Source organism: Mustela erminea, chromosome 11, assembly GCF_009829155.1.
Source record: "Mustela erminea isolate mMusErm1 chromosome 11, mMusErm1.Pri, whole genome shotgun sequence".
NCBI lineage: Eukaryota > Metazoa > Chordata > Mammalia > Carnivora > Mustelidae > Mustela > Mustela erminea.
The window spans coordinates 2,950,221-4,103,653 of record NC_045624.1 but is presented as its reverse complement, the minus strand read 5'-3'; the positions used below and the strand labels follow the sequence as shown (position 1 = coordinate 4,103,653).

Genomic DNA, 1,153,433 nt, shown 5'->3' with positions numbered 1-1,153,433 from the left:
AGGAGCCCCAGAGCTGCGGGATGGAGAGAGAAGTGGCAGCGGCGGGGACAGGAATCGCGCGGAGGGAAGCTGAGTAACCGAAAGGCCTGTCCTCCGGCGGGCTTCTCCTCCAGTCCACTGTGACGGGGACGTGCCCCTTGGAATGGTTCCAGGAGGAGAGGCTCAGACCTGCTGGGGCAACGTCAGGGGATTTCGGTGAGCAGGTCGCGTGGAAATCTGTTTCTTCTCTCTGGAAACGAAACCCCGGGGCACCAGTCGCCTCTCTCCTGGGCCCTCAGACAACCGTCCCTGTGTGGTTCCCCCTCCACGCACGCATCCCTGGGGTGACTCTCTGTGGGTCCACATCTCTTCTCTCTCAGGACCCCGGTCGGGTCGGATACGGGCCCACAGGAAGGACATCATTTAACCTCGCTTGTCGCCTCCAAATCCAGTCCCATTCTGAGGTGCTGGGTCAGGACTCCAGCATCTAACTCCTGGGGAGGGGGACACAACTCCGCTTATGGCACTGGGGGGTCAGGGAGAGCGTCACCCAGTTAGAAGACCCCGTGATGCCCAGTTCCAGTAAGGGGGCAGGCTTGGGTCCTGTGCCGAGGGCATGCCAATACACAGTATCTGTAAGGTTCGAGACACAGAAGACAAAAGGGACCGAGCCATGCCACTCCCGGACTGCGGCTGATGCTGCTCTCGGCTCTACCCAGCGACTGCGGACCTCAGTCACGAAAACTCAGAAACGCGCCAAACACTGGCCTGACGCACACCCCTCGTTCCCCACTTAGCTTCACCCACGGGCGCTTCCTCACTCTGCGTGACAGGGAGGCACGTCCGCCTCAGAGAGGCGTGTGCTGTGCTGTAAGACTGTTGGGCTGCATCTGGCTGTCAGCGGGAGCCAGACCCGAACGCTCGCTCCCGACTTTGTGCGGGGCTGATACCTCAGCGGGCTGAGCCCGCGTCCAGCAGCAGGTGTCCTAGGGAGGAAATAGTCGCGGCAGCCCCTGCTGCCTGGGTGCTTGCGGGAGGTCCCTGTCTGACCCGGGCTGCGGAGACCTCGTAGACACCCGCGTTCTGTACGAAATGTTTGCCAACATCCTCATGTCTGGGACACGTGCTGGCTCACTGGGGGATCCTGGATCGATGGGGTTGGGCCTGTCGTGAGATGCCTCCTTCTGGTGCCTTCCTCAGGACGCTGGGCTGCACGGGCAGCTGTTGGCCTCACTTGACCCTGCCGTCCAGCTCTGTCCCTTGGATGGTCCTCAGTCATCCCGAGTCCCCACGATGACTCTTTGTTAGAAGGAGGCGTCACAGGGAGGGGCTGGGCCGGGCACGGTCTCTGTGCACACCTTCCTGAGGCTTAGCTAAGGGAAGGCAGGTCGACCTCCTGGTCAGAAACAGCAGTTGCTGCTGGTGGCGTTTTGCAGAGGACCAGAGCACGGTAGTGACTGTCCGGAGAGGGTCGGTGGGACCGGACAGCTCGACGTCTTACGGTGGACGAGGTCCTCGAGGATGAACATCCGCCCCCGGAACGCCACGCTCTGGCTCGTGTCTCAGCCGACATGAGCCTTTGTTGCTTGCGCTCCTCCATTTCTTACTTTTCACCATAAGGCGGCAGTTTTTAGCGAGCCTAGTTGGGGATGTGCTGCGAATTGTAACAAGAGGGAGAGAATGGCCAAGGTGAGGTCTGGGCAGGGGAAGACAGCTCTGCTCACCGGTCGTGCTGCTTTATGCATTAACTGGTGGCGGAGCCCCGCACCTCCGGAAGGCGACTGAGCCCTTGTGCTGCTGCTTCCACGATACAAGTTAGAAGAATTCTAATTCGCTTCAGTCTCTCTGAAGTGTTGGGAGCCATTAGTCATTGGCATATCTTCGAAAAATAGGGCTGCGAAGTCTGCACACGCTTATCTGTGTCGGGGACAGAACCAGAGCCGGAAGGCCGCCGACCGTGCCCCTTCGCTCCCGCACGGATCCGTGGTGCCATTGGTGCGATTGTCTGCCGAGTCCACCGTCTTACCGCTCTCCAGCGCACACCACAGTCCGTAGGGTCTCACAGCTCTCTGATGACTTCTTTTCTATTTATGAGCCCCCACCCGATTAGATGAGGGATGTCTGGCCGCAGGCCTGCAGTTTCTCCCGGCCAGGGCTGGAGGCACCTTGATGAGAAGCCTGCTGACCCCCGTAGGTCCTGCATTTCGAATACGGGTCATTCACTCCATCCTCCTCCATTTGGCAGGTCTGGGAGCAGGAGAGGAAGAAGCTGGGGCTCTTGAAAGTGCCCTTTGTTTAGGAGACAGAAGTAAAGTTATAGGCAGGATGTGCTTTTGCCACTTTTTTTTTTTTAAAAAGATTTTATTTATCTGACAGACAGAGATCACAAATAGGCAGAGAGGCAGGCAGAGAAGAGGGGCGGGGAGCAGGCTCCCGTCTGAGCAGAGAGCCCGATGCGGGGCTCCATCCCAGGACCCTGAGATCATGACCTGAGCCGAAGGCAGAGGCTTCAACCCACTGAGCCACCCATTTCGGCACGTTTTAAAGACGGAGATTTATTTGCCAAGGGCAGCCAGGGGCCGCGGGGATGGATCAGGAGGGATGCACCCCAGTGACCCAGATGCAAATCCCCGGAACTGGGTTTCTAAGTGGGCGTTTATTTTGGATGAGAGTGAACGGAGTGCGGCAGGTAGAGCAGAACACCGAGCTCAGCTGCAGGGTCGTCTCTGGGGGGCAGAGCCCACCGCAGCTCACCTTCCCGCCCTCCAGTCCAAGCCCAGGGTCGGGGGCTCCAGAGGCTCACTCCTTCCAACTCAGGCGCCTCCTTGATTTCCACTTCCGTCTTTTCTGGGGCAACGGAGAGCTGTCCTTCGTTATTTCCGAATCTCCTAGTTCTGTCCCCTTGATCTTCTGTTCTCTCCCACAGGTCTGTCCCCCACATCCCAGGACGGGGGACTGGAGCCCACGGGGTGAGGTGGCCCCGGGCTCACACTCACGGAGGTGCTGGCAGATGGCTCACTTGGGACATGTGCTTTCAACAAGTAAGTTCATGGAGGGCAGGGGAGCCACGTTCCCCATCATCAGAGAAGGCGGGAAGGGAGACTTCTGGAAGAATCCTGTAGTGTCGACTGGTATTGAGTGTGTTGGTGCTGACCCCAGAGAAGGCAGGAGAGCCGCGGAGCCAGACCAGCAGCGAGCCCCCGCCTCCCCTCCCCTCGCCCCGTGCCCCAGTCCTGGCTCCGGCACGGGAAAGAACCAGGCTCCTTGGGGCAAAGGCAGAGTCCGGGGCAGGGAAAAGCAGACGAGACCCAAGCAGATCACTGCGCCAGAAAACAAGACCCAGCTCGGAGAACAGGAGGAACTTGCCGAACCACGGAGAAACCGACCCGAAGGGACCCCGCTGGCCAAAGCTGGGACAGTACCATTAAACTAACTACACTGTAACAGTCCACGTTACCTGTAAAGTAGGAAGTCGTCCAAGCCGACGTAGGCGGATACATGAATAAATGTGGAGAAAGGAAGGTTGGCAGAGAAAAACGCCACCTGATAAATGTAAACAGAGTGGGGGGTGGTCAGGTGTCAAAGGGGGACCTGCTGGAAGGAAATCTGGGGCGGGGGGCTCTCCAAATAGGTAGGAGGGCCGAGGAGGGAGGCTGACATTCCCGGGGGCAGAGAGAGGTGGGGGGGGGAAGCTGGTGTGGGCAGAGGGCGGGGGGCAGGGAGAGGGGTGTGGGGTGAGGGGTCAGGGCCACCGAGCTGTGCCCGGAGAAGCCCGCCAGGCTGGGAGGAGCATCCTTCCCCCAAGGGTGGGGCTGCAGCAGGGGACCACAGGGTAGGGGTGTGGGCAGAAGGGGCCGGCTCAGAAAGGGCATCTGTGAGACACAGAAGGCTTCAGACTTTATTCAAGGGCAGTGGTCAGTCATTTAAGGTTTTAAACCTGGTGTCCGTGGGGCGTCTGGGTGGCTTAGACAGTGAAGTGTCTGCCTTCGGCTCAGGTCATGACCTCAGAGTCCTGGGATGAGCCCCACATGGGGGTCCCTGTGGAGGTCTGCTTCTCCCTCCCCCACCGCCCCTCCCTCTGGTGCATGCTCTCTCTCACTGTCAAATAAATAAATAAAATCTTTAAAAAAAATAAAGCTGGTGTCCAAGCTTCTAAGTTTCTGCAGTTTTAGACAGTTTCACCTTAAACATGTAGACTCTCTTGTTTTCACTGAAGAATGGTAATGTATTTTGAAGACTCTGTTCAGTCGACTTTAAAATATTTCCCTGTAGTTTTTATGGAAGCATTGCATGTGTATGTGTATGTGCGCGTATGTCTCTGTACACGCATCATCAGCGGGCCGCTTGATGGGTCTGCACAGACGCCGCCCACATAACCCGCTCAGATGAAGCAGCACATGTTTCTGCCCCAGAAGTCCCCTTCACGCAACCTTCCGGAAACTGCCTTCTCCAATGAGAACTACCCGTCTCGCTTCTAACCATATACATTTTCTCTTTGTAATTTATAGAAATGGTGCCATATTTCTGTCGTCTTTCGCATTGGGGTGTTCGGCTCAGTATTAAGTTCATGACGCTGCACTCCGTGAGGACCTGTGTGCGGGGACCAGCTGTTGTCATTCTGCCGGGCGAGCGCAGCACAGCTCATCTGCGCGTTCCAAAGCTGGTGGGCCTTCGGGTAGTTTCTGGTGTGGGGCTCCTGTGAGCACTGCTGCTGGGTACGTTCTAGCCTATGTTTTGGTTGACATGTGTGCGCATTCCCAGCGGGTACAAACCTGGGAGCAGAACTGCGGGGTCATAAATGCTGCATAGGTTTGGTTTCGTAGATGATGCCAAACAGTTTTCCCAAGTGATATACCAATGTACACCACAACCTGCAATAGATGAGATTTTTGTTTGCTTTCCATTTCTAACCCTTACTTAGTATTTCCAGTACTTTAAATTTTAGCTCTAGCAAGAATGACGTGGCATTGAATTTTGCTGATGAGGGAAGCTGAGCACCTTTTTATGTTTATTGGCTCTTCTGATCTCTTCTTTTCTAGAGTGTCTGCTCAAGTCACTTGCCCCTCGTCTTTCTTTTTTAAAGATTTTATTTTTTTTCATTCAAGAGAGACAGAGAGGCAGAGAGAGCACAACCAGGGGGCAAGGCAGAGGGAGAAGGAGAAGCAGACTCCCCACTGAGCCAGGCAGGAGCCTGGTGCGGGGCTGGATCCCAGGACCCGGAGATCATGACCTGAGCCAAAGGCAGATGCTCAACCACCTGAGCCAACCAGGTCCCTCGCTTGCCCCTTATAAAATTAGATTCTCTCTTTTTTCTTATTGATTTGTATGGGATCTTTAGTATTCTGGATATTGGTCCTCTGTTGAATGTATCTTAATATGATTTTCTTCTACTATTCTGAGGATTGTATTTTCCCTCTCTTTATGTTTTCTTTTAATGAGTAGAAATTCTTAATTTTAACATGGTCTAGTTTATGACTTTTACTTCTATGATTATTTCTTCATTTGTCCTTTTAAAGAAAGCTTGCCTACTTCAAGGTCAAGAAGATGTTCTCTATTTCCTCTGAAAAGCTTTATGTTACACCATTTACATTTAGATATGCAATCCATCTGGTACTGACTTTTCCCCCTATTGTGAGATGGGGTCAGTATATTTTTTTCATATAAGTGTAAAATTGTCCCAACGCTGCTCATGGAAAACATCACGCTTTTCCCCACTGTGTTCCCAGGCCGCCTTTTTCATAAATCAGATAAACGTGCGTGTGTGTGTGTGTGTGTGTGTGTGTGTATGTTGGGGGGGGTGATCTATTTATTTTTATTTTATTGCACAAACTTCAAAGAACAGATGTCTCTAACTACTAAGGATTTCGTTGCTGTTGTCAACAATATTTATATATAGAAAAATACATATTTATGGCCTCTGAAACTCAATGTGTATATTTTTGCAAAATGTTGTACGGGCAAAGCTTCAAGTCATATCCCAAATGTAACTGGTAGAATGTGGGAAATGCTTGTGGATGCCATAAAAAGCATGGTGAGTGTGGGCAGAGCATCACGCCTGTCCGGTGTTCGTGTGCCAACACCTTCATTGCATCGAAAATCACTGTTAGCAATCATGTCAGTGATTACCTCGCAGTATGTTTTAGCATTTTACAGCCCAACTTGACAGGTTATTTCTTACGTGTTTGTGTTTTGCTCTGTTTTAGTTATCTCTTGGAAAGCTGGTAAGAGGTTTTCCATGGATGTGGATTGTGTTTAACGTAGTGGGATGTCAGTTCCTGGCTTTCATGCCGATGTCTGGATTTCATGAAGGGCTACCTGGAAGGGTCTGCCATGAAGGGGTATCAAGCAGCAGGTGCTAGTGTTGCTCATTCCGCCATGCGTACTAAGCAGACTTAAGGAAACCAGTGTAGATCTTCGACACTCTGTGATTCAGAGTTTGGGATCATGAGAGTGCCCTTTTCAACCCCTTCATTTAAATAGGATGTTCTAATTTGGGAAATGTAGTAGTTACATCTGTAAGTTCATGAAAGCCTAAGCCTACATTCTGGTGAGCCCGTCTTGATTCTCTTGGGCCGATAAGTACCCCACGCCCTTACCTTTGGGTAACTCAGATCTCACCCTTGAAGGTGGCATGGCTCTGTAAATGACTTAGAATATCCTGTGCAGGAGTCGGCTCTTCTCTCCCGCTATTCGTTTACTCAAATATTTAGATCTTTTTGTCCTTTGGGTTATAACCTAATACTACTTTATTTCTCTGGTTCAGAATTTCCCCTCTTGGGGGTTCTTTTATTTGATTCTTGTGTCCCTTTGACATACCCCTTATCAACATGGATTTTTTAGGGGAACATTTTATTACTTTCTGGTACTCCAGGATACTCTGGGCTCATCTAGTATATTTCCTGCCCCGATCCTAAAATTAGCCATTTCTCCATGGAACTCTGGTTTCTCGTATCGAAGAATGGTGTCAGAACTAAGATCTGGGTGCTAGCTGTGCTCATTGCTGCTGGGGTCTCATTGCTATTGGCCCTTTCATCAGACAGAACAAAAAATATGGTGTCTATGCTAACCCTTGCATGGACAGGTATTTATAAATATTTCTGCACTTAACCGTTCCGTGTCTAGACTGTGCTAACTGTGAGCTCATACTGAGGTCCCCACTTCTGACCCATCACCGCGTGGATCAGTTTACCTTTTTCTCTCATCAGTACCTCCCACCGCAACTGTAAGAAAACGAATTCCTGCCAGCCACTGCCCGTTTCCGTAAGTGTGCCATTCCAGTTTACGTGGATAGGGACTTCAGAATTGTTGACCTGTAATGTGGGCTCTTAAAGACCTTTATCAAGCCCAGGACAGGGCTTTTAGCTGGTTCATTTATTATTCCTTTTTTAATTAATTTTTATTTTTAAAAAATTAACATATAATGTATTATTTGCTTCAGAGGTACAGGCCTGTGTATCAGCAGGCTTACACAATTCACAGCCCTCACTGTAGCATATACCCTCCCCAGTGTCCATCACCCAGCCACCCTATCCCTACTGTGCCCCACCCCCCCAGCAACCCTCATTTGTTTCCTGAGATTAAGAGCCTCTTGTGGTTTGTCTCCCTCCCAATCCTATCTTGTTTCATTTTTTTCCCTCCCTACCTCCCACAACCCTCCGCCCCGCCTCTCAAATTCCTCATATCAGACAGATCATATGATTATTGTCTTTCTCTGACTGACTTATTTCACTTAGCATGGTACCCTCTAGTTCCATCCATGTCATTGCAAATGGCAAGATTTCATTTTTAATGGCTGTATAGTATTCCATTGTGTGTGTCTTATATATATCTCAATCAATCACATCTTCTTTATCCATTCATCTGTTGATGGACATCTAGGTTCTTTCCTTGTTTGTGGACATTGCTGGTATAAACATTTGGGTGCACATGCCCCTTCTGATCACTAGATTTGTATCTTTAAGGTAAATATCTAGTAGTGCGATTGCTGGGTCATAGGGTAGCTTCATTTTCAACTTTGTGAGGAACCTCCATGCTGTTTTCCAGCCTGGCTGCACCAGCTTGCATTCCTTGGCTGGTTCATTTTTGCCTTTAGTTGTAAAGGCTTTGTGCATTTCCAGCATTACTCAAGGCTACATTTTCCCCAGCTCCTCAGTGAAGCTGGTTCATACATATGTAATACGGTTAGAATACTTGGTCATATTCTTCGCTCCATCCAGGGACACCTCTTAAAAGATTTTAAAAATCTGTGTACATTCAGATTTACTGTGTTTTCCCCGGGGGTTTGACGATTGTGTATCAAACACACTCTTAGAGCAGCCTTCCGAGCAGTTTCACCTTCCTCAACAGCCCCCTGTGGCTCACTTTTTCACCCTTCCCTGAGCCCCGATTGTCACTCACATACGTCGTCAGTGTCTTTGTCTTTTCCGAAATGCCATATAAACGGAGTCTTACACTCTTTAGCCTTTTCAGGCTGGATCCTGTTGCTCAGCAATGGACATTTGAGAGTCATCCACGGACCTTACTAACTTGCTGGCCCACCTCCTTGTGTCGGTGATAATACTCCACGAGATGGAGGGGCCGATGTGTCTTTATTGATTCGTGTGTCGAAGGGCTTCTTGGTTGTTTCCAGCTTGCTGATTATACATAAACATCTCCTACGTCACGGGCAGGTTGTTGTGTGGACGTGCTTTTCCGTCCACTTGGAGCCTCTGCGGAATCCTGGCAGGACTGTGCTCAGCCTCCCTCGGAGCCGATACGTGGTCTTCCGAAGAGGCCGTGCGGCTTCGTGTTCTCACCAGCACCGGAGAAGTTCCTGTCACTCACGTCCTGGCTGCTTTTTGTTTCTTCTGTTTGCTTTATTGCTTTCCTTTGTTTTAAGTTGCATTAATTTTTACTCTCTGAGTCACTATATCCTTCCTTCATTTGCTTTGGGTTTGTTTTACTCTTCTTTTTCCAGCTTTTGGAGGTGCGAGTTTATATTATTGATTTGAGACTTTATTTACCTCTTTTCTGATGTAGCTGTTTGGGCCACGAGTGTCCCCTCAGTGCCACTTCGGCCGTATCCTGCAAGTTTTGATTTGTTCCATTTTCCTCAGAGAAGGTGCCACTTCCTTTTTACCCATGGATTATTCAGAAGCGTGTTGTTTAGTTTCCAAGTATTCGGAGATTTTCCTTTTATCTGTTATTTTTGTTTGTTTGATTTTATTGTGGTCAGAGGATACATTCTATTATTCCTTCTTCTAATTTGCTGAGGTTTGGGGACTCCTGGGTGGCTCAGTTGGTTATGCTCAGGTTGTGATGCCGGGGTCCTGGGATGGAGCTCCACGTCGGGCTCCCTGCTCATCGGGGAGTCTGCTTCTCCCTCTGCCCCTCACCCTACTCGTGCTCTGTCTCTCTCTCTCTCAAATGAGTAAATAAAATCGTCCAAAAAATTGCTGAGGTTTGTGTTATGGCTCAGGCTAAGGTCTATTTTGGCATATGTTTCTTGTGGACATTTGAAAAGAATGTATCTTACTGTTACTAGATGGGCTGTTGAGCAGGTTTTGGTTGATGGTGTCACTGGGTTCTGTATTCTTTCTGACTCCGTCTAGTCACGCCAGCTGTTGACAGATGCATGTCGGAGTCTCCAGCTGCCATTGCAGACTTGTGTGTTTCTCCTTTTGGGTTCTGTCAGTTTCTGCTTCACATATTTTGCCGCTCCGTTGTTCGTTGCTGTGTCCTCTGGGTGGAGTGACCCTTTTATCATGGCATAATGTCTTTCTATGCCTCTGTGAATTCTGTTTTCTCTTAGGTCTACTAATGTCTGATATTAATGTAGCTACTCATGATTTCCTTTTTTTAGAAAGGACTCACTTGTTAGAGAGAGAGAGAGGGAGCTCAAGGTGGGGAAGGGGAAACAGGGGGAGGAGCCAAGGGGGAGAGAGAGAATCTCAAGCAGACTCAGTGTTCAGCAGGGAGCCCGGCACAGAGCTCAATCCCAGGACCCTGAGATCATGATCTGAGCCAAAATCAAGAGCTGGACGCTTGGCGGACTGAGCCACCCAGGCACTCCACCACTTGTGATTTCTTCTGATTAATGCTTCTTAGTATTTCTTTTCCCATGTTTTACTCTCAGCTTGCCTATATATGTATATCTGAAGTGAGTTTTTGTATATAGAGTTTTTTTGTAGACAGTGTATGGTTGGGTGATTTTTTCTTAGTCCACTCTGCCAACCGCTTTCCCCTTGCCTTGCTTCTTTAAAAAAATAACTAATTTTTAAATATTTGTATATGCTATGAAATGGTCACCACAATAAATCTAGTTACCATCGGTCACCATACATACTTACAAAATTCTTTTTCTTTTGATGAGGACTTTTAAGATCTACTGTCTCAGCAACTTTCAGATATTCGATACTGTATCATTACATACCCTCACCATGTTGCATATTACCTCCCTCGGACCTCATTATTTTCTAAGTGGAAGTTAATACCTTTTGACCCCTTTCACATATTTGAAATGGCTGTTGCCTTCTCCATTTTAAAATGGGAACGATAAAGCTCAGATATTAAATAATATTTAATTGATTTAATAATCAAAAGGGACCTTATCCCAGGATCTTTGATCCAACTTTCATATGTATACGATGTGTAATATAATGTGACTATATTACGTTTACTAGGTGCTATGTACCTTGAAGAGAGGGAAAAGCACTATGTGCCGAAATAAATCATGACAACATTTATAGGCATTATTTGTAGAATATATTGGACTAGGCTTCCAAAGAAGACTAGGGTCTACTTGACGGGATGGAGAGAGAGTCCTCCAGGTGTTTCTAGGGAACAGAGTAAGTGAAATGAGATGTATGGTTTTATGGGAATAAGCAGTCACAGGAAATGAAGCTAGGGAGTAGAGTGGAGATAAAATTCTCATTTGAAAGTAAAAAAATAATTCCATCTCCTGCTTTATAGTCCTGACAAGGAGATCTTCTTGATTTCCTGTAAGACTGACCAGGTGGTTAATTCTTCCACATACCACAGCCATGGCATTCAATATTTATGGTGTTAATTCTGTCCTTTCTAAGTGGCTTGTCTCCTCCCCACACACTGTGAAGTCCCAGGAAGTAGGGACCAAGCCTCATCAAAGATTAATGGCCCACAGATACGCCTTTAGCAAAACCACTCAAATGAGTTTTGGGCTTATAGCCCCAGCCCAGGAGAACACCCCCATCCTAAAGTCAAAGCAGTGGGAACTGGAGGGAGCTTCATCTCCTCATCTATAACCTGGTGTGGAAGGGGTCTCTGAGCCCAGAGAGAAGAGGCTGCCTGCTTGAAGCTAGATATCTCACGGGTCGGTGATGTCGCTTTGCTGAACTTCTCTGAGTTCCAAGCTTGGGGATAAGGTGATCTGTGGGATGTGGTGGGGAGGTCATGAGTCAGCTTCTCTGAATGGAATACTATGTGTCCCCAAACTCTTAATTCCTTTGTCAGCTTAAAGAATCTTTTTTCTTTTTTTGTTTTGGTGGGGGGGTCTCAGTCCACAAAATGTTGTGGATATTATGCTCCCTAAGTGTGGCTATGAAGTACACATAGAAATAGAATTTAAATAAAACTGTGATTCATAACAGGCAATTAGGGCCGTAGCGTGAGAAGTAGGCCACCTCTGGAGGTATGTACTGAAAAATAGCTTCCATTCTTAGAAGAGTTCTGAGGCACCCCTGAAAGATGGCTGTTCAGCCTCAACTTGAACCGTTCTTGTTATAGGGGGTTCCTGCCTCGCCAGCTGCCTCAGCAACATGGCGGCAGGGCTGGAGTTGTTCTAAGTTCACGAGATCGAGTTTGCCTCAGTAAAGAAAGGATTTGCTAACATTCCTTAAGGGAAGCTGAGAATGGCTGAGGCTGAGGAATGATGTTGATATTGTGGAATATTACAGAATTAAAAATGTCTCATACAAATGAGCCATGTTCAGGGATGCTGGAAAAGCATCCTTGGGTTCATGACCAAGGTAATACAGAATAACACTGAACTTGAAAAATAAAGGTGAGGGGCGCTTGGGTGGCTCAGAGGGTTAAGCCTCTGCCTTCGGCTCGGGTCATGATCTCAGGGTCCTGGGATCCAGTCCCGCATCGGGCTCTCTGCTCAGCAGGAAGCCTGTTCCCTCCTCTCTCTCTCTCTGCCTGCCTCTCTGCCTGCTTGTGATCTCTGTCTGTCAAATAAATAAATAAAATCTTTAAAAAAATTAAAAAAAAAGAAAAATAAAGGTGAAAATAGGAAGCGTGGGTAGGGAAACGGTAAGAAGAATATTGTGAAAATCAGGGTGGAGGCAAAACCAGCTAGCAGTGAAGCCGGCTAGCATTCGGATGACAGGACTCTGCTAAGACTAGCTCACCTCCCACTCTACGGCGCTTCTCATCCACTAGAGCATTTCTCCTGGCCTCATTATGCTGCCTTGTCACTATGAGCTTATGGTAAGAAAGAAAATTCACCCTTTTAGGCGAGTATCTGGCAGATGGAGAAGAGATTCATTACTCCAAGAAATGCACAATCTTGCTTCTGTCGACCTAAAGAAAGTGAAATGTTTTCTTCTGGAAATATAATCAGGATGGCTGTTCCATCACAGGTATATGCTTCCACTTTCTCGCCAAAGGAGCTTTTCCCCCTACTTGGAGATGTTGCAGGACCCATTAATTTGATACAATGTAGGTTGGTATAAATAATATTGCTTTCTGCAATAACTAGATAGAAAATGTTGAATTTAATATAATGGGCTTAGGGAAACCATTTTCCATCTTCTCCAACTAATTGGACATGATAACGTGTTAATTGCAAGTGTACTGATAATGCCAAGGGATTCAGAAACAAATGCAATGACTTTAAAAAGAAAATTCAATTTCTGTTTGTGCCTGTTCCCCCCACCCCACCCCATGGAGTTTCTGTGATGATCTGTAAGACTCCTCTACGATGTCTATTTAGGTACATAATGGAGCAGCAGATAAGGAATATAAGGGTAGATTAGGGTTTTACCCTCATTTTCATCTCTTGGACATGTAGCCAACTGGAGGAAATTGCAGGATATCTGCGTTCTTATTTTTCCCCCCATATACTCTACATACATTCTCTTTATGTTTATATATCTTCAGGGAACTACAGATTCCTTAAGCAGTTGTCAGATGTGCGGTTTGCTTGGTGTCCTAGAGCGGCAGCACCCTAGTATCCTCATTTCTAAGATCACAAAGCTGCGGTCTTCTTCTCCAAGTGAGCGCAGAAAGGCTCTGAGCTGGAGAAGCAGCGAGACTGGGAGGGGAGGAGGTGTTCTTTGTGGGCTGCCAGGGAGGAGACCGGCCTGGCCATGACTTTATTCCTCCACCCTTACTGAGTGGTCAGTGTCCAGCCAAACACCATAGAGGAGAGAGAGAGCCCCATCTTACTTTTCTGAACTCATCAAGCAGATGTTTACTGCGCTTCTGCTGTCCAGGGTGCTGAGCTTGGTCGGGCGCAGAAAAAGAAAGGCGCAAACAGGACCCTCGCACTGCGGGCAGGAACAACAGTGGGTCGTGAACGGGACCCGGGGCACAGAGTGTTTCCCCGCTGGAGCCTGGAGCTTTCCCGGCACTGGAAGCAGGGACGGTGCTCAGGCAGGAAGGATTCAGGAAGGTGGCGAACCCAGGCTTCGCCTCGGCTGCTGCTGGGGAGTGGTTTTCTCTGTCATCACGAACCCGTGGGCGGCTTTGCCTACAGTCAGCTCACCTTTTAAGTCTCTATTTCTCCCTTTCCAGTGTTTCCTCCATCTCCCGAACAAGGACTCGAGAAAGGGAGAAATCCACAGAGAGAAATGACACGTTTTGGTCAGCTGTGCTCTGTAAATTAGGTTTGTGACAGCCCAGCCTATTCACAGCCTCGTTAATGAGTTCCAGTGGGCTCATGTTCGGTCCTGGAGTTCCTTCCCATTTCTTTCATTTCAAAAGGTGAGAGGTTAATTTCTTGCTTTTAAAAAATTAATAGCCACTAACTGGATCCACAATAAAGGCAAAACAGAGCTAATATTATTATGAATTGTTGACATGGTTCTCTTTTGGGGAGAATGTACAGCAGCACAAAGGCGATGGTGGATATTTTTTAATCCCACTTTTTAACATGGACTCTCGTTGCACCAGATTTACACACAGCTGGCAAACTGTGACCAGAGAATATGTTGCCAAAACAACCAAGCAGCCTGATTTGAAATCCAGTTAATTCAGTGGTCAACATCGGGGATGAGGGGAGTCCGTTGGGGAGCAAGGCTGCAGTGGAAGTAATGTTGGATTAAGTGTCAAGAGATCTGGCTTCTAACCGGCATCTAATAAAACCTCGTGTCCCTGGAGCAGTTACTCCCTTTCTCTGTTGTATCTGTTGAGAGAGTGTTAACACCTACAGCTCTAGTTATCTGTCTCGGGGCAAAAGACCACCTCCCGGCTTCCATCACATCCTCTGGTTCTAAGTGGGTCTGCTGGTTCCAGATGAGTCAGTGGCCTGCTTCGGTTCAAGGGCAGAGGAAGCAGCTCCAGTTCTCCCTGGGGGAGCGGGCGGGTTTTCCAGGTGCATTTAGAACGGGAGATACCCTTTTCAGCCATTTAGAGAAAACACATGCTTCCAATCTAAGCTGCCATTTTTAATGCTTTATCATTGCTTCAGAGTATGGATTATGTATCCTTTTTGTAGTTTTTTCAAAATTTGCACCTGCTCAAACATCTTTTTGGTGGTGCCTTCTTACACACTTCTCTTTCTCTCTCTCTCTAATTAATATATGTATTTATGTATTTACTTATGTATTTAATTAATTTTTGAATTTTTATTTATTTCTCCCCAGCTTTGTTGAGATATAATTGACTCATAGCGTTGTGTGAGTTTAAGGTACACAGTGTGTGGATTTGATACATTTATAGATCACAAAATGATTATCCCCATAGTGTGTTGCTAATTCCTCCATCATGTCACATAATTACCATTTCTTTTTCATGGTGGGAATATTTAAAATCTACTCTCCTAGTGATATACAAGTGCATGATACAGCATTATTAGCTAACATCACCAAGCTGTACATTAGATTTCCAGAATTTATTAATCTTGTAAGTGGAAGTCTGCATAGGTTTTTGATGTTTGTTTAAAATCCAGCCGAGGCCATATCATGAAGGACAAAGCTTTTACAGTCTTGAAAACTAGGTTTGCTAGATAAGTTATCAGATACATATGAAATATCTGCTTTTAGCTGGCCCGCGCAGTTCCCTAAGGACAGCGGTGATTGCGTTAAATCCTTGCTAGTATCCACCGGCTTCCAAATCGTGAGGTCTTCTCTCCTGGGAAATTATTGTATTTGCCTCCTTAGTGAGAAACAGAATTACTTAAAATTCCCTCTGGCCTTCAAGCGAAGGTAGTGCAGTGGGAGACAAAGACACCTGCGTGTTTGGGTTGCCCGGAGTCCCACGGAGCTCTCTGCAGCTGTTCTCGTCAGTGGGATTTCCGTCCTCAGCTGTACGTCCCCCGAGGGAGGCTCCATTTTGTGGTGGTGCAGCGTTCAGCCGTGGGGTCAGACAGCCCAGATTCTTCACCTCCCCTCTCCCCAGACGTGCCCCTACGTTTCCTTATCCATAGAAAAGCGCAGTGATAGAAGCCGCTGACAGCTTCCACGAGGATGGACGATAGCCCAGAGCACTTAGCCCCACACCCGGCATCAGAACTATTTGGTGGCCGCTGATGTTACTAGTTTTATTTCATCCTCATTATTATCCATGTGTCTTGGCACCTGTCAGTCATTCAGCAGGTTTCCCTGCTCTCAGAATTCTTGACAGCTGGGAGACCCTGTGTTTCTCTTGGGTCCCATCTGTAGGGAGCAGCTCATGATAGAGACATGGAGAAGTCTCCTGATGTGGCTGTCTGCGAATGCCGACCGCCCCTCACGGGGCTGCTCCGTTACTGCACACGCCTGTGTCCGAAAAGGGCTGGTGTAGAACGTAAAGTGCCGGCCGTCACTTTACTGTTGAGACCGGAGTGGGGACAGGCCCGTGGCTCTCCTCCTGGCCGTCACTTTAGTGTTGAGACCGGAGTGGGGACTCGCCCGTGGCTCTCCTCCCTCCCCTAGTTCCTGTCCCTGAGGAGTTCCATCTGCTGGGAATAGACCTTTGAGAAGTAGCATTATGGGAGCCCATTTCTAATATTTTACCCTGAAGGAAGATTGCAGGGCACATGATGAAGCTGAAGACCCCTACGTAGCCTTTGGAGTAAGTGTGCCGACACTGGTTTAGAGCCATTGGGGGAAATACGGTAGACACAGCTACCCTATCTGAATGGGAAGCCAACAACCCAAATTTCCATCACCTTCTCTTCCTGAGTTCAAAACAGCCGATTTCATCCAGCTTTTCTCCAGTGGCATGATTTCCAGAATTCTCTTCAGTCTGGTTTTCTAATTAGTCCTTACTGTAGAATTGGTCTGAGCGAAATAGAGTGCGTGACCTTTCCTCATCCTCTGGGAATGACGTACCTATGACTGCATTCTGAGATGACATCGACTGCGAAGTAACTTTATGACATTGTGAACTCACTTCCGGGAAATGGGGAGTTCTCGGTTGATGCTGACTGTTGTCAAGCCACATACCCTGCGTTGTGTCCTGCAACTCATGTTTTGAACCTAACTCAGGCCTTCCTATTAACGAGTAAGATGCTCTTCTGACCTATGACATTTTTACTGGTCCTGGTTCCGCGCACTTGCAACAGCATCGCCCTTCTGGTCCTTCACAGCGCTCTGTGCTGAACGTAGGCTGAACCTAGAAACCCAGATCAGCCCTCAGAGTAATTCCTGGCCTTGGAATACTCCAGGATAACGCTTCACACACACACACACACACACACACACACACACACACACACGTACTTCCACGTAGCCACTCTATGAAAACTTGTGCGAAAAGTAACACATTATTCATGTAAAAGAATTCATTTTAGGAAAAAAAATCCTCTATCTTGACATTTCGCAAAATGGCGAGTTGGTGCATTAACATGGTTAGACGGATTTCAGAGCTTTACATTAGCACACAACCTTCATGGCTGTTTTCCTCTAACTAGCTGAAGCTGTTCCCGCTCACTTACCTCCTCAGCGAGTCACCACCTCGGCAGGGCCCCCGTGGACAGCGGACAGCAGGGTGGCAGCCTTGCTCCCCCGTCCTTCCTGGCTTCTGCCACTTTGTTTCCTTCGGCCACTCGACTGTGGCTGCCGTGTTTCCTTCTGTTTCTTGAACAGGGTGCTGAGTTTCCTTCTCAGGACCTTGCATTTGGGACACCCCCGTCCCCCCTCTTCTCCAGTCTTTGTAGGGAGACTCGTTCTCAGCACTCAGATCCAGCGTCAAAGGCCAGCTCTTCCTCAGGGCTTCCCTTGAGCCCCTGAGTGACCTCCCCACCCACTTAAACCCGTCCCCTTTATTGGAGATGCCAAGCCAGAACCTCGACTCACCTTCATAGAACTTCTCACTGAGATGACCACCGCTGTTGTTTCTTCGCAGGCAGTGCCTCGTGGTGCCTGCTTCCCTGGTGTAATCATCAATTACTCTCAAAAGTGTTCTGGCTTAGATATTACATGATGCAGATACCATGTTTATCACTTCTAGAGATGACACTTATTTTTCTATATTGTTCTTTGGTCTCTCTTCACCAGACTGTATGAGCAGAGGACTCTGTGCTGGGCAATTATCCAGGCACTGAGATGACAACAGTGAAGAAAAAAATCATAAGACTCCATAAATATTTTTTGATAGAACCAATTAAATAAATAAATAAATAAATGAACTACAGTCTCATAATGTGCACAGACACATAAATGGACTTCAGTGGACATTCTGGTTCAGGTCTTATGTTTATTTGAATTATACTCCAAATAATATAGAAGTAGGATAAACTCACCCTCATGTAAAGGAATGAAATTGCAAAGTAATTATCAGGAAGTTTACTGAAAAAGAACTTTATTTGAGAGGTCTCTCCTACTACACTGCACAAAACTTCCCGAAGAGGCAGTGGCTTATCTATTAGTGGCTGACGCCCTTTCTCTACCTTTGCCATGTTTTCTTTTAGTATCTGGCCTTGGTATACGACCAGTTATTCTAGGTAACTCGGGCAGCATTCTTGCAAACAGCAAAGGTGCCTGCTTGGAGTCCTTTTCAGCAAATAAAGTGTATGAGATACATCCCAATCAAGAAAATCAGCAGAGAATTTCTGTCTGAACATAAAGATAAATATTAACATGGAGTAAAAAGGTGTCCGGCCCCCCCCCCCAATTACGCCAGGATTCTTCAGGCATTTCCCACTTTGTTTTTGACTCAGGAGAACGTCAGTCACGAACGGAAGTCTGCGTTGGAAGTCTGGGGGTCTGGGATGGCGAAGGAGCAGAACACACATTAATTTGTGCGCTGCGATCTGTATGCTCTGCAGGGATGGGCAGACACGGCAGGCGGGAGAAGTGTGGCACCTCTTTATTATTTAGGAGCAGGACTTTGTTCAGCCACAGAGAGTAGTAATACAGGGGCCACGGCCAGCCTTTGTAAGTGGAGCCTTTGTGTGAATTAAGAAGAGATTCTCCTGGGCATCTGGGTGGCTCAGTCATTTAAGCGTCTGCCTTCAGCTCAGGTCATGATCCCAGGGTCCTGGGATGGAGCCTCACATCAGGCTCCCTGCTCACCGGGGCGCCTGCTTCTCCCTCCCTGTGCTTGTCCCCTTGGCTTGGAAACTCGGAAACTTCGAAACAGCTCGCCACCTACCTCTCTTCACATGGAAGCCCTTAGAAATGGGTGCACATTAGGTAGCAAAGAATTTTATTTTCGGTGCTGCGTAAAACAGATTGAAATTCAAATTTATCCTGGTAACAATTTAAATCTACATTTGGTTCTTTCCCGTCCCATCCATGCCTGGACACTAAGCCGAGCATCACCAGTCGGGCTGCAGGAAGCTGCAGGGACCATACACCTGCCCTGACAGTGAGGACAGTTCGGGTAAGTTACATAATCGTAGGGTTTCATTTTCTTTTTGTAATTTTAGGTATTTTTAAAAGCAACATAGACCTACAGAGAAAACCTAAGTGAGCTAAATCCCAGTAAGAACAGAACTAAATTCCAGTGAGAGACAAGCCCTTCCTAGAACAAAGAGAAGCCGTGGCTGCTTTTATCCTTGGCACATTTCTCTTCACCTCAGAAATGGTAGGATGTTGTTCCCAAACATTCTTTTTTTTTTTTTTTTTAAGATTTCGTTTATTTATTAGACCGCATGAGCAGGGGGAGGGGCAGAGGGAGAGGGAGAAGCAGCTCCCCACAGGACCCTGAGATCATGACCGGAGCCGAAGGCAGTCACTTCACCAACTGAGCCACCCAGGCGCTGCTGCTCCCAAATGTCTTTTAAACTTTCATCCACCATGTGGGGCCGACGTGATGGTTCTGAGGGACCTCAGGATGCCTGGTCTCAGAGTGAATCCACACGGACCTCCCAAACCTTTCTCATGAGCCCTTCACTGAAAGCGTGGTAGCAGCACCCAGGGCTGAGGGGAGGCCAGGAGGGTAGAGTGGGTCCCCAGGGTACACAGGGCATGGTCCTACTGAAGGCCTCGGGGAGGGCAGAACCGCGAGCCACTCTCCCAAGGCAGCCTTTACCTATGCAAGGCAGCAGCAAGTCAAAGTCTGTTGTAGAAGGACGGAGCCCAGGCTCCTGAGGCTGAGGAACCAGGCTGCTGGCTTATAAATCCTGGAGAGAAGCTCAGAATCTTACCAGTTCTCAGATCCTAAGCCTCACTGACAGGGACGTCTTGCTCCAGCCCTCAAACCATTCGAAGCCAGTGGTGAACTGAATCCAATTAAAGCCGCAACAAAGCTCAGACAGCCCGGTCACAGATGTGTTTGGTTCAGCTTCTAACGCTTTCCAAGGAACAAATACTATCTATTTGCTTCTCAATTATTCTTTTACATGAAAAGTACAGAATGAGATTTGAAAAACTAAAGAGATAAGCAGAGGCAAGAAAACATGATCCATTAGCAGAAAAAAAAAAAAAAAATCAGCCGTTGAATCAGGCCCAGAGACATAGCTTATGAAATTAGCAGGCATGGGCTATAAAGTGACCCCAGGAAATGTGTTGGGAGATTGAAAGGGAAAGATGAACATTACATAGAAGGAGACGGAGAATTTCAGCAGAGAAGTAAAAGCAGTGGAAATTCTAACTAGGAACTGTTTTCATTTGTATGCACTTCGTAATGTTAGGAGCTCCAAAGCGTGTGAGACAAACACCAGCAGAAGTCAGTCTTTGTTGGAGAATGGAGAAATATAAAAATACACAATCAGAGCAGGAGATTCTCAACATCCCTCTCAGTAACTGAAAAAAATAACTAGGCAAAGTCATAAAGATACAGGGGATTTGAACATGACTGTCAACCGTCTTAGCCTAACTAACACCCACGCTGCTCACAAGATACAAATATATTCCCAGACGTTTACCAACAGCAGCCATAATGGTTTTAAAAGAGTGACGTTGGGGTGCCTGGGGGGCTCAGTGGGTTAAGCCTCTGCCTTCGGCTCAGGTCATGATCTCAGGGTCCTGGGATCGAGCCCCATGTCGGGCTCTCTGCTCAGCAGGGCGCCTGCTTCCTCCTCTCTCTCTGCCTGCCTCTCTGCCTACTTGTGATCTCTCTCAAATAAATAAATAAATAAAATCTTAAAAAAAAAAAGAGTGACGTCATAGAAAGTGCATTCTCTTGAGTCCATTAGGGACCAGGGGACCAAGCCCCAGAACGCTGCATGTGGGGTGCTTCCCATTGAATGTTCTTGCTAACCTGCTTCTCTCACAGACCAGAACCGGGATGCGACCCTGCATACAAGCCCTACTAAAACAGAGGACCCCAGCTCCAAAAAGCATCAGGGAGCTTCCTGGATCACCTGCCAATCAGGATGAGGCCCTTCCATCAGGGAAAGACAAATCCACAGTGAGATCCCACCTCACACCAGTCAGACGGCCAAAATTAACAAGTCAAGAAACGACAGGTGTTGGTGAGGTTGTGGAGAAAAGGGAGCCCTCCTACACTGTTGGCAGGAATGCAAGCTGGTGCAGCCACTCTGGAAAATAGCATGGAGGTTCCTCAAAAAGTTGAAAATAGAGCTACTCTATGGGTTTTTTAACTATCGCACTACTGGGTTTTTACCCAAAGGATACAAAAAAGAGATTCAAGTGGGTACATGCGTCCCACTATTTATAGCAACAATGTCCACAGCAGACCAAATATGGAAAGAACCCAGGTGTCCATCAACAGATGAATGGATAAAGATGTGGTGTAGAGAGACAATGGAATACTACACAGTCATCAAAAAGAATGACCTTTTGGATGGAACTAGAGGGTGCTATGCTAAGTGAAGTAAGTCAGTCAGAGAAAGACAACCATAGGATTTCATATGTGGAATTTAAGAAAACAGATCACGGGGAAGGGAAGGAAAAATAAAATAAGATTAAAACAGGGAGGCAAACCATAAGAGACTCTTGACTCCAGGAAACAAGCGGAATGTTGCTGGAGGGGAGGTGGGTGGGGTATGGGGTCACGGAGACGGACACAAAGGAGGGCGCGTGATGTGACGAGCCCCTGAAGAATGACTGAATTCGACCTCTGCAACTAATAATACGCTATGTGTTAACTGAATTGAATTTATTTTTTTAATTTTTTAAAAAATTTTTTTAAAGATTTTTATTTATCTATTTGACAGAGAGAGATCACAAGTAGGCAGAGAGGCAGGCAGAGAGAGGAGGAAGCAGGCTCCCTGCTGAGCAGAGAGCCCGATGCGGGACTCGATCCCAGGACCCTGAGATCATGACCTGAGCCGAAGGCAGCGGCTTAACCACTGAGCCACCCAGGCGCCCCTGAATTGAATTTAAATAAAAAATTTAAAAATGAAAAAAGGATGAAGACCTTCCAACCAATCAGGATGAGGCAATCCTTCCCTCTTCCCTCATTAGCATATGGGACCAGAGTAGGCACCTCCCAGGCACTGTCTCCGTATAAGCAGGGTCTCCCCTCTGTCCCGGGAGGCCAGGCTGACTGCTCCGTGTCCGTGCTGTGTCTTCCTTCAGCTCACCGGTAGCCCCAATAAAAGCCGGCCCGTGCCTTTGATTTTGGGGTCCTGCAACACTCTGACCATAAATGTTAAAAAAAAATCATCGATAATATGATATCTGGAAAAGCTCAAATGGGAAATGACACAGCAAAAGGAAAAAAGAAACAAAACCCAAAAATAATCTGTGAGTCAAAGGGTTTTACAAAGGAAAACAGAATATTTAGAGCCTGAATGACACTAAAAACTCAACATACCAAGTGCCAATACAGTCAAGCCAGTGCTACAGAGGAAATACATAACCTGTACACCCACAGCGTTGATCTCTTACCTTTTCCTTTTTGTACAAACTTCCTTGTCGAGAAGCTAGGAAAAGAAGAGCATTGGGAACCCGAAATATGTCAAAGATGGAAAAAAATTAAGGTAAGAGCAGAAATCAGTAAAACAGAGACAGATGATGGCCCCGAGGACCAGAAGGGGACACGTGGAATAGATTTACGAAATTGATGAACCCCAAGCCAGATTAATCAGTAAAAAAGAAGGAAGAAACAAGGCACAGGTAATCAGTGTGAGAAGATTTTAAAGGACTATCAATAAATCGATTACGGACAATCTGGAGATGAAATGCGACAACACATGCCAACACAGTCCACAGTAACAGGGGAAGGGGCAAGCTTCCTTCATGAAGATGACGACCAGCGGAAAGGAGGTCTGGAAACCGGTACATGCATGTATGTTTAAGTTTGAAGAGAGATCTTTCGACAAAGACCGTCTGAGGCTTGGCTGACTTCACTAGTGGATTCCATCAAAGACTTAAAGAGAAATGTTACCCTTGTACATTTTTCTTCCAGAAAAGGCAGGAGGAGGAAGTGATTCCCATGATTTTTATGAAGCTGGCACAAGCATGAGACCGGAAACCTCACCGGGACGTTTCTAGAAAAGAAAATCAGGGACGACAGCCCTCCACAGCCATGCTGATTATAAGCAAGGACAGTGGTGGTTTTGGGGTGTGTGTGTGGGGGGCATTTTTTGGGTGAGATTAATTCCTGAAAAGAGGATCTTTTCTGGATATGGTAGGATTCTACGTTTTTATTTTCTTGATAGTTAAATGGATGTATACAATTGCCGTTTTCAGTGAACGATACACTTAAAATGTGTGCATTTTATTATATGAAAACTTACTTCAGTAAAAACAGAGTGAAGTAATTATGGAAAGGACGCACTTTTCAACAAAGAGAAATGCTTCAGGAGCGCACGTCCCTTGGAAATCGTGTGCGTGTGCTGCTTTATTAACCACAGGCAGGTTCGTGGTCACAATAAATGCATCACATTTGTTTTTTTTTTTTTTAAGATTTTATTTATCAGAGAGAGAAAGGGGAGAGAGCGAGCACAGGCAGATAGAATGGCAGGCAGAGGCAGAGGGAGAAGCAGGCTCCCCGCCGAGCAAGGAGCCTGATGTGGGACTCGATCCCAGGACACTGGGATCATGACCCGAGCCGAAGGCAGCTGCTTAACCAACTGAGCCACCCAGGCGTCCCTAAATGCATCACATTTGTGATGTGATTCCCAAACTCCGAGAGGATAGATGCCTTACTCCAGGCTTTCAACAGTTAGCGTGTGGCAAAATCAGGAATGGAACTCAAGTTCTTTGCCACTTAGTTTTGGCTTTTCCCCCAAAAGACCCCTTCGCTGGTGCACTGTCCTTCCCTCGGGGACCCCTGGCATAGCACCTGCTGCTGTTGGGTGCTCCGGAGTCCTTGGTTTTGGTCTGAGCCTCCGAACGTCATTGGCTGGTAATGGGAACAACAGCCTGTAACACATGATCATAATTTTATAGCAATGCATGCACTTAGAATTCTGACTTACTTAGGATTCACCCAATTACCTGAATTAAAATATTTTCTTTGCCTTCACTGAGGGATGTGGGAGAGGTGCTTCGGTGCGTCCCCATGGAAACGGCAGCTCCCCCCCATTGTGAGGTCTGCCGCCCGGCACTGCGTTTTTTGCTTTCTCCCTCAGACTCCATCCATCACCGGTCTCGGTGTTTTCCTGCTCATGGGTAGAGGAGAAATTACTTCTTATTCATCTTGTATCCCAGGCTTATTATAGTGTCTGGCACTCAAGACATACTTCCTGAATGACTAAGCAAGCCGGGCAGATGCCTTCGGGGAAACCGTTACCTCCTGGTCTGCCGTCTGTCACCACAACTGCATTGATACGTTGATTAATAATTTGTCTGGAAGTAAAGATCCTTTATGATGGAGTTGATGATATTAAAAGTAATGTTTTCATTGTGCTAGCTAGTGTGCATTGTTAAGCTTTCTTGCTTATCGGGCAGTACGCAGTACGGGCCGAGGCTGTGGGGTGTAGTTTGCTGTGCCATCTGCCAAGGGTTATGAACGAATTGTAGGAGGCGCTCAGTTGTTGAATGAACAAATGCATTTCTACAGTTACGTAATGCACAGTTCTGCAGACATATCCATCTTTCTCTCTACTGGTTGTGATTTTCGTGCCTTGTTAATACTTCCTTGGGTATCCCAAGGCATCGTCTTCCATTTTGGGGTAAGATTTCAGGGTTTGCTGTTTATATACGGTAGTTAACTCATTACACAATTATTTTCAGTGATGGTGCGATGTGGATATTAGCCTTTTTACATATGCATAATCAATATTCCCAGCACTGTGTATTGAAAAGCTTTAGTATTTCTTTGGTTTGTAATGTCATTCATCAATGTTCTATTAGCAGGCAATTCTGTATACTCTTTATTCTTTTCCATTAGCTATGTTGGCATTGATAGTGTTTTAATTACTACTGTTTTATAATGTCTTGGTACCTAGTAAGAAATTTTTATTCTATTTCTTTTCTGCTCTTGATCTTTCTTCCTAAATGCTTTCAAAAAGCAAATTGACTTCTTGGATTCTGCCCACTGGGAGGATTTCCCTTTGCTGTTGGATTTTATAGCCTTTCCTCTTCGGGGCTGTTGTACATTTGGCTGGTTCTGTGTATATTTTGCAAACCCATCTGTAAACCAAGGTTACCCTTTTTGTTAGCTTTTCATTGGGAACCCCCATGAGGCCACAGGTATTTGTTGAGGGCAAAGCAGTACACACAACAATAGGCACAATTGCCAGGTGAGTGAACGAACCACTAGCACCTAGCTACACACCTAGCTCACACCTGTTCTGATACATACCATTTCCATGGATAATTGAATATTACAGTTAATCTCCAATCTTATGACTTGGTTGATCAGAAAAAACACAGTTTGATGGACAGTTCAGGTGGCACAATTAATTGGTGTCTTATGGTTAAATGAGGTTTCTACCAAGGTCAATAGGAGGCCAGGAACAGCTTACCAAATTGAGATGGTTGTTGGCAGAAGAGGGCAAGGCTCCTTTCCAGGCCCAGGGGACCATGTAGTGATCTTGCACTGAGATTTGTCAGAATCTCTATGAAATGCATCATCTGTCTATATCCCACAGGAAATAGCACTGCATACATCGATGCACAACCCTCCAGGACAAAACGGCTAGAACTACTACCTTGGCCTGACACAGAGGTCTAGGCGGTAGACCTTCTTGCTTTTTAAAACTTTCTTCCCTGAAAGGGGAACCTCCTACACTGTTGGTGGGGATGCAAGCTGGTGCAGCCACTCTGGAAAATAGCACGGAGATTCCTCAAAAAGTTGAAAATAGAACTGCCCTATGACCCAGCAATTGCACTACTGGGTATTTATCCCAAAGATACAGACATAGTGATCCGAAGGGGCACCTGCACCCCAATGTTTATAGCAGCAATGTCCACAATAGCCAAACTATGGAAGGAACCTAGATGTCCATCAGCAGATGAATGGATAAAGATGATGTGGGGTGTATATATTTACAATGGAATACTATGCAACCATCAAAAGAAATGAAATCTTGCCATTTGCAGTGACATGGATGGAACTAGAGGCTCTTATGCTAACTGGAATAAGTCAATCAGAGAAAGACAGTTATCACATGATCTCTCTGATGTGAGGAATTTGAGAAACGAGACAGAGGATCGTAGGGGAAGGAGGGAGAAATGAAACAAGACGAAACCAGGGAGGGAGACAAACCATAAGAGACTCTTAATCTCAGGAGACAAACTGAGGGTTGCTGGAGGGGAGGGAGGGTAGAGAGGGGGTAGGGTGGGTGAGGGAGGGACCTCGGGGAGGGCATGTGCTATGGTGAGTGCCGTGAATTGTGTAAGGCTGATGATTCACAGACCTGTACCCCTGAAACAAATAATACATTGTATGTTAATAAAAAAAAACCTCTCTGCCCTGAAACCAGCTATCTTCAAGATTATTCAGTAACTGTATTTAGGAGCAGACTATATATCCGATTTGCAGACTCCAAGATGTAAAAAGTCCATGGAGAGTTGTGTCTATGACTTGGAAATGGCTGCTACAAAGTGTAACAGTATCTCTCCCACTTTAGAGGCCCTCCTGACCTCCTCAGCTGTGGCCTCTAGAAACACTGTCGATGTGGTAGGTCTTCAAGCTTTGGAGAGGTTTCTCCCTCACCACCTCTCATGCTTGCGTCTTCCTCTCGTCAGATCCCGTGAGTACAGTGTCATCAAGGTAACGCGATATTTGAGATATGGAGACATTCAGGTTCCCTCTGGTCTGCCTTCTGAGAAAGCAGGAGAGCTGGGACAGCCATGAGGTAGGAGCGTGACAGTGGGCTGACGCTCGATCCATGAGAGCCACCGGGTTTCTGAGCCTCTTGACTAAGAGAAATGGGGAAGTTACGTGCCAGGTCCACGCCCTGGGTGCTGGGGCAATGCTGGCTCGCTTCAGTGAAGGTGCCCGTTCAGAACCACCGCGAGGGTGGACAGCGCCCCTGATTAAGTTCCCTCTGTGTCGGCTGGAGTTCTCAGCATTCAGACAGGAAAGGCAGAAGCACTGATGCCTAAGGCATGTGGTTTCGGTTTGGGTTTACAATTTTGGTAAAGGAAAGGCAGTTCCCAGAGCTTTCTGTTGGCTTTCCCTACTCTAAGAGCCCTCATTCCACAGGTCAGGGAATCTGCTAGTGATGAGGCATCCTTACACTCTGGGGGGGGTGGTGTCCACTGTTCTCTGGACTCCCTGTGACAGAGTGTCAAGCTGAGGACATGTGTTGCTGGACATCCACAAACCCTCCTGGGGGCACATTCATTAGCTTACCTGATAATTAGCCTCGGCCCAGAGCGGAAGCTAATACCTTCAGGGGCTTCTCTGTCTTCCTTTTGGCCAGTAAGTATCCATCCTTGTGAGGAGGTAAAAAGGGACATGAGTAGTGTTGTTGGGTTCAGAAGCTGGATGACCTTTAACAACTTTTGAGAGTTGCCAGGAGAGATTGAAGTTAATGTAATTTACCTCTTGTTTATACTAACAGGTAGATAGATAAACGGGTGTACCCAAGACCGAGTTCTGCGGGTGGGAACCACATGCATTACGGCTTCAGTAGCAAGCCAGCAGGGACGGCTCTCGGTCCTCCCGGAGAGAAGGTTTCTGTCCCGCGGAGAGGAGACCCCAGCTGGGGGGTGGGCACCACAGCCTCCGCAAGGGCAGCTGAGCATCAGAACGGGCGCCGGGCAACCTCTGCAGGTGCGCTCGCAACGTCCCAGGTGCGCTCGCACGTCTCCTTCCCCTCGGTCCTTACTGGCCTGAAGCGGAGGGAGGCGTCTTCCTCTCCCGCTGCCTGCGGAGAAGGTGGCACCGACGGGCTTGCCCCTCTGCAGAGCCTAGAATTGGCCACCAGGAGGCAGTGTTGCCTCTTCTCAGACTCCGGGATGGAGGCCCACCTGGGAAGAGCGGATTCCAGACTCTTCCAGGTGATGGAGGGTGACCAGGTGATGGAGGGTGACCGAGGGGAGAAGGGAGAGGGGAGCCGGAACGGGCGGCAAGCGCTTGTGTGGAGCGTGGGGAACGGGAGGACGCAGGAAATCAAGGGTTTCTTCAGGCCTCCTGACGTGAAGAGCCAGGCTGCTCGCAGCGCCGACGCGTTCCCGTGTCCTGCGATGTTCCGGGCGGTCTTTCCCTCGGCCACCAGCCTGTGCATCGAATGGGGGAGCAGGGCCTCGGACGCTTGCCTGCACGCTGCCTCTGGAGGCCCACGGGCGACTTCAGCTGCGCGGCCTTGACCGAGCGCGGCTCCCCCCTGGGTATCCACTTCCCGGGGCCGGGGGAGGCGACACTGCCCATGGACCTGAGATCCGGGTCTCCGGAATGCCGGCCCTGCTTGGACATGCACATGTTTGCAAGGAGGCGACACTGCCCATGGACCTGAGATCCGGGTCTCCGGAATGCCGGCCCTGCTTGGACATGCACATGTTTGCAAGGAGGCGACACTGCCCATGGACCTGAGATCCGGGTCTCCGGAATGCCGGCCCTGCTTGGACATGCACATGTTTGCAAGGAGGCGACACTGCCCATGGACCTGAGATCCGGGTCTCCGGAATGCCGGCCCTGCTTGGACATGCACATGTTTGCAAGGAAAAGATGGCCATGACCTTCTCTTACGTATTGATTCAGAGACAGGGTGCCCACGGAGGTGGGGGAAGGGGAGAGGGGGAGAGAGAGTCAGGCGTGGAGCGTGAGATCATGGCCTGAGCCAAAGTCCAGAACTGGACCGTCCGCCGCCTGAGCCACCCAGCGCCCCTCCTCTTCCGCGATATCAGACCTTGTTGGGTGGAGGAAGCGGGACGGCGCACAGAGATCTGCTCGCTGAGCCTCCAGGCTGGGTGCAAAGCGGCCAACGTGCCGCCGAAGCCGCACCCTGGACAGCTGCCCATGTGCTCAGACTGGGGACCTGCCGGCCAGCCCCTCGAAAGGCCCGGCTGGTTGGATTGAACCTCCCCGACAGCCCTCAGGGGACTGGAATTCTAGATGGTGGGATTCTTGTGGCTTAGCTCTCGTTCGATCTCCTCTACCAACTGCTGGCCTCGTTTGGGTCTGTGGGGTGGTGTCCTCTGGGAGCGCACGCCATGCCAACCTCTGCGCACTCCACAAGCTCCGCTGAGACCTTGGGTCTGTACCTTCCGCTCATCTCAGTCCGCTCGTTCCCTTATATCCCTGCCACCGGCCGCCGTCGAGCTGACCGTCCCATCCACGCCAGAGACACCGCCCGATGCCACTGGCCCTCCTCATCTCCACGGTGCTTTCCACTGTCCATTCCCCTGCCTTAGTGATGTCATAGCGTCTTGTTTTTTGGTCTGAAATCTCAGAATAGCTAACCTGCCGTCCAACCAGCTTCTCTTCTTTCGTTTCCCGCACCGACCATTCTGTCCGCTCACCAAGCAGGAAATAGCTCCGGACGCCTGGTGCCCTTCACGCGTTGGCCACACAGAGCGTTCAAGTAAATGTTTGTGAAATCACCCTCTGGAGGACTGGCCCCTGCGGTCTGCCGCTGGGAACGAGACTGGAGACCGTGAAGACGATCTCAGCCAGGGGTGGTTTTGTTTTGCTCTCCGGCAGAGGCACAGAAATACTACTTTAGGGAATGTAGATATTTTCAGAAGCACAAACGTCCATAAAATCGTCTCTTCAACGCATGTAACGTTTTAATACGTGCCGTCTCAGTCTCGTGAGGCAGGCAGAGCAGACACCGCTTTCCTAAGGCCTTGGTGGTAACATGAGAGAAAATTGCGCCCCAGAGGGGTTAAATGCTTGCCAAGGTCATGTAGCCGACACGTGGTGGTACTTGGCAGGAAATAGGATCTTTCGTCTTTGACCGCAGTGCACTTTCTTCATTGTTCCTCGTATCCCGTGACTTGTGGAGGGAACGTTGGACGGGTGTTGGCTCCCGGGTGCTGATGATGTGTCTCTCTGACCCTGGCTCCCAGAGCTGATGGGGCAGAATCCTTTGAATTTGGGCTTGGGAAAGACAGACACTAACTGGAGTGGAATTAAGTGTTTTAAAATGCATTTCCACATACTTCACCTGGAGACACTACTGACAGGTAAGTAAGATCAATCCAGAGGCATCTCTCCGCCAATGAGTAACGCGTTGCTTTCGGGCAAGTAGATAAATTCGAGAAGATTGTCTTTCCCAGCTACATTTAAAAAGTTTAGTACATGAATAATTGAGCAACTTCCTGGCACACTCTGTATTTATTTGTAAGCCTGCTCTGGGCAGAAAAAGAGAAAAAACCATTTTGAAAACAAGTTTTGCATTAGCTCAGAGTTTGTTTGCCAGAAGCTGACATAATTACATCTGCAAAGGAACATACTGGTGTGTCTCCTTATTGTCTTTGTAGATCTACTGACGCGAAACGTACCAGGCAGATCCGAAGGGAGAGGGTCGAACTCTGGACCCCCGGGCGCACGTGTGCGGTGTGGGGGATCGGAAATCCGTGTGCTCATCGACTGCGGTCCTCATTAGTCTCACGACCCTGTGGTGTCAGGATCACTTTTGTACTTGCCTTTTCCCTCCAGCCAGGCCAGCGGCCGGTCCCCCGGGGACACAGAGCTTTACCGGAGCGGAGCTCAGTGATTGTTGAGTAAGTGTCTCCTCTTCCGAGATGGTCGCAATGTCGTCTTGGTGAAATTGGCGTCCGGGCTTGTGGAGAGGTAGAGAGCTGGCGTCTGACCCGTCCCGAGACAGCTGGGGCTGCCTGATCGCGCCCATTCTCCAGGCGCGTCTTGGGTCTGAGGAGGGGAGAAGGTTGAACTTGGGCGCAGAGGACAGCGGCTCCTGGTCCCGTGAACCCAAGGGTGGGAATCAGGGACGTCATCGTGGGGGGGTCTGGGGAATGAGCCCCGCATCTGTTATAACACAGGCGACCCACGGTGTCTTGTTTAGACCTGGAGGTCTCCCTGACCTTGCGTTCGTGTCTGTTCGCCGATGACTCCGCGCTCCTTCCGTGTGCTGCTCTAGGCGAGCGGTACAGCAGGGAGGGAAGAGACAAGATTTGCTCTAGTGGGGCTCGCTCTCCGGGGGAAGGCGGCCAGGGAACCCCGCCGGCAGCGAGCCGTGGAGGCTGGCAGGAGACCCGGCTGAGACCTGGCGTGAGACGCAGCCCATTTCCCGTGGCCTGGGAACACGTGTGGCCCAGGTCACGCCGCTCCTGTCTAGAACAGGGGTTCAGTTTAAGCCTTCTGGGATGACATTCCTCCCTGGGGGAGCCAGCCCCGCCGCTGCATTTTTGTAAACATGGTTTAGAAAAAACCAAACTGCTTCATTTAAATAGCTCTAAGCCAATACAGCTTATTTTTGATTTTTGTTTCATTTTGATTGGAGGGTGTTGCGACACAGATCTGGTGCTAACTCAGGGCTTTGCCAAGCAAATAGCTGCTAAGAGGGTCGGACAGGAGACTGTGGTGTCACACCCTTTCTCCTCCTCTCGTGTCTCATAGCTCCCGCCCCAAAAGTCAATGACTCGCTCTATTTTCTTGGTCCAGGCATTTCCTCTAATTAGGCAAACGTGGGTGCGTTTGGCTTATTCCTTGAGTCTGAATTTAGGTTTCTGGTGAGTGTGACAGATGAAGAGATAGAACAGAAGGCAAATTAGCAGGCTTTCCTATCAAATATACCTTCTAAAAATATATCCATTTGTGATCAGTCTTCACGCCTGCCAGCTTCTCCGTTCTGGACCGTCTTGGTGTTCTCCTGGGTGTGCCGGCTTGCCTTGAAGTACCACTCGGTTCAGACAAAGTCATGGCCGGGAGAGAGGGGACATGGGGGTCTGTTTGCTCTTCCCCCGGCTTTTGACTCTGGCTCCGGTCGCGGCTCTTCCCTTGAGCTCTCCCCCAAGTTCTGCTCTGTTAGGCGGCCCAGCCCCCCGCTTTCCCAGGATGCAGTTTCTTCTTGGCCCTCTGGGTCTGGGAATGGTAACCCCCTCCTTTGCTGCCGGCCCCCCAGGTGCTCCAGCATTCTCTGGGAGGACGAGTAGGAGCGAGCATGAGAAGCTGCACGCGTCTTCTGCCTGTAATGCCCTTCGCCTTCTGCAGCTGGAGAAGCGGCGTGCGTGAGTGTGGAGTACTGGGGGAGTGGGGGGTCCTGGTGACATTGGAGCGGGGGTGGGGGGTGGCGAGGGCAGCGCCAGGAAAGAGAAGGAGGTCACTGCTGGGTCGCCCCAACTCATAGTCTGCTAGTAAGGCGATTTCCCAAAGCTTCTATTTCCCCCCGGAGAATGACGTTTACTCTCCTTTCTACTTACTGAACAGGAGCGGAGATTGTCCTCTACCTGCCTGTGCAGAAGCCTCTTATTAAGAAAAGAATCATCTGAAGAAAGTGGTTTTCACTTTTCTGATTAAAAAACACATCAGGGTACAATTTAGGTTATCTACAATTCTAAGTATATAATTTAGAAAAGAGAAATCTGGACCTTTTCTCCTGGTCATGCTTTGCCTTTTAAAAGGCAGAGTTGAGTTAATCCTCAGATTTAAATGCCTGTGGCCCCTGACTCCAGCCAGGAGGGTGGGCTCCTGCTTGCATTTCAAAGGAAGTTCTGGGGCATCTCCTAGTTTTTCGAGGGTGAGAATAGAGTTTATGAAAAATATTGAAAGCATGAGAGTGATTGCACAGCAACCTTTACCCTTCTTCTGGGTCATCGTCTTACCTGGTCTCTCCTGTCCCCGAAACTAAGGAGGGGAAGGGAGGCGTGACGGGCGGCGGGGGCCTGGGCACCCACCCTGAATTCAGAATCGACTCTGAGCGGTTCGGCCTCGCAGGGGAGGTGACTTAGGGAAGAAGGTAGAGAGGATGTGGGCCGGTTGGACGCAGGACAGGAGGGCTGTCTGCAGGGAACATCATGCTTCAAAGTTAGACGCACTAGTTTTACCCAGTCCTTGGATTCCACGTTGGCTTAAAAGAGATTGGTCGCATCTCGAGAAGCCTTGGGTTATACCCATGCGTCCATGTGGGGTGCTTGAGAGCTTTGCCACGTTCCTGTTCGTCATCCCCGTGGCTCTGTGGGGTGGGCGTGGGGCTGGCCTCAGACATCCAGCCCCTGCGTGACAGAAGACCATAGGGAGTTGAGGGACATCTACTTGGGTCTCAGAAATTATCCTAGAAAATTGGTGTGCGCTTAAACTCTTACCTAGTACTCTGTGAATTGTATTATGCATCCCATTTGGCAGAGGAGAAAATCGAGGCTCGTAAGTAACTTGGCCCAAGTCTCTTGGTTAGCAAGTGTCCGAACGAGGATTTGAATTCCAGCCTGGCTGATTTACGAGGCCCTGCTGTGTTCAGAGCCCTCGGGGGAACCCTGAGCCACGGTCGGGTCAGGGGTTCCCTGGGCAAGGGCAGGAGGGAGGCTGTCTTTTGCCGTCTGCGCCCCACTCCCCAGGCCTCGCCACTTTGGTTTTGGAACCACTGATGAGTGACGTGGGGCGGCCTGGCGACTCGCGGCAGACAAGCTGGGAAGCTGGGTGTGGCCACAGAGACCAAGGGACACCTTTCTTCAGTGTGATGGCTGGGATCTAGGAGCAGTCGGGCATGCTCTGCTTCTCTGCAAGGGAGTCAGGGTTCTGCCCGGGGCTGTTCGTGGAAAAGGAGCCAAGGGCACAGGCGGTGGGAGCGTGGCCCCCTCCACAAGGGCCGTCCCGCAGTGGCTCCGGTCGATGGGACTCCAGGACCGCGGTGGCTGGGGTAAAAATAGCAGAGCCTCAGATACGGATACCTGAGGAAACCAGAGACGCCCTTGTGGCTTGTCCTGGAAGTCGTCCAGAAGGGAGAGGGCTGCAGCCGGGGGCTGGGGGGCTGCTGCCCGCGCCTCTTCCCAGAAAACGGGAGGGCTTTTCTGATCTGTTTATCTTCACGAAATAGATGGTATTCCCCACTCCACCCTGACGGACAAATGTGGAAACAGAGGCAGAATTTTTACATGATTTTTATGAGAAACAGCAAAATGGAGACCAGCTCTCCGGTGTCCTCAATCTTAGCCAGCTTCTGTGTACGGCCACCGTCCTCATGTCGGAGAGGAGAGCTTCCGGGAAGACCGGCCGGGCTGGCAGTGATGCTCACTGGTTGTCAGGGTTCGGGAGCAGGAGGACCCGGGGGACGGACGGAGGCGGGACCAGAGGAGAGCACGGCCCCCAGGGCAGGGCTGTCCGCTGCTCAAGTTCACTCCCTCAGGGGAGATACCCGGTCAGTGCCCGCCGTGGCTGCACATGGGGAGTGACCCTCATGGTACTTAGGGCACCAGTTAGACGGTGCTTGTTTTGGGTTTGTTTTGTCTTCTTTTAGTTTCTTAATGTAGAATCAGTGATTTGAGATCATTTCTACTTTTCTAACATAAGCTGTAATGCTGTAAATTAACCCTAAGTCCTGTTTTAACTGTATTCTACACATGTTTATGTACTGTTTTCATTTTCATTCAGTTTAAAATAGTTCCTACTTTAATGTGTGATTTCTTTTTTGACCTATGGCTTACGTAGAAATGTGTTCTTTAACTTTACAATACTTAAGAATTTTCTAGGAATCTGTTACTGGCATATAGATTACTTCTGTTATCAGATAACACGATCTTTGTGATCTTAATCTTCCTAAACAGGGGTCGGGAAACCTTTTTGGTAGAGGACAAGATGGTTAAGAGTTTAGACTTTATGGGTCCATATATATCGCTGTTGCCCCCATACATACAACTCTGCCCCGGCAGTGTGACAGCAGCCTCGGTAATACATAAACAAGTGTGTCTGTGTCCCAGTGAGACCTCATCTCCAAAGAGCGGCCCTGGACTAGATTTGGCCAGTGGCTTGCAAGTTCCTGCCCTGAAATGTATGAGTGTAGTTTTCAAGTCTGCACTTGAAAACAAATGTTTATTCTGCGGTCACTGGATGGGACGTTCCCTAAGTGTCCTCGGGTCAGCTTTGGGATGGTGTCTTTCAAGCCTTCTCAACCTTCCTGGTTATTTTCTCTGGCTTCCTGTTCTAACAATTCCTCGACGGAGCGCTCGGGCCTCCGATGATAATTTTGGCCGTGTTCATTTCTATTGTTTTGTTGTTCTATCCAGATTGGCATGCTATATTTTAAATCTGTTTGTAGGTTCATATTGGATGCCTACCTATTTAGGATTTTTTCAAGAGTGGATTAACTGTTTTATTGTGAAATCTCCTTCTTCCCAGTCAATACTCCTTGTTCTGGAATCCATTTGGTCAGTCATTATCATACTCATTCCAGCTCTATTTTGATTAGTCTTCTTATGATATTTATTTTTATTCTATTTGTGTTATGTTTTTAATATAGCTGCAGTGTAAAGTGTGTTTCTTGTGGCTGGCGCCTGGTTAGTTTTACTTTTGAGATCCAAGCTGATGATCTTTGGCTTTATTTTGCGGGTTCAGTCGTGCACGCGATGTAGAGTCACGGACGTGACTGGGTCTCAGTGTACCATCTTGCGTTGTCTCTTCTGTACGTCCTGTCTGCTCTTTCCCCTTTTCCTCCTTCCGCTGCCTTCTATTTGATTACTTGGGCATTTTTATTGGATCCATTTTTATCCCTGCTAACGATTTATTAGCAATATATTCTTCATTCAGCGCTTTCTCTAGGGTTTACAGCACACGGTTTTCCCTTGCGGCCGTCTGCCCGCGTATAATGTGATCCGTCTCACTCGTAGTCCACGGCTCCATGACTGCGAACTTCCCTTTCCCACCTCCATCTTCTGTGCTGCTGCCACTAGACATTTTCCTTGAACATATGATCGTTCTAGAACATATTCTCAAACTGTTTGAAGTCCTCCCTCAGAAGATGGGGTGTCAGCCACCTCCCTTGAGCATGGCCTGGACTGAGTGACTTTATTGTAGAGATTAGGATCTCAGACAATGTGCGTCTTCTGAGACCAGGTCATTGCACCCTCCGTCCTGATTTCTCTCTTGGGTTACGCACTCGGAGTGAAGCCAGCTGCCATAGGGGATGGACCCTCAAGCTGTCCATCCAGAGAGAGACCGAGGCCTCCTGCCAGCATCCACTGAGTCCCGAGGTGACTGTCAGCAGGCATGGGAGGGCGCCATCTTGGAAGCCCATCCTCCTGCCCATCAAGCCTCCAGATGACGGCGTCCTCCCCGACGCCTGACCACAACCTCATGAGAGATCCCGAGCCAGAAGCACTCATCTAAGCCACTACCAAATTCCTGACCTTCCATAACTGTGAGATAACTAACGTCTGCTATTTTAAGCCAAGTGCTCAGTGTAAGCATATAATGTACCAACAAATATCTAATATAAACTCACTTTTATTTTTATTATTTTTGGTTTAAGCAATCAACCTTTAATGAGATTATAACTATTATTTCATGTTTAACCATGTATTTCCCATTTTGAATGGTGTCTTTTATTTCTGTATAGGAAAATTCCCATCAGGTGTCATTTTTCTTCTATCAGAAGATGACGTTCCTTTGGTGTTTCTTATAGTAAAAGTCTGATGGCAATGAATTCTCTTAATATTTCTTCCTCTAAAAAGTCTTTGGTCTCTATTTTTTAAAAAATTATATTTGGCAGTAACTTTTCACTCACACAGAAGTTGGACATTTTACTCAGAGAGTTCCTGTGGACCCGTTGCCCGCTTCCCAGGGGACAACATCTCACAGAACCACACATGTTCATTAAAACTGGAAAAGCAACATTACGACAATACTACGAACTGAACTAAAGAGTTGGTGTGGGTGAGCCAGTTTTCCCCACACACTCGTGGGGTGCACGTAATTCTCTGAAATCTCCCATTTGTAGACGGCGTTCCCACCGCTACCCGGGCGCTCTCTAGCCCCCTCGCAGGCTGCGACCTAGGAAATGCTCCGGGCTGTCACCCAGGGTGATGGGCAGGTGCATATTTTTTCCCTTCTTTCAGGAGTCCTATTCCTGTGCTGTCAGTGTCTAGTATCTGGAAATAATTCTCTCATATATGTGTGTCCAGCTGTCTAGGGACTTTTAGTGCGGAGATAAGTTAGTTGTCCGGCGCTCATCGTGTGCCCGGTACCCCACGCGCATACTCCTTGCTCACCTCACGTCCCCAGGCTCAAGGGATAGAGTTGACCAGCTGTCACTCGGCTGTCTCTTCAGTGGGAAGAACACCAGCTTGAATTTTGCACTTCTTGTTCTCCACCAGATCCCATATATTTTTTTAAGATTTTATTTATTTATTTGAGAGAGAGACAGTGATAGAGAACATGAGCGAGGAGAAGGTCAGAGGGAGAAGCAGGCTCCTCACTGAGCAGGGAGCCCGATGTGGGACTCGATCCCGGGACTCCAGGATCATGACCTGAGCCGAAGGCAGTCGTCCAACCAACTGAGCCACCCAGGTGCCCCAGCCAGACCCCATATTTATAGGAGTGTTGCCTGCTTACTCCGACTTGCTGCTCTCTCCTGATTTTCTGTGTCAATACCTGTCCCCAAATTAGAATGAGCGGTTCTCCTTTACTAGACATCTCCCACCTTGCCTTCCGCTCTCTTGCCTCCTCCTGACTCTTTAATTCTGCAATTTCTTGGATCCGTAGGCTATTTTTACAAACTCTTGCCTTCAGAACCGTCCGTTTTAACGTGATCCCGGCCTCGGCTGCCTCGTTACATAAACGTTCTCTATCTAACGGCATTTGTCACCAGACGCTTACAGAAATCGAATCCCAAGAGAATGTCAGAATTGATGAGACTAAATGTTACGAATGACAGTCATTTGGTTTCGTAGCCAACAGAAGTTAGTGTTAAAGGTTATTAATTACACAGAAATGTTTCTGGAGGATCGTTGATGTCAAGGAAAGTACGCGCTGTCGTGAGACTGTCGGGCGTGAGGAGGGTCCTGAGGGAAAGAGAGTCACAGCGTTTCCGTCAAGTTTGGCTAAACGTGCTGAGGAACAGGGGTATATTTCATTGTTTTTAAGTCTGCGTCTGTATGGTTCTGAGAAAGTCTTTTTTTCTTCCTCTTTGCTGTCATTCGAGGATGATAACTCAGGAATTACCTAGGCTGTAGGGCTATTGAGGTAGTGAAACTTGAGGTTGAGGGTTGAAAAATATTTTGAAAAAAAGAAAAAAGTTTTCAGACAGTAGAAGAAAGTAGTTAGGAATGATACCAGCTAAAACAATGTGAGCAAAATACCTTCACAGGAACAGCTGGACGGACTAGCATACTGTTGAGAACAGGACTGGAGCTAACCCCGCATGAGCAGACCTTCACCGTCCAATCTACTCCCTTGTGAACCTGGCACCAAACACAACTCTTGAAGCCAGAATTAGCCTCTAAAGAGAGATGACCACACACTTGTACTACTTCTACTTGACAAGACCCAGTACAACTAAAACAAGCCCCCCCTTCCCCAGAAAAGGACGCAGAGTCCTTGGGTGAAGTCCACTTTACTCCCTTGATATCCATAGCATAAATGTTGTGATGTAAAGTTAACTGCTATTAATACACCTTATGTTAAATAATAAGAAAATAAGATAGGGAAGAAAACCAAGAAAATATTTGGTGAAGACAAATACATACTCCTAACAAAATAAGGACAAAATTCTTACAACTATGATAGCCCTGTGTCGGCAACTGCATACATGACTGTAGCTGGTCCTAACAACTACGTCTTCCACTACCCATTCCATATTGCCTTCACGCTCAGCAAACACTTCAGCTGGTCATTGTTCTGTGCCTGGTGAAGTCTTCTGGACTGTCAGCATCCGGGCTATGAGCAGTCCCCTCCGAGCTGAATGGTTGTAGTCTTCCATTGACTCTAATCTTAGGGCAGGATTGTACTAAGTGGTATACGGAGTGCTACCTGGTATTCCAGATGGCCTCTTGTTTTCTTCTTCTTGGAGTATCTACCACATTTCTCTTTGGTAATCAAGGTCATTGACCCCAGGCAGTACAGTAATCTTCTTTGCTCATTGATTCAGAGGGATGAGGACCCCCAAGCATCTGGGTGTCTATCTCAACATTTAGTTCATTGGAATCATTGTTTCTTTTCCCCTTGATGGGAGCCACCTTTTATTTGGAACTAAGACCTCTAGATGAGCAGACCTGAAGGTCAGCAAAATTTTTGCTGGTGGATCACTGTGGTGAACTCTTGGAGCCACTCTTATTTTCGGGTCTCGATTCTAGGACAGGTGAATCCTGACAATGGGAGAAACTACACCCACCATACATGAGACAAAGATTCAGGATGTATACAGTCTTCTGGAAAACCCTGTCCCCACCCTGCAAGCCATTGCCGCCCGGCTGGTGCTCTGAGTCTTCAGAAGGCCATCATTGTTCAGGAGGGTGGGGACCATGGTCAGACCCATGGATGAGCACGGGACCATGACCACCCTTTATTTTCTGTGCCGTGAGTTCCTTGACCGGAAGTAATGCAGTGTGGAATACCATGAGAGTGGACAAGGCATCCTGGAACTCCATACATGGTAGTTTTGGCAGAAGCACTGCATGCAGGGAAGGCAAATCTCTATCTAGAGTAAGTGCTATTCTAATAAGAACAAAATGTTGCTTCTTCAGGGTGGAAAGGGTCCAGGGCAATCAAACCTCCACCAGGTAGCTGGCTGATCACCCAGGGAATGGTGCCATGTTAGCCGCTCAGTGTTGGTCTCTGCTGCTGGCAGATGGGGCCTGCAGTGATTGTGATTACAGTATTTAATCACACCTACAAAATACTTCCACAAAATCACCTAGATTCGTGTCTGATTGAGTACCCAAGGACAGTCATATCATGAAAGTAATGCATGGAAAGACTATCATCTTCTAAATCCAGATTTTTGAATGTCACCTCATATCCACTAAATAAAGATTATTTTTCATGTTTGACCTAAAACTCTAGTTTTAAAAATCGCCACCCCCCCACAGCTAGTTTTCATCCAGGCATCCTGACAGAGGTCTGTGGCAAGGGTTTGAGATTTGCAAATACAGAATGGGGTAAGGGACCTTTCTGGTCAAAATAAACACTGTGACCTTATTTTAGCTTGTAGATATAATAGTTTTTAAATTTTTTGTATGGGCACATATGTGGGTGTATATTTTATTATTGGAAACAGGACAGAGAGGACCCTGCCAACGCGTGGTGGTGTTCTTTGGATCTTTTGGACAGTGCTCGAGAACCTTGAGATAAAAGAAATGTAGGATGATGTGTGGGTCAGGCACGATCCATTAAGCCTTGTAGCTTTGGAGAAATAAAGTGTGTGGTTGGCACAAGACAAAGGATGTAATACAGCAGAGACAGAATGAATGAAGGGCTCAATGCCCAGTCAACATTTTCTTCAAATTGAAATACCCAAATGCACTTGCTAGAGTGAACCAGCATGAGCTCATGATTTTTAGGGCTGTTTTCTTTCTTTTCCTTTTTTTCCCCCCTCTTCCACTTAACTGGCCCGAGGATGCTGCTACATTGAGGAAAGATTGAGGTTTTTGAAAACATGTGGTTGTTTTTCAGGATCTATCCCCAAATCGACACTTTTTGCAAGTTCAATTCAAATCCTGCTTCCTGTGTGGAACCTCCTCAACAACTCCGTGTTCTCAGTTGTCGGGTCAACACGATAGGGAGTGTTGTTTTCTCACTGCAGATTTTGATATCCAGTCTGAAAGCGCAACATGTGCTTTTGAACACATGCTGGGTTCCTAATATTTGCTGAAGGGCTAATTGCCAGGAACAGGGGACGTGGGTGGTGGCTTTTGTTCTTTAGCGATAAATGACATCATGGAATTGGTGATCCATTATCTGATTACCAGCGACGTATTAATCAGGATCATTTGGGAAGTCTGTTCTCAGTGATGCTGACGTTGACTCCAGATCGGAACCACGGAAGGGAGTCGGAGATCCTGGGTAGGAAATGTGAGTGCTCGTCTGTGCTGCGGGAGTACCTTTGAGTAACTTCACATGGAAAACCTTCCCCACCCGGTAAGACCGACCACAAGTTATCAGACATTATCTAAAAAATAGAGGGACTGAGCCACTCACTACATGTATTACTGAGTACCCGGCTGCAGACGGCGTGAGAAAGCAGGTGTGGTTCTACAGAAAGAAATATATGGGATCCATGAACACCCAAATCAGGCTGGTGGTTTCCTTCGGGGCATTGCCATGGTGAAGCGGAGGAGGGAAAGGCCAGGTGATTATTCCTTCAGCCAGGTGATGAGTTTGTGAGTGTTGAATATATATTAATATGTTGTTCGTATTGTACATGCTGTTCAGTGCTCTGGTAATTTCAGAATATGTCATGAAATCGCATTCTTTATATTAAATCAACTAGATAGCTCTAGAGATAAGGATGTTTTTCTGACACATGCTATGTATATGCATAGGTACGTATGTGTGTATGTATTTACATGGTAAATATCACTTCTAGAAAATACAGGAGCTGACCCTTGGGTTAAGCCATGGATACCAGGTGACCTAACGTACTCTTCAAGAACCCAGTAACGGGGCGTGGCTTGGGCTTGTCCAACAGCTCTCTGTCCCCAGATGGAAATGACATTTGTGCACCTGCGGTGGCAGGATCTAAGGCGAGAGCACTTGCAGGAGGGCCTCTCTTACAAAGAGAGCGTCTGGTCTTCGTGCACAGCTACCCCCACCCGGCAAACACCGGCGCCCTGGGGAGGTTACTCACAGACCCCGAGGAATGCCCAGCTCGGGGGACCCCGTGTGACACGCTGGCATCAGTTCGATGCTCTGGCGTCGTAGCTCTCTCTGAAGAACCGAGGAGAAGGGAACGTGGCCTTTCCCATCGGTCACAGGTCTCCCTTATTATACTTATTGTCAACTCCTAAATGTTTGGTCTTTATCAAGGGATTTTCCTTATAGCAAAAGAAGTAAGATGATGAGTGGATGCTGGTGAGATTCCGTGAGCTTACGGAATGTGTGTCATCTAGAAGCTGTTGACCTGCTAGTAAGAGATGGGCTCTTAAAAACTTAGATATGATGCCAAGGGGATTTTACCTTGGAAGCTAGGTGCCGTCCTTCAGAATGTCATAAACCCAGAGACAGGGAATCACACGCAGTCAAGTTCCTCCGTCACAGCGGAATGCGCTGGTCTCGAACTCGAACGACACACATTAGAGGAGGGCCCTGAGTTACATCGGAAGACCCACGGGCAGTGAGTTTTTATTTCTTGCTCTGCTAACTAGGGACTTTGCTGAAGTAGAGATTTTAGAGACGCAGAGAGAAAGTAATGGTTTCTTTTATTTGGAGGCTGAGACTAATACATGGCAATTTGAGGACCCTGTCGTCGCTGAGGAATGGAACACAAGGGAGGTTTAATTCCAGTTCTGAAGGGAAGGGGGTGCCGGTAAGGAAGGAGGCAGAGGGCAGCAGGGCTGAGGCTCGCCCTTCCGGGAAATGACCCTGGATCCTGATCAGCAGTGGGAGCGGCTGTGGTGACTGTAGACTTGGAAAGGAGAGTGCTGGCGCTTGCTCTTGCCTTTCCCCTGGGGCCCAGAATTTCTTACCCCTTACTGCACAGCGGGACCGAGATGAAGACTGTGAAGACATTTTACTTTCTTGGGTGGGTCACGGATAGACACGGGACGCCCCCATCTGTGCTCCTAAGCTACCTCCATTGCCGCGCACACGGGCTAACTATTTTCCTGCATCCGTGGCATTGTAACTCATTGTATTGTAAGTTTTCTGAATTGCTGGATAATCACACCGTGTAATAGAGTCCGAAGCCTCGTTTGCACTTCGACGAAGGGAGCCCCACTCTCCTTCTAGCAAGTGGGTTTGTTTTGACCGGAAACAACAGCGGGCAGCGTGCGAGGCTCACTATGACGTTTTCTAGGATCAAGGCAGTCCAACAGCTTTGCTCTTCAAACTCCTTTTGGGAGACTCAGGATACCAAGATGTGTGCGTGATGTGCTGGAGCCTGGGACGTCAGCTCCCCCTTCCCATTGGCTGCGAGGGCATGCGTGGGCACTGCACTTTACAGTTTGGATTTGCTTCCAAAAGCTGCGTGTGTGCCGCGTGTTTGGAGACGGCCTGGTGCCCCGTGGGTGCGCTTATCCTCGGTTGCAGCTTCTCTTCCATGTCTGTGCGGAGAGCGGTGAGATGCGCCTTCCTGACTCAGGGAAACGGTGGTCACGTAGAATATGGGTTTTAGAATCAGAAAAACCCCCTTCAAAAGCAGCTCTTTGAAGAAGAGCTTCCACTCCCTCATTTGGAAATGTGGTAAATGCCGTTTACATCGTGAGGTTGCCGGCGGGATGGAGAGAGATCTTGTACCCAAGTGTCTCGTGGAAGCAACCGTCAATAACTCTGCATCTCCCGTTCCAAGATTTTAATTTCTTTCACTGAACCGTGATAAGACTGAAGAATTTTAAATAGTTAGGAAGCGTTTCTATAAACGAGGTGGAAGAGAAAAGAGTCTCTGTTTAAAGGTTTAATAACGTACTTTGTTGTTTGTCCCTTCTCCCCGGTTCAGAGAGGAGGGCGGTCCGATAGGCTTCCCTTCCGATCGGCCTTCAAGCCACGCCGCACCCAGGAACACAGCTTGCGTGACGGACGCACCAGATCTGAGTGCACTTGATGTCACACGTTAGTAAGAAGCCACAGGGCCTTCGGAGAGCTTGCTGTGGAGTCTCAGAGAAACGTGGAGATGCCATTACGTCATCACATTTTCCTAGAAAAGGGACTCAGACAAAGGCAAGATCATGATGTTCCAAGGAGTGGAAGGAGCTTGTCTTCCCTCTAGAGAATCACGCTGTCGGGGTGGCGGGGGCACTGCCCCTGCTCTCTCTTGTTAGGCCCTTGTACGAACTTGGACTCTTCCTAGTTCAAACTCGGCGGCCTGTGGCTGGGTCCGTAAATCAGTCGTGATCTGTGACCTTGGCTTCAGTCCAGGGGCCACAGACGTGGCTGCACCCGTGGCTTCCATGTCAGAGCCAAGCTTTGTTCCCCAAACAACTTTGCCGCCGGTGTAGCTACTCTCACATTTCCCGTCTGGCGCGGTTGTTTGCATTTCCACTCGAGCAGCCGGAGCTCTGGGAGGGAAATGGGAGGGGCCGGTTGATGGGGGGGGCTGGGATCCAAGTCCAGGGCTCCCTCCAGCATCCTGGAACATCAGAGCTGGAAAGAACCGGGAGCCATTGCATCGTATTGATGAGAAAAATTAAGATCGACGGGATGAATGAAGTTACCCCAGGTCCCACAGCATGTCACGCAGGAGGCACGAGTAGAGCTCAGGGTGGCCCCCAGTGTAATGGTCGTTCCTAGATCGGGCTGCCCACGAGTGCAGAGCATATGCCCGTGTTCCGCTCCTCCCTGGATTAAAAATGTGCAGATTTTCCAACTCGCTATCTTCTTTGGCAGCGTCAGGCATCCCCATTACTGTCCTTGGACCGTGCTGCCACTCGCTAATCCTCCTTAGTTTAGCGCCTTACGGAGGGGCGCTGTCCCAGCTGCTGTCTCCCCAGGGAGAGGAATCCTCTTCAGTCTGGGTCATGTGCTTCTACTGAGACCGTCTGACGACAGACTCGAGTTTGTGGTTGTTGATGAACATGGAGCGAAACGTCAACCAAACCCCACGTATCTACTTCATGCCCTTATAATTCTAGAGATGCCACGCATTGTTCAACTCGAACATGGATTCCTCAAGGGATAACTTCTTATTTTGATGTCAATAGCCATGGAAAAATAACAAAAACAATTATTCTGGACTATGTTACAGGCACTTTAAACATCATGCTTCACATGTATTAACTCACTTAATCTTCATAATAATCTTCCGAGTTGGCAAACATCATTTGGCCTCACATACAGAGGAGGACCAGGCTGGGCAAGGTGCATGTGTGTTCAAGGTCATAGAACCTGGAAGGAACAATACCGGGATCCAGACGGAGGGGGTTGGCTGTAGAAACCACAGACCTTGGGTGCTGCTTACCGAGGGTCCCTGGTACGTCTCCTCCTCCTCCTCCTCCTGGTTCTCCCTCTTCTTCTTCTTTTTGTCCTTCAGGGCTCGGAACAATGGTGGATTCACCTACATTTTATAAATTAGGTAAGGACGGAACTACCACCAAGAACCTGGCGATGACCCAGTGTAGGCTTGCAATCATTGGTCATACAGGATCGAGGTCAGTGGATTCCAAGTCTGTTTTCTTAATCAGCTACATGGACAAGAAGTTAGGACCCTTGAGCTCATTTGAAGACAGGCGGAGAGAGAGAGAGCAGGGCGGAGGCTGGTCAGAGCAGGGTATCTCCTTTCTCACCCCCTGGAGGGCGGCAGGGGGAGTGCGCTCTCTGCCTGGGGCAGACCGTGGAACAGGAGGGAGGCGAGGGCGGGGGAGCATTCTGTGCCCAAGCTTGGAATCCAATGACATCACCGATTTTAAAAATACGGTCCCAAACCTGTCAAGTGCTGGCCAGTCGCACTGGGCACTCTTTCTTCCCTGAGGAGGCAGGAGGGAGGGGTTGGAGAGAAGGCAGGACGGTGGGGAGAGGGTGGGGTCCTCCCTTCTCAGAAGCTCTCTCTGCAGCTCAAGAAGCAGAAATACAGCAGAGCCGAGCCCCCACAGCCTCCGGCAGAAACCAGGGGCAAGACTCTAAGACAGTGTGTTTTTCTACCTCTCCTAGGGAGCGTGGACTGTCCTCCAGATTTGTGGGGTCCTCCTAGGTCTGTGGAGGGCGGCTCAGGATTAGAAGTACCTGTCAAGAGTCCATACATCAGACTGGTGGAGGTCAGTGCCGACACAGAGTCCAGGACTGGTCACTCTTGTGGGGCTGCACGAGGGCTCCAGTTTTCTCTCCCTGTTGGCATGCAGCTGCCCGAGGGGTCTGGAATCAAGGTGGCAATTTCCGGACCCAACATCATAAACTCTTTCACTCTCTCCTTGCTCTGTGGTGGTGGTCTCCATGGAGCTGTGTAGTGAGTGCCTGTTTCTGTTGTCATAAAACCATAATTTACAATCCATATGGGATCTCTACCAAATTAGGTATTCCTGTGATTATTACTGGAATTGGTCACCCTTGAAATAATATGGAGAAAGTAGCCGGTGGTTAGAAAGCATGTTTCCTATTTATAATTTGAATAGCTTATTTGTCTTCCCCTAATTACCACTGGAACTCTCAGTTCTTGGACTCCAGGAAATATCTGGTTCACGGGGTTAAATAACAATTTTTTTAGGGCATTTATTAGCTTTCCCTTTTCCTTCCTTTTTTTTTTTTTTTAATTTTGACAGGGCATAAAATGAACTTGCTAATTGGTTTTCTCTTCCTGACTTGCATTATCTTATTGCTTTAATTTGTCTCCAATGAGACCAACCAGATGTGTCAGGCCCACATTGCTTCTAGAGACCTACTATTCAAAAAACCTTTAAGATGCAATGCAGTCCAGTGGCACCTGAGGGGCTCAGTCAATTAGGTAACTGACTCTTGGTTTCAGCTCAGGTCATGATCTCAGGGTCATGAGATCGAGCCCCGAGTCAGGCTCTGCCCTGATCAGGGGGTCTACTTAGGATTCTTCCTCTCCCTCTACGCCTCCCCTCCATCTGCTACCCTCCCCACCTCTCTAGACCGGATCTACTGTATAAGATTTTGTACCAGTGTACACAAACTTTTTTTCTACTTAGAAGCATGAAGTGTTAGCTATTTATAGCTAGAAGACCGTGGTCCTTTAGGCCATTCTCTATAATGTAAAAACTCTTCTCAAGGAAAAAAAAAAAACAAACACTCACCATTTTCCTCTCCCCAAAGTAAAAGGGTCTTCCATCTCCAGCCGAGAAAATCTGAGCTGAGCTTAATGATCCCTAGCCCATCAGACCATCTAAAGTCGTTTATATAAGATGTCAATCCTGGGAGCTCATCAAATACCCATAGAATCATGATGTTCATGGATGGGGCTTGGAAATCTGATTTTAACACGGAAGAACGAGATAATCAGTCAAATTCAAGAACCACTGATCTCTTCTACTCTTGTTCAACAGATGAGTGAACGCAGCACTCGAGTCAAAGTGACCCACCAAATCGAATTTCTGGGAGGCCTTCCAACTTCCCAGATGAAGTCTGCTGTGTGTGAGTCATGTATAAGTTCTCTTGACTCTCATAAAGTCTGCTGGGGTGGTCCCAGCACCCTGAGTATGAGAAGAAATGTGGAGGTCAGAGAAATTGACTTCGCAGTGACTCCAATCACTCATCAACACAGCCTCCCAGTGCTTCTCCGCACGTGTCAATGAGAGCAGCTCCCCACTGGTGGATTGTAATCTCTGACCACAGGCAAAAGGCAAGGATTGGGGGTGAGGAGGATGGAGCACAAGACTGGCTTAGCGGGTGGATAACAAAGGCTTCAGGACAAGTCCACAGGACAAGTCAACATGAAACTACTGTGCAGGCAACTCACAAACAACTCAAAACCAAGCTTTGTCATTCTTTCCTTTTTCTACAATTAGAGTACTTGGTTCCAACATGATTCCAACAATTCTCATCTCCCGGTGTCCAGCCCCCGCCTCCCCAAGTGAATGGGGATGGCCTGTAACCAAGAGGGTATTGTGGAAGTTGGTGGGGCTGGATTCCCAAGTCTGGGTCATAGAAGGCATTGTGGCTTCTCTTTTGCTCTCTCTTGGATCACTGCTCTGGGGAGAACCAGCCACAACTTCGCGAGGACACTTAAGTCGTCCTGTGGAGCGGTCCCCATGGTGAGGAACCGGCCTCCCACCAGCAGTCGGCACCGTCTCGGCAGGGCTGTGAGGGAGCCATCTTGGAAGTCTTCCCGTGATTCATCTGACAGGAACTCCTGATGGTCCTCGTGCTACAGACCCCTGCTGAACTGGGGGATAGTAAGTGTTGACTGCCGTAAGTCTGAGTTTTGGGGTGGTTTGTTAGGCGGTGATAGAGAATTAACATGTATCTGTTGAATGCTTATCCCATGGATATAAGATGCTTGTCCCACTTGCTAGCAGATTGTTGTGGCTCTTTGGCGTCAAAGAGCCGGGAGATGCCCCATTGAGGAGGGGCACAGGCTGAAAAGTCAAGGGAGGGAGGCACGCCAGCAGCAGGCGGAGACATGCCTTCCATAGCATTTGCTGTCCTTGACATGACGCCAAATAGTGCATGAAATACCAAGTTAAAAGAAGAGCATAAGTGAGAGCAGGAGAGAAAGCGTCCATCTCCCCATGGGGAGAGAGCTTCAATTCATTTTCTTCTTCCTCTGGTCTAAGCCACAAAACTCTCCATTTCATGCATCACGCGGGATCCCGTTATTCCCGTAGGATGGCGGGGGAACACGGTGCTGGCTGAACAGAATGGAAAAGCGCGTTTTTTACCCCAGTGGCAGAGAGCCAAGACATCAGGCAGGAAAACGCCTGCTGACCGAGAACAGAGCCCTGACGGTCACTGCCCGGAGCCTACTGCTTCCAACCGGTTACCCCCAAAAGTGACTTCCATGCCATTTGCCATATCTTGGTGACTTTTTTTTTTTTTACTACAATAATAGTAATTACTGTTCTTTTTTAAATAATTTGTATTTACTGTTACTGCTGTAACAAGTTATCAGAGACTTGGTGGCTTAAACCAGCAGATTTAGTATCTTACAGTCCTGCAGCCCAGAGTCCCACACGGGTGTCTGCAGTGCTGGTTCCTCCTGGGGGCTTCCGGGGGGTCATTTTCCTTGCCCTTTCCGGCTTCTAGAGGCACCCACATTCCTTGGCTCAGGAATGTTCCTTCTGGAACATTCCACGTTCCACAGCTGGGAACGATTCTCTGCTTTTAAGGCCCCTGGTGATGACATTGGTCCCATCTGGCTACTCTCCCATATCTCCAGACCCTTATCATAATCACATGTATGGCACATAAGACAACACGGCCACAAGGTTCTGGGGGTTGGAAGCTGACACCTCTGGGGTAATTATTCTGCCCACCACAGGGATTCTTTTTTTAACTGGAAAAATTTTACTGATGGAGTGTTAATCAAGCCATCTCCTCTGGGATCATCTCCTTCCCTCAAAGTTAAATCCATGGTCTCATCTCGGGCTGTTTCCCACTCTCCCACTGGGCAGGGGGCCGAGTGTCCTAACCGGTACCCGGAAGCGGGTGGTGGTCCCGATCGCCCCCATCGACGGCGTCTGCTGTTCCTGGAGACTCTGGTGCAGTTTCCCCCCCAAATCCCTCTTCCGTGTCCTGCGTATGAGAGGAAAGGCGTGCTGAGACTGAACTCCTCCTTGTACAGACTGCCCCGTGGCCCCACCTTGTTGAGCCTGAGACGTCGCCCCCCGCTTCTGAGCAGCTCCGGATCCCATGGAAACTGACCTGCTCCTTGTCCACCGTCGCACTCCTCTGTGGGGACACTTGGGTTTCCTCTGCCTCTGTTCTTCCACCTGCTTTTCATTATCCACAAATTTCTTATGTTGTCATTTATTATCTTGTACCGTTTTCTCCTCTATTCTCTTTAATCTGTGGATTTTTTATGTTCAGCTAGCTGCTATATAGTACGTCATTGTTTTTGATGTAGTGTTCGATGATCATTAGTTACATAGAACACCCAGTGCTCATCACAACACGTGCCTTCCTTAATGCCCATCATCCTGTTACCCCTTCCCCTCTGAACCCCTGGTTTGTTTCCCAGGGTCCATAGACTCTCATGGTTCATCTCCCTCTCTGATTTCTCCCCCTTCAGATTTCCTTCCCTTCCTGTGTGGGCCTCTGTGCTATTCCTTATGCTCCACAAGTAAGTGAAACCATATGATAATGGACTCTCTCTGCTTGACTTATTTCACTCAGCATCATCTCCTCCAGTCCTGTCCATGTTGATGCAAAAGTTGGGTATTCATCCTTTCTGATGGAGACATCGTACTCCATAGTGTATATGCACCACATCTTCCTCATCCATTCGTCCACTGAAGGGCATCTCGGCTCCTTCCACAGTTTGGCGATTGTGGACATTGCTGCTATGGACATTGGGGTGCATGTGCCCCTTCTTTTCACTACTTCTCTTTGGGGTAAATACCCAGTAATGTAATTGCTGGGTTCTAGGGTAGCTCTATTCTTAACATCCTGAGGAATCTCCACACTGTTCTCCAGAGTGGCTGCACCAGCTTGCATTCCCACCGACAGTGTGAGAGGGCTCCCCTTTCTCCGCATCCTCGCCAACACTTGTTGTTTCCTGTCTTGTTAATCTTTGCCATTCTGACTGGTGTGAGGTGGCATCTCATCGTGGTTTTTATCTGCGGATTTAACACAGTTTTATTCCTTTCCTGACACTTTGGGGTGGGGGGGGAATAAATACAGGCCAATTCGACGCGCACACCTGGAGGTCTTGCCTGGAGTATTGTAGACTCTTGAACTCATCGGCAGGGACGCAATCGGCCAAGAACACGGGCTGACGGTCAGGAGACGCTGGTTCTCATCCCAGCCGCTGCCTGTCTTGCCCTGAAACCCTGTGCAGGAGTGACGTGCGGGTGTTTGGTCTGCATCAAGCTACCCTCCCGCAGCTTTCCGTCATACCTGGGCTAAACCCCCAATCTTTAATGTAGCCTTGGAGGCCCTCACGGCTTGGCTTCGTCATTTCTCACCTCCTCTTGCGCGACCCACACACTTGTTTGTTCTGTCCCAGCGTCACGGGTTTTGTTTCAGCCTCTCCCAAAGACCCGTGTTCCAGGACGCTTCGTTCTCTGCAGCTGGGCAACTCCCCGTCATCCTTCCCGCCCCCGCAGTGTCCTCACACCCTCTCAAACGTCTGTCCTGACCACGGAGTGCAAGTCAGGCTCCGCTGCCGGCACCACGCCTTACGAAGGAAAGTGGGAGTTGGCCAAGGGCAGGGGGACGCCGTCGGTGTCTGCCTCCCCGACGGGCGATCAGAGTGGCAGAGGCCACGGCTGATCCCTTCACGGGTGCGAGGGCCGGGTCCCTGGCTCAGGGTTGAGCACGTAGCAGACCATCGGTAGGCTCGGGGTTACAGATGTGCTTGGCAATTTCCTCGTCTGGAGGAAGGCTGCGGTGAGGCTGTCATCAGGAGGCAGATCGGAAATCCTCTGAAGGGTCACATGCACTGTGGCAGGTGCAGCCACATCCCCATTCTGAGCTGCTCAGGAGCTCGCACAGCGGGACGCTTCCTTGGTCCTCATCTTCTGCTCTCGCCAATGTCCTCTGCGGCTTCTCAGCAGGAAACAGCAGCGAAGGGCAGTGAACAGAATGTGTCCCTTCACTTGTCCATCTCTCCAGAAGGCCCCGACGAGCCAGGCTTTCGTTCTCTGGGACTGGGAACCCTGTGAAGAGGACGCAGCTGCCCAGCCCAGAGCCAGGCTCGGGAGGCTGGCCAACGGCACGGCACAGCCATCTCCTCGCGGGAGTCCTGGCTCGAGCGAGAACCATCCTCATCCTCCCCCACTGACTCGGGATCCAACCAGGTCCCCCGCCGTCTGCGATCGCGGCCCACCGCAGACGGAATGAGAGGTTCCCCTCCGAGCGCGATCTCCCCGCAGCCAAGGCTACAGTTGGGATGCGGGGAAGCCCCTCAGACTGGATCGTTCTGCTTCTTGCCTTTGGGAAATAACCGCAGAGGAAGGGTCTGGCCCGAGTCGTCACCCCCTTCGTGGAGCCGCGGTGTGGGTGGAGGAGGGGCGGGGGCCTCGGAGAGGAGAAGCTGAGAGCCGACCCGCACAGGGTGCCCAGCTCCCCGCAGGAAGCTGTCCGGCCAGGAAAACAGGGCCTTCCGCACTTTCTTTCATGAAGACATTTCTTTGGCCAGGCCGTGTCTCCCAGGGAGTGCTAAGGAATCCATGTAGTATGGGCGGACGCTATTAATTTACGATCGCCATTTTTTTTTTCTGTATTTGTCAGTCATTTATTATTTCTAAAAATACATCCTATAATTAACCTAGTGGTTCCTCTACCTTTTTAAAAAATTTTTTATTTATTTTTTTAATTTCTTTTCAGTGTTCCAGAATTCATTGTGCACCACACCAGCGCTCCATGCACTACGTGCCCTCCACAATACCCACGATCGCCATTTTTATGATTTTTATCAGTGGGGCTTTCCTGTCTTCTAAGCTTCTTATTCTGAAATAACTTTAGACTTACAGAAAACTTCCGAAAATCCTACAGTTTCCATATGCTCTTCGTCCAGCTTCCCCGTCAGTCCACATCTTAGATAATCACAGAGCAGTTCTCAAAACTGAGAAGTGAACCTTCATAGATCGCCATTGAGGGGACGACAGAACTGACTTGGGTTTCACCTGGCTTTTTCACGAGTGTCCTTTGTTTGGTCTCTTTGCAGTCCGTGAGCGCTCCTTGGTCTTTCCTTGACTTCATGCCCTTGGTACTTTGGTGAGACATTTGCGTTTTCCTCTTGTTTCTCATGATCAGATCGAGACTGTGCCTGAGTTTCGATCCTGAAGGATACTACGAGGCGACATGTCCTTGTCCTCCTCAGGGCACTTCTCAGATGGCACAGCCTCTCGGTGCATGTTACTGGTGATGTCAGCCTTGGTCTCTTGGCCAAAGTGGTGTCTGCCATGATTCTCAGCTGTGAAGTTAATCTTTTATCCTAAATATTTTGAGGAAAGTACCTTAGGATTCTCTAGATATCCTATTTCTGCTAAAACTTTCACACACAAATTTTAGCCTTGACCAGTGGATCTTGCCTGTCCCAATGTTACTGTTGTTCTAATGGTGACTTTTAGTTGGTTTCTTCCTTCCTATATTTATTAATTAGAATTCCGCTGTAGGGAGAGATTACCATTCTGTTCGTCCCTTTGTTTATTTGGTTATTGATTTTTGTGAACTCAATAGACGTTTATTTTATTCTTTGAGTTATAATCCGGTACTGTTGTTATTTACTTTACTTGTGTGTGCGTTCACGTTGCTCTGACTTTGGCCTTCGTGAGCTCATTCAGGCTGGTTTCTGCCCGGGTTGAATCTGTGCTTTTGTTTGTTGCTTCCTGATTTTCTAGCTCTATGAGACGCTCCAGGATCATCTTGAATTTTCTTCGTTTCAGTCTCAGAACCGACAACTTCAACTAAAGAGCCTCGGTTCCTTTTTTGTTGTGGCATCCTGTTTGTTTGTTTTGTTTGTTTTTGGAGAATAGTATTTAAAAGCCAAATCCTGGGTGATAATTGTGCCTGTTGATACTGGGCTGTCATTGCTGCTTCCAGCTGCCCTCAGTGGGTAGAGCTGAGAGCACACATGTTCATATAACTCAGGCACACACACACCTGTAGTTGGACCCCTATCTATTTTTTGGTACACACACACAATGAATCATGGAACACTACATCAAAAACTAAGGAGGTACTATATGGTGACTAATAGAACATAGTAAAAAAAATAAAATTGTAAGTCCACATTGGCACCTTCAACTCCAATCCAGCACCACAGAATTTTTGTAGCCTTCTCTCTTTTCTTACTTGTAAGTTCTTTCTCTGACAATGAGACCCTTAGTTCTCATTATCAATACTGTATTTCTTTGTCTAACCCTATACCCCAAAGCACTTGCAGAATTCTTAACCTATGGGATTTTCCTTTCCTTTCCTTTTATTTTATTTTTTAAAGATTTTATTTATTTATTTGACAGATCACAAGTAGGCAGAGAAGCAGGCAGAGAGAGAGAGGGGGAAGCAGGCTCCTTGCTGAGCAGAGAGCCCGATGCGGGGCTCAGTCCCAGGATGCCGGGATCATGACCCAAGTTGAAGGCAGAGGCTTTAACCCACCGAGCCAGGCGCCCCTCTTTTTATTTTAAAATCTACAAAGATTCCTTTTCTAACTTTATTGTTTTCATCTTTCTGTCTCTGTCAAGATTATTTTTAAATTATAATCTCTAAGCATCGATCGTTTCCTTTGGCAGCTCGTTTTGTAATATTTGTTTCTGCCCCTTTGTCCCGCTTTCCTTTGTGCCTTGCTGTGTCTCACTCCTGCCCTATTTGACAAAGCTGCTCGTGAGAGCTTTCACTTTGTCTCCGGGGGATGTGTGTGTTGTTCTTTGCTCCTTCTCCTACACAGTGCGTCTTGGAAACTCCTTTGTTGTGTTGTTCTGGTCATTACTTTCTTTCCCCCCAAACTAGGTTCCCTGCTTTCTGATCCGGCCTCTTCCTGCACGTCTCCAATTTCATCTCAGAAGGAGCCGTGACGCAGACACATGACTTGTCTCAAGCCCATGATGATGTTTCTATAGAAAAAGACCTTCTCCACTCCCAGACCCTGTTGGATTCTGGCCAGATGACCCGGATCGAAGCCCGATGACCTTAGGAGTACTAGTGGTGGGTCGACAGGGGAATTGTTTATAATTTCTCCTGACTTCCCATTTGTTTGGGTTATTTATATAGGGGGAGGGGTTTTCAAGAGACAAAGGTCTTTCATGAAGAAATGATAAGCTCTTCAAGAATATAAAAGTGGGTTACGTTCCCTGTTTTACTGTAAGCTCCTGAGGGCAAGGCCACGGACATCTCTGCACCGCACCCACCACCACGCCCACACAGTACGGGCACATTCCATAGCATGGTGGTCACGCCAATAAAACAGGATTAAAAGAAAGAGTATTAGGAAACACACTGAGAACGTCCAGATTAATGACTTGCTGGTATTTAGAAAATAACCAGCAGTCACCGAAAGCCCATGCTGTGGCCCATTTTTTCTCTGCAAGCTGAGATGGAAAAATCCCGAGGTTCTTCCCAACGCTGAGACTCTGGACCTTCCCACACTGACCTGTGGGGGATCCACATTTAGTGAGCTCACCACCGTCTTGTTCTGCGTCCCCGCGGGCCCTGTGCTCTCTCTCTCACCATCTGGAAGCGCCCGTTCCCGCATCTGAGCACTCATGCCCTCCTCTGGGCCACAACGTATCCTAAGGCAGAACATTTTCACGTTCAGTTACTGTTGTCAGTTTGTCACGATTGGCCCAGCGATTCGGCTTTGTTATTTGTTGGTGGTTTTGTTTCGCCTCATTACGCTCTCTGAGGGATGGTTTCCCCTCCGTGTTCCCATCCTGGGTGCTTACAGATGAACGCGTCCGTTGGAGAATTTTAAAGCAGGCCCCGGGGCTCTGTCACGCGCTCGGCGTGGGGAATGAGAGCGGAGGCAGACGCGTGCGAGAGGCTTGGGCGCTCATCTTCTCCCTCTCGTCCGATGTGGAGAGGAGGCGAAGCTGCTGTGGACACTTCCCGCCGCTCCGTGGGGCGGGGGCGGCGCATCTCCGCTGCTCCCCCAGAGCGGTGGGAAATGCGACTCTGCCCGCCGCCTCCGCGCCACTCCACGCGCCGGACAGAGACTGTGTATCCCAGGAAGGATTTCTATCTGTGGACTGAAATCTTGGGATCGGCGGGGCAGGCATCGTCCAGTGAACGCGAGTGACCCTGAAGACCTCAGCCGACCAGTGAGACATCTCCACCGGCCATGCCAACTTCGTCGGCTTCATCAGACCTTCGCTGATAAACTTCCTGACCTGGTTCTCCAGCCGCAGTCGGAGATTTATGGGGAGCTCAGTCCTTTTCTTGGCTTCATCGTGAGAAGGACTGTGTGGACTTGGAGCGGACGTCGGGCTTCTCGCTGGAAGCGGGGGCTTGGATTAGGTGACTGCTAGGATCCCTCCAGGTTCACGGCCCAGTTTCTCTGAATCGTGTAAATGGTTTCAGGGCCCAGCCCAGAGCTGGGCACAGTGGGCCACATGGGGAACGGAGCAGGGGCTGTGGAGGGAAACTCAACACAGTAACGGAACAAATGCACTCCTTGTCTCCAGGACCACAGGTCGTGCAGAAGTCAGGTCATCTGGGACAAGAGACCCAACGAAACAGGGACAGAGGAAAGATTGTGGAAAGAAAGGATCATTCAAGAGGGAAGGTCTTTGTTACCCAGGGAAAGAACTCTGGGACCCCCCGGCTCAGTGGCAGTTCATACCCCAGGAGCCATCCTAGCGCGACCCTGTTCTACCTCCTTCATCCCTTGTGGGGAGATTCTCCATCGGCAAATCCCCATTTGGGAAGACACACAGGCTTCCTGGGAGATTCCTGGGCTCCTTTCTCCGGGCTGCTCTGTGAGCTGCCTAGAGGAATGGCTTCTCGATGAGACCTGCCGGCGGCCGGGTCCAGGATGCCCCAGCCTGATGCTGAGTGTTACGTAGGGAAGGAATTTTAACACTGGCTCCTTCCAGAAGAAAGGATGGAAATTAGATGGTGGGAAGATCTGCCCTTGTGTTAGTGTTTGCTGGTTCCACCCCAGGAAGCACAGTGGAGGCTCACTGCCAGGTCACTATAGGGAGCCTGGACAGTGGTGACAGATCCCTTCAGCCTGGTCCTCCCTGCACAGCGCCCGGGGTGGGGGTTGGGGGCAGGGGTCGCCGCCGTGTGGCTGCTGCCTGGAGTCTCAGCGGTGGGGAGGGTCCTCCCAGAGGGAGGGCCGGCAAACACTTAAGAGGGAGGTTGTACGTAACCTGACCAGTGGGGGAGTCGCTTAGGTTTTACGGCTTCCGGACAGCAGAAGAAAACCTGTCGATGAGTAGGAAGGCGGTCAGAGGTCAGAGAGGACGAGAAACGAGGGAAGGAAAGTGATAAAGACCAAGGAAGCCCAGTCCTTGGTTGGACGGAGGTTTTGAGGCACAAGGCAAGCAAAGGTCAGAAGCCCTGGGAGGTTCAGTGTGTGCAGACCAGCGGGGGCAGCCGGAGTCCCCTTCCAGGGCCCCTCCCCATCCCCCACCCTGCGCCTCCTTTCCTGCGACCGGCCCAGGGCTGTGACACCGTGTCCCCATCACCCCCAGATGCCGTGTCCAGCATTCTCCCAGCGCTTCCTGGTGCCAGGAAGAGGCATCCTTCTCATACGCCCACCACTCCGACCCCCTTCAAGTCCCCCAGTTCTGCTCCAGTGTGAGCCTCTCCGAGCTCTGCAGGAGCTCTAAGGTCCTGGTCATTCCCACTAAAGCTTTCTGCTCATTTCACATGTGGATTTTGCTTCCGTGTCTATATTCTAAGCCTCTTGAGAACAAGGCTGATGTCTTATGCTGCTTGGATCCCTCCTGTACCGTGTCTGGAGTGAGAACACACTGGATATTCAGGCCATAACTGTCTCAGCGACGGCCACACTTGCCTTTTGTCCAGTGACCTAGAGGACATCCTAAGACGGTCTCAATTCATGGCTGAGTCAGGCTTAGAATTCAGATGTTGCTTCATTCTTTAAGAATATTTGAATTCTAGACAGCAAAGACCCTCTCAAATTCCAAATTCCCCAGCACTAAAGTGATGCCTTACAGACGGTGTTCCATGGCAGAAACAAAATCCTTTTGCAAGGGGCAGGAGAGCCTAGAAATGTGGAGTGCGGGCATTTACGAGAAAGAGAGACGGTGTGTGTCTTCCTCTGTCAGATGGGAGCCACGCCGACTCGGAGGTCAGAGGCAAGGATTCACACTCAGAGCCCCCACGACGCCAGGTGCATAGTAAGCAGCCTGCAGAGGTCAGCTGTTGATCAGGACGATGTATCCAGAACCCTCTAGATCCGCCTCTAGCCAACATCCCCTGCCTGGTGTAAATGCTGGTTTTTCTAAAACAGTTGCGGTCTAGTTGAACGTGTAATTGAGCCGTCTCGGGTCGCCAGCCACATGCTGCAGTGCCGTCAGTTAACCCGAACTGACCCGGTAGGTCATATTGGACATAGCCTCGACCATTTGACTTGTTGAGGAGACTCTGAGGAGGGATGGGTCCCCAAGACGTCCTGGCGATGTGGTCACAGAAACCAGGTGGTGCGGCTGTGTTCAGGGTCTCAGGACAGTCACGTCCCAGGCAGACCGTTAGCGACAGATACCGCACGGGGCTAGCCCGGGCTTCTGGGCCCCGGCGCGGTGAGTGAGGAACTGGCCTGGAAGACGTGACCAGGCTCACGGCACGAGGGACACACGCAGTCGTCGAGGACCCAGTGCCACCACCTTTGTGCTCTTCTTCCCAAGAGCGCGGACCCCAGCCTGCCACGAGGAGCGTCCAGCGGCCGGCGCTGCGCTGCCTGTCGCACGGGGCTTGCGGGCTCCCCCGGGCAATGTCATGGGGCGCAGAGTTAGGTCCGTTATTAAACGAAACGAGACTGAGACAAAGTGAAAGTTATTTAAAGCTTTATTTTATGACAAGTGTTAGAGGTCAGATTGATCGGCCAGGGGAACGAGACTGAAACAAAGTGAAAGTTATGCAAAGCTCTATTCTATGCCAAGCATGAGAAGTCAGACTGACCAGCCAGGGCCATCTCCGAAGAGAGCGACCCCCCCTCCCCAGCTTACAGGCTCAAGAATCGACTGACCAGTCAGGGCCGCCTCCGAGGGGGCGACCCCTTCCCCATCTTACAGGCCACCTTCTATTGGGTAAAACTGCAACCGGTATCTCGGTATCTCAACCCACCGGGTTTGTGTGTCTCTTGCTGATTGGCTAGTTCCATGCGGTCTGGTGACTTGTTATTCAAGATTACCCCGTATCAGGAACCGTTACAAACAGTACTTCCCGGGAAGGCTTAGTCAGTTAACAGACTCAGTGTGAGTAACAAGGTGGCCGTCCTTCCCAAGATGGAGTCATTTAGGTTTGGGCGAGACCTTCTCACTGTTACAAACAGTACTTCGTACTGATCGGGTGTCTCCATCTGGCCTGACTCGTCCTTGTATTCCGGGCTCCGTTATCAGGAACTGGCCGACTACATTTGACTGGTTTCCCGGACTCGTTTCTAAGTAAGTTTCTCTGGGCGGAGGGGGGCAGGGTCCGTTTCCGTTTACTGCACAGACAACAGAACGGCTGTTGAACTGAGATGGGGTCGCTCTGGCTACATAGGCCCTTACATGCAGCAGGGTGTTTGAGCGGAGCCGGCAGGGGTACGTGGAAGTCCGCATTCGCATTAAACACGATCGTAGACCTCGATGGCCCCCGGCTGCCTCTCCTGTCGCAGACTCTGCCAGCCGGTAGCCACGCGGTGCGCCTCCGGAAGATGCCCCGGAGGGACCGCAGGGAGCTTGTTCTCTTATCCTGAAGTCTCCGCGTGCTCCACGGCTTTCTCTTTCCTCGTGTCAAAAACCCAGTTCGTTGGGAGACGAAACTATTTACCTCCATGACGAAAGCCTTCTAAGCACCCCTGCTGTGGCTGCGGGGGGTCTCACGGCTAATTCTTGGCTGTGCCCGTATCCCTTTGCCTCTCCTCTCCCACCCGCTCTGGAACGCTCCTTCAGCTTGGGAAGGCCCCAAGGACACACTGTCTCTTGTGCACAGACGACCGTAGCACATGTTTGAAGCCTCGAGGTTCTGCAGCTCAGTGGGGAGAGCCAACAACAGAAGAGTGCCCGTGGAACATAAGGCAGAATTTGCCTCGCGGCAGGGGAGAGGTGGGCGGGCTGGAGAGGGAGAGGCTGCTGCCGGCTGGAGAGGCCGGAGAAGGTCCAGCAGAAAAGCAAGACTCACCAGGTTTTGGGGGTGTCCCTGGGAAGGGGGTCAGGGCCAGCTCTCGGGCCCGTGCCTGGGCATCTCCTAGAGCAGCAGGTCCGGGAGCCGCCCAGACGGAAGGCTCTTCCTGGGGGCGAGCTGACAGAAGCAGGGAGGGGCCTCTTGTGTGGAGCGAAGAGTTCAGTTTTGTTTCATAGACCGTAGTCTCGAAGATTGTTTTCAGGAGGGACGGTGCGGTTAATGCGGCCGGATCCACGCTGGAGGAAGAGGGAGTGGGAGCAGGGAAGGCGTGGGGAGGCCCGTTGTGTACGATCCGGACCGGATTAGATGGGAACAAATCAGGGAAATGTCACAACCAAAGTATGGAAAGGGTGATTCTGCCCTGAATACAGAGAGCAGAGTGCCAGTTCCGTCATGAGGGCAGGGAGGCAGCGGGCTCAGAGGGCAGCAAGAAAACACGACCAGAATTCGGGGGAGCAGCGTGCTGGTCTGCTTTTTCTCCCCCCGTGGGCTCTGTAACATCAGCATTTCTGGGCCACCACATCCTCCTAGGTGACATAAGGAACAGTGATGTCAGGGTTCGCTTCTCACATTTGCTCGAGAACGAAATAAGAGCCGAGCAGAAAGCATTTTAGAAAGTTAGAGATCGTTCAGATCATCCTAGCGTTAATGTCCCCGTGCAGCCGGGGGCCGGTGACTCACTGATTCTGCCCAGCTTCTGGGACCCGGAGGAGGGATGCTGCGCGAGCATCTGTGCGCTTCTGGAAGAGGCTCAAAACCAGCTTTGCATCACTGCAGGAAGGGGATTTCCCATCTCCAGGCAAAACAACGAAACAGAGCAAGCTCTCCCCAGGAGCCTGTCTCCGAAAGACAGGATTCTCAGCGAAACCTCACTGGGGCAGCCATCCGTGTTGGTGGTGTGTGAGCAGGTCCCCGGCACCCGGCTGTTGGGGCTGGGGGCGGACGTTCCGCCGGCCTCCATAAACAACATCGCCGGTTAAAATCACAGCTCGGCAAACCGCAGCCCAGGGGACCATCACCCTCCCCAGCCCCCGGGACTTAAAAGTAGGCAGACGGACGTGGGGACCGGGGTCCCAAGACCGTCTTGCTGCCTCCTTGGCACGTGCAAGCCACACGTTTCTCACTCAGCAGGAGGCGGGGGGCCGGGGATGGCGGCAGGTGGGAGCCAACCGTAGCTCTGGGAGTCAGCCTTGCAGTGCGGATGAGTTGAAAACCCGTCACGTGTTGCACAGATGTCAGGCCGATCGGCCTTGTCCTTGTGCTCATTCAGCACGCATTTGAGGAGGTGATGGACATCTTCATGCCACGCAGCTCCCTCCGTAGTGAAGGTTTCCTATAAATTATCCTGTGTGGCTTCTGCTGCCACCTTCCGTTGCCGGCTCTCTTATAAAGCCCATTTCACGGATGGGAAAACGCAGGCAGGGAGAAGAGAAACACTGCCGGTGAAGCCACGGAGCTCAGAGATGGCTCCGGGTCACACCACAGCCTATACCGACCCTAGAGTTCCGCTAATTTGTTCAGCTCTCTGACATCCTGCCCACAAAATCCTCTGCCCCGCCATGCCCAAGGGTGCCTGGCACATACTCACACTCAGTCCTTATTTTTGGATTGATTCATCACAGATGAAACGAGGGTGGACGTGTGGCATCTGCAGCCCAGCGTGAGAGGGAAATTAGCTGGACCGGCTCCTCCGAGAGGATTGGGGCCCCGAGTCTGACACTGAGAGAGGAGATGGGGGAATGGAAGGATCCAGAACTGAAGAAGTGAGCGATGGGGAGAAGTGGAAAAGGAAAAACAAAAGAAAGGAAGAAAGAAAGAAAAAGAGGAGTCAAAGAGAGCTGGCAAGTAGAAAAGGCAAAGAGCTGAAGTGAGTGCTGGGCACTGGGGCACGCATGGTGTTGCCTAACCGGCATCTGAGGCTGGCAGGGTCGAAGCTCGGGGAGTGAGGGTGGTCGCCAGGGGCCGGGCCGGAGCGTCTCGGAGATGTTCAGTGGCACAAAGCCGCACCCGGTGGAAAAGTCCCAGAGTCTGAAGCGCAGTGGAGGGAGCCCAGACAGTATCGAACCAGAAGCGCCCAACCTGCTCAGACACGAGACCCACTTGCTCCCAGCACAAAAGAGAGACGGTACTTCCGGGACAGGCTAGAGGTGCTCCCTGCCCCGATGACGGCAGTCAGATTACAGCGTACACATGTGTCAGAGCGAGAGGCTGCGAACCTTACGCTTACAGTGTTATAGGTCAAATATGTTTCAGTAAGAGATAAAAAATGTTGATTTCATGTAATTGTCTGAAGATGGATAAGGGCTTTCTTAAGCATTCATCCAGAAGGTAGAGAAATGGGTCAGTTTAGGCAGTTCAAAAAATAAATGGGGACACCTGGGTGGTTCAGTCAGTTAAGCGTCTGCCTTCAGCTCAGGTCATGATCTCAGGGTCCTGGGATCAAGCCCTGCATCTGGCTCCCTGCTCAGTGGGAAGCCTGCTTCTCCCTCTCCCACTCCTCCTGCTTGTGTTCTCTCTTTTGCTGTGTCTTTCTCTGTCAAATAAATAAATAAAATCTTTTAAAAAAAGAAATTAAATGCATGAGCTGTCAATCAAAGCCCTAGATATCCCCTCAACAATCACGCCAGCACACAGGCTGTTTGCCTGCCTTGTGAATCTGTCTGGTGTGTCTTTACCCCCGACCCTCTGGGAAAGGAAAGCTCCTATGACCTTTCCTCTCACCCAGTGCCACCTCAGTAGCCCTTGGGACTTTGACGCTGATTCTATTCTTGTGTGTTTCACGCTGCTTCTCTCTCTCTATTGATCCATACCATTATATTAGTTTCAGGCAGACAACATAGCGATTTGATGTTGCACATAATGCGAAATGGTCGCCACCCATAAGCCTAGTTAAAGGAGAGGAATCCTTGAAACACAACCCTTTCTTAAGTTCGGAGTCGCCCTGGAGCTGACCATTAAGAAATTTCTCCTTGTTTTTGTCCCAGAACCTGGCTGCCAGTTTCTCCCACAGCTGGGCCTGGCCAAGACACAGAGTCCTATTGGATCGGATTGCAGGGGAGTGTAAGACAGGGGCACCACCTTCGCACCCAGTCCTCCTGCGCCCCCCTTTTCTGCCCTGATGCAAATGAACAGCGAGTCTTCCCAGCTGAGCTTGGGTTTGCTTGTAGAGAAGGGAAGCCCCCTGCAGGTCCAGAATGCTCACATTGACTTTTATATGGATGAGAGAGAAATCTAAAACAGGTAACAGCTAAACACAAAGATTTATTTCTTTTGCAACAAGATGTTGAGACAGAGCTCTCTCTTTCTCTGCAATAGTCTTTTCTATTAAAAAAAATCTACATTAAAAAGTGACACATTCTGGGGCAGACCAGCTTTTAGAAGGAGAAAATAGCATTAATTTATCCTTTAACAAACATGTGTGGAGTAGGTGATTATTTATTTTGGGGAGCTCCAAGCAAAGAAGATACCGTTCACGGGAAAAGAGACATATGCTTTTCTCAGGGCTTATAATGTAATGGTGAGGTAGGGTAAAAATCGTTGTAATTATGCAATCAGTGTGCCTTTAATACATCCAGGGGACCATACTGTGAGACAGTATCATGGGGTGGTCTGCTCAATCTTTCTGAAGTCTCAGAAGTGCTTCTCTGACTCAACAGTTGAGGTTGTAATTTGCATGGGCTGCTCTGACTTCATACCCACCGAGGCAATAGCACATGCAAAGGCCCTTCTTGGTAAAGATCTTGCTGGAACGGAAAGAAGACTAGCACGTAGTGAGCTGAGACAAGAGAGGGCTGGGGGTCCAGATCACACAGGGTCTCCGGCCCCTGATAAGGATTCTGTGTGATATCCTGTTTGCAAACGTAAGCCTGTGTGGGTTTTGACCAGGACGTGATACACAAATCCTTTAAGATGAGCACGTTGCCTGCTGCAGACACCTGAGGGGAGCCTCTCTCCTCCGTTCAGGGGAAGGGCTCCGGCCACCCCGGATGGGAGCCGGTAGTGAAGGTGGAGAGAAGCTGACCGGGCCCGGATGCACCTGTGTGGAGGCTGAAGTGATGAGACCTGGTGATGGTGGGAGAGAAGGAGAGTGATGGTGGGAGACGGAGACTGTCCCAGGGCTGGACTCGAGTGTCTGCTGGTAGAGCGGGTGGAGCCTGGAGGAGGAACAGGTGAGGAACCTCACCTGGGGGGAATTCCAGCCCAAGGAATTCACCTGCCTTACATACACCCCAAACCGGGAATGTGATTCATTGGCAATGGCCTTTTTAAGATAAACATGTTAGATCAAGTGACGAATATGTAGGAGCTATTGAGAATGAGATGACCTTTTTAAAAAAAGATTTATTTATGTATTGTAGAGGGAGAGCACATGCTGGGGGAAGGGCAGAGAGAGGGAGAGAGAATCTCCAGCAGACTCCCTGCTGAGCGCTGAGTCTGATGTGGGGCTCGATCTTATGACCCGGAGATCATGACCTGAGCCGGAACCAAGAGTCAGACGCTTAACCCACTACATCACCCAGGAGCCCTGAGAATGAGAAGAACTTGAGATGATGATGGGTCCATGCCTTTATACCCAACAAATGTCCTAGAAAACAATAATTCTGGGCTCTATTTGTTTTTGTTTTCGTTTTTTTCCAAGACATTGGTCTTTTGTAGAGCTCCTAGGGAATTTTCTTTAGTTGTTTTATTTTTTTCAAATGAAACTCCAGCAGTTACTGATGCACCATCACTGAATAGAAATACTCCCGTGGCTTCTCAGAATTCAGATTCTGGAAATAATAACATCGAAAAGCCCAAAGTGTAATCAATTGTTTCTCCAACACAGTGGTTCCTGCTTCTGAACTCTCTCTCAGAGAGTTATTCTGTTGCTACCTTGTACACTTAGCAAACACAATTTACAGAAACAGCGTGGGGTGCTCTAATGTGGAAAAAAGAAATGCAGGGGAAACACAAAACAGCCCGTGAAACTCCCTGCAAGTGTTTGAACGAACGTTGGGTCCTGCTGTCTGTTGCAAAGGACTACAACGAGAAAGAATTTAAGTCTTTGAAGAAAAATAGATATATGATGAAAAGCCTCTTATTTGCTTTAAGACCATTTCAATGAATAAAATTTTTTACATATATAGTTCCTTGAAGTGTAAAATACTGATTCTTATTTTAATATAAAAAGCATTATTATATTCGAAAGCCAGAGGAGTTTAAAGTAGACTCCTAATCATTTTGCCTAAGAATGAGAGCATTTAATCTGCGGTTTGAATCCCCGGTCGCAGCCGAGGTCAGCTTGACGTAGGCAGAGGAGACAGGGCTTTGGATATTGGTAGTTGGAGGGTGGTCAGCGGAAGTAGATTTGGGCAGAGGGGTTAAAGAGAATAAAATATAAAGGTATTTTTTTTTTTAACTAGTGTGAATGCCTCCCCTCTGCATCGTGAGCCCCGAGAGGGCAGGGCCACAGTCTCCCTCCCCGCACCTGCACAAAGGTCGGCACTGCACATGGGTGTGCTTGGGAAATAGTTACTGAGTGTATGACGTCGAAGAGATCCCAACACGTATTTTGCCTATTTGAATCCTAAAACTGGTCCCAAATGACAGAGACCCAGACAAGTGGACTCTTGTGCCGACTCTTTCCATAGCTCCCCTCAACACTCTGGAACTTCAGAATGGCCCAGAAGAAACCCAACCAGAGGGCTGCTATGGTCTTGGTCAACTGGTCGACCCAACAAGTCTGCTGAACTTGGCAGCAGGGGAGGGAAGGAAGAATTTGGACTGGCTCCCTCACCTGCTTCTGCCTGTGCGATAGAGCACGTGTTGAGTCAGGTCCTCTAATTGGCTAGTCCTCTTCTTCTTTTTTAAGTATTGAGGCATAATCGATACATAAAAATCTGTATATAATTTGTGAATACAACTCAATAAGTTTGGGGATAAGTATTTCACCTGTGAAACTGTCACCAGCATCGAGGCCATAAACATGTCCCTAGGAAACTCCTAAAGTTTCCTTCTGCCATTATTATTGTTATTATTATTAGAACACTTTACATAAGATCTACCTTCTTAGCAAATTTTAGGTATAGACTTTGTTATTATTAGCTATAGAATCTGTACTGTCTCGTGGACCTCCAGACATGTTCATCTGACACAACGGTAACTTTGCACCCTTGACCAACACCTCCCCATCCCAACTGCCCCCCACCCCAGCCCCTGGCAGCCACTATTCTTCTCTCTGTTTCTCTAAGTTTGACTATTTTAGATTCCACATATAAGTGAGGTCATACTGTATTTGCCTTTCTCAGTCATTGAATATAAGGTCCTCTAGGCCTATCCATGTTGTCACCATGGGCAGGAATTCCTTCTTTTTAAGGCTAGATAATATTCCATTATCTACCTGTCTGTCTGTCTGTCTGTCTATCTCACGTTTTCTTTATTCATCTATCCATCCATCAACGGACATTTAGGTTGTTTCTAGGTCTTGGCTATTGTGAATAATGCTGCGATGCTCGTGCATTGCGTGCAAATGCTCTTTGAGCTCCTGATGTCAGCCCCTTCGGAAATACCCAGCAGTGGGATTTCTGGATCAGGTGGCAGCTCAGGGCTGTTTGATGAGAGCATTTCCCCTCATCCGAATTACACTCAAGTGTCTCTGTTGAAACCAGTGGGAGATCTGTGCTGAGAGAAGTTATACCAAGAGCTAATTTCTGACTCATTGAGGAGTGAGTTTCAGAGACATTTGAGAAGTAAAAACGCAAAGAGTTTTTTACTTTCCCTGATGAGCTTCTTAGATCTGGACAGAAGACAGACGACAGATGGTGGCGGATAGATACGCGCTGGAGGTACTCTCACAGAGAAGGAGGAACTGAGTTGTTTTCACCTGATTAAATGGGAGGACGGACTTCACCGTTAATTGTTTTGTAGAACAGCATGGGGGTGGCCGATATTGGAAGGAAAATCAGGAGTTATGTTTCTAGACTTTTAGGTTTGAAAGCCAGTCAGATACTAATGAGACGCCATCTTCCCAGGAGAAGAAATCAGGGGGCGAACCTACATGTTTGGCCAACTCTGGGTGTGGATGGAAGTTAAAGCCAGAGCAGATGAGATGACCTAGCAGGTCTGCATAAATGGAGGGTGGAGGGGTTTACGGAGTCCCCTGGTGGGGACGTGAGTGTGGAGACGGAGAGGAGGGGTGGCCAGTGTGATGGGAGGAGGGCTGAGGGTGTGGCTTCCCGGAGACCAGATGAAGGCAAATGCATGCTGAGAAGAGGACCTTTGGTGTCAAAGGCTGAGCAGAGAATCGTGGTGAAATGACCATTAGATTTAATGACATGAATTGACCTTGCTGGAGGTGGGTTTGGTGTTATTGTGGAGATAACAGTCTAACCTGAGTAGTATTGGGAGGTGATGGCGGGACAAGATCTGAATTCAGGGATCACAGATCCTCTTTGACTGAGTCTTGATATAAAGGGAAGTGGACAAGTGAAGAACAAGCGAGAATCGGGTGAGGTCAGGGGAGTTTCTTTTCTTTAATTCTTGTTTGTAAAGATGGGGGGCTCTTTGTGTGATCACAGAAGGAATCCATAGAAAGGTAAAGATGCAAGAGAGATTGGAAAAATGCCACCATGACATCTTTTAGCAAACTGGAGGGGACTGAATGCAGTGCACAGGTGGAGGGAGGGACTGTCCTTAGACACGAGCAGACAGACAGACAGACAGCGGTCTTAGGGAAAGAGGGGATTGGCCCCGTGGTTCATAAATGACAGTCATGACAACAGGTAGCTAATGGCGCAGGCTTCAGAGAACAAGATTCATTTCATAAGGAGGGAGGGAGGATGGTCTAGAAGCCACAATGAGGAGCTACACACCTGCTTTACGTCCCCGCCGGTCAGCTCGAGGTCTGGAAGGACCGGCCGAAGAGCACGACACGGAATCTTCCATGGGTAGCCAGGATGCGGTGGGAGAACAGAGTAGGGACGTCGTGGTATAGAAGATTATGCGGATGACCTTGAGCTCTAGAAGGTGCAGGAGGATCTGGGCTCTGTGGAGGCATGAGGGCTCAGAGACGCACAAAGCCTAGTGGGGTGTCTTTCTGGCTGACAAGGGGCAACTTGGGACATCAGTGGCTGGCTCACACACTATGAAGGGTGCGGAGCGAGCATCTGGCAGACTCAGGGGGTGAGGCTAGGCATAGCCGGAGCTGGGAGGAGGGGGTTTCTCCAGAAGCAAGCAGGGCATGTGCACCTCGGGTCCTGTCACTGTGGCGGGGGCGTGTGGAGCCCTGCGACGTTCTGAGGTCGCTCTGCCGCACAGAGCTTCCCCGTGCGGTTGTGCGTGTTGTGCACTTGATGTGAACGGTGCCCTCCACCAACACGAGCTCTCTCTTCAGAGATCTGCGGCACCAGTTGCTCACGTGGCTGATGAGAAAACCGAGTGACAGCTGTGTCTAGTGACTTCCCAGTTTCACACTATCTGTTATCTGATTCTGGTATCTTCCAGCACTCCTAGTCTTGATGCCGCCTCTCCAGTGCCAAGATGCTTTTTCCCCCGAGGCTACTGTTAACAGCCACGGCCAAAGGCTAAAATGTACCAGAGGAGAAGAGAGTCCATGCGTGTAAGAGAGAAATTTAAAAACAAAAGCTCTCTTTTTTACGGGTCTGCCTCCATTTCCTGGTAGCCTCTGCCAATCCCTTCTTACTGGAGAGCGAGGGTCAGGGAAGACCAGAAGGTTCACGTGCGTGGTTCGGTGGTGGGATTCTTGGGCTGGGACCTGGTCATTCGGTTGCAGGGACCTGGAAATACCAGTATTTGGGGGCCTTTTATCTTATCCTAGACTGTTTCTCTCGGGAGGATTCTCCTGTCTCCTGCCTGAGGGTCTGAATATGGCCGTGGGTTTCCAGAGACCCGATCAAGGGATGTGGGCTGGGGAAATGTCTGTCTAGTGACTGGGGTTTCAATTAAAGCTCATTTTCAGCCCCTTGCTAAAACCTTCCACAGCATCTGGAACCCCCAGCCCCAAAGCCTCCAGCTCGGTAATCCTATTAGAGAATTTATAGTGATTTAAATCCTCTCTGTTCGCCTTTCTTCTTCCAGTCCCTGCTGTCGTGACAGCTTCCATGCTGGTGTGACCAGGTGTCACGCAGCTACACCCCGACGGCCCCTGGCTGACAACCCGTGACTCTGACCCCAAGCTTCCCAGGTGCCTTGGAGGGGAAACTGGGCGGGCACTTGCCCACCAGCAACCCGGACCAGCCGGTGAGCAGACCCGTCACATTTTGGGAGATGGAGGTGACGCACCAGGCCCGCCTGTCCCCAGTACCCCAGGGCAGAGCGCCCCGAGAGCCCCTGGACAGACCTTCCCAGAAAGCCTGACGGCAACCAGCCACCAGTGGCCCACGACACGGGTCGGAATGCGTCCTGCCCGGGGCTCCCCCTCCTTCCCCCTTCCCCGTCCGCTTCTGGGGTCCCTTCACCCCAGCTCCTCGGGGTCCCATTCCCAAAGAAGCTGTGTGTCCGCTGGGCCTCTGGGGCGTGCACGTGAGGAGGCCCGCATTCGGGAAGGCACAGAGGGCCCTGGGCTGCTCAGGGTTCCTCCCACGAGTCTCTGCCGCCTCTTTGCAGCCGCCGCCGCCCCGACTCCCGGGCAGCCCAGGGCGTTCAGTGCCTGAGGCCTTTCCACAGCTCAGTGGTGCGAGTCGCCCGGCTCTCCTCTGCAGGAGACGGGGCTCCAACCTTCCCTGCCCTGATCTATTATTTATCACCTTTGTGTCTGCTCAGCCCCTTCTAGAAGTTCGTGGACATCGCCCGTCGGGCCTCTTCCCTTCAGTGGGTCTCCTTGCCCTCGCCGGTCCCTAACCTAACGGCCGGCATTCGCGCTCTCTGCCGCGGGGCTTGCACGGGGACGGTGGGGGGTGGACACGCGCGTCCTGGGCCGTACGCAGCCCGGACCTCGGCCTTGTCCCTGGTTCCCGAAGGGCACAGACCCGAGCTCTGGTCCTGTGTGTGGCTGGGAATGAACGAGGGATCTGGGGTGAGACAGCAGAACGTGTCTGCGCTCGGTTTCCTCGTCTGTGAAGTGAGCGGGGCGAACTCACCTCTACGACGGCCCCCTCGCCCCTCTTCCCAGGCCTGAGGGGCTGTTCAGGATCGGACCCCCGCCTCTGGGCCTCAGCGACACTCACAGAAGCTGCTGGTGCTCAGGACCTGAAGGCAGCCCTGGCTGGGTCTCCAGGCCCGGGAGAGCCCGTCGCACCCGCCTCCAGGAGATGCGGCGCCCGGGGGTGGGGGGTGTCTCATCCCCCCGGGGCCCGCAGACAGCTTGTTGCAGCTCCGCAGCGCGTCTCCTGCGCCGCACGTCTCTCCAGGATTAATTGGACAGTTTCTCCCCTTCGGCGCCTTCAGGAATCTTTGTGCAACGTCGGCCTCCGGTTAGTTGGAAATTCCTGGGCTTCGTACTCATCGTTTTCTTCCTTCTTCTAAGGTTCTCTCGTGCATCAGAAACATGTTGGGTTTGGATAGAGGGGCCAAAAAAATAGATTCTAAACCCATGGCATGCGTATGTATGAGCACACACGTGCAGTACACACGCCGACACGTGACGATACGATAAAGTCCCGCATCCTGCGTGTCTGTGTGCTGGGCTGTCACTCCTCTGTCTGAGCTGTTAAAGTCGCCCTGATCAATGCCATCCCCCTCGCCTTTCCCCGCACACGACCCGACCGCCACGGTGGGGCAGGCCTTAGAAATCGTTTCCGAATCCTTCTCAAAAACACGAGCTGTCACAGGAGGGACGAACTTCGCTGTGTCAGACCTGAAATAGCTCCCGTCTCCACCCAGAGCCCGAGTTTCTCCTGTTCAACCTGCAGACTCCGCTGCGATGTCACTCCCTCTGCGAAGATCCCCTTCATTGTCCCAGACAAGGGGACACAGTCCCTCCTACGTTTGCCCCTAGGTTCCCTGATAACTCTGTTGCAATTAATACTTGTTTCCGTTAGAATACACACCACCTTAAATTAAAATTGTATATGAGAAACAGGACACTAGCACGAGCTTCTTGTTAGTTTTGGCTGAGGCCCCGAAGGCTGGGAACACAGAAAACATCCGGCATTTTAAAGAGAGGAGCTGGCTCACCTCGCAATTGCTTGAGGAATGAACTTAAACTTAATCGATGTTAGCTAGTTGTCGATCTCCGGCTCTAAGACACTGTGAGGTAGAAGGGGGTGGGGACGAAATCCCCTTGGAGAGGTTGTCAGGGTCACCGGCATTCCCCCCACCCCCCACTCTGCCCTGGGACCACCGTCGTGATGATGGGGATGGGTTTTTTACTCAAGAAAACTGCAAGGAGACTTCGCGGGTCCCTGGCAATGTGCCCCACAGTCTGGATCTGGTCTCTCCCTGGGGGCCGGGCCGGGGAGGCTCAAAGGCAGCGGCTCGTGGCTGGGCCTCCCTGATTAGAAGCGCAGCTTCCCATTCTCCCGACGCTCCCTCCGTGAGGGAAGCGTGGGCTGATCTTACAACCGGTCCGTTCTAAGGGGACCTCTCGGAGGGGGTGGGACCCCCAGAGAGAGGCAGTCGCGGGAGCTCAGGGGTGGGGCGCAGATTGTAAAGACCAGCTGAGGAGAGGCATTGCCTGGTTGAAAATCGGGTGAAGTTGGAGCTCCTGGTAAAGAGTGTTGAAAAAGGCACAGAACACACCCGCGCGGGCACACGGAGAGAGAGACAGAGACGGAGAGACTGATGAATTATCTGGTTGTTTATGTAACGCAGGGTCCTAATGCCAACACCGTTTCTATAGCCTATGCCTGGGTGTCCCCTCCCGTCCCCCGTCAACCTGTGGGTTCAGACGACGCACGCAGGGATGAGCGCTTCCTGGACGGTTCCCATGGCCTGGACCGCTCCCCTGTGGTGAGCACCAGCCTGTCCGGGAGTGGGACACGGGGTCACAGACTGGGGGACACTACCCTGTGCTAGACAAGGACACCAAACGGTTATCTGTGAAAGCTCTGCAGAGCGGGGAAGGCGCGGAGGCCAAGGGGCATGACTGGGTCGGTTTGATTCCGACGGTGCTTAGTAGCAGAGCGCCCGCGGACAGCTGCAAAGCTTTGGTCCACGTCAGGGAATCTGGGAAGGGGGTGCTCGGCGAGCCCGCCCGCTGGAGCCCCGCCGCCACACCGATGGGCCTCCCACCAGAACTACCCCGGCTACTTCAGAAGCGAGGGAAAGGCTCCGTGTCGGGAGAGGGAAAGAACAGGAGGCTTGTCTTGGTACGTGCATGTAGTTCTGCTTTGCTTTAACGAAACTCATCGTGACTGACATGATTCTAGACCGGTCGTTTTCCATGTTCAAAGCTTCCTGGGCGTAGGCATCAGTCGGGGGAGCTTACTGAGCCATACGGATTCTTGCGTCTCCCACTCAGTGTAATTGGACACTGTGGGGTGAGCCCTGGGAACAGGCCGTCCCTGTGACCGAAAGGACACATTTCCATTTTACTCAAAGCTGAACACTGGCTTCGTCTGTTCTGTGTTTTTCCTCCAAATTAAAGCTGGGTCTGCAGGGGAGCATTTCCAGAGGGGCTGGGGACCAAGGCTGCAATTAGATTTTTCTGCAGGGGTGTGACGACGGCTTATTTTGGCTTGCACAGAGGCAGGTGGGGACTGATTCTAACGACGGGCTGAATGGTCTGTGAGTCACCCTCCCATCTTACTAAATGTTTGCCCACACAGAAGATTCCCTCCATCACTTGGTAATGATGCTATGAAATGGTGCTTCCTACTTGGAACTGCCTCCCAGGTAACTTATAGGGCACAGAGGATCAGGAAAGTAATTAGGTTTTTGCTGCTGTTGTTACTGCCTGGTGATTCAGATGCAGTTGTTTCTTTGTCATTCCTGATTTCTGAACAGTGCACTGCCCTTTCACATCCACATGCAGAAGCCAGAGAAGGTTTACTGTTCTGCAAAACAACTTATTTCAAAGCTTTTTCTTTGTGCTCACAGCAGTGATTAAAAATAGAAACCGTGAGCCCCGGAAAAAGCTATGAGTGGATCCTCTGGCTAGGTAGTTTAGATAAAACCCATTCTCCTCTGCATTTTGGGGAGAAGAGGCAGTATTTCCAGCAAGTGGCACTTAAAAAAAAAAAAAACCACCTATGATGGTGATCATGTGTCTTGGAGGTACAAATTATTCTTAGGACACTTACTGAAAGGATGACCTGATCGCCAAGTTGGCACGCAAAGGTGCTAATGAGGGCTGCGTTGCGTTCTTGTAAGCAATGGATAGTTCCTGGATGACCTGTGATGTGTGTTTTGCTTTTCCTTGTAGGTCAATGCTCCTGTTCTCGGTAGCCTTGAGAACAGAAGGGAGCAGCCCTGCCTGCTGGCAAGTTGAAATGATGGGTGTAGTTTCATGAGCATTGTGGCATTTCATCCATTCTTTTACTCAATCTAGACTTATAAGGAGCTCTACGCCAGATACTGGTCTAAGCACTGGCAATACAGTGCTTAGAATACAGAATAAAGCAGCACAGAACAAAACAGCCCAAATGTCTGGATTACCCCAGTGGTCTTAGTCATAAGAGTCACTAAGAGTGCTTGATAGGCATTAACTGTACCCTTGGAGACTCTGATTCAATGTGTCTGGACCAGACTTGTCAAACTCAAGTATAATAGGACCCACACATGTAATTTCAAATTTTCTAGCAGCCACATTACAACAAAAGTGTAAGTAAGTGAAATTAATTCTAGTATCTTTTATTTAAACCTGTATATTTAAAATTATGTCATGTTGACATTTAATCGATGTAAAAATAATAATGAGACATTTTGCATTTTTTTTCTTTGTACTGAGTCTTCAAAATCCAGTGTGCATTTTCACATCCACAACTCAACTGGGAGTAGCCACATTTCAAGTGTGTAATGGAGCCTGTGGCCCGTGGCCACCATATTGGATGGCACAGGTGCACACAGAGCCTTGGGATCTGTAATTTAGCAAGGGGTCCAGGTGATGCTCGCAAATAAGCACACTAGAAGACCTGTAAGGAAGCTCCCCCTTCTAACACTCTATCAGAATATCGGGGCAGGGCGCACAGGCATGTGTCTACCACTCAGTTGGCAATTAACACGTTACTCATATTTTCAGAACATCAGTGTCACATCTCATTTATCTTCCCTGTGTTGCCTCCCTCCCATCCTCTGTCTCTAAACTGACAGTCCGGGCTTCTTCTTAACTAAGACATAATGGTGTTGAAGATGATCCAGAGAAGAACATTTTAAGTGATCAAGAGGATAAGGAAGCTGTCTTATGAGGATAAACTAAAAAGAGCAAAACTCTTCACGCTAGAAGAAAAAGGCTGAAAAGTAAAGCCTATCAAAGTCTGTGAGGTCATGAAGTAAATGGAAATGCTGAACATGAACATCTCAAAATCCAAAAATAGCAGAACAAGAGGGCCTGTTGGATAGTTTGAAATAGTTAGCTTTAGGACAAATAATGAGGAAAAAAAGACTTCTTTAGGCAGCAGATACAAAAGTTAGAGAGGTCGTTGCCTGTGGCATAGCAACAAATAAAATGCAAACAGATTCAAGCAATGATTTAGTTTGAGCCATAACTTTTTCTTCTCTTTTCTTTTAGAAAGGGAGAGAGAACATGGGGAAGAATGGGGTTAGGGGCAGAGGGAGAGAGAGAATCCTTAGCGGGCTCCACGCCCAGTATGGAGCCCGTACATGCGGCTCAATCTCACAACCCTCAGATCGTGACTTGAGAGGAAATCAAGAGTCAAGCACTTAATGGACTGAGCCACCCAGTTGACCCATAACCATGGCTCCTGAAACATTTCATATCCCCTACTACATAGTTAGGTTCAGTGTTAGAAAACACACTTTCCGTCTGTCCACTCACCAACTCACCCATACATCTATTCATTGAACTTCGGAAGGGCCTGTTCCACGAAATAGTTTTCATACATAGACCTTCATTTAATATATACACCCATCACACAGAGTGGACCCTATTATATCTATTTTACAGAGGAAGCACAGGCTCCAAGAGGTTAAGTGACTTGCCCAAGGACCAGGTCGTGGGGCCAGATGTCTACAAGGCTGACCCAGAACATTCTTATGAGCAAACTTAAAAGATGCTCCTCTCTCAGGAGATCTATCGCCAAGGCTGCCTTCAGTACATCTCGTGAGGCCAAAGCCAGCATTCCCAGTGCCCCACCATGTCCAAGGCTGTGAGAATCTCCTGGCAGGCTTTCCGGCAGCTTTGGTAATACGTCGCTGCAGATGCGTTCAGTCAGTTGGCTTTATTGAGTTTTCTTGGGCAACACAGAGTGGCAATGCTCACTACTCCTTTACAATGACTGGTAGTGGATACTAGTCACCACAGTGTGTGAGAATCCCAGCAGTACACATTGTCAGAACTAGAGAAAACGTTAAGATAATCTTTTCCAACTTCATTGTTCACGGTAACAGCCCAACTGCCATGTGGTAGTGACCTTGGCCCAGAGCTGGGATTAAGGACACTGTGGCCCCCCCACCGTCCAAAGCTCTTTTCCAGTTGGTAGGCTTTGTGCGTAACGTTTTCACCCTGCTGATGCCAAACAACTCAGAATCTGACATTTCACTTGCTGACATTTGATGGAGACGCATGAAATATAACACATTAGACTGTAAAATCATTAGGACAAATAACATGCAAAAATGATTCACAGCTTGTAATTGAAGATTCAACGTTGGCGAAAATTATTCTGGGTGACTTCAGAGTGCGGGTGACTTCCCGCAAGTGCTTTGCTCTGTCCTACTAATACGGCCTTGGCGCCTGCTGTTTTCTCCATCGGGGCTCATCGTCGCTTGTCTCTCTGCCTCGGAGCCATATCCTGAGATACCTAATGTCTATTAGAGCAGAGCAGGCTCTGCCCCAGTAGCAAATAAACCCCAGCTGCTTAACCCTCTGATGTTGTAGCAAGACCCCATTCTCCACTCACAACACAGTTGGATGTGGGTTGAGTAGATCTCCTGCACGGCTGTCCTTCCTCTTACTGACCTGGGTTCTCCTAGTGGCAATGACGCTGGGTCTAAGCTCTTTCCATACCTCAGCTACCCATCTTAGAGTCCTTTCCTTTAGCTGGTTAGTGTCTTTATTACACGAACCACCACATTTCCTGCATTCCTTCGACCTTTGCGTCCCCACCCCCATTTTCCCTGGTCGTGCTTGTCCTAGGCCATCAGTACAGGTTAGATAATTAGATGCTATGCTTAACTGAAGGCAAAGGGTCGAAGGCTACTTTGAAACACATGGGCAGGAAAGAGAGGCATGGCTTAGCGATGCGTGAGTGAGAAAGACCGGCGGGGGTGGTGGTCATCTACCGTAAATGCATGAATCTTCGGTCAACATATTGTTCTAATCACATGAGCTAATTTGGTCTCTGGCTGCACTGTGGTTCCAGTACATAGAAGGTGACCGTCTCACCTGTCTTGGAGTAGTGTGTTCAGGTTCGGGGGTTATGAATGAAGAGATTCAAATACATGAGGAAATGAAGGAAGTGGAACCTTTAGAAGAACCGAGAAAAACAAGGCCCCTGATTTCAACTATTTGTAAGTCTGTATTGTAGGCTTTGGGGTTGGCAAAAGTTCCTTTGTTGACCCCAAGGAACAAGGCATAATTCATAGAGAGGTCTGTTTGGATTCCAGATACAGAACAAAGTTTAAGTCCACAGGAAGATTCCAAGAAGGAACTGGAACCATGAGATGTTGGTGAGTGCTTTCAGGGGAGAATGATCTTGAAGTTCAAGAAACAGCAAAATGTTTGAGTCCTGTTGGGGCTGGAGGGGCTGTAAGAACTGATGGCAGAGAACTGTCTCCTGGGCCATAGATGTCATCTGATGTCTCCTGGGTACAAGATGTCATCTGATGGGGAGTGGGTATTGAGCCGTGGAGGGACTAGGCCCGTATGATAGGACATTTGCGGGAAATAGAAAAAAGGGCAGGTTCGGGGCCCGTGAGAGCAGCTGGGAAGCCAGACAGGAAGGAACGAGGCCGGGCCGCTGTGGCGGGAGCAGGATGAGAGCGGCTGGATTCAGGATTCAGGACGCACTTTGCAGATCAGGCCGGGAGAGCGTCCCCCTGGATTGGATGTGGGTTTGAGGGAAAACAGGATTCCTGTGTTTATCTGTGGTCTGAGCGACGTGGTAAGTGATGGGGCCTCCCCTCCCTTCGGAGCAGATCTGGATTCTAATGATTTGTTAGTCACGGAATCTGGCTGCTGCCCAGTTACTGAGGAGGAGTGAATCTCGACGTCGCTCTCCCGCCATGGTTGTAAGCCCGGCGACAAATGCTTTTAGCTCCTAATGACCTTCGTCAAGTGTTCTCAGGAGATCACACCCGTTCGCTCTGGCGGCAGCTGATGCGGGAAGCGGAGTGTGGCTCTGGGGCCAGCTGACTCGGGCTCCTTGGCTGTTGCAGACCCTCGGCAGTGAGGGCCGAAGCTGACCGTGAACCAGGGCGGGGACGGGCGTTCAGCCGGGGGCGGAGGCGCCCTTGCTGGCCTCCGGTGCTCACCTAGGAAAAGCCGTAACCCCATCATACCATCCCCTCGCTCCGCAGTGCTTCCGGGGTGGTCACGGGAGCCGGGGGAACGTTCTAGGTGCTACCTCCGCCCCGTAAGAAGGGCTTTGTCTGCGCGGTGTGAGGCCTGGCGAGGGGATTCTGTAAAGCCAGTCTCAAAAGCCGCGACCGTAAGGCAGACAGCGGGAGTCTGCCTCGACCGAAGGTGAGAGAATGTGCAAGTGGTCCCTGTGATTCGGAAAGAGTTTGCAGCAGTCGCAGAGACCGAATCGCACCAGCAGCCTTCCAGCTGCTAACCGGGAGAGGAGAGCCTTGTGAGACCTCAGGCCTTCGTGGACGGTTTGTGGCCACGCGGTAGAGTCTCGGACCCTGGAAGGCGAGTCAGACCCCGGGCTCGCAGAACCTGCCGCTCCTGGAGCCGGCTGTCCAGGGCGAGGCCTGAAGCCTGCTTGCAGGGGTGCGTTCTTACAATGGAGAATCCGGTACCGCTGGCTCACCTCCCTGTTCCGTGCTCCAGGACCCCAAGCGTTTCCCTCCAAGGGCAGGATTGGACCCAGGGTCTCGGTCTGGCAGTTAAATGGTTTCAGCTGCAAAGATGAATCACTCGGTGTGGTGGGGAGCCACGTCCGGCCACAGAGAAAGCTTACCGGCATGAGAGGATACCCCGGGAATTAATGGGAACGAGGCACTACCAAAACGAACATCGCTCATAAGGATAGGGCTTTCCCCCTCACTGAGTGATCGCTGTCCTGGAAAACTCAGTTATGAGTCAGTGTGGACTTTGCGGTGGTCAGTGGTGTCCCGGATGGAAAGTACATAGACCAAGGTCCGTGGTGTGATCGGACGGCAGAGCCCTTGTGGCAAAGTCACGGTAAGGAGGCTGTGTGGGGAAGTAGGACGAGAGAAGGAACCAGAAAGGAGCAGCGCCTGGCTTGGCTCAGGAGCCTGGGAGCTGTGGACCTGCCTTGGGTCTTCAGGAAAATCTGTCCAGAGGAACAACCTGACCCCTTCCGTTTAGTGATGAGTCAGATCCATGGGCCGTTCTCTCTGTGGATGTGGGTTCAACCACTGCTAGGTTCCCAGGGAGGGTCCCAAGGACAGCCAGCCAGACAGAAGCCCTATCACTTGTGAGACCCAAGCTCGGGGGTCACGCGGGGTCTCTTCTGACCTGTCCTATTCATTAGGAGCGGGTCACTAAAAGGACGTGCCTTGGCAGAGAAGTGATCGAGGGCCCTCCTTTATTATGGGAGGAATGTCAAAACTTTGTGGACACGGACTAAAAGCACCGTGACCCATGGCTCAGCTCATTTCCATTCCTGCCTTCCCGCCTCCGCACGCGATGCCCCGAGTCTCACCTGCCGTGGGGTCAGACTCACAGTCTCTCTGTCAGGGAGGGTCCGGGGGCAGACGAGCTCCTGGGGCTCCTCTCACCAAGTCCCGTGCCCTCTCGTGGCAGGTCCCCAGATACTCCGAGGGCCACTGTGACAGTCAAAGCGACGTGCTCTGGGCCAGAAACGGAGATCCAGGGGAACCCCGGTTTCGACCAGAACCTTGCGAAGCTCGCTTCCTCACTGGCCCAGGAATAAAGGGGAGTGTCTTCCCTGCCCGCCCGTCTTCTGTCCCTGCCCCCGCCTCACCTACATCCACGCACCGTTCCACAGGGAGGACTTCTCCAGAACAAAGGGTGTGAATAGTAGAAGCTCATTGAATCTTTCCAACAAGCCGATGAGTGTCCTAACCTGAGGCAAGACACCTCAGCCGTGGGAGGTCATGGCAGGCTAAGGGCATGGTGCCAAGAACAGGCTGAGCCAGGGTTCAGTCAATTCCAGAACATTCCACCGTTCACCACCCCCTTGCTGTGGAAGTCCGTGTGTTTTGAGTATAGAAGCTAAATGACCGGCAGTACTTACATCAACGGGTTTCTGGTATAGGACTGATGATAAAGCATATCCTACCTACAGTTCAGGAATTTTACAGACCAGTTAGAAAGCCTTGACCCCGGGGATGCCAGTTCAGAGGTTGCTGGGACTGGCTACCGTGTGCTGGGTGCCCTCTGCAGCCAGGCACTACCGGAAGCATCCTATGTGTTTCTCAGAATTCGTGTACCTCTACCATGTACTTATTACAAATGGGAGTTACTGCATTGAGAACTCCAATAACTTGCCTAAACGTGTGTAGCTAAAGGTGCGGACGCTTCCCTGCTTCCCGGGTGGACCTCCCGGCATGCACTTGGCCTGCTCTCCCTGTCACCTGTGCGGCCCTCTGTGGAGCCCCCACCCCCACCCCATGTAGTTTCCTGAAGCTACCGTCTGGCTGGAGGGCTTCAGCTGGAGCTGCCTCTGGGGCCTCCCTAGAAGCCTGTGGCCAGGAGGCCAAGGTCAGGGCTGTCGGAATTCTCATGCCATCAGTCTCCACGACTGAGGCTCTGCCCACTCTCACTTCTGTCTCTCGTCTTATTTTTGCCAAGGTCAAAGGCGTCCACGGGGAAAGGGAGGGAGCTCTCTCTTCTGAACGTGTCTTGGGCACCGGGGACTGTCTGCTGGTCACCTCTGTTTCTTTTGCTCCTCTCACACGGCCCGAGTCGGAGGCAGAGACGTCGTTCACTGAGCTGATTCCTACAGGTCATGTCACTTAGACAGGCTACACCCACGGGCATGTGGGGGAGACAGGCGTCCGCACTGCCCAGGGCCCTTGACACGCCACCAACAAACGTCACTTGGCTAACAGACGTTGGGGGCGGGAGGCATGTCCTGTGTCTCAGGCTACATAAGGAGCCTTTGGAGGGATGGCCTGAGTCTGACATCACCGCGGGAGGGACAGTTAGGAGGGACCACTCAGGCAGAGCACGGTGTGTTCTGGGGCAGCGGACGCCGGTCTCGGCTTCTGGGGAAAAGAAGGCGGGTTTTGGTTCAGTCACAAGCTCACTCCTGGGCAGTCCGTCACCCCTGAGGGTCTCCGCTTTCTCAGCTGTGCATGGGGGTGACAATGCCCATCCCCCCTCCTTCCCGAGTACTGCCGGCGTCAAGCCAGTGTGCGGACGTTGGCTTCTGAACGTGCAGGACAGAGCACTTCCTCTGCCCTCCCCGGCCCTGGTCCTGACGGCTCTGTGGCCCCTTCCGCTTCCTTGGTTTGCTTGGTCTTCGCGTCCGTCCGTCCATCTGTGCAGCTGCGTCTGTACCTGCCCCGCGCAGCAGCAGATGGGGCACGGCGGGAGGCCGGCATTACACACGCTGTGTCTCCTACCCTTGATTCGCACTGGCTGTGCGGCTGTGTTGTAAGTTGTTTGTATGATAATAATTTTTATGTATTCCTAGTGTATTGACCCTTTTTATTATGAACTGACCCTCTTTACTCTGGCAATATTTCCCGTCTTTGAGTCTCTTCTCTGTGATGTTGCCACTGCAGCTCCTTCACAATTACTCTTCGCAGAGAATATCTTTTCTCATTCTTTCATGCCCAAGCTATTTGCATCCTTTTAATCTAAAGTGTTTTGCTTGTTGGCAACATATAATTGGATTTTGGTTTTTCTTTTCATCAAGTTTGAGATTCTGTGTCTTTTGATTAAATTGTATAGAATGTTCACGTTGTCAAAAGTTCATAACTAACACAAGTAAAACCAATGAATTAGTAATTGGTAGGAGTTTATGGCGCACACACCGAAAGGACAGTTTGCAAAGCAGGAGCACTAACCCCCCCACGCGAGGAGGCACAGGGGGTTGCTGCCTGGTGCGCAGACGGTGAGAAGACAGTGGCCGTGTATTCTCCACGGTGACTGGTCATAACATTAGAATCTTCTTAAATGCTAGGGAATTGGTTAGCAATGACCTCCTGCCAGCCTTGGGAACCACGGCAAGTTTTGCTTATGATTTTCAGGGGCAGAAGCAAGGAACGGCCCAGGTCAAGTTAGTCTTGCTAAACGAAGCTTTGCTTGTCTGGCTGACTTGGTTTCTGTCTGCTCAGGGAATCTTCAAGGTTGGTTTCCGTCTGTTTTTGATTTTAACAACGTCTGTAATTACCGGCGTGGTTGGTTTTGTATTTCGTCTTGCCGTTGTCTTCTGCAGTTCTCACCTTCTTTAACTCCTTTGCCCTTTCTTTACTGCCTTTTTTGTGTCTAATTTTTTATGCTGTAATTTTTCTTCCTCTGTTCATGTTTAGGTATATTTTAAGCAACTTTATGAAGTAAAGTTAACATACAATGAATTGCTCATGTTTAAAGTTTTGTTACTGGATACATTTCAGGCTGTCGCCCAGGGACCTCATGGTGCCCAGCCCAGCCCTGTCGCCCCAACCTCTCTACCTGTCTCCCCCGCCCCCCCCAGTTTCCCGCCTCCACCCTGTCATTCCGGCCACCCACCAGTCCCCGCCCCTCCCAGCCACACAAAACCACTGGCATTATTACTGCCAACATGTTTTCATTCATATAACCTAGAATTTTATATAAATGGAAACCAGCAGTATGTTTATTTCATCTGATGTCACTCAGCATGACTATTATTTTTAAAGATTTTATTTATTTATTTGACAGACAGAGATCACAAGCAGGCAGAGAGTCAGGCAGAGAGAGAGAAGGAAGCAGGCTCCCAGCTGAGCAGAGAGCCCAATGCGGGGCTCAATCCCAGGACTCTGAGACCATGACCAGAGCTGAAGGTAGAGGCTTTAACCCACGGAGCCACCCAGGTGCCCCAGCATGACTATTTTTTAAAATAATAAACAAACAAACATGATTATTTGAAGATTCATCCAGGTTGTGGTGTATCAACAGTCCGTTCTTTTCAACGGTGAGTAGTGCTCTGTGATAGATTGATCGCAGGTAGACACAGAGCTGTCAGGCCAGACAGAGCTACACACGACATTTTGTTTATCTGTTCACCTGCTGATGGATATTTGGGTTGTTCCCAGGCGTAGGCTGTTACAAATGATGTTTCTATGAACATTCACATCCAAGGTTTGGTGTGGCTGCAGATTTTTCTCTTGGCCATATAATTAGTAGTGAAATTGTTGGATATTTGGCTAAGTATACTTTTATAAGATAAATAATTTGAAAATATTGCATCCCACTCTGACACTTGCCTGTTTTGTTTTCTTCGTGACGCATTTTGAGGAGAAGGCTTTCATGGTGATGGGGCCCAGACCACCAGCTCTTTCTAAGCCCTCGCTCATTTTTAATCAGTGCCTGCTCCATCTTTCCGTGTGCTTTTATTTTAAATTCCGTATCTTAGTTTTAATTATCTGTATTTTGGAAACTTGTAATCAGGGCATGGCTGCGCATTCCAGCCCACACCCAACAGGCCACACCCGAGCGAATCGGTGGCCGTGTTGTCTCGGGTCTCCCTTTGTCTTCTCCAGGCACGGCTGTGAAGTTTGCGTGAGCAGCTCTGAGGCATGGGAGTGCCCACCCCGGGGCGGGCACATGGTGGGGGCTTCTTCTCTTACTCTCGGTGTGCTTGAGACTATTCATGATCCTCACAACATAACTGGTATCCATCCATGCACGAGGAAGCGTCACGGAGAGGCCATTGCTAAGGGTCTGCCCATGTCTCCAAGGCCAGCGTTCTGTAGGCTTCCTTCCTCGCGTCTCATTTCTGCGGCCGCTCCTCTGCCTCTTCTCTGTATTTCTACAGCTAAACCGAGCATTGCTTAATTGGAAGCAGCTTCACCAGCAGCATGAACACACATAGAAACATGTAGAAAGCTGGGTCCAGGGGCGCCTGGGTGGCTCAGCGGGTTAAAGCCCCTGCCTTCGGCTCAGGTCATGATTCCAGGGTCCTGGTATTGAGTCCTGGGATCCACGGTCCTGGGATCGAGGGTCATCAGGCTCTCCGCTCAGCAGGGAGTCTGCTTCCTCCTCTCTCTCTGCCCGCCTCTCTGCTTACTTGTGATCTTGTCTGTCAAATAAATAAATAAAAATTAAAAAAAAAAAAAAAGAGAAAGCTGGGTCCAGCTCCCTTCACCACGTTTTGGGGTGAGATGTTGCCAACTGCCTACAAGTGACGCCGACATGCTGGGCAGTGGAGGAAAGCGCATTTCTGGGGCAGAGCCGCTCACGGTGAGAACCACTGAGATGTTATGGCTTACGCTTTGTTTGTCCATCTGATGCACCTTGTCCTTGGCTAAGGGCTTGTCATGGGCTTCTAGGTGATTTCAAACAATTTTTGGTAATGAATATCAAAGGGTGATAAAAATACTCTTTTCTGAAAATCACCACTGCCCTCACTTCCCTGGCAATCAGGGGAGGGGTTGACATTTCCGGGGTACCCAGACCACTTTAGTGGCAAGTGTGGGCAGAGGAGCGGCTAGAGGGCCCCCCTGGCCATCCCCCAGGCCTCCAGAGCACTTCCAGGAAACCATGATGGGGAAAGGACCCCATGGAAATGACCTTGGCCTAAGTCCAGTCACACTGGATCTTCTTGATTCAGATGCCGGGCGCAGTGACAGTTATTAGGGGTCAGAAAGTGTTGGCTGCGGATCCTTCTGGGCTTTTAGCCCCAGCTGTGGGTAAGGGCGGCCGTCTGCTGGGGGTGTGCCTAGGTTGGCATGTGTGACCCTGAGTACGGCCCACTGAGTCCCTCGTCTATGGACAAGCTGGGGACCCTGAGGATGGTTTGGACGCATGGGTTAGATCGGGCAGGCGCTGGCCTGTAGAGGGGCCAGAGGAGGAATAGCCAATGGTGAACTTCTCCAGACCCCCAGAACCAGCTCTTTGACCTGTAACAGGAGCTGGAAGGGGGCAGCGAACAGAGCTTCGGAGGGGTCGGCGTCTGCATTTGTGAAGACGGAGGTGCTCTGGGTGAGGTGCGCCGCGGGTGGGCTGACGACGAAGCTTCTCACTGACGACAGACGGGCCTTAGGGGAACCCAAGGACAGCCAGGCCCTTCCAAAGCAGGTGAACCCGTCTACTCAAAGTCGGGGGTCATTGCGTCGTCTTCTATGACAACAGGGTTTCCTGGGAAATTGTTATACAAAACTTAAATGTGCTCATCCTCAACCCTGCGGGGGGTGATCTGGGATGACAGGAACCCCGCAACTTTATCCCTGTGCAGCAGAGCCGAGAACTAGCCTCTGAATTAAACTCCGTTACACAGTCCAGAATTTTTTTCTTATTAGTTTTTCAATTGAATTATGGAGTTTATTAAAAAATAAAAGACAATTTGAATATTATCTATCAGGCATCCCTCCAAGTTACCATAAAAATGTGATTTAAATGATGAGAATGTATTTTTAAAAATCAGAAATGCATATTTACCGCATCCCATGAAAATTTAATGGCTAAATATTGTGTGCTTTTCATTCAATTATTGTGCAGATGAATTATGTATAGGGAGTACCTGGTGCTTATTTCCGTATTTACATTTAGGAGATGCTCTCCATGCAGATGGTGGGCAGAGGGGGTGCAGGAGGCACGGGGGGGCGGGGGCCGGCTTCGCTTGGCCCAAGGGGCCATCTGAAGCCTGAACTGGGAAAACAGAAGAAGGTTTGAGAAACTCGGTGGGCTTGGACAACTCTGGCTCCCGGCACACAGTACTGGCCACTGATGACTCACCTGATTGCAGAGTCATTGCTACCCAGCGCTATGTGCACGTCCCCGTGCTGCACTGGGGGACAAGCTTGGTCAACAGCTCATCACCTCCAGCACCTGCATCCCACACACGAGACCAGGGTGCACCATCTCTTGCGCAGGTCACAGAGCCTCGTGCAGGTTTTCTTGCCCCTCACCGCTGCGCCTTCTACCTGGCAGCAGTATGCAATCGACCCTCTCCGCGAGCGTCCCCTTGAAACTCGGCTTCTGGAGGTCAGCTGGCCACAGTCTGGAGCAGAGCAGAGCAGGGAGCTTTCCTCCCTGACCTTCAGCTGAGCTGTGAGTCAGACCCCTGGTCCCGCAGGTCTTCTGCTGGGTCTCACCCTGGGTCCCAGCTCTGACTCCAGTTCCCAGACCTTGATCTCAGATTCTTGCTGCACTTGGAGCAGCACTTGGAGCCTGTGGTTTGGGAGTGACGGGGTGGTCTGTGCTGCTGCTGGATTCGGTGCCGCTGGGGTCTCTGTCCTTCACGGCCCCGCCTCCATCCTCTTTATACCTGACTCGTTGGTTTTCGGTGCAGTTCCTGGAAGCCGAACTCTAGACAGTTGATCCAAAATTGTCGGGCCCTGGTGTCGCTGCCTATGGGCCACCACGCCTCCTCCTGAGTGACTGGCTAGATCCCCCGTGGGACGCCCCCAGCTTTCTGCTGCTAGGTTGCTTCCTGATTGGTACAGCGAACCTTGTTTGCAAGAAAGCGGCCACCGGCTTTCATATTCTAAGTCGAGCTATTCCTGGTCCCTACATCATGTGTCCTGACCACCCCCCCAACTCCCACCCTGCAGCACTCCCAATCTACCCCCCAAATGGGGGTCTATTTGTGGCTTTGAGCTCAAAACTCCCTTTGCCATTGTCCCTTAGACTTTATTGTGCATTGGCGGGAGCTTACCCGGCCACCCCTTCTAAGAGGGGAGCCGCACCCTTGCTTGGCTCAGGGGCAAGGAAGAGCAGTCTGCACCCCCACCCTGGCCTCTTGCTGAGGTCTGTGGGATGCGCACCAGGGCCGGGGAGCCAGGACCACCTCTCCTCTGTGCTCAGTAGCCCGGGGCCCCGCCGCTGCAGAGCTGCTCCCCCGCACCCCCGGCTGCCTCACTGTGCCTGCAGGGCCAGCTTTGCTGCCAGCAGCGTCCTCAACTAACCAGCCACCTGGGGGGATGTCACAGTCTATTATGCACCTATCGACTTTAATAAGACACAGCCTCCGAAATATTAATATGTAAACAGTGGTGTGTTTCAGAATTGTATCTTTATCACCATCATTATTCCCTGTTTTGAAGACTGAATATGCAGCCCACACCCTTGCAGGAATTCTCAGATCACTTAACATGTTTACTTAGTCCTAGTCCTCTTCCGTTTTTGTTTTTTTTTTTCCTTTATTTCTCATTTTTGAAACTTATCTGACTATGGCTACTGTTTTCTGCCGCAGCTATTAACGGCCGCTGGGAATGTTCCCGTAGCATACACTGAGGAGTATTAGGTCAACATATGAGAGGCCCATGTTCATGAGAGACCTGCAGGATCCTACCCCTCCTTCCTGCCCGCCGCACATCGAGTTTTAAACCTTCCGTGGAAAGCTCTTGCACCTCTGTTTTTTGATGAATGAAAATCCTGTCTGTATTTTTTCCTGGGACAACAGACGTGGGTCCATGAGGGACTGCGGCGGACAGAATTCTGAGACTGCCCGCGAGGTCCTTAGGTGAACACACAGCTTCTCCCGCTCCTGAAACACTAACCCAAGTCCTGCTCTGAAGGGGTTTCCAGAAGAGCCCAGAACAGTTGGCTTTAACACTGGAAGATTATCAAGGTGACCTAACCAGGTGAGCCCTTAAAAAAAAACAAAATAAAAACAAGGCCTTTCTGTTGCTGGAGAGAGAGATTCACAGCATGAAGGGCATTTGATGTGTGAGAAGTTCTCCTTTAGGGCATTGAAGATGGCAGGAACCACACGACAAGCAGTACAGGTGGCCTTTCAGGGCTGGAGCGGCCCTGCTGAGAGCTGGGACCTCAGTCCGCAACCACCAGGAACTGCATCCTGTCACCTCCGCTGATCTGGCTGGGGATGCAGACCGGCGGACTCTCTGAGCAGAGACTGGCTGTGCATGCCTGAGGCCCAGAGAGCTGGGAGAGAGCTAAGTGACAGGTGTTGTGTGTGGTCATCATGCAACAACAGAAGAGTAGCCCGGGGACATTTTTTTTTTTCTTTTTGCAGAGGGGGAACTAAGGCTAAGAAAAGTAAGTGGTAGCTCGCGCTCTCTGATGTGACTCCTCTAGGTGCCACACCAGTCCCCAGAGTTGGGACCGAGGTCCCCACACAGGTGTCCCTTTCAAAAGACAATTTTGTTAAAGAAGAGGAAACACCCGGTTTTCCATCAGATTAATCCAGTCAGTCATCTGGAGCATCGGCGATTGTTTATCAATATTGCAGGCCCCCCCGAGCTCTCGGGTGCCCGCAGCAGGGGAACCACAAACAGTGCCCTTCCTGCCGCTCTGTCTTTCGTCCCCATCTAGAAACAAGTGCAGATGGTGTGACCACATGAACGCTGTCCTCTACCTGAGCTGGTTTTTGCCTGGGATCCTGTTGCTGAGGATCTGAACCTGTGTGGCTCCCTGCGGGGCGCCCGCGGCAGGTGGGGGACAGATGGCTTTGCAATGGTGACAAAGCTGCTTTTCTGCCGCCCTTTCCGGCTGCCGGGCTCCATCTGCTTGTCCTTCCTAATTTGGCTTCTGATGAGAGGGCGCAGAGAGAATCTGGGCTTTGGGGGTCACATGCTCCTCCCTGTACTTCCCTGTTCCCTGAGATCCCAGCACCAAAGTCAGCCTCAGTAAGTGGGCGCTGGAAGGAACCAGCTCCGTATGCCAGTCATACTCTCAGTCCGACGCTTTACAGCGAGGTCTGCCCGCCTGGACCGGTCAGCCCAGTGTCCATCCAGAACACCACATGGTGTGACCGGGGGACCCGGGACCCCTGACTCTGTCCTGGGCCCAGGTGAGCAGACAGCTCCGGACTAAAGGGGACCCCGCACACCATTAGTTCACACCAGCAAAGCTCCCGAAGCACCTGTGACTGCTCTACCCGCTCCACGGTCCTTGGAGCGACGCGAGCACTGAAGAACGCGATGTCCGTCACCAGGGAGCTGCGAATAAACCGCACCAGCGCGGGTGCTTCTTTTGGGGGAATAAAAGGATAAGTGTCTTATGATTAAAAAGAGTATAATAGGATGGGCTTTCCTCAAAAACATCAAAAATAGAAATACCGTACGGTCCAGCAATCCTGCTTCTGGAAGGAAATGGAATCAGGGTCTCAGACGTTACCTGTGCTCCCGTGTTCACAACATTCTTCCCAGTGACGGAGCTATGGAAGCGACCTAAATGTCCCTCAGTGACGGGGGGCGCCTGGGTGGCTCAGTGGGTTAAGCCTCTGCCTTCGGCTCAGGTCATGATCTCAGGGTCCTGGGATCGAGCCCCGCATCGGGCTCTCTGCTCAGCGGGGAGCCTGCTTCTCCCCCCGCCTCCGCCTGCTGCTCTACCTGCTTGTGATCTCTGTCAAATAAATAAATAAAATCTTTAAAAAAGAAAAAGAAAACTGGTGTGTACAGACTGTGGACCTGGCCTTTAATCAGAGGTCCCAGCGTTTGTGTCACATGCGTGGACCTGGAGGACGATATTCTAAGCGAAAGAAGCCAGACCCATACAGACAGACACTGAGTGATCTCATCTACGGGATCTACTGCGGCCAAACTTGGAGAAGCCGAGAAGAACATGGTGTTTGTCAGGGGCTGTGGGGGGAGGAAGACCTGGGGCATGGCGGTCCGGGGTGTAGGATTTCAGTTGTGTGAGGTGAATGCGTTCCGGAGACCTAATGGGCGGCGGCATGGAGACTGTAGGCAACGCTCCGCATTGTGTACCTGTTCTCACACCCACGAAAAGTAGCTCTGTGGGGTGGTGGGAGGGTTCTTTGCCTTGACTGTGCTGATTATTTCATGATGTACATGTATGTGCCGTCATCACATGGTACACCTTATATATCTACGATAAAAAGGAAAAGTAAGGTATAATTTCTACTCTCAAATAGCTTATGGCAAATAAAATACAGACTCGGCGTTGAGCGAGATAACTTGAGATGCAGACACGGTTACTGCATAACGTCCCAAGCCTGAAGAATCACTGTGGGTTGAATTTGATTGGACATGTTTGTGGAGGGTATAAAACTCGAACCGGATCTTGAAAAATTAATATCCAGTTCTAGAAGCCTATCTTTATTTCAGATAGACACATTGATAAATACAACCACTGGAGAAGATTTGGAAACAGAAAAGATTTGAGAAGGCAAACATTTCTTATCATCCCTTAAGGCTGAGATACCAAGCTTGTAAAACTTTTATTCTGCCCATTATCTTAGTTTATTTCTTGTATCCTGACTAGAATTTATACTTCCTCTGGGACTGATGCAGTTCTGAGACATCTTAAAAATGAAGCACAATGTAGAATACAAAAAAACTTCTTAAATTACAGCAATCCTCTTATGGCCTTGTGAAAACTTCTTGACTTCTGTTAACTGATTGTATCCTCCTTGGTTCTTGGTTCTTCATCACCAAGGCAAAAGAGAAAGGCATCGACTTGTGTTTCTGCCTCCAAACTTCCTGCTCTCTCTCTATCCATGTGTTTACTTTTTTGTTCCAATGGGAGAGAGCTGAGACTGGCTGTCTCAATGCATCTAGACAGACATCCAGCCAACAACGCTTAGATACAAGGGTGGTTCAGAGTTTACAAAACACTTTCATAAACATGTGGCCGCAGCCCACCCCCAGAATGGGAAAAGGCCAAAAGTGCATTTATTAAAAACATTAGGCAAGGTCAGATCAGGAAGCCATGCTAGGAAGACCCTGGGCACTGAGTCCAAAGCTGATTGGCCTTTTTCTTCCAGACTCGGGGATGGTTGCAGAAATGTTTGTTTGAGATTACTGGAAAGAAAGACCCCTCCTAAAGCAACCTGTATTGCCCTGAGATCCTCCACTATCAAGGGAAGATGCAGAGAGGGCATCCTAGCTGGGGTTGTTATAAGGGACCAGCCAATCATAGAAGGTCTTAGAAGGGAGAAATTTCCCAAAGGGGGTTGGATCTTTCTTACCTCCAGACCATGGGTCTCATACCCGTTATTTTAGCAGGAAGAAGCGGGACCTGCGGGTCAGGTCGATGTCTATGCTGGAATCAGGGGAGGAGTGAGGCATAGTGGGAGGGAATGAGGAAGAAGGTCCTTGAGGCATTTCTGTTGGGAGGTAGGGATTCTTTTGGGTGGTGTGAGGGTTGGGGCGCTGAAAGTGAGGAGGAACCGACGCTGGATATGGCTTCGCAAAGCAAGGTCAGCCTCCTGTGTTTCTTCTGTGCAACAGAAGACACACGTCTCTTAAAGGAAACAAACTCAAGGAAAAACTGCATTCCAGAATTGAAGTAAAAATTACCCAGTAATGAGGATCACATTGTACTCGGCCTACAGTGACAATCTGGAGAAGAGAGGGTTCCACATCAGATCCTGCAGGCAGAGGACTAGAGAGAGAGTGGTACCCAGTCCCTGATTTCGACAGAAAAGAGGCCCAACCTAGTCATTGTTGAGGAAACAGGATCAGAGGTTGACCCACCATAGACCACTGTCCCCTGTCCCATGGGCATGTGTCTAAGCCTCAACCAGTGTTAGCAATCGAAGGGGTTGAGCCTAGCAGCAGAGTCTGGGCTTTAAGGGAAACTCTGTGCCTTCCAATACCAAGTCCTCTGCTAATTGGCTGGGTCATCTTGGAATAAGTCTTCTCATCCCTGAAATGGGTATAAGACCTCTTTGGGTCGCTTGAATTAACAGATAAAAGTATAAGATGATCTATTAAGTTATGAATCCATTTTTAGTACAGGTATGTCCCAATTATTGCATGGGGCATAGTTAATTTCAACATTAACTTGTTGTTGCTCTGAAATTAAAGTGTAACTAGGTGTCCTGTATTTAATCTGGGAACACTACTGATGTTGCATTCACTACCCTAAATACTACTTATAGTAAAATCCTGGCATACTGGATACACGTAGCAAGCATTAAAGTACTAATTGCCATTCTCTTTATTCTCTGATTATCTGTTATAAGCCACTTATGTACTTTATCAGAAAGCTAAAGCTTGAAATGCTTATACAAGTTACTCAAGATGATACAGAGTTTATTATGTCTCCAAAGATGGAGCCCAGATCTGCTGTTGACTTCTCTATAACATCTCACTGGTAACAGCAACTCTCGGTAGACTGTTCTGGAGGGGATGTAGATCCATCTGTAGTTTTCTTTTGCTGATTTCTTCTTTGAGCCTAATGCTGCTTCCTTGCTATGTAGAGTGACCAACAGAGTCAGCGTCACCAGGGAGGTTGTTAGAAATGCAGACTCAATGTCCCGTCCTTCATTAGAATCAGCCTGTTAGAAAAAAATCCCCAAGTGGTTTGTTTGCACATTAACGTTTGAGAAACTCTTTTCTAACTCAGCGTCTGTTTTTGGCCTTCAGAGCAGTGGTTCTTACTCCTGCCTGTAAATTAGGATCACTTGAGAGGTTTTAGAACCTCTGAAGTCTGAGCCATACTCCTGGATTTTAATTTAATCAGCCCAGGGTAGGCCCTGGGAATTGGTGTTTTCTTTCACCTCCCAGGTTAGCCTAATATGCAGTGTTGGCTGAAAGCTACTAACAAAGAAGCAGACCATGGAATGGGAGATCTTCGCAAATGATACCACAGACAAAGGGCTGATAGCCAAGATCTATCAAAAACTCAAACTCAACACTCAAAAAACAGATAATCAAGTAAAAAAAAAATGGTCAGAAAACGTGAACAGACACTTCTCCAATGAAGACATACAAATGGCTAACAGACACATGAAAAAATGTTCATCATCATTAGCCATCAGGGAGATTCAAATCAAAACCACATTGAGGTACCACCTTACACCAGTTAGAATGGCCCAAATTAGCAAGCCAGGAAACAACATGTGTTGGAGGGGATGTGGAGAAAGGGGAACCCTCTTACACTGTTGGTGGGAATGCAGGTTGGTGCAGTCACTTCGGAGAACAGCGTGGAGATTCCTTAAGAAATAAAAAATAGAGCTTTCCTATGACCCTGCAATTGCACAACTGGGTATTTACCCCAAAGATACAGATGTCGTGAAAAGAAGGGCCATCTGTACTGCAACGTTCATAGCAGCAATGGCCACAGTTGCCAAACTGTGGAAAGAACCAAGATGCCCTTCAACGACGAATGGATAAAGAAGATGTGGTCCATATACACTATGGAGTATTATGCCTCCATCAGAAAGGATGAATACCCAACTTTTGTAGCAACATGGACGGGACCGGAAGAGATTATGCTGAGTGAAATAAGTCAAGCAGAGAGAGTCAGTTATCATATGGTTTCACTTATTTGTGGAGCATAAGGAATAACATGGAGGTCATTAGGAGAAGGAAGGGAAAAATGAATTGGGGGAAATTGGAGGGGGAGATGAACCACGAGAGACTGTGGACTCCGGGAAACAAACTGAGGGTTTTAGAGGGGAGGAGGGTGAGGGGATGGGTTGGCCTGGTGACGGGTATTAAGGGGGGCACGGACTGCATGGAGCACTGGGTGTGGTGCATAAACAACGAATCATGGAATACTGCATCAAAAACTAATGACGTACTGTATGGTGACTAACATAACATAATAAAAAACATTAAAAAAAAAAAAACCAAAATGAAAAAATGACTGATTTAAGGAGCCCTTGCCCACCCAAGGCCAAAGAAGTTGGACCAAAGCAAAGTCTCCAACAATAGCTCTTTTGGCATTGAGAGATTGAATACCTGTGAACAATTGCCATACCACATACAAAATTAGAACCCTGACCCACTCTCTAACAGCCATTCAGGAAACCAGCTCATAATCCACAGTGGCCTGACCAGGAATCCAGCCTACCACCCATGAGTCACACTCGCAGGATGTCAGAGCACTATCTCTAGCGACCCACTTGGGACCCCAGACGACAACCCCTGTAACAACTGGCCAATTTTTGCTCCCACTTCCAACTTAATACCAAAGGGAGAAAACCACATACGCACCCCTCACTAATCGCAGGGGATACCTGAGCCTTCCCTTTTCCCACGACAAGCCTGTCTCACCCCTCTGCCTGCCTTTGAGTGTCTGCCAAGCTCCAGAGAAATAACTGACTCCCTCTCTGAGGCAGCCTCTGAACGAATAGCCTTTGCTCGCACTCACTTGGTTGGCCTACATCTGTTTCCACAGTTGCTGGAGCTGAGGTGGTTGCTGGATAGACACAAGGACACACAGAACAGACTTTGATAACACTCTGAAACTGACCTTTTCTCTTCCAGTCATGCCAAACTTGTCTCAGCAAACCGGGGGATCACAGTTCAATGAACTAAGTCCCTCGTCCCCTCCAGCTCTGGAGTCCTCCAGTCCCTGGCGTCTGCCCCCTTCTGGTCTGTGCTTCTGAGAGTCACTGCAACCTAGCCAGACAAGGACCCTGGAACCCAGCTGCCCAAGTTCGGACCTCAGCCCTATTTCTGATGAACTGTACGACTTTGTGTAAACAAGAAATCCCTCTGGGCCTTGGTTCCTGATCCTATCCCTTGCTGCTGGGCAAGTTAAGCCAGCTGAAGCATGTAGAGCCCTGGGCCAAGGACCGGGGGCTTACCCAGGGCTCTGTGAGTGTTCGCTGCCTTTGGCAGTATTCTGCGGAGTGCGGTCTTCTCCTCACTTTGTCACTCAAGCAGAGACACAGACTCCCTCCCTTCCTGAGTCCAAGCTTTGTCTATAATGGAATTTCCTGAAGGTTGGGGGAAAGGGAGGCAGCCTTGGTCAGCTTTGACCACCATAAAAGACCGTAAGCTGGGCAGCTGGAACAACAGAAATTTCTTCAAGTTCTGGAGGCAAGAAGTCCAAGATCAAAGTTCTGGCTGATTCAGTTTCTGGTGAGAGCTCTCTTTTGGCTCATATTCAGCCACATTCTTTCTCTCCTCACACGGCCTTTGTGGAGTGTGTGCACACGGGAGTGGGGAGGGAGTGAGCTCACTCTCTGCTGCCTCTTCTTACTAATCTTTTCGGATCCGATCCCCCATCCTCATGACCTCATTCACTCCTAATGACTTTCTTCCTTCAAATGCAGCCACACTTGGGGTAGGGTTTCCACATGCATTTGGGGGAAGACATACATTCAGACCATAGCCGAGGCATATTCTAGATACCAGGGGAACCACTCAACATGTCTGCCAATGGACACTCTCTTCCCTGTCTTATTCTATCCACAGTGGGAGCAAGGCTCACTGCCATGCTTTTGAGGGGCTCCTCTCCTCTGATTCCCAGAGTCCCACGTCCTTCAGCATTTCTGTCATCCAGGCTTTCCAGAGGCTATTATTAATCAACTAACATGAGAACAGTCTGGCCCTGAGAGGGTTCCTTTTACTTCATTAAAGAGAATTATCAGCTCTTCTTGTCTCAATACCTCCTTCCATCATTCTGATTTTCTTAAATATTATGAAGTAATGGGTTCAGTGGCCCAGTGAACTATTGCCATATTCATGCATAAAAACTGATTTATCGAGCTTCTGCGTGCCAGGCATTGTGCTGAGTGATGGGGAATGTAATGAGTCCTCTCGTGGAGCTAACATTTATGGAAAGTAAGAAATCAGACTTAGACTGGGTGTCAGAAAAGACATGGGAAGAAAATTCCCTTTGATCTGAAATCTGAATAATGAATAAGTTTGCTTGGCAAAGGGTGTGGGGGGCCTGGGATGAGGTGAGTTGAAGGCATATGCGATTGGAGAGATCATTCCTGACAGAGAGAGGTATATTATCATTAGCAAATAAAATAGCAGAACTTGAAAGGTGTGTTAGTCAAGGTCCAGCTGGAAAAACCGAAACCACCTGTCACTTTTTTTTAGATAAATTAATTAATTTTTAGATAAATTAATTTTATTTATCTATTTTATTTATTTTTAAAGATTTTAATTATATATTTGAGAGATAGAGAGAGTACAAGCAGGGGGAGGGGCAAAGGGAGAGGGCGAAGCAGACTCCCCACCGATCAGGGAGCTCAAAGTAGGGCTTGCTCCCAGGACCCTAGGATCATGACTTGAACCAAAGACAGATGCTTAACTGACTGACCCACCCAGGTGCCCCCACCTGTCTTAACCAAAAGGAATTTAGTAGAGGAAATTGTTTACTTTGGTAAAGAAAAAGCTAAGGAACCAAACTTAGGACAGCAAGACAACATAGAGACTAGCAACAGCTGGCAGCTGTTCTTAAATTTAAAAACTTATAATTTTTACAAGATTTTTGTACTTTGTACTTTAAAATACAACATTAAGAAAGTTAAAATATAAGTCATGAGAAAATATTTACAAATCATCTCTCTGATAAAGGATTGGTATACATAATATATGAAGAACACTTACAACTCAATTATAACAAAAAACAACCCAATTTAAAAATGGTCCAAAAACTCTGGTAGTCATTTCTCCAAAGACGACACATAAATGACTCATAAGCACATGGAAAGGGGCTGAGCACCATCATTCATGAGGGAAATGAAATTAAAACCTCTTCACACCCATTAAAATTCCCATTAGATTTCTAGGAATTTACTTGAGAGAAATAAAAATGTATGTCTTCACAAAGACTTGTGTACATGAATGTTCTTTGCAGCATTATTCATGATATCCCCCAAATGGAAACAACCCAAATGTCTGTCAACTGGTATAATCATATAATGGAGTGTATTTGTTAATAAACAGGGATATATTACGGGAACATACTACAACATGGATGAACCTCAAAAATGTCGGGCTAATTGAAGGAAGCCCGGCACGAAGTCTCCTTATTAAGTGTAAATTTGCAGAGCCGGAGGGCAGATTCGTGGTTAAGGGCATGGGAGTGCTGATCAACTGCAAAGACACACACAGGAAATTTTTAGGGATGATGGGAACATTTTCAAGCTGCATTATAGTAATAATGTCTCAGCTACAAATGTAATAAAATTGTTGGCTTCTACACTTGCAGTGGTTAAGATGGGTTTAAATCACACTGTCATAAAGCTGTTATAATTTTTACATAACACACCTTGTTGCTGTAACTTGAACTCAGTTTCTTCCGTTGACACCATCCTATTACCTTCTCACTTCCGTTTGTTGCTCTTGAAGATTTTCCACCCGTTTCTGGAGAGCCTTGTTGTTCAGTGCCTAGTTAAGTTCATAGGTACCTGATACTTCATTACAACATTATGTTCCTCATTCTAGAGACTGCTTTCCTTCCAGTAATTATTAATCACTATTGTCAAAGGCCGTGTCTCCTGCCAGCTGGCTTCCATGTCTGAGCGCTCGTGGGCCATTCATCACCAAGGTGACACAGCTGTTGTCTCTCCTGGCTTCACAGCCTCGTCAGGTAGAGCACGTCAGCGACCCGTGCCTGCCACCCCATCTCTAACCCTTCATTCAGGGCTCCTTCTTTAACTTGGAGTTAATGTAAACTGGCCTTACTCATCCTTCTGAAAATGGACATGGCAGAGGGCCAATGGCAGGATGGCGCCGTTAAGGGCTTTCAGCTCTCCAACAGGGCGCTGCAGAGTCTGCTGTGAACTGAATATGTTCAACCCCCCAGAATTTCTGTGCCGAGAAGCTAAGACCCAGTGATGGTGCTTCGAGGTGAGCCCTTTGGGACGTGATTAGGTTGTGAGGACAGAGCCCTCATCAGTGGAATCGGAGGCCGTATTATTGAGGCCCAGGAAAGTTCCCTTGCTCCTGCCTCACGTGGGCACACAGAAGGAAGGTGTCTGTGAACCAGGAAGCGGGTCCTCCTCAGACATCAGATCTGTTGATCATGGACCTCGTGGCTTCCAGAACTGTGAGAAGTCAATTTCTGTAGTTTCTATGTCACCCAGTCTATGTTCTTTTGTTCAGAGGCCCAAACGGATCAAGGTTCAGGTGCATGGTCCATAGGGCATCAAGATGTAAAACCAGGGGCGAGACAGGAGGCAAAGGGAGAAATCGGTAAATTCTGGGTCTGGTCTCATGCTTCAGAGAAATGTGGATTTTCTTCTTCCTTGGTTTTCTAGGAGAAGAAAAGACGTCATCCTCCTCCTCGGAGTCTATCAGGGTGAGAGCTGCTATCTTGGGTTTCCCATCATTTATTTTCAAGTATGTAATACCAACCAACAAAACAAGAAAACACTGATTCCCTCTGCCTCCCATGCACCCTGCAAAGGAAGACGAATTAATGCTAACTATTCTAAAAGTGTGGAAGAGGCAAAAAATTCCACGTGGACCCTGCTACTGTGTGACTGAAGACCCCAATGACTTTAGAAGGACCATATGTTCTCGTTCTAGAATCTTCTTCTAGAAAAGAGGGATTTGTCTTCTTGGTCGTAGAGGACTTGCATGAACCTCAGTTGCAAGAGCAGACCTAACAGCATGTTGGAAAGCAGAGTTTCTAAATGGTATGGGTCGATGTCCCTCCCATACCACGCCCGCTGAGAGACCGAGTGTTGGCATTCGGTGAGCGCAGACAGTGAGGTTCCTGTTCATTATTAACTTAGGAATTGGTCCTTAGAAGCACCTGTAGGCAAAAGTATGTAGAATAACATTGTCAAATAATTTATTATCCAAACCAGGATGGGAGCGTGAAAGGAGACGTTCTTAATCACCTTGCCAGAGCCATAGGAACAAGACACACCTATCCTGGGAAAACAAGGTCACTTAGTCACCTCAGACCTCAGGAACATTCCTGAAAGACCTGTGGCCCTGCCTGGAATCTCCTTTATCACGCGGAGAGAATTTCCAGCAGTTGCAGAGCTTAATTTGCTTCGCAAGCAAGCTGGCCTGGGTGCGGTGGGAGGCCTGGAGAGCAGAAGCCTGTGGCCGCATGAGCGCAGGTGCTAGAAAGAGAAGGCAGAGACCAGCGCCCATATCGGGGTGCCCCAGCCCCAGGTGCTTGCGAGGGGAGGCCAGACTTCCGGAGGCCGGGAGTCAGAGATCCAGGTGTGGGCAGGCCTTGCTCCTCCCGGGGCCTCTCTCCCCGGCGTGGGGACGTTGTCTTCTCCCTGTGTCCTCACACAGTCATCTCTCCGTGTGTCTGTGTCCTAGCCTCCTCTTCTTATAAGGACACCTGTCAGATTGGATCGGGGCCACCCTCCTGACCTCATTTTAACTCAATCAACTCTTTAAACACCTGTCTCCAAATACAGTTGAATTCTGAGGTCCTGGGGTTAGGGTTCAACATATGACTTTTGGGGGATACAGGTCAGCGCATGACAGCACTCAGGGCCACGACTGAAGACACAGTACCCTGCAGTCAGAGCCCCAGGCTCCCCTCTCTCTTGCAGGCCCCCTTGTCCCCGCCGCTTCGTTCCTTCCCCGGTGTGAGCTCAGAGGACTCAGTGCCCTTGTGACTGGTGGCCTCTGTGGTCACACACAGTGAGGGAGGAGGGAGCAGGTGGCCAGCTTCCGAGTCCTGCGAAGCGTTGAGAGTCTGTGCCTTCAAACCCGGCTCTGTCTTTCTCCCGCAAGTGCGCTCTGCACCGGGAGACCCCGGGGTCACTGCAGTGTGTGTGTGAGGGGGTTGGGGCCAGTGTTCAGGAGGAGCCGGGACAGGAACCAGCCCCTATTGGGGAGATGCTGTTGGCGCAGTCGCTGAAGTCACAGAACAGCCTCCCGTGTGGTGTGCTCGTTGGGAGCAAGCTGAGGGAGCCTCTCCAGGAAGCAGGCAGAGGGGAGCACCTTGCCGGGGGCTGTCGGTGTGTTTGTGGGCGCCTGCCTGGGGGCACTGCCATCACTGCCGCGGCCTGCGACAGTGCTGGGTCCACACGTGTTCAGAGCCCACTGGTCACCGTGGGAGACTCTGGACAGGGTGTGCAAGTTACAAGCATAATCAGGAAATACCTAGAGATGTAAAGTCCCTGTCAGCTTTCGGCTTCCGCGCCAGTGACGGGTGTGGCATCTTCTCTCAAGGGCCGGGGTTTAGGGGACTCTCCAGCCCCCAGTTCAGGGTTCTGGCTCTAGGGGTGTCTCCCAAGCAGGGTTTCTCCAACACCGGCTCCACTCACTGCCTCAGCTGGGCCCGCTGGTGTAGACGGTCGGCTGCACAGACGACTGCCTCCTGGGCTCAGCGAGGCAGATCGTGCAGAACACGAGGCCTCAGTCCCAGTCCACGAGGCCCTGCTGGTTCAGAGGAGGTCCCTGAGGACAGCATGTAACGAGCGGCCCAGGACGTCACTTCCTAATGTGTTGTTTTGAGAACAGGCTAGTTGCTGTGCGGGACAAAAAGCCACACCGAGCTCAGGCTCTGGTTTTCAGTTTGCAAATGTGCTTTTCTTTATACCAGTTGCCTCTGTCCACTGCTCGCCTCCAGGTTTGGACTCGTGGACGGGAGGACGGAACTGGAAGAGGCAGGCGCACGTGGAACCCGACGGCAGGCGCACGAGGAACCCGACGCCCTGCAGGAACATGCTTTGAATGTCCCCATAATCACGGCTGTTTCACCAACAGGACGCCTGCGAGAGGGACTTGCGCCCAGCGGGATGGCCCCGTCCACGCTCCAGGCTGCTCACGCCCTTGAACATGGGGGCGGGGCGCGGTGCAGAGCGGCAGCCCGGCCTCCAGCAAGAGCAGTTTCTGAACAGCAGTGGGGGAGGCCGTGGGAGGCCTGGAGAGCAGAAGCCTGTGGCCGCATGAGCGCAAGTGCCAGGCAGAGAAGGCGGAGACCCACGCCCATATCAGGATGCCCCAGCCCAGGCATTGTTTTGTCTCGAACTTGGGGAGTTGTTCTTCGTATCCCCAGAATCTCACTCGCCCTGTGCATTGGAGGCGCTGGTCTTTGTTCGAGCTGCGACTGGGCGGTGTGAACAACAAGCCCTTATTTCTCGTGCTCCTGGCGGTGGAGGTGCGGGGCAGTCTGGCGAGGCCTGCTTCTGGCTCATAGACGGTGGTCTTCTCCGCACATGATAGAAGGCGGAGGGAGCCCTCTGTGGTCTCCTCTGTAAGGGCACCGATCGCACGCGCAAGGGCTCCCTCCCTGTCACCTCATCACCGTCAAAGACCCCACCGCCTCCCACGGCCAGCCCGCAGCAGAGCTCCCTCGGCCCGGCACGTCAGCCCGGGCGGGGAGGAAAGCAGGTGCAGGGGGAATTGAGGCCTGAGTGTCCCAAGCAGTGAAGGGTCGGCCCCTTCATGGAGAAGGGCTGCGGGGGCATGCTGGGGAGTCGGTGCCGGACACGTTTGCTTCTCTCACCGTGAGATGACCCCACCTCCCCGTCCCCGCCCCGATTGCTCCGGAGAGGGCCTTTCTGGAGAAAAAGTGCAGTTGGAAGAAATCTGTAATTCGGACAAGGGAAGGATTAGCCACAGCGACCTCCTCCCGAAATGTGGCAGCATTTCCCAAGCCCTGGAGGGCAACCCTTGAGTCTCAGTACATTTCATGGACCCCTTAGGCCAAAAGAAATAACCAACAGTTCCATTTATTAATAAATAATTTATTAAGGATTTCTGTCTTAATTACTTAGTATCTATTTGACCGAGTCTCTCTCTCTGTCTCTCTCTCTCTCACACACACACACACAGAAAAATGACACTGTTGCTATTATCCTCAGCCATAATTACTCAGTTTGGGGTGTTGGCACTTTGGGCCTTTCCCCACAGAGTGAGGTGGGTCTGTCCCTTCTCCTACACTGATTTCCACACGGTACCTGATTCTGATCACCGTGACCTCCAACACCCAGCTCTGTGAGGGCAACGTGGGCTGGGTGTGCGGTGAACCCTCAAACTCCGTGTGAGTTCACTGCGGGGCCAGCCACCATGGCCACAGTTCGGGACCTCAGGATCAGGAACCCAGACAGTGCCAGTGTGGGGAAGTGCCGGTGCCACCTTCAGGCTCGGCTCTGCAGCGGTCACTTCGGCTCCTGTGCCCTGGCATCGGCGGCGGGGGAGGGGCAGAGTCAGGGATCTCCAGCATCTTAGCCCTCATGTCTCCCTCCAGACCAGGGGTCCTTCCCCATCTCCCTGAGGGGTCGTGCACTCCGGTCTCAGGGAGCACCTCCCTCAAGGCTCGTCCTTTGCAGGCAGCTCCCCCTTATTCCCGTACCGACGTCCCCTCGAGGTTCCGCCCACACCCCTGCTCCTGGCTGCTGACATGATGCAGCGTGAGACTCCCTCTCCCACTGAGCCCCCGGCCTGGGGCCCTCTCTCTGTGATGGTTCTTGAAGCTGGTGGAACCTCAGTCTGACTCCCCCTGACACCCCGCCAAGCCTCCTGTCCCACAGTCACCTGGGACCTCCGATCGCCCTCCATCGGCACGCTTCCCTTCTGTGGACGCAACTTTCCAGGACGATGGGGCGACGAGCCTCCCAGAGTGTTGTTCACTTGTGTGGCTTGTGGGCAAACAAGCCCGGGGCACCAGGTTCTCCAGGCCCAGGTGGGGTGATCTGCTGCGCGGGGGACTCCCTGGCCTGGCGGCCCCCAGGGACCCTGGGAGAGGACTGACCTACTGCTCGAGCTGCTGTGGGCTTTGAGGACGAATGGACGTCTTCCTGCACACTCCACTGCACCTGCAGGCTCAGCGCTCGGCTCGGAGGAGCTATGGGGCCATAGAAACACTTAGAGGCTTAACTCCCTTCTCCGACGTTCCTTCTGTAACCGGGGAGGCGAGACAGTGGGTCATAGGGCAGACACCTGTCGTGCCCCCCGGTATGCACCTAAGGGCAGCAGGGAGAGTCTGCCAGTGGAAGCACAGAAAAGTCCTCCCACTGCCCAGCTTTCGGTGGCAGGGGGGATGCCAGCCTTGGCCTTGAGCACAGGTGGGATTGGGGAGGTCACCGGAAAAGTCCAGATGAAGTGGAAATTCAGACCTGGGAGTGCAGGATGTTTGGTTGGGATGGGGGGGGGCACGAGGGTGGACAGACTTATGGGGCCTGTCCCAAGGGTTGGGGGAGCCAGGCAGGGTGTGTGGACTTGGGGTTGCGGACCAGCTGGGAGAACACGGGCCCCAGGTTGGAGGCGCTCCATGTTTCTATCTCGGTTTGTTCTGCCTGCCCACGTCTCCGCTGGACGCCTCCCTGTAAGCTTGTTTTGCAAAGTGCTGCGCTGCTGACCACCTGTGAGGCCGTCTGTGCGTGGCCAAGCCTGTCCCCTCTGGCACTAGCTCGCCCATGCACAGGTGGGCCGGCTGCGGCCCAATGCCAAGGGCTCGAGCAGGGAGCGTCTCCACCTGTGAGCTGGCTGCTCGGGGGCCAGATGGCGCCTGGCCTCCACGGTCCCCTTCCGCGCACACTCCCCGCCATGTGCGGTCACACGCATGCCACACACACACCAAACGCACATCCACACACCACGCACTCTACACGCACAGGATACATGCTCTACGACGCTACACACACGGCACCTAGGACATGACATGCTCTAAACACACACGATGACTACATACCACACGCGTGTCACACACACCACACGGTGTGACACAGACACATGCACACCCATTACCCTTTGTGTGGTTTTATGGGCACAATTTATTTCCCTCTGCTTCCAGGCTTAGCAAACTCCTTCAGACCTTTGGCCAGTTGGTTGAAGGTAGTTCAGTAAAATAAGTCCCGTGAACTATTCACGCGCGGTCCGTTTGCATTTCCACAGGCTCGTCTGGGGCATGTGAGCCGGCCTGTCCAGCAGGATGGGGACCCTGGATGCTCCTGGACCACGGGCTCGGCACAGGAGGGAGACCCAGAGCCTCCCCGGGACGAACATCTTGCCGTTTCCAGAAGATTCCACAACATCTCGTTGTAAAGATGAACAAAGACAACAATTATACTAAACAATCATCATTCCTTTATTTTCCTAATGAATTTTTTAAAATATAAAGTTTGAGGGTTTTACCAGTTCGATACCAACTTGTGGGCGCTGGTGCATGGGGCACTGGGTGTGCAGCCCTGGCACACGACAAGGGCGCGGACATAAGCGGCCGGCCGCTTCCCACTGCTTCCTGGCGTCCCAACAGTCATGACGGCCAGAATCTGCCCCCGGGTTACTGTTTCCTTCATTTCCTCCGAACTCCTCATCAGAGAGTTTGGAACTACTCAATGGTCGTGACATGTTGATAAGAAAGAAATGCACGCGGAGAGGTGTCCCGTTCGGACTTAGAAGGTTACGTCCCCACAGGCTGCCTTGGGTCCCTCATTCCGCAAATGGGCCTTGAAGGCTTACTCTGTGTCGAGCACCACAGGAAGGGCTGGGATCCAGTAACGTCGCCTCGACATCCCTGCCCTCAGTCCAGCGGGAGACAGGCAACCAGCGAAAAACAAAAGACAGATCTTATATACAAAATCACGATAAAGACTTTGTAGTGTGCGTGTACACGTGATACAGACGTACGTGTGTTACACACGGTGTATTTCGTGTGCAGTACACGTAGCGCATTCCTAGCAACAGTGTGTACACGAGCATGTGTGTGCATGTACATGCACGGACGTAGCGTGTGAGGAGGGTCAAGGCCACGGGAAAACTTAGGGCAGGCCGCAGCGGGTGAGGAAGGCCTGTGAGGGAGAGGCGGCTCCGGTAGGAACCGGGAACCGAGGCCCCCAGCAGATGTCTCTAGAAGCTGTCGTTTTCACAGCCCTTGAAGAGGTGAAAGAATGAGCCCCGTGGAGGGACGTCTGGGCCAGCACCTTCCCAGGCAGGGCAGACCCGCACGGGTCGGGTAGGGGCCCGCCCTGCCTGCTCCCCGCCCCCGCCAAGGGGTGACGCCGCCCACAAGGCAGGTTCTGCTCCCTATGTGGAGCCTCCTGGAGCCGGGCCGGTGAGGAACCGTTGGCGGGTGGGCTCCGAGGGGAGGAGCAAAGGCAGCGGATTGCCTTTGCCCTTGGGGCAGCAGCCTGGAAGCCACAGGTTCGGCCACGGTGGTGGCCCTCTTGTCCATCCCCATCCTGCCCATGACCTTTCTGCAGCACCGTGTCTGCGCTGGCTCGGGGTTCTTGGCCCGCTTCCCCATCAGAAAGCCCCCGGATCGCCAGTGAGGGCGGTTCGGTTCTCGGGAGGACGACCCTGCAGGCGGCAGGGGGGTCTGCGCGCTCACCTTCCTCCCAAACTTGCATCCGGGGCAGCGGAGTCCGGCTAATACTGGTGTGTGCGTGTCCCCAGCCCAAGCCGCTCGTGACCACGTTCTGCAGGCCCCTCACGGAGAGCGGGGCGCCCCCGAGCCCGACGGCGAGGTCCCTGGGGTGGTGCCGTGTGCATCTGCTGGGATCCTGACTGGCTGTGGTGACTGGTGTCTCCTCGGGCATGGTGACACCTGGATCGATGCCAAGGTACGTGGACAAAAACGTGAAGGTAGTAGAGAGCGCGTGCTCGGGCTCCTATTTCCTTACTAATGAATGGGAGCCTGTCTTCCTATGGCAGGAAAGAGGCCAGCATGAGCCCCAAACCTACACTTTCACAGCCCATAACGCAAAAGGATGAGAGTCCCATGGATTAGGGTTTTCCAGAGACACAGAACCAATAGGATGTGTGTGTGTGTGTGTGTGTGTGTGTGTGTGTGTGTGTACACACATGGACGGACATGGTGATTATGGGATTAAGGAGGTTAAATCCCAAGATTTGTAGTCAGCAAGCTGCAGACCCAGGAAGCCCATCGTGTGGTTCTGGTCCAGCAGGGCAGGCTCTAGACCCAAGAAGATCTCGTGTTTCCACTGAGTGTGAAGCAGGAAAGACGCCGCGTGCCAGCTCCAGGCAGTCAGGCAGGGGTGTCCCGCTTGTCTGCGGCAGAGTCAGCCCTTTCTTCCATCCGGCCTTCACGGTAGGGGTGAGACCCACTCCCACTGGGGAGCACCCCTGCTTTCCTCATCCAGAAACACCCATGCCCCGCGCCCTGCGGCCTGTGGAGCCGACCTATGAAATCAACCGTCACAAACCTCCCTCTCACGGCTTTTATTCACTTCAGTAATGTGCGGATTCTGTTTGGCTCTGCCTGGTTCACCCCGTGGGCCAATCGCTGTGGGTCGGGGACAAGACGCCATCCCAGGCTCCGCCCTGGGTCGGGGACAAGACGCCATCCCAGGCCCCGCCCTCAAGAAGCAGGTGGGCCCCGCGGCCGCATCCTAACAAAGTCTGATTGGAGCTCCTCCCGGGGAGACAGCGTGCAGGCCTGAAGCCACAGGCGAAGCTCCTCGTGACAAGGGTGTACGGCCCCGTGTGGTCCCCTGGTTGATCCGTGATGTCCTGCACACGGCGTGACTCCCACGGCCACCACGTGAGCGGAGCGCAGGAGACACCAGCACGGTGGGCGGGGAGATCCCGCGACACCCAGCTGTGGTCGCAGAGCGGGAAGGTGTGTGTCCTCGATGCTGTCCTGCGGCGCTCTGGGGGGGGGGCGGGGGGGGGGAGGATCTGCCCAGGTCCTTGCCTTTTCTGGTGCCTTCAGCCCGCAGGAGCTCTCAGCTGTCTCCTTGGCCCCAGGGCAAGTGCTTTAGGGACAAAGGGGGCTACAGTGGTGGCCAACCCCCTAAGTCAGGGACTGCTCGACGCCCCCCCCACGCTCCCCCAGCTCTCACTGCCCCCCCTCCCCGCTGTAATTCCTGACCTGGGCTGGCTTCTCTCCTATTAATTTGGTGCTTCATACCTCTCTAACCGCAGCACTTCCGTGATTACCCACTGTGACTTCTAAGACCGGGGTCTTTTGGGTCATTTATCACAGTTGTCTTTCTGAGTGCATAACTAACTGAGAAACTTGACCCTTCTGAGGTGGTTATGAATTCAGGAGTCGCCCATCACAGCTGAATGTGTGCAAAACAAAACAAACAAAAAGCTTCCATGATAGAAGAGGCATTATCTATTCTTCCAAGATCAGGACTGCCGTGGGGGGCTCAGAGCACAGGCCGGGGCTGGGAACCACGGTCGCTGGGAACACCTGTGGGATTTGCGGGGCTCCTCACCACCACCACCGTGGGACTCAGCTCCCAGAGAGCGGCCGCCCGGGCACTCAGCTCTCCGCACACTGAGGTCCCGACTGTGGGGTCCACGGATGGCGCCAGCGGGGAAGCGAGCCAGAGAGAACCCAGAGAGAACCCAGAGAGCGCAGTCACCTCCCTGGCCATCCGCTCGTCCCTGGCCGCCTTCTGGCCTCTCCACAGCCTTGGCTCCTTCCCGGCCCGGGTGCCTGTGCTTCCGCTGGTGATTGAATTTCTTCCCTGGAGGCTTCTGACGCTCCGGATGCTCCTTTCTGTTTTGAATCGAGGAGACAAAACTCATCTCCTGGTGAGGCTTTTTCAAGTGTTATTTAGGGAAGCCTGTGATTCCATTGGGCAAAACTTTAGGGCAACGTGGAGAGGCTCGTTTCCGCCCCAGACGTACTGCTTAAAAATAAGAAGAAAGGCAGGAATGGCTTTGCAAGGGCTCCTTCTGGAAAGGCTGCCCCGGAGCCTGCCTCTGCCGATGGAAGTCACAGCTCCGACCCGCACGTCGGGGGAGGACAGCAGCCCGAGCCGGGACGGGCCAGGCGCCCAGGACAGCGTCCGCAATGCAGAGTCTCCTTCCAAAGCACACTGTGCAGCTCAGACTTGCTCGGTCACAACGGCTCAGTTCCTTGGCCTGCCTCCGACAGCCTGAGAGCTCGGAGTGCAGATGATTGAGCAAAGACGTCCCTCTCTCCATGTCCGATTCTGTCCTTTACTTTCCGCAGCCGGTAGAGCGATCCGCTGGAATGTGTTCTCAAGACTGGCTAGCACGGGGGTTTAATATTTTAAATGTACTCTGTCTCCCAGATTTATTATCCATATTGTCCAGACCTAGGGAGCCCTTGATAATTAAATCTCAGTATGATGTCAAATTATAAAAGTTTTGGGGCACCTGGGTGGCTCAGTGGGTTAAAGCCTCTGCCTTCGGCTCAGGTCATGATCCCAGGGTCCTGGGATCGAGTCCCACATCGGGCTCTCTGCTCTGTGGGGAGTCTGCTTCCTCCTCTCTCTCTCTGCCTCTCTGCCTCCTTGTGATCTCTGTCAAATAAATAAATAAAATATTTTTTAAAAATTATAGAAGTTTTGTCTCCAAAGTTTGTACTGTTTTAAGCAAAGTAAACGGTAGTCATTTATGCATATCTCTTTATATTGTTCTGTTTTTACTAAACTTAATTATTGAGTTGGGGACCTAAAGAGAGTTCAGTCTCTGGTTTAAAAGAGAGAAGAAAGTTTGTGGTACCTATTGTAATGCCTGCCTTGCATTTTAGAAGACTATCTGCTGTTAAACATAACAGTTTTGTCCATTAACTGAAAAGCAATAATGCACAAAGAATTCTTCATTTCAGAAAAATGACAAGTAAACATGGAATCCTTCCTAGTTCTTGTTGTTCATTAATTAATCCATTCCGTGACCATCCTACACAGGACCTACTCTGTGCAAAACACTCGACTGGCTGTGGGAGGGTAATAAAAATCTCTAAAACAAGACCCCATGTTCCTGAAGAAAATGTGAGTCTCTGGAAGGGTGCAGAAAGGAAGAGCCGTATCTAGACGAGGAGGCTCAGGAAAGGGCACAGTGGCGTCTGGACTCACTTGACTGCTCAGCTGATGTCACCCCAGCCAAGGGACATCCATGGGTTCTGTGCTAAGAGAGTCTTTCTGGCCTCCCATAGAAAGTGTGGCTCAAACTGGTAAAGGGCGGTTAATGGAAGGTCCACGTGTGAGATGTTCCTCCAAATTCTCTCCTCCCCTTCCTGCTTCTCATTTAGCAACATTTCCTCGTGAGCTCCAAATACCTTAGTTTGAACCTCTATCTGCCTCATTCTACAAAAGAAAAACACAACAAAAACCAACTAGACATTTGTGGAAATCCTGTGTCATAAAAAAAAAAAATTGAGGTAAGCAGAACCATCAACAGAAACAGGGAATTAGGGAAATAAAAGAAACACTTAACATTTTCTGTCAGAAAATGAAGGCACAACCTGATACATCTGCAAAAATAAAGAAACATGGTATAAGAAAGGTTCAACCAGAAAAAAAGAATGAGCTCTTGGGAGTTAACACAGAACCATGTGTGTTATGGGGTGTATTGCTAATTATTCAATATAAGGGTTCAAAGGAAAGTTGGAAGAGATCCTTGAGAATTTAGGGCACAGAAATCGAGAATTATATGAATAAAGATGAGGGCCAGAATTTTAATCCAGAAGGTCTAATACTGAATTAGTAGATGTTAGAGAGAGGCCAAAGGAAGCAGAAAGAACACATAATCAAATAAATGATATAGATATTTACCCAGGGCCAAATGAGAGCAAGGCTTCACCCTGACAGGCCATCAAGAATCAAGTGAGTTAATGCAAAGGTGCCCAAATCTAGGTGGGCATTTAGGGCCTCTTAGATTATCAGGTAACGAGAAGCCATAAAAGCTTAGAGAGAACAACTTTCCCGGGTTACCCACAGAGAACAGAGCTTCCAGCTGGCCCCAGATGTCTCCTCACCAAGGACCCATGAACACGAATTAATCCTCACATCTCAATCAACCCTCAGAACTTTTCAGGAACATGACTCTGAATCTCGTTCCTACCAGGAAACCCCTCAATCACGTCTAAGAAAAGAATGAAGTCACTTTCTGCTGAAAGAGAAAAAATGGCCTTCCAAAGCCTTCCGGGGGAAGTTTCTTGAATTCATCCGCCAGCAAAACGGATCTGAAAACGAAGGAGGGGAGGGTGTGGGTCATCAGGAAGAGAAAGCAGCTTGTTCACGGGGAAGAAATCCTAGGATGACGGCTTGGTTATTGTCCTCGAGAGAAACATGTGCAGATGAGAGCGGGGATCCAAATGAACTTCAGAGAGGGTCTCTAAGAGAAATGGTCTCCACACAGCGTGTAGAAGAGGAGGGCGGGGCACAGTGACATGCCCCCCCCACCCCGCCCCGTAGTCCATATGAAGCTCTAGGGAAAACGTACATGACGGTCAGTCTAAACGAAAACACAGCACGACGACCTTAATCTCTTCCTGTCCTGTGAAGAATAAAGACCAGCATCTCACTTTGATCCTGTGGCTTCTGGTGTTCCGTGACAGCAACTGTGACACTGGAATTCTAGAAAAGCAGGGAATACTATTTCCTATTTGTAGTAGTATGCACACATTGCTTTTTCAAAATTTAGGATTAAGTTATAGACAAAGCCTGGAAGGCTCCAGCGTAGATACCAAAGAGAAAGTAAATATGATCGATCTGCATGAAACATGAAAGTACGTTGCATGGAATTTGGGGGTAGAGAGGTGCAAATTTACTCATGTATCGAGTGGGTTCAAAAAGAGACTGATGAAGACTGGCCGAGAGAGAGAGAGAAAGAGAGAGAGAGAAGGCGGGGAAATGGACTGAAAATAAAAGATTTAAGCTTAAAATGAGGCCAATTAGGGGAAAGAAAAATAGTGACCTAATTAGAACAATCGGAAGGAGCAGAAGATGGAAATCAGTCTGGGTGTGTTGAACCCTTAATTCTTAACAACCAACAGTCAATGAGAAACCAAGCAATAGTGATTCAGCATACTACTGAACAATATGGGAATAGTTAAAGAAGAATCCAAGTTGCGCGAGTCCTAGGACTTTTCATACTCCTATTACATGGCTTTTAGTATACATTCAAGCATTACTTTAACAAAAATCATTTATTAAAATCTGCTCCTCAACTAAAGAACCTTGAGACATCTCAGCCACATGGGCAACCTTGCTAGTGGGAAACCAACAATAACCTATTGTCTGTATACAGATACGTACACACTTGCCTATTTCATCTTGTATGAAATGTATCATCTGTGATATAAATCTCTCCTTGCCCACGGCCTCTGCGGGAGACCCGACCTTTGGCTAGAGAACCTTCTTGGCTAGATATCTCACAGATTATTTATTTATTTATTTATTTTTAATTTTATTTTATTTTTTCGGTGTTCCAAGATTCATTGTTTATGCATGATTATTTATTTATATTTGATTTATTTTTTTAGATTATTTTATTGCCTTGCCAGTTGGAGAGTCATTTTGTCTCCTGAAGTCTATGTAGCAGAGCCTATTTCTGATTGGCTCTGTGTGGCTTTTAGAATTCGAAGGGTTTTCTATTTCCTAATTCCAAGGGCTACTTCATTTTTTTTTCCCAAGGCAGTTAGGGGAAAATAGAGTGGGGTTTGGGTATTTAATACTCACAAGTATTATATAGATTATCCAGTTAGCATATGTGTAGATGAGACTGTCGACCATCCCTAATGACCGGGATGGGGTAGGAAGCAGAGGTCATACGGGCCGTGAATCAGGGTTAAATCAGAAAAATCTTTCCCTAGACATTCTGATTTTGTCCTGGAAATTCTTTTTAGAGGTGCCGCTCCCCGCTCTTACGTACAGGAGGTTTCACCACCGGGCGCACTTGGGCATAAAAGATAATGGCTAGCCTAATAGCCTAATATATTACCTTGAACAAATTACCATCCTGCCTGTTAGTCTCTACTTCCTCACCTGCAAACATGGGGATCCTAATAATTATCTGGCAGGGCTGTTGTGAGGATTGAATAATAAAGTCCATGGAAAGCACTCACATATCCATTCAGAGTCCCAGATGCCAGACTTGACATAATAAGATTATGATTTCCTCAACACTGAATGTCCAAATGTGATTTTTTGTAAGCTTAAGTCGTCCACGGTGCCAAGATGGCGAAAGGGTTCTTTTACTTAGTGGATCCCAAACCATCTTTGAAAAATTACCAAGTATATATGCCTTTCGATTAGTAATTCCCCAAAGATACAAAGGTTAAATAAGACCTTGGAGAAGAGGAAGACAATGTCACAAGAGGTCATATGTTAAAAATAAAAAAAGAGAATAACTCTCTGAAGAATCTCAAAAAATATTATTCTGGGGGAGCCTGGGGGGCTCAGTGGGCTGACTTATGATCTCAGGGTTGTGAGATCCAGTCCTGCATCGGTTCCACGCTCAGCACTAAGTCTGCTTACGATTCTTTCTTGTTCCCTCTCACCCTCTCTCTCTCAAATAAATAAGTAAATCTTCAAAAAAACATTCTGGTACAGAGAAGTTACTCTGTAGGTATTTATTATCTATGATCCAATAGACAGATGGCATGAATTATCCATGCCACCAAAAAAAAAAAAAGAGGTTTTTCACACTCTCTCCATAGATATTTAAATTAGTTCTTCTGATTTGACAGGTCCACCAAACTGTGCAATTTTTAAAATGCGATCTGCCTTTTAATGAGAACCTGACATTTAAAGAATTCCAAGCTCATGTCATTGTTCTCGTAAGAATCAGGAGCGACTCTGGTAGCTATTTCTGCCACATCTGGGTGATGCACGCCGTCCATCCGAGCTCCGCCCGCCTGCCCTGTGCTAATTTAGGCAAAGGAAAGGGGGCGCTATGTTAGCTGGTTGCTCTCAACAAAGAGAATATTTCAGAACTTAAAGGGCATGACAATGGGGGGAGAGTGTCTTAAGTATTACTAAATAACTTACATTGTGGATTGTACATTTTGCAAGGTGGTTGGACAAAAACTAATATTTGGATATGGAAGTTCGTTATATACAAAGTTGGTCGTAAAACTGGGAGAAGCTCCTCGCTGTCTACAAGTACTTGTTACAGCAGGAGAGCAAGAACTCAATTCAGGAAAACTCTGGGGTGCCCTCCAGCCCCAGAGATCCCCAAGGGATCAGCCGTGGGCTCCATAATGACTTCTCTCAGTTCAGCTCTGGGTGGTCCTGCGTCCTGCTCCCTGCCTCCTGTTTCCCGCCCAGGAGTTGCTCCTGTGGGCACCCCCCCCCCCAATCAACGTCTGCCACACACCTCCATCTCCATGGTCCTGGAAACTCCATGTGATCCCCAAGATCTCCACAGAAGGGAAAGGGAGAGTGGAGAGGGCACTCCTGCTTCTTAACCGCACTGGTCTCGAAACCGAACACATGCTTCTGCTCGCATTTCATTACCCGTGATGGTGACACGTGACAAAGAACTGGGATGCATGGCTCCTGGGGAAGCAGGCACCTGTCTCCCAGCACCACCACCACCGCACAGAACTCAGATCTCTATTCCTGCCACATTGCTGTAAAGGTGAGTGGCTGTGGTTGCTTTTATCTGCTACTTTACTGAGTAAGCTCACTAAAATCTGTTAGAAGCCCTAAAAGTCTATAGAAATTATATTAAGCTCTACACTTAAGACATATTTACACTTTCTTTTATGTATATTATACTCCAATAAAAAGTTAAAAACAAACAAACAAAAAGACTAACCTGGGGTTTTGTGTGGCTAAGGAGAGAAAGACGCATGAACTGAACAGCCACGGGTTACTTGCTCAATCCTCCGAGAACCAAGGGCACAACTTCTAAGTCACAGATGGAGGAAAGAAACCAACGCCATTAGTTAGCAAGACACGAACTGACTGTACAGCCTTGAGTAATGGGCTCCCTGCACACTGGGAGGCACTTGGAAATACACTTCTCCTTCCTCTTGGAGCTCCTGTAATTAATGTTTTCCTTGGGAGGTTTGAGGGCGCGTGTTTGTGTCTCTGTATGAGCCACTGTGCGACCATTTAAAATGTTATTAAATAGTGTGTAATTTAAAAAGATTCTGTTTGTGCTCCCAAGACAGTGCAGGTATGTATTTTTGCCTATATCTTGGTCAACATTGCATTTTGTCACTTTTAAAAATATTTGCAAATCTGATAGGTAAAATAACATCATTGCAACTTTCCGCCTTAACAATGATAAAAGAAATACGGTATGTTTATCCGCCAATTGCAATTTCATGATGAATTGCCCATTCACGTCCTTTGCCCATTTTTCAACTTTGTAACCTCATCTTTTATTTCTTAATTGATCTGTATGAAGCCTAGTACACCAGACAGTGAGTTAGAAACCATAAAATACAAATTTCTTTGCAGGTTGGCATTTGTGTTTAACTTGCTCATTGCAGCTTTTCTGCACAGAAGTCTAAGATTTTGTTATGCTCAAATTCATTAATTCTTTTTTAGTGTTTTCTGACTTTTTGATGAGAAGATGTTGGATTACATAATTCAGATTCAGCAACATAATCAAAATTATCAACATATCGATTTTGTTCTCTTGGGTTGCATTAATTTTAATCTTGATCCTGCGATGCTTTGTTTCTTTGTGAGAAATGAAGTAGAGATAGAGTCTTATTCTCCTTTGATGATGGCTAGCCTGTTTTTAAGGCTATTTATTATTAACCCATTTCTTCTCCACCACATACTGAGCACTCTTACACACTAGGGGCAAATACAAATGTGTCAAAGTGATTTTTAAGAAATGAATTTTGAAAAGAATGATTTTAAAAATAATACTCCACCTGGTTAGGCATTTGAGATACAAGTTCCAAATAACCATAGCTTCTAGCAACTCACAGAGGGAAATATATAGTGTAGCTTTACTGAATGCAGGAGTATGGTGGCTTTTGTGGTCTTCAGTTACTGGATTGAGTGTTCTGTGTGCCTCTCATGGGCTTGACACTATTTTCGGAATTTTGGACACATGAGTGTCCCACACACACAATATCTCTCACCCTGTGAAGCTTGCTTTTTCTGTAAAATTTATCCTATATTGAAATCCTCGAGTCCATCATGATAAATGGATGGCCTTGAATACTGGAGGAGCTCAGTGGTTCCTCGTTTTTTTGGGTTATATGAGTGTCCTGTTGAAATCGATGAGGAGCTGCTCCTGGAATGTCCCATTCGTGTGGGGGTTTGGATGGGATTGGCAACACATCTTTACCACAGCACGGCCTTGGGAGGAATACGAAAGAAGGACGCTCTTCTCGCGGACAAAGATGGAGCATTTCTCTCTTCAGGACCCATTACGGACGTGGGATGGATTTCTGGGCCTTGGTTGCCTCAGTCACATTTTCTGAAAATTCTTTTGAGGTTTATTGGAAAAAAGAGTCAGTGTTCTCCCTCTGGGTAGCTTCTATCCTGTTTTCACTGGATTTCTGTTTGGAGATTTTGTCGAACTGCAAATCCTATGAAGATTTTATTAGTTTTACCTGAGAGGGCATTATGCAGATGGCGAGGAATAAATAATGGATTAAAATTCCTCTACATTAATATTTATTAACCTAGGTACTTTGAGTCTATCTCTTCTTGCCAGACCTAAGCAAATGACACTGGATGGATAACGTCGTCCGCTGGATGTCACTGAGGTAGTCGTTACTAATAATGTCATTACTGGCCAAGTTTTCCCCAAAGGAACACAGTTGGGCTCCTGGAATAATCCATGTTGGCATAAATGGAATAACTTCTAGGTAAGAAAATTAGCTGGTTTATTCCATTTACTTATCTCTGCCTTCTCGGGGCTCCTCGTCCATACAGATTATCACATAATTATCTACTGTCTTGCTTGGTTCATTAGGTATTGGGAGTCTGTGTGTGTGTGTGTGTGTGTGTGTGTGTTCTCTTTAACTAATTTTAATGCTGCTTCAGGGAGGACTCAATCTTGCTTTTTGCTTCCTTTTACCTTTGTCCAAATATCCCGAAACTCAGCTCTGGAGGGACAGAAGATACTCCGTCGTTAGTTTGAAGAATGTATCTGTCAGCTCTTACTGCATGGAAAAACTCACTTCAAAACCCAGCAGTTTATTGAGTCCACGATCCAGTGGGCTGGCACACTAGGCGGAGCTCAGCTGGACAGCATTTCCGGTCGCCACTGGCCTCGTCCGTGATTTTGTGATCAGTTTTATCTCACTAAGCATTGGTGAGGTACCACGCAAGGTTCCTGAGCTCTCCTCTCGGAAGGGGCAAACCATCTCTTTCGTCACATTCTGTTAGGGAAAATGAGTCCCAGGCCCATCTCGGACTCAAAGGGAGGCACAATAGCCGCCGCGTCCCAACGGGATGATCAGAAAGTCGTACAGCACCAGGGGTGGCTACAGAGTATTTTCTCCCCCTTTATAATCTACCGCGTGGTGCAAATATATTTTTGTTCACAAATTACAGCGTATGCATTACACATAAACAATCCCAGTGACTGACTTCGGTATCGGAGATGTTCCTATCCGAAGTAGAAACAATATAAGGATCTTAGGAATGCACCTGATAATGGATGCCCTTCCGCGGCCTCTTTCTACATTTTCCAGTGAAGAAGTTTCGAGAACAATTCCAATCTTACTTAGGGACTAGGAGGGCTGGGGCCAGGGCAGTCCTCCGTTCTTACTGATCTGGTAAGCCTGGCGCAGCCAACGGTGTGTAGAAAGAAGAGCGCTGACGGCCTCCCCTGGGCGGACAGGCCTTGCTCAAGAATTGCCAGGCCTGCAAACTTCATTTTTTTTTTTTTTAAGATTTTATTTATTTATTTGACAGAGAGAAATTACAAGTACACTGAGAGGCAGGCAGAGAGAGAGAGAAGGAAGCAGGCTCCCTGCTGAGCAGAGAGCCCCATGCGGGACTCGATCCCAGGACCCTGAGATCATGACCCGAGCCGAAGGCAGCGGCTTAACCCACTGAGCCACACAGGCGCCCCCTGCAAACTTCATTTGATGCATTTATTCTTAGAAGTTAGAGATACTGTGGGGGAAAAATCAGGGGGAGCTCAAACAGACAGAAAGAGATCTGATTCTTCGAACAGCCTTATGATCCTGGCCTGGCTAATTAATATCTCGGAGCCTCCGTTGTCTTAAATATGCAACGTGGAGATAACTCGGGGGTTGTTTCAAAGATTAAATATGCAGCATGAATACAGCCTTTGGGGCATGGTAGGCAGCCAATAAATGTTCATTCCCTCTCTGCTCTTTCCCTGCTTGGGCTCTCTTGTTTCTGTTGTTAGTGCTAAGGTCTCCTGGTTTTACTTTCTTCAGCGTTAGGCGTAAGCACAGGCAGAGGAAAGGTTGCCTCCACGTTATGGTTTAAACAGTTCCTGAAAAACTCCTCCTTGTCCCGATCCTCCCCTCACGGCCAGTCACACGAGGCAGAAAAACAGGAGGGGGGCCTCCTTGCAGCAGAAAGCGCACCGGCCGCACAGCCCCCCGGCCACACGGCCCCCCGCTCTGAACACGCAGCCCCCCCCCCCCCCGCATTCTCCCCGCCCAGCCCCTGTCATGAGCCCACATGTCCTCCAGCTTCTCCCTGCAGCCCCAAGGTCGCGCGGCGGCCCGTGGGCAGCAGAGGCAGCGTCCGGCACAGCGTGTTGAATGCGCCCTTCCTAGACCCGCCTCCCAACCACACGGTCCGTCCTGTGAGCGCAGGTTCTGAATTTTATGCACGGTCGTACCCCTAGCCCCTGCTTGGTGTGGTTCGGTGCCTCATTCAAAGCAGCTGCTCCAATGACGTCCATAGGTTAAGTTAATTACCTACATCTTAGTTAAGGGATTTTTCGCTGAAGTACAGGTGGGCTGATGATTGGCTGGGGAGTCTCTGCACCCTCAGATGCGAACCGATATTCCCATTCGTGCCCGTTCCGGTGTCTCGGAGGCATGCATAGGACAAGGTCTATCGAGCTGAGATGACGGACTGAAATCCCTCTGGCGTATGAACGTAATGGTGACCACAAATTACCTATGCACGGTGCTTGTATCTTAAGGGGTGTCCACAATTTTCACTGTGCTGAGTGTTTAGGGCATGAGGAAAGCTTACCCCTTAGCAGGTCATATTCACCTGGGCAAGACAAGCGTGCCCACGGTGGGGCGGACGTCGGTCTTGGGAGTGGCGTCCCCCCAAATCTTCCAGCAGAGAAAGGGGAGACACAACTCCATTTGCAGGTAAATGAGGGGCGGGACATTTGAGCTACGGTTGACATCTGCTCCGTTATTTCTCTCGCTGGCAGAAGTTATTGAAGAACAGGCTGAGCTTTAAAGGAGTTAAAGAAACTCTCACGAGCGCCCACACAGAGAGAGGCACCGTCAGACCCACGGTCCGTTTGCTCAGCGCCTGCTTAGGATCCAGGGGGCACCAGAGGAGTGTAATGGTAACGGGAAGGTTCCAAACACGTAGTCATGGGAGCCGCTCCAGCGGCCGGGCGTGAGCTGGGCTCGTGCCTGTCCTGGTGCACGTGCGTCCTTCACACCCAGGCGACCCAGGAGTCAGCGTGTGTGTGACTGGAAGGGGCCAGGGCATAGCCCTAACGCAGTGAGGCCTCCAGGGACTCGTGAAAATGTCACACACGATTCTGGTTAACACAAGTGCGCACGTTCTGCACACAAGCACGTGGCCTTTAATGACGAGAGGCCACATCACGACCTTTTTTCTTTCTTTCGTCTTTGGCTCCCAGGGATGCTGAAGAACGCGGTGCACCCAGGTGGTTCCAATTTATCCTCTTTCGGATGATTTCCAGACCACCTTCTTCTCTGGGCGTGGCTCTCCTGACACGGGCTTCGCCAGTGGAACGTGTGGTGGTACCATTTCTTCCTCTCCGTGGCGTGAGGTCCTCCGAGAGCAGACGGTACCGAACACTCCTGGAATGATGAACCCACTTCCTTCTGAGCGGGGGCTCTGAGTGGACCTCTTAGGGCTGACGCCGACAGAGGAATGGAGGGTCCTCCCGCGTGGGTGGGGACGCTCCCCGGGAAGGATGGGGCTGGTTTGCTGCCGTTCGAACGGTTGTCATCAGTAACAACAGACGTGATGCGATCAATATTCCGCAGCCTGAATTCTGGCTTCAGCCGGAGGCTCCTCCGACGCCACCTTCCCTCCGGAATCTCCCTCCGAACCCCCTCTCCAGGGGCCTGGTTTTTACGCTCTCCAATACGTTCTTCTTCTTGACGTCAAGGTCCCCCTCCACGGCTGCCGCTCCTTCCCTGCCCCTCCCCGCACCCTCCCTCACCCCTGCAGAGGGCTTTCACTCGCCCCTCTCTACCCGCTCAGGTCCACTCATTCTTCGGGACTGGGCTCCAGCTGCCCGCCCGCCGGGAAGCCCGCCCTGGACCATCCCCCGCTGCACAGCCTCCAGGCCTCCCTAGTCGGTGTTGCACAGCCCAACACGTACGTATGCGGCGGCTTCACTTAAATGTTCCCCTCCCTCGAGTCGATGCTTTACCCACATTAGGCCTTGAATCAGCGAGCGTGGGAGACCGGCCCGTCATCGGCAGGAAGCACTGACCAGACCTGGTCTGAGGCCCAAGCTTCCCTCTCACAGTTCTACTGAGGCGGCTGTGGGCGCAGTGAAGGGGTCCTCGCCGTGCTTGCCTTCAGAAAGAAAAATGCTTCCCCAGTACTTATTACTTCCCTTTACATTTCGAGGTTGCCAGATCCATTCTGGAAATTTCCAAGTGATTTTTTATGATGTATTTGGGCGATCTCTCTCGGCTCTTGCCTTTGCACCTCGAATGTGCGCATTCACGAAGTATCAAAGGAAGGAAAATCTCAAGCCACATGAGATCCCCTTACAAGTCGGGTAAATTACATACCATTATGACACTTGGTATTTTAGATCATTTATTCATACTTTATATAATTTATGTGGAGTATCGTTCTTTAGCATATACTTTCATATGTTTTTGAAATATTCTCTTAACAGCCACTATTCTATTCGTTTCAAGTTAAAACACATTTCTTTGGTCTCCACTGGGTTCCAAGTGCTGCGCTAGGAGTTAGGGACAGAAACGCAGGTGAAGGCAGGTCCCCTGCTCTCAAGGCGTTCATGGTGCTCCGGGGAGGGGGTCAGAGATGTCCCTGGGACCCCCTGACCCACGGTCAACGGCTCTAAGAAGGCAAGAGCAGGGCACCGGGGCAGGAGGGAACTCCACTGTGGCTGATGGCATGAGCCCTCCTGGTCCCATCTCTGCAGGAGTCCGGCTCCGTAGCCGGTAGAACAGCGTCCCGCACCCACCAGATATTTATATATCATTTATGGAAATCCGAAGTAGCTATTTCGCAAGGTGCTTCTTTATATAAGGTGAATTCCTGGTGAAAGCGTGATGTTACAGGGAAATATCTTAAGTCAAACAAAACAAAAACAAATCAGGCTTGTACTGCACCAAGACAAAATACTTACAACCCCATAGTGTCTGTTGGACTGCGGGAACCCCACCGAGGAGGGAAGCAAGCACACAGGTTGGCACGTCGCTCAGGGAAGGAATTCCTCGGCTAGATGTGCATCCGAGCCTCGGCAGCGATGAGCAATGGAAATGCAGTCAGAGGCGGGCCTCCTGCCCACGAGGGGCCCAGCAACCCTCTGGTGTCCCCTAAGCCCTTACCATCTTGCGTCCCCACACTCCTGAGCGCCTCACCCCAGACACCCCGCCCTTTCCGGTTCTCTGATCAATCTGCGGGACAGGGGTGTGTCCCGGGAAATCCCTTGTGCATGAGGCCTGAGCTTTGCCCTGCGTTACCCTCCCAGGGGAACACGGTTTCTCTGCGAGCGTCATCTACCATCTACGTGGCAGTCTGACCCCTTTGATCTTGTCTGTACCTCCCTGTGCCGCTGATGGGTGTGAATTCAGGTGTGACCATTACTGTGGCATGGACGGACACTGAGAACAGCAGGTCTGAGTCACCAGCCTCCCGTGTCCCCGTCGGAAATGCTTTCTCTGTGTTACTTGTTCCCTTGACCCATCAAGAGACCAAGGCTGCCATCAGCCTGTGGGAAGCATGGAGGAAAGGGACAAGATTGCATCAGCCCAAGATGGCCTGTTCACACCTCGGAGGCCATCACGCCAAGGCATGGCTCCCATGGGCTTTGGTCCCTAACCACGAAGAAAGACTACCGTCCAGCAAGCCTAATGTGACCATTGGCCATGCTTCCAAATAGGTCAAGAAATCAACCACCAGGGAAAAACAAGAACCAGGTGGCTCCAAGTCTTCCAGAGCCTCTGTCAAGAAGTATCCCCAATTTCATTTCTGGGTCCACCCCCACACCGGGAAGCGGCCTGGTGCCGTCAGGCCACCTCAATGCACAAAACTCAGAACCAAGAAGCCTGTGGCCAGCCCCACCCCCGTACCTGTTACCGCATTTATCATGGGCTTTATCGTGGGATTCTCTGAGAGAACCTATGGGATCACAGCATTCCCCAGAAGCACGCAGCTTTTGTTTTCTTGTTTCTCTTGAATTGTATTATAAATAATAATATTCCTGCAAAACTTAGCAAGTGAAATGATTTCCTTCCTAACGTGGTCCTCTTCTGTTTTTAATGAACAGCATTTCGTTTGCTCATGAGTCTATCGCTATGAGCAACAATATCAGGCGTTTCTTTCGGGGCTTGTTCTTACAAGAATAGGATGATCAGAGAAGACGATCCTGGAAAAAACTGAGTGTGGCTTCGGGCCCCAGAACCGGGGCGCTCCTGGGTGTCCGTGCCAATGAGAAAGGTGCAGAAAGAGGGAAGTTTTCTCAGAGTGAGCTTTTGTGGCAAACGCGCCATGTCTGTCTGTCGTGTGGCCAGCAGGAGCTCTCCGCTTGTCTTGGTTGGGGACCAACCTCTCTCGTGATAGACGAGCTCCTGCGGAGACGGCATCAGCCACTGTGGTGACCGTGGCTCTCTCGCTTCTGTTACAGAAGTCCCACCACCCAGGCCACGGCCCTCAACCACACACACACTCTTATGAGGAGGGCGGCATTGTCTGGCATGTTCCAGGGATCTTCCCAGCATGCCTCTGGTGTCCTCCCTCTGCCCTTGCTTCCTGACCTTGTCTACTGAGGGCCCAAGTCTACGACTGACATCAGCTGTGCTCCGGTGTGCAGCAGGGACGGGGACCTCTTGTGGGTGGGGCTGCGAAGGGGTCAGGCTCCAGCTTCCCCAGGGAGCTGCCCTCCCTTGATCCTTAAGCCCGGAGCCCCTCAAGGCCAGGAACAGCGAACAGACCAGATGTGAGCGATCCAGGAAGGAAGTGGATGCGAGGCTGACCTTGTCGTGTAGCCAAAGGCTTTTTCTCTCTAAAACCGAACTCTGTTTTTATGATGGTGGCACTTCCTAAAGCAGCAAATAGCGGGCACGTGTTTAAAGCAAATGAAATAAACCAGCATCGTTACATTCCAGGCCGCGTGCCGGGGCTTAGGCTTCCTTGGGCAAGATCTCTGCCTTCGACAGCTGCCCCTGGGATTCTGGCAAAGAGGGGACATGCTGAGGGCAGCAAGTCCAATGTCCCGAAGGTCCCTGGGTTTGGGCTCTGATGTAGGAAGACAGAGTAACAAATTCAAAAGCTCTAGACAAAAGCCTTTCTCCCAGGACTGCATCAAGCAAAATGTTCACTCAACCAGAAGGTCCACCTACTCAAGCCCCCTGGTTTTTCATATGGCAGATGCGTCGGGGTTTGAACAATAGGAGTATAACATCTCCAGGCAAGGCTTGCTGCTAACTGGAAATTAACGTGTCTCCCGGGACAGTGCAATAAAGGAAAAAATGGCATTTTATGTTGACGTAATTATTGTGGTTTCTTTTCAAGGACATAAATTGTAACAATTCAACTGACTAAATTTAACACAACTTAAAATTATATGTAGTCACTATAGACAGTAGCATAAGCAAGGATTGTCTGAGAAAATGCAGCTCTCTAGCTCTTTCCAACTTTTCTCAAACTTTTTAAGTCCTAGAACTGTTATTCAAATTAAATATCGTGTGGGGGCGCCTGGGTGGCTCAGTCAGTTAAGCGTCTGCCTTCGCTCGGGTCCGGATCCCGGGGTCCTGGGATCGAGCCCCGCGTCGGGCTCCCTGCTCAGCGGGGGGCCTGCGTCTCCCTCTCCCTCGGCCACCTCCGGCTCCTGCTCTCTCTTTTCTCTCTCAAGTAAATACATAAACAAGTTAAAAAATCAAATTTTGTGTGAAGCTTCATTGCTAAAACAAACCAAAGAAATTGCTGTTTTCCCTGCGTCGCTGCTGTCAGGACTGTCCTGTTGTCCGCAGCCCCAACCCCGTCGCAGTCCTGGGTGCTGTCTGGGGGTTTCCGGCGCTCCCCCTGAGGTGTAGTTTAGTCCACTGGTCTGGCTTGGGGAGGAGGCACGAATCCTTGACACGAGGCTGCTGGAGTTCGTGTCTGGCCCCACCACTGATTAGCTGTAGGACTTCATTCAAATTCTGTGCCCCGCACTGTGCCCTTTTGTTTGTTTGTTTTAATTACGTCCAGTCCGCCACTGGACCGTCCGTGGTTAGTTGTGATGCAGTGTTGAGGATTCATCAGTTACACGCGACACCCGGGGCGCCTCCCGTGCCCTCCTCGAGGCCCATCACCCTGTTGCCCCCTCCCCTCTGAAAGCCCCAGACTGTTTCCCAGGGTCCATAGTCTCTCATGGGTCATCTCCCTCTCTGGATGTCCGTCCCTCCCCTGTGGTCCTCCCTGCTCTTCTGTAGGCTCCACACAGGAGAGGAACATGTGACAACTGTCATTCTCAGCTTGACTCACTTCACTCTGCATAATCCCCTCCAGGTCTTCTGTACAAATAAGATGAATCATAAGCCTCTGGGAGATGCTCGTGCAAAGGGCTAGAGTGATCAGTCACACAGCACTGATGCCCCTGCCCTCACTTATCACTCAGCCGAGGTCAGCGCGGTTGGCTTTTCCAAGATAATTAAAGTCCCCAACACCGTGGGTCCCTGGCTCAAGACGGTCCCCGAGATGCAGTGGGAGGTACAATCTGACAGACAGTCTCTCTGCAAACATCGAAGCTTGGAATCTGTAGATCTGAAGTTATTTAAAATTAGAAAGGATGACACACTAGTAACACATTACCTTTAAATTAATGTATTTTTAGAAATGTCACGTATACTTCATGGGGAACAGAGACATTTCACGGGATGCTTCCCCACCCCTTCTAATGGGGCCTGTCTGTGCGCTGAGACGGGCGGCAGCTCTGAGCTTTCCGAAGAGCCTGCGGGAAACCGAGGCTCGACCCCTCCGGCTGGATGTGTGATCTCTCTCTGAGGGTGCTCGCAGATCGCAGGTGTCTCCAGCCCGAGTCACGGACTCGTCTGGGGAAAGCTCGGAGCAGCCCCGCTCGCGTTCCAGGACGCTCGTGCAAACAGCTGGCGCTGCAACAGGGGATGTTGTTTTCTGTCGCGTTTCTGTCCTACACAAACCCGCGGACAGCTCATCGTGACCCGTAATGACCACCAGTAGGTACCAGGACATGGAGGCGTTCAGGGAAGACCCTCACTGGACCCCAGGCCCTCTTCGGTCACGAGCCACCTCCTGGGACGTGGTCATCTTGTTGACACCCTGACCCCATTCTCACTGTAGGCACGTCCATCTGGGGGAACTTTCTGAATGGCCTGCACGTTTGGTATTTCCCCAGCACCTCATTTGTGAGGAAACATGGTCCCTCAGTGAAGCCCCACGGGGAGGGCTGGGTGACAGACGGGTTTATGTCTTCATCTCCAGGTGGACACCCCCCACCACACACAGAAAACTATCCGAGAACCAGAGGCCTCCAGCCCCAGGGAACTCCTACCACCTTTACCGTTCTCTGTTCCCTTTCTCTGCTCTGTTTTCTTAGTAGTAACGTCACTATCTAACATTGCAACCTTTCTTCCTAGTTTCAGAGTCTTCCCAAATAGAATATAAACCCCAGGAGATTAGGAGCTTGCTGTGTTTGCTTAAGCCTGGACTATGTTGTGCATTAACACATACGATGGCTCTTTCTTGCACATTTCACTCATTTTTTTCATTCAAAGCCTGATTCTGAGCCTTTCCCACACTGAGTAAAGAGATCCTCCCCTCTGTCTGTTTTTGCCGAAGTCAGAACAAGTGGCCTGGGATGCCCAGAGGACGGCCTCGGGGCTGGGGAAGGAGAGACGACCCAGGGCACTTTCCTCAGTGGAAAGGAGCTCCGGATTCCCGAATGGCCCAGGCAGGATGGGAAGCTTTCCTCTGTCCTGATGGCTTGTGGGAGGCAGCTGGGGTCGGGGCAGAGGTCAAAGCCTCTGCCAGACACTGGCAGAATAGGAAATTAATGTTTGAATTCTCTGAACCTAGTTTTCTTTGTGAGAGAGCAGCTGTAACACATTTTAATTTGCATGTGAATGAACTACTTTTAAAAACCATCACAAAATCAATTATCCTTTTTTATAGTATCGATGGAAGTCGCCATTTATCAAACCTACCATTAAAGAGAATGGAATTCAAAATAACAAACAAACCAGTCTTGAATCTGCTATTCGAATGGGTAGACCACAATCATCGAATTCTGGGTTTGTTTACTACCAGTACGGAAAAGTGTGATAGGAATGCGGGGGGGAGTATTCCCTGGGGTCCCTCCCAGGGAGAGAACATGGTTCTGATGAAGTCCCAGAACCTAAGTCAGGTTCGGTGGGGTGAGGAGGTTCGGAGCCGACGACTAAAGAAAGAATTCTTAAGACGTCATTGGTGCAGAATGGTGGTTTATTAAAGCACGGGGACAGGACCCGTGGGCAGGAAGAGCTGCTGCCCCGGGTTGTGAAGGTGGGCATGTTATATACCCCGCAGTTGGGGGAGGTGGTGAAGGAACAGGAGATTTCGACAGAGTTCTCACATGTTAGGGACGGCCTACAAGGTGCCGGAGGGAGTCCTTGCCCTTATGGCCTGATCAATGTCGTCTTTAGGTCAGGCATTAACATCAAGATAATTGGGAGATCCTTGGTGGGGCATTATGATCTGGCTGTCATTTACATTCCTTTCTACCCCAGTCTCCTCCAGTTTATGGTGGGAGGGGGACATTAGGGCTTCAGGAACCAAGAGTTATTTGCCTCTGGAAATTTGTGCTATTGATAAGGTAACCTCCCTGTTTAGGTCTCTAGGACATCTTGTAGAGCAAGGGAGATTCCTGTTCTGCAGGATTGCGATCCCTGCAAGTTAACTATTTATCGTTGTATGGCGACCAGGGGTGCCTGAGGAATGCTACACATATGGAGGGGAGCGGGTGAAGAGGGGGTGCAAGGCGCCAGCTTTTGCTTTGTCCTCAGCCAGCCTCCTGCTCCCTCATCAGTTCCTCTGAACCTATCCCGTGCCCCTCCCACACTCCTAGTCCCCTTTCCCACTGTTTGACCCTCCTGCGGTGAAATGCTGTCTTCCTGAACATCTTCCAGAATGGTTCTGCCGATCCTGCTGCTTCAAGGGAGGAGGACTTGCTCTCCAGCAAGAACAAGTCACCCACTGCCTTACATTGGCCCACAGCCTCGTGTCCTCGACCACCACAAGGCCTGAAGGCATGCCCTGATTTCACGGCACTATGGCTGTTTCACACATACAACAGGGTCCTGAAAACACAGAGAGACGGAGAGACAGACACTGATGGGGGAGGAAAGTCAGGAGCATGGGTCAATGCTAAGTGGTCACCACGCGTGCTGGGTGGGTAAGAATTCTGCGCAGTTGTGAGTAAGGTGAAGGCCTGCAGAAGGCCAGGCAACAAAAGAAATGAGCCATTGGAAGAGTGGGGGCCATCAAGGACTTCTCTTCATTAGATATTATTAGGACGTCTACTTGGACTTGGGTGTTTTGGGCACTGCAACCGTGTTTTAAGTAACATAAGATAGTTCGGCCTTCTGGTGTTGTTACCTAAGTAGGACAACCGACTGCTGTTCCGCTTCTCCCTCATTAGCTCTGTAATGCTGAGAAGCGACAGAGCTACTTGGTGCTTAGTTTGCCCATCTGTAATGGAATGGCCTTTCCATGGCACCCTTTCGGAGCGTTCCAATTTTCACATTTTACGGTAGAGTGGATGTAAATGTGTCTTCAATTCTTCCCTTTCTGGTACACTGCTTCTTTACAGTTCTTCCCACTAACATGCTGAGTCTAATTCTCCCCCCTTGCTTCTGGGCCAGCCTTGGGGCTTGCTTTGACCAACATAATGGAGAAAGCGATGGTGTGCTTGGTCCAAACCTGGACCCCAAGAGAATCTGCATGCTTTTATTTTCTCCCCTTCATGTCAGAACACCAGGCTGGCCTGCTGGAGCATGAGAGACCTTTGGAGCAGAGCCCTATCAGCCCAGCCAGGCCACCCTAAAGCAAGCAGCTGATCAACTCAATGCCCTTGCCAATCACAGATGCATGAGACCCCATGGATCATCACCCCCAGGTGGCTGTTGACTCTAAGAGATAACAAATGAGTAGCTAAGTCACTAAGTTTAGGGTTGATTCTGCCACTATACCCAGCTGATACAGATGATGAGCACTTCTGAGACTAGTTGGTATGTAGTTAGGATACATTTTGGTTTCAAAGAGGAATTCTCTTACTCTGAAATTGATGCCTATCCCTTCAGATTTGGCATATGTCTTAACTCCATCCATCAAATGGAAAGCTGGATACAACTTTGTTCTTCTAATAAGCTACTAGGTAGTTCCCATCCTAAGTTTGAGCATTTTAAGGAATTGGAATAATGGGTATTTGCTTTGTAAGTCACACATTCTGACCTTTTAGTCTGGCTGTTTGCCCCAACATCACAGAAAGTTTCTACGCATTTGGGGCAAATTTTGGAAAATTGCTTGCAACACCACCTGTTACTGTATGTAGTAGGTGAATTTCTCCTGCTCTGAATGAATTTGGGTGAATTTCATGATTGGATAGGAATGAAACAAAGATTCACTTACCCATGGCGACGTCAAAGATCATGGTCCCAACATTATTATTTGAATGATGACTTTATTGCATTTATAAAAATGATACATATTCACTATAAAACACTTGAGCAATTCAGAAAAGTATTAAGAAAGTCACAAATCACCTCGAGTCCTCAAAAACACTAGTGTTGTCATTTTGTGAATATCATTTCACATATTTCCCTATTCAGATATGTAAATAGAAGGATGAAGAGGAAGTTAGGGATTTTTAAATATAGGTTCAGACCATATATATAATTTTTAATTTTAAAAGTGTTACATTTTTTTAAAAGATTTTATTTATTTATTTGACAGACAGAGATCACAAGTAGGCAGAGAGGGAGGCAGAGATGGTGGGGGAGGGGAGCAGGCTCCCTGCTGAGCAGAGAGCCCGATGCGGGGCTCGATCCCAGGACCCTGAGATCATGACCTGAGCCGAAGGCAGAGGCTTAACCCACTGAGCCACTCAGGTGCCCCCAAAGGGTTACATTTTTAAAATATTTATTTTTTCTTAACATATAATGTATTATTTGTTTCAGGGGTACAGGTCTGTGATTCGTCAGTCTTACACAATTCACAGCACTCCCCATAGCACATGCCCTCCCCCATGTCCGTCACCCCGTCACCCTCCCCCACCCTCCCCTCCAGCAATACTCAGTTTGTTTCCTGAAAGTCTCTTACAGTCTGTCTCCCTCTCTGGTTTCATCTTGTTTCATTTTCCCCTCCCTTCCCCTGTGATCCTCTGTCTTGCTTCTGATCCTTGATTTTATTAAGAGGAAAAAAAGTTAAGGAAGAGTTCAAATTCAGATACATATTCATTCATTCCTTAGGAACTAGTTTCTCTGTGTTTATTCAAAGCCCAAGGAAGATCAGGGAATCAGCGGCTCTTATGGTCCACTCAGATCTATCTGGCCTCACTTATGCCCTGTTGCAGTTTTGCGTTGGCTGGAATCCGTCTTGGGAAGAAATAACCTGACCGTGTGTCATTACTTGTCATGTTGTGCATCTCAACTCCCAGTCTCAGATCCTCTGCAGGTGACACCAACAATCCTACTTGGCACATACGTGACCCAAAAGTGCAAGAAGTGAACCTTCTGGAGAGTTCCATTTCTGACCAATGGAAAAAGAGCCAATATTAGATGGTTCCTTATTTTCCCACCATCTTCCAAACAGGGGTGATCTTGAGATGCAGTTTATATATTTCTTGGGGTCACATGCCTATGAATCAGGCAAGAATTCGCACTTAGAAATAGGCCACTGGATGACACATTTGTACTGTCTTCCCCTACCCTGCCTACCTGATCATGTTCCTACTTGAGCTCTCTAGAAGTGTACTTCTTCAGACAGTAATAGCGCATAAGCTCTGGCCTCAGGTGTTTTTTGTTTGTTTTTTAATGTTGGATTCATTCTATGATATGGGTGCCAGAAGTGGCCCTTGGTCATGAGAAAAGCTGATCCTCAAAATGGTGCTTTGGTGTTTTTGAGCTTCTTGGTGGCAGGAAGGATCTCAGTGGCATATGCTCGGAATCCCAGGCATGCGGCGGCCCCACTGAGGTTAACTGGGATAAGGCATGGGGGAAGGGGAGTCATAGGCCCATGTGGGGATTGTAGCACGTAGTATTGGGGAAATAACGTTTCTGAGAATTGTGAAGTGGTCTAGATTTATTAACCACATTGGAAACATTTCAAAAAGTAGATAATAGGCCCAGGACAGCAAAATGTTAACTTAAGATGTGAGAGCGTCACAGAGATGAAAGTTAAGCCATGTCCATAACATTCCACCAGGTAAGTGTCACCTGCTGTGGTCTTAGGACAGAACGGTTGACATGGGTGAAAACGAGGTCCACAATCTCACTGTGAAGTGGCCGGGTGCAAAAGAGACGAAATGTGCAATCTTGACAAGTCGATGAAGGGAAAGTAGGGGCAACGTGAGATCCAGGGTGAGGACATCTGGATAGATGAGCCTAAGGACATCTAAATCCTAAATTCTACCCAAATGTTCAGGATGCAAGAGCAGCATCTTCTCAACTGTCAGAGAAAAGAAGCTTCTCCTTACCAGAAGAATACAGCACAACTCCCCCTGAAGTTTTATTAAAACAGGCAATGCCTCTCTTCCTACATTTCAGAGCAGTGTTTGTGCTTCCTAGATTGCATTGTGCCAAGGACTAATAAGTCTGGAGGAGGTGAATGGATTATATACTAAAAGGGAATATGGGAGCTGGCTAGTTTTCCCAGCAGAAACTGGGGAAATGTGTGTGGGAGTGGATCTTGACGATGTTGAACCACTGTGGGTGGGATAAATCTGGCTAGGGAAAAAACTGTTGACTTGGGGACGCTCGTAACCTACAGGAGACAATGCTCTGGCGAGGACATCTGTAGGTCATGTAGTCATCTGTTGAGATGGCTCCTTGAAGCTTGAAAATGATAATATCCTACAGTAAATGAGATGAAGATGTTGACTTAGCACGGAAGAAGAGTCAGAATATAAAAGGGAAAGGGAAGATTAGGATGGATTTATTATGTAAGATCTGGGAACCTGGCACTAAAAATGTTTCCCAATAGAACCCAGAGGACATTTTTTCTTCACTAAGGTAATAAGGAAAGCATTTACAGGAAGGCACTTGGATTTTTCAGAAGCTCTTCTGCATGGTTATTCTCATTAAGCAAGAGTGGAAAGTGCTGTCGTGAAAGTGGACTCCATAGAATGAATGAGGATAACTCCAGAATGGCACAGACCTACTGGAAGCATGTATGGTCAGAGGCCAAGTGGATATAGTTACCATAATGGGTAAGAAGAGTGCCTTGACCTTCTAAGATCTCTTATGATGGTTAATAGATTCAAATGTCAAGACAGTAATTGTAGGCCTTAAACCATGATGGGGCCTAGAAGGAATATGACTGGAAGTTAGGAAAAAGTAATTCTGGGGTATGTGTGTGGGCGCATGAAACGAACCCAAAGTGTGTAGAGTTTTGTGTCTCACATTAGTACCCACCAGAGAGGACTTGCTGCAGAGGAGCTACTAACACAACTTACTGAACATGATGGTCCGACCAAGGGACATCCATCAGACCCCCTCTTTGACTACTGCAGAACTTGCAAATGGGCCCATGAATGTAGCAGCCATGGTTGCAGAGACTTCGTATGAAAGAAGACCATTGGCTCCATCTCACTAAGGCAAGTCAAGCTACTGTCACACCTGAATGCCCAGACTGTCAGTCACTGAGACCAATGCTGACCCCTTGAGATGGTACCTTCTCTCCATGAGCCATTTGGTGGCAGGTAGATTGAATCAGAACTCTTCCATTATGGAGGTGGCCAAGAAGATGCTTTTAGGATTACTCTGGATATGGGTGTTTCTCTCCTTCTCTGCCACCAGCACTGCTGTGTCATAGACTTCCTGATATGCCATGCAACCTTACCACAGTCCCAGGGAGGGTTCATAGCCAATAAAGTGCCGTGATGAGCATAAGCCAGTGGGGTCCACTGATCTTATCATGTACTTCCCAACTAGAAACATCCAAACTTACAGAATGGGAAAGTGTTAACAACTCTGTCCACACATCTAACACCCAGATCATTGCGAATACTATTTACCATTTAAATTACCTAGGGCTTCCTGGAGAAATCACTTATTCCAGGTCTGGAGCAAAGAAAGTACAAGACAAGCCTGAAACAGCTTTTTGTGCCAGCAAGGAAGGAGGGGTCAGAGGAAAATGGGGCCACGTCCTGACAACACAGGAGCCATCACTGGCCAAACCTGGGGGCATGTGTTCACTGAAAGAATATTGGTGCATAATCATAACCCACTGAATGAAACAGGAATCCATGATAGTAAGAAGGAAGGGAGGGAGTGATATCTATTCCTGACAGTGGGACGTCAACTGATTCGTGTGGGAGTGATGGAATTAGGAAATAATCATTTTGTGGACATCGTAGTAAATATTGAATTAGTTAAGAATTATCGGTTGATACTAAAATTAGTTTGTGAGAGTTTGATAAGTTAGAAATATCTGTATCATCTTCAAACATTTATTTACAAATTACATATTAACTACAAAAGGAAAAGTCAGTCACATATGGGAAAGACCTGGCAGACACCACCTTTGCCAAGTGTGCAAAGTTAACATCTCTAAAGACGGAAGAGCCAAGACTGCACACGCGTGGTTCCTACTGTCACGGAATGGGAAGGATACCTGTCTCTTGCCTTCCTGTTTTCCCAAAAGTAGAGAACTTGAATCTACTAGTTTATTGACTAGATATGAAGTTTGTGTTCTCATTTTACTTCCTTAGCTCTATTATCTCTCTTTTCATCATATTCTTTTTTTTTTTAAAGATTTTATTTATTTATTTGACAGAGAGAAATTACAAGTACACTGAGAGGCAGGCAGAGAGAGAGAGAGAAGGAAGCAGGCTCCCTGCTGAGCAGAGAGCCCGATGCGGGACTCGATCCCAGGACCCTGAGATCATGACCTGAGCCGAAGGCAGCGGCTTAACCCACTGAGCCACCCAGACGCCCCTCTTTTCATCATATTCTTATGATTTAATCTATCACTTAATTACTTAATCTATACATTTGATCACTTAATCTGTGATTTTTAAATTTTATTGAGATTCTATTAAGTCAAATTTTTCTATTTTATGACATCTTCCTTTTTTCTATGTTTTACGCTATCCTTATGGCTACCATTATTCTTGCAATATCTGCTCCGGATGATACTTTTTTCTAAGCATTAATTCTACGCCCCCCCCCCCCCGCAAATCTATTATTTTTATTCTATTTTTTCAACTTTATTTTTATTTTTTCTATGTTCCAAGATTCATTGTTCATGTACCACACCCAGTGCTCCACTTTTTATTTAAACTTGTTAGTTAACATACCGTGTGATACTAGTTTCAAGGATGGAATTAGTGGTCCATCACTTACATGTGACACCCAGTGCTCATCACAGCAAGTACCCTCCTTAATGCCCATTCCCCACTTAGCCCATCCCCCCACCTACCTTCCAGCAACCCCCAGCTTGCTCTCTTTTGTTAGAAATCTATTTTATGCTTTGCTCCTTTCCTTTTTCTCACCTATGATCATCTGAATTCTTTCTTAAATTCCACATATGAGTGAAGTTGCATTGTGTTTGTCTTTCCCTCACTGCCTTATTTTGCTTGGCATAATACTGTCTGGCTCCATCCACATCCTGGCAAATTACAAGAGGAATGAATAAAGAAGATGTGGTGTGCATATATATATATATATATATGAGAATATTAGTCATAAAAAAGAAGGAATTAACTCCTTTTCTCTTTTATGGGCCATGCTGCTTTATTTCCAATGATTCCTTCCTCTTCCTCCTCCTCTTGCTCCTTCTCTCAGTCTCTCTCCTTTGTTTTGGCCGTAATTTGTTTGCTGAATTCAAGATGAGAACATTTGTTCTTATTTTCTGCAAACTTAATATGAGTCACTTTGTCTAAAACTTTCCAAGAGTCTGACATGGTGTGCACGAGCAGACCCTGACAATTTTTACCTTAAATTGGACCAGATCTACTTCCGACAAACAAAAGTGCAGGACCAGATGGCTTCATAGGCAAATTTTACCAAACATTTAAAGAAGAGATAATACCTATTCTCAAACTATTCCAAAAAACAGAAAAGGAAGGAAAACTTCCAAATTCCTTCTATGAGGTCACTATTACTCTGGTATGAAAACCAGGGAAAGACAACAGAAAAACAGAACCACAGGCCAATATCCTTGATGAACATAGATGCAGAATTCTTCAACAAGATAGAAGCAAGTAAAATCCAACAACACATTAAAAAATCATTCATCATGATCAAGTAGGATTTATTCCTGGGACACAAAGGTGGCTCTATATTTGAAAATCAATCAACATGATACACCATATCATTAAGAGAGAAGATAAAAACCATATGATCATTTCAGTAGATGCAGAAAAAGCATTTGACAAACTACAACATCCATTCATGATAAAAGCCCCCAACAAAGTAGGTTTACAAGGAACAAGCCTCAACATCATACAGGCCATGTATGAAAAACCCCCACAGCTAACATCATACTCAGTGGGGAAAAACTGAGAGCTTTTCCTCATGAGGTCAGGAACAAGACAAGGATATCCACTCTCAGCATTTCTATTTAACACAGCTCTGGAAGTCCTAGCCACAGCTACCAGACAACAAAGAGAAATAAAACACATTCAAATCAGCAAGGAAGAAGTAAAACTTTTCTATTTGCAGATGACACGATACTATACATTGAAAACCCTAAAGACTTCACCAAAAATTACTAGAACTGATAAATGAATTGAGTAAGGTTTTAGGATACAAAATCAATATACAGAAATAAGTTTATATATACACAGAATTAACATACAGAAATAGTTTATATTATACACTAAAAATGAAGCAGCAGAAGGAGATACTAAAAAAATCAATCCTCTTCACAATGCACCCAAAATAATAAAACACCTAGGAATAAACTTAACCAGGGAGCTGAAAGACCTGTACTCCCACAGTTATAAAACACTGAGGGAAGAAGGTGAGGATGACACAAAAAAATGGAAAGGTACTTTATGCCCATAGATTGGAAGAATAAATTATGTTAAAATGTCCATAGTACTCAAAGCAATCTACAGACTTACTGCAATCCCTATCAAAATACCAACAGCATTTTTTCATAGAACTAGAATGAACAGTCCTAAAATTTTATGGAGCCACCAAAGTCCCCAAATAGCCAAAGCCATGCTGAAAAAGAAAAACAAAGCTAGAAGCATCACAATTCCAGACTTGAAGTTATACTACAAAGCTGTAGTGATCAAGACAGTATAGTAGTGGTGCAAAAATAGACATACAGGTCAACAGAACAGAATAGAAAGCCCAGAAATAAACCCACAATTATATGGTCAATTTATCTTCACCAGGCAGGAAAGAATATCCAAGGGGAAAAAGACAAGTTTCTTCAAGGGAAGAGACTTTGCAGTTGGAAAGCTACATGCAGAAGGCTAGAACTGGACCACTTTCTTACACCACACACAAAAATAAACTCAAAATAGATTAAGGACCTAAATGTGTGACCTGAAATCATAGAAGTCCTAGAAAAGACCACAGGCAATAATTCTTGACATCGGCCATAGCAACATTTTTCTAGATATGTCTCCTGAGGCAAGAGAAACAAAAGCCAATATAAATTACTGGGATGACATTAAAATAAAAAGCTCCTGCACAGTGAAGGAAACAATCAACAAAACTAAAAGACAACCTACAGAATGGGAGGAGATATTTGCAAATGACCGCTCTGATAAAGGGCTGGTATCCCAAATGTATAAAGGACTGATGTAACTCGACACCCAAAAAACAAATAATTCAATTAAAAAAATCAGGCAGAAGACATGGACAGACACATCTCCACAGAAGACACCCAGATGGCCAACAGACACATGAAATGATGCTCAACACCACTCATCAACAGGGAGATGCAAATCAGCCACCATAAGTCATCACCTCACAGCTGTCAGAATGGCTAAAATCAACAACACAGGGAACAAGTGTTGGCGAGGACACAGAGAAAGGGGAGCCCTCCTGCACTGTTGGTGGGGATGCAAGCTGGGAATGGGTGCCGCCAGTGTGGAAAACTATATGGAGTTTCCCCAAAAAGTTAAAAATAGAAGTACCCTATGATCTGGGAATTGCACTACTAGGTATTTAACCAAAGAATATGAAAACACTGACTCAAAAGGAAAGATGCACCCCTACGTTCATTGCAGCATTATCTACCACAGCCGAATCATGGAAGCAGCTCAAGTGTTCCTTGACTGATGGACGGATGAAGAAGATGTGAGACACAGACAGACAGAGACACACGCACATACACATACACATATACATACGTATACACACACACACATACACACACACACACACACACACACATACACGCACATACACATACACATATACATACGTATACACACACACACATACACGCACGCACATACACATACACATATACATACGTATACACACACACACACACACACACACACATACACGCACATACACAATGGGATGCTACTCAGCCACGAAAAAGAATGAAATCTTGCCATTTGCAATGATGTGGATGGGGTCCAGGGCATAATGCTAAATGCAGTAAGTCAGTTAGAGAAAGACAAACACCATAAGATCTCACTCATATGTGGAATTTAAGAAACAAAACAGGTTTGGCACAGTCCATTAAGTGGCTGCCTTTGGCTTGGGTCTTGGTCCCAGGGTCCTAGGATTGAGTCCCATATTGGGCTCTCTCTCTCTCTCTGTCTCTCATGAATAAATAAATAAAATCTTAAAAAAAAAAAAAGAAACAAAACAGATGAACAAAGAGGAATAAAAAGAGAGAGTGACACAGACTCTTAACCCTAGAGAACGAATGGCTGGTTACCAGAGTCGGGGGTGGGGGTGGGGGCACAGGGGGGCCGGTGACGGGAAGGAAGGACAGCACGTGTCCTGATGAGCGCAGGGTGACGTGTCCAGTCGCTCTCTTGTACACACTCACGTAACACTGTGTGTTAGTTTTACTGGAATTAAAATTGAAAAAGAGAAAAAAATTGTTCCAGATCCTCTGCCTCTTCCAACGAACTATAGTTAAAGGCTGAGGATGACTCCCCGCTACTCTGTGGCCTAGGAGAACTTGTTGTTTCCGTCTCTCAGCCTTCTCTCAGACCGACAAAGACCTCCTTGAGCAAACTGTCCACAGACCTCCCTGACCCTCTTTTCAAGGAGGACTTGTCCTTGGGCCCTCCCAGCCGCCTGCACGGGCTGACGGAGTGAGAATCCTGCCAAGTCCGTTTAGCGGGAACTCCCCATCCTTGACAAGGTCAAGGCCTGCTGTCGCCACCTTCACTGCCTTCAGCACGTCTCCTGTTAGGTCGGTTTGGCAAGAACCCCCCTACCTTCGATGTCTCCCTTAATGATTTTCCATCACCCACTGCGGCCTGGCTGTAACCCCCACGCCTGTTCGGAGTTGAACGCAATGTCTCTGCAGCACCATGGTCTGGAGCAGGCCTCCTTACGTTTAGGAAGTGTCGGAACAGCATGGTCTTTAACAAGAGACATCATTTAGTTGAGTGTTTATTAGTGTGTGTCCACCCCTGCTGGGAGACGGTCCGCTCCGTGGAGGAGGGGGGTTCAGGGTCCCCCAGCCCGCTGGGCCCGGCAGCCGTGCCCGAGACAAGCTCAGGTAACACTTGCAGAATGAACGCATGAGTAAGTTGCGGAAGTTACTCTGTTTCCCTGAAACTGTGGGATGTCCGACTCCTTCCAAGCTGAGAGATAGTGAGAGGATCCCAATACCTTTAAATGGTGCTTAATGTTAGTATTCAGTAAGTGCTCAATATCAAAAATAACGATGGTAAATAACCTTGTTCCTCCCACTCAAACCAGGGTTCTGCAAAGCGGCGTGCCCTGGGTCCCTTCTCTTGTCGCCAGCTGTCCCGGCCGTAAGCTGCGGTTCTAATCTTCCCCTTGAACTTTTTAAAGGGTTGCTCCAAATCGTAAGTGATTCAGGAGAATTTTTAAGATTTCTGATTGACCTTTCCTCATTTCTGCTCCTGAGGCGAGGACAGGGCAAGACGTGGGGCCACACTGAGCCCCACTGAACCTGTTTATTGTTCCTCTTGTTGATCTTACTGACCCATCTGCACTCATGAGAGGGCGGTGGTGTGGCCTGGCACTCTGCCCCCTTCAGTAGGTCCTGTGAGATTCTTTCGTGCGCGCTGTCGTGTGGATCAGCTCCGAGGGACTCGTTGCTGTGATGGACACCCGGAGTACAACCCGTTCGGTGTGTGGGCACCACGTCGTCTGCCCTGTGTTTTGGGCGCTGCCCCGGGCACACGGAGAGGACGGAGGTAGTCTGTCCAGCGTGCTGCACACGGACTGACTGCGCAAGGGGCCACAGTCAATGTCACGGCTGGTGGGAGGGAACTGATGGGGGTTCTGTGGGGTCTGGACACTCCGCTGCCAGGCAGTGAGGCCAGGCCTTGGTTCCTGGCCGAGCCAAGCTGTAGCCTCGTGCCCACCAGAGCTGCTCCTCCGCGGAGCCTGGGCCGGGATGAGTAGGAGGGACGGTGCATTTGCAGTTCTGTCTCTCTTTCTGGCTACGAGCAGCGCCTTCCAAAACCAGATACTTCTAAAACCTTGAGGACAGTGAGCGGGGAGCTGTTAGGGCAGGGGAGGGCTAACGTGTTTATGCTGTCGGTAGGGCTGTAAAGGGCTGCAGTGGTTTGGAAAACAACTTGACCGAGCCATATATTAAGATAAAATCACACTTGCATTTGACGCTGGAAGGACCTCTGGGGACGCTCTTCCCCGGACACATGAGCCTTAGTTCATAAGAATATGCGACCAACGATGTTGGGGAGGGACGACTGACAGCGGCGACCAGAGAAGCTGGGACTTCCCGTGACTAACCTTGGTGCGACCCTGTGTGGAGTACCACGCAGCTATAAAGGACATACGATTGGGAAAATGGCAATTTGCTGAGAAATACGTACGAATTAAAAGGGAAGTCTTTGCATTTGGGGCGTGTGTGTGTTCGTGCTCTGTGTGTGTGGCTGCGAGCATCTGTGTGAGGACGGACAGCCGCAGGGCAGGCGTCCACTGAAGTGCAGCGCTGATGACCTTGGGAAGCGGTGGGGGAGGGGAGGCGAGCCGGAGACGGGGTGGACTTTGACTCTGCGACTCCGCAGGGGAACTGCTGAGCTCACGGGGTGCAACCAGTAGGCTGTATCGCTTCTGCAGTTTGGAAGGAAACCCAACAACGTACTGAAGAGAAAACGCAGTCTCAGTAGGCAGTGGCCTGGGGCCCGCTACGGGAGAATCAGGGCTTAGCGTCTCTTCGCCCACGTGCGTCACATGCACGAAGAGCAGCTGCTCCCGGGGGTGAGAGGCACGGCGCCCCGGGCAGGGGAGGTCTGCGAGCCCAGGCTCCCACGCCGGCGTCCACCCGGGGAGGCGAGCATCGCTGTTCCCCGGGCGCAGGCGCCGCGAGCCCCACCCCCACCGCATGGACCGCAGGAGCCAAGGACGATGCGCGCCTTCCCGGATCCGCTGCAGCGGAGCCCTCCCCACGCCCTGAAACAGTTTCCGTTACCGAAGCACATGAACACGACCTTGCCTGATCCTGGACGAAACGTGGCCAAGAAAAGGGATGTGCCCACCAAGGGCAAGGCGTCGCGCTAACCCGTATGGAGCCAGCTCAGAAACGAGGCAATGTCCCTCCCTTCCCCATTTTATGGGACTCGCTCTCGGATTTGGCTGGATCTAAACTGGGGCCTCCCCTCCAGCAGTTTCAAGAAAAAGACTGAACATTATTCATAGCAAATCTCGTCTCTTAAACAAACCCCACACGCATGTCTAAGTAAGTTAGAGAGGTCTATCATGAATTCCCTTTCAAAACACAAACAGCGCGCATAATTTGGGGCTTACCTGGAGGCGCCCAGCTAGACGGGGAATAGTCTGGGGAAAGAAAGAGACCCGTCCCGTCTGGACTCCTGACTTGCCTGCAGAAGCTTTGACGCTGTTCCATGTGCAACATTTAAAGAGGCTTGAGCAAAAGTTCCTAGAACCTCTCCCAAACCTCCAGACTTTGCAGTTTCTGTTTAGATCAGGAAGAACTGCTGGCCAGTGAAGGGTTTCCTTCAGAGATCTGTCCACGTCTGACCTGGTCTGTCCACTGTGTAAAACGAAACGAAACGAAACCAAACCAAAACCAACAAAACCATTTTCCTTGCACGTAGAAGGGCAGTTATCTAGGTGATGACGTAACTGCATAAACCCTACTCCTACCTCCTCACGAAATACGCACCTTCTACTAAAGCATGGTTTCCCCCCCTAAATCTTGGTTTATAAAATAACCATACCAAAGATGTCCCCTAAATTGGATCCGAAAAAGCTGAAGTCATCTTTAAAAGGTAATCTATTTGAACATCTTCTGGAAAAACCGTGATGAGCTTATGAAAATAAGATGCTCAGAACCATCTAAGCCCATGTGGTCTATGCACGCCCCTATTGATGGAGCGAGCTGTGTCTAGGCTTGGTGACCGTGGCCATCCCAGGACCCCCAGCAGGCAGGCTGGGAGACCAGAGAAAACCATACAGAAAACCCGATTCTCCTGCTCAAGGAACATCTGCTTTTCTTAGTGAGATTTCAGTCTTTTAGAATATTGCGTATTTTCTTCTTTTCTTTCAGACTCATATGTAAAGACCATTCACGGGTGTTTAGGGAGCTCAGCTAGCACTTTTTCCTGGTAAAAATGACTGGTTTCGCTCAGTGGGATCAGTTCTGCCTGTGGAATGACGATCGGCATCTGGAATTTTGGGGCCCTGGTGCCGGGCTCATCTCAGAATAATGAGAGAGACCCCCTGGGGATGGCAGCCAGCACAGGTGGTTTTCCAGGCTTCCTTGGAGATTCCAGGATGGCTGACAATCATCAGGCTTGGTCCTGTGTCACCAAGAGCAGGGTCAGATGGCTCATCTCTTAGTGTGTCCCGTGGGATATAGAAACACCATTTTGCTCTATGTCTTGTAGTCTTTTTGTTTGTTTGTTTAAAAAATTTATTTATTTTGGAGAGAGACAGAGAGAGAGCATGCACGAGAGTGGGGGGAAGGGCAGAGGGAGAGAATCTTCAAGCAGACGCCGTGCTGAGTGCAGAGCCCAACGCGGGGCTCGATCCCACAACTCTGAGATCAGGACCTAAGCGGAAACCAAGAGTCAGGCACTTCACCGACTGAGCCCCCCAGGCGCCCCACCTATGGTTTTATTAGAGGTATAATCATTTTGCTTTTCCATATTCTGAGTTTAAGTTTCTAATGGAACAGCAACACCAAAATATCTACCCGCATTTAGCGACAGTAATTAAGAGAACGCACTCACAGTAGCCAGTACCGGGAACAGAACTCGTGTCATTAACCTTCAGGAAGAGCCTGTAAGCGGTCAGCACTCCCATCTCACAGAGGAGGACACGGGGGCTCACAGAACTCCAACCTGTCGCTCAGATTACTGGATTAGTAAGTGAAGATTTGGGATTCAAACCAGTATTTCTTTGACTCTTAAAGTCTTGTCTCCTTCCTGTATGTGGAAATCAGAGGAGAATCAGGCCTGGAGATACAGGTTTGTGGTGATCTCGTACGAGTGAGAAGTGGCCAGACGTGTGGTGAACAGTTATGCAGAGAGCAAGTCCAGAGTGGAGCTGGGTTCAGCCCTCCAGTCAGACGAGGGGAGTTTGGACCCACGGTGTGGATCTGGCCTTGTTGCCTGAGAGCCACCGGTTAGCAGACGGGTGATGGCTGCCGATACGTGTGGCTCAGAGCCCTCTGTGACCCCTCTTCTCTGGGTGGCTTTGTAATGGTATCGCCTCAACGGCCACCTAGAGCCTGAGTCTCGGGACAGTCTCCTGTTTTGCATGACTTGACATTCAGGTGTCAGTGTTCTTGGACTTTGGGATAGGGAATAGTCCACTCACACGTCCCTCAACTGGCCACCAGGCTGTCAGTCTGATGAGCTAGTACACACGGATTCAACCCTCAGGGCCTGAGTTCTTGCTGTGTGAGGTCGGGTGAGTTCCTTAACCTCTCTGGGCTTTAGCTTCTGCATCTTTCAGCTGAGAATTTGGGGCCAGATGATTTCTAACACTGGGTGATCTAAGCAGAGAGTTTTGGTGTTGCCATTACACCTCCAGCAAAAGGTCCTTCTTCCCGTCAGGCCCATGACCGATGCAGTGAGAGGAAACTTACCAGAGACGCACAGACCGGCGCTGGAGCTCCCGCAGCAGGACCCGTACCTGACGCCCCCCCCCGGGAAGGAAGGCCATGCACTGGGGGTCACTTCCCAGGGCTATCTCTGAGGACTCAGGGCACAGATGCACATGTGGGGAGGAGCCTGGGGCTGCTGCAGGGAGGCGTGCAGCAGGGATAGGCAGCGTGATGGTCCTTCAAGATGGATTCTCTCCCGTGCATTTCTTACTAACAAATGCGAGTGTCTTTTCTTTCCTTTTTTTTTTTTTTAAGATTTTATTTATTTACTTGACAGACAGAGATCACAAGCAGGCAGAGAGGCAGGCAGAGAGCAGAGAGCCTGCTGAGCAGAGAGCCCAATGCGGGGCTTGATCCCAGGACCCTGGGATCATGACCCAAGCAGAAGGCAGAGGCTTAACCCACTGAGCCACCCAGGTGCCCCAAGAGTGTCTTTTCTTTTTTAAAAAAATTTTTAATTTCTTTTCAGCGTAACAGTATTCATTGTTTTTGCACCACACCCAGTGCTCCATGCAATCCGTGCCCTCTATAATACCCACCACCTGGTACCCCAACCTCCCACCCCCCGCCCCTTCAAAACCCTCAGATTGTTTTTCAGAGTCCATAGTCTCTCATGGTTCACCTCCCCTTCCAATTTCCCCCAACTCCCTTCTCCACTCTAAGTCCCCATGTCCTCCATGCTATTTGTTATGCTCCACAAATAAGTGAAACCATATGATAATTGACTCTCTCTGCTTGACTTATTTCACTCAGCACAATCTCTTCCAGTCCCATCCATGTTGATACAAAAGTTGGGTATTCGTCCTTTCTGATGGAGACATCATACTCCATAGTGTATATGGACCACATCTTCCTTATCCATTCGTCAGTGAAGACATACAAATGGCTATCAGACACATGAAAAAAGGTTTATCAACACTAGCCACCAGGGAGATTAAAATTAAAACCACATTGAGATACCACCTTACACCAGTTAGAATGGCCAAAATTAGCAAGGCAGGAAATAACATGTGTTGGAGGGGATGTGGAGAAAGGGGAACCCTCTTCCACTGCTGGTGGGAACGCAAGTTGGTGCAGCCACTCTGGAAAACAGTGTGGAGATTCCTCAAGAAATTAAAAATAGAGCTTCCCTATGACCCTGCCACTGCACTCCTGGGTATTTACCCCAAAGATACAGATGGAGTGAAAAGAAGGGCCATCTGTACCCCAATGTTCATAGCAGCAATGGTCACGGTTGCCAAACTGTAAAAAGAAACAAGATGCCCTTCAATGGACGAAGAGTGTCTTTTCTTATTTCAGATCTTCACAGGAGGGCCTGGGGGCCTCAGTCAGTTGAGCGTCTGACTTTTGGTTCTGGCTCAGGTCATGATCTCAGGGTTGTGAGATTGAGCCCCGCATCAGGCTTGGTGGTGGGTGTTGTGCCTGCTTGGATTCTCTCTCTCCCTCTGCCCCCCATTCACATGCTCCCTCTCTCCTTCTCTAAAACAAAACAAAAAAAACTTCACACTGGATCATAATCCTGATGTTAGATTTTCAAATCAGCAGACCAGTTCTGCAAACTTGATCTATTTGCTTGCCTCTCTGTGCCTCTGTTTCCTTATTTCTGAGATGGATTTGTAATTATCTGTCTCGTGTCATTATTGGAACAAATTATTCTATGAGTGTCGACTGCAGCATCCGAGAAGGCCAGGTATTTAATAAATGACTGGCATTTCACGCCCACTCTCGGTGGAGAGGGTGGTGTGTTCGGTGTGCCAAGCGGACAGGGACGTGTGGCCAGTGTCATCTTCCCCACAATCTTCCCGGAGGACCATGGCTCACTGCTTCTCCTCTGTTATGGACTTCTACAGATCATAATTTTTGTTCCACACAGTTAAGCACTTAATTAAATACTTTTTAAAACTGTTACAATTGTTCTGTGTGTGTTGGTTATGGAGAAGGTCCCTGGCCCACCCTCTTGGAATCACGGTGCTTTAAGGAAATCGGGGCATCCTGCAGTGCGTACATGGTTGCCTGATCTCTGAAAAAAACACCAAAATAACAAGAGTAGAACCTGGGCCAGGGCTGCCTTCAGCTTCCAGCAGTGGACATCGCTCTGGGCAGCAAGGCAGGGGTACAAAGACTTACAGAGGAAGTCAGACTTGAGCTCGTCTTTAGAGATATGGAGAAAAACAGCCAAATGTTCAGGGTGATGGGAGCAGCGCGAGCCAAGGGCCAGGGGTGGGTACTCACTTGCTCCCTGGAGGGGATGGTGGCAGTTAAGAGTCCGTGGCTAGACGCACCATGTGGAGTCATGGGAGGCATAGGAAGAGTTAGAAGTGCACAGTCTGATGACCTCGTCTGCTGTCTTGAATTTAAATCTGATCTGGTGTCAAGACTTGATTCTGATGCTGGATTTCAGAGCCAGGAGAAAATTGTGTTCCTGGCTCTAACTGGCAAAAGGCAAACTCACTGTTTCCTTTCTCGCAGCTGGGGACAAAGCCTGCCCTTGCCACCGCACAGAGTTGTTCCGAGGACAGAATGCGATAATAGATACAGAAAACACTTTGAAGAAAATTACAAGTGCTCCAATGTGATGATCTTCTCTTGTCTTTGCCATGGAAACCGGGCCTTTCCCCAAAGTTGTGGAGGTTCAGTCTCAGGAGGGGTTCGGACTTAATTGGAAATCATACCATGATGTTGCCTTCTGGAAGCTTCCCCAGATAATCAGCCAAAGGAGCAGCAACTATCCCCGGAGGCAACTTGGCAAGACCTGGATCCACAGGGGGACACTGACATTTCCCTGAGATACAATGTTGCCCAAACAGGGTGTTACGTTTTCACTCGCTTTTCCCACGGGCAGATCTAATTTTTCTTGTCTACTGCAGTCTACAGTGTTAAAGCAAACCAGTCTGACTTTGTACGCTGGGAAAATTCAAATATAATAGCAAATCATGTCCCATTAAGCCAACCCAAGTCTTCACTTTTCTTCAGCTTAAGACAGCGCTAAGCCAAGGGGGAGACGCAGAGTCATAGCCGGCAACAGATCCTGACGAGGCGTCTACGGGCTTAGTGTCTCCATCAGCAGCCCAGAAACTTCTGCCGCTGAGACGTGCTTCCTTTCCTGGCGCCGCAGGTGCGAGGGGGCAGGAGAAGCCTGATGCAGTGGCCGGCGAGTGGATTCGTAAAACAGGTTTAATTACCTTTACTGTCAGTGTTTTGCCTTTACCTGAAGAGACACGTAAGAAGAGGGTTTTGTGCTTTTATGTATGTGGATTTGAGAAAAGCCGCGTTTGGCATTTCCTGGGGTTCCTCAGAGCTTCCCCATCCCACCTTGCTCCCTTCGCGCCTGGGGTGGGGGCGGAGTGCCCCGGCCAGACGCCGACCTTCCTGTGTGTTAAGAAAAGCACCTGCCGATTCGGGGGGCTCTCTCCAGGCCCGCAGCACTCCTGCTTAATAACTGTGCGCGCAGCCCGTGTCCCTGCCCGCCCGCAGCGGGAACGGCCGCCCTCCTCCCAGACGTCACGGCCCCCAGCGAGCCAAACCGAGCTGCGGACTCGGTTCTCTTTTTCTCTCAAGGGCCCCGTGTGTCTCCCGAGCCTCAGGCGTGAGAGCACGGGAAGAGGCTGGGCCGCGGGAGGGTACCGGCCAGGACGCCTGCCGCGGAGGGGCTCAGAGAACTGGTATCCTCTCTTAACGTTGTTCTCTCCTTTTTCCAAAGTGAGTGTGTGCTCGGGGGACAAGGATTTAGCAGAGAGCTCGAGACAGGGCCGCGTTTTCCCCTTGGATCACTTTTACTGATACTGTTGAAACGCTAGCTGGATTTTTAAAAGACTGAGGGGAAATGGCGGCGTGTCCCCAAGGCCGCTGCACCTGCTCGGCCTGCGAGGGGCCGCGAGCAAGGACAGGCCCCAGCCGCAGCGGGTGCGCGCTCTGCCTGCGCCCCGCTTGGCCGGCCCGCAAGTGAGGTCCCCGCGGTCCCCCGCGCTTCTCCCGCGATCTCCACCTCGTTTCTCCTTCCCTCTCCCTCGGAGCGGAGCAGGTACCTGCAGGCGTCCCGCTGCGCCCGCACGGTGGCCCGCGTGGAGCTTCCTGCTGCTCCCGTGCGGCCCCGCAGGGTCCGGGACCCTCCGCGCCGAGCTGGCCTGGCGCTGCGCGAGGGGCGCCCCGGCCTCTCTAAGCCGGGTACGGGCCGGGCCGGCTCGCGCCCTCGCGTTATTCTGCCTCGGGACCTTCCGTCTCCTTCCCGGATTATCGCTGTCTGGGCGCAGGCTGCAGGGCCAGTCCTGGCTCGTCACGCGGCTGCCGGAACTCCGGCCCAGGTACTTCTTCGTGAGTCTCACCAAGCTCCTTCTGGGCCGAATTTGGCTTCTTGGTCAGGCTCAGCGGGTTTCTCCTCAGTTGCAGGCCGCTGCGCGTGGGACACCCAGGGCCGCTCAGGTGCGCTAAGAAGCAGCCAGAAGCTGCAAAGAGGCGAGATGAAGGTACTTTCCCTTGGCAGTGAGGACAGCCGCAGCAAGGCCGAGTGTATCTCATCTTTCCCAGCGGCCAGGGGCTCGAGGGACACTCGTGGGGGGAGGGCGGGCCAGCAAGCAGGCAGCGGGCCGTGTCCTACCGCGGACATGTTTAGGATCCCTCCCTGTGGCCAGCCAGGTGCTGGGACTGTGAAGACGTTAAAGCCCTTGAGGGTTGACATTTCTTTCTTTCTTTCTTTCTTTCTTTCTTTCTTTCTTTCTTTCTTTCTTTCTTTCTTTCTTTCTTTCCTTCTTTCTTTCAAGATTTTATTTATTTATTTGTCAGAGAGAGAGGGAGAGAGAGCGAGCACAGGCAGACAGAGTGGCAGGCAGAGGCAGAGGGAGAAGCAGGCTCCCCGCCGAGCAAGGAGCCCGATGTGGGACTCGAGCTCAGGACGCTGGGATCATGACCTGAGCCGAAGGCAGCCGCTTAACCAACTGAGCCACCCAGGCGTCCCAGAGGGTTGGTATTTCTTACCGGCGTGCTGATCCTGTCCCTTTGGTCCCACAGAAGCACCAGGACGAAGGAGAGATTTCAGCAGAAACACGGAGGGGCAGGCAAAGGAGATGGGCGGAGAGGGAAGACATGGGCCCTGCGCGGGGGAGGGAGCTAGAAGGAGGCTAGGGGAGGAGGGAGGGAAATCCAGAAAGAGGAGCCAGGACCAGGAGGCGGGACGACGGGGTCCTGGTCTCTCCCTCCTGCATCCTGCTTTTACCTTGCGGATTTCCGTCCTCCAGGAGTCCCGAGAAGAGAGACAGTCCCATCAGTTAGATGCTACTTCTTCCCGCTGCCAAGTGGAAGGGAGAAGCTCCCAGAGATCAGACGTCACACGATTTTCCTGTGAGCCACCCCCTGCCCGCGGGCCGCCACCGGGATTCGTGAGAAAGGACAGGTAAAGCAGGGACTCGACGCCGTGCCCACACCCGCTCCCCGTCCTTCCTGGCACCCCCACGTGAGAAAGGAGACCGGCTGTCACCTCGAAGACACTCTGCTTTTTCCTGAACATTCTTCAAGGGTTTCTTGTCCTTCATGTATAGACACACTGGGTCACGGGTGTTCTACAAATACGTGTTGAGTCAATCCACCCCACCACTTAGATACGAAAACTAAATCACAGACAGCCCCTACAGCAGAGCATTTTGGTGGAAATGTACCGTATTTTCGATCGTCAGCCCATAGCATGAGAGGCAACGTGCTCTGCCGTCCCTGGCGCCGGCAGCGATCCGAGCTAAATGTCCTCTGCGTCCTTCATCTCCCGAACCCGAAGTAGTCAATGAAATTAATACGTATTCATGTCATATAGCCTAGACACTTAATGTGTGTTTAATGTGGGTCATGAATAAAAAATATTTGGTCCACCCTGGAGAGCTCTGCATGTCTTTCTCCAGTGGACAGCAGTGATTTCCCCCTCCTGGGAGAGGTTGTAGGAGGTTTCCAAGGCCTCCATGGGCCGATGGGGACTAAAGCCAGTTTCTGGGGCCTTCTAGGGCTGGGGAGCTCCCTCCAGCTGCCGGCGGGGTCTCCAGAGATCACACTGAAGTGGAAGAATTTCAGCAGACGTGGACCCTCGTCCTGCACAGGAGAGCAAAGCTGGCCCAGGGAGACTCAGCACAGACCTGAGGGGCTCGGAGGCCTCCCGGCTGTGAGAGGGGCTTTGTCTTCAGCAAAGGGAGTGCATTTATTTCCCGTCATGGACAAAGAAGCAGAGAAGGCTGAAATTCTCACTGGTTGGCCCAACGGAGCCTCCCTAGAGGGAGGCTCTGCCCACAGCTGTGAACCGGGCTTCAGATCTCTGTCCCGGACTCGGACCTAGAGAAGGCTGAGTCTGTCCCCCAGTTCTGCTTCAGGTTCTCAGGACTGTGGTAGACAGTGATGGGGGGAAAGCTGTCCAGGAGGAAGAACCTTCCTGGGGCCTGTCTGCTCCCGCAGGCAGCCACCACTTTCAGGAGCTGGGCTGGAGAGGCCCCAGAGCGTGGCACGAGCCCTGCTCCTTTTCCTGGCCCGAGTTGCTCCTGAAGATCCTTCGTGCTCCCGGTTCTCTGATCTTCCCAAGCCGACCCGCACACAGACGCGCACACAGACGTGGTGTGGTGAACGTGCGGCCTCTGTGCCTGCACGCAAGGTCGTCACCTGGGACGCGCCCAGGTGTGTGCCTCTGAGAGTTCCGTTATGTTCCACATTTGTGTCAGATGCGTGTCGCTGGTGAGCAGAGCCAGGCATCCCAGACCTCTGGGGACCGGGCACTGCTGCCCAACGAGCAGGGCTGCCCCGCACATTCTGGGGAGCCTCGGAAGAGCTGAATTCTGGGAAGCTCCGGGTAGCCCGTGCTCCCAACTGAACCCAACTTTGTGGGACAACTCATTGCTGGGTTAGAGGAAAAAACAAGTTCTCATATAATTTTAAGATTAAAATAAATGGTCTACATGAATCACCCTCTTATGCATCTGACAACAAGGTTATTTACTCTGGATTTTATGCCAGAATTCAAAGAGGATTCTTTTTGATTTTTCTGTCCGTGATCTTCTCCATCCTATCCTGGCTGTTACTGAGAATAACCTCATTCCTGATAAGACTGACTCATTAATTATGGCGACCAGGATGGCCTTATGGGTCCTCAGCCCGAGGAAGCGTTGGACAGCTTCTTCTTGGCTCTGCCCCATGATCTCTCTTTTTTAGAGCATTTTCCTTAGAAGATGTAAGTGTAAATTCTTTCTCTGCCCCTTGGAGATGTAAATCCTTTTAAAAGCTTCCTGCCAGTTTTACAACCCCGAACTGTCATTCTCAGGGATGTGGGCGCCATCCCTTGAAATGTACCCATCTGGGGAGATGGTGCCCAGTCTCCTGCTGTGTGGGGGTGGGAGCCTGACTCTGGTGGACACCTTGCTCCCAGGCATAAAGCTGCCTCCTGCTGGGAAGAGACAGGGAACTTGCTTTTCCTTTGGGGAAGGCTAATTAGCACAAAGAGGTGTTCTGTGCTCCCTTCCCCTATCCTGGCCCCTAAAACAAAACAAAACAAAACAAAACAAAGCAAAACAAATACCCTCAGCCTTTGTTTCAGCAGAAGTGAGTTCACGGTGATGTTTTTTTCTCCCTGCTATTGCGACAGCCTGGAGTAAAGTTTTCTTTTTCTGTTTAATTTCATCCGGGGCAATTTTTGCTTAGACAATAATGGGGACAGAAAAAAAAAAATCTAGAGGGAACAAAGGTCTAAAGGTAAAGGAAAGGGTGTCAGGGAGCCAATGAGAGTCAAGGAAAGAAGGTTGGATGACAATGACCATGGCTCTCCCGGGGTCCCCTGGATTCGAATGTCTTTAAGCTTTTTCTGGATCTCAGGACTCCATATGTTTCTGATCCTAGGAGGCCCTAGGATTTTGTGGCTTTTGGACACAATGCCCTGTGTTTCTTGGGGGTGGCTTCTCAAAAGCTGCAGTGTTGGGGCAGTTTCCGGGTCGTTTTAAACATTTGAACAAATGCCACACTCCATTGCGTCTCTGCCTTGCAGCTCCCTAAGCCAAAGGTACGAGTTTTCAGGCTAAGAAACCGCATCCAGAAATAACATTGTAGGTAGGAGTGAAAATGAGCTGGCTAATGGGATCACGCATGGATCCTGCCGGGGCTGGAGAGCAGAGTGGGAGACAGCCACTCGCCACGGCCGTGTGGCCGCTGTGCTTGAAGGTGAACGGAATGCATGTCGTCCCGCGCTGGTGGCGGCCATCAGAGTGCACATACATTGCTCGAGGCCCATCCACGGTGGCCTGGGCCTCTCGAAGCCTCATCCGGAGTCCGGAGCTTCCACACTGAGTGCTGAAAGGCCTCTGGCCTTGACCCTCTCCTCCCACTGGCTTGGCCTAGCCAAGGACCCTAGACCACAGCTTCCAACTGAACCTGTCCTGGAGCCATTGCTTCGTCTCCACATCCTAGCCGCCTTCCTGATTCTCAGTCACTGCTCGTTGTCTTTCGTTCTGGCAACTCAACAAGCTCAAAGCCCGGGAGTCGTTCACCGCCCCTGAGTTAGAAGAACGTCCTGCAGATCTCAGCTCCATGGTTCTCGAACCCGTCCCACGCTCTCCTCTACTATCACGTGGTGCCTCAGCTCCTCGCCTTCTCCTGCCCAGACCGGTGTAGGCGCCTCCCACTGGGCCACCCGTCCGTGCTGCTTATCAGTTCTTTCCCCACTGCCCTGCTGGGTGAACACTATCTTTCAAATACAAGAGCAATCCTGTCATTCCCTGACTAAAACCCTTCAGTGGCTCCCCAGTGAGGGCAGAGTGACGTCGAAGCTCCCCAACCAGGCACCCGTGACCCTGTCTGACAGTCTCTCTCTCATCCCTCTAGCTCTGCCCAGGCCATTTCCAACAATACTGACCGGCGCGTCCCTTCCTGGAGCAGGGCTTCCCACTCCCTCACACTTTTCGTCACTCTCTGCCTATTACCAGCCCACACTCTGAACTGCTCACATTCCCAACAATTTCACATCCCTTTTGGCCCTTGGATTGGGGACAAACAAAGGACCCACAATAACTGAATGAGCCACTTGCTCATTCCCACTCCCAGCACAGGGATCCGAGGGCTTAGGGATCCTTTAGCAACACCACAAAGGACTAAGATCCAGGGGGCATCACTCCACCTCCCTCAGCAGCTTCCTCCATCTGGTTTCCAGTTAAGACCATGTGAGCTGGCGTACCGTCTTACCCTGCCCGACTGTGCTCTGCCCACTCCCTTTTCCTGAGAGGACTCCCTCGGCCCCTCACATGGACAGGGCTGCCTGCGTGACTCAACTGGGTAAGCATCTGACTCTTGGGTTCAGCTCAGGTTGTGATCTCAAGGTCATGAGATCGAGCTCCACGTCAGGCTCCGTGCTCAGCACAGAGTCTGCTTGAGATTCTGTCTTCCTCTCCCTCTGCCTCTCCTGCTCCTGCTCATTCTCTCTCTCTCAAATGAATAAATAAGTCTTTAAAACAAAGACATCACATGGAGATGAATCCTTGTCTTCAGCTTCTAGGGAACGCATAGGACAATGAAAGTTGGCCTCTATCCTAAAGAACAAATAAGTCAGTAATACCAGAATAATAATGAATAGGTTCCTAATGGGATCAAACAAGAAGATGATGAGTGGATGCCCTGTGGGATGGAGCATTCGAGGTGGGCAGAGATGGGTTCCTTGAGTGGGACTTTCAACAGAAGTATTATTGGTTCCTGCCATCCCTTCCTCTTAGAATGCTCACTTGCCCTTTAAGCTTGCTTCCCCATTAGAGTCTAGGATACAGAGACCTAGGACTCAATTTGCAAACACTTTAAAAATGTATGAACTCTCACAATTATCAAATGGTAAATCTTTGATTATTCATAGATTAATTGGAAATAGGAGCAAAACTATTTTTACCTAGTGCAATGGCACCAGTGTATTTTCTGTGACCTGCTCTTCCTTTGAATGAGGCATTTGGCAAAAACTGATTAAAATTCAAAAGGTTGGCCAGGGAGGTCTACACTTCAAATTATAGTGATGCTTGCTTAGACTCATTTGCTGTTTTTCCCATTATTTCTTCAGGATGCATTAGGCATTGCCTCAGTTTGCATTATGGTTAAAGATTTCTATTTCCTTTCTTTAATGTAGTTAACCTAACTCGAATTTTCTGGTCCTATCAAAGTACTACCTCCCCCCTGATGTTAAACCTCTAATGGGATTTGAATAATGGGCTGCAATATAACCTCAAAAAACAGATTGGATCTCAAATTCATGAATGTGTATTTATCCTTTAGTTTTGTCTGAAATACCTGGTTATATGCCATAGGACAAACACCATTCCTATTAAAAGAAATAGAAGAAAGAAAAAATGTACTTCATTTTAAGAGTTTTAAAAGGGAATCTTCAAAATACAGATTTTAAAAATTTAAACTGAAAGATTCAAGTATTAAAATAGATGTAACTTATCTGGTTTAATCCCCATTCATTTTGAGTTAAAAAAGAAAGTAATGGACATGATACAAATACCTGAGACAGGGTACATTTGCTTATTCTAAAAGCAATGCACACTTATTATGAAGAATTCTTTAAATACACAAAATACACAGAGAAAATAAAAAGTAAATATCACCTACAATTCTTTCTCCTAGAGATAGCCATTCAATATGTGGCTCTTTTTCTTACAATCTACACTTTTCCTATGTACCATTTCAAAGCCTAATTGTAATTAAGTATATAGAGAGCTTTACAATAATTTTTTTGAGGTTTTCAAAATTTTTATTATGAGTGTAATCTTTTAAAAAGACAAGTAAGAATGAAGAATTGAAATGTTAGCACAATAATTTGAAGGTTAGAAGCTAAAAATAGTTAAGTCTAAATCTTAGTTTGAATGTAAGAAGCATTAGTAGTATACTTGAATCAATTTTCAGAAAGTTAATTAATGCTAAATGAGGAGTATATCATGACTAAGTTACTTCTTATATAGTATTATCTCAAAGAAGTGTTCCTATTTTATTCAGAGTGTACAATTTTTTAAATTATTTTTTTATTTTTTCAGCATAACAGTATTCACTGTTACAATAATTTTTCATATAAATTTTTTTAAGAAGTGTTCTTCCTTTCATCCAATGTTGCCAGCTTTAAGAATTTTTTTTCCAACAAAAAAAATCATATGTCAGGTGACATCACAGAAAATGACAAAGTAGGGCACTCAAAAAATTGGTAGCTCTACTGAAATACCCATAAGCTGACAAAAAAGCCTCCAATTCATATCAAAATCACAAGAAGCCCAGAAAAACCAACTGATCTTGAAAAAGAACGAAGCTGCAGAACACAAACTTCCTGATTTCAAAACTTGCTATAAAGCTACAGCAATTAAAACAGAGTTGTCCTGGCCCAAGGACAGATGTATAGACCGATGGAATAAAGTAGAGATTCCAGAAATAAATGCATTCACCCATGGCCAAATGATGTACAACAGAGGTGCCAAGGTCATGAAACAGAGAAAGAATGGTCTGTTCAACAAACGCTGTTGGGATAACCAGACAGCCACAAAAATCTGGACGGCCCTTCCCAAAGCACCAGCAATGAAAGAAACAGATAGCTTGGGCTTTATCAAAGTTGAAGACCTTTGTGCATCAAACAATGTAATCAAGAAAATGAAAAGGCAGCCTAATCACATCTCTGATAAGAGTTTTGTATCCCAAATATATAAAGAACTCTTACAACTCAATAACAAAAAGACAATCCAATTTAAAATTAGGCAAAGGACTTCACGAGACATTTCTCCAAAGAAGAACGACAAATGACCAATAAACACAAGAAAAAATGCTCAACAGCATTAGACATTAGGGAAATGCAAATAAAGCCCCAATGAGTTACTACTTAACACCCAGCTGAATTATTATAATAAAAAATATGAAATATCAAATGTTGGCAAGCGTGTGGAGAAATTGGAACCCTTGAATGTTGGGAATCTAACATCCTCCTGCCATCATGGAAAACAGGTTGGCTGTTCCTCATAAAGTTAAACATAGATTATCATAGAACCCAGTAATTCCACTCTAGTTATAGACCCAAAGAATTGAAAACACATGCCGAAATAATGCACATGCATGTTCACAGCAGCAAGTGCCCAAAAGGCAGAAGTAGCTGAAGCGTTCATCGATGGGAAAGCAATAAACAAATTGTGGTGTGTACATGCAACGGAACATTATTAATCCATAAAAAGAAACGAAGCTCTGATCATTCTACCATGTGGATGAATCTTAGAACCTTATTCTAAGCTAAAGAAGCTGGACACAAGAGATCGCATATTGTAGGAGTCCATTTATATGAAATATCCAGGGTAGATAAATCCATAGAGACAGAAAGTAGTTGACTCGCCGCCAAGAGCTGGGGAGACAGGGAAGGGGAAAGTCTTTTGGGGTATATAAAGGTGGTGGGTTTACAACATTGTGAATGTACTAAATGTCTCTTAGTTGTTTGCTGTAAAATGGTTTTCATTGACTTTCTCTGCTTGACTTATTTCACTCAGCATAATCTCCTCCAGTCCCGTCCATGTTGCTACAAAAGTTGGGTGTTCATCCTTTCTGATGGAGGCATCATACTCCATAGTGTATATGGACCACATCTTCTTTATCCATCTGTACTGTTGAAGGGCATTTTGGCTCTTTCCACAGTTTTGGTGGTTGTGGACATTGCTGCTATGAACATTGGGATGCATGTGCCCCTTCTTCTTTTTTTTTTTTTTTGGCTATTTTTGTTAATTAATTAATTTAATTATTTTCAGAAAAACAGTATTCATTATTTTTTCACCACACCCAGTGCTCCATGCAATCCGTGCCCTCCATAATACCCACCACCCGGTTCCCCAAACTCCCACCCCCCCACCACTTCAAACCCCTCAGATTGTTTTTCGGAGTCCATAGTCTCTCATGGTTTTCTTTTCACTACATCTGGATCTTTGAGGTAAATGGCCAGCAGTGCAATTGCAGGGTCGTAGGGTAGCTCTATTTTTAATTTTTTGAGGAATCTCCACACTGTTTTCCAAAGTGGCTGCACCAACGTGCATTCCCACCAACAGTGTAAGAGGTTTCCCCTTGCTAACACTATTTGTTTCCTGCCTTGTTAATCTTTGCCATTCTAACTGCTGTAAGGTGGTGTCTCAGTGTGGTTTTGATTTGAATCTCCCTGATGGCTAATGATGGTGAACATTTTTTCATGTGTCTGCTACCCATTTGTATGTCTTCTTTGGAGAAGTGTCTGTTCATGTCTTCTGCCCATTTTTTGACACGATTATCTGGTTTCACTTACTTGAGGAGCATAAGGAATAACATGGAGGACATGGGGAGATGGAAAGGAAAAGTGAGTTGGGGGAAATTGGAAGGGGAGACAAACCATGAGAGACTGTGGACTCTGAGAAACAAACTGAGGGATGGGGCGCCTAGGTTGCTCAGGGGGTTAAGCCTCTGCCTTCGGCTTGGGTCATGATCCAAGGGTCCTGGGATCGAGCCCCGCATCGGGCTCTCTGCTCGGCAGGGAGCCTGCTTCCTCCTCTCTCTCTGCCTAGTTGTGATCTCTCTCTCTGTCAAATAAATAAATAAAAATCTTAAAAAAAAATAAACAAACCGAGGGTTTTGGAGGGGAAGAGGGTGGGGGTTGGGTGAGCCCCGTGGTGAGTATTAAGGAGGGCATGTATTGCATGGAGCACTGGGTGTGGTGCATAAACAATGAATCTTGGAACACTGAAAAAATAAAATAGAAAAAAGTCATAGAACTAAATACCAAGGGAAAAACAAATGAGTGCACCCCCAAACTGGTTATTTAGTCAGCAGTAACATAACAGTGCCAAACTGGTTATTTAGTCAGCAGTAACATAACAGTGCCAAGTCCTGGCTTTGATAGTTTCAGCTACACGGTCACTTGATGTCCCTTGTCCAAACACTCCACGCCCACCCAGGCATGGCAGCGTTCCATGAATTGTTTTGTAAGATGCGTGGTTCTCTTTTACAGATGTCAAGGTTTTGCTCCTGAGCATAGGAACTGAGGTCATGATTCTCCTGCTGGGGTTTCCATAAACTCTACCCATAGTCTTTTCCCACCATAGTTATCTCTAATAACACAGAGTCTCCTGGGTTGTATGGACTGTGTCAAGGAGGCTTGTACCACATCCTGGACCTCTGACAGCCTTAGTATCGTCTGGTGTGTGGGTCTGAGCAGTGGCCCCAACTGTGGAGCATGCCGCCTGCAGGACTCGCCTCACGGTGCTGCCGTCTTCATGTATGTATCAATTGATATGTATCAATGTATACATTGATATGCATCAATTTATTCTTAACTGGGAGAGCAAGTCTGAGATCCCTAAGCATTCCAGCAATATGGTCAGCCCTTTAATCTTCCCCTCTGAACTCTGGACTGTACGTGTATTATCAAGTGAGCTTGCTGCTTCTGTCCCACGTGACATGACGTCTTCAGCATATGGGTGCGTGTGATGTTCTGCAGAATATCCAGATAGCGTGGTTCTTTTTGAGCAGCAAGGTCCCTGGTTCCATGAAGGCAGACCATAAATGTGTGCTGCGGTCTGTTCCAAGGGGCTGAGATTTCCTTTTTCAATAGAAATGGAACAGAATGCATATCCCACATGAGAAGTCATGCACACGGCACCTGAGGTCATGTTCATCTGCTCTAATAGAGATGCCACAACTGCACAGAAGCTACAAGCACAGCTGCTGCTCAGGTGAGCTGGGCGTGGGGGCCAGGCTGGCCAGTTAACCGGGAATGGCAGGGAGTACCACCACTGAGGTCCTTTCGTTTTGAGGGAAGAACTAATCTTCACAATCCCTCCGAGATGCAGGATTTTTCATGATTTACTGAGCTGGCAGGGAGGTGAGACACAATTTCAAAAGCTTCCGCTTGGCCATCTTCAGTACAATAGTTCTCATTTCACAGGCCAAGAACTAACAAAAGGGTTCTGCCAAAGACAATGTGTATTTATTTCAGTTACACATTCGGCGACCAGGAAATGCCCTCCAGCATGGCCCTGGACCCGATGGAGGCTCCGTATACCATTCTGGCCTCAGAAGGCCATTCGTTGTCTGCCCCCTGCTCACACCACCCAGGCACTGGCGGCAGCGTTATGATGACGTATATATCCTTGGGAACCTCTGTCTGACAGTTCTCGAAATATGTGGTATTCTCTTTCCCTCAGGGTGTGTTACCTATGTAAACGGCCATAATCCCCCCCCCGGGGAAAGCCTGGGGAAATCATTATTCTATACAGTGTTGCAGTGCTCAAGATCTTTTTACCTAGGCAGCAGGCCTCCCCATCAGTCAGTGGGCTCTGGGTCTGCAAAACGAGCAAAATTTAGAAACTGGGCCATGGATCATGTTTTTTGTTAGGGCGGCTTCTTTCAGCCTTTTGGTCATTTATCCTTGATTTCTGGGCTGATAAACCCGTGTTGGCTGCTGATCGATCTTGATCTGAACACATACACTGTGTTCTAGTAACTATATCCCTAGTTCTTTTGGTATCAGAAATTCTGACGGTCACTCTGATCATGCTACCCACTCAATAATTGTCCTACCCTGTCCCTGATGGCTATGCATTGTCATCTTGTTTCTATTACTTAGGCATTCTCTCATCCCCATGAATAATAGTGAATCTGGTTCTGTGAAAACACCTTCTACCGTCAGCTCTATCTGACAGAAGACGACCACCACTGAGTTTCTCCACAGTGCTCGTGTCCTTCTCATCATCACGATAAACACAGCTTATTGTTTTGGCCCTTATGGTCTTATATCCATGTTATAATACAGACTTTGCTGAGTCTTCAATCCTTTCTTCCACCATGTGCCGTGAAAGTTCTAGCCTTGATGCTTAACTTGGTGTTGGTCATTGCTTTATCAGGCTTCTGAAAGCTGTCTTACTAGCATGTCCGCACCCACTCTTTGAGGTGCTGCCAGGAAGCTAACGTCTGTGTCATGGTAGCATTCTCTACACCCTCCATTCACAAATAAACTTCCATCATCCAGACCTACATTCCGGGCCTTGACTCAGCATCCTCAGGATCCTGACCTCAACACGCTCTGCCAGCAGGTGCCAGCACCTGCTGACTCATTACAACAGCTTACTCAGGATATAGCCCCTCGCTCCATTGGCAGAACCAGAACTTTTTCAGCCAGGTTATGTTTGGATTGATCCCTTATTATTGCTCTAGTGACCAGGAGGGAAAGTGTGTGTCAATCCTGGGAATGGGAAGGAATGAAGGGGTCAGGGAACATATGTGTCATTTTGTAAGGCAAAGTCTTCCACATCATCTTTCAGCAAATGCAGAACGCTATACCTAACTGGGAGGATTTGGCTCCTTCTCTAGACCCACGGGGTCTACAATTCCAGTTTTTCCATTTTGTGCTCCCAGATCTCCCTATGCTGAGCCTCAGGGTCCCACCCTTCTCAATAATGGCCTTGACCTTGGCAGAACATTCCTTTTAGAGTTGAAAATTAACCTTCTCTGGAGCTGTATTTATCTTATAAGCTGGTTCTGGAAATGATACACAGATTTGTTTTCTGCCCTTCGGCTCATCAGGAGATGAAAGCTTTTTTACATACTGCTAAAGAAGTCCTCTGGTTTCACAGTGAGCCTCTAATTGATGATTAATGACCCTCAGCCACTTTAGTTTTTCTCTCACTCATCCATCATCTAATTCCGTGATCTTTGCAATTGCTCTTCTCCAATATTTCTCTAATAACTGAGAAGTTGCCTGTTGTGCCAGCCAGTACATTTCCTTCCTCTGGTATCCTGTCCTCTTTCCCTACTGATGAAGGTTCTAGCACTGTGTCACTACCACAGACCAGGGTCTTGCTATGCTCTACCTACCATCACTATAGTGCTTAGTGTCAGCCCCCTGGCAGATGACCCCAAATTCCATTTTAGAGTCTATTTCTTCAGACCACTCCCGGTGTTAGATGCCATCGATCAGGTAATCCATGAATCAGACCATGAGAGATATTTATGAAAGAAATCTATTAGGTTATGCCCTTGAGATCAACACCCACAGGGGAGTGATGGATGGAGGAAAGGTAGAAGCAGAAGCTGAATAGTGATCTGCTTACAAAAGGGCCTCTCCAGGTTGTGTGGGGAGACGAGATTGCTCCTCAAGGTTGCCCTAAAGGAACGATAGGAAGTCAAGTGTCATCGGATCTGGGCTGTCCCCGGAAAGACCCATGACCTTGGGTGAGAAGACTCTCTTCATCTGAGAACAATTGCTAGAGAGAGAGTCTGGTAATAGGTGTCTATAGCCAACATTTCCAGAATCTGGTTAAATTAATTATTCAGTACTAGAGGGCAGAGGTAGGACCTGAGAACTGCACCCCTGAATCCAGCAGCTCAATGAGTTTTAAAATTATTTTAACAAGTGGAAGAAATAAAGGGGCAGAGATTCTAAGGGGTGTTTAATTCCAAATTTGGGGAGAATTCTAGGCTCTAGCTTGAACATTGAAAATATGACATTGGAGCAAGTATGAGATTAGGCAATGTTTCAGCTCCCTGCAGACTAAAAAATGTTAAAGGAAATCTTTCAGATGGAAGAAAACTGATGCCAGATGAGAAGGTGAATCTACATAAAAAAATGAAGGGCATCAATATTGGAGATGTAGGAGTAAATACGAAAATAAAAATCCTTTTCTTTTAAGAAAATTCTTTAAAAATAACCAAATGTTTAAAGAAAGATGATAATGTTTTGGGCAGTTTATGCAGAAATAAAATGTATAAAAATGATAGCACAAAAGATGGGAAGGAGTAAATTAAGATACACTGTTAAGAGGTATTTACATTAAAACTGAAATTGTATTATTATTATTTGAAGGTAAACTCTGAGAAGTAAAAAATGCCTTTGAATTATAAACTGTCTAAAAAAGGACAAAAAAACTAAACATGGAAAAAAGCAAATCTCCTGTAGCAGCTGGAAATGACAACTTTTCTCCCAGAAACTGATAGAGTAAATATACAGAAGATCAGTAAGAATATAGAACACATGAATAGAGTTGTCAATCAACCGATCTAATTGATATTTATGCAGCCTACTAGTGGCAAAATACATATAATTTCAATCGTACGTTGAATTATTAAAAATTCACTAAGATAGACTGTCTCCCAGGACATCAAACATTTCTCAATAATCCTCAAATGAATTAAACCATGCAAAAATACAATCTCTGAATCACATGGAATTGAAATAGAACAACAAGGATACATCTGGCAAACCCCACTGATGTTTGGACACTAAACAAGATACTGTCAAATAACCCATAGGTTTAAAAAAAAGGAAAACACAAGAAAATAGTTTGGATTAAGTGAAGATGAAAAAACTACACAAGAAACCTTGGTGCATGCAGGGAAAGCAGGGTTTATGAAAAATTCATACCTTGTAAACAAAAGATCTAAAAATAAATAATTGAATATTCCAACTTGGAAAGGTAAAGAGAGAGATGAGGGAAAATTGAGCAAGAATAAGTATAAAGAAGAACATATGAAGCGAGGCCTGCCCAGCTGGAGACAATGGTAGTAGCCTTCATCCTTATCTGCCCAGGTTTTGTTCAGAAGGGATGGCGAACAGCAAGGAAGGAGGGATAAAAGAACACAAAACCACGCCCTCAGAATAACAGAAAATGCTCACATTTCAAAATCACTATGTTAAAAAGCAGGGAGTGCTAACTTTGTGTGTTCAGCCTCTCATGCTCCTTCCCCACGCACACGTTGCAGACCAGTCCCAAGGGCAGGGAGAGAAAAGAAGAGGGCTAGCCCCACACCCAGCCTGACCCAAAACCATGGCCAGAAAGACTGAGTCAGCCCTCAATCTGAAACTGTTGGAAAGCATCTGGAGTGCCAGAAGGGACTTGAAAGTATGCACACAGTGAAGGGGTCGTCTTCAAAATGAATGACTTTCCTGGTAGGGAAAAACAGGGCGAAGGAAGGGAGACAGGACGGTGGCAGCTGGGCGGGGAAGGGGAGAGCGCGAAGGGGGCTTTCTACGGTCTTGCTGCAAAAACCAGAAGAAGCAGAGCCCCTCCCCCTCCCCACACATACTCATGCTAAAACCAAGTCCCCTGAAGTCCCTGAACTTTGCTTCATTAAAAGTGGGGGTCATTGTTCCACTTGGAATTTGGTAAATGACTTTAGTCCCACAAAAATGAATAGCAAAAGTTTAACATGTCCCCACAAGTTGTTGCAACCCCCCCCACCCAAGTTCAATTCAACACACACCCACGAAGGTCAATTCCCAACCTGACAAATCATCACGGAGCAGAAGAAACTCCTAGGGGAGTTGCATGGACCCAGACAAGCATTTGATGACGTGAGAAAGAATCCTGAACACAACCAACACAAAAGAACAAACAAACGAAAACACCCAGAGAAAAATAAAACAGAGTTCTTTAAACTCAGGAAAGAAATGAAAGGAAAGACAAAGTTATCTCAGATTTTAGTAATACATTACAAGAGGCAGACGCAAATGAAAATTTAATGAGAACCCCATTTTTTGATACGATTATTGTTTTTTGAGTGTTGAGTTTGAGGAGTTCTTTATAGATCTTGGATATCAGCCCTTTGTCTGTAGTGTCATTTGTGAATATCTTCTCCCATTCCATGGGTTGCCACTTTGTTTTGTTGGTTGTTTTGTTTGCTGTGCAGAAGCTTTTGATCTTGATGAAGTCCCAGAAGTTCATTTTTGCTTTTGTTTCCTTTGTATTTGGAGACCCTGCAATTGCACTACTAGGTATTTACCCTAAAGATACAGATGTAGTGAAAAGAAGGGGCCTATGCACCCCAATGTTCAAAGCAGCAATGGCCATAGTCACCAAACTGTGGAAAGAGCCAAGTTGCCCTTCAACAGAAGAATGGATAAAGAAGATGTGGTCTCTATACACAATGGAGAATTAAGCCTCCATCAAAAAGGATGACACCCAACTTTTGTATCAACATGGATGGGACTGGAGGAGATTATGCTGAGTGAAATAAGTCAAGCAGAGAGAGTCAATTATTGTATGGTTTCACTTACTTGTGGAGCATAAGGAATAATAAGGAGGATATTGGGAGAGCAGAAGTGAATTGGGGGGACCAGGAGGGGGAGAAGAAGTATGAGAGACTGGGACTCTGAGAAACAAACTGAGGGTTTTAGAGGGGTGGGGGTGGGGGATGGGTGAGCCTGGTGGTGGGTATTAAGGAGGGCACGGACTGCATGGAGCATTGGGCATAGTGCATAAACAACGAATCTTGGAAAACTGAAAAAATAAATTAAAAAAATTAACGAGAACCATTGAAAAGGGTAAGAAAATGATAAAAATAATTTTTAAATGAGGCTAAAAAATAAAACCACATAAATTTAGTAGAATGGATGACAGGTGAAGTAAGAAAACCATTTCTATTTTGGGGGTCAAGGAAGAAAGTAGAACAATAGGACTAATTTTTAAAATTATAACCCAAGAAAACCTTCTGGGAAAAAAAGAAAAGAAAAGATCACTTCAGTATTTACCTTGAAAGGACTTACCAGACACCTGGGAACATTAATTCAGAATGATCAACTCTGAGACATATCTCAGTAAGATGTTTAGATTTCGAAGATAAAAAAGTTTCTGAGTCTCAAGCAAAAACATCAAATAATTTACAAAGATAAAAGAATTAAGCTGTCATCTGATTCTTCAAAAAAGGAACATAAAGGAAGACAAAAATAAAGAGCATTTTTTAAAAGTATCAAGACTACTGGAAAGCTGTTCTTAACATATGAAGTAGTAAGGGAACCCTGTGCCCATAAGTGTTGCCTGAAGACTTTATTCGAGCATGAGCTTGAATGACTGAATCCAGAACAACTTGAGGAAGAAAGTAAATGGTGATCGTCACAAATAATAAGTTATAAAATAAATATCTATACGTCCATATGAACAGATATCATTGAATCTAATATATGTATCATGTATTAGATACATATATCTAATTAGATCCTATATCTAATACACTGTGTATCATATACCTAATGAATACATTTAGTGGAATGATACAAAAGAAAATCATCATTGAGCAGATACCACAGCAAATATTGTCATCATATCATCATCACGATGACGATGCTAAAATTAGTTGAGAAACCAAATAACTGATTAAAGGCATCTCCCTGCAAAATGGTCACCCATTCCAGTAGGAAGGATAGTAACTTTACCGTTTAGAAATCTGGCAGGAAGTACATCAGCCACATGACCAAAGTTAATATAAACAGTGATAAGACACATTGCTGCCTCCTTATATGAGGCACTGAAATTAAGAGAAGAATCAAATTGATATTAACATCAAAAAATGAAATGCTTAGGAATACATTTAACAAAATGCATTCACTACATATACATTAAAAAACTACATAAGGTTTTTTTTTGAGATAAATTTAAGAATAAATAAGTGGAGAAATACATCACATCTCTGGGTTGGAAGATTGCATATTATTTAGATAGAAATTGTCTCCAAAATTGATGTATGGATTCAACACAATCCTAATCAGAACTCTGTCTGGCTATTTCATAAGTTTGATAGGTTGATTCTAAACTTGGATGCATATGCAAAGAATCCTAAATGGCCACAGCGATCTCGAAGGGGAAGAACAAAACTAGAGGAGTTACCATAACTGATTTCAAGACTTACTGTAAAGCTGTAATAATCAAGATTGGATAGTGTTGTCATAGAAACAGATATTCAGATCAATGGAACAGAACAGGAACAAGAAAAAGGCAAACCTAAATAGAACATGAATTTTCAAAGAAGCTGTCAAGGTAATGAAATGGAGTGAAAAACCCTCAACTGTATGGTCAAATAATCTTTGACAAAGCAGGAAAAAAATATACAGTGGAAAAAAGACAGTCTCTTCAATAAATGGTGCTGGGAAAATTGGACAGCTATGTGTAGAAGAATGAAACTCGACCATTCTTTTACACTGTACACAATGATAAATTCGAAATGGATAAAAGACCTCAACGTGAGGCAGGAATCCATCAGAATCCTAGTGGAGAACATAGGCAATAACCTCTTTGACATCAGCCACAGCAACTTCTTTCAAGATATGTCTCCAAAGGCAAAGGAAGCAAAAGCAAAAATGAAATTTTGGGACTTCATCAAGATCAAAAGCTTCTGCACAGCAAAGGAAACAGTCAACGAAACAAAGAGGCAACCCATGGAATGGGAGAAGATACTCGCAAATGACAACACATAGGGCTGATATCCAGGATCTATAAAGAACTCCTCAAACTCAACACACACAAAACAGATAATCATGTCAAAAAATGGGCAGAAGACATGAACAGACAATTATCCAATGAAGACATACAAATGGCTATCAGACACATGAAAAATTGTTCAGCATCATTAGCCATTAGGGAGATTCAAATCAAAACCACATTGAGATACCATCTTACAGCAGTTAGAATGGGCAAAACTAACAGGACAGGAAACAACATGTGTTGGAGAGGATGTGGAGAAAGGGGAACCCTCTTACACTGTTGGTGGGAATGCAAGTTGGTGCAGCCACTTTGGAGAACAGTGTGGAGATTCCTCAAGAAATTAAAAATAGAGCTTCCCTATGACCCTGCAATTGCACTACTGGGTATTTACCCCAAACACACAGATGTAGTGAAAAGAAGGGCTATTTGTACCCCAACGTTCATAGCAGCAATGGCCATAGTCGCCAAATTTTGGAAAGAGCCAAGTTGCCCCTCAAGAGACAAATGGATAAAGAAGATGTGGTCCATATACACTATGGAGTATGATGTCTCCATCAGAAAGGATGAATACCCAACTTTTGTATCAACATGGATGGGACTGGAGGAGATTATACTGAGTGAAATAAGTGAAGCAGAGAGAGTCAGTTATCATATGGTTTCACTTACTTGTGGAGCATAAGGAATAACATGGAGGACATGGGGAGATGGAGAGGAGAAGGGAACTGGGGGAAATTGGAGGAGGAGATGAACCATGAGAGACTGTGGACTCTGAGAAACAAACTGAGGGTTTTGAAGGGGTGGGGTGGGGGAGGTTGGGTGAGCCTGGTGGTGGGTATTATGGAAGGCACAGATTGCATGGAGCACTAGGTGTGGTGTGTAAACAATGAATTCTGGAACACTGAAAAGAAATTAAAAAAATTTTTTTTAAAAAGAAAAAAAAAGGAGAACTACAACACGTGATGTTGAGACAAACTGGGTATCCAAAGAGAAAAGAATAAACCCCAAGGAGAAAACTAAACTTACAAAATATCTAGAAGAAAAAAGTTCTTGTGATGTTCGTGGCAGTAAGGTTTTCTTGTGTAGGACACAAAAGGACTGTCGTGAAAGCTCTGACCGCTGGCTTTTCTTTCTGTAAGGCAGGTGCCTGAGTTAAGCTTCGATGGTGGGTGTCTGCTCGTGGAAGGCGGCTCTCTCCAGTAAGCCCCCTTACAAGCCCTCGGCTAGATGGGGAGCAGGGCTGCCCCGCACCCGCTCCAGGCTCTTCATCTTAGCAACCTTGGTTGTTTTTGGTAATTGACTTTTTGGGTCTCTTGTTTTGTTTTTTTCTTTCTTTGCTTTAAATTCCTGCTCTTATGTTTTAAATTCACCAAGACAGAGTAAGCCCATGAAATCCTAGGCCCCCACCCTCCCGGACCGCAATAAAGAGCACGATCCGGGGCCTTTGCTCCTCCTCTGAAACCTTGCTGTGGCCCCAGGTGTGTTGTGTAATTTCCAGATATTGTCAGCGAGAAACCTTGCCTTTCGAAGTTTCCTGGTGGTTATTGCTGAGGGAGTCCTGCATTCAGCATGAGAACCACAAGGGCCAGTCCAGCCCTGACACTGATTAGCGACAGGCTGACGCTGGCAGACGATAAGCACAAAGTTTATAGAAAAGAAAACTGATAAACTGATTTCATCACAATTAGATACTTACTGTGGCTAATATATAGAAATACACATATATATTTATACACACATACAGATTAAATATAATATAATATATAATGTGTATGTATATATTATAATATAATGTATATTATATATACATTGTATTATATATACAATATATAGTGTATATATTGTATAATGTATATATGTATATTATATATAATGTATATATAATGTATAATATAATACATATACACATTATATATATTCTATATACATATAATACACATACACATTATATATGATATATACATATTGTATAATAATATGTATAATGTGTATGTGTATTATATGTATATAGAATATATGTTATATATATAATACATATAATGTGTATATGTATTATAATTATATATAATATATAATGTGTATATATAATATATAATGTACAATGTGTATATATAATATATAATATATAATATATATATAATGTGTATATTGTATAATAATATACAATATGTATATATTATATACATATTTATCCATATATGTATATTTATACATATATTTACATATATAATATATGATATACATATTTGAATATATAAAATATATATATAAATATATATATATATATTTGAGGGCTGGTATCCAGAATATACAAAGAACTCTGACAACTCAGTAATAAAAAGCAAAGCAACACAATTAAAAACAGTTGGCAGACCTCCAGGATTTATTCCTCTTGCATAACTAAAACTTTGTACATTTTGACCAACACCCTCATTTCATCCCCCCTCCCCAACTAACATTTTACTGTTTCTTTCTTTTATTTTTAAGATTTTATTTATTTTTATTTATGTGTCAGAGAGAGAGCGAGCACACAAGCAGGCAGAGTAGCCGACAGAGGCAGAGAGAAGCCGGCTCCCTGCCGAGCAAGGAGCCCACTGTGGGGCTCATTCCCAGGACCCTGGGATCATGACCTGAGGTAAAGGCAGCTGCTTAACTGACGGAGCCCCCCAGACATCCCCATTTTACTCTTTCTATGAGTTTGACTTGCTTAGTTCTCTCATATAAGTGGAATCACAAGGAATTTGTTCAGTGACTGATTTCTTTCATGTCACACAATTTGTGTTCATTGTGTTGCAGCAAATGGTGGGATTTCCTTCTTTCTAATGGCTGAATAATAGTCCATTGTATGTAATTATGTATTTTCTTGATCTGTTCCTCTGTCGGCAGACATACAAGTTGCGTCCATGTCTTGGTTGTTGTGGGTAATGTTGGAATGAACATGGCAGAGAGGCTAGCTTTTTAAGCTCTTGATTTAATTCCTTTGGATATATGCCCAGATGTGAGGTTGCTGGATTATATGCTAGTTCTATTTTTAATTTTAATTAACATCGCTTCTTTGCTTATAGTAATATGAATTTCCTTACGTGCCGTGTTCTCATCACAAAAAGAAAAGAGTAAACAGTGCAGGAGGAAAGTTTTGGAGACGACGGACCTGTTAATGGCATTGGCTGTGATGATGGCTTCACGGGTAGACACTTATCTCCAAAGTCATCAAACTGTGTGCATTACATATGCATAGTTTTTTGTATGTTACTCATACCTCAATAAAGTGATTTAAAAAAATTTTTCTTAAATATTTTACTTACTTATTTGACTTATTTGAGAGATGTCGAGAAAGGGAACACAAGCAGGGGGAGTGGGAGAGGGAGAAGCATGTTTCCCACTGAGCAGGGAGTCTGATGTGGGCCTTGATCCCAGGACCCTGGGACCACAACCAGAGCCAAAGGCAGACGCTTAATGACTGAGCCACCCAGGCGCCGCCTCAAAAGAGTGATTTTTTAAAGTCAAAAGATTCATACAGACACTTCACAAAAGGAGTTGCATACATGATATTATATATTCTGTATTATATGTTCTATATCTGTGGTCCATGCGTGCATTAGGGGATGTTCAACATTATTAGTCATAGAAAAATGAAAATTAAATCAACTAGAGTAACCAAAATGTAAAAGATTGACAGCACTAAGTAATGAAAAGATGCAAAGCAAGTGAAAAGAAAGATATGTAGCAGCTGGTGGAGATGCAAAATGGTACATCTATGTTGGGAAACATTTCAACTGTGTTTTTGACAGTTTCTCATAAATTTAAGAGTATATTTACATATCACCCAGGAATCCCACCCCTGGGTACTTATCCAAGAGAAAAACATATGTCCACATAAATACTGTGCTGTTCCTTTGTTCGCGATCGCGGAGAACTAGCGAGACCCATCGGCAGGTAGAAGGATGAACAGATCGTGTTACACCCGTGTGATGGGATAGGGGATTCCTGCTCATCAGTGGGAAGAAATGCATACCAGTGCGCTCGAATTGATATTCTCACCGGCGTTATGCTGAATGAAAGACAGCTACATGGTGTGTGACTGTCTCTTTGACATTCTAAAAGAGGTCCAACGAGCCTAGAGTGGCCGGAGACATTTTGGCGTTCTCGGACTCCTGAAAAGAAAGGAGGGAAGTTTGGGGATGGGAAAAAATATTCCACATGGTGGAAGTGGCGAGGGTCACATGGGGGCATGCATTTGCTAAAGCTTGTTGAACCGCACACTCAACGTGAGTGTACTTTATTGGCATGTCAATATACCTCAATAGACTTGGTTTTTAAAAATCACGCCTTTGAGGTGAATCCAAAGCATGGTGTTGACTCTTATCCATATAATTTGGTTGCATGAGAGTAGGAAAATCTTGAAAAATTCTGTAAGCCCAGCTGATTTTTTTTTTTAAGTTACCCCAAAAAGGCAATGAAACTGCTTTGACAATGTTTAGACTTGCTTGTGCTGGGAACTCTTTTTAGAGATCCGACAGAGCAAATGGGAATGAGCAGAAAAAGCCATTCGCTCCTGGCACGGCTGCACCCTGGGCCCAAGATAAAGGGTCAGGGTGACCGCACTGAGCCAGTGGAGGACCCAGTCCTTCAGGGCCCACAGGTGCAGGGGCACAAGGCACCCCTCCGTGATTGGTCAGGGGGCTGATCTGAGAACTGGGGTGCGTGTCTGAGCTAGCCTCGCGACAGTAGGGGCATGGCACGGAGCCAGCTTTCTCCTGGTACCTGAGCCCCCTCCGGTGCTGTGTCACACTTCCTCTACCGAGTCTTCTGGGTGCTGGGGAGCCAGCCATTCACTGGGAGGCCAGACGCTGCGGGGCAGAGCATGCAAGGGCACGCTGACCTTCTCTCCTCCTCACACTCTTCCCTGCCCACATCAGGATCAATGCCTCGTCGCCACCGGAGAAGGGACCGATCGCCGTGCAGCCGTGTGCCTGCCAGCTACAGGCTAGAGCAGAACCATGCTGGAGCCCATGCTCTGGTGCCAGGGTAACACTGCGCTGTGACATATGGTCACCGCACCAGGCCATGGTCATGACAGGGCAGTAGTCAGAAAGTCACAGTCTAACATCAAATGCGTGGAAGTTCCGCGGCGGCCGCCTGCCTTAGCAGAGGCAGGAAAGGCTGGGAGGGGCAGACTGGGAGGGGGACCCGGGAGCAGGCCGCTCCCTGCAGGTGCAGAGCGGTGGGCGGGTTTGGTGGCCTGCAGTGCCCCTGGGACACGGTGCTCTCACTGACAGCTGGTGGCCACCCAGATGCCTCACAATATGGTTTTCAGTGATTCGTAGTCACCTCATTTCAGAAAGGACACTTCGTTCTACCACCTCTTCCCTGACTCCGGGATTTGTTGAAATGTGATAAGCCTGGACCTCACCTAATATGGACTTTACACAGAGGAGGAATGCATCCGAATGGCTTACTTTTCTTCTTCACTCAACACCTGGCACTGTGGCCAGCTCAACCCTGAGACTGTTGGGGGTGGGCAGAGAACAGGTGAAAGTCAATTTCATGACCTTGGACAATACCCTCTAAACCAGAAGACAAATCGGGTATATCAAGTAAATGACCAGGGAAATACTTCCACCAAACTCATGGCACATCTACTAAACTCAGTGTGGCAGGATCCCATGGACTAACTTCAGGCAAAACTCCATCCATCATGCCCGTGCCGTAGCCGCTGCAGATTCCCAGATTCTGTTCTCGGGCTGTGCCTTTTGTACCATCCATAACCCAACAGCAGGTCAGTCTTTATTTGAATGTCCTACAGAATATACAGGAGGCCCGGTGATGGTTCCAGAATGTTAGAGAATTTGCGTTCATGACAATGACCAAATTTCACATACCGTCTGAGGGCGTTTTAAATATGCGCCTGGTACCACAGCTAATGTTGAGTCGCATTAGCTCAGAGAGACCAAGTAATAAGTTCAAGGTCACTAAGCTGTTAAGTTGTGCAGGTGAATTTGGTTCCAGCAGCATCTTTAATCACTGTGGTCTGCATGAAAGGCTCTTCAGTGGCAGGGACTGGGAGAGAGACCCCTACACATTCACTCTGCTCACTTCTTTTAGGGCCTGGCTGCTTAGGATCAGACCATCTAATGCTACGGATGTTCTTGGCAGATGACAGGCGGAATGATGAACTTCACCTTACACCACACCGGCTCTGTCTGGACACTTTGTCTGCGACACTTCAGCTCTGTCTGCCCCATTATCCTGTGTCCCGGGGGACGGCTCAGTTACTCTCGGATATGCTGTCACTCAAAGAGAAAATGCTGGCGTTCCGATTTCATCAGTATTTATCGGTGGGGCTGACTCTGTTTGCTATCCCCGAGTCCCTAAATGCTAGCAGAGTGCATATGTGTTCAACAAACACAAGTTATAGCTCAGAGAAATGTCTCCTCCCTATCTTGGTCACACAATGGATTTTAGATTGCTCTCACAAAAAAGTGCAATAAACCAACATAAACACAAATAAAAAATAATAATGCAGAACTGAAGGCCCATTGTAGGGCAGAAGCGATGTTAACTGGACCTTGGATGTGGCTATAGACTTGAAAAATCCTCAAGTGCCTGTTCCTGCCTTACTTTAATATTTTCTCTCTTATCTCTGTTTGTATTTTATAGGTGAGCGTATGATTACATTGATTCTTACTACATAAGGTGCTATTCCTCAACATGAACACGTCTGGGTCGTTCTCTTTCTACACAGCTTATCCAACTGGCTGTTTTTGTGCAGAATAGAGTTCCAGACTTTCTCCCATTCCTCACCTGCCGTCTGTCATTTTCATCATTATTATCACTGGCACAAATTTGACTCCCCATCATGATATACTAACTACATACGTGTAGATAGCCTGAGAAAATTAGTAGTTATTCATGATGCATTGACATGGACAGACAATAATTAACTAATCATGTTTATGCTCAGCTAGAGTCTTGCTAGATGGAAACGAAGGGTTTCTTACCGAAGAATAAATACTATGAATGAGGCTGTAGTTCAGTAACGTAGGATCCCATGATAGCACGGGATATGCATACATGGTTGATTAGTATTTGCAGTTGCTAGCTTCAATCAGGGATTATATTTAAACTTCAGTGACCAATATACAATTTACTCTGGGAAACTCTCACGGAGCAGGAAATTGGTTCCATATTTTGCAGATTTTTTTTTCTTCTCTTAGAAGTTTGCGGGAACATTCTGTATGCTCAATGTTTTGGAGTAGAATGTCTTTTGATTACTTTATACCCTTTATTCTTAATAGTTCAGCAGTTCTCATCCACAGCCAACATTGTTAAGATATCATTTTGCTTCCAATCGCTACGGTGTTGCACTGATGGATTGCCTAGGCAATGTACGAGCAGACATAAATTAACTATCAAGAGCAAAATGAAAGATTAACTTCATTGCTTCCCAGAGACAATATGTCATCAGCATTTTCTTGATTTAATGTGTTTGTCTGGTTCTTCTGTCTACAAAATTTTTTTAAAAATGAATATACAGTAACATATCATCTGTCTGGCATCGTGAAATGAGTTATGTCATTAGCAATAGCAGATTATTTTTTCCTAATTAAAAGAACAACCTATAATCATTTTTAAAATGGAGAATACAACAAAGAACAATATGAACATAAAAATCATCTATAATGTTATAATTCTAACAACTAAGGCACCAGTCTTAAACCATTCCAATATAAATTGTTTCAATCTTTTTCCCTAGGCAGGCTACATATATGCACACCTGTACACATAATGCACACAAAGACCTGTTGTGCTTTCTCTTTGATAACATACTTTGTGATTTGATACAACATAACTATTTTTCTATGTCATTCAATGTTTTTTCTATCTTGAACATCTAAAGGAATACACAGAATTCTATCTTTGGAGCTCTTCTAACTTATTTAATTAATGACATACTGTTAAATATTCAGATTGTTTTCAATGTTAGATTGTTTGTAATTACATAATTATAAGCAACTACTCACTGAGTGGCACCCTGTATATTTGTACACAAAACCCCGATTATTTCTTCAGATGAAATTCTTATAAGCAGAATTGTTATGTTAAAGAGAAAATACATTTTAAGTCTTTTAATACATATTACAAAACTTCTTTTGAAGAGACTGTTCTGATTTACACCCAAACTAACAGTGCCATTTCCTCAAATCATCTCCAAAGCCAATTATGTGATTTACTATGCTTTTCTTGGAAAACTATAAAATATTCCTGTATCTTAATTTTAGTTTAATTTCTATTTTTTATTAACAGTAATATTAATTTTACTTCTAATCTGTATTTCCTTTGGTTTTAGATTTTTTTGAGGGAGTCTTCCTAAAGAGTATTATACACATGTTATTTACCTATTTCTGTGCAACAAATTACCATTAACTTACTGGCTTAAAATAACACACATTCATTGTCTTGTAGTTTCCATGGGCCAGGAATCTAACATGACTGAGCTGGGGCCTTTGTCAAGTAAGCCAGGGCTGAGGTCTCATTTGATGGCTCAGCTGGGAAAGGATCAGGTCCAATTCACTTATGTGGTTTTTGACAGGATCTGGTTCCTTTCACACTGTTGGGCTAAGGGCCTCTGTTTCTAGCTGGCTGTTAGCCAGAGGGCTTCCTCAATGCTTCATCACATGGGCATCTCAAGATGGCCACCTGCTTCATCAAAGTCACTAAGGGAGACAGCTTACTAGCAAGATGGAAATTAGTTTTATAATCTAATCACAAAAGCAATATCTCTTCAATATTGGGGAAGAGATTGCCGAAGTCTAGGAATATCAGAGGTAGAGAAGATCAGGGACTATCTAGAAGATACCCAGCACAATGCACTACTCTTCATGGTGATATATATCTTGGAGGTATATATATATATATGTATATGTATATGTATATGTATAAATATGCATACACACACATATATATATGTGTGTGTGTGTATATATATATATGCATACACACACACCCATAATTGACCTTTAACTGGTACCTCATACCTCTTTGTCTCTTCATCCTAATCTGCAAAATTGAGATAAAAATATTAATCAATCCATGGAGTTATTAAAATATTAAATGAAATAATTTTAAAATGCTTAGAATAATCTCTGGCAATTAGCAAGTAACACATCAGTAGTTGTAGTTATTTTCATCATCATCACCATCATCAGCATCATCACCATCATCATCACCACCATCAACACACTGTCACCATCACCATCCTCACCATCATCATCATAACATCACCATCACCATCATCTTCACCATCATGTCCTCATCACCACCATCAGCAACATCCTCATCCTCATCACATCCCCACGACGTTATAATGTCCTCAAGGACCAAAGGTTATCGTAGGTTATTAACTTCTTCAGAAGTACTTAAAAAATACTTGCTAAATGAATGAAATAATGAGTGAATAAATGGATGAAAACAAAAATCATTGTCATCTAGGACTTCATAGGCAAATTCTACCAGACGTTTAAAGAAGAGTTAATACCCCTTCTTCTCAAACTATTCCAAACAATAGAAAAGGAAGGAAAACTCCCAAATTCATTCTATGAAACCAGCATCACCCTGATACCAAAACCAGAGAGACTCTACCAAAAAGGAGAAATGTATCATCCTGTTGAACACAGATGCAAGAATTCTCAATAAAACACTAGGAAACCAAACCCAACAATACATTATAAAAAATCATTCACCACAGTCAAGTGGGATTTATTCCCAGATCCAAGGGTGGTTCAATATTCACAAATCAATCAGCATGATATATCACATTAATAAAAGAAAGGATAAGAACCATAGAATCATTTCGACAGGTGCAGAAAAAACATTTGACAAAGTATAACATCCATTCGTAATAAAACCCCTCAACAAAGTAGGTTTAGAGGGAACATACCTCAACATAATAAAGGCTATATATGAATAGCCTACAGCCAATATCATCCTCAAAGGGGAAAACCGAGAGCCTTTCTCCTAGGGTCAGGAACAAAAAAGAGATGTCCACTCTCGCCACTGTTATTCAACATAGTACTATAAGCCCCAGCCCCAGCAGAAAACAAAAAGAAGCAAAAGGCATCCAAAGTTATTAAGAAAATCATAAAGAAGAGAAAATACATTTACAGTGCTGTATTGTGTTTATCAAAGAAAATCTGCACAAAAGTGGACCTGTGAAGTTCAAACCCATGTTGTTCAAGGGTCAACCGTGTAGCTTTCTCTATTATAAGAGGGTGTGCTTCAGCATGGACCTATGGCATGTTTTCTGTCAATATGTAAACATTCATGAACTCCTTGACTGTTTATCCTGTGCTATTTGCCACACTGAGGTAGAAGGGATCCCTAATCTCTTGTGGCTTATTATCTAGCTGAGCAGATGAGAAAAGTACATGAAAGAGATCTAGAAAATGTCAGTGTCTTAAACATGCCACGGAAGAATATAAACTAAGAAGATTTAAAGCCTCTTAAAGGCTATGAAAATTTAGAGCTGGATTCTAAACAGATGGATAAGACAAGATGGGCAAGGGGTGACTAATTTAGTAAAAGCAAGAGGCTATACCCAGTAAGGTTTAGTGAAAAAAGTAAGACCACTTATTTTTCTGCTGTGGTTGCCATCCCATGGCAATGTTACATGATACATTAAGAATAAGTAAAAGTTATTGCTTGGAACACTGGGTGTTATATGTAAATAATGAACCCTGGAACACTACATCAAAAACTAATGATGTACTGTATGGTGACTAACAAAACATAATTTAAAAAAAAGAATTAAAAAAAAAAGGCATCCAAATTGGCAAGGAAGAAATAAAACTTTCACTAGAGATTACCTGATACCATATACAGAAAATCCAAAAGATTTTCAAAAAATTTCAAAAAATCACCAAAAAAATTTCAAAAAACCACCAAAAAATTGCTAGAACTGACACAAGAATTCAGTAAAATCACAGGATACAAAATCAACACACAAAATCTGTTGCATTTCTCTATACCAACAATGAAGCAGCAGGAAGAGAAATCAAGGAATGGATCCCATTTACAACTGCACCAAAACCAGTAAGATGCCTGGGAATAAACCAACGCAAAGAGGTCAAAGATCTGTACTCCAAAAACTAAAAAACACACATGAGAGCAGTGGAGGAAGACATGAAGAAATGGAAAGAGATTCTGTGCTCATGGATTGAAAGAAAACATACTGTGAAGATGTCTAGTCTATCTAGGGCAATCAATACATTTACTGCAATCCCTATCAAAATAACAACAGCATTTTTTTTTTCTTTACAGAACTAGAACAAACAATCCTAAAATCTGTATAGAACAGTAAAGGACCCCAAAGAGCCAGAGCAATCTTGAAAAAGAAAAGCAAAGCCGGAGGCATCACAATTCCAGACTTCAAGCTCTATTATGAAACTGCAGTGATCAAGACAGTGTGGTACTGGCACAAAATAAACACGTAGATGAATAGAGCAGAAGAGGAAGCCCGGAAAGAAACTCGCAACTGTACAGTCGATTGGTCTTCAACAAAGCAAGAAAGAATATCCAATGGGAAAAACACAGAGTCTTTAAAAAATTGGTGTTGGGAAAACTGGGCAACCACATGCAGAGGAACGAGACTGGATCACTTTCTTACCCCACGCACAAAAATAAATTCAAAATGGATAAAGACCTAAATGTGAGACCTGAAACCATAAAAAAACTAGAGGTGAACACAGGCAGTAACTTCCTGACATCAGCGGTAGCGACTTCTTTCTAGATAGATCCCCCAAGGCAAGGGAAACAAAAGCAAAAATAAGCGGGTGGGGCTTCGTCAAAATTAAAGGCTTCTGCACAGCACAGGGAACAGTCGACAAAAGTAAAAGTCAACCTACAGAATGAAGAGGATGTTTGCAAGCGGCATGTCTGATAAAGCGTTAGTGTCCAAAATATATCAAGAACTTAGAAAACTCAACTCCTAAAAAATGAATAATCCAATTGAAAAATGGGCAGAAGACGTGAATGCACATTTTCCTAAAGAAGACATCCAGGTGGCCAACAGACACAGGAGAAGATGTTCAACACCACTCATCATTAGGAAGTGTGCTATTTAAAAGGCACGTTTTCTTGCACTGGCCTCGTTGGGAAGGCTGGTGGAGAGGCTGAGGGTCCCCGAGTCCACGCTAGGGCAGCTCCCTTTTAGCGCACAGACTTTTACAGTCATAGAGAATAGACTCATGACCAAGATCACACCACTGGGCTGTGGCCTGGGGTTTATGGCAGACCTGGTGTTAGATTCAGGATGGCTTCCAGGAAGCCTCACCCGAACGCCCCTGGTAGCCACTGCGAGAGCAGGAGGAGACAAGGCAGCACGGGTAAAGCCTTGCTATTTACCCTAAATATAACCAGTGAGGACTTGTACATTGAAGGAGTATCCATGTTTCTGTTTTCACAGACAGAATGGCCACAGAGGAGCCCTGAGTTTTAGTTCTGACGTTAAGTAGTTCTGTGACAAAACCAAAAGCAAAACCAAAACCCAAACCCTCATTATTTGCCTAATACCAATTCCCCCTTTTCTTATTTACAAAACCCTCCTTTTCAGTTCCTCCGTTTGGCTAGTCTTGCTGTGTCTGTATGTGTGGGTGTGGATGGGTGCGCATGTGCGGGTGGGGTTAGGACACCAAGCGTGTTCAGCTGAAGATGCCTTTCGTTAGACCAAACTACACTGTGACCGGTCAGGGGGCTGCTGTGACCGGGGACATAGATGTTCTCGGCTGGGAAGTGGAGAAAGGCTCGCTCGGGAAGGGACAGAGGGTTTGGGTGCTCCCTTTCCGCGCTTTCACCTTCAGGTTTTGTGCTGCCTGGCAGGTGAGGAAAGGCTGCAGCCCCTGCCCAGGGCTCACCGCGGGGGACCAGGGAGGTGCACATGGCCTAGATTTTCAAGGCACACGCGACTATCATACCTGGGCTGACCACCGTGGATTTATTTTATGTGGGACAAAGTATGTCTTAAGATGTTCAAGGCACTGTTAATTGGGGTTTTGCTTTCTATACACCCAAACCCTAACTCATCAACTGTGTGATCTGGATCGAGTGAATTCTCATTCCTGTGCCTCAGTTTTCATGTCTGTGAAATGGGCTCTGTGGAGCATTATGATTACGTGATTTCACGAGCACTGCTCATCTATTATTTCATGGTTCTATTTGGGCCCCACGTACCCTATCTACTATGAAGCCTCAGAATATTAACTCTTCAGACTTTCATTAACACCCCCAAAGGTCCAAGTTTTAAGATGAATCCCATTACTGAAATAAACAGGAGAAAAATCTTTTTCTTTAATGAATTTTTCTGCAAGGTGTTATTTTCAAGTGTATGTGGGTCCTTTTTTCTAATTTATCTTTCTGGAAAATTTAATTCTTAGCATAATAAAACCACATTCAATTAGGTTCTACTAGTGAAATTGTGTAGTAACTTAGAATCTGGGCCACAGATCACTTCAATTGTAAAACAAATGACTTTTTTTGGAAAAAAGAAAAAGTATTCCCCAAGTAAATCAACACTGTAAATAAGGCAATTTTATCTCTGCTCAGAACAAACTGTTCTCAACTACAACAGAGAATCTATTTACATAAAAATTAATTAATGTACTAATTAGAAATCATTCTCACCCAGCTCATTAAATTTTGCTCATTGGCAACATTTTGTCAGTGGGTCTCCATTCAGTGTCGGAAGGGAGTTGGAAGAAAAAGGCTTTGTGCCTTCGGAAGTATTACAGAATTCAGACCACAACGCCTGGTTTATCTAAATCAGTGACGTTCGCTCTTGGATAATTTCCACCTCTCCCAGATGCAGCAGAGAGATGAAATGCCATCCCTTTGTTCTTAAATTATTAATATTTCAGAGTTTTCATTTCCTACAGGTTATGATGCTCTGAAGGTTTCTGGGAAGACGGCTGGGGGCAAAGAAACCAACAGTTATACTAAAAAGGTACCAGAATCCCCGGCTTTTTTCAGGTAATTGGTTTTCTTTCTCTTTTGGCATTGCAGCCGAGAGGAGGAAAGTGATGGGCGTTCTGAAATGCCGAGAGGCTTGTGAGCCACACTGGTTTCTTCTCAGACGTGGACGAGCCCTGGGGACAAGGCAAATGCCAAGATTCCTCTGAAATTCCTAAGCCAGTCTGGGCACATCCCCCGAGGGTGAGAAGCAAGTTTTGAATTTACCTGAAGAAACACCACACGAACGTGGGTTTTTTCTTTAAACTTTCAAAGCTCTACACCCAAGCCCCAACTCTTCCCTTGTGTGATCTCTGTGTGTTGTGTACGATCGTAGAGAGAGGAGGGGGGAGGGCGAAATTCTGCTCAAAACGAAACAAATCCTCCCTCCGACGTTACTGACCGGGGGCTTCATCTACGTTCCTCAGAAACCTCCTGTTTCCTTTGGGAGGGCCTCCAGCGCCACAGGGGAATGGCCCACTGTGAGATTCTAAGCAGACCGGGTGGGTGTTTCTCGGTGCGAGTATGGATAGGTTATCTCTTTGCTTCTCGATACTCAACCTGATCCATGACCCTGATTGCCAGTACTGGTCATAGAGCAAACCTGGCTACATGAGTTCAGAGTCCATGACTGTTGGGGCATTTAACCATGGAGATAATTCCGCCTCACCTTCCCACGCTTGATATGGGTAGAAGGAGGGGAGGGTGGGGTAAGGGCTTCCTAGTAGCTGTGAGCTGTGCGGACGACGGCTCCCGGCTCTTGCCTGTTTTGTGCTGCTTCTGACCCTGCAGGAAAGGTACTAGGGCCATCCTGTTTTACTTCCTTCCTGCCGCATTGGGAAAACATCTATAAGCCAAAGGTAGACCTCACTATTCAGACACCTGCTATTTCAGGCCTGATTTACGTCTCCCTTCCCCCCAAGCACGCTTTCCAATTCCTCCAAGCTTCACGGAACGTCATCTCCCCGCAGCATCTTTGAAATGTATACAGTGACTCTCCCAGAAGACACGACGTAAGAATTATCAAGTGTTCAACTAGTTGTTGGTCTCCTCAATTAGACTGTAACCTTCTTAAGGGCAGAGAGCTCTCTGGTCCGCACTGCTTGCAGGCACGGCGTGGCTGAGCTTAGCGCTGGGCCGCCGGCTGGGTTCCAGCGCGCTGCTGAGGGTCACGCTGCACTAGTGTGACGAGATGTGCTCCCCGACACCCTCCTCAAGTCTCAGAAGGTGGCCGATTTGAGATTTCATTCTCCACTGGCTATCAGGAGTTACTTAGTGGACAAATGGACACCCTTTAGGTCGTGCTGCAGAAAGAATGTCTAGTGGAAGGAACGGTCCTCTTTTCTTTTATGATGTTTCGTCAGTCACCGTACAGTCCATCGTTCGTTTTTGATGCAGCGTTCAAGGACTCGTGGTTTGCGTAGAACCCCCAGTGCTCGTTACAGCACGTGTCCTCCTCAATACCAGGCCCTGGGCTCACCCATCGCCCCCCATCCTCCCCTCTGAAACCCTCGGATTGTTTCCGGGAGCCACAGTCTCTCATGGTTTGTCTCCCCCGATCTCCTCCACCTCAGTTTTCCCTCCCTTCCCCTGTGGTCCTCCACGCGGCTCCTTATGTTCCACGTATGACTGAAACCACATGATAATTGACTCTCTCTGCTGACTCATGTCACTCAGCACCATCTCCTCCAGTGCCATCCTTGTCAATGCAAAGGTTGGGCAATCATCCTTTCTGATTTCTGAGGAATATCCCATTGCCTACATGGGACCACATCTTCTTGATCCCCTCATCTGTTGAAGGGCATCTCGGCTCCTTCTACAGCTTGGCGACTGTGGCCATGGCTGCTACGAACGTTGGGGTACAGATGGCCCTTCTTTTCACTCCATCTGTATCTTTGGGGTAAACACCCATTAGTGCAATTGCTGGGTCGTAGGGAAGCTCTATTTTTAACAGCATGGAAGTTCCTCAAAAAGTTAAAAATGGGAAGGAACTGTTTTCTACAACTGAGGCCCGTGTGGCCTTTTGGGGAAGGTGGAGAAAAAACAACAGACCCTTTTCCTTGAGCTCAATTTAGATGCCTCGGGAGCATGGAGAAGTGTGATGAGCTATTTCAATTCCAGAAAGCAGGCTTAAAAAGCGAAATAAATAATTGACCACTTTAAATCATTGAAAACTCGTTCTTAACCTCTTTGGAATACGGGGCCCCTTGGAGAATTTGATGAGAGCTTCTCACCCCATATTGAAATAAATGCACATAGATCCACCCACGCTTTTGGAAATAAATCAGGCAATTCAATGCCCCACTGAATGACCAGCCGCGGGCCCCAGGCTCCCACGGCGTCGGAACGAGGCTCGCTTTCCCCCCGACAGTGCTCCCAGCAGAATTAAGTCCGTCAAACTGAACTCAAAGCCTCACAGGCAGCTTCTCATGGGAAAAAGTTCCTCCGCAGAGCGCAGGGCCGGAAGGAGCGGTCTGCATTTTTCAGGCACTGAAATCCCATATGGGGATGGGACTAAGGCGCTTGTTTCTCCCAAGGGCTGCAGCAGGTCACGTAAAACAAATTTAAACCAGCCTGGGCACATTTATGTGTGTTCGTGCATGGACAGGACCCGTGTCCCCTGGAGCATCGGGCTCCATACAACTCGAGTGATTTCGACTTCAAAATCCTTTGTTACCCTCTCCCGCATATTTCTGGTTTCTGTTTAACCAAAGAGTAAGAATCGATTTGTTCACTGTGGGGGAATGAAGAGGACTGGGCAAACGAGGTCAAGCACCCCACCGCAACGGGGACTGAGAGACAGGGACAGGGACAGGGACAGGGACGTCTCTTGTGTCAAGTAAATGATCTCCCAAGTCAATGGAAGCGTCTGCGGGGAGAGGAGGGAGGTGTCCCTTCAGGAGCTGGCACGTCTGATGTTACCGCAAGAGCCACCGTCCCTTCCTGAGCAGGCACACCCTGACCATTTCTCAGCCTTTCTGCAAAGAGCTTCCACTGCCAGTCAGCTTTGGACACAAGTGGTTCCTGAACAAACGCACTGTGTCAGCTCAGCAGAGCTCAAAGCCCTCCAGATGAAAATGTACCTTCACCTGAAACCCTAACTTCTAAAGATGTGTTGCTGAGACTCAGGAAGCTTGGGGACACCACTGAGAGGGACTGACACCAGAACTCTGTCTCTCCAAGTCCTAGTTCTGAGAAGTGCAGTTCAGGAGGGCTCCAGGCTGCACGCTGGCTCGGGGCGGTGTTGGCTGTGGCCGAGCTGGTGGTGGTGGTGGTGGTGTGGGGGGGTACTTACACATGGGGTTGCAAGAAAGGCCCCGGCATGAGGGTGTGAACATTAGGGGGTGCCCCGCCTCCAGCTGCGGAGAAAAAGGACACGGAGAGGAATAGGAGGGCAGCGGGCTGTAAGGCGCAGAGCACCGTTCCGCAGGCGTCGTCATGGAGATGCTGCCCTCCAGCTCATCCGCAGAACCAATGTCTCCCCATCACCTGTTCCGTGTGCGTTGCACTGATTTGCACGGGGACTGCAGTCTTCAGCGGAGAGAAGAGATTTCCTGTTTCACGGAGACTACACTCCAGCACGGGGAGGAAGATCAGAAGCAGCAAATTGCATAATTAATCTTGTCCTTGAGAGGTTCTGAGTTCTCTCCGCCAGAAAAGCAATGAGCAAATTGGCAGAAAGTGTTGGAATGAACTTTTCTAGAACTCTAGAAATTCATCAAAGGCTTGCGGCAATCCAGGGAGCATTTACCCAAGAAGAACAGCCAAGTCTCAGTAAAATCAGCAAGCTGCCTGGCATTTTCTCTTACTCCGTTCCACTGCCCCTGTCCGCAGCTCTGCAGGGGGCTAGAACACCACCAGCTCTCCCCTGGTGAGGACCAGCAGCCGCTGGAGTGACCACCATGGGGGCGAAGCCCGTCTCAGACTTACTTCAAGAATCAAGAATCGTTACTGTTGGACCACAGTGTGGTTTTCTGAAAGCCACCACACTATTTTTACCTGATGGAGAGCCCGTGTGGTGCACCAGGCTTTTCCCAGAGGCGTTTGTCAACAACTCTGAGAGCCCATCGTTCATTGTTCTACGCAGCCGACAGAGACTGGGCAAACAGCAGGCTGACCAGAACTCAGAAGGAAAATTTGCAGAAAGGGGTGTCCACAGAGGCTGTAGAAAGCCCTAACAGATTCTTGGGAATTGAGAACCACAGGCTTGGATGCACAGCCGACGGCCATGAGCGCATTCTGGAAAGCCTGGGGAAGCCCCAAGCTCTTAGGTCTGGGCCGACCTTGAGGCCCTGCCATACTTTCTTGTTTCTTCACAGAACTTGTGATTTCTGTTGAAAATGGGGCTTTTCAAATAACAGGACATGGCAACTCTGCGAAGCAGACCGTCCCTGCTGTTGGTAGCCATTCTGTTCTGTGCTCGCTTAGAGACTTTTCCGGGAAAAGCGCCCAGAGTCCGGGTTCAGGCAGCTCGTGGGTCATCTTGTGGCTGTACGGAGATTTGGATGGAAGTTTGGAAACGGCTCTGGGGCGTGTGTGTGTGTGTGTGTGTGTGTGTGTGTGTGTGTCTGCCAGGCTCTGGGGCGTGTGTGTGTGTGTGTGTGTGCGCACACGCGTGTGCTGGGGCCCCTTGACCCCCAACCCCGAGCCAGCCAGTCAGGAACTCTGCCCCAGTCTGCGTTTCCCAGCCTGAACAATTCCCACCCAGCGGTCCCGTGCTGTGGGATCCGTTGGTTTGAAGGGTCCATGCTCGGCCAATCTAGAGAGACGGAAGTGGATTAGTGGTTGCCCAGAGCTGTGGGGAGGAGGGAACCGGGAGGACCACTGAGGGGTGAGGCGTTTCTCTTCATGGTGATGAAGACCTTCTGGAATTAAATAATGACAATAGTGACCATATACATCTGCTTGTGAATACAGCAAAAAGCACTGGGCCGGACGCTCTTTCAGGGTGAATTTTCTGGTCTGCAAATCATATCTCAATTTGAAAAAGCTTATACGGGGTCCTCTGGACTTGGTCAAAGAGACAGCTGCATCTGGCCGAGGTGGTTTAATAAAGACGGGATTTAGCATCCAGACTGGGAAACTGAGAAACAGACAACAAATCCCTGGGGCATCGGCACCGGAGAAGCGGGACCTCTGAGTCATCTCACAAATATGGTAGATTCTTGTCCTAGAGCTCTCTGGCAGCAGCGCAGGAAGGGGTCCAGCAGGCGCAGACCAGACTCTTCCAGGGGCGAAGAGTCAGTGCAGGAGCTTGGGGAGACCAAGGTGCTTACAGTTGATTAGCAGAAACAGCAGAGCTGCAGATGGAGAGCAACCCAGAGGTCTACAGAGGATGCCCCTCAAATATTCACCAAAAAGCTAATCCATATATGAGGAAGTCCCAAAGGCGGGGATGGAAGCCAAGCCTCGAGACTGGCAGTCAGGGAGTCCAGCACTCATGCAGGATCGCCCTAGTGCCCACGTCCCCCAATCAGGCTGGAAAGCTTCTAATAATATGTCAGCTATTGGGGGAACTGCTGAGAAGGATGCCCTTCGCTAGCATGGGATCATTAACCCCACATTCACATGTCTAACTCATTTTCAAAACAAGACCTAAAAAGATCCAACTGCTTCCAAGAAACTTAACACATCCTGGCGGGGAGCTAAAAAATATTTCTAGATAATTTTAACAGATTTTTAAGTTAGTTAATACAAAGATAATAAAGATTTTTAAGTACTTGTATTATAAATAAAAACGATCAGCTTCCTACAAGCTAAAACTCACAGTTTGGCATTCAAAGATTATTTAGCATTGAGAGCAGAATATCACATCATAATATAGATAATAATCAATCAATGGAAACTAACCCAGAAAATACATGATGTTTGAGTTAGCAGAAAGAGACCTAAAAATCATTTTTATAACTGCATACTGCGTATCCAAAAAGAGGCATGGAAATAAAAAAAAAAGTTAAATTTCTAGAGATGAAAACTCCAATACCAAAGTGAAAAATACACAGAATGGGATTAATGGTTGATTGGGCATTGCGGAAAAGATGAGAGACATTGAAGACACAGCTGCAGAAACCACAGCAAACCTTAGGGAAAGACTCAAGAGAAGAAACTCAACAAAGCATCAGTTTGTTGTGGGACCAGCTGGTGCTGCCCAGTGCACATGTGCTGGGAGTGTCTGCAGGAAACGGGGCAGGGGAGAAGCCAGGTGGGAAAGGGTTTAGGATGAGCCAACATCATCTCATCCAGGCAGCTCTCCCGCAGGCTGGGAGCTCAGGCCGGAAGAGCTTTCTTCCCTGCAGCCCTGGGTCTCCTCATCTCTCAGTTGTTCATTTAAGGCTCTTCCCAGGGTGGCCTCTAAGCTGAGAGCTGATGGGTGAGGTTTCATCTCCTTTCAGGGAGTACTTTCCTTTGTGCTGAGCCCCTCTGGCCTTTGCTCCAACAGTCTCATCTGCTCATGCTTGCTGGGCAAAGACACTGCCCTCCTCTTTAGCTCTGTCCTCCCTTTCTCCGTTCTTCTCTCACAGGGGACTCAGGTGTGGCTTTCTCCAGCAGCAGCCGTCTCTGCCTCTTCCAGCTCTTCAGCATGGTGCCAACCAGGTGGCCCCGGTACCTTGCAGCTTGGCATTGGGGGGGCAGACAGGAGGGCGGAGGTCCTCAGGCTGAGCCCCTTTCCCCAGCTCGCTTCCACCTCCCCCTCACCATCCTAGATTTGTTCCTGCAGAAAGGGCTCCTGAGCCTCAGTTTCCATAGGGCGACTCAGCACCAGCCCCACCACACCCCAGCTCCCTTCTGGCTGCAACCCCCTGCTTGGGAATGTGGCAGCTCCTCCCCTGAGTGACTGATTATTCCTAGAAATAGATTATTGATTACTGATTATTACTCAGGAGTTACTTACAACTTGAGCATGACTACGATTTGCCAGTAGTGACACAGGAGCAGAGAGATCTGACCTCATCTGAAGGGTCGCAAAGCTTTCCCTGGGAGGCAAAGCTGAAATGGGACCCTTGGGAAGTAAGCAAAAGGGGGGATTAGGGAAGAAACATTCGGGGCGAAGGAAATGGTAGTGTTGGACAGTCGGCATCTCTGAGGAACTGGGACTGTGTGGCTGGAGGGGAAGAAGAAGGGAGCTGATGGGAGAAGTCACTAGAACCAGGATCCTGGTGACTCACCAGAGTGCTGGGACTTTGTCCTCAGAGCAACGGAACAGGCCTCTGCAAAGTTCTGGTTGGGGGGTTAAACCAGTTTGGCTGGAATGGTAACAGACTAATCAGAGACTGGATCGGGGTGGGCGGCACCATTCGGGACACCTGTGCAGGATTCCATGCACCGGGACCAGAGCGGCCGCCATGGAGAAAAAGGAGCAGGGCATGTTTTGGGGCTAATTAGGCCCATTGCCAGGGTGGCCCCACCTCTTCTTCCTCCTCACGATTGGGAATTCAGCTCAACAGATGTCCTGGCTCCTTCGTATGGAGCCAGGACTAGCCCAGGGGCCAGGAGTGGGCTTACAAGAATGAAACTATTTCCAGAACGTTCCTGTCTGGGATTACTAAAATGTGAGAAGAACTGGAGACACCAAAGATCTTTACTGTCATGTGTCAAAGTAGGGGCCGCCAACTCCGAGTTCTAGAAACACTGGCCTTCCCTGGTGGGCAGCCTGGCCTCTGACTGGAGGAGGTTTCCTGGAAGAGGGTACGTGCAAGCTCGGTCTGGATGGAGAGAGGTATTTACACAATCTCAGGAGAGTAAAGCATAATTTGGTATTTTTTAGGACCACTGCCATCAGCCCATCCCAGGAAATCAGTATAGACAGAAGAAATTCCCATTAAAATAAACATAATTTCTCACCCATGAAGGGCAATTAAACTTCAGAGGCAGGTGAACAAGAAGTTTAATGAAGCACTAAGTGTTTAAAAAGTCATAAAATAACCATTTCATCTTCCCCCTTCACGGATGAGCTCTACCTACATTCACTCACCAGGGGCGCATGGGAGCACCAGACCTCGGCCGGGTGCCAGGAGTGCCAGCAACTAGGTCCGCACACCTCCTGCTCCCTGGGGTTTGGCGTGGGGATTTCAAAGACCCTCCCAGAGGCTGATAGCGCCTCTCAGTTAAGCATTTCCTTTTTTCCCTTGTGTAAAATCTACATATCGGGCTGGAAGATATTAATACTCACCTCACAATTTCAGAATATATGGTCAGTGTCCATGACCCCAAAACATCTGTGACAGTTCATGTGTCCACTTCGCTGGAAGATATTAATACTCACCTCACAATTTCAGAATATATGGTCAGTGTCCATGACCCCAAAACATCTGTGACAGTTCATGTGTCCACTTCGCTGGGTCACAGGGTGCCCAGATATTTGACCAAACATTATTCTGAATGTATTTTCAAGGGTGTTTTTGCATGAGAGTAACATTTGAATTGGACAGAGCAAGGCAGACGGTCTTCCCGCATGTGGGTGGGCCTCATCCAATCAGCTGAAGGCCCGAACAGGGCAAAAAGGCTGAAACACACACACACACCCAACAAGGAATTCCTCCTGCCTGACTTCCTCTGAGCAGGGATGTCGGTCTTTTTCCCGCCCCCAGGTATGAACTAAAAGTTCGGTTCCTCCTCGGTCTCAGCCTGTTTCCCTTCCAGCTGGAATGACACCATCGGCTGTCATTAGTCCCCAGCCGGCGGACCCAGCCTGTAGATCCCGAGACTTAGCAGCTTCCATAAACCTGTAAACGAATTCCTTACAATAAATCTCTTTCTGGTATTTGTAGGCTCTGGCTCTGCTTCTCTGGAAAACCCTAATGCAGCTTCTTGTTCTTGCTTTCTGGGGACTCCAGAGACCGGTTTCCAAAGCGCCTGGAAGAGCATCCCTCAGCCTTCTCCCCACCTCGTTCCTCGGGGGAATGGTACTCGGTGGTGCAGCCTGACGCTCAGCAAGCCCCGCCCATCTTCGTTTTCCGCCCGCGCCAGCCTGGGGCTCTCCCCCACCTTCCACCCGCCCTGCTCTTGCCCTTGGCAAAGGACACCAAAGCCAGTTGTGTCTTCTCTCAGCTGACGTTCCCCAGGAACAGCTCTGGAATACTGAAGGATGCATTTTCCTCTCCATCCCTCGACAGTGCATGTTTTTATTTACAAAGTACTTTTACTTCGTCCCCAAGCATAAACCCGGGACAGCTTCCTGTTAGCCCCGGAGTGAGACCAACTTGACTTTAACGGAGCAGCCTGAGAGCAGGCATAGCCAAGACCCCTTCACACCCGTGGCTCAGGAACGGGAAGATAAAACCGAGGATGAACCTTCTCTCTTTCAATCGCTCTCTTGCTTCTTGCTTCTTTCCTTTATAAACTATCCCCCTGTAGAGACCTCTTGGAGCTGATGTGGCCTGTGGCCTGGGAGAAGCCAAGGTTTTATCCGGAGCTGCACACATGAGAGAAGAGGGACAACTCACGCTCAGGCTGCCACAGAGCTATTGCACGACGGCATTTATGAGTGATGCCTGTGCTGGCCTAGCGCCTGGGATGCAAACCATCCGCAGGCATTTAACCTGTCTCTTGGGTGAGTCACTCTTCAAACCCAGCTTGGGATTCATTTACACCTGCAGTCACGCCCCCCCCTTCTTCGAAGCCGCCACGTTCTTTGTGACCATGACTTCTCGTGGGCTGAGGCTTCCCCGGGGAGGTAACTCCCTCCTTCCTCTGTCTTTTCCACACCGATGACTTTGGCATCTTGAACATCAGTGGAAAATGAGGTCTCTGTTCGCTTTCATCGGTCTGTACGTCTGCATTTAACGCCGGTCCCGTGCACACCGCTCCCGAGTGAGCTCACGGGTCGGAGCATTCCCCAACCTTCTTTCCGTTCTCCGAAGTTAGTCTGGCTCGTCAAGGTTCTTTCAGTCCCAGTGTTTTATAGATCCCTGAGTATTTCTTATTTTGTGTGACATTTTACTCTGTGGCCTGTGTGATTAGGTGAATGGCTCCAACGTTAAGCTACTGGTTGACCATGTCCCTGCCCAGGCCTTACACAAGGTCACATTAATCTTGGGTATTGCAAACCCCAGTAACAGAGAGCAGCGGTAAACTATGTCATGACCTCATTGCAAACATATGAGGGTGCTGAGACACTATTTGGGTTGCAGTGCACCCTCCCCCCACTTCTACCGATATCTGCCAGGAAGATAGAGCTGGATGACGGGTATAAAAAACCCAACCTTATTCATAAATCAGTTTCCATTGTTGTGCCATTGAGGGTATTATTAACTTTTATAAAATGGGTAAAAGTAGCTGGACCATTTGATTGGTCAGTCACACCACTCAGCCTGTGCATAAACCTTTACGAGCGCGCAGGTAGAAACTCATTAGTCCCGTTACCTTCCTTCATACCGTTTCCCATAAAAAAGACAGAAAAGGTACTTGGGGAAAAAGCTCGAACACTATTCCTATAACCTTTTTTCCTCTTCTTTAACTCAATGTAAATATACTATAGGCTGTCAGCTCCTTATTGGAAAAAAAGAGGTTTAACGGCAGTTGGAACTTCAGGAAACATAAAGCACTGAATTTCAGACTTGAATGTCACCGGAGCGTTGGAGGCAAGATCAGGGAAGGAGTTGGGTGTTTGGCCAAACTGGAAACGTTCAGCTTCAAGTGGACACCAGAAATGAAACAAGAGTCTGTTAAGGAGTTATCCTCTCTGAGCAAAAATGTCTTTTATTTGACTCATGGAAAATGAGATGGAGCTAGCGTAGCATCGGTCGCTTGGTGGGGGGGAAGATGGGGCTATTGCTAAGGAAGCAGAAGGCACAGTCCTCCTAACACGCTCGTGATCCTTAAAGGGATACTTGTCTCACAGAAAACTTCCCAGACACAACATGAAAGAATGCAGCGCGGATGGTGAGCTGGTGTGGAATATACAACACGTGACGTAAAATTCAGAGAGTCGAGAGATGAGTGAACGGCACCACCGCTCTGAGAAAGTCTGCTTGTAACTCAGGGCGTGAATCCCAAAAAGCCTCGCACAGAAGGGAACAGACTCTATCTTGTCATGTGTGTGAAGTTCCTGAACAGATAAAACTAATCCGTGGAGAAAACCCAACCCAGATAGAGGTTGCCCCACCTGGAGGGATTAGCGACTGTGTGGGAGGGAAGTGGGAACTGGGCAGGTGGCGAGAATGTTGTCCTCTTGACAGCAGGGTTCTGTTTCACAAGCGTGTGCATTTTTGAGAACGGAGAACACACCATTAATATTTATACACGTTTTTATATGTACGCTTTGCCTCCATGGGAAAAATGTGGCATTCTAATTAGTTGATGAGCATTTTGTGGTCCTGGGGTCTGCAGCCTATTTTATACACATTCATAGAAGATGATAACAGACCCAGAAATGGTCGGATAAATGTGTGGTAAGATGAGTATAATAATACACAGAGTTGGTCCAATGGTGGATGGATATTCAATGTGGAATTCCTTTAATTTTATTGTGTTTGATGTTTTTATAGTAAAATATTGGAGGCAAGGATGGGAAACGCCAATGTGCCCTGATGCACAGCTTTGTAAGACTTTCTCAGGGTCAAATGTCCCAGTACCATTCTTTAATAATCCGGTGGGATCACGATACCCAGCACCCCTGAATGCCCTCGAGGTACGGGGTTTCTGCCAGGTGCACGGTGTGTGCAATTATGGGATGAAGAGGTTACAGTCTAGTTGTCGGTCAGGACCATTCCCTGCCATTGCATCTCGGACAGAGGGGTGACAGGGTACTATGGTAACAGAGCATGGCACTGGGGTCAAACTCACGAGTTTTACTTTTGGGCTGAGGTGTGCAAAAGAAAGAAAGAATTCAGCTGGATAGGGAAGCAGACAGGAGATGATTAGGAAAGAAGATTCAGTCCAGAGGGATAGCATGTTGGGAAGCATGTATCATGTAAACGTGCAACAGTGGAATGTGCTGGAACGTAAGAGACTTGGGACGAGTGCTGAGAATGGGATGTGAAGGGTCGGGAATGACCCTGTGGTTAAACGCCTCACAGGAAGACAACGACGTTTGTGTTTCAGGAAGACATTGTTTGGTAGATGTCGGGAAAGATCTCATGGGAACCACCCGTAGCTTGAAGCTTGCCAATATTCGGCATCGTAAGGTGGCTGACCTCTTTCTTTGACACACAGGTAAGGAAAAACCTTCTCCATGGGGAGAGAAAAGTTTTTAAAAAGTGTGTGAATCCTTCCCAAACATGAACTTTATTTTCATGAATTTCAAAAGAAATGGGTTCATTGTACCACAGGAGTAAGTATGAATCCTTGTTTCAAAGAAAAGAAACATCGGCCTGCAAAATATGAGCAAAGGGAAGTTGTACGTGTGAGGTCTCACAGATTCAAAACTCCCGTTGGAAGGAGACGTATGTGTTGTGTTACCTCTCTAATCAAGATGTGCGGGGTTGATGGCATGAGGGAAATACAAACCAAATCAAAACCACAGTGAGATCCTACCTCACACCAGTCAGAATGGCTAAGATTTAACAAGTCAGGAAACGACCGGGGTTGGTGAGGATGCGGAGAAAGGGGGACCCTCCTACACTGTTGGTGGGAACGCAAGCTGGTGCAGCCACTCTGGAAAACAGCATGGAGGTTCCTCACAAAGTTGAAAATAGAGCTACCCTATGACCCAGCAATCGCACTACTGGGTATTTACCCTAAAGATACAGACGTAGTGATCCGAAGGGGCACGTGCACCCGAATGTTTACAGCAGCAATGTCTACAATAGCCAAACTATGGAAAGAACCCAGATGTCCATCAACAGATGAACGGATAAAGAAGATGTGAGATACACACACACACACACACACACACACACAATGGACTACTATGCAGCCATCAAAAGAAATGAAATTTTGTCATTTGCAACGATGTGGTTGGAACTGGAGGGTATTAAGATAAGTGGAATAAGTCAATCAGAGAAAGACAATGATCACATGATCTCTCTGATGTGAGGAATTTGAGAAACAAGACAGAGGATCGTAGGGGAAGGGAGGGAAGAATGAAACAAGATGAAAACAGAGAGGGAGACAAACCATAAGAGACTTCATCTCAGGAAACAAACTGAGGGCTGCTGGAGGGGTGGGGCTGGGAGGAAGGGGGTGGCTGGAGGGTGGACACTGGGGACGGTGTGTGCTATGGTGAGTGCTGCGAATTGTGTACGACTGATGGTGAACAGACCTGTACCCCGAAACAAAATACATTATATGTTAATTAAAAAAAAAAGATCTGCCAAGTGGAGCAATCCAATGTTTTATTTGAATAAACACTCTAAGAATGCAGAGATGATCCATTTTAGATGCATCCGAGATGAAGGGAAAACATTTACTACTAAGACTATAGGGAGGGGCGCCTGGGTGGCTCAGTGGGTTGGGCCTCTACCTTCGGCTCAGGTCATGATCCCAGGGTCCTGGGATCGAGTCCCGCATGGGGCTCTCTGCTCAGCAGGGAGCCTGCTTCTCCTCATCTCTCTCTCTGTCTGTCTCTCTGCCTATTTGTGATCTCTCTCTGTCAAATAAATAAATAAAATCTTTAAAAAAAAAAAGACTATAGGGAAACGTTTTCCCACACATTCTAGTTATGAACATCAAGTCTCCTAACCAGGCAAGCTGTGAAATCATGTTTTGTTTTTGTTGTTGGTACTATGAAGCACTAAACCACAGTAAAGAGGCTTCCCTTTGATAGATTGCCCCATAAACTAGAGTTTACTTTATTTGGAAAATATGAATAAAACCACTACAAGTAAGTTTTATGTTGTAGAATTTAAATATCTTTTTAATGCTTCTGAGAAAGAATGAAGTAATTTTAGATACATTCCTCCCCTCCCATTTACTTCCATAATGCAAGAACAGAAAACATTCTGAAAAATATATGAGCAGTTATGGTTTTCTGCATATTTAAAAGGAAACTGCTCAATCCATCAAGGTAATCGCCTGAAAGGGACAACTCATGTCCTTTGCTTTTGAGAGAAGACAGCCCGGTCACATCAGCTCGGTGTTTGTCACATGAGGAAGCCTCCTGATTCATACTTGTCAACTGATTTTTTTGAAATTAAGTGCAAAATTTTTAATCAGTCCTTATTTTTTTTTATTTTTTATTTTTTTTTAAAGATTTTATTTATTTGACAGAGAGATCACAAGTAGATGGAGAGGCAGGCAGAGAGAGAGAGAGGGAAGCAGGCTCCCTGCCGAGCAGAGAGCCCGATGCGGGACTCGATCCCAGGACCCTGAGATCATGACCTGAGCCGAAGGCAGCGGCTTAACCCACTGAGCCACCCAGGCGCCCTCAGTCCTTATTTTTAAAATCACTGATGGGTTGGGTCTGCTCTTTTAACCAAGGCATCTCCTTTTAAGTTCTGAGTTTCTCATCCACTATATTATTACTTCCAACACATAAAATTATGGAAACTTCAACTTACACTGGATTTTTGTCTCATAACTATTACACACACGTATATTATTTACTGTGATATAGTATGCTATATTACAATACTATATGCACATTTTATTATAAACATCACATCCAGATTTTAAAACCACTTTTGTGGTTGGTTGGAGAAGGCAAGACGGACGCTTACCTTGCCTGCCATTATGTTCATGAAGCATGCCGTGACTGACGGCGTTTCCACACACGTTGTGTCATTTGGTACAGAACTGTGAAACTGTGAGAGAAGCATGAGAGAATGAGGATCCGCTTCGTAGCTGTGTTGGTCTGATACCCGATGGGCCACCTAGGATGTCTCCTGGATAAGGTCCTATATTTGTGTCCAGGTCAGCGCTAAGACACAACACTGCCCCGGGAGGAATTGCACTCCTGATTGCATAAGAAAGAGCAAACCCCTAATGATGAAAACATCGTACTACAGACCAGGTATCTGGAAGGGGCCGTGATGTGGGATCCAAGTTCTCACAGAGGAGAGACAAAAAAATCAAAGTGTAGGGAGGCTAAGGAGCAGTCACTTCTGTCAACATTCCCCCAAGGGCAGCTCTCCGCTCCCTAAGACGGTCCAGTTCCTGTCAGTATCGCCCGCTGGTCTCCATTTTCCGCTCTGGAGCTCTGCGGCGTGTTTAGTTCCCATTCCATGTTCAACCTTTAAAGAGACGAAAACACCTGCTACTTCGTCCTTTATTTCCTCCTATTTCTTTTCTAGAGGGAGTATCTCTAGATTCTTCAACTCTGTCCTATCTGATATGGTTGCTAGACTTTTTTTTAAAAAAAGATTTTGTTTATTTATTTGACAGGCAGAGATCACAAGTAGGCAGAGAGACAGGCAGAGAGAGAGGGGGAAGCAGGCTCCCTGCTGAGCAGAAAGTCCGATGCGGGACTCGATCCCAGGACCCTGAGATCATGACCTGAGCCGAAGGCAGAGGCTTAATCCACTGAGCCACCCAGGTGCCCCTGGTTTCTAGACTTTTAAACTAAACCACTTCACCTCTCCAAACCCTCCAGACACATGCAAAGCTTCTTTTCAAAATGTGGCAGCTGGAAACCAATCTCAAAATTCTGTTTGTATTCTTATGCATAATGTCGTTTCCCAGGACTGAAATATATTTGTATTTGCAGGAATCCTGTCCCACTACTGGGTCAGGCCGAGCTTGCGATCAGCCTTCTCTCCATGAGCTTTTTCATAGGAAGCAAGTCTTCCTCCCCCTTCTTGACTCATGCACTTGAACCTACGAGTTAAAAATTTATCCCTACAAACTGGATTCAGTTGGATCAGCTCTCTATGGGTGTATGACACATCGTCCCCAAACCTGGTGGCTTAAAACAATAATAAACACTTATTATTATAGCTTCTGTGACACAGAAATTTGGAAGTGGGGGCACCTGGGTGGCTCAGTGGGTTAAAACCTCTGCCTTCAGCTCTGGTCATGATCCCAGGTCCTGGGGTCGAGCCCCGCATTGGGCTCTCTGCTCAGCAGGGAGCCTGCTTCCTCCTCTCTCTCTCTGCCTGCCTCTCTGCCTGCTTGTGGTCTCTCTCTGTCAAATAAATAAATAAAAATCTTTAAAAAAACAAAAGAAATTTGGAAGTGACTCAGCTAGTTAGTTACAGCTTAACATCTTTCATGGTGAAGACGTTGCCGGGGGCTGAGGATCTGAAGTGTGGCTGGGACTAGAGGGTCGGCATCCACGAGGGTGCCCTCACGTGTTTGGCCAGCTGGGGCGGTCTCCTGGTAGGAGGTGTCCCCCCAGCTCCCCTGTGATGCTTGAGTGTCTGCATGATATGGAAACTAGGTTGCTCCAGAGAAAACGTTCTAAGGAAATGAAAGAAAGGCTGCCTAGCCTTGGGAGTCCCGCACTGTTATCTTCGCCACAGATCCGCCCTGTGAGAGGAGCCTGCACCACACTGGGAATGAAAGGGAGCAAGGACCGTTGGGGCCATCTTGGAAGATGGCTCCCACGGTAACCAACTGGGGTCTTGAGTCTATATGCATCATGAAATACACGTGTCACCTTTCATAGAAGACTGTCCGTCAGTTTGCAAGTAACACAAAATTATATACAACCTAAACCAGTGTTCTCCAAATTGTTTACAATGTGCGTCAGAGGCTCTCCACAGGTATCTCTAGAGGGACTTCTGTCCACCATCAGAGAAGCACCCAGGACGCAAGCCCCAGACACCAGCGTCCAGCTCAACTGAAGCTCTAGCACCTCTATTCCGCTGATCTATGAAAGTGTTGTATAAAACCATGTCCCCTGCAAGCAGAGACAATGCGACTTCTTTCTCTCTGATCTGGATGCCCAGTACTTCTTTTCTTGCTTAACTATCCCGGCTGGGACGTCCAGAGCTACGTAGAATAGACGTGGCCAGCAGGAGCGTCCTTGTCCTGTCCCCGGTCTCAAAGGAAAAGCTTCCGGTTTGTCGTCAGCGCGCGGGCTATCACGTACGGGCTTCTCAGTGTGTTACGGGGGGGATAGTCCTTCTACACATATTTTGTTGAGTGTTTTATCATGAGAGGGTGCTGCTTAATTTCCAGCTCTGTTGCTTTTCTGTCTTCGCAGATCTCCCTCATGCAGGGGGAGGGTTAGAACGAGGAGGGTGAGGGCAGAGAGGGCTCAGGGCTGGCGCGGCTGCTTTCTCTCAGGACAGACACCTGTGGCCCTGGACTAGCTCACAGGGCTCTGTCTTGCAGCTTTGTGACTTCATGGGCAAGAAAACTTGAGAAAAAGAGACTGTTGATGCAAAACACAAAAAACCCCAACAAACAACAACAACGATAAAACCAAAAAACCAAAACCAAAACCAAAAAACAAAACCCAAAACCTTAGTATTTTGCTTCACATATACAAAGTCCAAATCCCCCAGAACCAGCATCTGCACATGGTTACATGCAATGGCAAAAAGACTGTGAAACCCCCACTTCCCTGGTTTTAAGGTCCCCCTGAGCCCCAACACTCTGAAAATCCCCCTTGAGATATTTCTTGGCATCCCAAAGAGCATCTCCCACATGTTTATCTGGCCGGGGGCTCCTGAGTCCTCTCGGCACACACCTGCTGCGCGTGCATCTCCCAGCATCTCTGTGACCAGCGCCATGACTCAGCTGGTCCTGCGGATGGCCCAGCCAGGCGGCTGGAGGTTTCTGTGCCCAAAAGACATCTCAGGAGGCCCCAGAGTCCTTGCGTCTAAGCAGGCAGAGTTCAGCCTGGTTCCTGGTCAACTAGAAGATTCCTCTTTCCTAACCTGGCCCACAGCTCTCCTGAGCAGTGCTCCCTGGGGACCCGGGTCACTGAGTCTCCTGCATAGGTGCTGGTTCTGTTCCTTTCTCCCACGGAAGGCTGGAAAGCTGGAAGGCCCTGCCGATTGTTTCCCTTTGACACACTGTTTCCAGGGCTCTTGTCTCCGGCCTGTCAGCTCTGCCCTGTCCTCCTCTTACCTTTGCAGAGCATCTCCCAAAGACTCTTCCCCTACCCAAACTGCACCAATCCGCAAACACGCACAAAGCCTCACGCATACCACTTCATGCAGGTGAGTATCTAGAAGGTTCACCTACTCACAGCTGACAAGTGACCTACTTCTGGACCCCAGCACAGACTGAGACATGGCCTTCCCAGAATGTCCCAGCGGGATCTCTGGTTCTCTCCTCTATATGCAAAGCCTGCCTTTTCCCAGCCTAGCTGAAATAGGATACATGAAATGCAGTCGTTTGAAGGTCTGAAGGTTCAGCTCAGCCCAAATTCTATGAGAGCCTCAGTGACCAAGAAAAGGAGCTGAAATCCCACCAGAAAATGAAATATCAAGTGAGCATTGTTGCTTTTGAAAGCTTCTGATTCACCGTGGCTTTGCTGAGCCCTGGGCACGCCCACACCCTCATCATCCTTGACGCACACGCCTGGACATCTACTTTGCTTTCCTGAGCTTTTACACTCTTGATTTCAGCTCAGGTCATGATCTTAGGTTTGTAAGACGAAGCCCCGAATCTGCTTGAGGTTCTCTCTCTCCCTCTGCCCCTCCCCCTGCTCTCCGTGTGCACACACACACACTCTTTCTTTTTCTCTTTCAAATAAATAAATACATCTTTTAAAAAAATTTCCTAGTACTCTCAGGAATCAGAAGGAACTGGAGGAGAAAAGGTGAGAAGGTGTGGGTAGTCACCACTCGCTGTTTTCTGTCTCGTATTGTCCTGGGCACCAGAGGTTCAAGACTGTTCCTTCTCCCGGCTTCTTCCCACAGCTGTTTTCCGGGGCGGGAGTTAATTGGTAACTAAGATGTAATTCGTTCAAACGGAGGTGCTAATGGCTGGTTAATTGATGCATTACCCTTTCTAGAAAACTGCTGCCTTCACCTGTGACTTTCATGTCTTACATCCAAAAAGGGACTGCTGTCCATTTTAGCGGCTGACACACAGCCTGACCTTTAATTTTCCACTCCCCAGGCATTTGAGAAAGGAGCTCTGGTGTCAAGAGATCTTAAAGACGGCCTCCGGGCCACGCCAGGGAGAGTGAGGATTTCCGGTTGGGTTTCATTAAATCAAACCTCATCAATTATTTGTACGGCAGACTGGGCTTTATGCGTTGGTGACATTTCCGTACTTGTGACAGTGTCTCGACAAGCCGCGCATTTAAAAGGCAAGTGGTCGGTGTAGGGGATGTTTCTAGGAAGAGCCTCAGAACACGGTTGAGATCCAGTCTGGGATTTTGACAGATGAGCAGAGAAAGAGAAACAGAAAGGATTTAGCTCCGTATCACTTGGAATCGTGGAGCTTGGGGACCCCTCCCTGCCTGCTGGCAGTCACTGCCCTGGAGAGACTACGCCCCCACTATAGCTCCTTGGGGGTGTGGACACAGGTTTCCAGGCACTGGCTGGGAGGCATTTTAGTGTTCCTCAAACCAAGCTATGTCCCCACTTGAGCCCAGGGCTGGAAGTTGTTGGAAAGCAAGCGGGCAGGTCAAGAGACACACCGGTGTCTGACATGTTCGCCCTGTTTGAAGAGCCCCAGAAGAAAGTGAAGCGGAATCTGAAAACCGTGTCCAAGATCTACCTCTAGGCCCCGATCCAAACCGGGGGAATGAGGAACTCGATCAAATTCTTACCCGGAAACTTCCCTCCATATCCCCCACCCCAGCCGAACTCACGGGCCCCATCTTCCATCAGGAATCTGCTCTGTTCCAGACCTAAGATGACAAATTAATCCTGTCCCTGAAATGTTAGAGTGATCATGGCTTGACGTGTTTATCCTTCGTGCTAGCATTTTTTAAATGTTGTATTTATTTATATTTTAATCCAGTGGTTTCAGTGATTGAGGTCGGGCTCTCAAACATCAGCTCCAAGATCGCCTGCAAGCCTCACTTAACATGCCACCCCCAGAATTTCTGGTCCTGGGACGGGTCCAAAAATTTGCATTCCGGCACGTTTTCAGGGGATGCTGGGACTGTCCGGCCAGGCGCCACACTTTTAAAAATACAACATTTCTTTAAGTTGCGTGAGATCTACAGGCCACGGAAGAACGCGGCATGTGATTATTTTAAGGGGAAATAAGCAAATGTGAGGACTGGGTTCGATCCCTTCATAAAACAACACAACGCTAATTACTGGGCACTTGCTGTCAATTTTCATGCTAAGTGCTGGGCAGCTGACCAAAACCAACATGCGCGCGCACACACACACACACACACACACACACACACACACACACGGCTCTTCCATAAAAACATCCAGGTGGGAAGCGAGCGACCCCGGCTCCTGCGCTTTCTCCGGGTGAGAAAGCCGGGGGGCCAAAGGGGCCGTCACCATATTGTCACCCACGCATTCAAGATCTAAGATAAAGATAAACATCTAAGATAAAGATAAAGACTAGAGCAGTGTAGACCGATGAGGTCTTCCTCGTCCCGGGAGGAGGTCTTAGAGTGTGTGCGTGAGTGTGTGTGGATGTGGTCATGCGTGTGTGTTCGCACGCGGGGCCATCCGCACGGGTGTGTGCCGGCGCGGTCCTGCTGTACTTGTGAGCTGTGAATCGGAGGACAGAACGGCACCGGCCCAGACCCTGAACTGGGGGGGGATGAGCTGAAGAGGGCGGGGGTGGCGTTAACAGAGCACACACGGTCCACCGGCCTAGGCAGGCCGTCCCGCCGGGGCCTCGGGGCTCTGACTGCATTTCCCGTGCTCTTGGCTGATCCGTTTGCCGGAGGAGAGTCGCGCTCCCGCCGCATCTTCATCTTTTTAAAAGCGTAAGTCGTTGATCCTGGCGTCGGGCCGCGGTTCTCGGAGAGGTGGAGAGCCCCTGGGGCCCCCAGGAGGTCTGCGGGACCTGCACTATTTCACAGAAACACTGTGACGCCAGGGGTCCTGCCCCGCCCGTCTGGAGAGGACACTGGTGAGAGCCCGTGCACAGGACTTCACGCAGCGAGCTGCGGCTCACCTCTAAGGGGTGAGCACCTGTCCCTTTTTGGGGTAGCATCAAGGGGAAAATATTGACCATTTTCTTAGCGGCTCAGTCCCCTCCCTTCCTCATTTCACATGTGTGCGTGGCCAGGCTTTCTGCAGATTGCTCACCCGAGTCTGCCGGAGACTGAACGCCGAAGCAGAACGGGAATCGGGCCATCGCTACAAAGCCGGCTGCTCGAAAATATTTGTAAAAATGTAAAACAATGCGGCCCCTCTCACTATTTTGTTCCGGGAAATAGAATTATTTTCCATAAAATGATTTGTTTCTATTGACATGGAACGGCTTTATTTTTATCATTACTAACGATTTTTACTTATTTTTTTTTCTGAGGTGGGGGAGGGGCAGAGGGCGAGAATCTGTCCCGCTGAGCAGGGAGCTGGACTCCGGGCTCGATCTCATGACCCTGAGATCATGACCTGAGCTGAAATCCGACGTTGGATGCCCAACCGACTGACCCCCCAGGCGTCCCTCTAATGTACATTCTCGTCTATCGTACGGCCGTGAGCGGAACCTCTTTATCCCTCGCTCACCTGCATCCGCACGAGGTGAGAACGACTTGTCCTGCTGGAATTCACAAGCACGCAAGGTCGGGGAGTATCTTCCTCAGCCCTCTCGTTTTTGCTTCCGGCAGGACGTGTGAGTGTATGGCTCCCCCCCCGCACACACACATACACACCAAACGCACACTAGCCACGAGTCCCTCTTTCTGGCAAGACAAAGAGAGGATGCGGTGGTGTCTCCACCACCATGGAGGGCGGGCGGGGTCCCGAGAGCTCTCCTGTCTCACGGCCAAGTACCGGATGCCCGGTTAGATCTGAATCTCACAAACACCAAACACGCTACTTGTCGTCTGTTTAAACATTGCGCGGGCCATACTTACATGGAAGCGTGGTTTGTCGTTTTTTCTGAAACACCTTTTCAACTGGTTGTCCTGTATTTCTACTTGCTAAACCTGAAACCCTAGCTGCCTGAGAATAGACATTTCACCACTCAGCAAGCAATGTTTGCTTCATTGTTTTCCAAAGTACCGCTTCCATTGAGCCCTTCATGCCTTGTAAGAAAATAGAGAAAACAGCTTAATTTTAAGAGACTGTGAACAACAGTGCTTTGATAAGCATGTCAAGGAGGAAATTTCTGGAATCTTTTTATTTATCCTAGTACTATTTCTTGTCAGGTGATACGTCCCGTATTTTAGTTGTTCTGCCTTTAAATATATGGTTCGCATTCTCACTCACCCTTCTCTCACTTTTATTTTTTATTTTTTTTTTTTAGTGTACATACATATAGGTATATTTATATAAATACTTATAGAAACACATATGATACATATAAATAGGAAAATATATGGGGAGCCCTTAGCTACTGGGAGTGTGTTTTGGGTTTTGACTCCCCAGTCTGTGCCACACTGCTCTTACTAGCTCTCAGTCACTGGGGTGCCTTCCCACAGCACTTGCTACAGTTGCTGTTCTATCTCTTTTTGCTTGTTAGTTTTCCAGTCTATGTTACCCTGGCTTTGTGTTCCAGGAGAGACGGGCCATGTCTCTTTGCTCACTATTGCATTCTGAGTGCTCAGCACATCGGTGGATTTTCAGTAATTAGATTGAATAAGTTCACCTACCAAGGAGTGCGGTCTCACTTTTATTTTTTGCGAAGTTTCCACATCCCTTTGGCTTCCATTACGTGAATAGAGAGCACGCATTTTATAACTCAGGCATTCATTCAAATCGATTCAACAGGCCTGGAACAGTGTCAAGTCTGCGCCCGGCACTCGGCTGGGGGCTGGTAATGTCGGCGTCCAACTAACGTACAAAACTCTCGCCGAGCGGACGTAACGTCCCGGGGTGGGGAGACGGACTGCAGAAATCTCACAGATCAGGTGGTGTAAATGCTGCCGAGAAACGTCAAGTTGGCTTCGGTCCTTGGCGAGGCAGGGCGTGCACAGAGTTGGTAACTCAAGATACGGTAACTGGGAAGCAGCCCTGCAGGGAGAGGGAACAGCAGGTGCGAGGGCCTCACCCTGGAAAACGGTCCGTGGGCTTGAGGAAGGGCCAGGAGGCCAGGGGGCTGGGACGCAGTGAGTAAGGAGGAAGATGGTAGGAAACGCTGTGAGTCGACAGAGAAGGAAGAATGCGGGGTCGGCAGGATTAGCGGTGTCTCTCCGACCAGAGTAAGGACTTGGACATTTGCCGTGAGCCAGACAGGAAACTGAGTGGTCCTGACTTACGCTGCTGAGCGACCACTCTGCGGCCGGGTGGGGGGCGTGCTGTGGCCCCGAGAACCAGGGCAGGGAGGCCAGACGAGGTGGTTTCAACAGGAAAACCACCCAGGAGATGAGGAAGTGTGGTCTGGGAGGAAGCAGGGACGGAGGCGCGGTGCCCCGCTGTGGATGGCGCCTGGAATGCGGACTTGGGTGTGGGAGAAAGGGGGCATCCAGCGGGGCTCTGGGGCCTGGGGTCCGTGTCTGAAAGGGTACAGCTGCTCTTCCCGCGATGGGGAAGCCAAGAGGAGGAGGCTGCTTGGTTTGGGAGTGGAGGGGGTCACGGGCGCAGGTTTATGCATAACGGATCAGAGATGCTGGAGACGCTGGGCCCGGGGGGGACACAAGTCAGGAATGCAAAGGAGTGTGAGGTTGGAGAGAATGAGGAGGGGCGGCTACAGAAGGACGACTGACAGCAGAAGAAAGGCTGTCTGAGAACCGAGCCCGGAAAGTGTTTCAAGGAAGAGCGAACGAGCACACAACTGTCATGTCGCCGGCTGGTGTCCGGCTCAGTAGAAGGAAAACCGAATTAACCACTGGACTTGGCAATGGGAGGCCTGGCGTCCTTGACCAGGGCTGTGCGCGGGGATGGCGGACAGATGGCAAATTCGGGAGAGGATGGCCGGGGAGCAGGCAGGAACCGGGCCTCCAGACGGGGCTGCCAGGGGAGCCCCGGGGCGTTGAGGCCACCGCCCGCATGACCGTCAGGCTTCCGTCCTCCTTCTGCCCTTGGGGTCTGTCGGCTCCGCGTGCAGGCCCTCGCCTCTCCGGCTCCCTCCCTGTTTTGTATCACGAGGATCTCCTTGGATAAAATATCCGCACATTTATTCACATGCCTGCCTCAAGAGGACCCAGACCAGTGGAACCGCTTCTGGTCCGAGGAGGTGAGACCAGATCCGGGATGGGCGCCCCTCCTCGAGGCAGGCGAGCCAAAGGCCGTCCTGGTGTGTGGATGTGACACGGAGAGCCTCAAGTCAGGGCTGCAAACTGCGTCCTAACTGTGCAGTTGATGGTGACTCAGGTAAAGGCAAAGGCTGCGACAGACACAACCGTGCGGCATCTGAAAACTGTGGGTGGGAGACGGTACCTACAAAGACAGAGGAGTTGGCTGGTTTCCGGTCCTTGTGCTGACCCGCTGTAGAGGGGTTCTTGGGAGACCTGGAGCTGCTACCAAGCAGGTAATGTCCCCGTGCAAAGCCAGAGGGCCCCGGGGGTGACTCACCCGGCTGGGATCAGAAGGGGCTCGAAGAGACGGGCTGGGACCACAGCCAAGGCAGGCCTGGCCCTGAAGGGGAAAAGCCGGAATCCAGAGACAAAAGCTTGCTCTGCCAAATAACTAACTAACAAACTAAATAAATAAAATCTTTAAAAAAAATGCTTTAAGGGGCACCTGGGTGGCTCAGTGGGTGAAGCTTCTGCCTTCAGCTCAGGTCATGATCCCAGGGTCCTGGGAGCGGGCTCTCTGCTCAGCCTGCTACCCTCCTCTCTGTCTGCCTCTCTGCCTACTTGTGATCTCTCTCTCTGTCAAATAAATAAATAAAATCTTTTAAAAAAATGCTTTAAAAGGCCTTGTCTCCAATCATAACCACATTCTGAAAAACCAGGGGGTTAAGACTTTAACATAGGAACTAGGGGTGAACACATTTCAGCCCATAACATGATTAGAACTTGTTTGCCACTGGGCTTTAGAACAAACTAGTAGAATTTGTTTGATTTCATGTGTAAGTATATAACAAAAATGTAATTTTTAAAAACTTTACGATATGTGCCGTTCTGTCAAGACAGAAGACACTCAGTATTTCCCACGTTGGTGCCGTGCAAGGGCTTGTGATTCATTTGAGCCTCAAGAAGAGACACCCACGGACGGCCAGATTTTGTCGGGAGGCAAGAGTGACTGCAGAATGGGCTTGGAGGGTGGCGTTTCCTGCTGAATCTCACACGAAGGAGCAGCTCCTTGAGAAAGGTCACTTACGAGGAGGACAGGGGACCGGACAGATCCCTCCCATCACAACCCCCAAAGGTGCCGGACTCTTCCTCCGTGTACCCCTCCGTTCCTGGGCCATCGTCTTCAATGTCAGAAATGACGGACCTCTTCCTTCGTACCTACCCTCGTGCCTACGAAAACTTTGATATCTTTAGTTGAGTTACTAAATCACAAAAACAAACCAAGCAACTACATGTCTTGAGCAACATGGGCCAGTTTTTCCAGAAGGCAGGCCCCCAGCTGAGCATCTCCTCCATTTTTCCCTGCTTGGTGTTTCGCTAAATTCTCCGGAGAGTTATTCCACCCTTGGACCGTAAGTAGCAGATCATGTCACCGAGGGAGGGAAGGCAGGTCCCGGTGTCATCAAAGCAGACTTTCCAAGGACAGCTGGGAAGTTGGCTCAGGTCTCTGAGAGCACTGCGGCTACGTGCAGGGGTGGCCAGCACCTGCTGGCCTGGGCTGTTCCTCATCACGAGGGCGGGCGATCGGGAAAAGCTAAAACCCGGCTAAGACGGTTTCAAAGGCAAACAGGTCAGAAGTCGTTCCAACCTCCAATGAGGACAATTAAAGCTTGAAATTGTAGCCATTTTTTCTCAAGGGCAAATCCAATTAAAAAAAAAAAAAAAACCCAAACAAATAAAAAAACAGCTCTCCGGGTCATTATCAAGTGATTTCTACAAAATGCTGGGTCCATGTTGTCTCCCTTGCCATTCAGTATTAGCTGAGCTTCTGACGAGGTGTAAGCCCAGGAATCTGCAAAATTCTGAGTCTGGCAGAATAAACTAGGTTAAAATGTTGAGCTTCTTTAGATCACAAACGAGCATTACTTTAGATGTGTAAGATGGGTGTTCAGTATTGAGAGAATTAATTTTTTCCCATGTATCTTCAAGCAATTAAGAGTGGGTTTCAGGCATATGGTAACATTCGTCACATGTATATGAAAACTGAGAGATGAGCATGTTCGAGGAACCACAGCTGCAGGGAGGGAGACTGCCCTTGACTATGCATAGCTGTGTACTTGGACTCTGTTCGGTGCTTTCCGTAACGCCCCCGCAGGTGCTATACGCAGGTACAAAATTCCTGTCGTTATGAAAATTTTAGATCTGATTTGGGAACACACACACACACACACACACACACACAAATAGACACAGACACACATAAAATACGGACACACAGAAACACACCCAGACCCACAGACACAGAGACACCCACACATCCTATTTTGTATGATAATCTATTTCTAGAGCACTCCAGCTAGTAAGTCAATAACACAAGTGCTTTAGGAGTTCCCGGGATCTAGGCTGTAGCAAGGGGGTCCTAAAAAGGAGCCTGTTCTCTCCGGATGAGGAGCTGTGACTCTCTGGAACGCCACTGCAGCCAGAATGCTTCTCCGTAGGAAGGTTTGATGGGCCCCGGGCAGATACGGAATCTCCCAGCAGGGAACTGGTTCCCAGCTCCGGTCTTACTGGCTGGTCTGGTCTACCTCATTTAACCTCTGTCAGAAAACAGTTAACCAGACAGTCCATAGAAGTCAAGATAAGTTATCATGTGCTGATGGTTTTCGTGTGAGAATCCTCCGGAAAGAAAATCAGAATCATTTTCATCAGCCCTTGGCCAAAGCCTGAATCCAGTGGTTCGGGTTCTGTGATCTGGAAACAAGTGGGGAGAAGGTGAGACTGGAGAAGCGGAGGAAGAAGGCGGGAGGAGCAGAAACACAACAAGGAGGATCTTCTTCGCCAACTGCGCCATGGTCTGCATCTCCTGAGTGGTAATGACGGCCTTGGACGACTCCCCAAACTAGACCCCAGTGACGGCCTGTGGTCGGGTCACTTACTTTCCAGTCCGCACAGGTCACGGAGGGTCAGGAAGGTTTCCACGAATTAATGCATATCGCAGAAGACGATAAAGCCAGCCCCACGAGACCAGCCCTCTAGTGTCCTCTCTGATGAGAGTATGGAGAGTGATAGGAGGACACGCAATCACCTTGCTTGTGTCTAGAAACTTGGGTATTTTTAAAAATACTTTATTTATGTACTTGAGGGAGAGAGCAAGCTAGAGAAAGAGCCTAAGCTGGGGGGGGGGGTGCGGGAAGCGCAGAGGGAGAGGGAGAAGCAGACTCCCGGCTGAGCAGGGAGCCCGATGGGGGACTGGGTCCCAGCACCCCGGGATCATGACCTGAGCCCAAGGCAGACACTTAGCCAACTGAGCCACCCAGGCGTCCCACAGAAACCTAGGTGTTAACTTCCTTCTCATTTATGAAGGGAACCGTTAATGACATTGGCTTTGGACTTAGGGAGATGCCTGGCTTCTTCTCTTTACTGCTGTACTTCTTGGGCTCCTGGGATTTGTGCGTTCTTACCTAGATGTCCAGGAGCCTCACTATGGGGGGGACTCAGTTTCTCTTGCCCCATGCCCCTCCCACATTAAATCTCTGAGAAGCCCTAAGACCACCCTTGTCGAGATGCCAGCAGGAAGGCACCGGACAGCGAGAAGTAGAGTCACCAGTCATTAACACGTGACGATACAGTAGTAACTAGACTGTGACGGCAGTAATGGATCATTACGAGGTTCTGCTCCAATCCAGAACTGTAGTTCATCCTTCCCATTATGTAGCACTCATGAAAGCCGGCTCGAGGTAGGTCCCATTTTTCTCTGTTTCATGGAGGCGCCTGAGACATAACCAGACACGGAAATACGAGTTCTCAGTCACACGCTTCAAACCTGCTTCACCAGGGCAATAGCTCCTCATGACAGAGACTTGCCGTCAAGAGCTAAATGAAGCAAATGAATACATTAACGCAACGTCCTTGTCCCACTCAGGACTTCTCTACTAGAAAACGCACTGTGGGAGCAAGGAGCACAGAGACTCAACAGTTCAGAATTCACAGGCAACTAGTATCCGGGAATAATGGATACAGAGTCGACAAATCAGTAGTTCAGTACTTAGCTATTGGTGTGGATTCTAGAGCTTGGACAGACTTTGTTCTTAATATGCGTTTGGATTCCACCCCAGACCTCTTCCCACGCAGCAACAGCCCTGACGAGGAGAGAGCTCAGCGGGAGGAAAAAGCACAACAGAGTTTTCCTATAAAACCTGAAACACGGTCCCGCTCCGCTGCTCACCCGCCCACTCGGCAAACCAAAGGGAGCTTTTCTGAAATCTCTGCTGGAACAATATTTCTCTCCCCTTTCATTAGAATTGAAAAAGGGAAAGCCAATTTGCAAAGGGAGGTCAGCTCGTCTGATACGGAGGTATGATGCAGGCTTCGGAATAACACGATGACTTTAAGAAGGTCGAGGGGGAGCCGGGCCCTGGACGAGGGTGGTCTGAGAAGTAGGAAGCTTCCACAAACAATATTAATCGCATCATTTGCCTACCTTAGGTATGACGAAGTCAAATGACAAAAAAATAACAAATACCAGTCGGGTTCGGCAGTTGCCAGGAGAAGGACCTGAGAGTGAGCGGGAATTTAATAGCTATCTGCAAATCTGCATCAGGGACCAGAGAGAATGACTTTGCTTTCCCTCTGGAGCAACAGTCTAGAAACATCACTGATGGCACAACCCCTCGGCTAGAAACGTCTGAGTCTGCAACCTCCATGCATGTGTGTGCACTTACTGAAAGAGAGGTGGCCCCTTTATGAGGGTTTATAACATAGATCCCGGAAGAAGGATCCATGTCTGAGCTTCGGTACCAGCTCTGCCACCTATTTGCCGTTGACTATAGTAGTTCATTAATCCCACCTTTGCCTACCCTGTGACACCTATGAGAATGACAATAATAATCGCACTAATAGGGCGCCTGGGTGGCTCAGTGGGTTAAGCCGCTGCCTTCGGCTCAGGTCATGATCTCAGGGTCCTGGGACCGAGTCCCGCATAGGGCTCTCTGCTCAGCAGGGATCCTGCTTCCCTCTCTCTCTCTGCCTGCCTCTCCGTCTACTTGTGATTTCTCTCTGTCAAATAAATAAATAAAATCTTTAAAAAAAAAATAATGGCACTAATATTACATCAGCTGATGCACAGACATCTCCTTGAGCAGTGCCTGGCACAAAATGAATGACACAGAATTTTAGCAATTATTATAACTGCATTATGTAATTATAACTCTATATTTCTATCTATAATAATACAGGCATGTTCCAGTAGAACATTCCCCACGCAGGTATCGAGCCAGGTTTGGCCCAAGGGCCACCGTTTTTCCATCCGTACTGGAGAGGAAAGAATTAAGACAAATGTAGAAGTTCACAGGGAATCATGTTTCAGCTCATCGTGGGCAAGGATAAGCCAGCAGTGTCATCTCTTTGGTTAATAAACTTCCCAGTCCTGAAATTATTTAAGTAGAAGCTGGAGGAGTATCTCCCGTGGGTCATTTTGTAGGGATTCTGAGTTATACAGGCGAAGCTAGACACAGAGACATTTACAGGCCCTTCGAAAGCTGAGACTAATTATTTTTATTCTAAGTAATGGTTGCCTTTTCATAGATTCCAAGCATTTAGAGTCAATAATTTTTGGCAAGGGCCCCAAGAATACACAAAGGGTAAAAAGATATTTTTTTTCAATAAATGGTGCCGGGAAAACTGGGTATCCACGTGTCAAAGAACAAAGTCGGACCTTATCTGCACAATGCACAAGAATCAGCTCAAAGATTAAAGACTTAAATGTAAGACCTGACACTGTAAGCTTCCTAGAAAAAAAAATAGGGAAAAAGCTTCTTGATTTTGGCTGTGGCAATGATATTTTTGAGAAGACGCCAAAAGCTCAGGCAACAAAAGCAGCAATAAGCAGGCGGGTCTAGCTCGCAGGAGAATGCTTCCGTGCAGGAAAGGGCGTCAACAATGCTGACTCTTTAGTTGGCACTTGCTTCTCTGTCTTCCTCAGTGGCCATCTGAGATGAGCAGATATTCACATACTCTATGCAGCCTCAGATTTTTGCTTTTTTTATTAGGAAAAAAAAAAACACATTATGTTTTTTGGGGCTTCAAAAGCTAGCCTCTTCCTCTTTCTGTGTCCTCAAAACAGGCCTGGAGACTCTGTCCCTTGTGTCAACTTTGGTTCTCTTGCTTTTCCCTTTTCCCTGAGCAGTCCACCCTTGGGACAGGAACTGGGGTTTATCTCGAAAGATGTGACTGTGCTGATGAGACTGGGAGATTCACGCCCCATATCCTCATGAAGAGATCTGTCCTTTCTCTGTGTCTGAAGGTCTAGGAGTCAGTCCGAGTGGGCTGAAGACTCCTGAAGCTATCTCAATGCTCTTTGTGACAGCATTTTCTCAACCGTCGATGCTGCGTCCCTTTCAGGCTCCGCAGGTCTCCTCTACCCCAACCTCCGCCGCAAATACAACTATTGAGAAATGCTGTGTTTAATTACCTTGTAGTTTCTAGGTGATGTCTGTGTTATGCAGCTTATGTAGGTGAACGCTGCCCTTCTGATGATAACCTTTGTATTATAGAGGCAAAGTAAGAAGACAACACGATGTCCTTTGATAAATATTAACTACTCCAGTTCCCTTTCACCTCCCATGGAAAACATTATTGGCCATTGATTAATTGTCCAGTGATGGCCAGACATTATTTTTTGTCTGCCCCATAATACTTTTTTTTTTTTTTTAAATGTGTTTCAGTCCCTGATTTACTGATGAGGAAGTGGAGGTTTAGGAGATGAAGTGATTTCTCCAAGATGACATGGCCGATAAAGGGCAGAGTGGTGATTTTTACTTTTACGCCTAAAGCTGTAGCATAAAATCTTCAATCCAGAGAGAAGGGAGAAAGAGAAGGCAGGCAGGCAGAGGAAAGCCATCACCTGTGACGCAGGAGTAAAGGCATTGTGCTGGGATGTGAGAAGGTCTCTTTCCTCCCTTCTTCAATTAATCCTTTATGTCAAGAGTTGAACGTGACCCTTACCATGGTAAGCAAATGATGGTATTAGGATCTACTATGTAATGTAAGTCTGACAATTTCAGTCCCAATTTTACCCTTAAGGAAATGGGTTTCTAAAGAGATTAGGCAACTGTTTCAAACTCACCATCCTTGTAAATTACAGAGCCGGGTTAGAAAGTGCATTTATAATCCAGACAGTGGGTTTCAACTTGCTTCATTTGTAACAGTTCTTTAAAGGATTTTATCTGAGTTTACAGACCTTAAACCCTAAGAAGATTACGACATGTCATCCCGCATCCGTGCTAACTCAGATTCAAACGCTGCTAAAATACAGAGAGCCTGATAAAGTTCTGATTTGACCTTCATTTTCTTGAAACATCAAATATTGAGTTATTTTAAATGCTTTTTTCTCCCTTTTTCTGTCTTGCCAATTCCTTCCATTTCTGTGCAGTCGGCCTTGTCAGAAGCCCACGTCCACCCCGTAGCCCCCAACCTCAGTGCATGATTGCCCTGTTGGAAGATTTGTATATCTCGGGGGCAGGAGAGTGAAACCCACTGCGGGGTGGACTGGAGTCACGCTGACATCTGTTGGTGCCCACCACGAGCCACCACGAGACGCTTCCTGCTCACACCCATCATCCAGTATATGGTGCAAGATGTTGGGAGTAGAGAGCTGTTTTGCTGACTTGTCCTGTGGTCTTTGCTCCCCTGCCTTTGAACTGTCTTCTTTGACTTGTTTGCCCGTTTCTTCTGCCCTACCACTCTGGGAGCATTAATTCAGGGGGCTGACTCTCCCCACCACTCAGTTTACTTAATTAGCATCTCACCATTTACCATCAACATAACACGGTCCTTCATTTGTCCTCCAGTCTCTTCCGTCACCGCTCCCATTTCGGGAGTGGCTGGTTCCGTCCAGGTCTGCAATCTCAGGTCTGCCATCCCAGGGCAGCCTCATGGGGCATCCCAGGAAGTTACAGACCTATCAGCTCTGCCCTTCTGCTTCCACAGGCCTGAGCCAAACTTCGATGACCTTTTCCAGCACTAGAATTCAGGATCCCAGATCAAACACATTTTTGACTTGTAGGTTTATTTTGTTTCATCGTTTAGAGATTACTCATTATTGACTATGTCTTGGTAGTGGTTGTGGCCCATGGTGTCTATTTGATGCCACAGGCTGCCCGGCCAGGGAAGCAAAGCAGGAACAAAGAGCAGAGAGTTCACGAATTGTCAACGCTGGGAGAAAGTTTAGATGGTTTTATCAAGTTCCCTGTTTTTATAGCTGAGAAAAATGGGATGACTTGTCCAGATGGATAAAACTAAATTTTAGGAAGCTTAACGCCAACACTGACATCCTGAATTTCAGTCTAGCAGAGTTTATGCTAAATAACACAGTCTGTCTTTCCTTCGGCAAGATGGTGACACGCGTGTTGTTTGTAGTTGGTGTCCGTCCTTCTTTCTACTTTTGGAAACCCTGACATATTTTTAGCAGCCCACAGACCCCACTTCTGCCTCTACAAACAGATATGTTGCCTTTCACACCCCTTTTTCCAACCCTCTCCCTCTGCTAAGGCAGAATTAAAATACAGTAATACCGCAGCTTGGAGGTGCTTTCCAGAAAAACCTTTGGCCAGCTCCTTTGTTCTCCATTCCAGGAACTCTAGTCTTGACTCCGCTCCGTGGTAGAAACCTCAGTGTGGCCAATCTGTGAAGATGAACTCTTTGTCGGAGAAGCCTTCCAATCACAATTTACAATTGACCATGCCATTAGCATACCCTCATTAACATAGTTAGAACCCATCTGCACAGAGCCCCCATCAGCATCCGGTAATAGCAAATATGCCACATGGACCAATTTAGGGGCAACTGGATGAAACACTCCCAAACTTCAGTTGTGCCATCTGGGCACAATCTCACCCTAACTGGAAAGGGAGGGAACATGTCCTCTCAGTAATAAAACACGTAACTCCGGTCTTCCCTGTTGCTCCCGCCACAATGACCCCGACATGTGCGTAAAGCTCCGTTTGTAAGTATATCTTCCAAGTGACACCAGGGCAATTAGCAGGAAGACCTTGAGAGAAGACTAATTTGCTCTTTATTCAGACTTTTTTTTTTTTTTAAACCCTTTCTTTGAGTTGGACATGATAAAGAGATGAGGGGGGAGGTGTGAGCCTCCATATTTTCTCAGTTTTTACATTAAAATAGAGGGATCTGGGGACCAGTTATTAAATCAGTCTTTGGAGAAAAAGACCATGAATTCTAGAAGCCTCATCTCAGCAACTGGTGTGATTTCACAAAGAAAGGGTTATGCTTCACTAGCTTGTTAAGAATTCTTTGAATTTCATTGTCACTTAATCAAAGCAACTGTAATGAAATCACCTACGATACAGCACTGGGGCGACCATACTGCTTTCTAATAAGTTTCTCTGTGTCAAATTAAACCTCATTCAAAGGACAGAAGTTTGCGATATCAGCCAACTGCAAGAAATTTTGGATAATGCCGCAAATGGCATGGAGTTACAAGACCTAGAAACTCAACTTCCCAAATCTGGAAACACTCTTCAAGATTGGGTCTCTGGGCTTCATGGCTTATAGTTGAAAATTCCAGAAAGTTTCATTCACAGCCTTAGGACAAACAGCCAGGACTAGAAGTGAAACACTGACTCCAAGGATTTTTCCTGCCCCTCCCAGATGTGTTTTCCGGCTTCTAAATAAGAGCCCGTTTCCCCAGGTTCTCTAGGAGTCTCAGGCCCCAACAACACCCTGTTGTTTGTATTAATGAGGTGAATAATGATACTGAAAACATTCTTCTTTGGTTGGTCGATTACACTAAGTCGTGTGACCTCAGCAAAGAATGATAACAGGAATGGAAGGGACCCCAGAAGGAGTAACTTCAGGGTAGTAGATGCGATTTCGTAAAATTGTGTTTGGAACAATTTGCTACAGAACAAAGAACAAAAATAAAACACAGAAAAAAGAAACTAAGTTGCAGCATACCCAGAAAAAATACTTGCACTGAGAGCTGTCACCCACCTAACTTGTTCTTACTGTAGCATCGAGCAGTTCTGGGAACTGATAATTCTGGATGTTAATTTTACATATATATTTTATATGTATATATGTAAAACATATACACATCCTTGTACATATACATATATAAAATAGATATATATAATATATATAATATATATATGTACATATACATATAATATACATATAATATACATATTATATACATATACATATTATATGTATATATACATATACATATAATATATATAATATATATATATGTACATATACATATATAAAATAGATATATATAATATATATATAAGATATATATAATATCTATTTTATATAGATATATAATAAATATATATCTATTTTATATAGATATATATAATAAATAGATATTATATATATCTATTTCATATATAACCTATAAAATATATATTATACATACAAGTTTTTTTGTTTTTTTTTTTTCCCAGCAAAGCAATGACTGTTTTCTTTGCCGAGCGTTCTCTGTTAGCGACACCACCACTGAGAGGTCATTTCAAACCATTTCTGCCTTCGGTTTTCAATCACATTATCTGAGTAAAGACTCTGTGATCAAAGCCCCTTACCTGATGGCTGACCACAAAGGCCTCAGCTGGCTGTGACTCGTGCAAGGTGTCCCAGGGCGGCTGAGGTGACACGTTCACATGTGACGATGACATGGGTAAACGGACAGGGTAGACTCCTCCGAGAATCACCTGTTGATCAAGGGCTGGGCTTCTACAACCAGCTGAGATCAATCCCAGGCTGACCTCTGGTGGGGAATCCCAGTTACACCAGCAGCGGACCCCTCTGTCCAGCCTTCAATCCCCCCACGACCGTCCCCGGTCCCTGAAACGCCCAGGGCTAACCGTTACTGTGCCAAACCAAGACCCTCCCGGAGGCATAAGACATCTCTTCTGAGACCCAGCACAGGGCCCTTCCTACCCCGATGAGCTCTCTTGTACCCCAAACCACCAGCTGGCGGCACTGATTTCCCAGGGCTGCCTCGACCAGCACCCACACACGGGGTGGGGGGACTGAGAAAGCAGGATCTCATTGCCTCCCTCCCAGTTCTGGAGGCCGGGAGTTAACGATTAAGGTGCCTCCAGCCTCCTGCAACCTTGAAGCCTGGAGGGGAGGGTCGGCCCGCGTCTTGCTCACGTCTGGTGTTTGCCAGCAGTCCCTGGGCCTCCGCCGGCCACTGCCTCCGCCATGGGCGCTCGCTGTCTGTCCCTCCTGAGCACCCTGGTCTTTCCAAATCAGGCCAGGTTCTGGGGCTCCGGAGGCGAGGACTCGGTCATGTTGAGGGGGTGTGACAGGGTGCGGCTCGGCCACAAAGCTCCATCCCCGTGCACCCTGTGTGTTCACAAAGTGCCCTGCATACTGGCTTGGCCGGCCCTTCCCCTCGCGCTTGACCGCCCCTTCCCCTCGCTCTTGACCGCCCTTTGGCCTTGAGAAGTCCCTCCATGCGCGAAGTGCCACCTCACGAGGGCAGCGCAGAGAAGGGCTGGCCCAGTTTGGGAACCCGAAGTGTGCAAACCCACAGCTTCTCCAGTGGCTGCCCTTCTGAGAAACTGCTCCGGTCTGCGGCAGTCACGTGACACAGGCCGCAGGGCAGAAGCTTCTCTGGAGCCACAGTTCTCCCTGCCCATCGTCTGTGCCCTCTGAGCAGGGCACCCACCCCGAGCTCCTCTCCCGCTGGCTGCGGGTACCACAGCTCACACTGGCGGGCCACGTGGGCCAGGGCTGTGCTGGGGCAGGCACTGAGCAGTGGTCTGACTTCGCCGTTGCCGCCAGGGAGCCCTCCGTCTAGAAGAGAACTCACATAAGTGTCTGGGATGGGATACATTGACACGTGCATGCCTATAGCTTCTATAAATAAAGTACTATGGGGCCCAAAACACTGAAAGAGTAATTCCGCATTCAGAATAAGAAGGAAAACTAGGGAAATGTTCAGAGGCAGCAGGAAATAGCAGAGGAACGTCCTTTTTGGCCATGATGGGCAAGCCAGTATGTGACCAGACAGAGTAGGTCAGACAGCTCTTTCAGGATGTGGGGCATCCCCCATATGGGCACCAATCCTGATGAGAAAGGAAGCACAGGAATGGAGCCCCACATTCACTCCAGCTTCCCAGTGTGGAGGAAGAGGGCCTGGCAAGGAAACTACAGCATCACTGGAGGGAGGAAAATCCATGTCAAGATGATACGGTGGCTGGTTGTGGTGGCAGGGCGCTGGAGAGGGAGAAGGGAAGAGGGAACGCTAGATGTCTGCAGACATATCCCACAGGGTCCTTGGTGAGTCCCAAGCTAGGCGCAGATCTGAATAGCAAGGACAGTTCCATGGAACCTAAGGGCTCGGCAGAAAGTAAAGGCCACATGAGTGAGGAGAAGTTGGAATTGGTGCCTAGCACAAGAGTAGTGATGTTGGTGAGTTATCAGTGGTGACCCTAAAAAAGCCAATCTGTTGTAAAAAGAGAAAAAAAAACAAAAACAAAATTGAACACTCTTTAACTCAGTCTAAAACCAAGCCTTAACAAGAGAAAAGTGATCCACTTTTAAGAAATTTAACTGCCTTCCAACATAAAACTCACACTCTTCAGAGGAAGATAACATCATACAGATACGCTACAATATATAACCCACAATCTCCAGCTGACTGCAAAAAAAACTCATTTGATGGTACAACACGTCAGAAAAAGTTACTCATGATAAAGATATGAGTTTCTAGAAATAGATCAAGATTTGATAACTTGCATAGTTTTTATTGATTTGTTAATCTTTCCTTCCATTATTAAGCCCATCCAATAAGTCTTTACTTCCAGTATTTTGAAATTTGATTCTAGGTTTTTAAATGTGGTAGTGTTTTCATTTTCTTTTCTTTTATTCTCCCTCCCTGTTCTTCTTTCTTCCTTCCTTCCCTTCTTTTTTTTTTCCTTCTTGAAATGTTCCATCTTTTTTGCCTGATTTGACCATTCTTCCATTAAGTTCTTCAACATATTTTAAAAGCTATTACCAGTCCTTGCCTATTAATTCCAAAATCTGAGTGGTTTCTGACTCTCCTTCTATTGCCAAATTTTTACTTTGATTACGGGTCACATTTTTCTACTTCTTCATGCCACACAATTATTTTTTTTCTCTGAGTGCTGGATATTGTGCAAAAAGACAGTAGAAATTGAGGTAGAGAACATTCTCCCCTAGTAAAGCTCACTGTTTGCTCTGTCAGGCAATGGGGGAGAGGCTCTGTTTTCTTCAAGCCAATGAGGAGATGATCTGGGTTGGAGCAAGGTGGTCTCTAATGATTTTTGCTCATCTCTGATGTCTTGAGAGGGGGCTCAGACATACACTCCCTCCATAAGCACTTCTCTATGACCACATCATGTGGCCAGGAGCTCTTTCTCAAAGTTCTAATCTAGCTTCCTGCTTCCTGTATTACGGTTCATTCAGTAAAAATCCTGAGGTGCAGAGTTTTCAGGTCATCGTACTGGCTCTGTGTTGTGGATCCTTCTCCTGCAGGGTCATTAGGAATTCAGCTATTTTCTCCTGAGCCTGCATTACCCCACTGCCTACTTATGCTCCCCCTTGGCTGTGTTTCCAACCTTGGCAAATATCCCACAGGGATAAAGTGACTACTTAACCTGGGAAGGCTTTGTTCCCATCTGGAAGATAGTTTATTCTGTCTCTTTATATCTGATGCTCTTTTATCTGAAATTTGAAAATTTAACCTATGTTTCTTCAATGTTACAGCAAGACCTGTGACCTTTGCTGAGTGTCTATGTCCTTGCTAGGTGCAGTCCTCACTAGATCCCCAAATTCGCCTTCAACTGTCCCTCAGTAGATGCAAGGATCATATATGGAAGATGAGCTAAAATTGTATTTTCAGAAATTTTATCCCTCTGTCCTCATACATATGATGAGCAGATTGGTTGAAAACAAGACTAGAAGACATCAGATTTTCTCCGTTCCACATCTGGGCCCTCTGCTGCTTGCTTTACCAGTTAACCGTGGGCCACCGCTGTGTCAAAATCCTTCCCCACCTGCTCATCTTCTAGCGACTGCTCCTAGGGCAGGTTAGTGGCCAGCAAGACCGCTTTCTCCTATCATCTCTGGTCCGCTCCCCATGGGCCAGGCGGTTCTGGCACATAAGATCGGCCCCAGCATGTCCCAAGATGCAGGGTGTGGGTATGGACTTCCTCAGTAGTGCTCAAGTAGAGAGTTATGCAGCCTCGAAGTACTTGGCAGTGACGGGGAACAAGTAGATACACACCCTCCTGCTCCATCCGAGGACTCTTCCAAAACCGGGTTTTCTGTGAAGCCTTTGACAGACATGCTGGCTATGGTGTGAAGACACCTGTGAAGTTCCCGGCAGTGGCTCTGGGGGCACCTGTCGGCGGGGAGCGGTGGTGAGCGTGTCCATGCCTTACTTACATCTCTTCCACTCTTTCCTCCTCACATTCCTTTTCTCTCTCTGGGATCAATTCTCCAAAACAAAGCTTTTCCAGCTAATTGTTCCCTTTAGCTCTGGTTTCCAGAGAAGCTAGATTAAGACAACCTGAATCTTCCATCCTCAACTCATGGTGGGGAGGGAAGGGAGTAGAAAAACATACCGTGCTCCTTCTGAGGTTGCGGCAAACATCTTGCACAAGTGAGATGCAGTTACCTGCCAAGAATTGTTCCAACCCGTTCCCGTGGCCAGAGCTCCCCCTGTCTCTAGGGCGGTAAGGAAAACATTCCATCTACAGACATCGATATGTTTAAGGTTTAGAATCACAACACATGTGGAAATCCCAACCTGGCATTCATCAGGGACTGGAATTTGCTTCTCTTCCTTATTTTTTCTGATCCATTGGTTTTCTCAATTTCTACTTCCATTCATTGAAAAGGTAGCAAAAAAAAGTGGGAGGACACCATCTTAACGACTGACCCCAGAAGAAAGGCTTTTGGTCATGAAACCGCCAAGGAGTGGCTGGATTACTGGGTGGGCACCATCCCGGAGCTGTCTGAGCCTCAATTTCCTCATCAGATTCAATCAGGGTCGGATGGAACGAGCGTGCGGACACACCTCCCGGCGCATAGTAGGTACTTAGCAACATCAACCTAATCTGAATCCCTGCATTTATTTCAAACAAATTGCTTTGCTTTATACAGCTTTCAGAAGGATGTCCTGTTCCACCTCTGAGTACTAATTGCCTTTTCAGATTACGTATCTCATTAAGCTTTGCGCATCTTCGTTTCTAGCGCCGGCAGTAATGGAGTGCTCAGTCATTGTTACATTCACTGTCCTGACAACATTTATTAAAATGAAGCAATTAAGTATTGTCTTAAATGGAGTTTAGAGGTAGGGTTCATTAGACTCAAGCTCATTACAATTAACTTAAATGATAAATGCAAAATTATTTCATCCCAGCTCAACCCTGAAAATTGGTTCAACTGTATTTCTCTAGAGCTGGCTTTCCTTCCTCACGTAAGAGCACAACTAGTCTGAAACATTTCAGTGAAACACAGTATTCATTAAAAGGATATTATTAAAAATGTACAGCTCCAAATTGGCTCACAGGGGTCCCTGCACTGTTAACATCTGAACCCTGGAGTACCTTACTTCGCCGCCTGCCACATAATTGGGCTCGGGGGCTCCCTTGAGTGGTGGCGACGAAGGAAGCAGGCCTGGCTTTCAACGGCCCCGGTGTTCATTTGCATGTGGCTGCAGAGGCGATGAGTCCCCTTTGCACAGGTAAGGATGACGGGGCAGAAGGACGTCCCTCCTCCTGTCGATGTGCTTCAGGGGTCGGGGCTCCCCACCTTAATCGGGCATCGTAGAGCACTGCTCCCCTGCCAGAGTGCAGGCATTAGGCTGAGGACTTCGACTGTTTTATTCTGTTCGGTTTATTCTGATCGGTTCTTGCGAAAGGACGTAGTGGAGAGGGCTCCCATCCAAACTCCGTCCCCGAAACTTCTGGAAAGATGTCGTTCCAGGGTGACAGGGTGTGGACTTTAGGGTCAGACAGAACTGTGTGTCATTCCTGGAGGTGCCAGTGTTTTCCTGGGCGACCTTCCGGACATTCCCAGCTGCCCAAAGCCCCACTTCTGTGGTCTGAAAACACAAATGATGTGCAATCTTTCCAGCTTGGGAACAGATGAGATAATGAGGGAAAACCTTTAGCACAGTTTGAAGCACATACTACAGGGTGGACAAATGTTACTCTGCCCCTGACTTCTATGCGTTATACCAACCATTCATTGTGGATTGGAAGATATAATATGCATGTTGTGTATATGGGATGCCGTGTGCACTGGCTGCTGTAATGTGTGTCCTGGTTTCTTTACTGTGTGTACTCGATGTTGTATTGTATGTACTCGATGTTGTACCATGTGCACTGGATGCCATCGTGTGTGCACTGGGCTCTGTATGTACGTAGTGGCTGCACCAGAGAGCCTAGTCCATGAGTCTTGTGTGTAATATTTTATTGCTGCCTCTCTCATCCAGATGACTATGTGCCTGGGTTTTTATTCAGATGATAAAGCCTTCCCAGTATGGTCCCTGAATCTCTCTAATAATCAGATGGCAAATTAAAATATTTTTGCCTCTCAGGGACCATGATTTGATGGTGACCTAATAAAAAAGAAAAAAACATCAAAGAAAATCTTGCTCGCCAACAACAAAGCTGAGTAGGAAACAGGCTGAGTGGCACTGGGGCCTGGGATGAATGTATCACCCAACAGGAAACCAGCTACACCACCATTTGAAACCATCAGGTGCGATGTTTTCTCTCATGTTCAAACCGTCTACCATTTAATAGTACAGGGTTTTGAATGAAGTGGATCAATAATGCTGTTAGGGTCTTGGGGTCTTTGCAACTTTCTTCTCTGCTGTCATTAAATGTTGTCTTTTATCCTGACGTTTGCTGCCTCGTTGTTACAGTGATTGCTGGAGCCCAGGGAATAAGCCTGTGCTTGTAAGACAGGACGGGAAGGCAAGAATAAAACCTTTCTAGCTCCCTGTTTCCTCCACCAAGACTCATGAACTGGACACTCCCTAAACATCAGAGACGGGGGGCTATTTGGCCGTGTGTATGAGACACGTGCTCACACTGTGGGAGTATGTGGATCTGGGGATTGGTGGCTCCTGCATGGTGGCAGTGGCATGTAGCAGGCTGTGCTCAGTGGCCATAGCCCACGGTCACACCAGCCGTGCTCTTTACCTTGTACACTTCATGTCTTTTGCGTTTTGCAATGTGGAGGATCTAGCTGAGGAGAGAACCCTGCTCGGGGAATGGCAGCAAGCAGCCTAGGTTAAATGTCTGAGAGCAGCTGTGATTCAGCGGAGAAAGAGATGAAATAGCTTCCACAAGTGCCTTTGGACGATGGCCCCAAACCCATCAACACCCAACCGAGGGCACCAGGAAAACAAGCCGCTACTGTAAAGAGAGGGAACATGTCGTCAGAACTGAGGCCCTGGAAGAGAAAGCGCATCCAGAATGCTGGAAAAAGAATCTCTGAGAACCCACGGGCCCATAGAAGAAACAAGAACAACAGCATAAATTGTCCAAAGAAACATTTGTGAAGCTCTGGACCACCCAAGCTGTGTTCCTCCAAGAGCAATGATGGGCCGTCACTCCGTAAGAACAGTGAGCCCGTGGGTTTAACTTGCACACTCCCATCCCCTCAGCCAACAGCGAGAAACAGCACTAAGTGTGGAAAACCAGGAGTCCAGCAAGGAGTCCTTCTCAGAGAAGTGCTGTCCCATGACCTGATGGGCGGTGCCCTGAGTGTGGCCCCCAGGAGGACCGGTCTTATCGGACCTGGCTCAGAACCCACTCACTGCCAATGGTGGTGACCTCTGCTGAAATCATTCCAGCAACGTTGACGTTCCCGCTGCTTGCGGCCGCGATCACGGTTAGGACACACACACGGCTGGCTGAAGAACTAAAGGAAGAGCTGGGGGGCAGGACACACAGGCTTTGAAAAGGTCCGACTTGCTCCTGGGGATTGGGAAGGCCCCCCACACGCCCAAGAACGGTCTGAGACACTCTGACTTGCAGGGTCTGAGCCAGGAGGAGGCGAGAGCTAAGGCAGGGCTGTAGGTGCTGAGTGCGGAAGACGCTGGAGGCAAAGGTGGAGACACAGGTTGGTTCAGGGCATTCAAGGACATTCTGGCATCGAAGGAAATCTCTGTCCAGTCGTCAGACCACCACTTCCATCAGCCGCACAGACCCTTCGGGCCCACACAGAACAAAGAATTCTGATGTCACTGAATTGGTTCAAAAAGTCCCCAAACAATGATGACAAACCCTAGGATGAGGGACATGTGATTTCCAGAGCCAGTACGTCACAGTATGTAAATTGGCTGGCATTGAATAAGAAATCAGGAGAGCAGCGGTGGGGGGGGCACGAGAAGGTATGGCGCACACACAGGACAAGAAGGGGTCATGGAGGGGCTCAACCGTCTGCCCTGTTGGTGGCCATGCAGCTGCTTTAGAAATCTATGTGGCAGCGCCTCCAAATGTCAAAGTCAAGTCACCATTACCAGGGACGCACCTGTCTTGGCCGCTGTAATGAATAGGCACGTGCTCAGTCACCCCAAGAAATACAGACCTGCTCTCTGTCAGGCTGGAAGCTGGAAGCCCAGCCCAGGGCCCCGCAGGCTCCCGTCCAATCAGGCTGCCATCAGGGCTGCGCTCTTTCCGGAGGCTCCAGGTAACAGTCTGCGTCCTTGCCTGTTCCCTCTGCGTTCCCGGACTCGGGGTGCCTTTCCTTCCCCTTCAGGGCCGGACACAGCAGGTGGTGTCCTTCTCACGTCCTCTCCCTCTGACCTCCTACTGTCCCTCCCTCTTCCACGGGAAAGGACCTCTGTGGTTACAGTGCCCCTGCGTGGGCAGCCCAGGGCCATTGCTCTGTTTTATAACCAGCTGATGGCAACGTTCATAGCCCTTTACCACGTAGCAAAACAACAGTCCTAGGTCCCAGGGATTAGAATGTGCATGGCTTGGGTAGAAAACGTATATTCACACAAAAATCTGTATAAGAATGCTCATAGCAGAATTTTTCATTATGGCCCCAAAGTTGGAGACAACCCAAATGTCCATCAACTAACAAATGGATAAACATGCCTTCGCCTCAGGTCATGATCACAGGGTCCTGGGATCGAGCCCCGCCTCGGGCTCCCTGCTCAGCAGGAAGCCTGCTTCTCCCTCTCCTGCTCCCCCTGCATGTGTTCCCTCTCTTGCTGTCAAATAAATAAAATCCTTAAAAAAAAAACCCAGATAAACAGAGCAGGGACTTCTAGTCACGGAAAGGAAGGTGCAATAACACGGACATAATTGGGAATATTACCTAATTAAGGGAGCCAATCACAAAAGGCCACATACTGTATAATTCACTTACACGAGCTGCTCGGAACAGACAAGTCCTCTGGAGGAGAGAGTGTGGTAGGGATGGCCAGGGGACCGGGGGAAAGGCGGCACAGCCGGCGAGCATGGGGTGTCTCTCTGGGCTGATGAAATGTTCTGAGATTAGATAGTGGTGATGTTTGCATAACTCAGCAACCACACTAAACGATGCTGAGTTGTACCCGTTACTAGAGTGAGATTTACGGTATGTTAACTGTATCTCAATAAACTCTTATGAAACATATGAAATATTTTTTTTTAAAAGATTTTATTTATTTATTTGAGAGAGAGAGACAGTGAGAGAGAGCATGAGTGAGGAGAAGGTCAGAGGGAGAAGCAGACTCCCCATGCAGCTGGGAGCCCGATGCGGGACTCGATCCCGGGACTCCGGGACCATGACCTGAGCCGAAGGCAGTCGTGCAACCAACTGAGCCACCCAGGCGTCCCTGAAACATATGAAATCTTGCGAGGACTTGCAGACCAGATGAAACGCTGAGTCCCCCAGACAGATTTTCCCTGAATAACGGGAAACACTCGCTAAGGGTTTGCTTTGCTCGCGTCTGCTGGGACTTGTCAGTTGTGACTTGCTTCTGGTGCCCGACGGGGAGCCACCCTGTCTAGAGTTCACGAGCAAAGGTTCTGTTGTTGCTGTTGCAGTTCTGTGTTTTGTTTGAAGCCGGGCGGGCTGAAGTTCAGATGCCAGCTCAGCGGCTCCTGTCACTAGCTTGGGACCTCTGGCGAATCATTTTACTTTGTGTCGTGTCCTCATCGTGAGACTGAAGTCACGTGAGACCTCCTTCATGAAGCTGCGGTGCGCGTTGAGTGAAAGGCCTATGTTCCCAAAGGAGGCGCTGTGTCCCCCAGGGAGGGAAAAGCAGCTCTTGAAAGGACAGAAAATCTCAGCTGTTACGATGGCGCGAGTCCCTCTGAAGCTTAGCCCCCCTGACGAAATCGGGTTCCTCAGCGCCGTCGTAAAGCTGGAAAGGGCGATTCGGGAAATAAATCTCTAAAACGGCTTCTTTGGGGGGAGATTTTATTGGCTCAGCGGAAGCCCTCAGAAATTGTGCCAATTTTCCGTCCTAGTGCAGTCTCCCTCCCCACTCTTAGGCTAAAACAAACCATTTCATCCAAGTTATAGGCCGAGAGGCCATCAGGAGAATGCAGAGGCTTCTGCCCGCAGCCCACATGCTGTATTTCCAGGAACATGCCATGGGACTTGAAATGCAGAAAAAGAAACAAAGAGAAGAAATCTGTCCAAGGAGTACGCCCCTCCTTCCGTTCATGGCATCAGTGAGCCTGTGGTGTCTTCCACTAAAAGGGGGACTGTGGGTGTGTTTATTGCCCGTAAAGCATGGTGCCCTGACTTCTCCGAGAGCGGGCAGGTGCTGGATGATGACGTCCTGCTCCTCTTTTCAGCCACACAGGCTGGGCTGCAGTAGGGCGAGCCTGTGCAGCACCCCTACCCCCGATGTCCTCAGAGGACCGACCCTCTACTACCTTCAGGGTCCTCTCTCCATTCAGGATCCCCAGGGCTGCCTCTCACTCCCCACTCCGCCAGGTTGATCCCGAAGGTTGTCAACTCTAAAGATGGAATGTACGCATCGGACAGAAAGAAAGTTAAAGACTTTCATAGGCGTTGGGTTGCCACACTTAGTAGGCATTCCCTGGTGTAAACCAAAATCTCCCTGGAGATCTTTAGAGTCAAAATCTTCACTACCTATTGGTTCATTCATGTATTTAACAACTTACCTCCAAGAGCACCGGAGATTTGGGTAAATAACTGAATGCAGTGGAACAAAATGCATCCTTTGATGATGTCATGTTTCCTTTAACAAATGATTATTGAGTCTTTGCTGCTTGTGGGCATTGTCCTAGGTGCTGGGGCTACAGAGGTGAGCAGGACAAACATGTCCTTGACTTCATGGGACTTACACTCCTGTGTGTGGGGGGGGGTGTCACAAATGAGTTAATAAATAAATATCACTAATCACGACGTAGGTATAAACACTGTGAAGAAAATGGAAACTGGTTAAGGAGACAGAAGGACAGAAGACAGCGTTGGAACGGAAATCTGAAAGCGCGGAGGAAGGGGCGTGTTTAAGGAAACGGGGCTCCAAGAAGAGGGAAATAGGTTTAAAGCCCTGAGATGGGGGTATGTGGCTGGTGGGTCAGAAGGGCCTCCTGGAGGCCAGCGTGGGCTCGAGCTCAATGCGTGCACAAAACCTACTCACCCGCCCCCAAGGACACAGTCGTGCCCCCCACGCACTTCCATTCGGCTAAGGTGAAATTATAGTTGACAGCGTTTTATTTCACGGAATGGAGTCTATTACTTGGATTCTTTTCCACTCTCCAATTTCCCTTTTTCCTCTTTTTTTTAAGAGAGAGGGAGGGCGGGGCAGAGGGAGAGAGAGAATCTTAAGCAGGATCCACGCCCGTCACAGAGCCTGGTGTGGGGCTTGATCTCATGACCCTGAGATCCTTACCTGAGCCGAGATCAAGAGTCGGCCGCTTCAGCGACGGAGCCATCCAGGCTCCCCTCTCTCCGATTCCTTTTCAATGTCCCAGAAGAGGGGTTCTCCAGACTGCCGTAGGAACCCTATTCACACACTGGAGACTCTGTGGGGATTCAGTGCACATGACTTCTTCAGCTACCCTCTTACAACCTCCATACTCACCTACGTTTGAAAATCCTGACTTTGTTTTGGGAAGGAAGCCTCTCTCCCCTTGTTCAATGAGTTGGCCATACAATTTATGATTTCCCCATTAGTCCCTGAATTCCCCCACCTCATAAAAGGTAATCTGGTGTGTAATACGTATTCTCAGCTATGCCCCAGTGATTCTTACCCTTTCAATCAAAGGACGGAATGTTTTCTGGGACAGTAGCAACCAGATGTGTCATTTATAGTGTATATCAAGTAGCCTTCTGTGAGTTGCTTTAAAATCTGGTCTTTCAGTAATTATCCTAACAACTCAAATCCTATGTATATTTAAAGATAATTATTTACACATTACAGTTGTCAAAGGGTTAACTAACTTACCAAGGTCAAGAACCAAGTGGGTGACTGAAACGCCCTGCGTGTTTGGGCGTCTTGGGCTCGTGCACTGTCTGAACGTCGGCATGAAGCCTCTCTGGGGGCGGCAGGACGGGAAACGATGATGACCCCATCACGGAGCCACGCGCCTCCCCCACAGCAGAGGCTGCACAACCAGAGGCTGCAGGTTTTGTCCTGGGCATTTTCTCAACAGTGAAGCAGGACCTGAATCTTTCCAGAATGAGGGAGCCGAGGCGGGTGGGCTGCGGAGCCCAGGCCCGGGAAGGCCAGATGGTCCTCGCCGCACACCCTCCGCTCATCCAGCTACAGAAATAAATTCTCTCCAGCTTTAATTGTACCTGAGAGACAGGGACAAATACATTGGCTGTTGGTAGCTGGAGCGCGTCTGAACACAGCAGGAGAAAGGATTCTCCACCAGGCTGCTGTGAGACGGAAGTCGGCTTCCCGGTCTCGGTTCCTCTGAGTCTCTGTCTCTCTGTCCCGTCTCTCTATGCGTGTGCATCTATATATCCTTCATCATTGCTGAGATTAGTCACTTTTTATTATTTTTCCTGTGGTGTAATTAAAATACAACATGTACTAATTAAATCCAAGATTTCCATGTTCTTTGTCACTGTTTCTGGTCTCTCTCAGCTCCTGGTAATGACCACTGTCTGATTGCCATCACCATGAATAGTTTCAGCTGGGTCTTAGGCGTCGATGTAAATAGAATCACGCGATTTTGTGTCTGGCTTCCTTGGCTCGGTACAATGTTTCTGAGATTCACCCCACTGTTGCCTATGCTAGTAGTTTATTCCTGGCCATGATGTATTTTATTACATAAAGATTCGATGTTAAAAAGATTTAATTTTCCTGTTAATGGACAATTGAGTTGTTTCTGATTTAGGGCTCTTTTGACAAAAAGAGCTCTGCTCTGGGTGTTCTACAAGTGGTATTTGAGGACACATCTTTAACTGATTTATCTAGTAAAAATGCAGTATTTAAGGTGTAAAATTAGATCATTTTGGCAAAGAAAACCACCCCCACCACAATCAAAACCATGAACACATCCAACCCCTCAAAATTCCCAATGGCCCTTGGTCATCCCAGCTCCCTGCTGTCCCCTCGGCGTCCACAGGGAATCACTGAATGACCTTCTGCCATTCTAGATTGGTTTGGACTTCTAGATTATAAAAAGGGAATCACCAATTATTATTTTGTAGTTTTCATTAAAGGCGTTTTTGTAAATAACCTTTATAATTATCCATAAGGGTCAAGGCTCTACCTGCTTCATTCCACATTTGATCATTCTAGAGTGTTAGAATTCTCAAGTAACCTCGGACAGTGGACTTCTTGCCATCAGCTCATGGGTTTCGCTGGGTCTAGACATTGAGATGCTCAATGTTCCGTTACAGACTTGTCTCGGAGAGAAAACAAGGAAAGAGCACAAATGTTTGCTCTGGCTCTCTTGGTACTTCCTGCCCAGACATTAAGAATGTAAAATGAAATTGCTATCGTCACATTATTCCCTTGCACGTTACTTACTAAATAGCTTGCAGAAGGAGACAACATTAAGCATTTATCTCCTGGCAACTGTTGGAAAATGCTTCCTCAGTCCCCGCTCCGTCCTCTTTCTAGACAAAGGGCCTCTGTCTTTCCACACCACAGAGGTTCCGGATCATCCCACAGATACTTCCCAGAGAACAACACGTGTCTTGCCACCACAGGTGGAGGCCAGAGCATGAAGACAGGGACACAGTGCAGAAGGAGGCCACCTCAGCTCCCCGGGGTGCTGCTGTGTGCTGTGAAAGGGCCCATCTGTCCTCTAGTCTCCCCGTCAATGAGCCTGTGGTCACCTCCTGATTGTTCAGTTCCCACAAGTTTGTGCACGCTGGAGAGACACAGCAATGGAACTGAAACAAGAGATAATAATTCTCCAGAGGCTTATTGTCAGGCTTCCTGAAGAGGGGCGGACACACACGGTCCAGCAGCGGACAGGAACAGGTCCCATCGTGGGAGAGAGAAGTAGAGGGGACACAACGGTGAGATCGTGGTCCTGCATTAAATTGCATGAAATACTAAGAGATCATAGACCTGCAGGAGACGCACCGACATTAAACAAATCAGAAAGGTGGATGGAGAAAAGTCAGTAACAACTTAGGAGGTCACCACGTGTCACGCACGGATCAGGTTTTGTGCTTGGTCAGCCAGTCTGCGTGCGGGACCAGCAGGAACCGCCTTCTGGGCGAGTTGAAGGGAATGGCCCAGGCGGAGACCAACGCTCTGAAGGTTACAGAGGAGGGTGAGGCTGTCGGTCCTTCGTGTGTGAGCCAGGCGCTCTCTGTCCCAGGCGGCGTGTGGACGGACCCCTGAGTGGCTGCCTTGGGACACGACCTTCTCAAGTCTTGCATGACCGATTCCCACATGAATCCAGTTACTAACTTAAGAAAAAGGTGTCCGTTCAAACAGTAACTGTGACAACGGAGAGACTGTATTTCTTGAACATTGATCACATCGGATACTGTTCTAAGTGCTCTATGTATATTGGCTTATTAATTCTCCTAACAATGTAATTCTCCTAACAACCTCGTGGGGAGACTGAGGCACAGAGAAGCACGGTTTCCCTAGTCTGCACAGGGGCTGGGGCTGATCCCCGCACAGTGGGTGGCCAGAGTCGAGCCCACACTTACCCCATATCAAACCTACTCCAGTTCTGATCTCGGCCTGGAAGCCTCTTCAGGTAACACTGCATTTTCATAATTGATTGTAAATTGATTTTCTAGATTAGCTCCCAGGATCCCAGGAGTGGTTCCCAGCTGCACAGAAGGTGTTTACAGTTGCCTCATAGAGTCCCAGAGCCTGCATGCGGTTTCCATAAAGGGATTCGTCTTAAATTCCCTCCGATGTTATTAAGTAACAGACTGTAGCCTTTGGTCCTTCCCCGCTTTCCAGTTCGCTTCCAGTCTTTTTCTACGGAACAACCGAGGATGTCACTCGTAGACGTCCTCCGCCTGCACTAGATCCCAGGAACATTTCATGAAGGTTCTGAGCCATCGCTGGTATAAGAAAGCTGGCCTCCCGCAGGACCCAGGAGCGAGGTCAAGTCCACAGAAATGCCGTGCAGAAGGATGACCAATTTTCAGGGAAATAAAAGTCTGTGTGTCTTTGAGGATGATTTTTTAAGACCCAAACCACTGCCTTGAGAAGTCTGGGAGCTTCCCTGGTAGAAAACTGTTCAAGGGGCCAGGCTTATTTTTGAAGGCTGAAAAGTAACTGCAAAAAATCTCATTTAGTTAGGCCTGCCTGCTTTTCAGGGCAGCCCCACTGTTCACGGGGTAGGTCAGTATACAGGGTAGGTGGCCAGATGTGGACCATGGAGGGCGGTGGTGTTAAGATCAGGTCGGGAGAGCAGGGTGGTGCTGTAAAGTTCTGAAAGCCAGAAGGAACAGTCTAGAAGAGCTGGGGCAGCAGCCAAGGCTGCTCCCTCAAGCACCACTTTGTACTATTCCTGCTTCCTGCCTGGGCCCATCACAGCCCGTGGCGAGGGCAACACTCAGCATCTTCAGGAACGACTGGCTCATTTGGGAAGAAAGTGATTCCCTGTGAAGTGAGCAGGCACATCACGGATCATCTGTGAACTCAGCAGAAATTCAGCAGGGCTGCTGGGGAGGGGTCTGAGCTCGGGGGTCCAGTCTCCCCTCCCGGGGCTGGGCACCATCAGAAAAGAGCGCTCTCCCAAGGAAACTGCTGGATTTTCCATTTTTCACTGGAATTGTGCTCTGGAAACTACTTTTTCCCGTGGACTCCAAATTCCACTACGGGTTTGGTTGTAGCATGTTTAATTAATTGGAATGAACAAACTGTTAATAAGGCTTAGAGCCATATGGTTTTGAATTGAATTAGTGTTGGAGGTTTTTAAAATATGAAAGAATATGAGATACAAAACATAAAAAGCCCATGCATAAACCACTGAACCTAAGAAAAAGATCTGATTAACAACCCTCCCGAGTCTCTCCCATTACCACTCTTTCTCCTTTAAAATTCAGCATTACTGTGAGTTTTTACAATTTCCTTATTTTTCTTTGCAATTTTACTAAATATGTACGTTTGTTCTCAAAACACATCAGCTTGGGTTTGCTTTGGAACTTTTTTTTTTTTTTTAAAGATTTTATTTATTTATTTGACAGAGAGAGATCACAAGTAGGCAGAGAGGCAGGCAGAGAGAGAGGAGGAAGCAGGCTCCCGTCTGAGCAGAGAGCCCGATGCGGGACTCGATCCCAGGACCCTGAGATCATGACCTGAGCCGAAGGCAGCAGCTTAACCCACTGAGCCACCCAGGCGCCCTGCTTTGGAACTTTTAAAATGATTTCATGCTATATGATGAAATCATGTCACTTGCTTTTTAAAAATGTCTCAGGTTTCGTTTTTCTAAGTAGGCTTCATGCCCAACATAAGGCTTGGACCCTCAACCCTGAGATCAAAGATAGAAGGCTCTACAGACTAAGCCAGGAAAGCTCCCTGCTTGCTTTTGTAAAAAATTTTTTCATTTCAATCCCACTTAGTTAACCTACAGTGTTTCAGACGCAGGACTTAGGGACTCGTCGGTTGCGTGTAACGCCCAGTGCTCCCTGCGTCACGTGCGGTCCTTCATGCCCATCACCCAGTCACCCCACCCCCCACCCGCCTCCTCGGATTATTCGCCACAACCAAGTGGGTTTTTCCCCTGGGCTGCAGGGGTTCAAGACCCAGAAATCAATCAACACGATACATCATACTAATAAAAGGACAAGAACCATATGATCCTTTCCGAAGATGCAGAGAAAGCATTTGACGAAATGCAATATCCTTTCCACCCTGGAGGAACAGAGGGGATTTCCCTCAGCATCATAAAAGCCATATACCAAAGACCCACAGAGAATATCATCCTCAAGAGGGCGAAAACTGAGCTTTTCCCCTAAGGTCAGGAACACGACGGGGATGCCTACTCTCACCACTGTTGTTCAACATAGCACTGGGAGTCCTCGCCTCAGCAATCAGATAACAGGAAAAGGTAAAAGGCATCCAAATCGGCAGAGAAGCAGATGACATGATATTCTATGTAGAAAGCCCAAAAGACTGCACCAAAAACCCACTAGAACTGATATGGGAATATATAAAATCAATGCACAGAGGTCAGTTGCATTTTTATACACTAACAATGAAGCAGCAGAAAGAGAAATCAAGAAGCCAATCCCATTTACAATTGCACCAAAAGCCATAATATACCTGGTAATAAACCTAACCAGAGAGGTAACACATCTGTGTTTCTTTCCCCAAGAAGAATTTATATGTAAAGGAATCAATCACTCATGTGGATACATGTTGCTCAAACTTACTAATCTTCACTGTTCCATATTATCCTTCTATGTGGATATTAATACACTGTCTATACTTATTCATTTGATGATTGATGGACACCTAGATTTTTCCAGTAACAGGGTTTCCCCGTTGTGCTGGTTTTGTCATTACAACCATGCTGCTTGTCTCCTGGGTAATGGGAGTGTCTTTCTAGGGCCATAAAACTAAGAACCTCACTGCTCAGGAGAGAACTTGTCGATTGTCTTCTCCAGAGAACAGTCTCTTGGGTCTCAATGTCTCTGGAGAAACTCTGAGAGAAAGCACTGAAGACCTCCAGCACAAACAATTAAAAACATCTTGTAAAAGGTAAAGTAGGAGACTACTGGGATGATGTCATTTGGGAGGTAGCAGGCTGGGCATATCTCACTGGAGTTTTACTCTTATAGATTCATTCCTTTGGATCAAACAGCACCTTCTCCATTGCTTTTCCTTAAGCCCATCTGAATGGGGAGAGGGCTGCAGGAGAGATGTGAGGCAGGGGCAAGGGAGGAAGAGAAGCACAGGGGAAACCTGCTTCAGCTGGACTTCAAGGAGGAGAAATCTGTCACTAAGAGCCTTATCACAGAGAGAACCTCGCCCACATACTGACATGAGCCCATTTGAGGCCAGAGAACAAGGCGTAGGAAGAGACTCAGTCCTTCTCCAACTGTGATGTGGCTGAGTGTGGAGCACAAGACCCCCAGCGCTCCGTGGCCTGGGGTCGGGAGGACACGCGGCAGAAAGCACGGCTCTGGGAGGCTGGCAGGCAGGGGACCCGGAGGAGGGGTGAGGAAGGCTGTGGTCTGTGTCACCGTTCACTCGGCATTTCCGACTCTGCAAACTGAAGCCAAGTCAGATGACCGTCCGTTATGTGTCAAGGCTTCCCTTTTCCTGAGTAAGAACCAAGTACGGTAGATTTCCTGCTCACTCCATGTCTCAGGAATGCGGTTACATTGAGGGACTGTCCCTCTAACCTCTTCCTCTCCAGGTCTGCGTGCGTGTCTCCTTCGCAGCCACCTCTCCCTGGGGTGTGTCCTCTGAGGGTCCTGTCCCCACCCCCTCACTGCCCTGCCCTCCACCCCACTTGCTGCCTGTGTTGGGTCTGGAATCGCCTTGTTCCGTCACTGGGGCTCTGCCCGCTGTCTCTCTCCCGCAGGTGCCCGTCTCTGGCTATAGGAACGCTACTAGGCTGCTGCCTGTCCTGCCTTCAGTCCCTTGCATGTGTTATGTATTCGAGAAAGATGTGCTGAATAAATAAATGTTAACATTCTTGCTCTCGGGAGACGCACAGATAAGAGACCTCAATTTTTAGATGATTGTTGTACCATGTCCTGAGGCAGCAGGCTGTGCCTACTGAATCCAAATTGACCCGTGCGGTTTTGCACAAACGTGGAAATTGGATTGCTGAAAACTGGTAGAAAGCGGGTGGCTCCTGTTTTCTGGAGAATGGTACAACTCGTGCTGCGTTTGTATTATTTTTAGCCGAAACTTGACAACATGTAGATAAAGTTGGCCTTGCATCAAAAAAAGAGAACTCTATTCTCTTGCAGTTACTTGGAAAGGATTTCGATACTGATGGGGACGAAAGTCGCTAGCTGGTCCACCAAGCATTCTGCCAAGAGAAGCCCATGCCTCCGACCATTAGCAGCATCATTAAGAAACCTGCTTAAATATTGATGTAGTTTCTTATTTTTAACAGAGGCGAAAGGACTCACAGTAATCCAGACTACTCTCCTTTCTCAATGTGGACAAATTTGTGGGGCTTCTATATTAGAATAATGTGCAAAAGCTTTGATATTTATTTTATTCATGCAACTCCTCTGTTCATCCATACTTGTCCTGCTTCTACAAATTATTCTATTGTGTGTGTGATTGGGAAGAGTCGGTTTGGAGAACGCCATTAGCTCTGATTTGGCCCCAGTGTATACACAGGGACGGATCTTTCCCGGGGCCCGTCTTACGAGGACACCATGTAGGCGATTGCCTGTGTTGTCCTCCATGGTCGATGACCCCAGACACCCTTCCGTCAAAAGAGCGTCTTCCTTTAGGTCTTTGAGTTTCCAGCCTGTGACATACAGCAGGTGACATCGTGATAAAATACTTGTATTTTGTTCCCAGCCTGTGACATAAGGCAGGTGACATCGTGATAAATACTTGTATACTTGTTTACAGGGGTGAAGCCAGGGAGGAAGACTGGGACAAGACCGGACGAAACTCGCAAGGTACCTGCTTGTGCAAATGCATCTGAGCCGCACTTTGATGGAAACAGAAGTGGTTCCCACACATTGAGCTGAGAGCCCTAAGTCTGACCCATCTGTGGGCTGCACCCACACTGCGCTACCACGAAAGCATCACCCCGCTGAGATCACTTCCCTTCCCAAAAGCATAGCTGGAGTTCAGAAACTCCCACAGTTTCTGAACTCCGGCTCCGAGAATAAACTTGGATAAATGATTTGTCTTTTAGCGTCTTCCCTCTGTATTTTCCTTTGAAGAGCTCGACGTGTGGGGGCGTGTTGTATTTTTGTTTTTTATATGTCAAGGCAGGAGAGGTTTCCTTTCATCTGTTCTACTTGTCTTCAGTGCAGAGTCAGGCTAATTCAAGGTAGAAGGAGAGAAATATGGAAATGCGCAGCGATCGTGTCACATCTAGACGCGTCCTTGCCCTTGCGTGTTACTGTTTCTCAGCCCCACACCCCCGGGGCTGTGTGAGGGAATCCAGTCGGCATCACACATCTCAAGCAGCTGGAAAGTTTCTCTTTGTAAGTTTGTAATGCGAGTTGCCCTGTTTTTCCGAGATGGTGAAGTTTTGTGGGTCAAATGGGAAACGATTAGCAAAGTCGTTAGGACAGTGTTGTTTCCTGAAAGTGTGAGATCAAGTAGTCACCGCGGAAGGAGGGGCCTTAATGTAAAGGTCGATGAGAGGAAGGCCCTGGGGCAAACTCACGTTAGACCACCTGCCCGCTGTTCACTCGGAGCGGCTGGGCGTTCTCTGGGGGATTCTGCCAGGCAGGACCCTTTCTGTCATGAAGAGGAGGCAGGTCATGTTAGACCTCTGTCGGGCATTCCGAGAATCCCATGCTGTCTAAACAAACATCCGAACATCGTGTCTAATACACGGACAGAATCTAATACGACACAAAATTTCCTGGAAGGCTTGTTAAAATAAACACTGCCGGGTCCTACCCCCTGAGTTTTTGATTCAGTCTGAAATGGCTTCAAGAATTGGGATTTATGACAAGTTCCGAGGAGCCACGGACACTGTCTGTCCCAGGCCCACTCGGAAAACCTCTGCTGTGACGTTCATGAGAGAAGAGATCTTTGCCCACAAGCATCGTTCCTAATGTGAAAGGCTGAATGCTTTCAAGGTTGGAAACAGACAAGGATGTCCCCCGTCCCCATGTGACTGAGAGAGAGAGAGACAGGAGGAGAGAGAGAGAGAGAGAAGGAAAGAGACAGACAACCTACTCAGAGAATCCCAAGGAATCCACAGGTTATCAGCTATCGATAATCGGTGCCGTCAACACAGCTTAAGGACACAGGGTACTTCTGCCCATTACCGACAAGCAACTGGAAATAGAAATTTAAAGATAACACCGCTCAAATATTATTTTGATAAAATTACCAACATATGTGCATTTCCTGTACACTAAAAGCTACAGAATGTTGCTGAGATCATAGACAGCCTAAGTAAATTAGACTTACCACATTCATGAAATGAAAACTCAATATTGTTTAAGATGTTCTTTCTCCCCAAGCGGATATATTTATAATCCCAATCAAAACCTCCTCCGGTTTCGCTGAGAAATGGAAACTGTTGAACTGATTACAGAGTGGAAATGAGAATGCAAAGGAACCAGAATGGTCAGAACAATTTTGAAAAAGAGGGAGACAGGGTTGGAGGACTTCTGTTTGTCGATTTTAAGACTTACTGTGGAGTCACAGTAAACCCAACGAGGTAATATTTCCATAACGACAGCCACGTATGTCACGGAACAGAATCAACAGTCCAAAATGTCTTATTCCCATATAATCAATGGATTTTGGGGCAGAAATCCCCAGAGTCATTCAAAGGGAAACGGACTGTCTTTTCAAAAGATTCTGCTGCCAAAAAATAGATACGCATATGAATGAAAATGACCCTCCCTATTTATTTGACACCATTCGCAAGAATTACCTTGAAATGGATCTTAGACCTAAATGTAGGAACTAAAACACAAAACTTCAAAGAGAAATCGGAAGCAGATGTCTTACTGAACTTGGATTAGACAGCAACTCTTCAAATAAGATAGAAAAAATCATAGCCATTCACCAAGGAAAGGGAAAGGAGGTCTTACCCGAATGCCGGATACTGGTCCGTCCAGCCTTGGAGCCCACTGAGAGCCCAGCACCCGTCTCAGTCGCAGTGATGGGGCTTCCTGAAGCTGGGTAGTCGTTCTGAAGCTTCCCGAACACTCGTTTGGTGGTGTCCAGAGAGGACACAGCAGCATGAGGAGCAGAGTATAAGGACAAGTCGGGGCCAGGCGGGCGGGTCTGTAAGTCCCACGAATTAGTTCTCTGCTCTGGACTTCCGTGCCCCTTGAGTCATTGCAAATCTTTGCTGCTGTTGGGTCCGGGGGAAACTGCTCCCAGTCCTGACACAGGGGACACCCTGTGGAATGTCCTCTTTGCACAGAGCCCCAGGGACAGTACCAAGTCCTTGCTGTGCGCCTGTGGCTGTCAGGTTCACGGACTTTTGTCACTGACTTCACTGAAAGTGGTGAAAATGGGCTTGTCCCTCACGGGGAGTGTCTGAAGGCCCAGCAGTTTTTAAGCGGCTGTGCCAGGAGAACTGCAGAGGAGAAAGGGTAAGCATTGGAAGTCCGTCCGCACACAAAACCCGCATCGACTGATGTGCAACGCGGAGGCAAAGATACTTCGATGCGGAAAGAAGAGTCGCTAAAAGATAGTGCAGAGACAACTAGATAAGCAATGAAACAGATGAATGCCGGCAAAGAAGAGAGAGAGACAGACCAGGAAACTCTTCGCTCTAGAGAACGCTCCAACGGCGACCAGAGGGGGGAGGTCGGGGATGCATTAAAGGGGTGCCGGGGCTCAGGGAGGGTGCGGGGGTGAGCCCTGGGTATTGTAGGAAGCGACGAATCATTGAATCCTACACCTGACTGGAATTTGAATAAAAACTTGGGAAGAAAAAAAAAATGCAATGATAGAAAACAGAAAACACCAGAAAACTGCAAGCATGCGGCTAGCGCGGGTGCTATGCGAGAACACCACACTCCTGCCCCTGTCTCCCCTGCCTGTCGCAGGATTACCAGCCTCACAGGTTTTAAAACGACCAGAGTAATTTGGGAAGATTGGTAAAGCGCGTGAAGATGTCATCAATCCCAGCCCCTCGGAGGCCGACTCGCAAGGTCCAAGGTCACGAACCCCGCATCCAGTCAGAAGGCACTCGGAGAGCCACACAGCGAGTCGGCGAGGAGGCAGGGGCTGGCAGGACCCCGCCAACATCTCCGGCGCCGGTGACTCCTGCGTTAACCCCCAAGAGAGGATGCAGCCTCCCAAGCCTGACCCCAAGGGCCCGCGTGAACTGGGGACGAGGCAGCTGACTTCCCAGAAGAGGAAATGCAGGTGCGGGAGCACCGGGGCTATGAGCGAAGCTGCTTCTGAATTAAATAACTTAAACCTCAGTCATCTTCGGTGACACCTGGGATCCGTGGATAAGAGTGAGAACAAGTGACTCCGCTGCAGAGTACGATCCCCACCCCAGCGAAGCTCAGGTTCTCCCAGGATCGGGAAAGCTGGGAGTTTCTGGTGAGGTCTGCTGTCATGCACCTTCCCCACCGCCTGGTTTGTCCAAACCCCATGCGGCCGTCCCTAGCGGCTCATTAGGGCGTGGCGCCTTCTGCAAGGGCCCCGACTGGGTCACAGTCATCATTCTGATGACTTCGCGCTGTCCCGGCCCTTCCCAAGGAGGCTCCCTCCTCTCCCTGGCTCTGTACTGTCCAGGTGACCGGAAGCAATCTCAGTGCCATCCTCCACACTGGCGAGCTGTGTGTGGCTTCACTTCTCCTAAACAACCGACTTGGGTTTTGATCCCTTTGGTATCACTTGAAAAGCCTTTGCAGACCTGGCTGACGAGGAGGTGTCCGCCCGACACCAGCCTTCCCTTTGGCCTCCACCTCTTCCCATGCTGACACCATGGTCAGGCTCTGGGTCCCATGGCGGCAGTGGGACTGTTCCATCACTCTTGCCACAGAGGTTCCCACAACACCCACAGCAGGAATTACGTCGACACCCCAAAGAGCCCCTACGGATGTTCCTCATGCCTCCAATGAAGATGGTAGCTCACCGTGCCTCAAGTATTTCTTCATTAGACCCGCAATACACTGCATCCGCATATAATAATTTTGGCATTGTTTCTCAGGAGTGATGTTATTTTTAACTCACAAAATTAAACTTGTAGTGCTAATTAAGATCCCAGGTGAGATTAGCCAGAATTGTTCTTATTTTGGCTCTCTTACTGAAAATGTGCAAAGGTCATGGTAGACCCTTGTTTTCTCATTTGTGAAAAAAAAAGGTAGTATATTCTCATGAAAAACTTGAAAATTAAGATGATTATGTCTCTTCCATTCTTTGAATACTTGAGAAGAAGGAACACATATAGAACAAAATCAGTGATGTTGCATTTAATGCCCAGAAGGTCAGCAACATTTTTTCGTTGTGTGGATTAACATCCTGCATTAAGCATCACACACTTAGAAACTGCTTTTGTTGTCTCTTATTTGCATGTGTGCACTGTCTTTTGAGTGGTTTTTAATTATAGAGAAAAGGTTCGAAGATAATTATCATCAACCAGATGCAATATCTCTTTTCAAATGTTCTCCCTGAATACTAGGAGATGCCTTAAAAACAGAATTCCAACTCACGGTTGACCTAAGAGGAAGTTGAATGTAGTGTCACATTTTTATGGAACAAACGGTTGTTCTGTGGGATGTCTATATGGAAACGTCATTGTTTAGTAACTTAAATGTGATAATAAAACGATATGACAAGTACTCATCCAGAAGGAGACTGGGGTGGAGAAGGGATTGGGAATCCCCTAAAATCAGACCGTGGAAGTTCTCACCGGTAATCGTAGCTAATCACCGAGGGGAGAGGGATACTTTATAGGGACATAAAGTGAAGAGATGCTTTTGGATAATATGCAATTTCTTGAAATAGTTTTTAAACTGATCATGAAATAAAATAAACTGGAATCAATTCCGAGCAGTGGACAAAATCTGGTCCAGAACACACAATGGTGTTCTGTCTAAATCAAGCATCTGGGGAGAAAGGGGCAAGTCAGATCTCCTCTAGAGATCTCTTTCTAGAGATCTCCTTTCTTCCTTCCTTTCTTTCTTTATGATTTTATTTTTTATTTGACAGAGAGAGAGAAAGAGAGATAGTGACGGAGGGAACACACGCAGGCAGAGGGAGAAGGAGCAGCAGGCTCCCCGCTGAGCAGAGAGCCCGATGTGGGGGGCTCGATCCCAGGACCCTGGGATTATGACCTGAGCCAAAGGCAGGTCCCTAACCACTGAACCACCCAGGAGGCCCTTTTCTAGAGATCTTCAAAAAACAACTGTAATAAAAGATACAACTTAATTTGTTTAAAATATGAAGATAACTTGAATACCAAAAAAGAGAGCCCAGAGATTTAAAATAACAACACTAATTTAAAATGCCTTATTAGGAGAGAATACGTAATAGTGTGTTTGAGTTTTCAAGGTTCTCTCATCATCTGAAGTCTGGTACCTTTCTATTAGATATAATATACAGACGAAAAGGCTTTATTCTGAGATACAGTGCATAAACTAAAATTCATTCCTAGATATCCTTCGATCTGGCTAACTGAGGGTATAGAAAGTGACCTACCCATTTATATTATTTGTGTAAAATTCTGCATCAATGACAATTTCTAATTTCTGTTTTGGAGTGATTTTAGGATAGTATCACAAGAAATTTGGAAAACATAAACAAAAAATGGTAGACTTGATGAAGAAGACAGACCAGATTTCCTCAAAATTTCACACTATTATTTTTCAAGAAGACAATATAACAAAGGTGGAGGGGTGAGCCACAGACTTGGAAAATATTTGCCAACATGTAACCGATAAAGGACTTGCATCCACAATACATATACACACTTGCAACTCGATAACAAGAAAATAAACAATTTGATTATTAAAATAGGCAAAAAAAAAACTTTGAATAGACACTTTATCAAAAATGGTAAGACTGCCAAAACCGCAGGGTGCTCGATATCTTTAGTGGTGAAGGAAAGTTTTGAACTCCAAAGACATACTATCATATAATTACCAGAAAGGCTAAAATTTAGAAAAATAACCAGTTGTGGTGAAGATGCAGAGTAACGAGAACTCTCAGGCACACAGCTGTTTCTGTTCCTGAGGAACACATTTGGAATACAAAATGGTGCAAACCTTTTGATGGTTTCTCAGAAACTTAAACATATACTTATCTTACACCTCAGCAATCCCAATCTTAGGCACTTTCCCCACAGAAAAGAAAGTACATCTACACAAATATTCATACTCAAATGTTCATAACACTTTTATTCATCTTAGCCCCAGACTGAACGCAACCCCAAAGACATTAAGCAGTAGAGTAGATAAGATGGTATAATCCTAAAGGGAGATACTCCTTGTCCATACAATTAAGCCCACTATTGAGACAATGTGGTTGGATACCTAAAGCATCATAAGAAGAAGCCAGAAACATCCATATATATGAACTGCGTGATGTCATTTATATGAAGTAACAGAAAAGGCAGAACTCTAGGAAAAATGGCCGATCACCGATTACCAAGTGTTAAGGGAAGACTTTTCTGGGGTGACGGGAATGTTCTAGATGAGGATTGTGGTGATGGTCACATGTCTCCATGCATTTATCAAAACTCATCCAACTGAACCCTTAAAATTGCCAAATTGTATTTTATATCTATTTTAACTCAGGAAGTCTGCGTTTAAAAAGTAACGACACGGGTTTCGTTATGCGGTTGATTAAGGAAAACTAATTGTCGATGAGTTTCAGCTCATATGTTACAAGGCCCTTCGCATGTCCCTACAAGGGAAGGAAGGAGGAAATGTGTCCCCAACATGCATCACAACCCCAGCCCGTGAATCTAGTCAGTCTACAAATTCTAAGCTCCCTGCAGTTTGCTGCCTTCTATCACCGAGTCATCGTCTGTGGGGTAGTGTGCCAAGAAGGCAGTGGTGCAGGGGTCAGACCTCCTCCCAGAAGAACCTGCCTTTTGGCCCCCAGGTTGTGGCAGCGTCTCCAAAAGCACCTCCCACAGCAGGTAAACCAGCAGCACGCGCGCCCGGGGCCGGGCAGGGGCTCCTGGGCTGGGCTGTTCCTGCCTTCTCCTTCATGCCTCGTCTATGCTCCGAGTCTCCCCATCCAGGTTCTCTGGGACTTTCCAGACCTTTATTATAGTCCGCGTGCCCCATCGTCCAGTCCTGCTCCCTCACTCCGAGTTCTCACAGCATCACTCCCCAGGTACCCTCTGGCACGCCGCATCCCAGCACCAGTCTGCTTCAGAGCACCTGACCCGACGCACTTACAGGATAACACCGCTGCTTTTATTAGGAGGCATTTGGCCTCGTGTGAGCCGTGCTTGGTCCAGCGACTATCCCCGGATATCCAATGTGCCCATGTTGTCATGATACCGTGTGTGTGTGCGGGTGTGCGCTCACACCTGTTCACAGGCTATTGGCCACGTGTACATCTGGGTCAGAGGATCTCTTAGATGATACTATATGTCTGGGGCTCAAATGCCTCTCCAGTCAAAGAAGTTTATTTTGAGCCATGACCAGGTAGACGCAGAGAACTCCACCGAAGACAGCAAGAATGACGAACGGGATTTCAGGCAAAGAGAAATCAAGGATTCAGCCCAGAGTCGAGAACCTGCTCCCCACACCAGCTGCCTCTGAACCAGAAGCGGACCGCACCTGTGCCATGCCGTAGCGAGGGGTGCTGTCGGGCTGTGCTCGCCTCCAGCCGTCATTTTTCCTGAGAATTAGGTGCTTACGCCCTGGGATGAACCAAGATCCTCTCTCTCCAGCCCAGCCACTTCCTCGTCTCTATCTGGAGGGAAATGGGGGTGAGAAGGAATCCCCACATGGCTACAGAGATCCAGCACCAGTTTATGTGGGGGCGCGCGGACATGCAGAGAGGGCGACACACAGATGTCAAACCCTTCCTCGGCGCCATACTGCCAGGCTAACGGCCCCCGGGATTTTCTGAAATCCTGATTCTCCATCTCATGAGACAGGATGGGATTTCTTTGGAAGAAAACTCATGCTTGATACAAAACGTATGCTTCTGGCAAACCCAGTGATATGATCTTAACAGTTTTCTTCAAGTGGGAGGATCCAGCTGGAGCCTGGAGCCATTCCTGGAAGAAAGAAGGAACCAGAAGCAGAAACTTGAATCATGGCTAGTGCCTTCCTTCTCCGCTTGGGAGGCAGTGGGAGCCCGATGGGACGGAGGAGAAAGAAGGCAGGGGTCTCCCTGGGAGACCCTGTCATGGGCAGCCCCGCGCTGCACCCCAGTCTGCCCTCTGTAGAACGCAGGGGGGCGCTAATGACAGCCCAAACGCTCAGTCCAGTCATGACTGAGGAATTTCCATGGAAGGTGATATAATGCCCAACCCAAGCCCGTTTCCAAAAGTAAGATTTTCTTTTCTTTTTTCTAGAAAACAAGTGAGCGCGACAGTTTCTTAACCTTGAAAGCAAGTGACCTTCCCCAATATTGGCGAGGAGTCCTCACTGTCATTTCAGAGAGAGGCAGCTTCATCCAAACCTCATGTGAGTTCCAGCCAAAACCCAGTCCCACGATCGTCCACCCCACGACTCCTTCCCTACGCCTTGTCCTCGTGGGTCCGAGAACGACAAGCTCTGGGGTGTACATAAAGGGTATTTTGCGCCCAAGATGCTTATCACAACATGCAGGGCTATCGTTAATCGCAAACCAGCGAGATCTGTATTTTAAAAGGTTTATACTGTTTCTCATCAATTTCACAGTGCCACTGATTTTTAAGCACTGTTGGAAACTTCTGGGTAGTATTTTATCTGACAAAGGTTGCACGGTTGATGTGACAAGAAGAACTCTCTAGAATATCCCACTGTTCTTGGCAATAAAAGAAGAGCAAAAACCCAGTTCAGACTTCCTAACGTGATGGGGCAGGAAAGACAGAAGCTGGTGAGCCGGGGAGGGAGAAAGCTGGGCTCTGCGCAAGACGGGGCTCCGGCGGGATGGGGTCCCGGGGTACCAGGGGACGGGGCTCCGAGTCAGCAGCCCGGGGCCCGGCACCGGGCTCTCATGCAGCTCTCACCCTCTGCTTCCCCACACGGGGAAGCAGCTGGGGTCTCTCCGGACTGCGGGGCCGTCACTCACTCCGACATCCGTCACGAACATTAGTGAGAATGGGAATCAACTCCCTCCCCATGTACAAGACAACTTGTGGTTTCCCGATGACAAAGCTGTTAGGAATGAATTAATACCTCTTTGACCCAAGAGAACAAAAAAATGATTTCTTGGCGGGGGGTGGGGGAGGATGGTTTTCAGGACTTAAGGCCTTTCTGGCACTTGCGGCTTTTCCCTGAGTGTGATGTTAGCACTCTCCTTTCAACAGCCTTCGTGTGACTCTGTGTCTCTCTCTCTGCTGTGTGTGTGTGTGCACAACGTAAAGAGACTGCCTCTAACCTCTGCAGGGATGCCCTTTGCCCCGCCCCACCACACACACACACACACACACACACACACACACCCCATACACCCATACACCAACCCCTCCAACACGTGCACACCCCCGCTGCCTTCTTGATCCTAGCACCCAAGGTCAGTTGTCCCCAGAGCATTCACATGGGGCTGTGACCCCCAGATGGGCCTGTGGTCCCCTCTAAGAGGTTCCTTTGGGCACCCAGCTCCCTGAGATGCAGCACCCCCAGGTGTGGCGATTTCAGGGATCTCTGGTCGCAAGTTGTCCCCTGTTCTCTCATGGACACGGCGGCCCAGTTACAGAGAATCCAGCCCCTCTGCAAACTGCCAGGGTTTCAGCTTCGAGCTGGGAATTTCCACCTTGCAGAGATGATTCAGAAAATGGGGCTAATGAGCAAATAGAAAGAGTAGGAGGACCAGGAGCCGGGGGAGCCTGGGATCCTACAGGACATCGGACACACACCTCAGTATCTTCTGTAAAGTTTATTTTCTGCGGTAAAATCAATATATGCTCACTGTGGACAAGCTAGGAAGTCCGGAAAGACAGAGTGAAGAATAAAAGCAAATGCTGAGTCCATCCCTGAGAGGCAATTACGATTAATAATATATTTAAAAGACGATTATGATTAATAATACATTTATTTCCTTCTGGTTCTTATCCTGTGCAAAGGTGAGATTGCATTACCCAAAAAACAGGATATGAAGTCGTACGTTTAATGTATTGCAAGTGATAGGATTCATTCAGAGAGAAAAAGGTATGTTTCCCTCGTTCTGAAGGTGGAGACCTTTCTAGCTCAGTAGCACCGTGACCTCCTACATAGAAACACAGTATCAGACACTCAACGACTTTCTAGAAGGGCCTGTGCTCTCAGTTTACTACTCCCTACATAAGCAAAAATACGCACAAATGTACTAAAAAACTGCTTCTTTTTAAATACAATGTAGCCCAGGATAATTACCAAGGAAGTGATTTATTTTGAATTTGCAAACCTGGGGATAAAAGGAAAAATTAAACAGCTTCTACTGCACTAAGTATTTACAGGGTGACGAGTTCCCGAAGAACCGTGAGAACTTCCTCCTGGGGGAATCTTGGTGACAATCCTTTCAAAAACGGGAATTCCCCGCCGCTCCTTCGTCCATGCCTGACCCGATTCTTCAAAGCAGTTTTCGCCCCTGCTTTCCCGGTCCTCCGTCTCCCAGCGCGTACGAAACGACCTGCTCTCTGGCTCCTCTACTAGAAGGAGCATCTAGATTCTTTGCCGATCCCCATCTGTAATCCCAGCACCTGGAAAGGGTCTGGCACACACAAAAAACCCTCAATAAACACTTTGTTGAGTGTCGACTGTTAAGATTATCTAACCTCCTTCAAGGTATTGCAGGGGGAACGGGAGAGGAAGATCCTGCTAGATTCCACCTAAGTTAAATCTCGTCAAATCTAGTACTCGGTTGGACCCACTACTTTTAAGTGACTCCTCATGGAAAACACTCCCTCTCTAGATGAGTCAGTCTTCCGGACGGCTCTCCCCACTGTCCCCGGTCTTCCTTGAAACGGCATCTAGATGGATGGCAGGTGGGGGCTGTTCCCTTGCGTTCCCCACCCAGAGCCAGTCTTCATTTCTTCCCCAGGTCTGTGTCCCAGGGAGGAGGACCCCACAAGCCCCATACTTGGGCCCCCTTGTGCTCTGGCTTCTGGTCAGGTCTGGCCAGTGGAAGGAAATTGGCAGGACTTAATGAACAGGAGGATGATGTGTCTGAATATCTTTCTCCCGTCTCTTCCTTGCTTGGCCAACATGGTTCCTCTGGCAATAGCCACGGAGCTCTACCTCTTCCTTTGTTGGGCAGCCTCTCTTCCATGGCTCCATCCCCATCGGTTGGATTGAACAGCAGTTTCCTCCCCTCGTCCCGCTGGTCCAGGCTTGGCAACCATTTCCTGCTCTCACTGCCAGGGAAGTGATTCAACGTCTTTTGTTGGATGCCTTAACCCGTCCCATCTTTAAATTCTCTTCAAATCCTGAGCTGTAGCATCTGTTTCCTCCTGGATTCCCTCCGGGACACACGAGGAGCCTGTATGTCCTCATGACACAAAGGGGAAGGTGTGTCCCCAGCCTCCTGTGGTCTCAGAGTGCAAGCACTGTCTGCGGAGTCCTGGGACAGACTGACTGCTGTGTGATACCTCGGCTGAGGCTGTGGTTGCTGTAGGTCGTGGTCTCTAGTTGTGCTAACGAGCCCGGCCCATGGTGGTCTTTCCCACTGCTCACACAGCATGGCCCTTCCTCTCAGTGAGGCTGCTTTCCACGCAAGCCCACGTGGAGTCAAGCCATCAACCCAGCCCTCTGAAGGTCACCAAAATCCTTACGGTCCCCCCACATCAGGCAGAGTCCTATTTTGTTTTGCTTTGTCCCCTCCCTATACCTAAATCCCACAAGGCTGTCTTCTCTCAGGTTCTCAAATGGGGAATGGAACAAAGGCTCTTGTGCTTTCAAATATTTTTCAACCACTTGAGCACAGCATAAACTTCCAAGTCTTTGGCCTGATCAGTGAAATCTTGCAAACTTTCAGAACTTGCCTTCCTTTCGCTCTCAGGCCTGAAGAGACAGGAGGGATGCTTCCCACTCCTGTCTTGGCAGGGGGCTCAGTTTTCTGTGCTCCATTCTTGACTCTCCTCGATGTCCAATCACTCTCACCCTCTTTGCTTCAAGGAATTTTCTCACACAATTATGGGAACTGGCACGTTGCCAATCTGTGGGGGCAGGCTGGAGATCTCGGCCAGAGTTGATGTTGCACTCTGGAGTCTGAAATCCCCAGGGCAGCAGGCTGGAAACGTGGGCAAAGCTTCTTTGATGAAGTCCTGAAGATAATTCCTTCTTAAGGAAAACCTCAATCCTTGCTCTTAAGTCATCTACTGATTGGACGTGGCCCACCTTGCACACGGAGGTAATTGCCTTTCATCAAGATCTGTTGATTTAAATGTTAATCTTTATTCAAAGTTTATTCAAACTTTATTCAAAGTTATACAGCATTAATCTAAAAAAAAAAGCCTTCACAGCAACATCTAGACCAAGGTTTGACCAAACAACCAAGCACCACGACCAGCCAAGTTGACATTAGCTCTCATGCTGGTATGTTAATTGAATGGCTTTAAAAGGAGGCTGTTACCTTCTGTATTAGTTCAAGCGAGCTGAGGAGCAGATACAAAGATGACATTAGACGTGCAAGAGGCTTCTGGGTGGAAGGTTGCAGGAGGAGGTGAGAACAGGTCCCCTGGGTAAGGGGACAGTGAGGCAGGACGTTTGAGCTCTGGGTCTCTAACGTGGTGAAGTTCTGAGGAAAGTCTGGCTAGGCTGAAGAGGCGCCGTCAAGACAAAGACATGTGGTGGAAAATCCCATCTTTTGCGAAATGCATCTGTCTTTTTACCCTTCTTACCTATGTTGCCCAGTAATTGTCTGGGAGTGGCCTGTGGGAATCACGGTGTCAGAGCTTCGCGGGGGGGTTCCTGGGGTAACAGCCTGTGCCATCACTCCACTGTGCCCACACAGCACGAAAGGATGTGTTTTCAGGACTGTCTCACCTCCGCATCAATACAGTTAACTCCCAAGGATACAGTTGTATCCACGCACCTTCTCAAGACACACACACTCCTAACAGATGCCTTTGCTCAGTCACCTCAAAAAGACCCTGCACCACCTGTCAGCATGAGGCTTCTTTTATTCTTATATTTTTTTAAGATTTTACTTTTTATTTTTTTTAAAAAATTATTTATTTTAGAGAAGGGGGAGGAGCCAAGGGAGAGGGAGGGAGAGAGTCCGGGGCCGACTCTCCGCTGAGCGTGGAGCCCGACACGGGGCTCAGTTCCATGACCTTGAAATCATGCCCTGAGCTGAAACCGAGAGTTGGACGCTCAACAGACTGAGCTGCCTAGGTGTCCCTCGATTTTACTTTTTAAAAATAATCTCTACACCCAATGTGGGCCTTGGACTCCCAACTCTGAGATGAAGAGTCACACGTTCTACCAACTGAGCCAACAAAGCACCCCCAGGAAATGTGCATTTAGAGGAATTCCCTACATAGAAATAGAGGCTGTGGGGCACCTGGGTGGCTCAGTGGGTTAAAGCCTCTGCCTTCAGCTCAGGTCATGATCTCAGGGTCCTGGGATCGAGTCCTGCATCAGGCTCTCTGCTCAGCAGGGAGCCTGCTTCCTCCTCTCTCTCTGCCTGCCTCTCTGCCTACCTGTGATCTCTGTCTGTCAAATAAATAAATAAAATCTTTTTTAAAAAAAGAAATAGAGGACATCTCAGTAGGACTAGAAAAGAGTGACCACATTGGGGCTCCACAGAGACTATCTTGGTTGGGGAGTTGTTTTTTAAATGCGAAAAGAAGAAGAAAAAAAAGTAACTTTCAAACTGATGTTTGTAGATATGGAATTCCTAGCTGTGAAAAGAGATCACAGGGCAAACCAAAAAAGAGATTTTGTACTGTTGGGCTTTATTCTGCATTTTCTTGCTGGTTAGATTTACGATCCTGAGATACGAAAAGGCGATGAACACGTTCTTACTCGTGTATGGGCGTGGGTGCCGTCGAAACGCACAGACGTAACGAGATGGAGCTTATTATCACTGAAGGGTAGAAGGATGTGTTTTCATAGATCTCTTGGCTGTGATTTTTCCTTGTAGTTATTGGATCAATATAAGGAAACTGTGCAGCTCGGGTAATGAAATGAATCCGTCAGAAAGTATGTTGGGTTTCGGTAAGAAGCAAGTAAATATTCACCGAGAACATGACAGACTTCAGTTTGGTAAGCAATTATACAATGGGTTTCCTGCTGCATTCATTCATTTGTCCACGCTTTCTGGAACATTTATAAAGGCCGTGAAAGGATCTAAAGTATTCTTTTGATAAAACTTCTGATGAGCGTTGGAAATGAAAACATAAAACCTGGAGAAGATATTCAAATACTCAGATTCTGACAATCTTACGAAGGTAAGAGCCATGTCTTCTGGAGTCGGTCCCTCTTTATCTCTGAACCTCTGGAGAGATACTCATTCTCAGGGACTGCTGAAGGCCAAACTGTCATATGACGTGTATCAATATTGTGCATGTGCGTGTGTGTGTGCACACGCGTGTGCGTGCCACGGCAGGGATGAGACAGCGAGGGAGGAGCGCAGTAAGGATAGACGCGACATAGGGCTGGGTATCAGTTCCAAGGTAGTCTTCATCAGCAGTTTGCTCATTCTTTCGTGGGGACAGTGGATACACTCTCAATCTTAAGTGAAGTCCCAATTATATGGATACATCCAACCTGGGACATTCTAGGGTGACACTGAAGCCAATTCTTTAGAAGAGATCCACCAACGAGCTAGATCTGTGAGATGTGCCCTTGAGATGATGTCACAGCTGAGAGAAGTGTGATCACTGAGCCCAACTTCCCCATCCTCAATAAAGCATCAGTGCACCAGCCGAGCCAGTCAGCACGGACATGAGCATGTCACAACGTCATGGTCACAGCGAAATGCGAACCACCCTGGAGTTGTATAACAACCACGGAAGCAAAGCGGGGAAATGTCCTACCTATGTTGTGCAAGAAATGAATGACCTCGAGGAGCGAACCCCACTTCTCACCTACTTAGTTTCGCTATTTCCGCTGGGAAAATTTTCCCAGCAGCTAATTATGACCCTACAGCCAAGGGGGCCTCACATGTCCTCATTATGTTTAGATGCGCTTCTCCCTCATCTAGGTGAAAACATGATTTTCACATAAAATAGAAAAACAGGGAGGATATTAAATTGCACGCACTCTGTAATTACAACCAGTATCGTTGGGAAATGCTTATGGTGCAGTTTACATGACCGTTATTGCAATGACAGCCCGGTGAATAGATGTGCTACTCTCAGTTTAGTTATTGGAGAAAATCTAAACTGATTTTTAATGAGTTCAGCTGACATTGTAAATTTCCTCTGTTAAATATACAGTTATCATATTCATTTATGCCACATTTAAGCATGTCTATATTTACGCTGTATTTCCGTGCACGCACCTACAGTTTTTCATTAATACTAAAGTTAGCAACAATTTAATGCTAACACTGAATTCTCAAAGAATTTGTTTTTCCAGTACTGTTCATGTCAACTCCTTTCCATATTCCTTCATACTTCCACAGTCGTTACTGCTCTGCCAAAAAAATTGAAGCGAGTCACATCTGTCTTGACGTCAAAGTCCATTCTTTTTTTGAACCACTTGAATTCTTTTCCATCCTCCCTAACACCCACCGGAGGCTCCCAGCATCCATCGGCCCCATCTTTCCCCTTCATGATTAAAAATGCTAGTTAACTTCTAGGCTACCTGGTTAACTTACAGGCTACCTCTCCCAGTAACCACCTGTATTCCAGAAGACTGTCAGTCAACAAAAACTGAGCTTGTTATTATTTGATTAAAAGACACTTATTATCGAAAGATACTAAACTCATCTGGGAGACCCTGAGAGGAAGAAATACACAGAGCCCCGTGTAGCATTCTCTCTTTCTGTATTAGATGCAACACAAGCAGCTGCTTCTGCAACTCTGCAGGAAAAGGAAAAGAAAGAACTCTCCAGAGGCCAGAGAGAACATGGGACCAGCGCATCATCCAAGGAGACTCCCACCCTCAGGACGGTGGCCCATAGCACTGTCCCTGGCATTCCCACACTGCCCAGGCCAGTGACTGCTGTGACCCCCTTCTCCATGCACACCCACTCCAGAACTATGAAGAACGCCTGAAGAAGGCAATATTTAACTCAAAATAAAGAATCTGAACATTTCCAACCCTCGGTGACCTGTGCAGAGAGTATCGTGTTCTGTAATCCATGACCAGATACTTCACGTGAGGCTGGTCGGTACCTTGTGATGTTGACCACTCATCTCCCAAAGAACAGCAAAGGACTTGGAAACTGTCCACATCAGAGTCCCGGAAGGACACTGCTGGGTCAAGAACCTCCCTGAGTAAAACACAAGTTGTTTGAACAACGAAGGACAGTTACCGTAAGAGATGCCAAAATGAATGAGAGAAGATTCGGGGATTGACCCCTGGCGTTGGACTGTTCCTTCTCCCCCTGCGCCCCTCCTCCCAGGAGAGAAAGCTGGGTCTCTAACCCAGTGCCCATTTCTCTTGCATGGTATTGAATAGTTGTGTGTGTGATACCATCCCAGGAAAATCAGGTGAGGTTTTGCATTTCTGGGTTGTTAGTAATTTGTTTTAAGATCCTTCCGTATAAGCACGAATACTCAAGGGCACAAGTTAGCCCCAGTCTACACCCAGAAGGGGTTATTGGGCACCTGACACGTGTTCATTTGGGATCACCTGTCTGGGACTGTGTTCCTCCCAGGGGGTGAGACTGGCTTCGGTGTGTAGTGAGCTCAGCGGTCAGGTTGTCAGGCTGCCCCTTGAACGTGAAGACACAGAGCTTTGTGACTGCAAATTATTTTCTCTCTCTGCAAAATCTGGCTTTCAAAACAATTTTCTCGCTGTGGACGAAACAAATCGGCTTTGAGACTCCAAAGTCCCATCCTGGATGTCAAAAGCCACACACTATATTTTTCTTTCTCTTTGCATTTTGGCTGTAACAATCCTAAATCTCCATGAGGCAAATGGGTTCCTCTGGCCCAGCAGGGGAGGTCACAAATAAGGAAACACCGAAGAGAAAGCATGTGAAATATTTCAAGAAATATTATTCCCGCCGCACAGCTGGGGCGCGATCCTTCCTTCCCTCACAGCCGAGCTTCCTGAGTTAGCTGTTCTGATTTATTGGCACACAGTTATGTCCTTGCCGTTACTCTGAAATGGCTACCGCCACATGTCACCGACAGATTGCTTGCTGCTAAAGCCAGCGGGCACTGCAGGGGTCAGGATGTCCCTACTTCCATACAGAAAGTCCTCGCCTTTCCGTGGCTTCAGGCAGCTGAAGGTCTGTCGGCCCCGCGCGGGGTGGGGGTTCCGTTGCACAGTCAGGGACCAGGCACCTCCTATCTCATGAAGCCACCAGGCTCGCCCTCCAGGGTCACTGCAGCTTGGGGCACAGAGAGTAGGCATGACGCCTGGGACAATGACAGGGGTCGGGGTCTAAGTGGAAAGCATCGCCCCCGCTCAAGGGACATCAGCCGGATGGTCACAGGGCTCCCGTCTACCGCAGTGAGCTGGGAAATGCAGTTTGGTGAGCCCGGGAGGAAGAGCAGCCGTGCACACATCCGTGAGCAGCCACGGTCACGGCCGGCATTGTCTCAGGTCTTCACACTCCTGGACTTCTTGGCAGATTTTTTTTATTCTGTTGACCTGTTTCTCTTGAAATGTTCACTTCTCTTCGAAGAGACTCGAAGGCTCCATCCAGTCTTGTGTCTCTGGTCTTTGCTGGGTTTACTTCAGCTTCCTCCTGGGGGACCCCTGGCTTGTGGTCTTCTTCCCCCGTCTTGTTCCCTACAGTGCGGACAGGTCCCATCAACCCCTTCACCGAAGATGAAATCCCGACCACCAATGAGGTCCGTCTGTAGGGCTCTGATTCCAACCCTCTGCAGCGGTCTCCTTGTAACCTCCAAGTACACTTGGACCGCAAGATGCTCCTCCAGACTGGGTTGTTCCTGCGGCTGGTGTGCCCAGTGGTCACCTTCCTTCTGCTTTCATTTTCTTTGATTGATTCCTGTTCATACTTGGGGAGGCTGTCCCTGATCTTCCGGGGATGGTCACGTGCCTCCCCTCCCCCCACCCCGGGTCCTCACAGAGCCTTCCCATCCTCCGTGACATTTCTAAAGACCAGCGTCCTTACAGCTGGTGTGCAGGAGTGCTCAGGAACATTTCGCCGAGTAAATGAACAAACCGTAGCAAGAAAAGAAGGGAGGAAGAGGAGAAGGTAGGAAAGAAAAAGAAGTCAGGTGTCCAATAATCTGGGACACACACGGGGGTAGCAAATCCTCATTATACTAAAAACCAACATAATACTGAACCACAAATCCTCCAGTAAGTAAACTTACAAATAAATTATGTGTCATTAGCATTAAAGAGCTTTGTAGAGTGGTCCTGGGAATGTTCTTAAAGTGTGTCTAAGCTCTAAATTCATTATTTCTGGATTATGGGTAAATGAAGAGACCCTCAAAATCCAGGAATAAAGTCCTCTAATAAGAGCTGTACCAAATTGGTATTTAACTCTCCCACTGAAAGCTGTTTTCCTAACACACGATCATCTATTTCATTAGTATTTGAACAGTACCCTTTTTTTAATCACAAGGGTGGCTAAGGTAAGCAAATGTTATTCTTTTTAGTCCTAAGAAATGATCTAGAATAAAAACAAATTAAAGAACTCATTTTCTTTTTTTTTTTTTTCATCAAATGAGCTCAGTAGTGACAATCTTTCTATTGGTATGCCTGCATTACTCAAGAAACACCAACAAAACAGACGGCATTTTAAGCACCAACTAACTTCGTGATGGACGGCAGACGGCTTTGAGAATGCTACATTTTCCTTCATCGTCAGTGCATAACTCAGATGGTTTCTGGTGAGTGAAATGCACAGTGTCACCAAATGATGGGGACTGATTCTTGCCCACAGTCAAGGTGGTGCTGAAACTTGCCCGAGGCGTAGCTAGTATTCGGTGTGCAAAGAGCGGGGGTCCCACAGCAAGCCACCTAGGATGGGATGGGGGCCCCCAGGGGAGGCCGAAGGCAAAGACTTGGGATCTGGAGAAGTATACACTATGAGACACATGAGGGAAATATGGAGTCTGGGGTCATGGTGTTGGGTAAAGGGTACAGGAGTGTGTGTGTGTGTGTGTGTGTGTGTGTGTGTGTGCTGAACACAGAGAGGAGAGGGTCAGTCCCTGGAAGTGTGTGCTCCTGTCTTACAACCCACCTGCCGGCTACGAAGGCTTTCCCCCAGCGTGCACGTGTCCCATACTTCACAGGTGCAAGGCCTTGTCTCATGGAGAATTCGATTTGACACGATAGTCCTGCCAGTTAAAGACGGTACTGACTGTTAGCCCATTTCACAGATGTAAACACTTAGAACTAGGAAAGGTAAACGTGCCTTACTAACTCGATGAGGTTCACAGTGAAGACAAGAGCCCGGAGATTCGAGCGTCTTGCCTGGGGCTTTTTCCGATTTCCTCCACAAAGAATGCTCTCTTCCACACACGTGAATGAGGCTTCAGCCCAGAGAGACCCAACGGTCATCTACGTGGTATACTTTCACAGAGATAAAAGAACGACTCTATCACCCACCCGGTAACACCTCCATCATTTAAGAAACATTATATCAAGTCAGAAGAAGACCACGGGGTACAGGGGCCAAACCCGTCTTGTGTGTCTCATTAGCCCCTTGTTCCTCTCCAGATTTGAGAATGGAGAAGACAGAAGCCATAAAATGCTTTTTTATCTTTATCCTTACCCCGAACAGCTGGCACAATAACAAGGTAGCCCATGTTCATAAATATACATGCCAAGATGCTATCATCAGATAGATTAGATAGATAGCCAGATAGAAGACAGACAGACAGACAGGTGTAGATGATGATTTTTCTGGTTCTGTAGTGGGCTGGGTTCTGACCCAGTTGTGTGTGGCTCACCGAGAGGTCACAGGTAGAAGTATGGATGCTTGACTAACAGGTGGCTGGACATGCGGCAGGACAAGGGCTACATCAGCCATCAGCCACCAGGAACACTGAAGAGATGGTAAGTGGGTATTGAAATGACTTTACCATATTTATACAGAGCTCCTTCTGTGCAGTTAAAGAGGCTGAATTATCCCTAGATTCTTTTCCTCCAGGAGTCTTCATTTTTTTAAAAAAGATTGTTCATTTATTTATTTGAGAGAGAGAGAGAACATGACCAGAGGGGAGGGGTAGAGGGAGAGGGAGAAGTATAGACTCCCCGCTGAGCAAGGAGTCTGACGTGGGGCTCGATCCCAGGACCCTGAGATCATGGCCTGAGCCAGATGCCGAGGCAGATGCTTCACTGACTGAGCCACCAGGTGCTCCCAGGAGACTTCATTTTAAACAAGATCTCAAGGTAGCTGGGATGTTATTCTTGTTCCGCTGGTGGACAGCTCCTGACGAGTTCATGCTCGTTTCCCTACAGTGACATCTGGGAAGCTCTCAGTCTGCAGCGCAAAGACATTTTTCTTCCTGTTTGTTCCTTCCGATCATCTCATCGGCACACGGCATTTGTTCTGTGTTATGATTCGGTGCTTGATGGCAAAATGTCCGCATTTCTCATCTAGTTATACCAAGGTGTTTCTTGGGAGCAAAGGCAAAGATAATGACCCTTTTTTGAGAGGGGGGGCAGTGCTGCAAGTCTTTCCAAATCTGTGCTTACGTCAACATGCTAGGATCACTGGACAGTTGATTGTGATGATCGCCTAGAAAACTAAGCAAGAAGCTTGGAGAATTGGGAATAAACCTACCCTTGTGAAGTCAGTAGTGGATCTTACCCGGTAAAAGAATAAATAGACTATTTTCATGAATACTGAAATTCTACATAGCTCAGAAGGTATACTGGAGTTTAAGAGATAGCTAGAGAATTCAATGGTTTCAAAATAAATTTCAAAATTCACCTTTTTGGAATTCAGATGCTTCATTATAAAATAATCTAATTTCCAGGCTGCTAAGAATCCAAGATATGCTCTAACTCCTTTTGGTGTCTCCATCAATCCAACAGTGAATCAGTCAATGAGCATTTTCCCCTCTGGATGCCATAATGAAAGTATTAAACATGAATCCTGCTGTGAAATTTGGCCCCAGGACAAAAGACTGGGAACCCAGGAGGAGGGAAGGCATAACACAGCACATGAACATGCTGAGGACTGTGAACCGTATGTGGCTTCAGCGAACGGAGAAGTTTTTGAGCCTAGAGGCTGCATAGATGGAACCTGACGTGGACTTTGGAAGTTGCACAACATTTGGAAAGGCAGAAAGAAATTGGTGAGGATTTGAGGCATTGTGACCTGCTGGAGTGAGTCACCAAGGCAAGAACAAGCAAAGTCAATGGCCAGGGGGCGTCAATGTTGACCCCATATGGGAGGGAGTTCATTCTGTAGCTGTCCGGCACACGATCATAACTTTTAATCTGAATTGTCAAGTATTGGCGAAAGTATTGATTACTTTAAGACAGGTTCTAAGGGAAGAAGAAGTCCTTGTCTAAATGAATTATGAATGAAATATGAGGGACACCCCTCTGGCCATGAACGGCTTCCCGATTTCAAGGAGCTGCATGTGCTTGGGTTTTTTCCTGTCCTTCCTTTTATCCTACCCTACGTGCATCTCCCTCTCCGGCCTTACTCAGATGCCCGTCTGCTGATACTTGATAATTTCTTGATCCTCAACCATTCCCAGTAGTAGCCGAAATTAAAGATGGGTTGGCATCCTGCAAATTCAGGTGCAGGTCAGGAGATCGAGGGCATGACAGCTACTTCCCCAATGTCCACTGTGCATAGGGAAGTGACAATTCTCAGAGACGACACCCAAGGAAGACAGACCGAGGCTGCTCTCTAAACACCTCAAACCCTGCCTCTTTTTCTGAACAGGGACGAGCAGCTGCTCCCGCTTTCTTCATAGTGGCCGACCGCTTCCTTGTGTTCTTTTCCCCGTGAAGACCTTGTATGCTTCTGGCGCACATGCGTGCTTAACCCGTAAGTGTGGAGACCGGCCGTGTTCTCTGCATCCCCGGCCACTAGGAGAGCTCGGGCGAAGGGTGGACTGTCACCAACCTCTTGTTGTGCTGAAATTCCGTATCTGCATATCGTTACATTTTCTGTGTTTTGAAGTTATACAACGAGGTGGATACACATTTTAGGTAGCTGTATCTTCTTAGTGAAGAGGTTCAGCAACATGTAATTAATATCTTGACTTTTAAAATGCCCTTCCCCCCTTAAAGTATATATTCTGTATTAGTAGAGCTTCCCCAATTGTATGTATTATTATTGTATTAGCTTTTCCTAAATAAAAATAAATTAGTGTTTGTCTGACATCTCTCTTCCTATCCTTTGGTTTCAGGTTTTCTGAGTTCTTATGTTTTGTCTCTTTAACTAGAGAGTTTGGGTCAATGCTGTGATCACTGGTACGTGTGAAATCATTTCCTCCACATTGCTTTTTCTTCTCCTTTGTGCTACTTTTTTTTTTTTTTTTAATCTTTCCTTTTCTTTCCCGATTTTCCTCCTGGGAATGACTGAAGTCTGTTTTTGTTGTTTGTATTTCTTTATTCGATTTCTTCTCTACCAGTTTGGATGTTATTCTTTCTAGATCTTTTGGAAGCCCAAAGAATTTTAATACGCATATTTACCTTGAAGAAGTTTGAAGGGCAACCAATATATTTGCAAATGAACCCACTTAAAATTCTTGAACTCTGCTTGCCCATAACTTCAACAATCAGCTTCAAAATGTACTTATTGTTCTTTTTAGATTGATGTCTTTGTCTGCCCTTTTCTTTCCTCAATTAGTTTTACTTGCCAGACCTTTTCTGAAGGACATCCTTTTCCTTTTAAAGATTTTTTTTAATTCATTTGACAGAGAGTGAGAGACAGTGAAACAAGGGCAGTGGGAGAGGAAGAAGCAGACTCCTGCCAAGCAGGGAGCCCGAGGCGGGGCTTGATCCCAGGACCCTGGAATCATGACCTGAGCAGAAGGCAGACGCTTAATGCCTGAGCCTCCCCAGGTGCCCCTGAAGCACGTCGTTTCGAACGCTGCCATTCAGCGTGTGGTCTGCATGTTAGCACTGGTCTGCAAATGGTCACTTACTGGTCACATCCTGAGAAGGTGCTTGATCCAGAATGCAACCCACTGTGTCATTAAGAACTCTGGTCACTGCAGCCGACATGTTCGTCCCCGGCCAGACTCTTGATGGATGATGCTGGCTGTTGGGCTCCTCGCGTGGCCCTGGACCCACCCGCACTCTGGGTGGCACAGTTCTGGGAGTTCTGTCCGAAAGGGTCTATTAAGTGTTAAAGTCCTTCAGTTTTCTGTTTATTGTCTGTTACTATGTTACTGTTACAAAGAGTTCTGTTTAGAGTTCATTTTGTTTTGGCCTTAAAGAATGATACCAACTAGAATACTCAAGCCGCATGTCCCCTTCATACCAGGGAATGGGACATGGTTAAGTGCCTAAAAACTCATTTCTTGGGAGGAAAGAGAGAAGGGTATCAGCCAGCAAGAAAGAGATGGGAGGGAATTAGCAACTGAGTAAGTGACACAGGTTTGTCATTCTGCTGTCCCCAAAATGGCTCAGTAAGAAGGACAACCGGACAGACACTTCTTTCTTCCTGTGGTTTCCACAGCTTCCATCGCGGAGCTCCCCAAGCTCCAGGCTGACGGAGCGGCGACTGCAGCTCCCTCACTCAAGTGCACTGCGCTTTGCCTAGTCTCATGACCTGTTGCTGTGGCTCATTGATAATTCTAAGCCCGTCTCTTCCTGCTGATTTTGACTGCAGAGGTGGAAAAGCACTAAACGGCCATTTGTTCCTTTAATTTTCCTGTGCAAACAAAGCCAGGGAGCAAAGAAAGATGCACAGTGACTGCAAAATATCATTATTATTTTATCAACAATAACAATACAGTACTCCATTAGAACAACCTCTTAGTAACAAATGCACCTAAAAGCAAGATAGTGAAGCAGCCCAGAAGGTAAATTTCCATAAGGCTACATGAATTATTTTGCAAAGGGCCAACGGCGGCCTCCTGCTGCCTAACAGATTCATTGCAAATCTGGCAGTTCTACATCTATCTCCCTGGCCTCAGAATGTGCACCAGCTAGGACCCAACGGAGCGATGTGAACGCAGACCAATTACGGGTGTCGGTAGAATTCCTAGTACAATGGCACTAACTATGGCTGGAAATCTCTTGAAAAGGAAGACACGATCTCTTTTACAATTGAGTGGTAGAGTTTAATTTTAATTTTTTTTCATTTTATTTTACTTCTTGTCATTGTTTATGGTTTAAAGGGTATCCCTTCTTGATAAAAGTCACGAGCTTAAATTCACTGTAAGGCTAAGGTGACGGAAGGTGAGGTCAACTTTCAGAAAGAAGGAACAGAATGGAGTGTGCTCAAGGAAACTTCACGCTTGAAGTTTAAAAGGGCAGAGAGTCCGTGAAGGAAGAAGGATGAAAAGCTACATCTTGACCGCCTATAGCACTACGTGAAATTTAGTTGTTCTTTCCATGGTGAATCTAGGCATCGGTCAACATCCCATCAGCAACACCTCTGGCTCCTTCACCCCTTGCTGGTGTTTCGTATCACATTGCAGTTACAGATACCTTCAGGTGTTGTTCAATCTCAGCATCACTTTGACATTACGAGCCACAGCATTTTAATAAAAAAATCATAAGGTGCTATGAGAAATTCATTTTTTTTAAGTTTTAATAACAGAAATTTCAATAAAATTCATTGCTTTTGCAACCCTGTGGTTTTCTTTCTTATCCTTTGTCTTTTGCACTTAAAAACTTCCTTCTTAGAATAATGTTCAGACTTCAGCAGATGGCCAGCAGGTCCAAATCTCAAAAAAACAAAAAACAAACAACAACAAAACCCCCAAAATGGTAAGGATCTTGCCTTTAAGGTCAAAGAGAAGGGAAAAGGCAGAGATTCTGTTGATAAAGTTTCCCAACTTCACAGTTTTGCTCTTGGCAAAAAAAGCAGATGTTCCCTTATGAATACACTAATGTACAATTTAAAAATCAATTTCAGGGTAATGATGGCGAGCACGACTTCCGAACAGAGCCCCTTCTGTGTGGCTGGCCAACGATCAGCCGGACCCTACACCTCAGCGGATGCCAGAGACCTGAACCCCGGTGCCGGGAAAATCATTTCTCAAAAAGCGACAGAAGAAGCCCGTTTCCTAAGTGGGGATGATTATTTTGATTGGTATTGAGGATGTGAAGCAAGCACAAGAATGAAGTGCTGACAAAAGAAGATGACGACACGTCCCCTCACAATCCTTCCTCTTCCCTCCCCAACGAACCAAAGAAGGTAAAGACACCATCTGCTCCTTCCTACCAGCAATCGTAGCGAATCACACTTAGCACCTGGACGGACGCTGTGCGTTATGAGTTTCTAGGGGTTTCTTTCCGATTGGGCCAAACTCATGTGTAAACAAACCCAATATGACATTTATCATTTCTGAGCACTCATTTTGTGGCAGACGCACTGCTGAATACATGAATGAATGTTTATTGAGCATATACTCTGTGCCAGGAACTTTTCTATCCCGACGGTCTGCATGCAAGCTTTTTCTCTAAAGGGCTAGAGAGAAAACAGGTTAGATTGTGCAGGCCGTCCTAGTCTCTGTCACAAATGAGTATGGTGAAAACGTGGTCACAGACAATACAGAAACAGAAGACTATGTTCCAGTGAAACCATACTTACAAAAATTGGTGTTGGGCTATATTTGGCCTATGGGCTGTAGTTGGCTGAATTCTGTTCCAGAAATTACAGCAGTGAACAGAAGATACATAGTCCGTCTTTCATGGGCTCCTGTTCTGCAGAGGGAAATGCACAATAGGCAAGTGAGTGAGTGAGAATATATCTATCTATCTATCTATCTATGTATACACACACACACACCGAAATACATATATATATATATATATATATATATATATGCCCTACTGAGGGAGGCCAGCAGGGACAGGACATGGGTGTCAAGTGGGAGACAGCAACAGTCCCCAGGGGTCAGAAAAGACCTCTTCGAGAAGGCAAGATGATTCCAGCTTCTGGGATCATTGCAACAACCAGGCAGCATATACAATGGTGTCTCTTTGAGACTTATTTGGAAAAGGTAATTTACTCACCAAATTCAGAGGCCCAGGCCCCTCCAGACCCAGACTCAGCATTCCTGGGAGCCCCCAGAGGCCTTGCTACTTGGCCACAACGCTCTAGCTCAGTGCGACACCGGGTCATGAAGGCCAGCGTGCAGGAGGCCAGACTGACCTCTCAGTCGCTACATCTCTTTTAAAGAAAACAGACTAAAAAAACAACTATTTTTACATGAAAGACAATAAGAAGCATCAGACATTCTGGTATCTTCTAAAACGCTTATTATTTTAGCCAAGATATTCTGAAAAGCAGGTAACAAGGTGCGTTCGAACATGCAAGAAATTTATCGAGGGAACTCTTTGATGGGTAGGGGTGGGGCCTGGGCAATGCTGGGCTGGGGGAACCATCAGGCCACAGTGCCCGGGTTGGGGAACGAACAGCCCTGAGATCAAACACGAATGAGTATTACTGCCCATCCCAGGGGGCCCTGAGCTCTTTCTGATGCCTCTGCCCATCGGAATGAGAGCAGGTCCAGACCATGGCTGTGGGCAACGGACGTGCAGACACGCTCACCTGCTTCAGCAATGATACCACGTCTGCCTGCCAAGTCGGCTTATTTGCTGGCGTGTGTCAGCCGGCGATCTTTCCCAGGCCCCGGCTGGATCTGGCGGGGCCACACGGCCGAGTGAAGAGGGTACCAGGTAGGGTCCCTTTCCTCGTCCTCCTCACCCCTCTAACAGCGGCACAAATCCTCACCTCCGTGAAACACAACCCACAGGGAGTTCAGCCGTGTCCTCGGACTATGACTTTTCTCGAATTTCCACTTCTTTTTTTTTCTAGTTATTCAAAATGTTCCTGAAAAATGATGAGCTGAAACTCAGGAACTTAAGCACATACTCTCTAATGATGGGATTTTTCTTTCGAGAATCCTGTGGGCTCTGTGGCTCACACATTTATTTGAATGTCATATAAGCTAGCTCACGAAGGTTGAAGGGCCACTTTCCAGCGTGACGCCTGGTTACAAAGAGGTAGAAAAGGGAATGGAGTAATCCTACGTCCTCTGGGGGATAGTTTTATCTCAAAGGACTACAAACATTGCATTAAGCACTTAAAAATTGATTTTGGACTCCTTGTCATGTGTTTGTGTTTCGGATTATCCCGGTGGATCAGGGTTGCCATGTATAACTAGAGCGGTCACCGTCAACACCCACTGGTCATGGAAGCCATTCCTGAGGACTGTCACTCTCATCATGATGGGGCATCCCCAGGGAGGGGGGACTCCTTCCTTGCTCCCCGACACCTGACTTTCAACAGGTGTTCTCGTGTCTGGGGAAGGAGACAGCTAGCACTTCAGCGCGAAAAGCCTGCTCCCCTGTAGTTTAGCTGTGACATTTCCGGTGTAAATGGTACGGCGGGGCCGTGAAGCGGGGGTCGTCAGAGGAGCACGGAAATTAACTCTCAGGTTTTCAAGCTCAGACTCGGATGGACCCTACTGGCTCTGAATCTGTAGCCACAAATACTCACGAAAATGCTAAGAAAGAAGAACTAGCCAGCGACCCTGCAACGGCAAGTCAAGGTACTTCGTAGCCTGCCTCCGTCTGGCAGCTGTGCGCGTCCTTACGCTGGACAGTGAGTGACAATGCACGGTATATTGTCCCAGTTATCAGTAACAGCTAATACTACTTGGTGGTTTGCCTCTAAAAAGCATCAACATGTAATTTAGAAAAATAACATAAACTGAAAGTAAAACTTTATCCTATGTATTATTGCCCCACATTACTGATTTCTGCTTAGAATGTTATCATATTAATATTTGGAAACTTCAGGGTACTTGGCGCCATGGACTGCCTTGTGTCCCCCTCTCCCCCGGCTTCCTATGTTGAAGCCCTCGCCCCCACAGCCATGCATTTGTGGACAGGGCCTTGGGGAGGGAATGCGGGTTAGACGAGATTCGATGGGATTAGCGCGCACGTAAGGAGCACTGGGTGTGGTGCAAAAATAATGAATACAGTTATGCTGAAAATAAAAAATAAAGTAAAAAAAAAAAAAAAGAAGAGACCCAAGAGAGCTGGCTTCCGCTCCCCCCCCCACCACAAGATGAGGAGGCAGCGAGAAGGTGCTGGGCGGTAGTCAGCAAGAGGGTCATGGCCAGGGAACTGACTCGGTCAGCACCTTGATCTCGGACCCCCCCAGCCTCCAGAACCGTGAGAAGCGAACTCTTGATGTTGACGCCGCTGGCCTCTGGTGTTTTGTTCCAGCAACCCTAGCTGGCTTTACACTTGGAATAAGGAATATCACCTGAGAGTTAGACTATAAAATCCATCTAGAAAGGACCAAAAATACATGAGGCAAAGTTGCTGCGGAGAGAGACGAGATCTCAGGTCAGCACAGGACTGGACGGCCGTCAGGTGAGAGGCGTCAGTGCAGGGCAGGACGGCACAAGCCGGACCTGGGTCCAGACTGCAGAGGGTAACTATGGAACAAGGGACGCAAAATGCTTCTGCAGGCACCAGGGGACCAGAACGCCAGCCTCGCCGCTGCATGTACATGTACAATGCTAGGCGCGCTGAGCAAGGCACGTGGACGTCAACTGTAGAGCTCAGAGGCTGTAACACAGTCTGTTCCATCCCCGCTGTCCTGCGGTATTTCCACGCTTCGGGAGTCTGAGAACAATCGCAGTTACCGCCTGACCTTCGTGTGCAGAGTTCGGGGCCCTGAGCTGTCACCTCTGCCGTCACCTCTGTGGAGTGTGGCCCATTCACACGCTCGCCGGCCCCCATGTCCCATGAGCACACGCCACCCGCTGTGTGACAGCCCACGTCCACCCGGCTTGCCCACCCACGACGGGCCGAGCGGTGTCGGGGGCGCCCCCCCCCCCAGGAGCTACAGAACTGTCTTGTGTTTTCCTTTCTATGACGACTGACGACCGCTTGCAGGTGACACCGCTGCGGGCCCGGATCTCACACGATACGGCATTTCAGTAACTGGAAAACACGCAGGCGTCATTTTACCAAAACACAATTTAAAATAGGTTAAGGCTAGAGCACACCTCGCTCCCACAATTTGCTTTGTTATGATACGACTGCACATCCATAGCGGTTTATGTTTGTTTGTTTGTTTGTTTGACTATTTTGTTTATTTGAGAGGGAGAGACGGGAACTGAGAGCACAAGAGCGGGGGTGGGGGGCGGGGGGAGCAGAGGGAGAGGGAGGAGCAGCCCCAGCTGAGCCGGAGGCTGATGCGGGACTCGATCCCAGGAACCCGAGATTGTGACATGAGCTGATCTTTAACTGACTCAGCAACCCAGACGGCCAAACAGTAGTTTTAATATACAGGTATTTCAACTTGACTATTAGCTCTGAAGATCCCAGATACTGTTTTATGCAAAGCCTTGCAGCCCCAATGAAACAGGAGTGGCAACAACGTAGCAGTCTCGCCTGCATCCCATCAATCAAAAATCTGTACAGTGTGAGGCTCCTCTCACCTTCCTTCCTCCCCAGGTGTTCAAGCGCATCTGTTGTGGCGGTTCCTCCTGCCGTAACCCGTCTTCCCCAGCACCAGTGCAGACCCTGGCCGGCCCGGCTCCCACACCCGGCAAGCAGCCCGTTTGGCCCCACTGTGTCCGCGTGTGCACACACACCTGCGTGCGCGCGCGCACACACACACACACACACACACAGAGGGAATGATGTATTTAAGCCAAACCCCAAATGCAGACTTCAATGTACACAAAGGGAGGCATGGTCAATTCTTGTCGTTCTGTAGTCTCCACAAACACTGAATTAGGGAACACTGGGCTGTTTTTTTTTTTAAGGAAAATACAGACTTAGATTCCTAAAGCCTTTGGTCACCACATTTTTCACCAATAAATCAATATATAACCTTGTCTTATGTGAGTTTCTGTTTAGAAACCTTAGTTAATATCTATCATGACTTCGTCAACACCGAACAGCCTGTCTCAGCCTGAACGAAGCCCGTCCGACACACGTATTTTCCCCATAAGGCACATTCCAGTCTTCTCGAAGTTAGGAACACAAGAAAGCACTTCAGCACAACAATTAGGGCCTATTTTAAAGGACAAAATCAGCAACAACACGCACAGAAATGCAGAAAACAGGTCACTAAACAGACAGGTGAAAAAAACCACTTGTTTGCAGCCGGAAAGCTGAAGTGGACCTCGGTGGGAAATCACCCTGCCCGCCTCTCTGTGTTCGTGGCTCTGTGCATGTCTGCAAAGGACCGCAAAGGCACAGGCACGCTGACTGGGGGGTTACAGATCCATTCTCGCGAGTGGGCGATGTCGCAAATAGGGAATTGGTGAATGACCGAGGTCGGCTCTGTGCGAATGTCCTTGTTGGAGATGGCGTGCAGGGCCTGAGAAGCGTGCAGAAGGAAAAACCCATCCACACCTGCTCAAGGGCGTCCTAGGGTAGAGGCAGGGGAACCCCCATCATGAGGCTTCAGTTTCGGCCCGAGCTCTACCGATAATGTGATAATGTTCACTGTGGATCTAGGTCTTCACTTACAAAATACACCTGGACAGGACAGGACAGAACAACTTCTTTCATTTTTTTTTTTTTTTTTTTTTTTTTTTTTTGTCTTAAATGAGACACGCGCTTGTGATGCGCATTCATTTGGGCTTAAGAAAGTGTGGTTCCTCCCCCCGTTTGTCGATTTGTGCGATCCCTCACACAATGTGATTTTCCTACCAACGCGGAGCCCCTGGGGGGACCAGATGTGCAGAGCAGAAGTGCGGAAACCCGCAGGGAGGGTGGAACCCGCAGGGAGGGTGAAACCCGCAGGGAACGCCCCCAGCCCACCCAGCCAGGAGGGGCCTCGTCACAACCAGGAAGTAAACACAGAGCCTGGAGGGAGGGGCTCTGGGAGGGGCAACTCCAGAAAAACAAAGCAAAAGTGGTGTTGATGAGGACGATGATAAACCTGAGCAGAGAGTTGTTGCTTTAAAAAATAAGAACAAGAAAACAGAGGAAGGGAAACTCGAAGGGCTGTGTGAGCGAGTCAGTAACGTACGGTGGCATTTCCAGGATGTCATGTCGTCCGCTGGAACCCGGCGGTGAGCAGCTCGGGCCACGACAGCCCAGCAAAGAGATGGACATCGATTCTTGGTACGGAGATCTTTTTCTCCTCTTATTTTTTATTTTCTTTGACATGGTTTGAATGGTCCTTGCCTACTAATGAATGATCTACTTTTATTTCTATAAGTATGTATGCACATATTTCTTTATTTTAAAGATTTTATCTATTTATCTGAGAGAAAGAGAGAGCATGAGCAGGGGAGGAGCCGCAGGAGAGGGAGAAGCAGGCTCCGCGCCGAGCAGAGAGCCGGACATGAGGCTCCATCCCAGGACCCTGAGATCGTGACCTGAGTCGGAGGCAGACACTTTGCCGACGGAACCACCCAGATGCCCCTAATTACCTATTTTTAAAATGAAAAGCTGTTTGTCCCGTCATTGTAAAGTGCAGCCACCCAGGCTGCTTCTTTCTGCTTTCGAACATGTTATACTCAAACAGGTGCCTATTATGAGGCCCAGGAAAAGCATCACCAATCGTTAGATGCAAAAGACCAGTGATGTCATAACTACGAGGACGAAACCAGCAACTTGCAGACGTTCCTTGGCCTTTCCAGTCACGATGGGAACATCATGGGGTCAGAAGACCCAAATACTGGGTTGTGAAAATTAAATGAGCAACGCTTTGACGAAGTTTTGTGCTGCGGCATTGGAAGGTGCTCGAGGGGCTGAGGAGGGCTCACAGCAGGCGGCATTTCACAGCCTTGCAGATTTCGGACCCCGTGACAGGTACCTGCGGTCCAGGGAGTCAGGATCTGTGCGGTCAGAAACGTGGGATTGTCAAGGTCGCTGCCGGACGGCCCCTCGACATGTCCTCGGCTGGACTAAGGACCCCAGTCCTCCCCGTCCGTTCCGAGGCAGGTAATGAATTGGGCAAATCATCATTTGCCAAACGTGAGGAATGTGCCAGACGTTCTGCCACGTGCTCCGTGTAGGCTGTCACGTCATAAGTGACACGTGTTTGGGGAGCTGGTCTGAAACACCCAAACTGTTGTCCTCGTAAAAACTGGGTGTCGGATGACGTCCCTAGCACTCGTCTCCCCCCGAGCTGCTTCACGTCTCCCTGTGAGCCCCCCTTTTCCACCCACTGCCAGGAGAGTGGGTGACACTTCTTTCCCCGGTTACTATGTTTCTATATTTTCTATTTGAGAAGTGAAATCTGTGATGTCATTGGAGGTGCAGGCATCATCATAATGGGATATCCTTCCTGGAGAAATGGAAAAAATGTTGCTTTAGATTTTGTCATCTTTCCGATTGCAAAGGAAGACATCTCTAATGGGGAACCAGCAGGCAGAGAGAGAGAGAGAGAGAGAGAGAGGCTCACAGGCAGAGCCCCCGCCTCCCATCTTCCCTTCTTGGAAGTTTCTGGCACCGTCTGCTCACAGTCCTGTTTTCTGCTTCATTCAGACCCTGGGGCACTTCCTGCTTCCCACAGATGCCCAGTTCTGGGGCTCCCTGGACCCATCACACGAAAACTCACTGTGTAGGTCAGTGAGGGAGCAAATTTATGGACCTGCAATGCTTGACACATGTCTACATTCACCAAGGCTAGTGTTGGCACAACAGCAAGGCTGTTGTGGAAGGAAGAAGGAGGAAGCGCCCGTCTTTGCAGGCTATCCTTGTCTCAAAAAAGGGAGACAGTAGTGGAGATTCCAGGGTCACTAGGACAAGGGTGAGGGGTAGGGAGGTGACGTAGTCAATTCTCACACCCCTGGAGGAAAGCCAGAATGAGGACAATAAGACAAAAATTACGGCTTTTATGTGTTCACCATATTGACTCTACACAGTCAATCACCCGAAAGGGAGAAAAAGTATTCCTCTAGGTCAATGCTGATAAAAACATTCATTTGGAACGAATCTAATCCTGAATTTAATTTAACCTATATTTAGCAGAACATGTATTATATTATCAATGCATTCCCTATAGCTATTATTCCTTTTCATTATAAAATTTATCTGACACAAATCATGATGGATCTCTCTGTTTGCAAGGTTTTTAAACATCTAATATAGCATGTAATCTCTTATAATGTAAAGAGGATCTATACTAACTTGATTAAAAAGGGTTGACTATCGTTGTAATTCAATGAATTAGGTAAAAAGCATTTTTATTAAATTAAAATAATTTAGTCTCGCTTTTTAAATCAGATTCACCACCAGAATTATTCCATGTCTTCATTTTCTCTTAAAGCGAAAAAAAAAATGCAAGTGATTTTCATTTCGAAGGCAATGTAAATTTAAGAAAAAATTATGAAACAGAACTCAGTCAAGCTGCAATTTAATAAAGGCGTCAGAAAAGAGGTGTCAAGGGCATCCGTGTTTATCGTGAAATAATGAGAACAGAACTTGGTGTTGAGGGGTTAGGGCCCAAAGAAGACTGACCCAAAGAAGACTATGACCAGAAATTAGATGTTTCAGTTCTCGCCATTGGTTTAACATTGCCCAGGACACAGCGGAAACTCTTCTAGACCTCTACTCTTCAGTTAGTACTACTGGGCACCTGCTATATGCCAGGAAATGTGTGAAGAGGGTGCATCCATGACAAACCGTGAGGGGAGCCCACAGCTCTTGCCTTAGCACTCCTGGTCCCAGATTCCCGGCTCCCTCGTTCTAAAGTACAGCTTGGACGCACTCCCTTGGTCATCTCCAGTCTCACACTTCAAAGTGCTACCCGCGCAAACTACTTCCCATCTCGTATCTCCAGGTGAGTCGCCCCCCCGGAATCTGGATCTATATATCCCACTGGTTGGATGGTTCGTGGGCACCTCAGATGTAACCAGACACCTGATCTTGTAGCCCTAACCTGTTCCTCCCACAAACACCTAGGAGCCCATCTCCAGGGTTTCCGGCAGGACAGCCTTCAGCTCAGTGTTAGAAACGCTGTGCCCTTGAGGCGCCTCAGTAGGTTGGTTCAGGTCCTGGTCTCAGGGTTGTGAGATCGAGCCCTGTGTGGGTCTCTATGATCTGTGGGGTCGGCTCGAGATTCTTGCTTCCCCTCTGTTCCCCCCTCCACATGTGTGCACTCTTTCTTTCTTAAATAAATAAATAAATAAGTATAATCTTAAAAAGATCCTATGCCCTCAGAAGCCGCTGATTTCTAACCCCCTCCACCACTGTCACCTCAAGGTTTTTCCTGGATTCCTGCAACAGCCTCCTGATAGGTTATAACTCAATGGCCTTTAAACCTCTACACCTAAATCTTAACATAGCAGCCAAGTGACTTTTTTAAAAAACCAGGTCTTATCCCTCACTGCTCAGTAAGTCCAATAACTTAGCATCTCACCCAGAGAAAATCCAGTAACTTTCCAGTGGCCTTAATGGCCCTGTCTACCCCAACCTGTCACCTCTCTACCTGATCACTCTCTTCACTTACTCTATGCCAGCTCCATGGGGCCCCCAGCCCTCTTGGAGAGGCCAGGCAATATTGCCTCAGGGCCTTTGCACCTGCTGTCACAACCATGGGCTCCCTTCCTCTCGCCTTTTTGCTCTATGCTCAACTAGCACTTTCTCAGTGGGGTGTCCTACCAACTCCCCTCATACCCATGCCCTTTCCTCGTGCTGTTTGCTTCATAGCATTTACCAAGATCAGACATTCACAACACTGCTCATATTTTGATGCTCTTTCTCTCCCTACTAACATGTGAACCATATGACGACAGACATTTTGGTCTGGTTTTTTTAATGCTGCATCTCCAATGCCTGACACATCATAAACTCATGATAATTATTTATTGAATTAGGGGACAATAAGTGCATTGAAAAAATAATTGGTATAGTTCTATATTATGTTCACATAATGTGTGTGTGTGACAAAAGAGACACAGAAAAAGAGACACACGGGAAAGCTGAGACTTGCACAAGATTCTAGACACTACACAGTCAACATGAATTTTGAGAACTTGATTTGCACCAGAAAATTTCAGATACTCAGATGATAGAAACAATTACCATTCAAACAGGAGAGATAATTGAACATATCTGTAGTGTTCCGTAAGCCTGTTCCTGGGGGGCTGGGACATCTTATGTCATCTGGAAATGTGTTACTAGGATAGAGTAACGGATGATTATGCCTGTAGGACTCCCCCCGTGCTGGGAACTGAGAGATAACCCATCTGAATGACCTTGGGCCGGACTTGACCATTTCAAGTGTTCATTTGGCCACTTGGTCAACAAATACGCCCGACCCTGCTGTGTCCCAGACAGGTGTTGAGTATAAAATAACCCCCTCCCTCTGCAAGCTCATCGGGTTAAGTCTTGTTAAGGGAACAAATGGGCTGCTGCACGGCGCATGGTGGGTGGGGATGAACCCAGTCTATACGGGCTGGTCAGAGAAGGCCTTTTTGAGGAGGCATACTTGATGCTTGGGCTCAAGTTGAGGAAGGAGCCAACCATGGGGAGGGCATAGAGACATGCCCAAAATAGTGAAAAATGTTAAGCTGTCATCATGCGTGTTAGCAGGTGAGGTCAAGCAAGGCCACGCTCTGCCTCTTTGTTTGAGCTCATGCTGCAAACCAGAGCCCTTTCGCACTCCATGTAGTGCCATGTGTTTCAAATTTTTTTGCTTTTTGTTGGGGATTTCAGTGCCAAAAACAGCCCCCAATTGTTGCACGTAGGTACTGTCCAACGTTCTTGTGCTTAGGTGCAAGCAGGATGTATGTGCCTTCTGGAAAGTCGTGTCAGGCAAGCATGGCTGAGGCTGAGCTGTGGTGTTGTTGGCCTTAAACTCAAAGCCGGTGAAGCAATAATATGCATACTCAATATGGTGTCTTTACACAAAATGCACGTAAAAGAAGGTTCTTGATCAGTTAATGAAGATGTTGTGACCAGGGTCTCATAGGAAACTCAGCCTGTAATTGTTCCAGGAGAAGTGGTTCCGTGCTCCCTTAACTCAGAGTCTAGAGATGTTATGGACCATCCTACTGTGGGTTATAAGAATCAGCTGTAGAAGACTTCGCTTCACTTTATGTCCCCAAGAAGAAGACTATGAGTAGCAGGTGGTGAGGAACAAAGCCACGGAGGCAGGAAAAGGCACACATCGAAATGCCTTGATATTTACATTTCTGTACCATTTCCCCATATTTCCCAATCATCGAAATAACCCCTAGATGTGTAGATAAGGCAAAGTTAGAGTCAATGTCTTTTCAGTGGGTTGATGCACGATCATAGTTCTCTGTACGCATGTCCTGTCCATTTTAAGCTTAAATATGATCTTCTTCAGCAACCAAGCTCATTGAAGAACAGAAAATAAAAGAGGAACCGCCCCTAGACTTAGGAACGACTGACTCTCCACGGGGCTGATGTGGAAGATTTGAGAACCCCCACTTTGAATATAATGGTAAGCTTATAGTTTTCTGTGCAGTTGCTTCAAAATATAATTTCTTAGCTAAGACTAGGACCTCCTGTGTACCTAAAGCCATATTACCACCCTGCCCATTCAACTATATTTACATAAATCAAAACTTCTAATAATGGGCTATAAGACCTGTGATTTAATCACTGCCTTACAACTCTTAATCATAAATTATTTCAAACAAATGGAAGAGTTCAGATGATAATAGGCATCCTACCAGATATTGATCCAATGTTAATCACATTTTGTCATATTCACTTCAGAGTCTTCTAAGGAGATAACATGGTACAGTAAAACCTCAGCCCATTCTCTTCCTCCATTTGCCCTGCTCCCCCTCCCCACGGGCAGGAGCCTCATGCTGGTATGTACACCCTTGACCTAGTTTCATACCTGTACTACTACATGAGATCACCAAGAATTTGTAGCATCGTTTTGGCACTGATGTCCTTATATACATGGTATATACGGATGTAAATGTTAGCACTTTTGCTGTTTTCCCACGGGGAAAACCAGCTCTGTTCTTTCTGTTTCCATTTCTGTCTGTTGTCCAGATGAGGTAAAGTCTACTGATGTTTCATCAGGTTCTCTGAGTCTATCCTCTGCCATCTCTGCTCTGTTACTGAGTCCATCCAGGGAGGGTGCAGGGTTTTTTTTTGGGGGGGAGGGCAGTAATTATATTTTTCAGTTATATATTTTCCATTTAAAAAAAATTCTAATGTCTGTCCCTTCGCTGAGACTTCGAATCAGCATTTTGGATGTTGCCTTCAGAGACTGAATCCTATTTCATGTTTCGTTTTGTGAGCAAGCAGTTCCTCAGGTGGGGTGCGCACGGCACAAGGGCCGAGTGGGTGGGTGTGTTCACTTTCCCTCTGGGCTGGTGATGGGGGGCAAGCAGAGAGTCCATGACCCGTCCCCACCACTCCCTTCCTCCCGCTGAAGCAGGTGCAGGCACGGGGACCGGCTGATGTACTCCGCTGGGCCTCTCTGACTGGGACTCCACGTCTGATGCCCATCTCCTGGGTGGGGTGTGGGACGGAAGAGCAGCTTCCTGAGTGGCCCAGCTGAAACCACGGCAAGGGCTGGCTCTGTTGTCTCTTCCACTGGATCCACACAGACATTGCTACAGAAGATTTATTGCTGGGCCACCTTTCTTCCAGCACCTTTGGCCAGGTGGCCAGGATTTCCTGGGTGCTCTGTTTGTGCTGTTTGGCCACTGCAGGCTGCAGGGGGCACAGTACCCCGTGTGGGGCCTATGGGGAGGGGGACAAGAACCCACGGATCGCGCATGGTCCTGTCCATCCTTCCTTGGTCCCTGGACAGGCCACTTTCTTCGAGCCACCTTCCAGTCCCTGTGCTTGTCTGCTGTGTGTTAGCACTGGGAGCTCTGAGGCAGCTCCACCCTGACGGAGCCGCCAGTGACGTTCCCCGCGATGGGTGTGCGTGTCACACATGCGGCCAGAGTTCTTTCAGGTCAAGTCAGTGATCATTCTAGGGACACAGGGTTTTTTGTTTGTTTGCTTGTTTTTTGGTCTTTTCCCTACTGGTGGATGTTTGCCTCTCATCCCCCCAATTACTTCCTCTTATGAACAGTGACGGAAGCACATGCTAGGAACAGGGGTCCTAAATCCACCCACGGCCTTCTGGGAGTGGCCCAGGGAGAAGAATGATCTGTTGCTTCCCCTTTTTCTCTGTCCATCTCTTTACTTGCTGGTCTTGGGACTGCCTCTGCTCAGTCCCTGCGGCCCCAAACCCAAGGAAGTTTTATAGCGATGCCCCAATTCCTGTTCTTGGGTGGGGGGGTTTCAGGGATCTTATGTGCCCAGTCACTGGGCCAGGCGGGTGCTGGTCCCGATTCTGACTTGCAGGCGATGCCAACTCCTGCCAGCTCCCTGCACACGTAAGGAAGCCATGGCAACTTTTTTTTTTTTTAAAGATTTTATTTATTTGACAGAAAGAGATCACAAATAGGCAGAGAAGCAGGCAGAGAGAGAGGGGGAAGCAGGATCCCCACTGAGCAATGGCAACTTTTTTTTTTTTTAAAGATTTTATTTATTTGACAGAAAGAGATCACAAATAGGCAGAGAAGCAGGCAGAGAGAGAGGGGGAAGCAGGATCCCCACTGAGCAGAGAGCACAATGTGGGGCTTGATCCCAGGACCGTGAGATCACGACCTGAGCCAAAGGTAGAGGTTTTAACCCACTGAGCCACCCAGGTGCCCCGCCATGGCAACTTTTAAAAACCCACTCGGTCACTGGAAGGGACCACCACCACGGTAGTCCTTGGTGTAAAGCCCTGAGCCTGTGAAGCCCCCACTTGTGACCACACTTCACACAAAGTGGGCCTCCAGCTGCCTTAGCTTCGAGGCCAGCACAATCATACCTTTGGCCTTATTTAAAGCCCGTGTCTCTTGTTTGCTTGGGGTCCACAAAGAGGTGTATTCTGCCTGAAACTAGCTAGGTCTTTTATAGTTTCTCCATTTATGTTTGATCTCTTGTTGCTGTGTAGGAAGGAGAGGGTGGGTTTGGGAACAGAGACTCAAAGCCTGAAGTTCCAGAGCTCTCCTTCCCTAAACACCTTCCCCACCCCTCTTGCCCGTGATTCTCCCCTTTGCTCACGGCGTGCTCACAACGCTGCCTACGGGTCAGTTCCTGACTGTGCCAAACTTGCATACCCTGGGGTCCTTATCCATACGGTTCCCCGGTCTCAGCCTCAATATTAAGTCAGAGATCTTCTCTGAGTACCTGTCAGATGAGGGACCTCCCTGTTACGTTCAGTGTGGGTCCTTGTTTCTTTCACATCCCCTGTGATACATTGTATCATTTAATCTGTTTACTCGTTGCTGCTCAAATGTCTCTATCCACTAGGCCAGGAGCTTCACGGAGCTTCACGGTGGCAGGGGACGTGCCTTGCTAGAGCCTCACGTGGGCCTAGCACACAACATGCGCTCAAAACATTTTTGTTGCACAAATGCTGAGTGGGCTACAGTGGGCCTTTACAAATCCATCACAATATTTCCCTTTAGCCATCATTACTAGTAATTTTGATTGAAATGTGCTCCCCATACCGTGTTAGTTATAAATTTGTTCACATGCAAAGTAAAGGCGGAAATGCTAAGAATTAATGCCCCAAACCTAAGAACTTTAGATTGTGAAGACACGAAATTTTATAGACTCTGTTTCTATTCCTTTCCTGTTTTAGGCCTTTCAGATTCTCAACGCCATCAAGGTTCTCTTCCTCTCCCTTTTCCTTCAACAACAACAACAACAACAACAACAACAGAATCCGTGCTAAAGCTCTCGGTTGTCGACACTTGCCTGTGACAGAGACAGTGAGAGACCTTCTCCCTGGCGGGCTGGGGGCTGGTACTGCTTCTCGGGCCACGCGGTGGACAGGACGCACAGGCAGGACCACACATGTTCCTAGAAGGGGTGACTCTGGTTCCTGCACCTGGTGAACGTGTTTGCCATACCTCGCGGTTCCCACCCGTGCAACTGGACTGCAGACAGGGACAAAGGGACAACGAGGTCCCTCAAATGATAATTATTTTTTTCTTTTCTTTAGGACTAGCCAGGGTGGCAAGAAAATAATTGCTTGCTCTCTTAAGACTTCATGATGACCTTATCAGGTTACAAACAATACCAGCGACGAATTGCAAATATTGTATGATGTCACCATCCAACAGGCGTGCTCGCATTTAACCCCTTATAAGTTCCAGGAGCTTCTTTTCCACCCGAAGTAAGCACGGGATAATTTAACCGTGATGACTGCCATCCTCTTCACGTACTTGCGTTAAGATACATGCCTGTTGTCCTGAAGGATGAAGTTTCCTCACCTACACTGTATTTAGTGAAGTTGCAACATTATCTTGCAGATCGTCAGGGGCGGTGCTGCTGGAGACAACGGCCCAGCCCTGCCCCTCAGAGGACAGCTCGGAGTCCCTCATGGCACAGAGAAAGAGCCTGAGTAGCTCAGAGGACAGGCACCCCCAGCCCTGTTCCATCCATAACGCTTTCTGTCCCGATCAGGGGCTGCAGCCCTGACATCACTCACAGGGACCGTCGCTGTGCTGCTGGCTTTCCCGTGTCCTCCACGGTGAGGGGCGCCATCACCCAGGGGATTAGGAATTCACCAGGCGGTTGGACTCAGAAAACCCAAGGCACAGATGCACAGCCAACTGTCTCCGAGCGCCTGCTGTTGGACTTACAGCACGTGAGAAGATGGTATAGGCGCTGACTCTGCAAGTACAAACAGAGAGTGAAACTGGCTCTCCAGGGACGCCTGGGTGGCTCAGTTGGTTAAGCAGCTGCCTTCGGCTCAGGTCATGATCCCAGCGTCCTGGGATCGAGTCCCACATCGGGCTCCTTGCTCGGCGGGGAGCCTGCTTCTCCCTCTGCCTCTGCCTGCCTCTCTGTCTGCCTGTGCTCGCTCTCTCCCCCTCTCTCTCTCTGATGGATGAATAAAATCTTTAAAAAAAAGAAAAAAAGAAAAAAAGAAACTGGCTCTCCAGAGTCCGAACGGCACGCTCTCCATCCTCACTGGATGGACCAGTGGCTACGGAACCATCCCTGCCTATTCACCGTGAGATAAAGTCCCGGTTCCATAGCCGAGCCGTCCACCGTCCACCCTGCCTTTTCTCCATGTAATCATTTTTCTAGAATGAGACTGACCTGCCTGGTTGACCAAGACAGGCTGAGAGACGTCTCCACCCGCCCCCCGCCTTTACTCACGGGATGCCCAGGGCTTTAATAACCAGGACCTCTCTCCTTACTTTCAAAATTCTCCTCAATCCTCGAGGGAAAGCCCAAGAGCTCTCCGCCGAGTGACCTTCCCCGACCCCTACAGCAGGTGCTCAGCTGCCGGTCCCCTGCATGGACGGCTCAGGGGGTCTGCCCCGCAACCTGACCACAAACACACACGCTGATATGTACCCAAAAGGGGCATGACGAAGCAGGAAGAGCCCCAGACGCGCATTTAAGACTCCTGTTCTGGGCACTCTCACTCATATCACCGAGACGTGGTTGTTTCCTTCCTGCGCACACAGAAATTACCGTTCCTGACCCTCTGCGATCCATGAGAGCCACAGGACTCCTTGGGGTCCGTGAACTCCGAGCGGAGTGGAAGAGGCCCCTCTTCCAGCCCCTGAGAGGCAGAGCAGCCGAGTGCGGCCCACGGAAGACTCGGAAGGGATTGAAATATCTGTTAGGCTAAACCACTTTCATAGCAAGAATTTGCAACCATGGCCTCAGGTTCTAGTCCCACACGAACCATTAACTAGATACCTTGGACCAGCCTCGGATGGAGAAGTCCCAAATCGCTACAGATGTGAAGCATGGTTTCCTTCTTGCGCAGTATTTCCCATGCCCCCCCCAAGACGTGCCTTCCCTCCCCTCCCAGGAAAGAGCACACAGATGGCTCCCAGCTCCCCAGCATTACAAGCAAGGCTGTCATGGACATCTCTTTGGGCTTGGAAATAACCGTCTTTACCATAAGAAGGATGCGATTTTCCACCAGTGCGATCCCTTCTGGAATGTTTGCTCCATGTCATAAATGCAAAACATGCCACTGAACAGTACACTTCTAAATTTTAAAATGGTAAATTTTGTGTTCTATGTGAGGTGACTGATACACTAAGTTGTTTGACAACATTTTTTTTCTCTCGAGGAATTCAGTTTTGTTTTTACCTTTGATTTTTCTAGGTCAACCCCTTCCTTGCAAAGAATCCAAAGCAAACCCACCCAGATTTTGCCAAATTAGTAAGGTTCCAACTAATGAAGCTTTAGGATATAATTTGAGAGTCAAGAACTGAACTCAGAGTATAACCAGATTCCACCAATCTCAAAAGAAAGGACCTCACTGACTTTTTAAAAATGAAATAATTCATTTATTTTTCTGAAAAGTATATGTGACGTAGAGCAGCTTTTTAAGCCTCTGCCCTGAACTACCTCAGTTCTTCCAGTGAGCGTGGTGACAATCACCTTTAGATTCTTTAAACCTGAAGTCATGCTTGACCTACATATATTGACCATCAATATCCTATTTTGGTATAAATTTCTGCGGAATTAACATATTGGAGGCAATAGAGCCATCTGTCCTGAGGTCTTGCGGTGGAACAGGGTGTGCATCTGGGTTTTCAAATACAGAGGGCGGAGGTGATTGTGAGAACGGATGAAAGAAGCCGGGCCAGATGTGAGAACCAGGATGATGCCTGAGACACAGGGTCGGGGAAAGGGCAGGTGTGTGGGGGAAGAGCATCGGAGTTGGCGTCTGTGAGAGGCAGAGAAAGATGGCAGAGGAAGAAAAATCAGTACAAAGAAATCGACACTACTCAACGCCACTCAGCTGAACTGCACCGGCACGGTTTTGACAGCTCACGAAAACAGTAAAACCTAGGGAATGGACTTTGTCATGTGAATAGTTCATTGGATTTTACAAATAGTAATTTGGTGCACTGAATTAACTATGGACAATCAATTAAAAAGGCACCCATATACTTCCAGGAGTGCCACATAATCGGACCAATACGACTGATCTATGACTGGGGATTGTATTAGTCATGGAAAAAGGCAGTAGGGAGGTACTCAATTAATCACTGCTTCAGGGTTTATGTAAGGCAGGGAAATGGAACGGATCATCGCTTTTCAAAATTTCCTATCATGGTCCCGGTGCAAACATGAGGACGACTCACACGTTAGCAGCAGCTTCTGAACACGGTTGTGCACAGGTGAGAACACTCTTTTCCCCCATACAGACTCCAGACCCAGGACCCGCACGGTGGGGACTGTCCCCTGCAGCCCTGCCTGCCTGGGATTCGCTTCTGGCTTTGCCAAGGTCTGTCCCTGCTGATGCAAGACAACAGCCGATTCAAATTGTTGTTTTTGTTTTTGTTTTTAAATCAGTTGTTTGGAATGATTTGGAATGATCCCTTTCACACACACAGCATCAACCCATCCTACCTACGCTACCAACGGTCACCTGAAACCATCTTCCCCTCCTGGCTGTGTGTCGACTGAGAGGTGAACCGGCCACTCTTATCCGTCATGCACGATGTGCACTGGGCTCACCCCTTGGAGGCCTCTCCTACTGGGCTGTGGTGTGATTTTATAATACGATAAAGGTAAACTAAGGCCATGGTTCTTAGGTCGTACATCTTGATGAGTCTTGGTCCAAGGCTCCCCGTAGAGAAAGACTTTAAATCCAGGCTTATCGTGTACAGCGAGTCATGCTGGGAGAGGATGCTGGGACCACCACGAGGACGTGTCCGTCCCACTTCCGCAGGAAACAGACCCCACGTTGGTGATACACATGAGGGGAAAATACCGCGTGAGGTAAACATGCAGAAGACGCTTTGGAAGCTACCAGACCACCAGGCAAGTCTGACCCGGGTGACAGAGTGAGGGAGAGAAGCTCCGGGCCTCAGTGAGGTCCTGTGTCTCTACGAGCAGGCCTTTATCACCAGCCCCGTGGCAGTCCTTACTGGCCGGGAGGCGGAGCAGGAACGGTCACCCAAGTACAGGGTTAGATTCCAAAGCCTGGCTCAGGGGTCAGCTAGTGCGGCTCCCTGTAGCCGGAGGTCAACCAGGACTTTCTCACGGCTGCGGCATGAGACTCGGAAGAGAAGGATGCACTCAGCCTGGTCGCCGTGTGGGCCTGGGGAACGCGGAGACAGGGAAGCCCGTGCCCTTCAGAGTTCTCTAATCCTCTGTTGAAGGCTGGGCTATTTACCTGCAGTCCCACTGGTCAGCTGTTTAAGATCCCAGCAGGGGCATGGATTCCACGGCCCATCCACACCCACACACTCAGTCCCAGCACCGTCCACACGGGGGCTTGCAGGTGGATGGGAGGGCCTGAAATGGCCAACGGGATATGGACAGGGCCCCAACAGAGCCTGCTGCCCTCGCTGCATAGACGTGCTATTGGAGACCTACCTGGCCTCACTCTGGATCCCTCCCGCAGCATCAAGGCCACTTAGAAGGACTTTCTAAAGACGGAGCACAGTCAGGATTGCTCCGCGCGGCTGTTTTAACAAAGTGAAGATACTGTGTACGTCACACACCCCTAGCCGCTGACTTTTTCAACAAGATACAGACACCTTAGGATAACCCCCTCTCTTAGCAGCGAAGGAGTTGTATTTATCCCGATCAGGGCCCATCATGAGATTTTAATAGCCCTTTTCCCAATTTCTTTATGAAATGCATTGACTGAGAAGACTATTTAAAAGTTAAAATAACAGGACTAGCCAGCTGGGAGATTCAAATCAAAACCACGTTGAGATACCACCTTACAGCAGTCAGAATGGCCAAAATAACAAGACAGGAAACAACGTGAGTTGGAGAAGATGTGGAGAAAGGGGAAGCCTCTTACACTGTTGGTGGGAATGCAAGTTGGTGCAGCCACTTTGGAAAACAGTGTGGAGATTCCTTAAGAGATTAAAAATAGAGCTTCCCTATGACCCTGCAATTGCACTCCTGGGTATTTACCCCAAAGATACAGATGTAGTGAAAAGAAGGGCCATCTGTACCCCAACATGCATAACAGCAATGTCCACAATAGCCAAACTGGAAAGAGTAGGATGCCCTTCAAAGGACGAATGGATAAGGAAGATGTGGTCCATATACACTATGGAGTATGATGCCTCCATCAGAAAGGACGAATACCCAACTTTTGCATCAACATGGACGGAAGAGGTTACACGGAGTCAGATAAGCAGAGAGAGTCAGTTATCATATAGTTTCACTTACTTGTGGAGCATAAGGAATAACACGGAGGACATTAGGAGAAGGAAAGGAAAAGTAAATTGGGAGAAATTTGAATTGGGGGGGGTGAACTATGAGAGACTATGGACTCCGAGAAACAAAATGAGGGTTTTGGGGGTGGGGGGTTGGGTGAGCCCTGTGGTGGGTATTCAGGAGGGCACAGATTGCATGGAGCCCTGGGTTTCGTACATAAACAGTGAATCTTGGAGCACTGCATCAAAACCTAATGATGTATTTTATGGTGACTGACATAACACAATAAAAATTTTTAAAAAGAAACTTAAGTAGCAGTGCTATCAGTTGGGAAGATCCAACACACCTGGAGTGAGAAAACAAGGTCAGGACAGCTAAGCCTTCAAGAGGAGCAGAGCCAGCATCCCGGGAAGCCCAGGGAGCCCCGAGAGCCAGTGTGGGACACACTCCAGGCACGCGTCACGGGACGATGGCAGGAGTCTCCCCCTCAAGAACGGATTCTGGACAGCGGGTGTTTACAACAGCTTCGAACTGGTAGGCACTGTTTGCCAAAAGCAATTGTGGACGTTTCACAGCTGGCCCAGGGTTATAGAATCAGCTGGTTTTTAAGAGATGGCCGATGGTGCTAAAGTGACCAAACAACAGGTGTGGCTGGACGGACCTGCAGGGACATGTACGTGGCGTACATGCAAATGTCTGAGCAGCACACACAGTTCCTAGGGGCACAGAACTTTCAGACTATGTACCCAGAGGGGCTGGAAATGGTCTTACGACATTATGGAATTTAGGAGTGTTCCAGAACTGTCCTTGATGCGAGGGACAAATGTGCTTGGTAGGAGTGATCTGCAGAAACTTCAGCTCCACAGAATGCCCACGGATAAGGTCAGCAGGTAAATACTAATGAATGTTAGAACTAAATTAATCATGAAACGGGGGCTGTTCACCATAGGAAATCCTTCAGTACCTGAATGCATTTCCCTCAGTCCTGCTTCCAGACTGAAGAGAAAGCATGATCTACAGTAAGTTCACTTCACTCTTCCCTCAGACCAGGGCCGAAGGTGAGATGCTCAGCATTTTAGTCACACATTAAATATGTCCCTGGCTTGTGTTCCTGCCTTCCTCTGCTATAAAGTCTGAATTGGCATCACATGTGGTTAAACGTAAACTACCCCATTTTTCTGAAAAAGATTATTATAGATATGAATTTTAGTCAATTGAAATACAAGGCACAAAATGTAACTTTTTTGTTGTTCTGCAGCCTTCTTAGTAGGGTGTGAAGAGGGGACAGCTGAAAGACACTGGGCCATCAGGGAACTTTCCATCTTACTATCAGAAATGAGGAATCGCCTTTCTCACCCGATAGACCAACTCACAGTGTTGGTCACCCAACAGTGACATTAGAACTTCTTCTTTGGAGCAAGTTAGCGGAAATCGGAGTCTGACTTCCAGATATCCCTGCCTCCCTTAGATACCAACGATCAGCACTTGTATTTTTTTTTAAGATTTTTTATTTATTTATTGGACAGAGAGAGAGAGAGATCACAAGTAGGCAGAGCAGCAGGGCGGGGCGGGGGGGTGGGCAGGCTCCCCGCTGAGCACCCAGGACCCTGAGATCATGACCTGAGCTGAAGGCAGACGCTTAACCCACTGAGCCACCCAGGCGCCCCAGCACTTGTGAGTTTTTATATTTGTAATTGAAGTTATAGAAAGAGCAAAATATACAATTGCTAAGCCAAGAAACAGCTGAACGGAGCCCATAATGTGCCGCTGAGTTTAGCTTGGCAAAACCTAGATCATATTTGACTTGCCGATTTCCTCATTCCTGGTGGCAAGGGGGTGGGGAAATATGGCCGAATTGTTCAGCATTTGCTTTGGAGAACTCCTCCATCACACTAATCTGGGTGGTCGGTGTTTGCTGACTTGAGGGCCATTAGGAGATGAGAAGACACTCAGGGCATGGGGAAGGCAGCGACCACCTGCAGAGCAGCAAGTGCACAGCCAGCAGTGGGGGGGGGGGGGGGAGGAAGGGAAGAATCAGGAAGCTTCCGCTCGACGCCTTCCTACTTGCTTCTTGGAGCCTGACACTGTGGGATCTAATGCACAGCATGGTTTGTCCAGGACTGAAAGACGGAGCGCTCAGAAATATTGCCAGATCTGTAAGCTCGGAATTCTGGTGCCAAAAAACGATGCCATATTGGTAAAGCTGACCACGCTACCTTGCATCTCTAGCCTTGATATTAATGGTTCAAAAATCATGCTGTGGATTACAGTCGGCTGCTTCTGGAATGCTCCCGAGGATCCCTCTGGAAGCGCGATGGGCATTACAAAGTGGCAGAACCCCTTGCGAGAGCACAGGCTGCAGTTAAGCCCGAACAGGAGAGGTTTTCTAATGTTACCTAATAAGCTCGGTTATTTAGCTAAAGGGATTTCTGAGCCGTGTGGAAGGTACCACCAGGGTTTTCTTGGTACTCACAGTATAACAGGAGAGAGAGAGAGAAATTGAGGGAGTGATTATTAAACAAGAAGGAAACTAGAAAACGTAGACGAAAGAGAAACACACTTTGGGTTTCAGCAGCAGTAAGTAAAGAGCTTCGTAGCCACCGTTCCCAGCCTCCCTGCTTCCCAGCCTCCCAAAAAGAAACACCTGAACACACTGAAAGTCAGTGACGTTTCTTGGAAACACAAAACAGCTGAGGCCCCAGCGCACAGCGCCCTGGGAATCTGTAGAGAAGGATGGCCGCGCGGGCCTGGGGCAGAAGCCCTGCGGTCACAGGGAGGAAGAGGTCAGTGGTGGCTTTGATGAACGGCTGGAGGCGAGAGTGGAGTAGCCTGTGGACGAGAAACTCCCTGGGCCATGCTCTCAGGATGGCCACACTTTTTTCTACTTGCAGAAAAGATGGAGTGAACAACAGTGTCTGTGAGTTAATAAGACGACTTTGAGATCTCAGTGTCTTCACCTGGAGTTTGGCCTTATTATGTCTGCCTCAGAGATTTAAAATACATTTAAAATGAATCTTCCCAAAGAATTAAGCCAGGGAGTGCCAAGCCGTGATTCGGGCAGCCTCTGCTTCACCTCCGGGCTCGGTTCACCACCTCACACAGGGGCCCCCCAAACCAGCCTTCCCATTCCTAGGACAGAAATATCCTCAGACGCTCTTGAACTTCTTGGCGGGGGGCAAAAATCATGAAAGAGGATAACGCATTTTACAAAATGTACGTTATTCCTAGTTGGATGCGGGGGTCCAGAAGAAATAGGGCACCATCAGCCTGAAAGTGAAACCTTTTTTCTCTCAAAGGGGGCTTCTGTTGGGAACCCAGCAGGGCGGGAGGAGTAAGGCTCTCACCGGGGAAGGGGTCAGGGACGCCAACTCCTACCCTCACTTAGTGGATGATGAAACCGAGGCTGTGGGGCGGACAAACACTGAAATGTGCGGCTCGAATTTCCATCCAGACTATTCAAGCTGAAACAGCTCTCTCTGGACACATCCAGAAAACAACAACAGAAAAAAGCCAACAAGATTTGGCTAAATAAGACAGTTGCGTTCTAATGGGCTCCTGGTCCACTATTCAGGCTGGAGAGTCTAGAATGTTGCATTGCGGTCTTCATGGAGCAATTTCTCTTCCCTGATTTGTTTTCCTTGGTTCCCAAGGGTCAGTTTTCCACCTCTATCCCAATGCTGCCTAATTAGATCATGACTTCACAGGCGCCGAAGGAAGAGAGAGCGAGAGAGAGACAGGAGACGGAGACGGAGAGAGGACCTCGGCGCGCTGCAAAGACCCGGGCTGCGGAGAGGCGTGCGCGCCCGGGGCGTCCGCCCCCGACCCGGCCCAGGTGCAGCTGCCCGGGCGGCGCCCGCCGCGCCCGCCCAGGGAAGCTCCGGAGCCGGCGGGGACCGAGCCAGGCGGCCGGGTGCCTGCCCCCTCCGCTCCCGGCCTCCGCCTGAGCGGTGGCGCCTGGCAGAGCCTCGCGTGCCACCTCCCGACCAGCCCGGGAAGACTTGGCGACGGGCGCGGGCGCAGGAGCGCGGGCGGGAGCGGGCGGCGGCCCTCGGAGGGGCCGGGCGCGCGGGGCGGGCGGCTGCGGCCGGAGCGCGAGGGCCGCGCGGACGCCAACCCGAGTGGCCCGTCGCCGAGGCTCCGCCCGGGGGGCGTCAGGGCGTGCGACAGCCACGCTCCCGCGGTCCCGCCCCCCCCCCTTGCCGGACACGTACCTCCGCACCCCTGCTCAGAGCGCCCGTGGGTCCGCTCGGCCGCCTGGTCCGGAGTCCTGGACTGCTGCCCGGGGAAAGCTGCGCCCGGCGGAGCGCCCCGCAGCCCCCCGCTCCCTCCGGGCTCCCCGCCGCTGCCTCTCCTGTGCGGCTCGGGGCCGCGGGCGTCGGCGTCCCGCGCGCGCAGCCCCGCGGACACCTGCGGCCGGAGGACTCGCCGCCTGCGCCCGACGCGGCTGGAGGGCAGGACCCCCGCGCCGCCCGAAGACGCGCCCCGCGCCGCCCTCCGCGCCAGGGAAGTTTTGAAGGTGGAGCTGCGGACCCCCAACTTCCCCCGGACATGAATCAAACAGCGGGAGCCTCCAATAACGTCAGGTGCCCCCCGGGGAAGGGCCACAAGGTAAGGGACCGCGACGGAGGCGCTCTAGGGGGACGAGGAGCGCGGAGCGCGGGCGAGCAGGACCCTCGCGGGTTTTGCGGATTGCGGGCTTGGGGTCCCTCCGCATCCCGGCCGCTGGGGGGAGGGGGAAATGGTCCTTGAGTCAAGGCGGCCGGCGAGGGCTGTGAGAACAGGTGGTGCGTCCTAGACTGGAGTCCACAGTCCCGCGGGCCAGCGCACCTGCCTGGGCTCCCCCGGGCCCGGAGAGCCTTGGGCGCTGGCCCGGGGCTCCGTGGGCTCGCTGGCACATGCGAGATTCCCCCCCCAGATTGCCGAGTTTTGGGGGGCAGGAAAGCTCAGCGGCGGGAGGCAGGGTCGTGGGAATCAGAGTGGGGACCCTTGGGCTAGAGCTTGCTGAAGAACCCTTCCCAGGCAGAGCTTTGGGCTCTGCAAGGCGCGCGCTCTCCTAGGTGTCACCCGCACGTGCTTAATTAACTTTAATGGGCCACGCGTGCCTGGAATGATTTCCAGGAAATTACTGATGGTCTGAGAAGGGAGCCCAGGCAGCGGTGAGGGGCTGCTGCTGAACCTCCAGGCTAGCCCAGAGTGTGTAGGGACAAGACTTTGGAGACGTGTGCTCGCACAGGCAGAGAAACAGACGGTCCCAGAGGGCCCCTGTTCCACACGGGGCATGTATGCAGCACAGCCGGCTTGGCCATGGCCAATAGGACTCTTCTTCTCCCCGGAGGCTCACCTCAGGTTGCAGTCAGTTTGCAAGGAAATTCCGTAGGAAAGCTGTGCAGCCGTCCGTGTGTTAGTGGACAGCACTTGTAAAATATTTTTGAGTATTTCGAAATAAAACAAACAAACAAACAAACAAAGAACAGCCAAAAGAAGGCAAGCACTTTGGATCTTAGATATGATCCTGGGCATCTATGGTCTTTTGCAGACACAAGTGATTGTCAGCACGTTCATAGAAGACGGTTGCATTTGACCAACGTTTTGCGTAGGTGGAGTTGGATTTAGGGATGATACTGGATTCATCTGGTGGAAGGAACCCTTGGTCTGTTGAGTTATGTGAGATGAGGCTTTGGACTGAGGCCTTTGTATCAGCTGAGGGATAGAGCGCTCCCCTCCAGTCAGGTCTGGGTGAAATATTTTCAATTTTTCAATCAGCAGGCTGTATCTCTGATCTCCGTGCTCATTAACTATGATTCGAGCACTTACACTTTTCACATTTACTTTATTTAATATCCGTAGGAAATGTCTTTTTAATATGTAGTTGCTGATATTATAAGATTTTAAATTAAAAATAATAAAGTTTCACGCATCCGTGAGTATGTGGTAGAGACATCTGTGGAGTTCAGAAGATCATTCAATAATTTCTTTTAGAAAGTGCCTTGGGTTCCAGTGTTAAAGTGGCTTCTTGGCAGAATTGGCCTGCAGGGTATTGACACCAGTAAAACTTTCTGGCAAGTGTTCAACACTGGGAAGGGGGCAACAGTTCAGAAGGTACTAGGGAACCTGTTCATCGTGAGGATGAACCTAACAGGTGTTCAACGAATGCATAGTCCATTTAATTACACTGACTTGGTGAAGTCACTCCGTAAACAAACACGGTACACTCTGATTAAATTCCAAGAGCTGAGAATCCAAATATAAACTTAGAGATTGCCTTCATGGTCTACAACAAGCTCTGGTCATACCCACCTCGTGCTTTAACATTTTTGATGGTCTCTGTTGCCTACAGTGAGATAATTACTGTCCCTCTGCTGGAAGGAAGGCGTTCCAATCCCCTTCCTTGAAGAAGAGTCCACCGGTGCTGTGGAAAGCCCTGGGAGTCGTCGATGTGTGTGCCTCCTGGTGTGCAGGAGTCGGTGTGGGGATGTGGGGGTGCTGGAGAGGGAATCCTGGGAGGCGAGCGAGCGAGCGTGGGGTGAACGAGGCACACACAGCACAGGAGGGCGTGGGCAGCCGACACCGGAAAGTATACGACACAACACGTGAGGCTTAGGTAATGGTGGTTTTGATGCAACATAGAACTCAGTAATACCGGTTTATTTCATCAGGAGTTTGGAATAAGCCTGTTTCCATTTTACATGGGGGGGTTCCCTGTGGGAGACTTTCAAGGAAGAAGGGCCTCCCTCTCTGAGGAGAAGGGTCACTAGCCCCACATGCATGGTGTCTCTCCCGCTGGGCGACCACGGTGACCGCCGTTGGTATTTGACACATTATGATGATTCGTTCTTCGGAAGCATCGACTGTCTTTGTGATTTCCGGTGGCTCTGGGGTGGTTGGGTTTAGCCATCACTGCTGGTGGAGGGGGTGGTCAGGGGCCCACTGTTATGGCTGCCAAGGATCACAGCGGTAGCCACGCCCCCAGCCCCCCCCCCCGGGATGGTCAGGAGCCGACGCTCCCAGAAGGTCATTCTGGAAGTTATGGTCACATGGGCTTGGGATAGAAAACCGTCCCTGTGGGATGACGCACTCGTGTCTGCCACGTTTGTCTGGCCTTGGGCGCAGTGACTGCTGTTCCCCAAGTGCTAGTCAAGCTCTGGCCAGTGCCTCGGGCTGTTCTGGAAATACCTGAGACCTCGCAGTTGGAATTCACCCGCAGGCCGATGGCGCAGCCCACGTGGAGTAGTTCCCCAGTGGCAGGCTCTGTGTCCAGAGGGCCTTGCTGGCTTTTGCCGACGTTCGGAGTATGATACTTTCTAGAAATTTATGAATTGTCTCCCTCTCTTCCCCCCTCCCTTCCTTCCCGATACAAACTGGCACACAGTTTGTGAAACTAATTATATAGAAATTCGTATCTGAAGGAAAAAGATAGCAAGGAAATCTACCGAACTATTCAATGTGATTAACTTGGAATAAGGAGAAAAAATGACTCTCATTTTTACTGCATTTTCCACTGAAGTTTTCTACAGTCATGGCGTTTTGTGGGTTTTGGGTTTTTTTTTTTTTTTTTGAGTGCTTAATGGATATATTTTGTGATAATATCACTAAACAATATGAGTGTTTCAAATTCTGGTTTTGAAAAGTTATGTACCATTGTACAGCGATTTATCCAAATCCAATATAACCTTGGTAAAAAGAAGAGCGGCCATTTTATTATTTACACAAAATGTTTGCCTTTCTCTTTTCATATTCTAGAAGATACTAAAGTCTTCCATGGTGAAAAGGTGTTGGTTACTCAGGATTGCAGAATAGACCGTTTAAACTTCAATACGCGGTGGTTCACGTATTCCAGAACTATTCTTGAATCTGTTGTTTTCAAAACACGTTACCATGAAATCTCTTCCCGAGCTGGTAACTTACTGCCTCACCAGCGGGAATACTTTTCTTCATCACCTTCTGAAGTGTAAAAGTGAGGTGCATAAAAGCCATTGCTACTGCCACAGGGTAAATTACAGCTTTAAGGTCATGCATATTTGGAGGAAAATACACTTTCATATTTAAAACATGTATCTACTGATAACCCCGTGGTGCGTTTGGGGCTTTCACTTTGATTGTTTCCCTGGAGGCAGGTGAGGGAGTGTGTCACCCGAAGGACAGGATCCCGGGCTGACCCAGAGGCGGCCCCCTCCCCCTAAGCCTGGAATGTTCCTGCTGATTCCTAGGTCTAGGCCTTGAGAGAGGAAGGTGTCCTTGAGACCCTCAGAGGTTGTAGGTGATGCTGCCACCTGTGGGGTTCCGGCGGGAGGGTGTGAGCTGTGGTCTGTGGTGTGAGCCCCCTTGCGCACCTCCCCTGCTACCCTCACCGGCCACCCTCTGGACTGGCCTTTCCTCCTTCTAGTCTGTTCCCTGCCCTCCGAGTGTGGGGCCTGGGGGTGGGGGGGTGCGGTTTCCGATGACACCCGGGAAGCTCCTAAGATTTCCAACTAACAATACTCAAGTATTTTATGTTCTTTTTGATGAATTTGATTTTCCACCCCCACTTACTTCTGCCTCCTACCGCTAGTGTGGGCTCAGTTTGGCTTGGGTCTCTGTCATTGTTCCTTTAGGATGTTAAAAAAAAAAAAAAAAAAAGATTATTACCTGAACCATTTTAGTTCAATAGGAATGCACTTTTTGGTGAAGTCATCCTGGCCAGACCCTCCTGCATTTTCACTCTGCCTTCGTGCTGAAAGGTATGTTTTTCTGGTTCTAGAACCCCGAGTTGATCAGACTTCGGTTTCTCTCTCAGTACCTTCAAGACGGGGTCTCACCGAAGTCCGGTGTTGATTTCTTCCCCCCCCCCCCCCCCCCAGAAGTGAGCTGTCATTTGAGTCATCAGTCCTTGAACCACCTGGGCCACGAGATTTTCCCTTTATCTTTGGTTTCTGGCGTCTGGGGGTTGGCTGCCTTGACGTGCTGTTCTCCGTGTCAGTCTTGCTGAGTCTTTGTAGACCGTCTTGGATCATTAGATGCACCGCGTTTGGTGACATCAGGTGTCTCTTCTGTCCTGCTCGTAAGCTGTTGAGGAGACAGTGATGCGCAGTCAGACGCGTTGGTCCTGCGGGTCTGAGACGCTGCTGCGTTCACACTTGTCTTCCCCTGTCTTCCTCGCGTGTGCTCATCGCTGTCTCCGTCTCGAGTTCCCTTCCCCTGGCTTCTCCATCCGACTTTGGGCACAGCCACATGTTTATTTCCAATGTTGTGTTTTTAATGCTAGAAAATTTACTTTGTCTTTTCTTAATAGTTTCCATTTTCCCCACTGGGATTACAGTCTTTCCCTTTATTAGAAATACTTTTTCCCTGTACATAACCAGTCTCATGACAATAAATAATTTTTTTAACGATTTTATTTATTTATTTGAGGGAGAATGAACACAATCACAGAGGCAGAGGGGGAAGCAGACTCCCCGCTGAGCAGGGCGCCCAACCTGGAGCTCGATCCGGGGACCCGGGGATCATGACCGGAGCCGAAGACACTCGCTTCACTGAGCCCCCCAAGCGCGCTGACAGTAGCGGCTTTGAAATCTGTGTCCTCTTGTTCTGGCGTCTGGGTCATCTCCGGACTGGTCTGGGTTGGTTGTGCCTCTTTCTTGAGAGTGGGTCACATTTTCATCTCTTTGTATGTCGACCGACCGTGAATTTTATCATGGGCATTGCGCTGTTGAATGCAGGGGTTCTGCTGTGTTTCTCTCAAGATTGTTTATTAATGTTGTGTGAGCCGATGAGGGAGAGGGGCGATTTGCATGTGAGTTTTGTTCTCTTATCCTCGATTAGGCCTCCTGGCCTCTCCCCACACCTTGGGTAGCTCAGGAGGGCCCCAGAGACATGGGCACTGTTTGTACACAGAATGTCAGGCTCTCTTACTGATGCCCTGCATTCCACATTCTAGAGTTTGGGGTAGTTGCCTCAAACTCCGTCCTCTCCAGAATCTGCTCGTGTGGGCTGTTCTCCGGTTGTGAGATTGTTTTGTATTTCGCACAGACATCTACGTGCGGTAGCGGCTTTGACTCGACCCATCTTCTTCCGCCGTCAGTTCAATGGGCAGCTTCGGATTCGGTGGTTGGGTGTTTCACTCCCTTTGGCCTTAGCACGAATGACATCAGGTTCCTAGGATAACACAACAGTCGCTAGACTTACTCCTCACTTCAGTTTCCTAAATCTTTAGTTCAAAATATAACGTCCCTCTGCATTTCGAGACTGACTACATCCAGGAAGCAAGGGTCAGCCCAGGCGGGACCTCCCGACCTTGCTTTGACCTTCAGCCTCCTTGTCACCAGGACTCTGTGACATGGGCGCGCCTCTCTTTCCCACGATTCCCAGTCTTCCGTCTCCTCCGGGCGAGCCGTTCTTCCTTCCCCGGGCGTCACAGTCGCTAAACTTCCCCTGTTGCTAAAGGGGTCTGAGAGCTCGGCAGGTTCTCTTTCTCCCGAGGCCTTTTCTACCCCTGCTCCGGGCCGCCTCCCCGTCCTTCCCACACTGCCCTGTCCTCCTGACTGGGACGGCCGAGGCAGTTCCTCCCCTCCCACACTCTTCCTCGGTCGGATCCTCTCTGGAATTAAGCAGCCGCCTCCTCATTTTCACGGGTTAAGGGATTCTCCTCTGGATTTTGGGATGCAGCTTCGTCACCGGCTCCCCCTCTGTGGGAGGCTTTCCCTGCACAGTGAGTTCAGCCACGGCCCCACAAGCTGCTGAGGACATGAGGGTCATGCCTGGCGTGTCCTTCCGCGTGTCCTCTGCCACCCATCGGCGCAGGCCCCGCAGACCGCGCAGACCCCGCAGACCGCGCAGACCCCGCAGACCGCGCAGACCCCGCAGACCCCGCAGACCCCGCAGACCGCGCAGACCCCACAGACCCCGCAGACCCCGCAGACCGCGCAGACCCCCAGCCCCCGCAGACCCCGCAGACCCCGCAGACCCCCAGCCCCCGCAGACCCCGCAGACCCCGCAGACCCCGCAGACCGCGCAGACCGCGCAGACCCCGCAGACCCCGCAGACCCCGCAGACCCCGCAGACCCCGCAGACCGCACAGACCCCGCAGACCCCGCAGACCGCGCAGACCCCGCAGACCCCCAGCCCCCGCTGCCAGCCAGGCCATCACAACTTAAGATTCCGCTCCAGTGGGTTTCCATCTTGATTCATGGTTGTCTGACTCACTCCTCAGTCTGTCTTTTTGGGTTGAATCAGTGTCAGACCTTTCCACCTGCTCTCATCCCCGTACCTACCTGTTCGGAGCCTCTGTCCCTAAACGAATCCCCAGCTTCCCTAATCCCGACCACGGACACCTGTGCTCTCCCGTGGCAGCGCCCGGGTCCTGGGACACGTGGTCCTCCGGGCCTCATACGTAATATTTTAAAACAGGATCTAGCTTCAGAGGTCGTTTTGTTCTGTCCTTTCATTTCCTGAAAACTGAGCTCCAGCGGAAGACGCGCGTTAACGAGACAGCCGGGACACGGACTCTCCTTCCCAGGTTCCCGGTCCCCGGTGCCTCCCGTCACCCTGGGCTCTTCCATGCTCCGACTCCGTCGGACCACAGATTGGGGGTCCCGTCTGCTGTACACTTGCATATCACGCAGGCCAGCGACTCAGCCGAGAGGGCCCTTCACTAGTATTTAACGTCACTAAGAGCACGGCCTGGTCACAGCTTGTCTCTCTCACCTGAGCCCTTCATGCTCAACAGGGGCTTACTTGTTTGGTCGTCATTTCGGAAAGAAATAGGAAAGGGAACCCATATGAATTTAAAAAAATGTAGATTCTTTTTACTACCCAGAACCTAAATCATTCCAAAGAACTTGAGAATATTTAATGTAATGCGTAAAACACAAATTGCTTTAATGACTTCCAGGATATTAGTGAAAACCTATTTATGTTATTTTGGTTTTACAGTCTATTGATTAAAAAAAATATAATTGTCTTCGTTTTTTTTCTCAGTAAAATACATAAAACGAATGTCAGCTCATGTGTCCGTTAAATTTCCAGGAATAGAGGGCAGTAAATGAGTAAGTAATTGCTTTTCCAGTTTAACTTGCTGGATTACTTCTTTTGAAGTCAAAAGCTGTTCCTCAAATGCTGTGTTTTAATTATCTCACATCTTGTACCTTGTGAAGGAAATAGACTGATTGGAATTTCATAGACCCCCACCCCCTTATTTTTAAGTGCCTAGATTATCTGCGTGTGGTTAGCAGAGATGGGCAGAAACTCCCCAGCTCCATGGTGGTCCTGTCCCCGCTTCCGTAGGGTCTGAGGGGGTCGGCACTGGCTTCATTCCACATGTAATGTGCATGTCCTTTCAGTGTCTCTGTCTGTTTTAGGAACATTGCAGATGCAGTATTAAGAGATCATAAGATGTTTAGGCGTTGCTGTCTAATTACAAATTGTATCTGGCATAATGTGGACACAGCAGAACAAGTTCCCATCTCTTATAAAGTAAAAAAGATGAAGATGTGCTGGGCCTGTGTTAAAATAGTTTGAATATGTGAGTTAAAAATGTGAGTTAAAATGTGGGAAAGCCCATCTGGTGGAGAATTGTTTATGGAGGTAGCGAGAGTGTAAGGTCTCAGTAGACAGGATCTGAGAATTAGCTGAACTGTGCCTTCTGTTTGGGTTGAGTCTCGGGCCTTCCCCCGCCCCAACACCCTCCATCCCTCTCTGAAAACTAAGCTTCAAACCCCCATCTGCCTCTTCCCTGCTGATGTTCCAACCTGAAAACAAGCCATAGGCAGAGTGAGTGCCATTATGAAGGCGTTCCAGGGCATAGATATCACAACCAATTCTGTAATAAAATGTGCTTAATGTAAACCCTAAGCCAGGGGAGTCCTTCACACTTTAGTATGAAACAGACACATACTGTGCTTATCTGACATAAACGTTCAACCTGAAGATGGAGGTACTATATGAAATCAGGGGACAGTCATCAATTTGTATGCCATTCTCCCCTACTTGTCGTAACTTTTTCGTGACTATTATCGTATCTCATGACAGCTGCTGAAGTAGATGGGCATGTTTTTAGTCCTCTTTTTATTTTTTAACTGAAGAAACGGGGCTACGCGACTACATGCAAGTCACTTCCAGTCACTGGGCTAGTAAAACAGAAAAGGTTTTTGAACTGAAAATGTGTCAATAATGAATAGTATTGAATCTTTTATTCAGTAAGCTGCAACCTGTGCTTCTTTCAGCCTATCTATTAATTTCCTCAATGCTAAATGTTATTTATGTATTTTGTAAGCATTGGACTTCTTCCTATGAAGACTTAGATAGACGGGGTCATCACAGATGGGACAGGAAGCCACAGAATGAGACACCCAGGGTGCTAAAGCAGGAATAAAGTCAGATTTGGGATCGTGGTCAGAGAACAGAGTGGTCAGTTCAGGTTCACTGGGGACTACTTCCCACAGACTCATTCCCTCCTGTTCTCGTTATGTCCCTAAGGTCTAGAAATAGCCTGCAGACTAAAGGCTTCATGCAACGGAATTTTTCTGCTGCCCCAAGTGATAACCACGATCCTTGCTAACCAAGCAACCCATCCACCTACCATGTAGCATTTGCTATATTTACTTCTGGTGATTTTTTTTTTTTTAAAGATTTTATTCATTTACTTGACAGCGCAAGAGAGGGAACACAAGCAGGGGGAGTGGGAGAGAGACAAGCAGACTCCCTGCCGAGCAGGGAGCCTGAGGCGGGGCTCGATCCCAGGACCCTGGGATCATGACCTGAGCTGAAGTCAGATGTTTCAGGACCGAGCCACCCAGGCATCCCCCACCCCCGGTGACCTCTATTTGTGACCACTGGGAGTAGATTCTAGTGTCTTCCAGTATCCGGCCCCTGCAGCTTAGCACTGTGTAATAGAAGCCTGAGAAATCACAAAGAGGGACGGGACCCGAAAGCGACAGAAATAAAGCAAAGCTTGTCTCCTTCCGCTCCGCTCCGGCTCTTGGAGTCTGCAACGTTTCTTCCTTGATTCATTCCTCGGCCGCCAGTTGCAGGTCCCTGGAATGGACATGGGGTTCATTGCCTCATGGGCCATTTCTCTTCTACAAGAAAGGCCCTGCCCACAGCCTTGCCTCTCCTGCTTGGACGCCGGACTCGGCCTCCCCCGGATCCAGCCCATCGGACCAGGGTTAACCTCGGGCCCAGCAGGAGGAAATCCACAGGCTGAGCCGAGCCAGCCCAACGGTGTCTTTGGAAATTTGAACCAAGAGATGCAGAGATAGTGGCAGAGGACGGAGGGCGCGCTGGCCGCCCTGGATGGTCGCGGGAAGCCGGGGGTGACCGCGGAGAGAAAGCGAGGGCTGGGAGCGAGCGGGGGTCAGAGATGGGGGCCCTGAGCCCGCTGACTCCCACCTAGACTCGGCTTCCCTCCACTTCTCCCGGAGCCCGTCTGCCTTCTTTGGCTTCCCTGCAGCGCCTCCCTGTTCTGAGACGCAGCGCTGTGGCCAGTCGACAGGGAATGAAGAACCGTCCTTGACGACTAGCGAGGTTCCTGCGTTCCTTCTCCTGCCCCATTTCCACCATAGAAAACCTTTTCTTTTTCTTTTTTCTTTTTTGTTTGTTGAACAGATTTCTGGTAAGCTTTTTTGCATTTGAACTTCATATCCCAAAAGGAATGAGTGAGAATTAAAAAAAAAAAAAAAAAATCCCTGAATTGCTTTCTGAGCAGGAGGGGGAGTGAGGGCTCCCTTCCAGGTTATTATTGGACAGAGCTCGCCAGAGCTGAATTTATCAGAAAAATGGAGGGTATCTGTGAGGCTTTGTGGCAAGAGATAAAAGGGAACAAGACAAAAAAGATGATGTTGCTGGCGGCCAGGAGATATACTTTGGGAAACAGAATAGAAATGTTGCCGGGTTGTATCTGGCCTTTCAGAGAAGTGTCAATAAAGACTTTTTGGGTTCACTAGTGTGTTATTTGGCTGCATCTGGGGTTTTGTGGCCACTGGAGTTGGGTAGCGGGATGGAACATTAACTACAGGATCAAGAGAGGGGCGGGGCAAAGCTCCCCCACTCCAGGGGAGCTCCAAGAATTCTGCTTACATGCATAATGCCTTTGTTTGTGGTTGTTTTGTTTTGTTAATTTGAGCTACATTCTGTGGGTTTCCCCTGCAACCAAATGAGCTCCAAGAAATGTGCTGTATAATACTGAAGCACCTGGAGGCTTCGGTAAGCCTTAGGTGTGAACCCCACCTTCTCCCCAATGAGTTTCTCAGTGTTAGACCAAACACGTAGACTCACAGGGCCATTGTGAAACACCCTTGTTTTTTCTCCTCCATCTGGGCCTTGGAAAGGAATCTTCAGCTGGGTGGGCCTGTACCCGGACTGGGAGGACATCGGAGCCTATCCTATTCCATTCCCTTACGGACAGTCTGATTTCAGAGGTTAAATGCCCACTGCCGCCTAATCCATTATCGACTCCAAAACCGACTCAGACAGGCTTCCCCTCTCTGCCAGCCAGAGCGTGCTTTGGGGCCAGCCCCTGCCTGGGGTTCCCCTCTGTCCTCCTCTGCGCCCAGTTCCCCATTTCCCTCTGATCCAAGGTTGGGTTCAGGAGGAGGAGAAACGAGGGTAAAGGCAGAGTACAGTGTGGTGGGTGCCCTTGGGATCTGGTGATAATAGGTCTCCGGGTGCGACCCTTACCCAGGGCTGGTCTGTGCTCACGGGGCTTTGAGGGAGTGTCTTCAGACGCCAGCGCACAGGATCTTGAAAGATGACGGTGGCTTTTTCTCCAGCTGTGATGCTGTCCCTCGTCCTCAGGCTTCTTGGGTCACCCTCTGCTCCTAACTTTGCTCTGTCGGGTGGTTGCCTTTCTAACTGGCTCTTGGCTTTTTCATTCCCGTGGTCCATTTCTGCCACGAGAAACCCACCCGTTTTCCATCCGCACCGTCAGGGACACAGGGGGCTCCTGGGACCACACCACTCTTCACCATTGGCTGCTCCAGAGGAAGTTCTGGTTTCAGCTTCTCCGTGGAAAGTTTGTCCAGGTGGGATCGGAGTCGATACTGCTGCTGCTTCCAAGACACCCACGTCGAGCCCCCTGAAGAGTTCTGTGAAGTTCTGTGAAGTTCTCATTTGACATGTGCTGAGACAACTTGGCTCTGCTCGAATTTTCCTTCCTCCCTCACCAAAAGATGAAGGTGCTGGAGAATCCCACCCGCTCCTGTCCCGGAGGCCTCCTCTCCGGTGAGCGATGGCCACTGTGCAGGAGTGATTTCACACCCTCCGTGGTTTCCCTTACTCATAGTCTACACACCTCTTTCCGCGTAGGGGCGCTTGGCTGCCATTTTGGCACATCCAGGTTGGGTGCCTGGGTCGGAACTGGTGGGAGGGAGAGACTGTTAGACTTGGTTCTGTCTACGTGTAGTTATCCGTGTCTCTGAGAACACTGGCCAGTTGGTGAGGCATGGAAAGAGTGAGCGCCATCTGAGCGCAGTGTCTGGGCTAGAAGAATGTACTTTAGCTAATGTGATTTGTTTTTATTTCAATTCGGTGAGCCGACATACGGTATATCATTAGTTCAGATGTAGTGTTCCGTGATTCGTCGACTGCGTGTAGCACCCAGTGCTCATCGCATCCTGTGCTCTCCTTCCGGCTCGTCCCCCCACCCCCCAACCCACGACCCCTCCAGCAACGATCGGATTGTTTCCTCTAGTAAGGAGTCTCTCATGGTTCCTCTCCTTCTCTGATGGCTTCCCACTCAGTTTTCTCTCCCTTCCCCTGTGGTCCTCGGCGCTGTTTCATATGTTTCTTATGTTTCATATGAGTCAAAGCATATGATAATTGACTTTCTCTACTTGACTCATTTCACTCAGCATAACCCCCTCCGGTCCCATCCATGTCTATGTAAACGGTGGATGTTCATCGCTTCTGATGGCTGAGTCGTATTCCATTGGCTTCTGTGATTTGAAAAGGATCCAGGGCAGAGGGGAGGTTTTAGCGAGGCTGCAGGGGTCACAGCGTTTTACACAAGACTGTGTTTTACCTCGAGAACACGTGTGGTCTCGCCAAAGTGGAATGGTTTTGTTTCCTTTACACCTGAAGTATGTTGCGATTGCTTTTGTGATTCATGTGCATCCAAGGAAAGAGGGGACTCCTGGGTAAAGCGTCCCCCTTCTCACTAAGATTCTCCCATTGGGGTGCTTCTCCAATGTTCCCGGGCACAGGGGTCACCTGAGAATTCTCGTTAACATGGGCGCTATGATTGAGTAGCTGTGGCATGGAGCCCGAGATCTGGCAAATCCTAAAAAACTCCCCAAATGCTGCTACTACTTTTCTTCTCACACCACACTTCACATGGAAGACTCCATTGTTTCATCTGAGTAATACCTACCTTACAACATAATCGGCATTATTATGGAATTGTCACACATCATCGCAAGTCTTTCATTTTGGGAAAATGGTCTAAGTTGTAGTTTGCACCGAATGGTCTCATATGTCTTGGAATTGTGATTAGAAACTTTGGTGCCATTTACTTGAGAAGGGAGGCTTGAAATAGGAAAAAAGGCAGTGGGGCTCCCATTGCCAGCTACAACCTCCACTGGCTTTGGGCCATTACCAGGCAGCTCACATGTCCAGAGTTAGCCATTCTGCTTAAACTTGGTTGTGTTAGGTGGTCTCCAAGGGTCCAGCAAAGACTATAATTATATTTCTAAACATGTTTTATGTTTAGCCAATCTATGTAACTATATTATTTTTAAAAACCTGGGATCTAAGTCTATATTATTACCTATATTTCTGTGCACAGAACAGAAGACGGAATCTTGCCTCTAGCCCATGCTCAGTAAATATGCGTGATGATGGTATAGAATTCTGACGGTGGAGGTATGAGAGTAGATCCACAGGGTGAGGAACCCATGAGTTTTTTAAAAGTCTCTTGAGCAAATCTTTGACGCTGGATGGTGCTGACTTCCTAAAGTGGGAATAATTAACTTCACAGTAGTCGTGCCTGTTGAGTGGCTCGACCCTGACACTGTCGAGGGCTAGCAGACCCAAGCCTTGCAAGGTCCGACGGGATCCGTGGAGTAAAGGAGTTTAAAGCATTCTCATTATAAGTACAAGAAAGGTTTTTGAAGAAACAGGCAAAGGAAACCTCTGTTTCTTTACCCATGCCCTTTACTGATTGTTTATCAATAAAACCTCCTGTTCTCTTTAAGTTAGAGTTCACTAAGATAGTATCTTGTCACTTAATCTTTCTAGATAGGTGCTATATTCTCACGTCATGAAGTATCTATTGGATTCTTCCCACAGTGGAATCCACTTAATAATTTGAAAAATCATAGGAGTTCTCACACTGTAGACTCTACTGGGTTGTGGAGCCGTAGTTGCGAGAGTCAAGAAAAAGCTTGACGGAAAAGGCAAAATGACCCAGTCATAGTTTTCAAATGATGTGTTATTACAAACAAGGAAATGTCACTGTGACATTTAACTAGCTAGAAAGAAGACAGGGGAGGGCTGGGGAGGGTGACCTCTAGGAAGTCCAGAAATTCCCACTTGATGCAACAGGCGGCACAGTCAGCTGAGTGTTCCCATTTCTCGAGGAGGGCAGATAGATGTTCATTTTCCTCCACCTGGGAAATTACAGCTCTTACCTTAAGGGGTAGATTGAGTAAATTGCTGCACTAAATGTATCTTTGCAGACGGAACTTTCAAGTGTAAGCCTACATCTCATCCAACTTTGAAAACAGCGTGAAAGCTCTCTATCTCTGTATTAGATAGATATTATGGGAAACTCTGAAGGCTTGTACTGGATGAATCTGTCAGCCACTACACAACTTTGGGTTTCCGTCACTCTGCATGGCTGTTCCCTTTGCAGCCTTGTTGCCTCGATGGCCCAACAGGCGCTCATTTCTGTAGTGTTTTTATGAAATAATTGCCCGGAATAGATGTGTTGCTGAGGTTTGTGAAGGCAGCACCCAGATGGCAAAAAACGTGTGGGAAGAGTCAAAATAGAGGCCAAAGTGAACTCCTTCATCACCCCTACATGTATTTCAGTGTCTGAAGCAGAAGACTTCAAATTAGGAAACTTGGACATGGGATTCAGGCCGTAGGAGGAAAGAAACTATGTGCGTCTGGTGTGGTGTCACAAGGAATAAACGAGAAAGTTGATAGAGGCTCGACAGGGCAATGTCTAGACAACAGTGGCAATGGAGTTAGAAATAAGTAATGCACATTCGCTGTGGGACAGAGTTCTGAACTTCCTTGGGGAAGTGCTGGGAACTGCAGAATGAAAACTTATTCCTTGGAAGGTGTTGGGGAAGAAAGTGATTCTGGGAGAAGGTTTATCTGTGGGTTAATGGGTAGAGCACTGTGACTGCCAGGACAGTATTTTGTTTTACTTAGCCATAGCTGTGGTCCTAGGGGGTGGTTTTGCAAAGAGGACCAGAGATAGTAAGTAAGACAGTAAGGTCCAACGTCCTTTGAGAGGCAGATCTGGGCTTCAGACCTGGACTCTGAGCTCACGCTTCATTCCAACACCACAATGGATAGTAAATGGTGGGAAAGAAATCAGTTAATCAAAATGGTCATTTAGAAATTTGGTCATTAGTTGAGTTGGCCTTTGAACTTAAATAAAGTTCTTCTATATTACAGGAAGAGTATCTGTCATGTAGTAGCAGATACCTTCTAGAAATGGTGGCTCTGGTTGATTTGCTGAAAGATCATTTACTTTCAGAAATTAACCTTGTGTCCATTGATTGCAAAACTCTCATTAGTTCTAATAATAGGTTTTGCTGATTCTGTGTGTTTGATCATAGAATGCACAAATAATGACAACTGTGTCTCTTACTTTCCAGACCTGATGATTCCTATTTATTTATCTACTCTTGTGTTCTTGACCGGCTCTCCTGCACCAGTAAGAGTAGGATTCCCACTGAGAACTACTCAGTATTCCAGCATGATTGGGGTACATAATGGTGTCACTACTGAGGGAGACGTGGGGGCACACATCATCTTCCCTGTGACTTGCACATGTCTATATAAACACCTCATGCTCTAGGACGAGGTAATTTGAGATTTGGATGTGGGAATCATCAGCTTGTGGGTGTTAATTTGAATTGTGAGATCACCCTCCAGTGTCTGCTGAGGGATGTCAAGGGTAGGAAAGAGTGTCATACCAATCCTTGCAAGAACAGTCAGTCAACATGCAAGTTCATGACTCTTTGCTCCATGAGAGAGATGAAGTTTCAGGACCACCAACTTGACCCAACTGTAGGGAGAGATAGGGGACTCCAACTCCAAGTTGGAGTGTGAACACTTACTTGCCTGAGTCAGGCATTGTCGGCAACAGTAGGAAGAATTCAGCTGGAATAGTTGGTGATTTGGTGGAGGTCAAGTGGGAGGGCACGAAGCCCTGGGAGGCTGCTTCTGTGGGAGGGGAGAGAAGGTTCACATTCTGACGAGTGAGACTCATTTGTATCATGAATAACTCAATGCAGTATGGGATTTGAGCGTGGATCCTGGAGCGGAAAAAGGACGGTCGTGGAAAAGCTGCGGGTCCAAACACGTTCTTCAGTTAAGAGTCCTGGAGCAACATTGATTGCGTGGTTTGCTGCTTGTACTATCCCTGTACATGAGGGAGGATGCAGGAAGCGTGTGTGGGATTCTCCCCTATGTTTGTAGCTATTTTGGAAGTCTGAAACTATTTCAGAATAAAGCCTTTTAAAAACAGGAGCTTGGGTGCCTGGGTGGCTCAGTGGGTTAAGCATCTGCCTTTGGCTCAGGTCTGGATCCCGGGGTCCTGGGATCAAGCCCCTCATTGGGTTCTCTGCTCAGTGGGGTATCTGCCTCTCCCTCTCCCCTCCCCCATGCTTGTGCGCACTCTCTCTCTCTCTCACAAAAATAAATAAATAAATAAATAAATAATGAAACCACACCCCCCCCCTCCAAAACAGGACCTTAAGAATTAGAAGGATGTCCTAAAGAAAGGGTGATACTGGTCATTATTTCAAAAGAGTGTAAGCAGGAAGGAGCATTCACGGAAACTGGGAATGAATGTTTCGAGAAGTGGAGCGGTGAATCCAAAGGAAATCATGTCTTGCAAACCAAAACCCAGCATTTTCAAAACACCTGCCTGGTGCCATCTTTACAAATGCACAGCACATAACACCATGAATTCCTAAGTCCTTATCACATACCTGCCACTGCCCCTTAGATCTTGGGTTCTGAGGACGACACTTGGGCAAAGCTTGAACGGACACTATAATGACAAGAGGGAAGTGACTTTGGGGCCAGTGAGAGTGAATAACCCTGAGCGTATGGGGGTAGTCTCTCTACACTGCTAAAGGACGGATGAAGAGAGAGTCTAGATTGGGAGTGAGTCCAAAAAAGGTGTATGGTGTGTCCAGAATATGATTTTTTAGGTTGATTAATTCTACCAACTGGTCCTCTGGGTTTCCATTTGGATTTTGATGGAAAGATGTCGACTTTCAAGAAAGATGCTTCCCCCATGAGTTGGATCATAACCCGAGGTCTCCTCATAACCTTGGACTTGGAGGAAAAGAAATAAATATAATTTCTAACTGCTACAGTAGGAATAAAAAGGAAAAGAAAATGAAAAGTGATTGCCGTGATGAATTTCCCTGACATATTTATTACGATTCTTTCTTGAAACATTTGTGAGGGAGATATTGATGAAGCTGGGACCATTTTATATACTTCGGCATATTCTCGGAATTGTTTTAGAAGAGAGAGTTTTCAGTGCACACGAATGAATTATCTGTGCAAGTCAGGATAATGAAGCATTATGATTACATCTGGGTCCATTTCTCATCCTGCCTGTGCCGACCGAAGTCTTCCACGGGCCCTGGATTGGCTACCCATCGCATTAGATTCCTGAAGTTTCCATCCGAGATAAGAAATAGCCCAACGACTTACCTAGATCCCTCATTAACTGGGGATCAAAATTCCAGGGCCTCAAGGGACGTGGTTCCTGCAACGCAGAGGCAGGTATGAGCAGTAAACCGTTGGGCAGAAAACCGTGAGGACGAGGCTCACGTGCTCTTGGGCCGGGCTGACTAGAGGAGGGACATGGAGTGCCGCTGCCCTAGGACCTGGCATAGGTCAGTGCACATTGCTCACAAACACTCTGTCCCCTTTAAATAAGTCAGTCCATTCGAGAAAAACCAGACATCGGAGGCTCATTTGCCTCCATGAAGACTTCTGCTCTTCCGGAGGTCTCTTAGGGACCAGAGACGGTCAATTTCTCCCACATTCTGTGGTCCTCCTGGAAAAGTCACCGTGCGTCCGTCTGTGAGATGTGTGGAGGCGGGCTGTGGCTGGAGGGGACAGGAGAGGGTCGTGGGAGGATTCAGGTGACATTGCCCGTGATCTGCCTCAGGGTCCCGCTGGGTCATTCCTCTGCAAAGAAATAGGCAACGCGTGTCGGCAATACCTTAAAGTCGTTCATCTTGAGGATATTTGAATTTTAGTCTAATTTACCAGGTGTTATCAATGTCCTCTCTCGAATGTCGAGATGCCCCATCAGGCGATAAAGCAGTAATTATTAACTACTTGAAAGTCACAAGCTACCAGTAATAGTCTGAGGAAAGACATGGGCCGCCCTCTTCCCAGGGGAGTGTACCCGTCTCCTGACTCACCCCCATTTCCCATCGAATACCGACTCTGCAACCTAGAAGGAACAATCAGGATTATTGTGGACATGGGTTTTCTCCTTGAAGTCTCTACCACCGTCTCCCCTTCTCGGGCACTGTGATGTTTGCAGTTTAGTCCCAACCCCCACTTGGAGGTGTTCCATGATTCATCTAAACCGATAAGAATAACATGACCCCTTAACTGCCCCGAAGTGACCAGCTCCTGTGCAGCCCTTAGTGTGTGACGATGGTGGGCATGGCCTGAGATCCGGAATGGCCGGAATCGAAGGCCCAGCTGCTCCCTCCTTTTTGTTCACCGTGGAGGGTGGGTAGGACCCTGAGGATGACCTGGAGGAAGGGGTTCACTTTGTGAGCGCAAAGAAGCTAGCCGCGGCCCCTTGATAATGCAGCTGTCCACCAGGGGTCGACGCAGACACAACTAAGGACACCACAGGGAAATAAAACCACAGCGTTGAGCAAAACATGAAGACATTGGGCGGTAGGCTGAGATTTCAGTGGTTGCTTATGTGAGCTCAAACTACCTTTAGTGATCAACCGTTGTAAGTTGTGTTCACTGCAGAACCCAAGGGCTGGCACGCCTTCCTCGCACCCTGTCCCGCTTTCAGAGGGTGGCGCTCTCCGCAGGTGGCGTGCGGCACACGTTCTGGTGTGTCTGACTGATGTGCTTGTTTTTCATTCAGTCTATACTGGATGTAAAGATGCGGGCGGTGACGATGCAGGCTTAGCCCCTTTCGCTCCCCAAAGCCTATTAAAGAGTTAAAATGGCATTAGCAACGTACACACTCTGAGGCTAGGACTGTAAACCAGAACAGCTGTTATCGGAAACAACCATCTTGGAAAGCTGGGCATGACCCTTCCCCCCTCCCACCTGGTAATTTCACACACGTGCACTGAAAGACGTGTGTACGCGTACAAGAACATTCTTAACAATGTTGTGGAAAGAGCACCACATTAGAAACAATTTTTATGCTCATCAGAATAGACTGGATAGATACACTGTGGGTTTTTTTTTTTTTTTAAGATTTTATTTATTTGAGAAAGAGAGACCAAGAGAGCATGAGTGGGGGGGCAGAGGCAGAGGGGGGAAGCAGGCTCCCCGATAAGCAGCGAGCCCAATGCGGGGCTTGATCCCAGGACCCTGGGATCATGACCTGAGCTGAAGGCAGATGCTTAACTGACTGAGCCACCCAGTTGGCCCCAGATTAGGCTTTTGTCATGCAATAGAATAGTATAAAAAATGTAAAAGAATCAACCACAACTACATGAAGCAATATATATGCATCTCAGTGATCATAGGGTCATATGTTTCTAAGGAAAAAAACTCATAATTTTTGTGTATACATGTAGTACAGGGCCTGGAAGACAGTAGTTATTCTATAAATGTTATTTTGTCGTTTCTCTTGAAATTGAAAAGAATATGAGAAGGTGGAATAATGCTCAGGAAGTAAATTCAACAGGTTGTCCTAGTTTTGTCTGTGTAGCCAGTGTGGCATATGTAATTAAAGCATAGCAGCAAACTTAACAAATGTATAATTGGTATTTTGCAAGGAACATTGCCATCATATAATCTCGCCTGTTTTGCAAATCCTAATTCATCAATCTCAATCTGGAAACAAAAATACGCATTCCCTTTATATAGTATAAATCTAATTATAGAAGTTGGGGATTCTGAATATAGAATTACATGATAGTAAAAATGACAAAAGATAGTATTTTTTAATTCCCAGGGTTGGCTCTACCTTGTTCATTAATATTTAGCTAGCATTCAGCCTATAATCTTTTATATCATTGAGAAGAATCAAATTGTTTGGAAGGTAGATATTTGATAAACCTGAGTGCTTTAGTTCTTCTTGTTTTTGAGGAGAATTAGTTTTGAATGATATATTGTGATAAAAATGACTTGATTTCACATGAAGATATGCCTTATGACTTCCAGTTTAAATCTTAAACACCCACAGAGTTAAACTGCAGTGAAGCTCATAAAAATCACTGTCTATAATTGATGGGACACTGGAGTTCTAATGATATGCTTTAGGAGTCTGGAAAAATCTAGTGGCCCATTATTAATAGGCCACCCAAAAAAGGGCCGTGGGTTTTTTTTTTTCCTCCCAGAAATGCTCAGTTTCATAGGGAACAGGCAGGTAGAGAATGGTGGGTGGGGGGTAGAAATAAATTTTATTTGTATTCTCCAGATTTTAATAAAATAAAGTCAAGTCAACCCTTGAAATATCAGATCAAAATGGAAGACTGAATAACCATCTTTAATTATTGAAATATGTTATTGAAAGATAACGTGTTCCATAGCATGTAACTAATTTGCGGTTATGAGGGTGCTGGGATGAGAAGTTACAGCCTCCTCTAATCCACAGATGATCCAGAAATCCAAATAACAGATCCACAATCATCAGAAATAGACCTTTCACCACGGTTGCTCTTGTCTTTTGCTCTTTACTCTGTGGGAAATGCCCAGCTGGGAACTGGAGTGACCTTAGATCCTCAGCAGGATGGGAGGGGTCTTGGTAAAGAGGAGAGAGCCGGTTCTCATGGGTCATGACACACCCAAATCTCTACACGTGGGTCTGTCTCTGTACCTTCTCCCTCCGCTAACCCATTCTAAGGTAATTGGCGTTCTGTCCTTTTCCTGGACTCGAAGACCCATGAGGGCTGGGCTCGCTGCTCATGGGTACATCCTCATTGCCTGGAACAGGGTCTGGATTCAATATGTATTTGTCGATTGAGTTAATCATACACAGTTTTAGTACTTTTCCCGTACATTAATCTCATTCAAACGTTTAGCACGTGTCTTCTCAAGTTTTTTAATATTTTTTAAAGATTTTTTTATTCATTCATTTATTTGACAGAGATCACAAGTAGGCAGAGAGGCAGGCAGGGGTGGGGGAAGCAGGCTCCCCACTGAGCAGAGAGCCCGATGCGGGGCTCGATCCCAGGACCCTGAGATCATGACCTGAGCTGAAGGCAGAGGCTTTAACCCACTGAGCCACCCAGGCGCCCAGTTCTACTTATTTATTTATTTATTTTTAATGACTGTGCTCTATATTTTTTAATTTTGGAAAAGCCAGTGTCATAGTGACAGTGCCCAGCAAACCAGTCTGTAACTTTAATGCAATTCTAATTTTGAGTTCTCTCATTGAGAAATGGGACTGTATCTCTTCATTTTTAAAAGTGTTTCCTCTGGGGGGAAAAAAAAGTATTTCTTCTGTCTTTACTGGAACGTAGTTGTTTTCTTCATATAGGAGTAAACCAATATATAGGATTGGTATTGAAGTCTTTGTTGCTATTTCTAGTACAAACTCGAATCTGTGTCATATTCTAACTGGATATATTTGCTAAGACAACATTGACTTTTATACATTTATTTTGTAAATGGCCATATTCTGCACTGACTTAGACCACAATGAATCTATTTTCAGTTGGTTTGCTTAATGTTCTTGCTGGACACTTAATCATTTTTACTTCTTTTTTGCAAAATTTATACTTCAGTCTTTTTACATGAACCCATTCTTTAGTAGTAGTAATGGTATATGGCTAGAAATACGAGTTAAACGTATTAGTCCAGGCATATGAGCAATTATACATCGATACAATATGAGCAGGGAAAGGGTGTAAACAGTGTGCACCAATTCACAAAATAACATTTCTGATGACAAAAACACTATAAAAATGTTCACATCCCTTGTACTTAAAATACATATGAATTCAAATGAGATGACTATTTTGGCCCAACAGCTGGGCAGATGGTTCTTTTCATTCATACCAATGCTCTTCTCAGCAGAGGAAACAAAATGTCACCACCGCTTAGAGAAGTAAAATGTGCAGGAACAGCCTAGACGGGCGTTTGGTACTATCCGCAAAAAAAAAACTGGTGGCGGGAGATCCTGTGTCTTGAAAAAACATTTGGATCAATATAAAAATATGTTTATAAAAAGATGTTCATTATAATAGGCAAAACAGCAAACAATCTCCAATTAGCCATAGTCCAGAATATTCTTCATATCTTCTACATGGTCACATGAGAAAAACATACATTTTCATTGTAAAAATCATACATTAATATGCAAACATTTCATCAGAGCAAGTTGTTTTACCATGGTTGTATTTACCTGTTGAGTTTACAAATAATTTATACTTTTTCTTTTCTTGTGTGTTTATTTGTTCTCATTTTCTGTGTATGATGATGGTCTGAATTCAAAATGTGTTCTTAGGGGACCCTCTCATGTACCCTGGGAGCTAGAGCTGGGCAGGAAGAAATATCCTATTGACATTAGGGGCTCAACACTGGTCTTCCTCAGGCTGGGGTGATTCAAGGGAGCTAGCCCTTCTCTACCCTCATCAGAGTTTCTTCTATGGCAGGAAAAAGATCTAAATGCTTCAAGACTTGGAGAATAATTTCATATTTTCTAGACATTAAATCTGAAAACTCCAAAGGTATATTGCCACATTACAGTTTATGAGTGTGGTTTAAGGGATTTTTTTCCCCCTCTTCTTTCTTATAGTTTGGAACACCCAGCCACTTCTCAGAATAGCTTGCAAGCAAATTCTTTGAAATCCCCTTTAGAATTCTTTTCAACTCCTGAAGCATGGATGCATGGATCCTCTGTCCTTTTTCTAGCGTGAAATATACTCTGTAGTTGCCAATTGGATGACCTGTTTAAGATAGCACATAGAGACTTTTCACTCTCCGTGGCGGTCTGTAGACTTCCTAGACCAAATTATTTTAAGAGCAAAAGTTTTCCTAGAGAAAGAGCCAGGTGAGAATTCCATTAGCTTAGTGGTTTCTCAGCTCCATGCTCTGTGTATGTGATACCCCATTTCATTGTTTCACATGCTAACATGTCTGAACTCACATGCATTTTACAGTGATGGCCTCTTATGATCAACGCCGGCCCAACACAGGGGTCATTTCCTGTGCCTCCGCGCCCCTTGTTGGGGATTCCTGCTGTCATGGCTCCATGCGATGGTCGTTGTAGCTGTTTGTGTTGGATTCAGTTCAGATGGAAAATGCCTTCATATTTGTTGAATGATCATCTTCAAAGGACAGCTTGGGTAAGACCAAGAAAGCGTCCGTGTCATTCCTGGTGCTTGGAATAAAATCTGGTTGTCCATCATGGGGCAGCTTTTTAAGGAATACTGTGTCACCAGTGTCGTGATGGTACAGAAGGTGATGCTTTGTCAAAAATCACAAGGAAGGCATTGTGTCATACCTTAGTTGCCATGATTTTGTTTAGTGTTTTTGGAAATGTCAACATAAAATGATGGTGTGTCTTAGAGTCAATGCTGTCTTAGATTCAGTCCAATAAGGAACATACTTTGTAACAAGCCTTTTACTATCCTGAAATAAAATTCACACATAATAAAGCTATGTACATACATAATTAAAAAAAAATCAATATGGGGCGCCTGGGTGGCTCAGTCGTTAAGTGTCCACCTTCAGTTCAGGTCATGATCTCAGGGTCTTGGGATCGAGCCCCGTGTCAGGCTCCCGGCTTGGTGGGAAGCCTGCTTCTCCCTCTCTTCCCCACTCATGCTTCCTCTTGCTATCTCTGTCTATCTTAAATAAGTAAATAAAATCTTAAAAAAAATCAACATAAGCACCTATGTCCAATATGATAGACAAACAAAAGGATATTAATATGTATTCTCAGTGGAAACAATTTGGCACAACCTTACCTGAATACATAATGAAGTAGTCAGGTGTGTTTTGTCTACCTGTGGTGAATAACACTGGACTTAGGAGAAAGGAGATAATCAGAAACTATTCTTCATAGGAAGCACATGAAAATAAAAGGCACAGGTACAGGGGATGCTGGAGTAAACAGTGATGCTAGGATGAACAGTAGCAAGTGGGGATTATTTGTATCAATAAGACAAAGAAGAAAATTACCTTAATTGAGTGGGTGATTGCACACTTTGGAAAATTATAAACTGTTGAAGTGGAAATAATGCGGAAGCATTTTCACAGACGAGCTGGGACTTCTTTATGATTACAATGTCAACATAATTGCCTTTGTTATGACATGGGGTGGGCTAGTGACAATTGTCATTGAAAATATATTCTAGAAGTACGGGTGTGCACTTAGTTCTCGAGACCTTAAAAAGATCTCAGAGACAGTGTACAATAGTTTTTAAAGACTAGCTGGGAAGAAATGGTACTATGGGAGCCTACGGAGGATTTGTGTCTAGACCCCTGTGGCTCTTATCTGAGTGGGATGGGAAAATTAGCAGTGAACCCCAAAACAAATAAATAATTTCAGTAGCTAATTTTCAAAAAATAAATTTCTATCACTGTGCCATATCATTCTAAGATGTGTAGGCTGGCAATAATATGAATTATTTTAAAAATGCATTATTAACAAAATTTAATGAGATCCCTGCTTTTCATGTGATTTCATCAATCTAATCCTCCTTGGCTGTAAGTCCCCCGAAGGGAGTCTCTGATCTTGATCACGTCATTGCGGTGGGTCCATAAGCTTTTGTCCGGCCTTTCCTATTGCACTTGTCTACTCATTATGACATGGGAAACTTTGCAGTATGCTGAGGTTAGATGTACGGGGTGAATAAATCACTCCACTGCTCAAGACAGTAGCTTTAATCTGTTTAATGACCTCTGTCTGCAGTAGTGCTCCCTCAAATATTTGTACTTCGATGCGACACTGTGTAACATTTCCAAGGTAATTGTGTAGTCGTCTGAGTGTATTCAGGCCGCTGTAACAAGAAGTACCATGGACCGGGGGGTGACTTGTAAACAACAGAAACTTATTTCTCACAATTCTGGAAGCTGGGAAGTCGAAGGTCAAGGTACTGGGGGATTTGGTGTCTGGCGAGGGACCACATCTTTGTTCCCAGAAGGTTGTCACTGTGTCCTCACATGTCAGGGAGAGGGAACCCTGTAGGCTCTCATTTATAGTGGCACTGATCCCATGCACAGGGCCTCTACCCTCCTGCCCTAATTGCCTCCTAAAGCCTCCCCCTCCCAACACCATCACCTTGGAGATTAGGTTTCAGTATGTGAATCTGGGGGTACATGATCAATTCAGTCCATAGAAATACTAAAGTATTGACAACATATTATCCACAGGTAGCTCTTACCTACTGAGGCATTGGAAATTCACAGGGGGTGTGGGACAATTTCGTTTTGTAGGGTAAGCCCACCAGTTGTAGGCTAGCTAGCATAATTCTCACCCATGTATTGGAAGCTGGTAGCGTCCCTAATCAGAAGCATTCTCACAGGTTTTCAGAGCACTCTGATCAGAGAGCCATTGCGGTTGCTAGTCCTGGGGAGCACAGAGTAGGAGGAGAGTAGGAAGTACACTCCCTGAGACCCCCAACCCCCTTCCCCACAGGGCACTGGCTAGAGAAACATGGTTTTCCTGGTTGTGACCTCAGCGTATTTCAGTGGGCGAAGGTATTGTGACCCAGATTGTACCTTCCAATTAAATAAGTAACGAAGCTTAGCAGTTTGGAAAACGAAACAAAACTTTCACCTAGGACACTCCTCACTAAAATTTAGGACCCGCAGCTTTAGGACCCCAAAGGGCAAGCTGCTGTTCTTAAAAAGTTTGGACAAAAATATTAAGGGACCCATCCCACAACCTTCTCCCTAGACCCTGAGGAATGTCCCTTGGGACCAGCAGATGAAAGTCACATCTCATTATTCTCATTACATACTTTAACACTTTAATCTGACCCGGACTGCCCAGGAAGACTTTCATGACTTGTTGTGGACAGCAGCACAGCCAAGGAGCTGCTCATCTAATGGGGAATCAGGAGCAGGATGAACCCAGGGATAGCCAGTGTCTCCTTACATAACGTAAGGGGAAAGTATTGTGGAAAGTGTGTGGAAACACCCCCACACCCCCACACTCCCCCCACAGGGTGCCCTAAAGATCTACTTTAATCTTCCCAGAAAGAATATAAGTCAAATTAGAAACATGTGGTAGACAGACATATGTCGGAAAGATGGTAGAGGGCTTGCTTTTTTTAATTATTATTTTTATTATTTTATGTTAGTCACCATACAGCACGTCATTAGTTGTTTTTTTTTTTTAAAGATTTTATTTATTTATCTGACAGAGATCACAAGTAGGCAGAGAGGCAGGCAGAGAGAGAGGAGGAAGCAGGCTCCCTGCTGAGCAGAGAGCCCGATGTGGGGCTCGATCCCAGGACCCTGAGATCATGACCTGAGCTGAAGGCAGAGGCTTCACCCACTGAGCCACCCAGGTGCCCCATGTCATTAGTTTTTGATGCAGTGTTCCATGACTCATTGTTTATGCACCACACCCAGTGCTCCATGCAATCCGTGCCCTCCATAGTACCCACCACCAGGCCCTCCCATCCCCCCACCCCCTCTGCCCTCTAAAACCCTGTTTGTTTCTCAGAGTCCACAGTCTCTCATGGTTCATCTCCCCTTCCAATTTCCCCAACTCCCTTCTCCTCTCCATCTCCCCATGTCCTCCGTGTTATTCCTTTTGCTCCACAAGTAAGTGAAACCATATGATAATTGACTCTCTCTGCTTGACTGATTTCACTCAGCATAATCTCCTCCAGTCCCGTCCATGTTGCTACAAAAGTTGGGTATTCGTCCTTTCTGATGGAGGCATCATACTCCATAGTGTATATGGACCACATCTTCCTTATCCATTCATCCGTTGAAGGGCATCTTAGTTCTTTCCACAGTTTGGCGACTGTGGTCATTGCTGCTATAAACATTGGGGTACGGATGGCCCTTCTTTTCACTACATCTGTATCTTTGGGGTAAATACCCAGTAGTGCAATTGCAGGGTCATAGGAAAGCTCTATTTTTAATTCTTTGAGGAACTTCCACACTATTTTCCTAAGTTAGAAGCCTTGTTTTTAAGTCATTTTTTATTGGTCTTACCGGGTCTAACACAGAAATGATTTATTACCAATGTTAAGGCAAAAGCACTGTGTTAAAGCTCCTTTTTTTTTTTTTTAAGCTGAGATAAATTTGAAACACTAGAATTATTAGTACAAAAAACTATAAAACGATGTACACATTTAACTTACCTAATTTAGCTTTGTCGTGTTTAGGAATGCTTCATTTGCTTTAAGCAGAGAAAGCAAGCATTATTCAGCAAGTGAGGCTGGGACAGTTAGCTCTCTGGAAGAAAATCCATTTAAAAGCTGTGTAACAGATACACAGAATATTAGGTTCCACAGATAACAGGAAAAACGTCACACAGAATTATAATAATAATAGTGAATGAAAAATATATCCTAGGCTCGGAAGTAAAGAAAAATGTCTCAAAGAGCACTGAGAGCTTTCAATTTATAATTTTTTTTAAATCCAAAAAACAGAACCAAAAACAGAGCATGAAAAATACATAGAGAAATGCATCAGCAATTTCCTCAAACTGATGACTAAAGAAATGAGGTTTTCATTGATGCCAGTTTAACCAAAATTACTGAAATGAGGACAATCCGTGCTGGTGGCATTGAGTCTCTATCTGGCTACAGGAGTATATATACAAGCATAATATTTACTATAAATACTATACAGCATTTACCTGTATACAGATGTATGACAGAATACACAAATTTGTAAGTGAATGTATATTAGGTGAGCAAAAGTTTGAAATATTATTCATTGTGAGAGATACATAATGCACGTACCATTTATACACACAACAAAAATTATAAGGAGTATTTTCTCCAACTCTCTTTTGATTCTTCTTGAGGTGTGAAAGACACACAGTACCATCCGCACTCAGCCAGTGGGGGACCGTGTCCCTCGGAGAATGCTGGGGCAGAATTAGCAAGATACACAGACGACCTTTTGCAAAGACATTGGGAATTGCTGCCTCCCTGAGGATGGTCATAAGGACCTTCTTCTGTGTGCATGTACCTACATCCCTCTGTACAGATCTAGAACCTACGTCCCTCTGTACAGATCTAGAAATAGACACAGATGTGGACCTATCTTTCTAGTGATTAGAACATCATAAAACCTCTGAAACATTTATCATTATTTCTGAACTTCATTTGATGTCATTTGCTGTATTTGTGCCCAGATCTGATTTTATTTGAGATCTTTTATTAGTTAATGTTTTGAAATCGATTTTTGTATTTTTTATCATTGTAACTCTCCTCAAAGTCCAGAGTCGTGATGACCATCAAATTATGCTGTGTTCATTCATCATAGCTTTTGGGAAATGACCTTTGCCGTTGCAATAATGGGAGATATTCTCTTACTTTTTCACCGTGTGGGATTCTGTCATGGTAAATTTAATATAGAGTCTTCCAAACTTGAGGTCTGTTCTAAGTCCATGGTCTCACGGTCACAAGAAGGTGAAGAGTGAATGATGTTAGGTGGAGGTTTCTGCACAGACACCTTGAGAACCTCAGTAAACCTTAGGCCAACAAGGAGCGCCTGGTTAAGCATCCAATTCTTAGTTTTGGCTCAGCTCATGATCTCAAGGTCATGGGCTGGATCACTTCGTCTGGCTCCCCTCTCAGTGGGGAGTCTGCCTTCAGATTCTCTCTCCCTCTCACACTCTGCCCCTCCCCTAATTCGTGTGTGCACGGACTCTCTCTCTCTCTCTCAAATACATAAATAAATCCTGAAAAAAAAAAACCTTAGACCAAGAAATGCTTGACGCCTGTATGCCTGCGCTGGTGTGTGCCAGGCCCGCCTGAGTGTGCGCTGGTGTGGTCTTGGGGAGATGGGCTATAGGGGCAGCAATGAGGGGTTCGCTCAGAAGAACGTGGACCAAGTAGATGCAGGAAGATAGAAAGGGTTACCTGTTCCATGAGTTTCTAGAAAAGGCCGGTACAGGAACCAAAAAGTGTGCATTGAAATTCAGAGGACGCTTGGGTCAGCTTCTGGTCTCAGGCTGCCATGGTTTGTTGAAGGTTCTCCTGACTCCTTTTCTCCAGTACTTTTTTCTCACTTTCTGAAGCTCTCACACATCTGGCATGTCACCTTCTTTAAAAGAAAAAAAAAATCTGTTGGGGAGGAAGGGCAGGTATTGATCTCGTCTGTAAAACAGGGGAAAGCCATGGAAAATTGAAGCCACCTGCTGAGGTCACGTAGTTTCGTGGCGGCCGCGCGGAGATGCTGGCTCGCCCGGAGCTGGGGTTCGGAAGGCTTTGAGCTGTCGCAGGCAGCTTGCTGGGGCCGCCGGAGGCCGGGTGTTGGAGCGGGACCCGCCAAACCCAAATGCCACCTCTGCACCCCAGCTTACCCACAGCACCTCTCCTTCCTCACCTATGACAGACGGGCGGCAGGAACCCCCACGCAGAGGTCACAGTGATGGGTTAGTGAGGCGAAAAGGAACAGTCGGAAACCCCAGGTCCAAGTTCAGGGCTCCCCAGGGCCTCCTGGCGGAGAATTCTTTGTGCAACGAGTCATCTTGGGCTTTATTGAATGGGCTTCAGTGCTGAAATGTCCAACTGGTATTGAGGCTCTGTTACAGGTAATATTTCCAAGTCAGAATTCTAGTTGCAGTCCAGAAATTTGACAGAAAGGAAGAAAGGAAAGACGAGCAAACAAAAACACTGGCTTCGGGCTGATCTCTGAAATCAGCTCACATCCGGGCCTAGAGCATGACATCGGATTATCCCTCTTTTGGCTCAAGTTATTACAGTGCTTTACTCAATTATTGATGCTGGAAAATGTGCTCAAATGTGCTCTGATGGCGAGGCCTGCAGTGTCCTTGCCCGTCCAGGGCACGCGCAGGGAGAGGAAATCCTCACTCCTCTTTCTGAAGATGAAACCAGGTTTTGAAGTCCAAAAATTGTGCTAATCGTTGAATGACTAAGTAATCTGGAAGGAGGTATTTCTACGCGGCAGGAAACCCCACAGGCTCTCCGTCCGGGACGCTGCGGGTCTGACCTCTCTCATCACGATGATCACTCTTGTCCAGAGTAGAGCCACCAACCACTGTCACCTTGATCACGGCGATGGGGCCGTGACTGTCACCTGCCTTTCTCCCGTCCCTCCATCACGCTCAGCGTGGCAGGCAGAGCGGTCCTGGCAGAGCAGAGTTTGGGTCCGATCCCTTGTCTGCTCCAGATCCTGCGAGGACAGAGGACTGGGTCTCCCGCTCAGGGGAACCCAGTCCCAGCAGCAGCCCACGGGCCTCCCGGCCACTTGGCCTTTGCCTCTGCCCTTGTCCCCACTGGCTTCTTCATCCCAGACACATGGCTCCGTGACGTTCGCTCTACGAACCCGGCACACCCCAGCCTAGGATTTCCGTCTGCTCCGTCCCGCCAGAGGCAGGCTCTGGGTCCAGACGTCTGCGCGGTGTCCTGCCTTTGCTCAGAGGCTCCTTCTCGGAGGCCTTCTGTCTCTCTCTGTCCCGTTGGCGGGAAACCGCACTCGGAGTTCGCTGGCATTCCCGTTCTCCTCTTGTCCAGCCCCCCTTCTCTTCTTTTTCATAAAACCGTATTTTCTTCCCAATTCTAATGCGGAGACTCTGTCCCAAACTGCCTGTCTCGGAAAGTGGAGTCCACCTGAGCCGCTTCTGCTGTCAGGGAAAGCGGGTGACGGCGCCATCATTGCTTATCCACTGGCAAGAAAATTCACAGCAAGGTGGGGAGCGAGAGGTGGGGGGCAGGCAGAATCGGGGTGAGGGGAGGCGCGGGCTTGCAGGGCTGGGCTGGCTGGGCTGCCGGGCCGAAAGGCACAGCCGAGGGAGCGCAGTCAGCGGTGCGGTGCTAGCGTTGCGTGGCGGCGGCCGGGAGTTGCACGGGGGGGAGCATCATGGGAGGTAGAGACTTGTCCCATCACTACGCCGTACTCTTGAAGCCCGTGTCCACATCCCGCACCGACTCTACCTTAACTAAAAATAAAACTTACCGCGAGGACGTCAGAAGCTTTTGAGAACATCCCACGGACAATAACGAGACATTCCTGATGGCATCAAGGGTGGTAACTAGGTAGGGATTCAAGCGACATCAGTGCGGTTTGCACTGAAGAGTGATTTAGAAGCATCACTGTCGAATGGGAAGATGTGTCAGGAATGCCTGAACCCATTCATTTCACTGGCATTTTCCTTTAGAATCACTGGCAAGAACAGAAGATAATGTATAAATAAATCTGAAGTATTATTTTAAATACAATGAAGACACAGTGGAAATTCGTGTCTCAAACTCAGATGTCACAATGTGGTTCCGAGGTTTTTGATGTCATAGAAGATAGACTTTGCTGACTTTCTTGATTATAATCTATCGGCTCGATCATGGTCAGTCAAGAGCCTAGCGTACTAGTAAGCCTCAGGCAAGAAGGGCGGACGGCTACCGTTGCTGTCGGAACCCGGAGGGTGGATGTTCACATCGGACTTCCAGAGAAAGGGGATTCCTGCGTGGGGTTTGTGAGAGCTGTAGGGTATATTGGCATGTCCCCACCCCACCTTTCCTTTAGGTCAGGCGAGAGCACGTGTTTGATTCCTTGCAGACGTTTTGACGATGGGACCAGTAACGTTCCTGGATGGGGGAGACGGGCCCCCCTTGCCTTTCCTGCTTTCAGTCCAACCCACTAGAATAGGGCGCTGTTCCCAGTGCCGTGCCCCAGGCCTGTGGATTCTGTGCCCCTCATCTCCAGTGCCACTTCCACCATCAGACTCTCCTAGAAGTGCCCTGGGGAGACCTACCTTCCCTGTCCTCTGAATTCCAGGCTCTTACCCCTGTAACGAAATGGGGATCGTTCATTCGTTCATTGGTGGTTTCCTTCTTTGGCAAGTTATAGGTTGGGTGCACTGTTTGGGTCAGGGACTGGTCCAGGTAGTGGGAGGGGAGGGTAAATGAGACCGAGTGTTTGTAGGACTCACGTTCCAGCTGGGTTCTGAGTTTCTCCAAGGTGGGGATGCAGCCTTACATATGCTTTTTTAAGTTCCTACATTAATGCCCTCCATGCAAGGGAGGGCTCGGAAAGGGGATGGCCTGTGTTTATTCATTACCTCTGTCATCATTTCCCAACTGCAGCGAACATAAAAATCAAAGTGCCTCTAAGTTCTTTTCCTTTTTAGGGGGTTTTGTTTTACTTATTTTTAGAATCCCTTGTACTATCACACATTTTTAAAAAGATTTTATTTATTTTACTTGAGAGAAAGAGAGCACGCGTGAGAGAGCACAAGCAGGGCAACAGCAGGGGGAGAGGACCCCCTGAGCAGAGAGCCCGATGCGGGGCTCGATCCCACGACCCTGAGACCATGTCCTGAGCCAAAGGCAGCCGCTTAACCGATTGAGCCACCACTGTGCCCCTCGCACATTGTTTTTTATTACTGAGATGTAATTGACACATTATATCGTATTAGTTTCAGTTGTACAATGTAATGATTCGATATTTGTACATATTACAAAATGATAACTACTATAAATCTAGCTAATTCTCATAACTACACCTCAATACAATTTTTTTCTTTTTTCTTGTGATGAGGACTTTTAAGATCTACTCTCAGCAGTTTGCAAACACACACTGTCCCTGTGCTGGGCGTGACGTCCGCAGGACTCCTTTATCCTACCACTGGGAGCTTGTACCTCAGACCCCTGGACCCATTCCCCTACCCCCCACAGCCCATGTCTGGCAACCACTGGTCTGTTCTCCATTTGTGAGCTTTCTTCTTTTTTTTCTGCTTAAATCCTCTTTTCCTCATAAAATCTGCTTTCTACTTCTGGTCGTTTTTGAACTGTTGTGAGTTTTGTTCTCAAGGCCTTTTAGGAATGAAATTGACTATTTTTCTTTATCACAGTGGTATAATGGGGTGTTGAGTGCCCTAGTTTTGGGGCAGATGTGGGGGAAAGCAAGACTAAAAAATGGATAAAAATGGACAGAGATGAGATCCTTTGATTACGAATAAATACCACCATGGAAATACGATTTACCCCAATGTGCTGGGAATTAGACTGGTCCTGATTAAATGTGATTTAGCTGAGAATTCCTGTGGGCTTTTTATTTCCATCTTTTATTTTTTCTCCAAAATCTTCGTCCAATTGTGCAATCTTCTTGCTCGTGCCTCAGTAAGTTAGAATTGATGTCACGTGTAACATTCAGGAAATTGAAAGTTCTGTTAGAGATTGGAATGTACCAATATTTCTTATCTTCGCAGACAATAGAAGTACAGCTTCAAGGTCTAGAACATGCACGGATACAAGTCATCCCATATAAAACAAAGTGCCCAACTTCAGTCCTAAATCAGCTTGCTCTCTGGAGACGTGCCACGTTTTCCTCAAAGTGTGAATGAGAGGAAATGTTCCTTATTTGAGGTTTTAGCTGTTTCGGGGAGACCGTCTGCGGTGAATGACTCCGTACACGCTCCAGGCCAGGGTGGCTCCTTGTCTGGAGGCCTCCAGCTCGGCGGCAGGAGCAGAGGAGCTGAGCCCCGCTGCTGTGTGCCTGAGCTCACCATTTTCTGCTTCTGGCCACTTTTCATTTCCAAATACCCTTATTGATTCCTTCCCCGACTCAGATCGATCCGGGGCTTGCAAGAAGCCTCTGCCTGGAAGCAGCGGGGGAAGGGGAAGGGGAAGGGAAACATCGGGTAACCAGGCCCGCAGGGAGGTGACCTGACACGGGGGAGAGACTAGCCACCACCCGCAAAAGAGAAAACGTCTTTTTAAACCCCCCATCTGCCGCCTTCTCCTCCCCTCTGAGTTTCAGTTCTCTGCTCTCTGGGGGCTCCCGGTGCCCCTTGCATACCCCACCCACCGCCGCCACCACATTTTGGCCTTAAAGTAGCTCTCCCTGATGTCTGGACACCCTCCAGCCTCATGAACGTCTGGCATGGGGCAGAGGTTCTCCAACGGATGGCAAGCGACGGGGGCCTGCCCTGGAGCAGTGTGCAGCCTTGTGAACGCTCAATGTGCTGCTCCTTCTGCCGTGTCCACTTCTGTGCATCTGCCATTGAGTCCTGCTGAAGACGTGCGGGCTGTGGTTAGCTTTCCTGCTCGGGGAGTCGCGGCTCCTGAAGACAGAGTTTATGATAAACCTACGTGTAAGGAAGGGCTGTGAGACCGTGAGGGGGTTGGGGGCGGGGGGCAGCACCACCGACCTGTGTTCCAGGCTGGGATCTGGGGCCTCCTTGGAGGCCATGAACTTTGCTGAGCAGGGTCGCCCCAGGGAGCCACACTTTCTCATCCCCGGCCGGCCGCCGTGTGCTCGCTCCCCCTAGTTCTCAGGGCTGTTGTAGGGATCGGATGAGTTCAGTGAGGTGAGAGCTTTGATATAAGACATCTCGGATACAGGTGCTCTTCCCGGGCTGGGGTTTCATCCTGTGCGGGCCCTTCTGTCCCGAGGAACATGTCTGTGTCTCAGCGGAAACCTCCAGGGTCTGGGAGGAGCTGCCTTAGAGGGCATCCCAGGAGGAGTAGCGGGAGCCGGACTGCTGTCCCCCGAGGGCCCGGGCTCACCCGTTCAGCCGCCTCGTGGCTGACTCAATGCACGACAGGAGCCGGATAGGTGCCACGCTTGTCTCCTCTAGGCTGTGAGACCCGGCCTGCCTGCTACACGTCCGCCAGGGACGGACTGAAGTGCCGTCATTGCGTATGACATGGGGGCCACCAGCCACACATGACAGGGACGCCGGGGTGCTGGCGTCGCAAGACCACTCAGAGATGGCAAGACAGCGGCACACGCGATGGACCAATGCCTCCGTGAGCCCCACGAGGTTTAATAAATCACATCTAGACCTGGACGAGTCCATTTTCCTACACGTACTTCTATCTCAGCCCCTGAGAATGAGGCCGATACAGGGTAGAGCAGGAGGGAACCAGCCGGGCCAGAGGGACTGTGATGCCGTCGGCGTGAGGGGTGACAGGGAGGAAAGCGTGGAAAGTTCTTCGTGCGGGTCCCGGGTGGGGGTCGAGCCGGTGGACCAGCGCCTCTTCCAGAAGCAGCGGAAGCGTAAAGGAGCAGTCTGACTTTCCTCACCAGCAGCCTTTCTCCTGTCCTCTCTGAGAATAATCCTGATGTCTCCGTCTCTCCGGGAGGCAGTAGGACGTCTGTCCTGGGCGCATTCTTGGTGTCTCTGACTGGGACAGAGAAGTACTCAGTCCTGATCAACCCTTGTTTTTATTCTATTGAGGGTTTAAATTTAATGTGTCACATCACTAGTGACAATCTAGATGTTGGGAAGGTGGGCTCATGGTCTGAGGACAGATCCCACAAGTGAACGTGCCTGTTGTACCCAGGATGCCCCTCTTTGGATAAACTGCCCCCCAGAACGTGGTGGGAGTCTGGTGGGCCTGGGCCTCGCCGGTACGGGCTGTCAACACACGGCTCCAGACGGGGTCTCCTTCAACTTGCCCTCAGCTGGGACTCAGGGCCACTCTCTGTCCTCCAGCAAGGATAACCCGCCCCAATAAAAAGAACCCAGGGCGAGCTGTTCCTCCTGGGGAGTCGGGATGCCCAGCTGCGACTCGTCTAGAATGGCACACAGTTACCCCAAGAGGAAGGCAGATTGCTGGGACCCGAGCTGACCCAGTGACCCTGTGCAAGGCTGAGGGAGAGGGGGGCGTCCACGGTTTTCCTCCCAACATGTGAGATTTCCTTATGAACCATGGCGCTCTGCCCCCCTCGCCCCCGAAGACACCCTGAAGACATCCTCCCAGGGTGAGGAGGGGGCGCGGGTTCCTCCTCCTCGGAAGTGGGGCCACGGGGGCCTGGGATGTCTGAAGTGAGCCCAGAGACGAGCTGAGCCATTCAAGCCCCCATTTCCCAGGCATAGAGACTAGAGGTCCAGAAACTGCACATTTCAGGCTTTCTACTGAGTTGGGTGACGGCCACTGCAGTGCCTGTGTCACTGTCCTGTTTGCTGGCTGGTTCTCCAGCCCCTCGGGGACTCCTGCCCCGGGTCCAGGTGCTTTGCAATGACTGTGCGGCCTGTGCCCCTTGCAGCCGCTGGTCTGCGGCGCGCGCCAACCGTGGACATGGCCGGCTCCGGGAGCAGCAGGGGCGTGCAGACCTCCTCCAGCTCCTGGCGCACCTGGGGCACCCCTGGGCCTTCCCTGCCCCCTCCTGTGCACAGCCCCCGCCCAACACCCGGGCTCCTCCTCTCCTCCTCTTCCTCCGGCTCCCCGCGGACCCTGATTTCTCTCCTCTCTGCCCGTCTCTTCTCGTCCTCAGCAAAACGCTCATAAGAGAACAGCCGTGGGATTGATTCTATTTGTCTTCCAGAAGGAAACTGTTTGGTTTCTGCCATCTCCTCTCCTAATTCGATTTGCCTTTCCAGCCAGGTCGATTCTTCCTAGGGCTGTGTTCGCTTCTCAAAAATCGGGCCAGGGAGGGGAGAGGATCTTGAACATGAGCTCCCTGTTTTCGTGTCTGAGGAAGTTCACTCGGGTTTCTGTAGATTCCGTTAGGATGATCTCTGTCCCTGTCCCTGGCCGGCCAACTCAGGATACCCCTGACTTTCAGCAAGGTCGTGGGTGTGTGTGGGAGCCCAAGCGGACCGTAAGCTGACACCAGGTGGGGCTTCGTGACTCACGGGACAGGTCCCCCGGGTGAGTCTTTCCAGTGGGGATTTGGGAAACTGAGGTTTCCAGTCCCAAGCTCTGGAAAGAACTAGAAGAGCCCCTTGAAGATTAGTTTTTTGGATTGAGTGAGTCATGATGGGACTGGGGTTCTTGGCATCCGCACGGCCTCACTCAAAGGGGATGCGGGTTGCGTCACCTCCTTCTAGACCGACCGCTCACCCCATGTTAGCAGCCTGCGGTGCGTTTTGAGAAAGCCTCACACACGCAGAAATATATAGGATATTACAAATAAAAGATGTTATAAAAATAGGGAAAAAAGTCCTCATGTGAATCACTAATGGTAATGAAGATGAATCATCGGAGGTTTAAGACGCCGGGATCCTGGACCAGAGCCTAACAAAGGTCTATTTTGAATCAAAACTGTCATGGCTCCTGCTCCAGCCTTTTTGACATAAAAATCCCAAAGCACCCCCGTGACACTCAGCAGAGGTGACAGGACATGACTCTCCAGTCAGAACAAGGGAAACATGAGGTCACTTGCAGAACATCCCTAAGGCAGAGGACACCAGAGGCGAGTCCCAGCTCCCGTTTCGACATCAGCAGAAGGATCATGTGTGTATCACGCGTGCCCCGGGGCCCACTTGCCGTAGAGCTCATCACCACTCACGGGACTTCCACATTATTACTTGTTGTTGGACGTGTTTTACCCAAAGGCATTTGTGGAGGGGAATTAATATATATTAAGAAAACATCACAGATTCTTAGAATAAGAAAAGGCCCATTTTTTTCACGGACCTACCTAATTTCTTCAACATTACTTATTATATGAATTAATTCTCATGACATATCAACCCCCAACCTTAATTCTAGATAGGTTTCAGTGGCTCAATGTAAAAATAGAAAATAAGATTACACCATGAAATTAAGAAAAATGGCGATAAATAACGACCTGTTTTCTCAATAAAGAACGACATTCTCAGAATAAAAGCAATAAAATGATCATAAGAATAAATAGTCTTAGAATTTTATCAATAAACATCCATTTAAAATGTCTAACAAGGAAGACAAAAATCTGGTAAAATGCAAAAAATTCAATGTGCTAATATACTTAATATACAAAGAGATCGGCTACATTCATTAGGAAAGGAGTCAAGATGTTCAAAAATAGAAACAAGTTGGAAATCATTATCAGTTACTGTTGTGTTACTTGAAATACTGAAGAATTGGAAATAACCCTTTCTCCAAAGAATTAGTATTGACAACAGTGTGGAAATTACAACGCATTCACCAAGTATTTACGGTCCTGCTTCAAGAGGGTGGACACAGCTTACATAGTGAAATCCCTTGTCTTCCCCCAAAGCTTGGAACAATAGTAAAGAAGTACAAAAGGGACCACGTTTATAAGACACTGGGAAAGCAAGAGGGGGCCGGCAGACACAGATCTTCGAGAATCTCTATGAGACAAGGAAGGTGGGATCGTATTAGCAAATGTACTTTGGTGAAGGGAGTCGTGGCCGGAGCAGGGGGAAGGAAGGCCAGACCCGCTCCTGGGGGAACAGGTGCTTTTCCCTACCACCCCGATGGCACAGCAGCTGCAGAGAGAAACTGCGTGTGTGCTACGTGACTGACTTGGACGGTCAACCCCCCGCCCCCGCACCCCCCATCTCCCGCCTGCAGGGCTGAGGATGTTGTCCCTCGGAGAAGGCAGGGGCGGGGAGTGGCGAGCCCCTCAACAAGCGATCAGTAAGTGACGTGAACCCGCGGCTCCCACCAGGATGAGGTCGGCTCCGCGTGTTCCCTCCGTGCTCCTGCGTCCGTGGAGTCCAGGCGAATTAAAGGGGCGAACACACAAGACAAAAGTGAAAGGTTCTGAAAATACATAGACAATGTCTTTACGACCCCATGGGGGAGGAGGGGGCTTCATAAGCAAGACACAGCATTACAAACCGCACACATCGCAGAAGGTAGATGTCACTGTATTGCACCCAAAGACATCAGTGTGTCCTAAGAAATCATGTTTTTTTTTTAATGTGGGTGGGGCGCAAACTGTGGAAAGAACGAAGATGCCCTTCAACGGACGAATGGATAAGGAAGATGTGGTCCATATACACTATGGAGTATGATGCCTCCATCAGAAAGGACGAATACCCAACTTTTGTAGCAACATGGACGGGACTGGAAGAGATTATGCTGAGTGAAATAAGTCAAACAGAGAGAGTCAATTATCATATGGTTTCACTTACTTGTGGAGCATAAGGAATAACACGGAGGACACGGGGAGATGGAGCGGAGAAGGGAGTTGGGGGAACCGGAGGGGGAGATGAACCATGAGAGACTGTGGACTCTGAGAAACAATCTGAGGGTTCTGGAGGGGAGAGGGATAGTGGGATGGGTGACCCTGGTGGTGGGTATTCAGGAGGGTATGGATTGCATGGAACACTGGGTGCATAAACAATCTTGGAACATGAAAAAATAAAGTTAAAAATTAAAAAAAATAATGTTGGTGGGGGAAGCTGCACCCTCTAGAAGGTACTCAGCACCCCGATGACAAGGTTTGCCCACCCAGGATATCTGAAATACTTCTGCAGACCAGTCAGTGAAAGATAAACATCTGAGCATGAAAATGGACAGATGGCCTAAGGTAGCTGCTCAAGGAGAGAAAAACTAAATGGCTAATAAATATATCTGAATGACCTCAAATTGTATTCACCGTCAGGAAAATAAAAGTTAAATGGCCAACGTGACAGCTTCTGCTCTGGCACGTGACGTGCTGGAGGGAGTGGCGTGGCGGCAGTCACAGGCGACAGGTGCATGCAGAGGGCCGAGCCCTGGCCAAGCCAGTGATGGGACGGCCCCAGAGCAGGTGTCCTGTGGTTCCGGGACTGGGGGACGCCAGAATGGAGATCTGCGGAACAGCGTCTATGGCAGCGTTGTTCTGTAAAAGCAAATATTGGGGAGTAATTTGTAAATGCGTTAGTGAAGGAATGGATCCCAGAACTGTGGTAGAATCCGGGGGAATTCTTGAGCGAGAGGGAGAGCTTCATAGATCAATGTGGGGGAGCTCACCAGCACAACACTGGGGGAAAGTCACGCGGCAAGGCTCACGCTGCCTGGGGCCCTTTGTAGAGTAAAACGTGAAACAGTGGTACGCACTGACCCAGCTAGATGTAGATTAAAGCTGCTAAAGCGTTTTCTCCCCCAGTGTGTGGGCGAAATAAGCAGGGAGTTTGGAACTGTGCTGGGCTCTGCTTGGGGGACGAGCAGAATACTCAGGCGCCCTTGTATGTAATAATTTATTTTTTAATGTGGGTGATGGGCTCCAGGGTCATGTGATCTTTTCTGCTTCTCTGAAATAGTTCATACTTCAAAAAGAAAACTAGAACAGAAGATAAAAGAGTAATCAAAGAAATGAGAGTATTTCCCGGAGCTAGAAATGACACCTGTTTTGACATTAGAAGGGTCAACAAAATACAAAGAATTAAATAAGATTCATATTGTCTATAATATTCATATTTAATGTAAAATTATAGAAAAATATCAGGACGTGGTTTTAAAAGCCCAAGGAAGGAGGGAGGGGTGAGGGCCAGGTTGGGGAGAGAATGGGGGGGTGGGGGGGTCCTGAGGGGAGAGGAATGTTCCATGAGAAACCAGGTTATCGCTACAGAAACGAAAATGTGGTGTTTTGCTCGTTAAAAGACTCCAGCTGGAAGATAGTGGATAGATGTGTTCAAGGTTGTGAGGGAAAATCCAGACTTCACAAGTTCAGAGTTAAAACCTAAGCCAACTTCCCATTCCTGGGAAGGGGACACGCACCCATTTTCAGCTTTGATCTCACGCGAACGGATTCAAGAAAAAGCGGCTACGACCCTGCTCTAGCAACACAACACGGGAGCCTGAGAAGAGAGAGCAAGATTTGGAAAGAGAGTAAACCGGGGGAATACAGTTTAAAAAAAAAAAAAAATCACCCAGGATGATAACCCAGAGAGACAGATGGGGACCCTAGAAAGTAAAGCACAGCTTTTAACAAGACTTAACGTGAAGAAACCGCACGTGCGATCTCGGAGACTGATGCCAGCACCTATTCCTTCGGTTTCGAAAGATGAGAGGTTGCGTTCACTTTGTCAGTTATGCCACGCTGTGTCCCACTTTACCGTTTCCCAGACTCTGACACACGGTTGGCTGTAAGGCCCACCTTACATTCTGTGTCTGGAAAAACAAAAAAAAGTGCTGCCAATTATAAGTACACTTAAATTCATTTTAATTTTATATGTACTCAACGGGCTGATTTGGAATGATGAGTATTAGAGAAAAAAATCGTAGCTCCAGAGGAGAAGCAGCTTCAACAGCAGAATGGAGTGCTCTGGCTGGGTGCTCCGAGACCTGTCATGTTCAGGTGACTTGTCATCCTAGAGGGGTTCGCGCTGGGGCTTTCTGCGCGTAGTCCTCTGTGCTGGGAGTAGGAGAGACTGTGCGGTATTAGGGAACGATGCTACATGACTGCATGTTGGAGAATTTTCCGGATTCTCTCTTTGTCACCCAGAAAGTGTCTGTAGAGAAATTCGCAGGAACGCCCGGTAGCCTATTCCTTCCTGAGCCAGCCGTCTTATGACCTGGCTGAATTCTGGGGAGCTGGGGTTGCAGGCCCGATCCCCCCATTGGCCCAGGGCCTTGTATCAGGGATGTTACAATGTAAAAAAAAAAAAAAAGAAAAGAAAAAGAAGAAGAAGAAGAAAACGCATCTTAAAAATCACCAAAATGTATGTACTTGGATTCCTGTTGGCTTTGGGAATGGTCAGCTTTTTGATCACTTTTGCTTATTATTTTTGGCACTTCTGTTCTTCCTGCCCCCCCCACCCCATTGTTTATATAAAAAGAGGATTCATTGGATCTTAAAGCTGGGAATGTTGTTCTTTGAGTGCTGGGAGTTTGATGATTTAAAATTCCATCTTCTCTGTGGTTTTAGTTGTCCTGCTTGTTACCAGGGAATCAGTCTCCTCATCCTAATCCCTTAAATGTTTTTAATTGATTTTGAGATTCACGAGTATACCAGAAAAGGTCTATTTGTGATTTCAGAGCAGGATGTCATCCGTGTGAGGAGATGCTGGGGGGGTGTGGGGCGGCGGGTTTCGTACAGTAAAGGAAGCGGGCTCTGCTCCTGTCTTCCAGGCAGGTAGGCAAGAGATGCTGTCTAGAATTGCCAGCGTCAGGTGATTCCAGCTGCTGTAGCAAACAAACCCTGAAATCCTTGTCCTTTAACGAAGTACGGTTGCTTTTCCAGCCACTAAGTGTTGAATTATTTATTTAACACGAGGCCTTCGAGATGAAAAGTCAAGGACCCAGGTCCTCCGCCTTGTGGATTTGCCATCTCCTGATGTTCTAGGATATTTTAATTCTCACCTTAGAATGGGAAAGGACCAGGGAGTTCTGAGAAGGGGCCCCAGGCTGCTCTCCTGGGCCAGGCCCAAGTGTGGCTTCGACTGCTGCCCTCTTCCCGCTCGAACCGAGCCCCACAGGAAGGAAGGCTGAGAAAGGCCGCGTGGCCTTGTGACCAGCAGGTAAAGGAAAATCAGTGTGGTGACTCAAATGTGAGTTTCCTCCAAGATGGATACAAAACCATGACTTGAATTCATTATTAAAATGATAATGATGATAAAAATCATCAGGAAATATATGAGGGTTGGTGAGAAGAGGGAAGAGAACCCCCAAGGAGGAGAGGGACTCTCCACCGTCCCAGCTGCTGGTGCAGAGAGTCCGCGTGTCGTGGACAAATCTAGAAACGGAGGCACACGCTGTCCCCAGGCTCAGGGAAGGGGTGCTGGGGCACCAGTAGGCACAGGCTCGTCCCCTAGGCTCAGGACAAGGACGCCGGGGGCACCATCAGTGATGCCATCAGCAACAAGTCTCTGTGAGAGCTTGGACGGATGCTCGTGTTGATGCAGGCTTTGGTGGTGATTCTGGTCATGACAGATAGCTTGCCCTTTATTGTTAATTTTCAGTGCTTCTTTGAATTTATATTTGCAGGGACACAGATCACTTTTGTAGTTATACACTTAATCGTAGCAACAGTGGTAAAAATACAATCTAGAAACTTAAAGCCAAGGGCAGAAATCCACTTGAATTATAAGCAACTACTGACAAGGATTAAGAAAGAATTTTTTTCATGACTCTTATTACTACCTTAAGAAATCTTCATAATATTAAGATAGGGACATACAGGATACAAAATTATGGGTAGATATAATCTCTTTTACATAAATAATATGCGTAGGAAAAACTAGAAGGAAACTGCCATTGTTTTTGCATTTATTTATGATAAATTCGCGTCTTGGCCTTTATCTCTATTTTGTCTGTATATCACACATACTTTCGTGTCTAGAAAATTAAAGTGGAGTCTATTTTGTTCTCAAAACATGAGCCTTAAAAGAAACCACACTAATGGAAACATGGAGCTCTCTGCAGGCTGCTTGGAACTCTAGCTGGCTCGGTCTAAAGACAGAACCATCATTAGAACGAGGGGCCCCGATGCAAGGCTAACTAAGTTTGTGACCCTGTGAGCCACTTGAGCGGGACCGCAGCTCCCCATTTGGCCGATCGCACTGCCGACAACCTGCACATGTTCACGGAACCACAACACCGGGGCTGCTGGTCAGCGTCAATTGGTCTGAAGACCAGGAAGCCCTGGGAGGGGAAGCAAGCAGCGGCTTCCACCTGAGGAGGGGTGCCCACAAGAGGAGACAAGTCCTGCTCTAATGCAGCAGCGGTGGGCTTCCTGCGACTTTGATCCCTCAGCCGTGGGTCTACAGCTGGAGGTCCCTGTGAAAGTCACCTCTGTAGGGGGACGCTTTGCTGCCCTTGTAGTCTCCAGCTTAAGACCCCAACCTCCTTGTCAGATGTCACCCACTTTCTCACCACTCCCCCCAGGTTGGTTTGTGGCCCCGTGAATGTAGTCGCTCTATTCCGTATCATTTGTCCCCGGACCCCGTTCTGTGATTTGTGTAGGGAAAGATCATTTTTGTGGTGAAGACATCTCAGCTATAACGTAGTACTCCGCGAGAACTGAATGTGTCTCCCCACGATCCATGTGTTGAAATCCTAGCCCCCAAGGGGTCGGCCTTTCGGAGGGGCTTAGTTCATGAGGCTGGAGGCTCCATGAATGGATTTTTGCCCATATAAAAGGGACCCCGGAGAGCTCACGCAGCCTTTTCCCACTACTTCAGGAAACAGTGAAGAGTGTGTCTGAGGGTCCTCGCTCACCGGGACCCCCCAGTGCTGGGGCCCTGATCTCAGATTCCCGCTCTCTAGAGCTAGGAAATCAACCTGTGTTGTTTTTTGTTTTGTTTTGTTTTAAAGATTTTAGATTTTATTTACTTGTCAGAGAGAGATCCAAAGCAAGGGGAAAGGCAGGCAGAGGGAGAAGCTGACACCCCACTCAACAGGGAATGGGAACAGGATGTGGGGCTCGATTCCAGGACCCTGGGATCAGGACCTGAGCCCAAGGCAGACACTTAACTGACTGAGCCACCCGGGCACCCCTTAACCTACATTGTTATGAGCTATTCCTGGTCTTCAGTATTCTGTCCTCCAGCCTTAATGGGCCACCCAGAACCTTCCCCACACTGTAGAACTACATGCAGTTCTCCCCAGTATTGCTGAGAAGCAGGTGGTGCATTGCCAGTAGCCATAGGGCTGGTGTGATTCTTAAACAGTTCACAGTTAGGACGCATTCCAGAAATACAACAAGTATACAGATACCCACAGTGTGTGATGGGGGGGTTCAGCCATCTACCGTGGTGGACGGAAAGGAAGATTATTCACTTGTTTGTATCTCTTTAGCCAGTATAACAAAAATAGGTTTGTAAGATCCCAGTCAGAAATATTGCCTAATAATAAAACATAAATTACAGCGCTCCTTTATGGATCACCTATTTTTGCCCTCTTAACATTCAGAAAAATTACCTTTATGTGTATCTTTAATACCAGGCTTTCTGAGGGGCTCCCCAGCATCTTAGCCGGACTGAGTTAAAATGTATGTTCAACACCATATTTTTTCTAGTCCTTAGGAAAGCTTCATTCAAGTGCTTTTTCAAAGGCTTTTGAAACTGAAATCTTCTGAGAGGGCTTCCTGCATTGCTGTTGAATTTTGAGTAATTCTCAGCAGTAGCACTGGAGCCCGTCCACTCTGATGCCAGGCTCCTGTCCCCCGTCTATGTCAGAGCTGAGATTTCTTCACGACAAAAGCCTACTGAGCACCTTCGCAGACGTGACAACTCAGATTTCAGGGATAGATTTAATTTGGAGACTCTGTGGTCTTTGCTGTGCTCTGTGGAATTCTTGATGAAGGTAAGAAGCCAGACTAGCAGCCTTAAGAAGTCTTGCCCGAAGACTGATTTGCTTTATTTCTCTTCTGCAACTTTCCGAGATTCCAGCTCCCCTAATGCTCCACTGAGGGGGTTTCCTTCCAGGTTCCTGGTTGAGTTGAGCCAGTGGGAGGTGGACAGAGAGGTGCGGTCCTGTAGGTGGGGAGTGGGGCAGGTCGGGGAACACGGCGGGTGAGGGAGGCAGCCTTCTGCTGCAGCTGGCGGAGGACAAGCCTTCAACAGGGTCCCCCAGGCCCCGGCAACCACTGATCTACTTCCTGTTGCTGCAGCTTGTCTTTTATAGACGGTCATATGAATGGGATCTGGAGAAATAGAGCCATCGAGGGTGGGGAAGAGGGTTGGCTGTGAAGACGGGACACTCTGGGAGCGGTATCTTGAGCGGGGTGGTGCTGGACGATCACGCACGATTGCTGACACCCCTGAAACCTTGCTCAGGCAGATCTTTCCGTACGTAAGGGACGCTTCGACGAGGCCAACTCTGGAATGGTGAGAAGTGACTTAAGTAATAACCATGTGTGTTGTCACTGTAGTAAGTCCCCAGCACAGACAGAATGACTTTGAGGAGCTGCCTCCATGTCCCTGCTCTGTTGTGCAGGTTTGTGACCGTCATTAGCATTAAGAGGCCGAATAACTTAATGCTGTTATTTTTTTAAAAAATATTTTACTTATTTATTTGACAGACAGAGATCACAAGTGGGCAGAGAGGCAGACAGAGAGAGAGAGAGGAGGAAGCAGGCTTCCCACTGAGCAGAGAGCCCGATGCGGGCTCGATCCCAGGACCCTGGGATCATGACCTGAGCTGAAGGCAGAGGCTTTAACCCACTGAGCCACCCAGGCACCCCAATGCCGTTATTTTGACTATGCAAGGAGATAGCGAACGGAATGTGTTCAAGGAGGAGCTGCCACGCCCGTGTGTTCCACGACATTGTGCAGGCTCCGCGTGGCTTTTCCTTCCTGAGTGTCTGTAGCAGGTGCTGGGACGCATGCCAGCCGCAGGGCGCTCGGGACCACGTTCCTACGCAGGAAGTCTCTGTCCTGAGGCTCAACCAGCTGAAGGCATGCGACGTCCTTGGCCATACAGTTCCTCAAAAATACAGACGCCTGACGTCTTTGTTTCCCGTCAGTCCTGTACACTCGTCTCCGTCCCCAAAGTTCTGTCTTTATCTCGCGCAGCCTGCCTTACTTCCTTACGTGGCCCTGACTTTCCCTCGGTCTGTGGCATTTGGCTGAGGACGGTGTCGGACGTTAGTACCTGGAATGAGACCTTTGGTCCAAGTCACGTTAGCCGACCGGACGGCTTTATCAGGCCTTTGTTGTGTGATGCCTTTTGGAACCTCATCTGTCCCCGCTGGGTTCAAGACCCAGGTGGCCTTTCCGAACCTCCTGGTTTCAAACGTCTTGATACTCTTACCTTCTCTTAATGTTATTTGCAAACTCTTTCCTGCACTCATCTACATCCTGTGTTAATTCACAGCATTTTGCAGTAGAAAAAAGATCCTGCTTTCCCGTATCAGAGGGAGCACGTATTTTAGGGTCCGGCTCAGAAGCCATGTCAGAAAGCTCTTCTCTGGATGAATGAAGTACTGCTTCCCCCTCCCTTTGGACTCCGCATCCTCTGGGGTCTCCTCTGGCTTCTGCAGGGCCGCTCAGTAAGGCAGGCTTGACAGGATAATTCGCGCGGAATCTGTGCACAGATGCACCACGTCTGCTCGTGATAGGTGAGCTCCTACGATTCTGCCAGACGATGCCCTTAAGAACTCACACATTACCCTCTCCCCCTCTTTTTTAATCCCCTGTGACTCATTTGCTGCCGGGACTGTATCAGGCACATAGTCAATGTTTGTTGAAGGAAATTGTCTTCATTTTTTTTTTTTTAAAATACAACTTTGCCTGTGGTGTAAATTGTTAAGCATGCATGGTTAGTATTGCAAAGAAATATGGAATAGCCTTCTAGAGTCTGTCCAGGAAGATGTGTGCACTGAAAGGCAGCAAACAGAAGACCATCGTAGGTCACGTGCTGCGGCACATGCATTGACTGCCCAGACGACAACGGTAACATCACTGGGAAAATGCACCGCGGCGCGCCTTCAAGGAAGAACAAAGCCTCAGAGCGCGTGTGGGACTCAGGTGCGTGGGGAACTGGATTTCGAGCATTTCAAGCTAAAGGGGGGAAAAAAAAACAACAGAGAAAAATCAGATTTGCAAACGAGCCCGGCAGTCTGGGGGAGAGTAAAGCAGACGGCCCGCCCAACGTGGACAGGCATTTGGGGACGGAATTTAGCTTACCAGAATGGCTCTCCATTTTTGTAGGTATGGAACATGCGGCTGTCCTTTCTATGATTCCTGCTGACCTCCTCACTCCCGCTGGGACTGTGTCTGTTGAGACATGGTCTCCCTACGACCTTGGGCTTCTTTTACTTGCTCAGTTTGGTCTCAGACTTTTTTTTAAGAAATTGCAATTTCTTGCTGCTTGTGTACAAATTCTGGAAAACTGCATTGCCATTAAAGATCAGATATAAAACGTTTCTGCTCATATACGTCACCTGCCGTGGAATTCATTTGTTTCTTGTGTTTGTCTAGAAAGGGTCTAAATATTATCCCCTTCATTAAAAGTTTATCTAAAAGCTCCTGTGTATCTGTTCTGCATATAAAAACAATTTCCGTTTGCCACATAAAATAGAGAAAATAGGTTAAGAAAGCCAATATGTTAACTACAGACATACGATTTATGGTTTCTGGTGACCTTTGTTTAAAAAATTGGATTCAGCATGTATAAGCACATGCGTATAATATATGTACACAAATACTAATACAAAATAGGAATTTTGACATCTATTTGTAGGTTAAAGGGAGAAGACAGCTCATCCATTTTTCAAGTGTATAGATCAGAGATATTTGGGAAAATAAATAGAATACTGAAAAAGAATTAAAATGAGCGACTTTTATGATGTTTACTGGGCAATTTGTGACCACCTAGTGCTGAAGGCCGAGTGTTGAGCAGAAACAAAGGAAAACATCATCAAATGATACAACACCGTGAGGAAGTCTCCAAGGCAAGGGACAGAATGTAAGTGTGGTGACTTTCCCATCTGACAGAGAAGAAACCCAGACGTTAAGGTCGTGCAGATTTATAATTTCAACAATTCCGAAGAACCTCTAACAGTATGAACATATCCAAAGTCCCAGAAAGAAACACACACACAACAAAAAGCGTCTAAAATTGTGGGTCCCCCTTTTGACTCCTGCTTCTGGAAAGGCGTGGGCATACTTCTCTGGATTCCGCCATGAGGTCCAGCCAGGAATCCTGGACATTTGGGTAAAGCAAACGTGGAGACACGGCAAGGAGCAGAGGAGAAGGTGACCAGCTGAGGGCCTGGAGAGACTGGCGGCCAGGAAACAGCAGTGGTTCAACCCGGAATGTCCCCAGCAAAAGCCTGCTGGCCTGTTGTCTCTAGTGGAGCCAGCCCTAGAGACCCCAGGGAACAAGGGGCAGCCCAGCTGGGCGGAATACACGTGGTGTGTGAGGGCTGCTGTGCTCCAGCGAACACCACACAGACCTGCATCCCACTCCGAACCCCACGAGTAAAGGCCAGGTGGGGCGCTTGGCCAGACTGCGGTGAGGCACCCCAGGTCTCACTGCAGGGGTGTCTGAGGAGGCCTGCCAGGGAGACGGGACCTTCCCTGCTGCCGTGGAGACCACTGCCACCTCTGCCTGGTGAGATGAGGTGCCTCTCGTGCTCCCCATGGGGAAAGGAGAGGCCTTGTGGGGGTGGGCAGGACTCTCGTCCACACAGGGACAGGAGGACCCCACCCAAAGTGCCGGGGTGACCATGTGAGGCGCTGGCGGGGTGTTTCAGGGCAGGCGTGGTGGACAGCCTGATTCCTCCGTCCCTCCAGCAGCAGTAACACGGTGCCACGGGGCCACACACATGACCTGCGCTCTCCCTGCGGCCGCAGTGACGGGAGAGAGCCACAGCCTCTGCCTCCTAAGGCACAGCGTTGAGTAAGAGGCGGAGTCTCGGAGCATCACACCCGGGGGCGAGGGACGGCGGGGGGGTGGGGCATGACCGGCAAGGCAGAGCGAGAGATGGAGTCGTCCCCATCTTGACCCGGTGGTGGTTACGGGGATCTGCAGGTGGGAGGAAGGGACGCAGCCATCCACACACGCATGGTACCAATGTCCGGTCCCTGGGAGAAGGTGACCGAAGGGTACATAGGACCGCTCTGGACGACCATTGCGATTTCCTATGAATCTATAGTTACTTTAAAACAAGAGCTTTTAAGAAGTACTTGCTGTATATACATAAAGAGAAAATTTTAAAAAACAGAGATGGCATATTTTTATTGTTATTATATCACTGTTGTGATCACACTGTTACTCTATCATTTAATGTGATTAGGGTAAGAATTTCCAGTTAGGAGAAGAATTATATCCAATTTGAGAATATCTTGTACAAAAATGGGATTATATATATATATATATATATATATATATATATATATATACACACACACACACACACATACATATGCATGCATTGGAAATTTCCAGAAGGATGCACAGAAACTCTGGATATTGGGGCTGATAATTGGGGAGAGGCTGGGAATCTGCTCTTTATTTCTGCCTTTCTGTACGAGTTGAAATTTTCCCGTGTGAATTGATTACTTTCGTAATTGAAATGTACTACCTAAAGGCTATAAAAGAAGAAATGATCTTGAAAACGTATAATATTTAAAAGATCTGGTTGGAAATAATACTAAAACTAAATTGAATTGAAACCATAGAAATCTACAGTTGGGGATAATTCTAACACTTAAATATATTTAAGTGTATGGAACACTTAAATATATTTATTCCAAAATTTACCCTTCCTTGGATTTTTTTTTCAAATCCTCCCCAGTGCACTGAAATAGTTACATTATGGTGTGCATTTACCTTTATCTTTGTTATTTCCATGACCGAGTGATTAGTTCGACAGACATGCGGGACTGTGGGCATGACTGTTAACTGTATTTCACACCTGGGGAGGCAGGAGAACCTCAAAGAAAACATCGTAAGAACCCGAGCCTCTCCCCGGGCTGTGTTCTGGTGTTTCCATCCATGCAGGCACTTCTCCTCCTGTTTCATTCTCTCTCCTGGATTTCCTTCCTCCTCCTCCTTTTGATACTTGCTATCTCCAGGTTTCTGTCCCGGTTCATGCTACAACACATTCATTCCACAGAGCATTTCCTGAGTATCTCCCTTGGGACGGTAGTGTTCTGGTCATGGGAAGCAATGCCGTGGGAGAAGAGGGTCTCTGTTGGAAGGTGGCGTCATGTCGGTGTGTGAACTGGGCTCTGAGGACCGCCCCTCCCGTGTCGCTGTGGCTTCTTCCCGCCATCACAGCCTGGGATGGAGGGGGAGCCGGAACTGGGCGGATCCAACGTGCTGACCGTTTGCTTGGGCCGTTGCTTCCAGGCAACGCGAAATATCGAGTGGAACCACTTCCTGCAGCTTCCAAGAGCGCATAATTAGATTTCCAAGGGCATAAGCAAATCCTCTATCCGTGCGACAGTCCCCAAGAGGGGAGGCCGCGGTTTCATCCAAGAGGGTAATTTCAGCACAGAACTGGTTTGGAACTTGTGCTCCGTTTTATTATGTGTTTATGGGGAGCTGATATAGAACCAGGGAAGCAGGTTGGGGGCTCAGTGATCGCGCGCTTGTCTCCTGGTTACAGCTTTAATCATCTATTAAATTGCATGAATCCTTTTCAATTATATTAATTTAACTTGCCATCAATGGTGATGGATTGATGTCCGGAACTTTTTCAGTTTTAGCTGTTCGCCAAGAGCCCCCGGTGAAGTAAACGACTTAGAAAGAAATATCGGACTCTTCTCTGAGGCGAGCCTGGAAGGATTTCAAAGCTTCGTCGTTGGATTTTTGTTTTTTTACCTCAGCACAACCTGCTGCCGGAGTCTCATGCCGCACCCCTTCTTCTCTCTTAGGAATCAAATGCGCGCGCGACATTCTGTGTGTGACAAAACAGCGAGTGGCGTGAGCTAATCCTGGGCTTTGATTAATGTTCTTGAGAAGTTTACAAGAGCAGTTTGACTCATAAAAGTCCAACCTTTGGTACGCTCTCTGCCCGGCAAGTCTGCCACCGAATTCAGCGAGAGGGCAGCAGGGGTGCGGAAGGTGGACAGAAGTGCGGGGCCCGGGGCTGGCAGGAGCACCCGCCGTCCTCGTGCTGGTTTCCAAGTTGGGCACCATTTGGTGGTTCTTGTGCGTATGCTTGGGCACGGTGGTTTGGGAGATCCGGAATGCGTGGTGTTAAATGTGTCCATCATAGGTAGCATTTTATCTTAGTCCTAAGTTAGCATCCTTATGACTTAAGAGACTGTTTTGCACAAAGATAGAACAATAGCTTCGGATACATTTTGCGTGTTTTGGCCAACAAGCTTTAGGCAAAAGAGAAAATATAAGTCATTTCATTAAATACTGACTGTTTTACTTCCTTGAAATGAAGAATTGATTAGCATTTTTTAAGTAAGCTCTTCGGCATTCATTTGATTCACTTAGTGTCCATAAATTTAGCTGATGGAGATTTAACATTCTTTCTGCATTTTTGCAAACCCCATTCGAGTAACGGAAAATTTTTATGGAATGCATTAACTTAACCTGGAAATGATCTGGCCACAGAAACATTAACATTGAACAGAAATAAGCTGTGAATGAATGTCCCAGAGTGAAGGATTGAGTTTGACCAATAAGATGTGGCAGAAATACGGCGTATGTGGGACAAGACGGAGGATGGAGTGTCCTGTATTTAGCAGTGATTTTTTCCCTAATAGGCGCATCATCGTTATTCCAAAGATAATATACACTTACCAGCATAAATGACTTCATTTCATTCTCCAGTCTTTTTGAATAATTTTTATCTTCTGTTTCCAGGAGATACATATATTGGGGCAAAGGAGGGGGTCACCCTGGAATGGTCACAGTCCCAAAGCCCTTCCTCCGCACACCCTGCAGCGTCATGGTAGATGTGGGGTGGCATCAGCGGGATGTGTCGGCTTAATTATCAACGTGTCACAGCTTAGGAGCATCTAACATCCCCTTGCTTCGTCTGGAGACCGTAGAGCTCCTCTTCCACCCTTGGCTAAGATGTGAGCTATATGGGGTTTCTGGTTGAAGCTTGGCCTCTCTAAAGGAAATATTAAAAAATTGATTTTTTAAAGTATTCCTCTCTCACAAATGCTTTAGTGGAGGGCATCCATACTGCAAAATGGGGTTCACCTGAGTTCACCAGAGCTGTCCATGGCAGCGATCTCCTGACTGGATCCCCGCCTCCAGTCCCTCATCCCCGACCCTGCGCACGCCCCACACTACCTAAAATCTAGCATTCCTTTTGTAGAGGCGTGAGCACAATATTTATGTGTGCTTAAGATTAAACCTGGAATATATCCAAGAGGAAGAGAGGATTCCCACTCTCCAGTCTGGCATTGGAATCCGTACAACAGCCTGGGAGCTTTTTCTGTGCTGTTCGTCTGTCGTATTGGTAAGTCTGCTGTGAGACTGAAGTGCTCACTGACATTCCTGCTCACCAGACTCTGCATGCCGCAGCGCATCTGATGTCCGGACCACGTGTCTCCCACCGCCTGGACCGTGTCCTTCAAGACCCAGGGGACCTCCTCGGACCCCAGAGACTCCCAAGCCACAAGTTATCTTAAGATGCCTCCTGTACTCTCTCCTTGTGTTGTCAGCTCTGTTTGTTGGTTAGCAGTGCTTCTCCCATCTCCTCAGAAACAGGTGGAGGATATTGAAGAAGGCGACGGCCGGTTCATTTCCTTCTGGGAGGGCAGTGTCAGAGCGCTCCAGAAACCGAGTTCACAGTCCTGAGCCCGGGTTTCCTGATCACCGTCTCTTGGTACGTTCAATGGCAGTGAGAACACTGCTCTACTCGGTCATCCTGAAGATCAAGTGATTAAATAAGGAGTGTGGCAGCATGTCCCTTAGAGGAGATGTTATCGCCTTTTGGTTAACATAGCGTTTCACAAACCTCATCCTGTGGGATTCTGAAGACACTGTCACAAAGTGGCCAGAACAGGTGTGTCCTGTCTGCCTCTGTCCATGGAGTAAACGGAAGGTCAGCAGTGTTAAGGGCTATCTTTAGAGTGACTTGTGAGCTACCGGTATTTACTAGAACTTCAGAAGTTCAGCCACACGCTGGTGCCTTTACCTCGAATAACTTGAATAATTAAACAATGCGGACCACGGGCAAAAGTGCATCTTTTCATACAGAGAGAAGATGTGGCAAATAAACAAATCAGGAAACGAAGCGGCAGCATTTTATTGCTGAATTTCAGTTTTGATTATTCATGTAGGAAAGGTAGAACATCTGTATGTTCATCCTACGAAACCTGTTAGAAATGCTCTACAGAATTCGCTAGCAATCCCATACAGTGCAGCATCCCTGTTGGGTAATGACTTGGCGATCAAGAGCACTTGGTAAGGACGGGGACTTCCTTCCCTTGGCTAAAGTGAGGTGAAGGCACGCCCCTGCCATCCGTGGTATGTCTGCGGAAAACAGACTGCGAGCAGTTCCGATGTTAATGAATCCAGAGGTGAACTCGAAGGAAACCGAATTTATTTCTAACATACCGTGCCTTGTCAGTTTCCTTCCTTTGTAATATAATTTTTAACACAATGCCTGAAGAGTAATTTAGTGGCGAGTACAGTTAATGGTGATGTGGCTTTTAAGGAGTGGTGGGCAGCACAGGAAACATTGTTTTAAATGTAACAGCTGTCTTCCTGGTGTAATGCAGATACCTGGAAAACTACAAGACTAAGCTTGCCCTCTACTGGAATTCAGAATTACACCACTGGCAGTTTTTTGAGTGTGGGGGAAAGGACCTATATATTTTTGCCTTGCACATTTTGAGTGCAAGCCTCCTTTAACCAGCTTGGTTAATTCACTTTAATACGTATTCTATACATTGATCCAAATATATAAGGCAGACGCTTTCAAGGTAGCATTTCAATTCCCATGGAAGCAGCCCTGGATAGCACCTGATCAGGTGGCCTGCGAAGTCATCACTTACTCATTTTGCAAAATAGGAGTAGTCAGCTAACGCGCAATTAGGAGTCCTAGTAGTTTTGGATTGGTGTGAGGTGTTTAATAGAACCCCAGGAATACAATCATGCCAGAAAACTGAAACAGCAGCAAATCGTTGCTGGGAGGGTAACACTGACAGTCCAGAAAGGGCAAGGAGTCGTGAGGGGGCAGGATGGTGGCCACTCGCCTTTAGGAGACGCTGCTCTCCTAGTTTGTTGGCTCTGAGCATCCCTGATACAGCCATGGGGAAGGTGGTATTTCCCCGGCACCTGAGGCTGGGCCCCTGCCAGTGAGGGCTGCCGGCTGGGAGACCCCCAGGACGTAGAGGTCAGTGGTGTGGAGGGGCTCAAGGCGAGGTGCTGGCCATTGGCTGTGGGTGTGGGCCAGCACGCGTCTTACGTGTCCTCTCCTTCCCGCTCAGCACCATCCTGCCTTCCCCTTTCTCTCCAGTCTCCGGCAGCCGCCAGCTGACGCCCACATTCTGTTGCCCTCTGATCATTTCCATCTCTACCCTCAGCAGCACACAGATACCGGAAACTGGAAAACACAGGTCTGCCATGCTGGTGGCTAATACAAGTCAACAGATCCAAATTTGCATGTATGCTCCTGGCTCAAGGCTATTTCCTATGTATTGCATTTGGCCAAAGGTTTAGAGAGAAAATACAAGCAAGGTTATCAGAGCTAGAGTGTGCTTGGGGGGAGGAGGGTTGAGGAATAGCACCTCCCAGACCTGTACGGCAGCCTGCTGCTTAGACTTCAGGATCTAAAATAGTAGTTTGCTCTGATTTTAAAGCAACAGAGCAAAGAGAGTTTCAAAGGTACACGCTCCTCCATAAAGGACATTATATAACTGAGCCTTTTCTGGTTTTCTTTCATAGTAGAAATTGACTCCTAATCTTTATATCAAAGTGTTTTATTGCAAAAAAAAAAATAGAATAATGGCATCTTTCCCTGTTTCTAACAACACAGGGAATTAAGTTCGCTAAGTTTTTCAGTTTTTCTTTCAATTCTTTTCCTAAAACTTCGGTGCTCACCCCTACTTGGATGCGTGCCGGGACTCCCCCCTACCAGAATGTTGCGTATCATAGTCGCAGTGAGGCTGAGTGCAAGCCTTGATCTAGATGTTCTAAGTTTATCAGTGTTTTTAATCCAGTCATGAAACGCCAGAGCTCTGCCGGCTGGACGCATCTTAGAGTCCGTCTGGATTCTAGTGTGAGTTATTCTCAGGGTTCCAATAGGATGAGAGAAGAAACAGCATCTGACATTTCCTCTGTCTTTGTGCTGGTGGGTTGTCTCCGATCCACCAAGAGGTCTAGCCCTGCCCTGCCTCGGTCATGGCCATGGACAGGCCAGTACAGCCAGCCAGAGAGCCAGCGTGTGGGCCTCGTAGTTATTATTCCAGACCACCAGGAAAGACTCTGCTGATATGCAGTGGGGTTGAAGACAGGGTTTCTTTTTAGAGCATAATCACTTCTAAACATTGGGAGATTAAACAGGATTCTACCTCATGGAAAATGAGAATGTTTGAGGTATTTTCTTTCCCCAAATATGGAAGCTGTCCATCATAAATAGATGGTGCATAATTTTATACTACAAAAAAGGCTTCTTTTAATCCAGGCATTCACAGTAACTATCAATTGTTGACTGTCAGCTCGGTGGCCTGTGTGTTACAAAGATTAATTTAGTATTGCTACAAACGTGCAAAGTAGATTATTACCTCAAGGTTTATTTTTTGAAAAAGGAGCCTTGGACTCCTGAAGCAGCTTGGCCACATTTACTTGGCCAAAAAAAAAAAAAAGGAAGCTGTGGGATGTGGACTTACGTTTTTCTAATAGCCAGGCTCACATTTGTGCCCTGCTATACCTCCAAGAAATTGATTAATTAAGACCTTTTCTACCCAGAATAAATAAATTCCAACACCAATACAGAACCAGTTTTCTGCTGTCTTATTCAATGTATAAAAAGCCAATGATAATGTTTCCAAGTAACATGCACCTTTATAGCTCTTTGAAATTCTCATCAGATTCCACTAGCTGCATTCCCCGTGGGTCCTGAAGAAGCCGGCTTTGAAAGGGAGCCACGAGGGAGGAGAAAGGCAAGGGTAATCCCGCGGGTGACACACAGAGGATCAGTGTGTGGACCCACAAAAGACCCAGAGCAACCAAAGCAAACTGGGAAAGAACAGAACCGGAGGTATCCCAATCCCAGATGAATGAGGACCAGGCATCTCAGTGGGGTTCATCTACGAGACAGACAGATGCTGAATCGAGCACCCGAGATCAGAGCTCCCAATCACAGCAGCCAGACGCCAAAACAAGATGTTCGAAAGGGCTTTTCTCCTTTGATCCCAGCCTGTGAAACCAGAGGCAAAAGCTGTGCGCGAGGGCCAGTCCGCGCTGCGTGCTCCGATCCATCGGGGAAACGATGCCCGGGGAGGTTAAAAGCTCTTTTTCTGTAAGACAGGTGAGTCTTGCTCCAGCACCTCTCAGTGGGCTGTGGCTAGAGCCACAAGGAAGGTAGAAGACGCCTGCAGTATCCTGAAATAGAATACCAGCCCCACCAACCATCAGATCACTGATAAAACCCAACGTTGTCGTTGGTTTGAGTCCAACGAGATGGCTAGTGATGGAGATGACCAAGGCCAGGTGCAAGAGATTTTGGAGAGATGAATTCCCAGTCATGAAACACTTTGTATGATATCGCGTATACACGAAGATGCATTATTATTATTTTGAAAGTCAGAATATCACTTAATTTGTCACTTAATTACCTGAGTAACCAGAAAGCTTCACCGTGAAAGCCTCGGTTCGCACGTGACGAAGGCTCTGAATCATTGAGGGGCTCTTCCAGCTTCGAACTCCGCGTCTTGTTGACTGCCCACTTCGCTCTCTCATCCCCATTCAAAAGCCAAGTTCACGCTGCTCAAACTCATTTTTCTTGTGCCGAAGGAGGCATTGAATTAAATTTCCTAAGTACAAATTAAAGAGTTTCTCTGTATTACCGGGAAGATTTGTGTCTTGTTAGACAATGTAATGGTTTGAGTCCAGCCAGTTTGCCGGGGCTCCCCAACCCAGATTGGTTTTGCCCATATTTTAAAATCTTTTCACATTTTGCTTATACATTCCACCCAAATGCATAACTCTTAAAGCAACTAGAATCAGCTGAAAAAAGAAATGTTCTAAGCATTTCCTGTGAATAAAAGATTCTCGAGAAAGTAGGTTGAGGAAGACGGGGGAGAAACTGAAATGACTCGCCGTAGCTGATGAGCTGATTTAACACACTTCGAGAAAGGCGTGGACTAGCAATCACTTGGCCCATGTTTTTTCCTTTCTAGGGAAAATACTTACCTTGCTAAAGAAACTTCCAAGTACAAAGTAGCTGTCACTGTATGATTTAACTGTATCTGCTCGTGTATGATGCACTGATTTCCTCTGTGCCCGTGTTCTCACTGGCTTCCCATTGATAGCGCATTGGAGGTGCCCAACAAAGGATGCCGGGCAGAGGCAGTTAACGGTGAGACGAAGCCATGTGAAGACAAGAGCTTAGTGCGTAAGCAGGGGTGTCTGCTAGTGCACGTCATACACACATCTAAGCCTTTTGGTCACTACTGCAAATTTGTCCTCTCGAAAGGTTAGTCCGAGAAGCATTATACAGAAATGCTACTAACCTTGACCCACACCAAAACAAGTTAGTATGGCTTCAGGGAATATTTTATTAGTGGTTTAATCTGCAATATAGTCATTGTGCAGTGTCTGGTTTGTGTTTCTTCCTTCTGAATTACCTTTCTTATTCTTTGCCAATCATTTTGGTTGAGCTATTTGATCATAATTAATATATCAGCTCTCACAATTTGGGATTCTTGTGGTTAATCTTATTGTTTGCCTCTTTTTTTAGTTGAAATACAGAAGTATTTTGAAAAAAAATTGTATTTTCCATTCAGTCTTTTCCTTTGTGGTCTATAGCTTTTTATCATGTTTAGAACTATCTCCCTCTTGTAAAATTCTATAAATTCTTACTCTTAATTTTCTTGTAGTCCTTTTATGACTTCATATTTCACATTTAGATATTTAAATCATCTGGATTGTACCTGTCGGTACAGAGGGAGGGTACCAGATGATTACCAGTTGTCACAAAAGCTTTTGAAGTAATACTTTTCTTCTTTGATTGGAAATCCATGTTAATCATACAGTAAATTATTATTTATGTTTATAGGGCTGTCATTCAGAGACGAGTTTTGTTTCATAAAAAGAAATTTAGTTCCAGATACTGGAAGAAATTTTAGGACACATAAGTTACTCTTGTAGTATTCCAGCCTCTCCTAAAATGCCTGACAGAATTTTTGAACCATTAGTTCAACTACTTTCAAGGTTTTCATAGCAAGGGCCTTTTCTTGCATCAGAATTGATGTCCCAACCCCCACAATCCTTCCTTCTCTAAATCAGGGGCCATCAAACTTCTTTTGTGAGTATTTTAGGCTTTGGGGCCACGTGGTCTCAGGGGCAAGGACTTATTAACCACTGCTGCCACCAGCTGTGCCTGAATGAATGACACGGTTCTGCCCAACAACCTTTATTGATGGCCACTGGAATCTGAAATGTGAATAATTTTCACAAAGGAGAACATATGCTTCTTCTGATTTTTTTTTTTCAACAATTTAAAATTGTAAAAAACGTTCTTAGCTCCTGAGTCCTACTAAAAAAGGGGGTGGACCAGCTTGGGTTCACGGGGTGTCATCTCCTGAGCTTCGATCTGTGCAAAGGTACTACACAACTTTGGGGACAGTTGTAACGGACTCTCTCCCATTTCCAGCTGACAGTATCGTTTTTCAATATAATGCTTTGAATTGGCAGGGGTATCAGTTGGTTGAGGTGACTTACCACACAGCTACATAAGCAACTGAACTATAAATAAGAATAGAAGTTCATGAGTATGGTAGAACTCAACAAACAATATGTTTGAGTATTTATGTGTAACATATCATTCCATTCTGGCCTGAAGTTTTCTGTGGTCAAGGTATAAAGAGCAATAGAATGAGGTGTTCAACTTTTTTTGTTTGTTTGTTTGTTTATTTGTTTTTTTAATTTAAGTAGGCAATTTATCAGAAGAAAGTTTAGTACCAGGAAAATTATAAGAATTTAGTTTTGACACATGGATTCTTCTGGGGGAGGATGCTTATCAATGTAATAGACAGTGTATTTGGAATTTGTTTATTATTCAACTTGTTTTTTTCCTTAAAATATGCTCTATTAGAGATCTTATATTAGGAGATCTTTTAGATTAGTCTTCTTTTTAGCTGAAATCCATACTTAAATACAGTATTTTTTCCATTCTTCTTTTGATGAACACATTTTAAGTTATGTTATTAAGAGTAAAAGTGAATTCCTTTTACCATATGTAACTCTCTGTATTGTTAAAAAGGCTCATTGTCTTGGGGCGCCTGGGTGGCTCAGTGGGTTGAAGCCTCTGTCTTCCGCCCAGGTCATGATCCCAGGGTCCTGGGGTCGAGCCCTGCATCAGGCTCTCTGCTCTGCAGGGAGCCTGCTTCCTCCTCTCTCTCTGCCTGCCTCTCTGCCTACTTGTGATCTCTGTCTGTCAAATGGATGGATGGAATCTTTAAAAAAGAAAAATCTTATTGTCTTAATAACTGTTTTCTCAGTTACTTCACGTACCTACAGATTTCTTATGTCCAATGTTTTATTCTATACTTTCAGTCTTTCCATGTGGTTATATTTTAAATATGCCTCTCCTAAACAGAATGAATCAAGATTTTAGTTTTGCGTTTACTCTAACAATCGGTAGCTTTTAGTTTTTGATTCAACAATGGCTGTAATGATAGTACATTGGAATCCTACTCTTTCCCTGCTTTCCATCTATTTGTCATCGTTGACTAAGCTTTCCTTCTCTTGGCTTGCTTTCTTCTGAATTCAATAAACCAATTTATTTTCTTTCCTCTACTGGTTTGAAAGTAAAATATTCTATTTCTGTTTGTTGGCGGTTATCACATTGTAACAAGTGCATTTAACATAGTAAGTCAAAATTTGATCAATTTCTCAATTCTTATCCCAGACAAACAAGGACTTTTGATTATTTTAACTCTAATCACTGGCACCCTGCCTTTGGTGACTGTACTGCTGTTACTGCCCCGGTTTTAATTATATTTTGGCCATTTTAATCAACTTTAATAATTTCAATTAATTACATTATTGTCCAATTATTTACTCTTTTCTTTCTCTTGGAGAAATAAGAGTAGAATCCTTGCTCACACAACAGATGCATGTTTAACTTTATAATGGTCTACTTAAAAGTTTCCCAGGTGACCTGTCCTTGGGTCTCAGCCCCTCCAGCTCAGGGATGTAGGAGAGTTTCAGATGCTTCACATCTTCATCAATGCTTGGCATTGTCAGTTTTGACTTTTGTCATTCCGTGGGGTTTTAATTTTTTCCCCCTGATAACTTATGATGTGGAACACCTTCTTTTTATCCTGTGCTGATAGATGTCTCAAAATAGTTCTTCTCTGAAATGTTTGTTAAAAGTCCTTTTACCATTTTACTGGAGTGGTTTATATTTTGCTCTTGATTTATAAGGATTCTTTATATATTCTGGATACTAGTCCTTTGTCAGGTATATGCAAATGTATTCTCTCAGTCAGCCTTTCATTCTCTTTGTGGTATGTTTTGATGAACCAAAGTGGTTAACATTGATGAATTTCAATATAGTCATATTTTTGTGCTTCTTTGTGCTTCTTTATGTGTCTTTTCTGAGAAGTGTATTTAGATCTGTTTTATGATGTAGCATATACCCTACTTCAGTGGAGTTTCATGTTTCTCTTTCCAGAACTCCAGTTATGCATGTGTTTTACCATTTGATGTGGTCCCAGAGTTCAACAAGGCTTTGGTCTCCTTTCTACATATTTTTTTCTCTCTCCTTCAGATTGGACAGTTGTTACTGATCTGTCTTCAAGTCCACAGACTGTCTTCAAGTCCACAGACTATTCTTCCAGCCAATTCCACTCTGGTATGAAGAACATTCAGTAATTTTTAAAAATCTCAGATATTGGGGCGCCTGGGTGGCTCAGTGGGTTAAGCCTCTCCCTTCGGCTCAGGTCATGATCTCAGGGTCCTAGGATCGAGCCCCGCATTGGGCTCTCTGCTCTGTGGGGAGCCTGCTTACCCTTCTCCCTCTGCCTGCCTCTCTGCCCACTTGTGATCTCTCTCTCTGTGTCAAATAAATAAAATCTTTAAAAAAAAATCTCAGATATTTTTCAGTTTTTGACTTCTCATTTTTTTTATACTGCATATTTCTCTCCTGCGATTACTCATCTCTTCACTCCTTAGAACTGTTTTTCCCCTTAAGCCCTTGACCATGTTTAAGACAGCTGGGTTTGATTCATTGCTCATTCTAAGATGTCAGTGACTTCAAGGCATGTTTCTGTTGATTCCTATTCTCTTGAATATGTGTGATATCTTACTATTGTATTGTGTGTCTAGTAATTCTGTATTGTACACTAGACATCAGACATGCTGCATTTGGATACTGTAGCTGGTCCTGATGATTATTGAATTTTGCTGTAGCAGGCAGTTGCATGCAGGGCTGATTACCTTGAATTTACAGGAGCTTGGTTTGTACTTTATTAGGGCAGGATTCTAGGTGTGGACCTTTGGGGATTGCAGTAGATATCCTGAAATGTTTACCAAGCCTCTAATGGGGTAGAAGTGTAAATCTAAATTCTGTTTTCAGGGTGCCTGGGTGGCTCAGTCATTAACCATCTGCTTTCAGCTCAGGCCATGATCTCAGGGTCCTGGGATTGAACTCCACATTGGTCTCCCTGCTCAGTGGGAAGCCTGCTTCTCCCTCTCCCACTCCTCCTGCTTGTGTTCCCTCTCTCGCTGTGTCTCTCTCTGTCAAATGAATAAATAAAATCTCTAAGTAAATAAATAAATAAATATTCTGTTCTCCTTCTGGTGGACAGTAATAGAAATCTAAATTTAGTTTTTTCAGCCTTCCTAATGCTGCTTTCTACAGGGTTGTATGGCGTCTTCTGCAGACCTCTGTAATTCACAATTCAGTTAATATTTGTGGAGATTTATATGTAGACTTTTGCCTTTTCCCACAGTGGCTCTTTCATTTGTGACATTTTCTCACCTCAATTTTCAGCTACCCTGGCAGCCTCAAACTCTCCACTCTGACACTTAAAGCCAGTAAGCCTGTTTTTCTTTGGTTAGTTGGTTTGTTTTCCTAGTCATGCTGTATCCCATGTATGGAAGAGCATCAGTAGGGGAAAGCTGTATGAACCTTGACTCTAACCTAGTGAAGTTCTTTCCTTCAAGGGTTATCAGCTTATCCCTACTTTTAAGAAGTCTTGAGAACCATGAAATTGTATTTTAAATTTTTCTCAGAGTTAACAAGGTTAGTCTGATATGTTACCTTACCATTATTGGAATCAGAATTACCCACTTTGGTATTTTAGTTCATGAACTCTCTCTTGAGCTGTGTTTCATAGTGTTGTAATATCTATCCTTTAAAATTCTATTTTTGCTTCTTAAGTTTTTATTCCTATACCTTCTCTTTGGATATTTTTCTAACGTGGCTTTTCAGTTTTGACAGTCATCTTATTCTCTTGTCATGCTTTCAATTATCTATTAAAACACATTAATCCTACTCATTTCATTTGCTAATTCCATTCTCTTCTATATCTTGGGATCTGATATATAAGGGGAGGGTTGTTTCTTTTTTATTTTAATTGATGGTGGCTTATTTATTTATGCTTATTTGAGTTTTTAATTGTAAGTTTTTCCTCCCTTTGGAACTTTTATCTATAGGAATGCTTTGAGCATGGACATCAAAGTGCATTCCTGAAATGAGGAATTTGTTGTCCTCTCTCAGAATATGGGGGCACACCCAAAATTAGATTGCCCTAAGTTTGGGTCTGGCTTGATGTTTGTGGGACACACAGTTAATATGAATGGAAGCTCTAAACCCAGAAATTGATAGGAATAGTTAGTGGAGATACACAATTTTTTCTCTTTTGGAGTGAATACTATGAGAGTAAAGATTCTTCCAGAGGTCTGTTCACCAATTTTGCTGGACATGGGAGCTTTCCTATCAGTTTTCATTTCAAGCATTTGGCTGTGATTTGGGGTATATAAAGGCTCTGACTTCTTTTTCCAGGTGCTTGGAGAGCTGTTCTCATCACCAGTGTGAAAGGTGCTTCCTTGTGCCCTGTTCTGCTGCTCACTTTGTCTTCTGCTTCGTCTCCTGGCAAAATTGCCTCCCCCTCCTCTCCTTGTTTGCATCTGCTGGGGTCTTCTTCACAGACCTTTATTTTCATCTCTCCTGTACCTGTTAAACTGCCAATTATATTAAGTGAAAAATCAAAGTTAATTTGTTTTCTATTTACAGGAACTCCTCTGTTACTTGGGTGAATTTAGACCCATTAGTAATTACTGGGATTATTAATATTTTGGATACATGCCCCCTCTATTGTTTTGTGTTTCCTCCTTTTAATGCTTCCCAGTTGCTTATTTATTCCCCTCTGTATTATTATCTCCTTCTGTATAACCGTAGCAGCATATTTGATGGTTAAACAGCACACATTTATCTTCCCAGTTTTCGTGGCTCAGGGGTCCGCACAGCTCACTGGTTCCTTTTGCTTAGGCTCTCACAAGACCTCAATCCAGTGGTCCACTGTGGCCGCCGGTCTCATCTGAGGCTCTGCGGGAGAAGGACCCACCCCCAAGCTCACATGGTCACTGGCAACACTGAGTTCTTGGTGGGGTGTTGGACTGATGGACCGTTTCTTGCTGGTGGTCAGCCAGAAACCACCTTCCTTCCTGGGTGGGCCTCTGCATGTGACAGCCCACAACACGGCAGCTTACTTCTTCGAAGCCAGAGGGGAGCAGGTCTCTGAGGAGGCCTGGTGGTGCCACTTCACGTGATGTAGTCACAGACATGTAATCACATGCATCCCACTGCCTGTAACTCATCCGAGTGTTAGAAGAAAAATCCCACTGTCCTCTGCAGTCAAGGACAAGGAATCACGCAAGGGTATGACACCAGGAGACGCCCATCATCATGACCACTGTAACATCTGTCCACCACATTCCCCGGACCCTTTTTTGGATTGAGATCATTTTCTTTGTCATTTTTTTTAATACTTTGCATTATTTATATTATGCATTCCTACTGAGACCCATACTTCCCCAACAGTATCTAGAGTTGATCAGATTATGTATTCTTTTCCCAAAGAAGTCAAGGTTAGTTAATGCATAATATTACATGTGAAAAAAATATTAGCGCAGATCTGGGATATTAGATGTGACCAAGAGATGCACCAGGCTTAACATAATTCTGATTGAAGAAAAATGACTCTCTGTGGACCCACATCTGATCCTACCCTAGGAGCAACACACTGTACCTTTTATCACTTACTTCTGAGTCCATATATAAATCTACCTGCCCTCTGTACCATCCTCAAAGGACCTCTGTTTGCTAATGATTGGAGTAATTAATTGGGGTTCAAGTACTAATGACTAATAATGGCATTCTATATAATCATCCTAACCGCTTTTCAAAATGACTGAGGCCTCTGTGCCTTAAGCCAAGGGAGCAAGCAATGCGAGGCTTATTGACTTCTTGAGAGGATCGATCTGCCACACATAGAAGGTGTTGTGAGCAAGGTAACTGCCCCCAGACACGTCCTGATACATAGCGTTGGATCTTCTTTAGCTGAAAATGCCAACGCACAATTGTCTTCAAAACATCTAACCTATTTTGGACCTTCTATCACCTAAATCATTGCCTCTTACCATTTACTTCGCAAGGATAGGAAATTGTGATGAAAATTATAACACACGCTCCAAATTAATTCCTTTTCCTTTGCAAGGAAGATTTGTAAAAATGGAAATGATCTGTCTCCTTACAAGACCACATGTTTAGGTTACAAACTCCACTGAAGCCATTTTAATTGTTTCTCTTTTCAAACTGGTTAAGCAAAATCCTTAATGTGTAGTTTTTATGGAAGACATTGTACATAATTCCAATTTATGCTTATTAGTATGTGTGTCCTTAGATCTTAGGAACTCCTTATTTCTTTGCTTGTGTGTGTGTGTGTGTGTGTGTGTGTGTAAAATTGTTGGCACCAGTTGCTATAGTCAATATTTAAAGTGCTAAGCTCAACACAAAATCTAAAATTCTATCAGAAAGGAGCTATTTCTACCACTTGAAAAATGTCCTATCTGCCCAGCCCCTGCTCGCAGCTTTCTAGCTGTGGCTTTGGAACAAAGCCATGATTCTTCTACCGGAAAATGTTTGGGGATAGACTTTGAATGTTAAGTCATTTGGGATGATGTTTTTTTTTTTTTTTTCCAGTGGATGCTAGCATCCACTGTTTGTGCAGTATGAAGACATCAGTTAGACTAAAGCAAATGCAAAATAGATATTATATCTAGACTAATGCCGGGGCTTAGCACATAAGCACATCTCTAGAATGCTTCCTTATAAGATGTGGCTGTGAAGATTTTGCCCATGTTGGGTTTGCCTGCTCTGATTCCCGTCAGATCCGCAGGGGCCTAAAGCCTCCCGAGGACAATACTACGTATGTGCAACCTGGGATCGTTTGGATGTGGTCAAGATAGATTGTCCTTTGTACAAATGGCAACCCGGTTCATGAACTAAATTAATTGTATGAAAGTATTCTAAATTGGTTCCCAGTTGAGTCCAGGGTTCTCTCCAGCTCTAAAATTGTGGTGACGTGAATTTTGTTCAAGTGCCATTTACATACTGATGTGTGTGTCCCTCCTCATTCTAATTAGTCATTTACATACGTCTCGTAAGGACAGCGTGGGAGGCGCCCCGCCAGCCTCGCTCCTGCCGTAGGCTTTCCCTTGTCGCCCCTTCTTCTTCCCTTCCCCCTTCCGTCTTCAAAAGCACCAGATCTTTTTCTCTGTGATCCGTCGTGAGAGAGACTCATCTGAATCGGGGTGAACTCTTTACCCATAGACGTGCGGTCTGGGGGGCTTGGGAGGAAGACAGGGCCCAGGTGACCATCCAGCGACGCCATGCCCGGGAGGTGGTCCTGCCGCAGCCAGGTGTGGGGGACAGTCTGCGTGAGGGGGAGCACAGAGGTGCTGGTGACAGCAAGGATTTCTGCAGGGCAGGGTGGGGGGCGCCCAAGGCCTGACGCGTGCGCTCCGTCTCCTCTTCCCCGCCTTTCTTCTATGATTGCTCCCCCGCTCCACCGCCTGCAGCTTGCACAAAAGGCTCCAAATGACAGGGTGAGTCATGCGTGGGTATTTCCAAGAACCGTGGGCGGGCCCCAAGAGCCCTGTCCCTGAGGACGTTTCCAGCCTGCTGTGTGGAGGACACCAGCCCTCTGCTCCCATGCACAGTCATTCTCCACACGCTGCTAGGAGACCTGGGTCTCTTTCCTCCAGCTTTAAGCAGAGACGTGTACTGCAGACGGGGTCGCGCTCTCCCCTCCCGACGAACACCGGTGGGAAAGAACGCGGCTGGATTCGGTGGCGGTGCCGGGCAGCGTGCGTGATTATCCTCATGTGCGGCGGTCCAGGCGGCACCCGGCCGTGTGGCGGTTCGCCCTGGGGTGCGGTGCTGCGGGGAAGCCAATCTTACGCTCTGCCATTTGGAATGTCCCCGCTGTGTAGGCGCATTTGGGGTTCAGCGCGAAGGTGGTCAGTGTTTTCCCGGGAGGCTGCGTCTTTACACCGGGAGTGCGGCCCACGGAGTGAGAATGAATCCATAGGCTGCATCAGAAGATGGAAAGCAGCGCGGCGGCGGGTGATGTCTCCCCGTGCGGCCGGGCCGGGTGGGAAGAGGGGGGGCAGGCATGCTCGGGAAGGGGACTCTGGCTCTCATGGGCCAAATGTCTGTCCGCTCAGAATTCATCGGTGGAAACCCTGCCCCCAAGGGTGCAGCCTTTGGAGGCAAGTAGGGTCTGAGGAGGTCCCTAATGTGGGGACCATTTGGGGGCTCTGGTGCCCTTCTAACAAGAGCCCCCAAGAGCTCGCTGCCTGCCCTGGGAGACACAACAAGGCGGACAAGCCCCAGGTCTGCGGCTGGGAAGCCGGATCCACGGGATCCTTCTTCTTGGACTTCGGCCTCCAGCGTGACTGCGTCTGTGGTACGTTGTCAAAGCAGCCCACGAGGACCAAGATGTGACCTGATCCCTCATCCGGCTCAGACTCGGGACACATCTTCCAGCCTTGACTCCAAGAAGTCAGGGCGGCTAGCGTCCACGGGAACCGGGTGAAGCCAGTGATCAGATGTCCGTGAACACGGTGAAGCACCAGGGGCTCCAGGACGCTGGCCTTCTCGGGGACGGCAGGCAGGAGAGCGGGAGACAGGAGGGCCGAAATTGGTGTCCTAAGCCGCACGGGGTAGAAATTCCAGGACACACATATGCCATGGGGGCTCCGGCTGTGCCATGGACAGGTGGTGTCCTTCCGGTTCCCGTCCCCACCGGGGACACACCGGGACCGGCTGATGGGGCTGTTGCTAGGGCTGAGCTGGCTGGGCGGGCGAGCGCGCGGGCCTGTCTGTTACATCGCTACTGCGACGCGGCTTGCGATGCTGCTGTCACTTTCGTCATCTGAATCAGCGTTGTGCTCCCGCGACGGCTGAGGAAGATCGCACCGTTTCCCAGCATATATGGTCTTGGTCTAAAGGACTGACCCGCAAAAAGTCCAATTTCCAGTCCTTTGGCATTGGGGGGAACGTCCACCACATGGGGGGATGTGGGGCTCTCCAAGGACCCCTTCTTCTGCTCCTGGTGCCTCTTTGCTCTCTTCTGCCCCTCAGTGTCCCGGGAAGCTGACTTGCACGGATGGCGTCCTTGCCCTGCGGCTTCTCCCGGGGTTGGGCTAAGGCAGGCGCTGGCAGGGGCAGGAGGGCAGAGGAGCAAGGGCAGAGCGCTTTTCCCGAACCTTCCCCCCACGCCCGGTTCCCTGAAGACCGCGGCTTCTGTTGGCCATCCTTGTCTCCCAGCCTCCCTTTCCGGGATCGGGCGGCCTCTGCTCCCCAGTTACGAGCCCCGGTACAGCACTGTGTTCGGTGGTTTCCCCAAGCTTACCTTCAGCTTTAAGAACCCTCTTTGTTAGCCTTCCCTGCATTCCCCTGTGTGGGTGCGCCTGCTACTCCTCGTAGGTGCTTCCGTGGTCCTTGAAACCACCTCCCGTCATTGTTTCGCTGGCTCAGAGGCTTAAAGGAATATTCCAACTAGTCGTCTTTCCTCACTACCTGAGACGGCTGACGTTTAACCTTCAGCATGTGGACACTCAGACACACCCCTAACAGGCAAAGCAGGGGGAGAGAAATTAATGCTCTCTGCCTACGCACCCCTGTTTAATTATGGAGAATATGTTAATGTTTAAAAGCATCACTGAGATGCTTAGTAAAGTAGCAGGTGTTACAGAATTGCATTTTTATGATCCTTCCCCGGATCAGACATGGAAATTACGGTCTCTCCTGCAATTTCACCGCTTGCTAAATGTTCCTCGTCGGTTACCACAGATAAATGCTTCTTTTTAAATCATATGTAGACAATTAGAAACTTTTAGGTTAATTAATTTCCTCTATTAGAAGAAAAGACTTTATATAAATTAAAGGCAGTGGGCTTCATGTGATGCCGTGTGATAGGATTACTTTTTTATTGAATTTTTCGATGTAGACAGATGGCATGACTCAAAGGAAAATTTGATGGTAACAATTCTTTAGAGAAGAAACCCTAAAAGGAACCATTTTTTTCCCTACACACAGAATAGTTCTAACACCAAATGTAGAGGAGGGGGCACTACCCACAGCAACCGATTCTTCAAATGTCTGGATACCAGCAAGGTGCCCTCCACCTCGAATCAGTCGCGCTACTAACGAGCTGGTCTTAGCCCAGACCCCACACGTGAAGGGCTCGGTCCCATGAGACCTTGCTCCCCCTGCAGTATACCTGTTGCAAATCCCCAGGCTAGCACTATTTCTCTCCAACTTGACTACAGATTGAGGGTCCATGACGCCCTTCTTAAGTTCGTGATTGAATATAATGCCTCAAAGAACTCAGTGTAATATTTTACTTAGATTTACTCATTCCTTATAAAGGGTACAGATGGAGGGTTAGATGAAGAGGTACATAGGGCAGGGTATGGGGAAAGGACACCCAGGGTCCCTGCTCCCCCAGGCTGGCCACTCTCCCTGGGCTTCTGCGTGTTCATCAGCCTGGAAGCTCTCCAAACCCGCTTGCTTAGAGTTTTTTAAGGAGTCTAATTATAAGATGGTTATTTTTTAATTGTGGTATAATTGACATACAGCATTATGTTTCAGGTGTACAACATAATGACAAATATTTGTAGATATTGCGAAGTGATCCCCACAGTAAGTTCAGTTAACATCCACCGCCATATAGAGTTACAGAATCCTTTTCTTACGTTGAGAACTTTAAAGATTGATTCTCTTTGCAACTTCCAATTACACGATTTGGTATTATTAATTATAGCTGCGCTGCTTTGCATCACCTCTCCGGTGCTTAGTTATCACGTACCTGGAAGTTTGCACCTTTTGACTGCCTTCACCCACTTTGTGCATCTCTGACCCCTGCCTTTGGCAACTCTCGGGTCTCTGTATCCTTGATCTTATATTTTTATTTTTATCTTTTTACATTTCCACAGATTCGATCATATGGTATTTGTCTTTCTCTGTCTGGTTGATTTCCATTAGCGTCTCCTCTCAGAATGTCATTCTTTACCCGTTCAGCCGTCAGTGGACGTTGAGGGTTGTCTCTAACTTGGCTGTTGTGAAGAACGTCTCAGTGAACACGGGGGTGCAGGTGTCCTTCCAAGTCAGTGTTTCCGCTTTCTTTGGGTGAGTATCCGGAAGTGGAATTGCTGGATCATACGGTAGTTCTGTCTTTAGTTCTTTTCATACTATTCTCCATAGCATCTGGCACCAATTACATTCCCACCAGCATGAGGGTCCCCTTTCCTCCACCTCCTCCCAGCACTCGCTACTTCTTATCTTTTCGATAATGTCTTTGTAGCAGGTGTAAGGTAATATCTCCTTGTGGTTTTGATTTGCATTTCCCTGGCCATTAGGCACGTTGAACATCTTTTCATGTAGCTGCGTACATCCATACGTCTTCTTGGGAAGATTCAATTCAGATCCTCTACCCACTTTTTAAATCAAATTGTTTATTTTTGCTGTTGAGTTGTATGAGTTCTTTACGTATATTGGATCTACCCATTAGTCGATATGATTTGCCAATACTGCCTCACATTTAGTCAATTGCCTTTTCCTTTTGTCGATGGTTCCCTTGGCTGTGCAAAAAGCTTTTTAATTTGATGTGCTCCCACCTGTTGTTATCTTTTCTTTTGGTGTCACATCCAAAGCCAGTGATCACAAGACTGGTGTTAAGGAGTTTATCGCCTCTGTTTTCTTCTAAGAGCTTTATGGTTTCGGGTCTTACATCAAGTCTTGACTCCATTTTGACTTAGTGTTTTGTATGGTGTAAGAAAGTGGCCCAGTTTCATTTTTCGCATGTTACTGTCCAGTTTACCCGCATCGTTATTGAACAGACTGTCTTTATTCTATATTCTTGGTTCCTTGGCCGTAATTAATTGACCATATAATCATGGGTTTATTTCTGGGTTTTCTATTCTTCTCTGTTGGACTGTGTGTCTGTTTTTATGCCCGTACCAAACTGTTCTAAATACTATAGTTTTGTAGTATAGTATAGTGTGTGATACCTCCACTTTTGTTCTTTCTCAAGACTGTTTTGGCTAGGACCTTCTGCAGAGTTCAGTTTGTTAAGCATCTTCCTTTGGCTCAGGTCATGATCCCAGGGTCCTGGGATCGATCCCGTGTCAGGCTCCCTGCTCAGCAGGGAGTCTGCTTCTCCCTCTCCCTCTGCCCCTCCCCCTGCTTGTGCTCTCTCTCTCTCTCTCAAATAAATAAATAAGATTGTTTAAAAAAAAAAGATTGCTTTGGCTATTTGGGTCTTTTGTGGTTCCACAGAAATTTAAAAATTCTTTGTTATCATTCTGTGGAAAAATACCATAGGGATTTTGATAGGGATTGCATGTTGCTTTGGGGAGAATAGACATTTTAAGAATATTAATTCTATCAGTGAAATCCATGAGTATGGAATAACTTTCCATTTCTTTGTGTCTTCTTCAATTTCTTCTATCATTGTCATAATTTTCAGTTAAATTTATTCCTGTTTTATTCTTTCTGATGTGATTGTAAATGGGATTATATTTTTAATTTCTCTTTCTGTTAGTTCATTATTGATGTATAGAAATGCAACAGATTTCTGTATATTAATTTTGCATTGTGCAAATTTAATGATTTAGTTTTTAGTGTTAACAGTTTTTTTAGTGGAATCATTAGGGTTTTATATATATATATATATATAGTATGATGTCATCTGCGAATAGAAAGTGTTTTACCTCCTCCTTTTCAATTTGGATGACTTTTATTTCTTTTTCCTGCCTAATTGCTGTGGCTACAACTTTCAATACTCTGCTGAGTAAAAGTGGCAAGAGTGGGCATCTTTGTCTCATTTCTGATCTTATAGGAAAGGTTTCAGTTTTTCACCATTGAGTATGATGTCATCTCTGGGCTGTCATATGTGGCCTTTACTGTGTTGAGGTCCCCCATCTCCATTACTACTTTGTTGAGTCTTCATTTGGACTTGAGAAATAAAGGGGAGGAGAAAGATGAAAAGGAGGGGAAGAAAAATTATTTTAAAAAAACAGGAGGGATTTATTATAGATGCAGTTAGAAAATATGGAATAAGATTTTAAAAGACAAAAGAAAGAAGGAAGGAAGGTAGGTTGGTAGGTAGGTTGGTTGGTAGGAAGGGCCTTTCCTTTAATAACCCTTGCTGACCTACCAAAGCTGGGAGAACTGTGGTCATTTGCCCACAGCCATTGGCCCATCAACATCAAAGTCAGATCTGATACAGGCTCTACTCCGACATCTCAGTTCTAAATTTCTGGTTGTACGTCTGTCATCTTTAACAACAGCTAATGCCATTTTTATTGTCAGCTTCACTTCACTCAGGGCTGACCTCACAAAAGAGACCTAGCTAATTCTTAATTTAGAGTCTGGGGTTTTGTCTTTTGTTTTGGTTTTAGAAGCTCTGCCTAAATAATGCCTAAAATATTTTCTCCTAGAATTTTTGTTTTCCTAAGGGAAATTACGGATACAAACTCAGGCTGTGTTTGCACTTGCAAAGGGAAACAAGCTAGCTTTGGTGGTCTCAACATTGTTTTTTTATATTTTAGATTTCTTCAAATATCTTAGCAAGTCAAAAGTCAATCTTAATGCATTAAAACAATTTGGAACATATTCATAACACTTATACAACTAAAGTAGTTTAAAACTAAACAACAAATGAGTAACATGCTACTTAAAATACATGTCCTCAAGAGTCAAATTTCTTGTGCTAAAAAATGCAAATTAATATGAGAACAGACGAGCGGGGGGGGAGGGGATGAGCAAATATTATGAGTAAACAATTTTAGAAAAATACATGTATAAGAACATGGGTTTATCTTAAACAATGATAGTTAATTAAGATATTCTACCTTAAATGTTTTATTTCTACTTAAAATAAGACTTTGTTAGTCTTTTGACACAATTTGCGTTTCATATTTTATTATATAGCTGTTCCCACATGCAGTAGCCTTTGATTTTCCATTTTAGTCTCTAAGTTAAAATTTTAAAACCTTCTCAGTGCAAAATGCTCTTGGGCTTTTCCTTCTCTTCACTTGTAGTCTTTTTATTTATTTTTATTCATTTTTCCCCTCATAGTCTTTTAAAAAATAGTTTCAATGAGATAACTTTTGCACAAGGAAGCCCACCCTTTTTAAGTGTACAATTCGGTATTTTTTAGCATGTGTACAGAATTGAGCAGCTGTCAATCTTAGAGTGTTTCATCACCCCTAAAAGAATGTCTTTGTATCCTTTTGTGGTCACTTCAGATCCATGGTCACCACAACTGCCCCTTCCTACCCAGTCCAGTAACTACCTCTCTCTCTGTTTAGATTTTCCTATTCTGGACATTTCATGTGAATGGAATCATACACTCTGTGGTCTTTTGTGACTGGCTTCTTTCACGTAACATTAAATGTTCATAAGATTCCTTTATGCTGTAGCATGAATCAGTACTTAATTCCTTTTATGTCTGAATAATATCATTGTATAGGAATATGCCATTTAACTTATTATTCATTCGTTGATGGACTTTTGGGGTTTTCCCCCTTTTGCCTATTGTAAATAATGCTTCTCTGAACATCTGTGTTCTGACCCCTGCACGTCTCCGGACGAGTTTTGGTGAGCATATGTTTTCACTTCTCTTGAGTATATACACCCGGGTTGGAACTGCGGGGTCCAATGGTAACTTTATGCCCGACCCTTTGAGGAATGGCCAGATGGTTCTGCACAGCAGTGGTACCGTTTTACGCATCCACCAGTAACACACAGAGGTTCAAATTTTTCTACATCCTCACCAACACTTATTATCTGACATTTTTATTATAGCAGCTTTAGTGGGTATGAAATGGCAGTTCATTGTGGCTTTGAGTTAATATTATTTTTGTTGAAAAATGAAACAGTCAACCTTGTTTCTAGATGATATGCCTGTGGCAGTTTTAGCAGGGAGGAAATAATAGGTGTTCTGTATATGCTGCAACTATCGATTCTCAATGGGACTTGAAACTCCAGAACACGTAGGATGGGCTTTTCTTGATTACTGAGACAGGTGTTGGTTTACCGGGTTTTCATTTCTTTTTGGGCACGCATATTCTTGGGCTTAGTGAAAAGAATCCCAGCAGAAGTCAAGAGGTCTCCGTGTTTTCAGCTCTGTAACTGGCTGCAACATCTTACAAGTAAATTAAAATCCCTCTTTGCCTAAATACACTTTCTGTGTCCATTACTTTTGGTTCATAAGTGTTGGGTCATTTCTCTTCTATAAGAGATTCCACAGGAATCCTAAAATATATATTCTGCTCTACTGGTTCCATGAAATAGATGTTATATAAAGGAATTCCACATCGCCTAAGGATAATAGGATTCTCCTACATTTAGCTGCTTTTATTTTCTAATAATTTGCTCATCTACAAAGCTGCTTTATAGAGCTATTCTTAATGTATAAAAGAGCTATCAATAGTTTAAAACTTCTTACCCTTCCTTCATAAGGTATTTCATAGCAGCAAGATGCCGCGCTGGTCAAGAGGTGTTAACGAACATTGAGTAAGGACTCAGGATTAGCTGAGTGGTTGAAATGGTCGGGATGGGGGAAACCTAGAATGTTGAGAAGTGTAGCGTGACCACAGGTATGGAGCCCAGCTTCTCCATCCTCTGTGCTACCAGTCGTCCGTGGCAGGTTATGCGGTAGAGCACAAGCAGTATTGTTCAGAGACAAGTGTGGGGAGAAAAAGACTCTGAACTCAGTATTTTTTTCTCCATTAAGTCTATGATCTGACATAGTGGGCCACCACGCCTATCTCATGGAAAGGATTGGGTCAGAATTATTCTTTTTTCCCTGAGACATTGGTGATTTCCATGGATCCAGTAAATAACCCTGCTGGATTAAGCAAGGCCAGAGACAGCGATCAACTCAGATAATTTCCTTGACTCTTGGTCTGTTTTGGCAAAGTGAAACATTACCAGAGATAAAGGTCTTCTAATCAAATCTGGAGGGTTGTTTATATACATACTTGGGATTTCTCAGATAACTTTTCTGTCAATAGAGCAATGTCACCAGGTTTAAAGAAAGAGAGATTTGGGGCACCTGGGTGGCTCAGTGAGTTAAAGCCTCTGCCTTCAGCTCAGGTCATGATCTCAGTGTCCGGGAATCGAACCCCGTGTTGGGCTCTCTGCTCTGCAGGGAGCCTGTTTCCACCTCTCTGTCTGCCTGCCTCTCTGCCTACTTGTGATCTCTGTCTGTCAAATAAATAAATAAAGTCTTAAAAATAAAATAAAATAAATTTTAAAAATGACATTTATTTAAATACTGTGTGATGTCAGTTCTTCGTTGAGAGCACCGTGGAAGAGAGACCGTGGTACGGATGTCCCCTCATTCCTCGGTCCATTTGTTCCAGAAACATGTATTGAACACCTACTTTTTTTTTCTTATAAGTTTTATTTATTTGAGAGAGAGAGAGAAAGTACTCACAGGCGACAGGGAGGGGCAGAGGGAGAGGGGAAGCAGACTCCCCTCTGAGTGGGGAGCTATTGCATGTGGGTCAAGGCAGGGGTCCATCTTGTGACCTTGAGATCATGACCTGAGCTGAGATCAAGAGTCAGATGCTCAACTGAGATACCCAGACACCCCTTGGACACCTCGTCTATCAGTCACAGTTTGAGAGCACAAGGGGTCAAAGAGAAGTGTGACATTTGATTCCCTGAATGTGGTACAGGCAGGCGGACATAGATATGAGTGTGTGATGAGTTCTAGGTGCTATTCTCGCTGTAAGCAAGGTCAGAGTTGAAGTGGCCAACATGGCAATTTAATATTCCGTCATCACTGAGCTGATACTAAATGTGGTTTCCACGTCTTGGTCATGTGCCGGTGCACCGCGGTGAAGGAACAGGCGGGAAGTATGTCAGGTGCGGGATGCAGTGACCTCAGACTTGTGGTTTTATACTGATGATCCATTTTATAGCGGATGGATCCTCATCCAAACCGCTTGCCACAATGTCCACATCCGTACTGTTCCTGCTCAAACTTCCTGCAGGATTTCTGTGTCGTCTTGCCACTTGCCTTTGTAGGGGACATTTGAGGAGGTTCATGGTGGCTCCGACTGTGTTAGTCTCCAGCTCAGTGCCCGGACCTCGGCACTGCCTTTCCCATAAGTGGTGGCTTACATGGCCCTCACTGCGGGTCTCGAAGTGTCTCTCCACCGCCACCCCCATTATCCACCCCTGCTCCCCTGCATTAGCTTTCCCAGCTACTCGTGGGGTTCCTCTGCCGGCTCTCCCCTCCTCGCCTCCAGGTCCCTGCTGTCTACCTTTACCTGACGACTTTGGGATATGTTTCAGCCGTCCCCTCTTGTTTTAGTTTTCTCTGATATTTGCCCAAACATCCACAAGCCGTTATATTCTTGTATCCTCTATGTGTTCTTACTGTGGTTGTTGTCAGTATTGTTAATTTTGGTGTCTCCCACCAGATTCTGTGAACATATTGAGGACAAGGACTTTTTTCCATAATAAAATAACTGTGCTTGGTATATCCTTAGGGTTGCTACATGTCTTCAGTTAATTTAATTCCTAAATGCTTTCTCAAATTCATTGTGACACCTGTATATTTTGTAAAATTAATACTGACAGCTCTCATTTCTTTCCATAATATACCTTCCCGAATATTTAAGGGTAAATCAAGTTATATAGAATGAATAATATTTTCAGTGCAGTAAGAAAGCTCGTATTTTAATGAACGTTGGCAATGACTTAATCTGCAAGAAAAAGATTAGCTTGTGATAGGAGTAATCACTCTTTCCCCCTGGACTGTGCTGGTTCATTTTTTAAGTCAACCTGACGGGGCCACGGGGTGTCGGGTTTATTGGTCAAACGTGATTCTGGGTGTTTCTGGATAAGAATACCATTGGAATCGTAGACTGAGTAAAACCAATTACATTCCTTGATGTGGGTGGACCTCATCCAATCAGCTGAAGACTTGAGTAGAACAACAAAAGCTTATGAAGTGGGCAGTCCTTTTTCCTGACTGCTTTGAGCTGGGACGTCAGCTTTTTCCTGTCTTTGGACTCAAATGGAAAAGCTCTTCTTCAGTCTTGAGTCCGCTGACTTGTGGACTGGAACTTAAACCATTCCTTCTCTTGGACCTCCAGCTTGCTGACTGCGGATCTTGACATGGATCAATTCATGTGAGTCAGTTTCTTAAGCTAAATTTACATACATGCATGTACACATCCTATTGGTTCTCTTTCTTTCTGGAGAACTCAGACTAATCAAGCCACCACTTTCGGACACTGGGGGTTCACATGTTGGGTTTCCTGATGGTAGAATTGACCTGGGTAAAGTCAAACCTCTTGTAAGAAGTAACAAGAAAGGAACACTGACCAAAGGACGGGCGAATCTACTCTTGTTTTGTAAATCTTACCTGATGTCAGTTGCAAAACTGTGTATTTTGCAAAAGTCTCAGCATAAAGCTACTTTAATCAAAGCAGTCACTAATGAAAAGAAAATTAAGAATGAACCAGAAAGATCGTGTAACCCTGTGGCCACACGTAGCGGGTTTGGAAAGAGCCTTCCAGAAGGAAGCAGAGGTCCATGGATGAGCAGTAAGCCAAGCTGAATGGGATGTGGGCACTCTGCAAGGCGGCAGGTCTGTGCGCCGTAACCTGACGGGCACAGATGAGGAAAATGGGATAAACATGCTCGTCTTGCAGACTGGAAGGGAAGCAGGAAATAAATGACAGAGACTGAACCCATGAGCCAATGTTGCAAGAGCGGTTCTGATCCAACAAGGCCATCTTCAGATATGCCTTCATCTAATTTTCTCATACAATTATTATCTGAAACTAATATGACAGTGGTGAAGCTTCCTATTTTAAACATTTTTTTTCCCCTTATAATCTTGGCTTCTTTCCTTCTTCTGGATCTTCTTCTTCTTCTTTTTTTAAAGATTTTTATTTATTTATTTGAGACAGAGAGTGAGAGATCACAAGTAGGCAGAGAAACAGGCAGAGAGAGAGAGGAGGAAGCAGGCTCCCTGCTGAGCAGAGAGCCCAGTGCAGGGCTCGATCCCAGGACCCTGAGATCATGACCTGAGCCGAAGGCAGGGGCTTAACCCGCTGAACCACCCAGGGGCCCCTGGATCCTTCTTTATCTGTCCAGCTTTCCACCAATCAACAGCTAAAGGCGGAGGAGTTGCAAGAGTAAAGGGTCCCTCCCAGTGGCTCAGAGCTGCTTTCTCTCAGTCCCAACAGCGTTCCCCCTTTACGCCTGCTTTCAGCGCTGTCATTTCTGTGGGCCTTTCTGCCGAGGCCCTGCGTGGATAGGACACAGATGCCCCACACTAGCGGTTTTGGCTGACAGTTTGGGGGGCTCGGGGGAGACATTCAGTCAGTTCACAGATTTATTATTGATTTAAAGTTTAATCCATGTTACTCTACTTCCCATTTGCAGAGATAAAGGGGGTTATGACAATGGCAGGTTAAAAATTTGGGGCCCGTCCTCTTGATTTCCCTCCTTACTCCATCATGTGGTGACGGGAGGGGGAAAGGCAGGTTCCACGGGGACAGCACCGACTGGCTTGTTCTTGCTGGGAAAGAGGGAAAGAAGTATCGAATGAATTAATACCGCTTACATGAAGGGAAAGCGCCAACTTAATATTGCTTAAAATCAGTTTACGTTGGTGATATTTCTTGTCGACAGTGGGCTGGGTTTAGTGTAAAGCTCAGTAGCACAGAGAGGATCTGTGCGGATGTCATTTCTGGAGAAAGGCTGTCCCTGAGAACCCTACCACAGAAGGTGAGCGCTTATGAAACCCAAAGGCAGGAATGTTCTCCTGCCTTCCACGGTCCGGCAAATACTAATCCATGTTCTCTAAAAGCTACTTTTCAAGCATTCAGATTTGGTTCACTAATTTCTTTCACCTAATTCTTAAGCCAAATCATTAGTAACAGGTAGTTTTCACGTGTAAACCAACACTTGCGTGTGCTAATCTAGACATTATGTATAATGTCTAATAAGTGCATGTTTGAAGGCATTGTGGGTAACTTACATACAATTACTGTTGGAATTTCTCTGATTTTTCTGCTTCACTGCGGGTTCAAAAGTGGCATCTTACTCATTCTTACATGTAATTTTTTTGTTAATGCAAAAAAAAAAAAAAAAAAAGGAAAAGGAAAAGCTTCTCAGACCCCTCCCAGTCTCTCACTGTCGCCACGGCCCCCCAGGCGAGGGCGCGCGCACGCGCGGGCACACGCGCGCGCGCACACACACACACACACACACACACACGTGTGAGTTCAAGCTTGATGCTTCCCTGTCCCTCGAGGCAGCTCCACATCCGGTCTTGGAGCGCCCTGGTTGCCCGGTGGAGGAATGCCGCGGCGCGGGGAGACATCCTCTGTCGGCTCCTGGCAGCGGCCGGGCTTGGTCAGCACTTGAATTTGACCCCACTCTGCGTGCGCGCTCTCGGGAGCGCGCGTCCGTGTGTGTCCAGGGGCGAACCCGAGGCGGTGATTGATTATTCCGAGAAGCGCCCAGGGGTGGGACCCAGGGTGCGGTCCCGGTGCAACCTGCCCTTGGGGCGGAGGAATGGGAGCCGGGTTGGGCCCGGGCGAACGGCCCGCCCCAGTGGTTCCCGGGCCAGGCAGACCCAGGGGCGCCGGGCCGGGCTGTAGGAAGCCGAGGGACCCGACGCGAAGACACAAAGGCGCCGGAGGGGCCGCGGCTGGGCGGAGGCCCGCGGGCAAGGGAGCCGGGGTGGCCAGGTGCGCCGCGGGAGGGCGTCCGTGCCAGGAGCTGCCGCGGCGGCAGAGTCGGATGCAGACCCGGGGCGCAACCATGGCGACGCAACGTGTGCCCCCCAGTAACTCGCAACAACATTATTTCTAAGCTGCCATCCCCGGCCTGCCCTCCGCGTCCCCCTCCGCTTCGCCACACTGGCGGCCGACCGGCTGGGCGCGCCTGGCTCTGCCCGGCCGCTGCCTCCTTCCCGCGGGCGCAGCCGGAGGGAGGCGCAGGCGGCGGCAGCTGCGCCCGCGGACATCACCTTGGTGCACGTTCGTAGAACCGAGCGTGCCGGCGACGCGCGCACACACGCGGCCTCCCGGGGCGGGGGCGTCTCCCCAGGGCCAGTGTGGGTGGAGGGGCTCCCGGCTCTACCCAAATAGCGTGGGTTCGCGTCCTCCTGCTGCCTCCAGAGGCTTCCGGGTCCAGCCCAGTCCTGGCAGAGCCCCCGGTGCGAACGCGCGCGCACGCGCGCACACACACACACGCACACACATACACACACGCCCGCCCGCCCCTGGCGTCGCCGTCGCCCCGCTGGGCCCCCCGCCCTTAGGGACAAGTGCGGCCACCGGCGCGCCCCGCGCTGCCTGCGGGAGGAGCCCCGGGTCGCCGGCGCCGCCGGGGTCCCCGCGTGCGCCTCTCGGGTCCGCGCCGCTGTGGCTGGCGGAGCGCTGACGGCCACCGCCGGACACGCACGCGGTCGGAGCCGGCCCCCCGCCCGCGCCCGCTCCCGCTCCCGCTCGGCTCGCAGCCGGCCCTCCTCCCGGCCCCCGGCCGCCGGCTTCTGCGGAACGCGCGGCGCCCCGCGCGCCCTCCCCTCCGGCTTTCCCTGCCTCTCTCGCGGCGGCCAAAAGAGTTGATCGCTATTGTGATCCGCCGGGCAGAGGCGAGGGCGGGCCGAGGTGGGGACACCGGAGACCGGCAGGAACTGGGGGTTCTTCCAAGCCAACTCCACCCCGCGGTCGCCGGCGCGGTCTCCGCTCGCCGCCGGGACAATGGATTAAGTTACTCTTCCCGGGGCCAGAAGTCGCTGCAGACTTAGCGAGAGATGAAGGAGAAGGCGATGATCAAGACCGCGAAGATGCAGGGCAACGTGATGGTGAGTCCGGCGGGCGAGGCGCGGGCTCCGGGCGCCCGCGGTGCGGAGCGGGGCGGGGGTCTCCTGTCCCCGCGAGCCGCCGGGCTGACCGCGACCCGCGGCGGCGCCGGCCCCGGTTCCCACCCGAGCCCCGGGGCGGCCGCCAGGGTGCCGAGGGGCGGCCGCCTGTTTGCACATCGCAACTTCGCGGGGTCGCCGTGCCTGTCCTCCGCGCGTGGGGCTCGCGGCCCGGGGTGGGTGTGCGAGGCGAGGAAGGGGCGGCGGCCGCGGGGCGGCCCGAGTTCCAAGCCGACCCCCGGGGCTGCCCTGGGGGGCCCGGCGGAGAGACGAGGTGGCGGCGGCGGGGGGAGGGCCCGGGGCCCTGATGCCCGCGCGGCCTCGGGGCTGCTCGTCCCCGGAGCCCGAGACCTGTTGGGGGTGAGCGAGCCTCTGGCACACTCGGGGCGGCGCCTGTCCGGCGGGGCCCTGCTCCCCCAAAGCGCTGACTGTGCCAGCGAGCGTAACAACGGCCAGGCATCCCCCGAGAATCGCCGTGCGCCGGGAGACCCCCTCTGGGTGGCGGGAGGCTCAGGGCTCCAGGGCCAGGGGCTGTCTTCCCAGGCACAACTTTGCTAACTCGGGGACCCCGGCGATCCGCCTCCCAGCGCGCCACCCCCTCGCCCGCGCCCTGCGACCCGCCTGCGGCGCTCTGGCCACCTGGTCCCCCGCGCCCCGAGGTTGTGGGGTCGAGGGGGTCAGGGTGCTGGAACCTCCTGGCGAGGACGAGGAGGTTGCCATCTTGTTCTGTGGAAATTGTGTGTGTGCCTGTGCGTGTTTATTTGGGTGGCGTTTAACCCTTTCGGTGTTGGTGCAGGACGATTAGGAGGAGGGTCCCTATTTTTATTTTTATTTTTTTATTCATGAGATGGGGATTGGCATGCTGGTTTTCCGAGTGCAGCTGGAAATGCAGGGATGCTTTCAGGCTCTTGGTCTAGAGTTGTTTGGGAGGTGGGTTGGGTCCAGGTCCTGGGAGGAAGGGTCAGGTAGCGGGAGGTGTGTTTGGGATAACCCAGTTGGTGATCCATTTTGAGGTCTTGCTTTAAACAGAAAGAGGCAAGAAATGAAAAATGCATTCTAATTGAACACATATCCGGCTGGGTTAGCCACACCCACGGCAAGGCACCTGTTGCCTGGCTGAGGCCGGAGCTAGCCCTGTTCAGAGCTGGACTTCTGGCCTGAGGTTGTACCGTTCCACTCAGGATCGCTCTGGGAGAGCAGGAACTGCATCCAGGGGATTATTTTGTGGGACCCCTCCCCCAGTCCCCAAAGATAAGCCCCTCACTCAAGGAACTTCTTCTGTTTGTGCGTTCTGCGGCTGACTGACCCAATTGCTTGTTTGTGAAAATACATGTTTCCCTAACTCTCCCACTCCCTTTTTAGTCATAGTGCTGTTCAGCTCTTTTTTTTTTTTTTTTATAAACAGGGCAGAAACGTGTGTGGAGTAATGTTTTCCAATTAAATTCCCACCTGCACCCATAATTCCCTTTTTATATTATGCCATCATGTGCTAGTAAAACCTACATATTTAGGACTGAGGCAGAAGAAAGAATTTGAATTAACTTTATTGGTAATATAATGACACATTATTGATTCATTACCTAAATCTGTTGTCAGACAGGTGTTTCTTCTTATGACTTAGCTGGCATGTGGCGCTCTAGCAGCATCTTTATGTTCTATCCAAAAAGCTTGTGGAGTCCTCCGTCCCACTACTCCGTCTCTGGGTTTACTTCTGAGGATAAGGATGGAAGGGGTTTTGCACTCATAGTCTGAGTAGAGATGTTTCCTCGGCAACCTGCGTCGCCTCCTTGCTGTCTGCTGTCCGTAAGTAGAATTAGGACAAGTTGCACTGTGTCTAGCAAATTCTACAGGAACCAGTCATGGTTTGAGGCTCGTGGCTGGCCTCAGAGAGAATGAGGTCCAGACTTCGTCAGGGTTTCTTCTGTGTTCTGTCAGTCCATGTGTTGGTAATGCTGCCTCTGTGGTCCGGTTTGTACCTTATGTGACTCCAACGAAACCCACACAGCTTTAATAGCGTGATCTTTTTTTTTTCACTTACATTGTTGTTTGGGCGCTTTTGGGTCCTTTGCTTCTCATCAGTCATCCTGGAAGCCTTGTTCAGCACCGCCTGTCTCGGGTTGGACGACTGGCAAAGCCTTCCCCCCGGCAACCTGACTGGCGTTCAGGTGCTGGAATCTTCCCGAAGGCTTCATTCCTCCCACCTTCCTTTAGAAGTGTGTCCCCGTGACGGGGGACCGAGGGAAGGCACACGGCTTGGCATACTGCCTAATCCCATTTGGGGTTAATACGTGAGTAAAAGGACTCAGAAAGGTGGAACCAGTTCATAACTTCTGATTAAATTTTTGAGAGGAGTCTATTTCCTAAACTTAATTTCTAACATGGCAAAAAAAAAAAAAAAATCCCAGACTAAGCATGGCACTTTCTGTCTGCAGTTTAATACTCTCGAGAAAGAGATTGAGATTTTCCCTTTCTCCCAGAACGGAATTTAGGTTAAAAAATAACTGGATTTTCACAGAAGCTACATTTGAAAATCCGTGGGGAGGGGTGACTTGTGTGTTATTTTCGGCCCAGCCTCCCCTGTTATGAGTATGTTGATACAGCACTTCCTTAACCGCTGCTTAAATCAGACTGGTTCTTCTGGAGAACCATATCCTCTTGCGATAGGTTCTAAGAGCAAGAGAACATTTTATTCTCTGAAGGATATTACGTCACGCTCAGTTCTTCTACTTCACTCACATGAGTTCTTCCCAGACACTGAGTGCTCAGCAGGGACTGAGTAAAGGTTCATTAAAAATAAAAGCCGTAGGGACCCGCCTTAAGCCCTGTGGGATGGTCTCCCCCTTCCTTGGTACGTCGGTGGCTCGTCACGTAGATGGCGGGTTAGGCGGACCCTTGGTGACCAGACTTGTGGAGAGCAGGTTCAGAGACCGGATGCAGAAGGTCGAGGGTCAACAAGCCTCAGGGACGCTTTGAGAATCTCCTGGTTGCTTGATTTGGGTTTTAAATGCAATCTGCAGCCTGGGGATTGATTCCCTGTATAGGGAAAGCGGATGTTTTCCTGTGGTCCCTGGAACTGAATTTAGGGCTTTGGTCACTGATTGGAGATACCTGTGATATCATGAGCCGAGTACCTTTTCCAATCTTGCCTTCCCTTTTTTACGTTGAGTAAAAACCCTGGACCAGAACCTCCTAAAGCAAGAGCTTTCTTCCAGGCCATCTGAATAGTTTGTGGATTGATTAGGTTAAACAGTATGACTGACTTCCCAAAGCTGCTGCCCTACTTGTGATAATCCCCGGTGAGCAGAGGAAACTATAAGGTTTTTAGATAAATTACCGGGGTTTGTGTGGGACCCCAACCCCCATTGCTGAGTGCTTTTGGGCCCAGCGATGTACTGTGGTTTGTGATTTCCCAGGGTACAGCCTTTCCTGATGCAAAGTTTCCCTCTGTCTCAGGGCGATGGGGAACACCACTCCTGCTTCCTTCTACGGACTGCCACCCTGGGGACATAAAGGCTGTGATCTTGGTTCTAAATGCGAGCACCCTAGTGTGTGGGTTGGGAGGAATTTGCCTTCCTGAAATGGATTCCGAAAATTCTTCCAAGGTCACAAGGTTTTGGGAATTCTCACCGTGTGTCCCCGTGCGGCGGTGCCTCTGCCCACATTTCTCTCCTTCCTGGCTGTTGGACTTCCCTTCACAAAACCGTCAAACCTATGGCAGGACTCCTCTCGAAATCTCGGTGAGTCCCTGGTGCAGGTCAAACGAGCAGAACGGGAATTCATCTCAAGCGCACCTCTTAGACGGTCTAGAGGATTGGGAACACTTGACACAGTTCAGCTGTCAAACAAAGGGAGCCAGAGTTGATGAAGTTTCCAGGGAGACGTCTCCAAACCCAGTGAGGCATGGTCAGCTCAGGGCGACTCAGAAGTACCTAGAGTAAACGCTGGCTGACAGTGCTGGCCTCCTCTCCCTGCGCAGGTCCTTGCCCCATTGTGCCCTGGGTCTTGACGTTGGGACGCGCAGACGCGCTAAGCGGCCGTTCCTCTACCCCAGTCATTTCTCTTTCCTCTGCCCTGGCCTCAGGCTAATGACATGACTCAGAACTTGTCCATCTTTTGCCCTCGGATGTCCCTGTGTAATCATTGCCAAGAGGTGGTACATTCCCAAGCAATAGCATCTTCTGTTCGTCTCTGGTCGGTTGCTGTGCACCGCGAGACCCAAGGGAGTGCTTGTATTAAATGCACAGACCGGGGCTCGTTTCTATGCCTGGCACAGACAGCTTTTGTGAGAAAGGGCCCTGATTTTTTTGTACTCTTTTTCTTCTTGGTTTAAGAACTCCTTCAAGTTCTAGTGCATCAGCTAATGCAAGAGAGAATTCCACGCGTGCAGTGTTTCCCCCATACAGCTACAGTAACATGGGAAGCCTGTGCTCTCTTTAGGGTTATTATGTGTGGTCTTTTCAATACCAAAGCTGGGTGTCCTGTAATCCAGTTCTGTTCCAGCGCTGCTAGCTGGAGGCAGCGTCCCTTCCCACAGGCTGAGGACTCCGTCCCAGAACACCGCCCCCATTTCAGACACCAACTGTAATTGGTTCAGGTCCTTCTGTGTTTCTGACAGATGGGTTCCCAGGACCCCCTCCTCGGGATCCATTACTTTGGTGGGGTGGTTCATGGACCTCGGGACACCAGCTTATTTACTAGATCCTTGGTTTCTGACAAAGGGTGTGAAAGGCGATGAATGACCAGCAGATGAAGACACACAGAAGCCGAGGTGTGGAAAGGTCTCAGACATTGGAGTTTCTGTCCCCACGTGGAGTATGGGGTCCCACCGCCTTGGCTGCATTCTGGTTCCCCATCCTAGAGGTTCTCCATACCCTGGCCTTTGGGTTTTTAGGAAGGCCCCATCACATAGGCATGACTCGTTAGGTCTTTGGTGGTTGGCGTGGATTCCATCTCTGGCTTCTCTCCCCTGCCCAGAGGCTGGGGTTCCAACCCTCTTATCACATGGTTGACTTCCCTGGCAACCAGCCCCCATCCTTAGGGGACTTCCTAAAGACCAAAGCTCCCGTGTGGGACCCTGCCAGACCCTGCCCTCTGTATCTCTTCCCCCGGCTAAGCAGTGGCATCCTTCAGCATATCCTTTGTGGGAAACGGGAACAGAAGCTCAGTTGTAGCTGAAAGGGGCTGGTTATGAATCATAAGACCCCTGTTTCCCCGTGATGGCGCTGAAGAGGTACCGGAGCTAAGGACAGAGGATCAAATAGTGTGACAAAAGGTGCTCCCCACTGCTCGTCTCGTTCTGGACATTCCAGGGGTTTTGGCAGCTGTGAGCCCTGTGCGCAGACTAACTCCAGCTGACCCTCAAGCAACTTGGCTTTGAGCTGCACGGTCCCTTCATACATGGAGTTTTTTCCGATAAATACAGCAGAATGCTATGAATGTGTTTTCTCTTCCTTATGGTTTTCTTTTTTTTTCTTTTTCTTTCTTTTCCCTTTTTTTTTTTTTTTGATTTTTATTTATTCGACAGAGAGAAATCACAAGTAGGCAGAGAGGTAGAGAGAGAGAGAGGAGGAAGCAGGCTCCCCGCGGAGCAGAGAGCCCGATGAGGGGCTCGATCCCAGGACCCTGGGATCATGTCCCGAGCCAAAGGCAGAAGCTTTAACCCACTGAGTCCCCAGACGCCCCCCTTATGGTTTTCTTAATAACATATTCTTCAGCTCTCTTTATCATAAGCATGCAGTGAATGACGCATATAACATGCAAAATACATGTTAATCAACCACGTCATAGGTAAGGCTCCTGCTCAAAAGTAGGCTCTTAGTAGGTGAGTTTTGGGGGAGTTAAAAGTCATATGTAGACTCTTGACAGTGCAGGCGGCAGGAGCTCGTAACCCCTGTGTTCTTCAAGGGTTAAGTGCATAAATTTGTTATAAATCGCAACATCATAGTTAAGTCACTACTCGGTATCCTTTTTGCGGGAAAAGAAATAAATTTACTCCAGACCTATTTTTTCTTTCTCCTTTCATTCCTTTAAGTACAGCAATGAGAAAGCTTTTGTGATCTATTTTGGTTATAGAAGCCAATTTTCTTTGATTAATAGGACCGCATTTTAGATCTCAAGGCAGAACATGCCCCAGACTTCATAGGACACGTACATCCTGAGCTGAGAGTGTGCACGTGGATGAAAGTGGTCAGCATTCCCTTTACTCTGTGGCTCCCCTGAGGATGGGAGAGGGTCCATTCGAGAGCTGGAAGGTCTGAAAATCCATCTGGGTCCATAGGTCTCAGCATCGGCTGGAGCGTGAGTCCTCAGGAAGGTTCTGACAAATCCAAGGGCATCAGGCTGTTCCTTGGGTGGGCAGAGTTGAGGATGGTTGTTGGAAGACGGGGTTCTCCACCTTGCATGTGTACACCACCAGGGGAACCCTAGAACTCCTGCGGGGGAGCTTTGGGCTTCCCACACCCCATGCACACGTCTGTGCACGCGCACAGGACCATCCAATGTTGCTACTGTGCGTTGTATCTTGAGTGTTGATACCTTCGACAGTTTGGAGAGCCACTGGACGGGATGGGAAGTTTTAAGACCGACGGTGTCATCAACGTCCAAGGAAGTAATGCTCCCATTCGTAAGACGCCATTTGGGCTCGGGGAAGGGCACAGTAAGTCTGGTTTCTCAGGGAGTTTCGTGGGGGGAGCAAAGTGAATGGGAAGATGGCGGAGCCACAAAATAAAGAGAAGATGGGGACAGAGAAGAAAAAACTAGTCACCAGGGGGAAAGCCACGGGAACGTGCTGTGTCTTTGTTTTGCATCCTCACCTGGGGATGGGGAGACGCGAGGATGCCGGAGACGCTCCCTTCATTTTCACCGCAGAGATAACAGTCCTTTTCCTGCAAGATACTCTACGATGCGTCTGTGATCCACCTGGAGATGCCTTCCACACCAAACAGCAAGTAGAATAGATGCCTGCCACACCAAACAGCAAGTAGAACAAGCAGGGTAAAAGAGAGAACGCAGCTCCTGGACCAGCAGGTGGAATTCTGGAATTTTCCATGAGCTCTCTAAGGGGCCTCTGCAGGTAGCTCCCTGGACCTCTGGGCCCTCCCGAGTAGGAACAGGGAACTGGAGGAGATTGATTATTCCTCAAGTCCCTTTCTATCCTCTCCCTCTGCCCAAGCCAGGGTAGCCTTGTCTGGGCACCACTGACCCAAGGTCGTGCTTGAGAAGCGACCGTCCACACCAGAACGGATGTGCTGTTGACATCGTAATTTCTTCAGCACTGACTCCTCTGGCGCCTTCCAGCTCAGCTCACCCCGTCCCTCTCGCCGTGTGTCCCTGTTCACAGACGAACGACATAGACGGCACAGATCTATACCAGCCATGAAACCCGGAACAGTGATCCGCACACCTTGCTCACTCAGGTAGAGCTGCATGTGTGCCTGCGTGTGTCTTCTGTGCACATGCGCGTGCCTTGCACACTTCTCAGCTGTGAGGGTCTCGCAGCATCCCAAGGCAGGCTGCGCCCGGGTTGGATGAGATGCGCTACGGGCACAGTCGCTTTGATTGCTTGACTCCGGGGCTATTCAGAGAACACGGGCGTCCCGTAATAGAACCGCGGGCCGAGGGTGTTCTGGTTTCCAGTTTTGTTTATTCGTCTGCAGAATGGGAAAGGGAATTGCTGACGAGCCAGGCCGGCCTTCAGACCTGGTTGGCAGGGCGCCGGCTCGCGGGGGTGGGGTGGTATGTGGGATCGGGTCTTGCCGTGGGAAGACACGAGGGCTGTTCACACTTCGTCGTGGTAAAGGCATTTGGAAAGTAAGATTTCGCAGAGAGGGAGGTGAACCAGAACAGACCCTGAACGCCGGGGAACAAACCGAGGGCCGCGGGGGAGGGTGGGGGCACGGGCGACGGGCACAGAGGAGGGCCCGTGATGTGCTGAGCGCTGGGTCTTCTCTGCAACCGGTGAGTCACTAAATTCGGCCCCTGAAACTAAGAATACACTGTATGTTAGCTAAATCGAATTTAAATAAAAAGTCTTTAAAAAAAAAAAAAAAGGAAAAGATTTTCCTTTCTGTCCCTTTTTGCCCAGCCGACTAGACGGATGCCGCTCATGTTAGGGTGTTAGTTTTGTAACAACACGTAGTAAAACCCCTGCTGGTGGGAACCCAACGATGAACTGGTGTGAATGAGACCAACAGTTGATGATTATAACAGTCGAAGCCTGTGTGGACTTTTTAGGGTACATCCTCGACTCCGTGCACATTCAGCTCCATTTCCTATACCTTCTTTTTCAGTATTCTGGGGAAATGAGAATTCGTGAGCTTCAAGCCAAAAATCTCTCATTTTTACAAAAAAGGATTCAGTTACAGACTCAGTTCTCCATGCTCAGGCACACACACACACACAGAACATATTTTATCAAAACTGTAATTATTTATAACAGAAAACCGAGAATTTTTCTGTTTAATTACTAGTTTCCCAGAAATTTCTGTTTTTTAGGCCAAATCACATCCTGAGCAAAGTTTTTATAAGAGGATTTTTTTTTTTTTTTTTTTTTTTTTGCCATTCTTCTTTCTAGGACTCTAAATTGTGTATATGCTTTCAAAATCCCACCCTTCGATTTCAGAACTGATAACGGCTTGCATGGCACCATTGCAGATTATAAAGTCACTTCACAGGCTCTATTATGTTAGAACAACCCATTGCGCTAGCAGGACAAATAGGTCTGTTTCATGGTTGAAAGACCAAAGACATGGCAAGGTTACTCAACAGAAGGGAGCGGGGGCTCACGGGCTGACCGCTCCCAGCCATGTTCTTCCGTTCTTCAATACATTTTCCTTCAGAAACCTTCTTCCCCACCCCAAATGGTCAGAAATACAGAGTCGGAAGGATGGAGGAGGGTCTGGAGACCACTGAGAACACCGTCTCCTCTCATGCTGTGTTTTGTGGGATTTCCAGCCCTTTCTGGAACACAGCCAGGGCCTGGAAACTTCTTCTGCCTTTGTTGACGGGTTCTGTGTGTTTGAACGGTGTTTCTTATAGTCCCATGAAACCTGCCTTCATGTGACTTCTCGTGGTCCCGGCACTGAGCCTTCGAACTACGTGAAGTAAGACCAGCCGTGTTTCACGCAACAGCCCAAGCTTTCTGAGAAGTTCATGCAGCTGGCATGGGGTCCCTCCTGGTGTCTTTTCCAGGAAAAATTGCTCTGTTTCCTTCAACTCGCTTAAAAGCTTAATTGAAGTCAATGTGCATTTAGCAGTTAGAGACACCTTCTTTTGATCTAGCCATTGCGCTTTTTTTTTTTTTCAATTTTTCAGTTTCCATGTGTTTCTTCCTCTTTTTTTTATTGTTATTCATCTTTTCCTGTGCAAGAACCCACAAGCAAAGGTTAGAGATTAACTTGTAGAGCAAGTTAACTTGTGAGTAAATCTGGGATATATTCAACACACACAGACTTTTCAGAGTGAAGCGTGATCTGGTGGGAAAGTCTCCAGGGAGGGAAGGCCGAGGCTTCGCGGTGGAAAGCCAGCAGGCTCGTGACCGGCTCCGATTTACTGACAGAAAAGGAAAAGATGCGAGCATTTCCTGCAAAACTGTATGACAGCAGCAAGCCTTTTTGTAAAGCGAGTACTCCGTCTGTCTGTCTGCCTGAAGATGTCACCTTCTAGAGTCTGTCTCTTTCCGGAGTAGTTCAGCCCCATCTAGAAGCAAGAAACTCCAACTCCTTATAATTAACCTTCGTGTGCCCTTGAGAAAAACAGGACAGCCTGAGAGAAGGTTACGTGTCCTGGAACCTTCTCGTGTGGAGGGGAAATGGAACGTGTCCTTTCACAGCAACATCAGGAGACAAAAGCCACCTACAGTTCTTATCACCACCCAAGCCACAGGGCAGCCGGGATCCAGCCCCCTGCAGAGCCAGCGGCTTTCCCAAGAGCTGGAGAGGAGAGGGCCCGGTCCTCCCCCCAGCCCCAGCCCGATAGGCATCTCCAGTGCTGGGGGCCACGGGGATTGTACCAAAATCCGCCGAGCTCCTCAGATGTATTAGCAGAACCAGAGGAAGGCAAATGAAAAATCCCCATGAGAAAAGACTCCATGAAAAGCCTAACACTTTGTAGAGATTTGCAGCACTCAATTTTGGCAGAGGTGTGAAACAGTGAGAGCCCTGTGTGCAGGCCGGGGGAGGGAGGCGCGAGGTAGAGAGATCTCTGTGCTTGCTGGAAAGATCGCAAGCATTGGGAAACGTTGTTGAGCAAATACAACTCATTATCATTAGTGCTGTGTACATCGGACTTGCGAGGGCAGCTGCTCCAATTGGAAATCAAATAAAAATTTGCGAATATTAAATGGCTAAAAAACAAAAAGCAACCCCCCCCAGAACTCCCCCCCCAACCCCAAAAACCTTGTAACTGCTAACATTGTGGAGGGGCCTGTCCTGGGGCCCTGTGATCACACCACTGTGCCCCGAGAAGTAAGTGCTAGGAGGTCTGGGACTTCCGAGCCTGGAGCCTGTCAAGTCCCCATCGGCAGTAGGACACGTGAGGATGTCAGCGTGTTTACACGGTGAGGTCCCAGATGGCGGCAGAAGGGGGGCACATCACACTCACGAGCACAGGGACTTTCTCAAACACGCCGCTGGCCGGAGCACAAGAAAGCAGTCCTGAGGGAGCACATGCCATATGCTTTACACAAGCTCTAGCTCAGGGCAAGAGGTCATGGTGAGGGAAACCGAGGTAGGGTCCCTGCTGGACGTGACAACGTGTTTAGGAAAATGAAGGGAACTCTGACCACACAAATCATGCTACTGCCATTGTGTGTGTGTGTGTGTGTGTGACGGGGGGCTGTGATTCCTCTGACTCCTCCACATTTTCTGGAGACTGGGTCTCGGAGGGCAGTGCCTGGGCCAGCGGCATCGGCCGCAGCAGCACCGGGAAGGGGCGGTGCTCACTGCTGGGCACCGGACCTGCGGCCCTGGACGCCTGGAGGCTGGGACCCGCACGGGACTGTCGCCGGGGGATCTGGGGTGCGCTCACACATGGTTCTCGGTTTCCCAGTTCTCAGGCTGTCTGGAGAAGGGACCTTTGTTTTGTGCTTTTAAATTTCCGTTCCGTCCTAGATCAGCACCTTTGTAAAGTGCAGTGAAAGCAAAAACAATAGTGAACAAAACACACACCCGAGTCTTGTATCGCTGGACCCAGACATGTAAAACTCCTCTGTTCAGTTGGCTACAAGCCTCCCGAACCGCATCCTCTCCGTGTCTGCGGTCACCCGGAGAGGACGGCGGCCCGCGGCCGGCCCACGGGCTCTGGCTCGCAGAGCAGCCTCGCTCCGAAGGCCCTTGGAAGACCTTCCCTCACGGCCCGCCCGGTCTGTTGTCTGGCAAAGCCCCCGGTGGGGAAGCTCGGTGAGAAGCAAACTCTCCTCCTGACCCAGAAAAGCTCACCACAGTCAGAAGAGAAAGAAATGAGTTGTATTAGTGAATGAACATTCGCGGTGTCACCGCTGTGAGGTCCGGTTTGTGCCGGAGGCTGGGATCTGGCCAGGCCCATGTCTCCGCAGGAGACGGGGAGGTGGGGCCTCGCTTCCTCCCTGACGGGGGCTCCTGGGTCCTCGAGGAACCATTTCTGAGAGGAAAGACTGGCCCGAGGCTTATTGAGCCATGAAGGAGATCTCCATGAAGGAAATTTCCATGCAAACAAGATTGCAAAGGACAGAAGGAAATTCTGAAGGAAAAGGAGGAAGAGTGTCTCTTGCCTCACGTCCCACGGGGAGACTTAATTTGTGTTTGTCCTCACACCGCTGCTCCCGTCTCATCTTTCCTTCTGGGCCTCATCCTTGGCTCCCTTTCTGGGAGCGAGCCGGGCTGTGAGTTATGACCACAGGTCAGGTTCCTTCCGAGATTCATTCTGAGTTTTGACTCACGACTGAGCGCCCACCTGGGTGGAATCAGGGTTAACGAGCTGGCTTTTGTTGCTGACTTCTGTTATTAAGGAAAAATTGGGTATTTTCCCACTTTGTCCTAAAGTTTATTTTTAGCCATGATTACTTAAAATGATTCAATTTTTTTAGACATCTAGGAAATGTTAATTACTGCAGATAAGACTGTTCTAAAGCCTACTACAAAGGCTTTTCCCCCTTCTTCTTCAGTACACACAAAGGAGATAATGTTAAAATGCTCTTATGCAAATTTAAAAATTTGCCAGTTACATTAACAATGCTAATGACGGTTAATGCATTCCCACAGCTTCTGTGGGATCCGAAATATTAATGTGCTTAGAAATGTTTCAGGACCACCCTGCAAATATGTGAGATGTGGAGTTTTTCACGGAGCGTAGTTCCTTGACAGTGGATTCAGTTCGAATTCAAGGGATGAAGGAAAGCTGCAGAGCCAGCGTGGTGGGTTCTCGCGGGTTCTGCGACACGGGCTGAAAAGGCTGAAAACCCTCTTTCCCCGCATCACAGTCAAGGGGAGCTACAGAATCGGAGACGAGTGGTCACTGTCGTAGAGTTGGGAGGGGAAATTGTCCATCATAAAGGAAAGCAGAGGAAGGCGAGGAAGGGGCTATCCCAGGATGTGAGGCAAGGACCCTCACGAGCATAGGTCGGGATGACCATGAAGAGCCCTCCTCTGGATGAGATCACGCCACACTTGTGCTGGGATCAGCTGGAATGAGCCTGGGGATGGCATTGTTCAGTGGGGTTGGGCTCTTAGACCAGTCGATGGAAGACACACCCTGTGTGTTGGTCCTGACGTAGGGATTTTCCCGCAATGCTGTGCAGAGCAAAGATTCGGACCGTTTGCAGATAGCCTGACGGAGGTTAATTCGGGTTGCCCCAGGGTCTTAACACAGTGCATCTTATTGTAGAAGCTTTTCTGACTACTTCAACTAGAGGTCTTCCCTCTTGTCTGCCTCGAGCCCCTCAGCAATCCCCACAAATGAGGAGAGGCGTGTAGAACTTCTCCTCCAGCGTAGCCCTAGCCAGAATGCCATCCAGGTGACTTTTGGATGTTCCCACATGGGATGTGTTGAAGGAAATGTCATTAAAAACAGATTCTCCCAACCCAGAAATCTTGTCCACAGACCTAGTAGAGTAAGAGACCACTTCTGTTACCTGAATAAAGCATCAGACCCGAGTGTGATGTCTGTCCCGGCCGTCTAAGATAGTGCAAAGGAGAAACCTCACAGCCCTCACAGCCCAGCGGATACTGCCTGTGTCACACGTGTTTCCTCATCAACGGTAGCTTGTCCTCAAGTCAGACACCTTCACAGCACCGTGTGTCACATGCGGTTCACGCTGACCTCGCCTGGTCGCTGGGGTGACCATTTCTGTCCGCTTGGTGGCCAGGCCTGGAGCAAGAGCAGTCTCCCCTCTGCGCCGGAGGAAACTCTGCCCAAAGGAAGGAGGCTTCCAGCAATTACGCGGGCGCCTGCCCTCCCACAGGAACTGGGAGGCCCGGAGTGCTCTCCCTTGATGTTTGCATTTCAAAAAACTGGCTCCCAGGTTCCTTGGGAAGAGGGTCCTGGGTCATTAAGCAACACAAGGCCTACCTAGTCCTCAAAAGGATACATTTCAGAGAGATGAAAAAGTGCTTCCAAGGACACGTTTTCTAAGGTGAATCCTGAGAAAAAGGAGAAGAGGCAAGACTTTCCCTTAGAGCTGACCCTCCGGCAGCGACGCGGGGTTGAGCAGCCCAGCCCCGCTTCCTGGATGAGTTTTTTCTATAAATATCATGCAGTACCACTGATGGATTCTCTTTCCCTTATGATTTTCTTAATAACGTTTTCTCTATCTCTGTTGTAAGAATATAACGTAGCACATGCGTCACACAGAAGGTACGCGTTAGTCTACCTGTCCTTGTTACCGGCAAGACCCCTGGCCAACGCCAGGCTCTGGAGAGTCAGAAGTTATACACGGAGTTTCGGCTGCGCGGGGCGTCAGGCCAGGGCCCCTCACCCCTGTGGTTCTGGGGTTCGTTGTCTTTTCAGCTGGGAGAAATAAGCCTCTTCTTTTTAATTTGCTCTCGTCCTTAAAGCCAGAACATTGAAATGAGTAGCCTGTACCCCGGCCAGCAAAGCCACAGACACTCATTGAGAGGGACTGGAACCTGTCCCAGGCTCACGGAGGCTGAGTGCTTGAAATGTCAACACGATTTAGGCAAAACCGACCATCAGGAGACTGCCAAGGACACCAGCGCTTGATGGAAAGCTTCCTTCTTCCCCGAACGTAAGAGCAAGAGGTGCGCCCAATAGAATGACCGGCCTGGGGTCTGGAGGCACTGGGGTCCCGCACCCAGTGGGAGGGAGAAGCAGAGGCTGCCTGGGGCTGTGGGGGGGCAAGGAAGCGATTGGTCCCAGCACCCCGTCATTCCGCCCGCAGTACTTCCAAGAGCTTAGCGTGTGGCAGATAATAAGGTAGGCACTTTGCATGGATCAAACGAGGCTCAAAGACGTCCCATCGGAAAGCTGCCCGGGTCCCCGGGGTAGGAGGGAGGAAGCCACTTGGCATCCGGCTCAGATGTGTCCAGAGAACTCTGCCATCCAAAGAGAAAGGGTCAAGCTGCAGGCTCTCCACGGAAAGGGGACATGTCTCAATATATATAAAAAAGGAATCATTCAGTAAAATATTAATGTCGGGTCTACTGAGGCCACGTGGAAGGCACTTGGAAGCTGAGCTAATGATTCAGTTCTGTCGGCTGGAGCGTGACCTTTACTTTCCACCTTACTCTCTCAGCGTCTCACCCCACCATCTTCTGGTTACTGTTCCTTCAGGAAGGTTCCACGATGAAGGGGTTGTGTTACTGCTGGGGCGTCCAGGAGTTTAAAGTCTCAACGTATCCCAGAACTTCCCCGACTGTGTCCTGGCTACTTCCGTGGGAGAGAACTTTGGCGAGTGGGGCTTTTTGCTGTTTCCAGAAGCTGTCCCAAGGCCGTCTCCGGGACACACACACGGTTTCCTGCGCCCCGTGCTGCCTGTGTGAAGAAGCAGGGGGGGCAGGTTTTGTTAAGCAGAGAGCCACATCGAGGTTGATCTTAGAGCCTGGTTCTTCTCCAGCTTTTCTCAGTTCTCCACCGCTGGGGTCGATTGTGTGTTCCTGGTGTTCTCATCCGCGGAGACCCCGGGCCCAGGGAGGGGATGGAACTCAACTCCATGCTAGTGATGTCATTAGAAGGCTCGGTGGGTGTTGCAGTGGGACTCGGGGGTGACAGTAATGGTGACGGTGAGGCTTTGACTCTCCCAAACCCTGATCATTGCTTGAACGACCGAGGGAGCGAGGGGCACACGCTCACGATCTGCAGAGCGTCTCCTGTGCGGGTGTGGTGCCCAACAGGGGGATCCCTCGGTGAAGAAAATACAATCCTGCCTTTCCCTCTTGGGATTTCCATTCCAGTGGCAAAAAGGGCATAAAACTGATAATGTAATGAATTATTTAAGTACGAGTCCGATAAATTCTGCAAGAAAAAAGTAGATTGAGGTTGCCTGTGTTTGAGCATAGACGTTAGAGTCCGGTGTTGGATGATGGCACAGGTGAGAGGCTCTGAAGCTAGTAGCGACACTAGTAGTTATGAGAGACGAGAAAGACATTCTCCTTAATTGTTGATCCGAGGCAAAAGGAAAATGTCACAATTAAGACTACGTCTGAATGGGGTTAAATCACTCTGTGTTGGTAACTTGCTTGGACAGGGGGGGTTTGCAGAGCGAGATGTTGAAATGAAATGGGAGTGGGGCTTGCGTGGGTGTCGTCTGGGGTCTCGGGAGCGCCGCATGACTGTTCCCTGGGGGGACACTCCAGAACTCGCTGGACTTGGTGACAATGTGCCCTCGAGGGCTCGGGAATCAAGGAGCACAGGGGCAGCCGAGAGGGGCAAGGGGGGAGCAGGTTCAGCTCTGCAAAGTGTACACTGAAGCGTGCTTTGGTCCTGGGACCAGATGCCGAAGAGCTTAGAAAGGCTAATAGTAGTGAAAAAATAGAAGGAAAAGCAGCAGCAAAGCTTGGGCGGCGGAACGGAGTTCATAAAACTGAAAACAAACTGAGAACGTGAAAAGAAGGATAATGCGTGCACTTCTGTGTACAAATGGGATACGTTTTAGGAGCACTAGAGCACACTCCGACCCGACTTGTATGAGGAAATCTGTAACAAGGTCCAAGAAAAATACTGTCGGCTTTTCTTAAATTAAATTAGTATCAAATCCCATTAGCTGCAACGAAAGCCTGTATCTAATAGCCCGGCATTCCGGCGCGTTTGTGCAGATCAGGTCACAGCTGGAACCTTAGTTTTGGGTCCTCTGGTAAAGAGGAACAGATGAACTGGCCCATGTCCGGAAGAGAGGCATCCCCGTCATGGAACATGAGAAACTGTGTCGGCAAAGAAAATAGGAAGTAAATGATGTTTTAACCTGAGTGCAGTGGTTAATTGTGTGTATCTACTTGACTGGGGTATGATACCCAGATATTTGGTTTCTGTGAAGGTTGTTTTGGATGACGTTAAGATTTAAATTAGTGGGCCTTGAGTAGAGCATGCTCCTCTTCATAATGTGGGTGGGCCTGGCCTAATCAGTGGAATGCCTGGCTAGACCAGGAGACTCATCATCACCTCTGAGCAAGAGGAGTTTTGCCTCAGATGACCTTCAGGCTTGAATTACAACATTGGCTTCTTCCTGGGTCTATTATATGTACATCTGTATCTCTAGGCATATAGATATATATGTAAAGATATATTTATAGACACAAACATATATATCTATATAGACCTATATATAAAAGTATATTTATCCTATTGGTTCTGTTTCTCTGGAAACCCCTGACTAATGCACTAGGAGAATAGGTACCGAGTGGAGGGCAAGACAGGTGTTCATACATACCTGAAGGCTTTCATGGAAATAGATTCAGACTTATTTTTGTGTGATTTTTTAAGAGGTTCAAATCCCTAGATTGAAATTATAGGCTGGCAACATTTAGTCTAATAGAAAACAACAAATATGGAGACATCAATATAAAGTATTTTTAAAAGCGTGAATGGACATGGGAGACAGCGAAATGTTCTAAATTTTGTATGTGGCCAGCGGATAATCAGTGACACAAGCTGTTACTGAACGGACTCCGTGTGTCCATTGGGAGTCAGAATTATAAAGCATTTTGGGAGTTTCTAGTCTAGTAGTCTGTATTTCCTGTAGCACGCATTGTGAACGGCACAGGAACATCTGTTTCTTGAATTCATAGAGGATGAATCTGCACACTTACCAAAAAGCTGAAGGTATAATTATGGGCTTTAAATGTAAAAACTCAGACCACCTATATTGTGTGAAATCATTAAACACACAGAGAAGAGCCAGACTGTGGGAACAGGGACAGATTCGGTGTCTGGTTGCCTTAATCCTACTTACTTATGGACGTGGATAGAAAAATCCAGAGAGCGGAGCATCACTGAAGATCTACCTGAAGCACAAGGGAGGTGGTAATGGACACAATTTTTGTGTGACTTTGGTTGCACAGGAAGGGGCCAGACCTTCTTACAGACCACTCACTTTATGCAGCTCTTTTTCTAAGAACATTGTGTTTTTTAAAATAAATTCAGCCTATTTCTGATGAACTCAAAACCTGCCCGTCTTCAAGGATTTCAGTACAGGACTGCTTCCGAATATAGCCAGGAAATGAACGGTTAAGTTGCCCGTGAATGCAGAGGAATGAAGATACCTGAAGAAGATGGTGGGTGTGTTGGCAAAAGGCATGAAGAAATGCATTATACTTTGTTGCTGTTTTACTTCATTCGGGATGGTATTTGGTAGGGATAGTACTTTATTTTTTTCCCCAAGTGTTCTACCTAGAGATCTTAGGTGGTCGTGGGTCTCTAACGGACACGGGGAGTCCCATCTCTGGGTGGGGGGACAAGCACTCAGGAACCTCTCATAGCTCCTGCATAAATCAGGCCAGAGGGGTGGCTCAGTGGGTTAAGCATCCGACGTCGGCTGAGGTCATGATCCCACGGTCCTGGAATCGAGCCCCGCGCTGGGCTCCTGCTCAGAGGGAAGCCTGCACCCCTTCCTTCTGCCTCTCCTCCCCACTCCTGCTCATGTGCATATGCTCTCTCTCTCTCTCTGAAATAAGTAAATAAAATCTTTAAAAAAAAATGAGGCCTGCGTTGGTGCTAGCCACCCCCCCGCCCCCGCTGGCTCCGTACCCGCAGGGGCTCCGCGCTGTCCTGGGCAGAGGGCCCCGGCGCCTCCCTTCAGGCTGGATTGTCCTCATGGAAGGGACAGATGTGCTCGGACATTTTTCTATTCCCCAAAAGGAAACAAATCTAAAATCTCATAAACAACCGGATGCTACGCACCCTCCAGCCACCAGCCCTTCTCTTGTACGGCTTAATAGCAAAATGTAGCTATTTCCACTCTCACCCCCTCTTCACATCTCTCCGGCGGGGCTGTTCTCCTGGTCTCTCCAGGGAGCTCTTACCTGTCAGTGTCAAAACCAGATGCAAAGTCAGTTCTCACCTCACACCGGCTTTCTGTCCTTGGCTCCTGGGCCGTGGTTCTCTGTGTCTCCGGCTGCTCATTTTCTTATCCTGCTTGGCTTTGCCGCCGGCACAGGGCTCAGGGTCCCGGCTTCTGCCTTTTTGTAGGTGGTCTCGCGCCGTCCATGTGGCTTTAAGCAAGAATCTGTGTGCTGCAGGCTCCCAAGTTCGTACCCCAGCCTCGGAGCTCCAGACGCTTCTACCACACTCCGTCCTGCATGCCTACTGGGCTTATCAAAGGCGCCATCGCCGAAACCGAACTCTCAGTTCGCCAACTTCAAACCTTCTTTCTTTCTTCCTGATCTCGGCGGAAGGATGCGGAAGGATGGAACCCTCGTACAATCCGGTGTTGTTGGAAAGTAGGAGGAGCCTTGGTTTCCTACCGCCCTTCACACCTCACAGCCAGCACCCCAGCCACGCACCCACCCCCGCCGGGCAGCCCCCCCCCCCCAGCCAGGCAGCTCAGGCTTCGGGCCACCCCGCATCTGTCCTCCTCCTTTGGGACCTCTGCTTCAGGCAGCGTCACCAGCCTGGCACCGGGGCCAGAGCCAGTCCCCTCCTTGCTGTACCTGTCTCCACTGGGTCAGACACAGGTTATTGTCTTTATAGCCTCCAGAGTGATCTTTTAGACTAAGTCAGATGACATCACCCTCCCCGTACTAGGCTAAAGGCTGTCACCGTCTCCCGACACACCCGTTTGCTGCAAAGCCCCGTGACCTCTCTTGCTTCCCTCACCCCTCCCTGATTCTGCTCTAACTCTGGCCTCGCTGGGGTCTCTGGAACAATCAGCCTAATTTGGCCTCACTTCCGTTCACCTGCTTCCCCCCTTCCGTCCCCACTGGGACTCTCTCCCCCTACACGTTGGCTCCCTTTCTCTGGAAGGTTCTTCCACACTAAAATCACCTCCACACTAAAATCGTTCTCACCCGTACTCCGGCCCCCATATCATGACTCCTCCCTAGATACTTGCTAACTAGGACCCAGTATTTCTCTTAAAATCCTGTCAGTCATTTATTGGTTGGTTTTACATTCCAAAGCTAGAAGACAAACTTGATGGGCTCCTGTCCCATTTGCCTTCTGTATTCCCAGGGCCAGCATACGGGAGGGACTCCACCCAACCTAGAGGGAACAAATAAAGGTGGGCTGGCATTTGTTCACAATATGGCATTTTTTAAAAGAGATTTTTATTTTTTTATTTGACAGAGAGAGAGACAGGGAGAGAGGGAACACAAGCAGGGAGAGTAGAAGAGGGAGGAGTAGGCTCCCCGCCGAGCAGGAGCTCAATCCCAAGACCCCGGGACCACGACCTGAGCCAAAGGCAGACACCCAACTGAGCCACCCAGGCACCCCCAGAATGTGACATTTTTAAAAAGTCTTTTGGGTGTCTCTTTGCTTTTCCTAAATTTGGAATTCCAGGGCAAAGAAAGTAAACGTTGGTAATGCATTGAACTTGAACTTGAGAGCAGTGAACAACTCCTGCACTGCTTGTCAGGTATGAACAGAAGACGGTCTGTGTCAGGCCCTGTTTTGCAGTGGCAACATTGTAACATGCAGATTTATAAGCTGAGGCCGAAGGAGGTTCTCTCTGCCGGCACAGATCACAGGAAGAGAAATGCCGGGAGACCATCCCTAATTCACTTTCAGTGGTGATGTGCTTTGACACCTATTTTTAAGTAATTTTGCTGTCATGTCCCCCGTTTTTATCAGGCAGCCCCAGTGTACTGGGTGCAATCAGATCCATTAAACACTGATTAAGGCGATAATGCCAAGCTGGTTGCCGTGAAGCCTATCCTGGGGCAGGGCCAGAAGCACTTATCTGAGAACCTTGGGTTCAATTAGGAACGCAGAGCTTTCTGGGGTGTAAGAAACTAACTCAGTGCTTTTAGTTTGTATGACTAACACCCTCGATGGTGTCTGTGGGACAGCCCTGTAAGCAGACCATTACAATTCCTGCCAAACAGACAGACAGACTCCGCTAAGCAGAATAAATACAATTACCAGTGGCTTCACATCAGTTCCCCTAAGTTTTGCTCCCAACTGAGTTCAAGGCACATTAACATTTTGTTCTCAAATGAGTTTCAGAGAGCTTTATGGATTTTGAAATTGTGGCCTATATCTCCTGTGATCGCTGCAAAGGCAAGACCCGTACACGCTGGACCGAAAGAAATAGAGCCCCAAAGCCGGGGGTTGAGGGGAAGCGGTGGGGGGGAGGGGGTCGCGGCGTGGCCTCAGCCTTTGCGGGAGTCTGCGGGAACCCATGGAGCCGGCCCTCCTGGAACGAGCTGCCCTTGGAGTTGCTCCTCCCTGGAGGACCCTCCGCGAAAAGCCGAAGCCTCCCCAGCCTGCATGCAAACCCTCTTTCCCCTTACATTTCGGCTGCCAAAATAGCTCTTTGACTCTGGTGCTCAGAAGGATATAGAGACACTAAAAATTGCAGCATTTCCCGCAGAGCTATTTGTTAGAGGAGAGTGGTGGGTAGAGAAGTGGGTTGTTGAAAATAATAGGGTGAACTTGAAAAGGGGAAAAACACAAGGATTAAAATTAGGGCACTCTTCCTCGTATCGAAATTCCTCCCATCCCCAGTTCTCCGAGGCGTCTGACGCTCATTTTTCTTGAGGGGTAGAAAACGGCATTTGGCCGGTAAAATGTGCGTGCACATGTGTATGCGTGCGTGTGTGTGTGTGTGTGTGTGTGTGTGTGTGTGTGATTTTGCAGGGAGGAGTAGTGAGCCGGGAGCGCTCCTCCGCACGTGCTCTCAGTGGCCTCCCCATCAAGGCTGTAGGCAGCCCCTTTGCTCCTGTTGTACTGGAGGAAGCAGAACCGCCTGTGGAATAGCTTGAGAATGGATGAGGGTAAGCATCTGTAGTCCAGCCTTTTGAGGGTAGCCAGCGGCCAAGGCCTCTGCTCCGACAGGTGTCTGTTGTGGAGGGGGTGTGTGTGTGTGTGTGTGTGTGCGTGTGTGCGCACAGCGGTGTGTGGGAGTCACCAGCCAGCTGCTTAATCTCCGGATAACGGGTCTCCTTCAAACCCCGTGGTTCTTTCTAGCTCGCACCATACCAGTTCTTTGATGTGGTCCAGAGTAGATCACAATCACTTAAAACAAAGATCCATTGCTGTCTCATGTTTTTAGAAGCTACGCCGCAGAGCCACAGCCCCTCAGAGTGGGGGCACGAGCTGGTTCCAGGTTATTTGAGGTTGCTGCCTGTCGATTGAAGAAATACTTTCATTGGCCTTAATTTCTGCGTCCCCGTATCTCCACTCACTGGCCGTAGAGCCGGAGTGCGGACGAGCACACAGCGCGTCTTACATCCCATCACTGCGTCTCCGTATTCGGTACCTGGGAAAATTTATCCCATCTCCCTTGAGCATTCTTTCCTCAAGGAAAAGACCAGAAATCCAGTGTTGGAGGGGCACTGTTACATTTTATTTTTTTAGACCTTAGACACATTTTGCAGCTTCTCAGGGGAGCCCTTCATTACTGCCTGATTCGGCGGGCGCTGAGCTGCAGAACAGAGTGAATGTTCCACAGACGTCTCTGAGTCACGGGGGCAAAGGGCTCAGCTCCTGCACATTCCTAGCTGCAGAGCCTGCATTTTCCCGTGGGAGAGTTAGGGTCCCTGAATATGGAGTTTCTCAGGAAAGCCAGGAACTGGTTGTGTCGCTTATTATCTGAGTCGCCAGAGAGAAGGCCTGGATTTGCTCTTCGCTGAACACCAGCCTCCTTGGCTGAGCCGCCCTCTGAGCCTGGGGCCTCCCCACGGCCCTCCCCTCTGGGCTGCCACCGGTGCAGGGGAGCCTTTCTGAAGGGGGCTTGTCAGAAGGGCCTTCCCCCCACCGCAGGACTTTTTCCAACAGCTCTGCGGAGTTACAGCTTGCTGTGCGGCCCCGTGACTTTAGCATCGGCACAGACCTGTGCCTGCGTCCACACAGTCTCCTTCAGAACACTTTCCTCACCCTGAAAGGTGACCTCGTCCCCTTTCACAGGCTCCTATTCATGTGGATCTTGGAGAAGTCCCTCGTGCCCACTCTTTATAAAGGCATCAGGCTTCGGGGACCCCCTCCGTTCCTGCTTCTGCGGGGTCTGGGGGTGCCTCGGTTGAGGAAACGAGGGGCCGCGTCTTGTCCGTTATCACCCGTCCTGCAAATGTTACGTCCGTCTCAGGCTATGTTTTCTTGCTGGGGCTCACCAGTGGTTGGGTCTGGGCTCTCGCTGCTGCTTATGAGCGAATGTGTTAAATCGTGTTTGAGATTGTTTTGCTAAAATGGCTCATGCTCCATTTTAGTTTGGTTTCGATGAATAAACAAAATCACTTTAATTCATTTATGAAATTAATTTAGTTATTGAACTGGCGAAGTGATTTAACCATTCAACGGGGAAACCGTGTCTGTTTTATCCGCATGTTCTCTTGGAAGAGCGGCACTGGTGTTTATAAAGCCAACCGGTAAACAAGTCAAAAGGAAAGCAGAAAAAGTCAGGCTCAAAGCTCTAGCTGGGACCCCAAAATTTCAGTTCATATTGTGCAGGACCCCCGCCCCCCCCCATAACAACCTTCAGTGCCTACTAGAAGCGTGTCCTGAGTGACTGCCTGGTAGAAGGGCTGTGGGGGATCAAACTTTGGACCCATTTTCTGGCATCCTTACGGGGTGTCCCAGGTGCCCGGGAATGACCGCAGCCCACATGCCGGATGCTGAATGCAGCTCTCGCCTGTCCACCTGTGAGAGGTCAGGGAGCTCACCTGTCCTGGGGGCTGTGGGGCTCTGTGGGTCCTTGTCTTCAAATGACCGCTTGTTTTCACAAGACATCTTGTCAGAACGGTTTACCCCTTGGTAACACTGACGTTAGACTGGAGGAAACGGAGGGAGAAGCGTGGAGAGGAGACCACGCAGAGAGCGCTGCGGACGGTCCCTCTCGGGGGGTAAGACTCAGGTGTGGGGGGAGGGCAGGCAGAAGGGACCCCGGTTCCAGCCTTGTTCTCTCCGGCCCCACCTGCTGATTTCTGCGCTGCATGGACTACAGCGTAGGGGCACTGTCAGTGATAGTATTTCCAATAATCAGACAATAATAGAGTTAGGCATGTGTTTAAAGGGTGAACCCTTTAAAATTGGGAAAGCAAAATTAATAAACACAAATAAATCCCTTACCTCGCCAGCATCTGGAACTCTCAGATAAATGACATCTCTACGATGGTTCCATAGAACGTGTTCTTGGATCAGGAGGGGTCTGGACAGTCTCCCGTGTCTTCTCTTGTATGTTTTGAATACCCATCAGGGTTAGGAGGCAGCCTTTGGCCCACACCGGCTCTTACTTTCAAAGCTCTAACCATCCTGAACAAATTTAACTTTTGTTTTATGACTGTTATTACTGTGTGTGTTAAAGACAAAATTTCCGGTGAAATTTCTGTTCTTTAGACCTCTTTTGCTGACTGTGGTGACGTGACTTGACATGATTCTTGTCCTTAAAGTAACCCGTGGATAGGACATCACTGGCCTTTGCTGTCACCGTTGAGTCAGAGCGGCTGTGGAATTGCTTTTCAAACTGGAACGCCCCTATGCGTCACCTGGAAATCTTGTAGAAATGTAGGGTCTGTTGATTCAGTCCGGGTATAGCCTGGAATTCTGCAGAAACCCAGGGTGACAGGAAAGCTGCCATGTCGTTCCCTACTCTAAGTAGCAAGGTCTCCCTGGGGGAAGGCAGACGGCGAGCGGGAAGTTGACACGCCTGATTCAAGCAGGTTTCCCCAAGAGTGCTTTCCCTCCCCTCTGTTGCTGAGGATTAGGGCACTTGGCCATAGAGTTGGAAGCAGGGGAATATATTCTCGGAAGAGAGACCTGGTTGGAGAAAAGATGTTGTCTTTCCTGTATTTTACCCAATTTTTACATTGATTGAGGGTGCGATTGTAGGTAGAGTAAGAGATGTATGTGACCTTCAGGAAACCTTAAACCCCTGGGTGTTTCACTAATCAGGAGGCTGAGTCAGCCGTGTTGGTGGCCACAGAGCGTCTCCCCACTGCTGTCCCGGGGGCACGGAGTGTGTGCACTCCAGTAAGTGTGGACACTGTCTCCCTTCAGGGTTCTAGGAAGACAGAAATAAAGTACTAAAGTACTTCTGTTAAAAAAAAAAAAAAAAAAGAGCATATGAAACCTGAAACCTAGCACAGATTCAAATTCCTCCCACGATTTGCAGGGGAATGTCCTGGCCCGTGGGCCAGGCCTCCTGTTCAAAGGCGGTACTCTTGCTTCGACCTCGGATGTTACCGCCATCTCGAGTTGAATCAGGCTTCCGTCCCAGCAGAAGTTGAACTTACTTTTATCTTTCCATTGATGGGAGAATAAGAGAAAGATCTCGATGAGCTTTCCGGAATGATTTGATGGCCTTGATTCTAATACCCTTCATCACGTGATTCTGAAAATTGCAGATTTCTTCCCAAACAGCTCATCCGATCATTTATAATGTTTCCCGTCGTCCTGGAAGGGCTGTGGAAGCCTGGGTTGCTCGTACTTAAACACGAGAACGAGCTGCATCGGGTGCACTCGGCCTTCATGAGGAGAGCTGCTCCGGCACTGCCGTGGAGGGCTTCATTCCCAGAGCTTTGTGGCAGACGTCATTGTCTGGAAATAACAGAATCCTGAACTGGTCTGCCTCAGCCGTCTCTACAGCATGATCCCGGGTGCTTCGGTTGCTGTGGAGACAGACGGGTGACATAGAGGGAAATATCATTTCTAATCGCCCGTTTGCGGCTTTCTTCATTATTCCCGGTTCCAAGCTGTGGAAGTAAGTAATGTATCGGTACAGACTGCTTTCAGCTGAGTACCTTTTGCTGTCTTAAAATGATTGATCGTCATCGCTTTGACCACGTCTGCGAGGGCAACAAGAAGAGGTGATTTAAGAAAGAACGTTAGGCAGTGACGTCGCGGGTCACCCAGCAGCAGACACTACATACCTTTGTCTTCTCCAGCAAGATCTGAGTGGTCGGAACCAGAGCTCCGGTGTGTCACCGGAAAGGTCTCATGCTGGGCCCCACGTGGGACAGCTGCCAAACTCGCGGATTTAAAAGTGACATCTAAACCTCAGACAGGTTTCCTTCGTCTTACCATGGACTCTCTGGGGTGGGCGAGGAAGCTGGAGGCCTGGCCGGGGAGTGGGTGCTGGGACAACACTGTCCTCCAGAGGCCAGGTGACCTGGTGTCACATCCCTTCGCCGTCAGTGGAGCGATGGGGAAGCTGTTTCTCTTGCGTGTTTCTCTTGCAGTCTCCGGGGGACCCCCGACTGTCACTTGCAGGACGCCTGGCTGGGACAAAAAGACCAAAGAGTATGAGCCCCCGCCAGCTCCCTTGGGAACCCCCGCCTCCTTGTGGCCTCGTTCATGCGCGGTCTTACCCACCACTTCCTACACGCTGAATCCCAGGGTCAACTCTTACCTCTGCCTGAGCTGTATTGTTATCTACTTCGATCAAAAAATGAGCACGGATTGCATGGAGCACTGGGTGTGGTGCAAAAATAATGAGTACTGTTATGCTGAAAATAAATAAAAAATAAATTTTAAAAAATGTGCTTAATAGAAGGTTTCCTGATAGCAGATTTCAAGTGACAATTTTCGGAGGGTCAGAGCAATGAAAGGCACTTCGGTCAAAGAAATACACTCTCAGGTCATGGTCAGAGGACGCCATCCATCCAAACCCTTCTATTGGCAAAGGGAACTTCTCGTTCCCAGTGTATGAGTCAGGGTTCTCCAGAGGAGCAGGACCAACAGCGTGTATGAACCGGTGCACAACCGTGTGCGTGAGAGGGAGAGCTGTTGTCTCACGGGTTGTAGGTCAGAGCGAGCAGGCGGAGCTGTCGGTGCTGTCATTGCCTTTATCTGCGGCTGCCTCATTGGCACGGGTCGCTCAAAGCCCAGCCCCAGCGTGGAGAGACTTTCCAAGCCTGGGGTACGCCTGTGCGGGTAACACTTCAGCTGACAGACAACCCTTTTCTTCACAGTCACGGTCTGTGGGAGTGACACGATCTCATTAATACATGTTTGCCTCCTGTCTGAGGCCAAAGTTCCTGTAAAGCATCCTGCAGGGGTCACGGCCGCAAATGTCTCCCTGAAGTCAAGGGTCGCGTGAAGTGGAGGAGATGGGCACACCCGGCGGCCGGCGGCGGCAACCTTCCTGCTGTCGCTGGTAATTAGCTTCTCGGAAGGAGGCTCAGGAGGGTGAGGAACTGGGGACAAACTGGTGTTCGTGTTTTTTTTATGGCTCCTTGGAAGCATGTTTGTTCCTGATGTGGGGTCTCCCGCGATCGGCCAGGAGATCCAGGGGGGCAGCCAGTGCGCGCCTGTGAGCCCACGGAATGTTCCGGGGCCGTTTGGGAATGATCCCGTCATATTTCAGTCACTGGTAGAACCGACAGAAAAGGAAGAAGGAGGAAGGGGAGCGAGGGTCTGGGGGTCTGTGGGTCTGGGGGTCCGTGGGTCTGGGGGTCCGAGGGCCTGGGGGTCTGAGGGTCTGGGGTCTGAGGGTCTGGGGGTCCGAGGGTCTGGGGGTCTGAGGGTCTGGGGGTCCGTGGGTCTGGGGGTCCGAGGGCCTGGGGGTCTGAGGGTCTGGGGTCCGAGGGTCTGGGGGTCCGAGGGTCTGGGGGTCCGTGGGTCTGGGGGTCCGAGGGCCTGGGGGTCTGAGGGTCTGGGGTCTGAGGGTCTGGGGGTCCGTGGGTCTGGGATCCGTGGGTCTGGGGGTCCGTGGGTCTGGGGGTCCGAGGGTCTAGGGTCTGAGGGTCTGGGGGTCCGAGGGTCTGGGGGTCCGTGTCCTCTGGGGTGTTGGACAGCCGGCGCTGCGGGTCCTCACCTCGGGCCGCCTCGGCCGTGAGCTCTCGGGGTCGTCATTAGATGATGACAGGTGGTGTAACCCACGTCGCTGACTCTTCAGAGACCAAGAGCCCAAGACCTCGGGGGCCGTGATGCTGGCGTTCACCCCGGGGCCTTGGGGCGCCTGTGGTAGGTTGTGCTTGTCTTTCACAGGGACTCAGTTCCTTGCTCTGGGGACGGTAGATTTGGCCGATGCGTCTCGTACCGACCGAGGGAACGTCGGAGAAGGTGATGGGCTTCCCGTGCAGATGGACGTGCCGGGAGCCCACGCGCACCTCTCTGGGCTAGTTCTTCTGTCGGGAGTTCGGCAGAAGCTCTGGACGGTGTCTGCCCCGGGATCGTGGGCGGAGCCATCACTGACCCGTGGCGGAGCCGTCACTGACCTGTGGCGGAGCCGTCGCCGACCCTTGGCGGGTGTGCAGCACGAGCAGGACGCCGACCGTCGCTCCCGCGAGCCTCTGGGATTCCGGAGCCGATGGTCACCACAGCCTAACCCCGCCGATCCAGACCGACAGCGGACCCCTCGGGCACCAACATTGTGGGACCCACACTTAGTTTATTTAAGTTTATATCATCACGTTGTTCCAAACAATGATTAAAGGCAACTTACAAAACGTAACCAACTCAGTGGAACGAAAACATATAAACCGCGTCACGCTCCCGCACACACACATGCACACACGGACACTTGAGCAAAAGAAAGGAGGGCAGGAAAATGAGTCCTCAAGCGCGTGCTGCGGGCTGTCCCCGCGGTGAGCAGCATGGGGGCGTGGCCTTCCGGAAGCCACGGCAAAGAGGGGACCATCGTTCAGGCTCATGCGACCGATTGTTTCCAGCTCCAGCGAGTGGCTCACGCACCGAACGGAAGTCGGCAGAATGCAAACATTCCACGTGCTTTATTAGTAGCTGAGCAGCTCGTGAGAGCCCCTGGAGTCAAGGACGGGACACGGGCACACCCTTAGGTCTGCAGGCTCTGGAGAGCCTCCTCCCGCCCCCTGTTGCGTCGGAACCCCCACATCTGCCTCTCCGTCCCAGCAGGCCCCCACCTGCCGCAAGGGGAGAAGCAGAGCGGGGGCCGAGAAGGCTCTGGCCGGGCTCACACACCAGCTGTGTCCGTGGAGAGGAAACGTGGAAGAGCCAAGTCCCGATGGGCCCCCCGCGTCTCTGGCTCCGTGTGGCGGGAAGCCGGGAGCTGGACAAGCTGGCGCTGACCGCGTCCTCTCGCAGGCCTGCGGCCCGTGCACCGCTCATCGGGCTCAGTCCATGCCTCGGTCTCCAGTGGGAATCTAGAGCCCCGGGCGATGGGGACGACGGGGACCGCCCGCCCTCGCACGCCGCAGACCCCCGTGGCTTCCGTTTCCGTTGTGGACGGTAAAAGCAGCTCGCCCAGCTGCGCGCTGCGGGCTTCACACTGTTTCCTCGGGTCTCGGGTGCGGATGATGTACGGGTGCTTAGATCTTCCACATTCCTGGTGTATCTTGTAAATAACAGCCTGTCGTATTTTAATTGGAAGTGATTTTTCTTTGTAAGGGGCCCGTGCCATAACGTTCTCTATTGCAGTCAACGATCCCTTAGATCTGGCGAAATAGGATCAAAGGACCTGTGTCGTAGCAGAAACACCACGCTGTGTCAGAGAAGAAAGGATGGTGCCGGGGTGTTGGAGGGGCTTCGGCAAGACGCCGGCATGCCCCCGGTGTGTTTGGCGTCCGGCCTTTGGAATACAACTAGCCATGGAAATCCCGCCGCGGCGACACCGGGACGGAGGCGAGCCAGACATCTCCAGTCCCTGACCCAGTGACTGCAAATGGTTTCGGACTCTTTTATCATTGACCGAACTGGGAGGTCGCTGCTGCTCAGAATGGCCCACGCCACTTAATTATAGAAGCAGGTGCTGCGGATGGTCTTTGAGCCCTCAGCAAGCCAGGACAGAACGACCGAGCCAGAAGCTACCACCCAGCCAGGGAAGCACGGGCGTCCCAGGTGGCAGGGGGGCTTACAGGGATTGAAGACCACGAGGCACAGAGTGCTTAGGGGTCAGCCCGTGGAATCTACTGTCTGTGTTGGAAATCACAGCCTTTGAGAAAGACCAGCTTCCTGAGATAAGGAGCAAGGCGAGCACAACGTCCCATATGTTTCTCCTATCTGTGCGTGTACGTGTGTGTGTCTCCCATACGTACACAGGCACACACCCTTTTATTCCTCCTTGGAGATCTTACTCAAATGCTCAACTCTCTGGGCTCTTTCCAGGTCCCTTTTTCCTCTTAATAGATCAGCACACCGGGCGTATGGCTCTGATTTGAGTCCAGGCTTTGAGAAGAAAGAGAACGGCTAGAGCCATGGCTGGTTGGTCTCTGACGCTGATGAATGAGGGCCGAATGCCGGCGGGTTGGCGGTTGGTCCGAGTCACCAAGGGCCAGATCCAAAGAGCAGAGGGCTGCTGGGACCAGGCCTCCCAGGATACAGCAGGTGCCTGCAGGCTGGGCGCGTGGAGAAGGCAGAGCAGCAGGGAGGGCGCTCCAGCGGCTAAGGGAGCTCGCAGGACACCTGCGGAGAAGTCGGCATCCTGGCTGTCAGGGTTTGTGACGGTTGCCACATGTTTGTGGTGTGGCGGTCGAGGAAAAGTCTGGGCTGGAGAACAGTGCCATCATTTCTGCCTGCTGAGCGACACTCCGTTGGTCCCCGACAGTGTGTTTCCGGGGCTCGGATGAAACCTGAGCTGGCCAAGGCTGGTGGTGAAGCCTGGGGAGCCGTGCTGAGCGTGGAGGAGAAAGGAGTCCATTCCCTGGGACTCCGAGAGAGTGCAGGGGCCCTGAGACGACCGGTCTGAGACCCTGCCGACAAGTCCTGGTTCTGGTTTAGGGTGCCACTCCAGCCATCCGGAAGATCTCCCCTGGCAGGTTTCTAACGCTTCTGGGTCTCCGCCCGTGCAGATCCCCAAATGCATCCTCATCGGGGGTAACCGAGTACTTACTGAATATTGACATTCACTACATCGAGTAGGTGCCTGGTGTGTGTCCACCTGCATCGCAGCCGCTCCTCGTGTGATGTGATGGTGCCGGTGGTGGCCGTGGGTCCTTGGCCCACCGCTGCCCACAGCAGGTGCCATCATTGCTTTCCTAGCACTCAGCCCCCCACACCCATCAGACAACCCTTGGCTCCCGCACCTGCCGGCTCGCCGCCTCTCCAGGGTCCCCCGGCCATCGGTTCCTTCAGCAGAACGTTCCAAGCCCCTGTGGAGCAGGGGCCTTCTTCTGGTTTTGATATTCACACTCAGCCTTCACTGCCACGTGATCCCCGCCTAATCTGTTACCTGTCACTGGTCACGGCCGTGTTTCCATCTGCGAGCCTCTTGTGCTCATTTGTGTGAGCAAATCTCATCGCAACAGAAACTGCACAATTAATGTGTTAGGTTCTCTTACCAATTGCTTGAAATCACGTGTGCATCCTAATAGGAGAAAGAGAGTAAAACCACCTGAAACCCCACTTCTGGTAAGAAATCGGATGCGCGAGAGAGGCGCCTCCCGCCGGGGGAGGGCGGTGTCTGCTCCCCATCTCCCAGTGGGCTGGGGTTTTGGTAACTGAGTGTTCGGGCCGAGTGTTTTCGGTGATGGTGTGTTTTATTTAGGTGGTTCAGATGTCTGGAGTGGAGGCAGATGGAAGTTGATAGGTAATTGTTTCTTAATCAAAGGTCGAATGGAGTGTGAAACTGTCAGCTACACGGGATTCCTCCTCTATCTTATTCTTAGCTGTGATGCCAAAAAAGAAAAACAAAACCAGCAAACAAAAAAGCAACCACTCTGACAATATGTCTTTGTTACCGGGATTGGTTGTTATGTGGACAGGGTTTGGAGAAATAATTTGTTGTTTAAAATTTCTCCTTGTATCGCATTTAATTCAGTCGACACATAGCTGTTCCTGGGTCCACTGGAAAAATGCAGACTTCAAAAAATAGTATTTGTTGCAAAAATGTTTCCCAACATGTTTTTATAGGAGAAAAATCATGTATTTTACTTACAGCTCTTACTGCAAAAAATGAATGCATACACGCGCTCATTGTAGGAAATTCCAAAGTGAATGTGTGACCTTCTGTCCTGAGGGTCACCTTCAGTAAGTATCTCACCAGGCACCTTCCAGTTTGTCTCTGGTGCTGTATACTTGGATAGTATAGGGTTTTGCATATCATGAATGAGATCATAAATTCTACTTCAGTTTCATTCATTCTGACATCTACTGGGAGGGATGCGTGCCCCAGAGACTGGCAACTAAGTCACCGGGTGTGTGAGCTAAAGCACCTCATGGTAACTTAACAGCGACTACGCTCTTACACATGTTTCTCGTGGACGAAACGGAAAGTACAGAGAAATGGAGAGCGCAGACAGAAAACGTCAAACCTACCCCCCGGGGAAGACTTACATGCACACCGTATTAAGCTTTGTCCTGGGCTTTCTCTCTTACATATAAAAGCCCCACGTAGAAGGTCATGGCTGGGACACCGGCCAGCCTGGTGGGTGAGTGCACAGAGATGGGGTGGCTAGAGAGCCTTGGGCAGTACAGAGGGCCCATCAGGAGGGTGCGATTGTCCTGTGAACACTGGCTTTTCCTCGGGCGAGGGGGGTGATGAGAAGGTTTGAGTGGGGGGTGCGGACACCTGACCTGGGTCTTACAGGATCACACTGTCTGTCATGTTGGGAAGAGACCACAAGTGGGCCAGGGTGGGAGCCGGGAGGCATTTCAGGAGGCTCTTTCTGTCATTTGGCCAAGACACGATGGGTGGGGGCTCCGGACAGGGAGAAGGTATTGGGTATGGCAGCAAGACCTCCGCTCGGCTTGGGTAGGGGGCGGGGATTTGGAGAGGGCCAAGATGACATGGAGACTTGGGCCACAGCCTGGGGGGAGGTTGGGGTTGGGAGAGCTGTGGAGGAGGTGAGCGTGGCGTTGCTATGTTCCGTGGGGTACAGGCTGAGTTGGAGTGGCCGCCAGCCTTCGGGAAGGAGATGTGGCAAGCAGGTGGGGGCCGTCAGGAAGTCGAGGATGTGCACAGCCTTGTAGGAGAGAAGCCGGTGAAGGGAGTGGGAACGGACGGAGGGCAGCCGGGAGAAGACGGTAGGACGGCTGTTAACGATTTTTGCGGAGGGCTGTGGGGAAAGGAGCCACGGTGCTTTTCCGTGGCAGCAAGTGGGAACCGTGATGGCCACACCACACCCTCGTGTGCTGTCTTGATGACTAATTTTTAAAATCACAGCCAACTGGAATTTTTTTTTTCTGAATTACTGTTTGAACTGTAATTAACTTGATGGTCAGACAATCTGTCATTGGGGGATTTTTAGAAACATCTTAGTTGTTGGTGTCTACTAAAGTGATTTGTCTGTTCATTTTCCCGAGTTCTGCGTCTAAGAGTTGGTGTTTTATTCTAGCTCGGTGGAAAACCGTGGGACGTTGGTAAAGAGCACGGCACGCTGCGGGGTGGCTGTTTGGGGACACTGACAGAGTTCCTAGCCCTGCACCATCTCTTGTAACTGCTCAGTGAGTGACTCAGACTCCAGACCCTCAGTTTTCGCAAGGTTTAGGGACACTCGTGTGGTGGTTGTTAGTCAACTGTGAGTGAGCCGAGGGTTAACAGAAGGGAAGCATTGTGGCTCTTGTTGGCTCCAATATGGAGCAACTGGTTGGGGTCATCGGCCAGCCTTGAAGTCAGGACTCCAAGCATCTGGACAGAGTTCCGTTTCCTTGTTGGCCTTTCCCCCTACAGCTGTCCACCCTCTCCATTCCCTACCCGACCCCTGCATCTGTCATTCAACAAAGGGGACAGATCCTTCGTGTCCAGCTGATGCTGTACGTTGTGACTGAGGTCAGTCGATGCTGTACATTGTGACCGTGGTCCGTCGTGGGTCATCGTCTTCACGGAAGATGACGTGGCTTCCATGCTTCTCAACCCCTGCCCCTCCCACAAGCGCCTCCATAGGATGTGGTCCCAGAAGACTTTTTAAAAGCATGAGGCATTCTGATTCACCTGCTGGCTCTTACTCAGCCCTCTAACACAATTGGTTCAAACCCACTCGGTAGACGGCCCAGGGAGGCCCACTTCAGTGTCTGGAAGTGCCTTCAGAGCCTGGGCCGGGCTCTGGTCTCAGCATGCATTTTCCAGAGTGTCTTAGATCTGCAAATACAAAAACTTCGAAAGCCATTCACTGCCAGCAGCTGGGGGAGCTTGACTTGGGGACCTGTTTACTGAAGTCGGCTTCCAGGAAGCCGGCGACGGCCGCCATGTACTGCACGCACAGCTCTTTCTGGAACGGTGTGACTGATTTTCCTATGTGGTTCAGAAAGCAGTTTTCAGATTTTGAATGGTGGTGGCCTTATAAGGATTAGCTGTGTCATCGTGTCGTGACTCTTACCTGGGTGTGCGCCTCGGTGGCCTTTAACCTACCGCAAGACCAGAGTCACAGTTGTGTACTTAGGGCTTCCCCCCCAAATTAGAAACGACTACTTACGGACACTTGTTTTTAAAAATCACCGTGGGTAAGGGCGCCTGGGTCGCTCAGTGGGTTGAAGCCTCTGCCTTCAGCTCAGGTCATGATCTCAGGGTCCTGGGATCGAGCCCCTCATCGGGCTCTCTGCTCAGCGGGGAGCCTGCTTCCTTCTCCCTCTGCCTGCCTCTCTGCCTACTTGTGATCTTTGTCTGTCAAATAAATAAATAAAATATTAAAAAAAATCACCGTGGGTAAGAGTCACATTGAGCGGTGAGATCATGTTACCCACTTTGTAAAAGAAAGTTGAATTCAGCAGTTTAATCAGAATGGAGGTGCTGAAAAGATTTGTCATTTTGAGTAAGAAAAAAGTCTCCCATTCATCAAAGCAGACGCCTAGCACCTCCCGGGCACCGTGACCGTCTTCCCCACGGTGACCGACACCGTGTAGGTGCATTTTGGGCTCGTGGCTAGAAACGTAACCTTCCTTTCTTCAGGCCAATGTCCTGGGAAGGAAAATCCTGTTCTTTGCCGAACAGACTAGTTAAAGTATTTCCTGCAGAAAAATCAAAGCCTGATTCAGTTCCTTGTGCCGCTGGCTGTGCCAAGGCCCTCAGAGCCTGTCGGTTCTCCTGCCGCTGAGCCCACAAATTCCTTTTGCAAATGATTCTGCGCCAGGTGACAGTTGACTCTCAATATGTGTCTCTTGACCTGGCGCTGTATTTCCCCGTCGTGGTCTGTAGCAGGTGTGGGCAGTGAGGACACCACGCATCCCGTGGGGCCTTGCTCTGCGGTGCCAGGCCAGCGCCATCGGTCACCATGTCTTCCTGGGCCACCGGCTGTGGCTCCGTGGGTGGTTCCTCCCACAACAGCTTGCAAGACGCCCTTCCTCCTCGTGCGCCTTCTGAGCAGAACCTTACAAGGAACTCTGGGTCCTTTAGAGGGGAGGTGAGCGGGGGCCGGAGAGACCTGAGGAAATCTTCTCTTTTCTTCCATTTTTTGCTACTTGCCTTGAACTGATCATTTCGTGTATAGAAAGTACCGGCCACCGACGTCCACAAAGGGGACATGCCTTCTGATTGATGGGGTTTTCTTTTCTTTTTCATGAGAAAGCTGAGAAAATGGCCGTGCTGAAGGACCACGGGCTGCTGCTTTGCCTTCTCTCCTCGGGGTTGAGAACCTCCCAGATTGAGGATCTGGGGTCCATAATGAAGTGTCCTTCACTAGACTTGCTCCGGACCTGGGCTAGAGAGGCCCGCGTCCCTAAATATACAGCGAGCGGGAGACTATCATGGTTTAAGGAACCTTAGACAGGATCTCCGAAGCCTGGTTTCTGAACCAAGATTCGCCGTCACTGTCTTTGTCCTGGGATGACTGTCCTCACCTGTGTCAGCTCTCAGCTCCCTCACTGTGAACGAGATGATGATTATATTTTTGGGGGGGCCCGGTGTCTGCAAAATCCCATTCTCTGATTCCAAGAGAACTGCTGCTGAGTTTTCCTCCTGGCACGCACAGCTCCTGGCTGTGCTTCTGCCTGGAACAGAGGAGCGCCGGGCAGGAACGCCCAGGAACGGGAGGGTGCTCGCTTCTTGCCCTGGCCGGTTCGAATACACCTCCATCCGCGTTGAAAATCTCATTAAGTTTCTAGTAAGTGGAAGGAAAAGCAATACAAGAATATCCTTAGTGTCTTTATCCCCCTCAGGAACACTTAGTCCATTTTCAATGAGTTCATATCTTCAGATGTTTCCGAGTTACCTGGCATTGAACCCGGCCTCTCTGTGCACGTTGGTCAGCGGAGAGGAAGTGAGAACGTGCGCCTCAGAGATCATGCGGGAAGCCTTTGTCTCCACCACTCCGTGCCTCTCTTTGGCTAAAATATTTGTAATGTCCCACATTCCCATTCTGAGTCTAGAACACACACACACATACTTGCACACATGTACACACTCGCGGTGGGGGTCTTGAAGGAGAGAATTTCTAGGACCATGCGGACGGTGGTACAGACCCTGCGTGTTGACGAGGAAGTGGGGCACTTCCCTGGTGGCTTCCCGGAGCCACGGAAGAGAAGCCGTCCAGCGGACGCCGGTCCTCGAATCAGCGGGGCAAACCCCAGCAGCCCGGGGTGGGACGTGTGGCGGCAGTCCCAGCGTGTCTGGACACAAATGAAAGCTTTGCCGTCCTGGTGAAGGTGCAGGAGGCCTAGAGGAAGCACCCCGGGCTGTCGGCGGAGGGCCAGAGTCGGTGGATGGACGTCTGACTGGTGGCCAATCCCATGCTGGTAGGTTGGTGTGAAAAGTCTAAGGAGGGGCTGACTCTGGGGCCAACGGCAGCTGAGTAAACTCATCACTGGCTGGGCTCAGGGGACGGTGGGCAGGGGAGGTGATGGAGAGAAGTTGACGTTCCGGAGAGGAGAGCTGGTCGGGAACAGTGGACCCGGAATCCTCGGCCTGGGAAATGGTCCCACGGGGAAGAGTGGGTTTGCTTGGTAGGAGGAGGAGCAGGAGGAGGAAACCACAGGTCCCCAGGGGGCAGGCCTGTTGCCATGGCAGGACACGGATCATGGCTATAATCGTGTGATTCATCAGCCTGGAAGAGACCACGACTTCTGATGTCCGTGTTGAGCATCCCGGTGTCACGGCCCTTCCCACAGCGGCCTGACCCCACACAGCCTGCTCTCTCGACTCACGGTTCTGTCCACTCTCACGAAGACCCTGGCCATTCCTGAGGCACACATAGTGATGGTCAAGCATCCCGTCATCTTGTTGCATTTCCATGGCGACCCTAGAAAATGTGTGATAGCCGCCTCACTGTGCAAACAAGGAAACACTGAGGCCCGTGTGGCCAAGCCCAGACCGGCCTGAGGACCGCACCTGGCTCTGCTCTGGTCCATGGTCCCAGCACCCACCGTGCCTCTGTCCGGCTCCCCTGACCTCCGGCTTCCACTCCAAGGCTGGCCCTACGGAGTGTGCGGATGACACAGACCACCAGCCCGTCCTGCACTGTGCGGGGGCCGGCTGTCTGCAGTCGGTCTGGAGCGTCGGTCAGCCTCTGCCGGGAGGGTCTGCTCGCTGCGTCACCCCACACGGTCCCCTGAGGACCTGGCGCTAAGCTGCGTTCATGGTCACCAACACACATGCAACAGCTGCCTCATGCGTGGGCTGTGATGTTCCTTCGTTTGCATTTATGTCCACGGACTCCAGGCCACAGGAGGCCCTCAGGTGAGGGCTGGGCTCGGTGCAGGTGAGGGAGGGTGAAGCTGTCTGTCCATCCTGGCTTCCCGATTTTCCCAGAAAATACGCCCGTATCACAGCTAAGAACAATAGGTTACAAGTGTCTTCAGAAGCTTCTGACCTACGGAGTGAAGACGACACCCAAATACCCAGACGGGCCGGACTGTAAGCAGAGCAGAGGAGTCGCCCGGCCACGCAGGAGACGGTTTGGAGGAGGTTGGGTGACCCGGATCACGACCGGAGCATCTGTAGGGAGCAGGGCTGGGAGTGGCGGTTGGCAGGCTCAGGGCGGACAACTCGGACCCGACGTTGTGGTGGGGACGGGCTCGTCGCCCGATTGCCTCCAGCTCCTCCCGGGAGCACAGCGGACGGCCATCTCCGGCCGCAGGCCTAGCCCTGGAGCTGAGTGTCTCTGAGATGGGGGGGGGGGGACGTGACGTGAGGCTCTTCCTGCCTCTGGAATCAGGAGAGGACGTGTTTCTGTCGTCTGCTCTGCCCGCCTGTGGTGCGTGCCCGTGGCAGCCCAGGCTAGTGGTCCGTCCAAAGACAGTGCGATTCCTCAGGAAGACGGGGCGACCCAGAAACCTGGAGATGGTGGTTGACCTGAGGTTGGCTTTCAGGCTCAGGCCCAGGAGTCACGTGGGGGAGGCCCTGGGGAGTCTTGGTCAGTGAAATCAGCTGTTGGGAACCATTTTGGTGGAGGAGACACCCCGATGTCAAAGCATCTTGCCTTGAATTCTGGAGCTACTGTCTTAGGGTGGACAGAGGGTCAAGAATGTCCCAAGGGTCCCACGGTACTGGCTACCAGATAGTGAGGAGGTGGGGATGTGGGCTCTCCTAGCTGATGGATGCCTCCAAAGATGAACTTATTACACTGGCACAGCCCTGTCCCCTGTGGAGTTACCACTGCAACGAGGGAGCTGTGCCATCAGCTCTCCTGGGACACCTGCTTCCTTCAGTTCTCTCTTCCATGGTTGCCCCTTTCACTGCTGCCTGTGATACGCGTTTTAGTATGATTCGACCCGGCAGGAGGGTTCCCCAGGAGGTGTGTCCCTGGAGTGGCCCGAGGAGGGTTCCTGAGCTGCTCCCCGGAGACACAGCGTCACGTGACACGAGTGCACCCGCTCCGGCGAGGGCCCGTGAAATGACATTCAGCGAAGAGGAAGGGCGACAGGGTTCAAGAGGTCATGTGCGGCCCGTCCTGGTTCTTGCGGTGGGACGAGGGGGTGATTGGGAGGACGTTTCCAGTCGGCTCCCTTCTCTCTGATCTCCCTGGCTAGAGTGGCGAGCGGCCCCCGAAGGCGGCGGTGTGTGCCTTGTGCCGGTGTCTGATCGACCTCCCCGTCCCCGTCTGCTCTCTTACCTTCATTCTGTTCGTGAGTTTGGCTCACGTGAGCAGCTAAGCTTTTTAGATACGAGGCACGGGGACCTTCTATCCTGTGCTGGCTTGGTCCCTGGGTCGGCTAACAACATGCGTAAGGAATGGTTGGATTTACCCCTGGAAGTTGAGAGCAGGCGTCCAAATCCTTCTAGGATAAACCAAGTTTCCAGGGTCGAGAACCAGGTCTCTAAGTCTCACCAGAGCAAAGCAAGGAAAATGACATTCGGGCTCTCAGAAGACCCCAGGAATCGTGGCCTGTAGGTGAAGGCGTGCTGGAAGAAGCCTAGCAGAGGAGTCGAGAAAGGGCAGCGTAAATCAGGATGGGTCATGAGTTCATCCGTGCGTGCACCTGCTTCGCTTTAAAGGGGTATTGATGTGCGAACCCGGGAGACCGATACCGTGACTGCTTCGCGTGGCTTCCCCCACACCCGTCTCTCCTCTGCTGCTGACTCACCCTTTAATGTCTTGTTTTCAAGTCCTGTCCCTTGAATAAGGAAAGCACAGAATGCTGGGAAAATACACACACACACATACACACTCCCACCCCCAGGTGACTGTTCCCGAGGACGGGGAGTTCTGCGACGCCATCCGAGCTGTCGTGTTGCAGAGGGCACAGAATTCCTAACTGAAGCTCCTCTCCGTCATGGCAGCTGGACGTACCCAATCCGCCCCACCAAATCCTTCAATTAAAAATTCTCAGTCCATACACACGAAAGCACTTTTTCTGCCCACATCAGTGCCAACACAAAAGTAGGTTTTAATTCGTTTGCATACTCCTTTAATTCAAAGGTTTTCCTCTCCCTTTTCTTAAACGAAATGCCTTTTTCTGGGCCATCGCTGTAATTCTCTACAATCAGAATAAATTGCTCGGTAAAAGGAACCAGTGACATCATTTTGGGCAAAACGATATTTTTATTTTTCATTGCCTCAGAGAAGGTACACTAAGATCATCGTCCATTAAATTAGAAATGGTGCCATTACTCACACGCTTTATATATAGTACAAACTCATTATTATCGGCTAATATTGACTCAGTGCTCAAAATGTCCTAGGTACTACAGAGTCTATAAAGTACAAGTATTACGTTTTCACTGCATGTAATTCTCTTCTGACAGCCCAGAATTATTGTCTTATTTATTCAGCAAATATTTATGAAGTGCCGGTCTGTGCCAGAGCTGCGAGCAAAAGAGGTATGGCCCCAGGGCTCGTCGAGTACACAAGTTCACAGTCTAGCCATGAAGGCACGTGTTCAACAGACGATCACTGAAATTAGGATGAAGTTTAATAGTCGTGGTGGGGACTCCAGGGTGCGCATGTGGGGTGCTGGGGGGCCGGCAGCGAGGGAGGTAGCTCAGGCTGTTGTTGGGGGATCTGCCGACGCGCTGGGTCCCTGAATGGCTTCCTTCATTGAGTGTTTGTTTGACACTACGAAGCCCTGGGCTAGGTTTAGGATTTAAGGGGATGAGCAGGACCACAGGTTGATTGTGTGGGAGCTCCACGCCCCGGGAGAAAACTGCCATAAAAGCTCACAGACGCGTAGATGTCCGTGACACCACTCACCAGCCTGCCGCGAGAGGTCATGGGCATGCGCTCCTTGTGGAAGGAAGGCAGATTTGGGATCTCCAAGGACGGGTCCGGGACAACATGAAGGTTCCTCTTACTACGCTAGAGGAAAGAAACATGACCATCATCCTGTAACAAGGAGCCCCATCAGAGTAGAGAACTTGACTTACAGAGCTTGACAAAGCAGAAAAGGCTGGTTCGTATTTTGACCTGCTGGTTAGGTGGCCAGGACGACAATGGCTTCTTCCCAGAAATAAGGTCATGCTAACTATGAGTAAGAACCTCCCTGGGTTCTTCCTACATTTTCGATTCTGCTTACGAGAGGGAGGCTTAGCCAGTCACTGCCGGTGAAATGTGGGGCGCACACAGAAGGAAACGGGGGACATCCACCCGCGGTGCCACCGAAAGCCAACAGGGACCCACCTTCCCCGCTGGAGGGTCAGCCTGTGTATTGCAGAGGGCAGGGGACATGGATTTCCGTGGGCGAACCCTCAGTATTGACTTCAGTGGGATTGACGCAGACGATGTGAGCAGTGACTCCCCCTGTCTGGGCCAAGCGGACCCTTTCTCTGTGGTGACGTGGACTCAGCAGGAGACTAAGAGCGCGGTGTGCGTGGCTGTGCACCGAGATAGCCCGTATGGGATTGCATTTGATGACCCAAGAGACACAAAGTGGCTTACTCCGTGTTTGGTTACCCCATAATCAAAAGAGGAATGGGACCATGGTCTGCCCCACCCCCAACTACAGGGTCTGTGTATCCATTTGCTCTTATGCTGCACAGAACGACCCTCGTGTGCAGACATGGCATGGGTGGTCCCCAGCACTTGACCCCTGGAGAAGCGCCTGCCTGGCGGTTGCCACCCGAGCTCCCCATGGAAGCCAGCTTCACGTGTGCTGCTCCCCCCACACCTGGAAGACCTAAATAAAAGCCATGTACTCACTGAGCATATGCTGCTCCAAGACCCGTTTTCTAGTGTCTTCTTCCAACCCAGTCACTGCTCCCAACCTCTCCCAGAGAGAAGTTCTAGAACTTCTGCCATCCTTGTGGGTCAGTGTTTCTGCCTGTAGGAGAGAGACCCAGGGGTGCTGAGGACAGGTATGGTTTCTCTCCCACGAGTGGCCACGTTGCCTCAAGAACTTTCCTATTGTAGACCAGGAAATTAGCCACAGGCAAAATAACCATGCTGCACGGATTTCACGCAGAAGGTTTCATGCACACTTTGATGTGTGCCCCGTGACCTAGGTCTCTTAGGAAACGGAAGGGAGCTAGTGTGTATTGGCCACATCACACACAGTGGCGGCGGGCACAGGAACGAGTCCTTGAAGCATTAGGGCATGGTGTCCTCCTAAACCAGCTGCTGCTCTTGGTACGGGGTCTGGTCCAGTCGCTGACATACCTGTGGCCCGCAGAGGCCGGGCGGACACACCTGGCCAGAGTGGTGGTTTCTCTAAAGCAAGCACGGAGCCCCATCAGCTCCCCGACTACCCCTGCTGGGGTGGTCGCGAGGGGCGGTGGGTTCTGTAATGAAGCAGAGATCGGAGGCCGGGTGGTTGAGGTTCTCTCCGTCACCCAGGCCGGAAGGAATCCCAGGCTGGACACTGCTGGGCAGAGAGAGTCCCAAGGAGCGCCGTCCCTTGAGTGACGTTGCCTACGGGAGAGAGGGGCGGAGGGCGCGGCAGCTGACCCGCTTCACCTGCAGCAGCTCCAGCGCGTCCTCGTGACTTGGCTGCCCGCGCACGCAGCCCTGGGCCTTCTCCAGAAACGTGCCTTCCAAGGATAGGATTGGCAAACTCTGTGGACCGGACAAATGAAGACACATTAGGCGCACAGAACAAGATAAGAAATGAAAGCTTATTCGGAAAAGATACATTTTTGCCGCCAAAGCTTCTGAATGAATAATCCAAGGAGGTTCCAGAATATGTTAAATAAGAATCAATCTCTTCCTCTGTCTCTGTTTTCTAGTTCTCCCTCACCAGCCCCCGTCATGTTCTGAGCAAGTTCTATTTCTTGACACCCAGTGTCTCGTACGTGGGGGGAGGGAGGAAAGCGGGGCCAAGCCTCGAACCTCTGAAGCCTGTTTCCCTGGGGACTTACAGTCCTCTCGTGCGAGGACACGGATGCGCCACAGGTCACGATTCCGTGAAAGGAAAGGGCAGTGCGGCCGGCGACCCATTCGCTCCGGCCTCCCGCTCCCTCTCTACTACGTGCCTTCGTGCCGGACACGTCCCCGGTCCGGGCCGCCCCAGACCTCCGTCCTTCCCAGGCTGGCCTGTGCGTCCTCTCGCTCTGCAGCTTACGGATCCTCCCTCAACCCGCACCCCTCACCTGCCGGGCGATGCGGAAACCCTAAGAGGCCCTGGTGTTTTCTGGACGCTGGGTGATGAGACAGGGGCTGCCGGCTCCCGGGAGAGCCAGCGCGTGTGGCCTCTGACCCGGAGACTCGTGCCCTCACGGATTCTCTGCTGGGAGCTGCGTGTGAGGAGTGGGCAGAAGAGTGAGTGTAGGGGCGCAGCGGCCTGAGGCCCTGGGAGGGGGAGGGCGGTGGTGGGGCGCAGGGTGAGGCAAGGGAGGCGAGTGTGGCCTCCGGAGTCAACGTGGGGCCAGACGCGGCCCTGCTGACAGCTGTGCCTCCTGGTGGGTGCCTGTGGCCTCTCCTGAGGCAGCGTCCCTGGGCTCTCTGGGCACCTGCCCCCGGCTTGGCTCGGAGGGGCCGGCTGCAGTGGCCTGTGAGGCTGCCTCTCCCTCCCGCTCTCACAGACTCCAGCTTTCTGGCCTGCCCAGTAAGCCCAGAGACTGTGATGCACACGCCCTCTGCCCAGCAGCCCCTGGACTTCCTGGGAGCTGCCCTTTATGAACAGCGGGCAGGACTTCCTCAGAGGCAGGCCTCGCCTCCCGCTGGAGGGTGCACTAACCCGGCCAGACTTCAGTGAGGTTTCGCGGCCGGCCCCTCCCCTGCTTCCTGATACTGGCCTTCTGGTTCCCTTTGAGGCTATTCTGGTTTTGTAAGAGCCTGGTCCTTCACTCAACATAGACCTATCCTTAATAAAATTATAGTTAAAAAGGCCTAAAGGTAATTATTTTATGAGTTGTAGAACTGGATACAAAAGCCTGACACTTCAAAGAAATGAATCTCTAATGGCTAATTTGGGGGCACTCTACCCGGCAGCAATGGAGATGTTTTGAGGGAAAGGGACCTTCCTTTGTCACTCCAATTCTGTACACAGACATCTGCTGATGTTTAAAGGACAACCCGTCCAGAAGGAGGAGTGGTCATGGAGAGTTCGGACATTAGGTTGCTTTGGTACCGTGGATGTGTGCCAGGGAGCCCTCGGGATCCGTGGGCTGGGGTCGCAGCACCTGACGCCAAGGCCCCGAGCGGAGGACAGGGCTGCCGAGCCTCGAGCCCTGCGAGGACGGCCTCCCATGCCTCTGGTTTCGGATACTCATTTCCTTTCTAACGACTTCCTCTGTTTTCATTCCTTTCTGGTGTGGATCGGAATTGCAGACACCCCCTGGGAAGCCGCACACGCGTCTCCATTCAGCTCCCGCCGTGGTGTGAATGAGCGAGGAACTCAGAAGTGTTTTTTTGCAGATTATGGCCAGAAAAATGTGTCTGCCAGCCCCTGTGTTTATAAGAAACAATTTTGCTTCCCCATACGCCAGCCGTGTTTATTAAACACGTAATAGGGAGTGTATATTTAATATCTGAACCCCTGCGCCCCGCATCGGAGTGACGCTGGGCTGCATTTTTTAAGAAAGGGAATTTAAGAGCGATGAGCTCCGGCGCGGGGCCCGAGACAAAGGCAGTTCCCGTCGAGACGGCCACGGCTCGCCCCTGCCTCTCTCCTCCGCTCCGCAGATGCCAGCCCGTGCTTCTCCACGAGGCAAGTGAGCATCTGCTGTGTACATGGAACGTGGGCCAAGGGAAGTAATAGGAGACACCGCTCCTGGCCTGCGGAAGCGTCCCCCGGATTATCAGCTGAAAGAGAATGGCATAATAAAGCCCTATTCTAACGAGCCTAGCACGGCACTGATTCCAGGACACCCCAGGCTTGGATGTCTGGCCGTCCGTTTGGCAGCCAGCAGGTGCCCCTGCCCACGGCCGGCCTCTGTGTGCCCATGCGTGTGCCTGCGTGCGCGTGGACCCATCAGTAGAGCGGTGGGCAAGGGGACCTGTCCCCAGGAGGAGGCAGCGGAGTCCCGAGGGACAGGCAGCTCTGTGAAGGGAGGCAGAGGGAGGAGCCGTGGTGAGAAGGTGTGTGGCCATCGCGGAGGGGCAGAACAAAGGCCGGTCTTGCTGGGGGGGGGCTCAGCAGTAGACACAGGATAAGGCAGAGGACAGGGGACAGTGGCAGTGTTGACTCAGGGTGGTAGGGATGGCCTGAAGAGGGGGATGTATCGGGGGGGGACCCGGAGGACGCTCCGGGTGGAGTGTTGGTGGCCCCCCCGGATTCACGTGTTGAGCCCTCCCCCGCCGCAGTGATGCTCTGGAGACCCGATCTTTGGGAGGTGGTAGGTCAGGAGGGTAGAGCCTCAGGCATGGGGTGATGCCTTCCCACGGGAGATCCCGGAGCACTCCCCGGCCCTGCATCCGGTGCAGACACAGCCAGGAGATAGCGACTTTGCCCCCGGTCTGAGCCTTTGCAGGAACCATCCTCACCATGACCTTGACCTTGACCTTGACCTCTAGGGCCTTGAGAAATAAGTGTCTGTTGTTCATGAGCCGCCATCTGCGGGGCTTCATGCCGGCAGCCTGCCCCAACCTGCTCGCAAGCCTGGCTTGGGAGATTTGGGGCTTCAGGAAGCACAGCAATAGACAGAAGGGTCTGGAGGTCCGTGTGAGAGCAGGGGGTGCGGGTGGGGGCCGAGGCCCTCGTGGGCATGACCTGGGAGCCCTCCTGGGCTGTCCTGACTCGGGGTATCTGCCCGGAGAGGGAGTTTGAGGGTCTCATTGCCGATACAATCGCCAGAGCAAAGCTGGTCTCTGGGGGTGGTTTGACCAGCCGTGAGGGGGAAGGTCACAGTGAGCATGCTGGGGGGGCAGCTGGCGACGTGGGGCCGGGGGGTTCGGCCACCTGCGACCTCGTGTTGTCAGGGACCCCTCCATCCTACATGCCCCGTTGACCAAGCACTGAATATTTTTCAAATCCTTGTTTTTATCAACAGGTAGAAGTGTTGATTTTCTAGAAGTTCAGCCCCTTCCTAAATGGGGCACATTTGGATTTGTGGTCTGTCTCCTCCCCAGGGCCCATGAGCGAGGCGAGAGATGCCTGACGGGGATAAAATTGCTCAGAGCTGTTTCTAGAACATTCCCAGGCTGCAGTTCAGGCGGGGAGCTGTCCTAAGGCCTCTCACCTGACCACTTTCTAGAAGAGGTAGGAAGTCGAGCCTGGTAGGGTTGGGCACTGCCAGGGAGCCGTGGAGAATTTGGGGCAGAAAAGGGTAGTGTTTGGGGCAAGTTGTAGATGTCGGATGGCAGAGGAGTCAAATTTTTCCGAGGAGAGTGCTGATTTCCAGCCCGATGGTGAGCAGACAGCGAGGCCACCCGAGTCCAGCCCAGTCCAGGCTCCACCCTGTCCCTGCCCAAGGTGGGACACTCTGTCCTCCGTGGGGATAATCCACAAAGTGTGCGGGAATCTCTTACAAACCAGCCTCTCTCCGCTTCCTGTCAGCCCGAGGGATCCATAAACAGCCATCGACACGATCCGCTAGAAGTGGCCGTGTGCCCTTTGGCAGGTGACGCCCTTCAGACCGAGACGACCTAGTCTCAGGCCCCCAGGAAGGCTGCTCTAGAAAGTTCCACGAGCCGGGCGTCTTCAGTAACAGAAGCGCCACGTCTGGCAGTATCGGAGGCCGGAGTGGGAAGTGAAGCGGTCGGCAGGGGTGTGCTGGGCCCGACAGGGAGGTTCTGTGGCCGGCCGCCTCCGTGGCTCGTCGACAGTGGCCGTCTCCATGTTCCCACAGCCTCTTCCCTCCACGTCTGGCTGTGTCCCATCTCCCGGCTGTCTGAGGAGCCGTCACGGTGGCAAATTGGTCACCCCTGTGACCACGCCGTCTCCACACCGGACCACCCTGTGAGCTGCCCCGGGACCTACGGCTGCAGTGTGTGCTTGTGCAGACCGCGCGACGTCGTGCGAAGGGATCTGTGGGGCGCAGGGATCCACGGAGTTCCTCTGAGTGGGTCAGGACCGGGGCGCCGTCTGGTGGCCTGGATGTTGTTGTGGGTGTGGGGCCGGGCCATGGGACATAGAACCAGTGGGGTGGGGGAGAGATCAAAGGTGTGGGGGCCTGTGCTGCCTCAGGAGGGGCTGTGTGGGGGCAGGTGGGAGGGGACAGAGGCCGTCTGGAGACTGTGATTAACTGCTGCAGGCAGAAGCTTGGGCAGGTCGGTCTCTCATTTCCCACTTTGACAGTTGTCTGGCTGCCGGCCATGTGCCCTGGGCACAGTGAATGGAGACAGGGCAGGGGGCCCGGGGCGGGAAACCTGGACCCACACTCGCGAGGCTGAGAAGGGACGCATCAGGGCTGGGACAGGAGGCGGCTGGTGGGCTGGAGAGAGGTCACCCCTGAAGATGCAGCTGGTGCCTGGTGAGGCCGTGCACGTAGCTTTGTGGAGAGCAGCGGGGAGCGAGCCGGGGCACCCAGAGCCCAGCCAGCATCTGGCAGGTGAAGCAGCAGGGGGACAGGGCCATGGGTGTGACCCAAGTGAAAGTGGTCAAGGGGAAAGTCAGGAGGAAGGAAAGATCCTCAGAGCCAGAGGGCGAGGTGGGCTGACGCAGGTGCCCACTGTGGTGAGGGCGAGGTGGCCTGACGCAGGTGCCCATCGTGGTGAGAGCATCCGAGGGCAGGGGAGGCCTGAGTCGGCAGGTGGGGACACGCCAACAAACACAGGGAGCCACTCAGCAGGAATGTGGCTGGACACAGAAGCAAGGGAAGAACCATCGGGAAGGGGCTGTAAATGCTCGTGGTCGAAGGTGAGTTGCCGTTGGGCAGGAAGCGCTTAGCACGTGGTCGGGGTTGGGGGGAGGACACAGAGGACACGGAGGACACGGAGGGAGGAAGTGTCCTGATCTCAGGACAGCGGCTTTCTCCTCTACAGGATTTGCCATCTCTTAGGTGTACCAAGAGGGCCAGCACTCCTGGTTTGGACCAGCCCAGGCTGCAGGGGACTGCCGCCCTCTGCCCACGTCCCTTCCCTTGGTGCCTGTCCCCCAAGGATGCACGTGTCCCTTCCCTTGGTGCCTGTCCCCCAAGGATGCACTCTTTTTACTGGAGGTGCGTGTCACCCGTCAGCCTTGCCATGGAGGACTTTGCGGTCGGGGTGGCCAGAGACTGATGTTGGCTGACAGCCTTTACCCCTTCAGGCACCAAGTGTGAGAAACGTCCACTTGTAGTGCCCCCCCCCAGGAGCAACATAGCAAAGGAAACCTTACCGAGTTTATCCCGCGACCCCCCGGAACAGCTCCGCACAGGAGGGGTGTCTGTCTTTGGGATTGTGATGGCAACTTTTTCTCCTAAATGCAAGACCTGTTCACTGTTGCTCTTTGTATGAGGGGTGATGTTTGAACATGTAGTGGGTGCGCCCACAACGCCAGATTACATTTTCTGCCCCTTGTGTTATTTCTATGGAGCTTCCGTTCACAAGAAACCGGCAGCACACTGTGAAATGACTACGATCGTGCCCGCTTTACAGAGCGTTAACGTGAGGTTAACCAGAAAGGTTAAGCAACTGACTCAAAGTCGTACGGACAGCTGCCGGTATCCCTGGGTGAATCTTTGTGGGATTTGAATCCAGATTTTAATTTTCCATATTATATGGAAATCAAATCAAAGGTTTATTTTATTTTATTTTTTTTTTCCTTGAGAAGGGCAATTTGCTTTTGCCAAATCCTGGCTTGGATGTGGCTGGAATTTATTACTGCCCACCCCCGGAAGGACTGGGGTGTGGGGAACCAAGCGTCCGTGTGCGTCTCACGGGCGTACTGACTCTGGTGAATAAAGGACATCTTGAAAGGCATATTTATTCCCTTACTACACTCCATACTTATTTTATTAATAGTTTCTAAGTCAGCTAAATCTCTAGGGCATGATAAATCACATCCTTCACCATGAGAACTTGAAACGAAAATAAGCATTCGGTTATAACAATTTATGGCGAATGCTTAAAATTTGTATACCCCACAATCTTTCAAGGTCTTGTCAAGTACAGAAGTCAGTCAGATACAATTTTAGAAGGCTTACCGTAGAAAGCTCTAAATCTTTGCATACTCAAGTATATCTTAATGCAGGAGAAAATTATTTTGGTGAATTTTTCCCTAGAAGAATGTTCACGTTCTCTTTTATACTCTTATAATGCAGCGAGGGGGGAGAGATAAAAGCCCATGTTTATCTGCAGCCTGCAGCCCCGAAACGTGTTCGTTCAGAAAGCCATTCGTTGAAAAAAACCACTAAAAAACCCACAAATATTGCTGTCTTCTTTTTTTTTATTATTTATTTGGTAGTCTCACCTACTGCTCAAAACATTTGTTCATCTTCCTTTAAATTTCCAGAGTGCTCTCAAATCTATATTTCATTTTATCCTCGAAACCACAAGAATTAAATAAGGGTTTCTGTTATCGCTGCCGCTTTACAGATAAGGAGACCGAAGACGGAAATCTGGGGGAAGGTCACACAGCTACTGAGAGATAGAACCAGGGCAGTGACACAGATCTCCCCGTGTTTTTTCCCCTAAATAAATGAGGTCTGATCTGTCCCCTATTTATCCTCCAAACACCGTGTGTTTTCACTGAAGCTGGTGCAGGAATTGCTGTGGTTCAGAAGATAAATGGTGTCTAGGGGATGGGTCTGGAGGAGGGTCCTCGCCGCGCCTCCTCTGCTAACTTACTACGCCATCCAGGCCAGTCCGAGTCCCAGTTACCGCCCGCCTAAGACCACAGACCTGGGACAGGAGTGGCCACCCGATCGCCTGGATTGAACTCTGGGATTTGAGATTTGTTGTGGTTCTGTTATCAGTCGTGGTTTTCCCAGACAGAGCCGACAGGGTGTGTGTGTGTACATACATAGATGAGAAATTTAAATGTTGCTAGTTTTACAATTTGATTTTCAAGAAAGGAAGTTCTTGCAAGGAAAGACTTCTTCCAAGGAGCTGGCCCCCACCGGGGTGGGTCTGGCCAGTCTGCTGTCCGCAGGGCAAGCCAGTAGACTGGGAACTCAGCACTGACCTTTAGGGGCTTGAGGCACAATTCTTTTTCTTTCTTTCTTTCTTTCTTTCTTTCTTTCTTTCTTTCTTTCTTTCTTTTTTTTTTTGGAAACACAAGGTTTTGCTGTTCAGGCCTTTGGTTTATCAGATGAGGCCCACCCACACGACTGAAGGCCATCTCCTTTACTTAAAATCAATCACATCTGCAAATTCCCTTTACAGTAACATCTAGGCTAGTGTTGGAAACACCAGACGGCTGCCGACCGTGGCCTGGACAGGCGGGCGTGCGCCGTTAACCAGCACGGCTGAGATGCGCGTCTACAACATCTCACCATCACAGCTACGGTGTGTGTCTCTTTGGACAAAAGCTACATAACTTGCAGAGCAAATGGTCACCAAGGATGCTTGATCCTAAAGAATTTCCTTTCTTGACAAGTTGCAAAACTAACAAAATTTCGATTTCTGACAAATTCAGTGTGTGTCTCCCTTTGTCTGTTCATCCTCGTGTTTTGAACCTGATGGTGTCCCAGCCCCTGCTTATAGCACAGAGTTTTCGAGACGGCTGAGCATGTGGACCTGTGGTGGAAGTGAGGTCACTCAAAGCCTGGAAACTTGCCACCTACCAGGGCCAGGCAGGGAAGAAACACAAGAACAGAAGTGGACAGTGACCGGCATTGGGGCGCAGCCTGGGGCCCCGGCGACCTGCAGATCACCACCCTTCTGAGAAAATTCTAACCAAATGTCACAGAGTGGGGGCTGGGACTCCCCAGTGACCAGAACTCCTAATAGTTGAAGATAAGCTGTCATATGGATTATTATGTGAAATTTAAAATTTGTGTTGGCCGTTGATTTTTAAAAATTAATTTAAGCTTTATTTGAGCCGCATGCCTTCTGCAGCCTGCGACCCTGGAGGTGACGTCTCTGGGCTTCAGCAGGGCGCGGTCCCGTTGTTCCCGGTGTCCCTGCGGATGAGGCGGAAAGCAGCGGGCTGGGAGATAAGGCGGTGGGGCGTGGGTTAAGCCCGAGCCCGTCACAGACCCCCCTTCTTCATCCTGCTCTCGTGAACGATGGTGTAGGTGGCTTTGGCGGACAAATAAAATCTGGCCAGAAAAATCCTCGCCACGATCGGCTGCACAGACACGGACAGGGGCTCACTGCAGTCTGCTTAGTACTTAGCACGTGTTTTCTTATTTAAGGCCATGGCAGTCATTAGGGAAGTGTCATTGCCGTTGTTTAAGAGCAGAGAAAGTGAGGCCCAGACGTGGTTAAGGGACTTGGCAAAGGGCACGCCAGCAGTCAGTGGGCCAGCAGGGTCTGCACCCAGGAAGTGTGATTTCAGAGCCTACCCCCTTAACCAGGGGTCACTCTCGGACATGGTCATTCACGCTGAGCATAGCAGGGAAGGGGTGGTGATGGCGTGGATGACAGCGTCAGCCCTTCCTGTCCCCTCGGGATCCCTGTAGCTCAGGTGTGACCTGGTGTGCGAGCCGGGGCCCCGTGGAGGCTGGAGCTGCGTCCCCGGGGCGTAGGGGCAGCCCCGGGCAGGGGTGCCCTGATGTCCTCCACGGCTCCGCCTTAGCTACAGCCGCTGGCGCAGAACCACTGTTCAGGGAGGCCGTGCTGCCCAGGAGAGACGGCTGCGGAGGGTATCACGGGACGACAGACGGCAGCCGTGCTCCTGGAGGCAGGCCTGAGCCCCCGGAGCTGCTCGTCCCGACGGGAGAGAACAATTCTCAGGCCGGTCTCAGCTGCCGGAACCCAGACAGCCCCGGTGATGGTCGTCTTCTTCCACGGGCGACCCGGGTCCCAGACGGCTCTCCCCTGGAACCAGCCGGGCCCAGCCTGGCATGCTGGTCAGCAGGACAGCAGGACGGGCCGACTCCGCCTCTGGGAAGAGCTCTGCACATTCGGCCTGCAGGAGCCCTTTCCTCGCAAGCACCTCTGTTCCAGCCCAGCCTCCGCCCGGAGGCCCGTCGGTTCCCTCAGCTTCTAGAAGCAGCTGTGTCCTGCAGCACCACGCCCCTTGCCCCCTGAATTCTCCCAGACCCCTGGGAAAGCAGCAGACCGTGCTCCGGGCAGAGGCCAGCCCCGTGGCGGCCTCGTGTGGATGAGTGAGCTCGGGCCTGCGGGGGAGGGAGGGAGCCTCCGGCAGCCTCCGGGGCCTTCAGAGCCGGTCGCTGCCCCTCAGAGCTGCTGAAAAACCCAAGTTCACCCACTTCCCACTTGACCACGCACACGTGGACGAGATGGAGCGTGGACTTCCGCATTCCCACCAGCCGACCCCGCAGTCTGCCGGGGAGAGGGTTCGGGACCGAGCCAGAGGGCAGGGAAATCCCCAGCTCTAGGGGTTTTCTTCCTACTGTGCGCTCTCTGTGTTTGGGATTTAGAGATAAAAACATTTAAACCACCTAGTTTTATTCCCCATTCCTCTCTCACTGGGAGCGGTGTGTGAATTTGCTTTGTCGACACGTTCACATGCTCTTTGGTGAACAATTGTGGACAGGCCCCGTGCCTCCCTGTGCGCAGGGCAGGGGACGGCCGTAGCGCAGAGACCCCCAAATCAATAATGGTTCAAACACAGTAAGCGTCTCCTTCATGCTGTCTGATAGGCCAGCGGGGAGGCGGGCTGCGGCCTCCACACGGCCTCTGCCTCGCTCATCGTGTTTCTTCGGACGCTGTCCTGACGTGTGGTTCATTCCAGCAGCGGGGGCGGCGCGCTCAGACGCTCCCCGCGGGAGGGTGAGAGGACCCAGGCGCGCATCCCCTTGTGGGCGCAGGGTCAGTCCTGACCATGCCTCGCTGCAAGGCAGGCTGGGAGCTGCCGTGGGAGGAAGAGCTCGCCCGTGCCCAGCTACACCCCAGGGCCAGCCGCAGGCCGACGGCTTTGCAGAACGCTGGGGACATCTTTGTTCTTTGAGCGTAATTCCGGGTTTCTTTCTAAACCCTAGGATGATTGGATGAGGCTTGGCACAGTCTCCTGCCTCCTTCCCAGGCACACGCAGCCCTTCTCCGGCCCCCAGCCCCGCCCCCAGCCCCGTCCCCATCTCTGGGGGGTGGAGGGAGCGGGAGGTCAGCAGGAGCAGGTGCGATGACCGAAGTCAGCTCCCTTGGCCCTGTCCCTGGAAAGGCAGCTCTCCCTGCACATCTGGATTCTTTCCTGGGTGTGTAGGGAGACGCCCTCTGCCCCTTCAGGGCCTCAGCTCAGCATCTGTGCACACGGGCAAATAAAAAAAAAAAAAACAACAACAACAACAAAAAACCCCCCAAACAGAAACTGCTTCCCAAGCAGTTGGAACGCAGTCTGCTGTGTGTGCACACTTCTGCTCCCGCGCGTGTCATAACAACATTTACCTGCTTGGCAGAGAGAGCCGTGGAGGGGAGCCATGCGCTCACCTGCTGCAGTGAGTTCAGAGTCTCTAATGAAAGGCATTCGGTGGCAGAAATTAATTATGGCGTCTTTCAAAGACAAGCCAAGAACTTGGCCTCCTTTCTGCTCTGCTTGGGGGCTGCTGTGATGCTGGTGGTCACTGAGGGTGAGGAGTGACAGGAACAATGAGTTATGGCTTTTCTTCCTGCTGTAGTATACATAGCGGCTCCTGACCTCAGCTCGACTGCATTTTATTGCGATGTCTTTGTTCCGCAGGCACCCGGCATGCGTGTCGTTACGAGTCCTGTGTGAATCTGAGGGTCCCGGCGCTCAGTGAGCCGCAAATGCAAACCGCAGAAGCGAGTGTGGGATCGCCTGTTGTTGGGGGAGGGGGCGGGATTGTTGCCTTTTTTACACCAGCATCCTGAGGAGACCGACGTGACCGGTCGAGACAGTGAAAGAAACACATCACCTCGGACGCTTCAGGTGGAAAGCCCAATGGTTACCTTTTCTCCTAATCTCTTCCCACTATGAAGGCCTTCTGTGGAGCTTTTCAGCTCTGTTTCCGCGTCAGGGGAGCTGATGGCAATGAGATCCGTGCCAACGTCCGTGACGAGTCACACTTTCTAGAATATATATTTATTCCTTCCCTTTCTTTTTTGTTATTTTTTTACAATCCCCTGTTCGACTTCTTTCTCTCTCTTTATGCGTATGTTTAAGGCCTGAAGCTGTGCTTGGTAAACGACCTGGCACTGTGGGTGTTGAATGAGTTATGTAGGTTCCTGGCCCGTTACATAAGTGACGCTGTGGAGGGAATAGATTGGACAGCCTGTAGGGTGGTCTTCTGTCCCCAGGTCCAGTATGCTTGACCACGTGTGCCCTTGACTCTGGGTGTATGTGTGTGTTTTGAGGGGTAGATATGAAGAGATACAAGATATGTTAGATGGACAGATACAAGATATGTTAAATGTAAGTTAAATGTACTTTAAATTGAAAATGGCAAACCACGTCTCCCAATTTAAAAATTATAATTATTCTTTTATCTTTTGACTCTATTTATTCTAGGTTTTTTGAGTACCTTTTCCTAAGAGTACACATTAAATGGGTGAAACAAGACAATTATTTGTGTAATGTTATCCCAAGCTCCTCATAGGTACCTATAATTTTAATTTAAGTATTTAAGAAATCCATGAATGCATTGTCCTAATAATATATTAACACATAAAACACAAGGTGTGAAGTGATTTTCATCATCCCAGTGGCCTTGGTCTCAGGAGTTCCTAGAAGAAATTGCAGCCATTATCTTGGTAGGCAAATTTCTAGTGTGTGTGTGTATATATATATATATATATATATATATATATATTTATTTATTTATATTTATATATATATTTATATTTATATATATTATAGAAAGAGAGAGATAGAAAGAATATTAATATACTTAAGTACATATTAGTAAGTTAAGTGATACTAACGTTTATGTAAGTATTGATATAATAAAAATAATTTTTCTGCATATACATATATGCGCATACACACGGGTGTATGCATGTATATGTACATTTGGATACATAGAAGATATATAGGTGTAACTTTGTATATATGTATGACATTTTTACATACATAATATTATACTCAAGTATTTTTTCTCCGCTGAAGTATCACCCGACAACATGGTGTGGCAGCATCCGTTTGCTGACATATATTTGAAGGTGCACACACACCCATCCCTCATTATTGCAAACTGCTCTGTGGTATTCTAGGATGTGGGGCTAGGAGAGCCAGTAAAACCATTCGCTAAGTGTTCGGCATGCAGCTGGTTCCTGGCTCTTTGCTTTGATCAGCAACGCCACGCTGATCATCTCTGTGTATCCTTCCTGTGGATAGTGTGTCGTGTTCCTCCTGCAGAGACACTGAGAAACGTAGCGGCAGGAATGTAAGTTGCATATACTTGACATTTATATGGATAATGATGTCCTATTCCAAAGTGGTGGCACCAGCGGATAGTCCCACCAGCGCAGTATGAATTCAGATACACGTTTTCCCTCACCTTTGCTGGAGGATATTCTTTTTGAAGTCCCTGCTATGTGAAGGCAGAACCTGGGAACACAGATCAGCATTGGTGAAATTTTTTCAGCATTTTCTTTGAGCCCATGAGCATCCCTCTCTCAAGTGCACAGAAGTGAGAGGGTCCCGTAATGAAGCTGACTTTCTTCCTGTCACATTTGCTGTAAATAGTGATTCTCCTGAGAGCGTCTCTCCTTGGTGATGGCAGTCAGCGTATGAACAATATTGTACATCTTTGGAATTCTATGACAGATTCTTTGGAATCTTTTCGGAAAGGGGGGGCAGCAGTTGATTCCTGGAAGATAGGTGTTGGGTTTTGAAAACCGTCAAAGCCATTTGGAGCAGAACCTGTCGAATGAGTCGTGTGACGGATGTCTAACCACCGAGGACCCAGTGTCCGGCAGTGATGAGGTTGGCTTCTGGGCCTGCGCACAGTCCTGCCGTGTGAAGACACGGTTTCCGTGTGTCGAGTCAAGCTGGTCGTATTCTTTAGGGCCACGTGCTGTCTGAGTCGGGCACGGTTCTTTGGGGAAAAGCTGTAGGCATTTGCTCGTCACGTCACTGTAGAAGATCGGTGATGGTTGGTGTGTGGGGGAAAGTGGACATTGTAAAGTGTGAGCCAGACTGAACTTGACTTTGTCAAAGGGGGAACATGCAGTCTCTTCTTCACTGAGGTGGGTAATAGTTGTTGGTACTTTCTGCAGAATCCCCCACCCCGGCTCACCCCCAGCAGCCCGTCTCCATCTCTAGGCAATGGCGTGCCTCAGCTCAATGGGTACCTCGTAGCCAGTGGGAGTCACTGAGTTTATGACCTACTTCCGGCGAGTCATGGGGTGATCTGAGAGCATGTCGTGGCCTGAGGACATAGCACTGTTCCCTTTGGTGTGCCTTCCGCAGAAAGACCCGTGTTCTCCCAATGCCTTCCGAGGGGTGATCACGAAAGCCTCTTGCTGGGCACGTGCCATATCGATGAGGTAGCGGGGAAACAGTGCCACGCTCTGAATTTCCGTAGGTGAGGCATCGTAACATCCCTTTTAGGACGAGTCTTTGAATATCGCTCAGAGCTGTTTTTAAGAAGTGTCGCTCTAAAAAGAGATTCTCCAGGAAGGATAGAAGGAGACGCACCAGGGCTGCCGAGGGCAGTGATGTTTGGGGCTCAGGCAGGCCCTTTGTCCCCGCGTTCAGGTATGATCCCAACCAGCGCGGCAAAATCCGCATCAGGAATCCAAGGCCGAGTGGAGACCTTGTCGTGGCTGCCGCGTGCTTACCCGCACGGGGAGCTGGAGGAACCAGACTTTCCACCTCTCCTCACCACTCCCACGGAGGCAGAGAAGGCTCCCTGGGGGGACTCCCCTCACTACCGGCTGAGCGTATCCGTACCTGCCCCGGGCCTCTGGACAGCCCGTGCGTCACATCTCGTGGCTGGTTTGCTCTCCGTAATGGTGCAGACCGCACAGAGGGGATGCACATAGCTGGGGAGAGAGAAGTCGGTGTTGGTGCGGCGTCTCTAGAGAAGGCTGCGGCCTGGCTTTCTGGACGCAGTTTAGAAGCAGCTCAGATGCGTCTTCATAAAGCTTTTGTTAACAGAGCCCGGATGGATGACTCTAGGTCTCAGGGGAGAGCCCCAAGGGGCAGTGTGCGCGCTGAGGATGCGTGTCTGAAGATCCACATGATGCTAGTCTTGAAGACCAGCCCCGTCAATGGTTTTTTTTTTTTTTTAAGATTTTATTTATTTATTCGACAGAGAGAGAGAGAGGGAGGGGGAATAAGCAGGGGGAGAGGCAGAGGGAGAAGCAGGCCCCCCACTGAGCAGGGAGCCTGATGCGGGACTCGGTCCCAGGACCCTGGGATCATGACCTGAGCCGAAGGCAGTCGCTTAAACAACTGAGCCACCCAAGTGCCCCCAAAGGTTTATTTTAAATCCTTGCTCTGCTGGTCTTTCCTGCAGAATCTGAAGCTAATGACCACGTGCTTTGGAGTGTGGCTCGCTCTCTCCCACCCTCTTGACTTCTGCAAACTGCTCAAGTCTCTTCTGCGTCTGGGTGTCTCTCTTCCTCTGCCTGAACTTCAAATGCTGGTGTCGCTCCTGCCGGTGCCCCCAGCCTGTTCATTACCTCACGAGGGTGGTCTCTGTGGTTTGGCCCACTCCGGTGGTCTCATGGGCCCCGCCCAGCGCGCCGGACGTTCCCTCCAAACCCCCATGTGAGCTTGACGTTGGTGCTGGAACTTCCTAGCACACATTTCCAAGTGGGAGCCCCAGGCAGAGACCTCGCGTCGGCCTGTCAGAGAGGAAGCCCGTCCTCGGCTTCCCCAGACTTTCTCATTTTCCTGTTTTCTGCCTCGGTGGTCAGTGGCACTCCCATACCCCTGAAAGGAACCATCCAGAAGGATTACCTTCGTTCATACTGAGCGGGCTCTAGTTGGGTTTTTTGGGTTTACACACTTGGCGAGGAGGGCTCACTTCCCCACGGAGGAGAATCATACCAGAAGGATTTATAATTTGCGGCCCCGGCAGGGACTTAGAAGAAGGGGTTGATGTGAGAGGAGCCTCCTGACTTGGTGACAGATCCGAGGTGGAAGCCGTGTGAGAGAGGAACTGAAGAAGCGTCACAGAATCAGCTTCTCTGGGGGTGGCAGCAAGCCCCCCAGCTGCTGGGGAAACCTCTGTGCCGTGGGGCGATGAGCTTGTAAAACACACACGGGAGCAGGTTTCTGACGCAACTACACCCCGCTGTGTTAGTCTGATTCATAGTGGGTATGTGTGCGGCATTTAGACACAGCACGTTTTCCTTCAGTATTTTTATTTTATTTTGTTTTGTTTTATTCTATTCTATTATTTTATTTATTTTTAAAATTTTATTTATTTTTAAAAGATTTTATTTATTTATTTGACAGACAGAGATCACAAGTAGGCAGAGAGGCAGAGAGAGAGAGAGGGAGAAGCAGTCTCCTTGCGGAGCAGAGAGCCTGATGCGGGGCTCGATCCCAGGACCCTGGAATCCTGAGCTGGAGGCAGACACCTAACGACTGAGCCACCCAGGTGCCTCCCCTTCAATATTTTTTAGAGGAAACACCCGTCACCCCTGCACAGGACAGGAGGGGGACACAGCTGTGTTGGCTTCTCCGCTGCCTCTCCTGTTCCCTCCCCGTCTCCTTCAGCCCTGCATCTCTCCACACACCGCGCTGGCCCTGGGGTCTCCCTGCCCTCCTGTCCCAGTGCAGGAAAGTGATAAAACAGAATATTCCCTCATTGACATCTTAAGGATGTGGGACTTTTGTAAAGTGCAGTGAGGGCTCCTTTGTCCCCAAGTAAGCGGTCTCGGGGTGAGGAGTCGACCTGAGATATAGCCGTCAGAGGTGGGCGAGGAGAGAGCAAACTCGGGGTTCCTTCTCCCTGCAGAACTTCAGCCTGTGGTCACCAGGGTGCCGATGGCTTAGGGTCTGTATGTAGCGTCCCAGACCCGAGACACTTCTCCACTCCCAGTAAGCATGACGTCTTGTGTCACTTGGCGCCGAGTTTCCCTTAGGGAGGTGTCAGGCATTTGGAACCCCAGTGGTTTTAGGAGCCTTTGAGGACACTGGGCTGGGGCTCTGACGAGGAGCGGGTGACCTCCGTTGGGCAGGCCAGCAGCCCACAGGACGTCCCCCAAAGTTAGCCAGAGCTCCTCTCAGGGTTAGGGTGAGGGATGGGTGCCCCGTCTTCCCGGTGGCAAGGCCATCAGCTGCACCACATGCCCTGATTCCCTGGCTTGCTGAATGTGGCACCATCCTTCAGCTACGGCCGGGCTCCGGGCAGACCCTTGCTAGGTGCCTCAGTTTCCCCCTGCAGAGCGTGGGTGCCATGATGTGCTATTGTGGGAGATCGGGGAGCCGTCTGTGTGGACGTGTGGGGGATGTGTCATTCTGTCCTTAACAAATGGTCAGTAGACACGAGTCAGGGTTGTTAAAGGTTAGGCATGGAAATCAGGGAAGGAAAAATTAATTCAGTGCTGGAAACAGAGGGTTGGTGAGAGCTTTTCTGTTTGATTTTTAAACACCACATGCCGAGTTCTGACTTAACTCGCATTGATGTGGGGCAAGGCTCCCTTTGTGTCCATGTCACACCTCCCCTCTCCCGTCCCCAGTGCGATCATTCTCATGTTTTTAATGTGTGTCTTTTTTTTTTTTTTTTAAAGATTTTATTTATTTATTTGACAGAGAGAGATTACAAGTAGGCAGAGAGGCAGGCAGAGAGAGAGGAGGAAGCAGGCTCCCCGCTGAGCAGAGAGCCCGATGCGGGACTCGATCCCAGAACCCTGAAATCATGACCTGAGCCGAAGGCAGCGGCTTAACCCACTGAGCCACCCAGGCGCCCCAATGTGTGTCTTTTTAAGTTGGTTTGTATGAAATGTAGAATGTTATGGGTGTACATTTGTTATTGACATTTAATTCACAGACCATAAATTGTTATTTTTAAAGTCTTCAATTTCATGGGTTTTTGATATATTATGCAACCTGCAGCATGATTGAAGTTTAGAATATTGTCATCTCAGGGAAGAAGCCTTGTCCCTATTACTGGCCAGTCACCAATTTCCTGCACCTGGCCGCTGGCAACCATTCGTTTTCTTTTAGTTTCTATCCATTTGCATCTTCTGGACGTCGTATATAATTGGAATCACTGATGGGTGGTCTTCTGTGACTGGTGTCTTCTTGGGTTCATCTGTGTTGTTGTAGGAGTCAGAACGTCATTACTCTGTGTGACTGAGGAACGTCCCCGTGTATAGAAATACCACATTTTGTTTATCCATTCATTAGTCGCGGGCACTGGAGAGTTCTGTCCCCATTGTGGCTCTTATGACAAATGCTTCTGGGGACATTGTGTACCAGGTTTCGTGTGGACATATGTCCACCCAGCAGTGGGGGTGCTGGGGCCTGTGGTTGGCCCAGAGAGCCGCAGGGGGAGGTGTGATAACGGGGCGAGTTCTAGCGACCCAAAGCTCTCCGTCCTTGCCGGCGTCCAGCCGTTTGTCATGAATGAACACTGCGCGGATTGCTGCGAGCCTCTGGTTGATTTCCTGAGTTCGGAAACAGTAGATGTTGACGGTTTCTGCTGGCATCCGTGGCGGCTCCCTCCCTCTCTCTGGCTCCCTCCTCTGGCTCCGTTCCATGAAGATGCTTGTATGTGGGGGGCAGTGACAGCTCCCAGGCTGTTCTTTATTTTGTGTTCATTTCTTTGCTTGTAAGCCCAATTAATGTTACTTCCAGAACTTCACTTCTAACTGGTGCCACTATTCCAGAGACCAGTTGTTCAATTATTTCATACTCCCCAACCTGACAGAAAGACACCCTCATGGGGGCCCTTGTCATGATATGGGAGTTTTCACTGAAATAGTTTTCCTTCCCCGACAAGCTCATACTCAACTTTTCTTCATTTTCCTTTGTCCATTTGTTGGGACCTGTCTTTATTAAGGTAAAATTTGCATTCATTAAAATTTCCCAGTTTAAGCAGACAATTTGATGAGTTTTGAATAATGTAGAACCCAGTCCTATAAGCACTATCACGATCATGATACAAAATATTGGATCACCAACACCAGATTCCTCCTGCCCATTACAGTCAACCTTCCCTCCCAGCCCAGCCCTGGAGAGTCACTGTTCTGCTTCCCATCACGGTCCTTCATTTGGTCTTGAACAGAATTCCATACAAATGGAATCATGAAGTCAGTATCCTTTTGCAGATAGCCCCCTTGTTTTAGTAAAACACCCTCGAGTTCCGTCAGTATTGCTGTGTGTATCAGTAGCTCGTTCCCTTTGACTATCATGTGGAATTCTACTGTGGCTCATAGAACGGTCTGTTTTTCCCCTCAACAGTAGAAGGGCTTTTGGGTTATTTCCCATTTGGGGCTATTTTTGAATAGAGCTGTGAACGTTCACGGGGAGGTAATTTTGTGGACGTGACTTTCATTTCTTTGGGGGAGATAATCATAGGGTCAGAGCATGTGTAGCTTTAAAAGAAGCTGGCACTCGCAGCTATGACGTTGTTTGGGTTTTGTGAATTCGTTTGCATCTGTAACTTCTCGGCCGAGAGACCTTGCAGATCCTGCTCGGCTGTTATTAGGCTCCTTGCCTTCCTGTTAGCGAATTACAAGATTTCTAAATATATATTGTTAGTTGTTTTCTGCCAATAGTTTTCTCCAGCACCTGGCCTGGCTGGTTTAATTCTCTTAATAGTGTCTTTTGAAGCCCGACGTCTTTTAATTTGGATGAAGCTACTTGATCTATTTTTGCCATTTGTGATTTTGCTTTTCATGCCCTATCGAAGACATCTGGGCTCACCCAAGGTCACCAAGTGTTTTCCTGCGCTTGTTTCTAGAAATTTGGTACTTTTCTTATGCTTAGTTCTGTAGTGCATTTCATGTTAAATTTCATACATCGCGTGAAGTTCTGCAATCTGCAATAATTGGGAAATGTCCCCAAGTGTGTCCTGAGTGTGTTCAGGACTGTGGATCGGTTCCCGGGGTCTTCTGCTGGAAGATGAAAGAACTTGGTTGCTACTCTGTTAACTGGCTTGTTGTAGGAATTTTTTTAGGACTTGTGACATTTCCGATCAACAGTGTTGTAGTAGTCCCATGTGGAAAATGATCTCCTTCTGTTATCTTCCAAAATTTAGCGAAGCTCAAATAAAACTCACTATGTAAAAGCATTTATGAACTCATGAAAAGGAGGGAAACTATAAATCTGTTGAGTGTATTTTGTGTTTTTAAATAAAATAGCGTTCAGTTGATCCTTGGACAACACAGCTTTGAACTGCGTGGGAGCACTTTACATGAAATTTTTCCAATAAATACATTGTGGTACAGAAAATATATTTCTTCTTCCTTAGGAGTTTCTTTTGTTCTTCCTTTTTTTTTTTTTTTTTAAGTAGGCTTCATGCATAGTGTGGAGCCCAGTGTGGGGCTTGAACTCACAACCCTGAGATCCAGATCTGAGCTGAGATCAAGACTCAGACGCCCAACCTACTGAGCCATCCGGCGTCCCTTCCTTAGGATTTTCTTAATACCATTTTCTTTCCATTAGCCTTTCTTGTAAGAATTCACAATACAACACATATAAAATATGTGGTAATTGGACTGTTTATATTATGGGTATGACATCTACAGTAAGCTCTTTGCAGTTAAATTTTTGGGGAATCAGAAGTTATAGGTGTATTTTCAATTGTGAGGTGGGGTCAGGGCCCCAAGTCCCATGTTGTCCAAGGGTTCAACTGTAATTTATTCCCAAATTGGGAGAGATGTGGTGATGTCTTCAGAAATTAGGGTGGGCACAGGTTCCAATTTTATTTTTTAAGATTTTATTTATTTATTTGACAGACAGAGATCACAAGTAGGCAGAGAGACAGGCAGAGAGAGAGGAGGAAGCAGGCTCCCTGCTGAGCAGAGAGCCCGATGCGGGGCTCCATCCCAGGACCCCGGGATCATGATCTGAGCCAAAGGCAGAGGCTTAACCCACTGAGCCACCTAGGTGCCCCAAGGTTCCAATTTTTTTAATGAAAAAAACATAGAGAGAAATATTGAAAATGCAATGGATGTGTTTTCTGCTTTGCAGTTCCTGCGTTTCACTAATGTCATCTTTCTCTAGGGCTGGATCTCCGCGGCTTTCATCCCTCACTCCAGTCCACGGCCGTATTAGTCAAGTGCACAGTCAAGCTGTGCTGTGGGATTTTGTGGCATGGCACAAGATATTTATAGCTCATGGAGATCTTAGAAAGATTAAGCCATTGCTCTGACCTGCAATCCTTTTAAACGTTCAATAAAATTGAGCCAAGTAGGCATATCTACAGTGAACTATGTGGGAGTCCCATGGGCACGATTGGGAAGAAATCGGGTGCAGCCTTGATGCATTTTCTGCTTCTCAGTCTGTTACAGAGAACTGAAGTCAACCGAGAGGTTAAGTAGATCCTGTGACTCCATCCCGAGTCACGGACTGGGCAGTAAGGATGCCGGTCTGCTGGGCCATCTGGCACTTGTCCCCATATAATTATGGTAGCTCCAGGGTCGGGAACCAGAGGGGCCTCGGCAAGTGACATGGGTCACCCGGATGGGTCTCAGGGATGGCTGATGCGTGGTGATGCCTGTGTGTCGAAGTATGCATGCATGGTGTGTGTGTGTACACACGCGTGTGTGGTGGTAGGCGGTCTGGTCTCCTGTGTCATTGTACAGGTGGACGTGTTGTTCATGTGCCCGGAGGATTCCTGCTGGTGGTTCGCTGACCGAGCGAGGGCTGTGGAGCATTTCCTGTCTTACGTGAAAAGGAGCAGCTTTAGTTTGGGGCAGTGTCCATTTTTCTCTTACACACTTTGATGCTGGTCACGGTCTGCATTTGGTTCTAGAGGCCAGGACCTTGTAGGCAAAGGCTGGTGTGTCTTCATTTTGGGGGCTTTGGCTGTTTTGCCTGATTAGGCCTTGTCTAGCCGTGAGGCCGGCCAGCGAGGGAGCCGCTGACCGAGAGCTGGAAAGTGGATCACCGCTGCTGGTCCAGCGGTCTGGGAAGGACTGGCTCATTGGAGCCCGACTGGCCTGAGGAAGCTTCAGATTGCTGAGACAAGTCAGCTCCCCTCCAGCAAGGCCGTGGGCCGCTTCTGTTCTGGGCCAGGCAGGAGAGGGGAAGGTCAGAGCTTGGACTGGGTGTGTCTGGGCAGCCACTTGTACCCGTCACAGGAGGCTTTGTCCTGACAGCGGGTTGATTCAGGGTGTGGCTGGTGCTGGGCGGGGCTCTGCCTTCCGCACTCTGCGGCTGGCCCCTGCATTGGCTCCTGTGGAGGCATGACCCTGGGGAGGACTTTCACACATGCCGTTCCCAGGGGAGGAAGTCGTGGGATCTGCTGGCTTCCTCCTTGGTGATCCTTCCCCACCCCGAAATGAAGGAGAGGGGTTTGGGCGGATGCTTCTCAGAGCCCCATCAGCTTTCAGATACATGTGCTGATTCAGAATCACGAGCGTGTGGGCACGTCTGCGTGTGTGAGAGAAAGGGGGGACCAGAACACACCTGTGTACACACGCACACAGGCACACATGTGTACACGCGCACACGCACACACATGCACACACACGCACACGCGCACACCGTACACCGAGCATTCAAACACACCGAAGCCAGAAAACAGCCCCCACTCCTCCTTTCTCTGAACCGTCCCGCCGGTCGCCAGGGCTCGTCTGCTCCAGCTGGCTGCCTGGGATCAGTCGCAGGAAGCCCGAACATCATGTCCTTTGTCTCACATCCGGTCTCACTTTGGAGGCGTTTGGTGACCCTGAGGTCCAGGACCCCGTGATCAGAGACTCTGGTCTGAAGCTGCCACAGTTCACTGAGCACTCGCTCTGCTCGCCGGTGAGCAAGAGACGGGTGTGCTGAGGGCAGCAGACCGGAGCCGGGCCCTCGCGGGGCTCGCTAACTCGTCCCTCTGGAGGGTTTTTGCTGCTGGAGACGAAGCTAATCCTTCCTAATGCACTGACCCTTCGACCATGTCCACACGAGGGGTGACATGTGGAGTAATGCTTTCGAATCGTCTTTCAGGGAATTCAGTCCAATTAATTCGACGTTTCTCTTTATTTAGCAAATACTTAATGCCTCCTGTGTATCAGACGTAGAGGGGACCTGTTGGGGGGCACTGCAGGGCTCATGATCTAGATCCACGGTGAGAGGCGCAAGTCTGCAAGATGGGGACGATGAGGGTGACAGCCGAGGGGAGAGAACGTGGCAGAAGCAATCCCAGGTGTGAAAAAGCAAGGATTCTTAGTTTTACAGAAGAACTCTGTCTCTCATGCGAGGAGCCATCTAGGAGACCACCCTTAGGCACACACAGACCTAGAGAACAGATCACTGAAAATAGGATCCAAAAAAAAGGGAAAAAACCCCACAGTGTGTCTGGGAACTTCAACCTATAGAGACTTTTCAGACTCTTTCTTAGAGAAATTTTCCCAAAAGATTGTCTTTCAGGAAGTGGGGTCGTTTTATCCTGAGGCCTTCCGAGTTTCCGAGAAAAGTGTCGTTGTTCCGAGTCTGCGGGGAATTCAGGCAGCTTGAATTAAAAGAGAAAATACTTTACACGTTCAAAAAAAATACTACGCGGACAGTTCTGTGTCTTTGCTTGGCAACGTAAGCCGTACCTAACATTTTCCTGTAAGGCCTCGCTCCGAATAGGAGTTTTCTTACCCTTTGGCTCAACCTCAAGGTCGTGAAACATAAATAGAAGTCCAGATAATAATTTTCTTCAAGTCTTCATCGAATATCCTTTGAAAATGGAGAAAAGCAATGGAAGAGTGGAGGCTTTGGAGTCAGAATGCCTGAAACCAAATGACGGGTCTCACACTCAGCGGGTGTGTGACCTGGGGCGTTTACACAGCCGCTGGCCCCGTCCCTTGTCTGCACAGTGGGGAGGATAAAAGATCAGCCTCACGGAGAGGTTGCGCAAATGCGCAAGTTAACGCCTGCAGAGCTCTTGAACGAGGGACTGGGCCTGTACAAATAGCACGGAGGACAGATGGAGAGGAGAAGGGAGTCGGGGGAAACTGGAGGGGGAGGTGACCCATGAGAGACTGTGGACTCTGAGAGACAATCTGAGGGGTTTGAAGGGGCGGGGGGGGCGGGAGGTCGGGGAACCTGGTGGTGGGTATTGGGGAGGGCGCGGACTGCATGGAGCACTGGGTGTGGTGCAAAAACAAAGAACTGTTACGCTGAACATAAATTTAAAAAATAAAGAAAAATTTAAAAAAAAAGGTCTTCAGTAAATTTCAGTGCCGGTTATTCTTGTTTTTGTCTTGCTTATGAGCACAGCACGCAAGGTGTTGGGGGTGGCTTGGGCCTGGGACTGGGGCCCTGCGTAGGGCACGAGGGGAAGTCAGTGCTTCTGGAAGAATGACACGTCGAGGCCCCTGCGGGGGGACAGAGGAGACAGACGCTGGGGGACTCCGGAGCCTGCGGGGCCTTGGGGCCCCGCTGTGGGGACGTGTCTCTGAGGGACAGCGCTGAAGAGACCTGGCCTGACCCACAGCGTCCAGGACCGGCGCCGTCCACTGTGTCCGCAGCTCCGCTCGGCCTCAGCGGGGCTCCAGCTCCCGGGATGCGGACGCGCGGGGCCGGGGAAGAGCGCCTGTAGCACTGATCACAACCACTCACCTCTTCTGTGAAAAACAGCGTGAACCTCACCTTCAGTGGGAAGCTATCTCAGGACGAATTTGATAGGAAAAGTGAAAGATCTGACATTTCCGCAGGTCGGAAGCACGAGAAACAATGTTCATGGCAAATGAGGAAACACCGTGAGCGTTTTCAAAAGCCGAGCCGCTTGGAAGTCGTGATGGGACCTCAGGGACCACCCGCCGGGAGGGGGCGGGTAGCAGGGAGGGCCGGTCCGCGGGTGTGCTCTAAGTGTGTAGGGGGAGGGAGGGACGTTGGGGCTGCCAGCTGGGTCTCCCCAGGCAGACCCTTCTTCGCCCCTGCCTCCCAAGCCACTTACTCTCCTGCCCAGCTGCGTCACTTCTAGTTCTTTCTCATGTCACTCATGGGCCTTGGAGAAATCTGCGAGTTTCCTCTCCTTTTTCCTTTCTGTCCCCTGTTCTCCTTATGCCCGAAGCTTCACGGGGCAGCATAGGCTCAAGCGACACCGTCGTGCTGTATCCCAGAGCGGACCATGGCCACACCTTCATGGGGCGGGGCGGTGAGGCACGCTAGGGTAAGAGGAGGCAGGCACGGGCGGGTGGCAGCCAGCCGTCAGTGCCGCCGTCGGACCGCCGGCGCTCGGATCACATGTACGACCCGGCTTCCGAGAGCATCCGTCCCGCAGTTATCAGCTCCTTGAGATAAGAGCTGGGACCTGTTTATCTGTGCTTCTCCGGAGCCAGCACGGTTTCTTACGCATGTCATTCGATACACATGTAAGTTTCCAGATGAAATTTGGGGCAGGCATCAGATCTCTGAGCATTATTCACATGGCAGGTTTGCGGCTCGACCAGGATGGGAAACTGGGCCTCATAATTCTTAGGACGGAGCCTTTTCTCCTTGCGTCTGCGGTTACAATCTTTTCTGCACAGTAACTCAGGAATTCCAGCAGCCTTTATGATGAGGTGCCAAGGAGAAACTCCCCGTGGGACCACACATTCACGGGACGCCAGCAGAAATCGAAGCCAGCGTTGGGACAGATGGGAGCACGGGAGGGGAGCTGAGCCTGAGCCCTCGTCCTCGCCCTTCAGAGCCTGAGATCCCGAGAAACAGTCAGATCCTTGAGCCTCATGGTTCCTCCCAGCAGGGGCGCCTGTTGGGGGTTATGCTCATGGTTCTCTTGCAGCGAAACGAACGTTACAGGGATCCAGACTCCTGCCCCGGTGATCTTCGCGTTTGCACACCTGGATTCGGAAAGCGACTGAGAGGCCGAGTGCCGCACTGATTCTGCTAGCTGAAGCCGTATCCTTCGCGCTTCCATGAATTCTCCCACAAAGGCTTTATTTTTTGAAAACTCAAGCTCTCTTAACAGAAACCTTTTAGATGTAGCTCTGAGTTCTGATCTGGTTTTCGGCTTCTAGACACCCTCCCCTTGAAAGCAAAGCTGTGATGTGCGGCGACGAAGTCCGAGTGGCTGGCCCTGGGGTCTTGGGAGGTGTGAACCCTGGCCCTGGGCACACGCAGTGACCTCACCTCTTCTGAGGACACTGGAAACCCACATTCAGAGTGCTCTGTGCCTTCCCTCTGTCATGTAGATCTCAGGGAGGGGGCTTTCAGAGGGCACAGAGTGGCCTTAAGGCAGGGGAACTGTGGAGCCAGGCCAGTTGTGTCTCTGCTGAAAGGTGGCTTCCTTCCGGCTCTGCCTCCCCTCCCTGAGTTGTGAGTCACATTATGGGGAATGCGGTAGCTGATGGTGTCCGCATGTCACCCTCTCCGTCTCCAGCTCCACACAAGGAGGGCTGCTCCGTCCCACGGGGACCAAAGCCACCGCTCCCTGGGGGCCCGGGGCCAATGGCTTTGGGGACACCGGTGTCCCCGATCCCAGCTTCACAGGCCTCCACTCCCACTCCAGGCCAGAGGACAGCGATCTCACCTTTACCGACCGGAGGGGCTGTGGTTTTGTCGCATCATTTCTTTAGTTCACTTCCGCACTTGAGAGATGGTTTCAATAGGCACCTGCTGCCTCCAGTGGGAAAGCGAACGTTCCTGATTCTGGTAAAGGTTTGAGCGGGTTAGCAGAGGGAGGAGAAAAGAGAAAACATATCCTCTTGGGGAATTAACGAAATGCCTTCGTCGTGGCACCTGGTGATTTGGGGTGGTTGGAAGAATGAACTCATGTCACTCTGAAGTTGGTATCCTGGGGTTCTTACTGCAAGTCCTGGAAGGAAAGTCCTTCATTTCAAGTCCATAACTGCCATCCAGGGAAAATCCTTGTTGGAGAAAAAAAAAAATGGAAGACGTTAGCAGGCTGCCTGTAGCTGCCTCCTCTGAGGGATCCCCGGTAAATGCTTGTCTTTCAACGCGAAACACTCAGTACATTGTCCAGAAACTCTCCAAAGACGGAAAGGAGAAAAGTGCCCCGGCTCACCTGGCCGCACAGGTGGTATCTGAGCCACCTCCCCTGTTAGTTAAGTGATAGATTGATTGATTAACTAATTGATTTTTCTTATGTTCAGTTAGCGAACCTACAGTACATCATTACTCTCAGACGTCGTGTCCAGAGATTCACTACTTGCAGCTAACGCCCAGGGCTCATCACACCAGGGCCTGCCTTAGCGCCCGTCACCCTGTTGCCCTCTCCCTCTGCGCTGCTCCCTTCTGCGACCCTCATTCTGTTTCCTGGAGTCCAGAGTCTCATGGTTCATCTCCTCCCCATTCGGTTTTCCTTCCCTTCCCCTGTGGTCCTCCGTGCTGTTCCTTATGTTCCACGTATGACTGAAACCACATGGTAATTGTCTTTCTCTGCTTGACTTATGTCACTCAGCACAATCCCCTCCAGTCCCGTCCATGTCGATGCAAATGGTGGGTATTCATCCTTTCTGATGGCTGAGTCATCTTCCATTGTGTATATGGACCACGTCCACTTGATCCACTCATCTGTTGAAGGGCATCTCAGCTCCTTCTACAGTTTGGCGACTGTGGCCATTGCTGCTAGAACATTGGGGTACAGATGACCCTTCTTTTCACGACATCTGTATCTTTGGGGTAAATACCCAGGAGTGCAATGGCAGGGTCATAGGGAAGCTCTATTTTTAATTTCTTGAGGAATCCCCACACTGTTTTCCAAAGAGGCTGCACCAACTTGCATTCCCACCAACAGTGGAAGAGGGTTCCCCTTTCTCCACATCCTCTCCAACACACACTGTTTCCTGTCTTGTTAATTTTGGCCATTCTAACTGGTGTAAGGTGGTATCTCAACACAGTTTTGATTTGAATCTCCCTGATGGCTAGTGATGACAAACCTTTTTTCATGTGTCTGTTAGCCATTTGTATGTCTTCTTTGACCCCTTTCCATCCTAGTCCCCATTAGAAACAGAAAATAAACCCATTTGTCATTCTTTAAAGACGTCTTCATATACAAACTGCTTTTAAACTCATCCCACACAATCATGTTTTCTGCAGCAATTCTCAGTGCCTCTGGCCGGTTTGTCTATCTGGAGAGACAAATTATCTTAAACAGATTTTTTTTTTACTGCTTCCTCCAAACTCTTACCAGGATCCGTTCATCTCTCTTCTGTGGGCCCCAAATTGAACGTGGCCTTTTTAATTAGAATGGGATCCAGCCAGGCATTTGCTTTCATCTTGCAGATCTGAAAATGTTTCCTGAAGAAAAGATCGGGCAAATAGAGAGCTTTGACCTCCTTGTCTCAGTCCAAACTTGAAAGGAACCAGACGGTCACCCAGAGCAAGGAGCCGAGAACCACAATGGTCGCCCCGGGACTGACTGCCGTCTTGGTCAAGATTGAGGAGATGGCCGCAACATTAAATTCAGCTTTTAGCCAGAGTCATGGCTAAAAGTCAGGATTTTCTCTCTAAAATCCTGCAAGTTCTTAATTTTTCATGCGTAGATGAACTTCTACTGAAACTTCCATAGAGGATTTAAATTTCAGCAAGAAATAGTTCTTATGAGGAACACCGACCAGGCGGTTCGTATGTTCTGGGGGCGGCTGGAGCTAATGCCTCATATTTCTTTTTATCCTATAGAAAACCCTGCACAGAGATGGGCTCACAGAACTGGTGTTCACAAGCTTTGTTGAATCGTTGAATTTAAATGAAACTTCAGAAAAAAGAAAAAAAGAGACTGACTATGAGTAATAACTGTGTTTCTAGGAAAGTCAGCTTATCCCTGGCTGTGGTTTCTTTGGTTTGGATTGATTTGGTTTAATTTTTGGCAGGAACAGGTCATTTGGAAAAGAAACCTATGTGTTTTATTTGTTCAGATGTCATCAAACGTTCGGGAACAGTTGTACGGTATGAAGCTGTCCGATTTCCTACCTTGGACTTTCACGGCGTCTCCCCCGCTGACCTCGCTCATGATTAGAAATGAAAACTCTCAACGACAAGGGGTAGATTGTAATAAAAATTGTTGTTTTTAAAAGCTTCCCATTAATGCACTGCTCAACTCAAGAAGCCTCCTAGTAGAGTCACTACAGCTTAAATGCCTTTTCATTACATTGAATTGCCAGCTATCAGTTCCCCCTTGTGCGCTGAGCAGGTTTAAAAAAGTCATCCCCGAGCGGAGATGTTTCATGGAGTCTTAGAACGAATCTCCTCACCGGGAAGGAGGTGGGGGAAGGACTCAGTCCCGTCCGCAGACAAGTGTCCTCTCGGTGACTGCCACGTGGAATCGGACGGGGGAAGGGTGGAAGTCGGACCATCTTTTTTTTTTTTTTTTTTTCCCCTGCCCTTGGAGAACCTAACTAATGATCACCGTATTCCGTTTCGGCTGGCCTTCCTTGCTTCATCTCCCAAGCCCAGGACCTTGACATGGGTCTGGGAGCAGCGGCGGGTGGAGTGGTGCTGGGGTCCGCCGGCCGACCTTCCTTCCTGGGGCTGGGTTGTCCCCGGGATCGGCAGCGATTCCCGGTGCTCTGGGCCTGGGGAGGACAGAAAGGGCTTTCTGCCTCTGCTCCGCCTTGTCCCATTGATTTGTTGTCTGATTCAAACACGGAGTCCAGTACGGAGGTGTGTGAGTGCAGCATGAATAAAACGGTGTCCTCCTCCAGAGCCAAGCGCCTCCGTCCGGGGAGCCGCCGTAACTGATGGGGAGGGAGGCTGTGTGTGGGGTGCGGGCTGCTTTGTCACCGGCCAGTGTGGAGCCGGTCAGAGGGTTGAGCCTGGGGGCAGCGGGGGAGGGAAGACAAGGAGGCACGGTGGGACCACATCGGGCCACGGGGACCTGAACCTTGGAAGCCAATCCCAAAGCACATGGGGAGCTGCTCAGCCACTGCCCCCGAATTACCCTTTGTCCCTGGAGACCCCCGGAGTGAGGGTGGGATTTTCCCAGTGAACTTCACCTTCAGTGGGTGGCTTTTCCCTGTGGCGGAGGAGGAGGAGGGCGTTGGGGGGGCGATGCATCAAATAGGGTGGCCAGAAGCTGGCAGCCAGGAGGGCGGGCGACGCCGGAGCTCCCTGGGTGTCCTGCTGGTGCGCTGTGCCGACGGGGATGGCCGCTATGTCCCTCCTGATGGCAGCCCATTCGACAGTGGCTAGCGCTGTGTCCTGAGGCTACCCCGGCCTGCCGGTAAGGGCGCGGCTGTGGCTGGGAGCACTGGGGTGTGTGCCTGAAGGTGGGGGAGGGTCAGAAGCCCCTTTATTCCTCTGGGATGAGGATGGAGGCTTGTCCTTGGTTTCAGGCGTTCTAATCTCTGATGTCAGCCAGCCTTTCCTAACTGGACTGTCACCAGGATTGCTGGGGGAGCCCAGAGGAGAGAGGCCAGCGAGCAGGTCTTTGCCCTTCCCCCCGGGCAGGGAGGGGCCCCGGGGTGCTCTCGGTGAGGGAGCCGAGGACCTGGGAGGAGGGCGGGCTGGGACCGCTGTCTGAATGGGCAGGTGCCGAGCGGGGGTGGGGGGTCACATGCTTCCCAGCATGGGCAGGATATCAGGAAATGAGGAGTTTGGGGACTCCAGCAGACAGGGGAATAGATGAATCCCAGAAATGCGGGCTCCAGGAACTCCGACTTGCCATGGAGACGGCAGGGCTCCCCCACGCCCAGGGGTGAGGAGGCGGCGGCAGGTGTGGCGGGTGTGATGCTCGGATGCGTGAGGCCAGCTGTGGGGTGGGGGCGGGGGATGGGCAGCCCACTCATTACATGGGGATTTCTTGGCTCAGAAAAGTTAAAAGAGCTGAAAATGCTGGGGGGACAGTTGGGGTGTGTCCTGAGAGGAATCTCCCCTTCCCTTTCACAGAGGTCACCGGCTGGAGGGAAGCATCCCCGCGAGGTGGGGCTGGAAGTGGCCGGGGTGGGGTGAGGGGCTGCCCCGCGCCGTGCGGGTGTGTGCCCAGAGCTGGCGAGCATGTCCGTGGGAAGGTGGGGGCGTTGGTGTGCGGGGCACTCCAGAGTGCGGTACGCGGGAGCAAGTGTGAGTAGGTAGGCAGGGGGCGCTCGGGGTCAGGAGCCTTCCCCCTGTCTCCCTTACGGTAACTGGTGGGAGATGGAGAATGGGGTCCTCTGGCCGGGGACCGGCTCTGGGTGTGTCACCTACAGAATGACAGAGCCGAGAGTCTCCGAGCAAAGCAGTCAATCTGAGTGCATTTAGCACACAATTTTATGTATTGATTTGGGGAAGGCTTAATTTTTTTCGGCTTTTTTGAGATGTCATTGCCATAGGACATCATGTCAGTGTGGGTGCCCTGTGATGATCTGATGTCCTTGCGTTTTCCCACAGGGGGGGTTCACTAAGCCCGCTGTCCCTCCCAGAGTCACTATTTGTTTCTTAACACATAATTTCAAAGCTCACTGACGAACACAGGAGGAAGGAACGTCTTCCAAGTGTATTGCGCCTTGGAAAGAGTGTCGGAGTCCCATTTTAGGGTGTTTCATTATTTGCCGAAAGCTGATTCAAATTTTATGTCTGTTCTGGGTTATTAAACCCCTGAGGATGTTTTGGGGCACAAAATGTCAGGAAACAGAGCCCACAGAGAGTGTGTGACAGTCCCCATTGCTAGGGATGACCCTATTGCTAGGATGCTAGGGAAGGTAGGGAAAACGCTTCCCTCAATGCTGGAGAAAGAAGGAAAGCCAGCGGCTGACCTGAGGGCAGGGACTGTGGTCAGGTCCGGCCCTGGAACAGATGGAGGCAGGGAGGGAGGCAGCCCACGCCGCGGCTGGAAAGGGAGAGAGCTCACTGCCTTTTGAGGAGGGCGTTTTGATAACCCTTATCTGCTTCCACCATTACAGAATCAGAGACTTAAAAATACTCATATATTTATTTATTTTTAAAAAGATTTAATTTATTTATTTGACAGAGAATGCAAGCAGGCAGAGAGGCAGGCAGAGAGAGAGAGAGAGAAGCAGGCTCTGCACTGAGCAGAGAGCCCGATGCGGGGCTCGATCCCAGGACCCCAGGACCATGACCTGGGCCGAAGGCAGAGGCTTTAACCCATTGAGCCACCCAGGCACCCCTCATATATTTATTTTTGAGTGATCTTTTTGGTGGTGTTTTATTGAAAATAATAAAGAACCCCCCCTCAAGTTCCTGCTTGTATTTTTCTAAATTCAATAGTTTACATTCTTACAAGAAATGAAGCACTCAAAGCTATAAAAATTCCCTGTAAGTTTGTCGTTATTGTTGTCATAAAAATAATGTATTTGTTAAGCTCCACAAATAAGTGAAACCATATGATAGTTGACTCTCTCTGCTTGACTTATTTCACTCAGCATAATGAAGGGGCGGGGGGTGGGAGGTCGGGGAACCAGGTGGTGGGTATTAGAGAGGGCACGGATTGCATGGAGCACTGGGTGTGGTGCAAAAATAATGAATACTGTTTTTCCGAAAATAAATAAATAAATAAATAAATAAATAACACCATAAAGAAAAAATAATAATTTATTTGTAGTTCAAAAAAATGAATGCTAAGCATTTTTTTAAAAAGATCTGATTTTCTTCCGTGCGGCTATTTAGTCTTCTTGCCTGCGGCAAACTCAGGTGCATCCGCCGGGAGCCTGGGCTCTGCTGCAGCTGTCCGAGTGCGTGTGTTTCGTCCAACCCCACAGGTGCTCATTCAGCACCGAGGGACCCTTTTAGAGGACATGACCCCCATGAGGTCCTTCACTGCCCATGAGACGGAAGTCTGGGACGGACGTGCGGACTCCAGGAGCAGCTCACGCCCGAAAGCTCTCTTAATGGCGGACCCTAGAGCTGTTTCTCCAGCATCCCGTCCTCAGACCTTCCCCTCTCTCTCATGTCACGTATGTATATGCATTCACATATAGATCAGTGAGGACACATGCGCGCGCACACACACACACACCCCTACAGTAGAAGTTTCCAGAGTGTCGACTCCATGCGTAGTGAGGGCGTCGGCTGAAACTGTGGCTGTAGCACCATGGTCGCACCTGCCACCTTCCAAACACACCTTGAGGCTGCCCTCCTGTGGCGTCCCCTGTGGCGGACACTGAAGCAAACCGCAGGGCCCAGCGCACCGCCCTCGGAAGACCCGTGTGCACGCGCCCGTCTTCCTCAGCCCCACGCCCACCCACAGCTTGTCACGTCTTCCGCAGTGTGTGACGGTCATAGGGCCCTGGAGGCTGAGAAAACCTCGCGTGCGTTGTTCCCGGACCCAGACGGCCTTCGTGACCTCATCCGCTCGTCCCTCTGCCTTTGCTGGGATGGGCTCAACATTCTTTGTCACCCCACAATCCCTCCGGGGCAGATTCTAAACCACATTGAACATAGACCGCAGCTCCCAGCCCGTCTTTCTGAGCCACCAGGCCCTCGGGGCAGCACTCAGGCCCCAGTTCCAGGCGAGCTCTGCTAAGGCATTAACTGTAAATGTTCTAGGAGCTTCGGGGTAGGCGCAACGTCTCATCCGTGTCTTCCTGTCAGGGATTCTCGAAGAGACCATCACAGCTGATGGGTCAGTGACCTGATGTCACGGAATCACGCCGCAGAACGCGAGACCTGAAAGGGGCCTTGGAGAGCCACAGTTCAGTTCTTTCCTCTTCCAGGAGGAGGGAAAGAGCTCTTTGGGTTGTGTGATGTGAGTTCAAATCCAGACCCTCACTGACCCCAGCTCGCTATTTCCTGCAGCCTTGTCCCCAAAGAGACTCAAAGGAACAAAGCTCTAAGGAGGGGATACGAAAGTGTGATGGGTGTTTTTAGGAAGGCGCCTTCTCTCAAACCATACCATGCACACTCCATCCGTTTTCAACCAAATTTCAGCTGTAACTTTAGCTGTTAAGGAATAATGGGGTGGGTGATAGGGCCTTGGATTGAAGTTACCTAGGGGTTATTTTTTTTTTAATTTAAAATATAATTTATTCAGGTTACTCATATGTGTGCTAACTTAATCTACTTTTCAGAGTCTTTTTGAAAATTTTGAAATTTTTTTTATTGTGCTGTGTTAGTCACCACAAAATACAGCATTAGTTTTTGATGCAGTGTTCCAAGATTCATTGTTTATGCACCACACCCAGGGCTCTGTGCGATCCGTGCCCTCCTTATTATTCACCACCAGACTCACCCAACCCCCTCCCAGCCCCTCTAAAACCCTCATAGTCTCTCATGGTTCATCTCCCCCTCCGATTCCCCCAACTCCCTTCTCCTCTCCATCTCCCCATGTCCTCCGTGTTATTCCTTATGCTCCACAAATAAGTGAAACCATAAGATAATTGACTCTCTCTGTTTGACTGATTTCACTCAGCATAATGTCCTCCAGTCCCATCCATGTTGATACAAAAGTTGGGTCTTCATCCTTTCTGATGGAGGCATCATACTCCATAGTGTATATGGACCACATCTTCCTTATCCGTTCGTCCGTTGAAGGGCATCTTGGTTCTTTCCATAGTTTGGAGACCGTGGCCACTGCTGCTATTAACATTGAGGTACAGATGGCCCTTCTTTTTCTACATCTGTATCTTTGGGGCAAATACCCAGTAGTGCAATTGCCCGGTTGTAGGGTAGCTCTATTCTTAATTTTTTGAGGAATCTCCACACTGTTCTCCAGAGTGGCTGCACCAACTTGCATTCCCACCAACAGTGTAAGAGGGTTCCCCTTTCTCCACACCCTCGCCAACACTTGTTGTTTACTGTCTTGTTAATCTTTGCTATTCCAACTGGTGTAAGGTGGTATCTCGAAGTGGTTTTGATTTGAATTTTCCTGAAGGCTAATGATGATGAACATTTTTGTGTGTGTCTGCTAGCCATTTGTGGTCTTCATGGGAGAAGGGTCTGATTTCTAAATCAGTTTTGTATCCAGCATTAACTTTATTGTGAGCTGTGTTCGGTATGTCTGAGATAACGCTTGTGCCCTGGTTGGTGGCGTCTGGGGAGAGCCGTCTCTGATGAAGACAGATAGTGGGTTTAGACCTGTGGGGAATGCAGGATTGGAGTGACTCGGTTGTATCTGTGATGGTTGCAGACATCTGCTAGAAGCCTCCCATAAGTCAGTGATTTAAACGGGTTTTTCTGGTGCTTGTTTCTTTTAATTAAAAGCTCCTTCCTAAAGATCAAGTTTCATGGGCATTCTGATTAGTTGTGGAGTTATTTTTTTTTTCCTAAATGAAATCAAGTCAAAAGTCATATTGACTTCAGGTAGGAATTATGTTTCACTTGTGTAGTGCTTATGGAAAAACAAAATGTCCCTGCTCGCACTGCCCTTCCTGCAGAGGCGTCCACTTCCCTGGTTTTAGAAGAGGCTTGGAGGCCTTGCATTTGCCCTAAGCAGTCTTTTTCACATTCCTCAGGGGAATTGGGGTCCGGTATTAGAGGTGGTTACTCTGGGCCTGCATTTTCCACCTGAGATTTCCAGAAGCTTGGGAAAATGCACGGTCCTTTAAACGTGTACGTAAATGATGGCAGGCATCAGCCCAAAGGGAGTCTGGGAATCGGAAGACCACAGCCTCAGGGTCGGCACAAGGAATGTGATGTTTCGTAAGCTGCCCCATAGAAGCCGCTGATAGAGCTCTTGGCTTCCTAACAGCCAAGGCTGCAGGGCAGGGGGCGCCTGGATGGGAGCAAGTCCTCGGCTCTCCAGGCATCTCCTGTTGGTGCGACCCAAGGCTGATGGCCCTGTGGGGTTCTTTTATGAGGGACTGAAGGCAGAGGCAAGGGGACCCAGTGCTTTCAGGGATGACACGCTGGAATATCATCTCCGTAATAGAAAAGTTTCATACACTTCGCTTACGGCAAGCCTTCAGTCTGTCGCATCCAGCCGTTCACTGTAATTCGAAAGGAAATAAAAGCACCAGATAAAGGTGTAGATCCTTCTCGCCCACCTTGTCCCGCCTCTCTTCAACACCCAGCTGAAGTGTTATTTCCTCCAGGAAGTCTTCCCGGAGTTACTCGAGGCTGGGAGAGGCTCCTGCTTGCTTTCATCGTCTAAGGCATTGGTTTGAAGAGATACATTACATAGGAAGAAAGCAATCATGTTCAGTGTTTGCATAGTTTTTTTTTTTTAACTACTGTTTCTTAAATGTTTTCATTAGCTCACCAATTCCTCCTGTCTCCGAAGTACATTGGAGGTACGGAAAATGTGAGAATTCCTCTTCATTCTTCAAGAACTGGTGTTTTTCTCAGGAAAGGCTTCCAGGCCATCCCAGTAGGGACGGACCAGGCCGTCTCCCTCCCCCAGACCCCTCCTGGGCCTCTCTTTTGGACTCAACCACCTAGGATTAATTGGAATAAGTCATGTATCAGTGTGTACATAAATGTTTTATAGCTACAATGTATTATAAATGGTTTGTGGGGGAAACCCACAAACCCACAGTCTAGAAAAAAATACAAGACACAATGTGTATTTTTGCCCTCAGACTTGTTACTTTGGTATCACTTGGGTGATTTCCTTTGGACGCTTTTGGATCTTGACGCTTTCAAGTTTTATGTCCCTCCAAGTCCTTTGCGAACAGTCTGCAAACAGCTAAAAGTCATTCGATGCCACAAATACTAAATAAAACATATTTAAAATGGACGGTGTAAGGACGTGAGATTTCAATTCTAAAGCACAGTCGTGGACTTGGCTGCAGCGTCGGCGTGTCCTCTTCGTGGCAGTGTCCCTGAAAAACGTGGCCGTGGAACTTTGGGGAGGGTCGTCTTCTCTGAATTAAAGATGTACAACCCCCCCGCGCTCACGCCTGTCATCACACCGGCTTGTCCCCTTGGCGACACCGGTGACTCCTTCGGGATGCCCGAATGTTGCCCTTGTTACCATAGTAAGTGGAAACCCACACGGCGGTGAAGTCCGGCGGCTCTGCCTCCTCTGTCCATGGTTGAGCCGAAGGAAAACATGGCAGCAGAGTGAAGTCACTGCACAGAGTGTGGAAACCGCCCCTCCCGAGCGTCACCTTCACCCTGGGACGCCTGCTGATCGCCCTGCCACACCGGGCTGCATTTGGGATTGCCGTGTCCTCCTGCAGCTCTCCTGCCCTGGGGTGGCTTCAGATGTCCTCACCTAACAGAGCCGAGACCGCGCTGGGAGCCTCATTACTCTGATTCGTCTGTAAACATTCATGTCCCATCATCTCTGTTTACCGGGTGAATGAGTGGACCCTGTGCCTCTGTTGTCCAGCATGGACCATGCCACGGGAGGAGCTCAGCCTGCCCTCGCCTGCAGGCCAGGGCCTGAGCTGCGCTGTTGAGTGTGTGCGGTGACCTTCTCCAGCGGCACCCGCGCTTTCCGATCAGGGGGAGAGCGTCCCCTGGGCGTCAGCTCACGGAGCGCACGACTGGGCTGCAAGCGTTTACACACCTTTGAGGTGTGATCACCCCCTCGGTCTACCTGCCCCGTGTGCACACATGGTTTGGCCTGTGGTCAGTGCGGAACCTGTGACACAGGACAGTGCTCACGTCTCTGGAAACTTGTTTCCGGCGTCGTCTTCACTCTTCCTGCCACAGCCTTCTTGTCCTTCTTGCTCTCCACGAAGCTCACGGGCTTCCGGCTTCCCTAAATCCATGTGACATTGGCTGTTCCAGCTTCTCGGCGCGTTGGGTATTTCTGGGTGCCTGCCGCGTTCCGTGTCGTGGAAATAGCGTCACAGTTAAGGGCCTTTTTTGTCACACTCCATCCTACTTAATATCATTCCTTAATTTCAGCTTGGTTAGAGAAACAAGATGAAAATGCATTTTTTGAAAAAACTTCTCAAAGACCGAAAACTTCTCTTCAAATAGTTGGAAGAGCTGTCTAAGGGGAAATCGGTTGAAGTGACTTGGCCGGGGAATGTTTACAGATGCATTAGGATTTAGCCCTTCCAGCTGTGCTGGGGATGTGAATAGGTTCTGGGCACCGTGATGGTTCCTTTGAGCACAAACATAGTTTGTGATCGTCAGAACTGGGGGGGGGTGGGGAGTTACCAAAGAACCGAAACATGGTTTCACTGGCACTAAATATTTTGACGTTTTCTTTTTCTTTTTTTTTTTTTTTAAGATTTTATTTATTTATTTGACAGACAGAGATCACAAGCAGGCAGAGAGGCAGGCAGAGAGAGAGGAGGAAGCAGGCTCCCCGCTGAGCAGAGAGCCTGACGTGGGGCTCGATCCCAGGACCCTGGGATCATGACCTGAGCCGAAGGCAGAGGCTTTAACCCACTGAGCCACCCAGGTGCCCTATTTTGACATTTTCATTTCAAATCAAGATGTTGGAATCTGGTTCCCCCAAAGAGCTGTGGGACTGAGAGCAGACAACAGCGTGTCGATGTGACTTTGCTACTCGGTTACTCTCCCGCTGTGAGAACACTGTAAGTCATGGGCATCCAGAGGCTTGAACTCCTGGTCTCCTGGTCTGAAGATGCGGTGACCGACCAAATGTCTTCTGTTCCTGGGACACAGCACCGACGCAGAGACGGTCTGGGTGGTAGCCCGGGCTCGGGCCCCGCGTGTGCTCGGGTGGGGGAACAGCCTTCCTGTGTGCGCGGGGCCAGGCCGTGGCCTCTCACGGCACCAGGCAGGCGTAATACCGAGGTTCCATCTTGCCATCAGAGAAGCGGAGTTTCCTGACCGGGGAAGCTAATTTGGCTTCAGCGTCTCCTTTATTGCGAAGGGTTCGCAGTAAGAGAGGGAAGAGCCCCAGGCGCTTCCGTTTCCTCGGCACAGCGACCCGCTTCCGGCGCTCTCCTACATGTTTTAATTCACTCACTGCAAATGGACGGTTCTGGGACCAGGTACTACAACCTCCCCCTTGTAGACAGGCGCCTCAGTGACCTGTCATGGTCACGCGGCCCGTGGGTAGGCCAGGCTGTCTGGCCGGGAGCTCGGGCACCGGACCACGCAGCCACGCTCCACCAGCGCTCTCGTGAGCTCGGGCCAGACCCAGGGAGCCGACTGACAGCCAACAGGGACAGGAAGATGACAGCTTGGCAGCCACCACGGTCCCCCCGGGATGCCCAAGAGCCCCGCCCTCCACCTCTCAGCCCTGCCCTACCCCCCACCCACGGCCCTTGCGGACCAGCGGGTCCCGGACGCAGCCCGGGGTCAGATAACCTGCACAGCAACGTGCAGGCTCTGAAATCGTGCCGTCTTTACCTTAGAGGCTCCTGTCGGTCTGGACTTGGGGTGCTCGGTGACCTGCTTACAGGTGTCTCCCAGCACACCGGGCATGTAAGCATCTCAGGTCTTTGTAGGCATTGACTCATAAGCTGTCACGGATGGTCAGAACTACAGCTCGCTGGCTTCCCGGGGACAGAGTGGGACACAGTGGTGTCAGCTATTAAGACATTTCCTCAGACAAAACCGTCAAAGAAGGTCTGTAGAGAAAACTAGCCCTGAGACTCTGCCGTGGCCGGTGGAGGTACAGACAGAGGTCTGGAACCCCGTCCTCCCTTGCCGCCCAGCCCAAGACATCCCCTGTGCCCCAAGGGCCCAGCAGAAGACCACAGCTACAGAGTGTCTGTCAGTCCTTGAGCTGGATGCCCGCCAAGGCCTCTGCCACCTCTAATCGGCGCTACTTTTCTCTGATAATCAAGACCCAGTTACAAGTTGCTAGAGACTGGCCCCTACTTGGAATTCGGTCACAGACCATTCCAAGGCCAATGCCTGTATTTGAGATTTTAAGATGCAACAGGGGAAGGGAATCCATGTGATTTCTTTTACCTCCCCTGGAGTATTAAATGCAGGTGCCGAGGACGTCCCAATCCCCAGGGGCCTGCCTGGGAGGCTTGGAGCCGTCCCCAGCCTGCAGTGTCACCCGTGGGCACCCACGTGTGTTTGAGCTGCAGGTTTTACCACCTGTACCATAGTCAGACTCTCATCATTTCCAGATCTGTGTTCTAGAATGTTTCCGAGGTATACGTTTTCCAAGTGGCTTCTGTACCATCTTTTAAAATACCCTTCTAAGTGGATAAAACACTTGAAAAAAGTGCAGTTTAGATATTAAGTGTAGCCGTCCTGCAGAGCAGGGCCAGGCAGAGGGGTCTCATGGAGCCTGCATAGATAACCGGGTTTAGCTGTGGGTGTTCAACCTTCGAATGTCACGACCATTTACAAGTTCCGGGAGGAAACGGCCTCAGTTGGGTCTGCCTCTGACTAGCTTTGCTCCTGAGTGTGATGAGGGGCTGCCTGTGTAAGAGAATTTGCAGAACCCTGAGAGCAAGCCTCGCTGCCAAGGATCTCCTTAGAGACCCGCAGCAGGGCCGGAAAGGTCGGCATCACTCTGCTCTGTGCCTCAAGGCCAAACATTTTCTTTTCTTTTTCTTTTTTAATTTTTTTAATTTATTTGACAGAGATCACAAGTAAACAGAGAGGCAGGCAGAGAGAGAAGGGGAAGCAGGCTCCCTGCTGAGCAGAGAACCCGATGCAGGGGCTCAATCCCAGAACCCCGAGACCATGACCTGAGCTGAAGGCAGAGGCTTAACCCACTGAGCCACCCAGGTGCCCCATGGCCAAACATTTTCTAAAACGCAACAATTCCTGGAGGTTTTGGCTGTGTCTCATTCACAATGACATGCCCATCTCCGGCGCGGTGCTGGGATATAACTGGTATCCCGCAGCGTGGATGGCCGTGGAGAGCTCAGTGCGGTGTTTTTTAGGGAGCTGAGATGGGGAGTAGGTATGGATGGATCTGGGTGACTGGAGTGGCTCCTGCAGTGAGAAAGGTCACGTGGTGGGAGCGGTGTCGAGACAGATGCCGAGGACGGGTGCGCTGGTGTTAGAGCGAGGATGCTGTCCTGGGTGGGTGAGGGGGGAGTTCTTTGTTCTCCTGTGTGTGTCCGGCTGCCATCACTGGTTTAGAGTTGGGGGCACGAGCGGGCAGCAGAAGGCAGACGTAAGCCCAGAGAAAGGAGTAGAAGCGGGTGGGTTTGATGGGGGGATCTGGCCACGGACCTTCAATGGGAGAAGTCCTGATGACGAGAAACCTCCACACCCACTCCTGCCCCAGTTCTGCCGATGTCACTGTCTTTCTGTTCTGCAAGTATCGGGAGAGCTTCCCTGGTGACATTTCAGAGCCTTGAGTTCAGATTAAAACGGGTCATTTAGAGGGAAAAAAAGAATGAAATATGATTTTTTCTGACAGGTTTTTAAGAAAGAGAAAAGGGCTTTCGTTAATTTTTGAGATCTCCAAAAGGTTGGGTTATAACCAAAGGGAAGGGCGAGGTTGACGCTGACTTTACGGACAGCTCTGCTCTGAGCGTGGACATCTTCGGGGATGCAGGCAAGCCCCAGAACCCCTTGCTAAGCTGTCTGACATCCATGGAGCAGCATCCAAAACGGATCTTCCAGGTCTTCGCTGACGTGTGTGTTCCAGATAACAAGATTGCAAGAAAAGAAATTAAATCCACATGGATATTCTGGGGATAGAAGTTTTAAACAATGAAGAAGGCTTCAGGAGGGAAATCGGTATTGTATTTGTGTAGCCACGCTTGAAATCAGTCATCATTTGACAAAAGCTGGTCTGGTCTGACACTCTCCTGGCACAAAATGCTTTCACTTTTTGGGTTGCATTTGCTGGGTGTATCCCTTAGATATTGCTATTTAAGCAACCCCCGCAAACTCCATGAGCTTGACATGCCAGCCATGGACTTAAGGAAAGTCACGTGTCTGGTCTTGGCTGATCTTGGCTGTGCTTTGTCATGTCAGCTTCTCGGCCGGCTTGTTCTTGCTGATGCTGAGGCCTCTGCCCTAGACCGTGTCCACCCGGCCTGTCTTAGCTGAGGCAGCTCTGTGCCACGCACCTCTCCTCTCCCTCCTGGGACCCGGACACATGGTCATTGTCTGGTTGAGGCAGAAATGCAGGAAAGCAAGGAATCCACACCCAGGCTCTCTTGAGAAGAGGATCAGGACACACTCTGTGGCTGTCCCTCATGTCCTTGCTCTGAGCGAGTTACCTGGCTAAGGGATGGTTCCACCCCCTTTGTGGAAGGAAGTAACGTGTCCGGTGGACGATGGGGAAAGAAAGCATGAAGAACTGAGATGATCAGTGCGATTTAGCACACTTGGCTCAGTCTTGAGATCTCACTGATGCTATCAACAACCTGTCCAGACCCGGAGTATGCCCAGGAAGCCGTTAGGATGGTGGTTGTCGCAAAGGCATGGGGACGTTGTTGTGACTGACTTGTATCCCCACTTTCAGTGCTGTTTTTCTTAGACTTGTTGAGGTTTCGATTCTGGGACTGGTATAAAGATGGAGTTTGGGGACTTTTTTCCTACTAGCCATTAATACATCAACCAACATTTAGTAGGTTGCTGCTAGATGAGAAGCAGCTGTTACGTCTTGGCTCACGGAGATAAAGCAGGAGGAAGACTGACCTTTACTGCAGGACTCCCTAAGGTCAGGAGCTACTGTAGGAACTCTGTCATCTACAATTCAATGCCAGAGGCATTTTAACGGATAGATACTATAGACAGCCCCTGACTTATACAATGGTTTGACTTACAAATTTTGGGCTTTATGGTCGTGCAAAAGTGATGTCATTCAATAGAAACACACATGGAGTTTTGAATTTGGGTCTCTGCCAGGCTAGTGATGGGAGGTACAGCCCTCCTCCCTGATTCTGGGCAGTGGCCGCAGCTCCCAGTAGGCAGGCAATCCCTTGGGTCCACCACTGATACACCAGCAACCGTCTGTACCCACACAGCAAGGCCTTACAGGAGATAGTCAACACTTTATTGTAAAACAGGCTTGTGTTAGATGGTTTTGCCCTACCGCAGGCTACCATGAGTGTTCTGAGCACATTCAAGGTGGGCTGGGCTATGCTGTGATGTTCAGTAGGATCAACGTATGACATGCATTTTGGACTTAATGGTATTTTCAACCTTGGATGGCTTTATTGGGATATAACCCATTATACATTGAAGGAGATCTGTCCATGCTTTCCTTTATGGTCAGTTCAGTCCTATGTCCAAAGGATGAAGATTTCTTGGGGCCACTGATGCTGAAGAAAGAGGGCTTGGTTTCTAGGGTACAGGCTTGAATGAAGAATATAAAAATGTGCCCATGGGGGTTTCCTGTGACTCTAGTGGTGGCTATCGTTTTCAGAATCAGAAAGAGATGCTAAATGGTAGTCCTCTAAACTCTGAATTGATTTTTAAACCATGTTTGTGTGGGGGTTTGACGCCACGAAGACTGCCTTTAGAAAAAGAAAGAGAAGCCTTTCCCTCCTCCCCTATCTGAGATTATCTGGAATTTTCCCATCAGCTTCAGAGGGCTTAAGACTGTGGTTTATAGGGAGAACTTACTACGACTTTCTGTTGGTTCAGCCTGTCACAGTTTTGCTTCTTCCTGGGCACATGCACACACACAACTCAAGTGCGAGTAAGCGGCATTTCTCTGGACCTGTGTTCTGTGCATCTGTCCCCTGTGTCTGCACGTCTGTCCCCTATGGCAGCGGTTAATCATTTTAAAGAGGGTAAATTATGGTCTGTTTTGTCAAAAGATGTCATTTCCATCTGCCTTTTTCCTTAGGATCATGGTTTTCAAAATGAGGGTCCAATCAGACCTGAAAACAAATGGAACTTTACTTCATGACCTACGAAAAGCACGGTTGACGTGATGCAAATTCCATCTCCAGTGTGTGTGTTGGCGAACAGCTGAAAGAAGTGGGGATGGTCTGAAAAGGACGGTTTTCCTGATTCCACCCTGGACGTCTTTTATCATAGTTCTTACCCTAAGAACATAACTAATTTAATTTGGCTCTGGCGTAGCTCTACTCCGGTCTTGTGGGATAGTCTGTGATGTTGGCCAGTGCCATCTGAGAGGACCTGGCTCTGTCCAGGGGTCCCAGCACTTGGCGTGGGTGTGCACAGGGCCCAGTCTAGCCACTGTTACTCTTCTACTGGGAGCGCAGTGGATGAAGGCAAAATATTTGGTGATAAGCCCATGTGGTTAGACCCTCGGATCTGACTTCTTCTTCTTCTTCTTCTTTTTCTTTCTTTTTTTTTTTTAAGAGAGACAGAGAGAGGGAAGAGTGGAGGGGAGGGTCAGAGGGAGAGGCAATCCCAAGCAGACTCTTCTCTGAGCATAGAGTCCCACGTGGGGCTTGAACCCATGACCCTGAGATCACAACCTGAGCCAAAACCAAGAGTTGGACGTTTAACCCACTGTGCCACCCAGGCGCCCCCTTGGACCCGACTTCTGGTTCTCCTCAAATGAAAGGAAGTACGTGAAGTCGTTCGCATTAGTTAATAGCTCACCAAGGGTTCAGTTTGGGGGCTGGGAGGCCCCCAGAGAATGGAAGGGAGGGGAGGAAGCTTAGGGGCCACAGCACGGGGCGTCCGGACGGAGCGGCTGACGCCCAGGGGGCCAGACCTGGTGGGTTGCTGTCCTGCCGGGCAAGGGTGGGTTCCCGCACCTGGGAAGAGTGGAGGGGACAGTGGGAGGTTTCCCTGGGCTCCCACTGCACCTGCAGGCTGGCGGGCATTCTAGAGCTGCCCCCCACCCCCGGAACAGGGCAGCCTTCTGAGGTTTACTGCCTGCGTTCAGCCGGTGCTCTGTGGGCTCCGTGCTCCCCCAAGAGGCCGGCTGAGCAGGGAATGTGGCTCCAGAAGTGGGCGTGTCTGCGCTGTCCATGGTCCTGACACAAATAAAGGATTAGCAGCAGGTGTTTTCCTCGATGCTGGGCAGGGCCCAGAATGTGGGAGTTCAAGGTGTTATTACATCTAGTCCGCCACAACCAGTCCCACCTGTGGGCCTCAGGAGGTTCTTTGTTGTACGGAAAGATGAAATTAAGGGGCTGGAGGCAGAAATAGGTTTCATTCCAGGTTCTGTTACCTGCGTTTCCTTCCAGGCCCTTTCTGAATGCCCACAGGTGTGCTCCAGGGCTAAATTCAGCTCCCTTTGAAATCACAAAAAGGGCTCAACCGGGGCTGGTCTCTCCCACCGACAAAGCCGAGGATTACATAATTCCGTCTCAGGGGCAGGCTCTGCAGCCGTGGGGCGGGAGCTAAAATGCAGTTCCACCGAGAACAGCAGTGGGATGTTGTCCAAGTTAATTAACCTCCCTGAGCTTCAGTCCCTCACCAGGAAATGGAGGCCATAGTGCACCTCGGGCCTCGCCCAACGCAGGGTTACCATGAAAAGGAAGCCCATGGGGTGCCGAAGAGAGCACGTGGCACCTGGGAAGCCCACCACAGCTGTTGGCTGTGCTGTGTGTCAGGGCCGCCGCACACCTGACTGAGGAGGTTGTCTTAGCCTGGTTGGCTTTGCGGGATAGCTGGTGCAGGGAACAGAAGCATGGAGTGGCTTGGCTTTTCTGGACAGGCGAGGGTCCCCAAACAGGCCTGTGTTTTCAGTCTCCCTGTTTCCATCCACCTGAGGGGACACTCGCTTCTTCCTAAGCTGCTGCACGTCAGGGGATGACTCCGGGCAGAGTCCTGTCGTCCCATGTGTCAGGGACTCGGGGCCATCCCCAGGGAACGTGCGCGGCACCCGGGGGTGGTGAGGGGAGCCAAGGATGCCAGAGGGAGTTCCACTGGACACTCGTCTGTTCACTCTGCGCCCCCCCCCCCCCGCACATTTTCACCCAGACGGGTGGGTGCTTGGTCTGCTTAGAGGGTGATCCTGATTCACATCGGAGTGTAAGATCGTGTCTCCTCTGCTCCTTTCACTGTTTAGAGTGATTTCATACTTACAGTAGTGGCTTTGGCCACTCGCTGTGTTTCCGGGTCACCCACAGAGCACTAAAATTGTGCACCCCGGGGACCCAACTTTGAGAAGTGCTCTCACGCGTCTTCCAAGGAAATTCAGGCCTCAGATTGCGGCCAAGGATAATAAGCTCTTTGCTCTCACAACAGTCTTGTGGGAGAGAATTGGACGACGTTGTTGTCCCCATTTTATGGGAGAGGGACCAGCACTCAGAGGAGAGGAGCTGTCTGAGGTCCCGCAGCTAGTGTGCTGCTCCGGGCCGGCGGGGCTCCATTCTGGAGACAGCGCTTCCTAGTCTCAAGGGCTCAACCCGACGGGAATTTCTGGGGGCTCAGTCACCTGCCCGCGGGGTCTCCCTGGACGCCCTCCCAGAAGGCTCTTAGTCCTCCTGTCTTCTGTTTGCACCTTCTCCCTCCCCTCTGTGGTCGCACATCTCTGGGTCCTTCACTCCCGGGAGCATGGACAGACGTAGGCCGCGTCGTGCTTCAGCCGCCCAGCGTGAGGGCTGTTCTGCGGTCGACGCCCCCCGGTCCCTCGGGCGGGGGCCTCCGGGGTGTTCAGAAGAAAAACCCCAGTCTGGGGATTACGTGCCGTGGTTTCTACCACCACGAATGACCTCCAGGCAATGGAACCTCCTTTATGTGGCACCTCTGCCCTCACTGACATTTTATTTGACCGTGGCCTAGTACAAGTAGGCGGTCATTTCTCTCTACATTTTTTAAGGATGAAAAACTGACATTCAGAGAACTTAGGTGCCTTTCAAAAGGCCAGGGGCCTGAGAAAGGGGGGAGCTGGATGCTCCCACTGGCTTCCCAGCATGAAGGGCAGGGCGGTGGGGTGGACGGCACCTGCCACCAGGGGAACTGGGGGTAGAACCGAGCTGGGCCCGAAGCCCAGCCTGCTGGCCTGCCTTTCCAGGGCACCGCCCCCGCTGCACGGTCAGAGTGCTACCACGCGGACAGTGGCTTTAGGATTAAGCAGGTCTTCACTGACTGGAGGAAGAAAAGGCAACTTCATGAGAATTGCCCGGAGGTTTTGCCTTTGCCAAGTCCACATACAGAACTTTTTTACTTCCTTTAAATCTGCTGGTACCTTTCCTGAGGGTCTGTGTGTAAAAGCCTCGCAGAAGATTCCGGCTTGCCGAGATCAGCAGCTACGGGGAATGCGGTAATCAGGTGTTTTTATGGTAATAAATGGAAGCTGTGCACGAGGGGGCTTCGGCAAGTCCGCTCCCTCCCGGAGAAAACAGCTTCCGTGTCGCCCACGTCGCTCTCTCTGCGGCATGTAGCAGGTGATTTCCAAACACCCTTTGTCCGCACTCTCTGTGAGTGAGGGCTGTTCTGGAAACCAGTAGCCTGAGGAGGGTTTCTCTGATGAAGTCGCATTTCTCTTCCCTTGAGATGCCGCTCCCTGCGGGCTGTGCTTGTTTGGGTCAAGTCCAGCTGAAGCCAGCTCCCCTGGGAGCCCAGACGCCCACGCACACAGGCAGCTACCCCTGCCAGTAACATATGGTCCGAGAGCGGCTCAGCTGCCCCAGCCTGACCAGCCTGCGCCGGCAGAGCTCTGAACCATGAGCTCATCATCCGCGGAAGGCAAGCGGGCAAGCGGAGTTTAGCCAACACTCACCTTGGCCTGGTGACCTTCGAACACAGAGGCTCCCGGAGAATGCCACAGGCTTCCGGGTGCCACCTGAGTCATCCTGACCCTTAGGTCTGGCTCCCCCGGAGGGTCCGGCCTGGCTCAGCTGGAAAGTGGGGACCCTGAAACCTCCAGGAGGGTCCTAGGGCTCTTCCCTATTCCCCGCCACAGTTCACTCTCCATAGTGACACACCTTCTCAGGAATCCCTTGTACCTTTTCAGGTGGAAAAAGACACGGTGTGTCTCTGCTGCTCTGCTGGGCCCCGGGTCCACAGCGTGGGGCAGCTGTCCTGCCCCCCACAGAGGGCTTCTTCGCTCTCACCCCACGTGGCCTCTCAGCCATGGAAGGATCCAAGGCTGTGGCTCAGTGGTGTAAGTGAGTGTGAAAGCACACCACGACACCACGTGACACTGGGTCCTCAGACGCTGAGGTCTAGAATATCATCGTCGGGCCATTTTCAGCCGCTCCCCTGTCTTGCTTAAGGGAGGGGGCATCTCCTAGGCCTGAGGTCACGGGGGTAAGTAGAGGCGGACCCCCTGAGTCCGGGCGCCTACCCCGGGCTGCTGGGCACAGCGAGGAGGGACGTGGTGGAGAAGAGGAACCCTCTCCTTTCCTTCCGGGTGTGTTGGGTGTTTGGTTTTTCCTGACCCGAAGCTGCTGGCCTCCGAGTGGCCACTCCCACTCAGCTTCAGCAATGCTAGGTTTTTTGATTTTGGGGTTTTTTATTTTCCTTTTTGCCTTTGGTCTGAGCCTCTAATTAAAGACGACAGATCAGCTTAACTTCTCCAAGGTCTGGCTTGGCTTTGAACCCCTCTCAGAGACAGAAAGCAGCAAACCTGCCTCGGGGAACAGTCGTGTGCTTCACCTGGCGCCCAGGAGGGCGTAGAGACCCACCCAGCGGCCGCTCCGAGGACCCTGACCCTGGCTCGCTGCAGCTCCGGAGTCTGGACATCTCCCGCCCCGCCCCCCACCCCCCATCCCCCGCTCCCCGGATCACGGAAGAACGGAAGTCAGTGCTGAACTCAGCAATTAACCAGAATCGTTAGTTTATCATAATATCTCCTGCCTGCTGCCTTCGGTGATTTCTCATGAATTAATGAGCCGGCGTACCTGCCTGTCAACATCTCATTTTGTTTCAAATAGAAGGAAAGACGCAGGAGCAGGTGTCCTTCCGCAGGTCTGCTCTTCTGTTCGTCCACGCAGGTAGCCGCGGGAGATGGCGCCACGGGAGGGATCCTCTCTTAAATTCTTTTTTAAAAGTGGGCGTTAATTTTTATTGCCGGTAAAGGAAGGGCGTGTGGCTCGGGGAGATTTAGATCGAGGTCACTGATGTGGCCCAGAGTTTGGAAATCCCTACAAACCCGCTGTGTGACTGGACTGACACAGCGCTGAGCACGCGCTTCCGTGCCAGACTGGTGCCCAAGTCCATTTGGTCGCTGGCACACACCCTTGAAGAGTGGTATTTGGTTTTGTTTACTTGGCATTTCAAATGCTGGTACAGCTGGCTCCCTTCCTGGCCAGAAACAGTCGGAACTCGAGGGAGCTGGAAGTGGTGGCTGGAAGAAGTGACAGAGCCGAGTCACAGGCCCAGCGGCACCTGGACCCGATCCCTGGAGAGCCATGGAGCATGTGTGCGGGGGCCCGCCAACTGTCCCATGGCCTCTGGTTGGGACGGTGGTCTTCCCTCAGGCCCCAGTGGCCCCTCCGCCCCCCAGAGGGGGAGGGCCTGGCACACGACTGCCCGATCCAGCTCCCTTGCCCGGGCCTCCCAAAGCGCATCCCAACAGTGCCCCTTGGCAGGCGGGTAACGGCGCGGCTGACGGCTGTCCCACTGGCCAGCAACGAGGAATGAGCGCAGGGAGCCTCACGTCGGGTGCTGACGAGAGCTCCTCTCGTTAGCCGGTGTTTTCATTGGGAGCCCCACTGCTTGATTTGTAGTGTTTTGGACGGACACTCGGAGCGCTGTCTCTCTGGATCATTCCATTGCGCAGGGGGGTGCGGAACTCTGAGCTGCTTTCAGTGGGGAATGATGAATCGAGTTGTTTTCAAGTCAGCAGCGAGACCTAAAAAAAAAAAAAAAAACAAAACCAAAAAACCACGAAAAAAAACCCCCCTAAACCCAGTTCATGAACTTTAAAAACTCCGAAATGATAAGACTTGTATTTTTCTTTTCATGAAGAAAATTCTGTCTGAGTTTGTAAAGATGCTGATTTTATGGATTATTATTTCCACCCGGAGTATTCCCTCTCATTTGAGGCAAATATCTATTTGGAAGCAGCTGTTGGTGTCGGTGGCCAAGCCCGACCAACAAAAAAGCAGGTTTTTAAAGAAAACAGCATTCCCTGAGTAGGAATCTGAGCAGCTTGCCCAAGTGCGTTCTGAGATCATAACAGACGTCGTGGTGCAGTGATGTCACTGTCCCCGCCTGTCATGGGCCAGGAGGCGGATATTCAGAGGAGCACTCACGTCGGAGCGCCGGAGGGCTGGTGGTCGCACCCCTGGGTGTGACGTTCTCCTGCTAGCGCGCTCGGACTCTGCCGGGCGATGGGAACAGACACCAACAGGGCAGATGGCGCCGAGACCACTTTACAGGTGGTAAAACGTGGGCTCGGAAACACCGAGTCACGTTCCCAGTGTCACAGAGAAGAGTGTGGCTGCCGGCTGTCGTATGGCACTTGTCCTACTGGAGACCCAGCGTCTTTGTTTCTTTTCTTCCCATTATATGAGCATCCTTTCCACCATCTTTAAAACGACACAAAACAGGAACCTTCCTTCCAAATAAGCTGATGGTCTGAAACTTACATGTTAAGAGCTAAATCTGTCCACCTCTTGGAAGAAAACAGCCTGGCTCTCCTGTGAAACAGAGCCACAAGGAAATTCTAGAGCTGAAATGCGTAACAGCCAAAAAGAGGAACAGATCGTGACAGGTGGCATTGGTGTAGGCAATGCTGTCTTAGATGTGGCCCCCAAAACACAAATGACAAGGGCGAAAATTATAACTTAATTTAATAAATTGTATAATTTATATTATAATTAACATTTAATAAACAGTTAAAAGCTAAGGGCATCATCGAATACCAATGAACACCATCAAGGAAGTGGAAAGACTGTGCAGAATGGGACAAAATTCTGGCACGTCCTCTATCTGACAAGAGATTTGTAGGTAGAATATGTAAAAAAGACTATAATTCAATAATAAAAGATAAATAACCCAGGTACGCAGGGACATGTAGTTTGCAGCCTCTTTATGTAAATCATTGAACCGTTTATAGTCACTGTCAAGGTCTTGCCTAGCTCTTCCGACCACCGCCTGAGTACCGCCCCCCCCACCCCTGCCTGCCGTCTTTCGGTCTGTTTGGGCGGAATCACGTTCTCTTGGGTACCGGTCTGGTTCCTGGTCCTCTGGATGTGTAATGACTTCTAACTGAATGCGGCATATGGTGGGTTCCCTGGGGTTGAGAATCTGAGTTTTGAGTCTTCTGGGCGACACTTAGTTCCTGCTGCTCAGTTCTGTCCTGTGGAAGTATGTTTTCTGGTGTGGTTGTGGGGGTCAAGGTCAAGAGGGTGATCACCGTAGCAGGCCTTCTGGCTGCTGGAGCGGACTCTCCAGCTGCTCGTCCCACGGTCTCTGTGTCCCTCTGTTGCGGATGGAACGGTGACCTCTGCAGAGCCTGCCTCGTGCTGCCCCTTCCCTTAAGGGGCCTGGTCTATAATCCAATACTGGCCAGCTTCAGTTTTGTGTGTTTTGTCCAGTTTTATGATTCCTTCTTGGTGGGAGACTGAGTCTCATGAGTCCTTTGTGTATGATGACCAGAGCCATTGGTCTACCTTCTTCTTAATCGTTCTGTTTTTGATATATTTAAGTGTTGTGCGATGTTTATGTTCTTTTATGGGATGAATTCAAGATAGATAATAAAAGTAATAAAACTTTTAGCAAAGAATGTTCCTCAGAGAAGCCTCAGATTTACTTAAATAAATCTAGATCTTTATTTTTTAGATCTTATTTTTTAAAAATTAGGTGACACTAAAGACAGTTAAACAAGGAGATCTATTTGAGTTAAACTCACACCATGCTACTAGATCAGAGGGTAATATTCAAGAAAACTTGGTAAAGCTCATATTTTATAGGTGCAAATAGTTAGATAGACGTCAGCTTCTACTTGTCATAGGGTCGTGCGGGGAAATGACTTAGGGCACACGTCATCATCGTCTTCATCATCTCGTTTTGGGACTGCCACTCCAGATCTGCGTCGCAGTTTCCTGCCTTGATGGGCATGGAGTCTCTCTGTTCCCTTGTGCTTTCTTTATTTCCAAAAATTCACTCAGACCATACATGGGGCAGAATATAAGTTCCTTCCCAATGCCTTTTCTTATAGCTCCATTGTCTTTGGCTTTTTTTCGTAAAGATTTATTTATTTGAGAGAGCGAGCGAGCGAGCAAGCATGACTGGGGAGGGGGTGGGGGGGTGGAGAGGGAGAAGCAGGCTCCCCGCTGAGCAGGGAGCTCAGTGGGAGACTCCATCCCAGGATCCCAGGATCCCAGGATCCCAGGATCATGACCGAAGACAGATGTCTAACCGACTGAGCCTCCCAGATGCCCGAGCTAAAAGCTCATTCTGGTGAGGTGTTCATGGCTGAAGGTGGTTTGGTGTGTTTTGAAAAGTATCATGTATAAGGAGAACCTAATCCAGCAGGGGCCTTGGTCACTCTAGAGTCCTCAAATCGAAGAGAACTGTGGGAGGTTCTGAGCTAGCACAAAAGGGCTGAGAGGGAGGAGCTCATCTTTTCCCGTGTGTCCCTTGCTGTTTGTTACCATGTTGCAGTTTCGTGCTAGCTTAAGGACAGCCTGTCTATGGCTCCCTCTCTGTGCCCTATTCCATGCCCTCATTGTTCTGGTCAAAATAATGCACGAGCTCACTATTCTGGTTCCATTTCCCAGTCTCCATTTCCTCGTACTCTACAGCCATCCATGTCCTAAAGATGAAGCCTCCCTTCAAATTTCTCCTGTGTCCCAGTAGATAATGAAGCAACAGTTCTGGTCTTGAAAGAACCAGGATGAAGGGTCATAAATGATCCCATCAAAGGTCAAACTACCTCGTTCATGACCTTGTAACCCCCACATGCTAACAATGGATATTGTAATACTTATTCCATAAGGGGCTCAGAATATGCTTTTGGAATGACCCAGTTTTTTGTTTAGACACTTGAACTTTGATAACCAAAATTTTGGAGAAACTGGTTCTTCATTGACATACTTGCCTTAGTAGAGTGAGAAAGAAAGAGGTACCTGAATTTTGGCTATTCTACTCAAACCCAATGCAATGGGGGCGGTGGACATCACAGTCTTTCCTGTCCTCATCTTATTTTACTTTCTGGTAGAGTTTGACATGGCTGACCTCCATCTTGAAGCATTCTCTTGTGATTTTTCCTCTTGCTGCTCTGGTTACTCCTCTTCTGTGTCCTTGATTGGGTCCATCTCCTTTGCTTGACCTCTTAATGTTGGAATGCCTTGGAGTTCAAACTCTCCTCTCTTCTGATGGATCTCATTCCTGGAGGAGTTCACCCAACGCCATGGTCGTATAGACTACGTGATGGTGAGTCCCAGTTGTACGTCTCCAGCTTTAGCCTCACATTGAACTCCAAACTCAATTTTCAAATTGCCCATCTGACCACTTGCCATCCTCACTCAATCAAAGTGAAACTCTTCATCCACACGACTTACCCAAATTGTCCCTCTACCATAGTGTCCCATCTCCATGGCACCGCCAGCCACCAGTTGCTCAAATCAAACACCTTGGAGCTGTAACTCATTCCTCTTTCCCCCATGCTCCGTCTAGTCTGTTGGTTAAGTCTTGTCAAGCCTGTCTTCCTCAAGTATCCTTGGTCACTCATACCCTGCTCCACTGCCACCATGCTAGTCCCAGCCACCATCGTCTTTTCCCTGGGTCACTGGATTCATTCCTAAAAAGTCCCCCTCCTTCCCTTCTTTCCTCCCAGAACCCATTCTTCATAAGGACCGGAGTGGTTCTGTTACAGTGTGAGTCTGATCAGACGACGTCCCTACCTTATTGGTTTCCCTCAGCACAACATGAAGTGAGGTTCCCCACCAGGATCTAGAGATGTGCCCCCTACCCCACCCCCTGTTTCTCCAGGCTTGTAAGATCCCTCTTCCCAGCACCCACCATGCTCCAGCCATATTGGCCCACTTTCTATTCCTCAAATGTCCCACGTTCATTTCTGCATTTGACTCTTTATCTCTGCTCTTTCCTCTGCCTCAGTAAAGGTCTTCACGTGGCTGCCTCCTTTCTGTCATTCAGACCAACCCAATGTCACCTTCCAGAGAGTCTCACCCACCACTCTGCATGCAGCGTCCTTCCCCACCCCTCACTATTGCCTTGTTCTGTTTTATTTCCTTTCACATGTGTGTCAATAGTAAGACTTTAAACAAAGAAATAGTGAGAGAGTCACATTTCACTCTCCCTGGTAGCGTAGGACAGGGCCGTGTCTATGGTGTTTTCACTCTACCTCAATGCGCTCAATCAATACTTTTGAAGTCAATATCATACAAATTGTAAAAATGTAAACGTTCTGTTTTATACGTGTGTGTTTATCTCAGCGATGCCAAGAAACTGGTGTACCTAGTAATAAAACATCTGGATTAAGAATCCTAAGGCTTGAAAACTGGCCAAAGCTTCAACGGGACATCAGGTGACTCCAAATTTCCATTGGCTCCTCTGTGAGATACTCATGTTACCTCCGTTGTCTTCTTCATAGGGTGGGTGGGAAGGTCAGATCAAAGAAAGCATTGGCAAATACACAGCGAATTGTGAAGTATCCCCTGAATGTTAGATTTTTGTTTATTTTACGTGGGAAGAGCCATTTGAAATATTTTCTTTGGTGGTAGCGTAGAAAAAGCAGGGTGAAGTGCACAAGAATGGGATTGTTCAGGAAACACCAATATCTGTGGCCATGGCCTTGCTGTGCACACCCACAGGCCCAACTGGGCACCTGCAGCTGCAGGTGGTGGCCAGGGGAGGGTGATTTGCAGCCCCCATGCCTGTACCCATCAAGGGGTTACTGCCACCAGCATGTTCCCTGCCCATCTGTCCCCTGTCCCCGTAGAGATTTCTTCCTGTCAGCATGGATCGTGAACCTCTGGGTTGTTCAGTGGTCCCCACAGAGCCCAACACGTTGCCTGGCCCCTGCTAGATGCCCAGTGACTGTGGGTTCAGTAAGGGGAGAACATGGGTGCCATGTAAGAGATGGCACGCAGGCCCTGGAAGGGGTTCAGAGTGGACCCCGGAGCCCCTCCCCAAGGTGCGCATTGAGTGGTACTTCACATGTTCTGCAGCTAGTCTCAAAATTCCAGGTTTATTTTCTTCATGTTTGAGTGAAAACCAGCTCTTTGTCTGAGAACAGGCATCTTCCCCAGTGGCTGGGAAGGAAAGCCCAGTTCACAAGCGTTTGGAGCTCACAGCCCGGCCCGTCTGGGCTTCTCCGGAGGGTGGTTGCCGTGACATTGTATCCTGTCCCTGGAGGAGAACTTTCCAGACAGTTCCCCTGCTGAGGGCACAGGGCGGCTCCGATATTAAAAGAAGCGTTTCTTGCTCATTTTCCTCCGAGGAAATCAAGGTGAACTTAAACTCATTAAAGCCAGCCGAGCACATTTGCCTGAGGAAAATGTGGGGCCGGGCAGTGCCCCACACATCGGCTTCTCCCTTGCAGGAGAGCCCCAGAGCCCCTCCTGCCCCACTTGTCCTCAATGAAGAGCGATCCCTTGGGGACAAGAAGGGGTTCCTAAGGGCACTGTGCCCCCGTCTCAGTGCTTCCTCCATACCTTCCCCACGGAGCGTCCCACGTGGCCCTTGAAGCAAGTCTGAAGGCGGAAGCCTGGCAAAATGCAAAACAAATACCAGGAAACAATTCCGGAAGATTCTAACACAGACGAGTAACAGCAGCCTCCGCGTGTGCGCTTCGGCGGGCACGAGGGTTTAATGTGAACAAGTCCCGTTTCTTAGGAGTTTGTCTTTTTTATTTTTATTTTTTTTAAAGATTTTATTTATTTATCTGACAGACATCACAAGTAGGTAGAAAGAAGGGGGAAGCAGGCTCCCCCCGCTGAGCAGGGAGCCTGTTGCAGGACTAGGTCCCAGGACCCTGGGATCATGACCTGAGCCGAAGCCAGAGGCTTTAACCCACTGAGCCACCCAGGCGCCCCAAGAGTATGTCTTTTTAAAATTGGATTTTGCGTATCAGGTGATGTCCTGTGTGAAGCTGGTCTTCCCGGTCCCTCCACCTCTGTCCAGTGCCGCCCTGCCTCCGCCATTCTCTGCTGGTCCCTCGTCCCCCTCCCCCTCCCCCCCCTTCCCCCTTCTTTTCACTTAGCCGTCCGGGCGAGAACACACAGGGTGACAGGCTTCGGGAGCAAATCCTTTGCCTCCACGGAGGTCTTATCACAGGGCGGGGAGGCCGTGCCCAGCAGCTGCGGTGCTCCGGGCCCCGCCTGGGCGAGCGGCCCCCGCTGAAGCACCGCCTGGGGAGGACAGGCTCTGGGCAGAGCGCGGCCCCCGAATTCCGAGCGCCGCTTCCTCCGGACCCAGTGAGAGCGAACGAGTCACGGCGCGGAGTCAGGTCTCCGGAGCTCGGGCTCCTTCCCTCATCGTAAATCCTTGATTGAGCAGCTGTTGCCGGCGACGCGCGTCGGCGCCCGGCACGACCGCCTCCCTGAGGGCGGTGGGTCTTCCCCGAGGTCCCCGAGAGTCTCCCGGCGACCTTCTGCCGGGGTCCGGGCGGCCTCCCCTTGCGCTTGCTTCTCCAGGAGCCACGTCCCCCGCGGAGTCTGGGGGCCCCACGGAATCCCACGGCAGCTCGTTCACCGACTCCTGCGTCGTCCGTCCGCGTGTCCCTGCGGGTCCCACCGCGGCCCCCGCGGGATCCGCATGTCACCGCGGGAGGCTCGCACAGGCTCAGGTGCGCCCATCCTGCCCTTTCGGACCCCGACTTCGCGTTGTCTGCTTTCTGGATTCTACGTCTACGTGGTTCCTGTTCTTCGTAGCGCGTCTAGAAGCACGGAGGGTTGATCAGGGTGCCGGGAGGAGGCGGGCGACAGAGGGGAGGGAGGCGACAGAGAAGCCGTTCCGGGACGGAGCCCTTATGGGTCTCAGACTCGGACCCTCCCGGGCGCTCGCAGTTTCCGAGAACATGACAAGACTGGTCTGGAATCGCCGAGCGAGTGGAGAGGCCGAGCCGGGACCAGCTTCTCCGTTCTGACTGAGAGCTACTCCGCCTCCGGGCCGGCGCCTCCGGGCCCTCGAGGTCGCATTCCGAGCGTTTCAGCGACGACTCCTTGGGGGCCGGCTGTCGTTGTCCGGCGCGGCGCCGGAGCCTCTGCAGGCTGCGGGGTTCCCAGCGTCTGTGGCCTCAGCGAGCCCGAATTCTCGCCATGAGGCTCACGTCCAGCCCACGGCCGGGTCAGAGAACCGCCAGCCGGCTCGCGGGGCAGAGCAGAAGCAGAGAGAGGCGCGTGCGAGGGTCCAGCATGTCCGGGGAGAAGCAGGGGGTGCAGACAAGGCCCGGAGACAGGGCGTGGCCGAAGGGACTCCACGGCCCAGTGGGACACAGGATGTCTGGAGGGGCTGCTCCTCCCTTCCTTCGGGTGGGCTGGGGAGAGCTCAGGGTGTGCCAGCCCCGTGGGCTCGCTCAGTCCTCTGCAGGGGCGCTTAATCTGCACCCTGATGTCTACAGGGCCGAGCGCGCCTGGATTCAGCTCTCCCTGCTGACCCGGGTTAGGCACCCCGAGCCTCTTCCTTCCGTTGATCTCTGCATAAAAACACAAGCCTTGTACAGTAGTGGTTTTACAGGATTCTTATATTTTTAAAGGAATAATTGTGGGGGTGAGAATTTCAGGCAGGGCTTCTGTGGGCCGCTCTGCTCCATGGGTCACCTATAGGACCCCCACGTGCCCTCACTCACTCTGCTGCTTCCGTAGGGGTGGCTGGAAGCCGGGCCCCAGTGGTCCCTGCCACGCCGGAGCCCAAGGTCCTGGTGTATGGAAGGCTCAGGCCCGCCCGTCCCCACCACCCGATGCCGTCTGCCCACGGTCTCACGTGGGGGCCACAAGACTTCTTCTGGTCCGCCTTGGAGGTCCAGGGTGGCCCCGGCTGCATTCTGCTGGTCCAGCAAATCGTGAAGCTGGCCCAGATTTCAGGGGAGGGGAAAGAGACCGCACCTGCCAAAGGGAGGAATCCCAGAGCCACCAAGGTTTCCCGCCCGGGCTCTCACCACGTGGTGAAGGTGAGAACGAACTTGGAGCACGGTTGGGAAAGGCGGGGAGGTGTGGCGCAGGGGACGCCGTGATGATGACAGTCCCACTTGTATTTTTTTTGGTATGGAAACAAAAATAATAAATTATTGTAACATTTACCACCAGAACTTTTCTTAGGAAGAGAATGTACTTTCTTTAGAAAATTCATGTACAAAGTTGCCTGAACATGGAAGGTAAGACTCTGAGGACCCAAGTAAGACAGGGATGGTGAGGCTACGCTGGGTGGGGAGTAGGGGAGCACTTACGTCGCCTCCGAGAGGGACGGAGGGAGGAGTAGATGGAGGGCAGAGGGGGGTGGGTGAGGGCAGCGCCGGCGAGGAACAAACCCCCAGGGACGCGGGGGGAGGGAAGAGCCTCCAGCGTTGCCTAGCACGCGATAGGACCGCGTGTATCACATCTCCTGCCCCGAGCCCTCCCTCCTCCAGCGTGAAGCCCAGTCTAGCCGGCCAGCGGTTGCCGCGGGAGTGTCGTCTGTGCGTGTGCGGGGAGCGTAAGGCTGAGGAGGAAGCTGGACATCTCACCAGACCACGGGCCAGGAGACAGGCGTGGTAAGAGGAGCCACACTCTCCTGGATTCAGAGATGTCTCCGCAGGGAATTTTGGACTTCCACCTGAAAGACAGAGAGGGCAGAGCTGGTCTCCTTCAGACATCACGGGGCGGGGAGAGCCCAGCCCCCGTCAGGTCTGCGTGTGGTTTGTGCTGGTAACAACTGTCTGCTGCTCAGCTCCGGGCCAGGGGTCAGTCTGGGACCAGTTCCCTTATCCACCCCCCACCCCTCCAGCCGGCATGCTGGAGAACAGTCCTGCTTAGGAACCGGGAGTCCCTGTGGCTTCTCCGCACGACGCGCTCATCTCTGTTTCCCCTACGGCTCAGGACCCCGTGATGGAGCCGGAGAGATGCCAGGTCGTCTCGCGTGGATCCTGCCAGTCCTGCCTCGGAGGCGGCAGAGACACACCTTCCCCTTGGCATCTTCTGAGCCTTCACTGGCGGGCGCACGTGGAGCTGTGGCCCAGCCGGTGACGTGACCGAACGCAAGGAGGGCTGATACCCCCCGGGGCAGGTCTGGACGCACACGCACGCAGGTACACACATGTGCAGACACACACGCACACATGTCCCGTGCACACACACACACGCACACAGGAACACACGTGCGGGTACATGCTGCGCATGTCCGCATCTCACAGATCGCCAGGAACGAGCATGTTGTCTCCGAGTTTGCATCACAAGAACCTACAGGACTCCCGTGTGGCTCACTGGGTGGGTGCATTGGACGTATCGCCTTTGTGGGGTTTTTTTTTTTTAATTATTAGTAAGTAGGTTCCACACCCAGAGTGGAGCCCAGTGCAGGGCTTGAATTCCTGACCCTGCGATCAAGACCTGAGCTGAGATCAGGAGTCGGATGCTTAACGGGCTGAGCCACCCCGGCGGCCTGCCTTTGTATTTTTAAATAAGAAGTTGCGATTATTTCATAGACTTACGCTCTTCTAACGGTATTTTTTATTGTTTTTCATTACTGAGAAATGGAGAAAATGATAATAAAAGGTTTGTCTGTCTCTGTTAAAAATATATCCGAACAGGGGCACCTGGCTGGCTCGGTCAGTTAAGCGTCCGACTTTCGGTTTCGGCTCAGGTCATGATCCCAGGGTCGTGAGATCAGGGGACCCCAGGTCATCCAGCCCTGTGCGGCTCTGCAGTCAGCAGGGAGTCGGCTCTGCATTCTCTCTCTGCCTCCCCCTGCCCCCCACCCACATTCTCTTTCTCTCTCAAAACAATATTAATAATCCATCCAAACAGTTTTTAGAAGTCAGGGCTGTCCGAACATTTTATCGCACTGATTTTAGGTAGAGTTCTGCTACTTTTAGTGTTTGCCTGTGACCTTGGACTTCCTGGTTGTTCTGGGAGCTTCTTCTGCCCACTTTCCCTCCGTCTGCCGAGTGAGGAAGTCATACCCCCAGACCGCCCAGTTTCCTTCTCAACCGTTTGTTGTTTTTATAAAGATGTGGAGGAGAAGGAATAGGGAGAGAATATGGTATTTATCGTGTGAATTAAAAGACCAAAGCTGGCAAAGAGTCCTGCTGTCAGGCCACGAATAGGATCTATGGTTGGGGGCCCAGTCCAGAGAATCGGACGGGCTGATGTATTTATATGTAAGCATGCCAAACACCCAAACCACTTTCCTGTGCGTTATTTTTCTTGTCACCCACAAATCACGTTGCAAAAAGATGGATGGTAATTGAATAAATTGCCGCGTGTACTTGAAGACCGGGCTGGTTGGAGAGGGAGCAGATTTATTAGAGGATCAATTTCATTTCTTCTTTAATGCCAGGCGTGCGTCGGAACACTTCTTCCCCGACATAGGAAACTGGAAAAAAACAGGCCGAGGTTCCCAGGGATGGCTCCGAGAGGTGGTGGGATGTTAGGGAAGAGACCCGGCTGGAGATCTGGCTCCTGGCTGGGATTCCATGGTGGACACCCGGCTGGAGATCTGGCTCCTGGTTAGGATTCCATGGTGGACACCCGGCTGGAGATCCGGCTCCTGGTTGGGATTCCATGGTGGACACCCGGCTGGAGATCCGGCTCCTGGTTGGGATTCCATGGTGGACACCTTTGGGTTTAGATAATTTCTAAAATCTCTCTTGGCTTCATGGTGCGGTTCTAGTTTGGAGGTTTGGCTGACCCGTACCTGTGTTGCTGCGCTGTCTTAGACACCGAGTCCTGACAGGTGGGCTCTGCCCCGCCAGTCCGTGATCTTCTGGATGCTGCCCTTTCTACTCCCTCGCTTGCCTGGCCGGACACTGAAGTCTGTACGATGTTCCACGCTGATACTTGGTAACATCAAGGCTCCGGATTTGTAGTGCTGCAGCATGAACTGGGGTCCTTCGAGCTACAGACATCCCTCTAGAGCTCTTCGTAGAGGAGACCCCATGCCAGGACTTGGGGATCCTTGCCTTCCCGTATGGTCAAAAACCCCATCACCCACAAGCTTGCCAGACTCCCAAAGTTGTGATTTGGGGGAAGGGGCGAACAGTAAAGGAGCGTTGGTTCTGGGAAGCCTCTGCAAACGTGGATCCCCTGAGCAGGGACCATGGTGTTTTCTGTGACATTTTGTGCTAACCACCCGATGTGTTCTTCCTTTGTGGTTTCCGTCGGAGCAGGGATATTAGCCAGTGCAAATCTTGAAGTGAAGAAGGAGTGTAGCTCAGAAGCCAAAAAATGGCCATGCTGAGTGTGTGGTCTGGGGGGCTGGGTACAGGAACGTGGAGCCGAAGACTGGATGGGAGTCAAGGGGTAAGGGGGGCCTCAGGGGAGGAGTCGGGACGGTGCTGGAGCGCGGGGGCCGTCGCTGAAACTTAGCCAGTGGGACTGAGCCAGAGTCCCCGTCCATCCTGTAACGCCATTTTGTCTGTCCTTGAGGCAACCCCCAACCCCGTCCCGTTGACTGTCACAGTCAGTGACCCGGCATCCCCACGGTTCCCAGCATGGCCACGCCTTCCTTTAATGCCTGAATCTCTTAGTTCTCGTGCACTTTCATTTTCTTCATGTGTACATCATGACACATGTGAAGGCCAGGAAATGTAGTGGGCCAAGACGAGCTCGAAACAATAAAATATAATACTTAGGTTTCCTGTGTTGCTATTTAAATAGATTTCAGTCCCACAAGTTGGAGAACTTTCGAGCCTTTTTTTACCGTGGGGTGGAAGATGGGTGCCAAGCCGCAAGGCCTGACGCACTCAAACCCTGGCCTTGGAGCAGTCTGCCCTATACGAGCGTTTCTGGGGCCGCCTGCCGCCAGTTCGATCAGAGAAGTTATCCTCACGGCCGGATTCATGGTGACAGCCTGGGTTTGCCCCGGGGGCGTCTTGGTGGCTGAGGTCTGTCGTGCTACCTAACCAACCCTGGACAGCACCGCCTGGGTCAGCTGCCTTAGCCGGCAGTCTGGTTTCTGGGAGAAGTCAGTGCCTCTGGGAGACTTTAGCAGCAAAGGATGCTGGGAAGCTTCCACCTGGTTTCTCCTGGACTCTGCCTCAGGTACCTTTTGTTTTTTTTCCTATTTTAATTGTATCCTTTTTGCTGCCTTGGTTGTAATTAGGAGTCTCTGTGCTGTCTGTGTCCTGTGCCTAGTGAATAACCAGGACTGTGGGTGGCCTTCGGGACCATCTCCCTACCCTCACCGCCGCCCCCGAGGCAGAGATGGGAACTGAGACCTGGCAGAATGACAGAGCTTGCTAGAACCAAGTCTGAGCCCGGAATATGACTAGACCATGGGACATCAGGCTGCAGGGAGGGTCCACGTCCAGTGACTCCTTTTTGGGGGAGGTGGTGGGAAGAAATGGCCCCAAGTCCACATGAATTCAAGTCAATATAAAATTCGAATCTGAGGCATAAAAAGAAAGTTTAGCAGCGGCCTACCTCCATTCTCCACGTCGCTGTGGGGCTTGCTCTTGTCTTTCCTTGTTTTGTTTGGGAAAATAATACCAACAGATTAGTAGTAACAGCTTTGAAATGTAATTATGATGAGGGAGTTCTAAAGGAAATTAAACATGGCGTGATTACTTTTACAAAATAAGAATGTAATGCCGCGTCTTTGCAAATAATCCTTCCCGTCCCGCTGGCCCTTTTCCCATCAGGAGGTAGAAAAGAATTTTTGAGACCTATTAGTGATAGTAGTGCCTGAATTTTTATGACGCTTCTGCTTTTCCTGCATGTTTTCATAGGTTGTTAACTTCCTTTATTTGTCCAGGTCTTACGTGCCATCACCATCAGTATCCAGTGATAGTTGGTTTGAGAATTACTACCCTTCCCCCAACATGCACAGTGTCTTCTGGGAGCCTGGGGTGTTTGTGGGGCTGAGGGGAGGCAAGGGAAGAGACCCCGAATGGCCATGATGTGCTCCTCCCCCCCGCGTGGACCAGAGTGGCCCAGATTTTCCGTAAGAACAGTGTGGGCGTCCACTGGTGGGCGAGGGATCCGGGGTTGGACTTCCCGGGACACTCCTGCTCCCAGAGAGTCCATCCTACTCCTAAAGGCTTTGATGGTCACCTTCTCGAGGCCAGCAGGGACCTTCTTGTCAGCCGGCCATGCTAAGTCCCCTGGGCTTTGATCAGTTGATGTGGCCGTTGCTGGAGGCTAACTGAGGGAGCCGGCGCGCCCCCGACCATGGTTGTTCACCCGCTCTCTTCTTTCTTGACATAAAACTTGTCAACTCTGAGATTTCCTCCTTTAAATCTACACTCAACACATTTTGCTTTGAGTCTCAATGAGCGTCTCTCCGTCCTGCATTTTTATAGACCTGAATCTAAATATTTGGTCCCACGGTCTCTTTTTAACCATTTCAGACCTTTTCTGTTTTTCTGAAACCCAATGAAATCTCTTTGCCCACATTGGAAAGGCTCTACTTATGTGTGATTTTGTGCCTTTGTCATTTTTTCGGAGTACAAACGATTTTACCATATAATCTGTTACCCTCTCAGCCATGTGCCTTTGGATCGGAGGACAGATAAGTTCCGTGTTTCATCTCTTAAGCACGATCTCTCCCTGGGGACAGTATTTTCCCCTCGCAAGTGGGCTCTCAGCCCCTTGACCCGGACGGTCAGCTTCCTTTGTTTTATCCCCCTTGCTGCTTCTTGTCTCCGGGTGAAACTTGGTCTCTGTTCACTAGACTCCTGTGCGATGCTCCTTGAACCCTGCATTTTGGGGGGGGTCATGCCTGTGTCTCGGGTTGAGTTGTACTCTCTCCCCTTTGCACGGTTATTTGGCCCTTCGAGGGCTGCGGGTGAGGTTGTCCGCCGACCTCTGAGTCTCTGCGGGTGAGGTTGTCCGCCGACCTCTGTGGCTCTGCCTTCTCCTCCTGGGCTCCCAGCCCTCCTCTCCAGGCTTGCTCCCGTGTCCCTTGTATGTAGGCACACACCACATACACGCTCACATGCATGTCCACACCACATATATGGATACACAGGCACACACAGGACACACATGTATGCGGCACACTCACGTACACACACACACCACCTCTGTCCTCAGCCCCGAGGCCTGAATCTGGGCAGAAATCCTGGGGGTGCACCATTGCGTCCATCCTGACCTAGGGGTCTCACTCAGAAAAGCTTCCAAACAGCCATTTTCTAACTCAAATGGAAGTGTGAGACATGACTGTTTTGGTGCGATCCCAGGCCCCTTTCTTCCCTGGGATGGTGCTGTGGAAGGTTGGAAATGGTTTACATCAAAAAGTAAGTTTTGGGGACACCTGGGTGGCTCAGTGGGTTGGGCAGCTGCCTTCGGCTCAGGTCATGATCCCAGCGTCCTGGGATCGAGTCCCACATCGGGCTCCTTGCTCGGCGGGGAGCCTGCTTCTCCCTCTGCCTCTGCCTGCCTCTCTGTCTGCCTGTGCTCGCTCTCTCCCCCTCTCTCTCTCTGATAAATAAATAAAATCTTTAAAAAAAAAAAATAAGTTTTGTTCCCAGGCTGAGGCTGTGCGTGTGAGCCGTGTTTTTCTGAAATGTGATTGACGTCATCCCAACGGAACCAACCCAGATGTCGGAAAGCGCCGGCTTCCTTTGCTCCATCCACACGGCGCCCGGGAGACGGGGCTGCTGGGGCTGTGGGAGCCGAGGTGAGACCAGGCCTCACCCACTAAGGTGTTTTTGTAAAACATTTTTCTGGTTTTTCTGAGATGTCGCTGGCCTACAACACTCCGTAAGGCGCACAGCTTACTGATGAGACTCAGAAATATCACGAGACGATTCTCGTAGCGAGTTTGGTCAACACCCTCATCTCGTAGATACAGTCAAGAACACAGAGAAGGTTTGGTTCCTTGTGAGAGAACCCCGAGGACGCTTCTCTTCACCCCTCGCCTCTATACCAAACGGCGGCGGTCACCACAGTCACCACGTCCCTGGTCCTCCGTCTCGTAACTGGATGTTTGTCCCTTCTAACCCCCTTCAGCTCTTCCCCCAACCAAAGTTTTGGAGAAATGCGGAAAAGCCTTCATGTCGAGTACAGGCTTCTCTGTTCCTAAAGGTCCTGGGTCTTCCTCACCGCGGGGAACCCTTCTCTTAGACGTTACACCCAAACCTCTCCTGCCCATCCCAGACCCCACGGCAAGGCTTCCCAATGTGGGATTTCAGGGGATCTCAGATGAAAGGAAAAATTTTACTGGTGTCTAACGGAAACATAGTTTCCCTTCCGTATGTCTGGGGGAAGAACACAACATGGTTTGTCAGCGCCTGTGACCAGTAGAAATCACAGATATTTTCATATCACAAGGACAGTGGAAGATGTCTCGGAATATAGGTTACTCTCACCACTAACTCGGAACCGCGGTCGTCCCGAGTGCCGGGCCTCCTGCAGAGTCTTTGACCGTCTGCACGTGCTCAGATGCGTGGCCAGAGCTGCTCGGTCTCAGGCAATTCTGTTCTTTTTTTTTTTTTTTATTTTTTTATTCTAGCATATTCTATGTTTTCATCAGGAAGATTAATCCCAATGAATAGTAGTAGGTCAGTGACTCGCAGGCCATTCGAGTCTCATTGGTCTTTCAACCACAGGAGAGCAGGTCACATGTTTTCCTTTCAAGGTTAAGCCAAAACCTTTGGAGACCAGGATGTCTTCTCCTTACGGGGGATATGAGAATATTCCTATTGCTTATGATTGTGTATCTTCTCGAAACCAGAGTTGCATTCTTCCTGTGGCCAAAATGAAAAAGTGGGATCTGGATATCCAGCTGGACGGGGAGGTGTCCTTGTCCGGGACCACCGCACCATTGAATGCGATTCATGCAGCTCAGTCAGAAAAGACATGGCCCTAATATAACTTAATAAAAACAACAGTGAGCTTTAACCTGTCCATGCTTTTAATGTATTCTATTGTGGGTCACTGACTCATCCGTATAAATTTATTTTTGGTAGAGTTACGACTGTGTTTAAAAATAATGGGTTTTCTTGGTGATCCAGTGGATTTTATTTTCTATATTTCAGTATAAGATCCTGAGGGCAGAAACACAGGCTCTACCAGGTTGTTCTGGGTGTTTAGTTTCTAGCAGGATCCTTGTCTCCACCTTCTCCTCCACCAGCCGCCTTGTTACGCCCGACGGATTAGCTGGTCTGGGCTTATGGGCCTGCCCCTGTGTCTGAGGCCACCCAGCCAGTAACACGGCCCATCACAGCTAACCCCATGGGTCACCTGTGTAGGGAGGCCCTTACCTGTGTCCTCTCACAAAGGCATTAAGGCGCTTGCCCAGAGCTCTACGAGTGAGGGAGAGAGAACCTGAACCCAGGGCTTCTCACTCCGGGGCTCGAGGGTGTTTGATTTTGAACTACTGTCTGAGAGGCTGTATTTGATTTTGAACTACTGTCCGAGAGGCTGTAGACTCACTCATTGTCCTTCGAAATCAACACACATCTACCCGCCGTCTTTCTGTTTGTCCCTGGAGTATGCACACGTCTGCAGTTAAAAAGAAAGAGAATGCGTGTGCTCTGTGGTCTCTGTCGCTTTTCCTCTCTCTCTCTGTCTTTCTCTTTTTGTCCCTCTGGACGGGGATCTGACGGTGCAGAGAAGCCTCTCACGTCCCCAGCCTGTTCCCTTGTCTTCCCGCGAGGGAGGTCAGACGGAATCATCCCCGAGGCCTTGTCCAGGGCCCAGGTCCCGTTTGACTTCATCATGCGACGGGTCTCCTGCCTCACTACCTGGTGTGGGGGGGTCGCTCCTTCCACTGAGCTCAGGGCTGCCCGTCTCCTGCAGGCTCCAAGTCTGCCCCACGAAGAGACGACCTTGTCCCTACAGTCTGTTCATCTCCACGTGTCTCTGGTGCAGTCGTATTCGTCACCGCGAGTGATTCTGTGAGCTCACCCTGTGGTTGCCCATATTTCTTGGTTGGTGAATTTTCTAGAAAATAAAGAACACGTTCAGGATCACGGTTCTTTTTGGAAACCAGCAGGATCTTAAAATGTATCCTATGGACTGGCTCCAAGGGCCTCTGTTCACTGATGCCCATTCCTACACAAGTACGAACAAGCAGTATTTACGACAAATGGCCTCTTTGGTTTATTCTAGTATGACATGGGTTCTAGAGCCTTCTGCCATTAGAATAAAATCGAGGAATTTGAGTTCAGGCATGGGCATCAAATAGTACCTCTTTATGGGGACACAGAGGACTGTTTCTGCCGTGAAGAGACGAGCAGAACGCTCACTGAGATCGCCGTGGATGACGCGAGCCCCACAGTTGAGCTGTTCCCACTGATGTCTTAGCAAACGTGGGGCCAACCACTTAGGCCACATTTTTCTATGTAACTGTTGTCGATCTAAGTTCGTTCCTTCCCAGAAACTGAACATTCTGTGTTTTTATCTGAAGACAGAGCTGTACGGTTCACACCCTTTCCGAGCGAGAAAGGGGTTTCCGCTGCTGTTCCTCTTTTCACAGAGCTCACAGCAGGAGGGAACCTGGAGTGTCTCGCTGCTCCAACCCTTCAGGTTTGTAGCTGAGGGAACAGACATCAGGGAAGATGTGAGACTTGTCTGAGGGGATAGAGATGAGGGTTTGGGACGGGTTCCAGACCTCACTGGGCCTTTACGCCACCTCTGCCCAACATCGCTAGTGCCCTGGGCCCCTTCTCTAGAGACAAGGTCCCCTGAAGCAAATGTAGGTGACTCTCTGTCTTCCTCCCTCCGTCCTGTGTGTGTGTGTGTGCGTGTGTGTGTGCGTGTGCGTGTGTGTGTGTGTGTGTGTGTGTGTGTGTGTGTGTGTTGAGCTCACTAGTTCCTCTTTAACCTGCTTTTAACTTCAGACAGAATTTGTTTTGGGGCCCGACATGCTTAACGCAGCCGTGAACACAACTCTTACCTTCTCGGTCGTGTGCGTTCTCACTCCAACCGTCTACAAAACGCCGTCTCCAATGTGTGAGATCGAGAAACCAACGCAGGACAAGCGAGTCCGCCTCGCACACGTCTGGGTGTGTGTGAGCCTCCCCTGCCCCCTCCTCCTAGCGCTGGACGGTCCCTCTACTTCCTGTCCCCCGCTTACGGAAGGCTGCTTTTGTGTCGTAAAGACTCAACGGATAGAAAACTGAGAGGATCGATCCATCGGTTTATCGTCAGTCCTTGTCGTTGGTTGAATTCCGAGTCCATCCCCGTCCAATCCAACCTGGGAGAATTGACATTTTCTGAAGCTAAGACAGATACCAGTGGCCAACACCCACAGTTTCAGCCTGATCTGCTCCCAGACCTTGGTTTCCCACCTGACCCCTGTGTCTCTGAAGATTTTCAACCCTAGGAGTTTTTCGTGGAGTCTGCATTTTGGGGGTCAAGTCTTCACCGTTTTGGTTGGTTGGAAGGTTGGTGTTTTTTTTGTTTGTTTCTCTGTGTGTGTGTGTGTGTTTGTGTGTGTGTATGGAGAAATCCTTCACTGACTAGACATTAGCTGTGGTGAATGATGTATTCTCCCGTGCCTTCTCTGAATGAGAGGGTGAAAATATTCCATTGGGAAAGAATTATGGTATGGTAGAGTTGTGGCCTCACTTTGGGACTTGAAAATAAATAAGTACAGTGAGTAAGATGCCCTCGAGAATTCATCAGCTCTCACATATAGCAATGATACAATAACTACGGAGGTTCTCCGGTGAAATTACGTGCATTGTTCCACTCATTACAGATGAGGAACCAGGAGCACGAGCCCGAGTGATGGATGAACCAGTAGCACGAGCCTGAGTGGCGTCTCCCCGACACCCCTCATTTACTTTATTTCCTCTCCGCCCCGCCCCACCATGAGAGCAAAAAACCTCTTTCCTTTTTCCTTGCAGGAACCACTTGTGATGATGGTACTAAGACGAGGGACTGAGGTGTGCAGCTTCTGAGGGACAAATTCTGTCCATCAGTACCGATCTTCTGGCAAGATGCTTTTATCCAGAAAGCATTTATCAATTTAAACACACCTAGAAAGGCCATAGGGAAGACTTGAAAGCACCAAGAAGCGCAGAATTATAGCGAAGGCACCGAATGAATGTTTTTTCATGTTTTCTCAACCATCAACACCCACAAAGGTGACTTCATTGACCATCATGGCTCCACTTGCCCTTCTCACACCTTCCATGCAATTTATTTGTAAGCCGTTGTGGTAAAAAGAGCAGAGCACTGCTCCTTGTTAGAGTCCTTGGCAAACACGACGTGTTTGAGACATGGATAGACGGTCATATACATGTGAACCCATTGGCCAAAGGACACTGACGGTGTGGCACTGGGGAGACTGATGAAAAGCCAGTGTGAGTGTGTGTGTGTGTGCGTGTTAAAACAATCATAAATTTTTTAAATGCTCTTAACAGTCCTCTGGAGTGAGTGTTAATCTCTAAGTATCCCCAACGAGAAACGTATTTCGACCCGAGCTTTAGACGTCATGCCTACTGCAACGTTGAGGGCCTGAATTAGGGCTTGCGTTCTGCCACTTGCGTTCTGCCCTCCAGTTGTGGGCCCCATTGTTCGTGGGCCCATGAGACATAGAAAGAGCCCCAGCTCGGATGGTGCACATGCAGATCCTACTCTGGGCGCTGTTTATACCCTTCTGTGGGAAGTAGGACAAGAAATGGAGAGCAGATGGCTTATCTGTGTTGCAAGGATTCTGCTCATTCAAGCAAGAGATACTTTCCACTAGGAAATAGGATTTTTGAACAGAATTGCCACCTTCGTCATCTCTCGCTGTACTGCAGTGTCCGTGGAAGATCTGTGGTGTGTAGTGAGACGGCGTGGTGACGGGAACGTGCCCACCCCCCTGGGTCCGGTCCACGCACCTGGGCTGTTTGTCCTGATGCGTCGGTGACTTTCCTTGGCATCTTAGAGACCCAACAGGCACATCTTTGGTGTGTGTGCCTGGTCATCAGCAATGTCAGTACAAATTATATCCCAGGACAAAAGGAAATGATGACTCCGTGTTTTTGAGAATATTCCAAACTGTATCATACTGTTACGTTGCCCCGTCTTAGCCTTTGCCAGCTCCAGGTTGAGTGAAACCCAAGTCTCGATGGACGCATTTGGAAGTCCCCAGGCTCGTGCAGAATCATGTCAGTTGCAAGCGCAGTGAGTGAGCTGCGTGGGGCCAGCTTCGAGCTGGCAGGAAGGCAGCCTTCCCAGGAACCTGCAGGGAGAGAGGTGATTGACCAGGACCAACTTTGACCCTGGCAGGTCCCTCGGCAGAAGGATCTCAGTCTGTTTGCCTTCTGTGAATTCATCTTCCCTGCTAGCATTCTCACATGTTCACTGGGACAGAATCAGCATCCAAGCCAACAGTGAACGTCCCCCGGGACCCCACAGCAGGCTTATCCAGGGGCTCTGGCCTCGCCACGTGGATTTTTCTGAGCTTCACAGGTGGCCCTTTAAGCAAATATTTACAGAGTTGTTTTGAAAGAATCAATGATGCTGTAATCAAAAACAAGGCTGAGTTTTAAAGCGGTGGCTTACAAGATGAGTGGATAACTGACTAACCCGTCGAGCACCGCTGGTATGACCGCTGGCCTCCAGGATCCCACGCAGGGGGACGGACCCTGCTTGGGAGCAGAGAGGCAGACCACTGGAGGCCGTCCCTCCTTTTAAGGAGCTTGTGCCCTGGGGAGGACAGGCAGGGAGCCTCTCTGGGAAGGGTGTGGTGCGCCTGTGGAAGAAAAACACAGTGTGTCCATGCTTTCAAACTTTTCTCGAAAGTCATATACCAGCTTCACAAATAGCATGACCCACTGCTGGATGGTGGCCCACGGAAGAGCATCGTCACTTCACTGGTGTCCGGCGGCTCCCGCCCGGGGCTCCTCCCGACAGACTCCCCCACACCGTCTTCCAGTCCCCGCCTCTGTGGCGACTGCTGGAGATAAGCCGGGGGTGAATGAACGTCCCCGTAGTGTGATCACCTACTCTGTCTGCCACGGGGTTCTTCGCCTCCACCTTAGTGAGATGCCTCTCGTGTCGTAAGGAGCTTTCCACGGGAGAGAGGAGACGTGAGCGGCCGCAGGGAATGCTCACGAAGATGCGCCACGTGGGTAGATGCGGGACGGCACGGGGGTGGGGGAGGGGTGCGTGTTGTGGGAAGCTGGTGCTCAGAGATGCTACGAGGAGTCCACAGAAAATCGCGGAAGGCGTCGTGGAGGACGTGGCTTGTGAGCCAGGCTTTGAGGTATGGCGATGGCGGTGCCGTCTGGAAATGCAACTGGACAGCTTCCCCGGGACGCGCCGTAAGCGCGTAAGCACTCGGGGACGCCTCCGAGTGCCGGCAGCAAATGGGCAGAAGTCCGGTGTGCATGTTCTCAGACAACGTAGCACGCGGCCGCGGGTTGGTGTCCCAGCTCCGGGGCGCCCACACCACAGAGCGTCTAGAACTCCTGAGTGCGATGCTGTCCAGAAAACGTGACAATAAAGCCCTCACCCCCTAAATCGAACCTGTTCTTACTTACCAACAAAACCCTTCATGGATCAAAGGCTGATGACTCAGTCCAGAGCTCACGTGGAGGTGGCCAAGGGACCCACAGATGTCCTCGCTTCCCACATCCTGGGTCCGTTTATAGAAACACGTGCGTGTTTTAAAATATGACCGAAAATAAGTTGTAAAGCTGCTTTCTCCAAATTAGTGAGTAACTTGATGCAGGCCAGGAAGGCTCGTGCTGACCAGGCCATGGCGAGGCCCCCGTCCGCCGTCCCCGATTCATGTCATGGTTCCTCAGAAAGGATGTCTGCTGTCAGAGCACAGCCTCTTCTCTCTGGGTTCCTTTTTCTCCTAAAAGGACAGGACGAGGGGTGGGAGGAAGGGGAGGGTGAGGCGGAATAAGCCAATTTAGGCCACATAAAGCTCGCTTCAGTCACGCCCCCCCTCCCTTCCAGCGGCTCCCCTGCGGGTCCCCCTTTCCATGGCGGCCCGGCCCGCTCAGTGTCCCGTCCACAGGGGCGCACTGGGTAAACAAGGCTAACGCTGATCCGGGATCCCTCCTGAACTGCAAAATTCACGGCACACGAAGCCATCCACGGGCCTTGTCTGACCTCCACGGCGGGGGGGGCATTTGGCTCATGGCTGCCCCGTCCCGCGGTCGCCACAGGCAGAGAGGGTGGGACCAGGGGAGGCTGAGCGGAGGCGGCGCGGAGCTCCCAGGGCGCCCTCCGGGGGCCCCGCAGGCTGTCCGTGTGCTGTCAGCGCCTCCGCGAGGCTCCTCCGTGTCCTTGTGACTCGTCTTTCTGTCGCTGGTTCTGCTGCTTGGGTTTTGCCCGGGGATTGGATTCATCAAAAGCTCATTGAGATAAAAAGCTGTACGTGGCTAGGATTTGCAGCTTGCGCGGAAAGGCCAGGGAGGCTGTCGCGGGGGGACCGTTGGGGTGGACGGGGCACGGCGAGAAGCAACGAGAAGCAGCGAGAAGGGAAGAAATCCGGGAGGTTGGGAGACACGTGTTAGCCCGTCTTCCTCGTGTTGTTTCCTGCCCCTGGATCAAAGCAGAGAGCAAACCACGCGCAGGGGCCGAGCGAATCCGCCGCTACAAGAGGTGGGGACAGGCTTCAGGAGCCTGGTTCCCTTCGTTCCTCTCCCAAGGCCAAGTCCAGGACGACGCCGGCGGCGGCCTTGCTGGCGCTCGCATCAATCAACAGGCTGATGACCATGGGGCCGGATTCCCGCTCATCCAGTTTTGGGGAGCACCTGCCCCCCCTGCCCCCCGGCGGCGGACACTCAGAGGCGCGGGCCAGCCGGGACATACACGCGTTCTGAGAATTACCTCCTTCCCAGACACTGCGGGTGCGGAGTTCTGTGTCCCTCCGAGGCGCAGTGCGTTTACTCTCGCTCCTACTGCGACGGCGGGTGCCCCGGCCCCGGCCCCCGGCTCCTCGGGTCGGTTCGCCGTCCTCCCCGTCCTCCCCCTGCACCGCGCGGCTCCCGGCAGCTCGGGGAGCGCCGACCCCAGGCCGGCAGCTCCGACGCCGGCTCGCGGTCGGCTTCTCAGGAGGCAGCTGCGGGCCGCGGGCTCGACGAGTGTAGGCCCTGAGGAACGGAGTTCGAACGTTTCCATGTGGTAAAGCCGTGAGGGTCCCCTCCCTCCCCCTCCTGTTTAGGACCCAGGCCGCTCCCCGGGGGCGTCGGCGACCTCGCATGGAGCACGTTTCCTCACGCCACACCGGGAGGCCTCTGAGAGCGGGAGCGGATTTTCCTGCAGACGCTCTTGTCCGAGGAAAAGCGGAAAAGTCAACAGAAAGCCCGAGTATTGTCTCTCAGGATCCTGGACAAGAGCCCGCTGGCGAACTCGGGGGAAAGCCCAGTGACGTGTTCTGTGTGTTGTCAGCCATAGGGAGCCACGGTTTTCCTGAAGGTTCGGGGGATGCGAGACAGTAACAGCTTGCTGGAACCCCTCGGGAACCCTGGATGAGAAGCCGATGCCGAGTGAGTCTCCCCCTGCGGAGGGCCAGGGAGAGGAAGAGGAGGAGGACGAACCCCTGGGGACGCAGCAGTTCCTGATGGGAAGGGGTGAAATCGGGGGTTTCTGTCCGGGGTCGGTTCTGGTCGGCAACCGTGTGTCGTGAGGGTCCTGGTTTGCATCCCTGCGAGCCTTCATCCTTTCCATCGTGGCCTCGAGCCCTCAGGTGCTCCCACAACCGTGTTCAGAGGCAGAAGGCTGCAGGGGGCCGTGCTGGGGGCGGCGAGGAGGGCCCCTCTTCCCGCCACTCTCCTCTACTCTCAGGAAAAAATCTTCCAGTCGCCGCCCCGAAGCTGGTCACGTCTCTAGCCAAGGAGACACTTGCAGCTGGAAGACAGAAATCCTATATTTTGGGGCCAAAAGAAGGGGCCGAGGCAGAATTCTGGGGGACCAAGGAGGCTCGTTCACACGGGCGGTTCTGAGCGCGGAATGCGCGTGGGTATAGGCTTATAGGAAAAAATCCATGCGATTCCCTCTGGGAAGGAAAAACGCTTTGGCTTCTTTCAGAACACAAAGTCAGTGAGTAACACCCGGGTCTTCCCCGGCGTACAGCGCAGTGCAGATCAGGGTTGTTGTTATTATTCTTACTTTTTAACTGACGTGTAGTTGACACGCGATGTTACACTGATTTCGGGTGTGCAACACAGAGACTCCCGAGTCTGTCCAGCGTGCTGTGCTCCCCACGGGCGTAGCTCCCATCTGTCCCCACATGGCCCTGACACACCAGCACTGACCGTCCTCCCGCAGCTGTGCCTTTCATCCCCGTGATGTGTCCGTCCGTACCTGGAAGCCAGACTCTCCCACAACCCTTCACCCACTGTGCCCGTCCCTCCAACCCCTTTCCCTCGCGCAGCGCCAGTGTGTTCTCTGTACTTACGGGTCTGCGTCTGCTTTCCGTTCTTGGTTTTTAGATCCCACATATGCGTGAGGTCATGTGGTATTTGTCTTGCTCTGTCTGACTTATTGCACTGAGCCTGATACCCTCTGGGACCATGTGTGTTGTCACAAATGACAAGATCCCATTTTTTAGGGCTGCATAATATTCCACCGTATACATGTATCACACACACAGTAAACACGTCACTTCTTTATGTACTCTGCTGATTCATCTACTGATGGACTCTTGGGCTGCGTCCCTGTCTTGGCCATTGTAAGTATCGCTGCAGTAAACATAGGGTGCATGTGCCTTTTTGAGTGAATGTTATCATTTTCCTTGCGTAAATACTCAGTACTGTGATCGCTGGGTCATAGCGTCGTGCCCTTTTTAACTTTCTGAGGACCCTCCCTGCTCTCTTCCACAGCGGCTGCCCCAGTCCGCAGCCCCACCAGCGGTGCACGAGGCTTCCTTGGTCTCCGTGTCTTTGCCACCCCCCGTGGCTTCCTGTGATTTTGACTTTAGCCAGTACAGATCTGGAGATCAAGGAGATACCCTCTTTGCAGAACTGTTTCATCATGCCTTGAGCCGTTAGATCTGACTAGCACGACGTAGCACAATGCCAGGAAGGGAGAAGTCTCAGAAGCTGGGAGGGAGTACTTCGCGCTGGTGAACACGTGAGCTTCTCCAACATCCTTCCTGGCTAAGACTTTGGAAGAAAACCTCCCCACAAAACAGAATGCATTGATCTTAGCGTTGATTCCAAGATCAGTGGGAGATGGAAGGGTCTGGGGCTCACTGGCTTTGATTCTCTTCCTGCCGCTGTGTCTCCCGACTTCAGGAGGGTACGGTCATCGCACTCTCATCAGGAACAGAAGCCAAGCGCTGGGCGGGGCTGATCTCCTGAGGTGCTCTGTGCTCGCGCGCGAGACGCCATCATATCAAGAGGCTGTTTTTCACCAGGAGGCTCCGTCTGGGCAGGCTGCCTTCCTGGGGTTCAGTAGCTGTCTGGTACCTCAGGGCCCGACGTGCACAGTTGTAGATGGGAAGACTTCATAAAATGCAGATGTAATCAGTGGGTAAAATGCTAGACTAGTACGTACTCCAAGTTTTCGGTTAGGGTGCCCATCATGGTACACGTCCACCACTTGAGGGTCTGCGACGTAAGTGTTTGAAGCCTTCTATTTTATCTTAGCATACTCATGAGTTTTGTATTCTATCCCATATTTGGATATAATGACTTCATATCAGCAAATTAAGTGCTGAAGAAAGGTATTGGAGACTTGGAATTCATTTAGATCATAACCAGCCATTACATCCCGCTTGGAGTTAAAACCTGACGTGCATGGTCTCAGAGCTCTGAAAGTGAGAGAAATAAAGGCATCCCGAAACACGGATGGAAACAGAGCCTTTCCCACTGCTGTGAGATGGCTCAGAAATCCTTCAGCACCCTTTGAAAGCACTCATTTATCCGTCCTTCCTCGCAAAGATTGAAAAGGTTCTGTATAAATGATGTAATTTGGGTATTGTTGGGTTACAAGGGAATGAAATGGCGGTGATTATGGGAACAGTGCAGAGGATTGAGGTAATAGGACCCATCAGAGACTCCGTGCAGTCGAGGGCGTAAATGCGGTCTACCTCGCCCTGTTGTAGCAGACTCAATTTTATTTTTGCTGTGAGTGAGGGAAAAAAGCCCGTTCAAATTGCAGGCTTATATGACTAATGGATTTATTTAACCAACGGGCAATTTCTGTTTACCTGTCAAGCAAAATATAAATATAAGTAATTGTTGGGGGAATTGCTTTTTTGAGTTCCAAATTACAATGATTTGAAATGCAATTAGTGGTATAGACAAACCTATTTTCCCCCTCTGTGAGAAGGAAGCCGTTCAGAAATGGGTAGCAGGCAGTTGATGGAGTTACAGCGCACCGTGGAGTGAATTACCCACACGAAGCAAATGAGTGGCTTCATTTAGGTTTTCTCGCTCCTAATGTAATATGTTTTCATTAATGAGAACCCACGGCTTCTCACGCAGGATACACCCACCCACATGTGGGTGAATCAGGGTTTTGCATCGCTGTCTCTTGCAATCGCCCAAGACAATGCGAAGAGAGAGGACACAGGCTTGAGCTTTGCTTTCTCTCCCACGGCCAAGGGTCACATGTCATAATCTATTTGCACACTGATAGTCATGCACAAACATTAAACTTGTACGTGTGGCTCAAAGAATGTGTTAAAATTCAAGAGACAGCTTTGAGCCACCCGAAGTAATGTTAGCCCATTTTTTTAACATAGGTTTGTGTTCATAAAAATAGGGATGTTCCATGGAATTCTGGAAAAAAAATCTTGATGATGGGGGAAAAAATGGAGCTTATAACAGACGTTTTAATGTGCCTTAAAGGAGTAGATTTAGGAAATTTAAGTTAATAAAAGTCAGTTTCCAACTTAAACGTGTTTATTAACCTCATTGATTTTTTAATTCAAGACCAAGTTTTTTCTTATTGCATTAAAAAAGCAGTGAGTCTAAGATAGAGGCGCTGAGGACTTTTTAATGAAATCAGTTTTTGAAAGTAATGCTCTTTTTTTTTCTTTCTTGCAATTCTGCCTGCTTGTCTGCCGAATTGCATATATTCTGACAAGGTGGGAGAGATATTTTGCAAACGTGCAAAATCCAAGCGTCTGTGAGATAAGCCCCAGGGAGGGTGGCATCTTGGCTTGGATTATGTCTTCGGTTTCTGCCTTGTCAGTCCTCTCTCGGCCACTGCCATCTCCTGAGATGAGCCCTCCACGTCTCAGTTCAGGGGTGAAACAGCTGGAAATGTCCCACAAAGGCCCACTCTCCTCCATTCTATTTTGATTTCCAACTGCTCAAATAACCTCTATTTAAATGAGGAAGGTGGGCCGTGTGCATTCCCCAAAACTTCTTACCCTCTGGAAAACCCTTGGTGAGTCTCTGAATCGGCAAGCCATTCCCCAAGGAGAAAGCAGACCTTCAGGGGAATCTTTGAGGCCACCTTGGTGCCATTTAGAATAAAGGACTCAGGTACATTGTTATTCTCAGACTGGAGCGTGTGTCAGTCACAGTGACCTGGGTGACTGATTAAAATACAGGTTGTGAGCCTGAGCCCCAGGTTCTTGATTTAGTTTGTTTGGGTTGGTGTACATATTTCTTATTTTTAACAAATTCCTAGGTGATCCCTGTGCCGCCGGTCTAGAGATAGTTCTTCGAGTGGATTGAAAATGCCACTTAGCACTCGTCCAATAAATAACTAGGGCATTCTTATGAACACATTAGTGATCTAGTACTCTCCAAGAGCCTTTTTCTAATGAAACTAGCAGGACTATAAATGTACCAGAATGAGCAAGAAATTGAGAAAAATGCATTTATTCCCAAAAGGAAGTCATTTTCAATCTGGCCATGTAATTTATAACATTAGTCTTCATTCACTGTAAGGAGTATCGACTCTCATCTGTAGGAAAGCAGGGACTGTGTTCATTTTAGTCCATCACTTTGTCCCTAGCACACAGCACGGTGATTGGCACCTAGCCTGCATTCGAATATTTACTGAGTAAGTAGGTGAATTGCTTTCAGTGAAGACTGTCATTAGCTCTACCATTCTGCATGCCTGTGTTTGGTTTTTGTTTTAGTGAGCTAATGAGACCTCCAGCGTATGCTGTAACAATTCATTTCAGTTTGACGCTCATGCAACAAGTGTTTGTTCCAAGATCCATGTTTGGCGGATGCACAGCTGGTCAGCTGTGATGGAGCTGAGCCGCACGGGCTCGGCTCGGTGGCTCTGCTCTCTGCTCCCTGATTACCGGATGTGGCTTGAAACTGTGGGCTGGGTTCAGGTCTCTCCAAGGGCACTTGTTCTAGAGGCCATGCCAATGTGGCAGCTGCCACCCAGGAGGTGTCCTCATATGATGGGGTCACCCGAGTGCAAGAGGTCGGGCAGTTGGGACAGGTGCCTTGAAGCCTCTGCCTGTATCACATTCATTCACATTCCAGCGGCCAAGGGAAGTCCCTCAGGAAGTCCGTGGGGCGGTTTCGGATGCCTTATTTGAAGGGTTAGGGAATAAAAAAATATTTGCCGAACAACATTCCAATCTGTTAGTTTTGAACATGGAAATAATGTTTTCCTTTTTTTTTTTTTAATAAAGATTTATTTATTCCTTGAGAGAGAGGGAGAGAGAGAGTGCACGTGCACATGGGCGAGTTGGGGGAGAGGCAGGGGAAGAGAATCTCAAGCAGATTCTGGGCTGAGAGCAGGGCCTGACACGGGCTCGATCCCACAACCCCAAGATCATGAGCTGAGCTGAAAACCAAGAGTTGGGTGCTTCACGGACTGAGTCACCAGGCGCTCCTGGAAATAATGACTTCTTATCTAGAACCTCGTGGTTGGGAAATGTAGTCCTGCTCTCGGAAGAGGCCGCTTGTACTCAGGGCTGCGCCACCACACGCCTGAAGGAGCCGGTGGTCTTCTTGGAGCTGCCCCCTCTCGGGCACCGCTGACCCTTGTGTTTCTTTTCACTCAGGCCCTGGTTGTTTGCAAATGACTTTTGACGGATGCTTCTCCAGGCGGTGCCTCGACTCAAAGAATGGTCTTAAATCTGGTAATTTTGGGCGCAGGGTAGGATGGTGAGGGTCGTGATTCTGTGAGAGAGGTTTCCAGATTCCTGCCAGCAGGCGTCCAGGTGGCAGGTGGCGCTTGTCCGGCCCTGGCCTGCCTCAGCGGGGCTGCTGGCCTGGACCCTCCGAGGCACACACGGGGCCTCCGCGTCGCTTGTCTCGTCCCTCTTTGCGTCTTGCCGCCGAATGTGACGTGCGGACCCGGAGGCCCGTTCACTGCTGGCCTGACTTCCTTTTGCCCTGGCTCGCTCACCAGCCCCGTCTTTCTAGGGGGGATTACATCAGGGTCACACTCAGCCTCCCTCAGCGTTAGTCCTCTTGTACATTCTAGGAGCACCCTGGACCCCCTTCCATTTTATAACTGGAATCATTGTTAGTGGAGTCCGATTTTCTTTATTTTTCTGTAACTTTTTCCACTGGCCTGCGCGTGGGTATGATCTACGAGGCAGGATTAAGTAACTCGGTCTCAGCTCTGTGTCCACTCTCCAGAGAAGACCCTGCATTGGGATGACCCTGTTTCTTTCTATCCTTTCCTAGTCCAGTTGTTGTTTTCAAGTGAAAACCCAAAACCCTTCTTGGGTGACACGATGTGAAATAGTAACAGTAACAATGAGTTCCAGAAACCCCGTGTGAGGGTTGGGGCCCTGAACTTGCTCGCCCGTGTCACGTGTCATTCCGAATTCCAGAATTCGCCGTCGGTCACGCGAGAGCAGGGATAAGAGCTTTTCTTCCAGAACGCAGTCATCACCTCTGTTGGCTAAAGCAGGAGGCACTGGATCGCAGGGGCTCGTTAATGTCACTTTAACATTAAAGGGAAACAGATTTGACTTAATTCCGGAGACCGGAGGGGTGCGTGGCTGGAAACGGCGAGGAGCTCTGCGGGCATCTCAGAGCCAAAGTCACGTCCCTTTTGATCTAATATTACCTAATGTATGAAAGACATTTCTGATAACGGCATCGTTCTGTTCAAATGGTCGCCGGGAACAAACAGAAACAACAGACTCTCTTCCAGATCGCATGCTCTGAAAATCTGAAGAGCCTTGCAAAAAGCTCGCGTAACGAGGACACGAGAAAAGACGGCGGTTGGTGCCTCCTCCAGGACGGAAAGAGATTGCTTGGATAATTTTGGAGGAGACGTTGGCATTAAAAGCGAGATTTTAGAAGTACGCAGAGAGCAGCAAGGAATTTGTAGGGAAGGAAAAACAGAGAGTGTTGACAGTGACCCAGAGCGAGGACAGGAATGAAGGACAGAGGGAAGGAAAGAAAGGAAGAGGCGTGGGAGGAGGGGTGGGCGGGGGCCGGCGTCAGAGGCAAGAGGAGGGACAGCCCCCCCACCGGGCTGGAGCAGGTGCTTCCTCTAGGCTGACCCCAGCCTTTGAGTTGAGTCTGAGGCTGTTGCAGGGACCCGGCCATCAGCTTGGCCTCCTCTGCGGACCAACCGCCAGTGTGTGGAGGCACAGGGAGAGGCAGCCTGGTCGTCCTTAGTCGGTGTGGCACCAAGTACCAACACACAGGTGGACAATGGCTCTATTAAAATGCAAATAAAAGTGCCACGGGGAGATTCACAGCGCACTTTATTAATGATAGAGTCAGACCTTTTGTTGGGTTAAAATAAATGTTTCTCTCTACAACAGTAATTGTTAAGTACCAACTTGAAAAGCTCAAAATGAACTCAACGCCTGCCTTCATTTTCTGTTTTTCAAAAGCCGGGACTAAGCAGTCCCTTTTTCTTGTGCTGGACATTTCCTGTTTGTAAAGTTGGTAAAGAAGTCATGTTGCGCGGGCTTCCTGGTTCACAGGCATCTTGCAAAAAAAATTTTTTTTCTTAAAGGAAAAAAAATAGAGATAAATAGAGTTAAGTTGGGAAGAGGCTCTGTCTGTATGCTACTGAGATACTGTTTCATTTCTCCCCTTTGATATGAGCACAAGGTGATAATACCCAGAAGATGCGGGCGTCCAGTGGCTTGGGGAAGTCCTCCCGTTAGCTCAGCGTGTGCTGCTGGTCATTTCTGTCTCACGTCTCAGCATCCAGAAGGAAGCAAATCTCAGATCGGGCTCCGCTTGCCTCCTTTCCCCCACAGAGAAAGAAGACGTGAACGATGGGGTGTAATTCTCTGCTAGAAATAAGGAAACCTCGTAGCTAATAAAAGCCATGCTGAGCCTGCGGAACTCAGGATACTTTGGGGTATTTTCACGAGGCTTAGCTTGCACGTGAACCACACAAAGGTCCTTTTATTGTCATTTAAAAAAAAAATGACTGTCCACCCTATTTCGCAGCATTTGCCCAATTCCAAGCACTTGCCATATTTCTTGGTAAATTGGTGCCGGGGAAAATAAACACACGCCCGCACCTTTGTTTAATAAATAGGGAGGAACTATCCTTTGCAACTCGGTGGAAAAATGGGTCCGTGGACACGGTTTTAAGCAGTTTGGAGGGATCACTATCTTGACATGAAGTAATCCATGAGATATTTTCAAAAAAAGGAGCTTCCCGTAAGCAGGAGTGGGCTCTGTTTTGATAGAGCGTCTTCACGGTGTTTGGTGATGGGTGAGCCGAGGCGGTTATTGACCCGCGTCCTGAAACGCACCTGTATTTAAGTGCTCATCCGGAAGTTCTGCTGCTCATCGGAACCTCTCCCCTATTAAAGGAGGAGGGAGGCTGAGAAAGCTACCGAAGGCAGTAAGTGAGCTAATCACGTATCAGAAACACAAACTGCCGTCGTCGCGATTCTCCGCAACTGCATCTCCTCATGCAGCCCAGAGCGCTGACTGGCTCAGCTGCATTTGTGGCTTCTGAGTCCTGGCACTAAAAATATTAAGTATTGGGGCGCCTGGGGGGCTCAGTGGGTCAAACCCTCTGCCTTTGGTTCAGGTCATGATTCCAAGAGTCCTGGGATCGAGCCCTGCACCGGGCTCCCTGCTCAGCGGGGAGCCTGCTTCCTCTTCCATCTCTGCCTGCCTGTCTGCCTGCTTGTGATCTCTGTCTGTCCAATAAATAAATAAAAACTTTAAAAACATATTAAATATTAAAAATACACTGCCCTTGGTAAAGAAATGCTTCAGACACACGTGAAATGTGTGCCTTCACGCATGTGTGTATTTACGCTCCGAGTCTAGAACGGTCTTGAGGGTGACTGGTGGAGAGCAAGGTGGAGGACTGTAGCAGACCTCGGGGAGGGAGGTAGCGGGCGCGCCGGCTGGAGGGCGCCTGAAAAGGGCCTGAAAAGGCTCGGTGCAGGCTGCCTGCCGCGATGGTTCTGGCGGCCTTCCCACTTGCCTCCGGGCTCCACCTGCTCGGCCCGGAGCCCCTCCTCCCTCCGTCCCTGTTTCTCCTGATTAATGTTTGGGTTGGTTCTCTCTCAGCACAAACGTGCGCCTCAGCTCTCCCTTCAGTGGTTCACGAGTCTTCGCGTTTCTTCACTTTACAAATTACTTTAAATAAAAATTGCTTATTATGTTGTCCGAATCATTTAGTTAAGATCCCTGACACTGACCAAATTGTAATTTGAATACCCACACGTTCACCTGAGAATGATTTTTTTTTTCAATTTTACTTATTTGAGAGAGAGAGCAAGCGTGAGAGGGGGGAAGGTGAGAGGGAGAAGCAGGCTCCCTGCCGAGCAGAGAGCCCGGTGCAGGACTCGACCCCAGGACCCTGGGATTAGGACCTGAGCCGAAGGCAGTTGCTTAGCCACCTGAGCCACCCAGGCGCCCTGAGAATGATTTTTAAAAGCAAGGGCCGCACTTACATCTCTCCATTTCAACCCATTATTGTGAGTGTGCACAGTTCTCTAAAGCATTGGGTATGATACGTAAGCTATTTCTGTATAAATACTCTATTTTGTATAAAATGTTAGTACAAGGAGTGTCTAATGCCATTTCTTACGCTTCCTGTGAAAACATACATGCAAATGTCTTATGTATGTTATGTAAGTAAGACCCCACCAGCATCTATATTTAGTGATGTGTCAGGGCCAGATGCCGCAGGGAGCAGCACCAGCTTCCCTTTCAAGTCGGGCAGGGAAAGGCAGCTTCCTCCCATCAAAAGCACAGCTGGGGCGGGGGAGGGGGGATGCCAGCAAGGTTTCCTATTTATCTAAATGTGATGACTTTTAAAGTGTCATTTTGTGGTTCTTGTAATTGCTGCCTCTGTCTTCAAAGTAAAGAGGGGCTGGTGAAGATCTGTGCCCCCCGCCCCCGACCTGTAGGCGGGACATCTGCCTGTGCGGGAGGCCTTTTGCTGCTTCAGGGAGCCTCTTGGCTATTGGGAGATTGGTTTTCCTTGTTTTCATGGTTGCCTAAATGTCTTTAAACCACTTTAAAATCGCACTTCTCTTCATAGTGGAGGGAAGCCATCCTGCATTCAACAGAGGATGGGTGTGGCAATATGTTTTAATTAAAACAAGACTACCCACTGGGCTGAGACTTGGGGAGAGTGTGGAAGGGACCAGAACTTAAGTCCTCCCAGGAGGCTTATGCACCAGCATCCAGCTTCTCCAAGTTAGGGACACTGGTGGGAAGAGGCAATTCTGGACCCGGCAGGGGCTTTCTTGGGGATATCCGGGCTTGGGCAGGGATGCCAGGAGATCGCCTTGGATTCAGACCCAGCAAAGGCTGGTGAGACCGCAGTATGGCCTTCCGAGTGGCCATGGCCTGGCGTTTTTATTTTTTTCAAACCTAAATCAAATAGTCATGGAAACCTAGATGGAGCAGGAGGGGTCCTCCCTGTGTCCGGGAAGAAGGTGAACTTGAAGACGTCCGCTTTGACCCGGGTGTGGGAGGAACAGCCGAGTGGGCAGATGCGAGCTTTCCACCTGTCCCCTCCCGGAGTTGCAGGTCCTAGCTTCTGCGGAGAGCAAGTCGGGACACATCTGTCCCGGCCGCCGGAGGGTCCGCGAACAAGAGGGAAGGGCTGTGGGGGGATCCAGAGGAGAAGGAAGCGTCCCCAAGAGCCCTAAGGAAGTCGGGGGATCGGACTGGCGGTGGAGATGGAGGGAGCGGTTCCCGCAGGCCCGAAGGAGCGAGGCACCCGGGGACAGGGCGGAGAGAAGGCCGCCTGCGCCGGAGTGGGTGCCGGGCGCCCAGGCATGCCGGGGACCCTCCACACAGGGGCGCTGGAGCACGTCTTACTGCAGCAAGATGCGCGAATGCGCCCCAAGCCCGGCGCCCTGTTTGCTGTGGCTTCTGCGCGCCCCATCCTCTCGGTCGGGGCCGAGGGGCGGAGCCAGCTTTGGAGAAGTTGCGGGCATCCCAGAGGCTCGGCCTCGGCCTCTGTTTACTGAAAACGAGCCGGGAGCCCGCGGCGGCCACCGAAGGGTTGGGATGGGCAGGGAGGAGCGCCGGCGAGGCCTCCGCCGGGCCTTGCCTGCTTGCCTTCCGCGACCTGTGCTTTCCCCTCGTTCCGAGCCCCGGGGAAGGAAAACGAAACTGTTTTCGGAGCCGCGCTGGCCTGGGGAGCAGGGAGGGCTCCTCAGGCAGCGGGCATCCGAGCCATCTCCGCGCAGCCCGCGGCTGCTCTCCCTCGCCCCACTTAGCACCCCGAGGCCCGAAGGGTCTTGGCTGTTGTTGCAAGTTAGGCAAGAAAAGCCGGAGGGGCCCCCGGGGGGGAGCGCGGGGAAGGGGGCGAGGCTGCCGCGGCGCGGGGTGCGAGTGTGTGGACGCCGCGCGCCGAGGATGGGCGCCCTCGGGGCTCTGCCCCGCCTCTAGGACCCCCGAGCCCGCCGCGTGTTCGGCCTGTGCCGCGCTCCCTTCCCGCGCCGCGCGGGGTGCGACCTCCCGCGGGGCCCGAGCACGCCCTCCCCGTGCCCCCCCCCGCGCCGCCAGCCCCCCGCCGCCCCGGCGCCATTACCGGGCCGCGCCGAGGGGCCGGTGGGGAGGGGGAGGAGGCGCCGCGCGAGGGGCCGGGGCGGGGAGGGAGCGCGGAGCGCCGCGCTGGCTCCTCGCCGGTCTCTAGGTGGTGCCAGTCCTGGGGCCTAGGCGTCTTCCCTCCCTTTATGTTTGCGGGGGGTTTCTCCTTCCTCCGGCGCCGTCGCCGAGGCCGTCCGCGGCCGCGCAGAGTTGAAAAGCGCGGAGGGCGCGAGGCGGCGCGCACAGCCCGACCCCCGCTCCGCGAGCCGCCGGGGGAGGGGGCGGAGGAGCCGAGCCCGGCAGCCGCCCGGCGGCGACTTGCGAGTGGCGCGCGCGAGCGGCGCGGCCGCCGGCTTCCCCTTCTCCTGCGGCTTCTTCCCTCTCCCCCGGAGGCGGCGGGGAGCGGGCGCCCGCGAGGGGCAGGCGGAGCCCAGGACGCCCCCCGAGGCGGCGGGCCAGGGCGCGGGCACCGATGGCTTCGCTGTACCAGAGGTTCACGGGCAAGATCAACACCTCGCGCTCCTTCCCGGCGCCCCCGGAGGCCAGCCGCCTGCTGGGCGGCCAGGGGCCGGAGGAGGACGGCGCGGGGCCCAAGCCCCTCGGAGCCCCGGCGCCCGCGGCGGCGGCCCGGGAGCGCGGCGGCGGCGGCGGCGGCGGCGCGGGTGGCCGGCCCCGGTTCCAGTACCAGGCGCGGAGCGACGGTGACGACGAGGACGTAAGAGCATCTTGGTGGGTGGGGGGCGGCGCGGGGCACGGGGCCGAGCGCTCGGGAGACGCGCCCGCTCCGCATCGGAGGGTCGGGGTCGCCCTCCCGCCTCCCCTCCCCTCCTCTGCCTCCCCGGAGCGCCGCGGACTCGCTGCTCAGCGCCCATCTCGGGCACCGCTGTCCCGGAGCCGGGCTCGGTCTGCGGGGCCGGGAGTTGGTGCTCCAGAGAGCAGCGTCTGTGGGGTTGCGCTGCTGGGATGTGGGATGGCCGGGGGGTGTCGCCGGGGGTGTGGATGTCTCTGGTTACGGGAAGGTGTGATGCATCCGGAGGGGCGAATTCAGTCTGTGCTCACAACTTGATTTTCCTCCCTCCGCGCGTTCCTCCTTCTTTCCCTCCCTTCCATCCTTCCTTCATCGCCCCCCCAACCCCTCTTTAAGACTGAGGAAGATAAAGTCCCAGGCGTCCCACCTGTCACTGGAATCTACGCGCTGTGCCCTCCAGAACCCACCCTACCCTGTCCCTTTGCTCACATGGCCTGTACTTCTCACCTCTCAGGACACTTTCCCCTCCAGTGCCAATTTCCTTTGGGAAAGGGGTACAAAACACTCACCTTTGAGGCCCAGCTTCCTGTCCCAGGGCCCAGCACAATTTTTGCTGATAGGAGTCAGGCCCTGCCTGTCTCCCACGCCCAGCCTTGGACTAGCAGCTCTACCTTAGACCTGCGTTAGGAGAAAACTTCTTCGCGAGCATGTTTTCTACTCTCCTTGGGCTAGAAGCCTGGGTTTCAAAGGTTGAATTTGCATATCACCTTAGTAACTGATGACTCAGTTAGGACACTGAGATGGATGGGTCCAGCTTCCTCTCTTGATTCCTTCCAGCTATTACAAGGGCCAGGGAGGACCACAGGGAGAAGGAACTGCCTGATGAGCTATCCTCTTCCCGAGAAAAGAGAAAAATGCCAGACAAGCTCTCAGACTGGCAGGCAGAGCTGGCCTGGCTGCTTTATTATCCCTAAAGATATGCAGGGTGTGTTGGCTTGTAGAACCCAGTGCGTGTACCTTTGAGGAGTTTCCTTTCTGGGGGCAGTGGGCACGGGGCCTCACACAAGCCTCTCAGACAGCCTACCCTGACATACCCGGGGCGTTCCATGTTCCTGCACTGAGCAGGCAGTTGTGGTCATTCAAATATGTCTTGCCCTGGGTCACATTGTTTCACCATTTGGTTTTTCTTTAATAGTCCAAGGTTGGGGTGGGGGTGTTGAGAGCTTTCACAGGGATGATTCTGGGGGGAAAAAAAAAGTCACTGAGGTTTTGTTGTTGTTGCTGGTCGTTTTTGTTTTATGAATGGAGGACGTGAAGACTGATGGGAATGACGAAAGTTTGTGTGTGCACACATACAGACACACACCCCACAGCCTGTGTCAGGTCTTGCGTGACATTTTCTTCTTTTCTTTTGGATCCTCTCCCGACTCCCCTGGTTACATAGATAGCGGAGAGATGTCCCTCCCTTCAGTGGGTCAGGTCCTGAGGGAAATGCATGCACTCTTCAGACGTTTGTTTCAAGAAACTGGAAGTCTTTGAGGAGGGGTTTTACTGGGGTTGGGGCACATTCTGGAGGATTAAAATATTGAGAATCTTGGAGAAGACAATTGAACTGCAATGCAGACAGAAATGATGCACTTTTTCCTTAAGTCTGACTTAAAACTGTGGGATTGTGTTATGCTTGGAGAACAATGCAGTTTCCATGTCCTAGGCTCTAGGTGTCGCTAGGAGAAAGGAAAGGCGACAGTTTCTGAATTTTGTGTCTGTTGATCTCCACCCATCTCTCTCTCTTTATCCCCTTCCATCTTAGTTTGGAGCATATAGTTCCAATTTCTTCTTTTCGGTTTGATATATGCCTAGAACTGTTTCTCAGATAAGCCGAGGGTTGAACTGAGGAAGGAATTAGGGATCTGACATTTGCAAATGATTTCTGCTGATGTGACTCTGACATCAGTGTTTTTTCCTGAAAAAATACAGAACAGTGTGTGTGTGAGAAAGAGATGTAGGTGTGGGTATAAACATAGTGTACATGCATATGGTGTCCTTATGAAATGCATACAAATATGTATGTATTTAAAAGGTCCAATGAAATCAATGACGGAGGTTAATGTGCATCAACTTCTTGAAAAGTTTTGTGTGCTTGTCTCAGAAATGGCTGTTCAAAATTGGAAAAGTTATGTCTAAAATTTAGAAAAGATAGATGTACATATTAAATCACTTTTCCTTCGGGAACCCTGTCTTCCGTCTAAGATAACGATTTAAAAAGATAGTAGATATAAAAGCTGCTTTTCTGATACTGGCTCTTATCAAGAATAGAGAATTTAGAGCCATCATTTTGCTCCCCAAATGTAAGCCAGAAGGTGTGCAGCTAATTAGGAGCGCATCGCTCATTATTCTTTGCGTCACGCGACCTTTTAGCTCTGGGTGGGTAGGCGGGAGCTGTCCGAGGTGCTGAAACCTTCTCTGTGCAGCACCCCTCTGTCTGTGCATCCTGACCCTGGGGCTGGTGGCTTTACTGCCCTTCTGTGGCTTGTCAGTCCAGGAAAGCTGTTCCATGGTACAGAAACAGCTTTCCTGCCTTGGTCACTGAGACAGTGATAAACAGAATGCCTTTAAAATCCAGTGAGCTTTGTGCCTCCTTCCATCCAAAAAGGGGGGGAATGATACGTAGCTCTTGACCTCTTTATGTGTGAATGCACACATGCCTGAATATGATGGCAAAGAAGTAATTCCCACAAAAATAGAATTTCGTAGTCACGAGATCTAGCAGAGAGAAATAAAATGCTGAGGTTGTACAGTGGGTAATTAACTAGTATTGCATGGCACATCTGCACCAAGTACACATGGAAGGGATCTGCCTTCCCCCTTCCCAAAACCCCAGAAAAGCTTGCTTTGGGTGTGTCAGTTCTATGAAGTTCAGCTCTGAAATAGAAATGAAGCTAGAATACCTTTTCTACTGGAGTTTCCTCATCAATCTTTTCTTTTTCCCTTCATCAATCTTAAATTTATTTAAATATAAAGTCAATTACTTGGGCAGCCCCTCTAATGAATCAATAGCTATTTTGATCTTAAATTCATGTGTCAGTTTAAAAATAAGTTGACTCTTAAAGGAAATATTGCTAGAAGTGACTTTTAATAGAATTTAGCAATTTCCAATGGGAATTAGCTGTGACTGATTTTAAAATACGGGACTTTGTGCCTCTTCTGCTTGAGTGGTTCTGTTTTATTTTTTAAAGGACTTCAGAGCCCTTGGGCAGTAGTCTTATTGAGGTTACATTAGCATGTGCCTGTAGTCCTCCTTTTTAGTGACACATGATTTCCTAACAATACAAATGCGACGAAAACAGGATTTTAAATCAGCAAATTGGCCAGAGCAGGCACTGAGCAATGAGCCCCTGCTTGTGATGTCTGCCAGCCCTACAGGGCCAGTTCTACCACCCTGTATCGTCAGCATGATGGCTGTTCTTCAGCAGCAAGCCCGTCTTTCTCTCCACCTTGATTTTTCATTGGAATGATGTCAACATCCTGTGAATTTCTTCTTGGTATCTATCAACCTTAGTGTTTTAAGTTGCTTGGCTCCACAGATAATTTTGTTTGCCTTATTACTTTCTTCTGCTCCAATTTTAATTTTTTTATATTTAATTTCCCAAATATATGAGAAAAAGCCTGAAACTTTCAACTGTCTGCTTAGTCCCATTATTGTCATGACCAATTTGACAATCCTGCACGTCCTCCCCTATAGATATCCCAGGGTCGTTTGGGGCTTTGACTTGAGGAGAGAGGTAGAACTCCCATCTCATTCCTCATAATGATAGTGCCTACGAAGTAAGTGCTGTTACATGCTGAGCAGTGAATTTCATTCAGTTTCAGGGAATATGTTGTTGCCTGTACTAATCGTATTATCCCTTAATCTTTCTTTCTCTACTGGTTCTCTCTCCTTCTCTGCCTACAAAGGGAAACAAAGACCATCTTCACTGCTCCGTATTACCAGCTCTGGCAGTCCTGTTTTATTTTCTTCTGTTACCATCCACCTTCTCAATCAAGTCGTCTACAACAGATTCCACTAACGAGTCAATTACAGCCCTCTCCTCCTCGTCTAGCTCGGTGGCTTGCTGCAGAAATGCATACAGAACGTCATTGCTATTCTCTAAGTAACTTGACATAATGCCCTGTGTGATGTCTCTTTAGTCCTTGTTGTTATACCTTTGGCTCTTGGGGACCACTACTGTACACTTCCAATGTTTGCATCACAAGTCTTTCATGGTGCTGCTGGAACTCATGCCCTCTTTCTTTCTCAAGTTGACCTCTGAGGTCTCTGTGACATCACTTCCTCCTATGCTTAATGTGGGAGCATGGGAGAACCTACACTCTCACGGTTTGGGTTTCCACTATTCTATTTTTTACCTTTCATACTTTCTAAAGATAAGTTAGATCTCAGATAAATTAGAAAGAAGGTGAAGGGAGCCGAGTATATCTGACATCATCTTTATTAGAAGATGACTAACTAGCTTTGTTCTCTATTATATATCCCCTAGCATTTCTTTTGAAGATATTTTGCTTTTCTCTTTTACAGAATTGTAGATTTGAAAGGACCTTGGTGAGCGCCATCTTGATCTCACTTCCAGGCTTTTGTTCCACATATCAAACAACTAGACGCTAGACTGTTTTTGTGATGATGACAAGATGGATACATGGAATAAGTCCCTAATACTTCTCCCCTTTATGTCTGCTTATTCCAAACATCTTTCCTCCTAATCCTTTTATTTGTTGTGGTAGTATCGCCATTCCTTCCATCTCGAGCGTGGCATACAGGGTGTAAAATCATGTCCAAATAACATTTGCTCAGTATTTGTATTTCTTTTTTGTTCCATTAAATATTTCAGTAGATAAGCTTTGAGGTCCCATTAGGAGTTTAATGCCCTATAAAACGATATCCTAGCACCCTGCTGGATATAGTACTCGTTCTCCTGAAAAGTTGAGTTTTTGTGCTTCGGAACATATTTTAAATGCATTGGAATCGTTGACCATGTAAAATAGTCTCTCTGAAGTGCTTTGGTGAAACCAATCATCACTGAAGTCTTGCAAATATAAGTCTATAAAGAACTCGCTGAAATTATCATACATCTATAGCAAGATTGTATAAGATTTTGCTTACTCTCTCAGCACAGAGAACGTAGTCGTAATTAGGAGATTGTCTAGATTGAAGGAAGTCATACTAGTGACATTAGCAAGGTCAGTGCTAGCTGAATGGTGGGTGAAGCCAAACACAGCATCGTAACCACCGTCCCTCTGCACCCACCTTGTATTTTTAAACGCCTGTGAGATACACCTCATTTTGTCTCCCTAGTTACCTTGGCTAGGGAAGAAAAGCCCAGCTACCAAAGAGCTCATCTGCTGGCTTGAAAAATTAATAAGGATAAAACTAATTACTTTTCAGCTGGATGAATCAGGTGTCAACCGTGAATGATAGCAAACAAATATCAGTGTGTTAACAAGCCTTTGGTCTCTAGAGCCAGTCCCAAAAGTATGTGTTTGCTTAAAGCCCAAGTTGTTTGTGGAAAGTGAATATTATGCCTTCTCCATGGGTTTGAGTCCTGAGTAGCAGTAAAATATGTTGAGGTGGGCACGGAAGCCTACCTTATTTGGTATGCCTTTTTTTTCTCCAGTGTTGCCAGCACACACTTTTAAGTAATTTACTTGTATATGTTATCTGTGGATTTAAGGAGGTCTGAAGAATTAGAATAACACAATATTAATTTATATTTTTGACAATGGAACCAGCCCATTTATCCTCATGAGATTAATACTCGAATGTCACTGTGTAGACAAGAATTTTTCTAGATGCTGGCTGTGGATGTTTTTTCTTCATAAAATAGAGCTTTTTAATTTTGTACCTAAAGCTCTTTCTTCTGTAGAGTCAGAATGATTAATGAGTTTAATTTTTGCAAGCAACTGGCAGGAGTTGCTGAGTAAGATGTACACGCTGATTGTATATAACCCCGTTCCTTTTAATTACTCTGACGATAACAATGCATTTATCAACCAAATGCGGAATGCTTCTCGGCAATATACGATATTGATCCCTTTTGTGAAGTGTTGCCTATAAAATAATGTGTACTGTAATCCCCTTAAAATTAAATTCTGCTTAATAAATTTAGTGTTAAGGGCACTGACTGCCTATGTGCCATGGTATCCTTTGCTTTGCTTTCATGTTAAGCACGTGGGCTTGGTTTTTTGTGTACAAGTCAAAGGGGAAATAAAAGGGGGTTGGTTGGGAGAGAGAAAACCACTCAGACTTTCTGGTTAATGACTTTCGGGACATTTATCTTTAGAATGATCTAGCGTTGTGAAATCATCTGAAATAGAACATTTTAAAATTTGATAACCTCTAATTTTACAAATGAGAAGACTACAAGTAATTATGTGACTAGTATTTGGCAAATCACTTGTGTTCTCTGGACCCCAGAGGAACTCAGCCTTCCATTCTCTCCTGTGTTCTTCTCAGTATACTCTGCAGCACCCTAATTGAGTGGAGGAATTAACTTAATTATATCACTGAGTTTAAAAAGTACGAACATTATGATATCTAACAGCCTCAATTAATTTGGTTCCAAATGGATGCACTAATTGCCACAGGGAAAAACAATTTGGCCATAGTAGTGTAAGACTTTGCCCTGACTTGGTTTCCCCAATAGTTGTATTTATTCCCACCCCCCACCACCGTGTCTTATTTGCTGCTTTTCCAGCAGCAGCCAGATTTATCTGGAGCATAGGATGTGTTCGGTTTTGCCCCAGGAGCGAGGAAGAAAGAGATAGAGATGTAAGTCTACGGGAAGACTAGAAGCCAGTAAGACCTATGAGGCGCAGATGGCAGAATTCCAGGTGCTGAAAATGCTGCGTCCCGGAGTCAGAGCACCTTGGGGGGCGGTGATGCTGGCAGCAGGTACTGGGGACGGACGCCTTGCACCAGCACAGGGCAGGGGTCAGAACTCCTAGGGATGCCAGGAAGAGGGGCTCCTGTAGCTATAGGTGTAATGTTCTCAGGGCCTAAAATGGGGCCGAACTTGAGAAACGACCAGCTTCCTTTCACTCATCTCACATATGTACGTAAACGGCTTGAAGGCATTAGGATCGTTCCAGCAATATGTCACGTAGTAGGGAAACACACTCACACACACACTTTTTTTTTTTTTTTTTTTTTTTTTTTAATTCAGAAGGAACTTGGATCTTCTGGGACATCACAGTCATTGTAAAAACAAAACAAAACAAAACAGTATGTAAACTTCCTAAAGGGCTCTGATTTTACTTAATATCATCTTGTACCTTAGATAGTTTTGGGTCAACCTTAATGTGCTTCTGTTAAAAAAAAAAAAAAGGGAGGGTGGGGACAAGGGGATATAGGCGTCTTCCCCAATTTGGAGTTGAGAAGACCAAGTAATTTTTTTTACTTCCTGTTGCTGGCTGTCTGGGAAGATTCATTTTACAGACAGAACCACTGGGATCTACCCAGCAGCTTTCATGGAGCATCGCGAAATGCTCCATGTGGTGTGTGGTGTGTCCTTGTGGTGTGGTCCTTGATACTTTTCTATAGTTGTGTGTCCACCGTGCTTTATACATTGTATCCCTGATGTACTTAAGGTGGCATCAGCCCGGGGGAGGGGGCGGGAAGCGAGTAAGTAAGCAGCGTTTGGGAGGAACCACAGATAAGGGGCCCCATATAAGGAGAGGAGGGGGTACAGCAGAAATTAAAGGAGGGAAACCTCCAGCGTCCAGTCTCCTTAATCACTTCCCTAGTACACTCAGTTTTCCAAACTTCATTCTAACCTTTCATATGCCTCGTGCAAACCCCCCCCCAAAAAACAAAAAATATGAGAAACCGTGATAAAAGTCTTGAGGGGTGAAGTTATCTCATCTCTCTGTGAGACCTGTTAGAGTTGCAGGTGTGCATGGCCCCACAAGAGACCCCGCCGCGGTGTGAAGGGCTAGAGATGCATTCCTTCCCTAATTGTTTTAATGTGATTCATAAAAAGATGCAGCAAAAGTTAAATGATACAGAAGTTCAAAATGATACAAAGTATCAATTTCAAAACCACATCTGAGAGTGCGTGTATGTATTCTTATGTATATTCCGCTCATAAGAAAGCAAATGGGTAAGTGGAATTATTCATGCTGAGGCAGATTGCTGTATGAACTGGCAGCGGAAAGGGTTGGTAAAGGAAAGCAGAGGAACTCTTAAGAATTAGAACCAACGGGCCCATAATCATCTGGCTTCGGCTCAATGTTGTATCTGTGGGTAGAAATGTGCATGATGGTTGGGGCGCCTGGGCGGCTCAGTGGTTTAAGCCTCCACCTTTGGCTCAGATCATGGTCTCAAGGTCCTGGGATCGAGTCCTGCATCAGGCTCTCTGCTCAGCAGGGAGCCTGCTTCCCACCACCCCACCCCCGCCCGCCTCTCTGCCTACTTGTGATCTCAATCTCTCTGTCAAATAAATAAATAAAATCTTAAAAAAAGAAAGAAAGAAAGAAAGAAATGTACATGATGGGAACTCCAGGGATCTTCCAGATCCTTCATCTAAGGTCCTGGTCAACTGTGGCCACAGGTGACAGTCACCTGTATAGGCTCTAATGTGCACAGTAATTGTTCAAATCTCAGATCCTTGGCAATCATTAGAGCCACTGGATCCTTTTGCCCTAATTTCTCAGCTTTAGCCATTACGCAGTCAGTGACAGGAGGGATACACTTGGCAATCAAACAGTCTGTCATCAACTGTCCTGAGGTTTGGGTCAATGGAACGGTTGATAAAGCTGGCATCGGCCAGGCCGTGGTGAGGTGGGCGTGGCTGTGTTACGTTGCAAGAATAAGCGGGAAGGGCGTCGAGGGATTTCTCTTCCCTTGATTGCACTGGTAGCTTTCTTTCCTTGGATTTTGGGTTTTCATCTAACCTTCTCTTTAAGTGTCTGGTCTGAGTCTCAGCATCCGCGTTCGTGGTCAGATACTTCCGTGCTTTCCTTTGCTTCGCTGTGTTCACGCGGCACTCTTGTTTCTTCCGGAGATGCCTTTCCCAATCTGTGCCTCCCTGTAGCCTCTGCTCACTGGCCCGCATCACTGTAGCTTCTGAGAAAAGACAGAGCTGCCTTCACATCTCTGCAGTCGACAAAGCCATGTGGTCCCTGTCCTCCCGTCTCCTTCTGTTCACGCCTCAGCGATGACTTTCCTCTCCGCCCACCTTTACCGTCTTCCCGGGAATCTGTACGGGGGGATTGCTGTAGTTTTCTAGGACGCTCGGGCTGCACTGTAGAACCCTGGGCTGCCTCACCAGGTGAGCTCTTAGGTCCTCCTCATGCTCTTCCTAGCTTTTCCCATTTGCAAATGTCCCCTCTCCATGGCCAGGCGGGAGGGAAGTATGAACGGATGGATCCCAAGTGACTGTCCCCTGTTGGCCGCACCCCACGTGAGCCCCCTCCCACACGGGGCCATGCCGCCAACCATGACAGCCCCTCAGGAGTATGGGCTCAAACAAAGCTGCTGTGCCGGTAACGGTGGAAGGAGGGATAGGAGAGGCCCCTGGGCGGGAAGTGGAGGAACCGGGCGGGGAAGTCAGACCGGTGCAGACTTTCTCAAACGGGCCCCGAGGCTAGCTGTTGGAAGGGGGCTGGCTTCTCCCCTGGGGATGGGGGTCTTAGGGCGGCTCTGCTGGTACTTCGGGTCTCATGGCTCCCCCCCAGCCCCCGCCGGGGGGTCGTGCTCCCCTGTGTCCTTCCGGTGCTGCGGGGCTGTACGCGACGTGGGCTGAAGAAACGGGAGTGACGGCGTGTGGGCACTTGGACTCGGAGACCTTGAGAACCGGCCCAGGAGCTGCTGGTCTCTCCTTCCTTCTGCCGCGGAGACCAGCAAGATTTCCGGGAGCAGCTGTTCAGCGGCGAAGATAGAAACTGCGGTCTGCACAGCGCTGCGACGGTCTCACTCCCGCGCCGCCTAGCTGGAGCCCGCAAGGCCGGCGGGGCGTGTGTTAAAGCAGGTGGTCGCGCTGCGTCGTCTCTAGGCCTCGGTTCCGGCCCCAGCTGTGGCAGAGCCGACACTTGCTAAACTCGTCTACGAAGTTTCACTCTGCCTTCATGTTTCTCACCTATGACGTTTTCATCCTGCAAGACACCGAATTGGAAATTCCTTTGGGGCGGACAACAGATGTCGGGGGGCGTGAGTCTGGCTTTATTCGGGGGGGCAAGTGGGACCGGTTCCCTGAAAGACAGGTGCACGTGCTGCTGGTGTGGGGGCGCCAGGCGTGTGGGGCGGGGCCGTAGGAGGGGGCGCGTATGTCTCTGGACAGCCGTGGCGGAAGCCAGCGTTGGCTTGTCCGATGTTGCTCAGGGGGAGAGTCTCTGAGTCGGGGCTCTGGTCTTTGCTGGGAAACTCTTCAAGTCAGAGAAGTGGCAGCTCGCGTGGGGAGGCTCTGACAGTTCCCGGTGCAGAGAGCAGTCTGGTCCCTGGGTTCCTCCTTGGTGTGTGCCGTGCCCTTGCATCTTCGTGATTCAGGACGAGGTTTTTTGCCCCGAGGGAACTGAAGGGTCTTACCATTGGCATAAGAGGAAATGTCAGCCAGAACATCTGACTTTCGCCTCGTATCAGCATTTCCTCCCCGATCAGCCTCCTGCCGATGACCAGTCAATCTCCGTTTTGTGGGTGGAAACATGTCATGGATTTCTCCTCTTCTTCTTCTTCTTCTTCTTTTTTTTTTCTAGATCTTTTAGTTCCTCTCAAATTCAGCCCCCAAATGACAGGTTATCTCTTAAAGGGAGAAGGGGACGCCCCGAGAGACGGGGTGCTGTTTGCATGGAAACGGGAGCTGGCGGTGACAAGCAGGGACGTCCGGCTCCCTTGCTGGGCGGCTGGCCTTACTGGACTCGCAGTCGGTGCTGCTCCCCCTCCTTGCTGTGCTGTGGCTCCCACGGGCTCCTGTTCCCGCAGGTACAAGGTCAGCACCGAGCACAGTCCCAGTGCTCCGGCGCCGCCTCCCCGTGGTCTTTCCAGCCAGGCCCCCTCTGCTCCGACAGGTCTGTTTCCCTCGGCTGAGGAGGAAGCCGTCTTGGTCTTGAGGTCTTCTACTGCTCTTGGCGTTGACCACAGAGTCTCTAAAGCAGGCGGGGACTTTGCTTGGTCATTTCTGGCCCTCGGGGTCGACCACGTCCTCTTACAGACACCATTTTCCTACTGTAACGGACTCCCAGGGAAGGCTTCCCATCATCATTGCAGCTCGGCTCCCTCTTGCCCATCTGTTTCGTGGTGGGCATGCCAAGTCCATTGCCGTGTGCCCTGACCTCCCTAGGACGGCTGCTCTCAGCGTCCCCCGCCCCACGTGATGGCCACCGGCCACTGATATGCTGGGAAGCCTTCAAGGGCGCCTTGCTTCTCTCGCAGTACAAGCCACGGTTCCTACAAGGACTGAGGGGCCCACAGCAATGTGCCTCCCTGCTCCCACCCTGAGGCCTCCACGCTGGCCGCTCCGTCTGCTGGAACGTCCCCCCCAACACGTGTCCTTTAAGGCTATGCCGTGGCCTTGCTTTCTCAGCGCCGTCTCCACTGCCCGCACTGTTTAAACTTGCAGTTCACCCCCCCCTCACTCCTGGGGGTCCCCAGACCCTGCTCAAACAGAAGGTTTCTATCACCTTCTGGCATATTGTAGAATTTTCCTTTCTATGCCTGTTTTATTTTTGAACACCCCCCCACCCCTGCCATCAGAATGTTGGCTGAACTCGTATAAGGATCTTCGGCTGATTTGTTCTTGATGAGTTCGGGCTTCCGGGGCAACGTCTGGCCCGGCCAGGGTTCTCAGTGACTGTTTGCCCAATGGTGAGTGAAATGAACGGGATCCTAACTAGAAAGGTCTCTCTTTGCGTCTGTCTGAATAATCAGGTTCCTTTGATCCTACTCCCGGAACTCCTTTTGGAATTGAAAGGTTCTAAAATTAGGGCTCTGAACCTGTACGTGGCTGCATACAGCCAGCTGCCAAGAGGTTCTCCTTCTTAGGACTTCATTCGTTACTTGCTTCTGACGACGCTCTTCCTGGTGGTCCGTCCAAGTCTACAGTCGATTTTAGTATATGTGCTGCCGAAGCGAGCACCAAGTCTACAGTCGAGAAGGTAAAACAGTTATTAGGGAAACAGGAGGCTTTACCTTGGGGGGTCCTGCTCAAAATGTCAGTATTCAGCATTTGTACTATTTTGTCTGAATTTAAAAACAAGTGTGAGTCAAGTATACATTCTCTATGTATGACTGTTCCTGCTGATCTTTGTTGTGGCGATCAGCAAGAGTAGTCGGAGAGAAGGCCCTATTAGAGAAAATGTGGATCTTCTAGAAGAGCGCCCTGTAAATACGCGAATATGGTAAGTTGTGTCTGGTTAGGAACTTGTATTCCCTGGGGTGCCTCGGTGGCTCAATCAGTTAATTGTCTGCTCAGGTCATGATCCCAGAGTCCTGGGATCCGGCCCCACTTCGGGGTCCCTGGTCAGCGGGGAGCCTGCTTCTCCCTCTCCCGCTCCCCCTGCTTATGCTTCCTCTCTCACACTCTCTGTCAAATAAATAAATAAAAATCTTTAAACAACAAAAAAAAGAAATTTGTATTACTGAATTCTCAATTTAAGTGAAAAAAAAAAACAAAAAACAAAAACATAACTCCACATCCAGAGATGTGACCATCTCTCTTTCTGGCAGACAGAACGTCCAATCGGGAGTCTTTTGAACTGTGTGTCATTAGAGCGATGCTAAAGTTCCCAGACCAAAATGCTCAGTTTTTGCCAGAACAAGTATTCCTGGATTCTGTAATCTATTGGAAATTGCGTGGGGCTCTTAGCTGCCTACGCACCCATTTTTATGATAATATAATCAGGACTTATCAGGCAGCCAGGAGGTGGCCGAGACAGGCGACCAGACCTGTTTGATCCTGACCTAGTGCTGCTCCCCTAGCTGAGTGGCCTGGCTGGGGACACCCCCCTCCAGCTGCCGACTCCAGGCCACAATGAGACACTTGGATTTGAGTCTCTGTAAATAAACTGCAGGGTGAAGATTGGCGATTTCGTTCCTGTTGTCACACGGGGTTGGCGTGCAAGTATGCCGGTGAGTGCTCGCGGATCCTTCCCAAACGGGGCTGAGCTGTTTGACGACAGCGAGGAAGGCACACTGGCCATCCCCTCAGATATGGCCTGTGTCCCGGGCACACTTGGGAGGGGTCACCAGAGACCTGCAGGAGGGCTGCCTCCTTCATCCAAACACAGGCTAATAAGCATGCGTCGTTCTGGAAGCGTCGACCGAGGCCAGAGTATACGCAATTAGAGCGAGACGACGCAGCAGATAATAAGGAGACGCTGGGCCATGCAGGGTCGGCTCTCTGACCGCAGCATCCAAGTCGTCAAAGTGCCTCCCAACACTTACGCGCACCAGACTCAGAGAAGCCCATTTTCTGCTATGAGTACTTTAGGGATGGGACTTAATGCACCGAAGTTCCAAGTTCCACATCCAGTGCGAGTCCAGGGAGAGGGAAGGGTCTGTGCACGCCCCCACCCGGGTCTCCACCCCCGAGAGAGCCCAGTGAGCTCCGGGTGCCCGCAGAGCAGCTGGCCACTGGAGAAGCAGCCAGGCCAGGGTTCTACCCAGGAAGTCCCCCGCTGTCCCTCCCTTGGTGCCTCAGAGGAGTCCGGGTGTGTGATTTCAGGGGCGCTGGGCTGGTCCCGGTGCCACCACACTCAGCCTCTCATACGGGAGCACGGTCATCTGCCTGCTGATCGTGGGGGACAGGAGAATGGCCCAGGGTGAGGAATGAGGTCACAGGGTCTCCGGCAGGAGTCCAGAGGGGGAACCTCTCAGATAAGACATCGGTCAGCTCGGCACGCAGAAGCAGGGTAGAGGTGAGCGTGGCGAGCAGAGGGTGTTCCTCTGGGCATGTCAGGCCTGTCCCTTTAGTGCCGGGTCTGCTGGCAAATTCCCATTGTGACTGGATCGTAGAAGCCAGACCCCATCTTTGGTTTGGAGATGTGATCTTCCAGCCCTGTCTTCCTGGAGTCCTAGGGTCCCTGATGTGAACCACCGGGGAAGGAAGAACAGGGGACAGAGCCAGGGGCCCTTCCTTAAAGCAGCCGCACTTCTGAAGTACATACTTGTTTATGCAGGTTCACGAGCAGATCATTACGAAATCACTCCTGCCATTTTGCGGGTGCTCTCTGTGTTTTGGTGACTTTTCCTTGGGGAAAAGCTGTGGGGGAGGAAGCGAGGGAACTGCTTTGGGTATAAATAATTAGGACAGCCCCATGGTGAGGTTGTGGCACACTGGGCTTTGGGGGACGTGCCGCCCCGCAGGGACACATCTCGGCTGGACGCAGTGGACAGAAGCGGGGCTGTCCCAGGTTCGTTAGTGCTCATCACGCTTAGGAAACGGCAGTGAGACGTTCCAGTCCCAGAGGAACCCAGACCATCCTCATTCTGTGGACGGCTCACTTTGTTCCAACAGGCCCCGTTCTGAGATGCTGCTGTGTTGGTGGGGAACCAGAGCCACAGCTAATCGGGCGACAAACTCCCTGGCACGTGCACCTGCTTCTCCCGTCCTGCGGTTCAGAGCCCTGGGGCCTGTTGCGGGCAGGGGCCCTGCTGCTGGAGGAGGCGTGGCGTTATTTATATTTCTGACCCTGTCTTCCCACCCCAAGGAGATCGCAAACATGAACAATGGGGACATTTGGAATTAAAGAGGAGAAAGTTTCCAGACCACAAACAGAAAACCTCCGTGTCTACACCATCATGGCGTGAAAGTGTCCAGGCTGCCATGCTTGAAGGTTTCCAAACAACAGCACGTCCAGGCCTGGAACCGGGGCTGGCTCTCCTTGTGGGCAAAGGTGCTGCTCTCATTATTTCTCCCCGGCCCCTAAGGTGTGGGGACGCGGGAGCCAGTGGCCAGGGCGGGTGCATTCTGACTGCTCGCACGAGGTCCGGGGAAGCCAGCCCTAACCTGCCTGTCCCAAACCTGTTCCCACAGGTGTGGCTGGGTGATGCCAGGTACTGTCCCTCATTTGAACTGGCGGGTGTGAAGCCCGGGAGAACCCCGGCAAGCAGCATGGCGTGGGAGTCCTGGGGCTGCAGGGACGGGCCAGTCCCCTCCCCCTCAGTACCCCCTCGCCTGTCTCCGTGGGCCTGGCCACATGTCATTTCTGTCCCTGCACTCCAATCCTGAGCGTCCCTGCTGGACACTCGTTGCACGTATGTGGCTATAGGACTTTGTTTGTTGAGTGACGCTTCGCCCTCTCCCCCTTGCAAATCGGGTTACGGCTTATCCTCTGCTATTCCACCGGGAGCTTGTGGGGGAGGGGTCCTCACTTTATGCGGCCTCTTCCTGAAAGCCATCTTGGTCCCTTAATCTGGATTTAACGTCGCTGTGACAGGCTCCTGGAACACCCTGTGCGCACAGCTGTGGGACTGTCCACCACACCTCAAAGAAAATTGCCTGGTTTTTTTCTTCCTTTTCCATTGGAATCTGAGCTTCTAGAGAACAAAGCATGGGGCGTGGGTTCTCTGGGGCCAGAGGAGGGCAAGAGAGCTACGTGTCCTGTCCACCCCCTGCGCCTCCGGGGTCCGGCGTCCTGCCTCTCACGGGGTCGTGACTCAGAATTTGTGTCGTCTGCCTCTTCTTGCCATTCTGTTCATTCGTTACTCCCCAGCGATCGGTCCAGGGTGGAAATGAGAACATGGATGATACCGTCCCAAGGCCAGACATCCCCCTCCGAGGGCACCCCCAGAATCGCTGGCATTTCTGCATTATTCATTGTCTCCTTCTTAGACACCTCATCTCACGCTGTGACCAATTTAAAAGAAATGAGGTTATTTTTAAGATGTGTCCTTTCGGAAAGCGGCAGCCACCTGTCCCTCGGGGTCTTTGGTTCCTTCCCAGCAGGGGATGAAGTCGTGTTGGGGGACGAGGAGTATGAGGGAAGAGGTTATCGGGGAAAGAAAGACTTATAAAATGTCACATGCCACCAAAACCAGCGTCGCCTCGCTCTGCCTTTCGTCCAGTCAGGCAGAGGAGTAAGCCTACAGCTTGGGGGATGTTTCCTGCCACAGATCAGCTCTCCCAAGAGGACCCATTTAGGCTGACGGGTGGGAGTCGTGGCCTGGCTTGTGGGGCAGCCCCTCCAGCAAAGCCTCCTTCTGTGGGCCTGCATCTCAGCTGCCTGAGCCCCCGGCCGTTCCTGCGGCATCCCGTGCTCGGCCTGGCCGCCATGCCTTGAGGCGCACGGTTATCTGCTGTCCCCCGTTCCTTTCCACGACTAGACGGTGTGTACCCTTTCCTGGTGATGGTTGAGCCGTGCAGGTGCCGAGTTCCCCGGGAGGTCAGTTCTGGAGGTCGGGGCTAGGACAGCTCGGCAGTTCCGTCCGCTATGCTCCAGGCAGTAAGTGTTGGACACCGATTGTCCTCACCGGGGTGGTCTCTCCACACGTCCGTCTGCTGTCAGGTCAGAGCTCTTCGACTGCGAGGGCGTGTGGTCTGCACTTTGGGACCCTTGTGCCTGAACAAGAGCCATGCTTCGTGACTTGCCGGAGGAGGCACGTTTCCCTGGATCATGTATCAAACGTCTGCACCTCTCTGCTTTTTGAAATCAAAAATCATCAACACCAGGGGAGATGCAGCTAAAACTCACTTCCAGATTGTGGTCTGGCCCAGGAACTGGCAGACGGGTCTAGAAGAGCCAGGTCGTGAACACCGCTGTTTCTGGGTGGTCTGGTCTGTCCCATCCACGGGCCCTGCGGGGGTGACCTGGAGAGGCTGGGGACAGTGAGCAGGTGTGGCTGCCTTCCAGCAAAGCTTTCGTTGTGAGGTCGGGGGTGGGGTTAGCATGTGAGACGCGGTTTGCGGACTCTTGCCTGACCTTTGGATCAACACTGGTGACCCCAACAGTGTAGAATATCCTAGAGGAGGTGTCACAGCCAGAGGGTGCTCTGTCCCAGTCCTGGAGGCTGCTCACCAGGGCAGCTGCAGAAAGCATGGGTTCAGACCCCAAGGAGGCCAGCACGAGATGCTCACAGGGGATGTTGCAGGCAGTCCTGCTGGGCGGTGAGAAGTGGCTGGTCCAGGGAAGACGCCAGGCTCAGCAGCTAGAGCCAGGGTTTCCCGAGAGAGAGGAACCGGAGCGCACCGGCAGAGGAGCCTGCTGGTCTCACCCAGCTCTGGGCGCAGCGCTGGGCTGACCGGTGACGGGAGGACATGTAGAGGGTGGGGCGGGGCGACCAGAGTGACTACCGTCCCCCGTACCCCTGAGCTCCACTCCGGGGAAATCACATTTTTGTTCATTTCTGTCCCTGTCATTAGGCGTCACCTGGAAGGGATAGGAAACGTTTGTCATTTAGAGAAGATTTTTACGAGGACGTATAGGTACAGTCTCATAAGGCAATTTTCAAGCCTCTTCAATTAATGCACCAAAATGCCCTTGTTGGGCGTCCCTAAAAAGCTCCGTGAAGACGCGGAATCCAAGCTCCCAGTGCGTCTCCAGCTTTGGCGGCTCTTTCGCCCATCCTGGCAGCCGCACGCCTTTGCCACCCTCTCTGCCGGGGAGTCCCACCGCCTCTTCGGGGGCCAGCCTGGGCCCTGACCCCTCTGGCATTCAGTGCTGGTGTCTGAGGTGCTCATGCGCACGGGGGACCTGCCCCCCTCGTCTGCACACCCGCAGCTGTGGCTCGAGGCCGCTGTCCCGTGGTGGCTGTCCTGTCCCGTGGTGGCCTGGCCCTGGCCCCGGCCCAACGGGGGCCCATCATCAAGGCTCAGAGGCTCCCTCTGACGGGAGGAGGGAGGGGGGGAACCTCTGAGACTGCTGCTGCCGCTGTCCCAGGTGAGGTCACGGGATGGCCGTCACGTGGTGTCCCGGCGTGGCCACCTCCCGGCCCGCGGGGACACTCACTCTCGTACCTCCCGTTACCGTCCTGCTAGGCCTGGCTCCCTGTCTTCCAGTCGTGAGCGACGGACACCCGCCCATGCCGTTTAGTCGACACAGCCCCAGACGAACAAGCCAGCAGCACGGCTGGGACAGGGGCACTTTTCAGCACTCGGGTCACGATCTCTGCCCTACGCGGACTCAGGCGTTCCCAGAGCCGAGAAACAGGCTCCTCCCCTCTGGGGCCTTGGAAGCCGGGCGGCGGGCGCGTACCGGGGCCGTGACATCGCAGGACCGTCTCCCTCTCCAGGCTGGTATGTGGGATGAGGTGGCGCTGGCAGCATGGCGGGAAAGGCCAGTGAGTAGGACCGAGCCAGTGGGGATGTGGGGGAGCCTGCCTGCCAGCACGGGGCCCCAGGTCCCTCGGGGGCACATCAGACGGGTGGAGCCGGCGTGGGACCGCTTCTGCTCCGCCGGCAAGAGCCCAGCGGCTGGGGATTCTTTTGAGCCTCCTGCCTCGGAGCTTCTGAGTGGGACCAGGTTTTGTCCCCAACACAGGCCGTCCCCTGTACCCACCTGCCCTGGGCACCCCAGAATGGCCATGCTTTAAACGTTGGAAACCTCCATCTCCCACTAAAGCTCTTGTCGATCTGTCTGTAGTCACTGGGATAAGTGGGAGCCGTGACCAGATTCCAGCTTGCTTGCGACCACGCCGGGCCGTGAGCTGGACCCGTCCCTGCTGAGCGGAGCCCGCGGCCGGGCTGCTCCAGGGCCGGGCTGCCAGGACCCGGCTCCCGGCGGCGGCACGCGGGGCACACGGAGGGCGGTAGAAGCTGGGCTCCCCTCCGGCTTCCAGGTGGGTGGAGGCCTCACGAGAAGGCGTCCCGGAGCAGCGCCCGGAGGCTGTGGGGTTCAGGCCTGGAAAGCGGGAGCAGCCACAGAGAAAGGGAGAGATTTTCCGTGTTCTGTCCCCGCGTGATCGACTCTGACCGCCCACCACCTGCGGCCCCTCAGGGCTGATGTCCTGGGACACAGAAGTGCTCAAAGTGGGAGAGACAGACATGCAAGGGAGCCAGGGAGTCGGGCCTGTCCTCGGAGGGTCTCGGGCAGCACCGTCCGGAGCTTTCTATGCTGATAGAAAGATGCTACATCTGCACTGCCCTTTCCAGCCGCCGGGACCTACGTGTAGCTGTTGAGCCCTTGGGATGTGCCACGGAGTGTTCAATGGTGGGTAGTCGATAGGGATTTAAATTTCAGGGGCGACCGGTGGCTGGTGGCGACCCTGGGGGGCAGCGCCGGGCGACAGGGTCAGGATGGGAGTCTGTGTTCAAGGAGGGAGAGCCTTGCGGAGCCCTTCACGAGGCTCTCTGTGCGGGCCGGGACTCGGCGGGGCACTCTGAGAGCACAGCCGTCCTCGCCTGGAGTTTCCTCGTCACCTTGGCTTCTTGTTAGCGGGTGGAGTGCGCAGAGGGCCCGCCGGGAGCAGGAGGAGACGCTTAATTCCGTCTCGAGGGAGCGTTTCCTGGGAGACACGAGGACCTCCGAGGACTCTTGACGGATTAGTAGATCATCGTGGCAAGGAGGAGAAGGATCATTCAGGCTGAGACAATGGTCCCTTCAAAGGGACAGCGGGGAAAGAGCTCAGCGCACTCGGGTCCTTGGGTGGCCTGATGGATGGCGTCCGTGGGGACCGGGGGCGGGGAGGCCTCTCAGGTTGGCGGGCTCTGGTGGCATCTTCCGTGGCACTGTGGCCTGAGACCGTCTTTCCGAGGAGAGGGAAGGTCATTGCCATTTGAAGCAGACATGTGGGCGGGTCTTTGGGTTTTTTAGAAAAAAATCATTCCAAATTCAGCCTGGAGGCCGGATGACCACGTTGGGTGGGGCGGGGGGGGGAGTTTGGGGGTGGGGAGGCGGCAGGTCGTGTCCACATGGCAGCAGCTGCGTCCTGACAGAAGTGAGGGGCGGCGCGGCCATGGGATGGGGTCACACACTCTCCATACGGTATCTCCTCTGCTTGTGGCGTGGCGCTGGTACCTGTTGCTCTGTTTCCTTCCGGGGTTTTGCACATGGAAAGGAGGGGAAGAAGGGGGCGAGCACGAGAGGTGTTCCAGAGGCTGAGTAGGACGGACAGGATTTGGAGATCGTTTAGGTGAGAAAAATGAGGTTGGTCGGTGTTACGGACTGAATTGTGCTGAATTTACGTGCTGAAGTCGCCTTAACCCCCAACGTGGTGGCAGTTGGAGACGGGCCACTGGGAGGTTGTAGGGGTAGATGGGGCTTGGGTGTGGGGCCCTCGTGACGAGAGTAGTAGGGGACACTGTTCTCTCTCTCTCGGCCATGTGAGGACACTTGGAGAAGGACGCCATCGGCGAGCCGGGAAGAGTGTCTTCACCAGAACCCAACCGTGCTGGCAGGCTGATCTCACATGATTCGCTTCCAGGTCTGCGGCACAATAAGTCCCAGCCCCCGATTGCCGTATTTCGTTAGAGCAGGCTGAGTAGTCTGGTAGGTCCGGGAAGCGGCGGCCTCGGGCGCCTTCAAGGGTTGACCAGTGAGCTGAGTGCAGGGACCGGTGGGAAGAGCCTGCTGGGGGACACAGGAGAAGCCGGAGGTGACGGACCCGGGATGGAGGGGTGTGGGCTTCGGTGTCGTTCCTCTGTTGCTGATATTTGAGTTCCGGGAAGTGAGACATCCCCATGCCCACGTCCAGGAGAAGTGGGTCGTGCCACGGGAAAGGCCGGCTGGAGACAGACTCGGGGTGCTGGCAGGTGTTGACCTGTATCCGGCCGAGCAGAAGTCTGGGGAGGAGGACATGGGTGTCACGGACTCCACGGGGAAAGTAGCTGTTTCCGTAAGAAGGCGGCTCCACACGGGCGAGTGCCAGAGAGCCGCAGGGGCCCGTGAGAGTCCTTGGAGGCCCTGGGAGTGAGGAGTCCGGAGTGGAGGCTGCCCCGACGTGGAGTCGACCCTTGAGCCTGGGGCACGGAGGAGGACCCTGGGGGTCACGGTGAGCCTCGTCTGTGGACTTGGGTCCGCATTTCCTTCTTTACAGTCTCCGAATGGGGAGTTAACCAAAGGGACTTGTCCAATTGCAAAGACTTTTGGTCTCCCCAGCATGGACATGTGCACATGCACAGATACACACACACACACACACACACACACACACACACACACACACACACACCCCTCTTGTTAGAGATAGAAAAAAAATCAGCTGCAACAAACACGTCAACCCTAAGACCTCAGGGCCGGTCTGAGGCGAGCTGTGCCGTGCGGGCCTCGCGCTCGGGTCCGAAACCAGATCTCAGGGTGTGGAAGGGCAAGTGTGTCTGAGCAGTGCTTCCCTACGATCCGGTTCGAGATTATTTCTGTCAGTGAAAATAGGCTCAACTTTTTTCTTTTCTTTTTTTTTGAATTAGCAGTAAAGCCCCAAACCGAGAACTCAGAAGAGGACGGCTCACTTGGGGTCTGGTGTTGGGAGGCGTCATAAGGGTTAATGTCTGAGCCCAGTTTGAGAAGAAAGCACATCTTGAAACTGTGCAAATGATATTTATGAAAGCATTTGGCCCATTATCTGCTCATATTTTGGAGTTTGTGGAATTCAGTGTTGTCACAGACCACTGGTCATTGTTCTCTTTTACTAACTTACTCTTTTACTAATTCTGCGTTTCATAGTGAAGGCATGTCCCCATGTTCGCCAGGCTTCAGTGGAACAGTAAGTCAGTGTTGACTCTGTTCCTCCTCAAAGAGGCGTTTTCCTTTTTGTAGAAAAGCAGCTTTGCAAAATGCCTCGTGTTATGGGGGACTCAAAAAGAAACCTGTTGGGGCACTTGGGTGGCTCAGTCGTTAAGCGCCTGCCTTCGGCTCGGGTCATGGTCTCAGGGTCCTGGGATCGAGCCCCGCATCGGGCTCCCTGCTCGGCAGGGGGTCTGCTTGTCCCTCCTCTTCCTCGTCTTCTCCCCAACTCCGTCCTCTTTCTCTTTCTCTCTCATTAATAAATAAAATCTTAAAAAAAAAAAAAAAGATCTGAGGTGTTTATTTCCAAATTTCCCTTCAACTTCTGTGTTTGTTTCTCCTTGGTTTCATTTTCCCGAATGCCACATGCCGGTCATGCAGAATTCTCACAGAAAATAACCAAGTCTGTTCTCTTTATTAAAATCCATTTGAAACCAGAATGGTTCTCTGTCGCCAGGAAATTAAAATGAGTAGCACAGAGCATTATTGAAATATTTTGGTTAAATCGAGGGTGTGGGGAACTGTATTTGTTCATTCAAACCGCATCTAATGAAGTAGGTTATCCACGGACCAGTCTGTTGAAAATTAGCTAGTGAACTATAGTATATAAAGATAATATCATGGTATCAGCAGTAGAGAGTCTTTCTTAATGCCTTTAAACTGCCCTTTGTGATGAAATGCAGGCTTCAGAAGGTTACATGATAGGGAGCAGGAACGCTTTGATACGAAAGCCATCAAGAATAACATAGGACGGACTAGGACCGTATTTTCCGTGTGCACGCGTGTGTATTCCACGGATACTGACTCCGTGATCCCATGACACGTTTCAGTTTGAGAGGCCGAAACAGGGCAAACGGGTTGTGTCACGCGGGGCTCACGAGGGTCATCCCTAATGAGGGAGGGATTTCTCTGGTTGTATTCGCTGACTGGTCTGGGGTGGGCGTTGGTCTGGGGTTTGCTAGAAAAGGAGAAAGAAAAGATTTGCCTTTTGCCCCCTGTGTGCCAGGCGTTTTAATCCAGTCTGAATTTTTCCCCATAATAACCCAGCGGGATAGTTTGCTGATTCTCATCTTTTAGACGTGGAAAGTGTTGAGTGTCAGAGAGATTCAGCGACCTGCCCAAGGCGTCCCGGTTGCCAGGAGGAGATGCGCGATGGAAACACAGAACCCGTGTATCCTCCGCTCCCGTGACTCCCACCTCCGAATGTCACACCCTCGCCCTTGGCTCCCGCTGCTCTGTGTTCATCAAACTAAAATGGGGCGACACGTTTACGGAAACGTCAAGCACACCTGAGAGCAGAGGGAATTACATACTGAGCTCGCTACAGTCCTTGCCCTGCTCTGTCACTCTCAGCCTCGCTCCGTCCGTCATCCGCTGACCGCCACTGCGGTCCTGAAGCGAATCCCAGGCCTCGTGTCGTCTTTTGTCCACGAAAAATATTCTGTCACATGAATCGCCCCGGTCCTGTGTCTGCCCCCATTTTATGACAAGCCTTCACACAATTCTGTTCTCCGACGTCTTCCAGCGCAGCGCGTACCTCTCATTAACCAAAAAACCAGATTATCGTGGAAAAGGGGACAGGGTTTCCTTCTTTCTTTTCTCACTAAGCATTGCAGGGAGAAATCCAGCCAGTGAGATTAGTGTAAAAGTCTCAGCTTCTTGAAAACAGAAAAATCAGTTTGAAGCCAGCAAGTGTCCCTGCCGGGGTAGCTGCGTTCCGACCACAGGCCTGACGCACCTGCCGGCCGATGGAGGAGGAGCCGGTCCTGCACTTTGCACGTGTGGACAGCAGAGGGCAGAGCGCACTGATCAGCGCTTGCTTCTGGGGTTCGTGCGGGTGCGGTGAGGCTTGAAGAGGAAAAGCACAGCCTGGGAAGGAGGAGTCCTATGCCCGTGGACGAGAATCAGTACATAGCGGGGACCTGGCCGGATGCAAGGGCCCCATCAGCCTGACGGTCTCCTGCTTGCCCTTAAATTCTGCACATCATTTCAGGATTTTCTCAAGCGACTCGTCTGTGAAGGAGCAGAGGCTCCCCGGGGCGGGGGTGTCTGATGTTTTCGGGATCGACAGAGCCCTGCCCAGAGGCCTGGCCCTTCTGACATGCTGACAGCAGGCCGAGGGGCGCTCCACAGAAACCTCCGGGTTCGCTCACACCCGAAGGACGAATTCTGAGTGACAGGCAGGGTTTGATTCCGTCATGTCTGGGAACCATCCCGTAGCGTAGTGGCTTTGATGAAAACCCTCCATAGTGCTTGAGTCTGCCGTCTGTCAGGCCCACACGGCAGGCTCCGCGGGGTCTTTGTCCGCAGTGTCCCCCGTCCAGCACGACAGGAAGCGTGGGAAGGAGGCGGGGCGCTGCCTGCCCTGCTGGGGTGCTTCCCCACGGGCTGTTGTGGTTGCTGGTCGTGGACCGAGGGCCGCTGGGCTGTCCTGAGGAGGGTGCAGGACGGCGGGCCTGTTCCTGCCCTTGCTTACTTGGCGAGCTCGTCCAGGGGCCACACACCAGTGCTCCGGGCTGGGCTGCACTCTCGGTGGGCCAGTCGGTGCAGACGGAGGAACACCCATCCGACGCCAGACCGGCTCCGACTCTGGGCTGCAGGTGACTGAGTGCTGTGCCCCGGGGACTCCGGGCCTGGAGGGAGAGCCGGGGGACCCCCTTGCACATGGGCCCTGCCAGCGATAGAGGGGCCTGAGGGCAGCGGGGGGAGAGTCCCTTGGCCTCCAGGTCATCCTCCTGCCTCCAGCTGGTCGCCGTTGCTGGCTTACGTCAGCAGTGTAGACAGCTCTGTGTGGCTGTCGTCCCTGGGTCCCTAAATGGAGGAATTCAGATGTGGCATTGCTCTGTGTGGCAAGCACATTCTCCCCAACCAGGGCCCTGCTCAGCTCACAGGACCACTGCTTGTCAACCGTCCGGTCTCTCGGCCCCGTTCCGGTACCTTCCATGGCCTCCTGCCCCCTGCCTGTGTTTGCCCTCTTCCCTCTGACTGGACTGGCCTTTCTTTGGTGAACCCCTACTGGCCTGCTCCCCGAAATCTGGGCCCGGAAGAAGGGATTCTCAGAGCCTCTGCCTTCTGTAACTGTCCATGGTCTCCAGGTTATTCCATAATAACACCTTTTATTTTTTGTGATCAATTATTTGCTTCCATATCGGGCAAGCCCTTGAGAATCTCACAGGCAATGAGGACAGTTTCCTATTTATCTTTGTACAAAATACACACTCGATGTCAATTGCCAGGCATAATTAGGTTGATTTCAGGGAAGTTTCTAATATGTAAAGGCCGGTATTGGGAATAAGACCTTTAGTTTCTGGCTGCAGAGTTCCCAGCATTCATTAGGTCTTGTTCCTGGAGTTAGGTGAGGGTCTTAAGGAGCAATGTGTGTTCCTGGATGGGAAAACCTGCTCTCATGTAATGAACTAAAAAATATGTTATTATTATTATTATTATTTAAAGAATTTATTTATTTATTTGACAGAGATCACAAGTAGGCAGAGAGGCAGCAGAGAGAGAGAGGGGGAAGCAGGCTCCCTGCTGAGCAGAGAGCCTGATGCGGGGCTTGATCCCAGGACCCTGAGATCATGACCTGAGCCTAAGGCAGAGGCTTAACCCACTGAGCCACCCAGGCGCCCCTATATGTTATTATTTTAAAAAGATGCCGGCTCTCTGCCAATTATTTGATAAGTCAAGTTGTCTTAATAAAATTGTTTGTTGGTTTTTTAAAGGAAGTATCAGGAAATTAGGGATTCCCTAGGGGACAAGAGGCGTGTGTGCCTATAATCAGATAAAAATGCGTAGGTGGCAACCTGCAGACGCACGTAGCCAGCAACCACCAGGGCTAACGTTTGAGGAACCTGGGCAGGGAGAAGGAAGACAGCGTTGTCTGCGGTCTGTGCTGTGTGCTGGGTGCGTGTGAATGTTTGCGCCTGCTAGTTAGCAGATAAGGAGAGGTGAGGACAAGCAGTATGGAAGCGTAAGAGTCTAAGACTGGCCTAGACAATCAAGAAGAGCATTTCTGCCCTCCTGGATGCCAACTTACCCTAAGTCCCCAGTGAGCTAGTCACTGTAGGCAGAGTGGTGTGAGATAGACCCACCGGGGACGGGACAGAAGGGGCCACAATCTCAGTTGGTTAAACCTCTGCCTTCGGCTCGGGTCATGATTCCAGGGTCCTGGGATCGAGCCCCACGTCGGGCTCTCTGCTCAGCGGGGAGACTGCTTCTCTCTCTCCCCCTCTCCCTGCCGCTCTGCTTACTTGTGCTCTCTCTCTAGCTCTCTGTCAAATAAACAAATAAAATATTTAAAAAAAAAAGAAGAAGGGGCCACGATAGCTCACGGCTCCTACTGCGTGCCAGGTTCTATTTTAAACCATTTTCAGACATAAGATCACTTAGTCCTTATAACCATGCATGAATCAGAATTTCTAGCTCCCATTCATGCTCTAGGAAAACTAGGAAAAGAGAGGTAGACGGCTGTGAATGAGTTACTGCGTGAGAGAGAAGTGGTGTCCGATTCTATGGGAAAAATATTATTTCATACATATAAATTGTTTATCGATATGGAAGAAAATAAAATTAGTTTCCTTCCTCATGCTATCCTAAAAAACAAGCCAGAGGGATTAAAGACTAAAATTTTTTAAACATTAGGAGAAAATACAGAATACTTTTGCAGAACTGGGCCATAGAAAGGTTGTTTTTTTTTTTTAAACAATCCTCAAAAAGTACAAATCATAAAGGGAAAAAATAATGTTTTTCCACACAATAGAAGAGAGTGAAAATGCAAACCACAGAGCAGATGAAAATATAGCTGTACATAGAGTTGATTTAAAATTAGTACCAAGAATATATAAAATCTTCAGAAATTGGTAAATAATGAACAACCTAATAGGAAAACAGGAAAGCTTTCAGATTTGGAAACCAGAATGGCCAATTAACTTAATGAAAGAGCCCCAATCTCACTGGTAGTCAGGAAAATGGAAATAAAAATAACAAGGCATAGATTACATTTAAACATGTTAAAGTATCTAAAAGAAAAACAAAGCTGGAGGTACCCCAGTTCCAGATTTCAGATTGTATTACAAACTGTAGGGATCAAACAGTATGATAAGGGCACACAAACAGACCTGTACATCAGTGGGGATGGAAACCCAGAACAAACCCACAATCACATGGTCAGTTACTCTAAGACAAAGGAGACAAGAATGTGCAACGGGAAACAGAGAGTCTCTACAACAAAGGGTGTTGGGGAAACGGCTGCATACAAGGGAATGAAACTGGACCACTTTCTTACACCACACACACACACACACACACACACACACACAAATCCCAAATAGATGAAAAGACCTAAATGTGAGACCTGAAACCATGAAAATCCTAGAAGAGGGCACAGGCAGTAATTTCTCCGACATTGACCGTGGCAACGTTTCTCTAGTCCTGTTTTTTAAGGAAAACAAAAGCAGATATAAAGTCCTGAGACTACATGAAAACAAAACACTTCTGCACAGCAAAGGTAACAGACAACAAAAGTAAAAGATAACCTACAGGGACGCCTGGGTGGCTCAGTGGGTGAAGCCTCTGCCTTCACTCGGGTCATGATCTCAGGGTCCTGGGATGGAGCCCCGCATCGGGCTCCCTGCTCCGCGGGGCGTCTGCTTCTGCATCTCCCCTGCCCCTGCTCCTCTTCTCTCTCTCTCTCTCTCAAATCAAGAAATAAAATCTTAAAAACAAAGGAGATAACCTACAGAATTGGAGACGATATTTGCAAAGGACACTGGATAAAGGGTTACTATCCAAAATATATAAAGAACTTAACACCAAAATATATATATATATATATATATAATCCTATTGAAATTGTGCAGGAGACATGAACAGGCATTTCTGCAAAGACGTCGTCCAGATGGCCACAGACACACGAGAAGATGCTCAACGCCACGGCTCATCAGGGAGATGCAGATCCGTACCACGATGAGATCCCACCTCACGCCTGTCCTATGGCTGGAGTAAAAAAACACAAGAAACAATGGGTGTTGACCAGGATGCGGAGAAAGGGGAACCCTCGGGCACCGTGGGTGCGAATACCAGCTGGTGCAGCCGCTGTGGAAGACAGGATGGAGGGCCCCAAAAAGTTAGAAAATAGAGCTACCCTGTGACCCAGGAATCCCACTATTGGGTGTTTACCCAAAGAAAAGGAAAACACTAATTTGGAAAGCCCCACGCACCCTTACGTTAATTACAGCGTTATCTACAATAGCCACGTTGTGGAAGCGGCCCGACTGTCCATGACAGATGAACAGAGCAGGAGGATGTGGTTCTCTCTCTCTCCCCCAGTGGAATACTACTCAGCCACAGCGGATGGAGCTAGAGAGTATGATTCTAAGTGAAATACATCAGAGAAAGACAAATACAGTGTGACCTCACTCACATGTGTTACGTAAGAAACAAAACCAATCAATGGGCAAAGGGAGAAAAGAGAGAGAGAGAGAGGCAAACCCAGAAACAGACTCTTACCTCTAGAGAACACGCTGGTGGTCACCGAGGAAGGGGGGCTGGGGCAGGGGGTGGGGACGAGGAGCTCAGGTGTCACGATGCGCACTGGGTAATGTTTGGAATTACCGAATCACTGCATCGTAGACCTGGAACTACTGTGATGCTGATGTTAACTACACTGGGATTGAATTTAAAAACAAAAGACAAATGAAGTACCGTATGCAGCTGGGGTATGTAGGGGTCTCGCCAACCTGACCTTTGAGAGACGCCCACATGGTGTTGATATTCCATTTACATGAAATATGCAGATCAGGCCAACCCAAGGACATAAAACGGACTAATAGTTGCCTAGAGCCGGACGGATGGCTGTGGGGGTGGGGGGAGGAGTCCCCTAAAAGGCACTGGGTTTCTTTTTGGGGTAATGGAAATGTCCTACTATTGGTTGTCTGACAGGGGCACGACCGAGAATATACTAAAGACCACTGACCTGTACACACTAAATGAATGAAAAAATTTGAAGCGTCTAAAACTTTGATAACACGGACAGAGAGATTCACACTCACCGTTAGCAGTAGAAGTCCGTACCATTGCTCTTGAAAGCAGTTTGCAGGCAGCTGCTGGCGTCGAAGTGGTCGGAGTACAGCGGCCAGCAGCTGTCCTTGCAGACCTGTTCCCCAGAGGGAGCCGTCACGCCCCCGTGAGAAATAATGCCTGGAAGTGTTATCTGTGATGACGGGAACGGAGCAACTTGATGTTTAAATCGACGCATGCTGCGTCACGGTAGCCGGTTTACAGAACGGCGTACTGGACAGCCGAGGAATGAATGAGCCGGGAGTTCTCGTTAATGAACCTCAAAGCATCTCTTTGCGTTACCATAGACTTAGGCAAATGGTATGAAACAATGAAACATCCAGCTCAGTCTTCAGTCGTACCGTTACTGTTTGTGAAGGTGCGGAGTAAAAACCCGCATGAGAAGATGAACTCGAGTCCCGGGCTGCAGGTTACTGGGGGTGGGGGTGGGACGAGTCCCAGGCTGCAGGTTACTGCAGGGTGGGGGTGGGGGGTGGTTTCGGGTCTTGAGGGGTATTTGGCTTCAGTGGTTTTATAAAGTTTTAACTGAAAATATCTATTATTATAAATACAACCAAGTGTTAACACGGTAAATCGTGTGTTTTATATTCTGTGTGTGAAATATAATTTTCTGTTTCATAATTTTAAAAAAGTAAAAATGAGTTCTGAGAGAAATCTCGTGAATTTGGAAATACGGTTCCCGTCAAGCTCCGTTGGTGCCAGTGGGAAAAGGGGAGAGCCCGGTGCGCAGCACGGCGTGCAAATTCAGGGGCGGGAGGTGACCCGAGGGGGACGCTCTTGGCCATCCGGGGGCCATTCTGAAGCAGAGTTGGTCCTTGAGACACTGATGAGGGCCTGTCAGCTGCCGCCAGCCCTCGTGCGTCACGTCCCTTCTTCAGGTCAGTGGGGACAGGCTCGCTGTGTGTCACAGGACCTGTAATGGCATCTTGTAGGGACACGTCCCGCCGCGGATCCCAGGCAGGCAGGCGGGGAAGGCGGCAGATATGAGGATGTCAGCAGTGAATCGGGTCTCATTCTTACGTGTGGTGTCACCCGAGGGTCCTTTGCGGTTGTGACACAGACGGGTGTGGGAGGCAGGCTCCCTGGGGTCCCTCCCCCCGCCAAGGTGCCCACTCCAGCTTCGGGGCAGAGAGGGCGGTAGAGACCGTGGGCCTTGCTGCTCAGCAGGGAGGACCCCCCAGACTGGAGAATAAATAGAAATTGGGTGATGAAACCCAAGGGCACCCTGTCAGAGAAAGTCCGGAAAACAACAGCCAACTTTCCCCCTTTGCCACCCGGGAATAATTTCGGTATCTAATTTTTCTACAGTAGATTTATCATAATTTTTAAACACAGAGGAAACACCATAAAATCTTTCTGAACAGCCCTTTAAATAAAATTTATGGAGACCTCTGCCTTTCATGATTTTCCATTAAAAATAATGTTTGGCGCTAAGGTTGTGAGCGTGTAGCTGAGGCGATTTAAGATCCCTGAGGACTGTCTCTCTGGTGGCGTGGTAACCGGGCCCCCGTGTTGAAAGGGCCCAGTTTCAAGTTGGATATGCCACGATGTGCAAACCGGACAGCACGTCTCGAAAGAGGACCCCAGCTCCTGTCCTCACAACCAACTTGATTGGTCCCCAGGCCCTCAGGTGTCGCCTTGTGCGAACTGTCCGTCCCTACTGAAGGCCACGACCCGTAATGCTGGGGCTCTAGTCTGGGCGCCTGCTGGAAGCTGGGGGTGCCATGCTGACCTCACAAGGCGCAGGGCGGTCCACACCGCGGGCCTCACACGACGCAGGGCGGTCCACACCGCGGGCCTCACACGGCGCAGGGCGGTCCACACCGCGGGCCTCACACGGCGCAGGGCGGTCCACACCGCGGGCCTCACACGGCGCAGGGCGGTCCACACCGCGGGCCTCACACGGCGCAGGGCGGTCCACACCGCGGGCCTCACACGGCGCAGGGCGGTCCACACCGCGGGCCTCACACGGCGCAGGGCGGTCCACACCGCGGGCCTCACACGGCGCAGGGCGGTCCACACCGCGGGCCTCACACGACGCAGGGCGGTCCACACCGCGGGCCTCACACGGCGCAGGGCGGTCCACACCGCGGGCCTCACACGGCGCAGGGCGGTCCACACCGCGGGCCTCACACGGCGCAGGGCGGTCCACACCGCGGGCCTCTCCCCCACAGCCCGTGGAGCCCCCACTCCCATGACGGCTGGAAAACACTGTTCTGAACTGCCACTGCCTTCCTTGGGTATTTCGTTTCCCCCAAGTGTTGTTCTTATTTGTCAGCTTTGAGAGGAAAGGCCACATGGTGTATCTTTCTTAAAAGGAAGTCCTGAGCGGGGTCGTGAAGGCGGTAGTTTGCCCGTGTAGACGGCCCTAAGTAGACCACACATCTCATCCCTGTTGTTCTCTTACAAAAACCCGGACCCTGTCCACGTCCCCCCTTCCTAACCTCACTGTCTCTGTACCTTACCCCGAGCACGTTTCCCCACGTTACCGCAGACCTCGTCTCTGAATTTACTTTCCAAGCAGGTGTTAAGTGGGGTCGCTTCTCTTGGAACCTTCCGGAATTCTGGCACCGTGCGGAGGCCGTGAGATGGGCTGAGACGAAGAACGCAGATCCTAGAACGAACGCCTTCTCCTTGGTGCATGCGGCGGCTCTCTCCAAGCTCCGCGCGCGTGCCGTGTGACCGCTCGCACGCGTGCACACACATGACACATTTTAGGCTTCCACTAAACGGTCGTGCATCCGACACCCCCAAGACGGAGCAAGACTCTACCATGTCAGAAAATTTAAAATTCTCGTCGATGTTAGGGAATATGGGGGAAACATGTTAAGCTGCAGAATTGTTCCCCGAAGCCGTTTGGTGACAAAGCCGTGGGTTGGTCAGGCTCGTTCAAGCCGCCTTGCAGGGCTTATTTGCTAAGGGGTTGTAAAAATTAGAGACCTGTGTAGGATATAAATTAAGGCTATCTGGAGGCTAGGAAGATTTGGGGATTTTTGTTGTTGTTGTTGTTGTTAAAATAGCCAGCCAACTCCGGAAAAATAATGAGTGGTTTCCACAGCAACCGTGCTTCCGGAAGACACACGGAGACCATGAAGCGGATTCGAATCAAAGAAAGCCACCTGGTCTTCGACTTTAATTTGGGAGAAAGAAATTCACCCCCAGTGATTTATGAAACAAACCCTGTTTTATTTTCCTCCAGAATTATTACAGGAAGAAAAAAAGGTTTTCTTCCTTTCTTTCTCTCTTCTTTCTATCTTTCTTTCTTTCTTTCTTTCTCTTTCTTTCTTTCTTCCTTTCTTTTTAATTCAAAACACTGATGGGAATTCCAGAGGGAACAAAAACAGGGTCTGGACATCTGGACATGTGTCCTGCCACCACCACACACCCACACGGGCCTGGGCAGCTGGTCACATAGGCCGGTTTGGGGGTGGCTCTCTTTAAATCCCAACCACCGATTTTTGTCGAGCATCTGTTTTCTGTTCTTGGTCCCTTTGGAAGGGTGTGCGTCCTGTGACCTGGCTGTCAGGGAATTACTGTCCAGTTGGCTAAGATAAGCAGGCACAGGAGCTCGTGGAGGAGGTGTGACTACTCAGCCATGCCGACGGGCAGGTTGCTGAAGGGAAGGGAACGTGGCTTAGAGAAGAAGGTCAGAGTGAGGGCCGGGTGGGCCCCGAAGGTTCTGCCAGACCGATGATGGAGACAGTGGGAGGGTCGTTCGGCAGGGAGCCAGGGCAAGGCACAAGCTAGCCTGGGTGACGTGGCGTCAGGGATGAGCTGGGACAATGGGCAGAGACTAGCAGGTGGGGTGTGACTGTAGGAACGTGGTGGTGGCGTCAGGGTCTGGGGTCCGAGACAAAGATCCGCGACAGGTGTGGCCTCTCTGGTGGTGGGGTCAGGTGTCCCGACGCTGTGAATGGGCTCCAGCTGCCCTGGTGCTTCCTTGGGTGTTGCCACCGCACCCCGCACTGTCCCTCCAGCCCCGTCCCGGTCTAGTCTTTTTGCTCACACACGGCCACACGCCCGTCACTCCCTGAGGCTTTGTCCCTGGGGACCTAACAGTGATGTGGCCAAAATAAGACTCGGGGGGCTTCTGGTTGAAGAGAATAGTCCGTGGTGCAGTTCGTCAGTCAGGGACCCCGGGAAGGGCAGGGGGCACCCGGATGAGGATGGTTCCAGGAGAGTTTTAAACAGGCGCCAATTGCCAGGTGGGGAGCAAGGTGCAGAGAAGCCACGGGGCAAGACATGGGGCCCTGTTGCCACGGCAGATGGACGGGACAGGGAAGGACCTGCCATCAGAAGCCAGAGAATGTTGTGTGGAGCACGGACACGGGCGGTAGGGGTGACCCCAGGACGAGGAAACAGCTTCGCTGTGACCTCCTGCCCGCCCGCTGTGCAGCTGACGCACACAGAAGCTGACACGTGCGCACAGACCACGTGCCGGGGCGGGGAGCGGGACGGAGCGGGGACTCGCATCCAGGGAGGCCCACGTGGTGAGGACACAGGGCGCCTGGGAGCCCCGGAAAGTCCTTGTGACCGCCTCTCTTTCCCAAAGTCCTGCAGCCAGTGCACGAGAATCCTTTGCAGCACCCCCAGACCGGCGCCCGGGGGGAGGGACCCCATCCGCCCAGGAAAACCAAGTAAATACCTGTCCTGTCTGGTGGATGCGCTAGTCGTCACTATGCCAGGACAACTGGCATAAGCTAGTCTGGTCCTAGCAAAATGGGGACGTAGGGTCCCCTTATCCCTGCTCCTATCCCCTGCAACCACGGTGTCCCTGCCGCGGACGCCAGGAGAGGCTGGAGGGCGCTGTGGTCCCTGTGGCTGGGGATGGGCTGGCCAGCGAGGTCTTCTAGAAAAGCTGAGCCTTGGGCCTGATCGGCAGGGGATTCAGTCAGGCAGGAGTGAAAATCAGATTGTGTCAGGGACAAAGGGTTGGATCTAGAGTTCTGAAGAGAAGCAGATCTGCTCCATATGCTGTTTGGAGACACACCACGTTCAGAAAGGGCTTGTCAGTGCCAAGTGCTAGTTACAGGAGGGAACATGTCTTCCTGTAGTTCCAGCTCGTGGTAGAGAGCCACGGCTCTTGATGCTGCGAACGAGGCTGCGGGTGTATACCCTGTAGTCATCTGGTGTGTGTAGTGGAAAATCGGTGCTTACTTTGAAGGGCCGTATGGAAGGCCTCCTGGGGTCCCCCTTTCCCTGGACAGGTCTCCTCATTGCTGTGTATTAGAAATCAGCTTGAGGCCTGACCTTTCCCTGAAACCCCTGGAGGCCGCCCTGGACTCTGCGGTCCGCTCGGGCAACTCCGGCCCTTGGGGCACCTGTCCAGGGAGCACAAACCTGAACTCTGGGCAGCACCGAAAAGTGTGTGTTTAATTGTCCCAGGGAGATGGTGCTGGTCAGAGCGGGGACCGGGTCCCCCTGGAGCCTTTGGGCCTCAGCCGTCGCTGAACAAAACACCGGCCGAGCCTCACGAGGTGCTCGGTCAGCCCCGCTTGGCTTGTGGAACGCGGTAGGAGGTTCCTCTGCCTCCTCTCGGTTCCCCTTCACTGCGGTTTCCCTGCCGGCCTGGTTTTGACACTCGTGCTATTTCCCGATGTACGGAGGGGAGCGGAATCCCGGGAGGTCTGGGAAGCGGCTCCAGGGTTGAGTCCTCCAGACTCGGAGTGTCGGAGAAAGGACCAGACTCTTGGGTCAGCGCAGCCCTTTCAGGGAGGGGTGGGGGGAAGATCCCGCGACTCCAGCAGCCCCTCGGGGCCACAGCTCGGCTCCCGGCGACGTTCGGGGGGGAGAGGAGAAGTAGGGGAAGCGCCGGCCCTGGAGGCTCTCCTTCCCGCGCTGGCGTCCCCCCCCCCCCGACCCTGCCCTTGACTGTCATCCACTGACACGCACCCCCGGACCGCTGAGGGCTGGTCCAGTCAAGCTCGTGCCCTGTCCTGCCACTCCTGCCCCAGATCCTCCTTAACGAGATCTGATGTCCACCAACCTTAGGAAGAAAAGCGCCGAGATCAAGAACTCAGTTCGTTTTGGGGTTTGCTGTGCGCCTGTTCGCCTGTAGCTGACTGGTCTGGGCAGTTAGGGGTCGGTTGGATTTTGTGCATCTCCCGGGAGTGCTTGGCCTCTGTGCTCATCTGGTTTTGCTGCTCGCCCCGCGGGTCGGGGCCATGAAGGCCCTCCCTGGACAAGAAGTAGGCTGGCCTCTGGGGCGGACAAGCGCTGACGAGGTACACGCAGATTCCTCCCTCTGCCCGTCTCCCTTCGGGTGCCAGGAAATGCAGAGTAGCCTGGGTGAGGCTCTCGAAGGAGAGGAGCCTCCCCTGCCCCCTCCCCAGCCCTCCCCAGGCTTTGGCTCCTAGGGCCCCTCGCCTCCCCCACCCAACTTGGCGTCTCATCCTCTTGGTTTTCTAATGGCCCAAACCACAGCTCAGAGTTCTGAGCTCTGCTCGGCTTCAGGGTTGCTAAGCTTTAGTGGCGGACGGCTGTGGGGACGGCTGTGGGGACGGCTGTGGGGACAGCTCAAGGGATTTAGCTTTGGGAGTTTGACGGGGAGGACGAGGGACAGACGCCGCACCTTGTCCCACGCGTCCTGCCAGCCCAAGGCATCTTTCCATCAGTGGCGAGCCAGGCTCCGTGCAGCCCTCTGGCCTTCGTCCCCTGGGCTGGGTGCGTCCTGTGGGCCGGTCACCACCCACCGAGACCGCCGTGAGCATGTTCCTCCATCAAAGACTTAAGGGGACGCGGGGCTGCGGCCGAGGTGCAGCCTAACGCACTGTGGGTCTTGGAGCGTGCGGCGTGTTCTTGGGAGTCCAAGAAGCACATCTTCATTCACATGGGGCTTCCGAGTCCATAATGTGCTCTCTTGGACCCTAGTTCCCTTCCCTGTGAGGCCGGGGAAATCGGGTCTCACTGCAGAGCTGAGATCATTCCTGCGGTTGAGATGTTCACTAACCTGGAGTCGCCATGTTGCACGGCTGGAACGTTCTGTGGGTGTTGGTGGAGTGCGCAGACCCGCTGGGACGGCGGGACCGGGCCTTCCGGTGTCTCCGGATGTGCTGGGGAGGAAGGCGGAGTCCGGGTCCTTTGTTGGACTCGCGTTCTGGGCCAGCCTTGGGACTGCAGCTCTGGGACGGTGGGAAGCCTTTCCTGGCACCGAGCTCGTGCTGGGACATCACCCGAGGCGGCACCGGCCGTGCACTTAGCGGTCTCTAGTGACCGCTGTCGCGAGGCCTCTGCTCCCACCTACCAACATCCCCTCCCGCTCCAGGCTGCCTGGTGCCCTGCCGGGGGACCCATCCGATAGCGGCCCAGCCGTGGCTGAGACCCCTTCCCTGTTCTGAGACGGTTCTCGTAGCTGCTGCTTGGCCGACTCCGTCCCTTCCGGGTTGTGGGTTTCAAAGCAGGGTCATGTGCGGAAGCCGCTTGCCGCTCGCTGCGGTGGCAAGAAAGCGAGGCCAGCCGGATTCGGGCAGCGCCGTCTGCACACACACCTCCTCCTTCGTCTGAGCCCTTGGGAGCCCCGAGGCTGCTGTCTAGAGAAATCGGTTCGCTGATTTGCTGAGGACAAATGGGAGGGAGATGACTTTACTGCAAGCAAGTCTTGGCGGCGTTCACGGACTCCGTGCAGGACGGGTCACCCGGGCGACGAGGACACTGGGGAGCCCACGCGGCGTTGAGTCCGAACCGCTGAAATGCAGCTGCTGCCGACCGAATCGGGAGCGCTGGGCTTGGGTCTGGGAGACACATGTTTCAGAGAAATTTGTACTTTCCTGGGGAACTCTAGGGCTGTGCCGTTTCATATGAAAGCCACCAATTTATGTGGACATGTACAGTTTAAGTAACTAAAATTGGATAAAATTTAAAACTCCGTTCCTCTGACACCAGCCACATTTCCGTGCCCAGTGGCTAGAGAATCAGGCGTCCCAGGCCTTCCTTCTGCTCAGAAAGATCTACTGGGCAGCCCTGCTCTGGGGAACGGCCCCAGGTGGCGCAGGGTCTTTAGCCCTTGTTGAGTGAGCGGTGGCTGAAGAAACTAAAGCTGTTTATTCTGGACAATCCAGGGCCTGTGCCATGGGGCAGAGATCAAACGTCTCAAGAGTGTCTCAAGAATGTTAAAGTCGGGGCCACCTGGGTGGTTCAGTGGGTTAAGCCTCTGCCTTCGGCTCAGGTCATGGTCTCAGGGTCCTGGGATCGAGTCCCGCATCGGGCTCTCTGCTCAGCAGGGAGCCTGCTTCCTCCTTTCTCTCTGCCTGCCTCTCTGCCTACTTGTGATCTCTGTCTGTCAAATAAATAAATAAAATCTTAAAAAAAGAAAAAACAAAAAGTGAACATGCCTTCTCCAGGAACCGTGATTTTCTTTCTCAAGATGCTCCCATAGAGAACAACGCGTAATTATGGGAGACACCGGGGAAGGACGCCTGTGCGTGGCGGCGGTGGTGACCTGTCACACAGACCAGGAATGGCAGAACCAGGCCAGTCGGGCCCCAGTCCGGGCCTGTCGCTTTCCACCTACCTGCTCAACTCACTCAACCCCTCAAGCTTCTCCAAGAGAACAATGACTCTTTCATCACACGGTTCTGTGTGAACACACATGGAGTGTCCCAGAGCGGGCCCACCACACGGGGCGGACCCCACCCCGTCACGCGCAGCGTGTCCCTGGGGTCCCGCGCCCACGCCATTGCCACCACCTGCAGGAAGTCACATGAAAAAACATAGAAATGAGAGCCTCGCTCCCACAGGCATGACCCTTGGTCCCCTCGGATTTATTTTCCAGAGAACTTAGTGACAGAGGAGACTTGAGTCATCCCTGGTGTGCATCCGTTTCATCCAGGTTGCTTCACTTATGGGCATGTAACCGTTGATAATAACTTCTGATGATTGTTTCTACTTCCTTGGTGTTAGTGGTGATCTCTCCCTTTTCATTCATAATTTTATGAATTTGGGTCCTCTCTCTTTTCTTTTGGATTAGTTTGGCCAATGGTTTATTGATCTTACTGATTCTTTCAAAAAACCAGTTTCTACTTTCATTGAAATGTTCTGCTGTATCTCTAGTTTCTATCTCATTGATCTCTGCTCTAATCTTGATGATTTCCCTTCTTGTGTGTGGGGATGACAATTTGTTGTTGATTCTCCCGTTCTATAAGGTGTAGAGACAGCTGTTGTATTCTGGATTTTTCAGTTTTTTTGAGTGAGGGTTGATGGCTGTGTATTTCCCCCTTAGGACCGCCTTTGCTGTATCCCATAGGTTTTGGACCGAAGTGTCTTCATTCTCATTGGTTTCCATGAATTGTTTCAGTTCTTCCTTGATCTCCTGGTTGATCCAAACATTCTTAAGCAGAGTGGTCATTAGCTTCCAGGTGTTTGAGTTCCTTTCAAACTTTTCCTTGTGATTGAGCTCCAGTTTCAAAGCATTGTGATCTGAGAATATGCAGGGAATAATCTCAGTCTTTTGGTGTCGGTTGAGTCCTGATTTGGGACCCAGTATGTGGTCTGTTCTGAGAAGGTTCCATGTGCACTCTCGAGAAGAGAGAGTATTCTGTTGTTTTAGGGTGGAATGTCCTGTATATATCTATGAGGTCCATTGAATGTGTCATTCAATTTCCTTATTGATTTTCTGCTTGGATGATCTATTACTGAGAGTGGTGTGTTCAGATCTGGTAGCAGATGCCCTAGGGGGTCCCGCCTTGTCACCCAATGCCGTGACCCAAACGTGGAGAGCCGTCGGGTCTTCTCCAGCTTGAGGAACCACAACGTTCCCGGGAAGGGTCAAGTCCACACTTTTTATTGCAGGGACTGTAAGGAGGCTGGAGAGTTTTGTTCTAGATCTTCCACGCAAGGCCGCTTCCTCCGTTTTCTCCGTTTCCTCCCTTCTGTGCCCACGATGAGTCAAGAAACCTTTTAAAGTGGTTCCTTCCTCAGATTCTTCTAGGCCTGGGGTCTTGAACGTGGGGAATGTAGGTGCTCTGTGGCTGGTGGCCACCGGAGAGAGCCCTGGGTGGCGTGCAGCCAGGTAGCCCCCCGCTGCCCCGGTTTTCCCTGCCAGCACCCTTGTTGTTGGGGGGAGGGTGTCTGCGCGAGGCTGTGCAATTCGATAGTGTTTATCAAATCCCTGGGGTCCTGGGGAGCTGAGCCAGCCGGTGGGGGCGGAGTATAAGCAGACCAGAGCACGTGATCAGCGAGAACGGGGCGGGGAGCCCCTCGCTGTCCTGCTGGGATCCTCCAGAAATGCCTTGTGGCCGCGTGGGTAAGCCTCTGTCAGCCGTACACATTCGACTCCAGGCTGATGCTTGCTTTGGGGCGTCGTCCTTGTAATGGATGCCCGGTTTAGCTAAAGGCAGTGGCTGTTGCTCTGGTGGAGGAAGCGTTTCCGTCTGTCTTCCCTGCAGGAAGAGAGGCTGCCCCGACGGTCGGCAGAGAGGCTGCTCCCCGACGGTCGGCGGCAGGGAGCCCACGGTGCAGACCGTGTCTGTCGGAGACAGTCCGGAAGCCCCTCCCGGCATCATGACTGGCGTTTTACTTAGAAGGACCATGAAGGGTGCCTCTGGGGGCGGCCCCACCCAGAGGAAGGGGACCTGCAGGGGGCAGGGGGTGCCCTGAGAGACAGGTAGCGTGCCACCGGAGTGCCCCAACCACATCCCTCGCCGCCGATCTCCTTCCTCGCCGCGTGGCCTCTGGAGACAGGTCCGGGTTCCTGCTCCGCTCGAGGGCGATCGTCCCCTGCAGCAGGTGAATCAGCAAGAGCGGATGTCGACGTCTGCCCCCGCTTGGTGCAGTTTTAGTGGTGGTCTGAAGCAGCGTTCAGAAACCTCCGGTCAAGTTCCAGCCAGGACGCAGAGGTGCCGTGGCTCAGGGATGGAGGGACTCACCCCTGCTGGTTCTCGGTGACTGTCAGGACACGGGGCTTCTTTCTCCGTAACACAATATAAAGGGTGGGAGCCGTGCTTGCAGGGAAGGGTACCCCCACACGTACAGACACCACCACACACACCCACCGTCGTGCGGTAGCTTTTTATTTTGAGAGCACTTTAAGTTTGTAGAACAATTGTGAGAGTACTGCAGGGACTTTCTGAGGACGCCCTTTACCTAAGTTACCAGTCGTCTGCCCTCGGCTTCACTGACTTTATCATTCTTGCCTGTGCACGTGCGCGGCCGAAACCTTCTTCCGGAGGGACGTGAGACTTAGGTGTAGAAAGCACGCCCTCTGACCGTAAGGACATCCGTGTGTATTTTCCGGTGCCAAGGCCATGTCATTAGGAAGGCACAGTCCGTTCCCCGGTCGGGATATGGTCACGGGACGCAGATTCGATGTCCTGATCTCAGCGGTCTCTGCTGTGCCTTTCACGGGCAGACGGTGTCCCCCACCCCGGGGTCCAGTGCCCGGTTAACGCCATACTTAGTTGTTACATGGTCTCTGTCGTCTCCTTCCTGGAGCATCTCCTCTGTCTTTCTGCAACTTTGATGACCTTTGCAGCTTTGAGGAGGACCGACTGGTTTCTCTGTACCGTGTCCGTCAGTGGGATTTGTCTGGTGTCTCCTCACAATTAGAAGTTTGGCCAGAATCCTGCGGAAGTAATATCGTGTCCTCTCCGCACGTCTTATCAGGAGGATATGATGCTGGTTTGTCCTGCGTTGGGGGACAGTTCCGTGGACTGTTCAAGGTCGTGCCTGTGAGGTTTTCTGCCCTGAGGGTGCTATTTGTTCTTGAAATTAAGAAATTTCCATTTGTGTGGAAATTTTTGGAGACAATATTCACATCTTCTGCTTCATTTAAAGTTCACCTGTAGTTTTAGCATCTGTTGATGATTCTGGCCCGAGTTGAATAGCATAGTGGTTGCCACACAGTCTTTTTTTTTTTTTTTTGCTTCTCTTTTTCTCTTTTTTTTCTTTTGTTTAACTTTGTTTTTTCAGCGTTCCAAGATTCATTGTTTACGCACCACACCCAGTGCTCCGTGCAATCCGTGCCCTCCTGAATCCCCACCCCCAGGCTCACCCAACCCCCGACTCCCCTCCTCTCCAAAACCCTAGTTTGTTTCTCAGAGTCCACAGTCTCTCATGGTTTGTCTCCCCCTCTGATTCTCCCAATTCCCTTTTCCTTTCCTTCTGCTAATGTCCTCCATGTTATTCCTTATGCTCCACAAGTAAGGGAAACTATATGATAATTGACTCTCTCTGCTTGACTTATTTCACTCAGCATAATCTCTTCCAGTCCTGTCCATGTTGATGCAAAAGTTGGGTATTCGTCCTTTCTGATGGAGGCATCATACTCCATAGTGTATATGGACCACATCTTCCTTCTCCATTCGTCCGCTGAAGAATATCTCGGCTCTTCCCCAGTCTGGCGACCATGGCCATTGCTGCTATGAACACTGGGCTGCATATGGCCCTTCTGTTCACTACGTCTGTGTCTTTGGGGTAAATACTGCAGGCATTTTCTGCCTTTCTTTCCCTTTCTGTCTGTCATTGGCATTCTGGAACACTATGGAGCACGTCTGATTTTGCATGTCAGCCTAGTGCAAGCCTTAATAAGCTCACGTTCTCCATGTCCTACCAGTTTTAGTAAATGTAATGTTGTGGCAAGTACCACTCTCGCGTTTGGGCCACACGCACCACACACACACACACGCATGCGTGCCCACATGTGCACATACACTTGCACGCATGCACACCTGTACACGCAGTGCATAATGCACGGACCACGCACACACATATGCGTGATCATGTGTGCACGTGTACACACACACACCCATGCATGCACACATATACACACGTGCACACAGATGCATTTGCATGTGTACACATGCACACACACGAGTGTGCGCACACGCACACACACACCCTCTGCTCGGCCTCTGGCACATCACTGCCAGCCACTCTACGTCCCTGTCCCAACTGATTCCTTTCGTCTGTGCCCTGTAACGCTCTCTTTCAAAGTTAGTAAATGTACAAGTGAGACAGATAGAGAAACTGAGGCACAGACTGAAGTTTTGTCTCCTTATTTTAGTGAGGAAGAAATCGTAGCCCAGGTCACTTTCCAGAGTTGACACGGCTGAGTCGTGCGGGGCACACACGCCCACCCCCCTGCCAGCTCCTGGCTCAGGTGCCCCCCTGATCCAGAGGGAAGCATCCCTTCTGTCGCTGAAGGCTGTCGCTTTTTACCCCTGTTGGCAAAAAAGAGTAAGTTTTTCCTAGGCAGTTTGGAAGTCTGGAGAGGGAGATCACAGGGGTGAGACGATGGAAGAAACAGAATGATTGCCAAGAATATACGTGTGTATTTGTAATATCCTTTGTGTGTGGAAGTGCGTGTGTTTAAAATCCCCTCTGAGGGTTCCTGCTTGAGGACCAGGCCGTTTGCATCACACCAGATGCCGGCTCCTTCTCTGGGTCTGTTATCCTGGGGTGCTCTGGGTTGCAAATTCATGAAGGCTGACGTAAGGGGTGCAGCAGGGCGGTTAGCCGTGCTGGCAGACATGTCCGCTCCCCTGGAGTGTCCTGCTCCCCTGGGAGCCCTCCTGGTCTGCCTTAATAGGCAGTCGGCGAGGCCCAGTCCGGTTCTTAGAGAAGCCGTGGTTTTTTGCTCAGTTGTCTGGGAGGGAGGGCTCGGGCTCTATGTCGTGAGGGACTTTTATGGTGATCACATGGTCGTGGAGCAGGGGATGGCGGAGAGGAGTCGGCAGAGCTGGAGAAGGTAAATTTTATCTTTCCTTCTCTGGGAAGCGGCTGTTCCAGGGTCTCCCCTCAAGGTCATCTTCTGGGGCCAGTAGTGTTCCCAAGGGCCTGCCAAGGGACCAAGGGACGTGTGTCTGCGTGTGACACACACGTCCACCATGCCCCGGGTGGGGAGGTGTCCTGTGAGCGTGGTGCAGGCCAGGGAGCCTGGGACCTTCTTGCTGGCGGCCTCTGTGTTGTGAGAACGTTGGTGGCAGGGACGCCCCTCACACACGCTCTTGGCGTTCCCCCTGCTTCCGTGGGGGGTCCCTTCTCCCTGAGAGAGGGCTCACTCACTGGCTCCCACCGTTCTTTTCCACCTTCTCTCCTGCCCTGTCTGTGTCTTCCCGGACTTCAAGGCCAGCTCTCATCCGAATCCGTTCCGTGGGAGGCTCAGTGCTGGTGAGCGTGCGCGGGTGCCCGTGACCTCCCTGCTGGGACTGGTCTCCCAGACAGTCTCACTCTGCATGAGCGAGAGGATTGGCCTTTCTCGCACCGGGGATGACACTAAAGCCCGCAGTGCTCAGTCTCTACAAGTCCACGGGTGAGGAAACCGAGGCCCGGGGCTTAGATCCCACACCCCAGACCAGGATTAGGAATGGTGGGGGGCTGTGTGGACCCCGGCTGCACGCCTGCACGCATCTCAGGGGTATGGACGGGCCTCAGATCCTGAGCGTGTGGCAGGAATGCAAGGATGTGTCCCCCACTAGGAAGGCTTTCCAGTGACAGCTTGGTAGGAGGGACGGCCAAGTGTAGACAGAAGGAACATGTCCTGAATGAGGGGACTCACTGCCTGTTGATTTGGGGTTTTCTCCACGTGGAAACACCGGTACCTGTGTAGACCCAAATGATAGAACAACCTCTTTGTCCTTAAGCAGTAACTTCCCCCGACTCAGAATCAATCCTCATTAAGTCACAGAGGAGAAAAGCAGCAGAAAGGGAGCCTTCACCCTGCGCGTTCACCTGCTCTCCCAAGGAGCCCCCAACTCCCTAAGAGATACCGCCTTGAAGGGAAGTAAGACTTCTTCTCAAAGGCCTTTCTGGTTTCCCAACTTTTCCCAGTGGGTGGCCTTTGCATGTCCCCAAGACCCTGCTGAAGAGGCGCTCTCTGGCGACGCCATTTCCCTCGGCCCACGCGTGGGGCCGTCTGAAGGCCTGGCTGCAGGGACGGGCCTGGGTTCAGCAGCGGAGGGGGCTGGAGGGCAGGAGACGAGCTGTCGGAGCAGATCTCCGAGTACCATTGCGGGGCCGACCCAGAATTCACCCCGACCCCCCACAAGTGCATAGGATGAGACCCCAGGGAGTCAGTGAGGAGGGGGCTGACGGGATGGCTGCTTGTAGCTGTGCTCAGTGGCTGTGGACGTGGTTGGACAGACGTCGCGGGTGATGGGTAAACCTCTTGAGTGACTTGGATGATGCCCATTAACGAGACAAGAAGGCCGGGAGGTGTGGAAAGAGCGTGGGATTCGGGTCAGGCTTCACGGCGCCGTGTTGTGCGCACAAACGTTCACACACCACCACATCAATTCCGTGTGTGTATTTTAGTGAAAAGTGGGAAATAATTTCATATCCTCTTTTAGGGATAAAGAGCATTCGTCTGAGGCATGAGCGAGTTGATAAAGTTCTGCAGTTCGCCAGCCCACTAATTTCAGTTCCAGAAAATGAGGAAAATGGAACACTGACGTGGGCGATTCTATAAGAACGATTGTGTATCAATTAAACGAGTCGGAAGAATGAAACTATTAATGTGGGCGAGCCGCTACGTGGCAACCCTCTTTGGCTTGTTGGATTATGAAGTAAAATATGGTAGCTTGTGGTACGGTGCTGTGTCCATGTACTGAAATACTCGGTCATCATTAAAATCATATTTTGGAAGAACTTTTTATTATATAAGAAAATTTCCGTATTACAACCCCAAGTGGAAATAGTGGGAAAATAAAATCTAAAAGTAGATATAAAGTCTAAATATTATAAAAAGTGAATAAGAATATCAAGAAAAATTAATATAGTGACTATACTCTATCGGCGGTCTCCGAGGGCCTCTGACTCCAGCATCACTTACAACACGACCACCAAGAACCCACTACAACCCGCTTGGTTTGAAAAAGCACACAGGAATTCGTCGTCGTGGTTACGTAGCAAGAGTGACATGGAAAAGAGGTCCAGTCGGAGGGCAGAGAGCGGTGGCTTCCTTGTGTTTTCACAGGAAGCTGCCCTCCCTGGGTTGAGGTAATGGGACGGGCTGAGTTTATGTTCTGCCGACGCCTCAGGCCTCCGTATCCAATGGCTCACTGAAGGTAACACCCGGCCTTCCCCTGCTGGCTCCTTAGGGTCTTGTCAGTTTTCCTGGTGATGCCGCCCTCTCCTCCCTTCCCTGGGTTGATGCTGGGTCTACTGACCCACACATGCCCACTTCACTTTAGCCTGGGTCCACCTGGGTCCATCCAGTCCTGGCCCTCTGCCGCCAGCTGCTTGGTCTCCTGACAGCACCCCCTCCCCCCACATGCACAGCCCCACCTGAGAGAAGGGGTTTGGTTGACAACAACTAGTACAGCGTCAAGAACTACAGTCCCTTCCTCAGAATCCGTGCATGCGGGGCACAACCCTGTTTTCTTCCTGCACTGTCAGCGCGCGGCAGGCACAGCCACGTCTCATTCAGCTGGGAAGCTCCAGGGTGCCCGGCGCGATGCTTCGGACATGGGACACGTCCTCTGAACTTGGGTTAATGTGTCTGTCAATTCCTCTGTAGCCTGGGTAATTGTTAACAGAATCGTTTTGCTTTTAAGATGCACCATTAATCCTATTTGAGGTTTGAATTGGGTGTCTGTTGGTGAGTACCAAACTACCTCTAAAACTTAGTGGTTTCAGACACTGAACATCCTTATCTCACAGTGCTGGGGAATAGGAATTTGGAAGGGGTTTGACTTGGGGGCTCTGGCCCAGCTCTCTCAGGAGTGTAGAGCCGCGATGTTGACTGGGCAGCATCATCTGAAGGCCCGACTGGGGCAGCAGGGTCCCCTTTTGGGCTCAGCCTTGTGGCTGTTGGCGGGAGGCCTCACTTGGGGTCATGTAGGTCCTTTCTCTTCATGGGGCATCTGGCTTCTCCCAGAATAAGTAGACCCAGGAGGGAGGCCAAGCAGGTCGGAAGTGTTGTGCTTTGTGCTGCGAGGGAAATGATCGCATTTCCAAAGGTGCACTGGGTCTCTTCTCTTTATGCATTAAAGGCAAGTCACAGAATCCTGCCCCCACACAAGGTTCCCTCTCTCGAGGGAAACATACCAGAGAATTAGTGGTCATGCCTAAGAAATCACCACAAAGTTTCTGGAAGTTGACCTAAGTTGAGGCAGGTAGTGGGAGGCACTGGACCGTGGTGGACGCGTGAGCAGCCTGGCGAGTGTGCTGTGTCCTGGATACAGAGTCCTTGGGCCCTCCACCTGCCCCTTGCCAGGGCCTTAGCTCCAGAGGGGGATGGCTTAGCTTGCCACAGTGTAAGTTGTCTTCCCTCTTTGTGACAGCTAGAGGGACAGTGGCTGTCCATAGTTCTGCTGTATTTCGTGGTCCAGCTCGAGAAGGAGAGGGACATACCTGTCGTGGGAACCACCGTCCCTGCTTCCTTCAGCAGTGATTCGAGTTCTCTCGCCTTCCCTCAGAGGGACTGTCATGCCACTTGCACTTGTAAACATCCACTTCTCAACACTTGTGTAAATAGAGCACGCCTCCAGACCCATCCGTGCCCCGTCGAATTCCTGCAGTCCGGAAGTAAATCATGCAGGCCATCGTGAAGACGGTAACTGCAAACAGCCTTTAGATTCGCTCTGCAAACAGTCACATAGCACTTGTTGTAATGTGCTGAGCATGTTGAAAGATTTGCGACGTGTACGGGAATGGCAAAACAGGAGCACGTATTTTGCAGAGTGAAACATGTGACTTCAGTGATATAAAGTGGAAGTTCACATCCCTTAAGCAAGGGGCTCATGTGACTCAGAAGAGAATGAGAGATAATCTTCTCCATTAACCTGGCTTTCTATGAATTACAGCAATATCAACGCATGTCGGGAATAAAGCTGAAAAATAAAACTTCATAAGTAGGTATTGAGTTCCAAATCTGTGCCAGGCTCCTAACGCTGTGTTGACCACTTTGGGTATAGCATTGAACAACTAAAATCCTTGGCTTCGTTGGGCTTGCATTCTGATGAGTAGGAATAAAAAAAATAATAAATCATCAAATGGTGTTGTGTTATCTGATGGCGAATTCCGAGGGGGGATAATATAGAGGGTATTTTGGAGGGTGGAGGGAATATAGCTTAAAGGTATAAAAATGGTGGCCAGTGAGGTCACACTGAGAAGTTGCTCTCCGCCCAGACAGCTAAATGAAGCAAGAGAGTGAACCAGGGAGCAGCTGAGAGAAGAGCATTCTGTGAATAGAGAACACGTGCAAAGGCCCTGAGGCCATTGAGGCCTAGTCGATAGAAGGGCATCAGGGAGGTCACTGTGGAATGAGGGAGGTCGGGAGCATGAGGTGGAACCTGATCCGGTCATCCCTTTTGGGGCCATTATTTAGGGAAATTGGCTTTAACCAGAGTGAATTGGGCAGCTGCTGGGGGGTGTGAGGGAAAATGCGTATAATCTGACCGATGTTTATCCTAGGATGCTCTCGTACTCTGTGAGGAGGGGATTTGGTCAGGAAGCTAGTCCAAGAGTCTCGGCAAGATGTGATGGTGACGTCAGCAGGGTCTGGCCGTGGACACACTGAAGAGGAAGTGGGCTTGCCGAGGCTTGCTGACAGACTGGATGTGGGCTCTGAGGGAAGGCAAGAGTCAGGTTTGGGGCTGAGCCCCAGGATGTGTGGAATTATCGTTTTTTGAGATGGGGTCCCCTGTGGGAGGACCAGGCTTGGGGTTGGGTTTGGAATTGGGAAGCTTGAGACACTCCCGCCTATTCCAGTGCATGGCTGAGTCCACACTTCAGGGAGTTTAATTTAGACGAGACTTCCAGGGGTCGCTCCAGATGGGTGGTAGAATCCGTGTCACCTTCCCTAGAGTGGTCCCGGTGTCCCTGACAGCCTCATTGCTCCCCACACCCAGCAGTTACCTCCAGAATCCCGAGAAGACAAGCCAGTGCCTCTGTTTCTTCGCTGGTGATCACCCGCTGCTTCTGCAATAGGCTCCCCCTCCCGTCTCCACTCCCTGTTTGACCAGATGCCTGCTGAGTCCTCACCACACACTACGGTGACACGGCTCTCATGACCCGCCCGCCTCGCACCCTACCCTCCGTGGACCCGCAAAGGGTCTCCCTAGTGCACCTGCCGCCTCAGAGCTGTCCTTCCTGGAGCTTGTGTCACCTTGCTGTGGCCCCCTATGTTCTTACCTCTTCTCCTGTGCCTGCTTCTACCAGAACACGGGGTCTGCCATGTCCGTGCAGTTTTCGGGGCCGCCGTGGCGGCTCCCCACGAGAACGGGCTGCTTAGTCCTGCGTCAGCCCCTTGCCAGCGCTCAGTGACTACTTTTGATTTTATTCTCTTGTCTTCTTCTCTCTCCTCTCCCCCCACTGCTTCTTTCTTTCCACACACACGCGTGTGATCCCAGACAGTAGAAGGCAAGTGTGAAACGGAGCAGGGATTTTGGAAGGGAGGTCGTAGGAGCAGAAGGAGGACACTGTATCGAAGGAGAGAGTGACCAGCAACGGGGACGGTGTGCGTCCCCATCAGGGACAAGAAAGGCGCGGTCAGAAGATCTTGCGGTTGTAAGGAGGACTTTGCCCGGGAAGCTGCATGTGGAGAATTAGAACGTGCGTGTGCTCGCCCGTCTGGTCGCCCACCCGTTCATGTCTCCGCTCATTCACTCAGGAGACATTTGCGTGAGGATGTAACTGGCCCTATGGGGGGAATGTTGAGCGCGCCGGGGGGCTGAACAGCCCAGGCCTCTGAAAACCCTCCCCGGTCTTCCCCGTGTGGCCTGCCCAGCACCTTGGGCCTTTGGCTCTGCACTGGCACCCACACATCCCCGTGGCTGTAGGGTCCAAGGTTGCCTGCCGTCCTGGCCCCACCGCTCCGCACGGAGGAATGGTGTTCCCAGCGGAAGGATGCCTGCCGGGAAGTGCACCCAGCCGGAGGGATGGGGGTGGGGTGCTTTCCTGATGTGTTTTTGGCCAGACCTTGAGAAATTTTGCTTCCTGGACAATTTAGTCATATTTTATGAAGATCATTTGTCAGTGGCTAGAAAATTGGACGCGCGTGATGTATGGCTGGGGAGGACTAATGAGCCCTTCCTTCTACACTCTGTCAAAGTCAGGTGCGGGGCCCAGAGTGGAGCTTGCTTCAGTAACGCTGGCGAATGTGTTCGGATGATTAAGAAGGCGCAGTATTCATATTTTAAATCTCCCGTGGCTTCTCAGAACAGCCTGCCGCCATGACCGTCTCCGGCGTCTGGCCGTGGGCCCCTTTGGCTCTCACGTGCCTCTCCGGGTCGGACGGTCCCCATGACTGCTTCTCTGTGTTGCTCCTACCCTGCAATGATTCCTTCAGACCAGAGGAGCGGGAGTGGGGCAGCAGCCACAGTAAGACCTAGCGCTCGCCCATCCTCCCTGACAGATCGTCTGTGACGTCAGGCGCACACACACACCAAAGGCCAGGGCGGGCGACGGGGGCAGGGCCGGTGCCGCTCGTCGCCCCTCCCCTGTTGGGTGGCATTGCTGAGGCGGAGGGCTGGGCCACAAGTTCAAGACGAAAGGTGATCCAGTCCAAGGCGCATCTCACTGGCCAGGCCGTTCGTTGGGGCAGAAACAAGGGCGGGGCGGGGAGCAGCCCTGGACCCCTCTGTGCCTCCCTGGCAGACCCCTTGTCCTGGCCCAGTTTCGGGTCAGCAGAACCTGCCGTATCCGGCAGCGAAATTCTTCAGGGCGAGTCGCTGCTGCGAGTCACACCTCAGCGGGCTCTTCCGTGTCTGGCCGCGACGTCCTCACCGCTTCTACCGCTCCCCCCTCCCCATGTGTGTCTAAAACACACATCCGTGACCCTTCAACTTGCACAGCCCCCTCCCCAAACAAATGGTGGAGACGTAGAAGAAGCAGGTGGAGTGTGTCCATCGGGTGTGGGGCCTCGGCTGGGTGGCCAGGGAAGGGCTCTTCACTGAGACGGTGGCCCCTGAGCCAAGACCGCAAGGGGACATGGAGCCAGCCTGTCACCCAGGGAGAGGCGAGCGCCTCATCTGCAGGGAAGCGGCCGGGGGTGGGTGTGGCCAGTGGGGTGCGTGCAGGGAGGGGAGGTGGAAGGCTCAGGTCAGGGCCCACAGAGGGGGGAGCATAAGCCACGCACAGAGGGGGGAGCATAAGCCACGCACAGAAGCAGGGGAGCTCTGGGATACAGAGGTCGGGGCCCCATTAATGGCGCCTGGGGAAGGTGGTGAGTTGTGTCTGTGGCTTTTGGCCTGGCAGTACTGGGCACCAGAGGGAAGACACTCGGGCTCTCGGGCACTGGCTGGGGGCCTGGCACCTTCGGTGTCTGCCCACATCTGAGATGCAGGCCCAGAAGACCCACCGCTGGGCCCATCACGGAAGCGGGCTGAGTGTCCGAGCCCCCCAGAGTTCCTGGTGGGGATTTGATTTCCTCTGAACCTCAGCAGTTTTGAATTGCCTTTGAAATCTCATTCAGTTGAATTTAATAACAAATAAATAATTCATGAGGGCTGGGGAAGGAAAGGAAAATGAAAATAAAGAAATGCACAGAAAGGGGCACCTTGGTGTAGCTCTGCCTCTGTGCGCAGCAGGCCCGCTTGCTTCTGAGCAGATTCACGACACCAGAGGAGGAGCGTTCCCTCCTTCGGGACGCACAAGCCCTCCCGTCACCCGTCCTGCCTGACCCAGACGTCTGCATCTGCACCCCAAGGACGGGACACGCAGGCACTCTAGGGTGTGCTGGCTCAGGAGCCCAGCTTCGCCTGGGAAGACATGTTGAAGTATCTAATCTGAACCCAGTTAGACTCGTAGGTCCAGCTTTCAGCTCATAGGAAGTGCAGGACAGAGGTTCTAGTCCATGGGTGCCAGGCGGACACCACCCAGAAGTCTGGAGCTGGGACATTGCCCGGGACGGCTTTCCCATTCTTCCCAACAGACTACGAGGTGCAGTGCGACTACGGGGCCGTTGGGGGTTCGTTGGGGTCGCTTCCTAAGTCGAAGCACAGGTAACATGGGCAACCCGTGTTAGTGAGCTAAGTTGCTTAACCCGTGAGCTCAGTACATCCTTGCAGACAGAGATCACCACCGCGAGCCATTTCTGAATAACGAGGGGGAGTCATCGTAGGACAGGGAGGGGATTCTGGGGGAAATTACATTCATTTGCTAAAAAGCATGAAATGTTTTTGATTTGTTACATAGGCAAATATTCAAAACCTGCATTCTCTATTCATTTTTTTTTTAAGGTTTATTTATTTATTTGGAAGAGAAAGCATGAGCATGGCGGGAGGGTCAGAGGGAGAGAGAGGATCCCAAGCAGACTCCCCGCTGAGCGTAGAGCCCGATGTGGGGCTCGATCCCAGGACCCCGAGGTCATGACCTGAGCTGAAACCAAGAGTCGGACATTCAGCCGACTGCCTCACCTCGGCCCCCTCAGGGCTCCATGCCTAAGAGTTGCCCGGCATTCCAATTTTTTATGAAAGATGCATCCTAAATTGTTTACAGATAAAGTGTCTTACTATTTGTATTAAATTGGAAAAGTGTTTAAAGAGGTCAAAAAATTTTTAAAGATTTTATTTATTTTTTTGACAGAGAGAGAGACAGCCAGAGAGGGAACACAAGCAGGGGGAATGGGTGAGGGAGAAGCAGGCTTCCTGCCCACCAGGGAGCCCGATGCGGGGCTCGATCCTAGGACCCTGCCGTCACTCGAGCCAAAGGCAGATGCTTAACAACTTAGCCACTCAGGTGCCCCTAAAGAGGTCATATTTTAATGTGGAAAACAATTGACAATTGTCAAGTCTGGATGCCGGGTATATGATCTACTCTGTATCTACTCTTCTCAACATTTCAAAATAACAGTTTTGTTTTTTTTAAGTTGACCACAAAGATTTTATGGTTGATAAGTGCATTTTACCCCTGGTAGGCTATTATTCCTTTTCCGTGGGGAGAGATGCTAAGAATTAGTTGATTTGATTAACAATCCATTGACCATCCATTGTGACCCTCAGAGGACACCGAGCCTCGGGAGGAACAGTGGCCTTGGAAAGGCATTAAAAAAATTTTTGTTTTAGAAAGATCTTATTTATTTGACAGAGAGAGAGCATACGCAGGGGGAGCTGCACAGGGAGAGGGAGAAGCAGTTTCCCCACCAAGCAGGGAACCCAACATGGGGCTCGATCCCAGGACCCCGGGATCATGACCTGAGCCGAAGGCAGATGCTTAACCCACTGAGCCCCCCAGATGCCCCAGAAGGGCATGTTTTGGTGACAGAACAAGGAGAAGAGATGCTTCAGAGGTCAGCATCTTCATGAGGGAGGAAAGTCAAGGGTGCACCGGTCTCGGGTGCCTGGAGGACCCACACCGGGACAGGTGACAGTGAGCTTCTGGAACCCTGATGGGGAGAAAGGAGCCAGCAAGACACAGAAGTCTGCGCTTACCAGTTTTAGTTACTGATTGCTGTTTTGCTGGTCACTGACTGGAGGGTCTCCCATGGCTCTAAAGAGAAGCTTGGGTAGTCATATGGGTCACGGCGACTTTTCTAGCTGGACACCAGGGTCAGACCGCTGGGGGTCAGGCGAGCGGAGCGGCCTTCAATAGCCACTTGCCCCTGCCCTGTCTCCGCGTCCTCAGGGGAACACAGGGCAGTAACCGTGCCTCTGCGAAGAAAGTCGGAGGCTCAAGTGAGAAAACGTACATCGAGCTCTTCGGAAAGTGCCTGGCCCGCAAGAAGCCCTCGGCCGGCATTATCTGCTCCATTGTCCCTGAGGTGTGTACTATGGAGACACCTGTCAGAGGGAAGCGTGATTAACGCCAGGGCCTAATGCAAAATATTTATTTCAGTGATTTTTCTAGTCTGGATCATGCCAGAGGGGATAATAGCAATAAAAACAAACAGGTATTTTTTCCCTTTGTTTGGAAGCATGATTTAGCTGATGAAATTAGATGTCTCTTCTGATCTGTGTTTTCCTTTGTCCTCAGAGTGGGCCGTAAGATCCCATCTAAATATAACCGAGAAAATCTACTTGCAGCGTCTCGACGGGGGAATACGAGTAACCCCCAGACTGCCATTCTGTTGGCGGGCAGGCAGCTTGTGTAATTCAGGATAATTTCTCCACATCCTTAAAATATCTTTAGGCATCAGGAGGGATCCTTTCCCTTGACAGAAAAATGGTGAAACAGACATTTTAAACTTTGAAAAGATGCTTTGTTTAAATCTCAATTCGCTGGGTACCTGGGTGGCTCTGTGGGTCAAGCGTCCGCCTTTGGCTCAGCTCACCATCCCCGGGTCCTGGGCTCGAGCCCCACGTCAGGCTTCTCCCTTGGCGGGGAGTCTGCTTCTCCCTCTGCCTCCCTGCCTCCTGCTGTCTCTCTCTCTCTCTCTCTCTCTGACAAATAAATAAATAAAACCCTTTAAATTTCATTAGGCCGGCCTCGGCAGGCTGGCACAGCTCGCAGAACCCGTGTTTCCCAGTTCACCGCCTCCTGCCATTCTAAAAACTCTCCGCACACCAGCCGAGCTGCGTCGCGAAGCCTAGGGAGATGGACGTCACCCATCATCTCTGAAGCAAATGACTTCAGTGGGCAGTAGGTGTCCCACCAACCATGGTGACAGACCCGTCACCAACACTGACATCACCATCCCTGTCAGACACCAGGCAGCTTCCTGTCAGAGAGATCCAGTGCCTGAAGAATTTAAACCAAGTGTCGCATCATCAGCACGGGGTGAGGAGGACGGAGAACTGTAGGACTTTTTTTAAAACAAAAAATGGATTCACAGGTGATGAAAGGAATCTTCTAGATATTGGAAAGTGTTGCCTCCAATGTTATCTCCACAGAATACTTTGCAAGACTATTTTGCCAAGTTGGGCTCCTGACGGAGGAGCTCAGGTCATTTCTTTCTGTGGACAGTCACGCGGCGGTCTTAGCCCGAGTCCCGTCCAGCGCAGGCCCGGGCATGCCACGAGGCACTGAGCAGATGCCAGACGATGTCCAGGTCAGGGGCAGACGCTCTCTTATCCATGGCTGAAGCGTCCTTTTGGGGTTCTCTTGGCCCTGTCATTGCCTAGCTGAATCACCTTGAGCTGGTTACTTAAACTCAGAAAAGCCCCAGTTTTGTTATCTGTAAAATGAGGATGGCATGTCTACGCCTCGGGGTATTACAGAGTTCGCATGGGACTGTGGAAAGCCCTGTAGCCAAGCTACCCGCCTTGAGCCTGACACAATTTAAAAAACCAAACAAACAAACAAACAAACTTTGATTTGATTATTGAGGGGGAGGGAAGAGGAGGAGCCAGGTCACAGCACAGACGTGATTTCCCCAAGTTCCCCACGAGTTTCATCTTCCCAGGAGGGCCTGGGCCGTCTCATGCCCTCACGCAGCAAGTGGGCCCCCAAACCCCCAGGCTCCCAGACATGGGGGGGGTAGCGCACCCCCGTCTATGCCGTGGTCAGTATTTCAGCTCCAGGAAACCACCCCATAGATCTCCACTTTTCTCAGTGTTTCCCCGGGGCCCATTCGCTGCCAGCATGTCTGCCCCGATGCACGCGGGCTTCCTGCACCAGCTTGGGGAGGATCCAAACACCGGCACGCCCGGAGCAGCGGGAGCTGAGCAGGCCTGGCTGCTGGAAGGAGGTGAGAAGTTATTCAGGAGTCGAGGTCCTGGCTGCGGGCGGTGCCCCCTGCCCCCCGCCCAGCTCACCGGCAGGCTGACTTACGCGGTAGGGGGCACAGGGAGATAGGAGGATTCAGGACTTGCCTTTTCCCCCAGGCTTCATGGAGCACACAGAGGAGGAGCAGGGCCGGGCTCTCTGGGTCGGGAGGTTCTTGGCCTTGGAGCACGTCTGCTGGGGTCAGGTGTTACTGGAGACGGGGCAGCCAGCATCCCTAACGGCCGCCACAGGCAGGAGGAGTCCCCCCCCCCCCCGGCCACCAGCATACGGAGACAGCTTCTGTCCTCCGTGTGACATAGCCCGCGTAACTCAAGGCATGTGCCTTTCTCAGTGCTCATTACAGGGACCCGCAGACGGCCAGTAAGACCCTCCCAGCCGTTCGGTGACGAGCTTTGACAAAGCAGGCCCCTGGCTTTAGCTGAGAGAACACATTGAATCAAAAACCATAAACCCCTCCCAGGGTTTAAGCACTTTATCCTAATGTCCCCATCCGTCGGGGGCCCGGGATGCCTGTGGCTGTCACTCCCGGCGGTGATGCTGCGTGGTGCACCTGCTGTTGTGTCTCGACCGTAGATGGCTTCTGGGCCTGGGAACGTTCACGGGACCATGCATTTGGCCATTTGCTCCTGAAGACACCTCCCGGAGTGTGTCAGTCCTGTGGGAAGAGCTGTGGTTTCGGGGTGTGTACAACCCGGGGAGACGGAGTTCTGCAGGTTAGTTGACTTTGACTCAGCCTAGGCCTTTCCCATGTAAAACAGGACAGTGCAAACCTAGGAGAGGTACTGTGCGTACACAGCCATTCACGCAGTCACATCTGGGTGGGGAGGCGGTTCACTTCCCCAGGGGTTGTAGGCTGCCGCTGTTGTCACCGTAGACTGATAATCAGAGTGTGACGTGACCCCACATGGGAGTCCAAATTCCGAGAAGAAGAAGAAGGGTTTCTCTCCAGTTGTGAATGGCTTAGGTGGGGAGTCAAATATAAAACGAAGTGTGCATTGCTGTGACAAACAGTCAAATCCTTACCTTTTCCAGAACATCTCATGACCTTCACGTGACTGCGATGGTCTGGGCATATGTATGTCGGCTAAATAAGACCTGTATCCTTCGGTGAGTTGCGTGAACAGATCATAAGCTTCTTCAGTCTGACTGTCATCTGCTTCGTGTACATTTTCTCCTTCAAAGAAGAATTAAATGAGAAATGGCTGAATGGATGGGTGGATGGATGGATGGACAGATGGATGGACAGACGGATGGACGTTTCCCTTCTTTAAAGAAGAAGTCTTTATATCTGACTTCATTTTGCTTGAGAATAAAGAGCTTCATTCTGATTGGCCTTTAGAAAGCAGGGCCCCCACATCCCCCTCGTTGAGGAGACAGGAAGCATCTAGCTCTGGCCTCCCCAACTTCATGGACGCCCCTCGGTAAATTTGTCCTTGAGCCACGCCGTTGTGGTTGGATTTCTGAATTCTTTCAGAAGGTCGTCGAGCAAGTACGCACGCGGTTAACATGTCCTTTCTCCAATAAAACAAAACTGAGCCTTGTTCTTTCACAGAAAGCCCCAGGCTTTCCGTGTCTGCATTCACACCCGCCTTCCCCTCCACCGCCCTTGAAAGGGCCCCCGTCCCACCTTTATGAACCAGTCGTTTTCTGCCCGGATGACTTCTGATCTGCCTCTCCCGACCTCTCTTTACAGACTAATCCAGCCCAGTTTTTGTTTAATCAGATACCACAGTTGTTCAAGGCCAGCCTCTTTTCCTGGGCGGGGAACAGAGAGGACAACCCTAAGAAAAAAAGATAATACAAATTGAAAAACAAATCCTAAGCTCTGACTGGTTCCAGAGCAGGTAACAGTGTTCATCTCCAGTCCACGTCGGCGTAGGGCGTCCTCAGAGCGATGATCTCGAGGCTCTCCGGAGTCCTCGCTTCCAAACACTGTCTCTCACCGGCCTCTGCCTTCCGGGCAACGAGGGAGCCCATGGGAGTAACACACGCTCACGCAAGGACATACATTGGAGGCACTGCTTGGTTGGACTTATAGAAACTTAATCTAGATGCTCGTTTCCCAAGCATTTCATGAACTAGACATAGGAAGCCATCCAGTCATTGCGTAAAATCTAACAAACTGGTAAACATGACAATTTCACATAATGGTCCCAAATCAGCCACTCGAAGTGATTTATTGGAGAGGTATCTGTATGCAAGATCCCCTGCTTTGACCTTTGAGTCACATGTGTTTACCATTCAGGAAATACCTTTCTGCGTCGTCTTAATCAGAGATTGATGCTAAGGGGTGAGCACTACACCCCTCGTCTCTGTACTCTCCTATTTAATAGTGATGCGCTCAGTACTCCAGTGTCTTTGTCTCTTCCCTGGGGGTCAGAGCAATCTAGGTTTTGGATTTACCTCAATGCTGGTTTGTTTAAAGAATGTTCATTCCTGAAAAATGAGATCAAGTTTCTCCTCTCCCTCTGCTCTGGCTTTCCTTGCAAACCTTCCTTTTTTCACCATCCAGCATGCCTTGGGACCTACCAGCTCATGATTCTGCAATGTAATGATTTTTGCAAAATGAACATTAAATGCCTTGAGCTTCAGAGAGGTGTATATTAGAGACTGCTGGTTTAATGAACTTACGTTAACTGACATTTGCTGTATCTGCTCAGTGCACGGGGGTGGACGGGAGGAGGCTGGGTGGGAGGCAGGAGAGGCGGGTAGCAGAGCCACGTGCCGTGTTTCTAGGGCAGGAAGGCGGCATGGCCAAGTCCTGGGTCTTGGGACCCGGTGTAGGGGTGCCACCAGTGTCTCTCATAGTCTGCTTCCGCGGATCCTGCCTGCTGAGAAGGACAGCAATCCGTGTGGGATTGAACGTGCCACAGACAGTGGGACCAGAGGAGATGCTTGTGTCTGGATGCAGAACTGTTGGATGGAAGCTGCGAGAAGAAACAAACAAGGAAACCTGTGTGTGATTGTAAGACGCAGAGCTAGTGGCACGTGCCTTGCAGATGGACGGCTCTTCTTAGAGATGTGGCGAGTTTAGCCTGGTACCAAGGAGACACGGGTCATTTTCTCAGACAGCTATAAACGTCTTCTCTCTTCACATCTGAGATGGCATATCACGTGAAATGTCTTCTGCTTCCCATCTGAGACGGCAGGACGGTGACAACGCACTGACTTTTGGCAGAGAATGGAATGTCTCGAGAGATGCCTTGAGCTCTGGCTGCTGTTGTTCCCAGACGATCACTGGTGTTTTTATGAAGAATGAAGCCCTTCCCGGAGGTCCGCAGTCTACACATAACCGGAAGGGGCAGCAGCCTGTGGACGTCATGAAGCTTTATTGGCATTTTAATAGTCACGTGGACACGTGGCATGGTGAAGGCCTGCTCTGGGTGAGCCCTGGCTCCTTCCAGCAGTGTTGATACAAACCAGACCAAACATGGGTGAGTCGTTGGTGGGGAGTGGGGTCAACAGCCCTAGAGGGGCTTCTGTAAACTCGTAAAGGAGAAACTCTTCCAACCCATGTCCAAGACATGCTTCTCAGAGAAATCCCATGTTAGGCTAGAAAGCTTTGACATCACGCCTCCAAGCCAACCTGGGTCTCTGCTTCTGTCCCTCGTCTGATCTTGTAACATCCATCAAAACGTGCGCACACTGATTCTCTCTGATTCCTCTAAAATAAAAACCAATGGTAAAAACTTAGTTTTATATTATCTCAGGGGACATAATATCATGCCCTTTTAACAGATGAAGAGAGGGAAACTCAGAAATATTAGGTAATTTACCTGTGAGAGGTTGCTCCTACATTGACCCTTGTTGTTGGAGTTTTCCAGAATCTTCTTTCCTTTCTGTATGGTTCTGAGGTAGAGTTGGCCAAAAGGAAAGCGGAGAGAGATGTAGAAGGTGAAGTGAGGCAGTGACTTGAGGTGGTGAGAGAGCGGGGAGGCTCCCAGAAGGCCCCACAGCACCTTTGCCCTTCCCTGACCTGTGTCCAGTTCTCTTCATGGCTGCTGGTCCCGCTGACCACCAGGGGCCGGAGGGCCAGCACTAGAGGCTGCAGCTCTCTGGTACAGACCTTTACATCCCCGTCTTTCCCCACAACTGGGGCAGGTCTAATTCCTGTAGCAGATTATTACTCTATCGTAGTCGTGCCTTTACTCTCCAAGCTCAACTCTGGCTGGAGCCCTGCTGTGGCTCTCTAGGCTTTTAGGCTACATGAAGTTTTGCTTTTTACAATAATTACTGATTCTGTTGACTTAAGAGTTCTCTTTTCTTAACTATCCTTCCTATGTTTTATGTGCTTATTCTTTAAAAAGATTTTATTTATTTATTTATTTGACAGACAGAGATCACAATAGGCAGAGAGGCAGGCAGAGAGAGAGGAAGGGAAGCAGGCTCCCCCCTGAGCAGACAGCCTGATGCGGGACTCGATCCCAGGACCCTGAGACCATGACCTGAGCCAAAGTCAGAGGCTTTAACCCACTGAGCTACCCAGGTGCCCCTATATGCTCATTTTTAAAGAGGTTTTCCTAAAACACAGTCTTGAACGAAAGATTGAAAAGTCAAATGTAATGGTGGAAAGTGGCCATGAGTGGAAAGCCCTGTACTTTATCAGAACAACAGAAACAGCTGCTTATAAGGTAGTTTCCTATGTCGATTAGAATCTGTGTGCATGAGAAACACTGATTTGGTGGGAACTGAAAGGAACCGGTCTTGGAGTGAAAAATTCACTGTGAATAATTTGCCATGGTTGGTTGGTGTGTCACTTTTGTTGCTTTTCAAAGAGCCAACTTTTGCCTTCATTAGTTAATTTCCTGGTTTTCTGTTCTCTTTTCTATTCATTTCTGCTCTATTCTGTATGTCCTTCCTTCTGCTCACTTTGGGCTAAGTTTGCAGTTCTTCTGCTAGCTTCTTAAGGTGCAATGTTAGCATATTGACTTGCGATCTTTTTTCTTAATGTGTTTATAGCTAAGAACCGCCACTGCTGTGTCACCAAAGATTTGGTATATTATCTTTTCATTTTCATTCGGCTCAAAGGATTTTTTCAATTTATGTGGTTTCTTCCTTAATCTATTTGTTATTTATTAGTGCGTTGTTTAGTTTCCGTATATTGGTTTAAATTTTTTCAATTTTCTGTATGTTACTGATTTCTAGATTCATTCCATTGTGATCAAAAAAGATATCTGTATAATTTTAACCTTTGAAATTTATTAAGAATTGTTTTGTGGCCTAACATATGGCCTGTCCTGGACAGAATGTTCTGTGTGCATTGACGGGCCTGTGTGTTCAGTTCATTGCTCTTGGGTCGGCGCTCATGGAATTTGGTGGTAACGCGTAACAGACTTGGGTTTCTCACGTGGACATCCAGCCAGAACATGTCAGTAGTGTATCAGCCCGGCAGCAGCACAAAAAACCAAATTCTTCTTTTTTTATCTGCAGATGTCAAATGAAACATAAAAATATATTATCTGGACTGCTTGCTATTTAAAAGGACTCATCATCCCAGAGACCATTCAACCAACAGTATTTCTCACAATTCTAGTAATTACTGAAAATCACCACTTACGGCCATTCTCTTAAACTGAAATACCATTTTATCTTATTTCCCATTTAATGCACTTTGAAAATTTGCACATACAGCTAAGGAAGGACACAGTTTCAGAAAATACTGGGCTCACTTATCTTAGGTGTCTGTGTGTGTTGGCTTGAAGTCATTACCTTCTGGGAGCCCAAAGGTATAAAATCATTATTAGAAATGATTATTCCCATCACAGAACACTTTGCTGCCCCATCCCTGAAGTGCAGAGAGTGGCTCATACATTCTCATGTTTGCGTCCTGATCAGAGGTGGGGTGGCCCGAAGGAGTGGGCGTCATGAGGCAACAACATAAGGCATTTCCCATCCTTAAGACCCAGAGCCATTAATGTGCAAATTGGAAAGGAAACTACGCATAATCAATGAAAGTAAGTCAAGAGGTGGCCAACACATGCATGATGTGGTCTTGAAATAATTCTCTTAACAAACACCCCTTGCCATCTATGACATAAAATAAGTGTAGGTTATTGGAAAGAGATGTATGTAGATGATCTGTCGCTCACTGGCGGAATGACGCTGAGCCTGTTTCTCGACTCTGTGAGCCTTTGTGTCTCGAAGTGTGCAACGGGAGTGATGGTAAGACTTGAGCCATTCGCTGTGAACATTAGCAATGATACCTCCAGGTACAGTTATGGCGCCTGAGATGTGTAATGCGGCTTTAGCCCAAAGTTGTATTTTTACCACTGTTGAAAGTTTTTCTTTTAGGTTATGAGACTGACTCATGACCTTTAGGTCCCGATCATTATACCCTCCTCCCTCTAACCATCAGACTCTCCGCTTTCTGACGATTAGCCATGGAAGGGGTCTTACGCAAGCAGCCAGGGGCCGTCAGGGACAGATCCTTGGGTGCTGTCTGTCCAAACCACCTGTGCCTGAAGCCTGGATGGACGAGACACACCAGGGTTATTTATAAGAAGGAACAAAGGTGATTCAAGGGAAGCAAACTACAACAGAATATAAATGATAACAGAATAACAAACATATAAAGAATATGAACCCCAGTTGACTAAATTGACTTCAGTGATCCCCAAAACCTTCTGCATTTGACTCATGTCAAGTAATTGCATCGGGGAACAACTGCCTGCCTCGTGTACTGCTGCTCTCCCTGGGCCAGAATGGCTTCTTCCTTCAAAGTGAAGTCCAGGGCTTGCTTAGAGGCAGTCCCGTGAAAATGTCATCATCACCCTAAATTCGGTAGAAGCTCAATCTTTTATTATTTTTATTTATTTGGGAGAGAGAGAGAGAGGCAGGAGAAAGACTGACTCAGGGCTCAATCCCACGACCCTGAGATCATGACCTGAGCAGAAACCAAGGGTAGGATACTCTCCCTACTGAGCCGCCCCAGAGCCCCTCTGGAAACTCAGCCTTAAGCATTTGGGCAACATTTACATGGAAGCATTTGGTCTTAAAATTGTCAGGGATATAGCTCTTTTTTCTTTTTTTTCCCCAGCAAGAATGAGTGACATTTTGCAGACTAGGCGGTACGATCGGTGTCTTTATCTTCTGAGCATTGTCTTCTCCCAGATGAGTTCTGTTCTTCCTTGATGGCCCATGGGGCTGGTGAGTGCAGGATGCATTGGGATTATGTTGATGCACCATGAGGAAGACGTGTGTGTTCCCTGAGCAAACCCTGCTGGATGCCTGCTGTGTGCTGATCCCGGAGCCACCAGGGACCTGCCAGGCGGGCGTGGCGCCTGGCTCGTGGGGTTCACCCTCTCCCTCCTTTCCTTATTACTTGTTGCTTATTTGTCTCTCTGACTCTTTTCAGGTTTCGGTGTCAGTATGAGGACACACACACCGTGTTTCGATGGGGGGTGATGAGCTGGGAGAGGGAGTTACGGAAGCCCCCTTGTGGGCTGACACTTGAGTGAGATTGACGGGTGAGAAGGAGCTGGTTTCCGGCTCATGAAGAGGAGAGGAGACCAGCAAGAACACGCGGGTCGCACAGTCGAGGGGCGCCTCGGAAGGGCCTGGGAGGGAAGGCGCACGGCTCATTGTGAGACGCGCGGGGGCAGGGTGGACGCAAGAGAAGGGGTGACCGCGAACAGCGACATAGGAAAAGCAGGATAAGGAGTGAAGTTGTCATTCTCAGTGCTGTCACCGGCCCCTGAAGTATTTGATGCCAATGGAGGCAGAGCAGATAGGAAGGAGAAACGGCTCCACCGTATTCAGAATAAAATTAATATAGAATTGGATGATGGGTTTGATTTGCAGGCGAGGCGGTAGATTCGAGAATTCGTGATGGTGTCTGTGCTTAATATTAAGCTGACTCTAATATTGACTCCATTCTCTGTCTGAGGGAAGGGCAGGTTCCCAGGGGTGAGCGCTCTGCCTGCGGTCCCCTGGAGAGGTCCAGGTAGCAATGTCGAGGCCGTGTCTATGACAGCAGCGAGAGAAGAGGTCCGGGCTGAAAGAAGTCGTGGGAGAAGTTGGCATACAGACTATATTCGGAGGCAAGTAATGACCCATCACACCTAGGAAGAAAAGGCTGATAAAAAGAGAGAAGGCCCTTAAGGTTCCCCCAAAGGAGATCCTGGAGGTGAGTCTGCTGGGGTTGGAGGACAGAGGCCAAGGTGAGGACAAAAATGTGCCCATTGGTTAAGCCTCATGGAGGGTTTTAGAGACGCCGAGAAGAACCATATATTCACTAGGAGTAGTGGGACTCAAAGCCAGGTTAGTGTTCACTGAAGGACGAAAGGGGGCTGAGGAAGTAAGGACACTATTGGGAAGACTCTTCGAGACAGTGCTGTGGAGAGAAGCCAGGAAGGAGGCAGGAGTCTTCACAGGACCAGCCGGAGACACAAGTTGAACTTTCTGAAGTCCTTTCAAAATTCGACTTGCTTTTCCTTATATACTGCTTCCATCTTAAAATTCTACCATGAAGCAAGAAGTGTGCCTTGAATTGTATCTTAGCTTGCCTTTATGGAATAAGATATAGTCGTGTCAGAGAAAAACGTAACTGTAAGACATAAGGAGCTGACGTGTAGATGCCCAGGACAACCATTAGAGAGCTGGGCGCCTTTGTGTAAATGTATTAAACCCTTACTCTTGTAGACGCAGTGAGAAGACAGTAAACACCGATGGACAGTCAGTCCACACAGCACGACTTCCTTCAAGGAAGTTATCGTTCTTGGGACACCTGGCTGGTTCAGTCAGTTAAGCGACTCGACTCTTGGTTTCCACTCAGGTCACGATCTCAGGGTCATGAGATCGAGCCCCACCATGGGCTCTGCGCTCAGCGGGGAGTCCGTTTAAGATTCTTTCTTCCTTCCCTCTGCCCCTCCCCCGCTCCGTCTCCCCCCACCCCCAAGAAAAAAAATTATTCCGACCAGCCATCCGTAGGGTCCACACATTGATTATTTTAGCAGTGGACAACAGTGGAACTGCACTGGTACTCACTTTCTTTGGCTGGGCTAGGTGTGATGACTCCCTGGGTTGAGGAATGGTGTCCTGGCTAGAGGCGAGAGTGAAGGCAGCAGGTTCGCGTCACAGAGGTTAAAACAGAGAAGATCTTTGTTTGGTTGGAGAGAGCCTAGAATTAATAGGTCACAAAGAGACCATGTTCTAGACATGCTCGTGCAGCTGTAAATGGTTTCCCTTCATCGTTTATCTCCACTTTGCCTAAGCGCTCCCTGGTTTTGTGGGCTTGGTTAGTAGAGTTGTTACCACGTGGTTGCCCCAGGAATTCAGTGAAACTTTCTGTCCGCAAGAACCAAATTCTGATTTTTATACGGATAGAACTCACACATTCCAATTTTTAATCTCTTCATTAAGTGTTCACTGTGGTACCTCCCTAGAAAACAAAACCAGGAATGTATTAGACAAAGGGTTGTTTTTAATATAGATAAATCCTTGATAGGGGTCATTGAACTTGAAGATGAGGCATAAAGGCTATCAGCCAGAGGTTTGCAACTACTTTGAAATGCGTTTTGGTTCAAGGAGAGGTAGCAAAACTATCTAGAAATTGTCCTAAGTGTAAACAGAGTTTATGTTTGCTTTGGTCGATATGCCACAGGAAAATAGAGCTCGGGGGAACTGATGTAAGGGACTGACCTGTAAGTAAGGTGACCATATAAATTAGCATCCAAACAGAGTCCATGAAGAGGAGAAAGGGAAGCTATTAATATTCATGTCGCGACATCCAAGAACACGGTTGCCCCGGGACAAGCCAGGATGTGTGTCACCTTGCAGAGGTTTCTCATTTGTCAGAGCATTTTGGTCGCGGTCCTCCCTGACAGGCAAGAGGAGAGACCAGGAGACTGCTCTCTTGGTAGCTCAGTTAAACATGTCCTCACGGGTTTGTTGCCAAGATCAACACGAGTATAAGTTTTCAGTAGCTTGCATCGTGGTCATATACACAAATTTGAGAAGTTCTGCTATTTTCATGTCTCCTGTGGCTGCACGCTGCAATCGCTGCTTGAATTTACACCTGGAGATGTGGTTGAAATGCAGTTGTTGCAGAACTATGCCATTACAAGCCTGGCTACAGAATTTGGAGATACAAAGAAACAATTTATATGTCAGGAAGAAAGCCCCTTGCCCCTAAGCCTAACTGCAGCGTGTCTTCTGAACCCCCTGACTTTGCCAACCGTGAAGACCTCATCATTTGCATTCTTCAAAGTCTCTATTTTGATTCTCTAGTCATGCTGATTTTCTTCGCTTGTCAACCCCAGACTGTCTTCAGTGGCGTTTCCTGATGGGTTCCTTCTTCTCATCCTTCTGCCACCTCCTTGGAAGATTCCAAGTCTGGGTCAAGTTAGATTTAAAATAATTTCCTTTAGTTGCTTGGGTCTCCTGTTCTTATTTTCCTTTGGGATTTCACGACTATTTTTTGTAATGTTTTCTGGATGGCTGAAAAATTACATGTAAAGTTAATTTCAGAATCCTATCAACTATCAGCGATATGGTTTGGGCATTTGATAGGTACTGAGCTGTGCTGTTTAAAGCAATTACACTAATGTCTCAGAGCCAAAAACAAAGATAAAAAATAATCCCAGGGATTGTGGCAGACCCTTTAAGAAAACACTTCCCGAGAGTAAAGGGATATTAAATACAACACATTTTTTTTTTTACTGTGACAGAAACAAATCACATTTATTTCAGGTACTGATATAAAACATAATTATAGTCTGTGATGAGGAAGGTGAAGCATGGAAAGGGTTTTACTCACGTTGGAGGAGAAGAGCCGGCATGTTGTTCTTCGAGCTGCTTGCTGGGCGTGAGGAGTGGGCGCAGGTGACCTGTTTGCCCCTCCTCCTCTCCTTCTGATGGTGCTGCGGGGCGGGGTAGGGGTGAGGGAAGAGGGGGGACAGGGCAGCATCACACAATACAGCTCTTTCTGGGGTCAGGCAGAAATCCTTCCTTCCGTGGGCATAGTCCCCTGAGGGGGGCCAGGTGGCATCTCTTTCTGTCTAAGAACAAAGGTAGGCACGCCCCGGGAAGCTCTTCTTTGTTGGTCCATCACTCTCTGAGCTGCTTTCCAGCTGCGACATCCGTGCGTCCTGAGCAGTAGGCTACGCTGCCCCGGTCTTAGGGAAGGGCACCAGTGCACCTCTTCGTAGGAGGAAGCTGAAAAGTCCTCGTCCTATTAACACAAAGATAAGGGGCTCAGAGTGTGCTTCAGAGAGTGAGGGCGGGTCAAGAGAATCGGAGTAATGGCACCAGTGTTCCTCCTCGGAGGGACGCATGGCAGCATGTGGACCGGGGCCAACGAGATGCTGTGGTTTCCCAGCGGCTCAGCTGCTGTTGAAGCCCTGCATGCGATTCTTTGGATCCCTGCCATTTACTTAAGTACATGAATTTTTCCTCCCAGAGGAGGCTCTGGGGCCACGTCCTGAGTGATCTGTCCCCTGCATGTGCTGTAGACTGTGGCTCGTGGACTTGATAATTACAAGTGAGTTGGAACTTCCGACAGCAGCCATGGCTCCAGACATGTAGCCAAAGGCAGCCTTAGTGGGGACCCACATCAGATATTTCTGGTTTGGTCTCCTGGAGCCTGGCAGGTTCAACTGCAGAATCCATCACACACTGTTAAGCAACGTGCCAGGTGATGGTTTTCCAGGCTTTACTTGAGTAACCCAAGGTGCAGCATGTTCCTTTCTGGGCGGGAGAGCAGGAGGCCGGAGTGGCAGTTGAGCCTCGCTTCTTCTCTATCTCATTGAGGACATCATGTCTTCATCATGAATCCTTAAGATCTGTCATCCCAGTCTCCTTATCCCCCGAAACACCTAGAAGGTTCTTCCTTCCACTGTGTTGTCTTCAGAATTTTTCCCATCTTGGCGAGTGGTGCTCATCAAACTCTGAACACATCTGAGAGAGAGACCGTGGATGCTGGAAGGGCTCTTAACCCAAATCTTCTCCGCTCCATTCATGGGGATTGGTGTAACTGGGGGCACATTGGAGAAGGCAACCTCCCATAAGAGTGCCTCTGGCTAGCCAGAGCCATGCCACACCTTAGCTAGAGAGCTGTCTGTACCAAACTACTGAGCTGGTCTAGATAGTGCCTCCCTTAGAACCGGGGCTGGTTAGTATCAAGATCATAGACAGGTGTTCTGGTACTTTTTGTTTCTTTGTTTTGATGCTAAAAACCAGGATCTAGAGTTCTTTTTGGAAGGCAAAGCTGCCAAGCCCAAAGTGACAGGTGGCCAAACATCAAACCTCCAGCCTTCCTTCCTTCTCCTTTGTACTTTGACCTGAAGACCTAGACTATTCGGAAAGGTCACCATTTGGATGTCCATTGTAAATAAAATTATAAATATAAGTGTACTCATGGCTTCCCAGTACAAATGGGATAAAGCAAGAATGGACTATATGAGAGGTGGCCAAGACAGCTCTGAACAAATCACCCTGGAAAATCCCTGGGATGGATGTTTTCAGATCTTTTCGGAACACACTGCCTATAGAGATATGACTCTTCTTGTCAAGTGTAACGAGAGTCAGCACGAACAGTGGCAAGGCAGCATGCTTTAGTAAATAAATGAGTGATCTAGGAGCCAGTGGGTAGCAGATTCAGAATCAGGATCTAGGGGTCCTAACCCAGGAAAAACAACTCAACTTCCTGGGTCTAATGTTTATGATTCAGGTGGTGGGAGTTGGATGAGATCTCGATCTCCATCACTTCTGTAGGATGGTCAAAGGTGTTATGTGGTGGAAAGGATGACTGAATTAGCTTGAGGATTTCTGGATTCTGCACAGTTAAATTTACTTATTTATCCTAAGACGTAGAGCCCATTTTAATCCAGTGTGAATACGAAGCTTCCAGAAGGGATTGTGACATGCCGTATAGCCCAAACTTACATGGCCATAATCTCTTCTTTTCAAGGAGTGTATGTTGTGAACGATGGTACCAGAACTCACGTGGTGGAAAACCGAATAAATGATCTCAGAGGCCTTTCTTCTTCTGACATTGCCTGGCTATGACCGCATAGAAAATTAGAGATTCAGGTCAGAGGTCCTCATTGCTAAATCAAGTAGAAACTCAGTATGATTAGTAAGGCCCATTTGGAAATAGGTCATCTCCTTCAGCTGCTTCCTATCTTTTGTTCTGTAATTATAATGTGCATCAGGAAAGTTATCAAAATCCTATTTGGAGAATATTGGATTAGCAGAATGTTTGATTAAATCAATAATTGGAATGGTAGGGGACTTTTCTCGTACTAATTACATCTAAAAGAACTAATGTTGTCTGTGGGGATAAAATGTGAAGCTTTGTTCATTATGTAAATTAAGATAATTTAAGGAAAAAATATTTTGAGAAGGTGCCTTTTGGATTCTGGCTTAGATATGTCTCATGGAGAGATACTCAAGGAGAAAAGGCTAGAAAGTCTCATGAAACTTTATATAAATTCTGATTGTGATAGAAATGAGTTCAGTTCACTGCTCTGAAAAAAAAGTTAGCCTGAAAATATAAAAATAAATTGAAACTTCCATTTTTATACAGATGCACTTCTTTGTTACCAGTAAATAAAACATAACATCCTTGAAGGAAAAACATGGCAAGTGAAGTGTCTGGCAAATTAGGATCAGGCCTTTTTTACCTCTCTCTAAATTTAACCTAGGTGGGAGAACTATTTTCATTTCCTATGTGTTGAATTCTAGGGCTTGACATTGTACCTGGTTACGACATTTCCTGAGACAGAAATCACTGAACTTGAACCTCCACCAACTCTCATCATCCAGGAATCTTGGGTCAGAGAGCTGATTTCTGGTTTTACTGCTAGCTCATCGGTCTAAGTATTCCCCCTGGCTTGCTAAATATATTCTGTATATACCAGACAAGGCTTTCGATGTCCTAAAGGGACATGAGACTGTAGTTATTGTCTGAGAGCCAATTCTCAGCTTGGCCCAATGCACTGGGGAGTTGTAGTGTCTGTCAATATGGTGGCCACGTCCACGCCTCCTCTCAGGGCCATGGTCCCCATCCTCCCACTGTCCTATCTGTCTTCCTCTCACTTTCTCCTCAGCTCCCATGGCCACTCCTTCCATTTCAGCAGTCTCGTAAGGGGCCCTCCTACTCCTTTTCTTCAGTGCATTTCATACCTTGTAGCCAAAAGGATGTTTCCCGTCTCAGTGGGTCTCCATTGCCTTAACAACAAAGTCTTCATCGTCAGTCAGAAGCAAAGAGGCTTCTGTCATGTGGCCCCAGACATCTGGCCTCGTCCCTCACCAGGTCACCGGTATAGGCACACATTAACTGTCTGACACAGCTCACTACTCCCAGTAGAGAATGCGGATTTGCAGGATTTGTTTGGTGTTTGGGGGTATTCTCTTCTCCCAGGGTGGCTTTCCCACACTTCTCTTGGCGCACCACTGCTAACCACTCAAGTCCCAGCTCATGTTAACTGCTCTGTAACTCTCCTTCTCTGTGTGGAACAGTTGCTCCCTCCTCTCTGTCCCGTATCGTCTTGTGAACAGCACTTCGTGTTGGACTCACTCGTGTCTGTCTTCCCTGGTGTATAAACCCTGCACAGAGACACAGAGAAACAGAGACAGAGAACATAACCATAGTAGTAATTATGCTCATCATTATATAATATCCAAGAAAAGAGGCAGCTGTGGGCTAGGACTCTGGTAGGCCTTCAAAAGGGCATCTTGTTTCATCTATAAAATACCATATTTTGTCATGCCTCACAGATAAAAAACAGGCTCAGGGAAATGAAATACAATGTCCAGGGCCACAGAGCCAGTCAGCTGTAGATGTGGGATGGATCCCTTTGACTGCTTCTGCTGTCCTACCCTGTCTCATCGTGTGTGTTTTCCCAGAGACGAGTCAATGTACCTAGCGACTTCAGAAATGCTCTTGAGTAGAACTGGAGGGCTTTCTGTCAGGGACAGAACCCATCACGAGGTGACGTAAGGATAGTCCAAGGAAGGAGGAAATGGGCTGCCTGTCACCAGGAGCTCACAAGCCAAAGACAGGAGGTAGGTGAGAAAGTTTTTTAAAAATGAACACAGCATGGCTCCAGTCAAGCATGCAGCCTAACAGTGCTGGGAAAACACAGAAACATTATTCTCCTTCAGCTCCCAACTTCATTGTTTTTATATGATTTAAGTCAATCAAAGCATTGATAAAGCAAAAAAAAAAAAAAAAAGTGCAGGTCTTCAACAGGAAGATGACAGGGTGGGGCACATCCAGATCTGAAGTGGCAGGTCTCCCGCTGTATCTGGGACAGAATACGTGATTCTCAGGAGTGGCTTTGAATCTACGGGGCACACTTGATCTCTCACTTCCATAATAAGCTCGGTGACTCATTCCCCCAGCATAGACTTGGCATTATCCCAGGGAGGCAGAGAACCAGCTCAGTGGTAGCCACAGAACCAAGCGAGTCCCCCACAGGCGCCACCGACCTCCCATCGCCTCTGCTAATTAGGTCCACACCTCTGCTCAGCAGCCTGCTAATGTGATGAGACACACCTCATGCTGGAAGAGCTTCCAGACCCAGAGTTTGTGGAAACTCGTGTCTGAAAGTTCAAAAAGCCCAATTCAGTTTCCCACTGGGCAGCATTGCAACTCAGTGCAATCTTTGTGTTTAGAGATATTTCCTCCCTCAGCAGGCAGTTCCGTGGCGAATCAGGGAGATGTGTAGTTTCTAGACATCCCCCGGGGAACACCAAGGATCCAACAATACAACGCTAATTGTCTCTTTGCAGTTTGTCCGCTGGACAGTCTTCCTCTTGGGACTGAGAAGAGTCTTTCTATCGTAGATACCAGGGAGGAATCAGAATTTTAACACTAGAAGCCTCTGGAACTATGATCTTGTGCTCACTCCCTTGACCCCTTTATGGTATGTTATTGGATTCACACACAGAGAGGTGGCGTGTGGAGAACGTCAGCATGTGGTGCAGTTGCTCAGGGAGAAGGAAGCAGATGCTGTGAGGAAATGTCTGATCTCCAGATTTGCTGTTCCTGCTGGCTTCCTTCCGCATGGTCTGATTCCGTTCAATTCCAGGTCACATCCTGGCCCCTCCCTGCTAACAATGTCACATGGTCAGACAGGCACAGAGCCCCCGGTGGTGTGTGAATCTGGTGCCATTCCTCTTAACTAGTCTTGGACAATCTGGCCCTGTTGGTATCTCCAACCTCCACTTCCTATGAGCGCACATTCCGTGTGGGCATCCATTTCCTGTGAGTGCACACTTCGTGAGTAGGCATCCACTTCCTGCGAGTTCATGCTTCCTGTGTGGGCATCCATTTTCTGTGAGTGCACACTTCCTCTGTGGGCATCCACTTCCTGTGAGCGCACTCCTGTCTGGGCATCCATTTCCTGTGAACACACACTTCCTGTGTTTGCATCCACTTCCTGTGAGCGCACATTTCCTGCCTGGGCATCCATTTCCTGCGAGTTCATACTTCCTGTGTAGGCATCCATTTTCTGTGAGTGCACACTTCTCTGTGGGCATCCATTTCCTGTGAGTACACAGTTCCTGTGTTTGCATCGACTTCCTGTGAGCACACACTTCCTGCATGGGCGTCCATTTCCTGTGAGCACACACTTCCTGTGTTTGCATCCACTTCCTGTGAGCGCACATTTCCTGCCTGGGCATCCATTTCCTGTGAGCACACACTTCCTGCGTTTGCATCCACTTCCTGTGAGCGCACTCCTGCCTGGGCATCCATTTCCTGTGAACACACACTTCCTGTGTTTGCATCCACTTCCTGTGAGCGCACATTTCCTGCCTGGGCATCCATTTCCTGCGAGTTCATACTTCCTGTGTAGGCATCCATTTTCTGTGAGTACACACTTCCTGTGTTTGCATCGACTTCCTGTGAGCACACACTTCCTGCATGGGCGTCCATTTCCCGTGAGCACACACTTCCTGTGTGGGCACTTCCTGTGTACATATACCCCCTGTGATTGCCCGCTGAGTACACTCCCCTTGTGCAGGCTTCCAGCGACTGCACACTTGGTGTGTATACCTCTTGTGGTACACACTTCCTGTTGCAGTCTATTAACCTTAAAAATAAAACCACCACTTATTTTGCTGGCAGAATGGGTTTATCTGGGAATAGCAGAGAGTTGCCTTCCCACACCAGCAAGCTAAGGCCAAACCATAGGCAAACCAGGAGAATCGAGGACAGGAGGCTCGTCACAGAAGAAAGGGAGGAATGGGGGTGGCTGTTGGAAACTGAAAGTCCACTGGAGTCAACTGGAGTTCCAAGTCTAATGGCTTCCCATCGGCTGAGCTGTGATTGTCCCTCACTGGCTGGGCTGCAGTCAGTCCCTCATTGCCTGAGCTGTGACTATCCCTCATCGGCTGGGGTGTTTCTGGGGGAGGAGGAAACTCTCCTTCCTCTGGCTGGGATAAAATTCAGTCCCCTAGAAGGTACCTGTGTTCCTATCGTGTCTGCAGTTGGCCTGGAGTGCTGGGCCTGAGCGCTCCCCCGGCAGCCCCGACTCCCTTCTGAAGGAGAGTTCCTTTTATCCATTTCACAGCTCCTCCCTGCAGGCTCCCTCCAGTGACACTGGTCCTTTTGTGCCCAGGACACACTGGACTCCTCACCACTGGGGACCATGCTGCTTTCTTGCACGTGCACCCCTCTTAGTCTCTCCCCACCACCAAGTTCATCCTCAGATCTCCTTAAATACTGTGGGTCTCCCCGTGTGCCTTCATTAAACCCCATGTGTTTTCCTTTGTGGCACTTATGTTAATGACAGTCCGTCTCCCCCAGCTAGATGACAGGTTCCAGGAGAGCAGAACCCGGCGCAAACATTATTCTTTACCAGCCCTTCTGGTGCTCATCAAATGTTTCTTAACTGAGTGGATCTTTTACAGCTGGGGTTTCTCTCCTTAGGAGACATCATTAAATTTAAATGTGGGCTTGGGGTATTTTTAGTATGCATTTTTTACAAGTGGAATTTGTATAAACGTGTGCAACGTATCGATTTCTCTGTAGCTGACTTACTTCTGAGGATATTACAGAATCTTTACTCCAGCTTTTGGAAAGGTGGAGAAGAGGTTTTATTTAATTTCCTTTAGCACTTGTAGCAGTGTTTTGTATCCTTTTGTCAATACTTTTCCAGACACACATCACTTGTGAAACTCCTAAAATCCTTTCGAAATGCTCTCATAAGCCCTTAAACATGTTGCTTCTCCCTTGTTACTCCCGACACTTCAGACCTGGAGGACTGCTTTTGGAAATCTCGATTCATAATTCCTCAAAAACTGTTTTCTTGAGAAAGGTGAAGAACAGTAAAATATTATTACTAGGACCTTGGAAACTAGTGAAAGAAGATCCAAGTCAGGTAATTTAGGCAGAGATCTGGAAGACATCAATCTACTACTATATGCCTAATAATGGAGGATTAACAAAAACGTTTCAAACATAATATTATGAGTGTGGCCCCCAAAAACCCACTCCCTAAAAATTAGAGCTCATTCTGGTTGCAGAACTGTGTGCCCAGTGAAAATGCAATTTACCCTTGGACAGAGGTGTTAGAACTGTCCTATCTTATCACAGTGTAAACCCACTTGACACACAGAAGGGACCTGGAAGAGAACCCCTGGGGATGTGCCTTTGAACCCCAAGTGCCTCCTTACACCTCTCTGATAGTGCCTTACAGCCCTCTAAGCTGTATGTTAGGGTAGAGAAATGTCTGGAAAACTTCTCTGTTCCCGCTCCCCTGAGGATTGCATGTCCTGCTCCCTTTCACGGCAAACTTCTGAAGTCAGCTTCATCCGTCCATGGCTCGTCCAGTGTGGGAGCTGCCTCTTCACGTCCCCCAAAGAGCCCTTCCTTGAGTGAAGTCCCTGTTGGAAATCAGCCCTCTTCCCAGTCATCAGCCATCTCTCTCCACAGCTCGCTTACCCTTTCCTCTTCAAAATGTATTCGGGCCATCTGAGCTACTGCACAAAAGCAGAATCATCCCCAAGGGGATAATCTTGGACTATGAAGCGGTCTTAGTGACACCCGACTCCCGTCAGTGCCTCCTCCCCAAACCCCATGCCAGCGAGGAAATACACCATCTGCATTCAGGACCGAATCCTCAGAAGGATGGCATGACGGTGAGAAATACATCATCAGACAGGACTGAGCCAGTTGGTCCGTGTCAGGTTCTCTGCCAAGGGTCTGTGGTGCTTCTGACACAGGGAGAATGATGCTGGGGGCAGGTGAAGCAGCTGGGGGAGGTAAGTGGGTAGAATGCAATTATCCTATTGGAAAGAGCCCAAGCCCCTTGGATTAGCACAGCCCTTCTCTGCTGGAGAAAGTGCCCTGGGAACAATCTTGCCACTGGCTGCCATGACCTCCATTTCTCCTCTCACAGGGCACTGAGCCAACATACATCACACAGAATGTCACTGGTGATTTACATCAGAAACGACTGTGGTCTGCAGGAGTGCGATTGATGTGGCTTCTTCCTCCAAAAGTAGTGGGCTGCTTTGGCTTCCCTGGCCCAGTGTAGAACGCACTATCATTTTGGTGTTACCCCCGAGGTCTTCGCTGGGGCATTCTCTTAGCTGACGAGGGATTAGTCTACCCAAGCCCTGGGTCTCTTGTAGAGAAAAAAAATAAACCAATATTCAGAAACCGTCAACCTAGCTTCTGCTCCCCTGTCTGTTTCCTCTGAATCCATACCTCTTCTTTGCAGACGAGGTGTTTTTATGAACAGAAAATCTGTGGACTTTACTGCTTCACTTACTCTCTCCGAAGTTCATTAAAAGCTTGCATACACACCAATCAAGGCTTTTTATGAGACACTGCCAAGATGTTTCATGCGTATGGTGCCAATAAACACACTTCTCCAGAAGGAACTGATACTATTTATGTAAAGAAGACACTTAATTCAAGTGAATGGAAATAGCGAATTAGGGACTGCTTGATTATGGCACTGAAGATGCTTTTTGGAATGAAGATGTCATCTGGAAAGCCTCCAGATGCTCGAATCCTGAGCAGAGCCTGGATCAGGCAGGTAAGCGCCTGTAATCGACTCGGATGGGGGCTCCCGTTCCGCACCAGCACGTCTCCCCTAGAGGGTTCACAGCCACAGGGGGGAGGCCACGCTGACCCCTTCAACATGTCAACAGCTTGTCCACAGTTGTCACTGGAGCTCTTTGTGAGGACGGGCACAAGCACATGGATCACCAGGAGACCGGTGTCGCCACGGGCTGGACCTACGGCTGCGTGGATTCAACAACAGCAACAACAACAACAACAAAAATAAAAACAAAAAAACAAAAGCAAAGGCTGGAAAGGAAAAAAATCTCCCTGTGAGTTTTGGTAGGGGACGTCGACTGCCAAATGAGATGTTGGAGCAATTCGTTTTCTAAATCGATTGTTCAACACGAAGAACATTCAGATCCGTGGTCAAGTGACTGAAGTGAACGGGCAGCATCACGTAGCAAACGCCTTATCAACCCCTCAGGCCTATGAGGAAACGTCAGTTATCTGAGAGATGCCTGAGCCCAAAACCCCTGCTGTCACAGCGGTGCCAGCATGAATGACCTTGGATTCCATGTACCCGGTGCCCTCCCTGTGTCCCAGAGGGAGCCCCTCTCTGGGATGATCAGAGGAACAGGGCATGGCCAGACTCAGGAGATTTGGGCGGGGAGTGGGGGGCACAAGGTGGGAGGGAACACTACCCCCGGGAGAGATTTCATGCTGAGGAGTTCAGTGGATTGGATGTGACCCACCAACTACCCATTGGCCTGCTGCTTCTCCACTTCGTGCCCATCATTCCGTGCGCTGTTCATTCTGGGCCACAGCCACTAAGAAGTCTTCTTTGCATCTTCTTATTCCCTTCCACGATACAAGACCTTCCAGGCGGCTCCCACAGCCGGTTGGCCTGAGACGAGAAAGAATCTGGCCTTGCCCTTGGGCTAAGGAGAAACAGAAAAAGAGGCCTCTTCGTCCTCCTATCTGTATGGCCTGTGAGCCATTGTCTTGTCTCAGTGTGCAAGTCAAACTCATACAAAATTTCCACACTGGTTTCGTCCTGCTTCTGGTTCCGGGTGTTCTTACCTACAGATCCTTGACGATGCTGGGACGAAGCCCTGGCAGAGCGCCCGGCAGAGCTGGAAGTCTCAAGGAAGAGGCCCGGGGTGGAGGGATCTGTGGGTTAGACGTGCTGCGGGCAGCTTCCTACCTTGCCCTCCACACTACTCCTCTGTGATTTTCAACGTGTGCTCGGGGAGCCCGCTCAAAAGCCCACATTGAAGCCCACATTGATGCTTTGTCTGAGCCAGTCAGAGATCTCTTCAGTTGTACGTGTTTTCCAGAAAAGGGTCATCTCTGCGTAACCAGCCGTGATTCTGTCAGCACACGCCAACCCGCATGTAATAGGAGAGCCCAGATGTCTCAAGGTAAGTAAGCTTATTCACAACGTTTGCTCTGGAGGATTTCATAAGATAATCACATAAACACGGATGACCCTTCCCTGTGGAGTGCTGCTTCTTGCCCCTTGCCCTGGACGACTGCAAGGAGCTGATTTTAGGAATACGTTGAAGTAGAAGGAGGACCCGGCTCCTTGGTGTTCCTTCCCAGATCCCAGCCTATACCTGATAGCCTGACTTGTTTACCTAGCTCGGACTAAATCCATGCAGTTTTAGAAACAATGTTTTTCAAAGGCTCACTTCTAATAATAGCACAGTGCTTAACCCCTGTGATTGGAGAATTGACTCAAACGTTGCTGGAGGTAGGCAGAGTATAAACAGACCTGCTGAAATGTAAACAAGATGCTTGAAGCTTTGCAGCTTTCTGTTTCTCGGGTTTTTATATATCAAATTAGAGATGAGCCCCACTAAGTTTTCTCTGAAGTCCCTTTGATAGAGAATTCTGCTTCTTCGGTGGACCCTGGGATCAGCTGGAGGCCGTTGGGCTGTTGACCTTGTGGATAATCTTTGGGGAAAGTGGAATCCACTTTGCTGCTGAGTTCGCATCTGGGCACTGGAGGGATGTGGGGTCATTCGTAGACTAACGCTCCCATCGGGGAGTGTGGCTGCAGGGGCGCGCCATACAGAGACAGTGAGAGGCAATTCTGGAAAGCCGTAATTCCGCCTTCCAGCAAGTAACAAGTCCAGTGACCCGTCCTGGGGAGAAGGTGCAGCTTGTCGTAAAGCAGCAAGTGTGTTTCACGATGCTCCCTTCTTCTGTCCTCCAGCGCGAGAGCCCTTCATTTCCCAGAGAGGGACACTGTTGGCGAGGGCAGAGGGGACCTGCCTTGCTTATTCTGAATTTCTGGAAACATCAGACTTTGAACTGTCTTGTTTCGTGACCTCACACTGAGCCCTGGGTACTCTGCAGAGATATTTTCAGCTGATGAATGGATGAGTGGCCGCGTGCCTGCCGTGCCTGCCGTGCCTGGTCCTGAGTTCCTCGGGGCCCTGTGTGTGTTTCCCAACACTTCCACTGCTTCTGCTTCTGCCAGAGGGAACCTCGATCAGCTTGCTGCTGCGGTCCCCCACACGGCCCACGTTGTCCGTGCCGCTGAGAAGCAGTCACATTGGCACCAAAGCAGTGTTTCTGTCCGGGCCCACGTAAAGCAGGTGGCTTGTCTTCGGGTCCTGAAAAGAAACCGTCAGTAAAATAGACTCAGGGGTCCCAGCAAGAAGACCCACACTCAGGGCAATCGAAGGCGGGTAGCTGGAGATCAGCAGGGACCAGAGAAGTTAGTATCGTTCAGCGTGTCAGTGGGCTTGTCTTACGAAGGGGTTTGGGTATCATTCACTGTCCGGCAGCTAGTACCAATCACTTGCTTTCAGCGGGGCTCAAAGAGCTACGCCTGAAGCCGGAAAGGGACAGGGAAAGGCTCTTGCTGAAGTTCATGCAGTTAGGCCTCGACTACTCAGAATAGCCTTATCTGTGGCTTCGAGTTGAAAGATGCCGTACCCCCAAGAAGGGTACAGAGGTTACTGCAGGGTGAATGGGTAGTAACCTCATCCTGATTCACCGCACACGTGCTCAGTTGCGACGTTCACGTAAGTGACGGAGGTTACCCTTCGTCCCAGCGGAAGAGTATTGGAACTGAAGCGAGACTAACACTATGTGCCGAACGACAGAGGGGGTGCCGTTGTCGGGCTGCCCTTCAACAACTTCTTTGGTTTGAGATTTGGGTTTCTCGGCTCCGTATGCAAATCACAGGGCAGATTCGCAGTGAGGGCAAATATCAATCAAAGCGGGCTGGGCCTGCTGTCGGAACACGTTCCCCAAAATACATATCCCACAAAATGTCCCACAAAAGGTGGAACGTGACAAGAATGGTTGGTTCCTTCCTATGTTCTGAGATGGGGAAGGGTGGTTCTGAGACCCACAACGTCGTCAAAATTCTCTCCTTCCGTCTCATCTTGAAGATACAATATCCATCCATCTACTGATAGTATTTTCACGCTGCTGAGCTGGGTCCCTTTGCCCCTCGCATGCTGCACAGCCGAGTGGCTTCCTGTGGGCTCTCACCGTGCTACATCTCTGCGCCAGGGCCCCTGCGTGTCCCCAAGAAACGAGGGGGAATTATGTGGGGTCATGCGTTCCTTCTCAGATCTTGGGAATTGCTACTTTCATATTTGCATTTTTCTACTCATTTTTACAAAAAATATAAATAAGCCAAACATGAAAATAAAAATCATATCAACACTGGGTGGGGAAAAAAGCCAGAGATGCTGGGAACACGGACCCACTGGAGGGCAGAGACCATCCCAGTGTGTTTGCAGTGAGGGACGCAGCGTGGGGCCGGCCACACCTGCCCAGCCTTCCCTCTGCTGGCACAGAAGGCTCCCGATGGGGGTTGTTGCAACATCACAGGAACCCTCCAAAACATCCTCCTGCTAAGCAGTGGGAGGTCCTGAAGGGCGCGGCGAAGCTGCGGAACGTTGCCTGCGACTTAGTGGGCACCATGGGGGGAGGTCTGCGGGTTGTTAGCGGTCACAGGATGGTCTCGTGCCCACCTCCTGGGCGCTAGCTGTTCCAGGAGGAACAGAAGCCAGCACAGCTGTGTCGTGGGGTGCCACCCAAGTCTGCCTCGACTGACTGATCCCAGTTCTTGGAGGTTCTAAACCGGAATCTCTGGCGTACGTCTTTGAGGGCCACAGAGCGCAGTAATGTCATCCGAACTGGGATGCTGGCGGTCGGTGTCAAAGCGTTAGCACAGGCGTGCCTGGGGCATGGAGGCTTAGGTCTCTGGTGAGCTTCGGAGCAGCTTACTGTTTAATTTTTGAGGAAGTGGTCCATGTTCAAGGAAGATAAAACAGAAAAGACAGAGAAACAATCAAGGAAATTAAAACCAGGCCGGAAGAGAAATGCCGACGTGACCCATAATCTCATCCCCTAAAGATCATCACTGCAGTTACTTTGGCAGGATCCGTCCTGCAACCTTCTAGGTGTGTGGCTGTTCAGACCACCTGTGCTGTGCGTGGAAACATCTTCCCCTCACGGGCTGGTATCCCTCTGTTCTGTCCCGTTTGTGCACAGAAATACATCATAGCACATTCTCGTGTCACTCACCCGCCGCTCGTCGTCCTTCTCAGGGGCCGCTTGGCACCGACTCCTCAGGCCACACCCCGATGGGATTCTCAGCGCTTGTAAACAGGTGCCCAGCCGTCTTGTGCACACTCGCTGCACTTTTGTTCAACAGATTTTTTTTTATATGATTTTCAGAAACAGAATTGCTAGATCAGAGTTAGAAGTTTTTTAATCTATTTGATACCTGTTGGAACATTCTCTTTGATAAAAGTCCTCTTGGGTGATGTTCTCACCAGCAGCAGATACAAAAGTGAAGGAGTCTTACCTCAGGAGACCCACCGCGACTCACGTTCTCAGCGCTTCTGTGGGTGTCGCCCAGCTGACAGGTGGTAAACCGTGGGCTTGCGCTGCGTTGATCAGTCAGTAAGGCTGAGTGTCTGCGTGTGCTGACTGCCCATTGTCTACCCTTGCCTCTTCCGAAAGGTTGCCTTCTCTCCGTGGCCTCCGTTGATGGGAGAGGGAGCCTCGTGTGGGCCAGGCTCTTTGCCCGCATGGTTTATCCTAAGTCAGTCTTGCCTCATCTTGAATATGGAGTACGAGGGGCGCCTGGGGGGGCTCAGTCATTAAGCGTCTGCCTTCGGCTCAAGTCATGATCCCAGGGTCCTGGGACGGAGTCCTGCGTCGGGCTCCCTGCTCCGTGGGAGGCGTGCGTCTCCCTCTCCCTCTGCTCGCCACTCCCCTGGCTTGTGTGCTCTCTCTCACTCTGTCAGATAAATAAATAGAATCTTTAGGGGGAAAAAAAAGGGAAAAAACGGAGTACTAATAGTAGCAAACAGATGCTAGCAGAATTCAGCCAGGGAAGATGGTGACATCCAGAGCGTCGGGGCTTCCCTGGACCCGTCACAAGGACGGTGAATGCTCGCTCATCACTACAACCACTCTTAAGTTTTTGAAGCAAAGGTATTTAATTTATTTGGAAATTTCAAATGTCATTAAAGGAGACCTGCTATTTTTAGGGCATGGATTGAAGCGGCTCCCGAAACACCTTGCCTCTTCCTCCTTCTTTACAGCATGTCCTAACTGTTCCCATGGCTTTTGGAAGCCCCCCCACCCACCAACAGCTTCCCCGGCTGCCCCCGGGCTGTGGGCCGAGGACCGGCCTGGAGCCGCCGCCCTGGGACAGTTGCGGGAAGTCAGGGGTGGTTGTGTCTGTGACGCAGCCTGGGGCTGGCACCGTCCTCCCGGTGCTGCGTGTACGTCCGTGCGTATCCCACTGCCGCAAGGAGGGAGAACCCGAGCACAGGATGGGGTGTAGGTAGAACGCAGGGGGCCTGCGGCACAAGTTTGGAAAGTCGTAACAGGAAGGTGGCGTATTCTCTAGCAGGACCCCCAGAGGCAGGTTAATGGCGCGGCTGCCCTCCCCGGCTCCTCTGGCCTCCAGGCTCTCCCGTGACCATGGCCTGTAGCCTACAGCCCCTCACCCCCAGGGCAGCTGCTCTCTATCAGCGGAACGTCTGCGGGGCCTTCGGTAACAGCAAAGCAACGCCGACCTGCTGTCAGGTCTTTCCATAATCGCCCCCAACCCCGGGGCTGCTGGAGGACCCTGGCACAGGCCCGCCCCGCAGCCCTAGGCCCTGCCCGCAGATGCTCTTGCAAGCCCTCCCCTGCCTCCCTGGCTGCCGGGCCCGGCAGTGCAGGGAGACGCTCTCCTCCGAGCTCATCTGGGGCAACATCTGGAGCTGCTCCTCCAGCCCCCGGGGGGGGACGTGCGTGGAGTGAGAATGAGGCCTCGGAACCGTCTGTGGGGGAGGGGCCGACCTGTTTACAGACACGACTGCAGATCCTGAATAGGTCCAGAGCCTCCGACCGCTGCTGGTGGGGGTCCCCGCAGAGGGCGCGGGGCGTGCAGAGCAGGAAGCGGGGGAGGCTTACTGAAGTCTTGACCCTGCTGCAGGCGTTTGGAAGGAAACAGGCGGATGGAGAAACGGACAAGATGATAGAGAAATGGGAAGTGATTTGTTGTCGAGCTGCTGGTCTGGTCCTCCCGAGTATCCCGGGGAGGGGGTGGGGGGATAGAGAGGAGCGGGCGGGGCTACCCCTGCCTGCCGGGGGCGTGTGGGGGGTGGAGAGGGGGGACGGTCCCCACACGGCCCCCACAGCCACGCCAGCTCCGGCCCAGAACTTCCGGGAGCGGACATGCCTGCTTTCCCTGCGAGAACAAAGAACAGCACCTGTGATCGTGCTGTCATTATTAACCAAGCAAAATCGATAAACATTTGAAAAAAAAAAAAAGTGGGTTTTTTTCCTTGTATCTCCTGAGCCTATGACAAAGTCACCAGAAAGGTTTTGATCAAGGAGTTCTGATTCCTTATTACGACCCAAAGCCCCTGCTGACGCCCCTGAGTCTGTTGGTGTTTGCTCTCCTGATTGGGGAGAGGTGCCACCCGGACGTGTGGACCTGTCTTCAGTCTGGGACCTTTTGGAAATACTCAGTTCCTCTACCAAGTGTAGACAGAACTTTGGAGAGCTGCCGTTCTCACTCGACAAGACCTACTTGTCCTGCCCCGGGGTGGGGGTGGGGGTGGCACCACTCGGCTCAGGTGACAGGGAAACGGAACCGTGGCGGTGACAAAGGATGCCTGTCAGCTTTCCCGGGGTGCACAGGGCTCGTCTGCCCGTTGGCCAGCCCCGGGAGCCGATGCCGAGGGAGAGGTGACACAGGGCTTTTTCAGGGATGGGGGCACCAGAGGAGACAGGAAGTGGCCATGTGCCGCACGTGGGTGTAGCCGGCCTGGGAGAGGAAGGCGGTGGGTGCGGAAGCCAGGAGGGTCAGGCAGAGCCCGGGGAACGGCCGCACTCTCTGCGGGGTGCATCCTGCGGTCTGGGCGCCAGGAACAAGACCGGGGTGGTCCCGTCTAACTCAGCACCGGAAGACTCAGCCGCACCGCTGACATTTTTCTGCTGACATCAAGCACCGGCACAGTCGGGCCTCCCCGGACACGTGGAGCAGTCAGAACATCCAGCCTTCTCCGGCACCTCGGGTTTGCCTCCTCGTCAGTATATCCTCCTGCCCCAGGCTGCTCCTGGACCCCACGAAGTCCAAAGTCCCTGGAAAAAGAAGATTCTCTCTGGTGTCAGGAATGAGCTAAGAGTTTCTTCCTTCGGGAGCCCCTGCATCGTCTGCGTCCTCGCCGTGCTCATGCTGCAGTCCTCCTCCTGGTCCGCTGGTCCGGGTCGGGTACCCCAAGCCGCTCACTTCAGTATCTACCTACGTCTGTTCATGCAAAGAACAGAATTCGAGGGCACATTAGAAACCTGGGGACTGAAGCTGGGGCCCAGCAACATGCTCTCCCTCCGGGTCAGCCTCCTCCTTGCCCTCCCCTCGGAGTCGAGCAGAGAAACGGGGCAAGGCGCCCCTCTTCTGCCTTTGCAGCTGCTCTCCAGGTGGCGGCCTCTCTGCTAGGATCCAGCCCGACTAACCCAAACCCTCATTGCCAAGCGCTGACCGTCTCTGCCACCGGCAGCCCCTTCCATGACCCTCTCTCCCATCCGTCTCCAGACCGTATCGCTTTCCCACTGATGCGACAGGTGCTGAGAGTCCGTTCCGAGCGGCCGTGGAGAGTGCAGAACGCAGAGCCACGGGCTACCCGACAGTCCCATCCCGCGGTCTTATTTTTCCGTCTGGGGCAGATGACACTGTGCAATCACAGAAAGCAAAGTAATGATCTCAGCTCCCCGTTGTGTCCACAAGAGGCGAGTTAAGCCCTTGGTCACAGCAGACATCTCACATCCATGGGTAAATACGGGCGACCTTTCAAGGTGGCCTCAGCCAGTGGCTAATGCTTTGCCAGCCCGAGGAGCACCCCCCTGCCCCCCGCAGACCCCGCAGCTCAGAGGCCAAGTGCCTCCAGCTGGGGCCCTGGATGCACGGACGATTCCTCGCACTCTAAGCTGTTTTCCCTCTAGTGCGGCATCCCATCCTGGAGGAGGTAGTTCTGCACCTGGAGATGTAAACAGTAAGCGCTCTGGGTATAGGATCTCTGGGAAGCGGGGACGAGGATCCTACGGCCTCGGCCAGGGGCACAGTCCCGGTGCGGACGCAGGTCAGTATTTTCGTCTGGAGACGTAGTACTCGCAGCAGGGACTGGAAGTGTCCCTGTGTGGTCGGATCCCCTACATTTCAAATCGTGTAGGGTCCCGTGCTGCTGCCCCAGCATGGCTGGGCACGTCCGACGAACCCTGAATCACAGAGTCTGCCCAGGGAACAGAGGCCGTGGCCTTTGACATTCGCACCGGTGCTAGCTAAGCACTGTGTTCATTGAGTATTTTCAGTGTTTATCGTAGAAATCCAGGGACACTGCCCATCACCCTTTAACCCCAAGTGGCCCCAGCTCTGCTCTGCTTTCTTCCAAAGTTGTGCATCCCGAGGGGGCCCGCCCCGCAAGCCCAGCCAGTGCCCCGCTGCCTGATCTCCCGTGTGGGGTGCACTCTAGCCGTCTGCCCGTGTGCCCGGTGCAGGGCTCAGCCAGATGCCCCAAGGAGCTCTGGGACGTCCACCTGTGGTGTCAGCCTAAGGCCCTCTGGCCATGCAGGCCCCGGTTCCGAGAGGGCAGGCTGGTGAGCTTATCACTCCTACAGGCTGGCCTGATGTTTCCTTTGCAAGATCTGGAGGATCAGGCTGCCCGAAAAATACAGGCTGAATTTTGGGTGATTCCAATTGCTTATATAAGCATGGGCCCCACAGAAAGTCCTCGACCAGGCCCAGAAAAGCACGGGGGTGGCTCTGATCAGGAAAGCATTGATAAACCACCCACCCCCCCGCCCGAAACCTTCCCGTCTTTGAGACGGCTCTGGGCTGTCGTGACAAGTCATCCTTATGGGGGTGCAGAGCGGGGAGCAGGGAGCCGGGGGGGCTGACCTCTGTGGGTGCAGCTGGTCATCTTTGGGGGCACCGGGTAAGGAGGGAAAGTGAGGCAGCAGCTGCGCAGTCCTTACTGAAACTAAATGACACCTATGCAAACGCACATGCAGTTCACTCCTGTGACTCACATCCTGTTTCTCCTTGGCTTAATCTCCTTCCTGATCAATGCCGCTTACGAGGAAGCTGACGGACGACGGCATCATCCACTTTCTTGATCAGATTTAGACCTTGAACGCATAGGGATGAGACATACAGACAACCCATCGTCTCCGAGAATTCCATCGGCACAAATTTAGCCAGAAGAGACCACAGCGGTCTAAAAACTTTGTTTTTATGAGGAAGAGCTTTTTAAAAACTTGGTTGGCTTGTGGGTGGCGGTGTGTGTTGGGGGCGTGCTGCGGGGAGCTGGAGGCAAGAGCAAGGTCTCTCTGCCGTTCTGGGGGAGGATTTCAGAGGCCTGGCCTCACCGGAGAATTGTCTTCACCCGTGTGACTCTGCGTATCCTTTGGGCAGAGCGAGACTGACGTTCGATTCAAATTGTGATTCTTCTGGACAGTTTTATTCAGTGCAACAACGTGGCAATACTTGAGGATGTAAGTATTTTCTCATATGTATGGAACGGCCTCATCTACATTTTCTGAGCCAGAAAAAGAAAGAAATCGGGTAACGCCAACTCAGTGAATTAGGTGGCCGCCCATGGCACCCGCCCGGTGTGTTGGAGGAACCCAGGAGGACCCGAAGCCGAGTGGCACGGAGCGCCAGCTCCCCCACCCACTTGCCGTTTCCAGAAAGCCCGAGACGCTGACACCGACCGGACAAGCTGTCTGCGAACGGGGCCTGAGGCTCGGATGGGTCTGCTCTGGGCTTGCTATTCTTTGAACACCATCCTCTGACTTCATCTCTTCCGTAGTAACAGACACAGTCGGTAACGTGGGTAGAAGGACAAACCTCCTGGGCCCGTTCCCCCCCGCCCGGGTCGTGCTCTTTGGAGGCAAATGTTCTTAATTTTCCTGCTTCCTTTTTTCCTGGCATCTACTTGTCGGTTTCTCAGTCATGCAGGTAAGTCTGTATACGTATTTCCTGGGAGGTTGTCTGTTACTTTCCTGAAGGAATAGGTGGAGACGAGCTCTTCGGTATTACTCTCACCCCGTGTCCCCTCCGCCCCAGGGAGGGATCTCACTGGTGATGAAAGCGTCACGTGATGCGCACGTGGCTGCGGAGCGCAGGCGTGACACGGCCACGTGCCCTGTCTGTGCGCTGCTCCCCGGGGTTGCTAGTGTTCCTGCCGCTCACTGTCCGCCTGCGGACCAGCCCCGGGAACCTCCATCCTCGGGGTTTGGAAGGACGGGCTCCGTGCGGGGCCGCGTATTTTCCAGCTGGAGACCTCGCCCTCCCCACCGGCCAGTGTGGCGCTGCCTTTCTCCTGTGTCCGAAGTAAAGTCCAGAATGTTTGCGCGGCGATCCTAGATCTCCCCTTCTTTTCCAGATCAAACAAATAAGCTGAATTAAACCAAAAGGCAATATTTATGAGAGACGAAGACCTGCCCTTTCCTCCAACAAAAGTAAAATCTCTGCTCCTCACTTTACCTCACCTGCTGGACGAACATGAACTTGGTCTGAGACGAGGGGAGACAGTGTGCCCATGAGTAGGGCTCCAGCAAGGGTAGGCGCGGCGGAGAGTGGGTGAACCCCTACAGGCGCTGTTTCCTCCGGTTGGGTCACTGACACTGGCCTCCCCGGCGCGGTGTCCGTCGCTCCTGTCTGGTGGTAAGCTACGCGTGGCGAGGCTACGTGGCACCTCGTCCAGAGTGCTCCGGGGACAAACTCTGACCCCAGCTCAGGACTTTCTCGTTCCGGCTTCGGCGTCCGAGCTCCTCCGTCCCGAATCAGCAGCTGAATGAGTGTCTGTGACTGAAGCCACAGTTCTGAAGCCACAGTTCACAAGGACACGTAGTAACTCCTTTTAGGCCATGATCTATGCGTGTTTCAAGTTCACTGAATTTATTCATGACTTTCCTAGCGAACGTCACAAAATATCAGCATTTCAGAGAGCAGATTTTCAGTTTACTTTTATATTGGTATCAAACCCTTTTTAAAATATTTACCTTATATATAGTTTTTAATTTTTTTAATTTTTTAAAATATTTACTTATTTATTTAACAGAGATAGAGAGAGAGGCAGAGAGGCAGACAGAGAGAGAGGAGGAAGCAGGCCCCCCGCTGAGCAGAGAGCCCGATGCGGGGCTCGATCCCAGGACCCTGAGATCATGACCTGAGCCGAAGGCAGAGGCTTAACCCACTGAGCCACCCAGGCGCCCCTGGTTTTTAATTTTTTAAAATCTGAATATAGTGGAAACACGGTATTACAGACCTGTAACAAATAATACTAATAATAGTAACGTCTGTACGGAACCACGAAAGACCCCAAATGACCATTGTGTGTTATTGAATGCATTATCTTATTGTGCGGAAAAAGGTAACTCATTTCCGGCACGCTTCCCTATCCCAGGCTTTCTGAACTGAGAATGAAAACCCATTGATTTTTCCCTGACAAACCATCTTTGAAGGTGAGGAGTGCCTCCTAGTCCATGCCGTGTACGCTGTCATGGGAAGACCCACATAAGGGGTGTTCTGGGCCATCCGAGTTTGTCCTGTAGACGCTGCGTCCATTATCTGGCGGGTGGTCGCGGCGGATGGTGATGGAGACTGTGGGGAGATTGATAAGCTCTTTTCCCAAATGCAGCGTGCACCAAACTGTGTCTACACCGAGCTTTGGCTTGGATGGGGGTGCCGGCGTTTCCAACACAGATGTGAGACTCGTTTCCAGAAGGCAGAGAGAGAGGACTTGGAGAACAGCTTGCAGGCGGATAATTAATTAATCCTCAGCCTACCTCTCTCTGCCATCTTGGCAATGAAATCACTATCCTACTACCGTTCTGTAGAGTACTTGCCAATACAGTGGTGGGTCGCAGGAGAGAAATGCCAACTCTGACCTCAAGGAGTTGCGCTCCTTTGGACAATGATCATACGTGGCGCCTACGATTCTCCGAGTCGAAGTGCTCGTTGCTTTAAACCTAGGGGAGGCATCTCTGTCGAGAACAGTCGGAGCTGCCTAAAAGCGCCGGAGCCCAGCACCGCTCTGACCTCCGTCTTTCCGTTTGTTCCTTCTGCTTTGCCTTTTGGAGACCAGAGCCCCTTGACGACACTTTGGCTCTAGTTTTCCTTTCTGTCCAGGTCTTGGTGTTTTGGCTCTTCACCTAGTACATGGCCTACATTTTCCTAGACTCTTGAACCCATGAACCTCATCTTCCCTTTCCCAGACTGTCCCAGGTGCCTGGTCATCACTGTGTCCTTCCTGGAGGAGGAGGCCATCCTGAGATTTACAGAATCTCCACTCCCTGTTCTGTCAGTGAGGATGCGGGGTTGGGTCCCAGAGGGTAGGTTCTCAGGGTATGGGAGTCTGAGAGGGGAAACTGAGGTGGCCACGCCCCCTAGCAGAGGAGGAGGTCCTATCCCAGCAGGACCTCCCTGGGGCGGAGCGGAGGTAATCTGGGCATCGCTCAGAGAGTGGTACTTGCTCCGCCCAGTCTCAGGCTCAGGATGGCTAGAATCTGCCAGCAGGGCTCCAAGGCCCATTTCTGTGATCTCTTTAAAAACAGATAAAACGGTGTAACTGCCCACAGGGAGGTTTCCTAAGAGCACCGAAGGGTGTGTTTGTATGAACCAGAAAGCAGGGCCCATCTGAGAGCCGCTCTGGCAAACCCCCTGCCCAGCAAACACAGGACCATGTGCTCTGAGCGTCTGGATGTGCCGTCTGGACGTCCACGTCAGCGGCTCTGCAGCAATGGGAACGAGGATTTGTGAGCCTCGGGCGACGACTTCGGTGACACCCGGGTCTGCACTAAGTGCACTTCTCACCTTCTTTAGTTTTCCTCTGAACGAAATGTTTTTATTAGAACGACATGTTCTAGAAATCGAGAGGACGGAAACAAAAGTAGGAGACGAAGCCCAGCCCTTGGGTTCATTCTTTGGCTTTGGCGTTGGTTACGAATGTGACACACGAGTACCGCGTACCTGCAGGGTTCTCGCACCTGTTCAGGTGCAGAGGCCCGGCTCTGTGAGTTCGGAAAGAGAACACCTGTCCTCTCGCGCAAGACCTTCAGGGAATGGAGGCTTAGAAGCTCCGAGTCCCACATTCTGCTACTGGGAGAGGGAGAGGCTGACACCAAATCTTCAGGCTTCAGACTACCTTGTTGTCTGAGAGACGGACATTTTACTCAATTTTCTAGACCAAAGGGCAGAGCCCAAGTTGATATAAACCTTCCCAGAGAAGGCATGTGATGGGACAATGGTCTGTTCCTTCATCACCTCTGAAAACCCAAACAATAGAGCATTAGAGAGTATTGGTTGGTCCAGGAGTAGAAAGAGAGAACCCAACACATCTGTCTAGATTCCAGATGAGGTCATCTATTCCAGTGACAAAGTCTGGAAATGGAAGTTATATAATTTTATCTCTAAACATTTATCCTGGGCATTTGCAGATAGGTTCTGGTTATGAATAGATTCTTCAGAAGGCTTCATTTAATGATAAATACATATTTTTTGTTGTTCTCTTCCTTTTCCGAGAATACGTAGGGGTTGTTAAGTCTGCAGGAAGCCCGAGGGTGATGCAGGGAAAGGCAGAGGGCCTGTCTGGGGGTCAGAGCCCGGCACTGGGGGTAGGGCCTCGCTGGTGTAAAGCAGGGGGTTGGTGCAGGTCTGAGGTCCCCACATAGGCTCTTCAGTCCGCTGTGGGGGGCAACAGACTAATCCAAAGACGAACCCCCGCTCATTGGTTCTTTTGGGGTGAACGACCGGCGATCCCATAGATGCCTACTTGCACACACACATGTACGGGTCGCCGAGTGAGTTGCTGCAGGTGGTTGAACTCTTGGGCACACAGACTGCGATGAGCAAACTGCTGCCATTAACCCAGGGTCCGTAACTGTTCCCGGGGCTGCCCCCCACCCCCGTGTCTGCTGCGGAACTGAAGCCGGCGGCTGGGAGCCTGTGTCCCCGGGCTGGAGCTGGTCGGGTCTTCTCTTGCACTGCTCCTGCTTTTATCTTTGTCTCTTTTCCATTTCGACTGGCCTTTTAATGATCTTACTGTTGCCAGTTTCGTCCCCCGCCTGAGCCGAAGAGCCCGCAGGAGCGTGTTAGAGAACACACCTGTTCCAGAAGCTTCTCTCGCCTCAGGTCCTCCTAAAGCCATTTCGTCAAGTTTGTGCGCGGTGTCGTGCACACGCCCGCCCGCGTGCCGGCTGGGGAGGGCGGGCGTGTGCGGGAGCTCGGCGTGCCATGCAGACGCGCGCTCGCATGCCAGTGGCTTCTTCCGGTGGGGCTGGGGGCAGGCGGGCTGCGGACGGGGTGCCGTGAGGACGGTGGGCCCCGTCCCGCCTCAGCCCGCACTCTCTCCCCCTCGGCCAGGCCTCGCCGTCTTGCTCGCTGTCCTCGGAGACAAAGGTCGTCTTCCTTTGGGCTCCACGCCCTCCGCTCTGCCAGTGGCTCTTGGTGGCGTCGCGACCCTTGTTCCTCTTGGACCTCCAAGCGGGAGTGCCCCCGAGGTTTCCCGTCACCTTCCCCATCGCCCGGCCTGGCTTGGCTGCCTCCTGCCTCATATTCCGAGCGGCCGAGCTGAGCCTCTCGCCGGCACCTGTGGCCTGGCCCTGGTCATGGTCCCGCCTGACGAGCCGCCTGCCGGGGCCCGGAGCAGCCGAGGGGCTCCTTTCCCACTGCGGGTGGCAGCACCTCGCTTTCTGCAGCGTCCTCGGATTCGAGGCCTTTCGGGGCCCCCTCCCTCCCTGCCTGTCCTGTGCCCTGCTGCTCCGGGACGAAGCCAGCGGATGCTCCTTCCCCCACCCACGGTGCTTCGAACTGTGCCAGGAAACCAGCATCCGTGAGGGTCTCCCCAGTCCCGGGTAAAGCATCCTCCTGGTCCCTCAGCGCAGACCCTTACGTTTGTTTTACGGCTTCACCACAAATCCACCCTTTTAAAGGGATAACCCAGTGTTTTTTGACGTATTCACAGAAGGCCCCGCAATGCCCTTCACCTCCGATTTGGGCCGCCTTCCCCGCCCGGCGAGGAACCTACAGCCACTCGCAGTCCCTCCCTCCCCCAACCCAGCCCCGCAGGACTCCCATCATCTGTCGCTGTTTGCCTCTCCTGGCCAGGCCACTTAATGGGACCCTGTAACACGGGGTCTCGCGCAGGCCGCGTCCTTCCGCTGGAGTCCGTCTCCAGGCCTCGCCCGCGTCGTGGCGTGGGTCGGAACATCACTGCCGCCTGTGGCTGGGGAATCTCCTGCTGCTCATCCGTGTGTCCCTCGATGGGTACGTTGGCGGTTCCGTATTTTGTGGCTCTGAGAAAGGCTGCCGTGAGCAGTCTGTACGGGTCATTCAAGAACACCCCATGGCCCGTAGAATGCGGAGTCTGGAGACCTGCCGTGGGGAAGGCGTGTCAGACGTGGGGAGCGAGAGAAAGCCCCACAGCCGCCGGGGCTCCTGGGGAGCCTCCGGTCTGGAGGATGGGAACTGTTCAGGCTCCTGCCTGGGAAGGTTCGGCCTCAATCACTTTACACCTTGGCATGAGCCCCTCCCCCCTACCTGCAGCCGGAGGTCAAAGGTCAGGCCTTGCAGGAGGAGACTGTATTTCAGCGGTGAGTGCCTGCCCTGCCCCAGCGCATGGTCTTGCTGGGGGAAGGGCACAGGGCCGCCCGCCAGGCCCGTCAGGACAGCGAGGCCATCGTGTTGCGGTGACTCGGGAGGGAAAGCAAGTCCGGGGCCCCAGGCCTGGAGAGGTCTTGAGGATGAGCTGACGCTTCCAGGCGCGTCCTCCCAGGGAAGACCCCGGGAGCCACTGTGTGGCTGCTCTGCCCTCCTCCCCCACGGCCACTGCGGTCACTCGCTCACTCAGCAAGCGGCACATTCGGAGGGAGGCTGTGGCCGGGCACCGTGTTCGGTCCCAGCCGTCCGCGATCCCTCGGGCGCTCCCGCAGCCGACAGGGACGCACGTGCCCGTGTCCTCACCTTCCTCGTGCCCCTGGCTGTCCTACCTGCCCTCAGCGGCCCAGCACAGAGCTGCATGTGCATGGGGTTGGGGGGGAAACGCGTCTCCCACGCTCGTAAGCACCAGTGTCCGCGGTTTATCTCGATGTCAGCCCCCCTCTGTGTTGGGTCCTTAGTGACGACTAGTCAGTCTTCCAGGGACCGGGAATGGGTGGGCAGATAAAGAAGACGCAGACCTCATCCAAGAAACCGGCCCGCGTCGCAGAGCCTGGCCGCTCGGGATCACTTTCGCTCAGTGAGTGGCGTGTTTTGGGACGAGGCTCAAAGGAGCCCCAGGCTGGTGCGCGCAGAGACCCGGGGGGCCAGGGGCTCTAAGCTGAGGTTGCCCTTTCTTGGCGTGCGCTCGCCGGCTGAGATAACGCACTGTGCCCAAGGCGAGGGATCCCGTGCAAGTGCGTCATCTTTTACACCCGATCCTGGGATTTCAGGAGCCTCTGCATGGAAGCATTTTGCCCCTTCCCAGAGCAGCGGTCATGCTGAGGGTCTCGAGGGGCTGCTCACACCCCGTGCGGCACAAGGCGGCCCCCCTGGTGGGGTGGGGCCGGCTGCCGCCCGGGAAATGCAGAGCCGGGGGGTAGCCATGTTCAAGGGCTTGACCCGGACCCTCTAACAAGCGCTCTGTGTTGACAGAGCAGGAAGAATCCAGATTTTTCGGGGACTGTCCTGATGTCCTTTTGCTAAACAGCTCTCCCTGTTCAGAAGCGCTCAGCACACACTGAGGTTCAAGTGCGATAGAACGGTGCTCCCAAAATGCACTCAGAATCCGAGAGCCTGCGGCTAGGAGGGTGCAGACTCCCGCCCGGCATGTCTGCTCTGTCCGCGAAGCCCACCGACTGCTCCCCCGGGGCACCGTCGCCCCCAGCAAAGGCCGCTGTGCCTCACCCGGGACAGCTGACAGGCTCGCACCCGGCGGGCCGCTTTCCTCACCTTCGCTGCTGGCCAGGCTCCCGTCCAGTCTCATTTGGGGCCTGTATCAGCGAGTCAATCTGTTTTTTCCCATTCGACGCAGTCAAGGCCGAGGCAGACGCTGCAGACAGACAGGCGGCCTCAGGGAAGGCCAAGGGAGAGCCCCTCGGAGGGAGGGACGGAGCCACAGCAGGGGCCGCCTTCGCACGGGATCCAGAGATGCTGAGACCATGGCAACCCGGACTGAGGGAGAGCGGAGCGGCCCAGGAGGCCTCATTACTTCTGCTCTGGGTGGATACACGGATCAATACAGTAAATGAGCTGTTTCATCCGGGCCGGCCGACGGACCCGCGGACACAGAGACAGACACATAAACACGTTGATCACGCATACGGCCGGCGGGCCGACCTGCCACAGAAACTGGGGAAGAAGGTAAGAAAAGGCAGTGTCTGACGCTCTGGGTCACACTCCTCCTCCTTCAGCCTGAGGAAGGGCGGACTGCGCTGCGATCTGCCCTTCAAGGCCCCGAGCGGAGGCAGCGATTGAAACCGAGGCAAACAGCCTGCGTGAGGCTCAGCCCTTCCAACAAAAGGGTTCGATGTGGCCTTTGTACAGGCCTTTAAAGCCAACAGTCTCCTTAAAAAGATTTTTCGATGGGGGGGCCTGGGCGGCTCCGTTGGTTAAGCGGCTGCCTTTGGCTCAGATCATGGTCTCAGGGTCCTGGGACTGAGCCCCGCGTCGGGCTCTCTGCTTCTCCTTCTCCCTCAGCGGCTTCCCCCTGACCCCGTGCATGTTCTCTCTCTCTCTCAAATAAATAAAATGTTTAAAAATAATAAAAAATAAGACTTTAAAATTTAAGTACAGTTGACATACAGCATTGTATTATTTCCAGGTGTACGCATAGTAATTTGATAATTCTGTACATTACTCAGTACTCACCACAATGAATGTAGTCACCCCAGTATGAATGAATGCAGTGTTACCCCAGGATCATCGGCTGACTTCGCTCTGCTGTACTTTTCCTCCCTGTGATTTATTTTATAACTGCAAGTTTGTACCTCTTAATCCCCAGACCTACGAGGGCTACAACAAGCCAGAAGAACAAAGCCTGTCCTTAGCTGAGCGTTCTGTGACAGCTGAGGTCCAAGTAGGGAGGGTTCTAGGACATGGTCAGCATCACTGTCTACCTTTATAATCCCCCAAAGAGTCCAAGAGTTCTTGCTGAAACCTGTGCCATCTGAAAAGCCCCGACATTTCCTCATTATTGCCGTCCTACTCCAAGGGTGTGTGTGTGTGTGAGAGAGAGAGAGAGAGAGAGAGAGAGAATTGAAACTGTGTTCCCTGATGCCTTACAATGCAGACCCTCAAGGATGATAGTTTCTGCCTTGAGCGTACCAGACCCTGGAGAACTATTTCCTGTTTACCTTATCAATATCATGAGTGAAACAGGACAAGCGCCATTATTCTCATTTTACCGATGCCCACGGGGGTACAGTTAAGTGACCCCACGAGAGCCCAAGGTCAAGTCTTCTTTGGCTTCTGTTTCCCATTGGAAAGGAGCCTCTAACTGTGCCCCACCCCAGTGTTTGTAGAAAAACACCGACCCCTTCTGGCCTTCCTTCCGATATTTCACAAACACCCTCTGTGTGCCCCGGGTCTGGAGTATTTTGGAAATAATGCAAGGAAAGAGTAAATTAACAAATATTTCAACAAGAAAATATCAAGGAGTGACAAGAGCCCTGATGAGGTTTTGTAAAGTGAGTGGCAGTGACATAGAGAGAGAAGGACTAGGCGAGCCAGTGTCATGTCAGCGTCTGCCCTGCAGAGGGTGGGGTCCGGAACAGTCCAGGCGGACAGCATGGTCCTGGCAGGATCTCGGGGTAGCCATGGGCAGCACAGATCTGCCCGTTGGAATATCTGGTCACCCTCTTCGTGCCTGACCTCCCAGCCTTGGGGAGAGTGCCCCTCTAACTCTTGGGCCACAGTGTTGGGAGTTTGGAAGTTAGGACGGACCATGTGACTGGGTCTCCATCAGCCTGGAGACTCTTGTGGTTGGAAGCTTTCACAGAAGATGTGATTTACAAGTGTGTCTTCATCAGGAAATCTATTTTGTTTGTTAAAAATCCATAACAGGAAAGGAACTGTAGCAAAGAGTAGGCTATTTTTACATTGAAGAACACTCGTTAGACGTAAATGGATTTCCTGGTGGGTTGTGTGCGAACAAATCTTAGATCCTAGCCACATTAATTTCTTTCTAGAGGAATTTCGGCAAATGGAGTTGGTTTCTTGACTCCATTGGAGTTCTGGTTAATTTATCACAATAACAATAACATCATCAGAGTTTGTGTTTATATAACAAAGATGGTTTCTGGGGTGCCTGGATGGTTCAGTGGGTTAAGCCTCTGCCTTCGGCTCCGGTCATGATCTCAGGGTCCTGGGATTGAGCCTTACATCGGGCTCTCTGCTCAGTGTGGAGCCTGCCTCTTCCTCTCTCTGCCTGCCTCTCTGCCTACTTGTGATCTCTCTCTGTCAAATAAATTTTTAAAATCTTAAAAAAAAAAAAAAAAAAAAGATTGTTTCTGACCGTGCAAGTGTGGGTCAAATGAAAGGGCTCCTAACCTGTTTTCAGGAAAGAAGATTCAGAAGAACGAGTCAGGCAGCTCTAAGCAAAAGAGAGGCACGGGATTTTTGTTCTTTCTGGGTTTCTGAGAAGCCACATGGAGGAAAGAGCGCAGTGGAAGGCAGCTCCTGCAACAGGGCATTGGGCCATGAGGGTGACCCCAGGGATGAAGGGGACACTTTCTCCTTCACGGAAGGAGCTTCCCCTCAGCTCGCATCCCTGGCCCCTTTCCCTCTGTTCTGTGCTTCCTGACCCCCAGCCCTTCACTGGCCTCTCTGAGCTCACTCTCTCTTCTTTGGTGGCCTCAGCCTCTCTCACCTTCTCCTCAGTCTCCCGCCACCCTCCCTCCCCACCCCCTTCTGTTGTCTTTGCCCCTGACCAGCTAAGAGCTAATAGCTGGCTTCTCTGTGCTTCGGTTTGTCTGTCTGTCCTACTGAAAGGGGCAGAAACGGGATCTGCATTTGAGTGAAGCCAGCTTCTCCTGGCTGTGGGGCTCACCAGGAATGGCTTGGGGTGAGCTTCAGAGCAGCAGAGCTCCACCACCCGGGGCAGTCCCAAACCGGCGTTCCCTGTGCCCCGTGCAGGTCTAAATGCCGAAACTCCCAGAGTAAATCCTTTCACGGGATGACCCGTGCTTACTTCCTTGGAGACGTGGGCTATGGCTTCAGCTTCCCAGTCTCCCACACATTCCCTTCCCATAGTCCTTCTGGTTGTAGATTATTTTTAAAATCTATTTATTTTCCTTTTCCTAGTTCTGGTTTTCCTCGGGTGAGAAAGAGTCATGACTGAGGGACTGGAATCACACTGTTTTGTTTTGAATGCCAGACTTACCACCCACTGGCTGCACTTTCCCCAAGTTTAGTTTCCCACTGCAGAATGGAAATCCCACGTGTACCAACCGTTCCTGGGTGGGGAGAGGCGGATGCAGACCCACGTGCCGTGCGCGCCAGGGTTCTTTGTTGGGGTGAAAAACACACAATGTGAAACCACCACCTCTACCATTTTAAGTGCGCCGTTCAGTAGTGTTGGGTACAGTCTCATGGTTGTGAAACACCTCCGGTGAGTGGTACGCGCCGTCAGCGAGTGGTGCACGCTTACTGTAGAAGGACCCACATTGGAGATCGGTCTTCAGGGTTGATACGTGTTAGGAAAGAGTCTGCCATGGCTCGTCATCCAACCAAGACTAGTGCATGTTGGCATCTAAGAGTAAGTCGGCCTATGTTCACAGACCTGGCTGCAAACGTTCTATTTTGTTTAGAATTTTCTTCTATCACCACGTCTTCGTTACTGCCAACCTGGCTCTTTGCCGATAAACCAACATCCCTGAGGTTCCGTGACATGTTTTAGTATATTTCACTGGAGATTGGGGGTCCCTGTAATAAAGGCAAGCTGTTAATTTCCTGCTCCTCAGGTTCTGTGGGTCTCTTCCTGTCTCAGCCCCTTTCTCCTTCCTCCCTTTTCTTCCCCTCCCCCGCTGTGGTTAACTGCTTACGACTTCTACCCAATTTCTCTTATGTGTTTTTTCTTCTCTCTGGTCCCCTGTGCTCCCGCACCCCTAGAGTCCCTTCTTCATTCTGCTGCTTCTTCTTCGGGTTTAATTCAGCAAGGCTGAAATTGGTGGTGATGTCGCCCATTGCTTAAAGCCTGATTGTCAGATAGGACCGGTGCTGAGCCGGGGCAGAGCCAAGGGGAAAGCGCAGCGGCGGTAGTTGAAGAGACAAGGGAGCTGGTCTTCGTGGTGGAAGAGTGCTTTTGCCCACATAACTACATCTCTGAGCGTCCTTTTGCCCACATAACTACATCTCTGAGCATCCTTTTGGCAAAACTACCAATGGGAATAAATTATTCAAGAAAGTTTCAGAGGATTCTTGCTGGCTTCCAAGCTCTGGAAGTGTAACCCAACATTATGTTCAAGTCATTCATTTGCCTGTGGAAGGACTTCGGGATGAATTGATGTTCAATAGGGCAAAACCGCATTAATTTAATTTTTATTTATTTTTAATATCACATAATATGGAGTTATTTCCCACTTAAAAGGCCTCATGCTTGAATTACTCTTACTACTGAATACTGCCTTGCACACAGAACAGGATATTACTGACTCACCCCAGCAGGCAGAGTTTTGGATCCAATGACCTCTGACCCCTCACGGATACATGACAGCACATAGAAAAGGCATTTTGCAGTTGCAGTTAAGGTTACTAAGCAGTGGATCTTAAGATCGGGAGGTTGCCTTAGATTATCTGGGTGGGCACTATGCAATTGCATGATCCCGCCGACTGAATGAGCTCGGAAGCAGGTTCTTTGCAGAAACTCTAAAACGAACCACGGTCCTGCCAACACTGACTGTGCCTTGTCCGGCCCGAACAGAGACTTTCGCTGCGCTGCACCAGCCTTCAGATCTGTGGAACTGTGTGACGCTAAGTAAGTGTGCTTTCAGCGTCTGGCTCATGCCTGTCGTCATAGCAGCAACGGAGAGCTCATACGTTCTGCATTCACTGGCAGACTGGTTGCTTGTGGTCAAGGCTGTTCTCTCTCATAGCAGGTCAGGGTTGTGCTGCTCTCACCACAGATTCTGCCCCAGGTGCATCCTGTCACGGACAGGGTCCTTCACTGAGGTAAATAGATAGTCTGTGCCCCTGGACTCTTTTGAGGTTAACTGACGTTTTAGAAATACGTGATGAGATGCCTTCTTTGAAAGATTTCCTATCCAGGTGAACTGAGGGAAAACCCAGGTTCTGATTCAGTGCTGCTACCCAGGGCCCATCTGGAAACCAAGAGCATTCTGTAGGGGGTAAGTTAAATGTGGAGAATTCTGTGGCGCACCCCACACTGACCCAGTCTGAATCCTGGCGGGCAAGGTGAGAGAAGGTGCAGTCCTGATGAACGCTCAGGCAAGTCTCTGCCACCAAGATCTGAAAGCTCGTGCTGTACCCCAGTGCTGTCTGAACTGGTTGAGACCCAGCAGGTCGGGGAATCAGGGGAGTGAAACTACCTTTAAATATGCAGAAGTGAATGGAAAAGAAAAGATCATGCCAGAATGCCTTGCACCGTGGTGAGGAAGAGATGCTTGGTGAAACTCATTTCTGTGTGCGTGCATGTGTGTGTGTGTGTGTGTGTGTGTGTCTGTGTGTGCGCGTGAGCGTGGAGTCACCCTCTAACACAGTTACAGATCTGAGAAACACTGCGGTCGTCAGATCCTGTGATTCCCAGTCGAGTCTTGGGCCCTCCAGTTGGCTGGGTCTTGTCTACAAGTACGTCATGTCTGCTCCCCCCTCCTGCCTGTTAACGGGGCCGCGTTGGGAAGAATGTTGCCGGGCGCGAGTGGGGCTTCGACACATCCAGTGGAGGCTCTGAGTCCTTTCACTCAGGAACCCACTAAACATACCCGTGGAAAACACTCCTGTGTTCAGTGGAGGATAAACTTCGTGCATTTTTCCAGAGACACGTACAGGTTAACTGCAGGGGCGTGCCTCCTGCCATTGGAGAGACGTGGTTGTCCTCCTTATGGCGTTAGGCTCTCAGTGAATGCAGAATAGTCATACTGCCTACGTCAAGAACCCTCTCCAAGTTAGCTTTACGGTGAGATGGGGTCAGAGAAGTGCCTATAATGAAAGGGAAGGTGAGATGCTACCTTAAGTGTAGGTTTCAGGGGAAGACAGCGTATAAATGGCGATGTCTGTGCAGGTTTACAGAAAGGAGGTGGTAATAAAATGCAGGAGGAAGGATGAGATGAAGCTGTGGACACGGTGGATTAGAGCTCAGACAGGGTAGAGAGGCTCACGACCCCTTTCCAAGGCACCTGCACTCAAGCAAGCGTGGTTTAGATTCACTGGAACATGTTAGGCTGTGCTTTTCTCCAGAAAAAGAACATTTTTGCATGAATCATCTCCGACACCAATACTTCTGATTGGTCTTGACGTGAAAAGCCCTTGCTATACCCAACTTTGCCGGACGTGCCGGGCCATGGTGGTAATAAGCGGGGTCCTCGAGTATCAGATACAATACTCAGAGTACTTAGCGTTACCGACAGGTGATACCGAAAATACCGTCTTGGCCATTGGGCTGTGGACAAAGTGACGCCCAGAGAGGCACGGTTGGCGCCCCTCCTGTTAGCTGTCAGAGCTGAAGCAGAAGCACGGGGGCCCTGCCTCTGGAACTAGGGTCTCTTCAAGAAACCAAGGAGCCTGTCCCCACGCTGTCCCTCCTCTTCTACAAACCGCAGGTCTTCACAGAGCACCGAGGGGTAAATTCAACGTGGGCCTGGATCCTGAGAGTGAATTTTAAGTCTTGACGGCACTTAATCTCTGCAGAAGATGGAATTTCCACATTTCTGTTCAATGAGCATCGAAGAACAAAAAGTCATTGCTAATTTGAAGATAGAACCTTTCTATAGACAGCGCCCTGCAATTAGGGAGGTTAGCATCTCCTGCGTGATCAGGAAGCTGAGAGGTCTTTGTCGCGGAAACTCTGAAAGACCCCCACCTCCTGGATCACCGTGCCTCTGCTAAAGTGCTTTCAGCGAACCATCGCTGTTACATTGTTATCGTATTTATTTATTTATTTTGGCTTATGTCTTCAGTCCCTGACCACAAAGCCAAAAGCCACAGGAAGGCAAAAAAGTACAATAAATGGGCCTTCTCTACCCATTGCTGGCAGAAGTATCCTAGTTTTAATAAGCCATAGACATTTACAAAAAGGAACTCTCTGGAAAACACATAGAGTGAGGTCTCTGCTTTAGTGCCCTGCGGGAGAGCGAGGAGTAGGGAGGTATTCCGTTGATCAAAGAGCGCCAGACGCAGATGTCCGTACGCCCCAAGTCACCAACCCCGGCTTTACCCCGAAGCACACAGCGATATTTACCTCGAGTTTCACGATTTAACAAGATCCCTGCTCATGGATGAGCCCTTCCCATTCTGCAGCAGCTCCTTTTAGTTTGCCTAGGGTTCTGGATGAGGAGGAAGAGGTTGGAGAACCTTTGAAAGCAGCGAGAGAGGACGCTGTCCCAGACCAGGAAGAGAACAGAAGTTGACACAGCCCTCAGGAGCAGGGGTCTGTGTGCTGCTTTGAGATAAAACCCAAGACGAAAGGCAAGACCACCAGGGGAAGGCTGGATGGTGCCCTCGGGAGGCTGTTCTGGTCTTCATGACCACCCATCCCCAGCCCCACTGGATGGTTCTGTGTGTTTAGTCAGCTCAGAAGCACTGGGACTAAACACACCTAAAGGAATGAGGCAGAAGGAAATAGCATCCCGTAACCCTTGACAGGTGATCAGAAGGTCCCCCGTCAACCCCCCAGCACCTTGGGACCTTCCTGGGGGCACTCCCCAGGGCTGGCTGAGGCAGAGCCACCTGCCATCCTGTCGGACAGAACGTCAGAGGCAAATTCTAGTTGTTCGAAAGAAAAGAAGGAAATGCCTGAATTTGTGGGTTGCATGCAGAACAGAGTGGACAAAACGAGGGTGCGAGACAGTGGAGCAGGGCATGAGGAGCGGAGAGCACGTCCGCGGCCGCTGGAGTCAGATCAGGACGGGGGAGCTGCAGACGCTTATTTGCACTGGAAGCCCTTCCTATGAATACTGGTATTCCGCAGGCAAATTCTTGACCACCTGAATCTCAGCCCGTATACATAGCAGTGATTGTGATTCATGAGGGTTGTCTGTGAAAATCAAGTGATAGATGATCTGTAATGTTCTATAACCCAGGGGAGTCTGGGGAGCTTTCGTTAATCCGGACTTCCCTGCCCCCCACCACTGGGGCAGCACCCCTCATGGTGCTACTTCCTTTCCCTTAACTCAAAACTTAAGTTTGGCTGCGAGGCTTATTTTAAGTGTGAGTCATGCTAGGAATCACTAAGGTGCTCTGGGAAGGTGGTTTGATTGGAGATAGCTGTCAGCTGTTTGAAGTATAAAATCTAAATGCAGTCTACAGGGTAATTTTCTGTGTCTGTCCTGTGGCATTTTGTTCTACCTTGTGACTACTTTCCATGTATTCACCTAATACGATTTTAGTAAGGCAGAAATTAAGTGATGTTAGGTTCTTCCATTTATTTAAAAATCAAGAAATCAATATGCTATTTTTGATAAAACTTAAGCTGAAAATGACTTTCCAACTCTTGGTTTGCCAACAATATCATAAAGATTTGGGATCTCACATGAGGATTCTGACTTAAAACATTGAGAAAACCTTTTTATGTGGATACGTACGGAAGTACAAGGTGCATTTACAAATATGTATTATCACCAAAGTAGTTGAGTTCATGTCAATTTTTCAAAAACGTGAACAGCTGTCCTTTGACCCCAAATACCAAGGTCCCTGAATATCCTTATATTTTAGAAGCAGCAGGGACTACAAATGACCTGGAAGAAATATGACAAGCATGACAGAATCTAATTTTTTAGAAAACATAGCACAATGAATTGTCAGAAACCTACATTTTCTTACCCATATTTTTCAGTGATTAAAAGTTTTTCTGATGCGAGGTTCTCAGGGTCTGTCTCCGGGGTGACAGATTCATCATGCCCACCTTTCCAAAATTACATAAATTCGAGTCCGCATTATTTTTATCCACCATCAATTAAATATTAATCAGGTTTTCTTCGTTCTCAGCCCACGAGTCTCCCTCACAAGATTCTAAAGAGGAAACACTAGGAGCCCTGCCAGTTCGGACCCCTTGGCGTGGGATAGTTGTCCAACAGTTCCGATTCCTGTGGCTGCATGTGTTGTCTAACTTGCGACGTCTCTTAAGTGGCGAGTTGGAGGGACGGAAGAGTATCAGCTTGCTCGTCGCCATATTGACGAGATCGATAGTCTACACAGAGATCTGATGCATTTCGAATCCCAAATACCGGAACACCTCCCTTGAAATCTGCTTCTGAGAGACCAAATTCCAGTAAACCTTTCAGCTCGTAAGATTATGACCATTTCTTTGTCTTGGCTGTCCATGCAGATAAAATAATGCAGTGTCTTGCTGATGGGAAGGGAATGCCACTGACCAGACAGTCGGTGACGTGGCACACTGGGAGAGGCCCTACGGGGCTCTCCGCACGGCCTGGGCTGGTGCCAAGCACATCGTGGTGCTGATTTCAAGTGAGGCGTCTGCGGGAGGAATGGCCAAGGGAGTGCTAACCTCTCAACAATACCCTGAAATAAATACTGGAAGTCTTCTGCCCTGTCCGTTTCACAGTTGAGGAAGGGCCAAGCTCACCCAATCTAGACTTTTCCTTTACACTGATGGCAGAAAAGGTAAATCTTCCTTTGTGACTATATTTAGCATGTATTTCCTTTGTGCTATAGTATTGGTTTTTAAAAACACCCATGTGGACCCCTGTGGACTTAAATTGTGCTTTTGGCCATTGTAAAGACACTTTATAATGTTAAGAGTTCATGAACACACGCCTCTTTTTGTTCTTTTTTTCCCACCATGACATCACCTATCCCCCACCGCATCTCCCCTCTGGGGACCAGCCGTGTGTTTTCCAGAGTTAAGGGTCTGTTTCTTGGTTTGTCTCTTTTGTTTGCTGGTTTAGTTTGTCTGTTAAATCCACGCAGGAGTAAAATCACATAGTATTTGTCTTTTCCTGGCTTATTTCACTCAGTATTATAGTCTCTAGTTCCATCCATGTTGTTGCAAGTGGCAAGATCTGTTTCTTTTTTTATGGCTGAGTAATAGTCCATCGTATATCTACACCATGTCTTCTTCATCCACTCCTGGACTCCTGGGCTCTTTCCATAATTTGCCTATTGTAATTAATGCTGCAATAAACATAGGGACACATGTGTCCTTTTGAGTTTGTGTTTTTGTCTATTTCTGGTAAATACCCAGTAATGTGATTACTGGATCCTAGGGTAGTTCTAGATTTTACTTTTTCAGGAACCTCCATGCTGTCCTCCACAGGGCTGCCCTAGTTTGCATTCCCACCAATAGCGCAAGAACATATCTTCATTAACACTTGTTTCCAGCATTGTTGATTTCAGCCATTCCAACGGGTGTAAGGAGGTATCTCATTGTGGTTTTGATTTGTATTTCCCTGATGATGAGTGACATGAGCATCTTTTCATGTGTCTACTGGCCCTCTAGTTGTCTTCTATAGAAGAATGTCTGCTCATGTCGTCTTCCATTTTTAATTGGATTATTTCGTTTGTGGGTTTTGAGTTGTATCAGTTCTTTGTATTTTTTTGGATACTAACCCTTTACTGGATATGTCACTTGCAAATTTCTTCTCCCATTCAGTAGAGAGCCTTTTGGTTTTGTTGATTATCTCCATCACTGTGCAAAACCCTAATATTTGGATGTGCCTCCTAATGGCCTTTGTGCTCAGCCACACAGCTGTTAAAGTGCGATCCTGGCTAAGTTCAGAAACAGGAACAAACAGAACTGCTCACTGCAAAAGTTGCAGAGTGCCATCACACAACAAACCTTAGAAATGCACTTTGGACTAAGTGTCAACTGCTTCAGGAGAAGACAAACTAAGGAAATAAACTGACAAGTTGTAACAGCCAGGATAGGCTAGGTTATACTTCAGTAATGCCTCCAAGAGCTCTGGGCTCCGAGAAGAAAGGGTGATTTCTCACTACTGCCATGTGTCCCTCACTGGGCTCCAGGGGCTTTGATGTGGACGGCCTCACCCCGCCCCCATGCCAGAGGGAGAGATCTTGGAGCATTTGCAGTGGTAGGTGCCAATGAGCATGTGAAAGCTGCTTCCTTCCAGAACTCATTGACCCAGAACTGTCCTGTGGCTTCTTCCCGCCACGAGGGACCAGCAATGACCCTGTACCATGGGTCCAGAGGCAGTGAGCCCATAATATTTGGCAATCAGCACTACTTCCAAACTGTGGATAACCATCTGATGGTCATTGGAAAGACAAGTCACTAGCTGCCTTGTAGGAATGCGGCGTCCCTCACGTGCTGGGAGTGCAGAGCGGCTCCCCACGGCGTCTCTCAGTGAGCTCTGATTCAGCAGATTTCCCCAACCGTCAGCACGATTCTGCCGGCCGGGAAAGAAAGCACCGGCCGCCGGCTGCTTAGCGACAACGATGAGAGCCCAGAGCGAGGGGCGGGTAGTCCTCACGTGGGCTTGCGGCCGGGTCCCCCAGTGTCGGTCCCGCGCCGGCTCTCTGTGCTGCTCCCCCTCTCTCAGGTCTTTGTACTCCACTTCTCTTCCCCACGAGCCCTAGAATGTTTTCCTTTCACTCGAAGATACTGGTCTTCCTGGCAGGGGCTCTTTGGGAACTAAGAGGCTAGTAAAACAGCTACGGAATTCATTTCCCGAGCACAGACCCGTAGCGCTTGTGTCAACGTCTTGCGCTCTGCCCACCTGAATCCCCGACCTCGGTAAGGCTCTCCCGGCCCTCACCGCTTTTCTCTCCCGTTCCTCCTTCCTTCCTCACCCCTTTTGCTTGAGTTAAGCTGCTTTTCTCAGGCTCTTCAGCTCATCCATCTCACTTCTGCCTGTAAACCTCCTTGCATTACTAGCCCGACCAGAAGAACCCCTAAAAGCCCATTCACTGCTTCTGTCTGGCCACCAGTAGTCCTCCCGGTGCTAACACAGCAGTCGCCCACTAAGCGACAGGCAGGAGGTGTGTCCGTGAGGGGACGTAAGTCGTTACATAAGGCCCGTCTTGGAAATGGCGTCTGTGCATTATCTCAACGTGCGCCCATCCTTCCTGCTCAACCTCTGTCAGGGCAGAATCGTCTTAGAGGACTCCCTCTTCCAGGCTCGTGGTGGGAATACAGGCGAGCCACCCGTCAGCCTCCTCTGAGAGCTCGCAAGGCTTCCCACACTGAGCTGGGCACAGAGTCAGGCTCTGGGAAGGGGGCCCAGTGTGTCCAGCCTTCGAAGGCTCTTGGTCTCCGTGGTGAGTTGGTCTGTTTGTGGGGAGAACAAAAGATCATGAAATCACCACGACCACGGGCTGTCAATGTCCCAGGCAACTTGCGGCCTGTCCGGCTCCCACTTCTGTACCCAGAACCTACCACAGTGCCTGGCATAGAGCCGGGGCTCACAAAAACAGGTTTAGAAAGAATCGGTGAACACCAGGGTTGTAGCAGGAGTGAACGTGACAAACTCCGGGTCTGTCCATCTGCACGTTGCTTTTCTCTGGGAGGGTTCCTGAAGTGTTTCAGGAGGCAGCTGTCAGTGTTGCCCACGGTGTGCTGAACACGGCTTCATTCTGCTCTGAAATATCTGCCCACCCTCCTAGCATGAGAGCCCGTGGGTAATGGCCAAATCCCTGTGCCTCCGAGTAGAGGCCCCCAAACCTAGCCATCAGCATTTACCTTCCATCAGAAATCACATAGAGGATGCCCTGCCCCCCAGTATTCCAGACCTGCCCATGCTCTGAATCCCAGACAAGAAGCAGGGGCCAGCTCAGGTCAATGGGGACACTCCGCGTTAGGCAGGCTGACCATTTGGAGCTGAGACAAATGTCGTAATCTGTCTCTCTCGGAGCCGACTGTGACCTTTGGTCTAGCCCATGGGAATAAGAGGCATACTCGGCTGCTTGGAAAAAACACCCCGTTTTTCACCAGGGAAGCTGCTTGGGAGGCATTCCCCAGGCTGCCCTCGGCCCTATGTGGGTTTGCAGGGGGCCCCTCTGCCCCCTTCTGATGCTCCGAGGCTGAGGATGTCTTGTGAAGTGATTGGTTGCTTTGTGCTAAGAGACGAACTCTGTGGTTGTTGGAAAGCGGCAGTAAAAGCTCGGGAGCATCTCAGATTGCAAGTAAGCCCGGACAGCGGCGGGCGGGCAGCCCAGCACCTCGGATCCGCCCGTGAGAGACCCACCGACGTCCTCAACGCGGCCCAGGGTACCCTCCCGACCCGCCGTGGGCAGGGATGAACACTTCCAGGCTGCCTGGAGTCAGCAGATTAAAACAGTTTTGGAGGGTGAGTAAAAGGCTACAAGTCAACTTACTGGGGGAGAAAAAAAAAGTTGAATTTCTTAAATAAGAGAAAAAGGGCCTAACTTGCCGTGGGAGGTGTGTGCCATGAGACGGTTGCATTATTTTTACAAAACTCCTGGTGGGAGATTCGACTGTGCATGTTCGCTCTCTTGACAAAGGTTTAGGATTTCATTTTAACTAACCTGCAGCAGATGGGATAACAAGTTAGAGCACCTTTCAGTGTGGACTCAGAATACGAGTTTGGGGGAAAGCGATCTAGCATTCCAGCCACCGTCCGATGGTTAATTATACTTACTGTCTCTCACATGTCAGCCGGGATCTTCTGATCATAGCCTCTGGGAGCAGGGCTGAACATGATAGCTGATAGACGCAATCCCGAAGATCGGGTCTGTGTATATTTGCTTGCAGACTGTGTAATCTGTCAGAAGCCCTCGGTGACCAGAAGCAGAAAAGATCGGAGAATCTCTTGCTTTGTGTGGGGCACTCTGATGGCATTAGAAGGCACTGGGGTGGTGGTAGTCACAAACCACACAGACGTGGGGTACACACTGTCGACTGTTGGTCACCATAATCCTCAGTAATGAGAAGATCAGCCCCCCAAGCCAGCCCTCCTAGTGGATGGCTTCTGGATTTTCAGCGTTTGCCTCTCCTCACAGAATGATAAATCATCTCTGGAAATCATTGCTAATTTCCAGTTGTCGGAGTCTGGATTCAGAGCAACAAGTAAAGAATTCTTTTCTCAAGTTACTTGGGATTCAGGGAGAGGTGTGTTTATGCCACATGTTAGGATCAGAGTCAAAACTTCGTGAGTGTTTAGGACCTAGAAAGGAACAAGTGACGCAGCAATTGATTTTCAGCATCTCTGTAAAATGCCATTCCAAGCTGGGGTAAAAGTGTAGATGTGTTTCCGTCTTATGCTGCCGTGATTTGATATTTGTTTGTTTGGTTTTGGTGCTAGTATTAGCACCCTGCTCATTAGAAATGCCATCATTAGATGAATAAATAGCAGCCACTGGTGCTTTCCAACTCTAGTAAACTGCTTTTCTGTCTGTCTGACGCTCCGAGTCATTTAAGAAGAGCCCGGGGTTAGAGATGTGCTGGGTCAGTTACTTAGTGAGTCCTGAGATCTCTTTATTTGAACTTGTAAATTATCAGATAATGTGAGTTTGAAAATAATGTGAGTAATTTTGAAGTTACTTTGTAAGCAAAGATTTACGTTCAACTGGGTAGAACCAAAAACACCTTCTTCCTAAACGAAAGTGTGTGTGGCACATAGACATGGGCATGTCATCTGAGTCAACAGAAACGAGTCAGAGACGCTGGACTGACAAAGCCCCAGGGAGCAGCACATGCGGCTCGCACAGCCCGGGGCTGAAGGTCCGGCCGACAGCAGTGTAGTCCTGGGATCGGTCTCCCCACCCCCGGGCAGAGCTGCGGCCACCCTTCCCTTCCCATGGGCAGTAGGAGCGGCTCCTTCTCTGAGATTTCATCTGGGCCCACAGGATACAGATTACCCTGTGCTCCGGATTCAAACAATCTGTCTAGATGGTGTCTGAAAAAGTCAAACTCCAAAAAATCCAAAAGATTGGATTTGATGACGGTCACGGTTTTTAGTTGTTGGAGCGCTCTTGGAACGTCTTCATGATGTCATCCCCATACCTGGCTTCCGTTCTGGGACAAGTTCTTGCTGAGGGACATCAGATGTATGGGCCAGAGTCACAGGTAGATACATTGTGAACAGTAGGATACTTTGTATCTTCTCTGCCACAGATGAAGCTTCACTTTAGCCCTTAACCTCACCACGGATCGGAATACTGGTTACCTACAGCACCCCAGAGCTTCAGATGAACCCCTCTGAGAGAGGAGGTTTTTTCCAAATGTGTGGGGCACACAGACCCCAAACTCACAGCACCCATGTGGGCCCCTTTCGCTGGAAGGAGTCCTCAGAACAAAATAAAAAGGCACTGGAGATTTCACTGGCCAACCGCACGGTCCAGATAAGGGAGCACATTCTCAATAATCCAAGGGTTCCTTAATTATTTAGGGGTGAGGAATTTAAATGGGTGATGTAGTTACTCTGTAGTTTCGGCATTGAATTATTCATTGGGCTTTTTTATGGTGGTTTTATGCTAATCACTCCAGACTACTGTTAATAAAACTTTTAAAAATCCGAGATGGATGCAAAAATGGTTTCAAAGAAAGGATTTAAAAGCCTCTTAGCAGAGGAGTGGTTTGGAGCCTCTCATGCAGGTAGCCCAGGCCCACGGTGGGGCTTGCTTACCTCCAGTCCCTTTCCTCCTGGGGCTGGGCTGTGCGGCTCTGCCGGCAGCTCGAGATAATGGGCATAGAACCTCAAAATCTGGATGTGGAGCCTGGCGTGAGATAAAACTTGATCATACCACTGATTCGTGCTCATTTAAAACAGTGGCAGTCTTCCCATGGTTCTGGTAGCTTGTATTTATATTGTTTTATTGGTGGCAAGTAGAAATAAGAGAGGTTTTCTTTTTTCTTTTCTTTTCTTTTCTCTTTTCTCTTTTTTCTTTCCTTCCTTCCTTTCTTTCTTTTTCCTTTTCTTCTTTCACAAGCCAGGACGGGTCCCTCTGCAGTGGTCAGCTGAGTTTTGGAATCCGTGCTTAGGGGGTAGCTGCGTCCCTCCAGTAGCCAAATGACTGCTTGGTTACAGCCCAGCCACGGGACACCAAGCGATGCCATTGGATTTAACAGGTGTTTGACCACAGAAATTTTTGGACTAGAGAAGCGGGTCCCAAGTTTACTGCAGGAGGCAAAACGGGTTTTTTTCCACCCTCTGGACTTTGTTTTGTTGATTACAGTGACTTGAAACAACCCAAACCTGACAATTTTCAAACAACCGAGCCTGGAAAGGCAGCGTGAGTAAGAGAGCTGAGAGCAGGAGGCACGGTGTGGCCCACGGTGTGTCTCCCTTCCTTCATGCTGGTTTTCTGCCCTGTTGCCCTGGGGAGACGTGGATCGATCACATCCACTTGCTTTTCTGTCTGGGTTGTATAACCCCCTCTTGGGCAGCTCTGTTTAGCGTCCTCACCCAGCACCGCCACTCCGGGTCCTGTCAAGTCAGAGTCGCACGGGGTGGGGCCCACACGATCAGTACGTTGATGAGAAGCTCCCCGGATTATTCTAGCAGGCAGCCGGAATCAAAAACACTTATTCCGTTCGGAGGTCCTTCCTGGCACTGACAGTCCACGCACGAAGATTCCAGTGACGACTCCTCACGGGAAAAGCCCCGTGTCGTTTATATCGTGGCTGGGATGGTTCTTCTTCCTCTTCTGGTCATTTCAAGAGATGAGTTGTCGAAAGTGGTGGAACAAAGGAGACCCAGGACCTAACAACCCCCGCCCTGAAGCGGCTTTTCAAGGTAAAAACTTTGACTATCCTTGGTGTGGATGCAGTGTCCAGTGGCCATCTGAATTTTTAATTCCCTAAGAATTAAACAGTGAACTCTAGTTTCTAAGAACAGTGAACTCTAAGAACAGTGAACTCTAGTTTCAAGGGTATAAACCCAGCGAAAACAGTACTTTGCCCCCGATATAAGCTTGTCCTTGCTGCTGCTGACCTCTGAGCCGGTGTTAGGGACACAGAGATGAGTGAGACCCAATCCTTGCTTTCATCTGTTTACAGTCTAGAGGAGGTGAGAAAAAAAGACAGTGGCCGTGTGGCTTGGGGTTACCTTAATCAGATATTGCTTGGCCGTGCAATTTTCTAGTCTGAGAAGCTTTACTGATGCACACAGAACTAGAAGGAGGACTTTCCCCTCACCCCCAATCACTTTCCCATTGAAAGGTGGGTTTTGGTGGGTGAACGTTTCATTATGCCGTCCATGTTTCCTTGGGGCACAGAGATGTCTGAGCAGCACATGCCCTCCTAGACCTACGCCCATGGATGCTCTGAGGGCACCAAGTGTTTATACTGATGTTTCTCTCTCTCTCTCTCTCTCACACACACACACACACACACACACACATGCACACACACACGTCTGTTTCTAAATACACAAACCTACCTTTACACATGCCAGACAAGAAAGAAATATGGTCGGTGATTTCATAAGTAAGGACGCAAGTTCAAATCCAAAATAAAACACTACTTAAACTTTGCTTCTTTTTTCTGAACCATCCAAGACAGCCTTCACTTCATGATATGGCATCTCTCTGTCCCAGGTTTGCTCAAAATCTAACCCTCAGTTGAGATTCCTGCAGGGCTCGGAGAGCAAGTGGTCTGGGTGGCTGGGATCCTGTTGCGGCTTTGCCTCTCTGGAGCTGCACGAAATAGGCAAGACATTTCCTTCCCGGGAACCTTTGTCTCTTACCTGGGACGGGCTGCATTTCGACGGCTTTCCGTAGGCCTCCTCTGAGAGTCCTGTGGTAGCACCTGACCATCTTCTCAGCTAGTCAGCAAACAGGAAAGACCTCCGTAAAGCTGTTGATCCCAAGAGGCAGTCGGACAGGGTTCTGATTTATTCTCCTCTTTACGAAATTGAAGGACCAGCCTACCAGTGTGGTCTAGTACAAAAGGCCTTGGCGTTGCAGACAAATGAGAATTTGAATTTGGATTCTCGCACAACCTGTCTGTATCATGCTCAGCCAATCCCAACCTGTCCGGACCCAAATTTCCTCCTCTGGAAGGTGAAGCAGGTGAAACTGCCTTACGGCGTTTTGGGGTGCCGATTCAACTTGAAAATATGCACACTACAGCCTTGTGAAATATGAGCACACAGTAGGTTCTCTGTTACTGAAGTGCAAGGTTACTGCTCACTTCAAGGGAGGCTACGAGCAGCTCTTGGCAAGATGTTTGCTTCTCCAAGCTGGGGTCTCTGCTTAGTGGCTCTATGATGTAGGAGTGGCCCCAGGGTTGCAGTGGGACTTTCTGAAGAAAGAAAATACTACAGATTAGCCTCCCAAGATAGTGGAGCAAGTGACATCATTACATGGGTCGACATCAGCCGGCTAGCTCCCCTTCCCTCCTCCTCCCTGGGAGGCTGTCCTTGTGTTTGAGTCTCCGCCTGGGGTCTGCCTTTTATCTTAGTGCGCGGCCTTTCACACAAACCAGGTCAACCACTTTTCAGCTCTCGGAGGGAAACAAAGGAACAAAATATAACGCGTTTGAACAATTGTGCTTTTTCTAAGTCTCTACCGTTCAGATAACCAGGGACATGTCAGGGAGAACCAGCCACGGCTCTTTTTTTTTGGCCTCGAATGCTGTCCCTTTGGAGAAAGTTTTTAGTTTCTTTTTAAGCAACACTCAAAAATTATTAATTTGGCTCTTTATTCATGAACATTAAAAGCTGGAAGTTAATAAATATTTTATGATCCTAAAGCTCAAATGCATATCAGATTGATGTTGAGGGTTGAAGAATTGAGGGCAGGGAAAAGGCCTCCTCTTTCCAGAATTTGCAAAATCGATGTAAAGTGGGCTTTCACTCCCCTATGGAGAGTGTGACTAATGTTGGCTAGGGCAGGGTGGTGGAGCAGAGCTTCCTGAAACACTGGCCTTGCCCTGCGAGGCCTCCAGGTCAACTAGAGATCGTAGCTCTCTCTCCCTTCTCCGGTGAGCACGCTCGCGGGTCCCAGGGTAGGAGGCTAGAGCTGATAACGGCACCAGCAGTCCACGCAGGAGTGCCAAGGCTTCAAAGAAGCATGTAGCAGCTCTTCCTTCTCAGATGGCGAAGGCTTCCTGGGCTGGAAGGGGCTTTTGAAAGTCCAATGTCAGTGTTGGAATAAGCAGGTGAGCCCTTCTGTTTTCTCTTCGCCCCAAGTGTAGACAGGGCTTAAGTACACGCTCACTTCACACTGTGTAATTTTTTCCGCAAATATGTTCAGGGACTGAGCCGCAGTGTTGGTTTTCTTTAAAGATTTTTTTCCCTACCCCTGGTGAAACGGAACAGAGTATTTGGGTTTGCTATCGATTAAACAGGTGGATGGACCTTTCTGATGCGGTGAAAAACCGGAACTAGGATAAATAGGGCCAGTTTTTTCCAAAGGTCTGCAAAGTACATGAATTCACCTGGTGTGTTTGTGAGAACTGTTACTTCTTAAAGAAAAAAGCGCACCAAGGTTTTCCAATCGGGTGGTCTTCCAAAAAACTGTTCCTCACTAACAAAATCTTTAAGAAGACTGCATTTTCTTGTCCTCATGTTGGAACCAAGAAAATTTCTATTAGCAGGAATTTTAAAAGAAAGCGCACTGAATATTTTAAGGGGAAACATAAGCTGCAAATTCCCACATGATAACCAAAGAGCAGCTGGTAGGGTCGTAGAGAAGCCTAGTGAACAAACTTGCAGCCCCAGGGTCTGCTGATACTTCAGCATGAGCGGAGTGATTGGAGATTCTGTGCTTTGATTGTGGATGCTGTTTCCTGCAAATGTTGCCTGGACCAGGCCCCTGACTTGGAAAAACAAGTATGCGAAATACAAACAGGCTTGTAAGACTTTTAAAATATCGCAAGTGACACATGGTTATTGGCATCTTCGTGAAGAAAAGGTAGATGATTATCCTTGACAGTGAGTACGTACAGAGCCTCTTTTGCAGGCAGATGGACTTACTTGGGTAATTTGAGTGGCTCTTTAATCACCCTCTCTCAGCGGCCTTATCTGTAAAATAGTGATAAGATTATTATCCTGTGAGATTTTGTGAGAAACAAGTGAGATCACAAATGTGATGTTTGCGGGCAGAGGCCTTTCACTCGGCTCTTTCCTTTTTCGGTGCACCCTCGCCCATAATTAATCTTCAGCTACAGCCTGTAGACGGTGGGCGTGTGTGCTCAGTCAGTATCTGTTGCCTGGAGGAATGGGTGGGTGGATGAGTGAGTGGACGGATGGATGGACGGGTGTACGTGTGGACGGGTGGGTAGATGGGTCCGTGGCAGGTAGATGAGTAGGTGGATGGGTGAAGCTTCAATCCAGTTTATTGTACACATTAAAATTGATGACTGAATAGCAATCACTTAGGAATTCATCAAGTCTATATTTAATCGGTTGCATGTACTGTAGCCTCATTGCTGATATTAACATTACCATATTATCTAAAAACATCCTCTGTTGTTTTTATTCTCGCCTGGCCCTCTCTGGAAATATACGTTGTTTTTTTTTTTTTTTTCCTTTTTAGGAATACTAACATCATCAGGTAGTTGGGCTGTTAGCTGTCACAGGTGGACATTATATACGCACTGCTTGCTCTTCACCCTTGAATCCGAGATAGCCCTTGGATTCAGGAAGCTGAGTAGGTCTGCGCTACAATTTATCAGTAGGAAGAGAAGGCAGAAAAAAAAAAAAAAAAAAACAAGGACTTAACCTAAGCTTTTTAAGGAACAGATGCTGGTAGATTCCTGTCCCTTAATATTTGAGCATCTTCCTCCTGCCTTCAGCTGCAGGAATGCTAAGGGAGAGGTAAAGAGGATTTCAAGGATCCCTGTAGATCACGAGGTCTTGTCTGCAAAGATTTTGAAAGCCAAGTCTCCAACTGAGTGGGAAGTTATCATTGAATTTTTTTAAACATTGAATGTCCGCTCTTTTTTCCTGTCATAGAACTTGTTGATGGCATCAGCTACTCCTCGCTAAAACTCTGATCTCCTACTTGATGAGCTCACCCATGAGTAACAAGCTTCTCCCATCTCTAAAGTCCCCTAAATTTAGCCTCTCAAAAGCTAGATCATACCTTCCTACTATTTAACCTATGTTTTGTTCCCCAACTGTTTCTCAGTACCAGGCATCGTGCAGGCCCTCCAGAACACTCAGACAGAGGCATGAAGACCCTGGCTAGACTTGCTCTTGGCACAGGAATGTAGCACAAGAAAGCGGGGTACCATGGGTAAGGTGCCAGATAGAAAGAAGGATAAAGTGCTCTTGAAATACCCAAACAGGACAATTCATATTGTGAGGAAGGCAGGGAGCTTGGAGGAAGATCACCAGGAGGAGATACATCAATCAGATGCTTAAAATAAGTTAAAAAAAAAAAAATCCTCGTGTGGACCAAATGGAGTCCAAGTAGAAAAAAATGTTGTGATTCAAGGCACCAGAACATGAAATGTTATAGAGTCTTATGCAAACAAGCATATTGCACTCCAGCTAGTGGGGTAGGTGTCTAAGGTGGGGTTTGGGGGTGCCTGGAATGACCTGAGGCCTGGCGGTGGGCCCGTCCGTGTCAGTGAGCACGAGGTAGCTGGAAGCTATTGAGCACTTGAACCGTTTCCACTTGTAAACTTGGAAGTTCCTACTTGGAGCGTTTGGTGAATCCTAACACTTGCAGTAAATCCTAACACTTGCAGATAATTATTCCTATATATACATATACTTAGGTGAATGGACTGGAGGTTCTTAAGCATTTTTACCTTCTGTTGCGGTGGAGGAGCTAACCGAAGGTGCCTATGGGCTCTGGGGAGCCCTTGCGCGTGGCTATTTACATGCAAATTTCAATACCAGATTGAAAATGCTGGAATGATTTTGCTATAAATAAAACATACATTATACATTCAGATTCTCTTCAGGGTCTGTCATTGAACGTTACCTGTGTATGTGCAGCCCTGCGTGAGAAATCTCAGGGGCGATGATAGAACCAGGAAAAATGGCATCCCTATGTGCAATAAATAGACGCCCATTTTACACACCAGTTCCTATGTATTTCTCATTTGATATTTTATTCTCTTGTATTCTTCCTGGAGAAGCAAGGATTGGGTATTTGTTGGAGCAAAGCTGCTCTAGAGTGGCTAAGCTTGGATTAAAGCCTTAAATGGTGGGTAACATTTTGTTAAACAGAAATTTGGTTGACGGGATAGGAGGCATCAGGTCGAATGGAAGGACACAGCCCAGAGAGCGTATGTCTTGGGGGGGGGGGTGGCCAAAGCAGAGGCTGCGTGTGATGGACGTGTCGGCAAGATCGGTGACCAAGTTTGAAGTGTTGAAGTGAAGGGGTTTGAAGTGAAGGGGTTGCGACGTGGGTTTGGGAGGTCTTAAACCCTGTGTTCTCACTGCTGGTCTCACACATTGGATGTCTCTCATGGGAGACGATCCCCACGGGGGAGGAGTCATCCACTCACCAGAGTTAACATGCTAAGTTCAAGCAGAAATACTAAAGTCAAAGGGAAGCAGACGCTCCACTTCTGCCTCCCAGGCAGGGGAGGACAATTCAGGCATTCCAGGCTGCCCCTGCTCAGTGTGTGGGCTCCTCAGAGCTATGGCCGGGCCTCAAGGGCCAAAGAGAAGCTTCCTCAGTCTTCCTGCCTCTGAAGCATACTGGTATAAATGTATAAAAGAGCAGCTTTTTTTTTTTTTTCCTGGAGGAAGACCTTGTGCCCAGTTTGAATCCACTCTGATGTCGTTTGGAAAAAAGGATGCTCACCAGAGAAGCTGCTTCACCCCAGAGGACGACGGTCTGTATTCCTAGGGTATTGCTTATCTTGATAAGGTCTGATATTTTCTTCTTAAATGTTTGTCACTGTGGGACGTAGAAATCTGTCCCATTTTCAGGTGCCGTGGTGCTGGTGTCGCATGAACACAAGTGTGCTGTGCAGAAGCTTTCTGTCCTGATGAAGTCCCAGCAGTTCATTCTCGCTTTTGTTTCCCTTGTCTTCGGAGACCTCTGGCAAGCCGAGGTCGAAGAGGTTGCTGCCTGTGTTCTCCTGTAGGATTTTGAAGGATTCCTGTTTCATATTGAGGTCTTTCATCCATTTAGAGTCTATTTTTGTGTGTGGTGTAAGGAAATGGTCCAGTTTTGTTCTTCTGCATGTGGCTGTCCAATTTTCCCAGCACCGTTTGTTGAAGAGGCTGTCTTTTTCCATTGGACATTCTTTCCTGCTTTGTAGAAGATTAGCTGACCATAGAGTTGAGGGTCCATTTCTGGGCTCTCTATTCTGTTCCATTGATCTATGTGTCTGTTTTTGTGCCAGTACCATGCTGTCTTGACGATTACAGCTTCATAAGAGCCTGAGGTCCAGAATTGTGATGCCTCCAGCTTTGGTTTTCTTTTTCAACATTCCTTTGGCTACTCAGGGTCTTTTCTGGTTCCGTACAAATTTAAGAATTATTTTTTCCAGCTCTCTGAAAAATTCTGTTGGTATTTTGGTAGGGATTGCACTGGATGTGTAGACTGCTCTGGGTAGCATAGACATTTTAACAATATTTGTTCTTCCGAACCGTGAGCATGGGATACTTTCCCATTTCTTTTGTCAGTTTCTTTCTTGCTTTCTTTTTTTCTTTCTCAATTTCTCTCACAAGTGTTCTGTAGCTTTCAGAGGACAGGTTGTTTACCTCTTTGGTTAAATTTATTCCTATGTATCTTATGGGTTTCGGTGCAATGTAAGTGGAATCGATTCCTTGACTTCTCTTTCTGCTGTTTCATTATTAGTGTAGTTTGTTGCAATGCACACAGCACTGGTGTGCTGGTTTTATATTTTAAGGAAACAGTCAACAAAGCTAACAGGCAGCCTATGGAATGGGAGAAGATATTTGCAAACAACATGTCTGATAAAAAGCTAATATCCAAAATCTGTAAAGAACTTAAGAAACTTAATACCCCAAATCCAAAAAACACAGTAAAGAAATGGGCAGAAGACATGAACAGACATTTCCCTAAAGAGGACATCCAGATGGCCAATAGACACATGAAAAAGTGCTCAACATCACTCAGCATCAGGGAAATACAACTCAAAACCACAATGAGATACCACCTCACACCAGTCAGAATGGCTAAAATTAACAAGCCAGGAAACGACAGGTGTTGGCGAGGATGTGGAGAAATGGGAACCGTCCTACACTGTTGGTGGGAACGCAAGCTGGTGCTGCCACTCTGGAAAACAGCGTAGAGGTTCCTCAAAAAGTTGAAATTAGAGCTACCCTATGACCCAGCAATTGTACTCCTGGGTAGTTATCCAAAAGAAAGAAATGTAGTGATTCAAAGAGGTACATGTACCCCAATGTTTATAGCAGGAATGTCCACAATAGTCCAAATATGGAAAGAGCCCAGATGTTCATGGACGGACGAATGGATAAAGATATTATATGCATATGGATAAAGATATTATATGCACATAATATCTTTATATATATACACATACAAACGTGTGTGTGTGTCACTATCTCAAAATATTACTCAACCATCAGAAAAGAATGAAATCTTGCCATTTGCCACGATGTGGCTGGAACTAGAGAGTATTACGCTAAGCAAAATAATAAGTCAGTCAGAGAAATACAAATACCATATGATTTTACTTACATGTGGAGTTTAAGAAACACAACAGATGAATAGGGAACGGTAAGGAAAAATTAAAAAAAGATAAAAGAGACAAACCATAGAGACTTAATTCTAGAAAGCAGGGTTCCTGGAGGGATGCGGTGAGGGATGGGTCCCTGGGGGTGGTGTACAACTGATGAATCACCGAACTGTGCCCCGGAAACCAATACCCTGTATCCTAACTAACTTGAATTTAAATAAAATTTTTAGAAAGATCAGTTTGCCGTTTCCTCCTGATAAAGGCAACTTGTGTGTGTTTGTCGGTACCGGGCACAGACACATGAAACCAGGGAGTCAGTACGGTACCCCCAGAGGGAGGAATTAAGGGGAGATTATCAGAAAAATCAAGATTGTAAGATATGGATTATATATATAGAATTCTAATTATCTTTGCGAGCAGCTAAATGATGTCTGAGCCAGATAAATGACTTACAACAAAGTACCCATATTTAAAGTTTACAATTTGATAAGCTTGGGCATATGTTTATATCCCAAAACCAACCCTACAATCGAGACACTGAATGCATCATGGCCCCTAAAAGTTTGTGCGTGCCCCTCGCTCTGGGCCAGCGATCCTGTCTCAGCCACCCCGGGTCCGCATGCCTCTCCCAGCACTGTGCACATGTGGAACCAGAGGTGTGTGTTCTGTGACGACCAGGCACCTTTCCTTTGTCCTCCTAATGGGTGTGTAGAGATACTACCTTACGGTTTTGTTTCCACTTCCCTAATGAAGAACACAGTTGGAAATCTCATCATGGACGTATTTGTCATCTGTGTATCTGCTTTGGAGAACTGTCTCTTGAGGTTTCTAGTCCATTCTGTAATTTAGGTTTTGTTTTGTTTTCTTATTACAGAATTTCAAGGATTTTCTTATATATTCTGGGTGCAGGTCTTTTGGCTGACAGGGGATTGGCAAATATTTTCTCCCAAACCGTAGCTTTCCTTTTCACTCCCTTCTGACACAAGGATTTTATCTTGAAGCCGTCTAGTGTACCAGGTAGTTCTTTAAGGGATCTTGCTTTTGGTGACATATCTAAGATGTCTTTGTCTAGTATAAAGTCATGAAGATTTTCTCCTGTCTTTCTTCTAGAAGTCTTACAAGTTTAGGATTTATGTTTAGATTACAGTCATTTGGAGATAGTTTTTGTCTGTCATATGAAGTAGGGATGAAAGATCTTTAAAAAATTTTTTTTTTGCATATGGATACCCAATGTTCCAACACCATTTCTTAAAACCACTACCCTTTCTCCACAAAATATGGCTATGACGATAGCCTACTCGGTATTAAAAACCTCCAGGGTCACACTTCCAGCGTACACCAGGAGGGCTCAGTTCCAAGTTCAGTAGTGCCGGGAGCCCGCCTGCTGGAGAGTGGAAACACACAGCCCCACTGCCAGGACCAACGTCAGAGCACACGCCCAGACACTTCTCTGACGCCCTGAATTTTACTCCTGACGTGGTGAGCCCCACGGTCTGCCTTGGGAAGGCCGTGAAGACATTCGAGTAAACGTAGATGAAGACGGCAATCCGAGACGTGACCACGTGGCATCCCCCCCCATGCCGGCTACTTGGGGCTGCAGTGACCTCCCTGCCCCTAACTTCTGTAGCTCATGGTCTGCCCGAGCTGGTATTTCCAGAAAGTAAATTCTACTCTATAACTCCTTTTTTATTGATTAGAAACCTCCAAGTGGTCCCAGTCTTTGGAATTCTGGAGGCTGCCAGCACGTCTCTGAGATTCCTATGGGTTTTCACTAGGACCCTGTGCCGTAACCCGGCTTCTCCTCGATGCCTCCAGGGGCCGTGTTCTCTGTGTGGAGCCCTCCCTTGCCTGTTTGGCGGCAGCTCCTCCCTTTTCAGGGCCGTTCCCAGCACTGTCCGTCGCTCTGTCCCGATGCTGTGCCGCCGGCCCGGTTTCCCTCTTGGTCACAGCAGACCCAGCCAGCTGGCCGCCGCTGCAGGGTCCTGACAGGGGCCGTGTCCTCTGCGAGCCGCCGGAGCTGGGGGACCGTCACTCAGAGCGGAACCTCACAGACGATCACGGAGTGAAGGTCAGAAGGGAGTGAGGGAATTGTGTTGCTTCTGCCCGTCAGAACTTCTTGGAAGGCCTTTTTCTCTCTGCCGAGCGTTGGTGTTTTGAAGACGATTACTTTTCGTCTGGGGAGGGTATCGCCCTGCCTGCTTTCCAGGAACAGCTGGGCTCCATGGCCAAGAACCAAGTCCCCCCAGAGCCTTGACTTGGATTAATCTGAAAACACGGCTTCCCTCTGGAAGCTTCCGGATGCCTTCACTCTTTCTGGATAAAGCCAGACTCCTCGGACAGTGCCCCCCCTGCCCCCCCCGTCTCCCTCCCACTTAATCCCCCCTTCCTTTCCGTGCCGTATTTCTCTTCGCTAAAATCCAGCTCTCTCCTCAAATAGTCCTGCCGATTTCTACCTCCACGACTTTTTTGCCTGAGAATTCCCTGGGATTCGAGGAAAATCTGCCTTTTCCTCTTCCATCTTGAAGAAATACGGAAATCCACAGGGAATAAGCAGACCGTAGCTCCCCTTTTGGACCAGAAGCACGCGTGGAGCTCTGAGTGCCACCTCTCCCCGCCCCAGGCCCGGGCCCAGTCCCAACCCCAGCTCAGTCTGGAACAGCGGAGACAGGTACGACAGGTACGGCGGGAACAAAGGAAGAAAGGGCCGCCTCCTCCTGGCGGGTGCTGCCCCCGAACTCCTGCCGCAGAAGACGGTCCGCACTGAGCTGGTGAAAGCAGGAAGTAGCCCAGCGGGGGGAAACGAAGCATTCCCTGAAACCTGCCTCTGACTCTCTACTCCGGCTCTGTGACATCATGACAAAGGACAGCTGGAGGCAGGACCTGCTGACCCCATTCAGTCAGCTTTATCCATGGGCACTGAGGTATTATAACGAAGCCCTTTGGACGTATCAATACTTCTATGCCAAGATGCCCATTTGTCCTGAATAAGAATCAATAATGTTTGATTGCTGTAGATTATGTCAACAGGAAGTTAATTTCGAATGTCCCTGCTTTGCGTTCTCATCCTGACCTGAGCCTAAGAACACTCACATCGGTGCCCCCCGCCCCCAGCAGGACGGAGCAGGGCAGAGAACCTAGTGTCTCCGCCTCTCAGACCTAGAACTTCCGTCCAACTGAAGCAGCACATCGATGTACCACCCCCTCCCCAGGAGCACAAGAGAGACGAATCACTCTTCCAGATGACATCACTGGCACCCTGGGTGGGAAGCAAGGCCCTTTTGCTCAACCGATTCCTCCCGCCATTGAACATTTGAACCAGACGGGACATTCTGGCATTTGAACCAGACGGGACATCTGGAGGTGACTGAACTTTTGAGCACCTGAGAGCACAGAGCCGCTCCATGACAGTCACACTTGCGTGTCCGTAACACAGGAACGCGCTTTCCAGCTCTTTCCTTTCCTTATACATGGTTGTTTTGTGCCTTAATGTCATCTTTTGCCTGTTCTCTCTCACTCAGGAAGAGGATGGGAGAGTGGGTAAACGGGTCCTCAGTGTAATTTTCACTTCTTATATTTTAAAATTACTCCAGCGGTCTAAGCATCGTACAGAGGATGGTCTGACACAGAGAAGCCTCCATCCAGATGGTCACAGACCTTACCTAGGTCATCTGCAGGTGTGCAAAGGCCCAGTGTGCTCATGCACCGGGGATCTCCAGAGGAATAGCCCTAATACAGGATAGATCCACACAGAGACTGACTTACTGTAAGGATCTGGGTTGTCCTGTCAGAGTCCCAAGAGCTGATCGGCAGGTGAGTTGGAGGGCTGTGTTGTTCAGTCCGAGGCTGAAAACCTGAGAACCAGCAGCACAGTGTAAGTTCCAGTCCAAAGGTTTGTAGGCTGGAGACCAAGGAAGATCTGATGTTTCCATTTGTCCAAAGGCAGGAGGAGACCAATGTCGCATCTCAAAGCAGTCAGGCAGGGAGAGTTCCCTCGTATTTGTGGGAGGATCACCCTTTCTGTTCTATGCAGACCTTCAGCGGCTTGGGTGAGGCCCACCCACATTGGAACAATCTGATTTACTCAGTTCATTGATTCAAATGTTTATCTCATCCAAAGACACCCTCCAAGAAACCCAGAATAGCGTTTGGCCAAATGTCTGGGCACCCCCTAACGGTTAAGTTAACGCATGTCATCACAGTGCATATGGGCGGCAGAGGGATCTCAAGGCCGTTTTCCGCCACTCTGTTCTGTGACTTGACCGTCACCCTCCAAGCCCAGGAATGAGTCTCAGCATTAGACTTGGGCCTGATGAGCAAGCAAGGTGCTGGTAAGGCCTGGAATTTTGTTTTCCTGTCCTGAATCCACAGCATCCTTCTCTGAGTCTTTCTGATAACGTCCCCGAGGACACGACCCCCTTTTCTACCGGTCATCATTACGACCCCCCCAAATCCCCGTCGCGCGCCACTGCTCCCCTGCGCCATTGATGTATGGATGCAGTTTTTGTGGGATTTGCCCAAATGTGAGGCGCCCTCTCCGGGAATGCCAGCTGGTCCCCACCTGAAGTTTTTGGTGCCGCCGTCACCTGAGTCAGGACCTCCCCTCCCCTCCCCCACTGGATCTGGAATCTCCTGCAGGAGTGTTTAGAGAGGGCTTGCTCTTGTATTGTATTGTTTTGTTGTTGCATGCGGTCCTTTTAGCCAAAAATCTCTGCGGGAACAGGTGTGGGTTTATTGTCTCTGTATCACTGCTGTGTTACCCTTGTCTTCGGTCCGTAGGTGCTACTAGGAAAATAGAGATGAATATCTATGTCATCTTGTTAGTTTTTTCCCCCAAATACATTTCATTTACTTGTTAACTAGGCAGAGGCAGGACTTTTTTTTTTTTTTAATGAACAACTGATTTTAGTCAAAGCTAACTGCTAGTGGACTGAGACTTAATATCTTTGCTCCACTTCTGTACACACCCATTCGCTATTTATGAACAATTTGAATGAGTCTAGCACTGGGTTAAGGATAGAAAAACTGATCTGTTGGCCTCTCTGCCCTCAGTGGCTTCTTTGGAGAAACTCCTTTGATGGGGTGGAGCCCCTTCTGCAGACACAGGGCCGTCTGCAGGCTGGGGGGCTGGGCTCTGTCCCCTCTGACCCTGCACCCTGGGGCACCAGGCTGGGTCCTTTCACTTGCCTTACCACCCACACACTAGAGAGTCTAGTTTAATCATTCCAGGGTGTGGCCTTGGCTCTGGGAGTTTTGAAAGCCCCTAGTGGTACTGATGGGCAGCCAGAGTGAGAACGCTTGGAGAGGAGGTTGGGAGACACCTGGGTTTTCAGTAACCACCTGGGCCACGCAGAGAAATGTCTGAGCGCCCTTTGCTAATACAGACACTAAAGGTCAGTAGCCAAGAGTAGTGAGGCCATTCCAGGGCACTGTTGTTCCAGAAGATTTCAGAAACAGGTACAACCATAGAGATTTCTGTCCAGAGAGAGCTCTTAAGAGAAAGCCATTAGCTCTCATGAATTAGGTTGTGTATATTATATATTCTTTCTCCTGAGTCTTCTTGGGAGAGATGGTGAGAGGTTAAAAGTAAACCAAAATGGTGCTATTATTCTTTTAGTAATTAGAAAATGCTAGGTTGTGAAGTGTTTCACATGTGGAATGTTCTTGTCTTGACAGCCACTGTGAAGGTCTGCATTTAAAAAATGCTGTCCAAGGAAGCAAAACTTCCTAATCTCCTTTGGATGGTCCTCAGTATAAAATACGGGCAGCAATCTTTTTAGAATTGTCCTCCATTTTTTTAAAAAATGTGTGACTTCCCCTTCCCCCCAAAAAGGGGCACCCCATTACATTAATGAAAGGAACACGGGGTATGGCTCCCTTGGTCTGGCTTGGGTGCTCTGACCTTACTGGACTTTCATAATCGGCAGGAGAAAGAAAAACTTCATTTATAGCAGTCCATGGTAGGGGAAAGGATTTTTGTTTTAAAAATGGATTTTTCCAGGTACTTGGAGTTGGTCGAATCTGATCTAGGCTTCTGCCTACTTAAAACATAATTGCAGTTAGGACTCATCATAGCTTCTAAAGCCCTGCAGGCTCTTTTCTGGGACGCTCATAAGTAGGAAGGCACCGAGACGGCAGAATGAAATGGGGAAGGCCGTGGCCGGCTCCGTGGAATGACTGTCAACCTTCCGTGTCCTCTCTAGACCGTGTGCAAGACAGGGCTTGAGAAGGACCAACAGGCGAGGATGACTTCCAAAGAGGAACGAGTAAATCCATGTGTCACGATTCTGTCGAACTGGAAAAGCATAAACTGCTACGGAACTGGGACCCTCTGCCCTTGAAAAGAGCTCTCGAGAAAAAAAGCTAAATTCACATCCCAGGGCCAGCTCTTAACTTGGGGGCTAAAGCTAAGGATGGGCGTTCCCTGCCTCTGTTTGTGTTTCAGGGGTTATGGTCGTGGTTACATCGTGGAGTTGCCGTGCAGATTAAAGGCAACCCTTTAAGGCAACCCTTTAAACCCTTTAAAGGCAACCCAGTTCAAACACCCGCTAGATAACGTGTTTGTTTGTTTGTTTGGATTGGCACCTTGACTTTCGGTGTGTTCGGTATTGCCTGAAAGGGGAGAGCAGGACTAGGTCTCTCGGCGCGGGTTTGGGAGGATGGAACACGCTAAAGGTTGATGGGGTTTGGTGCCGGGTCCACGCACTGCGCAGGCGCCCAGGAGGGAGCGCGGGCCGCAGACACCTGCCGCGCCAGCCCTCCAGAGTTTGCAATCCGTGCGGGGTCATAATCGGAGACTGAACCAGAGCCCAAGCAAAGCTGAAGTCGTGCCCTTGAAAGGTGCTGGGAGAGTAGGTCGTAAATGTCCTGGGGGCCACACAAAGATGAGGGGCCGGTGCTCACCGGCCGGGGGCACGCGTTCCGCGGTGTCTGTGCACATCGCTCCGGCTCGCGGTGCACCTGCCGCTCACACAGCGCCCCTGTCGGTCACATCTCAGGGATGCTGGGAAAAGCCTTTCAATGAAAAAGCGCTGTGGGGACGGAGGAAAGAAGGAACCACGTCTCAGTCTTTCCGTGAGCACATGCGCCTGTTTCCATGGAAATGCAAGCATTTTCACTTGTTCTGGTCCGACTGCGCTGGCCGACCCCCTCCGCAGGCCCCCTGTGAGCCCGAGCCCAGTGTCTCCGCAGAGCTGTGCTGTGGGTGGGTCCCTCCCAGCACCTCTGGGGCTGAGCCCTGGGACCTGGTCCCTTTCCGGGGGAACTCTCGGGATGCCCCCGCGCCCGCCGCTCCCCAAGCTGGACTCCCCACTACCACCCCTTTATGGACCCCTCCTACAGAAGGGCAGGTTTTTTGTTTTGTTTTTAAATGTTGCTTGAAAGCAGGTAGTGGGTCTAATTTTATCCCCATGTCTCAGAGCTTAACTCAGAACCTGGGCTCTATTAGGCTTTCGATTTTTTCACGAATACCAGCTACTATACACATGCGTGCGCGTACACACACACACACACACACACAGGGCAGTCTGTTCCTGCTGGGGACGCAGGTTGGTGTTTCTACTTTGTCAATAGATCGTACAGACTAAGGATAAGGATATAAAAGGCAGACAAGCCTGGGACGGAGTTCTGATTGTACCATTCACTAGCTGATTGCCTGGACTATATTACTTCATTAAGATTTTTTTTTCCTTCTTGAAAACAGCGGTACTAATATTTATAATCCTAATAAAACACTCACAGGAGGGCTACTGAGAGCATTAATTCTGGGAATGACGTGAGGTTCGTTTATCGGCAGCCTGTCACGTTTGCAGTTAGCATTTAGGGAGTGTGATTCTGCTGCTCTTTGGATATTAGAGTAGATAGTGGAGTGCGGAGGTCATTGTGGGGTAAGTCACGCCCCAGGTCCTGCCGCCAGAGGAGCGGTTTCCACCACAGCCCATGGGCAGGACCACCATCCAAGGCTGGGGCCATGTTCAGGTGGTCTGGTGTGGCCTGACCGTCAGGGGTCATTCTCTGGCTTCCTGACCCCTGGTCAGAAGCAGGGGAGGACGCGGGGACCGGGCTGTGTGCAGCAGTCACATAGCCGTGCCTGTCCCCTGCTCCTGTCCCCAGCATCTGCAAAGACCACAGCTGGGATGGGGCATGACAAGGGCAGCCGCGGCCAGGTGAGAAGCGCAGAGCTGCGGGTCGCTCCAGGTAAGCGCGGGCACCGGGTCGCTGTGGGTGGGGGTCGCTGTGGGTGGGGGCGGAGCAGGGCCCGCAGGAAGTCTCTGGTCCGGCAGGGAGCGCTAAGGAACCATGAGGCTCTGCACACGGGCCCCTCGGCCCTGGTCTGCAAAGCCAGGTGCTTTGGAGGCAGCGCTGGCTTCCCGGGCAGGTGGGCCAGCCTTGGCTCCTGGCCTGTGACCCCGTAGCCCGTTCTACATCCGCTGTGCCCGGTTTCCCTGTGTTAGGTGAAGGGAGGCCATGGTCGCCGCTGGCAGGGGCGGGTCTCAGGAGGGCGCAATGCGGGCAAGGGCCTGAGTGATAGAAGGCTTGGGAAGCCGCTCGGATTACGGTGCGTTCGTGGGTGTTGCAGGCGCTGTTGTTGTGTTCAGGGGACGTGGTTCCTGCCCTTCAGAAGCCTGCATCCCCCAGAGTGAGTTCTGGGAGGAAGCTCATTGCCCTGAATGACCCCGTCTGTCTGTTAACCGTGGAGCGGGGGCTCCCCGTGGGCGCCTTCACCCATCTGATCGTGCGGGGTGGGGGGGGCGGTGTGGCACCGGGAACAGTGATGGCATCATCAGGCTCTCCATGGGAATTCTTGGGTGCCATCACCCTCCGCAGCCCGATGTGTGTCTCAAGAGCCCCCGGCAAGTGAAACGGAGGTTGCTTTAAATGGCCGAATCGTATCCAGGAAGAAACTGCTTCCACGGGGCGTGTGTGTCCTCGATGGGGCTTGAGGGATGGAGGCCTGGGGCTTCTCACCCTGTTTCTCACTGGAGGGCCTTGCTTCTTTGCCCAGCCCGCGACAGAATGGGGGGCATTCAACCCTGCCCAGAGTGACACTGGGAAGGATTGATGACTCAGTGACCTACGGGTGCTTTTAATATAAGGGGAGTTAATTATCCTCATTAGCCTCCCCTCCCTGATGCGAACATATGACAGGCCCTAATGAGTCTTACTGGAAGGGAAGCTGCTTGGCCGTGGGGGCGCTGATTTCCGCGGACAGACGGAAACCACATGGTATTGACCGTCTTGTGTCAGGTCATCGTCAAGGTTAAGTGGGGGGAACCTGTTTCTTTCCTGTGACATGATTTATTTTGTAGGAGGGCTTTGTCTGGGATGGTGACCCAGAATGGTACCGTTCCTTCTGTTGCTAGCTGGTTCGTGACCTTGTGCGTGTGTGTCCCTGGTGCGTGTGCACATGTGTGTTTGTGTGCGTGTGGTGTGTGTATACCAGACGCGCATACGCAGTCCTTCCCGGAGCTCTACACTCACACACACCGACTGTGTCGCAGTAACTCTCCTGTGCCGAACCTGTTTTGGGTCCAGCACCAGACAGGTGCTCCATTGGGGCTTCCGTCGCATGCCTGTTGTCATAGTTATGTTTTCATAAATGTAGCATTTCGCAGCGTGACCTTGAGACAGCGCCGGGCTTGGAGCGGTCCCCTGATACTCTGCTCTCCATGTGTTTCTTTCCCCCTTTGTTTTTTGTGGGGGTTTTTGTTTGTTTGTTTGTTTGTTTTTTCCTTTTTTGAGATTTTATTTATTTATTTGACAGAGAGAGATCACAAGCAGGCAGAGAGGCCACAAGTAGGCAGAGAGGCAGGCAGAGAGAGAGGAGGAAGCAGGCGCCCTGCTGAGCAGAGAGCCCGACGCGGGGCTCCATCCCAGGACCCCGGGATCATGACCTGAGCCAAAGGCAGAGGCTTTACCTCACTGAGCCACCCAGGCACCCGTATTTCCCCATTTGTAAAGAACAAGCTCGGTGTGGTCTTGTCCTCTTCGGGTAACTGAGCTTTGCATTTTGAGATCACTGTGGATCCGCGTGCACTTGTATAGAATGAGGCGAAAAGGCTCTCCCGTGCTCCCCGGCCCGTTTCCCCGGCGGCAGCATCTGGCAAACCCGTAGCGTCCTGTCAGGAGCAGGACGTTTCCATCCCGGAAAGGTCGGCTCCCGCTGCCCCTTGGGAGCCCCCCCCCCCCCCCCCGCTGACCCACTCTCTGTGTTCTCCGTCCTAGATGTCAGAAGGTCCTCTACTGTATGCAACCTTTGGGGTCTTCTCCACATAGCACCTTTCTCTGGAGACTGTTGATGTGTGCTCGCATGGTTCCATGTTGGAAGACTCCCGAGTCTAGGTTTCCGGGACCTCAGAGCCGTGGGGCACCCCTTCCTGAGTGATGGAGGCACAGAGGTCTTTCGTTGTGGGGACAGTCCTCACAGCTGAGTACCAGCCTCTTTAATTTTGCCAAAACTAGAACTATAGGTGGAGGCGTCAAGATGCCCTCTTAGTGCACCTCCTGCAGGGCACTCTTGGCCATCCCAAACTTCATGGTCCCCAGAACAGCCGTGGCCACTGTGCAGTGTCGGAGGGCCTCACCCCCACATCCTGGGACCCCTGCGAACCCTCCCTCGAGCCTCAGAAGCCCAGATGGTCAGGGCTCCCACCACCCTGCGTCTCCCGTGTGCTCTCTGCGTTACCGCCATGCTTCTTGTCGTGCAAACCCGCAGCTGCCGTGGCACATCCCCGCACCCCCCACTTGTCACCCCTGCCCCCTGCCCAGCAGCGCAGAGCCGTGTGGAGGAGTCTGCCAGAGACTGGGGAAGGGAGGAGTCTTGTCCCAGATCCGTTGCTAATCTGGGGTCTTAACAGCTCATAAAGTGACCACCTCACTCCTTGGGGTGGGAGTTGGACCAGTGGGTTCACCGTAATGGAGGTTTTATAAAGTTGGCCAAGACCTCCGTTCCTTCTTGTCTCGGGCTGCGTTGGAACCCGTGGAAGTGCCCTAGTGGAATGCTCAGGATAGGGCTGGATTCGGAGAGACGGAAAAGTCTTGTTAATCCATTGAGGTGGTCGCCCAACGTTGTGAGCGAACTAAATGAGACTGAGTCGTTCACATCAACCAACATGGTACGTGAATTTCACCTGAACAGATGATCCTTGTAACTGAAGAAGATGTTGTCCCGGAGGTGAGGCTCCGTGTCTCCGCGCAGGCGTGGGCGCGCGTAGAGCATCCTCGGATGCATCCAAGCAAAGGCTCAGAGGAACCTTAGAGTGAGGAGGGAGGGGCCTGGAGATGCTTTCCTCCTTGTCAGCTCCATGAAATGGCGTGCAATTAGAGACTCAAAGAAGGGAGTTTTGTATACTCAGATTGGAGGAGTTTTATGGGGGAAACATCCCGACGAAAATGTGAAGGATGTTGTTGGCAAAGCGACATTAACACACCCACAAGGCGCACATGTAGAAGCTCCCAGGGACTGTCTTGTGCTTCAAGATCCAGGGTGCAATCAAGCCACCCCAGTTAATCATTGTAACCATGAAAACCTAATCAGATGCATTTCCTGACATTTTGAATTTGCAAGTGTAATGTCATTTGTTTCTATGGAGTCAGAGGGAGAAGCCTTTGGAGGAGGAACATTTTACTTTTAGATTGTATATAGTATATTTATCAATTTGCATGATTCTGAAAAGACAATACGGAGCGTTCATATCAGCTACACGCAGCGGTCTTATTTAATGTCGGGGCTGCTAAATCAGACCTGTTTCCCCGCTTGGTTCTCTGTGCCTCTTCACAGTTAAATCCAGAGCCCTGAGGATAAAAAGACACGGTCTATTAGGGCTGCATTTATTCTCCGGAGAGTAGGACCTCAAAACTCTGGGTCACGGTCCCTCGGAATTTGCCCCGATCAGGTGTAGGAAGAAGAAAGGTGACTTTCCCCCTAAGTGCAAGTTTGTTTTCAAACACGCCTAGAGGCGTGTACAGAGTAAGACCCAGAAGAGAACTCGCGGTACCTGTGCTCATCATACAAGTAAAGACACTGAACCCAGAGACTCTGTCTTTGCATGGGAATTGTGAAGAAGATATACTTTTGTAAAAGTAGTGTCTGTTTTTAAGAACATGTGTGTCCTGATTTGAATTCTTCCAATTACAAATTATTTTTATTCTTTATTCCAGTGGCATGACACACAAAACAGACATGGGGAAGCATTCCTCATTATTTAAAAAAGAGAAACATAAATCATTAACACTCATTAGTTGGTTACTGACACGTCAAACCAAGCCGCAGTTTTTAGCTTTCGTTTTTAGAGAGGCTTTTCGTACCTGTGGCCTCAGAACCTCAAAAACTTTTACCTCCGGAGCTCTTCATGGCATTTATAGGAGAAACGGGGGCAAAAAGCTTATTATTAGGTAAGAGCTGGCTAGAAAAAGTGAATCATTTTCCTGGGCAAAAATAGAGCTAACTCTCATTACAGTGGCCAACCTCACAGTGCCTTTTTTTTTTTTTTTCCTGTCCATTATTTGAAAAGCCCCAGATATGGAAAGATACCGAGGGCTTTGCTGGATCTGGGCAGCCCAGCCAACCCCCCACCCCGTCTGGAACCACTCTACCTCTATGCTGCCCAGTGTCATAAGTATGAAGCAAGCGCCGTGTCCTTACATAATTTGCAGAATTGATCGGCTAATTTAAAAGCTTGATTCCCCAACAACAGAAAATGGAGTGCTCTGTGCAAAGGTTAAATGCACAGTTTAATTGGCAATTGTGCGTGAGAAACCTACTGCAAAATGATGACAGTTTGTGGGGATCCTTCAGAGAGCACAGTCAGGGAAGTCAGTTTTTGGTTTTGGCCATGAGAAAGATCAGGTCCTAGAACTGAAGTGAAAAAAATGGGCCAGCGTCAGCCCGGAAGGTGATGTTCGTGTACCCCATTTCCTAACTCAGAGTTTAGAGTATGTTAGATAGGCAGATGCTAAGGATTCTTGCCTTGCCTGAAAAATGTATCCAAATCTCCCAGACTGTTACATTTTAGGGAAATACACATGTGCGTGCACACACACACGAGCGCGCACACACACAATCGTGATTATGTTGGGTTATTCACCATTTAAATGAAAGGAAATAGAAGTCTGGGGAAGTCTTGTGACGTTAATTTGGACTGAGTAAGAGCACTTTACAGCAGTGATTTCCCGAAACTGTTTAAGAGAATGGGCAGGAAATTACCCTGAGGCCTGTTACATCCCTTCCCTCGGAAGATGAAGGAAGCGTCCCACCCTGGGTTCAGATGAGGATGGTGGTCGGGGCTGATCGTCCTGCGTCTGCAGTGAGAAGAGGTTGTGGATGATCTTGTCCCCAAAGAGAACTGCAAAGTTGCACAGGCCTGCTCTGCTTCATACAGAATTTGTCCCCCTAGGGCACCTATTCCTCTCCCCGGGGACCGCCCACGAGAACTGGGACCCTCCTCCTCTTTCCACTGAGCAGCCGGCATTCACAGAAGCCTGCCCGGGGTCCTGTCCAAGCACTTCTGATCTGCGGGCTTTAACCTCGGTTGGTGTTCCCCTGTGGGTTTCCTTGGTGCCTCTGATAATCATCTCAGGGTTTATAAAATGGGTGGTGGTGTTTCTAGTGGGAGATTAAAATCCTCTAGTAATTCCAGTTATGTGCAAGCAAGCTGAAGTTGAAACCAGAAAACCCTCCTTCAGCTCTGGTTGAAGAGGATCGAGTGATATAAAGTGTACTTAATCTCCCATCCTCATAAAACAATCTCATAAGTATAGAGAAGCCCAGCTGCAGCTTTCGTGAATTAGGATCATCATTTCTTACTGTGAGTTCAGAAGGAGCGTTTTGCTTCTTGCCTTCTGTAAAAGCCAGCTCAGGGGGCCGCAGTCCCCATCAGTCATCATTGTGATGCTAATGGTTGCAGTTAGTTCTGGAATGGAAATATTAAAGTTGCATTTCTCATTTCTCTCTTGCCAGAGGGAGGGACCAGACAGTCGGATGGCATTGACCTTTGGCCGTTGATGGAAAACGTTAGTATATGTGCACTTTGACCTCAGTGCACACGTCCCGGGTGTGTCAGGGCCTGAGGACGCTGTGGGGGTCCGTCCACAGCAACCTCCAGCTTCAGACTGGACTCTGGTTTAGTTGAAAAAACCTTGTAGCAAGAAATTTCATTCCCGATTTTGAGCCAAATGATGGTGTACAGGAGTTCACTTTTTCTGTAACTTTCTGTCTCCCCAGCTGGTGGAGGAAAGGTCCCTAATGGGGATAGACCTCTAGAAGGGGAGGGGGGACACTCAGGGATGCCTGATGGGCCCTGCTGTCCAGCACAGGGCCTGTGGGTCACGTGGGTGGCACGTGCTGAGCTTCAGGGGTCTTCCTGGGGCACACCTACCTTTGCCAGTGACCCGCCGCGGTGCCTGGAAGTCTCTCAGCCGTTCCTCTGTTCGTGGAGACCTTGAACTCTGGGGCCTACTGCAGAGTTGGGTTCTGGCTTTACTTTTTAGTAACTAGATGACTTCGAGCCTGTGGACTCTGGTTGACATATGTCAGCCCCCATTTCAATGGCTTTGGGAGGATGGTGTGAGTTAATGCCTCCGAAGAACGAGCAGTGGTGCTGACGTGTCCTGACGTGCCGTAGAGCGTGTTAGTGTCCTGCGTAACCTCGGCGGGTCACCTGGCCCCTGAGAGCAAGACACCGCTGGCAGCAGTTAGTTCACTCGTTCCCTGCAGAGCCTGGACTAGCCCCGTGGCTGTGGGCAGGGTAGGGTAAGAGGCCTGAAGACTGGGGCTCCGTCCAGGGAGCCTGGGCTGGGCTGGGGGAGTGACGGAAGGGCCTGGAAAGAGCAAGATTGCCTGGGGAGAAGATCACAAGCGCACAGTGGGAGCTGCCGGCCTGGGTGCCGGGGGCTTTGCCCAGAGCGCTCTCCGAAGACCTGTGTTCGTATTCGTGGGTCTCCTTCCGGACCTCCGTCCAGCGAGCGCCGCCCAGCTCGCAGCCTGGAGAAGGGATCTCACACAGGCCATCGTCTGAACTCAGCCCCACCTGCACCCACCTCTCAGCCAAGTGCTCCCAGCTGTCCTGGGCGATCGCGAGCACCTCTTCTAGGGGGAGCCCCGTCCTGGGGGAAGCAGGGTCCCAGAGAAGCCAGCTGCTCCCTCTTCGCAGCCCCAGGCCCGGCGTCTTTCCCGGGAGGGGAGGACGCACCTGTTGCCGGAATGCCGGGGTCAGCCGCCGCGTGAAAACCCTGCCCTTCAAGAACCGGTCATTGGCTTGTGGGACTTTGGCTGACTTTCTCCAGAATCTGGGGGGAGAAGCATGTCTGTGGTTTTTTCTTAGGCTCTAAGACGGGTAGCTGCGGGGCCTGATGTTTGCCCCCATCCCCACCCTCCCAAGCTGGAGGCTTTGTTCCCCTGTAGCCAGGGGCTCCCTCTGTGACCACGGTCACCCAGTCCTCAGTAGCCACAGCCTCCCGTGTCCCCTGGTGTCTGGAGATGCCTGAACTCCGACCCGCCCCCCACCCGGCCCTCCTCAGGGCCTGCGCCCAGGGTGGAGGCGGCCTTGCCCTGGGGTCTTCATGCTGCAGCAACTGCCCCACTTATGAATTTCTGTGGGGCTCACGGGAAGGGATAAGCTGACTCCCCATGGGGCCCCATGCTTCCTGTTAACGTAGCGTCCAGCAGGGGCATCTTGCGGACATCAAGACTGGACAGCCCGCCCCGCCCCCCCGCCCACTGGCTGATACCGCCTCCCTCTGGTCTGAACAGTCTGGTGACATGGTGCGGTGGGCTGACGGGGCCCTTAGGGACTCTGCAGAAACAGCGCCATCAGCACCCAATAATGCGGGGTGACGACAACGTGCACACGGGCAGGGAAAACCAGAGACAGAGGCGGAGGGAGGCATCGGCGCCCCAGGGGCCGGGCCGCATTTTCCGAGGGAAGCAGCCCTGTCCTTCCTCACAGACAGCACCAGGAGGAGCAAACTGGAAGGTGGTCTCAGAGAGTTGGGGACTTCGTCCTTTCCCCGAAACTAAATCGTGCCTCTACGTGGCAGTTCTCGGCACAGGCAAAGCCCCCAAGGACAGGCGGCTGGAGACGCTCAAAGCTTTGCGGCACTAATGAGGAGCAAAGTCACTCTTTATTCGAAATGGTTGACACAGCGCAGAGGCTATCAGCGCACTTAACACATTTCAAATATGTGTTTAGGTTCTCAGTGACGGGGATTTCAAGACCAAAGGCTGAAAACTCCTGCAGCCCAATTTATCCTCCAAAGCATTAAGTCAGCATCTATTTAACATCAGGCTGTTTGAAATGGAGATTTGAGAAATGTGCTCTGGAAGTAGGACAACCAGAAAAAGACTCCCAGCGCTCGCCTGGGGTTCTCGTGACCCCTACGGACTTCTCTGCAGAGGCGCCTGGCCCGAGCCCCGTGCCTGGCACACCACAGGTGCTCCCCAGAGTGCTCCCTGAGGGAAGCATGAATAATTGAATGAAAAAACGGCCCCTCTGATGTGTGGACCGGAGCACGGGCTCTGAGCCAGACACGCCCAGGTTCAGGTGCCACAGGTCGGATCCTTAACCAATGGCTGAAACTTTGAGTCTCCCTCTCACTCTCTGGGACCTGGGGATCAAATACGTATCTCACAGTGTTGCTGTAAGACTCACATGAGCCATTTCGTGGTATACAGAAGGAGCTAAATAAATGCTGGGCCCATCAGTGACCTTTCCGTCTGAGTGGGGCAGCATTGAGCAGATATGTAGAAATTAGAGTTGGAAAGGGGGTAGAGGCTAGACCAGACAAAGAACACTCACACAGGGCCCCCTTCTCCGAAGCCAGCCGAGGTCCGTTCGTCATGTCAAGGTCTTGTCTGCCCAATTGGCTGCTAACAGCTGGAGAAAAATGGCCCGTCCGGAGCCAGGCCTGCCACCCGCACCTTGTGTCGTCTGAGAGCCTCTTCCCAAAGCAGCACTGCAGCTCCCACCCCAGGCAGGCTGAACCAGAAGCTACATTTTAACGAGATCCCTGATGATTCATTTGCACTTTGAAGGGACGTACTGGCCTCCAGCCCCTCAGCCATGGCTGGTTTACTGGGTTCATTGATTGATGAAGTCCCCACAGCTGAGCCAAGTGGCGGGAGAGTTTTCCGATATTAGATTGGGGTCTTCAGCTAGACACCAGACAGCAAAGCACATCCATCTAATACTACATTCCTACTGCTTTTGGAAAGGGCGGCACGGGGACTAGTCATGGCCCCAGTAAACAGGTGCATTTCCTGGGTCCTCTTCTTATCTCTCCCCCTGGCAGAAACGATAACCGTTTTGAGGTGAAGACCTATCCAATTAGTACCGGACTATTTCTGAGTGTCTCATTGGCAGGAGGAGACAAGGCTGCTTGGCCAGGGGCCCCCCAGGAGCCGTTCAGGGACCCAGCTAACACCCTAGGGAGGAGAACATGAAACACAAAAGCTCTCAGACGGAAGGGGAGGGGAGAGTCTCTTGGGATTCATCCTCATCAGCCACTAGATCCCGTCTGCCCACAGAGCTGGCTGTAGAGTCCCTACAAGATCTCTTTCCAGAAGAGTCATGGCAATGACTCCCATTTGAAAACGCAGCGAGGCACAGAGACTCTTACAGATCCATTTTCACCCAGAGGAGGAAGGAAGGGTTTAAGATGACCCTTTGTTTTCGAATTATAGACCAGCCTGTAGCGGTTCCTTCTCGTCCCCCAGCAAGCCGGTGCCAGACACCCACAAGGTGCCAGCCCCAGGGAAAGGCGGCGTGTCCTCATTCTGGTCTAAGTGCTGCCGTGTCCCGGGCCGCATGGACTCGTGGTGCCTTTGTCGTTTTGGCACAGCTCACGGGTTTGTGTTACCGCTGTCTCTGCCACACTACGAGCTTCACGTATGTGCTAAGACTTCACACTGCAGCTAAATCCAGTCTGACTCAGAGATTTCACCATGGGAGTGAAAATAGACCCAAAAGAGAAAAAAGAAGAAGGTCTAAGGAAACAGTGGAACGGATACAAGATCTCTACTAATTCTTACCGGATGGCCGGTACTTACGCACTTTCCCTCCGCCCAAACTGGGAAGAAAAGCGCTTACCTGGTCAGGCTCCATTGTTGGCCCTCAGTAAACGCAAGCCTCCACCTTAAGAAAATATAATTTTCAAAAAACCCACAAAACAAAACTAACTCTGAAGTTACCATTTAGAAACTCCTCCACTTAGGTACCTTTGTGCAAAGCCCAGACCAAAAAGGGGGCGGAGGGTGTGGTTGTCTGCAGTACGGCCCCGGGTTTGAGGGTTCGCCCTTTGTTGTTCTTTGACTACATCACACTCCTTCAATGAACACTTCGGGCTCTATAGCTGTGAGCAGCACACTGGAACTTTCCGAATGTTGATTTACATGGAATTGCCAGTTATTTGATGACACTCCTCATCTCCTCCACCCCCAACACACACATACAGAAAAGACGGGATAGGACAGAACAGAAACTCAGATTTAAAGCATTAAGAGATTTTGCCAACTGAAAATCATGTATCTCTGGGCTACTACTGTTTATGTGGGACAATAAGATTCAGTTCATGAGCACTAGAATAATATTCCATTTTTTAAGGAAATTACATAGAGAAAGATACATTTTTCCTTTTTTTTAAAAAAAAGATTTTATTTTTAAGTAATATCTGCACCTAACATGGACTCATACTCACCACCCCAAGATCCAGAGTCACGTGTTCTACCAACTGAGCCAGCCAGGTGTCCCCCAAAATTACTGAAATAAAATAAAAGCCCATACACTGTAAACTGACCCTGTTCTTAGAGATGAGCGCACCTGTGCCAGCTTCTGCTCACCTAGGTCTGTGCAACGTCTGCTAAGGAGACATAAATGTGAGGAATGCTCAAAACTTCCAGGGGCCCGGGGTCCCCCTTTGTCCCTTCCTTCCTGAGATCGGGGTGCCGAGGAAACCTGGTCTTTCTGTTTCCATCTGCCCAGCCAGGGACAGAGAGGCTAAACAGCACTGTTGTGACCCCAAAGGAGGAAGCCAGGAGAGGGGCACAGATGGTCTCCACTCTGCCTCCTGGATCACTGGCCTCACTGTTTAGGGCTGAGGGACCGAATTACAGGTGGGTTCAAAGAGACTCCGGAGAGGCGAGGTGGGGGCAATGTGTTGTGATTCATTATACATTACACCCTCACTCTGCTGTAGTTCGCTGGGTAGTAAAGTTTATTTCTCTGGACACTCGGAATCTAATTGACATAAAGAAAGAAATGAAAGAAATCAAGGAATGATGAAGCGCGTCACAGTTAAAATCCATCCAACATGGGTGTTCCTCCAGTAGGAACTGTCTGGGTTCATAAGCGGAGGTTTTGCTTTTGTCCCACCTTTGGGTAGAGGCTGGGGTAGGACCCGGGGGAAGCCAGCCACTTGCTTATCAGCGGGAGAAGAGGAGAAGCAGAAGGTGCCATTATCACAAGGGCCCAGCCCCTCACTCCCACAGTCTGTCTCTTCCCCACACGCCTCACCAGGCCCAACAGCCTTACCACCATTACTGCCACCAGAAATTGCCCAGACCGGCACATTACCTTCAGAGGGGCTTGAGACAGCAAGTTTGGCTTCCAAGGTAGCTGAAACAGTGTACTGATATTAAATCAGACCATTCGGCTAATTGATCAGTTTTCTTCAGAATTAAGGACACTGCCTACGTGTTCACCTTTGGGTGGCCTAATGCATGGAAATGTGAATTATTCATAGGCTTTCTTTGGGTTGCAGGAAACCCTAATATAGCCTTTGTTTCCTAATGTATTTGATAGGCTCTTTGTGTATGATCACATTATATGGGTATAGCTGGCAGTAAATTTTAAATTATATAGTCTGCAGTTTTGCACTAAGAGATGGTAAGGGGTGATTCATCATTTTCCTTGTCTTCCTGTTTACATGCGGACATATATTTCATGCTCAGAAACCATCTTTCAGCTCAACTGGAAGCGCTCCACTGCACCACCACGGAATCTGTCTCTGCCGATCTGGCATTATAAATCACTTCTCTATTAAACCGTAGGGCTAAAAATGCAAACATACGTACTTTAAATATATGTAGCCATCTCTAATTCCCAGCAGATGAGCCAAAATTAAAGGATTGTCAAAAAAAAAGTACTAGAATTTAATGAATGAATTTGTTGACTTTAGAGCATCAGAAATTTGCATCTCTATACTCATACGGAAGAGATGTACATATATAGATTTCCCAGATGGGTCTATATTTGAAGAGTGTGTATTTTGCAGAATGTATGGTACACTAAATCTTGATTATTCTGAAATTTTACTTCCTAAGATGTTTTTCTCAGGCGGTGTTATAAGACAGTTGAGTGGCAGAAGGAAAAAAAGTGAGGCCGACTATCCATCACCTCCTTGACCTTCATCACCAGGCCAGGATAATGAAGCCACCAGATCAGCATAAGGGCCCCCAGGTTTGCTAATGCCCTTCATCTCCAAACAAAGAGAAAACTCCATTCACCACGTTCACCAAACCCACTTCTGGAAGCTGGTGTGTGATTTAGACATTCCAGAAAGATTTGCACCAGTAACTGTTGCTTGCCCAGCAAACAGATACAATCATGGGACTCTAGCCCCTCAATCTGTGGTACCAGCTAATCTAACTGAGATTGGGGGGAAACACACCTGCTCACATACCTACATATACGCACATGAACACTCCATTTATCTGGCTTTCTTCAGGAAGGGGAGCTCCCCAGGTAACTGAAGCCAACTCACTTAAGAGGTATATTGTGCCCTAAATGCCCAGTTCCATTTCCCCACTGACCCTTCTCCACGAATCCACCATGGCACCTACAGTGCTCAGTCTTTTCTCAGACCTACATATGTCTAGACACATTTCCATCTTTAAGCCTTTGCTCCTGACCAATGACCCTTTACTCTCCCGTCCTGCCACAAATGAAATTTTTTTACATTTCCAAATCACAACTCAAATTCCTATGCCTCCATGTTCTCCAGCTTGGCATTCCCCTGTGCTTCTCCAGCCCTTAACAATTGAGCTGGGAATAAAAGACCTGGGCAGTTTGAAACAAACTAAAACAATGTATCGTGTCATAGAGATATGTCTTCAGGGAATTTCACTGAGATAGGAAGATCATCTCTCATCTCTTTCATTTGCCTTAGGAACACCTACCTCACTTACCTTCAGTCTTTGTATCAGTGCTTCAGGCTGAGGTTGAAGTCATGAGCGCTCAGTTGGGAACATTTTTCTGGTCTGATTGGCAAGAGCTGCAACACCTTAACCCTGAAGGTCACAGGAAGGGTTTGCTTTGTTGTTGTTGTTCCTCATCTAGGACCTTACTACCTCTTCCATAAATGCTGTGCTCTACAATCATTTTTCCAGGGGTAATCCTTGAGGAAACTGGAAGCAACCCAGTGAGGCTGGGGAGCCCATGTCTGAAACTGTTTCAATAGGGTAGGGTATTAATGAGGAGAGAGGCTTGATTTTTGCCCCTACAGGTAAGACACAGTGGCATAAACAAAGTCTGCCCCACAATCTATTACAAATCCCTAGCCCCAGGAGATGCTTCCATTGGTCAACAGGATGAGTACCTGTGAAGGTCAAGTGGAGGAAATGCAGAGGCACAGACTGGACTGCCAGAGGCATAGGCCACAAAGGCATGATTCACTGACTGCAGATGAGCAAATGTACTTCCTCCCCATCCGTCTGCCTAGTCATTCCCCCACTCATACATTTTACAGGTATTTCCTGAGCATCTGTTGTGTGCTAAGTACCAAGGGGTCAATGGTGAGCATCAGTAGAGCTAATGATACCTGGCTAGAGAGACAGACAAGCAAATGTAGATGCATGACTGCCCCCAGTGACTGAAACTGAAACAGGTATGAACACGGATAAGGGCCTGTGATGGAGAATGTAAGCCAGACTTTCCTAGGGAGCACATGACAACAGAGATTGGGGGCTAAGTGTAGTGGAGAGAGAGAATATTCCAGGCAGAAAGAAGTTGTGGGGGGGGGGGGTGTCAGGCTGAGTGTTGCCAGAGTAGAGAGAACAAAGGAGGGTCTGGGAGGCGCCCATGTCCCATGGGCCACACGGTAGAGTTTGATATCATCCTGGGAGCAGTGGGACCCCATGACAAGGGCTCAGAGGTTGGGTAGGATGGGGATGCTGTCACACCTGCACTTGAGAACAGATGAGAGGGGAGTGAGCATGGAGGTGACAGAGTGGCTTGGAGGTCACAGCTGTATCAGGCCAGTCAAGCAGATCATTGGACCCTGATGGTGATGGTTGAGATGGAGAGAAACAGAGGATGCCCAGAGACACTACGATATGACATTCATGTGACAAGGTGACGGGGACTTGGCAGACGGGCATCCATGATGAACTGCTAATTTCTCTAGCCCATGTGGCAATATAGGCAAACCTCAACCAAACTGTTTCAATGTTTCTGATTGGTCCCCAGCGGCTCCAGTCAGCCACAAGCTTATCTTTCCTAAGATATGGCATTAAATGAAGACATAACTTTTTACATTTGCCATGTACATTGAACAAAATAATGAATAATCTGAAAATGAATGTTCCTGGATTCCTTGTTTAGCTGTGACAGCTTGAATAGTTCTTATTCTCAAAGTGGAAATCACCATAGAGTTAGAAAAAGACTTCAATTTACCAAAATTAAGCAACTCCTAGTAACATCCACAGGAAATCAATATCAGCAACACGATTTGATGGCATAGGAGGTCTTTGGCAATGTATGAACAGTTCCTTATTTTTTAGTGTTTTTGAAAAGACTTTGATTTCATAATATGCATTTCATGAACAAGAAATGACTCAAATCTATCATCCTTTTTTGATTTTTAGAAAAATGTGTTTTTATATTCAATTTTCTGATTAGTAGTCTACAAAACACAGAAAATGAGAGTTTAGGTTCAGAGAATATAGGTATAATGTGTATTATACATATGTATAATAATGGTGTCATACATATGCATGGGTATTAGGTGCACAATTCTGAGCAAATCCAATTACCTCTCTGGCCTCCCCTTCTTTCTTAATGAGGTACTTGGATTGTATGTTATCTGAATTCTCTGCAAAGACATGTTTGCACACCCATGATCACAGCAGCAATATTCACGATAACCAAGGTGTGGAAGCATCCAGGTGTCCGTCCGCAGAGGAGTGGATAAGGAACAATGTGGTGCATACGAACACCGGGGTATTACTCAGACTTAAAAAAAAAGGAAGGAAAATCTGCCAGGCTAGAACACAGAGGAATCTGGAAGACCTTATGCTGAGTGAAATAAGCCAGTCACAGGACACCATTATTATACATTTGTGTAATACACATTATACCTATGCTGCATGATTCCACTAATACGAGCTATCTTAAATCATCCAGTTCATAGAATCAGGAGATAGAAATGTGGTTGCCGGGGGCTGGGTTGGGGAGGGAAATGGGCAGTTGCTGTTCAACTGGCGTAAAGTCTCAGTGACGCAAGATTAGTATGTTTTAGAAATCCGTCCGCCATGGTGCCGACAGCTAACGCCTGTGCTCTTCACCTAAACATCTGTTAGGAGGGTAGATCTCATATTATCTTATCGTAGCCCCAATGGACGCCTGCACAAGTAGAAAGCACCACTCCAGACGTACCTGGAAGTTGATCTTCCTGGCCAACCCCCCTTCATCGTGCCCCTCTCCCCTGTTGTTCAGCGTCTTCCCCAGCCACACGAGGAGAGGACCGGTCTCAGGGCAGTGGGGCTGGGGATGGTGGTCGTCCCTTGGAACTGCTGAGTCCTCCGTGCCAGACACCATCACTGTCATCAGAGGTTGGAAAAGCCTGTCCTTTACCTCAGTGGACTAGCAAGTACTTGGAATTATTGTCTGTGTGCCTTTTATCCCATGTTTCCTGCTGGGTCTCCCTCACTCTAGTTCTGATGTATTTAACCTGCTTAAAAATTTCAGAAGGAAAATAAGTTTGGGGGGAATCAATAATAATATACAGTCTCCCATCCAGAAATAATCATCAGGGATTAGTTTTCCTTATCCTCCTTGTGACGGCACATTCAAAAGATGATATCGTTACGAACTCAGTAGCCCGTGCTCCACAGAATTAATCAAATGGGATCTTCTGATCGATAGTTCTCAAATTGCTCTGTGTAGCCCATTAATTCCCAGTGAATACTTGAGGCTGAACCGGACACTCTATTTTAGAAACAATTCACAGCGACTTCTGGGCCCACGAGAGATGCCAAATTGGTAATTCGGGAGAAATCGACACTGGAGAGACAGTGTACCATCAGCCAGTCCGTCCACTCTTTGCCATTCACAGGGGTTCTCGACTCTTAAAACCACCTTCCAGTGCCTATTTAATTTCCACTACAAAGTAGACTTGTGAAAAGCAACTGGGTCCTTCACTTTAAGTCAGGAGTGAAACAAGTCGACAGACTCCGGTTTCAAACAAGTCATTATTTGTTTTTCATAGGTAAATAACAGAGCTGCCTCCCTGGCTTACTCTGTGGGTGGGGAAGACAGGTGGTCTGGACGGCCGAAAAACGGAAAGAAAATGGAAACTGGAAAAGGATCTATTTCTCTCCGTTTTCATTAAGACCCTCCAGATGTCAGGTTCACTAGGGACAGAAGGAGAATTTGAATCAACTATTAAAAGTGATTTTTTATTAAAAACAGTATGTATTACTTTTAAATACTGCTTTTATGTTTTTAAAAAATAATTTTAGCATTTTAAAGAGATTGGAGAAAAGATCTTTCTGTTTTGGGAATTAAAAGTCCTAAGGTCCCCTTTACCCCTCTTGTCTCGCGTTCCTTCCCCTCGCCGACTTGTTTCCCTCCCCTTCCTCTCCAGCTCTGAACCACACACACACACACACACACACACACACACACGGATATTAAGCTCATGTCACACACTAAGCACATGAAGAGCTCTGTCGGAAAGCAAGTGGAACAAGGCACAGTCCCCTCCTGAGTTACTGATGAAGTTTTGCTTTACAAAGAATGCAAATCAGTGAACTACTTCTCACTGCTTACGAAGAACAGGTAAAATAGGGCATGATTGGATGCAGAGACCAGAGCGTACAAGCGGTTTTCTCTGCCTCCCTCCTCTCCACCTGCTGTCCCCTCCTCGTGAGAAGGGATGCCTGCGGGCACTTCCCACTGGGACCTGGTCCTTCAGATCCCAGCTGAGAGTTCTTCCCAAGCTGTGACCTCGGGCCACCACCTGTCAGACCGGACTGTCTTCTGGTCCAGCTGCCTTCTTTTACCACAGAGGGCTGGAGGCACACACTAACTCCCAGCATCCCTCCCTTAGTTAGCGTAGGGACCGGGGAGATGGCAGATCCCCCTGGCTCTCCGTCCCTAGCCTCCTCCCTGAGACAAGGACCAGGGGCTGTGGTTTCCCCAAGAACGGGTAAGAGCTCCTGTAGATTTCCTGGTTTGTATCGTTTTTGCTACTCAGTATCATTCGTGAGACTTCAGAGTGTGTATTGTTTGTCAAAGGGGCCTAACCTACTGGGTGGTTTCTCATTAAGATATGTGAACCTACTTGGCTTTAGCCAAGCTGTTTTGGCAACTTACAAGCAGTTTACATTCTGTTTAGGGAGTAAATTCAAGGTCTCTATGTCTTAAGCTTTGCTTATTTCATATAAATAACAGCTATTTTAATTTATCTAAATAAAATATTTCCTTTTTCTACCCCTCCCTAAAAAGTGCCAGGCATGTTGCTTACTTGTAGGATATTATTAAAAAGGGCAGAACCAAAGTAAAACAAAGCCGATCGTAACATAAAAATTGCTCTAAATCATTCTATCTGTGAGGGCTTAAAATGAGAATGTGTATATTTGCATTACTATAAAGAAAAATACTTGATCTCACCTATTCAATTCAGAGCACAATAATTGGCCGCTACTGATTTTTGACATTTGGAAGACATCTTGAGAGGGAATTTGAATACCAAATCCAGCCATAGATTTTTCTTGCACTTTTCAATATTTTCTACTCTGCTTCAAACTCGACAATAGACTGAAACCTTGTGACAGGGTTTTGTCACTGACAGGGACTTCTGCGCTCGGGGTCTTAAATCGGTGGTTTTGGTCTCTGATGCAAAGAGAGACAGCCAGTGTGGCCTTACCTGCTGCCTCTGTCTCTCATCCTGGCAACTGGGATTGCCAAGAAACCGGTGGCTGTGAGTTGGAGTCTGGACCGTTCCTGGCTCGGGCCGTGGGCCTGCCCAGCTCCACCGTGCTGGGCACTCCGTCACGGTCGTGGCGCCGTGAAGACCACAGGCCCTCACTTGGGTGCATCAGGCTGGATGATTAAAGTCGGGATGCCAAGTGTCAGGGTAGAGTCAAGCCTAGAGTCAGAAAAAGACACCCCGGCTGGGTCTGTCCAGGCAAAACAGGACAGAGCAGGAGGCGGTCTCAGGGAGCAGAAGTGCTGGGGCAAAGCAACATGAAGTCGTCGCCCGAGCTGGAGCTGAGTCCCACCTCCCCAACTAGGGAGCCGGAAGCCGGAGCTGCTGCAGACAGGCAGGCAGCCTGGGAGCTCTGGCTGCGGCCCTGGGGAGAGGGAGGCCCTCGGAGCAGGTCCTCAGTCTCAGAAGGTTGGTTCCAGCCCTGTGATCAGCACGGGGCTCTGACGGGGAGTGATGTCCCCGGAGGGCAAACCTGGTCACCGAGTGAGGGTTTGGGGTCAGGGCCGCGATCCCAGGAATGAAGATGAGCGCTGTCAGAACGGGCCTTGTGCCCACACAGGACCCGTGTTTGGGGTGACTTGATAACCACCACGGTTGCATTTCTTCTCTTCTGTGTGCGCAGCCGGCCGTCTTCCCGCGGCACCCCTGCACCGCCGGGCTCGGGGCTCCGTGTGTCTCTCCGGCTCTGTCTGTTTGTCACTCATGCTGGCAGGCGGGAGGAAGGCCCTGGAAGCCAGAGTCGGCAGAACCTGGCTGAGGGAAACCACCTCTCGCACGGAGGCCTGCAGACGGGAGCGGAGAGCAGGAGAGCGTGGGGAAGCCAGGCCGCGCGGAGGGCAGGACTCGGAGAGGAGGCGCCCGGGCTCATCTCGCTACTTATGCGACAGATTACCAAGCTTCCTGCTGGCATCAAAAATACATAATTGCTAATTTCTGAGCTCCGAAAAGAAAAACAATGAAAATCATGTCCCTCAGGAGCTCCAGGATGAAACTGTCGAGTCCGGGGAGGGAATCTGCGGAGCGGAGGTCCCACCAGGTGCGACCCAGAGTCAGACTCTGCGAGAATCAAAGTCAGAGGCCTCGTTTGAGCAGAGCTGGGCAGGGGGGATGCCGTGTGGCCGGCAAATGCAGCAGGAGGCTACACAGTGGCCAGTTCTGTGGAGTCGGGGGAGGAGGAGACCCCTGCAAGGGTGTATTTGTTTGTTGATTCAGTAATAATTCATTCATCATGCAGGGATACAAAATATTTAGATAACATCGCACCTGCGGCGGAGGTGCATCTGTGCTAACGCAGACTTTATCGTGCTTGTTGCTGGTTGAATGTATCACCGAAACCCTGTATGTTGAGGTCCTGACCCCCAGAACCTCGGAGGGGGCCTCATCTGGAAACAGGGGCGTGGCTGCTAGAATCAGCCAAACGAGGTTGTCCTGGAGTGGGGTGGGCCCTAGTCCCATATGACTGATGTCCTCGCACGAAGAGGCGTGAAGAGGAGATTCGGACACCGACACACGGAGGAGGTTGTGTGAGCACGATGGCCCCGATCGAGATGACGGGTCGGTCAACCAAGGGACCCCAAAGATGGCCAGCAACCACCACGCGCTGACAGAAAGGCCTGGAACAGAGTCTCCCTCACAGCCTCGGAGGGAGCCAGCCCTGTCCACACCTCGCTTCAGGCTTCCCGGCTCCGGAAGAAGAAGACAGCTTTCTGCTGGGCAAGGCACCCCGCTTGGGGTACTTTGTTCTAGCGGGTCTAGCAAATTCATGCCATCCTGGAGAAAAACTCCAAACAGCACGAAGCGGAACCCGGGGAGGGAAGAGTTATTAGGGTCCTCCGAAGTAGAGCAGCGAGATGGTGTGTTGGGTTCACTGTGGAAGAGCCCCATGGAAACATGGAAACACCGAGCTGCGCTGTGAAGGGAGAGTGGGGTCGGCCTGGGAGGGGGACGGGAAGGAAAGCGGATGCGTCCTCCGTGATAGCCTGCGGCGGCCGCTGGGGCGCCATGGGAGAGGGACAAGCGGTGGCGTCAGACGAGGCAGGGACTTGGCCTTTCTGGACAGAGGAGCTTTTCTCCTGGAAGCTGCAGAAACCAGGAACCCTCTGCAGGCTGTTCGGGGAAGGGGTCACACTGGAGATTGGACGCTGGTCCACTGGGGCTCTGGGGCGGCATTGGTGGGCGCCTGTGGAGGGTAACGGGGTTTCAGTAATGGCCAAACTCTACCATCATGTAGAAGGGAATAAGCCCAGCTCTGAGCAGGGTGCTTTGTGGAGCCACGGAAACCGTCCCCTGTAGGAATGTCTTTGTTTGCAACATGCTCAGCACTTCCCCAGGACAGCAGGGACGAAGTTCCTTCCGGATCCCAGCAGCCAGGGAGGGACATTTCCCTCCAAGCCTCCCATTCTGGGTCCCGTTCCCCGCGTCAGGGCTTGACCTTGACTGTCACCTTCGTTTCCCTATTTCCTAGAGGCTGGAATTATAAACAGTTTGTTGAACTTCGGGGGTGGGTGCTGGGATGGCTCTGTCGGTGAAGCGTCTGTCTTCGGCCCAGATCATGGTCCTGGGTCCTGGGATCGAGCCTCACATCGGGCTCCCTGCTCAGCGTGGAGTCTGCTTCTCCCTCTCCCTCTGCCTCTCCCCCGACTCATGCTCACTCACTCTCCTTAGCAAAAATAAATAAGTTTTTTTTAAAAAAAAGAATTTCAGGGTCATTTCAGAAGCCAGATAGAATCCAACAAAATGATACATAAAAGGCCTAGAGGAAGCGGTAGTTTGGAGCTACAGAGCCTTTTGGAGAATATCCAGAATATCTCTGTTGTACAGATGAGCAGTCTGAGGTCCCCACCAGCCAACTGGGGGGTCATGGGGCCCCCGTGGGACAACCAACCAGGCCTGGGTCGGGAGGGACCCCCTGGGACAGCCGACTGGCCCTGGGTCAGGGAGGGACCCCCTGGGACAGCCGACTGGCCCTGGGTCAGGGAAGGATGTAAAAAAGCCATAGAGCACAGTGGACAGATGGCGACTTTATAAATTTAGAAAAGCCTTGCTTGGAATTCTGATTCCAAGCTCACTGATGGGAAGATCTTACCTACGTCATCTAACGTGTCTGAGCCTCAGTTTCCTGACTTGTGAAGTGAGCCTTGCCGAGTGGCCTTGAGGCCTGGAATCACGTTCTTGGCCGTGTCTGCCTCCTCGCCAGCAGCACGGCCGGGGTCCCCGCGCCAGCTCCCGCCGTGCTGGGGAGGAGGAAGTGGGTTTGTCCGTGGAAACCGCTCAGAGCGTTTGCAGAGCTAAGTAGGAGCCGTCGTGTTCGTCAAGGGTCTGCGCTGTGAGCGAGAGGAGCCCCGGCCGGGGAGCTCTCAGGCAGGGGCTCGAGGACGCACAGACCCGCATCAGCGCCGGGCACGGGGCGTTCACAGAGCCGCTTGGCCGGCTCCGGGAAAGTGCCAGAGCATTTCCTCGCCCCGCCGACCGAGGTCCCTGTCGTCCTGGCCGGGGCCTTCCTTCCCCAAGCCCCCCGCAGCCGCACTTCTCAGCTTTCTGTTCCTCTGCGTTTTCCTGTTCTGGATGCTTCCTCTGCATGGAGTCGCGCTGTCTGGGGCCTTTCTTCCGTGTGTGGCCTCTTTCACGTGGCACAGTGCTTCCAGGGTCCGTCCGCGTGGGAGCCTGCGCCAGCATGCCATCCCTTTTTATGGCCAAGTAACCCCATTTTAAGTGTTTTTTTTTTAAATCCCCTGACTCCGTGGGTCATCCAGCAGTCCACTTGCTCCTGTCCGCTGGGCCCCAAAGCCAGAGAATTCTTCCCTGCTCTCTTTCTCGTTTTTTCCCCTAGCGGCCGAGACCAAGTGTGGGCCTGGGTCTGCCAGGCCCTGTGACCCCAGGAAGTTGTGACTCGGCCCCCCCGTCTGCCCTGTCCCCATAGCCTGAAGACGGCTGTAATGGAAATGCCAGATTCACGGGGGAGTTGTTAAACCTAAGCCAAGTGATTTAACGAACCATTAAATCACATGAGGTCTGGGCTACGTCATGAACACCCTTCACGGTTAAATATTACGTATCATGTTCTGGTTTTTTTTTTTAATATAAATATATTGCATTATGCATTATATCACCACGCAGATACGGACACAACATCTAACAGTTCAATTGCCCTAGAAGCCAGGTGGCTAGACAGCTGAAGTAAACAGCTTTCCTTATAATTTTATGCAGCAAAAGTTTATATTTGTACCAAGGATCTTAAAGGAGTTTGAATTCTAGAGTCATTTCTGAGTCCTCAGTAAGATTTGCTTTCTTCTCTGAAACGACCTGCAGAATTCTGGGGGGAGATACAGCCTTTCTCGCTCTCAGGAAGCTGCTACCACGGTGGCAAGCAGGAGGCAAAGAGTGACCCTCGTGTGCGGCTGGCCATCCTTCATGATTCGCGGGCGGCCTCAGCGCTACCTGAAAGAGAGAAACATGTGGTCATGGGTGTCCCTGGCGTCCACACCGGTGGAGGGCACCGGGGAAGCGGATGTCACTGATGCCTTGCTTTCTGTCCTGCGGCATTTTCTCGTGCTCCCACAGAGGCCCAGCGGCAGAGAAGAGGTGACCTCAGGCTGGGAAGAAAGGACGGGAACAGGGCACCCCGTCCCCCGAGAGTCCCTGGCGCTCTTCGCCCACTGTGGGTTCCCCGTGCTCGTCTCCCGGCACCTGCCTGGCTCCATCCACTTTCCTCGGCTTCCAACCTGCGCCTATAAATCATCAGACTCATTCCCACTGAGGTTCAAATGCTTAGTCACGACTTAAAATATCACCAGTGGGAAGGACGTGGGGACAGGGTTGTGAACCCTGACACAAAGCTTCATCTGTGTCTGAAGCGGCAGCAGGAGTTTGGAAAGCAGCCAGGAGCTGGGAAGACAACCCTTCCGACCCGGCCCGCGCGTGGCTGGCTGTCCACGTCCACATCTGAGAGATTTCTAGAACATCTCGTGCGTCCTTACTATCCTAGTTGACTGGAACAAGCACAGGAGAAGGGAGAAAAGAGGAAGATTGAGCACACCACACTAAGGTGGGCACTGTGAGCAATTCCTAGCGCTCGTTCAACTCCTCGTAGAAAAAGCCCTAAAGAGCACGTTCTAACTGCAGGATCTGTGTCGTCACCGGCGTGGTCTGTCACTCATGAGGGGTTTCCATTCAGCCATAGGAGTTTTCTCGGATCGGAAAAGGGCCGTGTGAGGGACGGGCAGCTCTGCAGCCTGGGGCCAGGGCACCTCGATTTTATCTGGGACCTGTTGACCAGCCTGCTCGGTCATGACCAGGGAGTCAGGTCACTTGTATCTGGAAACCCGCATCTTTGTCCTTCCTTTCTCCGCTCTCTTCTTGTGGCTTCGTGCCCACGGACCAACCTCTCACTGTATACAGGGGTCAGTCCTGGCCGGTGGCCATCACAGGGCACTGGGTCCCCAGTAGAGAACCCCTCAGTCTGCACTGAAATAAGACTTTGTACGAGAGAAATGTCATCCGCGAGTTTAGGAGGGTCCTGGGAGCCCCGAGGGCAAGGGCAAGGGCAGGGATGTCGATGGGACAAGGAGCCATGGGAGGCCAGTGCAGTGGGCAGGGGACAGAGTGAGGCCTTGCCGAGGGATCGTGGCTCGGGGGTGGGGTTGGGGGGTCATCAGGAGCAGCCGCCACCCTTTTGCAAGCTCCCGTCTGAAAAAACCCCAGGGACGTTCCCGGTGGCCTTTCTCTTCCGAGTGGGGGGTAGGACTTCCTGGGGACGGTGCAGATGTCTGAAGGATCCTTTTCCTCAGCAAAGAATGTGTTATTTGGTATTTTTAATAGCACCATCTGTCAGTGAGGGAGAAGCTCTGAGTTGCAATATTGATCTTGTCACTTTCGGGCAGAGTTTGGTATTTAGGTTATAAATAACATTTTCATTTGCTCTGTGGTCGTGTTCAGGCGGTGCTTGACATCGGAGTGCAAGACTGTCGTTTCTTATCGAATATGAAGACGTGTGCTTTTCCTGAGGTTTGAATCCAGAATGCGAAGTCCTATTGACACGTATGATTGACTCTGAAACCTTCACCATCCAAAGGACGTGTAAATTTTTTCTCTGTTTTAATGAAATGGAGGACAGTGTGAGTTGATGATAACAATCCTGGCTAACATTTATTAAGCCCTGACTTTGGGTCAAGTTAAAGCATCTGATTTAAGGCTTGCCACATCCTAGTGAGGAAAAATCCCCGTTATTACCATAACCCAGGTCCGCAAACCCAAACGGAGCAAGGTGCCCACTGCCCCCTGGCTACGAGGAGGCAGAGCTGGGATTTGAACCCGGGAAACCTGGCTCCAGAACCCACACTATAAGCCACACGGGTTGGACTTTCATGACTTTCTGACTCTCTTTTTATTATGCTTTCAATATCGGCAATATTTTATTTTATTTTTTTCCTCTCCCTGATCTTTACAAAAATCCTTTAAAGTACATGGGATGAAGATTATTACACACATCTTGCAAGTTAAAAACCTGAGGCCTGGAGATATTAAGGGATTTCCGCCCGCACCGTATTGTAATTAATAGCACACTTGGACTCGAATATAGATCATCTCACTCAAATTCACTTATTGCTTTGACTTGAGAGACACTCAAATTACCGTTGTTGTCGGTAAATTATTACCGCTATTGTCATTATTGAAAGCTAGTATGGTTACATTTAAAAGGTAAGATACGTGGTCTGTTTCACTGGATAGTTGGGCTGATGAGGAGAGTATGTGCCGAAGTTTTAGCCCGGTCTTTGCTAACAAGTTCGGAAGAATTTGGTGAATGATTTCTTCTTTCCTTCCTTCCTGTTTCTTTTCTTCTCTTTCTTTCTTTTGTTGTTTCATTTCCTATACTTATTGTTATCCTTGGATTTTTTAAATGTGAATTCAGTCAGCCAACATATAGTACATCATTGGTCTCAGGTGTACACTGTGGTAATTCATCAGTTGTGCGTGACCCCGGGGCTCATCACATCACGCGCCGCCCTTAATGCCCGTCACCCTGTTGCCCTACCCCCCAGCTGCCTCCGCTCCAGCAGCCCTCAGTTTGCTCCCTGGAGTTGAGAGTCTCTCATGGTTTTTCTTCCTGTGTGATTTCTTCCCATTCAGTTTTCCCTCGCTTCCCTATGATCCTCTGCCCTATTTCTTATGTTCCAGATATGAGTGAAATCTATGATAATTGTCTTTCTCTGCTTGACTTATTTCACTCAGCACAATCCCCTCCAGTTCCATCGATGTCAATCCTTTCTGATGGCTGAGTAATATTCCGTTGTGTATATGGACCCCATCCACTTGATCCATTAGTCTGTTGAAGGGCATCTCAGCTCCTTCCACAGTTTGATTATTGTGGACGTTGCTGCTATGAACATTAGGGTACAGATGCCCCCTCAGATCACTACATTTGTATCTTTAGGGTAAATACCTAGTGGTACAATTGCTGGGTCGTAGGGTAGCTCTATTTTCAACTTTTTGAAGAACCTCCGTACTGTTTTCTAGAGTGGCTGCACCAGCTTTCATTCCCATCGACAGTGTAAAAGAGTCTGCCTGCCTGCCTTCCTTCCTTTCCACCAGGGTGGGCAGTGGTGGACAAATGGAGTCCATTTCTCTATCTGTTCGCAAGAAGGATGCACAAACTCATCCACTCATGGGATAGAGCTTGAGATAAGTTCCCATAGACCCGTTGTATTCTTCTAGAGGGTATCTGATTTCTGTATAGAATTGAGACCCTGTATTTCCAGACCCTGCCTTCTAGTGCCATAGTTCTTAATTTCTTCTTTATATATGCATTTCGATGTGGCACAGAATATTCCAGAACTCCATTTACATTAGTTTAGTTCATATATTTTAAAAGGTCATATATTTTAAAAGGAAAAGGATCAACTCTTTGATATTTTCATCTCTATATTTAGCTAAGTTTGTGTCCAATGATGTAATTCTAGTAATATTTGAAGACACTCTCTGTGTAGGTTCTCAGTGTTATCATTGACCACGCTCTTTGGAAGGCAAGTATTTTGTACATCAGGCAATGGGAACGAAATAATCTACTCTTTCTTTCTTTTTTTTTTTTTTAAAGATTTTATTTATTTATTTGACAGACAGAGACCACAAGTAAGCAGAGAGGCAGGCAGAGAGAGAGGAGGAAGCAGGCTCCCCGCAGAGCAGAGAGCCTGATGCGGGGCTCGATCCCAGAACCCTGGGATCCTGACCTGAGCTGAAGGCAGAGGCTTAACCCACTGAGCCACCCAGGCGCCCCTAATCTACTCTTTCTTTAATTGGCCCTCCTTACCCAACTATGCATGATGATTTTATCTGAAAAAATCCAGAAGCTTCTACGTCTACATTAAGAGCAAGAATAGAAAATGACCACTAAGACCTCCAGCTCAGAAGCCTCTAGCAAGGCAAGATGGCATAGAAGGAAATAATTGTTAGAAGGCTAGAAGCAGCTCTGTCCTGTGAAGTCATCGATGTTGTAGTGCGAATGAGAGATGTTCAGACCCTGTGTCCCTAAGGTTTATTGGTTGATGCTGTTTCCTGAGTAAGTCCCTCCATGTTCCAAGATTCAGGATATGTCTGCGTGAGCAAAGGATCTGATGTGCTATCCAGACAGTTTTCCCTGAATTTTGGTAGGGACTAACTCAGTTTCATCGAGTCTTGCTAGTTTGTATAATGATTATTCTAGTATTTTCTTGTTAGCGAATAAAGAGCAGTGGTTGTTTAATTGCTGTCAGTGGGTTTTATGCACGATGGACAGGGAGCCTTGACCGTTTGGTTCATTTGAAAGGGATGATACTTCCAACTTGAAAGGATGTCATGTGTTTGGTATTTCCATGATGTCATAGGCCTAGAACAGTACAGCCCTGGGTAAAAGGCTGTGACTTTAAAGAAGTCAACCTGGGGACAACGGGCCAGCTCACTCTCAGGTTATCACTTTATTTGTTGTTAAGACACTGGGAAGCTTCACTGATAAAGATCTGAATTTAAACTTCTTACTTTATAAATTAAGCACATACTATTTTGCACCAAGGGTGGGTTGCAAAGAAAAGAGTAAAATTAGAAAGTAATTCGGTGAGCTCGTATATATCCAGGTTCTCTTTTGGTCCATGGGAAAAAGTAAATGTGTTCGTGATTATATTTTCCTTTAGGGGTATCTGGGGGGCTCAGGTGGTTGAGTGTCTTTCTTGGGCTCCAGTCATGACCCCAGGGTCTGGAATTGAAGGACGGTTCCTCTCCCTCTGCCTCTCTCCCCACTCTATGCTTTTTCTCTTTCTCTCGTTCTCTCAAATAAATACATAAGATCTTCAAAAAAAAATTATGTTTTCCTTTAAAATGTAGGAGTGCCTTCCTACATTTCCCTATTTTATCCAAATCATTGATATTCCTTTTTTTAAAGACTTTATTTATTTATTTGAGAGAGAGATAGAGTGCCCGTGTGCGAGTGTGTTCACAAGCCGGGGAGGGAGGGGAGGGAGAGAGAATCCCCTGAGCGCACAGCCTGTCTTGGGGCTCGATCCCACAACTGCGAGATCATGACCCGAGCCAAAACCAAGAGTTGGACGTTTAACGAACTGAACCACCCAGGTGCCGTCAAATCATCAGTGTTCTAAAAGATCCCACCCCATTCCCATCTCCTCCAGAAAGCCTTCCTCATTCATTCTTATATCTGTTAATTCATTTATCCCCAACATTCTATTACATTTTGAATTAATATGGTACTACCTAGCACTTCATGATTATATATTCTATTTTATTTTACCCAGCAGGAAACATGTGTGTTTAACCTGTCTCTCATGTTAGGTTTCTGCTGACTGAAAAGGTCTATCTCAAAACTCAAGAATAGAGTCACTTTTTCCATTTCTCTGTAATGTAACATGGACCCTGCCCCTGCCCCTGCCCCTGCCCCTGCCCCACACACATCCCATGCTATTCACCTTCCGGAATTTACAGAGGACTGAGTTCCTAACAGATGTTTATTAAATTCTTTGTGTGTGATTTAACTTGAAAAATGGAAAGCAATAAATTGAACAATGGAAGCTGATTTTCAGGGGTTCAGAAGTCACTCTTGACTCTTCCACATTTGTGTTTCAATCCTTTGAATCTGCTGCTGCCCTTTCCCTCTTTGGGAAGTTCTCTGAGTCAGCAAAAAGGCTTCTTGTTTCTGCATTTCCCAGACTCAGACTTGCCTGACATCATTGTGTAAGTGCCCAGAGCAGGTGACTTGACTTTCCATGGGTTTGTGAAATTCCAGACACATCCATGGTGCTCCGGAAATAAGAGTGAAGCAGACACCAAAGTGGCTACTGACTCTGTAGTTTTTAATCTTGGATAACACTAGCTTTAAGAGGCAAGTGTGCATGTATCTATCCACATGGGTCATTGCATAAAACCAGCCAGTGAACTTTTCTTCTTTTTATGATAGAGTAACTAATACAAACAGCTATAAGACTGGCAACCTGTGTGAGGCAGCCTTGAGAGAAAGGAGGCCGAGGTGATATGGCTTGTGACCACCCAGCTCTCTGCCTGTGGCACCTTCCAGAGGGACAGGAAGGGGGATCTCCTGCCAACTATGGCCTCAATGGCCTGAGGTGAAGGAGGAAGAGATTTTAATTCTTGCCTAAGGAGCAAAAAATGTGTAGACCACTAGAATGAGGCCTTGCCATGGGCTAAGTTCATGTCTAACAAAGGAAGTATCAAACCTGACATGATCAAAAAGATCTACTGGTAATTTTCCTGCTGCCAGAACAAAGCTCACTTATAAAAAATACAATATCTAGTGTCACCGAAATATTTTATCCACAGCATCCAGCATAAAAATTTTAAAACAATTTCTAGAGTTGAAGAAAAAAAACAAATATGTGACCCATCATCAAGGAAAATAGCAATTAGTTGAAACAAGCCTTGAGATGACTTTGATGTTGGAATTTTCAGGCAAGGACTTTAAAGAAGTTATTATGAGTATAGTCAAGGTAGGGCACCTCTCTGGCTCAGTAGGTAGAGCATGTGAATTAAGGGAAAAATTGGCCATAATGAGTGAAAAATCTAACAGAGAAATTAAAAGCGTAAAAAATTTAGAATTGAAAATATAATATGTAAAATAAAAATTCAGTGGGTGGACTTGGACTTAAAATAGGTCAAGAATGATAGAAGAGAAGCAAGTTAATTTAAAGACAGTTCAATAGTATTATCCAACCTGAGGAACAGATCTAAAGAGGGGAAAATATAATAAACTTTGTCTTCATGACCAGTGAGACAGTAGTCAAGTAGTCAAAAATACATGTAATTTGAGCCTCAAAAGGACATTTAAAAAAAATGTTTTTCAAAATGACTTGTATTTTCAATATTTGGTAAAAAAATTAAAATAATGATTTAAGAAGTTTAAGAAATCCCAAGTAGTATAAAAACAAAGAGAGACATTCCTATACTCACGATGATCAAATTCCTGAAGATCTAAAATGGAGAAGTCTTCAAAGCAATTTGAGGGACAAGACACATTCTATATAGGGAAACAGTGATTTGAGTAACAGTTGATTTCTTTCCAGAAGAAGGTAGGATAATATTTTAAGAGTGTCGGAAGAAAGAGAATCCTTAATTTTGAATTCTGTCTCACGCAGAAGTATCCTTCTACACTGAGGGCAAAACAGAGACACTGTCAGATAAGTGAAAATAGAGAGAATTATAAGACTACAGGTCTACACCACATGATAAATCATGGGACCTTTTCAGGTTCAAGGAAAATGAGATAAAAAAAATTATACTTGAAGGATGAAATGAGGAACACCAGAAATAGTAAACATGTGAGCAAATACTAGCACTGTGTGTGCTTTGTCTATTGATTTCTTTGAAAGATAACTGATTGCCAAATGTTTGGCAATAATAGCATAAAGGATATGGAATTAAATGGAGTGAAATTGTTAATCTCTTACGTGAATTGGCAGAATATTGACTTTGTATACATGATGGTAAGGTTAGGATGCATAAGTGATCCACAGAGGATCAAACAAAAAATAACATCAAGAGGTATACCTAAAAAGGCCATAAAGACATTAAAAACAGAATGCTAAAGATATTTGATCACCTCTAAAGAAAGTAGAAAAGAAGAAATAGAGAAGCAAAGAGTAAGCAGGACACATGAATCTACCGGTAAGGTAAGCAGCAGTAATTACATTAACTACAAGTGGCCTAAACACCCCAATTAAAAGATAGATATCATCATACTGGATTTTAAAGTATCAGGACCAAAATATCCACAAGGGATTCACTCTAAATACAAAGACACAAATGGTTGAACAGGAAAGAAAGGAAAAGATACACCATGAAAACATTTAACATAAAAAGTGGCTGTGTCTCTATTACTGTCAGACAAGGTAGACTTTAAGACAGGACATCTGTTGAAGACAAAGACAGATATGTGATAATAACACAATTGTTAACTCGCTTAATACAAGCTCAGTAAAATTCCAACCAAGAAGTAGGAATTGACACGCTGATTCTAAAACGTATATAGGAATTCCAGGGACCTAGAATAGTTAAAATAAACTCGAAGAGGGACGACATATTTTAAGGACTTCCACCATCAGTTTTTAAGATTTACTATGAAGTACAGAAATTGAGGATGATATTAGCGTAAGTGAAGGCAGATAATCAGTGGAACCCATTTGTCCGGAAGCTATTTGTCCAGACACACACACTTAACAACAAGTCAATTCTGGGTGAGCTGGGAAGGCCTGAATAAAATCATTGGGAAGCAATGAATTCTGGTACCCTGAAAAGAAATTTTAAAAATAAATTAAAGAAAGAACCGTGAACACTCCCTTTTGTGTAGACACTAAAGCATTTTAGACAGATGATATTCCTAACTGCAAAAGCAAAAATGATGAAACATTCAGAAGAAATTAAGGGGAAATGCCATAACTTTGTTTTTGGAGAAGACTTCATAGACTGCAATCAAAACACAGGTACCAGAAAAATTGATCAGTTAGACTTCCTCAAAGTAAAAATTCTGCTCTTCAAAAGACATTGTTTGAAAACGAATAGTTGAGTAACAGATTGAAAAAAATGGCACTCAGTTCCGTGTATCTGACAGAGAATTTGTACCCATTATGTAAAAATGCCTACAAATCAATCATTTAAAATGAGAAAGAGATTTGAATAGGCCTCTTACAAAAAGCGATATATGTATGAATGGCTGATACGCACATGAAGTGATGCTCAACATCATCAGTCACTAGGAAATGCCAGTTAAAACCATGTTGAGATGCCATCTCCTAACTTGCTAGAATGGCTGTAATTAAAAAGATCAATGATACCACGCAGGTAGGGGATGGGAGAAATAGGTGAAGGAGATTAAGACTGCACTTACCGTGATGAGCACTGAGTAATGCATACAATCATTGAATCATGAGGTTGGTGCACCTGAAGCTAATACAGCGCTGGTGTGTTTGTTATACTTCAACTAAAAGAGTAAAATGGAAAGATAATTTTTTTCCTGCATCCTCTGAATCAAGATGGAACCTGGACTTCATATTGTTTCTATATATATGTTTTTTTTTTTCTTTTAAGGGCTAATTTTTCTCTGGGTAATCTATAAAACACTTTCTTCAGTATTAAAAACTAAAGAAACTATTCTGTGCATGTTAACATAGATCGATATCAATAGTTTTTACAGTTCCTGCAATTATGGATGATTAATGCCTTCATTTATTTCTAAAAGTTTACTTCTGTAATCTGTTCGGATGCAAAAAAATTCTGAAAGTTCGTGAAAGGACACAGACGCTCATACGTGCTCGGTGGGAATGTGCAGTGGGTCCGACTTCTTCGGATGACCGCTTGAAAGTTTCTTAACAAAGCTAAGTCTGTATTTCCCAACTACAATCGATTGTACTCCTAGGTTCTTACCCAAGAGCAGTGAAAACATAAATCCACAAAAAGACTTGTAGAGGAATGTTCACGGCAACCTGATCCATAATACCCCCAAACTGGGAAAACCCCAAATAACTTTCAACAAAACAATGGAAAAATAAATTGTGGTACATTCATACAGGGAACTCTTTGTGGGAAGTCAAGAAGATGGCACTTTAGTGCCCACGGCGTGCAGCGAGAGGCCGTCTCAGACATGAATCTCACATCTGGATGGACGAAGCCAGACCAAAAAAATCCATTCTCATAATTTAGTGGGTAAGAAGCTCAAGACCAGTGAGAGAGATCAGAGCAGAGGCTGCCGGTGCTGAGCGGGGGTGCTGTCGGCCTGGAAGGGGAACCACGTGAAATTCTGGGGCGTGATGAAAGTGTCCTGTATCTTAATTGGGTTATCTGCATACATCCAAATAAGTGTATACAGTTGTCAAAACTCAGTTGTATGCCTAAGACCCATGCATCTGCTGTATCTAAATTTACCTCCCCGGGGGAGATGTGGGCCTGTGTCAATCTGTGCCCCCACTCTCCAGGTACACCAGTGCCAAGCCGGTGTCCTGCGATCCCAGAGCGTAGCTGGGGGCAGGGTCGCCCTGCCAGGGGTCATCACCCGTTTTTGCTACTCTCTGAGTCTGACATACGGTGTTGGTGTTCACGCAGGAACAGGCACGAGTGAAGGGTGCGTAGCTGAACGAAATATGGAGCTTTCTCTCTTGGGACATGTTAGCAAGAGACCATTTTATGGTTTTGTGTGTCAAAGACAAAGATACCACTCATTTTTGGAAACTGAATCAACTTCTTTAGGGAAGCAGCTTTAATTTGGTAGAGAATGAAAAATATCAATTAACTTATTAATTAACCCAGGGAAACTATTAGCCGGGGAGATCATCAAATCGCTTTCTGAAAGATTACCTGACAACAGCGAACCCACACACATAATTGCCTCAGCAAGTATCCTGTGCTCTTCCTCTCTCTCTGAGATACTGGAAAACATTTAAATAGAAAGAATTCTTGATTCTTGCCTGAATGTTTTCTTCAGCTCGTATTAAGAGTTGTTTGTGTTTTAAGGATTTTGTTTTGTAGTGTCTTCGCAGGGTGGGGAAGGGGCTTTTCCGCCATTCCAGGCGCTGGTCTCCTGCTCTAGATCTTTCTGTGGGTCGCTGTTCTTTGAGAACATGAGGACTCCACGGGGCTGTCCGTGAGCACCCTCATGTATGACCATACGTGTACACGTGGAATTTCACATATGGTTTCAGAAGGCTTGTGGAACCCCGGAATTGTGACTTGTGTCCTCTAGAGGGTCCCTGTCGTCTGGGCTGAGAACTTCTCATTTCTCACGCAGTGCCCTCTGGAGAAACACAGGGGTCTGCCTGTGTCGACGTGCGGTGGGGGGAGCGAGGCTGCTGCTGGGAGAGGGTGTGCGGGGCACTGGGCAGCCTCCTCTGAAGGACGTTGGAAAAGGCATCATTGGCTTGATTCAAGCAGGACACAAAAGGATTTCTTCCCTCTTTCTGATCCCGGGAACTGCGGAAAAACGGGTGTTTCTCCCGACTTAGAAAGAAATGCCTTTCCCAAAGATGAGAGCAGTCAGCTCTGTGGAATGGGAAACGTGTCTTGTCTGTCTCTAAATGTGTTCTTCCCTGGTGGCTCCTTCCTGGCAGAAAGAAAGAGGGGTCTCTTGGCTGAAAGGACTGTGTGTGCGGACGAAGGAAGGGACGCGACTTAACAGAGGTGAAGACAGGAAGAGGCAGGGCGGGGGCACCGCGGGCAGGGTCTGAAGCTGGGGCCTTCATAACTCCAGGCCTGGGGGCACCGAGGGCCGGTGTAGAACACGCCAGGATCCGGGAAAATCGAGGCTCATGAACTCGGAGGACCCGTGGACACCACGTGACCAGCCTGAGCCTCAGTTTCTCCACAACAGAGTCGAGCAGCAGAAAGCAGGGGCGCCTGGGCGACTCCGTCGTTAAGCATCTGTCTTCAGCTCAGGTCATGATCCCAGGGTCCTGGGATCGAGCCCTGCATTGGGCTCCCTCCTCGGCCCAAATCCTGCTTCTCCCTCTCCCATCCCCTGTGCTTGTGTTCCTTCTCTCACTGTGTCTCTTTCTGTCAAATAAATAAAATCGAAGGAAGGAAGGAAGGAGAGAAGGAAGGAGGAAAAAAGAAAGAAAGAAAAAAAAGAAAAGAAAGCAGAAAGCATTCGTGGCAAGCAGCAGAAAGGCAGGACCCAGAGAGGGGTGGAAGGCACCTGCCGTACTGTTTATTTCGCAGGGAAAGCTCTGGGTGCTTTGGATGCTCCGGGCCAGAAGGTGCTCTGGAAATGATGGGAGAGGGGGCCGTCAGGGAAAGAGCAGAGGTGTGCGCCCATGACAGAGCTGACCAGCTTTCAGGCTAAGGCAACAAGGAGGCTCTGCGGGTTTGGGAGGGATGGGCCATGAGGCAGCGGTCTTGTGGTTGGAGTCGGGTCAGGGATGCTCGTAGAGTGAAATTCCCAGAAGCAGAGGCTGGCGGCGCAGGGTCTCTGCAGAGATGTGTTCTCTGGTGAAAATGGGGATGTTCAGTTCATGCCTTTGTTGGCTACGGGGTGTCCCAGGGCCAGTACATGTACCTACTTCAGTGAAATGGAAAATCAAGACCTTTGTGGTTCATGGTCACGTGTGCTTGTGTGTTGTGAGTGCGCTGGAAATGGAGGCGGAATGCTCCCGGTGAAGCGAATCCTTGGTAGAAAGCTCTTCCTGTCAGTGGCCAAGGTGGGCTGGGAACAGACGTCGGCACAGGCAGGGAGGGGCCCTGGCCGCGCACCTTGCTGAGGACTGCGGGTGTGGGTCCCCCACGAGGCCTGCCTGCTGACCTCCAGACAGATCTGTCCTGCTTTAACTTCTCCGTACGCTGCGCACCTTGTCATTTCCCACACCTGGGCAGGCTTCTCCCCCACGAGCCCCATCGACCTCCCGCCGGCACGCAGGTCGCTGTTCCTACCGAGGGCATATGAACAAATTCCATGGAACCACCTCTGATCAATCATTGCTCTCTCCTCCAAGCAGGAGAATTCTTAGTGTCGAAGGGTTGTGGCTGATCAAAAAACCAAAAATCACATGAAGTCAAGACTTACGAGCCTGATGCCCAAGAATGCCCAGTCGGGTCGGTGGTAAGACAAGCCACCCAGAGCCAGGCGGCGTGGTCTGGCCCGTGTCACCGTGTGTCATGCAGACCCAGTGGGAATTACCGTCTCAAGTGTCCCAGACCCTGCCTGCCCCCAGACATAATTATAAAAACCTTAATTCCTGGCAAAAGGCACTTGGTAGCTCATTTAGAAGCACCCCCTTTTGTTTAAAAGGATTTTAGTCTGCCGGTTCAAAATAAAATGGAAACAAAATAAAAGTTTTGAGTATCTCTGGTAAGAAGCCAGGTTGAAAGATGATGGAGGGGGACCGGGGGCAGGGTGCGCGGGGGAAGGGGCTGTGTGGGGTGATCAGTAAAATGATCTCCAACCCGCTGTGCGAATAAACCCACGCAGGCCAAGTAAATTTCCAGGAAGAGGGGAGTGAGTACCAAGGTGGTGCCAGCATCATTGTCAGAGAGACTGTCTTCTACCAAGAGAAAAAAAAAAAAAAAAAAGGGCAGAGCCTGTCTTCTCTCTGCAGAGGAGTTGACTGAAGGGAATGGGAAGCAGTAGATCGGGGTCCCCCGGGGGAGGGTTCCGCGGGAGTGATGCTCACGGCCACCCGCATCTTCAGCCCCACAAATAACCGGACTAGACGGAAATAGGCCAGAGCAGAGGGAGGCGATGGGGCTGAGCAGGAGGGCCGTCGAGAACGTCCGTGAAGGTCACGCAAACTGATTACATCCTGCTTGGTACGGCGCCCATCTGCGACCGTGGGTGTCAACGTGTCTTTAAATCTTGCCTTGCACGTTGTTTTAAAGGTAGAAATGATTTGATGTTTATCATTATTTGGGAAAATACTTGCAATTTTATAGGAATATACATGTGTATTATATACATACTGTATCATATATAGAGAACTGCAGGCCATAAGCCATTAATACCGATGAGAATGACGATGGTGACGTTGACGGTAGCGATGTTGACTTGCTGTCTCCAAGGAACGCTGTTCCCACTCAATGAATAGAGGATCTCATCTACTCCGGACGGCAGCCCTTCCCAGCAGCTGTCCCCTGTCCTCCTGCTATAGCTGAAGAAATGGGGGCTTGGACAGTTGACCAGCTGGCCCGGGACGACGGTGTTGGCCCTTCACCTGTGCCCAGTCTGACCCGTGTGCGCATCGAGCGACATCCGTGCCCCGACCTCTCTAGCTGAGCAAGACTCCTTTCCAATGGTTGTTTCTTGCATTGTGCTGTCGCAAAGCCCCATCTGAAGACTCTCTGCAACTGGGACTATTATGGGTGTCATTCGAGGAGGGTTTACTTATCTATGGGCTGAGATTACAATTTAAAATCTGGGAAGTGATGGCAGATGTCACTGCCTGTCATGGATTTTAGTGGAGCGAATGGTGGCTTGTGCTGAGCTTCTAAGAAAAATCTAAACAGGAAGCCTGAGTCCCAAGATTGTGACCGCACAGCCTTAATTACCCAAGATGCTTCCCTTGGCCATTTGGGGCAGGAAGGGGGATCCAAGGAGAAACACAGGCGCGTGTTAGTCGTGTTAGCAGGAGGGCACAGTTAGAGGACCCAGGAGCACAGAGGATAGGGAATGATAATCGCATCTCTACTGGGTTGGGAATTAAATAGAAATAAAAGCTTCCCTGAGGGGGAAAAAAAACCCATAAATCACATTTTATTGAGTGCAAGGGTTCGAGTGGGTCTGAGGCAAGGTTCTACAGGAAGATGCTGGATGGGAACAAGAGGGTGTCGAAAGCTAATGAGAGAGGAATAAGTGTAGGAGGAATTCATTATTAAGGAAAAGGAAATGGGTCATTTGCAAATCTCAAGAAAAGGAGAGTGACTAAGAGAACCATATGGACCAAAAAATGCAAGGTGTCTGAAAATTCCTGATGGTACCAACATGTGAGTAAATTCTCTGCTCACAGTTTGCTGAAGGCAGCTGGTCTGCCGAGGTGGGAGGGAGGATTGTCGGGCACAGAGCGGGGGGAGACCAGAGGAAGACAGATGCGGGCTGCAGCGGAGGCCCAAGCGAGCTCCTTGGTCACCCACCCCCACGTTAGAAAAGAAGAGCTGACACTCGTATTCTGGAAACTGAAATCTGTTTTCGTAGGGCCAGTGTGAAACACTAACGGGTTTTACGGTCATGCCAGAGCCCAGAGCAGGTAGTTCCAGAACTAGAACTGTTTGGAGCTTGGCAAGGCTTAGAGGACTTCCACCCCAAACGTGGGGAGAGAAAGAGCCGGTGAAGTATGAGATTTGGAGAGATGGACACCCCCCCCCCAGGAGTGCGGGGGGCAGAGAAGGCACAACCCTGAGGGGCAGGCTGAGCGGGGGACCCTCACCTCACAGCCTCTGGCCCCAGGGAAGCACCCCACGCACCCCTTCCCCTGCTTCTTGTCTTCAGCCTCCCCCCCTACTCGTGTGTGGCTGCCTGGTCCCTTCATAGAACAGAAACTAGGTGTTTCCAGAATTTTTATCCCCCGATACCTGAAAATTCTTAGGTTTCATGACATTTTTACACTTAAGATACAACATGATACCATGGACGTTTACGATAATAGCAAAAAAACAGCTTTCGGGTGAATTCCAACACTTGGTTCCTGTTGCCCGTGAAAGCTGACGGTGTCATTTTGTTCGCCGTCCTCACTCTGCCTCTTTTGTCCCCCCGCCCTGCCCCAGAAACCCGAACTGTGTTACCCGCTCTCTTTACCCGTCTTCCCAGGGACCCCCTGAGACAAGAAAGCAAAAACATACCGGGAGAAGCTCCCAGTGCTTTACAACCTACATGTTATTTTTCTGAGGATCAAGAAAGACCGTAATTGTGTCTGACATGTTAAGAGTTGATAAAGCAAAGATCTATTCTGCCGTAGACTCTGACATGATATAATTAAAGTCTGACTACAAGGAGGGAAATCACTTCCTGATGAATTATGAGGCCCGATTTATGGAATAAATTATTGGACTAGTTTTTAAAAAGTCCAGGAGTGGTTATAATTTATCTTGATTAGCAGAAAGGTTTCATAAAGTGTAGCACGCAGCACATGGACCGGCTCAGTGCGCTGTGCGGGGCGCTGTGCAGGAGGCAGACGTCCCCCGCTCTGTGGAGGGGGCTCCGCAGCTCGGCGCGTCCCGTCGCGGCCGTGGGACCGAGTGAGAGCTGAATGTGATAACGGAAAAACGATCAGTCTGCAGGATGGGTGCAGGGCAACGAAGTATGACATCTGAAAACGCATTTCCTCCCAGGATCTCGAAAGATCTCTGAACCGGAGCTCACCCGCACATCTCTGTTCCCCAAATTATAGAGCAAGTCGTCCCAGATTTCAGGTTTGGACCACAGGGGCTTTGCCTTCCCATGCTCCTGTGTTCAATTTGCTCTTCTGCTCAGGTCGTAAGCAAATAAGCAGCACGACACCGTGAGACTGTCCCCTCATGGTAACCCCCTCTTAGAGGCATCACTGTGGAAAGAAGAGAAAACCAGAATCTGGATCCTCACTAGCTCGCTCTGGATTAACCCCCGCCCGCCTGCTGTGAGTCACTGGGTGCGGTCACTCGGCTGTCGGCCTCCGGCCGGGGGCAGGTGCTCGCAAGGGTTCCAGCCCGACCTGGCCTCACATCAGGGAGGCCAAGTGTATTTCGCCGATGCTGGGCTTAAGATGGAGGGGACAGAACAGTCCTCTGCTCCTGTAATAGAGTAGACCTGAGGACTTTCTTGCCCCTCTTTCTGGCTGAGGTAATTCATTGTGACTTTATTTTATATTTTACCACAAGGGCAAACATGCACCTTCACACATAATGTTTTGGACATTTGGGGGCAGCTCCAGTGTTACTGAGGAGTAACTGGCGTAGATCACTGGGTACACTGAAGGCGGACGGCGTGGGGGTTGGATCTGTCACATGTGAAGTGATTATCTCCGTGGGTTCAGCTATCGTCCAGCATCTTGCGTAGGTCCGATATACAGCAAAGAAGGAAGAATACAAAATTCTCCTGTGATGGGAACACTTAGAATCTACTCTCTCACCCACTGTCCCGTGTGCCGTCCAGCCGTGTCCGCGACGGTCCTCGTTACCTTGCGTCCCTAGTACTCCTGTGTCTTCTCCCTGGAAATGGTCACCTCTGCCCGCCTTCCCGTGCATGTTGGTAGGGGGCAGTTACGGTGCCCACCTTGCCCTTTCTGATGACCCCTGTGTATTGACGCCTGGCCAGCCCCCCTTCAGCCACACCCGTCCCGCCAGCGCCGTCTCACCTGCCCTGGGGTCCTGTGTCTGCTGTGACGTAGACTCTCTTGGTCCATCCTCTGAAGGCTCAGCTCCCATTTACAATACTCAGATCCAACCCCCTGTGCAAATGGAGAAGAAGTCAAATAAGGGACCGGTGGCTGTTTCCGGCATCTGCGTAAGACAGTCACACCTGGAGGAGTGGCTCGCATGTGTGAGTGGAGCAAAGACACAGCGGTAATGACCTCCTGTGGCTGCCGCCGGTTAGAAGAGGTCCTGGATGCCTGCCCAATCCATTGTTTTCATGAATTTTAGCTTTTCCTCGCCTTTGTTCCCAGGAACAAAGGTGAAAAGGCAAATCAGATGACGTAATTTCTAGGTGTCATTTCCTAGCGTTGTGGTCTTAAAGGCTGAGGATCCAAGGGTATCATTGACAACTACACGGATTATTGGGCAGAACGTGTTGGAAAGGTGTTGAGAGGTGGGATGACTTGGGATCAAGAGGTGCCCCACTTTGGGCTCCTGTCCGGATGGCTCCTCCACATTCTATGGAAAGGCCGCTCGTGTTTTGGTGAAATACGCTGAAACAGCAAATTTGATACCCAGGGGCTTTGACGCGGATCTTGTCTTATTCTCCCAACAGTGCGGTTTCTGTCGGTATCGTGCCTGTTTGAGAGGTGGGGAAATGGAGGCTCCGCGAGATCGATGCCACCCCTCCCCCAAATCACAGAGCTGTTCATCGCCGCACTGGACTCATACTCGAGATCCAGTAGAAAGAGAATATGTCAGGGAAGCAGACTTCATTATGGGACTGTGTGCGTTTCACCACTTTTTCAAGTTTGTTTTTTTAAAGATTTTATTTATTTATTTGACAGAGATAGAGAGATAGATCACAAGTAGGCAGAGAGGCAGGTAGAGAGAGAGGGGGAAGCAAGCTCCCTGCCAAGCAGAGAGCCCGACGTGGGGCTCGATCCCAGGACCCTGAGATCATGACCCGAGCCGAAGGCAGAGGCTTTAACCCATGGAGCCACCCAGGCACCCCAAGTTTTTTTTTTTTTTTTTAATCGTGTTTTACAGGAAAGAGCAAAGGCTACAAATGCATCATACAGGACAATGCAAAACGGGCAACTCATAGTTCAGTGCATTTCGAAGCTCACTTAGTAAGTGTGCGGTAAAAAGTGATGGTGCCCGTTGCCTCCACGTGCGTGAAATGGGGCCCAGAGTTAAGAAACGTACAGAGATGCTGCTGTAACAGAACGTGCGTACTATTAAAAAGTCACCACATGATGAAGAATCACACACTAAAAACTGCAGGGTTTATGGGGAAAATGGGGTTATGGACAAAACACCTAAAGAAAACGCGGGCGCCTCATGGAAATGTTAGCCCAGTTTTATTCACGTTCGGGGGTTCAGAGCCACGTGCGAACTACGATGCGTGTGGCACTCTGCCTCAGACGAGACCTGGAGTTTGTGTGGAGGTCGAGTGCAGGGAGGCCTGTCGCTTGTGAGGAATCCCACAGACGCAGGGGGAGTTGCCTGAAATCCGATGGGACGTTAACGGATGTCGGGTGGGCGTGTCTCAAGATGTGTGTGAGGGTGAGTGTGCGTGTGCGTGCTCCTAAGGCTCAGCTGGGCTGCACACGTTAACACAGGCTCTCCAGCAGACGAGGGCACGCAGGAGCGGACACGGCATTGGTGGTATCCTTGTATCGTTCCTTGATGAATCGACGGTATTGCAACAAAGTCACATTTTCAAAACAAGCATTTTTACAAAACTGATGGCACCCAGGTCCTCCCTCTGAGGAGTTCACGATCCTGCTCAGAATAAAATGTGCATAAATGAGAAATTAATAAATGCCAGATGGAATGTATGTGCGTCTTGGAAAGAGGGGGCAGGGGGTGCGCCCGGGTGACTCAGTCAGTTCAGGGCCCAACTTTAGCTCGGGTCATGACCCCAGGGTCCTGAGGTCCAGGCTCTGCTGGGGAGCCTGGTTCTCCCTGCCTCTCCCCCAGCTCATGCTAGGGTGTCCTCACATTCTCTCTCTCTCAAATAAATTTTTAAAAATATTTTAAATAAAAGGAAAGGGAGGGCTCAGTGAGGCAATCAGGGAAGCGTTCTTACAGCAGGTGTAGAACAAGTGCTCTAAGGGGGGGGGGAATGTGGGAGGGACGGGGAGCTGGACCCCACGGCAAATGGGAAATAATGCCAAATAAGTGGTTTTGCACAGAAGCTATAGTGGCCTTGGTGACCGGGGAGGGACATCTCCGTAAGACAGGTTTTCAGAAGTTTGGGTAGAGCTGCTCTCTGTGACAGGGACTGGGAATGAATATTTACAGAACTCGGGCCACCGTGCCGTCCCTTCCAGTCCGCCGTCTTCATTCCTCATTCAGCTGCGTTCACAGAGCTCCTGGAAGTGCCGCCGCCAACACCTGAGGTCACGCCTATGAACTCGGGAGGCAAAGTACGGACCCTAAGGAGTTTATGTCCTAGTAGAGGGAGCAGCAACAGAGGAAGGAAATGACAGGATTCCAAGTAGAAATAGGGCTTGGAGTCAACGAAGCGGGGAAGGGGGCAGGGAACGAGGGGTTTGTGTGAGAAGCTGGCTCGTCCCAGGAAGGTACCCGGCTTGTCCCAGGAAGGTACCCGGCTTGTCCCAGGAAGGTAGCTGGAGATCTCCCCTGTAGGGACTCAGCACGTGACTACCCATATGGCTGGTGTTGGGTGGGGAGCAGGTCTAGAAAAGATGGTCCAGACAGAGGAGCCAGCAAGCGTACAGATGGTGAGCCCTGGGGTGGCCACCCAGAGGGCTGGAGTGGAGCAGCGGGGGAGGGGAGCAGAGGGGGAGGAGGTGGGACCAGCAGCGGCCACGCCCCGTAGGGGCCTCCGTCTCTGCTCAGGAGTCTCGGTTCTGCTCTAATCCCCCTGGGACGCCCTGGATCCTTTTGAGCAGAGTGGGTCATGGTTCATTCCTCTTTATTTATTTATTTTTTTTAAAGATCATTTTGTTCGTGTGTGGAACATAGTCTTTAGTGGGTAAAAAATGGAATCACAAAGAGCAGGTAGGAGTGAGGGGCTGGTGGGCTGGGCCAGGGCAGTAGATCAAACAGCGGGGAACCGGAGCAAGGCCGGAAGGAAGGGAAGAGACGGTTGGGTCTCACGTGTGCTTTGACACTAGAGTCTCCAGACCACAACCCGAGACTGGGGGGGACTAGAAACTGAGGGCAACGGAAGCCCCCTCCCCTCCCAGCACCCAAGTCCTGCGACGAGGACCGCCGCGAGAAGGGGAGTGTTAGGGGCTCAGTCGTGCCCCTCAGAGCTGAACCCCAGCCCCAGGACTTCAGGACATGACTTGATTTGGAGTTGGATCCAAGATTTCAAGAGATGATGTAGTTAGGCAAGACCATGTAGCGGCCCTGACCTGATCAGAATGGTGTGCTTACGAGAAGAAATTTGGACACACAATGGGCCAGCATGTCTGCACTCCAGCAGAGGCAAGACCCTGAGGACACAGTCTAGTCTGAGGACAGTGACGACACATATCCAGGACCGACAGCGTTGTTCGCTGCACGGTACATCAGTTCTGCAAGATCTCTGTTCCCACTTGGGAAGGAGTTGAGCAAACACAGAGACTTGTTTTAGGAAAATAATCACCGTGTCGATAAGCAACTGAACAGCAAGTCTAGAATAAGAAACATACCCTCTGCCTTTCCAGCAGGTCCCGTCTATTACAGGACAAAGTCACCTGCAAGAATAAAAATGACGGGGAGAGCAAAAGGGCAAAGAAGCCACAAAAACTTGAGTGTGACACGCCGAGTCTAGTCGAGGGAGGGGAGGTCAGCTCATGAGTAGATCAATATACATTTCTCTTACCGGCATTAAGTCATCACCTTCAAGGTCAAGATTAGGAAGCTGGTCAGAACAGGCTCCGTTCTTTTTATATATCAGCAGTTTTTAATCCCATGGCTGTTGGGGGGGCATCTGAGTGATCACCACCTCTGTGAGAGAAGCTAGATTAACCTCCCACAAGTTTGCACCTTGAGAAGATTGGATGGAAGGAAATACACATTGCCATGTGAGCTCATGTGGCATTTTGACAAATCATCTTCCACTCCAACTGGGCGCATCATTAATTCCACATCTGTTTCTGCACTTCCTCCTACAGAGCCTTCCCATGTCAAATTCAGACCCAGTACTTACAGCTTTCCAAACATACCCCCATTATGGTCTTTTTTTGAAGGTCTATGGGGACTGGTACGAAGGGGGATACTATAAATACAAAGAAAATAACTCTGATGGCCAGCTAGAGCTCCCAAAAGGCCCTGCTCTTTGACATAATTAAGGCTCATTAAGGTTCTGTTGTGCTGAAAAGTGGCCTTCTCAAGGAGTGTGAGATGTGCATTTTATTTAAATATATTTACACTGAGTTCAACTATTCCCCAGTCTCATTATGCATAATGCATTTACTAATGAAGAAATCAAAACATGGCATGCATAAAATTCATAGCACGGTTTTCAATCTCTGCAATTTTACTTAGTGGTACAGAGACACACCCTTTAGGTCAGAATGCAGAGTTTGTGGGTGTCGCATGGTAGTTAAAAAGTTGTCTTCCAAGTCACAAAGATCTGGGTTTAATCCTCATTCAACTTCTAACTAGCTGTTACTTCAGAAAAGTTATCTCTCTTCCTAAGCCTATTTCCATTAAAAAAATAAGAAATAACAAAATGTATCTGGTAGGATTTTAACAAAGCTTCACGTGCTGCCTGGCATAGAATGAGGAGGTCCTGGAGTGGTTGCTGTAATGGGGGTGGTGATGATGGGGAATAGGATGAAGAAGATGTTGGTGATGGTGATGATCATGGTGCTGGTAGTGCTGCTGCTGATGATTGTCATAATGATGATGAAGATTATGGTGATGTTGGTGGTGATGATGGTGGTGATGGTGGTGATGGTGATGGTATTGATGGTGATGATGATGATGGTGATGATGATGATGGTGATGATGATTAGGTGTTGATGATGATGATGATGATGATGGTGATGATGGTGATGATGATTAGGTGTTGATGATGTTGATAATGGTGATGATGGTGGTGTTGATGATGATGGTGATGATGGTGGTGTTGATGATGATGGTGATGATGGTGGTGTTGATGATGATGGTGATGATGGTGGTGTTGATGATGGTGATGATAATGATAGTGTTGATGATGATAGTGATGATGATTAGGTGTTGATGATGTTGATGATGGTGATGATGATGGTAATGGTGATAATGGTGATGATGATGGAGTTGATGATGATGTTTAACTGAATAGATTTTCTCTGAAATGAAATACAGTGCTGTTTTTCAGATCGTTAGTCAAAGAAGGCCCTGGAGGACATGTCCTAGCTTTAGCTTATGTTACTCAAGTCCTTGGTATGCTTCCTAACAATAAAGGGAACTTACATGAATAAGTTTTTCAGAAATGTACCATTTAATTCTCCCTTACATATTCTAAGCCCAAATTGTCTACAGATGTAGACAATTGTGTTATAACTTCTAGTTAATTTTTTCAATCATAATATTCAGTATTACTATACTATTGATTGTTTGACAAGTATTAAAAATACTGTAAATGAGGGGCACCTGGGTGGCTCAGTCAATTGAGCATCTGACTCTTCGTTTTCTCAGAGTCCTGGGATTGAGCCTGCTCTGAGTGTGGAGCCTGCTTGAGATTCTCTCTCTCCCTCTCCCTCTCCTGCTGTCCCTTCTCCCAGTTATGCTCTCTCTCTCTCTTTCTAAAAAAAAAAAAAAATACAACCTGTAAATGATAATGTAACCAACTAACAGACAATAAGCTTAAAATTATTGTTGTGGTCAGGGCACTTTCTTGGATCAGAAAAGGGAGATTAGGAAAATAAAAAAATATTTCATTCTCTTCCAGTCCCATCCATGTTGCTACAAAAGTTGGGTATTCGTCCTTTCTGATGGAGGCATAATACTCCATAGTGTATATGGACCACATCTTCCTTATCCATTTGTCCGTTGAAGGGCATCTTGGTTCTTTCCACAGTTTGGCGACCGTGGCCATTGCTGCTATAAACATTGGGGTACAGATGGGCCTTCTTTTCACTACATCTGTATCTTTGGGGTAAATACCCAGGAGTGCAATGGCAGGATCATAGGGAAGTTCTATTTTTAATTTCTTGAGGAATCTCCACAAGTTCTCCAAAGAGGATGCACCACCTTGCATTCCCACCAACAGTGTAAGAGGGTTCCCCTTTCTCCACATCCTCTCCAACACATGTTGTTTCCTGTTTTGTTAATTTTGGCCATTCTAACTGGTGTAAGATAATATCTCAATGTGGTTTTAATTTGAATCTCCCTGAGGGCTAGTGATGATGAGCATTTTTTCATGTGTCTGAAAGCCATTTGTATGTCTTGATTGGAGAAGAGATTATGCTGAGTGAAATAAGTCAAGCAGAGAGAGTCAATTATCATATGGTTTCACTTATTTGTGGAGCATAACAAATATCATGGAGGACAAGAAGTGTTAGAGAGGAGAAGGGAGTTGGGGGAAATTGGAAGGGGAGGTGAACTATGAGAGACTATGGACTCTGAAAAACAATCTGAGGGTTTGAAGTGGCGGGGGGTAGGAGGTCAGGGTACCAGGTGGTGGGTATTATAGAGGGCACGGATTGCATGGAGCACTGGGTGTGGTGAAAAAATAATGAATACTTTTTTCTGAAAATAAATAAATTAATTTAAAAAATTTCATTCTCTTATATTACTTAGGCTTTCTTGTATTTTATTTTGGTCCTATGTTTAATAAGAGATAAGACAGGATAATGGAGAAAAACAGAGTTCTCTAAAGTGCATTATTATCTGATGCCAGGTCAAGAGGTAAGCATCTGTAACAGCCAAACCATGAAGGGAAGTTATAGACTTGGGTTCCATACCCCACACCATGCATGTGGGTCGCAGGCTACCTTTAGGTTTCAGGAGAGAGGACACTCTTATTCCTCCCTGAGGTTCTGGCCTGATTTGCTGAATAGGACCTGACCAGGAGCCCCTCAGCAGTGCTTGCGGGTTGAGTGAATGAATGTTTTAAGAAAAAAAAAAATGAAGGAGTCTCAGGAATGCCCTCCATATGGGGAGGTTCTTGAAATCCATCCATCCTTTTGAGGAGCTTGAAAGGTCAAGGTCTTATTCACCAAGGCTCAGGCTCTAGAAGAAGAAACAGGGAAGGTTATTTGTCCCTACTGAACAAACTCCTGGTCAGATGTGTCTTCCCCTGAGTCCATGGGTTAACCAACAGCACTTGCTAGGTTTTCTGTTCAGGGCCATTCGCACTGGGAGTCTGGGCAAGTCATTCAGCACGGCCGAGCCAAATTCCAGTCACAGGTTCTCCAAGTTCTCAAAGGCTACCTGTGACATTTTAAGGAGGTCTAGAAAGTCAAAACCACCATCATATAAATCTAATATTTTATTTGCCTTTTTCACTTCTATTCTTTCATGAATGTGAAAAAATCATTAATTTCGGGGTCTGCATTGCAACTGACCTTGTCAAGTATTGATGCAGTTTCAAAGAAGAGTGTCTGAAATTATCAAAAAGGCAATTAAAATATCCCCCTTTTCCAACTACATATGTGTGTGAGGTCTTATTTACTTCATATACTTAAACTGAAGGAACATGTTGCAAAGAGTTGAAGGCAAAGGTCAGAATCCAGCATTCTTTTATTTTTTTTAAAAGATTTTATTTATTTATTTGGCAGAGAGAGACAGTGAGAGAGGGAACTCAAGCAGGGGGAGTGGGAGAGGGAGAAGCAGGCTTCCCACTAAGCAGGGAGCCTGATGCGGGGATTGATCCCAGGACCCTGGGATCATGACCTGAGCTGAAGGCAGATGCTTAACCCACTGAGCCACCCAGGCACCCTTCAGCATTTTTTTATAAAGGCACATATTACTGAGGTATGCAAAAATTTAAAACAATGCCAATCTACTAACTTATTCTTTTGGAAGATGTAGTTACTTTTCATAAAATATGTTACTTATATTAATACATAACAGGTTCTTTTAAATAAACTAATGCATAGGTGTACTTAAAATGTCTTATTTAATGTTTTATTTATATATATTACATTATAATGTTTATCTAGATGTGTACACACACACACATCCCACATAAACTAAAGCTCTTTGAAGTTCTCAGTAACTTCTCAAAGTTCTAAAGAGGTCCTAAGCAGAAATATCCGAAAGTCACTAGATTAGGTTATCCACTCAAAAATCCTCTTCAGGCCCGAAACTTTTGGTTCTAAGATGAGCCCAGCCCTCGCTACGTTCTGTGAGGACCAGCAGTGAGTGTCCTTGCCCTCAGCACCACCGGGACCCTGTGGAGAGATGGCCGTCTCCGTGAAGGGGTAGATCCGACAGCCCAGCTCCGAGGGCTCCGTTGCGGGGCTCGGATGAGGGGACTGTGGGAAGCGGGGTTTGGGGAAGGCAGCTTCTCCTTTGACCTCAGTCCTTTTTTCTCTGATGACACACTGTGCTCTCAGCAGGACATGTTCCACAAAATGCTTCTGGGCTCTATTAAGAAACTTTTTACTGAAACCAGTTATTTTCCCAGTAACCAAATTTTAAACTCTGCGCTGGACCCAGTGATGCGAATGAGCTACATGAGAGCTTTTAAAATTGCCCTATTTGTTGATTGTTTTCACACAAGATTTGTCGTGTTGCTAGATGAGACCAATGGGCACAAGAAAAGGCCTTGGGGCACTCAGTCTGGGGACAGCTGACTCAACCACTTCTATCTCATGAGAACCTGAGCAAATCCCTTATTATGCGAGTCTTAAAAAAAAATCTGTAATATTGAAACGTTAACTGTCACTTTTAAATCCCCTACCATGGGTCTTGTGCTCTAAAAGATACTCTGTGTAGGTTATTGATTGAATCCTCAAAGACACTCCCTATGGTGACAATTGCGATCCTCATCCGACAGACGGGGGACTAAGGGTTAGAGGACCAAGTGGTGACCAAACCATGCAGCTGCTACATAGGGAGCCTGGTGCACCCCCAGCTGTCTGAGTCTAAGCCCGTGACTTTTCCCTGAGCTGAATGTTTGGTGATTGGCTTGCAGAGTGTCTGGGATTATGGAAGAAGCAGTTTGCAAAGTGCACGTAGTAGGTACCAGGCACACAGTACGTGCTCAGCTGGTCTGAGTTCGCCCACTGAGCCCAGCTCCTGGGTCCCGTACTTTGTAGAAACAGTGTGTCGTCAAAGCAGGGTCACCTATGTGGGGCCCAGGAGAGCAAATCTGTCCTCTGAGGGCTCTTGCTCTTGGCCATGTTCAGTGGAATTTGCCACTTGATCTGCTGGTGTGGCATTGGAGTAAGCATGCCTGTGTTCATGGACAAATCTGCTAGTTTTTCTGGGCTTTGACTTTCTTTTCTCTGAAGGAAGGAATACGGACAAAGGTACCTCAAGACCTATTCGGTTGTATTAGAATCGCCGTGGTACGGTTGCTCGTTGTTTTTTAACAAGCTTAGTAGTTCCAAGAAATAGTTTACGATTTGAATGTTTACCCCAAATCCTGGAGGTTCCGATTGGAAACCTGCATCACAATTCAGGAAATGTGATGTTTAAGAAAAGCGGCACGATATAGCTGCTCTTCACCGTAGCTCCTCCGCATCTGGTATAAAAAGGACTGTCCTTCCAGGGCTAAACCCCAAATAATGAGAAATACCACAAAGGAAATCGCTGTCCTCCTAGCAGGGAGAGAGAGGACTCTCCTCACTGCCATAGTTTGCAAGCGGGAATGACCATGAAGACTGGCATTTTGTCTTCTTTTCAGGATGAAGCAATTCTCATCTTCCTTCGGACTAGGCTCGGCGCGTTGAAGGAGGGACGGGGCTCCGTTCTCACGTGGTTAGCTTCCCCCATCAGCCGTGTTCTGTAACCCTATTAAGTGTGTTTATCTCGTTGTGAGCGTCGAAGACTGTGGCTCCTCACCCAGTTCTGAGCTACGCGTGTCCCTCCCACAGTGCCCGGGCCCTACGTCAGCGTCTTGTCTTACATCAACATAGGAAATCCGATCGTTGCTCTTTGTGAAGCGATGATATAGGAAGAACCAATTTGAATAGGGGGAAGGAGACAAATCACTTTCCCTAAGGAAAGCAGAGCAGAGTGTACGTGGGCAACGGAGTAACCGCTCAGAACCACAGAATCTAGAAGCTGGAGCGGGGGCGGGGTGGGGGGTAGAGCACTGCGCATGGCCGTCCTTCCAAGTACCTGCAGGGGACTGGCTTGTCAGTGGCCCAGCCCCCCAGAGGCACACAACCAGGGGCCCTTCGGTCCTTCTGCCCGTGCACGTGCTTCCACCCACAAGACCCCTGGCCCATGCAGACCAGCTCTCCTTTTATTGAAAACCTCAGGTTCCAATGGAAAGGAGACTTAGGAAATCAAGTGGAAAAGATCTATTGCCGTGAACTCTGATTAAGGACTGGGTTCGTGTTCGACGCTGTCAGCTCTTTCATGGGGAGATTCCCGGGTCCCAAGGGTATCTGCCTCCCTCTCAGCACACTTCGTGTCCTCGCCAAGCAGAGGAAGACAGCTGAGAAGCGGAAGCTCCAGAAACAATCTACGTAAATGGCCTATGCATTTGGTTTCTTTTGAGTTTAAGGATTCAGCAGCACCCCACTTACTTGTCAATCCAGACAGGAACTAGGGCTGCCTCTTTCTGGGGTACCAGCCTGGGAGGGGCCGAGGAGGTGGTTGCACCACTAGCGGGGGAGGGGGGAGCAGAAAAAAACATGTTGAAATTGGAACGAGTAGGTGTGGAATTCTAGCGTGATCCGGAATTACTCCGCCTACAGAACCAGAGAGGAGAGCAGGAAGGGGCTGCAAGGCCCAGCGGTGATCGGGAAGGCTCCAGAGAAGCCCCGCGGGGCCAGGCCTTAGAATTCAACAGCACACTCCCTCCATCTTTTCTTGGGTGCTGGAGGTAAGCCAGACAGCTTTCCTAGTTACAAGAAGTGCCCCTGTTCAGCGGGACGAGCAAGCGCCATGCCCTTCACTCAGACAACGTATCTTCCTTTGCAATAGTGAGAGGTTCGCCGAGAAAGTCAGAGAGTCCGGACTGGGTGCAAGACATCAGGCTGCCTTCCCATAAGACAACACAAAATGTCTCCAGCGCTGGGTCTGGGAGCCAAGTCAGCACAGCCAGAGGGAAGAGAAGCCCCATGAAGCCGGCCAATATGGTTTAATGGGACCCGGGGGATTTCTCTCTCCAGGATTTCCCGCCATGTTTTTATTGGCTCTTAAGAAGATGGACTTATTAGGGAGATACTTTGGACAAAGTCTATACCAAAGCCCTCAGGTTATATCAAAGGACTTGCCAGAGCGGGTTTCCTGGTTGGAAGTTCAAAGTTCTCGAAATTCCCTCTCCCTCCAGTATCCTGATGTAACTTAACACCTCCCTGCATAGTTGAGGAGCTTCTTGGGAACAGGACCCAGATCTCTTCACCCACAAATCCCTGGCCGGCTGGCACCGTGTTTGAACAGAACAGAATGGGTGGGTAAGCGCCCCCGTCCTCCGCCGAGAGAGGCCTGCGAAGTCCATCCATCTTCGCCTGGGCTTTCTCCTGGTATTTACTTTTAATTAAATGGAACGTTCATCACAGTAAAAAACATGCTGCACTTAGTACATTACCTCAGACTATAGAGAACCCTCCTCTGCTACTTCTTATGGCCCTTTGGGGACAGCTGTGAATTTAGTTCCTTCTTCTTTATTAGTGTAATTGAAAAGGACATTAATCCAAAGGGAGGCGTTTTGTACACTGCCTGGCTAAAAATCATACGAATATGGTTTTCTCTGAAGTACGCTGGCCACTTAAATTTCACCCAAGGATTCACCACTAAGCACACAGCCGGCATTATCTTTTCTTCCTTGGAATTTGATTCTAGAAGTTCTGGGATCCCCAGAATTTCACTGAAGTTCATTTCCAGAATCTCACTGTCGGAAAGCAGGGCAGGGGATAGCCAGTGAGAAGTTATTGAGTTGAGGTACACACAGGGGCTTAAAGTCCTTTGAAAGGGGCTTAGGAAAGAACCACAGAGGGATGAGATGTGGTCGTCATGGTGACCGCCCCTCCCCCCACTGATGGTAATGGACCCAGTCGCTGATGGGTGCTTCTCTGGTGTCCCCACACTGCATGCATCCAGCCCTGAAACCCAAACCTCAGGCCTTCAGAGGTTTCAGTGGCATGGGGCTCCCAGAAATCCTGCTGTGCAAGATGACTGTCTGCGAGCCAGGAGCCCAGCGAGAGTCCTTGCTCTTAAGCAGAAACACCGATTTGTTTAGTTCCCAACAGAGGCTCTTTTACCATTATTCTCACAAAGGACTGAAAACATATTTAACCTAGGGAACCTAGAAGAGCTTCATTGATCTGTGGACACAGTGAATCTTAGGTGCTGCTCATCTCACACTCCCTTTGTCCCCGGGATCTTCGGATGTGTATCCATGTGGGTCTGACCAATTGGAGATTCCCATTACTGGGAATGCGGCCTCTTTGCTCGGCTCAGCTCCCCGCCACTAGCTGTGAGATGTCCAGCACCAGAGTGGCAGGAACAGAACAGAGAAAGGGGAGCCCCTGGTATGTGGGAAAGGGCTCCCCATGGAAGAACAGGGCCAGCGGAGCTGCCCCCCCAAAGACAGTAGAGGTCTGTGCTGGATGCCAGGAGCTGTTCATTCAGAGGCATTTCTCTCCCCATTATGATGACCATTTGCTGTATAATTTTCAAGTGGCAATTACCCATGTTTGGAGGCAGTGCTTTTTATAACAACCAGAATACAGTCTTGTCCGTGGATAATTATCTCTGTAACAACACACCTTGTTATGTAAGAGCACAAGAAGGAAAGAAAACAGTTGTCTTGACATTCTGTGGACATTTTGATTATGTCCGCTTTTATGACGAAGCATATTTCAAACTCCAGTTCCAAAGTAAAAAAAGACACCTTGGTGTTCTGAGGGGTTTGTTTTTGTTTTTAAGGAATGAGAGCTTGAGGGGGAAATGGTTTGTTCCTTGGAATGATTTTCCTTGAGATGCGCCCAGGGCGTTACAGTCAGCCTGCACGAGTAGCAAGACCTAGTTCTAGCAGAGTGAACACGCAGAAGGAAAACTGCACCATGTGAAATAGTTCTGGGGTCTGCTGCCTGCCCTGCCGTTCCTGCCCCCCTCCAGAGAGCCAGGAAGCCAGACAACAAGAGTGTCTGGTTAAGAGTTGGCTGTGCCACGGGGTCGTGGTCAGCGTGGGCTCAGGAGGTGGGGTGACCTCTGCACTTGCTCTCTCCCTGGTTTAGCGAGGAAATCATCCTCAATGGAAAACACAGAGCTTGGTATTGGCTCATCTCGAGGGACTTTTCAGCTGTAGAATTCTACAGCTCCTTCCCCTAGCCAAAACATCTCCGTGTAAAATGGAAGCCTTATTCCAAGTTTGTAAGTTCTAGTGACCATTTTGATGGAACTCCATGGTTCCTGTCATAACACGGTTCTCGGGGTGCCTGAGTGGCTCAGTCGGTTAAGCATCTGAGTCTTGGTTTTTGGCTCAGGTCATGATCTGAGGGCGGTGAGATCAAGCCCCGGGTCGGGCTCCATGCTCCGTACAGAGTCTGCTTGTCCCTCCCCTCTGGTCCTCCGCACCTTTCTCTCTATCTCTCGTAAATAAAATCTTAAAAAAAAAAATAGTAACACTGTTCTCAGGTCCTAACATACCAATAATGCTCTTTCCACCAGTTTCCCCACAGTGGTGTAGGGGCCATTTCAAACTGGAGCCGGTCTGGAGGGTAAGTCAGCTGCTTTTAAGGGTTTAGGCCCACCCACGTACCCACTAACCCGCTGCATAACCACTGACAACTCCGGCCTCCAAACAGGACGGGGTCCCTGGACTCCCGGCACCCACCAGTGTGACTCCCTGAATGTGAGCACTTACTACGTTAGGGTTCTTTCATGCACAGAAGAAAAAGACTTAATTCTTCACTAAGTTAAATTCAGGCATGAAAACGAAGATTTTTTTTTTTTAAAGATTTATTTATTTATTTGACAGAGAGAGATCACAAGCAGGCACAGAGGCAGGCAGAGAGAGAAGGAAACAGGCTCCCTGCTGAGCAGAGAGCCCGATGTGGGGCTCGATCCCAGGACCCTGGGATCATGACCTGAGCCAAAGGCAGTGGCTTAACCCACTGAGCCACCAGGTGCCCCAAAGATTTTTTTTTTCATGTCCTCAGGAACTAGTTATCAAAATCTGCAGATCTGTCTTGATTTGCACCTTACCTTCTCTCGTAAGCATTTTAGTGCCTACGTGTACATGAGGCACCAAATGGGGCTCTGGGAGATCATGGGAATAATTTTAAATCTGAGTTCTGAACTCACTGCTTTTCTTGTATTTCATTATAAAATTTAGGAATTTTTTTTAATTAAAACTGAACCTTTTTTTAAAAACCCGCAACCCTCACCTCCATCAGTCCTGCTGCGTTCCAGCCCAATTGCAGATCCTCGACCTGCATTCTAGCAAACACAGTCGTCCTAGAGCCAGGGTTGGAGACAGCTACAGATGACAGACTTGCTCCGCCCGTGTACCTCGGGGTCACTGGGCTGCCCTGACGCACCTGCCCCAGGCACACTTTCCGCCCAAGTCTGGCAGCTATGTCTCCCGAAATGGAGATCTTAGAGGACAGACTCTACTGTGGTCCTCACACAAATAAATTTCCTGCCTTTTTTTTTTTTTTTTTTTTTTTTTTCCAGAAGGCATCTGATTTGGATCCTTCTGCCCCGAGCCATCTGTTTTAGGAATTGTTACAACTGTAACAAAGTTAATTGCTCACTCATAGTAAGTGTCAAAATTTCTAAAAGAAGATCCTGCCAGTAAGGCAGCTCCCGTGTTCCTGCACATGATTTGGTCTGTGATCTTGGCCACCCTTCCTCCCTCATCTTCCTGCCCTGGTCCAGCCTCTCCATACTTAACAGATCAGAGTTTGGAATGCAGTTTAGAAATTCGGCTTCCAGGCTCTTTTCCTGTGGCTCTTGTGTTTGGGATTCCTAAGACCTTGCTAGTGCCTAGGAAGCACCTGTTGAACCTGAGAACGGGGTCAGGATAGAAGCAGAGGACGAGGGTATCTGGGCTAACCTGGGAGAGATGCTGCTGGTGGTGCAGGGGGTCTTGCCAGGACAGTAACCGGTTTTATTGGTGGTGTACCTATTTTGTTTCAAACTTATGGGTGCTATCTTGGAAAGACATACTAACATCTCGTCTGTAGTCATTATTCCCTTTTTAGAAATAAGGCATCTTTGACTCGGGATTGCTAACTGATCTTTCTCCAGATGATCACTCCGATAAACGTGGCAAAGCCTGAATTCAGATTTGGCTCTACCTGTTGCTAATGGTCTGTGTGTCTCTCCATAACCAGTGTCCTCTAAAGTCTGAGTTGGGATGGAGTAGGTAGGGCTGAAGAAAGAAGGAAATCCCCCTTTTGTTGGTTAGTGTAGCATCAATGAGGAAATCATACTAATGAGGTCAAGAATTAAATTGGACATGAGAATATTATTCTGACCTTAGGGGTAACGAAAAGTGGGTACAGTGCGGCCTATAGATAGCTTCATGTGAAGAGGGACACAGAATAGGGCAGAGCCCTAGAGAGACAGTCATTCTTACCATTTGTGGTGTATTTGTTCTGTAAAGAGTGAGCAAATAATGACCATTGTTCCCAGCAGAAACGTAGGGATAGGCACCTACAGGCCTCTGGGCACAACGTTTTCATCAGCCGATCGATACATAGCCTTCTTTTGTGTTTCTCTTTTCAGACGCATTACTGAATGTCTATTGGACATTAGTTCATGCTGACCTTACTCGGGGTCAACAGCACTGTAAGTCAACATGAACGAGGCTCCTCTAGCACACGTGTTTTTTCCCGAGAGTAGATTACTGCCTTCTTATGCTGGGGAACACTGGACAGCACTTTGCATTGTGTTTTGGGGCCATTTTAAACAGTGAAATCATGACCAAAATGAAAAATGTGGCATTAACGGTGTCCGTCTTGCAAATTCTCAGAATTCATGTGAACTGTAAAAAAACTAGACCGCACATAATAACCATCCGCAGACAGATCCAGGCAGTGCTCCCTTTGTACAATCCCCTGTCTTTTTAGTTGAGCAAGTAAGAGAGAAAAGGTGGAAAAGCAGAAAGGCATCGTCTCTGTCCTCATGCGGTTGTTCTAAATCGCTCTGCTCTGGTCTGTTGCCCTGCTCGCTTTTCCCCACAGCTGTGAAGCAGCGTCGCCAGCATGCGACGCACCAGCAGGCGCCACTGCTGCTTTAACGAGAGGGATTTCCTGCATCTTTGCAGAATGACAAGGGAGGGAGGTCAGTTGGCTATCCCCGTTGTGCAGCTGGTGGGCGCAGTTTGGGTGACCCTCCGTGTGACCGAAGGAGTGACCACTTGGTTTCATTAAATGGGAGATCCATAGGCAGTTCTCCAAGCAAAGGGTAGGGGGCAGGGACTGCGAGCAGCCTTGACCCTCATTGAACATGGCAAGATTGGGAGGGGGTCCAGGACGCCATGCACGTGAAGCTCAAGCCCTAAGACATCGGCCTCTTACCAACTCGCTGACTAAGGAGACAAAATGAGCAGGACACGTTGACAAAGAGTTTTCACGCTCCAGAAGACTCTAGCTGACTTTCATGCGTGGATCAGATGCCCTCTCTGAAGAATTTGCTTACTGCCTGGTTTTCATCAGCAGCTTGAAGAAAACTCAGACGGGAACAATGGGCTCCATCAGCTCTTGTAACACTGCATCGTCCTGATCCAAACGTATAGTCACAGCCAGTCCTATTTGTCATGGATATAGGACCTGGATGTTTCCTCACATGACAGATAGGGACAAGCACAAACACTGGGCTCTCGGGTGATGTGCCTTCTTAGCCGTTATTATAGAAATGACTCACCCAAATATGCGTTTTCACCTTCAGGGGGGTTGCCTGTGAAGTAATATACTTTTCTACTAAGGGTACTGTTGTTCCAAACATACTTGGAAATACTGGAATATCTTCACATGTTTTAGCATCTTTAATGACATTAAATGACAGTCCTTTAAGGAAAACATGTGTGCCTCTGGGTGTGTGTGTCTGTGTGTATGAGTGTATGTGTTTGTGTGTGTGTTTATGTATGTCTGTGTGTATGTGGTATACACTGTGTGTACATGTGTGTATGTGTGTGTGTGTAAAGATCTAATCATTTGGAGGTGGGAATGGAGAATATCATTGTTTATCAGATATAATCAATAGTTTTGTGTAGGGTGAAAAAATGACATATGTAATTATAGAAATTTTGGTCCTGATTTTCATTTGTGTCCCAAAATTGGCTATGGTTGGGATGTACTTGAGTTGCCTTCAGTGGCACTATGCTGGGGATAAGAGTCTGGCTTTCTGACATGATGGTTTGAAGGCCATCACTGAAGGGGTCGGATGTAATATGAATTTAACAATATTTAGAATAGACTGTGATGTGTGTGGATTAAGAAAAGTGTCGTGTTAGCATGGGACTTTCTTACTGTGGTACTGGCGGTGATCCTATTTAAATTACAGCGTCTCATTAATTTGACTTTTGAAATCCAAGATAAACTTTTAGAAAAAGATATTGATATAGGCAGTAAACTTTGAGAATGTGAGCTGTGGATACATAACTGTAAATTCCATTGAGAGTGGAACACATAGACAGTTTAAAGGACTGCTTGTTGGCTAGCTTGCTGATAATTCCTACAACTTGGACTAACACTTAAATCATTTGTCCTCAGATAGATTTAGCTTTAAGTGAAGAACCCCACATGCTTAGGGGGTGATCTTGTAAGAAAAAAACAGTTCTAAAAACCTCTGGAGTAGATCATGTTTTTCCTATTGAGATAATAATCATATTAGGCCATTGTCTTGAATAATAATGCTTGTGTACTGTTGAGAGCTTAGAACATTTTATAATTCTAAATAAATGTTAAGAATAGTCAGTAGGACATTTTGAAGGAAGAGTTATACTTAGCGTAGAGAAAAGGAAAATGATTGCTCGTCCTCCATACCCGTATTTGAACGGGCCAGCAGCAAGAGAATCGCTCAGAAACCCAGGAAAGTAGAGCAGGCTGTCATTACCATAGCGACGTGTTTATCCCTCTTCCTGTGATGTTAGCATTAGTGGGTATCTTAAGCTCCCTGTCACAAAGCTCTTGAGTACTAGACTAAACGCCAACGTAAATTGTAAACTTTTTCCTTTGAGCTTCACAAAGACTGAAGCCAAGGACTCAAGAAGTCAACCTTCCTGGAGAAGTTTTTCCTAAACACGCAGTCTGCCTCAGAGGCTGAAATCGAGGCCGGGCGGGGAGTTGGGGGGTGGGGCGTGACTGCAGGGAGCCCATGTTTGGGGGATGGGGCCGCGGCTGGTGCTCTGTTCCACACTTACTCTCTGGCCTTAGACAGGTCGTGTCCCCACCGAGTCTGAGCTCCCTTCTTCCGGGAACAGTGACTCTGGGGACTGGGCAAGATGTGGCCAGAAAAGAGCATGGGCTCAGGTAGCCACTTGGTAAACGGTGGTCACGACGATCCCTATTAATAATTAATTAGTTACCAACTCAGTTTACATTTGGATTTAATGAATGCTGATAATGAGTGCATTCATTATTACCAACATATCTGCAGGCTGAAAATCATTTCTAGGAAAATCCCGGCATTGGCCTTTTCCTGTACCCTTCTTATCTCCTGGTCTTAATGCAGTGTGAGGGTCAACATTGACTGATGCTTTGCTCTGTGTTGAGCCTGTCCTGAGCTGCTTACATCAGAATATGGGATTCTCCCAGCCACCCCATGGAGTAAGCACTGTTATATTCCCGTTTTTATAGATGAAGAAACTGAGGCAGGTCGCTTGGCTGAAGTCATGCAGCTAGGAAGTGGTAGACATGTAATCAGTAATTGACAAGAATATAGTCTTAAATACCAGGATTTATACTTGTGAATAGGCCGGGCATGTGGTGGGCTTTCTCTCTACGGGGACTGCTCCCCACTGTGAACTAGGTCTAAAACCATTCAGGAGTCAGTCTTGGGTCTCTTATTTCCCTTGTCACAACTGGTCGATGGACACAACAATTGTTCCTTGTAAATGCACATGACGTGCGACTACCTGGTTAAAAACCAAAATGGCCCCAAAGTCCAAAGGGTGATCCCCGCTATCTGCGGAAATGTGCTAGAAGGTCTTATGACATCATGCTGAGTGGAAATGCATTTTGCCTCTCAGTGTAAGATCTGTGGAATAAGTATGCAGTTTGGTGAGGGCCTACCTTGCATTGGGCCAGACGGATAGCTTTTAGCCCCAGAACTGATCCGGGTGCGTGACACCGTTTCTATAGTCATACCACATACTGAGGAGTTGAACCTCTCTGGTGTGTGAGACTGCAACCTGCTACCTGAGAAAAATACAAACCTCCTTCCTTGGTTGAAAAACTTCTCCCAGATCTTCGGCAGAAAGCAATACAGTCTGGGGTTTGGAGTCCCACGCGGGTCTCCGTGACTCTACCCTTCTATTCTTCCATTTCCCATCAGTCAAATGAACAGTCACCTCACCTAAGAGAGCTTGCATGAGGGATCTACCTAAGTGTCACTGGGGGAACCTGGTCCAGGGTCTGGCACATTCTAAACCCATATAATGCTCCCTCATTCCCTCAGAATACTGTGTGCCCCTGGCTCCGTCCGGTAGGTGTGGACCTGTGGCTGGACTTTGATGGTGGTACCCTTGCCAACTGATCTTCAGTCCATTGTCCAGCCCAGCAACTGGGCTGTCATTGGAGTTGTTCTCAAGGTTGGCCCCCAATCACATGCACCGTGTGCCCCAGCCATCCATGCAGGAGGCTCTCCAAAGCAGCAGGTGACTGAGAAGGCGGTGTCAGGTGACCCTTGGGGGTGGGTTTGCATCTTTTGCGTACATTTTACATCTTCTGGACTTTTCCTTCCCTCTGGGCTCCACACCCTTCAGGAGAGAAACTACAGGGTCTGAAGAGTGTGCACCTCACCCCAGGCTCAGGTCTCCCTTCAGACTCAAAACTGGGAGTGGGGTGTGCAGCCCAGGGGCCTTGGTGAGGAAGGCTGCTGGTGGTGGTATTTTCTTAGGTGCTTACCTTGGAGTCACCATCATGCCGTGGGCTTATCTGAAAGAAACCACACATAGTGGTTCATTTATGGTAGTTAGGGATTGAAATAAAGGCCATTCTCCTTTCATAATTAAACAAAGCTAACAAACAGCTCTGCGGTGGTACAGGGTGGCTTCTGGGGGTTAGAAGCAATTGTAAGTGGTCGACTTACACCAGGATGTTAAACGAGAGCCGGTGAATCTCTGGAGCGACATCTGGCTTGGACCAGCATCAGAATACACCTGACGTCTTGCTCCGGCCCAGGCGCAAACCCTTGACGTACCTGTAGGGTCAGGATCCCTACATCCTCTCTTCAGTTCCCACCCTATGACGAAGCACACAGTGATGTTCAGAGCAGGCTTCTGAATTGGGACCAGGCTTATTCCCTGTACTCCACTGGCCCTACTGACATAACGTGCTCACCGTCTGGATGCTAGAATCCAGCTCACGGTGCCCTAGATCACCTATCTGAGAGGCACACTAGAGTGGATATTCCAAGCATAAACTGTGTGAGCACACACCTGCTTTGAACCCTGAACTTGACACTGTTGTGTAATTGTGGGCCAGAGGGTTCAGCTGTTGCTTTGTTGGTTTACTCATCTGTAAAATGAGGATGATAATCTACTCCATAGGGTTATGTGAGGAATAACTGAGTTGATACGTAAGAACTACAAGAATGTCTGGTACTTGGTATTTGTTAGTAGAAGCTAACCATCATTGCCATCGTCACCATCGTCATCATCGCCATCATCATCATCATCATCATCACCACCATCACCATCATCACCATCATCATTATCATCACCACTGTCACCATCATCATCATCACCACCATCACCATCATCACCATCATCATCATCATCATATCACCAGCAGGAAATCAATGAGCACCTACCTATAAGGACAAAGCAACACACAAGGCTCTTTGGGATCCATGATGATAAGCAAGGCATGGCTCCTTTCTTCAGGGTACTCACTCCATTCAAGGCAAAGAATAATATTAATAGACGCATTCATAGTCGTTATGCTAGAGCTCCTCTAGCACAGGGCACCATAGAAATTCCTTGAACAAGGAGCATCCTTGGGAGGCAGTCCTGTTGAGACAGAACTTGGTCATCCTTGGTGATCCTGATATCTTGCCAAATAGAAGTTCCTATGGTCACTTAAGACTCAGACTGAGCTCCATGCAACCCCATGATGAGCATGATGAGCGGACATCTGCCTGCCATCCACATGTAAGGAACTGGATATGGCAGTGTCTGGGGGACATGTGTTGCTCGTCAATTATCCTGACACCCTGAGGACAAGGGGACCATTGCCTCTGGACCCAAATCACGGCAGTCCTCTTGCAGATGCATGGTACGAAAACAGCTATATTAGGATTCAAAATTAATGGATTAGGCAATGTAACGTGAAAAGCTGCTCATCATCACTAATCATCAGGGAAATGCTAATCAAAGCCACAGTGAGATATCATCTCACACCAGCCAGAACAGCCAGTATCAAAAAGACAAGAAATAACAAGGGTTAGCAAAGATTCAGAAAAAAGGGAACCCTCATGCACTGTTGGTGGAGACGTAAATTGGTGCAACCACTATGGAAAATAGTATGAAGGTTCCTCAAAAAAAAAAAGGAAATACCGTATGATCTGGCAATTCCACTGTTGGGTATTTACCCAAGGGGAAAAAAACACCAATTCTAAAGATATGCACTGTTTATTGCAGCATTATTTACAGTAACCAAGATATGAAAGCAACTCATGTGTCCATTGATAGATGAATGAATAAATATGTGGTGTACACACACACACACACACACACACACACACACACACCCCAGAATGCTACTAAGCCATAAAAAAATAGATTATGCTATGTAGAGCTTTTTTTGTTTCAAAGAGTTTTTCAAACATTATGTCATTTGATTCTCATGACATGGATTTCAGATAAGCAAGCAAGAATTCTTTCCATGCTTGACAGTTGGGCAAGTTGGGTCACAGTCTCAAGAAGATGTCCCATCATGGTCACTAGAGAAGGACCTTCTGCCTTCTGGGCCAGCTCGTGCTCCATGGGACCATGAGGCATCTGTTGTAGGTAGATCTTTGCTGATTTATAGACCAATGGAGGAGCTGTTACTCAATTCTACCAGGACACTGAGACTATTTGCAAAGCATAAATTAATAGTCATGCAAATTTAAGCCAATTAATTGTATTTCTGAAATTAAAAACAGCTCAACTAGCCAAAAGAATTGAAAACAGGGAGTCAGATACTTACACATCAGTGTTAGTTGCCACATTACTCATCGTAGCCAGAAGATGGAAACAACCCAACTGTCCATCAGCGGTGAATGGGTACGTAAGATGTGGTACCTACTTACGATGGAATATTGCTGAGCTGTAAAATAGGGATGGAGTTCTGTTACATTCTACAAAATGGATAAACCTTGAAAAAGTTGTACTAAGTGAAATAAGGCAGACAGAAAGGACAAATCCTGCATGGTTCCACTCATATGAGACATCAAGGATGGGCAGATTCATGGAGAGACAGTTAGGGGGGTCAGCAGGGCTGGGAGAGGGGAGGTGGGACTTACCGCTCAATGGTTACAGGGTTTCTGTCTGCGGGCAACAGTGTGGTGGGCACAGACCATGGTGACCGTGGCATGCCCCTCAGCCGTACACCCAACACTCGCTAAATGGGCTCATTTCATGATATTTGAAACTCACATAACCACAACTGAAAAACACAGTTATAGTAACTCTGGTGAGAAAACGGTTTTAAGAAAGTGTGAAGATGGCAACATAAGAATATTATAAATTATGAGAAGGATGATCGGTTCTTACATTTTTCATGAGAAGTTCGCATATTGCAATGCAGAGGTGATCTTAGTTTAATTTTAAGGCTGATTATTTATTCCTGCTGTCCTTTTGTGACATATATGTGGAGTGCTGGCATGCTTAGAATACAGAAGAGACTGAGTCTGGAGAGTGATAACAATTTAACTTTTTGCAAGAAGACTCAGGTGTGTTTTTCATTCTGACAAAGTTGGTGATCACAAAGATGAGGGCTTCCTTTTGTCAACTCGTTCGTCCGTCTGTCCTCAAGCACCGTTTGTCCCGTTTTCCCCATCCTACTGAAATATACCTCAGGGGACACACAGCTAACTCTTCCATACTGTCTTTAAAATACATACACTCTTGATCATGCGTTACATAGATTTATAGTTTCTATGCTGTACCTTGGAAAAAGAACAGATTCAGTTTTCCAAAGCTGTGGACCCAAGAAGAGCACTTGGGTTCTGCACAACGGGCAGGAAGACAGGGAGATGGGAGACAGTTGCATCTAGCAACGAGGAAGAGGAAGTGAGCTGGAGGTCCTGGTCCCAGGTCAGCCTCCAGTCTTGTCAGCTTCCCGCTTCATCAGCAGCCTCGGGCAGTGTCTCCGTCTTTGTGCACCGCGGTGCAGCCATGAGTAAAACGGTTTGCAATACTGAATCCCCAGGCTGCATGTTTGGGACAGACCCTGAGCCTTGGGGTGCTTGCTTGGAGCCATGCAGGACACAGGTGGTTTGGGCCATCGTGGAACGTTCAGACCAGACGGTACAACAGAATGCTCACTTAGCCAAGGCAGCAGGGTCATTGAGCCATGTGTTGGTCCTGCAAGGAGGTGGCCTTCATCTGTGACTTTTGGAAAGCACATTCCCCTCCAGGCGAGGGGATTACTGAGAAGAGGCTCCCCAGTGGCCGAGGGTTAGTGATAAGTTGGCCCAGACTTCACTGTGGCCTTGGGAACTGTCCAGCCAGTGTCCAGGAAGCAGCTGGTGTCCTGCCCTCCATGGCCTCATCAAGGCCAGTATCCCATTGGCCACACTCCTGCCAGCATTGCTTCTGGGGTTTCTGGGTTTGGGGAAGTGATCGCCATCAGCAAGACAGATCTTGCGAAGGCGGGAGGCCCTGAGGCTTATGCAGAAGGAGGGATGTGTGTTTGGTGAGCGCTGGGTCTCCGCAGCGGGTCAGTCTGTGAAAATGTTGAAAATGGCCGCAGAGGGAGGGAACAGACAATCAAACTTTGCTGCCGTCAGGTGTGGGAACTCTCAGAACGGATGAGCTTGCACTGGCAAGTACACGGGAGAAGTTCATTCCTCACGGCTGGGGAGATTGTCTTAGACGCACACAAATCCGACTCGGTGCAAAAAACATCCCTCCAGGTAATCGTCTGCGCCATCTTCTAGAGGCAGACGTCGTGTTGTCAGGCAGACGGACGAGGCTCACGCAGGCCTGTCCTCTGCTGTTGCAGCTGTTTTCCAAGAATTCCGTCCAAAGGAGAAGACTCAAGAGGGAGACCAGGAGCTGAGCCGCAGGGCGCCGGGAGCAGGACGCGCTGCTTCCACAGGCCCGTCTGCTTGGCAGGCGGAGACCGGCAGCGCGGCCACACTGGTGACATCCAGACTCCCCGACGTGCCAGCAGAAGGGCTCTTGTCACCTCCCGTGTGCCCTAATGAAACAGCAGCGTTTGACAGAGTCGGGAAAGAGGACCGCTGTAACGTGGGGAGGACGGTCGAGCGCGGCCTTCTGTGGGCAGGGCTGTCCGGACGCTCCCGCTGTTCCTCTGACAGCGGAGCTCTTTGAGTTCCACGGTTCGAACCTTCTCCCTGGAGAGGAGGGAGGGCCAGGAGAGGTGCTGGGCGAGCGGAGACCTTGGAAGTCGACGCAGGGCGAGGGGAAGGATTTGGAGCAGATGTGAGATCCGGGGCTGCCTGCCGCCAGCCCACATGGCGGAGGAAGGCGTGTGGGAGCCGCACAGCGCCCATCAGAGCACCAGCCACCGCCTTTCCACGGCGGGGGAGGGGGGAGCGCAGCGCCCGGAGGACTCAGGGGAGGAATCAGGGTCGGCCGGTGCCCTGCTGCCGGCTCGCCGAGTGCGCTCAGACCGGGACTGCATCCTCCCCGGGCACCGGCCGTCTTCAAGGATTCCTCGCAGCAGGGGGAGGACTGACGCCTCGACCACCGCTCAGGGGTGGACAGCAGTGACACCACACATGAGGACGTGGGACAGCTGCGTTCTCCGGGGGAGTCACGACATACAGAAGCAGTTCTAGCCCCAGGATGAAGCCCTCCACGGACGGGGTGAGGGCTGCGGGCGAGGAAGACCACGTGCAGCGGAGACGCAGAGGCCGGGGGAGGAAAGGATGCGTCTGCGGTCGCGGTGCTGTCTCCGGGCTCCCCCTCCGAGGCGGACACACTACTGTTGGCCGCTCTCCGCCATTACGCCCGGCGGCTACAATGTATCCGGAGCACCGGCCTGTTGGGGAGGGACTGCAGAGTCACGGGAAAGGGCACTTCAGGTGAGAAGGTGATGCTGACCAGAAGCGGGGGGTAGGGTGCCCGGGGTCGGGGCCCAGTCGGTGCAGCGTCCACCGTGCGGTGTTGGCTCAGGTCGTGATCTCAGGGCCGTGGGATCGAGCCCCGCATCAGGCGCTGTGCTGGGCGTGGAACCTGCTTGGGACTCTTTCTCCCTCTGGGCTCTCTGCCCATGCTGTCTAATGAATAAACAAAATCTGTCAAAAGAATAAACAGAAGCAGAGGCAAGAGAGCCCGTGGGCCCTGGTGAAGGAAGCTTCTTGCAGAGAGAGCTCGCAGCCAGGAGGCCTTAGGGGATGGGCAAGCAGCGCCATCCTCTTCGGGGGAAATCATCCCGAGGGCTCGAGAAACCACTGCTTTCTGGCTCCCAGCGCCCCGCAGTAGCGTGAAGAGGCTCGGTGTGGGGGCACCGCAGGTGAGGGCCACCGAGCCAGCCCAGAGTCCTTCCTATCCGAGCGACGCCTCCAGCCCCGGGGCGTGTGGCCACCAGCCTAATTCAGATGGACAGCCGGGAGCCTTGGGGCCCCTGAGGTAGTTCAGTCCTCTCGTTTCTTCACCGGCCACAGGCATTCAGGGAGCACCTGCTGTATGCCGAGCACTAGGGAAGGGGCACGGTGTGGCCCTGAGCGGGGGTAACAGTGTCGCGCCCGAAGGCAGGGCTGACTTGTTCCCGCTTGCGGACCCTGTGCGGATTGGCACCAGCACCCAGGGAGGTTGAACCTCTCTGTTCAACTCCAGGGACAACCGCCGTCCAAGTTTTAAGTACTTAATGTTTGCCCCACAACAGCCCCAGTCCAGGGTCCCAGGAGCACTCACGGACTCTCTTGTAAGGACACCGATCCCAACCAGGGGGGATCCACCCTCGTGCCCTCATCACCTCCCAAAGGCTCTACCTCCTACCACCGTCCCCCTGGAGCTAGAGTTTAACATAGGCCTTTTGGGGGGAACACGACAGTCAGTCTGGAGCGGTACAGAGTCTCGATGTCCCGAACCCTGATCTAGGATTACCCCATGAGCCACACGGATGAGGTTCGTCCAAACAAGGAATCAAGGAGAGCCCTCGGGTTGAAATGTCATAGTTGGAGAAGGTAATCAGGCTCGGTGGAATGACCAGAAGGAGAGGATGTTGAAAAATAAATGCGGTGTGATCGTTGTAATTTATCCCCCTCGTTACGGAGCCGCTCGTTAGGAAGTTCCACATGGCTCGGTGCAGTGCCAGGGAGAAGCACGAGGGCCAGGTGAAGGTGAGTGCCAGGTGCGGGCAGCGTGGACAGTGCCTCGCCCCAGGCCTTCCAGAGGATTCACTGCTGGGCCCGTCACCAGGTTTAGTCAAAGAAAACGGATCCCATCTTGGCTGGTCAACGTGTTCCTTCAAGTCTGCAATTTTAATTTTTGTTTTCTTTTTTACCCTCCCTGTCATTTTACTGAGGCACTTGGGAGTTTTGCTTGACTACTGCAGAAACCTCCTAACCTGGTGTCTCTGTCCCCCTTGGGGTCCCACTCTCTGAAAAGAAGCCGTGCTAGCCGCAGGTCTGTCATGGCGTCTGCTGCGTGGTCTCAGCCGTCTGCAGGACGGTTTGTCCCCTTGACGAACAACGCCTTTCCGCCCCTGCCGTCACGCTCGCTCCGTGCCCGGAACCACAGATCCCGGCCCCCGCTCAGCACCCTTGCCTCCACGTCCCCCTGGATGCTCTGTTTCTCTGTCTGGCTCAGGTTCCTTCAAAGCCACGGGTTGTGGTGTTTGTTTCCCTGGTGTCTAAGTGGGACCTAGGATGTAGTCGATGCTCAATGAATGGGAATTAAATGAGAGGCCACATGAAGAAAAAAGGGTCACCAACCAGGGATCTAGGGATAATCTCCTGCGTTTGAGTGGAGTCAAAACCCAGCAAGTGGGGAACAGAGCTGGGCTTGAGAACCTGAACCCGTTTGCAATCATCTTCCCAAAAGCCTCTTGGATGAATTCCGCTGCCCCCCAGAATGACCGGGTCACTGCGGTGGAGACTGACCTTGGGACGCTCAGGCCTGGGTGGGGACCCGCCCCTCACTGCCGCCACATGCTGGGTCGCAGACCAGCTAACGCTCAGGCGAAGGAGGCCTCTGAGTTTAGATAACTTCCAAAACACAGTCCGGAGCGGCTTTGATGTGGTAAAGTCACACTCAAGTCATCGCTGGATGAAATTAATTACTTAAGGATACACGCCTCCCGTGCCAGAAATGGGATCTAGGGGGCGCCTGGGGGGCTCAGTGGGTTAAAGCCTCTGCCTTTGGCTCAGGTCATGATCTCAGGGTCTTGGGATCGAGCCCCGCATCGGGCTCTCTGCTCAGCGGGGAGCCTGCTTCCCTCTCTCTCTGCCTGCCACTCTGCCTACTTGTGATCTGTGTCTGTCAAATAGATAGATAGATAGATAGGTAGATAGATAGATAGATAGATAGGTAGATAGATAGATAGATAGATAGGTAGATAGATAGGAAGAAAGAAAGAAAGAGAAAGAAAGAAAGAAATGGGAGCTAGGAGAGCGCCATGAGCCAGGGTCTCCCCGGGGTCGAGCGGCTCCCAGCAGTAAGGCCCTGCGACCTTCCTTCCTGCTGCCAGCCGTCCCCCGCACTCATGCTTCGTGCTCCCTACACGAGCCGGCCGTCCCAGCTGCTTCATGGCGGGTGCCCGGTTACAGCTGGGCCCGCCCCTCACCCCCCTTGTCCTCCAGCGTCGGGCTGACCACTCACCTGCAACAGACTCTGGCTTCTTCTGAGTTCAGGGTGCTGAAAGGGCAATCAGGTTGGCCTGACCCCCTCCCCCTTCTGTGGAAGTCAGTCAGAGACTGGCCGTCTGTTGAGGCCGCAGACGCTGGTCCCATCACCGTGATGCAGTGTCCTGCCTGACCCCAAGAGGGACACTCCAAGGGGCCTCCTGCCCAGAATAAACCTAGTGATGGACATTCAGGGCTTCTCACCTAGAACCTAACCTGTCTGCGGAAGGAAAACCTTCCCTGTCCTTACTGCTCCAGTACCAGTGAGCACTGACGCCTTCGAGAACCCCATTCCTTTCTGGAATGGGGTCAGTAGAATTCCATACACGCCGGAAGACCATACTCCATCTGAAGGGCGAGGTTTCCGGAAGCTGCCAAGGAGGGTAAAGGAAAAGCTAGCCCTGAATCTGTAAGTTCTTGTCCTGAATTTCTTTGAGTGAGTCCTTCTGGAAGGGCAGGTGTGTTAACGGGATCCGCTGAGAGATTATCCACATGAAGCTCATGTAGTAATGGAGGTCGTCTTACGTCAACTGTATCCGTTCCGGTTTTATGAACGATCCCAACCACAAAGGATAAAAACATAATGGTGGGGCACCTGGGTGGCTCAGTTGGTTAAGGGTCTGCCTTCGGCTCAGGTCGTGATCCCGGAGTCCCAGGATCGAGTCCCGCATCGGGCTCCCTGCTCAGTGGGGTGTCTGCTTCTCCCGCTGACCTCTCTCCTCTCATGCTCTCTCTCTCTCTCATTCTCTCTCTCTCTCAAATAAATAAATAAAATCTTTAAAAACAAACAAACGAACAAAAAAACCATAATTGTAATTCTGAAGTCTTGATGAAGAAAATATATCAAAATTAGATCCTTTGTGGCCCCCACAAATCTTACTGAGTAAATTGTGTTCTTTTCTGTCCCTCCTCCTCCTCGGGTTGGGCTCTGAGAAATCCGCGGGTGTGTTGCAGGGTCAGTCTCGCGTCGTTCTGGGCTGCGGCCCGAACCGGACTCCCGTCCTGGCGGACCGGGCTCCATCCGAGGCCCATCTCCCCTCGCCGGCGCTCATCCCAGCATCTTTGTAAGACACTTGCTCAGTCACAAAAGCAAATTCGTTCTGGGAGGGGGGTTCTTTTCTGTTGCGTAAAGACCCTCCGGTTGATTTGGGGTCGTGGCGAGTGGGCATGTGGCAAGCGGGAAATTCCTGAGTGTCGGATCCTGAGGCTGCCGGGAGCTGCTCTGCGGCCGGCCTGTAGACGCTTCTGGAGCAGCGAGGGCGCCGGGCGGCCGCAGAGAGAGGGAAGCAGCCGCAGAGAGAGGGAAGCACGTCGGGAGAGAAGGGAACCGCCGTGCCGACAGCCACAGTTTCCGTTTCGACTTTTCACAGAGCTTAGAGCAGCCGTTTCTTCTGTTTCGCAGCTGACCTCACTTGGCCAACGTCTCCTTAAGTAATAATACGCTTACACGAGTTCGCGCTAGTTTTGTTTTGTTTTGTTTTTTAATTTCATTCTACTCCCTAAATGCGGATGGACACAACTGACGACAGATCGAGTTAATTTGATGCTCTAAATCTTGCTGCTTTTCCCTGTAAGGCTGGTCCTTGTCTTCATTTGGTTGTTCCATGCTCGCCAGCAAGTTGTCTTTCCTGTTTCTTGTGGGGGCTGGTGGCGCTCGGACTTCCATCCTGTCCCACATCTGTGATGCCACAGAGATCTCGTCCTTGTTACGATTGCGTAGCCTTAGGAGGTGCGGACAGGACAGTAAAGTGCCCCCAAACCAAGAAGGCACTTGGGGACAGGATAAGGAAGAGGCCATTCCGCAGAGCTGACACAGCTCTGTTCAGGCTCAGGTCCTGACGGGGGGTCCCCGGCAGCTGCACACCCGCTCCCCGCAGAGTCCAGACCTTAGTCCACAGGTTTACTGGGCGGGGGGACATGCAGAAGGGGGCTGTCGTGAGAGCAGAGGGTTTGCACGCCCCTGACTCTGCCTGTGCGTCAGGAAGGAGGGAAGGACCGCGTTCTCTCTGGCAGATTCCTGGGGGCTCAAACAAGCCCGCCCCTTCCAGGCCTTCATGGGCATCTCTAAGGTGTGTGCGCTGCCCTCCGGGGGGGCTGGAACACGTGGTCCCAGGAGAGGTTGCCTTGCAGCCGGGTAGGAGATGGAGGCTGGGGGGTTGTCCTGCCTGTGCTCCCTCACAGAGGCCGGGCCCCAATTCTGAAGGCCTTTCACTTAGCTCTAATTTTTGGCCAAAGAGGCTCTTACAACAGACATCTACAGCTCACGGAACCTTTTGTGCCCACCTGATGAGCAGGAGGAATCGACCGCCCTCACGGGTCTCCTCTTCCATTTCTGAAGGTCGGGAGTTTCCTCTCTTCCGTGGTCACTGCTCTGCCTTGTGTCCTTCCTCCTGGAACGGTGGTCATCGGCCGGGTGGGACCCCATGGGCCCCGTGTGTGAAGCGTGGAGCCCTCCATCCGCTCTCACCCAGGAGATGGAGCTGGAGGTGCCTGGCCTGGTCCCAGAATGGGGGTGGGACGGGCACGGAGCCTCGCGTTCTAGAAGGTTCTGCAGCTCGGACGTCTCAGCGGCACGCGGGAGGATCCCTCCGGCCAGTCAGTCCGTCCTGTGCACCTTCCACGGGTTTGGCCTGTGCACCCGGGGCGGCCCACATGCGTGTCTCCTGTCCCGTGTGTCCCCATGTCAGCGTGCCCACGGGGCCACAGCACCCTGAGAGCACACTTCCGTGTGCGCGTCTGCGTCAGTAACGAGCGGCTGGCATGAGGGACCGGGCTCTGGCCTCTCTCCGTGCGCCGTGTGGTGGGAGAGTCTTGTCCTCCTGATTTCAGTCACGCTGACTGGCACCGGGAGCACCCACGGGAGCGGACTTGCCCTTAAGGTGCTCCGGGTCTGGCGAGGAGAGGAAGCGTGTGTTGAGGCCACACTCGGTGTCCACGGGCTTCAGAGTTGGTCTGATTCCGTTCCGACAGCATTCTGCCAGCCATCGACTGTTGCGTCCTTTTAACAGCCGGAGTCTTGCACCGAGCCAGCAGATGAATAGACCTGGGTTTGCGAACCCACCATGTCGCCCCCAAAGCCATTCCGGTAGCTGATGGCAGCACTTGCTCTCGGCCCCGCCGCTGGAGAGACTTGTGGTGGGGTCAGGGATGCCGGGGAAGCAGGCAAGGTGTGAGGACAGGGGCGTCTCACAAACCTGGGACGTCGAGTGTGTGACTGGGAGGACAGCTGGGCAGGGGACCGAGTCCCCGGGGAGGTGGGAGGCGGCGTTCGAGCCTGGCGTGTAGGGACGGGAGGGGTGGGGGTGCCGGTGCCAGTGTTTGGGTCCCGGCTTTCCTGACTCTCCTTTCTTCATGCCCTTGCTTTGAGGATGCCTTCCCAGAGAAGCTACCATCTGTCGTAGCTTGTCCTTGTTCATATCTCTCCAGTTCTGTGTGGCCTTTGAATGTCATGTACATGGATCCCCAAAGTCAACTCGGACGGGTTTCTGCAAAGCAGGATGATAGGGATTTCGTTGACTGATCCTTCTCTGGAAACCATGAATTGGCTGATTTATTCATTTGGAGTTGAAAATGAAGCATGATGGGGTACGTGGGTAGCACAGTCACTTGGGTGACCGACTCTTGGTTTTGGACCCGGTCGTGGTCTCAGGGTCATGAGACTGAGCTCGAATCAGGCTCTGTGCTCAGCATGAAGTCAGTTAGAGATTCTCTCTCTCCCTCTGCCTCTGCCTCTACCCCTGCTCACACTTGCTCTCTCTCAAATAAATACATAAATAAAATTTGGAAGGAAGGAAGGAGGGAGGAGGGAAGAAGCATGAGAACTAAACGATTGGGTAGGGGTGGGGGACACTTTCCTCCCGACCTCAAATGACCAGCCCCGGGCCAGAAGGCGGGGAGGTGAGCCGAGGTCCAGGGAAAGCAGAGAGGATGTGATTATCCCGGGGCCTGGGCCGGGTGTCTCTGTCCTGAAACACCACTGAGGACAGTGTTGCCTGTTCCCCAAACAACGTGAAAGTGTGCTCCTCCACCGGCTCCAGACTAGGGCTGCCTTTCAACAGGGGTCATTAGAAACCATAAACAGGGCACCTGTCGAGACTCGGTTGACAAGGCCTTCCCGGCGCAGGAGGTGCCCGGGGAGGAGCCGGCTGTGCTGAGCCGTGACCCGCTAGCACGTGGGGCCGACCTGCAGGCTGTGGGAGCACCCTTGCTCTGGGGCCGTGTTCAAAGGTGGGTGATGGTTCAGGGGCAGATGTGACAGGCAAGACAACCTGAATGAAATTAAGCTACGCTGGGATGAAACGTGAAATGTTTAAAGCAAAGTTTCAAAACTGCGAGTTCTTTGTTGAGTTGGGGCTGGCTGCCACCTAAAAGTTGGGTGCAAAAGGAAAAAGGAGAAATGCCATCTTCGAGAAAAACAGAGCCTATGTGTTGAAGGTACTTAGAGAACAACATGATACAAATAAATAAATTATATGCATTTAAATATAAAAAAGGAAATAAACAAAAGCCGGGATGTGAGTATAAAGGGGAATTGGTTTAAAAGCCCCTTTGCGTTATATCCACAAATTTCATTCCTAGCCTGGGAACATCTCCCTGGACTCACAGTGTAGAATCTTCTGGCTGGCTCGGAACTTTGGGAATACCTAGTTTAGAGAGTGTGGGGCTCCCGCCTGGAGCAGAGGGTTGACTTTGGGGTAGGTTCACCTTCCTCAGACCACAGTCGACGTGACCTTGAACAAGCGGTCTTTCTCTCAGAGCCGGTTTCCTCCTCTGCCAATGAAGAACTAAGGCAGTGGTTCTCCAGCATCCAGGAGGTTTCCAGAAGATGGTACAGGCGGTTGTGTACTCCCATGCACGTTGCTTGGACCTTCTCCAGCTGATCCACAGGTGTGGAATGGAGCGGGCAGAGCTGGACGTCACGGCACAGGCTCAGCCACGGGTCAAGCAAACTCCCCGCTTCCTTCTCCCTTCTTCTCCTTCCCTACGCTTCCTCTCCGCCTGTCTCTCTCCCCTCTTCCCTTTCTTCGCCCTAACTGGGCTCGTCACTTACTCTCTTTGCCCGCCCCGCCGTCAGCAAATAGCCTATTTTATTTGATGAACAGCTTTTTAGTTTGTGTGTATTTTTGCAAAACACATATTTTGTAGGAATGCATTTTTTATTTGTTAAAGGGTTTTAGTTTCTTTATATACGCATGTATCTCTTTTGTAACATTTATGTAAATATATTCTTACATATATATGTATATATGTGTAAATATGGATATTTCTTATTCTTTTGCCTTAAGCACTGTATTTACCATCCATCCATGCTACCCTGGGTGCCCATTATCTCGCTTCTCATCACTGCTTACCATTGCCTGGCGTGCACCCAGCGCGTTCTGCTAAGCCTCGCACAAAGACGGACAACTCCACTCCCCCCGACACCTGTCTCCTTGTACTTCCTAAGGCAGGACCAAAAGACATTTATCTGTTACAAGTTTCCTCTCCGATGAGACCATGAGACCATGAGAGCAGATGTCCTGACTTACATACAGAGCATCTAGCACATAGTAATTTCTCAGTAAACACAGCCTTTGACTTCCACGGCAGCTGGAGACAGTGACTCTGGCCAAGCATCCTGTGGCCTTAGTCCCCAGGAGGAGTGATGAGCATTACCTCTTCTCATAAAGGTTTGTGATCAGCAAGGCAAGCATCTTTCAGAGAAAAAAATTGAAAATCACTCAAATATGCTGCATATCTGAATTCCTTTGAATATTCCGCATCGTTAATTTATTCAAACACATGTTTTTGAACACTTACCCTAATTGATGGAGGTTGGGCCGTTTGAATGATCTCAGTATCCCCCAAATCCACAGGCAGTTCCTGCTTCCGGGACACTGTGCCCATCCCGTGAAACTGTCGTGGATTTGGAGAGGGTGCTGTAGGATGTGCTCACGGGTGTGGGGGGACAGTGTGCCTCTCCTGTATGGAGGAGGGACTCTGACGGGCATGGCGGGAAGTGAGCTGAGGCTGATGGTGAATCAGGTTAGACTTCTCTATTGTCTTTGGGTTTGGGGGGTTGGGGAGGTGCTCAACTTTGATTTTGGAAGTTTTTTTTTTTTTTTTCTATTGCATTTTGATTCCGAATGAATGGACATACCTGTATTTGGCATGTAAGACACCTCCAGGCCAGGGAGCAGCAAACTGTTTCTGCAGAGGACCAGATAGTAAATATTATACCTACAGGCCACATGGTCACTGTTATGGTGTCACGTCTGTCACTGTCACGCAGAGCACCTGTTAGATGGTATATGAGTGAGTTGGGACAGTCGCATTCCAATAAAACTTTATTTAAAATCCAGGAAGTAGATCGGATTTGGCCCATGGGCCGCAGTGTGCGGGCCCTGATTTAGATGCTCACGCGTTTACTACACAGAGAATGATCATGAATCCTGCAGGTGTAATGCAACAGACCAGCTCCTGCTCCTTCCGCCTTCTATCCGCTCTCGCTGTGGGGGGCGCTGCGTTCAACTCTCAGGAGTAATACAAAGACAAGACAGAACTTAGACAAGAGAGAACTTTAGTTTTCTTTCCCGTATATATACTTCAGAGGTAACGATCTGGGGGTACTACCAAACTCCTCACAAGGTGCTCAGGTCTGAAGTGCCTTCCCAAGGCTGTGTCCCATGAATGGCTTTGGTCTCATGGCTGAAAACGGGGGCAAGCATCCCAGGGAGAAAGATGGGGCAGGGGGGCAGGAGAAGGGGAGGAAATTAAGAACACTAAAATGCCGCCACCAGTCACTTCTACTTAGAGCCTGTCATCATAATTTTACATGTCAACTTGGCTGGGCCATTCGACCCAGTTTTTGACCGAACTAGAGAGTGCTGTGGAAAGTTCTTGTGGTGGTGGTGGTGGTGGTTTTGGTTTTAGTTTTGATTTCCTGAATGTGATTAACATTTAAAGCAGTAGACTTTGAATAAAGCAGATTACCCTCCTTGATGTAGGTGGGGCTCACCCAATCAGTTGAAGTCATTAAGAAAAAGATCTTCCCAGAGAAAGAGGGAAATCTACCCTCAGTTGGCCTTTGAGCCAAGCTGTAACCTCAGTTGTTCCCTGAGTTTCTAGCCTCCTGGTCTGCTCTGCACACTTTAGATTTGCAAGCTCCTACATAATGGAGTGAGCCAAATCCTTAGTATATAAATAATACAGAAACCCAGTCTTCAGGAAACTTATCCACATTCTCTTCCCCCTTGGTAAGGCTCAGTGCTTTCTTTCTATTTATTTATCTTTAAATTGCTTCTTTGGATCTCCGCTTGCCTCTCCAGGGAACCCTACCTTGCCGCCCCCATTTCCTGTTTTCAGGGAGTTGTAAGTTAGTTCCTCTTGCAGGTGGTTGATGCTGAAAAACTCAGAATCTTCATAGATTCCACCAGAAAGATATTCCAATCCCCCCCTTGCAGCAGCGGGTCAGGCCGTGTTCCTGTTTCTGTGGGTGCTTTTGCTGTGTGCACGTGGTAAGGACTCGGTGAAGCCTTGCAGACCGGGTGGGTCTTTTTTTTTTTTTTTTAAGATTTTATTTATTTATTTGACAGAGAGAGATCCCAAGTAGGCAGAGAGGCAGGCAGAGAGAGAGAGGGGAGGAAGCAGGCTCCCTGCTGAGCAGAGAGCCCGATGCGGGACTCGATCCCAGGACCCTGAGATCATGACCTGAGCTGAAGGCAGCGGCTTAACCCACTGAGCCACCCAGGTGCCCAGAACGGGTGGGTCTTGAGGCAAAGCTGTTTTAGCTGAAGGGCTTCTGGGGCAAGGCGAGCCAACCTCAGAGGAGTGGGAGATGGCATGGAGCTGCGCACGACGCAGGCCTGTGCGGGTGCCCTAGTCGGACGCCTCTGGAGCAGGGAGTGGAGCAAGCGTCCATCAGCATGCCCACAAGAAACTCTCTCCAGATGCACCTGCAAAGACCTGATCCACCTCAGGTCCATTCAGTGGGGCTGACGGCAGAGCTGAGAGATTCTAACAGCAGCGGCCACAGTGCGGACGGGAATGGGAGGGGGTAACACGGCAGGACAAGCGGCTGCCCACTGGCAGGCACACCAGCCTTGTGCTCTGTGAGGCTCCGGCTGCCTGGGCCCTAGTGCCGGGAAGGAACTGGCTTGGTCGGGAATCAGGGCCTGGCCTAGCCCTTGCTCTGGGCATTTCGCTCCCCAGAAGTACTCGGCTACAGAACGAAGGTGCGTCAGCTTGTAGATCCTCCTCTTCCTGCCCCCTTGGCCCAGGAGCTCTCGCCTCCCAGAAGCTGGGACGCTGCTTGGACACACGTGTGCTGCGTCAAGTGGGACCGTTCCTAGACACGAGAGGGAGGGAGTCACCCGAGTAAAGGCCTGAGCAAGGGCATCTTAGCTGCCAGCGGGGGCGGGGCTCTGCTGGGGTTGGCAAGAGCCTTACTCTCCTTCGGACAGTTTAGGGAGTAGAAGCCTGCCCAGGCCCTCGGCAGGTGTTCAGTGAGGCTCAGGCAGTGTGTGTGTCTGTGTGTGTGTGTGTGTGTGTGTGCGCGCACGCGCGTGTGTGTGAGTGTGAGTGTGTGCGTGCGTGTGTGTGTGTAGCAGGGCTTTGATCACACCAGTGGATCTAAATGCCCACTCTGCCACTTACCAATGACTATGATTTTGGAGGAACTTATTCGCCATTTTAAGCCTGCTTTCTTCATAAGTACAAGAGGGCTAACAGTACACGGGATAACCGTGTGCCCCCGTCCGTCTGTGGACCCCTCCCAAATAGGCAGGAGCTCAGAACGTGACTGTATTTGGAGATTGGGTCTTTAAAGAGGTGAGGTAAACTGGGGTCATTGGGGGAGGGGGCTTAAGCCAGTCTGGCTGGTGTCCTTAGAAGAAGAGGGGATTTGGACACAGACGCACGCAGAGGGCTGACGAGTGAGGACACGGGCCGAAGGGCCGTCCACAAGCCAAGGAGAGAGGCTTCAGGAGGAACCAACACCTTGACCTTGGACGGAGCTGTGAGAACCGGTCTCAGCCCTGGAGGTCCTCCGTCCGTGGAACCCTGTTGCTGCCCGAGCCAACCAACACCACCGGCACTGAGGAGATTTTAAGGGGGAAGATGAGGTGTCTGAAATTCTCAGTGTGTGAAATTCCTGGCACGTGGACTGTGCAAATGCTTTCCGTATTCTACTCTGCAGGCATTCGGTGGCCCCAGGCCTGAATTGCCAGGCTGACATCCTGGTTTGGCTACCTAGTCTCTGGGTAGCCAAGGGGTTCAGATTTAAATTCTCTGAATACCAGTTTCCTTCTGTCATGGGAGGACTAGCGGTGGAGCCTCACGGAGCTGCTGGGGGTCGGGTGCGCAGCTCTTAGCACAGCCCCAGGGAGCTGCTCTTCTTGTCATTGTTATGGGGGCAGGTAAGCACGGTCCCTTTGCTAATAAATACGTGTGACATTGGGAAGGAATGGGGGGTGTGCCTTTGGGGCACTCCTGTTCCTGCTGGAGTCACCCTGGACTTTTCTGAGTTGTAGTTCCCACAGTCTCTGGAATTTGGAAACCATAGTATTTACAGATGATGCTTTCCAGACATTTATCTGTAACTTTTTTTTTTTTTTTTTTTGGTCTACACTGCCATGGGTTGGGGGGGTGGTGGAGAACCAAACCCTGTACCAGCTGGTTGTTGGCCTTTCCTCTGACCGCGGAGTTTGAGACGAGATTGCTGATGCAGGAAAATCGAGTCCTCCATTCCCTGGACATGGGCTCTGGGTCCCGAGGGACGCTCACCACATCGAGCCGGAGGATGACCACCAACACGCTGTTCGGCCTCTGGAGGGACGATGATTCATTCTCAAATATTGACAAAAGGCCACCCTTGCTCTCTGTGTTTTTAAATTTTTTCTTGTGATCAGAACATTTAACATGCGATCCACCCTGGGAATAGACGGAGTGGGCGGCCCGGTGCTGTTCTCTGCAGGACTTGGCCATGGTCCGGAACAGGCATTTTGTACACAGCACTTCCCTGCTTCCACCTCGGCGCAGGCCAAGCAACCGCTGTCCTGCTCTCTGCTTCCAGCCGTTGCACTGTCCTCGGTTCCTCGTCTAAGCGGAACCAGGCGTGGTTTCTCCTGTCCGCCGGCCTCACCGTGTTGTTGCGTTTGGCAGGAGAGCCCGCCCTTTCTCGCCGAAGTGCCGTAAGGTCAAGTACGCAGAAAAGTCAGCTGCCCAGGGACTTGGTGCCAGAAAATTGCACCGAAAGGTTCTGAATGGCATAGTCTGGCCTTGCCCTTGACCAGTGATGCTCTGACTTTTCCACCCTGCGGCTCCCAAAACCAGAGGTGACAAATGGGGGTGTGTGGCTGGGAGGGAGCTGCTCAGGCAAGCACTCCGTGATCTCATAATGTGAGGCCAGTGGGAGCCTCCTTTGAAGGACCAGGTACCATCTTGCAGGTGCGGGAGAACTTTACTTACATCGTATTCATCATAGATGTGAAATAATAGGTAAAATTTTTCCTGAGAAATAAAGAAACGGAAGCACCGGGGTGGGGAGGTTCATGTCGTTCCCCACCACACACCCGAGTACCCCCAGCCTACGACTCACTCTCCCTGGGTTAAACCCCCGGCCCCAGAAACCGAGAGGAGGAGGCGGCCTCGGGATCCCTTCCCTTCTCCTTCCCTGCTGTGGTCCCTGTCCTTGGATGTCCATGTGGGGTGGTGCTCCTGGCCTCTGGGGTTAGCAGTGGATCCTTTCAGAGATGCTAACAGATGGTGGGTTAAGATTTGACCCCCACCCCCCGCCCCCTCTGGAGTTTCGTTCAAGTGGAAACTCTGGAGAACAAGCTCTGAGATTCTCAGGAATGAGACTGAAATAGTAAAACGGTATTTTGCAGCCGAGACCACTGGGTCCAGATGTGGCCACTCACTTCACTTATCACCAGGTGCCTCCTGCCCCGCCCCCCCACCACTGGGGTCACTGTGGTCCAGGGACGGGCAGGGGGGTGGGGGATGGCTGCTCAGCCCTTCTAGCTGAGTCTTTGCTGCTGGCGTCTGTGGGCAGGTTTGCTTGCCTGCCTTATGACACCGCAGTGGCCTCCTGAGGCCAGAGATGTGACTTGGGGTGAAGACCCCCTCCACGCAGGAGGCTGTAGCTCTGTGAAGACCTCCCCTGAGAGTCTGCTTGGCTTGGTACACTCCTCGAAACCAACACAGATGGTAACTTGTGCACAGACCCTGGGTTGTGAGGCCACAAAGAGGAGTTAGATAAGGACTGGGAACACCCTGTCCTATAGGGAAGTTGAAACAAAAGCAACAAAACCCCAAGCAAATCCCCAAATCCTTACTGTGTGACAGGAGTTTACACGGGGTTTTCCTTTTTTTTTTTTTTTTTTGGATTCTTAGGCAAACCTTGCACACTCGAAGGTGCCTGTCCTGGGCACCTGGGCCGCTCTGCCATGATCTGGGTTGATCAGTCACCTCCAAAGAAGGATCTGATGCGACGGCTTTTGCAAGTGTGTTTGTTTGGGGAAATGACTGAGGGCCAGGGGTGCCGGGAAGGAACCGAACAAGAGGTCGGCTATTGGACAGCTTTTGCATGGAAATGTATCTACTTCCCCTTTCCTGGTGGCAACTTTGTTACTGAGGATACTTCCTAGTGCTGAGTGCAGGGAGGGGGATGCTCCCCCAGGCCAGGGAATGCCTGTGGCCTGGGAGGCCTTTGGGATACAGTAGAAGATCTAGACCAGGACGACTAAGAGGAGTGTTTGCAGAGGGCACTGTTCACGCACAGGGGCAGCAGAAGGCCTCTGGGCGCTGGGTTGGTCTGCCGATCTGTAAGGCCCGAGACATTCCCACCTGTAATCTAGTGGCTACTCGTGTTTTACCCAGAGCCAGTCAGCTCGGCCCACACGGCATTTCTCCTCTACCAGCCAGCTGGTGTGCCCGCAGGGGTAGGGACAGGGAGGCCCAGCAGGGCCCACGGGCAGTGCAAGGTGGCCAGGAGACCAGGCAGGGGCCAGGGGACTGGCCTCTCTGTCCTGCTGTCTCCTTGAGCTCCGGACTCAGCAGGGAGCCTGGCTCCTATAAGGTCACCCCAGATGCTGTTTTCCTTTTTTTTTTTTTTTTTTTCCCCTTTTAACCGACAGACACCCTTGAGGTTCTGGTTGATCTTTCAAAGAGAAACAGGAGATTCTTTGAGTAGAAAGAGGAAGCAGTAAGTTTTCGGAATTTTAAGGGGAAAAAAAAAATGCCGAGAATTCCACATCTAGCATCCCTGCAAAACCCACCGGCAGGCAGAAGAGATGCCCTTCCTGGGTGCCCCCGACCGCTGCCCCGGCTGCCTTCGCACGGGGCACTTACTTGGCAGAAGGGAGAAACAAAGACCATCTGCGCGCGTCCCCTGAGCGCCCCCCTCCCGCGTCCGGGTGTGACCCGCGGGCGAGCACGGCCGGGGGGGGGGGGCACCGGCTCAGGCCCCCCAGGCTGGGCAGCCGGGACGGCGACGGTCCCCCGGCCGCGCGCGCCCGCCCGGGTCCCCGCCAGGTGCCCTCCGCCGTCCCCTCTCCCAGCCACCCCGGCCCTGCCGCCCCTCTCCGGCCTCCCCACGCCGCTCCTCCCCCGGGACCCCCTCTCCGGCCCCTCCCCCCAGCTCCCTCCTCGCCCCCCCCCCGCGCCCCCTCCTCAGCCGAGCCGGCCCGAGCATGCGCCGTGCGCCGCGGGAGGCGGGCGGCGGGCGGCGGGCGGCGGGCGGGAGCGGCGCGCATCGCTCGGGTCCCCTTCCTGCACCGCGCCGCCACTTGCCGGTTGCTAAGCAGTTACCATTGTTTCTGTGGCGATTGCGGAGGCTGTTGCTAATTGGAGAAGCCCCGCCAAGCCGCAGCCTCTCCCCTGTTCGGATCCGCTCTCCGCTCCTCGCATTTGGAGAGAAAACTAGGCTGGTCCACCCACGCTCCCTCCCCCACCCTCCCCGAAATAGCCGTGTGATTTCGGAAGTATGGACTGAATCACACCCCTCCCCGCCGATTGGACTCCGGTGGCTCGGAACTCACCGTCAGACCGCACCTGCCCCCGTGCCGCCGCGCGCCCGGGGCCGGGGACCATGACTACGGCCAAGGAGCCTAATGCTTCGGGGAAATCCGTGCAGCAGCAGGAGCAGGTAACGCTGCTTTCCGGGGGTGCGTGTGCGTGTGCGGGAGCGGGGGATGTGTCTCCCGAGCGGTTTTGCATTGGCCGTGACTGCCCTCCCCTGAGCCCCGAAGCTGGAGGAGAACACAGGCGCTGGGCGAGCGCTGCTGGGGTCTGCCTGCCTCCCTCCGGACTTCTATTTCTGCAAGACGCCCCGGCCTCGCGGTCACGCAGGGGCTCGGGGGGCAAGCGTGCGGCGAGGGAAACTTGGTGCGAAGGGACCCTTCCACCAAGGCCTCTTTCCTCCGCACAGCTGTTGTGAAGGTTTCCAACTACTTTGTAATTTGGGGGGCTGGGTAGGGAGGGAGGCTGGAAGAAGTGGGTAGCCCCGCCCCAAATTTCCCTGTACTTGACCCTCCAACAGGACTTTGATCTGGTTCTAACACAAGTCCAGAGAGGACATAGGAGCTGTGTTTAAAGGACTTTTCTTGTGATACCTGTGTCCCTTTTCCTCCTCTGCTCAAGTATTTCTGCAGGGTGGACAGATTGCTGTTCATCCTGGGCCTCTAGAGAGGGACGACTCTCGGTGCCAGGAAAACTGCACAGCTAGGACCCCGTGAGAGCCCCTTGCCCCAGCTGAGAAGTAGCAGGGCTTTCAGGGCTGGCCAAGGATGGCCAGGAGGGCTCCATCTCCACTCACCAGGCCACTCGGGCCTGCCATCTGCAGAGGCTGGGAGCCTGAGTCTCAGAAATGAAGGGGAACCAGCAAGCCGGGTTTGAGCACTCCTGTAGATATCCTAATTCCCTCCTCAAAGATTGTGAGGGTTCTTATCTTTTAATCACTGCTTGCTTCTCCTAGAGCAGATCATTAAAATAGATCCTGGGAGATACCAGCAGATTCCCAGAGCAGTTAGTTCAAGCCTGGTAGATCAACAGCAGAAGCTGATTTCCCCGATTTATTTTAGGGGTGCTGTCAGGTCCCGCTTGCTAGGATTGGGGCCAAGATTGGGGCCACTCGAGTTCAGGAAAACCAAGAGCCTCTTTGGGGACAGTGTATGATAGTCTTGTCGCCAACTCTGCAGAGACAGTATGAAGACAACTTTGGATCTGTATTTAGTGGGAGGTGCGTTTTGGGGGTCATTCCCCCAAAGCCCATTTTTTTATTAAAAAAAGAGAGCCCACTTTAATAGTATCATCATCGTTACTATCATCTGAGGAGCTCATATACAATTTTCATTTCTTCTGGGAAGAAGATTTTATAAATAGAGAAGTCTAGAATCCCTCTTCTTGGTGGGAGAGCTCACTGTTGCGTGAGCACCAACAGATTCACAACAGGCCAACTGACCCCTCCTCCTTTGAAAAAATTCTACAGATTATTTGTTCAAGAAAGAAAAATGTCCACCCTAAATTAGCGTCCTGTGACTAAGTGGGCTTCCTTTTATTACAGTTCTTCTGCTCACTAGGTCTAAAGCGAATGTGCCCTGGGCTTGTAGGCTCACGGCAGCAGGGACTCAGGGAGCATTTCTGACCATGGGACAGGGCTCATAATTATGGAGAAAGCACCTGCAGTTCATAGGTCTGAGCCCAAAGGCAGGCACTGAGAAGCCTGATCTCTATTATGTGGAAGAAGGCCCAGGACTCCTGTGTAACTTTACTCTCATTTCCCTCTACATGTCAGGAGCGTGGAAATAATTAGGGTGTGGGTTTTAGAGGACATGTAGGGTCTTGTTTGATTTTGTACCTTCTAGTCTTTGGAAACCTCCCATCCTTGCCCCTGGGGCCATTGTGGCTGATGTGGACGGGCAGAGCGCGGAGGACAGAGACGGCTGTGGGTACAGGGAGGAGTCAGGAGGCTGTCTTCCCATTCTCAGGCATCTTCTTGACCCTGAGAAGGACATAGTGGCCCTCCTGTGAAGCAGAACACAGTGAGGGTCAACAGCAGGACCAGGGCAGGAGAAGCAACGGGACGGAGCGCGGAGGTCTCATGTCTAAATTTAATGCACCTTTAGGGGACTGTTGAAGACTATTTCCTTTTCCTTTGCTGCTTATCAATTTTTAAAGACATTTAAGCTCAGCTCCGTGGGCTTAGACGGCAGAGCTCTGAATGAGCCCTCCCATTCTTGATCGCATTTCGTCCTTGTTGCTAGTGGAGCTGTGAGCACAGTCCCATCCCCAGCTGGGTGGGGGTTAATAGGGAGGCCAGGGCAGAGGGATATGCTCCAGCATTTTGTTTAAGACAGAGAGAGAAGGAGAAAGAGATGCTGGTTTGTGGTTTGGTTTGGTTTTTGGATTAGGGATCATTTCATTATACTGATGGAGTTTGCGACGGTGATACCTTATATCTTACATTGGGAGGCGTTAATCTGAGGATTTGGATTTTCTGTGGCTCAATACTTATGTCCAACACTCTTGAAAATTTACTTGGTTATTGCAGTAGACTGACAGTTCTTAGCAAACTAACAGAGGCATGGTACAGTTTCTAACCTACCTTGGGAGTCAGAAGCTGGGTAGCAGCTGGAAATAACGTTTGTTTGCTGAGGATTACTGCAAATTAACAAAAAACAAATCTAGGAAAACTATAAAACCCAATGATTTTACCTATTAGTCAGAGATTGCTGATTTTTCCCCATTTTTTGGTTAAAATATGTACTAAAAATAGGAGAATATATGGATTTTTTAAGATGCTGTGTAAACACATTGGACTAAAATGGAGAATGAACTTTTGGAAGACCATTTCCCTTTACCTTCAGATATGCCAAAACTTATTTTTAAATGAAGTATGAACAGTCCAGGGATGTTTGGAAACAAAATATCCTTTAAGCTGAATGAAGTGAACTCATCCTTTGGCTCTGAGGCCAATCGGATGGTAGAGGCTCCCCACTAAACAGCAGGTCCACGCTCGCCAAGCCTTTCGTCTCACCAGCGTGTCCAGAGTGAAGCTTAGCAGGGGAAGTAGAAAAAGCTGAAGCTGATTTGGTTAAAATTTATTTTATTTTCTCAAATGAACTAAATCCTTCCTTAGAGAACAAAATTAAGGATTTTTTTCCCCTAAGTAAAAGCACAAATTTATTTTAAAATCTACCATCCTTATTTCAAATGACTTAAAATTGAAAAGCAGTGATCAGTAATACTGCTGCGAGTAAGACAAGACAGAAGGACTAATCCTCCATGCTTCCAGTGAGCCAGGATACATTTTTGCTCAAATATTGTGCAAAATGAGTCTTCAGTGGTAGATTCTGGATCTGTAATGTGTGTGGATGTGTATGCACGAGCATGTGCACGTGTACACACAAGCTGGCCTCTTGCATCACAAAGTCAGACTTGGAAAAGACCTCACAAGTGCACCCCATGACCAGGTCCACCTGTTAGGCTTAGGAATCTCACAGATCATTGAGAACCTGACTTTCCTTCAAAGATCTCCAGAACATCTCCTTTTGTATGGAGATACTCTGTGTTATCTTGGGGAGCTTCTGGACCCTTCCCTGGAAGCTGGTTTTCTGATAGCGCTTTGTGTGTGAGAGCTATTTGTTGTCGTTTTTCACTCTTCTCCGAGCTGCACAAACCCATATATGTAGAGTGCTGATGTGTCTATTCTCCTATTAAATCAGGAACCCCAGGATCCAGTGTTGATTGAGAGGCCAAATTATTTATCTGGATCTTTGTGATTATAATGCCATTGCAAAGAGTTTTCTAAAGTGAATGAAAATTCTTATAAACAGCATATTTTGTAAAGTGGACATGAAAATGCATGGAGCTTGGAATTCTGAGAGAGGACAGACCTTCCCAGGAACGGACAGGTGATGATGGCCCAGGAGTGGGACTTCGGATATCTTTTGCCCAGTGCTCTTTGCATTAGATACTGTTGTTTCTCTCATAGTAAAATTAGATACTGAAACAGAGGAGCTGGCTTTGACCATCAGGAGAGTTAAATTTTTTATGAAAGTACGTTACAGGGAAAGTCAAATGGTGAAGGTAAATGTGGTATTAAAAAAAACAAGTAGTAGCCAAAGGAAACCAAGAAAAACAAGATTCAGTATTAAGAAGTGCAAACAGGACTTATTTCTGAGGTGGTCCTTCCTCAACTCAAAAAAGTGACAATGGATGCAGTGTTCGAACCAGTGTACATTAAATTCTGTTCTGCTCATTGTCTAAGTTACTTAAGCCTCTCTGGATAAAAATGAGCTTTGAAGGAACAGGACAAGAGTCAGAACAATAGATTCTTAAGATTGTGTAGAAATACATCAAGGACTCTGAAGAAAGAGAGAAACATTCTGGCTGCCAAATGGGTCCACGTATGAAAGGAAGAACTCGGAAGTCGGGCACCCTAGGGAGAGCATGAGCAGAACAAGGTGTGCGTGCCTGGAATCTCCAGGTGGGTTCTGGTGGGGAGAGGAAGTGGCCAGGGAGAGGATGGGGGTGCAGGGGTGGGGAGCAGCCGCGTCTTTGCGCAGAAGGAAGAGGGTGGCTGGTGTGGTGCTCTTAGAGGAGGAACACTTAGTCTCATCACCAGAGAGAACAACATGCATTGAAGCAAGCAGCTGGCTTGGAGCCATAATCTACTGTGCTCTGGTGTCTACAAGTAGTTCCCACCTTCCGGTTGCAAGTTATGTGCTCGACTAAAAGAAGTCAATAAACAAGTGTCACTCGGGAGGCTAAGTGAAAACCCAAACAATCCCAGGTTGGCTGTATGCAACACCCAAACTCAAAACAAATGGAAAGCAGCTGACTTTCCTTTCTGAAAAATGCTTTCTCTGATATCAAACACATTTTATTATGGTTTCCTGATGTTACACTGGACGTAATCCTGCCCCCTCACTTTCAGTACCGGAGCTACCCCGGAAAGCTTGCCCAAGACCTTCAGACGCTCCACAAAGAAAACCTGGGGGACTTTGAGGGTTGGGGGATGCTTCCCATTAACTTTCACCAGCATGCCTGTGGACCATGCAAAAGTGCTCTTCATGTACAGTTTCTGCCTCATCAGGAATTACAGCATTATTATCCTTTATGGAAATGAGTCACGTCCGGGTTTGGCATTAATTGACTGGATTTTGCAGTGGACATCGTTCAGCCACTTACATGGGAAAGGGCTGAACGAGTCTGCTCATCTAGAATTCTGAAAGTTGAGGAAAAGATTCTAATTCGGGGAGGAAGCGGGGGCCTGTTAGTGTGTAGAGATCGGCGGTTGTGTGAATCCCTCGCTTTAAAAAGATACGGCGCGGCCGTTGTGTACTCTTGTGTCAGTTATGGTTTGGAAAACCGAAGCGAGCTGAAATGTTTTTATTTCAGGTTCCAGGTCCGGTTACCTGGGGGCCTCAAAGCGTAGGAGTGGGAACCACATCACCGGGGTGGAGTAGTGTAATTCTGCAAGAGGCTGACATTCTCGTGCCCTAAAGTGATCCGATGCCGAAAGTTGGTTCTCCTTCCTCCTTTCCCCTCCAGCTGTCGTTCACTTTTTAGGACTCCTCACGCCTTGTCCGGGTGTGCCTCTGATCGCCGCAAGTCCCTGTAACCGTCCATTACGTAATCAGAATTGAGTCTGCCCCAACCTTCACGTGTGCTCCTCTACCTTGACCCTGCTAAATGCCAGAGACCAGCCAAGCCCTACAATACGTTTAAGGTCATCGCTGTAACGCACTGCCCACCTTGAGAGCAACCGAAACTCGACCCACAGCTGTTGGTGATGAAACCCAACAGAGCTGTCCATGGTTGGGATCTCGGGTTCAGAGTTATAGCACAGCCAAAAGAAGAAAAAAATAAGGTATTTATTCACAGTCATTAGTGACCAATTAAGTAGAGGTCATTGTGAAGACGGTCTCTGCACCCCAGAAGTCCCCGATAGCTTGTGCCTGTCCAGTGAGTACCTCTTATTTCTGCATTCATGGTAGACCTGGACTTGTATCACTCAACTCCCAAATAACAGATACTGTTGCTGCTTTTGGCTTCCAGTTCCGGGAGGATTTTGCAGTAATGGAGTAGAAATTTGCAGCAATCCCTTCTCAGGAAAAATGGCCACGAGCACAGATATTAAGTCAGTGCTGCGGGCCAACCTTGATAGGGAGTCCACTTATTTTTAACAGTGGTGGCTTGGATGGCGCAGGATCCGGGAGGCAGCCCCCACCGGCGGCGTTACAAAACATGTTAGTGATATACTCAAGTCTTGATACTAGAATTTTCCATGACAGTTTATATATTATCCCCTTACTCGTTTCTGATCAATGTTTTAAGAGATATAACTTCCTCTGCCAGAACTTAGGAAAAACTGCTTTCCTCCATCTGAAAGTGCATGAGAACAGAGGCTTCTAAAAAACGTCCGTGGGCGCGCCTGTGAGTGTGGAGTGGGGGAAGCACCAAAAGACACCAGCATAATCTGCTGAATAAAATGGGGAAACTGGTGACGGGAGCAGAGCTCTTTCAAAACATTTTAAAACTCAAAGGCTGTGTTCTGACTGGCTCCGAGAATTCCTCTTGAATATCATGGGAATTTATGCTCTGGGAAGGGTAGATCCAACCTTTTAAATAGGTTACCCACGGCAAGAGGGACATCACCACCAAGAACTTGAAATGGAGTCCCTTGATTCTCTCTTGAGAAATTAACATGCAGCGGAGCTCCCCTTGAGTGGTGACGTGTGTTTTTAAAATTAACGAAAGAATTTGCTTCTCTATTTTGAAGAGGCGAGTTTTAGTCTCCGTGTTAGAATATTTGGGATCGACACAGAGTTTACTCAGGGAATTTGAGAATTGCGACCCTCCCTACCTCTCCTAAACCTGGTCTCTAAATGGGAGAGGGGAGGAGATACATTTTTAAATGTTAATAGCCTGCCTGGTACCCCATCCACTTATTAGACAGATGTTGGATCAGAGGAAGGTTTTTATTTTGACGCCTATGAGACCCAGAAGAGGAGAAAGGCCAAGTGGGAGAGAAGGGGGCTGGCCGGGGTGACCCAGGGTTGGAAGAACAGAGCGATTCTGTGGCATTGCACCGGGGGGGCCGGCTCATCTGTCTGCTGCAGGCGGTAGAGGACTGCAGGGCGCATGGAGATGGTTCTGGAAAGCCGGAGATGCTTCCTTGTGAGGGTTTCAGAACATGGTTGCCTGGAAAGTACCACAGTGGAAAGCAGCAGAGGGTTAGTGGGATTCTGGAAGAAAGAAAAGAAATCTGAACTTATGACACATTTCTGCTTAAAAGAACAGGATTTGGGGGGAATAAAAGAAACTAGAAGAATGGCTCGGACATAAACACGACAGTTTTGTGAGGGCGATTACCTAATCTTGGCATGTCCTGTGGACTAGAAACGGTCCTGGAAGCTTCTGGTTTTCAAAGAGCTTAAAAGGGCTTGTGATGCCCCAGATAAAAGTCAAGTTTACTTAGAACCTCAGGTACTTTATGGCACGAAAGTGTGCGCACATACACCTGTTACACCTGTTACATAGGTATGCAGCATTTCTCCAAGTAGCCTGAGAAATTTCTAAGAAGACTCGAGACAATTAGAACATCTGGCACTGAGTTTTGAAAAGCAAAATAAGCACTCCATCCCCCCAATTCCACATCATTAGGCACACAGGTAGAGAATGAGACTAATAAGAGAACTTTGGTAGGCAAAACTGATCTGTTGTTAAAAGTCATAAAGCCTTAATACATCAAACTCTCCTCCTGTATTTTATGGACTTTTTCTGCTCCTTACAAGGATGGGGCAGGCACTTCCCTTCTTCCTGCCAAGAGCCCTCTTTTCTGGAAAGTAGGAAACACCAGCTCTGAACCCGCCTCTTCCCCTGCTAGCTGAGGGAGGCAGATCGGGGCTGAGGCCCCATCTGGGGACAAGGCCCATCACACCGGTGCTTGGGAAAAAAACCTTTCAGCACAGAGCCCTGCTCTTAGCATGGAGATTTCAAGCCACTGTTTAGTAAGTACTTAACAACGTGTTGACATAACAATGATATTTGAATGGGCCTTATTTTCAGCATTTGGTGAGGGCTTATTGGTTCTAAGGTGTGTCCATTCCAAGATGGGTTAGTCTATAAGAGCAAAGAACATTCAACATTGAAAGCATTTTATAGGCCATCCTGCCCAGTGATTTTTGGACTTTTGCTTTAGTAACAGAACCCTCTTCCCCAAAGGAAATAAGCCAAGTTCAACAAAATGAAAGCGCTTCCCTAATGGTGTCCAGACAGGCCAGCAGAGCACCCCTCTCCAGCAGAGCACAGCTTATGATCCAGATATCTAATTCAGCAGTTTGATTTTACATCGGAAGAAATAAGGCTCAGAGACGTTGAGTAAATTAACCAAATCACACAGCTGGTAAGTTGCAGAAACAGAACACAACCACTGCCTCTGCCCTCCTATTTTTTTTTTTTCCTCTAAATCAAGGAACTCCAGGTTAGACATGGTCAAAATGATATATAAAGAAGATTAACACAAAAACTGATACTAACAGAAAACTGCAAAGGTAATAAAGTAAGCAAATTAAATGCAAATTAAGAAATCCTTGACTGGAGATCAGTTGAGGAAAGGTGTACACTCAAGGCCGTTCTCTAGCTGTGTGCCTTATGGGTAGGTATAGCTATTTCTTCTTTTTATTGCACCATCCCTGAAGGCATTAAGGCTTTTGTAGCAATTTTTCATATTTAATTAGTTATTTAATGAGTTCCTTTGGAAACAAGGGGAAAAAATGAGGATGTAACAAATGTCTTTCTCCTGATTTTAAAAAGTAAGCAGCAATTAATAGATTCTGTACGCGTTGGAAGAACGCAGTAGGTAATTTTCAATCTCATCTCCCACTTGAATAACTTCAAAGGTAGTGGTTGTGCAACAGGTGTGGAAAGACAGCAGTGGGAGAGAGAGGAGACCCAACGTATCGCTGTGCGGACCGGGATTCGGCCCCGCAGGGGTTCCGATGTTGGAACATCTGGAAATTGTCTGAGCTCATAAGCTCAAACTGAATCTAAAGTACGTTGATCCTTACCGGTAGATTATAGATCCCTTTGGAGGATCTGATGAAAGCCAAGAACCTGCTCGCCAAATCCCATAACCTCTTGATTATGTAAGGCTCACAGACCACGTCTTACGTCTACACATCCCTCCGCGCCACCTTCCGTTGAGCTAGCACGGCCTTAAGACACATCAGTAGGAATGTGCTCACCGCTCAAACCTCATACAGATATGAACCAAGTAGCTATCTCCTCAGGGTGCTCTACTAGTTACTGTGGAGGCATAGCACCCAGGAAAGAGTGGGGATGAGGTTGGGGGTGAGTGGTCAGGAAGAAACAGGTACGCTGTCCCAACAACGGTGTCGGAGGGAGCTGTGAGCCATGTTGGGTGGTCAGAGTTTAAAGAATCCTGCTACATGGCTGGGGAAGTAAAATGTGTCTTTAATGTTTAAGGAACTGTTAAATATTATTAGAAGAAATGGTGTTTTGATTTTTTTTTATTTCCTGGATTACTCTAAAAGGCAAAAGACCGGGGATGTGTGAATTTCAGCCCCTAGACAGCAGCTTTTGGTGATGTCACTACACCTTCTTCAAGCCGTTATCAAGGACCGTCAGCACGGGCTGTGTCCCTGAAAGGGCAGGGCTGGCTAAGAGCCCTTCTATTTGAAGGGGTCAAGGTCTGAATACCTTCCCTCTCACACAACTCTGTCCTGCGTGGGTCGCGCCAATGCCAAGTGCAGTGCCAGCCCCACCCGTCTGGTTGCACGATGGGTCTGCGAACAGGTGAATCGCGACCTCCCCGTTGACCCCTCCCAGTGACTGACCCACAAAGTTTGAGTCTGTGGTTTCGTTCAGTCACCCAATGAACCAGGTTTTTGGAGCCCTCGAGGAAAATAGGATCTAACTCCTTGAGTGGCCCACGCACCTTGCCTTCGCTGACGACATCATTGCCTGGGACGTCATCGTCCATTTCCTTCCCCCAAATCCTGCCCACACCTGCTTTACCTGAAGCTCTTTCTCCACCACAGAAGCCTCAGCCACGTGCCACAGTCCATGTGTCCACATTCAGCCCTGCGGGGACCCCCATCCATGAAGTCAGCAAATATCCTCTCGTTCACCAGGCCTGTGGGTAAACAAGAAACCCACTGATAAAAAGAGGAGACCTGTCAGGAAGCCGGGCATGCTGCCTCCCCGACGCCCTCTCCCCGTGGCCGAAGCAGAAGCAGCGTGTCGTCCTCCTCCGCGGAAGACATCTGCCTAAATGAGAAGACAGTACGTGGTGCCATCTTCTCCCAGATGTGGAGAAAGTTAGGGTGGACCCTTTCAAACTCGGGCGAGAAAGGCTTTGGGGGAAGCAGGGACCAAGTGCATGGAGGAACAGCATGGAACATTGGCTCTGTTTGGCCTCTGCTGAGTCTGCATTGGCCACATTTGTTGAACTTCCTTATGCGGCAGTATAGGTTCAAGGGTGACTTCTGGGGTGACAGGAGAAAGGAGCCGTGATACAGTGACTTACAGAGCCCGGGCCCCGGGGGCTGCGGTGTGAGAGTAGGGGGACTAGCTCTGGGTTTCGGCGGTCAGCCCGGGCACTGACCAGTTAGGCAGCATCGAGCTGTCGGGGTAAGCTCGGCTCCGTAACGAGCAAGAGCTGCCTCATGGCCCCAAATGTCATCCGTGGATCATTCTGGTTTCATCCCCTGGGCAGAGGTGCAGGCCTGAGGACCTGCTCTGAGCCCGGTCAGCATCCTCACCGTCTCTCTGGACCCCCCAGTCTGGCTGCAGGAGAGACGTTGCCGAAGCGCCGGCAAGGTTTACTTCACCGAGGGTGTGCTTGCTGCGTTGACTGAAGAGGTTTGCTTTTCCTTAACCACTGCCGTGCTTGAAATTGCATAGATAATAAGGCCCACTTGAAGCCGTGAGTCTACAGCTCTTGACTCTATTAAGTTCACTTAAGTGTGTGGCTGGAAAGTTACGCTAAGGTGCTTGAGGCCCAGTTGTGGTTGATGAGTTGTCAGAAGTTTCATATTTGCGACTTGGATGGTTATCTAACTTAGTTCGGTGGTGACCTTGACATGAACCCACAATCGTTGAGTGCCTAATGTGTACGACTTATCATGGGAAGCAGACTCCCTGTTTTAAGTTTATTAAGATCTTAACTGCAGGGCTGAGGTTGAAGATTACCAAGTTTGGTTTCTGAAGGATTTGATCCTGGTAATGAATGGATGTATTAATAGAATTTTTTATTGGTTTATTTCCGTGCTGTACTGTGTCTTTTGAAAATTTCATGTTTATGTAATTGTGTTTTCATGGCTCAGATGAGGAAATTATACTTAAAGTAACAGGCACTGACGGAATCCATGAAAAATGCTGAAGAAAATATAGATCCTTGTGCCCTGAGAGGGTGCCTATGCCTTTTGTGGTACTCATGGTGGCTTATAGGAGATGCTCTCATTGCCTGAGTACCCAGGAAAAGAAGTACTGAGCTCGTGTGGTTTTTACTCAGATCTTAATTCCATGGAAGAAACTCAAAATATCTTTTAATTCTGCAGCAGCATCTGAACTCTACATTTAGGAATGTACAGAGAATTTAGAAAAACGTCCGATTTTCAATTTTCAAACAGTAAAATGTTATGACCTTTCCCTGCGGGAGAATCGTCATGTCTAGACTTGCATCCCTTTTCCATTAGCGTTGAAATTATTTACCGAGATTGTGTATTCCACAGGTTTTTAGAAATGTGTGGGAGTTTTTCCCGCTACAGGACTCATTATCTGTCCGTCTTGGGCTCACTCTTCCCATGCTTAGGAATGTCAATGATTTTTTCTACGGTACCCAGCAAACAGGTATAATGACCTCCGTGAGAGCCATCTTGTGGGACACACTCACAGTCAAGCCACGGGCCGTCACACCCCTGTCACCCACACTCTCCTGTACTCTGCGGCTCTCTTCCACGCCACCCCACACACAAACTACCGGACCAAAAGGCTAGACAGAGTTCTTTAACAGCGATTTGTACACTGGTCGAACTCTGTGGAAAGATTAACCCCTTGACGGTGTTTTGTTGAGCAGACCAAAGATTCCCCTACTGCAGCAGATGTGGAAATCACTGATAGACACAGGTTACGCCAGCCGGATGGGGATGGAGAGATGCATCCCTGCCCCTTTGTTCATGAGGATGTGTGATTTTCTTTCTTCCTGGGCTCAGTGGGTGGAGCGTAGTAACGATCCGATATTGTTTGTCCCCAGCCGTGTGCATGAGCCTATATATTTGAGAAAAAAGAAACAGCTTGGGTGTCGTTGACCATTTCAGAGACCCATCGTCTCTTGGGCTCTTTGTTGGCTGTTGAGTCAGTGACGTGGAAGGTGCATGCGTACACGTACGCACATCTACTCTTCCACCGCCCTGTCCTCCCCACCCCTCTGGATCAGGTGGATGTTCCTTTGGTCTGTGCACTGCTCTCCATCTGGCGCCCCAAGCCAGCAGCTAGGGAAGGAGCCTGTTGTGTCAGGGGAAAGCAATAAGGCGTAAACACCGAGGACTGACTGAATGAGTCTCTCTTGAGCACTTGTCATCATGAATTGCCTCAGCACTCTTCCTGATGCTTTTAAAAGCAGAAATTACACTTGATGATTATCTGTGTCATGTAAAAATACAGAGAATGTTTTGATGTAAGGATGGAAATAAAACAACTATTTTTTGTTTTTGTTTTGTTTTGTCCTCAAATCAGTTTTTCTCTAATGCAGGTGAAATTTTTGCTTCCAAAGACAAAGATAAAACTCCTAATATTTCTTTTTTTTATTATTAAATTGATTTATTTATTTTCATAAAAACAGTATTCATTATTTTTTCACCACACCCAGTGCTCCATGCAGTCCGTGCCCTCTATAATACCCACCACCTGGTTCCCCAACCTCCCACCCCCCCGCCCCTTCAAACCCCTCAGATTGTTTTTCAGAGTCCATAGTCTCTCATGATTCACCTCCCCTTCCAATTTCCCCCAACTCCCTTCTCTCTAACTCCCATGTCCTCCATGCTATTTGTTATGCTCCACAAATAAGTGAAACCATATGATAATTGACTCTCTCTGCTTGACTGATTTCACTCAGCATAATCTCCTCCAGTCCCATCCATGTTGATGCAAAAGTTGGGTATTCATCATTTCTGATGGAGGCATCATACTCCATAGTGTATATGGACCACATCTTTTTTATCCATTCTTCTGTTGAAGGGCATCTTGGTTCTTTCCATAGTTTGGCGACCATGGCCATTGCTGCTATGAACATTGGGGTACAGATGGCCCTTCTTTTCACGACATCTCTATCTTTGGGGTAAATACCCAGGAAAACTCCTAATATTTCTGTGTATAATTTTAGCATCTAGAAGAGGGTGAAAATACTATTTTATATTTCTGTAACACTTAGCAGTGTTGCTAATAAAATTTTTTAAATTTATTTTTATTTTTTCAATGTAACAGTATTCATTGTTTTTTGCACCACACCCAGTGCTCCATGCAATCCGTGCCCTCTATAATACCCACCACCTGGTACCCCAACCTCCCACCCCCCCACCCCTTCAAAACCTTCAGATTGTTTTTCAGAGTCCATAGTCTCTCATGATTCACCTCCCCTTCCAATTTCCCCCAACTCCCTTCTCCTCTCCATCTCCCCATGTCCTCCATGCTATTTGTTATGCTCCACAAATAAGTGAAACCATATGATAGTTGACTCTCTCTGCTTGACTTATTTCACTCAGCATAATCTCTTCCAGTCCCGTCCATGTTGCTTCTAAGGATGGGTGTTCATCCTAATAAAAATTTAATAACAAATAGCATGGAGGACAAGGGGAGATGGAGAGGAGAAGGGAGTTGGGGAAAATTGGAAGGGGAGGTGAACCATGAGAGACTATGGACTCTGAAAAACAATCTGAGGGTCCTGAAGGGGCGGGGGGTGGGAGGTTGGGGGAACCAGGTGGTGGGTACTAGGGAGGGCACGGATTGCATGGAGCACTGGGTGTGGGGCAAAAACAATGAATACTGTTATGCTGAAAAGAAATAAAAAATTTAAAAAAATACGTTTTGAACATACATAACATATAAAAAAATTTAACACAAGCTACATGTTTTATTTCAATTTTTTCAGTAGCTACATTAAAATGGAAAAGGAATGTATGGAATTAACCTGATAATGTATTTTATTTAACCCAGTCTACTGAAAATCTTATCATTTCAACATGAAACCAACATAAAAGTGTATTTAGGTGATGTTGTGCATTCTTCTTGTCCATACCATGTCTTTGCAATTGGGTGTGTATCTTACGCCCAGGAGCACCTCTCAGTTCATACTCACTCCCTTTTTAGTACTGCATCTGTGTAGGTGCTTCACGTCTGGCATTTTGGGTAGCAGTTCTGTGATATGCTTGGTTTTCACACAAATTGCCTTACGTCCTCTAATATCTTCAGTTTTTTTTTTTTTTTTTTTTTAATATCAGTTCTACAGTGAAAGGAAGGACTCATCTTCTGGTGAAAAGAATTGTGTCTAGGTCCATGTTTTGAATAGAAACATTTACTGCTCGTGCGTCCATTTGAATTCACATTGGCAAATGCAGTTATTTCCTAAAGTTTCAGAAAAGGTGGTATTCTTTCGCACAAATACTGAGAACTGAGAAAAAGGTGGTATTCATTCAAAATAAATATTTATCGAGCACTTACTGGGCGTTAAGCATACTTCCTAGCTCAAGGATCCAGAGGGAATGTAAAAATACTAAATTCAGCAAATTTTGATTATGTGCTAGGCATTGTTTTCTGCATTGATTGATAGAATTTACACTGGTAGCCTGGATTAGCTTTTACCAAAGGAAATACACTGCAATCTGGCAAAGCCCATTTTCCTTATGTCTCTTTCTACTCTCCTTCAGCTGAATACTAGCTGTTACACGGGTAGAAGCCTTGAAAAGTGTTCTCCCTTCCCCTGCAGCCATTGCCTGTGGACTTTGGTTTGAATGATACTGGGGTCGGTGGTACGGAATTGCAGAGGGCTGAGAGATCCAGTCTCGGGGAGAGCTGCAGCTTCTTCCATAGGCCTTCTTTTCCTTCCTACAGAGAAGCCAGCTGCCAGCAGCTTCCCCATCCATACCCCCTAGCTCAGTCCCCACCATCTCCAGCCAGGAAAAGCCCATAGAAGGACTGTGCCTGGCCCACCTGAATCCCAAGTCCATCTGTAGACCAGTCGCCTGATTTGGGGAGAGTGGTACCAGGAACCTACATTCCGAATTATAAAATGTAACCAGGAGGGCTTCAGATGTTCATCCTGTGTTATGACACTGTGCACATTTGTGTTTCTAGAACGAAAAACATTTGAATGAGGAGAAGCAGAACAGCTTGGTTTCCTGTGAGTTCTTTGGGCACCATAAGCACAAACTGACTAAACCTTCATTTCCAAACTTCATGCTCATCATGCTTTGATATTTAGCAGGCAAACTAGATGAGCAGAAGGGTCAGCAACAGAAGCAAGACAGTTTTCATTTGACCCAAAACTTTGTGCCTGGTGATATCTCATGCCAGGAAGAGAACCATGCTTAATAATTCATTGTTCAGCTGTGTAAAGCAACACGGGGATTCCAAGCAGCATGCAGCTTCCACCTTCAGGGCTTACGTGGGAGCATCAGAGCAGATTCATGAAGCTGGAAGAGTCCAGAATAGAATAGAAAATTTCCTAGACTCTAACAAACTTCTTAATTCCGGGTGTACTTGGGAAGATGGTGGCATTTATTGGATTTCACCATGAAGAGAAAAGCATCAAATCTTGAGATGGGCTTTGTGGGCAGTAAACATTATAGCTCTAGTCTTTAAGATGTTTGAAACATAAAACACACTCACGTTAGCTAGCAGTGCCTACTTCAAATGCCTCTACTTGCGACACGTGACTGTGAAGTTATCCACCTGGTTTCAGAAGCCATGCCCCAAATCAAAACTGATGATGTGTGTGAAAGTTCATCATAAACGGTAGTATGGTAGCAACTGAGATGGTCATACTGTGATCCTTACTGGTTTATAGTTTGTTGCAGAACCTGGCCTACTTGCAGAGAAAAATGGGCCCATTAGCCCTGTTTGGGAAAAATGAAGAAATTCAAAACCGAATAAAGTGCCATTCTGTACACATCTCAAAAAAGTTTATAGAGTCACTGAAGTATAAAGGACCATCATAAGTATGACAGTCAACTGCAAGGATATTGTGTCCTTTCCACCACTCAGTTTTCCAAGACAGCCCTAATGAGAAGGTCTCGTTTAGGGTTTAGGTGTCGTTCTTTTAAGTGGCACAGTGGCCTAAAGCTAACATTCTGTAGGTTGTATTAAAAAGAAAAGAAAGGAAAGAAGTTATTTTGCACAAAAGGCTGCAGGAAATGAAGACTGAATTGAAAGGCCGTTTGCTCGGTTGATCGCATGGGTACGGCATCTAGCTGCCATTTGGCGTTTGGCCCATGTTTGGGGCCAGCTCTGGTCTTGGTGACGGATGATTTTGTCAGACTCTACACAGAAGGTACATGTCTATTTTCATCATCAACTAACTTCTATCAGGCACTTGCTGCTTTTGGTCCCCCAACCGTGAAGTTTTATTGACCCATTTGCCATCTCTCGTATAAGTGGACGGAATCATCTTTCTTGATGGGAGAACTCCAAGAATATTACACTTGTCTCTGAACAGTTTGAGCTTGCCGTGTTTACAGATTGTAGTGTTAGCGCTGTTCTTTTTCTCTGAGCGCTAGGCCATCGGGAGGAGGGTTGGGCATGCTGACATCAATTTCCATAATCGTTGTAAGTTTCCTTTTCAGGTGACATCCATGGGTTTGTAATAATTTGATCAGAGCTGGTTAAAGTATTTAATAGATGATTTAATTATTCCAAAGATCTAAAGGGTTGGGTCTGAGTGACAGTTGAGAGGTACAAATGAGATAATTATAGGTGAAAACTTTACAAAACTCTAGTATAACAGGACACACACACTCTCTCTCACACACACATGCACACTCATATTTTCCATTCAGTTAGGAGGATTGAGGACATGAGCTGAGTACAATGTGCCATCTCTGTAATAGGGACATAACCTGAAGGAGGCTCAAGTAGGTGGGGTTCCATGGAAGAAAGGGAATGTACCCTTTTCTACCTGGAGATCTCCTGCAGATTGAGTACGTTCAGCTTACTATGATAACTCCTCCCTCCTATTTCCCATTCATCATTACCTTCCCTTTTCATAGTGAGTTTCTTGGGAATATATCTAGTCCTAGCCTTAATGTTCCAATCCCCCATTGCTTACTTTAACTATGTTTCAGATAACTTCTAAAAGTTGTGTTTGCTACTGAATTGTTGTTGTTTTTTATTTTTTGCCCCTTCCGTATAAGCATAGCTTAATACTAGCTGTATTTCTATTTGCATTTTGCTTTACTTGTCAATAGTCCGTATCAGAACTGAGATTTGGATAGCTCCGTGTATACGCGTCTCTTGTGGGTCCTAGCACACAGGCCTTTGTCCCCCTCTGCTCTGCTCAGTCATACCCACTTCTTTGTACCCCTGGCCACCATACTCCTGATCAGTTTCCTGAGTATTTTCGGGCCCCATGGGTACTTTTTTCATGCAGGTGGGAGTTTGTGCCTTTTATGAAGATTCTGAACTTTAACAGGGTGTGAAGACATCATGCTAACTAGTGTTGCATGAAACATTATGGGTTGCTCAGTTCCCACAGGCAGATATTTACTTAATCCTCCAAACTCTGGGGGTGGGATTTCCCATCTCCATTTTCCAATGAGAAAATGAAAGCTCAGTGCCAGAATATGCCAGGACCATGGAGCTGGTAATCGGCAGGGTCCGGGATCAGATGGGTCTCCTCGCCCCAAGCCCACTGCCTCACCAGCCGTTTTGTTTAAAGAGGGACTTGGAGTTTATATATACATGATGTTTTCAGGAAACCTCTTTTTAACAAAAAAATATTTTCTTTCCAGAACATTCATGCTTGGCCTTGATAGTCTTGAGCCCCCACTGCTGAACATTGCCTCTAGGACCTGCTTCATATCTTTATTTCAGATACAAACATGGTTCTCATGATTCACTGTTACAGCTGATCTCTTTGTACACTGCCTTAGGAATCACTTTCAAAATCGACAGGAGTTTAGCTCAAGTCTCTCTTCTGGATGGAAATTTCATTTCCAAAGAGAGAGAGCAATATTCTTTAATTAGGTATTTACTCTGATGATCCAGAGAGTCAGTCTGTCCTGTTTGCCTTATTTTTATTATAAATGAAAGATTTGGATGATGTTTTCATGCACCAAGACTGTCCTTATTCAACAAATAGCATTAATAATCAGAAGAAAAACACTTATATTTTCTGTCATGCACACATCCCTGAATGTTTGGGCCAAGGGCACACTTTTAATGGACTGAAATAACAAATATAAATTGTCTCTCTCTGTTACCTGAATGTCTTACCTGTGTGGAGCTTTTATTGTCAGGAACTGCCAAATAACCAGCATGCATCATTTTAATTGAACCTTAAGCCTGACACTTTTATTGAAAAAAACGGATTTCAAGTTATTTTTCATACATAAAGGCTGCTAAGTCTACGCTTCATTGGTGAAGGCTATCTCAGGTATGGATGACCTTACCTCCATGCTTCAAGGAAAAAATAAAACCTCACTGTCTCGTATCCTTGAGTTCTGGCAAAAATTGATCAATTAACTCTCCAAAGACATTCATGGAATGAACACATGGAATGAAACAACCCGAATTGTGCCCTGTCCGCCTCATCGAAATGTCTGCGACCCCGTGCCAGAGGCATCTAGACGGTCCAGCCTTGGACCCTGTTCATCATGATGCCACCTTTGGGGGGCGCTAGTCCCTATCCAGAAACATGATGTGGTCACATCTTCAGTGGTTCCTAATTCGTGTAAGTTAGTCTTCCACACTCTTAAGTCCCCCTTGGAGGATAAAAGTCACAGCTCAAAATCTACGTTTTGACGAAGCAGGGATGGAGGTAAAATCATGATGAACTTGAACCTATGACCCTAAAGACACGATTTAAAGGATTTGAGAACTCTACCGAACACCATGGGTTAGTTGGTATCTCTTATCATCGTAAGAGACTTCATCCAGAAGAGCTCATGTTTGCTCTGTGTTACCTGGTTATAAAGAATGTGTAGTCTGACATCATATTTTATTGTTGACTTTGACCTGTACATGTAGAAACACTTGACAGCATTTTCCTTCTACTGTAATCCTCATTGTAGGATGTGCGCAGTTGTCGCATGGAAATAATACTGATTTGTTTTCCCATCATGATTTTCTTTAGGCTTAGCTGCTCAGGACCAAGTCATATATTTCCTCCCAAGATCTATGGCCAACAGAACACTCCCTTGATTTCCATAAGGAAGGGATAAAGAAGGGGAGGTATTTTGTGTCTTTGGTCTGCACAGGGTATCCAGGGAGTCCCGAGAGGGTGGGCATGGCTAAGGATACAGAAAAGCATGTGTGTCAGAGCTCCTCCTCCCAAGACATTCACAGAACTTTCAGAGAGAGAAGAAATAAAGGGATCTAGGTTTCTTTGGTTCAGTCTTGCTGTGTTGCGTGAAGTCTGTTCACTGCAGGATGTTTCTGGGCTCTGTATGGTGATAGAGGTTTCTAGGGAAGAAAGTTTCAGGCATCTAGGCAACGTACCGAATTAAGAGCAGAAACTTGGGATGGATATCAGGAGAAAATAGAAAAATCAATTAGTGGGGTGCCTGGGTGGCTCAGTGGGTTAAGCCTCTGCCTTCGGCTCAGGTCCATGATCTCAAGGTCCTGGGATCGAGTCCCGCATCGGGCTCTCTGCTCAGCAGGGAGCCTGCTTCCTCCTCTCTCTCTGCCTGCCTCTCGTCCCACTTATGATCTTTCTCTCTCTGTCAAATAAATAAATAAATAATCATTTTTTAAAAGATCAGTGTTAGAATTATGAGGGTAAAAAGGAGTTTCTAGGTTTTTTTAAAAAGTGCTTTCTAGGTAGGTCGACTGCATATCCCCGTTTGCTCAGGATGAACTGTTCTGCTTCCTGCCAGTTGTCCTGGTTTCAGTTTGAATAGCATTTCCTTTTACTCTCACCAGTGTCCCGGTTTGGGCACCAAGCTGTAGGGTCAACACATGTGTTGGTGATGAATTAGCATCTTAAAATAGCAAGAGATGATCAGTGAAGATTTTGGTGAAATTCAGTTCAAACTTCTCTTCTCCTAAAAACCACAATTTGATAACTGTGTCGATTTCTAGTTCTATTGGAGGAGTGGCATTTGACCTTATTTCTTAGAGGAACAATAGCAAAACTTTACTCGAGTGTCGTGAAGTTTTATTTCCAAGGCAGAGCTGGAATTGAGAACTCAAACATACCCTTGCATGCGCTCATCCCCAGCCTGTGTGGTGCGGGACAAAAAAGGGCAAAGAAATAATTGGGGATGAATTGTTTGCATCTCCTTCCTCCGTGACGAGCGTGTCCCCTAACGATGGCCGTTTACACTGGATACATGATTTGTTTGCTAGGACAGCAAAGAAGGAACACAAATGTTATAAGCCTAGTGACGATTTGCTAAAGAAATCTCATTTGCCCAGACTGTGCCATTTCTGTCCTGCCTTCATTGGAAATACGCATTCCTGTGAGTAATGGCCGACACTCTGATGCCTTGAAAACAGGAGTGCGGTTTGGGTTTGTTTCCTGGGGTCCCTCTGATGGAGGCAGTTATTATTCATGTTTGCTGGAACTCTCTTCGTGAGGCCCATGAGCTCGGGGAGGTCACGGTCTCAGAACCGTAAAGCGCCAGTTGTCAGAGATTAAAAGGAAGGGGGGAAATTGTTTCCTCAGATATCCATGCCCCTCGGCTCTCCCTTGGAGTGTGATGTGAAGTCGGGGTTGGAAGGCGATCGGCAGCTGTGAGACAGTCCCTGAGGGCCACCAAGTCCAAACAAGGGCATGAGAGGCAGGGACAGCCCAGTAAGAGGCTCGTGAAGAATGAGGCTTGGAGTCATCCTCATGTTACATCCCGAAGCGGGAGGAGTAAACTTTTGTGGCAGGGGAGGGCACAGAAGACGTGTCTGTTCCATGGGTGGAACGTTCGAGATGAATCTAACTGATGATGTGCGTGTCCGGTGGGATGAGGGGAGAAACAGGGATCGGGGAACGAGTCCGGCGTGGGTGTGGCTTTGAAGACGTCCCTTGTAGATCTGCCTGTGTGGTCTACAGTAGCAGGCAGGGGAACCTTGGGAATGCTTCCGATTTCCAGTGAGTACCAAGCATGAAGTAGAAGTAACCACTAATGCCTTAGTGACCATTAAGTTCACTTGAAATGGGAAAAAGTCAATGCATAGAGAGAAAAGGTTTACTTGACTTCCGAGCACATATGCTCATTGGTGGCAGAAACCAGGTTTCTCCCACATCCACCAACTCCCTGACACCTGCTGTTTCCTAGAGGGCCGAAGAGGACCCTGTTGTCACAGTGTGAGAGAGACCCAGTGTGGGCCAGGCCACATCCAGAAACTTGGGAAGGAGTCTGTCACTTCAGGGACATTGATAAGGTCCGGAATCATCATTAGATTGTTTCTTCCTAATCCTAATCAAAAAGTCTATCTAATCTAACCTTCTGGCTTGGCATAGCCAGCATCATTGAGAAACACTGAATATAGATATTTTTCCATGTGGACAGCCCGCTCATAAGCTCTTGCTTCTTTCTGACACGTACAACAATTTCTTTCCTTTAAGAATTTTGAATGAGAAGTCCGAACCCCTGGATTTAATTTCAGGTGTGTCTTAGGGAAGTGTAGATGGTGGGACACATGCTTTGTTTCTGGGTTTACATCAGTCGTCCCCATGAAGGACTTGGCGTACATACTTGTTTTATTCCTGACTTTAGCACATCTGTACCATGCGTCAGATACAGTGTTTTCTCGATATGCATGGTCTGGTGGACCTCAGTGTGGCGGTGGGATTCTTCTGGGCCTGGAGTGATCAGTATGGTAGCCGCAGTCCTGTTGTTCTTGAGTTCCCCCGTGTCACTGATGTGATTTTGTAATTTCAGAATTAGAATTCATAATTTTATTTAGTTTGCTTTCATTGAAAGACTCCTGTATGGCTCCTGGCTGTGGTATTGTGTGTCACAGTTCTAGACAGTGACACGGTGTGGGGGAAAGATGAATTATGACCCCTGACTTCCAGACTCTTGGAACCTAGAGTGGTGGGGAAGGGCAGGAGATGGGTGAACCCATCAGGACATTGGTGAGGGATTCATGTTGCAAGTCAGAACAAGGGCCTGTGGGAGCCCAGAAAAGAGAGCATAGCTTTCCCTTGGGGCGGATGGGGAAATTTGGACAAAGAGCTGATACCTGAATCTTGGTGAATGAGCTGAGTCTATTCCACATATCAGAAATGAACAGACATCCAGACGCCTGGGTGGCTCAGTCAGTTAAGCATCTGCCTTTGGCTCAGGTCATGATCCCAGAGTCCTGGAGCCTGAACAGATATAGGAAGGAATTTTCTGCAGTGATGGAATGTGTATAAAATTCATAGTGCCATGAGAAAGTGGAGAGCTCTAGACTTTCTGCAATTCTGGGAGATAAATATATATTTCACAGCACATGTATATGGAGAAATCTGTCTATCTCTATAGGGAGATAGATACAGACATATCAGTACACACGCAGATGCATATGTATATGTGTATATGTTTTCCACCCATGGGGAGGTGAGCTGGCAGATGGCTCAGGTAAAAAACTACCCTGCACTATTCCTGTGTTATCTGTTGTTCTGCCTCAATGTGCTGTGTACCTTGGACAAATCAATCTACCACTTAGGCTGTCAGTCTCCTTCCTGGACATGAGAATTATGACCTGAAGCGTGAAGCAGGGATGGGACAGCTTCATGAGACCCCCCATGCCCACCATCTTGTAGTCTTTTAGTAATTATTAGCTTCAGTCGTGTACGCTGTGATGGCCTTCCTTCAAGACCGTGAAGACATTCTTGGTGCGTTTGGCAGTGGGTAGTTTTACCCAAGGATTCTTAGAGATCCCCAAGAAGTTGAGCAGATTGCCTTAATGCTGATGGTGGCTGATGGCCTCCAGCTCACGTCACAACTTTATGCTCTGAGTGCCTGCGTTATTCCCTTCTCTTTCAGGCCCCAAAGATAAATGGCTTTGTGTGGAGCCTGTATGAGGACTAAATGGTATTAGGAACTGGCAGGCAGAGGTATGATTTTGGAGATCCATTCATCTATCATTACCTCAATTGGCAGCACTCGGCACACAGGGCCTATGTGGATTTTTGTGAGAAGAATGCATGATTTGTTTTTTTCCAGGACCTGCCTGCTGGCAAGCTACAAAAGGTCTCTGCCGAGCCCTGAGGGATCCCACTTGAGCTCCACTAATAGGCAGATGGATAACGGGTAGACCAGAAGAGGGGTGTGTGTGTGTGTGTGTGTGTGTGTGTGTGTGGAGAGAGAGAGAGAAAGAACTCACTTTTGTAAATGAACTTCTCAGGCTTTGACTTTGTGGCGCTTTCATTCTCTGCTCATCGGGACGGCCACACTCCTCTACAGGGAAGCTAATTTTAGAAGAAATGAAACGGGAGGGAGTTGGATGAGGAGGATCCAGCCTTGGAAGCTGTCCCCAGGGCGGGTGGCCCTCCCCCTGTCGTTCTTGCGAGCTCTCCCAGTCCCAGCACACGCGCGGCGCTTGGTACCTCTCACCCCTCGCGTGGGCGGAGCACCACACACGAGACCACGAGACGGGCATTCACTCAGCAGGCGTGGCTAAGTATGGAGATGGACGGTGCAATTAATAGCCCGCTGAGGAGCAGAGCCACGCTCTGAGGGTCTGCGAAAACATACTCTGAGTTTTCCAAAATAGGGTTATTGCACACGTGCCTAGCAATATCCAGGATTTTTTTTATTATGGTGTGCATATCTAAATACCCACGCTTGCCCAAGGGGTTACTGGGGAATGGGCTAGATATATTCTGCCTTTCATGTTTCCCGCATTTGTATCCTGGGGCCTGTTTTCAAGGGTCCTGGGAAGTAACCGATGAGGGGATCGAAAATGTGTTCTTAAAAGGGCAACGGGCATTAGGGCGGGCACGTGCCATGGGCGCCGGATGTTATGATGGAAGTGATGAGTCCCGAGATTCTACTCCTAAAAGCCGCACTGTACTAGGGACGCCTGGGTGGCTCCGTCAGGTAAGTGCTTGCTTTCAGCTCAGGTCATGATTCTAGGGTCCTGGGATCGAGCCCCGCATCGGGCTCCTTGCTCCGTGGGGAGCCCGCTTCTCCCTGTGCCTACCACTGCCCCTGCTTGTGTGCTCTCTCTCTGACAAATAAATTAAAACATTTTTTAAAAAAATTAAACTCTATTTTAACTAACTGAATTTAGATAAAATCTTAGAGAAAAACACAAGAATAAAATAAATGCATTCTTTGTTATGTCTTAAGTTAGGGCTCTGCAAACTTTTGCACGGCAGGCAAATCACCAGGAGGTTTTTGTCAGAAGGCCAAGTTTGATTCAGCGGGTCCTGAGAGTCCGGTGCCGGCCCAGCGGCGAGCTCCTGCCTGTGTGCCCATACACTGCGTGTGCCTGCACACTGTGTGCCCATATGCTGCGTGTGCCCGCACTCACTCACCATGTGAGTGAGTTGTCCACACTCACAGAGGAGCCTCTGCTGTGGGACCAGCAGACTCTGAACCCTCCTGAGGTACCCCATGTCTTACTCCTGGGTGCAGGCTTAGAGAGCGTGCAGACATTTTGGGATTCTGTTTTTTCCAGAAAGATGCAAAAGGAACTGGTGTCAAGTCCTCTGAATCATTTGTTTCTGTCCAGTGCATTTTTGGGAATGTGCATTTGGCCTCTCCCCACTCACGTCACCCTCCCGGTGTCTGCAGCAGCATGTTGGCAGCGCCGGCGTGGGGAAGAGTAGCCGCTCTGGCCTTGGCTGGGAGATGCTTGTCTGGTCCGGGGTGCTGGCCCGGCACAGGGGTGGCCGGGGGCCGGCAGCACGTCTCAGGAGCAGCTGGCCGGTCCCCGCAGGAGGAGATGCCTGACTTCAGTGGCCCGATGATGGAGGTGGTGCCGCCGAGCCCTGTCTCGTTAGAGGGGAGCGTGTCACCCCTCTATGTAGTCATTGCTAGTGTTCCCTTTCGGCTGTTCTAATAGTTCTGCTGTAAGTGTATTTGTGTTTCCTTATTTTCTAGCATCTTTGAGGGAAATCTATCTTCTATTACATAATCCCATTTGGAGATAGAGGACATGTCTGAGTCTGTGAAGAAATATACTTATTTCTCAGTATTTTTTTTTCTCTCTCTCATTTGAGTGTTGTTGGGCTTTGGTGTTTGATTTGTAGGGAGTCTTTAATGTGTGAGACAAACACATTTATTTTCTATCAATTCCTGGAAAAGGTTGTCGACTTTGAAGACCTGTCGACTGGTGGTGTCGGTACAGCAACGCAGTGGCAGTTTTCCTTCTAAAATCCGAGTGCTTAAATCCTGAGCAGCTGGTGATGAGATTAGTGCTTCATAGAGTTTGGAAGCTGAGTCCCAGGCTGCATTTAGATGGTTTACAGCATTGATTTTTCTCTCTCTGACGAGTCTTCAGATACCGGCTGCCCCCAAATGGGAGAAAGTCGGTCTCTCTCGATAGCCTGGATGTTGCTTGCTATAGAGAATATTGGTGAAACGGAGAGTTTTCCTTTAAGATGCGCCACAGAGAGGGGGCACCTGGGTGGCTCAGTGGGTTAAAGCCTCTGCCTTCGGCTCAGGTCATGATCCCAGCGTCCTGGGATCGAGCCCCACATCGGGCTCTCTGCTCCGCGGGGAACCTGCTTTCTCCCCTCTCTCTGCCTGCCTCTCTGCCTACTTGTGATTTCTCTCTCTCTGTCAAATAAATAAAATCTTTAAAAAAAAAAAAAAAAAGATGCGCCACAGAGAGGAGGAGTATTTTAAATCATGGTGAACATGGGAGTCCATGAGACAGAATGGCCTCCTTAAACTCAAGAATTTGGGATCTGAAACAACACTCAATTTGACGTTGTCCATTTATCCCACATCTGACTTATGTCGTCGTAACTGCTCGTCCCTGGAACGACACCATATTTTGTAACGATTTCTCTGAAGCCTTTCTTCTGGGCTCACTCTGGCTGACAAACTGTTGCAAAACAGGAATGGAAGGAAGGAAACTTTAGTATCAGCTGTTGGAGTTAGAAATCCCATTTCTGCAAGCCGTTCCCATAACACATTCCCAAACTGTTTTTGTAACGTAACAGACAAGTACGAAGTACTTCGAGCGAGGAGCAGCAATTTCGGCTCCGTCATTCCGGTATGCGCTGTGTTGGTTTAAAATACCCTGGTCACGGGTATGTTTTCAACACCTCATCTTGGGAGAGAATCTTAAATATGGACCAGCTGAGTTTGCAGAGTGTGTGTTTTGTTACTCGTTAAAGAAAGGGAGGGAGGGACGGAGAGAGGAAACCGTTATCGAAGATTCTGCATCGAGCGCTCGCTTTTTCTGGACCGTAGGTATTCTTCCGTGTCTTCCAGGGAGGTCTCCCCCTGCCGTACTCCATAGGACAGGAAGTTCCAAGACGGGGAGTGGGAGGCAGAGGCAAGAGGATAGGTGGTGTCCGCACCCGTGATCGTAGCTGTCACCTGCTCCTGTCCGGGGACACTGGGGCAGACACCCCTGAATCCAGACGGCAGCACCACGCAGAGGAAAGGGAGGGGTACGGAGTTAAAGTGCACGTGGGGTTTAGGCGAGGCCTCGAGAGGCAAGTCTGGGTTAATGGGGAATGGAAAGTGGAGAAAGACCCATTAAAATCACTTATAGATAACTCAGAGTACGGTCAAAGTAAGCCCAGACGCGGACCCAGATACTGTGTTATTTCACAACAGCAACAAAATCGTGTCCCCACGATCTAACTCCATCTTTTTGCCCGTAATTTGGAAGCCACAAAAACGCTGAATGATGGCTTGAGGAATCTCGTCCTGAGCTTTATTCTTCAGGGGCCTCTGTCGTTTCATTTCTGCAGTTGCTATTAAGCTAACCCATGATTTCCGGCTCCCTCCTTAGAGCCTGGAGTGAAATATCCCTAACCCGAGACATATCCTCTGAATCCGGGTCACCGCACCTGCTCTGTGTGTTAGCGGGGGCGTCGCGGGGGGACTCTGTATCTTCCAAGGAAATCGGGTGACATCGACCGGAAGCTGGCTGCGCCGAAATAGACTTGCATTGACCAGGTGACCGCTGAGACGCCATTGACCAGAATTCTGTTTAGTTGTTTAAGCTGAAGGAATAATCACGTGTGCGCCCCAAGGGTCACCACGGCGTGATTTCTCTGTGTGAAGAATGTGGGGAAAGGGGCAGCGTTGGGCCCTGTGTTTGAGGGCAGGAGACCCACCGGGTGGGAGGGATCCCGGGGACAGGGAGCCCTCAGCCCGAAGTGACCGTGACGAACTGTGGAACTAGTAGGGGGCGTGTAGGGCCGGCCACGCGTGTCGGGCAGCTTCATTTTAAATCTTCGATGGGAAGGTGGCCTCGCCCCACGTTTAGGTAACTGAAGTCATGTGACACGCAGGACCTAGAACAAAGGCCGGAGAGGTAGAGCCGTCTTTACCAGGCTTGGTCGCTCAGCGTTAATAGAAACGGTATTCGGTTTCTCCCGTTGTGTCTTTTACACCTTTGCAAATGCTTTCCGGTGACTCATTATTTGTGAAATGGGGGCTGGGACAATCACGCACGAAATTATTCCACAGACTTGCAGAGACCTTCCACGAGATGCTGTTTGCAGGGAGGATTTCACACATTTGCAAACCCCTGTTTGTCGCTGCCGACGTCCACTCTGCCCCAAGGCGCACTCAGACCCTTCTCGCCTGTGCCACGATCCTGTGGGAAACGTGGAGCGGTGGGAAACCGGGAAGGGGGGGCTGCGGCTGACGTTCCTCAGACTCTCCCTGGGCTCTCCCTGGAGCCTGGGATCAGGGACGTGTGCTCCGGTATTTTATAACCTCTATCATAGGCAGGTGGAATTAAGCCCTGCAATTTAGAGGCAAAGAGAACAGCCCCAAGGTCACTTGGCAACCTCCAGAGCAGAGCAGATATTTTCCTCATTTTAAAGACGGTACATCTAAGGAGGTTGACACCCTGAAGAAAAGAAACAAAAAAAGAATTTGCTGCTGGTCCAGGTGTGTAGGTGGAGGACGCGGTCTGTCAGAACCCATGTCCAGCATGGTTCAAGCCGTGTCTGAACCCGATGCCTGTGAACCATCCCCCAGGGCTGATCCCGGAGCTGCCCCTGCACTCCTGGCCCCGCGCCCTCCGGCCTGTAGCCGGCTCACCAGGCTGACGGCCCAGCCGGCCCCTGAGTGTGGTCACGGGAGAACCCGGCCAAGCCTGCCTGGAGCCCGGGGAGCCATTCAGAAGAAAGCCGGTCCGGGCACGTGGGAGGAAGCTTGGATGATGACGTCGCATCAGTTAAACAACGGGGCGGAAACTGGGGAGCCCGTGTGCATTATGGGGAGAGGAAGGAGGGGTGCCTCGTGGAGATGGAGGGTTGGGTCATTCTCCGCTGGGACAGTGGGATCTAGGGGCTCCTGGGACGGTCCAGTGGATGCCAGGGGCACCTTGTTGCAGCTTTTTGGAAGGTGTGTGTTTTAGTCACTAGTGTAATTTGGGCCCCTGAGTCCCACACAGAAATCCTGTGTCTGCTGCCTCGGTATAGATGCCGGCCGGAATCTGGTTGTGGGGTTGGGCAGTGGGTCCGGAGGAACTGCCGCAGGGACAGCCGCCATGGCCAGCCATGTCCCACGGAACCACAGACATCATTCTGCGGAGCCCTTCCCTCGCTCCAAGCTTAGTTCTGCCTCAAAGTGTTTCTGCAAACTTGTATTTGTCACTTCAGCTTTCATACTCTGGTACGTCCTGTTCTTGAGATGGAAATGATTATTTCATTGTTTTCAGTGCTTCACCATAGAAAGTAGCCAAGAACCCGTGATGCAGAAAGGAAGGTAGAGAACCACGTGAAGGGAGGCTGGCGGAGAGAAGCTGATGGTTTCAGACGCTGGTCATGGAAAATAGCCACGTTCATCGCACTAGTGAGAATGGGTGTCCGTTGTGACGCTTCTGCTGAGCCTTTTCCCAGGAAATGCAGGATAGAATACAGACGCTTCTCTTACTTCCCTATACTGCTGATTCAGCAGAGCGACTGAAAGTATTTCTTTAAAAAGAAGAATTTCCCAGTGCCCCGCACCTGCACTGGGAGTACTTATCACTTCGCCGAACAAATATCAATACTTTGCCAATTACGGGTTGCGTAAGCGACCATTAAGATGATTTGTTGGACACCCGCACATTATTAACCTATAAACAATGTCCAGAAACCGCCGTGAGCTGTGACACTCAGCATCTGAGCAGGGCCCGGCATGGGAAGCGTTCCACGTCTTAACACACAATTACTGTATTGGACCAAGAATGCAGAATTCATCCGGGAGGCTAAGAAAATGGAGGTAGAGGCCATAATCCGCGTGCAGTCTACTGGCGTTGCAACAGGCCAAGTGCTGTTTGCCGCGTGGCATTCCCGAGACTGTGGGCTGTCCCCCCGGAGCGTAGGCTTCCTGAAAACCCTTTGTGTGTGGTGTTTTGAATTGGAATTTTACAGGTGTTTGCCGGAAAAGTACCCATCGATATGTTAATGACGTGTATATAGTTGGCACTGGTGATGATTTTCAGGAAGGTACTCCGTGGGATAGAAGGAAACGTAACGTGGTTCTGGGGTGTTTTTGGTCCAGACCGGTGTAGGTGCACAGCCATACCTGTGTGCCCTACAGCAGAGGCGGCATTGCGAGCCTTGCTAGCAGCACGGGCTTACGGATCTGGAAGTCTCTCAAAATGCTGTCCTTGATGCAAGTTGGGATTGCATCAGACAATGGGGAGTGTCTTGTCTGAGGTGATAAAATGGCAGCGCTGGGCTGGACGCCTTTCCCGTTCTTCCGGGGGTGGGGGGGCGCTTAGCCGTGTTGCTTCAGTGACAAGTGTGACATGAGTGGGAAACAGCAGGCGCCACAGCCATGCTGAGGCAGGAGGGAGCGGCCACGGCTGCCACCGCCGCTGCTGCTGTTGGCCACAGGGGACCCTGTCGCACTACCCCGCACTACCCCGGGCTGTGGACTGGCCGAGGTCTCCGAGAGCCATTGACCGTGGCGCCCCACTCTACACTTTGTGCAACGATTCTAGGTGGAGGGAGCGTCTGCGATTCACACCGCATGCCGGGATGTCCCGGGTTGTGGGGTGACAGCACCCCGTGGAGGCTGGGAGGGTCGGGGGGGTGGGGACCGTGAGTTGAGACGCAGAAAGCAGCAGGCGGGGAGGGCACGGGCGGGCCACCCGCAGAAGGCCGACACCCTGCCCGCTCGACCTGATGGGCGCTGAGAGGCCACCTCCACCAGGGAAGTCTCCACTGCAGGTGGCGTCCGACGGCAGGGAGACGGCTGATGGGCCCCGGGGGGACGTCCAGGGGGTGCAGAGTGGGGGCCAAGTGGGCTCAGGTAGAAAAGAAGCCTTCAAATATCAGAGCGCCTCAGATCTCCTTCCAGAATATTCCGGGCATAGAAAAGTGAATCACTCCTACTCCTTGATTCCTCAGGTCTCCTCATTTCAAAGGTGAACCTGATCTTAACTCCTGCAAGGGGCAGAGGACGGAGAATCGGCTGTGAGCCGCGTCACACCCCGCAGCCGCGTCACCGGTTCCTCTGTCTCCCGGAAATCGGACCCCGGTTTGCAGGGGTGGCCCAGGCCGGAGAGCCTGCGTTCCCGTGCGTCTGCGCAGCACCTCCTTGGTCCTTTTCTTTTTGCAAACGTAAAGGTCAGATAAACCCGTGGAAGTTTGAATCGCAAGCCCCGGAGGAGTGTTCAGTGTTGTGACGAAGCAGGAAGGAAGGGAGGCTGAGCCCACGCTTGACTTCAGATGCCCAGGATCCGAGTTTTTAGAAAACGCCTCCTAAAAACTAGCTGGGTCGGTGTGTCGGTGCGGTGCTGTGCCCACGGCACATGCCTGCCACCAGTTCCGTGGCTAGTCCTGATGTGGGTCCCGTTGGCGCAGCAGCAGCCCATCGTGTCTGAGTCCTGATAGCTCTCGGGCACGCGCCACGCACCCCCTCAGCCCGGCAGGTGTCACCAAGGCTGGCGCTTAGGGAAGGATCCTGTGAAACCTCCCCCAATGCCAGGCTTAAAGGCTGAGGAGGTCCCCCACAACGGCAGTGTTTGCATTTCAGTGGGGACAAAGGCGGATGCTCGGGGAGGAAGCAGATGGGGTAGAATTTTAAGCACCAGCTGTCTGGTGGGTGTGTTTGTTGCCCTGAAGGATTTGTTGTTTGGGGACCGTTGCTGGGTGCCCCTGAGACGGTCTGTCCTGACCGTCCACCTGTCCTGTCCTTGACCCGCAGCGTCCGCCTGGCTGGGGCAAGTGCGTCTGGACGGCTGCTCCGCGGCCTCCGCGTCTGACGAGGTGCCTGTCTGTCTTGCCTCTGACGGACAGTTTCCATACGGCACTGTGGTTATTTTTGTCCTGCATCCAAGTTGTCTCCTTCGGAAGGTGACATTCCTCGCCAAGACACTACAGACAGGTGGGCGACAAATTCTAAGTTGCCCACATTTTCCGAAGGGCTGTAGACGCAGGGCTTTGCTTTGACCAACTCGCACTCCCAGTGTGACCCTCCACCCGGCCCGACCAGCCACCCTCGGGGCATGTCACTGTCCCCGAGCCCGGTGATGGGACTGGAAGGTGCCTCTCTCCAGCAGGTGAGGGCTGCTTTGTCTGAGGGACTTCTCCCTATCCCGAAGAGGTCTGTAGGAGAGTGACGCTTCCAGAAGAAAGAAGCGATCTCCGAAAATCTTAGAAGTCACCCACGATTCAGAGAAATTTAAAATCCACGCGTGCCCCAGGACGTGAACGTGGCAGACGCAGCGCAGAGAAGAAACGAAAAGGGGCAAGAAGCAGCCGTGAACTTGCCAGGGTCCGGCCAGCGCGAACGTCCACGCCTGTCCTTCCAGATAGCCTCTGGCGGGGGGGATGCTCGGGCTTGCCCTGTTGCTTCTTCCTTTACCACCTGAGAGTGGGACCACGGCATCCCCGCGCCATCAACCTCCTGCGAATGTCGAGGCTCTTTGACAAACAGACCGCCCATTGAACCTAGCGGGACGGCCACGTTGTGCGCACAATGTCCCCTTAGACACTTCCTCAGCGACGGTGCCTCTCCCCCCTCACACTCGCCTGTTTTTCCTCCTGAGCATGACCTGAAAGCAAACACTGGGGGACTCTTGCCACACCGTACGGCCCGGCTTCCTCCGCCCACCATTCATCCATCGCTTTCTCTTCCCGGGCCCGGCCTCACTGTTCTGGGGGACCGGTGCCAACCTGCCCCTGCCGTGGTGAAGGAGCATCCAAAGTCGCTATTTAAATTCCAGATTTCTAAGCTCGCACCAGACTGGATGGGGACTGGCCCGATGATTTGTTTCCTTTTACATAAAGTGCTTGGTGGTTGGGCTGTGGGGGGTCGGTCCCGGGTGGTCAGTGCCAAAGCAGTGAACACGCGTAGACTGTACTGAAGTGTGATTTAATACAACACTCTGAGGCCTTTCCTTCTTTGAGATGCTGTTCAGAAGCGCGTGTTGTGCATTGAAAATGCCACTAATTCAGAAGCCCGGGGAAGAGAAGGAGAGGCTGTGAGGACAGGCGGCGTGGGCCGGACGGCAGAGCAGGGGTGCAGCCTGCTTTAGTTTCCAGACCGTCGTTGGGCTGGTGGGGTTGCGGAGGGGGCAGCCTGTCCCAGTGGAGAGGGGTTTCGAGGTCTCTCAGCACGTATGCAGGGGACCCAGTGGCCATTCATAAAGAGCCCACAGGATAGGTAAACCTCACTTCCCGCAAGTTCTCTTGTCACAGACACGTTCTGCAGATCAGTCCATTGGGATTCAGCAATCATTCCCCAGACAAGTGAACTGAAGAAATGATCTCGATTCCAGTCCTCCTTTGATGTGTGCTTGTTTCGACCCAAGAGCTCCTGTTTTCATCTCCGTAGATTAGGAACCTAACATTTGGTAAGCTGAAATAGAGCCAGCCGGTGTTTTGTGCAAAAGAGGTATGTTTCAACCGCCGTGGGATGGGCCTGTTACGATCGCCCTGCCGTGATGCCGTCAGCTGCTGAGCACGGTGGGCCGTGCTGAACACAACGTCAGAGTCTCTTTGGAGCCAGCTTAATTGTTCAAGATTGATCTGCACCGATCACAATCTGGATGTGGTGGTTCCAAAAGGACATTCTGTAGATTTTAATTTGTTTTAGATAGAGGGCTGCAACAAAGTCCTAATGCCTTTAATGGGATAGAAATTAACACTCTGGAATGGCTATGATGTGTCTTCTGTGAACTGCTGTGATGTGTGACCCGCTTAGCAACGGGATGAATCAAGAAACCCCGACCCGTGCCAGGCAGCTCAGCCCCAGAGGCCTGTCTGGGGCTGTTCGGTCCTGTCCCTTTTTCAGCTTTTGATGGGCCTTCATCAGCTGTCTTGCCGAAACGTCCTTAATTTTCTTGACCTCCCTTCGGGTTGCCTGTTCACCAGCGATGGTGAATAATTTATCCCTCTGGTTTTTTTTTTTTTTAAACATTTTACTTATTCATTTGACACAGAGAGATCACAAGCAGGCAGAGAGGCAGGCAGAGAGAGAGGAGGAAGCAGGCTCCCCGCGGAACAGAGAACCCGATGCGGGACTCGATACCAGGACCCTGAGATCATGACCTGAGCCGAAGGCAGCGGCTTAACCCACTGAGCCACCCAGGCGCCCCTATCCCTCTGGTTTTAGTGGGGTATATTTTCTTGTCTTTTTAACTAGTAGCCAGACTGCTATCCTATGGCTGCTTGGTTTAAAACCATCTTTTTTTTTTTTAAAGATTTTTTTAAAAAATTTATTTGACAGAGAGAGATCACAAGTGGCAGAGACGCAGGCAGAGAGAGAGGAGGAAGCAGGCTCCCTGCTGAGCAGAGAGCCTGATGTGGGGCTCGATCCCAGGACCCTGGGATCATGACCTGAGCCGAAGGCAGAGGCTTTAACCCACTGAGCCACCCAGGTGCCCTTAAAACCATCTTTTAAATGATGTTTTCCTTTATTTCCTCACTGTTGCTTGTAGAGGTGTGGGTCACTGCTGACCTGCATTTACCGCGCTGGAGCCATCGGGTAATTCACGAGGAATTTTATCTCTCTTTATCTGTAGTATTTCTGTGAATGCGGCAGTCCTCTCTGTTACGGTTTAGGGTACCCACCTCCCCACCGAGAGGCGAAGCTCGGCAGTCAGCTGTCTCGCCTGTGGTCTCGTAGGTAGGAAGTGGCGGACGTGGGTCTGAAATCCGGCGTTCTGCCCACGCCCCCTGCAGAAATGGGGCTTCTGCCCTCGGTGGCGGAGGGTACGTGCTCATGGTTTTTCAAGCCGCACTTTCCTTTCTTTATAGTTTTCGGACTTTTTTCCATTTCTTGTAGTAGAATCCTACAGATTGTATTCTCTAATGGATGAATTCATGGCTGTGAGCATAGACACCCTTTTTTAAGCTCTCTTATCACTAGTAATCACACTTAAATATTATTCCATTTACTTTTTTTAAGGATTTTATTTATTTACTTGACAGAGATCACAAGTATGCAAAGAGGCAGGCAGAGAGAGAGGAGGAAGCAGTCTCCCTGCTGAGTGAGCAGAGAGCCCGATGCGGGACTCGATCCCAGGCCCCTGAGATCATGACCTGAGCTGAAGGCAGAGGCTTAACCCACTGAGCCACCCAGGAGCCCCATATTATTCCATTTAAATTCTGATAACGCCTCTGTCCTCTTCTTGGTATTTAGAAAACACCAAAAATGTGTTAAGTAACGTTTTGGAATAATGGGGTAGGGCAGCGGGAAGGTGTTACAAGGCAGACATGAGTCTGTGCGTGTTTCGCTTTGCGTCAGGATGCCCACACCCGCTCGGGGAGGCTCTCTGGCTCTGTCTTCCTCTCCAAGTTTGGAGACTGAGCCAGAAGGAGGAGGTGGTGACGGAGGAGACCATGGAAATGAATCACTGTGAGTACTCCATTCATTCAGGTTCCAGAAGTGAAACCCACAATCAGAGGTGCCTTTCTACAACTCTCTTTTCAAAGGCATGATGAGAAAAAGCCTGGGGAGAGTAGTACGGACAGACAGCTCTGACCCAGATCACGACAGACTTCTCAGCTCCTACCAAACAAAGGGCAGACGTGACGCCTTTCTTTTTTCCTGGAGGCAACAGCATCACGTTGAAGCAGACGCCCCTGTTTCCTACTCAGTTTCCCGTTCCTTATGTTTCATCATGAGATGCATGTGTTTAATTTTTTCCTCCTAATGGCATTTAATCGCATTCATTTCCATATCCCAGTCATCGTAGGCCTTGCCAAAGCGGCTGGCTCTTCCCGGAGCCTTCTGGGATATAAATTCCCCAGAACAGTTGCTGAGTTAGAGGAAGTCACTTCAGAACTTAAGGGGAACGTTTCGGGGCCGTTGTGGTGTTCATGCCACCTTCTCGGGGGAAGAAAGGGACTCTGACCCCCCGCGATGGCCCCAGAGGAGGGTCTTTGGGAGCTGTGGGCAGATTCATTCCTTTAGGGACTCCCCTCCTGAAGGCAAACCAGTGGCGATCTGGGAGTTGGTAGGACAGTCGGTGTTCCTTACCCAGAATCGGATGGGAGCCCTCAGCAGCTCCCGAACCTTCCAGTCTTCAGGAACCGCACGGTGATTGTTCCGATTTAAGGAGCCGTAAATGAGTTGGACCTTGTCTTCCCACCTGCGCCTGAGGTGTCAGATGGCCACAGCGTTACCGTCCGCGTCTCGTCACTTGAAGGCAGCACCGCGGCCGGGCCGACGCTGGTGCCGAGCTGGCCGACCGCCGCCGTCGGGTGGGAGGGGAGCCAGCGCCGGAGGGAGCCCCGCGCGGAAGGCAGGCGGAAGGCGGCCGGTCCCTCGCCTCGCAGAGGAACTGACATGGGGCCAAGGGCATCAGGGGGCTGGCTTCGATGTGCTTCGGAGCTCACCTGCGGTTCACGGGGCTGTGACCAGAGTGTCCCGCTTTGTTGAGAAAGACTAGGGTCTGTTTGCTTCAGAGCAGAGGGACCATGAGCGGCTCACACGCAGCAGCTTTGAACGGCCACGCCGAGCGGAACGGTCACGCCGCTGCCTGAAGGCGAGGTCTTGTGTGTCTCCTGGAGTGCTGGAGACAGGGCCGTGCGCTGCTCCGTCCTCGGTCCCATCTCCGCTTCTCCCCGCGCCCCGGGCGTTTACAGGAGAGTGACCCCCGCCCCCCGCCAGCCCTCGCTGCCCTGCAGGTCCCCCGCCCCTGCCCACCGCCCTCCAGTGCGCTACATTCCCTCAGTAACGCTTGGACTTACCGAGATGTAAACGCCTTCAGTTGCTTTCCGGCAGGTGGGAGGTGCCCACCTGAGTGCCGCCCCCGCTGTCTAGCACGGGCTGCAGGTAGAGGACTCAGGTGGGACCCCAGCTGCGGGTATAGGACATGCCCAACCTCACACGGCTCGTGCGGCTCCGCTGGTCTCCCTTTTCTCATCTGGGAAAGACGAGTGATAGCCTCCAAGGGCTGTGGCAGGGACTGAATAAAAGAGTGGGTTTCCGGGGCCTCATACTTGGCATCTGCAGAAACGCAGAGGAGAAGTCTTCCCAGGCGGCCACTTGCCGGGCCCGCCGCTGCGGTTCGGGTGATGCCCCGAGGGGCGCCGGCAGAGGCGGGTCTGGATCTCCCTGTTCTTAGAGTTGGGCGTTGTCACCCTCTCCCGAGGTGCTCGGGCTTTGCTCTTCCTCCTCCTGCCCCACCGACCCACCTGTGCTCGGCTTCCTGTGTCGTCGCCACAGTATGGGCCCGCAGGGGGCGGTGCCGGCCAGGCTCTCCTCCGTGAGCGCCTCTCAGGAGGCCCTAAGTCCGTGCCTCCGAGGGTCCTGCCCATGCTTCTCCTGCCGTTCCCAGCGGTTGGGGGAAGAAAGACATTCTGATCACTAGACCAATCCAGACTGTCCACTTTCTCTGTCCCTCATTTCTTTTCACGCAGAACATCCTCTCATGTCATAGGAAATTTCCATGCGTTGAGAGAGACATATTTTTTAAGAGATTTTTAAAAAATTTATTTGATACAGAAAGAGAGAGAGAGAGAGCATGAACAGAGGGGAAAAGGCAGAGGGAGAGGGAGAAGCAGGCTCTCTGCTGAGCAGGGAGCCCACTGGGGGACTCCATCCCAGGACCCTGGGATCATGACCTGAGCTGAAGGCAGAGGCTTAACTGACTGAGCCACCCAGGCGCCGCAAGAGACGTACTTTGAATTGCAACAGAAACACTTTGATCTGGGAGCGGGGAGGGCTGCTTCTCTCCGTGACACATCTGTGTCACCAAGTTCTCTTCCCCGGGAGGTCAAAAACCTTCCTCCCCACGCCCCGACACATAGGTCAGTTCGCCGCAGATGAGAGTCAGAATTCCCCATACGTTTCCTATTTACCAGTTGGTGAAACTAACTGCAAACAGAGTATGTCTCACGCCTCCCCCAAGAGTGTCTGACGTTCTCAGGGTAAAGGCAGGACCAGTCGGGGCTTCACACCCTCAGGAGAGACAAAGCGGAGGACTCCCAGCACTTCATACCTACCTGCAGATGTTCCCTCACTCGCTTATGACCGGAAACGTCCTGTGTCCTGAGGGTCCCTGAGAGGCGTCGCACCCGAGCTGCCCATGTTATCGGTCCTATCACTCAGAGCACGGAGTTCCCGCCCAGCCATGCTGGAAGGTCACTGTGAAGCCTGCACCTGTGTCACCGTGCCTCATGAGCCATTTATTTTTATGCAAAACAACAGATGTCTCTTGGGGATACAGGGAAGTGGTGCACCTTAAATGTCGACCCTGGGATTTCAAGTAACTGAAAACCTGCCTGTCTCAGGGAGGACTGTCACGGTGTCATTTATCCGCTCCACACAAACTGTCCTGGGAATGTTACTTGCTGTCATATTGTTGCCTTTGACCAAACCCAGAGAATTTAAATCATTCTTCCTGTTCAAGCCTGAGTACAGAGGACGCTTTCTGAGGCTGGCGTTGTCCTCCTGGTCTTGGCTGGGGTCGAGTACTCACTCACAGGCTACAAACTTCTGATCTGGGGTTTTAAAAATCTGAACGGTTGTGTATTAAATGAAAAGGATCTGACAGATCATCCCTAGCCTTGGATAAAACTGTTTGTTTAAAGAGAGATGTTGTAGGCAGAAATTAGTTTTCAGAACATTAAAAGATTCCAGCGCTCATATTTACAAATCCTTTCATATGCATGAAAAATTAGCAACTAAATCTGGCCATTAAAGCATAATCTTTATTTGACCAAAGCATGATATAAAAATGGAATAAACTGTAATTTATCTGAGCTGACAGCTAATTACCTGCAAGTCTGATTAAAGGGAAAACTAAGTTTACTTAATTAGTGTTTTGGTGTTTAGTCTGTACACACATAAATATGCCCATCTCTTCCTCATGAGCATTGCTGGAAATAAATTACCATTTTTATTTTGTCCCATTCAAATGTTGCCCAACTGAGAGCGACATCCGAAGAATGGTTATTTTACGAACAATGGTAACAGGTGTTTGCGGACTGTGAGCCCGAGAGAGGGGAGAGCCTGATAACACAAGGATGGGGTGTTCATGGCTGAGTGGATTTCTCTTCCCCGGGGTGGGGGGCATCTTTCGCTCGTCAGCGAGACGAGCCAACTCGCAGAGTGAACCAGCCCCACCAGCAGTCCTGGCGCCGTCATGGAAATTCACGCGGATGTCTGAGCCCCCGGAGGGGAGGCAGATGGGCCGGAGCAGGCTCTGAGGCTCTTTTGAAAGCCTCTCCCCAGCGCTCGCTGTGGGTGAGGGCTGCGTTCGGGGCCCTTTCCAGCGTCTGGAAAGCTGGCAGTCAGCACAGCGGAAGGCACACCCGGTCCCTCTGTCCTCACCCACGGGTTCTGACGCCTCCGCCTTCTCCTGGCAGATGTCATTTAAACAGGTGACGCTCCCGAGGTCAGGTGGAAAAGTCGTCTTCCTTCTCAGGATGACAAAAGGAAAAGGTGCCTCATGATAAGTGATCTGAAAGGCATAGGACGCTCTTCTAGGCACAGGGAGGTTTTCCTTCCTTAAAATGGCAGGTCTACCAACAGCTCAGCGATACGGGTATACATAATTGGACTAAAATATTGTTTTTAGAAAGCATCGCAGGTCTTTATCAAAATCCATAAAGACACGAAAGTCTTAATTAAATCTGAAACTCTGCCCCCCAGGCCAGAGTTTCAACGTTATTTTTCATTCTCCCTGAACGTCCCGTGTGGTTAAAGTAGAACATACACCACGAAATAGCCAATTATTTAAAGCGGAGTGTCGTCGAAACACACCCAAAGCAAATAGAAAATCACCTCGGACTCCGGGGATGTGGCAGATGAAAGAGACGCATGGGTGTTCTTCTCTTGAAGACGTGCGTGCCGATCGCCGTGGTTCGTGGGCCTCACTCTTCTAATGACACCAGAGAGTTCTGCAAAGGGAAAGGGTGAGGACCAGAGCTGTCTGGTGTGACGGAAAGTTCTCCAAAGTAACTGCTTCTGACAGTATGTCTAAAAATGGCAGAGCGGAGATATTAAGGGACAGTGTTCTTAATGATGTTCAAGCTTCTGTAGCAGCTTCTGGAACATTCCTTTGCCCACTGCCCCATCATCTTCTGTCCCTCTGCTCCTGCAGCTGGAGCACTCCTGTCCTGCGCTCCGCTTCTTGGTTTATCCCCCCCACCCCACCCTTGACCGGATGGCACTAAGGACACACAAGGAATGGGATTCTAATGAGTTAACTTACGGGATCTGTTCTTAGGATGCTGTTGATGATACAGGGTACCTGCTCTCTGCCATATTTTTCCAGCATTGTAGACAAGTGCCACTACCTAGTCAGTGACAGTTAGGTGACCATGTGCAGTGTGTTCTTTGTGTCAGGGACTCCGCTGGGGACGGAGAACACACCCCATTAATACCGTGTTCTGAGCAGGCAGAGGATGGGAACATGCCATGTCCGAGCCATTGGTGGAGGCATCTTGGGAAACATGCCCCGAGCCCGAGGCCAGCTGGGGAGGAGGACGACGCGGGGTGTGTTCTGGCTCCTACTCGGATGTCAAGTAGAGAGAGGTGGAAGTTTCCAGTTCAGCCCCCAAATACTTGATTCACAGGCAAAATTGCCTAAATATGGGCCTGGGATGCTGGGCTGTGGGTTGTCATAACAAAGGTGGAATGTGTTTATGGGCTGTCTCCACAAGATGGATGTGAAAGATACGGTTTTTAGGAAATAATAAGCTCCTCATAATCTGTTCAGCATGTGTGACTTACAGCCGTATCCCTTCGAGTCCGCGCGCTGCTCTCCAGGACGCCTTATATGGCGTTCGCACAAGCCCTCCGCGAGCCTTCCTCCCTCATAACAAGAGCTCAAAACATGCGGTGAAGGCAGAATTAGAGTTTTGGCCATTTATTCTGTCAGTGGAGTAAAAAAGAGTAAGTTTTAAGGCTTATTATGGACCGTCGGAGTCAGGAAACTGGCGAGAGCTGTGCCCAGGTGCGCTCCGCAGCAGGTGTCGGATCCTGAACCCCGCGTCCTGTGTGGCTCCGAGGCCGCCTCCCTTCCCTACCCCCCCTCCCCCCATACTTCTTCCCCCCACCCCACTTTTCTCACCTCCACCACCGTCTGGCTCTTACTCCCAAGACTGGGCATGTCTGCTCCAGGCTCTGATCCTGCCTTGAGGTGGAGAATTAAAGTTATTAGCAAGTCTTGTCATGGAGAAATGACTTGTCTCAGAGGGGGCCTGGCCTTCAGAGTCCTGTTTATTAGTACCTGGGCATGAGTTTTCGTTAACGGATTCCTGCTAATGGCAGGATTGAAATAAGAAGGGGTGCCTGTCCACCCCGATGTCAGGCGGCAGCCTGGGGATCTGACCTAGGTGTGCCTGCAGATCTGTGTCTGCTTGCTCGTGGGGGCCACAGACTGTGCTGAAGCCGAGCCCCATTTTCCTCAAGAACAGAGGGTGCCACATGGTGTCTCTCCAGGGCTCAGGCAGGGCATCCTGGTGTGGGGCTCTCCAGGCTGTGCCTGCTGGATGTGGGCTTGGGATTGACGGCACCAGCAAGCAGCCCACTGACCCCCGCTGCTTTCTGGACACCCCTGTCCACAGCTCTGGCCTCCATCCGCACAGAGCCACCGCCCCAGTCTAACCTGCCCAGAGCCAAGTGGGAGAAATCTAACAGAGAGGAAGGCTACCATCTGCTACCATGAGTTCCTTAAAAATTTGGTTGTCGGTGGGCTGATTTAGGGGGTTAACAGGAAGAGGTGCTTTTGTTTCTTTGTTCTTGTTTCCAGAACCAGAGGGTTCTCGCCTCCACTAATTTCTTCCTTAGAAGTCAAAGCTCCGAACAGTCGTCAGCAGCCCGAGTCCCCAGAGACGTAGAGTAGAGTTGAAGGAAACAGGCTGGGATGTATCTCACAGCACATTCAGCAAACCTATTAGGATAGTTTCTTCTCCTTGTGCTGGAAGAGCATTTATTTCCTTATAACACGAGTTGGACTGGATGCGGGTTGAATTTTTTGATTGATGAAGAAGGGGAGCTACGCCCGCGTTCCGGTCGCCGTGGCCCGTGCGTCAGGAGCTGCAATAGTGACCCCGTGGAAAGCGGAAGGGCAGGGGAGAGGGTGAGCGCGCCGAGTGCATCTCCGGCATCGAGGAGCCGGCCCATTACTCTGATCTGATCAGGACTTCTCCGTGACAGCTGAGTGACGGGAGGGGGAGTATCACATTTTTCCCCGTGTGTTTCTTCTGGCAAATGGACAGGCCTTTTGATCAGCCCCAGTCTGATTACAGGGTCTTTAATGCAGAAGACAAAATGCAGCAGACATCTCACCTGCTCGAATTGAGCTCCAGCCAAATGAAGGATGCTTCCGTGCGGCCCATCCACAATGGGCCTCCTGCACACGGTGGACAGCTCTGATGCTGATGCTGATTTAGGGGCAGGAAGCCTGCGGTAAAAATTAAGCTGGAGGACTGTGTGCTTTATATGAAAATGACAGGCAAACCTCTGGTTCCCAGAATAGACAGAATATGCTATTGTTGCAAGGCTTTTGCAAAGAAAAACCCATTTTTAGAAAAGAAGTTTCAATTGTTAGGTTTTCTCGCCCATTCTGTTTCATCCTTTGGCGTCCAAGGGGAATTTCCATCGAAGCCCATGGGGGATGGGGGGGTTATCTTGCTTACCATGTATTTATGAAGCCCTAGCCATGTGTGCAGTGCTGTGGGAAGCACGGGGAACTCGAGGTAATAAGTAAGCCACAGTCTGGGTCTCTGGACACCAATCCCGGCTCCGTGCCGTCAGTGGAGCAGGTCGAAATAAACCGCGCAACGTTCATGCCCGTGGAGGGAGCATCCCCCAGCGACTCTGGCTGGCAGCCGCCGGAACCCTGCTTGTGCACCATCCTCCGCGTCTGGGTGCTGACAAAGCTGGTGTGTCTGACAAAACGTCTTCCTGCTTCCTTTCCTTGATGTTTGCCCAGTTCCCAGGCTAGTAATCGTCACGGCCAACATTTCTTTCTTTTTTTTTTAATTTTTAATTTTTAATTTTTTATAAACATATAATATATTTTTATCCCCAGGGGTATGGGTCTGTGAATCGCCAGGTTTACACACTTGGACAACATTTCTTGTATGTCACGTGACAGGCGCTGCTGGGGGTTTATGAGCATTGTCATTGACTACAGAGCCCTGCAGGCAGGGCAGGGTCCTCACCCCCAGACCTCGAGTCCAGCTGCTCATCGTCTGGCCCTGTCTGCTGCGACAGCGCGAGAGCTTTCCTGCCCACTCCTCTGACCCCCTCCAGCACAGCCTGCACTGGGCCACCCGTGGATATTCCCAGCAGGGCCTTCGCTGCCTGTTCCTTCTCCCCAAAACAATCACCTCTCTGACCTCTCTCACCACACTTTTGTTTTTGCTTGCTTTCGAACTTGATAGAAATGATGTCATGAGAAACATAGTCTTTGTGTCAAATTGAATTTGCTCAAAATCAGGTCGGAGAGAGTCCTTTCCCAGGTACCCGGAGTCCACTCTTGCATTTCTGTGGGGCATCTCATCCTGTGAACGCGGCCCTGCTTATTCCTTCTTCTGTCACCAGATATCCCATGGGCGGATGTTCCTGTTGTTTGCAGACTTGGTTCTGCTGCCCCGTGCATGAACGTCCTTGTACAGTATGTCCATGCGCAAACACGTGCGTTTATACTGAGTTTTGCAAGCTCTGGGTGTGAAGTTGCAGGGATTTCCAAAGTCCTCTTGCCGATTTACACTCCCAACACCAGGAACACTTTTCCTGACTTCCTCTCCTGGGCTGCAGTGGTTCAGGCCGTGTGGTGGTTGTCTTTGACAATCTGGTGAGTGCATAATGGGACTCGACTACCATTTTGATTTCCATTTCTCTCATGGCTAAGATGCCCCAGAGCCTCTTCATGCACTTGTAGTCAGTTTTGGAGACCGTCCTTCCTCGAGTGCCTGTGCACATTTTTGCCCATTTTTGTTGCATTGGGCTGTCTGACTCTCCCTCCCACTCGCTGATTTGTAAAAGCCATTTGTATATTCATGTTATTAGTCGTGTGGTTGTGGACCTCCTCTGCGTCTTCATAGCCTGCCTTCCCACAGAGCGCTTTTTAGTGTCTTTTGAAGAACAGAATCTGGAAGTTTTGAAATCTGATTTCTTAAACTTTGCTTTTTTTGTTGAGTGTTTTCTTTCTGTTATTGTTTAAAGAAATACTTGCCTCATAAAAGCTCAAGAAAATGCTTTCTTGGTTATTGCCTAGGAGTTTTATTATACTCTGTTCGACACCAAGATCCGTGAGGGATCCAGGATGTACTTTTTGAGTGTGCTGTGAGGGTGGGATCATGGTTCCTGTTATTTCTGTGTAGATGCTGAGTTACTCCAGCACCATGACGTGACAGCACCATCATTTCCCTGACAGCAGCACTGTGACGCCCTTCTTAAAGCTTAAGAGACACAAGGCTCTGTTTCTGAGATTTCTGTTCCACTGGTTTAAGTGTTTATCATCAGGCTGAAGTTACACTTATTAAATTCCTATACTTTTCACATAAATCTGATTAAATAGTACTTTCAGTGCTTCAGAAATCGTCCTCAAGATTGTATTTACTATTCTTTACCCTTTACATTTTCATAAAAATTTAAGAATCAAAGTGTCAAATTACACACAGTGTGCACATGTGTGCATACACACGCCGTGGTTGGGACATTGGATTGAGATTGCATTCTACCTATACAAGATGAAACTGATGAGAATTTACATATTTACAATATAAAATTTTCCAATTCATGAATGTGATGTACTTCTCCACTTATTTATATCTTTAATTTCTCTGAATAACATTTTAAAGTTCTCTGTGTAGAGAATTTGCACATTTTTATGAGGTTGATCCCCAAGGGCTTAGGGGGTGTGACACCAGTATATACATTTTTATTCTTTTCTTTTGGTTTTCTTTTTTTTTTTCCATTCCATTTCTCTTCTGTTCACTTTCTATTCATTTATGTTAGTGAAATGGAAATACAATTGAGACTAATTTGTATTGACTTTCCATTTTCTTGGTCTGAATTTAAAACTTAATGTTTTGTATGGTTTTGTGATTTTATTTTTCCTGTTGGTAAAAGAACATTTTGGATTTGTTTCCTTATCCCCATAGTACTTAGCCATATAGCGACAAACTAAATGCTTGACTAGTTGATTTGTCGACTGATGGTTTTTGTAAGAAACTTAAGTCTTTTCTGGTTACGTTAAAAATGAGAACTTACTAGGCCATTTCTTTCAATAGTCAGATCATTCCAGCTAAATCTAAGACATTAAATGTAACTAAATCCCAGGGACTTCTCCTTCATTTTGTAAATTATAACTTTTAAGAACAGAAAATGGCCTTCTCTTACAAAGATATGTGTATATTCCTGAAGGTTTTTTGCGCCACATCACATCTTGCCGAGGGTCATTTTGGTTGAATTAATGTAAAATTCAGTGTGCATAAATTAAAGAAAACAAATAATTAAAAACCAGAAAGAATTAAAACGGTGAATGCCGCTTAGCAAATTTTGTTGAAATTGGATGCTACACATTAGCACCTTGTATTTTGAGAGGTAAAAAAATAAATAAATAAATATTTATTGAGCAAAAGTTTCACTCAAGCCTATTCGTTACTGGAGAAGTCATTGTTAAAATGAAAGCATTCTAATGCGGCCTTCTGTCATCCACACTATGTATTTTAAATGAACGACAAATAGTGAATGTCAGACCTTAAGGCAGGAGGTTAAAGTAGAAGAAAAAAAATTCATCTAGAATTAAAATTTGAAAGCTACATTAGTTCTCCTTGATCTTATACCAAACAGCGCCTCTTTCATTAATGCGTTATCTTTAGAAAGTGGTCCGGGTTTGTCGGAATTGAAATAAGATTCATTTAATCAGCTATCGTAGTTCATCTGTTAAATTACAGCACTTTGCTCTCCATTTGTAAAATAATTTTCAAACTAATGAAGTAAGGTCAATTGCATGCAGTTTTATTCCAGCCAAATTGCTGTTAATTGCATCAAAGGCTTTGGGAAGGTCAATAAATGTTGCCTTTTTATATCCTCTCTTGAAAATGGCAGAAAATAAACTTCTTTTCTCTGTAATGAATTCAGGCTTGGGGCAACCCATAGCAGTGGAGTACTGGATTTTCACTACCTGATCTGAAAGTGTCTCTCTGAGGAACGGTAGGAGCGACTGGAGTTTCCACGCGGGCTTACGAAGACACGTCCATCCGAGTTCTCTGTGCCAGTCTTTAGTAATGGCACTGTCGTCTCCCAGAGACAGGCTTCTACTGAACAGCTCAGGAACGGTTGTGGGCTTTGACTTCCTAGAACTTAATGGTAATCACTCTGGACCGCAACAACCCTGCCCCTCCACTCTTTGGTACGAACAGTAAGCTCTTGCAGGTCAGCTCAACTCTGTGGATGGCATGAGGTGTGCAGGCTGGCTGACTCGGTGGGTCCAGAGTCCTCGCCCAGGGTAATGAAGGGCAGGGCGCCCCATGGGGGATCCGCATCTTGCAGTGGCCTCATGAATTCTGCAGACTTGCCACAGTTCTTAGGACTTGATCAAATTTTCAGTAACTTTTATCCCACAATGCACCCATTTTTCTCCACCGTCTCAGTTTGCAAGCTGTTAATGCCAGGCGCGCACGTGTGTGTGCATATTGCTTCTCTAGGAGCCCTGCCTGACCGAGGATCACTATTGTGCCCTCCTCCTCCTCCCCCAGCTCTAGGACCCTCTACCCTGCCTCTTTCCCAGAGCACTCATTGCCTCTCTCTGACACTGTCTCCCCTCACTAGCCCCCCAGCTCCAGGAGGGCTGGTTTTGTCTTTCCTTGTTCCTTTGTTCCCCCAAGGTAGCCCAAGCCCGTGCAGCAACAAGTGCCACAGGAAGCTTTCCAGACCATTTGTTGAGGGAATGAACGAATTCATGAATAAACAAGTTCGTGAACTGTTGATACAGGGTAAGAACAGAACTCTGTGGAATAAAGTTTGACAGGTGCCTCCGCACACGCAGGGGTTATTAGAAGTTAGATGTTAGATTCAAGAGCAGTTTACTAAGAATGGTCGTACCAAATCATCGTTATATACCCGGAATCATGAGCAACGATACTTTCCCTGCATGGAATTAGTTACCGAGGACATTGGTTACCTGCATAGTTACGTCCCACATTCTTACAACCCTGGAATAGGTCTTGAGCTTGGCAAACTGTTTTTTTCACATATAGACTCTACTTCTTGGGTTATTGGCCGTAATCGTGGCAGGTAACATTGCCTGAGCACCTATTTTTAAGAAATTGTTTGACAAGAGGGTAAACCCAGAGACATTGAGCAGTAACTAGTAAGCTGGAAGAGCCTGGACTGACCAGAGGAAAGCCGACTCCAGAGCTTGTACCCCTAACCCTGACGAGTGAGTATGCCTGGTGGACGTCAGATCGGTGGACACACGCCCGTGGCAGCTAAATATGTTGATTAATCAAGGAAGCCTTCCCAGAGAATGTAAACGCTGGTCTTAAACCTAGATCATCCCAAAGCTGCACGGCGGTGCAGAAGGTAGGCACGTCTGCCAGGGCAGGTGGAGAGGAGGGACCGGTGGCTGCAGAAGGGCCGTGTGCAGGGGGACAATGTTCTGGATGCGGCTTGGCTTCTGGATGTAAGATTCAGACCCCGGACTCCTCCTGGTTCATCGTACTGTGCCGGCAGTGATGCTCTCTTCCGCACGTCTTTGAGAACTGAAGCTGGCACACATCTGTGGCAAGACGCCGTTTGAGCAGTCGGAGCGGTGGAGTGCGCTCCCTGGACGTGTTACTGAACTACGGTCTGGGTGCCGGGATGACTCTGCACAGCGAGCTCGCCGGGGCGCTTGCCAGTGGGATTCCTGGGGAAGCGGGGCCGTCTCCAGATGCCCGGGTCCAAACTGCTTCATCTCTCACGTCTCTAACTTTGATCCAAAATCATAAATGACTCCCCTTAGTTTCTTCATTTTACGGCATCAAATTCAGGCCCAGGTGTAACCCTGTTTCTGAGGCCATCTTGCTCTCAGCCAGGACAAGATGATCTTTTAGAAACCGAGACTCGGGACGCCTGGGTGGCTCGGTTGTTAAGCAGCTGCCTTCGGCTCGGATCATGATCCCAGCGTCCTGGGATCGAGTCCCACATCGGGCTCCTTGCTCAGCAGGGAGCCTGCTTCTCCCTCTGCCTCTGCCTGCCATTCTGTCTGCCTGTGCTCGCTCTCTCCCCCTCTCTCTGACAAATAAATAAAATCTTAAAAAAAAAAAAAAAGAAAGAATTTTAAGAAACCGAGACTCGTAAGAACTGAGAACCAAGAGAGGGTGGACCTGAGTCAACGAGGTCACCTGATGTGCTGACACCTCCGAAGACACCTGCGTTCGCTCTTTTCCAGCCGGTTTTTACCTGCCCTGCCCGTTGGTGCAGCTCTAGATTCAGAAGCTGAAAGCCCCGTGGACGATTCCTGCCCTGTTGAGAATGAGGGAGCCACAGCAGGCCGTTGTTTTCTAAGTGACTAGCATGTGTGACTTATGACTGTATTGCAGAAAAATTAAATTCTATGACATAAACAAGTGGACTCGGTATGAGGCGTGAAACTCACAGTAAGGAGGTAAGGGGCCGTATAATTATTTCGGCTTCCCCCGCTGGGAATCCATCACTGTCGGCCTGGGGTGGCTCTGCCTTCTGCCGTGCGCAGGATGTTCCTGTGTGTGATAGGAGACTCCGCCCGTATGAGATGCTGGACGCTGGGGGCCGACGGGGTATTGAGAACCTTTCGTTGTGCCTCTTGCACCAAGATATCTGGTGGGATGGCCGGATGCCATTGCAGGATCTAACCCTTATCTGTGACCATGATAACCAGGCCAGTAACAGGGCGCTGCCGTGCCGCATGCTCTCAGACGTTAAATGAAGTGTGTTTTTTCCTGGTTGTTTCTGGAATGGAATGGATGCAAGTATTTTCCAGGTTTCTTCCCCTGTCTTTGCGAGGACATAACAAAACCTATAAAGTCCTGTTGCTTTGTTTGCATTATAACGTGCGTGCGGGGTGCATCTCAAAGTCAACAAGGCCAAACTTCACCAAGGATGAATTAATCTTTCACATAGATTTTTAAAAAAAAGATTTTATTTATTTATTTGACAGAGAGAGAGGAGGAAGCAGGCTTCCTGCTGAGCAGAGAGCCGATGTGGGGCTCGATCCCAGGACCTCGGGACCATGACCCGAGCTGAAGGCAGAGGCCCAACCTGCTGAGCCACCCAGGCGCCCCTCATGTAGATTTTTAAAAAGAAAACTATTTGAAAAACCACCAAGTAGAGAGACCCTGAGAGTGCGTGCTCATGATACAGAGGACGACCCGGGGTCGCAGCTGACCTCATGCTTCAGACGTGCCAGTCCTGAGAGACAGCTGCAGAAACTGCCATAAATAGGTGTTTTTCCTGAATTACCTCAGATTAACTAATATGAGGTAATATTTGCACAATTTGCTATTATTGAAGTTCTGCTGATTTGTTGCGCATTCTGCGCCGGCTCTTGGACGTACACTCACTTGAATTAACTCATTTAATCTACACACAGGTCTGCACTGTACGTGCTATTATTAACCTGATTAGTAGATGAGGAAACTGAGTAAAAGAGGGGTCTTGGGTAGCCTGCCCTGTCATAGAGGCTGCTGGTCGCAGTTTCAAGTTCTAAACCCGCTCAGTTCTTCTCCAGGGCTCGAAACCTCTGTGCCATGGTTTCCCACCTTGCTGCACTCTGCAGTGACAGTCCCACATCTGGAATGCTGGGTTTGGTGGGGACCGTTGGCAATCTAGAAGCTCTTGGTCTACAGGTGAGGAGCGTTAAGATTGTGATGGGGTAGGAGCAGCTGAAGGATAAAGAGATGGGTCCTGGGACATGGTGTGAGGGTTTTCCAGCAGCATGAGAACTCACTCAGCATCATCCTTGCCTGGTCCTTTGGGAGGAACAGACATAGATTGCCAGTCGTGGACAGGTGTGTACCCGTCTGACAGCCAAGGGCTGCACAGACCTCAAAACAGAGTCAAGGCTTGATTCAGGAAGAAGCCAGACAGCATTTCTCAGGAACCCTGAAGATGGGCTTTCTGCACTTGCGCCCATGCCAGGGGCCCGCAGGAGGGATTTCCGAATGATTTGGTGTTGTTTGGTAATTGATGCAAGGAAGATTCCACTGCCTTCGTGCTGGACAAAAGGAAGGACAGGTGTGGCCTGAGCCAGCTTCACTCTCCCCTGCACCAGGGGCTGTCCTGGTGAGACAGCTGGCCAGAGGGGCCTCAGTGGGATACTCTCAGTGTGTGACCTCCCAACCAGCAGCACCAGTGTTGGCTGGAACCCGTTCAGAAGCAGATCAGATCCCAGACCCCCGGCCCTGACCAGCAGTCACCACTGCATATTTCCAAGATGTACAAGATGGTTCCTGTATACGTGACATTTGGGTACCCTGATCCAAGGTCATGGTTGTCCATCTTGGCTGCACATTAGCAACACCAGAGAAGCTTTCCAAGGACTTGAGACCAGAATCCTTTCTCCTCCTGCACTACTCTGGTGGGAGCCCAGGCATCAAGGGTTTTCTGAGCTCTCCAGGCGGTTCTAGTGTGCAGCCAAGGTTGACGAGCTGCCCAGGAACCAGCCCTCTGGAGAGTTGGCTGTGAACCGAGTCTCTGGGCTCTGTTTAGCCTTTTGAACATATTTGAGATCAAGAAGAAATGCATTTGTTACAAAAGAACTCAATATTAAATGGAAGCTCTGGGTTTCTGGATTAGAAGTTTTTTATGGCCATTGTATTCCGGTTGGTGCCATATTCTCCAAGGGAGGGCTGGGTAAGGTGTTTTGTGTTCAGGAAAATTTCTGAAGCAAAAGGCCAGTGACTGAACCCTTCACTTAAAAAGAGGTAAAAAAAAAAAATGAGTGTTGGGGTTGGGGGAAACTTCAAGTTGAGGGCCTTGGGTACTCTAAGTGGTAGGCTTGCTCATCTTGAGGAAAGGGATGGGGAGCCGTCCTTTTCTGTGGTCCCCGAGATCGATCATATGTTCTTACCATTGAGTTACTACAAACTATCCTATCATATTTATTCTTTATTACACATTTTACATTGTAGCTACCTTGTGCCTTCTTGTAACCATTTCGTTTTGCCTTATTTTAATATTTTTAAATGCTACTAATTTGGTGGTTATGTACTTGGTTTAAAATTAGAACTGTGCTTTAACAGTGGGCGAGCAGGGAGGTTGTGCAGAAGAGGGTTGCTGCTGTATCTCCCGAGCCCCGTGCTTGGGAAATGAGCCATCTTTGGATTCCCTGGGCACCTAGTCCTGCTTCAAAGTCACCTTCTCACCTTAAAGACTGATCAGGAAATCTCAATATAACCAGTAAACACAAACTCATAGGTGTACACTTTCAGCGAAGTTTATTGTCTTCAACGTTAAGAAACCTGAATGACCAAAGCATTGTTTGAAGTGGACAACACTCCCATTGATCGTGTCCCATATCCGCCGTCAGCCTCTTGCTGTCGGTCTCTGAGGGACAGGTGCACACATGCAGAGACACACTTGGGGCACAGGACACACTTAATGCCCAACCACGGAAACAGTGGTTCAGCCCAAGTCACCTGGGTAGTGACCTACGAGCCCAGTGTCATCTCATTCTTCCTTAATTACCCGATGTATTTATGAGCCCAGGAAGATCCAGATCTGGAGTCCATGGTCTATTCTCCATAGAACTGTTGGGCTGTGCCCACAAACTGAGGGAAAGCAGGATGCGTGTGGGGTGCCCTCCTGGAGCTGCCTATCCCTTTCCTGAGCTTGGTCACAGAGGAAGGTCAGCTGTGTCCCCTGTTCTGACAGGATGAAAGAGGTCACAGGACAGGTTCTTTCTATTATGTTTTCTCCTCAATGTGGTGTCCTCACTCAGAGGCCTCTCCCTGGGTCTACCTGTGTGAGCCCCCCACAAGGACAGAAACGGGGAAGTTCCATCAACGAATTACACTGGCTTTGAACAGCCAAGTAACCGGCTGAACCGGACAGCGTGAGTGACCTGTCATTTGGCCCAGTGTCGGGCTGAGAGAAACCACCTCGACTCACTGTTGTCTCAGGAAGAGATTAATTTGGGGTTTAGTTACACCACAGATTCCTGTCAAAGCACGTGGAATTAAAGGGCAAGCCCAGGACCAGAGCGTTCAGCCAAGCCACGCACCCAGGCTCCCCCCATAAGGGAAATAGGAACAAAACAGAAATCAACTATAGTACCCACAGCGATGTAAGATGACAGAACCTCAGCACACGGATCTAGCCGAGCCTATAAAATTCGCAGGGCAAAGCAGTGATCTCCACATCCCTTTGATGGAAGCTAAGAAACAAAGAACCCCGAAGAGACCATTGCATTGTGTCTTCCTTTCTGGGGAGAGATGAATTACTTTTCATGTACAACGAGCTCTAATAAAATGAGAGCACGTTCCTACGGGTTCAAATCAAATTGGAAAAGAGCTTGGCCCAGTTATGCTTGGAGACCACTGATCGCCCAGAATTCACAGCTCATATTCCCGAATTGCTACGCCAGCCTCGCAGTTCACATTCACCGGCCCTCTTAGAAGTGGGGAAGACCAGTGTTCCTCTGTCTCCTTGGTTAACTGAGCATGCTGCCGTGTTCCTGATGGGATTCAGAGACTCGGGTTCCACACCGAGGGCTGCCATCTTGTCCGGCTCCTCAGTGGACCCAGAGCCTGGTTCCGAGCCAAATGGTCACACAGCTCAGGTTGCGAGGGTGTCCTCGCTGAGGGAAGTGCAGATCGTTTGCCTGGCCAGGAATTGGGAAGAAGACAAAGCTTATGGTAATGGGAGCTGGAGGGAATGTTCCAGGATGGTAATGGGAGCTGGAGGGAATGTTCCAGGATGGGGGATGCTGGGAGAGATCCCCTGCTGTGATCACCCCAGGCCTCCTCCCTATTCCTCAACGGAGGAATCTGTGTTTTAGCTTTGTTGTGGGAATATATTACACACGGTGGCCGGTGGCCTCAGTGACAGGGCAGGAGTTCTGAACTTGGGATGACAGTAGAATTATAGAAAGTCTTTGAAAACGCAGGTGCTGGGGCTCCTGGGTGGCTCAGTGGGTTGAGCCGCTGCCTTCGGTTCAGGTCATGATCTCAGGGTCCTGGGATCGAGCCCCGCGTCGGGCTCTCTGCTCGGCAGGGAGCCTGCTTCCCTTCTTCTCTCTGCCTGCCTCTCTACCTACCTGTGATCTCTGTCTGTCAAATAAATAAATAAAATCTTAAAGAAAAAGAAAAAGAAAATGCAGGTGCTGGTTCCCACCCAGATTCTTGTTTCGTTGGTCTGGGGCAGGATTCGTGCACTCGTCATTTAAAACCCACCCTTGGGGATTCTGATGGGCAGCCTACGAGACCATGCCTCCGGAAGAATGGCCTCATCAGGCCTCTTTAGGTCAGTAGGTTTCTTGAATGGGAGGTTGAAGAATTGAGTGGGGTGGAACCTGCTAAAATAGTTACTGTGTGGGAAAAGTCGGAAAGTTGGAAGAACTAAAGGCAGATGTGACTTCACAATCAAAAGGATAACTCAGTCTTGCCTGAGTCTTTTTTTTTTTTTTTTTAAGATTTTATTTATTTATTTGACAGACAGAGATCCCAAGTAGGCAGAGAGGCAGGCAGAGAGAGTGGGGGAAGCAGCCTCCCCACTGAGCAGGAAGCCTGATGTGGGGCTCGATCCCAGGACCCTGGGACCATGACCTGAGCCGAAGGCAGACACCCAACTGACTGAGCCACCCAGGTGTCCCACCTGAGTCTTAATATAATTCACTCCCGGGGAAGCCTTTAAAACATCTCAGAACTGTCCTTAGGAACAGAGCAGGACGATGAGACTGTCAGATTATTTTACAGGGAGTTTGAATGTGCGTGGAGATCTTTCTGATGTTGTTATTTTGCCCGAGCCCTCTTCCGTGTGGTAGACCCTCTTCTGTGTCATGTTACCAGAGGCTTCCTCTTTCCTCGACGAGAACACGGCACCTCAAGGCGTGAGGTTTCTCCGAGGTCCGTGGGAGGAAGTGAGAGCCAGAAACCGAGATAATCAAGAACTGTATCACCCAGTGGACCCCATCCGTGGTTGCCCAGGGTTACTGCCAAGGTGACAGGCAGTGACAGGTAGGGACGCGGGCCTGGGAGCTCCTCCCCGAAAGGGCGCCAGCATCAGCCATGGGAACCCCTGGTGTTCAGTCTTCATTGCCACTGAACCATGTCACAATGAAGAGAAAAATATGTTTTGTCCATAGAATGTGTCATTTTTGATGGCCTCATTTACCAGGTTGGAGAGATCCTTTCTGTTGTAAGTCTACTACTTGAGCTCTCTCAGGTGAGTCCGACAGATTCCTTCTGCATTCACGTTCCTGGCATCTCGAACTGGGTTGCCTCTAACCTGGTGAAGAGCATGAATTTGTAAAATTAGCACTGGTTGTTGCACGCTTTACAAATATTAATTTCCTTTTGAATCCAAAAGCCACAAGTCTTTTTTTTTTTAAATGATATCATTTTGTTTTTTTGACTTTCCCCCCAAATTACTGCTAGAATGCCATTCCAAAGGAAGTCAGAGAGGATGGCAGCTGAGTAGAAGAGGGAAAAAATTGGAAAATACTGGAGTGCGTAGCAGGAGTATGGGTAGATACTGTGTCCTGAAACCCTGATTCCAATTGTGCACGTACGTAATTGGGCTGTCATGTAAAGTTTCCTTTATATTGTAGAACAGGAACAGAAGTTTGAAAGCTATTGCATGGTAGTGTTGGGTATATAATCCCACTGCCCAGACTGTAGGCATCAAGACAGGATGCGCTCTCCTATCTGATAAACACAGGAATTGGGAGGCACGAAGAGCCACCTGACTCACTTGTCCCACTCTGTGCTGAGCGGCTAAGCTGTGGTCCTCAAAGTGTGGTCCGCGGCCCGCAGCAGCAGCAGCAGCAGCACTTGGGAACCTGTTGGAAAAACAGATTCGCAGGGGTCCTATCCCAAATCCACTGAATTAGAAACTCACTAGGCGTGAGGCTCAGCTAACTGTCCTAACAAGTTGCCCAGGTGGTTCTTTCCTGATACGTGGCTGCAGCGGGGACATCTGGCCGGCCAGGTGTGCGGAGGGTCCTTAACCCCATACGGAGGACCCACGTCTACACAGTGCCCCTAAGCGCCATAGTGGTTTATGTCTACAAATTAATCTGTTGGTGGAGCGTTTGGGGTTTTCCTTCTTCTCATTTTTGTAGCTAAACTTGGTCATGCGTTTAGTGTCAACTGTTACTTGAATCCGCCCTCGACAGCGTTTGGAGGCTGCGGCTGCTGCGGCAGCTACGACCTCCCATGTCCGCGGCAGCTCCCTGCCCTCGGCCCGGCTCTAGGCCACGAGTCCTGTCTTCTGGAGACACTCCCGCCAGACTTTGTGGCCTGATTTCACAGTCCATCCTTCCTAGCTTCCCGGACTGCTCTGGAAAAGGTCCAGCATGCGCTCCTCCGGGCCCCTGACTATTCTAACCCAGGGCTTCCTGCATTGTCAGATACTAGCGATGTAGCAGGTGTACACCGTCCAGGAATCTTGAAGGAAAAAAAAATTATGATTTTTTTTTTTTTTTCCGGATGGGAAGCTGGTTAGGAGTGCAGAATGGTCTCGTGCTTGTCCCAGCAATGCAGGGAGATAATTGCTTTCTCTGGCCTGTCTCAGGCTGGGTCAGATTTTGTGACACGTTGAGCCCACAGTTGACTCTTGAGTGGTTGACAAATGACGTTCGGGCTCTTTGCTGAATTGAAAGTCTTTGTCCGTCTAAATGTGTCCTCTGTCTTCTTCCCACATCTCTCCTCTCTTTTGGAAAATGTTAATTCAGCAACTTGAGCTGATTAATTAAAATTGGGTGATGCCCCACAAAAAAGCATTTGGCCTTTCTAATGGGACTCACTTCGAGCTCTTCTGTTTCTCTCTGGAAGTTTTAGGTATAAATTCTTTGGAATCCTCTTACTTCAGAACCACGTAAAACACGTGCGCATGTTCCTGCCGGCGTCTCATGGATGCGTAATGTCAGTCGACACACTCCGCTAGGAGTTGTTCTTTAAGAAATTGAGTGCGAAGATCTGATTACTTCAGCCCAACTGGTTTCTAGTCCCACCCACTGGGGGAACATCTTCTATACCTGAATAGCGGAGCAGTCCACACACGCTCACCTGCGCGCTGACCCACTCCCGGAGCACTTCTGGAATGCTCTGCGTGGGTGAGTCCACGTGCTGCCCTGGCTCCGGAGAGGTTTCGACTGGATGCCAGAGGAAGCCCTCTTTCAGCTGCGCATGAAATGCTGGGAGAAGGGTCCCTTGGCTCCTTGTTCTTCTGTCCCTCGGAGGTCATGCGGTGTGAGCATTCCCCGGGTGTGCTGGCTTGTCTCCTTCCTTGCTCTGTCCCTCAATCCCACTCCCTGGCTCCCTTCTCAGGGATCCCTGGAGGGACTGTCTCCACCGCCTCCTCTAACCCCCAGGCCTGCCCATCAGGACGCCTGGATCCAGGGTCAGCGTGCCCCGCCCGGCACAGGTGAGCCCCCCAAAACGTTCGACTGTTCCCACGTCCTCTCTCTGCAGAAGCTGAGCCTCTCCAAATGTGCGGGAACCCGCTCTGACGCTGGTCAACCCTGTTGGTTCACCTAATGCGACATTGAACCAAGATGCCAGGGGGGTCCAGAGGTGCTTTTTAATTAACTGCTTCACGAGGTAGAAAAAGGAGAGGCCATTGATGCGTTGTATGAGGTGATTTAACTTTAATTTACAAACAAAAGCCAAAGGAAGTGGATTATTCTAGAACGGGAGTGGCTGGGACCGGAACAGAGGGCTCTGAACGGGAGATGATTTGCCGACTGGGTCTGTTCCTTGGAAGTGTGGCTGGAAGTCAGGGGCACGGGAGGCCTGGCCAGCACCAGGGGACGCACCATTCAGAGACCTGTTGCCTGCGCGGTGACGGCCGCCCCTGCTTGCAGAGGTCAGGTTTGGTGGGATCTGTGTGGGGCGCCCTTCCCCCTTCTGCACTGCTCACCCCCAGGAGAGTGCCCGGCCCGGCACCGTCTCCTGCATTCTGTCCCCTCTACATGCTCCCAGGGTGGCCACAGAATGACTCCCGGGTGACTAATGACGTTAATGACCGTGTTAGCTACATGCTTACAGGCAGGGTCGTTAGGACGAGGGGCCAGAACCAGAGGGTACACTGTCTGTGTTTCTTCCTCCTGGTCATTCTTAAAAATAACTATTTTGACTTTATGGTCTTCATTTTATCGATAATTGCTGGTGTGGACCCCCATTTCTTCATATAAAGAGGAGGCCATCACGGCAGCTCCATGAGGCCGCTGTGGGGACCCGGCATGCGATGTGTGTCCCATGCACCCCGTCAATGGCTCCTCGTAGAAGGAGACAGTTGGTGCTGCATTTGGAGCTCTACGTAGTTTGTAGGTAGAGCGTAAGTGTTTTCAACCATGTTTTGGTATGTGCTGATTTTTTAAAAATTATTGTAATAAAACATAGGTAGCATAACATTTGCCTTTTGGCCATGTTCACGTGTACGGGTCAGCGGCATTAAGAACAATCTTGTGCAGCCATCACTGCCATCGCCTCTGGAGCGTTCCCAGCCTCCTGGACTGAAACTTTGCCCCTGTGAAAAACACTCATCCCCGCGCCCCCCCAGCCCCTGGCGTCCAGCCTCTGTGTCTCGGGCGCCTCCTGTGAGTGGAATCACGCAGTGCCCGGCGGAACTCAGTGTAAGTCCTGAAGGTTCATCCATGTAGCAGGTTAACAGGATTTCTTTGCTTTTTAAGGCCGCGCGTGCTGATTTCTAACTGAATGGCTTGTAAATAAAATTCCTGGGAATCAGCTTCCTTTCATGCAGGACATTCTCTGAGCTTCCAGAAATATGACTCGACCGGTCATGGTCCTCATGGGGGCATGTGAGCAGACCACGGGTTTTGGAGTCAGATGGACTCTGGTTGGCATCCCGGCCCCACAGCTACCAGCTGCGTGACCTTGAAGAAGTTATTTTACACCTCTTGTCTCATGCTGATAAACTAGGATAAGCCTAAATGCCTGGTCTTACTGCCAGGTGGTCCAAGTGTGCTCAGGTTTGCAGAGCGACAGAGCGGGCAGGTGACGGAGGTTGGCTTACTAAGGACCGGATCTCCTTGTGGGGTGCAGGTGGCTTGGCCAGCTTAGCTCCTGAGTCACTTACAGAAAGAGGTGTGTCTTCCCTATGATTCGATGGCGGTCGCCTTACGAATTTGTTAGCATATGCAGATCACACGGGAGCTTCCCATTCCTTCCTCCAGCTCGGTTAGCTAGCCCTGGGTCTTCCTCCCTCATAATTTGAGAGAAGGGGCCACATTATAATTTTAATTAATTTTCAACAAAGTACTTACTATACACCAGAGACTTTGAAGGCCCCGCGGGCACAGCCGTAAGCTGTAGGGACCTGGCACTAGGTAAAGGTAGGAAGCAGATGGGCTGGTACAGAACAGACCCATCTTCTGGGAGCAGCAGCAGGGGGCTCTGAAGAAAACCAAAATGGGGTTACAGAACTGGGCAGAAGGGAGGGAGGGATTGCATGGGCGTGCGGCCTTCACCACGGCCAGGAGGTGACGTGTGAGGCCAGATTGCTACGAAAGGAGGGAGCTAATCATGAAGAGTGCAAGGAGGCATTCTGAGCAGAGGTCAGAGCAATTCCAGAAACCCAGCCAGGGAGCCGAGTGCAACCCAGGGCAGGAAACGGACCACAGGGTCAGCGATGATAAAGCTCTGGGCAGAGTGGAAGGAGTAGAGCCTCAGGCAGGAAGCAGGAAGACTGTAGGGCCACTGGTCTCTCTCAGTGGGCTTTCTTCGCCGCACTTAGAGTGCCAGCCTTGTTGTGGACTGAATGTTTGTGTCCCCCCAAAATTCATGATGAAGCTGTAATGCCCAATGTGACGGTGTTTTGTCACAGCCCCATGAGGAGGTGATTCGTCCTAGAGGAGGTCTTGAGGATGGGGCCCCATGGTGGGATTCCTGTCTTTACAGGGAGAGGAAGAGAGACCAGAGCTGTCTCTCCCCAGGAGCCATCTGCAAGCCAAGAGGAACTAAATCTGACAGGGCCCTGACCTTGGACTCCGGCCCTCCCAGACTGGGAGAGGTAACTGTCTCTTGGCTAAGCCCCCATCCGTGGTATTTGATTATGGCAACCTGAGCTGAGACCAGTCTTGTCTCCAGGCGACGCTGATCCCCTTCCAAGGCAGGCATCTTTTCCCACACACTTCATCAAGAAATACCTGCCTTTCCGTAAACAAGCACTGCCCTGGAGTGAGGGGGTTTGATGCCCTCGTGCCCACGGTCAGGTACATTCACCGGCCTGCTGACCTTGAGGAGTCCAGCCAGGTCAGCCCCACTGGGGGTGGCCCATTCCCGTGCCCAGACCAGAGCTGCCTCAGAACCCCAGCTTCCTCAGAAGCCACGTGCATGTACACTCAACCATAGAGTCCGTGTTGGGCAGCTTTTTTGTTCATATGGTGCTTTTGAAAATCTGCCAGCATCAGGCTATTTGCTGGACACGTGGAAATTGCGGTGTGTGGTGAAGGGCGGGCAGGCCATGGACCTGAGCAGATGGTGGTCACCACTGGTGCCAGCGGGTGACCAGCTACAGCCATGCTCGAAGGCCGAGGCCGTTGGTGGTTCTGTACTTTATCCCTACTTATAAAGTTCTTTTAATGGGAAATAAATGTAGGAGGCAGCGCTAACATATAAAATGTCAGACTATCCGTAAACACTGTTTCACCACCCTTGGGTCTTAACAAGTATTTTTAATATTTAGAAATATATAATCTCTCATTAATCATTATGGGTTTAAAACTGAAATGGGTTCTCTTCCCTTTTTCCTGATGCCTCAACACGAAACATTACAGACTTTAAAATTTTGAATTTTAAGGACATTATGGACCTTAAAATTTGCATCTCTGCTAAAATCGCAGGTAGTGATGACCATGAATACGTAAAGCGTGTAGGAAATACACTTGCGTCCTATAGAGGAGACTTCGATTCAGCTCTCTGTGCATACAATGACACCTTGTGGTTAATTGACTTGCAATGGGTGGTTTCAGATACCCACTTGGTGGCCTGGCGCCAGAGCTGGTCGGCCTGCCCACCGGCCCATAACGCTAATCTCTCTGGTTAATAACTTGCAACATGGGCCTCATTAATTCTAAGAATGTATGCCCGTACAGTAGGCTCTAATCCTCCATATTAGCATGTTGCAATTTGGCTCCTGACTGTAGGATTTTCTCCTCTTATTGTATGGTACATTTGGAAAAGTGGTGTTTTCCAGCATTTTGCTTTTTGAGAAAGTCAGTAATTCTGCATTCCTCACTCTGGGAGGGACTCCTCAATGTTACGGGAGTCTTACTTTATCTCATGTTGAACACTTTAGGGGACAGAATAGTCAGATTAGTAACAATAGTCATACTCATCATCAAAACAAAACAATTAATAGTTACTGAATGAATATGTATTATGTGCTAAGAAGAATTATAAGCCATTTTGTTACATTAACTGACAGTTCTCATAATAATCCTGTGAGATAGGGATTCTTATCCACATTTTGCATTGGAAGAACTGAGGCCCAGGGTGGTTAAGTTCCGTTCAGTTAGTGACCAAGTTGGGAGCAAAATCCAACCAGTTGATTCAGAGTTCAGACTCTGAATCACTATTCTATCTAACTTCTAGAACATACATTTGAATGAACTCGCGGGTAGACCAGAACAATTGAACCACCTGGGAAACCTACATTGCATTTCCAGGTGATTCGGAACAGCTTTGCCCCCTCACCACCCCATTGCTGGTGGTTGTAGTAGGGAGATCATCCTAATTCTAGAGTGGAACTTAGAGACTGTACCTTCTGGACACAATAGAAGTGTCTTTTAATTTCAAATAACTTCTTCATGTATAGAAATAGGGAATGGCCAAGGTCTTTCTGAGGGTTGAAGCTATATCTTCTTTTCTCTGTCATCCCCAGGAGCCAGCAAAAGGATGAAGCCACTCAAATATTTTTGAGTGAATGCTAGCCATTTTTTTCAAAGCTGCAAATTTTTATACATCATTTTCTACCTGTTGCCAGACATTTTCTCTCTATATATTTTATTCAGCATGTTGAAGCAGCCAAGTAGAATAAGCTGTTGTATCATTTTAGAAGGAGAAGTAAGAGTTGGTTTTTAAAAATAGATGATCAGACTGCCAGCAGAAAGTGATAGATGGATTTAAGGGCTCTTGAAAAATGTGTTGTTGCAACACCCTGGCCCCCAGAACTGCCCCACCAAAGGTCATGGAGACCCCAGAACAGAAAGCCACCTGGGTTGCAACAGTGGGATTTTTAGATCCTAAATTTTGCTTAAAGAATTTACCTAAAAAATGTGTGAAGTTTTAAGGGAAAGGGAAGTTCTCTTGTTCAGAAGAATGTTTCCTTAAAAATGTAGAAAGCATTGTGGATGGAGAAAATCCTGGTTTTTCATTTCCTAGTGTCGTATTTGACTCTGGCAAAAGTCACTAATGAATTCTAAAATCACTGGGACAGGTTAGTGGGGAATAAGATATTCACAAAATCTTTGAGTATTATCCTATAGGTTCTTATTAATTAAAAACAAAAAAATTACCTTTCCTTTTTTTTTAAAGATTTTATTTATTTATTTGACAGAGTGAGGGACAGCGAGAGGAGGACACACGCAGGGGGAGTGGGAGGGGAGAGCGGACCCCCGCCATCAGGGAGCCTGACGAGGGGCTTGATTCCAGGACCCTGGGATTACGGCCTGAGCCAAAGGCAGCTGCTTAAAGACACCCAGGTGCCCCTAAAATTACCTTTCTAATGGAGAGATCTAATGAACATTGTCTAACCAAGTGGCCAAACTCAAGTCCTGCCAATGTTGGAACAAAATAGGTGCTTCCTCATGGGATGTAACGAACAATGCACAGTATTCTTTATGTAATATTATTGCCGAGAGAGGTTAAAGTGAACCTAATCATGAGGAAATAATCAGATGAGTCCAGATTATGGGGTTTCCTAGAAGGCAGTGGCCTAGTTGATAAAAATAAACTAAAAACGAAAACCGATGTCAGCATGAAAAATGAAGCTATCTGAAGGATGGAAAGCGGGGGGAGGTTATATTAAATTAAATAGATAAAGTAGAAATAACAGCAAATACAAAGCATTAACTTTGGTTGGTTCCTTGATAAGACAAAAAAGATATAAAAGACATTTGGGGAAAATTAGAGAATTTCAGTGGGGCTGAACGTTAACGTCACCTACTGTAGGTAGTGTAATATAGGGAAGACGGTCCCGGTTACAGCAGTTGGAGAATGTCCTTACTAGGAAATGTATGCTGAGGTATTTGGAATATTGTTTGCAAGTGATTTTCAAGAGTTTGACAAAAAGAAGTGTGTGTGCATGTATGTGCATGCACATATGTACAGGTATGTGTACCTGTATCTATAGAGAGAGAAAGCAAGGGCACTGATCTTTGCTGAAACAGCAGCGGAACGTACACACTGAATGTGTGGCAAGACTGCAGACCAGCACAGAGGTGACTCCAGGCCGTGCGCAAAGGCAGCCTGTGGGGCGGTCGCCAGAGCGCAGGTGTCAGGAGGCACCCTCTGGACCAGGGCGCGATGCTGACCAGCGTCCAGGGAACACAACGGCTTCCCTGTGTTTCAAGTTTCTCACTTTTGAAATGAGGGTCACCGACTGGTGGTGGGCTGCGTTCAGCCGGCCGTTGGCGTTCTCGAACTAGCAGCCTCGTGTGGGCTTAACGGTGCGTTGAGGCCGCCTAATGGCTTCACCTGTTTTATGAGGATTTTCATCTGTGGGGTTCAAAGATGCGTCCTGTATCTCTTCCAGTTGGTATCAGGGCAGTGACTCTGGTCCTGATGGTGCTGATGCTGGGACAGCGAGCGCGCCCTCGCCGGGAGTCGGCCCGGTGCTCCTGCAGGTTCCCCGTCCGTGAGTAGGGAGTGGCGCCGTGATCGTATAGTGGTTAGTACTCTGCGTCGTGAGTAGGGAGCGGCGCCGTGATCGTATAGTGGTTAGTACTCTGCGTTGTGAGTAGGGAGCGGCGCCGTGATCGTATAGTGGTTAGTACTCTGCGTTGTGAGTAGGGAGCGGCGCTCGAACAGCTGCTTCCCCGCATCCTTCCTCCCTTTTCCCCGCGTGGCTGGGGACATCTGTTTCTGTGTTCCTCGTGAAAACCCCAAACCCGCCAGACCGTAAGGAGGGAGAATTATTAGCTCATCAGATCCAGTATATCCGAATGAACTTGGTGACAAAGTAGAACATAATTCACCGACAACGACTGTTATTAACATGTGACTGTTTCTGGCAAGGCCCAGAGTGAACAATCAGAAAACTATTAATCCATTCTCAGGCTGAAGTTGAAAAGGTAAATGAGCAAATACTTGGAATTCTTATGTGCCTTGAACTGTTGCCTTGCCTTTGTGAACTGAATACTTAGACCCATAAAATACCGTCGTCTCCTGTCTCTCACTGCGTTTCCTTTGGATTCTCCAGTTAAGGGAAGCGCTCACACTGTAGTTTGTGTCTGTTTTTAAAACATCATTCGGTACTAAAATGTTTCCCGTGGATTGCTTTATAGAGTGTGCCGATCATTCTTATGTGTCAGACATAATGACTTCCACTCAGTTTTAATATACAAAACTCATGTGCATTACCAATGATTGTATGAGACGATACGATGGCACTTTCTTGTCTCTGCATGATTTATGACTTGGCAGTTTAAAAAATGTTAATGGATTATTTAAAATAACACCCATTTCTTATATCTGTGAAAGGATTCTTCAAGCTCCCTGGTGAGAGCCCAGCAACCCCCACCATCAATGGGCGAGGGCTTTCCAGTCATAACCCATCGATGAGCGTTAAGCTGTCATTTCACACCAGACACTGGGCTCAGGACTTTATCCATGTATCTCATTTAATCTTTACATGTATTGCATAATTGTTTTCATGTTACAGTTGAGGCCACCGAGCTGAATTAGAGCATTGCTATGTGATACTGGGACTCAAGTTTACATTTTGTAAGGGCAAAGAGTGTGCCCTCCAATGACAGAGATCGTGGTATCCCCTGTCCTTTGGGAAGCTCAGACTCTATGTTGGGAGACAAGGCACAAAGACCGGAACAGTCAAGGACAATTTAAAACCTTATAACATCAAATGGCCCAAGTGACAGATTTGTCTGTCTTGGAGGAGGAGGCCACTGGGATCTAGAAGTATTCAGACAATATCTGTTGGAGGAGTCTGGCCTTGGGCACACACCTCAGTGCTGGACGGGATCTGGAAGAGTGGGCAGGAGCGGCCTTCGGAGGTCTGGAGAAAGGAAGGACAATGTCGGGAGGAGGCAGTAAGACCAGCCCACAGGGCCGATGAGAACAAGATGAAAACTCTGCTCAGACCGTCTCACAGCAGCTCACTCTCCTTCTCTGATGTGTCATCCCCTCCAGGGAAAACCACTGAGAATCAGAAGAGCGTGTTGATTGAATTTTACTTCCGAGCACTGGAAAATTACGGTGACATTTCGAGTTATCGTAATGGCTCATCCCAAGCTGTTACTTTTCTAAGTAGGCACTGTCCATCCCACACTTAGCTCCATGCCTTCTACTTTGAAGACCCTCTCCCCCAACCCCTTCCCAGGGGATGTATGTTCTAGAGTCACTCTTACAGCCCATCAGCGTTCCTCAGATCCTGCAGGGGAAGGAGGCAGAGCTGATGGGTGTGGACCCGAGTCAGATTGTGCCTTCAACTGTGGGTCTGAGAATGTTGTCCAGTTTCTGGGACAGAAACTCTCACCTGTACATTGTGATGCTCCATATTCAAGTGTGAAGTTTAGATGAGATCCTGGCTGGCCCAGGCCACAACACACCCAACATCCTCATCCTCCTGGCAGGGCTCAGGCAGTAGAGATTAGCTCCCTATTGATGGCACCTGTGTCCGGATGAGCTTGGTGGAACAGTAATAGAATTTTACATATACACTGCTATCAGTGAGCCTTTATAGGGAAAGCAAAAAGAAGTGGTGTTTGCTTACCCGGTAACCAGGGCCCTGAAGGGCAGGCAGGCAGAGGCCGGGTCTCTTCAGCCTTTGAACACCAGCAGCTTTTATGAGAAGGATAGATGCTTTCGAGTAGAAAGCAGGAAGCACCCCAGAACTACATTTTATATTGTTTTCCCTGATAATGCGCTGGTCTTCATGGTATGATTCTTCCAGAAAGGCAGGCCTTTCCTGTAGAGTGACACAGTACATCCAGGAAAACTGTTGCAAGTTCCAAATTCTTTGTTCAGTTTCTGTGGCCCACCAAGGTATTTTCAAAGTAATGGGCTGGGCTGGCTCACCGAGTCTTGGTTCTTCTATTGATGTCTCTGCTCTGTCCTCCCGGGGGTGGCAACCAGGATCCCATTACTTAAATCCAAAAAGGGTATCCAGGGCCTTATCTGTATATATGTAGCTTTTCCTTCATTACAGTAATGTAGGATCCTCTGGTGTTTCCAGTGCCCCATATTGACCAGGAATATCATCATTCAAGAACTTCACGTTCTACTGTCCTTCCCTGTCATGTCTGCCTTTGCCCGTCTTCTCCATAGAAACACTTGCCTCTTGGCCCCAGCAGATCTCGATCTCATTGGACGTTGTGACAATGGTGACATTACTTCAGCCTTCCTCAATGAATGTAGAAGTTACATAAACCCCCCATACCAACAGACAACTCTTCTAAAATTCCAGATTTTCACCAGATATCATTCTGTTGCATGCACAAGGTAGGTTAACTCAGGATACAAAAAATGTAAAAATGTCACCAAATTAGAGAAGGCATTGGAGAATCAAAGTAGAATTGGCTGAAAACATGTGTCATTTGTTGGAGCATCTGTGGAGCTCCTGCAGGACCAGTTGAACCCACCCCTTCTGGAAGAGCAGCAGCCCCTCCTCTGGGGGTGAGCCCTGGGTGCGAGCAGGCAACCAAATGCACGAAGACTTCAGGATGGACATTTGGGCAAGCTGCGCAAGCACGTAGGATGGAGAAGCCACAGCAGGGAGGAATAGCCTTGTTAGGTGAGGGGCAGAGAGAGCAAACAAGACACGGGGTGCGACGTGGACCTGGAGGAGAACGCAGGCAGGTGGATGAAGAATCGGGGAGTAAAGAGAAAATGAAACTAAGAGACTTGGAGTGCAGTGTCATAGCTCTAGACCTAGGTCATTATTGGTCTCTGAAGCCCCCCAAAATTCTGAAAATGACCTGCCTCTTTCAGGAAGAGGCAGAAGAAGGCTGAGAATTGCCGGGTCTCCTGCTCACTCCTGGATCACAGTCTTCCACACCCTCCGGGTCCTCAAGACGTTGAGAAACCAAAAGGAAGGGGAACTGTAAAACTTCGCAAGATTTGTTGATGCAAGATGAGGTGGGCTACTTCTCGAGGTTGCTCTCAGACCCAGTGCTGAGAGAGTTAGAGACCACTCCATAGAAGTATAAATGTCTAAGCCAAAGTTAGAAGAGGACTGGCGAGTCAGGTGGCAGGTCAAGGCCCAAGGTGACTCTCTTTGGCTGGTTCCTAGAGGCTGTGGAAACAGCATCCTGGGAGGCTACATGGCCAACGCAACAGGCATTTCTTATGGCTTGCCTTCAGCATATAGGGTTCTATCACTGATTTTTTCATATGAGTGAGGACCGCTCCCTTGTCAGCCCCCACATTATCATGGCAGAAGGGAAGAGTGTGTTGCTTCCAGTCTTTTCCCTTTGTCCTCAGCACTCACAGAACCCACTGCTCATGCTACTACCTTTTCTGCTGGCACACTAAAGGCCACATCAGTGAGCACCAGGAGCTCATGACTAACAACATACAGCAATTTTATTTTTATGCATCGTACATTTCCTGTCTTTCTGTGATACTCATTTTTTTCACCACCCTTATCACCATGTGAAGTTAAGAGTCAATAAAATTGGGGCGCCTGGGTGATGCAGTCTGATTCTTGGTTTTGGCTCAGGTCATGATCTCAGGGTGGTTAGATCGAGCCCCACATCGGGCTCTCTGCTCAGCGGGGAATCTGCTTGACATCCTTTCTCTCTCCCTCCGCTCTGCTGCCCCACACTCACTTGTGCACTCTTTCTCTTTGTCTCTAAAATAGATAAATAAATCTTTAAAAAAAGAGATTAATAAAACTGAGATGATTTCATCTACCCAGGTTGTGTTATGATTCCTAGAAAATTTTAGTGAAATTCTCATTCGCTGCAGAGATCAGTGTTCCAGCACTTTTATGAAGTAGCCTTTGGTCATTTTGTTGTTTGCATGTGAAAATTAACCCTTTGTGTCTTCTGTCAAACGATAATATATTTGATTGTTTTTATATGATGATTCATTTCAGTGTCTAAACACTTAGGAAACTAGGAAAATGAGGGGTTTTGTTGTTTTCAAATTTATGAGTTAGGTAAGACCTTGACCATGTACGGCAGAGGACATTGATTTTCCTTGCGTTTTGGCATTCCCCAAAATATAATTGGCAAGTTTATTCTTAGACAAAATCCATTTAATTAAAATTCTCATGGTAACTTTCACATGTAGTAATTGAATGTTTCCCAAAAGGATTAAATATCTAAGCTTTGAAGTGGATGGGTGATTATTAACAAAAGCCAGATTAATAGAAGTTGACTTAATTTCTAAACACTAACATTATAAGAACCTTGTAAGAATAGCTATTATTGCAAGTACATATGTTGACAATGCATGATTCTAAGATAGTCTGACTTTTTTTACCTACATACCAGAGGTATACTCAATTGTGTGCCCTTCAAAAGACCTTTATCTAAAAGATTTATTTATTTGAGAGAGAGAGAGAGAGAGTGTGAGCAGTGGGGGAGGGGCAGAGGAAGAGGGAGAAAGAGAATCTCAAGCAGACTCCCGGCTGAGCATGGAGCCTGATGCGGGAATGATCTCCTAACACTGACATCGTGACCTGAGCTGAAACCAAGAGTCTGACTCTTCACCGAGTGAGCCACCAAGGTACCCCTTCATGAAAGGTTTTGCTGGTAGTCCCATGATGTGACTATGGCAAGAATCTAGTCTTTTGTTCATTTACTCATCTGTTTATTAGTTCAGCAGATAATCTATGAGCTTCTACCCATGCCGGTACCCTAGAGGCACTTAGATCCAGTGTGAAGATGATAATAGACCATGGAATGTATAATGTATCAGGTAGAACTATGAAGTAAATAAAGTGGGGCGGTCAGTGCATGACATGGTGCGGTGTCCACAAGGAGGTTTGGGAATGCTTCTCATCTGCATGAGGGGAAGCTGGCCATGTGGTCACCTCAGGGAGCACCCGAGGCCAGAGGAGGAGTGAGGGCTTCTCTTGAGAGCAGCTGGAAGGCAGTGGAGAGTTTCAAGCAGGGAGGCAACAAGATCTGCCTACACTTTAAGCACCGGTCTCCATCAATTGTAAAACTCTAGACAATGAAAGAGGGAATCATGTCCAGCACAGGACCAGGCCTAGGAAGTCATATGAGAAAATACCAGGGTGGGTATGGAACTTTGGAGAAGTACTAACCAAGGACCCTACCTCTCTGGAAACGCCCACCCTCTCGGAGGCTTTCGTTTTTAGGAGAAACCTACCCCCACCCCTGCATACCTCCGGGTTTTACGTTGTGCGTTCATTTCCCCGCAGTAACCCTGGCCCCTGACTCCGCCTCCTCCACTTGCCCTGCCTTGTACTCCTTCCCCACAGGACCCAGAGTCTAGAACACACCATCTTGTGTCCCTGAATTACACGTGGTCTCAACACCTCCTTACACTGTGGCTTTTAGCGGGTGAACGAACCCTCCTATCCTTGCCTGGAAAGTAGGGGAGATGGTCCTTCTCATCATCACGACCTCATCAGCTTAAATGAGAAGATGCCTTATGGCTTTACAGACCGCTGTTAGCGGGTGCTGACTATGAAGGGAAGCGTGTTCTGGGAGCGGTGGCTGCTTCTGCTACTCTCCTGTTTTAGATCCTACCTCATGGGTGTGCTTTTGCTTCGTACACTTGGTTCTACCCCATCATAGCCTCCTCAAGAGAAGGAGCTGTGCCTTAGAATTCTCTGTTTCCCTGCCACGTGGTGTGCAGTGTGGGCCTTCAGTTCCCACGGGATTGTCCACTGATTGTGTTTATCATCTCCACTGTGGTCACCACACATCACCACATGTCACCACCGGTCATCATGGCTTTGGGTATCACCTTAGATTCATGCGTGCCCAACGTATGCCCCAGTTCCAGATGCTTCTAAGCTCAGACTGGGCGTTTCTCACTATCTGCAGACACTTCTCTGGGTGTGTGTCCTCCTAGAGGCACATTCTCTTAATGCTGATTTTTCCTGAAATTCATAGTTCAGGGGACGTGGCCTCCATCGATCTGTCGTTCAGGTGGGAAAGGTCTATCATTCCACCCCTGCCCTCAGACTTTCACTAGCATTTCCTGCCAGCCCCCTGTCTACGCTCTTGCCTCTAGGCACGCACCAGCCCCGTTCACATATCTCAGACAGATCATGTTTATAAGTAAAAATGTCTGTTCTTAAAAACGGTGAGGGTGAGTGTGGGTGGCGCTGAAGGCAGGGTGGCGACCAGATGCACAAGACTTACCCTTGCCCCCCCCACACAGAGGCCGCCCTGGCGTGTGTACCGACGTCTCCTGACCAGGCTTCCAGAAGGGCCAGCCCTGTCCCTCTTGACAGCGGTCCGACTGCTACTGTTGCATTAACAGAAGAGAGCCGACTGGCTGTTGGTTAAAGCCCTTGAGCGTCCCGTCTCAGAAAATAGACTTTCACAGATATTCCACAAAGGCGTGGACGCGTGTGAGTAATTTAACCAGGACAGAGCTGAGCCATAACCTCTGTCAATCAACCTTTTCCTTCTTCGATTAACTACACTTCTGAGGAAAGCAAGTGACATAAAACGAGTCACATGATGGGGGTCTCGAACATTCTCACCCCCTGTGCAGCTGGCCTCGTGTTGCGCGGGAGGCGGTCGTGGGCCTCGAGGTGGTGAGCTCTTCGGTCCTCTAGGGCAGGTCCTGTATTACTGACTTTACACTCAGGTAAAGGTTAGACCCGTTTGGCCTAAGATTTTCATTGGAGGGTGAAACTAGACAGGGTTTCTTGTTCGTCCTCAGTTAACGAGAAAATTAAATTAACCACAACCCTTGTTCCCAGAGCTTTCTGGTTAATTGATGTTTTACTGTATTTGGATTAGAGAAGACCCAGGGGGCACAGGTCATGATTGTGCAGACCTGGAGAACCGAGGGAATGCTGGGCAGGAGCAAGGACGGGCTGGGGCTCCGGGGACCCCGGCTGTGGGTCGGGAGTGTGTGGGGGAGTGTGTGAGATCAGGAGATCAAAGTATCCTCTCCCACTCTTGCTCCCAAGAAAGTAAATCTAAAGGTGAAACCCTACAATCAGAGTAGTTTGTTTGTTTCTTTCATTTTTTTTTTTAAGATTTTATTTATTTATTTGACAGAGACAGATCACAAGTAGGCAGAAAGGCAGGCAGAGAGAGGGGGAAGCAGACTCCCCACCGAGCAGAGAGCCTAATGCGGGACTCGATCCCAGGACCCTGAGTTCATGACCTGAGCCAAAGGCAGAGGCTTTAACCCACTGAGCCACCCAGGCGCCCCAATCCAAGTCATTCTAATGCTTTTAATTTGCATCTAAAACTGAGGTGTTTTTCTTCCCTCATTTTCTGTGATCTCGAAGTATGTGGACTGGACGTGATTACATTATACATTGGTTGCTTTTTGCAAGGTTCTTACAGCTTTTGGGTGAAGATATGCTTTCTTTTTATTTATTTATTTATTTATTTATTTACTTGAGAGAGAGACAGTGAGAGAGAGCATGAGCGAGGAGAAGGTCAGAGGGAGAAGCAGACTCCCCATGGAGCTGGGAGCCCGATGTGGGACTCGATCCCGGGACTCCAGGATCATGAGCTGAGCCGAAGGCAGTCGTCCAACCAACTGAGCCACCCAGGCGTCCTTTCTTGAACGGTTTGTTTTTTTGCGGGGGGGAGCGGTGTTGGTTGACCTGATTTGCCTCTCCAAACAGTCTACATAAAATAATAATGGTTTCGGTGGGGGCACCTGGATGGCTCAGTGGGTTAAGCCTCTGCCTTCTGCTCAGGTCATGATCTCAGGGTCCTGAGATCGAGGCCCACATCGGACTCTCTGCTCAGCGGGGAGCCTGCTTTGTCCTCTCTCTCTCTGCCTGCCTCTGCCTATTTGCGAACACCTTCTGAGAGGGGTCGTGAGTCCCCCCAGCCCCAGCCCTGCGGCAGGGAGTGAGCCTCCCAGAGCTTTAGCAACACTCTCACCGCAGTGAGCCCGCCAGCCGCCAACCTGGGATTCACGCTCTATATGTCTAACCCCCAGCCTGCACTTGTGACCGTGGCATTCCAGGGTGGAAAACACCCTTATTCCAGTCCAACCGGGGCACTTCTGCTTCTGCGGGACAGAGGGTAGGAGGGAAGGAAAGAGAATGTTCCCCTTCCCTGTGACTTCAGGGAGAACACTGGCGGAGCTGGCACCTTGCTGGGCCCAGAGAAACGCCGTCTGATGCTCGTGTTCCAGCAGGTTCGATTGCGGCTGTTTGTGGCGCGTGGTCCTAGCTAAAGGACACAGGGTATACCAGAGAGCCGGAACACAGCCTTGCTCTCCTGCATGTTCTGGGACCTACAGTTTCCATTTGCTGGTGGAGCACATACCAAAAACGCTCATTTGTGCGGAGGCGGGACGTCATAATAAACCAGTGAATGTGCAGAAGCAGGAATGGAAGAGGACCCGCTTTTGGAATCATCTACTTATTTTAGAAAAAAATGTAGCTACTTCATGAGGTTTTTTTTGCCCCCACGTCTCTCACAGCAAACATCGACCGAACGCTGGCAATTAGAGGGACCCGCCAGAATGATGGGAAATTTGCAGGATGTTACATTTTAGCCTAAATGTTATGAAAATGGAGGGGACAGTCTCCTGAGGAAGGAATAAAAGAATCGCATTCCATTTTTCATTCCTCATCCGTAAGTGTCATCAGAAAAAGAGAGAGAATTCTAGAATCATCCTATTGATGGAAAGCGGTATTCCCCCCCCCCAAAAGGTAATGTCTTAGTTATGAAGGACCACCTGCATTATTGAGTAAAATATTACCCCTGTTGTGTGCAATGTGATTTCAGTGGAAGAAATTACGAGCGAATGACCCATAATAAATCATATACCGCCAAGATTAATTCTCGTCTGCTGGGGAGTCTGCAGGGGAAGCTGCTCAAATTCTGATGGAAATGTTGGCGTTCCCGTGTTTTGAGTGAGTTCTAATATACTTGTTTATTTTTAAGCACTCCTGAGATGCAGACGAAAAAGCCAGCCAGCAGGTGCATGACACATGGATTTGCCTTGTGCTGTGTGTAGGGTAGGGGAGAGGCAGAAACTCCAGGCTGTCTGGGGACTGGCAGGGGCATCGTCTCTAATAAACAGCCCTCTTTCTTCTCAGGACTGGTCTCCAAATACGTCCGGGTCTTGAAGCCTTTGGGCATCGTAGCCAGTCTTTGAGATAGAACAGATTCCGGGGGACGGTTTATTTCAATGTAGTCTTTCCCTGAACGTACATTTCTCGATTTAGATCCAGCAATTGTGACGCCATCAAGCACATGGTAATTCTGCGCAGAGATGTTAGTAAAAATCGGTGCACTCGCGTGCGTTCCCGTAGTGTCAGGTGTGTCCCCAAGGGTGGTAATGACAGCGTATTGGGACGTGTGTTGAACGCCAAGCATTCTGCGTGTGGAAGTTGCCCGTCTCCCCATGCTCATTATTACCCGCGTCATTAAGGTTTTAAAATTTTAATTCCAGTACAGTCCGCATACAGTGTCGTATTCGTCTCAGGTGTGCAGTCCCATGAGTCAGCCCTTCTGTACATGACTCCGTGCTCACCACGGTTAAGTGCACCCTTCATTCCCGTCACCGGTTTCCCCCAGCCCCCCACCTGCCTCCCCTCCGGTCCCCACCAGTCTGTTCTCCAGAGTTAAGAGTCTGTTCTTGGTTGGTCTTTCTCTCTCTTTCTCTGTGGTCCTGTGTTCGTGTGTTGTGGTGTTTTTTAATTCCACGTAGGATGAAATCATTCGGTATTTGTCTTACTCGGACTGACTGACTTCACTTCGCATCATGCTTTGTGGTCCCCTCATGTTGTTGGGATGGCAAGATTTCGCTCTTTGGTGGCGGAGTAAGCTTCCACTGTAGACAGATGCCACGTCTTTCCCCATTCATCAGTTGACCCGCACCTGGGCTGCGACCGTATCTTGGCTACTGTGAATAATACCGCAGCAAACGTGCAGAATGCCTGCGTCCCGAGTTTTTTCATAATTAACCTCATCTTAAAAAGTGAGGAAACTGAGATAAAGATCATTTAAAGAGCTTGCCTCAGATCTTTCCGCTTGCTAGAAACGTAGCCCAGATTCCGTCCCAGGCAAAGCTAACTCCCTAACAGCACGTGCCCCTTCCCACCCGGAGTTGATCTCATGGGTGTATTCCTAAGTCAGTGCAAGGGTATGATCCCCTGTTTCCATTTGCTCTTTAAAGACTTGGTGACCCATCTGAACACCCTCGTATTCTGGTATCAAAGTGATCATAGGAAGAAAAGCTTATCTGTCATCATTGTGGGTTTTTTTTCCTTTCTATTTTGTGATTATAATTTTCTTTCCATTTCAAGTGAGCAAGGCAGCCTTCATGTCTCTCATCCTCTCCCTGTTCTGGTTATGCGGTTTTCATTTTGCATGAAGTACCTGCAGCAAGCGGAAAATCAGGTGCCGCAGTGCCTCCACATGGCACTCATCTCTCGGGGTGTCCAATCCTGGTGTCACAGAGGCCCGACTCCCTTGGGGAGAAAATTGTGTTTTGCAGACCGTGTTCTTTGATCACTCCTGTCTTGTAAGTTCCCTTCTTAAGCCCAGCAAGACTCAGGCACGCTGCAGGTCAGTGTTATGTGGCACACTTGATTGCTTCGGAAAACAAATTTTAAAAGCATTTTCTTTAGAAGGAAGGCTTTTGTTACTCCAGCATGAAATAGTTCAACCATATCCTTGAGAGTTCTTGTCTCTGAACCACGTGCCTTAGTGGGAGCGGCTCTAAGAGGGCTTTGTTAATTGCTTTAATATTTAATAGGGAATGGCAAGTTTAAAACTTCAAGCCAGTGTAGGTCCTTCGAGAAGTCTTTTGGGTGAGAACAAAACAATGATCAGAACAAATCTTTGGATTCTGGAAATTCAAGAGAAAACAATACTAGTTATTATTTATCTACTCTCAGCGTCATTAGCCTTTCTCTTTTGGGAGAACAGGAGGAGGAATCCCAAGGGAAGTTTCCTTCCCAGGCAGCCTGTCGTGGCTTTCCTGGGATCACTAATGTAGCTGAGATGCAGTGGTCACATGTAGAAACAATAGTGTGACAGAGTGTTCTAGAATCCGGGCATGGAGAGGATTTCTCTAATACTTTCCTTCAGTTTTTTGTAGTTATCCTGAAGAAGTCATATAGTTTTACAAGGACCTGTTATCATTTCTGTAAAATGGAGACAATCCTATCTTCTCTGTTAACTTCACAGAATTGTCAGAAAGATGAAAAGAAGCAGTGGCCGTATTAGAACTTGGAGAGACCCAAACTCAGGTGCCAGGTGTTACTTTGTTTATATTTTTGCTGCAGTCAATGAATCCGGATTAATTGAGCATTTCTCCTCGGGGCTTACTGTGGGCAAAGAGCTGGGCCCCTCTTGTCAGAGAATCGTTTTCACGCAAGCCACCTGCTAGGATGTTGGGTGCTGCGGGAGGGTTGAGGCTCTAGGAGGCCCCCAGGGACCCCAGCAAGGAAGCCCTCGGGGGCTGACTGCCTTTCGTCCTGCCAAGCTTTGGGGTGTGTGCTTCCAATGACTGAAGGCACGTTCTCTCTTCTCCCCAAGTGGAAGGTGGGGCTGCTTCCCAGAGAAGATTGAATTTTAACTTAGCCTTGAGTGAGAGGTATAATTTAATAAGTTATATAAGATATGTATTATGTATAATGATGTATATCTTGAAAAAGCCCTTCAGGGAAGAGAGAAGGCCAAGGCAATCATGCAGGGACTCGTGGGCGTGTTTGGAGGCGGCTGAGTGGCTCAGCGTGGAGGGCATGCGGGGCACGGTATGAGAGCAGTGTCGGGTCTTGCTAGAAAAAGCCATCCGGGCAGAGCTTGCAGAGGGCTGAGGATGTTGTTGAAACTTCAAGGAGGCCAGGGAGCGGTGTGATCTTTGTTCAGGGAGCAGCCCAGGCTGTGCTGTATTGCCCTGGAAAGATCAGACGCCATGTGCCCTCACTGGGGTAAATGCCATCCCAGTCTCCCTGGCCGAGGCAGAGGGAGGTGAGTTTGAGGAAGAGAAGTATCCGATCACAGCCCTGATTGCTTGGAGTCTCCCTGGCGGTGAAGACGAGACCCCTTGGAACGAGGGCCTGGCTCCGGGGTTTTAAGCATAGCCCACGGCAGCCGCACGGGTGGACAGCCGGAGAGCAGATTCAAGCTTCTGGAAGTGTGTTTGGAATGAATGTGGAGTGTGTCTGAGCCAATGATTTTTGTCGTGTAATCACTGAAGTTATGAGCCCGCATGAGATCATACTGGAGAAGAATTTTGAAAGAGGAGATGGTCAGGGCCAGCAAACGGGGAGAAAAAGGGAGAGCCAGCTCACTCCGGGACAGGTGAGCCTGTCAACCGGGAGAGGTGGGCACGGCTGAGGGAGAAGGGAAAAGCCTTCTCGAATTTCATAGGTAGGACATTGGGGCTTTGGTTCCACTGAGATGCATTTGCGATGAGATGTGACGTCCAAATTTTAGGTGCAGTTTTGATCCATCCACTTTCTCGAGATTGATTTATATCCTCCTCTACGCTCCTGAGCATCTCTTCCTTGCAAAGAGCTCCCTGAACTCACCGCGGCTGCTACATATTGATAGAACTCTGCTGGAAATAGATGCCCTCCGAGGGCCCAAGCCCCAGGGCCTCCTGCTTCAGAATGGGGGAGGGGATGAGGACTGGGGGTCAGGCCGTCCCACCTCGGCTGCAGCATCTCTGGGCTGCAGGGCAAGGAGCCCTGTGCTCCCGGGGGGTCCCCGCAGGCCTGGTGCAAGGGAAGTGAGTCCAGAGCTGGGTACGTGGTCGAAGCAATGGGGATTTATATTTTGCGTTTATTGATTTATCTGAGAGGCTTCCGTGAATATTCATCTTGTTTCCTGTTGAGTCTGTTTTACAAGAATCAAAGCGAAAAAATAAGCTTTTCTAAAGAACTCATTCAGTGCTGACTTGTCTGTGAGTCTTCCAAGAGCATATGACTAAGAGGCTTTCTTACCATAACCGAACTCCAGGGAAGGGCAGGAATGCCTTAATTACGAGTGTCTGCAGAAAGCAGGTTTCATCGACTCCTGGCTATAGGAGCTGGAAGGGCTTTTAGAAACCGTCTGGGGTGCTTGTCCAATTCCAAGATCAGGAAGCACAGCTCAGAGGGGAACTGACTGTCAGCTCTACGTCTACCGTTCACTCAAGACCCAGGTGAGGGTAAAGTGCCACATGGGTGAAGGAAGGTGCTGAGGGACGGAGTTCTCTTGTCTGCCTGAGCCTTAGAGCTCCCAGCAACTAGCATGGTTGGAATCTTAATTTATGTTTGATAATAATTACCTGTCAACACCCCACGGATTCTTTACAAGTAGCCTGTAGTCACTCTTTCTGAGGAGCATGCACTGAAGGAATGCAGATGAAGCAGGAACGCGGAAGTAATGCAGAACTCAGCATCAACCACTTCCGAGACAGAAGGAACAGGAGGGAGATAGAGGAGGTGGGAGGAAGGGGGGAAGAAAAGAAAAAGAAAAGAAAAGAAAGGAGGAAAACCCTAATATTTTGAGACCAGATATTAGGCTTGGGCCGTTGATGTCCAAATACAGTAAGACATTCTCACAACTGGACCTAGTCAGTTTGGTTGCGCACAGCAGCCAGGTGAGTCTGGAGGGCTCCACAAGTCACTGAAACTCTAATTGCCCTTGACGGATGACTTGAAATCTAAAACCTACTCAGTCTTCTGGAGAAGACCGTTCTGAACTGCAAGTCTTTCGTGGGTCAGATTCTAAAAACATTTCCCCCTTGTGTGTGTTAGCTCTTGCTGCCTAACAAATTACCCCAAAGTGTAGTGCTTGGAATGGCAGACATGTCGTGGTTGCCAGTTTCTGAGGGTCAGGAATTTGGAGACAGCTCTGACATTCCCGTGAGGCTGCGGTAAACAGCAGAGTCTCATCGATGGGATGGGGGCTGAGGGTCTGCGTCTGGGCTCATTCACGAGGCAGGCTTCCCCCAGAGCAAGGGATCCAAGAGGCAGCACCCAGCTAAGACAGAAACTGCTGTGTCTTCTATTATTTGACCTTGAACTCAGTGTATTACCTTTTGTTGTATCCTGTTGGTCACACAAACTGGGTGCAGCAGGGGGAGACCACCAAGGGTGTGCACACCAGGAAGTGGGGGAACTTGGACCATCGAGGGACTGCGCACCACATCCCACGTGTGACCACATTACTCTTTGTCTTTGGAGCCATCCAAAGAATCATTTCATCCAACGTAAGTCTTCCCTCAGTATAGGATACGGGTTTGGTTTAGAGTAAAAACACAACTATCAGCCAGATGGGCAAGCAAGGAATCACACATACCTACAGAAAATATACCTTTAGCGAGAGACACACAGTTGCAGGTAATTGTTTTGAAATATGTGCGTGTATGTTTGCATTCACATACATGTGTACATACATGTTCTCACTTAGTTTTCAGAAGCAACCATGTAAACGAGGAACCGTTGTTCCCCGTCTTTACGGATGAGGAAAAGAATGTGGAGGGTTTCATAGCGTCTGCAGGTTTGCACCCCCATTAAATTATGTAGCTCTTACTCCAGATCCAATGAGAAAGTTCACAGTATTCAGAGGGAGCTTTGCTTTTGGATACATGTGTCCCAAACTCAGTAGACGTTTTCTGTTTTAAGCAACATCTTGTAAAATACATGTCATGTGTTTTTGCTTGTTTTTGTTTTTGCTGTAAATGAAGATAAAGATATTTTTTTTGTCAATATAAAAGTATTTTATATTCCTGTGGGAGATGCTTTCCTGCCTTGTTTACCATGTTTTAAGACACGGGAATGTTTTCTACAGTGCCTGAGAAAGGAATAAATTAAATGCAAATTGCATTTTTTGAGTAAGATGGAGCATGGGAGGTCACCACTTGGGTTTTTCAGGCTCCGTGTAATCACTCGATGTCTGAGCTGAGCTGGGCAGTCCGAGGGCTCTGAGCAGCACTGCTCACAGGGTGGTTGGAGAACGGAGCCTGAATAGGCCCCAGGAGGCAGGACGAGGGGGACACACCTCTCGACCCTGGGATCTGCACGCTGGCTTTGTGTAACTCAGTCACCTTTCCTGCTTTTCAAAATGAAGATGAAAATATTTTCCCTTTAACTCCCAGATATTTCTGGAAAGTAACGTGAAGATTGGTACATTGTAAGTGGACCCCTGTTCTAGTACACAAAAGAACTCAGCGGTCTAAGAACTTGCGGAAAGGTTATCTGAAATGTGCATAACGTTGGTGACATTTTAGCTGAAGTTAACTTACCTACTGGTACGTTGAGTTTTCTGAGAAATAGGCGCAAATATATCTTATATTAATACTGGCTAGAGAGAAACCAGGAGGCATGCTATGATGTCACAGCAGAGCCCTTTGAGAAAATTCTTGCTAAATGTCACACATTATTAATCTGGGTTTTCTCACTCTCCTGAGAAAGGAAACCGTAAGTTTACCAGTCAACCTTCACCTTTGCATTTTGAAAGGGTAGGTCTACAGTGTAGCTTCATGAGATTTTAAAAGCAGATAAAAATCTTCTTTTATGAACACCACTTTACACTTGTGTTGTGATTATGAGCCAACGTTTTCTTCCATTATCTCTCAGTTTTGCAACTCAGAGAGCTGGCCGTCACAGCAGCCTGTGGGGAGTGGGCCCACTCACACTCACAGCTTGGCTTGCCATGGAACACCAGCTGGTTGATGGGATGGTCTTGTGGATCATGATAGAGCAGGAGGAGACCTCTAGGCCGGTGGTTCTCAAGGGTGCTCTTCGGCCCAGCACCAGTGGCTTAGTGGGTTGAGCCCCTGCCTTCAGCTCGGGTCATGGTCTCAGAGTCTTGGAATCGAGCCCTGCATCAGGCTCTCTGCTTGGCGGGGGCCTGCTTCCCCTCCCCCTCTGTCTGCCTCTCTGCCTACTTGTGATCTCTCTCTCTCTGTCAAATAAGTAAATAAAATTAAAAAAAAAAAAAAAAGGCAAATTCTCAGATCTCATGCCAGACCTCTTGGGTCAGAACGGGTCATTGTTACTCCTTGGTACCTTTTAGCAACACAGGTGTGTTTGAGCCTCAGCCATCAAAGGGAGAGCAAGACGGACGTAGGATAAGGTGCAGAGAGCACCTGATGTGGTTTCTTCGGGCCGTGAAGGCATGTCTTCCTGGGACAGAGAAAGCATGGGCAAACGTACGGCATCAGCCTCCGTGATTATCCACTAACAGCCTGGACAGGCATCACCTTTCTTGCCAGTGCCACGTCAGTCATTATTCTCCTGGCCTCTCATGTTTGAGATGAACTCAGATCCTGCATCTTTACCTGGAGTCCTATGTCCCATTAATTTTCTCTGCTCACTCCAGCAGAGAGCAGAATCGGTACAGCAGGCACATTTCAGGTCTCTAATATTTATAGTCTGGCTGCCAACTCCTCCTCCCACTGGAATTCCTACCCACATTTCAATTTCCAATTTAAGTTAAGACCCCCTGAGAATATTCCTCCCAAGGTTTCCTTTTCTGAATGGCGTAGATCTCTTTCTTTCGCTGGCAGCGACTTGGTCCCTCACACTTCATTTTTTGGAAAACCAGCCTGTGCATGATATGTCTTGCTTGCTGCAACCCAAATGGAAATGTTTTGAGAGGAAAACCCAACCCTCAGATTTCTTTGTACATTTTCTGTGTCCAGCCAACACTGAATAATAATAATTTATGGTATTTATTTTGATGGCTTTGATGGAGATACAACTTTCTCGTACTGAGATTCTTCCAGAATGTGCTTAAATATATTCACTCCTGGTCCGTGTCTGCCCTGTGCACCTCCTGGCCTTGCTTCTCCAACAAGATACCACGAGTGATTTTGGTTTGGTGGGTCCACATAGTTGTTTTTCTTCTGAACTCCAATATTAAAGTTGGGAAATTCCATGTACAAAGTAAAACTTATGGCTTCCTTTGAAATAAATAAAGATGTAGATCCCATGTCTCCATTCCCATAGGAGCTGAGGGATGCAGGGATTCCGGGATGTGACGTTCCCCCTAATTTTCAGACTGTGTCCAGTCTGGACACTGAGCATTGGTAATCATCATGCACTGTTGACTTTCTTATTTTGGAGACAGTTCTCCATGAGGCTGCCCGGCTCCTAGTCTTGGCTCAGCAACTTACTAGGTGTACCTTTCAGTTTCCCTTCTGTGGCCTTGGGGTGGTAATGGTACATAAGTCATATGCTGTGACATGTGTCAAGTGCTTCACCCTGGTACACTCTGGGTGTTCAAGAAGTGTTTGCCCTTGGGGTTATTATTTTTCCTAGGACTAACCGTGATAGCAGTGGTATCGACCAATAATATCTACCAAGATTTCTTTTCTAAGTAGAAAAGGAAAAGGTAGATTAAGAAAGTCAGGTTCAAGAAAAATGGCACAAAACAAATTCCTTTTAAAAAGTAGAGAATCTTGGGGCATCTGGGTGGCCCCGTTGGTTGAGCATCTCACTCTTGGTTTTGGCTCAGGTCATGATCCCAGGGTTCAGAGACTGAGCCCTGAGTCAGGCTCTGTGCTCAGTGGGGTGTCTGCTTGAGACTGTCTCCCTTCTGCCCCTCCTCATTGTTCTGTCTCACCCTCTAAAATAAATAAATTTTTTTTAATAAAGAATTATTTCACTCAACATAATCTCCTCCAGTTCTATCCATGTTGGTACAAAAGTTGGGTATTCATCCTTTCTGATGGATGAGGAATATTCCATTGTGTATATGGACCACATCTTCCTTATCCATTCATCTGTTGAAGGGCATCTTGGCTCCTTCCACTCTTTGGCTATTGTGGCCATTGCTGCTATGAACATTGGGGTGCATATGGCCATTCTTTTCACTACATCTGTATCTTTGGGGTAAATACCCAGTAGTGCAATTGCAGGGTCATAGGGTAGCTCTATTTTTAATTTTTTTGAAGAACCTCCATCCTGTTTTCCAAAGTGGCTGCACCAGCTTGCATTCCCACCAACAGTGTAAGAGAGTTCCCGCTTCTCCACAATCTCTCCAACATTTGTTGTTTCTTGTCTTGTCAATTTTGGCCATTCTAACTGGTATATGGTGGTATCTCAGTGTGGCTTTGATTCGAATTTCCCTGATGGCTAATGATGATGAACATATTTTCATGTGTCTATTAGTCATTTGTATGACCAATATAATAAAATCATTAAAAAAATGAAAATAGGGCACCTGGGTGGCTCAGTTGGTTAAGTGACTGCCTTCAGCTCAGGTCATGATCCTGGAGTTCCAGGACTGAGTCCCGCATCGGGCTCCCAGCTCCATGGGGAGTCTGCTTCTCTCTGGCCTTCTCTCCTTTCATGCTCTCTCTCACTCTCTCTCTCAAATAAATAAAAATAAATCTTAAAAAAATAAACAATAAATTAAAAAGTAAAGGATTTTTCTATTCATCTAATGTGCAAACTGAGCATTTCCGTGTCAAAGGAACTATTGGCCAAATCCATCAGCTACCCGTTTTGGTGTTTCTTAGGTGGTATTTGGAAAACCAGGCTGGTTGGTCACTTCCTGGAGCCTAATCTTAGGTTTGTATGGTTTGGGGCTTGTTTGTTTAATCTTTTAAATCTTCTCTTTTTTTCCCCGAGGGGTGGGGGTGGATAACTAGATTCTGAGGAAAGTTGCAGAGACAGTACAGAGAATCCTGGCTACCCCACTCCCAATCTTCACACTCTTAACAGCTCACTTTTCGATGGCACATTAGCCAAAGCTAAGACCCTGAGATGAGTAAATTACTGTTAACTAAATTCCGCACTTTACTTGGGTATCACCAGCTTTCCCAATAATGATTACTTCGTGCTCCAGGATCCAGTCCTGAAGACCGCATTCGTTCCGGGTCTTCTGGTCCTGGCAATTTCTCAATCTTCCCTTGTTTTTCCAACCTGGAGTCATTTGTTTATATCAGTATTGTTATAGACGGATTCATTCTCCCCAATATGTCGGAGTCCTAACCCCTGCACCTCAGAATGTGACTCTAGTTGGACGTGGGGTCTTTAAAGAAGTAACTAAATTAAAATGAGGTCATTCGTCCAATATGACTGGTTTCTTTGGAAGAAGAGATCGGGGCACAGACACAGAGGGAAGACCCCGTGAACGCAGGCAGAAGGATGGCATGCTGAGGGGAGGTTTCAGAAGGAACGAGCCCTGCCCATTCCCCCACCTCCAATTTCTAGTCTATAAACTTGGAGGAAATACTTTTCTGCTCTTCAAGCCACTCAACCTATGGTATTGGTTATGGCAACAAACTCATACACGTCTGAATTTCTGTATACTGATTTTATCGTTTTTATTAAAATTCAATTCTATGTTGTTTATATTGCTGCTCAGATGGTCCCCACATGCTCGCTGGTCACTGGTTGCACTTTCGTGCCCCTCCTGTGTTCCTTTGGCATGTCCCCATGCCTTCGGTATTTGAGCACTTCTTTTCTGAGTCTACAAGGTCCTCTGGGCTCCTGAGGCATTTTCCTTACCCCGGCCCTAGAATCAGGCCTTTCTCCAAAGACCACAGTTTCCTTTTATTTGAAAATGACATTTAGAAACAAAGATCTGTAGTCCCAGTTTTAATCCTTTCCCTGGGGTTCTGTAACAATACCATCCCGGAGGCCCCGCCCACGCCTGAGCAACCGGGTTCTCCTTGATGGAACCATGGTCGCTCTCCAAGGTCCTGATCATGACAGGCTTTCTTGTGCCAGGGACCGGAGAGGAAACCAAAAACTGGAAGAATATCACGTTTCAGCACAGTTACAGTCATTCCCCATTCACATTCTTGATGCTAATAAAGGAAGAAAGATGTAGCACTTGGGTGAATAAATTCAGAAATCTTAGAATTTAATGACTAGTGCCTGTCTCTTTGCAAATCCATCCCTTGAAGAGGACAAGAGAGCCTCTTTAAAGAGAAACTATGATAAGGCGCTGTCCAGAATGTTATGTGTGAACAAAGATCACAGGATTTCAGATTTGCCTAACACCATGTCTTAGTGACGGCAGTTCAGGAGGAAATGTGTTAAAGCTGTGGCTTGAAGGGTTTAGTTTAGAAATGCGCATTTCGTGACAGGTAAGATTAGAGGAGGCTGTGGAAGCCAGTAATGAGGTTTACAGAACTTCATTCTAACTCTGCTAACAAACAAGAACAAGCTGGTTTAAATGTCTGTTTGGGTTAAGATAATTCAGATTCAATATCCCATTGGCTGTAAATGCTTTTTCATTAATGCAGACTAAATAACAACATTCTTCTGGGGCTTTACACACATGTCCGAGGGTATGTATCTGGGTAACAACTATTGGGATACACTGTACTTTTTTCCTGTATCTTCCTAATATTTTGATCTCTGATGATGCATTAGAAAGAAATGCCAGTTGTAATGAAATAACCAAACATTATCTTCCACTTAAGGACCTTTAATCAACAGATGTTAAGCACAGAATGGATTCTGCATTTTTATTGTAGTGGATTTTTAATTTTGTGGCTAATAAGCATCTAAGTCCCATAGAGTGATATATTTTGTTTCTTTCCTTTTAAAAAAATTAAGTTTTGTGTTTTCCCTTAGAGTTTGATTGATTTGCTAGATTAAAAAGCACTTAAAATCATTGTTTAACACATGGTAAAACATGCTGATTGTTGTAATTCTTTTTATGAAGAAATAAGCACACATTTGGTTTCTTGAGAAAATATGAACTCTTATAGTTGACGCTTAGGAATTGGGATGTTTCCTTCCTGAGTGATTTTGAGTTGAGAATGTCTTCTGCCCCAACCCTGTGAAAAGTTCCCATAAAATCAGATACCTGCATACATTCTTGAGTGGTCACTGTAGACATCCCTCTCTACCGCCGGTTAAAGCCACTCCTGTATGACCTTTAGAAAGAGGACACTCACTGAGGTATAGCAGAAATGTCCCAAAGATGAACATGTAAGATCCTTCAATGCACTGTCCAGTTTTTAATAATTTTCATTGCCATCAGTCCTTCTCTTTAGTCTAAAAAGTATAGTGGAAATCTATACTGATTCACCCTGAGTATCGGTATCACTAATCTGGACCTGCATGAAAACTAGTCCTCCAGAAATTCGGTCACACAAGCCAAAGTCAGCTCTGCACATGGAGGCATTTATGAACTCTGTTTTCCTCCAGGCTGAATTAAACTTCTTATTATTTATGTTTGTTTTATAGGCCACCCTTAACTTTGGAGCATCCAGTTCTATTGCTTGTATAGAAAAAAAAATAGTATAAATCATCTGCATTTGAATAATTGTAACTCTACGTTTCTGGGGTTAGTAACCCCATTAGCTTGACTCTGGGAGCATGAGCATCCCTGGGTAGGCTGGCCTCAAGAACTCACCTGCTTCGTCCTCCTCACGTTCAGGAAGCAGGTGTGTTCGTCACTTAGGCTGCTTCACAGAATGCTGGAGACTGGGTGGCTTCAACCAGAGGTCTGTTTCCCAGAGTTGTGGAGTCCAGACGTCCAAGATCCAAGCGTGGAGGGTTGGGTTCTGGCATGTCCTCCCTCCCTCCCAGGCTTGCGGATGGTGTCTTCATGCCGTGTCCTCACATGGCTTCTCTTTGTGCACCTGCTCCCTACTGTCTCTCCTCTCTTGTGAGGACACCAGCAGACTGGATCAGGGTCCCACCCTCGTGACCTCCTCTAACCTTCACCACCTCCTACACGTAGACCTCCCTGTCTCCAAATACAGGCACGCTGGGGTTTGGGCTTCAACGTGGAAATGTGGGGGGACCATGTCAGTCCACAGCCAGGGCCGTTCAGTCATGTCAGCCAAAGCTTCATCTCGCAATTTCCCACAGCTCCAGAGAAAGAGAATGACACCTTTTCTAATTCTGTTTTTTTACATAAGAAATGTCTTGAAGTTTTGCGTCTCTGTACTCGGTGCATCTACGGCAGCCCAGTCAGCGTGCCTTCATTTCCCACTTGAGAGCTTGACGTCATTCCGTCCCAGCTCCTGTCCCGCCACGGGGGTTTCTCTGCACAGGGGAGCGTGCCCACGAGGGCAGCCTACTTGGGGCCCCTGCCATGGTTCCTGTCCCTGAACCTTACATGACTTGTTTCGAGGTCTCACACATCCTCCAAATTCTGAACTCCTTCCTCACTGAATTCTGCAGTTGCCCTTCTAGAATATTCCAAGTAGAGTCGGAGCAACATTGCCTGGGAGTTTATGAGAAAGGCAGACTCTCGGGCCCCATCCCGGGCTTCCCGGAAAAGAACCCGTGTTTTCACAATATGCTCAGCTATGAACTGTGAATACGGAGGTTTGAAACGCTCTAGACCCATCCTTGATAGAAAGTAAAAACAGCTTGATAGAAATTAAAAAGGGCCAGCCAGTCACTTGTGCTCTCGTGAAATTTTCTCTCGGTCTCTGCTAATTATTTTAAATAATCTAAAATTATTTTAAATAATCCAACTCACTGGCTTTTCCTCAAGAGGCTCATTCATGCTATTTTGATTTTTCTAGGGGAAAAAATAGGGGCCTTATTTGCATCCAGTTACCTGAGGTCACATTTTAAGTATTTTTAGTGTTAGACATTTATTTTCTATTCAGTACACACAAGGTTTTATAAATAAGGGCTTCAAATAGAAATCCCTCTTCTGTTCCAATTTTTTTCCTCACTGTTTTTCATTAGACTTTAAGGTGTATGTATGAGGTTAAGTGAGGCAAATGGTTTCTTTGCAATTGCTTTAAAAAATTCAGTAACCAATAATTTAAAATAGTTGAAAACTAACCGACAATCAGAATGCATATAAAGCAAATTTTCTCTTTTTATCCACCAATAATGCACGCTGGTAAGCCAAACACAAATAATCTTTCTCATGAAAATTAAGGCAGGGTTCTCCCAGCACCTACAGATGTCACGAGAACCTACTCTCTCCGCCGTACCATAGTTCAGAACTTTAAAAAAGAGATCCGTGACAGATGAAGCACTGGTTGTAAGTTGCTTCTTTTTTTGAAGCCGTGGCGTCCATCATTTGGGAGAGGGGAGTGTTCTGCTCCTTCTCTGGTTGCTGGACCGCACGGCGACGTGGCCAGGGAACCGTTTTAAGACTTCGCGCCATGATTTGCCACCAGCTGAATATTGGCTTCTCGCTTTTCAGGTGGGCAAGCGCAGGCTATTACGAATGCAGCTTAGGAACGCTAACACTCAGACTAACAGAATTCAGAGGCGCCGGGCAAAGGAGAAGGAAGAGCTCTCCTGTCGGAAGGAAGCGATTCTCAACTCGAGTTTCTGCTCCCGTTTCAGTTAATGTGTTATAATTTAATTAAAAATCAGGGATGCCTGGATGTCTCAGTCAGTGAGGCGTCAGACTCTTGATTTCAGCTCAGGTCGTGATGTCAGGGTCGTGAGATGGAGCCCCGAGTCGGGCTCACTGGGTGTGGAGTCTGCTTGAGAGTCTCTTTCTCCCTCGGTCTTTCCCGCCCTCCCCTCCCCTCCCCCGTCATTGTTCTCAGGCTCGCTCTCTCTGCCCCTCCTCTCCATCCCTCTCAAGAAAAAGGAAACTCTTACTTTCGAGATATGTATCAATCGTCCCAAAGTCTGTCTTTATTTAGGTTAAACACCGTTATAAACCCTTGAGTGTCTCTTGGTTTCCTTTAAGGTGAAACTGAAATTCCCGGTCTTGATGTTATAACACTTCAAATGGAACCCGCCCCCCAGCAGTGCTTCCCCCGCCCCACGCCCTTTACAAAGTCTCTCCTGCAAGTACCCAGCACCGTATCCACCAAGTCTCAGCCCGTCCTCGGAGCCTGTGTTAGTTATCTATTGTTGTAAAACAATCACTTCTCACCCTGGTGGCTTACGATGACATTAGCCCTGCATTATCTCTCAGTTTCTGTGGGTCAGGAAATTGGGAGTAGCTTGGCTCCTTGGCTCTGACGTGACCTTGACCTACTTCCTGCCCATTCCCTTGGCGGGTCAGTCGGTGCCAGCTCTTGGCTGGAGGCCTCCGTTCCAGAGTTCTTCCATAGGGAATGATTCCAAAGGCCAGAGCACAAGCTGCTATGGCCTTTACGATCAGCCTCAGAACTCAGTCTGTCATTTCCACCATATTCTGCAGGCTGCACACAGCGCGACTTAAGAATGGGATTGGGGAGGGGGTGGTGCCTGGGGGCTCCATGTTTCAGCCTCTGCCTTCGGCTCCAGTCATGATCCCAGCGTCCAGGGGTCGAGCCCTGCATTGGGCTCCCTGCTCAGCGGGGAGCCTGCTTCCCCCTCTTTTTCTCTGCCTGCCTCTCTGCCTACTTGTGATCTCTCTCTGTCAAATAAATAAATAAAATCTTAAAAAAAAAAAAAAGACTGGGATTTGGAAGGAGACCACGTGAAGGAGGGAGTAACAAGAAGTGTGGGTCACGAGGGCCACCACGGCTGCTCGCCGCCACAAAGCCTTTCTCACAGCCACGCTCACCCTGCGCCACTCGTCACTCTCTGCAAACCTTCCCGACCCACCCGGGATCAAAGGAAACCCCAGTCCCCGCTCTCCGTATCCGGCCAGGCAGCGTGTGCTGTCTTCGAATGTAGATTCGTCTCTTCAGATGAGTTACGCTCTAAATCACTCAAGGGCAAGGTTCTAGCTCTCAGAATGCCCTTCACGTGGTCGGTATTAATGAAGATTTCTTAATCTTCATTACCCAGAATTAAGAAGGTCAATCTGCTGTGTATGATACATTCAAAACCTCCAACACTGTTTATTTTTGGCTAAAGTTAATTTGTATTCCTCATGTGTTCCTAAATTTGGTGTTAGTCATAACTGTGTTGCAACGGGGCCAAGTGTTCTGGGCATCTAGTCTGATGTTGCAGGTTGTGTCTGTGGTGAGACCTCAGGCACGCGTGTCCGTGGGAAGCCGGTGTCTCATCAGTGTCCTCTCACAAGGTACAGCGTGTCCTTGAGCAATCTCTGTTCCCTTCTGCATCAGTAGAAGATTGGATTAAACTCCGTAGGGTCTTACTGTTAGGTTTCAGTCTAGTAGTTGGACTCTTTTAGAATTATAAATCCATTAGTGGTGCTACTAGGCAGCCCTCTGTCATCTAGAACATTCCCTTCCCTGGCGAGGCCAGAGACGCGTGTTTTCGGTATTGGAGATGCCAAGCGATTTTGCCCATTAGAGATTTTATCTTTTGGATTGAGTTTGACGTCTCCTGTAGAGCATCCAAAAACCACAGTGATTGTGGATTAAGCGAGGCCAAGAGTATATTGATGGGCTTGAACGGGAACGTGTCGCTCTCTCCTGCCCTCCCCGCCTCCACTTGGGAGTTTTGAAAGAAACATCCTCATGGTTATTTTGCGGCTAAATTCTAGCCTGTCAACATAGTTAGCCTGTGTTTATAGTGACTAATTCGAGTAAAGAACAGTCAGACTGGAAGATAGAAAGACAGCTTCCCTGCTTTCAAGCACAAGCAGGGACTTGAACGGACCCTAGGAAGCATTTCCAGACGGAGCCTCGGGGAAGTGTGGTTCTCGCTTGTCTTTCTGCTTGTGGACGGTTCATGCGCAGAATGTCTTGAACAGCTCATTTCTCTCCTTAAAATCATGTTTACGGTGTCAGCTCACTTACCAGTGCCTTTCTGGTTATATCCAGATAAGAGCCATTTACAACCCGGGTCCTGTTCTGCTGCGGGACACACCCCTGGGGCCTGATCCCAGTGATCACTTCCTATCTGTGTCTTCAGAATGTCTGGCCTCTTGGAAGGATGTGAATTAAACAAGGCCACGCTGCCCACGCTAGATTTCAGGATAATCTCCCACCAGTTATCCTCAGTGACACCTACAAGTCCTTAATTAAAAATTTCTTCTGTCTTTGTGGTTATAACCCTTTCCCAGCTTCCGTCTGCATCTAAGTCACCCAGGGATGCTTTAAAAGCAGAGACTCTGTGTCAGTCGATCTGGTCTGAAGGCCCCAGATGATGCTGGTCCACACCCCATCCACGAAGGAACTAGAGGCTTCAGCCCCTACAAAACAAATCCTGAATGTCTGCTTGTTGAAAATCACATCTGAAGCACCCCAACCCTCCCCCAGGGCTGACACGGGTGAGGACAGCCTGCCCCCCTGAGCTCTGCTTCTGTGGCATCTTCTTATTCTGTGAGCAGTTTCCTTTAGTCCTTCTCGCTGGGTTGTAAATGTTGGGTGACAGAGACTATGGTTTATTAATTTCTGTGCCTCCTAATTCAGCCAGCATGGGACCCTGTTTACAGTTGGTGCGTATTATGTGTTCAGTCACTTGCCAGGTGAATGAGTGGGTTTCTTGGAGTCTTCGCTCAGGAGCAGAATTTGTGAAACTGGGCGGGGGAGGTGAAAGGCTGGAATCGTGAGATTGTGGCCAGACGGCTGCGGGGTTGCGGGGCAGGACGGCTGGCGTCATGTGTGCCGGAGCCCGGCTCTATCCCAGGGGTCCCGGGTTCCAGAGGGTGCTCGAGAGATAACCGTGACTTCGTAAGAAATCACACCCCTGCTCACTCCTTGCTTCTCCTTTACCCCTTGGTTTTATGTCTTCCGCCTTCCTACCTCCTTGGGGAAATTTTACGTTAAATGTTATTTTTCTGTAATCTTTAATTACCTTTATACCTGAGCCACAACTCCCCTCCGAAGACGAAATTGAGAATCTGTAAGACAGCAGCTCTAACTAACAAGACAGGCCCTCCTAGAACCGTGGGGTCTAACTTTGGAGGCCAGGTTCAAACACTTCCAAGCAGTAAGGATGACCACACGGAGCCCATGACCTTAGCCGCACGAGGTCTCCTGTGTCAGAATGTCTGCTGTGGTTCCGGCGTGTTGCTGTTGGCCTTGGAGATGACAGCAGCAATGGCTACTACTAGCAGCAGCGAGCCTTAGTGTAGCTGTGGCGGTGGTGGCCGGGGCAGGACGTGGGAGTTACTGACTCACAGAATCCTGAGAATCTTCACTCAGGCTTACAGCACCTCCACAGGCTTTTGTCAGGATAATAGTTCAGGAAGGTGATGGAGATGCGGTGCCCAGAGTGGACCCTGGGCTTGCACACAGCAGGCCCCCGGGAGCATAACCTTTGTAAAATCCCACTTGTGATTTGTGGGAGAACCACCCAGCGTTGGTGAGGATGAGGAGTGACATGGTCACACCCTTATTTATAGGGCGGGTATTTTCCTGGGAGCTATTTCTCACCCGATTCGCCGCCGGTTGGAGTCAGAGCTGAGCTTGCTTCCAGGCGTGTGTGCTGACCCCAGCCACTCTGACGGCTCCGTAGCAGGCTGACCTTGGGCAAGAGCAGGAGCTGGCAAAGAGCTCATCGAGTTCAGATTTGCACTAATGGCCTCAGCTGGGGGCAGGAGCTGCTGGGGGACCCCCAGGACCTCTCCCACCTCCGGTTCTGCTCTTGGCTTCTTCCTCTTGAAGTGGGGAGCGTCTGAAGGAGACGCCCGGGCAGATGCTGTGCTAGTGTCGAGGGAAGAGCCCTGGAATATTCTGGGCACATTGCGTCGAAACATTTGCAGGCCTGGAGCTGCGCACACCCAGGCTGGACGTCTGGCTTTCCGGATCTCTGGGCGTGTGACATCAGGCGCTCCCTCCACAGCCCGCCTGCTCTGATCCCGTGGCGTGAAGGCAGCGCCGGCTGACCGTCAGCAGAGCCTTGGGAAGGGCAGACCCCCGGGGCCTGGCGGCGGCACATCTCAGAACCTCACCCCCACGGTCACGCGGCTGCTGGGCTCACGCTGGCCTGCATGTGGACTCTGCGTGGCTTTCTACCAGTCATTTCACATCCTTGAGCAGTGGTTTCTAGACCTGTAAGAAGAGAGATTTGGACTAAATCATCTTTTCATCGGTGGGGGGGGTGGTGTCTAAAGCCTTTGCTCTGTACAGGTTGTACACAAATACATGAAACTTGGGTGCCCCAAGTTTTGGGCCCATCCAGCCAGTTCCTCCAAACAGATCATTAGAGGGGACCCGAGCCCAGCCCCGCCGTCACAGGACTGCTGAGCGCCGCATTGACGGCAGAGGCCCCCGTGCCCAGCGTGTTGCAGGCACTCGGGAAATATTTTGTTTCATGTTTGAAGTGACTGGCTGTTTCGCTCACAGCCCCAGGAAACAGACGGCACTGTCTAATGGGCGTTTGGAGAGAGGTAGTGCAGGGACAGTTGAGCCCGGGCAGGGCTAAGAGAAAGCCGTCACAGTAAGCGGGGGCGCGTTCTGGGGCTGGAGCAGAGGGAGGGAGATAGCACCGCTTGGCCGGGCAGTACCTGACCAGGCCTCTGTGCCTGACTTTCTGGTCTCCTGCGAGAGCCTCCTGCTGGCCAAACCCAAATAAAACCGAGAGGGCAAGAAAATAAGGTCGAGGCTGGCCGCTGAGGTCAGCCCGCCGGGGCAAACAGAAGAGGGCCGAGGAGGGTGTGCCAGGGACCCTATGGGGCAAAGGAGAACGTGTGGCAGGCCAGAGAGGGAGCTGCACGGGTTTGTGGGGGCGGAGGGATGCTGGAATATTCTGTTTGCTTTAGGACATTTCTTTATAGGCATAAGGAATAAGTGTCTATTTTGATCTAAGAGGTTTATCTATTCCAGCAATGAAGTTGATGGGATTAGGTACTAAAGATAATGATGATCTTCAAACTCATGTTCACTCATCACTGACGGGTCTTATCCTGATCGGTGGACCTGGGCTTGCTGGCTGGATTGGCTGATGGTGGTGGCGTCCAGGACCAAGGGGGCATGGGAGGTGGCGGGAATGGTTAGGGGGTGGCTGCTGGGAGGGTGGGCTTGGGCTGTGCTAGGACTGCTAGCTTCCAGGGCACAGCAAGACTAGAGAGTCATCGAGGCAGTAACGCTCAGCCCAGGAGGACGACTGGTCCAGGGCAGAATTCCCCACGATGGGCTTGCAGTGAGGAACCAGCTTCTTCACGGTTTGACCCCAAACATTCTGAGTGCTTTGGTTTTCAGTGGCGAAGAGACGTTTAGCTTCTCTGAGCCCAGCATGTCGTGGCAAGGCCCTGTCGGCTGCTGGGGTCCGCCTGTTGAGAGATCGCCTCCCAAGACGGCAGGGTTGCTGTTAGTCTGTCTGTAGAAAACGTGTGTGCTCCTTGCTGACCGTGTCAAAGAGCCACCAAGCCAGAACCTAGCTCAAGTGGAAAGGGCAGATTTTCATCCATCACAACCCTGAGATAGGAGAAGGCGGCCAGTGAGACCTGCACGCAGCTTGGATCCGTGCAGGGGTGAGTGGGAAGGGGAAAGTGGGCAGGGCAGGAGCTGGGCATTAGCAGAGACAGGGAAGTGAGAATCCACGACGTTGGTCAGTGCAGATGCCATGAGGTCAGCTGTGTCTGCGAGCCGGAAGCTAGCCACACGGCAGTCTGGCCCTCCACGGACACGGGGTTGGGGTGGGGGACAAAGGTCCTGCGGGCAGAGGTTGGGAAGCATCTGTAGCATTTATAGAGTCTGTGTAGACCAAGGGTGACGCCTAGCAGAGAAGGGGCGCAGGGGAGTCTGACTGGAGTTTGGGTAAGAAGAGGTCTTTGTAGGGTCGCCAGGGGGCTCAGTCGTTAAGTGTTTGCCTTCGGCTCAGGTCATGATCTCAGGGTCCTGGGATCGAGTCCCACATCGGGCTCTCTGCTCAGCGGGAGCCTGCTTCCTCCTCTCTCTCTCTCTGCCTGCCTCTCTGCCTACTCGTGATCTCTGTCTGTCAAACAGTATATGATGGTAAAATGCTTACTGGCGCACAGAGAACTCTATTAAGAATTAGAGCAGATTCTTGATCTTGTTGCCCCGTGACTACTGTGTGATGTTCAGCTAATCTGACACCTAAGAGCATGTTTTTGTTTGTTTGTTTACCATCCATCTGCTCATTTGTAAAATGAAGCTGAGATCCTCCCTCCTTCAAGAGTCCTCCAAGTCCGGAATGCCCCCTGGGCGAGGCCAAGGGCATGAGGGGCGTTTGCTTTGTCACGGTGGTTGTGTTCATATTGATTTATTATTATCTCGGAAGCCCATGAAGCTTTATGCACACTTAACGTCAATTATTTCTGTATTGTGTAGTTAAATGTAGATGAATCTCATCTTACATGATCAGATCGGTAACTTCTTTCTTGAGCCCGTAAACAGACTGACTCGGGAGCCACTTCCTGCTTCCTTCCTGTTCCTTCCCTCAAACCAGCCATTGCATCGTCTTGGGGTGGACTCGTGGTCTTACCGAAGGACCAGGTACAGAGTTTAACAGATTACAGTAGTGCATTGTGGGAGCCTTCCAGAAATGGCTTAAAAAATGTTATTTTTCACATTAACCCCCCTGGGGACAACAGCGAACAGAACTTGGGAAGTCCTCCAGTAGGTGTGAGCTGGTGAAGCGAGCTGTAAGGGCTGGGGCAAAACCACATCAGGGTTCGTGTCTTCTGGACGTAGCTGCTTGGTGCAGCCCTGAGCACCCTCCCTGAACTCATCTGTCATGAGTTGGGCCACATCAGCTCTGTCCTGGGCTCGCTAGCGGTGGAGGGATCTGGGCGTGCGTTGACCACAGGTGACTGGGACCTCTTCCTCCCCTTCAGTTGTAGGTCTGTTTGAAAACCAACGTGCATACCCGAAAGCACCAATTGACAGTAAGTTTGAGTGTTACAGAGCTAAAACCAAGGGTAAGATTTCACTACAAAAACTTAGATGCTGCTTGAGGATTGGACTGAGCCCCTGGGCTTCTGCAAAGACATGAAAGTGCTGAGCGTATCAGGCTAGAGTTCATGTCCTCTTCCCAAGACAGTGGCTGGGGTGACCCTCTGACTTCAGCTCCTCGTCCGGCACAAAGCCGACCAGCGGGAGAACATACAAGCTGGAAGCTTAGCATTTTGTATTTCTTTTAGAGTATGGAGTAGAGGATGGAAAATCAACTGATTACAGGACTCCTGGGGCCTACATTCAAAAAAGAAATTTCACAATAAAATCTTGGTTATTTATTCAGTTGAAGGCCTGCGAAGTACAGTGTTGTGGGAATTTGGTGAACTATGGTGATGCCATGACATCCGAGGAGGGCACCATTCTGCAGTGCAGTCAGGTAAATGTGGAAAATCCTGTCAGTCTCCCTCTGTGCTGGTCATTGTGCTTTCGACGGAGGCACGCCTCAGCCCTTTAGGCAGGTTGCCGTCAGGATGTAGAGTTGGTGGGCTTGCGACACGTGGTCCCTGCACAGTCTTCACTGTCGTGGTGCAGAGACCCAGAAAGGAAGCGTGTCATAGGGTCAAGGTCATAATGTCCTGGCTCCTCTGCTACAAGAAGAAGGTTTGGAGGGACATAAGAGACCACTAAGAGACGACTCTGGAGAAACATCAAGTGGGTTATTTGCAAAGTGGAGCCTTAAATACACAGAAACAAAGCTTGTGTGAGTAGATCATTGAACACAAAATTCCAAGAGAATCATTTCCTGTACTAGGCAGATTGGTTAAGAGAGTAACGTGTGAGATTGACCAGAAAATCCCCACTTCCTCTAATGATGCTCTTAATTCATGGCTCAACACTAGCAGGTTTATTTTCATCTGAAATTATTTTGGTAAAAGCTTCTATGCACATAAAGATGTCAACCAAGATCATTACTTTTATAAGAGTATAAAATACTTTTGTTTTATAATCTCGTTTTCACTTTGTTTTTTCTTTTTCCCTCTGCCTCCCGTCCTTCAGTGGGTGGTTGCTGAGATACAATGTATCAGTGTCTATCATTCACTTTCTCAAGTGAGGGTTAAGGGCTTTCTGTATTTTAGATTTTAAACAATTTTGAAAAGCCTTGAAATTCACATGCTTTTGATCATAGTTTTTGTGTAATAAACTGAGACTTTATGTCTCATGTTTCATGGGTAGTTGAGCTATCGATGAATGTGCATTCTTTTTATTTGGTGGATTTCTTTCCTCCTTCTTCCCTCCCTCCATCCCTCTTTCCTTCTCTTCTTAGAAATAAAGTCCCTTCTAAGAGTTCAACAAGATCGTACTCAAAGATCCAGTGCTCTGAGGCAACCTCAGCCTTCCAAAGGGGCTAACATTGGGGGGAAAATGTCTGACATGCTAACTAATATTGCACATCAGTCTTGGCAAAAGTATTAGGAACATCTCATATAAAGCAAACCTTAGCTGGTTTGTGAGTGGTGTAGAAGCGCTAAATCCGTTACGGTATCTTTTAGTCTAAATTACGAGCACGTTGTACTTCATGTTACTACTACAGCCGAGTCAATTCACTTAAAAGAACCCTAGATAAATGTATAGCTCTGTGTTGCGAAGTTTGAAGAAGAGTGATTTGGCAAATGAAAGAGGCAGTTGAGAATTAGGTGTGACTTCTGTTGAGAGATTTTTGTCGAAAATTGGAGAGTATGAATTCTTCATAGATTTTGACAAAACACTTGCAGTGTTATTGCAGAGAAAATTTGAAGTCAGAAATCAACTGTGACTCTTGGCCCCTCGAGATAGAAAAATCGGTCTACATTTTTATTTATTCCGAACGTCCCCTTTTGAGCCTGGCACTCCTCAAACAAATTAGACATTTCGCTAATAGAGAGCGAGTGATTGAGCATTCAGAGAAGGATTGCATGTCAAAGCTAGAAATAATCCTCAAGAATATCCAGTCTCATTTTTCTAGATGATGTAGTCAAAATCCGTCTGATTTAGGTCTCAAAGACTCGGTCTCGGTCCCCTTCTGCTGCCTCACATCTGTGTGACCTTGGCTAAGCCACTTAACCTCTCTGAGCTTCTTGGCCCCAGTTGGTAAGACAAGGATGATTTGTGTCACCCTTGTTTCCATCCAATGAAGTGAATTCTGTGAAATCCATTCGAGCTTGTCAGTGGAATTCAAGCATGAGCAGATTACAGCCTTTTTGGAAATTTTAGCAAAACAACTACAGAGCCGCCTGCTGGGCCTGGCCCCTGGCTCTTCAAGGCCCAGGGGCTCCCCACACCTGTACGTGTGGAGAAGTCGCAGGGACCCCGGCGCTCAGATGTTTGGGGTTCCCAGGGTGGGTGGTTCTGCTCTGGGGCAGCCTTGCCAAGGGACAGCCTGGTAACAGGACTTTCCTCTGTTAGCCGTGCAGGAGACTTTGTTCCATGAAGCAGGGACACACACAGTAGGTCCACCCGCGTGTGGTAACATGGGGACTGTTGATGTGAGTTAAATCTTTTCCGCTCAGGAAACAAGCACTGAGTGTCCAAGGTGAAAATACTGGGGGCTCTGGTCCCACAGTGACAGGTCCTGGTGAGGGCCGGTCCCCAACGTGCGTGCTGTCCGGAGCCCTCTGGAGGAGATGGGCCAGTACTTCAAGATGAGTTGAATCTCCAGGGAAAGTGCTCCTCAGCTCGTGGGAGATGTAACAGGGAAGAAAGAATGTGTTCGTCCAGCAATGGGGATGAAGGGGCGTGGAGGGGCGGGACGAGGGCCCTGGGCTGACGAGTTGGGGGGGTTGACCCTGTGGGGAGAGAAAGGAAGCTGGCCAAGGCTTTCGGGGGGGGGGGCAGGAGCAAAGACCTACGCCCAGGGAAGGATAGTGCTGAGAGGACGGTGCCCCAGGATGCTGCTGGGAGCCATGGGGCATCAGGTGAGAAATGCCCGTATGGACCCCACAGATGCGGTGGTACGGGAGGCCTGGGGAAGCGGGAGGGAGCCTGTGTTCCCCCAGGGGCTGTTGCAACAAGCCTGGGACCCCCAGCTCCCCGGAGTCTGCAGGAGAAGCCCTGCCCTGCAGAGATCATTCTAGAACTCTTCAAGGCCTGTGGCTCTGCGTTCTCAGATGGTTCCTCTAGTCAACACATAATATCAGGCTCTGTTTCTCTAACTCCTACTACTATTACTACTACTACTACTACTACTACTACTACTTTATTTATTTATTTATTTTTAAGAGCGAGAGGATGAGCGGGAGGGGCAGAGGGAGAGGGAGAAGCTCCAGTCCACCCCACACTGAGCACAGAGCCTGACACAGGGCTCAATCCCATGACCCTGAGATCACAGCCTGAGCCAAAACCGAGAGATGCTGAACCAACCGCGCCACCCAGGCGCCCCTAACTTTTGTGGTTGATATTTAGGATCTTCCATTTCTCCCAGAGCCTGCCCCGTGATCCAGGACAGGCTGGAGTTCCCCTTAGCTCTGTGCCCTGACCTCAGTCCCGGCCTAGAAGCCAGACCGCCTCCGTCACAGACACTTGTCCTCTTCACCCTCCACTTCCTGGGAAACGGGGTAATAATTGGCAAGTGTCTCCGGAACGTGCTTCTGCCGTCAAAGTAATTCAAAGAATGAATCCCGGAAATAATAGTCAAAGGGGTCGCATCTTCTCGGGTTGATGTGCGATGATCATTAACAAGGCTGCTTGCTGTTAAGGAGTTAGGTTCTAGTGAGTTCCATGCACCGAGCTGGCTGGTTTTCAGTAACGGGGGTCGTCGGATGATCTCCCTGATCATCCCGATGCTGCTTTCCCGATGCTGCTGTCGTACGAGAATGCAACATGGTCACGAATGTTCCTGCCTCCGCTCCCGACAGCCACTGCTTATTAGTACGGAGATCGCGGCTCTGAGTCACCGGCTTGTCACGTCTCCCCACGCTCCGAGGGCAAAGCGACTCATGGGGGACGATGAGGTCCCCCCAATAAGGACACTCTTCTTTCTTGACATCGACGTAGGGGCTTTGAGAAGAAAACAATTCTGCCCTTTTCAGTCGGGAAGGAAAGGGCTTTTGCTGACGTGCTTTACCCTCTTCGGGTGGACAACCCTTTAGCCGCCGCAACAAACTTTATAACCCACTTGGGTTTTGTGTCGTGCGTTCGTTTCCTCGTCATCCGTCCGCCAGTAGGAGCCGACCTGCCTGACCCCTGTGTGCGCCGAGTGTGGTCTTCACCTTTTGTCCGCTAAGCCACGCGAGACCCCAGGGAAGGCACGGGGCGCAGCGGGTTCTCTGGCGATGGCGTTGCTGCTCACGCCGAGGACTGCTGCCGAGGGGCACAGACGCAGAACATGCGGGCGCTGCTGCTTACGATCTGTGCGCGGATACTGTGGATACATGAAGCCCGTCAAGAGGCAGGGTTTTGGCGCTGGTGCCACTAAGGGTTTCAGCCAGAATTCCGTGCGGGCATGTCTCCAAGCCATCCTATAATACGCCAAGGAGTAGAATTTTGCATTTGGAAACCTGCCATCGCAAACCCTGATTTTCACGCGATTGTCAAGTGTTGTGGAGAATGTGGAATTGGAGTTGGGCTCTCAGTCATCCGTGGACAATCCCACTGATACTTTTAATAGGTAGAAACCATGTGTGTCTCTTAACACTCTCATCTGAGCAGGAAGATCGGCTTTCCTTCGGATCTCTGCAGCTAACAATAACCACCCGAAAAACAAGTTTTCCCACCTGCCGGAGGGAAAGCTCCAGTCAGGAAGACAGAGTCTCTGAGGAGTTTCAAATAAACGAGCGTCCAGCTTTTAAAGAAGTCACTGAACCCTTGCAACAGTGAACACAGACCCAGTGACAGACTCGAGAAATGCCACATGGGTGACCTTGCATCCCGTGTCATAGACATACTGTTCATTCTCATCATGCAAGACAGCTGCGGCATAAGCAAGCCTTTCTGGCTGAGCAGTTTAAGGGATCAAAGAAAAGTGCGTTGCAGTCAATCAGTAAAGCAATTAGTCCTTTAGGATGTATACGAAACACTGTATGTGTCCCTATGGCACGAGGTTCCCCGGAGGGACTTCCTGCTTCGTTAGAAAGGGGCCAGGCTCTGCGGCGGGCGACCTGGGTGTCACCATCTGTAAATGCCGCATCGTCTCCTGTCACGTAGCAAACTTCCCAGATGGTCTGTCCGAGACGTGGCAGGAAACCCAATCCACCTGGAGAGTCAAGAGACACCAGCCCTGAGCTAGGACCCGAGGAGGGGAGCATTCTCGTCGGGCGATGCGGTGGAGGCTGCCGCCTCCAGGCAGACCAGGCAGAGCCAGAGAGTCCCGCAGAGGAACCCTGGGCCCGTGCTCCGCCTCTCCCCAGTGCGTGCCTTCCATTGGCCCAGCAGAGGCCCAGCAAGGATGTGCAGGAATGGCTCGTGGGGTCCAGGACGGGAGCCCGGCAGGGAAGAGGCAGCAGGAAGTACGAGGAGGTGCCCCTGATGGGAGACAAAGCGCAGGGGAGGGGCGGGGTGGTCTACTGGAGACATGGCAGAGGCCTTGGTCGGGGATCCCCGTCGGCCCAGGAATCTGCGTGTCAACGTCCCACTGTGTCATTTCAAGAAGTACACAAAGTTACGTCAAGTACCGTGCTCAGCGAATCCCGGCTTTCTGCTGCCCTGGAGACCAGACAGTTACTATCTCTTTCGTCCGAGAGCCTCTGGGTCCCTGGGTCACTGCCTGTGGAGACGTGAGCCACTTCCTGCCTGGGCCGCTCTGCTGTGACTAGACTCGTGCCGGTGGCATTCCTCCCTGGGCCCCGTGTTCCTTTCCGCCAGGCTCCCACCAGGCCCTGCCTCTGTCGCTCCACATCCCAAGTCAGACCACGGCCCCCGCTTTTCCTTTCCTGTCCCTGGGCCACGGGTCGGACACACGCCTCGGGGCCTGGTAAACTGTGGTCGTGTTTCCTCAGTAAACTTTGCCTGTAGCAATAAAGCTGTCCTTAAGCTCTCTCGGACTGCGGTATTTAAAGTCAGCGGGTCATGACATCATAGTTTAAAGTGGCCCAGTAAAGGCCAAGTAAAGAACAAACCATCTGAATTTTGTTGGGAATTTGAACTCCCCCATCCCGCTCCTGACGCCTGCACCTGCCGAGCAGCTGGGATGGGCCGGCGCCCTGCGGAAGGGGGGTCGGTGGGACCCAGGTGATGGTGGGCCCCGCGAGCCCCGTAGAGAGGCTCCCACAGCCTGCACTTCCCCTTTCTTCCTCGTGCGGAGCCGTGACTTCAAGCGCCCTGTGGCCTCTCCCAGCGGGGTCCTCCCTCGGTGCCTTTGGGGTCAGGGTGACCTTCTCTCCGGGCCTCCCCTCAAGGCACCCAAGTTCCTTCCTTCCTGTTTCTGCTCGTCCCCGCCTCTGCTCACCTGCGCCGTGCGGGGCCGCGGTTCCCATCGTGAGCGTTTTTTAATCAAAGTGCTTTTACGCGTCTGCCGAGCGCGTCTGCAGGGAAACAGGGATGTCCCCCGGGATGGCTGCGTCTCTCCAGCGTTCTCCAGCAAGGCTGGTGCACACCCTGCAACGGGTCATTGCAGCTCTTGTAAGAGCTCTTGGCTACTCCCCAGAGGAGAGACTTTCATTCACGTCCTGGATTCGGGGCACATGGGGGGCTCTGTCGGTGGGGCGTCTGCTTTCAGCTCAGGTCATGATCCTGGGGTCCTGAGATCGAGTCCCATGGTGGGCTCTCTGCTCCGCAGGGGTCTGCTCCTCCCTCTCCCTCTGCTGCTCCCCCTGCTTGTGCTCTCTCTCTCAAATAAATAAAATCTTAAATAATAGGTAAATCCTGGAATCCGGGGCTATTAAGAGCTTGTGAGAGGACGTGGTAGAAGGCACCGAGGGACAGAACCCGCTGTCTCTCCAGCGAGGACCGGCCTCGCTGCGGCTTCCTCAACACCCAGGAGAGGCAGGGGCCACGCGGAGTGGAGCTTTCCCCACGGGTGTGCTCTGAGCTTCCTCCGGCCAATTACTATCGTGCTGGTGCGTTTAGCACCTTTATGAAAAAATAAGAGCCAGCAATAAGGAAGATTAAGTAAATGATCCAGTAAAACAGAAAGAGGGACGTGCGTCCGAGGGACTGACGTGATGAATGTCGGTGGCCGTGTGTCAGTCGCTAAATGTTATTTAAACTTGTTCTTGCCGTCTTCAAGTCCTGTGTTGTCCTCCTGAATATGGAAATGCAATGATTAGAAAGCTGTTTTACCATCCTGAGATCTACGCACCATTGATTTTGTAATTTGTTGCTACCTTCTACTTATAGTAAATGGTCCATGACACATAAAAGAAATTAATGTCCGAGCTTTTCACGGTGAATAAATATTAGAAAGAAAACACATTTAGACAGTAGACTAGAGCAGAGGAACGGGAGATCCCACGCTCAGTTCGTGTAGCTCGTTTTCTCCCGATAATTGTCGTACTTGCTATGGGAATATTTTACTGTTGGGTATTTGATTCCACCTTGCCCTGATAACGGATACATTTTAAGGCCCGGTGGGCCACGGAACTCATCTGGTCTTTCTCAGTGCATTTTCCCCGATGTCTGTAAACAAATGAAAAGATTAACACTTGCCTTCTCCTGGAAGTTATCAGAGGGGCTTACGACATCCTTCAGTGACATCTCGTTGCATTGAGGGCCAAACACAGAAGACATGGCACTGTCTCCAAGGCAGGTTTTAGGGGCGCCCTCCCTCCGGGGACACCGCACCAGGTCTCACGCCGGCTTCCCTGTGCTCCCCCTACATGCAAACCGCCTCCCCAACTATTCAGCTGGCTAACTCCTGCACACCCTCCAACTCTCAAAGTAAATCCCGAGAACCCTTGGCGCCGCTCCCATTGTGATGCCCCCCGGAGTACCCTGACTTGTGTCCTCAGCACCCAGATATGTCACCGTGGTGTTGCAGTGGCCTGACGCCTCTCTCCCTCTCTCTCTGACTGGAGGGAGCCCGGGCAGGTGTCCCTCCCCTTTGCCACCCCTGACCAGAGCATATGCTGCACTGTTGCTGTTCACTGCCACCGTCCGCCTTTATCGCTGCACACAGTACAGGACAAAAACTGGATTAACGTGTAAAAACTAGAACCATGAGCTCTCTCGGGTGGAGAAAGGGCGGTCACCAGCGCCTCCGAGCTCCTGCATGTTTTCCCCCTTTGCCCATCACTGCTGCCCTCTGCTTTGAGATCTGGAATATCCTGGATATTATGGAAATTCCTTTCTTGCTTGTCTTCTTAGACCGAGCATGAAGCCCGTCCTTAGAGTGTCGTCTTGCCCCTTGTTCGGTTTTATATAAATGAAGGTGCTCATCATAGATCCTTTATGTCCGGCCCAGGCCCCTTAAAATCCTGTCTGTGAGATTCACTCATGCTGTGCTTGTGTGAGATTGGTATTTGTGTCGAGGACCTGGGAACGTGTCAAAGGTGGGTTCAAGCTGCAGATGGAATCCAGATTGCTAATCCGCTGTATTTCTGTGGCTAATAATTTCCCTGTTGCTACCAATCCTTCCGTTAGACTGAACTATATGAAAATGAGTAGCAGTATTAGGCCATTTTTTGATTATAAAAACACCTGTCCAGTACGGATCTACTGAATAAATCCCATTCTAGGCCAGCTGTGGTTTAAAAATGCAAGAACTTTCTTTTTGAGGGACTTGGTACCTAAGAGAGTGAATACCTCAAGAAGACCCCATCCTCTTCAAGACTCAGAAATGCAGTCGTAACAACCGTCCTGGCCGGCGTTGGCTTCAGCTTGAATTCTCCCCCTCCTGGTACAGAGGGGGCCGCCCGCCAGTGCTGGTCTGTGATGGCGGGTGTAGACCACCGAGGGTCTCATGAGGTCACTGCTATGTTTCACTCAGAGTTTTGCTGGAAAGAGAGCTACATACTGGTGGAAAAAAGGATCTTTTCAAATAAAACGATAGGTCAAATCAGTAAGTTCATTGTTGTAAAATCATAATCCCGTGAGTCGTTAGACTTATCACCTGGGTTTTGAGTATAGGTTTGGCCAGAATATGCCACAAAAACTGGGGCATGGGACTTCCTTAGCGAGCGCCCAGTGCCATCTTCAAGATGGAATGTTCTAGGCAGTTTGCTTTGCTGGCCTGCTGTCTTCATGGCCCTGCGTTCAGCTGCTTTGTTCCCAAGCTTCAGAGATGCACTCAAACTAGCTTAAGTAAAGTGGGAGATAAAAAATCTCATAAAGAAACAGGAATGTCTGGGGCGCCTGCGTGGCTCAGTGGGTTAAAGCCTCTGCCTTCGGCTCAGGTCATGATCTCAGGGTCCAGGGATTGAGCCCCACATCGGGCTCTCTGCTCGGCAGGGAGCCTGCTTCTCCCTCTCTCTCTGCCTGCCTCTCTGCCTACTTGTGATCTCTGTCTGTCAGATAAATAAATAAAATCTTTAAAAAAAAAAAAAAAAAGAAATGGAAAACCAGGAGGAAGCCTTCTATCTGCCTCTTGTCTGGGTTCCTCTGTCTCTCTAGCTCCTTCTCCCCATTCTGTAAAGCTGCTCTATTTCCCCCTGAACCCACAGGCCATGTGGATATGGGCACTTCCCCTGCCCCTCTCCGTCCTCAGGTTTCAGGTCCGTCATCTCCAGTAAACGGCAGACTCTGATCCCACAGGGAAGCCTGGAGCGGGTTTCTGACCCAGGTCGGGCCATCCCTGTGGCTGCAGAGGGGAGGGCCAGGCTCGTGGTGCAGAAATGTGGTGCCAGCACCCACGGTTCGGGGAGGACAGCCGTGGAGACGTATTCCAGCCCAGCGTTTAATCAAACAATCTCTCTCTCTCTCTCTCTCTTTTTTTTTTTTAAATATATTTTTTAAAGATTTTATTTATTCATTTGACAGAGAGAGACACAGCGAGAGAAGGAACACAAGCAGGGGGAGTGGGAGAGGGAGAAGCAGGCTCCCCATGGGGTAAGGAGCCTGATGCTGGGCTCGATCCCGGGACCCCGGGATCATGACCCAAGCCACCAGGGCGCCCCTTCCAACAGCTTTTGCGCTGAGCTGGAAGATGGTGTCAGGATGGCAAGCCCTTTTGAAAAACTGAGCTCAAATTATTTTTGTTGCTGCCGTGAAACTGCTGACAGTTACTGCCTTTTAGGCTTGTTGGTTAGTTACTTAATATTTATGGGGCGCCCGAGGGGGATTTTTGACATCGGGAAGTTGAGCTTGCCAAAATGCTGCCCAGGATAGAAAAATCGGTCTCTAAATTGCCTGTGGGGTTCAGCACGTCTCTGCAAAGAGGGCTGTTGGGAGATCGGAAGGCGTTGTTCTCACCGGCCGCAGTTTGGCAAACGCAAATATGCTTGATTGCAAATCCGCGACTCACTTCGGTCGCCACATTCTCACTGAAAGGGATTTCTCTGGAGCCTGAAGTTTTGTGAAACTTCTGACTCTGATCAGGACACAGCACGGTTGCTTTGGGTGAGTTAGGCAGTACGATACCTTTAAAAGGTTCTGTCAAAACAGATCGGGGCCCACTGAGGTCTGAAGGTCAGAATCACTTCCGTCTTGAATCAGTTTCCTGAAGTCTCTGTGAGACACCATCGGTTAAACTCAAGAGTCTGCAATAATTTGAGCTCTGGTGTGGAGTTTGAAGTAACAAATAAGAAGTTGTAGGAGTCACATAATGACCATCAGGGATGTGCCTGCTGGGTTTTGTTTGGAAGCCCCGGCAGGGCTGGCGGAGCAGGAGTTCGCTCTGGGGGAACCGCCCCGCTGATCCGCGTGGGTTTCAAAGTGCTGTGCCCTCGGGCAGTCACGCAAAGTCCTGCTGTGTGAGATAGTCAGCTCCAGAAGTTTCCAGATTCATGGGAGAAGAGGCGAGTCGGTCCCAGATCCGTCCGCAATAGATGAGCAGAGGATGGTCCGCGGAGAGCCCCCGGGGCCGAGTCGTGGGGCAGGGGGAGGGGGTGCGGGGAGGAGACGGAGAGCCAAGGGGAAGGGGCGGGCCTGAGCGTGGGGCTGACCGTCCACGAAGATAACGGCGACCCTTAACTAACTGACCATCAGCAGGAGGGCCTGCCGGCCAGATCTAAGCTCCCGTGAGTGAAATCAGCGCAGGGTTTCGAAGCGCGAGACTCGGCTGTCCCCGGCAGCGCCGCCCCCAGACGCACCACAGTGGTGGTTCCCGCGTCTCCGAAATGCCCCTCAGCCCGCCCACGTGCTGCTGCCAACGCAGAGTCACTGCGGGGAGTCGGCCTCGGCTCGTGTCTGGTGACCACAGGCCCCTCCATTCCTCACAGTCACAACTAGCGAACGCGCGGCTCGCATCCAGGAGACACGCGACCGGCGGACGCGTCACAGGTGTTTGGCAGTCCCAGAGGAGGGCAGGGTCTCAGGACACAGAAGACCCTCCCCGGCGGGAGCACACGGGGCTTCATCGGGGGTGACCTCCGCCCTGCCCCCGCGCACGCCGGCTTGTGTCTCCAGGTCCAGCCGGACGCGTGAGGCCACGCCGGCTGCTGCTTCACGGGTGTCCTCTGGAAAGCTGACACCACCCATGAGCTAGACTTGGGTCTGGTGATCATCTAGAGAAGGCCTCTCCCGGTCCGCGGAGCTGCCGAGAGTCTGCGTCTCAACACACGTCTGCAAGCGGCCTGGGCGGGGGTGAGGGGGGGGATTGACGGGCTCCAAGATGGACTCTTGCAAGGAAAATAATCGAATTCATTTCCTTCCTCCCTAGTGACTGGGCCATCTGGTCGACCCCGCTGCCTTTAGCACAGGGAAATACAGTGCGCCGTTGCCAGCTGTCCCCACCGAGGCCAGCACGGCTGGACCTTCGCCGTCCCCGCAGTCCGCACTTTCCTGCTGCCACCGATCGCCCCGGCTTCCGCAGCTTCCCGCCGCTGGTCTTCCTCCGTTAGGACGACCCCTCGGTGACGCCCCTTCTCCCCTCACCCCCGCTGGAAGCGAGACCCCTTCGGTCTCGTTAGCTGTTCGGGACTATTTGTACATTCACAGAAAACAAACACGCCATGGCCTGTACCCGAGACATTCAGGGTGGGTATTGGCTGCCTAGAAGACATGTGTCTCACTGTGGAGTGAGTGACCTGGCTGTGGCCTCGGTCATCCTGCTGCGGGGACTCGACAGACATGATGATACCGAATTCCCCTTGTGCGAGCTGGGAAGTGGCCAAAAGAGATGGCATTCCCTGTGTTTTGGTTCTTTTTAACGTATCAGAAATCTGATGTGCTTTCGAGTTCTTCCCATAGTGCTTATCAAATCATACTGAAGCATTATTTGAGAGCCACAGTGATCAATCGTGAAGCAATATCTTATGTTTCTACAAATGTTATCAACTTGAATGTGTTTCCAAACACACTTGCACTGGGTCCTAATGCCCAGGCACTGGGTTCCTTTGTCCTCTGGTCCTTCTGTGCTTTTTTGTCCCGTCCCTGCAGCCTTCCGTTTCTCTGATTTCTGAATGATCACTTCAGACGTTTCCTGAGAATCTCTACTCCTCATCATAAGGCACAAGGTGTGACAAAGTCAGCGGGGCTTGTCCTGTGGGAGGGGGAAGCTCAGGCCAAGATAAGGCCGGTTGGGTTTGAGCACGGACGGGAAGGGCCTGGCGGACACGCACGGTGACCCCCACTTAACCCACTCACAGGACGCCGCGGGTCTTTCGCTGGTATCGCCATCTGTGTCTTCCGTCGCGGTTGTACCGTGGACACAGAAACTATCAAGCTCTGTTCACAGATTCCTAAGATAATAACATTCTGAAAATGTGAATTTTATATTTTTAAAATAACCAAACAGCCTAGGAAAAGGGTGAGTTTGTTTCTCATTCGCTTGGTTGGGTTTGCTTTCTCTTTGCCTGAGTTAGGAATAAGTTGAGCAGCAGCTGTGTCTCTAGGGACAAGGCAAGTGCCAACGATAGGTGTCACTTTGCATCACATCTGTTGGGACCGGCTGCGGTTCATGGCCTCGCCAATGGAGCCGGGTGTGTGTCCCTGCTCTGCTTTCCGCGTCAATCCACAGCGTTTTTTCTGCCACACACGCCAGCAAGTGACAAAGTTCCTTCTTCTAGAGGCGTCCGTGTGTCCATTCATCCATCCTGGAGGACTGGCTACGGCCCCGGAGCGCGGTGGCGTCTGCAGTTCTATCGCAGGCACAGGAACGCCAGCACACCCGAGTTGCCCGCGGCCCGGCGGTGACGCAGACATTACATACATAATCTAATAGTGCGGTCGTGTTCCAGAAAAGCATTTATGAAGTGCGATGGTTGCGTCCCGGCGGAGGGAGCTCTGCCTGTGCGACCAGGCACAGCGTCCCCGACATGGGAGGTGTGCGTCTGGGCCACGAGCTTTTTTTCCCGCGGTCCTGGAGACGGAAACCCCCAGTCATGGTGCAGGCTGCAGTGTCCCGGGCCCTTCCTCCTTAGGCTCCTGGCAGCGCCTTCTTGCTGTGACCTCTCTCCTGGTCTTTCCTGCGTGCGCGTGTGTAGACAGGAGGCAAGCCCTCTGCTGTTTGTTCTCAAGAGGGCACCGATCCCGTCCAAGGGCCCCACCCTCGTGACCTCGTGTAACCCTCATTTCCTCCCAGCGGCGCTGCCCACGTGTCATCACACTGTGGGTTCCAGCTTACCCCGGTGTGTCGGAGGGACGCCGTTCAGTCCGGAGCAGCCTGACGTCCTTCCTCGCGGCTGTACTTGTTCTTCTAGTCTCTGTTCAAGTGTCGTTTCAGTAGAAAGTCTCTCTGACCTCCTTATGTACAAACAGGATGCAAGCCCCCTCCGTGACCCCCTTGCCCTGCCTTTTTCTTCTCCTCGTGGGTCTGTCGTTTGTTGTTCGTGCCTCACCCCTGACCTAGAATACAAGGAAGGAAACGTGGAAAAGTGAAAACCGTTCAGCTGGCTGGATCGGCAGCCATGTAGTCTGTTTTGTTCCCTGCTCTGCCCCAGCTTCTCGGGGCAGGACTGGTCATGGAGCCACTAGATAGACGAGTGTTGGATGGACCGGGGGGCGCATGGGTGGATGGATGGACGGCTGGACGGACTGATGGATGGCTGGAAGGTTTGATCACGTCGTTACAGCAAACACTCGGTGGAGACATGTGCTTCCATTTTACTGGGTCTCCGAGATAAGCCTGCGGTACCAAACAGAACAGGGAATGTCTTACAGTCTCATTTTCACTGTTCTAGGCAAAAATGTATAATTCTGCCAAGAAATGCACTACTGAAGCTTAGCGTTTCAGGGGATAATTTATTAACTTGTCTTGTCCTTCATGGGAAGCAGGGTCAGCGCTACTCAAATTTTCCATAAGTCAGCTCCTGCACGTTGAGATGAGGAAGTCATTCGAATCTGGGAGCCAAATGAGATGTTCAAGGGAGCACAAATTCATCTGCATTCTAACTCAAGAAGCGTCTCTATGCTCAGTTACACCCATGTAGAAATTAAATGCGCATATAGACCATGACTAGAAAGGAAAATGGGGGAAATGAAAAGTTCTATTTCCTTGGATTAGCAAGATTATACATGATTTCTTTCCTCCCTAACTTGTTTCCTATTAGTATCGTTACAATAGTGTTTGTGTCGGTTAAAAAAGAAATTACCTGTGCTGTGAAAAGTGAAATTTGACAAATGAAAATGGAATTTAATAAAGAAGATCGGCTTTCATGCGGGTAAAATTGCCTTCCTTCTGGAATGTGTGAGAATGCCACCCGGAGGGCAGGACGGTGCATTTGTCCTTGTGAAATGGTGTCGGGGCGCCTAGGTGGGCTCAGTAGATTAATCACCTGACTCTCGGTTTCCGCTCCGGGCGTGATCTCAGGGTCGTGAGATGGAGCCCATATCAGGCTCTGTGCTGGGCCTTGAGCCCACTCAGGAATCTCTCTCTCTCTCTGCCTCCGACCCTCCCCCGTCCCTTTCTCTCCTGCAGCACAAAAACCAGGAGGGGAACAAGGGAGGGAGGAAGGGGGGTCGCCGACCCAGCACAGCTTCACTGGAGGGGGCTGTCCTGTCATTTCCTGTCTGGTTCTCTCGTACATTCTCCAGCTCAGTGGTCCATACCGAACTGGTTGTCCGTGCAGAGTACTCTTAGTCGGTGAACAGGAGGAAGCAGAGTGGGGTCCCCTCTCCAGAAGCCCTTGCCTCCTTTCCATGTGCTGCCCTTGAGTAACAGCCTCGCCGCTTGGCATCTCTCTCTTCCATCCTCTGGGTGTTCACAGAATTTCTACTCTATCGGCCATTATAAGGCATTTACTTCCACCTTCCCTTCTGGAAGGACAAGTCCTCGAGGACCCCCGTTGTGTGTTCACCAGCCCGTGCAGTTCCTGGCCAAGCAGCTCCTTCTCTCGTGAGGCGGTACTAATGTTTGGGAATCTGAAAGTTGTACCGAAACACGATTCTGCTTTCCGGAGCTGTGCGGTAAGTCTCCTCTGTCTTCCGCGTGACGGCTCAAGTGGATGAACACTCTTAAGTAGTCGGCTTTGGAGGCTAAACTCTTCCCTGACGTGACACGTTTTGCAAACATCTCCATCTTCTGGTCATCTTGGCAGACACTCTGAGACCATCCAGCCTGGACATGGACATCACATTGTGGATGTCCTGGGGCTGGTGAGGGGCCCACTGAGTCTCAGAAGGACCTGTGTCACTGCACTTCTACACGTAAACCGGCTACACTACTAGCTCGTCAAGAAATTGACACAAAGAGAAAGTCTTAGGCTTCCTCATAAACTCATACACTTTGACCAGTGTATTTAATAGATGTGTTTGGAACAGATTTTAAAGTTCTAGTTTATTATTAACAGCAAAATTAAAAAGATATCAACTGTTTGAGCTGATGAAGACAGTCCATTCATTTTATTATTCTGGATCTTGAATAAGATTTGGTCTTGACTATCAAAATATTCTAGTTTGATTGTTACCGTGGGATTTAATATGAGCAGTGTTTGTGAAACGTCCACTAGAGCGGTGACCGGGTGGCTCCGTCAGTGAAGCCCCTGATCCTTGATTTCAGTTTAGGTCATGATCTCAGGGTTGTGAGATCGAGTCCCGTGTCTCCTCGGGCTCCACACTGGGTGTGCAGCTGCTTAAGATTCTCTCTCTCCCTCTCCTGTGCCGCTCCCTCTCTCATGCACTTGGACCCTCTCTCAAAGAAAGAAAAAGAGGAGGGCAGAGGACAGGGAGGGAGGGAGTGTGGAAGGAAGCAAGGAAAGAAGGAAGGAAGGAAGGAAAAGAAAGGTCTGTGAGACATGATGTGTACGACCCTGTTCACATGAATACCGCTGTTTCCAGATGGATACTACTCACAAATGTGGTGAGTTTTCGAATTTTCTTTATAAACTTGGGCAGAGTGAAAAGTTGCTGAATCCGCAAAATATGATCACTTCTCCTTGTTATTGGCCAGTGATCTTCTTGCCTAGGAACATCTATCCATTCAGGAATCAGATCAGTTCAGTATAACTTCTTGTCATTTTTAAGCTTTAAAAACTTAATAGATAAATTCTGCATAGCAAATAAGATTGATAGAAATTTCTAAACAACTATAAAATCCTTTCTTGCTAAGATGGCAGGGGGCCTCAGAATTCTCTTAATTTGAAATCTAGATAACCAGTGTTGAATATATGCATGTCGATTATTAATTATTTGCCATCCTCCATATAATAGTACCTTTTTTTTTTTGAGAAATATTTATTTATTTTTTTTTCCAGCATAACAGTATTCATTATTTTTGCACCACACCCTGTGCTCCATGCAATCCGTGCCCTCTATAATACCCACCACCTGGTACCCCAACCTCCCACCCCCCGTCCCTTCAAAACCCTCAGATTGTTTTTCAGAGTCCATAGTCTCTCATGGTTCATATAATAGTACCTTTATTTCAGTTTGCAGAAATTTGCTGCATTCTAATGAACTTTGAGTTTTGGATGAAGCTGTATTTGGCTCTTGCATTATCTACTTTTTTTTTTTTTTTTTTTTTCTTCTTTTTTTCTGTTTTGTTTATTTGTTTGCATTATCTACTTTTTGAGGCCGCTTCTATTCTACTTAATCTTCACTTGGTGTTAACATGAGTTGTAATTATGTCTTGTGATCTGTTTACGGGTGGAAGGAGCAGTGGACCGTTTGCAGTAGGACCATATGTCTTTATTGGCCTTGGGGAGTTAGTTGCTCTTGTATAATTAATGATAATTTTTATCAATATAAACTATTATTTTTTATTAATTGTTACTTATGAATATTAACCCCTTTGTGTCTCAAAGGATCCCAGCTTGGAATGTAAATTGTATGAGCACCCTAATTTGAAAGGAGTTGAATGTTGGTTTCAACAGCCAATATGTCTGATGAGCTTCCTAGATTTCTCCAACTGTTAGCACACCTCAGCAGTGTCTCCACATTCTTCACCCCATCCCTCACCCCTGTGACAATGCAAACACAGCTCCTGGGAGGGACTAAAATCTAGAATAGGTATAAGTAAATCACCCAGTGAAGAGGTCTGGGCAATCTTGGAGCCTTTCTTGAGGTTCTACAGAAAGAAGGTGCTCAAGATTGTGAGCCGTGGGTCCAGGTTACTTCCCCTTGGCACAGGACGTGCTCATTAATGGTCAAGTCTGGTACGGTGACTTAGAAGTGAGCGGTGTGGGTGCGGGCGAGCGGTGTGGGTGTGGGTGCGGGCGAGCGGTGTGGGTGCGGGCGAGCGGTGTGGGTGCGGGCGAGCGGTGTGGGTGCGGGCGAGTGTGGCGAGCGGTGCGGGTGCGGGCGAGCGGTGCGGGTGCGGGCGAGCGGTGCGGGTGCGGGCGAGCGGTGTGGGTGCGGGCGAGCGTGGCGAGCGGTGTGGGTGCGGGCGAGCGTGGCGAGCGGTGTGGGTGCGGGCGAGCGGTGTGGGTGCGGGCGAGCGTGGCGAGCGGTGTGGGTGCGGGCGAGCGGTGTGGGTGCGGGCGAGCGGTGTGGGTGCGGGCGAGCGGTGTGCGTGCGGGCGAGCGGTGCGGGTGCGGGCGAGCGTGGCGAGCGGTGCGGGTGCGGGCGAGCGGTGCGGGTGCGGGCGAGCGGTGCGGGTGCGGGCGAGCGTGGCGAGCGGTGCGGGTGCGGGCGAGCGGTGCGGGTGCGGGCGAGCGGTGCGGGTGCGGGCGAGCGGTGTGGGTGCGGGCGAGCGTGGCGAGCGGTGTGGGTGCGGGCGAGCGGTGCGGGTGCGGGCGAGCGGTGCGGGTGCGGGCGAGCGGTGCGGGTGCGGGCGAGCGGTGTGGGTGCGGGCGAGAAGGAAGATAAGCGAGGACTTGGAGCCGGCCGTGCTCGTCGTACCCGGGTTTGACTCAGAGGGGTTGGGAGGTTGGCGTCATGAAGAGAAAGGCCACAGATGTCCTGTGTTGTGGAACCCAGTGTCCCGAGTGGAGAGCGAGTCAGTTCTCAGCAAAGCTGTAAACATCATATACTGTGACATTTGTTCTTGACGTGGGTTTTGCTGAGGCCCGGGGACGCGCGCAGGGGGCAGAAGGGCGGGCAGAGGAGCTCCTCATAGCTTCAGGGATGAGAATGTGCCTCCTTCACTCTTCGGTGTGGTGGCTCTTGAGTCCGAACGTCTTCGTTTGGTTTATTTCATTTCTTTACTTCACTCACTGGGTTTCTCTTTCCTCTTGTTGTTTCTAGGAGCTGGTGGGGAGCAACCCTCCCCAAAGAAACTGGAAGGGCATAGCAATAGCTCTCCTCGTGATTCTGGTCATCTGCTCCTTGATCGTCACCTCGGTCATACTGCTGACACCAGGTACTTACATTTATTCTTGGGAAAGCATGATGGGAGAAAGTGCCGAGCTGTGCTTTGCAATTTTTTTCTAAGTAACTACCTGTTACATATTTTTCCCAGGTTCTCTAATTCTCGTTAAATGGTTAATATGTTTCAATGAAAAAAAATCCATTTTGTATGCTTTGAATTCATTCATATACTTGTTAGCTACATGGAAATGCTTGGCACATGTTAAAATTCATAATCACTTATTCACACTTGATGAGCTTAAAGACTGGCATCATAAATATAACAAGTATATGGATCTTATGGAATTCATAGCTACTGTATCAAAGATGGATTTTTAAAAATTGCTGAAACAACATACATTGAGTGTGAACTAAGAACAGAAGTACTTCATGAAATAACCGAAGTGTCAGAAAGAGCCAGCAATCTCAACAGGGAAGAAAAAACACACAAACACCTTCAGCAAAAACCTACAGCAAAAATGTGTACACACCTGGGTCATTGAATGTTTCGAAAATAAGTGCCGTGGGAGCTTGGAGGAGAGAGAGGCCCATGGTGAGGAAGTTCAGAAGAAGGAGAGATGGGCAGCGGGTTGTGATGGGGTATGCGGTTAAGGAATGAAGGAAGGATTTTCCTGTAAGGTATCCACTGGCAATTACAGGAGACCACGGTGGCCACATTCTCACTGTCACATTACATTCCTAATTGTTTGAACAGAAAAACACAGTTCTAACCCTCAGTAAATGGACTGCACAGATATAAGGCCTTAAGATGGAGAAAGAAGTAGATACATTGAAATGTATCAATAAGTAAATAAATACATACATACAAGCATACATACATAAATTTTATAGTTTTACAAGAAATACAAGTAAACGATGATGTACATTTAAAAGATCTAAAACTTCAATGACAAAAAGAGAAATCCATACCTTGAAGCCAAGACTAGGTAGAGGTATCACAGGAAAGGCAAACTGTAACTGATATCCCTTATGAATATAGATGTAAAATCCTCAACAAAATTCTAGCAAACTGAATCCAGCAACAGAGAAAAAGGATTATACACCTTAACCAAATGTGATTTATCCCAGGAAAGAAAATTTGATTTAATGCATGAGAATCAATATAAAATATATACATATTAATAGAATAAAGGGATGGAAGGAACCCACAGAGCTGACATTTGCGAGGTCCGAAATCTTTTCATAACAAAACACTCAACAAGCTAGTAGAAACTTCCTCAGCCTGATACAGAGCATGTATGAAAAAAAAAAACCCATAGCTAATAGCACACTTATTGGTGAAAGATTGAAAGCATTTCCCCAAGATCAGGAACAGACCAGGATGCTTAATCTCCGCATTTCTATTTAACATTCTATTAGAGATTCTAGTCAAGGCAATACAAGGGGGCAAAACTACAGATAAGAAAGAAGTCAACAATCTGCTCTGTTCATAGATGACATGAACTTGTATATAGAAAATCTTAAGGAACACACACACACACACACACACACAAATGCAGCAAGGCTGGATAATATAACATCAGTATACAGAAGTCATTTATATTCCCATCCATTAACAATGAACAATCTAAAAATTTAATTAAGAAATTGATTCTACCTATAACAGTTTTGAAAAGAATAAAGTACTTAGGAATAATTTAACTGAAGGTGTACAAGCTTGTGCACTGAAAAATCAAAAAACATAATTGAAAGAAATTAAAGAAGACATACATAAATGAAAGGATACTCTATATTTATGGATTAGAAAGTCTAATATTGGTATCATAGCAATACTTCCCAAATACATTTATAGATTCGATCCAATCTTTGTAAAAATCCCAGTTGCCTTCTTGGAGAAATAGACAAGCCAATTCCAAAAGTCATAGGAAAATACAAGGGACTCAGAATAGCCAAAACAACCTTGAACAAGAATGGTTAAAGTACTTATATTTCCTGATTTTAAAACTTACTCTAAGGTTACAGTAATGATGATACCAGCATAAGTATAGACATACAGTTTAATGGAATAGAACACAGAAATAAACCCATACATCTATGGCCAATTGATTTTTGACAAGGGCGCCAAGATCTTTGGATGGGGAAGGAATTGTCTTTTCAACAAATAGTGCTTGCCCAGCTGAATATCTGCATGCAAAAGAGAAAAGTTGGAGCCCTACCTCAAACCATGTAAAAACCAACTCAATGTGGATCTACAAGCCAATAAAAGAGCTGAAAGTATAAAATTCTTGAAGAAAACTTAGGGGCATATATTTATGACCTTGGGTTAGGCAACAGTTTCTTAGATATGACACCAGAAGCATAAGCAACCAAAGAAAAAATACATCAGTTGGACTTTATCTAACTTAACAATGTTTGTGCACCAGTGGACACTATCAAGAGAGTGAAAAGACAACCCACATAATGTGAGAAAATATTTGCAAGATATATGTTCAGTAAAGGTCTAATGTCCAGATTATATAAAGAATTACTATAACTCAAAACAAAGAGAGAAATAATTCAACAAAAACAACCAGAGGATTTTGAAAACATTTATCCAAAGAAATATAAATGGCCAATAGGCATAAAAAAAAAAGATATTCGACATCATTAATCATCGAAGCAATGCAAATCAAACTCACAGTATCCTACTTCATACTCACTAGGATGGCAACAAAAACAAACACAAACACACAAAAGGGAAAAGAACGAGTATTGGTAAGGTTGTGGAAAAATGGGAAACCTCAGACATTATTAGTAGGAATATAAAGTTCTGTCGACTCTGTGGAAAACTGTTCAGGAGTTCCTCAAAACTAAACGTAGAATTCATGTATGACTGAGTGATTCCAATCCCATGTATATACCTGAAAAAACTGAAGACAAATGTTCATACGGAAACTTGCATGTGGATGTCCATAGCACCATTATTCCTAAGAGCCAAAAAGGTAGAAACAGCCCAGTGTCCTTCACTTAGTAAACAGATGAACACAGGTTGGTATATCCGTACGGGGAAATATTATTCAGCTATACAAAAGAATGAATCTCTGATGTATAATACAACGTGGATGAAACTTTAAGATATTATGCTCTGTGAAAGAAGTTAGACCCAGAAGGCCACATCCCGTATGATCCCAGAATGGGCAAATCCATAGAGACAGAGGTACATTCGTGGGTGCTAGGGGCTGTAGATGGGGATGGTGAGAAGTAACTGTTTGTAAGTATGAGATTTCTTTTTTTTTTTAAATTTTTTATTTATTTGACAGAGAAAGAGAGATCACAAGTAGGCAGACAGAGGGAAGGGAAAGCAGGCTCCCCACCAAGCAGAGCCTGATGCAGGGCTCGATCCCGGGACCCTGAGATCATGACCTGAGCTGAAGGCAGAGGGTTTAACCCACTGAGCCACCCAGGCGCCCCTCTTTTTTTTTTTTAATGACATTATATTTTTAGAGAAACTTTAGATTCACAGAAAAATCGAGAGGAAGTCACAGAGACTTCCCATAGGCCGTCTGTCCCCACACAACGTACAGCCTCCCTGGTTACCAACATCCCCACCTGATGGTACATTGGATCCGGTGGACAAGCCTACATGGTGCATCAGAATAAGATTTCTCTTGGCAGTGATGAAAATATTCTGGAATTTGAGAGTGGTGATAGATTCACAGCTCGGTTAATATACCAAGAACTACTGAGTTGTACATATTAAAAAGTGAAACTTCATAGTACATGAACTTCATCTCACTTGAGCTGTTAGTTTACATGATAGTGGGAACATTATAAAAAACCTGGAGCAGGGGGACTCAGGATTCAATATGGCGCATCTGACTGATTGGGGGGTGGGGTGGGGAATGGATTCAGCCATTGAAATCTGAGTAGGGGGAGGGTTAGTAAAGACAAGTACTTGTTCTATTTTGTGATTTGCTGACGATGATTCACCTTAGCTGGAGAGTTCAGCAACCACGTACTTTTAACGTGGAGGGAATCAGGTCTTCCTTGGGATTCGTGGAGTACATGTTCCTACCTTTGCTTTTCCTTAAACAGAACGCTGTTTTATACAAGAAAATGATGATTGAACAGTGGATTCTGTGGCTGTCCAGCGCTGGACTGGGGACTTAGAAAGCAACAGTGTTTTAAGTAGTTTGCGGTGGCTGCCGTCCTTCCAAGGCACACAAGTGTCCGTGTCACCCAGGGTCCTAGGGCTCCTGCAGTTGTTACTTGAAAGGGAAATAAAAGGGCACCCACCCTGAGCTCCTTTCTCCCCAACAGTCCAGTAGCGAGGCTCGGTGGTAAATGTTCTCGCTGAATAAGCCCTGGAAACCAGCCCTAGAAGCCTTTCTTCCTTGTGCCCATGCAACACCACACAGAGAGCGGTCCTTCAGTCTTCTCCACTGCATAGGGAAGCATGTCCCAGCCTCCTAAATGCCGCCGCTAGCCCTGGGAATCATTGACATTCAGCTCCCGGGCAGCAGTGAGCCTTCTGCAAAGAGAATATTGTCTCTGTAACCATTCCCTCTTTGAATGCTGGCAGCCAGTTGTCAGGGGCAACAAGAATGGGCAGGAGGCATCTGCTGGTGACGGGGCTGGAGTGCATCCCTGAATTCCAGAAAAGGCTTTGAAGAGCAGAATTTCTTTCATGCTTCTGTTAAGATACAAATGTGGCTGAGCCTGGCCTAACCCTTGGGCTCTGTTGGGCTTCGGTAGCTGGTATTTCATTTTACAGGTTATGCTGCCCAGGGAGCGTGTGTCCTGGGGTTAGGATGATCAGCCATGCCTGTTCAGCACAAAGGTCCTGCTGTCCCCTCCCACTATGGGCTTTTTGCCTCCGCTGTCCTGGGGTGCAGCACTGGCTTTTGGCAACCAAAATTCAGTTAGGCAGGAGAGAATGTCAAATTGCCCAACCTGTCCCTGGTTCCAGAACTTTCTCGGATCCACAGACCTGCAGAGCATCCTTGAGTCCACCATCAAGATGTACCCGTTGGTCAAACATGAATGCTCCCCTCTCGGGGGCTGAGAGCATCTAGCTTAGTGTTGGATGAAAGGTGAGAAAAAGAGATGCAAATGCTCTTCCTGAGAGCTTAGTGGCTGGCGATGGGTGTGATGGGTTGCCTGGAGAACGGGGTGTTATAGGCAAACGATGCATGTGGGAACACTGTGTCAAAATCTAATGACATACGGTATGGGGACTAACATAAGATATCAACAACAACAAAAAATGAGTAAGACAGGGAACATGCATGAGGAGAATTTCACAGACATGAGAAGCGGAAATGAAAACAAATAAAACGTGTAGGCAGGGCTCGGGTAAGGCCGGTTGAGTGGTGCCCATCACTGAGTCACTGACCTAAGGACTGTGAGCCCTACTGAGGGCAGTGGTGGCCTCCACTGGGTGAGGGATGGAAAAAGTGCAGCCTTAGGGAGAGGAGGGTCCCGGTGATGACAACACCCTGCAAACCTTTGTGCCATCCTGGCGCCTTCCCACCTAGCTTTGCCTCCATTTTGGTAGACTTACTTAGAAAATATAGCAGGAGCTTTGTTTAAAAATTTAAATTTAGCTAATTAGCATATAGTGTAACATTAGTTTCAGAGGTAGAGGTCGGTGACTCATCAGTCTTCCGCAACACCCAGTGCTCATCACATCACATGCCCTCCTTAATGCCCATCCCCCCAGCTGCCTCCCCTCCAGCAACCCTCAGCTTCTTTCCTAGGATTAAGAGTCTCTTATCATTGTTCTCCCTCTCTGCTTTTGTCTCACTTTAGTTTTTTCCTCTCTTTCCTTATGATCCTCTGTCTTGTTTCTTAAATTCCACATATGAGTTAGATCATGTGGTATTTGTCTTTCTCTGACTGATGTATTTGACTGAGCGTAATACCCTCTAGTTCCATCCATGTCATTGCAAATGGCAAGATTTTATTTTTGATGACTGTGTAGTATTCCATTGTGCATCTTCTTCATCCATTCATCTGTCGTTGGATATCTAGGCTCTTTTTAGTTTGGCTATTGTGTATTGGGGTGCACATGCCCATTTAGATCACTACATTTGTATCTTTGGGGTCAATACCCAGGAGTGTAATTGCTGGATCATAGGGCAGTTCTATTTTCAACTTTTTGAGGAACCTCCATACTGTTTTCCAGAGTGGCTACACCAGCTTGCATTCCCACCAACAGTGTAGGAGGGTTCCCCTTTCTCCGCATCCTCGCCAACATCTGTCATTTCCTGACTTGTTAATTTTAGCCGTTCTGACTGGTGTGAGGTGGGATCTCACTGTGGTTTTGTATTTCCCTGATGTCAAGTGATGTGAGCATTTTTTCATGTGTCTCTTGGCTAGTTGGATGCCTTCTTTGCAGAAATGTCTGTTCATGTCTTCTGCCCATTTCTTGATTGGATTATTCTTTGGATGTTGACTTTGATAAGTAGGAAGTACTTTTAATAAAATAATCTTTTTCAAGGACTGCCAGTTTCTAGTCTTATATTCTGATTTGTTTAAACTCAAATCACAGTACCTGCTTTTTACTTGCCCAGAAAATCCATTTTGAACTCAACTGGGTCTAGCCTTTTGGTAGAAATATTCCCACATTCGTGTGGGTGCCCTTTCCAGCTTGGTAGGAAGAATCACATGGAAGCCCTGTTGATACCCAGGATCTTGAAGGGCCTTATGGTAATCGTTCTGAATGACAAGTACATTTTTCTGTAGTGCTGTCTAATTACCACCAGTTATGCACAATTTACATTTTAAAGATCAAATTAAAAGTGTTTAAGGCAATCTTACTTCCGAAGGGACTAGCCAAATGAGAATGTGTCTTTTTCAATTTTGTCATTCATTTCTCCCTTGCTAGTCTGTGCTCTTTTCGAAATTTCTCTTTGGCGCAATAGACTCAGAGTTAGTTACCTTTTTTAATTTTCAGATATTTAATATGTGCCTACATTAGGTCACACAGAGTCTGTGACTTTTTGGGCAGCTACAGTTCTTGCATTCTGATGAAAAGCACTATTGCCATTCTCCGGTGTCACAGTTAATGTCATAGGAGCTGAAAAATCCAGCAAAGTCACATTTGCATTAAAACAGCCCGGACGGTTGACCTTACGGATTTTCACATTAGAGAAGACGGACAACAGTTTCCAATGGAAAGTGCCAGAACACTGTGAGGTGGCGTGTAACTGTAAAGCCTTTGACATTTGAAGGTCCCAGTGACAGTAGACTCTGGGCTGAGGCCATGCGGAGGTTATCGGAATGTGAGACTCATGAGTCTCTTGTGTGGAGGAGCCTAGAGATTATTTTTATGGAGTTGGAATTTCATCCCTGATTTAGGTCCAATGTCTATAAGTGCTTTGCTAACTCTCAGCTTATCTTTTTTTAATTTTCAATTGGACCCGATAGGCTTTACGGAGAGGGAGTAAAATCCAGCAAATTAGCCAGCACGGCTTATAAATTGGATTCCCCTCCAGGAGAGAGTAGGTGCAAGCGAGTCAGACATTTAATCAAGTGTTCTGAATGTACACCAGACTCAAAATAAGACGAAATGGGTTTGTGTGGAAAAGAGCCATATTAAAATTACATTCGAGAGAATCCCTCCACTTCAGAGGTGTGACTGCTAGTTAACAAAGGAAGTTCTATAATAAAATTTCCATGTTTTTTTTTTTTAATAGACTATTTTTTTGGCAGGTTTTTTTAGGTAGTTGGATTCACAGCCAAACTGAGAGTCAGGTACAGAGTTTCCCCCAGACACCCTCTGCCCCCAGGCACGCACAGCTTCCCCTACCTCTTGTCAGTCCCCTCCAGAGTGGCACGTTTTTACAATGGATGAACCTTCATTGGCCCGTCATTATCACTCGAAGTTCATAGTTTCCATTAAGGTGCCCTCTTGGTGGGGTGTCTGTGTGGCTTAGTCACTTAAGCTTCTGACTTTATTTCAGATCAGGTCTTGATCTCAGGGTCGTGGGCTTGGGCCCTGTGTCAGGCTTCATGGTCAACATGGAGTCTGCTTAAGTTTTGCTCTCTCCCCGCCTCTCCCTCCCCTCACTCTCACTCTCTCTAAAATAACAAATCATTTAAAACTTTTTAATTTTTTTATTATGTTAGTCACCATACAGTACATCATTAGTTTTGATGCAGTGGTCCATGATTCATTGTCTGCGTGTAACACCCAGTGCTCCATCCAATCCGTGCCCTCCTTAATACCCAACACCAGGCTCACCCCAACCCCGACCCCCCCTCCAAAACCCTTAGTTTGTTTCTCAGAGTCCACAGTCTCTCATGGTTTGTCTTCTCCTCCGATTTCCCCCAACTCCCTTCTCCTCTCCATCTCCCCATGTCCTCCGTGTTATTCCTTATGCTCCACAAGTAAGTGAAACCGTATAATAATTGACTCTGCTTGACTTATTTCGCTCAGCAGAATCTCCTCCAGTCCTGTCCATGTTGATACAAAAGTTGGGTATTCATCCTTTCTGATGGCCGAGTAATATTCCATTGTATATACAGACCACATCTTTAAAAAAAAAAAAAAAGGTGCACTGTTGGTGTTGTGCGTGCCATAGGCTTGGACAAATGTGTGATGGCACCCATCCACCATCACAGTATTCTACAGAAGAGCTCTGCTGCTCCAAGAACCCTCTCTGGTCTGTCTGTTCACCCCTCCCTCCCCCATAACCCCTGGCAATGGTGTTTTTACTGTCCCTGCTGTTGTGCCTTTTCCAGAATGTTATACAGTTGGAAACATACAATATGGAGACTTCTTTCATTTAAGCAATAGGCTTTTAAGGTTCTTCTATGACTTTTCATGGCTTCCCAGCTCATGTCTTTTCAGTGCTGAGTAGTATCCCATGGTCTGGGTGGACCACAGTTTGTTTATGCGTCCACCCACTGAGGGACATTTTGGTTGCTTCCAGGTGTCGGCAATTATGAGCAAAGCTGCTCTAAACATTCACACGAGGGTGTTTATGTAGACATAATTTTCAGCTTCTTTGGGTAAATACCAAAGAGTGTGCTTACTGAAATACATGCTACAAGTGTATTTTGTTTTGTAAGAGACTGCCCAGCTGTCTTCCACACTGGCTGCCCCATTCTGCATCCCCACCAGCGTGAACGGGACTTCCTGTGGCTTCACCTCTTCGCCAGCATTTGGTGTTGGCAGTGTTCTGGGTTTGGGCCATTCTGATAGGTGTGTAGTGATACATCATTATTTGAAGCTCATCTTTGAAAAATTCTGGAACAATTGATCTGTGAGCATTTATTTAAAATACACAGATAATGTCGTATTGTTAGTGAATTTTCAAAGCGAATAGACTCCTGTAGCTGGGACCCAGATCAAAACGTGGAATTCGGGCAGCCGCCCAGAAGCCTCCTCTCCTGCTCTCTCATCATTAATCTTCCCAAAGATCCCCTAATTTCTAATATCATAGAGCCGTTTTGCATGCTTTTAGACTGTGTACATTTACAGCATTAATACCATCATATAATATGTATTCTTTACAACTGGTTCTTTTTTCAATATGTTTGTGAGATTTATTTTAGTATTTCAAGTTGTGCTGATGCCCAGTTTTTAATCTCTATATACTCTATGCATCATCTGTGACAACTGAAAAGTAGCTTAACAGTAATTTAATAACATGTGTATATCATAACAAGTAACATACACCTTACTGTTTTACGGTTTCTTGTAGAAATAGGTGATTTGGCTATGTCTCCCAAGCATTTTCTGTGTTATCTTCCTGTATTAAACTCATCCCCCAAATCCGATCTCGTCAGAGTTGATCTGCTGTTTATGACGATGACAAGTGTCCTTTCACAGGACACATCAGGGACTTGATTGGTCTCTGGTGTTGCTCACTTTCCCTCGGACATCTGTAGCTGTGTTTCTAGATTCTTTTGTTCACACCACCTGCCAGCTGGCTGACGGGGTGAGCAGCGGCTACTCCGGTCATGACACAGAGACTTGTTTCTGCTGCCGTTGCTGCCGCCGCTCTTGTCATTGTCGTTTCTGACGAAGTTAATCTGTTAATGCTGAGGGAACTAAGTGCTTCGTATGAAGGGTTGGTGCAGAGAGTATTCATGGTGACAGACCAGAATGTGCGCGCGACCGGGGAGGACAGGAAGCGTCGGCGGATGGTTTTATGGAAGCTGAGGAAGTTGAAAGACAGACGCGGGAGATGAAGGAGACCGAGGGGGCAGGTCACCGCGGCCGTCAGACTCCGGGCGCGCTTGCCGGACGGAGCGGCCTGGCCGGGAAGCCACGGACGGATGTAATGGGTGTCAGGAGTCAAGGCTGGAGGGACGGGGTGGTGACAGGTTGGGAGAGTGTGGAACGCCAGTCGCTGGATTCGAGGTGGCCCTAGTCTAAGGCTTCCTGTCCTTTGTTTTTTTTTTTTTTTATATCATTTTTTTAAATTTATTTTCAGCATAACAGTATTCATTATTTTTTCACCACACCCAGTGCTCCATGCAGTCCGTGCCCTCTCTAATACCCACCACCTGGTTCCACGACCTCCCACCCCCCGCCCCTTCAAAACCCTCAGGTTGTTTCTCAGAGTCCACAGTCTCTCATGGTTCACCTCCCCTTCCAATTTCCCCCAACTCCCTTCTACTCTCCATCTCCCCTTGTCCTCCATGATATTTGTTATGCTCCACAAATAAGTGAAACCATATGATAATTGACTCTCTCTGCTTGACTTATTTCACTCAGCATCATCTCTTCCAGTCCCGTCCATGTTGCTACAAAAGTTGGGTATTCGTCCTTTCTGATGGAGGCATCATCCTCCATAGTATATATGGACCACATCTTCCTTATTCATTCGTCCGTTGAAGGGCATCTTGGTTCTTTCCATAGTTTGGCGACTGTGGCCATTGCTGCTATAAACATTGGGGTACAGATGGCCCTTCTTTTCACCACATCTGTATCTTTGGGGTAAATACCCAGGAGTGCAATGGCAGGGTCATAGGGAAGCTCTATTTTTAATTTCTTGAGGAATCTCCACACTGTTCTCCAAAGAGGCTGCACCAACTTGCATTCCCACCAACAGTGTTAGAGGGCTCCCCTTCTCCACATCCCCTCCAACACACGCTGTTTCCTGTCTTGCTAATTTTGGCCATTCTAACTGGTGTAAGGTGGTATCTCAATGTGGTTTTGATTTGAATCTCCCTGAGGGCTAGTGATGATGAACATTCCTGTCCTTTGTAAAAATTTATAAGTTGTAACTGTTTTTAGAATCTGACAAGACTGTAAGTCATCCGATTATTGGAAAAGGGCACACATGTCCTCATAATCAGCTGGATTCACTTCAGGAGGCTCACACACCTGGTTAGCCTGTCCATGGACCAGGTTAGGGACCAGCTTGAGCATTTATCCAAAACCCAGATGTTACAATAACGCAGTACTTCAGTCTCCAACAGAATACCTAACTAAATACCTAACTAAAATCATTCAAACCATAAGTGTTACATTGTTTCATAAGAGAAGTCCAGGGGTGTCTGGGTAGCTCGGTCTGTTCAGTGGGCCACTCTCGATTTCAGCTCAGGTCATGATCTCAGGGTTGTGAGAGCCCACGCTGGCTTCGCGCTCAGCGGGGAGTCTGCTTGAGGATTTTCTCTCTCTCTCTCCTTTTCTCCTCCCCCACTGTCTACATCTCTCTCAAATAAATTTTTAAAAAATCTCAAAAAAAAAAAGAGACCCTCTCTTTCCTTCTCTCTGCCCCTCCCCCTGCCTTTAAGGAAAAAAGAAAGAAAGAGAGGAAGAGAAGGAAGAACAAAAAGAAAAGGAGGAGCCGGGCCATGGCCAGGCCCAGGATGGTTCGGTGGCTCAAAGATCCCTGCCGTTCTCGTCTGCGTGCTGGCAAAGTGGCTGCCCTGGCTCCACACATCACATTTCCTACCCTCACAGGAGAAAAGGGAAAATCACAGAACTTGCCTGTGTAGTTCTGTCTTGTTCGGAGCCAGCCAGGAGAGAGCTTACTTGCCACAACTATGTTATACGGCCTACTATATATATTATATAATAATATAAGAGCGGGAAGGGGGAGTTGAGAAAGTCAGTATTTGTAAGTGTCAGCCTCTGCAGACTTGGAAGTGTACAGTGGCTCTCAGGGAGGCAAGACCCCCTTTTTATGAAATATTTTATGAAGGCAGTCTTCATCGCTTGAACTTGAACAATGAGTTTGCACCATTCCTTAAACTGAAACATATGTGCAAGGAGGGAGTTCTGACAGATTCTCATAAAAGAGAGAATGAATTTACACTGCTGCTAACCTTATAGTTACTTGCAAACTTTCAAAGTCCTGAGAAGTGGGTCCCTAGGAGAAGCTTAACAGTCTCTACTTTGACTTTCCATCATTAGTTCTAGGATTGCAAGGTGCATCTTGCTTACATATTGAGTTCTTACACTAAAGATCCATTTATCTGAAGGATGGGGGTAGATGATCATTGGTGCCGGCTTTGGGAATCTAATCTAAGCAAATGTGCCTACATATTTATCCATAAAGGGCACTTTTCAAAGCATTGCTACATTTTGCATCCTGTTTTTAAGACATGGTTACATATAAACCATGAAAAGGATAAATCTTCTCCTGGCACTCTGGTTTTCTTCAGTCGGTTGCCTGGTTGGGATGAAAGCCTCTTGGTCAAGTTCAGGTGGGTCTGGGGAGCCTTCAGGACCATCTATTGCAAGGAACTGGACAGTGTAGTCGCTGATATTTTAGGGAAGACTCTGGCCAGTCAGGAACCAAAGGCAGCCATTAGGGAGTCTTAAGTCGAGTTACCAGGTCTGGGTCAGGCACACAGAGACAGATGGTCTGATAAGATCAGAGAAGTGGAGAGAAGTCGCCCACAATGAACCAGGTCAGAGCACCAAGGAGCGTTCGGTTTCATGCTGCAACGGCCCACACTCCCTACGAGGCAGGACTCTTACCTTGAACCCTGCCGGAACGACCTTTATCACCGCGGCAAAAACAGCACATGTAGCCACTTGCTCAGGGGGCTGTTGCCTATTCGCCTGTTCCTTTGTGTGAGGTCTGAAAATGAGCAGAAGCTGGGTTAAGAGAGAGTTTACCGAGCCTCGGATTTATTGGTCTTTTTCTCCCTCCCTTTATCCTTACCCAGATTCTTTTTCATCTTTTTAAAAAATTCAGTAAATGTATGATTGTCATGTTTTCAGAGGATGCCTTCTAAGGTGGTGTGTTAGTGAGGGATGGAGAAAAGGTCTGGGGGGATCTGCTGGGGGGAGGAGGACCCCCCAGAGGTCCGTGTTCTAGTCCCTGGAACCTGGGAACATGGCCTGCGAGTGTCACCGGGGAAGGTCACCTTATGAGGCAAACGGGTCGTTGCAGAGATGGAAGGAAGCCTCTGAGATGGGGCAGGGGTTCCTGCTTTATCCGTGAGTCCTAACGGCAGCCACGTGTATCTTTATAAGAGCGCGGCAGAGAGGGACCTGACACAGACGGAGGGGAGAAGGCAGCGTGACCAGGGAGGCAGGGGTGGTAGTGACGTGGCCCCGAGGCAAGGCGCACCCAGGGCTGCCGCAGAAGCGAAGAGTTGCTCCCCTGCAGCCCTCCCTCGGCTGTTTGCAGGCAGCACATTGGTGATGAATTGTGGCGGCTGCCACGGGAAAGTAAGACAAAGGGAAATCAATGCCTTTGCCGGTCCTGCAGTGGCCGTAACTTACAGGCAGGCGCTGTGGGCGGTGAGAGCGAGAGCGAGAGCGCGCGCATGCGAGAGAGAGAGAGAGAGCGAGAGCGAGAGAGGTGTGCCGCACTCTCCACCCCCCCCACCTGCCCACAGGAGAGGCCATCCCGGCCTCCCCACCTCTCTGCAGGAGGACTCGCGGCTGCACCATTTGGTCCTTTGTCATCTCTGCCACCGGAGAAGGCACTGCCGGGTATTCCCATTAAGGTATCTAATGGGGTGTTTTTAGAATCTGAAGAGGAAAGAATAAGCCCCATCCCCTGCCTTGACAAATTGTTTTTATGATTTTACTTACATGCCTGAGACAGATATAAATTCCACTTAAATTCATAGAAAACAAACAGAAAGAGCCAAATCAAATGCAGATCAATCAACAGGGCCAATAAAATTCAAGTAAAAAAAAATGTACATTTTGTGTCACGGGTGATGACGATTCCTAAAATAGAATCTCCCTTAAAATGGGCCTGTGCTCCTTGCTACTAGGATGTGGGCGCTTGGGGCCTAACGAGCCACCCCAGCAGCCCCGCTTTCTCTGTCGGGGGCACCGCACACCTCTGTCCACGTAACAAACCGTGGCGTCAGCTGGGAAGGTCAGATTAGCAGACCGTGGAGTTGGGCCTCCTGAAGACATGCAGATTCGGGTGTGAGCTTGGGCTCCGATCAGAGCATGACTTTACTAATGATCTCCCAGGGAGTAGGTATAAACAGAAAGAAAAATAGTGAGAAAGCTATTAAATAAACCACCCAAATCCAAATAATAATAGCCCTTCTTTTTTAGGCTACCAGTTCTACAACCCGTCTCTGGGTATCATCCACTGTCTGTCCCTGACGCAGATGTCAGTTCTGCTGTTGCTCCCCGGATTCTGGCAGCGTGCTTACCTGTCAGTACTCACAGACTCTTCCCCTCAAAGACTTCCTCCCACTTCTTTCTTCACTCTGCTATGAAACCTTTGATGTTATTTTGAAGTCCTTTATAGATTTCTTTCATAACTTTAAGTGAAAATGTCTTTGTGTCTGTATTTCCGACCATGTGCTGTGTCTGGACCCTCCCCGGCTAATCTGGGGAGCCCCCCCCCCCGACGGCCCAGCACCTCCCGTCCTTCCTCACAGCTTTGGGTAATATTTGCTGCCTCTTTTCTCACTTGAATAAAATCTCCCACCAAGTAATAACAAGTTGATTGAAAAATGGAAAACTCATTTGACACATTCTCATTTGTCTTGAGGCACTCGGGCCAGGCAGACTTGGATTTCTTCAAATCCATTAGTAGCTACGATCTAGTTTATTGCTACTTGGACCTTGACTCAAACTTGTTTTCTTAGCAGTCTTAATGGATTATTTCTACTTGAAACGAACACATAACACCGTCCTTACTGAGAACAAAACGAATGCCGATGTAGAATGTGCTCATCAAACACAGGGGTAAGTTCAGAAAGGTTGCAGGACACCAGATCAATATGCAAATACCGTGTTTCATGGACTAGCAACAAAGAGTAGGAATTTGAAATTTGGAAAACACCAGTTGTGTTAGTGGGCTCGGGCAGGCATGATAAAATACCCACACTGAGTGGTTAAACAACAGAAATGTATTTTCTCATCGTTCTCGAGTCTTTAAGCCCAAGATCAAATGCCAGCAGGATTGGTTTCCAGCAAGACCTCTTTTTCTGGATTGCAGACGGCTTTTTCTCGCTGTATCTCGCATTGCTTTTTTTCTGCATGCACGGAGAGAGAGTATCTCTTCCTCTTACCTTACAAGGACACAGGTTCTGTTGGGATAGAGCCCCACCTTTAGGATCCCATCTAACTTTAATTACCTCCTTTAGGGCTCTGTCTACAAGTATAGTTGCATTGAGGATTGAGGCTTCCCCATATGAACGGGAGAAGTGTGCAGTTCAGTCCACAACACCTGTCCTCAAGGTCACCGTTGGGAGGCACTATTCTGCCTACACAGTCTGACTCTCAGTCCTTAAAGGTTCACATGCATCCCACATACACCGTACATTGTCTCTGTCCTGGTCCCCACAAGTCCTAAGCTATTGCAGCATTAACTCAGCATCCAAAATTTCATCAGCTCAGAAGTCCCACATACCATCATCGACGTCACCAGAACGACTTGTGGTAAGACTCTGGGGGTGCTCCATTTCATGACCTGTAAGCACGTTACCCAGCTTAAATTCCATTGTTCCTGAGTTGTTGGCCGTGAAGCAGGACTGACTATTCTTTCATTATGACAAATAAGAATCTACAGAGGACATACGAGTCTCATCTACAACAGAGAACGCTGATTGTACGTCTTTAAAACACAACAACAGCAGCAGCTCTAACTGGGAAGTATTGATTCCAGCATCCACACCAAGCACTCGCATCACTAACGTGCTCCGAGGGAAGGGAAACGCTTCCTGTGTTTTCACAGTCTTTTCCCTGGACTCAATGGCTGTCCGTGTTAGGTTCATCAGTAATGGCCCAAGCCTCTGTGATCTGAGGTTAAGCAAAAGCTGTATCACTGGAAGTCATGAATTAACGGTTCAGATTTTGCAAAATGGACCGTTTCTGTGCTCCTGGGTGGCACAGTCTGTTGAGCGTCCGACTCTTGACTTCAGTTCAGGTCATGATCTCAGGGTTGTGAGATCAAGGCCACGTCAGGCTCTGTGCTCAGCATTGAGTCTGCGTGAGTTTCTGTCTCCTTCTTCCTCTGCCCTTCCTTCTCATGCTCTCTCTCTCTTCAATCAATCAATCTTTTAAAAAAAACAGACAGTTTCTTTGATTTCCATACGTTCCGTTGTTTGCACGGAAGCGAACAAGTATTGCCCGCATCTGTGAAACAACATACAAATATATTCCCCATGACTTACTCTAAACACCAGAGTGTTTCTACTCTGAACCGGACTGGGATCTGCCTCGCTGTGAAGCTCGATCCCACCGGCACACCACGTGGCGTCTCCTCGGAGTTTGAAAATCCTTCTTCTTGACCCCGGCTCCATCACGCGCGGCCGGGTGAACACCGGCTGTGTGCCCCTGCTGTGTGTGTTCCTTGTCGATCTCAGAGGATAACTTTTTCTCATTACAGAAATGTGTCCATAAAAATGATTTTGAAACCTTTTTTTTAAAATTTACATATATATATATATTTTTTAACCTGGAGAGCACAGTGTTCTATCGGGACCCTTGTGAGCATTACGGACGGGATATCTTCAGTATTCTGGAATTAAATTAGCATCCCACTTTGGGGAGAGGTTGCACACAAGCTGATTCTGTGGACAGTGCCAACGGCCGATTTCCCTGCAAATGGGGCTAATGCCACCTTGACGGACATCCCACCTGTCTTAGGGAAGCCCCGCACCCCCGCAGTAGCTCAGGCTTGCCTTCCTCCTCGTTCTGATAGGATCGGACGGTAAAACTGTCCGCGTCCTCCAAGATGGCCTGGCATTTCTGGAGTTGTCGCTTCTGCCAGTGGCCAGCACAGGCAGAAGTGATCTGGGTAGGTTTCGTCGTTACTGAACGGGGTTTGTCGGGGGCTAACCTCCACCTGCCGGGACGGAAATCCTCAGGAGGTTATGCTTCACGTTAATCCGTCCTCGGGTGGTGCGATTTATTTCTCACTGTAAAAATCACCAGGGAACATTCCAGACTGTTCCCAGTCACTGCGCTCCTTAATAACGTGACGTGAAACAAGCATCCGGGCAGGGGCGTGAGCAGTCTGCACCGCATCCCGACCTACTCGGGGGGGAGCCGCCTCGCTCGGGACCCGGACGTGCCTCTGCACGCCCGTGAGCAGACCAGGGTGCCGCGGTGACGAGCGCTCTGTGCTTATCCCGGTGTCGGGCTGAAGGGGACGCGACATCCAGGTCATCTGCCGATTACCTGCAGGATGGAAGCCAAACTGGGAAAGCCCCTGGGCACTTCCTGTCTCTCCACGGGTGGGTTCCCTTCCGGTTCTGGTCGACTTCGGTTCAGGGTGACTTCTGGTTTAAGATGGCCCACGGAGCCCAGAAATCTTTCCCTTCTGATTTCAAGCACGTAGAAGTGAGAGAGAATAAAGAGGAAAAGCATAGCTGCGCTCAAAAACAAGCCAGAGTCTTCTATCTATGTGGGACAGAATGGTGTCCATGAAAGAAGGGTCCGATTGAAGCTTACTTACAGCAAGTAGAGCCAGACTCCTGCCGGCCTCCAGGAGCCCAGACGAGTCAGACCCAACAGGAAAGTCTAGGATCTTGGTGTCCATGAGGGACTAGGGACTGGACAGGTGCCCCCTGCTTTAAAATTGGGTTCATGTTCAGAGGATCTTGAATCCCATCACCACGTCAGGCAAAGGGCAGCATGAGACCCCACTTCCAAGTGCCCAGGACGTTGCTCCCGGCCACACCAACAGGAGTCTCTCATGACCCAGGACACGTGCAGGGAAGACGCTTACAGCTAAGAGTCACAAGAACCTGCAGGAACTGTCCCCTAAAAACGAGAACACCAACTAAGTACACATAAGCACTTAACTCCAAAGAAATATAAATCAGTAGGGAAAGCAGAAAATGACATTTTAGGTTTTAAAAAATTATCAATGGGATAACGGAGCTTACAGCTATAGGAGTAGATTATCCTGAAAAGGAATTAATTAGGAGTTTTAGAAATTAAAATATAATTACTTGAAAATTTTAAATTCAGTAGCAGGATGAAAGAGCTATCTAGATAATGCTAAAAAATTGATAAAGTGGAAAATCAAACTGAAGAAATCATGCAAATGCCCCCAAAGATACAAAAATGCGGAAACCATGAGAGGAAAAGCCATCCCTGTGGAGCTTGGACCCAGCAGGTCCGCTTGCTCCCTGGAAGCGGGGAGCCGAGTGCAGGCAAGCGGTACTGAAGGGGGTCGTTGCTGCAAATGTTCCTGAGATGGAGACTGACAGTGTTACTGGCTGGTAAGCATAATTTTTAAAGAAAAGCCATACGTGGGCATTGTCTTTGTTTTCTTTTTTTAAAGCAGGCTCCACACCCAGCATGGAGCCCAACTCAGAGCTTGAGCTCACGATCCTGAGTTCAAGACCTGAGCTGAGGTCAAGAGTCGGACACTGCCCTAAGCCAGCCAGACACCCACAAGTGGATGTTTCTTAATGAAATTCCAGAACATCCAATGTAATGAGAGGCTCTCCCCTCATCTCTGGACCTTTCCGAGTCACACTTTCTCCCACCCCAAAACCAACACTCACAATTTCCTGAGAATGCTGTGTCTGCGGACGCCTTCCTGCTCCTGCATTCCTTCTAGCTGGAATGTTCTTCTTGTATCTCTTGTACCTTGGCTAGCAGGACCTTTCTTCGGGGAGTTCTTTCCACGATTCCCCCACTTCTTTCTTCCCAGTCACCACCCGCCTTGCTGCCCTAGGTCCAGACAGACGCTGTTGAACACAATCATGCTTTCCATTGGGTTTCCCCGCTCCCTGAGCTCAAGGGTCTTCAGCTGGATTCTCAGGGCCCAGCAGGGTTCCCGGAGCACAGCCGTCACGCATGCTTGTCACCACCTCAAAGGATTTGTGAAACGCATCGAAGTACAAATCAGTGATTTCATTAGATAGCAGTTTAATATGGGAACAAGTCACCGAGGCCCAGAGAGGCCAACGTGAGCATCTTGAGGAGACGGCTGATTATTGACAGCAAGTGTCCTGGCTTGAAGACAGCTCTTTCCAGCTTATAGCATAATGCCTCCACCACAAACTGTCTGTATTTGAAAGTCATGTGTTTTTCTAAAATAGTTTTAAAAAACAATGTAATAGTTTTATTTTTAAAGACATTTTTACATTACCAGAACAGTTGTTTGTAAAGAGATTTTCAGAAAGTGAATAAATTACCTTTTTCATCTTTTACCCAAAGTTTGTTTAAATGGCAGGCTTACACTCTTTTCTCATTATATGCATGGATACCTCAAGAAGTGAGCTAGAATCTTCCTTGAATAGTGAGGTTTACTCAGATAAAATTTATGTTTTAATAGAACTATTTATTTTCTGATCTTATGCTGCGGAGTGCTCAGAAATGTTTATACTCTGTTCTTGTTTTATTTTATTTACCTTATTTTTTATTGAAATATATTTGACACATGCCATTATGTAAGTTTGAAGTGTGCAACATGCTGATTTCATATATTTATATATATCGGGATCAGTGCTTTTGGGGGGTTAGCTAATGCCTTTATCGGGTCACGTAATTCTCATTTCTTTTTTTAGTGGGAATAATTAAGATCTAATCTCTTAGCGAATTTGACATCTATAATACAGCATTGTTGTCTGTGATCGTTATATTGTGCATTCGCTCTCTGGGACTTATTTTTCAACTAGTTTCAGATAGATTTCTTAATTACTCACAGTATAACTGCACTACATCGATGTCTAGTTATCTTTCAAATGTTCATTTACTGTGTGTTTTCCACACTGACACGCAACATGTCTGAACTCCATGTGCCTTTTCCTGGGGATGGAACCTGCAGGTGGAAAGGTCCCTTGCGGGGAATTGGTTTGGCTGGACAGGTTTTGTGTAGCACCTGAGAGAGCCCCCCCACAGTCAGGTCTAACAAGAAGGTCACTTTGAAAGGTATCACTCTGTAATTTTCAAAAGATTTTTCCACACGTTAATCCTTTTTGATATTCAAGAAATCAGTCAGTGCACACGGTAACACGTGACCCTTCTGACAACGTCAATAGTCGATAACATCCAGAGGGGCCAAAAGAAAGAAACCGTCCGGGAGATGTAATCAAATCTGCGCACGGGAATCCTACAAGGAGCTCCCAGAGTGCTTATTTATGTTATCGTGCCGTCCAGCAAACATGCTCCTTGTCTTCCCCAGCTGCCATAGATTTTGAAACAGAACATTAAAAGAGACAAAACGTCCTGTGGAGGGCAAGGTCTCTGACAGCCCAAGAACTGGAAGCTCCACAGGCAGACACTGAAAGGAGCAACAGGCATAACAACCAAACATCAAAATGTAAAAACAACATGGATCTGAAACCCCGTCACGTAGGCTGCACACAGACCGACACACGTCGATTAGCACCGAGGAGAGCCCCCCCCAGCAGCCCAACACAGAGCGGCTGAAACAAGGACCCCGAGTCTTCCAGAGAGGTGCCCGACAGCCCCGTCTTCTGTTCTAGAAAGACGATGTGTGTCAGAAATAGTGAATAATGGTATCGGTGTATAGTAAAAGTGAGAGCCGTCTGACCTACCACCCTTGTGTGTTTACTCTGTTAGCTAAAACCTCAGAAACTTCCACCTTGGGAAATAGAACAAACATGGTCAGGTTTCTACAGGCTCACCCCCGTAGCCATTAACTAAACATCTCCTCTTCGGATGGTTGTGAGATTGGTACCTTCGAGGCTCACCCCAGGTGCTCACTCCCAGGGGGCTGAAGGAGATGATGCAAGGTGGGAATCTGGTCGTTGGCACACCGACACTTGAGGTGTGATTCTATTTGAACAGGAACTGATTCCCAGCCTAGAGACAGCCAGGGACAAGTGAGGCATATGGAGAATCGGTACCTACAGGACCATCACTCACCATTTCATCCACAGCATCCGACGTGCTGCAGAGAGTTGGCCTTGACTAAATGCGCCGTGAGTGATTGATTACATCACACCACGGGGATCCGTTCTGGACATCCACTGTGTTTGCTCTCTTGCCCATTTCCACCTTGTTGTTCATAAATCCGTCTTGAAATGTTTACCTCTGTTCCAAAGAAATACACTCACATCTGTGTTCAAGTACAGGGGGAGAACGGATACCATTTTACTGCGCCATGACCCCTTTACCACCGTTTTTGATATTTTAATTAAAAGCAAAAATCATGGCTTTTGTTCAGCCTTATGTTATGTAGAGGAAGTGTGTACTTCACCATGGGTACCATTTCTGAATGGCGACCCCAGTGTTTTATGGTCTTCTCTTTTACCCCAAAAGAAAGGATTTAACTCTTGACCGTGTTCTTTTCTAGCGGAAGATAACAGTCTGTCTCAAAAGAAGAAGGTCACAGTGGAAGATCTCTTCAGCGATGATTTCAAAATTCACGACCCCGAGGCTAAGTGGATAAGTGGTAAGTCCGGAGGCCTGCCTGCGCACGGGAAGCCACTCTTCCGCAGTTTGGGTTTGGCCTGTTGCCTCTCATGTTCTCTCTTCGGCTGTGGAAGTGGATGCCCAGAGCTCTTGCTGCGATAATCACCTTATTATCATTCTAAGAATATGTGGATCTGGTAAAATGGGGCTGTTCCTTCGTGAGAAATGGGCTCTCAGTGTCACCTCCCCAAATCATTATTTCTCAGACAGAGATGTGAGCCGTTGCTAAGCAACAGGACCAGGCAGAGACACAGCCGAGCTTCCCTCCCGCTCCCTGCTCGCTCTTCCCTTTTGTACGGCCCTGGCTTTCACTCCCCGCTGCAGAGAGGGGCCGAAAGGACCTCCAAGGCTTCTTCTCAAAAGCCAGCAAATGAATGAAACTCGAGCCTGGTGCACATTTGAGGATAAATTTATTTTCCTCTTGCACTTTAGTCTGGATATAATCTACTTTTCTGGTTTGGGGGGATTTTTAAAACAAAACGAAGCAGGGTTGAAGGCTAAAGGCAGTATGTTCATGATGCATTTTTTTTGGTCTAGGACATAATCCATTTCATCCACTTGTGGTTGAACTAATTCTCGAGTGTGGTCATGGGAGAAAAGGTGTGATTGAATGCATGCCCTCCTCTGCAGGCTTCGGTGCCTCTCTGTTAGGTGGTTCGGCCAGTGGACCTCTCCTGTTTTCTCCAGGAATGTGGGATGCCCTTGAAGAGGGATCCCCAGGTCAGAGAACCTTTATCGTGGAATGCTGGAGGTCTAGTTCAAATCCTGACTTTCATAATAAATGAGGCCCAGAGAGGTTACGTGATTTTTTTTGAGGCCACACAGCTTGCTGGTGGTGCACATGTAGTTGGAAGCCTGTCTCCTGACTTCCCATGTAGTGTCTTCCCAAGACTGTCTTGTTGGGTGACTGTGTTTTTGTATTTTCTTGCTTCTGAAATGCAGCTCATGCTTCACAAACTCTCAAAAACCAACCAGCGATGACGTTTCGCCGTTCGTCTCCTGCTAGGGCAGTGGCTTCTCTTTTGTGCTCCACTGCGGCCTCAGTATTCATTTCTGGTTCTTAGATTCACTTATTTAAAAATGAGAGCAGATGGATCCCCGAGGGAATGTCCTGTATACAAAGGAATTAGGGAGAAAAAGGATCCGTGTGCTGGGGACAGCAGTTGAGGGGTGGGTGGTGCACAGAAATCCAGGACACGGAGAGAGCCAAGGTCTTTTGTTTGATGGATGAGGTGATGTTACCTTTTGTGTTGAAGGAGACTTAACACCTGCTCTGTTTGTGTTAACCCGTTGCATAGGCAGGAGGAAAGTACCAAGAGCATACTCTGGGCTCAGTCTTGGGAATGAAAGGTGGTTAGCCTCTTCTTAAAGATTGCAAAGTCATATTCTAGAAACAGAGCTAACCATGAGTGACCAGACATTTTGAAGACGCCGTATAAAGCCCAGTCTTTAAGAAGTGCTGGGTGTGTTAATTAGAGAAAGCAGAGAATAGACCCCCGGGGAGTGTAAGGCTAGAATGTTAGTCTGTCTCCACCTTCGTGAAGAAAAGAAAGCAGAGAGAAGAAGAGAGGGAGAAGGGGGCGGGGAGGAAACCTGGTCGAGCGGCAGAATCTAGGGATAAAGCACATTGGAGACAAGGAACCCTGAACCCTAACTATGGGGGTCAGAGCAAGTCCAAGGAAGCCCTGAAAAGACTCCATGAAGTGCTAAAATAACATTCCTATGTCTGTTAGAATGTCCATAGTGGCAGACTGGGTCTACGTCAGCATTCCATAAGCAAAAAATAAAATGTAAAATAAGCAGAGATGTGGAGTCACGAAGCACTGGTGAGTTTCTGCTGGAACTGTGCTGGTCGTAAGGAGCTTGTGTCTCGTGATCGACTTCATGCCGCAGAGGATCGGGGCTGGCCCAGAGGTGGGCTGGCTCTCTGGCCGGGGAAACGAGCCCAAATTTCTTTATCCACAAAGCTGGGAGTTAATACGAGCAATTGAGAAATGGCCTCCTGCCCGGCCGAAAATGCCGCCTCGGCCTGTTCGGCAGGTTCATTCTACTCAGGAGGACAACCTGCAATTCTAAACGAAGTAAGGACCTTCGGGGTCGGTGCCCAGGAGCTTTCTAAGAAGGACTCTCCCTTTGCAAATGTAGACATCCAGTGTTTGCTACAAAGTAACCCGGTAGTCCAATTTCTCCAAAGACTAGGCTCCACCCCGAGGGGGAGGGACGTGTTTGTTTTTCTCCCAGCGCTCCTCGGAGCTGTCCTCTCACTCTCCCCTGCATTCTGCTTCCTGATCAATCCCTTTCTCTCCCTCAAATGTAATAGCTTAAAATGGGTGAAGTGGCTTTGCACTGGTTACTTGAGCGCTCGTAAGTGATTGTCCACAAATACCATAAAGAGTTCATTCATTTCTTTAATGCCACAAGTCTAAATGTGGAGATCCAGGGAAAGTTTCCCACAGTCACAGGATTATCGAATGATGGGAAGCTGGCTGTGCTTTAGAAGTTATCAGAGCGTTGCTTTGTTCAGTCGGTGCTTACTGTGTGCCCCACAGTGCAGCCAGCAAAGGTTACAGTGCTGGGCCCAGGGAGCTGTCTCTTATTGGTAATCTTGGGAGTCACCTCCATCATGACCATCTACCATGCCTTCTATCACCATGACAGTCTCCTTTCTCCTCCTCTTCTTCCTTACTCCTCTGTCTGTTCCTACTCACTGCTTCATCATCATCGTCAACATCATGATCACCATCATGATCATTGCCACCACCATCAGCATCACCGTCATCATCACCATAATCACCATCATCATCACCATCATTACCACCACCATCATCACATCACATCATCGTCACATCATATCACATCATCAGTACTACCATCATCACGACCATCATCATCATTTACCATCACCATCATCATCACCATGATCACCACCATCACCATCGTTATCAGCATCACCATCAATCCCCGTCATCACCGTCATCACCATTATCACCACCACCATCATCACCATTACCATCATCATCACCATCATGATCACTACCACCACCATCATCATCGCCATCACCAGCATCACCATCATCATCATCACATCACCACCATCATTGTAACCTGCTGGGGGTGTCCTATATCTCTAGGATAAATTCTTTGTACCTATTAAATAATTTAATTCTCACCACCACCATTATTCCCATTTTACAGATGAGGAAACTGAGACTTATGCTGTTCAAATAACTTGAACAATATCACAGTTAGTAAGTAGCAAAATTTGGACTTGAACCTACGTCCCTTTGGTCTTTATAAGCTGTGCTACATTGGATAGAACCCAGGATTCTGGTATCCAGCCAGTTTCTTTCACAACCTCACTAGCTACGTAGTGTGTTTTACTCAAAACTATAGATTGTGAGTATTTCAGAATTATTGTCATCCCTTAAATTCTCTATTTTAGCTTCCCTTATCCCCATGATGTCAAGCTAATGGAATACCTAAGTGATAAAGAAAGTGGAGTAATTCCCCATGGAGAAAGAGATATGATTTGGTATTATTATTATTATTATTATTATATAATATTACTAATATAAATATTATTTTTAGTGCACATTAACCACTAAAGATACCAAGTGTATCTTCACTTTAATATTGGAGTTAATAGTCTAGAACATGATACACTGTATCAGGAGTAATCTATTGGGCTAAATTTCTCCTCACCCATTCATTCTAATCTAGAGACTTGTTCTAATCTACTCTAATCTAATCTTTTCTGAAAATGATTGGTGTAACAGCCTTCCTACTCTGCCCTCCCAGACTGGTTACAACCAGATGAGGTCTGTACCTCAGGACAATGGACACACTGAGCACCCCTACAGAGGAGGAGGTCCACACTCCCTCAAACTGGCCCCAGTGCCGCGTCTCCCCACACTTGGTTGGTGGAAGGAATCCTTCCATCTTTTCCAGTAACCACACTGCACTTCTCAGCCTCATGGATCCCTTGAGGTGCTGTGCTGGGATTCCGTGATGTGAGGGGGTCAGGCCCTCACCCCAGTTTCACTGACACACCTCCATGTGGTCATCACTGACCTCTAGGTAGCTGCCTCGCATGGTCACTTCTCCGACCTCGTCTTAATTTACCCGTCAGCTGGTCCCTCCCTTCACCTGGGTGAAACTTTCCCCTGACCGATAGGTCCTTACACCCCCTGGGCTCTCTCTCGGCATCAGGCAGGGGTTCCTCAGGCTCTCCCACTGCTTCTTGGTCTTCTCCTTGACCTTTCAGGGGGTGGGTCCCAGGGCTCAGCCTCTGGTCCCTCCCACTGAATATCTGCGCTTCCTCCCTCAGGGTTTCATCGAGCTTCATGATGTTAAGTATCCTCCATCTACAGACGACTCCTAAATTTGGGTTTCCACACTGCATTTTCCCAGAATTCTTAGCTGTCTCACAGACCTCACAACCTTGAGCTTAAAAGCTCCAAATCTGAGCTCTTGATCAACACCCCCCCCCAACACACACAAACCAAAAACCAAAAGAATAACACCTGCCCTCGCCGCTGCTTCTCCCAGTCCCGTTCGTGGACGTCCATTCTTCTGGCAGAACAGGCTAGAAAGCTTGGAGGCATCCTTAGCTCTGCTCAGTCTCTTGTCCCTTGTAGCTGCTCCATCGCAGATGCTACAGCCCCTCCCAGCATGCTCAGCGCCTGCCCACCCATCCACACGCGGCCAGACTTCCGGGTTCATGATGCCAGGCCACAGGCGGATGCGGCAGCTGTCCACTCAGAAGCGTCTGCACCAGAGACAGGCAGGACTGGGAGCAGGATTTTCCAGTGGCTCCTCTGATAAAGGCTCTGGTGCCAGGAGACACCTAAGTGACCTTTGAGTCTCCCCAGCTTTGCCTTACTCTGAGCTGACTTGAGCTTCTTTCGATGGATTCAGGGTCCACGTTCCTTCTCCCCTGAGGTGGTTCGTACGTAGGAGGCTCCTTCTGCCCCACACGCCCCCTCCTCTATGTGTCCCTTCTCTCCCACCCCCACCCCACCCTGCAAGTGGTCCTTTTCTTTAGGGTCAGCCCTCATTCTCGCCCCACGAGCAGGTTTTTCCGTACTGGCTCAGCCTTCCGCGTTAGGCTCCCTTGAATCCTGGATGTGACCTTCTTTACATGCATTAAGTATAATTATTTATTCAGGACCTGTTTTTCCTTCTGACTGTGAACTGCACAAAGGTAGGATTCCTGTGTGTTTATGACCTGGTGGAGTGCCTAGTCTGAAGCCATCTGGTCACCTTCTTCTACACTTTCTCATTTGAGGCTTGAACAACCTAGTTTTAAAGATAAGGAGACTTAGGAACATGCCCTTTTACACAGTGTGGTCCAGTGAAAGGCTTTTAAACAGAGCCCTGGGTGTGAGAATCATACAGATGAGCTCCCTGCCGGGAAAGCATTACAGGCAGCGTGGAACAGCAGCTGCAAAGGCCTGGCGGCATGAGGCTGCCTGGCACCCAGGAGCGAAAGCGAGCCAGAGAGGAATCTTAGTATGATACATGTATTACGTATTCACTGTAGTAAATCAGAAAACAAAATGGAGTTGAACACAACTTCAGAAGATACTAAAACTCACCTCTAACTCGACCGACCAGAAATAGCCACTCTTAAATTTTTATACTTGTCTTTTCAGGTAACGGAATATGTAGGATAATACTAAGTGCATTCAGGGGGGAACGTGTATCACATAGATCGTAAACATCTTTCCATGTATTAAATATGTATTTCCATTATCATCTTAATATCTGAATAGGATCTCATTACATAAATGTACCTTAATTTGGCCCATCTTCAGACGCTAGAAGGTTAGCGTGTGAGTAGGAGAGGAGTGGCCCGTATAAAAAGCCGTCATGACTGATGGATGATAGGACGTGCAGCTGAGTAGAAATGGAGGGATGGGGGAAGGGCAGCCAGGTGGGACGTGGAGGCTTGAAGCCTGAAGAACTGGAATGGCCACTGCACTGACGGGGCCTTGGTTTCTATGGTTGGATGACGAGTTCAGAGTAGAAGCCGACTGGAGAAAACTAAGTGGAAATGCTCTTTACATATCGAGGACCCAGCAGGAAGCTGGGTGAGCGGTCAGAGCCGCTTGGAGAAATGTGGAAAGTGTGCACCACTGAGGAGCTGCTGAAATCTCCCAGTGGGTGGGGAGGGGAACCAAAGCCCAGAGGAGGTCGGAGGAGAGCCCAGAGGTACGACGTCAGGGAAGGCCCAGGGAAGTGACTTAGGAGAAGCACCTACCTGTCGTGTGACATCAGGAGAGAATGCGCCAGTGGGAAATTGCCGAGTGGCCGCGTGACTCCCTCTGCCAGCAGATACCCTCTTACTCACCCTGTTTCAGACTCGTGCCAGAGAAAGAGGGCGTACTGTCGGCTAGAAGCAGCTTTTTCTGTCCTCTCCCTGCACACGTAAACACCAGAAACGGTCTTCTCCAGATCCGTGGAGTCCCTCCGCACAAGTTGTCCGAGGCCGCACAGACTGGCCATACCCAGATTTGCTTTTGCAGGCTTGCCTCTTAGGAAGGCGGTCTGGACTGAAGCTCGCAGATGGTCCGGTGAGCTCATGCCTTGTGCCGTGAGCAAGGCCAAGGCCACCTGCGCCCTTCAGGGAGCCCGCTGTTCCCGGCCGCTACCTTCGGGCACAAGCACGCCCGGGGCGGACGGGCGCCCGTGTCTGCCAGCAGCTGCAGGAGGGGCTCCTCAGCCCACTCTGTCCTCCTCCCTGGGGCCGTTCAGCTTCAGTCGGAATGTGGCAGAAGACCACCGTGGCTGGCCCCGGAGTCTCTGCTTGTTGACGCTCATTTCCATCCACCCAGCCGCTGCGAGCAGAGAGCCCTCCGCGTCTCCGACGCCGTGGTAGAGAGACTATAAAATTAAAGAAAATTGCTTCCTTTGAATGTAGGAAAATATCAGCTGGCTGGTTGATACCAGAAAAGTATATGTTTTAGAAGGTAAAATTTGAGGGAGAGCACGGGGCTCAAAGCAACTTGATTTCCATATTTGCTTTTTCCTCTTCTCCTTTGTTATTCAGAAAACACAGATGGGTTTTTTTTTTTTTTGTTTTTTTTTTTTTTGGAAAGCTCATGGGGTTGGATAGAAGAGAAATTCAAGTATAAAATGGTTTGGGTATTTCTGCTGCTTTGTGAAAGCTACTTTTTTTCCCAATCAAAACCAGGAAGTCATCGAATTGCGGAGAGGGAGAAAGGCCCCGAGAGGCCACGATGTAGGCCGCCCCACCTGGCCAGGAGGAACTTCCGGGAAATGCCCGGGAAGGACAAGTCTCAGAGACCAGAGGCGTTCTTCAGCGTCTCGGTGAGGTCGAGATAGCAATGGCATCATTTGAAGTCATTGCGTAAAATACTATCGAAGAACATCTTTCACTGTATCCAAGTCCGCAAGAAATAGATGAGAGGAAATTCAGCCAATTCCTTCTCTCTCTTTTGTAGTGGTTTTCAAGATTCCACTTTTCCTCAGGAGAAGAGAACCCCCGTGGTCAGGTATTACGAGGGCAGTTACGTCTCAGATCATTTAAAGGCAATAAAGCCTGTCCGTGCCGTGGCCCCCATGGGCTCCGGCTGAGGCTGTCGGACCCGCCACCTGTCTGGTTGGCTCCGTCCCCTTCTTAATGCGTCTTCCACATGTCTAGTATCGGAGCTGAAACCATTACCTGCTTAAGGTCCCTTGGGTGTTTCCTGGTGGAGTTTTCTGTGGAAAGACGGTAGCATTTAGTGGCAGTGGCCACAGAAGAAAAGATTGCAGCAGGCTCTTCAGGCCCCTCCGTGTCGCTGGGCTCTGCAGTCCCCGCCCCTCAGTTCATGGCTGGGAGTCACATCCCTGCGGGCTCGGCTGGGCCGCCGCTGCTCCAGCAGAGAGAGGGCCCTCAGCTTGGGCAAGTACACGCGTCTCCCGGGAAATTTAAGGACGCCCTTGCCTTTGTGGAACGTGGTGCCGACCCTTACCAGGAGTGAAATCCATCTCAATTTGTATGTTTGCATTATGAGAGGACAGGCTCCCCACCCCCATTTTGGGATCTAAGAAATAAGTATGTATCATACACATGTATGCTATATTTTGTTTTCCTGAGAAAGGGATCTCAGGCAAGAGTCACCTGTTGTTTTTCCTCTGCAGTGAGTGTGATGGGCATTTTTTCTGGATGCCCAATGGTGGTTTCAGGGCTCCTCGGCTTTTAAGGACTTATCCTGAGGATGCCCTCTGCCCTTCGCCCCTCTTTGCCTACTCGGGGTGCAGACAAGCAGGGTATGCCTTGAGACTCGGGCAGTGCTGGAGAGGTGTTCCTTCCAGTTTGGATCAAGTACAGGGCGACAGCGCTGCCCAGGCGGGCAGCCACAGACCGGAGCCCAGAGTCTTGTTTGGTTTTACTTGAGTTCACGTTCAGGTAGCCTGGAAAGCTACCTCCGTCTTGGTTACTGACTCTGTTGAGCCCATGGGTGCAAGTCCTCTGCAGGCTCTTTCTAGAACATTCTTTTTAAAGCAAATCCAGAAGTTCCATTAATTAGAGACTCTGCATCCTTGAGTGCACGGCCCTCACACAGCCCCAACGTTATCATTTATTGTTTCAATTAAATTATCCCACAAAGTCCTTAACCATGTCAGCCTACCAGAGGCTAATTAATTATCATTGACATCTTCTCAAACATGGATCACCTTCTTAATTAATCCAAAATGAATCGCTTGCTCTCTTGCATAACCGAGTCTAATCCCCGATGGCCCGTCCGTCCCGCGCGTCCGGAGCACCTAACTCTGCGCTCCAATGTTTGTTTTCTTCTCTTGTCTTGCCCTTGACGGAAGCTTCTTAGGGCCTTCAGGGCACGCAGCGACTGTGCCGTTTCTCTCGTGGACCAGAGTGTCTGGCTTGTGATAAAGTCTGCAGAGATGTCACTCAGCCGAACGAATGACTCGGTGGTTGAGCAAACCGGCTATTTGGGGAAAAACTCTTGGAGTAGCTGCTTTCCGGTTGACTGAAGACTCGCCAGGTTTATTGGTCATAAATCCTGGCATTTTAAGGAATTACACATACATTTATAATGATAACGATGTCTGACTCTGTTCTCCTGCTGTAATTGAGGAGAACCTACCAGATGCTGACGGGAACCCCCGATACCAAGCTTGCCCATCCAGACATCGTGTTCATACTCGCCGTTTACTGCCTGTGTGCCATGTGCACCAGCACGTCTCCGAGTTCTCCACACCGAGCGCTTCAGCTCATCGCTCAGAGCCACCCACGGAGGACACGGATGGCATCGTGTTCGCGTGGCCCAGCGATCCGCAAATCTTCAGTCACATGGGGTCAATGAAGCGTAAGCACGAGCCCCTGCTGTGGAAAGCCCAGGGGCCTCTTCTGTGTTTTGCCTTGTGCTTCTGATCCCTTCCTGGGCTGACCCCCATCCTCTCGAGGTGGCCCGCCCTGTCCCCAGGTCACGGTTGCCTCTCACCTGCACGCTCTCTGTTCCCTGCGCAGACACGTCCGCTGCTCTGCTCTCCCAGATGCACAGACGCACAGCTGCTCAACGCGGTCAGCGGCTCTTGTGAAGGGTGAGGGAGAGAAGCGCCGTGCGCCCCAGAAGAAGAAGAAGAACCTAGACATGAGCAGCACACTAGCTGCTTCTGAAGCTGTAAGAGTGAGGCAGGAGCCTCAGAGAATGTCTGATCAGCTTCCCTTTGTTTCTTGCCAAGGAAGGCTTCCCAAGCCCACATGGCCTTGCTTTGCTGCTCTTACTTTGGTCACAGGATCTCTGAGTTTGTGTCCACGGCCCCCGGGTGCTGACTGGCCTGGAGTTGGGGCAGAGGGATTGGAAGCCAATCAGCATTGCCTTCAAACTTGACGTGCGTCTCCTGCTCATGTCTGAGAGGTTTCGGGGTTTGGGCATGCCGAGTAACCGGCGTCCTGTGCTCTTTGCGAGCTCAGCGTCTTTCAGGAGGAGGCTGCTCCGGGTACTGGGGCAGAGCTTTCTACTGTCTGGTGCCTTACAGTGGTTGATATGAGTTCGTCTTCGTTCTAATCTCATCTCAGGTCTTAGGGAGTGAACTAGGAGAAGTTCGTGGGAAAATTCATGTCGGAATCTAGGATTTTTGACCCCAAGCATGTTCTGGGCTTTCGGATCCAAGCCCCTCATATAGGGGCCAAGCTCACCTCTCCTGCTTGTGGCTGGGCGCAGGCTTTCTCTCTGCTGTGGACCCCTACACAGCCCGTCCTCTCTGTGTACTTGGGCCCCACCCAGGCTCCTCCCTCTAGAGAAGACAGGCGAGAACCGTGCCTGCAGGTTGTCCGGCAGACGGGCCTCCCTGTGCCCGCCGTCCTCGCTTCCATGCTCCCTCCCGCGGGGCTAGTTAGACTCTCACAAAAACAACCGAAGAGGCCGAAGAGCTGTTTCCAAAGTAAAGACCCATCTGGGGGACCTCTACCCTTTGCCAAGCAAGGAACCAACAATAGAGTTAGGTTTTTAACTTCTCCCCGGCCAAGTGCTTAGATGGGGCTTCCGTCCCCACCAAAAGGAAGGGGGAAATGGAGCCAACCTCAGAAAGTTTAAAAAGCTGAGTCCTTCCTATGAATACCAGTTTTACCAGAGAAGGATGGTATCAGAGAGGTTACGTTATTTGCCTAACGAGTGGCAGAATCAGCTTCTTGAAGAGTTCTGTCTGACCTTCAAAATTACCTTCTGGGGATTTTGAGAACTTATACAAAGTTCAGTGGAAAGTTTACGTGTACTAAATGCAAGGGCCCTGTGGGAGTCACTTGTGAGGTTGAGTCCTTTTGGGCCCTGGAAGTCTGGAAGTGTCCGTGAAGGACAAGGCGGTGTCCCCTGGGCCGTTTCATCTCCTCTCGCATGCTCTGAGGACCCGCCTGGCTCCTTGTGGAACACGCAGCCCCTGCCCCTTGCTGCTGGTGTCCCACAGGCCTGCCGTCCCCGGGGTCACGGCAGAAATGCCAGGGCCCCGAGGACGGGTCTGTTGGCAGACGCCGCAGCCTCCTGGGGCTTTGTGGGGCGGCCACTGGGAGTGTGAGCTCGGCTGCTTCTCCCACGTGTCACTTACTTGGTTTTGCTGTTAGCGTCGCAGCCCCATCTCAGCTGTGAGGTGCAGAAGGCAATCCCGGGGACACAAGCAGGTGAGCCTGAGAACGTGAATGCTGCGGGGCACCTTGATGAAAAGGACTGGGATGAGATGTAGGGCTTGTGTCCGATCTAACACTTTGCTGGTAGACTCACACTAAACGCACGCTAGCTACCTGGGGGTCGTAAGCTCTAGGTCGGGTGTTCTCATGGGCAAATGCCCATCTGCCGTGCGGTTCTCAGCCTGGCAGCACCGTGCAGGAGGCAGAGATGAAGAGTGCTCAGAACTCATGCTCTCTCTCTGCTCTCATTCAGTTGTCTCGGACGTGAGACCCACCTCTGTCTGCATGGCCCTGGGCCATCTGTGTGTGGACATGCGGGAGGGCCACGGAGGACAGGGAGGGTGTCTGCGGTCAGGGCTGAGCGCGCATCTCTCTGGCTGAAGCCGGAGGTGTGAATGTGACAATGACGTCAGACTCCTGGCAGGTTTTCTGTGCCAGCTCCCTGCTTGGTGACTTCTCGCATTTAAATACGTTTCAAAAGGTTGATTGTTCATCCTTAAGGCAAATTGTTAGGTTTTTAAAACTTAATTGTGGGTTACAACCTCCAAATAAGTAAAGTTAAAGGGATCGCAAATAAAATCCGCACGCTCATTTGCCTGCTGAAGGGCGTCAGAAAGGATGGCCCGGTTAGCACGTCCCCATTGTTCTGCTGAAGCTGTTGGACGCCTCACTCCTCCATGGTCCAGATCCCGCCCGCAGCCCTCGAAGACGTCTTCTGTTCCCCGGGGAAAAGACCCGCATAGCGACAGCTAAAAAGAGGTCTCCACTCCACCTTTGGTCCCAGGCAGCCCCGTCTTCTCCTTTACTCCGCCACGGCCTTCCTTGGCCTTATGGTGTCACGCTGGCCCAGACTCTCTGCCTCCTCCCTTTTCTGAGCCAGCAGCACCATGGGCAGAGTTTAGAAACACAAGAAGCCCTTCGTCTTACCTCATTTCCATCCACGTGCACGTGTGCACGAGGAGCAGGAGAGAGCGAGTCGTCCTGGGAAGGGACCTCATTCTCTTGTCTTCTTTGGGAGCTTAGGTTCGAAACTACAGCCACCAGCTGGGAGCTCTAAGTTTCTGGACGGTTCCATGGGAACACCCTGGACAGAAGCCAGGGCTGTGACCTGGGGCCCCAGGGCGGAATGCGGCAAGCTCCTTTTTCCTGCTTACTCATGACCTTAACACACCTTCTGCTAATGTGTCTTTCCAGGACTTTCCTTCCGGGGCAGGAAATTCTCTCTTGATGCTTTTTCTTTCCCACCGCAGTCGCTCAAGGCTTCTATCACCACACGAAACAAGAGTCCGTTCTGCACGGACAGCAGGGCAGAAAACAATGTAAATGGGTCAAGCACGACCTTAGAACATCTTTGCTTTACCTCATGAATGTTATTAAGTGTGTGCCTGGGACTCCGGTTGGTTAGATTATGGTGTGGGGCCATTAGGACGTACAAGACGTGTTTGTAGCTTACATCCAGAACATAAGGCAGGTTGTCAGGGTTAACTTATAAAGCATCAGCGTAGTTTTGTTTGCTCGATTACATGGAGGGCTGTTTCCTTCACCTAGTACAGTGCCAGAAACTGTTTGCTAAGTGAGTGCATAGAACAACATACATGAATTCACACCATTTTGTTCCAGAAAAGGATTTGGTGCAAGTCAAGGCAGACATTAGGCAGCAACAGAAGATGTTACGGCAGCAAATGGGAGACACACGCCCACAGTGCATGTTGGTTTCACGGGCGTTTTAAAGGAACGAAAATCCTCTGTGGACTGGGACATCCAAAGGAGCCCCCCCCACGCCTCCACCCCGCACCTCCACCCCGCGGTCTGCCGCCCTCAGCCTCTTCTCTACCCTCCCCTCCCCTGTCTCTTCTTCTGGCTAGACACCTGACCTGGTGTTAATTCTACATGAGCGGCCATGGAAGGGCTTCGTGGCCGGTGGTGTTTCCATTTTCCGTGAGAGGAAACAGGCATGAGGCTTCATCTGGAGGTCCCGGTTTGTATCACAAAAGAGAAGTGGCTGTGGGTTTGTCTCTCTCCAAAACTTACGATGCGGGTTCTTCCCTGTGGGTGGTCTTTAAGCGGCGGGAAGCTCTTGTTCTCATTTCCCCTCGCCCTTCTGCATCCGAGGCTTTGTTCTGAAGAGAAGTCAGAAAATCTCACTTAGGGACTGAGACACATTCGAGAGTTGCCCAGCAACGGCCTTGCGCCAGTCAGTTAAAGACCCGTGAAGTTTCCGTATCCCTCATCTTCATGAAGGCCCAGTGTCCATGGTCTGCAGGCTAACCTGAGATTCCTTTAAGGGACGGTGCTTCTTACATCACCAGGGTTCAGGGGAGCAGCCTGGAAGTCAGCACAGAGTCCGTATGGGGCCTTCCGGAGAAGTCCTGGACGGAGGTCAGTGACCCCAAGGATGTTGCAGAAAAAGAAGCCAGGCCTGAGAGACCTCCTCATGTTCTCGAGGCTCGACTTCAGTGGCGTTTCCAAGATCCCTGGGTGCTTTGGGGTCAATTGTGACTTTAGTGAATAAACTGTAGGTTGAGCAAGGGTCACGTACAAGAGGACAGATTGTTGCCATGACTTCTCAGTCTGTGCTCGTGGGATCATGTGAAAACGTAGACCTGGAGCTGTCCATGGTCCTGCGAGCGGACGCCCATTGAAGGCCTCTGGGGAACTTGTATTCAACTGGATCGAAACGGTTGCAGGGTGATGGCCCATAATTTCATTTCAAGGTGTAGAAGAAGAACGAAAATGCTGAGATTTCTTTTGTTCTAAAATGGATGTCCTTTATCTTCTGAGTGCCTCGAGAGATTAAAATAGTTACAGTATGATGACAGCCGTCTTACGTAAGGAAAACACGATCCCGTGATTTATAATCTTACTCGTTTTAAGAAGTAAAAATGCCCAGAGTAGTCCATTTACACTAACTTTCCCTGCTTTTAGGTTTTTCTTAAACTATGTCATGATTTTTATTTTTTAAAAGCATTCAGAATGAAAAGTCTCATGTGGATGCCTGGGTGGCTCATTCGGTTAAGTATCTGCCTTCAGCTCAGGTCACGATCAAGTCCCGCATTGGGCTCCCTGCTCATCTGGGTGCCTGCTTCTTTCTCTGTCCCCCCTACTGCGCTCACTCGCTCGCTCTCTCTCTGTCTCAAAAATAAACAAATAAAAATACTTAAAAAAAAAAAAAAGGCAATCCTATATCTGGAGCTGCTCATGGTCACATGTGGTTGACAAGCCTCGCATATAGACACAAGCAATGAGCCTGTTCACATATAAGCAAGATACATCCCCAGTTGGTAAGACCCACCAAGTTTCATAGGTTTTTTCCACCAGGCTATACTTCCCCAAGGAATCTAGAATGAGAGAAGCCAAGAACCCTGAGCACCAACCTAGAGAATTCAAATGTTACTCATGTGGAAAGAGGCAACCCACGTTTTGATTTACCCGTTTGTTCATCCGGCCTCGGGATTCCCAAGTCTGGGTTTTTCCTTACCATTCTGCCTCCTCCAGATCAGCTGATGTCACCCAATCCTTCATTTACTTATTCATTTGCTCAGTAATTGAAAAAACTCTGTAAAGAAAAATAAGACCCGGTCCTTGCCTCAGACACTTGCCGACTAGAGACAGGGGGAGAGCTTCAATGGCGTGAGCTGTTGGGGGCACTTGGCTGAGACACAGAGCGGTGAGTGTGCATGGAACCTGCAGCTTAGAGGTAGAGCTCTGGCATCACCCAGAAGAGGACCCCAAAGTCTGACGAAGTGGGGGACATTCAGACACTGGTAGGAAATGAGGCTGCGGGGTGAATGGGCTCAGCTTGGGGACCTTTCTGCAGCCTCCTCTGAGCAGAGGGACCTGTGCTGTCCCAGCGGTGAGATCTGTCCTGTTCTGTTTCTCGGGTGATGAGAGCTGCTTCCTTGACTAAGCTCGGAATCTAGCCGGGATGACGAGTCCTATACACGGACGGCTGTATACGTGCCTGCTTGCAGAAAGGGGAAGGAGGAAAAAACTCACTGAGCCCACAGTGGGTTGAGCAGGGGAGCAGTGGACCTGCTTTCCACACAACCGTCTTATCGAGCCTGGACTAACACCCACTAGAGGAGACTGTACCTCCTTTACCATGGTTCAGCAGTAGGGAATACCCAACCCGGCCCACATATTTGTAGCAGACAATTTACGGACAGAGCCTTAAATATTCCTAAGGAAGATTCTCTTAAGATTTGGAGACTGGACAGACATTGTATTTCTTAGTTTTTAATGATATACCCGTGATGTGTTTTAAGATTTCCTTCTCTTTGGAACAAACACTGGCAAACTTAATTTATTTCTGCAAAAATGCAAATGTAAGTGGACCTCTCAAATGCACTGAATATAATCCCTTTCTTAGTATCTGAGCCTGCAAATCTCCTACCCAGAAGGAATGAATTAATTCTCGAAAAGCAGAATGAAGATGTTATGAACATGAACACTACAAAAAGTCACTTAATACAATTAACTTGACCCCAAAGGGGGATATGGGAGCCCGGGGATTTAAGGTTTTTGCTCCATGAGAAGATCCCATTACCAGGTATCAGGTGTTTATCCCCTAATTTTCAGCACTTTTACCAGAGGGCGGCTGTCAGCAGTCAGTGTCCCCTGAGCACGGAGAATGACTTGCACAATGGAGAGACCCGGCAGGAGAGCCAAGCTCACTTCAGCCCAAGGCGGTCGTGGGCGTTGCCTCCTGGAAGCTGTGAGGGAGGCTCCCACCCGTCCTTACCATCCAGGAGAGCTACTGAAGAGACGAGGCCCCACGTTGGCTCTTGTGGTACTCGGAAGTGCGTACCGGGGAACGGGCCGGAAGCCTTCCTCAAGGTCACCTCAGAATCCAGAAACGTACACCTGACGCCCAGTTTTCTTCACACAGACGGTGGACGTCAACCCTCCGTGGCTGTCGCCCGGGAACTCGGGCGTCAACCCTCTGTGGCCGTCGCCCGGGAACTCGGGCCGTGTTTCCGTCGTTCAGCCTGTACCTCAAGAGAGTAAGAAGGGAAGCGCACGTCCTCAGAGGAGTCGTGTTCTAGGTCACACATTCGTTTACCCCTTCACTCCCTCAGGCTTGTGCGGGGCCGACTGCGGCCTGAGCTCTGTCGTAGGCCCCGGAGGTGGAGACGTGAAGGCGGACGTGCTGCCTCCGAAGCTTCTGCTGTGGCTCGGGTGATGGTCTGCTGCAGAGCACAGAGCCCGGGAGGGCGAGGGCCTCTGTGAGCCTGGAGTCCAGCCTCTCCTATCAGGGATATAAAAACGAAAACCTCAAGGGTAGCCTGTCTGGTGGGGGTGCCTCCCGCTCTGAACTGTAGCGAGAGGCCTTTTTTAAAGATTTTATTTATTTGAGAGAGAGAGAGAGAAAGAGCACGAGTCGGGGAGGGGCAGAGGGAGAAGCAGGCTCCCCTCTGAGCAGAGAGCCTGATGCGGGACTTGATCCCAGGACCCTGAGAACATGACCTGAGCCGAAGGCAGATGCTCAACTGACTGAGCCACCCAGGCGCCCCCCGAGAACCTTTCTAAGCCCAGAGCTGAGACAAAGAGCGTGAAGAATGGAAATGGACTCTCTGCGTGAGATGATCACCCACAGAAGGTTCTGTGTTGAGTGACAAATTTTGAAAATAACATAATATGCCCATTTTTCCTTTTTTAAAAGATTTCATTTATTTATTTATTCTATAGAGAGCACGCACATGAGTGAGGAGGGGCGGAGGGGGAGGGGCAGAGGGAGAGAGGGAATCTCAAGCAGACTCCGCACTGAGCACAGAGCCCGACATGGGGCTCATTCTCACCACCCTGAGGTCATGACCTGAGCCGAAACCAAGTCAGAGGCTCAACCTCCTGAGCCCCCCAGGCACCCCACTAGGCCCATTTTTCTTGAAAACGATTTGCATTTCCTATATATATGTAGAGAAGAGAATCCGGAAGACAGTAAAATAAAGGGAGAGCATTGTTAATCTGCTAGGATTAGGAATATGCACACTCGATTTCCCCTTCGGTCATCCCCGACCGCCGGACTCGCCCGGCTTCATTATGGCGGAAACCAGCAGCCTTCTCCGCAAGGTCAGGAGAGGCTTCCTGCTCGGCAGGGTGACGGAGAGCACCCTGTGTCTTCCCGCGGTAATAAGAAAGGGGAAGAGATACATTCTGGGAGGAGCCGTGGTCAGGGACAGGTGTGAGACAGGCACGGAAGGGAGTAGCATCCGAGGCAAATGTCTGCTCTGGGCGTGTCCATAAAGTGTCCGAATCACGTGCCACCTCGCCGAGACTCCTGGTTGCTACCGACCAAGCAGAACCTTCTGAAACTCTAAGGTCAGGAGGAGCTGGAACCCAGGGAAATGAAAGCAGGGGAGCCCCCTGGACGGATTTCAGCTGCAGGTAACAGACACCCACGTGAGTGGCTGAACCAACAAGGAAATTAATTTTCCTCATGTATAAGACCCCAGAGATGGACGATTCGTGGCTAGTGTCCTTGGCCCCAAACTGTCCTCAGGAATCCAGGCTACTTCTGGACCCGACAACTCTGTGTAGGGGTCACCCCAGGTCATCATCCCTGACCTCTACCTGCCAGATGCCAGCAGCAACCCATGGCCCACGTTGTGAAAACCAGAAACGTCTCCAGACCCTGCCTACCGTCCCCTCGGGCTCACGGTCTCCCGCAGTGGAGAAGGACTGTTCCGGCTCCCTGCTCAGCCACCTGCAACATGTGGCTTTTATCTTCAGAGGCTTCGAGAGGGAAAAGCAGGTAGTTCTGCTTGTTGCAAAGTGACTGCTTTGCCAAAGGCCCCGTCGCCTCCCGCTCTGGACTTGGCCATGAGATGGCCTTGCGGTCTTGCGTGGAAGAGAGGGAGGCACAGTGGGGAAGGGAAGGATTTGTACCTGGACGTGATGAGTCCTTGGACAACGGGGGGTTTTGAGGGTGAAGAAGAGAAGGCAGAATGGACCCTGGGCGGGCAGCTGGCGGTGCCCTCCATGGGCGCCTAGAGGAGGGGCCAACAACGTGCCTCAGCGGTCTCCCTGACAGCGCGTCCCCTGGACAGAGTGAGCCCTCGTTGTGTCAGACCCACTGGCTAGAGCACCATCTCCCTGCCTTTCGGGCCCGCAGGGCGTCTGTGAGCTGGTCTGCGTGTTTGCAGCGGGGGCAGCCGGAGCACGTGAGGAACGCGGCGGGTCCGCCGTGGCCGGGCGCTCAGCACGCCCTGCCCACCCCCGGTTGGAGCCCGGCTCGGTGCGGCCAGCGCGGCGGGATCTCCCATCACCCAAGACGTCTCCGTTCACTTTTCATCTTACTGGGTTGCGATTTATTTCTAAAACATTCCATCGGTCCTTCAGAACACCTCAACCTTTCATTTATGTTTACTCTTTTTTTTTTTTTTCATTTATGTTTACTCTTAATAAAACTTCGGTCCCGTGTGAGATCCGGCACAGGACGACGAAGCCCGAGGTCCCTGTAGCTTCCGCAGCTCATAGGCCGCGGACAGGCCTTGTTTAGGATATAACCTCCCTCCTCACCACCTTTGGGGGGGAAACGCACACACCGTAGCACTGCAGCTGCAAAGGTCTTGGCACGTGTGCCTGGGGGCCCCAAGACTCTGGGGCCTCAGCACCAAGTGAGAGAGCTGTGACTTCTCACAGCCGAAGGATGGAAGCAAAAGCATCCCAGGGAAAGGGCCCCAGGATGAGAGCCAGTGGAAAGTGGGTGCCAGCCTCCGGAGCCCTCTCCCAGCGGGGTCACACGCCTGAGTCCCATGACGGGCTGTCACAGCCCGGCTGAACCCGTGTCTGCCCGGAACCTCACGAGAGACCCAGCGCCCCCGCCTTCGGTTCGAGGCATGCAGGCTCGAGCCCTGCAGCGGCCAACATCCTGGGCTGCCTGGAAGCAGGTGTTCGGCAGGACCCGAAGCTCTTAGACCAGCACAGCTACATGCGAGAGCCTCCCCAGGGCACCCCTTGTGTACGCGATGTCTGCTTCCTTCTCCCAGGATCCCAGGTGAGGGCCGCCCAGCTGCATCCCGTCTGCTTTTCCAGTATTTTCCTGAGACGCTGACAGGCTTGTCACTCTGGGAACGCTCCCCCATGCCCCCCGCCCCATGCTGTGAAACCAGGCTTAGGAGAAGGGGCGGATTCGCGTGCCTCTCCTGCCCCGGTTTCCATGCTCGGGCGGCAGCCGGATGGGGCTCCGAGATGCTGCTTCCCTCCCCCTGCACCCCCCGCCCGCCGGGGCTTTTGGGGGATTTTTCTTCCAGTGATGAAAACGACACACCTATAGCATCCTGAGACTTTTGGATCTCTAAGTTTGAAATGTCTGGAATATTGAAAACATTTTTTTTTTATTAGAAGCAAGCAGAAACTAATGCCCAGTCCAGTCTGTCCGCATGACATTGCTGTAGGTCCCTTTTCTGGGAACACATCACAGAACTTTAATCACATTCCCCCAGGGAGAGCTGTGAAATTCATTCTGAAAGTCGTATTTTTAGTTTTCCGAAAACTAAAAATAAACTCAAGTGTATTTAAATGAGCCAAGCTGCCTTGTAAAAAGCCATCGTCCTGACATGTACACAACTCGCGGAGGACCTTCCGTGGGATGCACGTGCTTGGCGCGGCGTGGGCTGGTGTGAGCGTCCCCGCCCCCCACGGAGCCCCCAGGCCCCCCACACAGACAGCAAGAGGTGACGCGGGGCCATGGGGAAGGTTCTCTGGAGGGGGGCACGTCGGGCTAAGGGACATCGAGGGACGTTTCCACACTGGGGCCTGGGGCTTCCCTGACGGATGAGAGAAAAACATTCCAGATCACAGGAAGAGCTGGAGTAGGGGAGACGGCTCTGCCCCCGTGGCCCCAGTGTCCCTTCTGTCCTCTGTGACTCCGTGTGGCACCGGGTGGAGAAAGGGCAGGGCAGGTGGCGGGCTGGACCCGTCGGGGCAGGTTGTGCTCTGACCGTGGAAGCCTCGAGGGCTGCGCTCAGGAGTTTGACTTTTAGCCTGCGAGCGTTGGCGGTGCTCGGGGCGGCTGAGCGTGGGAGCCGCTGATCGAAACTGGGTTTGAGGACTACAGCTCTGCAGCAGGGGAGGAAAAAGGACAGCGCGCAGAGCCAGGGCCCCGGGCTTGCTGACGTTTCCTTAGTGTCTCAGAAAGTTTGAGAGTCCTTCAGGCTTTAATGCTCTAGTGGGTAGGGGGGCACGGGGGGGAGTTATAAAGGCCTTTAAAGGCCTCTGTCTGGTCAGTAGGCTGTTGCTGTGGATTATTCTGCTCATGTTTGATTCTGGATTCTTGGAGAACTGTTCACTCTTGCTTCCTCTGATTCTTCTCTAATGGGAGACAGAACCAGTGGCGGATGGTACGTGTCCCCGGGGTACAGCCTCTCACGGTAGCGTTGGCCTCTCTTGACCAAGCAGACCGTGGCGCTCGTCCTCTTGGGTTTGTCCTTGGGTTTGTTCACTTATCCAGCACACAGTCCCTGAGCATCTTCTGCAGGCGAGGCCAGGGGATGGAGGAGGAAATGCCTAGAATGATCCGGAGCAAGTGCGCACACTGACAGCACCAGATGAGGTTCCCGGCCTGACCCTTCCACGCCTCAGCCTCTTTACTTCCAAACTGGACCTGGAACCCTGCTTTTCCCGGGCCACTGTCTGAGGCAACAGGAGACCCCTGGTCTGAAGACACACAGCCTGGACCGTTGTAAAGGTGGTTCGGGAATACGGCTCCTGCTTTGGGACCCGATGTGACCGCTAGAGCCCCCACTGAGAGCATTTGGTCAAACCCAGCAGCAGTGACTTCCCAGTAAAGGAGCGTTTCAAGCAAACTGTGAGAGCAATAGCCTTGACACCGAAGATCAGAATCCTATAGTCTGTAAAGATACACCCAAGACATACTAAGGAGGTTGCACAGACGTCTAATTTGCTGGTAAGGAGACAGGCTTGCAGATTTCCAGACTCGCTGACTTGGGTCCATCAGTCCCCAGGGACTGAAATTAAAACCCAGCGCTCCTGAATTGGGGATTAATAATATGAACAAGAAAACATTCATTTTTTCTGAATTATCTGTGCTTACCGACACGGACGGACTCAGAGAAACGTCTTCCGTCAGCCCACAAAGTACCATTACTTTTCATTCGTTTTAAAAGCGTCGGGGGAGCTGAGAGCATTTTAGCAAACAGTGCCCTCCAGTGGCTCCGGGGACAGGTGACAGCTGTTTTGAGGCGAGCCGGAGCCCTGATCTTGAGGCCAGCCAGCATGCAGAGACCGACGGTCCTTTTGCAGGTGGATACGGTCACATGCATGTAGCAATTAAGCTCCAAGACGGACACGGTGTGGCGTGGTGAGAGGGTCTTTGATTTCTGGATCCCTGACCTGTTCGCTCTGTTAAGATGCAACGTTACCTTGAGCGTCCATCGAGCTGCCCGTCATTAACAATAGCGTTAGCGCTGGGACGTGGGACCTTCCGAGCAGGAGCACTGCTGCCTGCCAAAGCCAGGAGCCTCAGCCGTTACTTCTTTTTAATGTGGTTAGGTGCGATCAGGAAGAGAGAGTCGTGGGGAAATGGATGAGTCAGAAGATTCCCCTATGAGACCTCATTCGTAGGAGATACCACACTTGTCTCCTCCGCCTTCTCTCGTCCGGCACGTCATTACAACCCCAAACTCGGCTAACACCATCCTTCCGAGAGTGAAAATTAGAATTAAATACAACCTCGAAAAACATTCTTTTTCCATTGAAAATATCCAAGGTTTTTTCTTTTTTAAAAATCGATGCAGATTGTGGTTAATAAGGTAAAGCAGTAAATGGAAAACAGACACTATCAAAATTTTTTAAAATATTTTAAAATTTATTTTATTTATTTATTTTTTGCTGGGGAACTCTATTAAAGTTAGATGAGTGTTTGAAACTTGTGTCTCACGGTCTGACCTCCTCAGCCGCACGTTGTCTGGGACGTGGGACGTGCGGTCAGAGTTACCGCATTGAAAGAGAATTTGTGGTTTGGGAAACCGACGGCTAGAAGTACTTGGTGAATTGAATGGAGAGAAACTATCCCATTTCGTCACTGCAGAATTAGAACCACAGCTGGGGCTCCAGGGTGGTGTGGTCAGATAAGTGTCTGACTCTTGGTTTCAGCTCAGGTCACGATCTCAGGGTCATAAGGTCGAGCCCTCCTTAGGCTCTGTGCTCAGCGCAGTGTCTGCTTAACTTCCTCCTTTGTCCTCTGTCCTTCCCTCCCCCCTCCAATCAATAAGTAAATCTAAATAAAAAGAAGAAGAATTAGAACCAGAGGACTCTTTCTTACTGATCAGGAACACATCCTTTTCACTCTGTTCTGGATCCAAGCATCGGAAAAGTCAGAACGTGGACATGTGATGTGAGACTTCTAACTCAGAGTTCCTGTTACCATCTTCCATTAGGATGGTACATCCGTCACAATTAATCCACTCATACTGATACGTCATTATTAATTACCGTCCGTACTTCATTCAGGTGCCCTTCGCGGTTACCTGACGCCCCTACCTGCTTCCAGCCCCTCAGGTTGTCACATACATTCAAGAATTCTTCCTGCTTACGCCTCTCTGACCATGGCCATTTCTCAGACATTTCTTGTTTTTCATGACCTTGACAGGGCTCAGAGGCAGGTATTTTGAGAATGTGGTCCGGTCTCTGGTAGATTATTCTTAAATTGCAATCTCTGTTACGTTTTTCATCGTGAGCCTAGGCTCACAGGGTTCAGGGAAGGGGTGAAGGGACCTTCTCATCACATCGCGTGAAGGACACGTGTGGTCAAGGTGACTTACCATTGTGATGTCCGCCTGGCTCCCCTGGCTGATGCGGTGCCCGCTGGCTTTCTCTGCAGAGTCTCTCTTTGCCCCCACCTTTCCGTACTGTGCTTCCGGCAGGAAGTTACTATGCATGACCCACAGTTAAGGACGGGAAAGTCGTATAGCCCCCTTATTGAGAGCAGAAAATCTGTATGAATCATTCAGAATTCTCTGCAGGGGAGCTTTGTCTAGTTCCCACCCATTTATTTCTTTACTGAATCTTTTATTGACATTAATATCAACTCATAGTTGTTTTTTTTTTATAGTTTGTATCACAATCCAACACTGTCTTTTTTTTCTTTCCTTCTTGAATGCTTCCAGCTTCGTCCACTGTGTGCCGTGCAGCTGACTCCCCTGCCGTTGGATGTGCCCTCATCATCGTGGGTTTTTCCTGGGTCTTTCTGGGTTTTCCCCTCCCCCCTTCCTTCTCTTTCTGCCTTTTTCTTGTCCTCCTCCCTCATCCGTCTTTGTTTAATCACCGTCTTACTTTTTTTTTTTTTAGATTTTATTTATTTATTTGACGTAGATCACAAGTAGGCATAGAGGCAGGCGGAGGAAGCAGGCTCCCTGCTGAGCAGAGAGCCTGATGCGGGCTCGATCCCAGGACCCTGAGATCATGACCTGAGCTGAAGGCAGAGGCTTTAACCCACTGAGCCACCCAGACGCCCCATCATCTTACTTTTTGATGCTACAAGATGCTACAGGCTTATCTTATATTTTCCCTTCCCCAGCCCTAGAATTAGCCATTTCTCCAAGAGCCCTGGCTCCTTCTATTAGATAATAGTATTAGAAACCAGATCTCATTAGCATTGGGATATCATGGCTTCTAGACCTTCACAGCTGACCAAGCAAGGAAATAGATGTGTGTACCAACCTGTGTACATACACATATCTCTGTGTCTACCACCTACCTATCGGTCTGCCTCTCCCTCTCTCTTTCTCTCTCCCTCTCTCACTCTCTACTTACCTACCTACTATTTAGCTCCACCTGTGTCTTTATAAAGCTAAATGTGAGTTCTTACTGATGTCTCTACCTGGGCAGTCTAGCTGAATAATATGCCATTCTGTGTGTAGACCACATTTTATTTATCCATTTCCTCTTGGTGGACACGTGGGTTGTTTCTACCTTTGACTTTCATGAATAATGCTGATGGGAGCACTGGTGTACAACTATGTTTGTCTTAGTACATTTTCAAGGAGATAAACCAATGATTTTTAGTGTATTCATATCTTCTACAATGAGAAATTCCTTTCCCATCTGGCTGCTTTTTATTTCTTTTTCTTAGCTAATTGCCCTGACCTGTACCTCCAGGATAATGCTGAATAGCAGTAGTGAGAGTGGACGTCTCTGGCTCTTTCTTATCTCATGGAGAAAGCTACCAGTCATACACCATTACTTATGATGGGAACTGTGGATTTTTCATAGGTCCCCTCTATGAGGTTGAGGAAGTTCCCTTTGGATCCAAGTATGTTCAGTGTTTTTATCATATAAAGATGGAGGGTTTTGTTTCCAATGCTACTTCTGCACCAGTTGAAATGATCATGAACTTTTGTCCTTTGTTCTACTAATGTGGTGTATTACATTGATTTTCTATGTTGAACCAACTGTGTATTTTGGGAATAAATTCCCCCTTTGTCTTGGTGTTTAATTCTCTTTATGTTGCTGGATTTGGTTTCCTGATACTTTGTTGAGGATTTTTGCCTCTATATTCATAAGAGGTATTGGTCTGTAGTTTCCTTATGATGATATCTTTGTTTTTTGGATCAAGGTAGTACTGGACTCAGAGAGTAAGCTAAAGAGTTCCCTTCTCTTCTATTTTTTGCTATTATCTCTTCAAATATGATTCCTGCCTTTTCTCTCTCACTTCTCCTTTTAGGCTCCCATTATGTGTATATTGATACACTTGATGATGTCCCGCAGGCCTCTGAAACTGTTCATTATTCTTCATTCCTTTCTCTTTCTGTTCCTATTACTGTAGACTCTCAATTATCATCATGGTCACCATGTTCTCTCTTCTGCCAAATCTAATAATTATTTTTCATTTTTTCAGTGATTTTTTTTTCATTTCATTTCATTGTACTTTTTAACTGCAGAATTTCTATCTGGTTCATTTAAAGTAATTTCTCTTTAATGATATTTTCTATTTGGTGAGACATCATTTTCATTTTTTTGTAGACCTTTAGACATGGTTTCCTTTGGTTCTTTGAACATATCTATAATAACTAACTTAAAGGGTTATTTCTTCCCTAATTTGTCCAATGCCTTAGTTATTGACTGTTCTTCTTTCCTGTGTTCAGAACATACTGTATTATTTCTTTGTATGTCTCAAGATATTTGTTAAATACTGGATATTTTAAATAATAGGATATGGCAACACAAAACCAAATTGCCCTTCTCCACACGTCTTGTTGTTGTTTCTTGTTGCTGTTAATGGCTTTCCTGAACTAATTCATTAAAGTCTGTATTTTTTCATACGTGGCCGCTGAAGTCTATGCTATATTAGCTTAAAGATCAAATAATGATTGGACAGAGATTTCTTTAAATATATCAAACTAGTAAATCTCCCAGTTTTTCCCAACAAGCACTGCATGCATACATAAGGAAAAAATTTCAATACTCAACCAAGGAGTTTACAGCCTTGCCATAGTCTTCATTTCCTACTTTATCAGAGTCACAAGGTCAGCCAGAGTTGAAAGATTAAGGCATTCTTACATATTTCCTAGGCATGGATACAGCCCTGCACATGAAAATAGCCTTCTCGATTCCCAGCAGTGTGTTCAGATTTTTCAAAGTCCTCATGGAGATCTCATTGCATAGCTTTTCCTTTTAAGGATTTTAGTCAACTTCTCATTTTCCCCAACTGTTATCATCACCTTGGGTAGCTGCTATTTTAAACAATTGTCACTGATTGTTTTTGACAAGTGCCCTAGGGTAAAGGCTTTTGCAGTGAGTAAGCTTTGAGTCAGAACAAATAAAGACAAACTCTGTGAGTTTAGGTTTTTAGTAAACTTCCATACAAGTGAAATAACGGCAGTCCTCTAGGAATGGAGCTTTTGGAGAGCCATGAAGATGTTCCTTCTCCAGTATCTTCTAAGCTGATCGTTTTAATAATTGTCACAATTGTGAGGTTGTTGGTTTTCAAGACTCCCAGGGAACTGGGGGGAGCAAGAGGAGAATAGAGCAAGTTAAAAAGGCCGCAATTCTGACCCAGATTGATGCGTTTTTCTTGAGTAAATGGACTTCAGATTGTTGGGAGCCATTGGTTAGTTGCAAAAGTTTCCACAATTTTTACAATCTCATTGCATTTATGAAGGAGCAGATTTTCAGAGGTCTTCTCTCTGCCATTCTGGAAGTGGCTTTTTCCTCCATAGGATTTTACATGTAGTTCTTTTCTCTCTTTTGTTCAAAATGACCTATTTCTCAACTCTGACACATGTGATATTGGATGATAATCAAAAGGATACTTGTTCTCCGTTAATGTTTTCAGGAATTTTCAGAGAAGACTTACAATGTTCACAATTTTCTGTGCTCCTAGGAGCAGTGTGTTTCTGTGGGGTGAGGGTTGAGAAGATTGAAACTCATATTTCTGACATTTTTAGTGCTCAGCAGTACAATTATCTGAAAAAGAATCACATTAACACAATCACTCTGCAGTGCTGAAGTGACTAATATTTTGAGAGGGACTGTCCTTTCAATAATAAAATGCATGCTGTTTTGCTTCCTTATTTAATATATTGGAGTAAGATGATACTCAGTACTTAGCTAAATTCCTCCAAATAACCTATTTGCAGACAATTTCTCTTTCATTATTTTCCGTGTAGAATGCTAAAAGCATTTGGCAGATGATGACCCATAGTACCCGAAAGAGAAAAATATTTCTTGAAATTAAGATCTGTGTTTAGGTTAGAAGAAATAAGGTGCTGTCCCCAACTGCTTTCCTCGAAGCTTCTTATTATGGTCATAGGATGATCATGGAGAAGCATTATCAAACATTTCTTTCTGAACTTTCAATTATAATTGATATGTACACATATATTTTCCCTTTCTAATAGTAATTGATACAGAGATGGGTAGGATTTCTCTGGATTCCCTAACAGCCCGGAAATTTTATAGTATACATTTCATGCCTGGGTACTTTGGATTTGCCAAAGTCTCTAGCAGATAAGGAAATTGGCTTTCAAGTGAACAAAATACATTATCTTATCTCCTAAGGCATATTTTTTCTTTGATGACCATTCAGTATATTAAGTGCCAACTGTATATCCTTTGTAATAAAAAACAATTTAGGTTGAGAGATTGAAAAAGCCCTTGGTACTTATGAAATGATGGGGAAGTTTTTAAAAAGTGATACATGTGTAACTGGAGAATATTTAGAAATTATGATCAAATTAAGAGTTTCAAAAAAAATAACATATTTAGATTCAAAGTGAATATGTCTCATACAGAGACGTATTAGTCTTCAAAGCCTTTGTAGAGGAGGCACTTAAGTCAGATCTTCAAGGAAGTATGAGCATATACTAGCAGGGATCTTTAGACCTTCTGAACTAAGACTCTGCTCTGGACATTAGTGAACTGTTTGTGGGGACAGCAAGCAGAAGCAGGACCAGAAGAGGGTTTGATGCCATGTCATCAGCAACCCCTCCAATAAAGAAATCTCTCTGCAACCCCTGGTCGATATGCTCAAGAAATCAGTGTTGGAACATGTTTACTCCGTATAGTTCAGTCCTCTCACTGAAGAAGCTAGCAGTGGTTGTTAGGTAGTTCTTTATAATATTACTCTATAATTTATCCCTAGAATTTTCTATCCGTGGGTCTAATTATTTCTTTCAAGGCAACCTAGAATCAATTTCCTTTTTTTTTTTTTGACAGTTCTTAAAATCTTAAAGAATGTAGTGATTATCTCCCTTCCCTATTCATTTTAATTGAAAGAGCCTCAGGTTAGAAATCTGAGAAGAGAGTTTCTAGCCACTCTTCTGATATTTATTATCTTTTTAAGTGAAGGACAGCCAACCTGTCTGAGCGGCTACTCATGTAGAGTGAGGGCTCATTTGTCTCTTCCCAGGGCTGCCAGGGACTCAGACCGATGAAAACCATCTCAACCTCTTCTTCCCAGTTTGGGACATTTCTCCACAATCACCCCTTTTGTGAATTTCCTGGCTCCTATTTCAGGAACCCAGCTACATCTGTCGTACCCCAATTGTCAGAGATTTCTGCCTATGCACTTGGACAGATTGGATAGTTTCATTTCTTCCTCATATTGCAGTTAATGTGGATGGGGTTGACCCTAAGGGTTGCTCTGTGTGGTTCTCCAGGGATTGAGATTCTGTTCTCTACGATTGAGATTCTGTGTCATCTGTAAGAATTCATTCTCCTCTGCCAAATACTCTGTGTCTTCTAACAGAGCCAGAAAAAGAATGGAGAGCTTCTCCCAGGAGGTTTTAGAGCTAGCCCTGAAAGAGGCTTGCATCTCTTCTATTGGCCCACAATGGCATTTGCCATTGGTTTGGAGGGAGTCACATGACCCCATCTAACTGCCAAAAAGGCTGAGAAATTTAGTTGTGTGTCTAGGAGGAAAAGGGTCAAACCTAACAGTGGTGTATAACCCTTCTGCCCTAATTTGTGCTAGGGTTCAGGCCCACAGGATCTAGGGAATAGAGCAGAGTTGAAGGCTTGAAGGAAAAGTCAGTAATTATACATTTCAAGCCTGTCAACCTTAGAGGGAGGTGATACTGTCAGTTGTCTGTTACAGGGTAAAATTGCACAAGTAAAATTGCTTAAAATGTGGTAAAGCAGCATAAAAATGAGTGTTAATATCTTTTTAACAAATGATAGTCATGTGCTAAAGAACAAAGTTGGACACTTACCTCCTACTACATATGAAAATTATCTCAAAATGGATCAAAGACCTAAATGTAAGCTCAAACTATTTGACTCAGAAGAAAACAGTGGGGTAGATTTTCATGATATTGGATTTGGCTAAGGACTCTTAAATATGCATGAGCGACAAAAAAAGAAAAATAGACAAATTGGATTTCATCAAACTTAAAAGCTTTTGTGCTTCAAAGGATGTCATCAAGAAGTTGAAAAGGCACCCCATCGAATGGGAGAAAATGGTCTCAATTCATGTATCTGATAAGGCACTTGTTTCCAGAATATATAAGAACCCTTAAAATTCAGTACCGAAAAGACAGTTAGCCCAGTTTGCAAATGGGCAAGGGTTATCAGCAGACATTTCTCTGAGGAAGGTCCACAGGTGGCTAATGAACACATGACAAGATGTCATCAGGGGAACGCACACTGGAGGGACAGTGACATACCAGCCCACCCCCACTAGGTGGACTGGAATTGGAAAGTCAGATCATGGTGAGTGTTGGTGAGAATGCAGAGAAGTCAGAGCTCTCCGTCACTGGTTGGAATGTAAAATGGTGCAGCCACTTTGGAAACCAGTTTGGTACCTTCCCAGACAAGGAAACACAGAGATACCGTTTCCCCAGCAATTCCGCTCCTAAGTGGAAACCCAAGAGAGGAAAGAGCAGTGGGAGAAGGCTAAGGGAAGAATGGAGGAGCACCTAGCTACTCAAGGTGGGTTTCCTGAGCTCAGCCTAAAGTACACATATGCCAGGAAACTAAAAATGATCATATTTAAGGCACTGACATCAAATACTTAGCATGCATTGTCTCTTTTAATTATGATAGCCCAGTGGAGAAGGAAATATTATTGTTACCGACCTAGTAACTTATTCAAAGCCACACATTTAGTCAGGCCCAAAGCCAGTTTGAGCACATGTCTGGCTCTGGTGGTGGAGCAAAAAGGCCATACTATGTGTTTGAGGCCTCAGAGCAGGTGAAGGAGCCCCACGTCTGCATTATTACTATTTTGTGCAGAAGTCAAGTACACTCTTTCTAACCCACATAAACGGACTTGTCAAGGGAATCACAGAACCATTACACATGGTCCATAAGGACATGTAGGCTATGAGGGAGATGCTGAGAGACTGGGCAAAAGGGAAATCATTATACTGATCAGCAGGGTCGGTTTTGACCAAATTCTTAACTTCCACTTTGGCTTTTATATTTTCAAATGAAACTGATGTATTCAAACATGAGTGGGTTAAGTAATTTTCCTCATGCTGTAGGTAATCCTTATGGAGTTTGTCAAACCTTTAAATCATTGATACAAAACCATCCTCTAGAGGTATGCTAGACAAACGTTTGCCACGAAGTGTCACACAGTCATTTCCATGACTCTCCAGGAAACTGGAATCCGCTTACCCCCTTGGTCCAGTGACTGAGGAGAAGAGTTAAAAGTCATTGACACATTGACAGAAAGCTGGGTTTTCTTCTACAATCATTGCACCCAGTTCCTAAACATTATACATTTTTCTTCTAAACTGTGTAAAGTTTTAAACATAATTGTGTTTTAACTCTGATTGCTCAGTTAATGGGAAAAGCTTTAAGTCTGTGAGACTGATTCTTTACAATAGCATTGTGAAATGAGTGTTGGCTGTCAGCTAATCCTATCACAGAAATGGCTCTTTTTTCTCCCTTCCTGGTAAACCAGAATGTTTCCACGTACTTCTATGTAAAATGTTACTTAAAGTACTTTAAAGGATGTTATTTTTCATAATGGAATCGCTGGTATTTCTAACAGTAATTTTTCCTTCACACGTGGTAGCTTTCAGGCAGACTGCCCCGTTACCAAAGCTTTGCAATGTAAAGTTCCTCACTCCCAGGTGGAGAAAAGACAATGAGAAGCTAGAAGTAAGAGCTTAGTCCTCATTCCGTTGCGATGAGTTATTCCTGTCTGTGGCAGAGGAACATGTTTGTGGAGACAACGGATAGTTCTTTCTGCAGATAGAACACCACCAGACTTACAGCGCCCGGTCCCTGCCCTACAAGTAAATTACCTCCCACTACACCTTAAAAAACAGAAAGTGTGCATGATGGGAAGAGAGCGAGATCGTCTTTTACAATGACACGTTCTTGAGAAGGAATGACTTGGTGGTTACAGACGGTTGGCTGAAGAGTCTCTGTGTTGATGGATGGAGTTCCTGAGGGTGCCGTCGGCCACAGGCTTTGAGATGTCGGTCCTCAATTCCGCACAAGGAGACACACCTCAGGGTCAGTTGTGTGAGACCACAGACCACACGATGAATCCAGGACATGTCGTAACAGGAATGACCCCCCTATGTTTTGCAGCTTGGGGGCGACTGTACGCAAACAGTGAACACAGAATTACAGTGTGTTTATTAAAAATGTTCTTGAGCATCCTTCCAGCGCTGTAACCAGTGCTGACCCCCGCTAGTTCACTGTCTTCTTCCTTCTCTTTTTTTTTTTCTTCCTTTTCCTGAAGGTCCTAATGCATTCAGTTCTAGAAGTTCTTTGTTTCCTCTCCAGCCATTTGTGCCATAAACAGAATGATTTTCTATCTTCTCTTTGTGTGGTTGAACTTTTGTTAATTTCCCTCTACTGTTCTTTTTTTTTTTTTTAAGATTCTATTTATTTATTTGACAGACAGAGATCACAAGCAGGCAGAGAGGCAGGCAGAGAGAGAGGAGGAAGCAGGCCCCCCGCTGAGCAGAGAGCCTGATGTGGGGCTCGATCCCAGGACCCTGAGATCATGACCTGAGCTGAAGGCAGAGGCTTAACCCACTGAGCCACCCAGGCGCGCCACCCCCTACTGTTCTTTGTTAATGATTCATGATTCACACCAGAACCCCAGCTGTGAGAGTCCACACTGCCCTATCTAGCCAGTCCAGTGGGGCAGAAGGAGACTCTACCAGAATGCCATCAAAGTAGGTGAACTGTCCTCAGAAGTAGAGGTGGGCTTAGGGGGTTTTCCTGTTTTCTTTTGTTTTTTAAGGAGCTCAATTAGTATTTTGTCAGTGTGATGTGGGACAAATGTTTCAACAAAAAAAGATGTCAGCTGAATGGATTTCTTATCCTGCTCCCCTTCGTGGGAAGCGTTAAGTATGAGCTGAAGCAGGCTGGAAGCTCTCGGAGTGAACGAGGACTTGAGGGTGCCTCTCCACCAGCTCTGGTCACCCCCTGATGACGGGGATCTGCAAGCCATGGGGAGGATTCCCTACAACACAACACCTGCACTAATTCCAGCACCAATTCTCCATGGTACCTGGGCCCAGCTTGGCACCACACCCACAGAGCTCTGTGTAGGGACGGTTTCCTTCTGGTCTATACCTTACAGTCATCTAGGAGCGAGTGACTAGCCGGGGCACGTGCCTCCCAGCCGTGACTCGGAATAGCATGCTGGAGAGACGTGGTGTAGAGATTAAATAAACAGCGGAACCCACAGGTCTTTCTTTCTTTCTTTTTTTTTTTTTTAAGATTTTATTTATTTGACAGAGAAAGATCACAAGTAGGCAGAGAGGCAGGCAGAGAGACAGAGAGAGAGAAGCAGGCTCCCCGCTGAGCAGAGAGCCCGATGCCGGACTCCATCCCCAGACCTTGAGATCATGACCTGAGCCGAAGGCAGCAGCTTAACCCACTAAGCCACCCAGGTGCCCCCCACAGGTCTTTCTTAAATGAGTGTCATATCTTTTACGCTTTTCTTTTTGTTTTGTTTTGTTTTTGTTTCGTGATCTCCAAAGTCATGAGGTTGGGTCCAAATGAAAGTAAGAAGAGATTAATTCTATAGTTATATACTTTCTCTGACCCTCTCTTTTTCCCTTAGGTTTCCCATCAAACCTGTTTCTGGTCCAGGAATTCGTTTGGCGATTGTAAAATATGTATAATACAAAATTTACCATCTTCATCTTTCTTCAGTGTACATACAGTGTAGTGGCATTAAGCACATTACGGTTCCGCAACCGTCACCTCCGTCTCCAGAACGTCTGCATCTTACAAAACTAAAACGCTGTCCCCATGAAACCCCGATCCCTGTCCCCCTCCCCCAGCCCCTGGCATGCACCCTTCTATTCTCTCTCTGTGGGTTCGACTATTATTTGACTAGTAATCAGAACCATGTGATATTTTTTCCTTTGCCTCTGATTTATTTTATTTCACTTACATAATGTCCTCAAAGTTCGCCCATGTTGTAGCAGGTGTCAGGATCCCTTTCCTTTTAAAAGTTGAATAATATTTCAGTTTCCGTGTCCGTGTATGTGATATTTAGGCTATGCGTCCCTCTGTCAGCAGAAGCTTGGGTTGCCGCAGTGAAACCAGTGTACACATACGTATGAGTCCTGTTCTCGCTTCTCCTGGGAACATGTCCCAAGGTGGGACCCGAGATCGTGTGGCATCCAGTGTTTCCTGTCTTGAGGAATCATCGTAGGTTTCTCGGGAGTTCTTAATACTTCCAGAAGTCGCTCCAAATACTGGAGGGCCCCAAGAGACAATGTTGTTTCCATGCCATGTGATGCCCCCACCCAGGAAGTTAACCATAAAGAAAAAACAGCTTCGTGTCTGTCCTCAAGAACAAAGGGTACATACATCTCTTTCTCCAATTCAATTGTGGTTGCTTCTGTGGGTTAGTCTTTTACTACCTTGTGCAAAAGTGGCTGCAGAATTATCTAGTTTCAAGCCTCTTGGGAATGGTCTGACCTAAGGTTTATGGCCGGGGACTCTGGGTGGCCCTTGGAGAGGCTGGCCGTCACCACCTGGAATGCTGGGTGACAAGAAGGTCTGTTCCGCTTCCTCACGGAGCAGCCCCGCCTTCTCTCCTTTCTCTGCTCTGCTGTCCCGGTCCCCTAGGGAGTGAGGGGCCACGCGGTGGGGCGGCCGGCGGGTCAGGTGTTCTTCCCTCGCCGCGAACAGGCAGCGGATCTCTCGGTGTTTGAGTTTCTTAATCGGGAGAATCCACAAGCGAGCATGGGAACAGCGGGCACCGCTTCTTCGGGCCCTGGGCTACCCAGAGCCCATCTCCCCCCACCCTCCCAGCACCGTGGCCGGAGCCCAGCAGGGTACCGGGGTGGTCCGAGGCGCCCACCAGGCCTGCTCCTGCTTCCATGTTCTGTCCTCTCCGGGTTCAGCCTGGTGAGATTCCAGGGAACCTGGGACACGGTCGGAGGGTCAGGGGAGGGGTCGCTTCCTGATCTCTATAGTGGCACCGGTTCTGTTTAATTGGACTTCATTAGACTGTCGTCTCGTTTCTTAAAGGGGGTTTTCCTGCTTTTTTCAGTGGCCACACCTACTTCTTCAGCCCCCACAGAGACACGCACACATCCTAGGACGCGGGCGCGGGAGAGTGCAGATGAGACGCGGCTCCCCAGCCTGGGAAGGCACTCGGGGAGCTGCGGCTACAAGGAGGAAAGTGAGTTAGGGCCGCGCCCGAGCGGCGTTAGTGATCTCCCGGGAGAAGGGTGCTCCGGAAACCGGGTCAGGGAAACGCGCTTCCGGGCACCGCCGGCCGAGGCGTGAACACGGGGCTGAGTCCGAGCGCAAGGAGACCCAGCCCGCACGGCTCCGGGGCTCGGGGGGTCATTTATCCGCTTGTGAGGATCCTGGGCTTGGGTGTAGCACATGGAGCGATGAATACGGCTGGGGGCACTGTGAGGCGTGGGAGATGCATGAAATGCAAAAATAAAAATAAAACTGAGCATAACTAATAGCATGGAGGACATGGGGACTTAGAGTGGAGAAGGGAGTTGGGGGAAATTGGAAGGGGAGGTGAACCATGAGAGACTATGGACTCTGAAAAACAATCTGAGGGGTTTGAAGGGACGGGGGGTGGGAGGTTGGGGTACCAGGTGGTGGGTATTATAGAGGGCACGGATTGCATGGAGCACGGGGTGTGGTGCAAAAATAATGAATACTGTTATGCTGGAAATAAAAAAAAATAAAAAATTAAAATTAAAAAAATAAATAAATAAAACTGAGACTTTGATCTGCTCATGGTTAAGTGCAGAACACAACAGAATAGAAACATCGGCCGACATCCGACTGTCAGACCTGCAAAGTTTGCTCTGCTCTCCGCACAGTGACGGGTGACGCTGCTGAGATGACACAGGGCTCTGATGTCCCTTTGGTGTCATTTATTCTAGCGCTTCGGCGTTTTCGGTGTGACTGTCCGTCTTCTGCTGTTCCATGGCACTGGAAGGTCACACCCAATTTTCTTTGACTCACACACCCCAGACCATTCTCTATCACAATTTTATCTCTTTCTCTTTTGAAATATATACAGTGTGTTGGTTGTATGAAAACACCATCAAAACGTCGGTTAACATGGTCTTTCCCCTCAAGGAATGATGGCCCAGGAGGCAGGCATCATGGAAAGAAAACCGTGAACCAAGGGCTCGCGGAGCCCATGTTGAGTTGGGACCCAGGTGATCGCGTTTGCCTTAGCGCCCGGCGCTGGGTGAGCGTGTGGGAGGCACCCGCCCACCCAGCCATGAGCTATTCATAGATTTCAGCTAGAATCACAGTGTGGTTCCGTGGAAGGGAGAGGGAACTGAATCAGATCCCACTCCTACAGTGTCCCGCCTGACCGCTGGGGCAGGGCTGAGCCCGTGGCAAGAGGCTCCCAGCGCCCGCGGTGTCTGGCCCAGAGGGTGCCTTGAAAGTCGTTTGTTAGTGGACCGAATTGGATGAGCAAACCCAGGACAGTTTGTTCATAGAATCAGGTACTTCGCACGGGTCAGGGGGTTGTGTGTGTGTGTGCATGTGTGTGTTCAAGCTCACGTGAGAGCTGCTAATGGGGGTCTAGTTGACGGGACTCTACTCTGTAGAATAAACCGGGTGTCACAATATTGTCTGAGGAGGAGCTGCTCCTTCGGAGTTCCGCGGTGTTGCAAGGACGGAGGAGAGCCCGTTTGTGTGAACCTCTCTGATCGTCGTGCCATTCCAGAGGACGCGTGTGAATCGCAGCCGCCGCCTGGACTGAAGGCAAATGCGAACGAACCGGGGAGAAGGAAGGCGAGGGAACTTGAACATTTAAAAAAAAAATCCATTCCCTAATAGAATAAACACATATTCCACTGCAAGTTCTAATCTTCAACATCATTTACCCCGTCCGTGCCTCCACGACTCAGAAAGGCAGCTCTAAGGAATGAGATGCAGTGATGACCTTTATCAGCTCGACCGGTGGTTTAAACTGAGCCGGACCTCCGCGTCAGCGAGCAGGACAGGACTCACTGCTGACCAAAGCCACCGAAACGAACGCTGGCTCACTCATGAGGACACTATCTCACCCCGGGAGACCAGAAACACCCTTCATCGATTTTGTGGATAACGACAATAACATCATCTAACGATGAGCTGAGCCTTATTGTGTGTGTTTGTAAAATTACACTGTAGATCAATTTGTCCTTTTTTGAAAGACTTGATTTGTTGCTTTCTTAAATTACTGTCTTTATCAGCGGCATACGTGGACGATAATTGTCAGGTTTGCAGTCCTGACGATTCAGGCTTATTTATCCTCTTGTCTCAAATACCTTAGAAACTTATATCTGTGAGACTAAGTCAGGATTTTTAATGTTAAAAATTTGGGGTAAATACCGAAATTTGCCTTATTTTTTAGCGATACCACCTGGGCTGTGCTCGATTGGGGAATAAATGGGGTTCATATATTGAAGCGATGTCCTCTGCTGTGGGGTGATTAGTAAAGCACATGTTTCAGTTAGACGGTAATGACACAGTTTTATTAGGAATGTGTGAAACTGTCGCAATCCTTGACCTTCAGGGTAGTTTTCTCAGGTTCCGTGGGTGAAGCATTCCTTGGAGCGCCTGTGACTTTTCTTAGGAAGACGTCTGTTACCCAGATGCTGGATATTTTCTGCGAATCGTGCCGGTAGAACTTAGTACTTAGCAGTACTAAGTACTTAGTAGTACTTAGTACTACTGCTGACCCGGACATGGTTCTGATGTCCTGTAAGCGAGGTGTCGTTCACATCCCCATTGTTGACAGCTGGGAATATTGAGAGAAAAGTCGAGCAGCCTGAGTTCATCCAGTGGGAAAGTGGGGATCTCCGAGTACACTTCAAGTTAATGACCTGCCAGGAGAGGGGTCCTCGCTTCACCGTGAAACTGTCATCTCGAGATGCATAGGACAGCATGTGGCCGGCACTCTCTCCCTGGGCACGGTCACCACCCAGTCGTCCCCCGGCTTGGAGACCCGTCCGTTCTGGCCGTCTGATTGACCAGACCATCTCACCGGGAGGAGCAGCCTGGCCAGCGGGAGCGTGATGCGGGTGTTCCCCTTGGCGGGGACAACCCCCACCATGGTCACACCAGGCTTCACGTCCTACCCAAGGAGGTGGGCCCAGGCAGTCCTGCTCCTCAGGGAAGGATCCGCTTTGGACCCCTCGCGGTTGTCACTCACGCCAGATCGCTGAAAACGACAGCCCACTGGCGTCCACGGTAAAATCAGGCCCTTCGAGGCCTGACGGACATGAAGGAGCCCGTCTGAAGGAGAAGGGAGGCCTTCCCAGCGCTCCTGCCGACTTTTCCTGGGAGAGCGGAGAGCGCCTCTGATCACTGCACCCCGACAGATAGAACTGCGTCCTCTCATGATTTCCTCCCTCCGTGTCGTATCAGCCTGCACGCTGTCTGCGTTTGGGGTTTTTCCCTTGCTGTTAAGTCAGAGAGGTGAGAGCTGTGCAGAGTTGAGCTTTTCACAGACCGCACTCAGAATTCTAAAATATGGTCATAACATTTGGTTCCTTCACAAATAAAATCACAGGCACATGTTCGATACGAAGCCACAGCCACTCTCCGTGACAGAGACTTGAGCGCTGCCGGCCAGGGCCCTGCTCTTCTGTTTTTGCCCACTTGTGGTTGGTCCCACTTGACCAGCCACCTGGTGTCTGGTGTCCCTTCTTGGACAGTGAACATGAGGGGCTTTATTATGGAAAATGAAAGACTGAGAGAGAAAGTAACGTGACTCAGCAGAGCAGTGCAACGGGGTCAAACCTGATTCTCCCGACTCCAAATCCAGAGTCAGACTGTGATTGTTAGTCTCTCTTTATTCAGATTAGAGTCAACTCTGAGCAAGAGGAAAATGAAAGTAATACTGGCTTAAACAGGATAGAAATCTCCTTGTCCAAATTATTTCTCCTTCACATGGGGGTCAGGAGGTAGGACCTCTGCTCTAATTTGCTTTTCTGTTTCATCTTCAGGCTTATGCAAGGGTCCAATATGGCTGCTATAGCTCCAGCCATCATAAAGCATCCCTGCTAGCAGGTATGAAAAAGGAGAGGAGGGCAGCGTGTTCTGGTCCTGTGAGGACAGGGTTTTCCAAATTTCACTGTCATCTCTGGCATATCCACTCCATGGTAGAGCCTGAAAGAGAAGCCGGGTTCCCAGACTCCCAGACTGCACTTTTCCCAAAGGTCTGTAGACCACCACTGGCACTTTTTGCCCAAGTTTTTCTTGAAGGAACATCCCTGTCAAATTTCTCTTGCTCTGCCCACTCATGAGTCTTTGTCAGCAGAAGGTGATTTTCTCATGGAAGCATAAATAAAGTAGTCACACTTCAGCTAGATCATTTGCTAATTTGTACCAGCATAATCATTAGAGAGAATAATATTGACATAAAAACTGAGTGTACTTTCCACAGTAATCTTCTGCCCTCGCATAATGCCTGCTGACAATCAGGTCATTCAAAAAAGTCTGTCTTCTGTATTTGTACTGGAAAACAGTGACTTCGTAGACCCCCCCCCCCGCCCCCATGATGACGTGTGTCCCTAGTTCAGCATTGACTCAGCTCTTAGCGTTTTGATTAAAATCAAAGCCCAATGATTATGTGATAGGGCTGTGTGGCGAGTTACTGATTTACTAAGCTCTGGTATTGGAACGACACACGTAACATCTGTCACTGACCGATGAATTACAGAATCCGCTGATGGTTCAGAAATTTTGAGGAGAACTGATTTTGATAAAATTTGGTGGCCTAAAAAACACCACGTTTAACTTCATGTGGCTTCATTTCTGGACAAACTGGTAGCCAACATCACCTTTTACACAGTTCAGTGATTTATGTCATAGCGTACCTGTGGAATTTTTCCTGAATCTTGCATATGCTGAACTTCAGTTGAAGAAGAATTTTTTTAAAAGTAGAAGTCAAGAGGCTCATGGTTTTAAGTTAATGTAAAATAGACATGTGCCAGATATTTTATTTACTTCAGGAATTGAGAGAACTAGGAAGAGATGAAGATGAAAATTAAAGACCACATATATGTAGGCAATCAGAAATCCTCAATTGAATTTGGTGTAAAGTTGACTTTTTCTGTGGAAATGCGGTGGGCAGAGGGACCCAAATGCATCTCTGGCAAGCAGGAATTCTTAGCAGCTGTCTGGCAAGAATCCTTTGCATGGCTATCTGTTCTCTCCAACCTATAGTCCGAAAATAGCTCAAAAGCAGTGGTAGTAGTGGACATCTAAAGCGGCAAAGAGCCTGGGGGGGCGCCCTACACGATATATAATATTCTACCAGAGGATACTCCGTGGTCTTTTTGCCCATTTCAGTCTTTTAAGATTTTTTGATGCTTTTGATAATACTTGTGATTGATTTGCTCTAAGAGAATTTGACTAAATAAAAGAACCATCATAATATAATCACTTTACAGCCCTTCAAGGAGTCTTGTGTTTTTATAAAACAAATCATAAATATCCTTAAAAACGTGTCATTAGCACAGGACTTTGTAGCTGACCTTTCCTTGTTCCATACCCACCTAAATCTTTTTGTCTTGCAAAGCCTCCTTATCTCTGTATTTCCTTTTACGATAGATTCAGGTGAAAAAAACATTGCCAAAAAAAAAAAAAAAACCTAATTCTACAAATAAAATTGTTTCTCCCCTTATCCGCATAAGTCTAGGGTTGTCAGTGATAAATACAGAAAGAAGTGCTTTGTTTTTGAGCAGGGTTTCAGTGTCTAAGCTGTTTAAAAGTCTAAACATGACTCTGTTGAAACACATAAAAATTGTTCCCCATAAGAAGAACGGAAATTTAGAGGATTTTAAAAGCTATCTGGGCAGTCCATTAATCAAAGACAAAATTGGACAATCTCAGATCTTATCATGAAAACTAGTGAAATTCAAATCCCCTAAACATCATCTTTGAACTACAGCTGCTTTTCCAAGTCATTTGCAGGCTGGGATCAGGACGTGTTGGAAGCCTCCGTGTGATCACCCACGTTGTAAAAGCGGATATTGTAGTGTCATCTGTGATCATGATTCGAAGCCCACAAGTGTAGAACCTGCCGTCTTCCATCTGTGCACCCGCTGCAGCCACGGACAACCCTGCTCACGATCTTTGTGACATAAGCCAGAAAAAAAAAAGTATAGAACCATAGAACCTTAATTTTTTAATTTTTTAGAACGCTTTGGCTCCCTTGGCCTGAAACCCACATGTTCACTTACGTGGTTGCAAAGCCTCCAGGCATCTGCCCGGGATCCCAGTGTCTCTGAATCTTGACCCATGTGTTGTGACGGGCTGCGCGTGGGGCCTTCTGCGTGGGAGTCCGCCCCACTTTATTGTATGCTCCTCGGAATTAGGGGCTGTGCCATTTTATTTTCTGCTTCCTTTTCATGGAAAATTTTAAACTTACAGAAAAGTAGGAAGGACAGTAAAGTGAATGCCCATATAAGCACCGATCATCTTAACCCTTTTGCCATTTGGGTGCCTGCTATCAGTTTTTCTGGCTGAAAATATTGACACATAAATTGTATCATTTTCTTTCTTCACCAATCCTACACGTGTATCTCCAAAAGTAGACCCTCGACAACCTTATCTTCTCCAACAAACATGGCTGTAATTTTATAAGAGCGGTGAATTCTCAAGTTGTACAAAGGGCTGATATCCAAGATTTATAAAGAACTCCTCAAACTCAACACTCAAAAAACAGATAATCATGTCAAAAAAATGGGCAGAAGACATGAGCAGACACTTCTCTAAAGAAGACACAAAAATGGCTAATAGACACGTGGGAAAATGTTCATCATCATTAGCCATCAGGGAGACTCAAATCAAAACCACATTGAGACACCACCTTACACCAGTTAGAATGGCCAAAATTAACAAGCCAGGAAACAATGTGTGTGGAGAGGATGTGGAGAAAGGGGGACCCTCTTCCACTGTTGGTGGCAATGCAAGCTGGTGCAGCCTCTTTGGAGAGCAGTGTGGAGATTCCTTAAGAGATTAAAAATAGAGCTTCCCTATGACCCTGCAATTGCACTCCTGGGTATTTACCCCAAAGATAGAGATGTAGTGAAAAGAAGGGCCATATGCACCCCAATGTTTATAGCAGTGACGGCCACAACCGCCAAACTGTGGAAGAAGCCAACATGCCCTTCAATGGACAAATGGATCAAGATGTGGTCCATATATACAGTGGAATATTACACCTCCATCAGAAAGGATCAATGCCCAACTTTTGTGTCAACATGGACGGGACTGGAAGAGATGATGCTGAGTGAAATAAGTCAGGCAGAGAGTCAGTTATCATACGGTTTCAGTTACTTGTGGAGCATAAGGAATAACACGGAGGACATGGGGAGATGGAGAGGAGACGGGAGTTTGGGGAATCGGAGGGGGAGAGGAACTATGAGAGACTGTGGACTCTGAGGAACAAACTGAGGGTTTCGGAAGCGAGGAGGGTTAGGGGTTGGGTGAGCCCGGTGGTGGGTATTCAGGAGGGCCCAGATCGCAAGGAGCACTGGGTGTGGTGCATAAACAATGAATCTTGGAACACTGAAAAAAATAAAATTAAAATTAAACTACAAAAAGAAAAAAATACAAGAATTCCCAAGCCATATTTAGATTTCTTCCTTCCTTCTCAAAGTATCTTCTATGGCTTTTTTTTCCCCTCCCTGCTCAGATCAAATTAAGAATTATAATTATACTTGATTCTGTCTCTTGAGTTTCTGCTAATGTGGAACAGCTCCGAGTTGTTGCCCTGGTTAGTCCCGTCCTGCGGACTCCTCCGCACCCGGGGCTCAGACTGTTTCCTCACAGAATGAGGGAACACGTTGGTCTGCAGCATCTGGTTGTCCCACTGGTGAACCCTCTGAGGTGGATTTGTGGGTGACACTGTGGCCCCGAATGCCCCACTATGAACATGCGTGCTCCCATCGAGACTGGTGTGTTTTCTCTGAGGTGACCTTTGTCCTCAGGGGAATATCCCATCAAGTTTCTTGGAATGAGTTTGGCCTCCGTTGAGGACCTTTACCTGAATCCAGGGGTTTCGGTGAGAGCGGCGTGAGGTGGTTTCCCGCGTCCTTCCTGCCTCCCGCACTTACGGGCCGGCAGTGTCCCGCGAGGAGGACCTCCCCCTCCGGAACGGGCTGGGTGTCGTCCCGCCGCACGACTCGAAACAGCAGGACGACGCTGGAGGATTCGCTTTTATTTTTCTTCTCCAAATTTGTATATACATTCCAGCTACTTAACATACAGATGCTACAGGCGTAGAGTTGAGTGACTCCTCGCTTCCGTGCGTCACCCGTGCTCGCCGCGACAGGTGCCTCCTTCATCCCAGCCGCCCTCCTCAACCAGCCCCCACCCCGCCCCTCTGGCGACCCTCAGTTTGTTCTCGGTAGTGAAGAGTCTGTGTCTTGGTTTGCCTCTTTCCCACCCACATTCATTTCTTTGTTCCTTAAATTTCACCTATTTCGTGCCATCTTGCGGTATTTATCTTTCTCTGACTTATGTCACTTAGCACGACACTCTCCTTGGGTCCTGGTCCTTGCAAATGGCACGATTTCCTTCTATGGCTGAGTCACGCTCCTGTGTGTGTGTGTGTGTGTGTGTGTCCCACGTCTTCTTTTTCCACGCATCAGCTGATGGACACTTGGGCTCTCTCCGTAATTTGGCTATTGTTGGTAACGCTGCTGTGAGGACCAGGGCGTGTGTATCCCTTCGAATCCGTATTCTTGTATCCTTTGGGTAAATACCCAGGAGTACATTTGCTTGATCATAAGGTAGTTCTATTTTTAATTTTTTGAGGAGCCTCCACACCGTTTTCCAGTGCGGCTGCATGGGTTTGCCTTCCCACCAGCAGTGCACGTCTTTGCCAGCACCTGTTGTTTGCTGGGTTATTGATTTTAGCCATTCTGACAGGTGCGAAATGATCTCTCATTTTAGTTTTGGTTTGTATTTCCCTGACGATGAGTGATGCTGAGCATCTTTTCATGTTTCTGTTAGCTGTTCTTTGGGAAAAAGTCTATTCACACCTTTTGCCCATTTTTTAACTGGATTATTTGGTTTGGGGGGAATTGAGTTTTATAAGCTCTTCATATATTTTGGATACTAGTCCTTTATCTGATACGTCATTTGTGAATATATTCTCCCATTCCGTAGGTTGACTTTTAGTTTTATTGTTTCCTCTGCTGTGCAGAAGCTTTTTGTGTTGATGTAGTCCCAATAGTTCATTTTTACTTCTGTTTCCCGTGCCTGTGGAGACGCGTCTAGTAAGAAGCTGATACAGCGTTTTCAAAGAAGTTGCTGCTGGTGTTTTCCTCCAGGATTTTGATGGATTCCTGTCTCACAATTAGGTCTTTCACCCATTTTGAGTTTATTTGTGTGTGTGGTGTAGGAAATGGTCCAGTTTCACTCTTCCCCATGTGACTGCCACAATCTTCCCAATGCCGTTTGTTGAAGAGACCGTCTTTTTTTCCATCAGATGTTCTTTCCTGCTTTGTTGAAGATTCATTTACCCTAGGGTTGAGGGTCCGTTTCTGGGCTCTCTGTTCTATTCCGTTGATCTGTGTCTGTTTTTGTGCCGGGACCATCCTGTCTTGACGATGACAGCTGTGTAATAGAGCTTTAGGTCCAGAATTGTGATGCCACCTGCTCTGGTTTTCTTTTTCAAGGTTGCTTTGGGCTATTCAGGGTCTTTTGTGATTCCACACAAGCTTTAGGGTTATTCGTTCCAGCTCCATGAGAAAGGCGGTTGGTATTTTGTAGGGATTGCGCTGGATGCGTAGATGGCTTTGGGTAGCACAGATGTGTGTGATTACCAGTTTCACGGTAATGACTCAGTTTCATAGTTACCTCCAACTGTGGAAAAGGAGTTGCTTTTTTTTTTTTTCCCATACTTTTGGGAGTTCCATTATGGATCCATAAACTGTTTTATAGATTCAGTGTGTTTTGATCACCTATGGCATTTTTCTTCCGATGTTCCAATTTTATCCACTTGGACCCAAGAGCCTTCCCACTGGTTCTTCTCCGCCCGTCTGTAGCATCACACGAGTCTTTTTTTACCAATCGCACACCCTCAGACACACAGAATAAGCGTGTGTCTTTCACACAGCGGCGTGTCAGCGGCTGGTTGGCGAGGACACTCTGCTCACCGGCTGGCTGGTTTGCTCCCGGGGCTGGGCGACCAGCCGGCCCCTGGCTGATCTGGAATGGCCTCTTGGCGGTGACTCGTAACTCAGCTGTGCTCCATGTCTATTTCTCTTCCTGGGGCCCAAAGCCTGGGCCAGACATGTTGGTCCCACAACCATGGCAGACAAGCCAGACTGGGCAGGTGCTCCCTGGGTGTCTGCTGGCTCCTCTTCCAGTGACCATTCAAGGCACGGATTGGAGCCACCTTCAAGGGGAGGCGCTGGCAAAGCTAGACGCAAAGGCAGAGAGCTGGATGGGGTGAAGAATTAGGGCCATCCATAGCCTACCGTCGTCTTATGCTCCGGGTCCCCATCAGGCCCCGAACACTTCCTTGCCCCCTGGCCAGTGAGCTCTTCCAAGGAGCCAATGAGCTCTTTCCTATGTCCTTTGTGTGCCTGGGATCTAGAAATGCCCATTTCCTTAGTGTTCCTGTTCTTTTTCCTGAAGTGCCTAGAAATGGTGCCTAGAAACCCAAATCTGAGTATCTGAGATAATCACGCATGTAGACACCTTCTGTGGACAGAATGAGCACATGGTTGACAAAATAAGCAAACGTGAGTCCATGCTGATGTTTCTGCCACTGATTTAACTATACAGGGTTTTCACTTTTAACCGAACATAATGATTTTAAATGTGGACCCATTTTCTCTTATAGATAAAAATCTTACTTTCTTGTAACATTAATAGAATTACTGATGTGCTTGGAATCGTGTCTTACAGCTCAGTGTTGTGGTTAATGTGGAACTTTACGGCAGCCAAGATGCACTAATCTCCGTCCGACCGGTGACTGTGACTGAGCATGCCCTTACATCAGGGCACGTGGCCAGTTCACGGTACTGATCTTGTTTAGTGGGAAATGGTATTTCTGGACGACAGTGTGGGTGTAGGAATCACAGACCAGTTTTCATATCTGATGGCCATGATGAGGACGATGACTTTCTTGGGAAACGCGTTGCATGCTCTGTGTCGCCAGGTTACATGAATACAAGTAACTTGTATCTGAGAAGAGAATCAAATAAGCAATAAATAGGACAGAACAGTGTTTCATAGAAGTCATTTAAAAGTAAAAGAAGATAAAAAGTCAGATTGACTCCGGTTATTGTGTGCACTCTGTTTCTGAAATTAAAGTCCGTCCCCCTGAAGGAATTCTTTGTGAGACTTACAGAATCAAGGATGCTCTCCAAGGCCAACCAGCACGTACGAGTCCGAGTTGGCAATGAGAATGACATATCTCGAATGACAAGGCATCTATAGCCCCATAAAGCCACACATTTTACATTTTTTTCATCATGGAAAAGACCTTTGCTTTAAAGGTTTCTAAAAAATTCACTAGTCAGGCAAAAGCAAGCGTCCCATAAAGTCAGCTGCTCTATGATACTCAGAGGAAGTGACTGGGATGTTATTTTTGGAAGAGCAGGAAAAAGTCACGTGTGACTTTGCTACATATTTTTCTACCACAGTCGGGGAGAAAAAAGAAAATGGAAAGCCATCACCCTCCTTGTGCTGGCCACCAAGGCTGTTTCTTTGCTTCTTTCCTCATTTAGCTTTGAAGAACCAAGTAACACAGAACAATTAGATTCGTGATATATTTTGAATGCAGCTTCCTGGGTGCTCGATGTACAAAAAATAAGTAGCAGCGGGGGGTGTGATGCAGGCTTCCTTCGGGGGATCTTCTCCTCAGGACCTCGCCCTCGGTGTCTCTTAGAATCCCCGTCGAGCCTGCCTTTCGGTTTCCCCTGCCTGTCCTCAGGCATCCACACCGCGCGCTTGCCTCTGGGCACTGCAGCGAGGGGAGAAAGCAGCGACCCCAGCATCTCAGGAGGCACAAAAGGTGTCACTTGTGAAGCCAGCCTCCCCTTGCCTCCCCCTTTGACCTCGTTGGCCCGGAGCGGCCTCTCTCCTGCGGCGGGTCTGCAGACCGGGTCACGTGCGGCTTGCGTATTTGGGGACTCAGACACGGGATGGTGTTCATTCGGGGAACGCATCGTGCGTTTGGAGTGCCTGGTTTCTTGTCCGTCATTACACTGGGGTTTGGAGGTAGAAGGATCAGGAAGCGTGGCCTCTCCCTTGCTTCAGGCTCTCTTCGTGGAGGAGACAGAGTTCGAACAGCCAACAAGAGCAGCGGCTGCGTGAGCGTACGGCGGGGCGGTGGGGAGGGAGCGGAGAGGGGCTCATCCTGCCTGGCAGAGGCTCGAGAATCTTGGCAAAGGAGACACCTCGGTGCTAAGCCCAGACAGATCTCCCCCGGCAGGAGCTGGAGGAGGGCATGGAGCGTTGGCCAGGCAGTGGCTGGGGGCGTCAGAAGGCAGGAGGGCAGGACATGGTTTCAGGTGCTTAACGGGGAGTGAAGCAAGTTAAAATGGAAAGAGAAGCCCAGGCCAGAATGTGAAGGGCCTTGAACATTCAGGCTAAGGACTTCAGCCAAAGCAGACTCTGCCAGAGGATGGGGGGGGGGTGGTTTTAAGAGGAGGCATGTCCTCCTGTGCTCAGAGCAAGGAGCCAAGGGGGCAGGTCCCATGAGGAGGCCACTGGAGGCGTCCACGGTGAAGGTGGTGGCGGTCAGACCAGGGCACAGCACTGAAGGCAAGAGGACGAGGTGATTCGAGAAGCCTTCAAGGGGGTGTGTGCAGGCGAGGGATGGAGTCATGAAGACGAGAGACGGAAAGGAGGCTGAGATGGTCCCAAATCTTCTACTGAGACGGGACGAGCTGCTGACCGTCCAGAGAGCCTGCCCCGGGCAGGTGGGGGCGAGCTCATGTCCGGTACCGCGCCTTATGGCACTGAACGCCCACACGTGCAGTTCCAGGCCTAGACTCTTACTTTGCCTGTTCTGCAAAAGAGAAACGCTTTCTAAAAGCATTACAGCATTACAGCAAATCACAAGTCAATAACAAGAAGATGAGAATGTTTTGCATACATTTGCAAATTAGAAGTTCTAAATAACTCCTAGGCTGAAGAAGAAACCGTGACAGAAATGAAAAAGGCATAGAACAAAGCAATAATGAGAAAACTGCCCATTAAAACTTGTGGACTCCAATAAAGACATAATTAAGGAAATTTATAGCACCCGTTGTGATTATATTAGAAAAATAGAAATGCTGAAATTAAGAAGCTAAGTGTCGGACTTAAAAGTTAAGAAGAGGGGATAATGAGACAGGGTAGAACAGAGATCAATAAGATGGAAAGCAGAGGCACAGTGGTGTCTGTGACCCGTGAGCCACATTGCTGGGAAGAGAATCACGGGAGTTCAGCTGCAGGTAAAATATCTGAATCCAGAGTAAAGCCGGTGTCTGGAGTTGGAGGCCCACACCCAGCAGAGAGAAGTACCTGGTGTCGCCCAGGAAACCACACTCATTAGAGGATATTAACAAAGCCGGGCGCATCCAGAAATTGATGTCCATAATGTCTAGGATATAATGCAAAATTACCCTACTTACAAAGAACCAAAAAAAAAAAAAAAAAAAAAAGGAACACCCTTTCATCATAAAAGAAAATTAATTGAGTCTGACCCCAAAAGGAAACAGACTTTGGAACTGATAGATCTTAAAATATATGTTATAATTATGCTTAATGAATTCACGCGAGCATGTTTCCAGTGAATGCAGATCTCAGCAGGGAAATGAGGGGTCTCCGCAGAAGAGCAGAAGCATAGAAAGAACGAAATGGAAAATCCTCAACATGAGAACGCTGATGCCGGAATGTCGGAACGCACTGGGTGGCACTCACAGTCAAATAATCATGGCAGAGGAGAGGCCAAGTGGCTTTCATGACAGATCATTAGAAGTCATTCAAAGTGAACAGAGGAACAAAATTTTAATGAACAGATCACCAGAGACGCTTAGATAATATCGAGTTTCCCAGTATCTGTGCCATTGGAGTACTGGGACAGGAGGTTGATAAATAGGAAGAAATATTTGGCAGATGAACAGCAAACGATCTGATGAAGACGTAGATTTGCAGATACAAGAGGCTCATCACGCAGAGTAAACACAAAGAAGCCTGATCGAAAGTGCTTTATGGGGCGCCTGGGTGGCTCAGTGCGTTAAGTCTCTGCCTTCGGCTCAGGTCATGGTCCCAGGGTCCTGGGATCGAGCCCCGCATCGGGCTCTCTGCTCAGCGGGGAGCCGGCTTCTCCCTCTGCCCCTCCCCCAGCTCATTCTCCCTCCTTCTCTCTCTCTGTCTCAAACAGATACATAAAAATCTGAAAAAAAGAAAAAAGAAGAAGTAGTTTGTAGTTGAGCTGTTGGAAATTAAAGACCACAAGTCAGTCTTGAAAACAGCAAAAGAAAAAATGCGCAGGAATAGCATGCAGGGAAATAACAGTTCAGTTAATAGCTGACTTCTCCTTAGAAACCATGGTGGCTGGAAGAAAGTGAAACAAAATCTCAAGAGAAAAAAATAAAAACTATCAACCTAGACATCTGTATGAAGAGAAAATACCCTTTGGGGCCCCTGGGTGGCTCAGTCAGTTAAGTGACCGACTCTTTTTTTTTTTTTTTTAAGATTTTATTTATTTTTTAAACAGAGATCACAAGTAGGCAGAGAGGCAGGCAGAGAGAGAGAGAGGGGGAAGCAGGCTCCCCACCAAGCAGAGAGTCCGATGTGGGGCTCCATCCCAGGACCCTGAGATCATGACCTGAGCCGAAGGCAGAGGCTTTAACCCACTGAGCCACCCAGGTGCCCCAAGTGACCGACTCTTAATCCCAGCTCCAGTCTTGATCTCAGGGTCATGACTTCAAGCTCCGTGTCAGGCTGCGTGGTGGGTGTGAAGCCTGCTTAAATGGCTAACTGAACACAATAAAAATAATAATAATAATAATAATAATAATTTCAAATATTTAAATTTTTTTAGATTATTTATTTATTTATTTGACAGACAGAGATCACGAGTAGGCAGAGAGGCAGGCAGAGAGAGAGAGAGAGAAGCAGGCTCCCTGCTGAGCAGAGAGCCCGATGCGGGACTCGATCCCAGCACTCTGGGATCATGACCTGAGCCAAAGGCAGAGGCTTTACCCACTGAGCCACCCAGGCGCCCCTAAATTTTTTTTTAATTTTAAAAATTTAAAAGGAGAGAAAATATCCTTCAAAAATGAAGGTTAACCAAGACATTTTCAGATAAAACCAAGTTCAAGGACTCAGTTACCAGCAAGTCCATACAGCCAAACAGCTAAAGCAAGTTCTCAAGGGGTTAGGAACATGATAATGCCCGTTATAAACTCAGGTCCTTGATGAAGCATAAAAACCATCATCAGAAATGCCAAATAATGAACAATTGCAAAAGACATTTTATTTTTCCTTTTTGACTTTTTCTCCTTAATCTCTTTACCAGTGATGCGCTGATGCCAACAGTAGGTGTGGCACGTGGCGGAAGGTAGAAGGTATCTAGATGTAATCCACGTGGAAACGGGAGCAGCACAGGACTAGGCGTGGACTGAAAACTTGACAGACTTCTGGATTTCATGAGAAGTGGTACATTATCAAGTCATTGCAGACTGAAAAGTAGAGTATACGTAGTCTGATCCGTAGGGCAGGCACTAGAAGAAATGCAAAGAAATACAGCTAAAATAGGGAAAGTAAACTTCTGAAAAGTATCTGACAGTGAAATGGAAGCCAGAAATAAGAAAGAGGGAAAGAAGCAGAAGAGTCACGTGGAAACAGGCCACACACACACACACACACACACACACACACACACAATGGACCGCAGCCATATCGATAATTGCATTAAATGGGCATACAGGACATCTACAAGGACAGGCCATATTATGGACCACAAAAATGTCTGAATGAGTTTTAAAAGACTCAAATCATGTACAGCACATTCTGTGATCCTGTGAATTTGAATTAAAAATCGATAAAAATAAGAGGGCCAGGACAACTTTATATACCTGCCAATTAAACAACACGTTTCTAAATAATCATTGGGCCAAGCTGACATGCGGGGGGAAATTAGAAATAATTTGAACTGAAGAATAACGTAACTTGGCATATCAAAATTTGTGAGATGTAGCTAACACCATCCACAGAGGGAAATTTTTAGCTTTGATAGTTTTATTAGAAAGGACGGAAAGTCAAACCAGAGATCTATGCTTCCACCTGACACGGGAGAAAGAAAAGAGAATTAAACCAGAGCAAGTAGCAGAACAGAATAAGAAAGAAAATATGTAATTCCATGAAATAGAATAAAGGGTAGGAATGATCATATCCTTTGAATTAATGCAGCCGCACCGTGTTCGTTCAGCGACGGTGACTGCGTGAGATGCCCAGACCGTCACACGGGCTCCGCATCACCGCCTTCACTCAGAAAGACAGGATTTCTTCTTCCCCATTGCACGCCCGCCTCCCCACCAGCGACCCTGTCCTTCAGGAAATGTCCTGTTCCGCTCACACACCTTTGTGCCCGCACCCCGACCACCATACTGATCAGAGTGGGTCTTTTACTGACTTCCTAAGGGGCTATTTGAAATCTCGGTTGGTCACACAGAGGACCACAGTCACTGTCGCTGAGGACGGGATGTACAGATAGAAGGATGGGCATGACCAAGTCACGGCCCACTCCTCTGCGGGTCACGGGGAAGGTTGTGGACAAAGCGGAAACAGTTTCGCAGGATACGGATGTAGGTGTGCGCAGGTGCGTGTGTGTACAGATTTCCCCGGGCTCCAGACACAGGAGATCATTCCCCTTCGTGCCAAGGGTTGCCTGTGGTCTCTGGTAGCGAGTTTCTTCATCCGCTCTGTGGGTCCGCTCTGTGTGTTCTACTCAAGAAAGCTCGAGAATGTCCTAAAGATTTTATGGACATGTGCCCCGGTGCTTTATAGGTCACTGTGTAGAGTAGAAGAGATTCAGAGAGAAGCTTCACATGTGGTTATGTGGAGAGCAGCTGGCAATACTTTTCCAGATTAAAAGGACCCTTTGATGAAACACAGGATCTATTTTTATCAGAAGTAGTTGATTTCCTTTGGCGAAAGTGTCCGTCAGATGCCTACTGAGTTCCTTAATGTCTTCTGTTTCCTTTTTATTTTCTCTCTCGTAGATAAAGAATTCATCTACAGAGAACAGAAAGGAAATGTGATACTGCGGAATGTTGAAACAAATATTTCTACAGTGTTAATAGAAGGCAAAAAAATTGTAAGTACTCTCTCTAATGACCGGGATAATTTTAGTTTTCCCTCCTGCAAGTCAATAAAGCAGAAAATGACTTTGGGTTTCAACTTTTAGTAGGCGCCAGGCAGAAGCAATAAACTTGTAATACTACAGCCTACGCAACTAAAGATAATGTGAAATTGAAACCACGCTAATTTAATAAGATGAAAGCAGCTTCTTCCAGCGTGCGGGACATTTCTCTGCAGGTGTTGGAAACAAGTGTTGCATACCATATATAATTGGAAGATAACGTCCTAAGGCTTTAGACATTTCCAGAACAATTGCAGTAATGCACAGAGACTACTTGAGGAGGCCTTGCTCAGTCTTTTTTGTTTGTTTGTTTGTTTGCTTTAAACTCATCTCCACATGCACAGGGAATGTTAATTTAGACACTGTGCCGCTCTGATGACATTAAGGGATGTTTATGCTTTAAAATGAGAACTGAGTCGATATGACCGCCACCGCTTTGGAATCTGGGAAAACATGGTTTCCCAAAGATTTAGGTGGCGATAAGATTCAGAGTTCATGTGCAGCTGAAGATATTTATTAAAAACAGTCACTGAGGTTCTGCGCCAAAAATCGACTTCAAGAGAATTCACTTTTTTCTTTCACAGTATGTTTATGTTCATTGTTAGAAAGAGTAAACCCCCAGCTTCAGGGAATACGTTGTTTTTTTTTGTTTTTTGGGGTTTTTTTGTCCAGTACACACAGATTTGGATGCAGAAAGGTGATTATACACCTTTGGTGTGACTCAAGACACAGGCGTCCTGAAATCCCAGAATCCAGGCATTAGAGGAAAACCACAGGAAAGGTCAGGTGGCTCCCTGGCTTTACAGATGAGGATCCGGAGCCCAGAGCTGAGGAGTGAGCTTTTCAGGGTCCCACAGCCGGGTGGTGACCCCACCTCTCAGCCCATAGAAATGCTGCTCTACCTCCTTCCCCTCTTTGAGAACATTCAGCTTCCTAAATATCTTTATTTCATTTATTTTTGTTGTAAACATACTTTTTTCTTTAAAAAAAAAAAAAAAAACGCTTATTGGGGTTTAGTATTAAATGGATCCTTCCTTTACCTGACTGCTGGTGCAACGGAGGCCTAGCAAGGTTACCTCGTGGTGTAGTTGCCAAAAATGAGAGCTTTATTGAATTAAATCATACTCTGCAAAGTAAGACCCCAAAAGAAGGAATGTGTATGCATTTCTGCATTAAGAAATCATCTTCGGTAGAATTACTCCCCTAAGAACATCTCATTCAACCCACTCAAAATACCAAAATGGCAGAAAAGGTTTTGTAATATTAATCGAGTGGAGAAATGATCAGACAGTTGCTGAGGGTAAGTGCATTTTAACATCCGCACGTTATCCCAACCTCTGTGAGGACGTCAGCTTAGCCTAAGCCAGGTCCCCTGCACGCACCTGCACTTGGAACAAAACGCAAGAACAGGAACTGTCTCCTCTTGCTCAGATCAATAGCTTGTGCAGATCACGTGTTTTAACTAAAATGACAAATACTGACCCGATTTCAGAGGCCACCTTAGGTAGGGGAAAGGGAAGAGCCCCTCTGAGTGTTGCTAGGCTTATTCCGTACAGGGTAATCTTCTTTCTCTTAGAGATGTCCTTATTGACTCGTGTCACAAGCACTGATGACGCACCAAACGTGCCAACCCCGACTGCCTAGGTTACTCTTGTCTTGAAGCTCCGTTAAATGCTCCTGTAAAGAAACCTCACAAAAGGAGGATGAGGGGCGTCCGTTCGGGGCCCACGCTATGGTCTTCCAGGGTGCGGAAGTCCCGTGTTCGGGTTCTGGGGAGCCCGTCCCGTGTTCGGGTTCTGGGGAGCCCATCCCGTGTTCGGGTTCTGGGGAGCCCGCCCCATGTTTGGGTTCTGGGGAGCCCGTCCCGTGTTCGGGTTCTGGGGAGCCCGCCCCGTGTTTGGGTTCTGGGGAGCCCTCCCGTGTTCGGGTTCTGGGGAGCCCGTCCCGTGTTCAGGTTCTGGGGAGCCCGTCCCGTGTTTGGGTTCTGGGGAGCCCGTCCCGTGTTCGGGTTCTGGGGAGCCCGTCCCGTGTTTGGGTTCTGGGGAGCCCGTCCGTCTTCAAAACTCTCGTCCTAACGTTGCGCGGTCCTTTGTTCCTGCACCTCGAACACGGGTCTGCCCGGGGAAGCACCGTGGACTTTCTCCTCTGTTTTCTTGGGCGCGAACTGAGAAAGCTCCGCCCGATGGGGTGACGGCCAGCTGGCAGGACCGTCCGCACACGGAGGAAAGGAGTGGGCGGCTTCGAGTGGGGACATGGAGCCCCGGCTCTTGGGGGTCCTGTCCTCTGGCCTTTCTGATGACTAACCGGGGGGGGGGGGGTCTCTCTTTATTTGAAACTCAGAAGCGTGGAGATGGTTCACATGATAAAGCCGACTGGTTTTTGAGGTTGGGCTGAACCTGCTGGGGAAATGGACACGGAGCTGTGCATGGGGTGGTCAGCAGGGACGTGTAAGGGTCCCTGCGGCCTCGACCTCTAAACTCGCTCTTTCCTTCTCCCCCAGCAGACCCTCACGCAGACCCTCACACACAAGGTCACATTAGCGGGTCCAGGCCCAGGGGCCGGCCGCTTCCTCCTGGTCCTTGGCTTTCCGTGACTGGCTCTTTCCCGGGATGGATCCGTGGAAGGGGGTGCCGGTGAAGGCAGCTGCTGTGCCCATCCAGCAGAAAAGCTTTTGAGAGACTTGGTGATTGTGGAGTGCTGCTCCGCACGCAGCTGTACCACGGGACCACCCCCGCCCCGTGCCCCCTACTGGGACTGTGCTTTGTGCAGTACTGACAGGACCTCAGGCCAGTTGACTAAGCTCCGTGCACCTCCATAGAGCATTGTAAGGATGGAGTGACAGGTTACGTGTCACAGGCCCGAATGTCGGCATGAGTCGCATGTGGTTCCAGAGCGTTAGGCCGGACCGGAGAGCCGGGGCTCGGGGCTCGCAGCTCAGGACTCAGGCGGGGGGAGTGTCAGCAGCACCAGGGGTAGAACCTGCACCCCCTGATTTTTTTAGCTCCTTCTCTGTAGGTGTTCGGGCGAGGCTGCTTCCCAGGCAGGGTCCTCGAAGCTGCCACTGGTGGTAGGAATGATAGCAAGGGACACTCTCAGATTTTCAAAACAGGAAATCAAACCTGAACTTTCCCTTGAATTACATGTTTGATATCCCAGGAATTCCACAGCATTATACTTTACTCCTATTTTTAAACGTACTTTAAATACCAAATGATGTATTTTGTTTTTATGCTTCTAGAAGATTCTTTTGTCAAATCAACAAATTATATAAAGGTCTTTGTTATGATGTATATTCCATTTTCCCCTGAGAAATGAAACACGATGATTATGCCTGGTTCCTGAGGAATCTTAGGACTCTTTTCTCTACCGAGGAGAATACTGACTTCTTTTTTCCTTCTTTCTCTTCCTTTGCTCTCCGTCTATCTGTCCGTCCATCCATCTGTCTGTCCGTGCGTCTGTCCACCCATCCATCCATTTATCCATCTATCTGTCCATCCTTCTGTCTGTCCATCTGCCTATCTATCCTTCTGTCCATCCATCTGTCTATCTATCTGTCCGTCTGTCCACCCTCCATCTGTCTCTCTACGTATCCATCCATCCATCCATTAATCTATCCATCTGTCTGTCCATCCATTTGTCTACCTATCCATCTACCTGTCCATCTGTCTGTCTATCTATCTACTATGTATCCGTCTGTCCACCCATCCATCTGTCTATCCACCTGTCCAACCATTCGTTGTGTCTGGAAGGCAACTTGACAATGCATTCAAGATGAGTAGAAATATTTAAGTATTTCTGCTCATCCCAGGGAATTTTTCATAAGTAAAGAATCTGAAGAGTGAAAATATTTGAAGCTGGAGAAGCAATTATATACAAGTAGATGAAATATGTAGCCATGAAAAGAATAGTTATGAAGATGATCGTACTATGGAAATATGTCTGCTGTGTGTACGCAAACACAGAAGAATACGGTATTACACTTACACGTCAGCCAGCAACCGTCAGCCTCATCGCTGCGACTGAGAAGGCTGGGCAGCACTCACTGCAGCGCGCAAACGGCTCCGCTGCTTGGGTGGGGAAAACTTAGTATGTTATTTTTCTTGGCGATGATTTCCATAATTGCTGTTTCAAGGCCGTTTATTCAATAATTTTAATCAGATTTTTAAGAATTCAGCATCACGTTCCAAAGAGATTAGTCTTCCTCCAGCAATGAATGCGGAGGAACCGCAAACAGGTCTGGAGGTACTTGGAAGGGGAAACACGTGCTGCTGAGAAGCGTCCTGTTGCTCTGCTGTATGTCAGGCTTTCTGACTTTTTACGTCTTTACTTGTTTAATTACGAATCTACTTGTTTTAATTACTTACTTAAATGACTAAATTAACATTTAAATAAAAAGTCCTTTTGTTCCCTTAATTTATGCTCCCCTTTGATTTTATATAATCACAAGACTGTAGAATTTGAATTTTTATCTGTCTCTAAAAATTAATGAATTCTGACTCCTCGCAGAGGGGGACGTAATTATAAGTATTATTAGACCCACAGCAGAATCTAGAGGAATAACGGGTTCGTGGTGCTCAGGAGGAACTCCAGAATTGGTTAGAGATCAGAACTGGAGACCACTTGTTTTTTTGTTTGGGGTTTTTTTTTTTTTTTCCTTTTTTTCCTTCATCCAGTGGGCTTGACTTTCACAATTATTAGTTTTCACTTCATTCTGTTTCATCTAATTGCCATCAAGGGCTTCGTGTGCCTGTGGTCTCATGTCTGGAGAAGGCAGAAGCCCACCTGCCTGGCTTCTGTCCCCCTCACCCTCGTACAGCCCTGCAGGCGGCTCAGGGCACAGTGCTCCTGCCAGCGGGCTCCCGCGGTGGGGAGGGGGCCCCAGCCGCTGGCTGGTGGACCCACTCCCCCGCTTCACATGTCACCCTCCTGCTCTGGGTGACACCCGCCCCCCAGCAGACCAGACCATGGCCAGCAGGCATTGCCAACCCAAGGCTGGCGGCTCTTCCCACGCACGTCCAAACCAGGAAAGGGAAACAGCCTTGTTATTGTGTATAGTTGAGGAGGCCGAACTTGACGCCCTGAAAGCCCACCGAACTATTTTATTTGACCCACGGAGTGCTTTCAACAAAGTGAAAATCCAGGTTTCTGGCTTTTCTTGTAAAACGGGATTATCTGGCCGCAGCGGGCTTCCTGGTCTCGCATTTAGCAGACACCGGCTGGTGCAACGGGCTAGCAGCTGTCCGTACCCCCAGACGCTACCCTCACTGACTTCTAGCCAGACTGGCCTCTCAGTTGCAAACCCCCCGAGTCCCGGAGCAAAGGGATGGCATCCAAAGTCTCCGTCTTTTGCAGGAACGCCGTCCTGAGCCGTGATGCACACTCTGTTGAGTATCTTTTCTGTGTCTTCTCGGTTCTGTCCATCCTCTGTCCTTCTGCATTTTTTTTTTCTTTTTCTCTCTTGCTCTTTCTTTTTGCTCCTCATTTCTTTCTTTTCCCTCTCCTTTTTTTTTTCTATTTCTCTTATTAAAAGAGCAGGAGACAAAAATATTTTTCATTATAAGTTTTCATTTTCATTTTAAGTTTTTATTTCATAGGCTACTCTGTTCTTATGTCAATCCATTTATTACGTGAGGAGAATATCTTACACCTGTGCCTTTAAAAGACCCGAAAAACAAAGTAGCAGCTTCATTTTTCTGGCCCCACACCTGCTGTCTCATGCAGGTTAAGGGTGGCCTGATGTAGTGCTTCTGTCACTGTCTCTACTCTGTCGTCTGACATTAAGCAGGTAATCCTTGTTCTCTGAGCAAGGTCCTGGGCTAGACAGGGCGGGCGGCTGGGCGGGGCAAGGATTAGTGAAACAGGTTGACTCTTGGGGAATTTAACACCCAGATCTAAAGAAACACACATTTGCCTGACATCTGTTCAGCGGAGGCTCCTCGGGCGGGCGGGAGTCCCAGGTGGGGAGCGGGGAGCGGGGTGGCGGGTGGGAGCAGACACAGCTCAGAGAGGGACGTCCCGCAGCCCCTGGAAGGCAGGCACGACTAGAAGACGTGTGGGAGGTCACATTGTCGCTCAGCGGTGAGCGGGCTGAGTGCTGAGTCGGGGGGCTAAGTTGCCACCCCGGCACAGGTGGTCTGGGAGCGGTTGGAAGGCCAGGCGTGGCACAGGGACCCCGAAGAAGACAGGAAACAGGCCATCGAGCCCCTGACTCCATGCTGCAGTCTTTACTCTGCTGCAAACAGAAAGGGCTGGGACTTCTGGGGACAGGCCTGTGTGCTCTGGGAAAATAAAGCTCGACCCACGTGAGGGGCATTGGGAGGAAGGAAGGATGGCAGGCAGGGAGCCCCCCAGGACCGCTGCGGCCCCAGGAGAGCGGAAGGAGGTCCTGGTGATGGCGTGACTGGGAAGACAGAAGGGATGACTCTAAAGTCCTGCGGCACAAGCACAGTTGAGGAGTCCGGGCTGCATTTGTGTGCGGGCAGCTGAGGTCACCGCTACAGGGCTGTGCTGTCTGGGGCGCGGGTCTCACTCGCCCCCAGTCGGGAGGTGTGAGGGGCCCTGGAGTGGAAAGCCGGGGCTCCTTTGAGGAAGAGGGCGCGGCAGGTGCACGGAGGGCGCTAACGGTGCGCGGCAGGTGCACGCAGGGCGCTAACGGTGCGCAGCAGGTGCAAGCAGGGTGCTAACGGTGCAAACCTCCACTCGTCTACTTACTTCGCTGAACTCCCTGAGCAGCTGTTACTTTGTATTCTTCTTACTTTACAGAGGGAAACACGGGTTTAGAGAGGCTAAAATATCTTTTTCTGAGTCACATAGCTGGCAGCCGAGACTCCAGGGCTGACCTTGGCTTTGTCGGGCTCCCAGCAACCTCATTTCTAGGCCGCATGTGGGGTCCGGCCACAGCCAGCGGCTCAGTACCCAGGAGGCTGCCCACAGCCTGGGATATGTGGCTCCCACCAGGGACCGTGAGCCCACCTCTGCAGGTCCTGGGGGCCACTGCACATGGCCGTGAAGGAAAGCTTACACATGCAAAATACGGAGTCGAGGCGAGAGACTTTGCTTGCTGGCCGGCCCTTCTGCTGTGTGCCAGCTGCGTTTTCACTTCTCTGGCTCTGACAACCCGTACGGGAGTGCGGCCTGCTCCTGTCTGACTCCACATGCAGTGCTTTCCTGGTGCAGGAGGGGCCCGGATGCAGATGGTGGCTGCTGGGCCAAGGGGACTGCCAGGCCCAGCCACGTCCCCCCTTCCTCGTGGGCTGGGCAGGGTGGCTTCCAACCCTCATCTGCCCGAGCCCCGCCCCCCGGGGGTTGCGTGCAGACTCCTCGGGACTTGATTAATCTTTTCAACATCTGGCTTTGGTTTTATCGTCACTAATCTTGTTTGTTTTGTCCTCATTTTCCTTTATGAGGAGATTGGCACAAACCCCCGTGGATAGATTGATGCCTCCCGCTCTTCATTTCCTGCCCGTTACGTGGCCGTTCAGGGCGTTCTGTCATTCTCTAGCTCCTTCTTTCAGTAGTGGCCCCCTTTCCTTTCCTGCATTTATGATCACGTCCGTGTTTCTCTACTACGTGGAAACGAGACGTCAGCCCTCTAGTTACGTGTCTCACCAGAAACATGCCGACGATTTTATACACACGGGGGCTGCCCTAAATGTAGACCGATATTTTTAAAAGTCGGGATGATGCTATTAACAGCTGTGTTTGGGATTTGACTAAATAGTCCTAAATAATGCAAAAGGTAAACTACTCAGCAGCCTCACCGGCGAGTGTAGACACCAACACCGTAGACGCAGTATTAGCGGGTCGGGCTCACTCATGGATCAGAATCAGCATCTGCTCCGAGTCATGGACCCGTCACAACAGCGTTTAAATATCCAGAATCAATCAACAAAACCCATTACAACCAAATAACAGAGAAATCCTTGTGATGAGATGCAGGACCTTGAAAGCGTATCTGGTTAAAGCTCATCAGCAGCGCCTAATAAAATTTCTGGGTGAGATCAGAATGAAAACCTGCTTAAATATGATGAAAAACATCTATCAGAGGCCAACTGGAAGCGAGACCCATTCTCGGTGGCGAACAGTGAAACCATTTCAATTACGGTCGGGCCAGAATTCTCACCAGCACCGTTGGCATTTAACGTGTTCTTGAAGATGGCAGGAAGTTGCAGTAGACAAGCAAACTTGGAGGTGGGGAGAGGAGCTAGAAAATGGAAGAAAATGGACGCGCTTTTCCGGGTAACAGGATTGTATTTCGAAAACCTAAAAGATCTTGATTCTAGTAAGCTGTAATTAAAAGAAAAAATTTCCATATGGCTGGATACAAGAAATAGGTGAATAGATCACTAGCTCTGTCTTCACGAACATCAGTACCTAGAAATCAGAATAGTACTTTCACTCATGAACGAAACTATAGGGTCCTACTTTAAATCTAAGAACCACGTAAGACTTAAAGCAAACTCTAAGATCTTCTTGAATATTTGAAAAAATGTAAGGGTGTAACATAATCTTAGATAAGAAGACAATGTTAAGTATGTTAAAAGCTCTTAAAATTGATACCAGACTTGAATCCAATCTTGATTAGAACGATGGAAGAAGCCTAATGTCAAACACCGGGTGAAATGTCTTAATTGCCATACACGAGGATGAATACCTGAATGGACCCATAAAAACTGTTAAATGTATGGGAACGTGGACTTGCTTGTCTGATATCAAAACTCAAAAGGGAGAATCACTCTCAGCTCAGTAAATAACAGCTAATACGTTCCAGTACTTGTGATGCACCAGCCATTGGAATGACTTTATTGAATTTTCACACTCACCACGGGGCCAGATATTTTCTCCATTTTATAGAGGAACAGAGAAGGTAAGAAATTTACTGAATTTCACATTGTAAGTGGTGTAGGCAGTGTGTGTGTCACAGGCTTTCTGAATCTGCGGCAAAAGCTTAAAACCCTCCACATCTGCCTGTGGAGAGCATGGTGAGAGGTGCGAGACTACAGAATTCAGACAGACATTCTCGTGTCAGTGCGTATTTGATACACCAGGGGAATCGATGGCATAATTAGGAAGCAGTGCCGGGACGCCTGGGTGGCTCAGTTGGTTAAGTGTCTTCCTTCCGCTCAGGTCGTGTTCCTAGGATCCTGGGATCCAGCCCCACATGGGATTCTCTGCTAGCCGGGAGCCTGCTTCTCCCTCTGACCCTCTCCCTCTCATGATCTCTCTCTAGTAAATAAATAAAATCTTAAAAAAAAAAAAAAGAAAGAAAAGAAAAGAAAACAGCACCAGCATCCCTAATGGTATCTATAAGGAGGAAATGTTGGATTTCACAAATATACAAAATTAAGTTCCACTTGGAGTAAAAGTTTAATGTCAGAAAGAAGACTCATTGCTTCGTTTAGCACAAAGGAGAGATATTTTCCAAAATATGCATTCCAGAGGCTGTTAAAAAAAAAAAAAGCCCTATTTAACTCCCACAGAAATGTCTTCAATTTAAAAAATTAAAAGGAAAAATCAATGGGCAAATAGCAACAGTATTTCAGTCCCAGGAACAAAGGAAAGGCTGGTGTCCACAGACCACAAAGACTGCTTCTAAACTGACCCGGGAAGGAGAGACAGTCTGGTAGGACACGGACAGAAATATTGCAGGACTTGACCTCAGGCAAACCAGAAGCCACGGCTTGCTTGGCTTGGGGATTCGTCCTGACTCAGACAGGCTGGGAGCGAATGTTCAGGAGCGGCGAGGTGGTTCTGAATCCATTATTCGCACCTGTGAAAGGGTGGACCCACGCCTGCCATCCACGGTCGTCGGTAATCCTGGGACCTGGGGTGGTCGCAAGCGCATGAAGCCATTCCTGGGAATGACCGTGGTGGACTTCTCGAGAGAGCACAGCAGATTCGTCACTGCCGCAGCCTGTGTCACTAGCAGCAGACCCTTCGTCAAGGGACGTGAGCCGCACCGATTTCCAAGTGCAGAAGGCCCTGCCCTTTGCCGGTTTCTGTTGGTGTTACTTTGTATCCGTGACCGCGTGGCCACTCTTACGACACACGGGGTTACGCGTGGAGACATCCATTCACGTATTCAGTGAACATGTACAGAGCATCCGTTACGTGCCCGTCCCCCTTAGGCACTGGGAATGCAGGGACGACAAAACAACCACCCTGCTCGACAACTGGTCCGGCCGTGAGAATGTAAGACGACCCGAGTTCTCCTCCTAAAATGAACAACTATAAAGCAGGACTGTATGAGAGGGAAATGACAGTTTTCATACTTGGGACCGTTGGCAGCTCACAGCTCTGATCCCTGAGAGAAGGAAAACAAATGACATGAGCCCAGCCGCCACCTGCGCTTCTGCCTGCGCGTGTTTGCTGGACCTCCCAGGGAGGGAAGGCTCAAGCCTTCTTTCCTGCTGAGTCAAGCAGACAGGCCAGAGTTTGGGGGCGTAGAAAATGGCTACGGTTTATAGGACAGAGTCCCCGAGACGGGGACGCGAACTAGAGAGTGCTCAGAACACCTGCACGGGGCCCCCAGTGAGGCTTGGGCTGATCCTTGTACGTGGAGAGTGAAACACCACGAGTCAGGGTAAGATCGAGTTTCAAGTGAAGAACAATTATCGGATCCTGTCAGACGAAAGATTCCCAGAGCTCACGCCCTGCCAGCAATCAGTTCAGTCTTTCCAAGCCACGGGGTATGAAGTCCCAGGTAGAGCAGACCCTTAGAGGGAAGGGGCAGCTAGCCCTAAAATGATAGCTATTCTAGAACAACCTTTAAGACATCTTAAAAATGAACTCTGAAAGAATGAATTTAATCCCCGCATGATTAACTGCCTGTCATAAAAAGCCAAGCGTTCTTTGAAGAAACACAAAAAATCCAAGACTCAACAAGAGAAAAGTCAAAATATCTCTTGTTCATTTTTTTTAAAGATTTTATTTATTTATTTGACAGACAGAGATCACAAGTAGGCCGAGAGGCAGGCAGAGAGAGAGGGAAGCAGGCTCCCTGCTGAGCAGAGAGCCCGATGCGGGGCTCGATCCCAGGACCCTGAGATCATGACCTGAGCTGAAAGCAGAGGCTTAACCCACTGAGCCACCCAGGTGCCCCTCTTGTTCATTTTTTTCATTACTGTATAAACAAAGAAGCAGGGAAATGTGACCTACAATAAGGAGAAAAAAATTAGTCGATAGAAACCCACAAATAACAGAGATAATAGAATTAGCAGAAAAGCATATTGAAACTGCCATGATCACTGTGTTCCAGATGCTCAAGGATATAAAGAAAACCAAGAGCATGATGGGAATAAAAATTAAAGATTATAGAACACCCTAATAAAATTTCTAATGATTAAAAATGAAGCATCAAATTTTTTAAAAAAATCTCTAGATTAACAACAGACCTGGGCACTATAGGGAAGCGAAAGGAGAAACCCTGAACTTTAACTGAGAGCAACAGAAGGTCTCCAGAAAGGGGGTCTGGGTGGCTCAGTCGTTAAGCATCTGCCCTCGGCTCAGGTCATGATTGCAAGGTCCTGGGATCGAGCCCCGCGTCGGGCTTCCCGCTCAGTGGGGAGCCTGCTTCCCCCTCTGCCCTCACCTCACTTGTGCTCTCTCTTTCTCTCTCAAATAAGTAAATAAAATATTTTAAAAAAGAGAAAAGTCTCCAAAGTGAGGAACTGATAGGAGAAGAAGTCTTTAAACAAAACTTGGACTGCACCTTAGTAATCTAGTAGACAACACGAAATGGGCTAATAGAGATGTTATTGAAGGCCCAGAAAGAGAAGACAAAAGAAAGTTTTAAAGAAATAATGACTGAACTTCTTAAATTTGATATCAGAACTCAATAAATCTCAAGCAGAATAAACATAAATAAAGCACACCAAAGTACGCAATAATCAGGTCGCTGAACACTAGTGAGAAGGAGGACATTCTCGTGGCGGCCACGGAAAGAGACATACTATGTACAGAAAAGTAAGGAACAGGACCACACACTCCTTACCAAACGTTCTGCAAGGCAGAGCACAGTGGAATGGCAGCCTTAAAGCCCTGGGGAAAAAATAAAAGTGTCAATGTAGAGTTCTACATGTAGCAAAAGTATCTTTCAACACTCAAGATAAAAGAAAGAAACTGGAGACCAAATCTGAGAGCTCCCCATGGCCACACAGGACCACAATGGGAAGCCGAAAGGAAGACCTTTGGAGTAAGAAAAGATGATACCAGCTGGAAACTTAGGTCTGCATAATGGAAGGAACAAGGCAGGAACGGTACAGATGGTCAACATGTAACTAAGCTTTTAGCGGAAACTTGGAGAAAATGAATTAACCGGTCCTGAAGAAATACATCTGTCTTTTTATAAAAGGGTCCATTAAATTATGTGGTGAAAATGTCCAGCTTAATGTTACGTTATGAAGGCTTTTATGTTAACTTATATGTTGATATAAGGCTTCCGTCTAATTCTTTTCTCCAATCCTACACGTTGACTAAAAGACACAAACATTACACATAAAATCTTTGGAATGTGTTAGGATTTTCCTGAGCCGGACACACAGGAACAAGAATCGGATACAATGTGGGGTGGGAGCTAACTCCAGTAAAAAGGGCAGGTTTCCTCTATCCTCGTGTCCATAGGCTCTGCTTAGTACTCCTAGAGGACTCAGAGGTGAGTTTTAAAAAGCAGGACCCAATTATGAGCCTTCTATGATATATACTTTCAATTCGAAGACATGGGTTAAAATTAAATAGATGTAAAAAGATAATTCTCTGCAAACACTAACCAAAGGAAAGCTGGAATGGTTATATTAATATCAAAGGAGACTACAGAATAGTCCTTATTACCAGAAATAAAAATAAATATTTTATAATGGTAAAGGAGTCAGGTCCTTAAGAAGGCATAAGAATCCTGAAGGCGAGGCATGTAACTGATGAATTATTGATGCTACTTCTGAAACTAATGATGCACGGGATGTTGGCTGATTAAATTTAAATTAGAAAATTTAAAAAATTGGAAACAAGAATCCTGAAGGTGTTTGCCCCTAGCAACAGCCTAGTAAGATTTAAAGCAATAATCAGTTGAACCAAAACTCAAAATGGACAAATCCACAATTCGAGCTGGAGATTCCAACGATCCTCTCTGAGAACCTGATCAAATTTAGAAAGAAAGACCAGTACAGAGACCGGAAGCCTTGAAAACTCTGCTACCAACTGACCGGCCTGACGTTCACGCATCACGCCCCTCAGCAGAGCAAACGACACGTTTGTTGTGTGGTACGTGGAACACTCGCCAAAACTGACGGAAGTGTGGGCCACTGGACAAGTGTCCACCAATCGCAAATGCTGAAAATTATACAAAGGATCGTCTCTAACAAATGCATAATTAAACTGGAAATCAACGGCAGAAAATATCCGGAATGTAGCCTGATGATTAAAAATTAAACAACCTGCTTTTAAGTGACAAACCAGCCAAAGGAGAAGCCAGATGGAAATTAGATAACATTCTGAAATGAAGGAAAATTCGGATGTATAACATCAAAATTTATGGTGTGCAAGTCGGAAGCACTCACAAGGCCATTTATAGCTTTAGGTGTTCATAGTATTAGATTTAAGCTTTCACCTTAAGAAACTAGAAGTAAAACGAGAAATTAAATGTAATTACACAGAAGAAAAGCAGTAAGGAGAAGAAATCAATTGTACGTGGAAGAAAAAACAGTTGGCTCAGGTCATGGTCCAGGGTCCTGGGATCGAGCCCTGCATTGGGCTCCCTGCTCCGCGGGGAGCCTGCTTCTCCTTCTCCCTCTGCCTGCTGCTCTGCCTACTTGTTCTCTCTCTGTGTCAAATAAATAAATAAAATCTTTTTTTTAAAATGAATTAATAGACAAAAAACTCCATATATAGGAATCTCAAGGTGCAGATGGCTTCACTGGTGAATTCAGTGTTTTAGAAAAACATGTCATCAGTTCTACGCTAAGTTACAAAACAAACAGAAGAGGAGGAAATACTTCCTAAGTCATTTATTAGGCTAGCACTGCCCCCCAAATAAACAGACGAGGTTATTAGCAGAAAAGAAAACCACAAATTTCCCTCATGAAACAGGCACAAAAATCCTCCACAGAGTAGCAGTTCCCGTCCAGTAATGTATAAAAGGCAAATTCATTGCGGCCAAATAGAGTTTATCCAAGGAATGCAAGTTTGCCTCAGCATTTGAGCATCAATGAAATGTACCATTTTGATGGATTTAGGAAAAGCAGAACAACGTAATCATCTCAGTAAATACAGAAAAGGCATTTGAGTTAATTCAACACTCATTATAAAACTCAACATCCATTATTAAAATTCTGAGCAAACTGGAAATAGACAGGAAGGCCTTCATTTGATAACAGATGTCTGCTGAGCACCTGCTGCTAGTCCACCAAATAGTGGGGAGTGAATGCCTTCTCCCTAAGATCGGGGGAAAGGCGAGGTGCCCGCCCTCCTGACTTCTACTGGGCATTGTGTTAGCGGCTTTCCGGAGTGTAATTAGGCTATAAAAAGAAGCAAACACTCATCCAGTTAGGAAAGGAAGAAAAAGAACTCTTTGGTCACAGAAAATCTGATTACATAGGAAATTCTAAAGAATCTACCAAAAACCTGTTAGAGCAATTAATGAAATTAAGCAGGGTTGCAGAAGAGAAGGTTCAGGGTACCAGAATTAACTCTATTTCTGTCTGTTAGCAATAAACAATCGGATATTGAGACATGGATATGTTTTTATGTATACAAAACATCAGTAATACCGAATACTTTGGGGTACACTTAACAAAATATGGGCAAGATCTGTACCCTGGAAACTACAAAGCCTTGCTGAGAGAAACTGAAGATTTCTTTTAAAAGCCCTCCTTTCAAGGAGCTTACATTTTAGTGAAGGGGACGGGCACTAGATAAGATAAATAAGTTAAATGCACATTCTTGTAATAATGATGAAGCCTAGAAAAATCAGGGAAGAGGGGTAGGAAACGTTAGAGGTAGACTGTTGGGGTTTCTAGACGTCACGGCCACTCAAGAGAGGCAAGGCCTCACTTACGAGGTTTTCGAGAAGAAAGCTGACAGGTGACCATCCAGGGTGTTTTAGGCAGGAGCAACACCATGACAAGGACCACAAGGCCAGCCTGTGCCCGGCCTGTTCTGGGAACGTGTGGACGGTGGCGTGGGTGGGGGGAGGGGTTCAAGGGACCACCTTGAGATGGGGACGGAGAGCTGATGGGACCAGGCAGTAGCCCCACTGTTCAGTGGGAACTTTGACTTTCAGTCCACGTGTGCTAGAAGCTGAAGGGGCTGTGAGTGGGGGGCAGGGTGATGATTTCTGTGGTAGAGACGGCTCTGACCCCTGGGGCTAGAATAGACAACGGGGGGGGGGGGCAAAGTCAGAGCCTGACACGCAGCTGGAAGCTCACTGCAGTGGCCCAAGAAGAAGGACCCATGCTTAGACCAGGGTGGGGGCCGGAGGGGGGAGCTGCTCTGGATAGACTTTGACAGAAGACCCCCAGCGCTTTCCGCCAGGCTAGAGACAGAAGAGAAAGCAGAGCCGGTGGCCTGGCCAGAGCGGCTGAGTGGCGGGGGGGTGGCATGTCTGAGATGAGGAGGGCCGTCCCCGGGGCTGGAGGGCGGGGGGTGGGCTGTGAGAGGCTGTTTCATGTCCGCTACACTGAGACACCCCCTTGACATTCCGTGGAGACCGGGGGGTGGGGGCCATGGGGTATACATGCCTGAAGCTCAAAGTCAGGTCCAGCCGGGTTCAGGGGGTCTTGGCCATGTGGCCATTCAAATCTTCAGCAGGTATCTGCTTTTCACAGCCACGAGGCTGGATGGAATCACCTGGGATGTGATTTCTGGTCAAAAGCAGAGAAACCTGGTAATCAGTGTTGGTTACTCCAACATTCAGAGGTCAGGGAAAAGAAGGGAACCAGCCATAGTGCACGAAGAGAAACATTGAGGAGGAGCTAGGAGAAAGTCAGGGTGCATCCCGGACGCCACGTGGGGACGGGGTTTTGAGAAGGAGAAGGTGATCCGTGTGCCAGGAGGAGAACTGAGAAGTCATCACGGCATGAAGCCGGTGGCGTCTGGTAACCCTGAGAAGAGGAGTTTGTGTGGAGAGCGGATGAAAACGTGGTCGGAGGGAACTGCGGAGAAGACAGGGGGAAACGCAGAGCGTTAACTCCCTTCAAGGAATTAGGGATGCTCAGTTTCTAAAGATAGAGTCCATACTGCCCAGAACATACCCAGTGAGCATGGAAAGTGCCCGCAGCGGGGAAGGATTAACTCAGCTCTCCGTGAGGCATCACGGTCCGTGCAGCAGAGGTTCAGACCCAAGAATACAGATTACTGCGCCCTGCTGCCCGAGGACGGGAAAGGATGCATTCGTTCATCAGCAGTGAGAGTGTCAATTCCAAACACATTTCTGAAAACCAGTTTTATCTATTTGCATTTTTCAAAAGCACTTGTAAATCACCAACCGCACCCTTAGATATCTGTCCCATAAAAAAAACTGTTCAAAATCACAGCCACCAGTAAAGAAAGATGGAGGGTTTTATTACAGCGACACACAGGACAGCCCATGCTCACCACTCAAAACTTCTGTGTTTGCAGGCTCGCCCGTGTGCTAAAATGTGTGTGTGACATCCAGACCCACGCTCCTGGAGCTTTTGCGGACATTTCCAGGCGTGAGCATGGTGGCAAAAACATTGGCGTTCCAGAGTTCACACTGTGAACGAGTGTGTTTTAGTGGGTGTGGCCTGGGCAGTGCCATGTTTTCCATGTTTTTGTACTTTTCCTTGGAGACCGTGCTGCTTGGAACGGCCCCTCGGGAGAGTGCCAAAGCTCAGGGCAGTGATCCGAAATGCAAGAAGGCGGTCTTACAGAGAAAACCGTGTTAGATGAGCCGTGTCCAGGCCCGAGTCGCACGCTGTCCCTGTGAGTTCCGTGTTCATGCATCAAAGGCCTATATTCAGAAAGACCGTGTAAACAGAAACACGCGTGAGGCAGGCTTCTGCGCTGCTCGGTCGACAAGAGGATTGTGACCAGAGCCTTGCCAAAACCTAGCCCTGCGTTTCCCCGAGGGGCAGTGTGCCTCCGTAGTCTCTAACTCGGACTCTGTGGACACTTTGCAGAACACAACTACCATGAGTACCAAGAAGCTTCTGGGACTACCTTTTAGGAAGGACTGAGTGCGTAAATCAAGGTGTATGCACGGCACCGAGTACCAGGCAGGCTCTGAAGATCGGCAATCCGGGCCGAACGGTTGTGGCAAGGAAAACCCCAGTGACGATGCGTGTGACGCTGTGTCACTTTCCACTGTGGTTACATCTGTATGTTTGCACCTGGTCGTGGGCTTGTCGGCAGGGTGGCCCGCACCAGGCTGATGGAAAGGGCTCTTTCGAGCGGGCGCAGGGGGTCTGCCCAGCAGGGGGAGGGCAGCCAAGGCGGGGAGGGAGATTAAAGGGAAGCGGCCTTTGTGATGAGGTCATGTATGTAAAAATGCTGGTGTGCCATGAAGACATTTGAAGGAAGAGGTCCGGTTCGTCGTCTGCACACTGACCAAATTGTGGGTCGGTGTCCATGATGGCTTAAAAGCCAGCTGCAAAGGAACGTGTACAGTGTGATTCTCTTTAATGAACCAGTCTGCTTCGTAAGCTTTTAACCGTACAAAGGGACACGGGAAACCGTGTTTACAGATGAGGGGATGATGGGAGTCTTGGTGGTGAAGGGCTTCCTGGGCTCCAGCTTTACTTCCATTGGTTTGTTTCCACAGATACCGAAAGTATTGCATTGCTGCAACTTGGGGGGGGGGGATGTGAAAAGGTACCAACTCCCTGAATATTATTTCTCAAAGAAAGGATACTGCCATCCTGCATACACTTCAGCGAGTCGCCTGCAAACAGATTTTATTAGCAGGTTTTGAAAACGCCGCCAGCAAGCCCGGATTTGCTGCGAGATTCTGAGCTGCGTTATGTCTATGTAACGCTGTAAAATCCTTTGTGTTTTTTTTTTTCTTTTAGGAATCATTAAGAGCCATCCGATATGAAATATCGCCAGATAAGGAGTACGCTCTGTTTTCATACAATGTGGAGCCAGTAAGTACCACTTCTGTCTATTAAAAAAAAAAATGTTTCTCTCTTTTGAGACCTTATTAAGTATGTTCCCTTGAACCTTCCTTCTGAGTGATCTTGGAATCCTGAAAACCGTGGGTGAGTCCTCTTTTTACGCCACACTGCCACCTAGGAGAGGAAGAGAGGTATAAAAATCCCTTTGGCTGGGGGAGAAAAAAAATCACTCCTTTAGGGGCCATTTCACAGGATTTTCCTGAGGGAGAGGGTGAGACGTTGTCTTTTTATAAAGATTTATCTTACCCTTTCGTGCAGTCATTTTTCTTCCCATTTTCTCAATCATACCATAAATTTTATCCTGAGAACAAAAAAGCAACTGCCAGGTTCTCCCTAAGCTAAAATAAAATGTTAATTATCTCCTAGCCATTGTAGTATTCTAGAGAAGACTTGAAATATCACTTTCATTATATAAATCCCTGTTTTTAGCACTTCATCTGTGAGTCTCCCATAAAGCCACACCAGAGTTTTCCATAAAAATCTCACCCTGGGCTTTAGCGGCAGCTTAAAACTAGCTCTTTTTTTTTTTTTTTTTTTTTTTTGTGTTTGTGTGTTTTAACAGGCTCATATTTTAAAATTCATCTTGGCTCTTTAATTTTAAATGAGCTAGAAGGTGAAATTTATTTGTGTAAGTAAAGCAGATGTTCAGCTTACAAGAGATTAGCAACTTTAGAAATGTGCATTTCTGGAACTTGAGTCTCCAGCGAGTAAGAGATAGACTTCTCCTGCCTTTCCAGTTCTTCTGAGACCATTCTGTCCAGAGTTTTGTCACGCTGCTGTGAGCCCTCAGGGGACCTGCATTGTCATCCCAGCCTGAACAGTGTCCTGGTGGGTTTGAGAGGCTCTTGTCCCAGCAAGAGGAGGGCAAGCTTGTGGCGTTACGCGCCACGGGGCCAGCCGGCTGGCTGGTTTACGTGGAGATGCAAGTTCAATCCTAGAAATTTTAGACTTTCTTTTAAGACTTATTTGACTACTGGATTATTTATTGGGAACTTTCTTTTTTTTTTTTTCCATTGAAATGTAGATCTTTAAAAGAAAAAAACTCCACCTCTGCTTTTCCATTTTCTAATTTTTTTTAATGTCCATTATGTAAAAGTTTTCATTGTTCCCACCCACATTCTGTGGAATCGCTGGTCACCTTTATCTGTCGGATGGGGGATGGTTAGTGGGGTGGATATGGTAAAAGGCAACTTTTAGCCTTGTGATTCTGCATGTCCTACACCCAGCCCTAGCCCTCGCCTCTTTAAGCTTCAAGTACACGGATTTGTATGTGGATCACTGCGTGCTTCTGGTCCTTTCATGGAAACTACCAAAAATATAATTTCTACCCTTGAATAAGAGAAAAAAATCAGCAGATCCTTGAAGGACTTTCATGGGGATGAGGTAATGGCTTTGTCCTGGGGTTCTCGGGAAGACACAGCCAACACCCAAGGGAGAAAAGCACAGAAAGACAGATTTCGGGTCCTCTTACTCCAGACCATCTTTTAGCAATAGGAGCACCCCCGCGATGGGAGCCTCCTGCTTCTGGAAGCCTTCAGAACAATGTTGAGTTATTTGTTCTCCCTGGTCGTCCTCTCCACATGCTTCATGGAAGCGTGTGGGCTCGTCCACGTTCTGTGGTTCTATGCGTGGTGGACCTCGCCACCTCTTGTGTTTCCCCCATGCTCCTTCTGCAAGAGCGCCCTGGGCTCCCCTTCCAAGTGCTGGCTGCTTCAGTGAAGAATTCTTTGCTGAATGTGAGCCTCCGCCGTACAGAACACACAGGGAAGCAAGAACCTTGGAAGAACCCTCTCTCTCCACGCAGCGTCTGTTTGCCTTCAGAGTAGGATTGCGTCATTTCTTTCCTCAACCGAGGAAAAACAGAAGACATTCAGAGTGGATTTAGTGAGCAACAAAAATAATTCGAGTGTGGAAAATGTGCGCACTACCTTAAAAAAAAAAAATCTGTGAAAATGGGTACTTGACAGTTGAATCAAAGCAGCACCGTCCCTGGTTTCCAAAGAGTGAGCAGTTCCCCTCGCGCGATTAAGCCAGGGCTCGGCTCTGCAGGACGCGTTAGCCCTCTAGTGGGGTCTCCGCCGAGGAGACTGGGAGCTGGGTTTTAGGAATCACTTTCTAGCTGGGTAAACCGAGAGGCAGATACTTTTAGAAAAGGGCCCAGGTTGTAAGAGGAGATTCTCGGTCTCTAATAGTGGAGGAAGTAGAACAAAGCAGGACTTCCAACTTCATTTTCAGTGTCAATGTGATTATCCCCGATGTCCTTAAAAAAAAAAAAAAAAGTCTCATATTCAAATACAGTTAAGAACTCAAGTTTAAGTAAAATTAAATAAGTTTCTTTACTGCAGGATGTTTTGGAATTTTTTCATATTCTCAGGAGGGCTGTACAGTGTTCCCCAAGAGGGTATTACAACAAGGGATTCGCATCTAATGGTAAGGGAACTGGAGTTCTGTCTTTGGGACCGTGTTTATCACGATCTTATCTGTGTGTTTCAAAGACAGCCAGGATACCTTCTTTCTAGGAACTCATTCAACTCTTCATTGCAAAGACGATCATAAAAACAATATTTTTTGTAGGAACCAACTGTCTAATTACCAGGCATCTCTCCTTTGATAGAATAATGTTTCACGATAGAATAAATGTTTCATGTGCAATAAAACATGTGAAAAAAATGTGCAAAAATAGAATATTGGGTTACAGCTTCTCCCCCAAAATCCAAATGCCGCACATTGCATTCAGAAAACGGTAACCCTCCCGAGCCTGCTTCTCTCTGCTGCCTGCCCACGGTGGACAGTGGGATGTCGCCAGGCTCAAGTGCGTGTCAGAGCAGACTGCTGCCTCTTTTGAGCCCGGCTTCTTGCCTTAAACGGGGGTCAGTGTGTATCTAGTCATGTTGCTGTGGGGACGATTGTGATAGCACATGGGGGACACTTAGCTGGCAGACACGGGGGCCCCAACAACAGTGTCCCTCGCCAGGGCTTGGACATGGGGTTCTTTCCTCAGGAAGATTCGAGCTTCTAGCCCACGGTGATGCCTCCAGTTACTTTTTTATCAAAAACAAAAACAAAAACAGGCACTTAATGTGTGCAGAAAAGATACGTTATTTGCAACACAGAGCTTGGACCGTAGTCACGGAAGCGCGCAAACCGGACCACAGTGAACTGCCGAGTTTCCTGAGCATCAGACAAAAGGATTCGGCCCGGTTAGGTAGACCCAGAAAGGCTTCCAGGAGGCGTCCAATCCTCAGCTGGACACGGAGTCCTCGAGGCCTGAAGGTGGTGGTGGGGAAGAGGTACAGAGAACCCGGTGAGGCTAGAAGGAAGACGAGGCCCACCCGCCGGGTTTGGGGCCGCAGGGAGGGTAGCAGAATCTGGACCTGTTCACGGGTTTGCTTTTGCTACTGAGTTTCAAGGGACTCTGGGATTTTCATAAGAGTTTACAATTTACAAGTCGGTAACCGGAAAGATGGGTGTGAATTCCCAAAGCAGTGTCTGAAATAGAGAAAATCCTCAAAGTAATTAACGTAAAGGCGGAAAATACAACCATGGGCATGACTGGCGTCACCCACGGGGACCACGGCGGGGAGGGTATGGGAGTGAAGAAGGCTGGAGACTGGGCCTTGCAGATTGGGTACGTTGTAAAGATTATCAAGGATGAATCTTCCAGCAAGTAAGAAGAGAGGCTGAGCGGCAGGAGGAAAGGCAACAAAGCACCTTATCCTGTGTGTAACAGAAAGCAAACGCTCCCAGGGGGAGGGAAAGGCCCTCACTGGGCCATCGGGAGGTTGTGGCAGCTCTGGGCGCAGCCCCCAGGCAGGGCTTCCTTCTCTGCAGGTGACCCCTCTCCTCCTTGCGGCCAGAGGTGCCGTCCACAAGACGCTGAAGTCCTCTCGGCCGCAGGGTGGGTCACCGTCGTGACCAGCGTGCTCTGGATGCCCTCGGACCTTCTGTGGAGCCTTGTGCACTTTGGAAGTCTCCTGGGGGCTGCAAGAGGGAGTGTCGTCCCTCCGCCTCTGTCCTCCGTCCCCGAAGGGTGGGCCAACCCAACAAGCGCCAGCAAGCCCAAGGGGGCGGGCTGGGTAGGGCAGTCCGCACGCGCAGGGGGCCGGGAGAGGATGAGGAACAGGGACGGACGGTCCAGACGTTTGGATACAGGTGGTGAGGCCGTGTCTGGAGGACAAGAAGAGCTGAAGGGCGGATCGTTGAAGGTTAATTTTTCAGAGCAATTGTGTGTGTCTTCCTCTCGTTTTTTCAGACAGATGGCAATGTTACCGTCACCTCCTACTTGTTTGACATTAACTGGTTTCATTTGCCCATTTTTTTAAAGATTCTGTGTATTTATTTGACAGACAGAGATCACAAGTAGGCAGAGAGGCAGGCAGAGAGAGAGGAGGAAGCAGGCTCCCTGCTGAGCAGAGAGCCCGATGCGGGACTCGATCCCAGGACCCTGGGATCATGACCTGAGCCGAAGGCAGAGGCTCAACCCACTGAGCCACCCAGGCACCCTTATTTGCCCATTTTTTCATTGTCAGCTCCTCAGAGAAAGACAATTTTTTTGTTTTGGGGTTTTGGGTTTTTTTAATCTCCCATCTCCCCCCATCGCTGGCTCAAGATCATCTTCATGCGTTTGGTACTCAGGCCGGCTCCCCACACGCAGGCTGGGGCGTTCGGACTCGTCAGAGCAGCCAACAGGCTGAGCCTGGGGCATCCGGGAGACAGCACGTCCAGCGCTTGTGTCCTGTTGTCCGCCAAGCCTTCCCGATGGCATTCTGTTTGTGAGAAACACGTCCCTGGGCTCAGCCCTCTCATGAGGCGAGGGGCCTCCGCAGGGAGCGGGTGCGGGCAGTGGGCGTCATTGGGAGCCCTTCAGACGCTGCCTGGCACACCGTGTGTAGGGAAGTACGCTTCCCCCCATCTAGGGGGGCTCTAGAGGGTCCTGCATCGTGCTAAAGAAGGCAGGACCCCTGCGGGGGATAATCACCCGCTTTCTTCCCCAGCCCTGAGTGCCGAGAAGTTGAAGAAGCCTGGGGAGGGCTGGGCTGGGGACAGAAACACCAGGCGGTCCTCACTCCTCTGCCAGAGGCTTGCTGATGACCGAGGGGGACCAAACCACTTTAATTTTCATCAGAGAAGCGGGGATACCGTGTTGCTCATTACTGACTTGGGGAATTATGGGGACCGATGATGGAATAACCCTCCTGCCTGGGTCATCCTGCAATTAACTGAGTCATGTCAGAAGGCACTGCGCCCAGATCCTGATAGGAGTGGATTCTCCTCTGTGTAATCCCTTTTATTATTTTATTTGTATTCTACTTTCAAGCTCGGTGGCGTAAAGTCACGGCATAAATCCATGGGAACTCGGTGTTACAGTGATCCTCTTAGGAACCCAAGTGAAAACTTACTCTTTTTTTATATATACTACCTCCAGAATCTCAAATTTAGCAATAAAATTAGAATGCAGGGAGAAATCATTAGGTCATTAAACGTGGACATATTTCTCGTGGTTTCCTGGTACGTATCTTAAAGAGCTTTAAGGGTTTGTGCTGGAAAAGGAAAGCATACAAAGAAATACTGTTATGTTCTTTTGTTCTTCTACGGATTATATATTAGTCGTTAATGATGACACCACTTACTCGTTGGGGAAATTAATCAAGTAATTTGCTATTCTAAATGCAGATGGTGGGCCGTAGAGCCTTCCTGAGCCTCTAACACTGAAAACTTGTAGACCTTCTGCCATCTCTGATTTAACTCAAGAGAAGTGGTAAAAGCCGGTGTCACAGCACGAAGCCCCCGGTCCCTGAGCTTCCCGGACCCTGTTCCCTGTCGGAGAGAGGGGTCATGTCCAGCTTCTAGTCCCTGCTTTCCTGCACCCAGGTTTATCCAGCTCTGACCTGAGAAAGGGGGAGGTGATGCTGGGCTTTTCAAGGCAGAAGTCTGAAGCAGCTTCCCATTTGATCATTTCCTGGGCTGCTCCTGCCCTCGTGGGGAGGCCCTGTCACCCGCGCATGCCGCCTGAGGAACTGTGATCTTCTAACTCAGATAAAGCTTGGACTGTCCTGACCAAGCACGTTTGGTGGGGTGACCGTGCCCTGAATCGGCCATGCACCTGTCAGGTGGGGTCACCCATCACCTACATCTCGGCAGTTTTATAAACACAAGGGATTAGCGGCAAATCGTTGTCCCATATTCAGGGGTTAACTCTGCTGCAGATGATTTTACGTCATTCCGGGAGATGACCTCCTGCAGCAAACACAGCCATGGTTGTCGCGTGGTCCCGTGGTTCTTAGCACACCCCTTCTCGCTGGGAAGAACCAATGAAGTCTCTGTCCAGGGTGTCTATAAGGGAGACGTACTTCTTAATTCTCGGGCTGTTGGACCACATCTTTCCACTTTATCTGAGAGCCTTTTCTGGGCCTGTCTCTGGGAACGCGCAGTACGCCCAGCCCTCACCCTCTTTATTCCGTGATCAGATCCACTGTCTCCGTTCCGACCGTCTTTCCTTTAGCAGAATCCGGGCAGGAGATAGCGCACACTGCTGTGTGGGCACCCTGAGAGTGGGCTGGTGACTGCCCAAGGCCCGGTTATCTGCCGGCCGCGTCTTCTATTCGACGACTGAACAGTGTCATTCGTGTTTTGAGCGCCTGTTTGCACACAGCACCTCTCGGAGCGCTCCGCATGTGGTTCCACACGCTCATGGAAGTCCAGCAGAGCCCCGTCCCTGCAGAACCACACGAGGGCCAGGCCTCCGTAAGGCCGACGGCGTAGGTTTCCGCCTCCCGGGAGCCACCTGTCTGGTGTCACTGACCAGGTATAAGATCTTCCTCCCCTGGAAGTTTGGTTGGTTTTTTTACTGTTTTGAAATGATAGGCTCTTAGCGTCTTTTAGTTTATTATTTTTTATAGTTGTATGGTTTTAACACAAAGCTGGTTCAAAACATACGCACACAATTTGAGTGTTTTGTCTACGTGCCTTTCTCTTCAGGTTTTGGAGCTAAATTTTTTTTTGTAAGATTTTATTTATTTATTTGACAGACAGATCACAAGCAGGCAGAGAGGCAGGCAGAGAGAGGAGGAAGCAGGCTCCCTGCTGAGCAGAGAGCCCGATGCGGGGCTGAATCGCAGGACCCTGGGATCATGACCTGAGCCGAAGGCAGAGACTTAACCCACTGAGCCACCCAGGCGCCCCGGAGCTAAATTTAAAAACATAAAACAACATAGAAATCCATGGCTCAAATAGCAGTGTTTTTCTCAACCAAATGCAAACATTGTTGAGGTCATTGTGTGTGTGTGTGTGTGTGTGTGTGTGTGTGTGAGATGCTCTGGCGGGGGGGGGCGGGTCTAGGATCCTTGAAATAGCGCACGGATCAGAAAGTTTGAAGACGCACACTTCGAGTACAGTCTCCGTGGGGTACCTGACGTCCTGGTTCGTGGGGTGAAGCTGCAGAAAGAGGCTGCTTCCGCGACCCACGGTGGACGATCCACCAGGAGCCCTGCGAGGAGGCGGGGCCTGCAGCACGGGTGGGTGTGGCCATCCGTGGCCCATGGCCCGTGTGCCGTGGGCTGCGAGTGCCGGGAAGCCTCTCCCCTCTCAGCACGGCAAGCTGACCGCTGCCTCGGTAGCCTCGGTCTCTCTGCCGCTCCTCTTCCTCCCTCTCCGGGCTGGTTTCCACAGGCACCAGATGCTCTTTCTGACTGAAATAAGGTCAGGTCGGTCCCCTGGGCCCGTGGCTTTCGGCACAGACTGGTGGGAGGCTGGTGTCTGCAGAGGCCTGGGGCCTGCATGTCCTGCTCCACCTGCTCTGTCTGGCCGTAGCGGCCTTCTCTCTGTGGCTCTAATGTGCGGCCCCAGGGCCTTTGAACTCCCTGTGCCCTCTCCAGAGCATCAGGCTTCTGGGAAAGGGCCCCAGGTGGTTCAGGAAGGAAGGAGGAGGCGACTGAAGACGTCTAAGGGTGGTGAGAGGATCACTGACTTTCTTTTGAGGCGTTTCCTTGTTTTCCCTGTAAGTTGTGAGGTGAGGTTACTTGTGACCGTGGCAACAGAGGCGTGGGAGGGTCTGAGGCAGTGTGGCTTGAAGGGAGCCGGGAGTCTCAGGCAGCAGGAAGGCCAGCCGCCCGCCCGACCGCTGGGGGGTCAGCAGGCTCGTTGGGGTCCGGTGTTTGGTACCAGCTGGGGCTGGAAATCCGGCAGGTGAGGGAAGTCGGGAGTTCAATGGTGTTTTGGAAGACGTGATTTTCGGGAGGAGCCGTGGAGACTCACGGGGTGGGGGAGGGCAGTGGGGCCAGGCGGGGCCCGCGGGGGGGAGAGGGTCGGGAGTCTGCGGCAGTCGGGGGCCGTGAGCACGGGTGGCGGGAGGACAAGGGCAGCTGTGGCAAAACGGGGCCACGCCCCCGGCAGGGACGGAGGACACACGTGGCTGCGAACCGTAGGCAGGCGTTTCAGGGGGTGCCGCGGCGTGGAAGGTCGGAGAAGCGAGGCAGAGACTCAGACGGGACGGTGAGCAGCTTGGAGGAGATGGCGGGGCCTCAGTTTCCCCAGGTGAGCAGCAGTCCCTCCTGGAGGCCACCGGCCTGAGCCGGTCTCTGAGTCCTCCCGAGGAATGAGGGAGTCTGTGTCATTGGTAATAAAAGAAATGAGGAAATGCGTGTGGAGATGAGGTTTGCTGAGTGACACGGCGAGGCATTAAATAGAGAATACTTAATTGCTTCTCTTATGAACAGCCATCATTGTAATGTAGTGAGGAGGAAAAATGACTCAAATTCTTCCTGAAAGATCCGTTCCTCGGTTCCAGCTTAGCAGTCCATTATCGTGGGCGAGCTCGTTAGCGGCAATTACGCGCGGAGACGCGAAGCTGATTCATGTAGGACGGAGCTGCCAGGGCCTTCGCAACAACAATTAGGGCTCAGAGACGTTCCCAGGGATCATCCTCTCTGCTCGGTGGTTGGAGCATTTTTTTCTGTTACTAAAAACTGGAAGGAATTCATCATTGGGAGTGCAGGTCGTTCCGTCTGTGATCCTGGGTTCCAACTGCTGTCAAGGAAAATGGTTTAGCAAAATGTTCCATGAAGATGCCATCCAGAGTATTTGCAACGATAGCCTACCCACGGCCGCGTTAGTTCAGCTGTAAATGAGACAGCCCGTTTCGGAAACAGGTCAGGACACGTTTCTGCTTTTCTCAAAGGCAACTGAAGTTACTATGTTTATGAGAACAGACAGAATACTCAGAATGTAATTTTTGGTTTATGATGTTCCCAGTTTTTCCTAGTATTCTCCACAATGAGGAAGCCATATAATTTGAAAAACCCCAGGCTACGCTCTGTGTGTGATAGAAAGAGTGCCTTGTAGTATCGTATTCTGCTGAATAGTAGGTTTTAATTTCCCAGCGGTCTTTTCCCGTCTTACGGGGTTGCTTTGCTCCTGCGCGGTCCTGTAGGACAAAGCCTGAAAATGGGAGAGGAAGTGTTCAGTGTTCCTCGGTCATGTGATAATGCACACAAACGTCAAGGCCTGGCAAGTTTTACCGACGCATCTGCTACGAGGGGACTTCCAGCCAAGTCCATAACCACAGTTTTTGAATCTGCACAAATTAATGAGCAGAAGTGATGAGTTGCTTGAATGAGCCTTAAATTGGGGGCTGCCCTGGGCCTTTCAGTGTCTCGCCTCTGCTGGACAGTGGAGCCAATGTAACAGACATCAGAGGGCTTGGTTTTGCAGGATTTCCTGTGTGTAGTCGGGCATGCATGTGTGCACACGTGTGTGTGTGTGTGTGTGTGTGTGTGTGTGTGGTGCGTGTGAAGGGAGAGTCGATGTCTCCATCAGAGGTGGGGAACAGAGAGCAGGAGTGGGCGGTGTTACTCCTCCAACATCTCCGCAATCTGTTATATAATTAAGAAATTATAAACTGGAAAGATAGTCATCCTTCAGAGTGGAGGGAGCCCCAGCAGGCCTCATTCCAGAACCAAGCAATCCACCTAACCTACTACCTAACCTACCTACCTAATTCTGGGCTTTCAGAATTTTTAAATTTTTTTTGGCTGCCACCACAGCTACCAGAGATAATTAATTATCAAAAGAAGGAAAACCTTTTATTTTCTTAACGTGGACCGAAATTCGTGAGTGGGTTTGGTGGGCACGTTGATGACGGATGAGGAGAGAGGAGAGAAGCCGTGAAGTCGTCCCACAGTGTGATCTGCACGATGTCACGATAATCACTTCTTGAGTTCCCTGCTCCGAATGAACCAGGAGTTTTGACATGCCCGAGACCACGGGGTGTCCTTAAAAGCCAGGTCACGGGGTGCTGTTGGCAAACTGCCCTTTGAGTGTCAGTCAGGCCTCTGCCGGGGGTCAGCAGGTGGAGGCAGGGAGGTGGTGGGCCCCGCGTGCCACGAGGAGCAAAGGGGCAGGTGGGAAAGGAGGAGACCCGTCCTCCGTGCCAGTCCGTTCCCTCATATGTAAGCGTGCGTTCCCCCTGGACCCCTGAAGAAAGAGGGTCGTGGAGTGAAATCCAGGAAGGGTTAGGAGCGTGAGAGCCAGGGAGCGACGTCTGAACCTGGAGTGTCTCCCTGTGCACAAGGGAGGGAGGGAGGGGGCTGGGAAGCCGTGAGGACCAGGAGGAGCCCTGCTGAGGTTGCGCCCCACTGCCAGCCCTGTGTGCTCTGTGCGCTCAGCAGCCTCGGGGACCAGGGGAGGGAACGTCAGGCTCCAGTGGACGAGAAGGGAGTGAGGACAGGGGTGCTGAAGGCGGGGTGAGCGCTGCCCGACCGAGTGATTGGGCTTGTTTGATGCCCTGGTTATCCGTGTCACCTTGTTTTAGTCTCCTGTCTCTCAGAATGTCCCAAGGTGACTGAGAAAGCCACCTGTGCCTTCCCTCTGCCTGTCTTTCGCGCTCTGTCCAGCATTTCTGCGCCTTGCCTTGGTGCCCGCACGTTTCTGCCAAGAGGCAGGATCAGTTCTCTTGCCCCGGATAATAGGAAAGTGAGCCCTGGTCCCCCCCTGCTTTGCCATCCTCAAGGACAGCTGCGGGCTTTGTGTCTTCCTGCTGTGAAAAAGGCAGATTTGCTGCCTCCCAAAGACACCATCACCCCCGCTCTGTGCCTGGTCACAACAGCCTTGTCAAGCGCTTGCTTCCAGAAGCAGAGGAGTTGAGTGGGCGCGGGTGTCGCATTGCCTACCTAGCAGAGGGCATTACATGGAAAACCTAAAACCTGTGCTAGTTAGCAGGTCACAGCTGAACACACTTCTGCAGAGTACCGACGGGAACAGAGACAGGTGTACAAGGTGTCTCATGATAGCTCCGTTCCCCTGATTCAAGGTTTCTAGAATGTTCTGCTATAGTTGTCCCCACTGCAGTCGGGGGGAGAGAGAGGGGCATCCCCAACCCTGCCTCACTGCCCCCCCCAGTGCTTTCCTCGCCCCCTCTGCTGTGCTTCGACCTCTGGGTTCCTGGCCCCAGATCTTCACCGGCTGTCACCACAGCCCCCACACATTACGTGTCTGCGTCTACTCAGATCTCCCCCATCTCCAAACAGCACAAAGCTGGTTTTCTCTCTCTCTGTCCACACCAGCAGCAGCACTACCCAGACAGAGGCTCCCAGGCCACCCCTCTGCTTCACCCCTCCGCACTCACCCCTCCTGTGTGCCTCGCCCGGAGCTCAGCTGTCCCATGCCTTGGGGGCAGGTCCGGCTGTGCTTTCATTCTGCAGGTAGGGAGTGCGGGGCCGGAGGAGGCTGCCCACTCCGTCTGGGGCTGTGGCTGCCTCGGGGTCTTCATCTCTGGGAGGCACCTGCTCTGACCCTGCCCTGGTGCCCCCACCCCACGGCGAAGCCCTCCCTGACGGCCTTGGATGTCACAGGCCCTGCGCCAGCACATGCTCAGTTCAAGGCGGGGAGGGCAGCAGCTCTCCTGACCCCTCAGGCCTCGCCCAGCCCCTGAGCACCCGTGCGGGGGTGGGGCGACCCTGGCCTGCCTTGTCCACACAGCCTGGCGTGGCCGCCACGATTTCAGCTTTGTGAGTTAAGGTTCCAAAATGCACTTCGGTTAGCCCGAGCATGTAAGGCCTGTGTCCTCCCTCTGGAGCAGCTCTTAAAGGCCTTCATCCCAAGGAGGCTTGTAATATCAGTGCTCAAGAAGGTCCTGCAGCTCATCCTTATAATTAGCCCAAAAATGTCGCATTCGGTGGCTCAGAGACAGGCATGGTCAGCCTCAGCCCCCCTTAGGTGACTTCTCTCATTTTAGTGTAGAAGGATCTTCTATACAATGTGAGGAAAGATGGGTTTTTTCTTTCTCTCTCTGTTTTTAAATGTTTACAGGGTTTTTTTGGCTTGGTCTTGATTCGGTTTTGGTTTTGGTGTACAGTTTTCTGATTTTAGGCCTGTTGTAGGCCTATGGAATTCTCAGCACCCCTCAGGATGCTGAGCCGCGCACTGCCCCAGAGAATCCCGGCCTGCGGCTCTCCATTCCGGCCCCTGGGCGGCCGCGGCTCTGCTCTATGTCCTGGCAGGCTGGCCTTTTCTAGAATGTCAAATAAATGACAACAAACAGCATGTGACCTTTTGAAAGGAGCTTTAAAGAGGAGAATATTTTTATGACCCAATATGGAGAGAAAATTGGGCTTCTTAGAAACATTACTGCTTTCCCTGTGTGCACACTTAGAGTGTCTTGCTGCAGGAACGTACTTGTCGCTTCGTGGAAATGCAGGACGCCGGATTAAGGTGTGGACGATGGGGCTGAGTTCTTGACAGTGACGCTGGGACGCCATCGGGCCTTTGCGGACCGTGCCCCTCTGTTTCCAGAAACTCTGATGACCTTGAGACCGTGACTCTCAAAGAACAAAATAGCCAGGCTGGGTGGGGTAGGCGTTGTGGCCAGTCCTAGGAGCCGGGACCCCAAAGCGGGGACATTTGGGTGGGGTTTTGCTTCTGCGGGAAGCTGGAGTTTTGGGCTGTGGGCAGGAGGAGAGAGCGGAGAGAGGAAGCCGTGATCCAGACAGGAGAGTGCTCCTGGGTGAAGGCCAGGAATGGGCGTAAGTCCAGGGACTGGACAGAGGAAGGACCTTTGTCACTTGTCACCCCGGGAACGGCCAGGGTCAGGGAGAAGTGTGTAGGTGAGGTTTGCATGAAGCAGGGGACGGCGGGCTGCGTGCTGTGGGGTCATGCCGTGTGCTGCGTCTCAGGAAGCTGGGTGATGACCCAGCGGAGGACACATGAGGAGTCACATGGAGCGTGGTGGAACCCAGCCCCCACCCTGGGGCGCAGGCCTTTTCTCAGAACGGCTGCGGCTCCTTCCCTGCTCGCTGGCATCTGCTTACACGCACTTCCCCGGCTCACATGGCGGTGGGATGCCCGAGTCACGGTGCTGGAGACACAGTGGGGACACCTGAGAAAGCTTGGCTGTCCCCCCGCTAGCAGATCATAAACAAGAGCGAATACTGGTCAAATGAATGGAAGAAGCCGTGAGTGCCGTAGGATCAAGAAAGGGGAAAATGGGAGACAGTTCTCCGAGTTTCTGCTACGTCGTGGCCTTATTCGGCCGCGAAGGGCCGTGCAGGAGGGCGAGGGTTGGCAGACCCCTCGTGCCGATGGTCTCCCCTGTGCCTGCTGACTCCCCTTCTGAGAGCGAACCTTCTCCCTGGATCCCCCGGGCCCCACACCTCATGCCCGCAGCCGACGGCATCACAGAACCACGGGCTGCCGTGGACCTTCCCAAGACGCAAAGATGAGGAAGGTGATTCCAGACAGGGGAGGTTGACTGCCCACGGTCCTGTGACTCACCAGTGGTAAAGTCAAGGTCAAAATCATCATTGCATGAGCCCAGGGAGCTGTCTTTTGCACTGCACTTGTGCGTCTCCCCTCCTCACTGTTTTGCGTGGGTACATCTTGGTGGCCAGCAGATAGGACAGACGTTGCCGCTTGCGTGTGGGTGGGGCTCATCTGTTCACAGTCCTCTGTGCGAGGAGCCGGCCAGCGGCTTGAAGCAGAGTCCAAGGAGGCGGGATTGCAGATGCCAGCAAGCTTTGCAAACACGTAGCTGCTTGCATGCCCGCTTTCATCCATCAGCCGGAATGTGAATGCAGGAGGGACCAGGCTCTGGTCCATGATTTTTTCCAGCCACATCTACGCCCCCAAATGATACTGGAGAGCAGCTGCAGACAAATCCGGGCCCAGGGCCACAGAGCAGGAGCCCTTTGCTGCCTTTGCTGCTGGCACAGGCCCCTCGGTAGGCGCTGGTGGAGATGTGACGTGCTCTCACCAGGCTCCGTGAGTCACGCTGCCTCGCTCCATCACTGTGTGGCCCCATGAGTGTCCACAGAGCAGGGAGGAGGCTCCCACTGGCCAAAAAGTCTTGCTCTAGAAGATACCGACTATGGAATTGCTGTGAAATCACAGAGAGAAGATTGGATCTCCCGGGTTCCTCTTGGTTCCTACACGGGCATGTGAAGCTGGTTTTAGAATGTCTCCCTTCCGAATATAATACCCACCTTAGGTCTCCAGCGCCCTCACTCACTGTGACAGGAGAGGTGATCGGTATGCTAGCTGTCTCAGTCCTGAGACTTCCTGGCCGTCCTTAGTAGCTTGTGATGTGTTCTAGGACACTGTCCAACAGGTCCTTCTTAACTGTTCTACCTCAGAACCTGGACGTCTCTCCAATGCTGAGCTAAATAAAAGAGCGAGCTTTCCTCCTGAGCTCAGGTGTCCATGGGCCTCACCATGTTCATAATGTGTGCATTCCTAGAAACTGTTTTTACAAATGAAATCAGATTTTCTTGTAATTTTAAAATGACCACAAGAACTACATCTGTGTGTTTGCAGCTCATAATCGCCCCGTTTATTGCCGCATGGACACTGGCCCCCACTCAGAGACCTGGTAACTCGGAGGACACACCCCTTCTCCTTCATGAGCAGGAGGCTTGTTAAGCCCCGATGGGCCACGCACTTCTCACAAAGCCATAGATCCACGGGAAACAGAATCTGGAGGTGCGAGGCTCTGCCCGCGAACCACTCTTACCCAAATCTTTCCTTTAGCTGTCGCCCAGGCGTGTTGGTTCCTAAGCATACAGGTTACTTTGTTTAATTTCTGTTAAATTCTCCGTGGCTGGTGGGGTTGGGTGGGAGGTAGACCCCAGCTCTTGTCGTTGTCTGGGGAATGTCCTTCAGGAATTTCGATGCGTCCCAGCCGTGCCCCCACTTGGGTTATGAGTATTGGGCGAAGCAAGATAAGCAGTTGTTTCCGCCTCTTCCTTCCTCTCCCTTCCTCAACATGAATGCATCCTTCTTCCCGTGCGACAGTGGACATATTCCGTGGTGAGAAGGATCCCAGGATTTTGAGACTGGAGAGACAGGGACAGGCATCTGAGTCTCGGTGGCATGACTTCCTGGAGAGAGCGTTCCCATCTCCTATGACTTCAGTCTGTTTTTAGTTCTTTCATTACAAGGTTCTTTGCTTGTGTACCACCCTGTCCCAAGGCTGGATGCTTGTGATTTTTACAAAGTTCTCCGATAGACCGATTTCAGTCTATCTCCTAGACCTTGTGTCTGCTGAACCTTGATCCCCCGGTGATGCAGTACGGCTGGAAACGTGCTGCGTCTGTGCTGTCCACGATGGTAGCCACTGTCCACACATGGCTACGAGCCCCTGAAACATGGCAGGTATGATGGGGGAACTCAATTTTTTATTTTATTTTTTATTTTCTTGTATTATGTTCAGTTAGCCAACACATGGTACATCAGTAGTTTCAGATGTTGTGGTCAGTGGTTCACTGGTTGCACGTAACACCCAGCGGTGTGTGCCTTCCTTAATACACCCATCATCCAATTACTCCCTTCTGTAACCCTCAGTTTGTTTCCTGGAGTCCACAGTCTCTCATGGTTCATCTCCTCCCCATTCGGTTTTCCGTCCCTACCCCTGTGGTCCTCCATGCTGCTCCGTATGCTCTACATCTGAGTGAAACCATATGATAATTGTCTTTCTCTGCTTGACTTGTTTAACTCAGCATAACCCCCTCCAGTCCCGTCCATGTTGATATTGGGTGTTCATCCTTTCTGATGGCTGAGAATATTCCACTGTCTACATGGGACCACATCTTCTTTATCCATTTGTCTGTTGAAGGGCATCTCGTCCCCTTCCACAGTTGAGCTGTTGTGGACATGGCTGCTATGAACATGAATTTTACAGAATTGTAATTAACCCAAGTTTAAATGGCCACATGTATCTACTGGCTACCACAGTAGGCAGTCCAGACAACACACTCTTTTTCCACTATCACTCAGTGACCCTCAAATATTTGGGGACAGCTCTCATGTATCCTTAACCGTTCCTTTCACAGCTAAACAAATGTTTTAGGATAAGTGTCCAGATTAGTAAGCTCTTGGCCACCGTCGGTTCAGCTGTCAAGTTTCTGAATTAATGAAGTAATTGAGGGACTTGGGGAATAACAAGTGGATTTTCTTCCTTCATGGAAATCTCCTTCTGCCTAATCCTCTTCTTATATAAACTGAGGTTGGTGTTTTGTGGCCACGGGCAGGGAGGGGGAGCAGAGGAGAAGACAAGACCAGAAGGGTCATGTTTTGTTCAGCTGCCCCTCCTGCCGCCAACCCCAACCAGCAAGTGGGAAAAACAGCCATTTTAGCTCTGAGGGATCATTGACCTACGAAAATAAGACGGCAAAACACAGCAGGTGGTCCTGCCGGGAAGGCTGAGAGGGTCACTTGTTTGGCAAACCAGGTGTCGTGGAACAGTGGAGTGGCCCCAACCATTCCTCCTTCAAGAAAGTGGAGATGTAGCAAAGCCAGCTTGAAGCGAAACCATCCTGTAGCGAACAGAGTCCAAAGACCAGGAGCCTGGAAATTCTAGGTTCGGTTCTGTTTCCGTGGACCCAAAGTGGCGTCCTTGTCACTTTCCAGAGCTTCCGTTTCTGTGCTTCCCCATCTCATGCCCACTTGAACATCATTTTCTGGTTTCTTTTTAGAACCTGTTGGGACCACAACTTTCACATTTATTATAAACAGAGAGTGTATTCCATGGTATGTTTTCACTTGAAATGGAAGAGCCACGCTTGGCAAATAGACTTCATTACTAATGGGGCAGGCTCTATTGTTTTACTCCAACCGAAGCACCCGTCTGCTAACAAGTGCTCACTGACCACCTGTTCTGTCCCAGGCCATCGCGCGGCCTCCCCAAGGAGGAAGATAAGCATGATCAGTGTCGCCCGTTAGGCCTCAACGGTGGGACTGATGACCCAAGAAATGTGCACGTGGAATGTGCTGGGCCTTGGGGACAGCAGTGAGACAGGCTGAGACTCAGAAGTAATTTTAACACGTGGTTAGTGGAGCCTTCCACGAGGCAGCTCGACACTTGCTGGCCTTATAGACCAGAGATGACCACGGCCACGAGAGCACCGGCAAGCGGGGAGCCGGGTCACGGCAGCCAGTCTCCCCTCTGATGCTGACGCACCATCACAGATGCCCGGGGGGTGGGGGACGGTTTCAAGTTGCTGGAAAGTATTGGGTTTAGGGAAGGAGCTGCTGCTTGAGATTAGGAGTAAGAGTTGACTCTCCGGTACGGCTGTAGTGACAGCTGTCGGGTTGGTCCTGACTGTGGTGATGGTGGTGGTTATGGCCATGGCAGCCGTGATGGTGGTTGTATGATGGTGGTGAGGAAATCAGAAAAAGGACGATGGCAGGCAACGACTCTGCGCGTTGTGATGGTGCCAAGAGCCAAGATCATGGCAGTGGCAATGGCGATCACATCAGAGGACTCCCGTCATTGTTTCTTGGTGGCCTTTCTTTGGGAAGAGAGTCAGAAACAAGGGACCCTCTGCAAGAGGACAGACAAAGGAAAGGCCGTGGAAGGCACATGCCCCTCACCTGCCGTGTCGTATGCTGGGAGCCATGCTGTGAGGCCGGGGGCCACAGTGTTTCAACAGTGTTTCCACTGCCAGCAGAGGATGCCCCAGCTGCCCAGGTCCCTCACCAGCTTTTGGCCCTCACTGGGCTCCTTTGGGGGAAAAGGCAGGGTGCTGCAATGAACAGATTCCAAAAGGTAGGAGCCTGGGCGTTGAATTCTGGTTTGAGGGGGGCTAGCCTTCGCTGTTCTGAGTCACGGAGTGCATCTGCAGGGAGTCCATGAGCATGTGGCTGGTCTTTGCTGGCACACGACAGTCTGGTGAGGGTCACCGACGGTGGACACTTCATGCAAAGAAAGACTGACCTTCTAGCAGGGAGGGGCACGTGTCTGCTCTCATTCTGGAGGTGCTGGGCCCTGGGACCCCCGAGTTCCCCATGCAGATGGACTCAGAGGCCTAAGAACAGGGTCTGCCCATTACTTCACCTTCTGGATCTCTGGGGCCCCATCAGTGGTCCTACGGGAGGAGCCACAGTCAGTGGTGCTCCCCAAACAGCAGTGGCAGCATGGAGCCCCAGGAACCCCCGGCATGTCGGTGCTATTGAAAACCATGGCTCGTTATGCGTCGGAGCAGGGGACAATGGAAGGAGCAACAGAAAAACCATCGGTCTAACACACGTCACCAAAAGTAGCACAGTGAAAAAGCAGAATAGCCCATTTGATCTACTCGGGGTCCGTATCAGCACCCGTTTGCTCACCAAGCCCGTTTTCGTTAAGCCTGGACTCTGTACCAGGCGCTTGGAGCACAGGGGACAAAATAGGCCAAGTCGCTGCCGCAGTGGGTCTTGCTCTACTGGGAAGAGACCGCGAGTCACTGGGTATGCCAGGCTGGGGTCAGAGCTGGAGAGGAAAGTGCGGCGGGCAGGGCAGGGCACCCAGGGAGGCTCCCCGAGGAAGGAGGACCTGGCGCTTGAGGAAGCCACACAGAGGCAGAGACCAGAGGACGTGGCGATGGGGTTCTGAGAAGGGACGTCCGGACCGCTGCGGCCGGTGCCCAGGACCTGGGAGGGGCGGGAGGCATTTGGCCGCGGGGCTCACACTCCAGATGGAGTGTCCCGGGGCAGTGCCTGAGCACTTCCCCGTTAAACACACACCCCGAGGCCACACCTGCCCTTCCCCAGCCCATCCGTGTGCCCACGAGCCACCCTGCACGTGGACGGCTTCATGACACGGGCAGAAAGGAACGGAGGTCACCCGCATGCTGGGGGCCGGGGCATCCTAGTTTCCTAGCCAGCGTCCCCTGCGGCAGGCTGACCAGAGGGCACTGAAGTAGGGGAAGAAGCACAGGTCTCTCCTGGCAGAGATGTAAGTCGGCCTCCAGTGCTCGGTGTCTGGGGGAGGCCGGCCGAGGGTGGGGGTGAGCTCGGCGGGAGGGAAGAGCTAACGCGAGCCGCCCGGTCCCCGCGGTTAGCGCTGTGATGGGCCGTCAGCGGGGTGGGGTGCAGGATCGGGCCACCTGGCGGGGGACGCCTCGTTCCTGTGCCAACAGCTGCACTCCGATCAGGCACACGTGGGATTTGCCACACTCTGCGAGACCAGATATTAATAGCTCCAGTCCAGCTAGATTCTGATGGGATTGGCAGGAAGTACGCAGAACGGCCCCATCTTGACTGAATAATGATGCCATTTGCTTTGTTAATAATTCTTGGTGCATGAACGGTATGTTCCTACGATCACAGGGCATAATTTCTTTTCTATGAATCTTTGAAAAACCAAACATGTAGGATCTTGCTGTTAAACTCGATTGTGCTCATTCGCAGTGCTGTTCCGATTATGAATTGAGCTCACTTAGATGTCGGGCCAGGGACTGTCGCCTCCAGCAGGCCGTCTATCAGGAATCACGGGGCATGTACTTTAAGGAAAACTGGGCATCCTCTCTAGGACCCTGCGTGCCACTTATGTGTAAAGGGAAAACTAAACACGGGCCCCGTGTCCAGGAGAACAGGCTTCTGCCTCTGGGCCCCAGTCTTTAAGCCGGCGGTGGAGCCACGGGGCGCTCCTGGCTGCATCCAAGGACTTGGTCCACCGGAACCAAAACACCTCGGTGTGTGTTTCCCCGTTCCGGGCCCTCGGGCAGTCATGGGGAGCTCAAACAGAGGAAAAGCAAGTCCTCCTGCTGCTTAATCATGGACCCGAGTCCTACACACACGTGACTCAGCTAGTGGGTTCAGCAGTGTTGTTCACAGTTACAGCCCATGCCGGAATTGCACTGAGAGCAATTTCATGGTTAATTGTTAATAACCTAATTATATGATTTGGGTGATCGGCCCTGGTAAAGCAGACTCCCTGTGGGCAGAAGAACCAGGAGGGGCTCTGGACGAGAAAATGTGCCATTTATTTAGGTGCCTGGCGGGACAAGGCAGAAGTGGTGTCCTGTCGCCCTTCCCCCCAAGCTCCCAAATCAGTGGATTATGATAGATTCTGAGTCTGTCTTTGGCCAAAGGGTTACTCCAGCAGGTGCACAACTGCTGTGGGTTTCCTAGTCTAGGCTACGCTCTGGGGGGAGATTGTGCATCAGAAGGGACTCCTCAGTGGGTTATGGCTGTGAAAGCCTTCTGCCCGAGCTCGGCCATTCTGTGAGATGCACAGCTCTTGATGCTGTGTGTGTGTGTGTGTGTGTGTGTGTCCTTGTATCTCTTGCTAGATTCAGGCTTCTCGAAGGCAGGCACTCACCTTACGCATTGTTCCTTGTGCAGGCTCAGTCACGAATGAATGAGTGAAGAATGAATGAATGATGACAAGTCATTTTCCCCTTAGGTAGCAGCAATTGTCCTTCTCACTGGGTCGTCTGTGGCCTATGGTGAGAAGCCGTTTGGGACATTGATTTCCTATCGTGTTTGTGGCCTCTGATTCCTTCGACATGTACTCATACCCGCTCTTGTATTTTTAGTTGACCATCTTGTTGTACATATCTGATTCCCAACTCCAAGTATCCTAGAGAAATGTTATTTCTTGTCTTGGCTATCCCCTCCCCCATGCCCGGGGTAACTCCCACAGCACTGAGGTAGAGGAAATGATCTTCATGATAAGCTTCAGACCAATGAAACTGGATGAATGGTTCTGTGGGTTCCAGGTGCAGTTTGACAGCTGACCTAGACCAGGGCCACAGGAGATGTCTCCCCGCGCTGCATGAGTAAAGAGGCAACATGAGTAAAGACTCTGACCCCCGTCGATGACTTAGACGGGGCTCCCAGACCCAGGCGGAGGGCAGAACGGGCTTGGATGGGCATTGTATTCGTAATCTGATAGACTTTGTGTTTTTTCAACCCCCAGTCATAGAACTGATTTCTTGTGGTGTCGATGGTCAAGTCTTTATTTGATGTTGATGAGTTTAAAAATAGCCATGTAATTTGGAACGTCACCAAAACAGAAACAAAGGAAGGTTCCCTTTCGCCTCCTTTGCTGCCCCCTCTCCTGGAAGCTCCCGCCCTCCCAATCTTGGCTGTCTCTGTGCTTCCTTTCCCCAGACGCCACCCGTCACCTCCTGTCCTGTCACCTCCTTCCTGGCATCCCCGACCCACCTGTGCTGTAGGGAAATGGTTCTGGACCCCAAATCAGGCCTCCCCCTGCAGTGCCATTGCTGTAACTCTCCCATCAAAGGGGCGAATTCAGTCATTTCTTTGCCCCCGCCCCATTCTAGGATTATCAACTGTAAACAATGTGAGTATAAATCATGATAGTTGTGGCACTGGCTAAATGCCTTCTTTTCCACTGTTAGAGGGAGCTTAAAAAGTTCTCTAGCAGGGGGCACTCTCTGTAACATTGTGGAGGGGACGGAGGACAGCCCTGCTCATTAGGTGTGCGGAGCGCTCTGTGTGTCCCCAGCGTTCGGTGCGGGGGGAGCCAGGCGGCGGCGGCGGGGCCGGCCGCAGCTTCTCTTCCGTGCGACAGCGAACGCGTCCTGACATCCGAGTGGAGCGCGCACGCCGGAACATTTTTCTTTGTGTATAAAAACCGTCGCCTCACCCTTGGAACGACGCCTGTTCTCGGGATCAGGTATTCGTTTGAGTCACGAGACGGGAAAAGGGTGTTTGACCCAAATTACAAAAGCCGCTGAAGTAGAACTGGCCCATGTTTCCTTCGTGCTGTCCGTGACCAATGCCTCGAGCAGCGTGTCCTCGCTGAGTGCCGCACCCGGCGCTCCCCCGAGTGGAGGAGGAGCGGCGCCCGCGCCCTCGTGCGGGGCCCGCCTCTGGCTGGTGGCGCGGAACACGGCCATCGGGGCTGCCACCACGACCACAGCAAAGCACGGCTTTGCGAGACCCTGAAGGTGTCCCCGGTGTCTCGGTAGCCACTGTGTACGAAGCCATCAAGGACACGGAGAGCTAGGGAAGGCCTGGCGTGAGGTGGACTCATATGGAAGAAAGTTCTAGAAGGAACGTAGACATGGAGCAGGCCCTGAAGGGAGCGTGGCGGAGACCGAGCAGCAGGGCCTCCTGGGGAATGCCGAGGAGACCGCATCGGCGCTGAGCGCTGGCGGCTTTGCAGGGACCGCGGAACGCGGCCGGCCAGTGGGTCTGCCCAGACGGACACGTGAGGCGCAGCCAAGCTACTTCAGTAAAGCAACAGCATCTGGCTTGATTCAAGATGAAATTTATTCCTCCGGATTTTGGAAACACAAGAAATTATTCCTGTGGTCGCCCGGTTTTATTTTGGGGTAATTTAAAGCGCTGAGGTCGAAAACAAGGCTAAGGGTAGAGTGTCTATGAGGCTGTTAGCTACTCACTGGCTAACGCCGCCACAAGCTGACCAGCTAAGGAGCTGGTCACTCTCAGTACATTCTAGAAGGGGTGACGAGGCAGCCTGAACCTGTCGGGACGTCGAGGCAGAGGGGAGCGTTCGTGGAAGGGCCGGGGGCGGGTGTGTGGGCCTGTGGAAGGCGTGGAGTGCGCCGTCTCCTGAGGGGCTGTGCCAGCCGGCTGTGCCGGACTCACGGCTCCCACCCTGCGACGTCGGCCCGAGCGGTGCACGTGTGGGCTGGGGCTGCTCCCGAGGCACCACGGACCGGGTGTTGTCTCCCAGTTCAGGAGGCTGGCAGGCCAAGGTCAAGGTGTCCGCAGGGCTTCCCTGGGCAGCGTCTTCCTCGTTTCTGAGCTCTGCTTGCCCTCTTCAGTGTTTTCTAGCTTCTAGAAGCATCACCGTGATCTGTGCCTCCATCTACACAGGGCGATTTCTCTGGGTCCCAAGTTTCCGTGTCCAGATTTCTCCCTTCTATAAGGACACGAGTCACAAGGGATCATGGCCACCCTAATGACCTCATCTTGATGACATCTGTAAGGTCCTTGTCTCCAGAGAAAGTCACATGATGAGGCACTGGGTTAGGCCCCCGACCTATGTTTTTTTGGAGGAGGGCAGGGACACAATCTAACTCATAACACATAAAGAAAAAATAGGAAATTGGGTGATTATGTACTGTTTACACTTCTACTAAAACAGTGAGATGCTTGTTTACCAAATCAGGACCAAATGACCAACATTGTCCGTAAATACGTCAGACGCGGCCTTCGTTTCCTGAATACACTGAGGTTTCAAGTCCTGAATTTTATACCAAGAAACATAACTCAGTCAATGTTCCATAACTCAAAATCCATCATATAAGGTAAAAAAAAAAAAAAATGTCCTGGTTGAGCCCTCTGACATTGAGCTCCCGGATGGGAAACCACAGAGCAAACGTTCCTGCAGGGGTGTGACCTGTTCTCACCGCCCCAGCCGCGGTGCAGATGCCGCTCACGGCGCTGCGGGCACCCACGTGCTCGCCTGCTTCCGGCGGCCGCCGCGCCCGACTGTCACACCAGCGTCCCTGATGTCAGGGGCGTCTCTCGCAGCGCTGGTGCGTGAAATGAACAGCAGCGCGATGCGACTGTAGCGACGCTGAAGACAAAGGCCTGGAAGCCGCCGAACACAATTCCGGTGAAGTCGTGCCGCGTCCCTGATTGTCACTCGGGGAAGGTCCCTGTGGGCAGGTCGGACGTGCCGCTGGCTTCCTTGTGTTCCGGAGCTCGACAGGGCCGCGCTGCCTCTGAGAGCACCCGCAGTCTGCACTCGCGTTCGCGGGAGAAGGATGCTCGGAGAACTCCGTGGGGCCTTCGTTGCGTCTAGTGTGTCACGTCATTCATCTTAATTGCGCAAATGTGGCTTGGCTTCTCTGTCGGTAGGAGCCTCACCCTGAAACCGCAGCCTTGGTGCTACCGATGAGTCTCACCGCAGACCCCGTAGAAGGAGCGCGGGGCGCGGCGGCTGTGGGAGCCGGTCGCCGCTGGGCTCTGGAGAGGGGTGCGGCGGTAGGTCTGCGCTCTGCAGGGGGAGGTGACGGCGGGCACCGTGGGCGCGCAGTGTGGATACTGCCGCTGACGTCTGCACGGAGCAACGTGTCCTCGCAAACAGGAAAGACCGAAGTCGAGGGAGGCGCGCAGCGGGGCCCTGGCAGAGAAGTCCGCCTTCCGTCGTGGGACACCCGGGCCCAGGTGCAAACGTGTGGCGGCCCCATGGGCCTAGGAGCCGCCCTCTTGTCTGCAGTTAGGAAGTGCCGCCCTACCGTTGACCTCTTTTATGTCACGGAAGTCCCATGAGGGTGACTAGGGTGAAGATGATGTTCTCACTTTGTGTGTGAGGGAAGTGCGGGTTCATCTCGATGACGGAATATTACTGAGCTCAAAAGACACGACTTTCCAGCCATGAAGAGACCCAGGGGGGGCCTGGATGTGTCGCTCTCAGAGAAAGCAGGTGCGGAAAGGCTGCCGTCCTGTGATCCCGGCGCTGTGGGGACAGTGAGAGGATCCGCGGTTGTCAGAGGCACGGAGAGGGAGGCGTGGGGGCGCAGTGAGACCACCCCGCGCGACCCTACAGTCGTAGATCCACGACACGGTGCACGCATCGAGCCCCCGAACCAGGGGGCAGGACCTCTCAGGTCAGCTATGAGCCCTGCCGTGCTGGAGAAAAGGCAGGAAGGCGACGGAGAGGAGAGTATGATTCGGTGGTTAAGTGAGCGCCGGTGCAGAGCCGAGGCCAGAGCCACCCCCTCCGGCCAGTCCTGCGGCAGCGGCGCCCTCCGCCTCGGGGCACATGTGTGCATGCACACGCCCACACACACGTGCACACACATGCGCACGCACACGCACGCATGCACGCACACGTACACACACAGTCACGTGCATGTGCACCCACAGTCACAGAGCACGGGGCTCCTCTCACTCCCTCCCGCTGGCCGGAGCTGCCCTGCCCTGCGGCCGCTGGGGCCCTGCTCCTCCCCGGGGGCCAGTCCTCGTCTCTCCCAACAGTCTCCCCACCCTGTGCTGGCGCCCCGCCACCTTCCACCAGCTCCTCTGGGACACGGGAGTCGCTCTGAATCCTGGTCCCTCTTCTTGAACCTTCCTATCCCGTCCCCAGGACGGTTCCATCAAACACGGAGAGCTGGCCCCGGGCGCTTACTCTGTTCCAGGCCCCACGCTGGGGCTGGACGGACATAACTGAACTCGCTCTTGCAAGAAACCCAGGTCGTGGCTCTTACGGGGTGTCCCCTTTGCCACTGGGGAAAACAGCCAGGAAAGTCCCTGAAATGTCCGGGCCACAGGGCTGCTAACTGGGGGAACCAAGCCAGAGTCGGGTCTATCCATTTTCAAAGCTTGCACCTTTGTGGTTTGTTTTTGGAAGGTGATCAAATATTCAGTCTGTTGTTACTGTTTCATCACGAAATACTTCAGACGTACAGACAAGTGCAGAGAGCATTCCTGACCAGCACCGACATCCAGGACACTCGGATTCGGCAGATACGGTCCTTCTGTGCGGTTGTGCCTGAGCTCTCAACAAAGATGTTTTCTGATGCTGTTGGTCACCTGCTCGAAGTGTGTCAGGTTAAGCTAGTTGGTAGCACGGTTTAAGTCTTTCACTTAATTACTGTGTTCTGTATACTTTCCAGGTAATTCCTGAGGGAGGGTATTGAAATCTCCAGCTGTACTTGTAGGATTGTCCCGTTCTCAAGTATGTCAAGTTTTGCTTAATAAATGTTGACACTCTCATGAGGCACATGCACATTAGGCTTGTTATGTCTTCGGGAGGAACTGACCCTTTCATCATTACCAAGTTTCCGCTGCCGTATTTCCTCATCTCTGTTAATACTCCTTGTTCTGCGGTCCGTTGTGTTTGATAGTGACATATGTATACGCCCAAGGATGCTGGCTTCTCCTTAGTATTTGTGTGCTTTTTTGTCTAACTGCTCCATATCTTCATATGTAAAGCGTATTTTTTATAAATTACATACAGGTAGGTCATGCTTTTCCGCTTTCTTTTGTTTCTTTGCTTACAATTTGACAGTCTCTGCCTTTTTTTAAAAAAAAGATTTTATTTATTTATTTGACAGAGAGAGATCACAAGTAGGCAGAGAGGCAGGCAGACAGAGAGAGAGGAGGAAGCAGGCTCCCCGCTGAGCAGAGAGCCCGATGCGGGACTCGATCCCAGGACCCTGAGATCATGACCTGAGCCGAAGGCAGAGGCTTAACCTGCCACCCAGGTGCCCCGGTCTCTGCCTTTTAAACAGGATGTTTAGACAAAGGATCACTGCCTGTTGTTGTAAATAAGGCTTTATTGGAAAACAACCACAGACATTTATTTATGTATCGTCAAAGGCCTTTCTGCATGTCCTGGAGTAGTTTCAACAGAGATGTGCAGTCCCCAAAGCCTAAAGCATTTGATATCTGTCTCTTCAGAGAAAACATGTGTAGTTAGACCTTTCAGTGTGATATAATCATCCACATGAGTCGGTTGAAATCTACCATCGCACTATTTGGGTTTTTCCATGGTATGTGTTTGTTTATTTGTTTCACATCCTGTCTGATTTTTTGGCTCAATCTTTCCTGTGCGCTTTGGGTTACTTGAGTTTATTACCCCATTCTTTCCCTCCATTATTGCATTATTAGCTAAAACGCTTTGTCCCGCTTTTCACGGTTGCTGTAGGGTTGCCGCGAACATCTTCCCCTTGTCAGGCTTGTCTCTAGGCAACATGACATCACTTTACCTGAAATATTGCTGCCTTACAACAGTGTCCATTCATTTCTGTTAGACCAACCTTTCCAGTATTTTGCCATCCATCTTATTTGTACATCCGTTATAAACTCCACAATTCATTCTTGTTTTCAGCTTAAAATGTTTTCCAAAATGATTAAGGAAAAATAATTTTAGGTTTACCCACTTTTTTTTTTATTAATTCTTAATCTTTTTTATAGATACAGGTTTCCTCTGGCCTCATTTTTTTTTTCCCAAATAAGCTTCTTTTAACATTGTAATGCCATGAATTCCTTTAGCTTGAGTTTATCTGAAAAAGGCTTTATATTGCTTTCATTTTTTTTAATCTATTTTTTGCGGAATAAAGAATTCCAGGTTGATAGTTTTCTTTTTTCTTTTGGGACTTCCAGCATTTCACAGTCCCCTGGATTGCTCAGTTTCTGAGAACTCTATCTGCCATTCTTATCTTGTCCCTCTGTGTGCGCATGTTTCTTTTCGCTTTGGCTGCGTTCAAGACTGTATCATTAGCTTTGGCTTTCGGCGGCCTGTCCGTGATGTGCAGAGAGGGAATTCTCTTCCTGTTTAGCCTGCTTGGGGTTCTTTGGGCTTTATGGGTCGAGGTCACTCGTGTTTCTTTCACCTTCCCCTCTTTTCACATTTCTACCATCCGTTCTCTTCGTCTTTCTGGGACAACACTTCCATGTATGATCGGCCATACGTATTCTTTTTTTTTTTTTAAGATTTTATTTATTTACTTGATGGAGAGAGATCACAGGCAGGCAGAGAGAGAGAGGAGGAAGCAGGCTCCCTGTGGAGCAGAAAGCCCGAGGCGGGACTCGATCCCAGGACCCTGGGGCCATGACCTGAGCCGAAGGCAGAGGCTTTAACCCACTGAGCCACCCAGGGGCCCCTGGCCATACGTATTCGAATGGAGCTCCGGCGGCTCTGGTCTGCTTTTATTTTATCGTTTCATGTTTCCTCACAAAAATAATGTTCAAGAGGAGAAGTCAAACACAAAAGAATACCATACCGATTCCATTTCTGCAACGTTAAACCAAAAACCCGCAAACTGATCTGTGGGGATACAAGTCAGGAGAGGAGGGTCATCTTGGGGTTGGACTGGAGTGGTTGAAAGGTGCCCCAGGGCTCATCGTGTCTAGGACAGGTCTGTTTCTCGATTTTTATGCTCATCACACCGAGTGGGTTCACTGCAGACATTCACTGAACTGCCTACGATGTGTGCACTTTCTCTGGATTAAAAATTTATTTTAAAATTAAACATGCCCATGTATCCTCCTTCTAAAAGTCGTAATTTTCATTTATGTGCGCGATCTTCTCCAATGTGTCTTGTTTATATTGTGAAGAAAGGCTGTAACTTTATGTTTCTCCTACATGAAGAGTCCAGTTTTCATCACGATTCATTAAACTGCTCCATCATTTCCTGGTAGTTTTTACTTCAGTAATGGTCACCGACCAGCAGTGTGTAGGACGGCTCGTCTTCGCGTGTCCTCACCACGCGAATCAAGGATCAGCTTTGAAATTACACTAAAAACCCTATTGGTATGTTATTGAAATCATATTGAATTATTTTGAGAGAATGGGTAACTTATAAAATTGAATTAGCCCATCCTGCTGCAGGATATAAAACATAAGTAGATGGGTCTGAGGTTTTTCCAGTACAGTTCTATGGTATTCACCATAAATATCATAAATATTTTAGAATAATTGTGTATAATCTTTAAAGAATATAAATTCTTTCTTTTTTCTCACACTTGACATTGACTGTTACCAGTGAATAGGCCTGCTAATAACTCTTTAATGTGAATCTTGTAATGAAGAATGTTACCGATGTCATTTTTAAGCTCAACTTGGAATCTTCTGTAGACATCTGCAAACAATGACAACGTTGTCTCCTCTTTGGTACCTGTTTTCTTTGTTGTTCCTTTGTTTTTTGCCTTCCTGCGCTAGCTAGTACCTCCAGCCCGGTGGTGGTCTCGACACGGTGAGGTCGTGATCTCGAGGTCTCTTCCTTACATAAAGCGGATATTTCTGTTTTCTTCATCGGTGTGATTTTCTGTGTGCTTTGGCAGCTGCTGTCTAGAAGATTAATAAAGATCCCTTCTAGTCCTAGCCTTAATTTCTTTATTTTTGAATTATTAATCGGTGTTGGATTTTCAAAGGATTTATATGTATTTCTATACATATAAAGGTTCTATTTTTCTTTTTGTTTAATCTGTAACTGAATAAAATTCCCAATGTTAAACGAGCCATCATTGCATTCCTGAGATACCTTACTTGGATGGGAAGTGTTTTTTAAATACTCTTTGCTGGTTATGTTTTGGGAAGCTTTTTTTTTTTTCTTTTTCATTAGTTACACAAGCAAAAGGGTATTTATTCCATAAGGGCTTGATCCCACTGGGTCCCGACACTGCTGTGTTTCATTAATTCCTCTTAAACAATCGTTTCAGTTCCTTTGATGGTTACGGTTCTGTGTAGGAATTTTCCTCAGTCATTTCTGAAGTTTGTTTAGAAAATAATCCATTACGTCTGAATCTCCAAAATCATTACAACGTTATTTATCTCTTTTCATCGGATATTTTTCTTTTTTTAGATCTATTTATTTTATTATTTTATCTTATTAATGCCAGGATAGTTAACACCCAGAGTCACGTTAGTTTCAGACGGGCAATACAGTGATTCAGCAATTCCACACTCGTCCGGTGCTCTCCACAACACAGGCATTCCTTCTCCTGAGGTGGTTCTGTCTTGGGTTTCATTCTAAATATTGTTTGTCTCTTTTCTGTTTTGATTTTGATTGATTCTGACATAACTTTGCATGTTTGCCTTATGTTTCGAGAACTGTGCTTTGGTTTTTATTTTTTCTTTCATCTTTGGTTTTTCTCTCATTAATTTCTACTCTTTTGTGCTGCTTCCTTCTTTCCACTGTCTTTGCACCTACTCTATTTTTAAATTTTTGAGATGCAATCATAGCCCTAATTCTAGTCTTTCCTGCGGGAATGGGTATGAGTCTCCCTTGGTTCTTTTAGCTGCATCCACAGATCTCGAGAGGGAGTGTTGGATTTTCATTTAATTCTAAATATTTCATTTTGGGGGACGCCTGCGTGGCTCAGTCAGTTAGGTGTCTGCCTTTGGCTCAGGTCACGATGCCAGGGTCATCCTGGGATCGAGCCCCATGTCGGGCTCCCTGCTCCGTGGGGAACCTGCTTCTCCCTCTGCTGCTCCTCCTGCCTGTGCCCTCCTGCTCCCTGTCAAATAAATAAATAGAATCTTTAAAAAATAAGTATTTCACATTTATATTATAATTTGTTACTGGTGTATTATTTCATTTCCAAATTCACGCTTGCTTTTACCCATGGCTTTTTGTCATCAGTTCCTAATTCATCGCTCTGCGGGGAGGGGGCTCTGTTGGAGATTACAGTGTCTGCACACACCGAAGACTCCGCAGGCCCGCGGCTTGGTCACGTTCCAGAACCATGATGAGTTTCTAAGCATTGAAGTAGAGTCGCATTCACCAGCTTGATTTCTACGATTCCTGATAAGTGTTGACTGTTCTACGATCATATTTTGTTTTACCTGCATGCCATGCTTTTTGCTTTTCTTGTTCCCTTTATTGAATTTTTTAGGACTGATCCAGTGTTCTCTGTGGCCACTCTCTCTCTGATCGTCCTGCACTCATTTCCTGGGTTCATTTCCGGTGTTTCCCTTCCATCCTCCTTAACCCCCTCCAGTTGGCCTAAGAATCATTACCGCTTTACATCACCTGCATCCAGCCCTGTCTGTGTTCCCCGGAGGCGATGCCGCTCACTCTTTCCTGGGTTCCAGCCCCTCCGGCCGACATCTCCGTGAACCTCCGTGATGGGTGACCACGCGGTTTTTTGCTCGGCCGTCATCTAGACAAGACCGCAGCTAGACTTCTAGGTTTTCTTTCCCTTTGTGCATGTGATAATCTTTCCTTCTAGCCTCATTGCTGAGTGTGTAATTTTGCATATAGTCTGACTTTTGTTCTTTTGTAGAAAATTTTTTTTTCCTGGTTGCTTTTACCCAGGTCTTGGATTTTCACTGTGATTTATACACGTCGGGGTTCATTCTTACTTACACTGCTCCTGACTGGTTGCACTACTTCATGGTCTAAGTCTAAAATCCTTACCAGATTCTCTTCATTCGAAGGAAATTCCTTCTTGTGTCCTTTCCTTCTAGAATGGCTTACAGATAAAAGTACCTTCTTATTTGATCTTATGTAACCTTTAATGTTTATTTCTATCTCATTATCGCTCAGTGCTATATTGTGCACTCTGTGCTCTAATCTGCATTCCAGTTCATTAATTTCCTTTCAATTATGTTTAATCTGTTGCATAACGGTCCCATTAAGTTTTATTTCCGTGGATATATGTTTTGTAATATCTAGGAATACTGTCTGGTTCTTTAAAGACTTTCTGAGCCCAGGGTGCAGGTTCTCATCGACTCTGCTCCCCATCGGGGTACTTTAGTTTTTGCGATTGATTATTCTGCATCACAAGCTCATCGTACGTGAGCGTAGTTTGACTGCATGTCCCTCCTCACCAAGGTGACCTTGTTAGGTGGTTTGCAGGAGACTTCACTGGGGCTGCAGGGTTTTGACTTGCCTGGACACTGTTGATGTTCATTTCTCCCTGGAAATTCCCTGACCACCAAACAGTGCAAATGTAGACTCTGTCGATGCAAAAGGCAATGGCTTTTAGTTCCAAATTCTCATAGGAAAAGACTCAATCCCACCCACTCCACCCAGAGCCCTGGCTTTGCCTGTGTTCAGTGCTGGGAGAATTTTTTAGTCCCATTTTATCTTTTTCTTTTCCTTTTTTTTTCTGTTTTCTGGAGGTGAGGGGGGGTGGGACGGGGCAGGGGAAGAGAGAGAATCTCAAGCAGGCTCCGTACCCAGCACAGAGCCCAGCATGGGGCTCGATCCCTCAACCCCAAGATCATGACCTGAGCCGAAATCAGGAGTGAGACGCTTAACCGACTGAGCCACCCAGGTGGCCCTAGTTCCATTTTAAAGGAAGGTTAACTTATGTGTGGGTAATAGCTTTTTTCAAAAAAAAAGATCCATTTATTTGAGTGAGAGAAAAGGGGGGGAGGGACCAAGGGAGGATCTTAAGCCAGTGCTACGCTGGGCACGGAGACCGACGTGGGGCTCAATCCCAGACCCTGAGATCATGACCTGAGCCAAAACCAAGCCAGACGCTCAACTGGCTGCACCCCTAGGCACCCCTACAGGTACGGGATTTTTTAAGGATCTGCAGTTTCAGCTCATGACCCCAGTGAGGCCCAGGGTGCCTGCCCTGCCCCTTTGAGAGCATTAAATCCTCACACCACAACTGTAAGCCCGTATTCAAATCTCACACCCCATTAGCTGCCCAGGGTTGAAATGGAACTTGATAGTCTCATAATGAAGTTTATTTTCATTTCTGACATCTGGAGATTTGCCTTATTTCAAGCTTTATGTATTTTCAAGGCGTTCCATGATGTGGTATCTGTATGAATTCCCTGGGAGGTGCTCCCCGCCCACTTAATCTATCACACTGGGAAAGCCCAGCAGCATCTCTACTCTTTGCACTGTCCCTGTAAGGGAGCCCGCGTGCGCGACTCCCTGTCCCCTGGTGCCGGCTTACACATTTTGCACAGAGCATTTCCTCAAGAAAGGCACTGGATCTGGGATGCAAGTTTACAAGTCTGTTCACCAAGAGAATTCCTTTGTAGCCATGTTTGTTTTGTTCTGAATTCAGGGTTCTTGTGTGTTTACACAAGCAGCTTGGTTTTCTCTCCTGTATGTTCTCCTGGGATCCTGAGCAGGTCTGGTACACCTTCTGGTGTTCCTGGATCACTCGGCGTGCACACACATCGGCAGACACTCTTATGTGTGCGCGCACACACGCACACACACATACACACACATGTCTGCACACGGTGCAGCAGGTTGTTCCCGGTCAACACACACCAGACGTCCTTGTCTTACTGACCCGTGCCCACTGCCGCTCCGCTGGTCTGACTCTCCTGCGCGTGTCCCCCCAGGTCCCTCTTGCGTTCCCTGCAGGGTTGGTGTTAGACGATCTGCATTCAGCATCTTGTAGCTTACACGCGCCTGTACCGGAATGGGCCTTCACTTTCAGTGGACCCGTCGGTTTCCCGTCCACGCTGGTGTCGTTTTCAGAAACTGCTTCTCTTCCTCTTGTCTTTGGAGGGTGGAAGTGTCTGTCTCGACCTCTGTCTTCTGCATCACGTATCGCCATACACAACTCGAGTCGGCCTGTCCATTCCTGTATTCCTTGGCTTAGCAGTAGGCAGTCACGGAATGGCCGTTGGGTGGCCGTGCTGTGTGAGTGGCTGGATGCACACAGTGAGCACGACCGTCTCTGTCCCCGGAAGAGAAAGAAAGCAGGTCCCGTCCCTGCGCTCACGGCCATGCGGTCCCGCGGAATGAATGAGACTCGAGTTCACGCACTGCTGTGCGAGGTGTGTGCCAGCCGTCGCTCATGGGCAGCAGAAGGCGTGTGGTCCTCGTGTAATTCCGCAGGGCCTCCCCCAGCAGACACACTTGAAATTGGATCTTGACGAAAGGGAATGGGTCTGGTCCAAAATTGTAGATGGGAAGGCATTTCGGGGAAGGAGAAGGGAGTGAGGTGATCCTCTGCCCAGGGTTCCATGGGGTACGAAGAGAAAGCAGCCTTCGGGGAGGAGGGAGTGTAGAAGCTGGGCTGGAACCCAGACCCCTGTGACTTGGAGGGACCAGCTTTGGTCCACACATGTGTCATGTCCTGTAGCAGGTGTGTCTGTTCGACTGAAAACCTCTTTTTTGAGTCCTGCGGTGGCACGATGCTCTCTGGCCCGCACTGGAGCTTTGGCATTGACATTCAAGTTGTATAGTGAAGCCCAGATAGATGCTATTCTAATTTATGTTGTTACATTGCTTGCCTCTGTGTGGTGTGCGTGCGGGTCCACACCTCTCCTCCGGGATGTCTGCTAGGCCCTCTTGTCCCCAGAGTGCGCACTGATTTGTGACTCTTACCCTCCATCTGAATGTCCTTTTGCACCCCAGCAGCTTGGGTGGAATCGGACCCTTCTCACCGGATTATAACTTCTTACCCTGGTAAGAAGTCGATGCAGAATTATCTTCTCTTCAGTTCTCGCAAGCCTGGATTCTAAATGGTCTTTTAAACCCACGTGGCTGCCAGCTAAAGTCATTTGCTGTGGGAGAGCCTGTCTACTCCCCTGCCTGAGACGAATTTGTATCCATTATTACACATTATAGACGGTTTCGTGTGGTTAACTCTGCAGAGGGCCTGAGGATACTGTGGTGGCCAAAACTGATCGTGACCTAATGACTTCTGACTCACGTGTGCCTTGTAAATGGTGTTACAGTTAATAGTTCTTCCTCCGCTGGGGCTGGGTAAGGGCGGATCTTTTTGATGAAAGACATGGGTTAGCTCAGATACATGATATTGCTTTACACGCGCATGCACGCAGACACACGTGCACACACACGCGCGCACACACCTCCCTGCTTGGGAGCTAGATAAAGACAGAGTCTTGTTGTTTCCCTTGTTGAGAGGCGCACTTTACACAAAGAGAGGCTCCATTAACCTTTGTAGCTCCGTTCCCCACCCCCAGAACTACCTCCTGGCCTCTCCGGGCACCCACGAGTGAGGCTCTGGTGGTGGTTCTAGAAATCCTTTCTTGCCCCCTTATCTCACATGAGGTCCCAGAGAAGTTCTCTCTCTTTCCTACCACTCAGCTGGCCACTCCTCACAAACACAAGGTGCCCTCGTGTCTAACCGTGTAGCGTCTGCTGAGGCCACGGACGCTTGAACTTGCGTGTGTTTTTAATTTTTTTAAGTCAGACTTCTTATTTTGGAGTAACTGTAGATTCACACGCTTATAAGAAACAAGAGAGAGCCCGTACATGTTTTGCCCAGTTTTCCCGAATGGCGACATCTCACAGAACGGTAGTACAGTATCACAGCCAAGACCCTGGACGTCGGATGATCACAGATCTCACGTGTGTGTGTGTGCGCGCGCACGTGCATGTGTCTCTGCGCAGTCTTACTACACGTGTAGATTTGTGTGATGTCGCCGCGGTGAAGATACAGAACACTTCCACCATGAGGAAGCCTTCCTCGAGCCTTCCCTGCCCTCCATCAGCTGTCTCTTGTCCATCTCTATAATTCTGTCATTTCCAGAATGTTCTATAAAGAGAATCACAACGTATGTGATCTTTCAAGATTGATGTTTTCCACTTAATGTCCCGCAGCTCCATGCCTGTTATCAGTGTTCGCAGACTGAGGGACCATCAGTGGCTTGTCCCGGCTGCTGAGGAGATGTCCTTGGTATGGGTCTAGGGCTTTAATCATTTACCCATCAGGGGACGCCTGGCTTTCCAGTTTTGAGCTATTACAAATGAAACTGCTCTGAACATGCCCGTACAGGTTTTTCTGTGGACATAAATTGTCATTTCTCTGGCGTAGATACCCAAGAATTTAGTGACTGGATCCTATAACGATAGGATGTTTCACTTTTTAAAGAAACTGCCACCCTTTTCCAGTGAGGCTGTACCGCGTTAAATTCTCACCAACAATTCAAGAGGGAATCAATTTCTCCACATCCTCGCCAGCACTTGGTGTTGTCATTATTTTATATTTTAGCCATTCTGCTAGGTATGTTGTGAAACGTTTTAAGTCGTCCCCGAAGGTTTTGTTTTGTGCTGCCCGTAAGCCAGGGAGCAAGGAGTGCCGGTGCGGTAGGCCTTATCTCATAGAGGAAGTGAGGGGCTCAAATGAGCAGACGCGTATTTCGGGTCACGAGGCTAACCAGCGGTCTGTCAAGAAGCCTCCGTTCCCGACTCCTTGTTTTATGTGCTTCCCATTAGCCCAGCTTCTAACAGAGAGCGAACTCCGTTATTCCTGAAGTTGTGATGACGGGCAGCCCTGCCCCACACCTTCTACGCTGATGCTAGAACATCGCACACACACAGAGGCTGCACGGCTGCCCGTCCGTCGGCAGGAGAGGAACATGCAGGCGCCTGCATCCCGGCTCTGCGTGCCGTGTACACAGGGAGACCACTGCTCTTCTTTTCATGCCCTTTCCATTAACTGGGCTCTTCAAAGCCACTTCCAGCTGCAGACGCCCTCTCCGGCTCCCTCTTCCTCCCGCCGGGCTGAACCCCTGCCTCTCCCTCCTCCGGGCTCTGCTCCCTTGCCCACTGGCCTCTCCTTCCCACTGCTCCCATCCGATCCCCATGTGCCCTTTACTCCCCTCGAACCCCCCCCACCTTCTCTCTTGAAAGCTGTAGGGCTGGCAGGACGCCTCGGCGGCTCGGTCAGTTAAGCCTCTGCCTTCGGCTCCGGTCATGATCCCAGGGTCCTGGGATCGAGTCCCAAGTCAGGCTCCCTGCTCAGCTCCTTCTCCCTCTGCTACTCCTCCTGTTCTCGCTCACTCGCGCTCTCTTGCTCTCTCTCTCTGTCAAATAAATGAATAAAATCTTGAAAAGAAGTAGGACTGACACAAGTTAGGTGGGTCACTTGGCTCCTTTAACTAGTCTTGTTCTCTTTGTTTATAATTTTCCTTCTTTCAAGTCGGTTTAGTTATGGGAAGAGTTGGAGTCTGTCTGAACCCGATGGTGCTGGCGTGAACCTGCCGCGTTGGGAGGGAGACCGAGGTGGTGTCCGTTCTCTGTGGGTTCTTTCTCCTCCAGCAAACGCTGCTGCAGTTTTTTCCCAGGCAGAACTCACAGGTGAGGGAAACACGTTTACACTCAGTACAGACCAGTGTGCCTTGTTTTAAATGGTTTATTGGGTTTATGGCTCTGCTCTCTTCTCTCTGACAAAAATGTCTACCTTTCCTGGAAAAACATGTTATTCTGGACTGTCTGGGCATTCCCTTATTGCATGTGCTTAAAATAGCGTCAGGAGCAAAGCAGTAGAAACTTGAAGTGAAATTGCCCTGGGAGTGAATGTAAAGTGTTAAGATTTCCTTTAATTGAAGCGTTCTGAGATGTCAGCATTAACATCTAGGCCACGTTCATTAGCCAACCAAGCAGAGGGGAGATCAGGGAGGCCTTAGCAGCTCTGGGTCGTTTCTGTTACATGTTCACTGAGGACCTGCTGTGGATCAAAAATTACAAAATGGGTGAAGCGTGTCCAGTTCTGTCTCCCAGCCCCCATATCCACCTGCCGACTTCGCACAAGTCAAGCTCCTGAAGACCCTGTTTCCTCATCCACGACATGAAGACAAGAATGCACTTCCCTTGTGCTTGAGGTTTTCCTGCGCAAATACAGGGAGAGCTACAAGTAGAGGATTTCATGCACAGGGTCCAGCTCAAGCCCACGGGCAGGCGGAGGTCCCATGTGGATGGAAAATCACTGGTCAGCGGCTGGAGTGTGCATTTTCATGGGGCGTTTTGACTTTTCTGTACAAGAAAATTTGCAGTGAGGCCTACGGGACTGTACGTCTGGAGGAATCAGTTCTTGCCCATCTTTATTGTTATAGATTTCTGGGACCAGACACCAGAGCCAAATAGCTTCCCATTTGTAAAATGAGAACAGTGGGCAGGTGACCCCCTTAACTCTACCATGTTAGCAATTTTACGTACTTGGGGAATGATGGTAAGCATGCCATCACTAACAGCCAAACCAAACAGTAACAACAAAAACTCAAAAAACAAAGAACACTCTAAAGCCCACCAAAGCACAGCTCATATACCAATTCCTACATTAACAAATTCCCTTTCCTTAGGTTTATTAGTCATTCTGGATTGCATTTCAGTTTCTTTCTAAATGACAATTATTGATTACATAATGAATTTTCAAATATTAAAATCTGTTCTCTTCCTCCAGTTTTTCTTACTGTAGTAAATACATGTATTTATCATTTTACCCCTTTGTGTCAATCCTGCGGCATTGAGAGCATTCACAGGGCTGTGTGCCCATCACTGCGATCTATACCCCAGACTGTTTCATCGTCCCCCACAGAAACTCTGCACCCACTAAACAAAACCTGCTGTGCACCCACCATCCCTGCTAACCTTTTCCTGCTCTCAGCCTCTGTGAATCTGCCACCTCTAGCAGCTTCGTAGAGACACAGTCATCAATTTCTTGTCCTTCTGCTCCCGGCTGATCTCACTCAGCATGATGTGTCCCCCTCCAGATTTCAGAGAATCTTCTCCCTAAGGAGATTTTGAAAAAGAGAAGTGGGCCACCTCATTCTTGGGTTGCTTTAGATCCAGCCCTGCACAGCAGCCCTTGAACTGGGTTTCTTGGTGCCGGGCATCCTGTTGGAAAGCCCTCCTGTCCCCGTGCCATGGGGAGCCTCCCGTTCCACGGGGCGCCAGCTGTTCCTGTCACCGGAGGCCTCAGGGTTTGACCATCCACCTCTCAACGAACCCCTCAGATACTCAGTCTGCCTTGGTATCCTTTCAACCAGGAGCTTGTTTTTTAATTTTTATTTATTTTTTTAATAATTTTTTGTTTTTTATAAACATATATTTTTATCCCCCGGGGTACAGGTATGTGAATCACCAGGTTTACACACTTCACAGCACTCACCAAAGCACATACCCTCCCCACTGTCCATAATCCCACCCCCTTCTCCCAACCCCCCTCCCCCCAGCAACCCTCAGTTTGTTTTGTGAGATTAAGAGTCACTTATGGTTTGTCTCCCTCCCAATCCCATCTTGTTTCATTGATTCTTCTCCTACCCACTTAAGCCCCCATGTTGCATCACCACTTCCTCATATCAGGGAGATCATATGATAGTTGTCTTTCTCTGCTTGACTTATTTCGCTAAGCATGATACGCTCTAGTTCCATCCATGTTGTCGCAAATGGCAAGATTTCATTTCTTTTGATGGCTGCATAGTATTCCATTGTGTATATATACCACATCTTCTTGATCCATTCATCTGTGGATGGACATCTAGGTTCTTTCCATAGTTTGGTATTGTGGACATTGCTGCTATAAACATTTGGGTGCACGTGCCCCTTTAGATCACTACGTTTGTATCTTTAGGGTAAATACCCAGTAGTGCAATTGCTGGGTCATAGGGCAGTTCTATTTTCAACATTTTGAGGAACCTCCATGCTGTTTTCCAGAGTGGTTGCACCAGCTTGCATTCCCACCAACAGTGTAGGAGGGTTCCCCTTTCTCCGCATCCTCGCCAGCATCTGTCATTTCCTGACTTGTTAATTTTAGCCATACAGACTGGTGTGAGGTGATATCGTTAATTTATTTATTTTTAAAGATTTTTATGTATTTATTTGTCAGAGAAAGAGAACACACAAGCAGGGGGAACAGCAGAGGGAGAAGCAGGCTCCCCGCTGAGCAGGTACCTCCCCCACCCCCGACATGGGGCTCGATCCCAGGACCCTGGGATCATGACCTGACCCAAAGGCAGAGGCTTACCGACTGAGCCACCCAGGTGCCCTGTCCATCAGGGGCTTTAAATGTTTGTGAGCATGAACTACTTCCCGGGTGGTTGGTGTCTACGAAGCCAGTTCTCAGTCCCGCCCTTTAGAGACGGATTCAGCAGGTCTGGGGTAAGACTTAGTAGGAATCTGGATTTCTAATAACTGAATGGAATGCTCCTGTGTCTTTACGAAGTTGAACACCGTCTGCTCCAAGCAGCTCACGGTTATCCTCGAAACTGTGAGCTTCAGAAAGTTCCAAAACCCGCCTTCATTTTTAAAAAAAAATCTTAAATGTTTAAAATTCTATTTATTTATTTATTTACTTGTTTCTTACTGAAGTACACTTGACACAGTGTGAGATTCACTCATGAGCAGGACACAGGGTCGGACGACTCTGCGGACGACCCGTGGTCGCCGTCTGGCCTCACCAGGGGATTGCGGGATTCCTGGCGGCGTTGCCACCCGGAGTCCGTGCTGCTTAGTCCTCTCTCTCTGTTTGGCTCATCCCTCACCCCTCTTCCCGCTCACAGCCACCAGTTTGCTCTCCGTGTTTAAGGCTCTGGGTTTTGTTTGTTCATTTGTTTTGTTTTGGAGAGTCCACCTCTGAGTGAGATCATGTGATATTTGCCTTCCTCTGTCTGACTTACTCACTTAGTAGTACTCTCTGGGTCCATCCTTGTTGCTGGGAATGGCCAAGATACCTTTTTCATGGCTGAGTTGTATTCCCTTGTTCACACACACACACACACACACACACACACAATCTTTATCCTTTCATCTACCGATGGACATGAGCATTGCTTCCGTATCTTGGCTACTGTAAATAATGCTACAGTCAACACTGGGGTGCATGTATCTTTTAAAGTAGGGGTTTTGTTTTCTTTGGATAAATACCCAATAGTGGAATTACTGGATCATATGGTATTTCTATTCTTAATTTTTTGAGCAACCTTCCTATTTTTAATTTTTTGAGGAAGTATTTCCAGAGCATCTGCACCTGTTTGCATCCCCACCAGCAGGGCACAGGTTCCTTTTTCTCCACATCCTCGCCAACACCTGTTATTTCTTGTCTTTCTGATATTGGCCACACTGACAGGTGTGAGCTGGTGTCTCGCGGTGGTTTTGATCTGCATGTCCCTGATGGTGAGTGATGTGGAGCATCTTTTCATGCCACTGCCGGCCAGCTGGGTGTCGTCTTTGGGAAAATGTCTGCTCAGGTCCTCTTCCCATTTTTAAATTAGATTGGGTTTGGGGTTTTTTTGTGGATATGTGTTGAGTTGTAGAAGTTCTTTCTATATTTTGGATACTAACCCTTCATAAGGTATGTCATTTGCAAATATCTTCTCCCATCCCGTAGGTTGCCTTTTTGTTTTGGTGACTGTTTCCTTCGCTGTGCAGAAGCTTTTTATTTCGGTGTAGCCCCAGGAGTTTGTTTTTGCTTTTGTTTCTCTTGCCTCAGGAGACAGACCCATAAATACGTTGCAATCGCCAATGTCCAAGAAATGATGGCCTATGTTTTCTTTTAAGAGTTTTATGGTCTCAGTTCTCAAATTCAGGTTCTTTCGTCCATTTTGAGCTTATTTTTATTCATATGGTGTATGAAAGCGGTCCAGTTTCATTCTTTTGCATGTGCTGCCCAGTTTTCTCAACACCATTTGTTGAAGAGACTTTTTCTCATTGCATGTTCTTGCCTCCTTTGTCATGGATTAATTGACCATAAACACCCAAGTTGATTTCTGGGCTCTCTGTTCTTTTCCATTGGTCCATATGTCTCTTTTTCTGCCAGAACCATTCTGTGTTGCTTACTACAGCTTTGTAGTGTATCTTGAAATCTTGGATTATGGTATCTCCAGCTTTGTTCTTCTTTTCAAGATTGCTTTGGCCATTCAAGATCTTTTGGGGTTCCCTACAAATTTGAGGATTGTTTGCTCTAGTTCTATGATAAATGCTGTTGGCATTTTGATAGGGATTGCATTGTGTTTGCCAATTGTTTTTGCTGTGTAGACATTTTAAGAGTATTTGTTTTTCTAATCCTTGAGTATAGATTATCTTTCCATTGGTTTGTGTCATCTTGTTTCTTTCCTCAGTGTTTTATAGTTTTCCAAGTACAGGTCTTTCATGTCCTTGGTCAAATTTATCCCTAGGTATGGTCCATGAAATGGTGAGTTTAAGAAAGTTCCAAACTCCCCTTTATTTTTGAATTGAAAGAAGGGGGGACAAAACAGCCCTGGAGAGAGTCTGAATGCCAACATGTGGAGGTGGGTGTTGGGGAGGGAAGGAGGCGGTGGAGAGAATCTGCTTGTCTGTGACTCTTACACAAGAGTAAATCCCCCAGGGGACACCCAGAATCCCTCCTCAAATATAAGTCGGTTCTTTTATCTAGAACCAGGCCCAACTCAGTAAACATAGTAAATACGAACAAAAGAAGAAATTAAGCTTAAACAGATGAAACTCAGTCTCTACCTACTTGAGGTGTGGCCCTGTTTCCCTCGAGATAAGCACACAGCGGAGAACATTCCAGAATGGACTCCAGACTACAAATTCCATCACATTCAAAAGAAGCAAACCCATAAATTCCTTAATTTTATATTCCTAAAAATAGTATTTCAAGTTAAAAATCCTTAATTTTTAGCCAAAAGAAAACACAGCTGCAAGTCGGAGTCCTTGGGACTCTTAGGAAAGTATCCCGTGTACTCGTACACAACCTGTTGTCGTTCCTCTGATAGGTTGTGTTCAGTCTGATTTTTAAGGAGGCCACGGACTCAGCCCGTGGCATGAAGCACACCCGTCCCTCACCTGGGGACTCGGAGGACCCAGCACTGTGGTTTTGGAGAGAACAGTCCAGCTGGGAGGCTGAGGGGGCAGGAGGCAGGCTCTTCATCACCTCTGCATGGGTCTTACTCCATCCCCTGGCCCATATCAGAAGCGGAGGCATTTTCTCTGGAAATCCAAAATGCATTGCTGGTGATTGTTGACTCGTGGGGTCAGGGACCCTGGAATTGTGGTGTCGTTTTCTAATCACAGTACCATCTCCAACTTATGGATGGAAACGAACCTTTAGGTTCACGTAGTCTGCTTGTGGAAATAACGTTGTATCGGACGGTCAGGAACGTCAGGCCCTCTAAGCCAGGACCTGCTGCCGGGCATGACATCAGCCCTGGGGCTCTGTTTTATCTGCCGGTGTCAGTCCGTGGGCCCCACGCCCCACCACAGCACCCGCCTGCTGGGGACTGCTCATGGACGTTGATTGGACGGGTGGGCGGATGTATGTGTCAGCAGTGAGTGAGTCGGGAAGGCCGGTGCTGGTTACTTGAGAATCATTAGTGTGTCCAGTAATGAAGGCCCACAGAACGCGTGAATCGTTCTGGTCAGGAGAGGGAAGAAACAGTCCAGGGTCTGCGCTAGCGGAAGACGGTTTGTGGCAGGAAGAGGGTACGGGTGCTTGCAAATGAGGAAGACAGAAACTCCTCCGGTGACTGACAAATGGGAGGGAAATGCGGCCCCCGGGGGCTCACGTGAGGAGGGGACGTTCAGCGTGAGTGAGCAGAGCTGCAGGCCGGGTCTCAGTTTCTCTCTCCCTTTTCTGGGCCTGGGAGTTGCCGCTTTCTCGTGCTCGTTCCCTTGTACAGCTAGAGGGTGGCTGCTGGAAGCTTCCAGACGGCTACTAGAAGCTTCCAGAAGTTCCAGAAGCTTCTGGAACTATATCCCATGGGAAGGGGCACATTTACTTTCCTCACAAGCAAAAAGGCCCCCAGTGGGGTCTTACAGGGCCTTGTGCCCTTTGCCCTGGGGCACTGGGCGGGATTCTTTGGGATGAGAACAGGCTTTGCTGAGGCTCAGTGGAGATCCTCGGCGGGTCTCGGGGAGCCCAGCCCCCCTGCAGGGAGTGATCTGTGACTTTGGTGTACTCTGCCCGTCTCATCCTTCCCTTTTCCTTACTGCTCCACTGATTCTTCTAGAATTTCGTAATGGTAGCACAGAGAAGAGCCTTGGGCACATCTAGTTGGGCTCTCAGAATACTCTTGTATGACCCCTACATTTTGCTGATGTGGAAACTGAACTCAGAGCGGCCCCGCAGCCGATCAGAGCAGGGCCCTCAGACCCCTTGACGGGGGTTCCCATGGCTGCTCCTTGGGGCCTGAGGCCTCAGCACTCGCCTGCTCCCTAGCAAATGCTTCGTACGCACGATCACATTCTAACTGCACCCCAGTCCCCTCAGCTGAGTTCTCTAATGCTCCCCATTTCACGGATGAGGACACTGAGCCGCAGAGCGTGTTTGCGCGCTGCCCCGGTCGCCCGCCAAGCCTGAGGCAGCTGGCAGCTGACTCCTCTCAGCGGCATTCATCCTGACCCAGTATTCCTCACACCCGGGGCAGGTGCCCTCCAGGCTCATGTCCCCAGAGTGTGTCACCCAGCACCTCGTACGCACCTCGCGTGTCTTCAAGTCATCCTGAGTCTACCTCCGTCCCTTCCCGCTGCTTTTTCCCAGGTAGTCACTTCAGTGAAATTTAGGTTCGAGGTGCTACTTCAGTCCCTTGATGACACATGAAAACAGAGTTCTGCTAGCGAAAAGGATGAAGACTGGGATGTGTGGTTGATGAGGGACCAGCAGAGAAGCTTAGCGTTGTGGATGAAAACTCCTGAACGGCCCCAACAGCCTTCTGTGATGCCCTTGACAGCAAAGAGCCAACAGCAAGCGAGGTTCAGCCTTTTGTTGTGTGTGTGTGTGTGTGTGTGTGTGTGTGTATAGATGTGTGGAGATGTGGCAACATCGAACGTCATACTCAGAGTGGGTAGCATGTCCCCGCTGCACGTTAGAATCACTCACTCGGCAGCAATCTCAAAAATTAGATTCTCTGGTGGTGGGACCTGAGCATCCGTACTTATTAGAAGGTCCCGCATAATTCTAAGTGGAGCCGGGTTTGCAAACCTGGTACCTTGGACAGAGGCCCTCAGGTCCTGTGCTCTCCCCAACCCCCACCCCCATCCCCACCAAGCCCCACCCCACCCCGCCCCAGAAGCAGTTTCATGTATCTGTGCAGCTTTGTCAAAGTGCAGATTCAAAGCCCCGAGGATTCCGATGCGGGAAATCCGGGGAGGACCCAGCAATCTACATTTTTAACAAGCACTCTGGGTGATTCCAAGGCAAGTGCGTGGTCTGCGGACCACCCCTTGGAAAGCTCTATTACAGAGCTCGGCTCTCTGAAAGCCTTGGGTTGCCATCTGGTGAGTCCTCAAGAGTTGTACAGGCTAATCAGCTTCAGTATTTTTAGCTCCGGGAAATGCTATACAAAATTCAGCAACACCATCCAAATAGGGAAGGATTCTTCCTTCAATGCTCATTAGAGGACCCGAAGCATATGGCAAGTGCGTCGTCGGTGGTGACTGATCACTTTGCGATGTCAGCCGCGGCGTAACCGCCCGGCGTCGGAGCCTCGTGCATCACAGTGCTGCCTCCCTCTTCTCCAGCCTCAGTTTAAAATGGGTATGAAGGCAAAACAGACCGCGATTCCTCCAGTGTTTTTTTGGAATTGTCAAAAGCAGAAGATATATTTAGGACCCTTTTGTGTAGAACACAAGATGTCAGGATACCCAGAATTGCCTGTTGGGATGGGAGGCGCAGCCGCAGCCTTAATGACGCAAACAGGCTGCACTTTCCCCCCTGCGCTACAGGAATGACCTCAAGGATGCCTTCGCCCTGAACAACTGTTTTCTTTCCTTGGCACTGCCTGTAGAATCTTCTCTGGGTGCTGAAAGCAGTAACTATTGTCCGTCCTCAATCAGAGAGCGCACCCCTGTCCCCTTGCTCATACTAAACTCACACCTGTGTTTGCAACAGTCCCTGCTGACGTAGAGCCTGCGGGTAAACAGGGGCAGTCAGGGACCACCGGGGGACTCCCTACATTTCTAGGATGGCTAAATCTGCATACGTGATTTTCATCGCAATCAGTCTTTGTAACGTCTTCTTGATCTGGAATTACCAAATATAACGCCATTGTTACAATATAATCTACCACCCAGGCAGGCGCAGAGAAGGAGCGGCGGCCAATAATCGTACCGGGAAAACAGGCACACGCCGTCTTCCCACACAGGATTGAGCCACGCACCAGACAGTGATGTCCCGGGTGATTTTGGTGAATTCCTTCCCATCCATAATAACAGAGGATGCTTTATTTTTTCTTTATTTAAATTTTAGTTAGCAAACATACAGTGCAGTACTGGTGTCTGGGTAGAATTCAGTGATTGGTCACTCACACACGACACCCAGTGCCTCCTTCGGGCCCATCCCCCCCTCGGGCCCATCCCACACCCGCCTCCCCCCATCAGCCTGCAGCATGCTCTCAACCCTTCAGACGACTCTCACTAAATCAAATAACTACCTTGTTAAGATCACCTACACTTTTCCTTGGAACATCCGAAACTTTGAAATCTTCTGAGACTGGGAAATATCAGGGCACTCATGATGAAAATAAAATCTGTTTGGAGAACTGACAAGTGAGTGAAAGCCCATCTGTAACCCGCATGTATTAAAAGCCTCCGAGGCTGTTACAAGTCATCACCGTACCCATAACCGGTTGGTCACAGGGCCGTTTCAGTGTGTGCTTTCTAGACCCTGACTTACTTCTTCTGACTTGGTGAAAAATGGCCTCCCCAGCCCTGACCCTCGTATTTCCTCTTCCTGCCCTGTGCTCACCATTTCCTCTCACACCCGGGCCCTCCACGCGCACCTCGAGCAGTCATGGAGCACCTGCCAACAAGCTCTGGCCTGTGGCATCCCCCTGAGGCTTGGGAAGGAGGCGCGAGCCGTGACGCAAGGACCTCCCTTGTGCAGAGAGGGTGTGTGTCCTCACCAATTCCCGGCACTTGGATCCTTTCTCAGACTCGCGCCACACGTTGCTTGTTTTGTTGGGTCGTAGACTCATTTACCAGTTCCTTGTTGAATTTCTTCTGCAACAAGGGCCGGGGCTTCCCTAGTTAGACTGAGAAAATAATTTATGATTCTGCCAGCCGGGGGGTGGGAAGCGCTCACAGAGCATGGTGACAGGGGAGACCGTAGTTCCTGGTGCATCTGGAACACATTGTTCCCGACGAAACTGATGCCTGTTTTCCCACTTAAACATCTCTCCACTTGCTTTGGCGTCATATGTGCTAATTCCGGATCAAGAAGACCTCACAGAGACCGCTTAGGGTGATAATCACATGTGCCAGATTTAGTCATTCTGGGAATGCAGGGAGGCCCCTGGTGGTCCCTGATTGCCCCTATTTCCTGGCATCGTTCCCGGTGCTGATGATACGGGTCTTAGCTGATGCTCACATGGCTTCTTGGAGACAGACGTGGCCAGAGTGTTGGAAAACAAAACTGGAAGTGGAGCAGAAAGACTTCCTCAGACAACCCCTCCTCTTCCCACCATAACGCCCATGCCACTGGTCCAGAGGCTCGCAGGGCTGGTTTTGCTACTGCTATATTCAAGGCCTCTGACATACAAGCAACAGAGAAAGACTGGGAAGGGGGGTTCTTGAGAAACGCAACCCCTGAGGAGACACGCGCCATCTCCAAGGTGGACATAGGGAGGAAGTGCCAATGTGACCTCCCATAAAACCCAGTGAGTGGGAACTTCAGTAACACGTATGAGAACAGAACCTTCAGGAATGGCCGAGACATTGAGAATATGAGTCTGGGGGAGTAATAGTGAGGATTAAGAAGCGTGATCCGAAGCGTGGTGCGTACTCACAGCGGTTTCCACTAGGGCAGTGCCCCAAGAGGTCACGCCCAGCTGGCGTGTGCTCCTTGGACTCCAGAGTCTTCTCCGGTCACTTTTATCCCTTCTAACTAGTTGTCTGTCTTACAAAGGGATTGGCTGCAAGGGACTCTCGGGATTAAGAGTTGTAAATGTGGAGCTAAAATCACTTTGTGTCCAGAATCCTGGATTTCCGATGTAGACAGATGGATTTCAGCTGCTACAAAAAAGCCTCGGCCAGGTGGCCCCAGGAGAACAAACTCTTGTGGACCAGGCAGTTTGGTCCCCTGATGCCCCCTCCAAAACCCTCAGTTAGTTCCTCAGAGACCACAGTCTCTCATGGTTCATCTCCCCCTCCGGTTCCCCCAACTCCCTTATCCGCTCCATCTCCCCGTGTCCTCCGTGTTATTCCTTATGCTCCACAAGTAAGTGAAACCTTATGATAATTGACTCTCTCTGCTTGACTTATTTCACTCAGCATCATCTCCTCCAGTCCCGTCCATGTTGCTATAAAAGTTGTTTCTGATGGAGGCATCATACTCCATAGTGTATATGGACCACATCTTCCTTGTCCATTCGTACATTGAAGGGCATCTTGGTTCTTTCCACAGTTTGGCGACTGTGGCCATTGCTGCTACGAACGTTGGGGTACAGATGGCCCTTCTTTTCACTACATCTATATCTGGGGTAAATACCCAGGAGTGCAATTGCAGGGTCATAGGGAAGTTCTATTTTTAATTTCTTGAGGAATCTCCACACTGTTTTCCAGAGTGGCTGCACCAACTTGCATTCCCACCAACAGTGTAAGAGGGTTCCCCTTTCTCCACATCCCCTCCAACACATGTTGTTTCCTGTCTTGCTAATTTTGGCCATTCTAACTGGTGTAAGGTGATATCTCAATGTGGTTTTAATTTGAATCTCCCTGAGGGCTAGTGACGATGAACATTTTTTCATGTGTCTGATAACCACTTGTCTGACTTTGGAGAAGTGTCTGTTCATAACTTCTGCCCATTTTTTCATGTGATTATCTGTTTTGTGTGTGTTGAGTTTGAGGAGTTCTTTATAGATCCTGGAGATCAGCCCTTTGTACTGTCATTTGCGAGTATCTTCTCCCATTCCGTGGGTTGCCTCTTTGTTTTGTTGACTGTTTCCTTGGCTGTGCAGAAGCTTTTGATCTTGATGAAGTCCCAGAAGTTCATTTTCACTTTTGTTTCCTTTCGTTTGGAGACGTGTCTTGAAAGAAGTTGTAGTGCCGATGTTCAAGAGGGTACTGCTATGTTCTCCTCTAGGATTCTGATGGATTCCTGCCTCACGTTGAGGTCTTTTATCCATTTTGAGTTTATCTTTGTGTACAGTGTAAGAGAATGATCAAGTTTCATTCTTCTACACATAGCTGCCCAGTTTTCCCAGCACCATTCATTGAAGAGACTGTCTTTTTTCCACTGTATATTTTTTCCTGCTTTGTTGAAGATCATTTGACCATAGAGTTGCAGGTCCGTATCTGGGCTCTCTGCTCTGTTCCACTGGTCCATCTGTCTGTTTTTATGCCAGTCCCATGCTGTCTTGGTGATCACAGCTTTGTAGTAAAGCTTGAAGTCAGGCAACATGATGCCCCCAGTTTTGTTATTCTTTATCAACATTTCCGTAGCAATTGGGGGCATCTCTTCTGGTTCCATACAAATTTTAGGATTGTTTGCTCCAGCACTGTGAAAAATACTGGTGGAATTTTGATCGGAATGTCATTGAAAGTATAGATGGCTCTAGGCAATAAAGACATTTTAACAACGTTTATTCTTCCGATCCATGAGATCGGAACGCCCTTCCATCTTTTTGTTTCTTTTTCCATTTCTTTCATGAGTGTTCTGGAGAATAGAACACTCCTTGGATGTACAGACCCTTTACCTCTTTGGTTGGGTTTATTCCCAGGTATCCTATGGTTCTTGGTGCTATAGAAAATCGAGTCAATTCTCTAGTTTCCCTTCCTGTATTTTCATTGTTAGTGTGTAAGAAAGCCACTGATTTCTGTACATTGATTTTGTATCCACATTACTGAATTGCTGTAGGGGATGGGGCGCTTTCTTTGATTTTTTTTTTTTTTGTCTTTTCTCCCAGCTTTTTCTTTTTTGTAATTTAAAAAAATTTTTTAGATTTTATTTATTTATTTGAGAGAGAACAACAACGAGAGAGAGAGAGAGGGAGCAGGAGAGAGAGAAGAGACTAACCCTACCCCTAATCCTAACTATAATCACTATTATGTACATTACACCCCCAGAATTTATTCACCGTATAACTGGAGGTTTATACTTTTTGGCCTTAATGTGGTACTTTATATAACAAAAATGTGTGTGTTGCCTCGGATCTATCCAGAAGGGGGTATATGCGCACACACGCACACATGCTATATGCACACACGCACGCGCACACATGTCGTTCAGGAAAAACAACAACATAAAACAATTTGGGAAATTCTTTAAGCCCTGATTATATAAATAGCAAATTTTGCCTACCATTTTATTGTTAAGACTATGTGTAGCACTTTATTGAGGTAAAATACAAAGCATAAAATTTACTTATAGCAATTACCTGTTTTAAACTTCATTTAGAAATAACCCCCCCCCAAAAAAATGTTTACTTCAAAAAAGATGGACAGAAGAAAGTACTTAGGAGCAGGGTTGGAGAGAAGAGCTGTCAGAATTCGGCTCCCAGCAGTGCCCAGGGTCGTGGGGTCACTCTGGACACTGCTCAGACATGTTACCCAGCTGCTCTGTACACGGGTGGGAAGGGTGACTGGAGCCCTGGGTAGGAACCCAGATTCCTTGGTCCCATGATGTTGTGTATCAGGGAACCCCAAGCAGAAACCCCAAGCACCCCGTGGGACTCTCCCCATCAGTGATTGGTGGGGACACTGGAGAATCTGACGGAAGCAGGCACACGTGTCCAGGCTGAATGTGTCACCAATATTTGACCTTTTAGAGACAGAGTCCACCTCAGTGAACACAAAAAATGTGGGCACCACAGTGAACAGCGAAATCACCAGCCACAGATGCCAGGGACACTTGTGTGGACCCATGGCCAGTGGAGAAATAGATAGCAGGACCCAGGAGCAGGTCAGTAGCTTAAAGGTGAAGAGAAGATGGTAAGTCAGAAGCTGAGCAAGCCGCCTTCAGAGTATCCGTGAACATCACGATCAGGGCAAGAGAAGCAGGAAGAAGGCGGGCATCCGTGCCGCAGAAGCCGTGATGGACATTTTGTCCTGGACGTGAGCAGGTGTGTGGCCGGCGGACCGTAGAGGAAGACAGTGGGTGGTTGAAGCAGGAGACGGGCTGTGGTGAGCAACGAGGTCATCCGGCGCCACAGGCTCAGAGGAAACACGGCCACGACGACGTGTGCAGGTACTGGGGAGCTCCGGGCTTTCCCTCCCCTCCTGGAGCTCTCGTCCCTGGCCCTGGAGGAGCTTCGGGCAGGAGTGGGAGGGAAAGCGGCTGAGGGGAACTGAGGGATTTCCATGGGAATTGGCAGCCGATAATTAGGAAACAACAGGACATGTCTGTCATGCGGCTGACCTACAGAAGAAACCAGGTTTTATTTCTACAGTTTTTAGGAAGCTGGATGCTTGGCTTCATATTCTTACCAGTGACGTTCAGAAGGAAAACCATCGCCCAGCTCAGGACTGATCGCCACTGGAACGGATGCCAGCGGGTCCCTCTCTGGCGCAGACGACGTAGGAAAGGTTTGGTTACTGACAGACCCTCCTACCTAAAAGAGAAAATGGACAGGAGGGGAGATTGCATTGCAAGTCTCTGTTAGGGGTTGATGAGAGCCCTGGATACGGTTGTGATCCTGCCGCCCATGATAGCACCGCCATCCACAAGCTGGTGCTTCCAGAGAGAACCGAGAACATGCAGAAGAGCACATCTTCTCCGTTCTGTATTTCTTTCCTCAAATACCAAAAAAAAAAAAACAACCCACAGTTTTTTAGTGAAAGATTGATGACTAAAAAATGTGGGTTTATCCCATCTGGGACCTGATGTTCTAAGTGCATTGATTAAGTAGCCCGTGTGGGTGGGCGGCATTAGCGTGACCTCCTTGTACGTAACGATGCAGCTAGACAGTGTGGTTTTTTGTTAGTTGCGTGCTGACCACCACGCATAACATCTCAGATGGCCGTGACTATGTTTTCATGCATCAAAGGAACCGTGTGCTAGGAGCGATGAATGCGTATAAGCTCTTGGCCTTGAAAGGGAAGTTCTCCGGCGTTAGAAGCAGCACAAACACGCAGAGTACTTGTGGGAACATAGATTTGGGGTCTGCTCCACATTCTGTGGTTCAGTAGGAAGATTTGTGTTTCTAACAAGGTCCCGGGCCCTGTCGATGCGGACGGGAATCATACCTGGGGTAGAAGGCCCTGAGGATGGCGGCGATGAAGAGTAAAAAAAACCAGACGTCTTCAAACCACAGAGAGTTCTCCCAGCTCTGGCAGCCAGAAGTCTGAAATCAGGTGCGTGCAGGACCCTGACCCTCTGACACCTGCAAAGGGGAAGCCTTCCTCGCTTCTTCCTGCTGGCGGTGGCGGCGGGCAATCCTGCCCCGTATGTGCTGATAAGACTTGTGCAAACATAGGGGCGCCCGGGTGGCTCAGTCGGTAAAGCCTCTGCCTTTGGTTCAGGTCGTGAGCTCAGGGTCCTGGGATGGAGCCCCGCGTCGGGCTCCCTGCTCGGCGGGGAGTCTGCTTCCCTCCCCCCGCGTGTGCTCTCCTTCTCTCTCTCTGACTCTCAAGTGGTTAAATAAAATCTTAAAAACAAAAGTCTGTGCAAACATAATTATAGTAGCAAATGTGATAAGGAGATGAGAACACTACAGAACGCGGCTAAGAGAAGCAGGAGAAGAAAAGGAATCTACGATGATGAACGCTTCTCATTTCTGTAGTTGGAAGGAGTGCACTTGACCTTCAGGGTTGGGAGAGGCCAGGAGTCAGGGTCATGAGGTGGGCTAGGAGAGGCTCTGAAGAGGCCCACAAGTTGCTGTGGGCAGGAGCCTGCCCAGTGCCCAGCAGGGACAGGCGCCTGGGTTTGCCGGACGCAAGCATACTTGGTTTGCCTCCATCACCTCATTTTGGTTCTCCCTTCTTCCCATTTTCTCCCCAACCCCAGAACCTACTTAGGATTCTGGGCTCTTCTCTGAGGCCTTGATTTCGATGGCTGACTGCTGGTCCCCTCAGCAGGTTGGCGAAGGGCGGCCCTGGGGTTAAACTTCTCGGTCCTTCCTGTCCCGCTACTGTTCTCTTCAGGATCCATCCCTCAGGAGAACCTTCTGGCTAGTGAAGACACGGTGCTCTGCGGTGGGAGGCGCTTCCTGACCAGCCTCTTGGAGTGGAAACCATTTTAAGCTAAATGTGAAACTAGTTTCCCAGTTCTCTTCCTTTGGCAGCACGTGACCTGGGACAAATCAGCTTGTCTCTTGGAACCTCAAGTTCTTCATCAGAAAGGTGAAGAGAAGCCGCTTTATCCCCAGGAGCAGTTGTTGGGTCCAGTGAAAGGGTCTACAAGAACCTTGTAGATCTCTAAAGACTTCCACAACATAAACTGGATTTCTTTATTTTTGACCTTGGAGAGCCGCAAGTCTGGTCCCACAGGCAGCGTGTCTGAGGGGAAGGGAGAGACAGTACGCAGAGAAAGAAATAAAGGAGATGTTGTGTTTTCGAGCAAAATCAGGAGTGAGTCAGCAGAAAGGCCTGTCAGGAGACAAAACAGAAAACCGGCTGAAGGGGGACACGGGCTGCCAGGCCCGCGAGGGGGTCAAGCCCCTGTTTCTGGGTGAGTGGCCCCAGAGAAGATGCGGCTGTGACAAAGGTCGGGAGGACCCCGTGCACGCCGGTGTGCGCCCTGAAAACCAAGGCGGAAGGAGGTTCTCACGCATCGCTTCCTCTGACTCGCGCTGGCCGCACCAGGACAGGCTTCATTTGTTTCCAGGAGACGAGACTCGGATGCGTGGACACGCTCCTTGAATTGAAATGTCTAAGTGGAGACGGGAGGAAATGATGTTTAAAAAGAAGAATCGTACGGCTCTTTCTGGATGTCAGAGTTGCTCTCGAGATGGGTCTTTGGAAACGTAATTAGACTCACAGCTGGGGTTTCGACTGTTTGTCTGCCTCTGACGTAGAAGATGCGTGTGCAGATGGAGCCTCCCTTTTTTTTTTTTTTTAAAAGATGAGCATTTTTTTTTTTTTAAGATTTTATTTATTTATTTGAGAGAGAGACAGTGAGAGAGAGAGCATGAGAGGCGAGAAGGTCAGAGGGAGAAGCAGACTCCCCATGGAGCTGGGAGCCCGATGTGGGACTCGATCCCGGGACTCCGGGACCGTGACCTGAGCCGAAGGCAGTTGCTCAACCAACTGAGCCACCCAGGCGCCCTGGAGCCTCCCTTTTAACCAGATTCTTTTATACTCGCGTTCGTGCCGTAACTCTCGGCTGAAGAGCGTCCTATACGGGGAACACAGGGTGACAGAAACATCGTCCATTAATAAGTTAGATGGTGGGGACCAGTTACTAAAGAATGACTTAGAGACAACTGCGAGGGGGCGTGTGCGCACAGCAGGACCAGACCTTGAGACAACGCCTTCAAGGGGACAGCACCGTCTCGTCTCTCTTAAATTTAAAAAAGTTTTGTGGAGGAGGAAAAAAGTAGAGATACAAATACTGAATCCTAGGACTTTTTCATTACTTTTATATTTTGAAACTGACAACTATGTCTCCTGTGTTTTCAGTCTTACCTGGATGGTCACACAGAAGTGTGAGCTCCGCGTTGTGGGGAAGGGAAGGCTGGCCGCCGGGGGGAAAACCAGGAACATTTGTCTTCTGCTGTATAAGCTTGGTGTCTTTACTTTTCACTAAACACTTTGATGGTACCTGGGCATTGGTAGTCCTCTAGAAAACATTTTTAAAAAATCATTAGAACAAGGGGTTTGACTTCAGGGGAATGGTATACAGTGAGCTGGTGAGCTGCGTGGAAATGTGGGCCAGGTGTCCCCATCGGACCATGGGCTGATTGGGACCTTCTGCTTGAGGCGAGAAGCCTTCTGGAAAGACTGGTTTGTGCAGGAAATTTTCCACCGTCACCCCCTCCAACACCGAGGCTCGTAATTCACGAGCGGGAACAGAGACCGGCAGGAAGCTCAATTCTGAGGCAAGATGCCGGGTCTCTGGGGCAAGGCCCGCTGAAGTACACGGATGAAACGGGAGGGGGAAGTCAAGCAGAGGCGTATGGGGGGGGTGGCGAGACGGAGGAATAGGGGGAGAAGAGCCCACGAGCCGTGACGCGCGCCGAGTTCCATGTGGAACTGCTGAGTCACTGTATCGTACCCTTGAAACGCATACAACACGGTGCGTTAAATATACTGGAATCAAAAGAGAGAGCCACAAAACAGGCAAAAACAGAAAAAAATCCAGCAGAGGCTGACCCCGGCCCGAGACGAGATGTCCGCAGCGTCCCGGGAAGGAAGGGGTGTGGACGCCATGTGCGGGAGGGACGTGTGTGACTCCCCCGCAGTGAGGAACTTGTCGGGCCTGAACTCGCCGGGCTCAGCCAGGCTCGGGCAGCTGCGAGCTGCTCCCAGGCGCCGTGGAATTCAGCCCCAGCCGGAGCAGAGAGAGGAGCGCAGGGGGCAGCAGGGCTGGCTGGGAGCTTGAGGAACTCTCTGAAAGGGAAGGAATCTTACCGGTCAGCCAGGCCCGTCTCACTCGGCCCCGCATTCTCCCTGATGCTCTGGCGAACTTGGCTTTCCTACTTTTGCTAACGCGGCTGGTAAGCCTTTTCGGTATTGGATACCTTTGATTACCAAAAGTTAGCATTGTTGGTCCTTATAATGTGTACTGGTCGATGTTATTTTTGCCCTTGGAGCAAATGGGAACAGACCTGCTCACGCTTACTCATGAAGCTCTTTAAAACCTTAAAGATAGCCTTCCATCTCCCCCGAGCCTCTCCTCCAGGCAGCCCACCGGCCTTCACTCCAGATGACTCACACGGAGCAGCTTGCCTCCCCGACTCCAGCCAACCTGGTCATATTCTCATCTTTCTAAAATATTTTGGCTTATTGGTCTTACTCCTTAGGGAAAAAAAGGGACACCTTCAACTGGACTCAATTCTCCCAATTTAAGGGGAAGAATTTCTAGACCAGATACTCATAACTTCTTCCCCGAAAGACCTTACAGACTGGTTGGCTCTTGTCTCCGCCACACTATAAAAAATGTGCTCATTTCTTTCTTTTTTTAATTCAATGAAGGACCCGGATGGAATTCTCAGGGGAGTCTTTGCCCTGAAGCCCCACCTGAAAACTGGCTGCTCCGCAGAGGGAATCTTGGAGGGCTTCTTGGAAGCCCAGCAGCTGCCACCTAGTGGGCAGACTAGGGTAACGGATCAGGGTAATGGATGGGGTTCCGTATAGGAGCCAAGATGGCAGGTTTGCTTGGAAGAATGTATCAAGACCAAGATTTAGGAACACACAATGTAAATGCAGAAACTCTTGAAGTATTTTTAAAAAAATGGGGCATGTGTTTCCTCACCCCTCTTCTCCACATATCAGCTCAAAGCAGGGGTGGGGGAGAGGCACTTGGGTTCCTTGCTTGATCTCCACAGCCTTCTTTAAAGTGACCAGGACACGAGGAGACTGTGGGACGCGTTGGGTATGTCTGGTGTTCACATATGTTCAAACTCATCAAATTGCACATAGCTGATAGTGCTGTTCTTTCCACGTCGGTGATACCTCCGGAAAGCTGTTTTTAAATGTTCCGAGGGAACAAAAGAACGTTTATAGGATGCTGCCTTCATGAGGTAGCTGTCGTGGTCCATAGGCCCCAGCTTGAAGTTCGTGAGCAGATGGCGTGCTCTCTCCCAGAGGACAGACTACTGTGGTCGTTGCGGTAGACCTGGGAATCGCCGCGCTAAATGGGACCTAATGAAATTTCCTTCTCTGTTGGACAGAACCCCAAAATGGTGAGGAGGTAGACCCTCTGGGTAAACGTTTCATTTTCTCCAAATCTAAAACAAGAAATCTCCCATTTTCCAACTTCCTTTTAGAGTTGTTCTTTTTCTCCTTCAGGTTCTTAGTTTTTGACTCAACGTCACTGACATCACAGGCAGATCATTTTTCTTCTTTTTCTCTTTTTTACCATCCAATTTCCAAATCTCCCTTTCTTTTCCATGCCCAGTCTCTTCCCTGTGTTCCTGGTTCCCCGTATCTTTAGCCCTCAGCCACTTCTCACCAGATCCTTTTTCTTCAGCCGTGTGTCCCAGCCATGGTGGTCTGGATCCCCGCTGGGGAGAGCCTTGCTCTGAGCTCATCTAGACCCTCTGGTATGTTCACCCTCTATGAATAGAATATAGGATCAAATAAGGAGGTGATAGTAGATGCCCACTGGAGCGATCTGCTTGGTAGTCCTCAGGCCCGTCCTTGAGCTCCCCAGCAATGGCTGACTGGCCTCTGCTTGAATTCCACCAGTGCTGGGGAGCTCACTACCTCAGGGGACCATGCATCCCATTATTGGGACACTCCAGTGAGTATAGTGCTTGTGCTGACCAGGAGCCCAGTCCCCAGGGCAGCAATCTTGACCGTTCTGTGGCCTCTGCCCTCCCTCAGACCGGTCGGCTCCAACTCTGCTACCCAGAGTGGGACTCACATCATGAAGGAGAAAGAGGTTCGTGGACTCGGTACAAAGCTAGTGGCTACCTCTTATGGTTCTCTTCGAGATTAAAACAACAGAGTTCCTTATTCTCCTTTTTCATGGTTTCTCTTTCCAAAGCAAATACAGCTCTTCCCTCCCTTTACGGAGGAGGGAGCTGAGGCTCCGAGAGGCTGCGGACTTTGCCCCGCGAGTGAGTCGCAGGCTGAGCGGAGCCTGTGTCCCACTCTAAAACTGAGTCCTCGTGGTCGTAGCTGCACACGGCCGCTGTGTCCTGCCCCCAAACTACCCCCACCCCCACCACTGCTTCCGCCGGGCACGCTGTCGGGAAGAGAACCCCCGTGGCTGCGGGAAGGCAGGAGAGGCGCGGAGTCCGGCAGGCCGCCTGCAAGGTCACCGCGGTTCCTCAGACGCCCGAAACCAGGCCAGTGTTCCTGAGGGTAGGAACGTGGTGTGAATTTAAGAGACATTCCAAAGTTACACAGTCCAGTGAAACATGGAAACCAATGAAACATGGACAGTTTTAAAAAGTAAGGACTAGGAATGGCTGAAGCTAATTTTAGTGTTCTTCTACTGAGAGGCCAAGTATGTGGGTCCGTAGAAGAGAGACCCGTTAGCAGGAGATTGGTTTTCAAATTGTGGAATTTAGGATAAAAGTTTTGGGTAAAGAAAATACCCACGCTGAGAGGCCCAGGACAAGCTAAAGATAGGAGCCTAGAATTCGGAAGATAGGTCAGGCGTGAACATGCAAATTCAGTGAGAAGCTGCCTAAGAAAGCAGAAGTGAATGGGATCTGCCAGGCCAGAGGTGCGGACCAGCACGAAGGAAGGAGAGCAGCCGCCATCACCGCGTCACTCCGCGAGCGGTAGAGCAGGCGCGGGTGAGCCCAGTGCCCAGTGTCTGGCCCTGGGCCGGCCCCTGGAGATGGCAGCTGGAGAATGTTACGAATGCACTAGCGTGTGGCCTTGCAGGCTTTTCTCGTGAAATGCGGTGATCGCTAAAAAGGAGTCATTCAGGGAGGATGTGACCAGGGATATTCTGGTTCTGATGTGGCAGATTTGAGTTCTCTTCTACAAATTTGGGGGAGGCAGTGAGGGACAGGGAGTGATGAGACGTGTAAGGCAGGGTCTCGTGCCAGACCTGTAAGGCAAGAGTCATGAGGTTGGCCAGGGAGCAGAAGGGAGTGGCGTGGACACCTCCCAGGCTGATCTTGGAAAGGGATCCGGTGGCTTCTTTCTGCAGGAGGGGAAGGCCGGGGGGGCGGGGGAGGTCGGCGGTGGGGCTGTAGGGGTGGAGACTGGATGGTGGACCGGCGGAGGCTGAAGAAGTTAACCCAGTGCCTCTGGGGATAGATTGTGCTGGGGTAGGAGGTCGGTGGGGGGGGGGGGGGGGTGAAGAATGGAGTCCAGGGGACTTCGTTCTAGCTCCGTACACTGAGCGAGGAAACCACCAACTCGGGTAGGAGATGTCAAGGAGGACTAGGATTACTGGGCGCTGACAAGTTAGTTTTGGAGAATATTGAGTCTTGGTGCTTGGGAGGCATGAGGTAGGGACGTCTAGGTGGAAATCCGGTTTGAAAGTGCAGGAGGGGCTGAGCCCATGCAGGAAGAAGATACGAAGTGAGTCTGCATGAGTGTGGACGGTGGGACGAGTGCTCGGGACGAGGCTGAGACAGCGAAGACCGTAGACCAGAAGTGCTGCTCCGCGGGCGCTGGAGGGGGAAAGGTGAGATGTGTGGGCGGATGCTTCAGAACTGGAAGAAGCAAACCAAACGTGAACTCACCCCACGACAGAGCTGTGACTCGTTATTTTTATTCCGATTACTAAATGCCAATAGCATTTGTGATCTATTAGATATCATGGCATCTAATTTTTTTCGCGGTCTATTGGAACATTTGCTGAAATTGCTGTCCCATCTTATGAATGGTGTTTTGGGTATATAGAGAAACAAGTTTCTATATATTCATTTTCCAAGGGAAATTTCACAGTGAAGAAGAAGCCAAAGGAACTCAAATCCATGAACTTCTGGGAGTGCACTCTTAGAAGAGCAACTGAACGCAGTCTTACTAACTTGCGACTGCGCTTTGTTCCCTGATCAGAAGTATTCAGAGGCTATTTTTTTTTAAGATTTTATTTATTTACTTGACAGACAGAGATCACAAGCAGGCAGAGAGGCAGGCAGAGAGCAGAGAGCCTGCTGAGCAGAGAGCCCGACGCGGGACTCGATCCCAGGACCCCAAGATCATGACCTGAGCGGAAGGCAGCGGCTTAATCCACTGAGCCACCCAGGTGCCCCAGAGGCTATTTTAAAGAAAGAAATGTAAATACAACAGAGACCCGGGTAGGGAGGCGGGGAGGCTTTATCTTCCTAAGAAACAAATTCTTTCAAGACGAGGTAGCTTTTTTTTTTTTTTTTAATTCCTATCAAGATAAGGACTATCTTGCTCTTTAAGGAGTGGTCTCTTTCCTGCCGGTGGTCCTTGTGGCTCCGGGTTGAGACGGTGTGTTGCGGAGGAGAGGGCTGGTTGACTGTTCCGTCTTGGAGCAGAGAGAAGACTGTCCCGTCACTCCCGTTGCTGCTTTTTAGAGAGTCGTCCATAAATCCCAAGTGCACTTGCATTTCTGAGGACCCCATTTGCATGAACAGTCCTTTCCGGAAGGTTCTTTCACACACGTCCTTGGCATATCCAGCATCTCAGGCCTGACCTCTTTTTGAGTCTGTCCCATTTCTGTTGGAATCTTTCTGATTAGTGATTCTGTTCCCAACATAGTTCACAACATTTTCCGTCCATACGTGTTTTATTTTTTTTCTTTTTGCCCCATAGTACACACACACAATGTTGGGCACTTCTCCCTTCTTCTTACCATTGCCCTTATAAGATTATTTTAATTCGGTCTTCTTTTTCTCATTGGCTCCTGTCAGAAGGTACTCCCAGGGCTGAATTTCAGAGTCATTCAGTGGTATGTTTAAGGAGTCGTGCAAAGATCAACTTCGAGGTCTCTGGGAATGGCATAACCAGAGGACGAATTGAAATCACTATTTCCAGACGGATTAAAGAAATATTCCTTCAATAGCAAAGTATTGTATCTTTGTTATATCTGTTGGTGTCCTGGATTTTTTGGTTGACAGCAGTCCACTCGGACTTGTGACTCTAGTTAAGAGATACACCCTTTGTTCACACAGTTTCCAATGTAGTGACTGGAGAGACACAGACCTCCGATCGAACCTTGCTTGAGCTTGATTTCAGTTCCTTAAGATTCAGTTTTCCTGTGTTCAGAGTGGGATGATCATACCCGAACTGAGTGAGCTCCTGGATACCGAGGAGCCTGCATCCCTCCCTCCGTGGACGCTCGCCCCTCAGGGCCTCAGCTTCAGTGGCGTCACCACTGCCATCCCTGTTCTCTGCCGTCATTTCAAAGACTTCCGCTGTGCGTGGTCTTTGCCAGCACCTCACTTCGGTACTGAAACCGTTTTTTGTTTTTTTTTTTAAGATTTTATTTATTTGTTTGACAGAGATCACAGGTAGGTAGAGAGGCTGGCAGAGAGAGAGAGAGAGAGAGAGAGAGAGAGGGAAGCAGGCTCCCCGCCGAGCAGAGAGCCTGATGTGGGACTCAATCCCATGACCCTGAGATCATGACCTGAGCCAAAGGCAGAGGCTTAACCCACTGAGCCACCCAGGCGCCCCCTGAAACCGTTTTGATGAGGAAGTCGTCTCTGTTTGTTCTAGAAGTGGGTGGGCATTTATGGGGAGGCGCCCAGGAACCTAGAAGTCTGTCCACAGCTGATGTAATAGGCGCCTTTTTTCCTCTGGATTTAGACTAGATCTACCATTTACCTATCGCTGTGTAAGAATCTACCCAAAACGTTAACAGCTCAAGACAACCAACACTTCTTACCTTAAAGTTACCGGGGTCAGGGATTCACGACCGTCCTATCTGTGTCTCTGGCTCGTGGTCTGTCCGAGTGTCGTCTGGGGCTACGTCATCTGAAGGCCTGACTGGGGTTGAAGACTCCGCGGGTCCGCGCTCCCTCGTGTGACCACAGGCAGGACGCCTCCGCTCCTTGGGGCCTGTTGGCAATCCGGTGGGGAGGAACCTCGGTCGCTGGCCGCATGGACGACCTCTCCTTAGGCCTGCTTGCGTGGGTCACGCCGTGGCGCTGTCTCCCCCGGAGCCACCACACCTTCTCCTACCCAGTCCACACCTGCGATTCCGTTGAGTCCTTCGGAGTTGGGCGCCACCCCTCCCGCCCTCCCGCTCCTCCCTTTTGCCTCCGGTCGTCCGGTGGTCCGCTCCCCTTCCTCCTCCTCCTCCTCCGCCCTTGCCGTAAGTCCTGCTCCCATTTCAGCCAGCAGAGGCCACGGCTGGCCTGCCCGGGTCCTCCCGAGCCTGCAGTGAGATGAACCGGGCGAACAGGCGGCGTTGGAGGAGAGCTCAGGCGGGCCGTGGAGCCACACTGTGGGCCCGACCGCGGACAGAGGCTCAGAGGCTCTGTGTCTGCCCGGGTTCTGTGCTTGCATCGGAGGGAGCTGGTCCAGCTCAGGGGCGGTTTAGTCAAAGCGCAGGGTCCTCGGACGGGCGCTGTCTGAGCCGGCGTCTGCTCAGGACCAGCCCTTCCTTCTTCTCCTGGGAAGGCAGTACGAGGCGTCCCTCCCCACGCAGCTGAGCTGGGTTTGTGTCCCCCTTCTCGGAGGGCGGGGGCAGGGCCAGAAGTTCATCATTCCGTTGCTTCCTGGCTATTTACTCATAAGGAAAGTGGTGCTTGGACAAGTTCCCATCAGATGCCGTCCCTCCCCCCTCCAGAGGCCACCCCAGGCCCCGTATTTCTGCTGCAGGAGTCTCGGGACCTTCAGGACTCGGGGCTGCTGATTACTTACTTGCATATCTGGATTGTCTTTCTCCAGTAACTGTGATTCATCTGATGGTCTCTAGGTTAACCCGGGCCCCAAGGAGGCAGGGAGTCCGTGAGCGGCGCAGGGCCCTGCCCCTTCTCGTTCTCACATTCAGTCCATGGTCTGCGCCCCCGTGCGCGCCTCGGCCCCCACCCTTCACTCTGCACCTCTCTCCCGTGGCCTCACCCGTTACCTTCAGGAAGGTGGTGGTAAATGCCGGTCACTGTAACGTGCCCAGACAGGGTGTGGACTCTCAGAAGTCACACGGGGGGGGAGAGAGAGAGTGTGGTACGTTCTTGCTTCAACCCTGAAGACAACCCCTCACCTTCCCAGCCCCGGGGGAAGCTCTTCCAGAGAGCCGGAGGTGAAGGAAGCCGAGATTTCTTGAACGGCGTGTTTTCCCCATTTCTGGTCGTGGGTCAGGGAACTCTGTCCTAGCTTAAGAGTCGAAGAGAGGCTCCAGGTTGCGGGCTATAGGCGTTTGGAAACACTGTTTGGTTACCTTAGTTTTAAAAGTCGTGCCCCTCTTGGAATGAGCTCTTGGTTTACTGACCGCTCTCCAAAGCTGAAAGACTCACGCTGCATTGGACAGAAGGACGAGAGTTCGCCCAGGGAAGCCTATCTTGCTTTTTATATTCACTGAGGATGTACAATGGAATTTGCCGTAATTTACAGGGACGCCCACAGTACATGGGTCTTACGGTCCTGCTGGGTCTAGCTGGCTGTCCGACAGCCTCTGGTGACCTCCTCACTGGTCCTGGGCTACATGTCACTGAGCTGGAAATCTGTGCCCCTGATTTAGTCACAAACCAGCCAGCTCTGGAGTCTGTATCAAGCCTCTGACTGCAGGTAAACAATGTGCAAATGAAGAAAGTAAAATAAACAGGATATGCAAATTAACTTTCTAAGTAAATTAGACTTTGCCTCCAGGTCTCCGGATTAACTGCTTTTCCTCCACTGATGTTTTTCTAGGATGCACAGTGATTTAAAAATATGGTCACAGCCTTTGTCTCAACGCTTGCTTTTTTTTCTTTTTCTTTTTTTTTTGTCTTGTCTGTTTCAGATATACCAACACTCCTACACTGGATATTATGTCCTGAGCAAAATTCCTCATGGGTAAGATGATTCTTTCATTTTCTTTGAATGAGAAGTATTCAAAACAAAGAAATGGTAGAACCCTGAGTAGTTGCTTAATTCCTAGAATTAAGGGCAGGAAACGGGGCCGCTTGATTTTGACAGTGAAAGGCCCGGATGTTGTGGGGCCTCCCAAGCTAACTGTATCCAGCGTCTAGGGGTCCCGCCAGTCTGGGTACTTGCCCATTTGTGAAGCCCCCGTCCTAGGACAATGCCACTTCTCTCTTGTTCTGTAGAGGTCCTGCCGGGCGGGACTGTCTCCCCATGCCGCACCCCGTAATCAGCTGTGGCCGTCCCAGGCATGGGGAATGGCCTGGGACTCCCACGGGGCTCTGGTTATGTACACGATAGAGTGACACCCCTAAGCGCACTGCATCTCTCAAAAATGTGTGATTTGAGACTCAAATGTGTGTGGGAAAGACAGACATGAGACCAGGCATGATTTATGAGGTTTTTGGTGCTGGGCAACTATACCCACACGCGGCACAGGGAGGCATTATCAGGAGCTCACCTCCGGGTCCAAAGGCAAAAACAGACACTGGTTAAGTGCGTCGAAGCAGTTTGTTGCGTTAGATGTGGAGAACCTGCTGCAGAATTAAGAGAGACGGGGTGGCTTCCAGTTCCTCCCCGGTCACCCCTCCCCGGTCACCCCTCCCCTTCTGTCTCCTCCTCTGCCCTCCTGCCCCTGTCGCCTTCTTGCTCTGGGTCTCGTGCTCTCCTCCACACACCCCCACCCCGGGGTTCTTTCAGGAACCTTGGGAAAGGTGAGGGGCTCGGGAAACGGTCAGAGAAACTGAGCATTGCTACCGCCGGTGTCAGTGTTGCCTGTGAACGTTGAGGGAGGTTTCCTCGATTTCCGGGATGTAAACAAGCAGCAGGAATTGCTAAAAAGTATTGTTTCGTGGGAGAGCATGAACCAGCAACATTGATGTTGCCAACTGCGGTCGTCTGCTTTCTACTAAGTTTAAGTAGAGCATGGGCACCTCTTTGGAAAGCAGACATGGGGAAAACAAGTTCATCTGGCCTTCAGAGAAAGGGGAGATGTGTGTAGAGAGGTGGCAGCGTGAGATCAACAGCTTCTGTGAGACGAGTAGACAAACCAAGTTCAAAGACCCTGAGGGTGAATCACGGGTAAAAATTAAGCATCCTTAGGAATTTTGCATTTAAATCCTATTTTAAATAGAAACTCAGGGGTTCTCCACTAAGGAGGAGTTTTTCCACGGTTTTCTGAAGCAGATCTGCATCTTCAGAGCTCACGGCAGGCAGGAGTGTGATTATACCTTGAGATTTATGTACCCGGTGTCGGAAGATTGAACGTATTATAGATGATGGATCGTTCGTTCCGTCTTCCATCAGTTTGTAAAACTCAGAACTGTAGAAGCGCTTTATGCTGAACACATTGTGTTAACACACTGCATCAGTCAGAGCTTAGAAGTAGACGATTTGGACAAGCTGACCCAAACCAGCGGCAAAGTGGAGGTCGAGACTTGGTTTCCGTGTTGATGGTGATGAACTCCCCACAGAGAACGTCAACATGTAACCGGCTGCCTTCAGTATCTTTAAAATCATCACAGTGATGGTAATCGCCCCCATTCGTAGATTGACTTTCGAGTGCCTTCACCCCAGCACAGCAGCCGCAGGAAAAGCACTCCCACCCCCATTCCCAGTGGGAACGCTAAGGCAGGCCGCCCCACAGCTCCCAGCTCGAGCACAGCCTGGCGGACCCGAGCCCCGTGCCTTCCAGGCATCCCCTTGAGCTCCGTCACAGCTGTAAAGATCAGAGCTTTAGTCGTGTGAATTTATTTGTTTTCTGAGGACCCTTACGCGATCGAAAGACGTAGCAGACGACTTGTGTCCTTTACTGGGAAAAACCCCAGTGGATGAGAAGGTCCGTGGCCCTCCCACCAGCCTGTGAGCTGACACAGGATCTCCAGGATCTCGGTTGGCATCACTCAGCCGCCCCAACCTCTCCCTCTTTGTCGTGATCGTTTATGGAAAATGAGTCCATTCATTTCATTTGTTGTCAACATCTAATTTGTATTAATGAGCCTTGAAGCCTCATGCTTCTGCAGCTTCTGCGACTTCTCCGGGGGTCACCCGAACGCGTGCTCCTCCTCCACCGAGAGCGGGAGAAGGGCGCGGCCCACCATCCAAGGCTTGTGCTCCACATAGATCCGGGGTGGAGAGGAAGGCACAACAGTGTTTTTAAAACAAAAATTAATCTGGTTAATTTATCAGGATTTGCATTATTTACCATACAAAAAACAAAGAGCTTCGCTTGGTGCTTCCAAAGACACAGATCTGTACCTTTCTCCCAAGATCTCACTTCTCTGTCCTGACTTCTCCCCCAAAGACTCCACCATGAGCCCGAGGCCATGCGGTCTGCAGGATAGGATTAGCCCTCATTTATAACCAGAGTTTTGTCTTGGCTTCAGGCTTTCCAGCCAGTCACGGAGAAAGCTCAAATTAATTTTTCAGTGCCCTCTAAATCTGGTTCCCTGCGTTTTTGCCCGTGGCAGAAGAACTCGAGGAAGGGACGCCTTTTTCCCCGTGTGGTTCACAAGCCAGGAGAGGAGCCCCCCGTCCCGTGAGCTCACTTCCTCCTTCAGGGTTTGGCCCTTGGTCTGCGGCGGGAACTGAACCCGGTCCTTGTGTGCGCACCGGCTCGGCTCATAATGAGAATCCCAAGGCAGCAGAGTTGTCATGTGTGCAAAGATCTAAAACTGAAGGCAGAATCTGTTTCACTTCCACATACTAAATGTTCAAGAAGCATATTCTTAAAAGACACGTATCTTTCACACAAATCTGTTTGCTGAGCCAGATTTAAACCTAGTCATTCTTACCATAAAACATTTCAACTAAGTTTTTATATCTGAAATTCAGCAACATAAAACCATCTTCTGTGATAGAGATTATAGCCAGCTAAACATTTTCTATTAAGAACCCATCATGTGTTTTTACAGAACTATTTTTGTATGCTCGGCTGCTTCTGGAGGTTTTCCTGACCTGACATTTTTCTGGAATTAACTTTTTTCTTGGGCTTGAGGGCTTTTTAAAATATATATATACATATATATATATGTATATATACGTATATATACATATATATATATTTCTGTATGATTACAATTTCTCATCAGGGTAATCCTGAAAAGCATATGGACTGGTGAAAATTATTCCTTTTATAACATAAATCAATTTTAAGGAAAACCTGGCATATCTCTTAACTGGGTGGCTTTGGCAATATGGGGTTTAGCAAACAAAATAATACTAAAACAGACACAAAGAAACATTGGAAGGTATTTTTCTTATATGCCAGGGCAACTTTGATAGGTATCATTGTCCTAAATTAGCTAACTTATTTACTGGTATTTTTCAGTCACCACCCATATTTATACAAAAATTGCACTCCTTTGGGATTCTTTTCGACTTATGAAGTTGTGTTCTGTATCTACGAAAACTGTAAACTGTGACATAGGTCCTTCTGCACAGAATGACCCTCTCACGTTAAGTCTGGGGTACAGAGGAGTGTTCCATTGATTCAGAAGCGAGACATCTGGGCTGATAACATATGCTTAGCACCCGGCCTCCTGCCAACAGCATGAGGCAGGAGGTAAGAACGTCATCTCTATGGCCACATAGACCCGAATCTGAACTCTCCGCCTGCTGCTGACCTTGACCATTGTGGTACTTCTGCAGACCTCAGTTTCCATATTTTTAAAAAGATGACAATGCTGGCGCTCCCCTCAGGGGCATCTTATAAGAATGAAGTGGAGTGATATATGCAAAATGCATGGCAGAGAACTTTCCTTCTAGTGAACATTTGGGGATGTTATTTCTTAATATTGTAGGATGTACCCGTATATATTTATAGTCTCATGATTAAATATTATTTGACTTTCTACCAGATGAAATCCTTTCTGTTACAGGAAAGGCATGAATTTTATTCTTATAGAATTAAATTTTATTCTTATAGAATAAAATTCTCAAAGCTAAGGCTTGTTCTACAACACTTGGGGAATTGTAATGCCCATGTGATGTTTTAATGTCTCTTAAAAGAAATGTCTGTAGCCTCAAATGTCTATAATTCCCAATGCTCAGTGCCTTCTTTTTTATATCACTTAAATCAGACCAGCCACAATTAATGTTTAAGGTGTTCTTGTTTTGACTCCAGTAGAAGCAAACAAGACGGTATAAGTCCAGGAGTTTTTATTGAAATGCTCCATGAGTAACAAAACCATGGTTGCCATCCTTAAGAAGTTCAAAATTCTGTTGAAAAGAAAGGACACAGACTCTGTCATAATACACAGCAAGTGGCCCAAGTGAGTAACTTAAACACTGAATACAGAAGAGAAGTTTGTGGGCGTCAGGTCTCATAAAGGAGGTCTGGCCGCAGCCAATTCTGGTGAGTTGAACCCGTTATTTTTAGTAGATGGAGACAGGAAGCAGATGTCTCAGGTTGAGAGGATCATTAAACAGATTTGACCTTTGCGACGAGCCAGCATCTTCTGGAACCAGTAGGGTTCCATGCCAGGCAGCAGCACAGGTGTTCACATGGGGTCTGCGTGGGTAGAGACGAGGTTGGGTGGAGGTTAGGATAGGCCTGCAGTGTGGGGAACCTAAACCCCGCCTCGTGTAGTGAGTCTTTACAGCAAGAACATGAGGATCCTTTAGTGCAGTTGTGTTGAAAATGGCAGGCCTGAGTGAGTTTCACGTGTATGTACAGAAGGGAAGGGAGGTTTGGAGCATGGATTCAATTAGGAGGCCTGTTGGGGAGTCATGAAGGCTTGGAATGGGCAGAGCCCACTGCGTGGAAACCACACTCAGACTGATTACGGGTAGTTGGCGTCCTCCTGGAAAATGAACACAGATTTCCCGTATTTACTCCATGTCCCTCTAATTAAATCTTGGAGGCAGCCTGTGTCCTCTTGTGAGCTGAGCCTGGTGCATGAGAAGATTCAAAGTAGTGAGTTCACGAGGGCATTGATGAAAAGTCTCAGCTTCCTGCATTTCCTCCCTGGCCTTTTTTCTCAGGGATCCCAGGAGCCCCGCTGCTGACCCTTCCCAGGTAGACACACGCTGGCTCTGCCCAGCCAGCTACCTTCACAGCTGCCAGAATTTGCATAAAGAGGATTGTTAGTTTAATGTTCTAATGTGAAGCCAAAATATAGAGCAAAGGGATGTCCTTAAAATATCGCTTTGGTATTTGGCACCGAGGGGAGAGAATCCCAGTGTTACTGACAGGCGCGCGGTGTCCGAACCATGGACAGCTCCGCGGTCTCCGCTAGGTCTGCCTCCCCGACCCTCCCCTCTTCCTTCCTCTCCAGAATACGATCCTTAGCAAGCATCTTCCAGAGAACATGCCTTTAGAGTCAAGTGGATCTGGGAATAAATTCCCAGGCAGCCCCTTGACGTGTGTAATCATGGGAGAGTTACTTTGCTTCTCCAGGCACAATTGCTCCATATATATAATGGAAATAAAATGCCTGACTCATAGGGTTCATGAAGAGGTTATAGGAAATCCTGTAGAATAATGAGGTGGTACTTGAAGTGCTTGCTTCCGTGTATGGAAAGCGGTCCAGGCCCTATTTGTGGAGGAACCAGGATCTTCCAGAGTATGGCCGAGTCTCACTAACCCCCCTTCCCTGCATTTGGACACACAATAAATGTCAGCATCAGTGTCAACTCTGATCAAGCGTAAGGGCTTCCTGGAGCTGCGTGTACGTGTAGTCTACAGCTACGCCTGGGCCCCCTGGGATAGAATGTGGGGGTCGGTGCAGCAGCAGGGGGAGGGCGGGGAGAGGTGTGTGATGCCTCGTACTGGCTAGCCCCGTCCCTGTGAACGACCACATCAGCGGCGCGTGCGATGGCGCTGCCCGTGGGCCGGGTGTGCTCCTGGGCGTCCCCACCCCCGCGTGTGTGCCGGAGCCTCCCTGCTCCCTGGGTGGCTGGTGTCCACGTCCTCTGACCTTTCACGGCCGGCAGCCACGCCCCTCCTCAACGTCCTTCTGCAACGACCGCACCTCCTGTGTGAGCGTCTTCCCGATTCTCACGGCAGACGGCTAGTCCCTGGTTGGCGTTATGTATTCTTCTCTGAATGGAATGTTTGGAAATGTTTTCAATGTGCACCTGTTGCCTGACCCGTTCCTCTCCCTCATCCCGAGGCCTCAGAGAGAAGGGTGTCTCTGCAGGGCTTGACCGCGTCTGCACCCAGCGGGGACTGGTGCCCAGGGACGCATGACCTTGCAGAAGGGGAGCGCGCAGACCCCGCTCTCTCCCCTGCGGGGAAGGTCTCAAATGCCTCACTGGGTCAGCCGGCAGAAAAGCCGTCAGCCACAGGCAAAAGGGGCCGGTTTCCACCGTGCTTTCGCCCCGAATCATTTGCTGCCCGCGAGCCCGTCTGAAGAACCGGTGACAACGCGCACCTGCTCCTCCTTTGTCCCGAACTTCACGGGCCCTTCGGTCAGGCCCATCCTAGGCGGCTTTCCTCGGATCCTGGCTGACAGCTGCGGGAAACCCATTATGCAGCGTTGACTGGGGAGAAGGCGCAGGCCAGGCCCGCACCCCAAATCAAGGAAATGAGAGTCTCTGAAGCTGTGATCTCAGTTTGGGTCTGGGGTCTCCTGGGCCCGCCCCTCCTTCCCTTGCTGTCAACACCAAGTGTCGTGGGAACTGACAAAAACTCATCTCTGCCTGCAAACAAGTGACTCAAGCTTCCCCAGACTTGGAGAGGAAGCGGTCGGTCTCAGATGAACGGGGGCGGACATTCAGCGGAGGCTCCGCTGTATGGAAACGAGACAGACCCTGCTTTCTGACGTCTGGCTCCTCCCCGGTCTGGCGGCCTGGGGATGGAGGTCCCGCCAGCGTCCAGGTGGACCCGCGCAGGAGCTTGCTGTGGGCTCCCCCTAGTGGGGTCAGCGGGGACACCACCGATTTGGATCCGTGGATTTTGTCAGGTCAGAGTCAAGAAGTCAGAGGCGTGTCTGTGGCCCCCTTTCCCTGGGGCACGAGAGGCCGTCCCCCAAGGAGCAGGCCACAGCCCTGAGGTCCCCCTCCTGCTCACAGAGTCCCCGAGGAGAAGCGCCCCAGTGCACAGCACAAGCGGCCCTGCAGGGCTGGGTCTGCGGGATATTGGCCGCGTGTCCTGGGCACCCTCTCCTGCCGCCGAAAGAGCTGCCCACGCTGCGCCGGCCACAGGCCAGCTGGTGGAAAGGCCACATGGATCCCGTGCTGTCTCCTTCCCTCGCTCTCTTTCCTGTGTCCCCCTCTGTTGTCTGCGCTCCGTTAGTCCCTACAGGGGTGGACACGGAGCCCCCGCCTGTGTGCACTGGTGACGCTGGCTTCAGTGGAGTCTGACGGTGTCCTTGAGCAGGAAGGAGGCCCTGGAGGGCAGCAGGCGGGGCGCAGGCTGACGGCAGGTGGACCGGCTCCTGGAGGGACAGTCATATGTCAGTCACGTGCGTGTCATCCCTGGCTTGCTGCTGCCTGACTTGCCTAGAATAACTCAAGGTTTACAGCCTCCGTTTCCAGGAGGTTCTGACTAACAGTCTCGTCACGGGAGCACGTCCACCCTGAGACAGAAAACCTTCCGTCGTGCCCCTCCTCCGTCCCCCAGCGTTGTCCCTGGCAACCAGCGGCGGGTCACCATCCCTCTTGTCTTACCGTCCCTGGAATGTCTTCTCAATGGTGCCAGACGCATGGCCTCCGTGTGAGCGTGGTCGCTTTCCACGGTCCCCACATTGCCGCCTGTGCTGTGCGCCGTAGTTCCTGTCCCCGAGAACCGGTCTGCGGCGCGGGCACACGGTGATTTGTTTACGCATTCACCGCTTGACATGTGAGTTGTTTCCAGCTCGCGGCTTTTTTGGATAAAACAGCTGAATGTTTGCATACAGAATAACATACGGAGATATGTTTTCATTTCTCATGAGTAAATACCTACAAGTAGAATTGCTGGTTCGCACAGGAAATGAATGTTTAACTCAAGGAAAAGATTGCTGAATTGTTGTGTGAAGTGGCTGGACCCCACCCCCCGCCTTGTTAAATTCGCGCCTGTCCTCACCCCGTCCCTCCACGTGACTCGTCAGATTTGCCTGCCTGGGTTCTTGTCCCCAAGCTCTCCCCGCCTGGTTATGGGCACAAGGGCTAGTCGTCCAGCCTGACTGGTGTTTCTGGTCCCCACAGTCCTCGGAGCTGTCCTCGAAGCATCCTCCAAATGACAGGCGCATTGGGAAGGACATGGTGGGCGCGGTAGGGAATCGGAGCGGGGAGGCAGAGCACAACCCCTGAAGAGGCTGCTCGTTGTGTAACCTTCTGGGCATAAACCTCCCGAGCCGTAGGACAGTTTCAGCCCCTCGAGATCCCTCCCTTCCTGGGCAGATTTCTGGGAAGGGAGCACTGTCTCTCTTACAGGATGGCCCCTGGAAGGCTGAGATCCAATACAGTCCAGGTGACTTGGTCCCGTGCTGGGTGTACTTTCCGCCTCCCAGCTTAAAGGTGGGGTCCGGGCTCCTCCACGCCGGGAGAGCCTGGTGTCTGGGCTGCAGACCGGGGCTCCCACCCTGGGCTAGCAAAGGCCGTAAGGTAGCGTCTGGGGGCTTCCTCGGACTCTCCTGTCCATTCTGAGGTTACATCTTGACTGTGACACCGTGACGAAGCCAGGCGGGCAGCACCACCCTTCCCCGGAGTGACTGGTGACCAGCACCACCGACCCAGAGCGTACACAGGACACATGGGTATTTCTGGAGCCGTTAGCAGTGCACAGTACAGAGGACGGTACGCTGGGCCACTTCCTCGCCGGGAAGGCCTGATCTCAGGGCCCGGGCCAGAGCCTGATGGCACAAGTAGTCAGTCCGGGGAGGCTTTCCAGCTCCCCAGGGCTCAGCTCAGCCAGCAGACCCTTGGGAGCAGGTGGACATACTGCCCCGGGCAGAGTGCCCAGACTGAGAAGAAGCTTTGCAAAGCAAATGCTTTTGCCCGTCTGGACAGGAGTTTAATTTAGCCCTAGCCGGTCGTTCTCTGTTTTCTACATGCAACAAGACCCGAGGGGTTGGCGGGGGAGCACCAGAAGGCTTTAGGGCGCTCACCTTTCTCATAAACGCAAGTTTACACACCCCATCGCAGTTACTTACCACACCTCGAAGCCTCCTGACTCGGGGTCGTCGCGTCATGGCCTGATGCCCGTCTCCGCCGACGCTGTGGGGTCTCGGAACGGCTTCCGGGCCACGCCTCACAGATGCTCCCCCAGGCCCCCCACGTAAACAGGCTACGCGGACTGTAAGGGAGCCTCTCTTAAAGGATACAAAAATCCAAATCCCCAGCCCAGCGTTAGCAGTCGGGGATATGAGAACTAGAGTTTCTCAGCCCAGACTGGAGCTACCTGCGAACGTCCTGCCGGAGGCCCGGGTCTCGCCCCCCACCCCCGCCCCGGGCCCCTGGGACGTCGCCCCCAGCCCCCGCCCGCGAGGACAGCCCTCCGTGCTCATTCCCCAGGACTCTTCCTGTCCCAGGGCCATGGTAAGTCCCCGCTGCCGGCCCCAGAACGTCCAAAGGCGCCAGCAGCTTCCTGGGCTCCCTCCCCACGGCCTGGCCCGTTGCTTCCAGACTGTTCCTCTCAGGACGTGCCCTTGGCTCCAGGGAGAAGCCCTTCGTCACACTTCCTGTGTTCTAGTCGTCTGCTGCCGCTTGCTTTATTCCTCTGTGCGGGTCGTTACAAAGCCCGCCCCTCGCAGTCCAGCACGGGCCCGGATCGCTTTCTGGTCCCTTGTCCTGTGTCTCGCATACACATCACATGAATGAGGAAGCAAAGGAACAAATGCGTGTATGAGTGCGTAGACACGCGCCAGGGAGCCCTTATCACACGTGTGATACTGGGACCTGCAGTGTCCTCACGTATCTTGGGCTCACAGTGACCGCGTCCCCACTCTAGAGATGGGAAGACTGAGACCCACAGCTGAAGCAACATGCTCGAGGGCTCGCCGCCAGGGGTCGGCCACAGCCGGCCATGGCTTCGGCTCAGGTCTCCTGCTCCTGGCGTACGGCTGTCCCTGTGGCCTCGCCTTCCACTGCATTTCAGACTAAGGGGTTTCCAGCCAAATTGTGGACCGAGGGTCTCCTCACTGGCTGATGTGGGCTCTTTCTTCCTCCTGCCCGTGAGGGTGACAGAAGGCTCGTAGCAAGGACGGCGTGAGGAGCTGTGAGGCTGGGGTGACCCAGTGGCTGGCGTTATTTGATAAGACCAAGGGTGACTGCCCAGGGCCACCGCCCCGCAGGGGTGTCTGCGCGTCTTGTCCGTGAACAGCGACATGGGGAAACACTGCCACAGCGTATATTCTGTTTGACGTCAGTCACACAGTCGTGGCTGACACTGGTGGTGGTTTCCTGCAGATGAAAGACATCTGAGGCAAATAACTGACCCTTATCAAACTAAAATTAGGCATCACTACGTATTCCGTACGAGCATTCTGAGAGGCTGACGGGAAAATACCGAAGGGACTCTGGTGTCGCTGTGGTCTCCGGCGAGCCCTGCTCCAGTCCCCACGTGCGGTCCCCGCTTATTGGACCCCACGGCCTGTCAGCTGTAAGACAGCTGCGGGCCGCCTGGAGGAGGGGCTCTCGGTGGTTTGGAAGAAATGAAGTGCTTGGTAGAAAGTTGCCCCTGAGGGTCTCTGTCCCGCGAGAAAGTGCAGAGCTCTTCCCCTTGGTGGAGGTGAACTTGCGGAACCTCGGCGGGAGGTCGCGGCGCTGGGTTCCCCCGCCGACCTGTCCCCGCGTGATGACCTCTCCTCCCTGCTCCTAAGACACGGCTCAGAGCAACCGCTGAAGAGGCTTGTCAGAGTCACCGCGGGGCCGCGGAAAGACGGAGGTCACACAGATACATTTGCACTTAAATTCAGATCTACGTGCGTTGAACACACATGAGGTTAAAAGTGACCATCGTCCACTGCCCCCCAAGAACCCCAAGGGAAAGGGAGAAAGGCCGTCCTTCAAGAGTTCGGAAATGCCACGGCTCTGACTGCCCTTGTCTCCGCGGGTGCTGCCCGGTGCTCATCGGCCGTCGCGCATCAGGCCGCAGACCCTGACCGTGCTGACCGCTCCGTCCTGAGGATATCGCAGGAAATGGAATCTGGCCAGTTGTGCCGAGCCCTTCTGAAGACAGCCTGGTGAACAGAAAGGCAAACAGAGAAGCCCAGAGAGGCAGAAGGACAGACAACGTCCACCCACACCGGCCAGAGGAAACGCGGTCCTCACCGTATGGGGCCGCTCCCCGCTGTCCGCCCACCCTGTCCCGCTCCCAGGTTACCTTCTGATGACCGTCTCACCAGCCCACTCGTTACCGTGAGTGCTCGGCCAACTGGCCCGTTCCATTTCCCATCAAACATTAACAAATGAGGGGCCCTGGGTGGTGCTGTCGGTTGAGTGTCTGACTCTAATTTCACCTCAGGTCAGGATCTCAAGGTCGTGGGATCGAGCCCCGCGTTGGGCTCTGCACTCAGCGTGCAGCTGGTTTTAAGACATGTCATGTTTAAGACATGAACACGTCGGGGATCTAAGGCCAGAGCTGGCGGCTGGGCCACCCCCTAGTAGCTTCTCCAAGACGGGTGCCCCGGGTGCCCAGCTTTCCTGGACAGCATTGCAGCAGCACCTGTGCCCGGTCTGATTCCCTTCACCAGTTGGCTTAGCTCGGTTTATCTCGGCTGTGTTCGTGAGACACGTGGAGTGGTTTGGGTGCAGACATGGGAAAGGGTGCTCTAGCCTTTGATGTGCTTATTAACCAGCCATATGTGTGCATTAGAGAAAGGCCCAAAAATGCATGTGACCGAAGTCAACTGAAAAATATAAAAGCAACATGTGCTTAAAGGGGAACCCACCATTGGTTCTCCCCGCCCCCACCCCCCAGCGAAAAGCAGCGCGTGTAGCCCTTGCTGGTGACGATGACGTTGGTGCTGTGGGTAGTAGGACACCTGGCTCCCCCTCTGCATCCCCAGCGCCTCACAGATGCCAGAAAACATGGTTTTCGGTCGCAGGAAATGTTCATTTCCAGAGTGAGGTGCCCTTTGCCGTCGACGGCGAGATGCCCGTTTCATCAACAACAGGACGCTAACCCAGGCCACCTGGCTCTTGGGCGCCCCTGCTGTCTTTGGCTCGGTTTCGGACCCCGGGAGAGAAAGGTCTTCTGTGAAAGCGATCTCGTGATTATTTCGAGTTCCCAGATGCACTTACCGTCTTCATGCGGACAAGTCCATAATGGGCTGTAGTTCCATCAAATTGTGTCCTGCTGATTTGTTAGCAGCATAATCCCGACCCCGACCCAGCACGAGACTGGAAGAGATCGTGTTTGCCATGAAGCCGAGTGCTGGCGCTTGGTAAAAATGTTTGTCTGGTCCACAGAGAAGAGTGACCTGTGTGCACATGTGTGTGCCTGCGTGTGTTTGTTTGCGGGGAAACAAAGGAAGATTCCTCATTTAAATCCAGTGCTTTCCACCACCCCGCCCGCCCCCAGTTAAAGTCAGTCGGAACTGATTTCCAGGCGTCTATTTGTCAGGAGAAGTGAGAGCTCCCGGTACGGTGGTCTCTAGGAGAGAAATGATACGTGAAATATTTTCATAAAGAAAAAAAGTGGCAAAAAGGTTCTTTTCCAGGGGCGCCGGGGTGGCTCAGTCTGTTAAGCATCCGACTTGTGGTTTCAGCTCGGGTCTTGCTCTCCTGTGCGGGGGGTTGGAGGCCCGAGTCGGGCTCCACAGAGTCTCCTTGGGGCTCTGCCTCTCCCGCTACCCCTGCTCACAAGCACCCTCTCCCTCTCAAATAAAAAGATCTTTTAAAAAAAAAATCTTCCTTTCCATCGAACATAAGGGATGCCCCACTAAATGGAATCAGCCAGAGATGCTGGGACAGATGCTCCAGGGGCCTTGTCCACACCATCTTCCCAGGACTTTCTCGGCTCTAACTGATCTCAGCAGGTCTAGGACGGTGACCTGAGCCCAAAGACGGGCTCTTAGATGAGGGAAAGCCTGAGGATTCTTGATGTGAAGATTTGTCCAGATGTTCCGGGTGTTTTTCTGTTTGTCTACCAATAGGCTGTACTATTTAAGGAGCCGTGTTTTAGAAAAGTTATTTTTTGACCCCAGAAATTTTATTCAATCCCAACCCCAAAATGGCTGTCCCTTATAGAGGTTTCTAGGACAGACACTGTTGTGAGCTCTTTGCCGATATCTATCTCCCCTGGGCAGCTGACAGTATGCCTGTGATGTCGAAACTGTCCTACCCCCCTTTACTGTGAAAAAGCCAGGTGTGGGGAAGGAAGGGTGTCCCCTGGTCATCACCGCAGGGCCCTGTGGTCCTGGGGTTGACGCGCTGCTGCCCTCGGCAGGTGGGTGGCCGCTATCGCTGGCCCTCCCGTGTGCATGTGGCCCCCGAGACCACCAAGGGAGACCGTCCTCTGCTAAAGACGGAAGCTCAGTGCTAAAGTTCTGAGAACAAGATCGGGGCTAGTGAGACGCAAGTCTGAAGGCGTAAGCCAGCGTCCGGGCGACGGGCTGACGGAAGTAAGGCGGCCGGCGGCTGGTAGACTTGGGTGCGCGCTCATCAGCGGACGTCGGTGTCAGTTACAGGAAGCGATCGTAGCCGAGGACGGCTGGGCCATGAGCCTCTCTGCCCCCGGGAGGCCGCATGTGCCCTGTTCCCGTGTGGTCTCTGTGGAAGTGGAAGACATACTTCCCGTACGAGGCCCACAGATAAGTGATAAACAGTGCTGTGGGCAGAGATGTTGCTGCCATTTTAAATTCCTGTCGGTTTCCAGCATCACTGGGCAAGCACTCGTCAGGATTTTTTTGAGAATTCAAAGGAGGTTTTGCATAATGTAGCAAAGGAAGCAGCAGATCGCTTCGTCTCCAGAAGTATAATGATCTCGTGGGCACATGCAGAAATGCTGCTTCCCCCTTCCCGAGGGAGGGGGTCGGGAGAGGAGCAGTGACTAGTCCGTGATCTGTCCTTAATCAGCCAGTGCATGTGTACTCACGGAGTCCCTGGTACTGTGCATGGACTGCAGAAAGAAGGGAGGGCTGGCCACTTCTCACGTTGCCCGTGTGGTTGGAGAGACCACACCCACGGGCAGACCAGTGATCATAGGACAAGCTTTAAAAATTCTGTGACCAGATGAGTGTTCTATTTAAAGTAAGAGAAATGGCAAAGAGCCCCATCAACACAGGCACAGCCCCCGTCGTCGGGGACCGTTGGGACTTTAAGAAGCAGTGCTTTCAACCACCCGGGGCTGAAGATGCATTAACATTGAGCATCACCTGTCCTTAGCACCGCAGAGCGCAGAGCAAATAAGCCTTTGCCTGCAAAAAGCTGCTTCTTTACTTTTGACCACAGATAAATGCAAACAGAACAGGAACATGAGGTCACAGGTTATAAAACACCGATGGGGAGGCAGATGCAAATATAAACACAGAAGGTCTCCGAGGCAGAGGTCTCCGCCACCTGTGGGTACAGGGCATGAGGCTAGGAGGCTCCCGGGCACCCTGGGGGGGGCAGCAGGGAAGACGGAAAGGACAGGAGGGCGCCTCATGCACTCTGCACACCTGGTTCCGAATCCCAGCTGGCTGAGGGGCGACCATCAGCCAGCTGTCCACTCCGCCGTGCATGCAAAGTGAGGCTCAGCCCCCGCTGTCCCCTTCCTTCTCTGTAGGGATAGAAGACTGCCCTCCCAGCCCTGCCCCTCCACCCACACCCCCTCCAGGATCTCTGCTTTGACCGTGATTACGCAGCATTCGTATCTCCCCTAGATTGGTGCTTCCCCCAGGAAGCCTTCCCTGACCTTCTCAGATGGGTCAGCTCCCCCCGCTGCAGCCCTCCCGAGACCGACAGAATGCACAGGGCTGCACCTGTACGCTGCTGGGGATTTCCCGGGATCATTGCTCACCTTCGAGCCTGTCACAGGCTTGACACTTAGTAAGACTCCACAAGGGATTTTTGGAAGAACGGGCGAGGGTCTCCGGGCAAACACCAGAGAGCTAGTTCACTGCCTCCCGGCGCCCCTGGATGCCCACAATACGACAAGAAGTGGAAAAGGTTACAGTGTAAAGCCCCGGGAGCAGAGGGGAGGAGGAGGCAACCCAGTTTGCAGTTGCAACACAGGAAGGGGGGACCGTGCTGTCCCAACGTCAGGTGGCCAGTTCCCAGGCCACGCCCACCCTGGCTTCTGAGGACCCCAAGCTGCCCTCGGCTCCCATAGCAGTGCTCCACTCAGACCACCGCCCAGTGCTGTTTGTCCTGGTTGGCTGTAGTTTCCATTCTGATGCATCAGCTCTTTAGAATGTCACCTCTGAGGAGAGGTGGGTCCCTCTGGGTGCTTTCGGAAGGGTGTGGAAGGGAAGCAAGAAGGACTATTTGAAAACTATGAAGCCATCAGAACCCCAAGGATTCTTTGATGAGTCCTCGGGTGTTGGGAGGTCTGTTTCCGGGGGAGAGTAGAACAGAGGCCTCAGAGAGGGGGGCGCAGGGGGCAGTGTATGGTCCGAGTCAGGGTGGGGGTCGTGCAGCAGGCAGCGAGGCAGGGGGCAGTGTAAGGTCCGAGTCAGGGTGGGGGTCGTGTGCAGGAAGCGAGGCAGGGGGCAGTGTAAGGTTCGAGTCAGGGGTGGGGGTCGTGCAGCAGGCAGCGAGGCAGGGGGCAGTGTATGGTCCGAGTCAGGGTGGGGGTCGTGTGCAGGCAGCGAGACCCCACTGCCCCTTTCCTCCTCGCAGACGTGTGGCAGCCACGCCTTGCCCACCAGCGTCCCCACCCTAGGGATTGTCCCCAGAAGATCCCAATGTCAGGGACGGAATGGGCCAGGAAATGCATCACACACTCTTCAGAACGGCCGATCCCCTCCTCAGCCCCAAATCCCTAACTACAGGTATCAGTGAGGAATCCCTAATCGTCCGAAATTCTCCGTGCAAGAAGAAGAAAACACGGGACACAGCTCCTGCCAGCACCCTCACGGAGATGACCCGTTGCTCTCACGAGACGACCCGGAAGAGTATTGTTTATGTTTCAGAACAAAAACCCCTAGAGACTAAAAAATATGAATGAATGAATGAAAACTCAACGGGAGGGCTTAAAAACAATGGTGAGGCGGCTTTCCAGAAATGTCAACAGAGAGGAGAGAGAGAGGCCGAGAGAGGGACAGGGCGCGGACGGGTCAGAGGAGCAGCCCAGACACGTGGAGGAGCGTGTCTGCTGCGTTAGGGATGGGGCTCGCCCTGCACACGACCAGCCGGTCGGGGCCGGACACGGCAGCGCCCCCGCAGCAGGGTCCTGCTGGGACAGGCTGCCCGCCGCCGGGGACGCCGCGGACAGGCTGCTGAGCTCCACTCGGGGAGCACCGAGGCTTCGCTCCAGACCGCCGGCCACAGGACCCGGGCTCAGCCTTCGAAAGCCGCAGATAGGCGGCCCGGGGAGAAGGCTGGAAGGAGCGGGCGGGAGGTGGCCAAAGGCCTCCCCGACTAGGACTAGCCCAGAAGGCTTCCTCCTGCTTCGTTCAGCGCCACCCGCGCGGCCCCAGCCGGCCTGACGGAACCCTCGGAAATACGACTTTGAGTAACAAGACTGTCCCAGGCCGGATTCTGGAAATAAGCTTCCGGATTGGGGAAAATCAGCCTGGAAGTTCTGAGTGGAGCCTTCCAGGGAAAGGGACGACAGAGCGGGCGGGGGGCAGAGCAGCAGACGGGGAGACAGACAGACGGGACGCCGGGGGCGCAACCCCAGGACCAGGATTGGGGTCCTATGGGCTTGGACTGCGGTGCTGGGGAGGGAGTAGGGAGGGGCTGACGAGGCTGGAGCTCCGCGCCTCTGCCCAGGCCCTTCTTTGCTCCTTGGCTGTAGAACCGAAACCGGTTTTGCCCCGAAGACCCTTTTCCTCCAAACCATTCGGTTCTCTCGCTTCCTCCCGTACTGCTTCCCACTCCCGCTCCGGAGCTGTCGGAGCCGTGATGCTGTCCGGCTTCTCCAGGTGGTTCCGGGTCAGATTTATCCTTGGGACATTTGTGCTCTTCATTTTTTATGATCAACATATACAGTTAAATCAGTCTGAGACAATTCCTCAGAGGCCTCATTAGTGTCTGCAGATCGCAAGCCCAGCTCCTGGTCACAGCCTGAGAGCCCCACCCCTACCTGCGTCGGGAATGTCGGAGGGACCAGGCCCTCAGGGCTGCACGGCAGGGCCACGGCTGCCCAGCGTTCCCAGGGCTCATCCTGAACGGGCACTGGCCGACACGCAGACGCTGGGCAGTCCGCTGTGCCAATTCTCAATCTTTGGTTTATTTTTAAAACATCTGGAGAGCTTCTCATGATGGATATTTCTAGGATCCATCCAGAACTGGGCATATTAAGAATGACTTGGTCAGCGTTGGGGCGAGGGGGCAGAAAACCCAAAATCACAAGGGCTTTTGTAAGTGGAGCTTGCTGTCTGATTCTCGTCCAGGGGGCCCAGGCTAGAGCCCGGAGAGTCAGGGACCCGGCCCGGCCTCCCTGCTTTCCAGCCCGGTGGCTTCCTGCTGACCGCTCCGGGTCTGGACAGCACACCAGATTTTCAGCAAGCAGGAAAGAACAAAGACCAAAGTGGAGAAGAGTGTGGCCCCTTTCTCTCTAGGATGCTTCCTAGAAGCTGCGAACACCACGTGTGTGCGACCAAACTTAGCGCAAGGCCTCCCCCGGTGGCAGGGAGGCTGCGACGCGCTGGCCAGCCGGGACCGGCTCCGGGCGTGCAGGAGAGATGTTGTTGAGGACAAGGCAGCAAGAAGCCCCTCTCCAGGGACAGCATGCCAGGGGCCGAGACCAGGAGTCTGCCCTCTGATGTGACTCCCTGAGCGGTTCGTGGACCGGCCAAGGAGACGCTGACGGGGTCCCCAAGCACACGCGTGACGCATTCCTGCAGGCCAGTCCTGGACCCTGGCGAGCAGAGTGCTGCCGGCACCTTCCATGAGTCCCCTTTATCCTTGGAGCCGCCCAAGAGGTAGGGCTGACCGTCCCCACCACGAACGAACCCAGTGACTTCTCCCGAATCCTGGACCACTCAGATAGCGATGACTAATGTGCGAATAGAAAAGGTAAGAGCCAGTAAGAGGAAGCGCTGAGGGAGAGTGGGACAGAGAGAGTGCAGGGGAGGAAGGAAGGACAGCAGGAGGTGTCGCTAAGAGGGGTTGGCTGGCTCGTGGGGACTTGCTGAGGACCACAGGGACGGTGGCTTTGCTCTTTCGATAAAGCACAGTGTCTGCACCTTTCTGATGACGCCGTGAAGACCCCTTTGTCCCCACCGTCTCAAACCACACTGCAGGCAATACTTGCCTCGCGTTTTCTGTGCACAGGACTCATGCTGCATGTTCCAGATACCACAAATTACCCCCAAACTGAACGGTTTACCTCGGACAATATTTACTTTGCTCCTAAATCAGCCATTTGCTCGGGGCTCAACAGGGACAGCCCATCCTGGCTTCCCTGGGTGTCCGCCAAGGCAGCGCGGAGGCTCTCGGCCAGACTCGTCAGGAGGCTGGCAGGTGTCGGTGGCCGGCAGCCGAGCCCCCAGCTGGGGCTGCTGGCGCAAACCCCTCTGTGCGGGCCCTCCAGGTGGCTTGGGCGGCCTCACAGCGTGGCTGAGCGGGTGCATTTCCCAAAGAAGGGAAATGGGGAGCAAGCATTATTGCCTTTGTCTCTCGTCCCCGGGACCCTCACAGAGGAACGGGGCTGCTTCTGCTCACTGATGCCATCAGATGGCCTCGGTCAACGGCAGAAAATGAACCCCCTCTTCAGATGGGGGCACCAAGGTTCTGAAAAGGCATTTGGGGCTGGGAGTATTGCCATGGCTGTGTTTGGAAAACCCCATTTGCACCACAGGCCGGAAGGTTTCACTGACTTTTCTCTCTGCAGTGTATACTTTGAGTGTAATAGGTCTATTAAGTGTGCAATTTTAATTACACCATACACACTTGGTCTGGAAATTCAGACGTGGACTTTCTAGAAGGTTGTATACGCAGAGGATTGTCTAAGTTCTCACTGTGCAAAAGACAATCTTCCTCATCTCAGCTGTCTGCCAGCATAAGTGTAAGGGCTATTCCGAGTGCCTCCTTAATGCACGAGACACAGATTTCCGTCCTGTATGTCCTCCGTGTAAGGGGTGCAGCTTTTTACTGCCTGGACCTTTAACACAAACCTCCAAACTGTCCACCGATACTAGTAAATATCCCGGCTGGGCTCTTCCCAGCTCCTCTAGGGAGAGATGATTAAACAGAAAAATGTATATTGTCTGTGAATGCCTTCAAGACACAGTAGAAACAAATGTTTTAAGTATAGAAAGAGGAAACCAAATATGTGGCTTTCTCCCATGCTCCGTGGTTTTGTTGTTGTTTTAACGCTATCGGAATTTGGCAGTCTCTCCGTCTCCCTGTTGCTTGATTAATTGCTAAATGTCAGAAACCCGAAGAAATACTGTTCATCTGTTTACGAAGGCCATCTTATTCCAAACTTCATAATCCAGCAGACTTCTCGGCAGATCTGACCATTCGGGGGGCATGGGGACCCCTCCCCAGCCCTGCTCAGACTTGCCCCCTGCTACTCTCTCCTGTGGGATCATTTGGCCCGTACGGGAGGCGTGAAGTCTTGGCACCAGATCACTAGGAGCTGACGTAGCAGAACAGAAATAACCTTGAACCTGGAGTCGACAGATGAGGCTTCAGCCCCGGAGGCAGCCTGCAGCCGCGACCAGCGCCCCCCCCACCTCCTTCTCGGGCGACCAGTGCCCCCCCACCTCCTTCTCGGGCGACCAGTGCCCCCCCACCTCCTTCTCGGGCGACCAGTGCCCCCCCACCTCCTTCTCGGGCGACCAGTGCCCCCCCACCTCCTTCTCGGGCGACCAGTGCCCCCCCACCTCCTTCTCGGGCGACCAGTGCCCCCCCACCTCCTTCTCGGGCGACCTGTGCCCCCCACCTCCTTCTCGGGCGACCAGTGCCCCCCACCTCCTTCTCGGGCGACCAGTGCCCCCCACCTCCTTCTCGGGCGACCAGTGCCCCCCACCTCCTTCTCGGGCGACCAGTGCCCCCCCACCTCCTTCTCGTTCCGTTTCCCCTTTTCCTCCTCCTCTTCCTCTTTTCCTCTCCCCTTCGCTGGCTTTACGGAGACGCGACCCCCATACCGTGCAGTTCGTCCGTTTAAACTGCACAGGCCAGTGGTTTTCCGGGTACTCCCAGAATCGTGCAGCCGTCCCCTCGTTCCGTTTTCCAACAGTCCCTCACCCCCAGATCCGCTGTCATTCACTTAACACCCCAGACCCTGCCCACGCCTCTCTCTTCTCCTTCGTCATCAGAGGTCGCCGAGCACCTGTCTGGACACTGAGGACACGGTAACAAATAAGGCACAAGCCCCCCTTCTCCTTACAAACACTTCCCACGTGATTTTGTGTAGTACTCGTACTTGTGATCATAGGGACAGAAGTGTCCCCGTGACCTGGACGGGGAGACGTCACAGACATTTCGGACTGAGCAGCCCATCATCCGCCAGCGACTAGAGCGGCTCTGTAGCAGAACTTCTGTATCAGATCTCTCCTGTGGCAGGAGCTTCTGATACACCACAGACACAGTGACACTTAAATTAATGGTAGCATGTGTCCTCGAATGCTGGCCACTCCAGAAGGATCGGTGCCTGTGGCAATCCCCGCCCTCAAGAATTTTACCGTGTCATTTAAGATGAATGTAGAAACTGATACCACGAATCTTTCAATTCTGCCTGAGTCTCTCTCTCTCACTGACTCGGACCAGTCGTCAGCAGGTGATTAAATGAGGTCCCTTTTATGTATCCATTTCTCCGTCCGTTTACTCATTATTCCGTGATATCTCAGCGTCTGATATTAAGATACCGCGAGTGTATCTTACATGGTGGTATTACTCACCGTGCCAAGCACATGGGAATGCTCAGAAAACACGTATTATTTGATATTGAAATGCTAGTTTGGGCCGCCTTAGCCACAAAAGGTTAGGATCCAGAGAAGGAATTTTTAGCTTTACTATTCCAAGTGCTATTTTTGTTGGGAAGTGTTTTGGTCCCCGTAACTAGCTTAGAAAGATCAATGAATAGACTTTGCCGTGCTCATTTACACTTCAGAATTCAACATGATCGATGTCCTATTTTGTTTATTGCTCAAATGAGCAAAATCAGGATGGATTACGTGATTATTTTGAGATATGGTAAGTCCAGATGATTTCATTTTTTCTACCAGTCCATCTCCTGGGGATGATTTATCGCAGAGCCTGTCTTGGGTTCTTTAAAATAAATGAATCAAGTTTTAAAAAGACAGAGAAATTGGGGGGAGGGCACTAACCAACCACAAAATAAATGCAAACACACCTTTATGCATTCCCCCCACACACCCCCCTAAGAACGGCAGAATAGTCTAGTCCATGAGAGGAAATCATGTGATGGCGGTGACCTTCATGAGAGAGCACGGCTGGCGGTCCCCGGTGTGGGAAGGAGGAATCCAGGACACCTTTGATGGGAGCGTGGCCTCCACAAGGAAGCACCATCGGGGGCCGGGCGAGCATTTCACAGATAAAACCTCCCTGGGGCTGCTTTTGCTTTGGTCTTGGAAGGTCTTTCTGCTTTGTTCCTTAAGTCAGTTGGAGATTTTCTTTCTCTTCCGACCAAAGAAGGAGATTCATCTTCAGACCAGAGCTGATCAACTCTGTGTCCTTGAACCAATCACTCACCCACTCGGGGCCTCAGTTTACCTAAGAAGTGAAGGGTGTATTGGTCTCCTGGGCCTGCAGTAACCAATTCCCACAAACCAAGTGACTTAGCACAACAGAAGTTCACTCCCTCACCGTTCCGGAGGCCAGAAATCCAAATTAACGTGTCAACAGGGCCACACTCCCTCGAAACCTGTAGGGAAGGATCCTTCCTCTCTTCCTCTGGCTTCTAGGGGATGTTGCGACCTGGGCTTCTCCCGGTCTGTCTGTTCTGGGTTTTCTCCTCTTCTAAGAGATTAGGACTGGGTTGGGGCCCACCGGAATTGAGGATGGCCTTATTTTCACTCAGTTACATCTGCAAAGAGCTATTGGCAAATAAAGTCCTGTTTCTGGTCGTGGGGTTAGGACAGCGGGGCAGATCGGAACCACAGTTGAGAAGTGGATGACAAGCAAGACTGGGCGGTGGTGGAGGGAAGGGTTAGTACCCAGCTGGCGTCCACTACACCCGGGCCCGTGCTTTCTCTGCTAGTTCCCGGGGGCCTAAGTGTTTATATGAGGAGGCAGATTGAGTGTAAACCCCGGCGGGGCATTTGCTATCCTGGGGCAGAGGAAGGATTGTGCAAGGCCAGCCGTTCAGTGGGAGGTTTGAAAAGAGGCTGGGTGGCCATCAAGCGAGTCGTGGAAGAAGGGGTCCCGTACGGGAGGGGACGTGGGAGAGAGCACCCTGAGATCCACTGTAACTTAAAAGCAGATGAATCCTACACCATCATATTCCCACACAAAATATAGGTTTATTTCCTAGAAATGAGTGAGAACTGGGCTGAGGGCTGAGGTCGCTAAACCAACCCCCACGTAATACAGGAATCAAGACGTTTCTTTTATCGCTGAGTCTGTAGCAAATTTGTCTCATATCTGACACTTCCTCGACCTTTTGTTAAAGTTACACATCCCTGTGGTCTCGCAACGAGCTGGATTATTTACCAGTTTAACCAGGAATACACCGGCGCTTATTGAGTACTTACTCGGTAAACTCTATATTGCCTGTCTCGTATACCGTAGATCTTGGAGCCTGACCCTGGAAAGCAGGCATCTTAATTCTCATTTTATACACAAGAAAACCAGCTTAGATTAAGTTTCTCTACTACCCCTTGCCCTCCTGCTAGGTAGTGGCAGAATTCAGAATTACCTTCAGAGCCTCTTAGAGGCGTTGAACTTCCAGAAATTCGAGATCTGGAAAAACAAGAAACGGCTCCTTCTTTAGAGTGCGTTAGAGTTTGTAAAGTGACATTTCTTATTTCTCTTGAGTTTCACGACCACTCTCGGGGGGAAGAGTCACTCTTATCCCCGGTCCTGGCTAAGGCTAGTCTGAGAATTGCACCCAGCTTCTGGTCCGTGTGGTATGGGGCTGGAGCTCCGGCTTTCCCGTTAGCATTTGCTGTCTTCTCGCTGTAGAAATGCGTCTCGTGTGCTGGCGATGAGGGGAAGGTGGCGTATGTGGGCCCTCCAGAAGGAGTGACGGTGACAAAGGCGGGATGCACGGGCAGTCGTGGTGCTGTAGGCAGGTGCTCGTGAAATCTTCTGGGGCATTTGGTCCCCATGGAGAGACCATCTCCACTTAGCATGTGTGGGATTTACAATTGTTAGGTTAGAGAGGCTAGTCTCCTGCTGTTCCCCGTTACCCCAGACGCCTCCTGGAAATCATTCCCTAACCAAGTGAATGTCCATATTCAGTATGACCGTGGAATTTGAACACTCCTTATTCTGTGGCTCATGCTTGGAAAATTCTAGATAAACCCATACCAAATGAATGCATTAAATTTTTCTTTAAACCTGCAGAAAGTCCTTTACTTAGCCCACCTGTCCTCAGTCATTTGTTTATTCAGATGCATGTACTGTCCACCATGTCACTCTAAATAGCAAAGACTTTTCTGATTCAATGTCAAGATTACAGTATGTTGGGAGGGAAATTCTCTAACTTTCATTTCTTTCTATAATATTTTTATAACCAATGAGATATAAACTATACAAATTTTTTGGAGAATTTTCTTTATCTTTTTATTTTAAAGTAATTTTAGACAAAGAAAGGTGGCAAAAACAGTACAGATGATTCTCTCCTAACCGTATCCCTACCTCTCCTCTACTCCTGAAATAATGTTACTGTTTTGTAGCCACAGTGTTATTATCAGCAACAGGAAATCAACATCGGCATCGTGCTATTGATTCCACTTATTTGAATTTTGCCTATTTTTCTACCAATGTCTCCTCCCTGTCTTGGGATCCCAACTTCCTTTAGAGGTTAGTGCTCCTTAATACCCTCTGGTCTGTAACATTTCCTCCATCTTTCCTGGTTGGTCATGACCTTGATTTCGAGGATTATTGGACAGCTATTCTGTGAAGTGTGACTCAGTTTGGGTTTCTCTGGTGTTTTCTCATGGCTGAAGTGAGGTAATGCCTTTCAAGTGAAAATACCACACATATGACGCATTTTTTCTAACTTTGTTCTACACTTACTGATTGGGATTACTCATGAGGAAGAGCTGCTGTATGTATTTGATTACTTACTTATATCAGCGTAGACTTATGAATATTGATTTTATTCTATGGGTTAATCTGGTACTATTATTGATGATTTTGTTGCTCAGATGTCTCTAGCTTTAGCCATGAGGAACTCCTTCAGGCTGGCTTTGCATTCTTTGAACTAGCCTCTGTCTTTTTTCAGTGTTTCCTCACTTTCTGGACCCATAAGTTGCTCCAGACCCATCCTGTATTTTCTGTTCCAGCCCAGATACAATTACATCTCCTAGGAGCCCTATTTACTTTTATTGGATGATGGTGTTTAGAGACCAAGATATGGGCAGTGGGTGTGCTCAATATTACTGGGGGTCGTTGGTTCTAGGCCTCTCTGTGAACACAGCAAGGGCATACATGTATGCACACTGGCCCCTGGATACACATACATCGACATTTTGGATGTATGTGTGTCTGCATTTGAAATCATGAGTTAGTACTGATACCTCTGATTCCAGGCCAACTTCTCACAGTTGATTTTAGCCTTCCTCTTTTCCTTGTATCTGTTTTTCCAACAGTAAGAAAACTGGCTCTCATTATCTCCCCTATATTTTTATATTTGCAGAGCAGTTGAATTCCAGCACACACAGAAAGTAGTTTCAGAATTGCTAGCCTATAATCCTCCAAAGTTTTTGTCTTTAGCTTTATGGTAACTGGTCACGATACTGTTTCCCAAAGCCGTTTAGGTCAATCCTTTCTTCCATGTAATTTTGTGTTTCATTGACAGTAGGGTTTTGCTCTGTTGTGGTGTTGCTATTCCTTTTTGGATTCCCCCACATACTAATTGTTTCTAATTGTTAGTTTTATTTTTGGAACATGAAAAAAGTAAGTGAAACCCTACAATGCTCTAAGACTGGGTGTTATACCCAGAGAAGTGCTTCTCCTTCCTTATCCAGGCTCCTCATGACCAGTCCCTCCTTCTTCCCAACCACCCCCTACATATAACTAACCTCTGGTTTCTAGTTTATGTTTCCTGTATTTCTTTTTTTCACAAAGGAGGATATATGCATATTTTCTTATTCCCTTTCTTATAGGGTGGGTCACATACTGTAGATAGTCTGCTGAGGTTTGCATACACCATCATGAAAAACACTCCGTATCAGTTTATGGAGGTCTTCATTCTTTTTATAGCTGTGCCATAGTCCCTTGTATGGATGTACCATGGTTCCTTCAACCACACGTTGTTTCCAGTGGTTTGTCATTACACAGCTGCAATGAATATAACCTTCTGCGTGTGTACGTTTGTACTGTGGGAGGCACATCCTCCCAGAAGTCTCCTAGTTTAAGAGTTAAATGTTCCCTTTATGAGGTATTACCCAGCCTCCCTCTGGAATAATGGCACTAGTTTTCATGCCCACCAGCAAAGTATGAGGAGGCCTTTTTCCTCACAGCCTCATCAGTGCAGTGGCCATATTTTTCTTTCTTTGGGGGAGGAGAGAAATTTCATAGGTGAAAAATGATAACTCATTGTAGTTTCAGTCTTGATTTCTATGATTTTGCTTTGTTTGGTCCTTTTTAATACATCCGAGGACCTTTTATATCCTTTTTGTGAATTGCCTGTTCATGTCTTTTTCTCATGTTTCTATTTTTTTCTGGTTTTGTTTCTATTCTATTTTTCATATTTTGTTTCTATTCTTTTTGTTTGTTTGTTTGTCTGTAACCTCAACATTTTAAGATATTTTTTAATATGTTAGCTATTTGTCCATGGTATATGTTATGAATATTTTCTCCCAGTTTGTCAGTTATCTTTTGCTTGTGATGTTTTTGTTATGTGAAAGATTTAAAAATTTTTACATGGTCAAATGTGTCACTCTTTAATTTTCTGGATTTTGAGTCCTCCTTAGAAAGCCTTTCCCTACCCATGGTTAAAGAGGAAATGGCCCACATCATGAAAATACTTTGAAATATTAAAAATGAACACATGGTAGGGTTTGTTAAAATTCACTCAAAACCAGGAAGGTTAAGACCCCTCCCTCACTCTTCTAACTGCCCAGTTGTCAGTCTTTCCAGCTGAGTCCTACTGTCATTGCCATCCGTTACTTAGCACCTAATCACCCCATCTTCAGACTTCCCTGATCTCTTTGCACTCAGGGACCCTATTTAAAACGACTCTGGGGTATTGTGCACTCTCTCACCTTCCCAGCACTTTTCACTCTGAAGTGTATTCTGTTTTGTTCTGGTGATTTTAGTAAGCAGTTACTTTATAATTTTCTGCTGATTCAAGCCCAGAATCAGTACCAGCACTTTACCTGCCTTCCCTCTTGCCTCAACTCCTTTGTTCAAGCAGCTCCTAAAATTTAGCATCTTCTTTTTCCAAAGACCATTCAGGCATAGCCTCTCAGTTGATGAATAAGTGCATTCGTAGCTATGCCTTCTGCATAAGGCCTATCACAGCCAAGAGATGGGGTATGAACCTTACAGAGTCTGGTCCATCCAACAGAACACAGGTCATATGTCATGTGAAAGAAATATGAAAATGAATCTTTTCCATATGTTGTAGAAAACAGTAGTAGCAACAAAATATACTGAAATATTTTATACTTATAAAAGTGTTGGGTTTTTTTCAATTCTTCCATTATGACTTCTTCGTTATGACATTTATTTAAGTATATAAGATGGATTTTGTTGGAATAGTATTTTGCCTGTCAATAAATTAAGAATGAAAAATCTAAATGGTGTTTGAAAGGGAAAAAACCTTCCCTCCCTTCCCCCTCCCCTCCTTCCCAACACAAACTGAAGTATAGAATCTGTCCTCAGGCTGCTGGTTTGGGAAGGTCAGAATGACCTAGTGTTATGCTTAGAAAAAAAAAACGATCCACCAGGAAAGCCCACGATGGAGATAGAAATTGTGGTGCCTTGTTACTTTATAGCCATGCATTTCCATTTTTAATGTTGACGGGTGTGGATATTTTGATAATCGATCTACAGATGTCTCTGCACGTTGTCTCTTAATAAACGTTTACTATCTGGGTTAAGCAGTGTTGGGCTTGTTTCAGCTTCATGTAAGTCATGTACATCTGAAGGAACCTAATGGAGGCCGAGACAGTATTTAATAACACAAGCTCTTGAAATTCACGCCGTGGAAGAGGAGAGTAAGTTAGAGCTGGAGGATAAACACAGAGCATTCTTGTTTCCCACCATGTTGATTGATGGATGGATTGATTGATTATTTTTCTGTGTATTTGTTTTCTTTCAGGGACCCTCAAAGTCTGGACCCACCGGAAGTGAGCAATGCGAAACTTCAGTACGCAGGCTGGGGTCCGAAAGGCCAGCAGCTGGTAAGCCAGTCAAGCTCGGGGACCAGGTTCGAACTTGATGAAGTTTACACATTAGAGGCTGAATCTGTCTCAGGACACTTGATGTCTGGGTTTGTGGGAGTCACGTTTTGGAAAAGGACACCAGAATATTTGCGTGTGTAACATGGTCATTTCTTTTTTTGTTAGAGAAGCATCTTGAAATTGGGACAGTATGCTGTGGTTCCCAGATCTGATATCCTGAAATCCCGATACCCCAACTATAGCTGTGTGGGGATCGCAGACTCACTGTGAGGTCAGGGGGATAAGCCTGGTCAAAGGGACTGTCGATAGGAATTAGCGGAATCACGGTATCATTGGGAGTTTCTAGTGCTGAGTGTGGTCCTAACCCTCGGCTGTCAGGCGGCAGCCAGCGGCCCCCATGCTGAGTGAAGGGGGAGTAAGACTCTCTCCCAGGGTGTCCCAGGGCCAGCATCACGACATCTCCTCCGGGGAGGTTGCAGCGCCCCCTGCAGGAAGCCCCTGCCAGCTGCGGTCAGGTGACGGGACCAGGTCCGCTCACTCAGCCCTCCTGCGGCTTGATGCTGATTCCGTAAAGCTGCATTTCAAAAACTCTTTTCCTAAAATCACACAGAAAATGATTATTTTCAAAAGCTTGGGGTGAGATAGTATCGGACAGTCTGTCTTCTGTCTTGGGAACTAAAATGGTCCTATTTTTCCCAGTGGTACGATTATTGTCCCTTGGTTGCACGTTCCATTGCCTTGAAATGGTTTAAAGAAACGGGAGGATATGAGCCACAGAGCTGTCCTGGCTGTCACCATGGGCCCCTAGCCCCAGACACGCGGTCATCAGGATCCAGAAAGCTCGTCTAGCCAATGGGAGTCAGCCAGTGGGGGGAGGCCGGGAGGCAGAGGACACTGATCCCCCGTCAGAGCAAGGAGACCAAGCTCGCCTTTCCGCAGCGGCTCTACCCACCCCCCACAGGGGGGACCCGCAGCTTCCAGCAGGGAGCCCAGGTGTTTGAGGCTGAGTCTCCAACAGCCGATTTTAAATCCCTCGGAAATCCTGACTGAAGGTGCTTCTGGGAAGCAGATCGTACCCTGTCCATCCAGTCCTTCCGTACAAGGGACAGGGTGCCTCCACAGAGGCCGTCCCTGCTCTCCATGATCCTTGGGCGGCCTCCTGGCCACAGCCTCGCAAGCTGGCCTCAGGGACCGTTGACTCTATGCTCATGTCACGCTTTCTAGGGGCTGGGGTGGGTCTGAGTGGTCACAGGGGCCCCGCACTTGACCTCTTGAAGAGGAATTAGCCGCAAAGCCAACCTTGCATCAGCTTCTCCGAGACAGCCTCCCTGACTCCCCTCCCTGCACCGTTGGGCTCCGCTTCCAGGATTTTGTGTCCCCAGGTGAGCTCCCGTCCCTACAATGTCCTGGTGCCACCGACGTGTCTCACCTCCATTGGCCACTGGCATCCAGTCCTGGACGGGGCCTGTAGCAGACGTCTTGGACTTTGCAAGCCCATGGGATCTTGGCCTCAACCACTCCACGTTGCTATGGTAGAAAGAAGCATTTGTAGGTCGTATCGAAGGAGATGGACATTGTTTTGTTCTGATAAAACTGTATTGGGGCCTGAAGGCAGGGGTTGCTGACCGGTGTTTGGGGGACCGTGTGCTCTCCTGGCTGTCCTCCACTAAGCAGAGCCTGAGCCCGGGGACCAGCACCCCCGTGACAGTTGCTCCTGGGGCTCACGGCCGCGGCAACGGAGACCTGCAACCCACGAGAAGTCCTTGCAACACTGACAGATCCCTCATTGCCATTTTATCTCAAAAAGTAAATATTGCTCCCCAAGGGCAATCTGCTCTAATTATAATGAGTCAGACTGAGTGAGGAATTCTCCTTTGGGTACAGAGAGCACAGCTGCGGGTCAGGCTCACTAGCGAGCTTTCTGAGCATCATCTGAGCAGCGCGCTTGGCTCGGGGACCCCCTAAGAGAGGGAGATGGTGACAGGCACCAGGAGGAGGCTGATGGCACTTTCCCCCGTGCCTCCTTGTGACCTCCAATCAGTGGCTGTTGGCTGCTCGGATGACTTTGGTTGGACCTTCGGATGACATCATAGTTAATGAACCCGCCTGACTGGCCCGTTGTCAGAGGCAAGGAGACGGCGGACGTGGGGAGGCCTCCGTGGTGCGGGGAAAGTGTCGGGGATGGCGTCGGTCTGTGAGCTCCGTTGTTCCTGACGGATGACCGCGCGCTTTCCAGAACTGGATGTACCCACCGAGCCTGAAACCAGGAAAATGGATTTGGCTAGATTCAATGGGAATCAAGGAGAGATCACGTGTTGGTGTTGAGGTGCTGAGGAAGTGCCTTCCCCGGCTTCCCCCGCCCCATCTTTTTGTGGTCAGGGTCCATCGCCATTTGCTCTGAAAACACGAGTTTTCCCCAGACGGTGTCTCCCTTCGTCTGTCCCCTGCAGAAGAATCTGTCTCTGGGAGCTCTGAGTTTCTTTCCTGGGTCTTTTCATGAAGCCCAGGCCCTATGTGTGTCTGTCTGTCGATGTAAAGGCTTCTGCCGGCTGATTGGACTAGGATGACGTGTCTGTCTGGAGGCAGCCTTGCGTCCTACGTGTCACCTGCGTCAGGGCGTCTAGTAACCAGAGACGCCCAGGCCGGCTGGGGGACCTGCTGGGCATCTCCGGCACAGCCCTGGAGGTCCAGGCTGACAGACGTGACCAGCAGTTGCTGTGGCCAGTCAGCTTGAAGGCCAGTCCTCTGTGCGTGCCCGGTTTCGAGAGCTTTCGTTCACTCACTTGTTTGCTGTGTCAGTGAGAGGCCCTGAGCCCTCGCCGTGCTCCAGAGCCTGGGGGGGCAGAGGAGCGGCGTGGTTCTTCCCCCCACCCGGTGAACAAAGCATCTACAACCGTGTCCACCAGCTGTCAGCGCTGGCGACAGCTTCATGCCACCCTGCCCTCCCCACCGCGACTCCGTCCCCTCGGCGCACACACTCCGGGTCTTGCCCACAGCAGGGCTGCGGGACATGGTCACTGCCCTGTGTGGGCACTGGCCTTGCTTCAGCCAAGACTCGTGGGCCATCCAGTCTGGGGACAGCGATGTCCCCTCCACAAGTCCTGACGGGCTCTGTCTCCTCCTTGCTCGTTCCCCGCTCGCTTGAGGCTCTTCCCGTCAGAGCCGTTCAGCCTCCCGCAGGAGCCCCCACCAAGACCCTGAAGTCCTCCTCCAGGGGACTAACAGGGTCCCCGATTTCGCTGGATTCTCTCCAGCCCCACCCGCCTTCAGGCTTTGTCCCACGGCCCTTCTGCACTCAGACCCGTTCTCTGAGGTCCCTGCCGTGGGGACCTTCACAGGAGCCCTGGGCCGTCCCCACCTGCGTGGCTGGGCACGCGTCCTCCGACCTGCTGGGTCACAACCGCGGCTCTCAGTGAGTCTATCCTAAAGCAACCACGCTCTAAAAATTGGCTTCTTGTGAGTGCTTGGGCCTCGGTGTTGCGTTCTGCCCACCCCGTACCGTCTTACTGAAGGTTCTTTCTAACACAGCAACAGCGAAAGAGACTGAGGCTCTCACTTCCCCTGTTCACTGGCCCTGACTCCCCGCAAATGCCTTATTCCTCCGGGAGTCAGTGGAGGGTCCAGAAGAATTCGAGCTGAAGTTTTTCGTGCTCACTCTGGGTCATTTCATAGCATTCAGTTTTCTCCTGTAGAGAAAAAATATTGATTTATTTGTTTGAGAGAGAGAGAGAGAGATCACAAGCAAAGGGGAGGGGCAGAGGAAGAGCCCGACGCAGGACCCAGTCGCAGGACCCTGGGATCATGACCCGAGCCAAAGGCAGACTCTTAACCAACTGAGCCCCCGAGGAAAAAAATACTTAGAGAAACCCCACTAGCCTTGTAAAAATTCATGCTACCAAAATTTCAGTAATTCAGCATAAGGTACCAGATGAAGAGATTGTTCTCGAAACACCCAGATGCTCTGTGAGTCGGAATAAAGAGCAGAGGTGGGGGCAGACGTGAGGGTGCACTTCCGGCACCTTGTAGGAGTGGGCGTCCGCGGAAGCGCTGGCAGCCACAGGGAGGCCCACCTGCTTTCGGGGGGATAGCAAAGTGCAAAAGGGACAAGTGGGCACCTCTCTCCCCACCGCCGCAAGCTGCACCCCGGGAACGGGCAGGGGCAGCCAGGACACCGGCTTCTGTGCTGGGAGCAAGATGACGGGAGGCCAGGAACAACCCAGCTTTGAACCCAGGAGCCCTTATCCGAACCCCCACGGTCGCATTTCAACCATCCATTCCGTCTCAGAATCTAGAGGTCCTGACTTAGAACCTTAAGAGGAAAGGAAAGTCTGCTTAGTTTGTTCTGCTTCTTAAGGGCCACTAAAAACAAAACCTTTAGGATCAAATGGGCCACATTCAGATCTTGATTCTGGCACTTACCAAAGGTACGCTCTTAACATACTTAATCTCACCAAGCTTTGCTTTCCTCGTCTGTAAGGGCAGGTTAAGATCGTGTATCCTTGAAGGGTCACCGCATAGATTAAGTTAACTTATTCAAAGTCCGTGCTGCAGAGAGTAGGATACAGAAAGCGTCTGGGAAACACGGGCTCTATTGTTGTCACTAGAATGATTATGCGGCTTAACCAAAATGTGGAGAGTGAGAAAAAAATAAGGATTTCATCCAGTGGCTGTGTGGTGTGTGTCTAATGGTGAGTTCGGCTACACGTGGTGAAGCAGGGGATGAAGCCGGGGAGGCTTGGACATCCAGTGGGCGCGGTCTCTTCCTGGCTCTTCTCCAGCTCCTAGGGGTGAAAGATGCGGTTCAGAAAACGCCACCCCTCCCTGTTCCTCCAAGCCTGTAGCTCCTTTAAGCAGGTCCGCATGTGTCTGTCTCCTTAGAGAAGGCCACTAGCAGGTGACAACAGCTGTCCTCCGATGTCACCCCAGAAATTATCCCCCAAACAGAACAGACTACGTCCTTTATTAAAGAGCTGGGCATTAGATCCCCAGAACCTAGTCATCTTCCAAGGGCAAGTCTCTCTCCTTGAGGCCGCCGTCCCCCCTTCCTGTCACCCCCAGGCGCGGTAACCACCATCCTACTCTTGGTGTCCATGAGTTCAGACTTTTTAGATTCCACAGGAAATGAGATCATGCAGGATTTGTCTTTCTCTGTCAGACTTAGGAAATGGTAATTATGTGACGAGGGAGGGGTTAGTATTTCAAGAGACTCTCAAATCACCTTAAACTTATACAATGTTAGGTGCCAATTATATCTCAGTGATGCTGAGGGAAAGCCTGCGGTCCTCCTGTTTCCCCTTCCCAGCTCCTCTGTGCACCAGCCGGCCTGTCCCGGGACCTCAAGCTGGACAAGGCTTCTCCCACCTCAGACAGCCACCAGACACCTGAGCAGAAGCGGATGAGCTGCTTCCCCAAGGGCATTATTGCTCACCCAGTTCCAAGTCACCAAGGGGACAAGCAGCGTTTTAGCGACGTTGACAAGTCCAACAAGGGGAGAGAGATTGATCTTTCCAGCAAGAGGAAATTATTTAATGAAATGTCGTAGACATGGGGAGGACCAGACTGAAGTGACATCCCATTAATAACTTATAAAAGCCTCTAATCAGTTTGGGTTAATTTGGTATTCATTGTAAAAACATTCATCATGGGCACTGAAGTCCATGACAGTAGCCAAGAAATTAATATCACCGGGATGGAAATTGCCTTATGTATCCTCAAATAATGGATGGAGCGGTTTAGTGAGTGATGTCCTAGCTCACTGGGGGTACCCTTCAAGTTTCACGCAATATGCCAGCTCTTCGTGTCCCCGTGGCACTCAGCCACTTAATGTGTCCTCAAGTACGTATGCTGAGTTTTTGTCACTTAGTCTGAGTGGGGGGCAGCGTGACAGAGCTGCCTGATGGTCACAGCTGAGGAGTGAGTGGAATTAGGATGCGGCGGTGGGACTTGTTCCTTCCACCGAAAGGCTCTCTGAAGACACGGGGATTTCCAAACACGTGAGCAACTCATAACTCTGGGATTTGGGAGAAAGTGAGGGAAACAATGTAAATAGTAAAGTGGAGTTTAAAAACTCGTTGTCCTGCCGTGAGTACGGGGGAGGGGCACGGGAGAAAATGCATGCTTAAAACAATACAGAACTACGTAGTAAGAGTCACCGAGACACGCCACATGTTAGCACAGTAGTCCTTCTACAGAGAGTCCCAAAGCGGTACACACAGCACACTCAGAACACTGCTGTCTAGAAATGATAGTTTGTAAAGGTCGTGAGGATCCTAAGTGTTTATAGGAGAGTGATTTAGCAAAGCATGGCCATTGACAGGATGAGCTGTTATTGAAAAAGGTAGATAGACTGTATGTGACCTTGGGAAATGGAGCAGCTATTAATTAGTGTTAGGACTAAAAATAAGGTGTTTGGTATATGTTTTGTATGCAGGAAAGATAATTATTTTGGTCTGGCCGAACTGGGCCCATTTTTATCCACTTCTCAAAGTTTCCTGGATACTGGAAATGTTCCTGGAACGTTATATATATTCATTTAAAATGGGGAAAAGAGAAAAGTCATTGTAAGATCTGACTGTGGGAGTCCTGGCGGACACACACTCAGTGGGTGTGTACGCAGCCTCACGCGGGCTGGAGCGCAGGCCGTTCTGGGGTTGCCGTCGTGAGGAAGCCAGTCCCCGGCGGTGACCCTGCCCGTGGTTCCGTGGGCTACAAAGCTCTATGCAAATGTGTCCTTTCTCCTGTCTCTCTGGCAAACCCTTAAGACAGTATTTTCCAGGCAAGGCAATTAAGAAGGTGGAAAACCAGGCCTGACCTCATTATGCATGTCGGTCTGGAGCATAAACTTAGTTTCCTCCCTCATCAGAGCTCCCGAATGCAATTGCACTGGAAACAGTGTATCCGTCCTAGGACGAATCTAATTTAGAAGGTGCCCGCATCAGCCGTGGGACCATGAGGTCAGAGAATTTCAGGACAGTCCATCAAATAGAATTTAAAAGCAGGACCAGAATGGTCTGTGAAGGAAGAGCGCGTTTACTGTTGGCTTTCTTAAATCATCTAAGCAGGCAGTGATAAATTAAAATGACCTTTTTTTACCCACGATGGGGTGCCCGGGGTGGAGGCCACAGTCCTATCCGCAGCCCCAGGCAGACGTCCCCCATGACACGGAGAGCAGGTTCTGGCCACGTGAGGATTTGTCCAGGTGCCTAAGAGGAGCTCTGAGTCATTTATGCTGCTAAGTGTTCTTCTTTGTGTCCGTGATGGGCTTTCTAGACCATGTTGTGAACATCTCCCATTCGAGCGGAGGGAGTACCTCTTTATCACGAGTCCTAAAATGTTTTGCAATCAGAAAATGTCAAGAGAACGGTTCCACATCCTTGTCTCCATAGACTAACCATGATTTCTTCTTCCTCTAAACTGCTATAACTTCATCCATTCCATGGACCCTAGCAGACCAACACGGGTCTCTTGATTTTCTTATTCAACTCTTTCAGTTTTGAATAATTATCTCCCAGATCCCACGTAAGCTGCTCAAGGACAAAGGACATTTTCTACTGCATTTTGATCACCAACAGCCCATTGCTCTGTATCTTGCAGAATACAGGTTTTCAACAAATACTTGTTAAATGAATGATATCCAGAAGGGAAACTAAATTAAATGTCAGATTTACAGGCATAAGATCCCAAATTCATAGAAATTGGAAAAAGCCAGTGTCATAAGCTGAAACTTTTTTTTTTAAAGATTTTATTTATTTATTTGTAAGAGAGAGAGAGGGAGAGAGAGCGAGCACAGGCAGACAGAGTGGAAGGCAGAGTCAGAGGGAGAAGCAGGCTCCCTGCGGAGCAAGGAGCCCGATGTGGGACTCGATCCCAGGACGCTGGGATCATGACCTGAGCTGAAGGCAGCTGCTTAACCAACTGAGCCACCCAGGTGTCCCCATAAGCTGAAACTTTTAAGATTTAACAACTTGTCTGATGTTTAATTGGCTCAACAGATTATGAGACACTATGGAAGGACTTTGGGATTTGGGGGTCAGACTTTTCTTTTTTTTTTTCCCCCTTAAACAGTTTGTCATACTATTAATCATCTCTAAACAAAGACGTGAGTTTTCACTATTTTTTTTTAAAGATTTTATCCACCTATTTGACAGAGATCACAAGTAGACAGAGAGGCAGGCAGAGCGAGAGGAGGAAGCAGGCTCCCCGCCAAGCAGAGATCCTGATGCGGGGCTCGATCCCAAGACCCTGAGAACATGACCTGAGCCGAAGGCAGAGGCTTTAACCCACTGAGCCACCCAGGTGCCCCGTGAGTCTTCACTATTAAAATTTATCAAGAACAGGCAGGCTGACCTAAACCTTCTGACCAAAGAGTTGGAACTTTGGCTTTCCAGAGGAATTTCAGAGACTAAAACCACCTCTGTGCTTACCCCAACAAGACACCTAAGGTGATTTCGTCCTGTTTAACACCAGACTTGCTGATGAGCCTTCCCCACTTACCCTCCAGTGAGCACGTCTGGACTGGGAAACAACACGAGATACTTAGCGCCCAGCACCAGCAATGTTTAGCTCACTCGAAACTGGATGCTTCCAAGAACCTTGGAGAGATTTTATCAACACCTAAGCCAATTACTTGCAGATGATTCCTTCTGCCTTCTCTTCGAAACAGACTTCAGGGGACTCCTTCTTCATAGCATGTTGTTAGCCTTTATTAATTATTGCAAACCAATTACAAATATGAGAAAGGCGTAATACTTCACTTTTTTAAGGAAACTTTCCTGACACGCTGTTTTTCCATTCTGCCCTGGCTGTGTTCATAGCCCGTGAGGTTTTCTGTTACCTGTCTGACTCCTGGGGAGCGTGGGTCGACTTTAAATTTACATTAAAAAAAAAACAACCTATAATTTTGATGTAAACTTAAATTGCATTCTAAAAAGAACAATATTACAAGGGAGCACAGATAGCCAACGAGTCAATTAAAAACACAAGCAAACCAACAAAAACAAAAAACAGATCCCAGGCATCTGGGTGTCTCAGCCGGTCAAGCGTCTGACTCTTGGTTTCAGCTCCGGCCGTGTCATCTCAGGGTCGTCAGAGCGAGCTCCGTGCTGGGCGTGGAGCCTGCTTGAGGTTCTCTCTCGCCCTCTGCCCCTCCCCCCCGAAAAAACATATACGTTTTATTTTTTTTGGACTGTGTTTGTTTTTATGTATAACCGGGTTAAAGCCTAGTTCAGCTGCTTCCACTTAACAAAGAACACACAGCAAATTTGTGCGTTGACCTTTCTGTTTGTTCTTCAGTTGGGAAACTGACCGTTTATCTGAATGGTTCTGGTTTTGACTATGGTGGCTTCAGTGGCCGTTAACGGCGGGAGATGTGTTTTCATTTCCTCAGTTGGGCCTGAGTTAATGAGTGTACATGTGCAGGGCAGGAGCCGGTCCCAGCCCCACTTGTCTGTGGCCTTGCCGCTGAGCTTTGCGCCGGCGGAGCAGGGCCGCGGGGTCTGTTCCCACGAGTGACAGGCCTGCGGGGCGCCCCGCCCGCCACGGCTGCCCAGGGCTCTGCTTGGCTGTCACCTGGCCTCACCCGGTTTCTGCCACACCTTCTGTGCATCCTGTGGCCGTACCCGCTACTCAGCCAGAGACACGCCGGTCTCTTCTGTTGCCCAGATCTGAAGGGCACACTCGACTCCCCCACCTTCCCTTCCCTGTCTTGATCCGGCAACAGGCGGTGAGTTCTGCGGTCTTGGCTGAAAGCTGTCCTTGCCCCTCTGTTCCCACCATCTCTTCCCCACTGGGTTCCTGTAATAGCTCTGCCTGCCAGTCTCCCTCCTGGAATCCACTCCTGTTCTAGAATGTCCTCCGGTCTGCAACGGAGTGACCATGCCAGCTTTCCCATGAGAGCCGTTCCATTCTTGCGTGGCCCTTAGGGAGGAGGCCCCAGCCCTAAGCCCTTCCTGGGTGTGTCCCCTGCTGTCACCTCCCTGCCCCGCACCCCATGTGCCCAGGCTGAGGACAGCTGCGGTGAACTGCATCCAGTCCCTGGAACTCGACCTGCTGCCGTCAGTCGGACACGCTCCTAATCCCCAGCTCAGCCAGACTCCCTGCGGGCCGAAACCTCATTGCCTTCCCGATCTTGGCTCACTCCTGCGTTTCCCCACGTCGTCCGCCCACAGCCAAGACTGGGCTGGAGACCCTCTGCTTCCTCTTCTCCCGGTGCTGTCCCCAGTGTCACCCAGGGCAGTGACGTTCTGCTGCCTTGTTGTCTTCCCCGCGGACCGCAGGCCCCTTCAGAACAAGCTCCCGCCTGCCCTGGGTTTATCAGCCCTGACATCCGGGGGGCTGCGGACCCGTCAGACGCTGAATGAGGAGCTCGGTTCAGGCGTATTATTTACCAAGGAGCAAGTCAGTCCCCTTTCCAGCAGCAGCATTACCCCCAGTCACACTCGTCCTGCTTCATCGGTTTCCACCCTCTGGTAGACGTGTGCTGACTTCCATCCTGGGCCGTAACCCGTGGCAGACCCCGGACCTTCTCGGCCTCCATAATCACCCGTGGCATCGTCTCTACGCCCAGGCTCAGCCGCATTCCAGTCAACTCCCAGATTTTCAAAGAAATTATAGTAGCATAAACACATATTTATGTCATTAAGCTTACTTTCTCCATAGCCATAGGCACTCTTATATTTTTGAAGTTAACTGAGAAGTGTGACTATTTAATGGAACTTGGATGACTGAAATGTCCCCTCAAGTCACAGATTCCTGTAAATCAGATCACCCCAGGACAAGGTTCATGGTGGCTCAGTGAATTCTGTCTTTTAAATTTCCTGTGTTCTGCTTTATAAGATTAGCTGACTCCAAAGTCTTCCTCCCAGAAAGTACAGATTAATAAAAAAATGAATTAACGGGTCAGTGGGAAAGCAGACAATCTATTGTAGACTGAGGTCACTGGCTGCAGCCTTGCTGCGGCCCCTTCCATTAGCTCCTAGCAGTGCGGGTCATCGCCCCATGTTCCTGATGGACCGTGTCTGGCTGGAAATCGGTGTCAGAACCCAGCCCGCCACCAGCCGGGGCTACCTTTTGCCTGCGTCAGCCTAACTGTGGTTTCCCAGTGAAGTGACCATTGTCAGTCGTTTCTTCCAATAACTCTGAAGTTTATTGGCTAAAAGCTCAACAGCTTGTAGACATTTAGTGGAACAAAAGGGCTTTGGTGTAGATGCTGGTTAAGAGGAACCGTTCTCAGCTGTGCTAAGGTAACTCTGGAAGGACCCACATGTGGGTGTCACGCCCAGAGGTTCCCGTGTGTTGAGATGTGGTGGGGCTCAGGCATCAGGCTGTGGGAGTGCTCCCAGGAGCCTGTCGCATGCAGCCGGATGTGAGCGCCAGGGGCCCAGATGCGGGCAAGAGGGGACTGGGTGGGCTCGTATACAAGCTGGGAAGCCTCACAGCCACGTTCCAACTTCATGGCGAAACCAAGAATCAGTGAGATTACGGAGGCTGCGTCTTGAACCCCCAGGCCTGTAACAAAGGCCTGTCCATGTGTTTACATGGACATTGCCGACCAATAGGACATTTCCAGCAAGACTGTCCCTTCCAAGAGGCAGCCGGACCCCCTCAGACTGGGAGGTCACTAACAGCCTCGCGGTTTGCCACGCTCCTGGTCCTCAGTGCCGTGCGAGGTTAACATTGAGACGTCCCCAAACTGGTTTCTCTTTCCCTCCTCACTGTGGGCGAGGGGTCCTTGTCCACGTGGACGTAGATGTTCCACACAGTAACCACTTAACGTGTGATGGTCTCCAGTCAAACCTACAAGCAGTAACGTACACTAGAAGGACAGCCTGAAGGAACAGAGGCACTGGACTGGCGGCGGCGGGCTGTCCCTGCGCGGTAGCATCAGCTGGGACACAGGATAGGAGGACACAGCGACCCCTTCCTTAGGGCTTCCAACAGGCCAGGCAAGGACGCCCCTGCCATTTATGAACTTTGCGGGGGGCCTTGCTGTCAGACCCGCTGCCCCGGCTGACCTTGCACGTATCGGTGGAGCCGAAGCAGCTCTCCACCACGACACCGTCACAGCAGGACGTTGCGTGGGCTACACAGTGGGTGGTCACATGACTTCTGTACCGCATGTGCCTTGGTGCGCCCAGTCCCCCGAGCATGTTCTGGGGAAATGTCCTGGCGGTCTTTGGCACTTTGTGTGCAAGAGTGTGTGTGTGTGTGTGTGTGTGTGTGTGCGCGCACGTGCGTACATGTGCACAAAACACACACATGCAGAATTTAAAATAATAATTCAGTTCTTTTAAAAACACTTTTGGAGAGGGGCGTCTGGGGGGCTCCGTCAGTTGAGCGTCTGACTCCTGATTTCAGCTCAGGTCTTGATCTTGGGGTCGTGAGATCGAGACCCGTGTCAGGCTCTGTGCTCAGCAGGGAGTCTGCTTGGAATTCTCTCGCTCTCTCTCTCTCAAAATAAAAATAAATGTTTTTAAAAAACACTTTGGGATGATTAGTTGGAATTACATTGTTTCTACCCCAGCTGAGAGAGAATTTATAAACTTAAGCTACTGAGTTTTCCCATATATGGTATAGTAACCAATTTTTTTACTTTTTCAAAAAAATGAAAATGTCTCTTACTAGGATTTTATCATTTTCTCCATAAATTGTTTCCACACATCTCACTTAAATGTATTCCTAGGTATTGGATATTTTTGGACCTGTTTTATGTTTTGCTTTTTCAGATGTGACTTTTTAAATTTATGTTTGCTGGCGAGCAGAACCACAGTTTCACTTTTCTTATTGATTCTGTGTCTAACAGCCTCGCTAACCTCCTTTAATTCCAATAATTTATGTATGGCTTTTTTCGGATGATGGATTTAGACAATCGTATCCCCTCCAAATGATCACCGATTCCAGTGTCCCTCTTTTGTCCTGTACGGGGCTCCCGTTCCCCGTCGTACGTCTTGCGCTCTCTGGGACAGCCGGTGGCAGTGGGCTAGGAGGTAACTGTGGGGACCCAATCAGCATCTCGTGTCCGTTCATATGCAAGATGCTTCTGAGGTTCCCTGTTCCCTGTTCAGCAGGACGTGGCTGCAGGCTGTTCGGTGCACGGGCTCAGCCGGCTCGAGGAAGGTCGCTGCTATTCCGGATTGCGCGGAGGTTTCCTTTGCTCCTCTGTTTTCTTTGCTCCTACTGTTGTGTTTTGTGTTCTGATTTCTCAACTGGAATGGATTTTGAACTCAGTGTGTTTTCCGCTTCGCCCGAGATGATGGTGTGGTTTTGTCCTCTCGTCCGCCAACGGGAATGTTGTAGTGATCAGCAGGAAACCAGCCCGAGGTCACCAGGATTAGTCCCACCAGTGATGGTGCATTTCCTTCTCTACATGTGTATTTTGCCGCACTTTTAAGACGACTGTTCTGTAGGAATTTTGCATCTGTGTTCATGAATAAAATTGATCTGCTGACACAATACATCACATTGGTGAACTTGACTTAGAAGACTTGACTGAAGTGGTGCTTCCCCAAGGGCAAACACAAAACTAGGTACAAACTCCTCTAACTTCAAAGCCAAATGTCATTTATCACAAACGCCAACAAACCGACACAACCAGCCAACCGCACGCAGTAACGTTGGTTTTGGGGGCTGGAGTTGTAGCAAAACCGTGCGTGTGGCGGTTGAGAACAGGCTATGGCACAGCCTCACCCGAGCAACGCCTTCATTTTTCAGGCCTGTGTTGCCATCTTGTGACTGCATTTCTGTGATTTTTCTTTCCTTGACCTGCTGAGAAACCATTTTTGGACTAACACAGCCCTGATACTGCCACGTCTCTTGGCAGGAATGTAGCATTTGTTGACATTATCAAGTTCGCCCGTGTTCTCTCCTCACTGGCCCACGGCGTCAGAGTGGTAGTACGTAGCAGTGTGCTCGTGAACACAAACCCAGGGGCTAGACGTGGTGATGGTTCTTGCCTACTAGGCCTTCCGGTGGTTGAGAAGATTTCATAGTAAATGATGAAGAGTTGTGTCAAAATAAACACAGGAAACTTAAAAGTCCTTTAAAAGAGCCTTTGTCCTCAGACTCCTTGCTTATGGTCACTCAGTTCAAGAAACAGGCATCTGGAGTTTACTTGTTCTCAGAAGAAACCCTCCGTGAGCTTTGTCGAGCTGCCTTTTAACAAACATTAGCCTTAGGAACAGTTGACTGTCCTTATGGACCACAAGTCCATCCGTAGAATCACGGTGAGTGGTAAGAAGCATCCTGGAAAAGTCGCTCCTGCCTGGGGGTTCATCCATGACTCGGCCTAGAGACGTCACCCTCCTCCCATGGACTCATGACGACTCTTTTCATCACGACCTGAAGGTAACACGGATGGTGTCCATGGTCCCACAGGGACCTCATGACACTGGAGCTTTGGGTGCCCGTGGGGAGCCCATGGGAAGTGGGGAAGTGGCCCTACCAGCCGGACTTTTTTAGGGTCCCATGTGACAAGCAATTTGGAAGTGTTTGGGGTGAGCCTGACACTCTCCTGAGTTCGTGTCTCTCCACATCACGGGGGCAGAGCCCCCTCGGTGTAGACCCACGGCAACACGCGTTCAGTGGAAGGTCTGGAACGTGGTTTTAGGGGTTACATGAGCCCCCCGAAGAGATGGTGGAGGTGGCTAGTAAGGGGAGCGGTCTGTGTTCAGTTCTCGTCGAGCTCTGCTGTGCAGACGAGGGCCTGTCTTCGATAGCTCCTGGTTCCTGCTGACCTCCCTTCCTAACAGAGAGTGCGTGCCTTGGGTCTGGAGCTTTCTGTTGTCCTGGATGGGATTAGCAATCATGTTGGCTTTTTTGATGTTTATTTTGTGTTCCCCTCATCTTCACTGCTAAAAATACGTGTGTTCCGTGCACACTAGAGATACAGAATTTCCTTTATAAATGCAACTTGTTTACGTAAAGAGGAAATTGATTAGAAAAAACAGATTAGAGTAGCAGTGATGCCCCTGCCTGGTCCAGTCCCGTCAAGGTACCTGGTGGTTGGCCAGCCTCTGGGAAGCCTTCCTGCAGTGGAAGGAACCCAGGGTTACCAACCTGAGCTGGACTGAAACCCAGCCCCACCCCTCACAGGGTTGTATGATGCCCGCGACCCCCCTCAGCCTCCATGTCCACATTCGTAAACAGGGTAGAAAGACCTCGAAGGGGTGTTGTGAAGGTGACAGAAACAGCTCGTGGGCAGGCTCACCCAGTGTGTAAGTGTCTGTTCCCTCCTTGGCCACTGATGTGGAAGGAGAAATCTAATGGTGTCTTGAATCTGGGCCAAAGCTCGAATAAATTTTGCTCAAACAGTGAGAAAATTACAAGACGTGAAAGCATAGACCTTGGAGCCAGACGACCCTATTAGCTTTTCTTGACCTTGAACCTCCAGAGTCAGTTTCCTCACCCACAAATCAAGAATGAGGAAGCTTCCTATTTTGCGTGATTATTGGGAGAATCTGTAGCGTCGTTAAATCACACAGCGGCAATCCCATCACGGACACCGTCGGCTCTCAGCAAACGACGGCGTTTTGTTCCGGTCCGTGTTTGTGGCGTCCCTCGCCTGTGTGACACCCACCGTCCTGTCCCTCACTGTGTGACACCCGCCGTCCTGTCCCTCGCCTGTGTGACACCCGCCGTCCTGTCCCTCACTGTGTGACACCCGCCGTCCTGTCCCTCGCCTGTGTGACACCCGCCGTCCTGTCCCTCGCCTGTGTGACACCCGCCGTCCTGTCCCTCGCCTGTGTGATACCCCCTGTCTTCCCAGGTCCCAACTTCAGGTGCACAAAACTCTGTTGTTTAGGGGGAAATCATCTCATAAATGTGGGGGGGAGGGTCAAGAGGCACCAAAATGTGTGGGGTCGTTCTCTAGGGCTTTGAGAACTTGGGTTTTCCAATCCTAATTTATGATTCTGGAGTAGCAGCTGAGTCTTAAAGGTTCAGGGGTGGGGGGCAGGCAAGCCCAGCTACTCACCATCCTTTTCTCCTTGCCGTGGTTTTACTGGAGAATTGTTGTCTCTGCTCTTTCTTTTTTTCCTGAGTTACGTTCTACCTCTCAGGGGTCTTTGAGGAAGGGTGGTCCTGAGAGTCCCTAAAAGGAGGTTTCAGAAGCAAAAGCCTCCAGATTTAACATGCGTCATGGTAACGCCGGTCCCTCCCGGCCGCCACAGCGTGCTGGTCCCCAGGAAGGCAGCAGGGACCCCTGCCCCGACGCTGTCCCATTAAGCCTCCCCCAAGTCCCATCTGCAGAACACCAAGTCATATTGTGCTGCTGGAATGTCTCCTGATGTTTTAAGGAGTTTGAAACTTTGCTTTCTTAATTAACATTTCCATCTTGCTAAAATTCTGAGCACACTGATTTTTCAGAAGGGCTAGTTACCAGGCTCCCAGCAGAAGGTCAGCTGCGTATTAAAATATTTCATCGCACGATCCCTGCTGAGCTCAAAGGTGCCCTCATTCAGCCGAGCCAGCCTCCCAGACGGCGGGAGGCCCCTGGCTGGTGCGGCTCCCAGAGTCGGGGGCCTCGGCTGAACCAGGCCCAGCCCTGGGCTCTGGTAGGCCCTGTTACCGGAGAGGCTCCCACCTCTTAAGAGCGGTCTGTCCGTACGTGCACAAACCCGATGTGTGCGGTGGGGTAACCAGCACCTCTCCTGGCCACCCCTCCTCCCCGGCTGCAGGCATGGAGCTCCCTGTCATGTGGCCCATCACAGCCGTGCAGCTCCTGTGAGTCTGGAAGGCTCCGGAAGGTTCCGGCTAAACCTGAGCAAAAACAACCCTCCTGAAATACCTCTCCAGCGCCGCTGGGGTAGTTACAGCTGCCACGTATGAAGGCTGGGGTACAGGTGTGTGTGTCTGTACAAGAAGACGGACATGTGGGGTTTATAGAGATTTTCAACCTGTCCCAGGAGTTCCCAATCCACGACCTAAGTAAGGAGATCAGCTTCTGGTCCCTCAAGGCCCCCGCGCCCTCCCCACTCTGGATGAGTCACCTAAATCCTGGATGACCAGCTGTCCCAGCTTTTCTGGGATGGGGGGGATGTCCCAGGCTGCTCAGAGGCCCAGTGCTAACACCAGGGGTGTTCCAGACAAGCAGGGCTGTCGCTCACGCGGGGACAAGTCTCCGGAGCAGGGAGCCCGCCCCGCCCCAGCCCAGGGCTCCGGGTGAGCCCACAGCCCCTCCACCCCTTCCCCCAAGCACAGCCACCCACCCCGATCCCCGAGCAGCTGCCCGACCTCACGTGGGAGCCCGGTTGTGGGCTCTTCCCCACCTGCGGCCACGGTGCCTCAGATCACCGGGGGTTGGCAGCTCGCACGAGGTCCGGAAGAGCCGCCGCTCCTGTGTCATCGCCCAGAGAGGCTCCGTGTCTGTCTGTGGGGAACGCTGCGTGGGAACGCCACAGAGAGAGCTCATGTCTGGTGCAGGACGAGGGGAGGACAGCACGAGGCCCCAGGCCACCCGCCCTGCCCCCACTTGCCCCAGCCACGGGCGCACAGCATGGGGGCCAGCGCGGCCAAGGTCAGGAAGGAAGAGCTCAGACAAGTCTAACCAACAGCACAGCCGCGCATTCGCCCAGGGCACGACGAGCGGAAAGGACGTCACCGCAGCCTGGAGAAGATCGCTGTTCTGACGGACACCCTCCGAGACGTGACCCGAGAAACTGTCACACGGTTTTAGAAACGAGTCTCACCTCCGCGTTTTTAAGACACGGGAACGTGCTAAGTGATGGCTACAGGGCAGAGAGCAGACAGGGCCCTCGGCCACATGCGAGTGACCTGGTGGTCCCCGAATTTGGAGGTGGGGTGAGGGTCGTTGAGGAGGCTTCCTGCACCGCACAGGGCCATCCTGGGCTCTGCAGAGCAGGACACGGACACGTCACTGTGGACTTAGTCTAGGCTCCCCGGCCCCGGAGCTGCCTCCCCTCGGGAGATTTAAATACCCCGAGACGCGTGACCTGAAACACCTGTTGTGCCCTTGCACTGCCTTCCCTCAGCCTGGGGCTTCCAGGTACAGCCTGTGACTGGTGGCCCAGCAGGCTGTGTGTGCAGAACACCTATCCCCATGTGGAGAGGAAGGCCAGGGCAGCAGCCCACGATCCCTGGGAGTTCCTCCTGCAAGCTGGGGTCATTTTGGCCGCAGAACCAGAGGCCCCCAGTTCGGTCTGTTCATCCCCATGGAGCAACCCGCCAGGAGAGTCGGAGGGTTCTCATCCTCTCCAGAATGTTTAGTTGTTTTAATATGAATTGCCGAGTGATACGGGGCTCATTTCAAACAGAGGCAATAATGGCAGAAAACTAGGTCAGGCTGGAACAGGGGTAGCATTGAAAGTCAAAGGCGCCGCCTCCTCCGTGCTGGCTTCAGGGACTGGCAGGCTCTGCCTGGCTCTAGCTACACCCACCTTGTGTGGTAAATACCCGTTTCCAGACCTTCTCCCTGAACACACGACATCCTGTGGGCGTTAGGAGAGTGACCCCTTCGTTCTCTTACCCTGACTCTCGCTCAGTCCCAGGGCCAGGCTCATTTTTGCCTGTTATTAATTATTATTACTTATTGATTTTCCTATTGTAAAAATAACACAGAACATAGAAAAAATTTCACAAAAAGGAAAAATATCTCCTTATCATAGTATGAGACACTCCATGTCCACAGATAATTACTGCTAATATTTTGGTGTGTCTTCATAATCTTGCTTCCCAGAGTAGATGCCCTCCTCATACAATTATCAGTATTCCAGCCCGACTTCTGTGCCTAGAACTTTATATAATCAAATACTCGTACGCATAATTTTTTATAGTTATGCAATATTTCATAGAGTGGATTTATAGAAATGTATATAACCATTCTCTCGCTGGACATCTAGACTGTTGATAATACTCAGTATTAGAATTGATGCAGTAGAGTATTTGGGGCCTAAAATGTTCCTGATTCACAGTGATGGGGTCAAGAACTCTGAACAGTCTTGGGCTCCACACGTGCAACTATAAGTTGTTTTCCGTGCGCTCCCTCGCCTGTTCTCACGGCATATCCACCAACACCGGGTCTCATCATTTAAGAAAAATATTGGTGATTCTACGATTTAAAACAGTCTTTGCTAATCTAATCCAATGGCATAATGCCACAAATTAATACCCATGCTGTCTTTTCTTGTGAATTACCTGGTCTTGGTCCATTCATCTTTTTCTTTTTTTTTTTTTTAAGATTTTGTTTATTTGTCAGACAGAGCGAGAGAGAACAGGGGGGTGGGCTTGGGTGGGCAGACAGAGGGCGGGGGGGAAGCAGGCTCCCTGCTGAGCAGGAGACCCTGTGCGGGGCTCGATCCCAGGACCCTGAGTCCATGACCCGAGCCGAAGGCCGAGGCTCCACCCGCTGAGCCCCCCGGCTCCCGGCTAGTTCATCTCTTACTTCCTTCCACCGTGTAGGTACGAGAGGACGGGAGATCAGTGGTGGAGGGGTACAGGCAGCAGAAACGGGTGTGCGGCCCCCCCGGCCCCACGGCAGCGGTCTCCTGAGCAGGCGTGGCAGGCTTCCTAGTAGGACGCGCTCTTCCTGCCCTGCCTGCCCTCTGGGGAGCCGCCAATGAGCAGTAACAAGCTCGGGAGGGGGAATCGGGGCTTCAGAGACCTCGGATCATCTACAGACTAGATAAGGAGACCCTCGGTGCTGAGGGACGGGCTGCCTCACATCGCCTCGGAGAAGAAGAAAGTTCGAAGACCGGTGGCCCGGGGACATCAGAGGGACCGCGTGTGAATGGGGTGAGCCGGCCTGTCTGGGAGGCCGTGGGCAGCATCAGCGTGGCCTCACCCCAGACATCACTGTCCACGGAGCTCGGGGGTTCCAACCAGCGAGCCCGGAAGAAGGGTTACCAGGAGCCGCTCCAGAGGTCACATGCTGGTGCCCAGAGGTCATTCATGTTTGCCCCACATGCTGAAAGCTCCAGAAACTTGTCAGGGGGGGAAAGAAGTGAATGTTTCCATTCCTCGGGAATATCGTGGGGCACGCACTTCTTCGGAGCAGAAGACTTTTGGCAACCGGGGAAGCTTCTCATGAAGTACGGTCTGCAAGTGTTGATGGGGCAAGAGAGGAAGACACAGTGTTAGCTACAGTCAGTGAACTCGCTGCTCGTGGGGAGTTTTCCAACATCGGTGTTTCCCTGCAGCCTCTGTAAAGACCCGGGGATCAGTCATTCTTCCCAGGAGAGCGCTCAGGATTGTTGGTTCTGACGGTCTGGGAGAGGCCGCAAGGCCCAACGCAGGGGTTGCCGCATTCCCGCGTTCGCCGTCACGGGAGGGCTTGCTAAGTCCCACTGGGTCCCGGGCGCAACCCGAGAGGGAGCATTCCAATGTGTTCCCCGGCATTATGGTGCTGCTGGCCCTGGGCTGTCCTCGGGAGTCACGGGCATAGTGGATCCAGAAACAGGGTGTTCTCCTGCCACTCACCAGCAGTGTGACCTTAGCCAAAGCTTACGCGTTCGGAGCCTTTCCAAGGTGTCTGGACAAGGAGAGGCCACAGATCATGGACTCAGAGTCCTGGTTCTTCAGCCCACATGGTGCACCGATCCGCACGTGAGAGTCCTGCTTTCCCTCCCCCCCAAAAGGGGGGAAATAATCCACAATCACACCTGTCTCAGAGGATTAAGAAAATTAGCATTTGAAAGTGCAGAACAATGTCTGGCTGATAGGACGCCCTCATGAGCATGGAATGAAAATAAATACATACGAAGCATCTGCCCACGCTGGGTGCCGTAGCGAGCCCTCAGCAAACAGTAGTGACCACTGCTGGGATCATGGACACGATTCCGCCCATCAGCAAAGACTTCGCACCAACCAGTCTGCGAGGTTCTGATGTGGCCATGAACGGAAACACAGCTCAGGTCTCCGCGTTCGTGGGACTTCCGTTTTGTGCAGATTCCGTGGAGGAGGGTCCGGTATGGGGGAGGGAGGGGGAGATGCTGCACGCGAGCTTCAGAGAGCGGGGTCACCGCCGTCGGCTGTCTGCACGGAGCTCGCCACGCAGTGCAGTGGGAGGACACCGTTTTGGGGCGTTCAGACTTAAGCTAAGCCAAGATTCCTGGAGGCCGAAAGGAACACGAGAAGGGCACTCAAGGATTGTGCCACGGTGACATACGGTGTTCTTGGGCTGACTCGGGCTTCTTCAGAAGTGTTCTTGGATGGACACATCAGGGCTTTACCAGTAGATCGTGCACCTTTTCACCGCTTCTGCTGACTGACCCTCATCTCTACAACTGCGAGCCTTCGAGGTTGGTAGATCTCTGAATAGCATCAGATGCCGCCTTCGGCGAATGGGAGAACAAACCCTCAAAGCTATTCTTCAGAAAATGCAGGCATGAGACATCCTCCCGAATCCAGAATGCTCATGGTTGCACACGGCACACGAGCTGCTGTCCATTGTCTGCCCTAATTTTGTAAATATAAGCATGGATGAGAATGTGCTTGGACCAGGCAAGGAGCTCCCGGAGGACAAAAACTTGTTATTATCCACAATACCCACACAAGGAAGAGCTTTGCAGAGGAAGAACAGGATTTTTCAGTTATAAGAACAGCATTGCAAATTACACTAGAATAAAAAAAAAAAGAAAGTCTCTTACCTACCAGGGATACACAGGATAGGCATCAGGCGTAGCTGTATCCAGGTGCTAGGAGCAAATCCTCAGGTGTGCACCTGTCTCTCCCTCAACCTATCTTGCTTTCTTGCTTTCCTTTTTCCTTTTTCCTGCCACGCTGAATCCTTTAAAGATCAGCAGCAAGCTCTGACACCCACAATGACATGTCGTGATGCTTGGGGTTCAACCAGTGAGTTGAGGGGCTAAGGGAATGCCAATCCCCTTGGAGCAGAGACTGGGAATGCCCGGGGCCCGCATGGCCCTGTCCGGGGGCTGCCGCAGACCACACAGGGTCATGGTGTGGGCTGTGGTGCTGCTCAAGATACAAGAGGAAGGAGGGAGCAGGATCCCGTTCAGGGTTGCCCAAGGTCGTTCAGGGTCACCAGGCTGTTTTCACGGTAGGGGTGAGTACTGCCCATCTCCCCCGCAGCCTGAGACACGAATCGCTCCAGACCAAGGGCATGTGGTCCCTTCCACCCGGACTGTCTGTGCCCCCATCTCAGGTGGGATCATGGTTTCCGACCTGAGCTGCTCCACGGATGCCCAGTGGACACCAGCCTCCACCCCCCTGAGTGTGAGGAGACGCTCAAACTGCCACTCCTCTAAGCCATGTCCAGCCAGTATCACACCTGGGAACTCGCCCGCATGGTGGCGTCCCCATGGCCAGCACGAGGCCCATGCCACCATCGTCCCTCGGCAGGACTGCCCCACTGGGGTCCCTTGTGCACTCGTTGCGCCCTGCTCCTACACGGCAGCGGGTGGTCGTGGAGAGCACAGGATGCACAGCCCCACGTTTACAGCAGCTGACAACTGCGGTGAACACCGGAGCCCTCCAGGTCCCCTGTCCTTAAAGGAAAGCACAAAGGCATTACTGCAGACGGCAGGGCCTGCCTCGGCTCTCCCGGCCCCTTCTCCACCACGCCCTCCACACAGTCGCCTTGAGCGCCAGCCTCCTGCATTCCGCCCTGGGCGCCTCCACGTGCCTCTGTGTCCTGCAGGGCTCAGTCCCTCCCCCGGGCCAGCCTCCACCTTCCCTTCCCTTGCCCACTCCCACGCCGTCCTCAGGAACCCACCGCCCAGGCCGCCTCGGGTGCCGTGCTCTCTCCTGCCAGCACTTCCCGGCCAGGGGGAGTTTCAGGAACCCAGACCGTCCCGGGTGGTCCCGGGGCCTCAGAGACCCTCGGCCACGCGGGGGCTGTACGCGGTGATCGCACACGTATTCCTGCAGGGAGACTGCTGGCTGCTGCGTCCGGCCGGGCCGCCGCGCCGCGCTCCCAGGTCTGCAAGCAGCATCACTTGCGTTTAGCGAACCGTAAGGTCTTTGCTCCCGTGAGGAGGCCAGCAGCGTCACGGTGGACGCCCAACGTGAGGGGCTGAATAAATGCCCAGGAACGTGATGTGTTTGGAGACCTCTTCCTTGGCTTGGGGAAAGGTAGCACCTCCGGACTCTCCGGGTTAACGTGTGTGTCCAGCGAGAGGACGCAGGGAGATTTTTCTGGGTGGGTGAGCACGAAAGGAAGGGTCTCCTCGAGCGTGAAGGCTGCCTGCTGGGCGGGTCGTCAGTGTGGCGTTCCCGGTGTCTCTGGGTCTGGGTTGGCGTTTTGAAAGGATGAGGCAGCGCAGGTCCCTTCTGGTAAGATAGTTTTAGATTATCTGTCAGACTTTTCCTTTCCTGGCACTGGAATCTGCCTGCAGGATCAAAACCTTTTTAACTTGCTGGAGTGGGCATGGGCTGTGATGGGGGACCCTGAGTTTTGCGGGACAACGTGCGGGAGCGGCTGTGAGGACCCTGCTGGCGGAGGGGTCGTGGCCATCTGCAGTGACAGTCAGCTGGGCTGGGACACGTGCTCTGCTCATCACGTGTTCCCTTCAAACCTGCTTTAGGACCTTCAAGGTTTCCTCCCCTGGATCATCTCCGACAGGTGTGGCCAGTGTGGCTGGCCGTATTTCGAGGGCGGGACCGGTTAAGTGGTTTTTGTCGAGACCTGCCGCTGTCTGGGCGAGAACCAGTGTAAGAACCAAGGGCTCCAAGTTTCAGGCTGGTGGAGGTCCTGGAGATGTGAACCATCTGCCCAGGTAGACGGAGTTGTCGTCGCTGCCCAGACGCGATGTGGCCCTGCCCAGCACGGGGCGGGCGCCCAGCCAGGGTCATCGGAGCCACTCGAGTCAGGGGATGTGAGCTTGGTGGGGACCTCCCCAAACTGGGCAAGAAAGCCCCAGGATCTTAAAGCCCCTCGTTGCTGAGCAGCCTGGGCCTCCCCTCCACCCGCCCATTCTCCAGATGCGGTTCTAAACGAGGATCACAGACGGCCCCTTCCTTGCCCGAGTGAGCAGAGGCATAGCCAAATTACAAGTAATAGGAGAGCAAAACAGAGCAAGGAAAGAATTTATTTAATGTCCTGTGATATCAGTCTCTGTTCCCCTCAGAAGAGCACATGGCATTCTTAGCCCTATAGGGCAAGCAATGTCTGGGCTTCGATGGTTTGATAAACAACACCGTCCCTCCGTGATAAGATCTCTTTTCCTTATTCATGAGTACAAACGCTTCTGTATCTTCTCGGTCTTTGTGTGGGTCTTTGATGGACCTGTCATGTCCTTGACCCGTTCTTTTAGCTGCACAGTGAACATGGTTCATGCTTTCCGCTCAGGAATTTATTCTAGTGACACTGGAGATGCAGGCAGATTCTGGACGAAGATGCAGCCATAGCATTTTTATTGTGGTAAAAACAGAATCGAGTCAAAAATAGGAACGTAATTAACATCTCCGAAGAGACGTGTCCCAGCGATGCTTCGTGAGGTCGAAAAGCATCTTTGACATAAATCTTACATTGGTGTGCAGAGTCATATATGTTATATGATCTTAGTTTTATTAAAAGCTGGAGTTTGTACCCATCCACCAACATACACACACACACTCATGCACACACACTCACACACAGACACACATCTGGGAGGGAATAAAACACATCAAAGTCCCTTCCAGTAGCCTTATTCTGTGTGTCCGTGGGGTCTGTAGGATTACCACATCCTCCCTGTTTTCTTTACATGCTGTGATAGTGGGCAGTGCCTGCGGCCCGGGGTTGGTGGGTTTGGGGGTCCTCATAGGCAAGCTGACTGGGGGACTTCAGCCAGTCTGCTGTACAGAGAAACCCAGCGCTGTTTCGCCCGTGTCCTCGCTCAGTGTTGAGGTGTCTCCCTTGTAATGACTCCCTGGTCAGTTCACTCCAGGAAGGACTCGGAGCTCCCGCCTTCCTGGGTTTCTGCCAACATGAGCCCAGGGCGGGTAGGATGTGCCTGGAGCCCGAAGGCGGCTCCGAGCCCCTGTAGTGGTCTGTACCGATCGAGCAAGCATTCTGACTTGAACGTCCATGAAAGCCATGCTGGCGTCCGCTTGGCCCGGAAGACTAGAGACAAGAACTAGTGCTGAGGGGTGGTGGGTGTCCCTCTCCCGCAGGATTGCATGAAGCAGTGCCCCCACCACCAAAAAGCAGCCGAGATCACAGCTCCGGCTTCCACCCAGTATGTACTGGTCCCGTCGTCCAGGTGCAGGGTGTCAAAGACAGTGTCGCCTACGTTTAGAATCCCATCTGCCACGCTAGGTGTCCAAGACGACAGAAACAAAGTTAGTCCAAAGTCAGCATCCATGCCAACCGGACCGACCCTGAGTTCCAGATGACCTCACAGCAGGGTCTTTCAGTCCGTTAGCCATGGTCAGTCCTTCCAGCTCGCTGTATGGGCCTGTCGTGGGGGGCGTTTGCAGGACTGGACGTGGCATTTATTGTGCATCTAGAAATCAGAGCCATCCGGGAGCACGGGCCTGACCAGGGCAGACTCCCAGGGACCTACTGGCCACCACCATCAACATTTTGCTCTTCACCGGTCTCCTAAAAGATATGTGGCCCAGGCTGCAAGATCCAGACACAAGATCTGTGTTCTGGGGACCTGTGATGTAGGTTAACTGTGTGGAGCACATCCCGTGGGGTTAGGATGGCCTGCTGCAAAGACGATAGTTCGCTTTAGGAATGAATTCCTTACGATGGCTTCTGAGCCTGTGCTGAGTGCTAGTCGCTCCCGTGCCCCACCCAGGCGGCTCTATGTTTCACCCCGGGGATCAAATTCCGTAGCATATGTAATGGGGTCTCTCATCCGTACTGGCTCCGGAAACATTAGCAACGTGTGCTGGCTCAGGACCAGGGACAGCTCAAGACGTTAGGCAAGGGGAAAAGCACCCGTAAGTAATTCCTGCTCTGGGGGCGGCTCCTTGAGGTCAGGAAAGTCGGCCGCCCGGGCCAGCCAGAGAGGCCCGGGGAAACACAGCCACCGGGGTTTCTTAGCCGCCGGGTGGGGAACCCACGCTCCCCTTCAATGCCAGCATGTGGGGCTCGCTGTGCATGTTGAAATCGCTGTGAATGCCGAAAGATGTGGAAGCTGGAGGGAATCCTGGAGAGCCAGGCGACCTCCCATCCCGATGGTGGAGGAGGTGAGGTTCGGCGAGCGACCCATGCAACGCAGTCCGCCGGTGGTCTCCACCGGAACCGAGGTTTCTACCTCAAGTCCCGTGTACCCCCACCTCCTCATGCCACACCGACCTGTGCTGCTTTTGCCCATCCTGGAGCTGCTCCGTAGGCGTCCCCGTTGGCCTGGATTTTCCAGCAGTGAACGCTGACTTGCACCCGATCGCCGTAATGATCTCGTCCTTGGCTCCTGAGCCGAGTAGCCCCCACTGCAGCGTCCGCACCCGTGAGCTTTGTCGTAACCCCCGCGACGTGAGGATAAGCGTCTTACCGCCACTTACTCTGAGTCCGTGTTGGAAATACTGAGCGTGTTTGACTAACACTCCGTGGCTGCACTCACACGGACAGAGCTTGATTTCTTCTAAGTTAGCTGAAGTTTCAGGAGCTTTTGGATTCCAGAACAAGTGAAAGTCTCAATTAGTCAAAATCCAGCTAACTCCTGTATTAAGTATCAGGGTGTGCTACCCGCGTGGAGGAGATCCGCCAGCACATGGAGCATCGGGGAAACGAGTCTGAGCAGGGACGGCGATTCGGCCCTGTCCGTTCATCTGCGATACACCGACGGTTCTAGGCCATGAAAATGTGTGATTCTGTTGATGACCTCAGGCAACATGGGGTCCTGACTCAGTAATAACGCCACGCCGTAGACCTCGTTCTAGTCACTAAACCAGGAGAGCAGAAAAACATGGAAATATTTCCCTCAAAGATGGAGCCCGAAAAGATCTTTTCTTTACTTCAGGAACTCACCTGGAAAGTCGGTTGAACTGAAGTTCACGGCCCTCCGGAGAATTCCGACTCATTGAACTTTCCCAGAATTCACTGTAACCATGAGTGTTGAGTCATGTAACCACGAACCGTATTGAGTCAAAGTGCTTCTTAAAAAATCAGTCTAATAAAAAGGGGAAGTGTTTTGTAAGAAATAGTGGAGCTTGTACTTCCAGTCCCGTTGGGTTTGTACTTCTGACCTCTCTGTTGAAGACCCAGGTGCGGGCGGGGCGGGGGCAGGCTGACGTGGCTGTACGTACGTGGGCTCTCGCCGTCTACTCCAGGGGCGGCAGAAGGAACTAAAGCGCCCAGAGGTGAGGAAGGGATGGGGCTCGGTGAGTCAGGACACGGGGAAGCAAACTTGCCGGAGACCTTCGTCTGGCATCTGGCTCACACGGGTCCGTAAGGGGGACGGTCACACTCGTAGTCCTGGTAAGGGTGCCGAGCGGGGAAGAGGGGCGTCCCCACCTGGCTGGCATCGGAGGGGACCGTGGAGAAGGATGTGCAGGTGCTCAAGGGGCAGCAGCTCTGGACGGCAGCGAAGGCGAAACAGATCAGACCATCAGAAGCTGCCGGTGAAGTCCAAGGGGAGCGCGCAGGAGCCACACGTCAGGCCCTCAAAGTAGAGGAGACGCTCCCACTTCCCACGCCGTCACGTGCCCTGCCTGGACCTTGGTGCTCCCTCATGCCAGAGCCTCTCCTCATGCAGCCACGTGCGTGTCGTGGAGAGGCAGTCACGGGGAGGGCAGCGACTGGGCGGACGGAGCCCAGCACAGCCTCCCGGGAGGCCCGGGACATGGGCAGGCAGCGGGGGAAGCCGTCTCCGGTGAGGAGAGAGAAGGTCCTGAGGAGGGGACACTTGGAAGCCCCAGAAAGGGCAGAGCTTCCGGGAGGGGCGTCAGCATGGCAGGGTGCAGGACGCGGGGACTGCCTGCTGTCCCCAGCAGGTACCGTGGTGCCCAGAGACCACACAGGAGGGGAACAGAACGATCTGATTCCTTTGGGGGAACCTGAGCACATGTTTTTTAAAGCTTTCTGGAAGAGAGACTCGAGGCCAAGCTCCGTGCCTGGGATCACAGGGCCTCGGGGTGATGACGTGTGCTGTAGGCTTGGCAGCCTTTCCACTGACGACGCTCGAGCGGCCTCGGGTCCCAGGGCAGCTGTCAAGTGCGGAATCTGGACAGACACCGCGGGCACGGTCATCCTGAGATAGAGGTGGACGGCCCCTTGACTGAACGGATTCTAGAACCGTGGCTGGTAGGACCTGGGAGCTAGCCAGTGAGGCCCCGCAGTCACGCAGCCCCAGACCCAGGCCTACCTGAGTACAGCAGGGCACAGGGGCCACCGGTGAGGGCTGCTGTGTCAGCCGGAAGATCCTAACGATGGTGACACTGTGACATCACCCTGGGCGTTTGTGTTCTTCTGCGTGAGAGAGAAGCGGCCAGAGGGACAGCGGGGACTCACAGTGGCTCGGACACTCATCCCTGGTCTCGGGCTCATGGCTGGTTAGAAATCACACCGTTCGCTTATTTAACAAATTGCTATAAAGAGGCGGCGTGCCATGGCACGCCTGAGTCCCCGAGTTCCTGCCTCCCCTTGGGGCACGGCGTTTCGCATCCCCAGGGCCCCTGGCTTGGACCCCCACTGCACCGCCGGCCAGCAAGCTGGAGGTCAAGCTACTCAGCCTCCCTGTGCTCGTGTCTTCCTCCTCGAAACAAGGCCGCGGCGGATCCACAGCGTCGCGTGAAAACGAATGAGCGTTTACCAAGTATATGAAAATGTGTGGTCGACATGTGCCCACAAAATAACCCGAAATGGACCAAAGGCCCGAATGTAAGTGCTAAAACTATACGAGCCGAAGAGGAAACCATGGGGGTAAACGTTCATGACCTTGGACTTGGTCATTCTTAGATGTGACACGAAAAGCACAAGAGGAAAAAAGAAAAAAATTCTGTAAATCGGCCTTGAGCAAAATTAGAAGCTAGTCTGGCTCCGGTGTCGCCTCCCCCGAAACTTCTCCTGATCCCTTCCGATGGAACGGGTTTTCATAGTGATGACGCGACAACAGCAGACACGCCGCTGAGCCGGCACTCGGTGCGGACGCTGCTCCACGCGCTTCCCAGCGTCCGCTCACTCGTCACACCCGCCAGCGTCCGCTTCTGCTGCCATCTCCAGTGACGGAAGAATCCGAGCCCGGGTCACGCCGCGCCGGCTCTGTGCCCCCACGGGCTGTGGCGCGGAGCTCTGTGCCCCGAGCTGGTCCAGTCTCGACCCCCATTTGCAGATGTGAGCCCCTGGGTCTGCCTTTGCCCCGGCAGGTCCCCCTGTGTCGTCGGCCCACCGTGACTCCTGCTGGGGAGGGAGAGTGAGGGAGACGGTCAGGCCAGTGTCCTGGAGTCCTGCAGGGCCTTGAACCCTGAACCAGACGTTTAAACTCGGTTCCATGCCCCAGAAAAGCCACTGCAGGTTTCCAGGAACAGTGCTTTAGGAAACAGGATCGGGACTGGGACGCGTGAGATGCTTTGAGGGAGGGAAGCAGGGACACCTGCGCTCTATGGGGGACCCTGGGGGGGGGGGGTCAGCCCCAGCAGGGTAAGGGAGAAGCCACTGCAGGAGGGCAGCTAAAGTCTTTGCACGTCGGGGGGCGAGGCGGGGACCGGAGCGGCACGGGGAAGGCATCGAGGTGCTCCCACGGCGCTGGGAACCGCGATGATGGCCCACGTGCCGAGCAGGGCTGGGGAGTGGAGGACTCCGCCGCTGGCCCCAGTGCCTGTCCTGCCCCTGCCAGCGCCTGTCCCCAGGTGCAGAGCTGCACACAGCCCCCGTCTCCGACCCTGGGAGCTCCACCGGCAGGTCTGGAGAAAACGGAAAACGTCTCCCAAGCAAAGCACACTCTTCCTTACAACGCGTTTCTTTTCATTTTCCTCCCATTAAAAATAAAACAAGGTGATAAAGGATTTAATGTCTATCGTAGCACATCTTACTCACTCGAAATATTAATTGGCTGTGCTCTGATTTGATTCAGAAATTTATTACAGGCTTAGAATACATAAAAGAGGTTAAAATTTAGTAATAACATCTTCCCCTTAGGCAAACTCACGAGAACAGCCACTGAAGTTAGATCAGGATGTATACGTGTGTCTGGGGGTCTCCCAGCTCCTTCCCGGGTGGAGTGAATCCCGGAAGCGCCAGGCGTCGTCCGCAGAAATCTGACACTTGGCACTTTCAGATCTGCCGTCGGTGAGAGCCATCTGGGGAAACTGCCTTTTTTGTGTTTTCAATTTTAAAAAAAAGTTAATATTTCCACCTTTTCCTCTCTCTGTGGTCTCTTAAAAGACACTGACGGTATTTTTTATAGACTCTTTTAAAAGAAAACACCTGGTTTGAGCCCTGTGCCCGGTCCACACGGCTGGGATGGCGTGGACGTGGCCCCTGGACAGGGAAGACTGGATGGAGCAGGTGCGGAAACTCGGGGCCCAGCAGATGTGCACCTCCGAGGGCTCGCACACTCTGCCGGCTCTGGCAGAGCTTCAGGGGACATTGGGTTTTCCCTGGGCCATGGGTTTGCCCATTTGGCGGCATGCTGGAATCACGCGGGACCCTTCTTTAAAATTCTGATTCCCGGCTCTCGCCCCTCGATACTGATCATGGGGCTGGGCTGGGGACCAGGCAGTGGAGTTTTAAGGGCTCCCCGGATCCTGCTAGTGGCCAGCATTGGAGAACGACTGACCAAGACCGTCCTGCCCTCCACGAGCGGGTCACCGCCACCCAGCGGCTCAGCAGCACCTCTGCCTTCACCCAGACCTGGGTTCACTCAGCGCAGTCAGCGGCCCCTCCCGGCTGGTGTCCCCAGCGCCCCCTTGTGAGATGACCAGGCCAGCCACACGGTCCCCCGCTCATGGCCCCGCTGCCTTCTCGTCGCCGGGAGACGCCCATCGAACTGGGTTGCCCCTGCTGCTGGTGGGGTCCCACGAGAGGGGACAGACCCTGCGGGAGCCGGCACCTGCCGTTCCCTGTCCGCCACCTCCGCGGACACCCCGCGCCCACGCCGGCTCGGCTCTCCTCCTGCGCTGCTGCTCCTGTGCACTGAGCTTCTCGGCCCATCGCCGTCCTACTCTTCGCCGCGCCCTCAGCACGAACAGCACTTTCTTGAAATCCCGTCGCCTGGCGCGGCACGGGGGACCCTGGGGGACCTCAGGCTGAGCGAAATAAGCCAGTCTCAGAAGGACGGACATTGCGTGATTCCATTTACACGGGATGCTTCGAGTCACCAGCTTCGTGGAGACCGAAGGCAGACGGGGGCGCCAGGGCCGCGGGGGCCGCGAGCATCAGCGTTCGTGGGGACAGTCTCTGCTGGGCATGATGGGAAGGTTCTGAAGACGGTGACGTGCTGGTGGCACAATCGTGTGAATGCGCGATGCCACCAGATTATACTCTAGACCGTGGTCATGGTGGCCAGCTTTGCGTCGTGTGTGTTTTTCCACAGTAAGAAAAACTTCCATCATGTTCTCAGTGAATCGTTGACCTAAGTTAGGGAATCCTGTTATGTGTTCCCGGAGCCCCGCTCTCCCCATCAGAACATTCTCCTGGTGAAGTCTGACTCCTTTACCGGATTGTAAGCGGAATGAAAGCCCGTTTGTGTCCCACCCCATTAAACACGGCACCTCCGGTGAGGGGCACGGGGGGTACCCCTCGTTAACTGCAGTGACTACCGAATGAGTAAATGCCGGGTTTCCCGGGTTTGAGCCCAGCACCGCCAAGAACAGCACAGTAGTGCGAACAGACAACGCGGTTTGGTGGGGAAGCCCCTAAAGGACGAGACCCCGGACTGTCCCGTCCTGGGAGATGAGTGCGTGGGGCGAACTGTGGGAAGCAGGAGACTCTGAGTAACTGGAAACGCGGGGCCCGCAGGTGAGCCCCAGAGGATCCCCGCGCCACCCTTGTTCTAGCAGAGAAACGCACCAGGCGGAAGCAAAGCACGTCACCGCCTTCCGATTTCTTAAGAACACCCTGTTCACAACCACGTCCTGGGCTAACACTGTGTTTTCTCTCCTCCTGATTAGATATTCATCTTCGAAAACAATATCTACTACTGCGCGCACGTCGGGAAGCAGGCCATCCGAGTGGTGTCAACCGGGAAGGAAGGCGTGATTTACAACGGACTCAGCGACTGGCTCTATGAAGGTGAGCCACGCGCGGGCCCGGACGGGGCTGGGGGCCTGCTGCCTGACCAGCAGTGCTGGCTGTTTTCTTGGACTTCAGTCCAGTTAAATCTCCAGTTTCTTAAGGTTCTGCTGGGTTACAAAGATGCCGTTGGAGTTCAGGGAGCATCAGGCCATCAGGGGAGCCCTCGCTTGGTGGCCAGGTGTGCAGAGGTTTCTAGAACCCGAGGTCCTGGGGGAAGAGGCAGTAGGTGCTGTCCTGGGAGGTTTGCACGTGCAGAGCTTTCTCGAGCCCCTCCCCAGGAGGTAGGGTGCCTTGTTGTGCTGGGGGTGGAAGCAAGAGCTGGAGAAGAAATGAGGGGCAAAGCTTTCCAAGGAAGCCAGTCCGGGTGCTCGGCGGTTGTGAGGACGTCCGCCGCGGTGGGTGTTTTCTCCGGCTGGCTTCCCCCGGGCGCCAGTTCTCCCCCGGAATGCATTATTGAATAACTAAAAATGTGAGCAGGAGGCTCTCTTCTTAAACATTTACGATCCGTCTCCGTGCTGATGAGAATCCCGTCGTCACGGCAACACTCCTGACTGGTCGCCATCGCGTTCCGGTCACTGTTCTGGGCACTTTCCTACCTGCTGCCCCACTTCGCCGTCTGTCCATCTGAGTCAGCGCTGAAGGGCGCTGTAGACGGGGCCTTAAACAAGCCTCTGTTCCTCCTGGTTCTGGGGCCACACGTCCAAGCCCGGGATGCCGGCCGAGCCCGTGCCTGTCGACCCACCGCTCTGCTCACAGACGGGGTCTCCTCGCTGCGCCTGCACGTGGCGGAGGCGGGAGACAGATCTGGTCTCCTCGTCCCCTCCTCAGGGCAGTCCCCCCTCGTGATCCCAGCCCCCCTCAAAGACCCCACCCCACCCGGGACTCAGGCTTCAAGGTGAATTCGGGGGGATGCAGACATTCAGCCCACACTGGCCTCACAACAGCGGGGTGACCGCACCCCCACATGGGGCAAGACAAGTCAGGCGTTCGGCCAAGTCCACACAAAGTTAAGGCACGTGTGCTGGGGGTATCACTGGTCGAGTCCAGGGCAAGTGCTTTCTACAAATGCAGGTGGGGTCAGGATCTTACTGCACCAGAGCTGGGCCGACAGGCAGCCTATTCTCCCGAGCCTGCCTGCCTGAGGCCACACGGCCGGGGGACGGTTCCCCATGCCAGGCTGGGTCAAGGAACGATCAAGTCCAGAAAATACCAATTTCCTCAGTGCTGTGCGTTCCTCAAGCTGGGACCGCACTGCGGGCCTAAATCAGAGAGACGGGGAAGCTTAGCACCAGTCACCATCCGCACCCCACGGAGGTCTCCGAAGCAGAAAGTTCTCCGACTCGATTTCTTGTGTCCGTGGCACACGATGAAATGCTCCGTCCTCGGGACAGAGCTGGGTATGAGTTTGACGGACGTACCCACGCTGCGTCCCGGGCACGACGTGGCGCATCCCATCGTCCCGGAAAGCTCCTCTGCGCCCTTCCTGTTCTACCCCCGCCGAGTCTCCTTCCTGATGCCGCGACCGTCCCAACGTCGTAGGGCCTGTTTCCCAGCAGACGTGCCAGAACACGGGTGCCCACCAGGGTGGTCCTCTCCGGGCCAGTCACCCCTCCAGGGGCTTTATTCTAATGTGGGGCTGGCAAGGCTCAGAGCACTTAGGATTCCAGGTTCTGAGTTGCTTTCCGGGCCCTGGGAGAATCAACCTGAAGATTTTATGGCCCATATTGTCCTGGGCCCCACCTGCGGGTGTCACTGGCATGAAAAGGTAACTGGCCGGTGTCCACTCTGGTCATGCCCACAGCCAGCCCTGTATGTGGTTGGCCCCACGTTCCTGAAAGTTCTGCACAGTAGCAACCCGAAGCCCCCGCTAAAAAAGAAAAGATCCTGGAAGCCTGGCTGTAAGAGTTTAGACAGCTCTGGGACTAATCTCCTTTAAAGAAAGAAAAAAAAAAAAACATAACCAGAAGATTTGAAATATCTTTTTTAGTATCTTCCTAATAAAATAAAAAGCTCATTGCTCGGCAATTCAAGTTAAGCTTTTGCTTCAGCAAATCCAGTGAAAGGAAATTTTTCTTCCAGGCATTTACACACAATCATGTTGGCGTGATAACGGCCCCAAATATTTCAAATCAGTCACAGCCGCTGTGGCAGCGTCCTCTGCTTCGTGGTGTTCCCCGGAAGGTTCTAGACCCCCAGGCTTGGGTTTCTCAAGCAGGGGGCCTGAGAGCCTGAGGCATCGTGGTTCCTATTTGAATAACGGGTAGAGGGTAGACTTTGAAGATGGTCTTCTGACTTAACTGTTTCACTTCCAGATGCTTCTTCTAAAAAAAAAAAAAAAGGGCGCCTGGGTGGCTCAGGGGGTTAAAGCCTCTGCCTTTGGCTCAGGTCATGGTCCTGGGGACCTGGGATCGAGCCCTACATCGGGTTCTCTGCTCACTGGGGAGCCTGCTTCCTCCTCTCTCTGCCTACTTGTGATCTCTGTCTGTCAAATAAATAAATAACATCTTTAAAAAGAACAAAAAAAAAAATTGAGAAAAATATGGGGGCTGGGGAACGCGCTGACAGAGCTTGCAGAGGGCCACTTGGAGAGGTGAGCTCCAGGAAGACCCGAGGCTGGGTCAGGGGAGCCACCCTGCCGTCCACAGGCTCGGAATCGTGAATGCATCACCGATTTGCTTTGTTTCCCCAAAGGGGTCTTCAATGCATGGGACATTTCGGGATGCCAACGGCTGAGGGCGGGAAGGGGCGGGAGACTTGGGGGCTGCCGGGACCCTGAGCTCCTTGAACAGAGGTGTGTGCCCACCCGTGGGAGAGTCCGTCCAGCTGACCAAAGCTGGAAACTCGGCGCCGCGTGCCTCCCCGATTCACGGGAGTCCTTGGGTCGTGGTGGCCACAGACTGATTCTGATAAGTAAAGTGCAACCTCGGTTTCATTATTCTGGGCAAACGCCATGCAGTGACACCGAATTCTGTATTGAGTATAAGATTTAAAACTGCTTCTAGTGCCCCACAACTGTGTTAAGGTTTACTGAGGTTGGCTACCCAGAAGCGAAAAGGAAGATGTTCCTGGGTTTTTTGTGGGTTTTTTGGGAACTCTGATCCAGGGTCAGGAACTCACACGCTGAGGCAGTTCGTCTTACTGTCCATGACGTCTCCGTCTCCCCCTCGCCGCTGTGGACGGGGCGTGCGGGTCCGGCACAGGTTTTCTAAGGAGACGTGAAGTCGCTCCGTGTTTGAGCCGTGAGACGACCATTCCTCTGCCATCCCAGCAGTCACGTGCTCCCAGATAAATACCGTTATTCACGGACATGCCGGTATCATGAAACGGCTTGTACCTCGGGGGAGAGTGGGAGGGGCTGGGGTCACTTGAGAGCCAGGTCTTGCCCCACATAGAGAAGCCCTGATCCCCTCAAGTCCTCTGAGACGCAGGTGGGTGCGTGACGGACAGTGAGCTCGGGGCACAGCCTAGAACGTCGGGCCGGGATGATGGGCAGAGCCAAGAGAGTAGCCTGAAGGGTATTTATGTAATGCGTGGCTTGGCACAGATGCGATCCCACGGCTGGATTTTAACCTGAATGTGCCCAGAGTTTAAAGGTACTTGGAGGATGTGGCCCGACCCGAGGACCGTGCGTGACCAGGCAGCCTTGTCCCAGGGGAGTCAGCAGGAACGATGCTTAGTAGAGCCCTCAGCTAGCTTCCCTGTGTGCGTAACTCGAGGTGGTTTTACGATCGTCCAGTCGGGCGCCCGGATGACTGTACCCGTATTTCGGGAAAAGTCCGTGCAGACCGCGATGCCTTCTGCTGTGCCCATGCCTGGTGCCCACTGTGGCCTCTGTCCTTCCGTTTCCTAGAGCCCCCAGTGCTGCTCCCCGGGGCCACGGCCCTCATGGCACTCTGCCCTCTGTCCACCCACCCGGGACCCCCAGATCCCTGTCCACCAGGCCCTGGGCTGCCTGGGCCCCCCCCCCCCGGGAGCTGGTGTGGAAGAGAGGGGCTGTGGCAAGGCGGGCCGACGGGCTGCTGTGGATGGAGGTGTGTCAGCACACCCCAGGTTCGAGCTCAGAATGTTCTAGAAGCACTGTTCTCCCCGTGGGCAGGCTTGCTGTAGAGTTCTGCTAGGCTGGCTTGTCCTGCACATACATCAAAGCGTGGTGCCGTGTCCTCATGTGCCGGGCTCAGCCTTCCGTCCGGAGCCTGCGACGCTGGGACAAGACTCAGGCCTGTGGTTCTTGACACTGTTTGCTGGAGCATCTTGTCCGGGGTCGGCACAGGTGACCCGGCAGCATTTTGTCCCAGCGAGGTGCTCTGAGAGACATCTGCAAAAGGTCAGGGGGCCCAGGTGGATAGATCCGTTACCTCCTGATTTGACGTTTTGGGATGACTCCAGGCCTTACCTCTGATCCACCAAAGGCTGTTGCTGGGGAAAGGCTTCCGTGGGAAGAGACGTCACCGCGGTGAAGGCCTTTGTGCAGATCCGTGGGTTGACCCGATGTGCCTTCCACGGGGGACGGCTCTTCCCTGTTCATCCGCGTCAACGGAACTTTCTCCGTCGCCTGAGATCGCAACAAAGCTCTCAAGCCCTATTTTGCATGGAACACACTTGAGTTTAAGGTCATGGCTTGTCAAGTACGGGGAGCCGTGTCTGCTATAACGCACGTCGATGTCTGGTGTGTGTCCAGCGCCCGCTCGGCTGAGGTCGCAAGCAGACCGAGCCCCCTGGGACTCCGGTGACGGTCTGTCTTCTGGGGCACAGCCTGTGCCTGGCACCGTGGGAGGGAGCTGGGGGTGTATTGCACAACATCATCTCGCTGGTGAGAAGGAGTGTCCCACACCTCTGAAGCCGTCCTTGAAACGTCCCAACAGACACGCAGATGACGAAGATCTGTGGGGCGTGTGGACTCACGCTGGCTGCAGGTCCCCGACGGCTCCTCTCACATTAACCAAGTCTGACGTGCCCGGTCAGGGCAGTCCAGCTGCTCAGAAACTGCCCTGGGAGTGGACAGAAGTGAGTGATTCCGTTGTACGTCATTCCGGCTGGACGGAGAGTTTTAACCTGCGTGATGTGGCCCGTCGTGGACGGACTTGGAATCGTGTGCACGTCTGCGTGTTACTCAAACCGTAGATGCGTGGTTCTTTGGACTCCGTGTCGGTTACGTCTCTGATTGGCAGGACGGGAAATCTCCGGTCAGACCAAGAAATCTCGGCCGGCGCGTGGCCAGAGGCTTGGGACGGGCTTGACGGAGCTGCCCCGGGCGGACGGCACAGCTGTGGCCGGACGTGAGCTACACCACGTGGCAGCTCGTGAACTCGGATGAGGGTTTCAGTCTGCGGGTCTCTGTTTCCTCGTCTGCAAAACAAGGATGGTCGCCATCCGTGCTCCCTGAGGCCGTGAAGGAAATTAAATAAGCTAATGCCGTTCTTAGCCCAGCTCCTGGCGCAGGGGAGCGCCCCTATTAAACCCCCCGTCACTGGACCTGCTAGTTTCCCCAAACCGGAAACACAGCAGAAGTCACGGCCACGTGCTGACCTAGAATCGTCAGGAGTCGGGAGCACGAATGTGTAGTTCCTCCTTCCCCGGCATCAGTTCTGAGACCCATTCAACTCTCTCCATCGCCTGCGGTATCGTTATATAGGAAGCGCGTTTTCTGAGTTCTAGATCAGCCTGGAAGGGTATGCGCAGAGGCGTGAACATCTCTTTGGCGACGTTCCCTCTGCCTTGAGGTTCACCGAGCTGGATCCCCACCACTCCCTCCTTCCTGGCACCCGCCGCAGAGACAGCTGTGTCCTTTATCAGCACCACGGTCTTGTGACTCGGTAAAAATTTAAAAAAAAAAAAAATCACATTTCGTGAGTGCTTGGAGAAATGTAATCCGCATCTGGGAAAGCCACGGACCTGTGACGCACCAGAGGCAGAGCATTGGCTAAACGCAAGGGCAGTCGTTCCGAGCAGTAAGCCGAACGCTCTCGGTATTTAATGTAACTAAAATGAGCATCTTTCCTGCCTCGCCCCGGGGTCCGGCTCCATAAAGCATTAATGACTCTGACTTGGGTAGCATCTAGACGTTCCCTATGGAGACAGAGAACACCTACAGCTGCTCACCCTCATTCAGCTCTGACATCGATACGGGGACGCTCCTTCGGTCTACACTGTCCTCACCCACGGAGGGACACCTGCTGGTTTCCAGACTCTGGACAGTGGTCCACAGCAAGGGATGAAGGCGTCAGATGCATGGTTGGGGAACTAAGACGGCCAGTGCAGATGTGACTGGCTGTCAAGGGCGTGCTGGCCCACGGGGCTGGTCTAGGTGTGTCCGTGCCCAGTGGCTTCCTGTGTCTCTCAGATCCCACCAGACCGTCCTGCCGGTGTGTCTCCCACACACGCCGTTCTGATCTGTCCTCGTGGTGCTGCCTCAGCTCCAAACTTAGACCCAGACATTCTAGAAACTGCCCTGAGGAGCTCAGTGTCCCACGGAAGCCAGCTTGGTCTCCCTCCCTTCACTGTCGTCAGGGTCTCCGTGGCCACGGTTGCCCAGCACATGTAACAACCTCGTTATCAAAAAGCAACAATCACTGTGAACCTCGGTTTGACAACGTTCCACTGTTTATCCCCAAAGATGAAGGAGACGGGCTGACACCGGGGTGCTGGCGACCCTCTGACCAGGACCTGAAGGCTGCAGGGTTCCCGCCGCCCAGACCCAGACTGCCATCTCGTTAAAAGCAAGCCAGGGTTACCCGCTGGAGGAGTGGGACCAGGCACGTCTCCCTGCCACCCACTTGCCTCCTGCACACCCTGCCACACGAACAAACGCCTCGAGTCCTCCACACGCAGCCCTGTGAAGAAAACACGACCCCAGCCTGGGTCACAGCCATGGAAACTGGCCTTACCCACAGTCGGTGAGTCCTCTGTGGTCAGTGGTTCCAGACCTGACCCCCTAACCACCTGCCTCTCGTGGCACTTTCTACACTTCCTTTTTTGCAAATAGGCTGGGTCGCCGCCCGGGTTCTGAGCAGACTGTCACCGTGGCGTAGCCCGCTCTTGGCAGGGGCCCGTCACGCAGCAGGGCTGCCCGTGGCGGCTGAGGTCTCAGACGCGGTGAGCCTCGGACGCCCGTGCACCCGGAATGGACGGTGTCTACCACGGAGAGAACAAAGGTGCTGTTGTCACGGAAAGGTCGGACCCACACCCCCCAAAGCACAGCGTCTCCAGAGCCCACAGTAGAACAAGGGGACACCATGGCCGGGCAGCCCCGTTGGGGACTTCTCCCGAGAGACGGGACATCCTCGCCATGACCTCCCTCTTCTGGTCCCCTTGTTCCCTGAAACAGATGCGCACTTCCCTCCTGACCACTGCAGTGACTGGTCATCCTGGGGTTTAATCAATGTCCTCTCTTAACAGCTTCTGTACCCGGAGCGCACAAGCCAGGAGTTAGCATCGAAACTACACAGTGGACCGTTCGGTGGTGGGACTGGGGAGTTATCCAGGTCGATCTTCGGTGATCTTCTGCTTATCTGGCCACGGTCAAGGTGAAACAGCAGGACACGCTGAAGAGGGACCCATACTCTGCGTTTGGAATCTCTGGCTGGAGGCCGTGGCATCTGGGAGGGCAGCCAGGGACCCTGCGAGGCAAAAACAGCTTCGCTGTGGGGAAACGAGAGATTCAATCCAGAGTCTGCCCTGCAGTCGGGGTAAAGACGGAGCTCGCGACTGACGCTGGGCAGCCCAGCATTCCTCTCCCCAAACGTACGTCCCACCTGATGAGGCAGGAAGGAGCCAGGATTAACGTGGTCTCTGCGAAGAGCAAAACACAACCGAAGCAAACCAAACACCACCTCCATAATTGAAAGCAATAAAGAGGCTCTCTCGCCGTGATCACACGTGCCCCCAAGATCAGGGTCTGAGTGGGGGGGCCCCGCTCCCCGTGGGCACCACAGTCTCAGGCTGCTGGGGCTGCCCTCATCCCGGGCCTGGAAACCACAGCAGCGGGCGCTTCTGTTCACAGTTTATTGTCCATAACTCACGAGCAGGGCCCAGGAGGTGCCATGCCAGGCTCCGTGCCCAGCAGGGAGAACCAGAGAACACGAAGAAGTGGCATTTAAAACTCCTCGTCTGGGCTGCGCGCTTGTGAACCGCAGACCTCAGATCTGGAGCCCAGAGCAGAAGAGGAATCCACAGAGATGCTGGGATCTTTCGGAATCCGTGAGAAGGTTAGAGGATCAGCTTCAGAAAGCAGCCGGAGGACAGCAGCAGCCAAGGGGATCCCCCGGGCCCAGTCTGGTTAGAGTGGACGCCGGGAGGCGGGGATGCGGGAGGAGGACAGGACAGGATGCCGGCGCGTTACGAAACACAGAAATGCCATGTTCCTTGCCTTGGACCACCCGTATTCCACGGAGGCAGGGTGGTCTAAGAAACAGCTAGGATCCACAAGATTTTACCACGACTCCCCGCACTGCCCGCCGCACGGCTGGTAGCTGAGGGGAACGGTCGGAACCACCGTCTCGTGTGACTGCTTCCATGGGAAGGTTGACAAGGGTCGCACGCCGCCTCGAGGTCAGCTCCGCTCCTCCTGGTGTCTCTGGGGAGCCCGTAAATCAGGGCACGTGCTTCCCCGTGAGCAGACAGGTTCCCGGGGGCAGCAGCTCGGTCTTCATGTGGAAAGGGAGCAGAGGCTCTGTTTGTCTCCCAGCAAGACGACGGATGGTTTCAGTCCAACGGGAAGACGTGATCTGGTTGGCTTGTGGAATCAGAAGTAAGAGAAGTCCAAAGGGGAACGTTCTCTCCAAGTATGAAGAATTCCCACTGGTCTGGAGAAGTTTTGCTGACAATGAATTACCTAATCCTTAGGGATTCGGTTAGGTAGTTTATGATGTTCTAGGGTTATACTAAGATAAGCCCATCTCTAGCTTTTTGTTCCAGAGGCCTCATGAGATTTGAGCGTTTGTGGCTAAAATTCTTGATGTTCTCTGGAGCTCCCATTCCTTTTAGTCTTTCTGTGTTCTTACATCCCTGGGACATTAAACCACTTACCCTAACATTGAGAGTTTTGTCAACAATTCTACGAAAACTCAAGTTGCCAGTGCTTGAAGGAAGACCAGTCTCTGCCACCTGTACCTGAAACTGCTTCATCTGAGACCCACTCGCCCCGTCCAAGCCTTCGCATTTAGTCATCGGACCTATTTCCTGACTATTTGGGCCTGAGTTTCTTTTCCCTTTTGCGAAAACACTGCTGGGATGAACTAGAAAACTCCAAACTCCTTTCCACCACCACGATTTTCATATTTAAGTATCAGTGCTGTAACACAGAAGATGGCCTGGACTCTGTATTCAAGCCAGGTGACCTCACGGTGAACGATTTACCTGCCCTCACGTGGACTTCGCAGAGGCGCTGCGCGGTGGTCCCCCGTCGTGAGCGGTGGGGATAGAGCTCAGGGGCGTCTCCGTCTCCCTCTCTCTCCTCCCTCCCGCATGCAGGGCAATTGTGCATTCGGGAAATCTTTTCAGGTGATGCCCATGCCCCTTCTCTCTACCCTCTGGCGAAACTATCGGCTTTAAAGTGATGAGCCCGATTTTCTGTCCTTTACCCCCGTTTTCCTTGCTTTAGATAAAATTTGTATTATTAGTAGAACTTTTCTCTTCGCTCAGAGCGGCCCTTGGACAGGGGCAGATGGGTGAAATGGCCACCCAGCTTCTCCACGTCAGGTCAGCCTGAACTTGGAGGCATGGAGAAGACTCAGTCTTGTCACCGGTTCTGTGACCGGCCAACAGCAGCCTCAGGCTGGAGGAGTCGGGTTTCAGGTCGACTCAGGGGCCTGCTCATTCGCTCCCCAACCTGGAAGAGGCTGTCCTGGGAAGGTCAAGCAGAGGGAGGTCACTGCTCTTGTGTTGGATTGTCCTAAAGTGCTTCTTGCATCGGGCAGAGGTCAGACGTGGAAGCCTGATGTCTCTAGCGACACAAGCTTGGGACTCTGAGCCCCGAGCACACCCAGAGCCCGGGGACCCAGCAGTCTCCAGGGAGACACAGCACCTGCTCCCTCGGTGCTGTGTGCTCGAGCTAGTGAATCGGAGCACAGTCCCAGCAAGGCCGCGGATTGTCCCTTCAGCGGAAGATGGGCACTCGAGCCTGGGGACCCCCGGGAGCTGGCTTCTCCCCAAGAAGGTGTGACCTTTCCGCTCTTAATGAAACAAATCAGTCCAGCATGTTGTTCTTTTTATAGGAATAAGAGCATCTGGCACTTTATTTACTTATTTTTTAATTTCTTTTCAGCGTAACACAGTTCGTTGTTTTTGCTCCGCACCCAGTGCTCCATGCAATCCGTGCCCTCCCCAGTACCCACCACCTGGTTCCCCCAACCTCCCACCCCCCGCCCCTTCAGGACCCTCAGATTGTTTTTCAGGGTTCATAGTCTCTCATGGCACTTATTTTATTAAAAGAAAACCCAAGCCCTTGTGTGGACACGAAGCGTGTGAAGTGTTAGGATCCTGAACAGATGTTCCTGGGAAAGCGCCGCCAGGAGGCTGTCACGTCACTTGCTGGAGGAGGCGGGCTCGGCCTGGCCCGCAGGACACACGGCCAGACTGCTGAAGGTTCCAGATCCACTCTTCCTCCGCTCCACTCCGCCGTTTTCCGGACTCTTGCGTGTCCTGCTCAGGCCGTCTCCGTCACGCTCTGGCCTCCCTTCCTCCCCATCACAAGGCTTCCGTCCCCGGCACCGGCCAGCCCCTCCCCCTCCTGCAGGGGGTGGGGACGGTGAGGAATTTGCATGAGACAAAGTCCATTCCCGGAGGAAGACATTCCAAGACTGAGTCCCTGGGAGAAGATGGTGCCCGGCGCAGCCCTGGCCTTCCCAGAGCGGAAGGGAAGGAGATGAGGGGGCACGAGATTCCGACCCTCCCCTCCCACGGCGGACATAGGACAGCGCCCGGGGAGCCGGCACTCCCTCGGGGAACGTGCTTCCTCCCGTCCCCAGGTGTGGTCCCTGCACCGACCCTGCCCCAGATCCCCCAGGGTCCTCGCGGCCAACAAAGATGCTCGCTGATCCGGACCCGCCTCCAGGAAGTTTATATAATTCAAGACGGTGTTTAATCAAGTCCTGACGATGTGACACAAGCCTTCAACCCAGATTAGACCGTCTGGGCAGAATGACCTGTTCCAATTTAAGACGACAAAACACAGAAATCAGAGAACTGAGCAGCTACTCAGTGTCTTCGTTCAAACTCCTTAAACCTTTTCCCAAATATCCTTCCATCAAGGTATTACCCATACGTGGTCTCCAGGCTCTTCTCCCGTTTCTGTCTTTCACCAGATCCTGCAAGATAAGACCCAGCGTAAGCTCGTCCTACTGCAGAGACTTACAAAGTCGCTAGGGGAGAGGCTGATGATTCGAATGTTTGTTGCTCTCTCCCTACTTGGTCACCTCCCTGAGGACCCAAGAAAGACAGGCAGGGGGTGTCCAGGCTTCCCTGCCCAGCTCTGATGGGCAAAGCCTTCCCTCCCCCGTGGCAGGGCATGGAGGGTAGGTGCCCACGGAGCAGGACCCTCCAGTTGGGTTCTGTGGCTCCCCCGGCGGACAGCCATTCTGCACCCCTAGGCTGTGGCTTCTCTGCCTGCCTGGGCATCTCGGAAGCCCTGGCAAGGACTTCAGGGACCCCCAAGTGGCTCTGGAACTTAGAGAGAGAGACCAGTGCTTGGCGTCTCCTCCCCAAAATCCTCCACGTGCCAGAAATTCTCCTTCATCCTAAAGACAAATTAAGGTTTCTGGGGACTCTTCAGGGAGCATGACGTGTCCTACCTTGATGACCACGTGCATCAAAACAAAATAAAGCCAGACACGCGACAGAAAGCAGCACGGGTGGTTATGGCCGCCATCTGGGAATTCGGTGGAGGTGGGGGTTTTCCTAACGGCCACGGTCCGTCCAGCGGCTTCCCTAGCTCCGTGTCCTCTCCAGCGCGGGCGGGCGTGGGCTCTCTCTGGGGGCCAGGGTTTCACGGAAACACTTTCATTTCATTATAGCATTTAACTGAGTCTGGAAAAATCATCATTAAGAGAAAGGAGAGCTGAAAAGGGAATTGAAAACCACATAAAGAGTTTGGGGATCCAGGAAAGGAAACCACCCCGGCAGCGTAACCGGCCTCCGCTGACTGCGGCCCGCGCAGGGCAGGGGCCGGAAAGGGACAGATGCTTTCCGCCCTGACGTCGCCCGCAGCAGGCCCGCACCCAGACGGAGGAGTGAGCCACAGCCGCGACGGGAGCGCGTGCGTGCGCGGATGTGTGTGTGTTTGTGTGTGCACGCGTGTGTGTGAGACAGAAAGCTGGATTCCAAGTAACTGCTTAATTAAACACCTACTTTAACGAAAGCGTGAGGACGTTGAGTTTACTTGCACCGAGCGTCACGGTCTCCCCGTGGCGTTGCCGGGCTCCTCGAGCGCTGCCCTTCCCGCACAGCGTGAGGGAGCTCCCCATCCGGAGGCGGCGTGGCCCGGGCTCGCCCGACTCACCCACACGCGTGCGGCCCAGGGCACCGTCCAAGGCCATGGGCGACCCCCCAAAGGCAGCTCCTTGAAAATGTCCTACTTGGTGGACCACAGCTGCAGAGAGAAGCAGGGCATCTCCCCGCCCCAGGACGAACAGAAAGAGAGCAGGAGAAGCCACAGTAGCAGCCAGTGGTTGGGATGAAAATCTGTTCGACCGTCCGGCCCGGACCAGAATCAGACCCTGAGGTCAGGCCTCCCTCCCTGGAGACAGGCAGGCCGCGCTGCCCTCTGGTGGCGGGCCTGGGCGTACCGGCCGCCGGTGCCGGAGCAGGTGCTGGGCTGTGGCTGTGCCCCAGGTGGCAGACAGCTCTGGCAACAATGAGATGCTCGCGGTGCGTATCACACAGGTCCCGCGGCGCTGATGAGCGAGGAGCCCGCCAGCCTCGCGAGGTGAAGGCTCCGTTTACCTCCTGGCTCGACGGTCAGGTCTCTCTTTTAACCCCCGTTCATTCTGCTCCCGGCGCCTTGGATAAAATGTTCAGGGGCAGCAGAGAGGCGGGGGACACGGGCAGGAAGGAATAGTTTTCCGTATTTAGAACGAGGCCGTGTATTTCTGAACGCAGATCTATCAGGCATGTTATTTATGTCTCTTGCGATTTCCCAGGACCCAGATTCCTCGGGGTGCTTTGTAGTGGGGGTGGAGGGGGCAGGCCCGGACGCGCCGTCAGGACCCAGGGCCGCGTGGTTTAGGACCGGCCAGAGCCCCTTCCCAGGACGCGGCATTATCGTCTGCGTCTTGCCTCGCTGAGAGACGGCCGCCTGCAGTGCTGATGTCCCCCTGGCGGAAGGATTCTCCAGATGCGGACGCCCAAGCCGCGGCCTGCGAGAAGCCGGGCAGAGGACACCGGCTGTCGCCCCACTCTGCACTCGGCCAGCCCGGCGGATGGTGGAGAGCAGGGCGGGCCCGGAAGACAGGCGAAGCCGGGCTCTGCCCCGTCCTGGTTTTCTGGGTCAGTGACTCCGCCCTCGAGGCTGCCATGGTATCAAGCCTCCAGCAAGCTGTCTGCATCCTCAGGCCTCAGCCGCCTCCTCTGTAAAATGGGGGGGCAGCCGCCCCGGTCCCGGTGGGAGGACCTCGGCCTCTGTGGGCCGTGTGTGTCCAGTCCCGAGTCGGACAGACCACGCCAGGCTGGAGTCCCCACCCTGCCCATCCCCCTCGGTCTGGGGGAAGCCCTGGGGACATGGGCCACCCCAGCACCAAGCTGGGGTGTCGGCTGCTGTGGATACTGCCATCCTCACGGAGGGAAGGACGAGCTCGGGGCCCAGGTGAGTGCAGGCCTGTGAGAGGAAGCAGAGACCTTTGTGCACGGCGGTGCCCTGGGAACGTGTGGGAAGACGAGGCCCCGCCGGTCCCCTCTGCAGGCGAGGGCACCTTCCGTCCGAGCTCCAGCAGCACAACTTAGAAGAACTCTGTCGGCCCAGAGTCCCACAGGGAGCCCCCAGCCCCCAGGGTTTGGAGCGGGACGACAAGGCCCGCCGTCTCCGTGAGAGGGAGAAAGCAGAGCTCTCGCGTTTGCAGCGAGGACGGGGCCTGTGAGCCCAGCCTGACCCAGCCGGGGACGGGTTCTCAAAGCCCCCCGGTGAGAGCGCCCAGGTCGACTGTGCCCTTCTTTGGGAGAAGCTCCATGACAAACACTGGTAAGTGGAAGTTCCTGCCTGCGATTATTTTATCCACACAGTGACTAAGAGCGGGACCCTTCCTGTCCCTTGGCTTTAGACCACACCCGCCAGAAGGCACGAGGCGAGCACAGAGCATAGGGACGGTTGGCTAGACCGGAGGCTTCTATAAGTCGGTGGGATTTGGGCAAAGGGACAGTTCCCTGGGACGGCTGCTCGTCACCATAAAAAGAAGCCAAATTTTTCTGCCAACCGCTGCACAAAATCGAACAGAAGATTCATACCGCTGATCCTATAAAACAAAGCTCAAATACAATCTTTATCTTGGAAAAAGACTCCCAGAGAGGATGAGAAACGAACCATCAGATCCTTCCCCTCCATGTTCACAGCCGGCAAGTCCATGACCATTGTACGCGGTGATCTCGGAGGGAAACGCTGCGGGGGACAGCAGGAAGGGGACAGGATGCCTGGCTGGGCCGAACTAACAGGGAGACGCCTCGAGCTCCCTCCAAGGCCATGCCCTTTGGCACAGTCTCCCGGCCTGCGCTGCGCTGGAGGCAGAAGCCGGTCCCACCTTCCTCTGCACCGAAGGGCTGGGTTTGAGGCGGCCACCCCCATTCCGTCCACATTTCCCTCCCAGCGCTGTCTGCCTCACGGTGCACATGGCCTGTTCCACCGACGGGATCAGAAACCCCGGGCTCTTGGAATGCGGCGAGCCCATAGTGGCCCAGAAACGGATGCCGAGTGTCCTGTAAGGCTGGTGTCCAGGTCGAGTCAGGCTTTGGAGTCTGGTGGCCTCCACTGTCTCTACCGCTTCGCGGGCATCTGAATCTCCGTACATCAGGCCCCGGGCAGCCGCCGCCATGTCCCCATCAGTGCCCCAGGAGCAGCGGCACAGGGATGACGATCGGGAGAACAGTGCGGCCCCCCGCGGCTCCTCGTGACCCCGGTCCTGTCTTGGGCACTCAGCCGACGGAAGCTACGAGTGCACCTGGTGTCATTGTCAGAAAACACCCCGTGTTAGTAAAACCTGGAACAGTCTGTGTTTCTTGACCCCGAGTGAGGCCAGCCTTCCTCCCGGCTTGTGGGTCCCGGCCCGCAGCACGGGGACACGGCTGTCCTCATAGGCTTGGGACTTCGGGGACAGGGCGTCCTCATCGGTCGACGCTGCCGTCCCGTCTGTACAACACCTGGGAAGATGATTCGGGAGAAGTGCGGCGGCCGACAAACCATAGGTACCGGTGACGCTAACGTCCAGCGGCTGCCGCCTCGCGGTCGTGGCTCCACGTGGGTCCTCAGTGGCCCCAGACCTTGGTTCACCATAACGATGCGAATGGACGGACGACAGGGGCCCGAGCGAGTGGTGGAGTCTGGTTTGCTTGGGTACCGGGTCTTGTATGAAGGGAAGAGCCGGAACTTTCTCCAGGAGGGAGCAGCCCACCTGCCGGGGGAGGGGGCGGGTAGAACCACAGAAAGGATCCGGGTCGGCGCGGCGTGGGGAGACAGGTTAAAGGGAACCCGCTCTCCCTGTCTCGACCGTGTCCCGCCTGTCCCTGCCCACACCGTGCTCCTCGAGGTTGAGAGGACCCCGTCACAGGACCGTCTTCATAAACGTTGCCACCGGAACCATGACCCTGTGGCGTGTGGTGCCGTGGGCCCTGCTTCAGGGGGAAGGGGCAGCCCTGTGACCTTGAGGATCTGCAAGGACCTTTCTGCCCTTTGGGTCTCCCTCCCACGTCTCACACCTTTGCCCCTTTCGTTCCGTGGGTGAGGGATGAGAGGGCTTGAAGGCCTTGTCTGGGGCCGCGGGTCCGGGCCGGTGGGAGTGTACTGGTTTCTGTGACGTGCCACGGCCGCTCCGGGAAGGGGAGTCCGTAAGAGCAGGTTTGCGGGGCCTGCGCTCATTCTGGATTGCCCGTGGCTACAGACCGCAGGCCGTGACCTGGTCTGCCACCAGCCCGGTGACGTCGGACGGTGTCGAAGGGGACAGACGCGTTAGTGGGAGGGGTGATCGGGTGTAGGATGAGAAGCGGGAGAGAAACAGTAAAGACGGGAAAGCTGCTGGGCCGGGCGTGTGCGCGGGGTGGTGGGTCGTGGTCCAGCCCGGTGCTGGCTGTTGTCACCAGCCGTCAGAGGGTGACAGCGCCCCAGGGTAGGACGGCGAAGGGAAGCTTCTCTGCAGGGAGTGGCGTGCAGGGAGGTGGTCCGTGGGGCTCGGAGCTCCCGCCACAGGGCGTTCTCCAAGGACGGGCAGAGGAGCCACAGCCTGCAGAGGCGTGGGCTGAGGGTCAGACCCCCTCTCGGGCCCCGCCGGCTCCCGAGCCCCTCGCTTCTCCGTGATGGCCAGCCCGACCGAGCGGCTCTGTGGTTCTGAACAGCAGGACGTGCCGAAAGCAAGTGAGGGCAGGGGGTGGCGCACGTGCTGCTCTGGTGGGGGTGCTGGCCGTGCGGGGGAGGGAACCGGACACCGGGCAGGGCTGCCGAGGGGCAAGAGTGTGTTTCCGGCACCTTCCGAGCCTTCCTCACACCCTGAAACGTGCTATCATAGGCCAATACGCAAAGCTGCGCCCAGGCGGGGGTCCCTCTGCATCAGCCACTTCTGGGAAACCAGCAGGTGTTTCCGACCTGCAGGCATCCCCCCGGCTTGAACCCCTCAGGCTGTAGGCAGCGGGCACCGCAGCAGCGTTCAGAGGAAGGGGCGGCTGGGCTGTCACCGAATGTGGTCTCCTGTCTCTTCTCACGGCCCCCGTCGGGAAAGGGCTGTCCGGCTGTAGCCGCGGTCAGGAGCCCCTCTGGAGGGGGTGACCGCACGTCCTTGGTCTAAGGCACAGCCCAGAGCGGCTTCAGTTCGAGCTGTGATAACCATCCCGCCCGTTCGGGGACAGGGGTGGGCGGCCCGGATCGGATCGGCCAGGCTCAGCGGGGGGCCTTGCTCTCTGCCCTCTGCCCTCCTCCTCTGCTTCTCCGTCCGCCTCCCAGAAGCAGCACGGCCCGTCCCTTCCCTGTCGCAGACTCCCGAGCCCTTTCCCCGTGGTCAGGAGGTGTCTGCATACGTCAGAAGGCAGCCTCTCGTTCTTGGGACGGTAGAACAAGAGTCTCTAATAACTTGACGTTGCTGGGCTCAGACGCTGTTCTGGGCACTGTTCATAATTTACAGTTAATTAACCTTCCTCTTGTAAAGAAAGCAGAAGCTTGAGACCTCATTTCCTGTCTCACACGCGTTGTTTTTGATATCTGTTATTTTTAAAATGTGTTTTCAATGATATTAAGAAATAATTATGCAGAATATCAGAGACTGATGAAGGGGACAAGGCTCCGTTAGGACTTCCTTGAAAATATGTATAATAATGATCTTTCCTGCAGTGTATCGTAAGGAAATACTATTCTCATGGCACATCTTTAAAGCAAAGGACAGTGTATAATAGGAACGTTACATATAATTTCAAGGCTCTGATTTTGTATTCGTGGTGAAACATTCTAACTCTCAGAAGAGGACAAAAGAAAGTCAGTACTTTGGAAAAAGAAAAATAAAAACCTTCATAACTGAAAACTGTGGTAGATCCCAGTCAGTGGCTGAGTCACTGTACAATTAAAATTCCAATTTCAGAATCTCAATCATTTTTAACTTTCTTGTGAATATGAACAGGATGACCAGCTCTGGCAAAACACCAGGAAGAAAACCATAACTGTCCGAGGAAATTAAAAATCATTGCCGGGCTGGTAATGTATTTTTCCTGAGACACTAAACCAATCACTGTATAGATTATTGAATTAATAGCAAAGCCGGTCGGCGTAGGAGGGCAGAGCACTGTCTGCTTCTCACACGGAGCGCATCTCGGGAGCCGAACTTAAAACAGCGTTTGGCCAGTGCCTGGGGTGCCCGCGGGGCTGTCTCACGCCCTCCTGTAGGAGGCTCAGATCGGGGATGTGAGATCGGCGGGCGCCGTCTCTGGCCGCATCCGTCTTGGGTCCTGTTCGGTGGGTGCTCGGGGTCTGGGACCGCCGCGCCCGCAGGACACCGCAGAATATCACGATAGACGTAGGCATGTGGCGCGTTTTCCACTGGCTCACGAGTAGCGAATCGTTAGTTCACTGCAACCAGTAGTGATCCGCTGGCTCACGAGTAGCGAACCGTTTAGACTTTTCCCGTTGGGTTTCCTCCGGACGGGGGGGCAGCCGGGGCAGGAGTAGTAGGAACCGAGGTGTCCGTGTCGAGGGTTGGGGGAGCCCCTGCTGAAACAGGGGCGAGCGCGTTCGCCTGCGCGGTTTGCCGGGAAGGAGGGAGCAGATCGGCGTTGCCCGGATGCACGGTCAGAGCAGGGCTCCCGGCCACGTGCTTTCTGCGCTGGGTGCGGGAGGCGGCAGCCCACAGCGGCCTGCCTTCAGCCTGGCATCGGCCCTGCCTTCCCAGTGCTGATCCTCACCGCCTGGCGTTTATTACAAGTCGGGAGGACTTGGGGCGGGGGCTGCTGGGGCTGTTTCGTGACAGAGGAAACGTCATTTTTGCAGCCGCTTTACAAAGTGTGCCATGAATATCGCCACGACCCTCGGCCCCGGCTGGCCGGCGTGGCCCCCGCAGTCTGTCCCAGCGAGGCCGGGACACCGGCTAGGGCCCTGTACGGAAGCTGCTCTTCAGCCGTTCAATCTCCAGGACCCACAAGGGTGATCCGTAAGGAGGGTCCCTTGACCTCGAAGCTGTTGTGTGACCAGATGCCCGGGCTCTCCAGGCACAAGGCCAGAGGGTCGGTCTGGTCCTAGGCACATGTCCTGCTTACCTTTCTTCTGCCCCCTCGTTGGGCTCTACTCTCCTGTGACGCTGGACTGGACGTTAGGCGGCACCGACAGGGCCCAGACACCAGGTACTCACGGGCCTCAGCTGCTGTAACTCTTACGACAACGACCCCAGAGGTAGATGCCGTTATCTTCCCGGAAACGGGCCACACAGCTGGCAAGTGGCGGGCCAGACTTTGGATCTCCCAAGCCCAGCTCCAGAGCTGGTCCTCCTGGGCACCGCACACCCGGCCTCTGCGGGGCGGCACGCTGTTCCCTCCTCCGTCCCTCTCCAGGACGCCTTTCCGGATGGTCCTTGTCACCGTCCCGGCCACTTTGTGACATTGGATTTGGCCCAGGTGCTACTCGTGAGCGATTAGGAAAGAAGGAAAGAGAGTGGGGTGTGCCCGGGTCGGCACCGCCCTTCCCCATCGACCTCTCCTCCCTCCGGGGACCAGACTCGGCCTCCGACCTGACCTGCGCTCTGGGTGTGACGGTGACGGCCAGCAGGGATCAGCAGAATGTCTGCCCGAGGCCCCGCCTCCACCCCCTGCCCCAGACCTGCCCTCACCCTCCTGTCTCCCGACCCCTCCCTGCCTTAGGGTCTCCCATAAACGTATCCAAGGTCCCTTTGGAATAAAAGCACCGTCTTACAGGGGCCACCGCCACCGCGGAGGACAGAGGAGGGCATTTTTGTTCAAGCTTTTTCTTCCAGATGCGCCGTGAGGCTCTCGCCTCTCCCGGGGGTCAGACCTTCCCGCCAGAAGCCTGTTGTCTCCTCCGTCATCCAGAGCACGCGTCACGGCGCCTGGCCAGCGGGGGGGCAGTGGGGCCGCTGGGATGGGAAATCCTGGACACGCAGAATAGGAATGTGGACACGGAATGTGGGTCCCGGCTCTGCTCACTCACAGCGGGATGTTTCGGGCGGAGGAGCCTCGTGAAGGAAGCCCCCACGCTGCAGGGAGGGCGGCGGGCAGAGCACGGCCGCGGAGCAGGCCCCCCAGCAGCCCCTGGGTCCGTGTCCTGAGCGTGCACTGCGCTTCCCTTGGCCCCCCACTCCCGCCGGCAGCGCCCCGGGCCGAGGCTCACTTTCAGGCTGTGGTAAATGCACACAGTTTTCTAGTAGACGCGGCCACGGCAAAGCCCCACTTGGGGTCGGTGGTTCCTCTTTCGAGACTCGGGACGCAGTGTGGCATTGGGTCTGGAGACCTGCCTTCCGGAACCTGCTCCAAGGAAGCTGTGCGGACATCCAGTCAAGGCGCCAAGCAGTCACGGTGGCGCCACGGCAGCACGTCCACGAGTCCGTGGTCACGCTTGGTTCTATTGGAGCCGAAGACGTTGCTCGTCACGGGACGTTTAAGCATTTGTCGCGTGTGTCATATGCTCTTGTGAATGGAGTACAAGTCAGGTGTTCAGACACGTGGAACATTTCAAACTGAATTAAAATGGGATTCCTGCCTTGTGGTTCTGTAAGAAGGGGCACTCACAGTCAGAAAGGGGCTGATGCTCTCGCTTCACTGTCGAGGGAAGGGGGCCTAGAGGCAGAGTCCAGCTCCCCCGGTAGCGTGTGGGCCCTAGAAGTAGCAGGTGGGAGCCAGGCATTCTCCTGGGCGACAGTATTTTTCTGTGGATTTTTCTCCCACTGCCTCTTCTTTCTCTGCTGGGGCAGCAGAGGCCCCAGTGTGGCAGGGCCTGAGCCGTGAGCTCCTGCAGCCCTCGTAAGCCACGCCGGCCTCAGCCGGGACTCCACGTCTCCGTGCTCTTCTCCGCAGAACGCAAGAACGCATGCCCTCCAGCTCCGTGCTCACCTAACTTTGCCTGTGTTTGATGATCACTCGATGATCTCCGATGAGGACCCTCTCATACTTTAAATACCTCCTTCACATGGCGCGGTCACGTGGCGGGGCAGAGGGGTTGAGCTTTCTCTGCTGCCGAAACAAGGCAGGCTCCTTTCCAGGAGGGCCTGTCCCTTTGGACTAGCATGAGGAGCAACCCCAGGGCCAGGCCACTGCACCCAACAAGAGGCTCCATGTCGCTGCTGCCTTCTGCCACCCGAGCCTGATGAAACCCGCCTCCTAATGGGGTCTGCAGACTTTCTCCCCACTTGTCTGACTCCGTTGAGGCCCACGCAAGAGCCACCTCCCGCGGAGATAAGCTGGAATTCAGGCTGACAGCGTCGTCTGGCTCGAGGAAGTGTTGAATGAGTGGTGGTCCCGGTGCGGACGGCCATGACCGTGGCTGAGTGCCGGTCCTGGCTGAGGTCGTGTGGAGAGAGCTTGGTGGTAAACACCGCGTGTCCAGGGGCGGGCAGACCCGGGCTTTGTCCTGTGGGTGACTAAGTCTACCAACGTTTCAGACGTGAGGCTGCGGGAGGACTGAGTGGTGTGTAAAGTACTTGCAACCACATTTGGCACACAACCTCACTACATGAGTATTTGTTGGACACGAGAGGACGTTCTGACGTCTGACCGGGGTGCGGGAGGGTCCCGTGAGAGCAAGTACCCAGCATGTAGCGGCATCAGAACTGGGGGGTGAGGAGGGAGGGGCGTGGGACTCGGCCCAGCACACACCGAGTCAGGCCCGCACACTCGTGTGCACACCCGGGCAGCAGGGGCGCCTGCGGTTCAGGTGAGGCCGAGGGTGCAGCACCCCTGCCGGGCCGGTCTGACCCAGAAATCCCGCCCACTGAGTTTCAGGGAAGAATTCGGCCGCCTCGGAGCCCCTCGCTCAGGAGGGCTCTTCCTACAGACATGGAGGTGGGCGCTGGGGACCCGTGGGGGCAGAGCCGGGCATAACCTCGCCCAAGCTTCCGGCAGCCCCCGAAACACAGTGCCGCCCCCGGATGGCTTTACACCACAGAACTGTGTGATCTCAGCTCCATAGGCTGGGAATCAGGGTGTCCCGGGGCCCTTCTCGCTCCGAGACTCCACACAGAATCCCGCCCTGCTGGCCGGCGGCCCTCGGCGTCCCTTGCCGTGTCGACACATCGCCCGGCCTCAGCCTTTCCCTTCCTAGGACATTGTCTCCATCTGTCTCGGGGGCTCTTTTCCTGTCCTCCCAAGGACCCCAGTCAGATGGGCCTGGAGCCCACCCTCCTCCAGGATGACCTCGTGTAAAGGACACCTGCAGTGACCTTGTTTCCAAACAAGGTCACACTCCCAGATACCAGGGATCAGGACGCAGCATCTCCCTTCAACCCACCACACAGCTTGAAGGGGAACCTATGATTCTCCTGTTCAATAAGGTATTCCCCTGCGGAGAGCCGGGAAGCGTGTGTCACGCGCACGGAGGAAGCCGACACTTCCAAAGTACAATGCTTGTTTGATGGGACACAGCCTATTTGTCAAACTGGTCATTCTGTATTTTTAAAGATTTTTCTATTTGAGAGGGAGAGAGAGAAGGCGCGGCGGAGGGGCGGAGGGAGAGGACGTGAGACTTTTTTTTTTTTTAAGATTTTACTTATTCATTTGAGAGAGAGAGCATGAGAGCTGAGAAGGTCAGAGGGAGAAGCAGACTCCCTATGGAGTTGGGAGCCCGAGCGGGACTCGATCCCGGGACTCCAAGATCATGACCCGAGCCGAAGACAGTTGCCCAACCAACGGAGCCACCCAGATGCCCAGGGAGTGAGACTCTTCCAGCAGACCCCCGCTGAGCACGGAGCCCCGTGGGGTGGCAGGAGGGGGCTCGATCCCAGGACCTGAGATCATGACCTGAGCCAGAACGCTTAACTACGCACCACCCAGGAACCTAAAGTTGGTCATTCTTAACCTGAATGTACACCAAACCCGCCCCTGGAGCTTTCGCAGAAAAGACCCCTGTGCCTGCCCCACCCCACCCCCCGCCCGACCCCAGGCTTGACCCCAGGAAACACAGACTCTTCTGCCCCGAATGGAGCCTGGGTCTGCACTGAAGATGGTGCGCCGCTCCCACGAGCTTTCCTGCCGACAGCCCTGGTGATGCCAGGCCCCCGCCGAGGGGACACGCGGGGTCCCCTCTCCTGCCGCAGCTGCCAGCCGCTCGGGGACGCGGGAGAAGTCCTCTCCTTTGCTGGACCGGCCTGTCTCACCTGGAGCCCAGAGAGAGCGTGTCCTTCCGGATAAACCCTAACGTTGATTGTCGTGAGTCAGTGACATTCACACAGCGGAGTCGGCTTCCTTAACGAGGCGGTGACAAGACGTGAGGGACGTCGGCCCAGATCCCACTGCGAGCCTCGGCGTGTGGGTCGAGCCTTCTGCCCTCTGACGGGGGGCGGTCGGGACTCGTTGATGGCTCCAAATGTATTTTTCTTGTTTGATTCTATAATGGTCCCTGCACAGGACAGGCCAGGAGAAGGCAACGTCCAGAGTCCGGTTTCGCAAGTGACTCGTACGTGCTCGGAGGGGCAAGCTTCCTGTCCTGCTGCAGGACGAGGGCTCCCGCAGTTAATCCAGCTGGAGGGATCCTTGTGTTTTTCCCTCTGCAGAACTCTGTCCCGAAGCTGCTTTCGGTTCATGGGATGTAAGCCAACTGCCTCATTAGGCTGGAGATCCTGAAGAAAAGGTTTGCAGAATAGGGACGTTCGTAATTAACCAAAAATGCCCACATGTCGTCCGCCTGGTCCTTCTCCCCTTAGTTCCTGTACCTCATTATCTCTTTATTGAGAAACTAACCCAGAAAACTAAAACTGCCAAAGAACAGTATGTTAAGGGGCATTCGGGAAAAGTAGGCTGTGGGCCCTGGTCCCGTGGGGCCCCGCCCCGTGTCGTCCATTGTCTCACCACAGGAGGGAATGGGAAGGAGCTAACGTTGGCCGACAACACAGCCCCGCGCCTGCCCCCCTGCACTGTGGGGTCTCTGAGCTCCCTCCCCCCAGCACAGGCTGAAGGCTGAAGTGATCCTTTTCTTTTTTGCATCCAGATTCTCTGCACAGTGCCTCGAGCTCCGTGGCAGGGCGCTGGCCCGGCTGATGGCGGGGACAGAAGCAGATGACTCTCTCTCTCCCCAGAGTCAGGCCAGGCCTCCCCCCCCCTATTCATTCTGTCTCCCGAGGGCGAGTCTGACGCAGGATGCATACAAGGAGCGGGGCAGGGAGGGGAAGCGGCTTCCTCGCGGGCCTGGCCCCCACCCGTGCTCCTGCACCGGGGCCTGACATGGGCGTGGTGCCAGCCCTCCCCTTCTAGGGGATTTTTTGTTTTCGTCAAAACCTTCTTTATTTACAAAGGCTGGAGACTCCTGAGCCCGCGGGGAGTCCCCGTGGGCAGAAACTGCTGATCTCGGGCAGACACTGCTCCCTGCCGGAGCCCCTTCAGATCCACTCCTTCTCTGGGCTTCCCCTCGAGGTGATCGGCCCCTCCCCACAGCCCTGCAGCAGCAGAGCGATTGGGCAGAATCACCCACAAACCGCATTGCTCACGCCGCCTGCTTTCTCCAGCAGACCGTCTGCGGGGTCTGCTACTCGCGGGGTCCGGTGGTCCCTGTGCCCGAGGTCGGTGCTCCCTGTGCCCGCAGTCCAGTGGTCCCTGTGCCCGCCCTTCTGAACCAGCTCATCCCAGACTCGCACCTGAAAGTCACTTTGCCAGCTGCCGGAGACACTGGAAGCTTCCAGACTCCGGAGAGGCGGCCTTCTTCCTTTCTGTTGTTGTTGTTCTCAACCTCAGGAGACCTTCGGGCTCCCATGGGCTCTGGAGAACTCCGGAGCCCTTTCGGGGGCTGCCCCAAGATGGCAGGACACGAGAGGTGGGGCTGTTTGGGGAGGCCGTGCCTTCAGGGGACAGAAGCTAGTGATGAAGTTCTTAAACCTAGGTGGGGTTCGGTGGGGTGAGGTTCGGAGCCGATGGCTAAAGAAAGAATTCTTAAGACGTCTCTGGTGCAAAAAGGTGGTTTATTAGAGCACGGGGACAGGACCCGTGGGCAGGCAGAGATGCGGCTGCCCCGGGTTGTGAGGGTAGGCATGTTATATACCCTGCTGTTGGGGAAAGGTGAGGGGAAGGGGGGTTTCAGTGGAGTTTTCATATGCTAAAGAGGGCCTACAAGGTGCCAGGATGTTCCAGGCCTGCCGGAGGCCTTGCCCTTGCTGCTGGATCAATGTTGTCTTTAGACCATCCATTAACATTAAGATAGTTGGGAGACTTTTTGGTGGGGTGTCACAATCCTGCTATCAATCGTCTTTGTTAGTGAGATTTAGGACATTTGTAAGCCAAGGGAGACTCCTGTCTAGCAGGATTGTGAGCTCTGCAAGTTAACTATTTGCTTATTGTTCATGGCAGTCAGGGCTGCCTGAGGGATGCTACCCTTATGGAGGGGAAAGGGTGAAGAGGGGGTGCAAGGGGCCAGCTTCTGCTTTGTCCTCAGCCAGCCTCCTGCTCCCTCGTCACTAGAACCGAGGACTCAGGCCCATCAGCTATTGTCCACTGAGTCCCGCTTTCCAGCCTGGGGTGCATTCAGGGGACGGGAGTGCTGGGTGTTGGGTGAGACTCAGCCCCCCGGTGAGCAGCCCAGTAGCAAGCCTGCCTTCCTTGAGTGGGGTCCCCACCGGTGGCTGCTGGCGGCCTGGATGGGGCACCTGCAAGGCAGGGAGGAGCTGTTTGCAGGGAGGATGGTGCAAACGTGGGGGCTCCTTCCCCCAAGAGACCAGGCCGGCGAGCCCAGGCTGGAGGAAGGGCTGCGCCCTTGGGACCCAGGACCAAGGGTTTGCGGCCTGCCCACTTGCAGGCCTGGGCTTGACACTGAACGTCTCCAAGGCTGGTGGCAGCAGGGTCCCCAGGACATGGCCATGAGCCCCACCGTCCACCCTGTGGCCATCTGACAGCCACTGTGGAGGCGGTACCTCTCCCTCATCGGCCCCGCGTGGTCTCTCCTGCGGCCAGCTGGCCTGGCCTGTGTCCTTGCCTGTGTCCCCATGTACCGTGTTGGCCCTTAGGTCATGTGCACTTAGTTCACTTTCTCACCATGATTTCGGGGCCCTGCACTGCCTGTCACCACGGGCACATGGCGTCAGGGTCTGGGACACACCCGAGAGCGACCGGTTCAGTGGGAGTCATGTTACGTGATCCTATAATTGTGTTGACTGAGACTTTAAAAGCAGATCTGGAGGGAAGTCCATGACAATGTGTACAGACTGTGCAAAGACAGTCCCTGCACCTAGGAGCAGGGGTTTTGGGCCCCCAGACTCGGTACACCTGGGGAGGCGAGAGTGCCCTGGAACCGTTCTTTCTGGAGTAGACAACAGATCCCACAAAGCTCAGCCGCAGCGAAGACTCATTAGCCCCGACGCTTGGCTGCGATGACACAACATAGCAGGCGGAACCGCGACCATGGTCCCGTGTACTTCCGCCCCATTTCTGCCACAGCCGGGGAAGGCTGTCCACGATTGGGGGAGGTGCGCTGACCTCTGAGCTCACTCCCCTTCCGCACGGCTGTTCCCGAGGGAGCGCGTGTGTGGACGTGGGTCCCTGGCGTCCCCTGCGAGCCGACACGGGGTTTTCTGGCTCCAGGACATCATCCCTTCTCCCTGTACGGCCCGCGGGCCCTGCCGCTGTGTGGATTGACTGCCCGCGGGCCCTGCCGCTGTGTGGATTGACTTCCTGTGGTTCCGCTTCCTTAAAGCATCTTAAAATAATAACTCGTGGTGGTGCAGTGATCATTCAGTTAAGAAAGCACATGTTGGGCTCACAGGGTTCAAATTTGGGCAAAGTAGAAACAACGTTTTGCAGCTCACGAGCTTCTGTTCAGGGGGACCTCGATTCATCGGGCTTCGCCGTGCTGGGGCTTGTGGTCAGCCACGGGGACTCCTTGAGCCCCGCGGAGGGAAGGCGTGTCCAGGCGCTGGGCAGACCGCTCACACGCTGCGGAAGGTCTGTGTCCCTGGGGGGATGCGTGATGGGCTGGCCACCCCAGACGGGCCCAACCCGCCCTGGTTCACACCCCACGTGTTGTCTGTCTACATGACTCTGCTCTCTTTTCCCCTAGAGGAGATTCTGAAGACGCACATCGCGCACTGGTGGTCTCCAGATGGCACGAGGCTCGCCTACGCCACCATCAACGACTCCCGCGTGCCCGTCATGGAGCTCCCAACCTACACCGGCTCCGTGTACCCCACAGTGAAGTCCTACCACTACCCCAAGGTAGGCCAGCTGAAAAGTACAGCGGGCGCCTGGCCCGTCCGTCCGCAGCGCTGATGTGGGGCTGTCTGGGCACACATCTTACGAGCAGTGCTGTCGACGGATGCAAAATGCATTATTTCCCCTTACGTGCATTAAATTCCCGTCTTTGCAGAGTTGAATCTGTTGGCAGGTGAGTTTAGAATAAATTCACCACCGTGAGTCATTGGTCTAAGCTTCATTGGAACCAAAAATAAACACATCACCTCTACCTGGGATTCCCTGGCAGCAGCAGCTCCCACAGCCTGCTCCGGGGGCCCCTGCCCACAAATCTCTAGTTAGAATTTGGCTTCCAGGAGGTCAGACGGATCACTGTCTGCCCTGGTCCCCTGGTCTGGGCTGGGCTGTTTTGTGCTTGGTCCTTGTTAGGACCTGGAATCTCTGCTTCCCAGGCCGAGTCGTTGGCCCAGAGAACCAGCTGAAGAGCGAGGGTGCGGTGGGGGAGTGGGGTGGGGGTACAACATCTGTCTGAACCTTGCTGTTAGTGGGTGACAGCATCCCAGCACGAAGGCAGGACCTGATGCCGAATCTCTGCAGCCCACCCAGCTGGGGGTCTGACGGAGGACACGGTGCCCGCTTGCCCCCTGGCTTCACTAGACCACGCCAGGCCCGGGGGCCAGGTGGCCGCGAGCCATTCACTGCCTGTGCCCACCTGGTGCCAGGCGCTCACGTCCCGCCTCAGGCCGCCTCGGAAGGAGCCCTCGGGCCTCCCCCAGCGAGCCCCGGCTCCCGAGCCGCCGGAAGGCTCCGAGAGCTGGTGCGGCCGGCAGACAGGACGCGCCAGCCCCCGTCTGCTGCGGGACAGGGGAGGCCGGGAGGTGCACGGGCCCCGGCCAGGAAAGGAAACACGAGCTCCGTAACAGTGGGCATCTGCTTCTCACAGTCCTGGAGACTCAGAGTCCGAGGTCAGGGTGCCAGTAGGTGGGGTTCTGGGGAGGACTGTTTCTGGCTTGCAGACCCTGCCTGCTCTCTGTGTTCTCACACAGCCAAGGGCGAGGGAGCTTCAGTGCCTCTGTCTCCACATGCGGCCACGAACCCCATCCTGGGGCTCCACCCTCGCGATCTCACCGACCCTGATCGCCTCCCCAAGGCCTCACCTCCAGACACCATCACACGGGGGTCAGGGCTGCGACAAAGGAGTTTTGAATTGGGGGGACGCGGTCACTCAGTCCACAGCACCTGCTAACACTGAGCCTTTCTTCCGGCCCTTTGAGTGGTGTGGCCAGTACCCAGGGACGTCCCAGGCTGGAGGAGCGGGCCTCCTCTGCGGGCACGGCCGTTGTCTGCCATCGTCCCGTGCTGGGAGTATCTACGATGTCAACACACCGCACGGGTTTGCCTGTGGACAGATTCTGTCACTCGTCTCAGCCAGGCGAGGAATGCCGCCTCTCCCCCTTCCCACGGGCGCTGGGGCACGTGGGGGGAGCAGTGACGCAGAGTGGGACGCACCGGGCTGCCTCTCCGGGGACTTCCCTGCCCCACCTCGCCCCGCTGGTCCACAGCCGACATCCGTCAGCTCCACCATGTGCCTCTCCCGTCAGCACAGCACCTCTTGGTGTGGCCTCCGGGGATTTCTCTCCTCCTCGGCAGGTCCTTCCCCCTCCCACGCTGAGAATCAGGAGGCACTAGGAGGAATGCAGAGGGGGAGGGCCCCTGGGGCCGTTACATCGCTGGCCCGGTTATCTCTTGCCCTTTTAAGGTTCCGTGCACGAGCGATCTGCTCTCAGCCTGGGTCACTCCGGTGCGTGGAGCCCCAGAGTCCTCCCTGGGCATTTCCCAGGGAGGATTTCGCAGCAAGAAGACGCCACCCCCAGGAGAACTTACTAACATCTCCTCCCCTTTTCTTCGCAGGCCGGATGCGAAAACCCCAGCATTTCCCTCCACGTCATCGGCTTGAACGGGCCGACGCACGATCTGGAGATGATGCCGCCCGACGACCCGCGGATGAGGTCTGCTTCCTTTCCTCTGTTACGTTACCTGAAAACGAGATGAATGTGCATTTCCGGGGTCTCTCCTGACTTAGTTACCACTAATTTAAACGTCCAAGGGGAAGGTAACCCTTTCTAACCCTTTCGTGACTACTTCATGGTCCAGTTCGCTGCAGAGGAGCCTCCTTCCAAGCAGCCCTGCTATTTCTAACCCGAGGAGGCAGCGGAACAGATGGGCACAGGTGACCGTCCTGTCACCGCTGACGTCTGGTTTGGGTAGATTTTTTTAAATCACAACAGTGGAGTAGGATCTTATCTAAGTCAAGTGGTCTCGGGAACCCGTTTCATCCTGGTCCCGAGTCTGAACTGCCTGGCGACCAAGGACACTTCCCGAGCCCGCGTGTGTCGTCATTCGAGCTCTCTGTGGGGTGAGGGGCATTGAGGGGACACTGAAAACACAGGAGCCCACTGTGTGGGCACCAGGACCCACTCCCTGAGAGATCTCCATAAGTCTAAGACGGGCCCAGGGACGCCAACAATGAGGCATTCCGAGACCCAGCAGACCCCGCCCGGGGTTTGGGCATAACTCCAGCTAAGCCTTTAGTGTTTAGTTCCAGAACTCCACACTGTGAGAGCTTCTGGAAGCTTCTAGAAGGGCAGGAGCCATGGCCCCATCCACTCCGGGCCCTGCCCGGGGCTGGGAGCTTGGGCCCATGGCACCGCTGGGCCTCTGGGAACGGTGCGGTTTTCTCCCCCCAGGACCTCCTGAGTGGAACGCGCCTGCCTGCATCTCGCAGGTCCGGGCCTTGAGGTTCTCACAACCCTCCCTGCTCCGTGGAGAGTGGCGCGCGGGGTCCTCGGGCGGACAGACCAAGCACAGGCGTCTGTGCTCCTCGCTGTCTGTCTCCCCGCCCGGGATGGGCCTCCTCTGCGTCCAAGGGTTGCCGTGGCCCCAGGGGCTAATGAGTCTGGCCCCCGAGAGCCGGTCCTCGGGGTCCCAGGGCCTCCCGCGTGTGCCAGCCAGCAGGGAAGGGGGAGGTGTTGGATCAATTTGGCTGCTAAAGCTTTCCCGGGGGTAGAAGAAAAGCTCAGGTTATTGCTTTGTCTTCTCTCCTGAAGATCCAGTACTTCATTGTTCTCCGCTCAGTGCTCATCCCTGCCAGGCCTCCCGGGGCCGGGTCCAGCAAACTCACAGAATTAATATGGAAAGTCACCTGGAAAATCTAAGCCATCTGTTTGAGTTAATTGAAAATCTCATTTAGTCAATTTGGTGATGCTGTTTCCGCAGGCTTGATTAGCTCCAAGGACAATGGAGAATTAGCCTCAGTCAGGGCTGGAAGTTCGGGTGCTGGTTTCGGGTTTTCTGCACTGATTTCATAGGTGAAGTGCGACGGTTCCTCACGTGCCGTGTAGGCCTGTCACGTGGGACAGTCGCGCTTTCTCGCGCGCTCTCTGTTGCACAGCCCCGAGATCGTCTGCAAAGGGAGCCCAGGTAGATCGGGAACCACAAGATAAACGGGAGCGCGTGTTTATGGAGCGTGACTCTGCCGGCTGCGCACGGCGGGGAGCAAAGTGCGGGCGTCTGATATGGGGATGGGGGCGCAGACCGAACAGGTCGCTGCCAGCAGCTGAGTCACCACGGGCGTGTGCGGGCCGGCCAGAAGCATGTCGTGGGCACGCTCGTCTGCAGGAAGACGGCGTCCGTCTCAGGCACCATAATAGGACATTCGGGGCCTGATGATTCTTTGCTGGGGGTGGGGACACTGCAGGGTTCCCAGCGGCCCTGGCCCCGCCCATTGGATGCCAGGAGCACCCCCGCCATGCGTGGTGACAGTCTCTTCTCTTGGCCAGATGTCCCCACCTGCAGAACCACTGGTTCAGAGCGAAGGTCCTGCGTTCAAATCCTGGGGCCAGTCCTGGGGCCTTGGGGGGTGACTCACCAGCTCTGCTTCGGGGTCCTTGTCAGCAGGATGGAGAGAAACATTACTAATGGGACCGGCTGTAACAGTCAGGTGACCTGGCGCAGTCAGCCCGTCTCGGGGCTGTTCGTGGTCCCTGCAGGTGGGCAGGCAGCCCTCGACTTCTGAGCTGAGGCTCACCTGTCCTCGCGGTGGCCCGCGTGTCCAGCCAGCCCTCAGCGTCTCCAGGTCACCAAGCTCCAGGCAAAGAAAATGAACACGTGTTGAGGATTTGCTCGAACGCGTCAGCCCGCCGGGAACGCGGGGAGGCGTTGCCACCGGAGCAGGGGCATCGGTGAAGCCCGTGCGTGTGAGCAACTTAGCAGAGACAGGTCGGGGTCCGCTGCGTGGTGGGTCCTGCAGGGCCCTCGACGGGCACTGCTGGGGACAGCCGATCTACCGCCAACACCCGTGGACGAGCCTGTGCCGGCGGGGTCCCCAGTGAATCCAGCACCACGGCCAGGGTCACGCTGGAAAAATGGCCACTGAGCTCGTGGCCTCCTTACGGGTCTCCCACAAACCTGAGAATCTCGGAATGGCCTCCCGGACTGGACAGGGTCCAAACAGACGTGCCGGTCTCCCACACCCTGTGGCCTTGGGTCAGAGAGCCTCTGTCCTCCGGTGCTCGGGCCTCTGACTTCCCTGTGTGCCCCATGCAAGATCTCTTCCCCGACGTGGCCCCTTCCCTCCCATATCCTAGTGACCCCCCCCATCCTTGCCCGCCACCCCCAGAAAACTGTGAATGACGTCGGATCACCGGTTCCCTCTCCTGGCCTGCGGGGCGCTGTCTGTTCCTACATTCTTTTGTTCCCTTAAAATCATGAGCTGCTGAGGTCTGCTTTGCCAGGATTTAACCCATCCCGGGCAGCTCTGCGAGAAATGTGCTCTGGCAAGTAGTGGCCGGGCAGGATGGCGGCGGAAAATGACTCGTCTCCTGTCCAGAAAGCCATGTGTCACCTTTCTTTCCTTTCTGGGGGACCCCCCCCATCTGCCCACCCCAGAGCCACCCCACCTCTCCGCGGCCCCCCTGAGGGATGCTGGGCTCCTTTTCAGGGGGCTTGCCCCAAGCTCCGTCCACACAGAGACCCTGCTGCATGGCTGAGGGGCAGCACCCACGCCTTGAGATAGGGTCAAAGGTGCTCCTTCCTGAGCGCCCCTGCAAGTCACAGCCCTGCGCCCTCCTTTCCTGGCCTCGGTTTCCTTCCTTGCACTAAGCCCAGCAGGAAACTCTGTACACTTTGTTCACCATGTCCTTTTCCTGCCCGCCAGTTGGAGGGAAAGTCCGGGCGCAGGGCCTGGAGCTCCGGACAAGTGCGGGAAACCTTCGTGGAATGGGCCAGTCAACCAGACACGTAGCCAATAAAGTCTTACCTCGGCAGGATTCTCAAAGACTGGGATTCCTTGGGTTGGTACGTTTCTAAGAACCACTGGCGGCTTCCTTCCTCCTCAAATCCGAGATGCTCTAGACAAGGCAGAACTTCTCTCTGCCCATCTTGGGTTTCCAGAGCAGACTCTTGAATGAAAGGATGGACTAACAAATGAAAATCAAATAGTTGAGTAATGCGTATGGAGAACATCCTATGGTGAAAATCTGAAAAGTAACTCAAAGAAGCCATTCAGAGCCCCTGCTCTATGGCACCTTCTAGTGGGAACAGGGAATGTGCAGAGAATTACCCTGACAAGGGGAGCAGTTTGTTTGCAAGGCTGGCCGGCAGACCGCGGGAGGCAACTCCCCGGGGAAGGCTTGTTTGCAGATTCCCCTGGTGCATCTCTGGGCTAAGAGTCTGTCTCCAGTAAACGGAGAATGTGTTTCCGCCTCTAGACAGAAAAGAAGGGAGCTTTTTTCTGGCTTTGCTGCTGCTTAATTGCCTTCAGCTCAAAATAATTTTTATGTCAAAAAGACCTATCTTGGGGCAATATATTCTGGTTTCTTGCAACTAATCCTGGAAAGGTGAAGATTGGACACCTACCGCGTGGAGGTTTTGGGGAGGAAGGAGACCTGCGTCACGGGGCAGGGGGAGAGACACAGCAAGGTAATATATCATATCTTAAAAATTAAGTGCCACAAAATAGCGATCAATTCTTTGAAAACTTTTGCTGAAGGACGGAGCAGTCCCTTCCGGGGCGGAGGGTCGGTAGGTGGGCGGTTTGGAGGCACAGCCCGGATCCGGGATGTTCTAGGCTCCAGTGTTAACGAGGAGTGGGGGGGGCACAGGGCTGGGTCCCAGCACCGTCCGCTGTGTGTTATGAATTAACTTGTAAAAATGCGGCCCCAGACCCATTTCCGTACTTCCCTCTTCCGAACTGGGCTTCCAGATTCGCTGGCAGGTTTTCACACTTGGTGCTCCCTCGGCCCATCTCCCTGGACACAAGGTCATGGCTTACATGCTGACAGGACGGTGGCCAAGGGGGGTGGCCCCTAAAGGCTTCCACCAGCTCTGTCGTTGCTCCGACCACCCCCACCCCTGCACGCAGACAGCGAGGAGTACAGAGGCTAAGGAGGGTGTCTGAACCCACCCCGACTGTGAAAAGGGGCGCTGGGCCTCACTGGGCAGGCCAGATGGCCCCACCTCCCTGGACAGCCTCCAGAGAGCTGCGGAGAATTCCGGAAGGCCAGTGGCCACTTTCAGCCGGTTAGGAGCCGTCGGGAGGAAGAAACCAAAGCCTTCATCTGTCAGCTGTCCCATGTGTTGCTGGCTTGCTAACCAGCCTCTCCGAGGGTCCTCAGACACAGCGAGGATTGGGTCTGGGCCTCCGGATCTTTCCACGTGGCAAGTACTCACTGGCCACAGCTTTGTGCCACGGATTGTGTGGGCCCTTGGATGGCCTCTCCCATGTGGTTGCCCACGGTGCGTGGTCCGTGGCCGAAGTAAAGCGTGGTGGGAGCCACAGTGACGGGTGCCGGGACGCCCGCCTCACGGAGCGGCCCTTGGACGCAGGACCACCTGACCCCAACAGGAGGCTTCTGTGGACGGTAACGGGGAATAGCAGCCCCACAGAGACGGGCGAGGGGAAGGGGCGAGCCGAGGGGAGAGTGAGCCTCTCCAGGAGTGTGAACGCAAACTGTCCGGGGCTGGAGAAGCCTCCGTGGGGTCAGACGCACGGCCTGTCCTGAGGTCCGTTCAAGGACCCCCGGAAACCCAGCTGCACTGATAACACCAGCACACTCGGGTCCTGCTGGTTTCCTCCGGCCCCTCCAGCGCCGCTGAGCGGGGAGCTGAACTAAGACGTAGCAGATACCGGGCAGGGTCATTTTGAAGATGTGCGGCACCACGTCCATGACGTGTTTTTATTCCCCAAATATCCCGTCCACACGCAGGAGAGCTGCCGGCCTGGCACCCTTCCTGACCGCACACCCGGGGAGGAGCGGGTTCTGGGTCCCTGACCGCCCCCCCACTTCTTCCCTTCCCTGGCCGGTAAACGGCCGCCAGGCCTCTCGCTCTCTCTGCATCTTCTTCTACTTCAACTCGTCCCTTCGCGTCTCCCAGAGCAAGTCACTGACGGCCGCCGCCGGTCGGTCGGCGCGAGGCCGCACTCGTTCCGTTTCTTCTCGTCCGTCGTCCCTACGTCCTTCCTACCCCCACGTGGGCACCGGTTTCTGTTTTGGGGCAGTTTTGGGTTTCTTATTTACTGAAATCAACTGTCCAAATGCATTCTTTTCTTTAAATGGTTTTTCTTCGTTATTGTTTTAGACTTAATTCCAGCCTGGCTGCCGTCCGGCGCCGGCTCCCGGGTCCAACACAGAGACTCATCAGGCCTGTGCAGGGCTCAGGGCTCAGGGCTCAGGGCTCGGTGCTCAGCTTCGTAAGCGCGCCTCTCGCCGCCGCCGCCTGCTTCCCGCGCCCCCTCCCACCTCCCCTCGGCGACTGTCCGTGTCTTCTCTCCAGTGAAAGGTCTGGGTTTTTTGTCTCCTCTTTTCTTTGTTCATTAGTTTTGTTTCTTAAACTCCACACACACGTGAAATCATACATTTGTCTTTCTCGGACTTACTTTGCTCAGCATGATACCCTCTGGCTCCGTCTGTGTTGTTGGAAAGGACAAGATTTCACTCTTTCTGTGCTTGAGTGATATTCCCCTATATTTATATACACACACCACATCTTCTTTCTCCACTCCTCCGCCGATGGACACTTGGGCTGCTTCCGCATCTTGGCTGCTGTAAACACAGGGATGCTTGGTTCTTGTATTTTCTGGGTAAACGACCAGTAGTGCAATTGCAGGGTCATGGGGTAGCTCTATTTTTAATTTATTGAGGAACCTCCATGCTGCTTTCCAGAGTGGCTGTACCAGCTTGTATTCCACCAATGGTGTAGGAGGGTTCCCCTTTCTCCACATCCTCTCCAACACATGTTTCCTGTGTTTTAACTGGAGCCATTCTGACTGGTGTGAGGGGGCATCTCACTGTGGATGTGATTTGCATTTCCCTGATGCCGAGTGATGTGGAGCATTTTTTCATGCATCTGTTGGCCAGGTGGATGTCTTCTTTGGAGAAATGTCTGTTCATGTCTCCTGCTCATATTTGAACTGAATTCTTTGGGTTTTTTGGAGGATGAGTTTTATTAGTGCTTTATACATTTGGGATTCCAGCCCTTTACCGCAGTGGTCATTTGCAAATATCTCCTCCCATTCCCTAGGTTGACTTTTAGTTTTGTTGATTATTTCCTTTGCTGTGCAAAATCTTTTTATTTTGATGTGGTCCTAATAGTTGATTTTTGCATTTGTTTCCCTTGCCGCAGGAGATAGATCTAGAAAGATGTTGCCAGGGTTGATGTTAGAGAAGTTACTACAGGCACCTAGTTAAATCTACTTGACCCCCTCTCTCCCCATTAATATTGGTAAGGTCTGTGTTGTCGCCTGTATGTGTGCACACTCATCTTGTGTAAGTGGCATTGTGATGTACGTAGATACAGGTGTATAAACTGGTGTGTGTGTGTGTGTGTGTGTGTAGACCTGTTTCCTTTTTCACTCAGCTGTATGTAAAGACCTAGCACGCACATTGCTCTGTGCCTTCTAACTGTGCCCATGGTCTAGATTTCTGCAGTTCCTGGGAGCTTACATCCTCATGTCCTCCTCCCGCCGGCTGCCTCTGCCTTATCCACCACCCATGATCAGGAAATGTGATCCTCTTTCTGCTCCTTCTGTACAAAATAGGGACTCGCTGGGAGACTGGTACAGTGGATCCAGTACAAGTCTTCACGAAGAAATAAGAGGGGGATAGAGGTCATCAGAGCAATGGAAGCATCACACAAAAACTGGGTCCTGATTACTAATGGCCTCAGCCTCAGCCCCATCAGCAACTACACTGCCACCACCTTATCTCAACCACCATTACCTACACCATCACCACCATCACCACCGTCACCATCATCAGCATCATCACCACTGTCACCACCCCCACCATCATCAGCACCATCACCACCATCATCACCCCCATCAACAACCACCTTCATCACCCCCATCAACAACGACCACCACTGCCACCATCACCATCATCACCACCACTACCATCACACCACAATCACCATTACCATCACCAACCATCACCAACCACCACTGCCATCACTGCCACCACCATCACCACCATCACTGTCCCCAACCATCATCACCACCATGGCCACCACCACTGCCATCACAGCCCCTTCACCAACCACCAGCCCCATCACTACCATCACCGGCACCACCGCCATCACTGTAACCTTCACACCCTACCGCCTCCATCACTTGCCTTTGGGTCTCCTAGTCAGTGAATCCCTTCATGTTCAAAGCAGGCAACCTGTTGAGTAAGGACTCCACAAGCCTAAGATCTCCCCTCTCCCTTCCTTCTCCCTCATCCTGACCGTTGGCCCAGCGTTACGGCCGGCCCCTAGATGGAAGGGGAAGTTATCACAGTCCGTTACTCCAGTGAAAGGGAAGTTATGGAAATACACATCGAACAGTAATTTGTCTGACAGTCACATCACTTTTACCTTCTGCAAAACGCAGTCGCCTGCGGATGTGTTCATACAGTTACAAGGCGGCTCCGAGGGCACAGGCGACACTGTTTCAGCGACACTGAACATTGTTTCAATGTGCTCGGCAGTGCCTATCCAAGAACGTCATTCTTTAAAAATTTCTCTCTCAAATATTGTCTTGCTCTGGCTTTATTCAGGGGACGAACGCTGCTGAGAAGGCGCCAGAGTCGACTGCAGGCTTCATTTCAGTCGATAAACAGACCTTTGTCCCCTGGTCCTTTATTGCCACACGACTGTCAGGACCTTCGCCAGAATTTGGAGCACCGAGAAGGGACATGGCACGTTAATCCCTGTGAGAGAGACAAGGCCTTGTTAATATTTTACGGCAAGCAAATGGACTGATGAAAAATTCATATACTGCTTACCAGGAAGAGTCCGAGTATTTGGATTCGAAGGCACCTTTGGCTGGAGATTCATGGGAACATTGTAATGTTTTCTCAGCAAACGTGTGCTTTTCAGCACTCACTCCGCACACGTCTCCTCACAGCAGGGCCGTCCTTTCCCGGCCCTGAAACGAGGGGTGTCTGTCTCCCCACACACGGGGTTGGGAGCGTCCCCCCTCCCACGAGGGTTTGGCTCTTGTGTCACCAGCCCCTGGAACCGTGTCTACACAGCGCGCAGCCCTCCCTGAGTGTTCTCTGGGAGAACACATGCTATTCATTGGCAGACAAAGTACTTTAGAATAAAGAGGAAATGGGTAACATTTCTTCCAGGAATCTTTTGCTTCCTACTAATATTTTGGTATCGCGTTCCTTTTAAAATACAATTTCTACAATTCTTAAAATACGATCTTCTATTTTCTGGGATTATCAGAATATTTTAGCATCTCCCTTCATCTGAACATTGGATGAATCCTTGCGTCTTCCGAAGCCCTGCCCCTCCTCGCTTCCGTAAATCATTCTGCTTTAGTCCTGTTTTCTCCCCTCCTTTTACTGCAGCCAGCCTATCTGCCCGCCGTGACGTTTATTCCTCCAGAGAACACCTAGCAAGGGCAGAGATGGATGTGGTGACCCATGGCTAAGTGGCCCTTGGAGCTGTTGTCACCAGCGTCTCGCGGGGCTCACTGAGATCGTGGTTCCTAAACTAGAGCGCCGCTAGGACCATCTGGGCCTCGTTTAGTCATGCGCTGCTCGGCCCCACGCACGGAGCGTTGGGTTCAGTGGGTCTGGAGTGGGCCTAAGAATCTGCATTTCCAACTTTCCCAGGCGCTGCTGGTCGGGGGACCACACTTGCATGATCAGGCATGGGGACAGAGACCAGCTCTGCCACTGTCTTTGTCCCCTGGGGCGGAGGCTTTGACTGACCCTGTGTCGTCGTTACTGTCTGCTGGTGGCCCTGCGGGGGGGAGGTCGGCCTCTCCCTGAGCATGGTAGCTGCAGGGGGCGTGTTCTGCAACCCCGACCGGGGGCACACGGGACCGTGGACCTGGGCTTTTCCATATCTGTCCGCTCTTCCTTCCCGGCTGCGGTGCGATGGGCACAGTGGGCGCAGAAATGACGTCTGCCCACGAGAGGCTTCAGCTGCTCCCACGCAAACAGGCCCCGCGGAGAGCCATGGTCACGGGGGCTCAAGGCTCTCTGTGGCCGCATCTGTTACAATTAGTCCATCTGTTGATGCCGTCATAGCTGCACCCATCATTCCTCTTCTTGCCCTCCCTGCTGGGGGCACCGACGGCCCCTACGGTGTGGCCAACTCTGACTACTGGTGACTTCATTGATGTTGAGTTTCCTTCCCACTCTAAGTCCCTCTAGGTTCTCCTCGGTCACTGCCTCCCCATGGCCCCTCGAGAGACAGGGTGCGTCAAGCTGTAAGAATTACATACATTTCTCCTCTAGGTACGCAAGCCTGGGTCCTGCATCAGGACTAGTAAGGGGCATGGCCTTGCTCGTTGCCCCAAGGGGTTCCCAGCCTGGTTAACGGTCAAGGAGAATTGTCACTGCCTGATGATTTGAGGGACAATGGTGCAGATCGCCGGTGCCGGGAGCGTTTCGAGGAAGGAGGGGTGACTGTGACCTCACGGAGAATGCTGCGGGGTCCGGAGAGCCTCGTCCCGCCCGTTTTCAGCATCTGTAGCTAGGACCAGAGAGGCCCATCGTCTGATCTCATCACTTGGATGTGTAGTTAGACCTTCACTGACGAGGCTAGGTAATTAATTCACGGAGTGTCTGCTGCTGATTTGGCCTCTCTTGTCCGCTTTTCTTATCGTGTCAACTCATTTCTTCAGGAGCCCAAAAGGAAAATCTCATTCTTGCAAACTCAGTGTGGCCGGGAGCCCCTCCCCCTGAGTCCCCGCGTGTGCTGGTCTACACTCCACCTTGTCCACGTCACCAACCTGTTTCTCGACAACTCCACGCATTGGGTTTTTTTTTTCTTTTTTTTATGTGTCATGTCAGTCACATACCGTACATCATTAATTTCTGTTGCAGGGTTCCATGATTCACTGTGTGTGACACCCAGGGCTCTGTGCGATCCGTGCCCCCCTGAGTCCCCACCACGGGGCTCCCCCATCCCTCACCCAACACCTCTGAAACCCTCAGTTTGTTTCTTAGAGTCCAGAGTCTCTCATGGTTCATCTCCCCCTCCAATTTCCCCCAACTCTCTTATCCGCTCCATCTCCCCAAGTCCTCCGTGTCATTCCTTATGCTCCACAGGTCAGTGAAACCGTATGATAACTGACTCTCTCTGCTTGACTTATTTCACTCAGCATCATCTCCTCCAGTCCCGTCCATGTTGATGCAAAAGTAAAACACTAATAATAAGCTTGTAATAAGCTCTCACATCCCGGGACAGGAGAACAGTCCCTGTTCCTTCTTTTTGCCTCTGTGGCAACTTTCTCTGCCTTCTGGGAGAGCTTCCCAAATTTTCCTCAGGGTCTTTGAGTCCAATTTCTCTCACCTTCGGATCTGGTTTCCCTAGAACCTTTTACTCCTCCTCTTCGTCTGATCCTGTATTCTTAAGGTTATGTTCTGCTTTTCTTTTTTTTTCTTCAAAGAAAGAGTCTCTTTGTCAGAGAGAGAGAGAGAGAGAGCACACTCTCACAAGCAGAGGGAGAAGCAAGCTCCCTGCTGCTCAAGGAACCCGATGTGGGGCTCGATCCCAGGACCCTGGGATCGTGACCGGAGCCGAAGGCAGACGCTTCACCGACTGAGCCACCCGGGCGCCCCACTCTGTTCTGCTCTTGTGCCATCGGCGTGATTGCCTTTTCCTCCATCCAGGCTGTGTGACGACCTCCGCCGCTCTCCAGCTCAGGAAGGAGACAGCCGGAGCCGCCCACGCCGCACACCCGGCGACAGATGGCACAGGAGGGTTATTTTTGACTCTGAACTTTGGGGGCTGCTTGAACCTTCTCTGATGGAATCAGAAGACTGAGTCTCACCCGAATCCATCTGGCGTGCCTCCGCTGGGCAGAGTCGAATGTCTTATTCTGCCTTCTTTATAATTTTTTGTGGGTTTTTCTTGACGTTCTAAGTCAATAGACATCTACAAAAAATCATGATCTTCTGTAACATGGACGTAGCAAGGCTTTGACTTCCCAGATTTCTGGGTGGTGCAAGGTCAGGGTTCCTGAGGAGGGACGAGAGCCCGGGGGGAGACTCCTGTTTCCCACGTGCCTCGCCGAGTGAGGCACGCGGTGGGCGGTCCGCCGGGTGGCTTCGTGTGCTCTCTCTGTCCTGTGGTTGCGGGAGGTTTGCAACACTCTGTTTTAGGGGTATCATCATTTTATGTCTTTTATGAGTGTGGTTTAGAGGCACATCCACACTAAGCTGGTAAAGGTTACCGCAGATTTGCCAACCAGATGCTACTGAGTGCCGGAGACCCTCGTGTGTCCATGTGGTCCACGCTGAAAGGGGACCATGGAACAGATCGTCCCCCTCAGCCACCATCAGCAGCCTGACCGACATGACCTCGGTCCGTGCCACCAGCCCCTAGCCCGTCTGCGCCGTTTCCCGTGTGTAACCATCAGGCTAACAGCTTTGAAACTGGAGACAATGGGAAGTGTGTAAGGAACCTGGAGAACTTTTCTTATCTACATGTGGCTTTCTTCTTAAGGAAAATTTTGGAAATGGGTAAAGGTCGTATTTTCCTTTCCACAAACGTATGGTGGGACTGCAGACCTCCCACCGCGAAAGAGCGTCCTTCTTTCCTGAGCGTTACTCCTTCGTGAGGCTCTGCAGTTGGTGGCTCCTTGTAAGTCACCCATCCCTGACGGTGCTTTATCTTTGCGTTTGACTTGATTTTTTAAATAGCCGGAACGTACTCGGCACGCAGCCCAGTCACGGATGGAATTCATGGGGTGGGGAAACGTTTGTTCGAGACAAGGTGTTGCTGTACAAGGGATGAGGTCGGTGTGACGTCCTGAAGGAGACTCAGGGGAGGGCTTCCCAGGCTTGACGACTGGCGACACGATTGACGATCCCCACCCAACGGGGAGGCAGTGCGCCTACGTGTACGGAGATATATTAAGTCATCTTTATGGAGTCCTTCATAACTTTTATTGTTTCTAGACTTCTAAAAAGAATTTTTCACTATATTTCCTCGCTGTAAAATCTCTGAGGGTGCCACCAGTTTGTTTGAAATTCATATTACGCAGATGAGGGACTGCAGATTCAAGTTCCGTGTCAAGGTGCGGAAGCAAAGCCCGCAGGCTCCCCGGGGGGCGCTGCACCGGCCCTTCATCCGGGCCCCTGCCAGCGTCCACACAAATACGCCAGGTGGGTCCAGGTTTCACTGTCCTGTCATGCAATTATTTCCTCCTTCCTACAACATGCCTCAGATCACAAATTAAGGGAGTAAAGGAGAGAAAGACTTATATTGGGTCAATATGAAGATTGTGCAGAACAGCACCGTGAGACCTGGAAAGACACGTAGAGCAGATGAGTGTTTCCAAGGACGGGGTCCTCCCTAACCAGTGTGGGGGCCGTGGGAGGAAAAACTAGTCGTTCCAGGAGATCTGACTTTCTCCTCCTTAATTTCATCTAGATGTTTGCTCGTCTCTGTGACTTCCCACGCCACAACCCCAGTATGATCTTCCGGGTCCGACAGGCCCACGGTCCAGGACAACAGGGGTTCCCTCGCATCCGTCCCCGTGGCCCTACCAGCTAGCGGCCTCTGGCATCTACCGAGCAGGGATCCAAGGGTCGTTTGTGCTGCAATTTGAAAATAAGAAGTATTACTCAAGAACGGGGGCCGGGCACAAACCCGAGTTACTCTGAAGAGCCGAGATAAAGAAATGTTTCCGTGCCCACAGATACTCAGGGAGCCCATCGAACCTCACATTAGAAATGGGCTCCGAGCCCTCGGGCAGGGCAGCGTCTGTGAGGACCTGCTAAAAGGCCGTGCTCCTTGTCAGAGCAGGAGCCTGACGCTGTTGGGTGGGAAGGCACGTCCTGTAGACACACGGACCCAGGTCCCCGAGGCCTGGCGCTTGCTGTGCAGATGGCAGCAGCGGATGCAGACCTCTTTCAAAATTCACAGCAGTTGAGAAAGTTGAAAATCCAGGATTATGGCCGAGTGACATCGTCACCAGCCACATCCCCAGCAGATGGGCCAGGACTGCAAACCAGCCGGGGGAGGGGCGGCCTGAGCCAGCTCTTGACTTGGGTCATTTAGAGTTTTGATGAGCAGGTGGATTTAAGAAACAGGGACACAACAGTTTAATCTCCTGCGTGCTTAACCCAAGCTCAGTGGAAAGCACCTGGTGATTTAGGCCTTTCTGTTGAAAATAATCACTGGGCACAGTCACAGGCCTGTCCAGCCTGCAGGGCATTGTCTAGTGAACGTGCTGCCGTGGTTGGTGATAAAGGATCTTGTAAGACTACAGAGTCATCATTCTGAACAATAGATCTCATTATAGATAGATAGGGCAGGTGACGGAACAGGGTTAGCGGGCCTCCGGAACATTCTTGGAGCTCTCCTCAGGATAGTCTTTCTGTACACTTGTTTCTTGGTAATTTCTTCTTCCTCTTAAACATGTTTTTTTTTTCCCCTAAAAATCCTGTGTTCAGAGGGCTCTGGGTGGTTGAATTAATTACCAGAAGCCCCAGGACCCTCCCTGTCCCTGCGAGGTACAGGGTAGCCTAGAACACTGTGATATTTCCAGGTTCGGGGGAAAGCGGGCATGTGACCCATAGGGTATCTGCTGGTGCCCGGAGCCATGCACTGATTTCCCTAATTAGCTGGCAAATGCCGTCCCCTGGGCGTTGTGCCTTCTCGGGAGAGGCAAAGGGAGCACGGCGCCTTCCTCTGCTCGCCCCTGTATGTCCATGGTCTCTTGCACTGCACGAGAGCCTCTCTCTCTAGCCCCTCCTGGTCTCGCTCTGCGGCCCCTTGTGTGACCTCCAGGGAGGTGTGAGTTTGCCCCGGGTTGGGGCAGGAAAACCAACCAGTAGGTCAGCCGGGCGCAGCCTGACTTATAAAACCCATGGGGCAGCAGGAGACACGGTCGCCCTCTGGGGGGGAGGGGCAGCTGGGTGGACAGAACCACACTCCTGCGGGGCTCCTTGCGCACCGGTGACCCGGCTTCCCAGCAGAGTTCAGCATCAGCACCCGGGGTCCGGAAGCCCCATTTCAGACCCCTGGGGATGCGTGCACCCCCGACACGTGCACTGCTGGCCCCAGCGTCCCGGGCTGGGAGGCGCCGGGCTGCCGGCGGCCGTGGCCAAGACCGCTAACGCGACGTGCCTGTGTGCCCGCAGGGAGTACTACATCACCATGGTGAAGTGGGCCACCAGCACCAAGGTCGCCGTCAACTGGCTGAGCCGCGCGCAGAACGTGTCCATCCTCACTCTCTGCGACGCCACCACTGGGGTCTGCACAAAGGTACGGGGTGGGGGGCGGGGGGCGGGGGGAACCAGTGGGGAAGCCTGGAGGTTGCAATGGGGTGGGGGTTGGGCAAGTCACTGGGCACCAACCACGGTGGGGACCTACCCGCTGGCCTCTCCTTTGCTGCCACCTTGTGGATGAATCGTGCACTGCTGCAAACCTCTGGGCTCCCCGCTCCGCGACCCCGGAGTCCCGTCCTGGGACTAGGGCACACTCCGCTGTCCGTGGATGTGTTATTCCCCTTCACCTGGGCCCCTGCCTGTCTCCCCACGAGCGTCCCCTCATTTTCCAGTGGACATCAGAGAGGGCAAGGGGTAGCCTGAGGCCCCGGGACCCAGGCAGGGCCAGCACTACAGCCCGGCTTCCCCCTTGGGTGGACTCTGTCCTGCACCCGCCCGGAGCAGGTGCCCCCCTGCGTGGGTCAGCACCCAGGTGGGCCAGCATCTGCCTCTAAGGGCAAGGGTGAGGCCAGCAGTGTCCCTCGGGGCCTCGGCCTGACTGAATGTGAACTCAGAGAAGGCAAACAAATGTAGGGAAGACAAAGTGGAAAATACATACAGAAGCAGAGAGAAAGCGTGGAAATCCGAACGGAGGCCTGGCCGCCGGGCGGCTCAAAGGAACGGCCCCTCCACTGCTCCGGCCTGCAGCGGGCGTGCCCTCCGCCCCATGGGCTCAGATCCCTGCACTCCAGGGCGAGCCCTAGAGGCTGACCTCCTAGTATTAGGTTTTAAAAAAAAAATCCATTAAGCTCCATTAACCAACACAGGCATGTCTTTCAGAAGCTCCGTTTAGGACCATACATTTCCGTCTCCCAAGTGGGGAGGAAAACACCTGCGGAGCCACTTTGCTTTGCTGTGTTTGGGGCGGGGAGCACAGCTCTTTCCACAGCAAGCTCAGTGTCAGGGTGAGCTCAGCGATCTGGTGGCCCCCAGTGGGTCAGGGATGTGCCTCGTTTCTTGGTGCGATGGAGATCAGACCCCAGGTTGTACCGTGGGTCACGGAAGGACAGAGGCGCGGCCGGGGGCTGGGAATTGCCGGTTCTCTACCTTTGTCGCACCTGTGCCCCGACCTGTGCGTGTCAGCAACGCAACCCCTTCCTGCCGCTGGTCCGCGGACAGGACCCCCCACCCCCACGCCCGGCAGCTGGAGGTCAGAGCAGCACGGGGAGCAGGCCCCCCGTTGCCCAGCCGTCACGCTGGTGTTTTGTTTTGTTTTTGTCTCCCGTTGTGCATCTCTCCTCACACTCCCCGGAGATTTACGTTTCAGTCCCTGTGCTGTCCTGGGCTGCCGGGACTGTCATTCAGAGCTGTGACCTGGACGTGTGAGAAGTGTCCACGCACGTGCACACGCACACCCTGCACCCATGCGGCACCCGAGACCCGGGGCCCCAGGGGTAGGAGTGCGCCGTCTTCCAGGGGGGCTCCTGCCCGCCATGAGGACGTGGTCCTCGCTGCTGGGGCGAGTGACGTTTTCCTTGTTCGTGGACACGGGTGTGGGGCTGGGAGGCTGCCTCCGGGGCGGGCCGAGGCCCTGTCTGTGTTTGCACAGCCACCATCGAGGGGACTTGAGCTGTTCGCAACCAGCTGGCCACAGGCACAAAACATGCAAAAACAAGACGTCCTTTCTCTGATGCTCCTTGTTCCATTTCAGAAACACGAGGATGAAAGTGAAGCCTGGCTCCACAGACAGGTAAGTGCTCCCGTCGAAGCTCCCACGATGTCTGCGCCGGCCACCGGATCCGCCACCGCCGTGCTGGCCTCCGGGGTTTTCACCACCAAACGGCTCCTCCCGTTCAACCCCCCGCGGAGCCGTGGAGCTTCGAGCCCCGGTGGGAGGCGTGGGCTGCTCGGCCCATCTCACCCCTGCTCCCCATGGCCTTGAGCGTGACCGGAGAACCCCAGGGCCACGGGAGATGGCCTAGAGCTCTCTGGGTGAGATCTCAGGGCTCAGTCAGAGGGACGGCCTTTTGGAGGCCGTGAGGAGGCCAGAGGAGTGGCCGCAGTCTGCTCTGCCCCAGCAGAGGAAAGGAGACATTTCTCCGCTTTTCTCTCCGCGTGTTCTCAGGGGTCCCGGGTGAGGCGGACCGCGCAGTGGTGTGGCCTGAGCCTTCCTGGGGACCTGGCCGAGAGCCCCCCCGGGTTTCCCATCCTGACGTGGGTCAGAAACGCCCGTTAGACAAGCTCTGGGGGCCTGGGGTTCCAGGAGGTCAGAGAGGCCAACGGGGTCAGCCTCTGCCCCAACAAAAACGGTCCAACTGCCCCAAAATAGCGAAGCCCTAGCACCGGTGTTTTCTGTCGCTTTGTCTCACCCGCAACCCGTCAAAGAAGAGGCGAGAGTGTTTTAGATGCTTCCTTGCTTCCTGTCCAGCCTCCTGGCAGGGGGACTGGTGGGAGAAGTCACACTGGGCTGGAGGGTCAGGGACCGTGGTGGAGCGGGCGCCGGCGTCCTTCCTCACGGACCTGATGAGCCGCGGTCAGGGACCCGCTGCCGACACCTCCGCTGTGTGGAATGGACGGTCTGCCCCCACCTCCCATCACTAATTCCGGGGGGCACCCTCACCGGGGACCCAACCGCTTTTCAGGACTCCTCCTTGCCAGGCTTCCCCAGAAGAGGACGAGCCCGAGTGCCCACTTTTGTTTCCTGCACGGACGTCAGGCTGCCAAGCCCGAGCCAAGATGATGCGGAGGGTGCGCGAGGGCTCCAGGGCCCTACAGCAGGCGCCGGAATGATGCCGGCGCCGTGCTGGGAAGTTCCCGAAGGCCCCGGCCCCGCAATGTGAGCACGGATATCACGTGCGCGTGCTGGTGGTCCGCTTGCATCAGACAAACGTCAGGGAGCTGGACGGGAAGAATCAGGAGAGAACGCATTATCTCTCTGGCCGTCTGGTCGACCCATACTGACGTCAGGTCCTTTTCCTGAGCCGCCGGCTAGCAAGTGCGAGAGCGTCCTTCCTTGTCAGGGCTCCGCTACGCCCGTTGACTGGAGAGACCACAGCTGGTTAACCTGTCGGGGGGCATTCGGGCCGTCTCTCCTGTTGGCCATCTTGAGCAAAGAAAGAATGTTCTGCGGGGGGACAGGAGCCGGACAAAAGGACCCCCACTGTGTGATTCCGTGAACACGAGACGTTGGAATAAATGAGTTCACGGAGCTGTTGCTGGCTACCGGCGTGGGGGCAGGGGACAGGGAGGAGCAGCTTCAAGGGCCTGGGCTTGTCTCTGGGGTGATGGGAATGTTCTGGAACCAGAGGGGTGCTGGTTGCCCAACATCACGAGCGTACTAGTTGCCACTTAACTATGTACTTTTTTTTTTTTTTTAAAGATTTCATTTATTTATTTGACAGACAGAGATCACAAGTAGGCAGAGAGGCAGGCAGAGAGAGAGAGAGGAGGAAGCAGGCTCTCCGCGGAGCAGAGAGCCCGATGCGGGACTCGATCCCAGGACCCTGGGATCATGACCTGAGCCGAAGGCAGAGGCTTTAACCCGCTGAGCCACCCAGGCGCCCCTAACTATGTACTTTTATTAAAGTGTTTTATTTTATGTGAATTTGACCCCAATACATTTTTTCAAATGAATCTGCTTGACCTGCCGCTCTCACAGACCTACCGGGCAGGGAACATGAGAGGCGCACACGAGTCCAACGCCAACGTGCGGCCCGCGGAGTCATCCTACGACATGTTCAGGAATGTGTTCAAGTGTTCGCGGTCCGCAGGGCCGGAGCAGGGAGAAGGGAGTGTGACCTGAGGGACAGCGCTGGGACCCCCAACCTCCTGGAGTCGGGGCAGCTTCTGTGTCTGAGTAGGAGGAGTGAGGGGCACTCCTGGCAGCGGCCCAACGATGTGTTACCCTCTCGGAGGGGGGAAGCTGCTGCCTGCATGGCGGCTTCGCTGACCTCCCACCATCCTGGCTGGTCCTTGGGGTCCACGGTCTGCAGGGCTGATTGGCTTGGCGGGCCTCTCCACTCGCTGCAGAGACACCGTCCACACTGGGAGGTCTCTGTATTTATCAGCAGCACGTCTTGTCGCCTACCTGCGAACACGATCCACGCTCCGGACAGACAGCCCAGTGGGGACTTAGGAAACCAGACCTTCCCCAGCAAAATCAAGTCAGCACTAAAAAAGTAGCATAAAAAATTACAACTTTTAAAATGTGGCCTTGAAAGCATTCACTGAGCAAACCGCTAATGTTTTTAAAACAGCCGTTAGAGACTACATGATGCTGTTTTGAGTGGAAGTGAACACGTCCCATAAAGGAATCGCTTCCTCTAAGCTGGTGCTTCCCTGGGTCTGGTCCGGGGAGCATGGGGAGGCCCTGATTCCTACGGTACCACTCCCCCGGCATCAGTAACACAGAACTCCTCTGGGGGCAGCCGGAAAACCCAGTTTCAACAGCGTCTCATGACATGCCTTTCAAAGAGATGATTCCTGGAGGATTTGATGGACCCTGCCTTTCACAAAATCATCTGCAGCAGTTCGACAACTTCAGGATTCCGTGAGGTCCTGGAGTGTAAGTTAGGAACACCTTCCCGGCTGACGTCCGAGTGCTCGCTGCGGCTGACACTGCCGCAGGCACAGACTCGACACCAGCTCAAGCAGACACAGTGTCCTTGGAAAGAGCCAGAATCTGGGACATCCCATCGACCTCTGGAAACCCAGTCTGCTCAGATCAACGGTCTTCTGATCCTTGGCTGCCGGGGAAGCAGGGGTGGGCTGGAGCAGACCCGAGCCCCCACTCCCTCTCATTCCTCCCCTGTGCTTTCTGGGGCCAAAACATGGCCCCTGGGGGGCTCCCCATGAGCCAACCAAGAGGAGGCGAGTGTGTTTGTGTCCCACAGTTGCAGGTCCACCCGGTTCTCTCTCTCCTAGGAATATTCCAGAAGAATAGGCAGCCTCCTCCCCAACACACACACACACACACACACACACACTCACTCCATCACCACCAGCCATGACTTGGCAACGCTGTCCTGATGCAGATCCATGGGGATTTGGGGTAGAGCCCCAGAACCCATCCTCTGGTTGAAGAGTTGGTCCTATGGGCCAACGTCCAAACGTCTTTCAGCTTTTACCAGAATTCTGGTTTTGTGATTTCAGGATCCAGGCTGGGAGATTGGGCAAGGTGAGTGTATCTGAACCGCTCTCTGGGAAAAACGGGCAGACACGATATGGAGAACTCACGAGGAGTCCCCGTCTGCACTGATGTGTTGGGAGGGGCACGGAAAGACACAGGCTCCCTGCTGCCCAGAGAGACTAGAATGCTTCCCCCAAAGTCCAGGAGAGCCAGAAGCAGGGTTAACGTCGGGATCCCCTCCTCAAAACCCCCTGGGCTTTCTCGCCGAGAACACAGGTACAGCCCGAGAAACCGGGTCTCAGAGAGGCTCGGGCAGAGCGCGCACGCTCCTTCCCCAGTGTAACGTCGACATCAACAGGACGAGGGCCTTCTCGGCGTAGTAGCAAAGCACCTGGCCAGGCCTAATTACTACCTTTACTTGGAGAATTTTCCTCTGCCAAAAGGGCAAACATTTCCCCCAGAAAACCGAGGCAATATTGCAGGATCCGTCCACCGCTGGCAAATAGAAGCACGTTTAAAACGCCAGAGTTGCTGCTCGTTTTGCCATTCCGTCTGCTTAAATACCACGCTGCCTGCTCTAAATAGGAAAACAAATATTTGCAGATTGAAGGTTTCGTTTTATTGCAGATATTCATGAAGATTAAATGTCACGTTAATCACGTGTTCATTTATTTCTCTGGGGCGTCGCATCTGCACACACGCGTGCCCTCACCCCGGGAAGCCCACACAGCGCCAGCTGGGGCGTCTTTCCTGTGTGCTCAGCCCGCAGGAGCGTGAAGTGAAGCTCTTTGCGTCCGAAAACACGCCTCGTAGCCAACTCGCTGCCGTTCACGGGTGGAGACTCCCAGGCCGGAGCCCTGGAGAGGCCTGGCAGCCACTGGACCAAAATGCCTTTTCCCCCATCAAGGCAGCGGACAGACCCCGGGGCTGCCTGGTGTCGTCGGGGGGGCCGCGCAGAGATGGGGGCAGCACGCCGTCGGCCTCGGCTTCGAACCCAGCCCGCGCCTCCGTCCCCCGGGGGGGCAGCGGATCCCGGCGCACGTGGGTCCGTCCGGCCCGCGGCGCGAGTCAGAGGTCCCTGGGAGAACGGCTCCCTGCCCCCGCGTCTCAGAACGCGGGAAACGCGTCCTCGTGTGCTGTTTCTCGCCCTCGTCACTTCTCCCCTGCTGGGCCCTTCAGTGCGAGGTGGGTTTTATGAAATAAAAGAGCAAAAGACAGGACCGGACGTGTAGAATTCGTGTGAGGGAAAATCAGACGTGGGAGTGTTCAGAACCACGTTCTCCGTGGCGGGTGATACATGCCGGCCCCCACCGCCCCCGCCGTGCCCCGCGCCGGGCTAACGCTGAGCCTCCTGCGCCGCCGGCTGGCTCTGTCCCGTGAACCAGTGCGCACGCAAGCCCACCCTGGGGCTGTTCTCTCGCGACGGGCCGTCCTCCTGTCCGTCTCTGCTGATTCCTGAGTCTCCCTCCTGGAAGGGAGAAGGTCTGACTCCCGATGCCCCAGGAGAGGAGAGGCCGCACCCAGCACTGGTTCTTCCCATCGGACCTCTCATTAGAAATTACAGAGAAAAGGGATCTCGAAATGTTTGTTGCCGTGGTAAAGCGCCGCACAATGACGCCTTTTGACGGACCGCGCCCTTTGCTTTCGTCCTCAGAACGAAGAGCCCGTGTTCTCCAAGGACGGCCGGAAGTTCTTCTTTGTGCGAGCCATCCCGCAGGGGGGGCAAGGAAAGTTCTATCACATCACCGTGTCATCGTCCCAGGTAATCCCGGCAGGTCCCAGAGCTTCGCCGTGCGGTGGCAGCCCCTCGTGGCGGCTGCTCTGTGCCCCGTCACCAGCAAGGGCCCCGGAGCAAGCCCCAGGGTCGGGACGTGGAAGGCTCCGGAGTGGGGCCGAACGGGGCTCATGAAGTCCAGGGGTCCTGCTCGGGGCAGCCACTCACGTTGACCCTTCCTGTTATGGCTTAGACCCCTTCTGACGGGTCACAGCAGACAGTGGGACCCAAGAACCCAGGTCTATGACCTTGAATGACGGTCTAGTGTCTTCCTCCCCATCTGCTGGGCTGTCCCCTTATCCTCTGTCCCAGGCCCGCGGGTCTAGTGCCTTCAGGCCACAGCCTTCCAGGAATGCCACACGCAGTCACCACTCCCCTGTGGGGCTGCCCCCTGCCACCCTGCTGCCGTCTGGGGGCTCAGGGCTCCGGTGCAGCGCGTCGTGGAGCAGGGAACCTCAGAGACTGGCGGGTCTAGAACCAGCAGCGGAGGGGGGTGCCCACGGGGGGTGCCCACCTGCGGCCCTAAGGTCCTGGGGAACGCTGCCCTTCGGAAGGCGGTGGGGAGCGGGCATGGCGCTTCCGGGACCACGACCCTCATCTCCGAGCGTGGATCCCATTTCTGAAGCAGCGTCAGTCCCCGCGGTGCAGGCGAGGCAAACACCGAAAGCCTCCGTCGATAGTAGGCAGAAGGCCCGTGTCACAGGCAGAGCCGAGAGACGGTTTTGGAAGAACAGGGCGAGGATGCCCCACGTGTGGGGGCCGCCTGGAGCAGGCGCAGGGAGCGGCCGTGACCGCGGGGGGCCCAGTTTCCGTCCGCGGGGAGCGGACTCTCTGGCCCCCGTCCCTGGTCGCGCACTGTGGCCTGCTCCTACAGCCCCGCGTCCTGTCTGCTCAGTTGGGGTCACGCTAGCCAAGTGTCTGTCTCTCAGGCGGCCTCGGCTCTGAATTCATGCACGTGATCGGCATTTCCTAAGTGCCCGGTAAACATTCCTGCAGGAACGGGGGGGTCCCCTACCCTCCAGGGGGCACCCCACCCCCCGGAGCCCCTCAGGCCCCACAGCCATCCGGACCTCCTGCCCCCCCACAGGCTCTCCCTGCTCCCGGGACCCCCACGGGCCCCCCCTGACTTAATCAGTGGCCGATTCCCGCTGCCTCCCCCAGCACCCGCCATCCAGCAGGCCGCGCCTGGGCCTCACACCGGCCCCTGCACACCCCACTGCAGACCCCAGCGTTCCTGCTGAGAGGGTCGTGTGTCCCTCCCTTGCGGTTTCTTGTCGTGATTATTCTACTCGGGGAGGTAGCGAGAGTGCAACGCTCAGCACAGCAGTTTCAAATCATCCTCTCAGCAAGGGCAGAGGACGGCGGACGGGACGCGGACCCTCCCACCCCCCCGGCCCCCCCCCGCCCCCCCCCCCCCCCCGTTTCTCCCCGTCCTTCCTCCCCTGACTCCCTTTCGTCTGTTTCCTTGCCAGCCCCCCACGCCCGCCTCTCCCTCTCTCTCCTCCCTCCGGTCAACAGCCATGACGCAGGTCACGAGAGTCCCACGCTGCGCAGAACAGCTTCAGCAGGCTGGGCAGCATTCCTGGCTCTCGCGGGACACGGGTGTCGCGGGGGGAGGCATGGCCGTCGGGGTCGCAGGCGACACTTTCCCCGGACGCAGACTCTGCCGGCGCCTGTGTTGCTGACGTGCAGAGGAGGGCAGAGGGCTGGGGCCCGGGGGTGGTCAGCGGAGGCTTCGTGGACAGGCTCGATCAGGGCAGAGGGGGCCGACGGCACCTCCTCGCCCTGCGGGGTTAGGAATGAAGCGTGGGTCGGGCTGGCCAGCTCCCCCACATCCTGTCCGGTACTCCAGCCCAACAGTAGCAATGACAACATACAGTCCATCACCTCCGGAGACTGGGACGTGACCAAGATCCTGTCCTACGACGAGAAGCGGAATAAGATGTGAGTACGGCCGGCCTCCAGCCCCGGGCCCTTCCATTCAGTGACGCGGGACTCCCTAGGTCCATTGTCTCAAGGGCCCCACGTCCAACATTGCAAGACCCTGAGCTGAGGAAGCCGAGGGGCCAGACCCGCTGTTTGCGAGTTCTAGGCAGTGCACAGAGTGCCCCGTGAGCACCCTCTCGTCCTGCACCGCAGCTCCACAGGCTCCGTTTACAGCCTCCCGCCCCGTCCAAAAACAAGTCAGCTGAGACAAAGTGAGGTCAGGTCACTGAGCCCAGCGATTCAGTTATTCCTATGGTTACGGGGGGCTGGGGCTCTGTTCCGATGGCGGAGGCCGGGCCGGGGTGCTGCTGGCGGCTGCTCCCTGATCCTGGGACCAGCGTCCAGTCTCCCGCCCAAGCTCCCAGGGCAGGTGAGCACCACACCTCCATGTCTCTGCCCCAGGCTTTACGAGGTTACCTGGCTGGGGCCTGGCCCTCCAGGAGCCTCACAGTCTTGCAGAGAAATTTCTGCATCTGAGTGCAGGGACCCGCTGACGCCAGTACAGCCCTGCCCACCCCCCGGCTCTCCCCACCTGCACACCACAGGGCTGGGCCTGAGCGGGACTGTAGGTCCTATCCCCACGCACCCCCAGAAGTCCCAGGGAAGCGCGTGCCGCTGGCGCCTGGCGGCTGGAAGGCTGGCCCACCCCCAGGGCACCCTCTTCACCTGCTGGTCTTTGCAGCTACTTCCTGAGCACGGAGGACCTGCCCCGGAGGAGGCAGCTCTACAGGTACGCGGGCACTGCCCTGGGGGGTTCTTGGTTTGGCTGGTGTGCCCTGCGCCGCAGGGGAGAGGGGAGGGGAGGTGCGGGGCAAACCTACCCCAGGGCGTCCCTGCAGCATCCCGAGAGCACAAGCAGGAACTTGGGGGACCCGCGTCCGCCGTGGCAGGAGCTTTTGTTTTCTTTTTCTGCTTTTGCCGAACAAGTTCCCCCGACTCACTTCCTCGTGTTGAAAACCGAGTGTCTCTCCTTCTCACCGTCATTCGAGTCTGATTTGGAGGGTTCGGTCTCCCTGGGCTTGATCGGAGGCAGGTCTGGTGGGGTGTGTGCTGGAGGCCGGCTCTGCCGTCTCGGCGCCCCACCCGTTGTGACCGGCAGCTCCGTAACCTCAGAGAAGGGGAGGGTGGGGGGTGACGTCAGAATCCTGGAAAGGAGGCCTTCCTAGGGCGGGTCCCTCTTCAGTGTCGACCCAGTGACTGCTCTGGCCGGAGAAGGTGGTGGACTCTGAGACGGGATCGCCAGAGGCAGAAATGGGGCAACTTGTACCTCCTCGGTGTTTCGCCGACTAGGACGTGACCGCTGGTGGTGGCCCTCACACACCAGCTGCTCTGTGCACACCTGAGGGCCCGCGAGGGTGACTCGGTCTGGATGGAGCCGACGCCTGGCTCCTCTCCCCGTGGTGGGGACCCTGGAGAAGCCCATTGGGGACCAGTGTGTCCCCTCCTGCCCACCAGGGCATATGCTGGCGGTGAAAGGCAGGCTCGGCCGAGTCCTTTTGGAAGGAAGAAAACTCTGGCAAAGCCGTGGGGTCCCAGGCTTCTCTGTGCAGCCGGGCATGTCTGTCCAGATAACGTAGCTCAGTTCGTCCCCCCGGGGTCGGAAGGTGATCAAGGTGCACCGCGTGCCTTTCCCTCTACCTTACACAGAGGCCGGAAGGTCGTCTTCTGTCCAGCATGAGGGATCGTCCTGCTGTAGACAGGTTTCCAGTGGGGCCCGGGGTCAGAGTGGACCCCTCCCCTGCAGAATGCTCGCAGGATCTTCCCCTCAGGCGTGTGCCAGGCTCCGCCTGTATCTTCAGGTTGGAAACACATTTCAGGCCTTCCTGATGTGACATTGTGCTAGACGAGCGTGGTCACGGGGTCCCGCTGCCCCGGCCCCACCGAGTGAGGAGCACCAGCTTTCAATGCCACCCTGCAGGAAAACCCACTGGGGTGCAGCCCAAGTTCAGTCCAGCCCGTGTCTCTGGGTCCTGATGCGCCCTACGCCAGCACCGGGCGCTCGGATACGGTCCTGAGGTGCTGAAAGCCAGCTCCTCTTCTCCAGAGGGCAGGGTACAAGGTACTAGATAGTGCATGAGCACTGCACCCCCTCACGCTGGGGGCGCATGGGCCTGATATAGGCGCAGGTGACCGAGCGCTCCCCTGGGGAGAGAGCGCGCCCCCAGGGAGCGGAAATGCTGTGAGCTCCTCGGAGTTGGGGGCCGCCCCCAGGATCCGAGTGTTGGGGCGATCTCAGGAGATGAACGCCAGGGGCCCAGCGCTCAGGCGCGGCACCAGGGACTCTGGAGCACGTGGGGGGCTCCGGGGCCGCCGGGGGTTCTGCACCTTGTCCGCGGGGCTCACAGCCCACTGTCTCTGCCCCTCCAGTGCCAGCACGGTGGGCACCTTCAACAGGCAGTGCCTGTCCTGCGACCTGGTGGAGAACTGCACATACTTCAGTGCGTCCTTCAGCCACAGCGCCGACTTCTTCCTGCTCAAGTGCGAAGGTGAGCGGGGCGGCCGGCCTGTGCCCAGATGTGCGGGGGCGGGAGGCCGCGAGTCCCAGAACAGGGGCAGGGTATGTCATGGGTCACGGGTATGGGGGACCGCCAGCAGGTGAGTGTGGGTCGATGGTGGGAGTGAGTCTCAGAACAGGACGGGTCCTGCCCGGTGGCCGGTATGGGGGACCGCCGGCAGGTCACCGCACCACCTCTCCGTGGGTCTTACACCTTCCCTCACAGTTTACAGCCCATCCGAGGGTTTGCACACCGTTAATCCCAGAGTTCAGCATGGTCCACAAACGGTCCTGGGAGTGGGCGAGTGAGTGCCTCCCACCTTGATGGACGTAGGCCGTGTCTAAAGGGAATAAAGGAATTTCACAGATCAATTTCTCGTGCATATTTAAGGATGGACATGATAGAAACAGTCTCCGACAGGAAAAAACAAACTATTCTCCAGTGACGTAATTCATGGATAATTTATCCCAGAGCGTTCCCGATCACACAGTCCGCACACACAGAACGGTAGCCACGTCCCACAGTGGGCAAACCAGCATTTTGCATCTTGCTCTCATATCCTAGAAAAACAAGGTAGGAACTCATGCAAAGGTAAGTGCCAGTGCACACGGCCGTTACAAATCATGTCTCCAAGAAGAGCCCCCGAGGTCACCTCCGAGGCGAGACGCCGCGGCAGGGGGACGGACCCGGCCAGGAGCAGCTCCGTCTCACGAGCCGTGGTGGAGAACAAGAATTTTTGCTGGACTCGGTCTCTGTTAGCCTCTGCCAGCTGCTGGCCAGGGCACGACCTCACCCTCTTTTCATGACTCCCGAAGTCTGGAGAGGCCCCACAACAGAACGCAGCCACCCTGGGCCACCCCAGTCTCACCCCAGACACTGTCCCCAGATAACAGGGTTGGGGCTGGGGGGGCCTCTGAAGTACAACTTTAGCCCCCCCTTGACCCCTCCAAGGCTATTACCGAACCCCGCTCTCCCGTGCGTGCTGGGGACCAGCCGGCCAGTGGCTGAGACCTCGGGAGCCAAAGCAGGAAAGAACCCGAGAGTCCGATGCTTCGACTGTCCACGGGGAGTTGCGTGCGCGGAGCTGAGGCGGAGCCTGACGGAAGCCGCGGCGGCAGACGGCCGGGACCGGGGCTCCAGGAGGAGGAAGTGACTGTGAAGCCCGCGGCGTCCTGACAAAACCCAGAAGGGCCGGATGGAAGAGAACGCAATGCAGAACCTCCCAGACGAGGATCCGGCATCTAGACTCCGTTTAAGTATTTAGCGCGTCGCCGTATCTCAGCGTCCGCGTGAACGAGCCCTCTGGTCTAAAGCATTTCTCTGTAAATATTCTTTTCGTATTAACCTGTTTCTGGCTCGAGTCACTCAAAGGTCCAAATTAACTTTGGCCTCTGAAACCTAATCAAAACCTCATTTTTAAAAGGGGGTTTTCTAGAAAGACTTGCGTGGTGCAGCCTAGAAAGGCCCCGGGTGCGGTGAGGGGGGACTTGGCCACCATGAAACTAATCCGGGTCCTGCCTCCGGTGTCCCCCACCCATGTTGCCGGTGACCGCCGCGGGGTAAAGTGTCACATGATTGTGCTGTCGGAGTCCAATCGCTTGGGGTCGTGTTGGGGACGACAAAGCAAGGAAAGGCTCCCGTGAAGTGACTCTTCAGATGAAGGCGCGGGTGAGATTCAGACTGGAGGGAAGGCGGGGTGGAGCACCAGAGGAGCCCGGGGAGCCCTGAGAGTGCATGGCGGGTCCCCACGGCCGGGGAGCCCCCGCCGGTCCAGCGGAGGTTTGTCCAATGCAGCAACCAACACGAAGTCTCAGCAGTTCCGCTCCCCCCCCCCGTTTCCCCGCAGCGATGAGCGCGGACCCGCCTGTCCGGCCCGCGGCAGCGTTTGTTAACTGCATCCCCCGAGTGTTTCTCCCACACCCCGATGCTACTCTGGAGACCCCGTGAGCCTCTGAGCAAACTAACGTCCCCACCCCTGGCCCTGCGGGCTTCCCTCGCCCCCCGCGGCGCCGGGCAGACCAACGTGGCCTCGAAGACGCAGCCAGAGTGGCCCCAGCAACAAAGAAGCCCCCCACCTGGGCTGAGGGAAACCGTGAGGACATTAGGGGGGTCTGTGGGAAGTGGGGGCAGGGAGCTCTGGGGACGCCTCACGTTCAGGGGCTCAGCCGTCGCTCAGGCAGCGTGACCCGCTCCGTCTGGACCACGGACAGGGCTGTGGCCCGAGGATTTAGAACCAGGACAGGGCGGACACCAACAGCCAGAACAGGTGCCCAGTCACAGCCGCGGGCCATCCGCACCCTCATTGTCACACGTCCCCTAGTCCCCTTGTCTGGTGCTTGTTTCTCCACTTCCTTAGCATTCGGTCTGTGCTTCCTCGAGGTCTGTCGTTTCTGTACTTCTGTGTGAGTTTTTTAAGACTCGACAGATGGAGAGAGCGCGTCCACGCAAGTGGACGGGGGAGGGGGAGCAGGCGCCCCGCGGAGCAGGGAGCCCGATGCGGGGCTCCGTCTTCTGCAAGATCATGACCTGAGCTGAAGGCAGACGCTTCACCGACGGAGCTCCCCGGGCGCCTCTGTGATTCTTAAATTCTTAATTTTAATTATGTAAACATTTTTAAAGGCATATGTTATTTTTATACTTTGGCACACGATAGGTTAAAATAGCACAGGTGAGCAAAGACACTTACCTCCACTCCCGACAGAGCGAGGCCCCTCCCATCCGTGCCAGCATCTCTGTCGACAAGACGTGGGTTTCAGACGGTCACCGAGAGCTTGCGTGAGGAACACCTGTAAGCGGGAAGCGGTAGGACCCGGTGGAAATGCGCCGCGTGTTTAATGTACAGATGTTTAGATTGTTCTCCAGATCTCGGGGGTCCGGCGGAACATCCAGAATCTGGCGTTATGATGTAACACTTTATAGCGATTTTCCGGGAAATATCCATAAGTTCCGGTTTGCTGGTCTTCTCACTGACCCAGTACGATGGCAGTGATAGAAGAGCCTCACACGCGTTCAGCTCTACGATTTGAAAAGCACACTCCTCATTTTTGGTGTTTATGTCCCCATTTCTGATTCCTTGTGATTTCTCCTCTTACAAAGAGATGTTAGAGCTCCCTATACTGAACGTACTGCCCCCCCTTCTGTGCTTTGTCTTTGGAGGCTCAGTGAGGGCTTGTCCCTTCCCCAGAGCTTTCCCCAGGCAAGGGTAGATTCTGATCGGCCCCTTGGAGGAGCTGGCCCAGGCGGCGTGGGCACCGCTGTGGGTTCACTGTCAGACCACTGCGCGTGACGGGATCTGGCGCTGATTCCTCAGCGGCCCCGGGGCACTAGCTCAGAAGCCTGGCTGCATGCCCACAGAGCTGGGACATCACCTTCAAGCCTTGGGCACCTCCTGTGTTCTCTTAAAGGAAAAAAGTAGTCACCATCTGTATACGTTTTCTGGGGCTGCTATAGCCCATTACCACAAGCTCAGTGGGCTTAGAGCAACAGAAATGTGTTCTCGCGGTTCTGGGGGCCAGAGTGAGAAAGCAACTTGTCAGCAGGCTTGGCCTTCCTGGAGGCTCCATGCCTCTCTCCAGCTTCTCGTGCTGCCAGAAATCGGTGGTGATCCTGATTGTAGATGCACCCGCCCCGATCGCTGCCTCCAGAGGCACTTCCTCCTGTGTCTCTCAGCCCGCTTCTGTCTCCTTGTAGGGACACCGACAGGGGGTGAGGACCCACCCATCCCGTCAACATCATCTTAACTCGGTTACATGGACAAAGGTCCTATTTCCAGACAAGGGCACGCTCACAAGTACTGGGATTAGGACTGCAACACATCTTTTGGGGGGACACAGCTAACCCACACCTCCCTTGTGTGACCCAAATCACCTTCTTCTGTAAGAAAGAGAGGAGAGAAACTCTGTCACTGTTTTTCTCAGGGACACAAATTTAAGGGCAACCCCATAAGACCTGGTGTCAGAGAAACGGCTGCACCGCTTTCTGGAAGGAAGACGAAGGGCTGCTGAGGAAAGCAGTGGGGTCTAAACCAGGCTTCCGGAAGACAACGCTGGCATGTTAGCAGAAGTGTGCATTTTCTCCAGAAAGTCTTCTCCCATGTTAGAAAGGGAAATGAACACTCACGCCACACAGAGCTTTGAAAAGTAGTTGGAGTTTCCTCCTCCCCAGCTGAAGTCAACCGTGAGAGCCACGGAGCCGCTGACTCAAAGAGCACCATTTACAAAATCTGAGTTTTACAATCATGGCCTGTGTTTAGAGAATTGGATTTTTCTCTTCAAACTGAATCCCGAGAGCATGATTCATTTTCCTTCGAGTTTGCCCTACGGACGCAGTCAGTCCTATTTCTAAGAAATGCCTGAACTCCACCAGGAGAACAGGACCTGTGCATGAAGCATCATTCGCTATTTCATTCCAGTTTCCTGTTTTAAAATTAATAAATCAACTTCTTTTTCTTGGAACCCAACATGGTATTCTTGCTTTTCTTCCTGTTCTGAGTGGAGCAACCTGTGTTAGGAATCCTGCGGCGGTTCTGGCCTCACCTCTCTTCCGTGTTAAGTTGTGATTTAGGAGCAACTTGCCAGTGGTTAAGACACTAGGCCATAGACTCAGCAACTTAATTTATCAAGAGAAACTTCTGCATCTGGAAGTCAAATTGAAATAAAATACAATGACATAAGCTTAAAATACAGTGAAGGGCTCTATCTGATTTTCTTCTTACTGTTAAGTGCTCGGGGCTGTTGCTGCCATGGAGAGAGAGAAGTCACAGAAGTGGACCGCAAGGAAGGATGAAATCAGACGGAGCTGGCCAGAAGCTGGGTCCCTCCACTTCTAGTTCTGTACTTGGGCACATTGGCTCGCCTAGCTGACCCCTTGTTTCCTCATCCTGGAAGCTAGGGTGGCGACAGCACCTATCTCACAGGTTGTTGTCAGAACAGAGGGAGATCACACACACACAGTGCTTACCATGGCGTCGTCGACAGCAAATGTGTAGTAAGTGACAGCTAATGTTGCAATCATTGTTGCCGTTGTCACCATCACCATCACAGGTAAGAGTGCCTTACCTGACCACCAGCCCCTGCCTCGGCATCTGGAAGGTGGGGCTAATGCTACGGAGGCTTCACCTCTGTGAAATTAACAAAGCAAATCCTTTACTCGGTGTTTCCAAATGTGAGTGGCCGTCTGATACCTCATCAGGTGGAGCCTGAAGCTCTGGGTCTGCCCTTACACTAGCAGGGTAGAAAGTTCCAGAAGTGACTGTGGTTGACAGAGCCACAGAACCTTGCATCACCCCTCTGTTAGGCACAGAGTGTTAGAGCCTGGTGGCTTCCGGAGCACGTAAGCCGTGGGAGCCCTCCACAGCCAGTTCTTGGCAGAACTTATGAAGGAACCAGAGGTTCTTACTTTCTCCAGTACTGGCTAATTTCTCTCTGTGTGTGCCATTTCCTCTCTCTGCCTTTATTCCCTCAGCTGCCCAGTGCTCACAGCCACCCTGGCCACATCTGGACCTCAGGGAATATAACAGGAGAATTGCTCACTGATGTGCTATGTTATGTTCTCCCTGAGTTGTAGTCAGAGCAAAGCCATGTGTGGCAGGGACGAGAAATAGGTGTTGACCCAACCCCACATCACTGCAAGTCACTGGCTACAGTGCTGTAGGTAAGAAGCAAGCTTTGGCCAAGCCCAGCTCGGCGAGGAGGAACGTCGTGAGCAGTTGATTGGTCATGTGTGCCACACGCAGCAGCGAGGGAAGGAGGGGGTGCCCACGTGCCACGAATCTCTTCCTGGAAGGAATGGAAATGTCTACTGATCTTGACACTGATACAGAAATTATCCTGGCGAAAGTTTGTTGCCCAGTGTTTCTCGCTGAATGATAGCTGTCGGCCATACAGGAGGAGAAGACAGCTCCAGATCCCTCCAGTGTGGCCCAGAGCTAATGCTGGTTCACACCCAGTCCTTCAGTGCACACCGAAGCAGGTGCACGCTTTCACACTCTGGCCCGATGTAGGCATCAAATATTCTCTTCCACTGACAATTCAAATAATTATAAGTAATAGTGTCAGAGCTGCAAAAATAATAAATCATCTGCATCCTTATGGACAAAACTGTATTATTAGCTTCAAACATATAGGGTGATTTCAATCCTCTATGACAAGATTTTGAAAGAGAAAAACACATGGTTTGCTTCCACAAGCTACCTAATCCTCTAGACATCTCTTACACCGGGTTTCCAAGGCACTGACCTGGGCTGCCCTTTCTAATTTTGAGTCTGTCCACGTGAATGTGGGGAGTCAGGCTGCAGGCTCCTTGGAGCATCGCTGCTCTGTCTCTGAGGAAGAACAGCTGTTCAGTGTCGCAGACCCTTGGAGCTACACCCTCTGAGGCTGTGGGTACCAAGAACAAGGAGAGGGATGCTTAGGGCAGGTTAAATCATTAGTATAATTTACATGAATTCCTTGGAAGATGTTAAACTCAACAGTAAATGCTGTCAGACTCCAAGCAGAACCCTCAAAAGGAGCCCTGTTACTCCTCCTCAGTAACAGCCAAACAAGTATTTCCCTTGGGGGAGAAACTTCTCACTTTCCCACCGGACCCCTTCATCACCAGCAAGTGTCTGAGCTGGGCCAGTACCAGGGGACAGGGCACTTCAGACAAAATAAAGTCTTTCCTGAAAACGTGCTCCTTGAAATGTCCATTCAGTGCAATTGTAACAGCTCCATGACCCGCATAGTCCTTCCATGCCCACTGCCCCGACTCCAGCGAGTTGAGAGCCTGCACCCGTCAAGTTCCCTTCACGCTCTCTCTCCAGCCAGCCACTTCGCTCTGGGCCACCACATCACATTTCCTAAAGTGTCTTTTTCTTCAGAATGACTTCCAGAGCACATACATCTCTCTCCTTTCCTCAGTAAGTGGTGAAAGACACAGAAAATGAAAAAAATAAATGGCACCACTGGGTCATCAAGAAGGGGGATGCCAGCAGACAAAACACTGAAGAATTTATGGAAAGTAAAAAGAGATAGATCACGTCGAGAGTGAAAGCCAAAGCCTAGGATTCATAGCACAGTTCATGAAGGACATGATTACCCAATAAGTAAGTAAGTAAGTAAATAAGTAAATAAATGAAACCAACAAAACTAAAAGACAACCTGCAGAATGGGAGATGTTTGCAAATGACATATGCAGTAAAGGGCCAGTACCTAAAATATGTAAAGAACTGCTCTAACACCCAAAAAACAAGCAGTTAAAAATGGACAGAAGACATGAACAGACATTTTTCCAAAGAAGACATCCAGGTGGCCAACAGACATGTGACACAATGTTCAACATCACTCATCCTCGGGGAAATACAAACAAAACCACAATGAGACATCCCTTCACACCTCTCAGGACGGCTCAAATCAAAGACCCAGGAAACAACAAGTGTTGGTGAGGATGAGGAGGAAAAGGAACACTCATGCTCTGTTGGTGGGAACGCAGACTGATGCAGCCACTATGAAAACCAGTATGGAAGTTCTTCGAAAAGTTAAAAATAGAGTTACCATATGATCCAGTAATTCCACTTCTTGGTACTTACCCAGAGCATTCAAAAACACTAATTGGAAAGGATCCATGCACTCCTGTGTTTACTGCAGCATTATCTACAATAGCCGAATTATAGACGCAGTCCAAGGGTCCATGGACAGAGTATGGGTAAAGAGCTTGCGGTGGGTACATACGGTGGAGTACTAAAGAGTGAAGAAGAATGAAATCCTGCCATTTGCCATGACACGGATGGATCTAGAGAGTACTAGGAAATAAGTGAGTCAGAGAAAGACAAATGATGTATGATTTCACATCTATGTGGAATTTAAGAAACAAAACAAATGAACAAAGAGACAAATGAAAGAGACAGAATGAAAATAAAGGCAAAGCAAGAAACTGACCCACAGAGAACACACCGATGGTCATGGGGGGTGGGGAGGGGGGCATGGGGGAAACAGGTGGAGGGAATGATGAGTGACTCGTCTTGATGAGCAGTGAACACTGTAGGGAACCGTGGAACCACCACGTCATGCACATGAAGCTCATGCAACGCTGCGTGTTAACTGCTCCAGAATTACAATTAGAAGCTAAATTAAAGGGGTAAACTGACTCAAAAGCTAAATTAAAGGGGTAAACTGACTCAACAGAATGTTTGCCCTCCCCTAAATTGTTTTAGTTTAAAAGAAAAACTGAACAGAGGAATCAATCATTATACGCCCTGGTTTTCCAAGGAAGCACAGATGATGCCTCACAAAGACCTGTGGAGGCCTGATAATCATTTTCAGAGCCTTTCCTTCATTCTCAAAAGCGTCCTTGTTCGGGCAACATTATGAACAGAATCCCACCAGACAGTAATCTGGACATCCAGCAGCGTCGCCCAGAAGACCACAACTGGACAGAGACAGACCCTCAAAGAAATCTTGAGAGCTATGGATAACAGTTCCGAGAAATGCATCTGCCGTGTGGAGGTTCTTGGAGAGACTGGGAAGAATAAAAGGGGGGAAATAAGCCACGATACACTAGAAAAAAATCCCGCCAAGCTCTGAATCATTGGAGAGGAGAGAAGTATTGGACGTCTTACAAGAATGTGAGGAAGGAGCTGACGTTAATTCCTTTGAGTGAAGCTTGATAATTCAAAGGTTCGAAATTACATAAGGTTACAGGGAGGGGCACTATGGAGGGTTTTTTCTTTTCTTTTGTCTTTCCTTTTCTCCTTTTATTTTAAATACTTAGGGTAGTGTCAGACTTCTCAGCTGCAAAGCTACAGCTGGGAAACAGTGGAAGGACTTCTGTAGGAGACTGCTGATGGAAAATCATTTGTTACTTTTGTCCTGTCCCTGCTGAGCTCTTGTTCAACAAATGGGCAGGAAAGGGAACTTGGGGGAAAGTGGGTGCACAGCCAAGGACGCCCTCCACAGAGCAAAGAGGCAGTACACGTGGGGGGAGGAGGGAATGTTTGCAGACCACACACCTGACCAGGTGTTCATGTCCAAAATGAGTGTGGGCTGGGAGCCACGCCCCCACCCCTAGTAGGGCGGCTGGAGAGCTCCGAGGGAGCAGATGTCCCCCGCCCCATCGGTAGGTCCCCAGAGCACACACTTGACGTTCTACCCTGTTTCCTGGATTTCTCTCCTTTATTTTAATCTTTATTTTTACATCGTTCTGCTTTTCCCACCTAATCCTTTTAAGCCAGTTTTATTTTATCTCTGTGTTTATATCTTCTCTGCCTTAAATCCCGTTTGCCCCAGACCCAGGGCAGAAAAAACACCGTCTGTGAGGGGGGGACAGCTCACCAAGTGACTGGTAAACGGAACCCCACCCTCCTCGGCCAGATCCAGAGGCGCCTACGGTCGGGTCGGAGCGCCTCCGACTTGGCCCTGCCCACCCGTTGTCAAGTGCAACGTTACAGGACCTTCGATAGACAAAACAGATCAAAACGAAGTCTTATTGGCATTATAATATTTTATTAGTTTGGAAGAATAGCACCGGCTTTCCAGGTCAATCCAGGAACATGGTGAGACCGCTTTGGTGAGCGGTGAATTTGGAAATGATAAATTCGAGAATGCCGGTCATTCTTGCCCCGACCAGCTTCCGTGTCCCGAAATTCTAGCTACGTCCCACAGAGCCACCGCCCCTGCTGCTCTCTCCTCTTGGAAAGCCACTGCTGGAATAGATGCCTGGGATGCTCCTAAACCCATAAAACTACTTGCCTGCCTCTCCTCAGCCTGTCAGATGTCTACAACCCCCCGTGTCCGAGCCCATGAACTTTCTCTGACCCCCTCACTTTCTCCTTCCTCTGAGAGCCTCTGTGGCCTCTGTTAGGCTGTTGTGTCTTACACCTTCCCTCCTGGGCACTAAGCTCCCCAAAGTCAGGACCTGTTTCGTTGGTGTCTACGCAGCCACGCTATCGTAGACTGGATGGCCGTGGAGTTGATACAGGTGCGCTCCCTGAGCCCAGCCCCCACGAGGACGCCACCGTGTGTGCTGGAGGCGTGGGGGCGGGTGCAGGCCCTCCTGGGCTGGAGCCCGTGGAAGGGCCCATCCTCCCCTCCCTCCCAGCTCATCTCTGCCTGCATCTCCTTCGCCTGTACCAACCCCCTTGGCACTGTCTGTTCCCTTACCCTGCCTCAGTTTCCCCTTAGCACATCTCCTAAAGGAATGAACAAAAGCCACACTGAAGTGCTACACTCAGAGGCCAACACAAACTGAGTTCGAAGTCAGAATCATACTCTAGAACTTCCCAGAAAAGAACTCATGTGCCCTTTTTAAAAGTTACGAAAGCTACCCGTCTTGATGTGGAAAGCCAAGATATTCTTTATTATTTCCTGCCGTTGCTCATGAAGGTACACCCGCAGGATATGAAAGTGCAAGCACCGATTTCCTTGTTTAGGCAGAAATGTCGGAAACAATGAAAGAGGACCCTAAGCAAGAAAACTGTGCAGATTTTAAATTCTATCTGTAACACGCAGCAGGTGGGTCTGAAGGAATTTTGCAAGCGGATAGAGACTTTGTTGGGCAGACCTGACATGCGTCTTCGGAGGAAGCCCTGGGACCCGTGAGGGGGTTTCAGGGAGTTGGGTCGGCACAGAACACGAGGAAGGGTGGTAAGCTCTGTTCTAAGGTTCTAGCTGTGTGTGCCCTCCATGTCCACACCATGACAGCGGAAGGTCCTACCAGGAGTTCTCCAGGCGGAAACTAGGTGGCCAGTGACGGAGATGTCCTAGGAGGCTCCCTTTGGGCTCTTGGGGACTCTGTGACCTCCTGTTCTCACAAGCGTGCAGGATTGTTCTTTCCCCAGACTGACACAGCAGAGAAGCTGTAAGGAACATGCCAGCACCCACGCGAACTGGGCACCTTCTCCAGACATCGGGTATCTCCGGCCACATGCGATGGTGCTTATCTTAACACAGAAGAACTTCACACACTGAGCGATCCCAAGTACACTGTGAATCCCAGCTCATCTCTGAAGTCAAAATTCAGTATGGGGTCAATTTTATGGAGTTGTCCTTTGTGGAAACATGGTGATTGTCAGCTAATGGGATGTGACATCTTCGAGACTCATTAGCAGCCAGCGAGTCCCAGGAGGTCACGCCGTGGCCGTCCAGGGTAGGCTGGCCTTTGTTGCCGCTGCCTCCCACGCCTTGGACAGGATGTGACTTCAGCTCTCTGATGGTGTCAGGGTGTCATTTCATGGTCTGGATTTTTTTTTTAAAGAAGATACTCAGACAAAGTCCATTTTATTTTTCCACTTCGTGGCTGTTTGCGAAAAGTTTGTTTTCTAGATGGAGATAAGAAGGCCTTTGCTCCGGACCAAAAGAATCCTTACCTCAAGCCACACCGCCGGCCTGTTTTGACCCCCAGCAAAACAGCCGTCCCTGTCTCCCACCCAGGTTCCCACAGCAGGTGAGGTCTGGGGTTTAAACCAGGGAACATGACTTGCCTAGCAGAGATGAGTTACGAGTATTCGATTGGAAATATGTCCCTGGCCCTCAACAGAAGTTTCCATCCTAGATAAGGCCTCAAAAGAATCCATTCCAAGCTTAATTATTGATGCTGAGGGAAAAGAAAAGGAGTGTTGGAGAAGAGACGCTTGTCCAGCCCCGAGCTCCTGCTTCTCCCCTTCCTCACTGCTGGAGAACACTAGCACGCGCAGATGCTTAGGGGCGCAGGGACAGAAAGTCCGTGAGTGAATCCCACGCTGCAGGTTCTAATGGGGCGTGAGGGCCCTTTAGGGCGCTGGAGAGAACACCCCCAGACTGAGAAGAACAGCTCCTCCTCAGCGCCAAGCGGTCGCCGCCATTCTGCCAACGCTGATTTCTGGATCTTACAGTATTTCAACAGAACTTCAAAACCCATATTTTTATACAAAGATCGAATTTCCAAATGTTGGAAACCAACTACAATTTGAAACACGTTCCTTTTGGCTGAGCAGAGCATGAGCGGGCCAGAGCTGAACCATAGGTGACCGGTCCGCGACGTCTGCTCGAAGCAGCACACCAGATCGCCAAGGGGAGTTTCTTACCAGTTCTTGGCCCCAGTTATGAGCTCCCTCTTGGTTATCACTGAATAACAAAGCTTAAATAGCCGGGAGGAGCCATAAGAGAAGTGGGTGTGTTTCTGTCTCAAGGATCCAACCCTGGACACTCATGAGTCCAGGAGACTTTCTAAAACTGATCTGTCGGAATATTTCAAAGGTGCTGGTGCTTACTCCATACTGTCCAGCGTGGTTGAATAAGGCAGTTTTCATATTAATAAATTCTTCTCGTTATACCATACCATAAACTGTCTTCAAAAGTGTAAGGCCGTTTACCACGCATCCTGTTGGCTGTAAATTCATCGTTCTTGACTGCTTCAGGGAGCTCTTTGGCACCGTCGGTGTCCGCCGTCGTTGACTGGAACCTTCGGTCCACGGGAGGAAGAACGTTCTCACAAAACGTAGTGCGGTGATTGTGAATTCCACTTTCCTTGCTCTGTTGTTGAGGAATCCAAGGCACAGAGCTGTTGGTGACTCAGGCAAACCACCCAGCCAGTCGGTAGTAGCAGCGGCACCAGACCCCACGCCATGTGGCCGCCATGTTGGTGCTTCCGTGAACACTTCTTCCCCGTGGGTCCCGCTGAACGTGACGGCTGGCTGTCGAAAGTTTTGTGTGCTTGGCACCTGGTACCCAGTGAAAGAATGAGAGGCAAACCTGGAAGATTTGCTAAGGAAAAAGGTGACAAACAAAGCTCAAAAGTCACATTTTTATTCTCGTAAGTTCTGTCCGTGTCGTGCACACCAGTGCCGTAGCTTCAAACATGGGATGGCTCACGTTTGTGTGAGAATCTAGAGGATGTGGTTTGAGCCACTTGTCCTACTACCACGAGGGGATTTGCAGGCTAGTAAGGAGCCAAGGAGAGACCAACAGTTAGGAGTCGAGCCCATACCCAGCACGTAAATAAATGTACACTCAGTGTAAGAACTACAAATCATCGTGTAACGCGTGGGTGACGCCGACCCCCTATGTAACACACTCAGGACAGTGGGAAGTTCAGTACATCAACAAAAAAGCCAAAATGGCAGCAGAAGACGGAGCAGGGGCAGAGAGAATTGAAAAATGAATTTGAAAAAGCAGAAGTTCTTACAAAGCTCTTTTCGGGAATGTGGTGCCGAGTAAGTCAGCAACTGTTTTCTCTCCAAGGAGACAAAGTAGGATCATCCGGTTTTCTTTCCTTCTTTCTTTCTTTCTTCTTCTTTTTTTTTTTTTTTGGATCATCCAGTTTTCTTAAAATAGTCACATTCAAAGAAAAATGAGCAGAGACACCTGGCTAAATGTTACATCTGCTTTCGCTTCCATTAATTTTTCCCCCAGGAGCGGGTATTAGATCTTGTTACACAGCCCTTGGCTGAAGATACAGCACTCGAAACACATTTTCAAATCCGCCTGTTTTATCCTCTGTGGCTGTCAGTCCATACGGGGACATGAAGTTAGGGAACCCATAGACAGAGTAACACCCACCCTGCCTGGTGTCCTTCTCAGCAGACTCATTACAATGTCAGGGAGAAGCCCGTTCGCCCCCGCCTCGTTGCCCTAAGACAGGTTCTGGCTTTCACCTCCCTCCGCCGCCCAGTTCAATTATTGAGCAGCTGCTGTATACCTCTAGGTGCTAAGGAATCAAAGAATTGAACAGAGGTCCTGCCTGGAGGGTCTCGTGCTGAGGGAGGAATGTCATTTCGTGCGATCGGTGCTGCTACTGAGCCGTGTACAGGGGTTGGGAGAACCAGGGGAAATCCTCTCTGTGCTGGGAATTTTGCTGTGTGTGAATAAGGCATCGTCCTTGACCTCAGGGAAGTCACAGATGCATGGTGACGCGCTGCCTAACAAAAACTCGGAGATTCAGGCCCTAGAGGTTGCTCTAAGGGTCCCGGAGTTCACCGGCTCCGTTCTCGCGAGCAGAACCGCTACCCCCTCTTACACATGAGACTGTTAACACACTTTAGACATCTTGCCCAAAGCACATAGTTAGGGGCACGGGCAGGGCTAGGATCGGTATTTCCTCCACACCTGAATTCTCCAGGAGCCCGTGGGGACCACTCTTGTGATCTCCTGTGCACAGGGACAAGCGACCATTTCAGCCGATGGCTGCCCTCCCAGGGCTCCTCCCGCGGACGCATATGCTGAGCCCTGGTGAGGCTCGGACACAAGAGGGCGCTGCAGCCCTGCATCTTCGTACCTGCCTTCCCAGGCCCGGGCAGGGTCGGGGCAGAGCGGGCATTTGCCAGTGCCTGCCGCCCCCTCCAGGGTGTAAGCCACACCACCTGCAGGGAATCTGTCCCCCAGCCAGAGGGGCCACAGAGACGGAGCGGTCCAAGCTGAGAGTCTCTCTGATGCTTCCCGTCTGCGAGATACTGACCGCAGGCCAGGATGGGCCAGGATGGGCAAGGCAGAGGCGCTGGCGAGTAGCCCAGAGTCTAGGGACCTTAACCACATCGTGAAACCCATCAGGCGACCAGCACGGGAAGGAAGCTGACAAGAGCCTCGGCTGGGATGGGCTGTGTCACCGCGTCATGGGTGTGAACGGGCCCCCATGCTCCAGGAGCCCGCCGTCAAGGGGACGGACGTCACCAGCTAGAGAACAACAAGGGGCAGAACGTAGCAAATTATTAGGGAAAGACTCTAAAAGCTGTAGGTGGCCAGGAAAGAGGGAGTTTGGAAACTGGTAAAAATGGGCCGGGAGAATGGCAGGTGGTCCTTCACCAAGGAGGAAGCTACAGCAGTGACTTCCTTATGCCGCGGCCGTCTTGTCTATAAAACTGAGATAATTAGAGTACCTGCCTGGTAGAGTGGTCATAAACCTTAAATTATTTATTATTCATAAAGTACTCCTAGCAGGACCTAGTAGCAGTAGAGGTGACGATGTTACTGTTCTTCAGCATGGGTGACGTTATTGGTGATGGTGATGGTGATTACAGTGTTATTGGTGACTGTGATGATGGTGGTGATGGTGACGTGACTATGGTGATGAGGACATTATTGTTGATGATGGTGCTGTCGATGAGAATGGTCCTGTTACTCATTGCTAATGATGTTATTGTTGATAATGATGACAGGGTTATTGATTATGATGATGACGGTGTGTTGATGATGACGGTGTTGATGATGATGATGGTGTTGATGATGGTGATGATGATGATATTACTGTTGTCATTGTTGTTGCCCTAGCTCTGACTCACACCTAAGAGGGGGGGGCCTTCAACTATTGTCACCTTTTCCCTATAGTGGGAAGTACTGTCACCTCTTATTTCTGATGACTGGTGATGTGAATTTACATAGAGGTCAGTTACTAATAGCTATTGTTTCTATTTTGTGCAAAAATCGGGCCAAAATGACGAAACTTTATCATGGAATGTATCTTTAGGCAAAGGACTTTTGTTTACTTTCTGAGCATACAAAGAAGTTGGTAGTGGCCTTCATGGTTAGCTGAAGTGGATATTGAAGATCTGGGCCAGGATCTGGACCTTTCTAGATAGTGTGGAAGGTGTCCACATCTTCATGCAGAGGACAAGAGGAACTCTGTCCTCAGAGCACTCAGCCCAGATAGACCAAATCGAAATGAAATGAAAAAACACACAAACAATTAATCTCACTTTGCCTGGGCAGACAGACCACCACATCCCCAGATCTTAAGCGTAACATCAAATCTCTCTCCCTTGAGTTCCCAGCTGCTACCAAGGGATGTTTACATTGCTAATAATTATTAATAACCGCTTCCATCCATTTCACGTTCGCATTGGCCAAGAACTGCAAAGAAGGTCAACTTCATTTAGTCCTTACAAACAGCATAGCTGTCCACGTTTTATGTGTGAGGAGACCAGATCCCAGAAACCAAGGGCATGTGGTTTTACGTAGGTGAGCTCAGGCAAGATGAAGTTATGCTCTTACCTGAGAAGTAAAGTTTAATGCATTTATTGCCAAAATGATCATGATCTGTAGGCCTGGGAACAGAAGAGTCCTTTGAACTTTCACGTGACTTGGAGCCCTTGTCTGTAATCCCCGCGGGTTTCTAATGGGAGTGAGCGCGGGATACTGCCACAGGCACAAGCGCTCAGAGGAAGTCTGTTCTGCTGGTGACCTGCGTCTGTGCTGTACCTCTTTGGCTTAGGGGTGTCTCACAGTTTAGCCAAGGACATGTATATGGGAAAGTATCTCTGGGGGAGGGGAAGAAGGGAACGTCTTATGCAAACAGGGTCCGTGTGTACCATATGTGGCTTTCCTGACCACAGGGTAAGACCTACCTCTAGGTCCCTGCCATGGGTTGAATTGTGTCGCCCCCACCCCACTCCTCAAATAATATATTGAAGTCCTAACCCCCAGTGCTTCAGAATGTGACTTTAGGGGGTATAGCTCAGTGGTAGAGCATTTGACTGCAGAATGTGACTTTATCTGGAAATAGGATTGCTACATGTGTAATTAATGGAGATGATGTCATTCTGGAATAATGTGGGTCCTTAATCCAATAGCTGGTGTCTTGTAAGAAGAGGGAAAGGGACAGACACGCAGGACAGAGGTGCCATGTGACAACAGAGGCAGGTAGACCAAGATGCAAGACCAAGGGACTGGCTGGCCACCACCAGAGGTGGAAGGACCCTCCCGGGCAGGTTTCACAGGGGACCTGGCCGTGCTGACTCCTGCCTGTCTCAGACTCCCAGCCTCCAGACCGTGAGGCAGCAAATTCTGTTGTCCCAAGCCTGCCAGATGTTGGAATTCCATTATGGCAGCCCTGGAAAACTGACACGGTCCCCAAGAGCAGCTCCTCCAAACCCTCCCTCAACCACTTAAAACCCCACTCCGACTTATGACCTTCGAGCAGTGGTTCTCCAAGAGTAGCGCACAGGCTCGGTTACACATGCAGATTCCCAGGCCCCATCACAGCCTGTGGAACTGGAGACTCGGGAGATTCCCCCCCCTTCCGCCTCCGCCTTTCCAGGTCCTCCCGGTGATCTTGGTACCGCCGGAGTTCAGTAGAGCGTGTACGCAACACCATCTCCTGGCTTCCAAGATAGACTTCTCCCACTCAGTTTTTTCTGAGATCAGCCAGCACCCTACCATCTCTACGATCTTATTTAAATCCAGGGGTCCGTCTTACCGTCCCTGGCGCCTCAGAATCCACCGAAAATAGTACCCAACATCCATCCACAGCGCCTGCTACTGTCTTGTTGAAGAAGCTACAGCGGAGGTAGAAGTGATCCCTGGTGCTTGTGTCCTGGGCAGCGGGAGGGTGACGAGCACCATGAGACACACCGTGACCTTCGGGAATGCTTCCTGGGGGTGTTTGAAGCCCCCGTTCTTCTGTGATGATCCAGGACAGCCTGAGCCCCAGCCTCTGGGTCCCACCGCTACTTAGTTACCGTGAACTTCACTTCCGCCGCTTCTGTCGGCCTTTCGGGAGCTCTCGAGGCTGCGCTTCTGAGACGCACCCCTCACTTAGAGAGGGGCCCGGCCGAGGGAAGGCATGCGTTTGGTTGACTCACTTCCTTCTCTCTTCTGGAAGTGTTTCCCCATGAAGCATGCCGACTCCAGCTCCCCCGTCCCAGCCCACTCGGGGCACTGAGGCTTCGGATAAAAATAGTGTGCAGTTCGGGGGCTGGCGTCGAAGAGAGAACATCTGTTCTGCCACACTTTAACAACACGGCTGCTACAGCAGGAGAAGATTAATTAAAAGTGTCACTCATGCGGCCGTTCCCGCGCCACCCCACGCCTCCTCCGCAGAGCATTCATGTACGTGCCGTGAAGGATTTTGTGGTGGCGTCCTCCCGCATTGATCCCGTTTAAGTGACTCTGAAGTGCTCAGGGACATGACAAAAATGAGAAAAATTGGGGGAGGAGGTTTTATTTTCAGAGTTTTTAAAGCGTGAGTTTTAGTAAAGCACCGTGGGTTGGTGTGGATGGTACACACTCATACGCACACGTAAGAGCATGTGTGTACACACAAGTACACGAGCACACGTGCTGGTGTGTGCACATACACGTACACACGAGCAGGTGCACACATGCACATGCACACAAAAGCAGGTGCACTCTCACGTGTACCTGTACCTACAAGCAGGTGCACACACACACACACACACACACATACACAAGCATGTGTGCTGGTGCACGCACGCTCACACGTGTGTTCATACGTTCAGGTTCTCGCACATACATGTACACGCGAGCGGATGCACACTCTCACACAAGTACACATGCATGTGTGCTGGTGCTCACACATGTTCATACGTGCAGGTTCTCACACATACATGTACACAGGAGCAGATGCACAAGTATATGTGCGTACATGCAGGTGCACACACGTGTCCATACATAGGTGTGCGTGCTCGCACATACATGTCTATACACGCAGGTGCGCACACAGGCTCACATGTGTCTACCTCAGGCACACACAGGCTATCACACACACAGGGACTTGCACACACACAGATGCGCACACTCACACGTGCACCCACACATGCTCACACACACGTGCACAGATTTCCTCTCTTTCTGTACAAGTATCACTGCCCTTGTGCTTCTCCCCAGTGCTGGGGAGGGTTTCTAGAACAACGCCTACCCAAGGGCCGGCATCTGTGTGGGGTTTTCTCCCTTCTTTTCCCACGGTTTCCACCCCAAAGCAGAGAACGACTTTAATATTCACATGCACACAAGATCCCCCAAGAAATCTTATCCTTTTTATAAAGTTGTTCATTGATTTTAAAAAGCGTTTCGTCAGGGCTCCGCTAACTGGGAGCTCCGTGTGCTGAGCTCCTACCATCCCTGCGCCCCGGGGCTGGGGGTTTAGTTTGCCGAGATGTACGCGTTCGCCGAGACAAGAACTCGAGAAGGAGGTGGTGAGACAAACGCAGTAAAACCATCATTAAATGGTTCAGAGCACTAAGGGCTCCCGGCCGGAGGGTGTCAGGAGAACTTGCAGAAGCACAGAACGGCGCGGCAGAAGGACGTTTAAAGAGCCACGAGTCCCGGCCTTTCATGACGTGCCGTAAGCCGCGGAGCCCTTTCTTCAAAAGGAAACTCAGTGGGATACGAGCATAGAAGGCGCAGCCCTCAGAGGCTCCCGGGGCTGCCCTTGAAAACCTCTCTCCCGTTCTGTTGCCTCATCTCCCAGATCAAATGAACGCGGGGGCACAGAGGTTAAGTTCGAAGAAGCGTCCACTAGAAGGAAATAAAGGAGCCCGTGAGCAACAGCGAGGGCGGTGTGTTTGCCTTACTTACGGGGACAATCTGGAGGTATTTCTAGGCAAGACGCCAGCCTGCCACAGATACTGAATAATCGTGAACGTGTTCTGATGAGAGGATCCCGCCTGGAAGCCTCTCAAATGCCCCCAGGAATACGGTCTTGCTGTGGCCGATGCCTAAGAAATCTACGGCCCTGTCTTTGCTGGGAGGCTCGGCTGCTGACCATCGACGCAGTCGACAAGCTTGCAGTACCTTCGTTACAGAATTTAGCTCTAGATTATCTCTGGCACTTTCTAGAAACCAAAGCTGGTCTTTCAAACAGGTAACCGGCAACTGTGAGGTTATCAAAAGAACGTGGCACAGCCACGGCACTTCTCCGCCCAACTTCACGGGTCCCCAAGGGGCGCATCCCGTCGACGGATTCTGTATCCGCCATTTAACCAGCAGATAGCCACTGGCCACTCACTGTGAGTAAGACACTGAGCATGTCCTGTGTGATACAAAGCGGCGTGTAAGAGAGTTTCCTAAGTGCCAAGTAGGCAAGAAGAGATTGGGCATGAGTGTACTGTGAGCGCTCAGATTAGAACGCGATCTGAGGGATGCCTGGAGGGCTCCGTCAGTGGAACATCTGCCTTTGGTTCAGGTCATGATCCTGGGGTCTTGGGATCGAGCCCCACTTCGGGCTCCTTGCTCAGTGGGGCGTCTGCTTCTCCCTCTCTCTCTGCCCCTCCCCCCCGCTCACGCACGCATGCTCGCTCACTCTCTCAAATAAAAATCTTAAAAAAAAAAATGCGATCTGAGCTTTGGCTGAAATTCATCACAGTACTTCCGGAAACACAGATGACAAGGATGGGCATCGGTGAGGGACATGGCGGTTCCCGGAGCCGTGGTGGGGATCCGGACGCAGCCGTGCTCGGCACAATGCGACAGCCGCTGTACACTGCATCATTTCTCCCGCAGTTTGCCTGATGTGGCAAACAGACGAAGCTGAGCTCCTTCCTTCACACCGTGGACTCTGTGAATTATGCCGAACCTCGCAGACCTGCGCCCCAGCTGATGCCCACAGGGCAGGATGCTGTGTCGTCAGTGCACATAATTCCTGAAACCTAACGCTTAACGAGTCAACAGCCCCGAGACACTCGCCGAATTTCCAGCCCTTGTCACCAGCCCTGAGCGTCCCTCGGTTCCTAGAGCAAGAGGTTAAGCGCAACTGTACAAAGTTAACGTGACACTTCTCACCATCGTTGGTGAGCGTGTAAAGCCGCGCACTGACGTCTGTGAACTGCTGAGTGATGGCCCTTAGGCTGCCGCGTGGAAGTGGGGTCTCATCCAGGGTCCCTAGACACACGAGGCCGGAGCCACCCTCCCACCCACCCGCCGGCGGCAGAGACCCTCACTCCGTGCAGCCGAGAGGCAGGGAAAGGTGACACGACTGTGTGCACGGTGTGGGTTTCACCTGCGTGCACGCGGTCTGCCCCACGAATGTCCCCCGAGGAGGTGGAGGAGGAGGAGGAGGGATGAAGCCGAGCGCGGCCGCTGTGAGTTTCGCTGTTGTTTATTCTGATGACTCTTCTTGTTCCGGTTTTGTGTCCTTCGTCATTGCTTCATTTCTGTCTGTAACTGTCCCTCTCCCGCCATCCGGTGAAGCAGGCGTAAATTCACATTCTGACGTGAATGGCGCCGAAAGCCAGAAATGCAGAAACATTTTTTGATTTTCCATTTTGCAAGGCTGTTGCGTAATTCGGATCTTTTCCTTTTGTGATGTGAATGCCCGGCCCCCGGCGGCAGGGACTTGAAGGTTCAACACTACCGTCCGTGCTGGTCGCGAATCCACTCGCTTCCCTCACTTCTGTCCCCCCAGGAACCACATTCGTGTGGAAGTCAGAGGTCTAACTTGAGTCAAGTGGTCTCTGGCACGAACCAGGGTTTTTAAGAAGCCTGACGTTGATTTTCCGCGGTCGTGTCTTTGGAAGCCAAGGCTGAGCAAACGGCGCTAGCTTTCTCCGCCGTGAGCGCAGTTCTGGCCCCGGCTCCGCACACCGGTGCTCTGGGTGCGTCTTCCGAGGGTCCACCGGCCGTGAGACCGGCTTCCCCGCCAAGGACTTCAGACATGTCAGGACAGGACATGGAGAATCACAGTCAGTGTTTTTACACTCTGCGTGGGTGTCCGTGCAGACGCGTACGCGGCATGAGTGGAGGAGTGTGTTAGCGTGAGCGTGAGGCAACAGACACGCACGTACGGAGCTGGATGTTTGATGTGAAACCTCCATGCAGAGAGGAGTTTAGGGTGAAACATAACCGCGTGGTTTCAGAAGCATGTCCGAGGTCCCAGACGAACCCAGGCGGGCCACATACCAGAGGGGCTGGTTGAGAAGGAGCAGGGGAGGGATCCTGACTCCCTTCTGCCCTCCTTGGCTTCCGCTTCAGGCTGCAGACAGACGCCCCTTCTCGGCACAGGTCTCAGGGCCCCTCTGCCGCGTGTCCCCGTCTGCATTTCAGAGGGAGGCCCCAGGGGTACGTTCCCATCTCCAGAATGGGGTGCGCCGGTCTCCCGGCACGCTGGGAGGCTGAGGCAGGGTCCCTCCAGCACCCAGCACGGCGCCGGGCAGAGGGAAGGACCCCCAGTGCGCTGGCAGCAGCCTCCCCCCAGAGCAGACCTTGACACCCTCGTATTCTGCACGGAGGACCCAGACAGGGAAAGTTGCAGAGCTGGAACCACCAAGTAACAGGGGGCGGCGTGGCCGCCAGAGCAGATCTGGCCACGTCCGCCCTTGGGGGAGTCAGTTTGCTGACTTCCCAGCCCCCCACTCCGCCCGCCGCGCTCACTGTGTGGCACCAAAGCCTACGTCTGTGTGTGTCCGTCTTCCCTGCTGGACTCCGAGGCCCCGACAGCGAGTACTTTGTCTGCTCTGGCTGCTTCCCCGGGACCTGGCAGTGTGTCTGGCGCATCAGCGGTGTCTCTGTATGTTTGTTGAGCGGAGTTACAGGCAAAGGAGAAAGAACCCAGGAGCAGGAGTCGTCGGAAGAGGAGCAGCAGATCAGAGTCCTGATCGTTCTGCGGCCCGCGGAGCAGAAAGCCAGGCTTTCCGGATTTCCGTACAACGCTCTGTGCGCGGTCACAGAGCGGCGGTGCCTTGCAGACACAGAATAGCAAAGGGCTTCCTACGGTTCAGAGCAACTCTGCTTTGTACGTTAGCTGCTGGGGGTGCATTAGATTTTTTGGAAGAAAAGGAAAGAAAACCAGCTTAAAATCTCCGCGAAGCCCCTCCAAAGGCTCGTTAGTAAAAGCACTCTTCTGTACAACGGGCTCAGGGGTCCCCCCTTACTCACAGGCTCTCGCAGAATGCTGTGCATGTGCTGCTGTGTTTGGCACGTCCCTTCTTTTCTTAGAGGCGTCTGAGGCGAACCCCAAGCCCGGACTGATCAAAGTGTCATGAGGTTTAAATATTCCAAATCAAGAATCTCCTGCATCTTTTCTCTTATGAGAAAATTCTTTGTAATTTAGGTGCTTTCCTATGTCCTCCCCAATTTTTAAGAGCCTCACCATCATAGAAACCTGAAAACCATTTGGATAATCTTTTTTTTTTAAGATTTTATTTATTTATTTGACAGACAGAGATCACAAGTAGGCAGAGAGGCAGGCAGAGAGAGAGGGGGGAAGCAGGCTCACCACTGAGCAGGGAGCCTGACAAGGGACTCAATCCCAGGACCCTGAGATCATGACCCGAGTTGAAGGCAGAGGCTTTAACCCACCGAGCCACCCAGGCGCCCCACCATTTGGGTAATCTTAAAACCCACATCGAGCTGTGTTTCTAGACCACCCGGCCAAGGGAGCCAGCATGCAGGCAGCTGGAGGAAGAGAAGTGGCTCCTGGGTCCCAGATGGCCGCCGGGCCAGGGGCACAGGCTCCCAGAAGAGCTGACCTTCGGACGGGATCTGGAATGTTGGATGGGGTCCAGTTAGAACCGAGAGGTCTAAATCACACATAGGGGCTGCTCTTTAACTTCTGTGTCCTCTTTACATGTAATTTCTGTCTGTTCTGCGTCCACTTGGCTGCTCTGTAGAATATTCTGTGCTGAGACACAGTGACTGCGGCGCGGCTGTGATGAGGCTCTTGAGGGAAAGAACACAGTTCGGACCCGGTAAACGGAGACGGCTGTCCTTGGCACCGAGAGAAACAGTGGGGCAGGTGATGGCAAAGTGTCCGTGGGGACAAGAACCCCCGCTGTAAAACCTGGGGACACGGGATGCTCTCAAGAGATCCTTCCTTCGCCTGATTCAAATTTGCTGCCTTGATAGGTCATGGCCAAGATTTCTGTTCATTAGCCATGAATCCATCAGCAAACATCTTGTGCACCGCGCGGACTCCCAGATTCCAAACAGGCCCTGGAAGGATGCAGACTGCCGCCCGAGGCCTCAGAGGGCGTGTGCGTGTCTGTCCGTCTGCTGTTCGCCGGGGTGTGGTGGGAAAGTGGTAGGAGCAGTTGCAGGTTTATTTTACTTATTTATTTGAGAGAGCACGTGAGAGGGGACGGGGAGGCGCAGAGGAGAAGCAGGCTTCCCGCCGAGCAGGGAGCCGGATGCGGGCCTCGATCGCAGGACCCCGGGATCATGACCTGAGCCAAAGCCAGACGCTTCGCCAGCTGAGCCCTCCAGACGCCCAAGAGCAGTTGCATTTTTAAACTTAAAATTCAGTGTGACAGTTGCTACCTTTGGTGCTAAGGGCACTTTTCAGAGTGACAATTAGAAAGAACACAGGAGAAGCACCTGTGACAGCAGTCAGAGCTAAATTCTTAAACAGCATGGGGACAAGCAGCAGTGCGACCGCAGCCGGCAGAGGGTCACAGTACACACAGTCACACCCCATAGTCACACACCATCACACCCACACAAAACCACATAGTCATACCCAGTCACAGACCATCACATCCACACACAGTCACAGTCACACACCATCACACACACACAGCCACAATCACACACCATCACACAGTCACACAGTCAACACACAAACCCACCATCACACCCACACACAACCACAGTCATTCCCACAGTCACAGACCATCACACCCACATACTGTCACACTCCACAGTCACACCACATGCACACAATGCGGATGTGAAATTAGCATGAAAAGATACCGCACTTCACACAAAATTTGACAAATCTAATTCAAGAAATACCCACATATAATATCTTCCCATCAGAGTGGAAAAAACAAACATTTTTCAGGTATAGTAGATCCCCCCCATACACTGTAAGTCAGAAGCTGCTGGAGGTGATGGACCGCGGTCCCCAGTGTCTCATACCCACGCCCATCCCCGGACACCCTCCCCACTGCCACGCGACCCCCAGCTCCCCAGAAGGAGAGCTCCTCCTGTTCGTTGTCCAAAGGCATGAGAGCCAGTATGACCGACACACCCAGATGTGTCAGGAGCCCCCGTATGTCTCCCTCACATGCTGGGGTGAGCCTGCATGTGCCAGACGAGGGCCGGCCCTCCAGCCTGAGTCCCGGAGCGCAGCCGCCGCATAGGCGCAGCCGCAGCAGGACTGCCCCGGACGCATTTACCAGGACGTAACATCAGCGAGAGATAAACTTCCACGGTTCATAAGCACTGAGTGCAGGGGTTTTGTGTTTGAAACCTGCAGCTCATCTGGTGAACGCTGACCATAAGACCATAAGACCTTTCAACACAGAGTTGCCTCGCTGGTGACTCACCCACCTGGCAGACAGTTTTCGCTACGGGTGCGACAAGTATGAGGGTTTCCCGCAGCACCGTTTACAGTAACAAAGAAGAGAAGGTAACAGTCTGCATTTCCATCAGTAGGGAAGGCAGCGAAGGAATGAGCATGTGGCCATACAGGGGCGTACGACACATCTGTTAGAAATGGTTTCCAGGGGCGCCTGGGGGGCTCAGTGGGTTAAGCCTCTGCCTTCAGCTCAGGTCATGATCTCAGGGTCCTGGGATCGAGCCCCGCATCGGGCTCTCTGCTCAGGGGCAAGCCTCCCCGTGAGCGTGTGCAGGGACGTGTGCGAGACGGTCCAGCCCTCCGGCTGCCCGGCCATGCTCGGGTCCCAGACCTGTGCTGACTCGTGCTGCAAACGCGAGCCCCCCCTCCTCCCGTGTGGCCTTGCCCTCCGGCTCTGTGTTCCACTCTGTGGGGCCTGAGCTGGGGTTATAAACACCACCATGAGCCGCAAAGACCTTCTAAGTGTACAGGAGGTGTCAGGTGACCGCTGTCCCTGGGGGGGAGCAGGCTGTGCTCAGGAGAGGACAGCCGCCCTCAAGTCCGTGTTCGACGTTTTGTTAAAAAACAAACAAGCAAAACTAAGGCAATAGGATGCAAACTTCAGATTTGATCAAGCTGCCAACTTACATGTCAGTGTTTTTATGTTATTTGACTCTGTTGAGTATATCTGTTCTCGTGTGCGTGTGACCATACAGGAGCGCCTTTGGGCTTTACAGAGGACTCAGGTCACTTCTGGGAAGTGGGGTCAGCAGGGCCTTGCCCTGTCACTCTCTTCTTTAGTGTTTGCATTCCTTTTAGAAACCTATATCACGCTCATGAATTTGGAACCCTGAAAAGAAATAAAATAAAATAAAATAAAATAAAATGAAAAAAATTGAGGAGGCCTGAGTTTCTGACTATGTGGAGGAGATAAAGGCTTCACATTCTCAGAACCTGTGTTTTCTCGTCTGTAAAATACAGTTAGAAGCTACTTTGTAGGGCTGCCGTGAGGATGATGAATTATTCATGGTCAACCTCCTGCAGAACGCCTTTACATAGTAGGAGCTAAATAAATAATAATTGTTTACATTATTAATAAAAGTGTAGGATACGCTCTGTGTGCAAATTTACTCACCCTGAAATGTGCAGAGAAAATAGATGTAGTTTCTTTATTTCTCAATAAGTGATCTGTTCTTCCACATGAGCTCCCCACGGGAAGCATGGATCTTCGAGCCGGGAAACTTAGTTTGATTCAATAATTTAAATGCGCAGCCAGCGTCTCAGTCCCTCGCCCTAAGTGCTGTCTCTTCGGATTTAAACACCTGGACTCTCAGATCCGTGCTGCCCGCCCCTGGGGAGACAGCGTCAGATTTAGCAAATGAAAATGCAGGCCACCCAATTACATTTAATTCCAGGTAAACAACTTTTCTTTTTTTTTTTTTTTGGTGGTAAGTCCAAATACTGTATGGGACATATTCATACTAAAACAAAACAAAACACCGTATTGTTTATCTGAAATTCACATGTAACCAGATGCGCGGCATTTTCTTTGGTCTGTCCTATGTAGTGGGTGAACGGGGGAGGGGGCCACGCGGTGGGGGGAGATAAGGCCCCAGGCCCCCCGGACTTCGGATGTGCACTGGGCAGGGTCTGGGTCCAGTCCCTGGACTGTGGACAGGCTCTGAGGTCCACGGCTGGTGAGACCCACAGTCTGTCTCTCACCTTAGCCGGGGCCTGGCTGGACCAGCCCCATCTGATGGCTCTTCCGTGGCTAATGCTCTTTGGGCCCCGGAATGGGACCTCCACTCGGTAGCCGCTGCAGTGGGGTCGCTAAACCCTCAGAATAGTAGGATCCGTGGCAGGTCCCTGGCTCTCACTGGAGCCCTGGTCATGCGGCCCCAGGAAAGCAGGCACGAGGTTACAGTGAGCCCAGGGAAGGTCAGCACCAGCCAGTCCTCTCCCCAGACAGTACATGTCCTCCAGCTCAGAGTGTCCCTGAGTCCCCAGCCTGAAGCAGAGAGCCAGCAGCGCCCTGGCCACGGTGCCCCCGCCGTGGACCTGCCTCCCTCTGCCTTCCTGCGTCCCGCGTCCCCTCTCTGCCTCCACTGTCCCCAGTCCCCGAGGGCCAAGGGGCAGGCCTCCCCTGCTCCTCCCGGAGGCTCCGTGGCCACCGCTCAGCACACACTCCATGCATATGCAGTCAACACCAGCTGTATTCCGGCCGCCAGCAGGAGCGGCAGTAGGAAAGACAGCGCTTCTCAGTCTTACACCTGGTGCCGTTGAAGACGAGGACAGTGAACAAATACAGAAAATGCCCGTCCTAAGGTCCCAGCTTCACGGAACGGGACAGTGAGCTCTCCAAAGGGGGAGGAAGCGGGGACGGGTAGGGGCTGGCGGTGTGGTCGAGGAGGCTCCCGTCAGGCAAGTGGAGAAGGCATCTCAGCAGAGACCGCACCGAAGGAAACGAGCAAGCCTGCCCGGGTCTGGGGCAGAGGGAGCGGTGGGCGTCCTGCAGGACCTGCCCACGCCCGGCTGGCTGGAACAGAGTGAATTCGCAAAGGGCGCAGAGTGGAGGCCGGAACGGTCGCCTGCCTCTGGCTTACTTTCACCAGGGTCCAGAAAACAATTTGGAAAAGCCCCTTTTGCTCCCTGGACTCTCTCCTTGCTCAAGAAACTAAGGACGTTTGACCACGGCCCGAAGCCACGGAGGCCCCTTTGCCCGGAGCCTGCCCTTCCCTCACCCCTCCAGGCTCTGGGCTCCCCCACGGCCTTGGAGTCAGGAAGCCAACGTAAGGCGGGGGTGGACACACGGCCAGACCTCCGCACAAGAGCCCTGCTGGCTAGTCAGTGTTTGCGAAGCGTCCCAAGAGGCCCGTGGAGAGGCCGACCTCTCCGGGAGGAACCCGTCCACGACGCCACTGGGGTGTCCTTCCTTCGCACTCAAGGCCCCGCCTGGGATTGGCGTCGGCACAGGGCCGTGGAGCAAGGAGGGAGCGAACCCTGAGATGAGTGTGAATATTGGAGTTCGAATCCGCTCCCTTGGGATGCTAAGGGCACGAAGCCAGGCAGGCAGGTCCCGGGCACGCGCGTGTGCACGCTGCAAGGGAGGCCGGACGCTCCTGTGTTTCAGATGAACTAACGGCCTTCTTTCTTTTCTTCTCTGGCTTCTCCTCTCCACCCACTCAGGTCCTGGAGTCCCCACGGTGACAGTGCACAACACGACCGATAAGAGAAGTAAGTGCCTTTTGCTCTTTTCTGGAATCCTCCTGCGTCATGGGAGAAAGCCCAAGTTCTGGGGCAGAATCCTGCCATGTGCTCCTGTTTGGAGACACAGATGGCGCTGGTCAGCGGTTCAGAGCGACCCCCACAATGGCCAGTGTTGGTCAGTGTGGTGGACGGTCAGAGCCACGAAGCCAAAAGATGAGCTGAGGCCCGGAGGCCACTGCGGCCGTGCATGGCCCCGCCCGCACCCCAGGCCCTGCAGCCTGGCCCTCCACGGGGAGGGGGGTCAAGGCTCCGTGGGCACTTGGAGGTTCGTCTACCCTTGTGGGTGGGGGGGGCACCTTCACGGCACAAGGGGCCTTCCCGGGGGACCTCCCAGCACATTTTTGCTTGAAGGGACCCCAGGCAAGTCGACACGCACACCCTTGTGTTTAGTTCTCGTGTAACTCGGGCGCGCCCCCGTCCCAGGCCGACCCTCGTAGAGCTGGGAATGAAGAGAACGTGCGCTCAGCCCCTCTTTCTTGGTCTTCCTCGACCCTGTCCCCAAGGAGCCCCACTGCTTCCTTCCTCCCGACCCCCGACGCCTTCCCACTCCTTCCCACGGTGGTACCACCGGCCCTGGCAGGACCCTGCTCTGCCTTCTAACGGAAAGGCAGACCTCCGGCTCCGAAGGCAGCAGTCACTCTGCCCTTCCCTTGAATATCAAGGCAGCTGGTGTCCGTGACTCTGATTCCCGGCCGGGGCTCGGGCGTCGGGTGCCGCCGGCGTGCAGGGGTGAGGAGCGCGGAAGCCGGAGTCTCCCGGGATCTATTTAGACGCTGGCGAGAAAGTGGCCGAAGTGTTTCAAAGTAGGTAGAACAGATTGATTTTAAAGAGAGCATTCAGAGAATAATCCCAAATGATGACCGGAGTCCCCAAAACTTATCCAGTAATTACTGGAGACTCAAAAGTAGAAGAGAACACCGGAAATCGATTTTTTAAATCACTTAAAGGGCAAAAGAAGTCCAGAAACGGGCTGCCAGACGGATTCGAGACCCACTCAGAACACTTGCGTGGCCGTCAGTGGGGAAGTCACTGTGCCGGCCTGTCTGTTGTCCTCTTGGGGGGTGCGGCGTTCTGGGCACCGCGCCGGCCCTGGACCTCATCTCCGGCACCACTGGGAGCCTTCTGGGAGCCTGTGAGGTCTGGGGTCTGCATCACATGCCCCATAGGGATGGGATGTGACCCGATTATCAGGGCTACACCCCACCCAGCCAAGGCTGCCCCCTCTTGTGGGCACAGGGGCTTGGAGAGTCCTGGGGAGGCTGCCCGAGGGGTTGGGCCGGACGCCCACCTCAAGGCAGGCCTCTGTGGGGTCGACAGACACAGCCGAACATGACAGCCTTGTTTTAAAAAAAAGTGTTCGTGCTCGAATCTCTTGAGCAATGATTTTCCACTTTGAAACATGGAAATATTTCAAAAAACCTCAACTGGAACATCTTTTTGTCTGAAGAGAGCGTGTCCTACTCACTTAGAGGACTGGTTAAAATGTGAGAATTCTATAGAGTGTGAGTGTGTGTGTGTGAGTGTGTGAGTGTGTGTGTGTGAGTGTGTGTATGTGTGAGTGAGTGTGTGTGAGTGTGTGTGTCTGTGAGTGTGTCTGTGAGTGTGTGTATGTGTGAGTGAGTGTGTGTGAGTGTGTGTGTCTGTGAGTGTGTCTGTGAGTGTGTGTATGTGTGAGTGAGTGTGTGTGTGAGTGTGTGTGTCTGTGAGTGTGTGTGTCTGTGTGTCTGTGTGTGTATGTGTGAGTGAGTGTATGTGTGAGTGAGTGTGTCTGTGAGTGTGTGTGAGTGTGTGTATGTGTGAGTGAGTGTGTGTGTGAGTGTGTGTGTCTGTGAGTGTGTGTTTGAGTGTGTGTATGTGTGAGTGAGTGTGTCTGTGAGTGTGTGTGTGAGTGTGTGTATGTGTGAGTGAGTGTGTGTGTGTGTCTGTGAGTGTGTGTATGTGTGAGTGAGTGTATGTGTGAGTGAGTGTGTCTGTGAGTGTGTGTGTGAGTGTGTGTGTGTGTGAGTGAGTGTATGTGTGTGTCTGTGAGTGTGTGTGTGAGTGTGTGTCTGTGAGTGAGTGTATGTGTGAGTGAGTGTGTCTGTGAGTGTGTGTGTGAGTGTGTGTATGTGTGAGTGAGTGTGTGTGTGTCTGTGAGTGTGTGTCTGTGAGTGTGTGTATGTGTGAGTGAGTGTGTCTGTGAGTGTGTGTGTGTGTGTATGTGTGAGTGAGTGTGTGTGTGAGTGTGTTCATACAGCGCACTGTCCGCCGTCAGAAAGAAAGAACCTTACCAGCTGTGACGGCGTGGCTGGAACCGGAGGGTCCTGTGCGGCGGGAACTACGTCCGTCCGAGAAAGACGATCGTGACCCCCTGACACGTAGACTTGAAGAAGCAAGACAGGATCACAGGGGAAGGCAGGGAAAGATCAGATGAGGTGAAACCAGAGCGGGACACGCCGTGTGAACTCCAGGGAACAAACCGGGCCGCTGGAGGGGAGGGGCGGGGTGGGTCCCTGGGGGAGGGGCATTGCGGGGCTCGTGAGGGATCGAGCACTGGGTGTTACCTGCTACTGAAGAATGACAGAATTCTACCCCGGAACAACACACACACAAAAAGTACATAGAAGATTTCCTGATATTTCATGAAGCTTTTCCCTTCTTAAAAGTCTGTGGTCTGATGCGCACCGAACGGGGTGTGTGGTCGGTGTCCTCGCCGGACGCTGCCCCGTGCCGCAGAGGGTGTCGCTCTGGGGGCAGGCTGGGTATGGGGTGCGTGGGACGCCAGGCCCTGTGTTTGAAGTGTCCCGTGAATTTATGATTCTTTCAAAATAAACAGCCTTTTTTCTTTGTTAAATCTATAGTAAAAACACAAAACTGTTTCTAGGTGCTCCCCCCCCCCCTTTTAAGGAAACTGGGTGTGGCTGTGCAGAAAGCCATTGGCTTCAACCCTTTGACTTGCTTCTTTGGAGGACGCTGTTAGGGATCTGCCCACATCAGGGGTGACGCGGCGCCTGCGTCTGGGGAGGCCTTGTGCCCGGTAGCCACACGCGGGTCTGGCCGCGATCACATGTCCAGGGCTGCTGGGGGCCAGGAGCGCGAGCCCGGGGAGCGAAGCCCAGTCCCCACTTGTCCTCGGGTCCCGTGGGCCCGCATATGAACGCCGGCCTGCGTCTTAGGTGCCTCCACGTAATGACACAGGCTGTTTATTCTCTTATAAAATGGGGCAGTGTGCGTGTGGGTGTCTGCACCGTGAGAGCGTCTGGGAAGAATTCTCCCTGTGCCCGCCAGCGCAGGCAGCGGGGACAGCTCTCGGTCCGAGAGGTCTCCCGATTCTGCGGGGAAACCAAGCGACCCCTTTTTTGTCACCGTTGGTGGCTGGCTGTGACAACCCCTCCGCCCGGGCAGCCCCCTGAGTCTAGAGGTTGTACTTGTTGTCCGTATTCTGGGGGGACCCCCAAAAAGAGGTTTTTAGAGAAGCATTTCACTGTTTGGGGTTCAGGGGTCACAGTTGCTGGTGATTCCCGGGGCTGGCGAGCATGGGACGGGAAATGGAAGGATTCTGCCCATGGCCTACACCGGCCCGTGCAGGGGCATCGGGGCGCCTCCCGTGAAGGTGGCACCGTCATGCCGCCAGCTGAGTGCTGAGTCACGGGAGCCGGACAGCGTCTGGGCCATGCAGACGTGGGGTCCTCTCCAACCACGCATCCTCGCAAGCCTGGGCGCTCGGCCGTGTACGGACCCCGGCTGTCCCTCAGCCTGAGCCTCGCTCCGGGGGGAGCTCATCCTGACCCGCCGGTTGCCGTGTCTCTGGTTCTCACTGCAGCCCAGGGTTTTCCGGAACGCGGACGCAGGCCCCCGAGGTGGACACAGAATGACTCCGTGGTTGAGCTGCTGGTGGGGGGGGGTCCGCCCCCCAAGAAGCAGAAGAGGCGTGTCCATCCCCGTGGGTCAGGACGTCAGGCCCGCACGATGGCTCCTTTTCACGCATGAGAATCTCGGGTGTCCCTGGGATCCGGCAGCTGTCCCAACCGCCCAGCCGTGAGACGGCCCGCGCTGCTCCCTGCGTGCGCCCTGTCTGCCGCAGCTCGCCCTACCCGCCCCTGCACGCGTGTCCTTCTGTCCTTTCCGCACTCCAGCGGCTTTGGGGCCAGAGGACAGGGCAAGGGTGAAGTGGGGGGTAGGGGGTCCCCAGTGACTGCGACAGTGCGGGCAGCCTGGCTTCCTGTGCGCGCCAGGGTCACAGCCTCTGACTCCCCATCTTCCTCTTGCCAGTCCCGGCCCTGCCCCGTGCCCCATGCCCCATGTCCTGCTGGCTGCACAGAATGCCGCGAAATAACTCTCCTGCCGGCTCTGTGCCCCTCGGGTAAAATCAGGAACCCGTGGCTGGGTGCGCCACCCCCGGAATCTGAGTGCACATCCCCCAGAAACATGTGCCGTTGAGCCCCGGAGGCTGCAGGTTCAAGGTCAGGATGTCGGCAGGGTGACTGGTTCCAAGGCTGCGGGGGGAGGCGGTCCCCCAGCTCCCGGTGGCGGCCAGCAACCATGCTGGCATTCCTGGGCTAGCACAAGGTCACCGTTCCTCGTCACATGGCCTCCTTGTGTGCAGCCTTGTGTCCAGCTCTCCCCTTCCTATAAGGACACCAGTAGTCATGCTGGATTAGGACCCTCATGGCCTCAGCCCAACTTGCTTCTGCTGCAAAGACCCTGATTCCAAATACGGCCACCGTCAGAGGGACTGGGGGCGAGGGCGTCCGCATGTGTGAGGGACACAGTCCGACACACGACAGCAGAACAAGGGTTTGTCGTTTGCTCCTGTGAAACCCAGGTCGGGGGATCCTTGTCGCTGTCCCGGGAGGAAGCCCATCACCATCGCCCCCGCTTCTGGCCACGTGGGCGGGAAGAAAGAAAAGAAGGTTGTGTGGGATTCGTTGCATCGAGGCCCAGCGGAGGTCGGCGTCCTTCCCAGCACACGGGATTCCCGCACGGGGACCCACTGAGAGGCCAGAGAGGCCCCGGAAGGAGGGAGACAGGCCGACGGGTGCGAGCAGCCCCTGTACACGGGAAGGTCTAGGACACAACAGGCCGCCTTTGCCCGTCCCCGAGAGGGGAGTGGCGGGGGCGAACTTACTGGCCGTTTCTGTGCAGCTCACTCGTCCTGAGCGAGCCCGTCAGATACGGCCCTGTGCTGGCCTGTGCGGCTGCCTCCGGCGACCCCAGAGAGCAGACAGGCGTGCCCAGTGCCAGAGGGGTCCCTACGAGGGGGTGGACCCCACCCCACCAAGGAGGGTTCTCTGACTGCGGCGGGGAGCACCAGCGCCCAGCCTGGGGATGCGGGAAGCGGGGAGGAGAGGTGCCACCGCGCGGACCCAGCGGAGGGGAGCACGGGGGGAGATGGGGGCTTGGGACCCTCCCTACCTGCACTCGTGGGGCTTGGGACCCTCCCCTACCTGCAGTCGTGGGGCTTGGGACCCTCCCCTACCTGCACTCGTGGGGCTTGGGACCCTCCCCTACCTGCACTCGTGGGGCTTGGGACCCTCCCCTACCTGCACTCGTGGGGCTTGGGACCCTCCCCTACCTGCACTCGTGGGGCTTGGGACCCACCCCTACCTGCACTCGTGAGCCCAGAGTCAGCAGAGGGCACAGAAGACAAATGTCCTGACAGACCCAAACACACAGGAGAAGCCATGGAGGCCCGTGTTTAGTGCCCGGTGGGAGAGGAGGTGTGAGTTCTGGGTGTGGATCTAACCCGGAGTCGAGGTCTCCAAGACCTGAAGGGAGCCGTGAGCCTTCACTTAGGGCTCTGAGAAAATCGGCTGCCGTCCTTCTAATCTGGCAGGGATTGGAGATTTGGGTTATCTTTGTGATTTTTTTTTTCAAGTCCTCGTTGTCCCCACTCTGCCGTAGGAATCCCCGGCTGACGAGCGGCCTCGGGGTGGAGGGTAGGTAGGACGAGGGCCGAGTGGGGTTTATCGAGCTCACGGGCATGGGGTTGCTGTGCATACGGGGCTCACCGCAGGAAAGAAGAGAAACCCGTTTCGTTCTGGGAATCTGAGATTCGGGAGTGAGCAGATACTAGATGACAATGGACGGGACGGAACGTCTTCATTCCAAGGCGGAAGGTGCAGGTCGGTCCTCACGCCCCGGGTACAGTGGTCTGGGGAGGCCGTGGGCCATGGGCCTGCCCACCCCGCAGCCTCTGTGCCCGCCTCTGGGCTCCCTCCGTCTGGATTTGCTGTGGTCATCTCCGTCCCCCGTGTCCTCAGCAGGCGCCAGACGCACGACCTCGCTGGTCAGATGCAACACGTCACTCCCGAGGGCTGTGGCGGTCGCAGGGACGGTCGAAGGGCACATGACGCAGCTCCTACTCCTCACCGACAAGCCCGGAGGAGGGCGACCCGGCTCCACGTCTCGGATGAACACTGGGGCTCTGGGATTGCAGAAATCACCAACGGCGAACACACTGTTTCTCCTGGAACTCGGATGCACCAAGAGCAGATCATCTGAATTCTCTCAAAAGAGAGAAAAGAAGAAAGGAAGGAAGGCAGAGAAACAGCAAACCGCAGCGCGCTCCCGTTGTTTTGAAGATGGGGTCAAATGTTCGGATTTTTCAGGTCAGGAAGTCAGTCAGTGAATGTGGACGGAAGCCGGCGGTGCGGGCTTCACGCGGATGTTGGGACGTGCAAAGGAATCTGGAGCAGGAGACCCAAACCCCGGCAGCCCCCGGCCCCTGCCCCGTCCCAGAGGGGGACAGCGCAGACAGCTGTGGGCCCTCCTGGGTCGTGAGAGCTGGACGCTGCGGGCCGGGGCTCACGGCAGAGCCTGCACTGAGAGTTCCAGCCTCTGGTTCTGTTGTGTTGTCGTCATCGTCTAAACCAGGTTCTCTGATCACAGCTCCCCAAATCAACCCCGGGTTAGTCTGACTCTGCGCCAGGTCCCTCGCCGTGTTTAAACCTCGTGTGTCGGGAAGGCCGTGCTGCCTGGCTGTGTGGACGGAGACGGGACGTGGGCGCTGGGTGCGCACGGCAGTGACAGTGGCCCCCCCGGCTCTCGGGAAGGTGACTGTGGGGCACGCCGTGGGAAGCCTGGTCTGCCAGCGAGTGTGCGGCCTGTGCGCGTGGCAGCTCCGGGCCCCGAGGACAGAAGCTTCGGGAACGATGCCGGTCTGCTGGAGAGAGGCCCCGGCCAGGTCAGGGCCGGTCGGCACGGCCGCCCCAGCCGCGCTCTGCCACGTGAAACGCCTGCTTGAGAATTCTTTGTCCTCTCTCCCCCTCCCCGCTGACCCCAGCGCCACCCTGGGGATACGTGACTTCTTTCCTGCCTTGCGAGCAGAGCCTGCGGCCGCGTTCACAGATGTGACTCTGAATTATTTAGAAGCGGCTTCCCGAAGAACGTAATTATGGCTGGGACCCAAGTACACTCATGTGGGGCTTGGGCATTCCTACCACTTAGGTGCCGGGCAGGTAAGCCACAAAACCACAGTCACTACGTGGCTGGTGTTACCATGAGGGCGGACAGCTCGGCTCCTCGGACGCGCCGTCCAGGCTGTGGCCCGGCTGCGAGAGGCCCGGACACGCCGGCGGGGCAAGGAGACCCCACCACGGGGCGTGATCTCCGGGCACTCGCTCCTGTGCCTCTCCTTCCCGTGGACACAGAAGGGCGGCCACTGCCTTTGTCCCCCGCAGGTCGGCTGCCCGTTGGCTTCTGGCAGATTCTGGTCCCATTTCACTGAACGCGGCCAAGAGGGGACCCCGCAGTGCCGTGAGCAGCAGGGTCTGGGACAGCCCGCGGGCCATGGCGCACCCGTCCGCAGGGGCCCAGCCGGGGTGGGGGCGGCCCCTCTGAGCCGGTCCGCGCGCCTGCCGTCTCACTGTGTCCAGATCTGATAATAGCTAATTCCGCCAAATATTAGAGGGGGCTCACATTTAATTAAGGAGTGGCCATTTGTATGCTCCCAACGGGAGGTCCCCGTGGCCGTGAAGTCAAAAGAAGGGTCCTTCGGGAACACGCCAATCTTCTCCTATTTCCTCTGCTGAGCTCCTGCCTTCTTTGAATGCAATTATGGGAACAAATAAAATGGCTTAACTCAACTCCCCCGTGGGCCAGCCAGCTCTCTGCTGATAAAACCAGCTGTGTGGGCAATCATTAAATGAGAAATCTAATATTTAACTAAATTTAATAGTCTGTTGCTTTGGTGCCTCTGTGAAGGGTGGGATTTCGGGGCAGAGGCGAGCTATTCAGGCAGAGTCCACGGGGTCTGTGCTCCATTCGAATATCACGTGCCCCCCGCTCGAAGCCGGAGCTCTGGGGTCCAGGAGTGGGAGGGCTGTTCCTGTGGCGAGCGTGGGTTCTCCGTAACTCCAGGCGAGCTGAGCTCGGTGGGCAGCAAAAACACACTGCAAACTACGTGTGAAATTTCTCCTTCAGGATCGGCGTTAGAGGTTGCCGAGTGATGTCAGAAGTACCGGATCCAGGGAGGCCTGGGGGGCTCAGTTGGTTAAGCGTCTGCCTTCAGCTCAGGTCCTGATCCCAGCATCCTGGGATCGAGTCCCGCATCAGGCTCCTTGCTCTGTAGGGAGCCTGCTTCTCCCTCTGCCACTCTGTCTGCCTGTGTGCTCGCTCGCTCTCTCTTTCTCTGACAAATAAATAAATAAAAATATTTTTTTAAAAAGAAAGAAAGAGAAATAAATAAATAAATAAATAAATACTGGATCCAAACGCACACACGGCGAGAGGAGCATAATAATCCGTGAAAGGCTCTGTAGGTTCTTCAGTTTCGGAAGCCGGTAGTCCGGGCTGGCCTCGCCACCAGCAGACTTCCCCAGCGGAGACTGTGACCCGCACCCCAGGAGCGTGCTGCTGCCTCCTGGGAGCTGTGGCCCACCTTTGTTCCCATTAGTGCCGCTAATTGCCCTTGTCCGGCTTGACCCGCGTGTATACACTTGGCCTAGAAGGATGGCGGGCTCTTCGATGACCCCGGGAGACCTGAGCACTGGCTCCGCAGTGAGCGCAAGTCTGGGCAGCGTGCATGAATTGCGTCCTGATCCGGGCGTTAACTCAGTATTGACGTGCGCTGGTCACAAGTCCTTCTAGCGCTGCACGCTTTCCAGTCGGTGTAATGAAGTGTGCTTTGGTTCTGTGGTGGGAAGCAGGGGGGCGGGGAAGCCTCCCATGGTGTCAACTCTTACTGCTCGAGAGGCCTGGAACACGCAGGAGGAACCCCCCACCCCACCCAGGCCCTCGCAGCTTCCTGTCCAGCGGATCCTTCTTGGGGCCGTGGAAACGGGGCCATGGGGAGTCCGGGAGAAGGACTGGGGTGGAAACCCAGACTCGGCTTCAGGGGAGATAACGTCATTTCTGGAGTATGGATTGGATGTCTACATCTACGCGGGTGACTGGAAACTCGTGTGGTTTTTCTCTGGGATAGGACCGAGCACTGATGCCTCGGGTGTTGGAGGTCAGGGAAAGGCAGTCGGGCAAATGACCACAACCCTTACCGTTGTGTTCAGAGCGGGTACCCAAGCTGGGCTTCTATTTGTGGATGTCATGTTTGGCCTGAGGGAGGAGCCAACAAAGAAAGTTCCAGTCATGGGGGTCAGTGACTGTGCCAAGGTCCTGTGGCAGCAGAGACTTGGGAAAATGTGATTTTCCTGCTCTCTGCAGAGCTGCCTTCTAGACTTCTGCCCTACTATTGGGACGAGAACACAAATAAGAAGTACTTCCGGTCTCACAGACCAGCTCCTCTCCCCTGGCAGTGCCCTCCCACAACACTGCTAAAGGGCTGAGGGCACTAAATGAGATGTATTTATTTATTATTTTAGAGAGAGAAAGAGAGAGCACAGCGGGGAGGGAGGGGCAGAGAGAGGGAGAGAATCTCCGCCTCGCGCAGAGCCAGATGTGGGGCTCGATCTCACCACCCTGAGATCATGACTTGGGCCAAAATCAAGAATCAAAAAATTGAGCCCCCCGGGCACCCCATGGGTGAGGGCATTTAGACTCAACAAAAGCGAGTGCTATGTGGGCTCTCTGAGGAGTCCAGGCAGGGGTGTGGGGCAGGCTGAGGGGCACGCCCGCCACCCTGGGCCAGCGCCCCTGCCCCAACTTGTGTGCGTGACCCCGAGGTACAGTGTGCCCTCTCTCAGCCACATCTCCAGGTCTCAGGGTTCAGGTCGTCTGCCTGGACCTCCCGGTATATCCCTTGCAGACACAGTGTCCAAACCCACTGTCTACAAAGGACACCATCTCTTGCCTGCCGCACAATGTTCAGAATCTTCCATGGTTTGGGTCCAGCTTAAGGGGTTTTTTATTTTTAACTCTCTCTACTTGAAAACGAGCATTACCGTTTCCTCCACGCCCCCTTTCATCAAAGCTTAATTTTCAAATACGTGTCCAGCACCTTTTAAAACATTTTTGGTTTTGTCTGTTTGCTCATCGCCGTTCTGGAACTGTCCCTGTCCACGGGCGGCTGCGGGACTTTGCCGGCCCCACTCACAGACAGGCCCTCAGGTCCCTGGTGGCCACGTGTCCTTCAGAGAAAACCACTCGGTGCCCGAGTCCCCTGATTCTGGGCCATACTGGGCCTCCGTGCGCCGTCATGGAGTGACTCGTGGTCTGTCGTTCTGAAAGGGAGTTGTTACGGGAAGCTTTCCTGTTCCCGGAGCGCTGCTTGTGGTGTGAGTCCGCTCGGGCAAGTATTCATGAGTGTGTCAGAGCTATTTCAGGAGCCAGAGCTGGAGCTCCTTGACGAAAGGTTTCCGTTTCTAGTGGGCCACTAGGTGTCCCCATGCGTGGGCTCCACATGAGAGAGGCCGGGTGGTTTTTGTTACGGAGCAGATGGTGACGGAGGACGAAGGGCCTCTGCAGCAGGAAATCGGTGACGTGGGCTGACGAGGGGCGTCCGTGCCGCTGGGGAAACACCGCCCGGGCTCACTTGCCCGTGAGGACCCAGCCCAGGCTATGCCGTCTTCTGCTAATTTGGAGGCAAAAGGGCCGGTCCCACTGTGCTGTACCCTCTGGTCCCCGTGGCTTTAGGGCCAACTGGTAGGGACATCCAGATTAGGGTGTCCTAAACCAGATCCCATCATGAGTCGGATAAGAGATCTGAATCCACTTTTCCTGCAAAATTTGAATGAAGAGCACACTCCAGCCTCTACCCTCCTTGCCTTCTGTGGTCATCGTGGCCGCGGGGTTTGGAAGGTCATCCGTCCTAACAGATATGTGATGGTGGTTTTCTGAAACCAGCAGTTTGGGGATGAAACAAACCCAGACCAGGACGCCTCGGTGGCTCAGTCAGTGAAGCGTCTGCCTTCAGCTCAGGTCATGATCCCCGGGTCCTGGGATCGAGCCCCGCATCGGGCTTCACGCTCAGCAGGGAACCCGATGCTCCCTCTCCCACTCCCCCTGCTTATGCTCTCTCTCTCTCAAATAAATAAAACCTTAAAAGAAAGAAACACCCAGCCCTATGCATGTGAGTGGAGGTGCCATGGGAACCACAACCTGTGGGCGGTGGAGGGTCTACCTGAGACGGGGGAGAAAACCCTCCATCTGCCCAAGCCCCTGCCCTGAGGACAGGGCGTCCCCCTTGCCTCAGTTTCCTGGTCTGCACAAAAGAAATAACAACCATCCCCTCCGGGCCTGACGTAGGAAATTGCGGGCTGACCCGCAGGAAGGCCCGTGGCTTCAGTAAGTGATCGCTGAGTCTGAATGTGCCGATTTTCTTTCTCTCTTAGAAATGTTTGATCTAGAAACAAACGAGCGTGTACAGAAGGCCGTACGTGACCGACAGATGCCCAAGGTGGAATACAGGAAGGTCGAGGTTGATGATTACAGTAAGTGCCACATTGTCCTCCTGCGAGCGGACGCCCGGAGGCCAGCAGGGGACTGCAGTGCCCTGAGGCTCCCCCGCGCCCCACTGCCCGGCCTCCGGGCTGGACACGCATCCCAGTCCGCGCGGTGGAGTGGGGGACGCGGGCGGGGCTCATGGGGGAGCGCATCCCGCCCTGGGCCTGCTGTGCTCAGAACCAAGACACCCCTGGGGCAACAGACCAAAAAAGCAGTGGAGCATGGATGTCTGTCCTCAAGGGGCTGACCGTGAATGAGGTCCCAGGCCGAACTTCTCTCCTTCGGGGGAAACCAGTCATGACACCATCCAGAGGAAACATCCTTCCTCAGAAATTTCTTTTCTGTTCGTCTGATGTTTTCCTGCTTCATCGTCTAAGCTCCCGGTGATGCTCATGGCCGAGGAGGCATCCTTGGGACTGGAGAGATGGTCCCACGAAGGGCTGGCGTGCTGTCACACCCGAGAGCACCCAGCACTTGGCCTTTCCTTGTGTCCCTCTTTGTCTCGGGCTGTCCCTTCTCTTTACGAGCACGGACGCTGTGCTGGATCCCCGGGCCCCTGGCCAGAAGTGGACTCGTGTCTCCCAGAGGGAAGCCGAGTCCTTGTAGCCTCGCTACCCCTCTCGAAAGAGGGCCGCCGGGGTCAACCCAGCCCACCCTGGCAGCCTCCCTGCCTGCCAGATGTTTGCCCTTGGAAACCCCACGTACACAACGCCCCCACACACGTCTGTCTTCCCCCCAGAGCTCTGTCCCTGCTTTGGGGGGCAGCACCTTTCCTTCTCCCAAACAAGGTCGGCTCCAACCTTCATTCAGCTTCTCAAAAAGCTTTCCTCTCCTGGGCGGACTCGGCCGGACTAACCGTCACTGCTGGAGCTCTTTGTTGAAGGCGAGTAGGTCACCAGGGGTCGACGGAGAGGGTTGAGATGAAGGAGCGATGTCTGAACTGCAGGGGTGGGGGTGGGGGTCGTTGTGCCCCTGCCTGTGTTGGCCGCCCTAGCCCACCCCTGGAGGCTCCTGCCCTACCGCTCCCTTACAGAGGGGCAGTGGCTCCTCACCTGGGCCAGCAGGCCCAGGGGCATTAGTAAGCATCCCCTTATAAGAAAAAAACACAGCGACCTGACAGTCTGTGACCTCCCAAGGTTAGGAGCCCAGGCTCACCCCCATGAAACAGAAGCAGAGTGACCCAGACAGTGTATATGACCAAGAAATGCCCAGGAGTTCAGGACAGCATGAGTGGACTGGTGTCACCTGAAGGTTCCCAGGAAGGTGGGACTAGGACAGGGTCCTTGGAGTGGGCTTTCCAGCGGCCGCAGGAGGGGAGAGTGCTGCCCGGGAGGGAGCAGCACGAGCCGGCGCTCACTGAGGAGAGAGTCCGGAGCCTGACCTCGACTCATGTCGGGGAGAGTCCCCACATGTCCGTGGACCCACAGGGAGCGCTCACTCAGAAGCACCTTCAGTCCATCCACAGGCTGCTGGCCGAAACACCCTGGTCCTATCAGTGGGCCCTGCCGCGTCTGTGTTAGAGCTTGTCTCCACGGTGCTGAGCTGGGGTTACGCACTCACTTCTGAAAATCAAGAAATACGGTGCGTGCCAAATCCTGACCCCTGCCTCTGAGCCCCGAGGCTTTCTCTTTTATTTATTTATTTTTTAAAGATTTTATTTATTTATTTGAGAGAGAAACAGTGAGAGAGAGCATGAGCGAGGAGAAGGTCAGAGAGCAAAGCAGACTCCCCATGGAGCTGGGAGCCTGATGTGGGACTCGATCCCGGGACTCCGGGATCATGACCTGAGCCGAAGGCAGTCGTCCAACCAACTGAGCCACCCAGGCGTCCCGAGGCTTTCTCTTTTAAAAGACCCCAAAGGTGATCCTCCTGATGAAGGAGATAAATGGGGAAGGGTCTGGGGGCAGGAGAAGAAACAAACTGGAAAACCACACATTTGCCCCCACCGGGAGATGTGGTGAGGGCCCTGGGGGTCTCTTGCTGCAGGTCCAAGGGTCACTCCCGCCACCTCCCTGCCCGCTGAGTTTCTCCTGGGTCTCCACGAGATGCGCTCCGATTCCGCAGGACCCACTCGGCCCGGAGCCCTGGGCAGCTTTGGGCGTCCAGGGACTGGCAGGCCCAGCAGGGGGCTCCCAGGCAGCGGCGAGCCCAGCAGGGGGCGCCCAGGCAGCAGCGAGCCCAGCAGGGGGCACTCATGGAAGCCGAAGGCCCCGCAGGGAGCCGTGGGCCCAGCAGGGGGCGCCCAGGCAGCGGCGAGCCCAGCAGGGGGCGCTCATGGAAGCGGAAGGCCCCGCAGGGGGCGCCCAGGCAGGCTGATTGGCCAGAGCGGGAAGAGCAGTAAACCAAAGGACAGAGCTGAAAACGAGGGGGCAGAAAGCTCACAAGACCAGCAAATGAGGACACACAGGAGCCGCGGGAATCCAAGCTCTGATGGCCATCAGGAGACACAGGGGCACACCAGCAAGAAGCACGGGCGTGTGGCCCGGGGTGACACCAGCTCCTGATGGATTCCCCCGAGTCTCGGCTTGTTTGTCTTAAATCCCACCCCTGTCCCTGCTGCTCCGTGAAGAGAGCTACGCTGGGCAGATCGGGGGACCCCTCATATGGAGGGCCCGTCAGGGACACCGCCTACCCCAGGAGCAGGTCCGAGGAAAATCTGGGCGGCCCCCACAGAGCGCAGCTGGGCAGGGTCCACACGGACCCTGGCGTCCAGTTACCCAGAACAGACTCAAATTCATGAGAACCTTAAACTGCGTGTTTCTCCTTCTGTAGGGAAGAACCAAAAGGCAGGAAAACAGGATGGTTTTAAATTGACAGGGGGTGGGTGAATGATGGAGGGAGGGAGGGGTGGAAGGACAGGACGGCAGGACGGCTCATTACACGGGCAAGCAATTTCCACACTTTGGTTCCGACCCCTGCTACCTCCCAGGTCTATCTACAGACCTCGAGACAGGCTCCGACATTTCTAGGCTCCAGAGCAACAGGACAGCGTGGAGTTCATCGTTCACGCTCATTCCCACTGCACACCACAGGGCCCTTGCACAGGCTGTGCGGCCGGCCTGGAGGCCCTCTGTGGTCAGACTTCAACTTCCTGCCCCACCCCCAACCTCGGCAGTACTTTTTCTGGAACATTCCGCCACATTTTCCCATGTCCGTTGCTTCCTATCGCAGCCAGTGAGGCCAGATCATATTTCTTTACAAAATTCTTCATCTCCGGGGCCCGCTGCCCTCCTCCCCACGCCAGTCCACACACGCGATCCCAGCAGTTTCCCAAATCCTAACACCATCTCCTCCGAAAACGCAGACGAAGACCTTTAGAAACAAATCTTCAACTCTCCACCCTTGCCGTCGGAGTTCCTTCCCGTGCGAGGTTTCCTTGCTGGGTGGGTGGGATATGCTCGCAGGTGCTCGGAAAGCAGGCGTGTGCGGGGACTGCCACCGGAATGTCACCCCTCTGGGGTCACGGTCTGCGAGACGTGCTCCTCCCGACCTGTCTGGTTATGTTTTATTTTCTCATTTCATGCCACCGGAGGCTCAGGCTTTCCTTCGGGAAGCAGTCCGTCTTCAGGAAGGGCTCCCGGCCCTGTACGCAGCCAGTCGTGGCCAAGGTTGCCCGCGGGCTTATCAGCGGCAGAGCGCAGCCCAGACCATGTTTTATGGATGTTGCATGATAAAGTCAGCCGCCTGCCTCTCTGCCGGTCCCTGGGCCATTGATCCAATTTGCAAGCCATTAACATTCGGCTGGAATCAGTAATGAGAGCCTGGTCCGAGCCGGCGGCGGAGCCCGCCCCCCAGCCTGGGATGTATCCGTGGTAATCGTGGTGAAAAAGCTACTAATTCCAATTTAATTGCTAATCTGGGCTGTAGTTAACATCAATAAACAATTTCTAACTTGGGCAGGAAGGTGTGTTTGGGGGGAGGGGGCAGAAGAAACTGGTACGGAGCCCCCTCCCTCCCACACCGGGTGCGCGGCTGCCGGGCCAAGATCTGAAGGAGCTCGCGCCACAGCCCCCTCACGGAGCTCTCGCTGTCCCCCGGCGGTGGCTTCGCGGGCAGTCAGGTGGCCGGCACCGACCTGCACACAGCGACGCCGCCCCGGCTCCCAGCCTCGCCCTCTGGGGTGCCACCCGTGCCCCGCTCTCATCCCGTCCCCATCCCCGTGGCCCCCCGATGTCCGTCCCCACTGAGTTGCGTGTCTCGGCACCGCTGCGGGCAGAGACCCGTGGCGCCCTTGCGATTTCATTTCTCCCGGCCTGGAATCTGGCTGTGGACAGGGGTTTGCGGCGTTCCAGGCTTCTCTGGGTTTCGGCGCCCTGTTTGCAAGCTTGGGTTTAAGCTTCAGCTGGAGCAGCCCAGTGTCGAGGTGGCTGGGCGATTTGCCTGAGGTCACTCAGCAGGCCAGAGTCGCTGAGGTAAAAGTCAGGGCCAGCCCCGGGGTTGTGGGGGACCCCCCCCAAGTCCCCTCCAGAGTGTCCTTCTCCCGGGGCCTCCACAGCACTCCGTGGCACGCCGTGGCCAGCGCCCGTCCTTCCTGGGGCGCACTGCCCCCTGACGGGCCGCCCTGTGTTCTGTTTGTGCCTAGACTTGCCCGTCCAGATCCTCAAGCCGGCGACCTTCACCGACACCGCGCACTACCCCTTGCTGCTGGTGGTGTGAGTACCATCGCCGCCGCCTCGGGGTGCTTGCCTGGGGACCCGGTGACAGACGAGCGTGAGGAAGGAGGCTGGAAAGCAGATCGGGAAGCGGGCTGGGCTGCCCGCCGCAGTCAGGGTCCCCGACGACCAAAGACAGGGGGCCCCGTACCCCTCGCCACAGTCCACTCGTGGTCCGAGACCCGAGCAGGTCTTCCCAGGCGGGCGGTGCCATCGCGGCGGTGAACAGGCTCGGCCAGGCGGGGCCAGGGAGGCTGGGCTGGGAGCCCCGATGGGCGCGGCGCGGAGGCCCCTGAGGGCAGAGTCCACGCAGGCACAGCGGGCACAGCGGGCACGCGGAGGGGTTTTTAAGGGCAGACGCCACCCAGATGTGCGGCACGTCCTCTCTTCGCCTCCGTGTGTGCTCTCTCGGGGCGCGGAGCACGCGGGGGGCTGAGCTTGGCCACGGCCTCCCGGTAGCAGCCCCCACGCGCTTACCGGAAGGCGGTCGGGTCAGAGCCGCGGCGGCCGCGTTGTCGCAGGACCGCGGGGACAGCTCGCGCCCGAGTGCGCGTCGCAGCACCGGACTGAGCCTGCTCCTGGGCCCGGGGCTTGGTTCCCCGGCAGCCCACGGAGCCGCCACGGAGCTGCCCCCGGCTTAGACCCCAGGGTCGGTTGCGTCTGCCGTTGACCCGCTCCCCTCACTGTCGGGCAGGCTTAGCCGCGGGCCGACAACCGTCCGCGTTTATCACACACCCACACACACACGCCCCTCACACACCCCTTCACACACATCCCACACCCTTCATACCCCTCACACACATACGTCTCACACACCTCTTCCACACAGACCTTTATGCACGCCTCACACACCTGTCACACACACGCCTCACATACACCCGCGTACAAACACCGTTCACACACACCTCACATATATCCCTGCACACACACCCGCACACACTCTTCACATACCATCCCTCACACCCCTCCCACCGCACACCCCTCACACAGCTCTCACACACCCGTCACACACACACTGCTTACACATCCTTCGCACACATACCTGCATCCACACTCATCACAGACACCACCTCTCACACCCCTCACACACACCCCTTGCACACCCATCACACATAGTTACACGTATTCACACACATCTCACACCCACAGACATGCCCTCTCGCCCTCACGCCCTCGGTCCCTGGGGAAAACCAGGACGGCGGGGGCAGTGGGAGCTGTCACCTCCGTGGGCCGGGCCCGGCCAGCGCGGTCGGCGGGCTGGCTCTCGGGGCGGCGGCCGCGCGTTGCTGTTGCTGTGGAGAGGCGGGCATGCCCCTGCTCGTCTCGGTCCGACCAAGAGGGAAAAGACCGGGAGCTTCGCCCGCGCCTCAGCGTAGCACCCGGGTCTCCATCCGGGCCAGCGAGTCGCCGGGGACGAGGCATGGCGGGCGGCCCGTTGCCCCTGTGCGGGGACCTGGGGGACACGGGCATCCGTGGGGCCGGCCGCTCGCCGCAGACCGAGGCCGCGGGCTCTCTTCCAGGGACGGCGCCCCGGGCAGCCAGAGCGTGGCCGAGAAGTTCGCGGTGACCTGGGAGACGGTGCTGGTGAGCAGCCACGGCGCCGTGGTGGTCAAGTGCGACGGCCGCGGCAGCGGCTTCCAGGGGACCAAGCTCCTGCACGAGGTGGGGCGGAGGCTCGGCGTCCTGGAGGAGAAGGACCAGATGGAGGCCGTGCGGTGAGGACCCCCGGGGGCGCCGGCGGGAGGGGCGGGGGGGACCCTGGTCGCGGGGCTGCTCGGCGCGCGGGATCCCCCACGATCTGCTCACGCTCACAGCACTCCGCGGGTGATTCCAAGGCGGCCTTCGGGGGAAGCTTCTAGTAACATTCTCCAGAGACTCTTATACTAGTTTCCACTGAGCCGCCCGGAGCTCGTGTGTGCACGAGGTGCCAAGCCTGTGGGTGGCTCCGCATTGCCGTGGTCACAGGCGCACACAGACGCGTGTGCACACACACTCACACACACACGCACACACACGTCTTTGCCATTCATCACAAGGGAGAGAGCGGGGAGGCAGGGACGACGGGAAACGGGGCTGGGGGACAACAGGAGTGGGACAGGGAAAGGATCCTGGCCCCCCGGGGGGTCGCTCAGAAGAGCCCGCTTGGCCCCAAAGTGTGGCCCGTCCTTGTCTCGTGTCGCCGCGCATGCTGGCCGCTGAGCAGGGACCAGCAGAGGACAGAAGGAGGCTGAGCACTAGGGGACAGATGCTCAAAACGACGGGAGTTTCGTTGTTGTCCTGGAAAAAAGACATCAAGAGCCCGTTCCCGGCCGGCGCCGGCCTTGGTGCCCCGCGGGCAGGGAGGCTTTTCACGGTCTGCCGGCCCCAGCCACCGAGAGATGTTGCCGAACCGCTCAGCCGGTCAGCGGGCTTGTGTCTGGGTGGGGAACCCATGGAACGGGGCCTCTGGTGACGACAGTCGTCTTCCCTGCGAAGAGGGGCGCGGGACGCTGGCCCCGGGCACGTGGACAGGGTGGGACCCGGTGCGCAGGTGACAAAGGCTTGTGCCCTGGAGGGCTGCGAGGAAGCGTGCTGTCCCGTCCCCGCGCTCGCCGTGGCTCCGGCTTGGCACGTCGGAAACATTTCACCTTCCTGACTTGTGACGTTGTTTCTGAAAAGGTCAGGGGCCCCTGTGTGGGCTGAGTTAGGTCATTGTAAGTGGGTGAAGCGGTGCGTGAGCGGAGGGCGGTCTTCTCTGTTCTAGGCCGTCGGGAGCTGGTGGAGGAGACGAGGCAATGTGCCCAGGGTCCTGTCAGAAAATACAGGGGAGGGGCAGCTTCTGGGGGCCGGTGGTCGGAGAAGGGTATCTGTTAGGGGGCTTTTGCCTGGGAGCTAACACACAGGCAGGCGAAGTCAAACATGGTTTTAAAGTAAGCAATTATACCGGCTCTGGAAGTCCAGAACGACGGGAGGCCTCGGGGTTCAGCAGTACCCCCCAAAACCCGGGCTTTCTTGTCCCTCTGCCCAGCCAGGCTTCTCGGCCTCCTCCAGAGCCGACTCTCCTCCTGCTCGCAGGATGGCTGCCAGGAGCACCTCAGTCCGTGCTGCTTCATTCACCTTTGGCAGGTTGGGGAGGGAGCCCTTTCCAGAAACTTCCAGAAAAGAAGGGAGGAGCTTCCCCAGAAGCACCCACCAAACCTCCCCTTACATGCCCCTGACCAGTCCAGAATCCAGGACCCATGACTGGCCAGAGAGGTGTGGGCTGTCACCCTGAGACCTAGGGGGTCCCCCCATGTAGCTGGGAACAGGAAGAAAGGTGGACAGTAGGGCTCTAGGGTTCTGTGGGGGAGGACAAGGTGGAGGGCAGGTCAGCAGCCAGCAGTGTCTGCCAAGGAAGGCTTCTTAGGAAAAGGGCAGGGGTCCCGTCGGGACTTGCATGTGGGGGTGGGACTTCCATCAGCAGCGATGGGGCTTGCCCTGCGAGATGGAGGCAAAGCCTTCCTCCCTCGGTGCCCCTCCTCGCCCACCCCGCTCTGACGGGTCCTGTGGAGCGTGGGGCACAGAGCGCCTTGCCCCAGAGGCCCGGGCGGAAGGTCGCAGCGTCCTTCAGGCACACCGGCAGCCCGCGCCCCTGCAGGTGCTTGGCTAGGTCTGGTCGCTCCCCTCCGAGCACGGGAACAAGACAGCAAAGGGTAGCTTCACACTCACTGTGTTTTCTAAAAATAAGGAGTTGATCTGGCCATCTGTTCAAAAAACAAGGCAGAACCTGTTCTGGAAAGACAGTAAATAGCATCAACGTTTAGGCCACCAAGGCTTGCAAACACAAGGACACATAAACCGTTGAAAACCTTACAGCCTTTTTAAGACGTGCAGGAAGCTGAGGTCCCGATGTCTCAAGCCACAGCGCACTCGACCAAGCTTTATTTAGGGTCTGGCCCTCTGTGTTTTCATTTCAGAAAGAAATAACCCAGTTTTATCAGAAGTTTAAGAAAACATGCGGCTGGCGGTGGTCCCCAGCCCATTGTGTGACTGTCCCATCTTCTTCCGCCTCCGTGCCTCTGTCCCGGGGCCCACGGGTCAGCAGCCTCACAGTGCTGGGCCCCCCGCCCCCATCACACCGAGCAGGACAGAAGCACTGGCCGTGTTTCTCCCCTCACCCTCGTTGGCTCCTCTTTCTTGCCAAGTCAAGCCTGGGCTGTGAGCTTCCCCCACTCTGAGGGTGCCGTGGCCCCTGTGTCAGCTTGGGTCCCCAAGAAGGGTGCCTGGGTCAGCTTGGCCGGAGGGTTGGACGGGGGCTGTCTGTGAAGGGTGCCAGGGCGTGGGTGACACCAGGCTACAGGGGACTCTGCCACTGTGCAGGGGTGGGGGGTGGGGGGACGGAGGGCCAGGTGGGAAGGGGGTCTCCCACGGGCAGCCAGGTTCTGAGAGCCTCCACCAGGGTGATGGGGAGCCCGTTGCCAAGAGAGCCGGTAGAGGACCCCACGCCAGGCCACCCAGGCCTCGCTGTAGGGCTCCGCTGTGCTCAGTGGCTGGGAGCACGGCTTAGGTGGCACAGACACCGTGGAGGTTTCTCTGACCTTGTCCCCCCGCCTGAAGACGAACAGCCCCGCTCACCAGGACCTTGTGCCGCCGCCCGTGAGATGTTCTCCTGACCTCGGTCTCACCCACGCTGACCAGCTCCTGGCTTCCCCGCGGCCGGCTCAGCGGTGGCCACAGCAGTCAGCGAGCAGGTCTACCATCACGCTGCATCCCCATGCTGGCCCCCTTCTGCAGGAGACCGTGCTTCTAGAGGGCCGGAGGCCTGTGCCCCGGGGCCTCTGCCGACCAGCGTGGAACCGATCTCAGGATGTGCTCCGTAAAGCTAAGCACATGATGGACTCACTTCGGCTCTTGCTGGCCTCAGACCACCCCAGCACATTTCATGTTCCCCGCACATGAAATCGGGCTCTCCTTGATCTTGGGGTTCCGCTGTTCACCAGAAGACAAGTCACCACCTGGGAATTGCTTGGTTTGTCGGCGAAAATACAGGTACAAGATGACAAAAGTAGTTGATGTTGGAAAAAACAAAAAACCACCCTTGGAAGAGTCCGGAGTACCTTATCAGTGAGGGTCAGTATCGGGATTTCTGGCATTGACGTCAGGAGGCGAGTCGCTTGGAGATCAGAGGAAAGGGTCGCCGAAGGCCCACGGTTCCGCGGATTTGGAGGGCGGAGGACTGAGGGTGGAAATCCAAGCCATCTCGCAAGTCGGAATGGAGCCCGTCGTGGTACACGTGCCTCACTCCTCGCTCCGTGGTCCCCACAGACCGTCCCTTGGCTTTGCTCCTTGTCCCTTGGCTTTACAGACATGCGACTGTAATCTCCATTCTTTATGGCGCTCCTCCTGGGTCTCTGGGTCGTCCTCTTTCAAGGACACCGGTCACACCGGATCGAGGGCACGGACTTCAACCTCTTCTTAACTACATGCATCTGATGGCCTTATTTCCAAACACGGTCTCACTCTGAGGTTTTAGGGGTTGGGACTTGACCGTAATTTTCGGAGTTTGACCCGTAACCACTGTTGAAATCAGCAACAACGGAGTCCCTTGCCCTCCCCCTGCTCCCTCCCGCCAGGCCTGTCCGGCAGAGGCCACCACTCCGAGCCCTCCGTGGCCGGAGCACAGTTGTCATGGCAGCACGAGGTCCCATCTCGTGCCGTCCTGCGGGGCAGGGGAGGACTTCACCATTCTGCGCCCTGACCGTGTCTCGTTAGATCAGTATAGCGGGGGAAGGACCATGGGGACGCGGCTCACTACGGAGCAGGTCGCTCACCCCGTGCCTCACTGTCGTCGGCATCTTTCAGTTCTGGAAGCGTCGCTCTGTCTTTCTCTTGAGACTCTTCCTCTGGACCTACTCGTGGTCTCGCCCACTCGTTCCCGAATCTCGCTCGCGCTCCTGAGAGCACTTGTGCTCAAGCACAGCATCTTCCCGTCATCTGCCGATTCCCACCTCCTCCTCTTCCCCGCTTCTGTGGGCCTGGTGGCCTCTAGGCCCAACTTCTGACATTCTCTCACGACCTTCCTCCATCAGGAGGTCTGGGACAGCGTCGCTCGAAGCTGGGGAGGAGGGCTGGTCCTCCACGTGTTGGCTCTGAGGACGTGGTACCCAGAGCGTTAGGCTCAGTTCCGGCCTAGGAGGGCAGTTGTCAGGGATGGGCCGGCTCCGGCCAACCGGCACAACCCAGAAGACAGAAGCAAGGGGATGGTCCGCAGGTGCAGGAATGGGGGGACGGGGCTGTACGGGTGGCGGAGGGCGCACTCAGAAGGGAAGCAACTTGCAGAGCCCCGGGAAGCCGCTGGTCATCTGCCGGCCGGCGGCAAGACCCCCACTGCCGAATTAGAGTCCAGAAACCAGAAAGGTTCCTGCCATTTTGTGGGGATACAGGGGATGCCAGAGGAGTGGTAAGAGGCTGGCAAGGGCGAGGCAGGCCCCGGGCGGCACCGGCAGGTCATCCAGCTGCTAGCGTCCGAGGCAGGAAGCACAAGGCAGGGGCCCCCTGCGGGAGTTGGGGACAAAGGACACGGCAGGTGCGGTGAGAGCCCGGCGCCTGACTCCAAGCCCCTTAGCACAGAGCCAGGGTCTGCTCTCCAGGCAGATCCCAGAGGACCCTCCCAGAGTGTGGGGCGGTTGGGAGTCCCACGGTCCAAGTGAGGAGCAGATGGTAGCCGAGGACAGGGACCCCACAGCGCCTGGTCTCCGGAACGGCCCGGGCTGCTTCGTAATCCCAGCTCTGGGTCGGCAAATCGGAGGGACCCAGACCGTTCTCACCCGGGCTCTTGGAGGCCTTCAGTGTGGACTTACGGCCTGCGTCCGTGCACTAGGAAAGGCCATAAACCATGGGGTGCGCTCACTTTCCCTCTCTCCTTTGGCCTTGCAGGATGATGCTGAAGGAGCAGTACATCGACAAGACGCGCGTGGCCGTGTTCGGGAAGGTGAGTCCGCGCCGAGCTTGGTCAGGGCACCCCCGTCCCCGCCCCCATCCGAGAGCCCTGCCCAGCCCCCTCACCCAGCCCTGACGGGATTTGTCCGGGAGGTCTCTGGTCTCGTGCCGTGAGAGCGACGGCTCTGCTAAAAGCAAGAGGCTGGACACTGACAGATCCCAGCAAGGGGCCCCCCCTCGACCCGCTCAGGCCTCCGAGTTTCTGTCTCCGTGTGTGCAAGGGAAGAATGAGAAGCCGGACCCCGTGAGAGCACTTCATTAGGTCCCTAACCCCTTTCTTAGGGAAGCCGCGGCGCCTGGTGTGGTACCCCAGGAAGCAAGGGCGGCAGGGGTCTTTATTTCCGTGTATCTCCATGAGCAGGACCACATTAATTTACGGGTTTGCCGGCACGGCAGGAGGGAAGGAGGCAGTTCCCGTTCCGCAGGGCGGCCCAGGGCCACGGGCTGCAGGCCCAGGGCTGCGAGTCAGGCCCGTGGGGGCAGCAGGCCCAGGCACACGCCCCTCACCCCCGTTCTTAGCCTGAATCCGTGGCCTCTTGATTGCAAGGGAGTAGGCACAGAGGGACACGCACAGACCCGGCTTCCCTCTGGGAGCCCGGTGGGAGCACAGGTCACCTCACAGTGACCGCATGGTGGATGGAGGCTTGCAGACGTAATCCAGAGACAACCTCTTAGGTCATCGCCCCTGGAACCGCCACACCCAGCGTTCTCAGAGGGCAGCATACGTTTGGGACGTGGTGACCCCAGAGGGCCTCCTAGGGCCCCTCCGGAGGTGAGGCAGCAGAGGGGAGGGCCCGATGGCTTCTCTCTCAGGCTCAGGGACAGACCAGAGCTTGGGCACAGAGTCCTAGAGGCTCTGTCCCCGTTGGCGGGGGCCACTCAGTGCCTGTGAGGGGCTCAGAGCCACTGGGATCATTCGTAGTGTGACTTTGGGTATCAGTGTTTGTCACCCGCTGTACCCACACGGGACGGGTGGATGGCCGGGCCAGGCCAAGGCGGAGACCCTCGGCCCGGGCCTGTCTCTGGTCAGTGCTCGCTCCTCCTCAAACCCACACGTAGCCTTTCCAGACCGGCCTCTCTCGCCTGGTAACTTAGGTCCCGGGCTTCGTGGCTCGAGCTCTCGTTACTTCTCAGCACAGAATACCGTGCCAGGAGCAGCGCCTGTGTGGACACTCAGCTACTCCTGGGTTTGGGCATTTGTGAGTAGAACTGGTGTGACCCTCCAGGCACAGGTTTTTGTGTGCGTGTAAGTTTTCAGCTCCTTTGAATAAATGCCGAGGAGGGTGGTTGCTGGATCACATGGTAGAGTACGTCCCGTTTTGTAAGAAACCGCCACGCTGTCTTCGACGGGGCTGCCCCATCCAGCGTCCGCACCAGCCGGGAGTGAGGGTCCTGGTGCTCCCCATCCCGCCGGCGTGTGGGGTCATTAGTCCACGGTTTTTTGAAAACCAGTGGTGGGATGACATGTGAGGACCTACCGACTCCGTTGACAATGAAAGTCATAAACTAGAAACTAAAAAGATGCTTTTATTGTCATTAAGATAAGATATCCCTGTTCTGTGGAAGGAACGGCATGAAATGGTAATGAACTAGCGCGCAGTCTGAAGGGTCAGCTCCGCAGTGAGGTTGGCGCGGCAGGGCCTGCCCCGTCATCTCCGTCAGGCCTGTGGCTTCTGCACACTCGACCCTCCAACCCCAGCACACACACATGCACGCGCACACACACACACCCCAGTATACACACACACTCCCGTGCATACACTTATGCACACATACTCCCATTACACATATGTACACACACACATGCACACACACCTGTGAACACACAAATATGCACGTGCACACACAGCCCCACACACACGAGCACACACGTGCATATGCACACGCACACCAGTACACACTCCCATGCACACACACAGCCTCTTCAACAGCCCCAGGCCCCCAGGAGAGAACACCTGGTTCCCTTGCGGCTCTGCTCCTGCCCCTTCCCACGTCTGCTCATCACAGCTTCCCATCCGTGTCGGGGGAGGGGACACACCTGAGCCAGGCGGCTTCAGAGGTGTCCATGGCAGATCACTGGTCAGGCTGTGCCCTCTCTGGACGGCCCGGGTGAAGCAGGGGTCTTGCTTGTCAGCCCCGAGCTCAGGGCACTATAGGACTTGAAGGAGCTGCCGTGTCCCACGCCCGCGTGGACGCCTTCTCCGCTCACGCTGACGCGGGCATCCTGGCAGACGGGTGCCGGGGCCCTCTGACGCAGGCTCCTGGTCGACCCTGCCTCAGGATCACTTTGAGGGGCTTGGCCGTCATCTGTACATTGCCTGACATGGGGCCCCGAGAGGAGAGGCCGTGTCCGTGTATCTCGTTGGGATGGAGTTGGCCTTTAATCGTCTTCACGCTCTACCAGAAGCGACGCGATGGCGGTGGCGGTGCGGAGTCGCTGAGCTCACATCTGCGCGGTTCTCCGGGCGTCACCGACGTCCCACCCACTCACCCCCCGTCTCTCTCCCAGGACTACGGCGGGTATCTGAGCACCTACATCCTCCCTGCGAAGGGGGACAACCAGGCTCCGGTGTTCACCTGTGGTTCTGCTCTCTCTCCAATCACGGACTTCAAGCTCCACGGTAAGGGTCGTGAGGCCACCGGCCCGGCCCCGTGCTCCCCTGTCACCGCGCTCCCAGCTGCTGCCCCGCTGCGCACACCCGTGCCAAGGGGAGGCCACCGGGGCCGGCGGCTAACGAGTGACCCGGAGAGAAGCCGGGGCAGGGGAGGGAGGGCTTCAGGTCACTACTTAGATGGAAGTGGTCAGCCCACCGATGCCTGTGTGTCCCCTTCCCGACACAGGAGACCCGGAGCGAGGCCCTGGCGTGGGGGGCCCCTGCTGGGGCAGCAGCCTTGCGGGCGTGCTGGCGGGAAGGGCCTGGCTGCTGTCCCGCGGGGGCCCCATCCCCTCTGTCCCCAGAATTGGGGCAGGGGCACTGCTCGGGCTCTGTGTCTGGGGCCTGGGGCCTGTTTGGGCAGGGATTCCCTGAGGAGGGCCTTGGGGGGGTGGTGGCGACCGGGTGGGGGCCTGGCAGCTGAGCTGCACTCAGCCGCCTCCCAGGGTGCAGGTGGCACGCGGCCAGCACCGTGCCTGACGAAAAGGCAGGAGGCAGAGGCCTGGGACGGGGCATAGGACGGGGCCTGGGACGGCAGACTGGGCGAGCGGACACGGGGCAGGCCCCCGCGTGTGGGCACCGGACCTCTGCCAGGCGCCACCGTGGCTCTTTGGGCTCACTTTTGGGATTCGAGGCTTCCCACACTGTCCTGGTCAGCTGGCCCCTTTTCTCTCCTTGTGGGTGCTTTGGTGACATTTGTGCTTTTTTATTTATATATTTTTTTAAATTTTTTCATGCTTTTTTTAAAAACACGTGGCGAGGTATTCCTTATGGGCTTTGAGAACCGGCTTGCAGGCCGAGGCTGTGGGAGGCCAGGCCGTGAACCCCAGCAACACTGCACAAAGCAGCCCGATTAACGGAATCAGAAATGGAGAGGGTTCCTTGTCGCTGCTCTGCCAAGGGTACCAGGACCCTGGCTATACCCGCTGCTGGACCCCAGCTCGGCACCTCGGGCGCCACAGGGTCCAGCGGCCCTCGCCCCCTGCCTCCCGTAGCCGGAACGCTCACAAAGGACGCGCTGATTCTCAGGAAGCGTGCTCATGCCATGTGAGGACTTCTCTCGTTCAACGTTTTAGTAATTTAATATTAATTTTCCCACGGGAAGACATGTAGCCCTTTTTTTAAAAAAGATTTTATTTATATATTTGATAGAGAGAGATCACAAGCAGACAGAGAGGCAGGCTGGGGAGGGGGAGCAGGCTCCCCACCGAGGAGAGAGCCCGATGCGGGACTCGATCCCAGGACTCTGGGATCATGACCTGAGCCGAAGGCAGAGGCTTAACCCACTGAGCCACCCAGGCGCCCCTCAGAGTTTAATCATGCCTTTTCAAGTTTGCCTGATTTGAGCGCACATGAGGAGCCTCTGCACCCGGACTGGTCCCGGGGCTCCAGCCGGGGGTCCTACACGGTCTCCTCCCCTTACTCCAGGATGCAGAAGCCTCTGGAGCTCCTTCCATCCCGACCGTCCTGACTAGGTGGACACCGGCTCCTCACCCAGAACCTGGACCCGGAGCCAGGGTCTCAGCTAAAATGGGACATGTCTTGTCTTTAAAAAAAAAAGACAAAGGCAAATCCGGATGAAAATCTGCTCTTTAGGATTTGTCTTTCCTACGTGTTGAAAACAAAGGACAGGTGGGGGGCGGAGGGCTCTTACCCTCTTTATTGAGGTTTCAGATGAATGGTTTCATTGATGGAGATTTGGTCTGTTGCTTAAACCCGACCACCAACTCGAGCGTGTTCGAACGCTAGCACGGTGCTGTCTGCTTCCCCGGGCAAAAACTCGCAGGTTGAGGGGTGCCTTAGAAGCAGCATCTGCCCTGCAAGGGGGCGCCCCCGCGTCTGGGGCTCTGCGCAGCCTCGCCCCGGGTAACCTGCCTTCCTCTGCCTGTGTCCAGCGTCCGCATTTTCCGAGAGGTACTTGGGTCTGCATGGACTTGACAACAGGGCGTACGAGGTATGTGTGGGCATCCCGGCCGCCTGGCGGGATGGGGAATCGGGTGATATCGGCCCCATCTCTCCGGCCCCTTGCCCAGCTCTGGGACTCACACTGCCTCCCCGGGCCCACTGTGTCCTCTGTCTCCCCCACCAGACTCACTCTGAGAAGACCCTTCTCCAGGCTGTGAGCCAAGGGGACCAGGGCCTCCCCCAGGTCCGCGCGGTTTCCCTCTCTGGCACCCGAGGGGTGAGGACAGAGTTAGGGAAGTCTTCCAATGGCCAGAGGGTCTGTCCCAGGGTCCACATTCATTGGGCACAGATGACTGCCCGTCCCCTTCCCCAAGGCTGGCTCCATTTTTGGGAAAATAAGCCATCGGTTGGGCAACAGAACGTCCCCTGATGCCACCTGCTCCTCCATGGCCACAGAACGGACTGTGCAGGTGTCATGTGTGGTGCTTCTTGGCGGCGGGTGGTGGCCACACGTCTGCCCCCGGGGATGGGGGGTGGCCTGGTTTCAGAGCCGGGATGTGTGCACAGACTGTCCGGCCAGCTGTCCTCCCCCAATGGCACTGGTGGAAATGAAGGCCCAGAGCCTCCCGCAGTGGGTGAAACCGCTCCCATGCCCCCTTTCTCCTCCACGTGGGCGCCCCCGCAGGGCACCTGAAAGCCCCCGGTCCTCCCGAGACAGGCCCCCGGGCCCCGGCTACCGTCTCAGTCAGGGGTCCAGGAGGAGCCTCTGGCCAGCAGCAGGGCCCAATAACCTTGTCGCCTTGCCCCCGCGTGTGCAGATGACCAAGGTGGTGCACCGCGTGTCGGCCCTGGAAGGACAGCAGTTTCTGATCATTCACGCAACGGCGGACGGTAAGGGCCAAGGACGACATGTCTCCGCGTTGCCTTCATGCTGTTAGGGGACTAACCGGGCCTTTCCTCTCTCTCTCTCTTTTTTATTTTTAACAGAGAAAATCCATTTCCAGCACACGGCAGAACTCATTACACAGCTAATTAAGGGGAAGGCTAATTACAGCTTACAGGTACGGTATTTGCACGTCTCCGCTCCGCACTCGGAGAGACACGCTCCTGTGGAAAAGGAACCGGCGGGTACCCAGTCAGTCCCCGTCCTGCAGACACACCTGCAGCACGGCAGTCCTAGGCAGGCAGGACGCGTGGGGCCAGACGAATTGGCGCGCGCTTGTCTTCTCTAGTAATTGCTGATGATGGCTCCATCCGGCCCTGGAGCCCTGTGCAAGGCCGGTTAGAACTGCACTGCCCCCCCATCTCTGGGCAATGAGTGAGGCCAAAATGGCCACACACCACTACAGTGAGGCTGGAGGCGGCCCTGGCGGGTGAGGAGGGGCTGTTGTCCCAGCACGGATGCGAGCGGCCTCCTGGAGAGCTGGGGGCTTCCCATGGGCAGGTCCTGAGCCTTCTGCGCCAGCTCCCTCTGGACAGCAACACACGTTTACTGAATTCTGGAAGAATGTTCCAGAATCTTCTGTGGCTGAGAAGCCATTAGAGGGCTGCCCTCACAGGCTTGTTTTCACTGGCATCAAATACTGACCCAGCGGCTCACGTCTGGGCTGCTTCTAGAATCATCTTCCGTTTCCTTCCTGACCATGGGTTCCCTTGGCAAAACACATCTTACCCCGATGGCCTTTTCAGGTCTAGAGATAAATGGGAAATTTCGCCCACTGGGCAGCCCCTGGCACGGACGGCCGCCTGCCTTCGTCCTGAGCCCCTGGCCTTCCCACACCGCTGCTTTGGAGGGTCACATGATGGCTGGGCCCGCGAGGGGCGCTTCCTGCAGGGAAGGGTTTGGCCTGAGTGTTGATGAGTGGTTCGTGTCAGCTTTGAGTTTACTCCTGAGAGTGTTCAGATCATGGTAACGCTGAGAGTCGCTATAGTACTGTTAAATACATTCTAGACTCATAATAATAGCCGCGGAAGGTGGACGGGTGAGTCTCCATGTGCTAATGTGGGTCACTCCCCACGGCATAGACCGAGCTAAGTCAGCAAGGTTTTGAGCAAGATGCGTTGTAGACCACACTTGAGACCATAAAAGGAACCCCAGCCCAGGGCCCTGCCTGCAGGCACAGTCATGTCTGCACAGACACGCAGCGAGTTGGTGGCCGTGACCAACTCCAGGGAAGGGCATAGGGCTTGGGGACCAAGAGCGGGAGAGATGTACACCCTTCCTTGGGTCCTTTTGTAGTACAGACATTTTTAAAGTCTATGTAAGAGCTCCATTCCATCATTTAGAAGTACTCTAAAATACTCCGGAGACCTGGAGGAAGCGGGATTACAAACGCTGGGGGCAGCCTGGCTTCATGGGAAGCGCGTGGGCTTCCCCATCACTTAGCCTTGGCTTTGAGTCCCTGCCGAACCGGTACCTTTGTGTGGCAACGCTGCAGCACCCCTAGGGGACAGGGGGCATCATTACACGGGGTCCGTGCGGTCTGGTCTTTCTCCAAGCGCTGAATCCTCACAAAACTTTATGAGCTGGGTTCTGTGCGGATGACCACCTCCACTTGGCACAGCTGCAAACTGAGGCTCAGGAAAGTTCCCTGCCCGCGGCCCCAGGGTGAGCCTAACGCAGGTGAGGGTTGTAGAGACAGCCCAGAATTCTTCCCACGTCTCTGGGTAGCCTGGTGCCTGGAGACCTGGGCCAGAGCCCCTGTAGTCCTGGGCTGTGTATCCAACCCGAACCCGCAGATCCAGACTGGGACAGGGTCTGTTGAACAAAACGTGTCCTAATTTAGCCCGCGGGTTCCCTGAGAGCCCACCGTGCCCGGCGGAGCCTCCCAGAGAAGGAGGAGCTGCTTGGGAAGTCCGGTTCTCCAGCTGAAATGGAGCCCTGCGTGCGCTGTGTCTGGGCGGTGCTGGGTTCGCATCCCCCGCGTGTCCCCAGGCCTGCGGGGGCCACCGCTGGCATAACGTGTCCCCGCCTTCCCCGCAGATCTACCCGGACGAAAGCCATTACTTCCACAGTGCCTCCCTGCACCAGCACCTGTACCGGTCCGTCGTCGGCTTCTTCGTGGAATGCTTCCGGATTCAGGACAAGCCGCCCGCGGCCACAGCGAAAGAGGAGGAGGAGGAGGACTGACCTGGAGCCAGCCCCGAGCGCCGCGGGCGGGGGGCTCCTCCGGACAGTGTGCAGCCGGGACCCCGCCTCCCTCGCCCGCAGGGGCGGGGCCGGGGGCAAGAAGTGTGACTTCCCACAGCATGTGTGTCTTGCGTCCCGAAGGCAGTTTTGCTCCGGAAACCGGCTCCTTCCCAGGCCGAGACGCGTCACCGCTCACGAAGACTCCCCCGCGCCTGGACCCGCGGCCTCGCCTCCTCCCGGCCCCAGAGTGACCGGTGCATCCCACGGCCTCTCCCCAGGGAACGGAGCAAAGGACGGACAGCAGAGAAGAAACCGGCGCTCCGGTCCCCGCTGAGAAGCAGGAGCGCGCAGACCCGCCCTCGCTCGCCCGCCGCGCCCCTGTCCGCAGCTCCTCCGCCGCCCCCTGTCACCGCGCCACGGACACACTATAGCACAATTACCGTAACCGTACTTGTCCATAGATTGGCTTTGCTCCTTCCTGTAATTAGGAGACCCGGCATTTTAAGGGGCTGCACACAGTGTTACTGTAGCTAATGCTAGTGGTTAACCTTATGGAATTAATTCGTATTTTTCTATGGTTTATACCTGACACTGTCTCCTGTCCTGGGGTTGTTTTGCTCGATTGCTTTCTTGCTTTCTTCCTTTTCTCTTTGTTCTTTCTTTCTTTTTTTTTTTTTTTGTTTTGTTTTGTTTTCTTTTTTTGGCTTTGTTTGGCTTTGTGTTCTTCAGTCGATGTGTAGGCTTCGCACTCATTTGGATAAAGAAACAGATCAGAAGTAACTAACTGCTGTCTCCTCGAGACTGTCTTGAGACTTCGTGGAGAAATTTCAAAAAAAAAAAAAAAACTGAGGGGGAAAAAGACATCCAATACCATTCACTAAAAAAGAAAGAAAGAAAGAAAGAAAGAAAGAAAAGTCGTAAATAAAACTTCTTTCCCCCAAAGCTGCATTAGGATTTGGCTTAGAGTCACACGATCTCCCTCTGTCTTGAAGCCCATCCCTTCCCCTTGATGAGTTGTCGAGGCTTTTCAGATGGCCTTTGGTTAAAAAAAGAAGAACAAGAAAAGACAAAGGGTGGACTCCGCCCCTGGATCTGTCACCTGTGCAGGGGACAGGCGTGTCCTCCAGGGGCGGGGGGATACGTGGGTGTGTGTCGTCACCTCCTGCCCTGGGGACAGCTCGGTGCCCTCGCCTCCGTGTGCGGACCGCCAGTCGACATGGAGGAGGCCCCCTGACCCAGGGTTCAGCGGCCCCCAGTGTATATCCCGTTTTGTTGTACATAAAGACAGGAACGGCGCTGCCCTCCACCGGCTCTCACCGTGTCGCCTGCATGCCGATCGGTGGCTGACCGGCGCTCCCCACAAGTGCTAGTTCGAAACCTTATCCATCACTCTGGTTTGCTTTGGAGCCTGTCAACAGCCGGAACGGCAGCTTCTGGTCCTGCCGGGGGGTCCTCCGCATCCCGTCAGCAGAGAAGATTGGTCCGTGTGGCTTTGGGTGTTCGGGGGTTTGGGTTTCTGCCACGGGGGTTTTGGACGTCCGTTAGGGTGAGCGCAGTTGGAAGGTCGCCACCACGGATTTGTCCGGCCGAGACAGCACCGTGTGTGACGAGGACCCAGGCCCGAGCAGCAGGACCCACTGGGAATGCTACGTGACCCTGCTTCTGCTGTGTCAGTGGGCTTGACCGACTGCAGAGCCCACGAGGTCTGGCGGGGAGGCCAGCTTCGGCTGCGAGACGTGGCAGGGGAGTGAGAATGTGGCATGGTAGCGTTTCTTCATCCATGGAATAAAACATTATTTTACCACGCGGACAGCTCTTTTCTTGCTTACCCTCCGCCCCTCCTTAGAAAGTGTGCGAAGCTTGACTTTTCTTAAGGTGCTTATGGGGCCCTGCCCAAGACGGACGCCGTCTTCGGGAACCTCCTGGTGTGCAGCAAATGAGAAGTGGACCCGTGGCGGCAGGGTATCTGCAGCAGGAGGGACAGGACCGGCCAGACGGATGGCAGTCCCAAGCCAGCCAGAGAAAATGAGTCTCAGTTGTGTCTCCTCAGGTTTTAGGGAAAAGACAGATATTCCCTAACGCTAAGACCAAAATGGCTCTCAGTTGAGACTATAATATGGCCCACTAGAAAATTCTAGAAAAACCGCCCTGTACTGGGGACTCCTCTGGGGCGTCTCCTAGGACATGGGCTGCCCCATCCTCAGAGGTGTGCGTGGGGGGGCTCTCCCCACTGCCCTGAAAACACACCCCTTCCTCCCCAACCTGACCTCACGGTCCCAGGATGATTTCGTGATGGGTGGACGGCCTTCTGGAAGCCCCTGTTAAAATCCCAGTGTCACAGAGAGACTAGATGGGCATTTCAGAGAAATGCACACGGTGTGGGATCTTAAGATCATCACCGGAGGGCCCGGGAAGCCTGGTGAGAGCCTGATACGCAGACAGGAACGTCCAGATCATATATAAACACAGGACCCTGGCCCTCGGCCCGCAGCCATCAGCCCCAATTGCCCAGGTGCGATCAGCAACGGCCGGCTGCCCCGGCGTCCCCCACCTCCAATTTAGGGCCAACGGGGAGAGCCAAATCCAGTCCCCCAACCAGTCCTGGAGGCTCCTGCTTCCAGTCAGCCGCCCTGGGCATTCCTGCGCCCACGGCCCCCACGCAGGGCACGGCTGACCCCCCCAACCTCCCGCCGTGAGGCTGCCCTGCCCGTGCTTGCCGCGTCTCCACGGAGCGCACCACAGCGCTGCGCCCCGGCTCCAGCCAGCGGCCCTTGCTTGCTCTCTTTTGGGGGTGTCTAATCGGCTCGTGCTTCCAGAACAACATACCACAGGCTGCGGCTTCAGCAACAGCAGCTTCTCCCAGTTCTGGAGACGGGGAGCCCGGGAAGGAGACTCCGGGCGATCGGCTCCCGGTGAGAGCTCCCTCCCCGGTTCACAGACTCCACAGCGGGCCCTGACCTCTCGGGGTGCAGGCGGGAGGGCACGCTCTCTTCTGAGGGCGCTCACCCTCGCCCTGCGGGTCCCACGTCCTGCCCTCATCTAACCTCACAGCCTCCTCACCTCCCACCCCCGACCACCACCACGCCGGGGTACAGTTTCTGTTTATTCTCCTTTGGCAGAAAGAGGGTGTTGGAGAGGAGTTGCCCAGGGGCAGCTGGTGCCCTGGGGTCGGGACTGAGGAAGGAGGGTCAGGCGGGGAGAGGCATGAGGAAGCGGGCGGAGACAGCGGAGAGGCAGGGACAGAGGGAGGGCGCCCCGCCCCAGGGAGACCTCCTCAAGGGGGGCTTCCCAGAGGGTCCGGATGGGCTCTTCAGCAAACCACGGGCAGCAAAACTGCCATTCACTGCCCCCCTCTCATCTGATGGGCGATCCCCAGGGGAGGCGAGGGCGCCACCCCAAACCCCGGGGAAGGCAGCAGCGGCACCGTGCGCCTCTTTCCCCGCTGGGTTTTCTCGGGAGGATCAGCTCTGAAGGCCAGGCCTCTGGGCCTCACGGTGCCGCTGGGGCTCCCAGCCTCACAGCTTAGGGGTCCCAAGCCTCAGGCCAACACGGAGCCACACTGGGTGGAAATGGGTGACAATGTCTAGGTTCCGGGCAAACAACAACGAGTCCGCAGATGCGTCCAACTCCTGCTCAGTTCGGCCGGGCAGGGGGCCAGAGGCCCGCACACTTTCTAGCACCAAGCACGATTGAAGGCACCTGCTTGCGAATCTGTCACCTGGGACAAACCCCCTCTTTGGCACTTCCCTTTCCTAAAGCAAAAACCCAAAGCGGACGAACTCCAACAGCCGTGGCCACTGTCTCCCAGCACGGAGCTGTGGACAGAGTGCTCGGCGAGTTAGAGGTGAATCAGGACACGGTTCAACTCTCTGGACGCTTCCTTCCCGGCCCGCTGGTCCTCCCCTCTGAGCTTCGGCCTGACGCCAGGGCAGTCCCTCTCCCCCGGGGCAGCGGTGTCTGGCTGGGCTGGGAGACAGGGAGGCTGAGTGCTCTGCTCCATCCGGCCTCATCCTTGTGTCCCTGCCAGGCCTCCCGACGTCTCTGGGTCCCGTTTTCACAGTAAAATAGAGTAAGGGCAGCCATACCAGGCAGCTGTGAAAATTCAGCAAAATGTCCGTGACACACTTTGGAAGGCATGGGGGCCCGTGGAAACGTGCAGGCAGCAGGAGAAATTCCGGAGACGCTGCCCTTGGATTCAGGAGAGGCCAAAGCTCTGGGCCGCACCTGCTGCCTGTCCTCCCCACCTGAGCCCTCCACGGGTCCTGGGGACTCACACGTGCAGACACAGGACACACAGGGGGACACATAGGAGCCTGAGCCTTGAGGACTCCCTGCTCCTACTCTGCTCCAGCTCCCTGGGGTGGGCTGACGCCCCAGCAGGGTCACCATTCCCGGCTTCCAGACAGGACAGGCAGCTTGCAGGCATCCGGACCTAGGGCCTGGGGCACCCTGGGATTCCGGGTCAGGTGGGGCCGGGCGGGATCATGGGGCATTCTGGAAGGCCAGACTCTGGAGGACCCTGTCACATAGCACCTTAGTCCCATGACAGAGCAGCTGTTTCTAAAAGACCTGCTTCTGTGGCCTGTCTTGTAGACGATAATCAGAAACGTTTTTCTAACACTCAGGATGCCCTGCATGACCTCGGGTCCTCAGTCCGAACAGCCCCTCCGGTCACCTGAGGCCAGGGGCACGCTGGAGCAGCCAGAGCACCTCCTGACCCAGGACATGCCTGGAATGTGACTTTTGTCATTGGTGGTGGTGGTGGTGCAGATTCTCTCTGTTGAACTGGTTTCTTCTGGTGATTTGATTCTCACCCCATAACGCTTTACTTGGAGGAGAGTAGACAGAGGGAGGCAGCATCCCCGTCCTCCAAGCTGGTGGGTTCAGATTTCTGGAAAGGAAGTCCCCTGTGGTCGTCAGCACTGAGACGACTCGGGCCACATAGCTGGAGACAGCAGGATGTGGAGGCCAGCAGAGGCCCAGCCAAGGGCCAGTGGGAATTGAGGTGCCCCTCCTGGGGACCTCCATCAGGCTAGCTCAGGGCCCGGCTGCCTGAGACCTACTGAGGGGCGAGTGACTGCTGGCTATGTAGAAATGTAGGGTTCATCAACCTGCCCTCACCGGATCTGGCGCCTCCACACTGCCCAGCCCCTGCCTGACCCCCGCACTGCCGCCTCCCAAGCTCCCAAAGTCGAGCTCGCTTCAGAGACACGCCCACAGCCCCACTCAGAGACTCAGCGGGAGAGGATGGTCAGTGCGGGCCCCAGGACCGTCCGTGTGCTGGTCATAACGAAGGGGTTGTTCTCGTGGGCGTCCCCGTGAACACGCAGTAAATGTCTCCTCGTGGGCTTTTCCTTCTGTGAGTCTCTTTCTTTATTGCCGCCTGAAGAAGTCCTGGTTTGTCGCAAGGAAGCCATCCTGACCCCCGACAACTGGGTTTAGCAAGATATCCTGCCACTCATGGGAAGTCAAATCCCTAGTAGGTTCTCGGTGGGCTGCGAGCTCTTCATGGTGCACCATCACGGGCCCATGACCCACAGAAGGCCGTGACCACAGTCACCCACAGCCCCTCTGCCGCCTCCCGGGACTGCAGGACAAGTGCAGCTCTCACGTCAGTGAGCGGGACTGATACTTCTGCCTGGTGTGCTGGGAGCGGCCTCACCGGGAGCTGGGGTGGCCGCTGGGCCTGGACCGAAGGGGCAGCCCCCCCACCTCCCGCCGGACCGGGAAAGGGCAGCTCCAATGAGAACAGGACCGAGAGGTGGGGCTAGTGTGCAGAACAGGGCTTGGAGCCCCATGAGCCTGCTACTCTCCAGGTCTCTGCTGCCCTAGATCCTGGAGCAAGTGTCCTAACCTCTCAGAGCCTCGCACCCCTCCTTGGTGGAACACAGTCACTCAGGGACAACCATGTGAGCAAGGGGGGGGATTCTGAAATTCGTGCTTAGCCCGCAGCAGCCACTCCGTAAAGTGAGCTAATATTGTTCAGAATGTCCAGGATTTGTTTTTTAAAATCTTTAACCAAAACAGCTTGGAAAAGGTCTGACAATTTGCGTTTCACCAGTTGCTTCCGACCACGTCCTGAAGTCTGGGAAACAGGTCGGTTTCCAGGCGCTGGAAGGGCGGCGGCTTTTCCCAGTCGGAAGTTCCCGGGACAGCTCGGTGGCCATGGACAGGCCACGTGAACTTCAGGGCTCCAGTCAGTGGGCGACGTGCGGGTCGGCCGAGGGTCCCTGAGCGGCTCTGGTCACGTAACGTGTGCGAGCCCCTCATCGTGCGGGTCCTTCTGCTTCCCGCCGGGCTGGCAGGCGCTGGGCCGCGTCCGACGCACACGCCTGAGAAGGCCCTGGGAAGCCTGTCCCGTGACTGGGGCACCGGTGGCTGGGACCTGGGTGGTCCCCGCAGTGGAGGACGGAGCGCTCCCAGCCGGCCCCGCCCCCGGCCGGCCCCGCCCGCGCCCCGCCTCCTCCGCCCACAGCCCCCTCTGCCCCGCGCTCAGCCTCCCGCCCACCCCCGCCCACCCCGGCCTCCCAGCCAGCCCCGGCCCGCGGCCGCCCCCGCCCCCGCCAGCCCCAGGTGCCCGCCCAGGCCCCTCCCCGCCGGCGGGGACCTAGCGGGGACGCGGCCCGCAGAGGGCAGCAGAGGCCGGGCGCCGGGCCGTCCGCCCGCCCGCGGAGCTTCGGTAAGTGGCACGCGGGTGCCGGGCCGGCCGGCGGAGGGGCGGCCGCGGTGGCGACGTGGGCGCGGGGGTGGGGGCGGTGACCCTGCCCCGCAGGCGGCCCCGGCACGGCGCTGAAGGGCAGGCTCTCGCGAGCCGGGGCGGCGCCGCGCAGAGGAGGGACCGACGCGCGGACACCGCGGAGCTGCGCCGGGGGCTGCGGGTGCGGGGAGCGCCGGGGCGCGGGGGCCGGAGGGCAGCGCGGGGAACTGCTGCCGGCGGCCTCCTCGCGCGTCCGGAGCCGCGGCCGTGACCCGCAGCAGCCGCGGGACGCGGGGCGGGGGTCCACGGGGCAGGCGCCCGGCGCGGCCTCGGAAGCGCTCGGGGCGGCAGGTGCGAGGCCGGGCGGGGAGAGGCCCCACCTGGGGACGAGCTCGGGGACGAGGGCCTGCGGCCGCTGGCGACACAGTGGTGACCACGCACGCGTCCTCGGCGCGGGCCCGCGTGGGGTGAGGAAGGCGCCGGGGGTCAGCGGAGGGCAGGTGCGCTCCTCTGCCCCCGGCCGCGCGCTCGGCGTCCACGCCCCGCTGGCGAGCGCCCACGGTGCGGACAGCCAGGCTCGCGCGGACAGCGGTGCCCGGGACGCCTGCCCGCCGCGCGGCCGCCGCCGTGTAGCCCTTTGGGAAGCGGGTAGCGCGGGCTGCGGCGGCCTGGCCTCGGCCGAGGCGGCTTCCCCGGGGACGGGGCGTGCGGGCCTGAACTGGGCGCTGGGGGGCCCGGCCAGCCGCGGCCGTGCCCTCCCGCCGGGTGTCGGGGTGCAGACCAGTCCCTGCAGTCTGGGTCCCTCCTTCCGTGCAGTCCGGTGCTGCCTTCCGGGACGGCTTCTCCTCGGGGACTCTGGCCCGTGCTCCCCGAGCAGTTCGCCGTTGTCTGCGGACGCGCGCCTTGCGCGACGGCGGCGGGACTGTCCCCCGGGCGCGCCTCCTGCCCCGACTCCTCCAGACGCCGCGGCACCGAGCACGGGCGCGGGTGGTGCTGTTTCCACCGACGGTGACAGGAGCCCGGGCGCTGATTCCGGGATTTGTCACCGGTTCCTGAGCTCTGGTGTGGTTACATCCAAGCCCGGCAACGAGCGCCGCTTCTTACCAATACAGGCGGACGCTTTCCAAAGTTCCGAGGCTTTTCTGGGGAAAACAGAAAAAAACCCGCCTGGGGGTGGAGGGTGTGAAGGTGCCCTGTGATCAACATGCCGCCTTCTTCTCCAGACAACTTGCCGGGCAAGGAAGAGAAGTCACCAATGCAAAATGAACAAGCCTTTTTAAATTTTTAAAGAGAAGGGAAGAGTCTTATTCCAACCCAAGTTAAGGCGGCTGCGGGGGACACACACACTTCACCTTCACAGAGACCTCTCTGGGAGAGGGCGGGGGTGGGGGGGTGTTATTTATGCTTGTGGTTTTTTCCATAAAGAGTTACAAATCATCGTGGCAAAGGAGATTTCAGAAAGTTACAGATTTTATTTTTTTTCTTTTTATGTTTTAGTATGTGCCAGCTGTATGACTTCACTCATGGAAAACAGGGAGACTTTTCCCACCATTTTCATGTCTGAAATGCTCCTTTTCAGTTAATTTTTTTAAAAAACAGCGCAGATGTATGGTGTGTGCACAGAACAGAAATAGAGCCCATGCTTTGAGGTTTTACCGAGTCATTTGAACCCTCGTAAATGTTAAAGTAGAGCTTCCCGGGGAGCCCAGGAGCAGGACCCACAAACGTTAAGAGTTCAGTTGTCCCTTATCATTTCCCCCGTTTGACCAGTAATCTTTCCCCGGAGAACAAGGATGATCAGTCTTGTATTTTCGTGTCCCTTGATGACAGCATGCCAGGCTTGTCTGCCCCAGTGCGAGGAAAGAACATACACATTTTTTCACCCAGAGTTCCTAGGTGGGGGAAGTTCCTAGGTGGGGGAACTTCCTGTAAATGGTGGGAGGTAAAAGCTGAGAAGTGATACGTGCTCTCCGTCCAGTCCTGCTGATGAGCAGTCTATACGCTTGGCTCAGACTGTCTGGTTTTGCACTTGGTAAAACCTTTGCTTCAAGGATGCATGGAGAGTAAAAGAATTTTAATAAGTACAAGTTGAAAGAAACTGTGATATTGTGATAGACTTAAGCAAGAGAAAAATCCAGAGTCCTTTACATGCACTTTGAGAGAAAGTTGGGGAATGTTTGGTTATTCTGGAGAGAAGACGGAGCATGGGGACGGAGTAGACATACTCCTACCGCACATTCCCTGGTACCTGGGGGCAGATACGTAACATCAGGAGGAGACCAAGTTCAGTCCCTGATGTCGGGAGGGTTTCTCAGGACAGGGAGAAGGGGCCATGGGTGTGCTCTGAGAGGTATGACCTGGAAGGGTCTTGGGCTTGTCTCAGTTAAGGAATGCTTAGCTGTTCCCAGGCAGGAACCCTGTCAGTGGAACCCTGAGCCCAGGCCACTGCGGAGACAGCTAGTGGACTTGTTGGTGCAATCTGAAGGACCCAGTATCCAAGTAGGGCAAAACAGTGCTCTCAACAAGAGGCTTTTAATCTTCTGCAGGCTTCAGCCGCATTAGCCCTGTGGGGCATGGTTTCAGTTCCTCCGTGAGTTATGATTATTCCTCAGTCTTCAGTTGGAATGATGACCACTCTAGCTACTTCCTTATTATCTCCTTGGGTGAGGTAGGTTTTGGGTAAAGAGCAGTTTTTGTAAACCTTAGCTATAACCTACCTCCACGCAGGGCTACTCGGAAGTTTCTAATCTGCAGGCCATGACAACAAAGGAAATAGAAGCAACATGGAGTCAGACGAGCTGAGATTTTTTTCCTCTTAGAAATTCCCATTGTCAGTCCTTTGTTCCATTTCTATGGCACATGGACGGAGGTCTGTCTCCTGTAACTGCTTCGAATGACTTAGGGGGCAGTCGGGACTTCAGAGGGGAAGGATTTGGCCTGCAGGATGTAACTTTTGGCCCCTTGTGCTAACTGAGGGGTATCAGATTTAGTTCCTTATTTGACACCTTAGATGTTTTTGTACCTAGTTTGGTATTACATGACATCCTTAACTTCATCCCCAGGTGTATTCCAAGGAGTAGTTAACAGTATAGTCAGGGGTGATACCCTCTAAAGCTGATCTGATCCCTGTGGGTATTCAGGAGAACAGAAGAGTAAACTAGTCCTATCCGCCTTAGAAAAGGGGTGTGTGTGATGGGCAGGGGCCTCTTGTGCCCGTGAGACTTGCTGCCTGATTTTATTTATATGGGCTCTTACTTCCCAGGAGGAGATAATATAGGGGCGGCAAGTGGTGTTAGCCAGGTCTGGACTCTGCCTTGTTAAGCAAGCAATCAGGGAGTCAAGGAGAGGCATTTCGAAGGAGACCAAAGAAAACCACAGGTTGATGGTGGAGCAAATTAACCCAGTGTCAGGGTCCTGAGTGCTTCCAGTGGGGAGCTTTCTACATGTCAGGCTCGAAGTAGCCTCACATGGAGTGGGGGCAGGGAGCAGCCATCGATGGATCTTTCAGTGTGTGGTTCAAAGGCCTCTGGTGGTCCTTTTGAGGGGCCCATAGAGCAACAGGCCCTGACTGTCTATACCTGAGCTGTTGTGGCTGTAAGGTTCCCACCCCTGCCAGTCCATGAGCATGGGATACCTTTCCATTTGTTTGGATCATTTTCAGTTTCTTTCATCAGAGTCTCATGGTATGCAGAGTACAGGTCTTTCATCTCCCTGGTTAGGTTGATTTCTAGGTATCTTTTTCTTTTTGTGCAATTGTAAGTGGGATTGTTTTTCTTAATTCCCTTTCTGTTACTTCATTGTTAATGTATAGAAATGCAAACAGATGCCTGTAGATGGATTGTGTATCTCTGAACTTACTGAATTCATTTATCAGTTCCAGTAGCTTTTTGGTGGTCTTTAGGGTTTTCTATATATAGTATCATGTCCTCTGCAACTAGTGAAAGTTTTACTTCTTCCTTGCCAATCTGGCTTTTATTTCTTTTGTTTGTCTGATTGCTATAGCTCCTAATACTCCTAATACTAATGTTGAATACAAGTGGGGAGAGTGGACATACTTGTCTTGTTCCTTAGGGGAAAGGCTCTCTGTTTTCCCCATGGATGGTGATGTTGGCTGTGGGATTTTCATTTAAGGCCTTTATCATGTTGAGGTATGTTCCCTCTCGACCTGCTTTACTGAGGGTTTTCATCATGAAAGGTCATTGTACTTTGTCAGATGATTTTTCTGGATCTATTTAAATTATCGTGTGGTTTTTATACTTTCTTTTATTGATGAGGTGTATCACGTTGATTTTAATTTGTTAATACTGAACCCCTTGCATCCTAGGACTGAATCCCACTTGTTTGTGGCAAATGATTTTTTTATTGTATTCTTGGATTTGTTTTGCTAGTATTTTCTTGACGATTTTTGTGTCTATGTTTATCAGAGATATTGTCCTGTAGTTCTGTCTATCTATCTATTTATTTATTTACTGGTGTCTTTATCTGGTTTTGGTTTTAGGGTAATGCAGGCCTCATATAATAATTTTGAAGCTTTCCTTCCTCTTCCATCTTTTGGAATCGTTTGAAAAGAATAGATATAACTCTTCTTTCAATGTTTGGTAGAATTCACCTGTGAAGCCATCTGGTCCTGGACTTGTGTTTTGGGGGAGTTTTTTGTTGTATTTATTTTTGTGGTGTTGGTGTTACTCCTCCTCTTTCCTTTCTGATTTTGTTTGAGTTCTCTTTCCCTCTCTCTCTCTTTCTCTCTCAATGATTTTGACTGAAAATTTGTCAAATCTGTATCTTTCCAAAGAACCAGCTCCTGGTTTCATGGATCTGTCCTATTGTTTCTTTAGTCTGTATTACATTTATTTCTGCTCTAATCTTTATTATTTCTTTCCTTCTACTGGTTTAGGATTTTGTTCTTTTTTCTTCTGGTTTCTTTAGGCATATGGTTAGGTTGTTTGCTTGAGATTTTTCTTGCTTTCTGAGGTAGTCTTATACTGCTATAAACTTCCCTCTTAGAACAGCTTTGGCTGTTCTAAGATTTTGGACCACCGTGTTTTTGTTGTCTCCACAGATTTTTTTTTTTAATCTCCTCTTTGATTTCTTGGTTGACCCATTCACTGATTACTAACAAGTTACTTAACCTCCCTTTATTTGTGGTCTTTCCAGATTTTTTTTCTTGTGGTTGATTTCTATTTTCATAGTGTTATGATAAGAAAGGATGCATGGTATGACTTTGATCTTTTGAATTTGTCAAGACTTGTTTTGCAGCCTAATATGTAAATCATCCTGGAGAATGTTTCATGTGCACTTGAAAAGAATGTGTATTCTGATGTTTTAGAATGGAATGTTCTGAATATATCTGTTAGAGCCATCTGGTCCATTATGTTATTCAAGGCCAATGTTTCCTTGTTGATTTTCTTTTTGGATCATCTTTCTATTGATGTTTAAGTGGGTTGTTAAAAGTCCCCTACTAATATTACTATTGATTATTTCCTTTATATTTGTTATTACCAACTTTAGGTACCTGGGGGTTCCCATGCTGGGTGCATAAATATTTATATCTTCTTGTTAGATTGTTCTCTTTATGATTATGTAGTGTCCTTGTCTGCCTTTTGTTGGAGTCTTGTTTTAAAATCTGTTTTGTCCATATAAAGTACTGCTACCCCAGGTTTCTTTTCACTCCTCTTTTCATGGTATGTTACTATCTTTTCACTTTCAATCTGCATGTGTCTTTAGATCTCAAATGAGTCTCTTGCAGGCAGCATATAGCTGGGTCTTGCTTTTTTATCCATTCTGTCACCCTGTGTCTTTTGATTGGAGTGTGTAGTGCATTTACATTCAAAGTAATTGTTGAGAGATATATACTTATTGCCATTTTGTTACTTGCTTTATGGTTGTTTTGTAGTTCTTCTCTGTTCCTTTCTTGCTCTCTTCTTTCATGGTTTATGGGCCTTTAGTGATATACTTGGATTCCTTTCTCTTTATTTTTGCATATCTTTTACCAGTTTTTAATTTATGGTTACCATTAGATTTTTATATAACATTTACGCATATAGATTCCATATTAAGTTGATGGTTGCTTAAGTTTGAACCCATTCCAGAAGCATGAAATTTTTACTCCTCTCCCCTGCCACACATTTTAGGTGTGGTGTCATGCTTCACATTGTTTTGTGAGTTCCTTCATTGAATTTTTGTAGATATACTTAGTTTTTCTGCTTTTGTGCTTCCTGTTTTTCTATTCCTGCAGTGGTCTTTCCTCTACTCAAAAGAGTTATCTTTAACATTTCTTTTTGAGACTGGTTTAGTGGTCATGAAATCCTTTAACTTGTTTGTATAGGAAATTCTTTATCTCTCCTATTGTGAATGATAGCCTTGTTAATAGAATATTCTTGGCTGCAGACTTTTTCTTTCAGCACTTTGAATGTATCGTGCCACCCTCTTCTGGACTACGAAGTTTGTGCTGAAAAATCAGCTAAGAGCCTTATGGGGTTTCCCTTGTATGTAACTGGGTTTTGTTTTGTTTTTCTTCTGTTGCTTTTAAAAGTCCCTTTATTACTATTTTTTGCCATTTTAATGTCTATGTGATTTGGTGTGGACCTCCTTGGGTTGATTTTTTTTTTTTCCTGTGGAGTTTCTGTGCCTCCTCATCTACATTTCTGTTTCCTTCCCCAGATTTGGGGAGTTTTCAGCTATTGTTTCTTCAAATAAATTTTCTCCCTCCTTTTCTCTCTTCTCCTTCGTGGGCCCCTATAATACAAATGTGATTATGCTTCATGGTGTATCTGCATTCCTTTAGTCTATTTTCATCTTTTGTTGTTATTTTTTCTCTCTCCTGTTCAACTTGATTGCTTTCCATTGCTCTGTCCTCCAGGTCACTGGTATGTTCTTCTGCTTCCTCTAGTCTCCTGTTGATTCCATCTAGTGTATTTTAAATTTCAGCTATTGAGTTCTTCCTCTCTGATTGGTTCTATATGTTCTCTCTTCGTGGAGAGTATTACTGGGATCCTCCATTCTTTTCTCAAGTCCACTGTGGGTCTTTATAACCATTACTTTAAATTCTCTGTCAGGCATATTAATTTTCTGTTTTGCTTAGGTTTCTTGCTGTGATTTTGTTGTGCTCTTTCATTTGGGACAGACTCCTCTGTCTCCTCATTTTATTTAACTCCCTGTGTCTGTTTCCATGTGTTAGGAAAGTCAGCTATGTCTCTTGCATTTGAAAGTAGTGGCCTTTGGAAAAAGTCCTCAGTGCCCTGTGGTGGAGTATCCCCCATTCACCAGAACCCTTCAGGGATGTCTCCTGTGCATGTTGCATGTGCCCTGCTATTGTGGCTGGGCTGCTTCTTCCCTTAGTCCATCTGTTTGCAATGGCTCACTTTGCCTGTTGTGGACAGATTTGTTCCCTGTGTTGTTAGGTGGGCAGTCAGGGGCCACCTTAGGCTTAGGTAGAGTCAGGCACTTTCCCTTTGTTGTCCCCTGAGCAGCTTTTCTTGGTGACCATGCCCTTGGTGACCATGCCCTGTAGACCAGCTGTCTGCCCCCAGCACTGGAGCTGGGGTGACTAGTTATCTTTCCTATTCTCTGGAGCAGGAGTCACTCTCAAGTAGTGCTGGCTCCTGTTGGGCTCCCTGCATGCTGTCAGGCTCGTGGTACTGCATGCAATGGGTTCTGGCCAAAAGGTTAGTGGAGAGGGAAGGTTCAGAGGAGAATGTGACAATGGGGCACTCAGGGTGCCAGCAGAGTTGCTGGTTCCTAGGAGAAGTACATCAGCCCAGGAAGACTCACTGAGGCAGGGATGGAGGGGTCTGTGCGCAGAGCGTGTGGTGACAGGGCACGGTGTTAGCACTAGGTGGAGAGTTTTAGTGCTCTGCTGGTTCCTGCCGGTGTCTGTGGATCTAGGCTGGGGCAGGGGAGGAAAGTGGACCCACCAACTCTTTTGTTCTTGGGAGAAATCTCCCAAAGATCCCTGCCCCTCCAGCACATGCTCTGAAATTAGTAAATAAATCTCATACACACCAGGTGTTTTTCAAACTGCTGCTTGTATGCTATATTTCAGTGGGGCTATTTCTTGTGCTTGAAGGGCAGGAGCTCAGTTTCCTCTAGCCCTCCTCACTCTCCCAGAGTCGTGCCCAATGATTTTTAAAGTCCCAGGTGTTAAGCCTACTGATTGTTAAGAACTCCTGAAGTTAGGCCCCTCTGGTTTTCAAAGCCCAGTGTGGGGATGTGTGTTCCTGGTGCCTGGGCTGGGTTCTGATCTTCTCCCCTCGTACCTGCAGCATCATTTCCTCCTACGGCTCTTCCTCTTCTCGTCCACATGATCTCTTCTCTACATTTAGCTGTAGAGAGTCAGTTCTGCCAGTCTTCAGGTCATTTTCTGGGTTGTGTACACTGATGTTTGTGTTTCTAGTTGTATCCATGGGACGAGGTGAGTCCCATGGATACAAGTGTATTTTTAAAATTCATTTATTCCAATCTTAGTCATCCTGACCACATATAAAATTCTTTTCCAATGATTTCCCTTCATAACCTTCTATAACTTTCTTTTGCATTTAAACTTTGTTATAGGTTTTCTCTTTCTAAATAACCAGTCTTGTGTTGGGACAAAATTACTTTCTTTTCTCTCAAAAAAGTGTATTCCCATTCTTTATTCCTTTCCCACAGATCTTCTAGTTTTGCTACATACAGAGTTGGTTTCCTTATTTCCAGCAGTTTCAATTACATTTAGGAGGATTTTAACTCTTAGAAACCATACTGCCCAGTGAAAATTTCATAACCAATTATGACTTATTACACCAGAATTCTTTAGATTGGGAAATTTATGAGTACATTTTATGTGTTCTAGAAACATATTTTTTTCATAGTACGTCCTTCAAAAAAGCATAAAACATGTTTATCAGGAGACACAAGCATTATTAGATTCTCTGTAATAAGCCAAAAGCAGATAAACTTATGCTTAGTAATTGATGTTCCAGTATTTTATCTTTTTTTGGAAAAAACTTAGACATTCAATGAATTCAGCCCGCTTTGTTTAACCTAACAAAACTTCAGAGTTTTAGATTACCAAAGATTTTGGGAGGAATTTGAAAGCTTCTGAACTTTTTCTTTAAAAGTTAACTTAATTGCTCTTAACAATTACCCACAAAAACTTCATGAGACAAAATCAAACATCACAAAGTCAATTTTTTTGCTGACAGTTTACAACAGTGGCAATATGAATTTAATAAATTCAGGTAGGATAGAGGCTGATTTTCCATATTATAATTGATGCTGATAGCACCAAAATCATGTCTATTTTAATTAAACCAACAACCCTGAATTAGCTTTAATACCGAATACACTGCACCTCTGTCCACTAAAACATTAGTCACTCTGTTCGCCTGTCAGTTTTACCTGGGACTTCTGTGGGGAAATCTTGAGTAGGCGGTTTGAGTCCTGGGGAGTCCTTGAGCCCTTCATGCTGACGTGGAGGTGCTCCAGCCCAAAGCTCAGGAGGAGGTGGCCTTCTCCTGGCAGTTCTGGGCGCTGCTTGCTCCCCGGTGGTGGGGGGCGGAAGAGCAGGAGCTGCCGGTGCGGGAGACGCAGAGGATGGTCTCGGCTCCAGCGGTGCGAGTGGTCCCCAGCGAGGCTGTGCAGGAACAGGAGGAGGGGCGCAGAGGCAGATTCAGAGTTGGGACTAACACTTCTCCATTTCCATCTCCCTCTCTCCCTCCTGCAAAACAGGCTTTCTCTCCAGGTGCTTTCCAGCCTGCCGGAGGCAGAGGAGCTGATGGTGGATGGGGGGTCAGCTCTGCTGACTGTGCTTGGGGAGGAGGATTTAGGATTTCCAAAGTGTGCCCGTTTTCTTGCTGCTTTTCCTCCTTCTTCTGACTATTGAGAAAGGGGTTGGGCGTCCTAGATTTCTGTGCATCCTGACCTCTCTGGACTGCCAGTTGGGTTCCTTCACATGAAGCATCTTTGTTATGAAGTAACATCAAAGGCTGAATGTAGGGAATTTCGTCCCAGAGCATGTAAACCTGAAAAAACAGTTAAGTGTTCATCTTTCTGAGTTTGAGAGAGTTTTATGAGTGTGTGCCTTTAAACCAATTAAATAGAGCTCCTTTACAAATTAATTTTAGCAATGTCATCCCAAGGTGGAGAAAATCTCTCAGTTGCTACAGGTGGACACACACTTCAGATGCAAATGAAACTTAGCCATTTTCACTAACGTTTGTGGAGAGGACATTAAAGACCCAATTTCTAAATAGCTCCCTTTTATTAAAACAAATCCAATCCCAGGATAGCATTATAATTTATGGATCCATTAATTATTTTCCATTTTCCGGTCAGATCACAGCCGATTCTGTCCAAAGGGACCAAAAGTTGCAGCAACAAGCCGCGTGAAGCCCAGATTGCTCCTTGAATGCTGCCGGTCCCACCCCAGAAGCTGGGAGCTTCACTGATTGGACCAAATGGCTTCACAGTTTCTGGTTACATAGTCTCACAGCTGGCTTTCTGATTGCTACACAACTCCGACCTGTCAGAAGAACCCCCTCTGGGCCGTCTGTTTCTCGGGGTATCCCCAGCTGTGTTTTCCCTTGCACGTCCTCGCCTGCAAGCAGAGTCCAGAGGTGCTGCGCGTAGAGCCCCCCGGAGCTCCTGCCGGTGGTGGCTGGTTTTCCAGGAGCACTTCAGTTCTTGAAGCATGGCTCCCGTTCCTTTTAGTTTCAGTTTTGTTTTCAGAGTAAGGTTTGAATAAGACCTAAGGCTGTTAGGTGTGGTGGACGCAGAGGGTGCTGCTTGTGCCATTTCCCAAGGGCTGTGGCTCGCTCTCTGACGTGTCTCAGTTTCTCCCTGCGGGGTCCAGGACTGTCGAGGGCGCTTGGAGCCCAGGACGACCAGTCCCTACCTGTGCACCCGCAGACGAACCAATTGCTAATTACCTTATGAGATGGGAAATTCCTATGGGACCACTACACGTCTCGAGGAATGTCATCAGACACTTCCCTTAGGCTTGCAGTCACCTGAAAGCACCATTAGACCAGAAGGAGCAAGTGTCCCTTCTCTCTGAAGCTGAATGATTCAGGCTCTCATAGTTTTAGGCAGAAAATGTCCTCCATCCTTATATTAATAACATCAATTATTATAATGCCCAGTTAAAACCACCGAGTCCTGTAGGTGATTCCCACCGCGAGAACATCACTGATAACCCTCAACAGCTGGAATAAAAGGACGATTCACCGCGAGGAGGAGGAATATCAGCGCTCCGCCAGGGCACCTGCGGGAAGTCGGGGCGGGTACCAAGGGCTCGGCCGATACCGAGCCGAGTTCCAGATGACCCCAGCCGTTTCGGGTGAGTTGCTCTGATATCCTGCCGACTACGGCAAGAAATGTTGAGGCAGAAAGCACAAACCTTTTTAAAAATGTTAAAGAGAAAGGAAAGTCTTATTTGAGCCCGAGTTAGAGGACAGCTGCCTGGGCTACAGAGTCTTCACAAGGAAGGGCGCTCTGGGGAAGCAACACGGGGTGCGTGCTTGTATGTTGCTTTCGTTTGCTTTGCTCCTAACATAGAGTTAAAAATCATCCTGAGGAAGGACATTCCAGAAGGTCACAGGCTTGTGTCTCTAGTATTTGTAAAGCTGTAGGACTTTAATCTTATGGGAACCAGGGAAATTTTTTTCCTTTATGTTTGGAATGCTGCTTTTTGGTTATTTATTTATTTTAACCAAGCAGATGTACGATGTGTGCATAGGACAGAAATAGCGCCCATGCTCTGAGGTTTTGCCGAGTCACTTTGACCTCAGAAAATAAATGTTAAAGTATAGCTTCCCTGGGGCCCAGGAGCAAGGCCCACAAATGTTAAAAGTTGAAATTTTCTTTATTTTATGAAAGTATCCCACAGGATCCAAAACCGGCACCGTCTTCGTTGTACTGCCCAACAACTCAGATGGCGGTAATGACAAACGACAGTCATACGTAATTCCGATATTGGGCAAACTCTGAAAATAGGAATAAATAGAAATAAAAACCAAGTGTGGTACGTGCACTTGCCAAACTAAGTTTCCAGATGATAAATCCTGCCTGAAAAAGAATCGGGATGACAGGGACTGTAAAAAGACAAGCTCTGGGTGGACGTCACGTGCTCCATTCTGTAACCTCGGTTCTCTGGTGTCAGGTGCTCTCTGTGCCCTGCAAGAAAATACAAAATATCCCTTGGGCAAGTGTGCAGAAGGAAGGGTACAGACAGTTCTAGAATAAAATCTTAACAGTTGGGGCACCTGGGTGGCTCAGTAGGTTAAAGCCTCTGCCTTCGGCTCGGGTCATGATCTCAGGGTCCTGGGATCGAGCCCCACATTGGGCTCTCTGCTCAGCGGGGAGCCTGCTTCCTCCTCTCTCTACCTGCCTCTCTGCCTACTTGTGCTGTCAAATAAATAAATAAAATCCTTAAAAAAAAAATCTTAGTTGCAAATTCGTGTCAACATAAACTGCCCCCCTCAGTATGTCCAGCTCCCCTGATTCCGGGCACACCTGGTGGGCGGCTGCCGCGTGCCCCCCTGGGGACAGAGACCAGGCAGCGCGCGCCGCGCCCCGGGGTAGATGGTGGCGTCTGTCCTGAGCGGGAGGGAGGCGCAGCTGAAGACCGGAGTCAGGTCCGGAGTCCCGAGGGTCCTGCTCAAGACGCAGGCCGTCTCCTGCAGGGACTGCGTCTCCCCAAAGCCGAGGCACCACTGCTGCTTTCCCCGAGGTGGCCCTGCGAGCCTGCATTAGTGACGTTACGGAGTGTACCCGGGACTTACATGCCAGGCCCGGGAGACGCCGTCTTCTCTGGGACCTCACAGGGCAGGGCAGTGGCTGGTGTCCTCCCCAACGCTCCCTCCTGGCTCGGCCGATGCCAGCGCAGTGTTCCCAGCGTCTCCGGGATGGGAGCCGCCAGCACCACAGGGAGACACTCCAGGCTGCAGGCCAGCCTGGGTGCAGTGGCTGGGCCCAGAGGAGGAGCAGGGCGCAAAGGTTGTGTGAAGGTCGTGCGGAGGTCGAGCCTTCTCTGCTTCCCTTCCCCCAGGAGACGCGGGCGCACAGCATCCCAGCCTGAGGTCCCCTCGGCTCCGGCGGCATCACTGTCAGAGCGGGGTGTATTCTGTGCGGCTGGAGCCTAAGGGCGCAATTTCCGTCCGCGGACTTAGTGGTAGGAAAGGCACTCCCCGGAGCCCCGAGGCAGGCGGCAGGGGTGCGGGTCTGCGTCCCAGGTTGCCCGCGCCCCCCCACGCTGCTGGTCCTGGTGGATCTCACTCCCGAGTGTGCGCCCCTCGCGCTCCCCTGCCAGGGGAGGCCGCATCACCGGGCGCCTTGCTTACAGAACCTTCCCACGGGGAGTGTTGCTCTCGCTTCTCACTCAGCGGAGATCCTGTCCTGGACTTCCAGCGCGCTCGCTCCCTCCCGGGAGCCGGGGAAGCAGGAGCTGGCAGGCCACTGCCACTCACTGTGAACTCCAGAGGACCAGCGCCCCCCCCCACCCCAGTGACGCTCTAACAGAGGACTGGCCCCCGGGGGCTCTGCGGTCCACACGCCGCACTCCTAACCCCTGCGTGTCTGCACCAGCGCTGCCCGTCTTGGGCATCCGGACCCTCTTGACTCCGAGTCCCTGCACCTGCTCCATTCCAGGCGGGGCTTCCTGTCACCGTCCGCCGCACCGGGAGGACTAACAGGGAGGATCCCTCCTCCTGCCTGCCCAGCCTTCCTCGCAGTGCAGACCTGGCAGGTCACCCCGGCAGAAAGGACGCGGCAGGCCTGCCCTGGAAGCCCTGGAGCTTTGAAGCCAGACACCAGAACCCAACGTGGCTCAGTGGCAGGACGGTCCAGGCTCCCATGGTCAGAAAAAGCTGTTTTGACCATTTACATCTGTGCTCACTGCTTTCCTGGAGAGGCAGCTACGCACAGACCCGGATTCTGCCGCTCCGGGAGTGCTTCGCGGTCTGCTGGTTTTTGTCTTGTTTTTAACACAGTAAAACTTTAATCTTTCCCAAGCCAGTCTTTTTCAGATGTGGTGGGAGCCACAGAGAGC

At 50.4% G+C, this 1,153,433-nt stretch overlaps 1 protein-coding gene across 4 annotated transcripts; it reads left to right on the top strand.

The window, feature by feature from the left end:
- The first annotated feature begins 279,551 nt into the window (after positions 1-279,551).
- DPP6 (dipeptidyl peptidase like 6) lies at positions 279,552-1,134,517 on the top strand. Of its 4 annotated transcripts, none has more exons than XM_032304848.1 (26): positions 279,552-280,052; positions 804,496-804,610; positions 826,218-826,316; positions 877,607-877,701; positions 895,767-895,841; positions 958,581-958,633; positions 986,124-986,205; positions 1,018,159-1,018,279; positions 1,045,146-1,045,300; positions 1,047,188-1,047,285; positions 1,061,929-1,062,052; positions 1,063,706-1,063,744; positions 1,068,777-1,068,884; positions 1,070,749-1,070,840; positions 1,071,565-1,071,612; positions 1,073,250-1,073,368; positions 1,101,518-1,101,565; positions 1,113,304-1,113,402; positions 1,117,998-1,118,067; positions 1,119,588-1,119,782; positions 1,124,962-1,125,016; positions 1,127,534-1,127,645; positions 1,129,574-1,129,632; positions 1,130,402-1,130,474; positions 1,130,571-1,130,644; positions 1,132,567-1,134,517. In XM_032304848.1, exons 1-26 carry the CDS (start codon positions 279,993-279,995, stop codon positions 1,132,711-1,132,713), a joined length of 2,415 nt encoding a protein of 804 aa, XP_032160739.1. In that variant the 5' UTR covers positions 279,552-279,992; the 3' UTR covers positions 1,132,714-1,134,517. The 4 variants fall into 4 exon arrangements, with proteins under 4 accessions (XP_032160739.1, XP_032160741.1, XP_032160738.1 ...); XM_032304850.1 differs by lacking the exon at positions 279,552-280,052 and adding an exon at positions 360,245-360,567; XM_032304847.1 differs by lacking the exon at positions 279,552-280,052 and adding an exon at positions 486,230-486,893.
- Positions 1,134,518-1,153,433: the final 18,916 nt, after the last annotated feature.

Excerpts from the sequence above, each read along its gene's own strand:
- DPP6 (XM_032304847.1), top strand. The coding sequence starts at position 486,651 with ATGGCTTCGCTGTACCAGAGGTTCACGGGCAAGATCAACACCTCGCGC. Across the intron at positions 1,113,403-1,117,997 it reads GGTCGAGGTTGATGATTACA|ACTTGCCCGTCCAGATCCTC; the intron begins GTAAGTGCCACA and ends GTTTGTGCCTAG. Across the intron at positions 1,118,068-1,119,587 it reads TACCCCTTGCTGCTGGTGGT|GGACGGCGCCCCGGGCAGCC; the intron begins GTGAGTACCATC and ends GCTCTCTTCCAG.